The sequence below is a fragment of the Aphis gossypii genome, chromosome 1, assembly GCF_020184175.1.
Source record: "Aphis gossypii isolate Hap1 chromosome 1, ASM2018417v2, whole genome shotgun sequence".
Classification (NCBI taxonomy): Eukaryota; Metazoa; Arthropoda; class Insecta; order Hemiptera; family Aphididae; genus Aphis; species Aphis gossypii.
Window position 1 is genome coordinate 18,693,946 of NC_065530.1, and position 1,153,433 is coordinate 19,847,378.

At 26.5% G+C, this 1,153,433-nt stretch overlaps 67 protein-coding genes, 5 long non-coding RNA genes and 6 other non-coding genes across 166 annotated transcripts; 32 read left to right on the forward strand and 46 right to left on the reverse strand.

The window, feature by feature from the left end:
- The first annotated feature begins 3,912 nt into the window (after positions 1-3,912).
- LOC114131928 (A disintegrin and metalloproteinase with thrombospondin motifs adt-1-like) lies at positions 3,913-70,386 on the forward strand. 6 transcript variants are annotated; one of them, XR_007603102.1, is made up of 21 exons: positions 22,856-23,083; positions 24,005-24,158; positions 24,243-24,427; positions 27,992-28,165; positions 33,652-33,791; positions 38,066-38,258; positions 38,366-38,513; positions 41,139-41,191; positions 41,313-41,489; positions 45,718-45,914; positions 47,269-47,318; positions 47,923-48,064; positions 52,785-52,913; positions 54,153-54,348; positions 59,013-59,108; positions 60,046-60,166; positions 60,259-60,362; positions 60,693-60,816; positions 63,282-63,457; positions 69,281-69,995; positions 70,211-70,386. XR_007603102.1 is itself a non-coding variant. In XM_050197147.1 (20 exons), the coding sequence occupies exons 4-20, from the start codon at positions 28,067-28,069 to the stop codon at positions 69,548-69,550; spliced, it is 2,415 nt and encodes an 804-aa protein (XP_050053104.1). In that variant the 5' UTR covers positions 3,913-4,095; positions 24,005-24,158; positions 24,243-24,427; positions 27,992-28,066; the 3' UTR covers positions 69,551-70,386. The 6 variants fall into 6 exon arrangements, 5 of the variants coding, with proteins under 5 accessions (XP_050053104.1, XP_050053102.1, XP_050053105.1 ...); XM_050197147.1 differs by lacking the exon at positions 22,856-23,083 and adding an exon at positions 3,913-4,095 and having other exon boundaries at positions 69,281-70,386; XM_050197145.1 differs by having other exon boundaries at positions 69,281-70,386.
- Positions 6,482-8,482, reverse strand: LOC114131936 (uncharacterized). Its single transcript, XM_027997288.2, has 2 exons — positions 8,193-8,482; positions 6,482-7,388 (listed from the first exon to the last, which is right to left on the reverse strand). Exons 1-2 carry the CDS (start codon positions 8,193-8,195, stop codon positions 6,774-6,776), a joined length of 618 nt encoding a protein of 205 aa, XP_027853089.1. The 5' UTR covers positions 8,196-8,482; the 3' UTR covers positions 6,482-6,773.
- A 2,202-nt stretch (positions 70,387-72,588) lies between the features above and the next one.
- On the forward strand, positions 72,589-122,850 carry LOC114131939 (lactoperoxidase). 15 transcript variants are annotated; one of them, XM_050210953.1, is made up of 15 exons: positions 72,590-72,731; positions 75,383-75,493; positions 78,352-78,509; positions 91,411-91,544; positions 91,686-91,938; positions 94,218-94,435; positions 99,189-99,359; positions 101,849-102,001; positions 103,027-103,248; positions 104,418-104,615; positions 108,585-108,721; positions 113,561-113,728; positions 116,119-116,339; positions 118,742-118,911; positions 120,321-122,850. In XM_050210953.1, the coding sequence occupies exons 3-15, from the start codon at positions 78,364-78,366 to the stop codon at positions 120,539-120,541; spliced, it is 2,412 nt and encodes an 803-aa protein (XP_050066910.1). In that variant the 5' UTR covers positions 72,590-72,731; positions 75,383-75,493; positions 78,352-78,363; the 3' UTR covers positions 120,542-122,850. The 15 variants fall into 15 exon arrangements, with proteins under 15 accessions (XP_050066916.1, XP_050066910.1, XP_050066907.1 ...); XM_050210950.1 differs by having other exon boundaries at positions 72,620-72,808; XM_027997291.2 differs by having other exon boundaries at positions 72,620-72,804.
- Positions 122,851-126,505: 3,655 nt separating this feature from the next.
- Positions 126,506-130,728, forward strand: LOC114131944 (regulator of microtubule dynamics protein 1-like). Its single transcript, XM_027997298.2, has 7 exons — positions 126,506-126,870; positions 126,945-127,139; positions 128,385-128,642; positions 128,740-128,795; positions 129,062-129,202; positions 129,262-129,376; positions 129,941-130,728. The coding sequence occupies exons 1-7, from the start codon at positions 126,766-126,768 to the stop codon at positions 129,983-129,985; spliced, it is 915 nt and encodes a 304-aa protein (XP_027853099.2). The 5' UTR covers positions 126,506-126,765; the 3' UTR covers positions 129,986-130,728.
- A 1,025-nt stretch (positions 130,729-131,753) lies between these two features.
- LOC114131943 (transmembrane protein 41A-like) lies at positions 131,754-135,746 on the forward strand. The gene is made up of 6 exons (XM_027997294.2): positions 131,754-132,017; positions 133,194-133,292; positions 133,758-133,919; positions 134,758-134,934; positions 135,335-135,473; positions 135,573-135,746. Exons 2-6 carry the CDS (start codon positions 133,194-133,196, stop codon positions 135,737-135,739), a joined length of 744 nt encoding a protein of 247 aa, XP_027853095.2. The 5' UTR covers positions 131,754-132,017; the 3' UTR covers positions 135,740-135,746.
- Positions 135,747-139,921: 4,175 nt separating this feature from the next.
- LOC114131929 (kinesin-like protein KIF2A) lies at positions 139,922-163,487 on the reverse strand. Of its 4 annotated transcripts, none has more exons than XM_050200309.1 (14): positions 163,371-163,487; positions 145,036-145,130; positions 144,852-144,965; positions 144,659-144,701; positions 143,998-144,424; positions 143,822-143,925; positions 143,501-143,663; positions 143,166-143,412; positions 142,950-143,092; positions 142,709-142,875; positions 142,494-142,648; positions 142,189-142,407; positions 141,930-142,104; positions 139,922-140,424 (listed from the first exon to the last, which is right to left on the reverse strand). In XM_050200309.1, exons 1-14 carry the CDS (start codon positions 163,405-163,407, stop codon positions 140,282-140,284), a joined length of 2,232 nt encoding a protein of 743 aa, XP_050056266.1. In that variant the 5' UTR covers positions 163,408-163,487; the 3' UTR covers positions 139,922-140,281. The 4 variants fall into 4 exon arrangements, with proteins under 4 accessions (XP_050056266.1, XP_027853074.1, XP_027853073.1 ...); XM_027997273.2 differs by lacking the exon at positions 163,371-163,487 and adding an exon at positions 159,533-160,052; XM_027997272.2 differs by lacking the exon at positions 163,371-163,487 and adding an exon at positions 148,999-149,188.
- A 2,554-nt stretch (positions 163,488-166,041) lies between these two features.
- LOC114131945 (gamma-tubulin complex component 4) lies at positions 166,042-168,965 on the forward strand. 2 transcript variants are annotated; one of them, XM_027997299.2, is made up of 3 exons: positions 166,042-166,198; positions 166,304-166,878; positions 167,522-168,965. In XM_027997299.2, the coding sequence occupies exons 2-3, from the start codon at positions 166,333-166,335 to the stop codon at positions 168,788-168,790; spliced, it is 1,815 nt and encodes a 604-aa protein (XP_027853100.2). In that variant the 5' UTR covers positions 166,042-166,198; positions 166,304-166,332; the 3' UTR covers positions 168,791-168,965. The 2 variants fall into 2 exon arrangements, with proteins under 2 accessions (XP_027853100.2, XP_050063999.1); XM_050208042.1 differs by having other exon boundaries at positions 166,042-166,878; positions 167,522-168,964.
- A 208-nt stretch (positions 168,966-169,173) lies between these two features.
- LOC114131941 (craniofacial development protein 1) lies at positions 169,174-172,182 on the reverse strand. The gene is made up of 7 exons (XM_027997292.2): positions 171,922-172,182; positions 171,681-171,757; positions 171,277-171,430; positions 171,114-171,214; positions 170,462-170,618; positions 169,441-169,668; positions 169,174-169,367 (listed from the first exon to the last, which is right to left on the reverse strand). Exons 2-7 carry the CDS (start codon positions 171,739-171,741, stop codon positions 169,271-169,273), a joined length of 798 nt encoding a protein of 265 aa, XP_027853093.2. The 5' UTR covers positions 171,742-171,757; positions 171,922-172,182; the 3' UTR covers positions 169,174-169,270.
- Positions 172,183-172,318: 136 nt separating this feature from the next.
- Positions 172,319-173,883, forward strand: LOC114131942 (transmembrane protein 170A). The gene is made up of 3 exons (XM_027997293.2): positions 172,319-172,650; positions 172,719-172,824; positions 173,533-173,883. The coding sequence occupies exons 1-3, from the start codon at positions 172,557-172,559 to the stop codon at positions 173,726-173,728; spliced, it is 396 nt and encodes a 131-aa protein (XP_027853094.1). The 5' UTR covers positions 172,319-172,556; the 3' UTR covers positions 173,729-173,883.
- A 938-nt stretch (positions 173,884-174,821) lies between these two features.
- LOC114131932 (uncharacterized) lies at positions 174,822-179,373 on the reverse strand. The gene is made up of 3 exons (XM_027997282.2): positions 178,666-179,373; positions 178,081-178,286; positions 174,822-175,622 (listed from the first exon to the last, which is right to left on the reverse strand). The coding sequence occupies exons 1-3, from the start codon at positions 178,807-178,809 to the stop codon at positions 175,118-175,120; spliced, it is 855 nt and encodes a 284-aa protein (XP_027853083.2). The 5' UTR covers positions 178,810-179,373; the 3' UTR covers positions 174,822-175,117.
- A 282-nt stretch (positions 179,374-179,655) lies between these two features.
- Positions 179,656-183,559, reverse strand: LOC114131930 (histone-lysine N-methyltransferase, H3 lysine-79 specific). Of its 4 annotated transcripts, none has more exons than XM_027997276.2 (13): positions 183,387-183,559; positions 183,224-183,287; positions 183,017-183,149; positions 182,808-182,893; positions 182,519-182,713; positions 182,308-182,421; positions 182,014-182,119; positions 181,811-181,954; positions 181,356-181,729; positions 181,056-181,280; positions 180,907-180,968; positions 180,726-180,823; positions 179,656-180,419 (listed from the first exon to the last, which is right to left on the reverse strand). In XM_027997276.2, the coding sequence occupies exons 1-13, from the start codon at positions 183,448-183,450 to the stop codon at positions 180,348-180,350; spliced, it is 1,737 nt and encodes a 578-aa protein (XP_027853077.2). In that variant the 5' UTR covers positions 183,451-183,559; the 3' UTR covers positions 179,656-180,347. The 4 variants fall into 4 exon arrangements, with proteins under 4 accessions (XP_027853077.2, XP_027853078.2, XP_027853076.2 ...); XM_027997277.2 differs by having other exon boundaries at positions 183,026-183,149; positions 183,224-183,290; XM_027997275.2 differs by having other exon boundaries at positions 179,657-180,419; positions 183,224-183,290.
- Positions 183,560-195,458: 11,899 nt separating this feature from the next.
- Positions 195,459-200,820, forward strand: LOC114131931 (uncharacterized transmembrane protein DDB_G0289901-like). Of its 3 annotated transcripts, none has more exons than XM_027997279.2 (2): positions 195,459-195,693; positions 198,781-200,820. In XM_027997279.2, exons 1-2 carry the CDS (start codon positions 195,663-195,665, stop codon positions 199,347-199,349), a joined length of 600 nt encoding a protein of 199 aa, XP_027853080.1. In that variant the 5' UTR covers positions 195,459-195,662; the 3' UTR covers positions 199,350-200,820. The 3 variants fall into 3 exon arrangements, with proteins under 3 accessions (XP_027853080.1, XP_027853082.1, XP_027853081.1); XM_027997281.2 differs by lacking the exon at positions 195,459-195,693 and adding an exon at positions 198,017-198,209; XM_027997280.2 differs by lacking the exon at positions 195,459-195,693 and adding an exon at positions 198,236-198,703.
- A 4,517-nt stretch (positions 200,821-205,337) lies between these two features.
- Positions 205,338-430,591, forward strand: LOC114124288 (PXMP2/4 family protein 3). 2 transcript variants are annotated; one of them, XM_050210874.1, is made up of 6 exons: positions 205,338-205,349; positions 429,268-429,410; positions 429,477-429,572; positions 429,704-429,866; positions 429,934-430,053; positions 430,124-430,591. In XM_050210874.1, exons 2-6 carry the CDS (start codon positions 429,313-429,315, stop codon positions 430,223-430,225), a joined length of 579 nt encoding a protein of 192 aa, XP_050066831.1. In that variant the 5' UTR covers positions 205,338-205,349; positions 429,268-429,312; the 3' UTR covers positions 430,226-430,591. The 2 variants fall into 2 exon arrangements, with proteins under 2 accessions (XP_050066831.1, XP_027843291.1); XM_027987490.2 differs by lacking the exon at positions 205,338-205,349 and adding an exon at positions 428,791-429,147.
- LOC114121909 (calphotin-like) lies at positions 208,349-209,843 on the reverse strand. The gene is made up of 2 exons (XM_027984416.2): positions 209,681-209,843; positions 208,349-208,757 (listed from the first exon to the last, which is right to left on the reverse strand). Exons 1-2 carry the CDS (start codon positions 209,696-209,698, stop codon positions 208,467-208,469), a joined length of 309 nt encoding a protein of 102 aa, XP_027840217.1. The 5' UTR covers positions 209,699-209,843; the 3' UTR covers positions 208,349-208,466.
- Positions 216,826-218,029, reverse strand: LOC114124292 (cuticle protein 16.5-like). The gene is made up of 2 exons (XM_027987493.2): positions 217,871-218,029; positions 216,826-217,283 (listed from the first exon to the last, which is right to left on the reverse strand). Exons 1-2 carry the CDS (start codon positions 217,883-217,885, stop codon positions 216,999-217,001), a joined length of 300 nt encoding a protein of 99 aa, XP_027843294.2. The 5' UTR covers positions 217,886-218,029; the 3' UTR covers positions 216,826-216,998.
- LOC126555892 (cuticle protein 16.5-like) lies at positions 221,597-223,584 on the forward strand. Its single transcript, XM_050210876.1, has 2 exons — positions 221,597-221,762; positions 222,847-223,584. Exons 1-2 carry the CDS (start codon positions 221,742-221,744, stop codon positions 223,174-223,176), a joined length of 351 nt encoding a protein of 116 aa, XP_050066833.1. The 5' UTR covers positions 221,597-221,741; the 3' UTR covers positions 223,177-223,584.
- Positions 223,439-226,395, reverse strand: LOC114124303 (uncharacterized). The gene is made up of 2 exons (XM_027987512.2): positions 226,185-226,395; positions 223,439-224,166 (listed from the first exon to the last, which is right to left on the reverse strand). Exons 1-2 carry the CDS (start codon positions 226,206-226,208, stop codon positions 223,615-223,617), a joined length of 576 nt encoding a protein of 191 aa, XP_027843313.2. The 5' UTR covers positions 226,209-226,395; the 3' UTR covers positions 223,439-223,614.
- On the forward strand, positions 248,008-262,526 carry LOC114124306 (uncharacterized). 3 transcript variants are annotated; one of them, XM_050210854.1, is made up of 11 exons: positions 248,023-248,174; positions 250,384-250,547; positions 253,694-254,006; positions 254,355-255,039; positions 255,242-255,573; positions 257,576-258,502; positions 259,491-259,683; positions 259,837-259,954; positions 260,055-260,361; positions 260,822-260,953; positions 261,574-262,526. In XM_050210854.1, exons 3-11 carry the CDS (start codon positions 253,722-253,724, stop codon positions 261,733-261,735), a joined length of 3,141 nt encoding a protein of 1,046 aa, XP_050066811.1. In that variant the 5' UTR covers positions 248,023-248,174; positions 250,384-250,547; positions 253,694-253,721; the 3' UTR covers positions 261,736-262,526. The 3 variants fall into 3 exon arrangements, with proteins under 3 accessions (XP_050066812.1, XP_050066810.1, XP_050066811.1); XM_050210855.1 differs by lacking the exons at positions 250,384-250,547; positions 257,576-258,502 and adding an exon at positions 255,881-255,970 and having other exon boundaries at positions 248,008-248,174; XM_050210853.1 differs by lacking the exon at positions 250,384-250,547 and having other exon boundaries at positions 248,008-248,174.
- On the reverse strand, positions 264,615-272,386 carry LOC114124295 (dynein axonemal assembly factor 4-like). The gene is made up of 7 exons (XM_027987503.2): positions 272,004-272,386; positions 270,030-270,261; positions 269,153-269,311; positions 267,064-267,257; positions 266,874-266,974; positions 266,283-266,436; positions 264,615-265,014 (listed from the first exon to the last, which is right to left on the reverse strand). Exons 1-7 carry the CDS (start codon positions 272,124-272,126, stop codon positions 264,745-264,747), a joined length of 1,233 nt encoding a protein of 410 aa, XP_027843304.2. The 5' UTR covers positions 272,127-272,386; the 3' UTR covers positions 264,615-264,744.
- LOC114124299 (D-aspartate oxidase-like) lies at positions 272,650-280,278 on the reverse strand. Of its 3 annotated transcripts, none has more exons than XM_027987507.1 (7): positions 280,233-280,278; positions 275,455-275,662; positions 274,293-274,413; positions 273,939-274,099; positions 273,653-273,809; positions 273,092-273,370; positions 272,650-272,947 (listed from the first exon to the last, which is right to left on the reverse strand). In XM_027987507.1, exons 1-7 carry the CDS (start codon positions 280,261-280,263, stop codon positions 272,852-272,854), a joined length of 1,053 nt encoding a protein of 350 aa, XP_027843308.1. In that variant the 5' UTR covers positions 280,264-280,278; the 3' UTR covers positions 272,650-272,851. The 3 variants fall into 3 exon arrangements, with proteins under 3 accessions (XP_027843308.1, XP_027843309.1, XP_050066827.1); XM_027987508.2 differs by lacking the exon at positions 280,233-280,278 and adding an exon at positions 276,386-276,553; XM_050210870.1 differs by lacking the exon at positions 280,233-280,278 and adding an exon at positions 275,734-275,885.
- Positions 282,765-284,897, forward strand: LOC114124300 (cleavage stimulation factor subunit 2 tau variant). Its single transcript, XM_027987509.2, has 9 exons — positions 282,765-282,960; positions 283,046-283,124; positions 283,194-283,363; positions 283,427-283,575; positions 283,638-283,745; positions 283,892-284,054; positions 284,131-284,266; positions 284,325-284,520; positions 284,598-284,897. The coding sequence occupies exons 1-9, from the start codon at positions 282,915-282,917 to the stop codon at positions 284,715-284,717; spliced, it is 1,167 nt and encodes a 388-aa protein (XP_027843310.2). The 5' UTR covers positions 282,765-282,914; the 3' UTR covers positions 284,718-284,897.
- Positions 287,084-288,914, reverse strand: LOC114124296 (suppressor of SWI4 1 homolog). Of its 3 annotated transcripts, XM_050210872.1 has the most exons (7): positions 288,698-288,914; positions 288,275-288,439; positions 287,862-288,185; positions 287,595-287,779; positions 287,473-287,510; positions 287,366-287,424; positions 287,084-287,286 (listed from the first exon to the last, which is right to left on the reverse strand). In XM_050210872.1, the coding sequence occupies exons 1-7, from the start codon at positions 288,731-288,733 to the stop codon at positions 287,176-287,178; spliced, it is 918 nt and encodes a 305-aa protein (XP_050066829.1). In that variant the 5' UTR covers positions 288,734-288,914; the 3' UTR covers positions 287,084-287,175. The 3 variants fall into 3 exon arrangements, with proteins under 3 accessions (XP_050066829.1, XP_050066828.1, XP_050066830.1); XM_050210871.1 differs by having other exon boundaries at positions 287,366-287,510; positions 288,698-288,894; XM_050210873.1 differs by having other exon boundaries at positions 287,366-287,510; positions 288,622-288,749.
- Positions 291,274-301,772, reverse strand: LOC114124285 (NAD(P) transhydrogenase, mitochondrial-like). Of its 3 annotated transcripts, XM_027987487.2 has the most exons (18): positions 301,423-301,772; positions 301,117-301,329; positions 300,854-301,008; positions 298,579-298,719; positions 295,942-296,064; positions 295,679-295,866; positions 295,428-295,583; positions 294,834-295,353; positions 294,624-294,742; positions 294,470-294,558; positions 294,184-294,382; positions 293,947-294,113; positions 293,533-293,891; positions 293,070-293,221; positions 292,803-292,962; positions 292,045-292,149; positions 291,731-291,942; positions 291,274-291,649 (listed from the first exon to the last, which is right to left on the reverse strand). In XM_027987487.2, the coding sequence occupies exons 2-18, from the start codon at positions 301,272-301,274 to the stop codon at positions 291,506-291,508; spliced, it is 3,147 nt and encodes a 1,048-aa protein (XP_027843288.2). In that variant the 5' UTR covers positions 301,275-301,329; positions 301,423-301,772; the 3' UTR covers positions 291,274-291,505. The 3 variants fall into 3 exon arrangements, with proteins under 3 accessions (XP_027843288.2, XP_050066808.1, XP_050066809.1); XM_050210851.1 differs by having other exon boundaries at positions 301,117-301,772; XM_050210852.1 differs by lacking the exons at positions 300,854-301,008; positions 301,117-301,329; positions 301,423-301,772 and adding an exon at positions 298,827-298,963.
- Positions 308,604-314,361, reverse strand: LOC114124298 (transcription factor Dp-1-like). Its single transcript, XM_027987506.2, has 7 exons — positions 314,072-314,361; positions 311,863-312,013; positions 310,088-310,297; positions 309,819-309,967; positions 309,654-309,736; positions 309,493-309,576; positions 308,604-309,425 (listed from the first exon to the last, which is right to left on the reverse strand). Exons 1-7 carry the CDS (start codon positions 314,176-314,178, stop codon positions 309,355-309,357), a joined length of 855 nt encoding a protein of 284 aa, XP_027843307.1. The 5' UTR covers positions 314,179-314,361; the 3' UTR covers positions 308,604-309,354.
- On the forward strand, positions 315,471-319,167 carry LOC114124304 (transcriptional adapter 2-alpha). Its single transcript, XM_027987513.2, has 3 exons — positions 315,471-316,099; positions 317,691-317,992; positions 318,058-319,167. The coding sequence occupies exons 1-3, from the start codon at positions 315,643-315,645 to the stop codon at positions 318,574-318,576; spliced, it is 1,278 nt and encodes a 425-aa protein (XP_027843314.2). The 5' UTR covers positions 315,471-315,642; the 3' UTR covers positions 318,577-319,167.
- On the reverse strand, positions 319,306-335,368 carry LOC114124279 (uncharacterized). Its single transcript, XM_027987471.2, has 9 exons — positions 335,099-335,368; positions 334,661-335,010; positions 328,011-328,221; positions 327,571-327,924; positions 327,279-327,433; positions 327,025-327,199; positions 326,241-326,419; positions 326,014-326,169; positions 319,306-320,140 (listed from the first exon to the last, which is right to left on the reverse strand). Exons 2-9 carry the CDS (start codon positions 334,961-334,963, stop codon positions 319,838-319,840), a joined length of 1,836 nt encoding a protein of 611 aa, XP_027843272.1. The 5' UTR covers positions 334,964-335,010; positions 335,099-335,368; the 3' UTR covers positions 319,306-319,837.
- LOC114124280 (serine/threonine-protein phosphatase 4 regulatory subunit 2) lies at positions 321,357-323,530 on the forward strand. 2 transcript variants are annotated; one of them, XM_050210867.1, is made up of 2 exons: positions 321,357-322,323; positions 322,378-323,530. In XM_050210867.1, the coding sequence occupies exons 1-2, from the start codon at positions 321,855-321,857 to the stop codon at positions 323,271-323,273; spliced, it is 1,365 nt and encodes a 454-aa protein (XP_050066824.1). In that variant the 5' UTR covers positions 321,357-321,854; the 3' UTR covers positions 323,274-323,530. The 2 variants fall into 2 exon arrangements, with proteins under 2 accessions (XP_050066824.1, XP_027843273.2); XM_027987472.2 differs by having other exon boundaries at positions 321,358-323,530.
- LOC114124289 (ribosome biogenesis protein BMS1 homolog) lies at positions 340,549-346,687 on the forward strand. The gene is made up of 15 exons (XM_050210877.1): positions 340,549-340,769; positions 340,911-341,034; positions 341,098-341,437; positions 341,496-341,751; positions 341,893-342,021; positions 342,129-342,319; positions 343,076-343,227; positions 343,363-344,066; positions 344,270-344,451; positions 344,696-345,205; positions 345,275-345,405; positions 345,468-345,580; positions 345,637-345,906; positions 345,979-346,154; positions 346,241-346,687. The coding sequence occupies exons 1-15, from the start codon at positions 340,718-340,720 to the stop codon at positions 346,589-346,591; spliced, it is 3,681 nt and encodes a 1,226-aa protein (XP_050066834.1). The 5' UTR covers positions 340,549-340,717; the 3' UTR covers positions 346,592-346,687.
- Positions 350,860-356,404, reverse strand: LOC114124293 (UDP-glucosyltransferase 2). The gene is made up of 4 exons (XM_050210862.1): positions 355,449-356,404; positions 353,313-353,532; positions 352,466-352,685; positions 350,860-351,944 (listed from the first exon to the last, which is right to left on the reverse strand). The coding sequence occupies exons 1-4, from the start codon at positions 356,319-356,321 to the stop codon at positions 351,659-351,661; spliced, it is 1,599 nt and encodes a 532-aa protein (XP_050066819.1). The 5' UTR covers positions 356,322-356,404; the 3' UTR covers positions 350,860-351,658.
- LOC114124301 (uncharacterized) lies at positions 358,731-361,436 on the reverse strand. Its single transcript, XM_027987510.2, has 3 exons — positions 361,121-361,436; positions 360,817-360,993; positions 358,731-359,300 (listed from the first exon to the last, which is right to left on the reverse strand). Exons 1-3 carry the CDS (start codon positions 361,285-361,287, stop codon positions 358,874-358,876), a joined length of 771 nt encoding a protein of 256 aa, XP_027843311.2. The 5' UTR covers positions 361,288-361,436; the 3' UTR covers positions 358,731-358,873.
- On the reverse strand, positions 365,205-380,778 carry LOC114124294 (UDP-glucosyltransferase 2). 6 transcript variants are annotated; one of them, XM_027987498.2, is made up of 7 exons: positions 378,227-378,669; positions 377,938-377,992; positions 377,701-377,823; positions 370,818-371,625; positions 368,909-369,128; positions 368,616-368,835; positions 365,205-367,237 (listed from the first exon to the last, which is right to left on the reverse strand). In XM_027987498.2, the coding sequence occupies exons 4-7, from the start codon at positions 371,622-371,624 to the stop codon at positions 366,943-366,945; spliced, it is 1,542 nt and encodes a 513-aa protein (XP_027843299.2). In that variant the 5' UTR covers position 371,625; positions 377,701-377,823; positions 377,938-377,992; positions 378,227-378,669; the 3' UTR covers positions 365,205-366,942. The 6 variants fall into 6 exon arrangements, with proteins under 6 accessions (XP_027843299.2, XP_027843302.2, XP_027843301.2 ...); XM_027987501.2 differs by lacking the exons at positions 377,938-377,992; positions 378,227-378,669 and adding an exon at positions 380,672-380,778; XM_027987500.2 differs by lacking the exon at positions 377,938-377,992.
- Positions 392,356-393,749, forward strand: LOC114124286 (peptidyl-prolyl cis-trans isomerase 5). Its single transcript, XM_027987488.2, has 3 exons — positions 392,356-392,691; positions 392,767-393,159; positions 393,223-393,749. The coding sequence occupies exons 1-3, from the start codon at positions 392,557-392,559 to the stop codon at positions 393,355-393,357; spliced, it is 663 nt and encodes a 220-aa protein (XP_027843289.1). The 5' UTR covers positions 392,356-392,556; the 3' UTR covers positions 393,358-393,749.
- LOC114124287 (pentatricopeptide repeat-containing protein 2, mitochondrial-like) lies at positions 393,724-399,119 on the reverse strand. 3 transcript variants are annotated; one of them, XM_027987489.2, is made up of 8 exons: positions 398,971-399,119; positions 398,645-398,746; positions 397,642-397,876; positions 397,450-397,552; positions 397,189-397,383; positions 396,154-396,465; positions 394,070-394,177; positions 393,724-393,983 (listed from the first exon to the last, which is right to left on the reverse strand). In XM_027987489.2, the coding sequence occupies exons 2-8, from the start codon at positions 398,715-398,717 to the stop codon at positions 393,834-393,836; spliced, it is 1,176 nt and encodes a 391-aa protein (XP_027843290.2). In that variant the 5' UTR covers positions 398,718-398,746; positions 398,971-399,119; the 3' UTR covers positions 393,724-393,833. The 3 variants fall into 3 exon arrangements, with proteins under 3 accessions (XP_027843290.2, XP_050066826.1, XP_050066825.1); XM_050210869.1 differs by lacking the exon at positions 398,645-398,746 and having other exon boundaries at positions 398,971-398,994; XM_050210868.1 differs by lacking the exon at positions 398,971-399,119 and having other exon boundaries at positions 398,645-398,943.
- Positions 402,163-421,472, reverse strand: LOC114124283 (mitogen-activated protein kinase kinase kinase 13-A). 5 transcript variants are annotated; one of them, XM_027987482.2, is made up of 13 exons: positions 420,398-421,472; positions 406,656-406,849; positions 405,984-406,167; positions 405,709-405,900; positions 405,484-405,642; positions 405,135-405,402; positions 404,798-405,024; positions 404,575-404,725; positions 403,765-403,908; positions 403,561-403,707; positions 403,322-403,500; positions 403,148-403,256; positions 402,163-403,079 (listed from the first exon to the last, which is right to left on the reverse strand). In XM_027987482.2, the coding sequence occupies exons 1-13, from the start codon at positions 420,496-420,498 to the stop codon at positions 402,975-402,977; spliced, it is 2,160 nt and encodes a 719-aa protein (XP_027843283.1). In that variant the 5' UTR covers positions 420,499-421,472; the 3' UTR covers positions 402,163-402,974. The 5 variants fall into 5 exon arrangements, with proteins under 5 accessions (XP_027843283.1, XP_027843282.2, XP_027843285.2 ...); XM_027987481.2 differs by lacking the exon at positions 420,398-421,472 and adding an exon at positions 414,229-414,566 and having other exon boundaries at positions 403,765-403,905; XM_027987484.2 differs by lacking the exon at positions 420,398-421,472 and adding an exon at positions 414,229-414,564 and having other exon boundaries at positions 402,163-403,063.
- Positions 430,592-432,026: 1,435 nt separating the features above from the next.
- On the forward strand, positions 432,027-434,007 carry LOC114124290 (protein canopy 4). Its single transcript, XM_027987492.2, has 5 exons — positions 432,027-432,404; positions 432,478-432,598; positions 432,665-432,799; positions 432,867-432,951; positions 433,015-434,007. The coding sequence occupies exons 1-5, from the start codon at positions 432,305-432,307 to the stop codon at positions 433,189-433,191; spliced, it is 618 nt and encodes a 205-aa protein (XP_027843293.2). The 5' UTR covers positions 432,027-432,304; the 3' UTR covers positions 433,192-434,007.
- Positions 433,193-440,286, reverse strand: LOC114124282 (MAGUK p55 subfamily member 7). Of its 5 annotated transcripts, none has more exons than XM_027987475.2 (13): positions 439,786-440,286; positions 439,659-439,722; positions 439,286-439,593; positions 439,094-439,225; positions 438,632-438,664; positions 437,876-438,043; positions 437,604-437,800; positions 437,418-437,536; positions 436,437-436,796; positions 436,058-436,260; positions 435,840-435,980; positions 435,601-435,785; positions 433,193-435,518 (listed from the first exon to the last, which is right to left on the reverse strand). In XM_027987475.2, exons 2-12 carry the CDS (start codon positions 439,702-439,704, stop codon positions 435,609-435,611), a joined length of 1,884 nt encoding a protein of 627 aa, XP_027843276.2. In that variant the 5' UTR covers positions 439,705-439,722; positions 439,786-440,286; the 3' UTR covers positions 433,193-435,518; positions 435,601-435,608. The 5 variants fall into 5 exon arrangements, with proteins under 5 accessions (XP_027843276.2, XP_027843279.2, XP_027843277.2 ...); XM_027987478.2 differs by having other exon boundaries at positions 436,437-436,616; positions 439,786-440,252; XM_027987476.2 differs by having other exon boundaries at positions 439,286-439,572; positions 439,786-440,233.
- An 11,257-nt stretch (positions 440,287-451,543) lies between these two features.
- Positions 451,544-477,960, forward strand: LOC114124297 (uncharacterized). The gene is made up of 8 exons (XM_027987504.2): positions 451,544-451,872; positions 455,942-456,042; positions 464,152-464,306; positions 465,455-465,600; positions 466,653-466,855; positions 468,366-468,495; positions 468,884-469,024; positions 474,303-477,960. The coding sequence occupies exons 1-8, from the start codon at positions 451,824-451,826 to the stop codon at positions 474,872-474,874; spliced, it is 1,497 nt and encodes a 498-aa protein (XP_027843305.2). The 5' UTR covers positions 451,544-451,823; the 3' UTR covers positions 474,875-477,960.
- On the reverse strand, positions 457,981-461,871 carry LOC126555894 (uncharacterized). The gene is made up of 2 exons (XR_007606997.1): positions 461,778-461,871; positions 457,981-458,212 (listed from the first exon to the last, which is right to left on the reverse strand). It is a non-coding gene; the product is annotated as an uncharacterized LOC126555894 (long non-coding RNA).
- A 955-nt stretch (positions 477,961-478,915) lies between the features above and the next one.
- On the reverse strand, positions 478,916-487,756 carry LOC114124281 (dnaJ homolog subfamily C member 22). The gene is made up of 5 exons (XM_027987473.2): positions 487,145-487,756; positions 481,994-482,141; positions 481,177-481,414; positions 480,715-480,982; positions 478,916-480,328 (listed from the first exon to the last, which is right to left on the reverse strand). Exons 1-5 carry the CDS (start codon positions 487,469-487,471, stop codon positions 480,116-480,118), a joined length of 1,194 nt encoding a protein of 397 aa, XP_027843274.1. The 5' UTR covers positions 487,472-487,756; the 3' UTR covers positions 478,916-480,115.
- A 4,764-nt stretch (positions 487,757-492,520) lies between these two features.
- LOC126555888 (uncharacterized) lies at positions 492,521-497,953 on the forward strand. Its single transcript, XM_050210866.1, has 7 exons — positions 492,521-492,634; positions 494,672-495,047; positions 495,120-495,467; positions 495,731-495,818; positions 496,434-496,515; positions 497,258-497,465; positions 497,563-497,953. The coding sequence occupies exons 1-7, from the start codon at positions 492,594-492,596 to the stop codon at positions 497,854-497,856; spliced, it is 1,437 nt and encodes a 478-aa protein (XP_050066823.1). The 5' UTR covers positions 492,521-492,593; the 3' UTR covers positions 497,857-497,953.
- Positions 497,954-500,128: 2,175 nt separating this feature from the next.
- On the forward strand, positions 500,129-523,673 carry LOC114120080 (1-phosphatidylinositol 4,5-bisphosphate phosphodiesterase gamma-1). Of its 3 annotated transcripts, XM_050210850.1 has the most exons (21): positions 500,129-500,479; positions 500,579-500,728; positions 502,485-502,623; positions 502,748-502,910; positions 502,980-503,171; positions 505,406-505,521; positions 505,947-506,153; positions 506,216-506,448; positions 506,501-506,724; positions 507,924-508,093; positions 508,154-508,295; positions 508,387-508,568; positions 508,642-508,819; positions 518,185-518,250; positions 519,314-519,514; positions 520,865-521,086; positions 521,152-521,473; positions 521,536-521,796; positions 521,855-521,994; positions 522,056-522,219; positions 523,105-523,673. In XM_050210850.1, exons 1-20 carry the CDS (start codon positions 500,278-500,280, stop codon positions 522,206-522,208), a joined length of 3,663 nt encoding a protein of 1,220 aa, XP_050066807.1. In that variant the 5' UTR covers positions 500,129-500,277; the 3' UTR covers positions 522,209-522,219; positions 523,105-523,673. The 3 variants fall into 3 exon arrangements, with proteins under 3 accessions (XP_050066807.1, XP_027837691.2, XP_027837692.2); XM_027981890.2 differs by having other exon boundaries at positions 522,056-523,673; XM_027981891.2 differs by having other exon boundaries at positions 500,130-500,479; positions 506,513-506,724; positions 522,056-523,673.
- LOC114120083 (AP-2 complex subunit sigma) lies at positions 503,241-504,192 on the reverse strand. Its single transcript, XM_027981893.2, has one exon. The coding sequence runs from the start codon at positions 504,023-504,025 to the stop codon at positions 503,597-503,599; it is 429 nt and encodes a 142-aa protein (XP_027837694.1). The 5' UTR covers positions 504,026-504,192; the 3' UTR covers positions 503,241-503,596.
- LOC114120082 (uncharacterized) lies at positions 508,851-514,689 on the reverse strand. Its single transcript, XM_027981892.2, has 3 exons — positions 514,524-514,689; positions 510,806-510,886; positions 508,851-510,728 (listed from the first exon to the last, which is right to left on the reverse strand). The coding sequence occupies exons 1-3, from the start codon at positions 514,560-514,562 to the stop codon at positions 508,995-508,997; spliced, it is 1,854 nt and encodes a 617-aa protein (XP_027837693.1). The 5' UTR covers positions 514,563-514,689; the 3' UTR covers positions 508,851-508,994.
- A 1,563-nt stretch (positions 523,674-525,236) lies between the features above and the next one.
- LOC126555893 (uncharacterized) lies at positions 525,237-532,715 on the forward strand. 2 transcript variants are annotated; one of them, XR_007606996.1, is made up of 3 exons: positions 525,237-525,459; positions 528,176-528,426; positions 531,510-532,715. It is a non-coding gene; the product is annotated as an uncharacterized LOC126555893 (long non-coding RNA). The 2 variants fall into 2 exon arrangements; XR_007606995.1 differs by lacking the exon at positions 525,237-525,459 and adding an exon at positions 527,965-528,098.
- A 7,147-nt stretch (positions 532,716-539,862) lies between these two features.
- Positions 539,863-571,896, forward strand: LOC114120064 (proton-coupled amino acid transporter-like protein pathetic). Of its 4 annotated transcripts, none has more exons than XM_050210864.1 (9): positions 539,863-540,039; positions 560,150-560,280; positions 563,513-563,592; positions 566,750-566,851; positions 567,067-567,217; positions 568,041-568,523; positions 569,088-569,266; positions 570,322-570,488; positions 571,054-571,896. In XM_050210864.1, exons 2-9 carry the CDS (start codon positions 560,278-560,280, stop codon positions 571,329-571,331), a joined length of 1,443 nt encoding a protein of 480 aa, XP_050066821.1. In that variant the 5' UTR covers positions 539,863-540,039; positions 560,150-560,277; the 3' UTR covers positions 571,332-571,896. The 4 variants fall into 4 exon arrangements, with proteins under 4 accessions (XP_050066821.1, XP_050066820.1, XP_050066822.1 ...); XM_050210863.1 differs by lacking the exon at positions 539,863-540,039 and adding an exon at positions 540,046-540,240; XM_050210865.1 differs by lacking the exons at positions 539,863-540,039; positions 560,150-560,280 and adding an exon at positions 562,705-562,929.
- Positions 571,897-573,903: 2,007 nt separating this feature from the next.
- LOC114120068 (protein furry) lies at positions 573,904-681,213 on the reverse strand. The gene is made up of 45 exons (XM_027981863.2): positions 680,819-681,213; positions 680,599-680,736; positions 680,164-680,530; positions 679,825-680,004; positions 678,692-678,899; positions 678,487-678,624; positions 678,183-678,417; positions 677,925-678,103; positions 677,614-677,838; positions 677,357-677,500; positions 676,691-676,919; positions 676,307-676,609; positions 676,058-676,237; positions 675,772-675,976; positions 675,370-675,708; positions 675,146-675,295; positions 674,885-675,048; positions 673,233-673,653; positions 671,465-671,649; positions 625,392-625,544; positions 609,685-609,818; positions 608,666-608,773; positions 608,237-608,371; positions 606,875-607,236; positions 596,914-597,049; positions 596,526-596,665; positions 594,282-594,568; positions 590,107-590,199; positions 589,931-590,039; positions 589,649-589,859; positions 587,069-587,167; positions 586,040-586,942; positions 584,762-584,929; positions 583,423-583,563; positions 583,191-583,359; positions 582,903-583,090; positions 582,767-582,841; positions 579,694-579,882; positions 578,638-578,960; positions 578,385-578,568; positions 576,732-577,022; positions 576,090-576,344; positions 575,846-576,009; positions 574,449-574,558; positions 573,904-574,376 (listed from the first exon to the last, which is right to left on the reverse strand). Exons 1-45 carry the CDS (start codon positions 680,877-680,879, stop codon positions 574,234-574,236), a joined length of 9,321 nt encoding a protein of 3,106 aa, XP_027837664.2. The 5' UTR covers positions 680,880-681,213; the 3' UTR covers positions 573,904-574,233.
- On the forward strand, positions 641,407-664,135 carry LOC114120069 (FMRFamide receptor). Of its 2 annotated transcripts, none has more exons than XM_027981865.2 (7): positions 641,407-641,543; positions 654,238-654,349; positions 654,799-655,039; positions 658,826-659,025; positions 659,338-659,665; positions 659,887-660,064; positions 663,538-664,135. In XM_027981865.2, the coding sequence occupies exons 2-7, from the start codon at positions 654,297-654,299 to the stop codon at positions 663,636-663,638; spliced, it is 1,101 nt and encodes a 366-aa protein (XP_027837666.1). In that variant the 5' UTR covers positions 641,407-641,543; positions 654,238-654,296; the 3' UTR covers positions 663,639-664,135. The 2 variants fall into 2 exon arrangements, with proteins under 2 accessions (XP_027837666.1, XP_027837665.1); XM_027981864.2 differs by lacking the exon at positions 641,407-641,543 and adding an exon at positions 642,510-642,744.
- Positions 681,214-681,407: 194 nt separating the features above from the next.
- LOC114120065 (H(+)/Cl(-) exchange transporter 5) lies at positions 681,408-698,228 on the forward strand. 10 transcript variants are annotated; one of them, XM_027981854.2, is made up of 18 exons: positions 683,863-683,993; positions 684,058-684,198; positions 687,052-687,155; positions 688,575-688,695; positions 690,164-690,199; positions 691,539-691,678; positions 691,745-691,960; positions 692,083-692,244; positions 692,724-692,871; positions 692,936-693,075; positions 693,713-693,895; positions 693,963-694,177; positions 694,244-694,361; positions 694,456-694,669; positions 694,778-694,988; positions 695,066-695,229; positions 695,290-695,497; positions 695,575-698,228. In XM_027981854.2, exons 3-18 carry the CDS (start codon positions 687,072-687,074, stop codon positions 695,663-695,665), a joined length of 2,451 nt encoding a protein of 816 aa, XP_027837655.2. In that variant the 5' UTR covers positions 683,863-683,993; positions 684,058-684,198; positions 687,052-687,071; the 3' UTR covers positions 695,666-698,228. The 10 variants fall into 10 exon arrangements, with proteins under 10 accessions (XP_027837656.2, XP_027837655.2, XP_050066813.1 ...); XM_027981855.2 differs by lacking the exons at positions 683,863-683,993; positions 684,058-684,198 and adding an exon at positions 681,408-681,685; XM_050210856.1 differs by having other exon boundaries at positions 683,867-684,198.
- Positions 698,229-701,877: 3,649 nt separating this feature from the next.
- On the reverse strand, positions 701,878-703,969 carry LOC114120074 (uncharacterized). Its single transcript, XM_027981877.2, has 2 exons — positions 703,418-703,969; positions 701,878-702,170 (listed from the first exon to the last, which is right to left on the reverse strand). Exons 1-2 carry the CDS (start codon positions 703,755-703,757, stop codon positions 701,902-701,904), a joined length of 609 nt encoding a protein of 202 aa, XP_027837678.1. The 5' UTR covers positions 703,758-703,969; the 3' UTR covers positions 701,878-701,901.
- A 3,556-nt stretch (positions 703,970-707,525) lies between these two features.
- Positions 707,526-722,038, reverse strand: LOC114120075 (proton-coupled amino acid transporter 4-like). The gene is made up of 9 exons (XM_027981878.2): positions 721,617-722,038; positions 713,718-713,868; positions 713,458-713,585; positions 713,313-713,397; positions 711,301-711,573; positions 709,742-709,920; positions 709,401-709,573; positions 707,726-707,995; positions 707,526-707,594 (listed from the first exon to the last, which is right to left on the reverse strand). Exons 1-8 carry the CDS (start codon positions 721,742-721,744, stop codon positions 707,742-707,744), a joined length of 1,371 nt encoding a protein of 456 aa, XP_027837679.2. The 5' UTR covers positions 721,745-722,038; the 3' UTR covers positions 707,526-707,594; positions 707,726-707,741.
- Positions 722,039-731,833: 9,795 nt separating this feature from the next.
- On the reverse strand, positions 731,834-757,234 carry LOC114120072 (proton-coupled amino acid transporter-like protein CG1139). 6 transcript variants are annotated; one of them, XM_027981871.2, is made up of 10 exons: positions 757,007-757,230; positions 751,424-751,599; positions 739,519-739,757; positions 739,285-739,435; positions 737,176-737,300; positions 736,805-736,889; positions 735,296-735,568; positions 735,028-735,206; positions 734,774-734,946; positions 731,834-732,571 (listed from the first exon to the last, which is right to left on the reverse strand). In XM_027981871.2, the coding sequence occupies exons 3-10, from the start codon at positions 739,671-739,673 to the stop codon at positions 732,243-732,245; spliced, it is 1,470 nt and encodes a 489-aa protein (XP_027837672.1). In that variant the 5' UTR covers positions 739,674-739,757; positions 751,424-751,599; positions 757,007-757,230; the 3' UTR covers positions 731,834-732,242. The 6 variants fall into 6 exon arrangements, with proteins under 6 accessions (XP_027837672.1, XP_027837673.1, XP_027837670.1 ...); XM_027981872.2 differs by lacking the exon at positions 757,007-757,230 and adding an exon at positions 754,476-754,621; XM_027981869.2 differs by lacking the exon at positions 751,424-751,599 and having other exon boundaries at positions 757,007-757,234.
- Positions 757,235-759,240: 2,006 nt separating this feature from the next.
- Positions 759,241-764,092, reverse strand: LOC114120077 (MAPK regulated corepressor interacting protein 2). The gene is made up of 5 exons (XM_027981880.2): positions 763,670-764,092; positions 762,829-762,989; positions 762,194-762,244; positions 761,490-761,540; positions 759,241-759,517 (listed from the first exon to the last, which is right to left on the reverse strand). Exons 1-5 carry the CDS (start codon positions 763,684-763,686, stop codon positions 759,447-759,449), a joined length of 351 nt encoding a protein of 116 aa, XP_027837681.1. The 5' UTR covers positions 763,687-764,092; the 3' UTR covers positions 759,241-759,446.
- A 2,293-nt stretch (positions 764,093-766,385) lies between these two features.
- LOC114120079 (la-related protein 4) lies at positions 766,386-803,860 on the reverse strand. 8 transcript variants are annotated; one of them, XM_050198815.1, is made up of 15 exons: positions 802,860-803,860; positions 790,722-790,863; positions 784,708-784,810; positions 781,128-781,304; positions 780,921-781,057; positions 780,749-780,861; positions 780,035-780,175; positions 775,532-775,825; positions 774,379-774,557; positions 774,010-774,273; positions 773,693-773,893; positions 772,935-773,139; positions 772,442-772,865; positions 771,508-771,680; positions 766,386-770,140 (listed from the first exon to the last, which is right to left on the reverse strand). In XM_050198815.1, exons 1-14 carry the CDS (start codon positions 803,067-803,069, stop codon positions 771,565-771,567), a joined length of 2,706 nt encoding a protein of 901 aa, XP_050054772.1. In that variant the 5' UTR covers positions 803,070-803,860; the 3' UTR covers positions 766,386-770,140; positions 771,508-771,564. The 8 variants fall into 8 exon arrangements, with proteins under 8 accessions (XP_050054772.1, XP_027837685.2, XP_027837684.2 ...); XM_027981884.2 differs by lacking the exon at positions 766,386-770,140 and adding an exon at positions 770,755-771,160 and having other exon boundaries at positions 774,379-774,551; XM_027981883.2 differs by lacking the exon at positions 766,386-770,140 and adding an exon at positions 770,755-771,160 and having other exon boundaries at positions 802,860-803,859.
- On the reverse strand, positions 777,069-777,147 carry LOC114120084 (small nucleolar RNA Z195/SNORD33/SNORD32 family). The gene has a single exon (XR_003592079.1). It is a non-coding gene; the product is annotated as a small nucleolar RNA Z195/SNORD33/SNORD32 family (small nucleolar RNA).
- On the reverse strand, positions 777,228-777,304 carry LOC114120092 (small nucleolar RNA Z195/SNORD33/SNORD32 family). The gene has a single exon (XR_003592087.1). It is a non-coding gene; the product is annotated as a small nucleolar RNA Z195/SNORD33/SNORD32 family (small nucleolar RNA).
- LOC114120090 (small nucleolar RNA Z195/SNORD33/SNORD32 family) lies at positions 777,681-777,758 on the reverse strand. Its single transcript, XR_003592085.1, has one exon. It is a non-coding gene; the product is annotated as a small nucleolar RNA Z195/SNORD33/SNORD32 family (small nucleolar RNA).
- Positions 777,974-778,051, reverse strand: LOC114120088 (small nucleolar RNA Z195/SNORD33/SNORD32 family). Its single transcript, XR_003592083.1, has one exon. It is a non-coding gene; the product is annotated as a small nucleolar RNA Z195/SNORD33/SNORD32 family (small nucleolar RNA).
- On the reverse strand, positions 778,267-778,344 carry LOC114120089 (small nucleolar RNA Z195/SNORD33/SNORD32 family). The gene has a single exon (XR_003592084.1). It is a non-coding gene; the product is annotated as a small nucleolar RNA Z195/SNORD33/SNORD32 family (small nucleolar RNA).
- Positions 778,724-778,801, reverse strand: LOC114120091 (small nucleolar RNA Z195/SNORD33/SNORD32 family). Its single transcript, XR_003592086.1, has one exon. It is a non-coding gene; the product is annotated as a small nucleolar RNA Z195/SNORD33/SNORD32 family (small nucleolar RNA).
- An 8,894-nt stretch (positions 803,861-812,754) lies between the features above and the next one.
- LOC114120067 (eukaryotic translation initiation factor eIF1) lies at positions 812,755-815,171 on the reverse strand. The gene is made up of 3 exons (XM_027981862.2): positions 814,752-815,171; positions 813,476-813,633; positions 812,755-813,264 (listed from the first exon to the last, which is right to left on the reverse strand). The coding sequence occupies exons 1-3, from the start codon at positions 814,777-814,779 to the stop codon at positions 813,118-813,120; spliced, it is 333 nt and encodes a 110-aa protein (XP_027837663.1). The 5' UTR covers positions 814,780-815,171; the 3' UTR covers positions 812,755-813,117.
- A 4,558-nt stretch (positions 815,172-819,729) lies between these two features.
- Positions 819,730-873,066, reverse strand: LOC114120073 (DNA-binding protein D-ETS-3-like). 2 transcript variants are annotated; one of them, XM_027981876.2, is made up of 10 exons: positions 872,346-873,066; positions 867,064-867,224; positions 866,657-866,877; positions 863,705-863,776; positions 861,311-861,388; positions 841,136-841,186; positions 834,138-834,185; positions 832,983-833,172; positions 831,202-831,425; positions 819,730-821,911 (listed from the first exon to the last, which is right to left on the reverse strand). In XM_027981876.2, exons 2-10 carry the CDS (start codon positions 867,213-867,215, stop codon positions 821,721-821,723), a joined length of 1,227 nt encoding a protein of 408 aa, XP_027837677.1. In that variant the 5' UTR covers positions 867,216-867,224; positions 872,346-873,066; the 3' UTR covers positions 819,730-821,720. The 2 variants fall into 2 exon arrangements, with proteins under 2 accessions (XP_027837677.1, XP_050066839.1); XM_050210882.1 differs by lacking the exon at positions 861,311-861,388 and having other exon boundaries at positions 872,346-873,065.
- Positions 846,921-850,651, reverse strand: LOC126555900 (uncharacterized). 2 transcript variants are annotated; one of them, XR_007607002.1, is made up of 3 exons: positions 850,057-850,651; positions 849,533-849,747; positions 846,921-847,789 (listed from the first exon to the last, which is right to left on the reverse strand). It is a non-coding gene; the product is annotated as an uncharacterized LOC126555900 (long non-coding RNA). The 2 variants fall into 2 exon arrangements; XR_007607003.1 differs by having other exon boundaries at positions 849,505-849,747.
- Positions 873,067-891,643: 18,577 nt separating the features above from the next.
- Positions 891,644-908,558, forward strand: LOC114120070 (protein SCAI). The gene is made up of 15 exons (XM_027981867.2): positions 891,644-892,825; positions 895,292-895,387; positions 896,156-896,242; positions 897,276-897,374; positions 898,112-898,208; positions 898,410-898,567; positions 899,514-899,607; positions 899,723-899,836; positions 900,214-900,361; positions 900,422-900,508; positions 902,198-902,288; positions 902,360-902,514; positions 903,994-904,170; positions 904,261-904,361; positions 906,620-908,558. The coding sequence occupies exons 1-15, from the start codon at positions 892,719-892,721 to the stop codon at positions 906,752-906,754; spliced, it is 1,746 nt and encodes a 581-aa protein (XP_027837668.2). The 5' UTR covers positions 891,644-892,718; the 3' UTR covers positions 906,755-908,558.
- A 630-nt stretch (positions 908,559-909,188) lies between these two features.
- On the forward strand, positions 909,189-921,508 carry LOC114120063 (uncharacterized). 3 transcript variants are annotated; one of them, XM_027981848.2, is made up of 4 exons: positions 909,189-909,512; positions 910,438-910,762; positions 912,947-914,711; positions 917,607-921,508. In XM_027981848.2, the coding sequence occupies exons 1-4, from the start codon at positions 909,500-909,502 to the stop codon at positions 919,653-919,655; spliced, it is 4,152 nt and encodes a 1,383-aa protein (XP_027837649.2). In that variant the 5' UTR covers positions 909,189-909,499; the 3' UTR covers positions 919,656-921,508. The 3 variants fall into 3 exon arrangements, with proteins under 3 accessions (XP_027837649.2, XP_027837650.2, XP_027837651.2); XM_027981849.2 differs by having other exon boundaries at positions 909,189-909,479; XM_027981850.2 differs by lacking the exons at positions 909,189-909,512; positions 910,438-910,762 and adding an exon at positions 911,766-912,222.
- On the reverse strand, positions 920,858-924,665 carry LOC114120078 (negative elongation factor E). Its single transcript, XM_027981881.2, has 6 exons — positions 924,448-924,665; positions 924,046-924,375; positions 923,776-923,978; positions 923,656-923,710; positions 923,479-923,581; positions 920,858-921,054 (listed from the first exon to the last, which is right to left on the reverse strand). The coding sequence occupies exons 1-6, from the start codon at positions 924,526-924,528 to the stop codon at positions 920,984-920,986; spliced, it is 843 nt and encodes a 280-aa protein (XP_027837682.2). The 5' UTR covers positions 924,529-924,665; the 3' UTR covers positions 920,858-920,983.
- Positions 924,666-935,884: 11,219 nt separating this feature from the next.
- Positions 935,885-947,375, reverse strand: LOC126549260 (adenosine receptor A2b-like). The gene is made up of 3 exons (XM_050197932.1): positions 946,744-947,375; positions 938,757-938,971; positions 935,885-937,428 (listed from the first exon to the last, which is right to left on the reverse strand). The coding sequence occupies exons 1-3, from the start codon at positions 947,117-947,119 to the stop codon at positions 936,778-936,780; spliced, it is 1,242 nt and encodes a 413-aa protein (XP_050053889.1). The 5' UTR covers positions 947,120-947,375; the 3' UTR covers positions 935,885-936,777.
- Positions 947,376-953,000: 5,625 nt separating this feature from the next.
- On the reverse strand, positions 953,001-959,408 carry LOC114128920 (protein UBASH3A homolog). The gene is made up of 9 exons (XM_027993528.2): positions 958,938-959,408; positions 958,635-958,875; positions 958,342-958,540; positions 957,790-957,965; positions 957,545-957,683; positions 957,411-957,480; positions 956,896-957,347; positions 956,563-956,820; positions 953,001-955,380 (listed from the first exon to the last, which is right to left on the reverse strand). Exons 1-9 carry the CDS (start codon positions 959,048-959,050, stop codon positions 955,121-955,123), a joined length of 1,908 nt encoding a protein of 635 aa, XP_027849329.2. The 5' UTR covers positions 959,051-959,408; the 3' UTR covers positions 953,001-955,120.
- An 86-nt stretch (positions 959,409-959,494) lies between these two features.
- LOC114128922 (DNA-directed RNA polymerases I, II, and III subunit RPABC3) lies at positions 959,495-1,013,035 on the forward strand. The gene is made up of 4 exons (XM_027993531.2): positions 959,495-959,692; positions 985,549-985,632; positions 995,044-995,230; positions 1,012,811-1,013,035. Exons 1-4 carry the CDS (start codon positions 959,617-959,619, stop codon positions 1,012,926-1,012,928), a joined length of 465 nt encoding a protein of 154 aa, XP_027849332.1. The 5' UTR covers positions 959,495-959,616; the 3' UTR covers positions 1,012,929-1,013,035.
- An 809-nt stretch (positions 1,013,036-1,013,844) lies between these two features.
- LOC114128921 (uncharacterized) lies at positions 1,013,845-1,019,166 on the reverse strand. Its single transcript, XM_027993530.2, has 3 exons — positions 1,018,882-1,019,166; positions 1,017,504-1,017,962; positions 1,013,845-1,014,057 (listed from the first exon to the last, which is right to left on the reverse strand). The coding sequence occupies exons 1-3, from the start codon at positions 1,019,164-1,019,166 to the stop codon at positions 1,013,845-1,013,847; spliced, it is 957 nt and encodes a 318-aa protein (XP_027849331.2).
- A 4,558-nt stretch (positions 1,019,167-1,023,724) lies between these two features.
- Positions 1,023,725-1,025,662, forward strand: LOC126555926 (uncharacterized). The gene is made up of 2 exons (XR_007607018.1): positions 1,023,725-1,023,869; positions 1,025,466-1,025,662. It is a non-coding gene; the product is annotated as an uncharacterized LOC126555926 (long non-coding RNA).
- An 8,068-nt stretch (positions 1,025,663-1,033,730) lies between these two features.
- On the reverse strand, positions 1,033,731-1,035,428 carry LOC114128924 (replication factor C subunit 4). Its single transcript, XM_027993533.2, has 2 exons — positions 1,035,228-1,035,428; positions 1,033,731-1,034,923 (listed from the first exon to the last, which is right to left on the reverse strand). Exon 2 carries the CDS (start codon positions 1,034,907-1,034,909, stop codon positions 1,033,830-1,033,832), a length of 1,080 nt encoding a protein of 359 aa, XP_027849334.1. The 5' UTR covers positions 1,034,910-1,034,923; positions 1,035,228-1,035,428; the 3' UTR covers positions 1,033,731-1,033,829.
- A 123-nt stretch (positions 1,035,429-1,035,551) lies between these two features.
- LOC114128918 (density-regulated protein homolog) lies at positions 1,035,552-1,036,951 on the forward strand. The gene is made up of 3 exons (XM_027993527.2): positions 1,035,552-1,035,689; positions 1,036,154-1,036,454; positions 1,036,532-1,036,951. The coding sequence occupies exons 2-3, from the start codon at positions 1,036,185-1,036,187 to the stop codon at positions 1,036,784-1,036,786; spliced, it is 525 nt and encodes a 174-aa protein (XP_027849328.1). The 5' UTR covers positions 1,035,552-1,035,689; positions 1,036,154-1,036,184; the 3' UTR covers positions 1,036,787-1,036,951.
- Positions 1,036,952-1,038,120: 1,169 nt separating this feature from the next.
- LOC114128925 (WD repeat-containing protein 76-like) lies at positions 1,038,121-1,045,532 on the reverse strand. 2 transcript variants are annotated; one of them, XM_050197287.1, is made up of 12 exons: positions 1,045,350-1,045,532; positions 1,044,520-1,044,658; positions 1,042,980-1,043,075; positions 1,042,779-1,042,906; positions 1,041,990-1,042,095; positions 1,041,598-1,041,734; positions 1,040,992-1,041,152; positions 1,040,813-1,040,906; positions 1,040,605-1,040,743; positions 1,040,328-1,040,512; positions 1,040,018-1,040,139; positions 1,038,121-1,038,904 (listed from the first exon to the last, which is right to left on the reverse strand). In XM_050197287.1, exons 2-12 carry the CDS (start codon positions 1,044,651-1,044,653, stop codon positions 1,038,740-1,038,742), a joined length of 1,467 nt encoding a protein of 488 aa, XP_050053244.1. In that variant the 5' UTR covers positions 1,044,654-1,044,658; positions 1,045,350-1,045,532; the 3' UTR covers positions 1,038,121-1,038,739. The 2 variants fall into 2 exon arrangements, with proteins under 2 accessions (XP_050053244.1, XP_027849335.2); XM_027993534.2 differs by having other exon boundaries at positions 1,045,324-1,045,532.
- A 119-nt stretch (positions 1,045,533-1,045,651) lies between these two features.
- On the forward strand, positions 1,045,652-1,049,687 carry LOC114128916 (splicing factor 3B subunit 2). Of its 2 annotated transcripts, XR_007603157.1 has the most exons (3): positions 1,045,652-1,045,813; positions 1,046,882-1,047,000; positions 1,049,584-1,049,687. XR_007603157.1 is itself a non-coding variant. In XM_027993524.2 (2 exons), exon 2 carries the CDS (start codon positions 1,047,055-1,047,057, stop codon positions 1,048,987-1,048,989), a length of 1,935 nt encoding a protein of 644 aa, XP_027849325.2. In that variant the 5' UTR covers positions 1,045,652-1,045,813; positions 1,046,882-1,047,054; the 3' UTR covers positions 1,048,990-1,049,177. The 2 variants fall into 2 exon arrangements, 1 of the variants encoding a protein (XP_027849325.2); XM_027993524.2 differs by lacking the exon at positions 1,049,584-1,049,687 and having other exon boundaries at positions 1,046,882-1,049,177.
- Positions 1,049,688-1,050,022: 335 nt separating this feature from the next.
- On the forward strand, positions 1,050,023-1,054,108 carry LOC114128917 (tetratricopeptide repeat protein 9C-like). The gene is made up of 2 exons (XM_050197290.1): positions 1,050,023-1,050,307; positions 1,052,829-1,054,108. The coding sequence occupies exon 2, from the start codon at positions 1,052,933-1,052,935 to the stop codon at positions 1,053,773-1,053,775; it is 843 nt and encodes a 280-aa protein (XP_050053247.1). The 5' UTR covers positions 1,050,023-1,050,307; positions 1,052,829-1,052,932; the 3' UTR covers positions 1,053,776-1,054,108.
- A 5,236-nt stretch (positions 1,054,109-1,059,344) lies between these two features.
- Positions 1,059,345-1,067,945, reverse strand: LOC114123086 (atlastin). The gene is made up of 10 exons (XM_050210207.1): positions 1,067,823-1,067,945; positions 1,067,610-1,067,742; positions 1,063,259-1,063,482; positions 1,062,879-1,063,190; positions 1,062,516-1,062,804; positions 1,062,265-1,062,449; positions 1,061,967-1,062,188; positions 1,061,677-1,061,891; positions 1,060,828-1,060,894; positions 1,059,345-1,060,764 (listed from the first exon to the last, which is right to left on the reverse strand). Exons 3-10 carry the CDS (start codon positions 1,063,475-1,063,477, stop codon positions 1,060,579-1,060,581), a joined length of 1,695 nt encoding a protein of 564 aa, XP_050066164.1. The 5' UTR covers positions 1,063,478-1,063,482; positions 1,067,610-1,067,742; positions 1,067,823-1,067,945; the 3' UTR covers positions 1,059,345-1,060,578.
- An 87-nt stretch (positions 1,067,946-1,068,032) lies between these two features.
- LOC126555264 (uncharacterized) lies at positions 1,068,033-1,091,904 on the forward strand. 2 transcript variants are annotated; one of them, XR_007606798.1, is made up of 5 exons: positions 1,068,033-1,068,310; positions 1,068,416-1,068,586; positions 1,068,840-1,069,070; positions 1,090,806-1,091,147; positions 1,091,344-1,091,904. It is a non-coding gene; the product is annotated as an uncharacterized LOC126555264 (long non-coding RNA). The 2 variants fall into 2 exon arrangements; XR_007606797.1 differs by having other exon boundaries at positions 1,068,033-1,068,586.
- Positions 1,091,905-1,140,666: 48,762 nt separating this feature from the next.
- On the forward strand, positions 1,140,667-1,143,036 carry LOC126548992 (uncharacterized). Its single transcript, XM_050197199.1, has 6 exons — positions 1,140,667-1,141,145; positions 1,141,271-1,141,441; positions 1,141,551-1,141,592; positions 1,141,784-1,142,052; positions 1,142,319-1,142,478; positions 1,142,770-1,143,036. Exons 1-6 carry the CDS (start codon positions 1,140,704-1,140,706, stop codon positions 1,142,874-1,142,876), a joined length of 1,191 nt encoding a protein of 396 aa, XP_050053156.1. The 5' UTR covers positions 1,140,667-1,140,703; the 3' UTR covers positions 1,142,877-1,143,036.
- Positions 1,143,037-1,153,433: the final 10,397 nt, after the last annotated feature.

Genomic DNA, 1,153,433 nt, shown 5'->3' on the forward strand with positions numbered 1-1,153,433 from the left:
TAAGTTACTCACCACTAGTAAAACAGATAAGACTGATAAGAGTAGGTTTAGATGGTTCTTCAAGTATACGACGGTACACATAGTTTGTACAAAAACTCCATTTTAAGTTTTCGAAACTCGATTAATCTGTATAATAAGTCCGAGGCAATGAACCCACTATGACTAAGTTACATATATACACACACATTCCTCTCGTATACCCAACACGTAGCATTAGTGCATATTAACTTAACTCGGGACAGTTAATTAATCTGGGGGTAATAAGGTGTGTGTATAAAAGAATTAAATATTTAATTTGTTTTTTCAAATCAAATCAACTGATACTATGGGTAAAAAACGCATTAAATGAGGTAACGTGCATTAATATATTTTGACAAGTATTTAAATTCTTAAATACTGTTAATAGATATGTAATGGTGTTTCCAACTATTAAAACAAATAGTTGTAAAAATAGTTGTCAATAATACAATATAATTTTAAGTAATGCCCTGCGTGTTGATACAAACTTTTTTTTCAAATGAAAAACAAACCTTTTTTCATCGAATTTGTTGGGCAGATAATTTTATGAAAATGTTGATGAATTTAAATCCAAAACTAACCAGACACAATATTGTATTTCTCACTAGCATTATCATATACATATATTTGACTATACAAATATACAATATCGGAATCATGAAATTAAACTATACATTAATATTTGAATTGTTATGCTGACAACACTGTAATTTCAATTATTATCAGAGAATTTGTATAATCCGTTATCATAATCATCAATCACCAATAAGCAATGAGTAAGTTAACGACATAATTGTAAATAGAATTCTATCTATAACCGTGGTTATCGATTATAAATTTCACCGATTATTGAAATAGAACTGTTTATAGTTTATTACTTGGTACTTATTAGTTATTACTCATTATTAGTAGTACCCATTGAATAAGTAATAACTCGTTATTAGTTTGTATTATTAATTATTTCTAACACGTTTTATTTTATTCTAGTGTTGACTGCTAAATATAATTAAAATAAGTAAAATTAAGTTTTAAGCATGAAATAATAATATTCTAGCACAATGATTGCAAAAATACAAAAATCATAATATGGAAGGCAAGTATAATGTTATATTGTTATTTAATAATAATTAATCATTGATGATAAATTGATAACAATATTATGAGCTATAACTAAATGTGTGTATTGTCCAGATATTTTGTGTCTGTGTCATAAAAATGTGTTACAATTTTTTCTACCAACGTTGTAAATTGTTTCAAAACAATGACATCAAAATGAAACCGATCAGAAAAAGTTAGGGTTCCAACGTAGGTTAATGTGTTGTATGTTTAAACTACCTATATAAATATGTGCATGTGTACACGCCGTAAAGGTCCGCTTGACCATCGCTTTCCTCTGCAATGCCGCCAATGCCGGAGTGTAATCACGCGGACCTTTGAGGTGATGAGTGAACGGGGTGCAGGGGACGTTGGCTACGTGGCGATTGCCCTTTTTTACTGCTAATAAAAAAACGGCTACACCACCGCTGCAGACTTTTTATCTCTAGGTTCTCTCACCAGTAGCGTAGATTTATTTATTTTTTCGTCATAAAAACTACGACTTACGCGGGCCGTATGTCGTATTGCCAGAAAATCGATACATATAGGAGGTAGTCATTGGATTTCAAAAAAATTTCATATCACCCTGAGAGGGGGGTCTCTAACATGAATTTTTTTTTTAATATCAATGCTTACCTGTATATTTTCGAGTATATTATAGGTGTTAAATATATCTATATATCATGAGTCATGACGAAGAAATAGTTAAAATTAATAAACGAAATGGTCTAGCGCTATAGTGAATAAAAAATGAAAATATTCAATGTTTAATTCATTTATTTGTCCATATAATAATATAAAATTAATATTATAATTATTATGCCTTATCATTGTTCCCGTATAGCTACTGACGCTAAAAAATAAAAATATAATGATTAGTTAGTACTGTTATTACTATATATTATTTTTCTAAATTGTTGAATTTAGTTCGTTGTAAATTAAAAATCTGAGTAACAATAATAGGTAGGTATAGTATTAAATTATCAAAATAATTTAAGTATGTGGATTGTCAACTACTAGATAAAAAACAACTTTTATATCGATATTTTCTAAATGATTTTATTAAAACAAATCCAGGATTAACTTCTTCCCTTCATCATCATATGGATACAATTTGTTATATTATTATAAATATAATATAGTATATATTATTATGATTAGAGGCGCACTGCACCAAATCAGCTTAACCCACAAAAAAAAAAAAAAAAAAGAAAGAAACGTTTAGAATAAAATACTACTATAAAGCAAATTGTTTCAACCATATAAGTTAAGTTTCAGCTATTAGTAGATAGCATACAATTTGACAATTTTATTATGGCATTTCTATTTAAATATTTCACATCAACAAAATAGATTAGAACAAAATAATTTTTGCTAATATACTTGTAATAGTGCTATAGGATAAAATAACAATAACTGATCATTTGGTTAATTTATTTTTAATACTATCGTAGTATGTATACTGTCCTTTTAAACCAGGCGCGGATCCAGTAATATATTTTTGGGTGAACCCGTAAATTTAACCACAAAAGATAATACAGTAAAATTATGATTGAATGTAGAATATAATATTGTTTTGTTACTCTCTATGCACGATTACTAAGTATATAATATAAATAATAAATTCAAAAACGTTTTAATAAAAATTCTAGAATATCAACTTAAATGCCAATATTTAAAATTATAATTATTGTTTTTGAAAATTTTGGGTGAGCCTGGGTCCACAAGGCCCATCCTCTGGATCCGCGCCTGATTTAAACTAAATGTTTGTCGAAATCATTAATACGAATATTTTTTAAAATACCTAAGTCTCCCAGTTAAATACAATTCAATGAAGAATCCAAAGTTTAAAAAGTGTAAGAAACTAACGTAGATGATATAATTATACAATATAATAAAATTGGTAAGCACTCTTTTTTTTAATCGTCCGTATCGTCGATAATAATATGTATTTAGTTGGGGAGTGGCTTACAAAAATTAAACTGGTGATTATTTTAAGTCACATTGAATCTATTATAAACCACTTACCAGATATATAGGTACGCATATATTTATTATTTAACGTTCCGTTTCTACATATTTTTACTTTGCAATTATTCCGGTCGTTAAAACATGATTAAAATAAAACCATAAGACTAAGAAAAAAATCATTATAGGGTGACTTGGTTAGAGCGTCTAAAATTATATTATAATCGCATTACCACATTTAAACTTCACAGAATTTCTGGGAAGGTCGCAAGCTTGTAACAACAGTAGAATTATTGTAATATAACAAAATTGACATTTTGTTTTGAAAAATAAAAATGATGTAGGTAGTCTAAATAATAAATGTATCGGATCAAATCAAAAATATTTTGGTAAATTCAACAATTACGTGAATATTTTCACGTCATGAAACGAGTAATCGTTTTCTTTATAGATGCTAATACATAATAATATAATAAATTACTCTAATATATCAACTATTTTGATATATTTTTTTTTTTACTAAAATGTTTTTAAAAATATCCAAATTCAATTATTTTCGTAAAATGAAAGAAGTCTTACTAAAATATAATAATATTTAACATAATAATATAAATAAGATATTTTACATTTTTGATTATTAATTAATAGCACAATAAAAATATATTATGCAAATTATATTTTTATCTATTATTTTTTTTGACACGCAGTGGTAAGTAAATGTACAATTTTATAAAGACCTGAGAAATACTAAAAGCGACCTCTTCTAAAGTCAAAAGTATCGTTAAAATTTAACATTAAATTCATATGTATTATTATTTATTGTGTAGGTATAATAGCTCCAAATAAGAGACTTTTAGATGGAACTGAAGTGCAAATAAATGAACAATCTTCATTCAGATCAATGTATATCTCAGCCTTCCTATTTTTAAGCTTCATTGGCCGTACTGAAATCTAAAATGACTAGCTGTAACGAATTTGATTAAAAGATGCTAGTCTTCTGTCAAAATATTTAAGGTAAGAACTTGGATTCAATATGGACTTAAATGTTAAGTTCGAATGTTTCTAATAAAACATCTTAACTATAAGACATATTATAGTTAATATGTCTTACATTGTTTTATTTATTACAAAGCAGTTATATAAATTCAAAATATATGACTCATTTATACAAATATTATATATACGTGATTGGCGATTGATAAATAAACACATAATTTAATCTGATTTTCACAAGCTAGTATATGAAATTACTTATAGATAGAATGGTATAGATTGAATACAATATATTAATACATATTTGATATTCTTAATTATTTTAATATACCACCGTGATTAAATACATATTGTTTTAATGTAAACTTACAATAGAATAACAATGCAAAACTAGTATTACATTACCATTATAGAAATTATATATAATAATGTGTAGCTACTGCTTTTATTCTACTGTAAATTGTAATAAATTAATTTTCTTCGCTACATTTTTTATTTTAACCATTTTAATAATTTAGTTTATCTAAAATTCAATTATTAATATTTTTATATTTTAATTTCAATAAATTCCTAACGTTACAACTCTTATCTGGCATACATTGGCATACATTACAATTAATAAAAAATATTTTTTTATAAAATACTAGTTGAGTTAATTAAGATTGAAGTTGAAAAATATTTTATAATAAAGTCTGTTTAAGTTAGTATGATCAGTATTTTTAATATTAATATTATACGTCAATAATAATATTCGAACCAAAAATAAAATACATTTTATCTTTTTAATAATTATTATAACGAATCAAACATAAAATTCGCAATTATAATTGTGAACAATATAATATAATATAATATAATACATATTATGTGTATAAGTTAGTTAAATTAATTATTGTTCATTGTATTTCAATAACAACTTGCTGGAAGGTTAAAAACTGAAAGTTATAGTAAATAAATTGTTTGAATAATATAATATGTTATAACCTATATGAGACTTTTATATTAAAAAAAAAAAAATAGTTTAGGGTTTACGTAAATGCATAGAATATTATAATATAAATAATTAATATAAATTGTATATTATATAAAATTTTAAATCAATTATGATCAATCATCATATTACTTCATTTTATACCATAGAAAAACAATTATTAAAAGTACCTACCGTACGTTAAATTATCATAAGACATAGGTATTAATAATATACCTAACTACGAATTATCAATTAATATAATTTATAATAGGTAGGTATATAATATTAATATGAAACAATTTAAAATGTAATATTTCAAATTACTGTAATTATTGTAATACTAAAATTAATGGTTCATTCAACTATATGTATAAGTACAGTGACTGAGTGACCATTTGTGGAGTGAAATATTTAATTTTTCTTATGTTAGTTTTAAAATTATTCGAATGCAATTATACAAGAATGTTAAATTAAAATTATATGAGAAATTTAACACATAAATATAATAAATAATATACATTGTAAATATCTATAAGTACATAACACAAGTGGTTGTTTTGACCAAGTTTAATGAATTCCATGAATTAAGAAAACAAACTTATTTTTATTTTAGTTTTTTTAATTAATAATATTATGATCATTATTATATTATAAATTATAATACTCATAAACCGATTTTCATTTTTTTCTTTAGTGAATTTTATCAAATTCTTATTTTTTTCCATCCATAACCATGTATTTCAACAAGAATATCAACGTCATCTAACCGTTTCCGTAACAATTATAATGCTACGCTTGCTCAATATTAACCGATAAGTCGTATTTGTACCACATCGTTGCTTTTCAAATTAATTCGTTTTTATTGAACAGTAAAATACAATCTTGACATTGGACAAATTATAAAACACTTAAATTCCAACCCGATCAGCTAATGAAAATTAACCACGACGGTTTAATTCGACGATAACTATGATTAGGCACATGGTGTGATGATATGGAGAGAATACAATTTGTTAGTTGGCGGACAAGGCTTGATAAAACACGTTCTATTATGGCGTTAAAGACAAGGAGTAGAATTAAACTGAAATATACCAATTTTTTAACCCCAAAACTATAAAAATATTTGGAACAGGAACAGAGTTTAAATAACCGGAATTGAAACGGGAACCACAATTATAAATAAAAAACATTGAGTTTTACAATATTTTAAATGTTGTTTTTATTTCCGTAGTATTTTTTTCAGTTTTAAGGAGCACTTTGATAAGCTTCGTAATAATATTACTGTTTTGAGTCGTTTAATTCTTTTTGTGATATCTTAAAATTTAAATGACTGTTTATTTATTATTTTTTTTTTTTGATATATTATTATAAATTATAATAGTTTTATAAATAGTGTAAATAGCTATGTATACAAAATTAAACAGATACTAAACAATAAGTGTTTAAAAATTTATATTTGGAACCGTTAAATATCAGTTTTAACCTTAACCTGTAATTTATATTTTTCAAAAGCCGGAACAGGAACCAGAACCTCTTAATGAAATAATTTAATACCGGAACTAAAATGTAAAAAAAAAACAAAAACTACCATTTCTACAATCTGTAAATATAGATCCTTCTAGCAATACAAGAATAAAAAAAAACATATTATTATAAACGATTGTCGTAAAAATCATAATTTTCTACTCCAATCTTCGAAATCCTGGCACTCAATACTATCCTGCCGTTACTTTCTCCATGCGTGAGTGTTCACATTGACCAGTCCATGCAGACCATCTTCATCGTGGACTCCCGATCCGGCAAGAAATTCGTGATAACATTGGAGCCACTGGATCATTTCATAAGTGCTCCTGCACACGAACGGCCACCGATCGCACCGACGATGACCCGGTCGTCTGTATATGAAGATTGGTGGAAACAGTGGGAACGGTAAGTGTGGTTCATCGTGGTGATAGTAGTGGTGCCACCACACGTGGTGGTGGTAACCGGGACCGTCAAAATCGTGGTCATCGTCATCGTGCTCAAAGTCATGGTAATCGTGGTCGTAGCCATGGTCGTGGTCATAGCCATGGTCGTGGTCGTGGTCACCACCACCGTCGTCGTAGTCGTATACAATGTTGTCATCGTCATCTGTGCCGTCGTAATCAGGAACGTCGTCACCATTAACCACCAAAAACCTTCGACTCCTTGTTAAGTCACCACTGAAATTCCCGGCAGTTGGCCACGTCTTTATGGGAATTGGTTCAAAGGCAGTAATGACTTCATCATTACCATAAGCTATGTCCCCAAAGATCGACAAGTAAGTGACTGCCGTGATAGACACCACCGCGTACCCGCCCAACTGTAATCGTTAAAAAAATTAAATGAACGTTAATAAACCTCGTAATTACTAGAACCCGAATTAGGGCGCATGTAAATTTTTCCTAAAATGAAAACTATTAAAAAAATTACCCAAGATAAATTTCATCTTAAAATTGTGTTTAGGTAAAATTAAAATATATGTAAAGAATTATTGAATTCACTATAAATTCAATTGGGTGAAATTGAATTTATAATAAACTGTCACGAATTTTAATAGTTTACACACTTGTATAATAATATCTTTAGATTATCAAACGCGTGGAAGATATTGGCATGCACTTGTCTTATTTATTTGATTATTTCTTTTCAGATAATTAAGCAAATTATTTAATTAGGTATAATAAAATTATAAAATAAATATTAAAATTTGACGTTAAAAAAAAGATAATAATATTATAATATATATTGAAACATTTTGACTTTTATTAATATTTTTAATTGGTATTGTTTTATTATTTTTTATCTTTTCAGTTTAAGTAGAGTCTATAAACTATTATTATCCTGAGTACCTATTTAACATTTCTATATTATTATTATCATCATATTATATTACAAATTTAATTTAAAATTCAACACAATATAACATAACTAAATTAAAAAGTCATATAAATATTCTACACTCAAACCTTTAAACTTAATAACCATATGTAATATACTACAGCAATAATTAAAAGCAAGAGATTTAAGTTAAGTTAAATATTTCAGTGTTTACAATGATGATCTATTGTAACAATAAGCTTAAAATTACGAGAGAATAATTTTATTATAAAATTCAGTAACTCACCATGTTATTATAAGTCGTCGTCGACACTACAGTACCTAGTTAATTATTGTTATTTGTTTGTGATAATACTACTAACGAATTTTCAACGACGAACAGCATTTTATACAGAATATTATTATGTCGTATTACCACCGTGTTTAATTGATTTTCCATTGGAGGCACAAGGTCAATTGTAAGATCACTTGAACACTTCCGATAAAGATATTTATAGCGATCGTCATTTTATATTTACGCTGTTTTGTCGATTATTTTTCATTGCACTTCCTCAAAAGCCCGGTCACGAACCACTGATGATAGCTGACATAGATTACCCACATAAATATTATTTTGAGCCTAAACCCGATAAGAGTAGGTTCCGACTTCCGTGTCGTACTCCGAATATTCACAGTTTCGAACGAATAATTTTAGTAAATACATAAATACGCATGCCAAAAGCTTTTTCAATATATTAAAAAACGCGTTTACTTCTAAATGATTCGACACGAAGGGCTTATTATTTTTAAAAGTACTGGAAATATGTAGATATGTACGTACCTATCATCTTGAAAGATCGTAATGACTTATATATCGGTATAGCACCTCAAAGATACCTAAATTATCGATAAGTATACAATATACATTATACATAAAATAAATAAATATTAAAATACTTACAATAAAATATGTTATAATATAATATCTAAAGATGTTTATATTGTTTATACATTATTCTTTTAATTGGTAAACAATTTACATGAAACTCATAAAAAATATATAATCAGCATTTTAAAATAAAATGCTGACAAAATACGATATTAGAAAATGTCATTGAACAAAATTATTTATTTTGTTTAAACGTTTGATTATAACTATATAACGGAAAGAACTTGGTAAAACTTTATTTATGATTTAACAACTTGTACCTATTATAAATATAATATACTTGTTTTTGTAATTAAATTAACGATCAGAACGAATTGGATTATGCATCATATATAATATTAATACGTAAATAATGTTATCTAAAAACCATACCTATTAATTTCGAAAAATTAGGGCATTTTTATAAAATAATAAGACTCATCGTTAGTTTTGTATTGAAGTATTCAATGTTTTAATATTTATTCCAAATCTATGGAACATTTTATGCACTGTGTTATTTAGCTGAAAACCCTGTTTGTTTTGTCGTGCTTATAACAACATTATTATTTTATCGAGTACATCAATGCATATTTCTCATAAATTCAAATACCCGCATCGTATATTATAGTGGATGGTTATTATTACTATATCACACATTGTAAAATTTATTCAAATCGTTTTTTAATCGTATATTTAAACTCTTTAACGCCGATTTTTCTTTGAGTACAGTTATTTTATTTTCTAAGATATTGTCGTAATACATGTATAGATTATATACATTATATTCACACAATTTGTCATTGAAAACATGAAGGTTTAGAGATCATTTATGGTGGTTTTACCTCTACTAGTGGAATCACTCATGTGAAAATATTTTATGAATATTTTAACATAATTTACATCGAATTGTCTTCAGTTTATTGTTGTTAGCAACAATGAGTTTTGTCTTAACAATTTTAACTGGTAAAAAACAAATACAACAACAGTTGGACTGAAATTTAAAATTAACAAAACATGAACGAGTATTATTATAGCAGTCAGTTATTACATATTATATTATTATATAATATTATAAAGGAGAAAAATTGCCTTTTCAAAATATATTATTTTAGTAAGAAAGTTTCAGAATATAATAATTTTGTTTGCAACATGCACAACTGATATATTTTTAATGGTATATTTTTTTGATATTTATTTTTTTAACATTATACATGAAAAATAATGTACTTCTTCAAAAATCAAGTTGCTTAGAATAAGTAGGAGAGCTCAGAAATAACGACTAAACAATTTCAAATTCTATAATGCTTACAATTCTTAGTTTGAAAATGACAACATAATAATATGTTACAGAAAATATAAATATATATTATACTGAACTCACTTTCAGTGACAAAATACGTATATTGTAAAACTATTCGAAAAAAATGCATTAAGTGAATATGACATATTATAATAGTCTGTTTTGTACAGAACAAAAGTATAGGTAGTTTGCTAAACTACCAAAAGTACAATGATTGTTGTATATTGTATATTCGACTTATTTTCAGCGTAAGCTCTATAATCAATTTTCGGTGTTTATTGTTGAGCTCAACATTTATTTTTATTTAGAAGTAATATAAGTTAATAGCTTTTAAGTCTGACAATGAAAATAACTTAAGTACTCAGATATTTAAAATGCAAAGTCCGTAGTATAATATCATACAATGTTTTGCGACAATCGACCAGTTTGGTTATCAATTATTAGTGCACATTTTAAACAAAAGTCACTGATTTAGCTGTTTAAAAATTAATTTTTCTTTTAATAATTTAAATAATTGTGTAGAACTTTATACAAAACGGAGATTGGTAAAAACCCGTATTCGGGTTTTGTATTCAAAGATAACCGTATTCAAGCTACATAAGTTCACACACAAATTCCACATAATACATTTTGACATTTACGTAAAGTTATTCAATCGACATCAAATACTATCAACTAATTTCAAATAGAATTTTGGTTATTTTATTGTGTTCATCAAACTATAGAAAATTGAGCTTTGATAATTAAAACTATTGTTAGTATTTCTTAGAAAATTTTAATTTTCATCTTTTGTCGTATAGATATTACATTTTTATATTAAATATAAACTATAATATATATAACTAGAACTTTTTTAATTCAATAGAATTAATTAGGAGGAGCAACTTTGTATACATGCTCTCTATGCGTAAACTGAAATGTTTTAATAGAAATGAAAATATTAACGGTATTTTTATACTAGTACGTGTGCACCTAAGCTTTTCGTTAACAAAACAGCATAATTTACTTTACTAATAGAATTATATTAGTTTTATAATATATTAAAATATTAACATATTAACGTATTATACATATTATTTATTATATTGTATCAATAATATAAAGATGATGATGATAGATGATGGTTAAAATAATAAGTTTATAAAGTATTTGTATGGGTGTTATATGACCGTATATATATATATGTATTAAATATCGTATGACATTGACGTACCTATATATTATGAGTAATAAATTCGGTGAATTTTCCAGAAGAGTAAAAATTCATTTAGTGAGTTCAGAGTCCTCGAATTTTTGATGTAGACTTTGATATTGTTTTTGGTCTTATGTGCGTTTATATCGAAGTATACAAATATAATTTTATTTTCTGCGTTTTCATTTTAGTCTTTCTAACATAATATTTTGTCTGTTTGAAATGTATTTTATATTTCGTATGAAAAAAATACATCGCGTAATGTAGTTTATTGGCTCTAATCGAAACTTATCAATTTTAGCATAATTGTATACACAAACAGAAGTGATATTTAATAAAAACAAACAAACAAACGTTACTTTTTCAGTCTAAAACGGTCAGACAATATTATTATATCACCAGTCCAATTTAATCTACACAGTTGTTATTTTCGAACTTTTGTACATTTTATCGGTCTTATACATGCGTTTATTCGTTGTCTTTACAATCGTCGTGTATCTACTATCTAGCTTTTGTTAACCAACCAGCAAAATTCTCGACTTCTGTTATATAAATATTACAAGAGACGATCTCCGACGAATGTATATAGTATATATTATATGTGTACAGGGTGAGCAATGGTGTTTTTGCGGTTTGCCAGTCTACTTTGCGCATAGTTCGTTACAGCTGAGCAAACGTCTCGGCTCACCCCATGCGTACATTATATTATGTTCATGTTTCGCACTCTACCCATATTTTCATATCTTTTTAGATTGCCTCTAGCCATTATTTTTTCTTCTTCGTTTTTTTTTTTTTTACAATTTTCTCTTTTCTTCATTCTACCGTTTCCAAAAGTCTCAATACCATTGCTTTTTTCTTTATTTTTTATCTCGTTTCGTAACAAAACGATCGTAACCTCGAATTATTATTATTCATAAAATAGGATGCCACACACATAAACTATATGCCTAATATCCACTCGTGTTTATCTATATCCGCTCTCTATCTAGACACATATAGTTATAGTTTAGTTCTGTCTTATGGCTTTTTTGTTTATTTTTATTTTTATTCATTTTATTTCAAAACAGACAATGTATATGCGTATTACTAGTATGATATTATGTTATGCCGAATGTCGATTATAAATCAAAGTCGTAATTTAGATAGAGAAAAATATAATTATTTATTTCATTCAGCACTAGTCTAACGAAAATACTAGATATTAACTGCGTTCAGGAAATGACCATGTTTCAATTTTAAAAAAATACCAACTAATTCAGCTATCTGTTAATTTTAGTTCCCGAAGATTTAGTGTATTGGATTTACGATTTTTTTTATATATATATATTGTTTATTGAAACGACCTCAAGGTCTTTGTCAATGCTTATCACATATTTTTCGTAAAACATAAATACATCCGTTTTAAATTTTGTTGTCTAATACTAACATTTAGCGTAATAGATGTGTTAAAAAAATATGTTTGATTTTCTTAATTTAATGAATGTATGCTATAAACGTATAGAATTTTTTAAGTTCCTACTCCAGAGCAAGCCACTATAGCTCTGATTTAGCCTTTTTTCTTTTTAAATCTCACTCTTTAAAGGTTTTATCAGATCTAACGACTTACAGTTATCACGTATGTCTGATTGAACACGCAATACTAGATTTTTGTGGTATAATACGTGTTTGTTGTCAAATCACATTGTTTGATCAACTGTCAAATATAGTTAAGTTGTGCGTTACATAAATTTTACCAATAATTCTAACATAAAAACTTAACATAACATAATAATTAGTTAAATACTAATTTCTTATAATTATAATTTCTTATTAATCGAATCATCTATCATATTTTCATTCATCTATTGTCTGGAAATAACCCAAAAAACAACAAAAACATTTTAAATCATATAAATAAAATATATATAATTGATTTTTTAGGATGAACATAGAGCTATCAAAGGATTTCAATGATTATGTACCCTTCTTTGTATATCGCGAATTATCTTTTATAAAATACTACATAAAAATAGATCCAATAGATTTTATATATACCAACATCCCATTTTATACATATTACAGATTATAGATAACAATTGTTGTTTAAATTTATTGGCAATATTTGTAGTGATTCGATTACATCTCTTACCTCAGTTTATTATTCTATGATAAGGAAAATTTTCTAATCTTGGTTTAAGTTTAAAGTTTTTAATATTTCATAAATTAGATTTCTATTATCCTCAGAATGAAATTAATTTGTATAGTTAAATTGTAAAAAAAAAAAATGTATTAACAACATTTTGTTACAAGAAAAATCTTCTAAACAGTGACTAATAAATACTGATTCAATTTTTCAGGTCACTTATCAAAGTGGTTTGAAACATTGAAACTATATATTATATGGATTAGAAAAACAATTAAATTATGAAAGTCTTAAGTAAATTATATAATATTAATCATGATAAATATTAATTTTTAATTTTAAAATTAAAAAAAAAAACAATAATTGCCCGTTAACTTACACATTGGACAGTCACAGTTGTAAAGTATTGCAATTTTATAGCTATTCGTGTAACTCACACTGAGATGTTGTAAATTTGATTCATATTTCATACACTGCTTATCTCAGCATCTAAAAGTTCAATAAACGAGGAGCATAGTATAATAAAATAAAGTACAGAATATGCATTATAAACGTTCAATAGATATCAATTAACGCGGGGACAAGAACAAATAAACATTTAAACATTTTAAACCATTTCATTTGTTTTTCATTAAAATAGCTTCGACTCATTAAGTTCTTATTGCCAGACTACATTTACTCAAAACACTGCTATGAATTTAAAAAATAAATGTCAGTATATTAATGACTTATTTATGATTTTTGATTTTAAATAATTATTTAAAAACGCACATACGAAACTACAATATATATTATTTAAATACGACTTGATAATTATTTTAAATTTAAAATAGATACAATTATTACATTTTTGAAAATTTTCTCTATTCGATGAAACGTAAACACGTAGTGTTAATTTTCAACTATAATATTTTATATGAATGATATAACATAATACTATGTTCATTTCTTATGAAAAATGGTATTATATACCTAATGGTTTACTAAAAAAAACTATAATTACATATATTGAATATTGATAAATCAAAAAATAACATCTTAAAATTAATCAGTTAAATGAAAGTCCTAAGGCTTTGTCAGGCGATTCGATCATAATGAGTGTAAATCAAAATATGAGCAAAATAAAAATAATGAAAACATTAAAATTAAATTACTATAATTTATTAAAAAATTAAAAAAACTATAATTACATATATTGAATATTGATAAATCAAAAAATAACATCTTAAAATTAATCAGTTAAATGAAAGTCCTAAGGCTTTGTCAGGCGATTCGATCATAATGAGTGTAAATCAAAATATGAGCAAAATAAAAATAATGAAAACATTAAAATTAAATTACTATAATTTATTAAAAAATTAAAAATAACTATAATCAAAATAATAAAAATAACACAATTTTCAATATTCTATTTTATTAATCTTTTGTATTATACTAATTAATGTTTGAAGTATAATTAAATAGGTATGAAAAAAAACTATTATTAAAATAATAATTAAGGCGTATATCTTTGATTTATTTCGAGTTTTGTACTCCAACTTATCAGAGAAAAATCTATTTTATAGTATTTCAAGTTAGTCGTTCGATAATTGTTGCACTGTAAATCACGTGTAGTATAAATTCAGTTTAAATTTAAAATACGTCTGACTAAAAAAAAAAATAAAAATAATACAAAAAATTATTAATAATAATCATAGTAATCATACATTTAGTTACGTTGGTCATTATAAACTGAATAATAATTATCCGAGATATACATAATGTACTGGATTTAATAGTATTTTAGTTAAAAAATAATGATAATGACATAAAATAAATGTAATTAACATAGCTATACTCTGAAAATTAATCAGTTAGTGGCAAAATGTATTTTTAAAATAATGCACATTCAAGCATAACCGTTACAGTAAAATTGTTGTCAACTAATAGTAGAAAGATCACTATTTGGAGTTAATATATTGCATGGTAAAATATTACTTGATGTTTATATATTTAATTTGTTTGTCTTATTATGTATTTATTAATAATATTTGTCAAGGATCACATTGTCCAATTTATTACTTTCCTTTATTATGACTGGCAAACCTCTTAAAACGATTATGTTTTATTATCACACATTTTATTCATAAGTCATAATCATACGAAATGACGAAGTACTTATGACCTTACATTATGCTTATTCAATAATTATGATACTCATATTGTTACCAAGAGAATAATAATAATATAGCTATGTTTAACGTTACATTATGTAACTTTAAAACTACACGAGCAAGCGAACAGCTTATATTATCCTACATATTTTACATAACTTAAATTTACAATCATTCGGTGATAAAACGATATACATTTTCCCTCAACGGAATAATGATGATGATAGTCGACAGAAATTCTCCAAGAAATGCAAACACTAGAAAGTTTTATCTGTAATCAGACACGATAATTATTAGAATTACCTTGAATATAGTGAATGTATTTATTCATCATATTTTAAAATAAACATAATATTGTATCTGTATAATATATTATAAATGATTTAAAGCTAATATACCTTTGTATAGGGCTTGAATATTCCAACATCGTTGCTTATTTTAGACTTGGACCCTACTGAATCGATTTGCACCAAATTTTATAGACATATTTTTTAAGGTTCAAGAAATGTTCTTTACTTCGCAGTAGTTGTTTAATGTTTATATAATATTTAAAGTTCTCATTGGTTACAAAACTTATATTAAAAAAATTGCTTAAAACCGGCTGACCCACCATGCATTGTGCATTGCTATTAGAATTAAATTTTTTTTTTATTTAATAAATAAATATTTCATTATTTTTATTTCATTATCAAATGTAATAAGAGGTCCATATTTATATAGTTAAAATACTTAAAAACTACTAGTCTAATTTTGACTGACATTTTAGAGATTTTTTTTAGAGTTTTTAGAAAGTAGTTTGAAAACATGCCAAACATATTGATTCAGCTATAAGTAGATTACCTATATCAGTCAAAAGAGTTCACTAAACAAGGTCATCGATGTCGATCTTTTTGTGAACCAATGTAAGTACACTTAAACTGATATACAACATTCTAGCACTGTATTTTTGTTTGTTCATTTCTCCATAGAGAATTCAAGTTAAAGGGCTAGTAACAAATAAATAAAAAAACTACTACTGTTCAATGTTAAATTCTATGTAGTATGTATTGTTTTTATCAATATTTTAACAATCACTTGTATTCAACAGTTTTGATAATCTAACATTTTAACGAAGTATCAAGAAAAATAGAAGTTCAATAATATTCTACGAATTTATTGAAAAAGTGAAAATAGGTCATATATTTTTTTCTAAATGAAGTAAATAAAGTGCGTATGTTTATTATACTTTTCGTTTTAGAGTGGAGTTAGAGTTAATTTTTTAAATGTGGAAATGGCTATGAATATCAAATTAAATCTAGTTTGCACTTAGAGAGGTCAAATTTAAAATGCCCAGTACTTATTAGTAATTTTTATAATCAGGAAAAACGGAGCATTTTGGAAAATCCATTTTTTTTTAATGTAAAAATTTAAATCGAAAACAAATTTAACCATTGATGCTTAAAATGTTTACCAAATGCTTATGTAATATGTATAGTATCATTTCATATTTACGATGACATTTAAAAATATTTCTATTTCTTATTTTTTTTTTTGATACATGCCGATAAAAAATTAATCGTTGAGTAACATTTTCGAATATTTAATATATAATCCTGCAAAAGTTATTTTTATAAGTATTTCAAGTTAGAATCGTCAAAATCAAAAAAATTGCAAACTATTTTCTAGTTAAGCGTTTATAAAAACTTTTTTTTTTGTATCTAAATTTTAGAAATTTCGTACAATAGTTTCTTCATAAGTAGTTCATATTAAAACCACAAAATATAAAGAATGTTTCATGTTAATTATTATTTATAGACACTAAGTTCTATTTTGAAAAAAATTACTTATTTAAAACATATATACGTTTTTTGTGTGAACTTGAATGAACTATGAATTATCTTATTTGCAATAATATTTTTAATTGATTTTAAAACATAATTAATTTTTGAGTATCTACTATGAATATATTTTTACTGTTTTAAAGTATTTACAGAAATATGTTATTACATTTTGAGTTATATAAATTAGGTACTTATAGTTAGTATAGACGTACAGTATTAATATATGTATATATATAGTATACATGAGTATAATATTATTACATTAATATAATACTAACAATGTAATAAATTAAATATTTTATATACAATGATAATATTACATCATTTAATTCAAATCTAACACACTTATATTACAATGATAAACCCTAAATCTAAGACATAGCATAGCGGTACCCATTTACCTTTTCTTTTATTTAAGTTTTGTATTTTGGTGAGTAGTGTAATTAAAAATAAAATATATTATTCTGGTTTTAATAACACTACAATACTACATATTATGATATTATGCACAATCGAAGATTTCTATTAATTTTAACAAATTTCGTATTTAATATGTTTTAACCGTAATATAAAAAATAAAAGTCAAAATGTGAACATTATTTTTCATATATTTTAAATTCTGAGCAGAGCGAGGAATGTATTGGTTTTACAATGATGTTTATTTCTTTTTAATTCTGTAAACAATTTTTCTCCCTCTAAACTTGCTCAAAAGTACAAGTGTAGCATATTTTCTGTAAGGTAATGTTCTTGAGCTGGTACTTTAAAGAGGTCATTTTTGGATTTTCGAAATGACACTCGAAATAAAAGCGGTTTAAGGAGAAAAAATGTACAACTTTACGATTATATAATATAAAATAATTACGGCTATGTTTATCACCATAGAAACGAATAAAATTAAATAAAATAGATCCCTTCATCCGCTCAGAATCGTTTTTTTTTATCGAACACAATCATTGTATTCAAATAGAATACCTACAGTAAAATTACACTATCCTGTCCGAGGATCGAAGGGACGATGGACAAAAATCCACCACCAAAATGCGCTGGCCTACTTTTTTAAATTGATTTTTCTACATGTTTTTCTAATACAAAATTTCTATTGATCCCACAATATCTATAAATTACCCAATATAATATATTCTAATAATGTATAGTATTTAATTAGTAATATAGTACGTATATATTTTTTTTTTAACACGTTATAAAGTTTAAAAACAAGTACTATTTTGATAATTATTGATATATTTTTAGGGTATTATACACAACAATTAGTTGGAAGTTCGTTTGACAAATAAATGACAAAAGCATGATGAATTTGATGAACAAAAGCTAGAAATTTAATCAAACAAATCGTTTTCAGTGTAGAGAGAGAGTGGTCAGTCAGACGATAACATAACTTTTTGGCTATAAAATGTTGATGAAATCAACAAAGCAATGCATCTGAAAGTTTCCCAAGGCTATATATCAAAGACTAAATAAATCATTGCAACCAAATATTCTTTATTTAAAATATTCTACAACTTTTGTCGAAGACAAAGAAAGAAGTACCTAACTGCGCAAGTAAATATAAATTCCTATTAGCATTCAAGTATTGACTTCCAAGTTTTAGTGTACGAATTACGCTGTATATTTTTCTCAAAATATGACTAGAAAATATTACACAAGAATATACAATTTTATTTCAATTCGTTTAAGGTATAAAATTTAAATATAAAGATATGAATATCGTTATGATTAAGATTCATTTGATTTTTTACGTAAAATAATTATATTGTAACAGTTACAAAATATACAACCCTAAATGTGTATTTTCAAGAGGATTAATTAAAAAATAATTAAAAATAAAATTTTTACATGATATAAAATTTGAAAAAGTAAAAACCAATCAATATAATATGTTTACTGAATGTAAAATATTGTAAATATTAAACCGATCTCTCGATATCCACAGTGCTTGTTATAGTACACACCCAATACCTAAGGGGTAAAATTTATATGATTAATTTAGATTAAATTATCTAAATGTAGATGATTTAAATTTCCAATAAGTTTTCACCAAATGCTTATAATATGACCATTTTTTAATAAAGTTTTCAAAATATTTTGACTTTTCTTGAGTTATTTATAGATATTTTACATTTTACATTTTTTTAAATTTATTTACATGAAGGCCAATAAAAAAAAGTGGGCAAGTGGGTACCGTTCTGCTGTACATTAAGGGTGGGGTTGACCTTGGACTTGGGTAGGTTAAATTTGAATTCAATGATAGGTATTATTGTATACGAAAAACGATTCTGAACGAAGATGATTTGTCAGCCTAGAATATAATTTCCAGTGGTTGGTGAAAAAGGTGGTTTATGTTTTAATGGCCTGAATACAACAAAATTTAAGTTCTTTTATAATAATTGTAAGTTAAACTTATGAAAAACCTTGTATTCAATTTTCAATTCTTAGCTACCTATACAAACATTTTTATGAATTATACCTACAAAATAATTTGCAAATATTCATAATTTTGACGAATTTTCGTCAAAATTTGAACTTCAAATGCTAATAAAAAAAAATTGTGCATATGTATTCTTATAATTTTTTAATCACTATAAGAATAACATATGAGAAACTTTGTATAAAATTTCCAAGTAGTTTAGTAAGGCCCAAGTAGGGCCAAAAAAATTTTATCGACACTTCAAAAAAAATTTTTCAGAAAAATTGAAAATTTCAGTTGTCTATAAATAGCTCAAAAAAACTCAAAATATTTTTAAAATTAAATCATGGAAGAAAAATGCCAATTTTTATAACTGGTAAAATTTTCAAGTATCTACGACTTATACTTTTTGAATAATAACAAATATTTAAAATCAATTGAGGATAAATCGTTATCGTTACGCGATTTCGTAAAAATTTAAAATTCAAACGCACTTAAAATTTTTCTTATAATGATGCTTCGAGATTTCTCTATAGATACTTCAAGGAAAACTTATGGAACACTTAGTGTTGTATTTTCAATTCTTAGTTATTAACACAAACAATTTCATGATTTTTCAACTTCAAAATTACTTGCAAATTTTCGCGTTTTCGACAGATTTCGTAAAAATTTGAACTATAAACGCTTATAAAAAAAAAATTGTGACTCACGATTTTTAATGTTTTTTAGCTACTATAAGAACAACTCATAAGGAACCTTGTATTAAATTTTCAAATTTTTTTGGTCATCCAAAATTTTTTTACCGACACTTCAAATTAGTAACTCAAAAAAAGTCGAAAATTTTTGAAAATTTAACTGTATATAGATAACACTAACATAAACATTTGGTGAAAATTTCAAGTATTTACAGTGATTAGTTTTTGAATTACAACCATATAAAAAAATCGATTCGGTCGAAAACTGGTTTTGCGTAAAAATTCCCGTTTTCCGTCATTTTTTTTTTGTTTTTCTCGATTTTTTTGAAAACTGTTGGAGAATGTTTACTTTTTATCTTTATAATGCACCAAGGATATTCACTTTTCCATCGGAAACCACCCCCAAAGTTTGAAATTGAAGCATTATTTTGACTAGTTATGCTGTACACAGACACACAAAAAAAAACATACATCATTATGTAAAATCAATACATTCATCACTCCGTTCAGAATCTAAAATAATTTGCTGTATAAAATGGTTGAACTTTTAATTAAACGTTCTTCATACGTGGTTCATTTTCAAATTAAAAATATCAAAAATGTATACGGATAATATTTTTTTACACTAGTTCAGTTTTAGAATTTCGATAAAATAGGTAAAATCTAGGTATATTCTAGTTGATAATAATTGATAAGTATTATTTTATACAATTATACTTTATGTACATAACGATATTTTCAATTGAAATGTTTTCAACAGGTTTAATTCAATCTACTGTATTACGAATACGATTATAAATTTTAAATACGATAATTATAAAAAAAATTTAATAACTGTAGACGTAAAATAATGAGTAATATTCTAAGTTAATAATACATTTTCATAAATACAAAATAGAATTGTATTGACAGGAACGGATGCGACGAAAGACATTTATTATATATCTACTACGGCGAGTACCTGTAAATTTGTTTGGGTCAATCCTAAACCATAAATCAGAGAAAAAAATTATTTTCCTTTCGATACTTATCAGATATATACTCGTACCTTATATTATATGTACACATATAAGAAAACTGTTTTTGGTCCTTTCCATTCCCGGGAGTCTCTAACCGTATTAACCCATTTCCACAAAAATCCCAGTCGACAATAATATATACCTATACCTATGTATATATTTATATGTTGCGGATGAACCCCTAAAATCTCACGTGAGATAAGCACCAAATACAGTACGTCATAATATATTATTATTATACATGTTAAATAATGGTTTCCGCATGAAAATCGGAGATCCCAATCGAAATTCTGTCGCACGTGTTACAGGCATACCTATGATATAGGTACCACGAAATGATTGACCGCTACATAGTTCGGAAATAGTTTGTTATAACTTGTAAGCAACGCATATTAATGCATACACTGTTCATTTTAAAATCTATACAAAAATCGAGAGCCAATACACAATAATAATTTAGGTACATCAATATTTATTAAATCGTATTATTATTATTATTAAACTATGCGTGGGATACCGTAACGTCTATTTTAATTGTAAATTTTAGATTTCATTTGAATGTTCTATATTAAAACACATATTATATTGTACATCTCCAACTGTAAAAGATTATGGTAATTTAATAATTCTTATGAACAGTATTATACAATGTCCTTAATGTTCGGAAAACTATATTACTTATATTAAGTATTACGCATACGATTATCATCCGTGTCCATCAATCAGTAAATTAAATTTAATAAATATAAATACTATAATAAATAATAATTATCTTGTAATGTGTTAATGATTTTGGAAATATTTCTTAAATATAATTTTAAATTATTACAAAACAATAATGATTTGAAAAAAAATATTTTTTATTATTCTGAATATTCTGAAGTAAAACGTACATTTTCTTTTTAGGAATTTACTGTAGGCCATGTATAAAGTATACGCCATATAATTTAGTATAAAAATTAATTTCAAACGAGTAGTCAACAAGTTATAACTTATAAGTAGTATTTAAAGTTTAAATAAACAGAGTGAAGTTGCACAAGAGAACCCCACAAAATGTTGGTCCAATATTATCTGTGCGTCTACTTATAAACTAGATAACTATTTCAATTTTAAAATTTGAATTTTTTTTTAAAAAATACCATTTTAATGAATTAAAATTATGTAAAAAATAAAAACCATAAATATTTTTTTGTTTGAAAATATTATATATTACATTATACACATATCTTTAAAATAACAAGGAAATAATACGTATACAATATACATATATTATTTACATGTATGCGATCATTGTCACAAATGATATCACTATAGCAACTGATCACGTGTAACAAAAAAACCCTAAACTATCTGAAATTTAAATTCAAATAAACTACCTACCAGTCAAGAGATTTGATTTTCATCTAAAAAATTATTTCTAAAAACGTTTACTCTCAAGCACAGAAAATCTTCAAGAACACATCATCCTTCCGACTCGCCCTCAGTGAAGAAAACACCGAAGCAATTTACAAATTTTTCCATTATATCCATCTTGACCATAAATTGTAAATATCTGTATATATTATATTATCTTTATTCACTTTTATTGTAACCATAGGTTAATAACCTGATGTTGTTGAAGCCTTAACTATAAATAATAAAAAAAAAAATTAGTGTTTACTTTAAAAAGAATCATTCTGTATACAATGTATTATTATATTGGTATGTAATCGCATATAGATAAAAAAAAACTCACTTGCACATTCCCCCCCCCTCCTTTTTATGTTTATTTGAAATTTTAAAACTATAATGACGACCATAACGTATGTATATATTTCAAGTGGTGTAATAATGTGTACCTATACGTATTTATAAAAGAGATTAGAGATTAAGTAATATATTATTATTTTGTCTTTTTATCGTGTAAAATATATTACACTCATAATATTTTTAAATTTCAACAAAATAAATATATATATGTATAATTTGTAAAGCTCACAATTACCGTCATTATATTTTTGTCGTCGGGATATAATCCAATTTCCAAATATAATTTTAAATTTAAAAATATTCATTTATTTTATACTCGTACACACACTGTAATTTTTTTTCAATAGTTAATCTTAATTTATTCAGATTTTGATTTTTAAATATATTAAAAATATTGAACTACTTAGGAGTATTCTGTGGTGATATGATTTTTTACTTTTTAAATGAGAATCACCTTATCCCCTTTCTACTGTAAATTATTAAGCGGGTATTTTTTCTGAATTTTTTATGTATCTAATTCGAAATTCAAACGAGTCGTTTTGCAGTACTCTGAAGTAAAATATTGGTTATGCGAATATTTTTAAATTACCATAGCCCCCACATCTTTCAAATCTAACCATCACGGTTCTTCTATTTTTATTACACCAAGTTAAATAACTAAATATCTAACCTAAGTCAGTGTTCATAGTGTTTATCAACTAAATAATTTAAAATAGAAAAAGGCAGTTCTTATATGAAAAAAAAACATCGAAAAAAAATAATTTCCACAACAAGACACTCTTTAAGTATTAGGATTACAAAAAATGTCAAGGATTGAAAATACGGTATTTGGATATACTTGAAAATCAGATATTAAATAACTGAATTATTGTAAGTGAACTAAAATTTTTGATAAATTACTATGTATATGTAATAGGTTTAAATTATTTTTTAAAAAAAATCTGATTGTTCAAGAATATAGAGATAACACGCTGAATTGGACAGGGGACAAATCAAAAATCACCAAAATTAATTGGAGACCAGAATTAAATGTTTTGCTTACCTTACGCATTTGTCTAATTATTGGATGAGGATCTGCTTAAAATTTGACTTCTAATCAAAACGCCGAAGCCACACTACTGAATTTATTTCACAAATTGGTAAGTCGTTAAAATATTTCCATAGTTGAAACATAATACGATGGTAGTATTGAAGTGTTGGAATTCTCTAACTGTATATAACCCACCTCGAAATTAATAATTTTATATTACAGCGAGTACTATAATAATGATTAGGTATTGAATGACTATTTTATATTCTAACAATTTTCTTTTATACTTGAATAATAATTGACAAGAATTATAATAATTTTTAATCAAAGAGTTTATTTTTTCATGGTATTTTATTAGGATTAATTTTTTACGTCAATAATTAGTTTTGATTTTTAAAATCATTAATGATATTGTTTTAATAAAAATGTCTTATGTTCTACCTTATGTACAATGAAAAAACTCAAATTTTGATTGGTTTACACTTTTTATTCATATTTTATACGCCTATTTATTAACCCACAGTTGCAAAAATTGTACCTACTGTAAATTAAGATGCTATTATATAATTATATCATAACTGGGTTTGAAAGGGTATAACAACAATTATTATGCAATGCGATCCACCAAGTACGTTCATCCCATTTTTCTATTAACAATGAATTTATTAAAATTCTAATTTTTTAAAATTGTTTAGTAAAATTACTTATGTTTTAACATCCGCAATTTAAAGTATTTAGATTTTTAGAATATTCAAGTGGTGTCTTGTGGATGTTTATTTTTCTAAATTGTATTGAATCTCCAACTAGTATTTTTTAAGTAATTTAACTTTGTTTACCATAAATAATAGACCCATTAAAATTGACTTTAAATAAATTTAGATAAACAATGATGGTTTTATAATGTTATAAATTAACAATTTAAAACAAAAAAACTTGATTTTCAATAATCAAAAGAGAACATTTCTCAAATTGTATAAAACATCTAAATTAATCAATAAATGGTTTATACTAAGAACATTCTAAAAATTAGAATTTGAATGTATTTATTATCAAAGGGAAAATGTGTAGAGTATGCTTGGTAAATCGCGCATAATTGAAAATCCAAAAAAATATGATATATCGTAGTATAAAAATTCATAATGCGTGTAAATAATTTTAAATTTAAAATGCAAATACGTACGAACTAGACGTACCCGACGTTTTTTTTTTTTTTTTTAATATCTACTCGAATAATAACCAGAATAAGAAACGTGATACTTTACGATCCTATGATCCTACTATTCTTAACCATTTGTTCAAAACTTAAGTGTTGATTTAAATACATAGTGTAATTTATATGTTGTAATGTGTTTGATGTTTCGTATGTTATACTAAGCGTACATAATAAACTGAATAATTTGAACCTGTGACTAAAAAAACGACTATGTAAGTATCTTTACTGTATGATTTTCTAGAAAAATATATAGTACTATATAACGTTATACATACAGTATTTCTAGAGCACTGAAACATTTTTCAAACATATAATATAATATTAAATAATAAAAAATCACAGGTTGTTCGAACCGAATTCACTATTATATAGTTGTTTCTAACTCGTTTTACAATAGACCATAGGTTGTTTTAAGAAAGAACATATGTATAGCTATAAAATGTATTTAAACATATTGCTTATACGTAAAAATATTATACGTAACATAAAGAAAACTCCTATCGGACATGTGACAGTGCTCAGAACGCTGTCAGTACTGAAATTTTCACTAATAATAAATACCTATCACAATGATAATAATAATAAAATAATAATCAAACATTATCAAATAGTATATTATATATATTTATGCAGTAATACAAACACGTAATTACAATATGTGTGTACCTATTTACATTTTATTTGTGTCCATAAAATCATGTCACCAAACGAATAAAATAAAATTTTAATTTTTTACCACATTATAAAGGTCGTGAACTGTGTATGTAATATAATAATAATTAGTAATTACGTTTGAAGTGTTTTAAATATTATGTGAGTTTGAAAAAATTTCATGTTTACATTTCAATACAGGAATATTATGTTTTTTGATCAATACCATAGGATTCATTTACATCATGTTAAAACAAAAAAAAACCTCATTAAATACTTAGAAATTATGAAAACCCAAATTACCTAACACCTATCTAATAAATTGTTAGTCATAATAATTAAATAATAATATGTAGGTACCAGTTAAATACAAATAAAATAATTAATTTAATTTTATATATATTATATATTAAGTAAATATTTTTATCAACAAAAATTATTTATATTATATTATATAGGTAAGGATTTGCAGTTATATTAAGTTTTCTCTTAAGTTTGGACCATAATAGGAGTAACCAGTAGGTTTAAGTGAAAGTTTCGCCATAACGTTATATACCCATATATACTCAAGTATATTAAAATATATATACGTCTGCAACGTCTTATGGAAACTAAATTCTGAACCATATTCATATGTATGTAGCATGAATTTCGTCTTTATCTAGAGTTTTTTAGAGGGATTACACGAGTGACAGGGAATATAGATAAATATTTTAGACCTTGATAATATAGTTTTATGAAATAATTTTGAATTAGACATTGGAAAAAAATAAATCAATTAGACATTCTGTATAGTTATTCCATTGAACGCAAGTAAAAATAATTAATACAAGATATTAAGCATCCTCGTCCAAAAATTAATTTTTAGATTCTGAGCGGAGCGAGGTATGTATTGGTTTACAATAATGTTTACTTTTTTTTTATTCTGTAAACACTTTTTCTCCCCTCTAAACTTGCTCAAAAGTATAAGTGTAGCATATTTTCTGAAAGGTAATGTTCTTGAGCTGGTACTTTTTATTATTATTATTCTTTTTTTGTACACTGACTATTGTGGAAGCCTCAACTATATAGGTACATTATGACTGGTATACATTATTTTATCACAATTATTATTTTTCTTAATTACATTAATATTTTATATTATAATATCATCTAGCACCTAGGTTCTAGACATTAAAAACATAGGAACCCACTCTTCGTTGATAAATAACCCCGTTACTCAAATAATTGCAAGAATACTACGAAATAGACTTTTGTTTAACTAGAAATATCGATCTACTTTAATGTATAGTGTTTTTTAAGATTCGAAACCCGATATAAAAATATATTATTGTATACTATTATAACACTAAGTATTATTCCCACCAAAATAAAAATAATTATAATAAAATAATAAATGGGCGTAGGTACTATTATAAAAATTGTGTTTAAATGCATCGGCCGTTCCAATAATAAAAAAATGATTATCATTCAATATACAAAAATAATTTCGACTAAGCGGGTCTACCTGAAAAACTACGTTTCCTACCCACTAGCTTTTCTAACTAACGCATTTTTGAATAATGTAATTGTTATATTATTACTGTAGTTTGTATCGCGGCTTGCGACGTACCATCAACAGTAATTTTAACTTTATACAATAATACAAAATAGTATATAGCTGGTATCTACCTTATAATTATCTTACCTGCATTACGTGAAATGGTATTGCATTTTGGATGCCAAATTGCCCACATTGTTTTAATATTATAATATCATTTATTTTTTTTTTTCATATCGTTCATACTAACCGTTACGGGAATCACTCAGTCCATGTAATTGCTAACTTTTGTTGCACACGGAATTTAACCAATTTTTGCTCAAACCTTGTCCAGACTTCGAACGATGAAGACCTCCAATGCCGTTGTAGTTGTATTCTTCTACAGTTCACTGTTGCAAGTGGTGCAAGTCTGTTTGTCTATGCATCCAAATGGCGTTTACCAGGTAAAATGCATAATGTTTATAGATAAAAAAAAAAAACAGTTTTATTCTCACAACCTCTCCAACCCATTATTTTATAGGTCTAGATTAATGTAGTTAAGAAGATACATTCTTGATATTAATTATGTATTTATTTATATATAAGTATTGTATTGAAAGTAAAATACTATTTATAAAGCATTATGGTTTATTTTTAAACTATATATTGGTATCTGCTGACAATTTTTAGTTAATCAACTTTTACATTTTTTTCTGAAAACAAGTTTGATGTACAATATAATTGTATGTTATAATATACATTTTTGTACAAATTGTTTGATATTTAATAATAAACATGTATTTAACGTAAATATTTTACTTAACTGGCCATTGATGATACATTACCAGGCAATGTATACAATACCAATATTTTCCAATCTTTATGGAAACACTTATGACGTTATCTCATACATTGTCATTTCTTTGACTATAATATTTCATAGATGAAATAAGTCCACATATTGCAAAGTGTATGGTTTGCAAAATTCGCATATTCTATTTCCTTTTTCTAGATTAATCGCTGAATTAAATGGTTCTTTACAGGAAAAAAAATCCTTTCTTAGCGGATGCCTATGTCATACTAGCTATCTGTATGTCAAATTTCAGCGCGATTCATCCAGTAGTTTGAGCTGTGCGTTGATTTCTGTTTTATATATTATACAGATAATATTAATTTTTACCATAATAACCATAATTTCACCCAGAAATAATATGTGTTATACACATAAGTAAGCTTTAAGAAGCTAACAAGTCTGATCTTTAACAATAAATAATAACTCTATTCTGTTCGTTTGGCAATTATAAATTAAACTCATTTACTGCAGACTTATTCGTCGGGTTTTCTATTATCCATTTCAAACGTATTACGCGTGATTGTGTAACAAAGCAAAAATAATAGAGAATATCATATTATATTATCATTATACCTCGTTCTACACACCAGATAAATTCCCACACGGGAAGTTATGTTTTTCATTTTATTGATAATCCGATTTTATGCCAGATGGATATTTTATCCAATTAAAATTACAGCAAAAATAATTACCTTTCAGTTACGCTTCAATTAAAATGTATATAATATAATACACACATCATATAATGCAGGTGAGACGCAATATATTTATAACGGTTTTTATTGTTATTTTCTAGAATATAATTCAATATAATACCTATATTATACTAAGTAACAGATAACCAACTAAGAAATGTTTATGTGGTATCAGTAGTATTAGGCCAGTTAAATAAATATTGTGATTAGGCCACAAATCTATACCATCTACGTAATAACACCTCGTTATCAGGATTATTGATTTACTAACCTAGTATAAGTATATTTTTTTGACGTGCCAATATTTTCTAAATTCCTTTTTTTGGCCAGTTAAAATCAGACAACTTCTTTATTTTAAACCTCACCCTCCACCCATAAAAAAAATATTTTCATGGGTTGTGATAATGAAATCGTCTTACAAGATCTTATAAAAAGTATTAAATAACCAATTTTTTTTTGTTTAATAACCACGTATGATATCTATTATTTTAATTTACACTGAAAATCAATAAGCTCCTTGTCAGATTGTTGGACAGTAAGTTGTATACTTAACTCCAGTGAGCACCTACACTGACTGAAAGACTTTTTTTGGTACACTTCACAGCCGGTACAACTTTCTATCGGATGTAATTCGTTATGGTGCAAATATAATTCACCAAAGTCACCGCCAATACAAGTTATATAGAGTGATTAAGTAAGTCTGTTCCATTTCCATTAAATACTTACACTTAAACTATGAAAAAAGAAGTTTTCATCGACACAACATCTAATGTACTTAAATGCCGTAAAAAATCTAAATATATTTTTTTGAGTATTGAGTAAACGTAATAACTACAAAATTAATAAATGCATAAGACATTTAGTATAAAAACAAGACGAACTTAAATAAATAAAACTACCTTGATATGTTTTTTAATTGTAATTTTCTGACTAAAACTCCGAAATAGGTTTGAGAAAAAAAACATATATAATACGTGTCAGAACGAATAAAATGAGTTTTATGTAATATATAAATAATGCGTTTCCGAGCGAGTATAATACATAAATCCATTGCGATTTATGTTCGGTCCGCGCGGTGCAGTAGGAAAATATTGTATGAAATATTTTCAGAAAATGATATTTCGATGAAATGAACTGTAAAAAAAAAATTAACGCTGCTACAACTACACTGTGAATAAAATATATTCATGCGTATCTATAAAATAAAGGATAAGATTATTTTAATCAGTCATTATTATTATCATATAACGTTTTATCGATCGCAATAATATTTTTACTATCTAATAACGTTTATAAAAAAATAAAAAATAAAAACTTTATAAACTATATTATAATTGTAACAATGGTATACGACAAATAGATAAAATAACTGAACAATAAATTATATATTACGAATCTTCGGACTTATATACCTAACACTACTTGTTTGTTTTTCCAAACGTTTTCAATGCCGACTTCGGTTATTTTTATCTTTCCACCCATAAATGCCTTCGTTTGCTCCCATGAGAAGTTTAAGTAAATAAGTAATATATTGGTATAACTTACAGTATGTATACAATTTTCTAATGCGCCAACTCTTAAATATTTTTAACCAATATCCAGAATCGTCACTGCGTGTGGTACCTCAAATTTCTTAATTAAACGATTTGTAAGTGATTATCAAGAACAAATTAACACTATATAAAGTCTAATTTATTTATTTTAATTATTGTCATATCAAATTTTAAACATGAACCTCTTTCATTAAAAAAGTCTACTATTTTATCGACTGTTTAACATTAAAGCTATTTAGCTATTCAGCTATATTAGCAGTTATTTTTATTTATGTTTTTATCAATTTATAATTGGTCAGAATCTATAATACATATTATTTTATACTAAGTCAAAACAATACTAAAATAATACGGAATAATTTTTATTTTTTTTCCTGAAAATATCCATGTTATATTGATTATTTATATTTGATAACAATTCTAAAGCCAATGATATATGTTGAGATGGTGAACATCGAAAAGCTATAACTTCGAAACTAATTTCGAGTGTTCAACCAACAAATCATAATTGTTGCCATTATTTTTAATTTGTTGAAATACCTACACAACTTCTAAAATTTCCAATTACAATAAAATTATAACTTATTAGTTTGAAATTTATTTATTCTTTTGTATGTGTGTTTTTCATCACATGATGAATTAAATTTTTGAAATTTGCAAAAATTGAGATAAAACTACTGGAAATTCTTTAATAACGCTAATTCTCAAAAAAGTTTTATTTATTGCAATTTGAAATAAATAATAGTCGTGAGCAGACAATTTTTTCATTAAATTTCTTATTAGTATTTTCTGTTCATAGTGATAAACGTTTTGATATACTACTTATTATATTAATAGACAAAAGTTGACCAATATTTTTGTTGATGCACAAATTTTAAGAATTCCCAAACCCCCAAACTCTTCATACTGTATTCGTATTAACAATAATATAACATTAATGTAATAATAAATGTATGTTCTAATAAGTATAAGTAAAACAGTTGCTGCTTAATAAAATAAAATTGTTACAACTATTTATTCAACGTGGTTTTTCTATTACGGATATATTTATAAATTACAAATAATCCAGGACGACGCAATTTACTTTTTCGATTACTTAAATTAATAATATCATTAAAATTATTAAAATTATGACTTTTTTAAATCCGATAAATTGTGGCCATTAATAGAATAGCTTCAAACTGGATGACTTTGTATGTCAATTTTTTTTAAAACAAATAAACCTCAATATATTATTATTTGTTTAATATTGTTTATTATAGAATATAGATAATACCTATTTAATATTAGTGGTAGTATAAACATTAAAATGAAACCATCAAAAACCCATGATCAACACAATTTAAAAGTTTACTGGTATTATAACGAATTGTAAACGCACTCGCATTACATCAATTGCATCCTGCTATAAATTAAGGAAAACGTTATTATTCTGTGCTTAAAGTTATTTTATCTATAAGTAATATAATGTTATTATGATAATAATTGTACCAAAAATAACTACGTATTTGTGACCAGCTCCAAACAACATAACATTAACTAAAGGTTATTTAATAACTATGCTAGAAACATAATAGATACTTAATCTATTCCTTAATTTATAATTTTTACTTCAAATTAATGAAAATAAAATAGGAAAAGACTATTTTTTAGTGGTACCCAAGTTCCTCGTACAATCCCTTAGTTGTGCTAATGCATATATTGTTATATTGTGACAGGCTTCGTCTAACTCAAATTCGATTGTTTTTTATTAGAGTTTTCTACTCGTAAATTATATATACACACTACACATTCAACTCACCGCTAAGTCGTCGATATAAAATTGACAAGACACATGAAAACGTAAAAGCAGGGTGAAACGCGTTACGTTTTTAAAAGATTGTTTTGACTTTTTTAGTTGGGAACATTTTATTTTATTTCATGATTTCGCTTACGCGCACACATGGAGCGTGACGATATTACATTATTATTTTATTATTGTATTATTATTTCAATATGTTGCAGTACATAACAGCGAAGAATTTTAATTTTTAGTGAATCCTATGGTGTCTTAAATTATAAAAAAAAAAATTGTTTATTCTGAAGAATATGACTTATTTTTATTTATTCGCTATATTCTAATAATATAATATTAATTCCTACTATCTTTTTTAACTTATGTATTGCGCTTAATCAAAAAAAAAAAAAAAATGATTTGTATTGAATAATAAAATTATAGATTTTGTGATAAACATTGATGTAAAATTATCCCTTATATAATAATTATTAATTTGTTTATATTTAATAAACAATATTATGTTAAACATAATATCAGTCCAACGAAATAATGCAACCGTAATTCAAAGTTATTTTAGACATTTCATAAAATTTCACTTACCTACGTAGGATTAAATCCTAAAAAAAAAATATTTTTTTGATGAGAAAATATTTATTATGAGAAAAAAACTTAATTTCTGTTTATTTTATAGTAATACTTACATTAATTCCAAAAATTGTTTAAGTTGGTAATTTTCAATTCAAAATGAAATTTTGAAACTATGATCATAGTATAATTTAAAGAGTTATGATTTTTTATGAGTTACCGCCTTAACCGTAAATAATAATAATAATGTGTAATGTATTATATAAGTTGAGAGAAAAAGAAATAGTTAGAAATAACTAATACTACAATACATCAATTATAGGAAAAAAATGAATTTTTTTTGATCTGGCTACAATTATTATAAGTCCTAAGCTTAATATGAATAAATTAGCACTAATGAAAAGATGGCAACGCATACACTACATCCATGGAATATTAACAAGATTATATAGGTATTTTATATTTGTTTTTATTTTCACGCACACAGGGCTTACACGATACGATGACGATAGACGAACTGAACTATTATTTCGGAGTGTCCGATGCGACGGATGCACCCGAGTACGAAGTAGTCACGTTGTCCAATCCAGCGGATCGACCGGATTGCACGTTTTTTGCTTTTGGCAGGTATCTATATAGTTATTATATCTATTAAGACTATTTTTTTACGATAAACATAATGTAATCACCAGTCATTATTTCATCAAACTTACCCATGGAAAAATAAACATTTTTATATTTCAATTTCGCTTCATAAAATATATAACATAATAGGAAACTATTTTTCAATACTTTCTAAACAAAATGTAAGATATGAAGTAGTTGAACTCAAAACTAGAATCGCTAATTATTAAGGACCCCAATTTAAATGGCGCCTACACGAAAGGACTCGAGCTCTGATGCAAAAGTATGAACGAGTGAAATATAATGAATAAACATCATAAGAACGGAAAATTCCTGCATGAAGTGTACATAATAATAATATGTACCTACTGTGTTTAAATGGTGTGTGTTTGTGTGTGTGTGTGTGTGTAGTGTAGTGTTGCATCGTCGGGCGTTGTTCAGCGCACGAGGGAAAAACGTCCGCGGATTCAAGGCACTGGAACTAATGATTAAGGACGTTATATAACACAGAGGCACGTGTTTATATCACAGAATGATTTATTTTAACCAGAAACGAGCTCTTTTTCTCAGACGATTTCTTTCATCTTAAAAAATATGTTATACGAGATTCGTACGTACTACATACGTCCCGTCGTATATAATACTAAAAATATTATGTATTTTGTTATTTTTGAACAGCGTTGACCCAAGTTTTTAATCGTATTTTCTAAAGCTAGAGTACTTAATGTTAAATATTAAAATAATAATATCTAGTATCATATGATAGTAGTGAATATTTTATCTGCTAAATCGTTTGTCTATTTCAATCGTCCAGGTATAAGTGTCATAATATTCATAGGATCGTTGTAGGCCTTTTTCGTAAATACCTAATATTGGATCTAATAGAAATATGCGGGTTTCTGTTGAAAAGTATCCAATATCTTGAACATATTATTATTGCCAACAAAGGAGATCAAATATAAGGTTTCGTTAAATTGTGCTGTACATCAAGGCATTTCCCTTGAAAATTATTTTATTTGAAATTGTTGTAAGCCAAAAGTAATCATGTACATGACAACATCATTGAGAACATTCGTGGACACCATCTGTGATTCATCGATCGATGGAATTTTTTTTTTTTAACGTAGAAATAAATAGAGAAAGATACAAAAATGGCATTCCTATAACTAAGTCCTGACTCAAGTTCACTGTGGAAACATTCATACGATATTTTATGAGATCATTAATAACTGTTTTGACGTAACACGCATTTAATCAGTCAATTATCAATTAATTAATTTTTTTTTATTTAATGATATCAATGTTATAAAAGTCCTCTTACCCTTTTTGTAATATTTAATATACTTATACTGTCTTGTAATAATTTATTAGCACTGCATGCGTTTCATATGCGATGTGTTTTTGTGTTTTGTTGTATTGATTTTATTTATTAAATTGCTACTTTTATCGTCATATTTTTTTTATTAATCATCATCAAAAAGAAATAATATTTTTTCGACATTTCCTTATATACATAAATACATTCAATATCGAACCAATGTATTATTAAATGTATCTTATTTATGCCTTCATCAGGAGTGGCAGTGACAGCCACTATAATAGCGTATAATCCCAGAGTCAACAACAAGCTACTCTACTCTTCAAAACTTAATGTACAAGTACTTACATTTCATTAGATACGAGTATAGCATTTTATATTCGTTCAGAATGTTTAAATTTAAAACTAACATTAAACGTAATTTCTTAAAGTCTTGAGAAAAATCCTATTTCTTTACACATTTATACATACTATAATATGTATTATACTGTAATACAAATACAACAACTTTCAACTTTGGTTAGGGTTAAAAATCGAATCAGTTTTCTTTTTTCTAAATTATAATATCATAAATCGTTTTCCGCCAAGTGAACAGGATTACAGCGTGGGTTCAACAATAGAGATAGCGAGTATTCTATAATAAGGTCACTTAATTTTTTTTCTAATATTTTAGGTATTACTACTACCATTTTTTTATTTTTTTCAATATTCATTTATAAGAAGACCAACTATAAAATAGTGTTACGGATCGAAAAAATATTAACAGCAATACGATGAGGATAAAGTACCCATTTCGGAGGTATCAGTGTATAAAATTGGCCCATTTTGGTGTATATATGTAGATATATAATAATATATACATAGATATATATAGAAGGAAAACATTTATATTTTTTCACCGTGGTTTTTTATTCCACCCATCCGAAATTGGACAAGGGGTCCAGTTTTATAGCTAGTCCGTCATAAATAGATAGGATTTTTACTCCCAAATATGCGACGGAATAACCGAGATTAAAAAACATCAATATCATCCCTACAATCTATATATAATATATTATGTGTGTGTGTGTATTTATATAGGTTTCGCGTCCTAAGCTTACTACTTTCTTTTTCCTGTTTGAATTGCGTAACAGGGAGGGAAATAGGGAAATATGGTACCTCATTGCTGCCTCCTTGATAGCATCATTTATTGAAAAGCAAAGCAACCATACAATATATAAACACTTAATACAACATAATATATAGTTATGACAATAATATTGCGGGCCTCTAATCACCCCCCTAAGATTGGCCATCCAGCATATAATGGTAAACTTAACTAGTTTGTAAAGCTTCATCTTGGCTGCATGGCCATAGCAACTTGTCTCATCCTTTTCAGAGTTTCCTTTTGGTCCATTATTGACTTCACCATTGCAGAAAAGAGCGTCTTATATTTGGTACCATTCGTGAGAAATCTGCTTCACTGGGTTACGTCTATAGGTAGCTCATCATGTTTCGGTTTGTAAAGGACCTCTATGACATCCTATGGGTGGATCAATCTGCCAAGAGACTGTATCAGCTTTTTTCTGGGGTCTCCCAATAATGGCATATGATAAAGGTGTGTTCAGCATCATCTATGTTGGTCGGGTAGTGAGCACACGCCGGGTTTTGCACCCTTGTTTTGAATTACATGCATTTGGTGTTTTAAATAAACGCATATTGTCATACATTCGTCTCACATGGATCATTATTATTACACTAACTTAATAAATCTACTTTTATATTGAGCCAGTATTTACAGCATAGATAAATTCGTATAAGTGTATATATATATATATATATATACATAAACTTCTCGTCACTGAAACTTGTATATGTATAGGCCTATCTAAACATTTCCATCTTAGTCAAGATTTTTTTTTTTACTTTTCTTTGCCCCACCACCCGTAAAACCGGGAGTCGTCTTACTTACATACATAAATGTAAAGGTTCACGTCACTTTGATCGCGCGCTCTATAGTAAAACTTTTTTTTATCTCGAATGAGGTTTTTTCGAGTCCATCTCAAGAAATATTCTCTTTTTCTTTTATACCTAATTTGACCACTTGAGATTGGCTTTCTACGGTAGTACGCTTTGTCCCACAACATTTTAAAATCCACGATGATATGATTCCTCTGCCACGATAATATATCGTTTGAGTAAATACTTACTAAACATCGACTGATAATAATTTCGATATTGAAAAGAACCAAATATCTTATTTCCCTTTCTAATATACATACAAATCTTAAAACTAAATTATTATACCTACGTCCTACCTATACGCCAACCGATGAAATAAGAATTGAGTTTATGCAAATGTATAATATAATAATAATAATAGGTTATAACATATATAATCATTTATAAGAACAATAATACATACGTACTTTAGTGAAAGGAATTCCACCATTTTATTATTTTTTCGCAAGTTATCCAACTAATAGTACAAGGAAGTGCCGTTTTGTTTAAATTGCTCATTTTTACACGCACCATAACATTTTAAATTTGTATGTGCGATGAAATTTTGTTAACAATTTGTCATTTAATAATATTATGGTTCATATAAAAGTCCTCTAAATAAATGGATTATCTTATCTGGTTCGCATTATAGCTTCAAAATATAATTACCTATACCTCAGTCGCATTTACCATTATATCAACCAAAGTGAAATTTATATGTTTGAAAATACTTATTGTTTATTTATTATTTTTTTATATCAAAGCTTCGATTGATGAACTTTATTAATGGTTAATATATTATTTGAATACAATAATTAATTGATTTTCTACTAGTTAGTATATTTTTGAAAATTATATCTGAATAATTAAAATAGTATTGTAATATTTTTTTTCAATCAATTTATGTTAATTAATGTATTTCACCATGTTGATTATCATCTGTTGTATATATATATATATATACATATATTACATTTAGATCGGTGAAATTGTTCTTGGAACCCAACGATCGTTTGATCAGTGATAATTTCGTGTGGAAAATACGAGACGATTCGGAATCAGTAACATACGAAGAAAAATCACCGAGACGATGTCATTACATGCACCGGATAAGCCATACTGGTAACGGAGATGTGACTGCAGCGTTTAGTTATTGTCCAGGTAGCTCCAAAGTAAGTGCCGTGTGCGGACACTGTGACTGATAAAATTTGATAATAACATAAAAATCCCATTTCAATTATTTCATAATAAATCGTACCCGCTCAACTATCGTTTATAGAACGGTATTGTCTTTCTACCGGACGTCACATACGAACTGCAGTCCATAAGTGCAGGGCTGTGTCGATACCGGTGCGACGACGACGGTCAGAACGCGTTTATTTTGAAACGAGCACCGACAATCAATCATACGTGGACTGACGGATTCGGTAAGTACACGCCTATTGGTTCAACCAGTGGCATATTCAATGGGGGATCATTTCACATAGGTTTTTTTTTCAAATACATTTAATTAGCTATATTAATAATGTTTTTTTTTTTAGAAAAGATTTAAAAATATAGATTTCAGCTTGTTCATATTTAAAAAAAAAAATGTATTCATTTAAATACAGCATAAACATATAACTGCAGTATAAGAATTTTATGAGATATATTAAAACTATATTAAAATACCATTATAGAATAACTATACTTATTATAGACAAAATACGTAAAGATCTAATCTTCGATTTCATAAATAATCAATAAGTACCTCGTGTCCATACTTGTTAAGTTTGGTGTATTAAAGTTTAAATATTTTTTAGTTTAAACTATATAATATTATAACTAATTTAATAACCCAACTTCACCCGTGAAAAAAGGTAAATACGGCACTGCATAGACTTATTTCACTTTTAGGGTATCTCAATTAACAAGTAAACCGGTGGCATCGGCGTACTCAATATGTAAATTAATACGACCGAGATGAGTAATTCATCCGTCGTTGATTATTTATAACACTTGCTATATTTTCGAACATCGCTCAAACTAGTATCTACAATTTCCTGATATTCATAAGAGCAATAAATTTGAATTTTTTATCAAAATCGGTCAATTAGCTTTTGAATATATTTATTATTTTTATACAAATACAATATACATAGATTATTATACTTATTAATAAATACAAATTTAAAATATTAAAAAATTTTCACGAGGCGTGTACTTTACTCTGCCGTGCAGCGCATGCCAATAACACAATGATAGTAAAGCGCAATAGTGGCAAGTCGCAATATAATTATGTATAGAACTATAATATAAACATAGTCATGAAATAGACTTTTGCAGAATTGGTGGGCTTGAGTCTCACTTAAAATTTTTTATTCATCATACATTTAACCTTTCTTTTTAAACCGTCTACTATATAGGTTAGATTTTTTTACTTATTTGAAGGTTTTTAAATCATGTAATTCAAAAGTTATATTTATAGATTGTTCAAAAATATATAACCACTTATCAAGCAACTCGTCACTTGTACGTGATTATATTTTAGCGAACATCAAAAATGTAATGTTATAATTAATGATTGATCAGATTTAATTACAAAGTACAAAACAAAATATATATAAGTCGTAACAATCTACAACATAGAAGTGGCAATAAATGAGTTGTAATACAGTTGTAGTTAAGTGGTTCGTGGATTCGGGAGCACTAATAAAACGGGACTTTGCCAACTACATATATTTTTGGCAACTTTTTGAGCGAATATAAAAATCAAATCAATGTTAAGTTTTCGACATATCTATATATTATATACACAATACATATATAAGTGAGCTAAAGAAAACTTTCTAATATTTATATAGCATATAACGTGCATGAATTGTGTTAAAAAATGTACTCCACATGTAGTTATTCTGAAATATCTCTAAATTTACAGTGTACACGCTAAACGATATACAAATTTAATTTTAACGTCATCAAAACTGTAGTATACTAAGTACTTTCGTTACCATATTTTTTTTTTTTTGAAATGTTGGTCTTAGAAATATTATTACGTCAACTTTGAATAATTTATAATTATACCAAACATTGGTATATGTACATAGAGCAGTAATTATTATAATAATTTAAGTGTATTGTATTATATTCTATATTTCCGAAAGTTCCTACTAAGTGCATTTTTGTGATTATAATAATTTCTCTTCAATAAATATTTTAATTACATTTTAGGGGGCGTCAATAGGTTGTACCGTATACACTATACACATACCTACTCAAATTATATAAGTTCCAAGTACCTACAGTTTTCTTAGTATCTTACATGTATTCATAAAGGACTCAAATTCAAATTTGAGACGTGCAAAAGCAATATAGAGAATATTATATTATTACCGAGTGGGCAAATGTAACAATTATAATGACTTTATTCTGCATAAGTGTATAATACTAAGGTACAGATTTTCATCTGCAAATGACAAAATACAAATTCTCGCCAACCAAAAAGTATAGTAAATTTATTACAAATTTTAACTTTTTTTTTTTTAATAAATATATACTGACATAAATTATTATACCTCAATTAATATGTAATTAATAGTTAAACAGAAAAGTTCCTACACTTTAAAAAAAACTTATGAGTTTAAAATTGTATGATTTTTGCTCAACCACAACCGTGAGTTATATCCAACAATAAATTGTATAATAAACTACAATTATGGGAGGAGTTAACATTCAAAGACTTTAATCTAATAATGTCCATGTTGTGCAGCCACCGTCCAAATCGTGACGATATAAGTTTCTATATTTTTCTAATGCATCTATCTACCCTACTTATATGTAATATTATTATATTATTATATTATGACTGTAGCTTACATACACCTACAACAGTAAAGCGTGATATGACTGCTGAAGATACGAAACGTTCATGAAAACAAAAAATAAATAAACTAGAAAAAAAGAAAAACTTTAAGTTCTATAATTCGCGTTCTAGTTTATACGACGTTTAGAACGTTAATACAATATATTCCTCTTGACGAATTGTATTTATTTATTTTTTCTCTCATCTGCAGACGTATTGCAAAGACCTGGCGAAAACTATGCTTTCATGTCACCAGACCTTTTCGTGAGTATAAAAATTAGTGAGGTTTTTTGCTGTTGTCATTGTCGTCGTGTTTTCTCTTTCCCTGTCCATCCATTCGCACTTAACTCCTCCCAGGATTTTAATTAAATATTTTGCCACGCAGGTAGAAGACATGAAATACGACGAGGACGAAACGGCGGCATCGGTGGCAGCGACGACGGCAATACCCGTATTAGAGACGGCGCTTTATTTTGACGAACCTGCGTATAAAACATTTTCGGAGTACTTTAAACACGACGACGAACACCTTGCCGACATGATTCTCGCCTACATCAATGCCGTGAGTTTATATTTTTTATTATAACTTCATTCACAACATACCATTAAATAATAAGAATAAATTTAAAATTTTTAAAAACAAATATATTCATTTTTTCACTCCTGATATATTATAAAACGTAGATAAATTAATTAAATCCTCGCCTTGTATATTATTATACTTACTCATAAAACGTCGAAATAAATTCAATAACAAAAAAAATATCTATTATAATAAAAACTTACCTATTCCAAAATAAGTTTTATGAATTTGGTACGGATTTTTGTTTAGTCCTAAGTTAAGAGAATTCATGCTTTGTGTTTGACCATTAACATTTTAATTTAATTTTACATAATCGTTATTATTTTTAGAGTGTCAATCATCAAAAATAAAGTAAGGTACACGTAATTTCTGTTGAGATTTCACTAAAAAACGTATTATTAAATATAACTTAACTATAAAATACAAAATTAAAATTAAATATTATATGATTTAATTTAATATTTTAGATACAAATTGATATGTTATACTCGATAAGCCGATAATCCTTACTATACTACTTACTTACTATAGGTATATATTATACATGCATATTAATATTTATAACTTTGATATTTTATAATTATAATAATAAAACTATAATACTGTATCTTACTAAGTGAAAATATACAAACTCATTATTAATAGTTAGCTGATTACAGGAATAATAAATGTAAATTTTTTTAAGATAAAATTGATGAATTAGTTTATAGTGGTTATAATTAAATTTCAAAGCGTGTAACTAAAGTCCAATATTATTAAGAATAAAGTTAAAAACAAACTGGTCAAGTGGATAATACTCAGCTGTTTAGTATCGAATGGACCTCAGACATAGAGTAAGTCACTAATATGAATGTGTTAAATTTGAATGCAATGATATACATGATTGTATATGAAAGACGGTTCTGAGCGGAGATGATTTGTCAGTCTAGGATCGATATATATTTTCCACTAGGTAAGGAGAAAGGTGGTTATGTTTTAATGACTTAAATATTTCAAAATTAAATCATCTACAGAAAATATAAGTTCAAACAATTGGTGAAAGTTTCAAGTCTTAAGACTAATAGTTTTTAACAATAACCAAAATCTAAAATTATTTGATACTACATCGTTATTTTACAAGTTGAATTTTGTAAAAATTTAAAATTAAGATAACATTCTAAGATAACTATTGTAAATCAAACTTATGGGAATTCTTATATTAAATATTCAAATCTTAGCTACTTGTACAACAGTTTTATCAATTTTAAACTACAAAATAATTTTCAAATATTTATAATTTTGACAAATGTTTGTCAATATTTGAACTTTAAACGCTTATCTATAATTAACTCAACAAAGCCGAAATATTTTGAAAATGTAACCCTGAATAAGTATAATGCTAATTTAAATATTTGGTGTAAATTTCAAGGATAATATATTGATTCGTTTTTGAGTTACAACTATAAAAAAAAATTAATTTTGTCAAAAACTGGTTTTGCATAGAAATTTGCGTTTTCCCGTCACTTTTTTGTGGTTTTGTGATTTTGAAAACTTCAGGAAACTTCTTACTTTTGACTTCTATAATACGACAAGGATATTCAATTTATCACCGGTAACCAACCCAGAAGTTTTAAATTGAAGCATTATTTTACAAGTTATTATGTATACAAACATAAAAAAAACACATCATTGTAGAATAAATACATTCATCACTCCGTTCAGAATCTAAAAGATTCTTCGAAATAATCGTAAAATTACGAAAATCAGAGATGGAATAAATTTACTATTAATGAGTAAAAGGTGAATGAGCAGGCTTAGTAAATTGCATTATATATTAAAACGTCAAATGCAGACAAGTATTGCATCGGTGACTTAATTCGAAAATTATATTTGAACATTGATGGTTCTCGTAAACAATTACACACACTCGTTATACAATATTAGAATCTCTTAATTAAACAAAGTATTTATACACTGTTGGATACACAATTATTATGATTACGAAGTCGGCGCGGAAACGTTTGACACTTTCGTTAAGTTATCTACTCTGGCGTTCTGGTGCCGAAAGTCGCTACTCTATGGCCACCGACGCTGCGTCCTTTGGTTTTATTATCCTCCGTGTGAGGGCACTTGCTTTTCGTCATTGCATTGTCGTAAACCGGTGCGTCCGTTTGCCGCTATAACCTCCACCATTTTTTGTGCCTTTTTTATTATTGAAGCTCGAGCCCTCGCGTTCATCGTAATCTTTGGCCCACCCGTTGCATACGCTATGCGATTTCATCGATTGCGATCCTCGTCAAAAATGACAAAACTTTCCGTGCCTTCGTCAATCACTCGTTCGTTTGTGTTTTTCGTTGCACGTAGTGCGAGCGCGTGATCGCGTCGTTTACATTTATTAACCTAACCTAACCGTCCATTTTCTATACGCAGTACGAACTTGCCCACCGCCTCTTGGTGTTATTTATATTCACCGTTCTCGTCGTGTCATTGTACGATCGATCCTGAACGCACGGTCCGCACAGAACGGTGTTTTTTTCGCTATTATTGACGTGTGTTAGTGTTTGTATCCGAGTTGGCGTTGGTCAAAGACTCGCACAGCCAGTCATCTCCACGTTCGGACAATCATCGCCACGGGACAACAGCAGCGTCAACTTTTCTATCTGGCTTATCAGGCCGTACACACCACATTATTATTATATACATATATGATATATATATATTAATTTTGTTTTAATTTACATGCACTTTTCTTATATATTATTTTATTATTATATCGCACCGATCGAATTGTGATCGCGCTTATTATCATTATTACTAACATTAGGATTAAGTAACAACTATTTTATGTACAACAATAATAAATCTTTATTCAAAACGGAATACGAACATTTGCTAGGGATATCGTTTTTATCTTCCAGCACCCAAAATCATACAGTCCACTTTCTTCATCTTTTTAGGGTTACCAATGAGCTGACTTTATATAATCGAGAGCACGACAGGGTATTTGCCGCCGTCAGTGCGCGCACATACACACACACACACACACACACGTAAAGCTCTCACGCCGGTTTTGTGTGTAGCCTTATCGCACATACACAATATAACAAGTGTGTTGTTTTTAAAACGTGACAATATACAGCATTTATATACACCTTGGTACCATACTTAAAAAATAATTGATACTTTTGCACACCTTGCATTTTATAATTTGGATTATCCCCCAAAATCACCCGTAAACTAAACTATAAGCAAAATACATCAAAATAATTTTTAATTACTTAACCAATAACTGATAATAGTTTGACTTTATAAGATTTAATGCAACCGTAAATTATTTAAACTTGTTAAAATTCTAATATTTAATAAACGTTTTATAATCGATTTTTTAAATCAAATAAAAAAATACTAAATACTATATTAATAAACATAATATATTTTCCTTATTTTAGTTTTTTTTTTTTTAATTATAAAAATTATACCATAAAACTTTCTTTAAGGTAAACGAAATTGTTTATTTGTCAAAACTTTTTTTTAGTATATTTAAATATTTATAAAAGAATTTTATTTGTTTTTTTTTTTTCATTAAAGCAGAGTACCTAAACCTTATTAGTACTTTCATTAAACAATGTTAAGTTAAATGAAAAAATATCAATATAATAACATTTATCAACTATTAATACTTAATATTAACGAGTCATTTTGTTAGTTTAAGCTTTATTAATAATGTTTTTTACAAGATATCTTAAAACAAAACAAAATATAAAAAAGTGAAGCGATAAAATATATCATGGCGGTATATAATTTCAATAGGGAATTAAATTAACAGTTATTATATTGGTTTACTCAAACAACAAAAGAAAAGTTTTAAATTAACCTAAATCTTTGTTTTACCTATTTGTTTAAATATAATACATTTTAGGACACGTAGGTATCTTAAAAAAAAAGAAAACTTTAAATAGAACTTCTTTACTACTAAAATACATATCCAAAACTGAAACTTTATACTATATAATTTAATGATATATTAAACTCTTTATTGTTTTTAACCTAACACATTAATATTCTACTTAATATGTAAAATATTTACTTCAATAATGCTTTATGAAAAGTATCGATTTGATTTTGAAATATCACGAGGGCAGTGTTAATAACATTGTGTATTGTGTACTTTTTGGTTACGTTTTGTTTTTGAAATGGTTTTATAAAATAACCTTACTTTTGTCTTTAGGTTCAAGTATTGTACCACCATCCAAGCTTGGGACAAAAAATCGAAATCGTCTTGGTTAAATTAGAAATGTTCAAAACACAACCTGCAGACTTGCCACATTACAATGGTGAGAGGAGCTTGTTGTTGGATTCGTTTTGCGCGTTCAACAAAAAATATCGAAAACAAGAACAATGGGATATTGGACTCTATATTTCGGGGTAAACATTATTGTATCATAAAAATATTATACACATATAAATGTCTCAAACGTTGAATATGCATCTTTTTTGGGGAGGAAAAAAATAAATGACAAAATTCATCAAAATTCTAATATTGAACACTTTAAAAAGAAAAATTGTGACTATATATTTTTGATATTTTTTAATCAGCGTATAAATAGTTTATAAGAAATCTTGTACATTTTCTAGGTTTTTTTAATTTACAAGTAATTTTTTATCGACATGCAATAATTGAAAAAAAAAACGATACTATCACATTTCTACAAATAGTTTAAAAACAATCAGAATATTTAGAACATTTAATCATACATAGGCACAATTTTGAAATATATATTTAGTTAATATGTCAAATATTTAGGTTATTTGTTTTATTTGTTTTTAAGTTTCACAAAACAAAAAAACAAATGGATTTTATCAGAATTGGTTTTACGTGAACATTCATGTTTTATCCCAATTTATTTTGAAAGACACTTGGAATTTTTAATATTGACTTTTTAAAAATATAAACTAGACACAATTTTCTATCAGAATTTATGTTCAAAGTTGAATGTAGTAATATTTTTTCACTTACTTAACATGTTGAGCTCTGCGAGTATCATCAGAATCTTTTCCGTATCGCCGCATGAAAAATACTTGGGTCGAATATGTGTCGACATCGGCAACCAGTACGCAGCAACATACTTTATTCTATGTATGTAAATACTAATTAATGTTAATTTAAAAAAAAAAAAATTACAATTAAACAGTTAATCTTAAAATTATGAATTACGCACCCACCAGGAGAAATAATTGTAAATAAAATTATAATTAAAAATATATTCAAAAAGTGATAAAATAATTTGATATTTTTAGAATATAATATATAAGTTTTTTTTATATTTTGTATTCGGTAGGAACACGCTGTATACAAAAGAAAATATTTTATTACAAATGTTATTAACTGAATATAGTAGGTATATAATATTAGTGTGTAAATTTTAAATATAGAATACATGATATATTAATTGTTATCAACAATCGACGACGAAGTCGTTTCGGGAAAAAAATAAATATCAGTAGGTACTAAAAATAAACAAAACTAAAATTCAATTATATTGTTAGATTCTAGAGATATTACCTGATTGCTTACAATTTATTTCAAAACATTATCTCATCGCAAGTTCATTTAGGAACACAATATTTGTGATGTCGACCGTGGCGTTGAATGTGTTAAAGTTTATATATTACACGTAAAAAAATACATAATACAAATAAGACTACCGCAAAATAACAACTATGATTATAATAAATAATTATAATTATTTTTTAAATAATTATGTACTTTGTTTTTCAGATTAGACTTTTACGCAATGGAAAATGGACACTGGAGTGGCTCCACCATGGGTGAGTGAAAAAATATTATAAATAACCAGGTTCTTACTTCTCCTATATATCTATGCAATTTTCCTCTTACAATTTTTTCATAATCCTTAATTAAAGCCGTTCGATATTTTATCTTCATATAAATTTTAAAATATATAAAACATATTGATCTAACATTTAATCTAAATTTTTCTATTATACAGTAGTTTAAAATTGAATATAAATTATATTTATTAGTACCTGTATTATGTTTAATAATAATAATAATAAAAAAATCTATAGTCATTATTGGGCTATACGGTCTTTGAACATAACTGACACATTTGTAGGAGGTAAAATATGATTAAAATAAATACAGTATTAATTAGTTTTAACTTTTTAGGGCCTTTTAAAAAACCCATACTGTCCTACATACTACAAAGTAAATAATACTGTATTTTCTAATTTAAATAAATGTCAATATTATACATTAGGTCAAATTCCGAACGTCGACAATAATATATACACTTATTAGCATAACCTAAATACAAAATCATTATACCTACTTGTTGTTATGAGCAAATTACCTTAATTATATTCCAACAATTTGTTCAAACAATTATGTTATTATATTGTTAATTTGCAGGTCTGGCAACTGTAGGCGGTATCTGTTCAGAAAAATATTCGTGTATTATCGCTGAATTCGGATCTACGGATGCTCTCGGAAAACCATATCCGTCGGCAGGCTTTACTTCAGTATATATATTGGCGCATGAAATAGGCCACAGGTATCTTTAATTATAATATTTTATTTAAGTTGTTTTTGATAAAAAATTGCCCTTATTATTATTATATGAGTAATTAAGACAGTACGAAAACGCGCCATTTCATTATTCGGTTGAAAACTATTTTTAGTAGTATAAAGTGGATTAAATGAAAATTTAATCATTTTGTACTGCTTACGTCGTCATCGTAATAACTCTCATCGTGTTCTCGTCACATCGATCCAACGACAAGGAAAGAGGGAAAATTCAAACCCCTCGTGGTGTATACACATATTACCCATCGTCAAAGACCGAAGGTTTCGTGAATAATTAATTACTGTTAAAAACATACACACTATCGCATTAAAGATTCGCCTTTAATGTTTTTGAGGTTCATTCGAAATGCAGCGACGATACTTTTATATGACCCACGACTTTTTACTACATCGTATTTGAAAGATGCAAAAACGCAATAGTGCCACGGTACTGCAACTAGTGATTTTCCAACTTAGATACATGTCAAATTGTATATATATATATATTAATATAATTTACTGTCGAAATATTGGGGTCCTTCTAATAAAATGATAAGACCTTTTTGGGGATGCAATGCACCTGAAGCACCACTGCTTGTTGTGGAACTTAGTAGAGGAATTAAAGGATAAGGCGATCGTATTTATACGTTTTCAATGGTGTAAATACGAAGGTAGGGGGATTTAGATGTCGCCTTTCTTTCCGACTTCTCTTTTAAAAAAATGGCCACCTCCTTTATGTACTTGTTAAACACTGCTCAATTATATTTTATAAAAATAAACAGAATCTCTTATTCTAGCTGTACCTACATAATAAGTTAATACTATTTTATAATAAATACACTTATATAAATATACTCGTATAATATTTTAATATTGTGGTACAAATATAAATTACTGAGCGGTCGAATATACGACGAAATATTATTTTATCCCTATCAATAATTATTGTAAGTGAATATTTAAATAGGTATTGTTTATTTATTTGCATGTATGCACATATATTTAATACATATACTTATATTTTGCATATCACAATAGTTATATTGAAAAGGGCTTACAATTTACACATTTTTTGAGGAGGGGGGGGGGGTAATACGTGAAATATACAAAAAATTCATATTCTACCTTCTAAAAAATATGACTAAATTACAGCACTATAAATCTTTAATATTAATGTCAATATTTTTTTTTTATATAATAGCTATACTACAATATACGAGTACAGCTCTAGTTCACAAAATTGACGTAATCCCGTCTTTCTAAAAGACTTTTTTGTGAGTGGCGTAACTAACATTTATATAATATTATTTTAGTCCTTTCGCTATATTATATTCACCGATATTATTTCAAATGTTTCGTACTTTCGTATGCGCGTCTCACCGTGACCCTACCGCTTTATAAAATAACACCGGAATGTTTACGTTGCGTTCGAATGTTTATTTGATGTTCAAAACGACAGCCTTAATTGTCCGAACCCACCCATGTCCCTTCGCAGTAGTTACTAGTTACGATTAAAGTACCACTCAGAATCGGGTTCTGAGTGGTAGGTTCGTGAATTGTGCAGGTTCGTGTCAAATCAAGGTTTATACTATAACAGTATTATATAGGTCAGATATCATGATTTCTGCAGATTTGTAGGCTTTCTAGGATGATAATGATTGACTCTGTATTCTTCACAAGAAGTAAGAAAAACAAATCTCAATGTCAATAATTAGTTCGCTAAACAGCAAACAATGATTTTATTTATGAATTTATCATTTATGCACTACATTATTGTCATTATCTGTAGACATACTTTTTGTTGGTATTCCAAATATTTTACGTCAACTGCGTTGACATCAACGAAATGACAAAGTATTACGATAATAGTATTGCTAATAATATAGCGCATCGTAGTCGATGCTGTATTTCCATAATGCAATATAATATTATATTTTTTGTCAATTTACTAGTCGGGAGAAATTAATCATCGGATCATATTTTGTCAGTCCTTCGAGGCACGAAATTAATAAACATTCCATGACGACGTTTCTACGGGAAATTTGTTTTTCCATTTTTGTTTACATGTAGATTAAATACTAATATTCTACTATATTGGCTGCCGCGATAGTCTTCGATGATTTAAAATAGATTCCGTTAATACAGAAAGAATTACCACCGCAAACAAATACATTTTTACGACACTATTCCTATTTACAAAGTTCCTTCGAAATTGTCATGCAATATTATGGTTAACAATAGTACAAAATGAAAAAAATTAACGTTTTTCTGGTTGGTATTGGACATGAAACATATCTACCTACATTTTTAAGATATAAATTCCACTATGATTTCTTCTTTTTAACAAATTATTAGACAATACTATGTTAAATGTGAATCAGAATATTAGATTATTGATTAGGTGTATTATAATTTATGTAAATTATATAATATTTTAAACTATACATATAGCTAGATATTATATCAAATATTTAAAAAAAAAACTTATATAATATGTAGAAAACCTTAAACGAGAAGCTATATTATTATTATCATTATTTTTTTTTATTTATTTAAAGGTACTATAATCGATTTTTAAAATAATAAGAACAATAAGAATATGTGATAATAGAATTAATTTTTTTACATAAGTAGCATAACAAAAGTTGGAATCATCATCATTAGGCACTACTCCAACTTGTTATTTATTTATTTATTTTGATTGTTTATTTAAATTTTTATCGTTAAACATTGAGTATTTTATGACAACAGTTTCTTTTAAGCCTTCTAAAAATTGTAAGAGTGGCAAGATTGGTATGAGACGTGAATCTGGAGCGGTCTTTTCCGTAAAAGATTATAGCTTCTTCATGAACAGTTTTAATTTTTAGACCAGTATGTAATTTTAGATTTAAGATATAAAATGGGGAATTGGTAATTTTTGAAGAGTATTATTTTAAAACATTTGAATTTTATCATTGTTTGATTTTTTAGAATTGCCCTAGAGCTGAAGATCATAAGTTTACATTGGCTTAAATAGGGTTTTATGTATTAAAAGTTTTATATTTAATGTAGTGTACTTGTTGTTAATAAAATTACCGTTTTAAGTAAACGGAAAAATGCATTTTAGGCAAGCCTTTTGGTTTTTATTTAGTGTTACTAAGTGATGAGCCAGTGGTCCATAATTAGATCTAAGTATTTAGTCGTTTGTTAGGTATTTATGATTTTGTTCCAGTATTATTAATTATTAGTTTGTTTTTTATACTTTGATAACGATAACTACACTTATATTCACTAATAATATTTATCTATCTTACTTGATTGTAAAGTTGTTATTATGCTTGTTACCAAAACAAATAAAAATACTTAAACCTCTCTTAAAGCAAATTTCATAAACATTCCTCAATAACGAACTGATTTTCAGACTCTAGTAAATTTTGATTCAAATCGATTAATATACTATAATGACTATAATGATTTGTATAATTATGATACGATTATAAAATAGACGACGTTTATACCATAGTAGAATCACAAAAGTCAAAATAATTTCAAGCTAAATATAGTGTAGATTATCGATTGTCCAGGTTACTAATAGTTTTTCAAGGATACACAATTGATTAATACGGTTTTTTCCATCTTAATAAAACAGTTCTAATAAAAATGTCGATAAAAAAAAATATTTAATATAATAAGATGTAGTTGTCCAAAGAGGGAGCAAATTAATATAATTCAATTATTTATAAGTGAATAAATCAGTACTTTATTGTTTTTTGATTAGTGATTACAAATTTTATTTGATAAAAAATGTTGAACAATAAACTGTAAATAAGCGTAAAAGGCACGAAGAAGATTTTAGATAGCATTGTTATATATATTTTTATAAATGTAAATTTTAAAAAACTTTTATATGTTAACACATAAAAAACTTCTCATAATTTATATAATAATTGATTACTTTATAAAACAAGTATTTCACTTAATTGTGATTTTCAAAATATATATTTTTAATTATCAAATATAACTTATGAACATGTGTTTTACGTATATCATAAATTAAATTTAAGTACATTTTAAAGTAATATTTCATATTATTTTTCGTATATAAATAACATAAAATATTAAAATGCATTATGTTCCAAATTTATTTTTAAATAAAAGGTTTAACACCTTTCCGCAATAAAGTCGTCTTTCGCGTTTTCCACGCTGAAATTTGATTTAATAATAGGAAATTTAAAATTTAAGAAGTTATTATGCCTAAAATCAATTCAACCTTCAGCATAACTAATAGTTAAATTAATTACTTTAATAACAATAAAAATATATCTTAAAATATAGACGAATATAATACTGTCTTCGCGCTGAATCATTTTTGTGTATCCGACAATTTATCATTAAATTAAAATTTAATATATTATACATTATAGTTATTTATATATCTCAATGATGAAGTTTATTCGACACTTACTATATTGCAGAGCGATTACCTACTTCTTCATTTTTTTTTCCAATTATTTTCATCAATAAAGCTTCAATTAACAGATTTGTTTTCATTTTTTCCAATAGCTGATGCTTTCAGTAGTAGAGTTTTTTCTACCTATTAAGCCTCTCTAGAGTAACCGATCTTTATAGATTGTACAGTATTAAAATTATCTATAAACCAATATAAAAAAATATAGACACATTAACTAAATACATTCGATTTTTAAATACAAAATCATTTTTCACTACAGTTTAGGTATGCATCACGACGGCAATACGAACAATTGTCCAAAAGAAGGTTTTATCATGTCACCATCAAGAGGGATAACTGGAGAATTGTTATGGTCAGAATGCAGTGCACAAGTTGTAAAAAATCTCAAGTAAAGCAATTAATCTATTATTTTAATTCAATCATATCTAAGATTTAACACGGTAAATTATATTGTTTTTGTTGATTATTGGTAATAATTATTAATCATATTTTTTTTACGTATACATAAAATTAGATAATAAGTAAATTAATAAAAATACACTTATAAAAACGATTTTATTTTGATTTCATTTCTATCTAGTATGTCAATTAACTATCTACTTAGGTACCGTTCACAATTTTAGACTTAGCATATTATTAACGACACTAAAAAAAGTTAATAAGACATTTTTATTTATTAATATAAAATAACTTATTTTTTTATTTTAACTTATTAATTTACATAATTAAGAAGATCAAAACATGTTTATGTTTATTTAAAACATAGTCTTTAAATAGTTTTATTTACAATTTATTTACTTTAAACTTGAATTAACTCTTTTAGAGTTTTAAGATAAGTCGTCAACTATAAACAAAACCTTTTTGGTATCAAGCAATTAATAAGTCAAAGAGAATTTTAATCGCAAAAAATAATGTCTAGAGAATAATGCTAGATAGTCGTATTAAATTTATTATTTTTAAAAATAATAATAAGTATTTTAATTTATTTCGTTTATAAAATAAAAATAAAAATTTATACTAACAAGTCAATTTTTTTCAAGTTAAAATATTAATCACACAAATATTTATAAAAATGTACTGAAAGTTAAGCAATAATATATAATACACATTTTAACAAAACCGTATTGTTATAAGCACATAATTATATAAGTAATATTATATACAATTGTAATTCGATGTAATATATCAACATTTTTATCGTATTCAAATATTCAATATTTAAATTCATTATGATTTCAAAAAAAATTCTTTTTCCGATTTCGATGAAAAAAAAATTATAACTTTAATACTCTTATACTATTTTTTGCAAATCGAAAAACCCGTTTAACCCGTTTTTTAATATAATTATAATTTAGTATATGCGAGCTACTTAATTATTATTTTTCCACGTCAATATAAGATAACTATGGTCGTTTTTTATTTCGTTCGGTCGAAACGAAAAATAATAATTGTTCGCGATTTTCCGAATAACTTCGCATTTAGCTGACACTTATTAAAATATACAACATTTATATACAACGCTGCGCTGTAGACTTGCTAAAGTATGCTATACATGTTATTGTTATTATTCTATGCCGGGCCATCGTAATATAATTTTCTGTCGGCATTTTTTTTTTTTTTGCTCTAGCAATTTCGAATGTCTCTTCAAGCAGTCCAGTAGTCGGCATTCGACCACGGTCCAAAAGTTGAATCACAACAAATTCGAAGACAAGCCTGGCCAAGCGTGGGACGCAAAAAAGCAATGCGAACTTCTGTTATTGGACAACGATGCTCGGGTAATGAGCACCGAAACGAATTTGGACTCGTCGAGACAGCAGCCAGAAGTAAGTTTGTCGTCACGACAACGGCCATGCAATAACACCTAGTTTAACAAACACGCGGAGTATGATATGTTTATAGTTTTCAATTCACCCCACACAACGTACCTTCTTACTGAAGTGGAAACAAAAGTAGAGTGATACGTCGTTAGGAAAAATAAGATTTTCGGTATACCCACTACTGTTTCCATTATTTTTACAACAACTTTACAATCTGTAAATTCAACGTAAAAATCATTTTTATTTCTAATCAACCTATAAAATTATCACAGAATGAATAATCGTATGAGTTGTTCGGAATTTTCATAGAGTAATATTACTACATGGGAATTTTACTTATTGCCATAGGTCTAAAGAACTTCGCGGTGTTTAAAAAAAATAGCACTAGTTCCCAGTAGTTTCTCAAAATTATTTATTTCCTTATTCACTTTCTACTTGAATTACAATTCTAATTTGGATTTTAAATTTGTGTGTTTAATCGTTTAAAAATAATAAATATTTATTGAACAAATGTCTGTTTTACAAACAAAAATGTAATCTTAAATACATTATTTCTATAATTGCTATCGTTTTACTTTGAATCAATAAAGCGTAATGTTTAAAAAAAAAAAATAAATAACCATCATGTCGTGTGTGGATGATATCACTGAGGTCTTGAGACAAATTTTTCAAGCACATTCTAATTGTACACCTAATGCGCATCTATGATTATCGGAGAATCTGCGATAATGTATAGTATTAAATGTTATAATATGTACTTACACTTAACAGTGTTATTCTTATCGGTTTACTTTTTAGTCAGCGAATTGTTTTGTATTAAAATGCTGATAACTCGTTTTGTTTACACATAATATGTATAGTGTTTACTGTTGACAATGTTATCCTATGATAATTCTATCGCAACATAAAATATTATGTAAAAATGTTTTTTCCATGCAGGTATCGCACCGGACTTTGGGAGGAAAAGGGTTTATTTACATTAATTTTTCCTATGTCTGAACTAAACAAGAGAGTTAGCATTATCCGGTTTCATACTAGCAAATATTAAATAAAAATCCAAGATACTATAATATTATTTTTTTTATTGCTCTAATATATCTAATGATAAGTATATTTTTTTAGATTCTGAACGAAGTGATGAATGTATTGATTTTACAATGATGTGTGTTTTTTTTTTTTTTTTTGTGTCTGTGTACAGCATAACTAGTCGAAATAATGCTCCAATTTCAAACTATGGGGGTGGTTTCCGATGTAAAAGTGAATATCCTTGGTGCATTATAGAGGTAAAAAGTTAAAATTTTCCAACAGTTTTCAAAAAAATCGAGAAAAACAAAAAAAAAATGACGGAAAAACGGCAATTTTTACGCAAACCCAGTTTTCGACCAATCGATTTTTTTTTATGGTTATAATTCAAAAACTAATCACTGAAAATACTTGAAATTTTCACCAAATGTTAATGTCAGCGGTATCTGTATATAATTAAATTTTCAAAAAATTTTGACTTTTTTTGAGTTATTTATAGACCACTGAAATTTTCGATTTTTTTGAGAAATTTTTTTTAAAGTGTCGATAAAAAATTTTTGGATGACCAAAAAGTTTTGAAAATTTAATACAAAGTTCCTTATGAGTTGTTTTTATTGTAGCTAAAAAAAATTAAAAATCGTTAGTCACAATTTTTTTTATAAGAGTTTATAGTTCAAATTTTTACGAAATCTGTCGAAAACGCGAAAATTTGCAAGTAATTTTGAAGTTGAAAAATCATAAAATTTTTTTCTTTTATAACTAAGTTTTGAAAATTTGGTACAAGGTTCTCCATACGTTTTTCTCCAAATATCTGTAAAAAAAACTCTACCGGATTCAGACAAAAAATTTTTATGAGTGTTTGAAATTTAAATTTTTACAAAACCGCGCTAAATAACGGTTTAGCCTCAAACGATTTTTGATATTTGTTATAATTCAAAAAGTATAAGTCGTAGATACTTGAAAATTTTACCAGTTATTTAGATTGGCATTTTATTTACTTGATTTAATTTTCAAAATATTTTGAGTTTTTTTGAGCTATTTATAGACAACTGAAATTTTCAATTTTTCTGAAAAATTTTTTTTGAAGGGTCGATAAAATTTTTTTGGCCTTATCAAAATACTTGAAAATTTTATACAAAGTTCCTCATATGTTATTCTTATAGTGATTAAAAAATTATAAGAATACATAGGCACAATTTTTTTTTATTAGCATTTGAAGTTCAAATTTTGACGAAAATTCGTCAAAAGCATGAATATTTGCAAATTATTTGAAGTTGAAAAATCGTAAAATTTTTTGTGTTTCTAACTAAGGATTAAAAATACAACACTAAGTTTTCCATAAGTTTACCTTCAAGTATCTATAGAGAAAACTCGAAGCATCATTATAGGAAAAATTTTAAGTGCGTTTGAATTTTAAATTTTAACGAAATCGCGTAACGATAACGATTTATCCTCAAACGATTTTAAATATTTGTTATTATTCAAAAAGTATAAGTCGTAGATACTTGAAAATTTTACCAGTTATTAAGATTAGCGTTTTCTTTACGTTTTTTAATTTTCAAAATATTTTGACTTTTTTTGAGCTATTTATAGACAACTGAAATTTTCAATTTTTCTGAAAATTGTTTTTTTATGTGTCGATAAAATCTTTTTGGCCCTATCAAAATACTTGAAAATTTAATGCAAAGTTCCTCATAAGTTATTATTATAGTGATTGAAAAATTATAAGAATACATAAGCACAATTTTTTTTTATTAGCATTTGAAGTTCAATTAATATTGACAAAAATTCGTCAAAACCATGAATATTTGCAAATTATTTTGTAGGTATATTTTATAAAAATTTTTGTATAAGTAGCTAAGAGTTGAAAATTTAATACAAGGTTTTTCATAAGTTAACTTACAATTATTATAAAAGAACTTAAATTTTGTTGTATTCAGGCCATTAAAACATAAACCACCTTTTTCACCAACCACTAGAAATTATATCCTAGGCTGACAAATCATCTTCGTTCAGAATCGTTTTTCGTATACAATGATAACTATCATTGGATTCAAATTTAACACTCCTATAATATATAATAATGATCCATACGGCACCTAATGTACAGCAGAGCGGTACTCACTTGCCCGCTTTTTTTTAATTTAAGAGTATCATTTATTAAGTCTTTCATATTATCACTGTTCGTTAATATTTTTTTATTTTCTCTTGTAAACTAATCACATTTATTTATTGTACTTTTATAGTTTTGTTGGTATTGTTTTAAATATCTCCTTAAAAAAATAGAAAAAATCTACATGGGTGGTTATTCTAAAAAACTCGATTGTATTGTTAATGTTGAACGACATTTGTAACTTTTCGTTTACGCACGTATTTTCATTATTATTACTCGAGAGAATTACTTTGATTGTGTTTTCCCACGTCGTTATTATATTTTCTGCAAAAAATACAGTTTAAGAGTATAAGTTATATTTACCTATACGCATACGCGCTTGTACTTTTGTTCATGTTTGTCAATATTATTTAACGTTGATATAAATAATTAAATGCACAGTTTAAATTTTACAAAATTTAATTTAGGTTTTATATATACTGAATCAAACGGCTTCAGTTATTTTTTTTAAATTTTTTTTTCTTAGATACAAAGACTTTTTAAAATGTCGGCTTATAAAAATTAAACTTTGCAGATATATGTTATATACAAAATATATACAAAACTTTATAATATGTAGGTAGGTACAAGCGTTTAAAGCTTTAGAAACGACCAGTAAATAGTATACTTTATCTGTATGCCTGTTGGGAATATCCAGTGAATTTTTAATGCACTAAATCAGAGGTTCCCAAACTGGGTTGTGATTATATTTTTGATGGATTGCGTTATCGATGAAGTGATGAAAAATAGGAAATAGGATTTTTTAGTTTAAGCATCTGATTAAAAACAGCAAAAAAAGGTCATTCGTTGATAATTGATATTGTTCGTCGCCAAATTTTAAAAATTCCCAAAATTGGTTGTATACAATAAAAAACTTGAAAATTATACTATATAATATTCCCTCTGTTCATCTCAAAATTAAATGTCGATAAATTATTGACTAAATTATTGGCTGTATAAAATCCGATAGTAATAATGTGTATCGGTTTAATACAGAAAATGGTCTGATATTAAATAAAAAACTAGGTGTACCTACCTTTTAAAATTAAATTTAAAACTGTTACAACTAACAATAACCTTGCAATATAAAATATAAACGAACCTATACAAATTATCTGTTAAAATAGTAATAACTCTATGAATATTTATAAACTATATTATAGTATTAAATCTACTGATTCTTTCAAAACTTTTATTACCGAACAACATTTTGACGATGTCGAATCGATTTTTATTCGAAAACATAAACACTACAATGGTTGACAATTCGTTAAAAAATAATGCATAGCTTAGAATCACCTAATGGATCCATGATTAATCATCGAAAATTTATATTAATTGCAAATATACTTAACTTATAAATAAATATAATTTTAATAGCAATATAGCTGCTTTACAATAAGTATAAACGTGAAACGCCATATCAATTGACAATATTCTAGAAACGCTACATTCGTTAATTTTATGGTATTTTTTTTTTTTTTTTTTTGCGAAGGATATATGTGAAAATTTACAATGTGAAACGCCAAACCGACCTGGATATTATTTTGCCGGGCCAGCGTTAGAAGGAACCGTGTGCGGACCCAGCTCAGTAATTATACGTGCATTATATTATTATATTTATACAATTATACTTACACATATTTATGCACAATACGTAATAATATGTCATTTAAAAAAAAAAAATGTTCTCCCTTCTTCCCTCTCTCTTTCGCTCTATTTTCTAAACACCATTAAACAGTGGTGGTAATTATAGGTCGAACACCCGTCGTCTACAATTTAAAGAGACAATGCAGTTGGTAGCCATTAAAAAAATACACACCAAGTCTATGCATGTGTGTCATTTTATTTTATAATGTAAAATAAAAACATTACAATTTTGATTAGAGAATCAAATTTAGGTTTACTTTTTTTTTTTTGTTATAAACAATACCTTAAAACATCTAGATTGCTATGTTCTGTGTGTGTTAGATAAAGTCAGAAACGGTCAGTATCGAATTCTCTTATATTCTCAAATCCTAGTGATCTAGTTTAATAACAATCAGAGGCTGACGCAGGAAAAAAATTCGGTGGGGGGGAGGGGGGTGAAAAAATTAGAATTTTTTAAGGTTCATAAGTGAGAATAACTACGTTTGAAATTAATTATCTATCAGAGGGGAATTGAACCCCCCAAACCCCTCTGCGTTCACCACTGATAAAAATTATATCTTTTTCAAAGAAATATAAAATAAAATATGTTATAAATTAATGTTAAGCAAAAATAAAATAATATACTATTCAACAACATTTTTTGTAACGGCGTAAAAATGATTTTTTTTCTTGCAAATCATGAAGTGTATGTTATATTGCTCATAGTATGACCAGAGAAGGAAGTATAGGTTGTTGTACATATAATAATATATAGTTTGGCTTAATTCGATCAACCGATTTGACGCGAACACTTTTTTTTAATCCACTTTAAATTGAAAAAGCTTTTTACGGGTTTCCCGAGATTGAACCTATTGTTGTCGATTTTTTTTCGAACGCAGTGGTGCGAGGCGGGAAAATGCGTTAAAGGCAAACCGAAAAAACCCAAAAAGATCATAAAAGGTGGATGGAGTCAGTGGAAGGTGCACGAGTGTACGTCAGGGTGTATACATAAGTCAAAAGGTATGTGGTGGTTTTTTTGTTTATTTATTTTTCCACGCTTTTGTCACCGCCACATTACAACAATGCAGTCCAATGACATACCACGTTTGTAGGTTTTAGGTCCAGGACGAGGACATGCAACAATCCGAAACCGATAAACACGAACGAGGGATGCGAAGGGCCCAGACACGAAGCCGTTCTTTGTAAAGACGACAAGGTATATTATAATATTTAATATATTCTAATACATTTGAATCTAGACTTGCGATTATCGATTTAGGCCTTTTCAACTAATTATATTTAAAGTTAATTATACAAAACATTTACATTACTTATTTTTTATGTTGACCTACGCACACCGTATACAAGCAAAATGTTTGTAATGGTCACTATAAAACTTAATATTTATCTAATTTGAATGTCGTAATTTTAAATAAGTTGAGAAACAATGATCCATACCTGTTTTAATTCATTACAAATCTTGACGTACCACAATTCATTTACGACTATTGTTTATTGTTTTAAAAGTTTTTCTTGTATCTCACAGACGTGTCAGAAGTCTAAAAAAATTACTGCTGTTGAATACGCGACAACCAAATGCAAGGAATTAACCTCCATACTGCCGGTATTGGACAAAGAGTATTCAGGTCTGCAAGCACCTCATGAAGACGGTTTGTACAATTTATGTTAATGTATGCTGAACTTACGTATGTTATATATTATTTGCGTATTGCGTGCATGTTACTTTAAATTATAACTTGACTACTCTCGTATTTTGATGAACAATATTTAACCGAACGAAATTGTCAACTCCGATATCGTTAAATAAAATACTTTTATTGTTCCAACAAACCTTGAAATAATTTATAACAATAAACAGCAGTTATAATGTAATTATAGAAGTTCATATACCTAAGATATCTTTCCAGTTATACCATCATTAAATTTCTTATATTATTTAATATTCTATGACCTATAAATAGGTATTATAGATCGCTATTTGGAGAAATAATTAATTTTATGGTAGGTTAGAAATAAGAATTGATTTTAATTGATACAACCGTAATAGAAGTATAAGAATATTTTTTTAGATTTTATGTTTATTGTATTATATAAACATTTTGGTTTCTAATTTTATTTATTTATTTATTTATTTTAAGTAGTGTTAGTAGTAGTAGCTTGTATGCCTTGTGGGTTTAAACTTTTGATCAGTGTACACATGGTAGACAATAATTAGTCACAAAAATGTATATAGGTACACGTACACTATTGTCTATTGTGTACATAACATTATTAAATAACTAATTGCTTAGTTTTTTTTTTCAAAGTTTCATAACATCATAAGTACGTTACGATGCATAACAGTCATGTTTTTTAAAACGCATTTAAAAGCGCTCGCGTGTTTGCTAATATACTGAATATAAATACATGACTACTGTGTTCAATCGGGTGTGTATAACTTGCAACGCGCGCTTAACTAGCTCCGTTTAAAATGATTACCGTGTAAAACATTATAATAGTTTAGTGTTTTTGTTATGATCCTGTAACGACAACCGTATTTACAACCATCGTTGTCGCGAATACAGTACGTTGTTTCGACAAAACATTATAACAATAGCAATAATAATAGTCGTTGGCGGCTGTGGTTGTCATGCCATCATAGCGATTACATTGAAATCATTATGGTATTATCATATATTATAATTAAAACTGGGCATTAAAGAGTTAAAAAGACTAAGTTAAAAAAGAAAGTTACTTTTAGCTAAATAACATAACATAAGTCATCTTCTTTAAAGTAACTAATCTTACTTAGATAACGAGTTAAATTTGTTTCCATAATATGCATATACTCATCAATAAATTTTTTTTATAGTCACATCAAGTATAACATTCCATAGATACATTATACTTTCATAGATTATTATTAAAGTCTCTTCAAATACAAAATTAATAATTTACGAGATCTATCTTTGCGTTCAATGTATTCTCTGGTTTTATTATCGTCCGTTATTATACGTCTGTACTCCTATAACTACGTCAATACAACTAAAGTAACCAAAAGCCAAAGCAGATGTAAAAAACAATAACATTTATGATTAAAAAAAAATAATAGGTCTTTATCTTGATTATATTAGGTATGTTAAATGTGAAAAGAAATTTTATTAAGTTCACGATAGAACATTCTCTCAACAACCCTTTACACCACCTATCGTTTAAAATCGGTCGCAAATTGATTCATTATGTTTATTATTCTACCGTATTATACAAATGAAGTACATTAATGGAAGACTAGGTATTAAGTACAATTCAATTTATAGAATATAAAACAAAACATTATTTTCTTTCCTTAAAATATACATTTCAACAATTTTTACTAGCTTAAAAAAAATTAATTACCTTTCAGTCTGCTATAGTTGTAATTCAAAGATTTTTCGTTTCCTGCCAAATTGACACCGTATTTATTTTAATAATATAATATATATAATACTATATATTGTATAATTTTGTCGTGTTTAATTCAGTTAATGAATATACGCATCGAACAATATTCGTTGAATTTTAATTTAAATGTACAAGTAACATAATAAATGCTTTATTACTATTTATACGTATCCGTTTTTATTCGTTATTAAAATATAATAATAAAATATTCTAAAATACGAACGCTTGATAAGTATTAGTATACATTTTTTTCGTATACTTACAAAGGATTGTTCGAAAAAAAAATCCTGTGACTATGCTGCTGAATTCATTTTATTCACATAGAATTTACAAAGAAACGTTTATTATTGTTCGACGCTCGCTTTTAGAATTCTCGTAAAATATTATATTACAGGTATATACTCGTAAGTAAGAAGTAAGAATACTGTTATATTGTTATCGATGCGTTAAAAAAGCAATCACAATATTATTATTTTTATTATTGTTATTACAACTACAACAATCTGTAAATCATCATAAACTATATCACAAACGGACTGCTATTTAATATTACCGTACCTATATTATTATCAGTTTGAAATTCTTTTCTCTGAGTCTCTTCGTCCCCTGTGCTATTTCATGTTTTCTTTGTATTAATTACTCTATTTAAATAATATTGTATTATTTTACTCATAATTAATATATTATTTTGCAGCTCGCCCGTGGATGGGATGTTCAGTGTTTTGCCGGCGCAAGGATACCGGGTCATTCTACACGCCCAGGTTGGACGTGTCAAACTTACCAGTCGATCCGTACTTCCCTGACGGAACTTGGTGCCACTCCGTGGACAATAATAACTATTACTGTCTGAATCACGTCTGCACGCCCGAGGTAAGATAACTATTGTTTGTTCTGCTGTACCTACTTATCATCAATGTTTAGATGTTAGTAGACTAATACAGGCAGTCGGTGTTTGGAGTCGATTTCATAGTATGCCCGATAATAATCTTACACTGACGTAGGAAATAGTATAACGGCGCAATCCTTTATAGATCTATAGATCACCAACTATTGCTGTAAACAAAAAAAATCACTCTTCTGTATCCCTCCTGTCATTGATCAGTATGAGAATAGACTATCGCTCGTAGTAGTAGTATAGAATATAACATAACAATTATTAATATTACTTATAATCTATAATGTCTTATATATTGTGTACGATAGCTAGCATTAAATTACTTTTGAGCTAGATGAATTATTAAAAAGAAAAGTTGTTTTATTACAAGAATTTATTCTATTATTTAATTCTCTCAATCGAGAAATTTAAACTAATACTAAAAAATATATAGTAGCATTACCAAAATATAGTATTATATATAGGTAAAATCTCGAATTTGGTGCGTCACACTGCCATGTTAAAATGTTATTTTTTATTAACCTGGTGGTGATAACCCTAGTTTAAAATAAAAAAAAGTTAGCAGTGCATGGCAAAAGTGAAATGTACAATAAAATAACTGATATGGTATAATAATACTTTTAATAATGATACTCAATAATTATGATATTGAGATATTCGCAAACAAAAGTAACATGTTCTTAAAGATAGTAATTCTTACAACATCAAGAAGTGAAGATGATACATACCAATTACATAAAAATGCATGTCATGTATAGATGTTAATAGTATACTGTTGATAAAAAAATAATATTGTATAACAGAAACATAGTTATAAATAACACATTTGTGTATGCCACTTAAAAAATCTAGCAAATTACTCTGGTTGACCACATCATCTTAATAAAATTAAAATGTTAAAGGTAGTTGATTTTGAATTAAAACACGATCAAGTTTATAAAATTACTATTAAACTTTATCATCCGAGATTGGTCATTATTAGTTTTTTTTTTTTTTTTGTGATAAATAAGAAAATAATAAATTATATAAGATAAAGATACTATAAAATTTGTTAACGCGCACGGACTTTGAGAGGTCGACCTTAATGATGACGATTATACTATACCTCAGCCATGTGATTTATACTACGAAAAGAGGAAAGATCTTTTGAGAGTAGATATTGTGGTGGCTGTAGGTAAAATGGATTAACCATAAGTATATAATATATATTATATATATATATATATATTTATGTATAGGGATAAAAGGTCACGGCAAGCAACGGTAACGTCTGTATAGATAATACTGCTGCAGCTGCAGACTCGGCGATAATATATCTAGGGATTTGGATGTTCGGTGAATGATATATGATAATGAATACAGTCGTGACGGTATCGGTGACGTATATACCTGTGTCATAGTGATTTTCTTTAGTGTTGACACGGAGTATATCATTATAGAGACAATAATATACGATGATAACAGATAAATAGATATTTCTTTTTCTTCTTTTTTCACTCAGATGACACACCGCTCTATATTATTGCAGTACATTATTATTTTCAATTTCCTGTTATTATACGCGTGGCGTATTTTAAGTATTTGAATATTTTGTAAAGATCTAAATATTATATCATAATATATTTTAAAAGTTTGGAAACATATTTCAATACAAATTAAATATTTAACGAGTTCCTTAACTTTTAAAACATGCCACGTGTTATTGTTGTACCCGAATTTAAAATTATAATATAATATTAAATGTGAATATTCTCAAAGTTGATTTTTTGTAAGAAAAATTAACTTTTCACGTTTTCACGCCATGATCCACCTCAAATAATATGCGAGGAAAATGACGAGTATATAACCATATGTACGCTCGAAGACATTTTCTTTCAATTACTGATTTATATTTATTTATTTTAAATATCCTCACATGCGTAATTTACATTATACCACTAAGTCACTAACCAAATTCAAACAAAATATACATGTATTATACCAACAATATGAAATGCATGTCTTGTTAAGTTCAATAATATTTAGTTTAATAATTTTAGAATTTATATTTATAGGTTATATTACTTATTTCAAAATATTAAAATAGAAAATAGATTTTAAACAAAAACTATGTTGACGAGATCCACAATCAGATATAACTCATCTTATACCTATTATAACTTAAGACAAAAGATGCAAAAGCCTGTCGTCGTTCTTTGGAAAACGTTCATCGTTTTTTCATTAATAATTATTTAAAGTAGAATAAAAATATTTATTTCGCTTTTGCTGATGTTTAAACTCTGATGCTATTTTTTTAAAACTAATTATGTCTCGGCTTAATACATAAAGTACTTATTTATTTTATTAACTGAACGATATAGAAACTTGACAAAGAATGGATTTTTTCGCCTATTACATTGCACTACTATACTCGAATAAATAGAAATAATTATACTATATTAAAACAAATTCTATAGATACATACCTAATATATTTGACATTTATATCACTCATAAAAATAATTGATAATATTTGGTTAATTCATAATATAAGTTTCTGTTCAATCGAAATCGAATATTAGATACTCCAAAATAAGGGGGAAAACAAATTTTTTTTAGTTACGTCAAAATTAAATCAGTTAATATTGAAGGGCTCATTATAGTAATAATCATTATGTTTTCGTATTCATGATAATAATTATTAATAAAATAAATATATAATAAGGATATAAATCATAATCTTCTAAAATAATCGCTGGATAGATAATTAGAGGATAATACACACTTTGAAACTCGTCGAACTAATCCTTGAAAATACGAGGGACTTCACATTATAATATTTAAGTACCTATCGATTAAAAATAAACATTACTATGAATAATAACAGTGGTAAGCAACCTATTTCATACCGCGACTCCTAAAAATTTACGACAAATATTTCACCAACCGCCAAATTTAACTTATCCTGATAAAAATTTATTTTTTGGGTTATTTTACTAAAATTTAACGACCCTACAAATTGAAAAACATCATATATTATAAAACATATTATTATGTACTACCGTAATATTATATACCATACTACAAATGAGTCGATAAAAAAAAAATTTGTAAAATATCTGAAATGATTTTTAAATTTCGAAGAAAAAATTATTTTAATCATATTTTTAAGAAACTAGTAAATGTTTGAAAATATGTCAAAAAAAAAAAAAATACATAAACCTAACTAAAGCATACTAGACAAACAAACTATTTTATAGATGAGAATTTCAAGTTTAGATACAAGGATTAGTATATTAGATTGAATATTTCGGTAATTAATAATAAAATTGACTTCTTAATTTCTTATACGCCGAATTTTACACAGATAAAAATGTTATGAAATCATCAATAACCCATAAGTAGGTAATATTTTAAACTCTAAAATATATTATCGACTATTATTATCTTTATGATCAGAGCTTAAATTATGTACTCGTAATACAAAATATATTAAAATTAATATTTATACTAAATTATAATAAAATATATTATAATAATATACTAAAAGTATTATAAAATAAGTGTATGTACCGTAAATTTACCAAAAATATCCAAATACTCTAGACTAGTATTAAGTGAAAGAGAAGAATCATACTTTTCCGTAAGTCAGATAATTTTTGTAAGTCTTAATTCTAAATAAATATATGGTATTCTTAATACGTTTTTTAAAACAAAAATAAAGACTAATTAGGTAGTTTTTTATCGATAAATTGAAGTACAAGAAATTTAAATTTGTGTATATAGCTTAAAAATAGTGAAAATAATTTTAAAATTAAATATTTTCCATAAAAGGCTAAATACAAAAAAAAACAAGTGTTTGTATTTTTGTGATATTTTATTATTTTAAAAAATTCAACATTGGGTCTGGATTAAAATCTTATGTCTTAATATGTTTTATTTTGCTTAATTTTAGCAGTGTATTCAACATCGATTTTTCTATGTCCTGTTCCATACTAAAAACCATCTACTATAATAATCAGCTCCACTAGGAACTGAAGCATCACCTTGGCGTATTATATAAAACCGTTATCCTACACCTGCAGCTTTTCATATACACACGTATCGAGTTACAGTGTTTATGTTATTTAAACATTTTTTTTTCTTCTTTCATGGTTTCATTTAGTAAAATATATTAGTCTAGACTCCGACCGTTCGTTATAATTAGTATGATTTGTGTATAATATTATAATAGGGGTAGCCAACATGAATAATGAATATGTTCGCAAGCCACATGGATAAATACAATTATATTATAAAGAACAAAAATATATAAAAATACATATATTATGTTCATATATATATCAATTTTGGATTCTCAGCAGAGTGATAAATTTATTGATTTCACAACGTTATGTGTTTTTTTTATGTTGTGTACACGATAACTTGTTGAAATAATGCTTCAATTTAAAAAATCAGTGGTGGTTTTCAGTAGAAAATTGAATATTCTTGGTGTAATATACAGGTCGAAAATAGAAGTTTCAGCATTTTTTAAAAGTGTCAGGAAAAACCAAAAATAAGTGACAGAAAAACGGGAATTTGCACGTAACAACAGTTTTTGACAAAATCGATTTTATATATTTGCAACAAATCACTATAAATACTTTAAATTCTCACCAAAAATTTCTATTAGCATTATCTATAATACACGGTTTAATTTTTAAAGTATTCTGGCTTTTTTTGAACTATTTATAGATAACTGAAATTATTTAATTTTTCTAAGTATCTTATTCAAATACTTCGTTTATTTGAAATATTCATTTTTTTTGTCTAAATTTCAATAAAATGTTTTTACTGAATCAAAATAGGTATTTAAAAATGTAATACAAAGTTTCTCATAAGTTAGTTTTATAGTGATTCAAAAATTATAAAAATACATGGATACATGAAGCTATCAAAATTACATAATTTCACGTAACTACAAAATCACAAATTGTTTAGGAAAAACAAAAAACTAACTACTTTGTTTTCAAAACAAATCTTATTCGTTCAGAATTATTTTTAGTATAGGTACAATGATATCTATCATTGCATTCAAATTTAACACATCCATTACAGTAACCTACTCTTATTTCCGAAATTTACTCGATACCTACTGTACAGCAGAGCGTTACCTACTTGCCTATATTTTTTTTAAGTTTGTGGATAATTTTAGATTACAAATTTGATCTAATTGTACTTTAAATAAGTCAAAATTAGTACTCAGTATTTATTTTTATAATAAGGAAAAACAAAAGAAAATTAAAGGAAAAACCTGCATTTTTACGCTAAATCAGATTTTAACTATAAATTGATTTCTTAATTTCGTTATAATTCAAAAACAAATTAACACAGAAACTTGAAATCTTCACCAAGTATTAACATAGTCATTTTATATTAATGGTAATTTCAAAATATTTCGGCTTTTTTAAATTTTTCTGGACAATTTTAATTTTAATTTTTTTTTTTATATATATGATGTATAATTATATTTATTTATAATTATGTAGAAAAAAAAATATGAATGGGTAAAAATGTTTGAAAATACAATACTATAAATAAATAATAGTAAATAATAATATACTATAAATGCTATTTAATAATAGAAAATAATAATAGTAATAAAATTATTACGTATCATTTATCTTCATCGAGATAACTATTTCACCAATTATCTCTTATCTTTTTTTAGTTACTTAAAAAATTATCTTCATACAATAATAACTATAAGATTGCGTACACAGTATAGTACTCAAAGTTATAGAACTATACTTGACTGCCGTTCGTTGGATTTTTTTGCAGGACGACTTGAAACGGTCGGGTAAGAGTTCGACCGATTTGGTCGACGACTTTCCTATGATCAGCCAGAACGCTCGGCCGCCGGGGCCGTATGTCGTACCGGAAATCCTATTGCGGTACTTAAGCGTGGGCGCTGACGGTACACCTTTGCTGACCACCATCACGCCTGACATGGTAGACCGAACCGATTACGGTGATTGGTCGAGCGACGATTACGTGGACATGCCAGATAGACCTTTGCAGGAGCGCGTGCAGTATGCCATTAACATGTGATGAGACACGCGATTATATCATCATTATAGACGTTCAGTTTCAAAGACATATACTACCAAACAGCTATAATATATTATATATTGAATATATTATATTCATAGTACAATAGTAATAATATTTATAATTTAGTCAATTATATTTATAATAGTCATATGGATTGACGTGCTTGAAAATCTTATCCAGAACTGTAATATAAGTAGTGATTAATAATTATAATATGCACTTAACCGATTACATAATTATTTCTTGTACACGTAATACACATACCTACTAGGATTTCATTTCGGTATACTTTTGCGGTTTTTAAAAAAAACGACTATGATGAAAAATATATTTTATTTCAAGTGTAATATTTACGATAGTATCAACAATTTTTAAAAATCACAAAATTAGTTTGAAGAAAATCGATGCGATCAATGCGGATAAATGTATCACTCCATATTATGTAAGCACGTATATTATATTACTTAATTTTTTAGTTAAGCTTAGTATTATTTCGTTAGATTAATATTGTTTTATGTCTTGTAAGTTGTAAATGTACGTATATTTAGGTGTCAGGTAGTTTTATATACATATTTTTTTATTCAGATTAATGTATCTAACGTTATAAATTTAGGTATGTGCCATATAAAAAATGAATTTAAAAAAAATATATTACAGGTCTAATATTGGTGAGTTTTGAAGGGTCGACTGTGGTGCAAACATTTTAAATATTTTTACATATTATTAACATTTTGTATTTTTAGATATTTTATTTCTGTTTTTAATAAGCGATTATAATGATGTAAAGATTCTATAACTACTTAATTATAATAATATATTGTCTTTTATCTCAATATTTGTTCTGTGTCTACTTGTTACATAATATTATTATTATTATCAAGTGTGCCATTATTGCGCACGACTAATGAATTAAACCTATTAAGCCAAAAAATGCGTTGATCGACGTTCTAATCAGTAAAGTTTTATATTATTTAACCTTTTTTCTTTTTTTTTTTTTTTAAAAAAAAACTCTTTTTGTTTCGTTACATTGTGTTTGGGATAACAATGGTTTTCAGTAAACAGTATACGCGCCTGACGTACCCGGAATAAATAAGATTTTATATAATAATAGGATATCATTATTCATTTTAACCGTGTTGTATACCGTTGCAGGATTTAATCGCGTATAATAAAGTAATTTCTTTCTCTCGTAAAGTTTAAAACGAAATGTGCGGTGCATCAAACTCGTATACATTAATACATTATAATAAAATGTATCAAACGATATCAAATAATAACTACGATTAATAATTCACGGAACCCAATTTAATCGTTCGACTGTAGTACAAATCAACTACCAATTATAAAGCTGTTCTGTGTTTAGTATACGGTATATTGTACCTGTGTGCAAAATTAGTTAATTAGTACATTTGTGTTTATTGATTCTTGTGTACTTCCTCATTGTACTTGGTTTTTAGATCTTTTACAATTTTAAAAGACTACCGCTACTGAGCAAAATATTTTGTTTATTTTGTATATTGCAATATCTACTTTGAATTTTTTTACAAATATCTACCAAATTTAAATGATTGACAGAAAATTAGATACTACAAAAGGAAGGCCTGTAGGAAAAAAAATTAAAAATCGACCAAACTATTTAAAAACAAGTTTAATCTAAAAATTTGAAATATTTGTATTTTTTAGGTCAAAAAAAATGTATATATATCTCGTGAATGAAGATACCTACGGATGACTATGATGCAAGTACGAAAAACGAATGCATCGCTGCCGTACTACATCATATACGAGTAATATAATATTATTATAAACGACACAGATAATATTTTATAGCGCAGTGAACAAGGATACGACACATTACATTTTATGTGCTACTGCTGCAGGTTGTGTTATTTTTTAGAGTTATATATATGTGTGGTTCAAAGTTATGAATATACAGGATGATTCAAAATCATATTTAGCCACATTTTATCATTTAACAATAATGCACTTATTAAAATTGTAATTTTCGGAATGTAAAATTATCCTCTATAAGAATATATTTTTATATGCTGAGACTTTTTCATAGTATTTAACGACTAAACCAGTAGCAATTCAATCTTTGATTTCAAATGTAAACCGTTCCTTTTTGATATAAATTGTTAAAAAAGATTTTTTAAATAATTGAATAACGATCCGGGGTAGTGTAGATTATGGCTATCCATAAAATAATATCAAATATATGTTATAGGTATACTTAGTTAATTTCTAATTTCTAATTATTATACTATAATATTATCATTGTTTAAACATTTTTAAAACTGTAATATTCTTATAGATTAATATTTATTAATGATAACTGATGAAAAAAAAAATAGAATATTTAAATAATGATAGAAAATTCTGGAATAAAATGGGAGTGAATTTGTTTGTTGAATCACCCTGTGTAGTGCATATAAATACTTTTATAGATAGGTCGACTCGACACAGTCGTACGATATAAGTGCAGATGTGTAATATATTATAATGTGCGTCCGACGAATGGTCGTAATGGCATTTGTAGGTGGTAATACGCGCATAGCTAGTATAGTTATTGTCGGTCAGTCGCCACAGCCGCTGACGGGACTCTTCGTCGACAGCAGTTGCGAACTCCAATAATATCGGACCATGGTGATAATAATAATAATAATATATCATTGGTTGATACGATATCGTTGTGTGGAGTGTGCGACCTATTGCCATGTTTGCTTTATTGAAAAAATAAAATGGAAAACCGGTGAAACGTTGCATTATGTCTACAGTTGCTGTTCAGCCGGCATGTCCCCTAGTTTTAAACTCTAGATAAAGCATTCGACGACTAAAGAAAATGTCCAAATTTATCAATGTTCCATCCAAATTATTAAAAAATTAACCGAACGAATCTGAATATTTTTATTAGACAAACACCGTTTACAAATCTTAATAATTTTAACCTAACCCTCCCTCTCACAAAGTATATAATGTAATGACTATGAAGGGGAGTATAGGTATAATATAATATGCCTCTTAGTCATCGTTTACACCATCAGCTAAGCCACGTCATGCCACTAGTCGTTTCAGGTTGTGTGTCAAATATACAGGAAGCCTGAACGCATGTCGCCAAAGGGTTGTTCAGTCCACTACGATACGCGTAACCGATGCAATCACTATCGTGCAAACATGAGTAATTATATAGCGTTGTAATAATAGTTATATTATATTTTTAGAAAATCGTAAATAATCGAAATAACCAATAAGTAAGTACGTATTTTTATTTGTGAACTTTAAAACGAAAATTATATATCCTGTTTGCAGATCACTTTTAATTACAGACGATAATCCATATAACAACATAATATTCTGTAGTTTATTATTTTTTGAACAATCTTTTAGTACACCACAGTACCACACATCTCTAGTGTATCACGCGCATGTTTATGAGTACAATTATTTTCATATTACGAGTACGCACCGACCAATAAATTCCAGACTTGAACGATAAAAATAATATGCATTATCGATTTTAAATGAAGTTTGTTTTATTATTACTATTATTGCTATAAATGACTAAAATCGTATAGGTACATAGGTTATACGTCTGCAGATGGAATACGATTGTATAAAAGCGATGTTCATTTTTTATTATTATTATAAATATTATTAATGAATCACACGTCGTAATAAATAACATTAACTTTATAATAGCTTCCGTACACACATGCGCGTGTTGATCGCCCCATAAAATATTCTATACGTTTTTTCCTTCCTTTTTTTTTTGTCATTATTATTATATATATATATATGTTTTATGACTTCCGAAGAGAAAACAAAGCGATCGGGATAACAAGCTATAATAACATGGCATAGTATAATATATAGATAATAGTAATAATAATAACGTGTAAAACAAATTCGAAATCTACATCAAACACTCTCACAAATACACGACATCATAAAAATATAATATATTTATATAAATTTGTATACGAGATATTAAAAATTATCTCTTTCGTTGTTTTCTGTTGAATCGATCTCTTATCGATCATTCATAGTAGACATTTGGCGAGTATGATAAATATTATTTTTAGAATTGCATACGTTTTTTAACTATATATATAATATAAGTTTTCCCCGCCACCAGGATACCTGTGTAATGACTAATGATACACATCAAAGGTCATTACAACGATATTATCGTACGTATGTGTATATATATTTATATGTATATGTACCTATAAATATATGAATACATTATAGTAATATTTCTTGTATTGAACAACGACGACGACGACACTATATAATCGTAATAATAAATTTACAATACATGGCTGACGTTGAGGTATCGATTCAAGAACGTAGACACCAGTCACACACCTGCAGTCATCGGTGCTTTTTCACAGTGTCCGGTTCGTTTTTTTTTTTTTGTACGTAATATTTTACACGCGAGTACAGAGTGATGCGTGGCTAGTGGCTACTTTCCGTGTTAATTATACAGAGTGATTATTTTATGACGAATTATTCATTATTTCAATAACCATACACATTTTTGAAAATATTTCTTTTTTATAATTTACAATCAAAATGAAATAAGTTTTTTTAAGTAAATTATAATTTGTATTGTTTTAATATTTTTTACTTTTTAATTTTTGAATAACAATATACACTTTTAATTTCTGAACCGGAATATTTTTTGGGATATTTTGTACAAAAAAATTGTTTGGAAGAGTATTTTATAAGCTATTAGTACTTAAACTTTGGGTAAGCAGAGTACCCAATAGACCAACATTTTGCAGATACCTTTGTATGAGTACCATATTCCACTTCGCTCTTTAAACATTAAATTATAAATTTACCACTAGTCCTAATTTCGATTTTTACGTATCGAAGTACTCAAAAATATATTCTGCTTCTAAATATGAAATAAGAAATGTATGTTTACATTCAAAAAAATAAAAATTCAGAAAGCTGTAACGATAAAAATATTTAAAAAAAAAAATATTTTTTTTTGACTATAAATTATATAAAAGAAGTATTTTCAAAAATGTTAATAGCTTTTGAAATAATAAGTGGTTTGTGATAAAATAATCACCTTTTACATAATTATTATAATATTATAGGAGACAATGCATTTAACTGCTCTGTTTATAATCAGATATTATGGTGCAATTAATTTCCAAGACCACGGCAAATAGTCGTAACAGTTTTATACCGCAGACATTACGTCGCACGTATTATTGTATATTCATATTATTTTTTTCTATTATCGTCCGACAATCGTCTATACTATTCCATAGTCGGGGGAAGTATTCAAGAGAGTGAGGAGGTGGGATCGAGGAACACGTAGATTTGAAAGGTTTCCTACGGTATTGGTCACCGCGGCGCCGATCACGTTTCCGCCTACTAGTAGAATCACAGTTCAGTATGTCATATATTTTAAATCGGTGGCGGTGAATGGTTATCAACCACATATAGTGCGTTTTTAGTTTCCTAAGTAAGTTCGGCCTTATACTCGTATGCATATTGTTACAATCAAAGTGAGAAGTTCTAGAATCTTTTAAGAGATCGTTTTAGATTCGGATACTTATGTATAATTGCGTTTAGTATAACTGCCCTGCAAAATTTTGCAGGCCGCACTATGAGGTTAAAATCGTACAGGTTGTCGCTGTGGTCACAGTCGTCGTTGTGGTCGCTATAAGATCACGCCTAATGTCCATACCTATTATATTCTAGTAACAGTTAATTAAAATTCACTAGTATTGTCTAATATATATTATATTTTTATTATTGACACCATATTATAGCCCGAATGAATTCTAAATTATTTTAAATTTTTAGTAATTAAAGAAGCCAGAAAATCTGTGCATCGTAAACACCTGTAACTTCATTTACAACAATAGTCAATCATCCTACATCAACTTTAGTCCATCGGTTTGATCTGGCGGCGAGGTAATCTATAATACATTTATGTGTATTTTACACGTAATATTGATTATTTATGATTTTATCGTGACCGATATTTTTATTGTAATTGCATATCTTCGCGCGTTCTAAAAGTTAAAAAAATGCATTAAATGCATTAAAAACTGTGACATCATATCCAACTCGATACATAGACCAACGTTACGATTTTTTAATTCGAAAATTAGGTACTTGCAAGTTTTATTCAATGATTTTAAGCTAGTAAAATTTTAGGAAATTTTAGTGACAAGCAAGTATCATTATTGTCCTGCTATGCAGAAATCGGAGGGAAATCGTAGTCAAACTATTGGAACTTGTTGTTTGACGAACCGGACAGTAACTTAATAATATAATAAGTCGATTAAGATAATACAAACTCGTATAATATGTAGGCGTAATTATATCGCTAGCACTTATACAAACACGCCGTGTATACTTCCATTGCAGCAGCAGCTGCCGGGCGTCGAATTAATGTTTGTCAAGAAGCCCCTATACTCGCTAATATAGCATATTAAGACGCCACGCCAACCCTACACTAACACCTCATCCCCATCACAACATGGCCGAAAACCCACCCTCGCGCCCTCACAACACACACACACACATACACCTGAATCAACCCTGCCCCTCACCCACGCGCATGAGTTCGTAACACCGACCCTAAATTTAACGCGGCGTATTAAACCGCAGCGTATACATATTTTATTATTAAACGTTGGTAACCGCGGTACATAGTAGCTAGGTATACAATACACTACGCGTTATTAATATAATAATATATGTACGTATATCGTGTACGCCTTTGGAGGAAAGGGCAACACCGGTCCACACCGAAGTATGCGTATATATATATGTATATTTGCGTGTTTAACAATATAAATATGTGCTTAAGTCGGCGACGGTGTTATTGTAATAATATGTACTGTTAATATTATTTCGTACCTACCTGCCGTGCGTATTAATAGCTATGTTGTCGATTCGTTAAGTTCTCCCGCATTGCTTATACGTTTAACGTTTTAAATGTATCGATCCACGTCGTTTTGGGCCTTTATTTTTTACGCAAACACACGCACTTCTCCAGTAATACGTCCAGTGTGAATTGTCACACATACAGTCCGATTATGATATTAATATACCTTATCATAAAGTTTTCGACACTTGCGACTCGCAAACAATATTATAATTCACGCGTTGTACAACATAACATTAGATTGCGAATGATATTGTGGATTCAATCCTGAGACGTAACTGCAAAGTTTGAATTATTGTTTTCTTGCTTATCAGTGCTACACAAAACGTATTTATCAGTAATAAAAACCAATGTATATGTGTCAGCCGTAAGGTAGATTGTAATTGTATTTTTAACTTTTAATCCTTTTTTAATAATTTTTGAAATTATATAGAGTTTTAAAACTTATTTTATGAAACGTATTTATTTGCAATTTTCAAAAGAATAATATTTATTTTTACACGTTGGTTTGTTTTGTTTGTTAATGGTTTATTTTATGCTTTATATTATCCATATGAAGTTTTAATCATTTAAATTTATAAATCAATAAGTATTACATAATCAAAAAGGTATTTTTAAATATTTCCGAGTGCTTATATTCTCATACCTGTAGCACGTTTATAAGGACAATATTTACAATACATTCAAATATAGCTTAAAAAATAAACTATTGTATTTTTAGAAAAATTAGGATATGTATAGTAGAAGGTATATAAATTAAATATTTTGACCATTTATCTAATGACGTAATATTGCTGGAAACTAAATTCATAGTTTTTTACGTAGAAAAACAATAAGTGTAAGTGATATTTAACACTAATTTATAATTTGAATAATAGATTTAAAAGACCTTTCGGTGAACGTACTTTGACAGTTGTTAAAAGTAAAGCTATAAGTTAGACTAAATAAAATCAATCAGATTATTAGAAATTTTATTTTATAAATAATTACAATATTATAAACAACTGCTTTTTCAAACTTTTATAGCGATTACCTCGAACAGTTATTGTCAAGATTCATTTATTAGAGGATTTATATGGTTAAAAAGATTTGAATTGAATCTTCTGTAAAATGTTTTACTTACATCGTACAAAAAAAAAAGATGGAAAGAACATAATTTGAGGAATGATTTGAAATGTAAAAGATTGAATTGGTTATAGCTCGGAGGGTTTGGATTGAATACATTGATTACGGTTGGTGTTTGAGATTTTTGCAGAGCTCTATAATAGGATTTCGTATGTCCAAATTAGTTATGTTTGAAGTTTATAGATAATTGTATGTAGCTAGAGGTTAAGAGAGAGCCGTGGAAAAGACTAAACTAATACTCTAAAAATAAGAATTTCTCACGTAATTGTTGAAATAACCAAATAAGATGTTGATCAATGGTAATGCCTATAAATAGTGATTGCATTTCAATGTTGGCAAAATTAATTCGTTGAGCACAGTTGTAGGTGCTGACAAATATAATATAATAAAAATTATAAATCTGCCGTACTGGACTTAATAGGATAGTAATAGAATTTGTTATTTTTTCAATTTACCTATCTGTCGACGAGTTTTAAAATTGTTAGAGTCGTTACATGTTTTCAATGAAATCCACCTCTGAAACTTTCAGATATTTCAACGAATTCTACGCTCTACACTCGACGAATGTCATGATTTAATCGATGTCACTCGTTCAAGGGATTGATAACAAATAAATTATTTTATAATTATTTTATCGATTCAATTTTCCATCATATATTATAAGACACTCATTGTTATATAATATTAAAATGTATAATACTGACATTGAATAGCTACACATATTGTTATATTGTTTTTTTTTCCTTCATAGGGTATCACACCGATGATGGCAACTGAAAGCACGCCGTTGACCAATACTGATGACGTCACACCGGTATCAGGTTCCGAGTACATATCGCTGTCGAAACATGAAACTGACCACACTCCGCCGTGCCTAAAACCAAGATGTTGCGTGTACGCCGCACTCCTGTGAGTTTTTTTAATTATATTACCATGTATTAATATAATCGCGTACGTATAGAGTGATTTTTATTTTTTGACACACACCGTCATTCGCTGGGTCTGTTCAAAAAGAAAAACTCGTGCCAAGCACTTATGTATAGTGTATACGTATAATTATAGTGACTACTTAAAATGAAATAGGGTTCTATTGAACAAATAATCGTTTAAATCGTTCGTGATGAGAATGATTTAATATTCAGCCTGCAATACGTTTTTGGGGTTTTAAATAATTGATTTTAATTTATTATTATTTAAATATCCACTAATTTCTACTGAAGTACGTCATCTAAAAAACTTCAAATTATAGACGTAGGATAAAAATGAAAAATAAAACGAAAATAATATTATATTTCTATTGATAGTGAAATGTTCTTTATTATAGAGCCTTTTCGTTTTACTTTTGAAAAATCATATAAAATGGAAGCTTGTTTTTATATTTATAGTTTGTATCGGTGTACCTAATATTTAGACAAAAATCATGTTTTATATATATATATTATTATATAACATTATTACTTTTTCTTTAATTAATTTAGCTTTTAGTTTGAAAAAGCTTAAAATTTGAATTACAATATTATAACTACAATGAATAACATCGAATATCGATGACGAATAAATATATGAAAAACAAAAAACCGCATGAAAGACTTATAGCCTAAACGTTATTTAAATAAGAGTATATTTTAAAAATAAATTTATTATTGTTAGATAAAACCTTTTCTTTTTAGAATATTTAATTCAAAAAGGTTCTAACTAAGTATCTAACACAAAGTATAATTTCTGAAATACTAATTTTTCAATAATATACATTTTTTTCCTGTTTTAGTAAATATTTTCTTAATTAATTGATAAACAAAACAATGTCTTGAAAATTCTAATATGAATGCACAAAAAGTGGATTTTTAAAAAAGTTAGACTTTAAACCTTTTATTCTAAATTAGAAATCAATTACATTGCACACCAAACATGTGTTACAGTTTTCGTTGAAGTTTATTTATAAATTGAATTTCAAAATTGCATAATCCTATAATTATTAGGTATATAGGTAATATTAGAGAGCCTATATATTATATAGGCTTTATAGGTAATATTATTAATTATTTGTTGACATTTACATTTTTAACAAGCAGATTATCAACAATTTTTAGATTATCTCATTATTTATTTCTACCGACACGTTTTGTTATCCAATATATTTAAAGACTTATAAGTATTATGATTGTCTATTAAAATAAACAGCAGACACAAAATTTGATATATTTTATAGTCAAAATGTCATCAAAAAGTTTTTAGTAGAAAGAAACAAAATTTACTCTCACTCTCTATCACTATAAAATATTTTAAAATATCGTACCCATCTTTAAAATGACGCATGTCAACTTTCAATTACTAATAGAACTTTAAAATGTTTTTTCTTATTATTTTATTGATAAAAATAAGTTCTTTAAATCGATATTTCATTTAAATCTAGACAACATTCGAAATGATTGATAATCCTACTTGAGCCATTAATGTCAACAAATTAAAAATGCTAATTGGAAAAAAAATAATAGTACCTAATTTAAATTTAAATAAGTAAGCCCCTGGAATATTATTGATATTATTCAAACAAAAACAATTGAGATTATAATTGCTTTTATAATTTAGTTTCAGTTATTAAATATATAATATTATCTTAAAACAGTTAGAACAAATAGTATAGTTCAAATATAATTTGATTAGCTGGTCACAAGTATTTATATAATATAGCTATAAAATTAGTTTAATTGTATTTATGTCATATAACTTATTTCATAGTTTTATTAAATTAACCACTATTAAATAAAAATAAAAATTTAAAAATAATTAAAAAGTTATAAAAAATAATAAATATACAATATTTATTTCAGTACCATGACTAGTAGAAATTCAGAAAAAATATTAAAACTTTTAAAAGGAACTTTTTTAAGAACTGCATAAGACTGTAAGACCATCTAAGAATAAAATACCTAGTAATGTAAATATCACTTAAAAAATGATGCGCTCAATAATCACAGATAAAACTTTTCTGTATAACGCTATTTTATGATATAATATACTTTTTCTAAAGCAAAACTAACTGCCATAATAATATAATTTAATAATAATATTTACAATGATTGTTGGAGCCTAAAAACTCAAGACAATATTATCAGACTATAAAAACGATATGAACTCGGACACATTCAAATCAGAAAAGTAGGTACCTGGTATACCTGGTATATGTTTTCGGAAACTGCATAATTATGAAGTTTGCTTTTTATTACTTCATCAGTACTGACAGTACTTGTATGAAACCTTAATCGGACATAATTATATAAACATCGTAAGTTTGTAACAAAGATTAAGTAGATAGGTAATCCTGTATATTTATTTAGAGTGTTTCAAGCATGTGTTATTGTTAGGTTTCTACGTTTCGGAAATTATACGTAGTTGCGTAACGTTATTGACTGTCGTAATAAAATAATAATTTTGTACATGCAATACATATCATTGGTGGATTAATAGTGTGTCCAGAAAATTACTATGTATTTCAAAGCCATTATTTTTATTAAAAAATACATTTTTGAACGCATTTATTTTAGATTTTAAACGGATTGATGAATGTAATGTTAAACATAATTAATTTTTATCAATATTAAATTAGAACTTGTTTAATCTAAATAAATAAAATAGAAGTATATGTTCCAATCGTAGCCTACATTTTAATTTTTAACTCTGCTAACTTATTTGATATCTGAAAGATAAATTTGGGGTATATTATAATATAGCTTGTAAGTACATTATACGTATATATTAGTATGTATATAAGCAACTGAAAATATTGAACAAGGCAACGGGTGATACTTTAGCGCCATAGGATCTTTAATCCACGGTAAGTTGTCTATGGTTGTCATTTAAACGATCATCGATGACACAAACGTTTGACTTCAACGTGTATCCACATTTTGTCCGGTAAGAATGTGTTTATTTAGGCGTATCGCGTAATATATAATAATATTATTATCGCTATAGTAATTATTTTATTTTACTCAACGAAACCGCAGAGCACGGCAGGCTTTGGGTTACCACCGCAGCAGTTTTCCGTTTATTAAATTGGACTTTTACGTTTGAATAATATAATCATTTAGCGTTTGATAATGACATTTTAGTAACGTATATACATGCATATCATATGCGTACGCGCGTTATATTGTGCGTGGTAAAACCATTTATAATATTAAACCGGAAGAGAACGTGCAAAATGTGTTGCTGTTTAATAGTATCTCGTTTATCCGACACGCAGTCGCGGGTAATCAAAAATGTATGCGCCATGTCTCCGCGATAATAAAATATAAATAATAAAATCGGTTTTCAAAACTTTTCGCATATACACGATATAATAAAACATTGCTAAACGAGTGCTATAAAACAAAAAAAGATTTCGTATCAAATGTGTAATATTATATTATAATATATTATACTATGCAAGATATATCATACACGCATTTTTTTAAGAAATTCGAAAGCAATTATTTTTTATAATACTAAGTAGGTATATATTATAAGAGTGTACAATACTGTAAACCGGAGTTGAAATTGTAATATCACGAGACAGCTGCTGCAGAAACGGTTAATAGTAGTTCCAAAGAGAAAATATTAAAAAACGCGCAACGCAAAAAGTCTGCTGTTCGACTATTTTATTTCGGAAAATAATACAGCGCAGGTGAACTAAGAGTATAATAATATTATAAAGGATATAATATTATTTATATTGTAACAAGTAAAAATTAAGAACTATCTAATAATCATAAGTGGGGGGAATAAAACAGAGTAAAAATTAATTATTACAAAATAGGTAGGAATTGCTTATTCGTGTGTACATGCAACGCACGATTTTTCCAAAGGACTAATGTCATTTGGGTTCCTCCATAAATCTCGAGTTGACCCTTTTTCGTATAGTTGTTTTGTAAATTATTACGTTTTACATTTTTTTTTCCGAGATGTACTAACATTTTCGTAGAAATATAGTTGCATTTCTGTATTATTTAATAATAACAATAAATTGCGTTTTACTGGGATTGATAAAAGAAGTAAAGTACCGTGAATCCGCGTGAGGTTACAGCTGCATTTTAATTGCAAAATCACAGGCCGTAAACGGCAACTTCACTACCTTTTGATGGTTTGCGTAATAACAATAACATAATACATGGCTTCTTCTCATATAAATAAAGAATTAATTTAATATCAACATCTAAGTAGATAAATAGAATCTAAAAAATTGTCAGGTCATGTTCAAAATGACGAACGATGGTACATTGTATTTTGTACCACTGTTCGCAATTTTGATAAATATAATATCAGTATAAAAAAAAAAAAATCTTCCTAAATCAAACAGAATGACGGGCGTCAATTTTTTTTAAAGGTTTTAGAAAATTCCTTTTTTGATGATATATTTTTGTATTTATATTATGCAATTAAATGTATTTGAAAATAAAAATGAAAAATAATAATTATTTATTTTTTGGATTTAATATGAAATTTCTGTTTTTGAAATGCCAGACAGTATTAATTAGTAGTATGTATAGTGAAAATTATTACGAGGTGTAAAGAATCACAAACTATAATTAATTACCAACGTTAGGTAGAAACAAACTAATTTAATTTATAGTTTTTAAAACTGTAAAAATAGTATACCCCCATTTTTTTATTTAATAATTTAGTTATTCAAAATCTGATTTTTTAAATAATATTTAAAGACCATAATATTTTAAAGTATTGAGAGTTCAACTATACTCAAGCAATATAATATACAGAAATACAAACTTATATTTTTTAAATGAGAATCCCACTTAAATATTGAAAATTAGTAGATCTCTATTATAAACACTTTTATGTACTTATAATTCAATATTTAAATGAAAAGTTTTTTTGCTATAAATATTTGTCCACTAAAGCAAAATATAAAATATAAATAATTCTGATTTAAGATTTAATAATAACAGTTTATCTTTAAAATCTTTATTAGAATACATTTATGTAAAAACTCGTTAGCGCGTGCACGAGTCGTATTATACGTTTACCAGGTAGTATTTATTCCTTCTTTTACACTCAATAAAACCAATAATTTCGTTAAGCGTTCAACTTCGTGTCTTTTTGATATTCCAATGACATTATTAAATTGAATAACACGTGTGTATATCAACTAAACGGATAACGCCAAAAAGTTTCAGTCGCACATCTGTGGTACAGAAACCGATATATTATTATTGTAATTCGCCGTGCACGATAAACATTTATAAAAACAAAAATATCTCGACGAATGGCGTATGCACCTATATCTATCTATAATAATATATTATATGCTGTGATAATATTTTGCAAAAAAAAAAAAAGTATTACATTTTAAAAAAGCAAAAAAAAAATCCGATTCCGAACGATCGCACTATTGTACTGCAACGATAAAGACAACTAGAGCAGAATCTCGGCACGCTGTTCAAAACAATAAATCAAATTCTGAAAAACCATTTACATTGTCTTCGAATATCAAATTATATTCAAAAAATAAAATGTATAATATATAGCACGGAACAAAACGGAACGCAATCCCGTTCGTAAAATCCTAAAATACAATCAAACAGTATTCTCTCGTCTCCGGCACGAATAATTTAAGCGGTTTTCCAACGCATTTTGAAGCCACGACGGCGCTCGTCCTTGTACTATAATATGACTAAGATTATGGTAATTGTTTTTATTTGCGCAAAAAACAATATCGCGCAGCATCATAAATATGTAATCATAATATAGACAATAATAATAGTATGTATTATTTTCGTTTGGCCAATCCAAATTTAATAACTATGATAGAAAGAAAAACACGTGAAATTATTTCTTATATATTTTGTACAGACATAATATTATGGGTATACTCATTGGCTAAAGTTGTAGGAGATTACTTGAAGGTAAGGTAGGTATAAACTACCAAAATGATGTCAAATCCTTCAAAATTAAATTATTTTTGAATAAATACTAAATATATACCTATAATTATTTGCTACAACTTCGAAATCAAACTCAATAAAAAATAATATAAAATACCATCACATAGTACCAGTATTACAGTATACAGTAATATATTTTTTATACGCCATATAAATAAAGATGATTAAAATTTTGATAAGAGAATAGTATTATGAATCATAATAAGGCCTTATCTAAGGGGGTTCACCCCCCCACCGAAATTGTTTCTAGTTATATGATGTGGTTAGGTATGCTATACTAAATTACCTATACAATGTTATAATAAAATTATAACACAATTTTTTAGCTTAAAACACTTCACGATATTAATTTCCAGTTTCGGCCTTGATTATGATCAGACTGAGTTTAACACAAACATTACATGTTTGTCAGTCGTGTATTTTATTCCATTTTCTAAATAGATACTATTGCATGTAAGCTTTTATGTAAATAATAATTTGTATTAATATGTCAAAAACTATAAAACTATAAATAGTCGGTAATCGTTTAGTGGAGAATCTACACCTCATTTGTATAATCAATATACAAAAGAATTTGAACTTCTCCTTCCATTAAATAAAAAATGTGTCCTAAAGTTATGCTATTATCATTATTATTATTTGTCACACGTTTTGTCGATATGTATAATATTAACCCCGCCTGTTTTCAACTATTTTTTCGATTCGCCATTTAAAGATTTTTTCCAAAACGTACCGAAATATAAAACCAAAACATTTAAATTTTAAACGATAACATTATGACTTGGCTAAGCATAATGTGGCCGATCATAGGAGAGATGTCGTGAATTAAATGAAAAAATTACTCACGGTACAGGATTAGAACCCGTGACTCACAAGGCCGGAGCGCCCCCGACCACCGCGGTCTAAACATATTAACCTCCATATTTTTCTATCTGGGCCAATGTGGCATTGTGTATGAATGAGGAAAGGACGTAGACTCTGGGGCCGTGTCAATCATTTGAACAAACTTAAGTACTTACTTGAATTTACTTCTTGATTAATTCTGGGTTTTTAAAAATTTTTATAGCTATGAGAAACTTAAAAATAACTTCTTAAAACTCCATGTGTGTTATGTACTGGTAATCACTGTTATACTAAATAGGCGAATACAAAAAAGTTTTTTGACTTTTTGGGAAAATGTTTGTCAAAAGTGCGAAATCTTACATACACATGGCGTGAGTACTTCCTCGCTCTTATCCGAATCTAAAACCATAAAACATAGTCTTCAGAAATAAAGAAAACTGTATTTTATATTTTTATTGTCATTATACGTGATATAGTATGCGTGATCGGTATTGCGAGTTATAACCACAAATAATAATAATAGCAATAGCATAAAGGAAGAACCGTAACAAAAACTCGAAACATCTAGAATAAAATATTATCCGATGAAAAAGGCCGATTATTATATAAAGACTCCAAGCTGCTTAATCCTTTTCCGTTTTACTTTCGTATGTCACTGTCTTTGCGACCGCGTGTCGTTCAAAATTATACCTTTATATAACCGACCGACGGTGACGGAATCGTCAATGCTTTGAACATTACGTAGTATTCCGGCTTATGTGAACTAAACCGTTTTATGGGAAAATACGAAGGAAAAAATATATTCCCTTTAAACTAAGTGTATCGATTTTCCAATCTATAATTCTTACGGAGTTGAATATAAGTAGGTTACATAATACAGGATCACGTTTATGACCATATTAAAAAAACAAAAAAAATGAAATTCTTTTTTTATGATAACGTTTAAATCCGACGATCGTCTGATCAGTCAAATAGTCAAAAAATGTATTCTTAATTTTTACGTTTCAAACCGACTCGAACACGTCTTAATAAAATAAAATAAAATTTACTAGATATACGTAGGTAGGTACTATATTTTGACGGTTTTAAAACCTACTATGTAATATTACAACTGACCCGACTATACGTAATAACTTTTGAAAGAAATAAGTACGACGTGATCGCAATAAAACCATAACTTATATTTTACGCTAACAAAAACGTGTGCCGTGTGTACCTGATGATGACAGAACTCAGTGTAGTAGGTATTTTATTTTAATGTGTTTCAATAATGTAATATTCAATTATTATTAAAGTGACGCGGCGTCTTAGATAGGCAATTTCACTACAACACCTAGCAATTTAATAATATCATGTAGTCGTTCTTTCGAAAAGCAATTCTCAAATGAAACGTACATCTCATACATATATCTCATTCTATCCCACATACTATCCTTAGTGAATATATTCTAACTGTAGATTTTTTTTTCTTTTAATAAATAATAATTATAAATTATTGAAAGAAAACACTGACACATCGACTAATCTAAAATTATAATACAATTCAATTTTGAATCCGTAAGTCGGTTTCCGAAAAAGGATAAAAAAAAACTGACGGTCGAGATTATGATATAATATTATATAAGTGAGTGTGTATTATAACCCCGGTAATATATTATGTATACGCGCGAGATATAATAGGCTTGCGTATAATAGTGAACGGCCCTCGCACGGTATCGGCTACCACGACAAAGAAAAATATAAAATAACACTATATTTTCTCACGCGACCTTTGTCACATAGTTGTTTTTGTTGTTTTTTATTTTGTTTTCTACTTTGGCTGCGATTTTTCCGTTTTCTCTCTCGAGCTTCCTCCTTTCCACGTATACACGCGCACGTGCGTGTATGTGCAACGAAGACGTGGTCGTAATTATTCGCTTTTCTAGGTAATTTATTAGTTGTCGCTTAATTACTACAATCTCACGGACGCGAACCGGCCGGGGAGGGGATGACAAATTAGGGGTTTTGACCCTTCGGCAAACTACGTGTGTGTGTGCGTGCATGTTTATACGTAATACCGTGGTGTATCCGAATTGTCCGCGACAAAGTCGGTGGTTTAGAAAATGGTCGTTGGACATAAGAAAAAAAACCACCTCGCAATATAATAATTGAACACAATATACTACACGCATTTACCGACTACGGGACTATTGTAATTTTCGCTCATTCATTTTCCGTAGACGTTGTTTATATTAATATTATGTATAAAATAATTTTCCAAACTTGTTCACTCCCATTTTTTCCTTTATGTTATAAATTGATTAATTAAAATTCTGATTATTGGAATTTAAGACTATACTTTAAATACTCAATCATATTTGTAGGTATTAGAAGTATCCTATAACAATTGAACGTCTTATTTTCAAATTAAAATCAAAATTTAAACTATTAGTTTTTGAGTTATTTGTTTGTGTATACTGAAGATAAAACATCCGTCATACAATATATATTATAAGTTTAAAATTAAAATAAACATTTATTAACCAACATTTTATAAATTGTAAAAATATTTTCCTAATATTATAAATACTGAATCTAATGACATATTTTATAAATCACAATTATGGTATGTTATCCTTTGTATATTTGTTTTAATAAATCATAAACTACTATGTAGTTTGAATTTTCATTTGGATACATTAATATTTTTAAAAGAATCATCTATTTAGGAATTTACAGTAATTAAACTTTGTTCTCGTCTTAAAAAAATAAAACTTTTCTCACCATAAAATCTTTATTAAATGGTATAAAAATCTAGATAATTGAAAGTATAGTCCTTAAATATAATATTTTAAAATTTGAATAAATTCATCAGTAAGGAAAAATCGGTATGAACACACTTGGTAAACCACTCTGTATAATTTATTCTCTGTATTTCACTAATTAGTTCAGGGTTTTTATCGCCGATTACGCTTTTATTGCTATCGTTTACACAGATATTACAGCGACAATGAATTTTACCATAATATGTGTTATTTATTTACTCATAAATTATGAGTAAATTTATATTACATTTTTAGACTCAGTGTTTTGTATTTACTCATCTACAATTATTAATCAAGTTGTTGTATATTACATTTGTATAATTTTATTTAGTTGAAATATACATTTAATGCATTAAGAGAACCCAAAGACTAATGAGCTAAATGCTGTATTTTATATATATATATAATTAAAAAATAATAAATTAATATGTATATTAAATAATGATTGACAAACTGATGGACGTTGTGTAATATTATGTGATATCACTTAATCGGTAAATTTTTAATCCTATAATACCTACGTCAAAAATGTAACCCAAATAGTAGTGTATAAAATCTTATATGCTCGTAAGACGATAGCGTATATATATATTAATGACGATCATGGATTTCTGTCAACAATGATGTGATCAATGGTCCGTAATACAGCGGTCTTTGGAAAAGGTTATCGACAGGATATTTAAAAAATTGTAATCGAAGTTTATTAAAAAGTTATTTTTATCTCGATGTTTATACCATAGAAGATACATAACACAAGAATCGTTCAAAAAACTGATGATAATAACAATGTTATATTTTAATCGTGTTTCAAAATCATGACCGCCATATCGCGATCTTCCTGTTCGACAAAATATCTCATATAAAACCGTGTCGCCGGTAACGAAATTCCTCGAAAACACTATATGCAAGGGTAGGTACTGTACACATATAATATATGTAATCAATTTTTTAAGTCCCTTTTTAGCCCTTTAAAAATACGTTTTCGTACACTTCTCTTGTTTACAAATCTGGCATAATATATAACCCGGATTCCGAGTAAATATAAACTTGTGCGTATATATTTTGTCTTTTAGGTATGATAAAACTCGTTGAGACATCGCCGTGCAACGTTATCTTATTTTATAAACAATATAGAACAGCGACGTAAATCATTGGAAAATAGATATCGTAGGTATTTCAATTTAGCCTTCATCATCATGAAAGCAAATCACGATTTTGTTGTGTTTGTATAAGGATTTGCATTATGTTTATGATCGTCTACGCGTCAGCACTAACGATTTGAAGAATAAAATATACATGAGGCCTGAAAATATATTTATGCATTAACTGTATATATAAAACAGTAAACTGACTAACTGATCTACCAAAAAGCTAGGTCTTCGTTAGTTATCAAAGTGGTATATTATAAATATACGTGTTAAGTTAGATTATTTTACTTTGAAATTAAATTTATTTTTTATTGTTTGATCGATTGATACTCGTCCAACAGTATGTTATAATATTATGAATAACAATTGATCCACTTAACGTATTTTACCTCTATTTCACCTAAGATTGGATTAATACACTACTCCATAATTTGATTTTATAGTTCAAAATTCTCCAAATGTAATAATTATCTATTAAATGTATCTATTTAAAACAATAAACCAAAAAAAATAAATAAAATAAAATACGAAATGAAAATTTTGCTGTTGTTCATAATTTATTGTGAATAACTTAAAATATGATAACATTAAAAAATAGTTAAATAAAATCCAAAAACGTTAATGTTTTCTTAAATAATGAATATCTCACGTTAAATGGATCACCTCCAATATAATCCACTATGATTTTATGTTGGTGTAATAATAGTATCTACAAAATATTTCATTACCATCATAATGCCGACTGCAGTATTTACATAAAGGGCGTTTTTATCGTTTGTTTTTCGATACCAATCTTGCTGTGTCAGTGAATATTGATGATTTATTGCAAACACAGATTAATTATTTTATTTTGTCATGAAATGTACTCAATTCTTACTCTTATAATGTCTGTTCTTAATTTCAAAATGATAAGATAGACCCAATAGATAGATTACTATCTTACGTAAGCCATCAAACGTGTGGTAAACAGTATATTATTGGACGAATGCTGTTTAATCATTTCATTTTCTCAGACATTTTACGATCATTATTGTGAACGAAAAACTATCATTCGATTTCTTCACGGTCTAGAAATGTTCAATAAATAACGATGTTCAAAATACACAAATACAATCTGTATACATTATTAGTCAATGAGTGATTTGAAAGGCCTTATGGAACGCGTATTTTTTGTTTACCGATTTATTACGATTTTCTCGTTTTGCCTTCATTTTTGTATTCTTATTTCCCATACAATAACGCTATACAAGTGTTGGTTAAAGCCTAATTCGCTGTATTTAATTTAATGACGCCATAATGTTGAAATATTATTATACGTGTAATATTTTATAATTATGTATATATACGCGTAATAATATTATACATTATACTTTGCATTTATTTCCTACTAATTAGTATGCAGTATGGTAACCGGTGGCTTACTTTTATAAGCACCTCGTTTCAATTATTTATTGTTATTATTATTTTTTTTAATTAAGATTTTTCTCTCTCTAAATGTTACACTCAGTTTTTAATGCGTAGATTTGTGTATTAATTAATTCTTATCAATTTTCAATAAGTAATACCAATTTCCATAAGAATTTCCAGACTATTACGGTGGATGTATACTACTGGGTCTAATATTATATCAGAGTATTTATATGTGTATATAATATTATAATATATGGTCGTAGGAGCGGACCCTACGAGTAGCCTTACGGTATAGTTTAGTTTTAAATTTATCTATAGCACCTTCTAAAAATAAAAAACTGCTTTGAGTCCTTTCGATTAATTTCGTTTAACCACGACGGAGTTTAGATTTCGTTCCGGCTGCAAGTACATTTATCCTTATATAGTTTATATACGCGTTTAACAAATTCGACAATAAATTAAGCTACTATGGTCTAGTTGTAGGTATAAATTTAATAGTAATAGAATAATAATAATAATAATACGATGTCCCTAAAAACCAGATTTTATTATACGGACTACGCGTGAAGTACGAGTTACAAAATATATACTCATAATAAAACTTGCCGTTATTATTATTATTATTATTGTAAGCAGTAACCGGACTTTATGTGTTATTCTTTAGGTCGTTGATATTAATGGCCGTTATATTAGGCACGTCATATTACGTGGACCGGAGTCAAGGTGACTCGACAGTTATTCAACCGGCCCAGACGGCGACGGTGGACACATTGTTGCAGCTCAGATGGCCCTTACAAAGTCAGTGTCACGTATTTTAATTTAACTTGTGATGTATTGTATAATATACGAACGAACTATACTTATATATATATATATTGATGTGTTTTATTTTTCATGCTTTTAATTTCACCATGGCGTGCTCGCGCGGGGAATGAACAGCAGATGAGGGAATAACGGCGACATCAATTATTCAGAGGACAATCGTTATAAATGCGACCGGGGACGACTTAATGTCCGTGGCGGAGGGAGGCTACAAAAGTTTGAAAGCCAAAGAGGATTTGGAAAAAAACTTTCCGACAATTGATGGCGGGACTCCATCATACCGCCATCAGCAAGTGATGAAGTCCGGCCCCGAATCGATAAGAATCGCGCGGAACGGTTACGTCGAAAACATTGCGACTGAAAAATTGAGGTCGGCGCTTCGTCGTCAGACGACCCCTTGGCACCCGCACGCTCATCAACCCTACTCCTCACGACCACTACCCATGGCGCACGCACGACCCCCCAACCTTGCCAATTCCCACTGCCAGAAACGTTTCGCGGAAGTTATTGCTTGTTTTTATTTTCTCTACCAGTCAGTATCATCTTCCGGGCTGCTCTATAATAATAATAATAATAATAATATTATGTAATATATAATATTATTATGTAGCGTTCCATACTAGATTTTCATTTCAATTATTCCCTTCTCCGCTCCTTGCCACCGACAAACGCCGACTCATAACATCGCGACAATAACGTCTGGGGTTTGTACATTAATTGTCGTCGCTTTCTACGTCGCATAAAACTATTTTTATATCATTATGTTACAATATTTTTGAGTAACGATCCCGTCATAGTAATATAATGCACGTCTACTGCGATAGAGCGCTTGATGATCAATCGGTTCGGTTTAGAGTTTTTCGCAATAACGAACCTCTTCGCTAAGCACAAATCGTGATTTTATGTTACACGGGTAATCAGAGCTGACGACGACGACAATGACGACGATGATCATGATGATAATGATTATGATGATGATAATAAATGGAAAAAGGAACAAGCAGAGGACCTCTTGCAACCCGATATGGTTTTTTGGGGTCGGTCACTGGGGACGTACATACGCTATTAAGTACAACGAAACAACACCGTGCTAATAAAACAAAACAAAAAATACATAAAAAATTCTACCTTCATTACGACTACGTGCGCGTAAACCATATTAATTTATTCATTTTTTTTTTATTTTTTTTATTTTTTTAATGTGTTGGTACACTTTTTATTAGATAAACATTTTTAAAAGCGCCTTTTGCACATTTTTTAAATATCGAATGTGAACCAACATTTTTGTATCAAATAATTTCTCAGGAATTATTTTATTATTCAATTTTACACGGTTGCCTATATATTGTATGATATAAATTTAATTATTTCGAACACATTAAAATTCCTTTGATATCAGCGAAAATTTACTCAAATACGATTTAAGTTCCAAACTCTGGTCATTCTATGGCAAATATTGAATTTAATTCGTTGCGATATAGGGTACCTTATATACAACTATATGAAGAAATATATTGTCTGTTATCAAAAGTTTAAATTAGTAGAAGTAACTTCAACAGTCATCGATATAAGAGTAGGTATGACAACTAATCAAATAGCATGTAAAAGCATATTATTGAAACGTTTCAGAGGTAGTTCATTTTGAAATAATCAAAAACGCGGCAATAGAGTGAAAAACTGAAATCAAGTAGTAAATATCATTACTAATGATTCATTAATATATATTATAATATAGTTAGCATTTCTGTGTTGTTCAGATATAATTGAATGGCTCATTTAATTAATACGTATACCGCTTTCAAATATTGATTTTATTTATAATCACTAAATACGATATGTATTATATTAAATGTTTGTATAGTAAATATTAAATAATTTGCGTGTGCGTATACTTAGTATTATGGGATGATGTCAATTTACCCAATAATGTGATTAACGACGAATTTGATTTGGCTGTAATAATTAACTACGAAAGTTCTTTCGAATAAATTTTCAAATTTGAGCTATTGGATCGTATCACTCAACCTAACTGTTCTACATTTTAACTTATTACCAAAGTTGCGAAAATTTATGGGTTGCAACTTCATGTTTTTATAAACTTACGATACAGACGATTCAATGTTGTTTTCTATTCTGAAGAAAAGTCGGTTTTAAATAATGATGATAAAAACAACTAAAATCAATTAAACTATGACAAAGAATTTATCGAGGAAAATCCGTTAATGATAAAATTGAGCTATATATTGATTCTTGTAAAGAAAAATGCTAGGAATGCAATTTCATATTTTATCTTAACACTTAAAATTTTATTTCTATTATTAAAATCTATCTATCAATACTAAATCAAGTGCAACATGGGAATAGTAAGTTTTGAATTATCGTTCCACTACTATCGATATTTTTATAATACAATTATCGATTAACGAATCACAATATTCGACCATACATCTACTGTAATATAACTCACCTATTTAAGACGTGATTTATATAATCACTATATTGCATTCCTCTACTCTCACTGGCACGAATTTAGGCTTCTACTAATGCAAATTCACTTTAATATGTCGCAGTTCACGTAATCCAATCAGAATACCAGACGAGTATTTAAAATAAAAAAAATATATATAATTTTGTCTCTCGGTGATTTAGGCTGCTGTTAAACGTCACGAAAAACCAAGACGTTACGATATTGGCCGAAAACGTGACCGTTTTCAACAACACTGAGTGCATGAGTCCCGAACCAGTAATTTGTCCGCTCCAAAGCCGTTACCGGACGGTAGAAGGCATTTGTAACAACATCTTTGAGCCGCTCAGGGGTGCAGCGCTAATGCCATTCCGCAGAGTGTTGCCGGCCGACTATGCAGACGGTACCAATATAATATGTTTATTAACATAATATTATTATCATAATATAATTTATTATTAGATAATATAATATGCTATAATATTTTACGTCTTAATTAAGAGGATGTTAATGATGTTAGTACACTATTTGTACTTTTTATTTAAAATAAATTTTGGGCTGACATCCTCTTAACCAGTGGTTCCCGATCTTTTTGACACTATGGACCACTTAGATGACAATTTTCGATACGTCAATTTATATTATGAATTTATTTTTTTGAAATATCTACTCGTTTGGATGTTAAAAAAAATTTGAAAATTTAATTCAGAGTTGCTTTTAAGCTGTTTTTATTGTAATTAAAAAAAAAAAAGACAAAATTGTGAAAACTTACAAGTAATTTTGTAGTTGGAAATTCATAAAATTTTTAATATTTAAATCTAAGATTAAAAAATGCAACACAAAGTTTTCCTTCAAATAACTATAGAGAAAACTCGAGCGTTATAATAGAAAACATAATATAAAACGTTATGAGCGTCTAAATTTTAAATTTTTACGAAATCGCGTAACGCCTACGATTTCACTTATTTTAAGGCTATTTATAGGCATTTGAAATATTCATTTTCTTAATTTGTTTTTTTATAAATATCGATTATATTTTTTTGACTAAGTCAAAATACTTGAAAATTTAGTACAAAATTTCTCGTAAGTTAGTCGTATAGTGATTCAAAAATTATAAAAAAAATTTAGGCGCAATGATGTCTATCATTACATTCAAATTTAACACACTCATTTTAGTGACTTACTCTATGTCCAAGGTCCATTCGATACCTGTTGTACAGTAGAGCGTTACCCACTTGACTACTCTTTTTTTTCAAGTATTATTGTATAAAATTTTCTGATATCAATACATAAATACCTATATAGTTTATTGTTTATAAAAATTTTAATATCTTCCCTCTTTTTTGTTTTTTTTTTATGGTTCAATATATTACCTATGTACGTTATACATCAAAATATTCAACATTGGAATATAAAATCAAAAATTTACTGTTTTTTAGCACAAATTCCTTTCAAACATAAAACGTGAAAAAAAATATCATTCCCTTTTTTTACATATATTTAGTTTTATAGTATACATGTATTGAATCTTTGGACTTATTTTATATTCATTTTTAATCAATAATACAAGCTCCTTTACATTAAAAACAGTCATTGAAAATTATATTGTTTTCAATTTATTTTAAAATCATCGTTTATTAGTTAGTAAGTCATTATAATAATTGGAAAAAAAATGTTAATATTTATAGAGTCCATAAGAATAAGAATAGTAGAAATAATCTATAATATAGACTTTTTTAATATCAGCAAAAACCCATTAATCTATACTCAAGCATTTCGGTACAGGTTTAACGCATTCGCTCTAATCTAAAGTTAATATTATATATTTCTAATTGTTATTGTTGTACTGTATATTTTGATACTTTCATCATGGCTCAAATGAACAGTTTTTCGAAAAATCATCAAAATTAAATTAAATTGTATCACACGTAGTTTATCCACAAAAACAAACCAATTAAAAAAGTTTTTTTTTATCAAATTAAAGGACATAATTATTTTTGTTGTATTTGTACAAGTGTGCGTGGTGCGTACCTACCTATACCTATATAGTATATGTATTAATCACATAGGTTTTTGAAATCGGAGCGCAGTTAATAATTATCAAAAAATCTAATTACAAAAAAAATGAAGCATCATAATTTATTATGCGGTGTACTGTAATAAAGGAAAACAAATAAATTTTAAAATTCGACAATATGCTTATAAAAAAAAAAAAAATAATAGAACCCACTAAGAATCTATAGCTGTTAAGGGTAAAAATAAACCTGAATAAAAAAAATGTATATACCTAATACTATATTCTATAATTCCATATAATATAATATGATAATCACTATTGTAGTTTAATGTAATCGTTGTCGGAAAGCTATTCTTGGATAGCTGAAAATACCTTTATTTAATTCTGTTAACTTCTTAAAAAATGAGTTCTAAAAAAATGTATGTAAAAAACGTAAATTAAAACCATCATCGCTATAAAAACTAAAAAGAGCAATACAAACAGAGTAAGTGTACTTTTTTGCATATACTTATAAACACTGTAAGTAGAACGTTTTTATTTTCAGTGAACAAGCGTACGGTTTTTTTAAAGTAATGATGTATAATTTCATTTACCTATATACACAAATAAAAAGAGGAAAATGTATTACAGAAGTTTAAGTACACCATAAAATTATAATATTTCTGTTTTTTTTTATATATATATAAAAATAAACCACGTTTAAAAAATGAGAGCTGCATAGTGCATACGTAGCGATTATATTTGTATTCGTGGCTCATTATTTTTTATATATAATATATATATATATATATATACTTCCATAAGCAAGTGTTTGTTTGAAGAAAAAACACAATTTCAAAGAAATGACGTATTGTCATGTTTATTAAATAAAACTATATATTATAAGTCTTTTCGAAATTGTATGCGTATACCAGGGGCGGCCAAACAGTCGATCGCAATCGATCGACCGATCGGACAATTTCAAAGTCGATCATGTTAGAATTTTTTTTAGGGCCACGAGTCCTAAATTTTTTTTAATAAAGTGAAGTATACTTTTAGTAGATTGTGACCAAAAAAAGTTTGGCCACCCCTAGCGTATGTTGTATATAATAGAATACTTGGATATGGTAAAATTATAATCAGTGGTGGCATTTGGTTGGGGGAGGGGTGCATAAGGGTACACTTGCACCCATGATAATTTTTCTATAAGGGTAAGAGTATTATTTTTCACCCATAGACAACACTCAGAAATATTATATTTCATAGGTAATACACAATCTATATAACATTAACAATTTAAGTATGAATCATGTTAAATCATAGACCATTTCAATAATTTCAATAATTTATAAAAAATTTAAAGATTATTTTAAATTTTACCTATTATTATTTCAAAATTATAATAAAATGATAGGTAAACATCTACGGAATTAAAATTATTTAATATTCTGCAATAATCCTAAAATGACATTAATAAACCATTATTATAGTATATTAATATTTAATATCTATTTGTATCTATTTATTTATAATTTATTAAATATTAACTGTTATTATTTATGTTAAAAATAAATGCGTATATTAATATAGATAATATAAAATAATTATGTTTTTTCTATAAGGTACACCTTAAGATCTTAATCCCAAAATAAATTTAATATAAGTATACTAAATAAATTACTTACTCGTATTGGTCCTGACTCCTATATAGTGATTTTATGATTCACGGCGATTTGACGAGCGATTTAATATAAAATCTTAATATTTGATAAAATCTTTATGTTTTAATTATCACGCAGTAGTGGTGGTAAAATATTAGTAGAAAATTAGAGTTGTTGGGAGAAAGCCCCTATGGGTTTGTATAACTTAATAAGATATTGCACCCACATGACTTTCTACCAAGTACCACTTATAGAATTGATTATTATACACTAACTTTCGATAATTATGGTTTTTAACAATTTTCATTTTTATAACGAGTCGTATTGTAATAATAAGAACAACTACAATGCCGCAGATGTATTTAACGACAAAGATGAGTAGATAAAATTTCTAGGTACAGTAACCAGGGTTAGGTAAGACAATGAAAAATATGTTTCTTTCTTTCAATTAAAAAGATACTATAGTATCTTATGTGTCTGATACTCTCGAGATATTAAATACTTTTTTTTTAATTGTTACCTATTTTATTAAATTAAATTCGTTTTGAATTTCCATTAAATATCATGTAAGTAAATTCTATTATTCAAGGCGATTCTTTAATGAAATAACATTCATTTAATTCAAAATCTATGAATGTTTTTGAAAATATTTTTCTTTTCTATTTAATTTCCAGTCCAAATAAAACAATATTTTTCTAATTAAATTTGTATCGTTATAATTTCTAAGGTTTTTACTTTTTTCATTTTTGAATGACAAAATACATTTAAATTCATATTCTAAAGCAGAATATATTTCTGAGTGTTTTGATAAATAAAAATAAAAATTTGTCGAAGTAATATTATTGTAGGTAATGGTAGTATCTATAAAATATTGATCTATTACTCCGTTTACCCAAACTTTAAATACTTATAAGTTATAACTAAAAAAATAGTCGTACAAAATGAAGTACATACTCTAAAAATATTTTGCTTCAGAATATGAATTTAAAAATGTTTGTTTCTATCCAAAAAAGAATCACCTTGTATAACATACAAGTATAGATTAATACAAAAAATTCCTTTAAATAAAATTTTTGATTAATAAAAAATGTTAATAAAATATGGCATATGTGGTATGTATATAACTATAATAATATAAACATATCAAAGTGTCGTAATAATAAAATACATTGTATAAAATTATATATCATTTTGTATTTGAATTTTTTCATGAATATAAATGTTAATAGTTTTAATCATAATACTATGATTTAATACAAATGATAACTACAGACAATGATTAGTTCACACAGATATGATAAAAAATATAAAAATCGAATAATTGAATGATAATAAATGAAAACATACAGAAAAAGTACCCTTGAAGAATTGTGCAGGGTATCTAGTACTCTAATATATACTTTTATGCTACCAATAATGTAATATAAATAATCTCCTACTATAAGGTGCAGCATGTACGGCAATATTAAAAACAATTTTGGTTTATTAACTCCCTGCAGGTGTATGGAAACCGAGGAAAGCGATAGACGGTTCGGAGTTGCCGTCAGCCAAACAAGTCAGTGAAAATGTCCATCGACAGTCATACGAAGAAGATCACGATTTCACCGTCATGCTGGCAGTTTGGGGTCAATTTATGGATCACGATATAACCGCCACTGCGCTGAGTCGAGGTGAATATTTTTATTAAAATTTTTAGCAATGATATTATATATTATTATTATTATTATTATGTAAAAATACTCGTGCTGTAATATTTTTCGATAAATGTTTCAAACGTTTTAGTTTTAAAACAATTTTCGGACGTGGAAAAGTTTCAGCGATTTTTGTTTTTTAATATGTATTGTATAAATAAAGCAAAACTTTTGGTTTTGTGTATTTTCAAAAGCTGCTTTTTATGTGGTTGATAACTATAAACAAGTTGCGTGGGATTCGGGCTTTTCGTGCTCAACTTAATTATATAAATATAAATTATATTGTTATATATTTTTTTTTCAATAACTAAATCATGCCTAAAACTATTTAATTAAACAACAAATATTCTAAATCTTAATACTATCACAACCAGACTAAAAATAATTTTTAATGGACATTTGAATGTTTAATTTGAATTAAAATATGTAAAAACGTGGTGAAGCTGTATAAAGGTCTTATTAAATTATTATTAGAACGGAAATATAAAAGTGGTTATGAAATATATTTCAAGAGCCAAAAGCGTTATCTAGATGACTATAATGTTGATTTGATTTCTTAGCTGAGATTTCTTTATAAATATTATAACATGAGTAAAATACAACATTTTATTCGAATGATTTAAACCCATACCCATTTAGAATATAAATTAAATTCAACGTATACAATATATATATTTTCTTTAAACTCTGTAGGTATACCTGTAGTAGGTATCATATTAATAATTGTCTTACAGAGATTAGTTATGTATTTTTACATATCATTTTAATCAAAGTTCGAAACACTTTTAAGAAACGTTTACTACATGTTTTCGGGATAAAATAAATTACTTTGACTTCACACGACTTTTTACATTCTAAAAAGTTTAACTTTCTATATCCCCTCGAGGAAAGTCATATAATTTTAGACATAGTGTAGTCAAATACTGTGACTCAAATTGTAAAAAATAGACATTTTGTATATTGGTTAAAACTAAGTTATGCCTTGTACCCTAGAGGGATCATGGATTTTAAACAAAATTTATAATATTTTACTCGCTGTATATTATGTCAAGTCGTTTTTCCTGACATATATTATATATATGAATGTATGGATTATATTTCAATAGAAATTAGAATAAATATACCTAGAAATATTTGTTTTAAAAAATGGTATTATTATTGGCGATAAAATAATTTAACGTGGGTACTACTTGTATTGTTATAAATATTTTAAATATACTAAAATCAAATTAGAACACTCTAAAGTCTATTTCAAGCTAAATAATTTAAATTGTACAACAAAATATATTATATTAAATTATTATTTATTTATATTGGTAATTATAAAAATTAAATTTGAAAGTTCATAAAACGATATTATAATATTGTTAAATGTTTATTAATGTAGTTACCTAATAAATTTGTTTTCATTCAATTATTTTAACTTTCATCCAATTTTTATTATATTGAACAATATTTACCTCTTTACCGATACAAATATATAACAATTTTATCACTATTGGAGCAACTTAAACCTTACAATAATTAAAAAGTAGTGGAATAGTATATGACAAACGTATTCTCAAATAAATAATATAAAATTATAAATGTATTGGTATTATACCTAAATTATCAAAAAAAGTCTAAAACATCGATTGATTTAAAATGAGTTTTTCTTATTTTGTAAAGTATATGTTAACTGCAAAAATAATAATTTTAATAAAACGTATTAACATGATTAATAATAATCAAAAAAATGTTTAAATCAGGTTTATTAAGAACATGTAAAAAATACGTATTGCGATTAAACATTTTTGAGGCACACGACGATACAGCCTAAGCATATTTTTTAAAACTTCTTGGTTAATACCATTGAACAATTTTTCTTTACAAAACTATACTTTTCTAATTGTACAGTACTTTTTCGAAGAATAAAATTGTATATGTTATATGAGTTTAAAAAAAATAAATTTTAGTTAACATTTAAAAAAAAATTATTACAGATTACTTCCATTGAGATGATCTCTTGTCATTATTTAATATTTTATTTAATATTATTAATCGATTACACTTCATTGTCTAAAAAACTATTATTAAAAATACAAGGTTAAACTTTTATAATGTATAGCATTTTAACAGTTAATGAAATATTACATACAGTTTTTGTATTAACGATAATATTAGCATGTTTGTTATTGTTTTACAAAATTACTATTGGTCTACAAACTACTGAACGATGTATAGAAAACGTTGATTTGTAGAAGGTATAATATAATATACCTAATTCTTTCTATCTTTCAATCGGTTTACCTTTCAGAAAAAAAAGTTAACCAAAAGTAAATAAATTTTCACTATAACTATTTTTAATTGACCAATCCATTGAATAATTAAATTTTTCATTATCTTGGGAATATTTTTGAATATTAACATAATATGCTATCGATATCGATAATATTATACTTTATTAACAAACACGTCGTGGTTTACAGGACATAATGGAACTGCTATTTCGTGCTGCAAATCGGTGAATGAAAGTGTTACACATCCCGAATGTTTTCCAGTGATTGTACACGAAGATAAGAAAGAGTGTGGCAAATGCATGGAGTTTGTACGATCTTCTCCGGCGTCTACTTGCGGTTTTGGTAAATTTATTCATCATTTTATTTTTTCACGTCGATTTTTATGATGCTCATCCTGTATATTTTTTACGATAATAATCATAACAGTATACATTCACGTGAACATATTTTATAACATTAAGTTGGTAGTGTAAACAGTTAAGTAGTTTCAAAAATATCGGTACGAAGTAAACGCATTTTGAAAGTTGAACTTACATGTAGACGAAATTTAAAAATGTTCTCAACAATCTACCAAGAGCATAAAGCAAGTACGTAATGCTCTACTCTGATGGCGAGTTTCTATAGTGTTCGTTTTGTTTTTAATCAATATAATAAGGTTTCTGTGATCGACATCTTAACATTATACAAAGATTTACAAACATTACTTCCTTTTTTCTTCCAATAATACAGTTTGGTTTTTAAAAAATACTATTTTCATATTTTTAAATTTAGAAATTGTTATACTATTAATTAAGAATGGTTTATGTAAAAACAAACTTATATGTTTTAAATGAAAACACTTTTTACTGAAACATATTTAGCAAATATTTTCTTTTAGAACTTTACTTTTACTAAGGACAATAGATTATGATAATACATTTAAAATATATATTGCTATGAAAGTTATTAATATTTAAAAATTGTATTCGAATATTTCATTTATTTTATATTTATATGTTTAACTATTTTTAAGGATAATGATCTTCGTAGGTATAAATATTTGAATAAACAAGAAACTACTATAACTAATATTTTTAATAAAATACATCAACATTTTCAAAAAAAAAAAAAATTAAATAATTCATAATAAAACAGTAAGATTCTCATTTGGAAGGCAGAAATGTGTATTGCCACAAAATACACATTCATTACTAAATGAAATAGGTAATAAAACAATGAAATAGGTGTGAGAAACTTGGCTGTATATTTTAAATATCAATACCAAAGTGATTGCAATTTCATTGTTTTGCAGTCGTTATTATAATAATTATGCATTTGATCGTAGTAAAATATTTGTGGTACTCACATCGTTACATGTTTCACTTTAGGACCCAGGGAACAATTGAACCAAGCAAGCTCGTATCTAGATGGTTCATCTGTATACGGTAACACGCGCAAACTGCAAAATGACCTAAGATCATGGACCGGCGGACGTATGAAAGTATTTATAAATGAATATGGTGAACAATTATTGCCACCGAATAAAGATCCATTGGATGGATGCAACGAAGAAGCGGAAATGAAAAAAGGCCGTTACTGCTTTTTGTCCGGTAAGCTTCCTATGCATCTCACTGCATAAAAATAATATAAACGTACTTACTACGATACTCGTATAGCCTTAGATACATCCAGCAATGACATAATATGTCTTGTATATTTTTCAAATTTTTGCAAAAAATATGAAGGGGATACAGTAAGTTTATTTTAGTAGGTCACTGTTAGAACGGGAAAGTTTAATTTGAATTCAATGATAATTTGTAGCATACAAAAACCGATGTTAAACTAAAACAGCCTGTCAAAATCTAAACATTTTACTGCTACAAAAGGTGATGACTAATGACAGATAATTGTAAAACAACACACACTAACACACACACTGTAAAATCAATACACTCGTCGCTCTTCTGCTTAAAATCTAAAATTTATATTACTATTATCGTTTTTCATGTGTAATCTATATACAGAGAACGATATGTACTCGATTAATTGATTATTTTGTCTATATACCAAGTCACACTATTTATCACTTTCTAAAATGTATTGTAAAATACTGGCGATTTGGATTCTAATATGCCAGAGACCGATCACGAGTTCTTCTCTAATGTTTAAATATCAACAACAAAGTTTAGCGTTTTTGACACTGCGTAGAAAATAGAAAAAACGTAAATTATATTAATAAATTGTATGTGTATCTAGTATGATATACTATACGAACGACGACAATATAAATAAAATGCCCCACCAATGTTTATTTATTTAAAATATAAGGGTAATGGATTTTACATCGTGTCCTCAGCTTTAAATTAGTGAACCCTCGTGAGAGACCCTACAGAACTTTATATGATTACATAGTAGCTGCTTAGGATTTAACTCAATTTTGGGGAAACTGCGATGCTAAATTTTTATGTATTAACACACACAGTAAATACACCAAAAGTGTATATTTTATAAACAGTTATACGCGTGAGCTACTCGTACATCCTTTTGGTGGTAAAGGGAGTTGGGCTTCCCCCCATCGGTAAATGAAAACATGTATTTTTAAATATTCTCTGTTAGTTCTAAACAAATTATTCGAGTATAAATTATGAACTTCATCTGTGGGGTTTTTTTTTTTTAATATATAATTAAAATCTCGTTTGTGTTTGTTATACAATTTTTTCGAAAAAAGAAATATTAATAAATTAACTCATCGAGTATAATATTTTTGTTGACAACATAGGAGATGCCAGGGCGAATGAAAACATGCACCTTACAACTCTCCATTTAATCATGGTACGCCAGCATAACAAGATTGCCGATCGATTGTCGTCCTTAAATCCACACTGGGACGACGAACACATTTTTCAAGAAACCCGACACATAGTCACCGCTCAGATTCAACACATAACGTACAACGAATTTCTACCAGTATTGCTCGGTTAGTACGTGTTACTTATAACATTGCTACGTTTAGCATTAGAAGCATTGCGTTATTTAGATAGATGGATTATTTTATGTTTCGTATTATTGCTATCGTGATGTACCTAATTTACTTTAAATAACTCTAAAATTTGAACTCATCGTGTCTCTTTCCTCTATATCGTAATTTTGAATAAGAGAACATTATAATTTTATCAAAGGAATAAGAATTCCTCAAAATTACGATAACAATTTTTCCTTGTATTTGTAATTTAATTAATATATTTTCAATATTTTAGAGGTTTCCTTATCAAATAAAATATTATCATAACATTTTACAATCATTAATAAAATTACTTTTTTTTTTTACATCCGAGAATTCGGAAAAAATAAACAATCCATAGAGATGTGTATTATCAATATCTCAACAATAATTCTACTTTTTTTTTTACTATAAAAGGTTAGTTAACAATTTAACATATATAGTAATTATTGTCTTATTTTAAAAATACTTCTTGGAGAATTGTAAAAAACTGATATACGCTAAAAATAAACATAATGTATAGTAATATAATAATTATTCGTGGAAGAACAATCAAATAAAAAATGATAAAATATTTCACATACGTGCTATTTTCAGAGGAATAACCTAGCCATAAGGAAAATAACTATTTATAATTTTCATTGCAAAAACCTCATATGAAGTCAAAACGTTATAATAAAAGCGATTTATAGTACACACCAATGTTTAATTTACTTATATTTTATTGTATTATATAATATATTGTACAATAATATGTTAAATTATTTTTTGAAAGACAGAGTGGTAGGAGATAATGACTAAATTTACTTGCATTATTTCATAAATAAAATTCTTTCCAACGAAATAAAAATATATTCTTCAAGAAAGGTAAATAATTTTAAAATATAATAACTTTTCAGGTAATAAATATGAATTTAAATTAAATTTCTTTAAGTAATAATTTTTCTTTAACATATTTAATACATCCTTAAATTTTTAAAACATATACTTCTCTAATAAGCATATCAATATATCATAACAATATACAACTTCTTAAATTATATTTCTAAATAATTAATATAAAAACAATGTAAATAATTGGGTACCGTTCTACTGTAAATAAAATGTCGAGTGAGTCACTATTACGATTTCGTATGTATGTTAAATTTGAATTCAATGATAAATAATTGATCGCAAAAACCATTTTGAGCGAGTCTACAGCCTATATCAACAAGTGATTTGTTTATTTGATAAAATAACTAGCTATTAGGGATAATTTATAGTACTTATTATAGTAGGGTAGTGTAATTTTTTCTGAAAATAAAGCATTTATTCTATTATTATACCATAGTATACACACTTATAAAGATCAAAATTTAAAAAGGCATTCGTGTAGAGTAACCATATAGTGAGTACATGATATGTATTTAAATATTGATAACTACGGTAAGCATGTGGTCAAAGAAAATATGAGAATAAAAAGTGGATAAGAGGGTACCGCTCTGCTGTACATTAGGTGCCATATGGATCATTATTATAAATTGAATCCAATGATAGTTATCATTGTATACGAAAAACGATTCTGAACGAAGATGATTTGTTAGCCTAGGATATAATTTCGAATGGTTGGTGAAAAAGGTGGTTTATGTTTTAATGGCCTGAATACACCAGAATTTAAGTTCTTTTATAATGATTATAAGCTAAACTTATAGAAAAACTCGTATTGAATTTTCAACTTTTAGCTACTTCTATAAAAGTTTTTATGAATTATACCTACAAAATAATTTGCAAATATTCATGGTTTTGACGAATTTTTGTCAATATTTTAACTTCAAATGCTATAATAAAAAAAAAATTGTCCCTATGTATTCTTATAATTTTTTAATCACTATAAGAATAACTTATTAGGAACTTTATATTAAATTTTCAGAAAAATTGAAAATTTCAGTTGTCTATAAATAGCTCAAAAAAATTCAAAATATTTTGAAAATTATATCATGTAAAAAAAATGCCAATCTAAATAACTTTTAAAATTTTTAAGTATCTACGACTTATACTTTTTGAATAATAACAAATATTTAAAATCGTTTGAGGATAAATCATTATTGTTATGCTATTTCGTAAAAATTTGAAATTCAAAAGCACTTAAAATTTTTCCTATAATGATGCTTCGAGTTTTCTTTATAGTTACTTGAATGAAAACTTATGAAAACTTAGTATTGTATTTTTAATCCTTGTTTATAAACACAAAAAATTGTATGATTCTTCAATTTCAAAATTACTTGCAAATGTTCGCGTTTTCGACAATTTCGTAAAAATTTGATCTATAAACGCTAATAAAAAAAAATTGTGACAAACGATTTTTAATTTTTTTTAGCTACAATAAGAATAACTCATAAGAAACCTTGAATTAAATTTTCAAAATTTTTTGGTCATCCAAAATTTTTTTATCGACACTTCAAAAAAATATTCTCATATAAACCGAAAATTTTAATGGTCTATAAATAACTAAAAAAAATTTAACAACTTTTAAAAATTTAACTGTATATAGATAACACTAACATAAATATTTGGTAAAAATTTCAAATATTTACAGTGATTGTTTTTTGAATTACAACCATATAAAAAAATTGATTTGGTCGAAAACTACTGATTTAGCGTAAAAATTTCCGTTTTTCCTTAATTTTTTTTTGGTTTTTCCCGGTGTTTTTGAAAACTATTGAGAATTTCAAAAATGACCACCCCAATGCACCAACTAGATTCACTTTCGAACCGAAAAGACTACAGAAGTTGAAAATCGAAGCATTATTTCGACACGTTCTCGACTACACAGACATAAAAAAAATAATAATAAAAAATAATAAAAAAAAACACACACACACACAACTTTGTAAAATCAATACATTCGTCGTTCCGCTCAGAATCTAAAACATATTTCTATAAATACTGTAAAACAGTAAAAACAGATTCATAGTACCTATAAATAAATAAAAAATGTTATTTAGTATATTAAAATGCATAATAATGAAAATGATGAATAACGAAATGAGTATCATATATTTATACATGGATATATCTATTTACAAATACATATATTTTCAAATAAATTGTTTGTTCTTTAATTGTTCTTTAAATGTCAAAATCACTTAACATTTTGCTTGATGTAATAATTTTCATAGTCTTATTTTGTTTCTAAAAGAAAAAACGACATAACAACAGTTAGGTTAATTAAATTTGCATTATTTTAGAATTGTATGAATTTTTAGAAACTTTTTAAAAACGTACCTAAGTACAACTATATAATATAGAGAATTATTGTCTGTATATATAGGCTGTATGAAAACTATTCTGAAAAGGAACATGGCTCGTTTATTTCGAAGTTTTTATACTTATTGCGCATGAACGAGTTATGTAATTGGATAACCTAAGTCAAGTTAAGATAGCATGTCTGATCCCACTTATTTAAAGTTACAATTATACACGGTGAAAAAAAAACTTTAAAAGTAAAAAGTTTGCTATCTGCACTGTTTAACAAGTCAATGTATCAACTATATTTTATTTTGTCCGAAAAAATATACATAAAACGATTTACTAGTATATTGCGTTAAAATGAAAACAAATATTTTTTTTTATGTTGAGTACTTAAAACGTTCTCATAAAATGATTAAATAACTTTAAAAATAAAACACGCAAGCCCGTTTTTTATTAAAATCATTTATTATTCACTTATTTTAGTGATGTATATATTCTATATTATCCTACAGTGATATATAGTTGTCACGAAATAAACGCTTAAAATGTAAATAAAATTCCAGTGCCCAGTATTAAATCAAACTTGGCAGGTTCGTTATAATAATTAATTATGTTTGTAAAATCATAATTCGCTGTAATGATAATAAACCATTTAATCGAAATAGTGATTTTGTAAATAATATAATTGATGAATTTTATAATATTTTATTTCAGGTGACAGTCTTATGAAACGATTGGATTTATACTCTCAACAAACAGGTCATTGGAATGGTTATAATTCTTCAATGGATCCAACCATCAGCAATAACTTTGCCACCGCGGCCTTCCGATTTGCCCACACGCTAATACCGGTAAATTATTACCACTATTAATAGTTAGCGTGTAGTAAATATCACTAACAATGTTTTAAATTTTTTTTTTTTACGACAATCTTACTTTAAATTTCACATTTCTATAAACGTATGAAACAATATTTATAAAAAACTATTATATCAATAATATCCGTGCTAAATATGGCTTACCGTCTTTAGACTTCCTAAAGTGTTAACATTCTATAGATATTTCAACATAATAACTATTATTATCAAAAATTAACTAATAATATCAAAGTAATCTTATAAAATATTTCGAACTATTCAAGTATCATTAACCGAAATTAAATCCACCTTTACTCGCATAGTTTCGTAAGTGTTGCTTATTTACATAAACCGTATTATGATAGCCACCATTGTATAATAATATAATATATTGTATTATTTTCTATATAATTTCAAACTGTACATACAAAAATTATAAATAAGAATATTTCTATTACTACGATACCACCAAATAATAATCCAACCCAGGATAATAGTTCTTCAGTTTGATATTTAAACTTTTTGGTTATGATGGCCCTCAACGTTTATAATAATCGTATTTTACACTAAACATACCAACAATTAGTGCTTTAATTTTAATTTAAGTAATTTCATAAATATTCTTATTGAGTTTTCGAATAAAAATATCGAAATAAAATGTTATATAAATATAATATTCGTATATGAAAATCGAGAAGTTTAATATGAAATTAACACATCTTAAATATCTTTGAACTATTGTTGTATAAAAACGTGAAATCCCCTTATAAGTTGTTCTATTATAGGTATCAGATACATAATAATTAATAAACCACCGAATATTATCTGTCACAAACGGAATCATACATTGTTAGTACTATACAATAATTGTATGTATAATATACATATATGCGTTTAATTACATTAAAAAATATACAAATATATATTATATCCTTTTGGTATCCATTTACCTAGAATTAAATTCAGATAGGTAATTTCGCGAAGCCATATTTAATCCGAAAACAATTTGATATCGTATTAAGCGCATATTTGGTAAGTGTGTGTGTGAGTATTATATATATATATACTCTTACCTACAAGTGTATAGGCACTCAAAGCAACCCGATAACAATCCGCGTCCCCTCGACTGTACCGCCATCGTCTTCTGTTGGCCGATTATGGCCGCGGGATTACTCGGGTTTTTATTCAAATATATTTGCAATTTTAATTTCGTTTAAACGATTTCGAGATGAGATACAATGTAATATAATAACCACAATAGTAATAATAACAATATAATAAAATATACCAATATTATATCGTTCATACGACGCAGTCGCTTACGAGCTACCAACTGTTTGCTCGGTAAAATCATATATTTAATACATATATATTACATTTTCGTGCCGTAGTAATATTATAATAATACGATAATAACCGCTGTAAAACGCCAAAGAAACTGCATCCGAATATTGATTTGCGGATGGTCTCGTTTCGATACACACAACACGTACGGTTAACCGACGTACGTACGTAATAATAACAATAGCAGCAAGAAATACCCCAAATAACGAGAAGAGTGTATGATATTATTATTATTATTATTATTATTATTATTATTACCGTACACCGGGTATGCGTTATTTACTGTAAATACCTGTATCCCGCCATTATTATACCATGTAAACCGCACCTATCCCGAGGCGAAACAAAACACAATAAATGTATGACGCGTACATACATGATGTTTTAGAGTTTTCCGTAATAACGTATTTGAAAATGTTCTTGAATTGTCATGGCGAGAGGAACCGAAACCTGTTTCTCGTATTTTACTAATCCGGGATTATAAAAGGGGCACTTAGGATATAACTATTTAATACTAAATAAACCACGTGAATTATCCCCTAAATACCTTATTAAGGAGTTTTTTATTTTTTTTTTTTTTTTGTCCCCTATTGTGAAAATTAGAAAACATTCTGAAAACAACAGAAATTTATATCGTGAAATAATAAAAACATACGATATTTTCATACAATTCTAGTTGAGAATTGTAAGTATAATAAATAAAAAATAAGTACGTTGTATAAATAGAATGATTGATAATTGTTTACAATATTTATACAATTATTTATTTTTTATGAGAAAATTTAATATTTTTCAATTATTAATTTTAGAAACTAAGAGTTAAATTGATTACGTTTATTTTTACATATTATTAAAACTTGAAGTTCCAAGTTCTATGTTGACTTGCCTTATCTATACTCGAGCTATTTATTTTCATACTATAATTTGGTATTACCTAACAGTGGCGTAACTACATGGTTACATAGGTATGCATTGCACTGGGGGCCGGGGCCTAGAAGGTCCAAAAGAGGGCACATGAATGTTGATACTTTGTTTAAAATATGTATATTAAAATTTTATATTTTGTTAATAATTTTAAACTATTTTATAATAAATAATAAATTACAATAAAATCATAATATTTTATATTATGAAGAATTTTATCTATAAATATTATACTATTATTTTGTCATAGAAATTACAATATTATTCCCGTATAGAGTATAAAAATAAATCGTCCATGAAACAGGTAGAAATATTATCATTAGAACATATTTTATTATTTACTTCATAAATATAATGTGTAATTGTTTATTTTTATTCATATACTATTTTTAGGGCCCATAAAATAATATTGCACACGGGCTAGAGTTTTATAATTACGCCACTGTTACCTAACTACGTCTACAAATCGTATGTGATAAATAACGCGACCGTCAGGTACATATTATTTTTTTAAATACAAGTTGGTAAACAAAAAACAAAATGTTAAGTATATTTCTAAACTTTATATTTTAAGTATAATATATGAGTATACCTCAATAATTCTTGTCGAAAATGTGTTTTGTTCTTTATTGTATCTCATACAAGTATTTTGTTAATACTGTATTGTTTCAAACGTTTGGATTGCATGATATATATTATAATATATTGTGAGAAAATATTTCCAACCTTTGTTTATATTTTACATAATCGAAAATTAATATTCGTTATATTATCTATTATAATTATAATTTATACCGATGTGATAAATGGACCATAAAAGAATAATTAATAGTTATTATTTTTTCTTGATCTTTTTTTTAACATTTACCAATTTTCCGTTTACTTTAAATATTTATAATATTAACAATTATTATCCATTTTAGGATATTAATAAACATATAACAAATATATTGTAGACCATATAAATTTCCGGTGAAGTAAACACGCCAATAGGTTAGTACAACAATATAGTTGGTATGGTGCTGAACACAAGTTTATAATTACATTGAAAATTGTCAATTTATTTTGTCCTTCAACACAACAATGTACCTATTTTGCCTATGTGATACGCCGTCCTACAAGTATTGTAATACGTGAGCGTACTGTACTCTTTGAATCCAATCAACTAAGTGCAGGATATAGTTTTATAGTATTACATTGTGAAGCGTTTATAATGAATCATCGTATTATAAAAAAGAAATCTGCACCTATTATTTTACTTTAAATATCACTTAATGTATGACGTTAATCGAACGTATGTTAGCTAACTTATCAAAACCAAACGGTCACTTAATATTTTATTAGAATTTTACTCCCAAATATATGCAATATTACAATTGTACTAAATTTAAATACATATCAATGTGTTTATATATTATACTTACAAACAGTGATAAGTTATAACTTTAAAGCATATATAGGCCAGAAATTTGAAAAGCACTTAATTTACTGACAAAGATAAATAATGGACTTAAGTGTAACATTAAATTTACGTCAGCCAATAATGTTTTCGATACCGTAAAACAATAAAAGTTTTAGAACGATTTAGTCACCTTTTGAAAACAATCATTTTAGTTTAAATAAATCAAAATTATTAAATAATATAATATTATATAATATACATCATAATTATTAATAATTTAATGTCCCATAAAATCCAGTTCGTAGGTACAGCATTTCCGTGTGTCGTTACTTTATTAACTGTTAAAGCTATTAAAACAAATTTTAATGTGGTTCATTGAATTTATGACTTTATTTTCGAAAAATTATGGAAATATAGCGGTGACTGCTGGTAAAGTAGTTCATATAATCCATACGATAAACCCTATAACATATCATATAAAAATTGATACGCTATGGCTATAAACACCATACAGGAAATATTTAGGTTAGAAACTAATTGACTGTTCTAAGAAATCATTTAGTTACTAGACGCTAGTATATAAACATGTTATGCATGTACATATATTATGAATATACATGTAATATCTATAATATACTGTAGGTACAAATTTAACTTTTAAAATTACGCATTAACATAATATTGTGTAAAATTTGATGATATGAACTTGACTCGCGTATTTTACTCATACGATGTTGTGTTATAAAAACATATGTGTTCGTGCTAAATAATAGATCATTGTTTATAATTTTATATTTTATGTAAATACTGACAAATTTTGCACATATCTAATATTGATTTTATATTACATAATATAATGTAATTTCAAATCGATAGGCAACTACGATAATCATCATTACTCTCGGAAATAATGAACGAAGTACCTGGAAAAATAATTATGATATAACGATAACGCAAATACATATGACGTACTTCTAACTTAATAATGGATAGTGAACTTGTCATTAATAAAAATCAAGACACCTTTAAAAGTTGCCCCGGTAAAAATTCAAATAACAAATTTTCAAAATATATGCGGTATCTTATCCCCCATACCACACACGCACGCACACACACACATACAGTTTCTATAAATTACCTATAAAATTGGTTTCTTTTTCTAGAGCATGATGAAGTTTCTTAGGGACAACAACAGCAATCCCGAATTCGTCGAAATGAGGAAAATGCTATTCAATCCGTATAGATTGTACACATGTGGTGGCGTTGATAGCGTCATTCGTGGAGCGATGAACACGAGTGCCGGGAAATCTGATGCCTTTTTCACACCCGAAGTAAGCTTTTAAGGCTATGGATTTAATACACTATATAAACCTCAAAAATAAAAATTTTTAATAGATAAAATGTTGAGAAAAAAAATAAGTAACTATAATTATTTTGGTTTGTTTACAAAAAATAAAAATCTTATTTATTTAGGTGTATATCTTATACAATATATTAAATAATAATTACAAATTCACAGCGTTAGTGTAATATTATTTTACGAGTAATTGCGGAAGACGACGACGATATAAACAACGACTGTACATTACTATAATAATACATTGTCGTCAATTCACATGATAAAAAATAATATACGATACACCATAATGAACTTATTATTACAATTATATGGCGTGTTCTCGAGGTTTAATGGTTTTAAGTAGGTACCTATTTATGATTAAGCGCATGGCTTTGTCTTGAGAGATTTTCTATGTGACTGTCTATAAGCAGTACGACGATGAAACGTCATCAGAAAATAATAACGGATGGATATTGTTGTGACTGACGGAGACTTAACAGAAATTCCGATCGAGAAATATACCCGAGAACACCACTCACCGGATACCTGGTACAGCTCTGATAGGTATTTTAGTAACTAGAATCTCTTTACGTGCACACGACGTGATTTCACCACAATTAGTACAAATGATTAATTAATGTTATTTGAAGGCATTCAATGGGTGTACATACGTATTAACTATTATTATTTATTCCTATCCTATAAGATGGTGTACTGGGTATTTGGAAGACGCTCTGAATTTTCTTAATCGAAATAATAGATCGAGTTTCGGTATTGTGTGTTGTTCTGTAATTTATACATCACTAATAAGTAATAACTGCATATATTACAGTGGTAGGGGGTAAACCGGTAAAGTTAAACATCTATTCTGTATCGACCTTAAATAAGCGATCCGACACAAGCGATCGGAACGACCAAACGTAAATATGCGGTTAATTAGTCACATTGAAAGGAAATTGTTTTATTATCTACACATATATGATTAGACGGTGTCAATCACTGCCAGCGTGTGACTTATATGAAAGCGACTACTGTATGGTGAACTGTGCTCGAGACAACGTTACTGAAATAAGTGACAGGGGTTTCAGGTATTGGCCGTTAAAAGAGTCTTTTAATCGTTTTGCGTCGACGGCTCAACTGTTTTCATTTTCACCTGCACCGGTGTCGAAGAGTGGTTTCTGCGTTGTTGCCTACGGCGATCACGGAGACAGCCGTTGTACGATGTTGCTATATACCGACGGACCCTTGGCACCGCGAGTTATTACAAACGTGTTGTCGCAATCTTTCTCGCTTCTCCTCGTCAGACTATCGTCGTCCGGCAATACGGGTCAACCGACCGAGCGATTCAAAACCTCTAGTCAGTTGACAGCAAACTCGTCGATCGTCGACGTAAATCACTACTGCCTCGCACTCGTGAGTGACATCGTCCCGGTGTATTCCCCGGTAGTCACGGTCGCCGTATACCGCTTCTGGTTGGTAAGTTCGTCTGGGTGTTTTCTGAAAAATGACACTTCGTAAGTCATGGAGAATATCTAAACTGGTCTTTGAATCTCTTGATTCTTTGGTTGTAGTTGTTGAACTGTAGAAGGTTTGAGAGATGTTATAAGAGTGTGTATCTTCGCTTATTGTTTGAACGACCTGGGGCCTATTATTCTATACCAGGCTCAGAGCCTTTGCTAGTAGTAGGACGTTTTTTTATTTTTATTATAGGTTAGTCTTCAAATTTCTATAGAAGTTGTCTTGTCGATTTTCATTTAAGTTGGTCTATATTACATCCTAATGATTGAATGTGTCTGTAGATGGATTTTTCGATTTGTGTGAAAAATTGTTTTTCGATGTTTTCTTTGATTGTGGCTGTGTTTATCTTATCGCCTGTCTTAATACGACCCCGTTTCTAAAAAAATGTTGACATGATTGTCGTTATTCGGATTGCTATTGTTTGAACGGATTCGTGTTGTCACAATTGAGATTTAGTGATGTAGTATCCATTCTGCGCCGGCGTAAGAAATAATAGATTCGATGTGTGTTCCATAGTAAAATGTCACCGGTATTTATATCATATATCTTACTAACTAGTAAGTACAATGCTCTTACGACCAATATTGTCATTGCGCCAACTATATTACACTAATTAAATTTTACTGATGTTGTATCATGATGAAAATAATTATAATTATCAAATAGAAAATAAACACACAAAGCATTTTAGTACGATTATAGTTATCAATAATTTTATAATTACCAACCAAAAATATTGCGGAAATGATAAAACATAATTTTTAAAAATCAATATCCATTTATATCATAGTATTAATATATTATAATAAAATTATAGTTTTTACAGCGGTCGGCTAACTAGATTTTTATTAATTTTCAACTCAGGTTACTAGACATCTGTTCGAGAAGAACGACAGATCGAGAACCGCCAGAAGACAATGTGGATTGGATTTAGTCGCACTGAACATACAGAGGGGCCGAGATCACGGACTTCCGGCATACCCACGGTGGCGTGAAACGTGTGGATTTCCAAGGCCACGGAGCTTCAACGATTTAGAAGGTCACGTCGAACCGACAACACTGCAAAGAATATCAAAACTGTACAAGTGTGTATATAATATTAATTATTAATAATAAAATCAATTATTAAGACCTCGATACAATATACTAGCATTTAATACGTATCTTCGAGCAACATGTTTGTTAAAGTTAACTACGTTATATAATTGTATAGATAGATTTAAATCAGAAAACTACTTTACGAATTTGACGTAGGATGCTCATTATTTAAAAAAACACTGACGTTTATGAAAATATTTCTTTAACAAAAATTTAAGTAGTTACAAAACAACATTTTATAAACAAATAATAATAGTTTTTACTATTTTTTTCTTTATAATTTTCTAAGTGTTCTTCTCTCAATGACAACATACATTTTTAATTTAATATTCTGAACCAGAATATTACTCAAAGTATTTTGGTCTACAAAAATCAAATTTTGGATGAATAGTTTATTAGTGTTATAAATGTATAATTATATAAAGTTTTGATAAGCAGGGTTATGGATTAACATTTTGCAGGATACCCTTACATAATATTGCACTCCACTCTTTTAACGATGATTTAAAATAATTTTAATAAAAATATGTTTTTTATAAAATATTTATAGTTTCTATAATAGGTGATGACTAATGAGTGTCATACATTAAATAAATCACAAAATGTAAACAGTAAAATTAAGCAGTGATAAAACCAGATAGTTGTGAGGGAATTAACCCTCTCCAATATAATATAATTAGTAAAATTTTAAAATATTTTCAGTTTTATGTAGACGTATTTATAATTATGTAAGGAGATAATTGTATTTTGTTTGAAATTTAATATGAAAGTATCTTATATTATAATATATCTATAAAATCAGCATATCAAAGCCTTCCTAAAATAATACAATATCATCGCCTTCCACCCTACCCAAAAAATTCCTAGTTACCGTAATTAATTGTAATACAACGTTTTCGACCTTAACCATTATACGAATCAAACAAGAAGTCAAGATATTATAACTTCACAGCGACCAATGTGGCATTGTGACGTGATATTATAAAAAAAGCAAAACATATTATTATAGTTATTATAACTACTAGGTATATAGTTAAATAAATAAAAGTGCTTGTGGAATATAAACCTAATAATTAAATCATAAATTCGTTATCCCGGATCCATTTTAGTTTCATTCCAAACGGTGTCTCACTGGAAAAAAGTTAAAAACACTGTCGTCAAACATGAAAAAAAATCTTGAGACACTTATAATATTTGTTTATAAGTTAGGACAAAAAAAATTGTTACTATATATCTCAGAACCGGTGAAATGGATCAATTTAACTCTATATTATTAGAACATACACTTTTAAATTGCTAGTAAACATTTGTAGGTAGGTATACTGCAGAAATTTTATTATAATTACAATATCAATTATGTATTTGAGTATTTCATCATGTCAGAGTTGTTCGTGTGGTGTGCAGCACAAAGTTTGCGATTGAAATATATTTTAAGTTTGCAAACTCTAAACTCTCGGCGAACGTTGCATTAATACTCGACAAGCAATCTGGAAAGGGATAAAATGGAATTCATTAAAGTTTGCCACGACTTGCAGTCGAGTTTTCTTATATTTACGAACGCTCTAAACAAGTATAATTGTGTACACAATATTATACGTACACATTTACTCACTTGCTTATCCCTAATGTTTATTCCAAAAGACACACCGTCATGGCTGCTATTACAACTACCTATACCTATAATTTTATATAATATTAGTATATTACGGTCGAGACAAATTAAGTAAAATAGAAAAAAAATCATATCCAGGACTGTATTCGAGTCATTTTATCACTGAACGTCTCGAAATACGCACACTACTGAGGAAAAGAGGAAGAAATATCTATTATGACAGCCCACCTCCAAATAGAATTTTCAATTATAATTTTTAACTTATTGGGTACCTTTATACCACTTGACCACGTATCACGTATGAAATATTTTTTTAAATAATGGTTGCTATAGTTACCTATTTATGTAAATTCACATTTTTAACCCCCCCCCCCTACATAAGTAAAACACTTACAATGATTTCCTTTATGGAATATTACATTTAATATAGGTAATGTTACATTAATAAAACCTTTTATATTTAAATAAATGTTAATCCCCCTCCCCCATAAACGAATTCTTCTTATGCTACTATCACTAGTCATTAATAATCACCTAACTATTTACGGTCGAATAGTTGAATATATTTGATAATTTTATGGTAACGTGTTAATCATGCGGTTTCCGTAAAAAATGGTGACATTGTGATATTATCTCGAGTTAATTAATCGTATCATTATTTTTGTTATGCAATGTCAGAGATAATGTTTTACATAAGTATTTCAAACTAATAGATTTTTAATTATGTTATCACTTGAAAAATTAATTGATGTGTATTTATAATGAACTATGACACAGATCGATTGATGACTTGGACCTGTACACCGGGCTGCTTTCAGAAAAGCCACTGGAAGGAAGCATCTTGGGGCCGACAATCACATGCCTGTTGGCCGATCAATTTTTGCGGGTGAAATCGGGGGACCGTTATTGGTACGAGACAAACGAAAAACCTCAAGCGTTTAACGAAGGTAAATAAAACACATACTACGAATAATTATGATATTAATATAATGAAGTACTCTGTTTGAATAGAAAACGAACCACACTTTTTTCTAATGATTACTAAAACTGGACAACCTTTTTGTGTCTCTCTCGTAACACACACACACACAGCACTCTGATGTATATATAATTATATTATGATTAAGGTTAAGTTTTCAAGCCATTTAAAATTTTATCTTCGGATAAAAAATTTTTCCTATCTTTTTGAATAGATATTATTTATCAATGTAACATTTTCATTGATTAATTTTGCATTTTCCCCTTTTTATTAATATTTTGATGATATTTAAGGCATTTTATGTGTGTTTGAGTTTTAAAAAAGTTGTTTTGGTAGAATTTAGTATAAGTACCCATTAGGACATATTATTCTATAATTTTGTATTTTAAACTCCCACATGATGCTTTAGATCACTGAACACAAATAAACCAAATCATTATAATGACACAAAATTATCTTACTAAATAATTAAAGTAATATATTTCTAATGCGTTATAAGTATTAAAAATGTTGTACTTTTGTACTTAAACCAAATATTTATTTTTTATTCGAAGTTTACTAAATATTTTAAGTTTCAATTACAAACCTTAATAATAATTTATGAAACTATCTATTTAATCAGGTACACTAATTTAAAATCAATTTTTATGGTTTTCAAAATAATTTCTTAGTATGTATAGTGTATACTATGTATAATTTATGGGGTTTTATCCAATTTATCCTAATCGATATACGCCCATAATTTATAACTATGGCTTTTTAATTTTTTAATTTTATAATTTGTAGACTTAACGTTTATGAATATCGAATTTTTAAAAATAGCACTCCTTCAAAATGTTGAGAAAAGTACCCATTGTAATTCAGATTATAAAAATCAAAAACCATTAAGTATGGACAGTATAGTAAAAAAAATAATTTTGTAAAAATGTAGTTATCCATATAATAGTTTATAAGTATATTACACGGATTTATCACAAAGTTATCCGCAAATATAATAAAGCGAGACTATGCTCGTTTTTAAATGTTCTTAGTTGAATGTTGGGGTTTTTCAAAAACAATGTTTTTAAATAGTTTGAAGGGCTTATATTCAAGTTATGTTTAAAGTTTATACTATACCCATACGTATATTATACATAATTTCGGACGCTCGACCGCAACTAAATCCGTATGTATCGTAAACGGCGGCATAGTGGGTAGATACATAACATTATTATTATGCGCACTGTTCTTGCCCGTCGTATTATATTTTCATATCCAATCAATATATTATTTTATATACTCGACTAATATAAATGGAAAAATATGAAATAAAATATTATAATAATATATTAATGTGTGTGTGTTGCATTATATATATATATATATACATGCGAACAGATCAACTGTCAGAGATCCGAAAAACCACGTTTGCGGCAATAATTTGCGACAATTCCGACGAAATTGAATCCATTCAACTGCACGTGATGCACAGCAACCGGAAAGTCGGAAACGGCAGAGTTAGCTGCGACAGTTTAATAAAAACGTCTCTCGACCCGTGGAAAGAAGAATACGACACAACCGTTACTGCATCCCCTCAGAGCCTGACCACCGCCTCTTAGGACCCGTCCGCCATCGCCACGATGTCGTCACGATCAGTAATAATAATAATAATAATAATAACAGATCGCAGTCAGCCAACGTCAAATCGGCGATAGTCGAATTCACTACTGCAAATCGATGCCACATGTGAAAACATACATTTATTTCAAGTCGAGTAGCGCAAAAATAATTTTTAAAAAACCTACTTTAATCATTTTATTATACTATACCTATAGATATTATCTGTATAAATACGTAGGAACTAGCAGCATATACGACACAGAGTTTCGTGATTGTAATATTTTATTTTTACTATTGTCTATACTCAACAAAGCTTTTCCCTGCCACAGCTTGCGTGAGCTTAGCTTCCTCAAAACAATATTTTTAACTTAGTTTTCTTAATAGTTATGTGCATATAAAAGTAGTATTTTTAAGAAAAAATATTATATTCATATAAAATGTCAAAATCAATAGTATAATTATTACTGATTAGTGATGACTGATGAACGATGACTATTGTATTTTACGGAAACCAACTTATTTAATCTTGGAACGATATCAACTTAATATAAAACCCGCTAATAAATTACCAGTAGACTTCGCAGAGATTGCTAATCTGCTAGTAAAACAATAACTTGTTCACAAGAAAAAAAAATTTAAAAAGAAATATTATTAACTTAAAGAACAGCAACTGTTTATTACGGGTTTCACCAACCTTTACTAACAAGTGACCTACATTTGAAATTAGTAATCCCTAGTAATCGACATTCAGGAAAATTTAGGTCTTTAAGAAAATATTTGTTGTTTGATGAACAAAAAAAAAGGTCTAAGCTCCAAAGAATAATTATCGAAATTAAAAATTTTAAAATTTAAATTATAATGGTAAAATTAATTTTAATAACGATCGACCTATATTCCTAGAAAGATCAACCAGTCTTTGGCGATCCTTAGTTTATTATATGTATTATGTTATGATTAAAACTTAAAGAGGATGTCACACTCTCGTGTGTTGTATCAACGGTCTTAATTAATGTACAACATATTTTATTGATTAACACATTTTCGTTAAGCGGTGCCAATTTTGTGAACGTAGTTGGCTTTAATATTAAGAGTAAATTATTAACCCATTATTATCAAACGTAAAGTTAAAAACATACTCTGAGGTTTGTTGGGTATTTTATTTCGATGTTAAATATGTTTTAATTTCCAAGCGAGTTATAATAGCATTAAACTATAATACATTTTAAAATGTTCATAATTCGCTTCCTCATTATTATAAGTACCTAAAGTACCTTTAAATTTGATAATAAAATGTATGTATTCTATATATTATATACATGGAACGATAATAAATATACTTTAATACACTCTTAATATCAGAACTCACAAAGCTAAAATAATATGAGAACTGCTGAACGTAATTATTTTACTATATTATACCTACGTATGCACCGTTTGGAAAACGGAGACAACATATCAAATTTGCGTTCAGCATTTCCAATTTTTTTTTTGTAGTTGGCTTTGATGTTAAAGTTAATTATCAAACTTAAAGGCTAGAAAATTATCTACAATCTCCCGTTGGGATTTCTACAGACGAGTTATGAACATTTTTAAATTATACTATTTTACATACTAATAACTTGCTTGGCGCTTATAATTTAAAATATCATAAAAAAATAAAACCACTGAGAAATAATAGTTTTATCTGTGTGTGTATTAATAAGTAGATTCGCTTTAATATATTCAAGCTAACTACACAAAATTGGAACTGTTGAACGCGAATATATCTATGTTTTGTGTTTATAAGATTGCGACACGCCAACACTTGAGAGAGTAACTTTCTAAATAATGATACATTAATTATTGATATTAGTAATATTTATAATTACATAGGCGTAAATAATTTATTATATATTGTATAATATAAGAATTAATAGATAACAGTGAGCATGGTGTTTTTATTAAAAAATTTTATACAAAAGATTCAGTTAAGGCGTGGGGACTTTGCCCACACGTAACTCTATACAGTATTGAATATTTAAGCTCCACTAAAAAAACAATATGTATACATATTTGCTAGGATCACTGCTTATATGATATAGTTAGGTACTCACTTCGATTTCCAAGCGGACACGATTCGAAGACTTTATATAATACGTGTAAGTACTTATATCCAATGTTATATTGTTTTATGATAATTGGGAAAGTCTAAAAAAACCATTTCGTCGTAATTGATATTATACGATAACAATAAATTATAAGACATATTTTATGGTATGCGCCTGCTATTATATTATGGTTGTAATATATAATATGAACGTTACAAAAATGTAATAATTCAAAGTGAACGTTTTCAATAATATTCAAAAACTATTAAGCGATGAGACGCGTCTCATAATCATTTCTTTGATGTGTATTCTTGGTAACTGTTTGTATTTTTTTTTAACGATTTTTCCTATATAAATATTATATATCGTATTAGAAATAATAGTAAAAATGATAAACAATAATAATATTGTTATGTTTGTGCGAATGTTAATAATTAAGAGTTTTTTTTTATTTTAATATGTTTATTTTAGTTTTTAATTAATTATAAACAACTTTACTTATGTAAACATTGTCATATTATTATTTAATGATAAAATCTTAAGTACTGTATAGTGAATTTTTCATGTAAAAATATAAGTTTTAATTTTAACATTTTATAATATACCATTATGAAAACAATAAAATTTAAAAATTTAATTTCACAAACATGTATTATAATGTACTAAAAATGTGTTTTCTGCGGTTATATGGTGTAATAGCTACGTACAATATTTAACTGCCTATTATAATTAATTGCTAATATAATATTAATGTTTATAAGGCATCTATTTAATAATTTTATTTTTTAAAATATAGGGAGGAGCGTATTATTATAATATTCGTAGCCAACATGTCTTTGCAATACAATAATATATAATATTATTATTCTTATATTGGCGGTTTAATTTGTTGTTTTTCTAATAATAATTGCGTTTGCGTTGCCGTGACCGACTAATAATGAGAAATGTGAAATACTCAAATTAAATTGAAAATCCCTGCACATTATATTCGCTGGGAATTTAATCTAGAAAAAAAATATATTGCTTGATATTTTTTTAAACAAGAAACATTTTTCATTACGACAAAAGACAATTGCGTTTCGTTCACCACAAACACTCGTCTTTATATTTTCTATTCACCGCAAATATTGTATATATAAGAAATTCAAATAATATAAAATCCCATCTTATAATTATAATTTTTAATTAAAAACATTCTCTCACTTCACCTCGTCGACTGTTAAGAGTTGAATTATTCAAATTTACTATTTACATTTTTATTTTCATTTGTACGTATAATGCACGTTATAATACAATTATTATAATTATAACTGTACGGATTGAGTATTGAACATCCCTAACACTGTTAATATTATGGAATTTAACTTTTGGCGCCAGTGACCATTCGCATTAATAGTGTCGCCCTGCATATTATAATATTTCAATAACGTCGTTATTTGTATAAGGTACCTATTATTATTCTCTAATTTTTCACTGTATATAAATAGTTGATTAAACTACATTGATTGTTTGCAGAATAATAGGTAGGTATAATCTTTTACAATACAATTATTATGGTGTAAGACATAGATGTCGGTTTATTGTCGGTCGAACAATCAATTTAAATATGTACAAATGTTAAATAATCACGCGTAGGTAATAAGCACTCAACAACAAAACCAGAAGAATAGGCATAATTTGTGTAGAATGAAAATTTATTCAGTTTACCGTACTCGTAAGATTACGGAAAGTCATTTAAAGATAATTTGTTGTGTAGATAATATAATTTTGTACATAGAGACTATAATGTACGTTTCTAATTTCATATTTCCAAGCTGAGTATTATTCGAAATATTTTGATACATAAAAATCAAATTTTATAAGTTACATATAAGTTTTTAAAGTTTAGACGAGTAGAACATAGTAGACCAGCATTTTGCAGCGGGATATCCCTAAGCGCCACTCCATTCCGAGCATCTAACTAGTCCGAAGTTTGATTTTTACACATCAAAATACTGAAAATAATACTCTACTGTGGAATATAAAAATAAAATTTTATATTATCGTACAAAAAAGTAAAAACTTCAAAATAAAAATATTAAAATAGATTTTTATTAAGTACTTAAAATTATTTAAAATGAATATGAAATATGTGCCATTATAAGATATATTATATTTAGTTTGAGACATTAATAGGTAATACAAGTATAAAATTCACAAGATAATATTTTAAATTTACAATGAAGATAAAGTTGGTTCTGCATTGGTAATTCTATCCTCCTTGCAAGAGGCTCATTAGCAGCATGTCTAAAGATTATCTAAAGCGTAGTCTGTAATACTATTATAGGAACATAGAACGGATAGTTACTTAGAGAGGAAAAATGTGGAATTATGAAATTAATATTATAATTAAGGAGATTTTAGTAGTCTATTTTCCTGAAAGTATAGCTTATTAAGAAAATTTAAATTCACTCGTATTCTATTGATCAGCTAGCCAAGACATGTGTAAAAATGTAAGAACTGGGAAATAAATAATCATGTGAAAGGTAATACGTTTTTAGTATATTTTATTCAGCAAAGAATTTACGCTGAGGACTAAAAAAGATAAAATGCTATATAAAGTGTACAATGTACATAATACCTTATACAGCTTACGCAAAATCATAACAATTTAAGGTGTTTATAAATTTTCAAAAATATATTTATAGATAATAAAAACAATTTTTTTCTCACATTAATATCATTATTCTTACACCTGGGAAATATGAATAACAATAATAATGATATTAAACAACAATATTGGGGGTGGCATTCTTTGGGTTTCGCATCATACAGCCAATCAGCGCGCGACTGGCTTACTATACTATTTTTCTATTGGTTAATATTGTTTGATGGGTTTTAACCTATTTCAACTACTCGAGTCTCAAGATTAAGCACGACAGTCGTACTTAGAACGCAGTGATCTTCACTTCTAATCCCGCAGGACCGATCAAAGCACCGAGCCGTTGTCACATTTCATATAGGTACGTCGACAATAATTATTGATTCATCGTCGATTCTATATAGGTATACACATTCTAAGGTAGGTCGTTGGACGATTGCTAATATTGCTACAGGTATATCTACGATTTAAACAATTATTTTAATACATATACGTGGAACTTTAAATTTTACTAGAGAGACACAAAACTTATTTTGTGTGACTTATTACGTTCCCTTTTCGAAATAAATAAAATAAAGATACACCATACACATAGGTACTGTTAGTGTAGGAAGGAACACGTAGATATGTTTCGTTTTCACACCAAATAGTATGTTTAAATAGAAATAACATACTTTCGATCATCTCAATATCTCATCCAAATTCATTAAATTTTTTTTAAGTTAATTTTTAGTATTCCTAGTAAGTACCTACCTATCTAGATGACATAACTATAACATTATAATAGACTAGAGAGCCTATATATTAGATGTCTAGACTCTTTAATATATACTATAGTATCGTGTTCTACAATAATAATTATTAAACATACAAAATAGAAAAGGTTAGAACTTTAGAAGCTATCCTCTTTTGTCACTAGGTATGTCTTTTTACCATCATAATAGGACGTACATTATTTATTTTCAATCAATCACATATAAATAAAACTGTTAATATATTATAATTATGTGTTGAAAAAAATATTAATGTAATAATATTAAATGTTAATAAACATTTATAAACATCAATAACATTTATAAATACGATTAATGATAGTACATTAATTATTAAACTACAACTATAAAATTTATCCTTCGACACGACTGATTTAAAATATTATCTTAAAATAGATTATAGATATAGGCAACTGATATTTTATAAACAAACTCTTATCATGTTTCATCTTCTCACTTCTGTGATAAATGATAATAGGTACTTAACGCATTCGGATCTTCATTTTAATATTTTATTTATTATTTATTATTATTACTATAAACAGTATAAACTATTATTGGTAGTAGAAAAGTACCAAAATCATTAACTAGTCAGATAAGTACTTAACTACTTAATATTTACCGCTTACTTAGTAATCATTTATTTTTATTATTACCGCCGGCGACCAAAGATAGTAAACGACGGATTTGTAACGAAGCTGCCTTTGTTCTCTCCATAAAACATGTTCCGAAACCGGGTAAAACACATTAGTTGGTTCGTTTACGAATCGTTCACACGAACTATTGGATACCGGCAGGCCCGTCGTGCAGTCAAGTGTTCGCCAAATGTTAGTTTCTCCCCATACGTTGATTTATAGCCTGAAATATGATTGACTTGTAAATCTAATAATTTTCTTTATAGGTCCGACTTCCAATGGTGTTGAGCTTATCTTTTCCTCTTTTTGGTTATAACAAGACAAATTTAACTAACAACAATGAACTGGAGTTAGCCGTTAACAACGATGAACTAGTCTTGGAACAAAAGCTGATTGAAGCCGATCAGCTATTCCTGGCGAATAAGTTTGAAGATGTAGTAAAACTACTTGGAGAGTACAAGGTGATTAAATTAAATTTTATTATTTGTATTGCTATGTGACGAGTAGAGTTCATAAATAATATTATTTATGTAATAAAGCACATATGAGAAGTACCTACAATTTAAAAATCTTAAAGAAATACCGTCTAAAAAATAGAAAATAGATTTCCAATTTGTTACAAGGACATAACACCTGCTCACACATCATATCTCTGTCATACAACATTGCCAATGTTTTTTCAGTAGAACTGATTTTATGTGTTTAACTTAAATGCCTATTAGAGTAAAATGACCTGTCATTAAATTTAAAGGTAAATTCTCTCATAAGTTTTTTACAATACTATTTAATTTTTAAGTGCATTTTAATGATCATTTTCAAATGCTATAAAGCTAATGAAAGAATTTAATTGATTTTCTTACTTTTAAGTTTGATAATAGGTCATTTCACTCTAATATTTAAGCTAAATACACAAAGTTGGTTTAATTGAACAACAATTTGGCACATATAGAACCATCTCATGTATATTATGTGATGTTTTTGAAGAAATTATTCTTCTTTCAATTTCGTTTTTATTTTATATGTATTACAGTAAAAACCCGATTAACCGACACTGTCAGGTTTGAGACAATGACGATTACTCAAATAGATGGTTAATCGAAATACAATAATACAAAACATAATTTTTCAATTAATGTATACACTTTATAACGTTGTTTACGGATAAAAATAATAAAATACTAATAATTTATAATAAGTACCTAATAACAAAAATAATACCATTATAATACTAGTAAATTTTTTTGTTATTGCTATATTTATTGTGTTTATTGCATTGATATTACAATTTTTTTTATATGTTTAATAGTCACCATGTTAGGCACCGCTATGAGTTAATCACGATCGCATCATTAAAATATCATTAAAATATTTTTAATGGTGACCGATGACGGATAACAGAGTGACGGTTAGAGTTTTTACTGTTTTATTATTATTTTGTATTAATCATGTACCTACAGATTTTAAATATTAATTTTGTTATTAATAAAAAATGATTTGTTCTATATTTTTATATTTTTTAATTTCAAATAATTTTTAGGGTATTTATTTAATAGTAAGTCACATTTTAATAGTTGATAAATGGTTAACCTTAATTTATAAGTATAATTTGTTAATTTCAATATTATATATTTAATACTATATTAAAAAATGAAAGTTAGTATCTTTATGTTTGTTAACCTAATTGTCATAATTGTATATGTTTTCAGGACAAAAATAATGTACAAGTACTATGGCGTTTGAGCAAAGCTGAGTATAATATGAGTTTAGATGAAAACATTAGCAAGGAGAAAAAAAAATCTTTGATATCATCCGCACATGAATCTATTATTAAAGCATTAAGCATTGATTCAAATATATCAGAAGTTCACAAATGGGCTGCTGTCTTAATTGATGCATACAGTAATATCAATTTAGGAGTCAAAGAACAATTACTTAAATTGGAAACCGTGAAATTTCATTTGCAAGTATGTGTATTGTGTGGATATAGACATATAGTTATATTTTATAATCATTTACAAATTAATCTCTTAATTGCATTGCCTCTTATTATTCTTTATTTAGAAAGCATTGGAACTAAATCCAAAAGATCCATTTTCACGATACATGATTGGTTATTGGTAAGACTTCCATTTTAAATTTTATATCTTTGCCACAATAATAATTTTTTTATACTTGTACAAATTCAAATGTATAGCAGAGGTAGATTGAACTAGTTAGTAAAATAAGTAGTTTCACGTTTATAAATCAACAAGTAGGTAACAAGTATTGTATAAGGCTTAATTTATCAGTCAAAATCAAAATGTAATTCATTTTTATTAGTTCGTATTATTTTATTTTTATACATTGAAATATATATACATAAATCTGGCTATAAAATGTTTAGGAGTTATAATCTTGCTGATATCTCTTGGTTTCGGAGAAAACTTGGATCAATTTTACTTGGCACTGAAATTCCTACATCCACATATGAAGAAGCATTAGAATATTTTAGAGAAGCTGAATCAATTCAACCAAAATTTTACTGGTACGATCTAATTGATATGATAATTTAATTTTTATTAATATATTATATTTATTTTATAGCAAAAATCTTCTTATGTTGGGTAAAACATTTTTGAAAATGGATAACAAGTTTAGCGCAGAGTATTATCTGAAACTAGTCACTCAATATCCTGTTAAAACTGTTGAGGACCATCAAGTAAATATTAAAATTTTAATTTTAATTTGATCACTCAACAGATTCATAACAACTTTTTTTGAATTTTAAAACAACTAAACATTTCCTTTGGTCCGTCTTCTTAGTCTATAACCTATTGTATTTAAATATTTTCATTTACAATATCCCTAATGAATATAATCTTTTGTAAATGATTACCTAGATATCTATATTAGTATCTCTACATTTACATCTAACATCATACCTATTAATTTTGATTTAAATTATTTATAAATTTGTATACTTAAAACAGAGTTCAAACTGTTTTATAATTATAAATAATATAAATATTTTACTGGGCTGAATTACAAAAAAATGTATAAATAAGAATTTATTTTAAAGTCTTTCTTGTACTTGTGTTCTATTTTTGGAATACGGATGTCCAAAATGAATAATTTAATGGTAATGAAGTATTTTAACAAATTGGCTTTAATAATATTAGAAACTAAATTAATTTTTATTTTTAGTATTTTTATCAATATGAATGAAATTAATTAGTAACTAGGTAGTAGGTATGGTTTTTAATTATTTGGAAATACTTTTCAGGCCAAAATTGAAGCAGAAAAAATTCTCAAATCATCATTCGGGTAATAGTAACTGGATTATTATCATCACTACTTTTGAAAGTACTAATTTCTAAGTGTATTTATAATGTTTTAACTACCTATCACATTTTTTAATATCTCAAGCATTTCAGTGTAAATAAAACTTCAGAGTTTAGCATCTCTATTCTTCAATGATCTTTAAACTATAGCCTGTAGCTCAAATTGAAAATTTTCCTATTTATATACATGCATTGTTATTATTATCTTAATAAAAACTTACCAGTAAATAACTTATTATTTGATTCATTAAAAAAAAAAAAAAAATTTTAACTAGTTAAATTATTAATTCATATTTATTAGTTATTGTAATTCAAATATCTAAATTTATAGAAATTGTAGTTTAATATATAAGTGACTATGATACTAATCTTAAGTTTAATTAGGTATAGCTTTAAGTTGTCTTTTTTACTGTCACTAGTCCTACACTTATTATAAAATGCTTAAATTATAAAATAAATAAATGTAAACTTTGTAGTTAGAGTTAAAAAAAAATTTGCTAGTCATTTCAATGTATATTTATGATTTTATTGAATAGTATTGTGTTTAGACTTTAAACAAAATGATCTTTTTTATGTTTATTTTTATATATTTATGATTTGTTAAAGTTAGATACAGTATTATATCATATAGTATTTATATGATGTTCCTTTAAAGTGCTGTGCTTTTTGTTAGTTATACATTTTTTACTTTTGTTATGAAAATAAACTATTATCACTTGAGCAATCCGTGTTAATTGTGTTTGTGTTTCAAAATCTGTAATTGTTATACATAATATTTGCAATATTATAGTATAGGTACTAACTACATCTTTCATGATTATTATAAAAATGTTGTAAATAAATGTAATAAACAAAAAAAATATTAAAAGGAGGGAAATTAAATACTTATAAACACCGTTCTGCTGTATTAGCCAGTGTTGTAGTGTTGCATTCTGTTTTATAAAGATTAAAACACAATCATGGCTTCGAAAAAATCAGTCTTGGTTTAATTCAAGATTAAAAATAAAAAAAATTCTAAAGTTGACTCTTGGATTATAAACACGTTTTGACTGACATTTTTAACTCTAGAAGTTTCTTTATGTTTTATTGAAGATTTTATAAGCATTATCCTAATGATAATAGAGTGAGTCTGTAGATATGTTGACTATTTAACAGACACGTACATTTCATAAAATGCACTACATTTCCACAAATCCACCACTTATGTGGGCAGAATCGTCATCTTCATTATTACGAACTATCAGTGCATGTGAGTTATTCCATTCACATTTTAAAGAAAAACCAAACATATTTATGTTGCTCAATATTACTATGCAAATTCAAACTAATATTTATTGTTAAATAAGAAGTATTCATACTCCAAAAAAATCGAAAAAATTCAAGCAAACTAATGCCGTGGCAATCAACAATGCAAATATTAAATTGCAAAATGGAGACATTTCTAGGTATGTAATTACAAAAAGTAAAATGATTATTTATATAATGTTGTAATTTTTCTTTTCTTTAAAGAGGTATTCATTTATTGCTAAAATGTCTTATAATTATAAAAAAAATATAATGTTTTAAACTATTTTATTATTTTATTTATTGGAGGACAATAGAAAGTGTCGGAAAGTGATCATGAAATATTTTTAATGTGTTACTGTAAATACTGTGTTAGTGAAAAATAGACCCGCTCAATAATTCAAGCTATCATCGTGATAAGAGTCGAATCACCACATATGTGATGACACTGATAAAAAAAATGATAACAGTTTGGTGCCGTAATCGACTGTATTTATATTTCATTTCTATAACGACCCAAATAATTCGTCACTCGAATACTCGATTATTCGGCGTTATCCACTCATATTTATTCCTCATTCCACTTTTCATCAACGCTTCGTTAAAAGCAATTTTGTAGATTAAATATTTGTTTTATAATAGTAAGTCAGATTCAATAACGCACTCCGATATCTGATTTGTGGGACGTTTACAGCCACAAATTTCTATATAGAAGCCTGTGTTTACAGCTAACGGGTAGGTGACAGGTGTATAATATAATATTATAATCTTAGAACGGTGTACGAGGTCTGTTCATAAATTACCAAATTTTTCAATTTTTTATGTATGGTGTTTATCTATAAGTTATTGAAACTTTTCATCCAAGTATTCTTTTTCTAGGTTCAAAAATTTTTGCCAACGACATTTCAATTGTTGAAAGCAGTCTTGGAATTTTTCGTATCTCTATTAACAAATTTTCTTTTATTTTGTTTATCATAGTAAATCTTTGTCCTTTTTGTTTTAATAATTAACAAGAATCTGCCGGGGCGGCCAAGTCAGGAGAATATGATGGATGAGAGATCACAGTCATATCATTTTTCATTTTTTCAAGCAAAAATCACAAATTAACAGGGATGTGTGCTCCAGTATATGATGGAGAAACCAGGAGTTTTTCTTCCACACTTTAGGCCTTCCTCCTCACATTTTTCAAAGATGTTTTAATACTTCTAGACATGGACTAGTCTGTGCTTCTAGATAATACCATCGGTTAACAGTTTATCTTAAAGGTAGAAATTTGTGATGACTTACTCCCAAGTTGTCAAAAAAAAAACTGTTAGCATGACTTTGACAAGCTTTTTTTGGTCTTGAACATAATTTACCAACCCAACCACTGTGATGATTGGAGTTATGTCTACATCATAGTCATAGATTTTGTGAGTTTCAGTAAAAGATTTATCAAGTTTAACATAAAATGTAATATTAAGACGTTCATGAATATTATTCATCTAAAAAATCGTATAATACACACAACTCGTCTAGGTACTTTAAACTTGCACAGTTAATGGTTGCTGGTTGGTTAGCAATAATCATTTTGGATTTATTTGAAAAAATAGCTATTCATTTATAATTTATGTTAATCTAATAACAATTACGATAATGTAATTTATCTATTTTTAGGAACACTGAACAATGATTCGGGAACTTTTTGAACAGACTTCGTATAATAGTTAAATTTTAAATAATCGCTGAAAATAGTAAAAATACAATTGACATTCAGATTAAGTGCTGGAAGCCTGGAAATGTCTGGAAAGTTTCTGTTTCCAACAGACTCTCTAAATGGATTTTTATTTCATCATATAATTTATAACCCAATATTTATTCTGCTCTACCATCAAAGACTCGCACACTACATTATTTATGCTTTTTCCATAGATGGCATTACCTAGGGTGTTATTGATACTTCCACTGTTTGGTGCTTCCATGCTTGGATTGCGCATTCTCATCCAAAATGCTCCATCCACCGATAACCAAGTAAGATTGCTGTTTTTTAATCATAACAATATTAGCATTTACTATAAATAATTCTGTGTGGCCAAATGAATAAAAACTTTTTTTTTTTTATATTTTTTTCTTTAAAGTCTACATGTGCGATGTGCCCAAATTAACTCTCTTTAAAAATCCTTAATAACAAAATAATAACAAAAATAATTAGCTTTTATACTTAATTATAATTATATATTAACACGATAAACTTTACACACAGCTAAATTACAAATGCTGACATCTTAAATATATATATATAATGTATAGGTAATGTATGTATAAAAAACCAATTAACTATGTTTAATTTACATAATTGACTAATACCCATAATGGTCCTTAGGTAACTCATTAATTTTAAACTAAACACTATAATTCCAATAAAACCTAAATATTGACTTTTGTATACTAAATTTTTATTTTCTAAATGTCTTGCCACAATTTTTGTCCATCTAGTGCCAAATCAAAATGGTGATACCTAAGAGCATAGCTGAACTATCGGAACTCAACTTGTGTCTTAGACAGCATTATGATAATAACTACCTATATATGCTTACATTATTCAGTACTGTTTACATTATCAAACAAGCTTTTTGCATACCTGGCTCTGTCATATTGGTGAGTATACGTCATGTTGGTAATGTTATGTTAGTCTCAATGTATTCTAGTAATTGTAAATGTATATACATTTATGTTAGTAATTTAAAATCTTAATTTTAACAGGACAAACATTTTTTTTTATTATTTTTAAAAATGAAATTCTAAAAATATAGTTTAAAAGCTATATAACTATTATAAAATATGCAGAAGTAAATAATAAAATATTTTATGAACTATGGAGTGACTGAAACGTATATATATCTTATTATACCTTTAAAGATGTAATTGATATTATTATTTTACCTAATTTTGTGATAGAAATTGTAGACAAAGTTTTATAATCACAATTGACATCTGATATATGAAATCTAAGTAAAATTCTGAATACTATACAATATACGTATAAATCTACTAAAATGTATTAAATAATTTTTCTGCATAGGTAATTTATTTTTATTAGCAATATTTCAAACTATAAAAATATTCATAAAAGTTTTGCTGTAAATATTATTTTTTCTTTCACTTTGAGCAAGAAGTTGTTCTATAACATACTATGAGAAGAAAGTAAATATAATTAAATAAAAATTTTAAATTAACTATTAAAACATTTAATATCTATTAAAATAATGTATACTGGATTTAGTATACAAGTATATATATATAAGTATAAAATAGTATACAGAAAAGGTAAATTTATATACATTTTTAATATAAGAAATATTTTCTTCACTTCCTGTTTTAAAAAATATATATATATATTATATTCTTATTTCTTTAAGAACTTTTTTGCCTTTATCCTTTAAAATTAAACTTTGACCAGTTTTGGAACACTGTTTTATTGGTTATCACTTTTTAGAATTTGATTGCGGGTTCATTGTTTGGCTCTGGTCTCGGACTCCTGTTGGTATGTACGCTGTCCAGTATAGGTGTTTCAGCGTGTTATCTCTTGTCTAAAGTGTGCGGTGTCGAAACATTCCTTATGAATTATTTCCCCGGCACTTTAAGCTCGTCAAAAAAAACTGTGGGAAATCTGGTAAGCAAAATACCACATTTTATAGACATATTTTTATTATTTCAATTATGATGAAACATCATGGGTTTTAGAAGGATGCTACACTCACATATGTGAGTGGTCTCTGTGTTCTAAGCTTTAATATTAGATCTAATTGACCTACTATCAAAGTTAAAGATATGACTATTGTCCATGTTTAAGTATTGCTTTTTTTTTTGCAATTTGAATTTTTAATATTTACAATACTTATATCTTGCTTAAAAATTTAAATATATAAAAAAAAAATAGTCTATTTGTTCTAATATTAAAACTTATTTTTTTGATTCTAATTGGTTTTACTGAAAACAAATTTGCTATTTCGTATGTTTATAAGGCGAAGAAAACATAGGGTGGAATTCTATTAATAACACAATTGTTTTAGGTGCAAAATAATAAACATCAACTTTGGTACTTGCTATTAATTTTGCGCATCATTCCGATCACTCCAAATTGGCTGTTAAACCTGCTCGCACCAGTCTTCAACATTCCCCTATGGACCTTTATGTATACTACATTTCTTGGTATATTCAATGATTAAATCTAATAATTTTTCCGAATAATAATTAAAATATATTATATTAGTATGTATTCCAAATATTTTATCAGTTTTATTTTTATAGGACTGATGCCGTACAATTACATATGTTGCCAGAGTGGCGAAACATTGTCAAGTATTAATTCGTTAGAAGAAATATTTACGTTAAAAACTACACTGCAGTTAACATCTATAGCCGTGGTTATGGTGATCGTAAAAGTCGCTTCAAAATTCTGTAAAATAAACACCTAATTGTTAATTACTGTCTTTACTAATTCATAACTTATGATATGTTTGTTCAAGAACAATGTAAGGTACTTAAAAACTATACACATATCCAAAGGCTATCTTATGGCCAACTTTCCTAATGTGTAATCTCAATTTTGTATGACATCTTTAAATTCCATAAAAAATTTAAATGTGCAATGTTTGTAGGTACAGAAATTTATTTAATTTAATAGATTTGTAAAATTTATTATTTAAAATAATGATTAGAATTTAGGAAAATATGTCTAAATTGTACTAAAAAACTTTTTGGGTAAATATTTGATGAAAAATTTAGAAACAAAAAAAAAAACACATTATAAATTGGGAAACGGACAGTTACGAATCTTTTATATATGTGATAGTGGTCAAGACTGAAATATAATAAAAAAGAAAATTTCACTTTAGGATTTCAGCATAGAATCCTTGATTCAATTACAAAACTTTTAAAAAAAATCAATAATGGAAAATTCCCAAGTAAAAAATCAAAAACTGTTACTTATAACAAGGTTTCCTTTTCCATGTATAATGAAATAACTTCTAGTTTAGTTTTGTGGAGATATATCCACTGTAGAAAAAGCGTAAGTATATAATATCAAATTACTTACAAAAAATATCAATTTATGTATGAGAAAATAATAATAAGATTATAAAGCTTTGAATTAATTACAATTTATGAATTTCATATCATATTATCACCAGATTTTTACATAACCATTGTCAAAATCATGAATTAAATAAAAATAAAATAATTAATCTATGAATAAAATTGAAAAATTACATTAAAAAAAAAAAAAAAATGTATAATACTATGTATATTATTTTTATTTATAGATTGATGGGTAAAAATTCTTTTAGTAGGTAGTAAATATAATGAATTAATGAAATACAATAATATGTTTAAATAATAAATTAGACATTTGGTATAGGTATAAGTAAACAAGAAATGTAATCAAAAAATAAAAATATAATAACAATAATATTTAAATAACAAGAAACGATTATGAATAAATGTGGCTATTAAGGTTAGACGATTGATTATAGAGTAATCTATTCTATAATCAATGGTTTTACCAAAGGTCCATCTGTTATTGGTTTATTTTTTAATTTTCAATAAAATGATTGAAATTGTTAATTTAAATATTATGCACCTACTGGCTACTGCACTCGTATATTGAGTAGGTACCTATTAATATGTTTTCAGCTATAACATAATATATTATTAATAATGTTTAGTTCTTAAATATCATTAGAACATGTCATCAATGCACATAAATTTGATACTATTATTTTAAAAATATTACCTATATTATGCTATTATAATAGAATATTTAGGAAAAAACTTTGAACATTATGTTTTAATAATGTTTATTGAACATTATGGGTCATTATGTTTTTCTTTTTATACATTTAATTTGACAGAATAACCTACCTCCATCCTTTTTTTAATTCAAACCAACATGTTTCTATTGTTTACAATTTGTTATAATACAAGTTAACTATATAATTGTGTTATTAATAATTTCTTTAATGAAAATTAAAATAACCTATCTAAATATTTCAATGATAATTGATATCACTACCAATATTAAATAAATAATAAGAAATTAATATGTAGAATATCATAAAAATACTTAGAGTTGGTAGTTTTTAACTGAATAAAAAAAAATTTAATGGCATCAATATTAATTTGGGTAATAAAGGAAGTGAGGACTTGTCATCCATAACTATCAATAGTTTTAATAAATATAATTTAGTAAACAAAAAACCTTTTTAAATACCTAGTTATAACAATTTTATTTTGTTAACTGTTACCGTTCAACTCATATTTAAATATAGTTCATAACTCTGCATCTCAAACTATTGCCAGTGTAATATATAAAATATAAGTATATAGGTACAGTATAAAAGGTTTGGGATCTGAGAATTCTTTAAAATGTATGCACTTTCGAAAACATGCATGTAATTATTATGTTTATGCTGTGGACAATATTGCTATTTGCCATACCTATATGAAATAATATAGTTATTATATGATAAATAATAATATATTATTTTTATAACTTTCAACTTAAATCATCTGGATTTTTTCTTATTTTAGTTGTTTGTCACATGCACAATTAATCTATACCAACTTGTGTGCAGGCTTGTGAAATACCAAGACTAGTATTTCATCCAAATGTTGCCGAGTACAATACATAGAACAGGGCTTCCCAACCTGCCACAAAATTTCACGATTATTAATAAACATTTACGTACAATTTTGGTAATTGGTTAAAATATAATAGTATTTTTTTTTCTAAATAAATATACCATTTAAATTTGTTTTCCATTAGTATAAGAATAATCAACTACTCTGGTATTAATAATTAATATGATGAAAGCTTACCATAAAAAAATATGCATACATATATAAGTCAGTGACAAGTGTGCCGGCCACAGCTAAATATGGATTGGGATTAGTGTGCTGCAAAAGAAAAAGGTTGGGAAACACTGACATAGAACATAGTATAATTTTACTATTGTCAATTGTTATGATCCATGAGGTTATGTGTAACTATGGGATATGTAAATATTATGTTTCATTATGGTTGTATATAATATCATATTATATATGTTATGGGCACTAGTCAATGTTCACACCATGAATTGTGAATTCAAATAAATTTTTGTTGAATATTTAATTTATAATTACAACTTATAAGTATACAGAGCGAGTTTTGGTAAATTTAAATGACTGCTATTGACTGAACCACAAAAAGGTTTTATTATTATTATTCACTTACTTTCAAAGGATTTAATTTGTGTGTCTTACATTAAATAAAAATATAGTTTTATTCATTTATAATAAGTATTTGCATACACTTAAACATTAAAACTAAGAAAACTCATTATACACATAATAACTATAGTAATTTATAGATATTATATTTACCTTTGTGGTGGACGGTAAAGCAAAATAATATAAATAATATAGAATACTTGTTGCTACAGGTATAACAAAATCGCTAATGAACTTTAGATGATAGGAACCCCTAGAATTCTCGATTAGATTAGTTTGTGTACTATAATATACAAATCATGACAGAAATTTGAATATCCTTGATTCCAAATCTTAAAGTAAAACCATAACGGAATCACAAATTTTTCAATTTCTAAACGTAGATAAGCAGGGTTTGAATTGTACGGCATTTGCTAATGTATAAATTATATATTTGCAGAGAATTTAGATTCCAAGTATTAAAAAGTGTTATTTATGATCATTTACATTTAATATTAGATATTTTTTTTTATATTTCATAAATGTAGTTTAAAAAAGAAGTTGAGTAGAACAAACAACTGAATAGCTGTCAATTTTTTATTTTTTTATTTTTTTTTATTGAATAATTTTGAATATAATAAATTATTAAAACCTAAATTGAAATATGCCCATCTAATAATTGTTTATGTTATATTTAAATTATTTTGAGTGTTTTAAGTTCTAGGATTGCTGATGATCAATGCAGTATGAAATAGGTAGTATACAAGGTAAACCTTTTTATATCCCTATTTTTCAAATATAATTGTAAGCATTATTTCATATCACTTATTTAAAAAAATCGTTGGTTTGCAAATTTAAAAATTTGCATCATTTAAATGAAAATAATTTCATAGTAACAATAAATACTAAATAGTAAAAGGCATAGTCAGATTGTAAGAACTATACACAGTGGTTAATGCTAGACTTAGATTTATCCCCAGAAAAACAAGACGTAGTTTAACACATAAAAGAATAAAAACTCGAAAATAGTTGTTTTAAAAAAATTATACTCTAATCATTAATAATCAATGAAACATAGGACTTACAAAAAATTAATGTTAAAAAAATAGGTACTTATTCCAACATTATAAAGCCTGAACAACTATTTGCACATAAATGATAAAATAAACGTAATAATAATTTTCTTAGTATAATTAAATAATATTATTGTATCGTTAAATTATTGTTTTATTTACAAAAATAGGCATTTAAAAAAGTTTGATGGTATCATGAATTTTTTTTTTTTTTTTGCTATTTCCTACATAGTATGTTTTAATTAGAAAAATTTTAATTAAATAACTGCTATGATATAATATATTAAATTAATATGTGAAGTTAAAGTAAAAAATAAAAAAAAAAATACGAATAAATGCTTGTTAAAAGAAAAATACATATAATTAAAAATATATATAACTAAAGATATTTAAAATTAGAAGAACAAATGTATGATGCTTGTAACAATAATAAGGTTTTAGTTCTTTGAGGTTAAAACTTAATTAAAGCAATGTAGTAAATTATTAAGTAGGTAAAAACCGACAAACACAATCTCTATTCACGAGTGTTTTGTCAGTCATTAATAGTAGCATCACCGAAAAAAATCACATAAAATCAGTAGTATATGTACGATAAAAATAGAAATTTTCTCACACATTTTCTACTCCATCATATTCTTTTTATTACAAAAACAAAGACTTAACGATTACACATAGAAGACAATAAAAACTCCGTCTCTAACGGTGGTTGCCTCTATTTATGTTCTGACTGAATTGTTCTTCAGTCGTCAACTGTTTTCTGAACGCAAGCACAGTTTCAACTAGATCTTGAGTAGCAGCTAATTTGGTTTGAAGCAAATTGAGCAGCTGCAATGAGTACGCTGGAAAAACAATACAGTTTAGAATAAAACACTATATTGATCCATAACACTTAATAAGAAATAAAAAAAAATATTTCAAACGCGCATACATTATAATTGATAAAATCAAAAAGCACAAACACAAAATCGAGCAAGGCAAATCATGAGCAAATATTTAATTGAAACATTTGAACCAAACAATCTTGCTTGGTCCTTTTTAATGTAATAAAAAAATATAAGTTCTAAAAAAAATACTTCTGATGAAGATAATGTTTTTAAACGTATTATATTAATTAAACAAATAAATAAATACAAGGAATAAACCTTATATTACAAGCTACTGAAGTATAAATGCATAACTGTAAATAAATGCAATCAAATTTGGTTCAACAATTATTAAAGTTCTATAAATAATGGTAAAATAAATTTAAATGAGTTTTACAAACATTAATAAAGACTAGATAGGCTTAAACAACATTGATGGCGTTTCAATGAGCAATTGGATAGACAACTACATTTCTTACTAACAGTATATTTTTAATTACTTATATTGCTTTATTTAATCACAGTAACAATTAATTAATACTAACAATTGGATGGCATATTTCTTTTATACACGTAACTCAAATTTAACTAACATTAAATTAAAACTAAAAATGTATTAATTCAAAAGGTTATTTAGAAACATATTCTTGTTAAGATTGTAAAACAAAACAAAATCTCTATTGAATCTGAACAAAGAAATACAAAATACTTTAATAAATTAGGATTAGTTGGTTAAGTATATATATATTTTAAATTTTTTACTTTTTATCATTCAGGCTTAAAATAAAAATGAGAATATTTTGAAACAATTAATAAATATTGAATGTTTTAACTTTAAATGTGGTATAGACTTTACAAAACAAGCTAAACACAGTTATCAAAAATTGAAAATTAGAAAATATTTAAAAATAGAAAAATAGAAAGAATTAATTTTCCACATTATGAAATATATATTAACATGGCTTAAAATATGCCAGTCGGAGTCATATATATTACAGTGAAAATAATCACTGTCTCAAATAATATAAATATTTTTTTTTTTACGAATCAAATTAGATAATAACTATACAAAAATAATATGGTTTTATGTCAGATATAATTTATAAAAAATACAATAATAGAAAATAAGTTGCAAGGATATATTTTAAGAATATTAAACCAGAAACAACAAATTGCTAAATAAAAAATAAAATGCAGCAATATCAAATACGAGAAGAAAATAAATATTCTAGAAATATAGAAAACTATGCTTAATAATAAATAATACTGATTGAGTATGAAGGAAACTAAGTTAATCAAAAAAATTCAAAAAATTCAACTATTGATCTTTTTTGATTTTTATAACAATTAACTAGACTATATCATTTGGAAATTACCAAGTTCCATCAATGGTAGTATATATAAAAAAAAGAAAGCATAAGCAATAGGTAAAGCTAAAAGTTGGAGAGCAACAAGTAAACAGGTTTTTTGATCTCGGTTACCATCTTGATCGTAGTCAACATTCTTAGTCATTGCCAACAACTGTTTGTCTTTTTGTAACCATTTCTGTCCAGATTCTAATAATGACTTGTGTTTATCTAGCATTTCATCTTCTTGTTCTTGCAGTTGGGAAACGGCTTCGTGGAAATTGTATAAGTCTGCTGACAATTCACCTTCCTGTCAGAAAAAAATCGTTAAATAATTAAACAAAATTAAAAATAAATAAATAAATAACTTTAATTAAGAATTTTAAATACTTACATTAAGCGATCTTAATGCTGCTAAATCGTCATCAACCATACTGACATCCTGTAACTTACGAGACATATTCGGAGAACGACTTGGTGGTGAAGTATACATGGGAGCATGAACTTCGCCAGCAGCAGGATCTGATGCGTCCAATTCTTTAACACGGTCAGCGTAACGGAGCGTGTTCAGAGAATGTTCACATGAGCTTAGTCCTGGACTTATCATTGCAATCTAAATACATATTAACATATTATTAAACACACATTTATCAAAAACATTCATATTTAATTTATGTATCTTTATGATAATTAACTTACCATACAGGTCTTAGTATTTTCACCAACAAAAGAATCTTTAAGTACTTGTGTTAATTTACTTGCTCTAAAAGGTAAATGAGAACCTTTTTTGCCTAAAGCACGGATACACTCTTTCAGTGCAAGTAGAGATTTATTTATTTCTGCACCTTCCATTCCTAAATTAAATTAATATATTAAAATTAAATAATCCAAAAATCATTTTAAAAAATCATTACGTGTTTGTCGGTTGGCCGATGACGTGTCGGCACCTCTTTCATTTCCAGCTAAATCTATTAATGAAAATTTTCCATGTATTTGATTTAAACCTGGTATACGCAATACAATTTGGAAAACGGCATGAGACCTTGAAGAGTTACTATTGGCAGATGTCTGACCAGATGTCCTACGATAAAACAATTAAATGTTTTTACAATGTTATACAATGATTAATTGATTATTAAAAATATAAATACTTACCTAGCACTATTGCCGTCATTAATTATTTTCAATACTTCATCTACTGTAGTAACTACTTTTTCAGTAAGACCAACTACTTGTACTTTTTGCATACCATCTTCGAGTACTCTTAACTTGGCTTTATCACCCAGCAAGTCAAACACCTAAGAACAGTTTAAAGTAATATTTAAATAATAATCCACTATAAATAGATAATTTATTATTATTTTCAATTACCTTGCCACTGTATATTTCAAAAAAGCTAGCAGTAACAACCAGATTTAATGGCGAATAACTAGGCGAATTCAAAAAACGGAAAACATCTTTAGCAGCCATAGCATAAATGCCTTTTTTACAGTCTTGTGTTTTCCCATGGAAATCTCCACCCATAGTATGTGTCTTACCACTTCCGGTTTGTCCGTAAGCAAAGCATGTTGCCATGCCACCATCGAATATGGTTTTAACAAGAGGTCTTGCAGTATATCTAATTTAAATAAACATTATTGTTTAATTCCAAATATATTTTATAAATTGAAAACAATTATTAAATAAATTAAAATGTTGATACTAACTTATAAACCGTCTCATTAGTGCAAGTCTCGTCAAAGGCATAATCAAATCGGAAATGCTGGTTTTCTAAATATTTTGTAAGATCTACTTTGTTTTTAGGTTCATGAACAATAACCTGATTTTTAGATGGAATTGCAACAACATCAACTTCTTTCCGATTTAATTCTAAAAATAGTTACAATTATAAATGTAATAGTAGTTATCTTTTTATACAAATACAAATTGTTAAAATAATTTTTTTTCTTATATCACTATATTATGTATAGCAGTAACATGGAATATAATCTTATTCATTAATTCAAAATATGTTAAAGATGTAATACCTTTTTTATTAAGTGGCCTTTTTCTGACACAAACAGAAATTTGATGATCTTCAACTACTTCAGAGTCTCTCAAAGGTTTAAAATCTAAATTAGATTGATAATCTCTAAAAAATAAAACATTTTCAAATTAATATTGATAAAAATTAGATTTAATTGGTAATTTATAACAAGCGTACCTAATCATAGCAAGAAACTCCCAATTTGGATTACCAGGGTCCATGTTCATTAATGCTTCTTTTTCTTCTTTTAATTCAGCTTGACGTTGTCGCCTTTCCTCTCGGTTTTTTTTCAATTTAGCAACTTCCTTAACTACATTACTCCGTCTATCTTTGGCAGCTGCAGCAGCAGCAGCTGCGGCTGCTGCTACTGTAGTAGTATTTGAGCCACGGATTGCTCCTGCTGTATTATTGCTGTACAAGTGAGTTAGTTGTTGTGTTTGAGGTGGTGGATCTGCTGGTTTTAATACAGGAATTTGTTGATATTGGGTTGGAGGGTTTAAAGGTGTACAGGGAACAGTTGTTGATAAAACTTCTCCAGTGCCATTCACTGCTGGTGAATAATGATTGGTTTGCCTACTAACTGGTTTTGTTCCTTTATATGAACCTAAAAAAAAATGAATATAATATGATTAAAAACATTTAAAATAAAATATGTGATATTAAATAATTCTAATAATCAATAGATTGTTGATCAAGAATTCAATTTAAAAAAAAATAACTTAATTTTTTTTTTTAGTAATTTATTATTGAAATTTTTAATTTTCGTTGTATACTGAAGTTATCTAATTAAAGAAAATGTTTTAATTTATTACATTAGCTTGATTAAATAAATACTTGCCTTTATTATTTGTAAATGCTTGTATTGAAGCTTTAGTGGAATACTGAAAATATAAATAAAAATACATTTATGACTATTATAAATTATTGTTATTATTATTTATTACAAATTATTGAAATTTTATTATACTACAATTTAAAAGTCTATTTATATTTATAAATAGTAAAACAGTCATTATAAAAGTTAAATTTACCCTCGCTAACTTGCTAGTTGTTGGTATATTAGTACCATTTTGAGCAACCATAGTAATACTGGGAATATTTGAACGTAATTGAGGATTCAACTCCAAGATCCCATCTAAATCAATCTATAAACAAAACAAAAATATAGCACAAAATTAATTGAAATTAAATATGAATCTAAGCAGCTTGTCTAACCTCTTTGCCTTTTGTTTCTCCATTTTCAAGCCATTCCACTGAAATGCTTCTTGTATCTGGATTCATCCTAGACACAACCGCTTTATGAATACGACCTAAAATAAAAAAAAGGAGCATACATTAAGTTAACATTACTTTGAATAGTTATTAATAGATATTTTAAGTAATTGAGTTGGTAGAAAGATTTCCAATTTATAATCAGAAAAATGTAATCTTACATTTTTAGGTGCAAGATATAATGTTGGTTATGAATATTATTCCATCGTAAAGTAGGTATAATTTACAAAACTAAAATAACCAAAAACCTTACAAATAAAGCTATGTACCTTTGTGAACAACTTATATGGCAATGAACTTGACCTTTTACAAATTGTTTCCATGGACATTAATATTGTACAAGGTTGCCCATAGGAACATATTTACTAACAGGAAACAACATAGCTAGGCCTAAACCCTTTATATTTATATATAAATTTAAATAAAAGGGAAGGGTCAACACTAAACATGACACTTATACTTATAATGTATGGAAACTATGGAAACATTTTTTAGATCACTATAAACATGATAAAATGACCACAACACATGGCATGGTTACAACCAATACATAAACACATCGAATCAAAATATTTTTAAAATAAACACACATAAATATTAAATATATATTGATAAAACAAAATCAAAATCTTTCTTATATCTACTTTAAGGCATCGATAGTAGAAGTAAATAATAATAGTTGTGTGTCGTGTGCTTGTTTATAAAAATAAATAATTCCAATTGACCGTAATTATTCTATAGATTAAAGGTTTTAGGGGGGGGGGTTGTAGTCTTCGTAACTTATCATAATATATATAATACAATTTTAGCCTACCATAAAATTGAATCAAAACTCCACCTATGAATAGGCTGAAATTAGAATATATAGAAATTTAAAATCTCGGTAGACCGAAGTCTCAAACCGGCGGCGCTGTATGTACTTACAATAAATACAAACAATTAATCTTAATACTAGATAACACTTGATTTCAGATGGAGAGAGTGAAGCTTAATAATATATAATATATCATATTATGATGTTAAATTTTTATTTATTAATTTTAATAATACTCATCATTAAACTATTTTTATTCTTCTGATGATTTATTATTAATTTTTACGACCTAAAATTTTACACCGAAATTAAGTTGGATGATTTCTATCAGAATTATTTAAAAACTTATATCCATTCAAACACAAATTTGTTACACAAATATTATTCAATTTCGAGATTTAAGCACCGTAATAAATTTGAAAACTACTTAAACTGAAATAAATATATTTTTTCTTGAAATAGTTTTTCTGATAAAATGAATTATTGTTACTAGTTTATAATAAATAATGCAATACCGTCTTATGCCGACGTGAGTGATGCGAGACGAGTTACGAATGGCTGTAATAGACAGTTGCTGTATCCGATCTCTTTTACTTTTTTTATTTTAATTGGAAATTGTTTAATTGTTATGTAAGATTGTTTTCCTTATTCACACGCCAGACATGGGACACAACCATAGTTGAGTGATTTGAACGAGTTCTACTAACATCCATTAGGAATTTAACTAATCTTAAGACTCACACATCGAATAATAATAATAGGTAGTGGATGATTCAATTCATCAAATTGTTGTGCTATTAGCATAAATATAATTTACATAATATACATTACAATATTATATATTAAAAGCGTTTTAATTTTCGTCTAGAAATTAAGAGAATCATGTAATATTAGATAAATCACCAACGGGTTTTTTTAATTTAGAAATAGTCTGGGTTTCAATAAAATATTATTGGACTAATGTTAAGTACTAAAGTACATAATAATAACTAACAAGTAAAAGAAAATAATTTAGTGCTGGATTAATGAATTATTATCGAATTCTTCACGATTAATGAACCATCTTCGTGCAATGATCTTTCGAGACATACAAAGATGTATCGTATACTTCCCAGTAACAAGCATTTTTATCCTATATACATATAAAAATAGCAGAATACTTTATTATTACGGTACATAATTTTAAAATTTTATGATTTAGGTTACTGTTGATAAATCTATAAAAAATGTTTTTATTTTTTTTTTTTTTGTATAATAAAAAGAAATCGTATGTATATGTATCACAGTGCGGATGAAGAAATACACTATTGCAGTTTTACAATGTTTACAAAGACGTGATAATATTTGATTGCAATTTGGAACGGATAAGTATAAAGTCGTACAACACGAATAGAATTTATAGCATACTATTATAGTCGTTAATGGTTACTATTTATACATACAACCATAAATTAGGCAGCCAAAAATCACAAATAATTACCTTAGCCTTATTTATACAAATATTAAAGATAGTTTAGTAACTAATCATGAATTGTATATATTAATAATATAGATAGGTATTAGATACACAAGTCATGAAATAAGGGTAAGATATGGATATGTATTTCCATTCTAGTCATTCTACAGTCAACACATTACACAATAACACAAATAATAGTTATTATTAAAGTGTATACATTATATATATTATTATACGGCCTTCCTTTGGGAATTATTTTTATATAATATTGTATAACCTAAAAAACAAAGTAAATTCGATTATATCATTTGTCCATTATTTCATCTCTAGGACTCATAATCTAAAATACGACAAGAAATATTATCATTTATTATTAAACATATCCGCATACATAAATTCCAGGTTATTTAAATTGGTACTTTTAAACGGGTATTAATTATTATAGTTATACTAGTACATGGACCTATAGGTATACAACAAATATCGACTATAAAGTATTAATACGAAATAACATTTTAAATTACATGTAATTACTTAACATGGCTTTTTAAGTATAAAAAAGGTTTAACTGTTAAGTATAACGCTCTACTCTACATTAGGTGTTAAGTGGGTGTGTTCAAATTGAATTCAATGATATATCATTGTGTAAAAAAAAAACGATTCTGAGCGAAGACGGACTGTCGCGTCGGCTTATACCTACCACTAAGTATATTTTATGATATTTAATGTGTTTTTTTTTTTTGATTAGTCATTTAATTTAGTTTCAGTATTTAATTATTAAAATAATATTTGTATAATTATGCCATACTATAAACTTATATTATACAACTCAAAATTTAATAAAATAGTCACACAGGTAGGTACTTCAGTAAATACCACAAAACCGTAAAAATAGAGTTATAGTATGAACAGATAATATCTTAAAATAAAACAAAAATTCCATTGCGTATAAGTAAATTGTATAATAGAATAACATTGCCAATAATATGATGTCCAACATCCGGAACGGATAGGAACTCTCATAAGGAGAATTATGACAGCGAATCATTTTTAATCAACGTTTATAGAAAAAAAACTAAAAAAATTGAAAATTGATCATTTAAAGGAAGTTATAATATTAACATTTGGTGAAAATTTCAAGTATCTACGGTAATTTGTTTTCGAGTTAGGTACACAAAAAAAAAAACAAATTTGAAAATTGGAATAGGGTAAAAATCTCGTCCCTTTTATATTAAATTTGTTTTGTTTTTCCCAATCATAGAAAAAAAGTACCGACGTTTTTTCATACTTTTGACCCTCTAAGTACTAACTAGATAGATTTAATTTGTTACCAGAAACCAGTCCTATTTTTGAAAATCAAATCATTTTTACTCTCCCAAAAGCTATGACGACAGTCAGAAAAAAATACACACACACACACACATCATTGTAAAATCAATTCATTCTTTGCTCCACTCAGAATCTAAAACGAAAAGATTAAAACATAAAAATATAACCAAGTTAACAGTTTCATATAGAAATTATAATTATTAGTTAACACAAATAGTTTTTTGAAAATCGAAGTATACACTGATTGCACACATGGTAGGTATACTATATTCTAAATTATTTTGCAATACAAGCAAGTACTAACCCGCATCTTCCACGAGATTTCCAACACACATCTCACTGTTGAATTCTTCGTCAAAATTACATTGAATGTTTTTATCAGATATCGAACAAATATTTTTTTTACACTTGCATCTACCATCATTACGCTGTTTGTCGTGATGAAAACATGATAAGCTCTTCTTTATCCACGACGACATAACTTGTTAAACAGGTAATAACCAAAATAAAGTAATAAAAAGAGACTGAAGATGAAAAAATAACTGTGACTATATAGTTACATAGTTACATATACAATATGTAAGCTAACCTTTATCACTATCGGTCCACGAGAATACAACTGATCGAGTTTATTATGAATAAACACTGCCGACGTTCATTTTACCGACGAATTTATTTAAATTAACGTGCGAAACTTTCAATTGCTTTACTCATTCAACGTTCATTGGGTACAATACTGGCGACGTTGACCGTAAAGTACAGTTTGCAAATCGTACCAGGCACAGAGCAGCCCCCACCCCCAACTCAGTATATATAATATAGTTAGGATGAATATATAGTATCTAAACGTCTGGAGGCCATGGTAACTCGTTAAAAATAAACTCCAAATCGATCAGTATTTGAAACAATGTATCCAAAACCGTAGACACGATAAATTAAAACAGGTAGTGGCTGCCATGCAACAATTTTTTTATGTCTAACAAAGTTAACGGCTATCGTGAAGTTCTACCAAACGTATTAATATAAATATATTAATAGATAAATCATTTTTAATTTTATTCAGACATAAATTAAATAATTACCTACGTTTTTTTAAATTATTCTATTTCATAAAAATTTTTTCTTTACCTATGAAAAACAAAAACAATTTTTATATAATATACTTAAGCATTATTAAAAATAATACTAAGATGAAGATTAAAAATATGATCTATAAGACTATAACCTTATTTGGGAAGAATTCAGAATCCGCCAAGGATTTCATGATTTGTTCAGTGTTGGTTGTATGGACTTTTATAGTTCTGTGTTATTGATAAATTGATACCTAACTATCGGCAGATACGAATTAAAAATAATAGTAAATAAGTATAATAGGCCACATTTATATGAAAGTTAACAGCATACAAATAAAATATAACTTCAACGATTTCGTACAAAACTCGTAAGTTTTGAACTTGAATAAGTTTTAAATAATTAAATTTTAAAAGCGTACTCCAAACAACAACAAAAACTAACAAAACTATTATGTAGACTTCAAAAATAAAAGATATTTCTTCATAAATTTATTTATACAATAACACATTATAATCCAAATTATTTATAAAGGAAAAATATCCTTATAAGCAATAATAATAAATATAAAAATGTTAACTAAAATTATACACCTTAGACTCATCATTCAGTATAATAATTAACCTATATGATTAAAAATCTACCACATCACATCTAGAATTAATAAATTTCCACAAAAATAAAAAATAAAACAATAAAATGCAAATCCAGTTATTTCCTAGTTCCTCGTTTGTACATTATCTAAATTACATAGGTAGGTACTATAGGTACTATTATTATATATGAATAACTTGTAATCATCAAAATGGCTAAAATAAAAATGTATAGCCACAAAAAATAAAATAAAATATAAAAATTTAAAAAGGTAGGTAAATGAGTATTGTTCTGATGTAGGTACATTAGGCGTCGAGTGGGCGCAGTGGCGAAAGTATAAAAATTAAGTCCCAATGCGAAAAACTTAATGGACCTTTTTTCTTTTCGAATTAAATGTAAAAGAAAAATGTAAGTTTATATATCTTTAATGGTGTATTTTATAAGTCAGTTATAACAGTTTAAATTTTACTTAACGACCTTTTAAATTCGCAGTTGTTATTAATCTACGTAATACACATGAGTTCTACTTCTCTTCTTAATATATTTTTTTAATTTACACACAAATAAATATTTTTTGTTAATTAAAAAAAAAGAGTGGTCAAATGGGTATCGAGTAAAATTCGAATATAGAGAAACCCACTGTAATGGGTGCATTAAATTTGAATGCAATGATAGGAAATCATTGTATCAGAAATTCTGAACAGAGATGATTTACCAGCCTAGGCTGTATATTATCCACTGGGTAATGAAAAAGGTGATTTGTGTTTTAATGCCCTGCAGAATACCTCAAAATTAAATCATTTATAGAAAATGCTAATTCATACAACTGGTGTATGTTTCAAGTTTCTACAACTAGTAATTTTTAGCTATAACCAAACTCTAAAAATATTTTATAATAAATCGTAATTTTACACTAGAATTTTTGATTTCGTAAAAATTTTAACTTATTAAGATGAAAAAAATTTAATTGGCCAACAATTAACTTCTTTTATAATTGTTGTAAACCAAACTTATGGAAAACCTTGTATTAAATTTTCAACTATTTATGATTTTTATCAATGTATTATTTGAATTTCAAATACTAATAAAAAAATAGTACCTATACATTCTTATAATTTTTGAATCAATATACGATTAAGTGATGAGGAACTTAGTAATAAATTTTCCAATATTTTGACTTAGCCAACAACATTTTATTAACATTTATAAAAATAAAAGAATGTTTCAAATGCCTAAAAATAGCCTTAAAAGAAGCGAAATATTTTTAAAGTTAAATTATGAAAAGAAAATGCCAATTTAAATAACTGGTGAAATTTTCAAGTATCTACGATTTATACTTTTGGAATAATAACAAATATTTAAAATCGCCTGAGGATAAATCGTTATCGTTACGCGATTTCGTAAACATTTAAAATTCAAACGCTCATAACATTTTCCCCTATAATAACGATCGATTTTTTTCTATAGCTATTTGAAGAAAAACTAATGAAAAACTCTGTGTTGAATTTTTAAACCTTAATTGCAATATGAACAACTTATAAGAAACTTTGTATTCAATTTCTAAGTTATTTGGGCATCCAACATTTTTTTATCAACATTTCAAAAAAAATACTTTAAAAAATCGAAAATTTCAGTTGTTGAAAATTAAACCGTGTAGTGTGTATGAATAATAAATGTTTAATTTGTTGGAAATTTCAAGTATTTACAGTGATGTTTTTAAGTTAAACATATATAAAAAAATCGATTTTTTCGAAAACTGGTTTTGCGTAAATACTCCCATTTTCCGTCACTTTTTTTTCCCCAATTTTTTTGAAAACTGTTGATAACTTCTTACTTTTAACTTCTATAATATAACAAGGATATTCAATTTTCCAACGAAAACCAGCCCTGAAGTTTTAAATTGAAGCATTATTTCGACAAATTATGGTGTACATTCACAAAAAAAAAATACACACATTACACACATCATTGTAAAATCAATACATTAGTTATAATCACTCCGTTCAGAATTTCGTGTAAGATTATCGTGTATATAATTTTTATGATAGATTTGCTAAAATAAAATCGTTATATTCTTATTAGAACTGTGAGGAGATGGGGGAACTGCGTCAAAATTATTTCTCTAATACCTACATATAAGTGTTGTACCTAAGAACAAATAAGTCAATGTAGTACGTGAAAAAAACACGAAACATTAGGGTTCATAGTTATGAGACGAAATTCTTATTATTAAAATTTATTACCTGAAAATAAATTATAAAAAATAGACATAAAAAGTACAAAGGCTACTTTACTATACAAAGAATTTTAAATTGATTTTAAAAAGTTAAACAATATATTTAAATAGATAAATACATAATTATTGTAAACCTAGTCTTCAGGCCCTTATGTAGTAATTATTTTTAATTGTCCTATTAAATTGTAAATAAACAAAATAATAAATTAGTGGCACAGATAATTTTGACTTGTCATACTGTAATTGACATAATGTGATGTCATTTAGTATTTATATTTATATAGCTAATACAAATTAATAATTTGGTATAACAAAGTTAGTTCAACAAATAAATGTGGGTGGTTCCTAATCCTCGCCCCACATGCCGAATTGGTTCCCGTTTAATTACGAGTACATTTTCCTTCTTAATTGTACAGGCTTAGGACTGTCAATTCTAGAATATTTATGGGTTTGGAAAACTATGATTTTCTGTCTTTATATAACGCCAATAAAAAATAGGAATTTAGAAGTATTTTTTAATCAAGTTTCCGAAGTATCTACCTCTTTTATATCGTAAAAAATACACAAAAAAATTAAGTTACAAATGTATTGTCATACTTAAGTTTTTATATACATTAAAAACAAAAACTAGATCTATTGATACGTTGGAATGAAAACACGTTTATATTCTTATTTTTTTGTGTGGGTCGTCGCTATATAGAACCCTTTATGAATTAAAACATAATATAATCATTCAAATAATCATGTACATTATGCATACATTATTCAAGGAATTAACCTTAACAGTGTAAACATTATATTAATTGCGGAATATAACGTTTCAAAAAAATTATTTACCCACATTTTTATCATTTAATCATCTATAAATTAATAATTATAATATAATAGGTAGTAGGTATGGGCATAAAATATTATAACAAAAACGAATAAAAACAAATATTGATTTTCGAAACCATAAATTATTTTTACCTTATAAATTGTTTACATTTATAAGGATACTCATGATTCATAGATAATGAGGTACTTTGTATTTTAACTAATTTTAAGTTAAATTTAAAACTGCTAAGATAGATATTATATCAACGTCATTACCTATACAAGTAACACTAATAAATAATTTAGATGAACCCGATTATGGATTGTTAATCTTAATCGAATTTTTAATTCAAAAAACCAAACATTATCTTATAAGTAATATTTTTTTATAATTGTTAGAACTTAATAAATTAAATATTATACGTAACACATAATATTTACTTATATTATCTACTGAGACAATTATTAAAATAAATTCTTATCCAATTATTTTTATATTGATAAAAATTAGTTTAAAGGTATTCAATATCAACTGCTTTTGTCGTTGTCTAACACATGCAGAACATTGAAAATGTAAACGTGGGTTTTGCCAAACGTACCGATTGATCTAGTGAAAGCAAAAAAAAACCTGAAAACTGATTTGAATTTGTTTTTACCTAAGTCTATTTGAGATTAATTTTCCTACATTTTTTTTTACAACTTTTTCAAAAATCGAAACATGACAACTATTTATTTTTTACTTCTTTAAGATACATTTTTTTGGATTTAAAGTGATAAAATAAAAAATGTGGCAAAGTCGATGTCAAATAGACTTCATGAAAAATTCAAATATGTTTTGAGATTCATTATCATTACACTGGATCAATAAGTACATTTAGCAAAGATCACATCTAAAATCTAAATGTGTATGTGTGTATTTTTTCTTATATGTAGACAAAGACACAGTCGGTATCGAATCCCCGGCTTCAAATTCATAACATTTAAAACTACTGATTGGGTTTAATTATACGTAAAATATAGGTATCTAGTTTTTACAGTAAATTGTGTGGGATGTTTAAAATTTTTCAGTAGGTGTTTGATTTTAATAATTATTCTATGCTTAAAAATTTAATATTGCAAATAACTAATTTTATAAAACTAGGAATAATTTAGGAATTTATAATACTTAACTTAAATTAGATAAGAAATAAAAAGTGTTGTATCTTTCTAAGAGTATAAATAAATTAACGTACTTTTTTTGGAAGTTGAATAGTAAAAAAATAAAGAAATACGCAATTACAAATTAAAGTGAAATTGTAAAGTATGATAGTGTATTACTTTCTATTAATTTTCCTGTACATAAATTAACATTTTAATTTTTTTAATAATGCACTGCTGTAACTTAGGGTGAGATATTGGGAACATAACTCTTGGACCATTAGAACCACGTTTTAACGTTTATGAATGAAATCAATAATGCGTATTTAAATTTAATACACAAGAATAATTAAGTAAACATTATTTAGGTATTAATAGATTTTCGTAATGATAAGAATTTTTAGAGCATTGTTGTATTAAAACACACAAACATAATTTTTTAACTTAAATATTGCAAAATAAAAAGCTGGACCTAATGTATTAGACACAGTGGCCCTTACATTAGAGTCTGCATTTTCTGGACGTCCTTATATGGTCTTGTGACTGCCTTGCCGCCTACAGAAGATACTACCGAAGGTCAAACAACTGTTGTCTTGTCACCCACCCAAACACAACAAATACGTTTACCTATTATTTCAACAAATTATATTTTTCGTAACAATAAATAAAAGGGTAGTAAATACCTAATATTTCATACTTCTTCAAAATAAAATTATTATCAACAGAACAGCATTTTTTGGCAGGGATATGACGTATTATACCTATTAGTAAATCAATAAAGTTTAAAATTATGAAATACACGGAAATACACCTACTACTTTCCAAAAATAATTTGTAACAACACACTTTACTACATTTATGTTAAAAAAGGAATAAATAAGATAAGGGTGTAAAGCATATTTTAAACACTGGTACTTAAAATATATTTAAAAGTACTTAAACTCCGACTTAAACTGTTTTTTGGTTTATAGATAATTTAAATTTAAATTAGAATGTTGTAAAAAATAATTGATCATTTATAAGGTACAACAACTAACCATTTTTACTAATCTAAATTATAATTAAAACCCAACTACTTACTTAATTTTTAAACAATTAGATTATAATTAAATTACTGGACCTTACTGAAAATAATAGTTATTATCATATCGTTTCTAACCACTTGTCCAGTAGGTATCTAAAAATTTTGATTATACAGAAAAATTAATACACCTATTTCAATCAATATCATTAATAAAAATAACTTTAATAATTATTTTTTTTTAAATATAAGTTCAATTCAACCAGAAATTCTAGATTGTATTTATCTATTTAGTATGTAACAGGTTTAATACAAAACCTATAGGTACATGTTACCTATATTTATAAAATTTTATCATGTTATTAATGTATCACTTACCTAAACTAACATTTTAATTTAAAATTAAAATAACTAATAATTAAAATCAAATTTTAAAAACGAAATAAAAAGTTGAGTTTCAATCAGTTTCTAAATACAGTGAAAACCTATATGAAAACCTCTCTATCACGGAATCACTAAGGACCATCAATTTTTTTCGTTATAAGGAGGATTCCATCAAATAGAGGATCTGTTATAGAGGTTTTACTGTATATATAAATTATAAATTAGAGTTACTTTGACGAATATATACAATTTTTAAATAACTAATTAACTATTTGGTAATTTTTATACCAGCTACCCAATTTACTTTTTTTAAATATAAATATCAATATACCTAATATGGTGTATAAATAAATATTTAAAAAAATAAAATTAAATAGGTAGGTATTAGTAAGAAAACATAATAAGATTACAATTTTAGAATGATTTTTAATTTTTAGTTTTCTTATTGAATTTAAAGATTAATCCTCGGATTAATCACAAATATTATGTAACATAAGATTTTAAATTACATTAATTTAGTTTATAATGTAACTACTAGGTAAATGAGATAGATGTACCTAGCGATAAATAAAGCATGTACCTAATACACAACTAACCTATACAATGTTGCATAGGTAATATGTTAAGGTTATGAATGAAGAATTAAACTATGTTATCAATTTTATCTTATCTTTTTACTATACCCTTAAACAAGTATAAGTTTCTGATTATATAATATATACCTACCAAATTACCAAATGAAACTAGTAGATACCTACCGATAACTAAAATATTATAGACGATTATAGGTATATATATTAAAATTTTAGTTCTTGGATTGGCACCTACTATTGTTTTCAAAAATATTTTGGTATTAGGATTGATAAAATAAAATAATTTTCTTAATTATATTAAATATTTAATCAAACAACAGCATCTTTATTGATTGGTAAAAAATGTTAAACTACTTACAGCTTACTTATACTAACCTAACCTCCCTAGTTTCAGATAATTAAACGTAATAGAAAGGATTATCTAATTGATAAATAAAGATACCTACATGTAATTTAGCAATGATTAAATAGATACATATTATTAAAAAAAAAAATAACATTAAAATCCAAAAATATTACCTAATATAATGTTGTTCAAAAGTTTATAAAGTTAGGTACCTATCATATCATGATCTTTTAAAAAGTATGTGGGACTTAAAACCAATTATAGGTATTTTAGTTCTTGATGAGTTACTAATACTTAAGATACTACCTATGCATAGACATGTTGGCATTTTCATAAGCATGAAAAACATTAAACAATAGGCCATTATAGAAAATGGTCTGATATTATTGAAGTTCAATACAATTAATTAGAATGTGAAAGAATGAAAATATTAATGTATTTAAATAGGTATTTTTAAACTACCTATACATCAGTAATTATTAATTATGATTTGTGAGTATATTTAAGACGTTTACGACCAAGTTTTGAGTAAAGGAAGTTAACATAATGTTTATTTCTTTATAAATATACGGGATTATTTTACTGCTTTATTCTGTAAAATATTATGATAACATGGTTTTTGTTTTAAATAGCTCTACATATTGATTGGAATACTTGGTTAAAAAGCTGACAACTACATACCTATTAATTATAGTACCTATTATTTATTGTAGTGATATATATATTTTTTTTTGTGATTTTCTTCAAATAACTTTCCAAATTATGGTGTGGTAGTGAATATATAAAGAAAAGGGTATCTAAAAAAATATTGGGTTATCTTATTAAAATAATTATATAATTTTTTTATTAGTACTAAATTACTGAACTTAGGTACTTAAAATATACCTAACTGTAAGTACCTGCATGTTAGGTATAAGAAATAAAATATAAAAAATAAATGTGGGTGTATGTTGGGTAGGTACCTACATTATTTTAAATTGTATTTGAATGATATAAATATTGAATACAAACCTACTACATCAAGGTCCAACAATATGTACCTAATAGTGGTTATGTACTAATATAGTTAATATTTTTACTTATACAGATTTACTTAGGTTAATACCAATAATAAGTAGGTGCCGTATGTATGTTATTACATATGCATTGCCAATTGAAGTTTAAGTAAGTAGGTATAGATAGATATTGTGAGTTACAAGTATTTAAAAAAATTGTTTTTACTACAATATACCTAACTAATATAGGTACATTATATGTATAACGTATAACACTGATCCAATTATAACTATTAGTAGGTCTCCATAAGGCATTAGCATTTTTAACAAACATTTAAGTTTGGCTATATGCCAACATAAAATGTCATCCAATGAGTAACTTGCATTCTAAATATTTTAAGTTATAAAATGTCTATCAATAAGTGTATTAACATACCTACCTAATTTTGATAACACAGTAAAGAATTATATATATAAAGTATATATGTATATATAACTATAGAATATTAGACAGTAGGCACTACACTTAAACATTAAAAGACAAAATGATTAGTAAAACCTAGTAAAACGTTGAGAGCTTATTCATAAAATTATATAGGTATCTACTCACTAAAATATTAAAAATTAAATAATCTATTGAAAAAAAAATTACCTATTTATTTAATAAAATATCGGTAGATCTATAAAAATATGAGTAATAGATTTATTAACGTATGTTAAATTAATTAAACCAAACAATACCAAATATAATAAATTGATAACTAACAAGTAACAGATATTTAGTTACCTAGGTATATTCGATAAAAAGGAATCAAATAATTAACTATCGAGTTAACTATTAAATAGGTAGGTACATTATTAAAGTCAAGATTATCGTTAATTTATTATTTATCTATAGTCAAAACTCTTAGGTATTTAAAGACTCGCTTAAAGACATTACAAATAAAAGAAGATAAAATTAACTACCTACACAAAATATAAAAGGTATTCACATAAGCTTCTTACATTTTATAAAATATTAATATAATAGATATGTAGGTACTGTTGTAAATTAAACACATCTAAAATAATAAAATCAAATTTAATAGACAAGTACTCATCCACGACACAAAGATCAAAGTAGATATACCTGCAATTTTAATTTAATTATCTACCCATATTATATTGATGAGAAGCAGAATGAAAAATATGTTTATTAATAAAAAAAAACTTAACGCATCCTCGTCCAATCAACAACATAGTAGGAGTTAATAATCCAAATAATCATGTCAAGACAGTACAAAGATAAGGACATTATAGGAGATCAATACTATCAGAGCCTTAGACCATCGTTTCTAATAGGGGTTCTCCTCGTATTCAATGAAATTGAAAAAAAATAACAATCAATGTACCACCAAACATAAAAATTACAGATAGGTACCTAAGACTTCTCAAGCGATGACGACAAAATGTACGTCGAGGGTTACAACTGCACAGAGACAAACCAAGACTAGTCTGCGTCTGACCACAACAAAGAGAAGCAGATCACATCGTCTTGGACTTGACCTGCCAATCGATAGAAGCGAGAAAGTCCTAACCACCTCAATACATCAATTCTTGTGACAATATTTTTTTTTAAACAAAAACGTAATCGTCTATCGCTCACCGTCGGTACGCTTGATCTTGATGTCCATGGCCAGCTTCAAGTTTACGCCCTCGAACAAAGGTTCTTCAACTTGCATGTTGACTTCTTACGGTCAATTTTCCAGACGACGACCAAAAGGCGGGCACGACGACCGAGTTAGGGGCCGTGTGTGCGTATAAATGTGTGTGTATGTGTGAGGGAGGGGGGCGAAAGATAACGATACAAAGGTGCGATACGCGTAACGACCGACGACTGTTACAACAATATTGTGCTACAATAACAATAAACGATAATATCAACTTAACGGCGGACGGACAAACGATATATTATTTGATTTTTTTAACGTATTTCGCACGAAACGCGATAAACGATAAAATAAAACAATAACAAAACAGGATCGGGACAGTCGTCGGGGGGATAACGTCACGCGAACGGCCGCACCAGCCGTGTTGTGCGCAAAACCGTTACACCGGCGAACGACGAGTGACGACGACTGATAACCAGTAACGACGACAGCCGCCGACATATGCGCACGGAGACTGCCGGCGGAGGACGACGACTTGTAAGGCGGCGGCGGCGGTGGTAGTGGTGACGGTGTAGTAGGACGGCCAATTAGGTGGTGGAAGAGGTGACGAACGACGGTTACGGACGACAAAGGCCAACGACCAACGACGGATCCATAAACGTGCGATCGCGGGGGCCCCTTAATCGAACACGGCGTGGTTTTGAGCCGATCGACGGGGGGAAAAAACCCCCATAAGTGCAATGGTAGATATTTGAGATCGTAGTCATCGGGCGTCTGAGTCTCGCTCATAAAATATAGATACAACTATTATAATGCCGGTGCGATTGGTTTTTGGGTCTTTTTGCAGCCGGATTTCGTATGCGATTTCGTCTGTTTCCTGATCGGCAAACGGAATTGTTCGATAGGAAATAAAATAGGAAATAATCGACAAACAACCAATATGTAAATAATAATTTATCAATGACGAATAACCTAGTGAGTCACGAAAACCACTAGAGACCAAAGAAGTAAATATAAAATAACTCTTTACTCTACGGAGGCGGCCGAGAAATTCAAAACCGCCGTCGTCGAGCAACTTACTGTGCAAGTGCAATCGGCAAGGTCGTGTTTACAGTGGTACCAACCACCCGGAGCCGACAAGCCTGTAATACTATGATTATCGTTACAAAAAAGTGAAATAAATTGTAACGTTCGACTGATTTGAAATTTAAAAAAATTAAATACCTAACATAGGCTACAAAATATGCTACAATATAATATAAGATTACATACAATTTCAAAAACACTTCTTGTGATATTTCAAAAGTAAGATTGAAAAAATACGAAAACGGATTTTAATGAACAATTAATGATTAAAAGAATTTGAAAGCGTCATAAAGTGTCAACGGACTTTCAAACGGTACCCACATTATTATGGTATAAGATCACGTTTCGCAACCCGGGTTGATAACGAACTTTGGCAAACGGTAACACTGTAAAACTTTATTTCACCTTAAAACTACCCGCGGTTTTCTAATTATTCATCTGTAAAATAATAGATCGTAAATTCATTGGCACGCTACAAACTCAATGATCAAACACAAAATCGATTCGTTTTACCACAGATTAATAATAAAAATCGATGTAACTCAATTTTCAGAATTCAGTTTAGACGACGACATTTATTAAAATTTTCTATTCAAATATTTAAAAAATATGTTTGTGGGATTATGCGCAATGCAATCGTAGGTATTGCAGATCAATGACACAATAAAAAGTTCAATTTCGAAAAAAACTAATAAAGATTCCCGTATTTTTTTTTTTTTTTTTTTTTGACTTATCAAAATATTAACGACTCAATACAGAAATTCACCAAATCATCATTAAAGTTAATAATATTGCAGCATTTTTTTTAAATATTTTGACTTAGCCAAAAACATTTTATCGACATTTATAAAAATAAACAAATATTTCAAATGCCTTTAAATAGCCTTAAAATAATCAAAATATTTTTAAAATTAAATTATTTAAAGAAAATGCAATCCAAATATGAAATAACTGGTGACATTTCCAAGTATCTATGACTTATACTTTTTGACTAATAACAAATATTTAAAATTGTTTGAGAATAAATCGTTATCGTGACAGAATTTCATAAAAATATAAAACTTAGACACTCAAAACAGTTTTCCTTTATGATTTGACGCTTAAGTTTCCTCTATAGCTATTTGAAGGAAAACTTATGGAGAACTTTGTACTGAATTTTTTAACCTAAGTAATAAATACTACAAATTTTATGAATTTTCAACTACAAAAGTACCTACTAGCAAAGTTTTGCGATTTTTGATGTATTTCGTAAAAGTTTTGAGTTTATTCGCTTATTCAAAAAAAAAAAATTGGGTATGTGACAAACGATTTTGGATTTTTTTTTTTAAATTACAATAAGAAAAACTTATAAGAAACTTTGTATTAAATTTTCAAGTTTTTTTAACATTTTTTTGTATCGACATTTAAAAAAAAATACTTAGAAAAAATCGAAAATTTTAGTCGTCTATAAATAGCTCAAAAAAAAAAAAAAAGTCAGAATATTTTGAAATTTTAACTGTGTGTAGATAACACTAATACAAACATTTTGTGAACATTTGATGGTTAAGTTTTGATCTCTATATAATCTGTTATTTGATGTAATGCACCAAGGATATTCAATTTGTGAATTTGCCAATGAAGGCTATCTCTAAAATTTTAAATTGAAACATTACTTATTTCGACAAGTTATCGTGTACACACTAAAAAAACACATCATTATTGTAGAATCCATATATTCTTCATTCCGATTAGAATCTAAAATGAAAATTAATAATCATGACCATTGGTTAATTAATCGTCATTTATCAAAATATTCTCCAGCTATAGGCAATCTCAAATATAAAAAAAAATTTACCAATCAGTTAAAGTACATATGTATAAAATATTTTACTATCCAAAAATAATGCTTTCTAATATTCATATATTTTGTACATCAAGTTAATAACCCCTATATTTCATCTCAGTTGCACCAATGGTACTAGGACGTACTAGATACCTACTACATATAATATATAGGTACCTGTTTAATAATTTTACCCTTTATTTGTTTCCAAGGTTACTCACAAATAATCACATAAAAATTATTTTTATTTTCATCTATTTGTTATATAATATATGATGTACCTTATAATATGAATGAATATACACAAACATAATATTAATCTGCTAGACAACGGAATTTAAATAACGTCATTATTGAACATTGACACGAGTTTCGACAGGGCTGTACCTAACTTACTATAACTATACCTACTGTTTTGAAGCTTCGATTATTTGTAATAAAGTAAAGACGTAATGCGAAAACATTATTGTTACATTATATTATATTGTTATAATATAATCGAGTGTATCTAAATCGTACGGATTATTACGATTTTTTTTTTTTTGTGTATTTATTATTTATTGTATAAGAAATTGGCTAATTAGAAATCACAGAATTATACAAAAGATGTATTTAGATAATATGTACATTTCATAGGTAAATCATAAATGGACATGCAAATGTATTAAAAGGTATTTCTTCAATGATTTATGAATTATACTATAATTACCCACAAATAATATTTCAATCAGATTTTCTGTCATAGTCTGTATAAATATACTTGTCATGAAATTTTTGTAAGCTTGGAACATACCTACTTATATTAATATTTAAGTTTAACTAGTCACAAGTATCTCTTTTCGTTCTAGCTGATTATATATCCCTAGATATAGGTATCTAATATTATACTACATTTATACAATCATCTTATACAAATAAAAACTTACCTTTAATTAGAGTTTGGAATGCAGATTGTTGTGTCATCCAGGTATTATGTTGACAGTTTTCTGATTTCCAAAAAAAAAAAAAAAAGTTTTTAGCTATATAATATTGTTGAAAGTGTCTCTAAAACTGTACACAATTTAAAAATAATAAAGACATAGATATACGATATAGGTATATCGCTGTAAACGCCTATTAATTATTATACTGACTATAATATTCAGTGTTACTTATATACTGTACTACCTACTATACCGCCACAGAATAAATATAATTAGGTAATACATTAAATAAATATTGAAAAACATGTAATTCTATGGTAATTGGTAATATTATACCTGTACGATATAGATAAAAGGATTTCTCTGTTCTCGAATCTACAGTGTTTGGAATGTCAATGCGGCGTGAGTGATTGGAAATCTTCAAATATAAAATATATTAATATATTTTAGTATAGATATAATAAATTATATTAACTAAGTACCTTTTTTTTTTTTATAATGAACTAAATAAACCGTTACAACTATAAATTATAATGATTTACAAGATTTTTGAGAATCAAAACAGTCAATGAAAATGTCTAAGTTTTGAACACCGTTGAACCGAATAGTAAATAACAAATTAATCAAAATTCGAATCTATATATATAGAATTTGCATTTTTAACGGGCAACGAAGTGCACGGGGTCAGCTAGTATATTATAGAGAATTCATTGATTATTTCTTATTTTTATAATATTTTATCAATGATTACTTGAATTGTTGGTTCTAAAATAGTTATTGGGATTTTGTATATGTTTTACGAGAATTTAAATAGAAAAATTATTAAGTAGGTAAAGGTAAATAATATTATTTAAAAATAGATATAAATTGTATCATAACTACTTATTATTTATGATATATTAATAAATATATAAATAATATTATAATGATTAGGTATAAGAATAATTTAATTTAAAAAAAATATTAATTGACCTAGATCTGATCTTAGCTGAAAATTTGGTTTTATATATTGTCATTGAGTACCTAGGTAAATAAGTAAGTAAATGTACCTATTTAATGATTCTAATTTTCTAATGTAGGTACCTACTAGTACTTACCCATAATATGTTAAATTTGAATTTATTATTGCTTATGAAACACAACACAATTTTTGGAGTCTGAGCCAGTGGTGTATTTAGGATTTATTTGAGGGGGGGAGATATGACTAAAATAGTTTTTCTTCCTCCGCTCTAAATACCTACATAAAGGTATAGGTACTATTTATATAATATATTATATTATATTATATTATATTATATTATATACTAATAATATCAATTTATTAAAACTTCATAGCTAATATATATATTATATGTATATAGGGCATTAGGGCTCGGATTTTAAAATATAATAAGCATGACCTGCAAAAGGTAAAAATTAACATAAAAAATGAATAAAAAAATTCAAGAAATCGGAGGAATCAGAATGACGTGAAACGAATCTATGTACAAAAACTAGATTTCTATCTCATAAATAAAAAAAGCATATGCTTTAAAGTCTGATCCCTAGACCCTAATTATAAATTTTCATAGTAATTGCATAAACTTTTATTTTATAATTATAATATACTTAATACCTATAGGCTATAACGATTATAACATAATATAAATTAAATAATGAATCATTTATTTATTTATCATTTACAAATAAACTGTAACTTTCAAGGTTTTATTAGCTATTTTGTCAATAATTTCTTCAACATCCAATATTAAGTTGTTATGAATGTAAAGCTTTGTAAGCCAATTCAATCTGGACTAAAATTAAAATTATATTCAAAATTTAAACAATTATTGTTTATTAATAAATTATAAATAGGTACAACTAATGTTTCATTTTTCATTATTGAATAGGGAATATTTACCTCCTTCATTGAATTTCTTAAATATGTTTTTAATCTTTTCATACAAGCTAATTCAGTGATATAAGCTAAAAAAAAAAAGGTTAAGGTCAAAATTTCAAGCTTTTTGATCCAGCAAACGATTTTTTATGGACAGACATTTATAGAAAATAAAAATATTTTAAAAGTTTTTAGTTCAAAAAAAGTAAAATTATTTAGAAAATTTTACTATGCCTAGAATATGTTGTTATTAATATTTGATATCATTTATTTTGAAGGAAACTTATCAAGTATTTTATGTTATTCGTTTTTAAGTTAAATACCTACCTACATAAAAAAAAATAAAATAGATTTTTTTAAACAGATACCTAAATAATAAGATAACTGACCGATGTTGTATAAAAATTCCTTGTTATAAATAATTTGCAACTAAATTTTCTGTCTTTAAATCAGAATCTTTTTTACAGTATTATCTGAATGAATTTAGTTTTAGGAAAATATTACTACAAAATAAACCAATAGGCAATAGGTAACATTATTATTAAATAAGAATTCTGCCTTTTTCTATGAAATAAATTCTACAAGTTCAACTAGGTATATTGCGATTTGTGACGACTGCCAGGTTATTTTTTATAATATAGAAATTTAATACAATTTCATTATTGGAAATTGATATTATTATTATTTAAATAAAGAATTCTTATCATCTATGAATTTTTGTTAATGTCGTTATCAATTTAATCAACTGTTATCATTATTGATAATCTTTTATCACTAATATTATTTATGAATATTTTTTTTATCCGTTTAAAGTTTAAACTAAAAACTTTAAAATGTTTAAATATATTTAACATTTATGAATTTACTTAATAGTTAATAGTGTTAATACCTTAATGGCTAATTAGTTATTATGATATATAAATAGGTAGAAACTTAAACTATTAACTGCTAACTTGTAAGTAGTAATTGACTAATAAATATTAACCAATTATCGTTAATTAATACAATATACAATAGTATATTGACAAATTAATATATTGTAAATTGTACAAAATTATAGCTACATAAGGTTAAGGTATAACAAATACAATGGAATGTTTAATTCCTGATATATTGTTTACTTTACTTGGCCACAAATCAGAAGTATTACAGTGTATTGTCGACAATGATAGCAATTTCACTGATGATGAGTATATAATTTTGAATACCGAGGACAGGCAACTGTTGAAGAGTTTCTTACAATTGGCTGAAGAATATCAGAAGCTTAACACTGTTATTATATCTTTTAACCGATTGGAGAGTATTTACAGAGAATCGGAATCAAATAGACAGGGCTTGTACTTTGAAGCTTTTGTCAATGGTATGCTGATCGCCTTGAAGCCATATCGCAACTGTATAAATGATATTGAAAAAGATTTATCAAATAACAAAGAAAACAAATGTTTATTGGCTGAAACATTAAGAAAAGTTGAACAACATAAACCATTGATTATTGCCATAATTAATATTTTAGATCAAATTGAACTTTCTCAGTTATATGGTGGACAAATATTGAATCTCATGCATGAAGTAGTCAGTATGAAATTTATGGATGACAAAGTTCAATTATCTCTCATATTCAAACAATGTTTACAGGTAATATATCTAAATAGAAATATTTGTCTATATAATTTGTCTTTTACTTATTTGTAATTTTATTTTCCATCAAAAATAGAATATTTATAATCTGTTTAAGTACCTACCTATTCTAAATACAATTATTAATAAGTTGTTTAAAATTATGATACACGGTTAGAACTTGATTGAAGGTTAGGTTTGAATTGTTTTTTTTAATTTAAGATTTCTAAGTTTTTTGTGTTTAAGCTAATGAGTTGGAGTGTCAGGTAGAGAAAGTTGAATAAATGTGAGTTTGGTATTGAGTGGTTTTTTCAATTTAAGGTGTTGGAATTTCAAGTTTTTGATAACTTATGTTGAGGGATTTTGTATTTATACTATATTATTTGATTTTTAACCTTACCAACTTCATAACATACTGAAAAAAATTGTTTGATTAAATAAATTTGGCTGTAAAAAAATAAGGGACAATTTTGTGAAGAGGCTCTCACAACTATCATATCTAAGATAGTTAAAACACTTGAGACCAGGAAACTAGGAATACATTTATTTATAATATTGGTTATTTTTTTTTTAGCGTTTTGCTTCCACAAGTTGTTTTCACATTTTTTTACTATAAAGTTTTATATTACCCTTTGTAACTGAATGATTTATTTTATTATAGGTGTTAATATCGCAGTTGAACACATTTTTCTCACGTGGAGTGATTTTTGATCCTCACAGAGAGTTTTTCATTGAATCACAATATTCTACTAGTACAAAAGAATTTAAACAGTTTTCTTTATTACCCAGTTTAATGCCATCTTTTGTCCCTCTTTCAACTGCAAGTAAAATAACAAGAATTGGTGATGTTATTAAAAGTTTGCAACATTCAAATGACCAATTGCCTTTGATAAACTACAAGGATATTTCTATACAGCTATATGGAAACAAAAGAGATGAATTGTTTTCTAGTTTACTAAATTTAGTAAATGTGCCTTTGTTTACTAAAAATGAATTTGTCCAAGTAATTGACAAGTTTTATAATGTTGTAGATGAATATATGTTAAAAGCATCGTTCAATAATGATAGTTTTGCTTATCATATGAAATTGGTAAGAGATTTTTATTTGCTGGGTAATGGAGAGTTTTATAAGCACTTTTTGAATAAAATGTGTAGTTTATCTATGAAATCTGAGCATAGTTTACGTGCTGTTAAGGTAGCATTTAATAATACAGCTCAGGATCTTAAACTGCACAAATCTATGAATCAAGTGTTTGGTTTTAGTTCATTAGAAGATGACGAAGCTGATGAAACAACATGGACAAAAATTAAAGTTACTTTTGAAACCACATGGCCATTACAATTTATATTTACCAGCTCTGTTCAAAAAAATTATTCAAAATTGTTTGCATTTTTATCACGGATCAAAAGAGTACAAACAAATTTGCATGAAATTTGGATTGAAAAAAAATCTAAACATTTTGAAGTAAATGGTCATAATGACCAGTTGAAAACCAAATTATCATACTTAATAGATACCCTCTACAGTTACCTTCAGTTGGATGTTATTGAGGATGAATATTTTCTTCTATTGGAAAAATTAACCAATGCCAATGATTTTCAAACAATTAAGCACATACACGATATGTTCCAAACAAATATTATGAGAGACTCATTTTTGTTCATGGAAGAAGTTTACATAGCGTTTAATAGAATTTTGGATATGTGCGAAAACTATTGTAGATATATGACTGACATTACGGCTGCATTAAATCCACAATACAAACAGTGTTTTGAAGAATTAAATTTACTTTTTACTAAAAAACCAAATAAATTGATCTCATTGATAAACATCATTCAAGAAATTCACGTGACTCCTAAACCAAATCAATTTATTGTCAGGTTAAATTATAATAACTGGTTTCTCAGAACCATATCTAGTGATTGTTGAAAATGAAATGTCTACATTTTACAAGCATAAAAAGATACTATTTTTTAAAATAAGGATAAATTATAATTAATTGTAAAATGTAATGTTATTAATAATGAATTTCAATTAAAAATATTATATATTTTCAATTACTTATATATTTAGACACCTGTAAATATATTATTATTATAAATGTTAAATCATATAAAAAATCATAAATGTATCATGACAAGCATTTTATTTTGTATCAATTGTCTTTAAATTGTCTCTATTTTTTTTAAAATTCAGTTGTTTGTATAATATAAACAAATGTATAAATACAGATATTGCATTTTTTTCTACCTGGTGTCATATAAAATAAAATATTATTAATTTACTTTCTAAAATAAAAATACAAAAAGAGTATATTAATTTTAGTTTAAATTGAATATAATTTAAGTTAAAAACGAATTACGTAAATATTAGGAATTATTGATAGAATACAAATAAATTATGCCATGTCTAATTTCTGTGCGATCTATTTGCAGCTCTCATCGATTTTTCCAATTCAAATTGTCGTAAATCTGTCCGTTCTAAAAAGTCTTGCTTTTCTAAGTACCTAAAATAGAAATATTACACATTAAACAATATTTCTTAATTATTACAATAAATAAAATATTTTTAACACAAACCCATCTTTTCCTTTATTGTATGTGACTAATTCTTCAACAATTCCTTCTTTCTTTTTGTAACCATCCCAATCTTGTTTAGATTTTTCTAAAACCGATAATTTACTTTTTTTTCCTAATTGACTCAATATATTTGCTAAGCCTCCTGATGACTTTGTAGCAATAGGGGCTACCGAACTTTTTGTTTCTGAAGACTTTGTTGTTGTAGCAGTGTTATCATCATTTTTCACTCTGAAAAACAAAAAAAATATTGATAATAAACATCGAATTTACTTTTAGTAAATAATAAATACTTTCACATTTTTCATAAATGTATTGTGATTTAATTTAAATATTCACAATAAATCAAACTATTTTATTAATTAAATAATAATTTAAATGTAAAATATTGTTTTTAAATAAACTAAGTACTGAAAAATATATTAAATGATAAACAAACTCAAAATTAAATTTAGAAATCCAAAAAAAAAAAAGTAGGTAAATGGATACTGTTCTATTTTATATTAGGTGTTAAGTAGATCACTAAAATGAGTGTGTCTATTTGAATTCAATAAAACATTTTTGTATAAGAAAACGATTCTGAATAATCTGTCAGCCTATATAATCAAGTATATTTCATACATAATATATTTTTTGACACAATTCGCTATTAAAGTCATTTATTTCACTTTTAATATTACAGTGAATTGATATTTTTTTTTGAAAATACTACATTTATTATAAATAAGTATTTAATTATTATAATAGTATAAATTTATACCGTATAATAACTTTTTTAACTTGAAGTTTAATTACAACATTTTGTAATAAAACATGTAAAAATTTAAGATCCCTCAAATTATGTTGTAAAAGAATAATTCTTGATCTCTTACCTTAATACAAACAAAAATAATGAACATACAATGTAGGCATTTTATTATTTTTTCACTGTAGTTGTAGTAGGAATTTCAGCAGTTATAAGTTATAAAATCTAATTAAAGTTGAATAAAATAAAATAAAATTTATATTAAATACATATATTTACTTTTTAGATGAGTCAGAGCAGTCAAATAACGCTTCAAAGTTTCTTTTTTTGGTAGTTTCTAGTTTATCTACAACTTTTATGGATTCTTTCGATTTGGATTTAATTTCACTCGTAATAGGTGTATTGGAAGATTTTTTTTGAATAGGTCGTTGAAATTCTAAAACAAAACAACAATTAGTTCAAAAATTATTCTTATCTATGTATAATATATAGATGATAGATTCTTATCTTATATATATAAGTGAATTTTAGTCTGAGTGTTCTTAATACACTTCTAAACCGTTCATCTGAGTGCGATGACATTTGGTACAAAGATAGATTAGACCTCTGGGATGATAGACCAATTTAAAAAGAAAAATGTCCAACAGGGGAAGTGCTCATACATGGATTTTGAGATTTACGATGGAAATTTTTGTTTGTAAATGGTTGTTATGGGCTTTAGTTTTATAATTATTAAAGCGATAATAATTAGTTATTAATAAACATGCAGCATTCAATCAAAAGCTTATTATTATAGAGTTGGCATTTTTAATGGGAAAAAAAGTGCATGGGATTAGCTAGTATCTTATAAATTATAGTTTTTAATCTAATAATTTATTAAATTTTTTATAAAAAATAAAAATACTAATAATTAATAAAAATTAATTAATACCTTCCCACAAAGCATCTAAACGTTTTTTATCATCTTCAGAGGAATTAAGGAGAGTATCAACTTCTTCCTTTGTTTTTTCAATAGTTTCGTCATCAATAACTCTGAAAAAGTAGGCAAAACAAACATGATTTAAAATTTAAACTTAAAATCAACTAAGTATTACATTTTTTTAGATTTCTTTAGTGATCTTCTTTTTCCCGTCTTAGTTGTTGATTTCTTATTAGTTCTCTTTGATTTTTTAGCAGATGTACTGACACTATCCTCATCATCATCGATTGGGTCATCTGAATCAACTTCTGATAAATTTTCATCTTCGCCTAATGATAAATACACATTAATTTTTTGAATTTGAATCATATATGTTAACAGCATTATAATTATATATTATTTTGTTTATCCTTAGTAGCTTTCCTTAAAAATTCATCATAATTAAAACATTTTAAGACATATTTTCTTTAGAACAGAGTAACAGACCAAGATACTACACACACAAATTATAATGAAAATTAATAGATTTTCATAATTAGTTAGAATATCCAAATGTTATTTCATCAAGATATTAATTACCTGGTGGTTTGTAGTCTGAATCATTTTCATCACTGCTGTCAGAATAATCTTGTGAATCCATAATGTCACCGTCTATCCTGTTTGAGCAGTTAAATTCAATTTTATAGAATAATAAAATACTATAGGCCTTTATGCACACGGTATTAAAATAAATACTAAATACTAAACAGGTATTGATATTTATTATAATAATACTATTAGTATAATAGGTACTTTGGTAATTGATTTAAAATTTTCATACCGTTGTCGTCTAGAGTCCTAGATACTTGATTGTCGATAGTGTCAAGTCTAGTGCCGAATGTCGACTGGTGAGTGGCGACTATAGTCTGAACTCTGAAGACTTGTTCTGTGGTAGTACTGGATCGGTGAGTTACCGATTGGTAATCCTATAGTGATAGACACTGTGTCACTGTTGTAAGCTACAGTTGTTATAAAGTTGTCTGTTTTGTCCACCAATTAAGAAACACATTATTTATAATATTTATATAATAAGGATATTGTTTTAAGTGATTTTGTCGATAATGTTATCAGTTTTAAGCATCTTTTTGATTTTTTGATAAAACATATAAACCTTATCATTAAAAACAGGAACTTAATGATAAGTAAAAAAACGATTTGATGGAGTTTTTAGCTGTTAGTTACCTATTACTTATTCTGTGCTATTAATTATAATTTATAACACGGAACTACTGTGGTTTAAGAAGCTGATTCACGTAATACTGTTAAACTTTTTTCTTAATTCTAATTAGTTCTTCGACTGTTCGTAAAATAATACATACTATAGTACAATAACACTTTATGTTTTATAAACTACATTAAAAAATGGTTTGAAAGAAGTTTTTTTTTATCCGTACAAATCGATTGTATTTTTAAAAAATGATGCCACTCAATGATTTCAAGAATCCTGAACTTGTTCCGATCTCCAATGTCATTGGTTTGGCATCTCAACGGCCCCTTAGTACATTTCCTGGTAATACATAAAAAATTAAAATTGATATATATAAAATAATTTTAACTTTTTTGTAAATATTTTTTTAGAAATGTGGTATCAAACTTTTTTATGGGCGTTATTCTCATCTGCTATTGTTCATACTGTAGCTGCAATAATTGCTTTTGCTACACTCCATAAACATAATTTCGGAAAGTAAGATAATATTATTTAGTTTTTATTTTTAATTGATATCTCAAAATATATATTTTTGTTCATATTTATGCCTCCAAATTTTCTTGGCAATCACACTCATAAAAAATTGTATTTATGACTTGAGACTGAGAATTTCATAGTTAAAATTGTACACTATAAAAGTAGATATTTAATTCCATAATATCCTCTTGATTCTCTAATAATAGGTAAATATTTGAATATGGATGTAATGTAAACGATATATCTAATAAATATATTATTTTTTATTTATATTTAAAATTAACAATTTATACAAAATATGAACAATAATTTTATGTACCTACTGGTAGGCAAGAATGGACAAGTTAACAATTGTTTTTAACTTCTCAAGTTAAGTTATTTTAAAATAATAAAATTAAAAGTTACTCATATTTTTTTCATTAACTAGTTAAGTTAAAAGTGTTTTTGAAAAAAGTAAAGAGTTAATTAACTTAATTTTAACTTTTAATTCGTCAATGCCCAGCCTTACTAGTAGGTACATTCAGTACATACATGGAAGAGGTTGATTAGTGATACTTAACATGATTGATTATAAAATTTTTCTTTATTTTACATTTTTTTTAAAAATTTGTTTTATAATATTTAAATGTTATTAGTTACCTAACTATACATCAATATTTTTTTTATTACATTAGTTTTGTTACTTATTCTCACTTCTTTATGTTACAGGTTTTTTCCTTTGTTCATTTTATTGGTTGGAATATTTGCTCCACTTAGTTCGGGTATAGTTAGCAGTGCTACCATAGCGTTTGTCTATCGAGCATCTAGTATTCAAATGCAACCTTTGTATGCAATGTTTTGGGGAGTTGGACAGACATTACTCTCAGCAGCTGTAGGTTTTACAAGAATATTAGCTACATTATAGAACATTTGAAATATAATTTGTACATAATGTACATATTTTGTGTATAATAAAAAATTTATTATAGTGTGGTATTTAATAATAAATACCTAAGCATTGTGATATAAGATAATTTATATATTTATTTTTTAATTAATAAAATTGAATGTGTATATGCATTTTTGTTTTAATGCTTTGATGACTATATATACATATACTAGTAAAATATTAGTTAAAATTGTAATACTAATAGAAAAATGTCACACTTACGTGTGAATCAATTAATTTAGGAATAGATGAAGTAATTAATATACTATAGATGGGTTATTCCAATACAATAATATAAAGATTATTGTTTGAATTTGATTCACTATTGGTACTTGAAGGTAGGAGGATATAGGAAATAAGTATTTACTTGTGTCCTGCTATCACGTGTCACTAGTTAAAATTTAATTAATGAACAATAAATGATTACATTGGCATTTAGTATTAAATGTGTTATTTAAATTTATGGTTAAGGTCAATGTAGAAAATTTGTTTTAATTAATCTAAATTATCTCTGCAAAATTTATTTAATTATTTAATCATGTTAAGACTGAAATTGATTGCTTTTAACATTTCTTCTCAATCTTAATTATGATTAAAAAAAGTTGTGCCATTGTGACTTGTATAAAAACTTGATGTTTGGAGATTTATTTCCATTAATATATTAGGCAAGTATGTCTGTTAGAAAAAAAATGTTCACATACCTTTGGGTTGTACCTAATTTATAAATTAGTGTTTTTATTAAATTTATAAGATTGATTAGGTTAAGTGATAAACTGATAAAGTATTTATCAATATATTTTCAAAATAAAAATTAAATTGCATATGATTATATTGATATCTAACCTTTTTTTTTTAAGTTTAGAACCGACGACCGGGAGGGGACTGCTTTCGCATTACTTCCTCCCAATTGATATCTAACCTAACATAACTTAATCTAACTCTAAAATTGTAACTAGGAAGTCTTTTATTGTGTCTATTTTACTGAAATTAAAATATGTAAGGCGTTATTGTAGGCATTATAATATCAAAACATATCAATACTTAATTTATTTTTTAATAAAGTATAAAAAGATTCAAATAATGTGAGTTATTATAATGTTAGATTACAAAATAGAACAAAAATTAAAAAATTAGGTAGGTATTGGTAAAAGTACAAATGACAATAGTATTTAGTACCTAATAATAATTATTGTAGAGAAATATATAAAAAGTACTCATTGTTATTATAATGTTAGTTTAAAAAATTAAAAAAAATAGGAATTGGTAAAAATACAAATGACAATAGTATTTAGTAATAATAATTATTGTAGAGAAATATATAAAAAGTACTCATTGTTTTTACCTATATTATAATATAATATTATTTTAAGACTTTGTCTTTAACAACTCTTGTTTTTTTTTTATCGTATTTTCCTTAGTAGTTGTTTTGACGTTTTTGTTAGACTTATCTATGATTGTTTTTTCCGGAACACTGATAGAATTTTTTTTTTTGGTGTTCACACCAATTATAATTCTTTCACCGTTTTTCTTTGCCAGGGTATTTTTAACGTTGGCCGCTGGTCCACGCGATTTTAATTTTGATCCTTTACTAGCATTTTTCTTTTTTGACAACTTTTTTTCCTGGGAAACCGATTCTTGAGTTTGTTCAGTGGTTGTCTGTACAGTAGACACTGCGATCCTTTTGAATGAATCGTAGTCGAATATTTTGCAGCTTTCACCCGTACAAAATTCGATCCCGCACTCTTTACAGGATAAAAACTTAGACTCCACTCCTCCAGACGCATTTTTCTTTTTTCGCAGAAAACTATCACGTGGCGTCTTTTTCTCCGCATTTCTAGTCTTGAGCGTAGCCGTACCTAGTTCGACTTGTCTACAGCAAAAAAAAATCTCAATCATCAATAATTTATTTATAAAAAACAGTATTTTAAGAAGGGAAGACACAACAATAGTGAAAGTAAATAATCTGGTAGAAGTTGACAAGCTTTATAGCATATCGGTTATTTTTTAAAGATAACACTTAAAAATTTCAATTTTAGCCGTAAAATAAAATCTACTAATTCTCAATTTTTTTATTACAGTAAAACCTTAATTAACCGCTTTAAGCGGAACCTAGAGAGTTGGGGATAGATAATTGATTTAGATGCATAAAAGAAAAATATTATTGATAATATTTAAAATTAATAAATCTATTGTAGGTAAAGATTTTAATACTATACGTATAAATGGGATAATAAAATAAAATAATCTAAAAAATCGGTAATTTTAGTTTGTTTATATGAATCCCGAGCTTTTTTCACAGATAAGTTTTTTTATTTTTCTATAAGTACGTATATATATATTTATTTATTTATTTATTTTATTTTATTTAATATCGGTAAAGATTACTAGGCCTCACTGAGTAAAAACACGTGTGGAGGCCTAGGAGTTATCTTATATACAACACATTTACCTTTATCATTTTCTCTTTAAATAGCTACTCCAATACACAGTAAAAAAAAAGAAAAAAATAATAAAAATAATAAAACAATAACAGAAAAACAGTAATATAAATTTGAACAGCTAATATAAAAAAAAGAAAACAAGTTGTATAAGAAAAAAAATAAAAAAAAAATAAGGCAAACAATGGTAGTGTAAAAAACAAATTAATCCTGAAACTTCAATATTATAGCATCGTATTCATGGTGAAGCCAATGGGTAATAATAATATATATACCTTTAATACGAATATTTATAAATCACGATACCTTTATATGCCAATGCCAATGGATGAAGTTTAACAGAAATTGACGGATGAAAAAAGTGGTGAATAATCGAAGTTTTATTGAAGTTTATAATTTGGGCTCGGATTTTAAAGCATAATAAGTAACTAAAAAAGCACACGATTGTTTTAAAAAATCAAAAAAAGCATACTTATTTACTTTTTTTTTAAAAAAAAAGCATGAACAAAAATTAACACGAACTAGTTAAAAAATGAATAAACAATTTTAAAAATTTATTTATTTACCAAGATTTTCAGTAGTAAAACTAATAACTCTATTATCCGATAGAATATTTGTATAGGTACATAGAAAACGAACTCTCTATATCCACTGAAGTGATCGGTGTATACTTCACATAAGAATGAAACTACAACCCTAAATCTTAAATTATTTTGAAACGATCGGTATTGATGTTGAAGGCATACTGACCGTATTGGTACTAAAGGTAGTTATACGTAGATCGATAATCTATACGTTTAATAAATTTAATAAATAAGCTGATAACGAAAATAATAAATATCCGAAGTCTGGGTTTTTACATTTTTTATTTTTGTTACAGTAGTAACAAACATATGAAAATCCATAGTTGAATTAATAATTGAATAAAAGCAACAAAAAAGCAAAATAAATTGGTTTATTTGGAAACGAAACGAATTTATGTATAAAAATTAGATTTCTATCTCATTTATAAAAAAAAGAACCATATTATGCTTTGAAAACCGAGCCCTATTTTATAATACATAAAATTATTTCGTTATACACTGTCTATGTTTAGAGTGGTTTAGACACGTGGTGAAAACGCTAGTGTATCGCCCGAGTACAGCACGTCATTTTAAAGCACGTTATCGGGTGTCACCGTTGTATGCTTACAGCGCGCCGCTTTAGTGTGGCTCGGCCCTTACAATAATAAATATTTTGTTTTCGAAATGGCAACGTTTTATTTAGAATTGTGCGAAATCGTATATTCATATATATTTTATATATAATTTGGGGAGTCGTGTATGTATATTAGTGGCTATTAAAATATCAATAGGTACAATTTTTAATTTTAACCAAATTTCATAATGTGGATTGAAAATTTGTCTTGTTATCAATTGCTCATAAATATCTACCGAATTTCAATCTATAAAAGTACCTATACAATAATAGTTTATTTACTATTCTATTTTATAAAATTATAATATTACATAAGCCCAAATTAAATTACATAAAATTAATTTATCTACAGCCATCTGTATTTTTATTTTTCATCACGTTTCTTATACAGTAGCTATAATAATTATACAGTATATTTATAACTTATTAATAACAAAAGAAAAGTTACTGATAATAAAGGGATTGAATTATTTAGTTTAAATAGTTACGTATATATTACAGGTATTTTTTTTGTTGTTGTAAAATTTAAAGGTAGATGAAAACATTAAAGTGTTTAAAGTTTTTTAAATCTACGTTTAAATATTTTATTTTTTTCAAACGTATAATCATAGCATTTTTTTTTATGTACATCATTTAGCTATAAGAATTTAGTTTGAAAAATGCAAAAGAAATAAAAAATTTTTAAAACATTACCTCGAAAAATATTCTTCGTCGATTTTTGATTTTGGGCGAAGAGAAGTAAGCATTTTCCATGGAATATTAACCGAGTACAACTCATCTAATGAAACTCCTTTCATTTCTGAAGGCGTTGGCTCGGCAAACGGGAACGGTTTTTTACTTTCTTTCTTGGGTAGCTTAAACTTGAATTTTTTTTCTCTTATCTTAATATCACCTAGTTTCTAAAAAAAAATATTGATAATAATATTGAAATAACTATATAATATACTATATATACTATATAATATGACAATATTTTGTAGTTTTAAGCAAAATATATTAATAAATACAGCTAAATATTTTAAAATTTTAATTTTAATCTCATAACTTAATATTATTTAATAATTATTTTGAGTTTCAACCATTTTTTTTTTTTAATGAAATGTGCATGACCTTTTTCCGCTAACAGTTAGTCTCTACGCTAAAGTCAATATAGGTGATATAATTATAAAATGTAAAACTTATATAAATTATTAATTTATTAAAATTTATAACGTCTTAAACACATTATAATATTATGTTATAGCTTTATATTATTTTAAAGTATTAACAAAACATTACTTTTTCTGGTTTTATCTTGAATTCTGGAACTTTTTCGACGAGTTTTCTTAATTCTTCCTTTGAATTTGCAATACAGTTATGTAAATCCAATAGTGTAGTTTGTTCTTTCTTTTTAGCGAGAAATTCTTCAATTTGTGAGGCCATTTTTTTGTAATTGTTTTAATAAAATCCATAAATATTATCATTTTTCAAGCATCATGTAATTGAACTGTTAACAAAAATAAATGAATTAATTAACATACACAGGTTGTTGTTAAATCAAACAAGTAAATTTAGAATTTGGTATTTGCGTAATTGCGTTATTAATATATCACATGTCAATTTATCGGTCACGTTTCTGATATTTATAACCCACATTTTTTTAATACTGGATACTGCATTAGGAATATAATTAATAAAACTTCAAGTTGTTTATTGTTTTGATTACCGTTTATATGTACATACATAAGCATATGTGAATTGAATTGATTTTCCTCAACAAAAACTGTACAATAACAATTTAATCAAGTACCTATAATAAGACTACAAGACTAAAATATACGCGTTAAACATATAAGTGTTTTTCTATAGGTATGTCTTATAGCAATATTGTTTTTTAATATTACAAAAAATGTAAGCATATTAACGTACATAAAAGTATACACAACAATAATAAATAATAACGCCAAAAAAAATAACATATTGTTTTTTGCATTACAAAAGTGTAAATATTTTTATGTTTTTTTTTTTTTAATTATTGTAATTAATGTTAAGTTTTGGTAATAAATACCTAAGAATTAGTGAATGATAACTATATTCTTATTGATATGATATTAAGTCTAAAGTTAAACATTAGTAAATACTAAGTAGGTATATGTATAATATAAATAAATGTTTAATAAATAATAGTAGTACCTATATGATAATAAAACTATTAGTTATAAAACTATAAAATATAATACCTTATTAGAAAAAAAAAATGTAATATAACATTTTGGCCTTCAAGTTATTTTTATGATTTTGTTTAATTATACAAATTAAATTTTCTTAAATAACTAATTCATAGATAATGTTACAAATGTAATTAATTTTTCACCTTATACTTATATAGCAATGTATGGATGTAATAAATTGATTTAATTAATATATAATAATGTAGGTATAAGTAAAAATTGCATTTTTATAAATAATAATTGTTAACTTCAATTATATACATAATATACATTACCTCATAATACCTTCATACTATAGATAGTAAAAAACGACAATCATAATATAATATTTTAAAATTTAAAAGTTTAATTTATAATAAGTATATTAACTAAATTATAACATAAGAACACTCATACCTAGTAGGTAAAAATAATTTAGCGAAATCCAATTTTTTTTTAAAGAAAAAAATGGTATAAAAAAAGTTAATTTTATCTTTTTTAGTTTTCTAAGTTGCTACTAATTTAGGTAACGCTTCTTTCATTCTTTTTATTTGAAAATTTTGAACCTGCAGAAAAAATTATGTATGGCTACAATTATTTAGTACATATTATTATCATTACAGTTATTTTATGAAAAATAATGTTATTAATATTTTTTAATATTTAGATATGAGATAGTTTATCAGTTATGTATATTAACTATTGTTATCTGATACTCCAAAACCTAAAATTTAGGTAATATTAGCAATTCATAAATTTAATATTAAAAAATCATGAAGAATCTGACGACGGCGATTCGTCAGCAATAACACTTTTCCAATGTTTTCGTTTGGTTTCCAGTACCTATATATAAACAAATATAATTTTAATTAACATTTATAATAAGCTACTGACAATGATTTTAACGTTTTTTGTGTATAACAAACTGTATAATAACTATTATACCTAATAATAACATATAATAATGTTTTTTCGTGAATCTATATTTAATTAAAATATATATTATCGGCAGCCGTTATTTAAATCAAAACATTGTTTATGCATTAGCGATCGATAAGGTGTTATTATTATTTATTATTTAAATATTATGTATACTAAAATGTTTATTTATTCATTCATTTAGATTATACATATAAATTGTACATTTACCTTTCGTAACGACGATAATTGGTATAACACATCACTAACCGATATGCTTTCTGACAACGAAGGAGCTTTATCTGAAACACTATTACTGTTTTTCATTTCTGAAACATACAATAACGTAAAGCTTATTTTAATAAATAATAGCTAATCCAAATAAGTAGGTACCATTTTCCACACAACACACCTGCAAAATTTGGACGGCCGTATGAAAACGTCTTTTTTGAATAATTATCCGGAAATGTAAAGCTATATTTGAGTATACACAACCAAATGAACAAATATACCCAATAGTCTAATGACTTTAACTATTTTAGTAATTCTTAGATAGTTTACCCGGTTCGCCCGTTTATATTTGATGATTGGCATTTCGCTGAATTTGTATTATTAATTATTCTTCTGTTCCATGGAGACTTTTGTTTCAATTTCAACTGATAATTTGGATCCTTGGCACTTTGTTTGATATACTGCACTTCTGGTCTATTCACTCCCCACTTAGGCCTTTGATCTAAATCTATAGATTTTTGGTATTCATTTCCAACTGAAGATTTCACGGGTTTTCTGAAACAGAAGTAATTTCGAAAAACTTGTTAGACTAAGAACAGCGTTTTAGTTAAAATTAAATTTTAGATTTACTTTAAAATTTCCGTTTGTATTGCAACACTAGTAGTCTGACTACGAAATTTGCTCGGCGTTAATAATTTTTGACGGTTTAGTGGAGATGGTGAAGTTTGAAGTGTCACATCGACGTCCGGACACTTAGGTATCTCTTTTACTTCTACTGGATTCGGTGCGTTTGATTGTGTCTTGGGATCTAGACAAACTTTTGGTTCTAACTTAGGCTCACTGCAGTTACTAACTACTACTGCAGGCTCTTTGGAAATTTGTTCTTTGTCTTCATCCTGATTATGTCGTTTTTTTTGCATGTGTTTGGATTTGTTTTCTTTCGCTTGTTTTTGAGCGTTCTCTAACACTTCTTGCATTGCTTTTGCTTTTCGTTCTTCACACAACTATTTGGATACAATATGCATTAAAACTAATATTATATTGTTTTTGATAATGGTTTTATATACTATAATTTTAAGACTTACTTCTTTTTCCCGTTGTCGCTTCATCTCGTCTTCTAGCCGTTTTCTTTCAATTTCTTGTTGTCTTTGTATACGCCGTTCTTCTACCAAATCGTCCTGTTTTTTCTTTTCGAGTTCTTCTTTTTTCTTTAATTGTCTTTCTTTTAACTATGGTGTAAATTATATAAGAGATTTTAGCTACAAATTAAAATTTTAGGCCTATTCACCTGTTGTTTTATAGCTTCTTGAAGTTCCATTGCTTTTTGCCTTTTAACTTCTCTAGCAGCTAATTCTTCAGTGGTCAATGGAATATTTTGTCCTAGCAAGTAAGTCCTATGTATATTGTATACATGCAAAAAAGAAATATAAACCTTTTAATTTTAAAATATATACGATATACCTATACTCCATATTGTTGTTAATATTTATAAAAAATAAATAATTAATATATACATTCACCGGACATTTTTATTTTAGCATATGCTCTCAATTCTCTAGTTATACAGCAAAATATATTTTACCTGTTATAGGCGTTGTTCGAATCTAAAGAACTTAAAGTGTCACAGCTACCTCCAAAATCTGAAGCTTTATGAGTATCTTGAAATTGTGTTTTAACTATTTCGTTGGTTACAAAACTATTTTAAATATAAATAATACTCAATATACATTTGCTCTTTACAAAAATATTATATGTCTTAATTTCCGAGTTAATTAAATCCACTCATTACTTACGGTTTTTCTAATGGATATTCTACCCATGCTGGTGTTCCATTTCTTTCATCGGTTAAGTATTTTCTGTCATTTGAATTAAAAATTGGCGGATTTAACCCACTAGCATTATTTTGCTTATCCCATTTTTGTCTTTCTAATGTTCCTACTCCTTCATTAGTATTGTTTTCTTTTGATATTGTGTAGGTCCGATTTAATCTTTAATATTTTATAATATAGAATGTATATTGTTAATTCTATACATCAATTTTTTTTTTTAATATTTTAGGTAAATATATAATTTTTGACTTACATAGTATGTGTGCTTTTTGGTTTAAAATCATCCATTACTCCAGTATCAATATTTATATCTTTTTCAATTTTATTAATGTAGGTATTCTGTAAATACAAATGGTTTAAATAAATAGGTATAGTGTATTAGGTACGCAATGAATAATAATGAACATAAACATATTTATTAAAGCAAAAATATAATAATTAACTAAAAGTGAATTTTTTTACGTTGTGTACGTTTTGTTTTTGATTATCGTGAGAAATTGGCGGAAAACTTAAATTTTTTTGTGTTTGTAAATCTTTGTATATAGATAGACGATCAATGTCATTTGAACGTATTTCCGGATAAATAACATGATCCCTTTAATGGAAAAATAAAAATAATATTTAGTAAGATGCCGTGGTCACAAATTGACGTATTAGAAATTATAATACCTTTGATCATTGAACACAATTGGTGTGTTTTGATTTTTCCAGTAACTGTTTAATTTTACCATCTCTTCTAAAAAAAATTCGTTGTAAATAAAAATAAAAATGTATTTGTACATTTGAAAATAATCGCATGCGATTATAATGAATTAATATATATTTTACTTACCTTTCTCTTTTGCCCATTGTTGTTTTTTTAACTCGATCAACGATACTGACTTCACTACCATCATTTAACTGTCGAACGAATAATGGAAATCATATGAGAAAAACTGTTTATCTGGCTACAAAAGAAAACAATAATGACGAACATACGAAACACGATACTGTTTCTCCTTAAGACCTCACACATATGGGGTCAATAATCTTAAACATATTGACCATATTTTGCGTAGTCATAGTAACTATTTGTTGACACTAAACTAAATAACACTGCAGTTATAAATCTTTTGCATGAATTAAGTTTCAATGAAAGTATGTGTACACATTATTATAATTTATTTATATACGTTACTATAATACATATATAATTTATGTATTATTAAACGGCAAGCATATTATTTCTACCAATTTCAAAAATATATAAACAAATTTGAGATAAGTTTCTAAAACAAGAATAAAAATATAGTTACAATTACATATTTATATTACCTATTACAAATCAAAACATAAAAAATTTAAATAACTATACAATAAAAATATACCAATATAAGTTAAAAATACAATAAATAGCAAATTTTTATAATTAATACTAATGACTATAATACTGTATAATATCAGTGAGTTGATTTTGAGAGATGATAAATTAAATCATTTCAATACATACAAATATAAGATAGACGAAAGCGTTGAAAAAAATTATTCTAATTCTAAATTGACAAATAGCTTTAAAACAATATAATAATTAAAAATTATTAATCTTGAAATTTTGATTTTTTTTTTTTAATACCTTTGAAATATAAATATAAATATATTTGAATTGTAAATAACTTGATTTTTAAGATACAAATAAATTTTCTCAGATTATTATTATATTCCGAATAAAACGTATCTATATTTGCTATTTACTTATAGGTACATAGGTAATTCATAGACAATCGATATACCGTACCTATTATTATTATACTAGAACATGTACTTTTTTAAAGTGCTATTGCCTATTTTCAATCGATAATACCCATCATAACCTTATTATTTATATTAAATAGCCTGTATAGGTATTTATTTTGTGTATAATAAAATAGTTACTGCATTATTTTGTTATTTTTACGTTATTTAATAACCTTAATTTATGACATTAAATCTGGTAAAGAACCTTATCGCACTATCAAAAAGTAATTATTAATTTAATTGTGTAGGTTCATCAAATATTTTTAAAATAAAACCAATTTATTAATCTAAAATTATAAATAAAAAATCTTAATATTTAATTTTTTGCACTCATTCAAAAACTTTTATGCGATTTCTACGTGATTAAAATATTATCGAAACTATCAACTTAATATATTTTCTATATAATATAATGTATAATTTTATAGTTATAGGTAGAACATAAATAGTTATATTATAGCTTTGAAACGAGTATCAACGAAATGTATTTGTATAGTTTCATGATTTTTGTGATTTTCATTGAAGATGACCTAGTATTTTTAGTGTTTTATATGTAAATATTAATAATTAAAACGGTATTTGCATTTGCTAAATTATACTAAAAGCAAGTATCCATACTTCCACAGTAATATAAATTATTAACCGTTTATAATACTATCCTAACTTAATGTTACTAAAAATATACCAGAGATTCTGATCGGTGCTGACCACATATATTTTAGAAATTGGAACTCGTGTACACATTTCATTATAATATATATGATATACGATTATACTCGTGTAGCGCACGATCCATAGTAGATACAATGTATATAATATTAATACGGTCTTTTATTTGTGTAAACACAAGTGTAGGTATGTTATACAGGTGGCTTTTATGTATTAAAGTTGCGCATATAATATTATGTGACAATAAAAAATTAGATCGGGGACGACGTTGCTATGACGTTTATATTATACCATACCGTTGTCACGTTCCAACAGATCTACGACTTAATAATTTATTATACAATATAAAATATAAACAACAATAAGAATTATGTCACACGTGATACAAGCCGGACGAACCGCGGAAAACGTGAATAATGAAAAGGTTACAGTGACACTTGAACAGACAAATTCGCAGACGGAAGTGTAAGTACCTACACAAAATAGGTATAGGGGTGATTTATCATTGACCATGTTCAATTCCACTTTTTCTCTAGTAATACATTTCATCTAATTCTGGTTTTTGGGATTTTCATGTATTTAAATCAAAATCAAAACAATTAATTTTAAATTATTTAATTTTTTTTTGTATCAATGATAATTAGTGATCCATAATAAAGTTCTGAAAGATATGAGAGGTATGATTATTTAAAAATTATAATACTTAATATTATATTTAGCTATTAAAATTATATATAGTTTGTTACAATATTACATATTATGTTTTTTAGTTTTATAAATCCATTTTTAAAAACTATTATTAACTTTAGAATATTAATTTTAATATACTTTAGAAAACTACTCGTTTATATTTTGATTTTGACATTAAAACATTAAAAAAAAAATTATTAAGTTAACAATTTACAATAAAAAAAGGTGATTCTTATTTGATCAAAATGAGAAGCTTATATCACCACGGAATGTATGACTTAAATGGTGTACAAATGCAAATAAATAAAAATATTTTCCTTAAAAATTCTAAATTTATTTTATTTACTTAGAAAAGTGGTAGTAAACATGCGTATCAAATCACCTTGTATAGGTATCATAATAATATAATATCAAGTCAGACCCCACGTGTCCTTGTCATCAGTCCCGAAGTACTATAACAGTTTCGCCAAACTCTATACAGCGTCACTCGATCTTATGTATATAATACGCAATATACATTATTATTGTTAGTTTTACGTCGTAAATGATTAATTTTATTCATACAATATATCCGATCGTATTGACGATAACGTCTGCTCGGAAATCGTCGTATCATGAATCATATCATAACATTTATAATTTGAGATAGTAAAAATGTGTAAAAAAATAACATAAAATTAAAATACGTCTAAGTAGGTATTTAACTGTTTTGCTATAAATTTTCAGAAATTTTAAATTTTAAATTCGCAAATTACAACAATATAGTTTTGTCTAGACCGAACCATATGGTATTGTATAATCAGCTGATACTCTAAAACACTATTTTATTGCATTAAAAGTAAAATAATTTTACAGGATTTTACATCTGGTTAACTATTATAAGGATTAACTATTGTATAATATAATATAGATGCACTACATATATTACTTTGTTGGAACTTGACTGGTAAAATTTTATTGATACTAGTATTTTACAGAATTTACATTTAATCACTAGTACGTCATAAGTATATAACTACACGTACCAAAGTAAAAGATGTAAACAGAAAATCAAATGGCATTTTATTTGTTTAAAAGCATTTGATTTTTCAATATTAATAAAAATAAAATATATTGTTTGTACATTTATATTTTTATTATTTAACATTATCTTACCATTAAACTAGTATGCGATATAGTGTAAATGAAAATCACTAAAATTAGTTAATTTAAATTTCAAAAGTAAACCTATAATATAATAATTATTATTGTAATTATTACAATGTAATGTTATTTACTTATATATCTATAAAAAAATATAAATGCAGCTAAAAAAGTTGAGAAATTATTAGCTGTATTATTAATGCGATTTTATGATGTGTATTCAGAGTAATGAATGATTATGGATACTATTTACATTTTAATACTAATAACAGTTTTACATGATATAATATTTATATTTTATGCAATATCATATAATATTTTGATAGCTAATAATATCTAAAATTTAATTTAATGTTTATGGATGTTATAAATTTAATTTTGCGATTTCCACAATTTACCCATGATAATTTTATTATACCATATCAAAAGGTAATATTATTATACGAGTAACTTATGAAATACCGGAAGTATGAACTCTTAACAGTAATGTAGCTAAATTGCATACCTAGAACGCCGTGTTTGTATTTAGTGTACTAAATACAAAATATGCATCAAATTAACATTTTGACAATATTTGTCAAAATAACAACAACTTATAAACTATTTTGTAGCAAACCAATTTTAAAATATTTAATTTATATAGTGAAGACTTAAAAATTTAATACAATGTTTCTCATAACAAGTTTTGATAAAATCCAAAATGTATTTTTTATGGTAATTTGAAATTTAAATTTGGACTAAATTATTTTAATGACGAATAATGGTCTTAATTATTTTGTTAAAATTTAAAAACATTTAAGGGGATTTAAAAGTTGTATGTATATTATGAATTTTATTAAATGCTTTAGGTTTTTAAAATATTATCAAGTTAATTTTAAGATGTGACCTTTTAATATCGTAAACTTATTCAGACTGTTGTATGATAAGGTGTTATTAATTCAAAATCGTATATCAATAATAAAATATGTGGTATTCAGTTGCTCACCGTTCGTCATTGCTTTTTATTCACCGATGTATGTATACATAATATAAATTAATAATAATTATCACGTTGTCGTGAACGTATTAATATACGGTTTTATTGTTTTGATTTATACGGCCGTCAGTTTTAGAAAACACATACCGGTACTGATCACGTGCATAACCACTGCACGTATTCAATTCATTAAGTGAATTACCAGAAACGATACTAAAATAAATATTATTATTATTATTGAGTAAACGTTCTACTTGAATCATATTTAATACTACAAACTAGTAATAAATAATAAACTACTCTAAATGAATAAAATCGTTTTGTTATTATCCACAATCCGATTGAATTTGTGTTTGATTTACATAATATATTTAGTATTTTCATAGTATATTTGAACAGATACTTCGCTATCTTATCTCTATTTTTAGTTAAATATATCTACCTTCAATGTCCAATTAATATGACTGTCACCGATTTACTTCTTTGTATAATCTGTCACGTCATCTTTTAATCTATCTGTCAGTTTATCTAGAAATAAAAATTCTATTTAATCTCGACGTGGATTGCGATTATTTCGAGCGTCGTTTATCGCTGTCCGCAAAATTTGGTGTTGTGTGAGACATGAGGATAAAACACAGATATTAACTGAGAAATGTAGTTTTTCTAAAGGTTCATATTAAGTCCCCTTATTTTGGTCTCAATATGCCATCATGTTCATTATTAATTTCACACACAGTTTCGTTATGGACTTTAAAGAACCTGGCCTTTATTTGAATTTTGCTTTCCATAAATCATAGTACAACTGTCATAAACATTATGTAAACCTTAAAATAAAAAACTCGACTGTCCGGACCAAGCGCCTTCGGTCCTCAATTTTACAGACTCACCGATTTGATCACTATAATGAATATCGATCGATCTCATCGTTGCCCCGAAACTAGGAATATAATAAGTATATGAATACGATAAAAGTCATCTTTATCGTCGGATTAAAATTTAACACATCATCCATTACAGTGACCAACTATAAATGAAGTGGTACATTCGAATCATACAGCAATGATACAACCGTACAGCAAAACGGTAATCTGATTTATCCCTAAATTCGTTTGTCTGAGACGTTTATCCGTCCATAATAATTCTCCGCGTGAATATAATGAAATTCATTTTTATAAACAGACTCCCGATGACGTGAAAATACCCACGTTGTGAATTATATGACGTGAAACGAGGTACATAATAACACTACAGTATATATGTCGCAGTCATGTGTTTCGGGCGATCCGTGCACGCGCTCCAAAATCGGCGACGTTACAACGTTGTCAGCTGCGTGCCCGCGCGCGTGTCGTATAAAATATTACAATATCATCCGTAAAAAGTGGTGGTGGCAGCATGTGAGTTACCAATCGCACACTTAGCGGCCACCGTCTCGCGATGCGCCACTGTCGCAGCTACCGCGTTGCCGCCCTGATCGACGGTGGTTTAAAGAGCGTTCGCTCGCCAACGGCTACACAATCGTCGTAAAATCCGCGACGAGACAAAACCTTAAAAACACGACATCGTAATAATAATAATAATAATCGTACACGATAAAATTATTTCATACGATTTTCACGTTTCCGGTTTACGATAGATTCGTAAATAAGTTCATAATATAATAATTAAATATAAATTCATTCGTATCGACTAGAGTTTCGGCTGTTGAATACCAGTACATATTACCGTACCTAATAATTATCATCGTCGTTATGCCGTGCCGTGAAGTCGGACCAACCACCGTACAACACCATCGCGACTATGACGACGACGGTTCGTCCGGCAAAACGACGGACTCCGACTCGGACTGTTCCGGGTCACACGACGAAACAACTGCTGTTGTCCACGCCTGCAGCAGAGACAAGTGGCTGAAGACGCTGCGGACGGTTATCGGAAGAATAGAAGGCGACGGTGGACGCCGGCCGAGGCAGGTCAAGACCATACTCAGACCGCCAACAACGTACGTGTTTGTGATTGGCATGTCCGGATTACCGTCCAAGGTGGCCGTTTACCCGAGACGGACGTGAGAGATCACATCCTGAAGTTGACGTCTGACTTGATGACAATCGGCAAACGATCCGTAATCAGCCAAACGACCGTTATGATGACAATGTGAACACACGATGTGATAAATATTATTATGTTAATAACAAATCATGATAATATTATGAAGTTGGATGTCGTGATATTGTTGTATCCATTCATAACGACTTATTATTTCTGTAGAGATTTTGACCAGATATTATTATTGTAAATTAATGTCGTGAGTCGTGACTGAAAATATTATTTTTTGTATTATGACCCTTTGATGCTTGTAATACTATACAGGGTGATCCATCAAGTATACTCAGTGCTCATCTCTCATTTTTCTTCTATAACGCAGCTATTGAAAATCTAATTTTCCGAATTTTTAAATATACTTAAAGACCCTATTTTAAAATTCTTAAACATTACTAAAGGAGTCTCCTTTGGAGATAAAAAGTTTTATATTCTCTTTTTCTACTAACAATGCTAACATTTTTAAGTATTTAACTTTGTGTACGAGGGATAATAGGTCTTAATGGGCTTGGAAGATACAGGCCAATTAAAACATTTTAATGTTGTACTATACTCAAATATTACATATATTTTAAAGGAATGTTATCTTTAGTATAAACGTTTTAATAACTCAAAAAAAAATTATTTTAATAATTAAAATAAATATAAAACAAATAATTTAAAGTAGAAAATGGAAACTATAATTTGACAAATAGAAGTTTTCATCACTACTCCTTAGGTTAGGTTAGTACAAAAAAAAAAAAAATTAAGAATTTTAAAATAAAGTGTTTGAGTATGTTTAAAAATTTCAAAAAGTAGAATTTTAATATTATTATTATTTGTTATTAAAGAAAAAATGTTAGTGAATTATGTTTGATTTATGATCATTTCGATATTTTTGAAACGTTTCACGAGTTCCTAATTTGTTTATGAGCATTATTTCAAATGTATTTTTATTGTTTTCTAATAACAATAATTTTTTACGGTGTTTTAAATATGTTTTTTTATTTTTTTGATACATCTGTATAATTATATTATTACATATGTATGGTATCATGATACTTATAAAATGTATGTAAAAAAGAGAGATTTGTAGTGTACTGAAAATGCATGCATAACTTCCGTGTTACTATATTTATAATTTTACCACGTGATTTAAATGTGTCATGTCAACTATAAATTATAGTTGTTAATAAAAATGAAACAATAAAAATATATTGTCAGTATGATTTTAAATTGATTGTTTCTATAATTTTTTAAAGTCTCAGGTGTAATATTATAATCAATGGTTCAATATACCTAGATGTATCATAAATTATTTCTCGCTGGTAATGAGCAACAGATAAGACGTGATTGAACCAAAAACTACAAAAGACGTACCATAAATTTGGGTTTTTTCTTATAATATAATTAAATACTAGCAATTTAAAATTCTTATGTATTAGACCAAGAAACGAAAAAATGAAATGAAATTCGAATGTGAATTGTTTACGATATATAGACACAAATGTGAAATGATGCAGTTGCGGTAGATAACATTTACTAACCAATTAGGTGTTTGATTTGATCACAAAAACGATAGTTAAATAAATATAATATATATATATATATATATATAAAGTGTTTCATTGAAATGCACATAAATATTTAAGAACTGTATACTATATAAACACAATCGCTAGGTTTATAGACTTATAGTGTAGAATAATTATTTTAACATGCACTATTATAAAAATGTAAATACACACATGATTTATAATTTTACGAAAAGTAATAAAATTATTTTATCATCCATGATATATTTAACAGTAAGTCAACTTCAACTTAAACTGTACATATTTAGTGAATAATCGAAACACAATAATATATTATTTTGTAGAGTTCCTACAAATACGTACATATTTTAATCGTCAATATTCGGTTATAATGATTTTTTTCTATTACGTATCTATTACATGAATATAATATATTTAAATGCGTGGTATAGCATTTAAATATTTAAACTTAAAATTAAAATAATGCAAATAAACTCCTCTAATAGTCGATAAAATAACAATATTAAGTGCTAAAACTGAATACTATCGAAAACATTTGTTCCTAAAATATACAGCAATCTAAAACAAAACTAAAATATAGTTTATTATAATATATTATAATATATCAGTGTTTCCCAACCGGTCGCGGTGGTCCGTGGGCCAGTCATAGGTGGTCCGCGGTACCTTTCTTCGTTTTCTATTAAAAATTATTTATTTTTTTTTTACAGTGAAAAATATTTTATTTCACCATAATATACGGTTATCTTATCGTTCTTATCGTTGTTTCAGCCGACGACCGATAAGTATTTTCCACTTTTATAAGTGTGTAGGTATCAGGGTAATAAGGGTACAGTAAAATAATAAAAATTAACATTTTTCGATAAATTTTGTGCATTCTCGTTAATGAGCAAAAAAAAAAGGTCTTCCTAGTTTGCGTAAAATTGAGGTGGTCCGCGACATATAAAATATTGTCGAAGTGGTTCGTGGTGGTAAAAAGGTTGGGAAACACTATAATATATGCATTAAAATATGGCATGCATATTTATCTCTATCATCACACATGTAGTGTCTATACTATTTGAACTTATTGTAATAGCCTATAATAATTTTTGTTTTTCGTTTCTGGTACATGCTGTACAATTTTATGAATTAAAACAAACGAGTATCGTAAATTGTTAAAAAATATTTATTCACATAAATTATCGAGATAATATAATGGATTGTAAAGTATGAAAATGAAATACATATTTCAATTATTCAACAGAATATACATGTACAATTATTTCATCTCAAAAAGAAGTCAACGACCAAAGATGCAGAAACTTTTGTTCGGTAAAAAAAAAAAAAATAAAATAATCAATATTTAAATCAAGAAACTGTCTGAATAATAGTAAAACTAATTTTTGCAAATAATGATGGAGTATATAATTAATATTTCATTTCCATATCATCGAAATATTAAATTATAATATTTTGATTATTTGAAGTTCAAAAAACCCATTTAATGTGATTGATTATATAAACAGTATACATTTTAAAAGGCATTATATGACTGTATTATATTTTATAATAAGAAAATAAAATTACTCTAATACCAAGAAAATATAATGTTTAATTTTATTTGGAAATATATATGTTCCGATTTAAATTTTTTTTTTTAAATTATATCATATCTACGAAACGCAATAAAAGTTTCCAATTGTTAATTAAAAAAGAACTGACTGTGAGAGAAATGCATTTTGTTCAAATTTTACTTGAATTAGATAAATAAAAAAAATAAATACAAATCGTTTTAAGTATTTATAACTTATAAGTTGTAATGTTATTTAATGCCGTAGCCAGAAAAGGGAGACTAGTTCAACGTGTACGCAGTGTTCGGTTAACATATTAAATAAAAAGTTACTTTGTTTAAAATCACTGAAAAAGTCTAAACTATTATATGCTTATACCTAGTACAGAATATCAAACTTATAATAGATCCTACATGTACCTATATTTAATCCTATTCTATGTATAACAAATTAGTATTATAATAATATGTATAGTAATAATATAATATATTATTATAAAAATATTTGACAACGCCACTGTAATGTATCTATAAGATATTATATATGTGAATAGAATATCACCGGACTTATTTCAGATACATATAAATATTGAGTGGTATAGTATAATAAAAATAAACTGTATTTTGTCTTTAAATATTTTAAATAGAAAAGTTATCATTGATTGTAATAAAATATTTAAGTAGGTTGTACTAATATTGTTCCGCGGTACCAATGACGTACGATTCATGTGCTTATACAATGCCATTAGTTTCATGCTTTTACCGATATTAGTATGGTTTTAATAGAATTTATTTTTAAATAAATGTGGTCTAAATAAATAATTTAAATATTATGCTTATAAAAATCAGTTATAATTTTTTAGTTAAATATATATAGATATAAATAAAAGTGAGCAAATACTTTATTTATTTATTTATTTTTTGACGAAGTGAAAGCATATCTTGATGTACTTTGGACATAGTTTAAGTAAAAGATTGTAGAATTATACTCGTACATTTTACTTAAATTAAATAGGTAAGTTATGATCACAAGAAGTGTTTATAACGAAACAAACTTTCTATACAGTTATCAATTTATCATTTATCATATGATTATAGATTATACGCTGAATATTTTAATAAATATTTTTATTCAATATATTATTATTTTTTTAATAATAATTTTTTTAAATTTAATGGATTAATTTAATTAGGTGTTTTTAAATATTTTATATATATTTTTTTTCTGCTTACAGTTTAAATGCAACAGGGACTTTATAATTTAATTTATTTTATTGATATTATATACAAATTAAAAGTGAAAATGAAATGATTAATTTTATTTATCAAATATTCAAACGGAAATTAAGTGATATTATTTTATAATATAATTGTATCGAACGATTTATTTGAATGATTTGAATAAATCGTTATATAATAGTATAAATAATCCATAAAATGTCTCGGTAACTATTATTTCGATTCTCTAATTAAAATAGTTAGGAAAAATAATCAAATAACTTGATTATTTCCATCAACCGTAGAAACACTAAAAACCCATCAGAGAGGGTGATTTCAATTTATCGTTCGTATCACCAGTGGCTTACTTGAAGGCGTTTGCAGCATACTACATCACGCGGGTACAATAACGGGCATAATTATATATAATACGACTGAAGCGCGTGGGTAGTATACCGTCATTTAACGTGAACACTGAACAGTGATCACATTGCAAGTACCACGTGTTTAAAATCCGTTTAGTAGGTAGTAGATTTTAGTAAAAAAGTATATTTTACTCTCTTTTTTTAGTTAAATTTCATTAAAACTTGTTTTTATATCTAAGTTTTAAAAATGTAATATAAGATTAATCATAAGTAGTTCATACTAAAACTATAAAATCTAGAAAAACCATTTAAACACATAAATTTTTTTACAAATATTCGAGCTCAAATTTTGATGAAATAACTAATTATTTGAAAGATAAAAAATGATTTTGATTATTCTTTATAATTTAAAAATATTATTTGTGAGAACTTACAATTTTTACTTTTAATAACCTAACCTTTGTTATTGTCGTTATTTTTTTAAACAAAATTTCAGTATTTTTTTAATATGTAATAATTATTTTACGGTGAATATCCAATATTTGATTAATGTTCTAAGTTTAACTTCAAATCTTCATAAAAAAAATTAATTTAGCTTTCAGGAAATGTTTTCTATACATACAATATAGATTGAAAATTATAAAAATCTTCTGTTAAATTTTCAAATCTTTGCTATGAGAACAAAAATCTCAATACATTTCTAAGTTCTAACTACAAAATAATTCATATGTTTTTGTGATTAAAACGAATTTTGTTAAAATTCAAAATTTGAGTGATTCAAAAAAAAAATAAAAATAATTTGAGCATACAATAGATTCAACATATAGTTGAATAATTTAAGCTATTTTAATTATTTAATTTATCCTAATTAGGTTTAAAATAATTAATTGAATTTAGAATTTAGGGTTGTAGTTATAATTATTATTCATATAAACTTTTACTTTTTTGTTTCCAACACATGTGATTTTTTCCGGAAGAACTCGTGTTCGATGACCAACGTTTAATCCAATGGAAATCTCATGAGCAAGTGTTAAGGTAGAATGCAATGGCAAGAGAATTCTTAGGCATTCCGGTTTTGAATCTACGACTGGATTGAATGGACGAACCTATAACAACATGTTTATCAAGTAAAGTCAACTAAGTATTGTTTATTGACCATTCGGCGATCCCGTAATCTAATAGAATAACATACTATTAGAGTGATTATGTATAGAAAAGACTTCTGATTGGTCCAATAGTTATACCACGTTCAATATTATAAAAAAAACAATATTGTTTGTATTATTTTAAAATTTGTTTTTCACATTTGTTTTTAGATTCTGAATGAAGTGATGAATGTATTTATTTTACAATGATGTGTGTGTGTTTTTTTTTTTTTGTATTTGTGTACAGCATAACTAGTCGAAATAATGCTTCAATTTCAAACATTGGGGTGGTTTCCAGTGAATATCCTTGGTGCATTATACGTAGAGGTAAAAAGTAAACATTTTCCAACAATTTTCAAAAAAAATTGAGAAAACCAAAAAACAAGTGACGAAAAACGGGTATTTTCACGCAAAACCAGTATTGTAACTCAAAAACTAATCACTGTAAATACTTGAAATTTTCACCACATGTATATATTATCGTTATTAATACATGGCTAAATTTTCGAAATATTTTGACTTTATTTGAGCTATTTATAGACCACTGAAATTTTGGATTTTTCTGAGAATATTTTTTGAAGTGTCGATAAAAAAATTTTGGATGACCAAAAAAATTTTAAAATATAATATAAGTTTTCTTATGAGTTGTCCTTATTGTAATTAAAAAAAAATCAAAAATCGTTAGTCACAATTTTTTTGTTATAGGCGTTTATAGTTCAAATTTTTACGAAATCTGTCGAAAACGCGAAAATTTGCAAGTAATTTTGATGTTGAAAAATCATGGAATTTTTTGTGTTTATAACTAAGAATTGAAAATACAACACTAAGTTTTCCATAAGTTGTCCTTCAAGAAGCTATAAAGAAAACTCGACGTATCATTATAGAAAAAATTTTAAGTGAGTTTGATTTTTAAATTTTTACTAAATAGCTTAACGAAAACGATTTATCATCAAACGATTTTAAATATTTGTTATTATTTAAAAAGTATAGGTCGTAGATACTTGAAATTTTTGCTAGTTATTTATATTGGCATTTTCTATACAAGATTTAATTTTCAAAATATTTTGAGTTTTTTGAGCTATTTATAGACAACTGAAATTTTCAATTTTTCTGAAATTTTTTTTTTGAATTGTCGATAAAATTTTTTTGGCCCAATCAAAATACTTGAAAATTGTATACAAAGTTTCTCATATGTTATTCTTATATAGATTAAAAATTATAAGAACACATTGGCACAAATTTTTTTTATTAGCATTTGAAGTTCAAATTTTGACAAAAATTCGTCAAAATCATGAATATTTGCAAATTATTTTGTAGTTCAAAATTCATAAAATTGTTTGTATTTATATCTAACGTTAAATATTCTAGACTGACAAATCATCTCCGTTCAGAATCGTTTTTCGTATACAATGATACCTATCATTGCATTCAAATTTAACTTACCCTAGCCCGAGGTCCACCCCACCCCCTATACAGCCCCTCTACAGCAGAGCGGTACCCACTTGCCGACTTTTTTTTTGTTATTATAAAATAATCATAATAAAAAAAAAAGAAAAGTTTTTTCAGAAAAATTGAAAATTTCAGTGGTCTATAAATAACTCAAAAAAAGTCAAAATTTTTTGAAAATTTAACTGTATATAGATAACACTAACATAAACATTTAGTAAAAATTTCAAGTATTTACAATGATTAGTTTTTGAATTACAACCATATAAAATAACGATTTAGTCGAAAACTGGTTTTACGTAAAAATTCCCGTTTTTTCGTCATTTTTTTTTTGGTTTTTCTCGATTTTTTTGAAAACTGTTGGAAAATGTTTACTTTTTACCTCTATAATGCACCAAGGATATTCACTTTTCCATCGGAAACCACCCCTGAAGTTTGAAGCTTTATTTCGACTTGTTATGCTGTACAGTGTACACAGGAAAGAGAAAAATACACACATCATTGTAAAATCAATACATTATCATTTCATTCAGAATCTAAAATATTGGGACTAGATTTTTGATATATTTTGATTAAGAAACTAACAGCTTATGAGGAGCTTTGTACCTATCACATTTTTAAGCATTTCTACTCAGTTTAAATTCTCTTTTGTCAATAAATAATTTAAAAAGAATCAAAATATTTTGAAATTTGATCGTAAACAGAAAATAATAATACCACCATTTGGCGACAATTTCAAGTATCTGTGTTTATTCGGTTTTGAGTTACACACACGAAAAAAATAATTAACATAAATTGAATTTGCGTAAAAATATTACCGTTCGACCTTAATTTTTGTTTATATTTTATGGATTATAAACAAAGGATAACTTAGAATTTTAAATTTTTATCTCTTCAGAGTAGATCTAAACTTGGTTCAAAACCAGAATCAAAATTGAAAATCGAAGCATTTTATCGAATACTTATCGTGTATAAAATAAAAAATACACACACATGTCGTTATATAAAATCAATAGGTACATTCATCGCTTCGATCAAAATCTTAAATAAATGTGAGTATAACCACCTCGATTAATCACATTGTTTGTTGCACCCATTGAGTCACACGTAATACGTTGGTCATGTACACGTGCTGTACAGTACAAGCATTGGTTGGCGGCTGTTTACATAATGTCAAAACGTTAAATAATAATTACAGCACACGCGAGTCAGCGTCAATCCGCGGCTGTCTTGCAGCACGCGTCACGTGTACCATGAACTGGTGTATGCGCGGTGTCTCCGCATCGCGGCTCTACGACACTCCGCGTCATCGCTACTGTACTACCCTGTTCCGGTGCACGTGACTTGTGGGTCGTTTATGCGGACCCACACGGCGTGCCGCGACCGTATATAACCCCACGGTGCCGAAGATTCCGTACAGTCGTTCACTCGCGTCCGTTGTTCATTTACACACGATATCTCGTCTAATCATAAAATCGTAATAATATCATTTTACATATTATTATATATTATACCGAAGTGGTGACCGCGGTAAATCAAAAGCCAAGTGGGTGTATATTCGATATTTTATATACTTCGCTCGTACAACTGTTACGGTCACTCATCGAAATCCGTTCGTTCCAGTAACGGCAGTCAAGGGCATTACTATTGACCACGTCATGCCGAGCTACGACGACCAGACTACCGACCCAACAGCGGGACAACGCGATTGCGGTTCATACATGTCTTGCAACCTAATGATGTACGAAGACGGTGGTGGAGGCGGTGGTGGTGGCAGCGGCAGCAGTAGTAGTGGTGACGACTCAAATTTCAGTGGAAACGGAGGCAGCGATTTTTACGAGGATTCCGGAAGTTGGTCAGAGGACGGTATCAGCTGTGTGGACGCCAACACCTCTTTGTGTGGCAGTGCCGACGAGGGTTGCTACAGCGGAAAATCGTCATCGATCCGCGGTGGCGATGGCAGCAGCAGCAACGGAAGTAACAGTGATTGCGGCGGTGGCGGTATCAACAGGGGCAAGTGGTTGAAGTCGTTGCGCACTGTTATCGACCGGATGGTCGGGACCGAGAGCAAGGGCCGTGGCCAGAAGAGGGCTGTGAAGACCATCCTCCGACCACCAACTACTTACAAGTACGTCATAGGCATGTCCGGGTTCCCGTCTAAGGTTCCTGTTTATCCGAAAACCAACATGTGAACCAAACTCACCGCTACCGTTCTATCGCCGTACCTGCTACACTTTTGGAACCTCATCGACTATATACACATCAACCTCCGTTTATCTTCGAATTTTTGTACCACCTCCACCCTCTCCTCCACCTTCAACTCCATCACCATCGCCATCACCATCGTCATCACCATCACCACCACCATCGCCACCGCCTCCACGGTTGCATCTGTCAAGACACTCTATCATTTGAGAATTTCGTGACGTCTTTCATGCCGTTGCACTTTGATCACGTGTGGACATTGCTTACCTAGAGCAATGCTCATCCATTCCACCGTCACGTCATGGTTTGAAAAAAAGGTATATATATATTATCGGCTAAATTGTTCCACTGAGTCTTAAATCAATAGAAATCAGCCATTTGATGAATAGGCTGAATTAATACTATTTATTTTTTTTTTGGTTTCTTAATAATTAATTTACGACGTGAGAGTTGTAATGTTAGATTTTTAAATGTATAAATTATTTTTTGAAAAAAATGCTCCTATATCTCGATTTTACTATGCTATATAATAAACTAACACGATTTTAAATATTTATATTATATTAATTAAAGTTTTTGAGGCTCGGTGGACCTAATAGCCTACGGAGTCGATGCAAAATCGGCGGAATCCGTGTACGTTCATATATATTAGGTATTTACTATACGTATAATGTAAAAATAGTACAACCTAACCATAGCTATAGGTGCCTATCATCCTTGTGTCATATCCTTTATCATATACAAGTATTGTCCATCAATAACGTATCCTGCATGTTTTTATACCAAAAAAATGTTTTCATTTATAGTGATTTCTGACCTATCTTATATTTAAATGAACGGTTATTATAGCTATGGATTAAAAAAAATATTTCTAAATAGTCTAGAAATTAAAATCACTTATATACTACGATAGTCATATTGCCGCCGGATAGGACACATTTAAAATATCATTATGAAAAAAAAACTTGTCAATTTCATCATAAAAAGGTTTTTTTTTTTAAATATGATATTTTACTTGTGATAATTTTAGTAATTTTGCAATAGTATAAACTATGCTTAAATATTTTTCATTGTACAAAATTTAATATTGTTTGATCCTCGTAGTCATTTCCCATTTGAAATCTAGTGTATAATACGTTATTATAAAATTATTATGTATTAGGCTTAGGTACACAATTTTCTTGGTAAGATTACATTTAAACATTTTTGATGTGACTGTATTTTAAATAGTACAGTTTGAAATAAAAATAATAATTAATATTAAAAATATAAGAGAGATTTATAATACTGAAATATATGAAACATTATTATTAATCTATACCCTATATAGTACATATTATAACTTTCATGTAACAATTACTATGCCTCTCAATTAGCGTGTGATTTTAATGTGTTTCGTATGAATTAAATAGATGTCGATAGAAATGTAACAATAAAAATAAATACTATGATGTGAAATTACTGTTTTGAATTTTTTGAAATATTAGGTTCTGAATCTGGTTTTGATTTATTTATAATTTTAGTACATATGCATGGTAATTCTATTCGTTATTTCTTAGGTATTCGTGGATAATAACTGATCGCTATAATATGATAAATTATTGATCATGAACTATTTTCCATAAATATTCATAAACATTGTTTATTATTTCTGAGATGATTTAGACAATATTATCTATGAATAAATATCATAGATCGTAAGTAATGTTTACAAAGTATTCATTTATATAAACAATATAACATATATTAAAACTAAAAAACAATGTTAAAACGTAACTGACATTTTTTTTAAATACCTACTATTTTAGAAAATAATTGTCTACACACCTCTTCTTTACCCCAATCAAAAATCATACTGTCACTCCCTTACATTGGACTTTTTATTGTAGCAGCTAATATATTCTTATTAGAATGAAAAAAAGTGAAAAGTTATTTTAGAAATAAAATTATATAGAGTATGTTATTTAGATTACGTTTACGTTGTTGTATAATCCCACTCCCAAAACCAAAATCCTAGATGTACACTGAATATATTATGTATGTAATATAATAATTAAAATAATAATTGTGATAGTAGCAATGGTTCTTATTCCTTAATGTACCAAAAAAAACATGAGAAAAAATATAAATTGCGCGTTAGTATTAATGAGTGATAAGTAATAAATATATTTTTTGTTTGGTTTTAACTTTTTAAGTATATCAAAAATTCGATCTATTTTTATAACTAGAGTTGAGATTTAGATTTAATGTCATTTTTATTATTTTTATAAGTGGAAAAGATATTTCATGGAATTCTAATTTGTTTAATGATATTTTTTTTTTTTGAAAATTTTTAACAAATTTAACTTTTTGGGGTATTTTTTTTAATGGTTTTAGAGCATTTTCTAAGTTCTTAGAACAATATTTTAATTATTTAATTTTAAGTGACTAACGTGAAGTAGATATGTAATTTTCGTCAACCTTTCTTTTCATGTATACAAATATTACAAATAAATAATATGCAATAACAATACTTCTATTTTAATGTTTGAAATGTTTTAAATTATCTTTTGGAAAAACCACTTTTTTTCAATACGTTTCTGTTTTATATTATTTTTAATATGTAAAAAATATTTTTGTACATATCTAATGATTTTAAGATTTTTAACATATTTTTCGTGATTTTTGAGAGCAATAATGCAATAACTTATATAAGATATTATCTTATATAAAGAAATTATTCATTTACATAATTAATATTATTCATTGTTAATATCATACTATTGTCTATTTAAGTGTGCAACCATTTTGTACTGTCGCGTAAGAAAAGTTAATCGAAGTACACTAGTATGGCTGCTGCTGATTTGAAGTAGTTTTCTTTCGAATATTTCTGAAAAATAAAAAATATCTTGTAAATCTAACGAATTAAATAATACTAAAATTGTCATACTATTTACGTATGCTATTTTATGTACATATTAATAGGAAATTGTATAAAGCTAGAATCCTTCAATAATTCATTTAAGACATACATTTTAAGTGATATTTACTTTGTTTGTGTTTAACAAATTTTTCTAGTCGCAAATGTAGTGTTTCGATAGGCATTCTAATTGTAATTATATTATTATCATCTTAAAAATGCATTAAATTTAAATTTAAATAAAAATAGAAAATATATCAGCGTTTAAGAGCAAACGAAGTATTTCTTATTGTTATCGTTAAAGTTCACTTCCATGATTTCGACATCCAGTGACCGTGTCTATTTGAATTACTATCGATTAGATTTAATAAATAATATATATATATATTATACCTATTATATACAACATAAAGTGTATTGGAATATCATTTTATAAATAGTTAGGAGGGTCATAAAAGATAGTTTTCAATGTAGGAAACGATTTAAGTATAATATGATACTATAAATATAAGATAATCAATCAACATTAAGCGTGAGTATAATGGCAATGAATTAGTTTAAATTAAAATTAAAATGTTTTTATCATTTTTGGATAGACGTGTTAGATAGGTGGTGTTATTTACTTATAGGCGTGTAGGTGGAAGCAGAATAATGTGGAATTAAACACGAAAAGAAAAATACTAGAAAATTCGAAAAAAATTGATGACCACACAGCTAAATCCGATCAACGTTCATGAAATAATGAACTTAGTATGACTTGGTAATAATTTTATCCTTCACGCTGAATATAATAACATAAAAAGATGTACTACGTTTAAGTCAGTTTGAATGTATACTGACTGAAAATATCCATTATGATATCACTATACTATTACATATTAAGAATTTGATGTCTTACTAGTAATTTTACTCTATACAAATTTGAAATTATTTTTTATTTAAAAAAATATTATGGTAAATTATGCCAATAAAAGTATTGGTTAAAAATTCATTGACTATTTAGGTTTCAATTTTTTTCTATAGAATAACGTGCAATATAAAAACATATTTTGGAATTAATCATATATAAAATATTTAAAAAACAAATATCTTTATAATATATTATCTTTTCCTTATATTGTTTATATTATACTTCATATTTTTAATATGTAACTTTCTACTTTCAATACAGGGTCCGCTTAAAATAAGTATCATTTGTCTCAATTGTCTTAGTAAAAAAAAAAAATAAATAAATAAACAAAAAACAAACACGTGCTTGTTGCGATTCACGTGGACTCTTCGAAGTTTCTCTGACTTTCATTTGTATTATAAAAGCAGTAAAAGTTTGTAAGGCAAATAGTCATATTTATGTAGCGGTAGTTCATGAGCTGTGGTTATAACGAATTTTATATAATAAGTAAATAACAATACACTAATACAGGGTGTTTCATAAAGAACGTAGTTTTTAATTTTGCTATAAATCAATTTCATTTTATAAGAAATACATTATTAATGGTAGATATTATTTCACTATGACTTGAGGTTTAAGTGTGAAATACAATATCGTGCATCCCCTCTGGCCCCTCTAATCACCCGATACGCAATGACTCTGTTATCATTCCACCTGTCCAAAAGCCACTCCAAACGGTTACTCGCTGTGGATGCATTTGTTTTTCCATGCTTACCCTTGGGTTTTCATTTCCCAAAATTTGACAATTTTTTTTATTGACATATCCACTAAACTGAAAATGTGCCTCATCAATAAAAATTATTTTTTTTCACAAAATCAACACCGGACGTTGATTTTTTAAAACCCAATTAACGAATTGAATTATATACCGCTTCATAACGATAAATAAACAAAGTTACTAGCACTAAACACAATCAATTAAAAACTCAACAATTATAAATGATAGAAATTATAAGAATAGTGCCACCGACCTAACAACAAAAAATTACCCTGAATTTTAAAAACTACGTTCTTTATGAAACACCTAGATGTCGAAAATATTATAATATTTATTATAAATCAAATAATAATAAAAATAACGACAACATAACGACGTTTGTTCGATTGCTTTCGTTCGATACAGTGGCGTAAATTTTGTGTAGACTTGAATTTTTTTTTAATAAAAGCTATTTTGTATTTTCCAAAAGTTACCAAAAGTTATTTTTATAATGTAATATTATTAAATGTAAATTTTTATTAAGTTTTTCATTAATGCTCTACCCATATTTTGGGCGTGAGATTGCTATATTTTGGAATAATATTATTGATATAGTAGTTTGAATCTAACATACCATGATCTCTCTCTAATAATGTAAATTTTCTTACAAAACAATAAGAAATATATTTTATAGATTTATGTGTCTAAAAACGCCAGTCCAAATATTTATTTTAGAATGATTTTTTTTTTTTTTAAACAGAAGTTAAACCCATCATGTATAAAATAACAATTTATTGTTTTTAAATAGTATTATAGAGTACTTAGTACTTATGTGAACCTGATTATATTATTAAATATTGAATTTTTTTTTACCAAGAATGGTAAAATTTAATCAAAATTTAATAATTTATTATTATTTAAGAAGACAATAATAATAGATATTATAAATAGATATTTATTATACTTGCGATTTGATAAAATATGCTCATAATATATTATAAAACTAAAAATTGTATTTTGTGTATGAGTTATTGTTAATTGATTTTTAATTTGCATTAAAAATTGTATACTTATTATACATAGCCAATACAGGCACCTACTCAACATTTTGTCCAAAAAACATTGTGTGATTTTAATTAAATAGAGAATATTAGTGATTATAAATATTTGAAAATTGGATTTGCGTTAAAATTTCTGTTTCTCCTTAATTTTCCGTTTGTTTTTCCCAATTATAAAAAAAAAGTATAGGGCATTTTTATTTTTAACTTTTCTAAAGTTCAAGCTAGACTCAATGGTCTATCTAAAACCTCCCTTAAATTTGAAAGTCAAACTTATACTCATACTTATCGTGTACACAACTGTACATAAACACACGAAGAAACACACATCATTATAAAATCAATACATTCATCACTCCGCTCAGAATCTAAAATTAAGAAAAAATAGTTATTTGTACGCAAATACAGTTTTCAACAAAATAGATTGAAAACGAATAATCAAAGATATTTGAATTTTTCATTAAATGATTAGATAACCATAAAAAATATAGAAATATATAAAACGTTTTCAAAATATTTTGAAGCTTTTTAAGCTATTTATAGAAATTTAAAAATTTGCTTATAAATGTCGATAAAAAATTATTTTGCTGGTAAAAACTTAAAATTCTTAACAATTAAACACAAAGTTCTTCAAAAGAAATTCATACTTTAACAAAAATTCTAAAAATATACATATAAGCATTATATTTTTTTATGGACATTTTATGTTAAGCTGTGTGGATGAAATTATGTATTTAAATTATTAATAATGGTATTAATTTTATTATTTTATTATAGTTTGAAAACATTGTTCTTGGGAACATACAGCTTTTACGTATATTATTATTTTTTTATCGCAATGTTTTCGGCAAAAATTAATTAAACTTATTGTATTACTAATTTTAAAATAAATTATTTTACCTAGTAGCAATGTCATAAAACATATTATGGTATATATTTAATAATATAGATTGTCTTCAATAACAATTACTTTTTGTATACATTGGTATATTCATTTGGTGCAACCAGAAGATGAAAAAAGAACTTGTGCATCCACTACACCCTCGACTTTAAAATGCGCACCCATAAAAATAATAACATTTTTTTAAAATTGAAATTTGACTACCTACTTTAAAGTAAATATTATTTTTTTTTTCATCAATAAATCTTTTTATAATATACTGTATTCCTGTATATTGAAAAAAATAACTACCTATACTATGTTTTTAGCTATCTGTAAAAACTTCATTTTTTGAAAATGAAATGAAATGAAAATGGAACCTAACCCTCTCCAAAAAAATTTTTGTCTAGTTGCACCTATGGATATATCATTGAATTCAAATTTAGCACACCCATTATTGTAACCCACTCGACACCTAGCGTTTAGCAGAGCAATACCTATTTGCCCACTTTTTTTTTACTAGATTCGATTGCAGTTGTGTAGTTGGTTTAATTTTCATAAGTAATTATATTTTCGATATAATTATATACATATATATATAAATATTATTATAATATTACTATTATATATTTAATTATGTATTTATGAAACAATCGTGAGTCTGAAAACCACATAAAAAAAGTCGAACCTTTAAAATAGTAAGTGGTTGCCTTATATTATAATATTACAAATATTATGCATCAACGGCGATGAGTTACGAACAACTTTATAAGAAGTGTATTAAACGGACAAATGGATGTATCACGGCATCGGCATCGGAACCAGTAATTCCAATATCCACGGGGAATTTTCGATGTGCTCTGGTCAACAACGGCTATCGGTGACAGTGAGAATAACGATTCTCCTGATAAGGCAGAAGAGTCTTTGAAACCAACGTCACGCCGTAGGTCGTTATTGTCGACCGTCTGAAAACGTCTCCAGAAGGTTTTCCTGAAACTATTTTGCAGCTATTACGGCAGTGGCAAATAAAACCGACCCTCCTCACACTTACTCACAAACATATGCCGGGACTTTTCTGTTTACTACCCGACGACAATCACGGGACGTTCAGTCATCTGCGAAGTGTGTAGCTCACACGTACGGGCCGACTACAAATGTCAATCACGGAGTTCAAGACACCTATGTACGAAATAAGACGTTGCCGGGTTTAGGCATCAGCAAATCGGAATCAGCCAAAGAGCCTTTGTGACCCATGCCACATGTAAAAGATCACAAATCTGTGCATCTTGATGTGGCGGTGTTTCGAAGTCAACTGTTTTCATTCACCGGAATCAATCGGCATCGTTTCACCATTTTCCGTCGTTTTCATCGCCGTCGTGGTGACATGACACCGTACTCCATAGTCAATCGCCAACACTCGTCAACCATCATCGCTTTCAGAGGACCCATTTCTAACCTAATCCTACTAATTCCAAACCTACTCGTCACCGAGGAACTGCTGGAGAACGTGGAGAGGTGACCAATGACCATATTATGTATGTCGGTTTTATTATCACTTGTGCAAAATATCACATATCACTTTTGTTTATAAGTCTATCCAGTTCTGACCTTTTGATATTGTTGAACCATGTTATGTTCTTTTTGATTAAATAGCACACAGTTCTTAGCGTTTTTGTTATGTTAAAATCCTGTATTTGTATAGTTAATTTAAAAATTAATTTTTACATAAAATATATTGTTTTAATTTAATTATTATAATATATAGGTAGCATGCATTTAAAATATATTTTAAATTGTAAATCTACTAAATAAGTAATAATAACGTTTTAAAATGTATTTAGTACAAATTATAAAAATAAATGAACTATTTATTATTGTATATTGTGTAATGTAGTTTAATTTCAATTTAATTTTTAACCCATAATTACAAAATTTATTGGTAAATTTTACCAATTGACTTTTAGTAAGTGTTACCAGCCTACTATTGATTAATTTTCAATCGTACTACCTAATTTTTAGCTTTTCCCAATTGATTTGAAAAATCCATTATGTTAAAATAAAAACGTGAACACCTTTTCAGCATATTATACAGTGTTTGGCTCACGGCTATTACAAGAAAAAAGTAAACATCTTCGTAATTCTTCGTTACAGCTGGCTCAGAGTATAGGCTAAAACTTCTGAAATTACAATGCCATATAGTTAATTCAACCTACAGCATTACTAAAAGAAAAATTAATTAATTTTATAGCCATAAAAATATATTATAAAATATAACTTAACAGATTGGTCTAACAGCGATTTTTACAACCATTATAAAATATCACGAGGAAACGCCTCTCCTGTTGCTACCAAGATTAAACTCATGATTTTAAATAACACATTATTAATACAGTGTTATGTGTAAGTAATATTGATTTTTAATCACATACAAAAAAAATCTAAATAATGTGATTAAACCGATATGTCAGAATATATAATAATAGGTATTACTCATTGTGGCAAATCATTATTCATAAAATAAATGTATTTAATTTTTTTTTTGAATGATCAATAAACAAATTGACATTATTATTTATTATCAATATTATTTACAATATATTTGTTAAAAGAGAGAGTTCTCTTTAAAAAAGATAGTCTTGAACCAGGGGCCCTGGGTAGGTGAGTCCAGCGGGTGCGTAGATGGGAGCTGGGGCTGCGGCAGGGTAGGCGACGATGGCCGCGGGAGGAGCTACAGCGGGTGAAACGGCAATTCCATTGTAATTTCTGGCCACGTACTGCGAACTGTAAGCGGTGACCACTGGTTGGACAGGGGAGGCCACAACAGGTGCTGAGGCTAAGGGCACAGAGATCAAACCGGACGGGGCGGTAACGGACATAGTGACCATGCAGCAGGCGACCAGCGCAAACAGTGACTAAAAAAGAATATTAATAATAAATTTATAATTTTAAGGTATGGTAAGTTTATGTATAGTCAATATTCAGTGTAATTATTTATTTTTTTTAACATATTGTGATACTGAAAAATCTGAGGCTTGCTCTGTTCTAACAATTTATTTTATTGCCTTTGTCTATGTTTAATTAATTTTGCAGACTACTATACGAAATTTGAATTTTTGCGACGACCACATTTTTTATTCTACAATTGAACAATTATAATAGTAACTAATACTTAATAATTTTAACTTAATTTATGTATAATATTTAAACCAAAATTTAATAATTATAGTTTTTTACTAGTAAGTATTTAAAGTTTATTTTACCGTTATTGCATTCGTTACCCTTAACAATTTAAAGAGCCATCATATACACCAGAAACGCGAGGGGAGATATTTTAAATTGGATAACCCAACATTAATATATTGTATTATGTTTTTAAAAATATCGATACGCGCTTTACACAGCGTTTTCAATTGCCACAATACACTTAATTATAATTATACAGGCCATAGGGAGATTTTCATTTGAAAAAAAATGAAGTTGTTATCGTCACAAGAAATTTTGTAATGCTTGAATGGTATAAAAATATGGTTCTTATGTATACCTAAAAATTCCAAACATCAGTAGAAATGGGATTGAGTATGCTTATCTAGTATCTATACTGTTATAGATTATAATAAAAATTGTAAAGAATTAAAAAATAATATTCTTAGTAGATTCTTGAACGAAAAACAATTTCATGAGTACATGCACAATAATATATTTTGGGTAAATTTATCATAAATATTGACGTTTTTAAACTATTGCTATACTTAATATCTAATTTATTCCAAACTTGAATAGAAAAAATATGGTTAAAGGTTAATAATATAATATTATGTGTTGAGTATAGACTTACCACAGTGTTGGTGTTCATTTTTTTGTGGCGAGTGTAGTTAAATTTGCTAGTTATTTAGTATATAATATTATATATATTGTTACTATACAGGTGAATTAAGAGTATAATGTAGTACTGTAGTCTCTTGTTGAGCAAATAATTGATAACTGATGTAGAGCCGTAACCGATGACTGTATTTATAAGAATCGTTGGTGGTATACTGTTATACTCGTATTGTAATATGACCGCACGTGACCAAATTTTTTTCGGACCAGACGATGCGCGTATTTCTTAATGCTACACTGGGTTTTTGAGTTGTGACATACCTATACAACGATTTATCAATTATTTATATTACCATTTACTTTCATATAATGGCTTTCAATTAGAATGGAAAATATACAGATTAGTATTATACAAATAGACTTTACATTTTTTTTTTTGTACTTCGATATTTAAGAATTATAATAATTAAAAAAAACAATAAATGTAGAGGATCAAATGTATTAAGTTACGGTATTGACATTCTGGTTTGTAGAGTTATGTAGTCCATTCAATCACAATAGAAGTACCTATATTAGTGGTTGTTAATAAAAATTTAACTCTTTACCTTAAATTTACTTGTTTAAATTATCAATAATTTTTTTGGTTGTTACCGTTAGTCATAATACGCTAGGTATGTATTTTACATAATTTATTAATAATTACATAATTTTTAAACTAAGCAAAAAATGTACACACAATAATTATGTAGGTATTTTGCTTAAGTCTTATTTTAATAACTTGTTTAATATAAATAAATAAAGTAATTAATCTATTTATAATTTAACAGTATTAAGTATATTATTTTAATGTAACGAATTCATAATTCAATATCGTCAAGACGCCAAATTCGCCTAAAAAAAAAAAAAAAATGTGAATATTAAAAAATATATAAAAGTTATATTTTTGAATCGTAATCAATATTTAATATTTCCTTTAAATAGTCTAAATAAAAAATTATTACTGTCAAATCATTTTTATATGGAAAATACTTTAAATACCTACCTATTGATGTTGTACAATTTTACCTAACCTTACTTAACCTTTTGTTTTTAAGTATAATTTTTAAGAAAAAATTCTATTATTTTTGTCTAAATAGTGTCTCAAAATTATTTTCTAACCATTTAATTGGCAATAGAAATTATTTTGTTTTAAGTAGAAAATGAAGTCGAATGGAATAAAAACAAACATTTTTAAAACACTCAAAATTATTATTCTTTATAGTTCTAATAAAAGGTGATTTTAAATGCTTAAGGATTACTAAAAACTAATTTTAAAAAAATTTACCAAAATAAATTTTATTTACGGTATTGTGAGTAAGTCAGATAAATAAAATAAAAATGTGTGCTGACATTCTTTTATAAGATACAAAGCACTAGAATAGATAAATATTATAGAAACTTATAGTTAAGATAACCGTATAAATACAAAGAATAATTTTTTTTTTTTTATATATATTATTTAGTCAAGTGTTAGGTACTACTTACTAATGGGTAGGTTCTTATTTAAAATATTCAATACATTATTGTAAATTTTATATTATGTTAATTAAAAAAAAATATATATATATAAAAGCTCACCATTTAACTTTTGTAAAATTACCAATACTAATTCAATTTTAATTTTTAATATCAGTTCTGAATTTATAAAATTTATAACTAAGACTCGGATTTTAAAGCATACTCGTAGGTAATAAGCAACTAAAAAAGCACAGGATTATTTTAGAAAAATTCAAAAAAGAAGCATATTTATATTTAAAAAAGCACGAACAGAAATTAAAATGAACTAATTATAAAAATTAATAAAAAAAATTGAAAAATTAATTTAAATTAAAAAAATAATTAACTATCATGTATTTCCCTAAATGTTCAGTAGTGTAACTTTATTGTCCGAATATTTTTATACATAGAAAATGAACTCTCTACATCCACTGAAGTGATTGATGCATACTTCTCACAAGAGGTTTCAAATTACAACACTAAATCTTAAATTTTGAAACGATCAATATCGATGTTGGAGGCATTCTAATCGTATAGTTACTACAGGCTATATGTAGATCGATAATTTATGCGCTTAATCAATTTAATAAATAAGCTGATAACGAAAACAATAAATATCCGCATGCTGGGTTTTTACATTTCTACATTTATTTTTATTACAATAGCATGATAAACAAATAAAAATTCACAACTGGAGTAATTGAAAAAAACAAAAAAATCATTTACATAAAAAAAGTCAAAATAAATTGGTTTATTTAGAAACAAAATGACGTGAAACGAATTTATGTTATAGAAAATTGTTTTCTATCACATATATAAAAAAGAAGCATATGCTTTAAAATCCGATCCTTATTTATAACCAATAAGCGATGCTTTGTTTTATCATAATCTAATGCTTTTAGTAAACACCTTCTTGTTAACAACTATACCATGTCCAACATATGCTTTCGACATAAACACTCGCTTAAAGGAGGTGTGCAGAATTTTTTAAGACGATAATTAGTAATATTGTTATTTTGAATAATTATAATTATCTTTATTACGAGATAAAAATTCCATTTACATATAACTCGATGGTTATATGGCAATATGTATGAGTTTTTAATTTTGATAATATGTTGCAATGCATACATGCTTTGAAATTTAAAAGTATAAGTTTCATATCAAAATTAACACTTTTAGTATTTTAGTTTTATATTTTACAAATAATTGTAGATATACGTTACTGGAAAATATAACATTTAGTCAATGTTGACAATAACGATAGTTTCTAATTTAGTAAGGAATAACGTCAATAACTAGTGTCATTGATGACAATTCCTGATAAAAGAAGGCATTGCAGATGATAACATTAAAAATTAAATAAAAATCGAATAATATAATATAATACTTATTATCTATTTAAGATAAATCATAAACTTAATCTAAAAAATCATCGTTTCGTTTATTTTCAATTAGGTAAACAATAATAAAATTGCGTTGTAAAATTACATTTTGCTATTCACTATTTCAATGCACAAACAGTACTGTGCAGTTACTTGCGAGAAATGTCTATATAACAATACCAGTTATATAGTACGATAAATTTTAATCTGTCAATTTCATTAGTAATTATTAAAAATAAAAACGATAATATATAATCGGGCTTACTATATAATGAGCGTGCATTGTAGTGTTTTTAATAATGTGTATTTGTAGGTCTCTTTCTCTTTTTTGACCTTCCATTTGTTTCTTTATTTGTCTCATCAATATAATATTATATGTATATTAATTGGTATACTTGTAGGTATATATGAATTTCCTTAATATGACCTTAGATCAATAATTGGAGAAATAAAATATATGTACAAGATGAGATATGCCTAATAAGCCTAATAGGCCGATTCCGACCATGATTGACTGTTGAAATTATTTCATTATTGTTCAAAAACTAATTTTTTTTTGCCAATTTTTAATAAATATTTCTTTTTTTCATGCATAAAAATATACACGCATATTATGTATATTTAAGATTTTTAAACGTATATTCGGTTGGTTTTTAATGCATATAAATCCGCGCTCTACTGATGGGTTATAACTTTATAAAAATGTAAGAACTTTTATTTATAATATATTTATATGTGTACTTAAATAACTCGAATTTATACATGTATAATAAAATAATACACGTGAATTAAAAATACACGTGAAACTTTAATCTCACGAACTAATACATGTATATTTAAACTACGCGAACTACACGTGTATTTTCATACACGTGTAATACGGACCACTACTATATATACATAGATAACCTACCTATGTTTCATAATCAGATCGATCACCGATAAAGCGGTGTTGGTATTTGTTTTGATTCGGATTTATAACATTGCCTAATATAATACGGAAAAATCGATAAAACTACGAAATATCCAACATTGCCTATCCTTTCCAGTCATTGTCAACAATTACTAGTTTATCACGACAATTTCTGAACTATCATATTTTCCGGTACTAATATATACACAATATACTAATATTCATAATAGTACATTAAAAAATTTTTTATTTATGATGTATGTTTTTAGAAACCATAATTATTTATAGATTCATATATATGTATCATATAACATTTGCAAAAAACTATTTTATAATTTTAATTATACTCAATATTATACATACATTCACCTAATCACTGTTGTATCATATAACACATAATAATTTATTGAAAATTGCTATCGCATGCCAACTATGACACTATACGTGAGGTCTGTTGTCCCTCAATTCGATCACTTTCATATAACTGTCGTTTTTACACTTGGGCATTTCGTCAATATTTTAAAGTACCAATTAAAAAACAAGATTCTAAAACTCTAAGCCTTACTCGAATGGCATCGTATCTCAACATGATATTTTAAAGATAAGTATTTTAAAAAAGTTATTTTGAAAAGGAGTTATAAATTCAAGTGTTATAGAATATTATTAGGTGCATCAAATACATGAAACATTTTTATTAAGAAATTGCATAAAAGAAAAATTAACGGGCTTAAGGCTATCAATGCAAAAAAAAAAATAGTGACAGTTTATTTTTAAGAAATATGAATTGGGGAGTGTTTAATTTTCATTATATTCTGCATACGAGCTTTAAAATTTAAAATTTAAAGTATGGAATTAAAAGCAATACTTAAGTATTTTACACAACAGTTTAAAATCTATGAAGAAGGCTGTCATTTATGATATACGTATTTAGGCACCATTATACGCTAGTAGTTACGTATGTACATTTGCGAAAAAATGTGTTATACTTTTATTATTACTATAAATATTTTTATCAAGGTTAATAATTGTATGTACTTATTGGCATATAGTTTTCTGTATCATATAATTATGTATCCTAATAAATTAATTTAATATGGTAATAATTGTTAGCTAAAGATCGAGTGATGACATTTTACGTACGTGCGATTGTTGTCCCTTGAATTGATAATTTGCGAATAGCTGCCATTGACTTTAATATCAGTTTTTAAATGGATTCAATGAAAATTGCGTTAGAATTTTTAATTACAAGCCAACGAGTCTCGAGAAAAATGACGTCCGTAATTCAATCAATAAATTAAACACGTACCTAACCGACGATTTGTCATCCAGTCGTATTAACTTGTATTTCACTTAATTGACACGTACTATTATGTAGCTAAATAAGTTTTTTTTATTATATTATGTAATAAATGTAACAGTGATATACTCATTGTTTTAAATCGTCATATCACGTTATCAAATAAATTATAAGAGACTATATACGTTTTATACTTCCATCACTTTGCTGATAAATGACTTTTTGATTTACCATGTGCCATTATAAAATAAAAAAATACAGCGTTAAAATATTTAAAATATTCATACTAAAAAATCGTATAAAATAGTAAAATTTAAAAACCTATTTTATAATTTTTTCATTTTACTATAAGATACCCATATTAAAAAATTTTTTGCCGATAACCGTTGTACTTAAACGATATAAAAATGGACTAGCAAATTCTCACAAATATGCTATTGCTTGATTCTAATTTCAAAATCATTCTCCATTTTATGTTATTTCATTTTGTAGTTTATAGTTTCGTACTTTCCCATGTATAGTACTGTAAAATGGTGTGAATTATTTTATGGTATTAATAAGTAATATTTTTAAAATACTTTATATATTTTAAAAATGTCATAAAATGTAATAAAATTAATTATATGTCTACGTATAAGTAGGTATATCCCCATGAATAATGTTTTTGATTTATAACAAAATAATTAACATCATTATTTATCTTTAAAATATGTAATTTTTTCCAAATTTTTGATTTAAAAAATCTGTAAAAATAATTGTGTTTTTATATTTTTTAGATTTACTGGTACAACCTCGTATTAAGCATTCAATTCTTAGTCACACAAATTAGACATTTTATAAATTTTAAAGTTTACAGTATACATATGCGAATTTCCTTCACAAAATTAGTCAAAATTTAAACATCAAATTATTATAAAAAAATTGTGTTTATTTATTTTATTCATTTTTATAAATACAAGAAAATATTTATGTAGGATCTTGTATTAAAGTACATTGTTAATAAATTACATGTTTTCATTATCATACGTATTTTTTTTATCATTTAATTCTGATCTTACATTTGAATGTATTTCCTCTTTTAATTAAAAACTACCTTTGAGATATATTGTTTCAAAGCTGATGTCAAATGAACTTAACGACAAATTCAAAGCTATTTCAATATGTATTACTGCTTCACTAAATCAACTGGTATGTTTAGCAAAAAAAAGAACTAAATTTCTATGTACCTCGTGTGTTAGACAAAGACGGAAACAGTTGATATCTAATTCCTAAAATGTTGAGTAATTTTGTAAGTAGTTTTTATGATTTCACAATTTATTTTTAATTACTTTAGGTTAACGTTAAGTGTGCTTATTCTTCAATAATTGTAAACCATATTATACTCAATATCACACATCTTAATTAGTCAATACACTATCAAGTGAATATTTTAACATTTAACATTAAATAGTCAATCATATTATTGTCCATGCACATAATGATATAAATAAATATATTATATTCTTGTCATTTATGATATTATACTATAATAATGTTTGTGTTAAAAGATCTTAACAATTATTACCCTCTAAAATCACTTAAGTCTTAAACAATTTTATAATATATATATAAATTATATTATATATCATGTAATATATACATAATTAGTATATAGATACTTATTACTAAATTCTATTTTAACTGCAGCATCAACAGCGTTTAAGGTAACCCCAAATCAATATTTTTTTAATTTCATGAAATTCTTAATTCCTGGTTAAAATGGTTTTCTTAGAAGACGCTGTCAGACTGAAATATCTAAAACTTACTTTACAATAGGGTCTGTGTAGTAACCCGATAATCTTAATAGGTATTTTTGTAAAACCACAACAGCAGTGTAGCTTACCTACATACAAAATCAAACTACGTAAGTACAGCACAAAAAGCAATAATATACACATTTTGTTAACTCGTGGTTTGTGAATAGTAAACGCTTTTCCGTTTATTCATATTTTAGAAGTCGTATACAAGAATATTATAAAAACAAACAAAAATAGATTAATAATAAATGTATTGTATTTATAACAGATAAATGACATATAGATGATTGCATAATGAAGTATAAGAATGAAAATCACGACGGAGAGACTTCAACTTACGGAAATAGTACGGCTATATAATATCATACTACGTGTGCTCCGAAGTCTCGAAATGCGTTGAAATAAATTTAGAACAAGTAGTCTTGAACTAGGGGACTCGGGTAGGCGTATGCGGCAGGTGCGTAGATGGGTGCGGGTGCTGGGTAGCTGACGATGGGTGCGGACGGGACGACGGCGGGCGCGACTGCGACTCCGTTATAGTTCCTGGCCACGTACTGCGAACTGTAAGCGGTGACCACTGGGGCGGGGGCGGCCACAACCGGTGCGGCAGCGGCTAAGGGAACGGCAGCCAAACCGGACGGGGCGGCGGAGGACATGGCGACCAGACAACAGGCGACGATAGCGAACAGCGACTGAAAAAAAAGAAGAATACTATTATAAAATGTCATAGAATACATGCGAGTTGGGTGTATCCAAAAAAACACGACTCTGCGTCTCAAAATTGCTAGTGTATTATTATCATAATGAACTTTTTCTAGATTATTTCTTTCCGGAATAAAATATATATTGTATGCTAATATAGCAAATCCGAAATGAAAAAAATTAAAAAAAAAAAAAAATTAAAAAAATTCATTGTATTGAAAAATACAACACGCTGTTTTTAATCTACAAACCATATTATGCATTATGATCTTTTGTCAATTTTATCAAAAAGTTTGGCATAAACACTAAATTTTGTTTTAAATTGTAATATTTTTACCACTCAAAAAAAAAAAAAAAATAATAATAATAATAAAAAAATTTAGTTATTGCGATAATTACTTAGATGAGTATACATTTTTACATTAAAAAATATACAATTTTTTAAGTAATTCTAATAATAATGTAAATAAAAATATTTTGAAGAAATTAGTATGACCATCAACCGCGTATTTTGCGAACGCCTATGCAGTGATGATAAATGAAGTTATAAGGATTATTAGTAAAAAAATATGATTACCATTTTGATGCTCATTTTGATTTTGAGTTTTTCGTTGTTGTTGATGATATGTTGTTGTAGGTTGATTGGACAGTTAAAGACTGATGCCTTACAGCCGTTTGGAACGCTATTTATACTGATCGCGATCCGTCATATGTTCGATGGTCAATTATAATATTCTACATACACTCGGTGGATTTCACAATGTCATAATACAATTATACATTGTTGACGTATTATAATAATAATTTCGCTATTATATTATGTTAAATCCTTCGTTCGAATAGATTTTACGATCAGTATGTAAAACACGTCGACAACGACATCATGTAAGTAGTAGATACCTATTCCTCTGACCAATTGTAATTTTTTGGACATTTACCAATTTAATTATCGAGATTCGCTTTTATTCGTCCTTACACTCAATGACCTGCATCTGAACAGTATCAAAAAGTCGTCATCGTCATCCATCGTTATGTCATTTTTGATTTGCTACGAGTATACCTAATACTGTTTTTATTTTTACAATATATCAAATGGCGAAATTTATTGTCGTTGTACGACTGCCAATTTGACTGACGAGAAATCGGCAGGAATGGTTATATTATAATATAATTAATAATTATTTTAGTTTTTTCGAATTATCGATTTATCTTAATACTATTTATTGTACAATTTTTTTTTTTTTTTTATATTTTATTTACTTTAAATGTATAACTTTATATGTGCATTTATTAAATAGATTGATAAATATTAAAAACAAATACATATTATATTATTAATATAAATATAAATACATAATATTAATATAACATGGTTTATATTAATAATTAATTAAAAGACAAACTTTTGACTAATAAGTCAAGCTTTCAAAATTAAAAAAATAAGAAATGGTGGTGGAAATATTAGTGCATTAAAAAAAATCTATACGTTTATAAGCTAAACTTCAATGTTAAAAATAATAATAATTGTAGTAATTGGAAATAATAGTTGAACTATATATGTATATATATAAAAAAAATGATTAAAATAACCCGAGTGGAATTAATTTTTTTGATAAGAATACTTTTCTTTACAGTACTTTTTTCATTGAACTGTTTATTTAATTAGATTTTTCTATAGCAGTTATAACATTATATTGTGCTCATATCATAATAAAAATAATTAGTTTTAAGTTCAATAAAAATATATTTCACCTCTAATAATAATTATTTAAGAAAATAAAAAACCATAACTGAAAACTTACGTTTTTATTAAAAGAACGTTTACTTATAAATAATATGAATTGAATTGTCTGAAAGACATCAATAAAAAATTCCATTTACACGTTTTAATAATAAAAATGTGTGACCACAATTTTCTGATGAATACCGTAGAATGTATAGTTGAAGTTTAGAATTTAAAATTGTGTCAATTACTATCGCTATAGTATGTCAGGTTTTTCTTTTAACAATAGGTAATTGATTTTTAAGTTTATAAATATAATATTATAGCGATCTATATTTATTTTTCATGTTCAATATTCTTAACACCTACGTAAAGTTTTACAATAAAATAAGTTCTAATTTAGATTAAACATCAAAAGATAGAGTTAATTAATAAAAATAAATAAATATAACAATCACAAGCGAACAAAATATTTTATTTTCAACCTAAAGTCAGAATTATAATTTAATGTAAAATCTATGTTATAGTCAAACTAGAACTTTTGAGAATAATTATAGGAACAATAAGTTTGATCATTACTTGGATAAATACCATAGTTGTAAAATAAACAAATTCATTGATCCACTCAAAATCTAAAAAAGGGGGGGTCTAGTGGGTAACACTATGTTATACAGTAGGTATCGAGTGGACCTAGGATATAGAGTAGGTCACTATAAAATGTATTAAATTTGAATGAAATTACATGTATCATTGTATGCGAAAAACATTTCTGAACGGAGAAGATTTTTCAGCCTAGGATATATATTTTCCACTGGAAGATGAACAACATGATTTATATTTTAATGACCATAATACCTCAAAATTAAATCATGTATAGAAAATTCCGATTTAAACAACTGGTGTATGTTTCAAGTTTCTACGGCTAGTAATTTTTAACTATAACAAAAATTTAAAGTTATTAGATTGTAAATAAATTCGTTATTTTACACGTGAATATTTGATTTCGTAAAAATTTAAGCATTAGATAAACATTTTTTTAATTGGCCAATAATCAACTTTTTTTATAATTATAGAAAGCCAAACTTATGGAAAATCTTGTATTAAATTTTCAACTCTTAGCTAATTATACAACATTTTTTATAAATTTTTAACTACAAAATAATTTGCAAATATTTATGATTTTGACAGTATTTGAATTTTAAACGTTAATAAAAATAATTGTGGTTATATATTCTTATAATTTTTAAATTTCCATAAGACTAACTCATGAGAAACTTTGTATTAAATTTAGAAGTATTTTGACTTAGCTAAAATAAGTTTATCAATATTTATAAAAATAAACCCCTAAATAAACGAATGGTTATAACCTTAAAATAAGCGAAATATTTTTTATATTAAATTATGTAAAGAAAATGCCAACCTAAATAACTAATGAAATTGGAACTTTTGGAATAATAACAAATATTTAATATCATTTGAAAATAAGTCGTTATTGTTACGCGATTTCGTAAAAATGTATAATTCAGATGCTCATAACATTTTTTCTTATAATGACTATCGAGTTTTCTCTATAACTATTTGAAGAAAAACAAATGGTAACTTTGTGTTGAATTTTTTAACCTTAGATATAAGTATATACAATTTTGACATATTTCATAAAAATTTGAATTTAAATCGCTTATGAGATATTTTTAACTATAATAAGAACAACTTACGAGTATAAGAAACCTTATATTAAATTTTCAAGTTAAAAAAGTGTCAACAATTTTTATGATGTACACATGCACAAAAACACACATACATCATTGTAGAATCAATACATTCATTACTTCGTTTAGAATCTAAAATTTAACGAATGATAGAGAATAGAAATCATGTCTCATGCTTTACTTATCGAGTATATGGAAACTAAATAACATAAATTAACCTTAGTATTAATAAATATTAAAATGGTAGAAATTTTGCTGTACAGAATTTCTGAGTAAAACTGTGCAGACTGTTTGGTCTCGTAAGTGGTAAGGTGTACAATATTGAATATATTATTATAAATTTCAACTAGTTTTTTATATATTAATAAATAGATCACTAAGTTAGTGTTAATCAATTATGATATTTTTTTCTTAATTTATCATGTACCTACAATAATATAAATATTTATGCCTTTAGATAAGTTCAATATCGTAGTCATTAATTCATTACTTATAGATAGTGCTATAAGAAGACTAATATATTGTGCATTCGTAAAATAAACATGCATCTCCGTAGACAGTAGATCCTAAATAGGTATAGAAGGTAATATTATGAAGTAATTCATTTTAACCAGCACAATTATTTCGTTCATAGAATATAAATATGGCCACTGTACGACCTTATAATAAATGCGTTTTTAGAATATTTTATCAGTAACCCAATTCCAGATTAATATTCAATATCCATACATCGTGGCGTAGTCCGAATTATATAATATGCGTCTTATTGTAACTCTGTTTGAGTCAATGCCAAATAATTTAATTTTACAATACGAAATTCAATGTAAATACGATTGAACGATTTAATGATACGGTCACCTGCAAAATTTGACGAGTGGGACACTTGAGTAATGTCATCGATCAGTATATAAGCACAAGTCCATCTCTATCCAAATATCATTCGCAAAACAGCAGTTTGCAAAGCAATATCAACTTCTTTCAAATCATCAACCAACCAAACCAAACAAATATCAAAAATGAACGCCATCATGAAAATCGTAAGTATTTAACAGCTGTATTAATTTATTTCTAATTCTAACATTTAAGTATTAAAACGATATCGATTTGAAAACCAAATACGTCAAGTGTAGTAATTATTTTTTAAGACATGTTTGCGTGTTATAAATTTAATAAAATCCAAAAGAGGTTTATTAAGTAACTTAATTTACGCATCACACTTCTTTTACTATGAAATAAATATCAAATATCGTTTATAAAATCAGTTAATTTACTACACATTTTGAAAAATGTAGATTCTTATTATCAAAAGAAAAAATGCATTTGTAATATTAGGTGTTTTTAAAAAGCGAAAATTTATTTATATTTTCTAACAACTACTTAATTAATTCGAAGAAACGATTTTTAACTTTAAACTAGTGTACAATCATGGCACTTAATAAAAAAAATTAAATTTACTGAAGTTTAAAAGCATGATGTGTATTTGTATGGCCAATCTTTTGCTCCTTGTGTCAATTTTGAGTATAAATAATTTTTGAAATTTATATCGTTATAAAATCAACTTGATCATTACTCGATATAATAGACTTCTTATCATGCTACATCATGTTTTAAACGACTACAAATTCTGTTTTTATAATTAACGATTTTCGATAGTTATCCTTACGTATTCAGTATACAATTTGCCTATTCCGTACCCCTTAATAAAATCACAGTACATCGGACAACAATAAAATAATATAAAATTTACTAATATTAACGTTTAATGACATAAGAACGAAGTTGTCGTATCCCCCGTCGTTTTTGGACTTTTTATTTAATGATTTTTCATAATTCATCGTTAAGTTCATGTTTTCAATATTTTTTTTACATGTAAATTTTATTTTTTTACATAAATTAAGTTATTGGATAAATTATCAATTATATATTATTTTACTTAACTATATCATCCGTGGGTAAATGTAAATATATAAATTTTTTTCTATATGTTATAAGGTCGTCTCCAATAGTCCAAAATCATAATATATCTTGCATCCTTCCTCTCTCAAAAAAACCGAGCACGCCACAGTCAACATATTATGATTAGTTATTACTTATGATTTGTGTGTTTTATATTTCGTTTAGACATTAGCCGCCGTCGCCGTGTTCGCTTCCACCATGATGACCGCTTCTGCCAAACCTGCTGGACTTGTGCCAGCCGCCGCCGTCGCTCCAGTGGCAGTAGCCGCTCCGTACGCTAGCTCGTTCACTTCGCACAGCGTTGCCCACAGTGTGGCCACTCCAGTCGTGCCAGCTGCTGCTCCAGTCGTGGCCGCCGCTCCATACGTCGCAACGCCTTACGCAGCCGCCCCATACGTCGCTGCAGCACCTTACGCAGCCTCCCCTTACGTCGCGGCACCCTACGCGGCTTCCCCTTACGGTTACTACCCCTACGGAGTTCCGGCTTACCTGTAAAGGAGCTGTCTCGACGACCACCACAAAGCAATCGACACGATTACGAACAACAAACGGCCGCAACGATGAGATCACAAACAACGCTACACCGATTCTTATCAAATTTTTACCTATTATTTAGATCGCATTGTAATAACGCAATATCATACGATTGATATAGTTTTATTATATAATTCTTAAAAACTCTGTAAACGTCACCGCAATACGAAGACAATGCGTATCGCGACTGTAAACGCAAAATGTAATATAATACACACGAATATAATGAAAAATTATTTAAATTTAATCATTGTAATATAATATGTTTACGACCCACTACAGTGGCGTAAAACGTTTTAACAATATATATAAATGTATATAAATTATACAATATCATTATAATAATAAACGTTCAGGAGAAAAAAAAAATATGATACATTTTTCGTTTTTAATTTTCGCTCATCGGTCAACCACCTGATAGTTGTAGTACGGCGCCGCGTAGTCGGCCGACACCACCGCGGCCGTCCCCGCCGCCGTGACGTACGCCAAACGGTGGCCGTGGTGATGGACGACGGGCACGTCTACAAACGACTTTTGCACGGTCACCGATGGCTCGACGGCCGTCACCTTTGGCACCACCGTTTGCACAGGCCGGACCACAGGGTCGAACCTGCGCAGAGCTTCCACGTCCGGCGATGCGCCGTACGCGTACGCCGACAGGTCAGGTTTGTAGACGGCCGACGGAGCGTAACCGACCACCACCGGTGCGGATGCGTCCGCATAGTAGTGCTGCTGCTGATGGTGTTGGTGTAGGTGCACCGATTTTCCGACGGCTGGTGTGGCCTGCACGCTAACCGGCACTTGGACGCCGCCGTAACCGTAACCGGGCGCATATCCTCTGGCTTCCGGTCCGAACTGAGCCGCCTGCGGAAGTTGCGGGATCGCAGCCGCTTCCGCGACGACGACGACGACTGCGGCGAGCATCGCCGCTACTAATATTGCACTGGTCATCTGTAACGGGAAAAATTAATGCAGGTTTAACGAAAGATTGAATTCGATATATTAAGTCACGACGAGTGTGATTTGAAAAATAAATATGAACAATACGACCGACGGTTGCTTGGATATTGAGTTTATATAAGGTTAATAATTAGAGTAGATTTACGGCGCGTCGTACAATCGAGTTTTTAGAAAATAATATAAACTGATTGAAATATGAAAAAATCTATTCGCTGAGCTCAGTTTATATTCGCCTTTATTATTTATACAACAATGGGTAAATTTGCTCTAAAATTAACTTCAAATAAATTAAGTGAAAATTCGGAACATAGATGTGCTGCTATGTTACACGCGTGTGAGACAAAGACAATATCCAAAATACGACGTCCTCATAACTTTACTCGCAAATTTTTACAATTTACTTCATAATAATATTGCACCGACATACACTGGTTCTAAATTCTCAATCTTAAAAATATGATTGATCTTTAAACATAGATAACACTTTTTGCATACCTATTATTAGTAAATCTACTTGAATGTAAGTTTCAAATAAGCAACCAATATAAAGAGCATGTTTGTAATATATTACAATACGTAATATTATATTATGCAATAAATAAAATAACTATAAAATTAATGAACGAAATACTTATTTTATGTAGGTTAATAAACATTAACTATGAACTTTAACATTTTCTTTAAGTAGTTAAAATTATAAAATATTCAGTGTACCGATAAAAACATGTCTTTTATGAAAATGTAAACATTAATTACATTCAGATAAGCAATATATACTTGAAATACGAAAACAGATACATAGGTACTGTGTTGTTGTTCAAATAATAATAATAATAAAAAAAATAAGACAGTTAAAACAAAAATCTATCTTATGATAGATTTTATTCTGGATTTTTAACAATTTATTAAATTACATAATATTTTTAAATTACATTTTCAGCATTAAACAAATAAAATAAATATGCCAACAATATAGTTCTTTAAGCCTGTGTAAAATATGTACTCGACAAAATATGTGTACAATTATCTTAAGCTACTATGTACTACTGGATGTGACATAACGTCAAACAAATGTAATAAAGGCGTATATTATAAAATAAACATATTATTTAAAATTTACCATTCTTTTATTTATTCATTTTTCTATTATTATTTGTGCAATTGTTTGAATCTAACAAAGTAAATACAAATTTATTAAATTAGTTGTATGTTATTTAAACTTTGTTTTCAGGAAAAATGTTGACTTAACAGTGTCAAAATAAAATTATTATTGTACTCGATAAAATTGTACAAAAAATACATCGATTAAGTATATGTTAAATGATTTATTAGTCTTAAGATACGTGTATTGGTATAAGCATATCAAGTTAAATAACAATTTAAGCCATTAATTTTTTACTAGGACTTCAAAACAAACTTCATAAATCGGGTATTTGATTCAATAATATGAATCTTGTTTTAAATTGCATTTAAATATAGTCATGGGAGTTACGTAGTAAATTTTTAATTTAAATGTTATGTCGCATTATAAAAATATAAGTACCTATAAACTAGCAATTTAAATATTTTATCAACATGCGATTATAAGAGAAATGTAGAAAAGTAGGTACACCTAGAAAGATTTCTCCATTCGTGGGTGTTATTTTGCGAAGGTGTATATTAATTTATTATGTACTTATAATAATAACAACAACAACAACCGGTAACCGGTTACACTTCAGTTCTTGTCCAATGAATTTGTTTTGTAACAACGATTATTTCTAAATTTTTGATAGTATCGTTAAAAAATCAAACAATATTAAATTAATAATAATTAATTATAAACCACCTACCTACAGTACAAACAATTTCCTAATACCTAACTAATAATTACCTTTGGTATAATTACGATATTGTGGACCTCTTTATTAAATATAATTTTAATTTTTCTTTACATAAGCGATGCAAGTACGAAGATATTATAAACGAATAATAATATGATGTTAATTATTAAAATCTGTTAGACTTACGTTTAGATGCATTGATGTATTCATAGTTGCTTATACGAATTACAACACAGCTATAGTCGTGCTTACAGGAAGATCTCTTCGTGTAGTGTTGTGGCCGATTTTCACAATGCCCAATTTATACTGAAAATATTTATAAAGAGTGGGGTAGTGGAAAAACATCGGTGCACATTATATTGAGCATCCAATGATCTTCTCGCGATTTCTCAGGTTTGAACGCTATAAATTGTAATCACCTTACAAGTTAACAATTCATAGAGTATAATTCACAAAACTGTTAAACTTCATGATTATTATTCTATACATATATATGAAAATGATCAACTATATCCAAAAAATTATTAATTTTAACTTTCTAAGAAAAACGATTCAATTCTAATAAATGTTTAGCATATGCGTCTCCATCTATATTTAAGTACACTAAATATATACGTAATTTGTACATTTGGTAACAAGTATCGAGTATTCGAATGTATAAATGTATTATATAATTTTAAGAAATGACAATATTTATTTTTAAATTTCTCATAAACAACTCAAATATAAAAGTAAAAAATACTGAATCATCTTATTCATGTATAAATGTATAATATAATGTAACAAAATAACTTATGGGTATAAATTCTATTTACTATAGTACCTAAATGATATAATATGTTTTATATCATTTTTACTTTTATGATATTGTAAAATAAATGTTGTAGGTATAACTTGATTCCAATGTAGAGAACCAAACCCTCTTTCGTGTATAAATGTATGAGTTTCGATTATATTAGTTTATATTATATTAAAAAAAAAATACATTATATCATATAGTTTTAAATTATCATAACACATATTATATTATATCACTTCTATCGTATAACATATGAAATATCAATTAATATTATATAATTTTCATTAACTAGTATATAAAAATGCATTTAAGATTATTAAGAATATTAGAACTTAAATTATTTATGTTTATTTTAATTGAAACCAAAAAAAAAAAAACCATTATAATTGGTTTTTTGAAAATTAAAAATTATATTCATGGAACACGTATTGAGTGTATAATATTATGAACAAAATAAAAGAAATGGGAGGCAGAAAAATAGTATAAGGTATCTAGCACAATCGCATTACATTGGGTTGTAAAATTTTAAAACTTAAATTATCATACTATTCATATAGTCAGTAAAATAAAAAACTTATCACTTATTTCATTATTGAATATTTGTATCACGTTTACTGTTATTTGCAGGTGTTGTAACAAAAGTAGATGCTTCACCCAATAATGCCCTGTAGCAGACGTATTGTTGGCGAAAATCTTAGAAGTTTTATAAGCTCGCATTGATAGGATGATACAATACACAATGGTCTACATTTTCGATTTTAAGTCAATTATTATGCCTATAACCTCGACATAACAATATTAATAGCGCGTAGTAGGTGTTATAATAATTATGAACAAATCGCGATCCTGTGCATAAACCTGATGAGAATTATTATTTTATTATTCTAAAATTCTATTAGGTATATCGAGGGCAATAATATTAATTAATTAGTTAAATAAATTAGGATTATTGTGATAGTATCCAATTACGATGGTTTATTTTATCGTATAATGATCGCCGCCAGTACTGCGTGGTACTCCATACATACTGGAGATTTTAATGAAGATTATTTGGAGCTTGTAGATTAAAAAAATAAAACTACAAGATGAGATATAAAATGATAATCGTCCTGAAAGCTATAATATATGATGTTTTTCTTGTGGCAATAGAAGAGGCATCAAATTTTAAATTTTGTGTAATATGTATAGATTAAAATAACAATCATAATAAAAAAAAAATAATAATAATAATAATCATCTATAATACTATAGACTCGTAAGTATCATTTTACAACATCCGGTACTTACATAGATATTAAAATCACTATAATAATTTATAGTTGGTATTAGGTATAAGTACGAAAAAGGACACCATCTGACTACCTTAGTGACGGTGATATATTTAAAATTCTGTGGTCTGCAATCATAATAATTTGTGAAGAATAATAAAGATAATTTCAAACTGTTCCCAAAATTTTACTAAAGTTAAAAGTAGAATATTTTCTAAAAATAATATACAAAAATCGGTATCATATTATCTATTATTATAGTGGTTATTATTTTTTTCTCACGAATTATGAGTTCAAAAACGTATACATCTCAGCGTTGTATATATGATATTCTTTGAAATTCAATTGTTTTGCAGGTAAAAGGTAAATAACCCACGTGCTGCTTTCGACCGTCGTCGCTCGCCGCTACGGGCGTCAAGTTCAATAACTTCATTTTTCCCCTGGTTAACATTGTATTACATCGTTATTATGATACCTGCAGTATATATTATTATTAAGATACGAAAATAACGCCATTATTCTTTACAGATTCGTTCACATGCTAGGTATATAAAATTCAAGGGCGTATTAATAACAATAAATACGAGACGGGTCGTCGTCGTCGTCGTCATAGTACAAAGGCAAACAACAAACCGATCATCTCAAGTGCTAATTAATAATTATCGTAATCAACACTTCATGCAAACTCAAAATTGACGACAATGGCATAAAATTACCTTTATAAAATTATGATGTCTAAATCAGTGGTTTTCAAACTATAGTATGCAGAGCTTTTTAAGTTATTGTACGACACTTGAAAAAAAATATGATTAAGACAAAATTATAATAATTCGAAAATAGTCCTAATTTTTATTGGTTTATATTTTCAATATAAATTATTGAATTAATAATTCTATTATTCCAATGGCATTTTTAATAGTTCAGTGTGATCGATAAAACCTACATTTTTTTAAGCTTGAATAATATCTATAAATGTGTTAACATTTTAAAAATAAATCTCGTGATTTAGAAGAAATTTAGTTGCTAAAAAAAAAAGTTACAATTTTTATTTCAAATAATTCGGTTATTTATTTTGCATGTATCTATCGACATTCTTTTTATAATTTATTATTTTTAAAAAAATTACCTACTTACCACGATGTTTGATCGTATGCAACTCGTTATTTGAGAAACCACTGCAGGTCTAAAGTATCATGGTTTACAGGCTGGACCATTTGATTTTTGATTTGTTGTTATCTAAATTATTTTATTTAATAGCCATAGCCATTTTTCTCCAAAAATTTGATAGCCACCGTATTATTCCACTATATATTTTACTCAAAGACCAAAATAAAAAATATTCACTCTTACTAACCTAAAAAAGTAAATAGACATCTATTATTTTGTATCTAAGAGTATTTTTCAATATTATTATATTTTAATATTATACACTCTGCTGTACAATATCAAATGAATATTACAATAAAAATTATTTTTCTTTTAAATAATTTAGAGCTATAATGATATAAAATTAAATAAAAAAATTAGTCATTTATATAGTGCCTATAAAGTACTATTAATATTAGGAGTGCTAAAACCCTTATACCATATATGAATGAAAAATAACTGTTGAATTATAATTTCACACACGAAACAAATAAAATAAATTATTATCATTAAAAAAAATAATGATCTTAACATTGGAATGAAAATAAACATGATTCTAAATCAAAAAAATATGTAGAGGAAGATGGAAAGTACATTTCATTATTATTATTATTATTTATTTATTTATTTTTTTTTTTTTTATTATTTTTTTTTTGATTAAAACATACAGTGGAGAAAAATGGAATCTTACTTTAGGATGAAAATGTTCCCGTCCACGCGCGCGATATTTACAATCGCGGTTATCGTGGCGACGTACCTACAATGTGGTCGATTCGATATGCACCGTACAGCCTATATAGTATATTACAATAATATAAGATAACCTAGGGGAGGTATACCTATTGTATTTTTGGGAGTCCAGCGACAATACAAAGCTACGATGTATTGTAATGCAAAATCGTATAATGCGATGTCTATAATACTTTATTATAGTATTACGACGGTGGCAGCGAATAATACGATACGATGCGTATTTACAGTTAGAGCGGGAGACGATATCATTATAGTTATCCTGTATTATATAGCAATATATTATATTGTATATAAGTATAATGTTGGTAGGTGGTTATTATAAATGAGCCATCGCGTCGTCTCAACGATTTTGTTCACCAAGTGCTGCTGTAGCAGTCTTCAAAAACAAAAAACGAGCGTGACAAGTCGTCGACAGAAAATCGATCTTTTAAATATGATTAGTTTACAATCGGTAAGAATCATTATTATACATATACATATTATTACTTTTATTTTATTATTCACACGTGCTCAGTTATATAACATATAATATTATAGTCTCTATGATCAGTACCATTGATTGACTATCGGTCTGTGTGAGATAGTGATATATTTTGTAATGACTGTAATCTATCGCGCTTATAAAATAATATTATTATATCACTGACAATTAATAAAAATTTGATGAATATCTGATGGTAAACAAAAAAATAAAATAATAAACAGCAAATTATATTTCTCTTTCGTAGTCTAATCGTTCATTCATGAATATTTTGCCCATCGCGAAAACGACAATTTTATTATCATCAATACTTACCTCAATTACTCGTATTAAATCGTTTCTACTAGACGTGGTTTTTCTACATAACATTTTGAAAATCGATACACTAAGATATTTTTATTTTATAATATCAAAACAATCCATAAAATATATTGCAAATAATTTGTATAGGTACTTAAAATTAAATATTTAGTTTTAGTAGTTTTAACTTTTCAGTAATAATTGAACGATAATAATTTACTATCGTCCATAATATTATATTATATCATTATGTAAAATTATTTTTTCGGTTAATCAATTCAATTCAATTTTTACTACCTATTTCCTAAATATACGTGAATACTATGAAATAAATAAATAATTGAACATTCTGCTATTTACAATAACCCATTTATAAAAAATTATATGTTGACTATTATATTGTTATATATTTTACTCAGCACAATCAGCACATCATACATACACAATTTAGTATAATACAATCATTATAGCACCATAATAATATACAAAAACGAAAAATTATATTAAACATTAAAATAAATTGTTATAACAAATTGTCTAAAACGCATAAAAAATATCAGTTTATAATGACGATGCACATCGAAAAAAATAATATACCTTAAAAGTTATAAATACATTACATTTACGACAACCATGACCGAATTCGATACATAATAATTTTATAATTATTATATAACATTGATAAAATATAGCAAAAAAATAAAAGTTACTATTAATAATAATAATAATAATAATAACAATTTAGTTATGCATTGGTATAATACCTAGAAGTTAAGAAAAAAAAATAACAATGAACATGTGATTGTAAATGTAAATGCAAATATAGGTGAAATATATTGTTTTTAATATTGTTATATCCGATTTCATAATTAAATAACACGACAATACATTGTTTAATAACGAATAGCAATTCGCAAGTAAATATAAAATAATATTAAATATAATAATCTTAGAAATCATATATAAACTCAGTTAATAATTAAATATTATTGGACAATAATTAATTTAAAAAATATATATATATATATTATAATATATAATTATTATTTTTAGACAAACATTAATTCTATAGTTTCAACTAGTTTTATTATTTAGGCGACACTTGAATTGGCTCCCAAATTTAAGTAGGTAGCTTTTTTTCACTCGAATTGCCTCTTATAGCATACTTAGATTATCGATAGTTTTACGTGTAGGTATTATTGATTATGTAGATTTCCTTAATGTTCAAAAATATTAATATTTTCCACCGAAAATATGGGCTGAAATGACATCTAGTGCACAAAAGTCTACTAACGCTTGTGAATTATTTCACAGTAAATATAATTCTAATTTTTCGTCAGCAACTTACCCTAATATTTACAAATTTTTGAATGTATTAAAATCAATGCAGTTAAATACAGTAATATTATTTAATCATTAAATATAGAAACCAATATTATAAGGACAACTACAAAAAATAAAACAAATTTTATTAATAATTTAATTGAAAAATTAAACACGAATGCAATTTCAATACTTAAAATCATTAGCAAATAAATTCAAACCACGAAAGCTAAGATAAGATAATACAAAACAACAAACTTAAAATTTTATTTTTATCATTTATTTGAAGTTGATTATTAATTATTATTACAGTTGTCAGTCTATTTACTAAAATACTTATATTTTTTTTTCTTTTAAATTTCTACTCTGGTATTTTTCACATCGTCTAATAAATATAAATATAAATAATTGCATATATTGCCTATATTTATTATTACAGCTGTCAGTCTATTTAATAAAATATTATAATTATATTATATTATCATTTATTTTCTCAATTTATTTAATATGTCTATTAATCTATAATATGTAAGGTTATACCTAAATCGATTAATTATAGCTATCGGAGGCGATTCCAGTACAAGGGTCTCTATTTTTTTGAATACTTTTTTTCGGGAGGTAATTCAAGGGTCAGCTGAGAGGCAATTCGTGAGCACCCTACAAAATATATAAAGTTATTTATGTATATTTTATAGTAAGGTTTTCTAGGAAATTCCTTAAGTAATTACACATCACGTTTATATTATGGTAATTTTTCAATAAACAAAATTATTTTATTATATTGTTTTACCTTTATTTAACAGAGTACCTTGTAATGTAACTTATGGCATCTTTCACCGCGTCCTTAATAATAAATAAATAAACAAACACAAATAGTCAAATCAATTAAAATACGCGTAAAATGTAATTAAACGACTAGTTAAGTATTTTCAAAAGGGAGTAGAATTAAAAATAAAATTTTTTAATAGCATTTTCAACCTACAATAAAATGTTATGAAGTATAATATTGTTTTAAAAAAAATATTCAAAATTTGGATTTTATTTTCAAAATTGATAACTATCATATTTTGATCATTTTTACGACATTCATAAAAATTGTAACTTCAAACGCTTATAAAAATTAATATGGATTTATACTCAATTTTTTTCTTAGTTACAATAAGAACAATTTATATGATGTATTGAAGTTAAATAAATATTACCATAAATATTTGATGATGAAAATATTATAAGTATCTTAGTATCCACAATATAATGAAATCTATGTTGTCTAAAATTAGTGTTTTATTAATATTCAAAATTGTATTTTTTCAAAAGGTGATGACCTGATGATTGATGCAAAAAAATAAAAATACTTATCACTATAAATCCAATACCTACCTTAATAATTTCATTCAAAATCTAAAAAAGAAATATGATAAATAATATTATTTTAACTCTTGCAGATATACAGTTAACACATTTCTCTATCATCAGTGCTTTGTTATGAATAGTATATATTGTGTACAGTTCTTATTTCTCCTATCCTTGATAATTTATAACTTTTAACAAATGATAATAATAATATATTTTTTTTAGTTTATATACGTTCATGAATATTTTAATACATTTTTATACATTTCAGCTATGTTTGTGGTTGACTACTGTGGTATTGGTCGTTTCTGGTCAATATTACATAAACCCTCAAGTGCAAGTACCAATCAAACCGTATCCATACGCATATCAATATTATAATAAGGCACCCGTTTCAGCTGAAATAGTGATTCCACCAACTACGCGTTATCTGACTGGTTATGACGTATTACATTCTTACGAACCTGTCGAAAAACATGGTTACAAGTATTCGTATTAATACGTTAAAATAAAAATAAATATATAACAAATATTACACATGTAATAGTTTAGTGCCTATTATAATAATTACTTAAAAATTAATAAGTTATATTACATTTAGCATGGAATGTATTTTCAAATAATATTATAGAGATAATAAAAAACTTACAACCACCAAAAAGACTATAATATTATGGATTACTTTTACTATCCGTCAGTGATTACCGCTTATGTTAGGTTATATACCTATTATATAAAAAAATAGCTTATAAGATTACCAACAAATGTTGTATTTTAATATCTACACAAATATATTAATAATTTGAGTAGATATTTCTCATGGGAATAAATATTCTAAAAATTATGTTTTAATTATATAGCAATATCGTGTCAATATATTCGTATAATATATAGGTAGTAAGAATATGTTTTTAAATGATATATAATACTGATAGTTTTTATACGTTTATAATTTATTAATTTTCAAACAATTAATTTTATTAATGTATTCATTGAATATTTATTTTTAATATTATAGTGTACTCTGTAATTTTTATGTAATAAATTCTATTATACTCGTAATAGTTTGTGAATAAAAATGTATTTTTTCATTTTTAGTTTCAATTTCATTATATTGAAACGTGCATGAAGTAAATTAATCTTACATCGTTAGATATAAGAAGTATGTATCATGTATTCAACATTATGCATTAATGTAAGTCTTTTATTTTTTAAATAAAAATCAGTCTAAGATCTAAGTGTTTTAAGTTGTTTGTAAGATACAAATTGTCTATTCGAGTTAAGATTAATAAGTAAAAACGGCGCAACATATGGGCAATTATAGTTACATAAATGTTATGCGAACACAGAAGTATTATTATTAACATAATATATTATTCTAAAAATGAATACGATAATAATCGGTATTAAATATAAACATAAGGATTACAAATATTATTCAATTAAGTGTATAAAAATACATACATTTTAGGAAGTTGTATTTTTATTTTAAAATATATATTTAAAATCTGTTAACAAAGAAAATACGTAAGTTTGTACGAGGTAAAAAAGAAAAGTTCGCATGAATGGCTTATAAATGAAGCAGTTCACTGACAGCACCTCGATAACTAAATTTATAAATAATAAAATGATTTAAATGTAATGCATAAAAATACACGTTATACAATAATAAAACATTGAATTCCTGGAATTTAAATTATTTTCATTCCATTTTAGAATTACATACTTTTTTAGCACTTAATTTAATTTATAAACATATTATTATTATATTTATAAAATTGCTGAAATTATATTCTGTTATAAAAATAAAACATATTATTATAAGATTCAAATAACTTAATTTAATTTTTCAACATAGGATATAAAATGTGTATACTATATGTATTCAATATGGTGCATTAATGTAAGTCTTGTATATTTTAAATAAAAATAAGTTCATACGATTTTATATCGTTCACTAGAGACAAATTGGCTATGTAAGTTTAAAATTAGGAAGTTGGTAATTAACATAAGATTAGTAAAATTAGAGTATTTTACTCTAGAATTAGACAATTTTTTTTTAAACATAATAAATTTGTGAATACTATAGACACCTGTTAGTGTAACATAATATTGTTTAAGATATTAACAATCATGTGTCAAAAAATAATATGACACATCATTTTAGATAAAAATAAATTGAAATCAACCAATTAGAGAACGAAATCATGTTTGTATAAAGTTACCATCTATACAAACAAACAATATTGGTTAAAAAAATAAAACAGATATTATGTAATTGCCAATTGAATATACATAATTTTTACACATATTGAGGTAGTCAAAATCACCACATATAACTGTGTTCATAATGTGTGTGGTTATATTTAACGAAGTTTAAGAATGAGTAAATAAACCGCCATTTCATAAGTCACAGGCAAAGCCATATAGGGTTCAGTTAATTATTAAATAAAGATAATTTGTGGTAGATATTTTAAAAAATTCGTTAAAGGCCAATTAAATTAAATCAACATTTAGAACGTTGAGTTAGGTTAATAGTTAGCAAGTAATTATGTATATATATTAGATAACTATACAAATTTAAAGTTTAAATATAAAAAGAGTGGTAAAGTGATTAACGCTCTGCTATATAGTAAGTCACTATAATGGATGTATTAAATTTGAATCCAATGATAGGTATCATTATATATGAAAAAAGTATGGAAAATATTGTATTCGATTTTCAACTCTAAGCTACTTATACAAATCTTTTTATGAATCATACCTACAAAATAATTTGTGAATATTCATATTTTGACGAATTTTTGTTGATGAAGTTCAAATTGTGTACCGAAAAAAATTTAATATTTAAATTGTAACGATGTGAAAACTAACGGAATGACATAATATCTCTAAATACAAATTCGAATATTTTAATATTAAACATTCACAAACACAAAATTATACTTCGTACTTTTTTTATCATCATAAACCATTACTTACAATTACTTTTTGATATACGAGTAAGTAAGCAAATAAATCTACATCAAGATATAAGATCAGCGATGTAATTTACGATCTGTCATAAGAAATACCTATTAATTATCTTAGGTTATTCCCAAAAGAGAGAAACTAAAGATTTTTTTTTCAAAAATTAATTTCTCAACGATTTAATTTTCAACATTATAATCTATTAGATACTAAACGTAGATACATTATTTTTTTTGAAGTTCCAAAGATATCCGATCATTGCAGATATTATTATTGATATTCGTTATTCAATGAATGTATCATAGTGTACGTATAACTCGTAAATAAATATTTTGTTTTATTGAATTATTAGATACAAAACATAAGAGTTTCAATTATGTATTAATTGTTAAAACCATTAAATTATTTTCTATCAGAAGGGGCTAATTTTGTTTGTGCAAAAACAGACACAACGTTATCTGCTCTTAAAATATTTTCAATTGTTTATTATTTAAAATGAAATACACTAAAATATACGTGTTTATAAAATATCAGTTGGAAAAATATGTGTAATAATATCTATGTTCTCATTTTTAAGTTATTCCATTATAACGCAAATCGTAACTATAATACATAAGTCGTAAGAGTAATTTTCAAATCAGCATACATATGCTACTACAACTGCTTCCTAAATATTATCTAAAAATATCAAAATACCGGGAAGATTTTTAAACATTTCAATGACATTTATTACATGAAAACTATATTTACATAAAATATAAAAATGGCATAAATACTTACATACTTTCTGAAATGCTACAGTTGAATTATTACTGTTCAATTTATTTAATGAGCACTGAGATATTATTGTCAATGATGATAGCGTTTGACGTTGATTTTTAATAGTGCGTTTACATATAAGCATATAATTTTTATGCGTTCTGCAATTTTAGCGTAGATTTTTTTTCGCCCTCAACGTTTCATGCTATTTATGTTAAAATGTATAGTGTAGTACCTATATTATACAAAAGTAAAAAATTATATAATTATTGAAAATTAGAGGACACATCACATTATATAGTAAGGCATACCTACGTTTAAATATCTTTTCGTGAAGCAATCATAGTTGGTCATATGTGCTTAATACGCATCATTAGTTTTCCTTTTGCACCTTTCTACTTGCACTTTTATTTTTGAAATGTAATTATTCATAAATTTCATTTTTTGTTATTTTAGATTCTAAGTGGAGCCATGAATTTATTAATTTTATCATGTGCTTTTATTTTATTTGTAGAGTACATGATTAGTTGTCTTTAAAATGCTTCGATTATCAAATATTGGAAAGGTTTTAGTTATTAAATTAGGATTAGTTTGTATTTTATTGAGATCAAATTTATAAATTCCTAGTACAATTTTTTTTATGTTTGAACTATTTATAGGTAAAAGAAATTTAATTTTTTTTAAATTAAATAGCTTTGTTTTTATAAATGATGATTAAATTATTTTTCAGTGTAGAAGTTCTTAGAAGTTTAATACAAAGCTATCCTCATTAGTTGTTTATTTCTCAATTAAAAAATATCGAAAATCTATAATATAGTCACTATATTTTTATAAGTATAGTTAGATTTTTAATAAAATTCATAAAAAACGCGAAAATAAGTAAATTAATTTTAGTAAACATTTTATGAACATCTGATAACCGTATTGTACACCTAAAATAAACTAATAATGTATTAATCAATATAATCAAAATATTATCTAGTAAAGTTATAATGATTTATACTTTATTCTTTTATCGATAATAATTACTTATTAGTTCTTACAATAATTTTCAGTGGTTTCGCCTGATGTTATAATATTATATTTATACATGGAATATGACGAAAGATAAAAAAATACAATTATATAAAAATATTTATAATAGTTTATATTTTACCGCAATAATAGATTATCTACCTATATAGTTAAATATTGATGTATTGTAAATTCCTCATTTTGTGTTGCAACGTATATTATAAATTATAATCAAAATATAGTGTTTATGTATAATATATATATATACAGCACTATACTAGTTATACAATGCTCAATAATTTCTTTGTTACAGAACTTAAGTAGAGTGCCAAATTAGGTAACTACTGACGTTAATAATAATTGATATTTTAATATACCAACCTATAAGCATGACATTAATTACTATGTTATATTTACATTATAACTACGTGTTAACTGTGAATACTTAGTAAGAACACAAACGGAAGGAAATAATATGAAATGTAATACAGACTATTTTTATATACATATTTATGTTCTGTTGTTACTTCGTCATGAATGAAATTCATTCATAGAATTTCAGTTGATTGTAAAACAGCAACTAGTTTTGATTCTAATATATAAAATATTTCGGTATACATAGCACAAGCCATTGAATGTGCGTACACATTTCGCATGGTATAATATATTTTATTTACTACATTTACTATCTATATTCAATGTTTTAATAATAAATACTATTACTATAGATATTATATTGTACAAACGAATTTTAAAATAAGTTTAAAAAAAACACAAACCAAAAATTCAACTACCAAGGCATAATCGTAAAAATAAAATATTTAAATGCCTTCTGTACACAGATGAACTCAACATCCCAAACGTGAAACTCGGATCGAACGTGGACACCATAAACCAAGTTTTGAAATTCCTAGAAAAATCTAACATACATAATTTAAAACAATAGAAATAATATAACATAAAACAATAACTAAAGGTTGTTATTTTATCAACATTAAATTCAATGAATAAAAAATAAATAAATACAACAAAATGTATATAATATATTATATTATATGCCTATTGTAAATCTACAATTACACTTTATACTTATTACAAGTACGGTCTTGTTTGTTTTTAATACTGTAATTAATACATCGGAGAAACCTGAGGAGCTTATTAAGACCCCGAAAAGACTTTTTAACCACTTAAAAACGAATCAAAATTTAACTATATTTATTTGTAGATGCATATTACTCAAAAGTTCAGTAAATAAATACCTATTACATTTCCAAAAGCACAATGTGAAAATATTATATTAAGAGTATATTATCCATTTACTTATAGTTGGCCCCGACCAAGATTTATTAGTAAATAAAATAGTATACGTATTATAACTGCAATCTCAATTACTGTAAACTGAAAATATTTGTTAACTATTTATATGTGTGTATTTTGTAATTAGAAATGGATAAGTAATATTGATTGAAAGGATGTCAGCGTCATATTTGTTTTCTCTCTTTTAAGCACGCGTAACATAGCACGTGCCACAATTACGTTTAAAAGTACCAATCTCGCGTTGTTAGCTTTAATACTTGAGTGAATTGACCTATTATCGAATTGAAAATTGAGAACTTTATCCAAGCTTTTATGTTTATAGGTCAATTCATTTTTATATTAAAACACGAACATTACTAGATTGGTTCAGTAAAATCGAAAAAGGTCTATGTTGTGTATGGGTCAGTGAGAAAAAATAAAATATAGTACCTATGCTGACATCCTTTTAATGCAATCTTTTCGTGGTATTATCCATTATGAGCGGTTATTTTCATTCTTATTTTGATAAAACTATTTCCTTATCATTTCCTATTTTCCTATTTATTTTATTGTTGATTGGTGCGTGGAATAAAACACTTTATATGTAATCTTAATTTTAAATTGTGAAAAATATAATGTAAATATATAGACAAAAAAATAGAAAATTTTATAAGCCTATAAATATAGCTTAAAATTAGTCAAAATATTTTGTTTTTAATCATTATCTACACGTATGATAGTATACCTACGCTCATATTTTAAGTCAGAAAAATAAATAAAATCCCTAAAGCCATGTAGTAATGACTCGAGAGTTAATTTATTATAAATGGTGCAGAAATATGATTGACAGAAATCGATTATGATATAACACATGGTAGGTAACTATATCGTTGTTGTGCCTTGAGCGGTCACGGGGCCGCAGGAAGCACTAAATTTAGTGCTACGTAATAACGAAGAACCAACCCAAAACCTATACCGAAAATTGTTTCAATTTATGCTCCTAATGATATACATGTAATACTACATAATTAGTCATTTCTAATTAGTAACTATTACCAATAGTAAATATTATATAGTTCTTAATTATCAATTAATAAATACAATCATATTAGCCATTGTAACAGTAATATTACATTTTACGTATTACGTATAAAATATTATTTTAATTTACAATTAATTATCTAGATTCTGCACTGTATTGAGTTTTAATTGGTTTAAATTTGTTACATAGTATATTTAATTCTCAGAGTGATTGGGGCTTAAAAAATACCCTGAATTAGTGGATTTTTTGGCCGCTGTTATACTTAATAGTAACATAATACATTATACAGGGAAAATGTTACCACGAACCTAACATTATTTAAAAATTCCATGTACTGTCCGTTTTGTAATAAAAGAATTTCTCTCTCACTCTTACTCTCACTCTCTATAGGTATATATGTAATAAATATTTAAATATTATAAATTTTAGTTAATGCGATACATTATAATACAATATGATTGATTATGATGTTCATCAATCGTCGTCGAGTGAAAAAAAATCTTTGAAACATAATTATTAGGACATCACGCAGGCGGATATTCCCAGTATAAATGATTGTAATAGATATACCATAATATAATAATATTTTAATGTTATAAAATATACCGAGAACGAGTTGCATCATTGCCAGCTAGCTCCTCGGCGTCGTATCGCGCGCGTGTGGCATTGAGTCGATGACCTACTCGGCGGTCACCCGTCGGGAAAACCCGATCGTAATACAGCCCTGGACCGCCGTGAGATGCAATAATCGCTGAAAATCCGATTAGGCACAGATCATTGGGATATACCCAGGCCGACATGGTCGCCGAATGCTAAGCAGGCCGCGACTGTTCCGTTTGGAAATATCAATAAGAAAATAAATTATAAAATACCAAACACAATGTATTATAAATGTTAATTTTTCAGTACACAGGCGGTCTATAAACGCGGAATAAGTATGGGTCTTGACAGTAAAATCGTGTAGTAAGTCAAAAACGTAAGTTCTTAGCGAATTGAATTTATAAATTTTCAGTACCTATGTGTTAAGATATTACTAAATCAAAAAGTATTTTATGAACATTCGAAATTTAGATACTATAATATTATTAATAGTGTTTAGTACGTAGTATAGTACGTTTTTTGTATTGAAATATAATTGAAAATTCCTTTTTTTGACTTACTTCACTAATGACTTTAAATGTTCATTAAATCATTTTCTTGAATTTAAAATATAGTGTAATTACTACGAACCATAAAAAGTTGTAAATGACAAATATCATTTCAAATATTGTGAATTAAAAAAAAAATAACATAAAATATTCGTAAATATTATGTATTATAATTTATGATAATAATATAAAAAATATATATATCCATTTGCGTAATTTAGTTTATTGTATTTATATAATTAATGGTAAGTATCTAGCTGTTGAAAACTTTTATCTAAACAATAATAATATATTATTTTAAAAAATACGCTTTGATGACATTGTAGTTCACTTTTTAACTAGTTAAGTAGTTCATATTTGAGTTTTTTTCAATTTATTTTATGTTTGCTATTTGCTTTATCATAAGCAATAAGTGTGTTATTTTTATAATATGATATTTTTTTTTGTTATATTTAAAAAAAAGTTATAAAATTAAATTTTTTTGTTCAGAATAAGATTGATTATATTTATCGTATTAACTTACGTATATTAATGGTTTGGTCTTCAGATTGGCTAAAACCTGTGCAGTGTATCCTAAATGATTTTTCTTTTTTCTCATCCAAAACAAAATATTACACCCATAATATATTTTCCAATTATTATTCATTCACTTTAAAATTCAATCCAATTTGGTGTAATGAATTTTATATCAGGCAGTATGGTAATATTTAAAAATATTTTCCTTGTAATAACATTATTTATTAAATTTTAATTACTCTGACTTCATATCACAGATATCATAATTATTTCGCGCGAACTAAGTATGGGCAACAATAAAATTAATATAAATTTAAGTAACGTTTTACCACGAGGTTCATTTTCAACTCAAAATCGACAATTATTTTTGATTTAATATATCTACTGATGGTGCGAATTATGTCAGTGAAATTCGTCGTTGAGAAATACGTTTAAATACCTATCTACAATATTATACTGTTGTGAACGACGCGTTGTATACATTTCTTAATCCGCGGCCATTACGCTTTTCAATCGCAATTGTGTAAAACGATCTTAAATTATAATGCAAGCCGTATCCCGTGTAGATCTATCTATATAGTATATATGAAAAAACTATACCAACACTACCGCACTTGTACAGCAAGCACCTATCTATAAGAGTATAATGTATTTATTATATTATGTATATGTATAATGTACATATTATACTTAAACTGCGTTTAATTTAACGAAAAAAAATGACGTTGATACCGAAATACAAACGATTGTTACATCACTCCATACTCGGTGCGTTACGAGATTGCTTAACGGGGTGTACCGTACCTATGAATAATATATTTTGTTTTTGTGTAATATTTTACACAAGTATATTAATGATTATTATAATATTCCAAAAAAAAAAAAGAAAAGTATTTTAAATCAAATTTTTTCCATCGGACTTTGAATTTATCGTATGATTTAAATACTGAAATCTTATATTATATAATTTGGTTCAAAGTGTACTGATAAAAATAAATAAACACGACTAATTGATACAAAAAAAAACATCATTTTAAAAAATTCAGATTTTAGAAAAAATTAGTTACGAGACAACCCGTATATAATTCTAAATTGGCTACCTACGGAAATTGTTATGTCGAAGGCGACGGTGGTTTATAATGGTGTTTTCTTTTATTATTAATAATTATTCAACATTTCTAATGTTCAAAATATATACTATATCCGTTAAATGAACGGCGCCAGCCTAAAAAATAAACGTCAACTGCTAAAATATTTTCGTAATCTTTTAAAAAAATGAGCAACTGACCTAAAAAAATACACATAAGTAAAGGCAAACATAAACATATTTATTACTAATTTATACAAAAGTATATTTGTAGATAGGTATATATATATAATACATACCTACTTAACAACCGATAACTGCAGCACATTCAACGGTTTATTGTTATACAATATTAAATTAATACAATACAAATAGGTACTATATAATTATAATAATACTTTTTGACATATTATCGTCATTCCGTCCTTCTATATGACACGCTCTTTGATTTTTCCTTCCAGAGTTAAACTCATAAAAACATATAGTACCAATGATGTTATTAATTTTTTTCAATGTGTGTAATCAAATGTCATTTATATTATAATATATTATGTAGGCGGTTACCTATATATGGCTACTACTACTATTATATCTGTAGGTACGGAGATGTTACGTGAAATATTTTCTCAAAAATATAAAGCTCCCTACTTTACCTGCAATAGTTCAACTACGTTACTACAACGAGTATAGACGATAGATATTCATGTAGGTATTATTATTTTTTCGCTTGACTCTAATTTATACTCGATTTTATTTTTATTTTTATTTTTTTTTTTTGCAAATAAACACCTTCGCTTAAAAAAGTTATTCGAAAGTAACAATGATAAATATTATTCTTACTTTCAAATTTAGTGTACCCACTCGCATCATTTTCTTTTGCGTAGTATACAAATATATATATATGGACACACGGTTAATAACATGACACTTTACAGACAAATAATCAATATTAGGCGTATGGCAATTATACGTTACCAAATATCGATGAAAAAAATTTAAAACAAAAATCATTCCACAACATATTAAGCACCTACATACTTGATGATCACATCCATTAATAACATGTGAAACGCGTATCGTTAATTATGTTTAAATGAAGCTACTCGAAATACGTTAATGAATTACTCTACTGCTACCTATTTATATTTATACATAAATTGATAAGTTAACAATTATAATATTATATACCATATAAATAATCAGTGATAACTAATATTGTTATATTTTTTAAAACAATAATCTTTCTTATAATATAATACTACGGATTGAAGTTAATTAATAAAGGAATACTAAATAAAAAATTTCACTTTTTTACGTAGGAGATACTTGTTTCGATTTATTACACGACAATACAATTTACTAAACATTTTCTCTCAGCTCAAAATTGTACGTAGGATAATTTTACTGACACAAGCGTTTTAATGTGACATACTTATTTATTGATAAAATCATAATGAATTATGGATACGTTAACATAAAATTGTAGCCACAAGCGCCCTAGATAAAATTTTAATGAGAGGGAGGGCAAAATAAAAAAAAAATCTCAAATTTAAGTTAAATAAAGGTGTTATGCTTTTTCCACTAATAATTAATATAAAATATATACTATTGTTTTCATAACTTATACGTCTTGTATTAGTTTATTAAAATTAATTAAAATATATTGTAATAAGTACAGGAAAAAATAGAAAATATAATACAATCAAATGTATTATTATTGATATTGATAAATAAAAACTACACATTTATTGTTTTATTATGTCTAAGTCATTAGGTAATACTATGGTAATATTTATTGGGCGTCCATAATTGTGACACATTTAATATGGAGTTATAATTATTTTAGTTACATAAACAAATAATATAAAATATACATGATCGATAAAGATATACCTGTATATAATTTATATTAATGGCTACAAAATTAAGTTAAAAAAAATATTATTGTATTTTCTAAGTATTATATAAATACACATTTAAACAATGCATAATATTATTTTATCAATACTATTTTCGAAACATTTTTTTTTTTTTTTTAAAGTAAAATAATAATAATAATAATACATTAGAATTTTAAAAAGGTAGTATAGTATATAGGTAGTTAAATGACAAAAAAATAATTTATCAATTAACACGATTTTTAATTATTATAAAAATGTAAAATGTTAATTTTTTTAATATTTTTATTGATAAATAGATACAAGATTATTATTAATTCATTATTTATTCTACATAAATTAATATTATTTTAAAAACTATAATTTTCAAGATTTATTCAATTATAAATAAAAATTATAACCTATTTAGATTATATTTTATGAACGAGAGCAAACTCAATTAAATGTTTTTAATAATTACAGCTAAGGACATTATCTAAAATAGTACGGTGCTAGGAATTTATTTTTTTACAAAGAATGATATATATAATCATTTTAATATACCTATACTTCAAACACAAAACAATTTCATAGACATTCTTCATAAATATCATAAAAAATTATAGTTGATAGTTAATTATATTGTCAAAGGATTCAATCATAAAATAAAGAATAATAATTAATATATTATTAATTATTAATATAGAATTGATAATATATAGTTGTATTTTGACTATGTATAAATATATGAGTCATCATGTCATCAATGCAACATAATACATTATGTACTATTACAGTCGCACATTTCTTAATTTTGTACACGTAATGAACAAGCTGAGTATTACCTCCGGTTAATCTAGCCCATATAACCATACAAGTATTACAAATTAAATTTTGTTCAATTTTTAATAATTCGCATGACATCAAAACGTCCTAGACTTGTGACACATTTAAAAACACTTTTTTGTCACTATAATATTGCATTTTCGGTTAATATGGCATTAGGTATTATATATTACTAAAAAAATGTAAATTATCGGCACGTTTTTCTGAAAGAAGTCCGTGAAACATGGCCATAAAATTGTTATATCGGTCCATGTTATTTGCTTTAACACAAAAGAATAACCTGCTATATTATTATGATACCTTTAAGTTATCTGTTGCCGTTAAATTACTGTTGAAATACCTATGTGTAATCATAAATTATTTCTCTAGTAAAATTAAAATAAACAATTTTGTTTATGACAAATTTTTTTATTTATGTCATACCTAATACAACAATACCGGAATCCCGATTATGTCAACCTCCTTCTATTGTGATATACATATCTACGTAACAAAGTTTGTTCAAGTTAAGAATAAAAAGATTATTACAGGTATTTTAATGGAAAAAAAAATACAAATATTTTAAAATATTGAAATCTTATATTAATTAAAAAACATTTAGATTTAAAATTTTTACTTGTATAGTAGATACTTCAGCTGGAGAGTAACTTTTTTTAACTTTCTTACTACCCAGATTTTTAAGAAATGAAAAAACTATACCAACAGTTGTAAAAGGTTTCTAATAGATATTTCAGTAAATATTTACATTGAAAGTACGTTTTTTAATTGACTTCATTTTTCGAATAGACACTATAGGATAAAAAACTATAGACAAACATACTCAAAAACTATTACATATATTTATAAAATCAATGATCGAATGAAATATAATATTTATATTTTTGGAATAAACTTAAATTGTAATGACATGGCACAAGAATGCCCGCCAAAATATTGATCCACAACTCTGTTCGTCTACACTTTAATAGGACTCATAACTAATTAATACTTATCTGGTATTTTATTTTTATACATCAAAATACTACAAATGGTATTTTTCTTCAGAATATTAAATTATAAATGCTGTTGTCATTCAAAAAAGTAAAAAACTTAAAAAACAGTAAAACTTCAATCTTTTTAAAAAAAATGTTGTTTCGTAACTATTTCAAACTATGTGGAAATACATATTTTAAAAAACGTTAATACTTGATATAGTTTTTTTTTTTTATAGGTTCATTACTCGACTAAAATTAAATCATTTAAATTACATATTATAATGTTGTTGCTGCGTGCAATGGTGCATCGACACATTACACTGCAGTTGCAGTTGCAAAGATCGGTGTGATGATCACAAAGACGCCGTTGCTGTAATTGACTTTGTCAAGAACTTTCTATTACATCATCGACTAACACCTATTTTCGATTAGAGAGAATTAGAAAAAATTGCCTATACCTACTACGTGTTGAGTAATAACATACAACATACCTATACCTACATAATTTGATGGTTTTAAAATCGGATAAGATTTGGTTGCATGTAATTAAATACGAATAGGTAATACAGTAGATAGGTATATTATTATATGTGCATTAGTTACCCATCTAATAACGTCATAGGGCAGCCGATGATGACTATTAAGATCCGGAGAAAACAATGGATTTGCATCACAGAACATAGATCCGGTTTACCGGTCTGTTTAAGAAACAACCGTGGCTGTTTTACCTGACGAGAGCCTTGACGGTTTCCGGGAACGAGCACCGCCGTTGCAGCCTGCAATACGGTTTGTCCACCGCCGCTGCCGCGCTAGCTGACAAATGGCATTGATTGTTGCGAAGAATTGGTTTTTTCCATCGTGGAGAGTGAACGGCCTTAGCCGGTTTGTTGTTGTTTTTTCGGTGTGCCTTACTATCTTACTGTTGCACATTGCCCGTTGTGTTGACCGGTGGGGGCGAATATTATTATGTATTATTGTATTTGTATAGGTATACACGAGGCGATAGAAGGTGGCCGGATGCGCCTTAAAAACGAAAATAGTAGGGACGGAAAAAATACATAATAAATCCGGCTGTTACCGTAATCCCAGGTCAGTCTGTGATCGTTGGAGAAAGTATATTACGGCCGTCCAAGTGAAGAGACTTAACACTGTTGAACTTACGTCTCTGCCGTATCTTTATTCTGTCACGAACGTCCCAACAACGCATTGGATACACTGAAAAAGGTAATATTTTGTTTTACATCACTTTTAATTTTAATTTTCGTTTCGTTTTTTAAATCTGACTTCGATTCGTAGTTATTAAAGCTCGCTAATATTTTAGTATAAGCAATCTTTGGTTTATTTTATGATTTAAAATTCAATCTATTATAATATATGCACCCTGCGCCCATAACTAATTTCTAACGAAAAGATATTATTAAAGTAAATTTATCAATTGATTTGATACCACTAAGATAATAATTTAGATTTAAATATTATTAGTGTGATATCAAATAAATTAAATTAAAATATTTCAGACTACTAATTTAGCTTATTTAAATTTGATAGTAAAAATTCGAATTAATAATATAACAATAAAAAAAAATGTATTTCATTTATTTGAAAATAATTGATATATTTGATTACATTTGATTTTAAAATACTTAAATTCTTGATATTATTTTAGAACCACTGTACGTTTTTTTTTTTTTTTTTAATATGATTATACAATAGAAATACAATAGAAGGTGTACATTTTATTTTAATTCTAAACAGATTCTTAAGCCCAAGTAATCGAATTATAATTTAAACACATATCTTGGTTATTATATAGTACTGACTACTGAGTAATATATTAAACTATACTACAAACACTACTATTAAATAATAATAAAAATAACAATAAACTACTAAAATTTTAGTATTCATTTTTTGTAAATTAAATCCGATCGATTCATCAAATCATTTACACTTTAATTATTATTAATTATAATACACTTAAATTAGACACTATGCTTCTAAAAACTGTTTGTTAATATACTGACATATTTTTTCGATTATTGAAAGCAAAAAAAAATCTCATTAAAATCCTTGGTATTCAAATATACATTGGAACTTACCTCGATTACATTTTTCCACCCTTAAAATGTTTCGATGGTCAGCGGGATACCTCGCCCATTTATTATTTATCATTAACTTTATCAAGTTTATTAACGCAATTTGCGTTTATTCGATCTGCGGTGAGATTATTACAGAACACTATAATAATTGTATTATCATAAAAAGCGGTTGGACGAGGAAACGACGATGAAATAACCAATAGGATAAACGATATTACGTAAAACCACCAAATCGAACATAATAATATTTTTATTTGCTACCGCATAGAGGTGTTCAATCTGTTAAGTAATTCATAACAAAAATAAAACATAATCATTAATATAATGTAATACAGAATATATAACGTTGTAGTCGCCGCTGCGAGGTCACCGATACCGTAGGTAATAGGAATATAATATTATAATTATCCACTTTCTCCGTTCGGACAACGCACGCCAATAACCCTCTCTCTCTCTCTCTCGTGATGAGCCATAGACTTATTACGATCTTCATACATAACTCTTTTTCCGCTTTTAAATTGTTCTTCTATCTTTTCTCTCTTTTAGCCCTCTTTCTCTCTCTACCTCAATCTTTGCTTTCCGACGCATTTATTGGTGTTGATAATATATGTATCGTAGTTGCGTGGGCTGCGCACGTCCAGTTCCGGACGTCCGGAATCGTGCCGTGCGTGGGCTGATGCTGCTGACACAATATTTGGATTTCTCAAACTGTTATTATTATTATATTTCGCGTTACGTAAAATCTTCGCTAGCTAGACGTTATGATTTTCTATTATTTTTATTATTGTAATTGCTCCGTTTATTATATTTGTTTCGTAACTATTTATTGTTATTAGTGCAAATAACAGTAGACAGTACAGTGTTATACCGTATTTGTATATAATATAATAAATGCATACCTATTAGTCTCGTGTTTATTTACCAAGTACAGTATGATTTGAAGCGTTAAGCTAAGTAAATATAATAAAAAATTTAGTTTCCGGTTTGAAGGAGAGTGCAAAGTTTTATCTCCTCGAGTTAGCCAGACTGATTTGGTGTCACGTTTTTCATAATTTCGAGAACAATATAATCATATAACAACACGATATCATTGTAAAAAATACTTAATATAACACAAAGAAATGCTTATTTGCTATGACGCGAAGTCTGGCGAAGACGATAGATTAAAAACATCGGTAGTCGTAATAGGTATATTTACGGATAAGGAAAATAAAACTTTCGTCCACCATCTTGGCTTATATATTACTTTAATATTATAGTATGCATATATTTGTGTAGGGCGTGTGGACAATTTTATTATTACTATTATTATAGTACAATATATTGTATTCTAGCTACGGTAATCATCTCTCTTCAAATGCATCACATTTCAGCGATATCATATAAAACTCGAATTTCTCAGAACTCAGCTCCGACAACAGCCACGGCTCACGCGGAAAACGTGTCTGTGGCATAAACCACCCTTTCCGCGCCCGCCCAACGGGTACATGTGACTCGCGTATGTAACATTAATATTACGCAACTCAATAATTATTGTAAGACGTACGGGTAAATCGCGTGCTCACTGCTCGACAGTATAATAAGAACACGTTTTTCGAAAGCGCGCCTTGTGACCGTTTAGAGACTGAGAAACCGAGGATGTAAGTGAAGTTTTTCTCCAACTCCCGCGATCGAAAATACGCATTACATTATTTCGTCATAGAGTAAAAATGTTTCTGAGGTTTTTTTTTTTTGCTTAACAGAAAACGATTCTTTACCGATATCAAACATTGACTTAAAAGTTAAATTTTTTAAGCCTACTTGCGCGTGTTATACTTATTTTATTATTGGATTTTTCTATGAACTAAACACTTGATTTACCACTTATTGCCGCAGTAGTCCTAATCGTTAAATATTTAAGAAGACGTCTGTCGCTCCGTGTTGCAGCGGGTTTCGGGCGTCATCCCGGACCATTCGGGTCGTCAAAACGTACTTACATGTGACAAAACACTACGGACATAGCATGCCTTATTTTTTTTTATGTCTCGTGTAACTAAAATGATTTAAAAGATTCTCATTGAAACTATCTCAACGACGTTTAGTAACGGTTTAATTTTTTTTTATTTTTATTTCTTAAAAGATCGACAACCCTGACAATTTTCACAAGTTCTGTACGTGTACATTTTGTCATTACATAATATTCGAAATTTCGCTTTCTGTGACTCATATACGTATATATAATAGTCACGCATAAAACGCCCGGGCCGGCGTGTGCGCGTAGGTAGACATAAAAATGCAATTTAGGTATATACATCTATATAATATGTAATACAAGCACAAACGAATGACGATTGTTTTCGCGAATGCCGTCATCGCGAAAATGAATATGTCAACGTCATTATAATATATTATTATTTCGCGTACCTACTTGCAAAGGTAGTAATGTGTATAATACTATTATGTATTATTGTGATCCGTTGTCCTCGATGAGACGACGACCATCCATACCGCACGTAAACGTTACGTGATAGGTGTCGTCATTATGACACTGTGCGTAGGTAGGTATAGGGAGAAATACGTAAAATTAGCGAACCATTGTTTTCACGCGTCCCTAATATTTTATCTCGTCCTACTGTTACAACCACGCACAAAAAAAAAAAAAAAAACACTACCCCTTATTCGACAACCATCTCGGAGCTTAATTTATACTCTACCTATCGCGTGCAAGCCATTTGCTCGGAAACCGAATCGTACGTCTGTCTCGCTCGTTTTCTTTGGCGGCGGCTGATGACATAATAATAATAATACTCGCTCTCAAGGTCGACGGCATGTCGTGGCATTGAGCGCGTATGTGGGAACAGCGGTGGAAAAAACCAAATCTGGTGGGCGACGACGGAAAGTGAAAGCGTTTCGGACTCTATTCGCTTTCTCTTTGTTCGCCGGAGCAACGTTATTATAATACGCACTCACGCACGCACGCACTTACGGCAAGCCGTCTTTGAATATATAATATAACCGCCCGCCCGCGCGTGATCGGAATGGAAAGAGTTTGAAAATCAAATCAAAACATTGGCGAGTTAATACCTTTATTAAACGATGAGCACTTGTTGATAAAACGATTTGTTTTAATTAATTAGGTAATTAATTTTTTTTTTTGAGAAAATGTAATAATATTATGTCAAGTGTATACTTTAATCATAAGTTAGTAAGCCACAGAATTGGCCATTGTCCGTTTTCAACGAACCTAAATAAACAAATATTTTTTTCAAAAATCTAAAATAAGATTTTATTTCCAATGGACATTTCATTCGCACTACCCCTTTATGGAAAGCGGTTTGAGATCATTTTCGGGTATTTCCAGACAAGGCATATATATACGGCTTCGGCGGTTCTACTTGACATTATTTACATGCACAATGCACATATTATTAACACGTCGACGCGCAACACATCGTTATGAAATTTTTTCGATTTTACTCGCACGTTATAATTATTATTGTTATTATTCCGTTCCATTATATTATACAACATGTCAATATACACAATATATTTATATAAATTATAACGTCTAGCACTGATCGTTTTGAAATCTTTTCGATATTTATTACATTTATTTTTTTTACACCAAACAATAGATCTCCGTATTCACATAATATTATATCGTTTTAACACATACCCAATCGCGTTGTCGATCACATTATCACAGCCATTGTAGATCCGTCAAATAACCAAGCATATTACTTCACCGCATAAAACGTGCGTACCGTGTACATGCCAAGTTGGTTGTAAATGTATTTTTTCATTATTATTCGATACTGTAAAAGTGCGCTGTTGCGAAAGACGCCGCCCAAACGTTTTGAACAGAGGCGTTACAATTCGTCTAACGCTGCAACATTGTGATATTTTAATATTGATGAACAGGTCCCCTTAATCAACAATCAAAACACTTACATAATATTATACGATTATGTCATTTTACCATAACGACAAAATAAATACTGTCTATGGTCTACACCGGCACACGGCGTCTGACTATGGCAATATAATACACCACCAAATAAAATAATAACAATATAGCAGTTATAGGTGCCAATCATTATAGTGTGTACTATCAAGATTTATCTAGATAATTATATTATATTTAAATAATTAATTGTTTTATATGTAATTTATATCAATTTAAATAAAATAAGTACATGAGATATCTAGATCATTTTTGTAATGAGATTTTCGATTTAATTTTGATATTCTTTTGGCATTTAATTATGTTATGTGTTTTCTTTTAGTTATCTTGTAGTACCTATATAATATTCTCTGTACAACCTGTAAATTATAATATGCGTTTTAATACGTATTTATAAATGATGTACAAATTTTAATTTATATATAACTATATAATATATAATATTATATTCATAACAAAAATGTTATTTTATGATTAATGTAAGACATATAAAATTGTTTGTTTTTATCTAGATAAATAGTTAATGTAGGTATTATCAGTTATCTTACGTAAATAATTTTTGGATTATCTTTATTGGTTTACAACATTAGTAGTCGGTATAATGGTACCAATACCAAACATACTCGTAATTAAAATTATAACGATTGTTTGTGTGTGTATTACAGTTTTTATATCAGTATTTTTCCCCGTTTGATTCACAGTTTAGTGTCAACAAATAGCAACAGCATCATGAGATTTTTAGTGACGGGCTCGTTCCTGTTGGTCGCTCTCGTCGTGCACGCGACGACTACGGAAGAATGGTCATGGGGCAAGGACAAGGCCAAAAACAAAGAACAGAGCGTTAAAACAACAGACTCTGGAGTAGCCACAGACCGTGAAGCCAAGTCGATAGATTCGTACTCAGTGGCCAACGACGACGGAAGCCAAGAGAGCGAAGTAGTGCCCGCCAACAGCACGGACACGCAGGGAAGACATGTCATCAGAGATAGACTTTGCGGCTTGGGTCTTATGGAGGTAATGAATTCGACTAAATACGTGGCGATAACATTTATGTAGATACCTACAAGTAAATTATGAGGATTATGGTATAATACTCATACTTATTTCCTTGACGTATATGTTATTTACGGATTTTTATAGATGATGTTTTTAAAAAATATTTCTGATAAATAATTTATTATCATTTTTAAATTCTGACACAATTTTTACTACATATTTTTATACTTTTTATCGTATACACGCATTCATGCTGTATGCATATCAACTATGACTATATAAGCTTTATATAATCTGACTTTAACTTGATCTTTAAACATGCAATACGATGTAGCTGTTTTACTATAATTAAAAAATCGTTTTCAGTGCGATGACGACGAGTTAGTGGAACCCAAACGGTATATCGGTCCTCAGGATTTGATTTACGCGCAACCCGTGTCGCTGAAACCAGTCGGACGTCCCATCGCCGCCATACCAGTCAAGTCGACCGGATCGCCGCTGTCGTCCGTCGGATACGGCCCACCACGTCCCGTCCCATACCCGTCCGGAAGTTCATCTTTCGGCAACGACCCATCGTCGTCTTACGGTAACGGCCCACCGTCGTCGTACGGCAGTGGCGGCTCGTCTCCGTTCGGCGTCGGCCCACCAATACGCAACCGACCCGGCCCGGTATACGGCATCAGCAGCCGACCACCACAGGTGTTCGAATCCGAAGCCGCAGAATCTTACCGACCTAAGCAACCAATTGTGAGCGGTGTGCCTTCCGTGGCCTTGCCAGCCGGCAACCTACAACAGCACGTCCACCATCACTACCACCACGGCGACGGTGTGGACGGAATCAAGGCTGCGTCGTCCGTCGTTAACTCAGGATTCGGACCAATCAGCGGCCCAATCGGTGGCCCGCTTTACGGAGGCAACGACGGATCCCCGTCGTTGTACGGACAGAGCAGCAGCTTGTCCAACAGCTACGGCGGCAGCTTTGACAACTACGAGACTCCAGGCGGCCCACTTTACAAGAAACAACTCAACATCAACGCACCACCACAGTCAAGTAATAATCGACCCGATCCCATGTACATTAATGGCGCAATTAGACCTTAACTTACCAAAACAAAAAAAAAATATATAAAACAATATCCACAAATTATTTTATCCTCCCCCTTACTCACCACCAACGATAGTGCGCCACTGCGTGCACGTGTGACATACTGACATCGTATCTCTTTACCTGATGTCCGATTTCGATTTTACAGATTCCTTAAACGGACCATACGCCGGTGATCGGTACCCGTCCTACGAAACGCCAAGAGCTGACAACTACGGATGTTATTGCGTACCGTATGATCAGTGTCTGCCGCACGAAGTGGCTCGCAAGGAAGACGGCATCGCGGGTATCGACCCAAGGAACTTACACCAACAAGGCAAGACCGATATCGAAGCCATCGGGCTAGATGAAGTAGTGGTCACTGACGGCAATGGTACCATCGTGTCACATCACAAACCGACTGTTGACGTGGCCTCCGACAAACAGGCCAAGGCGCGCCGACGCAGGGACGCCCCGCAGAGCAAACAAGACGCCGAACCGGTAAGTAACCTAACCTACCCCCCTCAACCAAAAACTGCCCTTACATGCGAAATAATTTAACGATATTTGAGGACAAACCTATGGATAATATTTTACTATAAAAACATATTATATATGTTTAGTAAAATATCTTACGATTTACATAATATATTATTATACGATAAAATATTACACTACTCAATCCGACTATATCATACATTATTATAAAATACTATACCTATATATACGAAGCGATACTCTTGAACAAACGATACTACATGCGATGTCATGTTGTGACTTATATAACGTTTGAAACTGGACTTTTTAGCGATACCTCGAAAGACCTACTTCGGTGGACGACTTAATCAGCAACGGATATAACGTGGAGATCCCATACGAAGACGACCACACCGATGGCGTAAGTGCAATTAAATTCGTGTGCGCCAAAAACTAACAAACACACACACACACACACATACACACACACATATCACACTAAGTAGCACATTATACTTAATGTTTGCAAAACTTTTCGAGTTGTGGCCACTGGAGGTTTGAGTCACGTTCTTATACAATGCATTTATATGACTTTGTCTCGGGCTATTTTTTTTTTTTTTGCAATTGACACAAATCCTTGACACGTATTAATATGTAAAAACAAAATTTGTTGTACGTATTATTGTCAACGGAAACAATTAAAATCATACGATTATCATAATAATTGTTATTTATTACTTATTAGTGATAAAATATCTCGTAAATAGATTATAATTCATCACTATTGTAAATAAACGTAATTCAAATTTCCAGTAGACGATATGAGAAAAAAACTTTTAACGCTTGACATACTGATCACAATGTACTCACTCAATATATTGTACGTTTGACTAACGGGTTTACATTTACCAGCACAACAAAAAAATAAGCAACGAGTTGAAAATTGTTAACTACGCATACATGTATATATAAACACACAATAACGATGATAGACCGTAGACTCGGAAAAAAGAAAATGAAACGCCAAAAAAAAAAAAATATTACTTCCGTTCGGAAGTGTTGCGAAACGTCAATGTGTATAATATTATGAAGAATATGAAAACTATTTTTTTCCTACGTCTGATCTGAACACTTATCTATAGCGCTATCACAATTCACTACACACAGTGTATATATTATATACACATAAATAAATCGTATTTGACGAAATTTTCTACGTCCAAACAATTTAAAAATACACAAACGGTTTTAAGTAATTTATCAGTTTTTTTAAAAGATAATATTTCAATAGTCATCCAAGTAAATAATATCGCACATAAAATATTTGTGTGTAGTTTGCTCTAGTACCTACTCAATAATATTGTTCGACGACATAGTCAACTTGTTTTTACGCGTTGTTACATTTGTACATGGATATACCACGAGATGAAAAAATTAAAAATTTTATTGACAAAGACAAATGTGTACCACTCGAATACATGATAATGGACGTGAGAAAGACCGAACGTGTCTTCTAATTCTCAACGTTTGTAATGTTAATATTGAATTACGTAATACGCAATATACGTACGTTACATTTTATTTTGTGTTAACATCTTATTTCATTAAATTTCTCTCTACACAAACGGTCAATGAACGCTAATGATTGTTTTCCGTGGTGTGAATATGATTGAGGAAATTATTCATATTTATTTTCATAAATTACACACATAGTAAATATACTTTTCGAATAATAACATGAATGAATTTAAATCACAAAACAATAACAATAACAACTTTAATAAAAATATAAATATAACAATTTCCATGTATTTTACATTAACTAACATTGGTTTTAACTCATGAAAACTTACTTATTCATCTTAACTCGACCAAAATAGTTCCAAAAAACGAATATTTCGCGATTATATTTTTTACACCTGAAAAACGATAAACTGAAAAGAATATATCCAATCTTACGATCATATCTGACAACTATAGGGCAGCAGAATAGGTTTGATCGGGTGGTGTGTATATGTGTTTACAGCGAAAATTCGGGGGTCTACTCGGGGGCAGTTCAGGAGGAGGCGGCGGAGCCGTGAACGAGGACTCTGACGACACCGGAAGTTCCGGCGTCAAAGTCCGACCCACATTTGGAGTATCTTTTGGACTACCTTCTGGCGGCGGTGGCGGCGGTTCCCCCTATCCAATCAGCCCCTATGGTCCCAATCCCTCGGTAAACCCTTATGGTCATTCCCTGGGAGGTGGTAACGGCCTTAATCTGGGCTTGGTCAGCGTTAATCCCCTATTATCATTACAAGTCAGCAAAGACGAATACGGAGAGAAAATTGTCAAGCCCTGGGTGAACCTACACGTAACACCCAACGCGGGTCTGGTACACAAGGTCGGCGATATCGTCCACAAGCTCAAGTCACCACACTACGGTGGTGGTTACGGACACCACGAGTACCCTCCCTCATACCTTCACCAGCATAACCATTACCACGTGCAACCTCCACCTCCACCACCTCCATATTATCATGGTAGTCCTTCATATTACGGCCCATCTAAACCATTCTATCACTCCAAACCATATTACGGCGGTGGATACGGAGGGGGCAGCTATGGCGGAGGTTACGAAAGTGACGGTTATAGTAATGGCGGTTATGCACCCGAATATCACTCGTACAGAAACGAGGAATATGACAACCACGATGATTATGGTTCATCAGCTGCCGGTGATTATTACGGTCAGCAGCCCGACGATTTTGATTCTGACTCCTACTATAGAAGTTCAAATATTACCGGTAGTAATAACAGAGGTAGCAACAATGGTGGTTACAATAGCCATGACGAATCGTCGTCGTTCGGCGCCGCCGGTAGTCCAAAAGTATCTTTTCCTAACGACCGTCAGTCCACGGGGTCCATTAAGTTCGTAGGTGGCGGCCAACGACGCAAAAGAGATGTGGAAGAGGTGAGATAGTTAAAACGTAACATTATTGGGTTCCTACCGACACTAACACGTGGTGGTACGAAATCGATGTTCCAATCATCTCGGTGAACGGAACAAAGTCAAATGGAGTCAACGTGTTAGTATCTAATGGCACGTTCACCAAGGTTAGGTTTGTGCCTATAAGTCTGTTTTTAAAAACAAAAAAAAATATATTCGAGAGTCCCTATTTAATGTATATAGTACAGAAATGCTAATGTATAATATGAATTCAAAAATCCATAACCACATAATTTCCAAAAAAAAAATTGTATAACTATACCTTAAGAAGTTGACTATTATACAAAAAAATGCTCGTCCCTAATGCCCATATTCTATTTGACTTGGCTCTACCACCCAGCTATGTATAATACTAATCGCTAAATACTGCAGATGTTTGGAACAACAAATTGCACACGATTTTGCTTCGTCGTCGCAAACAATCGATCGTAAATAATACAATATTCTAACTAAATATCTATATTTGTACATGCAATATATTTACACGCTTAAAACAGGGAATAGTCCAATAATAACCACTGCAATAACATCAAATTAAAAAAAATATCATCCCGAGGTTATTAATTATTAACAAAATGAAACGATTTAAGGTTCAAGTGAGAGTATTATGATAGGTACCACACCATATTTTTGGTCCGAACATATTATCATATTTCGAATCAAAAATAAACACTAAACACATTGTTATTTTATACTTTTTCTACACTCGCCTAACTCGTTATGCTACTCAGTCCAACGCCTTTCGTTTGACCCGAATCACACTAAACACTAAACACTAAACACATTACAAAACATCACTTTATTAACCGTTTTAGACATACGAAAATTGTCTAATCATAACGCATATTCAAATAAAAATAACATTTTATAATATTTTATCATCGTCGTATTTGACACCGCTCGAAACGTATGGACGTAGACTTAAATGTACAATATGTGTATGTGTGTATAGCGTCAGTCGTCGTATTCGGCTAACGGCCGTTGCGGACCCAGGCAAGTTTGCTGCAGACGACCACCCTCACCACCCATCCACTCGGGTTCGTCTTCCAACTACGTCAGCACCGGACAATGTGGTAAGAGAAACACACACGGAATCACCGGAAGGATCAAGACACCCGCATACGTGGACGGAGACAGCGAGTTCGGTGAGTGGCACTACTTGACTACATATTTTAAAATTATACTTAAACCGATACGTATATTTGTTAAATCTAACATCACCAAGTGGCAAGTGTATGTTATTATATAATTACTTAATTACATTATTTGTACTCACCGAATGATGTTTTAATGCACAGGTGAATACCCATGGCAAGTGGCCATCCTCAAGAAGGACCCACAAGAAAGCGTATACGTTTGTGGTGGTACTCTGATCGATTCGTTGCACGTGCTCACTGCTGCCCACTGCATCAAAACGTGAGTTTCGATAACGTTAAATAATGTATTTTATTTTGCCAACCCGGTATCCTATTTCGTATTTCAATCATTGATTATTTAACTATTTTTATGTACACAGATACCATGAACAAGACTTGCGCGTTCGTCTGGGCGAATGGGACGTAAACCATGACGTGGAATTCTACCCGTATGTAGAAACAGACGTTGTTAGCGTGGTTATACACCGTGAGTTCTACGCAGGCACGTTGTACAATGATCTGGCCATACTTCGCATGGACAAACCCGTCGACTTTTCCCGAAACCCACACATAAGCCCGGCCTGTTTGGCGGACGCGTTCTCTGACTTTACCGGACAACGGTGCTGGACGACCGGATGGGGCAAAGACGCATTTGGCGATTACGGAAAATACCAAAACATCCTCAAAGTAAATCTTGCATAATATTGTAGAAAATATCGAAATTCTAATCTCAGTGTTAGCATTAATGCAAATTAATGAAGTTTTTTTTTTGATAACATTTCGATGTGAAAAAAAATGTATTTTTAATATTCACAATAAGTATTATAATATATACAATAATAATAAGAAAAAATGGAGAAAATCCTTATTACAATCGGTCTCCGATCAACTTAGGAAACAGGATTTTCAGTACCTACTTTAATAATATTATTTAGAAAATACCATTACATTTAGAAATGAAAATTATGATTATACTATTAAAGCAGGAAACGATGATTTTCATAATTTATCAAAAAAAGTAACTTTTTTTTTTTGTAACTTTTTGTGCGTTTATGACAACACCAAGAATCGTGAGCGTATGGATTACGTCAAAGAAAAATTAATTATTGTAACACCAATGAACCATTTTTTTTTTTTTTGTACATAGGAAGTGGACGTTCCGGTGATTTCTAACCGCCAGTGCGAAACACAATTGCAGCAAACCCGCCTTGGATACGACTTTAAATTGCACAACGGTTTCTTATGCGCAGGTGGAGAAGAAGGAAAAGACGCTTGCAAGGTACGTTGATAAAAAAAAAATTTTTTAATATCTCTAGTATATATACATTAATAACACATTAATTATTGCTTACGTTACATAATAATATTATAATATAATATGATTATCAGTAATCAGTATTAATTTGAATAAATTCATTATAAATTATAAATAATGATAAGCAATGAACATGTTAGATAAAACACTCCATTTATAATTAATTTTTATGGTTCTTTGATAAGGTTTTCTATAAAAACAACTATTTAATAAACTCTATAAAATACAAAATGTCTTTAATGTCCTATAGACTATGGTTATATAAGACCTAATGTTGCACGCGTTATCAATTATCATAGTAAAAAATTTCACAAAAACCGAGACTCTTATCAATTTATATTTCCTTTTAACCTTTTCTTGTTGTTCTTATGGTCTTAAAAATCACTCAATTTAACCGTTGTTATTATTATATTTAAAAATAAAAACTGCTCACAATTTTTCCATTTAGAGACTCCTATATTATTCAGTAATTTGTATGATAGATATTAGATATATCATGTATGCTTACTATTTTTCATCAATAAATACTTATATTCATTCACTCGAATTTATCTCATCAACGACAATTTGTTATGCGTTTAAAGGGTGACGGCGGTGGTCCATTGGTCTGCGAGCGCGCAGGATCGTGGTACTTAGTCGGAATCGTCAGCTGGGGCGTGGGATGCGGTCAACCTGGCGTCCCTGGTGTCTATGTAAAGGTGTCCCACTACCTGGACTGGATCAGACAAATCACCAACAAATACTAGAATGAAAGACGAATCCGAGCGGATTATTATTATTATTTTTTAAATTATTTATTTTAAACGTATTAGTATACTTACTATATTTTATGGAATTGTCGTGCTGAACAAAGAAATTTAATTTTTTTTACCCCATGTTAAGTATTATACTTTAATAATATTTATTAATTATATATAGAAAGATTCCTGTATAATATGCACACCGTAAGTGTATTGCGTAATATTGTATTGTATAATGTATTCGTAGTTTGTTTCGAATGACATTTGTATACTCGACAATGTCAAGAAGACTGATAGGGTTGTTTTAATGATTTAAACGGAGGAATCTGAAATTCTTGATAAATAAAATAAAATACAAATTAATTTCATTCGAAAACATAGTTAAAGTATTGTATGTTTTCTTTAATACGACCCCCAGTATATAACTCGTGAGTGTTACTATAGTATGTTACCATTGATTTTTCTATATTATATTATTATTATTTCACCACTTAAAATTATGTAAGTATTGTGCCACAGTGGTAGAATATAATTAAGTAATTATATTATGTATCTGTTTTTACACTAATTATGTACCAATAATGTTAAAAACAAATACATATAATAAGACATATACGACCAACACTTGTAAATAAAAAATAACTTGTGCTCTAAACATCTGGATAAGTAAACGTTGTACCTATACGTATTATTATAGAAATAAGTTTCTATTAATTGTTCCATTTAAATTATTATTATTGCTATAAAAATTTGTATGGATCCAATAAAAATATATATTTTTGTATTTGAAAGAATAACTGGTGGTTTTATTTTATTTTATTACCTTCATTCATTCATTCATTAAATTATATCCGCAAAATGTGATATTATAATTTACGCATGGCTTCGTAAAGAAATGAAAGAGTATTTACAAGCCTTATTGTACTACCTACATTTCTATCTGTAAGCTAATGCTGTTTGAACCATTACAAGTTTATTATAATAAATATTCCTTGATAATCAAAATATCAAATATTATAAACACACCTATATAATCCATTAGTTAAATAAGATCTAGCTTAAAAGCTGATACATTAACCAATAATTTAACCATTACCAATAGTCAAAAAAAAAAAAAGTATATATAAGATTACGTTTAACAATTAGATTACAATACAAACTAAAAACAAGCAATTAAAATTAGAATTATTATTTTTAGCGTACTGTAAGTGTCCTAAGTCTTCGATAGATTACATATAGAATTATTATATTAATAGAATATTTAATACAGATTATATTTAAATAATAATGCTTCCACTAATAGTTGATAATCGTTATATCTATGACATTATTGTTATAAAAAAAATAATAATATATGTGTTTTAATTATTTCACATAAAATTATTAATTGAATCTTTTGATTTGAGTTCACTAATTGATCTGTGAACTTTCATCTTTTGGATTCGTTACAAAAATGGGACATTTACTCATCAATAACCAAGTTATTATAATAGAATACCAATCAAATGCAACAGCCAACAGTTTACCCTAAAAAAATTACATTTATATATCTATATTCGTAGGTATAGATGTATAATACATATTATACATATATATATTAAGTATCAATAATATAATATGTTTTCGTGAATAGGTATATACGTAATACCTAAATAAATAACATATAAAAATCTGAACAGATTTCTCAAAATATATAAATAATAATAATAAACTACTAACTAATAATTATTCGTCGCAACCGAATTAGGTCCCAATTACTATAGCGTTGATCACGTGTAATATTATACTAATTGGACCTCAGATTTTTTTTTTAATGTTTATGTGACAGCAACATTGATGGCCAATGGCATGCAAGATTGTATACTCAAAAGTTATCCAAAAATGTTTACAATGTTTATAATAGGTACATAAAATCATTATATCCTTTTATTTTTTATATTTCTCCCAAATAACTGAATAAAAAACATTTTCGAATTTTATGTAATGAATACAGCTAACTTATTACGAAATAATAATATATATATATAACAAAAAAGAAATCTTAAAAACATTTTTAACCATAAAAGCATATGGGTCAAAATAGATCATAAAATTGGAAGTAAAATGTTATTATGCTAATAATATAATACTTACTAAAAATTAAAATATAATGATGTGATGTTTCGTTCATAATCGAAATCACCCTATTTCACTCACTTAGTTTCTCATTTCAATTTATTATATCATAATCATTCAAATTATAAATACGTTTAATTAAAAGAGTATACAGCTTTTGGATTCAGCGACCTTACCTTAACAGTTAACGTGTTCCGTTGTCAGTTCTCAGGATCGTGCATTTGACTCATTTAGTAAAAAAAACTGTGTATGCTAGAGAACCCTGAATGGCAAAGATAAAACAATTTAATCAGACTCGATGAATACGGCAAAACAATAGTCATACTTATAAAACCGGGTTCACGTTCATCGTCGTCTAGTATATCGTACACTCATTTTCCTTTTATCGCTATTGAATGGTCGTTGTAAATTGTAATTATACTATTAAAATGACAAACATGACACAACAGATGACAGGCTGTGAATTCGGCTTAATCCTCAAAAAATATTTCGGTTACCTACTGATCAGTATTGCAGTATACAAGTATAGTATGATAAATGATAATATAACAGTAACTTTGGTAGTAAGTTATTCTACCAAAGTTGTACTATAATCGCATTTCAATCAAGTCTCACCATAATATTCATCAAATATCTGGTTTCAGTAATGTTATATTGTGCTTTCATATTTTTATCTATTTTTTCTAAAACTCTCACATAGCTCTTAATATATTTTTATCTTTATCCGTTAAACGCTCTAATTTCATTAGTTAATTATACGTAAAATCAAGTTTATTATATAAGTATAGTGTAATTTGTAATTTATTATTGTTTTTTTCTGTTATAACTACATATATTGAGTTAATATTTACCAAAAATTAAGTAAAAAAAAAAAACAGTAATAGTAATTATAAAAATTCTTCATTTACACCAAACAGTTGGCGCGTTACTTAAATCTAATTCTCGGCTTTTATTCAATGCCTGCTCGTGCACAGGTGCCAAGTCCATGGCCCGCTGCAACTCCGGTCCGTAGAGATGAGCCCGGTCTGGTGCCAATGTCAAAGCCAACCTGAGTTCATCGATAGCTAAATGTGCAGTATTTAGTTCGACCAGCGCCTTGCCTCGGTTGTAATACGCCTCGGCTCGCCAAACCACGTTTCCTTCAACCGCTGGCACCAACAACTCCAACGCCTGCGAATAAAATATATTTCTATGCTGTATGGTAATTCATCGATAACCTATTATCGTTTAGCAATCCATTTATTCAATATCTGGTTTTAGTAATTTTTAAGTAGGTATACTTAAAAACCATTTATTTTTAAATACCCATACCTACTCAGATATTTTATATCATCTAAGACAGTAACCACAGTCTGTTCCCAACCTTTTTCATTCTACGCCCTCCTTAAATTAGTTTAGATGAGTTTTTTTATTTGTGAGACAATAAATCATAAAAAATAACTATATATTATACAAATATACAATATACTTATATTTACTTTTATGATTATTTTTATTATTTTCGTGATTTTAAATTATAATAAAAATAAAAATAAATAAATAAATTTTAATTATAAATTAACTTACGAAGCAATAATATTTAGTAAAAAAAAAATTATTGAATATAAAAACTAAATATTAATATAAAATATACATAACAACGGTACTAAAAATGCGACTCGACTGACGTGTATACTGTAAATGCGAAGTCGTACTTAGAAATAGTATTTCAACGCATGCTCTATCTGGATTCTAATATCCGTTATCGGAGGCAAAAAAATAGCCGTGAGTCGTGCGAATTAAACATCTACTAATATTATCAGATTAAATGCAAAAAGGTCTATCGATTCTATCGTTATAGTATAATATAATTGTTATCGATGCGCGATAATCTGAAAATTAGTTTAGTGATAACGTAATTTTCGTACTTTCATCATCATATCAACCCCCCCTCCCCTGATAAGACTCTAAATTTCCCCTGGTGGGAAATCCCCCCCTTAGGAACCGCTAATCGAAGAAGTGGCGATACAAACTTCTTTTTTTTCAAATTAGTAATGTTAAAATATTTGGAATATTCTCGTTTGAATTTTGTTTTATACACCTACCTGCATAAACATATTCATAAAAATCATCTCTTTAAAAATATTATATTATAAGAGGTGGTTATAATTTAATAAATAAAGTTTATACCGTTACAAGATGCTTCTTAAATAGTACAAAAATATTATTACTTTAAATTATGGATATTAAGTACATATATCAACCCCTCACATACAAGATACACACGCATTTTATCTCCTATACACTTTTGCTGTTATATCCGTGATTCATCAAACCCTTTAGATAATAATGAGAAATTAAGACCAGTAGAAATACATTTTTCTATAATAATTAATAAAATTACTAGACCTATCGTATAAAATGCATATCTATAAATAGTCCACTAATATTTTACTTACAGTTGTTGCATCTTCGACTGCTTTATGATAATTTTTCATTTGAACTTGCGCTTTAGATCTGTTCAAATATAATACAGCCATTTTTGGGCTCAACTTTATTCCATGTGAATAAGCACTTACGGCTCCAATGTAATTTAGTTCTGTCATAAAAGTACTATGGAAAAATAAATTAACAAATTAAATATTAATACCTACATTATAATTTATATATTAACTTAGTGATACCGAACATTTATATTGTATTGAGAGGTAGTCATAAAAAAATAAGAGAGTGACATACTTTTTGTTTAAAAACTTTTTTAATGCATTTTACTATGTGAGTACTGAGTAATAACTAGTAAGACGTGGAAATAATCTTTAATTTAATTTAAAAATAACTTCGGTACCATTCATTTATATTTTGTTGACAAAACAAAAGTATGTATTGAAAAAATAGAAAATTGTCAATAAAAAATTATAAATTTTCATATGTTGTTGTTATTACTAAAATTAAAAAATATATATATCAAAAGATTATTGATGTCTCAGTTATATTCAACTGTCCAATTAATTCAATATAACTAATAATAATTATAATAATAAGTTGCTCACTTTCCTTTTTGTAAACACCATTCCGGATCATGTTCTTCTGGTCTTAAGTCTTCTTCCACAAACCCTGCCGCCCTTCTGGCAGCGGTCTGCTTTTTTAACCACTGTAATTTTTTGACAATCGATTTTATCATGGTTGATAGTATATCATAATCGTAATAATTTAACTATACGTCTATAAATAAAGTTTTACCTCTTCTTCGTCAGCTTTAGTCGATTCTCTACTCGGAGTAGTAAAGTGTCTTGGAGTGAAATTAATCTCGATTGTTTTAAAATTTCTAGGACTTGGCAATTGGTTAATACATTCAGTTGGTTCATTTTCTATCTCATAGATCTTAATCGGTTCATTAGTTGAAAAAATGTCTTTATTATTTTTATTAACTTTCTCTATAAAATACACAAAACAAATAGATATAAAATAGACACGTCAAATAAATATTAGGAATCTTTATACGAATGTTCTATCGTTGTTTAAAACACGTTTACTTCAACCTAACGGCGCGTAACTATTAATAACGTTATACTCATGACGATCCGTGATCGGCGGTGGCCACTGCCTATATCAATAAAGGCAATGGTCGCGGCAGCGCCGATCATGGATCGTCATAAATTCTAAATTCTAATATTTAGTTTCTAACTGTAAGGACGTTTTTGACTCTTTGTGGACTGACAGGAAAGTTCATGTTTAAGTTTTATATAAAATAAATATATACTCAATCATATAATACTAATTATAAGTTAAATAATAAGTCTATAAAAACAAAGGTGTGCAACGCTCAGATTACTAGAAGAAAATACACGAGAAACAAAAACCGACTGAAAATCATTGTTTATTAAGATATTCTGAATAGCCATTCTAAATATTAAAGCAGTATTTCTATGGCTGAATTATTTATTGGTGTGTCTAAAATATATACGTACTAATGACGATCGCGGATCGGCGGCGGCCGTCAGCGCCTACTACTAACGCCGATCCGTGATCAGCAGCGGCGGTGAACGTGTTAAAATCTTACTTGGGTTTATTACCTCATTCTTTTCAATTGTAAATATTTTGAAACAGCTAATTTACTTATAATATGGCTATATACATTTACTTGCATCCTCTAAGACTAGTAAGATTCTTGATAAAAATTTACAATAATACAACAGGTAAGTTGTGTCCCGAATGCCCAAACGCAACTTACCTATCATATTTATTGACGGGTTACTTGCGTCCCAAACGATAATTTTGATTATAATATGATTGAGATTTAATTATTCATTTTATCACTCACGCCCTAATATCTTTGTTTTAATCAAAGTACTAAAAGAATTTCAAATTAATACAATATATACCTATTCTTATGAACAGTTTGAATAAACTAAAAAAAATGAAACTCAAATTTTAAAACTTAACAACAAAGAAATTAATTAAATTAGTTATTTATAAGCTTATAAAATTATAACTAATGTATGTCATAATTTTTTTTTACCTAATATTGATTTCTAACAACATTTCTACATTTATTTTTTTTTTTTTAGTTGAAAATGTTTTAAAATTATAATATGACATTAGCAATTCTGTGAAATATTTCAAAAAATTATTAATAGCTATTAAATATAACAATTTACGTAAATATACCTATATGTTTTTTCCTTATTTAGGTATGCCTTACTATCAACTTATATCGTTATAAAATTATCATTCGAGGCGCGATTAATACATTATTGAAATACGACAGGTAAGTTGTGTCCTAACCACTTATAGACGAAACTTACCTTTAATAATAATTAACAAGCAATTGCGTCCTAACTGTTTGGACGCAAGCTACCTGCTATTATAAATTTGGGACGCAAGTAGTATGCTCTATATAATAATACTATTTAATTTGAGTTGTATTTATTGCAAAATTAATATGCATATTTTAACATTAAAAGATTAATAAGTACCCATTGATCTGTTGGTACAGCCAAAAAAATTAATTATGGTTGTACCAATGTTATCTCATATTCTTATCACAATTTCAATATAGTATATCAAGGGATGACCGAATGATCGATCACAGAAGATTTAAAAGTCAATTTCAGTTTGATTAGGATTTATCATTATACATTTAATAATCTTCCTAATGAATCTATAAATCTCAATAACTGCTGTTGATAATAGTTGTATGTATTTTAAAATATCCTAAAAGTAATAATATATTATAAATATTTAGTAGATCTTTTACAACAACAAAAATTGAACCCTTTTGTGATATTATACTCGTAATTATTATTTATAATAAACATAATTTTCTTACTTTCATCATGTATAATCTCTGTTTTTGTTTTCCACGTACTCAACTCTTTCAAAACTTTTTCTTTCTCTTCGTCACGAATACTTTGAATAAGTTGATGTTCTTTGTTTTCGAAATCTATTTGTTCCTTGACAGCTAATCGGTCTCGTTCTGTTTTAAGAACTAATAGGTACACCATAAAAATATCAATAATTAATAAATATTGCAAAAAACTCAGTTTTTATTTTTTATTCACACTATAAGACTGTACTATTTGTAAAAATTCTTTTGTTTTAAGATAAATACAAATGATGATAATCTATACTATAAAAGTAAGTCCCGATTTTTTAGTTAGCAATCGCCCACAACCAACCTAAAATGTGTAAATAAAATCGACAATGAATCAATTATTAATGTCGACATATATGAAATGTGACAACGGCTCAGTGCTTTGAACGGTCCTGTGGGGTTTGAAATATAGATCACTGCGTTCTAACTACGACTGACGTACTTTATCTTGAGACTCGAATAGTTAACATAGATTAAAACACATCCAATAATAATAACCAATAGAAAAGTATTATAGTAAGTCAGTAGCACGCTGATTTGCTGTATGATACGAAAACCCACAATATGCCATGCCCATTAGTTATTTAATCATCATTATTATATTGTTATTCGTTAATTAACAACGATATATTATTACATAATTTATTTCCTGGGTGTAAGAATAATGATATTAATGTGAGAAAAAAATTGTTTTTATTGTCTATAAGTTATAACTCTATAAGTATACTTATGAGAATTTATAAACCCTTTAAATTAACATCATTTTGTATAATAATTAACATATAACGTCTACCAAAGTTACATAATAATTAATTTTACAAGACGTACATACCAGCCTTTTGTTTAGATTTATTCTGTCGTTCTTGAATGATGTTATTCAAAATTTCACATTTCAACTTTTTTAACTCCTCTTTCGATTTCTTAAGTGCCAAACATTCCCAATGTACACTGTTCTTCTTTTGTAACTCAAATAAAACAGATCCATTATCAAAAGTGCACTTACTATACTCCTCGTTTATTTCATCCCAAAGAATCGCTTCGAAAATATGCGGTAAACAGCTAATCTGCATGTATAACAAATATACATAATGATAAAACTATAAACTGGATACCTATAACTTTAACAGTAATGATGATCTCGAAAAGTATTAAAATTTTAAATAACTTTTCTTTACATTTTTTGAATTAATCATTACAAAATATTTATGAAATATTTTATCATTTTAACATTCTAAAATTTTGATTGGCAGCATGTATTTTTAATTTTATAAACTGCTCGCATATTCTTAGAATTTGTATGTGTAAAAATAAAATTTCGAACAAGTAGTAGGTATATTATTCTTAAATAAAGTTCAGATATTTATATAATTGAATATCTGCAGTTTAATGACAGTAAAAAAACGATAATAACAGAAAAATTTTATTACATATTGGAGAACATTTTAAGAGTTAAAGAATATTTTTTTTCCTAAACACATTAACTTGAATTAGTTATTTTGTAAATTGCAAGAAAAAAATACTAATTAATTTTAGTCTTCAATTATTATAAATTAAATAAATAAATAATGTTGTTGAATATATTGGAGTATAGTAAAATTCATAACAATAAAAAATACATAAAACATTAAATTCTTACAAATAATGTTTTTAAATTATAACAAAATAATTCGCTTGTCGTTATTTATTGTTTAAATAAGTAATTTCGTTTAAATAGGAACTTCAAATGTCTATTTTTAGACTTTATGGCTTCGGTATAAATTACATATGAAGAATCTTTTATTAAAATTTAAAAATTTAGATAAAAGAAAAAAATTTTTATGAATTTTTAACTACAAAATAATAAGCAATTTTAACAATTTTTGTCAAAAATGCGCACAAAAAAAATTGTGCCTATTTATTTTAAATCTTTTTACACAGATATAAGAATAAATTTTGTGAAATCTTATTTTAAATGTTCGAGAGATTAAACCCAGATAATATTTTTTTATCAACGTTTATAGAAAAAAAAATTTAATTTTGAAAAACCTTATTATATAATGAAAACAATATTCTAAACATTTGAGGAAAATGACATATATCTACTGTTATTTTTTTTTTTTTTGTTTTTATACAATTATCAAAAATTGCTACAGATGAATATCAAATATCTTAAATATTTTAACTTTAAATAATGAAAAATATGAATATAATTTTCTAACTACAAAATACTTTACTAATTTTCACAATATGTATGAATTTTATCAAAATTCTAATTTTAAACACTTATAAAAAAAATGACTGTACATTAAATATTTTCAATATTCCTTAATTGAAAAATTAAAAACTTATGAAGAGCTTTGTATTAAATTTTTGAGTACTTCTACCCAGAAAATAATTTTTAATCGATGTTTATAAAAACAAAACTAAAAAAAAAAATTAAAAAATCTTATTTATACTTGTATAAGCAGTACAAAATTGATTTTATTAAAATAATTGAATTTTCGTAAAAATTCCCGTTTGTCTTTAAGTTTTTGTTTGTTTTTGCCTATTATAAAAATAAGTATTGGAAATTTTTAAGAAGTACAAACTAGATCTAATTCGATATCCAAAATTCCAAAACCACCTCCATTTTTAAAAACCAAGGCATTTTATCGATAACTTATCGTATACTCATACATAAAAAAACACATTAATGTTAAAGTTTTCAACTTATCTATATTTATTGCATACTGTATATTATCGTATATACCATATATCTGTACTAAAATATTGTATAATTACTTACAATTTAATCTACTAAATTTATAAATATTTCAATTATACTTACTTTTAAATATTTATTAGATGTAAGAATATCAGCATTTTTCTGGGAGACGTGTGGAATTTGAATTTGTAAAAATAATTTACATTCAGTTTGCCACCAAGAAAAGTCTTTCACGATGATAGGCATTATTTTTAATTTAATTTTAACGTATTGATTTCCCCTATACACATATGATGTTTACTTATATAATCTTTTAAGGAAAAATAATAGCAATCATCAAGCAATTGTTTGTTACCATGGTCACATCAAAGATGGCTCTAGGTAACAAAAGAAATGGAACACACAAAGGTTAGGTTATGGTAAGTGTTATATGCCATATAGTACACTATATTACACTATTTATGTTATTTAATTTCGTTATTACTTTTAGTAATATTGTTTAGAAACGATGTAGAGCAATCAATTATAACTTTTAATAAAACAATAGATAAGATTGAAAATTTGATTATTAAATTCAATAAATATTTGCTGTATATTTATATTTTTTTTCTTAAGCTCAGCAGTGTTATTAAACAATATTTATTACGAATATCAAGTATTGAAATTTACAATTAAAAAATCTTTCTAATATTTAACACAACAACAAACTTGTATTTTAATAACCAATGATTACAAAATAAATCATCTTAAAGAATAATAGGCTTTGAAATAATAAATAAAATATGTTTTAATTAAGTTCAAGAATATATAACTGAAATTAAATCAAACCATTAAACTAATCGAAATAATTACATAATGGTTATTATTATATTAGGTATGAGACTTATATTAAGTGTATCGTTACTAATATAATACTACTATAGTCAAATACGTAATTCCATTACGTTGTATATACGTTCAATGTTGTTAAATCAATTGTTAACTGAATTTAATAAATCAACTGCATATTTCACTGTTCCGGGCGCTAATGTTATTCCATATCCTCCGTGACCGTAATTGTGTACAATCTAAATAAATAGATATAAGTTATTCGTTATTATTATATATAAATATATTACATAATAACTCAACTCTATTATGGTACATATCAAGAAAAAAATTATCAATATTTATAAGAAAATATATCGGGTATTTTAAATTTAAGAACTTACCACAGTATCATTTATATGTTCAGTTTCTACTCGTATTTTGTTCCTATAAGGTCTAAGACCAACCCAAACCTTGTAGTCCGTTTTTAATGCTTCTTTCAATGATGGTAATAATGTTGTACATTTTTCTATTATTTCTTCTGTGTTGCGTTCATTCACCTGCTCGTTATGACTGCCAAAATGTCTACATCCACCTAGTACAACAGTCCCATCGCTTATAGATGGAATTATATAGGTATCGGAATCCCAATAGTAAAATTTGTCAACCCAAGGAGCTTTAACCTACAACATAATAGTAAAATTATGAAATACCATTTATTTAATTTTATGACTAAGTATTATATCACATTTAAAGCTAAATACTTTATTGTATCTCGTTTAAGAATGTATTGAAAATTAAATAGGTTATTACACAAAATATTATTATTATAACTACTATCGATAAAATAATAATTATCAATCTGCTATTTCATAAATATATTAATATATTATTTGAGAAATATATAATAAGATTTTATTTATGTAAACTTAACATGTCGTGAAATTGTAATAAAAATATTTTACCCGAATTACTTGCCCACGAATAGGTAAAACATTCACATCATTACACAATTTTCCGGCTCTAAGCCCAGTGCAGTTAAAAATAATATCATATTCACCACACAATTCTTCGAGTGATTCGATTTTCCGTTTAATAATGGTTACACCACTATTACTTATTCTATAAGAAAATAAATAGCAATTAAATATAATAAAAAAATAAAAAATAAATAATAATTGTAACTTTTGAAATTAAACTATAAAAATTAAATTTTATTGTAATTTTTATAAATATAATAATTATATATACTTTTTCAAAGCCCATGGTAAGAACAGTTTACATTCAATGACTATCGACGTAAAGAAACTACCATAGTTGATTTTAAGTTGATTTTCAACAGACGAATGCGCTTTTAATTCCTCATCGGTAGCTTCTCTGAAGTCTGGTGAACAATTTTTCATGTAATGGTTCTAACACATTAATACATATACATACATTATACGTAGATATAATATGTACATTGTACAATTTGTATATATTAAATATATATATATATATAGGTACATGAATTTTCAAACATTGTCTTTATGTTTTAAAGACAAATAAATGTATCATAAATTATTATTATTGAAGTACAATAATGCAATATTACCTATTACTTACTTTTATAATATCTGGATTCTTAGTCGAAAACATGTAACCAGAAACTTCATTTATGCCGCATAATTCATACCTATTTTTTAATAGATTTTTATAAAAACTATAAGAGTCGTCAACCCATTGCCTATAAAAAAAAAAAAACGATTTTTACAATGTCAAATCACAAGAAATTTTCAATTTCATTTATAAAATATTAAATAATTAAAAACAATTTAAACTTTAAAAAATATTATCACAAAAGAAACATAGTTGTGCCTAACTTGAATAGCTAACACTAACTTATTAAACACTTATAAAAGGACTTCAGAGCACTATTTGTTTTCTCTTTCTGACGCATGCATGACATAGCAAATTTGTGCAGCATTAACTTTGTGTTATTAGTTTTAACATTTAAGAGAATTGACCTATTAACCAAACCTAAACATGATATTCTACTACTACGTTAGTAATCCTACGATATTTCAATATATACATTATTAAAATTTAAAAATGATTAAATACTACAGTAAAATATAGATAATGTATGAATTGTATCAAATTTATCTGGGAGTGTTTCATACTATATTATATTTAATCATACATGTTTAAAATTTTAATACGTTACATATTTTGTAATACGCACAATTAATAATAATAGGTAATAATAATATTGCATATAAATGCAAAAGAATCAATATTCCAAACCTGTGTGGTAAACAATGTTTTTTAACTTATTTTAAGTAGAATATACATAGGTGAAAATATTTAGACAATCCTGCCCAAGAAAAATGACATATAATTTACGATGAGAAAAATGAAATTTTTCCAAATAAATCCTTACCCCCATTAGAAATTTCCAAGGGATTTATTAATTGCCATTACGAATGCTAATTATTTTTCTGTTTTTTGTAATCGATGCTAACCTTAGGTATATATATGTAAGGAAAAAAATTATTCAATTTTCATTACTGAAACAAAATTCATGTGTGATTCAATATTTAAGAGTTGAATTCCGTGATTAAAAATAACCTTCAACCTGTCCGGGAGCCCAAAGAATAATACTCGTACAAATTTTAATGCCAATTAGTCAAAACCCAAAAACTATGGATTTGTATAAAAAACAACAAAATATAAAAAAGGCGTATGATTTTTTTTTATAATAAATAACATAATAAGGTAAACTCACTGAGAGATTTCGAGACTGGGTCCGAAAACGTACGTGTCAGGCCGCAACAGTCCGGCTGCGCCATCACTGAGCGTCTCTTCATTGAACTTGTCCGCAATCAGAGTCAAGTCGTAATTCGGATATCTTCTCTGAACTTCCAACACTGAATTTACACCGATAATACCCGCACCGACAATGGCCACTTTTTTATGCTGCGATGTCATTATTTCTATACATAAAAAACAAAATATACGTAAATCTAACACAAATACAATGATTACAACACCGCACAAATCATACTATATACTGTAAACTGCACAAAGTATACTGTACTACACAAACAGCAATTATAATGTATTGGACCGATAAAACACAATTTAAACGATTAACAATAATTATATTATAATGTGATGTATTATAAATGCGTATTATTCGACCGGCTCATAATAGATAAATTTAATCAAAGTAGGTAACAATTATAATACCTAACTTTTCTAATAAGTGTACTTATATATGTACAAAACGTTCAAACTATCAATCCATTTATAAAATAAATAAATCATACAATAAATGAAAAATACTTTAGATATACCGGGTGATCTGTTATTTAATGTAAGTAAGTATGTATTTAAAGTTAAGATGTGTACTGTACAGAGCTGTATGCCTACCACAAAATGTTAGTCCACTATAATCTGTGTATCTTAACTTTTAAAGATGTATATAACTAATAAACTAAGTACTTGTCCAAAATTTGGTTTCTAAGCATAAAAATACTTTAAACAATATTTTACTTTAAAATTATACAAAATAATAAAAAACTTAAAAAACGATTGTTAAAAGATTGTTTTGTATTTTATAATAACTTAAAAAAATATTTTCTGAAATAATAAGTTTCTTATACAAATTAAACGGATCATCTCATATGATACAAACATAATATTACAGTACCTACATAATATATAATTATTATTAGGTGATGTTCGATGTTATGGATATTACCGCTGTAGTGATATCGTCGTACACACTCATATTTTACCGACGATAAGCCACAATAAGTATAATAGGTAATTACGTATGATTTTCAAGTGGAAATTTAAGGACAGTTCAGAATGTGATTGTGGAAATGACAACCAGACTATGAGACATATTACAGACGAATGCGTGAATAGATAAGGTTCGAGTTGGGCATTAATGGGATTAATGAAGTTACGAAGGAAGCAGATGAATAAAGGGCCTTGGACACAGACATTTAGATTTGAATAAGTACTATATAATGTACTATTATTATTATCAATTATAAAATTTATTTATTGTATTTTAAATGTTACTGTGTTATTGTTATTGTTGCCATACGAAGAAAAAATAAGGTACAACAATACGCGGGGCTAGAATTTGTATGCAACAGCATGTTTTTTTTCTAAGTCCAAATAGCATTTTAGTGAGTACCTAATGTTCGAGATTTATATTATTGTGATGAAAATGGTACTATTTTTATTTTGCATGTTTTTGCATATATTGTGCTTAATGCATATTTTTTTTAATATATCTAGTATGATCGTATTTATTGTACATTTTACATTTTACATGAAAAAAAGTAAAGCCAGTTTTAATCTAATAATATAAATACAATAAAAATGTGATAAAGTTATTAATTAATCAGTTATCATCACACAAGAATCTTTAATTCGGACCTAGGTTAAAGTCTGCGCACGCCTATGTATTTAAGCTGATAATAATTAAACTAATCAAAGTACCTATATAACTTGGTTTTTTGGTCAAATATAAATTTTATTTTTATAAATACAATCATATAGCACAAAATACTATGTTCGCCGATTATTTATATTTGAAATTTTAAAAAAAATAGATAGTTGTAGCATATAACATACGTATTTCTACCATTGAATATGAATTAAATTAATTGTATTGTTAAAATAACAATTTAGGCATACGAAAAATTAATAAAAAATTTTTAATTTTTAATCTCAATTATATGATATTAACTATTAAGACAATCAGCCAATCACTGATGTATTTCAATAAATAAATATTTTTTTTTTGTAATTATATTTTATATCTTGTATGTATCTCTTAAAAATTAAAACGCATATTTTTGCATATTTTGGCAAATTAAATGCATATTTTACAATTTTTTATTGCATAACAATCTTAACCCTGTTTATTATTTTCGTAGTAACAATATTAAGTACCTATGTAATTTTATAGGTACCTATTGTATATTTAATATTTTTAATGTTACATGTAGCCATTAATCTGTACATGGTGTATAATTTTATTTTGTTAGCTGGGATAAAAACAATAAGGTACTATAAGTTAAAATTAAATTAAAATGTGATTGTAAGTAATAATAAGTTATTTTTTATTAAAGTAATTATCAATTTATCAATTTTTTTTTTTTTTTTTGTATCCTAAATTAAATAAACTATTAAATCCTATTATATAAAATTTAATTAAAAAAAAAAAACATAATTGTATTGTAGTAGTATACTAAAATATCTAAACATTTAATTAGGGAACCCAATCTTTTTTCATCCTTTAAATCAAGCTCTGTAAGTAAGCCTTACACAGTACACACTACCTAAAGAACAAGAGAAACTCATAAATATGATGTAAAAGAAACATAATACCAATAACAAAACATGAATTCACAGCAATTAGAGAAATTAAGGGATAATGTGTTTAAATCAATTTGGGATTATTGATATACTTAAATAAAGCAAATCAAAACAATATTTTTAAAAATATCCATACTAAAGAATATTTGAAAAATACAAACATTTTTAGATTCTGAACGAAGTGATGAATGTATTGATTTTACAATGGTGTGTGTTTTTTTTTTTTTTTTTTTTTTGTGTCTGTGTACAGCATAACTAGTCGAAATAATGCTCCAATTTCAAACAATGGGGGTGGTTTCCGATGTAAAAGTGAATATCCTTGGTGCATTATAGAGGTAAAAAGTTAACATTTTCCAACAGTTTTCAAAAAAATCGAGAAAAACAAAAAAAAAATGACGGAAAAACGGCAATTTTTACGCAAAACCAGTTTTCGACCAAATGGTTTTTTTTTTATGGTTGTAATTCAAAAACTAATCACTGAAAATACTTGAAATTTTCACCAAATGTTAATGTCAGTGGTATCCGTATATAGTTAAATTTTCAAAAAAGTTTGACTTTTTTTGAGTTATTTATAGACCACTGAAATTTTCGATTTTTTGAGAAACTTTTTTTTAAGGTGTCGATAAAAAATTTTTGAATGACCAAAAAGTTTTGAAAATTTAATACAAGGTTCCTTATGAGTTGTTTTTAATGTAGCTAAAAAAAATTAAAAATCGTTAGTCACAATTTTTTTTTATAAGCGTTTTTAGTTCAAATTTTTACGAAATCTGTCGAAAACGCGAAAATTTGCAAGTAATTTTGAAGTTGAAAAATCATAAAATTTTTTTCTTTTATAACTAAGTTTTGAAAATTTGGTACAAGGTTCTCCATACATTTTTCTTCAAATATCTGTAAAAAAAATTCTACCGGATTCAGACAAAAAAATTTTATGAGTGTTTGAAATTTAAATTTTTACAAAAACCGCGTTAAATAACAGTTTAGCCTCAAACGATTTTTGATATTTGTTATTATTCAAAAAGTATAAGTCGTAGATACTTGAAAATTTTACCAGTTATTAAGATTCGCCTTTTCTTTACGTGATTTAAATTTCAAAATATTTTGACTTTTTTTGAGCTATTTATAGACAACTGAAATTTTCAATTTTTCTGAAAAAATATTTTTGAAGTGTCGATAAAATTTTTTTGGCCCTATCAAAATACTTGAAAATTTAATACAAAGTTCCTCATATGTTATTCTTATAGTGATTAAAAAATTATAAGAATACATAGGCACAATTTTTTTTTATTAGCATTTGAAGTTCAAATTTTGACGAAAATTCGTCAAAATTATGAATATTTGCGAAATATTTGAAGTTGAAAAATCATAAAAGTTTTTGTGTTTATTACTAAGGATTAAAAATACAACACTAAGTTTTCCATAAGTTTACCTTCAAGTATCTATAGAGAAAACTCGAAGCATCATTATAGGAAAAATTTTAAGTACGTTTGAATTTTAAATTTTAACGAAATAGCGTAACGATAACGATTTATCCTCAAACGATTTTAAATATTTGTTATTATTCAAAAAGTATAAGTCATAGATACTTGAAAATTTTACCAGTTATTAAGATTCGCGTTTTCTTTACGTGAATTAATTTTCAAAATATTTTTTAATATAAGCTGGTTTTTTTAAACCACCTTTTTTACCAACCACTAGAAATTATATCCTAGGCTGACAAATCATCTTCGTTCAGAATCGTTTTTCGTATACAATGATAACTATCATTGGATTCAAATTTAACACTCCTATAATATATAATACTGATCCATACGGCACCTAATGTACAGCAGAGCGGTACTCACTTGCCCACTTTTTTATTTATAAACTATTATATAAATCTATAAAATTATACTATCTTGTACATATTAAGCTCTTGTGATAACCAGCTCTACTTCCCATTGATTTATTAAGTTATACATAGCTAATGGAGCAAATTGTGACCATGGGAAATCTTCCTGAGGGGATCCTTTAGGTTTTGATTTTTTTTTATAATTTTCTCCAATTTCCATCTCGGGAAATTCTTTATTTTTTTCTAATTAAATGTATTGCAAAATTAATTATACATACATGTATATATTATACGAACAATATTAAAAGATAAACAATTCAACACTTTTAAATTACCATATCGCTCACTCATTTGATTTGCAAACATATTCCTCAAAAAACTTTCACATGCCTTCTGTTTGGCTTGTGTCTTGGAAATATGATTACCAGTATACGTTTTACCTCCAATCTACATTTTTTTAAAGAATAATTATTAATCATAAGGTATATTATTTCACACAGCATAAAATAAAATAATATTTTACTTTAAAAGTGCTGTATAACTCGTAGCATTATTACTTGCACCCCTTTGATGCTCTTGTAACTGAATTTTTACATCCATAACCTACTCATTGAACACCATTAATGGTGTTTTAGGACAAACTAAACGACGCATCGTGTTATCGGCAATTTTTTTGATATCCCTTGTATATAAATAAAAGATATTAGGTTAAAAAAATGTAATAACCACGGATAATCTGCAAAATTAAAATTCAAACAAAAATGTTATTATTACATATTATATGTATTATTAAAAAATTAAATCATGTAGTTTAAAATATTATTTTAGGAAAATTATATTAAAGCATGTTTTGTTGTTATTTGAACATTCATATAATATTACAAAAATATTTAAAATTTTATAAATTTTTTTATAATTTTTGTATACAATTGTACATAGAAGATTACAGATAATCGAGAGTACATTGTATTGGTTTTAAAATATATATTATATTTTAATGTATAGGTAGGCATAATTTTTTTTTATTAGTGTCAAGTTCAAATATTGACAAAAATTCGTCGAAACCATGAATATTGCAAATTATATTGAAGTTATAATTTATAAAAAATGTTGTATAAGTAGCTAAGAGTTGAAAATTTAATAAAAGATTTTCCATAAGTTTGGCTTATAATAATTATAATAAAATTTGAATCTTGGCTTATTAAAAACATTTTATCCTAAGTTTAATTTTTTTTCACTCGTTAAATAACGATTTGCTATCAAATAAGATTAGATTTTTGTTATAGTTAAAAATTACTAGTCGTCCTAGGCTATTTTTAAATACTACATGCATTTGGAATGTAATATTAAAAATAAGGATTTTCATCTTAAAAAAATTAAGTTTTATTGTGCGTATACTAAATACCAAAGTTTTTTTTTTTTATTTTTAGAAGAATATATACAATCTATATCTTAGACATAATAAGTATATGTGCGATAAGGGAGACAACAAATAGGGTGATATACATAAATTTGAGAAAAGAAGCCACCCACTAATGACACTTTTGACTTGGTATAGTCATGCAATTTAACTACATTAGTATTTATACTATATATTATATATTTAGTTATATCTTAGGTATATGTTATTATTTAAAGTAATAAATCTCTGCACCATTTAGGTTTAAGTCATCTTGGAGGACTACCTGGGATTGTGAGGGATGATAAGTTTTTAATGAGTGGATTTGAATGAGAGGATAGACAGCTATGAAATTTTTTATAAAAGCGTTTAGCTTTATCGTGAATAGTATTTAAGTTACAATCTAAATGTAGGGTATGGTTTGATATGTATGGAGGTTCGTTAAATAATTTCCTTAAGGTCATATTTTGGAAAGCTTGAATCTTATTCAGGTTTGACTTCTTAGCATTTCCCCATAGCTGCAGTCCAAATACCAAAGTTAAAAAAAAAAATGATGATCCAGTAATCAGTAAATCTAGTTTCATATTCTGCAAAATATGTAGGTACAAAATATTTATTTTAATAGTAAGTACCTACCTACACCTTAAAATATATCAATACTAATACTTCGATATCATATTATTATATTATTATAAAAAGTTTAAAAATAGATTAGTTGATATAAGTATCATAATATTATAATTAATGTTTATTATGTCATGATGAGTACCTACCTACTGGAGATTTTTTTTCCAAACACAGCTAGTAGTCCGAAGATATTATATTTTCCATCAGTTAGCAGCTGTCACATTTAACTAAATATGTCATGTATTTAATTCAGTGTGCTGACAACTAGTGACAACAGCTGAATTTAAACAATGTTAACTTCATGACAGCTTTATTTGATCTATAGCTAAATAAAATAAAAATACTAATGATACATTATAAATATATTAGAATAAATGTTATTTAGCTATATGATCGTGATCATGATATATATTTATATTATTTTATTTAAACCGTGTTCAAATCATAAAGTATTTTCATTTTTTTTTTTTATAGGTATTCTTGTAGTTCTTACTTTAAGGTTCAAACATTTTAAAACTGTTCAATATTCGTGTCGGTCTAAATATCACGTTGTTAATCAGTGTTCCCTAAGCTTGTAAAATGGAAATCCCTTCAGGCTGTGAATATTTTGATTTCTCATGCGGTTGGTGTTCACGAGCTATAAATTACAGTAATACAGCTAAATTGTACAACTAAAATCGAACAAATTATGTTTCAAAAATTAAATATACTCAACTTTAGAAATATTAATGTTTGAAAAATGTGTATTTAGATTTCTATAAAATGCACAACAGTCACACTGTAAAAGCTCAGTAGTAAACAAATTGTTTAAATTATTATCTACACTTAGGAATACGTGAACTGATAACAACACGTTTTCCACTTTTCAGTTTTCAAGTTTTAGCGTAATACTTTGAATTTGAATTTTAAATTCTACCAGTAGGTACATCGGATAAAATAATAATTCAACTTCCAAAATTCTCAACAGTAAATCATTCGGTTATCAACTAATATGACTGACCAAAACATTTTAGATAAATCTATGAGAAGTGTTTTTGGTATGTATTTTTGGTATTCATATAGTTTTATAACTATGATATGCAATATATTTCACTTGAGCACCTGATTTTGTTTTCGTTTTAGTGGGAAACATTCCGTATGAAGCCACTGAAGAAAAGTTAAAAGATATTTTCAGTGAAGTAGGACCTGTTATATCATTCAAGTATAATACATTAAAAAATCTTTCTATGATTATTTATTATGATAAACTTTATTTACCTAACCATTGTAGACTAGTATACGATCGAGAAACCGGTAAACCCAAAGGTTATGGATTTTGCGAATACAAAGATCAAGAAACAGCGCTTAGTGCTATGAGAAATCTTAATGGATATGAAATTGGTGGACGTACTCTACGTGTTGACAACGCTTGTACAGAAAAGTCTAGACTTGAAATGCAGTGTAAATATTTAATAAATTACTAAATTTTAAATATCAAAATGTATAATTTACTGTGTATTTCAGCTTTAATGATGGGAATGCCTTCTTCTGAAAATCATTATGGTGAAGCGGTAAGTGCTGAAAAAGCTCCAGAAGCGATAAGTACTGCAGTTGCATCTTTACCACCAGAACAAATGTATGAGCTCATGAAACAAATGAAATCATGCATTCAGGTAATACTAACAGAATTACTCTACTTCAAAATAAAAATAATAACCATGTACATAATCTGTAGAATAATCCAACTGAAGCTAGAAACATGTTACTACAGAACCCTCAACTTGGATATGCATTATTGCAAGCTCAAATTATAATGAAAATAGTGGATCCTCAAATCGCTGCTGTAATTATAAAAATAAAATATTGTTTTCCATATTGCTACATGAAATTTAGTTAAAATATTAGTTTTTTAAGCGACTCTTTCCTGAATTTTTGCCTATAAAAATGAAGTATTTAAGTTTATTGTATTCAAATTATATTATTTGACAGAGTATGTTGCAATCTTCAAATCAAGTTCCACCCACTCCAATACCCAATAATTCTGCTACTGCAACAACAACCATCAATCCAATGCCTCATATGTCCAATAATGATAATAATATGTGGGCGCAACCCAAGCCTTCAATTCCTCCTCAAATGGCTCAACCCCATGGTGTGAAATTTAATAAGTACTGCTTAAAACACTTAATAAATAAATTATTTTGTTTTTTTTTTTTTTAATTATTTAGTCGAAGACATGGATTTAAGACAAGTAAATCGTGGCCGTGTCATGGATCAAGATTTAAGACAACCACCAATTCAAATGCCAATTCCTCAACCATTGTCATCAATACCAGTTGAATCTTCTATTCCACCATCATTACCGTAAATTTTATTAAAATAATAAAATTATCATTTACTAATTGTTATATAATGTTTGTAGGGTGTCAAGAGACCCTCGAGCACCAGTATCAATAGATTCAGATATTCGAACTTATACAATTAGGGATCCCAGGGCAAACAGTAGTAACGTTGTTGCAACACCACCTCAAATACCTTCTCAGACTGTTCAGCAACCTCCTCGACCTCAGATTGCACAACAACTACCCAAACCTGGATCTTCTACAGATACTGAAAAAGTAATTATTATTCTAATCGCCATAATCAAAATGTTACGTAGAATAAAATATTTAAATCAATTTATGTTATATTTTAGGCTGCTTTAATCATGCAAGTGTTACAATTAACTGAGGAACAAATATCAAAATTACCTGCAGAACAACGACAAAGCATACTTGTTTTGAAAGAGCAAATAGCCAAGTCCGCTCAGAGATAATTTTAATTAAACAATATTGTAAAAACTTTAAATAGAATTAATTTATTTACGAATAGGTTTAATCTTGAAAACTATTAATATTTTAATTGAACGACAATATACTCTATTATTGAGTTATATTAATTGTCACCATTTATATATTTATTATAATATATGTTTTAATGTTTATACACTGCTAAATCAACAGTTATTAGTTATTACTTATTATTTATAAACGACTTTAGATAGTATCAAATTTTAGATACTATCTAAAATCCTAAAGCTGTGCTTATATTGAAATCAATAAAGAAACATAACATTTTATTTTTTCTTACCAAGATGATGATTATCATTTTATTACTATGGGTATTTATCAGTGGTGAATTCTCCTGGCATGCTCAGCATGCGCCACGTACTAAAAAATATAAACATAATTAGTAAAAATACAAAATTATTTTATCAATAATACATTATATATTTCTAACATCATAATGTATGACAAAAATTCATTGCATGCGATATCTGTGGCGCAAGCTGTACAATGCTTGATATCACTATGAAATATCAGTTATTCTAAGATTCGCTTCACTATCAGCCACAGTATTAACTACCCTAGTTATGCTCATAATGTTGCACTTCGTTAATGATTAATATAATTTACATATACAAATGTATAAAATGTATATTAATTTAGTTAATTTTTATTTATTTATAAATAAATACAAATTTGTATAATGTATACATGTATTTATTATAAATTAAATAGAATTATAATACGTTATACTCATTATAGTAAATTAGCATGCCCATACTCAAGTATCATTATTCGCCACTGGTATTTAGTAATTACATTTCAGGACTAGTAGCACTGTATATTATCAAACTATTAATTTCATTTTTTATATCTGATCTTCATGTATTGTTTGAGGTATAATAATTCTGTACAGGTCAATAATATATTAAATTTAAGTTAGGGATCCTCTCACAACTGCAGTTCCCAACCGGGGGGGGGGATTTAGAATCTTCTCAGGGGGAATATAATGATGATGGAATTACAAAAATAATTATGTTATTTTACAATGTATACAATTTATATAACTATATTAATCTTCAGATTATTATGCATCATTAACAATTATATATTATAACGATTGAGTTGATAGACTTTTTAATACAAAAGATACAAAATTTGATTCACACGACCTACAGTTATTTGTTTGCCTCTGATAACGAATTCTAGAATCCAAATAGAGCAGGTGTTGAAATGTTATTTCTAGATGTGACTTCGAATTTACAGTTTACACGTCAGTCAAGTCACACTTTTAATACCATAGTTTTGTGTATTTTATATTAATAATTTTTTCTATACTTTATATTATTTCTTCATAAGTTGATTTATAATACATTTTTAAAATTATGAAAATAATAATAAAAGTAAGATGTTATATATTGTATGATTTATTTGTACGCCTTACAATAAAATATTTGCCTAAACTAGCTTAAGGGGGGGGGGGTGAGATTTTAGTAAATTTACAAGAGAGGTGTAGAATGAAAAAGGTTGGGAACCACTGCCTTACAGCTTTTATTAGAATTAAACATAAAATTAAATGTTCTTAACATCTTCATTACATATATTGTATTATCTGCAAAATGTATTAAGAATTATCAAATTTTAATTCAATTGACTGATGAAAAAACCATATTAATTTAAAAATAGTGTTAAATATTTCAGATATCATCCAATATTTTAATAATTTAGTTTTTATTAATTACTAAATCTAAATGGCAAAAGGAAAGTTACTAAAAGTTGGCGATTTATTTTTTCTGTATTTATTTAAAGTATTAAACATAATTTTTAATTTAAGTATGCTATATAAATCTGAGGTTAAAAGGATATCTAGAGATCAAAATTAAGTTTTATCTAGAACTTGTATAAAAAAATGTCACTTGATATTTAATTTTTTAACATTTAGACATATCAATTTAGGTACAAAAAAGTAAAAATATATAAAATAACTCTCTAGTTAAGGACTAATTTTGAGAGATTATGTTCTTACCTCTCATCTCATTGTTGGTACCTATGTACATTTTAAGTATGATTTAAAATGTAATTTATTTAAAAATTAAAAATCTGGAATTCTTAGTTTAAATTTATATTCACCATGATCAAAATAACTAGGAATGATCACATAAAAACTATAGTTTTATAGTACATAATCAGGGAAAGTCTTCTATAGAAAATAATGTTAACTGCATGTTATTAAAACCAGGAAACTCAATGGATTTGAGACGCACCTAACATCAACATTATAAATGTACCAGTGCTACATGATCATACCTAATTATTTCTATCATGATATTAACTAAATAAACATCTCAAAACAATATTTAAAAACTAATAATTGTATTATAAACAAAAAACATAATACATAAATTATTTTATTTTTGATACACATATATATATTTAAGTTATGAATTTTTAGACTTCCTCTTTTGCTTCTTTTTTATCATCTGGTTTTTCATCTGGTTTTTTAATAAATTCATGGAACATCACATCGCCAGTCATAAGTCCTTCTTCAACTTTGATCAACTAAAACAGTTTAAAAATATTGTTAATTTTGACCAACCATGATTCAAAAAGAAAAAACCTTGTTCCTTTATGATTTTACCTGTAATGTTAGTCTTGGTCCAAGCTCACTCAATCGTATGGAAGACTGAGTTCCTACTATGTTGCCCCGACTCACCAATTTTTGTGGAACAACAACATTAGAACTTGTAGATTCTTCAAACTCACTATCAGACAGTAGTTCTGGTCTACAAAATATAAAGTTTGTTATTTTAGAAAATAAATTAATAGAATTCAGACACATATCAAGACATAATGTATTGAATATTTACTTTAACAAGAATTCATCAATGTCGTCAAAATTTGATAAATCTGGTACTTTACTCTGAACAATTTTTTTTACTCCTTTAGATAAGCCAACTGGAACGGTTTTAATAGCATAATGTCTAAATTCAATCAATTTTGTTTCAGTGTTGTAGTTCATTAAAACACATCTTTTAATATCATTCAAATTTACCTAGTTTAATAAGTCAATAAAATTAATATTTAACATTTAGTTTTAAAATTTAATGCTATAATATGATTAGTATTGTTCTTACTTTTGTGACATTAATAGTTGGGAACATATTTTGGAACATAGTGGCCATTAGGTTGATATGCAGTCCTTCACCAGTAAAATTATTCATAACAATTAAGGGGGCATGACTGAACAATTTTGGATTTACCATTTGTTTGCGCAAAGACGACACAACATCTTTGCTTAAAGCATAATTTTGTAGTTTAAATGTCATTGTTGGACCTTGAGGTAATCTAGCAACACGAAAATTAACCCCGGTATCTGAGCTTGTGAATACGCACAAATGTGAAACATGCATTGGGCCTGCCAAAGCAACAAAATCCTTAATTGTGTTTTTTTTGTAAACCTATTAAAAAGAAAAAAGTTAAACAGTGAATTATATTCAAGAGTATAAAATATTTTTACTTAAAATTAATAACTAAATTTCAAAATTACTTGTAATGAAGCAGCAGTGAATGGTTCCATAACTTTTCGAAAATCTTTGACCAACTGCAATAGACTTTTACCTATTTGTCCTCGGTGGATAACAAATGAATGTGGAGCTCTTTTCAATTCTTCAGGTTCTTCATATACAGTTTTCTTCAATTTCTTCAACCGTTTCTGTTTTTGTCAAATAAATGATAAATAAATAAATGGATCATTAATTAAATGTGTGAAACATTAAATATAAAACTTAACATTTAAACATTATAATAACTTTTTAATACATAAAGTAACTATTTAATTGTCATTAAATTAAAAAAATAACACACATTTGAAACTATATTACAGTAAGTTGATACCTAATTTATCCTAACATCCAATTATTTTTCAGACGCTAAACAAATCATACATAACTGAAAATAATGAATTACTTACATTTTTCTTTACGGTAGATTTACGTTTGGAACCCATAATGTTAAATTGTTTTGTTAAATTGTTTTATACAAAAAATATTCTAATTAAAATTAGAAGACTGTTGTGTTCAATATTAAATTCGCGTATTTTATCACGACACAGTTGAATCAAAACAGTAAACACGTGTTTTGATGCAGAAACATCGACGACTAAGATAATCCATCCGGGTATTGATAAGAGGTCCGACCATATATTTATTATGTAAGTCATAGCGCATGTGTGGGGACTTAATTTTTAAATAAATATTCTGTAAAATTATGATAAAATGTATTTTGATTTTTGTTGTATTTGCCACGCAAGAAAAAGTCATGGACATTTTCAATATAAACTTTAAAGTAATCCTTTGTCAAAATTATTTTATTGTTAAAAATTTTTAATTTGTAAAAGCAGCTAAAAAATGAAAATTTCATAAAAGATTTTCCATAAGTTTTTTTTATAATAATTATAAAAGAAGTTGAGCGATGGTCAATTAAAAATTGTTTTTCTAAAAATTAAATTTTTATGAAATCAAAAATTCACTCGTAAAATAACTATTTACTATCAAATCAGAAATTGTAATAATATAATTTCAGATTTTTGTTATAGGTAATTAAAAATTGCTAGTCGTAGTAATTTGAAACACATAAATACACCAGTTTGAATGGGAATTTTCTGTACATTTTGTGCAGTGGCGTAAGTTACGCCGCGTAACTGAGAGTCCGCAGACCCTGCGTTGCAAGGAGGCTCACGGTAATTTGGGGCCTTTGATTATAGGACTATATTTGGTATAACAATATATAAAGGGCCCATTTGTAACTTTTTTTAATTTTTGTGTGGGGGGACCCAAATTTTTTTGTTATGCCACTGATTTTGTAGTTCCTACCTATTCTGATCATTAAAATATAAACCACATTTTTCATAAATCTCCTAGACTGACTGAAATCATCTCAAAATTTCAAAATCTCAGTACCTAGTTTCCAAAAACGCCTTAAAATATCTATCCAGGAAAAATTTTAAGGAAAAATATGAAGTTTTACTCAAATCCTGTATTCTATTACCTATATTGAATTTGTTATAACAATAGATTTTTGAAATTTACATCAATCTTTTATAATACCTACCTATTTCTTATACATGATAGGTACCTTACCTATAATTTTTAATATTTTGACTTATTGAGCTATTTAAAGAAATTTAAAATTTTCATTGTTTAAGATTCTGAACGAAATGATGAATGTAAGTATGTAATGATTTTACAATGAAATTCTTTTTTTGTGTCTGTGTACAACATATAACTTGTCAAAATAATGCTTTAATTTCAAACTTTGGGGTTGGTTTCCGATGGCAAAGTGAATATCCTTGGACCTTGGTGCATTATAAAGGTCAAAAGTAAACATTTTCCAACAGTTTTTAAACAAATCGGTTTTTTTTATATGGTTGTAACTTAAAAACTAATCACTGTAATACTTGAAATTTTCACCAAATATTTATATAAGTGTTTTCTTTGCACTGCTAAATTTTACTGGATTTTTTCGAGTTATATAGGCAGCTGACATTTTCGATTTTCGAAACGTGGATAAAAAAATTTTGGCTGCCCAAAAAAACTAGAAAATTTAATACAAGATTACTTATGAGTTGTTCTTTTTGTAATTAAAAAAAAAATAAATAAAAAATCGTTAATTACAATTTTTTATAAGCGTTTATAGTTCAAATTTTTACGAAATAAGTCAAAATCGTAAAAAATTTCAAGTTATTTTGTAGTTGAAAAATCATAAAAATGTAGTTTATATCTAAGCCAATCCTAAAAAAATTCAATAGTAAATTTTTCATAAGTTTTCCTTCAAATAGCTATAGAGAAACCCGAAACATCATTATAGGAAAAATTTGAAGTGCGTTTAAATTTAAAATTTTTGTGAAATTGCGTAACGATATCGATTCATCTTCAAACGAATTTAAATATTTGTTATAATACAAAAAGTATAAGTCATAGATACTTGAAAATTTCACCACTTATTTAGATTGGCATTTTCTTTACACGATTTAATTTTCAAAATATTAAAAAATTATAAGAATACATAGGCACAATTTTTTTTTATTGTCATATGAAGTTCAAATGTTGACAAAAAATAGTTAAAATCATGAATATTTACAAATTAGGTATTTTGTAAAAGTAGCTAAGAGTTGTAAATTTAATAAAAGATTTTCCATAAGTTTAGCTTACACTAATTATAGAAGAACTTAAATTATGGTGTATTCAGGCCATTAAAACATAAGCCACTTTTTCACTAATACTGGAAATTATATCCTAGGACTTAGGCAGACAAATCGTCTCCATTCAGAATAGTTTTCCATATACAATGATACCTCTTGTTGGGATTAAATTTAGTACATCAATAATAGTGACCTACTATACAACAGAGCATTACTCATTTAACTACTACTCAAATTCATAATTTTTGTTTTTTGGAGTAGCAAGTTAGTAATAAAAGGTAAAATGGTAGTTCTTAGAAGAAGAAGTTAATTTTAAAAACATAAAATAGAATTAATGTAGGTAAATGTAAAAAAATATAAAAATTAGCAATTTAATTAAAAAAAAATTAATACAATAAAAAAAATATATTATTTACATTCCTAATTTAATCTCTCAAAAATAATTAAAATAACTAGGTATGAAATAAAAATAAAATTATAGTAATCAACAGATTTAAATAATTTTAAAACAAATAATACAAAAATTTCAGTATAAAAACATTATAAGCATAGACAATCACGAAAAACTCATTAATTAATTTATTGATTTGCTTTAATTTTAGCCAATAACTGTTCACATGTTATCTTAGCATCTCCTAGTAACATATTGGTATTTGGCTTGTAAAATATTGGATTTTCAACAGCTGCGTATCCAAAACCCAAGGATCGCTTCATAACAATAACCTAAATTAGAATAAAATGTATTATTAAATTCGTTAGTACCTACTAAATACCAATCAATTTTTCATTATCTTTTAATTTCACCTGATTTGCATTCCAAACTTTTAACACTGGCATTCCAGCAATAACAGAATTTGGATCATCTTCAGCACCTGAATTAACTATATCATTAGCACCAACCACTAACACTAAATCAGTTTTATTAAAATCATCATTGATTTCATCCATTTCTAACATATCTTCATAAGGGATTCCAGCTTCTGCCAACAAAACATTTAACTGACCTGGCATGCGACCTGAGATAAATATTATTATTATTCAATAATAGGTATACAATTTTTATGGTGAGTACTGAATAAAAACTATCATCTGATAAAGCAAAAAAACAAACAAATTACCTGCAACAGGGTGAATGCCAAAACGAACAGTTTTTCCACTTTTCTTTAAAATCGAAACCATTTCAGCCAGTGGATATTGTGCCTTAGCAACACATAAACCATAACCTATGAAAATATTTAATTATAATTATTTTATAAAAAAAAGTTTGAATGAATTAATTAAAAGTTGATAATTAACTAGTATGGGTGTCATTGTTTTAAATTTAAAAAAATTAGTAATACTAATAGGCTAATAATATTTTAAAAACGATTATGGTTAGATTTTATATTTTATAAAAAAAAAATGCAAATTTTTAAATTCATAAAACTAAAACTTTCTTATTTTTATTTATAATCTATTATATGGTATAAGTGATTGAATATACAAAAATATAGTACATTCCAGTGACATGGTGAACCTTTATAGATTATGATAAAAAAACATATATTTCAGTACCTACCCACTCTTTATCCCTTAAATATAATATACATATATAATTATTATTTAACTGTATATATTTTAATTTTATGATATTGATTAAAAATTATATATCCAACCATACCACCCCCCAAAAACTTTCTACCAAGTATCTAGCCATGTTTTAAGTCATAAAACACCGTTCACCATACCATTGGTACATTCTGTTACATTCTGTTATTATAAAAGATAGAATACTTCAATAAAATTAGGAGCTATGTTGAAAAACATCAAAATATTAAATAATAATACAAGTTAAGTAAGAAATATCAATCAAACATTTTTTTTTTTTTTATCTCACCTGGTGTGATTATAATATTTTTTGAATTTATCATGAGATCAGCTACCTGGTCAACACTTGTTTCTGTGTGTGTTCCAGCTATTTCTGCTTGTTTACTGGACTTAACGGGTTTATTACCAAAACCACCAAGTATAACACTAGTCAAAGAACGATTCATTGCCTTAAAATAAATAATTAAATATATTTTTATTTTAATCAGTCTTTAAGTATACAATAATTGTATAATTTAAGCTCCAAAACTACTATGTAAAATAACTTATTCCTAACCTTACACATGATGTAAGACAATATAGCACCAGAGGATCCAATCAGAGCCCCTACAATTGTCATCAAGTTATTATTTAACATAAACCCTTCAGCACATAATGCCCATCCTGAATAACTATTTAATACTGTAATCACGACCGGCATATCAGCACCTAAAACATATATTATTCAGTTAATCCAATTATTCATATAATTATACAATAAATATAAATTTAACTTATTAATGTTATTCAATTTATTTTTATACCTATTGTTATTAATTTATTATACTCCAAATTTCACCTAATAAATTTAATACTCTGTATTAAATGTAATAAGTATTTTATTTTATTTTATTATACCACAAAGTTCAGAACTTCTTAAATTTTTTTTGTACTTCTCTTTTAATTTGATGAGATAAAATGTATAAGGTTTCTTGATAATATTATAAAAAAAAAAATTAATGTACAAATAAAATAGTTACCTCCGATAGATGAGGTTAGTGACAATCCTAAAGCTGCCGAAAAAGCAGTAGCAGATGACAATGATGCCAAGCCTCCAAACATTGATGGGTCATAGAAAAAATATGCCATAGAAGCCAAGTTTCCGGCAAAAAGGCCCATATTTATTGTGTGTCTTCCTGGAAGCAATAATGGTTTTGAAGCCAAAATTCCTTGTAGTTTTCCATAAGCAATTAACGATCCACTAAATGTAATTCCACCAATTGACGAGCCTAAGAATAATGATGTCTTTATAACAGTTGCAGTTGGGTCAGTTGCAAATAATGGGAAATCATGCATGAATGTTGCTAAACAAGTAAACACTGCAGCTAAACCAACAAGACTAAAAATAAAAATTATATTAAATCATGAAAATTTATTTTGTCATAGTAGTATACCTATGGAATCCCGCCACAAGTTGAGGCAAATCAGTAATTTGTATTCGCTTTGCTACAATTGAACCAATTGCACCTCCAAGGCCAGTACACACTATCATTTGAGCCAAAACTTCTGTGGATGGTGCAATATAGCCAAGTGTTGAGGCAATCCCACCACTGACTCCAATCTGTAATTAATATGAATGAAAAGTTCACAAGATGTATTATTGTTAAAACAATATATTTTAAAATACTGACTATTCCTAAATTATTTCCAAAGCGAGCTGTTTTTTGTGAACTCAAAGAAGCAATTGCACCAATACAACATAAAGATGATCCTAATGCTGCAAAATTATGTATTTCTGGTAAGCTATTCATTATGCCCCATGTATAACCACAAAAGAATACCGAAGCCGGTATAAAATATAATGCATTGTATTCTGGTGGGTCACTTGGCCTAAATATAATGATAAATTTTTTTGTTATTAAGTATAATTAAAAAATGAGAAAGCATAAAACTTTACCAGCATAAAAATTAGTATACCTTTTGAACATTTGTAACATACGTTGAGTCACTACAAATCCACCAAATACATTAACGAACGATAAAAGTGCGGCTGTTGCAGCTAATCCCTGAAAATGATTATAGTTATTTTTAATCAGTTTTAAATACTAATACTATGTAGGATAGTTATTACCTGCACCGCGTCTGTAGGATAATATGTTCCACCCATTAATAATAAACCCCCAACCGCTGTTATTCCCGATATGGCATTAGTTACAGACATTAATGGTGAATGCAATGCAGGAGTTACATCTGAATAATATTTATGATACATTTTTTTTTTAATACTTCATGATTATAAAAAAAACATTTAACAAGGTAAATAATAACATTTGACACTTACCCCAAACTGTATAATAACCAGCAATACTAGCTAATGAAAATGTAGATGCCATGATAGAGAAATTATGATTAGGAGATATAGCTCCAAATGCTAATAAGCTTCCAAGACCGGTGCTAACTGCCAACGAATCTTTCAAATGTTTTTGGAGATGATCAACAGGGATAATTTCAACTTGTTTTGAAACCACTTTACTCTCTTTTAGTATTTCAAGTTGTGGAGGTGGTGGTGGTGGCCATAATAATACTCCTGATTTTAAAACAATGCTTCCCCTTATAACTTCATCTTCTAAATTTATCCAAAAGTGTTTATCACTGCCTATGGTTAGTAAAAATTTTGATATATTATTCGAATACAAAGAAGAACTCTGTGATGGTAGTTTAGATGGCAAGTCAGTTATCCCAATATGCACAACATCATTATAAGTGTAAATTTCGCCAACACGAGTTGTTTCAATATTCCCGCCTGCTTCGGCAGCTAAGTCAACTACAACACTTCCAGGTTTCATGTTTTTAATGTGCTCCTAAAAGTCATCTACATTTAAGAATATTTCACAACAATTTTAATATGTCAATATATTAAGGATAAAGTAAATACTTTTAAAATCAACTTGGGTGCCGGTTTTCCTGGAATTAATGCAGTTGAAATAACAATATCTACATCTTTTAGTTGTCTAGAAAATAATTCCATTTCTTCTTCAATAAATTCTTTGGACATCTCTTTGCTGTAACCCCCCGAAGTTGAACCTTCTTCCTAAAAAAAAAAAAAAAATTACTTGATTTGAAAACGGAAGTAAATTACCAATCACACTTTTTAGTTATTTTTCAAAGATTGCATACACTACATACCTGAATAGAAACTGTCAAAAATTGTGCTCCTAAGGATTCAACTTGTTCCTTGACAGCAGACCGTGTATCAAATGCTCTAACAATGGCTCCCATATTTTTAGCTTGTGCAATAGCGGCTAGACCAGCTACACCTCCACCAATCACAAATACTTTAGCTGGCGGTAATTTCCCAGCCGCAGTTATTTGTCCTAAAATATAATTGTATTTTTATAAAACAATATGCTCAAATATTTATGGAATATTAACATATAATAATTTTGAACCGGCTAAAAATCTTGGGTAGTGATTTGCAGCTTCGATGACAGCTCTGTAACCAGCCACGTTTGACATAGAACTTAGTACATCAAAAACTTGAGCTCTGGATATTCTAGGCATACAATCCATTGCTAAAAAGTGAATTCACATTATAAAATAAATAGCACATTTTATAACAATCATCAGATACGTAAAATATAAGAAGGAAACCGTCTTTAAAAATTAAACAGGGAAATGTCTTTAGTATTTTGTAAATAATTAATTCAATATTATCGAAAATGCTTATTTTTAAATTTATAGGAGTTATTATCAGAAAAATATAATATTTTAAATGTATAAGTAGGAAAATGTTTTATTTTATATTTAAGTATTAATTTTTTTTTAAAAGAATCGCTGTTTTTAGTAAATTGTTAAACAGATATTTTATTTTGAAAATATTGATACCTACCTATATATTATCAAAATCTAAATTCGAACTATTCACAATAGACTGAGTAGTTTAAATTTCATGGAACCGAGCTCAAAATTCGATTTATAGAGATTTTGATTTATCGAGTTTGAATTATTGAGTAAAAAATAATTCAAATTAATGAGAGTTGAAAATATTATTAAATATTTATTATTTATTATTCAATTTACTTTACATTAAATGTAAAATTTTATTATTTATTGTTAGTACGCATAAATCATTTCATTAAAACAATTTTTAACAATTTCCGATGGTTTGTCTATGGTCTGTGCACTAACATTTTTCCATGCATCATTTCATTAGCAATGAATATCGAAATGTTAAATTATCCACAAATAAAAAACATGCAGTCCAAATCCAAAACTGTTCGTACAACTCCCTATCGATACATAGTTTTAATTTTTGTTATTTTTCTCTCTAATCCAGCAGTCGGGAGATAAAAATTGTAATAATAATAATAGATTCTACCTCTCCAATAAATCAATCCCTATACCTATAATTAATAATAATATAATTCTCTAATGTTTGTGGTCGAACTTCACCGAAACGGTTCGCCCGATTTTTATGAATTTTTTTTTTTTTATTTATTTGGTGGGTATGAGAATAAGACGTAAAGTATTTTCACCCTCCTACTTCCACCCCAGGAAGGTGCTTAAGGGATTTTGAGATTTACGACGGAACTTTTTGCTTATAAATGGTTACTATTGATTTTTAATAATAATTAGTTGTAATAATTAAAGTGGTAAATGTGTCAATACATCATAAGTCAGGTTGTTATATATACCAACTATATAAAATATCACAAGATGCACATTATTGTATCTAATCATCATAGTAAAAAAAAAATTGATATAACTTTAAAACTTAAGGGTTAAAAATTATAAACTTATGTACACGATGTATGGTGGATTGCCTACCTGGCTACCTAATAATATATACTGCTCGCATAATAAAAGTCTCATGAGCAACGTCAAGCGACTCACTGACTGATAAACGTAGAACCTGAACAATGATAGATCGAGGTTTGCAATTTACAGGGTACATTAATAGTTCATACCACAAATTTAATATGCAATAAGAAAACATTTTACAAAATTCATATTTTAAAATGGTGCTTGCACAAGTTTTTTGAGATTCAAATTGGTCAATGAAAATGTTTAAGTTTTAAACATCATTAAACTGAATAAATTTTAAATAACAAATTAAACAAAATTTGAATCATATTATAGAGTTGGAATTTCGATTTATCGATCGAAATACAAGTGGTGTTTTATTCGAATTATAGAAGTTTTCTAAGGCAATCTCTCAAGAATAATTCGATTTGTGGAGTTCTTAAAATTATTCTATTAATGTAGTAGTTTTTAATAACTTTGTGTAATAATAATAATAATAATAATAATAATAATATATCCGAGATAATAAATTTAAAAGATATGGGGCTGTCTTGTTGAATATTATAAATAGTAATTAAATTGATATAAATACATTTGATTATTTTTTTAAAAATGGTCTGAATATAAAAATAAATAGAAATAGATTAAAAATATTATATCAATCCTTATAGTAAATAATATATTTAAATAACTGAAATTAAACTACTGATTTGAATTTTGATTTAGATTTTAGATTTTAGATAGAAATTTTATTTTAAGAAAAATGAGAAGATTGCTTCAATATTTACAATAAAATAGGTTGATTTTTCAATCAGAAAAAATGTAGGATATGCTCCATAACTCGTGAGACACTTACTAAATATTACAACAAAATCGAAGTATTTAAAAATATGGTCTTTATACATATAATTTTCAAAATCAGAATTTGAACAAGTTCTTTATTATATAAAAAAAAATTGGGTGAGCATGCTTGATGAATGTCTAATCCTTTAATGTATCAACATAAGTAGTTTGGACTATTTAATAATTTTGCAATTTTTTATAGGTAGGTATACATGTATATAACATGTACCTACATGTTATATATTTATAATATAATATTAAACTCGGATATTACTTAGATACTTTATACGTTATTATACAGATTTAGTAAATTATATATGTGATTGTAGTATTATATTGACATTTAGTATAGTTTACACCCCTCATATAAAATAAAAAAATGTATTTAAATTATGCAAGTGACTATCATTACTATTTGATATAAGAACAATATAACTTACCAAAAACATTCATTTTTTTTGTTGCCAATGATTTAATTAAATCATGATTTTTTGCTGGATACAAATATGATATCAACGTGGAACCGTTTTTAAACAGAGGCACTTCGTTCGTAATAGGATATCTGACTTTAAGTATAACATCTGAAAATTTTAACAAATTGTTTAAAATGTATGATCTTAAAAATCAATTTAAATATTACTACGATATTTTTATAAAACTGTTAGAATCTATAGAATTATTGAATTACCTATCACTCTATTTATATAATTATGTACAGCTGCAGTACAATCTCATAAAATTCATAATATACTATTATACAGTATTACAATGTAGTTGCTGATAAATTAAATTATTCCAATACTAGATAGTCGTATACTCGTGGAGCGGTATTTGTACTCCATATAATTACACATATGAGTATACGACATACAATATTTATATATGTATTAATAAGTGTTATAGTTAGTAGTAAAAATCCGACGTTAAAAATGTCTGTAGAATAAAAATAAATTGTTTTATAATATAATACATAAATTAAATTTTTATTTTAAAAACAATTTACTATGTGAATTTAGATAAACTCTTTAGTTTTTATTGAAAACCCATTTTATTACCTACAACTTTAATCCTAACATCAATTGTTTTTGTGATACAAAACAATGACGAAGTTTCCATAATAATAAGATTATAATTGATGATAAATACACAATAAATAAACGCAAATAATACACAACAGATAAAAGGGATATACGTCATTAAATTATATTGCGTAGGTACCTAAATTTCCACGATGTAAATAATAATAATACATAATAACATTATATATATATGTACTACAACGTCTACAACATATTATCAAGTGCTGATTAATAATTTTAATTAATTCCAATACTAAAGAAATAAAGTTATCATAACACAGTAAATAGATATCGTACTCGCTAGGTGATCGCTTACATAATATAAAAGAAAACCCTTGAACCCAAACTTCTTTAAAAAAACATTTTAAAAAAAGTTTTATACTTTTAGTTATTACGAGTATAGCTAAAGGATAAAGTAAATCGAACTAAATAAAATAAAATCACTGATAATTAAACAAAATCACTGATAAATTAAACACTTGCCGATTCATTATAGGTAATATAAGTTTGTATAGATTTTGAATAACAAAATAATAGAAATGATTCTTAAATGATGTGCTTTAATGGGTTTACAATACGCCGTTTTTAAATATAAAACATAAATTATATGACCAAATTCTAATCCCAATAAAGAGCTTAATATTTTTGGTTATATACGGCTTAAAAAATGTTGACAAAAAAATATATTAGAATTTTCAATAAAAACCAAAGATCAAAATAATAATAAATTTATATTAATAATAGTTATTAACTTATAACAATTATAATTTATACTAAAAAACTATTAACTCCGACTTTTAACTACCTATAATAATGATTTGAATAATAAATTACCTTTTGCCTTTTACATATAAATAAAATAATATTATAATAATTTATGTAGGTATATTATAAGATAATATCAAACACATTTTTTATTAAGGTCAACGTATGAATGTCAAATCATAAAACAAATTATTTATAATTAAAAATGAATTTTGTATTTACAAAATGTATAGCATAAGTATAATAATATATATAAATGATCAAATTCAATAGAAGTATGTGTATTGTATAAATAATGGTAAATTGCTAAATGTTAATACCTATAGTAAGTACATTTCTATATTAAAGAACATAAGTATACCTACATTAAACTGTAGACTCCAATAATTTTATAATACTTATTAAATTATAAGTATTTAAATTTAGTAAGTACAGTGACAGGGGCGTGCTCACGGGGGGATGAGGGTGTCATATCCCCCCCGATGAACTTTTTTTTATGCATTTATACATTTTATGTTTATGACAATCAACAAAACAAAATACAGTTCACTCCCTCATCCCCCTCATTGGAAAAATCTGAGTACGCCCCTGTACAGTGATATGGGGATTCTTCGACGTTCATTATCAAGTTCAAGTCTTTATAGCTAGTATAAGTAATAGGTAATAAATATTCCTCCATCCAACCTCTAAAAATTAGAGTCTAAAATCTAAATGTACCTGTTCTGATATATAATATCTTGTAATCTAACACATAAGTAGTATAGTAAAAGTAATTTAGACAATATAATATCCGCAAAATATGAAATTATGATAAAAATTAAAAAATAAACACGTATCTCAAAGATGTGATTTAAAACTATTTACAGCTTACCCGAATCGAACGCATTTTCTCTCGAAACGATCTCAGCTCCAGCGATTTCATAATCTTGATCTCTGAACTTGGCCTCGGCACCCGCATCCCGTTCGACTTTTACGTTCCAGCCAAGTTTCGTCAAGAGTTCTACGGAACTCGGCACCAGGGCCACCCTAGAAATCAATCAAAAACATGACGAAAACGGTCGTTGAACCGTTGAGGAGTCCTCATGTGACGAGTTGGGTGACTATGCACGTGTTGTATATGTATATTTAGTTTACCTCTTCTCCCCGGACCAAGTCTCCTTCGGCACGCCCACTCCAAGTTGACCGTAGGGAACTCTCGACTCTGCGGTCGTGGAACCGGACTCGCGTCCGGCAGCGGCAACGGCAATGCGGGAACGTCGACGCGACGCCGCTCCAGCTACTAACCGAAACATGCCGCGAAAATGACGGATAGTCCAACGATTGTCCAATATATATCAATAAAGGCGTCTACAGTTGAGATGCGACAAACAAATAATATTAAAATATAAACCCAATGCTGTAGTAATGTAGTTTATTAGTAGTCATAGCATAGGTACATACACGAGTACGCTAGAGTCGGCGGCCGACGAGTAAGTTTTTCCTCTTCCGTAGACTATTGCCGTAGATTCGTTACTCCCGACGAAACCGTACGAGTGTTGCGCGCGTGGACGCGGTGCGCGCGCACATATTATATTATATTATACGAAATAATATCTATTATTATTTTTTGATGTCCAAATAACGAAAACGAAAACGACTACGATAAATGAATATAATTATATTATTATTATATATACACGAAGCATCGGTGTTTTATAACACGGATATTATTATATACGAAAATAAGTCGTGAACCTGCGTGATACACAGTCGGACGAGACACGCACCCACGTGAGTGCATACTGCATTTTTATACACGGCGACAAAATAACTTAATATTATGCTATGCCGAATACATATTGTATACATTCCGTCAAGAGCGCCGTGCAGAGTACGAGCTCCTCCTATTCGTGATGCAATAACAATAATAATATTATAAATTCACTCATTATATCGTATCTACAAGTGAATAAACTCGTTAAAATCATAACAATAGTTCACAGCCAACCAACCGGGCTTGTTGCTTACTATACATTTTGAAAAACGTTTAATTTTTTTTCTTCAAAATTTTCGATTTTGGCCATTTCGACCATTTCATTGACATAGGTCTATATTAAAGCGTTTGACGAATAAGCTCCCGAAACAAAATGTTGGCATCGGGACATCGGAGAGTTATAACTTATAATATGATACACCAAGATTTTCGGAGGTAGTAGGGTAGGTACGTGATGTTAATTTACTCCTATTAACCAAGTTTTAAAGATACTATCCATTTACCAATGCCCGATAGGTTATGCATATACGAGATTTTAGAAAAGTATTTTGTTGCGTTTCTACTTTATATTATGGTTTATGATATTAAAATTATCTTTTAAAATGTATTATATAAATAATATATGTATGAGATATGATCAAATAAATTAATGTACCTATAATAGCCCTTATATACATTGCAATGTATATAATTTTATTTATTTAACTTCTGTCTTACACTTTTACTAAACCTAATACTGTGTACACTAAAAATATAATAATACAAGATTAACAAGTATTATAAAAACTATACTTAAATTTTAGATTTAAATCCTATTTGCAAAATCTTGACTGCACCATACTGAGGATTACCATTTGCCATAAACGAGTTGAAAGTTTGTGGATAGACGATAGTATTGGTGTAAAATATAAAATGTCATGTTTCATCGGGAACTTCCTACTCATATCACTGCCCCCCATCCATCAATATTTTTTTGTAAGCTGAAAGTTAATGATTCTAATACAAAAAATAAGAATGAAAAATAATAGAAACATTATAAATTATTAAAAAAAAAAAAAATTAATTATTTAAATTATTAAATAAAATATAGTACACACATTATCATTATAATATGTCTCATCAAATAAAATAGGTACTTTAAATTGATTTTTTTTTTTTAATTTCTACTAAATCCGTTTCCTCATCTTACGTCATGAATACGCAACGTATAATAATAAAATTATTGAACGCCATGTTTTTATATAATAAATAGTCAATTTTTCCAAATTTTTGTCCTCTATGACTTATTTATTGTCACGGCAAATGCAAATCTTACTGTGAATTTAATCTTACCAATACGAAAGAAATGTTTGAATTTCCACTTGCATGAAGTATTATGTGTGAGAATGAACAATATCACCCTTCTTATATCCTGTCAAAGTCTTACTATAACTTATATAGTCTTGTCAAATTTAATCACTACTAATTCTGAATTCATCACATGTTGGTTTGTTATAAAAATGTACGGTTATTGGTCAGTTTATTGAATATTGTACAATGTATATTGTTTATATAATAATTCAAAAAACTCCTCCATCACTCATCAGTATTATTTTTTTATACTTTATACAAATTCTTAAATTGAATTGGAAATGATAGATTTTGATTTAATAATAGTTATATAATCCGTGAGTAATAAAAAAATGAACACATAATATGGTTGTCATTATTACCGTGGTAATTATTTCATGAAATTATTTTTCAAAAATTATTAAGTTTGTGTAATTGAAAAAATACTATATAGCGTTTATGTTAAAAGAATTATTTTGTATACTATAAAATAATGTAAAATTTTTCGATGGAATAATATTACATATAATATAATATAGGTATCATTAATATATTTTGCGCTTTCAGAATTAATATTTTTTACGCATAAACAAACATTAAAGTTTTATTATAAGTATATGAGCTGAATTAACATTATTACATTAATTCTTTTGTTGGAAGGTTGATAAATTATATTAATCTTTTTAGTTTTTAATTTGAATTGTGGATTAGTGTGTAAATAATATTAGTTTTCAATATAGAATAATATCTTAAGCCACATATTGTTATTTGTTATGTCTTATGTAATCATTTTGTAGAATCAATATACTAAAGCAAATAGCAATAGTTAATAGACACTTGTCTGAGTTGTCACTTGTATAATATTAACATTTAATACGCATTAATATACGTAACTAGTTTAGTACTATACCGCACTGCATTTAAATGCAAGTCCACTAAAATTTAATAGAACAAACGATAGCTACTAAATAATATTATTTAAGTGCTTAGATATTTTTTACATTACCATCAGACAACAGCATTACTGCATTAGTAATCTATACTTCATATCAAAATTTACAATTAAAGCATAGATTTCAACTTAAAATCCAGTTAAACACCTAATCAGATATTCATTAATATGTGCACTAAAAAGTTCAATTATACACCAAAAAATGAAAATATGCATTTAAAAATTATTAATAATAAAAAAACCACTTATTTCTATAACTTTAACAGATAATATAGACAATGTTTTAAAAATCTAATATTTTGTTAATGTATTTACAGCAATGATTAAGTAATTAGGTAGGTACCTTAATCCCTATGGCCTATACACTACTGGTAAATAATGTCGATAATTTTGTGTGATAAAATATTTTAATTAGGTGAAAAATTTAAAATTACGCTGCACAGAGTGTACAGAAAAATAGGTTGACTACATAGCTATATGATGTGCAATTTGATATAGTACACGTGTAAGCTTACAAAATGTTACTTTGTCAGGTATACCATTTACCTATGAAACATGTAACAAATTAAGTTTCTGGTTATCACGAATTCTATTGTATAGGCACCTATTTATCATTTATAAAGGTGTATTCAATGGACGCCTAACTTTTACGATCGTAAACATATTACAGAGCTCAAAAAAATACTTTCTGTAATATTATACATAAAATTTCTACTTCTATACATAAGGACCACCCTAATATATATTATATTATACCTATAGGCTATAATTCGCTATATTGTTAATATCTACTTAACCGTCCTACATTGATTAGATAAATTTATATTGCAACCCGGGTCAATTTCTATTATAACCAAGGCCGAATTTAGAGGAATGGAGGCCTTGGGGGCCGGGGCATCAAAGGAGGTTGAATTATTTTCAAAATAAAATAAACAATTTTTTAACCTTTCGACAGGACAGAGGGGTGACAGTGCATTTGTAATTTGAAAGATTTTTTTTCCGAAGTCACTATTGTATAAGATATCTTAATTCGTGGTTATAAGTAATTTATAAATGTAGCCCTGGTTATAGTTAATAATTTAATCATAAAATCTTACCTATAAAATATCAATTAATAAAACGCATATAAAAAATAATATAAAAATAGACCCAATCTCATAATTGCATTTGATAAAGTTAAAAACAAAGGAGGATACTTAAAAAGTTTAACTTTATCTAGTTCAATTGTATATTACATGTTTTAGTAAGTGGTATCTTTTTGGAGTATGTATTATGTATTACTCATTCCCTTTTCTTATTCAATAGTTAATGTAGTTATCCAAAATTTGAGATTTAAAGAATTTTTAAATATAGACCCTATTTTCAAGTTTTGATATTTTTTTGTATTTAAGAGGTAATTAATTTCAAAAAATTATCTAAGAAGTATAATAAATACTACATCCGATATTACATTTATTTTACACATATTTAAGCATTAAATATCTTTAAACTATTTTTAAGCACTAATAAATATTTTAATAAATGAAAAACTACTCGTAATAATTTTTAGTTAGGGACATTATAATTTTTTTTTAATTATTCACAAAATAATTAATAGTAAAAAAGGGGGTGTTCTCATTTGACAACTAGAAGTTTTTATCACCACACTCCTTGAGTATTTCCAATACCTATAAAAACTAATTCGTTGTTAGATAAAAAATGAAGGTGAACGCATGATTCGTGAATCACCCATTTGTTATGGTAAAAGTACAAATAATTTTTTTAGTTTAAAATTTCTGATTTTTACAAACTAACTAAACTGGTAAATGTTTATTAATTGTATAATATTTTTTCTGTTACTTATTAATAATCGTATGTATAATTACAATATAATACATTGATTTAAAAAATAAAAATAATTATTTAGTATATTAGTCACCTACTATACGTTATGTACTCGATCGAAGTGATAAAATTAATGCCCACACATTACTAGTTGTAATAGTCCGATGTTATGAGTTTTGGACAGAATACAGAAATTGTTACCATCTGTAGGGTACAAAAGTAGAAACACGTTCAACTTTTCATTTAAAATCAGAACACTTTATAGTTAATGCAAAGAATTTTTTCTTTTTTAGAATCAACAATAATTTCAAAATATGCAATTGATATTTCTCAAGCAATTTTTAAGTCTCATTGATTAGTAGACAGAGGATAATATAATAAGGCATGTGATGTTCGAAAAATGAACTTATTACACATCGTATCTCGAAGTCTTTACTACAATAATATGCATAATCAAAACACTAATAAATATACTTTCTTAGAATAATTATATTATATTGAGTGATTGAAACATCAAGCGGGGTATACACATAATTCGCCTTTAGCAAAAATGTACATAGAGAATTAATTGCCATCAAAAATATTTTCAGAATTTTTATGTGAATAGTGATTTGGAGTCTTAGAGATATAGTTTCGGATCAAATAATTTAAAAAATATTATAATGATTGGTATTATATGTATTAAACCTATATCAATATATTGTATTGAATATTAAGTTTGCCTTCACTCCCATTTTAGAAAAATATTACGCCCGTTCACTATTGTTAACTGTCTGGGGTGGGTAATAGGTATCTATTTGATCGAGACGATCGAGTAGAAAATACCATGATGTTCGAGTGAACAATAAATACATTATTATTATTTATTAATTAAAATTTAACATTTAACATTTTTACCATTGATTATTTAATCCATAATTTTAAGTATTAAATAACAAATAATTTGACGTCTGGCGTTAAGGTCTTCATAATATTCTAATACCAAATGATCAACTCCAAGTAGACAGTACTACACTACGACTGTAGTTCAAGAGCTCCACAATAGGGACTTTTTTATGTAATTTAATAGGGCTAGCCAATGTGGTTTATTACACCTATTTAAATTTAACTCGTCCAAGGCTTATCTCAATTTTACTCCTGCGCGAATGTTATTTGTCACTATCAATTATCGCGACTCCCCGAGTAACCTAACCTAACCCTAAGTATAATCGTACATTCTTATTAGAATTAAATTATTTTACATTTTTATAATGTAATATTTCTAAATTCGCATATTACTACGATTTACTTATAAATTATAAATCCGTTACACAACATTGATGATTGACATTCTATCTCACATATTTTAAAACAAACATACAAACAAATTAATATTAAGTATATATAACTATCCAATAAACATTAAAAATGACAGAAAAAATTGTTTTTGATATACCTACTTACTGACTGTACATGGGTACCTATTTGACTTTAAAATAAGAACTATATGATATAGGTAAAGTAATATTAAGGTATTTTACTATGTTCTATAATCCTATAACATAAACATTATTTATAAACATCTTTAAAAAGTTAGTATAGACTAACATTAATCATCTATATTCTATAATTTATAAGTAATAACTGTGTAAGATTAAGTTAGATATTAGTATACTCGTATTACAAACGATTAGACTATTATTCTAGTGAATAATAATAGTCATTATAAAATTATGTAATATTCAAGAATATATCGAGTTTAGGATCACTTCAAATTTTTCGATTTTTTATTTAACTGAAACCTATGTTTTAAAATATTTTTAAAACAATGATGTAATATACATACATAAAAGTCAATAGTTTTTAGTTGTCTTCAAAAAAATATTATACAGATAATTATTTTTCGTACAAGTTCATTTCAACAGTAATAATTCAAACTAAACTTGTGTTTTTTTTTTACTTTAAGCTCATTATAGGTTTTTGTATATTATATCTTTACTCTTGACTTAAAACTAATAATATCCTTGAGAATCATAAACAAATTTTGCGAACAATAAAATAAATATACTTCAATGACCTTAATAGACTTTTTAAAACAGGTTAACCGCTATGTGTACCATTTTTGGTAAATGGTGAACTTGCCTTATTTGCTACTGTGTTATTTTAAATTATAATTTTTTTTTTATCTAAAAAAATGAATTTATAAGATTTCAATAGGCTAGTTTAAATTTTGTTTGTCTGGTGGACTACGAAATATTTTCTTGTGTTAAAATCGTGTTTATGTGTACCATAGTAGATACACATAACACTTTTTGGCAAAGACTCCCGTAGTCCCGCATACCAATAATAGTATATGTAGCTCTAATGGCAATGCACTGAAAAATGACGTAGCAGTTAACCTGCTAAGGGGAAAATGCTTAAAACTATGTCATAATAGTCCTATGTTTATTTGATAGATTCCATTGATTTTTATCTAGACACATACAATAATTTTTTTAGGGTTTCAGATGATCAATTTAAATAATTAATACATTATTTAGATATGATAATATTAATTTAGCAGTAAGTCTTAAAGAAATGGGGAAAAAAATAAATATCTTTATGAAAATAAAGGTTGCCTCAATACTGCTGTCTGCTACTAATACTAATCTATAGATATTGAATTATCGTAGATCTTAAAAATTGACAAAATAAATTTTGTATACTATTTAATTTTATTATCAATTTTTAAATATAAACAAAAGGAATAATATAAAAAGAATACTAAATTTATACAACATGAAATTAAATGTATTACATATTATATTTCAGTGTTTGTATAAATATACATGATACATGTAATGTGTTAACTTAATACTTTCTTTAAAGACACAGTGGTATTATCGATACAAAGCATGGTAAATTCAGGCGTGATAAATGAGTACATCAAAATAATCAACAAAAATACTTGTATACCATAACATTATACAGTCCTTGTTATGGCACAAATACTCTATCTCTCATTCTTCCTCTCTCACACAAAGTATAATACAATATTTTATTTTATACTTAAAGATTTGTACATTTAAGTATTATAAATTATAATTAATATTCTAAATATACAAATTTCTTTCATCCACATTAATGGAGATGTTAAATATTTTAATTATTATAATTAAATATTCTAAATATACAAATTTCTTTCATCTACATTAATGTAGATGTAAGTGTTTTATATCATGTCATCAATTTGATATTGTTTGATAACAAATAATAACCGTATAACAATATTTTTAATTTCATAACCCTAATCAATAGACAAATAATTACAAGAATTGTACAGAGAGAAAATTACCCGTCATACTATATATCATTATTGGTAAAAATAAAAATATATATAGACTGTACCAATAACACCAAAATTATTCATGCATCAACAAGCAATGTGACCTAACTTACATTAATCATAACTTAAGATAATATTTTGTAAAAATAGAGTGATTTTTAATTTAATTTCTGATAATTAGGCATTGATCAATGCAAAAGTCACCTCACTTTAGCTAGATTTGAACTTTTTTTTTGGCTGTTCTTCTACTACATCTAAAGCTGATGATTCAACTGCTATTCCTAAAACATTCAATTATAATCAAAATAATAGATTTAAATAAACAAATTTCAATTTGTATATGCATACGTGATAAAAATTCATGTAATTTCTTTGGTACACATGTTTTTGCTTGTTCTAATTGTTCTGCAGTACTTGTGCCCGTATTGAGACCTATTTAAATAAATAAATATATGTATATGTTAACAATGTTCATGATTTGGTCATATTAAAAATATTTTACAATATACCTAATGAAAGGTTCATGCTTTTTAATAAATCCATATCTTCTACAATTTCATAACTGTTACTAAATCCAAATAAATATTCCTTTCTGAAAATCAAAAAAAAAATAAAAACATTAAAAGTTTATGAATATTATTGGTGGTTAAAATTGTATTTATAAAATGTCTAACTTGTCTTGAGAAATACTGCAATCAATTACAGTCCCTGGGTCAGCTTTAATGGCAATAAATGGCAAACTAAGAACTGACGCAGAAGACGGTCTTCCATGTATCTGTTCATACTTTTTATTTTTTTCGACAAGTTGTTTAAATGTAACTTGCTGTCAACATAAATAAATAAAATTTTATATTATAATAAAATATATTATGTAAGCATAAAAAATATTAAATATATACAATGATATTGACTGAAGATGTTATTTAATTACAACAGTACATACTTGAACAATTAATTCATGCAAAAATGCTTGTTTTTCATTGAGCCGTGTCATTAAATCCTCTCGTTCTTGAGTTAATGTTGTAGACTCCTGATACGAAGTCACTGGTAATCCTATCCATTTGATTTCTTTTTTTTCTTTTGATATAATATTCATGGCCATTAACACATTTAAAGCATCATAAACTCGTCTTCTCACATTTTTTTGATCATACTAGTAAATAAAAATTATAAATAATATGAGATTTAAAATATTGTATAATAAAACCTATCAAATTAATAGTTATATTTAAGAGGATAAAACACCCACATATGTTATTATCTATATCTTACAAAAGTACAACATAGAAAATTTTACATTCACAATGATCTATTTTACTCTATTCTTTTTAGAATTAGGATGAATTGAACTATTATAAAATTTAAAGATAAGACTATTAATGGTACCTTAAAGGTTTTTATTGGAATTTTAATAACAGTTATGTGCTAAATAAAATTTTAAAACAATCATAATTGTCAGGTAAAATGGGATGTTTTAAAAGAAAAATTTGATATGTTGTTGTTTGTAAGATGGAGACAATACTTACAAGTATGGCATACTTTTAAGTATACAATAATATAGCATAATATCATTGTATTTTATCAATAATTTGTAAGGTAATTTTTTATTAAATTTTCTTTAGTTTACAATTATGCTTATAATAAAGTGTTAATTTTACTCGTTAAAAAATGTATTAACAACACTTTTTTAATTATTTACATGCAATGTTGGCCTGGCACGCCAAAGGTCCATGAATCAGTTTTTTAAGGGGCCCCCAAAAAATGTACATGACATACTATTGAAACAATACCTTAAGATACTTCTATAATTAATATACTTTACATTTTTAGCAATATGATGTATCATAATAAAAAATGTATATTATAATCACTAATCAACTGTCTTAATATAATTTAGTGTAAATACATAATAATTAATAATCATGAGTTAACTTAAATATAAAAGCAATTATTAAGGATAATTTGATAAAGGACAATTTGATAAAGTTATTATTAAATAATTATTTTTGAAACATTAAGAATTCTCTGTTCTTTTTCTTCATTTTTTTAAGAGAAGGATAAAATCTAACACAACTTGCAACTGCACAATTAAATCAAAAAAAAACCTTCTCTAACTTATTACTTACAATTGTACTATTATACACTAATCATACAATTGGACAGGGGTCACCAATAAATCACAGCCCGCCCCCCCCCCCCCCCATAGGACGGTAAATATACGAATAAATAGATATCTAAAATTTAAAGATTAAAAATTATATGTTTTAATAAGCTTTGACCCATTAAGAGGATTTGATATTTTTTGTGGACCTTGAATAAAAAAGTTTGGAGACCCCCTGCTATAGGTAATGGGCAAGCATCTGATATTGATTCAATTTTTAATTTCTCGAGTCCCGAAAGAAAAAATGCTCCTAAAAATTACTGCTGAATACTTTATATAAATTTATATAATAACAAAATAAAATTAATGCTTAATAACAAAATTTACAATACTTAAAAAAATAAAAATAAACCAAGACCTCTCGGCCAAATTGACACTGTTTGCATGTTATTTTGAATTGTGAAAACATAGATATATTTATCAGATATGTTAATCAAGATTAAATTCTTCAAAAGAACATTTAATGAATAAATCAAATTTTAAATATTTATACAATATACTATTTAATATTTTATACACATAATTTTAAAATTAACAGATAAAATTTTGAAACTTACTTGTTCAGCATTACTACCCTCTGGATATTCAGCAACAAGTTCATCTGCTACTTCATTATAAGTAGTAACCATTTTACTACGTACTTTTTCACATACACGCATGGCAAAATGACGTAAACCTTTTCCTGGTTTTTCATTTCGTCTTCGCTTACTAAAAAAATTAAAATATTGTTTAGTAAAATAAATTTAAATATAAAATTTAACCTTCAATTTAATTTAAAAATTTTATAATAAAATTTAGTCATTAACATTAGTCTTTTTTTTTTTTTATTTAAATAAACTTCAATCTGCACACAATATTGTTTTATATTATTATTTTAAACTAAAGTACTTTTATTAAAGTGAAAAATAAGTTGACTAAAACAGAGAAAAAATTGAGACCTTACTAGTTAGTAATTGATTTATCTGATGAGAAAATAATTTATAAAATTTAAGTAAAAACACGTTAATTTACGAAAATTGTTCAGAATAATTTAAAATGTGAAATAAAATTAAAAAACTCTTAGAAATCGAAATTGTCAAAATATATAGGTAAAAATCTTAATTATTACATAATTTGAACTTACAATTAGCTAAAAATACAATTTTCTAACATAATGGTTTTAAGTTAGAATTTTATTTGTAATAAAAGAGGAAAAATCTTGTATAAGGAGACTTTTTTTTTATTTTTTGGAGAATAAGAGTGTTTGGTATGTTACTATTTTTAAGATTACTTTTTGTGTTTTTATTTAATGTATTTTTATATGGTTATTTTAGTTACTTCAAATCCCAAACTTTTCTAGCAATTATAATAAATAAACCATACATTAAGTACCTATGACTTATAACACACATAGAAAGCTAAAGATATTAAATTTAAATTTATACAGAATTATCTATGAAATATTAATGTCAATAGCCATAAACTATGAAACAAAAATATAGTAGGTGAGTCAAAGGTTTATATATAATATTTATTTCAAAATAAAACTATTAAGAATTTCTAAAAAATAAATTTATACAATAACAATATAAATATTTATTAAATCAACAAGAAATACACATTTTTTAATAAATATTTTTATTTATAGTTAATAAATATAAGGTAATTAAAATTACTTCAAGAATAAATATAATATAAATGTATGTTTATTTACCTATTATATATATGTTTTAAAAATTAACTTGATCAACTAAAAGTATAAAACTTAATTGTTTTAGGAAGTGAATAATTTATAGTTTAATTTGTAAAAGTAAAAATGACTGTAAATAATATATTTTAAAACTTTAGAAAATTTTTCCTCTTATTGTTCAAATTTATTAATATTTTTATAATTTGTTAAGCATAAAATAATATCTGAGATATTATGTAAAGATAAAAATTACTATCACTAGTGAAAATATTAAAGATATATTATAGATAGGAACTTTTGAATGAAAGATAAAATTTGTGATGATTTCTAAAATAACGTAATGACATTCCCACTACTTTAGACAAATAAAATTTGAAAGACTATTAATAATATGTGTCAACATTTAACAAGTTAAAATAAATTTTGATATGTTTTTGATAAACAAACATGATAAACACAAAGGTAAATGCAAAAATGAAACTGTAGGTAGAAAAACTAGAAGACAAAAATGTAAAAACCAGTCGCACTTTAATCATAATTTTTATTATTTGAATTACTTATTTCAATAATTCTAAGTAAAAAAATACTGAATCAAACCAATAGGATTTTCGAACAAGCTTCTGTTTTAAATATTTAAACTATAAGATCAAGTGTCTAAGTCAGAGTTGGTATAGCTCATGATCGGAACTCCCCCCCCCCCCCACATTAATCTTCAAAGGCATAATTCTATAAATTATCAGGCCCTGGTACAAATAAGAAAAAGAAAAATTCCTGATAACTTATTGTTTTTGAATATGAAAGTGTACAATATGTGGGCGTACAATATGTTGTCCATTACACGGGACATGATGTGAACCTCATAGAATTCAAACATAGGCAAGATCTATTGCTGAATTCTAACCCACTAAGATTCTCGACTAGGGTAGTAGTGTAAAACACGAATCGTTAGACTCTAAAAATCGGTTTCTAAGTGATCACCATCTCTTGGTTCCATAAGGACGCGTGACTATAGGACCACATTTGTGCGCGATCTGAGACTTTTCTTAACCGATCTAGTCCGAGACTCATCAAGTGGACGAGCTGGAAAATAAACTTACTATGCTGGTATAGGGGCCATGTTGACGACAGGCACTGCTTGACTGGTGGTTTCGTTCTCTTGTTTGACGACCACGTACGAGGAAGAAGTAGAGGACGACGAAGACATAACGCACCACCGCCCGGCGGCCTTTGAAGCGGCACAGTGAGAACACGGGTGGCGCGAACGAGCTTGGAGGTGAAGGACGAAATGTCTAATGAACACTTAAGACGAGACGGGTATTATTGTTAGGTATAGAATAATAGTAACACCACAAAAATGTCGACGGGACGACGCACGTTATCAAGCTGCTCGCTTGGCATTCAAGTGATAACGAATGTTTGGCGGCGTTAGCGAACGGGCGGGAAAAATCCTGTGGGCGTCCCGGGAGGAGAAAAATATCCCCTCGACAAAAAAAATATGAAGAAAATAAATTTAAAAAACTCCCTTAAGTATGATTGATTTTTGAGGTGGTGAGAAAATTTCCCCCTCTCAGATCAATGACCGAATTTTACGAGAAAATCGCGAGCACTCCAACAGCTCACTTTCACCTATATTTGTAATACAATATTAGGCTATTATATGTTACCCACATCTTAATTTGTATAGTATTTTCAAACATGCGATATCCTACAAGTTTTTAAGTAATATTTTATTGTGTTCGAGTGATGATGTTCTGGTAATCATTTTCTGTGGTCGTTCTTTTTATTCAGAAAAACTCGTAAGATGCAGTTCCAAATCCGAACTACGCCAATATCGTTTTGTTTATTATTTGCCAGAACGCAAACGAATAATACAAAACTTGGACTTAACAAGTCAAAATACAATGTATACTCATCATTAAATATGGATAACTTTTGCATTCAAAATAACCACGAGCGATGTATATATATAGGTACATAATATGTTATATCTAATAAATAAAACAATTTACAGCGATCTTTGGTAGTAATGTAAAATAATTATTATACTGCGGTTAGTTACCAATAGTTTTATTGCTTTTTACCGCTTAAATAATACTTAGGATTACCTTACAACATAAAAATAAAATATTGGAGTTTCTATCTCCATAAGGAACTACGGTTTTGTGTAAAAAGACAAGAAAATTCGAGTTGTTTCGTCAATAATACCACTGTGATTAATTAAAATTGTAATATTTCACGATAATTAACTTGAAAGTTCAAACGAACAAAAAAAAGTTTTTAAATAATAAATAATGATAAAATTTTAATTTCCATATTACCATTGAGTATTTCAGAAAAGCGCGGTAAAATCCACGAGCGCGCATAAACAATTTACCTACTGAAGTATGAATCGATTCGTTAGAATATTATGTTTTTGAGGTTAAGCCCTTATCAAGCAATGTTATCATTATTATCGTTATCTAGTATCATTAAAATATTATCTACCGCACAATTTATTTTCAAACAATATAGCAATAATTATTTTCATTTTTTATAATTTAATATTTATTATTATTCATAATTGTAGTTATTCATCTGTTTGCGAATACTCTAGCTATCAAGATTTACGTTTCTAAATTGCCTGTATCGATGTCGAAATTAATTTTAATCGTTTCGTGGTCACTGTAAAATGTTCACGAAAAAGAGGGAACTATGTTGCAGGTTTTGCTTTACAGACCTTTGGCTTGAGCATACTTTCATCAAGTGCGCAACTCCTGTCTGTGCCGAGTTAAAAATTTGCCTTTGTCTTCAATGTTTTGCAGCTGGCACCGGAGATCATGTTCACAAGAACACAGATCCTTATCAAGTTCTGTGTAATGCCATCGTCGTTGGCGACCACTTGTGGGCAGCTCATGAAGAAATCACATTACTTGATACATTTATGGATACCATGTCATGGGAAAAAGTTGCTAGAAAATTAGGCAGATCGCCCAAGGAATGTGAACTCCATTACTTCGAGAATTATGTGTTTTATCCAAAAATTAAAGGTTTAGAAGATGTGAACAAAAATGCATTTAGAATTGATAGATTTGATAAAGTGAATAAAAATGAGGCGAAATTGAGTAGTGACACCTCAGATTCAGAAGGTATGTATTTATTTTTAAATCAGTAAGTATTATTATTTAATATTATATGACAATTGAAATTAACTTTATAGTTTTTGTTCTTTATTTTACCACTTTCCAATACATTTAAGCGCTAAAATGCACTTTTCCGACCCCCTCACGATATTCATTTTTTTTTTTTTAAATGACTTGTTTTTTATGCTTATACGTTGATGTAAATTTTTTATCGGAAACTATTATTTTAGAAGTTATAGCATTTCAAAGTGTGCAGTTAAATGACAAATATTACGCATTACATGCGGTGTGCCGTATGCTTATCATTATCATATAACACAACTGTCAACAGCGCGCTTGTAAATAAAAATATTATGAATCAAGTCATTAAGATAAAAATATATACTAATTTATACAAATTATAAATTAAACAAATTTATATCTCATAATCATCATCTCCACTGAGTGACTCATTTTCACCTTTTAACTCAATAACCTACTCGATTTCGCCGGTGAACAGAAAAAATGTCTCGGGAAAAAAAGTACAAATTGGAATATTTTAAATAAAACATGTACTGATATACTGAATCACTCTGTATGTTATGTTATGAATTATGATACAAACGTTATAAAAATTAATTGTTATAAAAAAAGTACAAATTAAAATATTTTAAATAGAACTTAACGATTTTTTAAAAGCTATAGCTCAAAATATTAAGTTAAAGCGATAATAATTTTTGTTTTTTACTTTTTTATTATAATTTTTTTTTTTTGTAACGTTTATATCATAATTCATAACATATCATACAGAGTGAATAGGACGATTAGGTATGTGTTTTATTTAAAATATTTCAATTTGTATTTTTTTTCCCCAAGACTTTCTTTCCTGGAGACTATCCCACGAATTTAATTTAATAAGTATATTTTAATTCGTGCTTTACCCTACCATCGATTTTCTCTATCAGCTATCTAACCCACATATATAGATATTATTACCTATCTATATCTGTGATCTAATCATTCTAAATCTATTGGATTATTTATAATTTTATCGGTAATTCCGAGGCCTACCCAAAGTGGTTTTACACAACAAATTGAGGGATATTTTTGATTTTAATTTTTAATGTCTGAGCAAGCACTGACCACTTTGACACTAAATGTACAATATTTTTGAAAACCAAAGTCCACTTTAGGTGATTTTACCAGGTCAAGGGATATTTTCAATATTTTTGTCCGAGCGCAACGCAGTGAGCAAGTGGCTACGCAGACATCACTTTTTCGGAATAGTTACGTCGATGAAAAATGTAGCATAATCACTAATTAGTATTCACTATTCAGTAAGGTTATAAATGTAAGAGTTTAAAATTTAAACTGAAAACTTAGATTACCTATAATTTCAAAACTAAGTTCGTGCCCCAAATTCTGATTTCACCGACATTTTTTAACCCGAAAAAATACTACTACTTTACTAGTTAAAACACTTAAAATCACAAACAAGTTTTAAAAAAAAAAATTGAAAATCGTGAGAGGGATGGTAAAATGCATTTGTCCCATTGAAGTGCTGATTTTGTCATGAATTATTGGATATTTCCATATAAACTTAAATTTTATTTTTTAGAATCTTATCATCAATATGAATTAGCTATTCGTTTAGCCGGATATCAACCAGCACGCGGATCATTTGAAGAAGAATATGATAATCAAGCTGAATGTATTTTACAATTATTAAATGAACCAATATGGATTGATCAGACATCTAAAACCATTTTAGAATCAAATTTATTATTCCAACGGCTAAATACAACCATTTTAGATATTTTTAATGAGAGGCTGCAAGAACGACATAGAAGAAAACAAATTATAAAAGACTATGGACTTATTGTATTTAATAAACATCAATTATGGATTAAGTCTATGGAGGTATAGACAATAATATTTCATTTTTTGTTAAATTTTTTTTTTTATGAAATTTAACTTAATTTCAGATTATATTGGGTCCAGAAATGATGCAAAGGTTAATTCGTTATTTACACCTCATAAAACCAATAGCTTTTGATTTCCTGGTCACTAATCTTAAACAAGAACATGAATTATTAGCTAAAATTCATAAGCTTATTGATTATCGTAAAAATGGCTTAACTAAAATGGCTCAAATCAATATTTTTAAAGAATTAAGTACCAAAAGAGAAGAATATTTAAAAATAAGACCACTGGGATCATCAACATCAAGAATTATTGAAAACTCAAAACCTCGTATGAATGTTTGTAATCTTCCAGGTTTCCAAAAACTTGATAATGATGAAAGGGAACTTTGTGCTCAGATTAAAATGTTACCTGAATCATATTTGAAATTTAAGGAATTACTTATTAATGAGTGTGAAAAATCTAAAGGTATAATTTTAAAGACTGCAAGAAGTTTGGTTAAAATTGATGTTAATAAAACAAGAAAAATTTATAACTTATTGATGAGTAAAAGTATAATATGGCAACGTTCCCAAGACTGATTATATTATGTTATTATATTATAAACTAAAAAAAAAATATATATTTTTATATTTAATATATGTATAATATCATTGTTATGTTTGACTATTTGTAATGAAATAAGTATTAAGTATTTGTTTAAATAAATGTTATAATTAAAGTTAATACTAACTTAAGCATTTTATAACTAATTTAATTTTTTTTTTATATATAAAATATGAATGTATAATATTGTATACTTTATTTTTATACACTTACATTTTAAAATAATAACAGACTACTAATACTAAATTTAAACAATATTCATTGTTTTCTAATTTCTTTTTTTGTTAAAAAATTAAATAATTTTATGATCTTATTTTGATTAAATTCATACCTTAACAAACATTTAAACATTAAAATCAAATATTTGTTTCACTATTTCTAAATTATTTTATTATAGTTACAACAATTAAAATTAACTTCTCCATATATTAGTTAACAACGAGAACATATAATACTTTGGTGCTGCCGACTTCCAAAACAGTTATCTAATGCTTTTGTATACAAATAATATAAAAAAATTATTTTATTATATGTACAAATAAGTCAAATTTCCATTTATATTTTTTATTTACCTGACCCCTGAGCTAGGTAGTTGTTGCACATTTTAAGATTGGGATAAATAGATTCTTGTGTAGAAGATTGTCGGTATATAGTAATTACTATAAGATTCTTATAATCAACTTTATAAAATAAATCTTACTTCCTTCAACAACACATTTTGGCTTTTATTATACAAAGTTACATTTAAAATTTATTTTACATTTTTTTTTGTATATTACTTAACATAAAATACAATTACAGCAATCAATATTCAACAATCAAAAGTTAATAAATATTACCACATATCAATACGAAATATTTTTCTGAACAATTAATAAAATAACAGATATAACCAAAAAAAAAAAAAAATAATAAATAAATATATATGTATATATAATGTGCTAAATAATAAAATTAACAAACTATATTCTATTTTTAAAGTAATTTAGGGATTAATGGCTCATAAACCATCAGATAATAACCAGTAGTTGAAAACAAAATTAGCTAAATATTTAATTGTTGGATAATTTTGAACATGTTATATATTATTAGATATCAAAAATATACTCTAATTTGCTGATTAGGTATAATATATATTATATATGTATATCAGTTCCGACATATATAAAAATTACATTGCAAACACCAGTAATAAATATATAATTTAAAAAAAATGTTATGTTATACCATTTAAGTTCAGTTCTGTGGTTGTTCGCTTGGATTGTTGCCAAACACTTTAAGTTCATTTCTTAATACTTTGCCTGATGGATTACGTGGAATCATGTCCAAAAACTTTACACCTCCAGCCAATTTTTTGTATGCTACTACATTCTTCTCAACATGGCTTAAAATAGTTTTTTCGTCAATATCCATACCTGGTCGTTTTACAACAAAAGCTCTAGGTATTTCTCCTGACAACACATCTGGTATACCTACTACAGCCACATCAGCGACACCTTTTAATTGCGAAATCAAATTTTCCAGTTCAGTTGGAGATACCTTAATAAAAAAACAAAGAAATGTGTTATTTCAATTTGAACTATTAACAGGTATAAAATAATCAAATAATTTTATTTAGAATTACAAAATAGCAAAATAGGTATTTATTATTATAAATATTACATAACAAACATAATTCCGTAATATTTACCATATACCTATGGGGATATCTAATTAATTTATTGTTAAGTTTACAATAAGCCCCAAAATTAGATTTATTTTGAAAAAATTGTGTACCTACTTGAGATTTAAATGTTTTATCAATTAGGGTAAAATTAGAAGGAATAGATGGATATTATGCTAAATATATTTTTTTTAAAACAAGTAGTTCAAAATAACCCCCCTCACAAAATTCATTCTCTGACTTAGGTAGGTAATATCAATAGGTAAGTACCTTGTATACAACTTATACAGTATACATATATACGTCATATCATGTACTATGTAGGTTTATCGGTTTGAGATTAGCCAATAGGCGTTAGACTTACACAAATATTTTAAATAATAGACCATTTTCTAAACAATTAAAATTGATTCCCTTTCGTAAACCTATCCATTCTTTATAGGTATTAACAAAAGGAATTATTTACATAGCACGGTGACGTGATATGAATACGAAATCTTGTACCTATTGAACATTTTAATACCTGCAGATGGTGTCCTGCTTATATATTTTAAGAGAAACCCCAAAGGCCAAAAATACGTATTATTATTTGTCATGAAAATTTGAATTTTTTATGATTATTATATGTCACAATATAGGTACTATAGGTACCTAATATTTACTAGGTATTTATTTAATATTTTAATGTATCAACCGTTGTCATTATACATAAATATTATATTACTATTAGAGATTGAGTATATTTTGCAAATCCTTTAAGTTCAAAAAAATTATTAAAGCATAAAATTTAGAAGGCGGCATGATGTATATTTGTATATTATATTTGAATATTCAAAATTATAACTTATAAATTGCAAAAAAAAATTTTCTAACAGAAATTCAAATTCAAATTCTAACGGCGCGCGAAGAATATTTTTTGCACTATGTACTCGACACACTGACTGAGCAACTACATAATTATAATTCAATGGTTAAATTACACTGGTATATTTTCAACTTAATTCTGCGCATGTTTGTTACGTGTTTACGTCATACTGTCTTGTCCGCGGTAAAATGCTGACCGGCTTACGTCATTATTCAGTAATAAAATATTTGCGCCGATTGTACGATATTTCGTTCAAATCGAGATCGTACCAGTGTACATTTACCATTTGGCATTTTAGCCGTGGCTATTGTTGTTTTTTTTTTTATCGAGAAATCATAGTTTGCCGCCGTTGAGTTAACACTCGGCTCGGCACTGTTCCATGACGCGAGCGCATGCGCACTACGACAGTTGTGTAGTTTCCTTATCTGTTTTCGTTTCGACTTCCGAGCATTTCAGACATTTCTACAGTACCAGCGCACGGCGACTGATTTGTTTACGGTTTTTGTTATTACATTTACAACCGCATTAATAACATTTAGATAATATACATTATTGATTTATTATTATTATTGTTTGACGTTCGCTTTGTGTTTCGAGTTTTGGTGTGGTTTGTCAACGAACGACCGGACCTAGGTGGAACGTAAAGAAAACGCAAAAGACGACGGACACACACAAGTTGGTTCCGTACGCTTAATGTTACTACCGTCCAGTGTCCGCACTTTGCAATGATTGAGAACGCGGAACTGGTCATGCAAATGCTGGAGATGTACCAGATGTACAAGCAACAGGTTCCTGTGGAACTGGAAGAGTACTTAAGGTACGTCGCTAAGACCGGCAACACACTATTTCAGTGGACGCTGGTTAAGCCGTTCATCCGTGAAAAGATAATGAACGTCATTGCCGAGTTTGCAGAACAGTCTTCATTGTCTGAAATACCGCCATACCCAAATGTCGACCCGTTCAACTACGAAGCCATGAAAACTATGTTGTTGGAGCGTTTTGACACTTTTAATGGTCCTCCGTTCACTATACAGAGGCTTTGTGAGCTATTGTCTTGCCCAAGAAAGGAGTACAACCGTGTTGACAAATTCATGCGCGCCGTAGAAAAGAACATATTGGTCGTCAGTACTTGCGAGTTGAGACCTAAGCGAGAAGAGCCCATTGTCAATGGTGTCCCAGACCGATGGGAAAATGGTAAAGAGTCTGATATAAATATGGACTTAGTTGATAAAAATAATGTTATTGCAGATGTAAGTGTCCTAAATGGTAATGATACAGTTGAAAGTCTTCTGAACGAACTAGAATCTATGAAAACACCTGAAACCAAACTGGATGAATCAAAAACAGAACATAAAGAACATCTTGTAGCACAAGTTACTGATGAAGTTGAATCTAATATTACACTTGAAGAATCCAAACAAGATACTCCAATATTAATCACCCAAGATACACCTCAGACACTGATTACAGATTCTATAGAAGTTGTAGAACCAGTTGATATTGATGTCTCACCAAAAGAGCTAAGCTCTGAAATCTGTGAAGTTCAACCTATTGAAGAAAAAGAACAAATTGTAAAAGATCCAGTTGATGAGCTCAAGGATTTATCTCATGATATAGAGCCTGAAACTGTCAAGCCGAAAACTGAAGAGCCAATTATTGAAAGTAATAAATTGGATCATTTGGAATTAATACCAACAGATGTAGATCGAGTTGAAGGTTCAATTATTCATCAAACCCCAGATTCTGATAGTAAAGTAGAATTAGAATTAGAAGTTTCACAACCAGCAGTTGTGTTGGGAAAATCAGACGAAGATCCTGAATGTATGGATGTACAGGTCGAAAACATATCCAAAAGTATGGAATCAGAAGTGTTAAGTGTTAATGTACAAGACGAATGTAAAAAACCTACAGAAATTCAAAATGATAAACAACAAGTTGATGAATCTACTGTTGATGCACCTACTGTAGACCCAATTTCTACAGATATGGAGGTAGAACTAGAGAAGACAGAAAATGACATTATCCTTGACGTCATACCACAAGAAAATGTTAAAGAAAATGAAGACACCCCATCAACAGAGCCTAATACAATTGTTGAAGAACCTCAGATACAGGATGAAAATAAATTGACTGAAAGTGAATAGTCTTAGTAAATATTAGGCTTAAACGAATATAATATACATTGACTGGTTAGGTTAATAATAATGAAATGTTATCAATTAGGTAAAATTTATGTAAAATCTAATGTTTATATGTACCTACGTGATAAATTCAGAATAAGTTATTTCATTTACTGTAAAAAATTATTTGCAAATATTGCTATTTTGATTTAATCAATAATCAATAATATTTTTTCATATATAATTTTAAATGAATAAAAATGTAGTACATTTTGAACCAAGCATTTTTATTTTTATTAAATAAAAATATTTCTACTGATCATTTTTATTAACTCATTAAAAATAATTTATATTTTAACTATTTTTAGTTCAATATATTATTAGTTAATGGGTGTACATATTTTTTCTTGTCTTAATTAAAAAAAAGATATTTATTTCATTTTCATGTTATTTTAATAAGCAATATAATTGCATCAGCAAAAATATTTGTTCAAAATTATACTTCTATGTATTATACTTATTTGAAATACAATTAACTATATATTTTAATGCATTGTGTATCTAGAACACTTCAATTTTAAATGTATTAATTAATGGCTTATATTTTGATAAAAATATTGCATTTATGACTAAATTATTTAATATTGTATTTCATACTCTATACTACTCCTTGTTAAAATTACAGACAATTTTTACTTGGATATTTTGATAACCGTGTATAACTTCTTGTATAAAATAAAATAAATTAGATTTTTATTTATACATAATCAATTATGGTCCCTTTTATGAACAGTAATTAAATATTGTCATGAAATTTGTTTAGATATATTACTGATAAATTATAATTTATAAAACAAACTATTAAAGCATTTTCAATATTTGGTTATGCATTTATTTTTAAATGTGCAAGAAAATCAAATCTATGTTAACACAATTAAACAGTGATATAACATTATTACTACTAATATATTTTTTCTTAGTAATTTTACTTCGATAAATGTTTAATTGTTTTAATTATACTATATAAAAGAAAAGAACCTTAAGAAAAAGTGATACCTTTATTGCCATTTATATATAATAAGCATGCTTATTGGTCAGAAATTGGCAGATCTTAACAATAATTATAATACTTTCTATAATTTTAGTCAATAATTGGTAAGTAAATAAGATCAATAAAATGTATTGATATTAAATTGAAAAATGATTACAAACATGATAATTGCCTCATGTTATAAATTTATTTTAAATTGTAATACATAAATGTATTGTTTAATTATTCTGCTATCATTAATTCAAACATGCCTTGACCTTAATTATTTTTCTCCTAAAATAACTAAGTATTTATGCAATACATGGCCAAAACGAATTATCTTAAAGGTTAATTTTTAATTAAATTTACTAGAGCTATAAGACAGTTGAAAGAAATAAAATATGTTTCTTTAAGTTATTAATTGAGCACCATTGTACAGGCACCCTTAAATCTGTACAACATTTAAATTATAAAAAAGAAGTATAAAAGATATATTAAGTACTAAGTTATAATTTATAAGAATAATATTTTGTATCATAAAATAAAACAGTTATTACCAAGTACACTACATAATAGGTACCTAGCTATGAATTCTTCATTAAAAGAAAATGGTATTCCCATTGATATTAGGTACCTACATGTTCATTATCTTAATTTGGTCGTTAGTATTTATTTAATATGATTTTAATTATTCTTTATAAGTAATTAAGTAATTTAGAATATAAAATATTATTATTCATTTAATTATTATCAGAAATAGGTAGTTGATGAGTTACAACTTATAACTTTTAATATAAATTATTTTAATCCAATTTATTTACCTAAATGGCTAAATGTTTATACTAATAGTCTGAATACTAATAATATGATCAAATTTTAAAAATATAACTAATATATCACAATATACATAATGTAGTCAGTACATTAAAAGAGTTTTAAGAAATATTTAATTATTTTTAATAACCTTGTAAACATTAACAGTAAAAACTGTTTAACTATCAAATACCTATAGTTATAAGTAGGTACCTACCTAACTAATGTCAAGTACTAAAGTGAAGTACAAGAAAACTGTATTATTTTAATATAATTTTAATAAGGAATGTAATATGTCTACACTCTACATTATAACTATTTCCACGAATTAAAATGAATATAAAACATTATAAAAATAGAAAACAAGATAGATACTTTTTGTTCATAAATCATAATAGAACTGATACTTTTTTTAAAAACAATTCTTCAATTACGTCTAATTTTTAATTTGAAATGTCTTATTTAAAAAAATTGTGGAAGTATTTTCGATAATTTAAGAATACTGTAAGACAGTACACACTTTCAAATTTTCTTGATTTAGATAAATACTTATAATTATAATTCTATTACAGTTGATGATTGTATTTTTCCTACTGTTCCAGAAAGTTATGATAAACCCATACAAAAAAAAAAAACACATTGTAATCTCAATACGAATCTAAAATCTCAATATCCAAATCCAAGTCCGAGTAGTTCTCAATAAAATATAAAAATTTACCTTAGTAATAACTATAACCCTTAAAAATATATTGTTTAAAATCACTCTAAAAGCTGTTAATTGAATAAATAATTTAAAGCTAATAAGTTTCTACCAAATTTTGAAATGCGGTATATGATAAACTTACTGTATGAGTAATAAATGAGTTTCAAAATATCAAAATTAAAATATATCAATTTTAAGTGTGTATAATAATTACTTACTTGATTCCCTTTAACTTTTATTAATTCTTTTGTCCTGTCTACAATAAAAAAATATTCATCCTCGTCATAATAAGCAACATCACCAGTATGTAACCAACCATCTTCGTCTACAGTTTCTTTAGTTGCTTTTTCATTATTAAGGTATCCAGCCATGACCTAAAACAAAATTAATTTAGGAATCTATTAGTTTCATTATTTTAACTCATGTATAATTAAATTAAATTTACCTGAGGTCCTTTAATCAATAGTTCTCCAGATTTATGTGGTCCCAAGTCACAGCCATCAGTCAAACTTACCACCCTAGCTTGAGTACTTAGTACAAGTTGTCCTGTACTACCAGTTTTATTTTCAGGCAATATAACTCTTGTGTATAATGATACGGGAGATGACTCGGTCATTCCATAACCTGAAAATTTTAGTTTGAAATAAAGTACGTAGATTTTGAGGTCTGATCCTCTACCAACACCCTGCGTTAGCAGGGGCTGCGAGTTTAATTTTTCTAAGTATAGGGCCCAACACTATCAACCCAAAAATTAAGGATATCTTAATGATTTTATTATTTTGTTTGATATTACTTATTATTATTATATTAAATTATTAAGTAGGTATATTGTAATAATTTATATTGATTTCAATACATTTCTGACTGTATTAGGCCAACTTGATAGTTCTGAATGAGGGCATTAGATATCTTTCATCTTTATTAATTGTTAATTTTGTTTGGTATATAAATATCATAAAATAATAACTCATGACAACAAACAGCAAATATTATTATAAAAGTGTTTAAATAATAAAACAAGAACTATAAAACGTAATGTGTGTGATAATGTATTCAAATCACCCTACCCTAACCCTTTCTTCAAAATCACTATTATGTTGAAGACCAAATCATGAAACACCACATGCTATGTATAGTGAATATTACTTCTATAATATTGAAAATATAGAAACTTGTTGTCTTTATTTGATATAATTATAATTAGTATTGGTAACAAAAATAAAACTAACCTTGTCTAATTCTAATGTCTTTTTGAGCTTTAAGTAAAAAGTTATCGATTAAACCTTTCGATGCTGGAGCAGCACCACATGTGATTTCTTTAATTGAACTTAAGTGTTCTGGTTTTACTGATGGATGAGAAGCTAGGAACAACAGTAATGAAGGCACCACAAACAGAAAAGTCGGCTAAATAATAATTACCATCATGATATTACAATATATTATATTATTTATTTTAATTTACAAATAACGTAGATTTACGTACTTTATATTTAAGCACACATTCAATGTATGATTCAGGAGTAAACTTTGGTATAGTAATCATATGAAGACCATGAGATAATACTCCATTTAATATTCCATTAAAGCCATAAATATGAAAGAATGGTAAAACACTAAGAACTCTTTCTTGGTAGGTATCTATAAAATAAATTTACTCATGAATATTAACTTAAACATGAATAACTGCTTTAATTATTTACAACTAGTTTAGACAGTTAAGAGTTTCGAATATTGTTATTATAATAATAAATAATAGTTAAATATAGAAAAATTACCAGTTGTTGGCTCATAACTGATGAGGTCTTTGTTTGTACACTGTTCCAAATTTATAGCACAATTTCTGTGGGTTAACATCACACCTTTTGGAAGCCCTGTCGTACCACTAGAATATGGCAATAAAGCTACTTCATCGGGGAACGATTTTGGTAGTTCGTCAGGTGATTGTCCAGAAACTATAGTCTTGAAATCATATACACGAGCTTTTTCGTTCGCAACTTCTTCGCCGCCAAACACTATAGTGCCTACATAATCTTTAAGGCTAGGGGATACTTCTTGAATTACAGGAAGTAATAAAGAGATCGTCATGCAGAGTTTTACACCAGCGTTTTCGAACTGTCGTCTTACCTCCACTAAAACAAAACAATCAATAATGATTAAACACTAGCTAACAATATATTTATGTATGAATATATGATATTTAGATATAATATCTTACTGGCAGTGTAAAGAGGATTGACAAAAGTAACGACTAGTCCCGCTTCGAGGGCTCCATGAATGGCAAAAACGTACTCTGGCAGGTTTGGCAATAATAGCCCAACCACGTCACCTTTTTTTAAACCAAGTTTCGAAATAAGAGTACTTGCGAACAATCTGCAAATCATGCGACCTTCGCCGTATGTGTATGATCTGCCACTACTACCACATGTCTAAAATTATAGGTATTTTAGTTTAATTATAATATTTAAATAGGTATATCGTATATATGAAAAATAAGTTTGGCATACACAATAATAAAATACATAAGTGTATAGAATTAAAAAATGTAACTATGTAAGTATTAATGATAATGGTTAGTTAATATCATAATACGTCAGTTAAATAAACGCATAAATCCCATAACCATAAATTTTACTCATAAATATAAATATTATCGTAATACGATAATTATAATTTAATTAGTAATACTTTTTACTAAACACATTTATAGTGTTTCATCAAATCATTCAAATCATAGAAAAGTAACTAGGTTACAGAAAAAATTATATTTGCAACGACTAATCTTTGTCCTAGCTATTATACACATACGGACTCGATGCATGTTGTATTTTTAAACAAAGAAATACACATTAATATTATGTAGATATGCGAAAAACTTAAAATTAGTCGATATGACCATATTTGCTTTACTTAAATATTGTAAATAATAATACATATTATTATGCAAAAATATACATATTCCTAAAGAGTACTAACTACTTGTAAGTAAAATTTGTAAAGTTATGCATAAAAAATGTAAAGCATATATTATGTCAATGTGAAATAGATTCTGGGCATTTATTACTTATAATTTTAGAAAGTTAGATGTAATTTTTTACAATAACTTCTAGCTTAAATAATTCTTTAAAAAAATCTAAAAACAGAAGTACCTTTACTTAAATTTATTTTTATGAACACTATTCTCAAAGTACAAAATTTATTAAATTATTATTAAAATTAAATAAATATTTATTATACATAATATACAAAATTAATAAATTAATGATGAAAAAAATAAATTGTTTTTTTTTAATAATTAACTTATTAGTAACTTTTTTCTAACTCAGTTAAGTATTAGGAACTAATTTTATTTTAACTATCGAGTTAGAAATCGTCACTATGATTTTCCTAGGCTAGTATGAAATACATTTGTAGTATAGTATGAGTCAAATACTTTCAGGGCAAAATATGCAAATAGGTACCTACCTAAGGTAAGGTTTGAGCCACGTAATAACTCATTAATCATTATTTATTATCATGATATACTATATTAACATTTTATGTCAACGTTTATAGATGTGTTATAGATTTTTAATACGAAATACTAAAATAGTGAAATGTATTATTAATATTTAAATTATTAAAGTATATAGTGTTTCAATAACAAAACATTACTTTTATTCAAGGCGTATTGAAAGTATTCAACACAGATACCTATTATTATTGTTTATCAATACACCTTGCTTTTATCTTAAAAAAAACTTGGACTTTTGACAGGTTTTACTTCGCACATCTAATGATTTACTAACCAGGAAATGATAAACAAAAATCGGCCTATTTCTCAATAAATTTTCGGGGACGATGGTTTGTTAGATAATAAAACACTAACTACCGGGTACTGGGTAGCGTTCAAAAGGCTATAGTCTATACGAGTGTATGTAAAAGTAGATAGCCACCGACTAATAAAAAAACAGTATAGCATAACAACCACCAACAAGGTCGAGGTTTTCTAATATTATCTAACTATGTCAATATACGTGTACCTACATATGTAAAGTATGTGGTCGCCGTTGCCTCTATCGGTAAGGCATTTTGATTACAAGCAATTATTGCAATAATAATTTTAATTTTTAAAACCCGGAAATCGTCATTCGCAATATTTTGGAACGCGTATGACAAGCAATTATATTTTGGTACTATCTATTATTATAAAAAATGTATAGTAAATAATTATTTCATAAATTCGTTAAAGCAATTATGACTGAATTAATTTTGATTGTGAATGTATAAATATAGACATTAAAATATATTATATTATCACGAAAATGTTAAAATTTGTACAGCAATCTATTAAATCTATTAAATTACATTTATTTTGATGTGTTTAATGTTTGAATAACACTTAAATAGTGCTAATGAGTAGGTAAATAATTAATCAAACTAGCATTCAACCATTTGTATTACTCATAAAACGAACATATTGTAAATAAGTGAATTGTTCTCTATTTATGTGTAATTTTTCATAGTTTAGATTATATAAAGTTTTTTGTATTATGATTGACCAATTTAAATATTTATAATGGTATCTATCTATGATGTAAATTCTAAATTATATTGTAATGTGTATGTGTACTGTGCACTGTGTACTTTCAAGTCGCTATAAAACATATGCATGATGTGTACCTATTGGTTATTTGTATCATTATGACATTTTAATAATACAGTACGTCATATTAAATAATCAAATAGAAAAATAATATATTATTTATTAAAATACAAAGTGTATACAATTACTCATTACTTTAAACATATCTATAGTAATAGTATTATTAGAATATTATATAAATTATATATATTAATATACTAAATAAGTATAAGTATTATTAATTAAACATCCTATACATATATGTATTATACATTTTGTGTACCCTACCTCTACTTGAAAATTTAACATTTTAAACATTTTAAATAAATAACATTTTCCAAAAATAATAAAATGCCATAATAAAACACCATGATGGCGTGACATAATTTGTCTTAGTAAATATGTTTTATATAATAATTTCTGCGGATTTATAAAGTATACTACAAATTGGTGAGTAGGTATATAAAAAAAAACCCAATGTAACCCAATTACAAGTGTAACGAAAGTTAATTAGATTAAGAAAATAATAAAATAACAGCCAGTATCGTATATTATACTCTTAAGTACTCTATGGTATAATACAGTATCAGTATACAGTATATTATTATACTAATATACTATATATTATATATAATGTGCTTATCTGAAGTCATTGTCTCTTTAAAAAATAATTTAAAACGTCAACTGTTCGTGCGATAAGTAGATACAACAATTACAGTCGATTATAGGTTGTATCTATAAAAGCTATCAAAGTTGGACTTCATACTATCACTGACATTATTTCATATTATATAAACCAATTACACAATAGTTGAATGATGCGTAGAGAATGAAAATAAAATATATAAGTACTCAAAGTTCAAAATGAGTTCATAACAATAATAATAATCATTGTATTTTATATTATGATGTATCTATTTAATATATTTTATACCATTGAAAGATAAATATTTATCAAGATGTTTATACGAAACGTCAATTTAAAATTAAAAAATTGTCTATTCGTATCGAATTTTGATGGACTTTAATCAATGTCCGTTATAAAGTGGCTAATAATGTTTTAAACAAATAAAATAAAGAATAACACGTACATAAATATGATGTGTATTGTATATTAACGTTGACTTTCCTTAAGCGCCTATTTATATATTTCAAAAACGTAATTACAAATTGTAATATAACAAATTATAGCAACAAGTAAACTAGTATATTAATAACTAGTGTGAAAAATATGTTAATTAGTCTTAGCGTTTGAACGCATCTAGTATTCGATAGAACAATGTTAAACATTTGCGTATTTAATTCTAACCACGTTATTAAGAATCATAGAATCTATGATACAATATAAAATATATACAATATCTGATATTGTGACTGTTATATTGTATGTTATAAATAAACAAAAACATTTAAAGTGCCTATTCAACTTAAAGTAATTTATTTTATAATCTATAATGCATAAAATTAAACACACTTCGTATATTATTATAAGAAATATAATAATAATATTTAGAAATTGAAAACAGCTATCAACTTAAAATTAATTGTTGTATCGAAAGTTACAATAACGAAAGTTAGTATTAGTGGTATTCAATGCATGTTAAAAATTAGAACTAGATACTTACAAGGATTGAGCTTTGGGCCACACAAAATGTTATCTCACTTTTCTAATGTTTAAGTATGAACTATACACATTATTCGATCATTAATAAAATAAAATATTGCAGGTTTGAGATATTTTTTTCACGCCATGTACAATGTATGTAATAAGTTCCTACATATAAAATATAGTATAATGAGGTAAAAAAAAGGGTTAGTTAAATTATTAAAAGTTCTTAGAAGTATTTGCAACTATTGAATAATGAATATAATTATTATTGGAGTAATAATATTTAATTATAAGTAAATTGTGAAACAAATGTGTCAATTATCTAAATTAGAATCTATATTTGCTCGTAATAGTAGAGCATTATTCTACAATAATGTTTTTAACATGATTATAATTCAAATTGATAGTTAAAAAAATACATGATTGTATATTAACTAACATTTAATTTCTTTTGCGTAAATTGAAAATACATCAATTTGTAAAATGTTTGCGCGCAGTAATTCTAGTACGATGTTTTCTAAACCAAAAAAACGCACAGATTAAAAATAGCTATTCTTTGACTCTAAATCAAAAACTCTTTTAGTACATGTGCGTTGGTCGTGTGTATAGTACGAACTACGAAGGTACCTTCTATATGTATAATGTGTATAATACTATAATGTTTTCCAAACATATACTAAGTTTACTCATGCGTATAAATTGTTTTACGCATTAAGTATTTCGAATAGGTATACCTATATATTATCAACTAATATTATATAAGTTACCGTTGTCCATGAATAAATAGTTTTATTACAGTACCAAGCGATGTTTTTTTCCGTGTGATAGTTATATTGCTTGCGTCACGTTATGAATATAAAAAATATGAAATGTCTATATAGTTACCTATAGATAGAGGGTACTGGACGTTAAAATGAGATTTTAAAATCTACTTTCATTGTGATCACCGTGGTCCGAAGTGACTATATCAGATGTGATACATGCCTAACACCAAAACAAATACGGTGGAAATCATGTTTATAAAAAAGAAATCTCACTGTTATATTATATCGCGCGTCGGTCATTACCATAAAGTGGATCTAAAATATTTACAGATTATTTAAATGTATATAGATATATAAATATATTACAGTGCATACGGAATTCAGAACTCGTGTCTTTCCCTAAACGTAGATAATATAAGTATCTCATATGCATAAAATAATATAATTATTTATAGGTATCGATAGTTTCAGACTTTCTTAACACTCTCAACTCATATAGGTATTATACGAATTCCGTTTTGTTACGTTGTTGTTTTATGGTGTAGTGAGCGTGTGCCAGAATGTATATACTTGTTTATTAAATAATTGAGATGAAAATTCAATTATTGTCTATTGATGACGTTGACATTTAGGAAATATATAACCGCACGAGAAACCAGGCTCGAATGTTGGGCAAATAAGTAAACAGATGAACACAAGTCACGACGAAGGTGCTTATTTATGAACCGTTTCTACGCAGAACAGGTCAATAATAATTAATAACAGTAATGTAATCACTAAACAGTATTGAGAGTGAAGTATTAGCTTAGAAAATATAAATAATAAATAAGTGTGTACGAGTAGTTGAATACGTCTATGTACATTACACAAGATAAAATCCAAATTATCTATAGCCCAGGCTATACATAGCGTCGAATCCAATCTCGTATAGACATATTCAATTTAAATAGAACTTTGCAGGAATAACCAGAGCCTAAAAAAATACTACAGGGAAACCAATGACGAGTCATGTGTGATAGGAGAGACGTTATATGCACTTACGATTTGATTTCGTGGTGATCTACAGGTGGCAGCGCCTATATATTTTTTAATATAGTAGATTATTACCACGTTTACATAGGGACATTTAAACGGATCTAAATACATGGATATACTTTACCGATAAATTATTATTTATTTAATTTTAGAGTTATTTCATTCATCAGTAAAATTATAAATTTAAAACAATTTCAACGTCACCGCGGTGTAAACATAGTGCAGTGTACTATATTTACTGATGTGCTCCTAATTGTACGAATAAAAAAAGCAAATCAATATTTATCGTATTTATAAACTAAAATATTGTACAAATAACATACAGTTTAGGTACGTAAAAAAATTAATCTTTTATTAAGATGATGTCATCGCACTGTATTTATCAAGTCCACGCGCGTTATAGATAAAATATATTAATTATTTGTCTTATATTTTCGAGTAAAATCATCGATTACAAAAATATTATAAATTATAAACGATAATATTTTTGAAGGTATGACACAAAGATTTGTCTAAATATTGTTTTAAAGTAATTTAATATGCGTTTAAATTTTCAAAAAAGTTTTATAGTTAAGGATTAAGTCGAATAATAATGAAATACAAAACAGGAATATTAAACCCTCGAAAAAAATTATCTTCTATAACTTTTGCAAGTGATTTATAAGTTAAATCAATAATCGCTAGAAACGACTTTTCGTTAATGCTTTTTATCTATATCGAGCGTAAATTTAAGAAAGATAACAAACATTGCGCTGTTATCCTCTCGAGTGTCAAAAATAGAACCCAAAAAGGCGCACAACGACAGATGGATTAAGGTAGGACAGGCAGGTACTTACAATCATTGGCTTGTCTTCCCACTTGTCCACGTTCCTCCATATGTAATCGGGTAGGGTGAGATCCACGGGGTTGACGGTGCCGAACGGAGACTCCAAGATTATCGGTCCGGTTGACGACGAAGGGGTGGAGCGGGAGGAAGTGGCTCCGAACATGCGTACGGCTGCAGCCGTGCACGGCGCGTGCGACCCGGACGCAGTCCAGGACGGCGACGTGCGACAGTGGTTCGTCGACGCTTTGGAACACTTGTGCAGCGGTCCGTTGAACATGCGCCGGGCGCCGGTCATAACTCTCAGTCGGTCCATGATGTCGTCGGATTTTTATTTGGATATCACGAAAATCTCGTAGTGCTCTGTGAAATCGGTTGGTTATTAAAACGATATATTAGGCATGCGTATTAATTGTCTGCAGGCGATGTGTCCAGTTCGAAACGGACTTACTAATATTATTGGTCGTCGATAACTCTCGTAAAATTATTTCGGATGTTTTATTATAATACGATAATACGTAGTTGGTTGTTATACGCGCGACGACTACGAAATAATATTATAATATTAACGATGTCGCGATGGACGAGGAGCCAACGTCACACGACCGGCGGACGAGAAACTGTACTGAGTGTCTGAACGTACTGTACTGTTGTACGGGGCCAGTGGCTGGCGAATATTATATTATTATTGTCTGCCGTACGTAAACATGCAACACGTTGTCGGCCGCCGCGCATTCACAGGCGTACGACCACCATACGCCATACGGTTTCGGTGGGCGGCAAGTTGCATTTCTACCGCGCACTCGCCGCCCCCGACACCGTTAGCCCGACACAATGATATACAGAGCGGTTGCACTGGCAAACACGTACACCTCTTTACCTACTAATCTAGAACACGTACGATAAACAAAACAACAATAACATTTTGACGTACATAAAATACAGCATACGTGTTGAACACGGTCGGACACGCGCGCTGACAATGATTTCGATTAAAAAAAGTGTTTTTTTTTTCTGACCATACTACCTATACACAATATTATTATTATTTTAATACAATACTCGACTTGTGATAATGTGCATGTAAATTTATTGCACTCGCCGACGTATCCTAGTGTCATAAAAAAAAAAAAAAATGACAATTTTTTTTTTCAACAATTCATGCGTAAGACTAGAGTCGAAAATTGGGTACCTACTGTAGTTACATTTATACTTATTTAATATTATTTTCGCATTTAAATACATCGCGCGTACTGCAGATAGACACATATAGTACAATTTTTTTTTATTTTTGATGAGTGAGTTCGTGCTCACAATAATACAAATTTTAAAAATCGAGTTTTACAAAATGCACTAATTATTATTCACATAAATTACATTGTTTACGTTCAAATATTCAGTAACTATATTAAGTAGGTAAACAAAATAGCTGACATACATATTATTATTACTCGTATCTATGGTAAATTATTACATTTTCGGATCATATTTTTATCTTACCATAATATTTTATGCAGAAAACAACGATATTCTTATCGTCTACATTGTTTAAACACGTATATTATAAACTACATAAACAACATTTTGAATACATTCTTTTTCAATAATTTTAATTGGGTTTAATGTAAAAATGATAGAAAACAAATGATATTTACTAATAGTATATCTACTACCTGCTTACTTAATGAGAACTTGATTTGGGAACAACTTAGCATAGTTTTGAAACTCAGAAGGCCAAGTTCCCTCAAGCTAATATAGTAATTTATGCTAATATTAAAAGATAATATACAAAATATTAGAATTAATATTTAATACAATCAACTTACAGAGAGTACAAAAAATTCAAGTAAACTTGTTTTTACATAGGTATAACTTATTAAAGCTGTATTTTATGATTACACACAGTCACAAAATTCATGTTATAATATAATATTATCTATTGTTATTTATTACTGTCTTAATATAGTAAGTATAGCCAGTATAGGTATTATTATTTTATTATTGTAATATATTCCACAGTAAAAATATGATTAATTTTAATTAAATGTGATTACCCTGCTATTTCATTTCATTTTTGAAATATCAATTAATATATTTTACACAACAAATTCGAGACAATATAAAATTGTATTCATAGATAAAATTAATGGATAAGAAAATGCGATACACGTGTTGCTTATTAATTATTATTTATCATTAATAGGTATCATTACGATTTTAAGTCGATAAATTATAATGAAAAAAAATTACAATTATATAGGTATATAATCACAATATTTTTGATACCCACTAAAGGCGTAAGTTTAAAAAATATAATAATAATTTTTTATATTCATTTCGAATATAATATCAGTATTTGATAAACATCCAATACGAACTTATAAATATTCGCTAATTCATCATTGAAATTAAAAATATATAATTATAAAACATTCATACGTGGTAGTGTGATACTGTGATTGTCATGCCTACATGATATTCGGTTAATACAAACTATACTTGATTAAATCAACCACTCTGTATAACAGGTATCGTCGTATAGCGTCGAAAGGACGAAGACATGTGAGTGTACGTTGTCATAGTTACGCAGTGAACGCTTAATTTCAGGGCCTAGGGTGTTCGGTCTTGTAAAATATAAATCGGTCTATGCCATGGTTCAAGGGTATTTGTTGTGTTTACAAATCGTTTAAACACATTTGTTTCCTCAATGATGTTGCGAAATTATTTTTTGATATTAATTATATATCACTATAATATCTACAACGCGTAATGAGTGTACATTTAAATTTAAACTATACAAACATTTTTTTATTTTTTATTTCCTCACTACAAATTTAAGTTCATTGTTAAAAGTAACCTACTAACTATTGTACTTTATTTTTATTATTCTTAATATTTAACACTAAATTCTAAAAGAATATTATTGTGAATACGAAAAGTTCATATTAATAATAGAATAACGAGTAATTTAAAACATATAATTGTATTTACTTTTAAGTAAAATATTACTTATACGCTATTACATTTCGAAATAATAAGGCTATTATTTTTATAGTTGTTATTTATTTTTTATTGAAATATTTTTTTATTTTAAACGTCAAACCACTTAGTAATTAATTTGATAGATTTATCATTATGTACATACCTGCCTAAACAGTAAATCTGAATTGGCTAAATTTACTTGTTAATGGAGATTAAGATTTTTTAAAATGTAATTTTGTTTGAATATAATCTTACGAAATATAACAGTTGGTAAATAGATTAAAATACCTATTATATTTTAAACATCAAAAACTAATTTATAGGTAGTAAGTACTTACATCAAATTTAATATTATAAATTTTCAATTATTAAAGTTTAAACTTTAAAATATCATTTTTCTTATAATATTATGATTATTTATTAATTTTAACCACGATTAAAGATATTATTATCTTTAATCGTGATTTTAACTTTGAAATTTAAATTATGCTGTATTAGGTACATCGATATACATAAAAATAGTAATAAACTAATAAACAATAAACTCAAATAAAAAAATTTACAAAAAATAATAATAAAATCAAAATGGTCTCGAGATAAAATTGTTTGGAACAAATTACTTTTGATGTTGATTACAGTGATTACGAATACTTATGTAAAAATAAATATTCAGGAGTACCTACCTTATAGTTTAAAAATTACAGATGTTTAGCGAAGTTAGGAACTCGACGTGTATAGTATTGCTAAAATGATTGTAGAAGACAAACCGAATAGTAATAATAATTATTATTTTTAATATTTTATGTAATAGATTCAATTATACATTATATTTTATGCAAGTTTGATTCCCTGCGTATTATCACAGATTTAAGATTGAAAATTTAATCTGTGGTATTATGTTGTATGTAAATCTGTTCAGGTCATAGATAATAATATCATCGCTATAAACTATTAAGTCAAGATTAGCAATTATATTGAATCAACGAATTCACACTTATTATTTTTTATATCCAGGTACTAGGCAGTATTTTTCTTTGGACACCACACTATTTTTATGATGTTTTTTTGGTTAAAAAAAAACGTAATATTATTGTTTCTAGACATGGGAAACCGAGGAAATTGCATTTTTTGCATAACGTTGATACATTGACAACGAGCATTAATTTGTTGTGTCAAACGGCCAGATAAGTACTATGCATGTGTGTATAGTGTATTGTTTAAAATTGAATCTAAATATAAAATATTATAAATAACTTTATTTCTTAACTACAGATAACAAACTGCATTTGGTTTATTTTATCTGTACATAGTAGGCATATTACTGTATTATTACCTATTTATTTACCTATATGCACTATACAATCAATGGTTTTTTTTTAAATTATATTAAATTCTACCAACTGTTATTTTCAATTATCATATTATTTAGTCTAGTGTTTTTTCTTAAGAAATTAAAAACTACCAACCAATAGTAATTCACAGATTATAATAAAAAAACTATGTTAAATATTTCTACAAAAATGAATATATCATTTAAATTTTAAATAATACTATGCATTCGCCTTCATATTTCAACTTGAATGCTGCATTTGAACTTGTTTTAATAACACTATAACAGCCTCTGATGACTGGTAACACATTACTATGTAGTTATTAACTGTGATGGAGCATTTAGCAAGCTATGGTACTAAAAAAAATCGTTTACGGTCTTCTTTAAATCAACAGTATCTTGAAGCATTCATGCTTAAGTTTATAGAAAAATATTTAAGATTGTAATTGAAATTTAGATTGCTTAATAGGACAAATTTTATCGGGTTTAGTAAGACTTCAAATTTGAATACCATAAAACCATATTACCTACTGGTCTTAGTAAGACCGACTTACTCTTGCATTATTATAATTATAAAAGTAAGTTTATTTTTTATATTAATAATGTATACAAACTACAAGAAATAAAAACTTATGGTATACAATTAATAATATATATTTTAGGGCTATAATTATTTTTGTCTACCTCATCTACAATCGCGGATTGGCGAAATGTGTAAAAGTAAACGTTGACAATGTTCAGGGTTATTTTAGTATTTTAAGCATCGAGTATTCAGAAATAAAATAAGCTTTTACTTCGGAATAAAAATCAATTTTAGTTTTAGACCGTCCATCGCAAAGCTTAAATCTCCCGTTTTCATAATTATTTCTAAAAATGATATGTATCTATAATAATAATCATAATTATTACCTATTTTAGGGTTTAAAAAACAGGGTAGAATGAATTACCAATAATTTTATTACTATTGAAACGTCTAATAGCTAAACGACGTAGCGAGTTGTTTTGAAAATTTTATTAGTGCTACATGCACACAGAGAAATTGAGGGCAGAAACTACCGAAACTAGGTTCACGCGAACTCGTTTTAATAGGAGACAGGATTTTAAAATTTAAATTGTAATTATTTTAGAAATCAACTATCTAGAAGAGAATTTTATTTATAAAATAACTTATATATTTCTTTGATAAAATTATAATGAAAGAACTTATTAAATATTAAACATCAACGATTTTGTAATTTATAAAATGTGCTCATAAGAATATAAGATAACACTAAGTAGTTTGGAGATGATTAAATCTTTACGAGTTGTGATTTCACAGATATTATTCTCCTCAATAAATGCATAATATTATTACAAGGTCGATATTTTATTAGTTATTTTTTAATTCTAGCTTTTAAATTTTATGTTCGCGTAAAAGTGTAAAACTGTTTCTAACTATATTTTACGGTGCCTATGTAAAAATGATGTGTTTTTTGTACAATTTAATGTATTATTTATTGTGACTTACCAAAATGCCAACGCCATCTAGATGTATGATTAATAAGCTATTTTCACAAGTACTCGCTCACCGTTATCAGTTGTCCTGCATGCATGCGGTTGTTGATAACTGATAATTCTAATCACACCAAAACAAAAAAACGTGTTTTCAAAATTTTATTTTCGTTCAACAGTTCAACACTGACTCGTGGAATAATTTTTCAATTTTCGACGGTCACATCGTTTTCCGGTGTCACTTTTGTTTTAGCACCGTGATTAACGATGGCCGAAGAATTCGACGATAAAAAGAAAGAACACAGAAAAAGACATTCTGGTAATATTTTTAACTTATGATCATGTTTTTAAGTCGATTGAGTAATTACTATACAGTATACATTATAAAAATTGAATAAGAATTAACGTTTAATCAGCCAGCGTAGATAATAATTAAGTTTAATTTTTATCTCTTGTATAGGCAGAAAAGCCGAGAAAAAGGTGTTAAAGAAAAAATTGGACCAAGATGAAGCTTCTGCCAGAAAAAGGAATCCCAAAGCATTTGCCATTAACTCTGTTGTTAATGCTCAAAGACGATTCAGAAGGTAGATTACACTATTTTTTCAGTTCTGAGAATTTTAATACTAAAATTATGAATGTTCAATTAGGGCTCAAGATTTGGATACCAAAAAACAACATATACCTCTTGTTGACCGTACACCTTTGGAACCTCCACCAATTATTGTTGCTGTTGTCGGACCTCCAAAAGTTGGCAAAACAACATTAATTAATGGCATTATAAAAAATTTTACAAGACAACCACTTACTACTATTAATGGTCCTGTTACCATAGTATCTGGTAAAAGGAGACGTATTACATTAATTGAATGTAATAATGACATAAACAGCATGATTGATTTGGCCAAAGTAGCTGATCTTGTTCTCCTTATGATTGATGCGTCATTTGGATTTGAAATGGAAATATTTGAGTTTCTTAATATTTGTCAGGTAATAATTATTTGTTAATTATATTTTCTACAGTATTAATTTTTATTATTTTGTATAGGTACATGGAATGCCTAAGGTAATGGGTGTTTTATCTCATCTTGATATGCTAAAAAATAACAAAACTCTTAAACGTACAAAAAAATTACTCAAACATCGTTTTTGGACTGAAGTTTATGCTGGGGCAAAATTATTTTATTTGTCTGGTGTTCATAGAGGAGAGTATGTTCGCAATGAAGTTAAAAATTTAGGAAGATTCATTTCAGTTATGAAATTTAGACCTTTAACTTGGCAAACTTCTCATTCATACGTTCTAGGTAAGTTATTATGTAGTTTAAAAAAAATAAAAATAGTTAATTTACTTGAAACCATTCATAAATGTTTATTGATGCTTTCATAACCTAAAAGTTAAGTGAATTGCTCTTTTTGGGGTTAATTATACGTTTTATTAACTTTAGTGGATCGTATGGAAGATCTTACACCTCCAGAATTAATTCGGCAGAATGTAAAATGTGATCGTCGAGTTAGTTTATATGGGTTTGTTCGAGGTATTCCAATGAATAAACAGAGTAGTGTTCATATACCAGGTAATTAAATATTACATTTATTATTATAAATATTATTTTATAATAATCTTAGGTAAACATTTACATTTATTTAATGTATTAACAATTTATGTGATGTTATGTTTTAGGTTGTGGGGATTCTCCTATACACGATATGTGTTATCTTCCTGATCCTTGTCCTTTACCTGAAAAATTAAAAAAGAGAAGTTTAGTTGACAAAGAGCGTCTTGTTTATGCACCATTTTCTGGAGTTGGTGGAATTGTATATGATAAAGATGCTGTATATGTTGAACTTGGTGGAAGCCATTCTCATAGTAAAGTATGTAATTTCCACTTCATTTTTTTGATTTTTTGCAATACAAAAATTGATTTATTCATATATACAGATGATACAAATTTGTGTCAACATAGTAGATTTCTTTAACTTAACCTAACCTAGATATAAATGTAGGTCTTAAAAAAAAACTAATTTTTCATCTATACCTGGTTATGTAAATTGTAATTTTACAATTATTTTATAAGCATTAATTTTAAATGTGTTTATACTTTATAGCAGCGTTTCCAATCTTGCGTCTACAGACCCCTAGGGGCCCACAAACGTAAATTGGAAATATTATATACTACATTGGTTCTTAAATAGCATTGAGCCACAAACCCCTAGCTTAAACTTAAATTGGACCCCTTATTTGTGATTACTTACTTTTCAATTTTGTTTAATCATAAAAATGAAAAAAAAATCAATGTAGGTGGAGCATAATGTGATTAATATTAATAATAATAATGAATAATGTTATTATTTTTTTTAATTTTTCCACTAAAAAAAAAAGTAAAAATATCAATTCAATACTACCTACATAACCACAGACCCCTAAACATCAACACGCAGTCCGAGGACCATCAATCGGGAACCAATGTACTATATAGTATTTATAAAAACAAAATTCAATTTTTATTAAGGGGGTCTACAATCATTTTTACTATCTCTGAAGGGGTCCGACAGAGAAAAAGTTTGGGAAATGCTGCTTTATAATATTGAATAACATAATTGATAATACTAAATCTATGTTTTGTTTAGATCATGAATAATACACAAGATAATACTCCTGGTCGAGAACTAGTGAACAATATAGTGGAAACACAAGATACTTTAGATCAAAAAATTGATCGTAGTGAAGTTCAAATTTTTTCTAATACTGAACCAATAATTTCCACTGATTTTGTAGAAAAGTATGTTATATAATACGCATTATACAAATTTGTATATTAATGAATATTATTAATCCTTATTACTTCAATATTTAATATATTAAACATACAACTCTTTATATTTTATATGGATAATATATGTAATTTTTTTTCTAGTGATGATAATAATATGGAAGAAGAATTGTCTGTAACTAATGTAACAGATCCTAATGATGGTCGAAATCGACGTAAAGTCATGTTTCGTTCTGATGATATGAAATTTTCGGATCTTGATGAATCTGATACTCAAGATGATGATGATGATTCTGATATTGAAGATATTAACCCTGTGAGTGAAGAAAATGACGATTCTGATTCAGAATGGTCAGACTCTGAAGATGAAACTGAAAACAAAAAAGATAAAGCTGACAAGTCACGTTTTTATGGACAATCATTTGGAAAAGAAAATGAAATCAGAAAAAAAATTGCCAATGAATTAGCAAAGTTGGATAAAATCAACCAAGAATCGAATAATAGTATCTGGAATGAACGAGAACAAGAAGAACAAAATTATTCTGATGATGATATTGAATATGATGAAGATTCTGATGCTGAAGATGATAATAGTGAAAGTGATAACGATAGTGATGAAAGTGATTATAATAAAGAGGATAATATTAAAACTAAAGCAAGTGATGAAAATGATATAGATGATGAAGATATAAAAAATAGTACAATTGACAAATCATCTCATAAAAACTTACAAGAAACTAATGGAGAAGATTCAACATTAAATTGGAAGAAAAATTTGGCACAAAAAGCAGCTAATGCATATTATGAACGACAAAATTCAGTTGCTAATCTATGGAAATTAGTTTATGGTAAATTATTTAATAAAATTAATATTAAATTAATGTACCTAATTTAATAAACTGATGACTAATATTAAATATTAACACAATATATTTTTTTAATAATTATTATTATAAAAACATTGATTTATTTTGCATTTAAAACTGTTTAAATTGAAGATGTGAAAACCCATTCTTAAATTAAAAATTATTTTATTTAATATTTCAATTAGGTGATGAAGTTAATGAACAAAAAAAGGATGATAAGTTAAATGATGATGAAGATGAATTAGGAGGTTTATTTAGAGTATCTTCAATGAAAAATATTAAAAAACAAAGAGAAAAAGATGACATGAATTTAGAAGATATATCAAAATTTAATGTTGATCATCATCATGACTGGAGTTTATCAGAGGTAATCACTGAAAATATTTAAATTTAGTTGTACATTTAGAATACTCTTAGTGAGATCATATTACCATTCATTCTAAAAATTTCAAACGAATTCCATTTTTATTTGATTTATTAATTTTAATATAACAATTAGAAATTAGTGTTTTTAATACTTAAATTATATATAACTATATTATGTAATAACTATTTATGAATCATTTTTTCATTTATATTTATTGATTTCAATTATCTTTCATGTTTGTTAGGTTTGTGATACTATAAAAGACATGTTTGTAACTGGAAAATGGAATCGTAATGAAGATGCTACTACACTCCTTGAAAACGATAATGAAGAACTGTATGGTGATTTTGAAGATTTGGAAACTGGAGAGAAAGTTGAGGGTCAAGATTTTGATTCTGATAACGATAGTGTTATTGAAAAACCCAATAAACCATTAACTGAAGATGAATTGATTGAAAAAAAAAAAAAATTAAAAGAGCAGTTTGATGAAAACTATGACGATAAAGAAGGAGGTCCAAGTACATATTATGACGAATTAAAAGAAGAAGCTTCTAAACAAGCACAACTTAACAAGAGCCAATTTGAAGGAATGGATGATGAAATTCGTGTACAACTAGAAGGATACAGAGCTGGAATGTATGTTCGGGTAGAATTAGATGCAATGCCATGCGAATTAGTAAGCAATTTTGATCCATCTTACCCATTAATTGTTGGAGGATTACAAAGTGGAGAAGAAAATATTGGATTTTTAAAAGTAATTATTAAAATGTTAAACTTAATAATATTTTTCAATTATGCATTAATAGATTGTTTTGATAAATAGGTACGAATTAAGAAACATAGATGGTACAATAAAATACTCAAAAATCGAGATCCTATTATCATATCAATGGGTTGGAGAAGATTTCAGACATTACCAATATTTTCCAAACAAGAAGATAATATGAGACATAGGTATTAAATTTTTTTTTTCATTTATATATCATTTATATTTACATAATATTAAAACATTTTAGAATGCTCAAGTACACACCTGAACATGTTATGTGTATGGCCCACTTTTGGGGTCCAATGACCAAACATGGTACTGGATTTTTAGCTGTACAAGATGTTTCAACCAAACAGGTTTGTAAAAATATTTCATGAGGTGTGAAATTTTTTTTTTTATCATATATTTGTTTATAGGCTGGTTTCAGATAACAGCTACTGGAACAGTTGTTGATACAGACCAATCTACTCAAGTTACTAAAAAGTTGAAATTGACTGGCACCCCTTTAAAAATATACAAACGTACAGCATTTATTAAAGATATGTTTAATTCCACTCTGGAGGTAACCAAATTTGAAGGAGCTCGTATTAAGACAGTTTCTGGTGTTCGAGGTCAGATTAAAAAAGCTTGCCCAAAACCAGAAGGTTCATTCAGAGCAACTTTTGAAGATAAAATTAAAATTAGTGGTATTTATTGATTGGTGTTTTATATAGTTAGCTAAAGTGTGTATAATGATCACTTTTTTTTTATATTACTAGATATTGTGTTTTGTCGTACATGGTACAACGTCGAAGTTCCAAAACTTTATAATCCAGTTACATCATTGTTGTTGCCTTTGAATGAAAAAAATTCTTGGCGTGGTATGAAGACTGTAGGACAACTTAAAAGAGAACAAGGGATTAAAGCACTGCCACAAAATGATTCTATGTACACTGTAAGTATTATTCTTATTTTCTTAATTTTAATAGTTTTTTATGATTTTGATTTATTGTAAAACTATTTTCTTATGTTTTTTTATAGCCAATACATAGGAGTATGAAACACTTTAAGCCTCTCAAATTGTCTAAGAATTTGCAAGCTCAGTTACCATATGTTGACAAACCTAAGACATTGGCAACCGCTAAATTAGACTTGAAAAAACAACGCGTGGCTGTGGTTAGAGATGGCCATGAAGAACAGGTTGCTTCTTTGATGAAGATGATTCGTACCACTTATAAGGAAAAGAAACGGAAAGATAGAAAAGACATGAGAGTGAGAGTTAGACAACATAAAAAAGACATTCAAACAGAAGTGAGGGCTAAATATAAGAGAGATCAACAAAAGAAAAAAGCTGTTATGAGAAAACGTTCAAAAATGTCGTCTAATAAATAATTTATATTAATTTGTCTTTTGTTTACCATTTTTTAAATCAATATCTTAATTGTTTTATTTGATTTTGGTAAAATAAACCAAATTAATTGTACATTATCTTAAAGAGTTATTTATAAATCAATTATATTATTAAGTATTCATAGTCAGGAAACAGGTTATTTTTAGTTCTAGTTGTTATAGGTTGAATACATTAAATGTTGTATACACTTCCATCTATGACCTATTTAAGTTTTAGGTAATTTTGAAGCGTTTATGTTTCTAGTTTAGATATGCTTCATCTGGTATTATGGTAAAAATTTGGCCAGAATGATGTATGTGATAATATTTTAGGTATAGGTTAGTTGCGGCCCGAGTAATTATCATTACCTATGGTACCTTATCTATATAATATATTATATATATACCTATTACCAAGGCTGGGTAAGTTGACAGTTTTTTTTAACTCGATAAGTTATTGAGTTCTTTTAAAATAATTAAGTTAAGTTAAAAGTTACTCATATTTTTTTCGTTAACTTTGAAAAAAAGTAACTTAACTTAGCTATTGCAAAATAAAAAATCCAGACAAATAATAATGTTTATTAGACAATTTTTCTTTACACTCAAGAAAATTACTGAAAAAATTTAAAATGATACATCAAAGTATTAACTAGCTATCAAAAAACCTACTTTTCTAAAAATCTCATTCAAAAATTTGCAGTATTCTTTGGTCAAAAATTAACATAATTTAGATATTTTTGAATAAAATTAATTTTAAATTAACACGTTAATCTTAAAAAAGAAACTTATTAAGTTGAAAGTTAATTTGAAAAAAAATAACGAGTTAATTAACTTAATTTAAACTTTTTATATGAATACTTTAATTTTTTATTATTTATTTTTTTACGACAAATATAAGTACAGAATATTTTACACAAAAAAAAAAACACACATCATTGTAAAATCAATACATTCATCACTCCGTTCAGAATCTAATACATAGTGGGAATAATTAATGATTCAATGCTTTTTTATTCAATGGAAAGTAGGGTTACCGCCCTGAAACGTATTTCCTTAACACTCGATTCTGTGTGCCAAAGCAAAGACATAAAATGTCAAAACCGATTTTTCATATTAAACATGTTTAAGTAGTACAATGTATTTTGTAAAACGATAATAATATAATAATTACAATATGGAATGTTAGTACAATGATATTAAAACAAATAACGTGACTTACTTGTTTGTAATTTATTTATAGTATAATATGGAATAGTGTCTTAAGTTTTAGTTATAAAAGATAATACGATGCAATATTTATTATATTTTTATTTTGTTGTTGCATCTTGACTGTTTACGTATAATATGATTATATATATATTATACTTAAGTACCGAACTATGTACGATTATGGACACATACTAGTTGCGGACGAATTATTTAGGTCAATATTAAATATACAAATTGCGGACACGAATTTCGTCATCATACTAATTGCGTATTTGCGTACAGAGCTTTTTTTTAATAAAAACCACTTGAGTTGCGGATACAATTAATATTTCCTTTTACCTCTTTTCAGGACTTAGTACAACTAATACAAGCAACCAAAAATTGGTAGGTGGGATTATATGTGGAAAAATATGTGTTTTGTAAAAGAGCAATCGTTATTTTAAAATGTTGTTAAATAATTTAAAGTTATTATATATTTAAGTTTTAATTTTGTGGTAAAATTTTTTTTTGAAACTGCCTGTATAAATTATATTCTACTGATTTCAACACTTCAATAGGTACTGCAACATTTGTTACAATAATTGGACATTTGTCCGCAATTAGTATCTTATATTTGTGTCCGTAATTTGTAAGTTACTATTTTAGATTTCGTCCGCAACTCACGTAGTTTTTGTCACTTTATCCGCAATTCGGAAACACCGACGATAAGCGATATAAATTATTTTATTATTTTAAAATTTATAATATTTTATAAATATGGTTATTTATAGCCTGCCCTATAGGTTTCTTCTACCCAAATCGTTTTACATTTTTTTCCAGGTAAAAATGGTAAAGGATAAGAAAATTCAAAAGAAAATGTGATATGGTTAATATTAAAGTATGTTCCTAATCTGCTTAAAAGTTAAAACCTTCAATAAATATGTCTATAGAGTTAAAATTAAATAATGATCATTTCCATCATTAAAAACTTCTACAATCAAAAAAATAAAAATGTTATATTTATGTTTATATTATTCTCTAAAATATAAAAAACGGCTATATTATTATTATTCTTATCATATTATTTATTATTATTATTACTGATTATATACGTAACGAAAAATTATAAAAATAAAAGTGGCAAAAAATCATAATTTTTAACCATATCTGCATAATATGATGTAGACATTCCTAAGTTTGTATAAAATGGTAAAGAAAATGCTTTGACCCGGAAACCAATTCGTATTGTGCGTACCTAATGTGATTAATACTGATTTAAAAAAAAAAAAACGCTATTTCACGGCCTTTCACATTAAATTCGTAGGTATTCAAAATAAATATTGTTCTAAATGATACTGCGACGTTTCCTTAAATTGTACAATGTGTATGAAAAATGATGACACATATTTTACACTGTGAAAAATGCGTAGAAGTAATTTTTCAGAAAAATCTGACAACGAGTGACTGTGGGCCCAATAATAATAAATAAAAATTTGTAATTTTTTACGTTTTTATGCATATACACGAATTAGTCATCGTATTAGATTGTACATGTGAAATTTTGAATCTGAAAACTTAATCCTTCAACAAGTATTGTGCATGATGTGATTTTTTTAATAAAGAGACGGTATTTTGCGGCTTTTCACATTAAACTCGTAGATATTCCAAATTATTATTGTTCCAAATGATACTGCAAGTAAGACAATGATATCGTAAATCTTTGTACTATGCTCATATAATATCACAATCATATAATAGAAATAAATTAGGTATTATTGAAAGTTTTATTTTTTAGAAAAAAAAAAGTTATTGAATGCATTAGTTACCCGTAGTTTGTAATGTTAGACGTTCGATAGCATGTTTTATATTATGATATTCTTTTTAGTTTTTACACATAACTTACCGTATTGACTGTTTTAAATGAATTTATTTTGGGACACATGTTTAACTTGCTAAGAGAGGTTACTGTTTTTTTTTGATTTTAAAATAAGTTTGATTAGAGATCTATAAGTCAGAATTTTGGTACCTAGAATTAGAAGTTTATTTGTTACGATTATTTTAATAACATTTCAAAGTGGACACATTTCTAAAACAAAAACACAATTCTGGCACTGCTATTGCAAGTAAAGGTACGATATTATCAATTGATAGACATTAGACATATATCCTTCCATTCAAAATAACAATGAAATAATTCCTATTATAATACAAAATGTAGCATTATTAAAAGAAAAATTTATGAAATATTATCCTGCATTGAATATATTGAAAAGTATGACTAGATACGAAATCTGTTTTTTACAGTTCACAATCCACACAATATCAAGTTGTGAATTTACGTTAGTAGAAGATAACGTTTTACAACTTAAGATGGATTGAGACAACATTACGTTATCTATCGTTAATTGATTTTTTTTGACCATTTGATTTATTATTGTTATTATAAATTATAATCCTACTAAGAACAATAAATAACTTAGTATAGATAGGTAACTAATAAAAATAAAGCTTTAAGCTACCTGTTTGTTTAGTTGTCTGTTATCCTTTAGCCACCAAACCGTAAAAAATCTATCATGACACCTGTGAGTGACCTCACCTCAGTAGTTTTTAATTTAATACTACGTGTAATAAATCGTCACTAGCAGAATAGGTTTAGATCTGGTAATAGTCCATAAAAGCGTAACTAAGTAATAAATAACGTCTCTAAAAGGATAAAAATCCCAATAGAGGCGATACTTATTTGTTACCTAGTATAAATTTAAGCTTATATTATATGATATAATTTGATATAAACTTGACTTGTATAAATAAAGTTTAATAATTATTATTCATAATGGGTATTCAATAATTAAAATTTTAAAAGTACATGTTTTAGGATAGGTAAATAAAATGTTTATGTTAAATAATTTTATTTATTTTTTTTAATATATTTTATAATATTATTATTATACTACCAAGTACCTACTAAGTATAAAAATACTAATTATCAAGACAGTAGTAGAAAATGATAGTAAAATTTTCATAATTACATCACATATTATCACTATTATATAACCACTAAAATTATGTAGGTGATTAAATATTAAAATAAATTGATTAAACAGATTACTAAGGTACGTAAGGTACTTACATATATTTTATACAAATAGGTGTATTAAAATGATATTAAAAATTAAAAATATATTATATTTACAGATTATAAGCTAATGAACTTATAATTATAAATTGATTATTTCTACTTAAACTACTTAAACTTAACTTTTTTTATTAGTTATGATCAATGTAGGCAATAAAGATAATTTTCAATACATAGAACATCTATCCGTATGCCATATGGTGTATTTAAAATGTTCATGTTGTAACTTGTAACAATATAATACAATTTTAATGAAGATTAACAAATATTTAAAGTAATAAAATCATAAACTTGAAGATTTTGATTAAGCATAGATTAATAAATTATATTGTTAAATGTTAAGTATCTAAGATTTTTCATTAGATACCTGGTTATACGTTTCTACCTATCAATCTACTAACAGCGTACCACCTGAATAGTATAATATTTACCTATTTACCATATATTCCTTTTCTAGACATAATATTGAAATCATATAATAATGTGATGACTAATGAGTAAGGGCATAGAAAAATTGTACTATACGTTATGCAGTGCACAATATATCATTGAAATTTACCTATGTCTACTTAATATCATAATTTATACAATATAAATAAACGTTATGTGTGAGTGTAAGGCAGAGATCAACGATTGATTTTTACAGTTATTACCTAAGTCATCTAAGACAGGTGTTACAATTTCAATAGATGTGTTAAAATTTTCTGAAGAATGTAACTAATTAATTACATATTATTAGTTATTACCTATTGTTGTTTAATTTTGACACTAATCAAGTAATTGGTGGCAAGTGAATAAAAATATTTAAACATCTTGTAAATCAAGTACATTATGGCCAGGAACGACACGACAAAGACAAGAATCACATCCAATAACATGTATTGATACCATGTGAGGTTTAGGGCTTCGGATTTTAAGTGGTGTGCACCTTTGTGACGAAGGACGTACTCTGTCCAATAAACGACCGACTCTTGAGGCGTCATCGGACGATCTTTGAAACGTTCCGCTGTGATTAAAGCATTTTTTGTGTAACTGTAAAAGTGTAATAATTATTATAATAATAAAAAAAATCCATTAAAAATGTTTAAATATTTTTTGAAATGTATAACTAAAGCATAAAACAATTTAAGACGTAATACATAAGGACTTTTAATTAGTGCTTTTTTTAGGATTTGCGATGCTTAGCCAAAAAAATAATTTCGAGTACCTAATCTGATGTCATACATGTATTTTACTTTTACCTAATTGTTTTATTATTTATATAAATTGAGTCAAAATTAACGAACTTCAGAGAAATTGACTACCTTTAAGTATAGAAATTGAAAATAGTGAAATATTTGAATATTATTACATTGAATAAGTCATAGCAGTTGGTTAATGGTTTTGACGCTATATGATATCTCCAAGAAGAAAATTAAGACTATGAGCAGTGCATAGAACAAAAAAATTTTTAAAGGTTTTTTGGAAGTATCGCTGTAGCCCTTACTAGTTAAGATATTTGCCAAAATGCCAAAATAGTTTAGAACATCATTTTTATAATTTATTTGTCATACTTTTTATTATGTAAAAGTTCTTTGATGCCGTGTAGAAATTGTTGTTCAGTGATCGACAACAATTCCATTGTGATCGCCATACCCGCGTCCACTAGACTTTGCAAGTTTCTCGGTTGATCGTAGTAAAGCGGAAAGCCCAAAACTGGAACGCCCGCATCCACTGCTTCGTACACGCCAGATATCCCACCATGACTAATAAACAATTTGACGTTTGGATGTACTATAATAGTATAAAATTGCCATAATATAGTTAATAGTAATTATAATCATTCAAGTCGCTAATAAATAACTACTTATTTCTAATTATTTTATTAAAAATAAACATAGACATAATTACATATAATATTCCACAAGTAATCAATGAATAATAATAATTATTAATCGTAAAGGGTAAAATTACCCTACTTACTTACGTACCTACTTATGTCTTATATAATTAATTATATCAATATGGCATTATGTTTTGTTACTATGATATAATTTGAATATAATTTATAATATAATATAGATAATCACACGTGAGCCTATAAAAACTACAAAGTTTAAATTTAATAATTACAAAATTAATAGATATGTACCTAGGTATACCAGTAAAAGTTAATCTTTATACATATTGTTTAATCAGCCTCTAAAATATACACATTTTCGTACTAACATGCATAGTCCCAAATCGGCCGAATCTAACATGATATAATTAACAACACAAAAATTGTTTAAAGCACACTTTTAAATTTCGTACTACTCACTTTAATTTTCGTACTAAAATTTACCCAATTTTAAGGACTGAATTTAATAAAATAAAAACTCCATAAGCTTAAAAATTATATCGTCGAAAATAAATACTTACACAAAACATCACGTTGTGGAAACCAGTTGCCTGTCATCACATTATTCGGTTTGTCTTTCATTTCACCTTCGAATTTCCACAAAACTCTTTGAGGTATTTGTCGAAATACGTTTTTAAATGTATCCTGAATATGGTCTGGTAAACTTGACATGGCTACGACTGATCCGAAGGTAAAATATATAACACCATGGGGGGAGTTTTCAATAAATTCTTGGATATTCTGAAAAGTTAAAAATTCATTATAATTTGTTTCAGTTTATACTAAATTTAAAAATTGAAATCTAAGAGTATCTATGTATTCCTATAATATACATTATGCAAGTATAATTTGATTATGCGAAAACAAGACATAAGCTATTTTTCTATTTTTCTATTTTTTTAAGCTTTGTATTTCATCTTTCAAGATATTTATTAATTTAATTAGAATATTTGATTAGAAATGTATAAAATAAAAAAGTGGTAAAATAGGTAACCGCTCTGATGCACAGTAGGCGTTGAACGTATTTAATTGAGAAAATTACTGTAATTTATGTTTATTTTTTTTCCAAATTAAATGATACATTATAATTGTTGAATAAATGAATAATTATTGCAAAAAACATTTTTGAGCGAACACGGTCAAAAATGATTTAAACGGTTTGTTAACTTATATTACTAAGTATATTTTTTTATACATATTTTTGTAATACAGTAGATTGAATTAACTTCAACCAAAAATTTGGGTATGAAAATGTTATTATGTATTTAAAATATAATGATAATGTAGGCAGAAGTTTCAAATCCTCAGAAATAATATATTTGAATGAAAATAACTCTATTAAGAATCTAAAAATCTTTCAAAAATTGTGTTTTATTGAGTATTATGACGTAGTAATTGATAACTAATAAGTAATTAAAGAATAAAACGAATTCTTAAATAATTTATGTTATATATCATGTATGATAGTATGTAATATTTAAATATATTACAAAAGTATTGTGGAAACATGTATGTACATCATATGTCTTTATTCTATTTAAAACAATAGCAAGTATTTGGATGTTCAAACTTAAGCTTATTATTACTTTACGATTCTTAAGTAGGTACATAAATGTTGTATACTATATAAGGGTACTTCAAGATTTTAATTAAAAAAGTGTAATAATAATATTTTCAAGTGCACTACAACTGTATAAGTATTAACGTATTAGTATTTAGATTTTTTTATAAGCTTGTAACCTAAGAATATAGACACGTAGACCTATATCTCGTGCGGATTAAAACTTTATTTTGGACATAATGTCCGTCTGATAAACGAAGTGAGTTGTTGAAAAGGGTTATGGCCGTGCGGGTTCATATTTATAATATTATACTGTACACTGTACAGCATGATATAATATTTTATTATACGTTTATGGTTGAAAATATAATTGTTCGTCTTCGCTCAGCGTTTAGTATATACAAACTGTTGTTTATGTTTGAACTTTGATTTTAATAATTAAATATGAAACTTTAAAAATATCGTTTTTATTCGTTATGATGTGTACAGTTTTTAATCATTTGACGTATACATAATATTATACCTTATTAAATGAAGACATAACGAGATTAAAGCGAAACAAAAAGTATTATCCTATTTGAAATTTGTCAAGCCGAGCGGGGTACGGCACCTCCAAAAAGGATATAGCTCAGTTTGAAAGCAGAAAAAAAAAGGCACAACTAGGCGTACAAACACTACAAACTGTGGAATATATTTAATTTACAATGTTATAAATTAATTTATGGTCCTACTCCCCAAAAACACTTGGGACACTGCAATGTTTCTTTTCGTTATTTTTAATCAGCGTTCGATACTCCGATTTGAAAATGTTGGTTTCGGACCACTTCTTTATATCATCGGTTCATTATTCATTCACAATAATAATGTCACGTACATAAATAATATAACAAAATAGCACATACAATCGCAGAAACGAACTCTTTTGGATATCTGACGATATTTATTTTAGTCGGCGCGGTCGTTTTTTAAGTCGTCGACAGCTTTGGCGAAGACCCCGTGGATATGATTAAACGATTTTAACTCCTCTTTTAATCGCGCCTATCCATGAATAATCGGTGGTCGACCCATCAAAAAACCAAAACAGGTGTAAACTCACGGTCGGCAGTGCGCCGTTGGCTCGGTCCAAGTGTATTCCACCGACGTGTACGACGTTTGGGGGCAGTAACATCGTAGGCTCGGTGACGTGATGGCTGTTGACGAACACGACTGACGGTTTGGCGGGCGCGCCGACGTCGTACGGCCGACGGCGGGCCGTCAGCTCGGCGTACCACCGGACCAACCGGCCGTAAGCGTACACGGCCGTGTTGGCCAACCTGTGCCGGAACGCCCGGACCGCCGAGCCGTAGAGCAGGTGCGGCACGTACGCCGGATTGGCCGAGTGGCCGACGATGGACGGTTGCATGTACGTGATCATGGGCGTCGGCACCACGTACACCATGGGCAGACCGACGGCGGCGGCCAGGTGGGCCACGCACTCGGAGCCCAGTGGCTCGGTGACCAGCAGGTCGAACCGGGCCGCCGTGTCGGTGCCGTTGACCATGAGCGCCCGGACCTGTTCCATGTCGTACACCGCGTCGCAGAACTCCCTGCTCCACCGGACCACGGACGGCACGATGTACGACAGCCGGCTGTAGTCGGACAGCACGCGAGACGCCCGTTCGCCGGCGTGTCGGCGCAACACCGCGGAAGTGTCCACTTCCGTGTAATTGCCGTGGCCGGACGTCGGCGACTGCTGGGAAGGGTAAGAGGTGAACGCCACCACCGAGTGGCCGCGGTCGGTGAGCGCCCGCAGCACGGCGCTCATGAAATTCCAGTGGCTCCGGCCCGGCACCGTTTCCACGGCCAGTATGTTGGCCGCGCGGAAGTGAGGAGGAGACGGCGAGGTCGCAGCGCGGCCGGCGGTCAACGCCATCGCGGCGCTGCAGAGAACGAGGACGTCGAGGACGCGGCGGCGATGGTTCGGCGACATGACGGCGATTAGATCAGACCGAACGCCGTCACAGTGATTTATATATTGTGATCGAGTGCGCCGTGACAAACTCTTAACTATAATCGCTCCGCAATCTACGGCGCACGGGAATCGCGGTAATGACGCCGCGATATACCTAATAATGTAGTGGTGGACGGAAACGTTGCCGTTCGTATAGATCACTTAGATCACTCGCAATTATGAAATCGATACATATTATTACGGCATTAGAGGCCGTTTATCGTTCCACTGTACCCATGTTTAGTATGATATACATAGGTATTATAGCGAAAAAGCTAAAGTTAAATCGTGATCTGTTTTTTGATCAATGAAAACTGCCCAAAAAATGCAAAAATGTATCCTAACAAGTCGAGGAATGCCATTTCTTAAATTAAAACGAAAAAATAACGATGAAAATTCAAAATAAAAATTAGTCGCGCAGATGTGTATGTGTGTTATTGAAATACGCATAATAAGTTGGGATAATACTTAGTGGAAAAAAAAGTATTCAAGTCAAAAATATTTTAATATTAATAAAAAAATAAAAATAAGGTAGGTACTAATATTATTAACACGGGTAAATAGTGTAAACGTTTCATCTACTAGTTGTTATTTTAAATTCGGAACGGTGGAATAATGCTGTATGAGAAGTTGGTCTCCCGACTTTATTTGATCAATTCGAAAAATAAGTCAATATTTCGCAAATTAATTGCAAATAACCCTTCAAAATATAACATTATAATTTATAATCATAATTATATATTGCATGTTTAATTTAACAAAATATTAAATAATAAAATATTTAAGATATTATTTTTTGTTTTTCATAAGAATTATGATTATGAAGTTATAAATCATGGTTAAATAAATTAATAATAATTAATTTTTCTTTAGAATATTTCGGAAATATTTCATCAATTTTTGTTGTATATAAATCTTATAAACATCATATTTCAAACGTTTCAACAGAACAGGGGTCTCTAAACTACGGCTAGCGAATAAATTTTAACCGGCCCGAGGCCCCATAGGACGGTAAATGTGCGAGTAGATATCTAAAATTTAAAAATTTAAAATTATATGCGTTAAAAAAGATTGGAGATCCCTACAATAAAATATAAATTCGAACTCTACTTATTAAATATATAGGCTGACGACTATCTTCGCTCAGAATCATGTTTTCTTTACGATGATTTCGAATTTAACCCTACCATAGTACCATTACCTATAGTGACCATCTATAGTAACCACTCGGCATAGGCTTATAGTGGTTTATATAACAAAACAGAATCCAAATAATAAAAATATGGAATAAAGTTATATTGCATTATAATTATTATACCTATAACACATAAATATTATTGTTTAAATTAATATTTTTATTATAATAGCGGGTTACCCAGTGGCATAGCCAGAATTTCTTAAGGGGGGGGGGAATAAAAAAGTCTTATTTGTATTGTTTACACATTACACTACATAATAAAAAAATAGAGGCAATTCATATGCCTACTCATTATTTAACCAAATATAATAGTAAATACATCCTACTGAAATTAATAAAATATACAGGTAACAACTTTTTATTTATAGTCTATGAACGTACTGATAATATAAAACTAAAATAAAAAAATATATGGATGATTGGGGGGAGGGCATGGCCTCTTTGCCACTAGCGTTACCTATAGACTTATTAATAGCTATTAGGATTAAGCATAAAAATAAAAAAAAACTGTAAAAACTATGTAAATTTAAGTTTGAATTACTTTTTAATTCAATTTTTTTATCTGTTTTTCAGATAGCATTAAATATTTTTTTGGATACAATTGGAATTTTCGATAAGAATTTATGTTTAATTTAACAATAGAAACGTATTACTCATCGTTCATATTGAAATATTTTTAAACGTCGTTCACGAACACGCGTCCGACATACGGGGTACATAACATATTAATATGATGCGATGACATATTGTTTGCAGACGATAAATCAGGCGCAACGCTCATTGACGCAGTTCGTCACGTGTGATGTTTACATACTAATATAATATTATGTTATTGTAAAGGAGTATCAAACGGGAAAAAAACGTATACTATTGCGTAGATGTTTGTAATATAATAATAATAATATAATAAATATTTTGCATAGAGCGTACCATGCGTGGTTTAACTGATAGGTATTTATTTATATTTAGCACGCAGTATTAGATAATAATGGTAATATTATTATTATATTATTATTTATACCTGTATAAATTCAAATAATCCTATAAGATATTTATACAATCATATAAACATGATTTAAAAATAGTCAGTGTCAGATTGATACAGATCTCAAGAGGCTTATATCCAAATGAGAAAATATATATTTAAATCATTAATCGAATTTCAATTTAATAAATGTATTAACATTGAATGCTGTAATAATTGAATAATGGTTTATCCAATACAATATATTTAATTATAATAATAATAAATGTACAACATGGCACGGTATACGTACTAGTATATAGTGAATTATATATTGGCAACATCTAACCAGTAAAAATTTTCACGAAGTTAATTTATAGTCGTATCTTCGCCATCATCTGCGTAGTAGTCGAAGAAAGATGGAGTGGTTGCTGCGACATTGGACTTCTCAACAACTTTTTGATGGATTGCCGACGATTTCTTAGATCTACGTGTCGATTTACGGAGGGTTGTTGACTTTTCACGCGACGACTTCTGTAGTTTTCGTGAGGAATTTTGCAAGTGAACTTTGGTTGACATTTGTACGGCATCCGCGGAGAACTTTTGTCCATCGACCGTAGTCTTTTGAAGACGTGTACGAGTGGACCTTCGATGTCCTCGAGTAAATTTATGCCGGTCAAACGGCGAATTTTTCAAGCTTAATGTTGTTTTTTTATTGCCTAGCGATGAATTTTGGGCGTATGATGAATTTTTTTGGCTGACAGTTGTTAGTAATATTTTTGTTTTTTCATAATTTCTATAGAAGTTGTAATACCACATTACACTTACATATTCGATTAATATGCACTAAAAAAAAACGATAAAGCATGCTGGACAAGTTAAATTAAGTTTACCTAAGGCATTATATAATTTAGAACAAGTGAACAACACTTAAAAGACCAAATTTTCTAAAATGTGTGTATATTTAGATATTTAATGTTTAAAGTGGTGTATACTTGGGTGTAACACGATTGTGCCTCCTTACCTTTTTACATCCAAAAAACGCAACACGATTGCACTTATAGAGCCTATAATATAGTATAATATAGGTATTGCACTATTGCCCTTCTAAAAACTTTTTAATACACTATTTAAAAATACATTTAGATTTGGTAACTCGAACTTTTAACTTTGACTTTGAGTTAATCGAGTTCGAATGTATACTATATTAATACGCAACGCATGGAATTATAGACATTTACTGATATACGAATAAATAATAAAAAAATAAACATTTGTCATATTTTTTTGATTGTAATTTAATTCGTCTGTATTTTAAAATAATGTATTGGAAAATTATTAAAAGGGCAATACCTATATTATAGGTTCCAGAGTAATCGTTGTGTGTTTTTTACAAGTAAATAGGTAAAATGGGGTCAATCGTCCTTATTCCTGCAGAGTGCAATCATGTTGCGTTTTTGGGTGTAAAAAGTTAAAAGGTTGGGTGGGTGCAACCATGTTTACCTATTTAGGTTAGGCCTTTGGATCCCTCAAGGTACACCTATGTTGAGTGGAGAGAAAGAGGAGTACAGATAAACAGTACTTCTTTTATGAAATTAAAAATAAACTGAGAAATTAAATTTTTGTTTAATCAAACGAAATCTTTAAAAGTTCATTTTTTAAGTGTATAGAATGTTATTATTTTACATAAATGTATTATTAAAACAGTTATTTTATTATGTATTTATAATTCGCTTCTTCCGTTTGATTTTTTCTATAGCAACACTACCTACTTTATTATTAAATATCTATAATAGTAATATAATACTCTTAAAAATATACGTTAAAATCATGAATACGTAAAACTTATATGTATAAATATAAAAATATTGTATACCCATGCAGTTTACCCAGATAATGCAAATAATATAGTGTATTCAGTAAAAAAAAACGGAATTTAAGACCTTTAGTAGTAAATTTTTAGACCACCGATATAATTATTGTTTTAAAAGATACAGCGATGTTTTTTTTTAACATTCTAGTTTATTTGTATAAAAACACGTCAAATTAGTTTTTTTTAAACTTTCAACAGGTGGCCGTGGGTCCTAGAAACAATTGAATTTTACGTTTTTATATGCGTTTATTGTGTCGGCAAAACACCTAGTTATAGAGACGAAGTTTCGAAATAAAAATATACTCTTTCACCCAGCATGCGATATAATTATTAGTATTGCTACTGATTTTCGTAAGTATCTCAAAAAAATATATTAATTTCAATTGCACTGCTCTAAAAACTTTGATTGTATTTAATTGCAGGAAATTTCAATGCTTACTTTGTTATCTCTGTAGTGTACTTAAAAATAGAACCCGATGGAGTCGTCACCGATGACTGTTTTTCTGAACAATCTGTTGTGAGAACTCTTGGAGCCCAATTCGTAAAAAACATGTCATCTGGGTAAAACAGACCACGTGTAGGGAGATTCATTACAGTTGATTTGGTTTCAGAAACTCTATAGAAAACGCAAACACGATGACAATCAGATACATTTATTGCAAAATCGTTTTAGATCGACTGTATTAAACGTTTATACGAACATGATTGTTTGAATAAAAAATAAAATATTCCGACTATCTTACTCTTTAAATAGTGTTTTAAGGCCGTTGACGTTCGACTGCCCACAAATGCCCAAGTTTACCACATCTGAGGCGCCGTTGTCGAAATAGTGATACGGAATACAGCCACAACGACCCAAACAAATTGAAGTAATCATCAAACTTATTAAAAAAACCATAAAAAACGACATATGTTTCCCCGAGTAATTATTATTTGTAAATAAATATGAAGAACCGTTAACTAGAAAATTATGATAAAATATTTTTAAAGTTTTGTTTAAAAATATTAAAAATTAACAATTAACACATCATATCACTAAATTAATACAATATAGTTATTAGTTACTTCTATTGACCAAAAACGGTTATTATGGAAACGATAATATACAGAGACTGCATAGATCGCTACATTTTATATCAAATAATACCATATTATATTAATAGATATAAATAAATATATACAGTAGAATAAAAAACTGATATAATTGTTGAATAACTTTAAAAATTTGGTTACTATGTTATTAACGTGAAGCAAAAGCATTCCGTGTCAACTATCCTTTCTCCTAGACTGAATTCATCTCCAAATTTTAATGAATTTAACGCATTAAAAAACTGTGCTAAAAATGATAAAATTTAAAATATAAATATAAAATTGTAATAACAAACCATTTTGTACAAACCTCTGTCAAAGATTATACGTATCCCGTAATTTTCAATTTTATATTAAGTGGTTGATAAGTATCTACTCTGAATTGGACGATGTATTTCGGTTTTGGAGTAAACATATATTTAAGTATGAAAATTACCAATTCCATATTATTATAATAAATTATGAATATAAAATTTTAACCTGTGATTAAAATAACTACAGTAAGGTTAATCTTGAATTAAAATTATTATTAATTTGCACAAATTACAAATTATATGTATTGTGCATACCGCAGGTTATACCATTTTATTATACGCACGCTAGAAAATTTCTATTCTCTATGAGTCTATTACATAGTATTAGGTATATGTCGCAGCTATAATCATGGATATTGGTTGACATTGATCAGAAACGGTTCGATTTCCTGAACCAATGTTGCATAATTAACAAGCATTTAAAAATGTAGAAAGTCTGATATCAAAAATTGTGCTGTCGAATATAAATCTGCAAGTACCAAATATAACTGGAGTAAATAAAAGGATACAAATTGCCCAATTTTTAAATACAGCTATAGGAAGTTTTATTGTACTATGATACTATGACGTTTACGTTTAATAAAACATGTCATTTAGGAATTAATTTACCATTTTACTAGTGGTCATTGTTTATGAAATATTGATATATTATAATATATAAAGGCGCTTATCTTATAACAATGCAAGGCAATTAGGTTATGACTTATAATAGTAAGTTTTAAACACAGTAAAAATATAGTGTTTAATATTTAATTAAGCTATTAAACTACCTATTACCACACACAACTATAAATACTTAGAGTGCCTATTGTTATTCTTATTCAGCGTGTTAATCTGAGTTAAGCTTTTACATTATGTATTTAGTGATTGTATGTTAACATTTTATAATAATGTGTATTTTTTTCGATAAAAACTTTTTTAAGTACTAATAAATATTTTGTAATGTCGTAAAAATACATCAAAAAGTTGGTCATATAAATTGATTGATAGTATTTATTATAATATATTTACTATTGCTATGTATAATATTGATTATCTATTGAGTACAGGTAAAAGGTATGATATTTTATTAAACTACCAAATTTTTTTACTATAAATATTTATTATTGAAAAACTCAAAATTAAGTTATACTGGTAATCTAGTTATGGATATTGAAACATAGAACTAAAAATAGAGTTATTGTACTTATTGAAGGTTGAAATGAAGTACTAAATAGTAAAATTGGTTTTGTAATTCTTAATTGAGCCAGTTAAGAAATATTTTTTATAAATAAGATAAAAATTATATTTGTCTATGGATGTTAGTATAGGTACCTACCTACCTATAATTAAAATGTTTAATTATTAGTATTATATTCACTGAAATTTATATAATATTATACTATAACAGTAGGAATATACACTATTTCATTATGTATTTATACGTCATACAAGTACAGAAAGTAAAAAATACGGATATTAAACCGTTACCACAATAATAACTTGGAGATGGTTATAATTATTCATTAATTACATTACTAGTTGTTGTATAAAAGTTCATAATTCAAACTAGATTGCCAGTTTATTCTTTATACATACCTAGAATACCTATAGCTTCAGAAAGTTTATGATGAATTAATAAATTAAGAAAATGAAGTACCTATATTAAATCAGCATTTGACGCCAAAACTAAAACAAGTGAAACTTTTATTTAAGTTTTCTATTGTTTAATCAAAACTTTGGTATATCCAATTTCGTTAAACTAGAAAATCTTTATTTAAAATGAAAAGTTCAAATTAAGTTTGGATTATGGAAGAAAGAAAAATTATTGTTTTGGTAAATCAAGTACAAATCATAGTGGTTTTATAAACTGTAATATGTACAAAGAGTTGTTTTTTGTAAGTGAAGTATCGAATAAACGTATATCCAAAAAACTTATTTCATAATTTATTTGTTCTTAGTTTATCTAAATTCACATTAATAAAAAAATATAGAATCAACTGTTGATTTAAAATTATGGAGCTAGGCTGTTGTATCATGTTATTTTCCATTTGTAGAGTATTTTAATTCCATAACTACGATACGAGCATAAAGTTATAACGTGATGTCGTTCAACTATTGTTTGTGTTCAGTCACGCAAGCCTCTTCACAAATCATCTACATAACACTTAAATCCTTTTAATAATGTATTAAATGTTTTATTTCTAATGAATTAAAAGATAATTATAATAAACAATAATTTTTTTTCGGTTTGGAGAATGTATAATACGTTTTAAAAATTGATTGGTTTAGATATGAAAATGTTGTAAACAAGTCCCAAGGGAAAATTAAGTGCAATGGAATGTTTTTAAGTAGGTAAGTACTATTATGTTCCATTTGTTTACGAAATTATCACTCTACTCGTTATAAACTTTAAACAATTAATAAATGCCACATCATAAAAATAGTGCAGCTTATATTTATGCGAATTGAATGGTAAATATTGATATTATATTTTAATAATTACTAATTAATATGTATGTACCTACTCCGCACTCACCAAAGTAAAATTCGGGTGTCCATTTTCCTTCAAAAACATGGAATGTGGAATTTTCAAGCAATTGCAAATTTCATAAGCTAATGAAAACACGTACGTTGTAACTAATTATTATTTTTGTTTAGTTATATTTTAAGTATACCGTATATGTTTCATCATAAGTTCATAACACTATCATTGTATCATATTTTCACTATATTTGAGATATTATTGAAACTTTTGCACATAACATTGTATTTATTTGTATTCTGTAACATTTATTATACTATTTTAAAATTATTTTACATTCTTTTGACAACAATAATATATTATTTGAAGCATGCATACATTTATTTTTTATTTTTCTGTTAAATATTTAAAATTATGACCCATACTCACTTCACAGAAATAGGATGTAGTGAGTAGACCAATACTGTTTTTTTTATACTTACAAATTGTGATCTTTTTATGATTTATTTATCGAGCAACACTCATTATTTCAAAATGTATTAGTTTAAAAAAATGTTTCTCTTATTTTCTAATCAAAATAAAACAACATTTAAAAAAAATTATTTATTATTTAATTTTTATTGTTATATTTTTTAGTTTTTTATTTTGTATATTTTTAATTTTATTTACTGAAGAAAAATATTTTTTTGAATATTTCAATGCATAAAAATCAAAATTTGGACTAGTATAGATTATAAGTATTTTAATTTTAGTCAAAAGAAGTAGACCTACATTTTATGAGAATAACAGGTATTACGCCACACTACACAACTAAATTTTAAATACTTATAACTCATATATTAACTAGGTACTAATTCATATTTCGATTTTTAAGTATCGAAATGCTCTGAAAAATATTCTGTTTAAGAATACTAAATTAAAAATGCATGTAGTCAATCAAAAAATATAAAAAAACAAAAATATATTTAAAAATGTTATTTTATTTCGACTGAAAATTATGAAAAAAAAACATTTTTCAAAGACGTTAATACATTTTGAAATTGGTAACAAATATTTTTAAATAAAAAAAATCACCGTGTAAACTAAGTTATAAATATACACAGTGTACTATGTTACTTATTCAACAAAATTGTTTTTATCTGTTATACACTTATTATAACAGAGTTATGTAAACAGGTTCACTGATGAGTAAAATTATTTATTTTAATTATAATAATAACGATATTAAAAAGTAGGTCAGCGCATTTCGGTGGTGGATGTTTGTCCATCGTCCCTTCGGTCCTCGGACAGGATAGTGTAATTTTATTGTAGGTATTCGATTTGAATGCAATATGATTGTATTCGATAAAAAACGATTCTAAGTGGACGAGGGAATCTTTTTTATTTAATTTTATTCGTTTCTATGGTGATAAACAAATCCGTAATTATTTTACGCTACATAATCGTGAAGTTATACATTTTTTCTTTTTAAACCGCTTTTATTTCGAGTATCATTTCGAAAATCAAAAAATGACTTGTTTAAAGTACCAGCTCAAGAACATTACCTTTCAGAAAATATGCTATACTTGTACTTTTGAGCAAGTTTAGGGGGAGAAAAAGTGTTTACAGAATAAAAAAGAAATAAACATCATTGTAAAACCAATCATTCCTCGCTACGCTCAGAATCTAAAATGATGTAAATATTTAAAAATAAATATATATTATGTATAACGGCCAATCTAATAATATATAATATTTTAAATAATAAGGATGAATTTGATATTTTGTTGGATAATTAAAATAAAAATATAAATAACAGATATCACAAGATATTTCTAAAACGATTTTGCAAAATTTGAATTAGGCACTCTTATATTATACTATACACATATATTACATAACTATTATATTAATGAGGTTTTAAAATACAAATTTTAAAAGAACTAAAACTAAATTGACAATTAATGCTTAAAAGATAAAAGTTGTGGTACAGAAAAATGAGGTGGAAAAATGTTTGAATATAGTCTTCTTATAGGAATGAGAAAACTATATAATATAAATTATTGTAGTAGGAACCTATGTACAAATACAATCTAACCTTAAATGTAAAATTATTTTATAAGACTGTAAGAATTTATTAAGTACTTATTCGATCAGCCATTAATTTAAAAGAGAATCTATACACAAGTAGACATTCAATAAAATTTTAAAATTTTATTATTAGCTACCTAATATTTACATTATATTAATTCTCTTAAGTTATTATACCAGAAAAATCAACATAACTAACTTTCATTTATTTAAATTTACAAGATTTAAAATTAAGCTTATAATAATTAGATATTTTTATTGTTTTAATTACACTATTTACATGTTATAAGTTTTTATTATTCTCGTATTTTAAAACTTTGTAGTAAATTAAAATTTTCATATGATTTGATTTCTCTTTGGTATACGTTTATGTACATAGCTATTTTATAAAATATAAAGTTTATGGAAAATTACGTCCTGTTTAAGAACAAATCGTTTACATACAAAAAATTTCCAAAATGTAATACCTAATGTACGTACATTTATTTTTTTAGGCGATTTCTATCATATTCATTATCTTTGGAATGTTTATAAAATAAGAAAATTTACATATATATGAATATAATTTAGATTATGACTCATAAATCATTGATTTATTATTTTTTAATATAATATGATTATCAACTACCTATTTCTTGATAGTAATGAACTTTTTGTTTAAATCATACAATTTTAATGTATAATTTTGAAACCATTGGAAAAGTATATACGTCAAATACGCAAAAACAATAAGAAATATAAGTATAACAGTGATTATATCTAACATTAAGTATTGATACCAAGTTAATTTAAGAGCTTTGGAGTTTAAATGGTAAGCTCCGTTATAACGTAGAACATAATCGAACCAATAGTTGACCGTTTCTGATGTCGAAACTGGGCGGTCCTTGAATCGTTTTGAAACAATTTTTGCACAGTGAGAGTAACTATAAAGTAAAAAAAGTGATGTATTAATTTTTCGTTTTTAAAATAATTTAATTCGAAAGTATGAAATGTATATATATATATTATAAACAAAGCACTAATTAAATATTCATTAGATATAAGGTTTTAAGTGAACATAAACAAATTACATTTTTATCGTAATTGTAACCATTATTTTTAGTACAATAATTTAGAATAATAAATAGTCATAAAAAAATTAAAAAGTTAATCAAATATTTCAATCTAAGCAAATAATCTGAGGCTTATTCAAAATTTAACTATAAATTATTTTTGTGTGTGTTATCAATTTAATCAGGATTTAATTGTTCTTAACCATAATTAATAAAGTATTCAAAAATAAGATATGCGACTAAAATAGTTAATTTATTTTTAAAAAGTATCACGTCGTATAGCAATATTTAAATCATAAGAAAATGATTTATTTAATCCATAAACAATTAGAATATAGTGGTTAATATTTACACTTTAAATTTTTAACAAATAACATAATAATAGTTCGTTGGAATATTGGATTATATCATATTTAAAGGTGATACCCATTGTTAATAAAATAAACAACTACTTCAAGTACCTACTTAATGATTAAAATAAACACAATCGGTGTTTTATCTAAGTGTTCTACATTTTGAACTGTAGACAGTAAGATTATTTTATATTAAAATTAAAATAAATATACACTGTATGTTTATTTATTATTTTAGAGTTAAATAAAAACAATCTAGTATTGGTTTATTAATGGTAATTGGAACAAACGACTGAATATTATAATATAATAGCTATTATAGTAAAATCATTCATAAAAAAGTAGGTCAGCGCATTTCGGTGGCGGATGTTTGTCCATCGTCCCTTCGGTCCTCGGACAGGATAGTGTAATTTTATTGTAGGTATTCGATTTGAATGCAATATGATTGTATTCGATAAAAAACGATTCTGAGCGGACGAGGGAATCTTTTTTATTTAATTTTATTCGTTTCTATGGTGATAAACAAATCCGTAATTATTTTACGCTACATAATCGTGAAGTTATACATTTTTTCTTTTTAAACCGCTTTTATTTCGAGTATCATTTCGAAAATCAAAAAATGACTTGTTTAAAGTACCAGCTCAAGAACATTACCTTTCAGAAAATATGCTACACTTGTACTTTTGAGCAAGTTTAGGGGGAGAAAAAGTGTTTACAGAATAAAAAAGAAATAAACATCATTGTACAACCAATACATTTCTCGCTCCGCTCAGAATCTAAAATGTATAAGCAATATATAAAATAAGTCACTTATAGAATTAAATAGGTAGGTTATTAGAGCGATAGTATTCAGATCAAAGGGGAATTCGTTTTATTTAATTTATAATTTCACGTACCTTTTATTATTGATTAACTCGTTAATTTTTTCCAAAAATGAATTTTTATTAACAGTCAATAAGTCCATCGATAACGCCATTCCTTCTTCGACTAAATTACCCATATTTCTTGGTTGATCATAAAATAGAGGGAATCCGAGAACAGGGACTCCAGCGTCTACGGCTTCGTACACTCCAGATATTCCACCGTGGCTTATAAATAACTTTATATTTGGATGAACTAAAATTTAATTATGATAATTAAAATTTACTTTATAAAATTATTTATTATTTAAAATATTTTGGGAGCTTACGAAGTATATCTCGTTGTGGGAACCATTTTCTTGTCATTATATTTTCAGGCAATCCATTTATTTCACCATCATACTTCCACAATACTCTTTGAGGAACTTGTGCAAACGATTCAATGAATGTTTGTTTAATGTGCTTTGGCAAAGTTGACATTGATGAGACGGATCCAAATGTAAAGTATATTATTCCATGTGGTGAATTTTCGATAAATTCTAATATGTCCTGAAGTATAAAAATTAAATAATTAAAAACATTTATAAATAGTAGCATTGTAGTAGGTATAATTAATAGTTAATTTTTTTGAAAATTTATATAAATTTGGTTTATACTATATTATATGTAACGTTTTTAAACGTTTTTTCATTAATAGCCAACAGTTATATATTTTCCACAAATTTAACCAAACAATAAATACGTGCTCATAAACATATGCCATTAACTCATAAATTTAATACATATTATTATACCGTATAATATGAATTTAGTATTAAGTAAAATAAGTACATACTTTCTCTCTACACTGTTTTCTGTTAAAAAAATATACTTGTAAAATTATTTTTGGAAATCCATTAATCGTAACAATGTTTTTAAGTTATTATAACTCATAGGATCTTGTTATACAATAGTCATGTTACTGATATTTAAATTATTAATTTATAAATATATTTAATTAAATTTAATGTTATAGCTTATTATTTTAGTCTTATAGGGAAGACTTCGTTGATCCTATTTAGATAAATATTGAAAAATGAAAATAGATTGTTCAACAGAAAACTGATTGAGAATACAATTTTACATAATTACATCTCAGAGTAGTAGACAAGACCGGATCAGATCTTAGATGCTCAAGGTTGAAGGGACACAGGGTCTGAAACTTGGTTGCAAGCCCTAATGAATAAAGAAAAAATACAGTTCTATTTGTATACCCGTTTAAACAATATTATAATATCGGTCGATTTTTCATACACAAAGGACATAACTTTAATGGTTATTGGTTAACCTATTAAGAATATATTATATACGTACATTGTACTGCACTGTTAAAAATAATATCAATAATATATTACGATAGTGCCATTGATTAATTAAACTACACTACTTAATTAATTTAACTTCCATATCATATTATTATTATTGAAAAAAAAATAATTTAAAAGTTAAATTTTGCATACCTAAATTTAAATATATATTTTATTTTTATCAGTTGAACAACTGAACATATAAGAATATATTTTTAAATTTCATAAAAGTAGAAATAATTCATGTACTAATTAATTGTACTTTTATCTATTAAATATTTGTAACATATTGTATAAAATCTGAAATATTTTTCCTGAAATCTTGTAATTTTTTGGAATTTTTAACTCATGTTTGTCATAAATCATAATTAGGTATGTAATATTTTAATAATTTATATTATACCAATTATGATACATGTATTGATGTTACGCTGTAAATCGACGTGATCAATCGTATATCACGTGTATCTGAGTGATTTCAGTTATAACCCTGTTAATTCAAAATTGTACTGTGCGTATGGATTTTAAATTACGAGTAAATTAAATTTAAAAAAAACTATTTGATATGAATTTGAATTATATATGTCTAATACTATATTTATCATGACTATATTATTGTTTTTGTTGTAAACATTTTTATTTGAACATTGTACTTTATAACATATTTTTTAATACTATGTCATGACTATATTATAATGACTCTATACGTGTGTTTACACAAGTTTATAGTATATACCAGACACGAAATAACGTTTCAATCTCATTAAACTTTTTGCACATTCGATATTGTAATATATCGCGAATCGTCTCGTTCACGTCACACGATTTATAGTATATAAACATAGCATTTACAAAGCTAATATAAAGCATAAGCTTATAAATAGGTACTCACGTATGGCAACACTTCGGGAGGTCGCAGGTGGATGCCGCCGATCTGTATCATGTTGACCGGAAACGGTCGTGGCGATTCGGTGATGAAATGCGTGTTGATGAACACCAACGACGGTCGGTGCCGGACCACGTCGTACCGTCTCGGTTCGCGGTACATCATCCGGACGTTGGTCAGCCACGGCACGATCTTGACGTACGCAAACATCGCCACGTTGGCCAACCGCTGCGCGAAACCGTCCATGGACGCGCCGCTGTACAACAGGTTCGGTACGTACGACGGGCTGGGTTCCGTGCCGAACAGCAGCATCTCCAGGGGCGTGATCATGGACGACGGGATGGCGTAGATTTCGGGGACGCGCAACCTGTGCGCCAGGTACGACAGGCACGGCGAGTAGAACGGCTCCAGCAGGACCACGTCGTACCGGCCGTCGGCGCCGCGGCGCAACAGGTCCCTGACCGGTCCGAAGTCGAAGAACGCGTCACAGATGTCGCGCTCGAGGCTGCGCTCCGGCACCGGCGGCAGCATGTTCACCACCGAACCGAACTGCTCGATCATGTCCACGGTGTCCATCACCGGGTAGACGGGGAACACCTGCGACGCGTCGATTTCCGTGTAGTTCTCCCGGTCGCCGGACGGCAGCGGCGTGATGACCGTCACCTGGTGCCGGGCGGTCAACAGGTCCAGTATGGACTTCATGTACTGCCAGTGGCTCCTACTGCCGTGCGGTTCGACCGCCAATATTCGCGCGCCGAACATCCCGGGACACGATTGCGCGACCAGCAACCCGAACAACAGTAAATTTTTCATCCTGCACAATAGACGATTGGTCGCGTTTAAAATATGATCTGACACTTGTCGTTTTTTTTTATTTACACCGTCGAACGGTCTATACGATTATTACGATTCAATTGTCCGGAAAAGCGTTTTATTTAGAATCTACATTTTAAATCATACGCTTACGCAGCTCTTTTGGCAACGGCGGGGTGTGACATACGAAAAATAGCAAAACCCTTCGCCTCTAGAATAAAATCAGTGCGGTAATAAAACAACAAATTGTGAAATAATTTTTGAAACGTGAAGCTATCCAATGATAATTTAAATATTACGACCAATTATAAAATCGTGAAATATAATATAAGTAAAATGTATCGTGGATATTAATTTTAATAATTTACCAATTATCCATATTTGTATAACATAATTTTATATTATTCTAATAAAATATTTTATAACCTAAATAGAGCGAAAGGCTTGAATGATTTCGAGTATCACTCTTTGATTACGCACTAGTTCCATATGTAAATAGAAATAATGCCCACGTATTTTCCATAACATTGTAAACAATGAATAATTTGAAACGGTACTAATTATATTTTTGAATGATACAATTCATTGCGTTATTTTATATTTAGATCGAAGCAATAAATCTATTAATTTTAAAATAATATGTCATTTTTTTATTATTATTATTTCTTATAGCAGAAAATGTGCTTTATTTCTTAAAACTAAATTACAATAAATATTAAATTTGATTTTAATTGTCGACTAATAAATAACAGTTAAATATAATTCTAGAACGTCATGATATTTTTATGATTTATAATTTAAAAATAAATTGAGATAACACAAATTAAACATTTTTTTTTTTTAGATTTAAAAACAAATTATATTTAATAAGAACATTATCAAAAAAATTATGTATGTAATATGAATTTATATACTAACCTTAATTGTACAGATCTGAGAGAAATATATATATAAATACAACTATGATCAGAAGTGTTATTAATGAAACACTTGTTCGGTGGAGTATGAACGAATGTCAAAATATTGAATATGATTTGAAAAGAAACATTAGACGTAAATAATGTAGGTACATACTAAGTACATAAGATAAATACAATTAACCGATAAACGTGCAAATCTAAGTAGAAATCTAATTCAGATAACAATATTTATATGTATATTAATTTATTGCAGCTAACAAAAATGCAGGTCAATGAACCTAAACCAGTATTGTGATAGCATTAATATATTTTTTAATAACATACAATTAGAGCAAACCTATTTTTTCATACAACTGAAATTGCAGCATTTAATTAACTTTTACCTATACAAAATGTATAAAATAAACAATATTTGTGTACACAATTTAATAAAAATTTACTTTGCTAACTGAATTGGTTTTTAAAAAGTGTAGGTTACTATATCATGTTTAATATAATTTATGGTGTAGATACTCTTTTTCTAAATAATAAAAATAATACTAACCTATTACTATTAAATTGATGAAATTAACAATTTTGGAAATATTATTAAAATTATATTTTGATCTTATATCTATTATATATAAAAAATACCTAATTGTTGATCACATACAATTATACATACAAACTATAATCATATAAGCTAGGAAAAATAATTGTTTCACAATTAAAAATTTTGATAAGCCTATCGAAATTTATTGCAATATTTTTAAGTATTTAAAAAATAAACGGCATTACATTATAACGATTGGTTTAATCTGAAACGCCAAAAATTATAAAAATAATCACCTTATCACTTATTTAATCACCTTATTCTTTTATCTTATTTTAAATTGCATTATACTAAAAATTAAAATACCTAGTTTAATTATATCTAGTCTATTTCTTTCGTACCGAGTTTGGGATGTTTAGGTAATATATAATATATATCTTAATTTAAAATAAAGACAATGATACAAATGTATGTTGGATTTTATTATACACCTAGCTTATAATATAATTTTGAAATTTTCAATAAATATTCATGATTGTTTTATATTTAAATTTGAGTAACTAGTATAAAATGAATCGCTCTGTATGTATAATGCGTATGACATATAAAACTAAATATAGATACTATTTAATGTTTATTATTGTATGCAAATGGAATAAACTTTGAATAATAATACTATTAAGGTATATAAATATAAAATGTACTATGCATTTTAAACCAAAACAAACATAAGATACTTGTTACAAAATGATTGCGCATCATATGCGTATATGTTATATTTATTGCATAAACTAATATACACTTTTGCCCCCATTTCTAAATTGAATAACGTCATTTAACATGAATCAGGTATAGGTACTTCTACATAAATGTGTACGTACATAAATATTATGAAATTGTTCAAATCTATCTTCTATATAATATGAGTTTTGTTATAAATAAATATATACCTAATTATTACCTATTGGCTATTTATTTCTGTCTAATCTTTGAATTTCGTATAAATAATTATTTTTATATTATACTTTAATTTTCTTTTTTTTAATATTTTTTTTTACTATCTGTTCTACTGCTCTATATTGTAATAATATAACAATATTAGAAGCATATAACAATGGAATTTAATTATTAAGCATAATATAATCATTATATACATGCGTATTATTAGTATTCACTGATAATTAATAGGTATATAAATAAATTATTGTATTAATAAATTGTAAACGATATTTATTTATTAAAAATTACTCACAGAAGATTTTTAAGTTATTTAAATATGAAAATATATGGGTTTTTCGTTAGAAAGTGGTTTAATTTATTTATGCTTTTCTTTATCGATTTTTCTTAAATTAAATAAATATTAAAAATTAATAGTTAACAAAATATTAGGTACTACTACCTAGATATAAATAATTATAAGTACAGTTTTAGTAGGTACCTATATAACTATAATAAATGTTTTTATTTAAATTATAAAAAAATACGTTAATGTTATTAGATTAGCTATTCAAAATCTCGGATCTTAGTTGTAACTCGTAAAAATGTCAGAATCAAATCTGAAGTTACTATACTTTTATGAATTATATGATTAGTGAGATTAGTACAACATGTAGTTATAGTTTTATAAATATATATATATATTAGGTAATACAAATTAATCATATTGACCATTAATTTAAAGAAAAATTTCTAATATATAATTATAAATTGCTATTTTATTACAATTAATTTTATTTCATTAACTAAGTATTTATACTACTTACAAATTAATTAACAATCGATATAATTTATAAAGGTTATATCGAAGTTCATTATTAAACTGTTAATAGTTACTACTTAAATCATATTATATTACCACAGTATTTAAATTAAATACTCATTGTTTAGTATGTTACATTTAACTTCCTATTTAATATCAAATATTACTTCAAGTGTATTGTTTAAAATACTTTAACAACCATAATGTAAAAACATTAAGAACAATATTTAAAATTCTTGAATATTTACTGTATGTTACAACTTAATCAATAAACTATTAGGTAAATATATTGATGACTAGAATATTATAATATAGTGATTCTAACTACAATATATTTTTGTAAATTTCTTTTTTGTTTTTGTTAGAAATGTAGTGAGTCGGTCTCGATAGAGATTGACTCGACACGTTTTAATGACAAATTCCACTTTGTCGTAGCCCATAGGTCTGCTCCGGTGGTAAGAGGTTTGAAGTAAATAAATGAACCCTTGATTAGCTTAAAATATAAGTTTATTTACTGAGACAAAATTTAGCTAACCCGATAAGTCGTTAAGTTAGAACAACTGTATCGGATGTGCGTTATTATGGTCAAATCATGTCTGATTAGAAATAGCAACTACGGTCTAAAACTCTTTTTATATAGAAAATAAGGCGTAGTTGCCATGTGTCTATGGTAGTAAACAGGAAAATATGTGCTTAGATCATTTTAATTTTTACATATCCGTGATGGATGTGACCATGAAAAATATTGCTAATCTAAAACTAACTTATAAAATAATATGATGATCTTCCAACACCACAATAATAAAATATAATACATGCATTTCAAAATCACTCAAAGTAAATAAACAACATAACCATCCGGGTTACTACAGGAAAAAACAATCAAAATATTATACAGTTTGTGCACAATACGTTTATGCGGTAAAAGTAATAATAGAACATGTAATGTTGGATTAGAACCCATCCATTGACGACACTTAGTTTGAATATTTTTATATATTAAAATATAAAACACTTCTTATAAAAATATCATTCGTCACTGAGTATTATTAAAACAAGTAATTTAAACTAAAAAACATACTAAGTTAAATACAAAAATGCTAATACGCCTACCAATCTTTAAACTAATTTTATGGACTTAGGACCTTAAATTCTAAGGTAATGCTCAGAAACCAATTGTTAACAAAATTCAAACATTCCAAAATACTATTATTTGTAATATTACTTATAATGAATCATCAGCATCATTAAATCCCTAATGCACCATACAGATCTAAAAATTAAAACTATATAACGATGAAAATTATTTTCATAAAAGATTCCACTTCAAACCAAACTCCTTGACATCCTAGCTGTTCATATCTAAACTAGGTACACTAACAAATCACAAGTCACAATTCTCCAAAAAAGATTAAAAGAAGTTGGTACTGGACAATTTAAAAATAATATGTAAAATATATAATTAATTAAAAATAAAAGGAAAATGGTTTCTTTCATCAGTTTGATCACTATGTTTCATAAATTTATTCTTATCGTGCTCTGTGTTCTTATAGGGTATAGATTATAAATATATTTTTTTTAAATCGTAAGTGTCTTTAATGAATAACTTCTCTCTTCAACGCTTTCTATAAATATGTATTTATTATTATTAACATTTTTAATAATTAAATATGTATTATGTATATATTGCTTCTCTTATCTCATATACCTATTGTGCTTCATATATATATAAATAAAGAAGAACAATTTAAAAAAAGAATACATTTTTTTAAATGCGTATATTTTATAAATTTTATAAGTCATTTTTTACACCTATGGGATAAGGGAATCATTTCCATAACATCCATCCTTATATACACCACAGAAATATAATGTAAAAACTGAAATCCAGTACGCCGTAATGAATTTATACTATGATATGTAAAATAAAATGAAAATATGAAAATTTATTAGTTTTATAAGTTTTAATATTTAATACAATAACTATATTAGCTTATAACTTGTTTGTTTAATTTTTAATAGTTTACTAGAAGTATGTACCTAATTGTGACTTTTGAGCCTATTTTTACAAGAAAATGAAAAGGTTTTACCGGGAAACTCCACCTGACACGACCAATTATGCATAGATTTTATGCAAACTTAACAACATAATTTTTCAGACTTAACACTTCTAAATAAATTTTGTTCATAGACTCAAATAGTTTTTAAGTTGTATTAGAAGAAAATTAGATAAAATAATCAATAGAAAACAAATGTATTAGAAATTATTTATTATTAATCTAATACCAAATCTGATTTGTAATATATTTTATTTTTTCCATTGACAGATCATTACCGAACTTTAAAAGATAAAACAATATAATCTCTCCATGAAAGTAAACGAAGAACAAGAACCTCTTAATAAATATAATATATATATTTCTAAATATAAGTTCTATTACGAGCTATATAGAATAGCTAGAAAAATGACAATACAATAAAAATTAAGTCGAAAACATCATCAAGTTATTGCTTAGTGTACACAATAATCATATTGGACCTAGGTATAAGCATCTATAGCAGTTTATATTTTTTATCTCTCTGTAAAAGCAGGCTAAGAATCCCAAAATACATACTAATATTATCTTTTTAAGTTAACTATATAATTTCTAGTCATAAAATAAACATTATAATAAAAACATAATCGAGTCACATCAATTATTTGATAAACATTTAAAATAAGCTATCAACATAATAAAAATAAGAATAAATACTTGAAAAATACCAAGACTGACCATTTATTTTTCGGTGACTTTAATAGTCGAAACATAATTAAATAGTAACTAATATAACTACAACTAATAAGTAACCAAATGTAAGACTTACCTATTTATAAGAGTCGCGAACAATATTTTTCCTGTATTCCTATTTTGATATATTATGCATTCAATATTTTACAATGGGTTCTAAATTTTTCTAATACTGCTAGTTATCTGCTCACTAAAACATCTAAAAATCACATAATATATAATATTATATTCAAATATTTTTAATTTATAAAATATTTATAATCATTTTAGTGAAAAATTTACTTTTTTTCGGTAGCCATATCGTTATACTTACTGAAAGTATGTGACATCTAAATAATTGGATTATCAAATAATTATGGCAAGAAAATCTATAGACATTTTTAACGTATATAAGCAATTTAACAAGACTTTAATAACATAAGTGAAAATAAACTTATATATTTTTACAGAAACAAAAAGCAAACTATACTTTAAAAAAAAGTTATTTTGTTTAAGTGTTAAATAAAAATATTAATTTAACATAACAACATCAACAACAAAAATACTACTACTATATGATTACATTCAATAACACATATATATATAAACTATTCAGTACTAACACTATCAAAAAGTAGGTTTTTGAGCTTCGTCGTTAATAAATAATAAGATCTGTGATGCCATTGAACATAATCGAAATTTAATTCTACATAGTAGTACACTAATTCAGAAAGTGAAAGTAAACGATCTTTAACCAATTTGACACCGGTTGGCGATTTCGTGTTATACCTCTGCACTACAATATAATGTATATAATATTTTTTTTCATTTAAATTTATTATTTTATTTTATACTGATAAAATTATAAAAATTATATAGAAAACATGCAACGATTTAAATTAAGCTTGATTATTGATGAATTTAAATGTATATATCACTAACAATAATTCAATAAAAATAAAATAAAATAATTATTATTATAAAAAAAAAAGTAAACAAGTAAGTAGGTAATTCTCTGCTGTATAGTAGGTGCGTGTACCTCGCCAATGAATAGGACACTGTAATGGTTGTGTTCAATTTAATTTCAATGATCAATCCTTGCATACAAAACATGATTTTGAGCGGGGATGATCTGACAGCCTTATTACAAGTATATATTGTTAAAATAATTTATTTTAATAACGGTAGATTGTTCATAGTATAAATAGGCCACAGTTTAAAATAAATTTAAACATCACCTACTTTATTATATTATATTATTTGTTATATTACATATGGTACGAAAACAATTGATACGCAAAAAAAAATGTTTATTATATTTTATTGTTCAACTATAAATAATATTATATATGTTATACATGTACAATATTTTCAATATCATTAGTAACTTCAAGAAAATTAAATTGAGTAAGTCGATAAGATACTAGATGTAAAATGCCGCGATGATTATAATTAATCGAAAATAAATCCAATAAAAATTTTTCTTCAAATTATTCATGCATCACTATTTTTGGAAATTAATTTTACAAAATTTGACCTAAGAAAATGATTAACTAATGAATGAAATTCCACATATACTATGTTATAAGTTATAAATCATAAACCTAATACAAATTAATTTATACAAAACAAAATCATATCAAGTAAAATAATAAATACTTATTAGTTATTAGTTATTACTTATTAGTAATATCTATATTTTTTTTATTTAGTCTCTTATTTTTTTATTATATAAATAAAAATACACACATTTTAATTAATACATTTTTTCTTAATTATAATATTATATTTATAATATTTTTCATAATTTGATCGCAAAAAGGAAATAAATCAGTACATTTTTGTCACATGAATTTATCATCATGTTAACTGCTTTTAGGTAACAACGATTATATTAGGCTTCGATACCGAGAAAGTTGTTGTTAGGATGGTTATGCTCAGTAGTATATTTTCTAAAACGAAATATTATCAGTCGTCATTAATAGTGTAGGTATAAGAAGCTGTATATTTTTGTTTATTTTACATAATCTTTTCAGTATAACATATCCACCAGTCAGCTGTTTGATACATAATATATACCGAAATTTGAGTTCCATTCACTTTTAATAACAAATCTCTCTCTTTTACAAAACCTTTATGGTGAATTTAATTTCTATTTTAAGAAATAAATATAAATAGTTAACACTAAAAAAAAGTATAAATACTAATTAACATAACTGATACACAAACACAATGACTATAGAGTACATTCATGGTACATAATAACCTAACCATTCCTATGTATATTATGATAGAAATTTACAATGAAGATAATTCTGAAGTATGATCTAAACTTTTAAGACTAAAATACAACCAATTACTTCTTAATGATGTACATTTTGTCTGGTATCGAAAAAAAAAATAATAAATAACTTACTATAGTAATTTACAGACATGATTAATCAATAATTTATTCTGTTCCTATATTATTATTTAGTTTAAAATATGATGATTAATAGTTATAACGATATTTGGTTTGTAATACATAATATATTGATGCAATTTTAAATATTTAATTTTACCTATAAAATAATGATGTATGATTGTACTCCTCATTTATGAATATGAATGACCAAATGTTACATGTTTTTGTTAAAATAAATACTTAAATAAATGTACTTACTATGAAGTATACTCATAATAGCATTAATATTGTTTAGAATTATCCAATAAGAAGATTTTTCTAACATTTTTTTTAAAAATCTATAATGAATAGCAATGCAATAAGTATTTCATAAATAGAAAATTATACGTATTTTTAAAATCACTTGTCTTTTGAGCAGGTGCCCCTCTTACTTAAGGCAACTCAGATGATAATTTATAATATAAACTTTTGATTTAAAATTAACAAGTTAGATAAAAAAAAGTTATTAAAATAAACTATATTAAACTTGTGAGTATAATTTTTCTGGACTAATAAATAAATAAATAAATCTTAAATTTAAGGGACAAAACATCTCAAATTTTGTGCTTATATTTAAATAGGTAACCAACTAAATATTAATTAAATATTAATATATTATACGTACCTATTTGCAAATCTTCAATCTATGAAAATGAACAGCAAACGTGCATAAACTATTTAATGTATATAAAAAAACTTTTGTGATAAACGGGAAACACGATAAGCATTATACATACCATATGAGCGACAATACACAAACCTAGTAAAGTATTTATACTATTTGTACTGATATTTTTTAGTATACTTAAGATATTGATTGTTAGATTTATCTATAGGCATCAAAATTTAGTTCAATGAACTTTACTTTAATTTAACAAAGCAGTTTATTGCTATTTTCCAATGGTATTGCGACTTAATAGCAATAAGATAAAATATAAAATATATAAGTGCAAATTAGGTACCGATCATATAATGCGTCAACACAATCAGCTTACGACATTATACTAGCCAAAAATAACATACAACACTAGGTACTCAATATTTTATCTTAAAAGAAATTTTTAATTATACACTTATAAGTTTTATTCATTAAACATTATTTTATTTATATCAAAATATCTCTACTGAAGCCATATATTTCGTATTTTCGATTTTGCAATATTTTGTAAAAATAAAAAATGATTTTATAATAATCTGAATACTTTTTTATCTTACATATTAACAATATTAATAGGTTGCTACTTGCTATTGCTATAATTCAGTTGTTATTGCTACCAGTAAATATTCAGTGCATTTACTATTTATAAAATTAATTATTAAATACACATAATAAGTATACCCCAATACAAATAGTAAAAACAAAGTTATCTATAAATCATAATCTTATTTTGTTATTATAATACCAAAATTACACTTTTATAATCAAACCTTGGGTACTAATATTATAATAAAAGACTAAGAATAGAGTGAAATAGTAAAAATTTGAGATTTACGCATTTTCCAATTTTTTTTATTTTAATTATTTTGTTGAAATTTAAAAATATTATTTTCTAGAACTTTCACATATTTATTATATTTTATACAAACAATGACATTTTAAAGTACAATATTTTCAGCAAAAAATAATTTAACCAACTGTATGAATGATAAAAAAAAATTACTCTAATAGCAACGTAAATAAACGTATAAAAAAATAAATACGTAAATAAAATATAGGCTGACTGTCTTTGCTCAGAATCATTTTTTTATGCAATAATTTACATGAAAATAAAATTTAACACATACATTACAATAACTTTCATAGATGAAATATTACGAGGTATACTTGACACTTATTTATACCAGAATGGTTACTTACTTTCCCCCTTTTAAGTTTAATATTGACAAGTAGAATATTTTTCTATGAATTTCAATATATAAAAATCGATTTTTAAATTATAACTTATTTATTAGTGCTAGTTCACTATTCCACTTATAAGAATTTTTAAATACTTAAAACTTAAGATATAGATAACTAACTATAGGTACTTATAGAAAATATATTTTGATGAGTTAAATTTATTTAATAACTATATTTTATTAATATTGTAATAAAGTGGGTATTAAGTAAATTATTATAGCATTCAGGTCAATGAACTTTAATAGAGTTCATAAATTATTACTTAATCTTTTATATTATAACCTTGTGATAGTCTTTATAATACATAAAATATATACAGTTGTGCAATGTGTCAATATTGTAACAAATAAAAGTATTAGGTATACACTTCAAGGTAATTCTTATAAAGGACATTACAAAAGTTTTGGAAAATATATTAACGTTTTTGAAAATATTTTTTATGTTATTTAAAATCATTAAAAAATAAATTTTTGAAACTTTTTAAGTACATGTTTTAAAATGTTAAATGCATATGAATCTGGTCTTTGTACATAAATATTTGAAATTTGTTAAGCGGAATAGTGGACCATATATACCAATATTTTGCAGAGTACTCTGTTTATACAACTCTATATCACTCATTAAACTTTTAATACGTAAAACTGTATACGGTATAATACTCATAATCTATTCATCTAAGTTCGATTTTTATACATCAAAGTACACTAAAAAAAATATTTTGCTTCTCAAAAATAAAGTATAAATGCACTTTGTAATTTAAAAAAATAGAGTTTTGGAAAAATGTTGGTTTTTAACAGCTTTCAAATTCATTACTAATAAAGAACTAATCAAGAAAAAAATACTTTCCAAAACGTTTATAGATTTAAAAATAATATTAAGCATCTTACATTGGATGGATTATATTTGGTATATATATAATATGTATATACAATTTTTGAAATAAATTTACTGCTGCTTGAAGTTTACTTTTTAAAATTTAAAAAATATTATTTTATGCATTTTATTTATAAATCAAATTTATGTAAAATTAAATATATACATATCTATATATATAAAAATTTCATGTCACGATGTATGTTCGCGATAAACTCCGAAACTACTGAACGGATTTTGATAAAATTTGGTAACCATTTATAATATGGTCCAACTTAAAATATAGAATAGTTTTTTTTCAATATTTATTATTAATAATATGTGCTCAAACAGGAATATTGAGATTTACGATAGAAATTTTTGTTTATAAATGGTTGCTATGGGGGTTATAAGATTTGAGAATAATATTTATTTATTTGTGGTTGCTATGGTAATATATAAAATTAATATAATGAATTACGGATTTTGATAAAATTTGGTAACCATTTAATAATATGGTCCAACTTAAAAGATAGAATAGTTTTTTTTCAATATTTATTATTAATAATATGTGGCGAGCGCCGATAATATTCTGGAACTGATGATTCGTTATCACAGTAAATTTCAAATTCACAGCAATAGACTAACATAACAAGTTATACTAAGTTTTATTGTTTTACCAACAGGCAACAATACAAAAACCACGAGATGGCACATTATTGTATTTTACCCACTGTAATAAAAAAAAAAAATGACATAACTTTGAAACTTAAGTGTTAGAAATTATAAACTTCTTATACACATCTCGCGGGGTCCGCAATCCACCACGTGTGGATTGCCTACATGATAATATACTGCTCTCATAATCATAAGAAAGTCTCACGGCAACGGTAAGCAGAATGACTATAATATTATGACTTGAGTAACTCACTGACTGATAAACGTAGAGCTTGAACAATGATAGATCGATGCTCACAATTTACACGGTACATTTGTAAATTCGTATCACAAATTTAGTGTGTAATAAGAAAGCATTTTACAAAATTCGCATATTAAAGTGGTGCTTTCACAAGATTTTTGAGAATCAAAACAGTCAATGAAAATGTCTAAGTTTTGAACACCGTTAAACCGAATAGTAAATAACAAATTAATCAAAATTCGAATCATATTATATAGAATTTGCATTTTTAACGGGCAACGAAGTGCACGGGGTCAGCTAGTATATATATATATATTTATACTTATTTGTTTCGTTTAATGATATTTTATCGGTAACTAACTTTATTCGTCAGTCATTAACATTTTTTATTTTACTACAAATGTACGAATTATAGTTATTTACTAGTGAATAATTTTAATAATCACGTACAACGGGATAATTTGATAACAATCAAATACTGAATATTAAAAATAATATTTTTTTGATTACTAACAAATAACTAAGTAATTGTCATTGTTAAATATCAAATTTTGTCAATATTTAAACTTATGCATATGAACAAAATTTTTAAATATGTATTTTCATATTTTTAGATTGCTATAAGTCAATATTTCCCAACCTTTTTTACTAAACACCCCTTTTAGATTTTAAAAATCCTAACCCCCCCCCCCCCCATCTGAATCAATTTTTTCAAAAGATTAACATTTTAGTTTTTAATAAACTATTTAATTAAAGAAAAAATATAATTTCACATTTTAATGCTACAATTTAGTTAATTTTATAATATATATAATATTTAAATACCTACTAATGATATGAATAATAAAAACTTAAATGATAGATGAGTGCCCTTCTTAGCGCCTACCCTCAGAAAAACGCCCCCTTCAAAATAAAAAATGCCCACGTTGAGAATCACTGCTGTACGTCGTAAGAACAACTTATGATTTTATAAGGAACCTTAGAATATTAAATAATCAAATTTTCTTGTCAAAGTCAAGCTTAATACAGCTAGAAGAATAATCAATATTGTATCAATTTTAAATTTTCAGTTAATTTTAAAATAAAAATCTTTGCTAAAAATATCAGTTATTTGCTAGTGAACTGATATAAGAAGTATATTTACTAAAACCGAGATATGGATAATGATTTATCACAGAGTTTTAATTCGTTTTTTTCTAGATAAAGAAGGTTTTTACTATATTTCAGGTTCTATATAAGTTAATAAATTAACAATTGAGTCATCATTTTTTTAAATAATCGTTAAAGATGCACATCAAGGTTTAAAAGACATGTCGTGTCGTCTGTCGACGAGCAATACAGTTGAAAACATTTTTAATCACGTATAAGAATCATGATTTTAATGTGTGATATATGATATATTGCATGAGAAGTCGAGGACAGCTAGTTTATATATATTTAGTATTATTTATGTATACAAAATGTCTTTATAATATATACATATTATACTTAATTACACGGTACGCGAGTAAAGAAAGTAATAATTTATTTTATAATTTTACAATTATTAAAATATTTTATGAGATTAATTTTATTGTTCTATTTATGTTTGAATATTGTTTATTGTCTTTTATCTAGTTGCTTACGTAATGTATCTTATTAATTACCTATTAAAAACATTGTATTATACTATTAGTCTCCTTCTATTAATTATTATTATATCTAAATTGTATGATTTAGTTCATTTCATCTTATCATCTAAAATAATTGTAAGATAGTTAAAATGTAAATTCTATTAACATAAATGTTTAATATTTTAAATTGTGAACTTGTGAGCCCTCGCACAAACATATTCAGTGGAACCCAATTTCTTTTAATATAAATAAACAATAATAATAATAATAATAATAATAAATATACTTATGAGTAGATAGACTATATTCATTCTGGAACAATTGGATTTTTATACATTTAAAAAACGTCTTAAAATTAGCTTAAAAATTAGCTTATTTTAACATTTTTTCCTTCCAAATTTCATTACTTTTTGTATACAAATTTCATTGATATTTTACTTTTATATAAAATTACATACATTTCTCGATATAAATTTATATAAATAAATTGCAAACAAACAACACCAATTTCCGTTTTTTTTAAATATGTACAATATACATAAATTATATATATATATATATATATATATATATAAATTGCTTTTGTTTTCAAAAATTATATAGCTTGTTTACAGCACGACTTTAACTATTTCGTTTATAGAATAGTGTCATTATTTCGTAATATCAAGCTTATGACGTCATTTTTATAGTATTTTCTGGAATCTTCTAGATTAGTACCCCGTAATATTGTGTCATGTTTTTCGAGGTTATAAATATAACCCACCGCTGAGTTTTTACTCATTTGCGGGTATACTGTAGTCGTCCTCAGTCGTCCAAAGTACTATAACAGCGAATTGATACTGAATCTTTAGACAGACATGGTCTCAACTACACCCAACGGATCAATAACAACAATTCAAGAATACGTGGAAGAGAAGTGTGGTAAGTACATACAAAGTATAAAAAATTTTAGAGGTATTAAATTAATTCCAGCAAGAAGTAAAAATCCATGGATTACTCCAGCTATTATTGAATCTATTAAAATTCGGAATAGGTTATTAAAATATAATAATAAATTAGGTAAAATTTATAAATCAAAAATAGTACATTTAATCAAGGTTTCAAGAGAAAATTATTTTAAAAATCAAATCAACATAATAAATAAAAATAATCCAGTTAAGCAATGGGAGTTGCTATATTATTTTTTAAAAATTAATAAATATAAAAATGATGCCAAAATTAATTGTGATAAATTAAATGATCATTTTGTTAATATTGGTAATGATTTGGCCTCTAAAATACCTTTTTCCAAAATTAAATCTGAATCTAATATTAATCCAAATTCTATTTTCTTTGAACCAATTTGTGCTGAGGAAATAAAATTAAGAATTAGCTCATTAAAAAATAGAACATCACCAGGTTGGGATAATATAGATGTAAAAAGTTTAAAAGATAATCAAGATTCAATAGCCACATCAATGTCAGAATTATTTAATTTATTTATTAATACAAAATATTTTCCTAAACAATTAAAACATGCAATAATAACGCCTATATACAAAAACAATGGATTACCAAAAGATGACGTAAATAATTATCGTCCAATTTCTTTAATTTCAAATATATCAAAAATTTTCGAAAAATGTATCTATTCAAGAATAATTAATTTCCTAGAAAAAATAAATTACTTTCTAATTCACAATTTGGTTTCAGAGAATGTAGAAATACAGAAAAAGCAATTTTAAAATTAACATCACTAATTCAAACAGAAAAAAAATACAAAATGACAATTTTCTTTGATTTAAAAAAGGCATTTGATACAGTAGACCATAATATACTTATAAGGAAGTTGGATAATTTAGGTATAAGAGGAGATATGTTGGAATTATTAAAATCATATCTAAATAATAGAACATGTTGTACAAAAATCAAAAATAAATTGTCTGAAACTAAAATTATTAATTGTGGAGTACCCCAAGGGACCTCCCTAGGTCCTTTGTTATTTAATATTTATATTAATAGTTTAGCTAAAATTAAAATCAATGGTGAATTAGTACTATTTGCAGATGATACAGCGTTAGTTATCGAAGCTGATAATCATGTTGATTTATATAAAAAAGCTAATGAAGATTTAATTAATGTCATAAATTGGCTTGTTGAGAATAAATTGTCTATAAATATTACTAAAACACAATACATTGATTTTTCTGAAGAGTATTCAAATAAAAATTTAATTATTCATGACTTTATGTGTACAAATGTTAATAAATGTAATTGTCCTGAATTAGAAAATGTAGATGAATATAAGTATTTAGGATGTATAATTGATAAAAAACTAACATTTACCACCCAAGTTAATGAAATAATTAACAAAATAAGTAATAAAAAAAGTTATCAATATTCTATATTTTAAATGAAAAAAGTTTTAAGAAATCAGTATACTCAGCTTTAATTCAATCTCACTTACAGTATGCAATATATATCTGGGGAGTAGAAGACAAAGTAAATAAACTTCAAGATATAGTAAATAATATAATTACAAAATTCAAAATTGAAGGCGTTGATTCTGTAAAAGACCTACTATTAAATAGAATAAAAATAAAAAAGAATATTATAACTTGCATTATCTGATTCAACAATATTATGAAATATTGTTGAATCAGATAATGCAAGTTATAATATTCTTTTTTTATTTTTATTCTATTTAATAGTAGGTCTTTTACAGAATCAACGCCTTCAATTTTGAATTTTGTAATTATATTATTTACTATATCTTGAAGTTTATTTACTTTGTCTTCTACTCCCCAGATATATATTGCATACTGTAAGTGAGATTGAATTAAAGCTGAGTATACTGATTTCTTAAAACTTTTTTCATTTAAAATATAGATATTGATAACTTTTTTTTATTACTTATTTTGTTAATTATTTCATTAACTTGGGTGGTAAATGTTAGTTTTTTATCAATTATACATCCTAAATACTTATATTCATCTACATTTTCTAATTCAGGACAATTACATTTATTAACATTTGTACACATAAAGTCATGAATAATTAAATTTTTATTTGAATACTCTTCAGAAAAATCAATGTATTGTGTTTTAGTAATATTTATAGACAATTTATTCTCAACAAGCCAATTTATGACATTAATTAAATCTTCATTAGCTTTTTTATAAATCAACATGATTATCAGCTTCGATAACTAACGCTGTATCATCTGCAAATAGTACTAATTCACCATTGATTTTAATTTTAGCTAAACTATTAATATAAATATTAAATAACAAAGGACCTAGGGAGGTCCCTTGGGGTACTCCACAATTAATAATTTTAGTTTCAGACAATTTATTTTTGATTTTTGTACAACATGTTCTATTATTTAGATATGATTTTAATAATTCCAACATATCTCCTCTTATACCTAAATTATCCAACTTCCTTATAAGTATATTATGGTCTACTGTATCAAATGCCTTTTTTAAATCAAAGAAAATTGTCATTTTGTATTTTTTTTCTGTTTGAATTAGTGATGTTAATTTTAAAATTGCTTTTTCTGTATTTCTACATTCTCTGAAACCAAATTGTGAATTAGAAAGTAATTTATTTTTTTCTAGGAAATTAATTATTCTTGAATAGATACATTTTTCGAAAATTTTTGATATATTTGAAATTAAAGAAATTGGACGATAATTATTTACGTCATCTTTTGGTAATCCATTGTTTTTGTATATAGGCGTTATTATTGCATGTTTTAATTGTTTAGGAAAATATTTTGTATTAATAAATAAATTAAATAATTCTGACATTGATGTGGCTATTGAATCTTGATTATCTTTTAAACTTTTTACATCTATATTATCCCAACCTGGTGATGTTCTATTTTTTAATGAGCTAATTCTTAATTTTATTTCCTCAGCACAAATTGGTTCAAAGAAAATAGAATTTGGATTAATATTAGATTCAGATTTAATTTTGGAAAAAGGTATTTTAGAGGCCAAATCATTACCAATATTAACAAAATGATCATTTAATTTATCACAATTAATTTTGGCATCATTTTTATATTTATTAATTTTTAAAAAATAATATAGCAACTCCCATTGCTTAACTGGATTATTTTTATTTATTATGTTGATTTGATTTTTAAAATAATTTTCTCTTGAAACCTTGATTAAATGTACTATTTTTGATTTATAAATTTTACCTAATTTATTATTATATTTTAATAACCTATTCCGAATTTTAATAGATTCAATAATAGCTGGAGTAATCCATGGATTTTTACTTCTTGCTGGAATTAATTTAATACCTCTAAAATTTTTTATACTTTGTATGTACTTACCACACTTCTCTTCCACGTATTCTTGAATTGTTGTTATTGATCCGTTGGGTGTAGTTGAGACCATGTCTGTCTAAAGATTCAGTATCAATTCGCTGTTATAGTACTTTGGACGACTGAGGACGACTACAGTATACCCGCAAATGAGTAAAACTCAGCGGTGGGTTATATTATAACCTCGAAAAACATGACACAATATTACGGGGTACTAATCTAGAAGATTCCAGAAAATACTATAAAAATGACGTCATAAGCTTGATATTACGAAATAATGACACTATTCTATAAACGAAATAGTTAAAGTCGTGCTGTAAACAAGCTATATAATTTTTGAAAACAAAAGCAATTTATATATATATATATATATATATATATAATTTATGTATATTGTACATATTTAAAAAAAACGGAAATTGGTGTTGTTTGTTTGCAATTTATTTATATAAATTTATATCGAGAAATGTATGTAATTTTATATAAAAGTAAAATATCAATGAAATTTGTATACAAAAAGTAATGAAATTTGGAAGGAAAAAATGTTAAAATAAGCTAATTTTTAAGCTAATTTTAAGACGTTTTTTAAATGTATAAAAATCCAATTGTTCCAGAATGAATATAGTCTATCTACTCTTATGGATTCATTATAAAGAGAACATCAGATGCGCATAAATGCTTGTATGTATTTTATCAATTTTACAAACATATAACATCTCAAATATTCTTTTAATAGAACCAATTTAGTGTATTTAGTTTCAATATGTGATTGACATACAAAAACTTATTTAATATAAAATTAAAAGCAAACATTTTATATTTAGGGCATAATAGACTTATTAAGATATCTAATTTTACAGTAAGTTATAATAATAAATAAATTAGGCACAATTTTAAAATGTTTACTTCAGATTAATATATAAATACCAATGAAAGCCTTAACGATACTCCAGATAATATTTTTACTTTTAAGTGTCCATTTTACAATATTAGTTTAAACTTAGGTTACAGATTTTACCGGCCGAATTCGGCGATTTAACCTTAGTTTAATTAACTGTAATACGGGTACTAAGTGTGATACAGTTAATCAAATTACTCTAATATTTGTGTTATAGATTGAGAATTTCTGAATAAATGATGAATTGAACTGAGTAATTCATAATAAATAACTGACAATATGAATAATTAACGACGATAAGCTGTTGCACAGTATATTTGATTATTATGAATTGATTGACGAGACACTACTCTGGACATAGGTTACACATTAACGTCAATCTATGTGACGTGATTACTACCTACCAATGTAGAAATATAATAAAATATAAATTATTGTTATTTTAATGATTATACCTATTATAATATTGTGGAAATAGTTGATCGTATGTATCAATATTGCATACCCAATTCGCCGTGTTACATTCAAAATAAGTAAATTACAAACATAATAATTAATAATATTATGGTCAACCTAAAATTTGATTATTTTTTCATAATCGTTTTTTCAAAGTTTCGAAAATATACAATAAAATTTTTTGTGCAACTTACTTATTTGATTGTAATATTTTTTAGGTTTAAAATTTGTGAAATATAATTGAAATCGTAAACTTAGATTTTTAGGATCTAAAGTGTGATTTTAATTGTAGAAGCAAACAGCATACAACAAGCCGACGCTCGGTGTTGTCGGTTCGTAGTGCAGCTTAATTTATAAATAATTTAGACTTGAGAATCTTGAATTAAAAGGCTTGAAATAGTTAAAAAATTAATTAAGACACAAATTTATAAAAACTAAAAGGCACACACATTTAATATTATATGACTAATTGTGAACAATTTAAACATTATAACTAATATTTGTAAAATATAAATATGACCAAAGTACTAAACTAACGTACTAATTATACGTGTATTATCACGAATTAATATATTATTATATTAAGTTGGTATTTCAGATCGGTAAGTGGTTATAGTTTTTGTTGCAGAACCACCTTTCGTAGTCAAATTGTATCACATGACTTCCATTGTCATAAATACAACATTTCTGAAGTCGGATATGACACTTAAAATACTATAAATTTAAATTTGTTTTTTTATGTGCATTTACAATCATATTATAATTATAACTTATTGCTTATTATTATTTTATTTTTTATTTATTTAACAAGACTTTAACAAGCCTATTATAATAATATATCTCCATAATTAATAGAGTATACTAATTTTTCTCGAGAGGAGGGGGGATTAAAAGGCTTCATCTAATGTAGTTATTAGCCTGAGTTCCTCATTATTAGAATACATATTATTTAATAAATGATAATATGATTTTGTTCATCAGAAATGTACGGCATTTTAACAAAAAAAAAACGAAGTTTTTGATATTATACAATCTTTAGAATTTCGAAATCTGGCTACACTGTGTTACATTATAACTAAAATTAAAATTCAATGAAAACGATTATTTTTATTTTATTTCTGTTCGTTAAATAGTTAATTATGATGATGAAAAACGATAAATAATTATTTTTATGTAAGATGTAATGTACTTATGTAATTAACATTTAACCATAGACATATAAAAATTAATATTTAAATAAATTGTTATTGAAATTAAAAAACTATCGATTATTATCCCAATAATACGACAAAGTTGATAACAAATTTTACATTTTTATCGTTGGTACATTGTGTGTTATTGTCCACATCACACGTCTTCTCAGTTGTTCACTTCCCACCATTCTTATTCAATTGTATAGTAATGTATTGTATAGCACTATAGCGTAGTTTACTGGTTAGTGGTTAGTCCGACCAACTTAGTTGTCGTGTCTGGTCTACTCGTGTTTTTCTTACACTTCTGTCACCTGTAAAGTTATTGTTTAATTTCGGCACGTATTATATTTGCAAAAGTTGTATGATATCTACTTATAAAATCATGACATTCTTAAAATGGGCTATATTACCGTTAACGGTTTTCACAATTTTTGTGGTGATGTACAGCCAAGCATTAGAAGACCCACAAAAGAAAGGACCTAAGGTCACTGACATTGTAAGTTGAATGGACACGTCAATGATCCTACGTACGCACAGCACTTAATAACTATGAACGATTCTTTTTTAACAGGTGTGGTTTGACATTAAATTGGGTTCAAGTGAACCTCAACGTGTGGAAATCGGAGTGTTTGGCGCGACTGTACCTAAAACTGCAAAGAATTTCATTGAACTGGCGAAAAAACCAGAAGGTGAAGGATACAAGGGCAGTAAATTCCATAGAGTTATCAAAGACTTCATGATTCAAGGAGGTGATTTTACAAAGGGTGACGGCACAGGTGGCCGTAGTATCTTCGGTGAAAAGTTTGCAGATGAAAACTTCAAACTGAAACATTATGGTGCTGGTTGGTTGTCTATGGCCAATGCTGGAAAAGATACCAATGGATCTCAGTTTTTCATTACCACTAAACAAACTTCCTGGTTGGACGGTCGCCATGTTGTGTTTGGAAAAATAATCAAAGGAATGGTTAGTATATAAATTAATAAAATGTATTTATTATACGATTTTAATATGTTAAATGACTTTCAGAAAACAATTAGAGCAGCTGAATCAGCAGAAACTGATTCAAGAGACAAGCCGGTTGAAAATATTGTAATTGTCGATAGTGGACACATCGTCGTTCCTGAGCCATACCCAGTTAGCAAAACTGATGCTACTGAATAATTATTCATCAATTTATTTTACTAATTTATATTTTTTTAATTCGTAATATTATTTAAATAATATATAAATAGGCTCTCAATAGTAACGTGAACAAATATTATTAATAAGGAACTGAAAATCAATCACCTACTTACCTAATAGTTATGAATATTTGTTATTCTATTAAATTCCATTTTTGTAAACACAACTTACAAACTATAGCGAACAATATTTAAATATTTTTTGTATCAACCTAATTCAAGTCAATGTGGTATTTTTTTTTATTTTACAAATTTTGTATGTAATATTATATTATATATGTAATAAAATGTCCATGTATCTTATATAACTATAAGTATAAAGTGAATAAAATTGTTTATATTTCAATAAAAAAAAAAAATAACTAAACTTTATTTAATTTCTTAATTATTACATACAACAGTACATTATTATTCTACAAAAAAAATAGTTTATGATTTACATAAATGCAATTCAAGTTAAAGTAAATCAGTAATACCCGGACGTCTAAATTCTCGTTTTTTAAATGGCCGGCCTGATTGATAGCTTGCACCTACGACTGATTCTCGGTTGTTTGTATCTAATCTCTCAACCATTTTAATTTCTGAACATAGAAGTGAATCAAGTGTCTAGAAAATAAACAATAAAATAATAATTATTGTCAGTTATTAAATACAATATATTATTTGAGTAAGAATAATATTTTTTTATTTACAGTCTCACTAATCATATTTAACTCTTCTAGTTGGTTTAAAATTCTATCCAGTTCCAATGATAGTTCTTTATCATCATGTTTTTCAGCAGCAGATTTCACTAAATTTATCTAAAATAAAGGAAATAACTATAAATTTATTATAATAATATATATTTTAATTATTAAACAAACGTGTTAAAAAAAAAAAAATGATACAACAAAAGTATACTGATTATTTATTTATTTAGATTATAAAAATAAATTATTTTATGAAAACATCTTATAAAACTACCGGCCTCATCATTTATCAAAATTGCTACACTATTTAAGTATTTTTTAAGGATAATTTAAAAATCATTAATCAATAAACATAGAATTGAAATCAATTTAAAACTGTAAATATTTAATTAGAAACCAGTGGAAAAAATTAATACAATAAAACATTATAATTTTATTTAATTACCATGTTATATAATCAATTGTTATCGTATTATTGTTTATCCTACTTTATATGTTCATCCACCTAATTGTACAAAAGGTTCAACCCATATATATAAAATAGTAAATAACAATTTTATTTCATAGCTGCAATATAGGAACTTTTTAAATGCATTTAGTTATAAATTAAATTAAAAGTAGTTCAGTTCAAGTTTCTTTTATTTACATCAATTTAGAAATTAGATTTATCTCAATTGAAAATTTTATTTTTATGATAATAGGTCTATAAATAAGGTCAATTCAATAAAGTAAATTTAAATAATTTTACTACCTAATCAGTAATATTATTTGACCTAAATCACATTCAAAACTATACAATTGACTCATAATAAACGACTTAAATATTTAGAATATTATATAAATCCTTAACTTTTAGCTGTTAATTAAATCAATTATTCACTATATTGAGCTTAATGGTAAACATGACATAGGTTTTTGTAGATAGAAAAGAATAACTTTTATGTATAACGAGTAATAGGTTAACTTTGGCAATTTACCATAAAGACAAAAATATACTTTTATTTAAATTTTATATTTATTTTTAAACATACCTAACACAACAAATATATTTTTTATTTTTTAATGTATCTTCATTAAAATTTTATGATTTTTTTCTATAAATGTAATCAGTTAAATTGTATAGATTAATTTTACAACCTACTAAAACTAAAGTAAGCATTACTTATTTTTAAGTAATTTATTTATTTTAATTATAAGTTAATTTAGTAACTATCATTTGTGCATTATCTAATAAACAAATATACTAATAATGTTGTTATAAATATATTTGTATTATAAGTTCATTCATAAATGATAGTTATTAAATTAACTTATAATTAAAATAAATTAATTACTTAATGATAAGTAATACTTATTTCATTTTTTTATTTTTATAATATTCTAACTCAAATCTTAGTAATATCTTCAGTATACTTATTTCCTTTGACCAGTCATTCTTTGTGCTTAACGTTACTCCCAAACATTTAAAATTGCTAACTTTTTCATAGTTTTAATCTTCCAACTGATCGGAGTCCTCCTAACTCTCTACAATTCTCCACATGAAGGACAATGCAATTTAGTAACATTCTCTAGAGAAAACCTTGTACAAACAGTTAAAAAACGATATCCCTCTATAATTATCATATTTTGTCTTGTTTCCTTTTTTATGTAATGGTATGATGATTGCATCATTTCAGCTATCTAGTGTTCATTCTTCAACCTACATTAGCTGACACAGTCAGTAGATTACTACATGCAGTTCTTCACCTCCATATTTTGAGTTCTGTCTGGATATTAACGCTACCCAGAACTTTCCAATTTTCACTTCTTTTAAACTAACATCCTCTATGTGTGGCTTTGCTCTTTTATTTTCGGTATGCACTATTGGCTGAGCTGGCATCCTACTATTAAGTTATTTTAAAAGACAAATTTATGATTTTGAAAAAAAATGTTAAGTTATAACGCTATATCCCAATTGTAATTAATTTAAAAAATATATTTTATTTCATAATTAGAAAAATACCTTTTAAAAATGTTAGTATATAATCATTTAATATTAATAAAGCAAATAAAAGTAATTATTGATCAAAAATGGTAGTTATACTTACTACATCTCTACAATAAGTCTGTTTTATAATAGGACCGCCAGACATTGGTTGGTCTACTGACAATACACTTCTAAGAAGAGGTAAAGCATCAAAAATTCGGCCCAAATCACATAATGCTACCACCTTTATGTTACGGAGTGTCACATATGATTGATTTCTCACTGATGTTATTACCTCAAGGGCAATATGAGGACTATTCTGATTGATTGCATTAGCAGCAAAAAAGGTTATTGTTTTTCTAATTGGACTATGGCCAGCTTCTTGTTGGTCACTCCACAATTTACAAGCATACTCAAAACTTTCAGTTGTATTCTAAAATGTATCATTAAAAATCATTAGCAATCTGTTTTTTATAATAATTTTAATCATTATTATGAACTTAAAAGTATATGTATTTATATATAAACCATAGTCGTAAAAATAAAATCACTATAAGTTATTAAAATATTACACAATATTATAAACAATTAACGTAAGTAAATATAATCATAAGGTAGGTAATAGGTAGGTATATTTATTTTAAAATGAAATATTCATACAAGGTGTGATTTACTATGGGACATAATCAATTAGCATAAGCATGCACAAGGGAGGACAAAGGAAGCAGTAGCTTCAATATTTAATATTTTCAATAGTATGCATTATTTAAACAAAATATTAAAATAATATCATATTATATTGTATAAAATTATATACTTTCTAATAATAAGACAGCTTTAGAATTTATTCTGTGAAAATAATAATTTCACAAAAGAGTAAAATATATATAATAACTGCAAACTACTCAAACCTGATAATACAATCTAAATGTCAGAAAATTGTTATTATTATGTATATTATTTTAAAAAATTACACATTAAAAACTGTTGTAAATGTTTATGTTTAAACATATATTATATATAATAGATTTTTGGAAATGAATTATTAGCTAAGATAATTTTTACCAATTAAAAAGTACACAGTACAAAATATGATTCACAAATTAATGAATACTAAAATATAAGCACATACGACATATTAAAATAAAAATCTTACCAATTTATAACATGCAGCAAAAACTAACATCATTACACCTTTAGGAAACTTGGCTATTTGTAATTGTCTCTCTTGAATAGATTTATATACAGTTAATATTTCATCAAACTTTCCATTTATAAATAATAAATCCATGAGTATTTGATAAGAACTTAAATGATTGAAAAATCCATCCATTTCTGGGTCATTAAACAACTAAAAAATTATAATAATATTGTTATAAGATATTTTTGTTTTATAACAATCAAATTTTATCTTTACTTTTAATGCAATATCAGGTTTATTCAGATGATAATACATTCGCATAACAACAGGACCAAAAGTAAAATTTCCAAATCTTAATCCTTGGTTTTGCTTATTATATCTATAATTATTAAAAGTTTAGTTAGGATTTGAAATATATAAATTTCAAACAAATTACGGTACCTACTACCTAATAATAATAATACTTACTTCTTCATCATTTTTTCAACTAATGTTAAATCCGTTTCATTATCACCTGCCATGTGTACAATTTGTTTTAAATCTTCAGTAAAAATTAAACTATTAGATTCAGGGTCTGCAAAAGAATTCATGCGCTCTCGAAATAACTGTTTATCTGGTTCAGAAAACTGATTTTGAATTTTCTCTCTGAAGAACTCATATTTATCCAATCCTATAGCTGCACGCTCATACAAACTACGTTTACCTAAAAGAAACATGGTAAATAAAATAAAAACTTAGTAGTAAGAAAAATTACACTAAATTCTATTTTATTAAACAGTACCTAATTAAAGATATGCCTAAGATAATATGTTTCAAAATGTGGAATTATATTGTTCAAAGAATCAATCAATATAATTAAATTGTATGAAGTATTTAAATTAAGACTATCTCAAACTGCTTTTATACAACTTATATTTTTAAAATCAAATCAAGGTAGACTTTGACAAAAGCACAAATAAAAAAGTTTTGTAAACTACAAATATGTTCTTTGTATGTTTAATAAAAAAATGTATAACTGGCAATAATTGATTTAAATTAAGTTTATATACCTACTGTAATAGTCAAGTCTAGGTCACTATATGGTTATAAACTCTGAGTATTAATATAAAACTAAAATAATTTTAGTATAACAGAGAAAAACCATTAAGCACTTTGTAAAATTGAAAATATAATATATAATGTGAAAAATAATATATTAAAGCAGGTATGTAAATACAAATTATTCTGTTTAAAAATGTAAATCAGTGATTTCTTATAATTATAAAACCTGTACTATTAAAATGTTATCAAATTATTAATTGGTACCAAATAAAATAAAATACTTTATGCTTTAATTATTAAATATTGATCGTACTATATTTTATAAAAAATTGTCAATATTATCAGAGAATATGACAAATTAATTACTACAATACAACAATATACAGCTAGCATGTTACGAAACGAACACAAATATATTTTATGAACTTACATAAAACATTTTGCAGAACTTTTGTAGGATATAATCTTTGCCTGCACAAATTGATCAGTGACTTCGAAAACATTATAAGTTTTTAACGACAATTTTACAGTTCTAGGACGAAAAAATATCTAGTTAAATTCGTCAATTATTAATCAAATTCAAAAAAAAATATTTTTCAAGTAATTCGAATAGGAATCGAGAAAAAGAATACAAAATAGAAATAAAAGTATTGATTAATAAGTATATTACTATATAGTACTATTTGTTAATTTGTTATAATATTAAAAATTTAAAAATTAATAATTGATTATTAAAATAATAGATAGAAAACTAACTTCAATGCCTTCAACTTAATATTATAACTTATAAGTTATAAGCCGCATTGGTTTGGGCCTTTTGACTTTTGAGGTTAGGTCTGAATATCTGAATTTATTTTATATCTCTTCAGTATTCTCTGTTATCGGCGTTATCGCTAAACCTAAACCACAGCCGGGCGCCGTTGCCGTAAGCCCATCATGGCATCATGTCTGATGTCCCATAAAAATAAGAAATTACCCGCCTGCTCAGTGCTCAGTGCTCACCAAAAACCACTTACAAAGTGTTATTCGTTTATAATTTATAATATATTCGATAATCGATATGGATGCTGAGTATATTATAGAAAAGATGTACTGCTTAAATTTAAGATTTAAGTACCTATCCTTATGACTTAATTATGCTATTTATTTATAGCTTAGCTTAATCTTAACTATCTATTGACAACTCAAGATATTAGATAAGAAAGTTTTTAATTTAGATAGTAAGTCAAAAAAAGTCCACTGTGTTGAATGAAAGATCTAATACCAAGAAAGTGAGATTACCAAAAAATCGTAACGAAACTTTTATACATAGGTGCCGACTGCTTGGGTGCTCGGAGGCCGCAGCCCCCACTGAAAAAAAATAGATTTGAGTTTAATTTAAGAAGAGACAGTTAAAATTACAGACATAAGTAGTCCACTTTCTGTGTCTCTACTCTTTAACCACATATACCTATTTAAATTATTTTGAAGGGCAAAAGTTATGGATAATAATTGGTAAATTTGGCCCCCATTGGCATTTACAAAACCTGGCGCCTATGCTTTTATACTTCATAGCACGATTAAAGATATTAATATAGGTAATTAATATCTTTAATCGTGCTTTATAGTAGTTCTCAACCGAGGTAACATAAAAAATCAACGAAAAAAGGAAAGAAAATTAAAAATAAATAAATTTTTTCGAAAAAAATCATATTATTATAATCATATTAATATCAACGTTTTTTTCTATTAACTATAATTTTTTTTTTTAATAATTGAATATTTTCTTAATATAAACCTAAGAATTAAGATTGTTTATTATTTTGATATTAGGGTGACGCAGTGTTTGTTTCTATTGGTTAAAGATGACATTAATCAAAAAAGGTTGAGAACCACAACCTGCTTTATAGCCTTAATTTTTATTTACATTTTTAAGCAGTTAGCATATACCAACAGGCAACAATTCACAAGCCACACTAATACATCTAAGCCGGATCTAGCACATACAATCATTAGCTCGTATGAAATTATGCATTTTAAATTTTAATTGTTTATTGATTTTTAATATATTTGATGAGACCCATTGATAAATCCGTAATTGTAATTTCACCGTTAAAAATTTTAATTACCTAACTAATTCCTGTTGTATGTATTTATGCACAATTCATTAAATTTGCTACGTAAACGACAAAATGACGTTCTTAGTAGGTAATTTAGTTTCTTACACGAACTACCTACTCTATCAAAATTCAAAATAATATAGCATTGGTTAAATCTTATAATTACTTGTCAGAAACTCCCCTACGTCAGTTAAAAAGACGCTGATGCAGAGATTAATTAAATCCCCAACCATAATATCTCACGAGGATTCTGTCACTGGACAGCCTCCTTCAGTCCTTGAGTCCTTCTTCATAATATATTATCGAGTAAATATTACCCACATCATATTATAAAAATATATTATATCCTATTTGCTTATTTTGTTAGGTAACTAGGTAAGTATAGATTATAATATAATATTTGTATACATTTATACATTCTTTATAAAACAATCTTATGCAGTGGCATTTTTATGGAGGGGGCCAAAGGGGCCTGCCCCCCATGGCCAAATAATAATATATTTTAAAATACCATTATATTAATATAAGTGTTTTTATAACAATATGTTCTAATGTAAAAAAATATTGGGCCCTCCCCAAAAAATAAAATCCTAGATCACCACTGATCTTATAAGTTAAAATTAATAATTACACTAATAAACAACTAATAAATAAATAAACCGTAGAAAATGAATACTGAATAATAAAATAGGTACTTAATATTGATTTAAAAATTAAAACTTCAAACAATAAGTTATGAAAAAATAGATTAATACAAAAACAAAACATGTTTTTAAATATTATATAATAGGTATGTTTACTCGAGATATTCACAGGAAAAAACTAGTTTGGTTTTAACCTTAAAAATAAGCTAATTTAATAAGAAATTAATAGTAAATTCAATAGTCTAAATCAATCTATAATTGGAGCACCAACCATGGTTTATCTCTTAGAGACTAAGATCATATATTAGATGTATAGTTCTCGTTCAGTTCATCACATCTGCAATCATAAACTATCAATAGTATCAACATTGTTATATAATATGATCGAAAGTTTGTCCTCTCTCAAACATAATTTTCCACACAATTTAAGGGTCTTAAGATATAAAAATGTCATGTTTAAACACAAACATACATGAGAATAGCGAAGGGGAGCACATGTCCACCCCTGTGCCACAAATTGAATTAAAATAATTTTTATTATATAATTATTATTGGCATTTTTATAATCTTGTTTTAATTTGATTGAAATCCTAGCTATGCCCATACAAACATACATATTATTATTATATATAAATCTTGTTTACCCCGTATTTCATTTGCTATCAAGTAAATTTAATATTTATAAATTATAATTCATTGAAGGAGAAAACCTTTTTTATTTACTTTTTATACAATAACACCATTTCTACAGATAAACTTATCTATTATCTATAGGTACCTCGAATTTCAGTCTATAATTTTTGCTGTATAAATTTATATGATCCAGTTATGAACTGTAATCAATAAAAAAGAAATGTAGTAATAAAAATAACATCGGAAGTGTAGTACCTAATTATCAGTAAATAATAATCATTCAACTCACATAAAAAATCTAAATTTTTTTCATGAAGTGAAGGTTCTTTGTTCTTCTAGTTATTTAAACTGAACTGTAAAACTTCAGTATAAGATTTTATCTACATATGTAAATTATTAATTAATATATAATTAAAAAGTTTGTCACATAATATTGTTAATTACAACAAGAATGATACATTTTGTCTTAAAGAAAAGTGAAGATTGTATTTATATTTTATTAAGGTTCAGTAATTATTATTTATAGGTGTAATTTTCTGATATAAACACATTTATATAAAACAAAACAAAGGTTCTATTTAAACAAATTTTGTATTTTTATAAACTATATCTCTTTTCTATACAGCGTATAAAATAAAGAGACAAGGCCTAAAAATAAAAATTATACAATAATTTTCTAAACAATAATTTGCCTTAATATAAGGTCAGTCTACATTACACATGTATACTTACAAATTAATTTACATCACAATATTATAAATGGCAAAAGAGATCAATAATTATTGCTCATACATTTTTTAAGCAACTATCTATAATCAGTACAAATATTAACAGTATGTCAAATAATTTAATTGCTTGTTTAACGAGCTATGCAATATCATAATATAATTTTTTCATCCTTCTTTTGGCCTATTAAATATGTTACAATTATAAGTTATTAATATGCACATATCAAAATTAGCAAACTTAGACACAATCAAACAATATCACAAACTGTTATATAAGATCCCTTTCTTGTTGTTTTATATAATCACAGATATTTTTTGTCACTTCAAAAATATCAAAATATTCAAAAAAATCAATATTTGAATATTTCATTAGAAATACATTACATTTTTAAAGAAAAAAAAGTAACAATAATAATTAATAATAGTAATAATAAAACAGTTGTATGACAAAACAAAAATGTTAGATTAAGATATGCAAGTTAGTTAAAACATTTTAAAATAAAAAAACTGAGAAATTTTAGATGTGGTAGTATTTAAACTAAATTTAACATTGTTACGAAAAAAATTAATGTTTGGACTGGTATTATTAAATGATAATAAAATAATTATATCAAAAATTGTTGACATAGCACAATTTTATAGTTTTATACACGGTATTAAACTGGAAACTGATTAGATACATTATAAAAACTCTTATCTAGATCAATGTCTTTCATGTCAGAGTCTGATGTTGAACTTTCCGCTTCTAAAAAATCATGTTTCTGTATAAAATAAAAATAACATAATACTTTAATTAGTTAAATTATGTATACATATAATAATCACTTACTTCTGTTGAAGAACTTAATGAAAAAGAATTTCCATTTGGTTCTTGACAATATTGTGTCATTCTGTATCGACGTACTCGTAAACCAGGTCCAATTGGTCGCCGACCAGCACTAAAATTAAATTAATTAATACATTTATATAAACCAAATTAGTAATTATAAAATAGGTATCTTACCTTTTCCTCCTTAGATTGAAGTTATTAGAAATAGATTCAGAATCCTGGTAATAATCTGATAAATCGGTCATGTTGGAAGGTCTGTTATTGTTAAGTATTTCATTTACTTGTCTGCCCAGTCTATCTAAATGTTCATCATCACTCAGTCTTACTCCACTACTACATGAACTATCTTCACCCTTTATAATTTTAAAATATATAGTTAATAAAATCCTATATAATATATTTTAAGTTTTTACCTGTGAATGAGCAGAATCAGACATGTTACCATTGAGCATATCTTGATGAAGTCCTGAGTCAATAGTTTCAGTCTGTGTTTCACTATTAACTTTATTGCTGTTTATTTGGTGACAGTTCTTCCAGTTGGTTTCTTTTGATGTATTATACTGTAATGAAATATATACTTAAGCATAAGGCAAATTGTATCTATTTAATGACTATACCTTTTTATTTTTTACAATTGAGCATATAATTTGAGCTTTCCTAGGTCGTGTTTTCCGTTGATTTTGTTTTGGTGTAACAGCAATTGATTCCGGTTTATTTGAATTGCTACTAACTTGAGCATAAAGTGTAGCTTTGGGTAACTGCTATTAAAAAGTACATAAAATAAAATAGGTACTTTTAACTTATTGTGACTACCACCTATTTTTTGGTTATCATGACTAAATCATTTATGCATTATTACTTATTATTTATATATTTCCAAATAAATATAATGTAACATCTTCACAATTTACATTAGCACAGTAAATGCTAAATGTTTAAGTATATTGGGTGTCAAAAATAAGACTGCATTGAGAAAATTCATTTTTATACAATTTTATTTACAAAAAATATATACAAATTTGGGATTTTCCAACAAATGAGAAAAATGCTATGACATTCTTTTATGAACAAGGTATTTTATCAAAAACAAAAGTGTAGGTCTACACATAAAGCATAATTATACTTTGAAAAATAAATTTTTTAAGAAATGTAACATTAAATCCTGCCAAAAAAAAAAAAAGGTTGACATTTCTGTTAGGAATCGGTTTGTTGGCAGTCATATTCCATTTGTATGTGCGTGGCACTTAATTAATATGTATTGTTGGGCAGAGGAATTGACTAAAATAATTATACTCGTAGTTATGTGTGTTAATAACCTTAACCTAAGCAAATCATGATAACCGAAAAATTATTAGTAGTTGCAATGAATGAAAATTAAAAGAAAACTTCTTTTAATTTAGTAAACAATAAAATATTATTACACATACTGGGTCAATTTGTTGACAAAGTCTTTCTGGTGATGATGGTGATGTAGTAGTTGAATCAGATTTATTCTGTTTGTTCAATTTATCTTGAGCTTTTACTAATGGTCTTATAAGTCGTTTTTTGTACACTTTATTAGATATTTGTTTTTCTCTTCTAACATAGTAATAATATTTATTATTTACAAAAATTATTAGAAATCATTAATTAAAAATTAAAATTACTAACCTAATTAAATCGTTTTCTCGTTGTTCTAATTGTAATAAAACAGCACTTAGTTCCATGTAAAGATTATTAGCACGTTCTAATTTTCTCTCATAATGTTCCCTTATATCTTGTGCATGTTTTAACTCATTTTTTCTTTTTTTAATAAGATCCTCTTCAAATTTGGGAATATGACTTCCATTAGTCTGCATTTGTAACATGTGTATTTGTATTTCTTTCTTCCATTGGGCCTAAAAAATAATATTTTATACTTTATTCTTTATTTTTTATAATATGTTACTAGTACCTAGTTCAATTTTTAAATAATATTTTTATTAATATTATTAATTTAAGTTTATACCTGTGTTTTGAAGTATTCGTCTGGTGAGCTTGCCAAAACTTGAGAACTGGCAATGTCTAGATGCATCATTATGTGCTTAAAAGATGGTCTATTACGTGGTTTAGCTGCCCAACATTGTTTAATTAACAATCTAAAACCATCTGGACATGATGAAGGTATTGGTAAATGTAAAGAATTACTACCTACACCCCATATGATAGCTGATGAGTCTACATCTTTATATGGTGTTTCACAAGTCATAAGTTCCCATAAAACCACACCAAATGACCTAAAATATAATACATGTAACAAAAATGAAATAATTATTAATTAATGAAAAAATAACAAACAGTATTTTCAAATTATTTACCAAATATCAACTTTTTCTGAACAGGGTTCATTTCTAATGATTTCAGGGGCCATCCAGGCTACGGTGCCAGCAAAACTCATTTTAGTGCTTATCTCATTCCATTCTCGGCTTGTACCAAAATCACTGATTTTTACCATTTCTTGGCGACCAATTAAGACACTTTTGATACAAAAAAACAAGTTGTAAAATACAATTTTAGGCAAAATTAAAATAGTTTCTACATACTTGGGACTTTTAAGATCTCTATGAATTATTTTGTTCACATGTAGATAATGCATACCAGATGCAATTTGTTTGGCCCAGGATACTAATCGTATGGGTGGTATTTCTTCACCATCTCTAAGCAAATTGTAAAGTGGCCCATATGGACAATACTCCATAACTATGCAGTAACAAGGAGCTTGAGTGCATACACCCCTAAAATAAGAACAAAAATACTAATTATTATCAGATACTAATTACATTTTATTAGTACATAATTATGTTACTAATAAGCTCACCTAAATTGTACTATGTTGGGATGATTTAGTTTTCTCAAATGTCTAATGTCTGTTTCTTTTTGTTCACGCACTTTCTTCACAGCTACAATTTCATTTTTTAATTTTCCACTAAATACAGCACCTTGGGCTCCTGAACCTAGCCATTGCAAATCACTAATTGATTCAAATGGAATATCCCAGTTATCTACAAAACGCCAAAAAGTTTGTTTATTTCTCTAATTTTAACAAAATTATGAAATATCATAAAAATATGTACTTAATAATAGTATGTGATACAGTGAAATTGAGTATTTATTATTTAAGCTTTTTTAAAACGGAATAAAATATATGACAAATTAATATAGTTTTAAGTGTTTTGTACTTAAGAAGACACCACATATATAAATGTTGTCTTCATCATACAAACGTACAGGTACAACATAGCTTATTTAACATACAAAAGAATCCATTTTACTTATTCATTTTTAATTATAGTGTAAACTATTCTATTATCAAATTAAGGAATGAACTAAGAATGTTATCCTGGACCCTGCATAGGCTTTTTTGGTATTTCAATTTTAAAGCATGTTATGAGCAATTTAAAATTATAAATTGTTTGTAAGTATTCAAATGCTCAAATAATATTTTCTAAAGCCAGCCGTTCAATTTCAATGACTAAAATTTTGTAATTACCTTGATAAGATTTAAGATCGTGACTGTTTCCTTTTCCCATGATTCCCAACATTGGTTTTAAGCATCCTAACAATCCATCAAACCAGCCGCTAGGTTTTAAAACATCAGATTCCAATTTATTGATCCCGACCGCATTATCTTTAACTGGTTCTTTATCTTTTAGATTTCCGAGTTCTTCTTGAATGCATAACATACTGTAAAAAAAATATAAAAATTTTTATAAATAAATACTAAAATTTGATGAGCAACTAAAAAATTAAAGTTGATTGAGTAATTATAAAATTATAGTACCTAGTATATTTTACAGTAAAATAATTCTATAAATTATAAATACTAAATTATAATTAATTACTATTTTATTTGTGTAAACTACGTTTTTAAATATTTTATTTTGATTTAAGAACTATAATTTTTTTAAATTATCATTCATTGAGTTATAATATTAAAATAAATGTAAATAATAATTAAGAAAGCATTATTATTTATCAATCAACACTGAAGTCTACATAATACATTGAGAATAAATAACAATTCATAAATCATAATCATAACATTAATTTAAAAAATATAATATACATATATATATATATATATATTATTTTAATTTAAGTCATCATCATAATGGCATAATGAGTTATTGAAATCAATAAAAACATTATAGTATTGATTCTTAATATTGAAGAAAGGAATAAATCGTTTTAATATATTATTGTAATATGAACATAAAAACAAAAATTGTAATAATATAATTTAAATAAAAGTTAAATGACATCCACATGTATCATTATTAAAAATAATTTGACTGTCAAATTAAAATAATTATAGTTATTATTCTCCATTGCGAGCACTGGCAATTATAATTAGAAATCGTTACATCACAATCCATGTACGAGAAACTATATTTTTAAAGTTTAAATAATATGTTTTTATTATCTCAAAGTGTGGCAAATGCACGCACAACTGCAAATTAAAAGTCGTGGTCTCAGTAGTGGAAAAAAAGGCCGTTTACCGTTCCGCTAGGTATTTCAAGGCATTTAATTTACAATAGGTATACAAATATTATGAGTGATAACTTTTTGACAATCATGTCGATTAACGTGATAACTAAAATAACAATTATTTACATCGTATGTCGCAACCATGATCTATGGGCCTTGGTTATAGATTAACGTATACATGTATATTATATAGGTACCTATATTAATATAATATAGGAACCACAGTAACTTATCTTGAAATGTTCAATTATACTAGAAACAGGTTGTATGGATTCCCGAAACTTGTATATACTCACTTCTTGTTACTGAGCTTTAAACTTGGCATGGTCTTAACGAACATATCACTTAAACTGTATCTCATCGTCGGTTCTGGTCCACGAGCGTGTCCAAGTTTCAAAGCTTTTCCCGTCACTCGATCTCTCTGATCACCGATTATCAAATGGGCACACAATACCCCGAACGACCGAATGAATGTGGCTCGATGTACAATATTTTACGAAAACGTTAATAACTATGTCACCTACGCAGTCCTAGACAGGAAGGCAGAAAACTGAGAAAAGGTGTTGAAAGTTTGAGCCGGATGCCGTGGGGAATACCTATTATAGGGGTCTCCACTAAAACACTAATAGTTATTTCGTAGGCACATAATATTATTATCTGTAATTGATTTTGTAGTCGAGGACCGAGGTAGCAACAGATATTAGTGCAAAGAATCGAAACACGTCGTACGATGTTGCGTTCCCACCGCGTGGATTATGGATATCCGAAATACCTACGGGCTTACGAGAGAAAATACACCACGAAACGAGCGCACGCACGTGTTAACTGTTCAACGTTTACAAAAACTCGGAAATCGGGACATTTGGAGACGGCAACGACTGCCGAGTGCAGACTGAGTGACTGACTCGGGTACCCGACACTCGACAGACAATAATAATATTAATTGTTAGTCGTCGTTATAGATGATGACGTGACCGTTGTCGTCGAGAGTGGGGACCACCGAGTGGGAACTAAAAAGCGCGCGCGGCCGACTCGAACGACCTTAAAGAGTTATAGCTGATAAGAGGTATAATAATATAAATACCGCGGCCCGTGATTTATTTATTAATTGGTCGTGGGTTATTAGACTTCATCCGAGATTCTGTGAAAATCCAACAAGTCTGTTTTCCGAACGTGGCTTGGTAATAAACTAATAAATACGCACCATCGTGGCATCGTTAGGTCCAATGACCTCAAATATAGTCATATAGTTACATCGTTTATGCCGCACATTGGGCTTAGGTATCCATGTACGAGCTATGCCGTATTATAATGCTATAACGCCTATAACCTATGGACCTTTATAAGTTATTACCGACTATGCTGCCATGCTGGTACTTATGATCAAACACACTTTGTCGGCGGCCGGTTTATCGGAAACAATAAAAAATATGAATAATAATATGTTCGACTAATATATGTACAAAACGAAAATGAGTATCGGGTACTATCAGTAATCTATATAAATCAATATCGTTCCCTTGGAAAGTTGAGGTGGAGGAGCGTTAAGTACCTATAATTCTATTATTAAATATTTTTGGATTTTCGTTGTTTACTTATCATACAGTTATACTTAATGTTAAAAACTAACGCATATTTAAGCGTTTAAGAATCTATACAACATAATTAATAAATAGATAAATAATAGGAGTCGAAGTTACAGATAATCAAATCTGGAAAATCTGGTTCAATTATGGGGTGGGACGGGTGGGTATAACATTTAAAATACCAACTTACACACGGTGAGAACAAATTTGTGACTGAATTTCGCAAGCCTATTATTTATAGGGAGAAACAACTAATAGGCACTTTAACTGGTAAAATTAAAGCCGTCATGTTACCGTTTACTAGGTTTAAATTCACCCAACTTTAATCCCTGATAACAAAATTTTGCGTTAGTAAAATTTACAAACTGGCAATCGTAAATTTTCAAAAACTGCAGAGTATCTGATAAAGTTTATTTATTCCAAAATGTATTATTTAATAGTTATGCAATATGTTACTTATACATTAATATATTAATCTGCTGTATGTAATTTATTGCATATATCTAAAAGGTGTTTGCCAGTTAAATATTAAGTACAATAAATTCTAATAACTGTTGTAATCTGTAAAACCGTATAAATAACAGATTATTTCAGAAAAGAACTTATAAGGGGGAATAAACTAATGTGGGCCATAACTTTTCTCTAACCTAGTAAAACGTAGTAACCTCCCTAATAAATCTCAATGACCGCTGTCGACACTAGTAAATTTTTCTTACGTATTTTTATTTTTTATGGCTCATCTAAAGAAAAATATAACCAGTAGATATTTAAAATAATAAGACTGACTACATAGTAGGTACATACGATATTCGTGTACGGTATATAATCACGTCCACCCTCACACGTGAATGACAAGAATATTACTTTTTGACAAAAAAAAAACGTACTCATTCGCATCCGTTGCATAACTCGATTGTTGATAGGATAATACATTTTATTTGGTTCAAGAGTGAATATTACGCAATAGCACAACTATCTAGATGGTTGGGAATTTCAATCTCAGGGGCCTCTAATATTAACTGACTTATGAACAAACTAATAATAGATAATTTCTGCGTTTGATTACAAATTTCACAAGAAATAACAAAGTCGAAATATTTTAATATATGTATGATAAAAAATTCATAAATACGGTTCAATACACATTATAGTAATGATAAAGTAAAATTATTGAGTGTGCAATGTATAAAAATACAAGTATACCTATAAATTGTTGTATATTATAATTATTATAATATAGGTATCTATAATATATTATAATATTTGGGATTGGTATTAATGAGTAAAAAAACTGTCAAATTACCTACATTGGATAATAAGTATACCGTACTATAGATACCTACAAAGTACCTATACAGTTAGTAATGTATTTAAAAAAAAAGAAAAATCGGAAGTTAACTATCAATGTCATAGATAAGTGAAAATTATAAAGATCTTATTATTAAGTTTAAAAATAATGTCTCCCTTCAATCGTTATAGTCATGGTTGTGGATTTTTAACTTTGATTTGGTCATTAATTCAAATTTAAAAAGATACAATCTTTGTAAATGGCAATATTTGAAATACTTGAAAATATCATTGATCAGTTACACGCTATACTTCTGGTACAGTAGTACTTAAATATACTGATATTGGGCATTTAAGATTTAACACATTACTTTTTATACAAGACGAATGTATTGTTGTTGACAGGGGTTAGAACTTTAAGTTTTGGAAAAAAAAGTGACACCTTGAGATACTAAATACGGGTTAAGGCCGATTGTTAAATTATCCTCTTTATTATAATTTATAATTAGAGTAATATCTTTCTATACTTTGACAGTTAGAATATGCTTTTATAGATTATAATTTTAAACTTAAATATAAAATAATTATTAATCAATTTTCAATTAAGATATAATTCTTATATTATATGATGATTGCTGTAGTTATTAAATTATCGCTATATACATTTACTATAAATTTATTTAAAAATATATAAACATTAATTTCTATAATGCTTGCGTGTGATTGTGTAGGTTAGTGTAATTATTAATTTGGGCATTATATGATTTAACTATTGTAATAAATTATTAGGCAATTTTTATTATATACCACGAAAGTTCGTATCATATTGTAATAGAATTATTTGGTTAACCAATAGTTTTTTAATGACTTGATTGGGAATGGATTGACTATTATTTAAAATTAAAAAAAAAAGTTTGATATTTATAGACATATAGTATTATTGTATATATTATATTAATTTAATGTTGTACCAAATAATACCTACTAGATTTATTAAATCTAAAATTTAAGGAAATATTTTGAGTTTTTTTTAGAGATCGCTTAATTTAATTATACATATACCTAGATAATACTGTAATGTGTATAGAAGGTATTTCGTATGTAAACTTAGTTCATTAAAATACTACAAAAAAATTGTATGAACGATTCATAAATATAGGTATAGTCTGTGTCAATATACCTCCGTCCTCCATACTAGTCTATAAATATGTAAATACAAATACCTATGATTATTTTACTGTAAACGTATACTTTTTGTAATCACTGTATTGGTTAATACAGTAAACATTCTTACTCTCGTCTTCGTTTTAGACATAATCTTCTACCCAATTATCCTTTTTGATTTTTTCATTACAAGGAAGCTATTAGTAATTTTGAACTTATTTTCTTTTCACTTTACTATTGTACAACCACCACTATTTTTTCGTTTATTTTTTTTCAATTATCACCCTTCTAAAAATATACTTCACTTAAATTCTCGTTTTTATCACGTTATTGCCAAATGTCAATACTATTTCTTCTATCAAATCATTGATTTCTTATTAAACCACTTTTACAGATCATAAATTTAAAACCGCTGTTTTAGATGTTAATTGTTGTGAGATAATGTTGTAAATATAAGATAAATACAAATAAAATATAAAAAATACAATCAATTTTAATTCAAATATGAAATACATTTTTTTAGATTTTTATATATTTATATTTATTTTTTAGATTTAATATCATTAATGATGGCCTTAATACCTCATACCTACATCATTTTATAATAAGCTATCAAAACCCAAAAGATCAGGCACGTATACAGAAAAAAATTTCAGTGATAGGTACATCGATCATAAACAATAATATGGGAATATCATTTACAAATTTAAAGTTTTAAAATATAATATAAATAAATATGTTTTTATACATTTTTTTTTTTTTTTTGAGAATTTGCTTTAATTTTCTCTGTATATGGGCCTGGTTGGGACAAATTATGTGGAGGAAATAAAATTTATTATAAAGGATTAAGGGAAACAATGAAAATTACCATTGTGTTAAATTGGGCATACTGGAATAGTGAAAGATAATTTAAAAACTTCAATAGTAGACAATTTTAAATAAGGATACTATAAAATTATTATGGAATATAGAGAAAATAAAGTCATACCATTGAAGAATACCTTCAAGCACAACATTATAATGTGTAAATTCTAGTATAAACTAAAATGTACAATTGCACAATGTATAAATAGCCGGTATAGGTATATAGTATATGTATTAATAACTATCTAAATAAAAATGTCATATGGTTATTCACAAGTTTTCAATACATGTTAATTATACACAGAAATAGAACATATTCACTAAAACTAATTTATTCTGAAAAAAAATAAAAAAATAAAGTGCTGTGAGGTTCGTTAAGGGCAATGTTTCCAATATAAGTAGCTATTTTAGTTTTTAATATTGTCATATTTACTTAATGCTGATTTAACATTGACAGCAAATAATTAATTCTAATAAAAAAAGGTCAAATGGCATCTACCTACAAAGAAATTTTTTTACTAGCAAGGCTATAATATTTATGATAGGTAATAGCTAATAGGTTATCTATTTGTTTGTATCAGCCATCAGCTGGTTGTGGTATGCAGTGGTTGTTTTTAATTTTGTACTACTATAATATAGTATATATACTATATATTTTTTGACTACCTATATAATGTAGTATGTACACTTTATGTTGTAAATTACATTTTACAGAAGACTTGTTTACTTTTATTTTAAGTTGTTTTCTATATGATAAAAATAAGAAAACATATTATTATTGTTTGGAATCAATTAACTGTTTTAAGTTCTATTATAGCTACAAAACTGGTAAGTATAAAAATATTAAATTAATGAATTTAAATAATAAATGATAAAAAAATTATAAACTATTAATACTGATTTTTATTTATTTATTTAACTTCTTTCACTATTGAGTGCATAATTTAATAAAATATCTGTTAATTAATAATTTATAGAAATGTATGAGATAAAACATAAATAATTTCTTTCTTTAAATAACAAATAATTTTTATTCTTATTTTACTTACTTATCTACTATAAGTCTCAAAAAACGCAAGAAAAACACGCCAAGACACCTTTATAAATTTATAATGTATAACTTTTCAGAATATCTACAGACTGAAATTAAAATTTCTCATAACTAACATAACTAATATAAGACATAACTCAAAATATTTGCACCTGGTACATTCTAAGAGTCAAGACCTAAGTGATTACATCGATGATTGAATATTTTGCAATCCAACAGTGCGTGTTAATATTTAATATGAACGTTATATAGTAATAAAAATAATCCCCCTTAGAATTCATACATCATTTCTAATTAAAAAATAATTCTGAATAGTAAACAACTATAAATACCTGAATAGTATGTATAATTGTAGGAAGTTATTAATATCCATATTTAATAAAATATTCAAAAACTATTTTTTTGCAAAATGTAAGTATACGACTCGAATAACATTTAAAATATTTCATTAAAAAATGCATGTCAATAAAGATTGAAAAATTCAAAAATCAATAAAATGCATTGATATTTTTTAAATAAATGCGTTAAGTCATCTTAGGGTATTTTAGTAAGGATACATACACATATACATAATTTTATACACACACATAACACACATAACATTGCGCGTAAAGGTAACTCGCCTTTTGGTAAAATATTCACTATTGGACGATTCGCTAACCGTGAGGTTGTCGCTGTTGACGTCCTGCGAAACATCCGGCTGCTGTGGTTGTTGCTTGGCCCGTCTGCGTAGAAACAATTTTTTGATGAGCATAATGATGGCGAGTGGAACGTCTTTCGAATATCCTGACGAAAGAACTCGCTATATGAACCGCACGGCGTGTGTGCATTGGACAAACGCGAACTATAATACTGCAGTTATTAAATTTATATATACCTAAGTTTAGTCGACATAAATCATGAAAACTTATTAATAATAACAATAAAAAAATTGAAAAACTACAGGCATTCGGTAAGCACTGTAGAGGGTTAACGCTCAAACGCCACGACGTTATAACTGCCATAATATAAACGGTAGACAATTATCGTCGTAAAACTTGCGGTGACGTCACATTGTACACTTTACGCGCGTGTTAATAAATATGCAAATATATATATGTATGATGTTACACAAAAAATGTACAATATACATATATATTAAATATTTTATACATTTGTATGTGAGTATATATGTGTATAACATTGTATATAGCGAACGAGACAATTCTCAAAGGCAAACAAATGACGACAATGGAACACGTGATCATAACAGACGCGTTCCTATATGTAATGCAATTAGAAGCGGTGTATACAGGTACGCGAAATACATACAACCGTCTTTTTCATAAATACAAATTATATATAGTTATAACTGTCTTATATATACGTACGTACACACAGAACTTATTATTATATACACCAATACCTTAAACCATTTTACATTTGTACCTACCAATATATTCGGACGTATCATCTATTCATCTATACCATATAGCTTTATTATTCATTTATTTATATAATATAATTAATTTTATTATAATATGGATATATCAGATATGAAGATTGGCGGTGACATGTGCGAGACACTTTCTACACACATGGTTCGACGGAAGTCCATAATAGTAGGTACCATAATCACTATAAGATACATAGCTTATACATACACACGGACACGTATTATTGGTGTTGCAGTAATAATATATCGATTTTATTCGTTGTTATAATTTTTTAACTTATTAAGTACCTATTTTATTCAACTTGATTTTTGACCGGCTCTGCAGTCTTTTCACTGCTATGTTACAGCAGGAGTACCTTCCGCGTGGCGTGCTCGGACGTGCGCCGTGCAGTAACCTTTACTGACTTTACTCACGGTGTAGAATAAAAACAAAGACTACTACTACTAAACAGCTATACCTATATATATAATAATATTATTATTATTATACACACATAGCTGTGACACGTGGCAATTAAACAAATATTATTATTGGTTGTTGCACGAAAATGTATTGTTTTTTTTTTTAATAAAGGTTTTTTTTAAATCATTATTCTATATACTATCGATAAAAGTATTCACTATTATTGCAAAAATATTTAAATATATATACATATATATATATATAATATATATATAGTTCAAATACTTGAAAATAATCATACTAATTAATTATAAAAGCTATATAGTAAAAAAAAAATGATTTACGTGGGTTTAGGTATCTGTTAATTCTAAACATGTATACTGTAATACAGTATATATACTTATACTATAATATATATTTGTTATAAAATTATAATAATTATAATAATATGGTGATTTCTGATTACAAATAAATAACTATCAGCTGATATTATAAGTATGACTGTAGTGCTAGCTCTGCATGAACTATTATTAAATAGTAGGCATATAGAAGCAATTAAAACAGTTGGTATTTATTTATATTTTCAAAGAAATACTTATAGGTACATTGATTATAAATCATAATGTGCATTTATGTTATTGGTAATTAATTAGTACATTCAGCTACCCAATGAATAAATAACAACGAGAAATTGTTTATGGAAAATGTATTAAATTCTATTTTATTGCTTGATAATGTATATTAGTGTATAAATATTGTAAAATGTATAAGTACATAAAGTAGAATATTATAAGTCTTACAGTGGTTTATGGTACTTACTAAAGTAAAACAAATTTTTAAAATTGTTATTTTTAAAAATATTAACTGAATCCATCAGACCTTGAATGAAATTAATACCAAATTTATCGTGGTTAACTGTATGAGAATTGAGTTCTAGAGGTTGGTCTAAGAATAGACTTGTAATCATGTTTTGGGTGATGGTCGAGGGATATTGAAGAAAAAATCAGCAAAATTCATAAAATAATTTTGCACACGTTCAAACCGACAAGTGTGAGCAACAGTATAATATAATGGTGACCAGACAACGGACCCATATTCAAAAATAGACTAAGACATCATAGAAAGCCAGTAGAAAAATAAGCGAACCAAAGTTAGTTGATTATCGCTTAATAAATCCCAAGACACGAAAAGCTTTGTAAGACAAATAATCGATATGAGGGCTAATATTGAGTGAAGGTATAAACAGAATGCCCAAGTTCTGGACCTGGCTTAAGCGTTGAACTACAGCAATCTTCATATAAATTACAATTTTAAATTTTAATACCCGGTTACGTCTTACGTATAGGTAGGTATAATACGTTCATTGAACATCACATTTTTTTTAATTTTCCTTAAATTTTGTGGAGAGCTGTCATTGATAGATAATACACCACGTTTGGAATTATTTTAATACTATTGTACAATTTATAATATTATAATATATTTTTTTATTATTATTATTTATTGATATGTGTATTGTACCTATTTGTATACAATAAAATCATGATAAATAAAGTTATTGCGTTATTTATATTTACATCAGAAGCGATATGATTAAACCAATAAAGAATAACAGTTATGACACAGATTATAATATCATATTATGTTACGTAATAAAAAATTATTGTTTATTATTAAAATATTGGTAATTAATTAAAGTTCAAAGTTACATATTAATAAATATTACGAGTATAAATCTATCATAAGATTATAGTATACACTATACAGTATATAATATATATCTTCAGTTAAGTTTTAAAATTTGATCAATCGAATAGTATAACCAATTAACTAATAAATAGTTATTAGATTTACATTTAGATATAATATATATTATTTTATTATATTTGATTTGATTTGTATTAAAAATCGTATAACATGATAAGAAACATGAAAGAATAATATATACGATTATACTGCATGGTTATAATGTGTAAAAGATGAATATAATTTTTTGTGTTCTCATTAAGTAACAACTGATTTTAATTTTAATGTAATTATTATTATTATTATTGAGATATTTTATTAATATTTCTTTAGATTATTGAATTTATAACAGATTATTATTTGCATATGACATCAATTCGACATGAGAAAAGTATAGATACAATTGATAAAATTAAACAAATAAAATAAATATGGTAATTAACAGTCAACTAAGATATACCTATGTAAAAACTAACTTAGTTAGGTAACTAGGTTATGTTATAGTAGGTATAATATATATAACTAAACGAATCAATAAGAGAATCACAAAAACTTGACAAAAACAATCACAAACGTATCTTAAGTTCATCAAACCATTTCAAAGCTGCTACTCCGCCCTTATAACAGATATAAATTTCAGATACAATTTTTCATTATAATTTCAAATTTAATAAGGTAGGTAATATAAGTGTAAGTACATTTCTGTTGTACATTAGGTGCCGAACAGCCTGGAATAGGTTACTGTAATGGATGTGTTAAACATGATTTAATTATATATCATTATAACTATACAAAAAATGATTTTGAGCGGAGACAGTCTGTCGTCAGTTCATATCACTAATCATATTTCATGATATAATTATATTAAATTCATTTATTATATGTTCAGCATTAATACGGTAAATTCATTTTATCTTTGCCGAAAACATTCCAATTATCATAGTAATATACGTATACATTTAATATTTATGTCATATCATATTATTGTTTTTAAGTTTTGTACCAATACCACCTTATAAGTGATCAAACCGTAAAACAGTTTTATAGTATGATTCATAGTACAAACAGATAATATCTCAAAATTAATCTACATGTTTTGAAAATGTCATTGTGTAAAGTAAAATTTATAGTAAATGTAAAAGTTAAGTCTCACCAATATAATGTTTTTAAATTATAACAATAAATAATGAACATTGAACATTGTAGTTATTCATCTTTTAAATATGAAATTTCATATATTTTTTTATATTTTTTAGTTCCAGTAAGAACGAGTTATGAGATTAATAAAATATTCCTCAAAAGTAATTCATTGTCAAACCTTAACCACTCTAAAAATAGCAATTTAAAAATTTTTTAATATTAAACAATTTGTACACTTTTGAGATTTTGACGAATTTTGTCGCAATTCTAGTTTTCATCGCTTATAAAAATATATTGTAACGATAAATTATCGAAACTTTGTACTAAGAACCTCATATTAAATGTCCAAGCATTTATACTCATCCATAACTGTTTTATCAGCACTTATAAAAAAAAAAAACAAATAAAAATTATAAATTTTAAATGACTATAAATAGCTCAAAGGATCTATAATATTTTATCATGTTTTTAAAATAATAATATAAAATTTGGTGAAAATGTCAAGTTCCTAAAGGTAGATACAGTTATCTTGTTTTTGAATTATAACAAAAACAATGTTAAATATTGGTTTTGCCTATAAATTCTATTTTTTAATTCATTTTTTGTTTTTGTTATTTCTGGTTATATTAAAAAGTACTAGGAATTTTTCCCTCTCTGAAGTTAAAACTAAAATCAAATTTGGCATTAGAAATTCAGAAGCCACTATCAAAAATGAAGATCAAAGAAATTTTACATTTCAGTATTTAGCAACTATTTATGATGTATATATACGCATACATATTATTATAAAATCAATACATCGCTCTGTTCAAAATCTAAATGATTTTGTGTAGATCGGAAATTGTCATGTTTTTAAAATACTCAATAAATTATCGGGTAATATTACATACCTCAATAAGCAAATAAAAATTATTATTTGAATCATAACATTATCGATTTTTTAAAAGAAATATTTTATGGTTTTTGTCAATCTAGTAAGGTATAGTAAGTTGCATCAAGTGGGGATTTCAAACAAATATAATTTATAAATTATGGGCAATATATAACCACTAAAGCCTATATCCTTTCATTACATCTTTTATTAATATATTATGATAGAATATAATATATATCAGAGGTTTTTAACAGGACCAAAAAACAAATGTTAGTGCATCCATAGATAAATCCAAAGGATGAACATCTAACCCTCTCCTCCGAAGTATTTCCACTTGGTATAGTATATATAGGACCATAATCCACGGGGATACTTGAAACTTTAAAGTATTCTCATTAAAAATTGATAATAGACAAAAATACATTATTATGAAACTAATACATTCATCAATATTATCTTAGAACTTATAAAATATGAATTTAAGCAATACAAAAAAAAGGAAAGTTAAGTAGAAGTGGTTTACCCTTCTCTCTCATAGTTTATACGACACTGCATGTAATATGCACAATATGCGGTTCATAGAACAATTTAATATTACATACTAGCTTTAAATTATAGAATTAAGTAAAAAAAATAATATGTAGGTTTATATATACCTAAGTGGAATTAAAATATTTTAGTTTACATATTTCTAGGAATCACATAAAATAACAGATTTAAATTATATATTTTTTTATATAATAACATCTTTCTAGTTTTTAATATTTTTCTGAAATCATTTTTTGTTTAAGCAGTAGATAATTGAATCGAATAATAATATACAGGCGTAGTACCATAGGTAAAATATAAATACGTACAGTCAATATTAATAAGCTTATATAATTAAATAAAACAATCATATTTATGTATCTAACTTTAAGTTTATAATTACTTTTATATTTTTAAATTTTAAAATATAATTTTTCACTTGACATTTTTTTAAAAATGAATAATACTTTTAGACTCCTGCAGGATAATATATTATGTTTGTGATATTAAATACTATTCTCAGGCACATACTTATAGCCAAATGCTTCATTATTAGAATAACGTAGGTAACCAAAACCATAATGGCCAAGTATAGGTCATAAACCCACAATAACTGAATAACTTAATTATACATAGGTACCTAACTAAATGATGGTGAAAACATACCTTTGAGTAAGTTTTTCACCGGCTTTTGATATCCCATTGAACCGGTCCATTTCAATGTAAGCGGTTAAATTCGGGGCACTTCCGGCCCGCACGGTATCCATCGCTGTCACCCGCACTGCTACGTATATTATATTATACTATGCTACTCCACTTGTCGACGAGCGCACCAAGCACGAAACACTCCCGAAGTTAAACATATAATATATTACTTAGAAAACGGGACGGCGATGATTTACTGGGTTAAAACACGCGGGAGTCGACCGTACGCACTAACTAAGAACTATAATACAACTAAATGGACAGCGCATATATGTATGTAAGTATACCTATATGCGCACCTTCTTCTGCAATCTCAGTAGCAAGTGTACGCGAATTTCTACTTGTCGTGTATACACCAATGATATTATTATAGTAATACGTGAACACGTTCACATAATGTTTATACGAACACACACAAACACACTAGGCCACCTTGCGAGCGCAGAAACCGGTATTGCCGACGTGCGTAGCCAACCCGCGCACACAAAGACCTTGATGACTAATCTTCACTCCGCACGGTCACTGTATCTGTATTATAGGTATAGGTACACCGCAGGAATACAACACCTCCCCACCCATGCACTATCCTCTCCAGTGCGTGTCGTGACGTCGTCTTTTTACAATTCCAAACAGGTACCTCCCAATATAAAAGATCTTCTCGGTATCGGGTTTCTCACCTTTCCACCACCGTTGTCACTACCACCTGCACCACCACCAGTCACCATCGCCACCACTACTACAAGTCGGAACCGGCACTAAAATATACAACATCGCAACCGCGTCGTTAATCGGTAGGTATAATAAACGTTCTCGTGTAGTAGTTATTATACGCACTACGGTCTAAAGCGTGCACTGCTCTGCATTCGTGGTCTCGGTCGATACGATGAAATTGTTATTATTTCTGCTAGACGGATGCCATAAAACGGTGTCGCCGAGAGACTTGACACTAAAACGATTAAGATTGCACCGCGTTGCACTTTCCGTATCGTACACGCGCGTACATGCGTCCAACGTGGAGCGCCGACTGTCGCATATTTGACCGTGATAATAATGTTCGAAGTGCGCGCGGCGGCGGTGGCGGCAGGGACGAGACTCGAAGGTTCTCCGGTTCGCCGCCATGTCTATAATATACAGGGGTGAGGGTCCGCATCGTTCCGGCCGGCCGGTCGATCGCGTGGCGCCACGCCGCGCCGCCCCGTCGCGCGACACCCTCGCCGACTGTGGTGACGTCACATCTAGACGGCGCACAGTGGTTAACGGGGTACAGGGGAGGTTTTAGCGGAGTAAGCGGTTGTGGTGGTGAGGAATAGCGAGCGCGGGGTTAAAGTTTTTAGGGGTCGTACCGTGCGACTATACGTGATCGGCTCTGCGGTCCAACGGTTTACCCTTCTAAATTATATAATGTTACTATAGCAGGTGAGACCAAGCAAGACCCTGTTAAATATTTTGCTCCCTACCTTGATATATATCTATATATGTATTATGTGTGTGTGTGTGTGTGTGTGTGTGTGTGTGTGGTGTGTGTGTGTGTGTGTGTGTGTATCATTAGTATAGTAATTATATATATATATTGTTTAATGTGATAAAACCATTACGTTTTATGTATAGGTACATTTTTGTATCGTTGTTATTATAATGCAACGTATAATATTGCAAGTCCAATGAAATATTAAATTCGATTGATTATATTATATTGTGTAAGATTATGAGTTATGACGATCATTTTAACATATTAACGATTAACCTAAATCGAGCTACTAATGATTTTAGCTATAGAGATACGAGCTCTTAATGCTATTGGCTATATAGAGATATATTTATATAATATTTTGGATTCAGTTGTTTCAATTAAATAATGCATTTAAAACAGTTGTATACATTATAAATATATAATATACTAAATAGGTAAGTATTCTGCAGTAACAACTTACAATATACACTTATTTTCATATTTAATAACATTATTTTTAAAAGAATTTATACTTACAAATTATATTAAGTTTAAATTTATTAAAATAACAATATTTTATATCTATAGTTGAAATTATTGTTTAATTTTTTAGATTATAAAATTTATTTATTCTCCAAATAGAAATATAACTATACTTTTCAAACTTACCATTCATACACAGGCAATAGTACTTAATATTGATATAATAATAGTGTAATACCTATAAAATATATAAACATAGTTGCTGCATTTAGTCTGCGATTAAATACGAGTACTTTAAGACTTTATATAGGTAATTATATAAGTAATAGAAATGTCTGTATAATACAGATAGTAGCGAAAACATACAAATAAAAGTTTTTAATCATATTATAGAGGTATAATAATATGTACAACTGGTACATAATGATTAATTACCAATTACCATCATATGAAATATAAATCATAATTAAGAATGTATTTAATAAATTCATCAAAAATTAGCATATAACTAAGTATGCAATAAGTGCAAATACAAAAATAAAATAAAATAAATAATAAAAAACAAATAAAGCGAATTTTAATTTAATTTTTTCAATTAATATTCTGTATTTTATTGACTACTTCTATATCTATAAAACATAAATATTATTATATGTTTATAATTATATACCTAACAACCTTTGTAGTTTGTAATGTAACTATATTAACCTTGTAATTTGTTTAACCAATTTTACGTACCTACCCTTTATTGCTAAAAGTTTTTCATGTTTCAAAGTTTACTGATTATTTACTATGCTGGGGGCCATAGCATAATATTGAAAATGGCAACATCGCCAACATACGAAATTTTTAAATTTATTTGAAGTAATTAATCAAATTTTCGCACAGAATAATAATAATATTAAAAAATAATTTATAAATAATCTTTGCATAAACTGTAATTTATGGTAGACTACAAAATATAAAAGGTAAGTATTAAAGTATATGTAGAGACATGCAATGTATTACATCTTAGAATATGTAGGTACGAAGGTATATACCAATATTCAATTAAATATATAATGCTGACTAATTAGTTAAAGTAGTGAACCCTACTTTCTGTTTCCTACCTAACCCTGCGTAAAGAAGTTTCACTTCAAAAACACCTATCATTGTAGAATAAATATATTCATCACTTCGTTCAGAATCTAAAAGCTAGGCAAGTTGATACTGCTTTGCTGTACATTAAATATCGATTGGATCACTGTTGTGATGTACAATAATAAATAATGGACGCGTTAACTTTTAAATTTGAATTCAAAAATAATTTTTATATACATAAAAAACAATTCTGAACCTATTGCTGTATTATTAAGTATGTTTTACGATATGTTTTTTGATAAAGTTATATGAAAGTAATTTATTTTTTACGGTTGCTTTAATTTTTTTATGAAATCATTGCATTTATTATATTATTAGTATAATATATATTTATACCATAATTATATTATGATATTTTATTGTAATTAGACACTAGGTAACTTTTTAGTTAATAATACTTTATTATAAATACCTACAGTAAAACAATTGATGGTTTAATACATTTTTTTAATAAATATTAAATACTATGTATAATTTTTAAATGTTTGTGACTTACTATTTCGTAAAGTTTTAACAAAATTCATACAAACTCAAAAAATGTCAAACTATTTTGAAAATAATACCATGTTTAGAAAATGATAACATAAACTTCTGGTGAAAATTCCATGTATCTATGATAATTCATTTTTGAATAATAATAAAAAAATCAATTTTGTCAAAAACTGGTTTTTTGAAAGAACAAACTAGATTCAATTTACAATCCACAACCATTCTAAAAGTTAAAAATGTCGTATAAAATATTTTATATTTTTATAGACTTCTGTCTACTTATCAATTATCATGTGCATATATTATATGCGATATGCATAGTAGATATTACTCAAACTCGTATAATTGTAAAATCAATACATTCATCACTTAGCTCAGAATGACAGTATCTTCATAATTTAAAAGTATGCAGTAGCCAGTAATAATAGATAATATTTATATAATATATAATTATATTTGTACCTATACAATTTTGTAGTGATATAATAGCAATGATTAAGTATTTAAAAAAGTAGAAGATGTTTGAGGTTTCTACTTATCTTCTTTCTTACTATTTAAGAAAATATTTTTACGTTTATTTTTACAAATTTAAATACATTATACAATTCAATTATAGCTAGACTAGTAATAGGTACCTACCAATTGATTTAAGTTTGACGGAATAATACATTTTTTATTTTTTTGTGGTATTACTAAATTTTGTGTTACCTACCTTATACTATTAGTATAGTTTAGCTAAACATGAATATATAATAATAATTCAATTCCCCTAATAAATATCGCTGGAAAACTTTTTTTAAAAAATCGGGAACTCATTCTGCTGCGTATAGTAGGTGTCGAGTGGATCTCGTGATGGCAGAATAATACTTGTATAGGATATGTAACGGATATGTGCCGGACGCTGGTCTAGTGTCTACTAAGTACTAACTAGTGACTACTATTTATAGTACGGCCCGCGAAACTAGGCGGGTGACTGCGACGGCGGTGGCAAATTTCCAACAGGCTTCTACAACTGCTTAGTGTTTTCCCGCGTAAAATATGTATAAAATGTATACATAAATAAAAAAAAGTACTAAAACTTTTAGAACCCCTTGGTTTACGCGAAAACTATTTTTTTATAGCAAGTTACAATATGTTATCCTGTATCCAGGGACAATTTTCCGGATACATTGTTGAACTTTGAGTAATTAAGATAACATCAAGATAAAATAACACCGCGAACCCAACTCGTGTTTATTTTAAGCAATCGAATATCTCGGGATCAACTCTGGATTTCACCTATATTCCCTCCGGAAACATGGAATATTCACCAAACAACACTTCAAAGTAATCACCTTACAAATACCTAATGAGTAATGACTAATGTATGCTAGTCATGTGATAATAGATTTAGTCATATTATATGACTATAATAGTCGAAGAAAAACACCCGTCAATTTGGAAATTAATTAATAAAATAAAAAATAAACTATCAGCAGACTGTGCGAAAATTGCTCTGCAAAATATAGGGGAATCCAAAACGAAATGTTCTAATTCAAAAACCGTTCAAAAAGAATAAACATTTTATGTAAGCTATAAAATACAAAAGAAATTGAAGTGGACACATTTTTGAAAACAATTTCCTTCAATTTGAGAAAACGACTGTATACAAAAAATACTATACATTTTGTTTTTATATTGTATGTACATTGTATACAAATATAATTCAATATGCTTAATTGAAGTAGATTTTTTTATTATTTTTTTTTTTCATTTAACTTAAGCTTCTACGGCTACAAGGCCACAAGGGTCATTATCTTTATACATTATATTTTATATCGATCTAATTATAATTTTAACGCGAATTTTCTATTTTTATTAATATTATTATTGACATTTTAACGAAAATATTTATTGTTATATATGACTAAGATAACTATACATTTTTTTATTTATACTTATTTATAATAATATGTTGTTTTTTTAAATTAATATAGACATTTTAATGCAACTAACTCATAATTTTTTAATAGGAGTTATTTTTTTCGGGGTTATTTTTTCGCGGTATTTATTAAATAGGTTAGGTTTGATAATATCTAATAATTCAACATATTATTTGTGAAATTTTAAAATTTCAATTTATTAGGCATATAAAATCAAAGGCATATCTGATAAATATTTTGCAATTATACAGTTATATTGAGTAATAAGTACCAATTTCGCACACATACCTATAGTATACGAGCTACAGGATGAATATTATATACGCGGCATGCGCAGTACAAGTCGTCTGAGCGACGTCGCGCTGCTGACTAGAAAATGATGTATGCTAATTTGTATGTACTTTTTGTCAATCCTAGTGACGAACCTAAAAAAGCGATTAAACTTCTGAAAACTGATTTGAATTAGTTAATATATATACTTGAGATCGATCAGTCCACATTTTAAGTTTTTAAATCTCAATACAAAATAATCATCATTTAAAATGTTGTATATTTTTAAATATTCATGCCAAATTTATAGGAGTTGGGGAACAAAATTTGAAAAAGTGGACTGATCGATCTCAAGTAGACATAACACAAAATTCAAATCAGTTTTCAAAAGTATAATCGTATTACTAGGTCCATCGGTATGATTGACAAAAGATTGTTATATTTTCATTGAAATAACGGACGTTTGCAATCCCCTTAAGATACTTTTCATACCGGAATTCAACCTATAAAAAAATGTTCGCTCACGCGTAAATTGTGTTTTGGCTTATGAAAATCGAAATTTTTTTTGTTTGATAGATACAATTTAACCCAAGTGGATTCGGGTAATACATCTAGATCTAATACAATTATGTGACAATATTATTAAGTAGGTGTTACAATAGATTTTGTCATTATTCGCTATCAATATTCAATAATTAAGTTTCAATAAATGTACCTATGCTGGCTACATTAAATATAATATGTAAGTAATAAGTACTTACATTTAACTGAAGTCTGAAACAGAAATATTTTTACAAAATTTGATATTACTTGGTAATTAATTGTTAGTGTAATTATATATTAGATTAATTATTATAACTATATCTTGAGTGGATATTACGTAAATCAAAATAGCTGTTTATAGTTTATTATAATTTATAAGTTATTTCTCTTAAAGACCATGAATATTAAATACCAACCATGATTAAAGATCTTTAATCATGATACCAACCGATGACGGCAATTACTGCCAACTTTTGCAATAGTACAGGTACAATTAATACATTTATAAATAATTAATGTCCTTGTTGATAAATTAAAATTTCAAGTTATATACCTACCTTTATCTTAAATCTGGAACCATTTCGTGGGAATGAATTGTTTTCACAAGGATTGCCTCTATGCAAATTATGCAATTATGGTATCCACTGCAAGGGACCAGATATTCAGTATCCTATAGCACAGGTTAGGTCCATTTATAAGGCAGTATAGGCATTATAGGCATTTATTAAGGCATTACATAATTTCCTTTTTTGCTTTGTACTGCGGTATAATTGTATAAAAGAACCACGGTTCTAAATCTTTTCGGACTGACAATCGTTCGTCATTCAAAGCTCAATGCTCATGCGCTTTCTTTTTACAAGATGACCTGAGCCAGCAGTTTTAGATTTTACTTACGTTCTGGATAGTCTCCTTCATAAACCGTCTGAAACCTAAATATGACTCCACTGCAGAGTCCTTCATAAATTGACCACTTACTTCATCCTCTACGGTTCTTTTAGATTCTGAACGAAGTGATTTTACAATGATATGTTTTTTTTTGTCTGTGTACAGTATAACTAGTCGAAATAATGCTTCAATTTCAAACTTCGAGGGTGGTTTCCGTTGCCAAAGTGAATATCCTTGGTGCATTATAGAGGTCAAAAGTAAACAATTTCCAACTTTTTTAAAAAAAAATCGAGAAAAATAAAAAAAAAAGTGATGGAAAAACGGGAATTTTTACATAAAACCAGTTTTCAACCAAATAGATTTTTTTATATGCTTGTAACTCAAAAACTCAAAAACCAAATGTTTATGTTAGAGTTATCTATATACAGTAAAATTTTCAAAATATTTTGAATTTTTTTGAGTTATTTCTAGACCACAGAAATTTTCAACTTTTCTAAAAATTTTTTTTTTGAAGTATCGATAAAAAAATTTCGAATGGCCAAAAAAACTTGAAAATTGAATACAAGATTCTTCATGAGTTGCTATTATTGTAGTTAAAAAAAATTAAAAATCGTTAGTCACAATTTTTTTTATAAGCGTTTATAGCTCAAATTTTTACGAAATATGTCGAAATCATGAAAATTTGCACGTAATTTTGGAGTTGAAAAATCATGAAATTTGTTGTGTTTATATCTAAGGATTAAAAATACAATTATTGTATTACTGTAGGTATTAGTACATTCTTTATATTTCATAGGTTCATATTGTTAGCTGACTTCTGATTTCTGAGGACCGGAGACCATAGAGCAATAATCTACTTAGATATAATATACAAACAAAGTATTGCTTATTTAAGCTTACTACCGTTTACCATTTATTATTAAAAAATTAAAGATTTAATAACATTATAATAATATATTATAGTATGATTAATGATTAGTATGATAGTATGATACAAATATACAATGACTCTATACTTCTATTTCTATATTAGTATAGTACATTTTTGTTACGTCTTGTACGATTGAATAAAAATTTACGAATGGTGCTTGTTGGTGGGGGGATTACTATACTTGTTATCAGTAGGACCAGTTCACCAGTTGTAGGTATAATCAGTAATCACAAATATATTTGTCAGTAGGTATAAGTATAATACTATAATATAAATTGTAGGTATTTAAAAAAATGATATACGCCGCACGATCTAGTATTCTAAAATTCTAATAATGATTACATGACCCAGAATTTAGATAAACGATAGATAGTATTTCGATTTTTGATAGGATAATATGCCGAATGTAACGACGTAACGTTGCCCGTTGGAAAGTGAATAACAGGTTAGAACACTAAAGATTTCACCGTCACTTGTGGAATTCGGCGTCTAAGTCAAGTGTTTTAATTTATATTGTAGTTAATATTTTCTTTTTTTTTTAAACTGTTTTCAGCGAATATTATTATTTATTTCCGTGAAACATATTAGTTAAGAAAAAGTAAGTACAAGCGCTTTTTCAAAAATTTGTATAAATACCTAACTACCTACTTTTTTTTAAATGTAATAAATTTAAATAAATACAACCAAATTCTTAATGTGTTTTTTTGTATTTTTACAGATTATATCATAAGATAGAAATTAGGTACCTAGTATCTTTTTCAAAATGGCACTTTCAAAACCAGCTGAATTTTTACAAAGTTTAGTATTGACCTATTTGGAACGATTGAATTCAAGACCTATTCGGACTAAGTCTATTACCAGGTATTATTTTGCATTAGACAATTCCAATATTTTTTAATTTTTAATTTAATTTTTTTAATTTTTTAGTTGTATTATTGCGTCACTTGGAAATATTACTTTACAGAATATTGCTGGAGCTAAGATGATTGACCAGGATAGTGTTGTGGCTTTTGGATTATTTGGGTAATCAGAAAATCAGATTATTATGTACCTATATTATTACTGTTATTATTTATTATTAAAATTAGCAAGTCATTTTAAACTAAATATTAATTACATTATCAAAGTACCTAGAGTAAATTTTTTTTTTGCAGTCTCTTATTTGGTGGGCCAGTACCACATTTTTTCTACGAGTCTTTAGAGAGCACTTTTCCAGAAAATTCATCAAAAATGGTTTTCTTAAAATTTGGTATTGAACGTTTATTATTTACACCATTTTATCAATTTCTTTCTTTATATGTGTTGTCAAGATTTGAGGTTTGTAGTTAATATTTTGTATGATAATTACTGAATACAAAAACATAATAACAATTTATTATCACAGGGAAAATCACATGAAGATACAATGAAGCAAATATATGCGATTTACTGGCCTATATTAAAAGCAAATTGGCAAATTGTCTCATTGGTACAGTTCTTTAATGTAAAATTTGTTCCTCCAATGGTAAATAATTAAAATTTATTTCATATTATAATTTTTAATTCAATTTGACTAATTCAGATTTCTATTTTAGTTACGAGTGTTGTTCCATAACATGGTTGGTTTCTTTTGGGCTATGTTTATAACATACAAAAAACGCAATGACGATTTTAGACGTGCAAATACTGTTAAATAATCAAGATTGGAAAATTATTTTCATTATGAATTTATTAACTAATTTTATTTACTTTAAATTAATTTATCCTGTTTAGTATTATATATTATAGTTTTACTAAATTTAAACTTTGGAAATGCTCAAATGGTGGGTAAAAGGTAAGACTAGAAATCAAATGCTTTTGTGTTCAGTTTTTTATTACATGAAATATATTTTTGTATTTGTAGAATAAAGTTAATTAAGAAATGTTTTTAAATGTTAGTTATTGGAAGAAAGTTACTGAATATTTTACAATATATAGAACAACTATATAGCTAGTAGTTAATAAATAACATTCCAATTTGTAAGGTTTGATGAGAATTAAAATTTATTTATTTTTGTTATGCAGATTGAAATATTTTATTTCCTATTCAGAAACAATTAATTAAATACACTATGTCTACAATATAATCCTGTAGATACCAGGTAATATAAAATAAGTAGCTCATCAACATTATATAAAGAGGAAGATCTCTACAATGATCATCAGTTTTCTTGAGATCACAAGTATTGAGCAGGAACTCTTATATAATTTTTATACAGTGAATAAATTTCATATTTTTCTTTTACCAAAAAGTACATTTATACATAGGTATTAATTTTTATTGTAAATTTTAAGTTAATATGTTTTAACTTCCAATTTATTACTGTTAAATCTTCAAAATGCAAATATTGTTAGTTGTTCGATATTATTATAGCGTGACACCTTTTGTTACAATATGTAATACATCTATTTTTTAAAGGTAAATATTATTGATTAGAACCATTAAATTTTTACAAATATTTTTTTTGTGTTATTGGATTTCATAAAAAGTATAAATGTTTTTAGCATTTTATTTATATTGGTATGAACAAATTTAGTAAATACATTTACAGTTTCTAGATTGATATTCGCAACTTCTTATTTTTTAATATTAAGTACCATAAGATCATTCATAGCACTGGTAGTGCACAAATATGCATAAATTCTTTTGAGCGATGAAAAAATCTTCCATCTTCCAATGAAATTTTTATCGATAAGGTTTTTGCCAATGAAATAATTTTTAATTTTTGGTGAAAGTGATAGGAAAAACTTTTAGGAATATTACTATAGCATCCAAAACAACATTATAATATGTGTCATGTTTAATATAAATAAAATAAAATTTAATTTTAATTATGTAAAAGCATATTTCAGTAAGTCAATTTGGACTAAAAGTAAAGTGAACAATTTTATACCCTGATGCCCCTTAACAAAAAAAAAAAAAATATGTCTCCATTTGAAAATTAGTACTTAAGTTTTGGTTCTAGTTTGGAAAAAACTAAAATGACACTACTGCTCTAACTCTACAGGTTATTATATGTAAGATTAATACACCACACTTTTTCTATTATATACTTTGTTCAGTTTACTTCAAGTAGGATATAAATATATGTAGGGCTGGATTTAGGGGAGCAGACGCGAAGGCTTTATAAAATGCAATCTTAAAACCTCAAATTCTTAATTCACCGTAGATCCAAACTTAGTGTAACTACAAGGGCTTTTATTATGATAAACCGGCGATAAGCCTGAAAAGGTATCACGGCTATAGATAATAAATTAAACGATTTTTTAATGAAAAATAAATTAATGGTACAAGATTCTTCCTTTAAAAGCAACTATGAGTAACTGTTCAAAAAATACTTATAGTTGACCTCATCCCTAAAAATTAATTTATTCATAAATAACCCAATTAATAATTATTTTATTATATTCTGTGATAATGATTATTATTATTATAGTGCTGATAAGAAAATACATATTGTCATATTATTATTTATTGAAATTTGGATAGGTTATAAACTTATAAATTGTAACTTTAAACTTATAGGTATTCATCAGTCAACACCAATAGTCGATATACTATTAAGGTTCAGGAAATCTTGCTGTTTTAGAACCCCTCGGGTATTGACAATTAAAAAATCGATTTTTTAAATAATAACACTTTTAGTGTTCGATATAACTTATTAGTAAATTAATCGACAATGTTTAGTATTGTGTAACTATACATTGATAAGTAAAAATCAAGTCAAATCAACAAAATGATTTTGTTAATAAAGTCATTAGTTTTTATACTGTTTATAGCTAAATCATTGAGTACTACGTCAGAGGATGGTGTTAAATATGCCAATAAATGTGAAGGTTTGTTGAATATAATATTAGATATTATTGTTGGTTAATTTTTCAATTTAATAAATTATATGTATTGTTTAAGTTTGTAAAATATTGGCAGAAGAATTAGAGGGTCGTTTACAAGAGACCGGTAAGACTAGTGAATATTTAGAGCTTGGTTACTCAATAGATCAACCAAAAAAGAAAAAAGAGTACAAAAAATCGTGAGTTTCAAAATTTCATAATTACTTATTGGTTTTTATAAAATATGTTTATATTTTGTCCTTAAGGGAACTGCGTTTAGTTGAATCATTAGATGGCCTTTGTGAAAGAATACTGAAGTATAATATTCACAAAGAAAGAACTGATAGTACACGATTTGCTAAAGGAATGAGTCAAACTTTTCAAACATTACATGGCCTTGTGTAAGTTAATCATTATTATTGTAAATTCTGTGTATCATATTAAGTTATAAATACATTTTTCTAAAAGGAATAAAGGAGTAAAAGTTGAACTTGGAATACCGTATGAACTTTGGGACAAACCTTCAGTTGAAATTACAAATATGAAAACTCAGGTAGGTTTTCATTTAAAATATTAAATGATAAATGTTAAATATAATAACATTTTTTTTTTAAAGTGTGAAGATTTGTTGGAAACCTATGAATCAGATATAGAGCAATGGTATTTTAATGATCAAGTTGAAAGCTTAGGAAATTATTTATGCAAAGATCGCGCATTGAAGGATTCAGATAAAAAATGCTTAGATGAGGCTCCACCTAAAGGAGATACAAGACAGATAAATCAAGAATTGTAAAGGTTAGATTAGTATAGTTAGGTATATTTTGTTAATATTTCATAAACATTATCATTGAAAATATGTATAGGATTTTAAATGTATTAAATATTAATAGTGTAATCTTATGAGATCTAAAATTATTTATTTATAATAATGAATCAAGTAAATATGGAAATCGGTTAATTTTCATCTTATTATATTCTTTATGTTATTGAATATAAAACAATAAATTTAATGTAGTATTTTATATCTTATGAATATAATAGTAAACATGTCCAAGTTTTATTGTAAATAATTATTACATATTTACTTCATTTGTTAAAATTAAATATATTTTGATAACTTATCCTTAATATCATTGATCTACTTTATAATCAATGTCCAATGATAGTATTCAACTAATTATTTTAAGTAAACATTTGTAATTTGTGTGCCTTAAAAATGAAATATTTGTTTTATATTTAATTATGATTAAATGAACACATTTTATAACTCAACTATAAGTAATCTTTGTAAATATCAAATTTGCTTATTGTTTTAATTATATACAGATTGTAAATTTTCTTTAAAGAAAAAAATGACTACTATTTTAAATAAGCTTATTTTGTATTCCCAAGATGGCAAAATAATTACCTTATGTGCCATACTTAGGCTAAGTTTTAATATAAATTTGTAAAACATATCTTTGTAAAAAATAACCATAGATAGCAGATTCTAGTGGAAAAATGTTGGTATTGTTTAAATTTTATAATTAAATATTAGTGATATTCCTATTTCCAACTCATGTGTCTGAATTTATATTATATTTTTAAAATTAAAAACTCATTTAAGGTGTATTGTTTATTCAATTTGGATGTTTCATAGTACTAATACATATTTATAAAAATTAATATGATAAAATATATGACAACAGCTACTAAAAACTGCTAAAAACAATATACTGAAGTAATAGGATTTTTATCTCTAATTTTCACCGTTGAGACACAAAATAATTAACAATAGTATGATTATTATTTATTATTATTCAAACTTCCCAATAAAAATCAAAAATACCAATTTTAAGATAAATTTTTAGTTCATATAATCATATGTCATGATGAGTGGTGATGATCAATGACCGATGACATTCAGTTATTTATGTAACTGCCAACCAAATATAACAGTGTTATCTGTTGGTATTTGAGTTTTAGTAAATATGAAAAAAAACATACATATTATATTATTATATTTTCTGTAACGGTACTTAGTTTCATTCATGTGACATAAAACATTATATTCACTTGAACACACTAGGTATCATTTAACGGTGAAAATTGAAAAATGTAGTATATTTTTATGTAAACCAAACAGTTTTCTTTAAACAATTATGAAATGTTTATAATATAAAACAAAGTAAAATATTTAAGATTTAAATTAACATTTTATTAAATGTTCAGTATACATAAATTTCATCTCAATATTCTAAAAACCACTGAATAAACTATTAAAACATTTTTTTAAATAGAGAAAAAATAGTTACAATAACACAATTATATAACAAATGTACCCTAATATTATATTTATGTATTTCATCATTAGATAAAGATGATAAATAATTCATATATTTTCAATTTCACATTAGGCTGTAAAACAGATTTAAAAATTAATTCAATAAGATTTTAAATAAGTACAAATATTTGTTCAATTGTCATATTATGAAATATGAATGAAATACAACATAATAACAGCATACTTAAAATGTTATCATACAGTGTGTAACAAAATTAAATTTGAATAATTACACAGTTACAAAGTGTTGGTATATGTCTGGTGTATTGTGTGTATGATTTTGAATCATGTATACTATAGATTCTATTTAAGAATTTAACAATAATATAATTTGTATTAAAACAAAATATATTTCCTGAAATTTTGCTTAATGCCTATACTAAAAATAATTAGTAATAATAAAGTTTCAGAAAACATAATTTGTAAAACCTAACACTTACTAATAAATCTCAATAAATGTGGGATTTTCCAAATTATTGACTAGAAATGGGTAAAAATATATTAGTTATAATCTAAAAAATATTTCACAACCGTAAATAGCGTATTATTAAGTTATTTAACATTGTTTCTAAAAGCATAAATAAATTATTGTGTGTAAAGAATTGTATTTTATTATCAATACTCTTCTCTAACTTTTATATTATTTTAAAATCTATTAAAAGTATATATCTACATCCATTCAGAATTAGAACAAAATGGTAGATTGTTTCATTTTTATATTGGTCGAAAATTGATGTGTTCTATTGGACATTTATAAATACTGTTTTGGTGGCGAGTTAAGAATGATTGACTAGTTTCTGCACATAATATAAAAAAAAAAAAAAATTATTAGTATAAAATATTTATTTAATACCTAAGAATTAAAAATGATGTGCTTACTGTTAAAATTACTGTAACCAAGCAGCAGGTGCCCATAATGGTTCGGTTTTTAATTTATGGTCTGCTTCTAATAGTTGCTCCAGAGCTGACTTGAAATCATCATTTACTATTATTTCATCAAACCAATGATCATAAAGAAATTCTATTCGCTTGGAACTCCTTAGAATCTCATTGAACTCATCATCCTAAATATGATTTCATATAGTTTGCTAATTTTTTTTTTATTAATGCACACTTACTGTAAAACCTCTAGAATTTGTTTCATCAAATGTTGACATAGCAAATGCTGCATTTCTAGTTGATTTTAATATGTCAAATACTGGTGGCTTAATATATACAATGTAAGGTTTTATATCAGGATTGCGTAACATTTTTAATGCCTTTAATAAATAAATATTTAAATATTTTAGAAACTGAAAATAACTATTGTAATAAAAGTACAGATTTTGAATTCTACCTGATAATGTGGATTTATAATACACGTAAGTCCGGAACGTATGATTGATTTAACACTTTCTAAAGATGTGCCATAAAGATTGCCTTTGTATTCACCAAATTCTAAAAATTCACCACGGGCTATTTGTTCTTCCATCAATTCTCTTGGGACAAAATTGTATTCTTTACCATTTACTTCTCCGGGCCGAGGAGATCTGGATGTGTCTATAAAATTCAAAAAAAAATAAATTACATTTATTACTTATTTTTTATGTATCTTCTATTGTTGGTTTTTATTTTATTTTTTTTATTTGATAAAAAATACATATAGTCATTTAGGTACTAAATTTAAGCTATAAAGAGTTGTTTAAATAATATTTATAAATTTATGTTCTACTCACGTGGTACAGGTGTATGATATTTGTCAGGATTTAATTCCATAATACGTCTCTTCAGCTCATTTCTACCAACTCCAGGTGGTCCAACCAAAACGATAGGTCGAGGAAGTTCAGGTCTTGGATACAACTTGACCACTTCTTCATAAGTTGCAATGTCTTCACGGTCATAGTCATCACTTTCAGCTGCGTCATAGATAACTTTTTTAACACGTGTACGTACCGAACATTCGGACGCCATGTCTTCACCGAGATCGTTCAGAGCGGCCAGTGACCCACATAATGGGTCCTTGGCTAATGAACGGTCTGGCAAACATGTCATACCGCCCCCACCAATACAACCCCCATTAATGGTATCCAGGACCCCTGTAATCCGCAAACATAACCATATGTTAAATCACAATACACTACTAAAAAAAAAACATGTTAATAAAACAAACAAAAAAATAAAAGGGTAACAAACACACTAAATTAAAAAAAATCAAAATTAAATTATATTTTATTCTTAAAAAGGAAAAATAAAAAAATAATAACAACAAATGGGTACTTTTTACAGAATTAAATTTATTAGTGATTATTAAAATTAAATTAAATTAACTACTATTTAAATGTAAATAGTACATACACTAGAGTTTTTAGTGTTATTACTTATTAATGTAAAATATTCAAACCAACCCCATTCACAACCTATAGGTACTAGGTAGGTAATTTATACATAAATTGAAAGCAAATTTAAAATTACTATAGAATACCTATTATACCATAAAAATGTCTAGATACTTAAAATTTATTCAGTAAAACTTTAAATGGTAATTTACAATTTTATTTATATTCTAAATTTGCATATGGTAGAAGCTGTCATAAGAATAATAAATTACTTTTTCAGTAAAATTATAGTATTACTAACTTAATTTTAAAGTTTATGAGAATACATTAAGTATAATTGTTTTGTTTTAATTAGAAAAATGAAACGCGCATTTTACTTACATTTTTTTTTTTGATCAGCCATAGACAATCTTTCATGAATTATTTTACGTTCTTGAAGAGCTTTACTTGGTATAAGTCCAGCTCTCATGTTACGGTCGCCTTCTTTGCGAGCTTGCCACCTAGATTTATACATTTTAGTAATTTTTCATAAATTTATGTTTATTTACAAAATTTAATAAAAATTACCAATAAGGATCATCCTGACTAACGATATGAAGTATCTCTCCTTTGGTAAAACTTAGGCCAGCTTCTTTGCATGGAATGTAAGGATCAACATCAGTGTTAAAATCAAAATAGGCTCGAACTTTCATTTTGCTTTCTCGTGCTCCACCTTTCGTGTCTGCCGGAATTAGTTTGAATGTTATTGTCCCTTCAGAATGTTGCTATAAATAAACCAAAACTATTACTTTCCACTTATCTCATAATCAAAATAACTTTTATAATTTGTTTTTATATACTAGTATTTGGAGTACATCTGCCGGTGACTTTCCTTCAACATTAATTCCATTAACTTCACAAACTTCATCACCTACATTTATTAAACCAGATCTGTCTGCAGCACCACCATGCATGACCCTTGCTATAATGATTTTCCCATTTTCTTCATCAGTTTTTATTGTGGCACCCTATAATTTTCATAAATTGTGTAAACTTTCAAGTACTCATTGGGATTATTTTTATATTTTTGTTGATTAAAAGAAATGTTTTTTTATATTTCAAAATAGAATAATTACATAGGAAACTATGATTTATTTTCAAGCTTTACAAATATGTGTTCCACATCCTTCTCATTTCTACTTTATGTTGTTTTCTTGTTATTTCCAAGTTTTAAAATACATTTCTTTAATAAATTCATACAAGAAATATCTTTTTAACTACACACAATTATTATGTTATTGGGAGGAGGGGGTATTTAGAAGTATTCAGTATTTAGTATTAGCTTATTGGCAATAGTTTAGAAAACTATACAAGTACTGAGTAGTATAAAAACTAGGCCATGAAAAATTAGAATACTAATGTAAAACCATGCTCACTTAATTAATGACACGCATTAATTAAATGCAGTGTCTATAAATAATACAGTACAATATTAAGACACTCATTTCAACCATAGAATTTTCTGCACAATTGTGCAGCAAAATTTTAAAAACTTATAATGGTTTCATAACATTTTAGGCAAATGTACAACCGGTAAACCTATCGACCCTACTTACCACAATTGGTTCAGCCGAATCAGGTTCCCCATCCTTGTGAAATGCAAAACAATTAATACAAAAAACAACAGATTAACCATTAAGAAGTTATGGTTGTGAATTGTTAAAAAATAAAATGCAAATAGCAAAAAAAGAAAAAATGTATTAAGTACGTAAAAATATATATATTAAAAATACAAACACAAAAAACAAAACAAAAAGTGGACTAGAATAAAAATAAGACTTTACCATTTTTTAAATAAAAAGCTACAAGCAAATACTATAAGTACAATTTGTGGAGAAGATAATCTAGGAATCAAACTCCCTTATTTTTAGTTGATAACAAATTGCAACTACAGTAAATGCCACCTAGTGATGAAGGAACAAGCACTTAAATTAATATAAATAAAAAAAAAAACAATATTATTAACTGCTATAAAGGAAACATAATCATGCTTAAGACATTTCACTACATATCAGTACCAATGGTTCAGTGCTTTTAACCAATTGTACAATCTTGATTGTCTCTTCGTCCTCATCCATTTCTTGAGGAATGTCTGGCAGTCGGGGCAGGTAGTCTTTTTGAGCTACTGCGTCATGGGCACACAGAAGTCCCTAAAGTGTTAATCACAAAATCATTATTCAAATACAAATCTATCAGTTTTATATACATACCTGTATATGAGGATTTTGTAATAGTTGAAAAAGTTGTCTGGATGTATCACTGAGAGCAATCCTGGGCAATATAACTTCCATGACGTCCAATGTAGTTTGCATGGAACTTGACAAGACCGGAGAACATCGTCGATCGTCACGAACCCGGTCAACAATGGTATTGTAGACTTTGAAAAGAGCGTGCAGTTCCTTACTTTGCAATAAGTTGGACAAAAAGTCCAGTTCTTCTTTGGATGCGGATATGGCATCTCGTGATCCCACTAACGACTCCAATAGGCCAGCCAAAGCTAAACGAGAAATGAGCACAACTACAGGTCAATATATTAACTTCATTCAAAGGTTTAATTGTCAGATTTATTGCCGCTCTTCTTACCAGGATCGAAGGCCCCACCGCCGTTCTGTTCCATTGCAACACTCATGTCTTTTTAACAATACACCTGTAACAAAACAACATCAGAAAGTGGCCCGAAGTTAAATTAATTATTACCATATCATCTTACTTATACGACGGGCATAGCACAACCAGCAACAGAAGAACGCCCGTCCACGACAATAATCGTTGACATCACCGTGTCAGCGTGCAGTCCTACACACTAATCACTACAGCGTTGCGGAATGACGTACACACGGACACGGCGTTTGCATTTAACGGTAGTTTGGTATAAAGTAATAATTTAGCACAATAATTAAGAAAAAGGCATAGGACACAGTAATACAGCTTCGCTTACATATAATATCGTGTATTTTGTCTATTTTTTTCTCTTATTTTATTTTTTCCCGCAGGACTGGCTGGCGCGCGCGATCCGATTCTGGGTCAGCTGAAACTGCCGCAGTGCCGCCAACGCAGGGCGCCTCCCTTCCCCTCCTACTCATCCACTTACTGCACGGTGCACCGTCGTCAGCAGGCCTCGTGGGGCTGCGACCGCCAGTCCACCGGCAAATCCACAATTTTAATTATAATTATTGATTGTTTTATTATTTTCATCCACGACGCTGGATGTGTGGCGTATCCGATTCCGACTGAATCGTCGGAACTTTTCTAAGCGCTAAAACCCCGATCGCGACCCATATCCCATCGCTTCCAATCCGTAGTCGCCAGTCGGCTAGGTTTAAAAGGAAAAAAAAATTATGTATTTCGTTTTGAGTCCTTAAGGTTTTCAATCATTTTCATTTTGAATTTTGACTACGTCATTTAAATTAGCGTGACCGTTAGGTTTTGACAGTTGCCGAAACCTTGTGCACGAACTCTCAAAAGTGGCCCTCCAAGGCTCCAACAATTAATAGTCATCCTTTCTGTAATATTGAAGTAATATATTTTTTTTTTCATTACTCTTCTAAGTCCTTCACTATTAATCACGAGATTTACGGTGGTCCACGCGTGTAAGTCAAATAAGCATTAAGCACGGGCTATATAAGTCTGTTACCGTGGCCGACCCAGCGCGCAGTTTATGAATAGAAGCGCAACCGTCGCTGCACGGCCGTCCCGCGCGCCGTGTACGGCGTGTCTGTGCGACCGCGACGTCTCACATCTGCGTTCTACGTCGTTAGTCGTCGCCACGTCCTCTGTTATTCGTATTCGGTTTTCCGGACGTCAGCGCCGCGACAGACGTCACCGTTCGGCGTCATCGCGATGGAAACGGGCTCGAAATAACGTCGCGCGCATCCGCCGTATTGCAAATCTGATCGACGCCGTTGTCGCGACATTAATAATAATACGCAGTGTTAGACTGTGTGATGTGTGAATTATAATTCGGCCCCAGAAAACTATTTTCCCGGCCTTTAAATTTGTGTCGTCCTTGATAACTGTAGTGATTTTTTTAGGGTATAAAATGTGTATCTAAATTATTGATACTGTAAACGCTCGCTTGTTTTGAAGATTTAAATAACTGAGGACACCGTCACTCAAATTAGTACCTAATTACTAGTAAACAGAACGACTCATAATTTACTCTTAATAAAAACAGAATATAATATTAAATGTAAAAACAGATTTCGTTTTTGAAAACGTTAATATTATGTCTAACATCGGTGTTATTCAATTAATCTTTCTCTGCACGACTGCGTCTCTAAAGCAGGAATGCCTCTAATTATTAATTTTATAATTAATAACAGGCCGCTGATCGTTATCAACTACGGCTTTCCTAGAAAAGTCTAGACATCCCCCCAAAAATAGATCACCATTGATAATATATATATTATATATATTATAATAATGTATATTATATTATAGCCGTCGTCAATTTAGATTACAACTTACAGTTTGTGGGGTGTATAATTTCGATTTTCGATTAGGCTATTAGGTGCGCCACCGCAAAAGTTCTCATCGATTGCTCCGAGTGGCAGTGGAAATGAAATACTTAACTTTTGTTAGTAAATTAGTACCAAAAACGATAAAACATATAACAAATATAAATATAAACTGATAAAATATGCATACGTAATGTATGTATTATTATATATAATAATTAATAGTATAATATATATAGTAGATATACGCATGTATCCAGAAATAGTAGATAGGGAGTGAAGGGGTAAATGTCGGTCCATGATTTTCCCGTAGACGTCATTGCACATTTGCACGTACGTGATACATACATATTACATATAGACGAAAATAAATTTATAAACAATGGTACCTACCTAACTGATAAATCAATGGGAGTAAAATAGAACCGCATATTATTACACGCTTTGATGAGAGTATGGATATAGGGCCTTTGGTGGGGGGATTACCCTTTGCCTTTATTCACCAAATCAATATACATAAAATATTTGTTTCCTACATAAAAAGTAATAATAAATATCTATACTTACAAATCGTATTATTAGTAATTACTATAAATGTTTAAAAAATTGTATTATGATTTATATAGGTACCTACATAATCGTCAATCTTTACTTATTATCATAATAAATAAATATAGTCAATTTAGATATACGATGCTAAAAAACAAGAGCGAATATTGTGAATAAGAAGAGTGATACTTTAAACTTAAGATAGTTATCAATAAGTTTCTTTTTATGTTTGCAATAAATGAATTTTACAATTATTATTTAATTGCAAACTTATCATTTTTGTTATTATAAATTATACTGATAAAGTATCTTTAAAAGTGTGTTTAGATAATAATAATAAATGACATGGGATAAAGTATATAGATATTTTTTTTTTACCAAAATTCTATAATATTACGCCATCTGTTGCAATTATTGAACAATACGCTTAAGTGATAATAGATAAAACAAAATAGTCAGAAAAGACAAAGGGAAGAGGCCTCTCATCGGAGGTACTTCAACGTAAATATAAATTTAAGGTATTAATCCTAAAATAATAACAATAGTACAATAGATACATAATAATTATAAATAATAAAGATCATAGCTGAAGCGATACATTTTTTTTTATATTCAGGTCAATAAAGGTATTTAAACTAATATTGTTTTAGTATTTTTGAGCAAAAATAGCAAATACCCTGCGATTTATAGGTATTAGTTCGATTGTTAACATTATGTTAAATAGAATAATGTAATAATATTATAGAATCATAATTATTATAGATCTGCTTTATTACTATGTAGGTATATAACAATAAAAAAAAATGGTGTGCTTATTGGTTTATTTACATAGTAGGTAATATTCTTTTTTTAGAAACCACCCCTTCCAAAATTTAACCCTGTATCTATAATAGTGTCCCGTCTTTAGATAGGTAGTGTGTAAATTGATCCCGAGCGACTATTCATAGTAGGTCCGATAATATGTAGCATCGTATAGGATTTCACATTTAACTTATAAACATATTGTATATAAAACATATTTGACGTTAGTTATTAGTAAACATTATGATATAGCGTGTTAAAAAATAAATACAATTATTTAATAAAAAGTACTGTAGTAATAAACATTACAAGTCACTATTAAGATTCAACTAAAAAAAATAATATAATAAACTTGACGATAATTAAGTATAGGCCATAAAGTAACAACAAATTTGAACTTGTAGCTGGAAATTATGTGCTATATCTCCGAGATTATCTTTTTTTTTTCAATGTACTGCAATCCAATTTCTTTTAAAATAATCTCTAAAAATGAGGTCACTGACTGGCGTTACTAGGTTATAATTTAAATAAAATTATGGTTTCAAAAAAAAGTAACTAATTCGTAATAATTTGTCACCACAAATTTCAAATTTGTAACACAAATATATTGTATAACCAGCCAAAATCAATTTTATATTAACGGGCAAATATATTAAAAAAAAAAAATTAATTATTTTAATAAAAATAAAAATTAATTTTATCAGTATTTTAGAAAAACAGATTTTTTTTATAGTAAATACAGAATCTGTCACCCGTAAATATAAAGGTGGTCTTGGGTTAAAAATTTCAAATTTGTGATTACGAATTATTAAAAATTGAAATAATATTTTTACTAAAATTATAACCAAGTGCCAAGTGGTGTCAGGAACAGTGAACTACTAAAAAGAGGTCCAGATAAATCGTATGATTCAACATGAAATTCTATACGATGCTACAAATTTTTGTACTGTGAATAGTTGCCTGTGATCAATTTACGCTATTAACTGTCCACTAAATTTATTGATATATTATATCCATCAATAACTGGTAATGAGTTATTATTGAATATTGGTTATTTACTTATAAGTAATTTCTAGGACCTGGATATAAATGTCATAAAAACTATTAACAAATGTTCTAAAAAAAGTAACCTAATAATTTTAACACAATAACTAGACTAGTTAAGGCATGAAATTATGTAAGTGATAAGAAAATTACTATTTAACTTTCAACATTTCTTAACACTAATTTATCTTAACTGAACTAACAAAAACGAAATTCCAAACGTTAGGCACACCATACATAATGGTACATATTAATAAAACAGCAGGCATACTAATAAAAGCGATGGCGCTGTACGAGTATCTATCTGCAACTAACTAATATTATTTGTTATTTGTTTGAATCCCGGTAAGACACCAACCCTATTATTGCTTAAGTTAGATTCAGACGTGTTCATATATATGTATAAAGCAGTTGACATTTAGTATGAATGAAAAACATTTCAAAATTATAAAAGCAAGTATTAAGAGAAATATATTTCTTGGCATAATATTTTAAACCCTTAATATTTACACTTTAAAAGTTACGAAGCTCGTACAAATGCTTTTATGCATACATTAAAAATTAGTAAAATTACCTATATGAAAATGCTAAAAGATGTTCTAAAAATAGAAAAACATAAAAAAACAAAATAATAATTTTATCTATGAAGTATTATGTTACGTGGAACGAATTATATACCTGGAATACATAGGTCTAGAAATTCTAAAAAATAATACACTTATATTAAAATCCGAGTTCTAGTTATTACATTTTCATAAATACAAAATTTGTTCAAAGATCAATATTATAAACGGATTGCGGAAAGAATAGAAGAAATAAAACTATATGGTATACGATAATATATGATATACATGTAATATTATGTCTACCGTCTACTTGAATAATGCTGAAAAAATTCAAAATTAAGTCTAGTTACGCCGAATGTTATAGTATAGTAGATAGACATGATTATTTATAATTGATAGATACTTAGGATAAATTTAATTTTTATTTAATAGAAAAAAATAAGCATTTATCAGGTATAATAGGTCATGTACCTACTCATATGTATACATATAATATACGAAAATTATACCTAATGTTCCTTAATCCTTAATAACCATTCGAAAAAATAATCAAATTATAATTGTCATAATAAATTATAATATTACGATGTCCTGGCATAGTAATTTTGTCCTTATCTTTCATAGGTAATAAAGTAAATTTTAAATTGACGTAACATGTTAATATATTATCAAACCTCAATAAGAATTTTATCAGTGCGATTTTAAAATAAACTGTGTTATTAACATAGAATTAACTTTGAAGTCAAAATTGACTTGTCATAGAATGAGGTAGGTTTGTTACATAAATAGACAATAGCTAAAAATTAATCTAAATGTTTTGAAAACGTCATTGCATGTGTATCGTAAAATATAGTACCTATAATATACGTAAGAGTTTCATGTTCATGGGAATTTGAATGTTTTTGAATAACAACAAAGCAACTATAAAATCATTATTCTTTGTTTAAAATGTAATTATGTTATGTATTCAATTTCGTCAAAATTTAAACTTGGAATGTCTAAAATAATAATTGTACTTATATATTTTAGATTCCGAGCAGAGCGATGAGTGTAATTGATTTTACAATGATGTGTGTATTTTTTTATCTGAAGTGACTGAAGTTAATCTGAAAAATTGCTTCGATTTTTAATATTTATATTATTTCTAGTAAGAAAGCGAATATAATTGATACTTCGGAGGGTCCAAAATTACAAATTCATAATTCTATTTTATTGTAATTAATCAATATTTTTTATAGCGATTTTCACTTATTGTTTTTATAAGTATTTACTAGACAGACTATATCATAAAAATATTTTAGTACTTTTTGAGCATAGGCACATCTTATGTTATTATAAATAATTTATATATATTATTTTTTATATAAAAAAAAAATTGAGCTTCATTCCACAAATATTTTTTGTGTACCTAATACCTATAGAAAGACTAAAAAATTTTTTCAAATCTTTTTAATTAGCTGTTCAAAAATATTATATGAGACTCTAAAATATTTTGAACATTATACTTTGTAAATAAATATATGCAGAATAATTAATAAATAATAATACTTTTATAAAGGGTCATTTTGTATGTTCACGATAACTATGATTTTTATACTTAAAATATACATTTATTCAAATTCTGATTTTTGGAATTATACTTAAGTAAGTATATTACTTAAATCAAATTAAAATATATTATAAAGTATATAGCCAAAAATTAGTCAAGAATACTACTAGACGTTTTGTCTTGGTAATAATTTATAAGTAGGTATATCTATTATATTCAACAATATGTTTATAAAGATCTTAAAATGCCAACCTTTAAAAGAACCGCTTAACATGTATGTTTAAAATACCACGCAAAAGCTCTCCAGCACTTAAACCCATTAGTTTTAGCTCTCTCCTTTCAAAACACTTCTAATGCAGTTAATGAGCGTATGAAACGATAATGGATTTTTTAGTCTAAGATTTTAAAAACAGTGGCTGCATGGAACGAACTAATTCTTAATCTTCTCATGACTTTTAAATTTAATCTATATTTAATATTGTATCACTTAAATTCCCACTCTGCTGCATAATAGATTTCAAGTATGCCACGTAATGGAGTCACTATACTCACTGCCATATAGAATATGTTAAGAATAAATTTGAAAACACACACATACATATCATTGTAAAACCTAAACAATTATCGCCTTACACAAATTCTAAAAGGTAAGTGTACTTATTTCCTATACCAAAAATGTCAAGCACGCGGTCCTCGGTTAAATTTTTTGTGGTCGTAACTACTCGTACCTAGGTATTAACCGGTAGGTACATTATTATTATATTATCTTGTCTTCTAATAAACAGTAATCGAATAAATATTATTTATTCATTTATTTATAATAATATAATATAATAAGCTCTTTTATACAACAATACACACACAAAAAAAAAATGTACAAATCTTTGGCATAAAGAAATTAAAAATAAAAACATAAAAGTGATAATTTAGAAAAAATAATTAAGCATTATTTATACTTTAAAAATAAAAAAGTTTTAGCTTTAAAGGGTAGGTAAAATAATACAAAAAAAGACAGCTGAGTTCCTTTTGTCATTTAATAGAATTAAAAAAAAAAAAAAATGAATTTTTGCCAAAGTGTTTGTTTTAAATTTTGTTATAAAGATCAAATTAAAATTATGAGTATTTCTAATAGAGATTCTAAATTAAATTAAATTTAAAATTTCTGGGCAGTTTATATAGTTATTAGTTATTACTTATTTAAAATATCATAAACAAACATAATATCCATTAAATCACCTCGGATCGAAAGAGAATCTAGCACTATAGATTCCTGAACCAAAAGGAAAGAATCTGGTAGCAAGTTGAATCTAATTGGTATACTTCCAGAAGAGATAAATAAAAAGCTTCCAGTACATTGTAAAATAATCAAAAGAGAAATAAAGTAAAAGAAATTTTCATACAAAATTAGTTTTTGGTAAGTTTTAGATTCTGAAGGAAGTGATGAATGTATTTTTATTTTGTTGTACTTCATAAACAAATAATTGTGCTATAATAATTTTTACTTAATGTTTATGAAATATGAATACAACATTTTTAGCTTTTTTGTTGTATTCAAGAAGTATTAACCATTTAAACTTTGGAATTCTATTATTAGAAAGTTTAAAGTTTTTAATTTAGAAGTAAAGTTATCGTGTTTTACATATTATACGCAATGCAATTACAAAAATATTTACTCATTTTAATTTATTTTTAGGTATTTAAAATGTTTGAATTTATTATTGTTTTTTTTTTAAATTTCTGATCAGAATTTTTGGACTTGAAAATACAATTTTTACAATGTTTTTATGAAAGCCTTTTTGATGATTGTATTTTGACAAAATTGCAAAAATTTTAAAATTATTTTGTTGATAGATAAAATAAATAAGATTTGAAAATATAATACAAGATTTCTCATAAGTAGATCATATTGAAATCAAGAAATCTAAAAATACATGAACACAAGTTTTGCTTTATCATTTCCAGTCCAATGAAATTCCTTATTGGTTTCCCGAGGATTACAGTTAAGGTTAAATGCTTATTATATTATTTATATTATTCATAGTTATTCACATAGTAGTGGCGAATGTGAATTTCAATAATTTTTAACAAAAAGCTAAAAGGGGCAGTAACTAAAAACAAATTTCGGCTAGGGAGGGGATAATTTACATTTTTCAATATATTACACACTATTTGTATGAATTCAGACGTATAAATTTTTTTTAATTTTTGAACAATTATCTGTGGATGAAGCGCTGATTCAAACTATTAGACAATCTTCCGTCTCAACAGTCCCGCATACATACATTTACTATGGGGGATTAGTGTAAAAAATCTTACTTATATAACTTGTTTGAATTTGTTTTTATTAAGGAGATGGGGGCTGAAGAAATATTTCTCTAGAGAGGGATCCGGAGTTCAAAAATTGTAATACTTAGTTAAAAGAATGTTTTTTGCAGAACTTAAAAAATGCCAAGGGGGATTTACTCCTACATTTTCCAATGTATATATGTTACGCTTGTAAAATAATGAAACAATAATAGAAAAACAATCACGTTTCCACTGATTATAAATGGTGGCCAGTGGGTATATTAATATAATATTATCGATCACAAATCACAATGTGAAATATTGTTGTTCTACTATGTCATAAAATATGTGCAGAATCGGATAGCATTGGAAGATTATCGGAAAAAAAAAATATTTTTATTTAATTTTACTGTATGTTTACATTCATTATTCGCAATGGTCAGTAAAGCGCATGCCGGTGATGTTTATTTTATTTATTCCAAGAAGACTGTTAATACAAACGTCTTGACTTTATATGTTCTCTCTTTTCCGCTGGCGCTTACCATTCGCCCACAGTTTACTCGTCAGACGTTATAGTCGCCAATCGCCATTGTCCATTTATAATTGTTATTCGCTTAGTTTATGTATACCCTAGAAATATATTACTATTTTAGATATTTGAAAATTTCGTTTTCGATGTGAAAATGTGATTTGTAATTTAGACAAGAATACAAGATGCACGAGTGCACTATCCTATCACCTATACGTATAGTATATCAAATAAACATTAAAAAAATACAATTTTAAAGCTTTTTGATTGATTACTAAAAAAAAATTATCATATATCAATTGAAAAAAAATTAAAACAAAGAGAGAAAATTACAAGTCTTTATAAATGGCTCTAAAAGAGTAAAAATATATTTAAAAAATCTATTATACCTATATATAAATACTTGATGAACATTTCAAGGTTCTATGGATAATCATTTTTGAATTAAATTTAAATTTAAAAAAATATATTTACCGCCTAAACATGGCCATTATTTTTTTTTTTTTTTTGTTTATATAGAACTTTTACTTTTGATCTAATTACTAAGTAACAAACTAGATCAAATTTTCTATCATAAATCATTCTTAAAGTTAAAGATTGAAGTTTTTTTTTTGTTCCCATGAATAATGCCAGACACAAACACACCAAAAAAAATATTGATGTAAGATATCAATTTAAAATCTATACTTTCATTGTTATACTATCAGAATCTAAAATATTGATGTTTCACTTATTCAATTTTACAAGTTATATGACGTGTATATGTATAGATATATACAGTTGAACAGATCAACCTTAACCTACAAAATGTGTATGCCAAACACATTTTCGGCTGTCAGCAAATATTTTTGCCAAAACTTCAATGTTCAATTTAATGTTAAATATAGTATTTTTAATGTGTACGTCTAATGTGGTAGTTTGCAGTTTATGATGGTTTATCTATTTAGTATAACCATTAGCATAGTTCATAGACACCATAATACTTTAGTCTTACAAACTGAGACACGGAATATAGTTAATGATGGTTTATACATTTAATATATATATATATTGTATATATAATTCATTACAATGTATTCTAAATATACCGAGCTAGTAGTATTTATTAACCAATTTTTAATTATAAAACATAATCTTATATTATATAGGTAATATAGGTACTAGGTGTACGGTAATTAGCTATAGGTATATTATTATAACGTGTGACCTGCATGTAAAGATTTTATAGTTAAAAAATGTATAGATATTTATATTAATTTATTAAAAAATAATAGAATTATATTCATATAAGTACATATAATATATTATATTATATGCACGTATCTACGTATGTATTCATAATTTTAAAGCTTATCAATAATAAAAAGTAGCCATCCATCAATAATATATAACGATACAAATAGTGCAACAATTCATGTGTCTATACACCGAAAACTAATTTAAAAAAGTCATATTTCATTGATCATTCTACATAAAATTTTACTTGGGTTACAACTTACAATATATACGTATATATATGTATGTGTGTGTGTGTGTGTGTGTGTGTGTGTGTGTGTGTGTGTGTGTGTGTGCGTGTATGAATATAATTTCATTATAACATAATTGGTATATTGATAACTATACATTTGTTACCTACTACTTACACATACATGTCACATACCTATTGTAGTAGTATAGGCCCCTACACCTAATTACTGTATATAATTCATTACCTTTATACTATTATTATGTTTTATAATAAAAAAATTAAACTTAGTTTTACATGAATTTTTGTGGTTTGATTAATGTGGTACATTCTTGTAAGATCGAATAAAGCTACTAATAACTAAGTATAATATTTAGAATACATTATAATGAATTATATATTTGTGTATGAAGAGTTTTTATTACTTGAGTGAGTAATTTTCATAGAAAGAAATATTAATTTTCGAAAATGTTCATTCATGAAAATTCATATTTGTAAATTCTAAGGTATTATAATCAGATTGTAATAACTTGTAATTAATAATTAACATAAAGTTTATAAAGCATATCAAATAACTACTCGAAAATCAGTATAGACTGATACAGTGATACGTAGTTATATATCTTTTTAATTTTTTTATACATTGTAATTTAAATTACGAACCTATTTACAACCACGCTTTGAAATTATCTTTGAGATTATACATGACATTATAACATTTATAAAAAAAAAAAAGGCTAGTTAGGTCCTGAGTATCGCACTTGTTTTGTTTTGGAAGTCAAATCCAATATTTTCACGCGTGTATATTGTTGTCCCGTCATAAAAAATACTCAGGATATTGACGACTTAAGTGGGTTGTGTAGCCTGTGTATAACGATTTTCATTAGAGGGCTTCGCACCCCGTCTTGTTTTAAGCATGTAAACAAAACAGCTCTCGCTTTTAATACGGTATTTTATATTTTTAATCATACAACGTTGCGTTTTTAATAAACACCCGTGAACATTGTTTGAAATTGTTTCCTACCCATCAGTAACGTTACGTTTATATATACAATGGGTGTATGTGTCCTTCTACCGACACCATAACCCACCCGCACATCGGTCGTCCCCGCCGAGAAACCCACCCCCAGACCGATCGACTGGATAGTGTTAATCACGCAAACGCGGGACGCCGGCCAAGTTTGGAACAAACGCCTCGTGAAAAAATATTTTTCTTCCCATACACATTCGGCTTTTGTCCGGCTACCCAGACACCGCGCTACCACCGCCGTCGCCGGTACTTGGTCGGTATCTCTATGTATATGTGAATTACGAAAGCTATGTAGTTTAACAACGTGATTAAAATATATTTATAAATTCATAAATTTAAATTTAAGAGTTTCAAATGTTAGGTAACATTTGAAATAATAAAAAAAAAATGATATCAATAATCTTTGCAATCAAAGATATTGCAATTACATAAAATATGAATCGTGTTGATATACATTATTGAATCGCTTAACATGTACGGGTTTACTGCCTATAAACTACACACAGTTACTCCAAATCCATGTAAGTACCTGCTATTTTTTTAACTGTATATTATTTTATTTTTCTAATAGTTATAAATAATTAATTGCTAATTAATCAAAATTTTATACTAATCACAATTAATTCTAAATTTTTTGTACTTTAATGTTGAAGTACATGACATGTAGCTAACTAATACTTTTTTGTAGCTGCTTTAAAATGTTTTATTTTATTATTAATATAAAGCCATGATTTCATTTATGAAATTTAATAGATTTTCGTATAAAAATTATTGATATTGAATAAATTATGGATTGGTGGTTATAAATGTTATGACTTATCTAAACATTAATTCCAAATATCTTGTGAAGCTATTTTCAAAAAAATTGTTCTTATTTAGGTTCCCCACTACACCATTAATTAAATAAACTAATTTTGATTATTAATATATTTTTTTTTAATTTTTGTATAAAAATAAATAATCTGTACCATAAAGTTTAAGGTAAAATAAGAATATGTGCTACAATGTTATAAATATTATTAAAAAAATGTATTTGTTAAAATTTATTTATTTAAATGATAGAATTAATTTAAACATTTTCTGGGATGAAAAAAAAATATATACAATTTATATTAAGTACAATATATTTTACATGATTGGTAACTAGATAAATTTATAAATATATAAATAAATAAAATAATAAAAAATTAGAATTAGTCAAGGTTTTATAAATTTATATGCATATGTCTTATTTTTTGTTATACCTATTTAATTAAAGTTCTCAATTTTTAAATTCTGAACAATGAATGAAGTGAGGTAGTCCATAGTATAAAATTATAATGATGTATTTTGTTTTTGAATACACTTTTTGTGTTCAGTAAAAGTACTTAAAAATTTCATACAGCTCCTATATAGCCCTATATATAGATTGGAATTTTAAGACGTAATATGGCATATTATAAAATTGAATTTTTAATATTTTAGTATTTCAGATAATTTATTGAGTAATACTACCAAAACCTGGAAAAAAATGTTCATTCGTGTTTTACTCATAAGTATAATATTGTAAATTATAACAGAAATAGCATAATGTGCTATATGTATATTATATATTAAATTCTAGTTTATCATAGAAAACAATAACCTCTAAAAATAACACATAATTATTAAACCAATATCTTCCCCCATTATATTCAAAATGATTAAATCTAAAAAAATAAATAGGTTCAGTAGATTTAAAAAAAGTTATTAATTTGTTTTTCAAACTAAGTCTTATTTTTTCTGCTAAAATGTATTTAATATTATCGAGTAAAATTCAACCCTATATTATCTGCTCTAGTAAATAATAAATAATTAAAATATCAAACTTACTTACTAAAAAGTACTTGCTTATTAAGTCGTTGAACTGCCGTAATTATTTTGTGCAAGAGAGAACGTGTTAATCACGTTAATTACGGATTTCTTGCTGCGAATAGTCATTCGTCAACATTATGAAATTATATTACTTACTATTTTTTGTGGCAACATTATTTCATGGCATAATATGTAAACATTGTAAACCATATTATTTTGTTATTCTTTTTTAATTTCTACATTTAGAAGACATTTGATTATCGAAAAATTTAATGAGTATACCTAGTCGAACCTCTTTTGTAGTATTAACCCTTTCAGATCCAACTATTTGATGTCTAATAAATTTTTTTTTTAAATTTTTTAAAAGTATGTAATATGTATCTGCGAGTAATTTAATCCACGTTCAAAAGAATTCTGACAATTATTGGAAGACTTACAGATGAGTAGGTACACCATAGTGTACTTTGGGACTTCGTGAAAACTATAAATTATTATTAATTTTCAATTTAAAAACGGACAATAACTTTCCATGCTTACAGTCTTATAGATCCTTAGTTCTAAATCAGTGTGTTGCGTAGAACCTATATCGTAACGTGTTGACATAAAGTTCGATTAATTTTTTTTTAATAAGTAGCCAAGTAGGCACTTATTATTAATTTTGAATGAAAGAATTTCTTCAATTTTGTTATTGTACGTTTTTAATAAAATGGTAGAATGTAAATAAAGAATTTAAATAGGTTTGTATTTCTTGTTATTTTTTCAAAAATCGATTCATTTTTAAGTATTGTATAAATTTAAGTTAGGGTGTTTTTGTGAAAAAAAGCTGAGAGTCAATAGTTTAGATAATAGAACAATAATAAAAAATATCTCAATATAAACCACTCACGTATAGTAGGTATAGATCACCTAAATATTTATATCTACGTTGTGAATTATTACTCTCTTACTCTCTTTCTCTCTCTCTCTATGTATTTATATATATATTGTGCCTGAGGGAAGTTACTTGAAAAATGAAAAATTATTGATTATTCGTATAATAATATAAAATATTTGTTGTTAATTTTAAGTTTTAAATTCAAATTTGTGTAACACGCATATACCTATATTAAAATAATAAAAAAGTATAAAATTCGTTCTTAAACATATTTCATGTTGAAATAATAACCTCTTGAAATACATTACTAAAGAATACCTTTTAAAAACAAGAAAATATTAATTTACATCATATGATTATTTTGTAAAATAATTTAATTTATATACATGATTTTTTATTAATAACAATTTAATATTGTAAAATTGTGTAATAAAAATATATTCTAAAAAAAAAGTATACTCATTTTAATAGAGATATTGATTTATAATACTTATCAAACTTTAAGTTTAATCAATTTCAATTTAAGTTTTATAAATTTTTATGTTAATCAATAATCATACAAAAATACGAAAAAATATAGTAAACACATAAATGCGTTGGTTAGAAAAAGTTATTTTATGGTAAAATTAAATGATTTACGCGTTGTTTTTATAAAACTTTATAATAGTTTAACACAATAGAATTATAAAATAAAATAATTTAAAATTATAAGATTATAATATACGTTTATGAATTAACTATTAATCGTACATTTATTTAATAAGCTTACAATTCGAAACAAACGATTAAAATAATAAATAAGTATAAATAATAATAAATTTATTACCCAGTGGACATTACCCATATCTTGTTTAATGCATTTTCGATTTGAAAATACAATGTCTTTATGTCTAAAATAAATAAATACAAAATCTTTAGTAATTGTTTTATTAATATTATGCATAAATAAAATATAGTAAATATTAAATGTTATATGCAATTTTCAATTTTGATTTCTTAAATTATTTCTTATTTTAATTCCAATATTTATAAATGAAAAATGTAATAGTAAATAATATTATGTTAAATTAATAATTATTTTCAAAAAATCCTTCTGGCTTCTACGATACTAGAAATTATAAAGATAAAAATGTAATAAAAAATATAAGTACCTATTTTTCTTCATTATTTTATTTTTAGTGTTTTTATTGCTATAGTGTAAATGTTAGATAATTTAAAGTTTTTGGTTAATTAGATTTTTAAAAATATTTGTAATACATGAAAAATCTAATTTTGTCTTTGGATTAAGACTGATTCTAAAGAGAAATTATTCAAATCAGATTTTATAAACGTAATAATAATTATTAATTTATCAGAACTTAAATTTGAATTTTAAATTATGCATATATAATCATCCTGAGGTTAGGAATAAATAACACATTTTAAATTAAAAATCTACAATTATTTCTTATAAACTACTAATTAGTAGTATATAAAAAATATAATATAGTGAGTTTAATTTTTAATACATACGAATATAAATTACGTATTTTGGTGATTTTTTACAAATATTTATGTGCATTATACTTCACTGGTGCATTAAGTTCTGAGTCCTAGCTGATTATAATTTACGAATACAACTTTTAAGTTTTAATATTATATAGGTATATAATTATAAATTAATACGTTAACATGTATAAATTATATTATGGACAGACAAGAGTGAACTTTTCACTGAAAATATAATAGATTCTTTTTTAAAAAAAGTTATACTTATAGATATAATATACAAAATATACATCTAGCTCAAAGATGAATCATTCTTCACAATTGTGATTATTTTTCTAATCAAACTGACGACCATGTAGTATATTGTACCTATTTAATTTCTTAATTTATTTCAGGTCGGTCATCCGATACCGGACGAAGGACATCTGCAACCGTTCATTATAATCCGAAAATCCCGTTCAACAGTACTACGGATCATATTTACAGAACAAAAGATGTGAGTAAAACTTATCACAATTATGTTTAAATTTTTATTCATTTACATATTATTTAGACTCCATTAAGGAATCCACTCTGGATTGAATACTTGCAGTACCTACGCGAAAACCAGCAATATATTTTTTAAAATTCGATTATATAATATTATTATCTATTTTTCTCGTTTATAATGTTTTGGTACAGATTTTTGTTTTATAACAAAAAAAAAAAAAAAATCTGTAAATTTATGTACCTAACGAATTTGTACCTAAATATTATTTATTTAAAAATAATATGATTATTAAATACTCTTTATAATTGAAGCCTTAAGAGTTTTATTAGCTAGGTACCTATTTAATTTAAGCTTATAAGAGGTACCTACTTATAATACGCGCCCATTTAAACATAATATTTCGTAAAATATAATATAATTATTAATTAACTGTAGATATTCCTAGATAGGCAATCGGGTTAAAATAAATGGTGCCGATATTTAAAACGTTGCTCTATAGTGTTTATTTTAAAGTCAATATAATAGCTTTATGAAAAGTCCAACAAAAAATAGAATAATGATATTACATAGCATACATATTATTATACACTATAGGTACTACTATAGTACCATTGATTAAATATATTAAGTATATTTAATCAATGATAGTACTTATTATACATACGTCATACATGTATCATCACTATAGTGAATGCATTTCATTTAACAATATTTTAATCATTTACAAAAGCTATTTTATGGATAAACTATATTGTCACATATATGTTATGTTATATATGTATATATATGTTATATTATAACGATTTAAATAAATATATATATATATATAAATTATATGTGGTCATATGGGGGGGGGACGTTAGCATGTTGGTAAACATTAGTTTATCATTAAGTTTATATGTAGTGAGGGATGATAAGTCAAATTAATACGAAATGAAGTATAATAGTATCTCCTAATTTCCATTTTTAGTTAATTATTTTTTTCAGTTATTATAAAAGAGAAACATTGTTAAATAATTTACCAGAAAAATTTTGATATTCTGATATAAGTAGGTATATTGCAATAAATTTTATATTATATGCTTTTACACAAGGTTTTGATGATATTCAATAATATTTTTATGCAATCGTTATGTTTTTAGATAGTTTAAATGATTTATAGCATTTAATTTTACCACAAGTCTATTTTTTAACTTAGTTCTATTTTAGATATCTATAACTTCTTTTGTGTACGTACAAACAATTTTAATTTAATATTTCAAAGCAAAATGATTTTCTGAAAAATGTTAATTTATAAGTATCGAATATTATTTTATTAATAAATTAAATAGAATAAAAATTTCAAATGTGAGGAACGCAAGTGTTATTACTCTGTTTATTAAAACCTATTAGTTGATATTTATAAAAATTTGATTTTTTGCACAAAGTAAAATTATATAAAACTTTATTAAAAAAAACGCAAATTTAAATAGGATAATATCTCTGAATTGTGAAATTAATTATAAAAATATGTACCTGCAGCTGGAAAGTTTAAAATATTTAAAACAGTAGGTATTAATTATGTTTATACAATTGTTATATAAATCTTAACTTTTTATATTCGAACAAAATATTAAAAGTACATTGTACATAAGTATTAAGTATATAATAATTAAATTTAACAAATAATACGTATTTGGGAATTAGTATTGACTATTGGATATTAATTTATAATAAGTAAAACATATACCTACGTATGTATATTAAATAATATAATATATTACTTATAAGTTATATTTAAATCCACTTTAAATTAACTTCTTATTATTAAGTTTAGATTATTTACATAATTATCAATTGTGCTTGTGATACATATATAATATATATATTATATTATATGGTATATAGAAATATAAACAATATATGTACATAGATGCATAATGCCCACTAATATTTTTTTTCTTAAAAAAAAAAAAAATAATAATAATAACTCAACTTGTATGGATGAAAATGTCAAATAACATGTGACCTTTTTCGTACCCTTCTCTCGTCCCAAACATCTATTTACGACTTTATGTGCCCTTTGGATATCTGGTGTTTTCGTCTTCTATCCCTGGATTTATCATCAAACGCTTCGGGTGTCCTCCATCGAAAACGATTCCCTGGGGTCGGATAAAAAATTATCCTGCCATGACCTCTGTAAAAATAACAAATTTAACTCGGGATGATTTTTCTGTGAGTTGTTTATTGACCTAAATAGAAGAAAAACATGTCGTAAATGTGTAACTGCAAGTTCTTTTATTTGTTGTTTTAGATAATTTAAGCTATATTTGAAACTTAGCAGAATATGAGACTGATTATATAGAAATCACTTAATAAAAATTTAAGAACAGATTAAAAAGATGTATTAACTAAGAACTATTTTGAAAATGAAATCGCTTTATTTAGCCACTTACCTATTATATAACTTTCGCAATGACTCAAGTAAAATAGTATCAGTAGGTACTTTAAATTGTTATTATAATTTTGTATTAATTTGACTTAAATGGTAATAAATTATAATAATTGACTAAAATCAACAAAGTTATGTTTTCTTACTCATAAATTATAATTTTACTCAGTACATAATTAATTATTAAAAATGAATTAATTTTAAGTAACTTTAAAGATTTCGAATATGCAAACAGGATAATATAAGTACTATATAGTTTAGTTGGGTGTCATCATTAATTTTACTACAAGATAAAGTATAATTAAACACACTATATAAGGTACATTGGAAATATTATTAATAATTTATAAATATTAACATTCATCATTAAAATGTACTAATAAATAATAAACATACTAAACTTTATTTACATTACTGTATGAACAAAAAATTATACCTATTAACATTAGCTATTCAGAGCCGGAGTGAGGATCAATAATACCATAAAGTAAATAATGTTCTTCGCCTCCTTAAAAAAATAATACAGTTAAGTATTTTAAATAAATACATTATAATGTTTAAAAATACACATATCGCAAACAATTTTTCAGAAAAATTTTAAATCAAAACAACAATAAAAAATTAACGCATATCTATCAACTTTAATATGTTAAATAATAATAATATATTTAAGAATAAGGAATAATACAATACTACCAGTTAATTTTGTTAATTCATATTTTTTGAATATTTTATAGGTTTAACCAATTTATATATTTAATATTTATACGATCATTGTTTGAATCATAAAGGATGATTCACCAACATCTTTACTTTCATTTTTTCTTTAGTAATAAATATATTTAAGTTTTAGTTTCTATAAGGTTTAAGTATACTTAAGGACCATATTTTTAGTTATTTAGACGTTTTATACCAAGAGTGTCTTGTAATTTATTAAGTACTCCTCCTAACTTATTTTTTTCAATTTATAAATAGTCTATTTAGTAATTATTTAATTGATAAAACTAAGTTAATATTTAAACGAGTAATTTCTGAGTTTTTAATATGTATATACTACAGATAATAGTTAGGTATTAAGAAAAAATTTTTAAAAATAAAAATATTATACTGGATTTAGAAAAGAATAAAGTATTGCAACAATAGAACATATCGTAAATTGTGTAAAGCATCTAAATATTTGAAAATATAGTCCACTATTATGTATCACAAATTTAAAAGCTCAGATTTTGAATAAATTCATTATTAAAGGGAAAATTCGGTGTGAGCATGCTGGTGAATCACTGTATATTAAAGTATGTTGAAATATGTATATAATATATATGTTTGATAATAATTTTTTATTTTATTTAACAATTATGTTCAAACAATTTTTAATTTAAAATATTGCTTTTGAATTTTATTTTTAAAGTTGAAATGTGAGTGAAACGAAGCATGATATAATGCTTTATTAATATAATAATAATATTATAAATTTAAAAGTAATCTTAGTAAATATCACATTTGAAAAATCATTATTATTTTGTTAAAAACTTAAAACTACAATGTTGAAGTATTTTCAATATTACAAAAAATATAGTTTTTGGTTGATTTTCTTTGTGTGTAGGAAAGTTGCTAAGAAAATTGTAAAATGACCTATTTGAAGTACCAACTAGACTCGATTTCCAATCAATATATATGGCTATTCAAACTTTTGTAGTACTCTTATACCCTAAATTATAGTTACAGAAAAAACATCAAGCTATACATTTTTAAAGGTTGGCCACTATTGCGTTTTTCTTTAGACTGTTTTCTATTATAATTTAAAAAATATTTTATTACGATATTCACACCTATAATGTGTAGTTTTTATTTTTATTTTTTCTTCAACGGGTAACAATATAATATATCATTGTTTATTGTATGTACCATCTAATTAAGCTCACTGAATCAACAATAACTCATACCTTTTATTAATGAATACGTATTTTAAGCTGAGTTATAATACTATTTAATATATAATAAATTATAATTTATATACGTTTAGTAGTTATTTATAATTTATAAGCTCATCATTATGCCATTTAATTAATTTTTAGTTGGTACCTTTAAAGTTAAATACCATATAATCCAGTTAGGTCAAGACATACATCATTTTAAAAACTATTAACATTTTTAAAATGTAATTTTAAGTTATTAAAAATTAAAATTTTCTAAAAAAAAAATACTTTTACTACTTACTTAATACGTATTTGTTATTTTCATCGATTTTTAAAATTATTTTCATTTTATTTATTTTCAATGAGAATTCCAATGTAGAATATTATTTTGTACTACTTCATAACATAAATCTCGAATTTTTGACTAGTGAATCATAAGAATATAAAGTTTTTATGAGCCGAGTATTACAGGGGTCCTTTGCAAAATGTTAGTTTACTACTCCACAATCCACACATAGAAACTTTCAATTCTTCAAAATTATCTAATATAGTTTATTAAACCGTAACCGTTCGAAAATCGATTTTTATAAATCGAAATATTCTGCTATAGATTATGAAATTAAAAATAAATGTTTCATTAAAACAGAAAAAAATTAATAAAATAGGATAATGCAATATAGTAAAATTAATTTATTTTCTTAAAATGTTTTATAAAGACTTAAAATTATGTAAAAGAAATACGACATACATTATCTAAGTTATTTCTGAAATACTAAGTTTTATGTTAAATGGATTTATTATACTCGTATGAATAAAGAACACTTATTATATATAAATGAATGTACATAATGTTTAAATTACAAATTATAGTTATTTATATACCTAAAAATATAATGTACCTATATTGTCTATTATATTTTTTAATATTAGTTTTTATTAATTTTCAATATTTCACATATAATTAATTATACATGAATATCATGATACGATTGTATCTCATAAATAAGAAATAGTATTCTTTTTATTTAATATATAAATATTAAAATACATAATTACAATATTATACTTAAAAAATTATATGGTTTATAAAAAAACATTAAAAATAACGAATAAAAAATACTCTTTTATATAATATATATGATGCTCATTAATTTTCTAAATTTATATTTCTTTTTGAGATCTTTGTCCAGAAATTAACATTAATGCCTATAATTTTCTTTAGTTATAAAAATATAAATATTTAAGAACAATTTGAGCTAATAAAAAAAAAAGTAAAAATGTTATAAGTTTGGATTTATAAAATGTAATAAAAATGTTTTTCATTAAACATTGATGAAATAAGTAATAAATAAATTAAAGAAGTATGTAATTTAAGTATTTTTTATTTTACGTACTTTTTATGCAAAAGTTTAGTTTTTGACCTTCGGTGAAGTTAAATACCACTGTAAACTGTCGCTGTCATAGCATATGGCAGTGTCGAAATGTTCATTATCCTATTATGCCTGAAACTTCTACTTCCCTGCTTTATGCTTTCTCCCCCTTCTCCCGGTTTTATATATAAATCGATTCGTGTCAATCATGATTGACCTATAAGCCTTGAATAAAATAACGCTACTGCGATGAACATTTACCATAACGATTTTAATGAAATTAGCAAAATATTATGTGAATTCAGAAGAAAAGCCTAAAACAACTTTCAACATCAAATACAAATTTATATTTATTAGTATCTATTTTATATTTTTATAATTTATATGAAATCATTTTATCGAATAGGAGTTTAAGCTTATCATATCGTTTATTTAGAGCTCATAGTCATTGTTCTTTTATTATATGAAAACATATTATAAATCAATATATGTATTATGACAATGTGTTTTTTTCATATAAATAATCTTAACGTTATCAAAAGCTTATATATTATAAAAGAACCTAATACATAATATAGATAACCAGGTAGAAACCCATCTACATAAAGTTAACTAAGAAATTTGAAATAGTTAATTTATCATGCTTAAAAGGGTTATGATTTGTAAATATTTAACATTATACTGTAATAAATGTAGGTATCAAAATAAAATATTTTTTTATTTTGATAAATTGTAATCGTTAAAACTAATAAATAATAAGATATTCAGTTATTATATTCGTACTTATTATTCTAAAAGAATATAAAATATAGGTAGGTACTTACCTCTATACTGAAAACATACATTTTTTAAAAAATAAAAGGTTGGCATCTTAAATTATTCATAAAAGACATCGTCTTGTCTTCAAACTTAGTTTAGCGTAACTGTTGAAAGTTGTATTGCGTTCTATTTTCAATGGAAAATAATATAAACATTAAAAAGTTCAAAAAGTTTAGCATTCAACTTAGATAGATTTATAAAATAGTGTTTATGGTTAAACCGAAAAGTGTGAAAATAATATGTACTTCTTACATTTGTAGGAAATTTAGTACAGAATGATAAATTAAGTTAGCAAATAGGATATTATCCTATACATTTGTTAATGTTTTTAAGACACGAACTTTCAGTCAACACTTCAGCAGACAAAAATATCTTTATTATTATATTTTCAAAGTCTTATACAGAATACTTTTATTCTGTAGTTATATACTCAGAATATGTATTTGAATACTTTTCAAAAATATATTTAGAATGCATTACAGTCATACAGTAATTATTATACTCAATCATATTTTGCACTGATATAATTAATTAATGTTATACATTTACATTTTAGTAATAACAAAAAATTATTATCGGAGTTTTCATGTTTATACTAAATTTTATGTTTTTAATAAGCACTAGCAAGGTTTATAATTTATAAACACTAATGTATATTTTTTTCCGGACAAACTTTAATTAAAATATAAAATATATTAATGAAAAAACATGCTTAGAAGTAAGAGTACGTATATTTGAATACTTTAAAATATAAGAAAACTTATAAAAATACACTATAATATCATTATATTAAGTTGTTTATTATAAGTTGTATTATTTTAGATCTATTTTTTAATATAAATATAGTATTTTAGTAGGTAGGTACCTACTATTGCGCAGTAAGAAAATAAACTATACATTTAAAGCTTCTAATACAGTATACACGTATACTGTATAATTTATATAAGTATAGCGTCATGTATAAATAGGTACCTATTTAGATGTATTATGGGACTTCGAGTAAGAAATTTTGCGTTGTTACTATTATACTTAAACGATATTCTGTTAAAACGTGTAATGATTAATAGGAAACACTAAGAAATAAATACTTTATCTAAAAATAATAAGTACATTTATAGAGTGAATAATTTAACAATAAGCTTCAAACTATAAACTAGATATTATCTATTTTCAATTTATTTATTTTAATAAATTTTGATGTAGAAATTATTTTTATGGATTTAAAAATCCATAGGTACTTAAAATATTTTTAACAGTTATAAACTGATACGCCAAGTGAAGGAATATAATATTATTATTATACATAATATTTTGTACAAATTCTTAGTCTGAGTAATCTGACTAAATCTTAAATGATACTTAGTCCCATAAAAAGAAAAAATAGATGTACATTGTATATCAAGCATATTAAATATTTACAAATTTAAATTTAAAACTGAACATATTTCATTTTAACAATTTGAAAAATTAAACAAGCAATACAATTAAATAAATCAATACAAATGTATAATATAATACTTATTGTACATTAAACTGAATCATACAATAATTATTAACAATATTCTTTTCAAATTTCTAGACTTTCAAATCTTCAACAGTTGCTTCTTCTACAGCCACGTGTTATAGACGTGGTGCGCCAAGATATGCTTTAGTAGATCAAAATACATCATTTGGTCGTGGGTCATTTCCAAACGATTACAATGATGACGGCCTTGACGATTATTTAAGTCACAGGTTAGTTCTTACAAATAAAAAAAAAATTATACCTATCATACTAAATATATTTTGGATATTCAATAAATTTAATAAACATCGTACGTATAATAACGAATATGGTTTACCCCCCTAAACTTGCGTAATAATATATTAAAAAATACCAATTAATATTTTTGAATTTATACAAACACAGTTTCACAAATATAAATGAGTGGATATTAAGTTATGATAAGTTAATTTCAATAAAAAAACAAATGAATATTACAATAGAATATCTATAAATGATACATTACTTTGTTCCTTAAATATTTTATACATCCTATATTATAAAGTTAACAATTACTATATTAAACAGATAATAATAAATATAACACTTATACCTATGGTATGCCTTTAAAAAATTGAAAACCTAAATGTATAAAAGAAAAAAACTATTTATCAATAATAGTACTAAGTACCTGTTACACCATTTATTATTTATTTGATAATAATAATAAACGCCCTTGTTAGGGCTCAGTGAAGATAATGTGGATAACACTTATTAGCTATAGTTAAAACAATTATACGATTAATTATGCTATTGAATTAACAAAAATATGATAGTAAACATAAATAACGATAACTTAGAATACTATTCGATCTAGGGTGAAATGTGGACAGACAAGAATAATGAATATTAATTATATCTTATAATCCTACAATTAAAACTTTTAATCCATCAAAACCTAAATCAAATAGAAGCCGATGTCTCATCGTTTTTTTAAATGCCCTTGATATATGACTACTGACTTGTATCGACCTTGTACAGAGGTTGACGCGTACCTCGTGTATGTGACGTGAGTAGCTTTCGGAAGTCTGTTGTGACTCGGATGCTTCTGTTGTATAGTGATATTGTTAGCCCGACGTGTGCGCCACCGGTATAGACTGTTATATTATATTGTAGAGTGTAGACAGTAGGAGTCCACGAATATTATAATTAGACACACACACATACGAATATTATAACATAATAGTCTGTCAAACCTTGCGTTATTTCGTGTTAAAACACCATCCATTCATTTGGTATGTTCGTTTTTAGACACAATACTTATTATTTATTAATTATTATATATATAATAAAAGTAAATTATTAACAATGTGTATTATGTATATTTTTGGGGTAAAAGGCGGTACTCGGCAGACGAATGTACCTTAGATACAGGTCGAAAATCTTTAACGTTCGATTTGTATGATAAGAAGCTTTCAGAAAGCATACACGACGTACAAAAGAAATTTCATGAAATCACTGTATACGAAAACACCTCTGTTAAAGGTAAATATTGCTAAGGTTATTTTCTTAATAGTATCTACCCACTAATTTATAATTATCAGATGTAGTTTTTATACATATCATAATTTAAAGTTATTTCTTCGGTTTAAATAATCATTTTTTGAGAAACTATATTTTCTATACATACAGTAGTGAAAATCATAATAATATTATTACATGATAATATAATAATATGATAGAAAATCTTTTTAATAATTAATATTATCTATTATTTAGAAAATTTTAGCTAAATAAATGCTACAACACAACTCAAAACTATTTGTTAAAACTTAAAAATGTGGTTATTAATTAATTTGGCATGATATTTATGTACACAAAGATAAATAATATACAACAAATATTATTATTATTTAAGTATTAAATTAAAATATTACTAAAACTAATGTTATTGAATTTTCTTTTGATAATTTTTGTTTATTAAAAGTATGATTAATAGTTATGCATTTAACAGTTGCAATATATAATTTTATTCACAATTACGCTATAAAATAAAAAACATCTGTAGTTAATGTTGTATATATATATTGTCAATAATATGAACTATGATTTATGATATATTTTATGATACCAACAGTACTTAACTATTGTTTATTTAATACAATAAATCTGAAATTAGTAGGTCTTTAAGACATCATAATCAATTTTTAAGATTAATATTTAATATAGAAACTATATATATTATGCAGTTTCGACAGAATAAAAAGACAAATTAAAGCACTAAAATATATTCCATTATACATTTTTGACGATAAATTTACGATCCGTGTCATCATTTTTAATGATTATTTATTTTTATAATTTCTACTAATTTACTACTCCACAATATAATTTTATCTGTGTTATTCATTAATCCACAAAAAAATTGCCATTTTCTATAGAATTGCTTTTTATCTACGCAAATGGAACAATACGTCATTCTTAAAATCAATTTTAGTTTATAAAACTCTAACTCGATTTAATTTTCATCAAATCGTGTGTTACGATTTGGTTTCCCCATTAAATTGGTAACAGTATACTTTGCAATGCTGTTTCAGAGATGACACCAGAAATACCAGATCCAAGAGTGCGAACGCCACCAGAATTATCACGTATAAATACAGATGACCCAGCAGAATGTGTTCAGCAGATGTTAAAAGCTGCTAGAGACATGGAGTTGGAAACAGTTATTAATATTTTAACAAGCCATGATGAAGAATTTTTTAGAAATAATATCAATGACACTGATTCTACAGGTCGAGTATGTACTGCCACATGAATATTCAGTTCAATAAAACAATAAAAAAATTTAATAAACATTAGTAAAATATATTATATATACACTAACTGAGTATAACCTATATAATATCTATATTTTATACAAATGAGTCACAGCAATAGATATATATATTTTTAAATTTATAATATATTAGTGTGATATAGTTAAGTTATAGCCGTTATAGGTATAACAACTACCAAGTCATAATGCTGAAGTTATTTTTGCCTTTTTTTAATAAGGAAAAAATAAATGTTGATACATTAAATAAAAATTAAATTATCGCATAAAATTTAAATAAATGTTTTAAGTATAATATGATCTAATATTATTTAATGGAGGTATTATGCATAATAAATTTAAAAGATTGTGCTTGTACAATTACTTAAACTTTTTTATCAGTAATTTAAAAAAAATTATTTATTCTCATCTTTTATTGAATTTAATATAAAAAAAAATTTAAGTGAAGTACCTATAGGTATATTAATTATTTTATGTATATAAAAATATTTTGTTATAATTTTATAGAAGTTGTTTTATTTACATATAATTTGAAAAGCCCTTGAAAAACGCTCAAAAACTATAACGCTTATTCAGCATCTTTGTAGATTGAAATTAAACAATGATGGAAATAAGTGATAAATAATAATATTTTCCATAGGAAATTTTTAAAATTTTTTAATTAACTTCAAAACATTGTAAGAGTATCTATGAAAACCCCATTTACATATTAATATTTAATATCTGTAATTTAAAAAAATCTAGAAGATAAAATACACATAAACTTATTAACAATAATAATTATTTATTTTTAGATGTTTTATATTATGAAAAAGATAAAATGTATAAAACTTTTAGGTATTAACGTATAATATAATATACATTATATATGCAAATCTAAAAAATAATTTATGAAATCTTTTGAAAAAGAGTATTTAATCTTTGTACTTCAAAAATATATCACTAAAAAAAATTGTCGATCTTAAAAATAGTTGCCACATAAAACGATAAAACTTTTTAATTTTTCTTCTACTAAGTACCCTAAATTGTCTAAATAATAATAATTTTAAAATATATGTAAAAGCTGAGTGATCAATTTAACTTATTATATGATTTTAAAATATAAATATAAAATTTTTATAACGTAAATTATCAAGCGTCACATTTTTAACAATACTATCTTTTTACTATGTTGTTATTATTATTATTTTTCATATCCTTCATAGATTTAAGTCATCAGTAAAAATTTTAATATCATATTTATAAAGTTATTAAAATCTATAAATATTGTATATTGAATGAATCTATTTTTTTTTTTAATATTTATAGCAATTTATAAGTTTAAACAATAGTTATGAAATAATTCAATACTAACTATAAGTGCTAAATATTAAAGCTTAGAAAGTTATAAATAAATATACGAGTATATTTGTAAATTTGTTTGATATTCACTATACCTGCTTATAAGTTAGAATATGCATTTCTGTTGTTATAGACGCTGTTGAGTTATATGGCATCGAGTGGCAATGTCGAAATAGTAGAAGAAATATTTAGAATACCCGACTTGAATTATAACAAACCGGACAATGAAGATAACACACCATTACATTTTGCATCGCAAGCAGGTTAGTATATTATTATGTAGTATTGTAGTTATAGTTTGAAGAGTGTTTTTTCAAGAGTTCGTTTGTAAACCAACATTTTTTTTTTTAATTATTTAAATGAAAACAAAAGAGGGAGTAGAATGAGTGAAATTATAGAAAATTATTATTATTAATTTTATTACCTTTATTAATATGTCATATTCAATTAAGTTGATAGTAATAACTTATTTTATAATATTATGAAAATAATGAAATGTTTTAAAGTTAATTATTATAGATAAATTAAAAAAAATATTTATATCAAACATATTTTATCTTATTAATATTATTAATGTAGGTACAACATTTTTTTTTTATCTAAAGCCTAATATTTTTTACAATATCCAAAATGAAATTTATTTTCTTTTAGGTCAATCTGAAATTGTATGTTTATTATTGAACAACTGTCTAAAACTAGAGATTGATGCCAGAAACTGTTTGGGGTTCACACCACTAATGAAGGCTGCTCTTCAGGGGCGTACGAAATGCGCGAAATTTCTACTGTATGCAGGTATTACATTTATTAAATACTAAACAGTTTATAGTTTATCCCCTTTTCTGTTACCTATTTAACCTATTTTTTTAAAAGATAATGCATGTTGATTCGCAGTATGAAAACAGTATCCTAAGACCAAAATAAGGTTAAAGAAATGTTTTTAATAAAGCGTATTACTCATAATTACTTATTAAAACAAACTGTAAAATAATAATTGAATATTGATTTATTTGTAAATTCGTTGTTATTGGATATCAAATTTTACTTCCTAACTGAATATATAGATTTAATATGATAATATTTATCACGTAGTTAAAATCTATATGATTGTATAACTGAGCATTTTTCCTCAAGGTTTTTTAAAATAATTTGTTGACAGAATTAATGATCAAATTGTGTGTGCATACATACGAAAGCATACACATGAAATTGATATATACATATTATATCATGTATTGAATATTATTATTATTTATAAATTTTAATATTAATAATAATGTAATATTGTCCTAATGTCCTATAAGGTTATAAAAAACAAAATTTAAACTTGACAGTTGTAGATGATGTATATATATATATTATATACTATACATATAGTTATGGATATCGGATATGTTCTTTTCCAATCATGAAATGATTGTGTATTAGGTTAGAGTGGCCAATTCTGAGTCAATTAAAAATTATTTAGATACGCCAGAGAAAAGTAAAATCGTGATTCTAAGGAGGAGGTGAACGACTTTATAATATATCTTAGCTCATTGTTTGTGGTTTGCACTATATATTTTCCATTCATTGGAATTGATTTTTTTTTTTTTTTGAAGTTGACATATATAAGGTCTATTAAAGTGAGTTGTGAATGCAATGTCTTTGTATGTGTATTTTTTGAGTTTTTGCCAGTTTTCTACTTTTATATTGCAATCGATATTGTTGTATCCAAGAATCTAGACGAATGAGAAAAATAAAAATAAAAATGTATATTAAGTTAATTTTGTAATACTCTTGAAGATGTCTAATTCACTTAAAGAGTCCAAATATATAATTATTGATTGATTTTTCATTTTAAAAAAATGTATGTAGATTTAACCAGTAATGAGTATTATACGGTACAGACATTGTTATATTTGGAAAATTAATATGATATTTGATTTTTGCTTATTATAATGATAGTTTTAGTTATAACAAATAACGATGCTTCTGGAATCACCTCATTAAATTTCAGAGTGCAATACTTCATTGTCTTTGAAGGAAAGGAAATGAGAAATGTGTGCATTGTTAGATGTATTCTTTTAGGCTAAAATAATAAATTTATATAATGTATATTATGGGATTTGATCAGAAAAACTTTGTTTATTAAGTTTTTGAATGCTGATATTCGTTTTCTTTGCAACGTTATATGTAATGTACAATATCCATTGTATTGAGTTGTATTCCAACTTAATTCTAACTTATTCTTAGTATGTTTTTGTCTTTTTTTTCTAGTGACATAAATCAATAATGCTTTCAATTGGGCTACTTCTGAAAACTTTAATACTTCAATTCTTAAACCTGCATTGTGAATTAGGTCTAGTGTTTTTAGAATTGTTTTTTTTTTTGGCTACAGAACAAAATATTAAACCATATTCAAGGCTGAAAATATTAAGGCTTTGAGAATGCGTCTTAAAACTATAGTTCAAAAACATATATGTTATTGGTACTTAGTTAATGACTAGATCTTAAGTTAAAATTTAAGACATACATTATTAATGTAATAAAACTTTTTATTAAATATATAATAAATTCCATAATTTAATTAGTTTTAATTATTATTTGAATAATGATTAAACTACAGTTTTATTTAATTTCCAAGCACGAATTTTAAATTGCATTGGTATCTATTTGATACAAACGTCAATGATATTCGGTGGATGTTAGTGCGGCTTAAGACTTCTCTATATCCCAGTTTTCTAAATATCTAAATAATAATATTGTTAAATTTGTATTAATCGTTTATTAATATTCTGTATTTTGATATGTAGATAAGGTAATCAAAAATTATAAATTGAAAGCTCCAAATGGACTAACTAAAAAGTACATTTATGAAATGTAGTTTTGGTAGTTTTAGTCTTATAGAGTATTACAAAATGATATAAACTTATAGTTTACTTTTTTTATTGCATTATAGACTATTATTGTCTATACTTAAATAACTATAAATATCAATAATAGGTACGTACGTTATAACTTATATTTTATTTGATAGTTTATATTATGTAAATTGTAAATATTTATGTTAATATTATGCATTGAGTTTCAAAATAAATGTATTGGATAGTTCAATATACTATGTTTAAATTGATTTAGAAAGAGTTTTTGACAGTATATTCTAATACTCAACTGAAATTGATTATTTCGATAAAATGTAGGTTTTCTCAAAATTATGTTACATTTTTTTAGGTAGGTATAGACTTATAGTTAATTAAAATATGCAGTCGGAAAATGTTTGCTTACTAACTACGAGCTATTAACTTGAAGTTATTGGTTATAAATAATTTAGATTCCATTCGATGCCTGCTTATTTATTTTATTCAATTTTAATTCGATCGGTTCAAGAACATGACTCAGTGGTTTGGTCTATAATTTTATTAGGTGGAAATAGATTATTGGAAAGTTTCCAGAACAGATTTTCAGACTTTCTTGGGTATACTTTAAAAATAAATCACTTGTCTCGTGTTTATGACTCAGTAACGGAAATATTAGATTTATATATCCGTTAAAAGGAAATTAGTGAAGGGTATTAAAGGTTTTTTTCATAACATAATTCAGACAAGGTTGATACCCTTAACTCATAGAGCTAATTGGGTTCTAAAAACTAGCTGCAATCACTTAATGTCAAAACATTTCCTAGATCTGATTTTCTTTGCAACGATTTTTCCGGTTTATTGTGCGTATTTAAATTTTAAAAACTAAATTAGTTTATCTGGCAATCTTACTGAACACCTTTTATTTTATTTCAAAAAATATATTCAGAACTTCTGCATATATTTTAATATTAAGTACTTATTTTTATTTACATTTATGATAAGTTTAATATTACTTTTACCTGTTGTTATCTATTATTTATTTTAAATACATACGTATTGAAGATTTCAGTAACATCCATAGTAAAATACAATTTAGCGTAAATAAATACAAATATATAATATATAATGACGTAATACATTTGCATTTAACTGGCATTGATCGGATAAATTATGTTAGAGGATAGACCGTTCAAAATTGTTAAATATTAATATGCGTTCTAAATATCTATATAATTTAAAATTAACATTATATATTATTATTTATAATAAGTATACCATTTATGATACTATTGTGAATAATATTATGAAGTATTAATAACCATAACATTTATTAATTATAAGTACTTATTTTGTATGAACTATTGACAGTTTAGTTATTCAATGATACTTAATGAGTTATTTATTTAAAAAAAAATTTTAAAACATACATAATAAGTTTTAATTTGGGTAATTTCTAGGACATTAAAAAAAATTGGAATCTTATTTTTATTTAAGTAATAAATTATAGATATTATTTAAAAATTAAAAACTAAAAGTATATTCGTCATTTAAACTTTATTATCTTTTGTTTGTGTATAGGTACAACACTTTATGTGTTTTTTAATAAAAAAATGTTATCAATCAACAATGTAAATATTTTAGTGGTGCCAGTTGAGGAGATTATAGTTTTATTTTACGTTATCCATAAACAGTATAAATATGACGTCAACAGCTATACATTTTTATAATATTTCAATAAAGTTTTCAAAAATATACATTTACTGTGAAGACTATAACTTAATTGTAATAAATAACCATAATATGTGAACTCTAAAATAGGAAAATATTCATTACAAGTATGCACTGAGGATTCCAAGGATGTAAAATGAATGTATAGTTATGTACTTATGTCTAATGTAACGTAGTTTGAAATAAAGGTATAGGCACTAATTAAAAATATATGCTAAACAAAAAAATAGATAATCTTTAAATTAAAAAAAAAAAATATGGTTAAAGAATTGATGCCAAATAAATTTACATTCACACTATTTTTAACGACTTATGAGAAACGATGTATTATAGAAATGTAGAAACCGATTCGGATAAACCTTTTTAACAAATGAATCCAAACGTTTAGAACCAATTCAAATATTGTAAAACGAATCATCCTATATTAACGGGAGGTAAGGAATGTATTCATATTTTTTTTTTTTATTAAACATAGCAGTTACCAAAAGATGTTAAAATCGTATAATACATCAAATTATGATCGTCAAAGAAGAATACTGTCGTGCTCAATATTAATAATTAATAAATTGTAAGCCCGCTGTGACCTAAATAACGACGCTAGATTTAATAATAATAGATAAATTTTATTAATTTGTCTGATTTTTAAAATGTCGAATTAAAATAAAATTAATAGCGTTGTACATACCTAAATAAACTTTATATAGTTTTTTTTTTATTTATTCAAAGGACGGCGTACCCGCATGTGCTATCTCCGTCTTACTAACGTACACTCAGTGTTTATTTCAGACCTTCTCTTTTCAAGGGGGTATGCCATAGGAATAAATAATGAATGGAATTAAAAAATATCGTATACCCCTCCCGCCGGTCATCCACCTGTAATAAACACTGGGTATACACCGTGAAAAATTTGAATTCAGTAGAAATGTAGAATCCATTTTATGCTGTTGGCTTTTATAGCATAATATAGAGTAAAATTACTTATTATTCAACACATAAAGGTGCCTAAAAATATTATCTAGGGCAACGATAATTGGACTTTTATTGATATATATTTTAATTTTAAAATTGACTTATAGCCGTGTGAAATATTGAAACTTTAAAATGCTTATAACTCATTTTTAAATTAAAATACCATCAATAGAAGCATACGTGATGCGTTCTACTGCCCCAAATACCTTTAAATTTGATAATAGGTTAACTGACTTTAATATATTAAATAGCCAACAGCATAAAATGGATTCTGCTGTACTCAAATTTGCTTCGGCGGTGTAGGCACGTCAGTCATCAGACGGAGACGACACGTCATATATAGGTACTATATATAATATAGTGCGACGTCCTCTTAATTGTTAATTTCCATTATTTCATTATTATTCTGCGTGCTCGTAATACAGACGGAACTTGTCCCGTGAATTTATAATACATCGATAAAATATAAATTATCGTCGTCGTAGTACCTACCCAGCACGAGCTTTAAGCCCGCTTGGCGTTCATTTATTTTTCAGGAGCATCGCCCACCATGCGGGACACGGGTCGCGGATTGCGAGCCGAACAGTGGGCCAGATTTTGCGGCCGGTACAATTGCGCGGACGCGATCGAGAAGTTGGCGCGCAACCGATTGCTGGAACGGACGACGTCGTACGGCCGGTGGGGCAGCGATCCGGAACTGGGCCCTCACATGCTGATCAACGGCCGACTGATGCAGCCGCCGGCCGCGTCCGCGGTGGCCACGCTCCAGCGCGCGGCCACGCAGCACCACCGGTCGATCAAGTCCAAGCTGAAGCGGGCGTTCCGCACGTCGTCCAATCCCGACTCGACCGGCGGCACCGCCAACCAGTATTCGCTGGTGTCGCAGCTCACCGGCGCGGCCCTGTGCGCCAGCAGCCCCGCGTTGCCCGTGCACACCCGCGCGAAACCCATGGTCAAGTCGTTGCTCAGACCGTTGACCGTGCCAAAGGTGACCGTCACCGGATTGCAGGAACCGGTGCAGCATCACCAGCAAACGCCCGTACCGCCACCGTCCCCGAACGCCGCCGATTCACGGACCGGTAAAAAACAGAAGAACAAAAAACGATGATGATGACCGACGAACGGGTTACGGGGTTTTAATATTGCCAACATTATTATTATTTTAATATCATTTAATAACTATTTCCATCGTGCGGTACACTGCTGCTGCTGCTGCTGCTGCTGTAGGTATATGATATCGCCCATTTTCTCTTATATTATATAATATTATGTATATGGTGACGACTGTACAGTAAAGGTACAGTTATATTATATGTCGTGTCACCGATCTTTTGACTTTCATCAAAGTGGGGGTTAAATGCATTGCATTTTTTATCGAGTGAGTGTCCCGCGTGGGCGGGAGTGGCGAGACATTGTAGGAATTGATCGTTTTGGTATTTCATAACGAGTAAGGTTTCAAGCTCAAAATCAATAATATGTATATTGTCGATAACCGTCATGATAAATAATATAGTACCCTTAACACGGGGAAGGAATTTTTCAAAAATTCTTTCGCTCCGGTGATTTAAAATCAGATTGACGCCACTGCAGGCCTTTAGTGTAAACAACGGCGCACGAAATATAGTGGAATTCGGTATTAGGAATTTAGTAATAATAATAATCAAGAAAATGTCAGCGAGTGCAGTAAATATTTTTCTCTCTCTGGCCCGCACAAAACACGGACAAAAAGCATTCACTCAAAATCGTTTTTATATTTTTTTATGTTTTACGAATAATTTTACTTTAAAACTGTTCATCACAAAAGTGGTAGAAAATAATATTTTGGGCGGGAATTAATTATCGATTTGTGTAAATAGTGTGTCTCAAAACAATATTTTAATATCCATCTAAATTTATAAAAAAAATAACAATATTTATAATCGATACCTATACAACCTATATCAAAACATTAAAAATATTAGATTTTACTTTAAAATTACTCGAAATTCATAATAAAAAAACCTACATTCTTCTGTAAATAAGTTTCATCTATGTTGCGTATGAGTCTGAGAGAGAAACGATAACATAGCACTGACATTATCTTATGGGATTCGCAATAATATCAGCACAATAACATTTTGAAATATCTATCATCATCTTAGAGCTCACAGAAAGTAGTCTTCATCATAAAATATAATGATTATGGGTCTTAATCTCTCGGAAAATTAATATGCGCCGTATTCACGTTTTTAAATTTAATCCTAAGTATACATTGTTTTACATACCTATTATATAAGTACTAAAACAGTAACGGTGCAGCTCTTGCATAAGGCATAACTTATGGCTCCCAACTGGCTATTTAAGACGATTATATATTTCGTTATCTCATGGTATCATGTATTAAATGATCTCATGGCATTTTATCTCGATATTTAATTTTTTTTTATTATTATTAAAAATATGTTCTAATATATAGGTATCTTTCATATTAGGTATTATATTAAATCAGCGTTTCTTAAACTGTGTTTCGCGGAACCTTAGGATTCGGCGAAAATCATTTCAGGGATCCGCAAAACTAAAGTGCTTTTTTCAAAACGTTCAAATCTTACTAAAGATTAGCGACTAGCAAGGAAAAATGTTTTACGCGTCACAACTATTGAAACAAAGTACAAAGACTAACTATCGAGCGGTAATAACTCATTGTTGAATATATAAGTAGCTAAAAATCTAAAAAAAAACGTATAGGGGTTCCACGATTAAAGTGAACACAAAAAAGGGTTCTATGGATAAAAAAGTTTAAGAAACGCTGTATTGAATAAAAGAATCAATAGAGGTTATGTGGTATACTGGAGTAGAAATCATAAATCTAATACTGTGTTGAGGTAGGTATAGTCATATTATATGTCTATATATAATATCTTACCTATTCTGGCTATTTTATACTTAAGACGTGAGTTCACTTCAGAAACGATTAAATTGTTATAAAGTGATTTTTTTTGAAAATATTGATACACATTACACATGCATCTAAATTAAAATTCAAACAAAAAGTTTTTTCAGGTATTAAATTTAATACTCTAAGGATAATCGTGGTCTTACGTATAATATAAAGTAGTAGTAAAGTTTAGTCTAATTACATAGGTATCTACTAATATCTATATACCTACTAATTATATTCGGACAATTTTAATAAAAATAAACACTAAATGATTATAAATTACTTTTAATCTATTATCATTAGTAATTATTTAATAAATGTAAAATAATATAATTTAATATTTTATACAAAAATAATAGTAGAAGAGGGGCCCTTCCGCCACACTGAATTTCGGCCTGCTGTATTTTTTGTTCCGTATTTTCCGATTATTAAAGAATTAAGTGTAAGACTAAGCATTTTTATTTTTTTATTTCTTCCATAAAGATTAATACATACTTATCTATTGTTATAACTTATAACTTTTATTGGAAAAAAAAACTATATTTTTATTATTTATTGTAATTTTTATTAAACAATATGAATGTTTTATTATATATAGTTAAATAAAATGTTGCGTACCTACCTAATTAGAAAGATATACAAAAACTTAAATATTTTTAACTGCTATTCAAAATGTTTAAAATATGGTAAACAACTTTACAATGCACGAGTAGAATTAAAAATATTTGATATGGTAAGTCAATTTTTAATCAGATTTCATTTACAGACAATTCTTTTTGAATTTTCATTTCTTAACATATTTTAGTTTATTTGTGGGTTCCAAAAATAATACATTCATGTTGTTGTGAATAAATAAAAAAAACATTGACCTTTTTATTTAGATTATACATTTATGCTATATAAAATGTATGCTAAGTATGGCTTAAGATATAAATCAGTGTATGCGTTAGTGCATAACCACTTACCTACTTATCCAGCTAATACCTACTTAAGATTAGGTAGGATGGTAGGTATATAATAGTCAGATTTGAGCTTGTCACATCTGCATATTTTTTTTATGTATGATTAATGTCTTCAATACAAATAACAAAGCCATTGAGATGAAGTTAATGCACATAAAACAAGGTACCTACTTGCCTTCCTAGTTTAAATACATAATAAATAGTTAGTAGTTATCTACCTACTGCTGCAGACGCTTAGTAGAAATTTCTAAATCATGTTTTAATTATGGGTAGTTACCCAACTATAAGTAGATATTTACTATGAAGAACAAAGTTTTTTTAATTTTTCACAAGCGCAGGTAGATATGAACATGGTATATATATTATTTTTTGTAAAGTAATTACATAAGTTAAACTAGCTTATTTTTTAAAAATAATGGTTGATTAGTTTTTTTATTTTACTAATTATATAAACTTAGGACTAACAATTTCTTCTAATTCATTTAGATTGTATCTACCTAGATTAAAATAAGTACCTAACAATTATGTCAATAACTATATAACTAAAAATTACTAATTTAATCTTAAAATAGTATTAAAAAAATTAAATACCTATTTTTATCTTGATGTCTGTCACTTGTTCATTATCCAATTATTCAAGGATATAATATCATATATCAGTATTATTAATTTTTATAAATTATGATAAGCCAGATTATGTAGGTGATTATTATAGGCATCTGCCTACCTATTATTATATATTATTTATGATTTTTTCTGTAACATGCTTATACTCAAAATTTACTAGAGCTTAAGAATAATTTTATGTTCTTCATTCTAATTTACAAATTTCTTTATTACCTAAGATACAATTTTACTAATTATTAAGTTTTGTATAATATATTTTATACTTTTCTAATTATTCATTTTGCCCACTTGAAATACAACAATGCCTATTGGCTATTACACATAATTAAAGTTTGGAAACTTCCTTAATAAATTCTTGTTATTTTTATTCAATTCAATTAATAGGATATAAATATATATATATTTTGTTACAGAAAACATGCCAATAGCCTCTGGCTGATAATATCTTTAATTATTTATTTTACTGAATTGTATATGTACTTATTCAATTAATTCACATTGGTTTATTTCAAATTCCTCATAATCATTTTCAAGATAGTTTATAACTCAAGTGAAATTAATTTTATCCAAAAATGAATGATATTTTCTATTATTATAAAATTGTCTATGTAAGATTGTTTAAAAATTTTAATAGAAAACAATGTAGACAGAATTTTTTTGTTTATTTGTCACTTGTTATAAAAAATGTGTTTAGTTGTTAAATGGTGGATGAAATATAATTGTACAAAATTAACCAAGTGAAATGAAAATGAATGTTATATTCTCAAATATTAAGGTGCTCTTAAAGATATTGTTTATTTATGTTTAAAATTTAATATGTATATTATTACCTAATGCTAAATATTTTTTCATTGCTGTTATTAAAATTATAGTAATTACACAAATGAGTCAATAAACCATATCATGTAATATTTTTTTTCCATTGTTCTTAATATATTATATATCATGAAGTTTATGAATCGTCTAACTAATAGTCTGATTACAAAAAAAAAAAAAAAAAAAAATAGATTAGCATTACAATTTTGATAATGGCACCGTATTGTAAAGTTAATTGTTAATTATTATAATTACTATGATCTATATTTTAACAAAACATATACATTGTTTCCTAACACTTCTAAAATGTAATTATATAAAGTTAGGTATGTATATAAATACCTATACAATTTTTTACAGAACAAAATATTTGATTCTACAAAAAGTTAGAAAATATTATTTTGGAAGTACAGTATATGGTTTAAAGCATAGTGGCATTAAACAATAACACTAAGCTATAAGATAAATTAAAATTATTTAATTTTAAACAAACAATAAAACTATAAAGTTTGGTATATAAGTTAAATACATATTAAAAACAAACTAAACGTTATTATTATATATAGGAACTTCGAGACTCACTGAAAACTCGAAAACATTACACTTATGGTTCTTACAAAATATATAAACATAATATTGGTGTTTAATTCGGTTTACATACAAATGCATATATTTATACTTAATGAGCGCTTATAGAATATAATTCTAGTGTTTTATTGGACAATATTATAGTATGATAAATGATAATGAATATTTCTAAAATTAAAACACTATAAATCTAATGAAGGTATTCTTTAATAAAGTATAATGTTAAGTTAATATATAAAGAATTTATACTTAGAATTTTCGTTTTAAAATTATCCGTCACATAAATAGATATTTAATGTCTTGATCAATAGCATTTGTGAAAAATACTATTTTTAAATAATGTTGTAGTAAACGTTAATTTGTTTTTTATCACAGTATATGAATAAATAATTATGATTTTATGATAGATACATCATAAAAAAAATAATAATATTGCAACTTAAAGTTCTTCATTAAATTGTTTATTTCTTCTTCGCCTTTTAGCTCTACTATTTGATAATAGTTCACATGCTTGCTGTACTTCGAAGAATCGGTTTTGCACATCTTTCTTAGTTATATCATCTTTTGCTTTATCTGGATGGTATTTTACTGCTAATGTTCTACATTGATTTTTTATTTCAGTTTGTGTAGCTCCTGATCTTAATTCCAACACCTTAAATATAAAATAATAGGAATGGTTTATTATAATTTGTATAAATATATTTGTACATAATTTTAACTTTAAAGCAAGCAGCTTATCAATAGAATACAGATTTTTAAAATAATAATTTTGCATCATTTGCTTGAAACTTGTATGACTTATTAAGATAACTGACAAAAATCTAAAAATATATAAAGTAAAAAATATACAAATGCATAAAAATCTATACTCATAAATTATTAAATTGTAAAATTATGTAAAAATTTTAATTTTATAAATTCATTCAATTTTAGTTTACATAAATTTTGTTTTAATTTGTTTTTCATATTAATATTATTTACCTATAGTTTATTATGCATTTTTAGTTTTTGAAGTAATATCAAATTTTGTTATCTCACCTTAAAAGCATTTTGTTCACCCGAAGGATCAGATAATGTAACTATTTGCCGCCATGTTTCCATCCACCCGTGTTCTTGTGCAAATTGCCATACATCAATAAATGATTGTTTTACGTCTAACCACCAGGGTGAACTGAAAAAATGACCTAACGCCTCATGAAATGGTACTTCATCTCCTTCTTCATCAGTTACTTTGGCATTGAAATACAAATAACTACTCCATAAAGCCATGTATAATAAACAGCACATACTGATTACAATAATTCTCCTGCAAATTGAATTACATAAGTAAACATTGAATAAAAAAAGGGATTCACATAATTTTAAAAACAAATAAGCAAATATGTTATTTTAAAAAAATATTAAATACACCAGTATGATTTAGGTACACCTTATTTAATTTTAATTTTTTTTTTTCATTATTCTTATAATCTATAAGTATTATTTTTTATAAATACTTACTTTAAAGTACCTGGAGTCTTTTGGTTTTTTGGTCTCCACCGTTTTTCCAAGTGATCAAATGACCATGCTGCCGATAATATCATTATGGCAAATGATGTAGATTCATCAATATCATAGCCCCATTTATCAAAAATAAATGATTTCAATGGATTACCAACCATAGGTACCAAATATGCACATATTAAAGGCCATTTAAGAGATCCTGTTTCATGACCAATATTTCCCACAGCCCATACTCCTAAAATTCGTTAATAACAATAAGTTAGTACTTAGTAGATATTAAATTAATTTTAAGTAATAATTTAAAAACTAAAATGCAGAGTCTATTGGGAAATTTTCTTGATTTGTGGATTAATAAAAAAAACTACATTTTAATATAATATGTTAATATGTACTCTTATGAGTTACAACATGAAACGACTAATGATTTGAAGTGGTAAGCTCATTATATTTTTGTTTTTATTGATGTAGGAAATACCTTCTATCTAGATTATTGATTTTTTTACTAAGTAATTATTAACTATACATTTTATTTAATTCATAAACAATAGATGTAAGGCAAAATACAATACTTATTTAATCTCACCAAAGTTAAATATTATTGAAATAAATTTCAATATTACAAGATTTAAGAGTACTACAACAATAATACCTAATATAGAGTCTTTGCTGTATAGTTTTAAATGTACTAATGTATTAATTAAATATTATAATTTATAATGCATGTACTAATGTTTAATGTATATAATTTAAAGAAAAAATAATTTTTAAAGTAGTTTCCATAATAGCATTACTATTTACAATATTAATTACTCACCTAAAGCTGCTGCTAGAGGAGTAAATATATGTAACCATTGCCAGCTAAGTCCTCCAACATTATCTTCAGGTATTGCTAAGGATACAACGGTACTAAAAAGATAAGCCACTACTACCATTCCAGTGAATCGAACCGTAGAAAACGGTGGCTGAAATATAATTAAAAATGTCAGTCATTAGTTTAAACTCATAATAATAAATTTAAATTAACCAAGTACCTACCTACATACTTAAAACTAAATAATAATTCAATTAGATTATTATTGAAACTAGATACTAATAATTATATTCTTATAAGTTTGAATTAATTATTATTTATTTATGCAGTTGATCTCTAAGTTAGTAATAAATAATAATATATGATTAAGAGGTTTTTACCTAACATTCTAACGTGTCATACAATCGAAAATAAAATATAATATTATAATATTTATACTCAGAGATGGTCTGGCCAACCGGAATACCGGTAGGTTTCCAGTGGCCTGACATATTGAAATTTATCATTGGCCTGACGACTGTATTACATTATTTCTTAAAATAATTAGGTAGTTTTTAATTTCTTTAAACTAAAAAATATATATTAATGTTTTATATATTATCTCGGCCTGAATTTTTATCTTAGGTATAGATAATACATTAACCTATATACTAGTAATTAGTATATTATGTACTAGTATATATTATTATATAGGTAGTAAATATTCAAGCATGTTGTAGATTTGTTAGGATATTATAATTATTACCCTTAGTTAGTCGTAAATAATTCTTAATTATCGTTTTATTGAATAAATATTTTACCCAAATTATAATATAATCTGTAAATTACTAAGAATAGTGATGAATTCTTAGTTCAAAATCTATCTCAAGTCATAATCAATCCAACCAAGCATACGATTTAATTTTTAGATTCTAATGAAAACAATATTGTGATTATAATAAATATATTATTAAACATTTTTCCAACGATTTTAGAATCATCATTTAGGAAATAGAAAAAAAATAATAATAAATATTAAATAATATTATGTTTGTTATTTTTTTTTAAATAAAAAAAAAATTGGTACCTCACTTCCGTTGATAAGCCCCATTAAGTCAAGGGCCACGTGGGTAGCCCTCCCTTTACATACTGTATAGCTAGGACCAGTCGACTGTTCGCCCACAATCCGTCCTACGGATCGCGGGTACGTTCCCGTCGGAACGTGGTCCCATTCATCTCCGTGAAGTACGAACGAATGGGGCGGAATCGATCAGCGGTTAAGCCGGTTGCACTTTCTGCAGAAGGTCCGGGGACTTTCCTCAGGTCGAATTGTGGACAATCGATAACCGCTTGGTTATCGCGCCAAGAGTGTAGACCCGATGGTAAGGTAATGGAGGTGAGGTGAAGAGGTTGGGTTTGTTCGTACTTATATACTATTCGATCTTGTCTCAACCGTAACAAGTGAGAGCGGAGCACTTTGGAGAGAACAAAATTACATACCGCTATCTAGCGACAATATTAAACATCACTAGTTTATTGGACTTATGCGAGATATCGCTAACGTATTGATATATTATTCGTTAATGTTATTATTTTTTTAATGTCCCACCACCGCCGAATCGGGTACCGTTGTTCTTGTATAATGTTATACAAAATGAACAACTTGAGAAATATTATTTCAAAACTGGTTTACAAAAAAAAAAAAAAACCGTTAATAAATTAATGGTTTAATGTACGTTTACGGTGATCTGTAATGAACTGTATTTTCGATAAACCTTAATAAAGTGTTAACAATAAATAATTATCACTGTATCGCGTGTATTCCGAAATAATATTTTCATTTTTAATATCATATAATTCATAAACATAGTACCTACATGTATCATTAGAATTATCAGTCTATAACACTATAATCAAAATGTAGCGACACAACCAAAAATTGAATATAATATTTAACTTAGTGGTGACATAATGTGTATCGTGTTTATAGTAGATACACAACCAATTTTACAAACGCATTTAACATCGTTAAACCAATCAGAAAAATGTATTTTACGCTGCGCGATGAGTTAAGTACCCTTCTTAACAGCAATGTATAATATATAGTTTTTAAGAAATAAAGGTGATTAACCTGCATGTGTTTTTGTAGTAGGTAGGTATTCTCAAGGTTAAATTCCGAACATGTCTGATGTTCAAGTGCCGGACTCTAGCTGCAGAAGGGGACGGTTAACAAATATAATTTTTCGAATATAATTTTTATTAGCGAAAAGAATATTATATATTTTTATAAAAGTTGGTGAACTAGATAATAATTCAAGACTAGAGTCTATTTTCTCTAACAAAGCGAAATTTAGGTATCGTTATATGTGTATTTAGTGATACCCTTTTGCCTTTATAGTTGTTTACAAAGCAGTAAAAAAGATGGTTAACAGCAAGGTATATATTAGGACATTAGGTAGGATATTTTAGAATGCTAATATAATTTATAAAACTATGACACGTAATAAAGTGTATAGTGAATTTTATTTTACCAAATAATAAATAAAATTAAAAAACATATATAGCTATATAATAGATAATCATTTGCGTAGGTTTTATACAAGTTAAATATTATTTATATTTTATTTACCCTATTAGGTACCTATTATCAGTGGCGTATTTACAATAATTTCATGAGGGGTTTCAAATTTTAAAAACCCCATTTAGGTAAAACAAATTACAATTAAGAGACTCCACACCAAAATAACCCAATTAACCTGTCTTAGATAGTTATATAGACAATTTATGTCTATCTACATCGTTAAATTATTAGAAACCCCGTAATAAAATATTTATTTAACATAGGTAAAGTAACTTTTTTTTTGTTCTGGAAGGGGGTTTGAACCCGAAAACCCCCCGTAAATACGCCACAGCCTACTATTATAATTTATAACGTATAAGTTAAAAAAAGTAATCGTTTGAATTGTTATAAACACTATAAATTCTGTTTTTACTTTTTACCATAGACCTCATACTAGTACAAGGTCTATAGTTTTCACATCATATAGTTTGATATGAGTATTTTCAGTCTTTCACATAATTATTTTGCTTATCATTACATTATTTGTATTTTATGTATTAAATATTTAGATGTAGAAGATACCTACTACCTACATATTATGTAGGAGAGTATTAGAAATACGTTATATTAATATATTATAATTATACTAAGTCATCGATATACATAATATACATAAATATATACATATATTATAATGTATATGATAAGAAATTATAATAAAATATTGTTGAATCTTAACTTTTCAGAAAATAAAGATAGAAATTATAGAACTAAACAACATAACATAGACGGCAATAGCTAATAATGGAAAGTTAGAATTGTAAATAGAATAAACTTAAATTCATTTTAAAAACAGGTAGCTTATTTATTATATTATGTTATCTTATTTGTGTTCAGGTAAGTTTGTTGAATATAATAAGATTGATAAATGATAATTGCAGGATGTATAGAATTCATATTCGAATTACCGGACCGTAAAAAATAATAACTTTAACCACGTCATATAAAACAACCACGCATTTAAGTAAATAATGTATATAAACGACCACGACCATATGTGTTATACGTGTCTTAGTTGCATGATTGTCGATCGTTTTTGGTTATTCTGACCCAATAAGACGATAAAGGTATTTGTATTATGTACCTTGTAGACCTATATATAAAAAACATCAATTTGTATCATATGAGCCGCTTTAAATGTTTGTAATTTTTTATCTGAATTCTTAGAATAATATCGAAAAAATAATAACGATAAAAACAACATATTTAAGTTTCAATATAACTAACAAACGAGGTAAAATGTAAATAATGTTACCGGTTGTAAATTAATCGCTTCGGCGAGTACCTACACATTATAGATGTCGGTGAAATACGGATCGTGTTCTATTTCTATCGTCTGACACTTTTTTCAAACCAACCGAGACGTTTCCGGCTGCTTCCGTGTCACATCGTACACGCAATGTATAAGCATTAAGCAGTTATTTATAAGTATGCCAACGTATACGTTAAGAAAAACATATAGCCATATAGCCACAGCCCACATAGGTATCTACTAATCCCGTACATAAATGATAATTATTTATAATTAATTGTATTAATTTTTCTAATGACGGGATGATTCAATGATATCATTGCGACACAATATTTAAATACACGTTGTATACGTATACTTGTATATTATGCTTGGTCCATAATTTACTGAAAATTTAAAACATTCATGTTGTATGTGGGTGGCCCACATCACGTGAAAAAAGGCTAACATAATATTATGTATGCCTGTTAATCGGGGTGTATTTAGGATTATTAAGCCCTCTTATTAGTCTAAGGACTCGCGTATAATTATTAATAACATTATTACAAGTTCTTTGGGCTTGGTGTTAAGTGTGGCGATTGCCTCTAGGCATACAGCCCTTATAGTCTGTATATAAATCCGCCCTGCTGCCAATTAGGTACTGACATATTCCAAAAGTGCAAACATAAAAAAATTAGAAATAAGACATATGGATGGAGCCATAGTCCGACATTTGAAGCAAATATAAGCGACGAGTCTCTTGTTGGGATTTGCCATCAACAACGAATGTGTATATACTGTATATATTTATATTTTTTGATATTTTTTCTAATAACTACATTCTCTCTGGGAATTTTTCATTTTAATACCGCGTTTTTATTTATTATAAAATGAATGACGAGTAATGAGTATATTTGCGTATGCGGAGCTTGCAAAGAATCAAAAGACTCGTCTCTAATATTATCTGCTTCAAATTGTTTACATAGGCGAGATGCCGAGATATAGGCTATGACCACATCCATCGTATAGGTATGGTTTAAGTTACATTCCTATTATTATAAGTGTCACTGTTCCATAATAATGATATTTACACGGAAATATTCCACCATTTATAGACTATAATAATGATCTGGTGAGGGGAAGATAACATCAAAATATAATATTATGTTGTAAAATTATTTTTTACGTTCTTATATGAAATATAAAATATGTATAAACTGCTCTCTAAACAATTCGCGATCCACGCAATCCACAGAGAAATACTATAATAATATACACGCCGAGAAAAATGTTAAAAACTTAAAAATCCTAAACGAGCACTCACCTTTTCGTGCACGCGAACCATGTAGTCGACTTTTTTCATGTATTTCTCGTCCTTGTTGGCGTCGGCCACGTACTCGCCGATGTAGAACAGATCCCTGAGCCAACCAAATCCGAAATATCCGCCGAACGTGCACCACCAAAGCACGCCCTGCAGGTCTCTGCCCAAGTAGAAATGGTGCAGACCGCACACGCCGCCGATCAGCCACAACAGATACGTAAGCGTTTTACTCTTATTGTTACTGTTATTGGTCTTACTGGTGCCGTGACTCCGATTGTTGCCGCCGACGCCGGAGACACCTTTGCTCATAATTCCCGGTAGTCCGAACATACGTGCGTATTTACGACGAAATATTTATTGAAATTAAAAATATATTTGACATTAATAACGTATGTCGCAATGAGATGAGTGTACCTACGGCATACACTGCGACACGAATACGAGTGAAATGTCAGTGCCGGGCACGATACGCTAACGCGTTACCGATTCGTAATCGTTACTGTCGTGTGTACAAAAATAATAATAATAATAACACAGTACTGCGATCGCCGAGCCCCCCCAGTACACGTATGCGCTAGGCGTTCTAGGCGTCTGGTGGTGCCGAACAAGTGGCACGGGTAACGGGATTCCCGGATGTAGGCCACACAGTTCAACCAGCTCTCCGGCGAACGAATAGCGTTCACGACGATGACGTCACAGACAGCGCAGGCGCTCGCGAAGCGTTCAATGCCGAACTGGTTGTCGTGGGCCGTCGCGGAGATCGCAGTACGCCAGTATGCCTACTTACCAAAAAAAAAAAAAGTAGTCCCTATAGTCTATTCTACCTACTACCTGTTGTACATTTACTACTATTCAAAATAAGTACATATTATACAATCACAGAATATAATAATAATATACGATTGTAATATTGTATACTTATGTATATGTATCAACTTATTGTGCCTAACCACTTACGTAGGGTACCTATCGTCATGTTTGTACTTATACGAGTTAACGACCTGCAGTGACCACTATTTAGGAAATCTCCAATATTAATAACTGTATAATATGATAATATACGAATTACGATAAAATATTAAACATAGTTGTTTTATAATTAAAATCCAACTATAATTTTTAGAATAATTCGAGAATCTCGATGATTCTATAGTACCTACGTGTTTGAACGATAGTGCAATAGTATGCGATTCAGATGTATTTTGATTTATTATATTCCTAATTTGATAATATGTCATTTATATATGTAAGAAAAATGCGATATAGGAAAACCTTCTATTTCCAATTATTCAGAGAGAAATTAATGTAGTCGAAGCATTAGTAATTAATAATTAATGATCCTATGTATATATATATATATATTATTTAAACATTAAAATATGTGTACGTTTCGCAATATAATGAATAATAAAATAATTAACGACCGTTAAATAGTCTTAAGCTAATGCCTTAACTCAGTGAGTTTGTACAAGCAATAGTTTAACTACAAAGTATATAACCACCTAATCACTAGATTATTAATAGATGTATTTTGTAGAGTACCTAGATTAGAGGTATAACTTAATAAAAAAGTTTTCAATTATTTATAATGTATATCCTACTATCCTAGTAAGTCATCCAACTTCCACTCTTAATGCATATTTCATTTGCATCAAAAGTATTCTTACACGAATACTTTCAAAAATCTGATAACACAGTGTTCAGCATCATTTTTACTATCACACTAAATTAATTTTCTATAAACATAATTATATAAACACATTATAATGTACAGAAACATTAGTTATTAAGCATTAAACACTTTACAGAGAATTGATAATCATCAGTCCCTAATTTAATACTTGTGTTAGGTTAACAAGAATTTACATAGGAATACATTTTGAAAAAAAATAAAATGCTAATTATTTTGTGTTACGTAATATTATTATATAGATACAGGAACAGGATAAGTACTTATTTAAATGTATATGCAGTATTATATTATATATTTATTTACAACCAACATTATTATATAATTAACAAGAAATAGGTATTTGATGAGGTACAATGTTATACAAACATTTTAAACCTTTTTAAATATTTTCAAATAATTACAAATTAACACAATATAATCTCATAAGTAAAACGTGTATAATGATTTCTTTTATGGAATATTACATCAATAATATTTTTAATTTTTACACATTTATAAATAGTACCCCCTTTCCACCATAAACGAATTCTGCGTTGATACATTATTAGAACATAACTGAAAACAATATTTTTGTTACCTACCTTTTACGTTATTAGAATACAATGGTTTTACGGTACCATCATCAGCATTCAGCATGACCATATAATACATATACCGTATAAACCTATATAATTTAAATAATCTAATGACGCAACGTATCAAATATATTTTTTAAGATACCGTTAAATTCTTAACGCATAACTGTTTAAAAACAAATATTTTAATACAACGAAATGAAAAAAAGATCAATAAATGGTAAAATAAGATTTTTATATGGCGAAAATATATTTATTTTTACAATTTAAATGTAACATCATAAAGAATAATTATATATTGTAGTATTGTACTATTATAGGTACGCAGTATTATATATTTCACAATAAATTATGTACCTAATACCAGTAATACCTTATACCTATCTAATATCTATATAAGTATATAAATACCTATATCATTTACGATAAACGGAATTCTGTTCCATTCTACTTGGCATAGCTATAATCATGACAAAATAGATTCTATTTTGTCATGACTGTAACCTGCTGCACGGTCGTATTCAAGGTGGATATGTAAAGGCAAGAGACTAGAGGTGTAAACACTTCGATAATAAATTGATTGAAAAATGTACACCACTTGTGATTTCCACCGGGAGCGCTGCCTACCCGATGAAGGCTCAAAATGTTCATATTCCTATATGAAAATATGATGCACGATGCTTGCAAAGCGCCATACAAATTTGATTTATGAATTAAATTTAAATAATGAGTAACTTAGATGGATTTTAATTAACATAAATCTATCTTCAATAATACAATTATTGTTATAATTACCTGCATTTTTTGAGGGAAATAGTGTTTTGTGGAGCAGATATAGACATGCTGCCTACTTGTGTTATAATTAAAAATTACTATTTATTGTAACCATTTTCGTATTAAATATAAATTAAAGTAATGGCTAATTTATTATTTCCTTGATTTGCTACCTATCCTTAGTCTCTTTGTCATGATATGTTTATTTTTGTAAAAATATATTGTACTTATATAATAACTAAAAATAAATAGAATAATAAATTCTATGAATGGCATAATATTGAAAATACTAAGTATTACTAAACTATATATTTTAAACACTAAGTATTACTATATATATATTTAAAATATTATTACTCAATAGAAATATCTATTAAATTGATGTGTGTAATAACAGTATTCACATCTTTTTATACAAGTGTACTCTTACTGAAGTTATTCATTTAAGTAAAATATAAATTATATCATGATATTATGTATTATTATATAGGTATATATTTTATTATGAATTATATTATGGCACGAAGTTCATAGCCTTTGTAAATCCTAAATAATATACTAAAACTTGTCACTAGTAGCACTAGCCACTAGGTGGTAAATAGTAAACACCAAACAGTAAATGGTAATTGTATAACAAGTATGTTATACACATTATTCATATGAAATATTTTTATTATTATTCTTTTTGACTATTCAAACGTTTTTTTTTTTTATAACCTTCCAAGTTATACAATGGAACAAAAAAGGAAAAACACTTTTGCTTCTTATTTTGTCAAAAAAAAAAAATTCATGTTATAAAATTATTATTGATGATCATACCAAGGTGAGAATGACTAAATTATACTCAATAATTTTTTTCTAATAGCTTTAATGTGATTATTACTTATTAGATTAATAATTATTAATTAAATTCAATAATTAGGATAGGTTAAATGAGTTAAGTATGTTGGCGGCCCATAAAGACATAAAGTTAATCTTGAAGATGTATTAGATAATATTTCTAAAAGACCAAGGAAATTTCATATTGGATCTAGTTTTGTAAAATTATTCAAGCTACCTAAATACCATATAATACTTAAATTTCATATTGTATAATATTTATAAAATATATAATTTTATATTAAATTGTATTTTTTAATCAACTATAGTTAAAATTTTTTTTGTTCTGGTGGAGTGGGGTATAGGTTACTGTATGAGGTGTACAGATTTTGCTAAAACTTATAATCCCCCCCAAACCAAATTCCTAATTACGTCACTGCAGCTACCAGCACACCATTTCCACCGACGACGCATTGTGGTTTGCCTAATTCACATAAGTCGAACTAATAAGTCGAATTACTAAGTAGATTCTACATATTAATAAATGTTATTAAAAACTAATTTTAATTGTTATACATGTAATAATATAATACATATTTGGCTATTTAATATTTGTATTTACATACTTAATATTTTAAATTTACAGTCATGCTGAACGAAGATATAATAAGCAAATTGAATAATGTAAAGCAACTAACAAGTCATTAAATTTCAATTCATCAGAAAATTATTAAAATTTAATTATGATTATTATTAATATTTGTTTAATACGCTACAATGTTTAAAATATAATAGCTACTAAGCTATTTTATACTTTTTATATACTATGTAATACATTTAATTATCCATGAAAGGGGTGCTTGAGTACCGTTTTAGATGGGTATATGATAGTCGCCACTGAAATCAAAAAAATCAAATACCATGTATATTGTATATATAATTTAAATGAATTATTGAATTAAAACAAAATAATAAAATTAATTTCCTCGAAAAATGGTAAAATAAATATTTTAGTGTTTTCGTAATAAGCTTTTAGTTTAAACTTGATTATTTTGAAAGGAAAAAAAAATTGTATTTATTTCTAACAACACATTATTTATAAAATTGTCATGATATATTATATTTATTGTATTATTTATACGCAATAAAAAATAAATCTAGATTTATGCTAACCTTTTTTTAATCCCAGACCCCAGTATTAATAATTTCTATCAGGAAATCTTGTTTTTAATTTTCAGAGGATACATATTTGTACAGCAGAGCGGTACCCACTTACTCGCTTTTTTTTTGTTTTATCGATATAACTCATTTATTTATCCTTATAATTGTATTTAATTTTACTTAAATATTATGTGTACCGTAGACCGTAGTCATTTTCTCCGATTTACTGTAATTTTTATTTTGTTTTCAATAGTTTTGAATTTTATAGTTGATACTATAAAATATTATATTATGCTGGCTGAAAAGAATTATATATTATATTGGCATGACATTTGTGTTGAAACTAAAATAGTTAAAAACAACTAAAATGCAATACATTATTACTTATATTTATATATTTGGTGAGATTACAAAATATTTTAACTAAATCATGGATCACCAGAATATTAAAATGGAGAACATTTTGCATGAGTAAGAATACATTAGATAATCTTCGCCCAATTTCAATAAAAACTTATTTTTTTTTTAATTTTTACTTAAAATTAGAGTAATTTCAACTGATTTATGTAAATATGAATTTAAGTCTATAAAATATTGATCTTATTTTTTATGGTTATGGGTACATATTTGTACTATACAAAAATATAATATTGTAACCATTGTGTCTTTTACTACCCGAAATCATAAACATAATGTTATTTTCTATTTAAGCGTAATATAGGTATATAGATAATTCAGATTTTGGTTATAATATCTCAGTGTTTATTTTATAGATTTACATCATAATAATATGTAAAAAGTCGGCATGTGGGTACCGCTCTGCTGTACATTAGGGGGTGGGGTGGACCTCGGACTAGGGTAGGTTAAATTTGAATGCAATGATAAGTATCATTGTATTCGAAAAACGATTCTGAACGGAGATGATTTGTCAGTCTAGAATATTTAATGTTAGATATAAATATAAACAAGTTTATGCATTTTGAACTACAAAATAATTTGCAAATATTTATGATTTTGACGAGTTTTTGTCAAAATTTGAACTTCAAATGCTAATAAAAAAAAAATGTGCCTATGTATTCTTATAATTTTTTTATCGCTATAAGAATAACTTATGAGGAACTTTGTATTAATTTTTCAAATATTTTGACTCCGCCAAAAAAATTTTATCGACACTTCAAAAAATAATTCTTAGAAGAATTGAAAATTTCATTTGTCTATAAATAGCTCAAAAAAAGTCAAAATATTTTGAAAATCAAATCACGTAAAGAAAATGACAATCTAAATAACTGGTAAAATTTTTAAGTATTTACGACTTATACTATTTGAATAACAACAAATATCAAAAACCGTTTGAGGCTAAACTGTTATTTAACGCGGTTTTGTAAAAATTTAAATTTCAAACACTCATAAATTTTTTTTGTCTGAATCCGGTAGAGTTTTTTTTACAGATATTTGAAGAAAAATTTATGGAGAAACTTGTATCATATTTTCAAAACTTAGTTATAAAAGAAAAAAATTTTACGATTTTCCAACCACAAAATTACTTGCAAATTTTCGCAATTTTGACATATTTCGTATAAATAAAAAAAAATTGTGACTAACGATTTCGGATTTTTTTTTGTCACTTTAAGAACAACTTATAAGAAACCTTGTATTAAATTTTCAAGATTTTCTGGTCAGCCAAAAATTTTTTATCGTTATTTAAAAAAAAAAATACTTAGAAAAATTGAAAATTTCAATTGTCTATAAATAGTTCAAAAAAAGTCAAAATTCTTTGAAAATTTAACTGTGTATGGAGAACGCTAATATAAACATTTAGTGAAAATTTCAAGTATTTACATTGATTAGTTTTTGAGTTATAGCAAAATAAAAAATTCGATTTTGACGAAAACTGGTTTTGCGCAAAAAATCCCGTTTTTCCCGATTCATTTAAAAAATATAACCTAACCAACAAGATTCAATTTCCTTTTCAAAGAGGGGCTGAAATCAAAAATCGAAGCATTTTTACTGCTTCAAATGTTGTCGACAAACACAAAAAAAAAAAACACACATCATTGTAAAATCAATACATTCATCACTCCGTTCAGAATCTAAAATAATATTATAATAATATACATTTTTTTCAGTCGATAATAACATTTTTTAATTTTTACAAATATCTTTTTCATAAATTTAAATACCATGAATTAAAATTTAATTTCGGCACAATCAATTTTAATTATCAATAATTGTATTGACATTTTAATAAAACTAACATTACTTACATTTTTTTTTTAATTTAATTCGTATTATTTTTTGCAAATAATGTATATTAAATTTTTAGATATGCACATCTTTTGTTAAATATGATTACAGTCTACCGAATTAAAATAATTAAATACTAAGAAATAATTTGAATTTATAAATAATAAATAATTAATAGTAGGTACATTTTATATAGTAAAACGACATTAACTTTAAAAATAACTTCAACTAAAGAATCTTCGATTGTCTTAATAATGGTTATAGTTGCAAACATGAGGTTAATGATGACCTTGAGGATGGTGAAATTTTGGATGAAGAATATGATACAGAAGTGGGTGAATCAACTGAACGAAATTCAGAACTTAAAGCATCTAAAGAAAATTGTCTTGAAGAAATTGCAAAACAAAAAATTGTTGAAGCTGTTAATGAGGAAGAAATTTTATGTGTTGGAAGAGGAATCAATAATCCTCACTTGTCCAATTTTCACGACAACGAAAATAAGGTCAATGAAGACCTTGAAGATGGAGAAATTTTGGATGAAGAATATGATACTGATCTTAGCCAACTGGCTGAATCATCAAAAAAAAATTGTCTAGGAGAAGGTGCAAAACAAAAAAAATTTGAACATTCGTGGGACATGGTAAGCAATAAATTAAACTATAATTTATTGTATTATAATAATATAATTTCTTTTTTGTTTACGTTATACTAGGATCAGAGACATCAACAGTCGTCTCATCGACAAATAATACATGCTCCTTTACATAACAATTTTTCAGGATTTAACAACAACAGATCCAGAAATAGAATTTCTCTAAATAAAAAGGTTATAACAAAAAGAGATCTTAGCTATCAAAGAGATGATGATAGAGGACGTAAGAGACTTAAAGTTGATCAGAACGATGACGATAACAAAAAAACAAACGAGGAGGAAAGGTGTACATTCGTGCATAGAGAATTAACTTGTAAATATCACACTGGTATGAAATGCCATTCAGGTATAGATTGTCGGTTTAGCCATAGCAAATTTGATGAAAAAGAAAAAAGAAAAATATTGAAGGTAATATATAGTAAACAATAACTAATTTAATATAATATATGCATAACCTTATGAATTACACAATAAAAATTATTTATTTACATGTTAATATATCTTTTAGCCTTTTGGAAAATTATGTTTTAGTACACCACAGTACGAAAATGAAAATTTTATGGAATTTTTGTTTTCTTACATTTTTTATAGACTTATATTATATTTAATTTTTAATAATTGTTCATGTTTTATTCTATATAAACAAGTATACAAATAATATTCTATTTCAGAACAATTTAGAAGAGAAACCACTCTTGTCCGTGCAGACCTATGATCAACCTTTTTTTGATGATCTAAGCGATGAAGATGAATTTCATGGCAAGTTAAAATATAATACAACTTATCATTACTTAATAAACTTCGAGATGCTCAAAATTATTATTGTTAACAAATGTGTATAAAAACTATGGGACACCAAAAAAAAAAAAAAAATTATTATTCATATTTTCTTTTATAACAAACATAATATATAAGTATAATGCATAACTTACCACATTACAGATTAATATTAATGATGAAATAATAATCATGTTAATAATTATGATGATTTTTAATGTTCTTTAAAAGCCAATTTTTTCAGTTCAGTCAAATAACTTATTGTGGTGTTTAATCTAATGCTTAATTTTTATAACAAATTATCAATATGATTTCTTAATTTTAAATTGTATTAAATTAATTTCAAAAATAATATTATTATAACTTTTTTCTAATTCATCAAACTTATAAAAATTTTAAAATGATTGAATATATGTACTAAATGTTTTCTTGGGATGGAGGGGATACAAAAGACTGAGGGCTGTGGGATCACGCTGTTATACATAGTATTTAATATTTATTTGTTAATTAAAAATGTATACTTTTATAATTTAAAATAGCAGCATCGATAATATAGTATGGTTTTATAATTAAATTACATTTTTAAATTTATTTTAGGTCTTGTTATTGATGAAGAAAATTTTCAAAATGATGTAAAAGATCAGTTGTTACCAGAAAAGCAAAAAGAACCTTTAAACAAGTAAATTATATATAATGTTTAAGTATTATTTTTATAAATTATATAAAATGTTACACACATTTTTTAATTCTCAATATAACAATATGATTACAGAATTAAAATAATGAAATACTAAGATATAATTTGAATTTATAATTAATAAATAATTAATAGTACTTTTTATCTAGTAAAACAACATTAACTTTAAAAATATTAGCTCAAAGCTAAAGCTATTAATTAATGTTTTTTTTATTTACCTATCTATACATTATAATTATTATTACCTATATTCAAATAGCCATCAATTAAGATTATTAATTATTAGTAATTAGTATTACCTAGTTAGTTTTTTGGTGGACAGATTATTAACTCTTAGAAAATATTGAAATGTCAAATGCAATTCCAAAGGAAATAATTAACTTATTACTTATAATTAATCTTAATCTTAAACCTATTTAAAAGTATAATTCTATAGATTATAGAAACATATTTATAAAATAATAATTAATTAATTAACATTAATTAAATAAAAGCTAGAATTTTTTCTTGTGTTTAGATAGATTAATATTATTTATTTATAATTGTGTATTTAGGTACCTAATATAATATGTTTTGGCTCAATATGTTCCTTATCCTGTTTTTTTTTAATTGTTAGATTACATTTAATATTATTTATATAAATGTTTTAAATAGAAAACTAATAAATACTACTGTCTACTAGTAATAATTTTATAGTTAAGATAGATATTTTCAATTGTTTTAGTAATGGTAATGGTTGCAAAAGTGAAGTAGATGATGACCTTAAAGATGGAGAGGTGTTTAATGAAAAAGATAACACTAATAAGACTAAATCGTCTGAACATAATACAAAAACTAAAGAATTTAAAGAACATTGTCTTATAAAAGAAAAAAAATATTTTATGTTACCGTGCGAAGTGTCTGTACGCGACTACTCTGACATTCCTCTTACGGTAAACAAAATTAACATTATTTCAAATTTATGTGAAATAAAAAACATATTGTAAAAAAAAAATTATTAAATTATTTTTTCATGCGTATTTTATGTAGATGGGAGTTGATGATCCACGTCTTAGAAATAATATATTAGCGGCAAAAGATCCTAGGCCTATTCAAAATGCCACTATTCAAGGTCCACTTCTGCAAACACCTAACCTACCTCAACCGTCCCCTGTGGATATTGATATGAGACAAATGCTCCCACCTACTATGACGTATTCACAAACGATGGCGATATTAAATGATTCACGTAGGAAACCACATGTTCCTAGAGATCCTAGGTTGCAAAGACGACGTTTCGACGTGGACCAAAGATTAAATAATTTACAATTATTTTTAAATTGATACCTACTTATTTAATCATAAACCAAACTTTATTTTTCTTAAATTACTTAAATTATACTTGAACTAATTGTTAAAAAAAAATTTAATTTGATGTATTTATGTTGTATAATGCTTTTAATTTTGTTATCTATTTTTGAAATATTTGCTTCATTATACCTACACAATACGATACTTTGTTATACGCTATAATTTAAAATATTAACACGTTATATTATTTATGATTGTATACAAATACATTTTTATTTATTTATAACTGTTGTAATATGTGAATTTATTAGGTATTTAATATTGTTATGTTTAATAAAAAAAACACTATATTTAGCAGTGGCACGACAAAGTCAAAGTGGGTAATTAAATGGGTGCCACCTCATGCTTTTTAAAGGGTGGCGACTAACAATAAATGAGTGATAATTTAGCATTAACTAGTACATTAATATTTTCTACAACAAATAGTTTAAAATGTGAAAGTAAATAAATTATTGTTTGGTTCTGGATGGGAGGTGAAGCATCAGACAAGAATCTGAACATATTTTGTCATGGCTATAATATAATAAACATAGCAACTAATAATAATAATAATATATTATCTTATATATAAAATTATCCGGTCACAGTGTTTGTTATTGAATTCCTCCGAAACGGCTTGACCGATTTATATGACTTTTTTTTATGTATATTTGATAGGTCTAAGAATAGGTCATAGGCATGGGCGCCGCGAGGGGGGTGCAAGGGGGTGCACTTGCACCCCCCTGGCTTTTCAAAAAATGAAAAAAAAATGAATGGTATTATATAATACAATATTTATAAAATCAAGTAATAATAATATAAATTATTATTATTATATCATATAAATAATAATTACTAATATTATATAATGTATATTAGAATTAGAAATCACAATATACTATGCACAAATGCACCCCCCTGATAAAATTCCTGGCGGCGCCTATGGTCATAGGCTATTTTTTCAACCCGTAGGTGTTAAGGGTGGTCAACCCCAAATATTTTTTAATATTTAACGTGTAAATTGTATACATATGATATAGGCGGCAGCCTATAGATATTATAAGTATATTATAATTTTAGCGCTTACACCAACATTATGAATACCTACCGGAATATTCGTATCAACAAAACTTTTAAACGATATAAACGATAAAATACATGCCATTGACATAACACAACAATGCAGTAGAAACAGTACAATTATATTGTGTCTGTGTCATTACGTTCATTGTTTAGATTATGAACGGAGTGATAAATGTATTGATTTTACAATGATGTGTTTTGTGTGACGTGTGTGTTTGGGTATTGTGTACACCATAACTTATCGAAATAATACTTCAATTTAAAACTGCAGGGGTGGTTTCCCGTGGTAAATTAAATATTCTTGGTACATTGTAGTGGCAAGAAGTTTACAGATATTTTCGAAAAAATCGGGAAAACCACAAAAAGTGACGGAAAAAGTAAAAACGGGGATTTTTACTCAAAACTAAGTTTTGATAAAATCGATTTCTTATATACGTAGCCACGTTGCTAAAGTTGTAACTCAAAAACGAATCATTGTAAACGATAGATTGATACCTACAAGTATATTTTAATTCAATTTTCAATTTTTGATTAAAAAAAAAAAAAAAACTACAGTTTTTTTAATTCATGCGAATATTGCGAATTATACGTTATTAAACGCACTATGTCTTACAAACTTACAGTGCAGTCATACACATTCATACTGGTGAAATAAAGTTTAATGTAATTATGTAACTGTTTGTTTCATTTTGCGTTATCCTACATTTTTTTTAATTAACAATATAAAAATTCAACCTAGAGCGTTTCAGGCATTCTAGCCCATACTCTTCTACTAGATATTATGATATATTTTGCACTTTTTTAGTCCTTAAAACAGTATGACGTACATTTTAAAACAAAATTAAAATTTTTGTAAGTATAAATTGTATTTACTAAGGTCGATGGACCTTCCAAGTCCAAAACCCCGGGGCATTGCCGTATCTTGCCATTTTGTAGTTATGCCCGTGTATAAATACTATAAATGTTTACACTAGTGTCGATTATCTAATATTAAAATACACTACCAGTACCAATACTAATACTAATTACTATTTAATATATTTTTATAGTACCTATGCTTATTTATAGGTACCCTAATAAGTTGACCACCACTTGTTTTTGAATTTTACAATTTTTCATATGTTAAATCTTATCGGTTTTTGTAATCATTGATAAGTATTTGTTATCTGATATACCTAGTAAGTAGTAATATCTATCATTCATTCATAATTTTCAGTATTCTGATAGATCAACACAAAATTGTGTCCTGTTATTCAAAAGCATTTTTTATTTTTGAAAATTGACTTATTAAATGTTTTTGGGCAGAATAAATTGTAAACCAATATTTCAAAAATGGCTTGCGGCTCATTATCACATAATGTGCTTATTTCGGAACTCGAACAAATTATGAACATTTTGGAACGAGGCACAATTGTTACAAGATTCTATTTGAAGAAGCGGCCTGAGAAAAGAACATTGAGACTACGCAAGGAAACACGACAGATTCTATGGTCCAGGACTAGTAGTAACAACAATAAGACCTTTGACGGCTCTTGTAATTATATGTTTTAATTTGATTAATAAATTATTGTTTGATTATATTGTACCATTATGTGTATTTAACATTTTATGTGTGATTAATAAATTTATTTAGTGGACCTTAAAGATGCCAAAGAAGTACGCTGTGGTAGAAATAGTAAAGAATTTGATAGATGGCCTGATGAATTAAAGAAATTTGAAGCGACCAAATGCTTTGTCATATTTTATGGCAACGAATTCAAATTGAAAACTCTGTCTGTTGTTGGTATGTTCATTAATGATATGATTTATAATATATTTATGAAATTTGAGTAAAATTCTATGTAATTAAAATAACAAAGGTACCTATTTATTTATTTGGTAGTACCTTTATCTTATGAATAACTGGATGTAATAATGTCAAGGTTGTTTATGAATATTTTAATTGTAAAAATATTAGGTATGATAATTTCAAATATATATTTTTCGTTATTATCTTAATAATATAAATTCAGTAAATGTTTAAAAAATAATAACAAATAATGTTATAAAAGAAAATTTATAACAAACTTTTAAGTATTACAATGAAATAAACAAACCATTATGGACAGTTCCTATTTACTTATTTTAAAAATGGGTGCATAAATGTTAAGCTCTTATATTTAAGTATATCAATTAAAAAGATGTTTGTTTCATGCTAATACAGTATTTAATTACATTTTTTTGGTTTTTTTTTGATAAAAACCATGTAATATTTTTTATATTTTCATTTTTTTGTTTTATAGTTTTTTGACAATATTTTCCAATTTTATAATATACTATCTCTTTGTCCAATACACATTATTTTATTTATAAAAACCTAAAAGTGCTATTGATAGGTATTTATATAATAAAAATGGTTACTTATTAAAAAAAAAATAATAAAGCTTAATTTAACTTAAATTAATTAATTTATATTTAATTTTTTAATAAAATTAATTTTGTTGTAGGTAGTGCAATACCATCATGGGCTTGTCCGATTTTTTAAATTTAAATTAATAAAATTTAATTTAATTTTTTTATAGTTTCATACCTATTCAATTTTAATGGGTATGTTACCTTATTTTAGTTTCAAAAAACATTAATGGTTTACTTTTATAGTATTAACTATTATTTATTTTATTTTATGGTATGAAACAAATTAAATCAAATTATTATAATTAAATTTTATTAACTTTAATTGGAAAAATGTTTATGTTATTACAAATTGGTAATTAATGAAAAAGTGTACAAATAATAAAATACAGAAAATTAAAAAATTCTTTTTACAATTCTATATGTCTCTTTACTGGTTTTAATATTTTAAAAGTTTCAATCATGTCATCAATAGTAATATAGTAGACAGACTCTTGTTCTATACTTATAGTAGTTACAGCTAACAATGCTTCCAAACAGTATTGGAGCATTATGCTTTTAAGTTTTGTTTTAATGAAACTCAACTTAGAAAAATGGCTCTCACACAAACAACTTGTAGGTAACTAAGATAGTTACTAATTCTTTTACAACTTTGTATTTATTTTTAAATATGGTATCTCTTGGATAAAGTGGTTGGCTATTGCCTATTGGCTAATCCAATCTTCATATTATTGTTTAATATTTTATTATAAAAGACTGATAGTAAAACCCTTCAATAAGTCGCTGGTGAGGCAGCTGCCCACCCTGCTACCCCTGTAGACACGCCTATAAATACCATTATTAGTTTTGATCAGAATCTAAAATGTTGACATTTGTTAATTTGTTAATGATTTTAATCTTGTTCTTCTTATGTCTGGTCCTAGACAATTAAATGGTTGTTAATATTAAGCTGTTTTATATGATTAAGAATTAAGTACGTAAAATCAAATGAAGTTAAAACTTGTTTTTAATTTAACTATAATGTTTAGAATAAATTGATAGTAACGAGTCCACTATTTCAAATTTACTTTTGAGTCATAAATAAATGGGTTAAATTTATTATTATTTCTGCTATTTTATCTCTAATTATAATTGTAAATTGATTATAGCATTATCGGAACAAGAATGTGAATTATGGCTCAAAGGTTTATATCATCTTGTAAATGATACTGTTTGTGCTCCATATCCATTGCAAGTTGAAAGATGGCTACGTAAAGAATTTTATACTATGGAAAATTCAAGGGAAACGTTAGTATAAAAAACAATAAATCACTTAATACAAAATGTTTTATTTTAATAAAATGTTTTTTATAATATAATCATTAAAATGCTGTTTAGACTAAAAAAAAAGTAAATTACATTTATTTTATAGAGTGACATTGAAAGATGTAAAATCTTTTTTTCCTCGTGTTCATTGTAAAATATCTACGAGTAAACTACGAGAGTTGTTTCAAGAAGTTGATACCAGGAAGCGTAATGAGCTTAATTTTGATGAGTTTGTCTCTCTCTATAATAAACTTATCTATAATTCAGGGGTATAAATTACATTTCATAATATTATATTGTGTTATAAACATTTAATATACCTGTTAACATTTTATTAGATTTTCAATGAATGTTTTTCAATGTATTGTTCAGCTGATGATACATTCAATGTTCAAAATCTTACTAGATTTCTGAACGCTGAACAAGAAAGTTTATGTCTTGAAGAAGAACTTGTTGCTAAACACATGAAAGAATACTTCAAGTATTGTGGAAAAGATTCAAATGATAAACTACAATTTACTGCAACTGATGTAAGTTATTTAAAATATATCATCCAAATACTTAATTTGATAATACCGACTGTAAAAAATACACCAAACTTCAACAATTTATAGCCATCCATTTTATTTTATAACAAAATGCATTCAACATTTACAATTTATTCCAAATACTTATAAAATTGTAATACTAATATTTGATATTTGCATTTTTGCTATCTCAGGGGGGCGGATAAAATTAAGGATATCATATTATCTCTTATCACACATAAAAAAGGTCTAAGAAAAGAATGAAAATAAATTGGGTTTAATTTATTTTAATTCTAATTACACTCATAATAGCATTATATTATGTATATAAATAAAAAAAGAATACATTATGGTATAGAGTAATAAATTATAAATAGTAATAAGTGTATTGGTAAAGTAAAATATTTGCTTGTAGATATTATAAAAACTTATTCTAATGAACTCAACATAAGTAGTTGTTTTAAAACTTTAGTTTGACTCGTTTCCCGGATTTCACCAGCTAAAAACATTTCGTCTACCACAGTGTATACCTTGTAGAAGTTGAAAACAAGATCTAGTTCACAAACGTTGTGGAAATATTCGTTGAGGACTTCGACAAAATTATGAATGGCCTCCAGATAACACAGATTGTTATCGCCCACATCCACGCAGATGCAAAAATATAATCCAGCGTACCTTCTATAAATTATTTTGAAGTTTCTGAATTCTACAAAATTCGTATGTTTAGCATCTCTGACAGTTACAACTGCGTGCACTTCTTCGATAAGCTTTTGTTTCTCGTCATCATCAAAGTTCATATACCATTTGGCTAGTCTTGTTTTTCCAGCTCTGTTTTGTATTAGAATGAAACGGATCATTTTGAAGTATTCTATGAGTAAAATATAACGAAACAAAACGCGTAGGTAACGAATCAAATAACAAAAACCAAAAACCGCGTCAACTAAAAATCAATACCAAGTTATATAGACTCTGGACTGTAAACCGTGAACATAGTTCATACAATATACATACTGCAACTGCATTGGATAATATATATATATATATATATCATTGAATCATTCACCGCGACCGTGGCTCGTCTTCCAAATGGCAACCACTGATAACTGATAACAGTTTTCGTTCGTTTTCAGTTTTTAAATTTCCGTTCCTAATTTCTTTTACTTTGTATTCTGTAAGATTTGAATGGTTCAACTTACACTACAACGTCAGTAAATTACTTTGTTACTTATTAGTCGATATTATTAGAATATTCAACATTTAGAACTTCGATTTTCAAAGTATTTTTTCGGTATTTCGGTATTGGATTTGGATAATTGAAAATCGGTGTCTACGATTCCATAGCTATGGACATACTGAATTAATATGACATGTATTGATGCATTCATATTTATATATATATATATATATATTAATACTAATATTACTAATTGTAATAAATCTAATTATTATGCCACAATTATAAATTAATTTCTATCAGTAATCGTATTATTTATTTAAATAAATAAAAGTAAAATACTATATTGAAATTTTACTTTTTTATTTTGTGTTTACTATAAATTCACACTATACACATATTATGTATTATTTATTGAGACTTAACAAAAGAAAAATATCTACTTTAAGAAGGTGCATCATTAAACATTTTTTCTCTGTCTTACACACATAGAATATATTAAAAACCATTTTGTATTTCACTAATCGAGATTAAATTATTTTAATTTAGGTATTATTACAAAACTATAAAAAAAAAAAAAAAAAATAGGTATGTTTTTGGTTTTATCAAAGCAATTTTTTAAAAAAAAATATTTAATTTTATAATTTTTTTAGTTATTGATAAATAATAATTCATAACTCTATTAGAAATAAAAATATTTAAAACGATTCAGATAAATCACAGAAAGTAGTATTTTATTAATGTTTATAATAGGTTATAGTCTTATAGATAAATATGCTGTGTTTTTTGAAATAGTAGGTTCTTTTGTTTATTTAAAATTTAACTAATTTAAAAATTGTTTTTTTTTCTGTTTTATAAATAAATAACAACAAAATGAATATTTTTGAATTTTTAAGTGTTTTTTTGAAAAATCAAAAAGAAAAAATTATGTGGTTTTTCAGGTTTTTTTACTTATTTTTTATTTTAGACCATTTTAAAAGGAAGGCTATTGGTTTTTGAATTTTGTTTTAGATTTAAATACCTAATACTTATTGTTATAATAATTGAATCTTATTTTTTTTAGTTTATGGATTATTTGTTTTCAAAACAAAATGAGATATGGGATCAGTATTATGACAATATATTTCAGAACATGACAAAACCACTTTCACATTATTGGATAGCATCTTCTCATAATACGTTAGTACAATTTTTATATTTTCAAGAATCAAGACTATAAATAAGTTACACGAAATAATATTAATCTATTAGAATACAATATAATTATGTATTTAGTATAGTAAATATTTTAAATTATATATTACATTTTTATTAATTAATATTAATTGATAATTATAAATTTATAAATTTATTATGAACCTTTAATTATTGTGTTTCAAATTTTCTTTCTAAAACATTTTATTATTTGAATTTTTATGATCTTTAAATTACATCTTACAATTTTTTTGTTTGAAATATTTATTTAACATACTTACTTTAACCCTTAGGAATATATATTTTATTATGCATTAGTCATACTAGAACTATTGAATATAACAATATTTTTTAATTAACATTTATAAAATATTTATGTAATTAATAGTCCAATATTATTTATTTTCCAGCTATTTAACTGGTGATCAAGTATCTAGTGAAAGTTCAATTGAGGCATATGTAAGGTGTTTACGCTGGGGATGTCGCTGTATTGAGTTAGATTGTTGGGATGGACCAGACGGACTGCCAATAATATACCATGGGCATACATTAACCAGTCGTATAAAATTTTTAGATGTCCTAAAAACAATTAAAGAACATGCTTTTATTGCTTCCCCGTAAAGAAATAATATTCATAGACATTTATTATGAATGAATTAACTAATTATTATGATTTTAGGTATCCAGTTATTTTATCAATAGAAGACAATTGTTCAATACCACAACAGCGAAATATGGCATCAACTATGATTGAAGTATTAGGAGATATGTTAGTTACACAACCAGTTGACAGGAATGAAACTAAAATGCCTTCACCTGATCAACTTATGTATAAGTTCATAATAAAACATAAAAGACTTCCAGATAAAGTTAATGGAGACCAAGCTGTCACAATTAGACATCACGATGATGGTAATAATGTTATATATTTTATATGTTTAAGTTTTTTTTCATTTAAGCATAGTTTTGTTTGTAGCTAAGGACACTGATTTAAGGAATACAAAAAAAAATGGAGTACTTTATCTAGAAGATATGCTGGAAAAAGAATGGAGACCTCATTTTTTTGTACTTTCTGGTAATAAACTTTATTATACAGATCTCTGTAAAACAGATATTGATAATGAAGATGAAGTAGAAGGAGGAGAGTTGGAAACTTGTGAAATATCTAATGCAAATCGATTAAGAGAAGTTAGTTTCATTTAATATATAATTATATATTTAGTATATTGAGGACATGGTAAAATATTAAACTGAGTTTGTCAGGATAATTTCTAAAAATAGACTCAGCCTAAACCATTTTTATAAATGTGAAATTTTATTTGTTATATTATATAAATCTGTTTAAGTTTTTTTTTTGTTTACTTAAATAATTTTGCTTTATAAAATTTAAATTTATTTGTTACTATGTTAACTTAGTTGTATTGAAATTTGTAAACTGAACAAAAAAGCATGTTACTTATCAATTATCATAGTTTTATTTTAGGATAGATACAGCTAGATACTATTTAATTTTGATGATTATGGTTAGGTTAGGACATGACGTAAGTGTTGTTAAAATCCCAGGTGGTAACCCTTCCGAAAATTTGGTACAGAGCCACTCATTTAACATCTGCATTGTTAGGTAACTGGTGCTATTACACCATACTCCATAATTACTATGTTAATAGTTAAATTATTATAAATTAATTTGGAATACATTCAGTTTATTGTTTTCATTGTATAAATTACTATCATAATATATTATTTCAATACATTTTTTGGACAATTTATATTTATTTTTGAACAAAAGATTTAAGCATAATATGACATGTTGCTTAAATAATTTTTCTTTTGCTTGGTCAAAATTAAATTAAGACTAATAATATTCTTATTTTAGGGCTCAAAAAATGATTAGGCTTTATTAAAGAAAGATTTAAAAAATATATGTATATATAATATTCATCATTTGATTTTATCAGTTGAAGATTACTTGTGTGATAAAATAAATAATAGTATATTACTTGTTTCATAATAATATTTGTTCAGGTTATATATTTGTTTTTTGCTATATCCAGTGGCGTGGGATTACTTTTTAGTAGGTGGTGCTAACACAAATTTTAAACACCTACCCACCCCTACCTAGACCCTCTCAAAACTATTATTTCCATTTGGCCATCAATGACCAATGTTTTATTATTTATTATGTTAATATTCAGTTGGTACTTGCTACAAAGTGCCAGTTTTAAAAAATTATATTTGCTCAGTAGCTCCCTCTAAACTTTAGGTGGTGCAAATGTATATACCTGTATGTACGTGTTCGGTACCATTGATTATATCATAGTTGCATTATTTATATAATACATTGTTTTTTGTTATAAAATATAGCTTAAATATATACTTTTTTTCAGGGTATACCTAATGATGAATTACATTTTGGAGAATACTGGTTTCATGGAAAATTAGCTCGTGGTAGAAATGAAGCTGAAGAACTATTGAAACAGTATCAGCATTTTGGAGCTGGTACATTTTTAGTAAGACAAAGTGATACATTCATTGGTGATTATTCCCTATCATTCTGGTAAATAAATTGATTCAATCATTATTTTAACTAGGTATTCATCTATTTGTAAACTTATAGGCATTTAGGTAAAGTAAACCATTGCAGAATACGTTCAAAGCATGATAGAGGTCAAATTAAGTATTATTTGATTGATGGTGCTACATTTGACAGTCTATATAGTTTGATAACTTATTATCGTACATATCCATTACGTATACAAGTAAATTGTTATAAATTTAAAATGTCACATTATTGTTTAAATACATCATATATACATTACATAAACTATTAATAATATAATTTAATTTTAGGAGAGCTATATTATTTTGAATGAACCTGTACCTCAACCTTTAAAGCATGAAGGGATGAATTGGTATCTTCCTCATGTTTGTAGGAGTCGAGCAGAGGCATTATTACGACGAGTACCACAAGAAGGTGCATTTTTGGTGCGACCATGTGAAAATGATAAACATCTTTATGCCATTTCATTTAGGTAAATTAACAAAAATATTTGTTGTATTTTTTATGAACCAATTAAAAAATATTTGTATATACTGTTATTTTAGAGCTGAAAAGAAAATTAAACATTGTCGCATTAAGCTTGAGGGTCGATTGTACACTATTGGTGTAAAGCAGTTCGAAAGCTTAGTGGAGCTTATAAAGTATTACGAACAAAATTATTTATACAAAAAAATTAAACTATGGTTTCCTGTAAATGAAGATATTGTACAAAGAATGGGAACTGTAAGTATAGTATACATATGTTAAGACAATATTTAAATATTATTATTTATTTATTAAATTAAACTTAGGTATGTTATAAAATTATAATTTTAAAGTGTTAACCAGTCATTTTTTACATTATATATTATTACTTTGGTAATTAATTAATTACCTATTACTTTACTAGTTTTGATTACTATTTATTTATTGGAGTGGGCAGAATTAAGTAATTCAATTTTGAAACAGTTTGTCCATTCCAAATTGGCATCACCTGGGGTGTAGCGATAGATTTCTTTTGTTGAACAACAGCTGATTTTGTACTTGGTAAACCCATAATCCCTAAAGCTGGCACACAATCTGAACAAAGTGGTATAGGTTGAAGTGGCTTGTTTGATTTAACTGTTGGGGTGGTCTTAAGTGTTTTTCCATTACAGTCAGATTGTGGTTGTTGGTCAAATGTTAAGTGCATGTTAGGGCTTGATGTGAGTGATTTTAAATCTATTGGTGGTTCGCCTGGATTCAAATAAAACATCAATGTTTGTGGTGGTTTTAATTTGTCTTGAGTTTCTAATGGTTTAGGTTTGTCACGTGTTTCTAATGGTTTGGATTTGTCATGTTTTTCTACTGGTTTTGATTTTTCAAATTTATTATATTCTGATTTTATTGAGTCTTTTACTGCCATTTGTTGGGAACTTTCTGCTTGTTCTGAACCCTTGTAAAAACTTCCTCCACTTAATATTTGCATTAAATTAAAACCACTTTTACCAGAATCTGCTTGTGGTTGAGTTGGTTGAGGCTTAGTTTCTGTTATTGAATAATCATTTTGGATCATATTGGTGTATACTGGTAACATAACCATTGAATTTGGATCGTAGTAATAAAGTGGTTGTGTTTGTATTGGAAGATTAGACTTCTTATTTCCTTTGTAATTTCCTGGTTGAGGAGAGGTTGAACTTGGTTGAGAATAATAAACTCCTGAATTATCATATGTATGTTGTTTAATATCTCCATGTGTTCCGAATCCCGCTAAATAACCTTGGTTATTTGGTGGTTGTTGAATTTGTGACGGGCGATTATAATTAACTTGTGTATCATATAATAATCCAAAAATTGATGGATTATATCCAACTAACCTCAATGGCTTGTTTGATAATTGTTGGCTTTTGAATTTTGAATGTCCATGACTTGGTTGATAACTTTCCTGTTGTTCCATTTCAATAGAATCTGTTTCAACTACTTTTAATGGTTTATCAGATAATGTACTCTTAGAATTTAACTGAAGATCAGATTGCTCATGATCTCCATTAATATTTTGTATCATTTTAACAATATCTTTTTTTATAGCTTCATCGTCATTGTATTTGAAATCATCTGTACTTACTGGATTTGGTTTTTTAAAAGGAATTGTAAATTCTGTTTGTTTAATTGTAATTCCTTCGTCTTGAATTAATACTTGATCCGTTACTTGTTCATCTTTTATATCATCTTTACGGTCTTCTGTTTGGTTTGTGTTCATAAGTTCAATTAGCGTAGTAGCTTTATCAGTGCTATCTGTTAAATTATATTCGTCTTTGGAATCCATTTCGATTGGTTTTGACGATTTTTGTTCTTGTATATTTATGGGTTCTACAACTATTGGTGATGCTTCTGAAGACACAGTTAATTCCTTTGAAACATCAGCTTGTGTATTATATACAGGATTATTTAAAGATATTTTTAATGGTGAAGCACCAACATCGGTACTAATATCAGTTTGTAACCCATTAGATTTATCAACACGGTAATTAACAATTCGCATATCTCCATTGGAATCGGCTATATTATTAAATGGACCAACTTTTTCTCCATTCTTGTTTTCTTCTTGTGGTGGTTTGTAGTCCCCTACAGTTTTATCATCTTGTACATAGTAGTGAAAACGGTATTGTGGAATCTGTAATTTAACCATATTGATTATGTATTAATTTATACTGAAATTGAATATTTCTTGAAAATTTAACTATTTATTACCTCGTGTATTTTGGATATTCCCCTTATTCCTGGTGTTCTAGTTGAATCTACTCTAGTCATAACCGCAATGAGTACAAATATCTGAAAATTACACAAGTTTGATTTGTTTGTATCTAATTTATATGTTATCTTTACATATTATAATTATAATGATGACTACCATTATTAGAGTGAAAAATATCTATTGAGATTATTTTTGCTAACAAAAAAAAATATGAATAAATTATATATAATGTATATAATACCAGAACTGCATAATATATGTAGCATAACTCATAAAAATATTTAACAATGTGTAAATTAAAGAATAATATAACATTTTTTTTCTTCAAAATTTGATTAACTCTTAAAAAAAAATTATTCTAAAAAAATATAGAGTATAGTACGTGATTTGTTTTTGCACTAATATTTTAGTCCTAAAGTTAAAATCAATGTCTTCAAACAATTGGTTTGTAGATTAAAAAATTGTTCTGGAATTATGTGTATGATATAAATTAAATTTTTATTGCGCTTTCTGAAAATGTTGGATTAATTAAGCATGGCTGTTGGCCTTATTAATATGATTGAAATACTTAAATATGTTTTATTTAATAAACTTAAATATTCATTTTAATGTTAGTTGAGTTTATTAAAAATTATTCAAGCATATTAATACACTAATTGATTAAAAATACCTTTAAAAAATAATTTAAATTTATTTAGTCATCTTGAATCTGAAGTTAAGGATAAGCCACTTAAATCTCATATTTATTGGTTTTAATGATTAAAAATTGAATTATTTAATAGAAACAATGAAGTCAAATTATTCTACTTTAAATTTACTTGTATATTGTATAGCTAATTTTATATTCTCAGTGATTTTACAATGGTATGATTATTTTTTCTTGGGGAAAGGTTGAAGACATTTTTTTAAGTCTAATATTCATCTTCCACGTTAAGGGTGGTTTTTGGTATAAAATTGAATTTAGTTAATAGTTTGGGAATCAAAAGTACAGTTACATAAAAATAGAAATATTTACCAGTACTAATTTTTGATAAAATATATAATTTATAGGAGGTTAAACAGGTAAAATATGGTCAATATAATATTGTAAAATGTATACAATATTGTTTAAAATCCCGAAAACAAAATAGTTTTTTAAATTGAAAAAAAATAGGTACTGTTAAATAATAATTGTGTACAGAAAATTTACTAATGAATTCACGATAAATATATTTACGATAAGTTAAGTTGATAACTTATTGACATTCGAACGACTAGACATTATTCGGAATATTAGCGCGTTATAGATTAAAATCCACATCGCACCATTGTCGTCGAATATTTGACCGAAGATGAGATGACAATAAATACCTATGTAAAGTAATATTGAGTTTTATATTCATTATAGTTTAAGATAAATAGTAAAAAAATCAATATTTTTGATAATTATTAAACATGTATAGAAAATTAATGAGAATATATGTATTTTCATTATTCAAACTTATCATCGTATAGTTCGGAATTTTAGCTTGGTCTGCTTTAAATTGAGAGTGTTTAGATATAGAATAATATGCAACTCCTTTAACTTCCAGCCTTACTCATAAGTTATTCTTACTTAAACCGAAAAAAATGAAAAATACTTATTTACAATATTTTTTATCACTATTTCAAGTTCAAATATACGAAATTGGATTTATATTTTTTTTTACGAAAAATTTCAATATTAATTATTGTGTTGTAATTCAAAAAATATTATTCGTAGGGATTTGAAGCTTTTCACCACTACACTATTTTTTCTTTTTAGTTTTTACTATTATTCACAGTTATCAATAGGACTCAGTACCTACTAATTACTTAATTATTTGTCATTTAGTATATCTACTTTCAAATATTTATAAACATTGAAATACTTAACTTTCAATAGATTTTCATTTGTTATAAATTTTAATAAATGTCAAAACTAATATAACCTAGTTATTTATGACTGTTAGCTAAAAACTAAGAATTATTATCTTATAACGTCTATAAAAATAAAATATTGTAATGGTCCACTAGGCATCTTCTGTCTCTATAGTTTACAAACCACCTGTCTTGTGAAAAAAGGCGCGTATCTCAAAAAAATAATACTTGTAAGCATTGTAACCATTCAACAATAGAATCGGGTTTTTTTTTTTAATATGTTATTTAATATATTATACCTCAGGTAGTCTGTAGTTATAATCTTTTTTGGTATAATAATTATTTTCAACGTTTGATGTCTGACTACAAATGTAATATTATGTTTATGGTACCTTGTTACACGTCTAAGCATCTGCTTCATAATTTTATTTATTTATTTTATTTATAACCGGGTAAAAATTCTTTAGAATAGTAGTACAGTAACTAGTAAGTGATATAATTTCATGACAAATAATATTTATCAAGTTATAAGTAATAACTTACATAAATTATTTGAAATTGAAAAAAAATATAATAATAATAATTAAAAATAAACGAGATTTGATAGTAGATAATAGAAAATTTAAAGTTATTGACATCAGAATTTAATGCTAATTAAACACTGTGCATAGCGCAACACAAAAAAAGTCAATCTGTTTAGGTAATAATATTGTTAGTTAGGTAAAGCAAGAGCTCTCGGAATATATCATTTAAATGTATTTTAATACTATTTATTAGAAATTTATAATAAATTGTATACATTTGTCAATGTTTTAGTTACTATACTTTATCGTATGATTTGTATGAAATTTCAATATAATAGGTATTTTTACTGTTGTTGATTTTGTGTCAAGCTTAATATCGTATTATTATTTATGTATAATAATACACACATAAAAAAAATCTTCTATAAGTTATGTTTGTTTTGAATTCAAATTGTAAATAATGCAATAGTAAAGAAGAATAATCAATGCTTATATAATTTGCAGCAAAATTTAAATTTAAGAATTGATTTTACTGTGATTATTAATTTATTTACTTAAATAGTTTATTAATGCTTGAGGATTAAAAATACTTAAATGTAGTATTACTAGATAGCACGTTTTGTTTATGCAGAATTGTAAATAGGTAATACAGTATACATGTTATAATTTTAAATAAGCATAATGTATTTTCTTTATGGGCATTATTTTATATTTTATTATAAATCTATAAAAACAAGCGACACTATTTTTAAATATTCTTTAACTTATGTTTTATGTAACTATTATAATATAATTCTAATTAACTCATAAACTACTATACCTTCAACCGTCCGCGACACAGAAAAATTAGTTGTTTAAATTTTCAATTAAACGATATTTTTTAAATCATAATTTTTATCTCTACGTCATAGTAATCAATAATAAATTATAATATAATTATAAAGAGCTACTGCGCTAAAAAAAAATCATTCCGGTTTAGAATAATATCAACTTTGCGGCAGCTCGAAAATGACTGAGCTAGTATGACTCCCTGGGAATAATGCGCTACGACATTTGATAGCTTAAAATTAGTCGAAACAAATTTTTTAGCCATTTTTTATACAGCCGCCGATGGCAATAAATGTAGACAATCAATTAAATAGTATGTATACTATTTTTGTAATACAGATGGCATTATACTCTTGTATAATTGTGTATGTATTGGAAATATTTTTAAATTTGGATAGATTATGTGAATACTACATAAAAACGAATTTAAAAATTAACATCCCTATGATGTAACAAAAATAATTTAACGGATCATGTTTCTCACCTGTACGACATTCTTTAACGGCAACTCCATCTTTCTCATTGTTGAAACCGCAGACAGAACCCTGCTGTTTGAATGAAATAATTATACTGATGCGTGTAGCTCGTCATCAACCCCCTTTTATAATCTTCAGCCTTGACTTCTTTCACTGCCACCACCTCCGCACCTAACCCGCTTGTCCTGGACCACTAAAAATATTCCATTAGGGATTCTCATATGATATGATATTTATTTAAATGTATACATTATATGATGGAAGTATAATCTAGTTTCAAAACTATTGTCACAATATTTATCGGTTTGGTAAATTGTATAAATAAAGTGGTTATTTATATTTTTTTAAGGTAATTAGTTAAAGTATAGTTATCGAAACGGGTTGCTCAAGTATGTCCACTAACTAATGGATAAAGTTCAGCGTATAATTTTAGTACACCTTGATCATTCATGTTCCGCTTACCCCGCATGCCATGAATATATTTGGATAATACTATATACTCGTACATCGAGTTTTCCGGTAGATTACTGCCTCTGTAACAAAACAAGACATGCTTGCCTACATACCTTTGGTATAACCATGGTGTATGCCGTATGGTAACATTAAACTAGTTTCTTCTTTCTTTCTTTAGTAAATAATTTTAACTTCTTGAATTGTTGTAACTATGTGTTTTAAAGTAATTTAAGATTTTTATTATGTTCAGTTATTTACAATTCCTGTATTCCCGATTTCAAACTTTATTTACTTTTAACATTTTTAACATAACAAAAAATTAAAACGGACTATAATTCAACTTTTTTACTGATTTATCTTTAAAATACTGAGTTCACCCATAAATGTATTTATATTTGTAGTTTGTCAATATTTTAATGATAAATTGATAATTAACTTAGATCTCTCTACACCGATGGGTAGGGGATTTTTAACGCTGTATATCAAATTTTTACACTATATTTATTTTTTTTTAATATATTATTAAATAAATAAAAAGCGATGTTTACTAATATTTATAGATAAACTAAACATAAATATTCATATTAATTTAAAAGTATTTATTGACAACTTAACATATGATTTACTACCTTCAAATTAACGTATATGATTGGTTACAGCCGCACTTTTTATGATAAAATAATTAATCGTTTTTAAAAGTAGATATTTATTACTAGTGGCACGCAGTATGTAAATTGTTTCAAAAATAATCTTAAAATTTTTATTTCTAATTAAAATGATTTAAGCAGTTATACATATAAACATCATAGTGTACCTTAAAGATACAATATTAAAATTTTAAAAGCGTCTTACAGTCATGCGCGAACATAGTTCGAGTATCACATATACATTTATCTACAAATTAGTTTATATTTACTGTAATAAAATTTGACGTTGCGCAATTTCAATCAACAATATTTAATCAGTAAAATTGAGAAAAATGATTATTTGTCAATTGTATTCGTTAAAACATAATTTTGAAATCCATTTATGAAACTGTAGTACTGTATAGCGTTGAATTTGTAAAAAAACGGATTCAAAATTATATAAATAAACTAAAAGAAAAATGTTATGAACGTTTTTTTTTTTATTTCACGCCTTTTTGAAAATATAATGTGTTGTATCAGTATTATCTTGTCACCTTTCCGATTTTCGGCGTAGTCTTTTGTAGTTTTTACGAGCTACTTTTATTTATGTCTGGTTATTGTAACTATCATTATTTCAAAAACACCTAGACGTCTAGTGGTTTCACCCTCAAATATTACATTATGTTTGTTGTTATGTGAATCACATAATATCCCGCCAGGATAAAACACGAGAGATGGGACGTTGAGCTACCACCATAACCGGTTTAGGCATAAATAACAAAATCTGTACCCAGTCACCTTTTGAAGCAATATAATTTAAAAATTCCAAGATCGGGTTTCTCGGATGTTAAATAATAATGAAAATAGAGTTCTAATGACGTATTGTTACAAAAGGTATATTAAGCCGTTCGACCCTTATTGAAGGTTCATCGAACTTCAAATGACCTCTCTAATTTGAAGTTTTTAATCTTTCCATGGTAAATTTTATTATGTGGTAGGTATATTATGTTAAATTAAAAAATAAATTATTATTTTTTTTTAATAATATTGTTTATAGGTAGATACTGCTTGTATAGTATATTATACACTGCATTACAGCACCATAATGGATTAAATACCTATATTTATATTTTATGAATGTATTTATGATATTAACAACGGAAATTAAACCAACGTATTAGCATTAATTAAAGAATTCTTTTTTATTCTAGTCTAGATAATCTATAGCCAAATATACGAGAAAGTCTATAGTTTAATATTTGAATTACAATTTACAATAAATATTATAGATATGAAATTTTTAAGTAGAAAACTAAAATTAGAAAAAAAGTAGGTAAGTAAGTACTTGCTCTACTATATACATTAGGTGTTGAGTAAATAACTATTATAGGTGTGTTAAATTTTAAATCAATGTTATATCATCGTATATGAAAAACAAATTTCAAATGTATAAAAAAAAATCGTGGCTTTGTATTTTTAATATTATTTTACAGATATAAGAATAATTTTCTGGGATCTTGTGTTCAATTTTCAAGAATTTTGACCAACGAATCATTTTTTACCGATATTTCAAACTAAAAAAATTTCTCATGCCTATAATTAACTTAAAAAAAAGGTAGACATTTTTGACAATGTCATCGTATAAATAAAATGATGATAAAAAATTTGGTGAAAAATTCAACTATCTATTCATATAGATTTAAATGTTGGGGAAATTTATAATTTATTAGATATACTGAATTACCTAAGCGTTTTATTTTTATTATTTTATATTTAAATCAATATTTAATGTTATTTCGTTGAAATTCAAAAAATAATTTCCCCAAAGATTTTAAATTTTCCTTAAATATATATTTATATAGTTATTTGATAGGCTGACATTTTTTATTATTAATAATTAAACATTTAAATATTTATTTGAACATTTAATACAATATTTTTTACTATGTGCATTATTATAAAATAACTAAATTTCATCGTTTAAATCTGATGTTCTGAAAATATCGGAAATATCGGTAATTTATATTAATATCTCTTGAGTTTCTGCGGCCAGCTAATAAAAATATACTATTTCTCAGAGTCCAATATATAGAAAAGTATTAGTTTGTTTTTATTTTATTATTGAAGCTTGTTTTAATAGCAATAATAGCATTAGTAACATTAGTATTTAGTTTAATAATTAGGTACATATTTTATTATATAGTAACTAGTTATTACATTGCACCGTTTACTTTTTATAGTGCAGTCGGGATAACGCAAATCTTATTATGTATGAAGTGTTTATAAGTTATATTTTAAGTATAAAATTCGAACATTTTATTGGTTGAATTAATTTTTCTATATCAATTATAATTGAATTTATTCATGACGAAAGTTAGAAACAGTTATTATTTTATTGAATTATAATAATTTTTCATTATGATTTTCGTTTTATTTTATCATACTAAAATATTGTAAATTAAAATATTTTTACTTATATTTATCATACCTATAGTTTATTTATGTACAACTTCAATAGTATTTTTAATGATTGTATCAAAATTATTTAGTTTGCGTGCTTGAGTTAATATTGACAATTTTTTGTTTTCAGGATATCGACGATTCTTCCATTTCGTGTACACCTGGTTATATGGATCCGAGTAGTTTTATCAAGAAGGTGAATAAAATTAATGTCATTAGTTAGATTGGCCATTTAAGAGGCTGGGCGGGTAAAAATTATTAGTATTAGGTACCTATTAATATTTTTAAATAATCATATTATACTGCTTCTAGGAAAAGAAATTTCAAGCAATAATCATGCTCTTAACTTTTTATTAAACCCTCTAGTATAAGATCTAAACATTATAAGCTCTAATATTATAATTTATAACCATTATAAATTAAATACTCCCTTGGAAAATTAAAATCATATACAGGAATAATAAGTTTATTTACTTAAAAGATTCTAATAATGACAAATACCTATCAGCACTTTTCGCAAATCACTTAGTACCTAGTATCAAAATTTTCGGGTTAATAGTAATAACCTATTATTAATCATTATTTTATATATTGTTTGCGTTTGTATAGCAAATTTAGGACTTAATGTTTGGACACATAATACTATAATATTGGTTATTTTTATTTTGGTTTTTAACCACTCATTTCCTTGAATTTGTTGTTTATATTAGTAGTTTAATTTATTATGAAAAAAATTATCAATTGATGTACATAATCTTTAAGTGATTAATTTTGAATTGTTCAAATAAATATACTAATTTACACCTTATTTATTAAATATGGTAATTATAAGTTTCATACAATGAAATATATATATATAGTGGTGCTCAAACATTTCTCTCACCACATACCATTCAAATAATAATAGTTTTAAAAATATTTAACTTTTAATTTGTTTAGCTACTTATAACTTGAGGCCATCAATTTTATTATAATCTAGAACCTTTATATTGTACATTATATACTTGTACATACCAACTAACAGAACTTACACACCACCACTATACAATTGCACTACCTACTTGGTAAGCAGTGTGGGCTGGCCAGTGTATTATAATATATTTATATATATTATAGAGTTAATAAAACACTACTATAATATTATAGTATATATTTATATAATAAATACTTATTTATTATGTAATATGTACTAAGTACTAGATACCTTTGTATTTTTATCTAAAAACAAATGTATAATAATATTGTTTTATGAATTATAGGTTACTGTAAAAGCAACATTTGATTATGAGGGCCGACAAGATGATGAATTATCATTTTGTAAACATGCTGTAATTACAAATGTAGTGAAGCAGGACAGTGGTTGGTGGCGTGGTGATTATGGTGGAAAACGTCAACATTGGTTTCCCAGTAATCACGTTGAAGAATTACAGGAAGCACATATAGAAAAATCTGACAGTGGTGTAAGCATAAGGACTTTAGTGAAGCATAATGCTATACAGTGTCTCATCATGCTGATATCTTTTGTCTAATTTATATTTTAGATTTTGAACAGAGTGATGAATATATTAATTTTACAATGATATTTATTTATGTGACTTTTTCTCTCTGTTATTACAGTAAGGCCGTAAGGGAGAATAAAATAATTTTAACTTTTTGGGAGTGATTACTGATATACGATGAATCTAAGTGGTACTTTGAAGGGGTCAAAAAAAAATATTTCTTATTATTTTTCAAAAAATTAAGGAATGAAAAATGGAAATATTCTCTCCTAAAATCATTTGAAAAAATAAAATTTGTTTTTATATTGTAATAAATAAATTTAAAATTACCTTAGAGATTTGAAGTTTATATATTTATATTAGCATTTACTAGACATGATAAAATTTACAAAATATTTTGACTTTTTTAACTATTTATAGAAATTTTAAATTATTTTTTTTTCTATAGACTTCTGTTAAAACATACTCCTTTCTCAGTTTAATATAAGGCTTCTCATAATTTGTTATTGTTGGAATTTATAAAAGGTTAGAATAATAAATACAGTTTTTTAAAAAATAAAAACATTTAATGTTTAAAATTGGGAAAAATAAGGTATTTAAACGAAAAATAACAATTTTAGTTATTTGATTGTTATTCAAAAACACTTTGTTGGTACTTAAAACTTAAAATGTTATTATTATATTTTTAAATGCAATGTTTTTTTGCAAAAATTTATTCAACCTACTCATCACATTTCTAATAGTCAAATAAATTATTTTAATACCTAGCAATATATTAAATTTATCATAACATATACTTTATAATAAAATATGACAAATTTCAAAAACGTTTTTTTTTTTTTTTTTTTATGCAATGATTTTATTTATTGAATTCAAATTTAACACATACATTATAGTAACTTATTCTCAATGACAAAGTACATTCAATACCTACTGAACAGTAGAGAACTATCTACTTTTTCTCTTTTTGAAAATGTTAGATATATTACAGCCATATTTGTATTACATAATTTAATATAGGTAGTGCAATTTAAAAAACTAAAATGTTCAATTCATGTGTCAAAACATTTAATAAATTTGAAATGGGCAATTTAGAAGGTTATTTAGATTTAAATATTAAATTTTAAAAGTAAAATTATTTGTTTACTCTAAGTATGTATAGTTGAAAAATAATTTAGTAGGAGAGGGGAAATTAAAGGATATATTTTAATAAATAGCATGAGACACTGTATGTAAAAAAAAATATGTTCTATCTAATCTAATTAATAATAATAATAACTTACTATTTGTTTTTATTTAAATATGTTTTAGTCTACAGAGTCTATGTTTTTGGGAAATTCACAGAAAGGAAGTTTAGACTTAACTGGTGCTTTAGTTGAGATTGGCAAATTAAATCAATTGAAACTTGAGTGGATGATCAAAATACAAACTTCCAATGCTTGTACCCCATTTGTTGTAGGAGCAGTATCACGCGAACAAGCAGAAGAATGGAGAAATCTCATTATTGAAACTGCTCACAATGCCAGCGCAAGAGTAATACAAGCAAATAATTTACTTTTAATCTTTAATTATATTATTAATTGTTTTATTTTTATTAGGAAACAGAAAATAAAAAAATGGAAAGACAGTTGAAAATTGCTAAAGAAATATCTGATCTTATTATTTACTGTCGATCAGTAGCTTTTTGTCTAGAAACACAACGAGAACGTGGATTTGTACACAATGAAATGTCTTCTTTTCCTGAAAATAAAGCGGAAAAACTTATGTGTCATCAAGAAAGTGTATTTTTCTTTCGTTATCATCAAATTCAATTTAGTAGAGTGTTTCCTAAAGGTCAACGTATTGACTCCTCTAATTATTCACCAATAGCTATTTGGAATACAGGATGTCAGATGGCTGCTCTTAATTACCAGTCACCAGGTTTACAACTAAATTATTTTTTGATAGTTAAGTCTTATAATAATTTCATTTTTGCGTTTTAGATAAAGCAATGCAATTAAACCAAGCCAAATTTCGTTTGAATGGTGGTTGTGGGTATGTATTAAAACCAGATTACATGTTAGATGAAAGTGATAAACTTTCAACTAATTGGATGGAAGAGACATTATCAATAACAATTTGCATTATTGCTGGTCGACATGTTGGTAGACCAGGCCGTAATGGAATTTCTAATCCATTTGTTATTGTTGAGGTGTATGGAGCTGAATACGATTCAGGATTAAAATTAAATACTCGCACAATACGTAAGTTTAAATTGTATTTTGACTGAATTATGTATACAATGATTTTATATTTCTATAGCTGACAATGGATTTAATCCAGTTTGGAATGAAACATCTGAATTTGAAATTGCAAATCCTGCAGTTGCGTTTATTAGGTTTGTCGTAAATGATGAAGATATGTTTGGTGATTCCAATTTCATAGGACAAGGAACATATCCGGTATATTTTTCTACATTTTTTTTTTTTTTATATTAATTTATAATTTTACTTATTGTTTCAGATAATTTCATTGAGGTCAGGTTATAGAAGTATTCCATTAAAAAATGGCTATTCTGAAGATATTCCTTTGGCATCTCTTTTATTACATATTACAATCAGAAGTAATACTGTTAGTAAAACAAACAATAATTTTTTTTTAAAGTCTTTAAGCTAATAATTTTGAGTGTAAGTAAATAATTATTATTAAACTTTTTCATTTAAATGAATAATGAAAATTAACTACCTTTTTCATTGTATACGAAATATTTTACAATATACATTTAGCAAATAAGATACAGTTTTTTCAATACTTTTTAAAAAAATGTTACTATTTTAATAAGAAAATAATTGTTAATTAAAAAAAAAAATTTTATTTTAAATAATTAATTGCATACATAAAATATCAGTGCAATTTAAATTTGATATTTCAAATAAAACATTTAATTACAATTTTACAAAGAAAATATATCAATATAAGGGGTATTATATAGGCAAATTTATAAACTTTTATTTAGAATAAAAAGTTTTAATTAAAAATTGGCTTAATATATTTTTATGGACAGGTTATGTAACTAACACTTGATTTGTATGTTATCTTAAAAATTTATATTTATTGATTAAAGCTGTAGTATAATTGAAAATCAATAATTATTTTTTTTTATTAGACTGACTGAAGTCAATCAGTGTTTTTATATTATATAATATATATATTTATATTTTATAAAGTATCAATTACAATATTTTTAATTTTAAATAATTGCAATAAAAATAAATGCACATTGCACATATATGACAATTGAGATAAATCAAATAGCAAAATTGTTCCCCTTAAACATTTCTATGATTTATTACAGATAAAAATGATATTATGTTTGTATTCTTAATTTAGCTATTTCTGTTACTTGTTAGATATAATTTCACATATAGTTACAAAAATATTATTAACAATTTATTAAACAAATCTTAGTGAATTAATTTTTACTCAAATATTTAAAAAATAATATTATTTTTTCAAAATATGAAAATGCAAAATTTAAGTATATTATGTATGTAAGTTATAAACTTTTTTAGGATCTATTAAAATCTGAGAATTATCTGAATGATAAAATCAAACTACAAAAATATGAGAACTATAATCGGTGTTAGATCTTACACAAGCTATTTTAAAATGGTACACTGTACAACCATAAACTATATTAACTTTTTAATTATCTTTATAATTTTATGTTTTGGTTTATGTATTGCTTCATAGAGTATATTTTTTAAATGACATAGTTAATTTAAGTTTATACAAACATTGTTTTTTAATTTTTGGTATTTTTATAAAAGATAATATTTTTATTTTTATGTTATGTTATGTTTATAAAATGTATCAAGTTTAATGGTTATTAATTATTATAAATATTATTATTATCTGTTTGACAAAAAGTATACCTTAAATTTATTTTATATTTGGCTTGAATATATTAAGCCTATTTCTTCCTAAATTATTTTTAATGTATACAATTTTTGTTTTACATTTATACTAAATGATAATCGTATAATACATAGAAATATAAGTATTTTATTAAGTTTTTTTTTTAAATATATTTATTTATATGAATATGATCAAAATAAATAAAGTAAAAATATTTTACCAATTATTATTTTATTCTGTAATTGCATTTATTCTTTTTTAGTAATATTAATATATTATATCAACATTTTAATCTGTCTTCTGGAATAGGTTAGTTCTTATAAAATAATTTAAACAATATTTCTCCTTGAAAAATAAAAATATTTGAATATTTTGTTGTAAGTGTTTTTGTTTGTGTTGCTCCACAAAGCAAAGCTATAGTATATTATGAAATATACTTAGTAATATAGGTTGACGACCTCAGAATCGTTTTTCATATGCAATGAATTATCATTGAATTCAAATTTAACATACCTATATTTATAACAGTTATTTATTGAATAATGACGTATATTTGACACATTCGATACTGAAAATCAATTAACTAACTTCCATTATATTTTTATTTTTAGGGTAAAATTTTATGTACTTACTAGTTGTATTGAACTGATTTTTAAAACTAGTTTCAAAAGTTAATATAAACCTTTAAATAATTATAAACTTTTCAGTTTTATAAAATGCATATTTCTAACGTTATTTAAATCTAACTTAAAAATCCGGAGTCCACTGTGACCTGTTCCTCTGTAAAATGATAAAAAATTCTAAAAATTATTCTGTGCCATAATTGTTTTTTCTGTTAAGTTGTTTTTTATCGTTGAAATGGGTTTATTTTATCTTATGCCTAATTTGTTGCCTCTTAGTATTGTATTAAGCCGTGTCAACACCTAAAAAATTGATGAGCATTGCTCGATAAATCTACTTTGCCATTTATTATAATATAGGCATATTTTAATCTAATTTAATTAATTTACTAATGTATTGACTAGGGTGTCCTTGAGTTGTAGTGTTTAATTTCACGTAGATAAATTTTTTTTAATCTTATTAATTATTTATTTCAATATTTACTTATTAATTTGATCTAAGATGAAAATTCAATTCAATAAAACTATTCATGTGTTTTTATGTTAGAATTTTTTTTTTTTTTTAATACTTACATGAAAAACATTTTGCGTATTATAGAATATAATATTGAAGAATACATTTGTTATCTTATATCTTAAACCACAAACATTCTATCTATAACTTTTGCAGTGTAGATACTGTTAATAGAATTAATCGAAGGATGAATATTGAATATACTATATAGTAACAAAGAATACTCAGATAATATTATAATCGTGTTTATAATAATATTGTCTTCAAAAACATATGTTGAATAACATATTTAACATAATAATTAACCTAACCTACTTGATAATGTCTAAAATAATACATAATATTATAAAATTATTGAAGCAACGTTCCTTTTTGTTTTATTCAAAACCAAGTTTTTAGAATAATATTTTAATTTGTTGAAATGTTAAAATGCATTCAAATTATTTGTTACCTATACTTAATACTTTATTGATTTGATTATAAATTTTTCTAGTTTGTATAAATATTACATATTTTTGATTTAGGTACCTTCATAAATAGATATTATTTTTTTATATACATTTCCTAATTATATATTTAGTTTTATATATTATATAACACACTAAGTAAGTTAGCATGTTAGATATGTACCAACCAATTAACCGTAGGTGATATTATATAATTATTTACATATTACAATTATATGGAGCTCCGAGCTAGTCAAATAATTTTTATCTTACTTACCTACATGTCTTCTTTAGTAGATTGGTATTTAACAATTATGTTGTAAGGTTGTCTATAATTAACATTTTTTTTAGGCTTTTTGAAAACTAGAGGGAAATAACTGCTTATTTTGTGTTGGTATTTTATGGTTAGCAGCACACGGACTTATTATGGTAAGCCATTAGTATTTTATTTTTTTGTTTCCTAATATTTTTTAACTAAAAAATTGAATCAAACTTTAACAATGCATCTGCAAAAAATTAAAAATATGTACTCTTAATATTAATCATTTTTTAGATACAGTTACAAGTTATATATAACAATAATAATATATTCACCATAGATTCTGGAACTGTAACGTATTTTAAAATTGTTATATTTATTCCACATCTTGAAATTACTAGAAAAATTATACATTACCTTAACTTACCTAGTCTTCTGTTCAAAAAATAAGAATTAAAAAAAATTTAATATTGTAATACTTATACAATACGCTAATACTTACGTTGTAATGACGATAATACAAAACTACATTATAGCTCGCTAGTAATGTCAATATCTGTCACTGAAACTCAATTAGGTACTTACCTATTAATTTTATTGTATTTAAGTTTAAATCTATTATCTATATGAACTTAAACTTATTAACTTAGAAAATAAGTAAATTATAAAAATGGTTTTAGTAGATTCAGATTTTTAATTTTTTCCTTTATTTTTATAACGAAATAAAACATTAGTTTTACCTTTCACAAACATGCTATTATTGACTAAGATCGATGAAGTGGTCGTGGTCGTAGTGGCGGTGGGGGGGGGGTAAGATTCTTAGCTAAAATGATTACAGGAAAAACTACTCAATAATCAATATTATAATAATTATAACATTTATAACAGATACCTTAATTACCTTTTAATGGACGTATTCAAATTAAATTTAAATAAAATTGTAACTCAGTTCATCTCGGCACTAGCAAGTCAGCCAGCAACCGTTAAGATAAAAAAAAAAACAATGGCTTGCAAACTATATTACCTATACTGGAAAAAATAATAATAATTCCACGGATTAAAAATGCATTGATGGCGTCATTATGATATGCCACATTCAAACACATAATTGTTATTTAGTTTGTGTTACAGCCAGGCACATACACAAAAAAAAATTCGGGGGGGGGAGGTTCATAAAAAAATTTACAATACCTAATCAATATTTATCAATGAATAATGATATAAATAAACTTAATAAACTACATAACTATTAATTTCCGGGGGGTTGAACCCCCCCCCCTCTTTGTATACGTGCCTGGTTACAGCCATGGCGTATAAATATAAATTATAAATTTAATAATAATTAACATTATATGATAAGGTAGGTAGGTATTATTGTATTAAGGTGTATAGTATTATTGTATATTCCTAAATACTTATAAATATTATTTAAATAGATATACCTACTATATTATAATGCGCCTTTTAATAATTTGTAGGTACTTTCTAAAGATAATTTGCATAATGATATTTGTCGATACAGAGGCTAGATTAAAATAAAATATTCAATTATTATTATTTTTATTTTTTTGTCCTTTGACATGATCGACATAATCTAACTTTCTATTGGATAATCGCATCATTTTACTGTCCGACGTCCGTTAAAAAAATTTAACTTTTACCCAAAATATCTACATATTTAATATCTAAATATTTATTCTATTGATTTATTGTTACAGTCGATCCATTTAGTATCAATATTATTGTTGTTGGTTAATAATATCAAAAATATATAATTAAATAATAATAAATACAAACAATAAATAATAATCCATCATTCTTGTTGCATACTATTCATAGCTTATATCTAATAATCGATTTCATCTGTCTAAAGTCTAGACTAATGATTATATCACTATTATTACTTAACTAGTTGACTATATGCGTAGGTATATGTAACGGGTCAATATATCCAACCGGAAGTCGATTATCATTAATTATTATTAAACGTAAATTCTTTGAAAAAGCATTTTCTTTGCAAGTACAAAATTCTATAAAAAAACCGTTTTTTGGTTTGTATCTGCCGTCATCGTCGGCAAGATGTCATCATACGTTTTTGTAGATCGATACTTTTATGAATGAGATGATGCAATGCCAACGGTCGGTTACGTCACGTTTCACGTTCGTAACTAGGCCGCCGCCGCCGTGGTGCGTATCCGGCTATACATGTTGTATCCTATATATGCGTGTACACTGTACATACGCACATATATTTTATGAGACCTGTACGAAATAGGAAGGAACTATTTTTGAATCTAGAACGTCTCCCCTGTGATTTTCTCTTCGATTCATTGAACGTCCCCTCCCTATAAAGCCATAATTTCCACCCCGGGACAAAGATTAAAAGTAAAAATATTAAACTATAATATTATACAACGAACATTTATAAATGTATTGTTTACGAGATTCTTATTAAATAATTTGGTAAGTATTAAAAATTTTAAATTAGGTATTATAAAAATAAATATAATTCAATAATACGTAATAATAATAACACTATATTAACGTACCCATCCCTACTTTAATGTGTTTTTGTTTAGCATAATATTATAGGTAAGAAATTTTTAAATACGATTTTTTTACCATCTCTTATTATTTTCATCGCAAAATACAAATAAACGAACAGTTATGTGCACCGAGCACTACGAGTAGCCAGTAGGTATATTGAATATTGCGAACTATAGGTACCTATACTAAGAGACCAAAAAGCAATATATGTTAGGCTTCGATAATTTGTGTTTGGTTTATCAATCTTTACCCTTTCAATTGGGTAATAAATCCATAATAATTGTGAATGATGATAGTCGGTAGATGCTGACACGATAATTGTATGTTTGAATGTTTCAGATAAAACCAAAGAACCTATTTTTCAACCAATTATTGTATGAAAAAAATTTTTATTGATTCAGAAAGAAATATATTAGTCCTGAGGGAAATCATCCAGTACTACTAAAAACCACTGTGAGGCGGAGAGGAAAGTTTATTGGTGGAATATCCCATTTTTAACCCTGTGATGTCGTTAATTAAATATTAAAAAATTACTTAGTTTTTAGAAGTTGGAGATTTTACCATTTGTCGTTAGTATTATCAATATATAGGTAAGTACTAGTAACTGTTGTACCTATAATAGGTGTCTAATTCTCTTTATTGATACAATATATTTTGACAGTTGGAGATTAATAATAGTTGATTGTAGATTTTAATATTGTACCATTAATATGAATCTTTGTTGATATTTCAAAGATATTTTAATACTTTAAAGCCTTATCAAGTACTTTATTCGAGTTAAAATGGTTAATCACATTATAAAATAAAATATATAATATAAATTATCCTTGTATCGTTATAAATTATTACGAATAATAATAATTATTGAAAAAGAATTATGAATTACGAGTTACAACTACAGCTTTATACAATAATAATGTTCATTTTCTGAGTGTTGTCTCGATTTTGTGACTTAATATACTCTATTATTTTTAAACTTATAATTAATTAACTTATGCAGAGAGATCATATTTCCAAGTATTATATATTTAAAATGTTAAAGCTAATACATTTTTAACTATAAAATAATTTGCAGATTTTCGTAATGACAGGTAATGTTTTTAAAATTTGAACTTTAAATTCTTAAAAAAAAAAAATTGTGGTAATTGGTAAGAAATATTTATGAGAAATCTGGTATTCGATCTTTAGGCTTTTAAAAAAATGTAAATTGTATTACATTTAAATTGTAAAAATTATTTCAAATATTTATAAATACCACAAATTATTTTTTAAATTATGTAATGTCTAATTAATTCTAATATAAATATTTCATAAAAGTGTCAAGCCTATACGGAAATTTATTTAACTTTATATTATGAAAAAAAAAATATAATCGATTTTGTATATAAATTCTCATTTTAATCCTTAATTCGTGTTTTGTTTTTCCTGATTATTTTGAAAATAACTGAGAAATTTATTTTAAACCTTTTAAAAGTATTATTTAGATCAAAGCATTTTTCTACATTAAATCATGTATATAATTATAATATATACTAAAATATTGAAAAGTCAATAGCTAGATTATTCATTGCTAAGAATCTAATCTAATTATTGGATTAGATTTAAATAATTTATTAAATAGGTATAGCCTTATAGATATTATGATTAATAAAAGAATTGTAAGGATCAGAATTAAAAAAACTTTAAACATTATATTTTTGTTTATAATATACTAGTTAGTAGTTTATTATATTTGGTGAAAATCTCAAGTCTCTGCGATTATTTGTTTTTGAATTTCAACAAAATAACAAAATCGTTTAAATATATCAAAGATTTGTGTTTTTTGACATATTATCCTCATGTTTTTTTAATTTCCTTTTAGTTTTTTTCAATTTTCAAGAAAGTATCAAGTGTAAAATTCTTTTTTTTCTGACCAAAAAGTACCAACTCACAACACTATAAATCGAAATTTCTGTCAGAAACTACCAATACAGTTGAAGATTTAAGTACTACTTTTACTATAAACTAAAAATTAACACACATTGTAAAACTTTTCCAATCAGAAAATTACAATTTTTATTTTTAAAATCCTATTCATAGAAAAGTCAATTATTGAAAAACATTCGATTCTATAGAACATTATGCTTTAAATTTGTTGAATAAAATTGTTACATATTTTATTATTAAATGCGTGTAACTTATATAATAGGTAAATACCATAATATATAACTAATGTTAGTCAATAGATCACGCTAAGACGATTGAAACTTTTAAGCATTTCTTAACCAAACTAAAAAATCTATAACAATAGTCGCAGATAGAATTTGAAAAAATTTAACACTTACATTTTAAATAATAACTAAAATTAAATGAAGTATTTATACATACCAAATTAGTGGATAATAATGTGTAGAAAATATTATCATTATAAATTAATTACTGGATATATAATTATGTTATGTATATTATATTACTCATATATATTACTCAGCGATGATCAATTTATTAAAACATAATTATATTTTAATTTAAAATTAAAAATAAAACATTTGATTAAATCTGACCTTTGATTGAATAATTTGTATGTAGTTATGTAATATTATTATAGTTATAACTCGTATTGATTTACCAATTTAAACATTTTATTTAGTATTTTACTAAAATATGTATGTATCCAGTATCTACCCTTTTTATATGTAAGCTAGATAGTAATTACCTATAACATTTAATAATAAAAATGAGCAATTTGTTTTAAACTTTATTATAATACAGTCTATACTCTATATGATCATTGATCATTGTTATATTAAAGCAGTATTTATTTTGAATAATTAATAACACATACCTATCTATACTTAAAAAGTACTATGCTACAATTATATTATTATTGCTATTATACTTATGCTATAATAAATTCTGTATTTTTTCGTTGCTAACAATGATGATTATTTAAATATATTTTATGATAATAAGTTTTATGAAGTAGGTAGGTACACATTATAGATGCTATTTATATAGTCTTATAGAAATTCTGTAAAGTTACTTGACACGTGTTTGGCATACTAAATTATCATAGCAGGTTAATGATCGTGTACTCTTGTACCTAGTTAGAAACATTGATGAATTTTTATATAATTATACATATATACAAATTTATTGCTTAACGTTATCTACTTGAAATATTTACTTTTCAAGTTTTTAGCGACAGTTAAAACAAATTAGTCTTTCGGAAAAGAATATAATGATATTGTGGAGATTTTGAATATTTTTAAATAAACTATTCAAACATTTTTTTTCTTTTTTTGGAACAAATATAATATGAATTATGATGTACTTTAAAGTGACATATTGGAGTGCTTTTTTTGTAATTTTGATTTTCTAGTAAAAAACAAATCGTATTTTTTAAATTTATTAAATATCTAACATACTATATAATGTAATATTTATATGATATATTTTTTAAACCTAATCATATTACAAATAGCTTATGCTAATGTAAGGCCGTTCCTTCTTTCTTCACCAACCATTTTGATTATATTATAATCATTTCTTATTTATTTGATGGTAGCATTTCGATTTTAGTCTCTAATATTATGGACATAACGTATGCTATACCTAATCCGGACGTAGCTATATACATTATACGATTAAATGTGTCTAGGATGGTACAACTAATTACATGTTGATGTTTCAGGTGTAATCATAAATGCAGGAAGGTCGAATTTAACAAAAAAAATTATATATGTATCTATTGTTACTTCGTCCATTACACGATGCGCACCAGTGGAACACAGCGTGGGCCATCATCAAGTGTTTAAATACATATTATTTGGTATATTATAGAAATCACGGATGTGGCCAAAAAATAAATAAAATATTGACCCACAACATAATTTGGGCGTGTATAACTTGAAAAACGAACAACGCATTCACCAACGCAGAATAAATTTTTGGCGAAATGTAAATAATGATAGCTGCGGTGATTTTTCACATCGAATAACCCACGATAAAGTATTTGTATAATTTATTGATTTAGGCAAGATTGATTTTACGAATGATGTTTTTTAAAATTTTAATTTAATAGATTTTTTTCTATCGTTAAAATTCCATATTTCATTCACTATATACTTTCAAATTAACAATTGTTCTCATTGGCGCTACTAGTGGGGTGCACAGGGGACTTGTTATAATTTATATTTAGAGTGTTATCCCTATTTAGAATAAATAATTTTGTTTCTTTGATATTTTTAATCTATACTATAATATTAAAATTACTTAGATATGTACTATACTATACATTGCAGTTAGTGGTGGACGCAGGGGGGATTTTGAGGGTTCAATCCCCTCCAAAATGAATGGATGATTAATTTCAAACGTATAGTTATTCTCACTTATGAACCTTTAAAAAATTCTAATTTTTTCAAAACCCCACCCGAATTTTATTCGTGCGTACGCCCCTGTATACAGTGTTTCATTTAAGTGTCAACACTAAATATTGTTTCAAAAACTTCTAATTCTTTTGAAAATATTTTTTTTACATTGTTTGATTTAGTTTTAAAACAATTTTTATTTTAAACTTCATTTTTATAATATTTTATCTATAAGTTTTATCTACTATTTTTTTGAATGACAATAATGACAATATACATTTTTAATTTCATATTCGGAAATAGAATATTGTTCGAAGTACCTACCTATTTCAATGTATATGAACTGGATTTTGAATTAATAGTTAATTAGTTATAAATTTAGTTTAGATGAGCGGAGTAATATTACATATAAGTATTCCGCAAAATTATAGTACACTACTTAGTACTCTGTTCATCTAAACTTTAATACTTATAACTAAATAACTACTTATTCGAAATTATTACTCCAAAAAATATTCTGTTTAAGTTTATAAAATTTAAAATGTGTGTTGTCTTTCTGAAAAACAAAAAAATAAAAGATAAAAATTGAAAATAATAAATTTTTTTACAAATGTGGTTTTGAAATAATATACTTGTAAAAATATCTAAAAATATTTTTTAAAAGTTAGAATTTTTTGAAACAATATCGGGTGTAGTCAAATTAATAACCGATTACCTTATAATATGTATAATGTATATGAAATCAATTTATTCTAGTTTTTTTATGCCCTTTAGATTTAATTATTTTTCATTTTTACATAAGATTTTTATTATACAGTCATTTTTTTTACGGTATTATACGGGATTGTACGTCTTAAACTCTTAATTGGTCTTATAAATTGTTGTGATTATTTAATATTTAATAATTTAGTTATTTAGTATATTTCTTGTTTCCTTTCTCTAGTTCCTTCTAAAACGTTCTCTACACCTTTGAGGTAATAAATGTATCGAAAAATGTATATTTAGTTTGATTTGATTAAGTGTGTTTGCATGCTTTATATTAATTACCTACCTGTGTCAGATGTCTTATTATGTATATGACGTGATCCAAGTATTTATTAGATTATTTTATTGTATTTACACACTTACCTATTTTGCAATGTACCTAATACAAATACACTTGATAGGGCGCTACCCTTTAGTCATAACTCTTAACAATCGAGTACCCAAGTTCAATAAATCAGTAAAATGTATAACTCGGTTGCGCCTATTCTATAGTTACTCTCATAGCGTCATTATTGCTTACATTATAGACCAAACTATTCGAGTATTTACAACCAACACCAAGCGACAGTCGTTGCGGAGAAAATAAAAACAATATTGTAAATATATAAATATATTATCAACGTTCGTAATAATATATTATACATAATGCAATACCATTGCATAACAATTATTATTATTTTATATTATATTGTATAATGTATGTTAACATTTGAATTTTGAACTCTTGATGAAATGAACATGCGGGCAAATAGATTTAAAAATGCCATTGACAGCGTACTTACATTTCCTCGTTAAACATTCGATTAACGATGAAGGATTCCAATAAATACCATTCAAGTGTAATAAATATTTTAAATATATTATTCTTCCAATAGCTATAGTTAACAAATTACGATGTTTGTATATCATAATAATAATTAATGCTATATTATATTGTAAGCGTGCACTATGTAATAGTATAATAGGCTTACAGTAGGTACTGTTTTTTCCTTGTTCATAAAATATTATGTATTATACTTATACTATTACTAATGTATTATATTATTAAACGTACTATGTACCAATGTGTTAATGTATATGTATAATTTGCATATGCATACAATATCCACTTAAAATTTTTTTTTGTGTTTTCGTGTTTTTGTGGTGCGAGTATCTGTATACAATATCCTAACATTTTCGTCAAATAGGTAGGTATATAATATGCGTAATGTCTTGCCTCTTGTATACGTATGCGTGTGTCAAGTGTCAACCATCCTCTAAGTATTTAAGTTCTTAGTTTTTAGGTATTGACGTAAATACATAGCAACTGACTAAAGTAGTACTAACAAGTTTAACAAATAAAATTATTCATTATTATTTAAACTAAAACTCTTGATTATTCCATTATCAAATTAATTCATTTTGTACCTACTCATTGACTATACACGAATTTTTTTTTTATAAAATTAACAATTTTATATTCTTATCATTTGATAAAATCTACTCAACGCCACCAGAAAAATGTAGAAACATTCCAATATACGATCCCTGCATAGTTTAACATTTTACTATATTTTTTAAAGTTATAAATAAAATAATATATCATGATATTAGAATGTGTAATACGTGTACCTATATTATTTTATACAATATACGTTGGTGCCCAATAAATAAATAATGGTTCATTTTAAAATATATTTTCATGTCATTGTTTCAACATTGATTCAGTAAGCTAATCCAATTATTTTTGGAGGTATATTCAAACCTTTGAATTATAGTATTGCGCATTTCAAGCGCTTCGCAGAGGAAAATATTTCGAACGAAAAAAATATACACGTGCGACAATACGAATATTAATATACAATGTACTATAATGTATAATTGCGTCACCACAAGTAATAGAGTATTATTTCCCAATTTATAAATTAAAAAATAAATCGCCTCGTCAACAAACGGCGTAGTACTTCACGAGCTGGTTCTTTTTATGCATTTTATTTTTAATCTCACATCGTTCCCACGTATTCTAGTTTAGTCTATTATTAATGCAAGCGCAGTGCAACTTTTAGATCAGACAGTGCAATATAGAAGGGGGCTTTGTATGGTAATGAACAGTAATACCGGTAATAAACTCTCGTCTCTTGGAGTGCGTAATATAAAATAATAATAATAATAATAAAACTAATAATTTTTCTATAAAGATTATTGATGTATCATACTATTTATATACTTATAACTTATAAAACAGGATTGATAGCTCTCATAATAATATGGTGTAGGTATAATATACAACCTACATAAGTATATTATGCACAAGACACATAAGAAATATGACCCTTACACGTATAGTATTGATATAGTATTATACAAAACTATATTATATCCAAGTTGCGATGTGTTGGTCATCGTCACATGTCAAATCCAACGTCATTGTGGAATACCGATTTAATATAGGTACACGCGGTAATGCGGTATTAACCATGTGCGGATCGAATTGCACACAGCAGGTGGTTGGCGACAGACTGCTGCGACTGCCATTGGTGTATATATGGTTTTAGGTGCGTTTGCTGCGTTTGTATTATAATTTTAAATTTAATATAGAATAAAGTGCGTCGTGGAAATTACGAATAGCTTGAAACGCTGCAAACGATTACACGGACTTGTATTTATATTGTATTATACCTATATAATATATATTATCCATTATTATATACGTAATTTTAAGTATGTACACCATATATTATGTCATATATTATTTGAGCATTCTATTAGGTATATAATTAATTTTTTTTGTATTTATATAATTACTACCATTGATTAAACATACAATTTATAATGTATAATCATTAATCAATGTTACTTCTACTAAGATGTTGACGTAAGCAATCATAATATTCACAAATTTGAAAACGAAAAGTATTGTACAATAAATTAATAACTAAAAAGTAATAACCTTCCATATTGCATTGTATAGGTATTATATTATTATTATGTTTGACTTAATGTTGATGTATATTTAATATAATCTACTTATATAAATTGTAATTTGCAAGTATTTTAATAATATATATTTATATAAATATTAAATTTAATAAATTGTATCAATGTTTTTATTATCTAATAATCAAAAATACGACAATACCTAATATTTAAATATAAACGGAAGTTCGATAATAAGTTATCAAATAACAATTTTGTCAAATATTTGGATAACAATATTAAGAGGACGCCACACCCGCTTTTGATATCTCCGTCTTACTACAGTGAAAAACATGAGAAATTTAAGCTCTCTAGTTTGTATTTAACTTCGTTATTTTAGAAATTAAAATGAATCGTCTTACTATAAAATTTATTGTTTTAACTAAAGACATGTAGTTTAAATTTTGATTGATTGAAGTAATTACTGAGTTATTTAAATTTTTTACGGTAGGATATGTATACATATGCTATACATATGCTTGCATAATTATATATATAAATGCAATAGTTGTATCGAAATAACTTATTAGGTATTAATAATTAATAAATATTCATTGTGTATCAAATAATTAACAATTTAAAATACTTAAATGAAATTTATTTAATTTTATAAATAGCAAAAATAGGTATCTATTTTATAATAGATCCTAAGATTGAATAAAATATTTTGATTAAAGTCAATGATATCATATTTGATGAGAGACCCTTTATACCATTTGACTAATGGTAAAATGAGGCCAATTTAAATCAATTTGTAAGCATAAGCTACATTATCTAAATATAAATTAATTTAAGCCTCTTACAAATATGACCAGATTTATAAGTACCTAGTTGTTAAACTGTAATTTTATAGTGATTTAATAATTTCCTAAATGTACATTTTCTAGATGATGAAATTGATACTCAATTTATTTAAGCATACTTTTAATAATAATAGTTATCTATATGACTTAATTTTGTAAGTTTAAAATAAATAATCTGTAGTTCTATTTTACAACTTGAAGTGGTGAAAACTATAGCCAAATCTGATAGGTATTCACTAAATTCATTTTTTCTATACTACTTTAATAGGATTTATTTTATTATCCATTCACCCATAATTATTATTAGAATGTGCCTATAAAATACAATTTATTTTTATAGTGCGTCTCTTTTGTTTCTTTACTATAGTTAATTGGATTTCATTGAAACAAAGAATATAGGTATCATATCAATTATCAACGCGCATATACTGCGTGTTCACACGAACTTCACGTACCTACTTTTTTTTATACGTTCGAATCATCAAATATCGACAATATAATGTGGTATATTTGTGCTCGTAAATTATAATTTATCCTACAGGGAGAAGATTAAATGTAATTATTTAGACTAGAGTGAATAGACTATACCATAGAGGCATAGACTATAGAGTACCTATCTACTATTCAGTTGCAAGGTATAAAAACCAAATCAGTGAATCCTATATCTAATATCTATATGATTTTTTTTGATACCATAGCTTTGACTTTGAAATAACAAGCGTTCTTGACATTCTAAACCTGTGGTTAATATAAATAACGCGATCACGGTACATTTAGCTAATGCGACCATAATACCTATTACCTACATATTACATTTGGTAAACAAACTTCATTACCTCTGAAGTTTGGTCCGTGTGTCATTTTCCGAGGATTATATCTATACTTGTCTAAACATCAAACGGTGTGTTAAGCAGTTAAATCCTTAAATTTAAAGGTGTAATGTAGGAAAAAGGCTAAAGCTCCAAAAAATATTTTATACTAATCAGGATGATAATGTAAAAGATATTTATTTTTTATTAGCAATAGGTATAGTTTAATTATTATATAATCATATTCTGTCACATAAATCAAATAATACATTAAAATACTAAAAGTATAACATTTATAAAAATAATAATAAAATATGTTTTATAATCTTAGTTTTCTAGATTTTTTAGCATATTCATTAAGATGACGTCGTACCTGCATGTGTTGTCTTTGTCTTACTCACTTGTACATATTCGACTTAGTATAAATATACGACATATAGGTAGTAAATGTTTGTTGACTAGTTTTGAAACTGTACATTTTAAAATGATTATAAATTCATAATATACTTAAAAATATTAATTAAAACCTTAGTACGGCCCTAGATAATAATCTTATCTTTAAATTTTATAATGGGTAAATTTACTCTAATATCAAAACTATAACAGAACAATATTGAAACTAGTCAACGAACATTTACTATGTCATACGTGTATAAGACGGAGACAACACATATGGATACAATAGCCTCTTATGTATTTTTTCTTATTAAAATCGTTTAGAATATCTTTTATTAATTTTAAGTTCCATATCCTGTGTTTCTTTTAATAAATACATTTTTGATTTCATTATTATTATTTATTTTCACTTTTAATAATTTGGTACCAATATGTCTGGTAGTGATGAATTAAGAGGTTAGAATTAATGGTATTTAGTTTTAAGAAATTATCCTAATAAATATAATAATGATATATATACTATTTACAAATGAAGTGCGTATAATGTGCATATTCAAGCTTATAATATTCAAGTAAAACCTTAGTAAAACAGTCGTGTATAATGTGCCATAATATTATGACGGATTTTAGCTTAAATAAAAATGTGTTCACTATAAACACGATGTATTGACCATTGGGTACCTACGTCCTACATGTTTGTTAACATGTTGCAACCGAGTCGCATTAAAATTTCCACCACGCCACCAACAGTCTTTTATCTAAATATTTGATAATTATGGTAAATTTTTTTCTGTAGGTAGGTATCTCGATATCTTACGTGTTGGTGATTAACATGTAATATTCTATTTATGGAAAAAAGGTAAATACTTCTTATGATATTATAAATTGTATTTTATTATACTACAGTAATATTATTGTAATCATGTTAGTATTTTGTCGGCTTGTCGCTATATAGTACTCGTATGAATAATTTCAAGTGTGTCTTACCTATCTTACAAACGTCACGAACTAATTTTAAAATAAAAATTAAATTCCAAAAATTATTAAAAATTAATTTTTAAGTTATACTTAAAATTGAGGTTATTTACGTTTAATTATGAAATACTAATTATGAGCTATGTAAGGTACTTACTGTTTATTGTATAAACAAAAATATAATAATAATATTTACTTTTATTTGTAAGTCATGTAAATACCTTATATATATTTATTGTACAATTATCGACTACAACGATAATAAATGACGGTCACCTAATGGCGGGAATTTGGGGTGATATATTGTTATATGGTAAAATATATGGTATACGGTATATGGTTTATTTGGTGGGGAGAGCTTATAATATTGATAACAAACAAGTATCTATTATTTTGAAATGATAAACTTAATACTTACCTATCTATAATGTTTTTAAAGCTTTTACATTTATGTGAATTTAGTATAACTTAAATAAAACTATATAACATAACTAATCTAATAAATAATAACGATTTATAATATTATGTAATTCTTTTGTGGTGATACATCTCGTCCCGAGTTTAGATCAGTTTATATCATGATGTGTATAGTGGTTGAACTCAATATAATATACCTTTTTATTCGAAAATATGTACTTGAGAAAAAAAAATTACGATGGAGGCAAATGGTCCATGCCTCATTCAGCACTCGTGAAAACGTACACAGCGCACACGTGTGAAGGCTTAGTGAACACGTGGCCGGCGATTTCCCTGGAAAATCGATGAGAGGGTTTTCGCAACGACGGTGGTAAAATTTTCATTTTGCGAACCGTCAAAACACCGCAGGGAGCAGCACCATTGCGCGCGCACCATACACAATACAATTACTATATACGTATACACAAAACCAGGGGTCCAAAGTGCGGGAAACAGCCGGCCGCCACTACGGTTTCTATTTCCAGCGTTGGTTATGTTTTATTATCGTGCGCGCATGTGAATCATTTCACATTCGAACGTGTGCCGGCGTGTCGTCACGGTCGGCCTACGATCGCGTTCGCACACAATATTATGTTATTTTTATTTTTCTAAATCGATTGTCGTCTTGATATATTTTATTATAGTCTATTATAGTAAACGTATAACCAACATTACTGTTCGATTAATTTCAGTCAGTGAGTATTATTAATTTTTTTTCGTTACATTTTTTCACTCTTTAAATTAAAATACGTCGTTTGTAATATTGTACGTTACTTTCATACCTATTTGTGATAAAATTGCGTATTAAGTACAAATAATTCTACTAAATAGCAAAAAATTTTATTTTATCTGAATTGAAAAAGAAAACTGCAAAGTAACGAAAAAACTGCGTTCAGGTAAAGATTTATTTATTTATTTTTTATTAACGTTATAAAACCGCTAAACCGCGGTAAAATGTTTCTACTGCTGTCTGTACCATAGAAATCTGAATGCCTCGGCGAATAGAAGGGTGTCTGTGTGTGTAAAACGTCCACGTGGATCCCCTTTAACGCGTCAATACTCGGTTTCCTATACTATATTTTAATATAATGTATAATGCTGATTTCAATTTATTTTATTAATATGGTGGGAAAACTACGATTGTGAATACGTCGTTCGATTAATTTTAATTTAAACAACTAAATGTAGGTACTATTGTCGGCCAATAAATATTTTTGAGCTGAATTAAGCATAATAAATATTAAAAACGTAATAATTGTATTAGGTACCTATGCTTATTTGATTTTCGGTTTTTTTAAAAAAAAATCACCTCGAAGTCAACTCTTTTTTTATATATTATCGCATATTAATGGTAGTATTTACTTCTTACATGCAGTTATTATGTGTGTAAACAAAATGTAGGTAAATAAATTTATTTCATGTGACAAGTTGAATTTAAATACATTTTTGGTATTGAATGATATTTGTGTATTAACAATATAATCGACCCGTCGACGACGCAAAATTCTTTACATTAATATTTCAAAAAAAAAATATATATATATCTGCCTACGTTCATATGATTGTTTCCATTCATCAGCCTTTTTAGTTTTACACCTGCCATACATACCTATGGCGTGTCGCGTGTTATGGCGAATGTATAAAAATCGTGTTTTTTACCGACGATGTTTCCTTACCTTTTGGCTTTTATACATTTAATATGAATTAGGATGTCTATATATTAAATATTATAACATCATGTATTGTATTTTCGTTAGTAACATTTGAATATTATCGTAACTTTAACTTTTTTTTTTTACTAAAGAAATAAAACCTCGATAATTGTAGCCGTTGGTCTGTCAGAAATTTTAACTATTACATTATTATAATACATTATTTAAACTAAAGTATAGTTTAACATCTTGTTATTTGTGATTTCAAATTAAAAAATATTTTCTTTTATAAAATAGAAGATGTAAGTAAAGAATTATCTTTTATTATTGTATTAAATCGTTTATATAAATTATACTGGTTAATGGTTATACAATCTAAATATTAATATATTACTATTATAGATATTGGGTATATTATTTCAGATACTCGTTAACCATTTAACGCTTTAACTATGTGAATTAAAAAATAAATATAAATTCTCTAAGCTTATTAAATTTAATAACTTATTCGTTTTAAAATTAATTTTCGTTTAATGTGTATTGTTATAAATTACAGCACTCAGTCACGTGCTAAATTGTATAGTCTACGTCATCAGTGGAATTATGTTAGGTATTGTTATATTTTTTAAGTAATCAATATATTTTAATGAATTCAAATAATTGTTTTATTTTTATTTCATTTATTAGAAATTAATTAATATATCCATGTGTTTGAAGTAGCAGGTGTGGTTAGGTATTAGTAAAGTGTGGTTTATACGCGTACATGAGAAATCTGTTGGCCCTTACAATACGAGACAACATTTTAACTGCTGTATAGGTAACAACTAGCGAGTATCCTTCATGTGCAAAAAACTGGTTTTTTTTCTCTATTTTCTTTTTTTGTTGGCATCAAGCGCATAATGTATTGTAGTATAATGTACGTCTGCACACATAATTTTATACAACGACAGTGTCTTGTACCGGTATCCGAGTCGGTCAAATCTATAGTGCTTAGTAGTTAGTATTGTGTATTCGTGTGTTATGTGTGTTCTAACTGAATAAAATAATGATGACGACGGCAGGGAATTCAAAACAAACCCTTCACCGGCATTCTTTCAACCCTCAGCACAATGACCCTATACTCAGAGATGATGTAATTTTTTTCCTTTAACAGCTGACTATGGTAAAATATTAATAAAAATGACGCAACATCGATTTAAATCACGTGATATCGTATGCCTAACTCTTACGATTTATTTTCATAACTACTTTAGTAGTTATAAACTACTATAATAGATTATGTGGAGGTATCGTATCTTTATCATTATCACTAAGCGTAAAATTTATTGTTCAGTGAATTAAATTAAATTTGTATTTTGTTATACTATTGTGTATTTACCTACACTCCTTGTAAGCATAGGAATATTAAGTCATAATATAATATGCGCATCATACATAAATATAAAATGTGGTTAATGGTTATTATCTGCATCGAGTTCGAAACTAAACATCGTACGATAATAATAATAATAATAATATTATTTTATTTCCGGAAGTAGCGGGGAAAATAATAAAATACAAACGTTATCAAAAAAAAAGCTATAATTAAAAATGAATTAAATTATGGAATAAACGCAATAAATAAATATTGAATATTATTATATATTTATTTTCTTATCGACACGAGTAACGAAATCGTCGATATCGGTGTGACTGCTGTTTAAATTTAATTTTAATTTTTAATTACCAAAGGTAATAATGGTATTTCATAAGTCATTAACTCATAAGTCATAAACTCATAACTATCTGTAACTACTGTTTGTGTAGTATTTAATAATAAATGTATTGTGTCTTAAACCATCTTTAAAGAGGTGTACAATAATAATTACTCATAAGTTATATTGGAACTTTTTTTATAGATTATAGGCTTTGCATCAATGATTACTAGGTATTTATTTATATAATATTATATATTCTAGTAATTGTTTTCATAATAATTGATTTTGTAATAATGCGTTACAAAATATATGAAATCAAAATAAATTTGAAATTTGACTGGAATTTTCATATTACACACAGATAAGTATAAGTTTAAGCTTCATATCATTAGTATTATTTAAATACTGTTATAACTATTAATTCTAGTATGCGTTGATATTTAATATATTCTTTTATAATCACAATTTTAAATAGCGTAATATTGTCTAAAATATTAAAAAAAACATATTTTTCATTCTTATAAATTACTTACATATTTTATTATTTATAATTCGAATTAAATATTTTAAAAAACTACGCTTCTTTTATTTAAATTTTCCTTTAATTGAAGTGTTAAGTATCGAAATGTGTAATGATTTATTGTTATAATATGTTAATAAGTACAAACAATTAAACTTTAATATTATCTATTAATAATTGTATACCTAATATATCTTGTAGTATTTCTTTGTGTTTATTAATTGTTTTTCTTGACTTCAACGATAATTACTACTTTTTTTATTACTATGAAGTAATATACTTAATTTTTGGTAAACATTTTTCGAAATTATATTTTATATCCGTTATTTATTTGTGAAATACGCAGTATTTAAAATTATTAAAGGTATTATTTTCGCCTTAAATATGCATTATATTAATTTCATGACGGTTTATTATACTTTAATATTTCATAGACACAATATTATATAAATATTTATAAAAAAAAAAATGCGTCGTTCATTTTGGCTCTAGTAATAATATATTTCTTGGTACCTACTATCTACAACCTACGTATTTGACCTTTATGGCTCTATACAAATACGTATTTCCATTTATAACACCAAAATAAAATTTAAATTAACAGTTTACTTACACATCTTTTTTTCGGTTCATTTCTAATATAGTTATACACTTAGAATAATTAAAAACAAAATTTTATTCAATAATATTTTACATAATATCTTCCTCCATTTTATACACAACAAATAATAGATTCAATAATTCATAATACTTATAAATTATAATACTTCACTCTTTCATAGATAATTATAATTCATACCAAGGAAGTACCATAATTAAAGACTTTATTAATAGTTTTTTAAATTAGTGTTGCTAAATTATTTGTTTAAAGAAAATTTTTTGAATTTGTTTCCATATTTATATAATATTTATTTTGTCAAGTTCTAATGAATAAATAAATCATTAGTTATTAGTCATTTATCTTAATAAAATACTGTATTATAATTGGTTTTTGATTTATCTGTTTAGTTAAAATTAAAAAAAAAAATTTATAATCGTATTAAAATCGTATACAAATAATCAAGTCAAGTAAAAAATAGGTATCTCATAGTAAAACTGATATTATTTTTGTCAAAATGTTTAGGTTTTTTGTATTTATTTTACAATGATTTATGTTTTTTTTTTATTGTGTCCGTATAGGTTAACCTAATCTAACCTATCTATTTTGTATGTGTACATGATATTAATAGTTTCAAAAAATGCTTCGATCTTCATCTTTGTAGGTGGTTTTTTATTAAATTTAATCTAGTTGGTAATTTTGAGAGGTTAAATTGAAAATTTTCAATATTTTTCAAACAAAAAAAACTTAGGAAAAAACTGGAATTCTTACATGAAATTAGTTTTTAACAAAATCAATTTTATTTTTTTATAAAACTTAAAAACGAATATCTGATAACTGTAGTTGTTTTAAATTTTTAAAATATTCTGACCCTTTTTAAGTGATATAGAAATTTGAGGGTTAAAATTTTTTTAAAAATATTGATGAAAAAATGTTCGTTTGATTAAAAACTTAAGTATTATAATACTAACATAATTTACACTACAAGAACGATGTATTACGTTTTAATAAACTATAAATATGTCTATGATTAATATCGTAATTCGAGGTATATAGTATATACCTATTACTTTTTTATTATAAGATGTGCTAATTATAAAAATTTGGTATCTATATTATGTATTTTATAGGAAGAAATCTTTATATAACCATTTCTGGGAGCTTAATAGTAAATTATAATTATATATTTATAATAATTAAGTATAAAATTAAAACAGATAAATTATTTGTATCTATTATGTATCTGGATTCTGGATAGATGCGTGTATACTGTAGATAAAATATATTTTGTAAATATCTGCCTAATTGGGTAAATATAAATTTTTAATTTCTTTTTATTCATAGGTTTTCCGTTTTACATCAGTATTTTACGTATATTTAAATTGGAATAAAAAAATGATTACAAAAAAAAATATGCGATGTCTACACGCGTTTACTTTTACTTCTTACTCCTCTATCGACCATTGACATTATACCAAATTAATAACTATCTAGGTATTAGGTGTAGGCGAATGTCATTTGACCTTATAACTTACACTAATATATTATCATACAATTACAATACTCAGATCATTAACATACTTGAGGAATATTTTTGTGTCCTGTCCGTTTATTAAACAAACGCTATAAATTTAGAAATGAATAATTTTAATTTACGGAAACTGTATAATATTATATAAAGTTCAGACATAGTCTACTTATACTATCAGTATGTGACCAGAGAAAACTTGAGCGCAACAACGAATGTTAAAAAATTGGTTGTTAATGTTTTAACTTGAGTTTTTGAATAGCAAAACTAATATAAACTGATAATTTTGATCTCGTTATTTGGTTTCGGTTTTGGTTTTACATTGCGATTTATCTACCATGTATTTTACGTTTAACTGATATCTGATGACGACATGTCGACATGTGCTTAGGTATCACTTTTATGGAGAATTGTATCTGTTGAATATTTTGAAATTGACGGTTTATTTTGAAATTAAAAATAAAGAACAAATCACAATTATAATTTATTTGCGTATTTTTATTTTTATATAGTACAAGTACTTATTATAATTCTATTAAAATGTATTGTTATAGCATGTATTATGTAAAGTTATGCACTTTTAATGATGTATCAAGTACATAAATATTAAATCAGAATTTTTTAAATATTGTCAAATTACTGTGAACTATAGTAATATTTTGTGTTCTTCTAGTACCATAAGTCATAAGATAAAAAGTAGATATCTGAATAAATATGAAATAATTATGCAATTAAGGTTAGAAAAAATATAATATATATCTATCTATGTTCTATAGGTACGTTTTGTTTTTTTTTCTAAAGTTCTATTTGATATAAATCATTATTTGATATATTGTCATATTTGATTTATAAGTCAATAATATTTATTTCATTAATACTATAACATATTATTTGTTCATAATCTGGGATTAAAATGTAAAAAACTAAACCCATTATTGTTGTTGATACTTATATGATATTTATTTGATACCAGTATTCAACCACTTAATAGAAAAGCTTATAATTAAAATTAGTTGAGTTAGAAAAATAAATCACTTCAAGAGTTTCTATCACATACATATATTATAATAGCATGGTTTATTTGATGAATGTTAGTGTATTACTATACTTGATGTATACCTTTTTTTTATATTTGTGAATTTTATCATTTGTTAGTGATGACAAATTATATCTTTACAAGTGTATCTAAGTTAGTGAGATAATAATATATACTATTATGTATAATATAATATCTAATAAAAATAAATTTTTTAATCTATTAAGTGTTTTTTAATATGAAATGATAATATTATATTATAACATAATATATCATTTTATATGAAAACTTTAATTATCATTGACATTACCTACTAATAAATAATACGTAATAGTAACTAATACTTCAATAATTTGACTCACTAGTCAGTCGTAAATACAATAAATACATTATGATTTGTGTTTTATTTAAAAAAAATATTTATTGAAAAATAAATATTATAAAAATTATGTTTACAATTTTTTAGCGATTCTAAATTGATTAAACAGCTTTATTTTATTATTAATGTTTATTTAGACAAATGCATTAGTTTATAATTAAATTGTATTCTTTTTTCATTGAAGTTTAATTTAATTTAAATATATTTTTATTATAGTTGAAATTAGTGGACTGAACTGAATTTAAGTAATACATTAAATATTTTTTAATTGAATTTTCCATGAAATATTCTTTTATATATTCTTTTTAAATATAATATTTAAAATTCATATCAGACTATAATTATTGATGGACTTTAGTATTAATTAAGTTAATGAAAACTCTAATTTATCAATATTTATTTTATTTTTTAAACTCACGTAAAACTAATCGTTCAATTTATAATTATTTTATTTAATTTTTTTAAATTATTAAATAGATACATTGTTAAATACATAATTTTTACAATTTAAATTTTGTTTAAACCTATATAAAATAGACCTGAATAAAGGTATTGTTATGCAGTGTTAAAAAAAAAAATATAATTTAACTGACCACAAATGGCAATGCGGTTAGGTACCTGTCAATTGTAGTTTCTGACATTGAATAATGATTCAGTTAATAAAGCTTATAAACAAACATTTATACTCAATGCCTAATATTATATGAAAAATAATTGTGCAGTTCGAATTTTTATAAAAGCATTAAGAAATGTATAAGTGTTACTGTTTATACGTCTTATTTTAGTGAGTTGTAACTTATTATATAGGTACTACATTACATAATATATACATTATACCATTATAAATAAATTTAATGTTAGTTGCATTAGTACCGTATACTTATAAAGGTCTAGAAATTTTATAAAATTTCAATAATATTTAAATTGCAAGTTTTTTTTCTGAAATATAAATTATAATATAATAACTTATAGAAATTCTTTATAGGAAAAATAACGTTTGTCGAGTCAGCTAACACGTGATATTTGTTTATACACTAGGTATATGTATAATACACATTTAAATTTTAGATTTCTAATTCTTAGTACTTAACTAATTTAATAGAAAAAATATTAAGCAGTATTTAAGAAAAAATAATTAATATAATTTTTAAAAATATATATTATCTTTTGGTTAATATTTTTTTAAAATAATTTTATAACTTTATATAACTTATAGTATATAGTCATATAAATACCATATTATTTCCCTCTCATGTAATACCTAAATTTTCATCTGGGGAAAAATCTTAGTTCCTCCCGATTCAAAATTACTTAGAATTAAAATTAGATTCTATTAATATATAATATTTGTATTTCTTAATTTAAATAAAGCAAACATAACATAAATAAGTAACAAGTTACAATAAGTTATCATACATATACATGTTACATGTATATGTTTTAAGTATAAACTATCAGAGGAATTTTTAAATATATTTAGTATTTAAATAATTGCATATAGGAAATCAATTTTGGAAATCTTCCAACTTTGTACAATGTCGCAATTGTGCCTTTTTTTTAGTTGTCTATGGGTGATAGTGTTTGGTGAGAACATTGTATTCCAGCAACGTCTTTTATTTAAAATTTTATAAAAAGTTACTTTATTGAGTACAATCCCACTCATACGTTGTATAGGTGCACGACAGTGTATTATATAGTTTTTGTGATTGATAAAATTAAAATTTTAAAAAGACTCATCACTATAAATAAAAAATAAAATGTACGGGTATGAAATGAATACGATAATATTGATGTGATATAAAAAAAAAAAAAAACGAGCACGATGTCTGTGTGACTGAGTATAATATTTAATAGCTGGCAACGACTAGACAATGTGCGTATGTGGTATTATGTATATGTTTTAAAGTGTATGAATTGTATATTATAATGACGCATTTACTTACCTGTAAGACCACGTGGCGTTTATGCATAAAAAAATAAATCACTGCGTATAAAATTTTCGTTGTCCCCTGGAGTGTATAATATATTTTATTGTACACCAGATTGTAAAAACATTGTGTGGGTGCATAAGACAAACATCTTTGTTGTGATATGTTTATGTATAAATAAAAAATTTTTATTTTTATTTGATTAAAGTCGGCCTTTTAGTAACAATGAAATAGTTTTGTAAACACGTATACGGTAAAATTATTTGGTTTTATACTTTAATTAGGTTACAAAAAGTTACAAAAAAACCAATTTATTAAATTTTAAAATACGAATCAAATAATATAAGTAGTTATTACATTTGCATTTTTATATATTTTACATTGTGTAAATTTCAGACTTTTTTGGATTTTTTGATTTAAATGAAAAAACAATGTGTATCGTTAATTGTGTAATTTAGTAGCGATTCATATTACGAATAACGAATTACGACTAGCCATAAATACAAACTAAGATCATATAAAAGTATTTTTTATTAATTTTAATATTTCATTTTACATTATTGGTAATTACTAAATTAAAACTATTGGATGTATTAAATATAAATTCAAAAAATATTATCTTTTCTTTATTATACGTTATATACCATTTATTCATATTTGCATATAATAATAATTATTATGCTGTTTAATTGAAAAATTGTAATACTTTAATTTGTTTTGTTGACACAAAATAATACACATATATAAATGTCATTGAACTTTTAAATGTAACTTAACCTAACTAGTTGTTATTTCATAAACAAATCCGATTAGCTTAGCAGATTTTAGTTAAATTATTATTTATCGTTTTACCGTAGTGCATTAATTTTAACGGCATAATTGTATCAAATAAATTTAATGCTATACTAAAACTAAAACAGCACAAGCAAGCAGAAGATATATCATTTTTTTAAACGTCAAATGCATTGTTGTTTTTTTTTTTACAAAATGTAATTTACATATTTGTTATGTATGTATAATAGGTATTAAAACGGATAGGTAATATTACAGGTAGCAATAGCGGCATTTACGACAAACATAATATTACAATATCAATTATTAGATACCTGTACTATTACTGCCTTTTATTAAGTTTAATAATTAAATTGGTATAGGTATTTTCATTTTTATTATATAGGTACCTAGGTACTACTTATATGAATTATCTCGACGTAACGGTTGCTTAGTCATTACAATTTTTTTACTATAGGTATTCATTAACATGCTATTGTTTCCACACATAGGTAAAACATTATAATATTATGGTGTAAATTTAAATTATTTAATTTTATTATTTTATGTATGACAAACCACGTGTTGATGTGTATAAGTTAATGAATAACCCTTGTATACATAAATTATTATTATTATATGCGTACGCAATGTTATCATGTGTGTAAATCAACGGATGTACTACGCACAACAGATTAATCGTCTATAGTTCCGCAGAGATTATCACTTTTTTTAAACACAATTACTCAAATAAATTTTTTTTTGACATTGTTAACCGTAGATCTCTAAATAATACAATTTCTATTTACATTAGTACATTATGAGTTTATTCATGTACTTGTCGGTGAACGTGGCGCCTAGTATGTAAACTGCAATGACCATGTCACGGTCACTACTATTTTCATCATGTTCAGATGAAACACGAGCTCTTAAAATATAATAAATATATTCAATTTAAACTTCACCATTTGTATACAATATTAAGTATTAATGTAAACGAGTTTATCTTACTCTATCTACAAATGTTTTATTTATGTTTTTTTTACTCGAATTCACTAATTGAAATGCTAATATTTCAATTTAATAGGTTTATTTAGTGCCGTTCCGTTTATTCATTCATGTTTATAAAAACATTTTTATACAATTCTGCTCGTTAAATTAATCAATTATTAATTATTATTTATTAGTTATATAACTTATGTTTATTAAATGAATTATCTATATACTCGGCTCTATTCAGTATCAGTAGTACTTCAACATTTTAAATAATTTTTATACATTTTCAGTTGAAGAGATTTAAAGCCGTGATTTTTTGCAAATTAATAATTTAGATGTTATATTTTTTACGCACCAATTATCTTGTGAAACGATTAGAATTCTGAAAATAGATATCAATTGGTCATAAAGTTTATTTGAAATATATGCTTTCTACTTTTTTTGAATTTAACTTTTCCACGTAAATTTAAGTATATATGAAATTTTTTAATTCTACTTTAGGGTGTGGAATTAGGATAAAATTAATAATATAATCTCAAGTACACTTGGTAAAAAAGTTCAAAGCTATTTTTAGAATTTTTATCGCTTCATTAAATGAATCTATACTTTGAAAATATTACACATTTAAATTCATATGTTTCGTGTCTGTTTGAAAGAAGAAAATTATTGTTTCTCTTTCTTACTGTTTCTGTTTTAATTTTTACTGTTTGTGGTGAAAATTACTTGTTTAATGTTTGAAATCTCCTTAACGATTACTCCAGAGTTTAAATCTGCGTAAATATTCTCGTGTAATACTTTAACTTTATGCTACTGCATTGTCACGTAGTAGTTTATAGTTTACTATGATGAATTTGGAGAGGTTTTTTTAATTAAACTAGATTATATTTAAAATTTATCATTAGTTTAAAAGGCTCTACAGACTACAAGGATACTTTATCTAGTTATGTTCCTTAATATTAGTTCACTTTTAACATTTTAAGTATCACAAACAACGGTGACGGGTGAACCAACTATATATGCCCCTACTATGCCATGATCATGCGTTATTAAAAATCCTAAATTTCGTTGTCTAAAAATAATGATAATAACGATGATTAAAATAATAAAAGAAACATCAATGGTGTAAACAAAACGATGTTTAAGGTCAAACGTTATTAGTTATTAGTTTATTAGTTTATTACCTACCACTTCGGCTGTAGGTCAAATTTTCTGTAGTGGTGCAGCAATATTATGATTTTGTTCTATTTTTGTGTATAGTTTAATAGGTTTTTTTGCAAAATTTTTACTAACTAATAATTATATATAAATACAAAAAAATTAAAGTTAACATTTATGTGTAATTTGCATAATGTGCTTGCACCTATAATCAAATGGTTATTACATGTAATTTATCATTTCCTTACGAGGTTTAGAGTATTCGTTTCATATAAATTGTTACATATTGTATTTAACTATCATTTAAACTAAATATTTGAGTGTTTTTAAATTTTTATTTTTATCTTTACCTGAAACAATTTTTTTTTGAAAATCAAAAATGGAACATATGTTTTTGTATTTAAAGGTTAAGTCTATAATCAATACTAGTATTTTAACATGTTTTTTATGAATTCTCACGTTATTAATTCATTTTTACAATGTTACAATAATTATATACTTATAATATCATAATATATAATATATTTATAAGATACATTCTTTTTGTATGTTTTTGGTGTACGATTATGCGCTTGGATCTATACACTGTCTGTTGAATTTTTATGAATTCGTTATGTGCATGAATAGTATATAAATATTTATTATAAAATCATACAAATAAATTTTATGAAGTTGTCTTGTAGTTTATCATTAGGTAGGTATACTTATATTATAAATAAAAAAAAGACAGAGACGTCGATATATTGATTCAATATTTATGATAGCATGCCGAGTATACTAGTGTACACTGTACATGTTATGTGAATAGTGTTGGTACTTGTCTTGATACATTGATTAGGTTAAGCTACCTATTCATTTACTATAATATATTGACCTTATTCTGCCATTTCAATTATGATAGTATTTAATATTTATTATAGTTAACGATAAAAATTAATTTCTTTTAACAACAGTTCTCAATCTGTCAATTCCGCTTAGATAAACATTACTATTGTCCGTCATTATTATCTAGACGTTTAGCCACACGCATAGAAATTAGGAGTTCTTTTAACTACAACAAATGTGTGCAGGATTTTTTTTTTTGTGTACTTGTGTACACGAAGGGGGGGGGGTTGATTTTATATTTAAACCGAAAAAGTATTTAGCCACCTTCCAATTTCAGAATCAATTTTCAATAATTTTTTTACTAATAAATGAAAACTTATGGAAAATTACCATTGAAAATAAATGTTAAGATTTAAGAGTATACAGATACCCTGTACACCCAAAATTTTACTTAAAGCAGGTTTTAATTGTTCATAATTTTGTGTTCTCGAACAAGTTGCAATACGTTTAAAAAATATACTAATGTTAGGTTAAACTTATGTTTAACGAGTCTCAATCACTATTTTTGTGTATGCATTTGTATAACAATTTTTTTTCAAACTGAGTATCTTATTTAACAAAAAAAAAAAACCTGGGAATTCTTTATTATATGTATAGCATGTAAGATTTCATTTAGTACAAAGAAAGCGGTCTTGAGATCGATGTATTGAGAATACATATATATATATAATATGGTAATATTATATTATGGTACTGGTATTTATACAGTACGCGTAGCATACGAGATACTGTCCATTGTATTGTTAACAGGTTTTTGATATTTATTGGTAAACCGTTACTTAGGTATGTTTTTACAAAATATTTAAGACAATTACGATATAGGAAAACAAAATAAAAAAAAATTCTCAATGTACCGAGTAACAAAATTGAGTACCTATATAAATCATAGATGGTTGACTGCATTATATACTATACATATGTCATTGTAAATATATATTAATAGACTTATATTACAATGCTATAGTTTAACTTAAAAGACTTGCCCGGTTATATGCGACGTGAGTCATCATAAGAGTGATCCACCGATAGGTACAAATATAATATATTGTCGTTATGTAAAAAGTGGTTAAGTGATAATTTTTATAATTTTGTTTTCAAATTATAAATGTGTTGTATAACACTATAGTTTTTGTATAATTTTTTTTAAATCTAAAGCCCTAAAGGGTTTTTTTATTATCCACTCATATATTATCAGTTCATTTTTATGATTTTGAAATTATGTTTAGTTTAAATAATATTATGAGGTAGGTACTAGGTATCTATATATCTATATGTTCATGAAAAACTTTAATTGATTGTATAATATATTTTTAGTTTTTTTTCTTTTATAGTGATTTAAAATGATCTAAAAATAGAATATTGAAGTATTTTTAAAAGTTTTTTATATGTTTTTATATACGTTGAATAATTGTGGTTCACTTCAGCTGCTTCGCTGATAAAGAAATACATTGAATATAAAAAAATTCAAAAATTCAAAAATATACCATCATTTATAATTTTTAAAGTTTCTAGTTTTCTACCTGATCGATATGAACAATTATTTTTCCGATTAAAAACAATGTTGAAAATGTGCTACTAAAGTTTAGGCGATTCGCAGTATATTTATTGGCTCAGTTTCTTTTATACGGAAGCCAAAAATACCTAAGCTCTTATACATTGCTCTACTGACCGAAAATAATAATCAAATTAAAATAAATGTATAAAGTAACTTTTTCTTAATTTTCTTTAGTTTACTAATTTATTTTTAACACATAAAGAAATATTATTTTAATATTGCACTTATATTTTTAAAATAATATAATCTATTACACTTGTCGGGATCACGTTTATTAATTATTTTACGTAATATTATAATGTGAATAATGATAATTCTTTTAATCTTTGTTTAATTATATAACTGATGAGTGGTAATACAACTGAAGTATTTTTTTTTTAGAAAACAATTTTTCGCTAATCTTTTTAAGTATTTAGAATATTAAAAATATAATAGATAGGTACATTTAAGATGATATTAATATTAACTATTTTTACCTGGTTCTAATAACGTTTATTATTCAGCAAATTAAAATTAATAGAATTATATACTTCAAAACAGTTATTTATAATCTATATATTGTTTAAGTATTTGGTATAATTTATGTTTTTATAAATTATCAATCCTTTATTAGATTTTATAAATAAAATAATTTATAATATCTAATATTAAGTTGGGCCTCTAGGGCTTTATAAGATTAAAATGTATTTGGCTTTAAGGTTGAAATTTGCCTGAAAGTTGTGTTTACATATTAGTATACAACATATATTTGCTGCAAAAATAGAAAAAAATTGACTTATTTTATTTTATTAAATTATGTTACTTTCAAATATTCAAGTCTTAATAACTTGTATTACATTATATTTTTTTTTATCACATTATCTCTTTTTTTTACGTTTATTGTCAACTGCTCATATAATTATGTATTATATCACAGCGATTACATTTTAGAGATTACATGTTTGTTATTCATTTAAAATACACGTTTTTCAATTACATATACAAATAAAGCCAATAAAGGTATATTAGTTTTAAAATATAACTATAGAACTATTATGTGTGATGAACTGAACTGATCAATACCTACTATATTATCAATTACTAATCACTACTGAGTACTAATTAGTAACATATTATAATATTAAAATATAAAATATAATATTTTATAATTTTAAAAGTAGGTACTTATAAATAAAATATACTTTGTCTCTTACTATAGAAGTAGGTATAATATAGATAATATTAATTTCTATGGATTTATAATCCAATATTGTTTAGACTCTTAGCGGAGGTACTCGTATGAATATATTGGTATGTATAGTGTTAAGTAATGATAAGTGTGTGTGTGTATTTTTAGTTGTTTATAACTCATAAATATTGAGAAACTTTCCACTTTTTAAATTTGTATTGATTATCAAAATATTGTTCCCAAATTTAGTTTTTATTTTATTCTATGTATCAAAATAAAAATGGCTTAACTTGTTTTAGTCATATGAAAAATGATAAATTACCTATGTGTTATCTACTTATATTTTATATTTGAATTTAAATAACATTAGTATATTGCTTAGAGTTTTATATGTTTAATAAACAGTAAGTTGTAATATTATACTAGTTTGACATAAACTATAATTTCTAATACTTATGTCATATTTATGAATTGACTTGAAAAAGTCTTTTCAAAGAAAACAAGATTACATATTTGATAGATTTTTATCTTTTGTAACTGTTGTTAATTAGTTATTGTTTTATGTGTTCAGTTTCTTTAATAACGATGTTAAGTCAAGTTATTTGAATTCTTTTAGTAGAAATGTGCTTGTAATGACCTGAGTGTCTATCAGTAGCGCAACTAGCACTAAATCTTAGGGGAGGGGGGCTATTCTTGTTTAGCCTTACCTCAAAACTAAACCAAAGGTAAAATATTTTTTTTTGGCGAGGTCACGAATAGTTTGGGGGGGGGGGGTGGCTTAGCCTCCAAAGCCCTCCTCTAGTTGCGCCTATGGTGTCTATACAAGTTGTATTATACATATGATTTGTATAAGTATTCGTAGAGAATTTATGCACTTATTTTAACTTACCAGTATATATTTATAAGTAAAATTTATTATTATTATTTGATATTCTTATTTCTATAGAATAATAAAAGTTATATGTAGGTATAGTGTACCTATATTATGGATGTTTAATGAATTTTAATTATACAATCGAAATTTGTATAGATATGGCAGTGGTTAAGGTATAGTAAAATTAGAAATCATTAAGTTCTCAATTATTGTTATAGAACTGTGAATCTTATCTTTGAAATTATAAATTTTATAAAATACTGATTTATTAATATTTATTATTTTTAATGTTATTTTTTTAGTTTTATTCATCTTGTTTGTGTTAAGAATTTACATTGGATAGATCAACCTAACCTAACTTAACTCGGGAATACGGCTTTGAATATTTCAATAGAAACCTTCAAAATGATTTACTTTATCGACGGTACTTTATGTATGTTAGGCCTATAATTATTATGTAAATGTGTGCATTATTCTAGTTCAGCGATCGATATTATATTCACTCTAGAGTCTAGAGTGTATAATGCATATTGAAGCCCCAAAAAATGTATGATATTATATTGAACGTGTAAAAAACATAATACTATTAAGTCTAAACATATTTTAGATATTAAAATAATATGGTTGAATAAGTTGTGTAAAATATGCTGTAAAGCGCTATTCAAAAAAATTCACATTTTTTACTTAAAGACTAGACTCAATCGAGAACTGCAAGTATATATTATATGCTATAACATTGTTTTGAAGGCATAATGAAACCACGGAAGGTTGATTATTTTCAAAATAAAGTTACTTACTGTGTGCAATATTTAAATAATATTATTTTATGGAATTAAATAGGTACATATTAAATGAATACTTTGATGTATTTTTGAGCTCTGTCAATGCTGTAATGTAATGGTTAAAGTAATATTACGATAACGCGAATACTCAAATAACAATTTATCACTCTATGGAATATTTTAATCTTCATAATTTATAAGTGTATTATAGTTTAGGTATATTACGCATTATAAGTAGAGACTATATTATATTCTTTGATAAACCGCTAAGAGCCTTAAGAGCTTGATAGAATTATTGTTTACTACTCATATTAAAATAATATCTTTGTTTGTTTTATATTTTAGTTTAATTTACCGATTCTAGGTTAAAGTTTTGTATGTATATTTTTTTATTTTATTGAGTTAAAGGGTTATCATGCACCTATCTTATTTTATATAATATAAAATATGAACTGAACCATAATTAAATAAATAACTTTAATCGTTGTTTCGGTCTTATATAAAAGCTTATAATTTGATTAGGTTGTAGCCCGTAGGTCACAAATCACCACCAGACACCAATATAAAATATGCATATTGTATGTATTTATAATCATAAAATTGTTTAGCTATAATACTGTACATTATATAAACATTTGACATTAAATATTAACTATTTTAAAGATGAAAATACAACATTATAAATAAACAATACCTTACTCTACAATAAAATTATTAAATAGTAAGAGGAACAATTAATAAGCTACTTAAAATAAGTGTCAACAAATTGAATTTTTTTTGGTTCAACATTCAAATAGTTGATCTACATGATTGTGTTTACAATAGAATTTAAATTGTTGAAATAAAACTGTATATATAATAATATGCAAAAGTATCATATATTCGTATTGTTATATTTTGTATAATTAATATAGGTAGGTATTGTATGATATTGAAACTTAAAATACTTTAAAAAGTATCAACTACCGGTGATATAGATATTTTAAATAAAGGGGTGTGGGTTGGGATAAATTAAATTACAATAATTTTTATACTTATATTAAAAAAGACTAAGATTGAACATCCAATCTCCTCTCTCCATCGGTACACCATTGGTATTAACTACAATTTTATTAATGTCTAAATAGATGTTTCAATTACAACTAACTGTTGTAGGTATATGTACTATAAGCTCGTTATTATAAAATAAATCTGACGTGTCTTAGAATAATAATAATTTTATTTTTGAAAGTTATTATGTATTATTTGTAAAGAATACAAACTATTAAACAAATAATTTGATTGCGTATTCGTCTCGTATTTACCAGATTTAAAATTAAACAATAATCTTATGCTGATATTTAATAGAAACAAATTTCGTGTTCATAAGTCAATAATTTCGTACATCGATTATTTAATTAACAAAATATAATAAACGACATGGACATAAAAAACCAATTGGCGTATTAGAAAACGAAACTGTTTTCTTTTTCTTTATTTATGCTTGTTGGTAGGTAGTATATATATTAATTCATAACGCGTCGACCTTTACTGCTGTAAATAATAAATATTTACATTACTGTGTAGACAACGTGGTCCCCACAAGACGTGTCACGCACGTGGCCTTTGTTGTATAAATATTATTTTTATCCATACTCGTAAGTCGTAAATCGTAATTAACGCAATTACCATGTAGATAATTTTTTTAAATAAATGTATTGTTAGTCGTGGGATGAAATCGTTAATCAATAATCACATATTATTATTCAAATGTATACACTATTCGTTTATACCTACCTAATGCATTATATAAAGTGACCTTTTTAAACTTCGATTTGTCAGTAAAAAATATTACGTGATAGCTTATTATGTCGTTGTGTATTATGGATTTTAACGATGGCATTCTTACCGATATATTATATTTAACGGAGAACTTATAGTCTGAGCAGTAGATGATTCATAAAATAAATGTATGATTTTTTTTTTTTTTTAAAACTAATTTCATACACTATAGTTTCGCTTAAGTTTTTTTAGGTCTCAAATAAAAATGTGCCGATAAAATTATGTAACGTCGTTCGTGATTGTTGAATTGACGCGTTTCGTTGCGAAGGAGATGATGATTATACTTATAATGTTCGAAATCTAGGCTCGGAAATAGCGTAGGTCTCTACGTGTGTTATCCGTAAATTGATGTATCGCGCATGCATTTATCATGTAGAATTCCCTAATTATATATTTTATCTCATAGTGCTGTTATAGAAAAAAAATTTATCATTGATAACCGATCGTGTCAACGGTGTAAGTACATAATAATGTATAATATATAAAACCACAATTTTAACCTTATCACGTGTGTAATATTATACCCTAACAATATAATATACTGTGGTAGTAATTTTTTATCTCATGCTTTGTGCACACTATACAAATAATTACTTGCGAAATGTCCTTGGCGACGATCCACAACTATTGAACGCCGTACTAGTCCTTCAACTTGTCCGGACCATCAAAAATATACCGCCTACGACAAACGTATCTTCACCTAAGCAGAATAATACGCATTATAATAGCGGTTATTGTACGCATGTGACTCATTATACACAGGACCATTCTTTTGACACCAACCAGTCCATCATTATACATATCAAAGTATTTAAATAATTTAGATTAATTTTTAGAATGTTATGGTTATTTTTTTATCACAACTAATTGACTGTCAAATGTCATCGTTTTGTTTCTATTGTTATTAGTTGTGATTTTTCGTGTATTTATATTTATATATCTGTGTGTATTGTGGTTATACCGCATGCACACCGAAAGATACGATAATAATACAAATATAATATTATAAAATATGTTAGTGTGCAAAATACGATTGTTCTTTTTTTCACTTGAATTCAAAATAAATATTATTTGTTAGATAGGTAATAAAGGTAGTTCTTTTCATAATATTCCAGTAAGGTGTAAGAAGTGCGACGAGGAATTTAAAATGGAAAACGAGATTGTAGGCGATAAATATTGTTGTTAAGCGCTAACATATACGTGATGTATAGTATTTGTGTAATGTCTTCGGATAATATTAATTATTTTAATAATATTTTAATCATATACATATTATATGACGCTGACAACGAAATTACGTTATCACGCATACGGCTCGTGTCAAAGGCCGTTTCATAATGCGTTCATAATCGGTGCGACATCGATGACGCTTGTCGCTGATGGGGTGGCGTGTTCAGTCTTACGCGAATTGCCGATTTGTATAGAGTCCGTATAAATTTACTGAACGTTTTGTTTTACAGGTCGTGTCTTGATTATTACTGCAAAGACGTTGCACAGCTTCTGCTAGTACAGTGAACGCATAATAAGATCACTCCAAGGTTGGAGGACTCATTTCAACGTGAAGAGTCAATCCATTTGAACCGCAATCATGGTAAGTTTTTTTTTTATTAATTAATTTATTATTGCTATTATATAAGCTGAGTTCTCTATATTTTATTATAATACGTAAACTGTGGTCGACATTATTATAATTTTACCTAAACTGAAAATATTTAATGTGTTATTTTTTTTTTAATAACATCTCATTTTAACTTGAAATTTTTCTAAAATTGAATTTTTTTATGGGCTTTTATTACACTAATAAATAGGCGTTGATTAATGAACTAAAAGTATTTTTATTGTATACAATTTTATAAAATTTAAATTTGAGGTAGAAGATGCATTGACTATATTATCCTACGAAATTATGATGTACTACTCAACCCATCAACTAGTAAGGTTGCCATATTTTATCCATTTTGTATAGGACAATCAAATGTCTTTGTCAATTGGGTAAAATTCTATGCCTAAACTATAATTTTTAATACTCAACATTCAGTGTTTTGATAAATATTTTTGAAAAAAAAATAGTTTTTATAATAAATTGTTCATATACGTGTATAATTTTACGTACGTATACTTTCTACAATTTCATGGATAACTCCCCATCGTCACATCACTTCACTCCTCTTTTGACTAAACTTTAAATGCTGATAAATAAGACTACACTATTGGTATAGTATATAGTCATATAGATATTGGTTTTTAAAAATATCAATGTTAAAATATTTTGTTTCCGATTTGGAAATTAAAAACATACACCAAGTACAGCTCTATCAAATATACACGTACGTTTAATTAGTGGCCTAACTGCATAACACCTGTTCATTGGTAAAATTGGGATGAACTTGTTTTATTTAATAATACTTTATTTTATACATCTTTTTACGGAGTATTGGAATGTTATTATTACAGTAATTATTATGAGATTAATTGTTTTCAACATATTTTTTCTTCGTAGGTTATCATAAACTTATTTTAATTTTCGTTTTTTAAATGTCTATTTTTACTTTATAGATAATTGATTTAATTTAATATAAATAGATAATTTGTAATTGCGTTCTAATTAATTATTTGTATTATCTCTTGACCCTTATTAATGAATTTTTTTCCATATCAAATATCCATGTACGTTAAACGCAATTGCATTTTCACTTATTCTTAAAACGTACCAAGAAGATTTATATGTGCGGTCTATAAAATAAATTCTGTATCATGTGCCTATAGCTGAATTTGTATTAAATTTTTTTTGTGATTTAATTAATAAAAAATGTGTAATTAGAATAAATAAAATTAATAGATTAAAAAAAAATTATTTAAAAATAACATTTAGATTAGAAAAGAAATTCTGGTAAAAAGTATCAATTTTCAATTATTCAAATAACACTATCGGTTTATGATAAAATTATTTATATATATATGATTACAAGGTAATGTATTATAATTTTTGAAATGTGTTGATAATTTTTGAGCCTAGCATACATTTTTTTTTTAAATATTTTCGTTTTATAAGACTCGTACATTTTTAACAAGTTAAAGTGTAATTTATGTTATAGATACGTAAAGTTTTAGTTATAGTTTATACTTCGAAAGGTTAAGCAATGCATTGACATTCATGGTATTATTCACATCCTGGAATCCTTATTTCATAGGTTGTCCAATACTACAGTATTCCTTTTATTACTATTATTATTATAATATAAGTATTTTAAGCATAGTTAAAATGAAATATATTAAGAGATTTCTATTTTTTTTTTTGTTATTCTACGCTGGTTTTAGTGCAACACAGATAAACAAATCGATTTATTCTGAAAATTGTTTTGATAATTTGTATAGATACAAATTTCTAATTTTTTAGAACTAAAAATATTGTTATTTATTTTAAAGAAAATGTTGTTTTCTTATTTTATATAATAGTTAGTGTTTTAACTTGCAAAATTCAATACAAGGCCCAAAGCTCTGCAGTTTTTTAATTTCTTTTGTAAATCTAGATTTCGTTTTGTTTGTAAGAATGGGGAAGTTAAAAGAATAATATAAAATTAGTTTTAAATCGATATATTTGAAACAAAAATATGCATAGTCGTATTGACTATTGACGCATTATAATTATTATATTATTGTAGTTAAGTACGTCGGTGTACTGTAGAGAACATAAAAGCGTGGACAACGCAGGACATATTTAACAATACATAATTCCGATAATTAGGGTATCTATTTTTAGATTGAGTATATAGTTGTCCGTCTGTGTTCGTGTCACCACGTAACCGTTTTTTTTAATCATATATGATATTTATACTTACCTATGTCGACTAAATTATATATGTTAGTTAAAATATATCTCATTATTATAGGCCTGCACACATGCATCGTTTTTTTTAAATGTTCAATATTATAGATAAAGCACGTTTCTGTAAATATCTCTCTTGTCCTAACACATTTTTTGGGATTTAAAATGACGATAGACGAGGATCTGCGTGCAGTCGTAGTTAATTTGCGGCCGTAGTAGTATAAGTAGCAAGTGAAAAAAAATTATTATTTTACTTCTGGGCTATCTTAGACATAGTGATTTATAATCACCTATAATTTACACTCTATCGACAATCGACAGCCAAACAGTACTCATACTCGCGTTCCTCCAGTATATGTTTTACGAAATCCTCAGCTGTTACGCGACGAGTCTACCATTGTTGCATACATTCCAGTAAGTAATTACACATTGACCATTATATGTACATTATACGTATCATGTTTATATATTGTATATATATACTTAGGTTGAAACTCCATTTAGGGAAGAAGTGTTTTTTCTGTTCATTTCTCTTGCATCCGCCCCACAAAACGGTAAAATTGCGTATCCGATTCAATAACGTATCACCGCCGTTCTACATATACTTAATGTATATCATATATAATTAATGATATATATATAAAAATATTTTAGTGTCCGTCTGTTCGCGTACGAGTGTGTACATACTCACTACGCCTATAGAGTTTATTTTTAAAGACGTTTCAATTTTCTTGTGGGCCAAATAACTTGTCAATGATCCACTTTTTTTCCTCGCTCTCTCTTTGTCACTTCCTCAGTCAGGTGCCGGCGTCCCTCGAATATATTGCTGTCTTACGGTGTAAGGATATTCGTTTAATATATAGAATACAAAATATTGTAATAATAATAACTGTGTAGATTTTCTAAGACACACACTAAATACTCCATGTAAAATAATTTTATAATTTATACATTGTCAAAGAATAAATAAATACGGTGGTCGTTGTTCGCATTTCAGGGTTCACAAGCCGTAGAACCGGAACTCCAGACGTTCCTTTTGGACGAAAAGTCCAATATGAAAGAAGTACCTCAAAACAAGTAAGTTGTATTATAATTTTTTTTACTCAAGTTCTTTTTTCTTTTTCAAAACATTGAACCAAAGTAATATATATATATATATATATATATATAGTAAATAAGTTATATTATAGCTATAGAAATAATGTTATTTAATGGTTGGTAGGTGTATTTTAAATTATTAGACGCGATGAGGATAATATTTATAAATCGTGTAGCTGCAAATACATATTTCTCACTCTACTCTTTGAAGATTATTTATGTTTGGAATTTTTATTTTTATAGTCCATGAATAATTTTTTTTTTTAAAAAAATAAAACTTAAATATTTGACATTTTATTACTTGGTGTGTTATTATAATGTTATATACAAGATGATTCTTCTATGATTTCTACTCTCATTTTCCCTTTAATTATTATGTATTTATTTAAATCCTGATTTAATCCATTGATATAAGTATAAATAAGTACCACATTTTCAAATTGTTTTATGTCATTAATGTTATAAGATACAATTTTTTTTTTAAATTTAAAATCGCCTGTATTTACTTTAAATTGTTAAGTAAATTATTGTTTTAGAAATGCATCTAAATTTAAACTGATTTGTTATTTTAGTTATCAATATATCTAATCAATATTAGATATATTTATGTAATACCATTATAAAAGACTACTATTCTTATAACACAATTAAGTTTGATAACTTAGAATATAACTTTTCAAACTTTGATTTTTATAAATAAAAAAATAAAATTAATGTAATGAGTAATTAACTATAAAAAGGGGCGGTCATAATTTGAATATAAGAAGATTGTACCACCTTAAAGTACCTATTTTAAAATATGGTTCTTGAGTAAATTTACAAATGTAATAAATCGGAATTGGCACGATTAAATGATAAAAATTGGTTGAGCATGCTTGGTATGAATCATTCTATATATATATAGTATATTCGATTTTTTTTTGTCCAGAAACGTGGCGCCTGGCAAGAGACGTCGTTGTTAATTATTAGTTTTAAAAAGCGTGCGCTTCGAACTCTGAACCAATATAAATATGTAATAATTGCGTACAATTTCGACGCCAGCGGTGTGCTGTACATTGATAATTATTTAGGGTCCACATACATATTATAAAAAATATATAATATAAAATGATTTATTTCGTTCGAAAGTGTCGATGAATGGATTTGATGACTGTTAATTTGTAGTCAGATGTATTCCACGTGGCTTCATGAAATCATAGGCATTGTACCATGTTACTGGTTTATTTTAATAAGGGTGAAATGTGAAATGGTTTAACGCCGACCAATTTTGGAATTTTGGCATTCGATGTTCATTTGAGGCGCCCGCTAAGGCCACTGGTTATGAACATATTTTAAATGTTATTTCCGCGTACCGTAATATGAATAATTTTATGGTTCTGATTAGTACTAAAGTTTTATCGTCGTTATTGTTGCATATTCGTATAGAAACGCGAGTGAACGAAATCGTATTTGTTTGTATACAATTTTTAGACGTTCTTAATATTTACTCGTTATCATCACTGTTTTAATATTATTTTATTGTTATTGTTTTTTGTTATTACCTTTGATCCGATTATGATGTATAAACATAATAATCAACGGTTTTAAAAATGTTTTTAAGACAACAGACATTATTGTTATTGATGACTTAATAAGTAAACAATACGGAAAAAAAGAAAAACACGACTGCTCATCATGTGTAGTTTTTATGTCTATATAGTTTTGCAATTATTTTGTTATCTCAACGCTAAGAACACATCATTATTTCACCAAAAGTCCGAGTGATTGTGTTATGTGATTGTACTACTGCAGTATATATAAATAATTACTAAATCCACTGAAATTTTTGTCCACGTTTTGATCTATGAATAATTATTTTTATCGGGATGCGTTTATCATATTATAATCGTTAAAAACAAGGTTGAGCATCTTTCCTTTAATAAATGATTTATTTTTAGTGTACAAAATATATCTTAAAAAACTTTTTTCAAACATTTATCATAATATTTAATATTAGCTGATTCTGTACGCGTTGCCTGTGACATATTAAGTGTTTATGGATTTATCTCTTCTTAAACTCCATTAAATGGAAATAAAACAGATTTTTAACATAGCCATTTTGAGTAGTTTCGATCAAATTTATATTCTTGGCTTATAAGACTTGGCTACTTACTACACAGTATACTACCTAAATTCGTTTTCTTTAAAAAAAACAAATGTATTTATACGAAATAGGCGACTTTTACGTGTTTAACATTTGTCAGATATAAGTTATAATATCTGCTATACTGCTGCTTCTTTGTTCTTCATAGACATTCTATTATTTTGGAATAAAGAAGAAAATGTAAAATACTTGTTGTTAACTTGTGTTTTGTACAGTAATGAAAAACGTCATTATTATTTGTATTACTGTGTAAATAATAAAAAAAAATACTTACAAATACATATTGTTGAAATATATTTTAAAGATAGTATAATGTGTGTCGCAAAATTTTGTTAGAAAATACATTTATATTATGTAAACAACAATTACTTTTTAGTGATATACAATTATGTTATTGGTTTAAGCTTTAAAGTAATTATTTTATAGTAAATATATTTGTTTTCATATTACTTTAACTTGAACAATTATTTTGTATCCTGATAAATAATTTAAGTACCACTGCCGTCATAAAAGTGTTAGTTATTTTTCATTATAAAAATAAACAGTCATATTCGATATAATATTATGTAGGTATCGTTCGATTACTTTGAAACTATAACCGAATATATTCTAATTTGTATCTATCTTTGGTTGATTCGTATAGGTGTATTGAATAATTTATTTTAAAAATGTGTTATTGTTATAACCTTACAGAGAATCATAAGTCATAATATTATCTATTTTTATATTTATATTTTAATTTAGTATTAGTGTTGAACGTTATTCCAAAAAGTTTTGGTATGATTATTTTAATGAAATTAAAAATTAAATGTTTTAATTTATTTTTAAATAACTTTTTATATATAATTTTATTTATAATTCATAACAATAATTAAATCAATAATACTGAGAACAAAGGATACATGGAAAGTTTTATAAAAACACTTTTCATAATATATTCGAGTATAAAACAAAAGATAAGACATAAGTGTATAATTAATATATTTATTTCAGACGAAAACCTAGCAAAAAACTAGAGAAGGGCGAAGTCGCACACCTCAATGGCATCGACTACTTTGATCCATTCCTTGAGAGAAACTTAGAACACCCTACTACGTAAGTGTAATATCTATATACGTATACCTTTACATTTTACAATATGTCAAATTTCGATATTATACTAATTTCGTAGTTTAATATAAAAATAATAGTTACATATTCATACTATTTAATCAATGTATATCTTACCGATTTAATTAAAATAGGACACATAATATATATGAATAATTCAACGATATTATAATATCATATTAATTATTTCTATTTTACAGTAATGGCGAGACCTTGACTCATTTACTCAAAGCGTCTCTGGGAACCGGGATCCTGGCTATGCCGCAAGCTTTCCAGTGTTCGGGACTTATAACTGGCATATTCGCTACAGTATTCGTGTCGTTCGTGTGCACGTTTTGTTCGTATTCATTGGTACGCATGTGTTAAATATTATATAACATTATTTAATATTTTGTGTTTTTAGTTAAATACATAAAATATCTTTTAAAGACATATATTTCTCACAAAAACCTCTTTATGAAAATGATTATGTCACCATACACAGTATTTCATAGAAGTTTGATTTTAATTAATAATAACACCGATAAATCAATCATCACTTAAAAACTAGTCGGAAATAAATCATAAAAGATCTATAGGACTTAATAAAGTCACTATTGTGACATGCGCTTTTATTAAGCGGCGTAGATATTATAATAAGGCACAATAGTTAAAGATCAATTTGCATCAATGATATCTTTCAATTATTTAACGAAATTATTACAAGTTATATTTTTTATTTAACAAATAATTTTTTAAAAAGTAAAATAATGTAAACTATGTAATATGCTTATTGAATTAAATGTATTACCTAAATACTTTTCAAGTTGGGTATATTATTTAGTATTATATAGTAAACATTATTAAATATTTGTTAATATATTTAATGACTATTTACCTATAGCTTATAGAAGAAATATTGTAATTAATTTTTAAAAAAGTATTGTTTAAGAAATTATTTTTTTTTAATAAGTTAGTTGAATTAAATCGAGAACTAAATAAGCAGCTTTTTATTAGTAGATTGTAATTAATAAAATTTTTTCGCAGATATTTACAAAATTAAGTAATTATGATCCCTTATTGTGGCATTGCGCATCTATATATTTATTTTTAATTTAAAAAAGTTTTATATTTTTTACATTGGATCTTTAATATTTTACCTAGATTTTACAATTGTTTTTATTACATTTTACAGGTAAAATGCGCACACACCCTCTACAGGCGGACAAAAGTATCGTCCATGGGCTACGCAGACGTGGCTGAAGTGGCGTTCGCCAATGGACCCGAATGGTCTCGGAAGTTCTCGTCGTTTACCCGGCAGTCAGTGCTTTGGCTGTTATTTGTTACATACTTTGGAACGTGCAGCGTATACACTGTGATCATCGCATCGAACTTTGAACAATTGTTCCAGCATCACATGGGTTTTGCGCTAAACCTCCGGTATTTTATTGCAATGCTGCTCATACCGCTCATACTGCTCAGCTACGTGCCAAATCTTAAATATTTGGCTCCTGTGTCCATGGTCGCCAACCTGTTGATGTCCGTTGGTTTGGGCATCACGTTCTACTATACGTTATACGACTTACCCAGTATTTCGGAAAGGCCGGCCGTAGGGACCTTTGCAACGTTTCCAACATTCTTCTGCCTCACTGTGTTCGCCATGGAAGCCATCGGAGTGGTATGTATTATACTTGCCATACTTTGAGAAGTGTGATATTTCAATTACCGGTGTAGTTAAGGGTACTCATTGATCTCGGTCGTTATTGTACACACTGACACCTGCCTACTTCTTTTTCCTTATAATTCGAATCACTATTTTCAATATGTATTACTTTTCGTTTGACTTATACTAGATTATCTAGATTCTAAATTATGTTGGTTCATTGAAAGGGTATATAAAATTAAAAATATATTAAACTTAGAAAATTAAAAAAAAAAAAACATATAATCAATATGCCACGAAAAAATCTTTTGCTAGTATTGTTGTAAATATACTTATACTATATATTCGTATACGTTAGTGTACAAAGTTCGCTGCGTTAAAGTCACTTTTTGAGCTTTGAGTTAACCAAATCTTATTAATATTTTTGACATTTTACTATATAACTATTCTCTAACTCTTTACTGTTCGTCTTTTAAGAATATTATTTTATTTGTTAATGTTAAGTGGCAGTTTTAAAGGTTAACATAATTTGATGATGTTTTACAGAATTGGACTTAATATTATTATTATTTATTGTAGGTGATGCCGTTGGAAAACAACATGAAAACGCCCAGAAGCTTTTTGGGAGTTTTCGGTGTGCTGAATGTCGGCATGGGTGGCGTGACCATCGTGTATATTCTGCTCGGTTTCCTCGGTTATTTGAAGTACGGCGAAGCGACGGAATCGAGTATAACGTTAAATCTTCCCACTGAAGACATGTGAGTGTAACATGTAGTTATCTCTATTTAACTTATGATTTTTCCACGTGACAAGCTTGATTATTAGATTTATTTATTTGAATAACATGACTCCTGCCAAAATCTAAATACGTGTTTTTAACATTTACATATTGATAGAGGATGCTGATTGATTCACCAAGTACGCTCCCCGAACTTTTAAAATTTTTAAATATGCTTTAAGATCATATTTTTATTTTATTAAGATTTTTGTACTACTTAAATAGAGTCCTATGGTAATTCAAACTTTTATTTTTTAAATGAGAATCTTTTACTGTAAATTATTTAGAGAATACATTTTTTAAAAATTTTAATGTTCCACATTCAAAATTTGAACAAGTAGTTTCTCAGTTTCTCATGTTTTTGTTTAGGATAATAGTCATTCATATAAGATTAATAAATATACAAAATATGTATGATATTGAATCTAGTACTTATTATAATTTATAATTTACAAATTTTCGATGAATGTCGATAGATTAATATTAATTACTAAAATTTTCAATATTTTCATATCTTCTAAACCTTATTACCCTTAGTATTTATACTAACCCATTAACTACTTAGGTTTTTGAATAAAACACATTATCATTTAAAAAAAAATATATTCATTAAATAATCTACATTCAAAAAGAGGGTTTCTATTTGAAAATTGAAGTTTGTATATCCTTAAGTAGTACAACATAATATCTAAAAAATTATAAAAATATGGTATTTAAGTACTTTTAAAAATTCCAAATTTCAAATTTTAAATAACTAAATTATTGAAGAAAGAAGAGAGGGTGATTATTGAGTATGCTTGGTAAATCAAAATATGTGTAAATTAAATAAACGAAAATGTTTTCGGATGAGATTTAAATTGTGTAATATTACGTTTAACGACAATTTTTAATTTCTTTTTATACATCTTTTTGTCGAGATGTAGTTTGGTGGTGTACTATTGAATTATATTAATTATTATTTATGATTTACGACCAGCGCAAAAACTACAATTTATTTACTATTGGCTAATAATTTTTTATGTGTGTTTATTCCAGTGCTGCTCAAGTTGCTAAAGTATGCATTAGCTTAGCAGTGTTCTGTACGTATGGTCTACAGTTTTTCGTTTGCTTGGAAATCGCGTGGACCAAAATCCAAGATAATTTTGAAAAAGCTACAATTTACCACAACTACGTTCTAAGAACTGTCATGGTGACCTTGTCTGGTGAGTAACAGTGCTGAAAATTCAAATTGCATGCTGTATCAAATCGATTTTTTGTTTGTTCTATTTTGAAAGAAAAATGTATTTCATTGTTTTAATTAACTTTTTCAAGACATTGGATACGTAGAAAAATATTTTTTTTTCAAATTCAAATGATCATGCTTTTTGTTAAAAAATAAAAACAAATTAAAGACAACAATGTGTAGTTTATACTTCTTTAAAACATTTATGTGGCGTATAATAACGATAAAAAAATGAAAGAGCAATGTGTAATTTTTTTTTTTTTGTGCATACACACGTGTATTTAATTTTTTTAACGTCTACGTACGTATCGTCTCAGTGTAAGTGATAATTATCACGTTAACGTGTGTAATATAGGCAAATATTTTAGGGGGACTCAAGTCGTAATAATGAACAACTGCATTATAATAAAATTAACGATTTAAAAAATATATATTTATTTAAATTAAAATTAATAAATAATTAATTAAATTTATTATTAAAATTTTTTTATGTAAAATACAATGGTTTGATTATTATTAAATTATTTTTGTTTGTGGTTTCACAGTGTTGATCGCGGTGGCTGTACCGACAATCGGACCGTTTATCGGACTCATCGGAGCTTTTTGTTTCTCGTTGCTTGGCATCATCGTGCCTGTGATCATAGAGTTCGCCACGTACTGGGACAAAGTGACCGTCTGGATGACTATTCGGAACGCAGTGTTGATCGCCGTCGGCTTCTTGGCTTTGGTCTTTGGCACGTCTAACAGCGTCTTCCAAATCATTTCCGCGTACAGTACCGTCCCTCCCGTGCCCACAAACATGACTCATTCGGCCGCTCAATGACCGGAAATCCGGCCACACCATCGACCACACAACCACCCAACTCTTCTTCTCCCAAACAAAATTCGAGACTTTCGGTCATGTCGAGTACATCGTTACGATAATTATATATACCCACATATATATATGTGTATTTATTAACGCATGTATACGTATTAAAAATTTGTAAATCGAGGTCGGACGACTGACATCGATAAGTCACTGCCACACAGTTTGTTGTCGACGTCGTCGTCGTCGTCATCGTCGTCATTGTTTTCTCCGTCGGTCGTCCATCGACCACTGCGCGAAAGTGCGTTTAGCTTCGGCCGGTATATAATAGCTGGTGACAGACATATAATTACATAATAATATTATTTTTAAGGCGCACTCGCACATCGAAAAAAAATGTTAAAGTATTATATTTATATTACTATTTTAATTTTAATTTATTTTTAAATGTCAAATTTAGGATTAATAATTTTTATTACTATTGTACGATCGGGGTTTTTTTTATTCGATCCAGACAGGCTTTACAATATTATATGATATTATAATTGAATAAATGTTTTTCATTTTCTTTTTTTATATATATATTTATTTGTATTTAACTCGTATTGGATTTAAATAAGGTATTACAATTGTATGTTATTTTTTTGATACATAATAATAATTAATATACAATTTAAAAATAACGAAAATAATGTTTATTTTTTGACCTTATATTTATTTTTGACTTGATTAATTTTCGAACTAAATCACGTTTTTCGACAGCCTGAGAAAAATGTCTAGTAGAATTCGGAAATTCTTCAGTTGGATATGCTAAAAACCCTCTTACAATGTTCTACTACTATTTGAAGTAATCATTTTAAATTGTACAAGTTGCACTGGTTGAAATCGTTTTTTCTTTCCGTATATCTCCTGCATTCCTTCCAAAATATCCCATTGATGCGTATATTGATATGTATTATATTTGTATTATAATATTGCTAGAGAAATATTTTGCTGAATTTTGACTATTATTATTGGTCGGCGAATAAAAAATATTGAAACTGATAACTGGAGTATAATAAACAACCATTAATCATAGGATTTTTAGAGTTCCTTACACCTGCATATGTATGATTGTGTTGTCTTTATCTTACAAGCGTATTTCGATACAGGCAATTTATATTATATTTGAGTGAATTGAAACCACCTATTATTAAAATTTAAGTTAAGTAAAAATCTGTGTTTACTTTGGTTTTTTTTTACGATATTTAAATTTATGTGCAAGTCATCGCAATGAGTTTGTTAAATAATACAATTTTAAAATATCATAATATGCTTATCGCCGAAAATTTCAAAAATCATAAAAAGTCCAATTTACGGTCGTTTTTATAACTTTAAATTTGATAATCAGTACATCTACAGTAATAATAATTGAAATTAAAACAAACACGAATGATACGAAAGACTTACATAGACTACGATGTCCTACGCGTATGTACGAATAGTGGCACCGAATGTGCATTTGAAAACCACTAAAATATTGGACTATCACATGATTGAACATAAAACACTTTTGGAGATAAGGTTGAGCAAATCAAAGGGTATAGAAATTTTTAGAATACGAATATGATATTAAATTCGATAAGATTTAATAATCTTGGTGAAGCATAACAAAATTTGCATGTTTTACAATTTTAAACTACATAAAACAAAAAAAAATGCATTTGAATAGTTAACATTGTAAAAAAATATCACGGTATCATGATCACACGCTGTATATTAATTACACGTTGATAATAATAATAATTTATAATTATTAAATTTAAAACTTATAATTTATTATATAATAACTCTAAAATTGATAAAATTATATTGAAAATGTAAAAAAAGTATTTCGGAAAGCTTCATCTCGATTTTTTTTTTAAATTGACTATTATTAACATTCCCACTTGAACCAAATTTAATGAGATGGGGCACATGGATTGAAGTTTCTTTTCTATTATTGTGAACCATTTTGAATTAATATAGTCAATTTTAAACTGTTTTGATGAAGATTATACGATCTATTAATATGGTTCAGAATCTATATCAGAAAAAAAATTAGAGTTTATTAAATCAAATTTTGCATTTTCGCCTAACGCAATAACGAGTCTTAAAAATCAAGGACTATATCATTCCCCAACTTTATTTAATTAGTAGAAAATTAAAAATTAAGACTAGCCTAAAAACGTGGTGAACACAAAAATAAAAAAATTTTTTGAAAATAAAAAAATAGCTACATATTTCGATAATTTTAAGTGCAATAAGTCTCGAACCCTACTTATATGATAAAAATTGTAAACTAAATAATGATCAATTTATAATTATCGATCGAGTTGGCTCATTTTAAGTATAGTTTATCTTTATACACAACTTATAAAATAATATATCATATAGATAGATGCGATATTTAAATTACCTAAACATTTCATTTTTCGATTATTTTGTGCATGATTTTCACAATTTATATGCAATTGAGAAAGCACATAAACCTTTTGAAAAAAGAACATACTAATTTATGTAATTTGAATATCATATGAAATAGGTATATTTAAAAATGAATGCCAAGTGTTGACACAGTAGCACCCATTTACGAAACAAAAAAAAAATGTTGATAATATGAGCATTTCATATTTTGTTTAACATTTTTTTCGCATACAATAATTAATTTTGTCATTTTATGTATAATTTATATAGTTTTATTTGAATAAATCAGATAATCTAATAATTAAGAATAATATAATAATATATGAACGATAAAAATGTAATATTTTGTGCCGTAGACTTAAAAATTATAAAAAAATGGTGCATAGAAACACTTAAAATGTCTTATGAGTAGGTAATGACAATATAAATCATTAACAAAAATATATAAAATCAGATATTAAACAATTGTTTATTAGTTTTGAGGGTAGTTCGTCGTCTTCGGTAGCCCTTTGACGCGAGATTCGATGCAGTTCAATGCTTCCAACATTGGAAAGAGTTCGGTCATCAGCCCGTTTGTGACGCTTACCAAATCTTCTTCGGTCACGATGAATCCATCTGTAAAACAACATAGTTGGTGAACTCTCAAGCTATTTGACAATTTTATATTTATTTTTTGATTTTATTTACCTGAGTGTTTTTCGATCAACAAATGACAATACACGCTCAATATGCTGGTGATGTCATCATCATCGTCGTCTTCCGTTCCAGTCGATATCAGTTCATCGTTCCAACGACTCCTACCACAAAAACACGATTGTGATTAGATATTTAGATTAAACAAACAGTTTGTGTGTACTATATTAATTAATTCTAAAAAATTCAATACACAACTAATATCTCACATAACTGCAATGAAGGTAAAACAATAGAGATAATAGTACAATTACAAAGTTAATAAAAAGAAACAAAGGGTTAAGGTTTACAATTTAATAGTTACCTATGTATTAATAAATTATTGATGGTCACGTCATATTTTGTTAAACAATAATTATTAATTATTTATATAATACTTGAGCAATTTGATACGACATAAAGTTTACTAAAGTTAGGTTCAAATCTAATTCATGATGAATTAAATTTAAACTTATCTTGAGATATTATTTTCAATTATATAGTTATTCAATATCCTATAAATTAGAAATGATAATTTAATATTATATTATCATTTGAAAAATAATTTCACTACTTGTGAGTGTAACTGAATAATTATTATGTAAGAAAAGAGTAAAAACTATTTTAAATATTTAACGACGTAAATTAATTTCCAATTAAAATGAAAAACACATTTATATATATAATTATACAGTTTGTCACCATTCTAACCCGTAAAAATAAACCGATAATTAATATGACGTAGCATAAATTAAATTACGAATTTAAATAAAGTTAAATTAACCATTGATTCCTTTGTAAATTAAGTATAACAGATTTCATGCGCAAAAGGCATTTAATTCATTCAATTTAAAAGAGATATTAAAAAATAATTATATTATTAGGTTTAACCATCAAAAATATTATTGTAATTTTAATGAATCGAAATATAATATATACTAATTTATACGTATACTTAGCAAGGACAACTCTCGAAAAACGAAGTGAGCTTACTTGGTGAATTACTCTGTATAATGTTTTGTAATTTTAGTCGTTTAGTTGTTCATATAGTCCGATCGGATATTATTATTATTATATAATATCTTTATTAATTATTTTTTAATGTTTATACTTTGAGACCACGTATTTATTATTATGTTAACTAATGTATATGATTGATTATCATGTTATATATTTTTATCTTAATAATTGTCGAGATATAATAATTTTTAAATTAGTAATTTGTTACGAACCTAATCGAGATAGAATATTTAATAATCGATATTACTCTACAAATTTCATAATGATTTTCACTACAAATATACTTGACATATATTGATTAAGTATTTAGGTATAATTTATTTATTTGTGCACTATGAGCATATCAAGACAAGGGAACTGTATGTTATATTTTGTTATCGTATCAGACGCACTTATTCTGTTTGGCGTATGTCAAAGCGTTGGGCCAGTCCGACTCTTGGAGTATTTGGACCAAGCTCTCTTCGGGCGTTGGCGCCAGAGGATGTGTGCCGCTCTCTTCTTTGGCCCGCAACAATGCTCTTCTTACGGTGCTCACTTCGGCCGACAAGTTTTGTAGCTACAAAAGAATGAAAAAAAAATCACATAGAAATCGTCGTGCGGAGTGAACGCTAGTCACGGAAGTAATCAATAACTCACTCTGTTATCGACGGCCGAGACGGAAAGTGCGATGTACATTTTCGCGGCTGCTTCCAAGAGCAGCAGCAATTGCAAGTGCAGTTTATACAGAGCTTTGCCTAAATCTAAAATGGACTCTTCGTTTGAATAACAACTGCCACCTGCACCGCTGCCGCCGCCACCACCTGCTCCGCCACCACTGCTCGTACTCGATCCTTCCGGTATGCGTTCACCAAGTTTGCACACTTTAAGCGTGGCCCGCACGGAAAACAGACACTAGACAATGAAAAAAAATCGATATAATATTTGTCGTTTAAGACACCGTTCAGTTAAACGAAGGATAGTATATTCAATTTTGAGTAAGATATGATACTGAATCCATAATATCACGAATTAGGTATTAAAGCAAACGAATAGTACACTATTTATTTGGATTACTATTATTATGACTTATGAAACATGTGGTACATAAACGAATTAATGTATTTTACTATAAATTGCTATTTTTATATACTCCTTTAATGCCCTTTTAACCCACAAACAATTTAGTCTGTTCGATCGGTGTTCGTATTGAAGTTCGTAGTCAGTACCTACATTAATACTCTATATAGCAAACTTAAGTTTGATTTTTTTTTTATCTATGTATAAAAACTTTTATAATACTTCGGAAGTCTGATCTTTACGATCCAACAACGTGTCGATGTGCTCCCGTATCTGGAGCATCGGGAATCGCAATGCACCGTCCATTTTTAATGCAGTCGGTGAAAACCACACGAGCGGTGGGTCAGCGTGGGTGGTCAATACTATGATGGCTGAATTAAGGTGTGTAAGTATCTGTCGGCAGTTAACGTGGCTTTGGGCGCAACAGCCCGTCGTCGCCGGATCTTCTTCTACGTATTCGTTTAGTGTCACGCAAGCTTCGCGAGTCAGTATAACGCATTTCCTAATGATGTCCTGTAAACCAAAAAAGAAATTATTTATCAAGCAGATAATAACATAATAATAAACGCAATAACACGTAAAGCTTACACTAAATAAATAATAGTGTATTACTTTATCAAATTAATTTAAACAGTAGAATTTTTGTAGCTCTACGTTAAAAGTCAAAAGTACTTCATTTTATTTTGTAAACACGGGACAAGTTAAAAAAACAATGAAATTAAACTATACAAAGTAATAGAATTACATAAATAGTATAATGAATAGATCTGAAATGTATATAATGTATATGAATGATGAAATATATATAGAAGTTGAAATAATAAAATGAGGTGCTCATCATAAGACAGATAATTAGAGAACCATCAAAATAGTTTTTAGGAAAAATAAGTGTAGGTATGAAATCGGTTACAGGTCATCTGAGCAGGTAAATTGGAAGGTACATTGATTAAGTAATGAGTGTTAAAATATAGTTGATTTTACCAGTCAAGAGGTATGATTGAAATGTAAGTTTAGACACATATTTACTCACGATGAATAAGACTAGTTGTGTTAAGGACAAGGGATAAATTATCTAAATTTTATTCTACGTATAAATCATCTTGAACTCTTTCAAACATATTGCAGGTGTAGCATATACAGTATCAATTTTTCATACTCAACATACTATATTTTTCACATATATACGTAGGATGATTTTCCAAGTAAGCTCAACCCTTTTTCCCTTTAATAATGAATCAAATATAATTTTGATTCTTGGAACTTTTAAATATACTTAATATCATATTTTCAAACCATTGATATTTTACAAGGATGAGTATCCTGTGTTGATACGATACAAAAAATTATTTTTTAAATGAGAACGCCCTTTCTCTCTTTCTATTGTAAATTTTCAAGTAAATAATTTTTCTAAGAATTTTGTTGATATACCTTATTCAAAATTCGAACGAGTAATCAGTTTTTAAAATAGTTTTATAATAAAATAATAGTTCTTAAAAATAAAAATTATAAACAACATAAATATTTTTAAACTGTTTTTATAAATTATACATGTTGATAGATTAATATTAATTGCTAAAATTTTCAAAATCATAGCTCTCACATTTTCTAAACCTATCATCGTTTATTCTTAGTACACAATATTAGATAACTCAAACACTACTCCTTCGAATTTTGATTTTGATACGTCAACATTTTGTTGTTCTCGTTTGAAAAATAGACGATTTTAATTTCATAAGATACTCCTCTAGGTACAATACGTCTTAACTACCTGTTTATTTTCAGAAATAATTGAATAGTATATTATAAGTTATACATTTTAATTTTCAAATACACCGATAACATTTCTCTAACAATATTTCGTCTGTTTAACCTCACCTTAACTACCCTGTGAAGTATATGGAACATATGTAGTGCATTGGATGGCTTTTGGTCTAACAGTGATTTGATGGTGGACCTCCAACATTCTTCGGTGTCGTCTCGCTGGAACGACATGAGCGCATTCAAATTTGGTGAAGCGTTGCACGGTGTCAAGTCTCCCAGGTCGCCGATACTCGACCCGCTTTAAACGTAAAAAAAAAATAACAATCAATAATAATTATAATGCAAAACCATAGATTCCCGAACTCACGACGTGTCGGAACGTGTTATCGAATCGGTGCGGTCGCGGTGGCCGTCACAGGACGCGTTGTCCGGTTCAAGTTGCGCGTTGCAAGCTGCTATCTCGTCCAGAGGTGAAACAGAACCTAATTCGTCGTCCGACGATTCGTCGTTGCCTTTTTTCGTATTCAGCATAGGAGTCTGCTCGCTGACGCTCTCTTCCACTTGACAAATTCCGTCCGCGCCTGTCACGTACGCAGCTGCAACACCACCTTGGGCAGCAGCGGTCGTCAGATCGTTGCCGCCTAATGGCAGTCTTCTGACACCCCAGTTGAAATTGTCAGTACTTTCGCCCTATACAAATAATATGACAATTATAATATGACTTCGGCTTATTCAGACTTAAATAATAATACTAGTCTAAAAATCGAGTTATGCGTAACAATATATACATACGTACAACGAGATCCATTGAATGTAAGTTACTCATTATTTCAAAATACAAAAACGTTTTTGAAAATATTTTTTTTTTTACATAATTTTAATTTATTAAAACAAGTGTTTAAAAAAAATCAAATTTTTTTAAACAGTTTTTTTACTCTTTTGAATAATAAAATACATATTTAATTTCATATCCTAAAGCATATCCGAGATTTCGATCTATAAAAATTAAATTTCGGAAAAATTTAGTTACAAATATTAAAAGTTTAGATTAGAGGAGTGGCGGACCAATACTTTCAGGGTACCAATAATTTGCATTACTTCACTTCACTGATCTAAACGTCAAATACTTATGAAGTTATAACTTATAAACTACTGGATTTTCATAATTATTAAAAAAAAAAAAAATAGTAAAGTATACAGTTTTAAGAACAATGTTGTTTTTAGCGATTTAAAATTATGTAAAAAATAACTATCTTACGTTAATTAATCACTCACTATAAATAAATAAATGGATTTTGAATTATTCATATATTATAAGGCTATATGCCAAACATAACTAAAATATTACCGTAGTCCATCATCGGAATAATTATTCGTGAACTACGTTACTATAATATTATAATTTATAATAGCAGATGCGTACCTCGACGCTTTCGCTCTCGTATTCGAGGAAATCGAAGTCTTTGAAGACCGTACCGAAGTGATCAGCATTGTCTTCGCGTTCTTTTCGGGAATCGCTGGGTATGGATACGTCTGGAGCCGACACTTCTTCGGTGCTGCTAGCCCTACTTGAATGGCGTTCGAGCAGCTCGGAGCTTTGGCTAAATATCACCTGATAAGAGAAATGTTGAAAAACAATAACAGTAAGTAATGTTAAATAGTGATTAATCCCAACAGGCCGACGATTTTTCGGCTTAGCCAATGTGTGCACAATTATCAGTTTATTTTAGAGATACAACCTTATCCAAAACTCAAAGTATGAAAACCTGTATTCTAGAATACTATTTTTATCAACTCAACTCTTAATTATCTTTATTAGTTTAAACGATTTTATAAACGTGCCGTTTTTTGATTATTGAAGATGTTCGAAGAGTTCTTGTAAATATAGATATAGTTCGTGAAAATTTAAGTTTAGCCCATCTAGACTAGATTTACGATACGTGGCTGTCGGTATGCCGAGAGATGTAAGTTTGAAAACTTAATTTTTCATTGAACTTTTTGACTTTCTTTGAAAATTTTAGTTGAATGAATTGTTTTTACGTAACATAATTAATTGTTGACATTTATACACTCAAGACTCAACATTTATACGCAGTGTAAGAATACACATTACACATTTACTACCGAGATAAATATTATTTACTGATTTGGTTTATATAAATATATAGTTATTTGTATTTTGGATTTGCTGTATAATATATTTATATATTATTATGTTCAATAGAATAATCTTAAAGCGGGTAAATGGTAATAGAAATACAAAATTTTAAATGTAATTATGAAGATAAAAATACTATAACTGTATAATATCAAAATTCAAAGGATTTATTTGATAAGAAATCAATATGAGAAATTATAAAATTTTTATAATTTTTAACTTTTCAAAAATGTTCATGACAGTTTACATAATTCGGTATACCACACAATAAAAATAACAACAACAAACAAAATAGTTGAATAAATATTTGATGACTTTACATATAAAATTCAAAAGTGAGCGATCAACGCTAGTGATAATAAATTATAAGGCATATATAATTAAACTCTAATATATTTATAGCTGTGCTGAATCTTTTGTGGCAAAAATCCCTAAGCCCCAAGTCTAACTTGTAAAGAAAATACCCACGGTGCGTAATGCATATAGTCCAACAGGTAACAAGTGTTGCCAATGACTAGTGATTAGTCTTAATTATCTAATAGAATACGAATTTCAATTACTAATTCAAATAGCATGATACATATTATGTATTATATTATATTTATGATAAGTAATAATTTAAATGTTCCAAAAAATAATCAATTTTATGTGTTGATATTTATAATGCGATTGTTATACTTCATCAAATATATTCTGAATACTCGTGTAGCTACTTCAATAAAAATTCTATCAAAATAATTGAACTACTAAGTACTCATATAAATAATAAATTAATATATATTTAAATACATTTATTTTAAGCACCTAAAAGCTTGAAAAGCTTCCAAAAGTGTATTATTAAATTTAACGTTCAACCAAATTTGTTTTTTAATTATCTTAAAATACACACATACACACCACACCCTCCTTATACAGTGCTATATGTTATTGTAAGTGAAAACCAATTTATATCTTTTGTAACTATACTTATTATTAAAATTTGTGTAATGTAATTGTAAATTGCCTTGTGCTGTATTTGTGTCTAACGGTGTATACTTAAATACTGTTCTCATTTTTACTTCACGAAAAATTAAAATATAAAAAAATGTATTAATAATAAATTTTAAAATATTGTACAAGGGAGATGGATAAAAATTATTATGATCTAGTTATTTTTTTTTTTTTGAATATGGGTGATTTATATAAAAAAAATTCTTATTGTTTTTAAGATAACAATACTTTTTATGACAAGTTTTGGATTCTTGACGGGTTTTTAAATGAATTATGCACGCCAAAAATATAATGCCAATTCAACAACATGGTTATATATACTAAACTAAAACAAAGTTAAGAAGATGGTTTTCGTAAACAGTGGCGTAGCTAAGTTTTTTTAATTAGGGAAGAGTTAGGGTTTACAATGTTTACATACATGATATACATACAATATATTTGTAATTTTGTTATACTATATTTAAAATATCAGAAAAAAAATTATTTACAGTACATTAACTATGATTTTCTTGTTTTGTTCGCTAATTTATTCATCATCAGAGTTTAACATTATTTCGCAGTGTATGTAATATATCAATCTACTTTCACGTATGTTTTTTCGTAAATATGTTTTTAATTTTGGAAAATATTGTTTACTACTAGAAGTTGTAGCTAGAAGAGTTGCTAAAACTTATAGAAGTTTGACAGCAAAAAGGAAATTGATATATTATATTTTTGAATAATGACGTTAACATTTTTTAGTAAATATTGAGTTCCTACGAATTTTTGTTAACATTGGATATAATGGATGTATTATAGTATACATAGATGAGTGTTCAATGTTTATCTATTGCTTTTTTTCAATTTGAAAAATGTTTTAAAACAAATTTTTAAAATTTTAGCAACTAGGGGTGGGGTTAGACTGCCGATAGCCACAATGCAGAGAATATTTTTTCTAAACATCCCTTAACCTTATTTACTGCAGATAAAAAATCAATGTAGAGGGGTCATAACACCTAAGCCCCACTGATTACGCCACTGTTTATATAATAATATTATGCTATTAGAGTATTTAGACCATTGTTTTATTGTTAATTCACTAAATCAAACGCATAACATTAAATCGCATTAGTGGGATTCCCGTGTATTACGTGAGACGCATACATAACAAATTACAATATATATAGCAAGAATTATGTCTACCCAGCGCAATAAACGTTTACTGTACCTTGTTCAGTGCGTTTAAATCGTCCTATAGGTAATTCACATAATAATAATAATAAAATGATTAATCGGCGGATTATTGTAAGTATTTCTTTTTACGTTATTCGACTCATCGGGTCGTAAATATAATATACAGTATACGTACCGAAGGGCTTTTCGGCAATCCAACTCGCTGTCCACAGCTCATCAACAAACTAACCAATAGCTCTCGTACTCGGCTCTATATAATTTACGATAAAAATTAGTACAGGTGTAGATAGAGGTTACAATATGTTTTATACCTGGCATAACCAAGGTCTCTTCCATCCTGGAACAGCGGAGTCAGAAGGTGATAATGAAGTGGACCGTCTCTGCTGCAGTAACACATTATTGGAGTTGACCGACTCCGAGTCTGGCGCAGCTACTCCCGCCACCTTGCGACCGATCAGAGGCGTTTGGGACATGTCAAACGTGAAATCCATAGTCCTTCCTATGTATAATACACGCGTAAGGTAGAACGCGGGGCACCATTAGTTATTCAAATTATTATTACGGTCGATAATAATGTAATATCAAGGATAAATCATTACCTGGCAATTCTTTTTTCATGAATACGTCAATGTCGGAAAAAGAGTAATGTGAAGCAGTGGCATGCGAGTCCCAATAAATGTAATGAGTGGAGGTCGGAGGAGCGACCAACGTAGATGAACGGGTCACGACCAATTTCAAAATTTTTAAAGCTTCTTTATAGTTAACACCCTATATAAACACACAGTATGAGAGTATATAAAAAAATACGTTTATATTGTATATTACTTCTACCTCGATGTATTTAGCGATTACTCTTAGAAGATCAGCGTTAAAGGGTTGCGAAGTAGTCGACGATAAATCTACATAGTGTAACATACAATGAATGATGTTCAGTACTGGTAGTTGAATGATATATGGTCCTCTCTCTAGCACCTTAAAACATAATTAGCTTTGAAAATTCTATAACACGATTTATATAAATATATAAATTTATATTTTTATTTTTATTAGGAAAAATATACAATTTATACCCAAAAGCATAATAAGAATATGTGCTAAAGTAATTTAAGAAACATGTATAGGGTGAGGGTAGAAACCATCCAATGATCGAACTTCTTTTTGGTTAAATATATATATATATATATTATAATATATAATATGTATATATTTTATTTTATTATCATTTTTTTTTCGTTAATCATTATGAATACCTTAGCACCAGTTTCTTTTTAGACGCCGCGGCCGTGGTAAGTTTCCAGGAATTGTACGAGTGGCTAGGTCAAATATAACTGGGTTTGAGTGGGAAGACAGTTTGTTGAAAAATCGTTTATAGTAAGTTTTAGATTCTTTGTGATTGTTTTAAAGTTTTAATTTTTAAGTCAGTGTGGATTGTAAAATTAAAAACATATGGCGGGGCATTGGTAATGGAGCGTAGGATTTTGTTTTTGATGGTTTGCATTTTGTTGAAATTGTATTTTTTTAGTATTGTCCCATAGTTGAAAGTCATATGTAAACATAAGCTTAATATTAAGGATTTGTAAATGAGCAATTTGATTTTTAATTTAGTATGTTAATAATATTTTAAGCAATCATAGTCACGCATTTAAAGCGAGTTTTGTTTCCCTTACGTGTAGTGCCCAAGTAAGGCGTCGATCAATGATTAGCTTTAGATATTTAACTGATCGAGATGAAGGAATAAATATGTCTGCTAAGTGCTAAGGAAACTTCAGGACAGGGTGAAGAGTAAAGATATAGTATGTAGGAACTTTGATTTGTTTACTTTAACTCTCCATTTGTTGTACTAGTTTGACATTAAGTTAATAAAATATATTTGAATACAATTTTTTTAATTAAGTATATGTAAATGTATTAATACAACAACTATAATTCACTAATAAATATTATGCAGTTAGATGAAATGAAGTTTCCATCATTCGACAGCAAAGTTTTTAAAGTTTAAATACTTATTGATTCGACGTCTAGTCTAGTTAATACGTCTAGACTCTAGACTATAGATTAAAACCCTTTTAAGTATAAATAATACGATGTTGAAAATTAGATAACTATGAAAACTACTCAACTACGTATAATATGTAATAGTTAAAATAGTTTGAAAATACATTTTACTCACTTCAACTAGAAATGCAAGCATGTTGTGACTCAAGTGAGAGTACGCGTCGTACAAATATTTAACTACGCATTTGGTCCACTGAAAACTTTCTTTACTGAATGTACGTCGGCTATACAGTGTCATAACTGTCGCCAAATTTTCCAATTTCATACTTTTATTCGTACATAACTAGAAATATAATATTAACAAATAATCATTAGTTTGGGTGTAAAATTTAACCTATAATTTAAAAATAACAAATTTTTCCATACATATTGTAATTTTAATCATTGATAATGTAATTATTTAAGTTTTTTCTTATTAGATATAATAACCACCTTTGAAGTATAAAAATAATATTAAATAATAATCTAATAGCGAATAATCATGTTTTTCGCACTTAAGTAAAAAATATAACTAGTAATTGTGATGAATGTATACAATATTGGGGATTGCTAATCCATTGAAGTAAAATTTGAGAAAAATAAAAATATTCGTAATATTTTATTTTAATTACAGTTAATAAAACACATCAAACAAATCATTTAGAATTGATAAGTGATGATATTTTTGTACTATGAAATCTTTTATACTATGATTACTCAATAATTTTTTCCTTGTGTATATAATATTTCTCATAACTGTATTGCACGTGAGATAAAAAAACAGTATACTTTTAGCACGCGATATAAGAAAAATGTGCCACTCTCTATACCTAGAATTGTATTTCAAAACAATTCGATTAATGTGATTATCTTATAGAAATTATATTTCGGATTTTTTAGTTAAATTGAAAAGTTTAGTTTCTATGAAAAATTGTATTGACACTGTTCACAAATCACAATCAATACAAATTACTAACTTAAACTTAAAAAATAACTGTACATTTTAAAGCTAGGTGACTTTACTGTTACCCTGTAACTATCGGTTGTAATAATTATGTATTTTATGGGAGTAAAAAAAAAAAAAAATCCATTTAGCGATTATTATAAAAGTTAATAAAAACATTTAAAATATTAATTGGATTTTTTGTCCGAATGAGCGTATTAGCATAATGTCATAAATTTCAGATACTAAACATATAGTTGGTTATTCAAGTGTAATGTAATTAATGGGTATTTCTATTTTTAAAAGATTTTTGATGAAAACATTTTGTTAACGATCTCGCTCTTGCTCCACGTGTAATTTTATAGTAAATTCTGTCGGATAGTTTTTTTTTTTTTTAAAAAGTGAAACACAACGACAATAAAAAACGTTGGCAATAATGTAATCATCGATTAATAGCATGTATACACATACTTGAGCAATATTTTCGGCGCTCATGATGCACAACTCATTAGCGTCCTCGTAGTGCAACAGCATGTACGGGAGGAGCGCGACGACGTTCATGGGGAACGCCAAACTTTCGGACGGGTCGACCACCAGCAGGTCGAGCAGGGGCGTCAACTGCGACAGAAGCGGCACCACGTGTTCGTACGTCACCGGATTGGTGCACCCTTTGAGCAGGAGCGCGTGTACGCCCGGGAACGACGGCGTCCGCAGCTGGACGGCTAACTTGTCCACCTTGTCGCGGGTGTCGGGCCGGTCCAGTGGCAATCTCCTGAGGACCCGCGAAAGTAGCCGGCACGCTAGCAGAAACTCGTGTTCGTAGTCGGACTCGAGCAGCGACACGGCCAACCAGAACAATTGACCGAGCACCGTCAGCTTGTCGTCCTGCGTGGCCGAATCGCCGAGCAGCTTGAGGTTCTGTTGAGTGGCCGCACAATTGTTGGATTTGGAGCCGCCGCCGCCATTGCCGCCAGCACCGATTCCGCCGTTGTTGCCGCGACCGTCGTCCTTGACGGCAGCGTCAGACGCTGCCGCCGCCGCCGCGGACTGCGAATACGGCACGGCCCTCCGAGAATAATGGGACACGGAGTAACTGGTGCTCCGGAAGTGCGACGCCTGATTGAAGCACGTGGGCGGAACTCGTCGGTTGATAGGAGCTTTTTGCGCGACCGATCGCTGTAGTTTGTTTCCACTAACGCCTCCGCCGACGGCGCCACCGCTACCGCCGCTGCTTTCCACCATCGAGTTCGCGTCCTTGTTGTTCAGGTTCGGGGTGGACTTGAAAATGTCTCTGGTCATATCCAGAGGCCGGAAGTCCGTCTCCAACGAGTCAACGGCCGCTTCCAAGGTCAACAGCAACTCTGTCACGTAACCCTTTAAGATAAAAAAAAAAACGAAAAACGTGTGAGAACATTTTTATAAAACATTAAAAAACATGTAAAATAAAATATAATACACATATAAGAAACAATACTTATATGAACAGATTTCAAAACTAACCTGCATGTCTTCGCCTTGTTCAGCGACAGTTTCGATTAATCTCGATAGTATTTCCGAAAGCATTCGGCTTGTAATTGGTATGCGTAAAGCTCTAAAAATCTGTTGGATATAATAATAAAAACAATTTTTAGTTTAAAGATAAAATCGAATAAACTATTTAGGTATATTATCGTACTTAATTAAAATTTTAGACTTCGAATGAAAATCGTCTGTTCTTTTAAATTTTCACCAACTATTTGCAATAGCATTTTTATAAATTATGATAACGTTTAAAAAATATTTTTTTTGTTGTTCTTTATATAGTATAGATATTTTAAAATTTGATACTTAAATGAAGAAAAAAGCCATCAAGTAGGTAACCACTCAACTGTATAGTAGGTGTCGAGTGTACCTCGTTATTGAGTAGACACTGTGATGGATGTGTTAAATTTAAATTCAATGATAAATCATTGTATACGATAAAAAACGATTTTGAGCGATGACGGTACAAGTTTTTAGTAATAATGTTAAAATTTTAACAAATGTTCGAAAGGTTTATTTCAAAAGGCACCAGATTACTTTTAAAAGTACTGAGAATTTTCAATTTCAATCTGCCAAAAGTACCTGCAACTATAGATACAATTCGCAATCAAAAACCTCTATCGAATTATCAGACCTTTTATTATTTGTTTTATTGGAAAAAGTGTTTTCTGTCATAAATATGAAAAAAAAACACATTGTAAAATCGATAAAATAATTCAATAAATCAATTTGCTCTGTTAAGAATCTAATAACATTTTCCCCCTAACATTTTTAGCTATTAAGTTTTTATTACTGTATATTGTATATAGTACCATACACATAACATTTAATAAATTACTAATAACAAAAATATTGATTTTTACATCCAAACGTTTGATTAAGTCTATCGGGCCATCGTGGCGAATAGCGATACATCAAATATTACAATCGCACATTGCTATAATAATTATCGCAATGGTTGGTCGCTTTTAATACTTGCTGCTTTACATAATATCTATAATTAGGTTTCGTTAAATTATTTCAGCGTGCAGTTTTGTCCTGTGTACGGAAAAGATTTGCCGGACTGTAATTGTTATACAGCTAATTATATAAACCTTCGGCCCTACCCAATTAATATACTACTGAGATCTTCATTCTATTTTACAAGCTTAATTAACAACAACACACCTCACACATTCAATCATGTAAAAATCGATAGAATAAAAAAAGATCGTATAAAGACGTATGCAATTGTATCTATATTCCTATAAGCGATGAGCATAATTTTTAATGTTTTACTTTGACATGCTCACGGATAAACGGACGACACGTTTTGTTATACCGGAAATGGTTACATTGAGAAACATAATATAGTTGTACTAACTGCGTTAGTATTCCAAAAATATAATGCGAAAACTGTAGTTAGATCAAGAAACGGAAGACGGATGCGCAGAAAATGGTCAACTTCCGTTTGTTTTTTAAGAATATCGACGGGGAATATCACTGTTACCCGTTCGCTAATATACCTAAAAGTACATGCAAAATGTATTTAATATCGCGATTGTCTATGTAAATTATACCCCGCGGATTTAGAAACTTCACTAGATTTTTCTACGCTCGTGAATTTCAAAAAATTATCCATCGAAACTTACACGATTATATTTAATGATTATTTTTTACATTGTTGTGTAAAACACAATATTTTATTTGGTTATACTTTGAGATTGTAGCTGAAAGAGACTTATGAAGTTTCATTCGTCTTTATTTATTCACACACACACTATATAATAAATGTATATAATACATAATTATATTGAAGTAATAAAACAAAACCTATTTAAAAATAGCTCTAAACCTATCTATTTTTTATTTTATGCTTTAATGACGACCGGGAATGGAATTTTACTTATAACCTATAGGAATTTTAGCTAAAGTAATATTTAAAAAAAATAGGAGGAAGCTCCATCCATTGAATCCACTCAAGAATTGTGAAGTGGTGGCGGCAATGTAATAGTGGGTGGGATCTATAGTAAGTGTATTTTTCAAACCATTTTTAAGTTGTTGCATCAATATGCACGTCTTAAAATAGATAATATTCATAATCCTTCAGAAACTTTTATAAGCTCGATTGTTATACTCGTATTGTTGATATAATTTGTATAAATTTTAAATTAAGTTAATTCCTGAGTTTTTATTATTTACTTAATGGCACGCATTCTAAATGACGTACCTCCCATACCTAATACAAATCGAGTCTTGATTCGTATTTTAATCAAATTATACCAGATTACAGCACACATTTTCAGTTGTAAAATGGTACATTTTATTCAGTTTTGCAACCCATTTTAGAGTCGATTACTTTGTGGATTTCTAGATAGAAACTAAAAACTCAATCAACATAGCAGTGTTATAGTTTCAATATACATATTACCTATATATATTTTTATGAAATGAATCAATTATTTACTAACGATAATAAATAAATAAATATAAGTATTTACTTTTGTTATAAACTGTGTATAATTTTACTGTTTACGTCTAAAATTAGTTTTTAAGTTTTAAATAAAAGTTTCTACATACTTGTAATGACCGTCCAGCGTAATGTCTTGATGAACAGGAAAGTCCCAACTGAATGGCTGTTTGTGCCCATCGCTCGCTTATTAAAGCATGAGGTAAAAATTCGTGAAACACTCTAAGAATGTGCTGAAGAAATACGTCCAATTGTTCTCCACTGCGAATGGACCACACTTTGGCCGTTATATCTTCATAGTGCCAAAGGGGTTGTTCTCCTCTATACATCACAATAAACAAATAATAAACATTATTAAATAAAATATAGATCGAATTAAATTAATATTTTACCTAGAGGAAATAAAATCGATGAGAGATTTAACGATTTCTTTAATTGTTACATTTGGGGTAGGTGGATTTAGTTGATCCATTCCTAATATCACTGTCGAAGCATCATCTTCTAAAAACAATGAATTAGACAAGAACTAAATAGGAAAATATATTATAAAATTATATTATATACTTACCACAAGGAGAAGGTAGGACAACCAGACTAGTGGATTGTGAGTAACTGGTTCCAATAGGTGTTTGTAAATAACTGTCAAACGATTCATTGGCTTCTGTAACATTTATTTTGTTTTGTTTAGTAATGTAAATAGTTTATGGTATAGTTTGTTTAATATGATATAATAGTTAAATAAACCTATAATTTTATAACTCATATTATAATATATGTAGATGACACCTGTCTGCGTATTATACATAATTCATGAAATTATGTATTTACAAGACAATATAATCATATTTTATTAATTGAGCTTAAGAAAATAGTAAATTTCTTTTACTCAAGAAAATTATGTTTAAATTTTAAAAGAAAATCTATTTTATGATCATTATTAGTATATATAATTCGGTTATTTCGTTTGAAGACGTTAATCTACATTTTTGTAAAAGCAATGATGGTATGTGCAAAAAATTTCAAGGATTTAATGTACCAGATATTTAGGTATAACATTCGATAGGAACTTAAGATGGAATTTACATATTAACAATATAATAATGCCGCTACGTTCTTCGATTCATAAATTTTATAAACTAAACAATATCTTGAGTTTAAATATAACGCGCAATATATATTTGCCTTATACCAGGCGGTATTTCAATATATATGTTTAGTGTGGGGTGGATTATCCAAAAATTCATTAAAACCATTACAACTTTAACAGAATAAAATTATAATAATTTTTCTAGATACAGAATATATGAAAAAAAAATGTTTTACTAATCAAAATTATCAAGAGTTTAAGGTTTTATTAATGACATCAAAAAAATTACGATAAATTGGGTAGAAAAAAATAGAAATACATGGTACAATAAAGAAATATACAAAAAAAAAAAAAAAAACTTAAGGCTTTAAATGTTCAAGTGAATGACGCAAAAACAACTTGTAGTCAAAAATGCATAGACTATCTTGGCCCTTGGGCTTACTATATTTAATTCATTGGATTTTTATGTAACATGGAAATATTATAATATTATCAAAAGAATAATAAATGAATGATTATTATATGAGCAATTTACCATAAACTTAATTATTATTGTAAACATCATGTTATGTTAAAATGTTTTTTTCATATTTTAATACAAATTATTTATTCATACAATATTATGTTGAATTATTTTTATAGTGTAATTTTTTTATCATCTACTAGTACTACATAATATTACTTAATTGTATATTTTTATTTGTTTATTAGTTTTATAATATACAATCTATATTTAAAAAAAAATCTCTTACTCATCAACACAAGCATAGCTCAAAGAAAATAGGTAATTAAAAATGATACTTTTAAAAACTATTATGTATAATATATTCATATAGTTTTTTTTTGATTTATAATAAAAAAATAACATTATGTAGTATGTACCCAAAAGTAAAATACTAAGCGTTTGATAAATTATATGTAATTATATGAAAAAAATAAAATAAAATATTTATTATGTTTAATAGTTTTTAAATTTTATTTCAAGGAATTTAAATATTTTTGTATGAAACAATATTTACACAATTGTAATTTGCATCCATTACATTGACTGAAAACTTTTATTTTTTTATTTTGAGTTTCAGATCTACCGACATTTTCTGATAAGCGTGCGTAACATGGCTGTGCAATTGTTTTTGTTTTATTTGGACCCGTATGTATTTATAATATTATCGTCTATTTTACAAAATAAACATCTGTATTTGATAAAAAGATCAACTAAATATAACATGTAGGTTATTCAAGATAAAATTACAAACAAAATAGAAAATGTTTCGAAACTAAAAACAATAATATTTTTCACTTAAAAAATATAATATGATGATGAATTTTAATAAACCATTTCATGGACTTGTTTTTTAGGCTCTATACTATCTTATATCTATGTGATTGAATATATTATAAAGATTTTATAAGCTTATTACACTATAGGGTAGGTTTTTTTTATAAATCCCAATTGTTATAGTTACATATTTGGACTTGGCACTTATTATGTTAAGTTATTAAAATAAATTATTGTACAGTAAAGATTTAATTTTTTGCTAGATTTATAGCGCATATTAAAAACATGTGTTAAAATTTCAATTTAAATACGATTTAATTACTACCATTCTAAATTTCTAGGTACATTGGTACGTCTATAATTTTTAGTACTATAAACAGCTTAGCTGGAATAATAAAATACCAAGCAGTATATAAATATAAAGGAGATCATAAAGTACCTAATGAAAAGTAATTTCATTTTATTAAGGTGATATTTATGAATATACATAATTCATTATTGAGGTTGGGGACTCTTTATCAAAGTTTAATAACTCCCGAAAATATATAGTAGGCAACAAATAAAACTAATAACTTACCAGAATCGAAATGAACGAGCGCATTATAATTTACAAAACATTTAAATTAAATTAGAGGCACTTTTGGGATTACGAATAAAATTAAGACATGAGATATTTTATAAGTTACCGATTGTCAACATTATCAATGTAGAATTATTAATAATATTGTTAAAGATGTACGGCAACTAATGGGTTGATTTTCATATTGATCATAAATGAATACAACTGTATCGAAAGTAAAATAATCAGAGAAGTTTAATTTTTACTTAAACCAGTCAAAATAGTAAATATATGTATTATATGTATTAAATACAATTAATACTTTTAATTTCCAGAAATATAAATAGCATTCAAAATATTATTTTTAGAGCACTTATATATTTATAAAAATGTTAGTGGTTGTATTTTCTTATTTTTATTTATATGTAATTATAAAAACAATGTTACCAAGATTGTAATGTTTTCAAAAAAAATTATATATATGTATAATATTATTATTTAAGTACCTACTTAAAAAAGATACATTCAAAATATATAGATAATCAATTTATAATATAAATTGTTTTTTTCATTTCTGTCGATGAAGACATTTATTATGATGTATAATATGGTATCAATAACAATTCTTGTCAAAATTATACAAAATAAATTATATGAAATATTATGCAAAAAACCACTCAAATATATTGTAGGGATAATATAAGTGTTTAAACTATTAAGAAACTTGTTAAAACGAGTTAAAAATTATCATAATGCATATACGTAAGAATCTAAAATGTAAAACGTACGTGGCTACGTCGGAAGTTTTAATATATTCATTTTCTTAAATCAATCAAATTTACTTCATCATTACATTTATATTACCATTACATTCAATGAAATTTTGTTATTAGATTTCCAGTGTCAAAAAAAAAAAAAATATATATGACAGGCATTCAGTCATGATTTATGTATTGCGTAAAATGATTTGTATTAAATAACTTTGGAGGAAAAATAAAATACAAAAAACATAGATATATGTAGGTATACAGTGACTAGAGTAGTTTCGCTAAATATTTGAACTATATGACTTCAGATCGAAATAAGGTTTTCGATAGTTTAAATCAGAATAAAAGTTCGTATTTTGAGAACATTTCAAAATTTTAAGCTTTTCATACGTGCATTAGCAACACAACTAACATTTTTTAATGCAATTCTAATTTTTTCTACAGATTAAGACAGATTATATTTAATTTTATTTTTTAAAACAATTTTTGAACAAAAAAGTTTTATAATTATTGCAAAATTGACAAAGTTAGAAAAAATTTAAATTTACGAATTAAACTAATTATCGATTTTTAATACTTCGTTTTCGTAATTTTTCCTAAGCTTACAAAAATATAATATATTTCAAAGGTTTTTATTTACATTTTATCATTTATGTTTCCAATAATAGCAAATATTTGTAAATTTAATTTCACTCAATTTTTTTAAATTAAAATAAAAAAACTAATAGTACTGTGCATGCGCATATAAAAAGAGTTAAAATGTTGAAATTTTCTCAAAATATGTATTTATAGGAACTAGGTATATTTTTTTTAACATCTCCAAAACCTCATTTTGATTTGAGGTTATTTAGCTGATGTTTTTAACGTAACAGTGTGAACATACTATAAATTACATTAACTTTAATAGTTTATTAAAAGAAACACATTTTATACTATCGTAATTCTAACAGAAGTAATGACAATAATAATTATATTCATAATTATTTTGTATTATATAAATTTGTTAGATGCATGTAAAATAAAATGTTGTAAAAAAATAATAATAACATACCTGTGAAATTATGCTGAGTGACAGGTACTGGCGGGGTTGGCAACCCAAGACTGAGGTGAATTGTATCACGATTCAGAAGGACCTGTGCGATGGTTAGTTGATCCGAGTTGTTGGCTAAGACTAGCAACAAGTTCAACAACAATTGTTTACAGTGTTGATGTACTAATGAACGACTGTGGTCCATGCCTAACAATGCGATATGCAACATCAAAGGCATATGAATGGACCAGTCAATATCTAGCGAGTCGGATGGTAAATCTTTTAGTAACATGACAGCAATATTGCATCTAAAAAAAATACAAGTAGAAAATATTAAAAATGACATTTAGAATTGAGCAAAATTTTCAAAAACAAATACATAAATATAATAATTAACACTTTGCATTAATTATACTGTTTATTACTGTTTATTAAATAATCAATAAATTATAACGAGAATAATGATAAATGAGGTATTATGTTAATCATTTTATGAATTAGGTACAACAAGATTTATTTTTTTTTTTTGCTTGCAACAACATGTTTTCTATTTATCTAAAACTATACTACCATAAAATTATAAAAATAATTATCATTAGTAATATAATTTATTTAATTCTATGGAGAAGGTAAATTCATATTTTTTAGAAACTTATAATTCCTATTTTTTTTTTTAAACATACACTATTTGTAAGATGATTGATTTCTTTCTGAATAGAGTCTATAATATATTATATTTAATTATTATTTACATTTATAGTTAATCAAATACTAAAGTACCTCATATAATCAAGTTAAAAAGATCTGTTTAAAAAAAATTAAGTTGACAATCTCAATGTAACAGACTTTACTTAGAATTTGAGCTAGGACAATGATTATTCATTATACTTCATTATAATAACTATATAATTTAAAACTTGAAGGATTTTTATCCCTTATTCAATAATTTAAATGAGCGTTTCAAACGTTAATTAAAATCTTTAACTTAAAATGCCAATGTTAAAATGGAATTTAACCTTTAGGAGCTCAAATATTGTAATATTGTATTATTAATAAAAATAATTTAATATTTGTAAAATTGATCGAAAGGGTGAAGAGTTATTCACTACCTGCCATTAACAGTTCATTTATATAATATAATTATATAAATAAATTAAAATTTTGTAGGTACATATTGGAAATATTAATTTTAAATACAGAAAAATGGTATTTTAAATACTTGAAGAAAACCAAATTCATTAATATTAACACATTAAATCCGAAAACTCGCTCAGCCGTAGAATAAGAGTGTAGTTCTCTATGGATTGAGTAACTATAATAGATGTGCAATGTTTGATTTAAAATGTAAATAATAAATCATTAATTACGTAAGATGATCTTAAGTGCGGATAATTTGTCAATAACACAGTTACATTGGTAGGTTCGAATAACTTTGATAAACAAAAATTATAATTTATCATGAGTGTTAGAGGACAATATAATGGACATTATTGATGTGCAACTAAAATCGTAATTTTTGTTAGAATATCAAATTTTCGATTCAGAGTGAAGAGTTATATACAGCGCGAAAGTATATATCGTTTTCCCCAGTCATGTTTAAACTTAAACATCATTCACTAATCTTAACAGATTGTTGCATAATTTGTACAAAAAATACCACAAACTTAAACACTAGCATTTAAAATTGCTTAACCAATATAGTAATCACCCTAACTCTTAATTACACTATTTAGTATCTGGCATCCCCAAGCATCGTCAACGCAGAGTTTTTCGAACTGCAGATAAGATAGCCGCACACTAATTAAATCATAAATAAACAAGCTAAAAAGGAATGCAACCAATTAAGATAGCCAGTATTAAATTTATAAATAACAAATCTATCGAATCTGATATCAAATAGCAACAACAAAAATGTCTCTACTTTAACACCGGTTACAACAAAATAACAAAATTTGTTTAATTAAAATTGGTGTTCCTTGATTTTTAATATCTTTCGACTACCAATAATACAAATCAGATCCAATACAATACCAAAAACCACCGTCAAAATTTAATTTTTAGTATTTTCAATACATCTATACAACCTTTATATAGGCGACGTATAACAAAAAAAAAAAAAAAAAACTATGTAAATATTTATATTTACATAAATATGTAAATCCAATATTTTCATTGGTTTGTTCAGTCTAAAATTTATGTATTTTTCAAATTTCGAAGACTAAATTAATTATAAATATATAATATATATTTAATATAATATCTTACCTGTGAAAACCACTGCTAGACGGGATGTTAGTCGGTAAATATTCTTTTAAAGGGGCAAAATATCCTCCATATTCCGGCATAGGTAATGGATGAGGTTGAGGAAAATCTCCGTAATTAGGCGATAATCTGTCATAATTCATCTAAAAAATATAAATTTATTAATCACATAATTCAATATATGCATTATACTAAGGTAAATAATAATTGTTTATAGATCAACATAAATGGTATTAAAATTGTTAAGAACTGTTATTATATTATCATTTATTGTTTATTATATAGCTGGTTATACTCAATAGGTGTGATTTAAAATTAATATTAAGATAAAGTTTCAATCAACGGGCAAATTTATTTATAATTTAGGTGATACGAAAAACATTAATATTACTTCAGAATCTTCTACGGGACTTTGCATTTCATCTTGCAATGTTGACTGAGCCCCAATTATCCGTTGCCATTTAGAACTCATGCGATTTGAAGGGAATCTGGAAATGGATTTAACTGTAGAATCCGATTTACAAGGTCTGGAAAAAAAATTGTACTTCTTATTTTACACATGTTTACTTTATATTTATAATACTGATATTTTTGTAAAGATTATACAAATAATGCCATACACAATGTATTCATTATACTAAAAATTCAAATAAAATACATTTAAAATATATTTAGATAACATAAAAGCAAAAATAATGATAGATATTAATCGTACATTCGTATCATACATTTATTTGAGTGAATAAAGTTATATTTGAACAACTGTATCAATATAAAATACTCCAAACAACTTAAAACTATCAAAATTCAAAAGCTAATTTAGTATCAATCATTTATTTCCATGACCTGCAGATACGTAGGTATATTTTAAAATAATTAAAATTATGTAAATATTTTTTGTATATATGTACTATTAAAAAGTAATTATAATGTGAGTATAATATTTAAGTGAATATATAATTAATAAATATATTATATTTTTAAAATAAACCAATAATAAACATTTTTTATAAAAAAAAAAACAAAGAATAAAGAAATCTTAAAAATTTCTCTAAATTAATGTCTATAGTAAAGTACTCGTATGCTTGCATTAAGCTTATTATGTGAACGTGATATTTATTATTAAAGCGATTTAATTAGTGTGTAAGCTCACTTGTTTTATCGGTATTACTTCCAACATTATATTTTACATATAACATAACATTAATTAATTACCCTTATTTAAATGTGTCTTTCATTTAATGCTAAAAACATACATCATATTTTTATCAGTAATAGGTAAGTTGTATCTACGCATTAAATCTAAATATTACAATTTTATATATTTAAATATCATTTATAGTTTAAATAAATCGTAATAAATTATAATCCATTAAGTTTTATTTTAATGATCAACTAGTTTACTAATTTTATAAAACTAAAATGTTGAGTGGTTAAGATCACATTGAGCTATTATACTCGACTATACACGAATAATGAATATGATTAACATTTTATAAGTAGTATGAAAGTTAAAGGAAAAAATTATTTTTACAATACTTGAGGTTATTAAATAATAAATATATTGGACTAACTTGATAAACAATAATATAACTTTTAAGTATTATTATAATGTATTGTTATTACTTATTATTATTTATTTTGAACAGTCTTAAATTTTTTTAAATTTTTTTCATAATAATTTTTGAGAACACAATATTTTTATTAAAAAAAAAAAGTTTAGTACTTAATTAATCGATTGGAAATCTGTTTTAACTCCATATAAGGCGGAATATATTTTTTTTTATAATTATATACATCTTAATATCTTTTGTAAGTATCATACTCGTTAACTACCTAACTTAATATAGAATATAGATAAGCTATACGATTGTATAGTACATATTAATAATTATAATATTTTAATATATTTGTAATATTTAATATAAAATCAAATAAGATACATTGAATTAGAACGTTTAGGTAAATAATTAACTGCATTTGATTCCATATATAACTGTACAAGTATTGTGATGGTTTAGAATGTATAAATGTAAACTAACAATAAATTATGTTCAACGTAATGGTTATTTATTAGAAATTTCAGATTCCGATCAAAGCGGGAAAGATATTGATTTTATAATCAAGTTGTTTTTGGTAAACATTTTTTGGAGCATTTAAAAAGCTCTAAAAGTTTCATATAATACTTTTATATTGGTATTGAACAATATCGCGACAAATTTGGCGTAACATAATTTCATTTCAGAATCGTTTTATGGATGAATTGATTTATCGTTCAATATTCATTATTTATACATAATAATAATAAATATGTGTATGATAACCTTAACGAATTGTTGTAGGTACAGCTCGTGTTTTAAAATCATCTCTTGTTTATATGGTATAACTATTTACATTATTTAATTTATACCTAAATCATATATAAAAGAAGTAAAATAATTTAGCTTAAATATATGTGAACAGAAATCTGACATTGACATTTTGAAGTTAAGTATTTTTAAGGATGTTAACACGAAATAAAGTATAACATGAAAAATATAAAATAATGTTATATGGATTATGGGTGTCAAAAAAATTGAACTCATATAAAATACAATACATTTTTTGTTCCTTATAAAGTTATAAATAATAATAAAAAAAAATAATGGTTAATGGAAGCCTTTACTATAAATAGATAGGTATAGTTTATACGTATTATTTGTATTATTTTTTATTTTTTTTTTTACTTAATTCTTATTGTAGAACAGTGTTTTTTCTTTATCGTATATGTTTTTTTAGGATTTTGCGGGTGAATTGTTGTAGATTTAATTTTCTAACCATTATACACGGTTTTATCTGATTTTTTTTTTGTACATTCTTTTGAATGTAATAATGTAATGCATACCTATTATTTATATTATTTAAATAACCAGCTCTGTGATCATAGAGATCTCAAGTCTAATGACCATTCAACATCAAAAGTAAAAACGCATTACTGAAACATTAAGCTATATTCTCCTCGATATACTCAAAAGATTAAAGAAGACATTTATAAAGCACGTCATAAAATATAAACTTGTTTAAATTGAGAGCTTAGCCTTTTCAATTACCTTAGTAGGTATCATTATTAACAGACGTTATTATGACAAAAATGTGTATATACCTAATAATTCAACTATGTTATCCGTTCCGCAAATCCATAAATGATCTTTACGAATTTAATTTAGGTATATGCATTATATAAATCTACAACGAACTATGAAGTCACCTATACCAACAATCACTTGATATTTATGACCAATATTTATTTCTCAGTACACCATATTATGTTACAATACAAATATTAATATTTTACTTTAGTTATAGTATTATAAACAAATAATGTAAGAGGTACAATAAAATAATGTTGGTATGTTGTATGCAAATACTTTACTAGGTATTTATATAACATGGAGGGTTTACTAAACTAAGCACAATGGTCGCATAGTTGGAGAATCAGGTACGTTATAAATAGTAGCCCTTTGAAGATTGAACTTTTTTTATATATCATGGAAACCGTAGCAGGTTATGTTTTTCGAATTTCAGTAAACATTTGTTTAATACTTGTACGTAAAATAATCCGTAAAGATAAGAGTATTTCTAATAGTTATATAATCTCTTTTTGAGTTGTGAAAATTGTACTATGCAGAAAATGCATTTTGTGTCGGTTGAGACTCCCAGATGTTCGGTAATGTATTTTTAATTATACTCAAACATGTAACTAACTCTACAAGTATACGTTTACTTAAATCACTACACGAGGTTCACTTATTTTTTGAAAATACTTAAAACTTAATTGAATATAAACCAATATTAACTTTAAGAACACAATAAATAATAACTATACGCACCTATTAATGTTTTATGGCTTTAAATATTAGAAGAAAAATCCAATTTTTGATTACAATACATAATAATATGTGATACATATTAAACTATATAATTTCATATTTTTTATATAGCTTGTTCACGTATTTAATTAAAAAAAATTATAAATTTAATTTTAAAAAATATAATAAGAGCGAAACCAAATAAATTTCTTATTTATAAGAACTATTTCGAAGTTATGAAGTTAATTATGTATGTGTATTATTTTCTACGAAAATGTATAAAACTGATCTTGTGTTATAAGCTTCTAACAATACTGATATACTTAAATATAATAATTTTAACCCATAAAAAAAATATATAATAATAATATTACTACTAAAAATAAATATGCGTCTAACTTTGTTTAAACAACATTTGTATTTTAAATAAAATAATAAGTGTCGAGAAATAGTGAAACTAAACGACATATTCAAAACTAATATAATGATGTCCTTAAATTAAATTATTATATTTCGGTTTTAAAGAAAAATTACACATAAAAACTTTTATGAAAGTAAAACATAATAACACTGAATTAAATCGAATATTTATTTTAAACAATAAAAATATGAACCATAAAAATTATGATTTGTGCATTATAAAAACATCTGTTGATAACTATAGGCATTAATTTTAATGAAAATTGTTTTTTGAACTTCTTTAGTTTGTGATCATTATAGTAAAATATTTTCAGAAAACTAAAACTTAGCAATAACTAATATGGGCATATTATAAATACTGTTTAATAAACGCATATTATATTATATTATAGAAAGGAACTTGGGTATTCACTATTTTAAAATTGTGGAAGACGGCTGTCATATTGTAACATGTTAAAATAGTGCACATTTTAAAATGCAAAAATGTCAGTATAATTCACTCTTGCTGTATATTTTATCATAAAATAGTATATAAATTAAATCAATACCACTACAAACAACCTTTGTTAAAAAAAAATACATATTTAAATAGTTAAATAAATGCATGAGTTTGAAATTTCCAATATCATTTTGAACTTAATTTTCTCGATCAAATATTTTTGAAGTAATAGTTATGACATTTTTTTTAGTTAAGTGTGTATGGTGCTAAATTTGGTCTTTGTCAGTTATGTATAAATATTTTATTCATATTTTAACAATATATTATACATTATGAATTTAAAAAGAAAATGCCACAATAATATGCTTATTAAAATATTACGCTAAAATTAAAGCAAGTAAATTTGTTTTACTGCAATAATAATAGTTATGCGATTTATAAAACTAAGCATTCAGAAATAAAATATTAATTTATCTAAAAAATAATAGCATAGGTACATTTGAAAAATATAACGTTTATTTTTTAAACATAACAATTGACTGAAATGATGAAAGTTAACCAATGTAAAAATATTGTAAATCTATATTATGGTTGCTTATTTTTCGAAAAAAACGAGAGCACCATATCATATTCATCATCCAAACAAAATTGATACAATTATATATGATTCTTTAATGCACCATAATACCACGTATTATATTATTAAGAAATTGTGGCGATTTTTAAATTTTCACTATGTATTATAATATATAACAAGTGTTAAAAATACCATATGTAATGCATCTAAAAAAAATTGACTATTTAAGTACTAACATCATAATTTTTATAAATTAAAATAAAACCAGTTGATTATTAATTAAAATGTCATTCTTTGCCAATCAATAATTTCAGATATTTTTTATTTATAAAATTTAAATTAAGCATTGCAAAAATTATAGTATGCTTCGGTTATTTTAATTATTTTAACTAAAAATAAATCGACGAATTAATAACGGTTGAAAAATTATGAATAGGCTACTTATAAAAGTTCATCTGGAAATATAATAAAACACTAGTTTTGAAAAATATAAATTTAGTTGCTAATATATATTACACGCCTTAATTTAAATAGTTAAACATGAATGCAGTAGTGAAGAGTTTATACTTTATATCAGTTCATACGAATTAAATATCAAACACTTATGTACAGTTATAGATGTTAATTATATTTACTTTACTTTATACTTTTAAATTTTAGTTACAACTTACATACCTACTTATAATACATTTTTTCATGCAATTCTTGTACAAAAGTTATTTAACAACAGTTATACGTCAATGCATATTTACCTATTATATATACATAAGCAAGTGTTAACTTTAAATGTAACTTAAGTTATAACCGGTTAAAAAAATTCAAAAAAATCTAATAACTAAACACGCAATTTTTCTGTAACTCGTAATAAATTATAATAAGAAATCAAATAACTTGGTCCTATCTTTGAATAATACACGATGCCATGTCGTGAAATTTGGAGGGGCGATTATAAACTCTTTGGTTTACTTCAGTACTGCCTGAAGTATATTATTTGTAAGCTCTTTCAAATCTGTAGTATCATCGTTTGTACCGATATAATTTAATGTTCATAATAACATACACTCACAGATATAAAAAAATTAAATATATAAATCATAGTAAAAAATGAAAAGAATTAAAATATAAATTAATTTCTTTAGTTATTAATTATGATGTACAATGAATTATAGTCAAGATAGGTACTAATAATGAATGTACATATAAGAATAGTAATTAAATTGACTATACTGACTAAAGGTACATTTTAATTTAATGCTTATAATAATATGAACATAAACACTAAAAACAATTTAAAACAACTCGGTAAATTTATTTTACTTATTATCTTCTATTAAACATATTGTTGACTTGGAAAAGTTTAATAGTTTGAAAAATCAGGAGAGTTTACTACCTCTTCAACGCTGTCTATCCGACGCAAGACTATTGTACGTATACAAAATTAATAACTTTGGAGCTTTTGTGGCACAGTTTAACTTTTTCTGAATGTCTTGAAACTTCTAATATTTCATTTTCATATGTTACTGAACACATGAACAGGGGGTGTAACCTGAGAGATTTACATTTTTTCAAAATCTTCACATAAGAACCACATTAGTACATACATGATGCTAATGTATATAAATTTGTTGAATTTTATATCTTAAGAGGATAGTTTTAAAAAGCAATATAGAAATGTAACACAGGAAAATATAAATTTCATAATTTTATCATTATCACCTGTCAAATGTGCCACATAAACTGCATATGAATAGGTAGCATCTTTAAAAATGAAAATATATGTGGCGATAACCAAATTTCGTACATGGTTGTACCTTTCCTACAGGAAACGGGTACGAGTAACGTCTACAAAAATAATTGTTATTCTAATTTTATTTGTTTACTGGTATACTCGTTAAGTATAACAACTTGTATAGAGAAAAGTTTTATACGTCGACGGTACTTTTAAAAGTTACCTACAAATAAACTATTTTATCAAAGTATCAATAATTGTTTATTATTTGCTGCTCTAAAAATACTAACCATACTCCTTAATAATTAATTACTAACAGACAAGACTACATCAATATATTAAGATGAATTTTCTAGTTATTACATACAATGAATGAATTCAATTAAATATTTTCACAAAGTATAATTTATGTACACTTCAAACAATCTAAAATCAGACCAAAAAATAAAAACATTGACACGATATTTAAATATAGATATTCAAATAGGTAGGTTCGACATAATATGATTTTAAATTAATTTTCAGATTTTTTTTTTTGTTCATATGAATCTTCAGTTTGTTTAAATGGAAAGGAAAATTACAGATGCTACTTGAAACCACCGTTAACAATCAACGATGATGTGGAACTCGGATGTGTCGTGAGAAAACCGCGGACGAGACTGGGATAAAACATAATTTTTGCAACCATCTTGAACATATTATATGATATACAAGGTTTGATGAGCTACATTTTAATGCTAAACACTGTACATACCAAAATTTAGGTAGGTCCTTCTAAACATTTTTTGGACAGAGTATAAGTTTAAAAATCCGAAACATAGTTAATAATTTACTATTAGGTTTATCTAAAATAATTCAGGAATCAACTAGTATGTAGCTATTAATATAATTGTCAAGTTAAATATGTACTTACGTACAATATAAGGGGTCTAATATTATTATATATGCACATAATGAATAGAAATATATGTTAGATTTATATGTAAAATTAGATTTTAAATGCTCTTATTGGAGTATATATGAACAAATTTACACGGCAACCTTTTTACAAGTAAATTTAGTGTAAAATACAACTTATTTTCGTCATAAACAACTTTTAATGATCCTAATGATATTTAAACATACACATGTCTTCAAATATATTTAAGATTTTTTTAGAAGTTTTTGAATTATTTTTTTATACCTATTTGAAAAAAAAAGTGAGACGAGTAAAAAGTTCTAAACCAAAAACAATATTATAAAATTATGATATAAAATAGAAGTTTAATAAAAAGAAAAAGTTCAATTTAATTTTAAAAAAATACACTAAGCGCATTTTTTTTTAACCATTACTGTTATCAAACTTAAAATGAAAAACAACAAGTTAATAGAGTTGAATGGGTTTTCTTTTTTATATGTCTATTAAATACGTCTATTGGGTAATTTTACATACTTATCTAACTAATAAATAAATACATTTTTATCTATGTAAATATTTAAAAAAATTTTAAAACACACTCAATTAGATTTAAGTACATATTATGAATTATACTGTAACCAGTCGGAAAAATTCCATCAGTGTTTCATCACGTTGACTTGATTACTTGAATCATTTTAATATTCTGTATACTTTATCAAATTTATCTTGAGATTAGAACACATTTTTATAATTTACGTTAATTTTATTAGTTTTTAGAAATTAGAAATTATTAAATATATTAACTAAAAAATATACTTATAGTTTTAACGCTAATAAAATAAAATAAATTTAAAATAGAAAAGTATAATACACGAGTTTGTTGCAAATATATGGGTGCGTTTTTTTAAATTTACAGAGATTACGAGAGGCGGAAATATCAGCCTTTTTATATCAGTCTTTTATACAGTCTTCCTCTACAACTTTACGGATTTCAGTCCACGATCAAAAGTGCAAAAATAAATTATTAAACTCAACAGTTGATTCCATAGGTGGAACTCGATTTATAAAAAAAATAAATATGTACTTATGATTTTGTTACTGGGGGTTGTAATATTTTTATATCAGTATTCTTTAAAAAAATAAAAATTTAAAGTTACCACCAACATACAATATGTACATGCTCACTACTCAGGTATAAGATTACAATAACTAAAGTGATATACCTAAATTTAATTTGAAACCTAAAGGTTAAAATGTCTATATAAAGGATGATTCACTAAACATGTTCATTTTCATTTTATCTTTAATAACGAATTAATTAAGATTTTGATTTTTAGAACTTTTAATTATTAAATTAAGAGCCATTTTTATTTTTAAAATGTTCAGTTAGCTGTCAATTAAATTAATTTTTAGATAATTTTGATTTCTGATACATTTTAAATGAAAATTAAACGAGGAATATTTAAATTATATAACTTTGCTTACTAAGGGTAATAGATCCATAGTAAAGCGTTTAGAAGATATGGTTGCAAAATAATTTGAATTTTAATCAATCGAAATTTTACAGTTTGTCAAAATAATAAGTAGAAACATTTTAATAGAAAATTTTAGAATGAAAAAAGTTTATAACAAAATGATTTCTTAAAAACTCAAAGTGCATTTTCAATTCAACGTTTTATATATATAAAAAAAAATCATTTTAACACTTTATTTCTCAACTCGGTTAACCACGTTTCTATAATAACTTTTATCTATTAAAAAGTCCATCGGAGGGAACGCAATATTATACGGTTGACGACGTAAAAACGAAAATGATTGAACTTCTAAAAGGGCTTATTAATGAAAGCAATCAGTTGTATTGTTTCCAAAAATGGCAACAACGTATGCAACGGCGTATAGATGAGAAAAACTTCTTTGAAGGTGATAAACTGATTAACATGAGATTGTAAAATGTTTAAAATTAAGTCACTTTTATCAAGAAAATCTCATTATTATTGTGTTACGCCTCGATACGAGGGGAAACATATAATATGTAAATAAAAAATTATATACATACAACATACGAAGCGTCAGAACCTGACCTAATTTTGCAATTATTTTTGTATCTCAGATAATTCGACAACGTTGAGAATTCGTAATCAACATAATATTATGCAAGCGGAGAATCGTGAAATAAAATAATATATTTAATACAAGAAAAGACATCTTTTGTTAAACGTATATACTGCGCTAAATCTTTTTAACTTTATAACGAAGATTTAAAGACTTTTACTGTTGGCATATCTAGGGTTGGGTGCGACATAATACTTTTGAGACCTCGTAAAAACGTCAAGTGAATAAGTGCTTCCCCACCAATTTTTCACTATACAAATACACCGTTGTTTATCATCACTTTGAATTATATATATATATATATATATGATAATATTACAATATCGTACCCGACTTTTGAAGGATCGTCGCCGCTGTGCCTCTTTGTGTGGATCATACCGGCGGAAGCGTACGACGTAGTGTGCTCCGTCTCGTTCTCATTGACGTTGGTTGACGTCATGTCGACGACACTTCCGATGCTGCAGCTTCCGCCCGAACCGGTGCCTGCGCCGCCGTTGGCCGTCGTCGCCGCGTTGTTCGAGCACGTTCCCATGCCGGACGTCTTCCTCATGCTGGTCAACCGGTAGAACGGCGGTGTCTCCATCCGCTCAATCAGACAGTTGAGCGTCTCCACGGTCTGAAGTTCGGTCATCATTTCGTCCAGCAGCCTGTCCGGCCTGGACCGGGCTAGATACAACGTGACGCGTTTCGCCTACAGTTATCGACGTGCATGACACCACGAACCAGATCGCGTTCACAAATAAAATATTTATACTTTAATATATTGTTGTAATATTATGGGACATTTGTGGAGTCAGACTACAAGAAACAATTTTAATGAAACAAAATTTGACATGTTCCGAAAAACAAAAAATCATGTTAGGATAGAATCTCTCATAAATCGCAGATGCACATACAAAACAAACTAGATAAAATTATCACTTGCTTTCTGTTCGCCTGTTTATAGAAACTTGGGATAAAATGATTAATGTTCCCGTGTTAACCACGGAATAAATTATTCATTATGAAGGAGATCATAACAACGGACGCTTCATTTACGTCGTAGAAAACAGTTTAAAGTAATTACCCGCAATCGGTCAGCCGAAATAGTTGGCAACTCGATAAAAATGTTTTTACTAAACACAATGAAAATTATTATTTTTTTTTTTTATCTATATTTTTTTTTTTTAAATAAAACGTATGCGATTTTATCCATTGGCGTTAACAGCTTTGCATTTATTGCACATAAAAAATATGTAGTAGTATTCAGATTTTTTTTTTTTAAATGAACCACCTTCGTCAAAACTGTTTTTGTAAATTCTTATACGGAAGTCTATAAAAATAAAATGTACGAAATATCAAATTTCGCACTATAGCTTATAGGTACTTTCCCTCGTTAGTTTTTACTTCTTTTTTTATTCGAGTTGTCCTCCCTCTCATAGACGCAGTAATTACTAAACGTGCATTAAACTTCCCCTTTTGGTACTTATGTCAGTGTTCAATGTGCTCACATACATAGAATTAATAAATTTCTTCTTTATATATTATTAAAATAGTCTGAATATAACACACTTTCAATATTTATTTTCTTCTTCCAGTCGAAAATAAGAGCTATATTATAATATTAGGTAATAGTATTTATTTATTTTTTTTATATATTAATAATATACGTAATTTAAAACATTTAAATTATTTAATATTAATATACTCACGAATGGTAAAAGTTCGTGGGGAGCCATGCCACTAATAATAACCAAATAACGAATTATAACTTTTAGATTATTCGGCCAACATATGCACAGCGTTGACCACACGTCTTCGATATCTTTCGGGTGTTCGTCAGCAAACTATAAATTATAAACCATTATTATATTTGAGCACTATATGGAATAAAATAAGTAACTTAATAAATAAAAACATTAAATATTTACAAAAAATTAGTTTAAAACACTATAAATTCCCTGAAAATTATTGTTATCATAGATCTATTAATAATATTGGTTGTGCCTATACACGTTAACTGTATTTAAATTTATAGTTAGTTTACTGTTTGGTGTTATAAATTATACACTAATTATAATAAATCATTTTGACACAAAATCAGATAAATTTTTACATTTTAAAGACAGCTAAATAATTACCTTGGCTGTGATGTAAAACAAATTATTTAAAACCATTTCTGTGGCTTCTACAGATCCCCAGCCTTCTCGGCGACATGAATTTTCTTGACCTTCTTCGGCTGGATAGTACTAAAAACGCAAAAAAAAAAAATCGTATAATGTTACACTAAGATATTATTAAAATTAATACAGTCACCAAGTTAATATAGAAGAAAATCAATATTAATTATCGAACACATTATTTATTTTATTTCATCTTGACATTTTATAATACACTACATTAAATATAAAAATGTCTCTCAAATTTCAGTATTACAGAAACCAATTACAAAAGTAATTTCCAAAAATTAAAAACAAGATAAATTAACAAACAATAATATTAGGAAGAATAAAGTATTTAAAATATTTAAATGTATTGTAACTTATAATACATTTAAATACATTTGTTATAATTTATAACAACAACTATTTATAATAGGTACACAAAAATACACACTTAAACTGTAATTTTTTAAATATCTTAAAAAATCAACCAAAGAAACTTGAAATAATGAATAACTTATTTTTAATTCAATAATTTAAAATGTATGTTTTAATGTCAATTATAAATGCAGCGTTATAAATAAAATATATACCATATTATTATTGATAGTTTCTTATTGAGTTTCGAAAAAGAATTATAAAACATGTACTTCTAAATTAAAATAAAAAACCATACTTAATTTTTTTTAAATTTATTCATTATAAATTAAATCGAATGTTAGTTACAAATATCTCTTAAGTTATCATAATATGCCAATTAATTATAATAATAAACGCAATATTAACTATATTATAGTGATTATGTAGAACATGAATTTGACATGACTATGTATATTTATGATAGACAATGGTTACCTATAACTATCATAATATACTATACACAGTTGTATCCATTTAAGGGTAAAATCAATAGTCGTTTAACCATTAGAGATATTTTCGATAAAGGTTTGAATAATAGTGATATTATTATACTATTGTATATTATAGTTGGTAGGTACCTGAAAATATGATAACGGATTTGGAGGAGGTACGTTTGGATCCACTAATTCCATATTGTGTAACCAAGGAACTAAATAATGCAAAAGCAACTGACGAACTTCCGGTCTTGCTGTTTGGAATCTACACGTTATTTCTGTAATAAAAACAAACATTTTAATGGAATAATAAATTATTATATCACAGCATTGTAACATATTTACACAACAGTCAGAATAATTTTTAGATGCTGTTTATTTAAGAATGTTGTGTTGTTTTAAAATTCTAAAATGTAGGCGAATCTATACATTTTACAGAAAAATAAAAAATCATAAAGTACATATTAAATTAATTGGGAAAAACTAACAAAATACAGCAAAAAACGAGAATATTTACGCACTATCAGTCTTTGACAAAATAAGTTTTTTTTTTTGTAATTAAAAAATGAATAACCTTAGATTTTTGAAATTCTTATTAAATATTTATAAAGGAATTGTCTTGACATATCATACTTTTTAAAATATTTTGTATCTTTGTAAGATATTTAAAAACATTTGAACTTTTAGTCTTTTTTGGTTTTCTTTATCCATTTATGTCAATAACATTTGTACTTCGAGTTCTTTTTATATATTTTTTAAAAATATTCAAAATGTACACCGTACACATACATCATTTTTATGAGGAATTAAAAATATATATACTGCGAGATTTTTTTTTTTTTTTTTAATTTAATTGAATATCAAACATTAAGTAATAATTAGATAATTAAACTAGAAATAACTATTTATCTTAAAACAGTTTTAGTTATTTTACTATAATTAAAAAAAATATTAAATATAAGAACATGAAAAATAATAATATAATATAATAATATTATTTTCTATACACAATAAGTTTTTCAAACCATCTAAGTGTTTTAAAATTGATTTACTTATACCTTTTTATTATATTTTATCGAATACAAAAATGGTGCTTTTATAAAAACATATCGTAATTTACTATAATCATTACTTTTTTATAAATTTTTTTTTTTTTTTTTATTGAATCGTTTAAAAAAATCACTAAAATATTGGAATATTCGTTAGTACATTCTTATTGGTGAAAAATTAAAACTTAAAATGTGGATATTGATCTCTTATTATACGTATCTCGAATACTATATCATATTAAATAGGTATTAAAAAAAAATTACACATAGAAACGTTTTATGTTCCTAAGATTAAACTAATAAGTATTTAATATTTAGATTTGATATTAATAATTATTTCAATTTAGTTTGTAGATTTGTATATTAAGAGTTAAAAATGTAATATTATATACTAAGATGTTACTCATATGTTATCGTGTTCACTAATTTTAATACAACAAAATTCATAAAAATATTTTTAAACTATAAATCATTTTTACAAGCTTTTACATTTTAAAAATATCATAGTAAACCAAGCTTCACTCAAAATTATTTTCAAGAGCGATGATTTATATCATTGTTTTAAAATCAATAATAATAATAATACGCAATAAAACGTATTTGGTTTTCTGTACAGTATCCGTATTTTTTATAATCATTTGTTCTTGAACCTAATTATATTCATACATTTGTGCTTTTAATTTTGGTTATGTTATATATCTGTAGTATTTTATTAACTTATTCTTACATTTTTAACCAATCGGCACACTCAATATATAAATTGAACATAATATTCAAATATAAATACCTTTTCAGTTCTTACTATCGGGTTTTTCTTTATAATACATGATTTACTGTCTCCAATCTAGTGATTTATTAAGCAAAATTTAGTAGATTTCATTCTATCTATCTATATCTATCTATATTTTGAATTTTCTACGTTCAACTTTTTAAATAATTCGCTCTTTTCAACTGTAAAGTCACATTTGTTTATGTTATAATTTATTTAATATAGATTTCAGCTGTCAATATTTGTTCAATAAATGATATTTTATATTATATGAATTATATGCATTTCTTAATGATATACGTTTGAATTATTGTAGAGGTCAAATAATATTATTCTTACACTTATTCGATTTTCTTAAAAAACTGATATTTGTAAAATAATTTTATTATAAATTGGATTATGTATGAAAATACGAATATATACACAACTGTTTGTAGTATACTTAATATATTATGAAGAATATTTTGAATATCAAAAGCATAAGTCAATCGAAACTGTGAAAAAGTCAAAGATACAAAATATAGAAGAGAGCATGTTTGATATCTTTGAGTTTTTATACCGAACTATATTTGAAAATATTAGGTATCACATAGATTACAAAACCAATAAAATAATTTCGACATAATTTTAGTGAGAAAATTCTTATAAGAATATAAGTTATGTAAAATACTTACATGTACCTACACGACAAAAAACGATTTAATTTATATATATATATATATGTATCGCATATTTGATAATGAAACTATACAATGAATAATAATACATACATTTTACAACAACAACTATACAAAGCCGCAATTATTATGAAATTATAAACAGTTAAGTCGTATTATAATTTTATTACAAATAAGGAAAAGAGAAAAATTGTTTTTAAATGTATATTAAATACAGACATTCAAATTGATTCGAAGAATATATACTAATTGTGCAAAAAATAATAATTACCTAAGGTCTATTAATATAGAGAAATCAGATTTATATTAAAAAAAATAAATATATGTTTAATATAATAAGTTATTTAACTCTACTTAGAGAATTTAAATTGAGAATAATATAATACTCGTATATTATAGGTCATGGCAAATGTCAACAGATATATCAGGACTAGGATTAGTATTATAACTTATAATGACTTTTCCTGAAAAAATATATGTTATAATATAACATATACCAGAAATCAATAGTCAATACCATCAATATCTCTTCTTACTCTCGTATGTTGATAAGACAAAGGTCCTTATATTATTAATATACATATATATATATTTGTGTGAACTTTGTGACTACTATTAATAAAATAAACATTTTAAATATTTTTATTATGCTAAACAGTATAAAAATAATCGAGAAACTACACGAAATCAACTGTGTCAAAACTGTCAAACTGTCAATATTTTAGTTACATATTATCTGATATTTCTCAATGTGTTAAATTTGGTGAAAAATATATATTTAGTTATTAATCCACATGCATAGCTCTGTAAAACTAGCACTGTTTTATAGCGACCAAACTTCCATTTAAGCGGACGGTACATACAATAGCATACTTATATGTTATATCCCACTTATAAACATACAAAATACTTATATAGTGAACTTGAGTTCAACAGAACCATTTTTGAGTTGTTAGCTTTTTTATAAGAATTAATTAATATATTATTAAACAACTAAAATAATAAAATATTATCAGGGTTTTAACGTTAGTTTTTTTGATTTATATGGGTTATTTTAATTTTAAGGCAAATTATGAATATTTTGTGAAGACTATAACTGGTAGACAAATAATTTTTAACCTTTACGATTGATAATACGACGATTAAATAATATTGAAACTGGCTACACAAAATTTGTTCTGTTGACGCGAGTTTCTCATGTTATATGCTGTGTCACAATTAGATATCTATCTGAGGAATGAAAAGATATTTTATGTGAAACAGTCAAAATATAGTTTTCAAATAATCAGTTCAGTAGACGTAAAAAACACATTTTAACATCGTTGGACAATAAGCACTATATACCAGAATTCTAAATAATAGTAAATAGTAATAAATGCGAATTGCAATATTGTGAATATCAAACTGTTTTCGGCCCAGAATGACTTAATTACCCTAAATGGTAGAAGGGGGAGAATGCTGGCTGGCATCTTACTTTTGAAAAATATAAATAATAGGTACACACAAATTGAACACCATATTAACTACTCAATAACCTTAAATAAGTTTAAACATTTTTTAAAAAAAATATTATTATGATATTAAATTAAAAAATTTAGCTAAAATGAAACAACGATTATTTTAAAAGACATATTAATTTGTTTTTATAATTATATTATTCATATAGGTACTTATAAAATTAAATTTCTGTATAATATTATAAACTATATAATGATTCATATACGAGCTATAGTTTGCGTATCCTTATAGTTTTTAAATAAATGTTAATAAAAATAAATATACAAGACGATCTTTTTATCAAACAACACTCAATACTTTAAAATCCATTGAAGTTTAACAAAATATTCTGTTTACATAATTTCCAATCAAAATAGAACATTTTTTTTTTTGTATTTTTATTATTTTATAGTTTTTTAATGAAAACCTATAATTTTAATTTCATATTTTGAAACAGAATATTTTTTGAAGTATTGTAGTTTAGTAGTGTATAAATTATAATTCGGAAGAGTTATTGCAAATGTTTGGTGTGGCGAGCGGAGTAAAGAAGTACGTGGATACCCCGCAAAATATTGGTTAATATTCTGCTTATCTACACTTACTAAATTCTTATTCGTCTTACTTATACACAAATCGTTCGAATTTTGATTTTTATGTATCAAAATATTCCAAAGAATATTATGCTACTGAATATATAAAAATAAAAAATTATGTTGCCTTTCAAAAGAGTGAAAAAAATAGAACAATAAAAACTTTTTAAAAAAAAACAATAATATATTTTGAAATACTGAGTGTTGTTTGGTAAAAGAATCACCCAGCATATATTTTTTAGAAATAATAATTCACCTTGATATTTTTACTTGTGAATATTAGCAAAAATAATTAAATTGATAGTAAATATATCGGGAAATGAAAGAGTAATAAAGCTAATGGTTTATAAATTACACAATCAAATTTAAAATGATGGAATAGCGCAAAAACCGATGTTCAAATCAATCACATTTATATTATTTTAAGAACTCTTTTTTTATATTAAGTATATACATTTCAATCGTTAACGTGTCTCAAATACTTAATGAAATTTGTTTTTGTATACTGAGTAACTATTATAATGCATTAATATACATGTTTTTAAAAGGACGACAAACATGAAGTTTGAAGTGCTGACTCTGTTTTATTAATGCATAATATAATTTTATTTTAGTGAATAGAACTATAATTAAAATTATAGGTACAATTTTTTTACAGAAATCTACATAGGTGTTTTTATTGATATTTTAATTTCTTTTTATGATTTTTTTTTAAATATATAAGATTAATGTTTCCAATTTTAAAATATATAAACTTGCTTTAAAATAAAAATATCAAACAAGTTTACGTACCAAAGTTCTTAAAAGATAATATTTGTAGTTTTCATCATTACATTTTACAATAGGTCTATTCACTAAGGTGTCAAAAAGAAAAATAGACAAAAATGGATTATTCTCAACATAAAATTTTCTATGTTGTGCGTTTATAAGACGGAGACAATATGTGGGTATGACGTCTTCTTAATGTTATTTATTAACCTAAAATCCTGTTGACTATTATGTAGTTAAATCTTGGTTAAACAATGAGCCAGTATAATAAAATACAAATATTTTTATTTTAAATGTAAATTTAGTATTCCAAGGTACCTATTCAATAAATGATCAATTTAATATTAGGGATTTAAGAGTAAAGCTAAGTGCTTATTTGTTGTTGGTATTTTATGGATAAAACTATCTTACTAATATAATAATGTATAGTGTGTAATGTGCATACTTTAATGAAGTTTGTAGCCACGCGATTAGGCTACCATACGTAAGCTATAAGGCTTTATGTTTAGCGGTGTCATTTTGGTTGTAGGCCAGTAAGGATTTTATGATTTTTTTAAAATTAAGCCTGATAAAACTTAAATTTATTCTATAGAAGATGATTGAAAACTGTTATTTAAACAGTATAAAATCCATATAAAATAAACAAGTAGGTCAATACTATAATCCACTATATACCTAATAGTAACGAGTAACTAGTGAATTTAATATTATGTATAAAAATAAAAATGTATATCAATTATATTATTAATATGAAGCTTCTAAGTATACGTATGTATTCAATTATAAAGTTATAACTAATAATCTGATATTATCAGTGTTAAACCTAAGAACGATTTTAATATTTTATGAGATGAAAAAACTGTAATTTTGAACAGATTATATAGACTTTTTTAAAATATCTTTTAATAAATTAAACCATAATAATTGTTATACTATAAAAAATTCATATTTTTAATTAAGATTTCTAACCAATAACAAATTATTTGAATTTGATGAATTATGATTATTATGATTAATGTGTTATAATAAAATGTTAAGTCTTACGAAAATCAATTATTAAATTTGATTATAATAGGTTTTTGACATTCTCAAGATACCTGCTTTTTAAGTAGCCAAATTATTAAAATATTTTCACATTTACAATGTATAATATGCTAATATCGACGAAGTCTCGTTATTTCTTAAAAAGAAAATAACATAGTATTGTTTAAAACAGATTTGTAAACTTTTTTATTCTTTTGTAATCAATCTTTGGATATGAACATTTCAAGAATGCTTTTTTTTTTTGATTGCGTATAATAAATTTAACATCGGCAACAAAAGCCATTATAGTAACATAGTGAAATTACGTATTGATTAAGTAAACAACAAGATTACAACGATTTTTTTTTTTAATAAATTTTTATAATTTTGTTTGTTTAAGAAATGTAATCATGTATAAGTTTTGTTCGTGATTGGGTTCGAGTGCAGTGTCAAAGTTGTGTGATATCTTGTGCTCAATCCGGACTTAATTATACTTTAAGCAGTCGGCTATTATATGTTCAACAAATAGTCTAGTATTGTATTTTTGGCATGTGGGAGTCCTATCTAGCTATTAAGAAATCATGATTCTGGTGTGACCAATACGAAGTCTGTTGAGGACGGTATATTTTTTGTGATTTAAATTTGGGTTTGTCTAAAAGTTTTTCTTTTTATTTCGTTTAATTTGGCGTTTTGTTTGTTCTAAACGCTTTGCTATTTAATTTTGATTGCTTCATTAATTAATTTATTATTTTTGAGTCATCATAGGATATTTTTTTAACTAAGGGAGTTTTTTATTTATTGATGGCAATTGAGACTTATTAATTGGCTATTTCATTAACTACTATTCCCGGATAGTGAACAAGTGTCTACACGATGATTATATTTTTTTCAAGTATTCTGGCTTTATTGAGGTTGCTTTGAATTTTAGTTACCATAATAGCGGAGTTAAATTGGTTCTTAAGACTTTTTAGGTATCTATTTCTTTGGCTATAAATATGAAACAATTGGTAGGTTATTTGTGAAATATTTTTTAAAAAAATTTTATCGAAAATCCTACTATTTTGTGAGTTTTGGATCCATCCGTGTATATATACTTCTTAGAAATCATTGTATTTATCGATTATACTATTCATGAAGTTTTTGTATTGTCATATCAGGCGAGGTTTGATGTTTAAATTGAGTACCTACTGAGTTTGATATTGATTTAATATGTTCTGATCCATGGAGGTTGGGTATTTTTTACTTTCGTTATAATTTGATTTATGTTAATACTATTGTCTTTTATAAATATAATGTTGTTTTTCATGTATGATACTATTCGATTTTGCAGATCGTTTATGTATTTAAGGTATAATTCCAGCCTTTTTGATTCAGGTATCTATAGTTTCCCTGGATAGATTATAAATGCTGTAGATTGAGCTACTGCAAGAAGCACCTATTGTCAGTTTCAGTTTGCTATTAATTAATTAAATGGCTTATTTTTTAATTAATTAGCGGTTTGATAGAAAAAGCTTAGTAACGATTTTGTTGTTCAAGAATACAATTAGATATTAAAAAACATCTATACAACAAATTTCATTTTTTTCCGTCTCAAATTGCTAATTTATAATAGAATTTTGAAGATTATTATAATACAAACAGATCATTACTTAAAAAAATGTCTAATCCAACAATTAATTATGATAATAATCGAAAATATAATCAAATATACGATGAACAGCAAATTATATAAACCATGTACAAATAACAAAAGACCAATAAACTGTTTTCGCTCTACTACCTCGTATCATTATCTAAAATTATAAAAACGAAACATTAATACATAATTAAATTATAAAATCACGTACATATTGACTAAAGTTGTATTTATGATATTTTAAAACCTTAGTATCTATATACCATATTCTCACTTCTCAGCTGTACTTATTTGTTTACTCGGTTACAGTAATGTAATTAAGTTTTTTCTATGTTTTATGTAAATAATACTATAAAATTGCATATAATTGTAAAAGTTTTAATTGGATCGAAAAAACTAATTCATTTTATGAGGTATTTCAAATTCAATACATTTTTGTAAAGAAAAATCAATTGTTATACTTATTGAAAAATCACAAGTTAACAATGTTTAATATAATACACTATACTTATTACTCATTATATATTTAGATAAAATAAATAAATTTAAAATAAAAAGACAAAAATTTGATTCAATTTATACTGGCTTTTAAAGAGCAATCAACAAAGTAAATCATCAACTCTTATCAGTAAAATTAGAATATTTTGGATTGAATGGATCATTTTTAAATTGGGTTAAATCATATTTAATAAATTATTTGTAAGCCGTAAAATTACTTTCTGTAGTTTCAACTGATTTTAAAGTACACTCCAGGGTACTACAAAGATCTCATTTAGATTCTTAATTATTCATTTTATTTATAAATAACTTTCCTAGTATTTTCGACTCCCCTATAAATGTTCTATTGTTCGCTGATGATGCTAAAGTATATTTTCGGTTCAAAGCTTATAGCATAATTGTATTAAACTACAAATTAACATAGAAAAGCTAAATGAATATAGTATTACAAATGAGTTACATTTAACATAAATAAGTGTCAAATTAAACTATTTTACCGTAAAAGTGAACCAATATTCTCTTATTATAGATTAGGCAATTCAATTTTAACTTGGGTTGATGCATAAGAAACTTGTAAATAATTATTTTTAAGGATAATCTTTCCTTTTCTTGTTATATAAATTTATCGGCTAGTAATGATTTCAAGATTTCGGGTCTTATATAAATAGAAATACCAAAGACTTTAAAATTATTAATTTTTTTTCTTGATAGATCTCAGCTTGAATTTGATTCTTTAGTTTTTTCCCCTAATTCTTATTATGCAGCTTAAAAAAAGTGTAATTTAATAATAATCTATACTAAATTTATCTATGATTTTAAATTGATTGTAAATCTATCTAGATATTTATATCATCTACATAATTATATTCAGCAAGATATATACATCTTGTGAAATTAGAAGAAAAGTTTGTGATCTATAGTTTTTATATGACTTATTAAATGGTTATGTAGCCCAGAGTTTAAACATTGCAGGTTGGCATTCACACAAGTAAAATCAACTTTAAGGTTAATAAATTATTTTTTACCAATTTTATAACTCAGAATCATATTTTCCTCAAGTCCATATGTTAGCAAATAAAATACGACTAGTAAACTTTGTTAATTTTTTCATAAGTCCGTGAGGTTTTTACTTTAATGTTTATAACGCATTAACTAATTGTATCTTTAAATTTTATTTGTATCAGTCATGATGCTATTTTTTTTCAAAGGGTTTACACTCGTTTACAACTTATAAATTAATTAATAATCTATAGGTACAATTAAAACAATTTTAAATTACATCCCATCATTATTATGTTCGTTTTTTCTAAACACGTCTCATCGTATCATTAAATTGATTTAATATATATATTTTTTTGTATTTATTGGCCCTTTTACTACTTACTGATGTAGTGACTAAATTGATGTATAGTTATAAACTATATGTATAAAATAAATGCAATAAGCAATTTTAATTACAAATTGATTAAAGTAACGGAAGTAACTGAATTAGAAAAACACCCAGGAATGTCAAACGACCAAAAAATATACTTCTGAAAATAATTATTTAAGACCTTTTTTTGTTTAATTATTTTTAAAAAGAGAAATTATACATACAAGAGAGATGAAATGATATTTTTAAAGCAACCAAGATAAAATTAAAAGCATTAAATTCTTTTTAGAAAAATGATTAATCACTTTTAATAACATTTTATATACATAATAATAATATGTTTTCTGGCGTAACAGGAATCCCATGCATTTTACTATATTTAAAGCCGGTATTAAATATTGAATAATATATTATATAATCATAACATATCAGTCACAGGTTTTGCTGTGTCACAATACAAACTCGTGGAAAAAAAATGGCTTACTCGGTCGACGTGTAAATTATTCACTGTTTTCTGTTTATATTTATAATTATACTCGTATTATCATTAGAATATAATTAAAATTGTGGTGAAAAAATAATTACATGACGTATAAAATAACAGAAATAAAATATATTTTTAACTCATTGTATACGTTAATAATGGGACCAATGGCATGAGGATAATGACAATAACTAATTGTTTTTCATTTATTGTTTAACAGTAAATTATTCATAATTGAAAAGACGATTCGTTTATTTTTAAAATTAATTATGGGTAAATATTATAATTATTATATATTATGTAAAAAAAGGAAAATAATTTAAGATAACGAACATAATTAGTTTAATATAGCATAATTCATAATTAATAGATTAAACATACCGTTAATTAAGTTTTAAGATTACTCTAAAATATTTTAAATTGTAATTTCTGAACACCTACTGATAATACATAAAACTTTATTTATTTTCTAATCCTGTATAATATATACCTATACATCATTTTTTTTAAAAATGTTATATTATAGTATATAATATTCATAAAATATTTTACCTAGAAAAAACGATATTTTATGCCCTAAAACAATAATCTAATTATACCAAACCAAATAGTAAAAACTATATTAAAATAAAATGGATAATTTTTTAGATTTATATAACATAAATAATTAAATAATTTTATTCAAAATTATTGAGTACTAAAAAAATTAATGATTATATATAAAAAATTGGTTTTTTATAAGTATTGAAATTGGATTATTTATTATTAAATTTATTACTTTATAAAAAATAAAATAAATTTTCATAAATGTTTTATATTTGTTAAAATATGATTTAATTAAAAATATTTGAAAATGTATGTTTTGTCTAGACATTCAAATAAATAAATGAGTAATTTTTAATCACGAAAGTGATTATTAAAATATGATTATGTATATATATATATGTACTATATCATTAGAGCTTTTTACTTCAACCATTTTAAAAATCTTTATTACGAGATTCTATAAAGAGAAATTTTTTTTCAAAATATATAACTATACGTATAAGTATTATCATTATAATAAATGATGGGTCATTCCATAAAAATATATATATTATAATATTGTGTGTTTTAATAAAGATATAGAAATATAAAATAAGAATCATCTTGAGAAAATAGTTGAGAAGACTGAACATTTGACTAAGCCATAAAAAGTACCAAATATGATACAAACTTTATAAAAGTAATGATTCTTGAAAGAATAAAAACTTATAAACTATGGGAGTACGACAGTCTTAACGGCTGTATATAGTTTACAGTGTTTACACACTAAAAATCTCATTCATATTTTGTCATACAGTAAATATTTTTTCAAATGGAATTAATTTTTCCTAAATGGTGATAATTTTATTATATATATACTCGAGTATAGTAAGTCAAAAATAATTATGAACACACAATAATTTTATTTGAGATAATAAATATAACATAGCTAAGCTTAAAAAATAGCAAAGCACTACTCAATGTATAAAATGTTATCTATACATAGATATATATTTATTTATACGATATAATATATTGTGAATAAGATAGAAAATTTGATTTAAGATAAACATAATGCAGATAAAATAATAAATTAAAAAAAAAAAGTATGGACCAAATAGGTCATTGATGAAATATAAGATTAATTTCACGTATTATACGTGTATAAAATAAATAAATTTACTCATATTTTAATATTTTTTTTCATTATAATAAGAATATTTATATTTATTCTTTAGGTGTTCACGAAAAAAAAATTTAAAAAATAGTTACCAATCAATTTTGACAAACTCAAAGTGTAGTTTGAAAAGAATTTTCAATCAATTAGATGTAAATAAAAAAATAACGGTCATTAATAACCCTACAGAGGTTCAAAAAAGGTTAAAAGGATAATTTAAATTCTATGTTATAAAAATGACTATGGAATAGTGAATATGACATCGTAGTAATGAAAATCCAACCATTTTTTGTATCATAATTTTAATCACGTTATGTTATAGAGGTACTTCATATTTATGTAAGTTGAAACATATTTTGTATACATCCTGAAAGTTGAATTTCTTTATTTAATTATTGTATAAAGGAGAATGTACGTTTAAATTAAATAACGTTTTATGATATTTGTCTACACCTACATGAAATTTAAAATATTTATTTATATTTTTAACTTTAAATTTGCCTTGATTTTGAAATTATTTGAACAAGCAATAAGAAAACTTTAAATAAAATGTTTGATTAAAAAACAGTAAAGAATAAAATTATAACTAAGCGATACATCTCATTTAAATTTTTCTTTGTATACTAACTTTTATGACTTAAATTAAATCGAATAATAATAAATAATAATTAATGAATTATTAGAGGATAATTAAATTCAATATATTTAAATAATATTACAATTTAAATAAGAACAGTATTCAAATATAATATACAACTGTTGTTGTATCATTTTTTTTTAGTTTTAGTCAGTATATATAGGTAATAGGTCAATAATGCAAATAAGTTATAACACTGTTATACACAATAGTAATATAAGTAAGTGAATGTATATAATATATATGAATATATAAATAGGTTTAGTTGTAAAGAAATTATAGAAATAAAGTCAATGAAACTCTATGTCCAGAGATCACAATATTAAATTTAAATTAAATATCACGGCCACTGACAAAGTAAAAGTATTCGGCATATGCAAGCTGTAATCTATATGTTTGAAAGGTGACGAGAGTATATTGTTGTGATTACTTTAATTGAAATATACAATTTATTGCAAATAGGTTCGGACTGTTATCATCTGACACAAACGGGATATTAACATTTTTGTGTACCATCATAGATAATTATTATTTGCTCCCCTTATGCTAGTATTTTTGTTTTTATCATCAAAAACGTGATTTTTTTTACGTTTTCACAAATTATGGTAAAAGCTCTGATTTTCAATTTCAATATCTCCTTTGGTAGAAAACTGAATCTAGTTGGTATTATTAGAAGATAAAATAAACAAATTCTCAGTTATTTTTAAAATAATGGAGAAAAAAAAGAGAAATAAAGAATAATTTTTACGCAAAACTAAGGTTTGAAAAATGTTTCATTTTACACTATAGGTATAAAATTAGTTATTTAAATTATATTTTCACTGAACGATATTTTAAAAATGAATAATTTAGTTATTAAAAGTAGAGCCGTTCTAAGAGAAACAAAGATAACTATATTCCAGAGAGGAGTATACAAAAGTGATAAGGTTAACAAATATTTTAATATTTAATTTTTTGTTTATATTAAAAAAATTACCTTCGAACTTTTAGTTGGATTATAAACGTAGATAATATAGCACTATAGGATTGCAGCTGGTCACAATAATCGTAATCCGGCTTTTTTTTGTTTGGTATGGTCTTAAGTCTTTTTTTTATTACATAAATGGTTTTTAAAATAATCACCGTGCTTACACACTCCACTTTTTAATTATTTAGTGACCATTAAGTAGATATTTACTGATAAATTATTGTAGTTAATAATATTATCATCAAGTGCTTACCTTGCATTTCGAGTATGTTTTTAAACATGAAATTTATAAGTACAGATGTTTAAAATGTCCTTTATTAGCCAATATACAAAATTAAACCGTTTTACTCTTACAGTTCTATATGTACCTACATTAAAATTAACTGTTCGTAGTAACATTCTTCAGAGATATTTAAATTTTAACAGCACATAAATTCAGTAATAATATTGTGTTAGTGCAGTCTGTAGTGAATTTTAAACAGTTAAAAACCCTTTAAAGTTTATTTATTATTATGAATAAATGAATCGCAATAATAATAAATTAAAATGATGTCGGTAAAAAGTTGTTTCTCTAGTAATTATGATTTTTAATTTTTAATTTTGACAACTCACAATATTTTCTACTAAAAATAAAGCTTATTCAATATATGAATTCAATTTACTTTTAAATAACAATTAGTGAACTACCTACACTCATAAAAAACATGAAACACCTCTATGATTAATCGTTCAACTACCTAAGAAAATAAAACAAATATAATAAATCCACAGATGTAAAATTAAGCAGCTGATTGTAGCCGGGTTTTTTAATCAAATAAATAATTCAAAAACAACAACTGAATTAAGAATCGGCATAATTTTAGTGATTAGTAGTTAATGTTAGATGTACCACAGTATTTTAAAGTTGAAATTATAACACCATGTTTTACAAAGACAACGTTATGTTTCAAAAAAAAGCAAAATGCCTGTAGAAAAATAATGTTCACTGTTCACTGTTCACTGTTAAAAAAAAATCACATGAATACAATGTAAATTATACATAATGTAATAATTTAATTTAATTTAATTTAATTTAATTTTGAAGAGATGTGTTGAAATGTTATATTATAATATTATAATATTATTATGCGGGTATGAATTGTATTGAAATTAATTTTAAAAGTGACACATCAAATTTAATCTATGCAATGAATTTGTATTATGTTTTGGACAGCTCAGTATTATTATTTTAACAAATTAGCATTCCTTTTCAAATCAAATATGCGTGTATTGTTATGCTACTGAGCATTAAGCTTGGTTGTTAAATCTAAACATTTTTAGTTAAATTATAGTTCTTACACCTAACATGCCTGCACGGATATAGACATTATTCTAAAACGTATTTAAATACATTTCACACAGTATGCACATTGCACATACTTAATACATATTCTACAATATTACTTACAGTTGAAAATGTTTAATGATTTTATAGAGAAAAATATCGTAAATTAACCAATCAATTATTCAAATTAATAATTAGACATTATGGCAGAAATTTAAAATATAATTTGGGTTTGAAATTATAGTAGCGTGTACACAACGTCAGCGTAAAAACCGAATTGTGGTTAACAAAAATACAAATATTTTAATGAACAAGTGTTATTTTTAATAATAATATTATACATTCAATTAATTTGTCAGTTGGCGATTGCAGTTTGATGTTAAATGTAAACAATTTGTCAATAGGTATATTTAAGAATAATGAAATCGCTTGAAATATATGTATCGAAAAAATTAATAAATAATATTTCAAAATAAATGATAAAAAAAAATCTTTGTATACCAATGTCCAATACTATTACATTTTATTAATTTTACAAAAATTGTATAGTTAAGACTGAAGCGGTTATATCAATTAAAGAAAAATATTTTTAAATAAAAGTATTTAATAAAATTATAATATCATTAATATTGTATTAACTCCAAAAGAATATTTATTGGTGACATGATATTCCCATTGTTTAAAAAATAATAACCACAAAAAATTATTTAATTGTTCTAGTATAGACTTCAATGTTATTTTAAAAATACTTAAATCACAAACGCATTAAATTGTTCTTCAAAACCTAATGCTTAAGCTTCTATAGATTTTTAACCAAAACTAAATCCCGCAAGTAATACGATTATAGAAATGTCTAACCTGAAAACATTGGCATTGTTAGTTCTGGATGTATTTGAGCAAGCTGTTGTGACAAATTGAACTGCGATTGGCAAAACGTAGAACACAAAAGAACATCAACAATCTCCGTATTTTTTTCATTGTCAAAACCATCGTGCTTCTCTCGTCCATCACCTGAAAACAATATAAATAGATACAAAATTATATTTAGTAAGGGAACCAGAACTATTATATATATATAAATTAATAGATAGTTTTTAGATAAAATGATAAACATACCTATACAAATTATATTTAATGTTCAAATCTTATGTGTAACACTTAATAATACATAATATTTATTAATTGTTTAGACCAACTACGATATAAATATTATTAAAAAATATCAATTATAAGTTATTGTTTTAAAAAATTAAAACATAAAATAATGGTGAATTCCCTTGCAGATTTTCAAACAAATAAATACCTAAAGATATTTACACAGCAGTTAAATAAAAATAATAATAATTGTGAAGCATGAATACAACGATAGATATTTATATGACCTAATTTATGCATATATTTGTTTATCTAAATAATTCTTTAAAATAACAATGGTTTTTTAATTTAGGATTTATATAATATATATATTTATATATATTTGGTACGCTTTCCATAAAATTAAACTTTTCACTTAATTAATTTCTTCAATGAATGTATTTTAACACTGAAAATATGATTATTGATTGATAATATTTTATATTTACGATACGAATATCAAAACTTCATAATAGTACTTTGTTAATAATTGTAACTTAAAGTCAATTAATACTTAAAATTTCATACAAGTTTATTAACATACGTACAATTATGTTATATTTTATAAAAATAAAAATTAGAAAATACTAAAATAAACAGTTCTAAATACTAGATTGCCTAAATGCTTTTCAATTTTACTCAAGCCAATAGTAGCATAGAGCAAACGAATGAAAATACGATTAGAACCGCTATTAGAAATGTCAACATACACATTAAACTAGGTTAATTAAATTAAGGTTAAAAAAATAAATAATAAAATTACTAGAATTTATAAATTTAATGTACGATTACAATAAAGGCGGATAACATAACATTATTATTCGATTTTTCTCGGTATTATATAGCTACAACACGAGCAGTCTACAAAATATTGTTGGTATTCTAGCGATAAATAACTGGCGCTGGTAAACTATACAGCTATACGCCTATACGGCTATACGGCTATACGTCATGATGTTTCTGAGGTATACGAAAAAAATAATAATAATAAATAAACGTATAATCCCGTTAAAATGAATTGCGTGTTTCTGATTGTGCGGAAAGCAGACAAAAATGTAATATTCTATATTATTGTATGCTCTTAGACAACCCGAAAAACGAAATCCCCCAGTATATTCTGTGAAGACATGCGATACAAATTTTGTAGATACGATCGAAATCGGGATCACACGCATCGTAAACCACTTATATTCTATTCAGTCTATTTTGATCAATTGATTCGACGTTATACCTTTGAACGTGTTAGAGTATGAGCCGTAAACGGAGGAGTTGTAAGCTTCATAACGTTAGATATATATAAATATATAATATATATGTATTATTGCATACGTACGTGGCGACTGAGCCACAGGAGTATTGCACGCATCTAGGCATAACTAGGCCACATACGTGTTTATCGGCGGATAATGTAATATGATATCTGCGATGAAGACAATCATTTTTATTATGTAGGTAATATTTCAGACGCCAACAGATTTAAGAATTATTTTTAAATGTTTCGGAAATGCGCGAAATTAAAAAAAACAAACATTTAAACTTCAAACAAATTATATAGATCATTAAACGAGCGCAGGTATAGTCGTATTGGAATTCGTTCGAACCATTATAGAGGACATTGTGTCATGCGAACATAATATAAGAGCACTTAATGTTTCAAAAAGTGTTCTCTGCAGAAAAAGAAGAAAAAGCGCATCTCACACATCTGTAAACCCTGTATGAATAACTACTCCCTGCTCGGATTCCGCTCTGAAAATCGTCGGAATCCAAATATGTGTCGCAGTACGAGATAAATGTAATACCTATGTGTATATCTACGAGACAAATGGGATGGAAGTCGCCCCGTTGCGCACATGCTGTATAATATTATAATCACATATGTATATTATACTATTTTATACCCATACACATAGTATGAGCTTCACCCCATAAACAGTATACGTTGAGAAGTGCGTACGCATATTGTGATGTGATGGCGGGAGGAGAGGGTCCTGAGCCGGATTGGAGGTACCAACACAAGTAAGGGTAGTTTGGTCCCTCGTCGTAAGAGTAAAATTACTACATGCGATGTCATCGCAAGTACGTCTATAGCCATCCCCGACAATGCATTCGACGCTTGTAACACGGCTGTCGAGGCGGGTACTCTATACGGCTATATAATATATATAATATATAAACATAAAATATATACATCGTACACATACCTACACACGAATATAGTGCGATATGAGCGTATATCGTATTATCGTCGCACATAAAAGTGACAATGAACGATTGACAAAAATGTCATTACGCCGTCACGTATACGTATATACACGTACATACATACTCACTTGTCTAACTAACTCATATCTACATATCATTAACGCGTTACGCGTGTGCGTGTTGATGGATTAACGCGTTACACGCGGCACGATCGCGTCCATGAAAATAATAATAATATTTATAATATTTTATAAAAAAAAAAATTTCCAGAATTATGTACAGATGAACACCGTCTAACCTAACCCGACCAACTTGCTGTAGTATAATATGGGGTCGTATTACAAAGATGCGCGCCGACAGTTCGTCTAGAGGGAGAAGGAGCGCCCTTTGGGTGGCGAGGGAGGAGGATTTGTGCTGTAAAACGTGCCGTTATATACTGAGTAAGTTAAACTTAATATACTGTAGCAGAGAATTCGCGCGCCGATCTAGGCCATTTAGCAAATTACCAAATCTCGGCGTGTAAACTAATATTGTTGTTCAACGTTCAACGCGGCGCAATATTATATTGGATTTTGGTATTTAGGTACCTGCCAACGTACGGAAACCATTATGTGGGTATATATGGACACCGATATTCGCCGCTATAACGACATGATTACTGTGTTGACTCGCATAGTCTACTGTATTGTGTATTTATTTTATTTATACAATGTTATGTTTACAATTATGTTTTAAATAACTCATTATAATAACAAAAATCCACCAAAACAATGATAACTTATTTTTTCTGGGGACGACGTAAAAGCAATATAATATGTAACGTCAAATACATTAAGTAAATTTTAATTAATTAGAAGGAAAAATAGATGGCTTTTGGTAGGTATCATAAAATATGAGTATCTTAATTACACATAACTTCATAACATCTTTTAAGGTCAAACGTGTTGAAGGTGCATCGTGTAAACATCATCATAACAACAAATATGCGATTTAATACTTATATTAGGGTACAGAACTAATACACATTATGTTATAAAACGAATATATATATATATATATCTACTAATGAAAGAATTCAAGTGGTTAATATGGATAAATATATTATTTATAAGTACCTACTATGTGTCTATGTTTTACATAGAAGTAGTATTAGAATAAAGTCATATAATTAACAATATATAATAAGATGTTATAGTTGTATGCAGGGGCGTCATTTCAATTTATACAAATAACACAATTAAAATAAAGTAAAATGACATAATACAAGCAGTAAGCAGTGAAAAACCTATAAATATCTAAATTTAATACAAATTGAAACTTCAACAGTCAAATTCAATAAAAACAATTAACAATATAAAGCAACACAGTTGATATGTACAAAATAAATCAGTAAAATTTGTGGTTACTAGTAATAATCATACAACGGTTGTATAGTGATCAATAAATCAATTTTCAACTATCATAATATTTACATATTAATTTATTATTTTAATATAATAATATAAATATAATTTTTATTTTTTTGTGATGTGGCCGAGCGGGCCGTGTGCATGTGCCTTGCGGACTGAAAATTACAATTTAGAATTTTAGGTATGCAAATGTGTACCCTGCGTACCGCAAATGATTAGTTATATGCCCAGGGATATCCATGCCAATATAATATATAATGGATACGACTAGTAATTTCAAATTGTGTAGTTCCAAATTAAAACAAAATAAATAAACCTTAAATATATAACGGTGACGGTCATATGAGAAATCAAAAAGTTGGACAAGATAGCACACTTAGCTTTAATGGATATAAGAAAGCCATAAACAAATGTGTATAGTGGTAAATCACTTAAATCGAGACCTCGGAGATAAATTAAGAAACGGTTGATGAATAGACAACGTACAACATTATTCACATACATCTGAAACCAAGAATTGTGAAACAGTTTTAAAAGTATTTAAACAGAACAAGAAGATAAGAAAATTGGAAATAAAAGGATATTTATAACGATAATTCATAGGGTTTTCACCTATTTTAATTTAAGTATATATTAGACGGCCATTATTTTGTTTAATAAAGAAAAATATAAAACAAAAATGATTTATTTAACAATATTTATTGTGATTATTATTTTTATTTGAGATACTTAATTACGATTATGCTATACATAAACCACTATCCCTATTGTTGTCCATAATTTTTATACACACCTATATAGCCAAGACCATTATTGTAGATGGATGCAACGTAATATAAAAGAGATAGTTTAGAAATATTATAGCTGTTGGAAGAAGAAGCTCAACAAAATTCTCATTGTCTATAAACACGTATGTTTGTACAAAAGACAAAAAAAAAATAATAAATAATTATATTCGCACGGGTTCAATATATCATTTAAATTAATATTTGTATTAATAAATATGACAAAAAAATGTTCAAAATAGATTTTACTGAAATGTTATGCTTTAATTATCAAGTTCAGAACAAAGTTTCTGCACTTAAATAACAAAGGATAATTTTTTTGTCAAAATCGCACGCATAAATCGTTAATCATACCAAAAATAATATTTCGTGTGCTTTCAAGTTTGCACCATTAATGTAAACCGTCTACAGTATTTGTACAAAAATGTTGGTCATTTAACCCACTTAGATAAATAGAATAGGACAAGCAGGTTAACGGTTCTGCGATCAATTGTATAGTGTGATTTATGATCTAAAATAAGGTTCCGAAACAATTTTAGTTTTAGATGTCAACATTTCAAGATTGGGAATGTGATGGACAGATAAGGGTAATGGATAAGAAGACTTTATTGATAATCGTCTTTATTGGCGTTGTTCAATACGGCAAAACTAGAGGTATAAATAAAAGCAACTCGCAGAGTAGATAATTTACACAAAACCACCACATTAACTATGGAAGTAAATGTATAAAGAGAACCCAATAGTGAGTTAATGTACACTGCAATTACTACCTACCTAAAACCTTATACGCGTATATTAAATAAATATTAATAATTTTAAACTTAAAGTTAGTAGATTCGTTGAAAATAACATATTATGTATGATATAGAAAGACAATTTTAATAATTACAACATATTTACAAACTAAATTTAATCGCGTAATTAAATACCCTTTAAAATAAAAAAAAAAGTGACTAACTTAACCCATCAATTTTATGAACATATTTGGATTTTATAATACCTACAGTTCTACAGTGTATTAGGCACAAAAACATAATACATAATATACATTACTATTAATATAAAAAACAGCAAAGTCGTGCATTTCTAAGTTAAGTTAACTATACATACATTTAACTAGGTAATTATATATATAAAATAGTTAAACTATTATTTACTAGATAATGCCTACAGTATAATAATAAAATGCAAGTTAAAGGTTAAAGGTAAAAATAATGCAGGTCTCCTTATAGAAATTATTATATGATTTATGAAAGTTAAATACATTTGATAAATTCGGTTAGAAGCATCTAGGTAAGAGAAGCAATATTTATAATAAGTAAATTTAAACTTTAGAAAGGAATTAAAGTAAACATAAATAGTATTAATGAATACTTCCTTCCCTCACAATTTTCAAATTTAGTACACTAATTGTTAACTTATTTACTTATTGTATTATATAGTGCGTATAAAGATAATACATTTATTTAATACATAAATAATAACAATAAAGGTAATAAAATTACTAAGTACAGCTTACTAATTGTACAGTAAAAGTATTACTATACCATATTAATTTTAATAAATAAAGAAAAGTCAATTTGAGCGAAGTTACATTCGATAACAGTATCTAAACTACTTAAAATAAAAAAAATAATAATAATAAAACACCATATAACTTTCATGTTTACAAAATTTAACCTTTTTCTATTATAATTATAATGAGTAATGGCTATTAATGTAATAATATAAAAGCGACAACAATAATAACACAGTAAATAGCAGTTTTTATACACAATCTGTAGCTTTTAAACATTTGTTAGGTAGCACAATAAACATAACTGCATAAGTGATAAATTAAAGAATGAAAGAGAAATAAACAATCCAAACTCAAAACAAAAACGTCTTTTGTCTTCAACTATAATGTATGTCTTTTTATTGAATGTGCCATTGTAAATTCAGAGCTATAGGTCAACGAGTTCCGTAGAACTTCAACATGAATTAATTAATTTTTTATTTTAAGTATTTATACTGAGTTCCATAAATAATTACTTAACATTTAATATCAATTGGTGAGCTAATGGTAGTTTGAACATGATTTAGTGGACCACAATTGATCAATTATTTAATTTTAGTAAATCATTAAATTAATCAATTGCAACTCGCTATTAATATATTAAATAGTTACATATATACCCTTAAGTTAAGAGTCAAAACTATTGGAATTTGAGTTTACTAATATTATATTTCTTGATATTAAGGACAAATGTTGTGTATTTTTTTAAAAATCGGCAAGAATTTAGATAAATTTATGAAATGCAAGAAAACTCCGAAATACCTATTGATTTTCATTGGTTAAATGAAGGATTAAAGGAACAACCATAAAGAAGGGCAGAATCACTAATTATTATGATGCTAAAGATTTCTGGGTAAAAGAACCATAGCTATTGGGTATTTGATATTTTTGTACTCCAAATTATGCGGCATGTTTATTTTTTCCAAATAAAAATAAAATAATAGCATTAAATTAATGTTAGGCGCTTTTATTTTTTCTGGTTGCGACCATAAAAAAACTTTATTATAAGACCAGTGTAGTTATTCTTAGTTTTTATGACAAATTTATAATACAAGTTAAATCTTTTTAAGGCAAATATTAGTTTTCTCAAAAAAAAAATAACTACCCGTTGTAAAAGATATTTCCAAATACGTTGGTGCATACTTTTTGAGAAATAGAATTTACCTTTATAAAAATTACCTAATACACACATATAATAAAAATACATTTTAAACAACCTTGTTCAGGTAGTTATAGAAATCCATCCTCATTGAAATTAATTTATATAAGAAGTTAAGTCTAATTAAATAACCAAACCCTTCCAATGATATATACATAATCATATAAATAATAGGAAATACAACAATTAAATTGTTATGCGCTTTTAATATATATAATATATTATATGTATATTAAATATAAATAAATTGTTTATTATACATATAATGATATTATTCTACTAAATATAAGTACTGTAGAAAACCGAACTTCACTTGGAATAGTTTTTCAAATAAAAATATTTATCATTACATTAAAAGTTGAAATGTAGAAAAATAATGCGCAAGTTTTTGTATATTATAATATTTAATGTTTTAAAGCTAAACAGAAAATAGTGATTGACTGTTAAGAATTATATAGTTTTACTTTTCTCACGATTCAGTGCTTTATTATTTTATATATTTAAATTTTTAATGCAATGATAAATATTTGCATTTAAAAAGCGACTATAAGCGAAACCCAGTTGTACTTTATACTACAAGGTAAGTCAAGTAAAACAAGTCAATCTCTATATTTTGTTCAGTTTTTAAAAACAATTATAATTTATTAAAATTAACGTATATATATTATTTAAAATCACACATAATTTATAAATACAGACATATTTAAAATATTAAAATAACTTTAATGATAAAAACCAAAAAGGGACTGCACAGCGACCATACTTTATACATTAAACAGAGATAGATTACATTGGTTAATTGAGACAGAAATCCCTATGTATGTAATTTTAGATATTAAACAATATCGAAGTTGTACCTACTGCTTTTACATTGAAATAGTTTTTTATTTGTGTACATGTTTACACGATTTAAAAAAGAAAAAAATACTTCGATCTTCAAATTTAAAGGTGGTTTCTGATCATGCACTTTTTAAAATAATCGGAAAAAAAAATAAATAAATTAGGGAAAATTTACATATTAACAAAAAATTGGTTTTTAATAAAATGATTTTTTTTATACATATATACCTATAAATCAAAGACGAATAACCATAGATATTTTATATTTTTATACGAAAAGTTAATATTGTTACCAATTGTTCATATAACCGTTTTCTAGAAATTATATAAATGGTAATTTTTAAAATTGTTTGACTCTTTTTGAGTTTGAGCTATTTCAGACATTTCAAGTTTTATAATCGTTTTCTAAAAATGTCGATAAAATAACTAATAAATTTAAAACTTAATGCAAAGTTTTTCATAAGGAGTTTAACAAAATTGTTTTTTAAGCATTTGAAGTTTAAATTTGATCGAAATTATATTATACTTAAACGACGAATAACGACTTTGTGCATTTCTAAAAAAAAATATTATTTGTGGGTTTTTAACGTTTATCGTTATATTTTATAGACACTATGACATTTTAAAATGCTAAGTTTTCGGTAAAAATTAATTCAACTGTCATATTACTAATGCTCTAATAACAACATAAATATACAATAAAATGCACTTAGTAGTATAGGTTAACAGACCTTTTCCCTCAAAATCGTTATTTCTATACAATGATTTATCATTAAATTAAAATTTAATACATATAAATTACACAGTAACTTGTAATTAGTAACGAGTTACAGTTGATGAATTGCAGTATAGCAGAGTGGTTATCAACTTTTTAAACTATAGGTATACTAAATTTATTAATTTATTGTAATGGCTTTATAATGTCAACAATAATTTTGTTTAACCAATAAAATATTTATTAATATCTGTAAATTACATTATATGGATAAAATAATAAAATGAAGCTTTTTTTTTATTTTATAAAAGTTCTTTGAGAAAACTATGAAAATTATTTTAACATTTTTATATTTCTGAACACATTACATGGTTACCAACATATTCATAGTTTATTGGATAAAATAAACTGTCAAACATATACAATACTTTAATTATATGACTTGTGAATCAATATTAGAGAAAAGTGATTAAATTATCAATGTTCACTATTATAGGTAAGTATATATTATATAAAAGGTTATACTAACATATTATTCAACATATGTGTAGAATTGAAACTTATAGTGGTATAGAACCAACATTTAAACCATATTATTCATCATGAATATCGAAATCACTTTAAGGTTAAATCAAACATAAATTACCAATAGGTTGATATAGTTATTATTGTAATACGTATTATAACTGGAAAATTTAATTATATAGTCATAAAAATGTGTGGTTGAGGTATTTTTATTTTTATTTTTTTGTCGGTCATTTGTTTGATAAAAAGATTTATTTTAAAAACATAGTGTCAAATTCAAATTGAATATTTAAATAGTAGGTAGATAAATGGGTTAACAAACCATGATATAAAATATGTATAGTATATTTACGAATATATAAAAAAATAAGTAATTAAAAAAAAAGCAAATAAAACGTAATTAATAATTTACAGATTATTACATATGTATATTATATATATATATATATATATATATATATATATATATATATACCTATATATAATCTAATTGATGGTTGGTAATAATTTAATATTTTAGATTTTGAGCAGAGCGATGAATGTATTGATTTTACAATGGTATGTTATTCTTTTTTTTTTTTAGTGTACGTGTACGCGATAAGTTAGAATTTTGAATTTTAAATTTTTAAATTATTATTTTGTAGTTAATTCATAAAAACTTTTTTTTTATATCTAAGTTTTGAGAATTTTATACGATTCCTAGTAAGTACTTCATATAGAAACCATAAAATCTAAAAAACATATATTCAGTCAATTATTTTTTTATAGATATTTTAAGTTCAAATTTGTATGTGTACTGAAAGATGTAGTTACATTTCGGGTTATATACTAACATAACCTTATATATATTAAATACTAATGATACGATAAATACAATATTTTCAGAAAAAAATTATATCAATAATTATTATACTAAAAGTAAAATAAACAAGTTTAATAGCAATAATATATATATATCATAATATATACTTATTGATATATATATAGACCGGCTTTATTCAAAATCGTTTTTCGTGTACAATGAATGATATATTATTAAATTCAAATTTTACACACTCATATTAGAGACCTACTAGAAACATAATAATGTATAGTAGAGCGATATTCACTTTCCAACCTTTTTTTTTAAATTTACTTTATACTAAAAATAGTATATTATATTTTATCATCCAACCTTTGCAAAACTTTTAAACAAGGGGAAGGTTTTTGCAACTATGCTCATTTTTATAAAAAAAACACAACTATTACATTTAAAAGAAATAAAAAGGTATCAACATTTTTATAGATGGTATAAAATATATATGTCAATTTACATTTGTGAAGATAACTTAATAATATATCAATGTAAAATAAACTTTCATACCATAGCCTTATTAAGAGTAAGAGTAGCTATATTTTGATTTGTATTTATTTTAGACAAAAATGTGTTGTATAATATTTAATATGTACTGTACCAGCTTTATTTAACCATAAAATTATTATAAAAAATACTTTTTAGTAAAAAGGATACCAAATAGTCAATTTGTCCCTTCGGAATATTCCCTGTTTCCACTAGTTACGATTAAGTTTCTTAACTCCATATTATACCATTCCACATAGAAATACTTCAATCATTTCTACAAGCTAATGTTTGGTGAATGTCCCTATTCAATAATAAACTTAACCAAATTTCCAAAAAATAGAATACAAGTAATACTTATTAAAAGTGAAAAATAACAATAAATTTATACATTTCTAAAGTCATAGAACAATAAATAAAACAATCATTAATATAATTATTTTAAAATTAGAACATAATATATTTAATATAATTGCATATTAAGTATTTGATATCACTGGCATTAACATGGTATGATTATACGGGGATATGAGGTTATAATACTAAATTATAAGTTATAACAAAACATTTAATTTAAAAAATAAAATCAGAAATTATCAATTGGATTTTAATTTTGAAAAAAGTCATCAAGTAGATAATATTTATTTTTTCGTGTGACTTATTTAGCTGAAATATTTTTAACTACTTATTTATTATATTAAATTTGAGCAAATATTTCAGATGTGTTTATACTTTATATAGGTAACTATAAAACTATAGTATTTTTTTATATTAAAAACAATAAAACGTTTTCCCGTTTATGATTTATGATATGAACTACTTAAAAATATAAAATAAAATTTTTTAGACAGTTTAAATTTAATAATGATTTATTATAGAGAAAATAAAGTATAAATACTACAACATTACGTTTCAACTTCGATATAAATGTTAAAAATTACAGATAAAAAAATAATTACTTTTATACATAAATTGAACATATTCATCTCAAAAAGTATAGCTACATCATATACTAAAATTTATATTTTATATTAAACTATAATCACATTCCTAACAAACAATAATATTTTAGAAAGATTTAATATTATATATACATAAAAAAAAGTTAGGAAAATTAAATTTTAATTAATAATAATGAAATAAACTACCTGTGCCTTATTAATTATTATGTTTGTTTGATAAAATAAAAAAAATGGATAAAAAAAAATACGTATTCAAGACATCCGTAAAGAAGACTTTGACGAGAAAAAGTTATAGATGTCAAAATTTTTTTTTATATTACAACAAGTTATAAAGAATTTATATTATAGATCATTAATGTATATATTAAAAACATTATACATTGAGACAATCATTATATTTTGATTATACATGAAACAAAGTTTTGACACTTATGGGTAATAAAATTAAAAATGTAGTCTTAAGTATTTTCGGTAAAGATATAAAATATTTATTTGTATTTATTAAATCAATTAGGTTTGAAAAAATTAAGATACAGTACATAATATTACGGATATTAAATTAAAAGTTTTTATTTAAAATATATTTTAGATTCGTTAAAATCATATGTAATTTAGAGTATTGTGATTTTTTTCATTTGTATATAATAAATAATACTGAATTAAAAATCAAAAATGTAAATAATAGTATTTAAGAAACAATTAATGAAAAATTATTTTATAGCAGTGTTTCTATAGGGTTTTGCTCTTTTGTTATAGCAATCCAAAAATTTACTTTTTGTTAAAAAAAAAACCAAGTTTGCCATATTAAAGAAATATTAATAATCATTCATAAGAAATGTATTATTTAATTTTAATATAATGCAATATACTAAATACATATAGAATTAAGTAATCATTTAATTCTGTTAACTATAAAGATTATTTTTAAATTAAAATATTTTTTTTTTATTTTACTTAATAATATTTTACGAATAGCAAACTATTAAAAATATTGATCAGCAGTAAGTTGAAAAATAGTGTTTTAAAGAACACAAATATGAATTTTTAAAAATTATATCACTATTATCATATGATATGTAAAACTACACAAATCACAATTATACTTTGAAATATCAAAGTTAATATTATAATACATCAGTACGTGGTCGATTAGTGATAACAATGTATTACAAGCACGGTTTAAGTATGTACATCTTAAACCGAGATTATAATGTACATCATTTTTATAGAAATTAATGTTGTCAAATCAATGAAATAATGAATTAAGTGACAACAGGGTGACGATTTAATAACGGCACATCATAGCGTTATAATATTCTATTATGGAATATTAAGTGCTGTTTAGTCAGATAATTAAAATATGTTATGCACAGTATTGATGGGTCGAAAACATTAATCATTGAGGTTTAATACAGTAATAAAATAAATGAAGAAAACGATAAATAATGATAACTGTTTGACAAATGCTTTTAATAAATTATTGCTAATTTACAAAAATATATTTTAATAGTAAACATGTCTCATATTCTTGGCTACTGTACAAAAACAAATTGTTTTAAATCATAAAAAAAAACAAAATTCTAATATTAACATTTTAGCTTTTAATTTTCTTATTGATTATTTTTAATTTTGAAATACTTTAAAATTATAATTATATATATTTTTAAAACATACATTTTGATACCACTATTGAATAAATTGACGAGAACTTCAAATTTTTTAGTAAATATTGAACAACAGCTTTAAAATATGATGCGAAACCTACTATTTTTGTAACAATTTTTAATGAGTAAACTTCTATCATCTAACAAATAAAAATAATGTACTAAATGATTATTAAATATTATTTTGTTAAAACTATCATAATGACAAAAATAAATAAAAATCACAACACTAATGTTTTAAATACATTATGAGTTATGACCATATTTTCATTAATATTATCCTATGGTATTATTTTAATCGATTGTACCATACAACTCTACGTAGAGCTTATAGATACATTTCTAAGTGAACAAGAAAAGATAGAGTTCAAAAGTTAAGCCAATTTATTAATACAAATGATCTAAACAGGATGAACATATTTGATTGCTAATTTTTTTGTAGTTCAAAAAATAAAAATTGTAGATTTTTTGAAAAATTTTTATTGATTATTTATTAGAATATGTTATAAGATTTATCGATCATTTCTGAAGCTAGTTAATGGATATAGGTATGTAAAAATGGTTAACTTTACAAGCTATGATAAAATTATACGTATTAGCAATAAGTATAATATATTATTTTATACACTTATTACTTGATAATAATACTATCATGCTATATGTATTAAATAACTACGGTTAGGTTAAACCCTATATAGCTCAAACCCTAGGTACAAAATAACACTTATTTTATAAGTTATGTACAATTTACACTATATTATATTGCAATTTGCAAGTTTACAAATTCTAAGACAATTCATAGGCTACACATACACATTATCTGTCACTGAACCTTGATAAATTTTAACATTGGGTATGAATAACATTTAGTTATCAGATATGTTTAAAAAACAGAGAGCGGTACAAAAATGTATCTATAAAATTATTGTGGATATTTATCAACTAAGAGTATTTCTTATCTATTATAAAATCATACTAAAATTAGAGTTGTTTTATGTTACATGTGTGATGTATGTATGTAATGCAATATTATAATATGTAGCATAAAATTAATATACGAATATATTTCAAAATTTAATAAACACATTTTTTTTAAATAGAAATATATATTTTTATGAAAGTATAGAAAAATAAATCATATAATGTTTTATGAATTAAATTTTTCAGTATATAAATGGTATATCTAACAAAAATAATTACGATTTAAAAAAAAATATTTATATTCAGTATTTAACAAAGGTTGAATAGATTATTTGAACGAACAAGTGAATAGAAATGTAGATTTCGATTAATGAGAACTCATATTTATTCACTCACATTGGCGCCAAATAGTTTCGTTACATCTATACTGTACTTATGGATTTGAAAATAATGATAAATCATTGAGTTTAAATACCATATGATTTTGCATCAGTATTCTTTTAACTATTAGCGCTTATACTTTGTTTAAAAAAAAAATTTATGCACTCATTATGTAATACTAAACAAAACTTGACTAATGATTATTTTTTTATTTATAACGATCAGAATTTAAAATGAAAATTAATTAATTATTACAAATAATATGTGTACATCAAATAAAAGCATTTTTCTTCATTAATAAAAGTACTATGGGAAGTAAGTATAAATAATTATTAAAATTAAGTGATTTGATTGAACAATTTGGATAAAGTTCAATAAAACATATGTATTAATTTTTAATGAATTATATACCATTTTAATAATTTTAGTACAAAATATGATGTGTTTTTTCTATTTTTAGTACACAATATATTTACTGTATATTTCATAAAATATTGACTATATTTTATAACAACTTCGTCTAATATATTTAGTGTCGTACGTATAATTCTATTAGGACATATTTGTAACTCGTTTACAAAATTGAAAATATTTTCAAAAATAATTGCATCTTAATCTTACATACATAATATAATATGAAATCGGATTTTATTATCTATAAAACATTATTTTCAACTACAATTGACTTGACAATTATTTCAAATCCACGACATGGACGAACGGAAAGTAAGCACGTTACATAACTTTCAACAAAAATATATCTTGATGCTGTAGATTATAGGTACTGTTATACCTTATCATAGTACTATTAAAGAGTAATTAGGAAACCAAAACCATATAAAATTACTTAATATAAATAAACAAAATTATTTTGTATACAACCATATATGTTTGTAACAAATTACGATCCTAACAATCTACACCTCTATGAAAGTAAAATAAAAACACTTTGTATTTAAAACGTTTCGAATTCGTGTTATCAAATTAACTGATAAGAAATAATAATAAATAATTTTTAAAACGTGTTTATCTTTTCTTTTTGGAGCTGATATGGATATGCATATTATATTATTACACTAATTAAACATTGATCATGTAGTACATAATAAAATACAAAATAAATTGTATGAATTTGTAATGTTATCGTTTAAGGAATCTATAAAATGTGTCTATTATAACTAGATATAATACTTCCTAATAAGTAGGTACTAGCTAAGAAAAAAACGAATCTATTAAACAAAAAGCGTCATATACTTAAAAAATATTCGTGATTGTAACTCCTCAATTTCTAAAATGTATACAAATGTTCAGTATTTAGTTTAAAGTGAATTTAATAACAAGACATAGAAAATAACTGCTATAATTTACTTGTGTATTAAGTAAAACAATACCAGTTGGAGTATCATGGTCTTTAAAAAGGTATATTTCATTTACATATTATATACAATAAGTTTTATAGTTAGTATCAATAATCAACAAAGTATTATATAACATACAAAATAAATAAATTAACACTTAACATATATGATCTAATTTTTATAGATAGATTCAAGAATTTGATTTTCTTAATTTTTGGTAGATAATTCAAATTCTAGTCATATTTATATTTATTTATTTTTTACAATTCAGTAAAATAACAGCATCTAATTATTTTTAAATTGAAATAATTTTATTTTTCAACTAAAAAAAAAATTCAAAAATTATATTATAGAAAAATATAAAACACGAAGATCATAATTTATTCGGTTTCTTATTTTTCTTTATAAATTTAACTATTCATTTCAACATAATAATTATTAAAAACAACAAACTATTCTATAAAAATAATTATGCATCAATATTTTGAAAAGAACAATATAATAATATATTCTAATTTTTAATTTAAAAAAAAATATTTTCAAATTAAGATTGGACGAATTTGCGTTATAAAATAATAAATCACGTATTCGTAAAAATAAACAATTAAATTTAATTAACAAGTTGTATTAAATATCATACAAAATGCTAAATCTAATTTTCGTATTAATGATTAATTTAATTTAAGCCTAACCGAACACAAAGATAAATCAAAATATGTAAATTTGTTTTTCTTTTATTAAATATACAAACAAGTATAATATTATATAGGTTATACATTATACAATGGTACATATGTATATGCACTTTTTAAAGTTTTTTTTAAGACAGGTTATGCTTAAAAATTGAATTCTTAAATCTATAAGAAAGTAAATAAAGTAAATATTAAAAATGCTTAAACTTAAAACTTAACTTAGGAAAAATTCGAAAAACAGAAAAATACGCTATAGTTCATGGGCGCTGAACTTTTAACAGCGGTCGCCTATAACGAAGGACGTTTAAGCTTTCAGTTTCAGTAGCATTCCGTCATTTGTGCCGAGAGTAGCAACTCAGTCAAACATACACAAAATATCTCAAAATATAATTTTCTTAAACGTTTTAATTTAGTGATTATATAAATGTGATTATTTATACAGTGATATGTATATTTTAAGTCAAAAATTGTGATTATTAGAAAAATCAAATATCTCCGAAATAAACTGAATTTAGAATGTTAATAATATGCAAGTAAAAAAACAAAATATGTTTTCATACGTGGATAAAGGTACTGTTGTTCTTTTTTTTTCTAAGAATCACTATATCATAAGTTTATAAAATTTTGACTAATTTTACATTTCAAGCATAGTTTTTTTTTAGTATTTATATTAAATCCATTTTTAATCGATTAATCAAATAAATAAAAAATATTACAAATAATTTTATACCACTTAAAATATAATGTTCGATAATGTAAAACTCAAGTAATATTTTAAAGTTGAAATTTATAATAAACATAATTTTCTATTATAACTTAAGACAACAAGTATATATATATAAATATAATGAAAGTTAATAAAAAAAAGTATTACAAAGTAATAAAAAATATTTTATTGTTCTAATAAGCTGCATTAATGTAACAGAAATAAATGTAAATAAACTGTTATAATAATTTTGAAATTTTACTTGAGTTAACTATATTATCACAGTTGAAGAGCGTATAAAGCGTAATCCATTGATTAAAACATTTTTTTATTAAAAGTTAACCAGGAATATATTACTTTGAATTTGAAAGCAATGATAAATTATTCTGTTCAGAAAATAATTCTTTACAAACCATATAGTTTTTTCATTTTTCGTATCTCAAAACGGTAGATATTAAATATTTGATAACATATTACATTCTTCGGTAAAGTATAATAGAATTATGTAAAATATTAATTTTTAAGTTAGATTAATTACAATGTTATTGCCAAATTAAAAAATGATAATCAAGATAATTATGAAAGCAAACTCTTTAAGTTTCCTAAAATTCTAAAAAGTAAAAAAAAAGACTAATATAATATAGGTAAATTACTATTTTGTTTGGTTTATAGAAAGGTTAAATTATGTTTCTCAGTTAGTGTGTCTTCAAGTACATAATATGTAATATGTATCATTATATCAGATAATTAATCAGACTTTAAATCGTCAATATTTTTATGTATACAAATAATTTTCAAGTTTAAGTACAGATAGACTAAAGAATATTAAAATGTATAAAGCGTGAAGCTATAGTATATTTTAAGAGTAACATTTTATCAAGTACAAGTTTTATTACCATAAATTGCCAACCTTATGAAACAATAATAAATTGTTTTATAAATGGTCGAAATTATTCGTTGCCCAGTTTTAACGAAATAAAATACAAAGATAAAAATGGAATTAAAATTTGAAGTTTCCAATTTTATGGATTTTACTTTCAACATAAATAATTAAAATATTATTTGAAAAGTTTAAAAAAATATTTACAACATTTTGGAGGTAGGTGCAATGTATATATTAGAAATCATTTTGAAAATTACCGAAAATTGGAAAAAAAAATACGTATTTAAAAAAAATACCAACCATGTCCCATTTCCAAACTGTCTTATTAAACTTTCAGAGCACGTTTACTATTTCAAAAAGTGTATTCCAAAAAAAAAAACGTCATCGTAAAGCCAATAGCTTTCTTAAGATTGTTCAGAATCTAAATTATAACTTTATAAATAAAATAATAAGAAAAAAATAAACATAATAATAATTAATTGTGAAAAACCTAGATTAAATATTAATCATCAGAGAATACCTATTATGTAAACCAACTGTTTAAAAAGAAAAAATTTAAAATAAAATAATGAAAGAAGTTATATTAAGGACACTAACAATTATGTATAGTTTATAAAAAATTAATTTAATAACTAATACCTACCTATCTTTTATTTTTTCAGAACAAAGAATGATTAAAACTAAGTAGAAACACTATTTATACGATAACATTTTTTAGCACGTATTATTGATAGTCTTAAGTTGATAAAAACTATAAAAAAAAAAAAAAAAAAAACATTTAAAATTACAATTATGCATGCTGCTCTGTAAGTTGTAATAATAAATATAATCTGTAACTATGACATTAATTGAATATATATATATATATAAAAAATTAGGAGTTGAAAATTTTAAAACTATACACAAATTAAGCATTTATCTTATGAAAAATAAAAAATAAACTTACAATTGACAATTATTTTAGTGGACTTGATTTTATTTTAGTTAAAACTAAACAATCTCTCAAAGAATTTAACATGAGGGTTTTTCTTCAGAATTAAAATTAAATTCAGTTTTTATCGTTCAATTTCTTTTTATTTAAATATTTTTTGTAACTTACCCTCCTCATTATTAAGAACCATTCAAAATTATTTCAAAAGTTAAAACTATATTACATATTATAATTTTAAGGGGGCGATAATGATATCATTCATCTCTGTCATTTACACATATAGAATATAGTAAAAAAAAAGCTCGACATATTTCATACATAATATAATAATAATAATAATAACTATTATAAAAAATATAATCTATTTTTCCTGCAGCTTTTTTAATAACTTTATTTTTAAGAGGACGTCACACATATCTGATTTCTAAGAAGTATTTGATAAATATACTGTAAATTAATTAAAATCTTAAATATATTTGAATTCTTATTTATAATAATTTACAAGTGATCTTATGATAGCCAATTTTAGTGCCATTGTTGATTGTTGCGTAATTCGAAATTAGATCGGTATATAAAAGAAAACAGTTTCCAGCGAAAAAATATAATCACTTCACTGCTAAAGCCATAATGAAGAAATCAAATATATACGATATTATAATATTTAGTAAATTGTGCCATTGTGGCGTTTATATTATATTTTTTAATATAATTAATACAAAAAGAAAATGTTATCGTTGCTTAAAATTCTATTATTTTTATGTTCTAAAACTTATAATTTTAGGCTGTACAGAGTACTTAAAAATGTACACTGATTTTACAATGATACTTCTTTTATATCATATTTTTTTAAATCAATTTTATACTTAAACATCGATTATTTGTTTATTTAAAAACCTGAAATACATACATATTTCCTTCTGCGCTAATCTAATTATACAAATACACAAATATAAATTATTTATATTTACGTATCATATTGTAAAGCAATAAGATTTTGTCATTTCCTTGAAATTATATTTCATTTCTGAACAGAGTATTGCAATGATTGTGTGTGTGTGTGTGTGTGTGTGTGTGAGTTTTTATTCATTTCTTTTTATTTTGTTTTATTATGTCTGTCATCACCTTTAAGAACAGTATAAAAATGTTTCAATCCTCAACTTTAAAGACAGTTTCTGGTAGTAAATTGGATCTAGTTGAAACGTGGGATCAAAAGTAAACAATTCTCAGATTTATAAAAAAAATTATTAATAAAATATAATAATAATAAAGAAAGAAAAAGGGGAATATTTACATAATATTATAAGGTATTCAAATGTTAAACGTATAACACAGATTTTATCTCAAATGGTTTTGGTTTTTTTGTTTCAATTTAATTTAATATTAATAGTAAAATCATTTTAAAATTACTTAAATTATTATTTTTTATACAAAATGAATTTTTAAAATTGTTTTAACTTCTAAGTTAATGTCATTAATTTATTTTTCCTTCTATAAATCCTAATAATAAAAAAAAATTTACTAAAATTTTTTTCTGTATAAAACCTAGAAGATGTAATACAAGATTTCTCATATAAGTTCTTACAGTGATTACAAAATATCGAAAATACTTATAGTCTTAACTGATGTTATAATAATTATTTTAAGTTAAGGTATTGATGAATTTTTGTATGTAAATAAAAAGTAATCAAATTTTTTTGCCATAAAATTCATAATTATTTTCTATTAGCAATGAAATCATGAAAAAAATTAGCCTAATTTTAAATTATGTATATAACGATCCCATTAATACTGTTATTAGATACGTCGTGTCGGTATTGACTTGTAACAATAATATTATTATTTTTATGTAAACGTATAATTGAAATCTATTCAAGTTTATAAACAACAATTAATATTTATGACATGATTACAATAACAGAAATGACAAATAGATAGGCACCCTTTGACAGATTGATTTGGCAGGACTACAGTAGGTCCTTAAACCAAACAATAATATATGATAAAATATAATAATAATTATTATACAAAATATGCGATGCATTTGGTAACAATAAGTTCAACATACCGTATTAATAATAGAAAAATAAACTCCAAAATGTAGTATAAATAAATTATAAAATATTCTTAGAAATAAAGTCTGATGCTGACACACCACTCAGAATCGTTTTTCGTACAATTTAGTGTTGAATTTAAATTCACTATGTCCATTACATTACACGATTTGAAACCTTATACTTTCAAATTTCAATAGAGTGAAATTATATATATTATATTTATAATTATTTATATATATATAATATATAAAGGATGGATGTAAAACTATGGAAAAAAGAAGGATGGTAAGGATGGCAAGGATATATGTCGGGATGGTCCTAGTGGCCGAATTTACCGAAGAAGAAGAAGAAGAAGAAAATATAGTACGATAATATATTATATTACCGGAAAAGATGATAATTCAGGAATTGTCTTGATATACTAGTTATTATTAACAATGACTGGAAAGAATAGGAAAGGTTAGATATTTCATATTTTAATAGTACAATAGTTCTCTATTATATTAGGCAATATTGTAAATCCTTATCAAAACAAATATCAACACCGCTTTATCGATGATCGATCTGATTATGAAATATAGGTAGGTATTATGATTTAAGATAGTACTTTCTTAAATTATGGTAGGTATCTATACTACATAATATATATGGTAAACCTAGTTATATGTTATTGTTTTTGTCGCTTATAACTTATAATAAAATTGACAAATTAAAAACTATCGTACTATATAATTGGTATATTTATAAATACATCCCGCGAGTGACTGCGCAGTACTGTTTGTGCACTGAAATAGTGAATAGCAATGTTTAATAATTGTGTTAAAATTGTTTAATAATCTGTTTAAAAATGGATTTAAAACTTAAATGGAATGCGCATAAAATTTAACTACAGAATTTTATTATTAATTGAAAAAAATTATGATTTATCCTAAATATATAATAATAATTATAATAATATATTATTCGATTTTTAACTTAATTTTTAATGTTATCATCAATGCCTTCTTTTATTAGGAATTATCATCAATGACTAGTTATTATTGACGTTAATTCCTTAATAAACCAGTCATTATCGTTATTGACTAATCATTGTCAACATTGACTTAATGTCATATTTTCCAGTAACATGTATACAAACACTAAAATATAGAATTTTTTTTTCTTATTTCTTGTACATAAATCTAAATTTGGTTCTAAACTAAGCATTATCGTTACCTATAGTCTAAATAGTTCTTTTTTAAGTGAAACAGTTTTTATATTTTATTATTTATCGTAATAAATTAATATTAACCATAATAAAATCAATATAAAAGTTTTATTATACATGTGTATAAGACGAAGTAGATAGTTACGATAATCTACTGGCTTGAATAATTCAAAAAACAAAACATAACTTCAAGATATACGTAAATTCGAAAAAATTAAGTTCTTATTATTACCAAAGAGTCCAAATGTAAACAACAGTAATACTATGATAAAAGAGACGTGTACTGACGTATTAAATACTACTTAGTACTACTTATTTTACATAAATATGTGTATGTGTGTGTGTGTACACGAATATATCCATTAAAAATATACTTATGTATATATTTTAAACGAAATTTCAAAATAAAAGTTTTCTAAAAGTAGCACATAAATTGACAACCAATTATTATGCACAATTTTAAATTGATACAATTATTAATTATTCATTTTTTTGTAATTCAGATTATAAATAGATACATCTATATTCATGAATTAAATATAAGGTGATATTTTCATAAGATCGTTATTTAGTATATTTCTAAGGTGTGGATCCAGAGCATATTTAGAAACAGAATCTTTATATTTCAAATTTATGAATTAGGTATATAACATTATTTTTATACATATGTAATTAATCAAAAAATCAATAACATTCAAAAAAATATAAAAAATAACTGGTTTAACTGATTGAAAAATAAATAATTACATACACCCAAACATAAGATTAACATATGAAATATCCTTAACAAAATATATGTCAAATACCTAATGCCATTAATTCCTAGTACTTTTCTTTTACTTCAGAAATATAACACAAATAATTCGAAAAATCTAGAATTTTTATGTAAAAACCAATATTTTGAAAAAATCGGTTATCATTTTATTATAATTCTAAACCGACCAACTGTAAATAAGACGTCTTTTTTAATACTTGAAATTAGAATTTTGACAAAAATCACCAAGATAGAGACAATTTGTAAATCATTTTGTAGGTGAAAAATCATATAATTTTAGCATTTATATTTAAGATTTGAAAATGTAATTTAACGTTTCTTGTTAATTGTTATAACTGAAATAAAAAAAAAAAGTTAAACATAATTGCACAAATATTTTTTATGAGCGTCTAAAGTTTAAATGTTGACAAAATTGGATGTTCACGCGTAAAATAACAATCTCTCGTCATCCGATTTTTTTTCTATTTTTTTGTGATTCAAAAACAAATTATGTAAATACTGTTAAACTTTTCACCAAATATTAATGTTAGCGTTTTCTATATATGGCTTAATTTTCCAATTACAAGTTGTTGACTTGTTATTTTTAAATGTCAAAAAAAAAATTATTGCTTGTTCATAAAACTTGAAAAATGAAAAAGTACATGATTTCTCATAAATAGTTATTTAGAATTTAAATATATATTATGCGTGAAGATTTTTTAAAACATATGAAGTTTAAATTTTGACAAAACGACAAAAATTTGAATAATATTTTTTAATTCAAAATTTTTAAACTTTTCAGTTTATTTACCTTGTTCTTGAAAATTAAATACATATTATAAGACTGGAAATAAAAAATTGATAGCGTTATTTTTTAATAAACATTTGTAGTTCGAATTAAACAAAAAAAAAATAGATATTTAAACGAAGAACAACGAATTTGGTTATTTTGTTATAATAAAAATATAACTTCAGAATTATTATTGAAAATATTGACTCAACATTTAATAAAATAATATAATATAATGTAAATATTTAATATCATAATAATAAAATATTAATAACATAATAAATGCATTGTTTTCAGAAAAATTATATTTAGTCTACCGTATAACTATAATAGTAGAATAAATATCTTTACAAACAATATACAATCATAAAACATATTTAGTAATATAGGTTTTGCTTAGAGTAGTATTTCGTATGCAATTATTTATCATTGAATAATTCAACACTTATTACAGTTACTCAATGACACTCAACACCTACTAACCTACAAAGAGATATAATTTTATTTTTTAGATTTATCATATAAGTACTTATTTTGTATATTGATAAAAAAATATAATATTTTTATGTAGATGAACAATTTTATTTTTGATCTGAAAATTAATTTCACAATACGTATTTGGGCGATAAGTTTATAAATATCAAGATAGAACCGTGTATGATGAAGTCAACCATTGATAGACACTGCATGATGAAATATTATACAAAATATTAGTTTTCGGTAACATTTTTTGAAAGAACGCCAAACTTAAAACGCTATTAGAAAGTAATCCAGAAAATTTATATAAGATAGTCAGGCGATTACTCAAAGTCAAAACTAAAATTTTAAACACAAAGATTTCAAAAAATGTTAGTACAATATATACTGTGATTTAATTCAAGAAATAAAATATTAATATTCAACTATAAAATAAAACAATACATATGATAATACAATATTTATAAACATAAATGCTTAATTTATCTTAAGAAACACTTATTTTTATTAAAGAAATATAAAAATGTTTTATGTAAAGTATACATAAAATACATAGATAAAATATATGAAATTAAAATCATCAGTCTGATAATTTCATATTTAATTAGAAGCAGAGATATATTTGTAGGCGATGCTTAATTAATTAAATTTATTTTTAATTGTCTGAAATTATAGTGTAAATAATATTTATTAAGTAATAATAATAACTTGGTAGATGGTCAATAAGTAAATAATAGTTTCGAAATCAAAAGTTATAAGTAATAAATTTAAAACCAATGATTTCGAAACTACCCTATAACCACCAGAATTTAAGTGAAAGATTAAAAGTGGTTTTTAAATTCCAAACAGTTAATTTATTTAATTTAACGCTCATTTAGTTACTTTTCAAAGAAATAGTTTATGTAAGCAATAAATTATTAAGTAATTTCTTTAACTTAGAAATAAAACGGCTATCTCAGTTTTCACAACTTTCTGAAGTTAAATATTTTCAAACTTTTGAGTTTATAGAAGTTTTAGTTTTTAATTCCTTGTCGTATGCCCTATTATACATACAAATTCAATCAATTGTAGGTACATGCTTATAATTGTATGTTGAGGTTATATAACCTTAATCCAACATACATTTTTCAAAACATGAAATTGATAGCTTTTTATCCAAATTTCAGATATATATTACTATTTATATATATGTACTTATATAGTACGTCTATAATATTTAACAAATAGGTGACATTTATGTCATGAACATTATTTTAGATTAATAAAATATTGAAATTCTTAAGGAAATCAAATTAATAAATCATATAGTAATCTATAGTCCAAACTATAATCCTCCATTTAGATATAAATATAATTTAATTAAAAATTAAGAATTATCAGAACAATCACAATACTAACAAAAAAATTAACAGGACAGAGCAATTGGTCGACTCACCTTGATACAAATTTAATATAAAGTATATTTTTTTTTTTTTTAATTGAATTCAAAGTAATGTTTTCTACAATAATCAAAAACAATTAAATAAAAGTCAGTTTAATATTATATAATAAATGTATTTAGTACTCGAATTGGAAAAAATTAGTAGAGGAACTCAATCTAACAATTTAAAAACTGTTTTCCAAGAGTACAATTATTTGACAGAGAACAATAGAGCAGAAGCTTATTTAAAATATATATGTAAATAAACAGTGCCTACAATAATATTTATTAAACTAATTATATTATAATATAGTCTTGTTTATACAAGTATAAAAACTACAATCAAATACTAAATAAATTAAAAATATTAACGAATACTATACAATTATTTTTATTCAAATAAATCGAAAATTATGAAAATTTATCAATTCCATAATTCACGCATCGGCGTAACTAGAGCCATTTAGTGGTGGAGGGAAATATAGATATTTCATAATTGTCACAAGTTATAAGGAGTAAAACAAACAAACAATTATATCTCTATAATTTGTATCATACATCATATTTTTTTTTTTATAATACCATTTTTAGTTTTCCTGACCAGTTAACACAGTATATAAAAAAAAAGTATGGGGATGATAAATCACCCATAATCCTATGTTTTAAATTAATACGTTAATCATCTAGAAATAGAACCCGTTTATATTTTTTACATTACCTTTACTAAAGATAAAATAAACTACGCCCATTTCAATAAAATAATGTTTCGACCAAAAATACAAAAATCGATTCGAAATAGACGTGAGACAATAATTTATATTAGTATTAAATTTATAATTATCAATACTTAAAATACCAAACGAATTTAATTCACGTGACAAAACAAATTTAATAACAGACACTGCAAGTATGTTAGATATTTATAAGCTTTTAAATTTTAAATGTATTTAATTAAAAAGTATGATTCGGAGTGATGATAATTCTATTAATAATATTTTGATAAATTTTTATTTTTATTTTTACTAACATTGCATACAGTAATATATCTCTACAGTACTAAAACGTAAACCAGAGGTGTGAAATAGCAAGAATCCGGCCGACATGAAATTTTCAACCGACATAAAAGCGCGACACGATTTTTACATAGCAACCGGTTGCTATAACAACCAGTTGCTATAAACAATCAACCCTCTCGATTGGTAAAATTCTCGGTGTCGCACAAATTAACAGAATGACCCCCAGCCATAAGACATATACATGTCAAAAATAGATAAAGATTTATTCTCCGTCTGTCCCCATACAAACTTTTACTTTTTATTTATATTTTATTAAAAAATAATTTATTTTTAACATTTACCAATTATTAACCTTTAGTTGATAATTTTAAAAAAAAATTCATGCAATTAACATGTCAAGTAAATAATTGATAAAAAAATATAATATACTAGTATTGAAACGAATACAAACTACAATTATCTGCCAACTGTTATTGTATCATCACTTTTGCTGAATAAACCTCAAAAGATTTTTCATATAAATAAAAAAAAATATTTACTAATACACAAAACACAACAATACAAAATATTTCAAAGAAACTCCAAGAATATTAAATTTAAAAATATTTAAATATTTAAAAATTGATATATGAAACACACGAGTAAAAAAACTACAGTCTTTAACCGTATCATATTGTATGTGGCCAGAAGTTTTTAGTCTTAAAAGTTAAAACTAATTTTAAAATCAGAATAGTTTGATTCCATTATGTTAAAAACCAAATAAAATATAGTATTTTACTGACAATAGTTTGATTTAATTCAAATATTAGTTAGATCTAACGCAGAACTAAGCTTTATTTTATTTAAGTTTAACTCTTGAATAATTCAGTGTATGTAGTTATAAAGACTAGCTGTATTCATTACTCTAATAAATGATAATTTGTTAATTAATTAATTTTTATAATTTTTAGAAAATAATATCTACTTTATAATATTTTCAATTTAAAATTAATTTTCACATATTATTATTAAAAAAGTAAAAATGTGTTTTAAACATTAAATCATAATAATAGTAATACATCATTATATTTATTATATATTATACGGTATCATATAGTTGTTTTTAGTGTTTAATACGGTAAATATTTGGCAGACGTGATATGCGCTCCAGTAGTTTAAACTTTAAACAACCGAATTATTTCTTATTTTCGTTTGGTCGTTTACAATGTTTACATACAAATCATGATTTCCATTCTATACAATCAAATATTAATTAAAATGTTAATAAATAAAAAAACCGATTTTATCTATTGAAATACAGCTAGCTGCAGTATACTTTATTCTTTATTGTACAATACATAATAATATTATATGCTATTAGAATTTTATTTAATGTCCATGTGGGTAAATTTTCGTGGTTGGAATTTCATTCAAAATGCAGTCTATAATTGAATTTTCTAACTTAAAGTCTCTATTGAGTTAGATGAGTTAGATAGTAAAGTCCTAATTTATTTTTCAATTATTTTAACTCAGCTTTGTTTATATTATTTGCGTACACATTCATAATATGAAACTTTTTCATAAGTAATAAATAACATTTAACATAAAATTATCGTTAAATTGAAATTATAAATAAATATAAAAAAATTTTTCAATTTAATTAATATAAATATTCTTTTTAATACATTTTTATATCATAAAAACTATAAGTGGATTAAAATATGATTGAAAACAGACTCAATATTAACCACGATAATAACTCTGTACTTAACAATCACTAAGTGGATCGTCTACAGATAATATTACTTAGCATTTCTATGTTGAATATAATAATTTTCTTTTTCAGGGATTTAGAATTAAACGATTATACTCCCACAAAAACAATTGAATATTAATTCTTAAATAATGTCGACTCATACAAATGAAGATTTAGAAGACAAAATAAGCCTAACTGACGGGTAAGTTATATAACTGTTGAAATAAAAATGTAATATATCTTAATATTTAAAAATAGCTATAAAAATAAAATGACGTTAAGTCAATACTAAAATATACTAATAATAAACTTTTTGATCCGTTTTAAATAGTAAGAAATATTGAAAATGTATTCGAAATTTCTACTGTTAATCGTTGTAGTATTATAATATTTATTTTTAATTCTAAGCGGAATTGCGAACTTGATGGTATATTTTATTTTTATATGTCATATTTTGTAGCAATAATTTTTTTTGAATACTGAAGATAGTTTTGGGTGGATAATTTTATCTAGTTTCAAGGCTTTAAGTAATATAAACAGAATTTTTATCAACTTATTAGTTAGAGTAATTTACATTTCACGTTTAGATTACAATAATTATCTTAATAATTGATCAAAAAGGTTAATAATTGAACTTTTTCTACTATCTAGGTTTGCAAAATACTATCCGTTGCTTGTTGTGTGTCTTGGAAGCTTGGGAAATTTTTTTTCAGTAATGGTGTTTTTTGGAACAAAATTGCGAAATCAATCGTCATCGTATTATTTATCATCGTTAGCAATCAGCGACACACTATTTTTATTAATACAGCTGATGCCTATGCTATCCAAAACTGGAATCAGCGGGTTATACCATATGCCCGGTTTTTGTCAGTTTTTTGTCTACTTGACACAGGTAAAACAATGACTGGTGAACATACTCAACAAAACTATCTGAAGAAAAATAGTTTGTAATGTTTAAATTTAAATATTTTAAAAAGTGAAATTAATTCTTTAGGTAATTATTAAAATAATTGTAATTTTACACACAGATAATCAATCTACAAAGTCTTTTTAATAATTAGTCGTTTCTTTTATACAATATACTAATATACTAATATACAATATTCTGTTTTAAAATACGGCATACATCCTATTATTATAAAAAAAAGAATTATTATTTATAAAAAATATATATACACAACTCTATTAAACTAAATTTATAAAATAATCGATCTGTAACTAAACATTATAATAACGATGTAAGCAGACATACTTTATGACTTGGAAACACGTGAAAACAGAAATAACTCAATGGCAATACTTTATAAGGCGACTTGACTAAATTTGATAATAATTTGGGTTAATTTAGATTTAAATATCATGTTCACTTAAGACTGTAAGGAGGATTATCAGGAAAAAGGTCAGGACCAAGAACAGATATTAAGGGATTTGAATAATTTGTCAATCGAGAGTAGATTCATTTTTATGGAATTTGGGCTATATTATTTTAAAAGAATTTTTTTTTTTTTTTTTGTTACACTTAAAAAAATAATAACTATAGTAAAGTCGATATTCAATCTTTAGAAATGGAAACGAAAAATTGCAAACTATAATAATAAAACTGACTATAATATATTTTTCAATTGATTTAAAATACATATAAATGAATTCGAATTTACAAAACATATCTTTCAGTTATCTTATACGATTATAACACACCGTTAAATTAATCAATTTTTAGCGAAACCCAACATTAATGATTAAAAACTAATAACAGGCAACTATGATTATAATATTATATCGTAAATTGTGAATTTTTACTAATTACAAAAGTTGTAAATAATCATCGAATAATTTCTACATAATCATAATTTTTAAGTTAGCATACTTAAGTTGGGTAAGTATTTATATTATTTTATATTAAAAACAATAAAAATGCTAAATATTTAAAAAAAATTTAATACGTAGGTATTACATTTTTTTCCAAAATATTTTATTAAATTTTATATTTAAAGTTTAGATGAGCAAAGTAATAGACTAACATTTTGTAGGATATTCGTATACCCGTACAACTCTATACCACTAACCTGAACTTAATTACTTATAACGCATAAAATACTCGTCGGAATTTCAATTTTATGTATCGAAATACCAACTAAGAAAAACATTTTGCATTGGAATATAATTTTAAAGTGTATGTTATCACTTAAAAAAGTAAAAAACTTAAACAATTTTAACGATAAAAATATCGCTTTAAGAACAACAGAAACATTGAAAAACATCAATAGATTTTGATATAATGAGTGCTGTTCGATCACAAATCACCTTGAATAATAAAATAATTAAAAAGTCCATTTTTTTTTAAACACCGTGTATTAAACAATTATTTATTACGTATAAAATGATAAATTCAAACTTCAAAACCATTTACTCAAAATGATATGGGTGTATATGGAGTAAACACATTATTCTCTTTTACCTTATACTATAATGTTGCCCGGGGTTTCCTTAGTTCACAAACAGTATAAAATTTAGTATTTGATTTACATAAATATAATGTGGTGTAACGTATTAAAATGTATAAGCACTCCCAAAATCCCTAGAGGAAATGTAAGTAAAAACACTTCAAAGATAAGAATACTAATAATTTATTTTAAAGCTCAGACGCCTTCAATCAACACACAATACTATATACACAATTTAAAAACAAAAACTCAAGAAAAACATACATTATTATGGTGCTTAATTATTTTGATAAATTATTAATCACGGAATTTCATAAATGCCAAATATAATAATTACATAAATGATAAATAGATGTTTTAAATTAGCAAATTTAAAATAAAATAATACCACTTAAGGTAACTCTAACTTTTAAGGGGTTTTTTTTTTTACTATCAATTAATATTCAGATATTTAAGGTAATTAAAAGAATAATGTAAAACATACACAAGGGGATTCTTTTAACGATATAAACACATATTTTTTGAAGTTTTATCTATGGAAACTTAAAAAATATAAATATATAGCTATATTCGATTTTAACATTCTTAATTTGATAAAGGTCCTACATTATAAACATATAATTTTTAAATAAGTGCATACATTTTAATTTTATAATCCGAGTTTTAATAATTTTCAATGTTTATCGATTCAAAAATATCATATATTAAGTAAAAACGTTTTTATAAGCGGAACACTGTTTATTTTATGAGGTGCCTTTACCGCTTCACTCCTCTTCTTAGTCATAAGTGCTCAGTATACACAATTATAAACTATTGATATACATTTATAGTTATCTAAAAGTCCACATTTAAGAAAAACATTCTAAATAACAAGTTTAAAAAGTTTGCCGTTCAAAAATTAAAAGTCATAAGTGGTCTTACTAATAAGCATGTATAGAAATAGAAAAGAAATGCAACATTAAATATCGAAATTACATACATTTTGGAAAAGAAAATTTTAGAAAAAGTAATTTAGGCATGTTTTTAAATCATTTTTAAAAATCTTGATCAGTTTTATGGAAATTGTAACAACACTATAAAAATTAATTGCCTATAATAACTAATAAATCTTTATTTTAATATTACCCTGGCTTATAGAATTCAATAGACCAAATTTCCAAAAAAAAAATACTAATATTAATTACCTTCCTCTGTTAACAATATGGTAAGAATTGAAGCAGGTTAAATAATCTTATAAGTAAGTTAAAATAAAAAAAAGGTCCATTCACATTATCGTAAAATCAAGTATATACATACATACATAAATTTAAATAAGATTATGTTGGTAATTAATTTTCATAGCGTGATAGATGCGAACGACTTAAAGTAAATCAATTAAACGTCGTAATAAACAGTAACATAACTAGTGAAAGCACTAAAATCTGTCTCATGGATAACAATTCTTCTTCTTCAAAAATAACAGCCTGTAAACTTCTGATGAAGTAAATCGATCTCCTCAGGTGTAGCATTTTATTAGAGTAATTCTAAGACATTATCTTAATTACAATGAAAAATATATAAGAGTGCATGCAGTATTCAAAAGATAATTAATCTACAGTTTAAAATAACACGCGATTAAATGAAAATGGAACTCCAACATTATTTACTATGAATCAATTATACTACATACATGTAATAAATATTATCAAATAGGTAGTAACAGTTTAACCATTCGAATATAAATGTAAAATTGAAACTCATTATATAAATTATTTTGAACTCATTTAATTTTATAGCATAAGTTAAATTATAAAAATATATACAGTAAAATCTTTAAAATATTTATCAAAAAAAAATTAATAAATTCAGACATACATTTCAAAGTCATGCATACATACATAATATAATATGTTACCTACTATATATATATGCTGATATCTTACCTACTTTAATTTATTTTTATGTAATTCAATTTAGTAATAGAACCTTTATTAACAATAGTTATTCAATAAATTAGTTCTAAAAGTTGTGTTTAAAGTGTTAAACTATAAAAATTGATGAACTCAAAAACATTGTTCTGAAGTTTCAGACACAATTGTGAAAAATGTTTATAGGTTAAAATTAAGTACAATAACGATGTCACTAAAACTATTAATTAGATTTTATAATTATTATTATTGTTGTCATTGTATCAATGAACTTTATTTATTAAATAAATTATTGATTGATTGTTTTTTTTTTTTTTATATATATAGATATGTAGTTTCATTAGCGTGTGGCTAGTTGTAGTGTTTACATCAGAACGTTTTATAGCTGTTCGATATCCATTACATAGATCGGTTATATGCACAGTATACAGAGCTAAAATCGTACTATGCATATTAATCACGTTTGCATTAATAGTACATATACCTTATTTAGTAATTTCAACGCCTAACAGCACGGTCTTAGAAAAGTGAGTATCGTTTAAAATCAAATTATACTAAACACAGATTAGATATTTATTTAACGAAACTATAATTAATTTTAAAATAAAATGAATACATTTCTTTACATCTTAAACCTCACTCTAAAAATATATATTTATATTAGTCAATAAAAAAAATTAAAACTTCTTTTTTGTTCAACATTTTTGAGTATAAAGAAAACTCAAAAAGTTTTATAAAACACCTAGAACGAAAATATCTAATTTCATTATAAAAATTGTATACATAGTGTGAAACAGAAAATTATGATACAACATCCTAATTAATAATTTTACGAATAGTAATTCAACAACAACAGAATGTAGCTTGAACTTTTCCTGGTACGAATTATATAAATGGCTAAACTATGCAGACGTTATTATGAACATGCTGATACCATTTTTCCTGATTGTGATATTCAATAGCATGATTTGTCAATCTGTGTGTCGGTTGGCCAGAATAAGACGAACAATGACACTTCATCCATCTAGAAGAAGACAATCTACGTCACAAAACTCACAACACACATCTCAAATAAAAGTTACAGAAATGCTTTTAGTTGTGTCTACAGTGTTCTTATGTCTTAATCTGCCATCGTACGTATTCCGAGTATGGATGGTATGGGACAATGTGAGTATTGCATTAATTGTTGTATAATATTTATAATTATTCATACTAAATTTTTACCGAGTATAAAAATGGATTAAATTGTTTAAAGACTTACAAAAATGTATATTTTTGAAACTACCAAGACATTAATTATAAAATGTATGACATCATATTAAGGATAATTATGCTTATATTGTTTTATTCAAACATTTTTTAGAAAAGTTACATTTCTTGATTTTTAGACATCAACAAAATACAAAACTATACAAGTCATTGCAAATCAAATGTACAACACACATTTTGGAATAAATTTCGTGTTGTACTGTGTAAGTGGCCAAAATTTCCGAAGAGCTTTGGTTGAACTTTGGAATAAAGGAAGATATTCCAATAAAAGATTAAGGGAAACTCAGGTTACAACAGGTGAACATTATTTACTTTAAAAAAAATTGACTAATTAATTACTTATTGTATAATATAGAGCAACAAATGTTTTTTAAATAATATGATAAATACATTATATTTTAAGTTAAAACAAAATATAGGTTTAAATAATAAAGATTGAATGTATCTATAAACAATACATTATTTTATTATCTTATTTAACAGATTTTTATGCAGTTTTTTTTTATAAATATCAACTTTCGATATCAAAAAAATAATATTTCATTTACTTTTATTCATTATAGATAAACAACTTCTTATTAAAAATTATGTCCGGTAAAATCATTTTAGATCACTATTTTACCCTAAAATTAATTTCATATTAAAATTTTCAAAAAATAAACATAGCAGTTTATTCCTAATACTTTTCAAAATTTTCTAAAACTCTTAGATCCCAGAACATTTAAATTATCTTAAGAGGAATTTTTTTTTATATGCAGAGTAATGAACAAAACTACAAAGCATACTCGCCTCTCTTTTATACTTAGAATAATACATTTTTTCAAAATATGGTTTTTGGGATGTTTAAGTATAATTTACTTAAGACACTATTTTCAAATAATAAAAATTTTAAACCATTTATTAATATGTAAACGCGCCTAAATCTGAGAATAATAGCATTGTATAATGGTTTTACAAAACGTAGTATCTAAAAACTTTAATATTTAGTCTATGGTACCCTAGTATTTATTATACTAAAACAATTTTTACAAATTATGAAAATTATAAACATGTAGTAATTTAATATTATTAAAAAAATTTTCAAATCATAACAGTACAAAATCTTATAAACCAGCAACATATACCATTGCCCTTATTAGTTAGAAGTAAATATTAAGATAACTATAAAATACTACTTGTTCAAATTTCATTGAAATGCCTTTACAATTTACAATAAAAAGAGTAGTTTTGATATAAAAAAAAAAAAAATTATCTCAGACACTCCTTAAATTGTATAAAGTATACCTAATTAAAATTTCCAAAACAAAATTTGAATTGACATTTTAGCAAACAAATGAGGGTAATGATGATGCTTAGTAAATCGCCCAGTACCTACCTATTATAATGTATACACAAATTACAAAACTAATTACTTTCACATTTTCAAAATATACTAAGATGCTTAAATATAATAATGGATAATGGAGTTCTACAGTATTATATTGGTATTTATTTTTGAAAAAATATAAGTTATATTCTGACATACACACGATTTAAAATACGGATAATAATTTATAAAGTAAACAAAGTAAAAGTGGTTATAAACACCTATACAAATACAACCAATAGTTAGAAATAAATTCTTAGAAATTTTAAATCGATAGCATAAATAGGAGCATAAGAAAATAGTAAACATTTAAAAGTTTTAAACATAATAAAAGAAAAATAGTCGTGCCAAACAAATAAATTGGATTATTCATATAGAAGTAAGAAAATATACTTATACATGTATATATATAATATTTATATAAACATAAAATTAACTAAAAGGAAATCGCGAATTATATTATTAATACAGTAATTTTCATATATTTTTCATAAATACGTAAAATTATCAATAAATAATGAATTACAAAATACTTAAGTAAATATCATATTACTATTATACATTCCCTTTGAAATAAATAATTGTCAACCTAGATAAATATGATATAGGTAAAGATGAATGTCCCAACTTCATTAAATTATTAAATAATTAAATAATATTATTTTATAGAACAAAACAGTATCATTTCTTAATTTCGCGGAGCTGAAGTCTTCTCAGCAAGCATAGCTTAAATACTTTTAAGTTTAAACTAAATCATAATTTAAAATTTAAATGTGAAAGTCAACACTATATCAACTAAAACTATTAATATATATATATATATTTTTTTTTTTCATATAATAACTAAGCTGAAAATAAAATAAAACTGTACAATGCTTAAAATAATAAATGCGTATTTAATATTAGACATTTGATAAAAGAATTGTCTTAATTAATTTTTCTATAAACTATAAATTTATTGAAATTTTACGAAAAATAAAAAAAAATTTTAAATTATTAATCATTATAGTTTTCTACGATTTGTATGATAAGAAGTGAATATTTTATATGTACAATATAAAGCATGAATTAAAATGAATTATTTTATCAACTGAAAGTGGTATTTAAAACAATTTAAATATAATTTCATATCAAATAAAAATATTTACTGACACATTAAAAAAAAAAAAAAAAACGTAAAATTGTGATTCTGAACTAATCAAATAAACTGTAAATTCTAAAAAAATTTATATATAACAATGTTAGGTTTGTATTTAAGGCAGTATATTTAATTGTAGAATGTAGGCACAATCAGACAAATTGTTCATATTATTTAACCACTTTCCAGTTTAATTTTATAACTAACTAGTAAGTACCAAGCAAGAATTTTTAAAAATAATACTTATTTTATTAAAAATGCTTACTCTAGATATACTATAAAAACTTTTTTTGAATAGTTAAGCATTCTGTTATACAAATAAACATTTAACATAAGGGTGTATAATAATAAAAATAGTATTCAATTACAATAAGTATTAGAACATTTGTATAATTTTGAATCTTTGTGAAGATCAAATAAAAAAAAGGGGGTCAAGCGAGTAACGCTTTGCTATACAGTAAATATCCTGTGAAATTGGGACATAGAGAAAGATCATTATAATGGGTATATTAAATTTGAATACAATGATAGGTATCATTATAAACGAAAAACAATTCTGAACGGAGAAAATTTGTCAGCAGAAAATATATTTTCCACTAGGTGGTGAAAATGGTGGTTTATGTTTTAATGATCTGAATATCCTAAAATTAAATCATGTACAAAAAATGCCAATTTTAACAACTGGTGTAAGTTTCAATTTTTATGACTAGTAATTTTTAATCACAACAAAAATCTAAAATTATTTGATAGTAAATCGTTATTTTACGTACATATTTTCGCAAACTTACGATAACATTTTTTTAATTGGCCAACACTAAACTTCTTTTTTATTATTGTAAACCAAACTTATAGAAAATCTTGTATTCAATTTTTAATTTTAAGCTACTTATACACATTTTTTTTATACATTTTTAATTATAAAATAAATTCAAAATATTCATGATTTTGACGATTTTTTTTAATATTTCAACACTAATAAAAAAATTGTGCTTATGTATTCTTATAATTTTTAAACCCTATAAGACTAACTCATGAAGAACTTTGTATTAAATCGTAGTGATAATTTAAGGAAGTTACATAAATGGCATAATATATAAGATGATGCGTTTTTATAGGGTATTGCGATGGGAAAACATTAAATGATAACTCACGGTTAAAAAATAGAATTCTAACTTTTATAACAATGGTTTTATTTAAAATGAACAGACAAAAGCTTTTAAACAAATTTAAGTATAAATAAATAATTTACTGTATTATATGTTGCAGTATTATCAGAATTCTCAAAAAGTGGGGTTGGATCCAAACAAACTACTGTCAACGGAACTTGGAAGGAAGTACATGAACTTATACCAATTGCACATAGTTAATGTTTTATAGATAAACTAATTTTTTAATACAATGTACCTAAAATACGGCTATATGTATAAATATTAAAATAAAATAAATTGTATACGGTAAATGCATTGTAAGAAATAAATGAAAACAAAAGGATGATGCCCCCAACCCTTTTCAAAAAATGATAGATGTATAGGTGAATGTGTACATTATTATATAATCATTATTTATTGTAAATAAAGTAATAATAACTTACAGTACAACATTAAATTATTATATTATAATAAAAAGATTTAATAATAATTAATATTCAATTGAAATAACGATAAAAATAATTTTGAAGTATTTTTAACATGCATCTTACTGATCATAATTCAGTAAATTTCGCATTGCACATACTGGGAACGTGAAATAAATGGAAATATTACAAACACGAAATTATAAACGAAAATTTCATTTATCAATGTTCTAACTTTGTAAAAATTTATTTTTTTATTTACTTAAATTTCAAAATTCATACAACAAAACTCCTTTAAAATTAACTATTTATTAATAAATGTATATTTTTAATTCCTCTCTACCGATAAATCTTTTTGGTTTGAGCCTGTTAAAATGCGCATTTCAAATTATAATAAATATTATGTATATATTTAATGCACTATAGAACACAAAAGTATTAAAACCAAACTTTTTTATTAATAAATAAATTTTATATAGGTAATCTGTATATTTTTGAACAATAATAGATAGTTTATCATATGTCCATTTAAAATAATATTGTGTTTTGATATTAAGTATTTAACCAAACATATAATATAATGGATAGATATTAATGTATTTGTAGTATGTATATTGTATGTATAATACTATGATAAAAATGTGTACTTATTTGTAGTAGTTAAAAAATAATTATTCTATATCTTCTAAGAGTATACTGTGTAATAGATTTTTTTTAATGTATTTATTTTGATATAATAATTATTATCGTTTTATAAATATTATAATACTAGTCCTTTTACATATTATATCTACTTAAATTTAAATGTATAAATTGTGAATTTAAAAAAAAGTGGATAAATGGGTACATAATAAAACATAATGGTAATACGAACATTTGTTGAACATTCCAAATATATACGGTAATTTATTTTTGAGTTACACCAAACAAACAAAATCAATTTAGTTGAATACTGGCCTTGTGTAAAAATTCCAGTTTTTCCATTATTTCTTTTTTTTTGTTTGTTTTTGTTAGTTTTTTTAATGGATCTTTGAAATCCTGAGAATTTTTAATTTTAACCTGTTTAATAGGCAAAGTAGATCCAATCAAAAACCCCTCTCAAAGTTAAAAATTAAAGAATGTTTTCAACTACTTATCGTGTATACATAAAACAACTTAAATATTGTTAAATGATTCAATTTTATAAATATAGAATTTTATAGTTCAAATTAAATAAACGAAAAAAATATTATAGACTGTGATTATAAAATATGTGTTTCTACGACAAAGTATTTAAAATTTAAATATTTTATTTAAATGTATATGATATTATATACATAATATGAATTTTAATAATCATCATTTCTCTGCATATATAGTATGATGGTTCAAGTTCAAATGTAGATAAAGAGAATTTAAGTTTTTAAAGTACCTATATATAAGATGATAGGTACCTATAGGTTTTAATTTCAATATTTTGAAAAAATTATTAACTGAAATTTCATCAAGAAATATATTATAAAATATTTACTTGGTGTAAATTACTAAAAAAGAATATATCTGCAAAAAAATACAAAAAAATAAAAATAGTGCAACATAGCTTATTTTATATCTTAACATAATTTATTGTTTAATCATAATTAATTGTTTATTAATTGTTTATAATTGTTTATTTATAATTTATCATAAATTTATTGTTATGATTAGAACGCGAGTTTAAATGTAAAAGACATTTTTTTCCCAAATGTCCCAAAATATTACTTTCCAGGCTTTTGTTCCATCGATAAAAAAAATCTTAAAAATGAAACCTTGACATTGCTTTTTTTTAAGTATATTTTTTATGTATAATATAATAATGTAATGATGGATAATACTTTATTATTAGCTATAGGTACTACAAAAAAAAAAAAAAGAAAACTAAATAATTTTTATTTATTTGGCTTTGTTATATTATTTCTATTAGGTATCTGTGTTTTAACCTAAATACTAGACAAATGCAGCGGTGGTAATCGTCTAACAAATGAAATTGTTGTCATATGGAATCAATTAATAATATAAATTATAAGAAAATAGAAAGATAATTTTTTTAAAACTTGTATCAATCGCGATATCACCAACTTTCGTTAGTTTAAATAATACAAAAGATTTTTAATCAATCATTTTTAATTTCATATCAAGTTAAAAACAATTTTTAAAATCATTTTTTTAAATTTCAAAATAGATATAATATATATCAATGTATGAAATCGTATTTTTTAAAGTTATTTTTTTATTTTTTAGAACATAAAATCCACGCTATGGCAATGATCATCAATTAAAGGGATTCGATTCCGATCTGTTTTTAGGGAATTTAAGACAGAGAATTCTATGTACGTGCGTGCATGTCATATTAATGTGTGCGTAGTAAGTTATCAATAGTGTGTGTGGTTGTAATCTAAAATAAACAGCGGAAACCTCCCTATGTCCACGCACTACACGAATATTAGTTGTATGTATATATTTTAAGTATAAAACATTGCGAATTATTTGTATTCCCATTTTTCACGTATTTATTCAATACAATTTGAGAAAATATATTACTTGAAAACAACTTTCTTATATTTTTAATTTTTTTTTTAGTAAAATAGCATTAACATTTTAAAGATAATATAATAAATGATTTACATTAATTATTAATGATAGTACACTCTTACACAACTTTCTGTGATACCTACTGTTTATATTGATACAATTATCGGATTATTAGTAAATAAACCTATTTAAATTATAGGTACTAGATACTAATTAAATAGATACGAATAAGTACGTGGTACATAGCCTAAATTAGTTTTTCGATAGTTATCCCTGTTTAAAACAGTTTAATTTATTATTTTATATTATATTATTTTGTTTTTGCTTTATTTTTTTTTCAGATTTTATTTAAACTAAATTCGGTTAAAGCAAGCAAAAATAAATTTGTTAAATATATACAGGTATTCTGAATTTAAGTTTAAAAATAATAGTTTAACTTCCCTACGAACTACTTTATCCGAGGGGTGAACATTAATCCACATTTACATTGCTTTATGCATATGTGAAAAACCTTGGATTCAACTCCATTAGAGTACCTATCCAATTATTAAAAGTAAATAACCTGTTAGAACCCTGACATTATGTTCTACGTTTTTCTTGTTAAATTATAAAGGAAGATTATTACTTACTACCAACAATCTACATCTATAACACTTTTAACTAGTTTAATATATACAACACTGTTACATAATATCAACGGTAGAAATTCTAAATTATGTATCCTTCATCAACAATAACAAAATACAGATTTTAAAACTGATAATGATAAAGACTTAATAAATAAAAAATCTAAAGTAACGTAATTGTAAAATTATTTTTTTATTGAACATTTGGAAAACAAAATTTAAATTCCATAATTCATTTCTAAAGAAACTATATTAATAGGTATTTTATTAGTCCTAAAAAATGTAATTTACGTGCGTTATATAATTTAATCATTCTATCATAAAATTATTTTTAAAAAAAATTATCAGTAAAATTATATATATAGCAATTATTCAACCTGTATAGAGCGATTCACCAAGTATGCTCTCCCGAATATTTTCCTTTCATAGTGCATTTTTTCTTAAAGACAATATTTTAAAATTCTCAAGGTTTTTTCTACTATTTAAAGTATCCTAAAGTAATACAAACTTCTACTTTTAATGTAAAATCACTTTTTTACTATAAATTATTTAGAGGATAATAATATTAAAAATTTTGGTATACCCAATTCGAAATTCGAAAAAAATTACATAAGTATAAAATAGTAAACAAAATAAAATTTGATATACATTTATACATTGCATTACCTAAGTATTAAGTTATTAAGAAAATTATAATTACATTCCTATAATTACAATGTAAAAACGAATTTAAAACCATACACATATTGATCCGTGGGCACTAAAGAGAAAAACCATTCATGTATCGATGTATAATTATCGTTAAACAGTGTGTGGCACAGTTCGTCTGCTAGGACGTTATTTGGTGAATGATTATACAATGTGCAATATAACAAATGTGCAAAGACCATAACTATAAAAAACCTTCAATGACCACGTCTTTACATCTGTAGGACCCTACCAATTATTTGGCTGCATGTTACTTGCATCCCAAAAAAGGTTTATTTTTTAGGACTAACTGGTGGTAAACTGGTAAATTTGACAGATAACTAGCGTTCTGTTTTGGGGACGCAAGACGGCTGTATAATTATTATCGATATTATCCGCTAAAATCACTAAAATCGATAGTATTGTGTTACTAATATTAAAAAATAAAGCGACGATAATAGTAATATAGTACAATAGGTATTACATGCGATGTAGTGCCGATATATACAATAATATTTCATTGTACTACAAATCGTCAAGCAGCACATAATGTAACCTTTATTACCACGGTTTATAAGTTATTACTTAGTTATTACAAACCTAAAAACATAGATATCTACTCGTAATATTAATATATTTACACTTATAAGTTATATAAGTAAATACTACACATTCTAAATTGAAGTCGCAAACACGTATGAATTAACCTATTCCTACAAATAACCTGTATATAATATCGATATTATTTAATCTACACAATACCATGCGATATGCGACGTTTACAATCATCAGCATTCCCCGGTACATTTAACCATGGATTCAAAAGAGTAGTTAGCTGCGGTGCGCAGATATTACACAGGTTCTTTGTTTAAGAACAATATACAATTTTTCTAACACTATAATTATTATTTATGAATGTAAATTTTGTTTTTTACAACACAGCTAAATTGTGTCATTATTAATTGCCAGTAGAATAAACCTATATAATTTGATAGACAGCAAATGTAAAATCGATCGCATTTACAATTAAGTCACACAATTAAAAATAAATGAATACGTGTAAAGTAATAAGAACACACTTTTAACAACTCCAATTTTTTATCAATTAAAATATTCATGCTTAAGTACACTGTCCTGAGTCCTGAATAGATAATTGTGTTTGTTACCTATCGGGTTAATTAATTACACCTAATCTATAAAAAGTTATAGATTTTATGATTTTAATTTATTTTTTATTCAACTACACCTAACTACTTTGTAAATCATCATTTGATTATTCAACTAAACTAAACCTTCAAAACTTCGAGTATATGGTGATTCACCAAGTATGCCCATCTACAATTTTATTACTTATGAATTACCCTATCCAGTATCTATATTCTATATGTATAATCCAAATAAATTAAAATAAAGGCTGTAACTAGTAAAGATAATGGTCTGGATTTACCTCCTTTTTCTTGAAATGGTTTGAAATTTATTGTGGCATGTTTAGGTACTCAAAAATTGATAATTATGGTAGTTTGTAAATACTATGTAATACTTGGTCAGAAATTTGGAGACAATCATCAAAAACTTTCCAATTTAGATAATTAATATTTTTGATATAGTTGGAACATGCAATTGAAGTATTTAATGAATATTCTAAAAAAGATTTTCATATAGCTAATGCGCTAATGTCTTGCAAGATGACAATTTTATAGCTGTCCATTCGAAAAATCATCAAAATATTACACAAAAAACTACAAATAGAAGATCGCAAAAGATTAATACCGATAACTGAAACTATAATCAACAATAAATTACTTTTCATGGTATATGTATTACTAATTATTCTAGGCCACTTATGTTAGAAAATATCCAACATAATGATAAAAATGTACGCACTAACTGCCAATACTTATTTTATATGATGTTAAATCTTGATTAACCATCTAGAAAATAAAAGATTAAATGTTCCTTACTTAAGTTTTCTAATCTAAAGGGTTAGAACTGAGTTATTACAAAATAAAATTAAGAAATTTATTTTCAAAACAAAATGGACGAAATTAACATCAATGAAAAAAATTTGATGGATCGAAAACCATGATAAAATGATATAATTTTTAAATATTAATAAACCTACTATCGAAACTTAAAAAATAAATTTAGTTATTCCAATATATTATATTATATAATCAAAATCATTTAATCTAAATCGAAGCATAACAATAATTGAATCTGTTATAATTGTAGGGGCAGCAAACACACTATTTTCTTTGATATTACCTTTATGTAAGACATTACAATTAGTGAAGTACGATTTAAGTGAAACATAATTTATAATGAAACTATTTTTAATGAAATTGAAAAAATACGATTATTGTTGTTATTCACTTTTTATAACGACTTTATATTATACAACTAAAAGATAGATTTTTAAGATATAAAATAATTTTGTCTTATTAAAACTTATTAAAAAAAGCATTGAACATTTTCAATATTAATTACTGATTTTAACTTGTATGCCAATATTATAGATATATATTGTTCACTATTTAAATAAATACGTAAAACTATAGAATAGAAAATGGATCACACATTATCAAAACAATCAACCAAGTACGGCTGTTAAAATATTAAGTAATTGTAATTCTGATTCGTTTCTACGTGTACACTTTTTATTAAGTTTTAGCTATATTAACAATTTCGGCTGCAACCCCTGTAAGAATGATAACGCTCAAACGGGTAAAAAAATGTTTTCGAAACACTACTGGTGAAACCAGATTTATTAAGTATTTATAGAAGTATCTAAGTGGAGTTTGAAAATAAATAAATTTGCTCTTCAAAAAAGATATAATTCTAAAATAGTCAATAACTGTATGTAATTAAGTTAAAAATTATTTTTTAAATTGAATATTAGAATGATTTGTAATTTATAATTTTATTTTTATTTGTATTTAATAATAGTTGCATATGTAAATCAATAATAAATTATAATTTAAATAATACTAGGATGACAATTTAAACGAAAATTAAGAATACTATATTTTGAACATAGAAATGAAGTGTCCATGGATAATGAAATTTGTTTCCATTTATGGCCTTAATTAAAATTAATATGTATAAATTGTACAATTAATTTAATATCCTGTACATAATGTAAATAGAAAAAACTTTGCATATATTCACTAATTGAATATTGAGTAAAATTGACGGCAGTATAATGCGCTATAGACCACTTAGTTTATAATTTACCAAAATTGATTGAGAACGTTTATTCTCTTATCCACTAAATCAATGTAATATTAAATTATAATAATATACTAGGTAATAATAATAGATAATAAAAACCCATCAAAAATGTAGAATTAATTATTCTATTATTTTTCTTAGGTAAATTAATTAAAGATTCTTTAATTATTTATGGTACATTTTATTGACAAGGTCTCTTTTTATGCATATAAATAATATATTTTGTACCAATATATCTACTAATAAATCTAAATTAAATTCCATTTACTTGTTCCACCGTGGATTTTAATAATAACTACCTATTTTGGTCTTTTCCCTCATTTATTTTTCCTAATTCACTATTATATTTATCAATAACTATTAATTAAAATTGTCTATTAAAAACTTGAGATTCTTCATTCTTAAACTATGGATGCTAAGTATTATAATTATTTATATATAATTCATACATAAGTATTTTAGTTGAATTATTAATTTTAAACGTTTTAAATACCTATTCATTCATATAATATAAAATAGTACTCACGTGCAGTAACCGGAGATTCAGATGGTAAAATTGGTGGTAAAAGTTCAACACATCCAGATCCAAAAAACCTCTTATCTAATACTTGTAATAATTGTAAAGCAGTATCTCGTACAGAAGACCGTGGACAACCAGTATTCATCAGTGTAACATTAATAATTGCTGTATAGTGATCGCATGGATATTCTCTAAACAAAATATTGATCATTTTCCAAACAATGTGTATTATATTATATGCATCATATGTGTATATAATATATATGTCACATCCATTTGATGAAATTATCCATTTCATGAAAAGTAATCCAGTTCATGAAATGGAAACCGTTTTTTTCCACTTAGTAAAATAATTAAAAATGTCATATCGTGTAATTTTTTTCGTTAAATGGCCATCCACTTGATAAAACTAAATATAATATACAACCGTTGTTATTTTATTTTTACTTATGCTACTTTACGACAATCGTTCTCTTATATAATATAATTATATACCTAATTGTAATATTAGATTACAAAATTCGATTACAAGATTCATGACTGTATTATTATTGATTATTTCAGTACCAAAAGTAGACAGAAGACCTTCAGATCCTATAAACGTTATTGGTGAAATAAGAAATAATATATGTGAATCGTATAAAAATACAGCATAGACAAACAAAAAGATGGTTTGGATCTAGAAATTTACAACTGGCCGCAATGCCGCATCAAATTTTACTAATTTTGTTCAAGTAAAAAATAAGATTTTGTGAAACAGTTTCTGCTTTATCAGGAAGGCAAAAATAATTGAGCTGTTCGTGTAAAAAAAAAAATGTAACTATAACCGTTACATTAAAAACAAAATGAAAACGTAATACCTTGTCATTGTTACAATTCAACTAAATGTTCAAATAAATAAATAATTAAATTCAAAAAAATAAAATGACAATAATGTATTCCAAATCTTAAAAAATTAAAACAACAAATTTATTTAATTAAGGCATGATTGTACTACGTTTAGTGTAATAATATAATAATATAAATATTGTAGTAAATAGTTCATATATCATTACAACCAATGGCAGTATAATATTTTAATAAAAAAAAACGATTATAATAAGTAAAAATAAAATGAAAATAATTGTATATACAATTGTGTATATGATAATAAGTGGATGACCATTTGGCATTTGATGAAAAAAATTACACTACCTATATGAAATTTTAATATATATTTCGTGAAAAGATATCCACTCTATGAAATTTTAAATTATTTCACTAAACTCGTATGGCGTATACTTTTATTTAGGTAGTTTAAAGATTTCTTGGGGCATACATTAAACATATGTATTAAAGAATTTGTATATCAATGTTTTTTTTTTAAACCTTGATTATTAGATTAACAAGAAAAATTTTACCTAACCTAATTATTACACCTATTAAAACTTTTGCCCATTAAACTGTATTAGTATGGCAAAAGTAATTCTAAAATGTTAGTGTTTCAAAAATTATTATTTTTAGATAGTGGTACATCTGTGATTAATATGATATATCCCAGACATCAAAAAGTTAATATGAAGTATCAACTGTATAAATGTACATAAAATAATGTCTTAAATAACCTTACTGTATTCATTATGCCTAACTGTAAAGACATATAGATGACATTTAAAGTAACAATTGTTTTAGTCAATATTAAAATAAATATGAAATAATTGATATAATTAATATTTTGATACTTTTATTTGCTTGGGACAGTTGGGAGTATTATTTATACTATAATTTGACATACCTAGTGCTGAATATCACTCCAAGTGCATGAAAACATGCATCTGCAACTGATGGCACAGCTGTATAACACCTATCTACAACCCAATCAAGAAGTGCTCCCATATCGGGATTACAATCTAACAGCAAAACAACTGTTTCTAAAGCCAATTGATGAACTCGTTTATCAGGATGTGCTAGTAACACATCTATCCAAGTATATAAGGATCCATCAGGTTCAGCCAATGTATGATTGAAACATGGGCCACATGTAAGAACGGCACAAGCTGCTTGCAAGGATGCCATTTGCAAATCATCTTTAATTAAATCTATAGTCAGTAAACTAGTTGAAATAGCAGATGATGCCCAATGTTCAGCCCAATTACAAAATAGAGTGAATAAATTTTGGCGTAATTCTCGTTTTAACAATGTTCGGTAAGTTTCAACTGAAAAAAAAATGTAAATCTTAAACAACAGACAGAACAATTTAACAAAAAACACACATTTTTAGGAAATTTATAAAATTTATTTATTGTTTCAATATAAAAATACACAAGTTCTTGCTTATTTAAATAATCCGATTCCAATAAAATTTTATACTTTAAATACTTGTTGTAATGAACAAAAGAACAAATTTTTTTTAAATTAAAAATTTATGAAAGTAGAGCACCATAATGAAAATCTCTTTAATATAGTTTGCCGATAGTTTATTGAACAAATAAATAATAAAAACAACAACTATAATTTGGAAAGAGCAATTAATAATCTAGTATTTTTACTTCTGAATAGAATATATAAACGAAAAAATAATTAATAATAAGTATTCAAATACACAATAATAGTAAATAGGTACTCAAAGCTTTAATTTATTAGTTCTAGTATAAATTCACTAATTAAATTACTTCTTTTATAAAAATATTGTAAATAATTTAAGACAGGATGTATATGACATTCATTTTTTTTCCTTCAATTGTATTCAATATTCTAAACTAAAAACTCATTTTATGCCTCTCTGGTTAAGAATTTAATAAAATTTTAATTTTGCAATTTTTAGTTATAATTTTATAAATATATATATTTTTTTTTTAATATCTACTCAATTTTTTTTCTTATCATAAGTAGTTTTTTTTAATTTTTATGATTGTTAGACATTTTTCTACAATTTTAAATTTAAATTTAAATTTTAAAAAACAATTATATCATTACTGTTTATGTTGTGATTAGATTTACTATGTAAAAGTTCTCACGCATTGTACTATACATTATTTTACAGATAAGTCAATGTAGATACTTATTGAATATTTTATTTATAATTAAAAAATAAATGTGATTGAATTGACATTAATGTTTGTTCAGCTTAATCTAAATAATTTTCCAACACATATTTTAAATTATTGTTATATCTATGAAAGTGTTAGGTTTTTTTTTTATTTTTACTTTTTTCAGTTTTTAAAACATTAAACCATTTTTATGTCTATTTAATTAATATTTATTAAAAACATACAAGTACTATTTATTCATTATTAATACTTGAATACTCGACACTTAGTTACGTTATAAGTTGTATAATTATGTTGGTATTTATTATTAATATTATTATATAAATTATCAACACTTAGATAAAAACTTAACTAAGATCTTTATATTTCTAATAAACTAATAAAATTGTTTACTTACGTTCAAAACTTTTTATCATCTTCATTACAAATCTACAAAAATACAGTTTAATTTCTCTAAGACTATCTTTTTCGGATTCCAATTCTAAGCAGATTCTAGCTCCATCAACATACTCTTCAATTGTTGGGTGTAACGAATATGTATCTCTATCTAGAACAAATGAACTGAAAAAAGACAATGGGTATAATATAGATCTTGCATATATATATATAATATTATAAGTATATTTGTTTGACAACTTTATGAGTATACAATATTTACCTGCAACCAAATGTTCCATATCCTGCAATAAGTTCAAAAACCTTAACTAACTGTAAACGCAATGCATCTCTTCGTCTACGTCTTCTCATATTTTCTTGTTTTCTATCCACAGCTTCTTTTATAAAAGAAATTAATTCTTCCATAAGATCTCTATTCAGTAGAAAATATACATATTAACTTTAAAGGTCTAATTAGCTTTATTATTTATTTGTTTATTTTTTTACTTTAATGCTTCAGGATTTATTGTTCCCATTGCATAAATAGCAGCATCTCTAACATCAGCTACTTCACATCTCAGTAATGGTGCAATTAGTTTATACAATGCTGTTGGTGTAACACTTTTGCTATCATTGCGTTCACCAGTTGCTAAACTATCTGGTGAAGAACTTAAACTTAAATCAGGCGAAGCACATCGTATAACTGGATTTGGCGCGAGAGGTACAACTCGCATAGCAAACATTGTATAATATCGCCACAGAGTCAAGTATTGACCACGTTCTGTTAAAGGCTTTCTTGGAGGAGCTGAACTCCTTAATAATGAAGCTCTATTATCACTTACTGGCCTATAGAAATAAAATAAGTATAAGGTAGTACAAAAATATCAATAGTGATACAAACTAACTTACGTGGGGTCAATTACTGTGAAAAGATTATGAACTCTAGAAAATACTAATAGCCAAGCCTGAGCGATAACCGAAGGGCATTGCTTTATAAGAACATTTGGAGACAAAATACCAAAAAGTATTGTTCCCCAAGGATCACTATTTCCTGTTCCACCCAATAAGCTTAACGATGAAGCAGTTTTAGTAGAATTAATATCATCTTGAATTCCTAAAACATTTTATACTTACATATTCACAATAAGTTCAATAATAATTTTGAATTTGAAAAAATAATAAAATATTAATTAACCTGCTGTCCATATAGGAGCGTTCCTATCAACAATCCATTGCAAATCAATTGAATTTGCTGCAGATGCAGTCATTGCTGCTAATTTTTCAGCTGAAGGCAACATAGGAAGACATCTTTCAATTAACTGAGGACAAGCCTTATCAATAACATCAATGACTGGCAGTATGTCTTTCGTATTATCTAAACCGAGATAAATTAAAATATTTTAAATTTGTACAGTTACTATGAAGTATTTCTAAAAATGCAAACCTAATATTTTCATTAGACATTTTACTTCACGAAGTATGTGTGCTGATAAACGGCGGGGACTTGGTCGGCAATTACATAACATTACTAATGCTAAAGCTTCTGCTTGAGAAAAATCAACTTTTTTAAATTTTTTCTGGTTATTAGTTATATCAACTTTTTTATTTTTTTCTGTTTGATTTTTTATCAATCCCGGTGTAATACTATTTTTCCAACAAGTTAATAATTGCAACAACATTCGTAAGCCATTATCAATTAATTGTGGAAATGTGTCTTGAACATCACGGGCCAAAAATTGTGTAAAACCTAAATGTTAATTTTAGACATTCAATATAATTGAATAATGAATATATATTATATATATCAACCACTATATTATATACTTACTAGTAATAACTTCATGACGCCATTCTGGGAAATCAATAATCAAAGTTTGAAGACTCTGATATGCTAAAGCACGAAGTTCTTCATCCATATGTACAGTTAAGCGAGACAACATATCTACTAACTCAGCACCAGTCATAGTCTCAGGTATTAAACGTGGAACAGCCGCAACACATGTTCGAAATAGATCAATACGTGGCTTTCTTTCACCAGTTATCATCTCATCAGGCTCCTTATAAAATAAACTATCAATTAATCTATAAAGATTAAAATTATAAAAACTAACAAAATTGTAAAACATATAGTACAATAACTATATACTATAAGTACAAAAAAAAAATTATATATCCCATGAACCTGATTGAAATAGTCTTACATTTTACTGACTTAATTGAACTATTACTTATCACAAACAAGAAAAAAAATGTTATGCTTACTATTAGTGATTAATGTTTATTATTAAAAATATCAAATTAAAGAAAACTGTACTATATTTTATAATTGTATCTATAGAATATGTAATATGATACAAGGAATTCTGAGCTATGTATATTTATTATCTTTATACAAGAGTTAAAACTAAATTCCTTATTTTAATTATTTTGTTTAGCTTATTTTATGGATACAAAATTATTATCTAAATCTATAAAATAAAAAATGCAAAAATACTTTATTCATATTTTGAGTACTAGTCATCATCAAAGGTCTACCATAATGGGTATCCAATGCTCTTAAAATCTCAACAAACACTCGTCGTACATTTGGAAAGTAAGAATGAATACCGATGTTTCTTGCTGTATCCTCAGTTAGCATCTAAATTTATTTAAATTAAACAGTTGTTTTATTATAAAATATAACTAATATTAATTAGTGATAGATAGAACTATAATATAATATAATATAATATAATGATATAATTTACTAACCTTATTCAAAAAAGTTTTTTTCACCCGGAGTGTACTACCAGATGGTAATACTCCAGATGTACCTGGCATTGGTGGTTCACCTTCTTTTTGTTCAAGACTATCTGCCACAACAAGAAAAGCTCTGAGACCAATACTCATTCGTTCTGGTGTAAGTATTAATTTAATTGGTCGTCCTACACTTAGCAGATCATATACTATTTCACGCATAGCAAAGTCTAATCGTTCCTAGAATAATAGTATATTTAACTCAACTTTTAATTTGAATAAGTTATTTAAAAAACTAAAATAACAAACATAAATATTAAATTTACCTGAGCAATAAATTGAATAATTTTAACAAATATATTTAAAGGTGTATCACGTGGTACAACAGCTTTTGATCCTTTAGGGAATAAAGAATGTACAATACTTTGTAAGCGAGACTGAGTAGCAGAGTTACTTTCACATTTTATTCTCACCATGTAAACCCATAGCAAACGATAAAGTGCCTCTATAATTAAAATACAAGAATAATATGTATGAATTATTAATAAAATAAAATAATTTTCAAATTTTTAAATTTGAATTACCTAAAGCAACTCTTGACATATTTGTATCTCTATTTTTTAAATTTGATAAGCACATTGCCAAAAAGTAATGCCAATTTTGTAAAAAAAAAATTTTTTGACTGACACATAGCAAACAAGTTACTAATGGAAACAATGATAGCTTATGTTTTGATTTGGTACACATATCTAAAGTTGTTGAATAAAGTGATTCCACAAAGTTTTTCAAACAAGGAACATTTACCTCATTTTTAACAATCTAAAATAAGAAAAATATGTAATTACATTGGCTTACAGGGAAAAAATGAAACATTTAAATAAAACTTACACCAGCCATAGGTAATAAAATTTCAACAAATAATCCTGCCATTGAATGTTTAATATCTTTATCTTTAACTTCGAGAAAATACTGAGCACACTCTTGCATAAATTGAAATGAAGCCTCAAAATCTTCAATAGGAACCATCTATTATTCAAAATATTTTATAAAAATATAAATCTATAAACCATAAATGTATGTAAAATTTAGATACCTTAATTCTAAAAAATTTCATTCCCATTAACAATGAAATAATAGCCTGTGTGACATGTGGTGATGGTTCTTTAGCTCTCAATTCTTTTAATTCAGCCATAAACCGTTTTCTGACAGACAAAAACCTAGATTGAGCCAAAACTCCTAAGACTTCTGCATATAAATCAGCCACCATGTGTATATTTGGTGCATTAGGACAGTTTTGTGCTCTGAAAATTCATTACGATTCTTAATTAATACACAATTAGATCAGATTTCAATAATACAATAAAAGAATACTAAAAAAATAATATTTTTTAATCCATTGTTAGTTGTTGAGCTTATTTAATTTTATTTTAGTTGAATAAACAATTTCTAAATAATATAAACTAAACAATATTCATTAATGTTATTTTTAGATTCTATATGAAGGTTTTTTTATATCTATTGATCCATTTGGGATAAAACAAATCTCCAAAATTGTCATGTTTTAAACATAAATAATCAAAATCTATATGTATATAGTGCTTTGAAAATTTTACTTTATTCTTTGGTTGATCGTGACGAATCTAAAAAAACTCAGAGTAGGTACTATAAAAGTTTACCACCGCAGCAGCCTGATATATACATACAATATAAAATAAACAAAATCAAGTCCTAAGAGGGAAGCGATCTACCAATTTACCCCCCTCCCTTATAACTGCCACTGATTATAGTATGGTTTTTAAGAAATCTTAGGATTTCTGATCAGGTAAATAATAAGAGTTTGTTTAATATAAAGTTATATTAGATAATATATAGTTAGGTTAATGGTAGGTATACTACTATTATAAAATCAAAAATAATGAAAAATAATTATCGAATTAAAAGCCAAATACAATTTTGAACCCAGTTAAAATTTCAATTACTAATATTTATTTATAATTTTTTTACAGATGCTGTTCAGAAAATGCCTTCTCTATAGAATCAATAAGACTCCATTTCCAATTGCTAAAAGCATGTAAAATCTAAGAGATCTTTAAATTATTTAAAAATATTACATCAAAAAAAATATATTGAAATACAAATAAATATGAATTTTTATTTTTTAGTGTTTAAAATTTATATTAATAACTCCGAGTAGTTCCATGTGTATTAAAAATGTAGTTTACATACCCTTCACGATATTTAAAATGTTTGAAGCATAAATTCTCAATATATGTGACTAAATCTTCATGCCCTGGATGAAATGGTAATTGTTTTAATACTTCTATCAATGCTAAACAAAATATAAACTCGACTGCCAAATCTTTTCGCTCTCCCATTACTTCTACTTCTTTAGTATCAATAATATCACTAAAATAAAATATATTATATATAGCATATTTAAAATAATATAATACTTATTCAATTTATAATGTGTATGCATGAATGTATATTATATGATATATAATACATAAAGGTATAAAATGAAGTTATAAAGTTTAATGAATTCAAAATTAACATTTATCATACTTTTTGCCTTTAAGTTCAATTTTCTTTGAATCTGTAGCATTGATATCAAGTATACCAATTTGTCGATCATACCAAGCAAAAAGAGCTTTCAATATTGAAGGCAAACAATGTTCAGCAACTGAACCAAATGCAATCAATAACTGATCAAATTGTGCATCTTCACCACGTTGCAATATCTTCATCAATGGTTTTTCTGGCTCAATCATTACCTCCTCCATTTTTCGTTCAGCCTGTACTGTAAAATCTGCAAATAATGTACGCATAACATACTCGCCTGGCTTGATGTCCGTGTCTACATTTGGGAATGGTGAACGTTCTTTGTGTGCTCCCCATGGTAAAACTGTTATTACACTTTGCCGTTGACTTTCTGCAATATACACTTAATATTATAAAAAAGACAAAATTCACAAAAAGTACAGCAAATAAACACTTTACCAGAGGTAATAGTTAGTGAACAATCTGTAATAGTGTTAGAATTTGATATGGTGGTTTGAAAAGTATCAAGTTTAGGTGTAGAAGTCCCAGAATCAATTTCACTTTGAAATTCAACATTACCAAGCATGACTGTTTGATCTTTTAAGTGAAAATTAACAGGATCAATAAATTATGTAAAATGCTATGATATGTAAACAATTAATGTAAAAACTATTAATACCACAAATAATTTGTTCCCGATTGTTTGCATCGATATTGATATCCGTATTCTGTTCCTCCATCACAAATACAATATTAAACTAAAGAATTTGACTAATTGTGTAATATTCAGATCATTTCTAAGGTTTTATCAATACGTTTTTTCTATCTGTTTGTTTTTAATCAACATCCATTAGTAAATTGTTTTTTTCAATTTTTTATACAAAACTACCTAGTCAGAGAAAAAATAAGTAACGTGTAAATCATTTCGATTTTTGATAATTGCATAATAAGTAATTTTAATCCATGATTGATTTTCTCTGTGGAATGAAGAATATCCAGCATCCAACTATTCCAACTATGAAAATATTAATAAATTAATAACTGCATTCAGAATTGTAATTATTTGTATTTTTGTTATTCACTATTCAGAAGCTTATCTCTTATCACTTATCATCGATTTATAATATTATTATCTATGAAAAATTATCACAACTCTTATCACACACCGGGAGAACTTTTTATTTTCATCAAGGTATCAATACACCTATTACACCTTGATTTTAATTTTTAAGCCATGTCACGGACTATAATAGTTCGTGGTTGGTGTGTTACGCGATTTAAGATTAAGATATAATAATATGTATGTAGTATACTAGACAGTATGTACCTTTGTAGTTATCGTGGTGTACTGGTGTGACGTGTCTCGTGTGTTACTAATTAGTAATTACTATAATACTATGTAGTATGTTCCCTGCCGATCTCATAATACGTTCAAAGTTGGTCCTGACGTCCTGTACACAGGACAAGGATTTATCTGTATAGCAGTTGTGGGCTGTGGTCCTGTATCCTTTGTATTAATATACCACCGTGATCTTAAATCTTAGTGGTAAGAAAATAAAAGTGGATTAATTTTAATTTTTAATTGAACCATTGTTTTATGATAGTACCTATATAGTAAATTAGTAGGTACCTATATCAGGCTATACCATTCAACATAGGTAGGTACCACATTTTTTTCCACTGTAGTACAAAAGCGAACTGAAATCTACTGTATGATTGAATATACATAAATATGTATAAAAATTGAAATTATATTTCATATTTAAAAAACAAAAAAACCGTTTACAATTCATTAATTTGTAATACCAAAAAAAAAAAATATTAACATTAACATTTTAGTTTCAAATCTTACATGAATTTAAGATTTCTTCGCCTTTAAATAAAATAAATTAGTTAAATTTATTAATAATTAAGTCCAAAAATACAAAATATTTTATTAAATTATCATTTATAATTATATAATTTATTATTAATTTTAATTAATTTTAATAGATACCTACCTGCAGCCTGCAAGTACCTAGGTACAGGTATTTAAAATTATTTTTTAAATTTCTTATACAAATGGAGAGTAATGGAACATTAATAATGGTCAATATAAAATAAAAATAAAAAAGTTAAAAAAATATTACCTAACATAAATACATTTTACCTATATATTATTAATCTAGATCTATATAATAATCCGGTGGTAATAATATTGATTATTGCTAGTACCTAGGTATTATCTTAATCTATTTAACATGTGACATACCTACAACCGCAATCAACACTATTGGCCATCGCGATATAGATATACATAATAAATATAGGTACCAACTATAGTGGATTTTTGCTATAATTGTTGTTAGTTACAGTAGTTATACCTACGAAATAATAAGATAAAAAAATAAAAATAAAAAAAAAGACGTATAATAATATAATATATGTACAACTATTTTTTAATTTTTAAAATATTAATTATATAGAATATTTGTATTTTCGGACTTTTTGCCTAACTATCTAAAAGAATTAAATCAGGACTTTTTATACAATTTTTTTAAAACAGACTTATTGTCTGCGGTTCACTAAAATTGACATAAAGAAAACCACCGTACTACAGTTGTTGGTCGCCCGAACAAGAGTTGAGTTTGCTTTAAACACCTAAAACTACTTAAGAGGATACAACACCCGTATGTGTTGTCTCCGTCTTACAAATGCGTAACATAGCAAATTTACTCTCAGCAAATCACGTTTAGCTCAGTTAGTTTAAAAATTAGAGTGAATCGACCTATTATGAAACTTGATGCTAAGAACATCAAAAATCTGTGTTCGTACCTATGTTGATTTTTTATGATAGTTAAATTTGTTAACAAGTTATGCGTACCTATATAATATACCTAGCGTAAATTAGAAATGCTCATAACTCACTTAATAATTGAAAAATCGTAAAAAAAACCAACATACGAACACAGATAATGTTCTTAGCAATTTAGCATCAAATTTCATAATAGATCTATTCACTTTAACTTTTAAACTAACTGAGCTAAACATGAATTTACGTGATCTGCAGAGAGTAAATTGGTTATGTTACGCACTTGTAAGACGGTGACAACACATGCGGTGCGGGTGTTGACTTTGAATACAATTGTCAATTAGTAATACCAAATACAACTATTAGCCGTTTGGCCATACCTACATAATACATACATAAGGATTTGCTATCTCTGTAGTTTTGGTATGAATTTGTGGGTAATGAGATATGAGAAAGTTAAAGTGTTTAGCCGTTTAGGTACAACTTACTGTATCTTATTGTAACATTTTGGATTTTTTGAAATTTGCATTAGTCTGGCCTATTGAGTTTGGCATTCGGGAGTAGTACACTAGATTATTATATTATATTATTATACAATATACATACAAACTTAATTGTTAAAATTATGATTTATATTTTATATCGTTATGTCTTATGTATAAATGTATTTAAAATTTAAATATCGATAATAATTGGCAGATCAGAACGTGCACCAACGTTGAAACATGAAAATCCCATCCATTAATTGCCAATAAATTATTCCCTCGCTCTTATTTTTTAAAATTAATGATTATACCAAAACGAAATCTATCTATTATCTACCTGTTATCATTATTATTATGATTAAATGGAATAGTAAAATACTAAAATATTATCCACATAAGTATTACAATAATATTATAATTTTGCATTAGGTACCTAATATAGTTATTACATACTGAATTTGTAGTCATTACAAATTCGCCCATAATCCATACACCAACCACGGTCCACGACGGACAACTTACTTAACTCGCATTGGAATCTTTGACACGAATTCATTCTCTTATCTCCTTATCAATAAGTATTAAATAATAATAAAAATATTTAATACTATTTTGTAACTTGTAATTTTAAATGCTTTAAAGATATAATATTCAGAATATTCAGACAACAAAATATAACATACCACTTTATTACTTTAATATCTATCTTTATCTACCTATTATTAATCAACTGTTCTTTACGTCATGAGTCAGAAATGTCTTGGTGGTTCTCAACAATAAAATGTAAGTTGAATTTGTCGCTTTAAATAATACAACTGTAATTGCAAATTAAAATATTATCAATTACGTTTTTTTTCTTCTTTGTCTAACCAATCTGTTTTCTCAGCTAAAATCTTTGTTATTTATTAATTTTGTTGGTTTTTCAAGTACTTATTTAATTTGGTGTAGTAGGTATCTGGTATCTTCTAAAGCCTTTAACTCAATAAAATCAATTGCTTGTATATAATATTTTCTTTATTACTGTAAGTTTCCATATGGAATGAATAAAATAAGATTATGTTGTAGTTTGTCAATAAATTCATAGGTTTATGAAATGCAATCAGATATTCTTGCTTTCTCTTTAATATACATAAATGTATTCAAGACTATGGTTAATTTAATCAAAGTAAATTAATTTATGACCTAAATAACAAACATTGTGACCTAACTAAGGACATTTATAAGGTGCGGCAGTGGTTTTGGCAATTTAAAGAGTGCTTTGATTATGCACTAAATTGTATAAGATAAATTGGTTTGTTGCTAAATTAAAGTTCAAATTGTTTACTTTTACTTTATCTCTAATCATGAATATGTGGGTCTGGGAATAACACATTTTTGCTGCTACAGCATTTGATTTTATAAAATGAAGATATTGCCGAGCTACCGTGTTTTCTTGATTTGACATATCTTGATTTCATTTTATTAGTTTTTTTAAAATCTAAACAGCACTTAACCCTTAGCTACCCTTCCCATGAATTTGGTGAATGTGCCATCAAAACATATGCAATTCATTGAACTAATTGTACAATTTTAATAACCTACTGCCACACCTTGTATAATTATTTTTATTTATTATTTAGTAGTTACATTATGAGTTGCTGATAATTTATATTGAAGCTCAAAGCACCAACTTACCTGATTACTCTACTTGATATATTGTCAAATTTCAAATGCTAGTGACAATTTATTGTTAATTCCCTTAACTGCAAGACTTTCTTGATGATTCGATCATTTATAACAGCGTATTTATAGTTTAATTAGACAATTTATATTTTTTATCAATAAATTGATAATTGATGTTAGATACTGATTAGGTTAGGTTAGGAAATTTCAAAAAATTCATATGATCTTATATACTTAATTAAATAATGCATCTATCAATTACTTTACTGATATCATAAATATTTTATTTATAGATATATTTCTTAATCTTTTTAACTATTACTAAAAAAAACAATTTGTAATAACTTAAAATTAATCATTGTTTTGTTGATTATACTTATTTTAGATTTGTCCCATTCAAACCTTTTAATTTAAAATTTTCAATTCTAAATTCACCTCAACAATATTTAATGTTTTTTACAAAATTACATTTATAATTTATTCAATTAAACAGAAGTATAATAATGTAATTATTAATGATTAGGTACCTAATAACTTTTAATAAAGAATTAAATTCATTAATTTTTTGTTAAATTAAATTTTGATTTTATGTGATAGTACCTATTCACTATTCACCTGTTAGTTATAATTTGCTAGATAACAATATTTATTTCACAATTTTAGAAATTATAAAGAAATATTTTTATATAGTAAAAAATTTATGTAAAGTATTTTTATTTTAAAATTTTAAATGTGGTCATTAATACAATTAGAACAATTGTTTGTACTTACCTTATTAAATTTAAATTATAGATGTGCTTTTGTTGATAAATTAATATTATCGTATTAAATAATTTAATTACTGAAAGCTTAAAACTATACTCTATTTTGTAATGCCCACTTTTTAATTATTCTTTAGGTACTTTATTAGTCATAAATAAGTTAAAATTTTAATCAAGAAGGAACTAGTTAAATACCATATATATATATTATATGTATCATAATCGACATAATGTAATATGCTCTTTTCATTATTTTATTGACTATTCGTAAATAATATACATTTACAAAGAAGTCATTGATGTGAATGTATTACATAATTATTGTTGTATTGTAATTTATATTTGTTAACATATTTTTCTTCTAGGTGTTTTTCAAGAATAATAAACAAAATATTAATTATTTCTTAATACCTTTTAGAAACTTTTCTCCAATTTTTTTTTTTTTTTTACTATAATCAATCTTAAATAAGTACTATATATATCAAATATTTTTCATGTTTTTATTAATTTTGTATCATTATTTTTTATTTTTTACATCTACTATTGACCTTCTATATTGATGTACAATTTATATATTATTATCAAATAAAACACAAACATATATATAGATATAATAGCCAATAGGTGTACTTATAGAGTATAGACTATAAACATAAGATTTCAGTTGCAAAAGCAGATAGCAAATGATTTAGTGCCCTAAATGTTTGTTTATTACGTTATTGTTTGATTTATTGCAACATACCGTATCTTCAAAATAAAAATAGTCATAATATGACTAAATATTATGAGTCTTAATACTTTTTAATAGTAATCTAATTAATTATGAGTAAGTGGATTACTTACTAAATATGAAGTTAGAAGATATTATATTATGGCCCATATTATTATTTTAATCAATAGACATAGTGTATATTAATTATTTAATCACTCTTTTATTTTTTTTAAATATAAAAATGATTAAATTTTCCAAAGCTATTTTGGGTATGTATTAATAATTTATAACTATAGGTATACATATATACTTATACATTATATTAATTTACCTTTTACCACAGTTGAAGAACTATATTATGACATTAAATAATAAATTAAAACTTTAACTATATGATTTATCTTAATATTTTATGATAACTATTAGTGCAAAAATAATATACAAATTACATGTGTGTAATTTATATTAAAAACTAATTTTTATATTGTTTTTAAAATTCAGAAATATGTTTCTCCACAAGTATGGAAAATTTACCATTAACAAGCAATATTCGAAAAAATGATCTCCCTAATAAGCCTTCTACTTCCTATCAGGCTGTTAAACAGGTATTAATTACAAATCAAGTTAAAATTGCTTCTTTTGTAGTTGAATGTGAATGTCAGTTTGAAAATAATTTTATTGATATTATTTTTGATACCTTGAGCTTACAAATAATATATTTTTAAGCTATTAGTTTGGACTTTTGGAGTGAATCACTCAAATGTATTGTGAAAATTGTAAATTTACTTTGCTTATCATTTTGATAATAAATAAAATATAATTTATACTTTTTTATTGAATTTATATATTTATAAACTATTTATCTTTATGCTCTTCTATCTAACATTTTAAGGGGCGTTACTGATATTAAACTAAATGTATAAATAATAGTTTAGCTTATTAATTTAAATGCAGTTATCATTAATTTGTACAATAAGCTTTTTAGTTTTTACCAACATTTAATTGGTATTCTGTATTAATAGGTACATAATATATATATTATCATGTATTCATCATGATTATTAACAATTTCTTATTTGATAAAGCCATAACCAAAATTAGTAAATTCATTTTTAACTTTTCACTCTTCTCTACACTATTAAATTAATTTTTATTGCAATTTTTTATAAAAACAAAGTATGTGAAGGTAATTAATATTCTTAATTTGTATTAAATATTAAATTCAGATAAAAATAAATTTATTTAAGTTTAACTTAACTTTTATAATTTATTATATTATATTGAAATGCATATGTATGGAACTTATCGTAATACAGAATTAAACATTTTTATTATAATTGTTAACTGCATAAAGTTGTTGCTATGCTTTTTATATACAAAGATTCAATTAATTTTATGGTTAATCTTTAAATATTTGTTATTCATATCATTTTTAATAAACCACAAAATGTCATACTTTTATACAAAGTTGAGAGTTTATACTTATTAAATGTGTACTTGATTTTAGCTTATTTATTTTTTAATTATTATTTGTATTGTTTTTATGTTTATTAATAATCTAATAGTATTATTATTTGCTATTTTAAATACTAGATTATAGTTCACTAATTATCATTAAGTATATTATTATTTTTTAGTAGTAATATACTTGGGAGTTCCTATTTATATTTTAGAAAAATGAGTGTATTTATTATACTTCTAATATTAGTATGTGATGTTTTCTATTTATAACAGAAATATTTGTTAATAATTAATCAATTTCAATAGCAATAATAATACTATTAGATAAATTAGGTATGATGCGTATAAATACGTTGAGCAATTTTTAGGTGTTGGTTTGTAGAGTGTAGTTAATTGATGTCTTTTCAATATCACGTTTTCAAAATTGTATAATATGAAAGTAAGTGTTTACATAATTATACATATTTATATAATTATTATTTTTATTCAAAGCACTTGCAATTTAATGACATTTATAAAATTAACATATTAAACAATTGATCATATTTTTATTATAATTATAGGTAAAAAAATTAACTGAAAGAAATGTGGGAATAAGTTCGGATGATGATATGATAGACATTACAACTTCAGGAACAATGACTGAACGTACTTTAAATCAGAGATCTCCAATAAATGTAGCAGGTAATATAATAACATTGATAAATAGTCATATGATGTATCTTTGTATACAGCCATAAAGAAATTCTACTGATTTAAAATAATTAGTATATTAATTCTTTATTGTGTTAAATAAGTAACTTTATTGTTCTTGTAAATCTGTATATTTTAAGTTGTTTACCATAATGGAGAGGTAAAAGCTTTTAGTAAATTGTTAAATTTTATTGGCTTATAAATCTTATGAAAACATAAGTTTATAAGTACCTATTCTTATATATAATATTATAAAAATACTAATTATAAATTAATAAATAAATAAAATTGTATTAAGTAGAATGTCTGACAACATTACAACAATCATATTGACTTAAATCTTTCTTTAAATTTTGTGAATAGTTTAAGTACTATTTATAAGTATTTTATTAATTACAACTTTGTTATTATAACTACCAAATTCAAGTTTACTTTTAATATTTATTCAAATATAGGTATATTACATTTTATATTAAATGTATTTAGTTATTAGTGTTATTACTAAAGCCCTACTACTACTAAAGAAAAATATGTTTTTTCATATTTTTTTTTTCTTTTCACTTTTTATATTTTCGTTAATAATCTTCATGAATCATACTAATTGGAATTCACAGCTAAATTTTTATTTTGCGTAACCATAAATGCATATTTGTTGTATATTTTAATGAATGCGCTGTCGCGAAAAAATGTTGGTCCCTATCAGTAATATTTATGTATTTATTTATACACTTATGTTTTTATATTTTATATTTTATATTTTTTTCATACTTAATACAACTTAAATTTTTAAATATAAATTTTGAAAATGCATATTTATTGCATATATTAATGGATTTTATTGCATATTATAATATGGCATATTTTGATACTTTTTAGTGCATATAAATCCGGGCTCTAGTTAATTACTTATTAATCATTTCATAAAACAAAAAGTAATATTTGAAATAAAAATTACTATTACTATATAATCACTTCATGTAATATAATATTATTATTTCAAAATCTTATTTTTTTTAAATTTAAGTAAAGTAAAGAAATAAAAATCAAATATTAAATTATATGTAGTAAAAAAATATTTTATTCATTTAATATTTTATTTACTAAAATTTTGAATTGATTAATTTATAAAAACACAGTTGGGTTTAATTTTGGAAATTTTTAATTTATGATACAGTGCTTTTATTCATAAGCTATGATCAATTCATAATTATACATAGTAATAACAATAAATATTTAGTTTTTAATAAAACAGTCACTCTTAAATTCAATTTGAAAACCAAAAATTATTTCTGTCATTTAACAATCATTTCATAAGAAGAATTTAGAATTTTTATTTTAATTAAAAAATCTAAATTTTTATGACAATAAATATGCTTATTATAATTTATAATATTACTTACAAAGATGGTTTTAAACTTATATATTTTTTATTTATGTTAAAATACTATAAAATTTGAAGATATTGACGTCATTTTTGCGGGAACAATAAATCTTGGTGAGTTTATGTCTCTTGTGTGTTATGGCTTATGAGTTATGAGTATTATATTATTTTGTTGCCTATTTCACATATAGTTTGTCAGCTTATAGAATCATTTGAGCTTTCTGGTTTCAGTAATTACATTTTTAGATTATCATTTTTTATAGATTTTATTAGCTTAAAATTCAAGTTAAATATTAAAACTTGTAATTGTATTGTTCTAAACAAAACAAAAAATAATTACTTATAAGTTATTTAAGAATTATAGTCTTTAATATTTATTTAATAATTATAACCATTTGTTATTATTATTATTTATTATTCGTATGGCAAACCTTTTATTATAGCACTGAATCAGTTTACTAGTGATAAACAGTTAAATTAATTGTATTTTCTAGGGTAAAACAGAAACATTTGTTTTGTAACAGCAATAAAGTTAAAAATAAATTAATATAATACTTGATTATTTCAATTTAATATGAATTATATTTATTGTGCTATATTTTTAATTAGATAATTTGTAATTCTTGCAGGTTAAATGTTATTCCTAGCTATCTATAATTATTTTAGCTAAAACTTGTTAGTATGTTGATGGAATGTGTTAAGTTATGATATAAATTTGGTTTAACATATAAAAATTTCCAAATTAATTATTTATTTTTAATTAGTCTTGTTTGATCATTATTTGGAAATTAAATTGAATATAAGATATGGTGCAATAAATTAAATTTTTTGTTCTGTAATAATTACTATTGATAATACTATTTGGGTTTTATTACAAAAATAGTATTTATTATCTAAATATTCATAATAAATAAATATAATCTATTACAATTCACATGCAAGTTATGCAAATGCACAGATTTTGTTACCTACTTTTATACTTTACCTTATTTATAAGTTATTACACAAACTATCGCTCTAAAAAAATTTAACTCATAATTTGTGATAATATGTATGATTATTATTAGATAGTTATCATATTACTTTAATAAATAAAGTAAAAAAAATGTATAATAATTTAAAATGTAGTATAATTATTAATTTATATTCGGAGTATCGTAAGACAACTTCTTTAGGAAGTAAAGGTAGATTGCTTTTTCAAATAAACAAATTATTTTAATGTATGTATTCATTTTTATGATTGTTTTATTCCATTGCATATCGTTTTTATATTATAAAATTAAGAACTCATATTTTGTTAAATATACAAAAATTAAAAACGATGAGCAAGTAATGTTGCTATCAAATTCATTTTTTACAAGACCTAATTGTGATTAAGTTTACAAGTTTACAACATATATTATTTTGTATTTATATCTTGTTATTTTATTTGTTTGGTAACAAATATTTAAAGGATCTGGTGAAACTGAGGATATTCCTGGAATTGGTCAGTATGAAGATTTTCATACTATTGATTGGCAACGGGACATTGCAAGGGATCGGATGCGACATAGATATATACTAAAACGCAAACAAAATTCATTTATTGATCTAGTACAGAAATATTTTAATTTATTTTTTTGTAAACTAAGTATAATTTAATTATTTTAATTTAATCAGATAAAATCAGCTCATGATGCATGGTCAGGCTGGCTTTGTGTACTATTGGTGGGACTTGTGACTGGAACTGTTGCAGCAATAATTGATATTGGAACATCATGGATGTCAGATCTAAAATTTGGTATTTGTCCTCAAGCATTTTGGTTGAACATGGAACAATGTTGTTGGTCGTCAAATGAAACTTCATTCGAACTAGATAAAGGAAACTGTTCACAAGTGTGTATTTCAATTGTATTTAATTGATAATAAGTGTATGCATTGCTTACAACCTAATTTATAAATTCAGTATACCATATTTTCTTAAATTTATATTAAGTTATATTTTTTATTTATTTCAGTGGTTTTATTGGTCCGAATTAATGACTTCTTCCAACTATGGACCTTTTGCCTACATTGTATCATATTTTTTTTACATTTCTTGGGCATTACTATTTGCAGCTCTTGCTGCTGGTTTAGTTAGGATGTTTGCTCCCTATGCTTGTGGATCTGGTGTCCCAGAGGTAATGTTCTTTTGTTTAATTGTTTAATACACTCCTAGGATAACTTTAATTTTGCCATCTTAAAAGCTGAAAATAGATTTATTTAATGTTTGTATTAGTTTAAACCAATATTTGGCAAAAAAATGTATCTATGTGATTAAAATGTATAAGGATTTCGCCAATTATTAAAATTAATTGGCATATTGTTTAATAATAAGTAGGTAATAACTAAAAATGTGTTTTATATCCATGATTAATAATATATATGTTTGTATAATATTTAATATTTTACAATATTTTAATTTTTTAACAGGTTATGAGCTTTTTGAATTGTAATATTTTATATGATTTTAACTTACTTCAAAATTAAATGTTCTAAAATCTTAAAATATCATCTTAGCAAAAAAATTAATGGACAATGATTATATTCACAAAACTAATCATTAAGTTTTTTAGTACTGTTTAGAACATATTTATGGAACTTAAATGTGGTTTTACAGATAAAAACAATTTTAAGTGGTTTTATAATTAGAGGTTACTTAGGAAAGTGGACACTACTAATAAAATCTGTTGGAATAATGATGTGTGTTTCGGCTGGACTCAGCTTGGGTAAAGAAGGACCTATGGTACATATAGCTTCATGTATTGGTAAGTAGAATTTTTATAATCAATTCAGATATTCAAATTTATTATTTTATGGTTATTGTTTTAGGCAATATTTTATCATATTTATTTCCTAAGTATGGCCGTAATGAAGCCAAAAAGAGAGAAATATTGTCAGCAGCAGCAGCTGCAGGGGTTTCTGTTGCTTTTGGAGCTCCAATTGGCGGAGTCCTTTTTAGTTTAGAAGAGGTATTTAGTTTTTATTTTTAAATTAAAACACCCTTAACCATTTTTTTGTTGTTTGAGGTACATATTATGTATCACATGGTTTTATTATACAGAAATTTACTATGGATAACTAATGGGTACTTGTGTACCCCTTGTAAATAAGCATAATGAATTTTATTTGTTTTTGAGTTATGACTTATATTCTAAAATACTCATACTTAAGTCCATTATAATACTTTTATACTCCATGCTATTAATTTTATATCAGTGATACTTTTTGTGTCATGGTTATAAGTATAGTGTTTTTGAATTAATCAAGTAATATAAATATGTATATTATTTTCATCTCAATCAATTAAATCTAAAAAATTATTTTATTATGGTTTTTAAATATTTTTACTTTGTTAAACAATAGTTTCAGTTTTAAACAGTTTAAATTAAAATTTTTTTTTTTAATTTATTCTTAAATTTTATAATAATTGTTTAATATAAAATATGATATACATTAAGTATATTAATATTAATGAAAAATAATTTGAATGGTTTAAAATAATAAATATTAAATAGTATTCTGTTACAATATTGTACCTCATGCAACAACCAATGTAAAATAATAAATATTATACAACTGATTTTTTTTTAAACATTGTTTTTTAAGGTTAGCTATTATTTTCCTTTGAAAACTTTATGGCGTTCATTCTTTTGTGCTCTTGTTGCTGCATTTGTGCTTAGTTCAATCAATCCATTTGGTAACGAGCATTCTGTTATGTTCTATGTAGAATATCACAGACCCTGGATGTTTTTTGAACTTATACCATTTATTGGATTGGGAATTATTGGAGTAATTAATCTTAAATTTACATTCATGTTTTTTTTTGCAATGATTTTTAAACAATTATTAAATTTAGGGTGTGATTGCAACAGTTTTTATCAAATGCAATATTAAATGGTGTCGTTTTCGTAAAACATCCATTCTTGGACAATATCCCGTCATGGAAGTATTATTACTCACGGCTGTAACTGCAATACTCTCATATCCCAACCCATATACACGCATGGGAACTAGTCAATTAATTTATCTTCTTTTCAGCCAATGTGATGTATCTAGTAATGATGGTTTGTGGTGAGAGTTGACAGTGCATGAAATAAAAATGTATAAATTATTAAAATATGACTTTATAATGTTTAGTGATTATACAAATGACAAAGCTAATGTAGCTGGACCCGGTGTATACACAGCCATGTTGCTTCTATCAATGGCATTTGTTTTGAAATTAGTCACTACAATTTTTACATTTGGCATCAAAGTATAAAAATTAAAGCAATTAAATATTAATTATTATCATTGTACCTAAATGTACAGATGGTATACATATAATGTTATATTATTATATTTTACAGGTACCTTGTGGTCTATTTATTCCGAGTTTGGCTATGGGTGGTATAACTGGCCGTATTGTTGGTATTTTGATGCAACAATTGGCTGCTAAACATCCACATTTATGGTTTTTTGACAATAGTTGTGGATTACCTGGTCAAGAAGGCTGTATTACTCCTGGCTTATATGCCATGGTAGGTGCTGCTGCTGTTTTAGGAGGAGTAACCCGAATGACTGGTAACAATATTACTTAATATTAACTATTGAATATTTTAAGTTTTAATGAAACATAAAAGTTACACTATACAAACTAAAAAATATTATGTTTTATATTAAAATTTTTAGTGTCATTGGTGGTCATAATGTTTGAATTGACTGGTGGTGTAAGATACATAGTTCCATTGATGGCAGCTGTTATGGCTAGCAAATGGGTTGGTGATGCACTGGGCAAAGAAGGCATGTATGATGCTCATATTCAATTAAATGGTTATCCGTTTTTGGACAGTAAAGAAGATATTGTTCACACTGCTTTGGCGGCTGATGTTATGCAGCCTCGGTTAGTATTTTTTTTAATTATATAAATTAAAAAAATTTAAAGCAGAAATCTAATGAAAAAAATGTATTTAAATTTAGTCGAGCTGAGAATTTAAACGTTCTTACTCAGTCTTCAATGTCATTAGAAGATACTGAAATATTATTAAAAGAAACTGAACATAACGGATTTCCAGTTGTGGTGTCACGAGAATCTCAATACCTTGTTGGATATGTATTACGCAGGGATTTACAATTGGCAATAGGTAAGGTTCAACTCATTCATTATGTTACTTTATAAATAATAATTGTAAAAATAATTACAGAAAATTCAAAACGAACTATAGATGGACTTTTACCAGAATCTTTAGTTCTGTTTACTGACACAACTCAACAAATAATGCCTCCCCCTCTAAAATTAAAAAAAATTTTAGACATGGCCCCAATTACAATTACTGATCAAACACCTATGGAGACTGTTGTTGATATGTTCAGAAAATTAGGACTTCGGCAAACATTGGTTACACACAATGGGTTAGTAATTTGATTTATCAGAACTTCATTTTAATTTATTTATTTACGATTTTCTTAATCTTTTATTGATTTTCCAGGAGGCTTTTGGGAGTAATAACAAAGAAAGATATTTTACGTTACATTAAACAGGTTGATAATGAAGATCCCAGTTCTGTACTCTTCCATTGATCAATTAATTAACCATATGGATTTTATATCCATTATTTAGCTCAATTTTCATATTTCTATTAATAAATTTTAATAATATTTTTTCAAAGTTTTGTTTTAAAAACTTAATTTAAAAAATATTATAATTGTAGTTTCCTAGATATTTAAATTAAGTAAATATTTTAGAAAAAGTTAAATGTGAATAATAGTTTAATCAATTATTATTAAATAACTATGTAATCGACTATGATTATTGTCATGCATTTTGAATTTATGGGTTTGCTTGTAGTTAGTAACAGTAACAAACAAAATATATTGTTAAATATGAAAAATATTGTATTTTTCGTTGTTATTACTATAATTATTGACTTAAATTCATTCAGATGAATCCTTTTATTTGATTTAGTCTGTTAGTATATATATATTGTATTGTATACCATTATGTGTGTTTTTTAAGATTATTGTAATTTTGTATTAACTTTAAACATAAACTTTAATGTTTTAAATTTGTGGCTCTTTGTCAAATAAATTACTCATCTATATATTTTTGTTAAATTAATAACCCTTTAAGTGCTATATTAATTTGTTTTATAAATAGAAAATTACTTTTTTATTAGTTACACATATAAAATAAACTTTACCAACATTTTATTATAAAATATTTTCTATCATTTAAAGGCATCAATTTAATTTTCCTTATTATTATTGAATAGTTTAATGTTTATTTTTTTGTCAATTTCTTACTAGAATGAATTAATTGGTTCAGATAAAATTATTTATTTGAAGCAATACCCTTACTTAACATTACCATACTCAATAAAGGAAATAGTTAGTATTAATATTTATTTGTTATTAATTCAACTACTTTTACTATTAATAATAGGTAATAAAAATAACAAACAAAAATATTAATATATATGTAATTATTAATAATATCATTACTGATTATATACTTTTATGCTGTTAAAATTTTTATTGCTTAGAAGAAAATTATTATAAAATACTGTACTGGTACAATTGAATGTTCAAGAAGGTGTAAACAAAAACAAATTTAATACAATATATTCTGAGATAAATGATTTATTGTGTTATCTCAGTGGTTCTTAACCTTTTCAGAATGACAGAACACTGATAATTTTATAAGATTTTCATGGAACATAACTATAAAATAAAATAATATCTTTTTAAATTTTGATGGAATTCTTCGCTAAGTTCCATAGAACGCTAGTTCAGAACCACTGTGTACACTAAATAATACATATAATATGTAATAAATAATAATATAAAATAAATTATCATATACAGTGACATATTTAGGGAGGAGCTTGGGCTCCAGGAGGTAAATTTTGGAGAGCATTTTGATAAAATACGGTACCTACTACCTAGGTCATTTGGGTAATAAAATTATTGTTTTTTTTTCTTACCTGGGGCGCAATATTCCTAAATACTTCTCTAATCATATAATTATAATTTGTGTGAGATTTAAGTCAAGCAAACCCTTGAATTTGTTATGTGTAATTTAATCATAATATAAATGTATTTTTTTTTTTTTTTTTTTTTAACTATTGTAGGTAGCTAAATATAAAATTATCTTGTTCCATTGTACAATATATTTAACCATAATTTTGTAAATTCTATTATTTGCTATTTGTAGAATATTAATTAAATTTCCATTATACTATATTATAAGTCTATGAACTGTAGAGCAGTGATATTCTTTTGATACAAGAAAAAATATATTTTATTCAAATATATTAAATGATTAAAATGGATATGATAATGATAATAATTGTATTAATTAAAAATTGGTTCATTTTTAATGCAGTATTTATCAATTTTTATACTTTGCACAATGTAAAGAAAATATCTTCTTAAATTGTTTTTTTTTTTTTTATCTTTCCTCAAAAACTTAAATAATTAATACAATGACACAGATTCTAATAAAATTAAAAAGTAAAAACCATCACTATAAAAGTAGACTTTTAATAATTTAAACCCTCAGTAACTTGAAACTTTTAATATTTTGAAATAAAAACAATTCTTTTCGTGAAAACTGTAAACTTGAAATTTCATCTGTATACCTACATTTATACCTAGTTAAAATAATCAAGTATATTACTATAATCTATTTTATATGTAACGTTTCTTGATCTTTTGATAAATATGTAGGTATTTATTGATGTATCTGTATAATTTATTACGGTTTTTAATTTAATTTTAATGGGTATATAAAAACATTAAGAATTCCAATTGATATTTCTTTAAAAACAATTGTTTATAAATATTTTATTTTTTAACAAACTTAAACTTTTATTAAATAAAGATCATTGTCTTCAAGTTTTAGTGTACCCACTGCCCGTCACCTAGGTACCAATCATATATTATTATTTATATATATTTATTTTAATAACTGTTTGTAAGGAATTTACTATATATGTATTTTAACATTATAAAACAATATGAATATCATTGTGAAATGTATGCATTACATTATTATTTATTGTATAGTGTGTCAACATTATTATCATTATTAATATATACCTAACTGTTATTAAGTTATAAAAATAAATATGACTTATTATGATTTCTACTGCCTATTTTAATGTTAATGTAATTTCAGATAATATTAAACAATCATTATAGTTGTCACCATAAGTATTAAAGTTTTGATTTATTAAAATTGTTCAAAAAATCAGACTATAATTGTATAAGTGAAGTCGTGTAGAATAACGAAATATTATGTATTTAAGATGTCTGATTGTCTTAGTTTCATCACTGATAAAAAAATTAAACTGACCATAGTTAGGAAATCCTATAATTTGCGATGTTTTTAAAACATAAAGAATGACTGTCTACCTATAACATAAATCTAACTCCAAAGCTTGGATGATTTTAGAATTGTGATCTAAAATTGTATTATATTAGGATTTAGAGTTGATAAGAAAAAAAATAAAATATTTTTCTCTTATTTGATGACTGTCCATCCAGCAGTCATTGCACTGTAGCATTACACAATATTAAACTTGTATTTTCACCCAATAATTGTACTTCAGTTCTTTAACCAATAGATCATTGTGTAATAAAATATATGAAAATTTATTTTCGAAAAAGATTGGTGCTAATAATGATCAATAATATGGAAAACAAAATTGAAACAAATATCAGCGTATTAGATGGTACTATATTATTGGATTTTAAAGCTTGGGAAAAATATTATCGATTCCAATTGAAAACTGTTTTCGTCGTGCTGGTTTCAATAATGAAATACCACAACAAGCGGTCCAAAGAGAAGAAGACTAAGATAAGTTTTTCGACTATAAATGAATTTATTAACTTTGATAATGATGTGCTAACTTCAGAACCATTAAGTGATCAAGAAATTATTTCTTCATTAATTAACCAACCCGAAAAAACTCGAGGAATACCATAATAGTGAAGAAGCTAATACTCCCGATGAAGATTTATCTTTTATTGTAGTGTTCAATGCAGTAAAAGTGTTAGCAAATTATGTGGCTCTGAATAACGTAAGTGGTAAGTCCAAAAACGGCAAAAACAAATTTTTAAGAACTAAAAAAAAGATAGAGCGTGATTTTTTATACAAACAAAGTTCAGCCTAAAACAACAGATTTTTTTTAATAAAATGTAAATTTAATTCTAAAATAATAATTTAATTCATTAATTAAAATTAAATAAATGTTTTTTTCTACGTGTATTGAAGTTACAATTTTTTTCCATAATTTTGGTTAAAATGACAATCAGTCATTATGGTCCCTTATCTATACTATATAAAAGCAAATCCCGATTTTTTGTCATCCATACAAATCCATACAATTCAACTTATCATCACCAAATTTTTAACTGTTATACCTGACAGTTTGCTAAATGTTTTAGTACCACTTTTATTCGGGAACATTTAAAATAATTTGGCACTTACAGATTTTTACAGAAATTTTTATCTAAACGCACTATTTGATGTGAAAATGAAACATAATATGTACGTGTTATAATAACAGTATGTATATCTTTATTTCATTTATTTTGAAAAGGGAACATAATAAGTTACACAAAATAAGTTTTATGGCTCCTTTAAAATTTGAATTTCGACGTAGGTATAGTAACCTATGTGTTATATATTGTAGTAATGAGAATTAGTCGCGGCTGCGCATACAGTCCGGATTACTACCCTCTTATATGTGTATATGCATAAGGTACATATAATTACACATACCTATATACATATAAGGATTTTATTATTAAGTAAATTGACTTACCCCAATTAATAGATTGTCAGATCTGACTTGTCAGGTGTTCGATGAACGCAGCCACGTAGGAATAGGTTAAATATTAATTAAAGACAGAATAATACACTATTGATGTTGAGATAATACTTTTATTAATTAGAACATGAAAAATACTGTTTGGTGTTACACACTATTTAACCCTTAAGGCTTTAACGTACCTATGACCTCCACCAAAAGCGCACGCAGTGAGACTGGTTGTGTCCAAGTGGCCGATGCTCGATGAGTATTGTTAGGGCTGGTGGGATTGTTTATCTTGTATTATATAACATTTGTAAGCAGTTTTAGATAAAGGCAAGGATATAACAATATATGACCATAGAATAGATGTCTATAATCATATAAACATTTGTGTGACTATATAATATATAATAGTAAGACGTATAGTGTATATATTAAGGAATATGACGATGCCTGCACTCCTTTCAGTATTACTTAGTTTTAAGAATCGTATCATTAAATCCCCCATTACTTTTTATACTATGTCTTCATAACATTCTAAGGTAGTTTTACATAAAGTTAATAGTTAAGATACAGAATCAGATAACATAATTTTCAATAAAAATTTTAATTTAAGAGTATAAATTTTTATATATAATGGCTAACAATTGTTATAATTATTTTATATATATTTTAAAGAAAGATATGATGGCTTAGGCGCACATCATTACAATATTATAAATTATAATATATTAAAACAATCGTTTAAAGCGTATAGTTAAGTAATCGCCCACAACGCACCTCAGAATGTGTATATAATATAGAATCGACGATGAATCAATTATTATCGTCGACGTATATGAGATGTGACAACTGCTCGGTGCTTTGAGCGGTCCTGCGGGGTTTGAAGTATAGATCACTGCTTTCTAAATATGACTGACGTACTTAATATTGAGACTACTCGAATAGTTAAGATAGGTTAAAACGCATCCAATAATAATATAATAACCAATAGAAAAGTAGTATAGTAGCTCGCTGATTGGCCGTATGATGAGAAAACAGGATGCCATGCCCAATGTTGTTTAATAATCATTATTATTGTTATTCATTTAACGACGTTATAATATTATTAAAATATAGGTATAATGTATTTCCCGGGTGTAAGAATAATGATATTAATGTGAGAAAAAAATTGTTTTTATATTATCTAAAAGTATATTTATGAGAATTTATAAACACCTTAAATCAAAATTATTTTCCGTGGGTATAAGGTATGTACATTGTACACTTTATAGCATTTTATAATCGAAATAACTATAAGACAATAAGACAAAGAAACAGCCCCACAATTTGCAAACAGCTATCCACGGGAGAGAAGCACGCGGATGACAGTTAGTATTACGGTGAGTGAACATTTTCATTAAATAATTTCATGAAAATCTGCATCATTGTGTAAAACGTTAGGGCTTAGATACTTAGGTATATTTCTAAAGACATTTTGTAATTATTGTTGTATATTATTAATAATTTATTTTTTTCATGAGGTACTAATAAAAAAATAAATAATGTACTTACCATAATGGTACTATGATAAGTTGAATTTTAACTGATTATTAATAAAATCTTTGCAATATTATTAATTATATAGGTACCTACTTACCAACTGGTAGATAGATATAATATTGTTATTAACCTAGGTATATAAATAAATACCGAAGTGGTGTAAATTGTAAATATATTTCGTGATATAACCTATAATGCTATTAATAGCTTAAATTTGGGTACCTATACATTTTTAAACATTTCATAATAGCTAATAGAAAATAGTTTTGGATTAGGTATGTATAGGTACCTACAGAATGCAAAAAGTTTCAATTCAATGTGCATAGGTAAAACCTATTAATATTTTTTGAATCACAGCCTATTTACTAAAATTGGGTTTCTCCAAAATTTAAATCACTGCTTATATAATATGTATACATAAAATATTCGATAAAAATGTGTCACTGTTTTTTATTTTCATAAAGACTCTATTTCCAAATTTCCAGGGGAATTCGGAGGTCTTTGCGTCGGATGCTTCTCACTTAGTGTAATACCGTGGATACTATACATCGCTTTCTTAAGCACTTGTTTTCTTCCATGCTTTGGTACCATACTGAGACCCATTTTATTAAAATTCCATCCGTATTTATAGTTTTGTGTAGGACACGCCCTATACTTTTCGTCCGGTGAGAATGTGTTTCTCGTTTTCAAATAACGATATCGGCCTTCTTCATTCCTGCTTATACCTGCATAATATATATATAAGAATACATTTTATTAGATAAGTAGATAGGTACCTAAAGGAGTTATCATGAATTGTAACAATTATAGAGTCATTTCGTTACTAGATACATCATACAACGTGCTATCTAATATCCAGCTTAAACTCAAGCCATGTGGTAATGAAATAGTCGGGGAGTACCAGGGAAGCTTCAGAAGCGGAAAATCAACGGCGGATCAAACACATACTGTCAAACAAATAATGGAAATATGCCACGAATATAACCAGGAACTATTAATAATATAATATAAGCGAAGAGCTAGCCTCAAACAGAGACAGATGGAAAGAAGTGGTAGTTGCGACAAAGGACCTAAATGGTCTATACTATAAGCCAAAAAACAAAAAACAAAAAAATAGGTATCTATAATATAATATTAAAATGTGTACAATAATAAATTTAATAAATAATAATAATTATAAACAACAATAAAGCTTATCTGGAACGCTTTTATATTTCCTTCTAAAGTTGTTACCCTAACTCTCCAATTAAACTTGTACATATAATGCTCATTATATCCGCTGGACTTTAGTTAACATAAATAAGTAACAAGCAAATTCGAAATCTGATAGATATATCCGAATAAGATAATCCCGGTTGTCCCGACACTCTTATAAATCTTTATTTATATTGTATAAATATCAAGTGATTTAGGTACATCTTTTGATGTGTTTTACTTTTGTAGATAATTCAATTATGCACCTATAGTTAATTATTTTACTATAGCACTTCGGTTATTATTATTGACGGATATGCAATATGTACTTACATTATATATCATATCTAAACTCTCTTAACTTTTAAGGGCAAGCTATAAACTGCTTTAAGTTTAGGTCTAGTCAGATGGTCTAACTAAACAAATATTTTATATTTATATTATTTACAAGCTAGGCTTAGGAAGAAGATTAGTAAGAGTATTCATAATATTTATTTTTATCAAAATCTACTCATTATCATTAATAAAGTGTGTATCGCTCACGCGTGTAAAAATAATTTCACTTGTACAAACGGACTAGGACACTATAGGTATCTACACTCATAAACATAATACTTTGGTCAAAATAATTACACTCATGACCATCATCAGGATTAATAATAATGGCTTGTCTTAAAACAAATGCATGATGAAAATATATAGAAAGCAATGTAAAGGTAATGCTAATATATTGTTGTATGATAATTATTATCGGCTTATGTAAATTTATATTTTATACCGTTATACAATTGATGTTTGATATCGTGTGGTATAGGGTACATGTACGAAATGTCGATTTCAAAACGTGACAATACGTTTTTGTCTAATTTTTCGAGCGCTTTCTTATTTATTTCCTTTTGGTACTCCTCTAGCTTGCCATTTATGTCTTTGATTAGGGTTCTCATTCCTCGTATTTCATCGATAAGTTTGGTCGATTGGATTGAAACGATTGGTTTTGGTTTATCTGAATTTCCAATTGCTTCTTCATAGTTCTTTATGAACCAATTCATCTGCAATAGTTTGATTTTTTTTTCTACTTCTTGCATATGCATTTGGTGTCTTAATTCGGCCATCGCCATTTTGAATTATGGACAAATGAATACTAAATAGGAAACGAGGATAAATGAACTATGCTGTATCAATAGGTGCAAGTATAAGTTTATAATAATATGTATACAGTTTAAAAGTGTATTAATTAGTGTAAATTAGAAATTATTCGAATTAAAAGTAGTAGGTATATAATTTGATTTTGTGTGTACGAATGTTGTGTATAAACATAAAAACTATTAAACATTAAACAAAATATATTGGTTGGTTACCGAGTTATATTGTAAATTTAAAATACATCATAATATACTATAATTATACATCAAAAACTTATTTATTTCAGTATAATGTATTTAATAAATGAATAATACTTCATTAAAGTTCATACCTTAATGTATATATGTATTTATATATATAATTTATTATGTACACAATATACAGTAGTTTTAATACAATACTATATATTATTATATGTGTGTGCATGTTATAAGTATGGATATAACTTATAGATATAATTTATAATAATTCAATTGAGTCTTTAAATTGGTGAATTAATTATTAAGACTGCCAACTGAATAAAAACAAACTGTTGTATACCATCCATTTTTTGAGGTTTACTTTTTAATACCATTGTATGAACTATTTCTCCGATGCTTCAAATGTGTTCAAATTTAACGGTTCAGTCAAGCTACTGGTCTAGTGGTTGTTTTTTTTTATCACTAAAAAAAATATTTAATATTTTCACTCAAAAAATAGGTTAATAAACAATAAAAGTAATTTATTCAATAAAAAGTAATTTATTAATTTTTAAGGTAATAGATAATCACGAAGTTCAATTTGTATGTGTATTTACTTTTTCTACAGTTAAAAAACTTCAGAGCACTCAGCAGTCAAAATATAGTTTATTAATTATAATTAAATTTGTTTCATTAATTTTTAGCTTAAATTATTTATAAATAATAATAAAGATATTTTTTAGCACCTATATGAAAATGTAATAAAATTCGAAAAAACAAACATAACTTTATTTTATACACTAATATTAATGTTTCAAACAAAATTAACAGCATAAACTAGTAAAAAATACAAAATTATGTAAGTAATACGATGTTGGTAATGTGATAATATTATACAAATAGAATCTAACCTAACCTAATCTACCTATTATGTTTTGCAATCCCATTTATTCACAATGCCTACCTATACATTAAACATTTTAATAGAATTTATATATAGGATTAATACACATACAACTTTCAGATTTAATTTCAGTCTTAATAAGTAAATGCGTTTAACTAAATTAATGTAACCAGTTTGATAAATAATATTACTAGGTACATCACAATTCACAAGTATACTATATAATAATATAATATATATAAATACATATGTACTAAAATAGTTTTTATCATATTATAATAATTGCTACAGGTATTAAATGGATTATGGATAATAGGTAGGTATCAATATATAATTAAGCTTTTAGATCTTAAGAAAATTACATAATATGTTTTAAATTTAAGGACCCATCAAATATATTTTATAAACATAATAAATTAATTATTTATAACTATAATATAGTTATATTTAAGATACAAATAAATATTATTGAAAAATAATAATAAAATTAACTAATCATACTAAACGGAACTTATTATATATAATAGCTCAACTTAATACTCACTATACTAGTCAGGATAAAAGGAGGAGGAGTGTGATAGCCATCACTTACAAAGAAAATTTATTTATTATACATCACACATACAAACAAATTTCATAAATAAAATAAAAAATATTTGTATCACTTAAGTAAATTATATAAATCCTTTATAAATTGATATCTGCTAAAAAATGATATAGTTTGTAAATTAAAGAAAATGAAAACTATGAACAAACGTTATAGGTATATTTTATTTTTATTATGATAAGTTATACATTGTTTTTGGTTTTTAAACAAATTTACAACGAAATATTTTAAACACATAGCTTTGAATTTGACTAGGGTTTTTTACTGCATAATAATTTCATATTTATTACACTTATTTTTGAACAAATTTAAATTTTTAACTTTTTTTCCACGTTTGTAAAACATAAAAAAATGGTTTTGAATTGTAACATTATTTTTTGCAATGAATTTGTTTTATATATTTTTTTAAATAATTGACTTTTAAAGAGTTTTTTTGTCTTAAAAATTACAAATACATAACTAAATCAAAACATGAACTTACTCTCATTCAATCAATTTTTAAGACAAAAAAATCGTTACAAGTTCTAGTTGTCTAAAAAAATGAATATAACTCAAATTTTATTTGAAAAAGGAGGGAGTTTTATTCAAAAAATGTTGTTTTGCTACACAAGATTGTAATAAATTTAAAAATTATTCCTTTAAATGAATTCAAGGACATCTGTTTGAAATATTTCATGATACATTGATTACTAAGCACATTTTATAATATCATACAAAAATAATATATATAATAATAAATATTTATGAAAAATTTTAAGGGAATACCATTCAATTAATATTTCGTAGACAATAAAAATAAATATAAGTTACATTTATTATTAAATTTATATGGAATATTTAATAGATAAAGATATTACACATTATTCGATATTACGTAATTATTTATTAGTAAATATAAGTAATGTTTATATAAAATGTTACAAAATAAAATTATATTTACTTTATTAATAAACACAAACTATGTCTATACTCTATCTGTGTATTTTTAAGAATAAAGGTATAATTATACAAACAGCCAATTCGTGATACAACGAATTTCAAGAGACAGAAAACAAAGTTTGTTGTATCGAGATATTCGTATTATATCATAATGGAGCAATAGTATCGTTTATCATACTGAGCTTCATCATATCACGAATAGGCTGTACATATCATATTCTAATTAAATGCTGATTTCAAACCACATTTTAATAGCTATAGGTATATTAATTGGTTGGTAGGTCAATATAATTAATGTTCAGATAATCAGGTTATGAATATTATTTCAATTATAAAAGCAAAATATAGAATATTCTAATTTGTATGTCGAAGGAAAAAATATAAATATTGCTTAATTGCTTATCATACATAAAAGTGTAAGTAACACGAAAATATAGCAAGTAGGTATTTTATAATATAATGTTATCAAACATCAATACATATATAATATGAATTCAATAGTTTGTTCTAACATTATTTCATATTGATTAATAACTACGCAGTTCTTCAACTAATTTTGTGATATCATAGAATAACTGATGATCAGTTAAAAAATATTGTTTCAAATACAATATATAATATTTTAAATATCTAATAACACAAATAAGTAATAAAAAATAAGAAACAGAATTATTTTTCATAAAATAACAAAAAAAAAGTTATTAAAATAATAAATTAACGTGAACAGTTATGAATATTAAAAATCTAAATTCAAGTTCAATTTATACGTGTAATATTTTCTAATTATGTTTATTATAATGTATGTTTTATATGAAAAAATTCCTTGATAATGTACAGTTTTTAAATGAAAACTTAAACTTGGATTTAATTATTTTAATTACATCATTTATTAAAATATGACAAAAGTGTAACGAAAAATATAAAAGTTAAATAAAATATAATTGTATTGATTTAAATTCAAGTTATTAAGTCAGTCGCTTAGTTATTAATTAAAAAAAAATATTTAATATATATTTATACAATATACATATTCTATTGGATAAAATAGGAGTAACATAACAACGTTAATACTGAATAATATAGCTCTACTTGAGATAAATTTTCTCACTTAATATTATAGTTTTATTAGGGACGTTTTTTATTCATTAATTTTCTTACTTTCGCATCATTTACTTCATTTTTTCTAAACAATAGAATTACTATCAGAAATAACGATTATTAATAATTTAAGAAAAAAAATAAAATACGGTGATATAAAAGTATACAGGGTGTTCTGATGACATAATAGTAATGTAGAACAAAATTTCAACCAACCAATCGTTTGAATCACTTAGCCATTGCTGTGGTTTTGAGAGAACGCCTCATAAATAGCAGTTGTATTGGCGTAAATTCCAGTGACTGAACCGATAACTGCCGTAAGTATGGTTACCATATCTAAAAATGTACTGAAAAATGAACCTTTGTCTTTTGTCCGGAACGCCAAATTAGATAATGCAGGGAAAATCATTGTGAGTGCAACGCAAGTTACAGAACCCACTAATGACATGAATAGGTCCAAATGCGGAACTGTACTAGCTGCCAGGTCTAAAATATATAAAAACAATTTGTAATTTGAAATTTGAAATGTTATTTAATTTTTTAAATAACATGATATTTATGCTATAAATAAAAATAAAATTTACGATCAAATCACAATAATACAGGTTATGATACCCATGCATTACATAGTTTTTATATTTAATATAATGTAATAAAAAATATCCTAAAAACAAAATAAAAACACGTAGTCGCTTTTTTATGTAACAGGTTTCAACTGTACCTCATTATTGAGTAAGTCATTGAATAGGTAAGTTATAAATGAATTCACGAATAATCATTGCCTACAAAAAACAATTCTAAACGTAAACACATATATCAGCTTCTATTTCTATAAGGATACTTTATAAATTATTAATGTTACTATAAAGAATTTAATTTTTTATAAGTCGTGTGATATATCAAACAAAGAGATTATGCCAATCTTTAAGATTGAAGTATTTTTATTTTTTCAAAAGTCGATATCAGACACAAAATAAAAAATTCATCATTGTAAAAAGTAAAACAATTATATTCATCGCTACGTTTAGAGTTTATTAAATTCAAATACTTAAAATGAAAATGCTTACGGTTTTTAAATGAGTTACCTATATGAATAGCTTATCATAAAACTGATATTTAATAAATACATAGTTATACCTTATTGCGTATTAATAACAAGTTAAAGTTAAGATAACATATAAAAATTATTTTTATATCAATAAAAATTTTTAGTATGATATGTTAATTATTTACTGTCTTGTCATATTGTGGCATAAGTTATTAGTTATAATCTAATAGTATTTTTGAATAAATTAAAGATATTATAAATAAACATATTTAGTTTAAATAATATAGTTAATAGTTAAAAGTATAACAAGTATTAATCAATAGTTATGTACCCATACAGGTTGGTTCATTCGTTATTTTGTAATAATAACTAAAAACTCTAAATAAATCTCCCGTAGTTAATGAAATTGATTATCAAATAGGTATGTTTATTTAGTATAGAATATCTTTTTTATGATAGTGATCTAAATAACATATTTTTTAGTAAACAAGAGGTTGTATAAAGAAGTCATATCCATTTCAAACATGATTCAATATATGTTTTATATCATTTTTATGAAATTAATCTAGCTTGTAAATGTAATTAAATCAGTATAATTATATTAAAGAGACGTGAAATTTAATATTTTCGAAACATAAAAAAGTTTAAAACATGACATACTTATATTTTAATGATAACGATATTTATTCAATTTAGCCTCTAGGCTCTATAGGTATACCTATTATGAATATATTATTTTATCAACCAAAAGTATACTATAATTATAATACACAACTATTCAAGAATATTTATTAAGTGAATTGACTACTGTTTATTACAATTATATTATATATATTTACTTACAAGTAACAAGACATACACATATCCGGATGCTATAATCCCATATTGCAGGATGGTTAAACGGGCCATAGGTTTTTTCAAGGTCACTATAGACAATTACGGCTGCAGGGTAAAATTGAAGCGCATATGAACAAGCTATTCCCAATATCATCATGATTATTACAAATTGTGTTAATCTGTTGTAAAAAAATATTAAATGTTTACAATTGTTTATAATATGTAACTATAAACTCATATAGTTCGTTGAAATATACATGTTTCAAATGTCCAAAAATATTTAAATCAAAAAGTATTCACATACATATAAATTATTATTACATTATTTAAATTATTTATTTACTTACTCATGATCATGTGGTAGATTCAATGTTAGACTGCTTTTTACGTCTTCTCCCCATTTCGAATAGCCAGTCATACCCAAAGGAACGTTTAACATCATTACAGCAACCATACCAAAATTTAAGACTCCAAAACATGATGTGAACTTTTTATCATCGTCTATCTCCGCAAAAAGAGGTAAAACCTTTATAAAAATATAAATTATAAATTTTAGACATAGGTATTGTATTAAATATATTAACGAACATAATAATATGTTAAACTGAAAGTTAATTAATATTCCATATATTATTGTTATTTACTATTTTTATAATACATTATAATAGGACTATACTAATATTTCTTCAAAAAGTTATACTTAAGTTGTATAATATGAAAATAATATAAAATTCGTTTATAATATATATACTCGTAATGTGTTCAATACAAATGTGTAGGAGAATTGCCTATCACATACGCCGCTACATAATCTATTTTATATGAAATCAAACATTAAATAATATTAAAATAATGATTTTAAACTCTGATATGTTATATCTTGTATGAAAGAATGAAGAGTTAAATATTTTGTAAAATGTTATCGAAATGTACTCATATTTGATATTTTATTCTATCATTGTAGGTATGAGCATCTAATAAATTTAGTTTACAGCTAATAACTTATCGTGTTCTTAATCATTTCCTCCAAAACCACTGAATGGACTCAAATCAGATAGATCTGTTGGAAACCTTGACTCTCCGGCAAGCTTTAAGGCACAGTTTTCTAGACCCAAAACTTCTATCCTCTGAAAATTGAGCAATGAAATAGAAATACGCCCGCGTTACCATCAGTTTGGATTTTATAGTAAATTTAAAAAAATAGTCCAACGTTCTATTAAAACTATTTTTTTATAATCGTGTTAAAAATGTGTGTATTTTTCCTTTATTGTTCATTTTTACCCAAGAAAAAGTAAATTAAAATCGATTTGGTGATTTTGATTTTCGTCAGATTCGTCCTTACAACAAACATTCCGAAACCGACTTATGTGTAAACTGAGGTACACAGAGTACCTTATTTTATACATTTTGTTGATTTTACCCCAGACGAAATGAAGTAATTCACCTAGTACCTACTTTTTATTCAGAATTTTGTAAATTTGTTTTTATAAAAATGTAGGTAGTAATTTTAGTTTGAAAATAATATATAATATTTACTTTTATAAATGTTGTAATTTTAATTTTTATATCCCTAACCTATCTAACACATTTATTATACTGTAAATGAATTCAAACAACATAATATATTATACTAGTAAATAATTAAGCTACAGTAAACTATCAGCACTCTTGTAAATAGTATAATTTAATAAGTATTAATTTATGTTTATAATTATTTAATTATAACTGAAGAGAAAAACGTATCATAACATCGTTTTCCATTTTCATTATTTTTCTCTTATCATTAAATTATCACATATATTTAATAGATGTATTTACTTAATTATAATTATACATGCGTAATTATCATTAATAATCCAATAATTTTAATAAATGTAATATAAATGTAATTAAATTAAATATTTACCAATCCAATTCCTTCAAAACTAAACATGATTATGCCGAACATTGTTGGTAATTCAGACCATTTAGCATATGAATATCTAACATTCTCAGCTGATGGTCCAGAACAGCTATAATACATTATCGTAATAACACCAGTAATCAATGCAAAATTGGCCAAAGTTGATAATGGTGCTATAAATCGCAATTTTCTTAAACTTGCACATAACATTATCAAAGGCATTGTAAATAATAGAACAGTTTGAATATTAATCTCATACGAATATTGAAGTAAGAGCTGCAAAATAATTAAAACAAAAATAAAGCAAATAATATTATAAAACCCTGAAAATTAAAGATAAGATTATAACTCAACCAACTCTATATACTATATCAATACAAATTAAATAATTTAATCAATGAATACTATACAATAATATTATATTTGCTTAAAAAAAACTATTGCTATGTACAAAAAAAGATTTATTGCGTATAATCTTTCTTTATTTCTTTCTCTTGTATCAATAATTGAATGATTATATTTCACTACTTATTAAATGAATAATACATACAATTATAAGATATACCTAATTAAAACAATAATAATAATTTAAAAAAAAATAATAAAATTGGATGGAGTAATTTAATACAAGATTAAGTTGCTCGGATTTCTAATATTATTTATTAATTAATATTATATACACGTATATATCATACATTCCATTTAATCTTAAATAATTTTTAAGTCTTAAAGAATTTGCAACTTTTTAAAAAATGTTATTACAATATTTGTTTTTAATAATAAATAGATTATTTATATAAATTCTATCATTTATAGTAATATGTATTTATTAATAATTAATTATAACAATTACTACCTCATTAATTACCAACTAAAGGTATGAGCTTTTCTGTTAAAAAAATAAAATAAAGATCTTTCCACAACCACGGGATAAATAATTTTTGAAATTCTATACCGAAATCAGAGTTAGCTATATTATCTTTGGATCTTCATACTCATATATTTTATTATAATAAAGAAAATAAATTACATGTATAAAAGAATATAGTAACTAATTAATTATCATTTACACGAGTGATCCATTTTGAGCAAGAAAGTATCTTTTGAATAAATTAAGTTTTCGATATTTGTATTATTATAATTTATTTTATTAGAACCTGAATTATAATTGCACTAACCTTATTACAGATAATTTTATTAGTTGTATTATTGCTAAGTTTTTGATTTCAAATCGATTTAATTTTCCAATTAAAAATTAAACACTTGGAATATTTAATTTGAAAAATAATACAAGTAGTCAGCTGTTTTTATATAACCACACATTATGACTAAAACTACTCAAAATGAAATTTTTTATTGTAAATTAAATTATACAATTGGGACTTAAGGTTCGAGGCCATTCAGATGAATGAGACGTTTGAATTATGTTGGTCAATAAGAGCTATAATGATGACCTTATGGCTTATAAAGTATTTATGTTAATACTTTTTACTAGGTAGCTATAGCTAATGGATATTATTTTTAACGTGCTTGAAATATTACCTGATTACTTGTATGAAATGATAAACAGTAATATGCATGGAATATTGAGATAAAGCATTGTATTAATATTACGAATGAAATTACTTTCTCGGGACATAAGTAGTTCCATACACGTCATTGCAATTACACAAATGTAACATAAAGTGTAACATTACAAGTTACAAATTAATATTGTAAAAACATCACATAAATATTCCATTGCACAGTGGGATTGTGATTTTGTTTTTACTGGGAAATATAATATTTTATACATTATTTATGTAAAGGTTAAAATGTTGAATATATTTAATATTTTTTGAATAATTATAATATAAAATAATAATTTAATTTCTATGCGTATAAATAAGTTATAAGAAGTAATAAATTTGAATTATATATATATATTATATCCGTATGCTTCAACGTAAATTTATTAAACTTTAACTATCTTAAATTATTATAATAATTATATAAATAACTTTTTTCATGCTTACTTTTTGTAATGATGTGCTAATAAATAGAATATATACACTGCATAAACCAAGTTGTGTGATAAGTATGTTATAAAAAACAATCTTTCTACATGAAAAAGAGAAAATAATAATGTTTAATGTAAAATGAATTGGTTTAAATGCTCACCTAATATTATTTGATATACTTCGAAATATCCATTTATCAGACATTTTGAATGCATTTTCAACTGTATCACCAAATGATGGTGCACGTTTGGTTTGCAAACGGTTCTGAACTTTCTTACTTAACGTAGTCTGTGAAAAAATTTAAATCATTTTTCTAAGCATGATATAAATGTTACTGTATTGAAAACTATAAAGATAAATTTATTAAAAATAAAATAAATGTATTTTTGTTCAAGTAATGTATTTAACTAAAAGACTTACTAAAACATGCATATTGTAGACACTTATTAACCATACATACAACAAAATACACAGTGTGAGGTATAAGCCTCCGTATTTAAAGGCTTCTCCCATAGCTAACATTCCACAACCAATGTTTCCTTTTATAAAGTGCATTAACGTAACTAAATACCTGAAAAAATACATATAAACAATAAACTTGATATGTTTGAAATATAAGCAATGTTAAAAATCAAATTGCATAATTTTTACATTTTATTAGTATTATTCTAACATATTATTATAATTAGATAAGTACAACTATGTTTTAATTGAAAAAATACATGAGTTAATAAAATCAAGTTATTGTGCTATCTTAAGCCTTTGGTTTGTTAGTATTTCTCAAGTACCACAATAAATGAAATGTATTCACTATTCATATTTTCAAAAATATTTCTAAAAGTAAGAAAAACTGTATTCAATATAAAAAATATAATTGAATAAATTTCGTGGCTTTAAAATTTGATAACAATAGAATAGTATTTCAGTAAAATAATGAAACAATAAAAATAACTACATGAACATCATCAAATTATAAATAACAAATATACGTAGTTAACTTAGTTTCCAATATACATTAACTGTATATAACTATTTGAATTAATTAAAATATTTTAATGCAATTTTTGAATTATATTAAAATAAGATCATAATATTACAATTTGGTCACCTACTATAGTATAACAGATACCCAGTATCTATAAGAGAAGTACACACATAAAACATGTACTAATTACACATAATATGTGAACGTTTGTTTACTCAGATACAAGAAAAATTATAATATTTTGTTATGAAATAACAAATTTACATTTGTAACTAAGAAAATGCCTTATAAATAAATAGAAGATATTGAAAATATTTAAAATCCTAAAAAATATTATATTAAAAACAAATCACCGCCAATTCAACTTCATTAAATGTTTGTGAGTACCTACCTATTATTTAAAATAAATAACATCATTCGTTCCTTAGTTAATTATTCTTTTTAATCAATATACCAAATGAATAGTTAGTATTAATACAGATAGATACGTAATTTCAATAGATATTAATGAATCTCAGTGTTTACTTCTATAAAATATTAATTTATTAATTTGGTAACATTTGTTCCTGGAGTTTCACTATAAAATAACCATTATCTAAAATTTTAACTTTTGTGTAAATACATTTTATATCAATATAATTCAAATGAGTAATTAATAACCTTCATGTTTAAATATTATATAGATAATAAGCACCTATTTGTTATTTTAAATTATAATACAAAATAAGAACCTAACAACTAATCTTGTATTAAATTATAATGTATATAAACATTTGAAATAATGATTGTTTAATATTATATAGGTACCGTACCTATATTATGCCGATATATATATAATAAACTGATGTATTAACCAAAGTTAAACCTTGAACAATGAAAACAATTTTTAATTATATAAAAAGCGTATTTTATGCTTAAATGATCGTTTATAATAACTTTTAGAAAATTTTAGAAAATGTTACAAATTATACATCATTATAGAACAACATAAAACAGCCAACACAAATAAATACCTATTATACAGTCACTATAATATGATACTCTAATTCTAAAAATTAATTCAGTTAATTTACATTATTATTATTTTAAACAAATAAATAAATATACTATAAGTTATCATACACGTTTTTAATAAGTAAAATAATAAAACGTATTTATGAAAATAAATATAATTTGAATACAATTTCTTTCATTTTTTTTTTTTTTTTTTTTTTTTTTTTATTCGATTTTAACTTACAACGTCCGTCTATCGCAATGAACATTTTAATAGTTTATTATGTATGTATTATTTATTATTATTATCTCAAGTATATCATTTATTAAATAGATAATGTTAAAATGGTCAAATGGTTATCACAATTTATAAGAACATTTTTTGTGTATTGAACATTGTATAGGCATCATCTTTAATTGCTTTACCCTTGTAAATATATGTTACGTATACGTTTCTCTCTGTGTATATATAGGTACATATGTTAGTTGCCAAAAGACATATATTTTAAAATTTTATAAAATAACAAACAGAATGATTGTTGTAAAGGGTTTAAACAGATTAATATATTATGTTAAAAAAGTGTTCATTTTTTAAGATTTTTTTAATCTAAACCATAGCGTTTAAGATACAATTAAATGTAAGTTATAAAACAACGAGAGTTAAATATAAATTAAGAATATATAAGAAGGAGTAGTGTCAAAAATATAATTAAAAAAACATAACAAACATAAAAGTTGACTTCATTGATATATTCTGTAGTTTAAAGATTATTAACATTAATAACTATTTAACATTTAGCAGTAAAAAAAAAATATATATATATATTATTCCTACACTTTGAATTCTACAATTAATATAAGTTGTTAGTCAAAATAAATAAAAAAAAAAATATATTTCAAAAACAATAAGTGTATAATGAACATAAAATAAAATTAAAACTATAATTTGCTATGGGTATATGAAAATTAGAATTTTAAACTTTAAAGAATATATAAGAATTTATAAATTTTTCAAAAAATACTGTATAATATTTATAATATTATAACTTTTTAATTTTAGTCAAATTATAAATACTTAATACAAATATTATAGACTTGTTTAAAATTAAAATTTTTGTAACGTTTCCTATCTAAAAAACAGTAAGCATATCTAATTTATATATTGAACGGTACAAAAAAAATATATAAAATACTACTAATAATATCTTATCAATAAATAATAGGGTTAGTGAACCTTTTTGAAAATGTCAGTTTGGTATGTATAATTATGCCTGAACAGATAATATAAGATATTTTTTTGTATGTATAAATAATATTATAGATAACTATCATTGTGATTTGAGAATTTAAACAACAAATAGAAAACTGAACAAGTATTCTTATATTTGTTATCACTAATAATTAGAGTGCATAATGCATATTATTATAGATATCAGGGCGTTCGAAAAGTGTTATATATATATCTCAATCTCATAATAAATATTTTATGGGAACTTTCATTTCATTATCATATATTTATTGAATAAAATAAACAGAGATTTAAATTCATAATGATCATCAATGAAATACATTTTAACATAAAAATCGAAAGTTTTATATAATGATATTTGAAGTAAGTATATACTGAAATTGAAAAAAAATGGATAATTTATATTAAATTAAACTATATTTTTTATAAATTTTAAGTACAATAATCGATTTAAAATTTAAAATTTAACAATAGCCAATAGAATAATAATATTAATCATCGGTTGGTAATTTCGTTTTCTTAGGAGTTAAGTTTAAATAATGATCCAGAACGTATCATAGATATAAATCCAAATTAAAATTGTGAAATTGTAAAAGTAATATTTTAAATAAAAAAATAAAAACTAATTAAAAGTCAAAAAATGATTCAATCGATATTTTGCAACAATATAAAAACCATACAATTATAAAATCAATCTATATCTATTTTAGATTCTGAGTAGGGCTATGAATGTAATGATTTTATAGTTTTTTAAAGTACCTTACTAAGTATATAGTATACATAATAAGTAGTCATGAATATACTTCGACTTTCATTGTTTATGATGATTTCTAATTAAAAATTGGATCTAAAGTTTAAAAACGTTGACTCAAATCAAGTCAATTGACTCAAAAGTTAATAACAATAATATTATATGATATGAATATATATTATGTATAAATATTATTAAAATAATTAAATATTAATAATCTAATAAATACTATATTTTCATAAAAAATTAAATTAACCTATAGTAACACTAATAGGTAGTATACAACAGGGGTGGCTAGTGAGAAGAGACTCGCGAGCTACCTACCAAATATATTATTAAATATGGAAAAGCCAAAATTGATTTATTAAATTTGATAATAATTGATTGTAAATTATACATAACAAATAAATTTATTGTTTAAGTTATTTCATACAGTTCTAAAAATGTTTTTAAAAAATACTTATCATAATATATTATTTAATGTTAATTTAATGCTATTTAAACATGTATATATGTGTTGATTTATAATGTTTGTGAATGATGAAATTTTTACAATATTTTTTTTTTGTTTATTTGCATTTTATAAACTCAATCCATTACTACTCGTTTTATGGTTTTAAATATAGGATTCACCGATACGCAGTAGAACTACTGTTTAGAGAGCATTATAACAAAAACGGACATTGCAAAGATATAATTTAACCAAAATATTCAAAACGCACTTCCAAAACAGCGAATTTATTTACAAATAAACACTTAATGTTAAATAGGTGTACAATTATGGACAATTCAGTTTTATTTTTCACATGGTTTCGTCAGTTTATATATAATATTATGGAGAATAATTTTATTTTTAGTATTTTAAGTTTTTACAATGATTAAAAAACTTCTTGATATGTAAATAATGATATATTTATGTATATATCAAACAATCTAGATGTAATGGTCATTGATATTAATTTTAAAAAAATCAATAAGTTATACATATAAAACTAATAACAAACATAGCTTCATTAGCACCATATAAAATATAACTTATTAGCAACTATTGAACAACTATTAATATCTACTATTAGTAAAACTATTTAGGTACTAGCAGATATTTCTAATATTATATTGGGATTCATTAATAATAGCTTATTAATTTATCTATTAGATGTATTTTATAATAAATTCAAGAAATACTGGTTTAAACATAACCTGTGAAACGGCTAAAACCAATTATTACAACATAGAGAACTTGGTTAAATTCTGCACTTTACTATACAAATATTTTTTGAAAAAATATGGTTGAATATTTAAAATACGATGCTTGCAATGCTGAAAAAATAAAATAAATTGTACCAAATAATAGTTCAATGTGATTAGCATTTAAAAAATTCATAAAATTATACTTATCCGAGTTATTCGCAATTTTATAGGATTTGGAATAATCTAACAGTAAATTACTGGAAAATATTAGTATGAAAAGTAAAATTCAAAATACCTGTTAAAACTATTTAATGTTATAGTTATAATAAATTCATGTCAGGTAAAAAAAAAAAAAATGTTAATTTAGATAGGTATAACGTCTACCTTTTTGAATAGTTTTAAATATAATATACAATAAGTATCAATAATTATAGTGTAAGAACAAAACCTAGTTTTTTTTTCAAATATATTTTCAAACTTTAATAATAAATTATATAATTTTAAATAACATAATTTGAAAATGTATTTATTTATAAATTTAAATTAAAAAAAAATCTTTTATTATGTATTATATAATATTTTATACTGTATTAATTTTATTATACTAAAGAAATAACTTTTGCAATTTAATTTTACTATTTATTTTGATTTTTTACCTAATCTATCAATAAAAAAAAAGGAAAATTCGGTCTTCTGTTGTAAGTAATAACTTTTAAAATTTAGATGAGCAGAGTGGAGTTGGGCTGGGGTAGGAACATTAAATACACAAAATAACATAAAATATTCATTCACTACTATCCGACCTTCCAAACTTTGAATACTTATCACAAATTAAGTGCGATAGGTATCTAATTACTAGCTCGGAATTAAATGTTAACATATCAAAATATTCTATGAAATATTCTGCTTCAAAATATATACAGTTATAAACGCATAAATATGATTTCATAATTGAATACCTAACTTCAATAAAAAATATACCTACAATCTACATAAAGAATATTAATAGCTACAAAATCTGTAATAGTAATTTTTAAAATAATTCTAAATCGGCAGTATAATAAATTATATTAATGATTTCCTTTATCTGATTAAAGTTTACTTGATAAAATATAAACTATATTTTTTTTAAGTTAAGTATAAGTTTATAACTTAAAAATTGTATTCTGGGTATATTGTTTGAAAAATCTTTGATCTACAATATGTAAGATTCAATTTCGAATTCCTGAATTAATATAAAAGAAAGAAGCCATATGATGAAATGTTTGATCATTATAGCAAGACATTTTTTTTTTTTTAATTTAATTTAAAACACTTGTTAAGTAAAATGGTTAGAATATTATTATATTTCTATTTTATTGAGGTTAGAAAAACATTCTTATTTATATTTATGAATAGGTAATAAAAAAATATTTGTATTATTAAACAATAATTTTACCTCCTTCTAAATTATTTGTGTTCACATTGTAATTATTTTTAAAATTATGTAGCTCACAGCATAAATAAATATATTTTATTTTTTTATTATTTAATTGTATATATTTTATAACAGTATATTTTATTATATAGATATAATTTAATTGTTAATAAATCTGTTTTTTTTTTTTTTTTATTCAAGTACCCATAAAAAATGTAATGAATATAATCTTATATAGATTTTGGTTTAACCTTTTGACTGGTACTTTTTTTTTTAATGAAATTATCAGTATATTTTTCTTTTTAGGTCAAGCTATCAATAGTTATTATATTTAGATTGAACTTCTCAAAAAATTATGGTCACTAATATTATATTTCAATTACCTACTATGTAATGTGTGTAGTGGTGTAGTCGTATTATAGACATAAGTACCTACTTAGATTTATCAATGTCCATAATCAAATGAACCTAATATTTTTATAACTTAAAACCTTTAAATGTAATCCTAGTTAATTAATTTTAAAATTAATAAAACAACATTTTTTACTTGTAACAACATTCTAAATATACAGATTGTTCTTTTCCTATTTAAATAAATAAATTTATTTTTAAATTATGTACATTTTTCATTTCCCCCCCCCTTCATATTTAATAGTTCAGTTATTAACATTATTTAGACTAAATATTGTTATAGAGGCCAAAAGATGTGATACAATAATTTAAAGTATATATTATTTAAATGGCTCAAATTATATTTTTATATACAAATAATATTACATTAACCAACAATATAGGTACCTTGTCTTGTTATTATTAATATTTATTAATACATTGTGAAGAAATATTTTAGAGTAGGTAACAATTTAATAATATTTACTTATGGGGTTCTACAAGCCTTAGCACTTTAAGTGAATTATTTAAGATTTCCAAATTCCATTACATAGATTTAGGCTTTGGTTTATGATAGTTGATTTGTTTTATTCTAGCCTTTGGTCTAAATATTTTGTATTTTAACTTATTTATATTTTATAACTTTCCAAAAATTACTTGAATTGTATAGTATACAAAACATATTAAATAAGTATTGTAAAAACCACTACATCCTATACTTTGAAGTTTGAGTAATATTAATAAAATGAAAATAATTTAGGAAATATTTATAAATAATTTAATAATTTTAACACCATACTAATAATTAATATTACTAATTACGTAGGTACAATTGTATTTTATCAAATATTATACAAATTGTATTCTTTTTATACTTTTAATTATTTCAAAATGATATTTAAATATCTAAATTGTGTAATTTATAAATATATGTAACTGAAAAATAAAATAACTATTTCTATTCTATCATCTACACTAACTTCGTTTATAATTAATTCGAAATTAGTTGTAAGATTTATGAATGCTATACACTAATAAATATTAATACAAATTAATATTAAAAATAAAAAACTGTCACCATTTAAAATTTAAAAGTTGATTTGTTTTATAAAATAAATAAGAAGATAATTACAAGAAAATGTAGAGTAAAAGATTTTTATTTATATTTATTTTTTAATGATATTTTATTTTGTTTTTCTCATAAAAATTACTTGAAGTTAAATATCATGACTACAGAATATATAGCATTGCTAAACCTAACTATAAAACTATTTTTATTAAACAAATTTCACAAATACTAATATATATATATCAAATTTTATAAGATTAAATTTATTTCTTACCCGGATCTTTTATTTTCTCCTGATATTGATGGTCTGGAACAGTGATTAACTTCTCCCATTTCTACCATGGTAAGCTGAGCATCACCATTGGTTTTATTTTCTTTTTTACTTAATTTTTCAGTTTCCATATTTTTAATTTTCACAACAGTATTATTATAATTATATGAATAATAAAAATAAAAATAATAATAACTAAATAAATCTAGTAAAAAACTAGGACGTCAATTGAGTATTCGTGTTGATGATCATCACGCGAGCATGAAACGATTACTAAGCTCGTCCCTGTGACAAACACTGTCTGCTACAATCTATTTTACTCTGTACGTTACCCTACCTCTTCTTTTCCCACTATATATTTAACCTCCCTTTACGGGTGTAACTGATACATTTTCATTACTATTTTCACTAGTATGTAATTAATTTTAATCGAAAAATAGTTATAAGATCCTTGAATATTTACCGTATTAATAAATGGGTATACATGTTCTAAAGCTACGATCACACTTAGTTTTATACTTGATAAATTAAATAGTATATATTTGTGTATTGCTATGGCATGTAGATATGAGTTATGACTTATTAAACATAATTTATAATTAGTAATCATCAAATACAATTTTAGCTATTATTTCTATTATACATAGATAAAATTTCTTTAAAAGAATAAAATTATTATTGCATAATTATAACATATCAATATATTCAAAAATTAATTCTACTTAATCTATTTAGCACCTTAAATAATTAAAAAAAAACTTTATTCTTTGTATAAATATCCAATTTATTAGCCAAAAATTCAAACTTAAATTAAAAAAAAAAAAATGTGTTATTATACTTTTGATTTAAAATGTAACGATGAATTGATTTTACTAGATCTTTATTTTTTTCTATCTGTCATCAATTTTTGGGGCATTAAAAAATTTTAACTACGTGGATGGTGGTTTCTAGTAGCAAATTGAATCTAGTTGGTATTTTGGAGGTTCAGAAGTAAAAAAATTTCATTACCTTCGACCTTCCTCAATCATCAAGGACAACAAAACAAACTATTGAGGAAAAATGGGAATTTCACGACACAATACTCGTAGTTTTCAACAAAACTGATTTTTTTATATGTTATAATATAACAATATTATATTATCCAAAATTTTTAAAATTTAAAAATAATTTACCTGATCAAAATGTTTAAACATTTAATACAAAATTCCTCATGAGTTTTTTTTATCTGTATAAAAATACGTGCACGCAATTTTTGTATATATATTTGAAGTTAAAATTTCGATAAAATCGCAAAAATGTATTCAGTATTTTAGAGTTAGAAACTCATAACAATTTCTCTTTTTATACCTTAAAAGATTTAAAAATTTTAATGAAATAATAAAATGTTTTTCTTAAGTACCTAATACTGGAACCACAATACGTATCTCAAATTAAAAATATATATGAACATCAATACTTTTTGTAGATAGTATAATTTTCAAGATATTTTGAAGGTATGAGAAAATAAAATACTATAGGCATGAAAAAATTTCAATTTTTTAGTTTCAATAAATGTTGGTTAAAAATTATTTGCTGAGTCAAAATTCTCCAAAACTTAATATATCTTGTAATAATTTTATCCCACAAAAATATTTTTTATATATATATGTATTTAATTATTAAAAATAAATAAGACATTTTTTTTTTTAATGCAATTGAATTTAAAATTTTCACAAAATTCATTAAAATCACAAAATTATAAACTACAAGTATTTTGTTGTAGAAATATTATAAAATTTTTAATTTTTAGAGCTAAAATTTTAAAATTTAATTTAATACTTCTCATAAGCAATTTATACTAGTACTATACTTTAAAAAGTATACAATCACAATTACTTTATAAAATATAATTTTAAGCAATTAAAATTTTAATGAAATTAAGTATTTTAATTATGTTAGTTATTTTATTATAAACCAAAAAAACATTATTCATGGGGATATAAAACTTTTACGTAGATTATGAATTTTACTACATGTAATGACATTTTTAAAAAATGTTGATTAGTTTTGTAGTATTATGTATTTATACTATGAACATTGAACATATTCATCCTGTATCACGGTGGTATAAATTCAACATTTACAATTATATAATAATATGGTATAAATACATAATATTTTAATAATTATTTATTGATTTTATACTTGTAATAAATGTAATGTTTTTGGAAAATGTTATACCAATCTACTATGTTACAAAAAATTAAAATAAATAACTATGATAATTGCTTCATAGAAGATATACAATATATTATTTAATTACTTTAGTAGAGACAGACCTCTATTTAAAATTATTTTTGTATACAATGAAATATTATTGAAGTTCAGTCTTCAATTATAGTTCGTTTAAAAAGTAATACAATTTTAAAAAAATGATAATTAAACAAAAAAAAAATTTTGTTTTATTTATTCTTAATAGGTTATCTAACTTGGTATTGTATTAATAGAATAAATATGACTACCGCATCCAAACACTACTTTTAAAGTTTTAAGAAATCTATTGTATTAGATCTTCAAGCCAATTTTATGAATATTAAAAATAATTTGAAATTTTTTATAAATTTGAACTTCAAATGTTTATAAAAAAATCATATATATTATATATTATGTTATTTCGATATTTTCAAGTTGTTATGTGGATAATTTATAAGGCAATAAATGATCGTTATTACATTTTCAAGTTTTATTACTTAAAAACAAACATTTTATCAAAATAAATTACATCACTATGTAATTATTGGATAATTTTACAAAATAATACCTTCGTCTAAAACCCATTTACTCCTCACTGGTCACATTTAGAATATAATTTCACTCTTTGATATTCTCAAAAATAATTATGTTTTATTGAAGAAATCGAGTATTATAGAATAGTCTATTTAAAAGATTTCTATGGTTTAGTTTTGTTAATAGAAAACTTTATAAGCTTCATACATCATTACTTGATATTTAAATTTGAAAACATTAGGAGTTAGAAAAAAAATAATTAGCTTTTTGTAAAAATTGTTAAATGATTTGACAGAGATAGTTTTTTTTATAGTATTGAGTTATTATATTTATTTTGAGCAACTGCAAACTTAATGTACGTTTGTTTTTGGATCATTGAAAATATTATTGCTTAAAAATATCAAATCAAAAATCATGAGTAGCAAATCGGGTATTAGCTTACACATTATACATTTTTCATTAAGTATCTGAAAAGTCGGTGTGAAGTTCAGCTGTAAAGTATTATTATCAATAAGTGATTTTGTAATGAAATACTATAATATATAAAAGATACTAAATAAGATTTTTATAATAACATAATTTCATGTGATTAGGTCATTTTCTATTTAAAAAATAAAAATACAGCTATTATTATTTTATATTTTATTTATTTGTATAGTTCACAATATTTTAACTATGTAATAAAAAATTTCTATTTTTACTTATTATAGTTTTTTTTTTTTTATTTATAATTATATATATAATTTATTATTACGGATTTATTCTTTTTTATCATGTAAATTTGAACGAATATACGCGTATATATATTTAATACATGCCTCGTGATTTGAACATAATCACCACACGGCAATCGAACATCACGATAAAAATTATTATTTAAACACAATCGCTATATTTAATGAGATAACGTTTGAATAAATTATGTAATCTAAAGTACTTCAAGGTTTATTATTATGATGGTGAGTATAATGTATATGAGTTTATACTCATACTATTCGAAACTTTCTCAATGCTCCTATCTTGTAAAACCATTGTATCAATAGAGAGTAATATAAACTAGGGTGACTAAAGAGTAAAATTCACATCAGCAAGGTATATAATTCCCCAAAATTATAAAAGTACACGTATAAACCAGGTGATGCATTTGTTTTAACGATACACTCGTTATTTAAAAAATTTTTATTTTTTTTAAAATATTTTTTTATATAATTTTAATCATTAAAAAATATACATTTTAGATTCTGAGTGGAGCAATGAATGCATTGATTTTATAATGATAGTTTTTTTTTTTGTGTAAGTGTATATGTGTATATGTGTACACATTAAGTAGTCGATATAATGCAAAAAAAAATGAGGGTGATATCTGATTGCAAATTGGGTCTGATTTGTGTGGGACTGTGGGAGTAACCGAATTGATTTCCGTTTGAAAAAAGTATTTTATTAAGCAAAGCCGAACTGATTCCCGTTTGTGTTTAGGTCATGTAGTTACAATTTTTATTTTATTTTTAACAATTGGTAAAAAATATAAATTTACCTACACTCTATACTCTATAGTAGCAATAGATTTTTGGAGGTTTAGCAAACTATCGCTGATACCCCGATCGAGTAAGTTAACGATTGAAATATAGATACTATATCTAGTATAATATATTTTAGCTATATTGCTATTTGGTATACAATTGGTATATCGTACATTTTATTCTATGTACGTATGATAATGTTAGTGAGCAATAACATATCGTCATAATATACGAGTATACTCGTACCTTTATTAATTTGTATCGACCGTATTTTAATTTAAATTTTTAAATTTTAATAGTTCGTTATTAAATGGAGTTTATGTTTAGTGAAAAGGGAACTAATTGTTGATTATTATTTTTAACCAAGCCTATTTCAAAGTTGATAGTTATAAGCCTATAAAATTAAGAAGGAAAATTTACATAATTGAATGGGAACCAATACGGCTTATCTTACTAAATAGGTTTTTCAAACGGAAACCAATTCGGCATGTGGGTTTGGGAACCAATTCGGTACCAGCCGTTTATATTATAAAGAGGTCAAAATTAAAAATTTTAAGAATTTTTTTTTTATTATCGGAATAAAAAAAAAATAAATGAAAGAAAAACTGGTATTTTATATAAATCCAATTTTCGAACAAATCGATTTTGTCTTTATGATGAAACTCGAAAACTAAAAAGTAAAAACCATATTTTTCTTATTTTTATAAATTTCAATCAACAATAATTATTCGTTGGATAAAAATTTTTGAAAATTTAATACAAGATCCCTTATAAGTATAATTTATATGCATTTTAAGTTAGAATTTTGATGAATTTGGTCAAAATTTAAAAATTTGAAAATTATTTTGTAGTATTTTAGAAGTTCATACAAATTTTGTGTTTAATAATATAATACAATAATAATAGATTAATTATAAATTCATAAACAATTATTTTTTTAAAACATTTAAATTCAAATTTGAAAATAAACAATTAAATAACGATATTTATTATTTTGATTTAAGTAGTGCTGGGGTACCCTGTAAAATGTTGGTCCACTACTCAACTCGTCCATACTAGAAACTTTAAATACATATAACTAATAGACTATATACTTTACCAAATTCAATTTTTAAAGATCGAAATACATTGAATAATACTAAACAACAACATTTGAAATTAAAAACATATTATGTTGTCATTCAAAAAAGTAATAACTTAAAATAATACTGATAAAAATATTTTAAGTTTTTTTCCAAAAATGTTGTTTTGTGACAAATTAATAATTAATATTATATATAAAAAAAAAAATTATGTTTTTTTAAATAATAAATTTTTACGTTAAGTTGATCACTGCGTATAACGTAAAAATTGAATTTTTTAGTACTATATATTATGTACTAACCACTTCTGAAAACTCGATAAAATAATATGCATTCAAACTATACCTACCTAGTACCTACATATAGCTTATACTTCAAACTAAGTAGTTATTTTTAAAAATCTATCAAAAACCTATAATATAATCATTACAGTTATTAATATATTAGATATTACTAAGTACAATAGTCTTATTAATCCAATATATATATATATAGCACCATGGTACTAACGGATTATTGAAAAAAACTTTTAAACAAAATTCGGATAAAAATTCAAATTTATTTATTTTTATTAGGTTAGGTTAGGACAGTTAATAACTTTTTTTGAAATTTCAACAATATTATTTTCGATAGTACCTACAATTCAACTATAAAGCGATAATACAAAAATAAAATTATTACTGGATGTAGTAAAAATATGCCTGATTTCTGAAGGTGCTGGACTGACGCCGAAACATTAAGACTCTACTACAATATCAATTTCTATATAGCATTCGTAGCCTTGGTATTAGCCCATGGATTTTGAAATATTTCGTAATTAAGAGAGATACACCAATACACCATACACATTGCCAACATCCTATCAGCTTACGGTCTTACAGATATGTCTATATCTTTTGGAATTTTAAACTTTATGTCCTGAACTCTATAGAGACTAGAGATACAGTAGTTTGATCAGTTGATCGAGTGTTATTTTTATATTGTTCTATTGTATTAGTACCTATAACTATGTACTTATATGATTTATATAACATCGCATAAAATGTTTTTGACTACCGATATTATATTTGCATATGTCACGCGTCACATTATTTTTTTATAATTTTTTTTTAGCTAATTTTAAAAATAAATAATATTAAGTAGGTACACAATAACTTAACAATGTTAAAATAATAATGAAAAATTATTAAATAATTAAACTTTTAGCTTTTTTTTGATTATATTTTATCTCATAATCATAAACCCACTTGTACTTTATAATCAGCTAGTTCCTTTATTATTAATTATGAAGATTTATACAATACTTATTGAGTTTTAACAAAAGAAAGTATTAAAAGATTAGTTTATTTAAAAATCAGATATTATTAGGGTTAAAATTATTTCATTAACTCCATAACATGGTTATAAGTTATAACATAATAGATAATAATAATTTATGGCACAATGCACCTTCTATTGATAATAAATAATAATATACAATTTTTAAATAATAAATATACAGCTGTTTACCTATAGCTATTATGAATTATCAGAACGAATGTGATCCATAGAATTAAAATAATAAGATAGCAAATATTTAATTTAAGCTATTAATATGTTCAACTAATTATTCAACTTTGAGCATGTATGAATATTTGCAGTGTAATTTGGCATGAAAAAAATGAATATTTTTTCCAATTTGTTGATAGTTAAATACCTTTGATCGTCACATTTCTAACACGTGCTCAAAAAATTTGATAAATCCATTATACACGTGACTAATGAAAGGCAGGCATATTTTCCTAGCCGTTAAATAATACACTCCTATTATATACAATCACACGCTACACATCATTTCCTATTTTTATTATTATATACTTGTATCTTGTATGATATATGTTTTGTCATATATAGCTAGTTTGAATACATATTATTTATCTTTAATCGAGACACTCAGAAATGGTTAGTAAATATATAATACTATCAAATTCAAATTATACGTCATGTTGAATAGAACTTTGTGATTCGATAATATCTATACAAATAATTATGTTTATACGTTATATTAAATAAATTTAATACAATAATACCTATACGGCTATTTAAGTATATAATGCATATTATCATGTACATTATCCAGTGAATTCCACAAAGAACTGAGATCTAATAGCTTTTATTAATTTTAAAATAATGAAGCCAATGATGATTAATAAGCTACATGATTAGGTTCATGAGTAGGTACGCTATATATGTAAATCATCAGAACATTAATATTTTAAATTATATAGAATAATTGATTTTCAATTAAAATAATCAAATATAAATGTTTAAAAAAATTAAATCATATTAAATCTACTTAATTAAAACACTACTGGTAACATACTAATGAGTAATGACATATGACAATTTATTAACATTTATTTTTAACATCCACCAATTCTTAAATACTCCATAAAACTAGAAATAATTAGAATATGGATTTGTATGTATTTATATTATATTATATATATATATATATATATTTGAGATCATGCATTTCAATGAAACTAAACGAGTAAGAAATGACGATGGTTTGTTTTAGCAGAGAACTCACAGGAAAAAGTTAATTATGCATACTGAAACTTAACATAAGTATATTTAAGAAGCTCATTTCATGGGAAGTGGCAAATTTTATAGAATAATAATTTTTCTCTTCATACCCAGATTTCTTATGTATTAATACATTTTAGAACTAATTTTCATTTAAGTATCCAATTTCGTCTAAATTGGAACTTAAAATGCTTATTTAAAAATTGTTTGATTTGCAGTAAAAATATAACTTACAAGAAACCTTAGGTTGCGCATTTGGAAGAATTTAATAGTAGTGCAGTGTTTCCCAATCAATGCGTCGCCGTCCGCCGAATCAGTTCAAATGTATCACAAAATATGACACAAAATATCCAAAAATTTTTGAGACGATTTACAAAAATTAATGAGTACTTGATTAAATTTCTATAATAATTAAAAATAAGTTATCTGTTATATGGTATATTTTAAAACTATTATATTAACAATTACAATTAAATATTACTCATAATAATAATTTTTTGATTGTATCACAAAGTATAAAATATTTTAATGGTTTTTTCACCATAACACCAATTTTGAGAAACATTCAAACACTATAATAGTGAACTACTGGAAAGTATAAATATGATTAGTACACTTGAAACTACCTATTAAAACTATTAAATCTTATTATAAAATTATTTGTCATATAAGAAAATGTTAATTTAAATTTAATATCTAGTATTTACCTTATTCTAACTGATTGGATATTTGTAGATATGCAGTATTCAGAAATCATTAATTATATTAAATTTGTAAGTCTTGGCTTTAATATAGAACATTTTATTAAATTTTATCTGCAAAATAATTTATAAATGTTCGTAATTTTGATGAATTTCGTGAAATTTGAACCTAAAAAGGTTATAAATTAACGTTATTATCTATGAATAACACAAATAAAAAGTTAAAATATTTTTAAAACTATGCCATATAGGTATATCTAATAAATGTTAATACGAATATTTCAAGTTTATAATTATTAATTTTCAATTAAAAATAAAAATAATTTTTTCAATAATTAGGTACCAATCTAGAATTTTAAAATTTTAAATCTAAATTATACTATCAGACTAAAATCGTATGCGCCGGTATTTGGTAACTGATTGATAAATCTTATTTTTTAAATAATTAATAACTATGAAATTATGAAATTAAATATAAATATGTATAATAATATTATATCTATCAATTTAATCCAGAATTTATATATGTATATTGCTAATATTCTACAATATGTACATAGTATTCATTAACATTAAATAAAAAAACAAGTATAGATAAAATAATATAAAGTTGTCATTTCATTGCAGTATTCATCCATGATCTTTAATTTTTTATTTTTAATAAGAAACTTATATTAGCCATTGAATAAATTTAAATAATTTACACATAATTAGAGATATTTTCGAGATATTTTAAGGAAAAAACAGATTCATTTAATAAAGCAAAACAATATTTTTTTTTCAGTAAATCAAAAATGATGATCTAATAATATAAATTCTAAACAATATAATAATATAAAAGAATAATTAATTTATGGATAAAACGGTTCAACTTAATCTATATTATGACTTATAACAAATTCAAAGACACTCCTGAATAATAATGTTAAAACAATATGTATAACAATAGTTGTAATTTAGTAATAGGTATAAAATATAATATATAGAAAATACGCCGCTGTAACTCTTCGTAATTATAAAAAAAAATTTAAATATTTTATTTTGGGAACAAAAACCGTCGGGAAAAAGGGGTTTGGAAAAAAAAGGTTTCAGGTTTTTGTACTTTTGGGCAAAACACCATAGGGGAATTTCGATTCTGGAAAAACGGCGGCCACCTATTCATATGTATCTAATATCTAGAATTCAACGTTAATCTTAAATCTACATTGTTTCGATCTCATACAACAGCATAATATAATAATACATAAAATAGTATTATAGGTACTATAATCTTGACCATATAATATTCAATACCACACGACTATCGATTCTATTCAGGGTTGGATAAAAAAAAAAACAATATTTTATTCGAAAATACAAAAAAACGTGCTTCCCTTGTTTTATTTAATTTAAACATGTTTTATTTTTAACTCAAGTTAATTTACAGGTAATATTGGAATTAGGAATTTAATAAAATCAGTTAATACTTTGTAATTTTACTATAAAGTAAATAATAATTATTATGTAGATATATACATAAATTGTAAAAAAATCGTCCTTTTACAAATTCTGTTAGTGATGTTCTTGAACCGACTTTTATAGTAAGTTACTCATAACATTATAATATTGTATGTTGTACATATTTTGGGATATTTTAATTATAATTTGAACAATGTTTTTTCTTACTCTTACAAGACTTGTCTTAAAACATGTGTTTACTAAAAATGTTCTTTTAATATGAACCTTGTTTAATACGATGTTGTTTAAAACAACCGACCCTGAATTACTATTTTAAAATATAAATAATATTATACATTTTATAATAAATATTAAATATCCACGTCTCATACATCACATTATATACCTACTTATATATAATATTTTTATACGTGTGAGCGAGGTATAACGATCGTATAGGGTTGGGGTACTCGAGTGTGCGAGTGAGTCTACGACAACGTCGACAACGATATACGTGTGTATCACACGACGCCGCTGATGTGCAGAATGGGACGTTCAGTGCGCCTCCAGTGCAGTCGTGTAGTTGTTAACGCTGGTGCTGTTGGTGACGGCGGCGGCGGTGACCACCACTTTCTGGAACGCGCCAATTATCTCGTAGACGCTCGCGTACGTGCCGGTAACGAATCCGAGCGCACCCAGCACCAAAGTAACGCAGTTCATCACCAATCGCCAGCTGAACACGCCGTAGCCGTTGCCGCCGTCGTCGGCACTGGTAACTGCCATATGGCACAGCGGCGGGAATATCAGCGCCAGGAACGTGCTGGCCACGGCACCCATCATCGATATGAACAGGCTCAGGTGCGGTATCACGTCTGCCGCGATGACTGCAACACGCGAAATAACGCACACATAATATGTGATTATAATAATGTCGAACCTGACTAGTGCTGTTACTTATTAGCGGGGCTCAGAAGTTCTAACAATTACATTTTTTTTTTTTTTTTTTGTTAAGTCATATAGAACATCGAAAGTAAGATATAAATTTATTTCACACTTTCCTAATGTTGTAGATATAGGAAATTGTATTTTCTAATTTACGCATATTTACGGTTCCTATTGCTATTTTGCTAATTTAGAGTTTTAAGTACTAGTTATAGGCATGTTGTTATATAGTGTAAAGGAGATAAACAAAATAATTTCAATATAATATAATATAAATATGCGAACGAAAACATGTATTTTGATTTTCAAATATTAGGGTACGTCATCGATTGTTATCGTAAATCACATCGGACAATTATATATTCCATTCGCATTTCAAATAATTTTAATAATTTAGTTATTTTTAAAATAATGTCAGACGCATTACTACTGCAATTATCAGATTCGTCATATTTATGTTCCTGCAGGATTAGAACCTATAGTTCTTTATTATCTACAACCAAAATAATATAAAATTTGTAAAACTAAAAAAATCTAAAAATTTGCTTGATTATTTTATTTTGTATATTTATCAATTTTTAGTTCTATTTTTGGTGTTTTCAAGTTCATATTAAAGCGCTAAAAATGTAAATTTTTTAGTGCTATAACTAACTTCTGAGCTCTGCTTATTAGGTAACTTGGGTGTAAGGACCTGAGTGCTATCATGGACCTAGTGCATAATAATTATAAACTATAAAATAGTATGAAAAAAAAATCAAAAACTAATCGCAATTATTAAAGCCAGCTGTTTAGGGCTGATGGTATTTTTGATGTATAACCAACTGATAACACGAATATTAGTATTCTCGATATTTAAAGACAATTTCCATTATACAGTATACACATTCATGTGATCACAACTGTTGATGAACACACCATAAATATCTCATAATGGTTAAATATTTAAATTAGGTAGGTAAATACGATTATATTATTTATGCTATGTAAATGGCGAATGTTGAGCTAATTTGAACAACACTGCAGTATCGTGGTTAATCGTGTAAAATCACTTTGGTATATCAAAAGCTTACCATGAATACTGACCGATCGCAGAAGAACCCACCTTAAAAATTCTAATTATTGGGTAATTACCGTTTTTAACGAAAATAAAAACCCATCGTGATTCATGACAATTTTTTAATCTATATTTATATAAAAAAAATATTATTACGTTTTTCATTTATTTCATTGTATAAAGTGAGATTTAGTTTGAATTTACCTACCTATTATTTATCTGTATATTATCGACATAATGGGAGAACGTTGAAGATTAAGTGATCTCATCAATCATTTAAAATAAGCATTTAATTTTCCTGAGTTTGAAAAAACTAGTCTAGATTTACTAAAAATACCATATTACCAGTTAGTTATATAATAAATGTGGATATTGGAAATTTTAAATACTATACCAGCTCTAGCTACAACTGATTATGATTTTTAGAAAAAGAAAATATTGTATATTTGTATACCTAAAATTACCAGTTGTCGTATTTTTTCTTTAAATATTTATTGGAATTGAAGCCATTCAGATATTTTCAATTTCTTATACTTCATTACAAATCGCAAAATGAAAATAAAACCTTGTTATTTTTCAATTGTTTAACGCTCTTAAAATATAAAATAATATATTTATTTTTTTGTTTCTCTAAGATACCATTATCAAACACTAAAATATATTCTGTGTGGTTCCACATTTAAAGTATTACTCATACACATATAGTCATAAATAAATATTACGTATTACTGTAATGATCATTATAATATTATACTTAGTGATCAAGAATATAATAAGGTATTGCGTACACGTGTTCTGTTAAGCACTCACAAGTCATAAGTAGATACCTAGAAGGCAGAATATTTCAATGCGAGACTAAAAATATGTTTACATAAAATCTTAATAAATCCATAATATGAATGAAATATCATAAAATATAAAACACGTGAACTATACGTTTTAATATAATCTAGCACGTAAGTAATGAGTTTTTTTGTCAATGTCATCACGTTAAATTCGTTTTTATAATATGCATATGTATGATTAAAATGTAAAATAAAATTATAAACTTATTAAAAATTAAAATAAATAATCAATAATATTTACTAACAAGTAATAAGCACCAGTATTACACGTAAACCAGTTTCCCAAAGTAAAGGTGATCTGAAGGGGCCAAATTTTTGTTCGACTTTTGGCCATAAAATTTCAACTGGTACGTAGAACTGTAATGTGTATGTGCATATGATACCAAACATCATACTTGAAATTACGACTTTAGATAACCTGTAAAATACAATGTTGACTTATATAGTATACGTACAATTGTACAATAAATATAATTTTAAAACTATATAAAATACTTACAAAAATTCTTCTGGTAAATTTAAAGTAAGACTACCTCGTACTGCATTCCCAAATTTTAAATACCCCATAAAACCGGTAAGAACTATAAAACTCGTAACAATTACCATGCCTACGTTTAATACTCCGAATGGAGTCGAAAATTGTTTTGGTTTTTTCATTTCTTGCTCTAATGGTAATACCTAAAAATAATAATAATAAACGTCAATTATAAATTTAAAAAATATATAGGTATATATTTATTAAAAAATTGTATATGGGCAAAATTTACCAAACTTATTCCTTCGAATGAAAAAATACTGGTACCAAAAAATAGAGGAATTGTTGTCCAATGAGCAATAGCGGATCTTGAAGATAATGGTGGTAAATCAATAGTACAATAGTACAAAATTACAACCAAACCCACAAGCATACATATATTTGCTACTGCAGACAAACGAGCAATGAATTTCAAACTTCTGATAAGTGATGAAATCATTATAGGCACCATTGATATTAATATACTAACGTGTACATCTAATTGTATGTTATACCAACTCAACACCTAAAAACACACATTAGGTAAAGTAAGTTTTAGTTTTTTTTTTCAATACTACCAGTAAATATAGTATTGATAATTAATATCCTGAGTATCTTCAATGCTTCAATATTATGGTTACTTATTAATCAAAAAATAAATTAATTAAGTTAAACAATACATTTTTAAACTTTATTTAGTTTATAATTATTACAAAATAGGTAAATGTTCGAAACTGAAAAAATAATTATCTACTCACATTTTAAATGTTTATTTATCAATAACTTATGAAATTGTAAACTATTTGATTAATTAAATACAATAAATTCTAACCTCATCCTTATTGTTGGTATAGATCATAGATATTTGGCAATTATTAAAAAACTTAGGGGACATCATACCCATGTTTTCATTGTATTACAAATAAACAAACATAACATTTTACAATTAAGTCCAAAAAAACAATTGTTGGCTTTAATAAAAAAATTAATTGACCTATTATCAAACTTAAATTAGAACATTACCTATGTTTTAAAGTTGACTTATTACGTTTTTTCAATTTTTAATCGAGTTATAAGCATTTAAAATTTGTGATATTTTATACAATACAAAATCACTTAAAAATTAAAGAGCCTATACATATTATACCTATTTTTTTGTAAGAATATTTTAATTATTTTAAATTTGAAAAATAAGTTGTTTATACTTTTGGTGTTACTTACATAATTAAAATTGATTAATAATATTATACGAATCATAAATCATAGTAATAACGTATTATATTATACATAAGTATTAAGTATATATATTTGTAAAAACAAAAGCAATTTGATACAATATTCTAACGTAGAATATAAATTTTCACAAATATGTATTTTTATTTTGTTTTAATGTAATAAATAAAGAGCTATTATTTATTTTAAAAATGTAATAACGTGGTGTTTTTAATAACATTAAAAAATTGATAATATACTCATTGCAATTATTTATAATTTGAGTATTTTTAAAAAATGTAGTTCATTATTATAATAAATTAATGAAGCTCAAATATGTCTTTGATTATATTTGCCATATTTATTGTTGAAAACCAACCATAAAAAAAATTGATATCCAATTATAAGTTAATTATTACATAACATAAATTATCGTGCATTACTCGTTTAATATTATCGTTTTCTAGAGAATCATACAATATCCTAAATTTAAAAAAAAGTATAAATACGGTACATAAAAAGTCATTTAAGAAACAATAATTTACTTTACCTGTTGAATAGATTTTGATACAAAGAGAATATAAACACAACAAAATCCCAACTGAGTGATGACTATAAAACTATTTACACTATTCCTGTACAACAAAACAAACATATCAAAGTAATTAGTAAATCCTATTACTCTCTACATAAACATATAAATAAAACTTAATTTTTAAAACATTTTTTAGTACAATTATAAGTTAGAAGTAATTTTTTTTTAAAGTTTACCATTGAAGAATATTAATTATACAGTGATCACAATATTAAATTAAATAATTTATTATTTTATGTGTATAGTATAATTCTTAACCAACGTATATTTTATACATTTGAACTAAGACTATGATTAATTATATTAATTAGCTGATTACCGCTTACCGAAAAAAAACTGAATAACTTTGAAATCGCTGTGGTCCAGATTGAAAAGATAATTCTACTGTCTCAGCAAATTGTGGATTATGTTGTAATTTAAGTTTTTCTTTAACACTTTTTGAACACTGCACCTAAAAATAACGTTCTGTGTAGGTATGTAATATTTTTATATAGTTAGTTTTAGTCCAGTACAGAGTGATTCACTAAGTATACTCATTTCCTGTATCTGTTTTAATCATACTTTTATTCATAGTATAATTTTTGGAATTTCTAAGTACGTATTGGTAATTAAAGACTATATCATCAAATACTTAAAGTGTTTTATGCTATTTAGAGAGTATCCTTTACCGATAAAATGTTCATTATTCAAAATATAAGAACCATCATTTTGTTCTAAAAATTGTTTGTTAAATGATTTTCTTGAAAATATAGATAGATATAAATCGAGTTTCAATGTTTTTAATGAATTAAGAATAAGTTTAAAAGATATGGTCTTATGCTTTGATGATTTGAAAATTGTAATAATTCTTTAGGTATTAATTAAAATAAATAAATCAAAATTCAACATTTTTACTATATAAAAAATTGTGTTTTATATATTAATAAAGACTATTTACCCTTAGTGCATAAAATTTGATTACTCAAACGGTTACCGGTATTTTTCTCGAATGGTATTTTACGCGAAAATTCGTAAACTCGTAACCTTTTTCCTCAAACACCTTTTACCCAAATTAATATTAGAGAAGATAAGTTATAAATTTATAATTAATAAATATAAAATATAAAAATTAATTTAATTACATAATAAATTATTAGTGTAACAACTAAATATTAAAAAGTTATATGTCGTAGTAACGATGGTTAAGTCCGATAAAGGTATGATACTTGTACTTTTTGTAAATACCATCTTTATCGCATAATTACAAAGAATCTACGTGAACATTTTCGAAAAGTCTTATTATTATATTTATTATGTAGTTTGTAAACAGAAAGTAACCTGCACCGGCTACTGACCGTCAACTAAACCAAAAGCAGAAAAAACACATTATTTATTTTATCAATTAAGAATGTAGGTACCTACCTAATTATAAAATAAACTAAGTTTTGAAAATATGTAATAAAAAGTTAATTTAATAAGCATCTAATATTACATAAACGTATAAATACTCAACTGACCTTTAGTTTTGTTTAGAATTATTTTAATTAGTGTTAATTTAATATTAATTGTTTTCCAATTTATATATATTTATTTTGGCACATCAATGTCATTCTCCAAAATCATTTTCCCCAAGTGTGAAAAATACTTTATTTGTTATTGTAGAATGTGATACATATATTATATTTATTGTATTGAATGTTAGGAAGTATTTAGTGTTTGTTAACTATACATTATTAAACATACCTACATTATAACTACGTTACCTACTATAAAAATTTAATACATTAAATTTAAAAATCACATTTTAAAATATTTTTAAACATTTGTTAATTCTTTGAAATCTAAAATGAGACCAGGAAATTCTAAGATTGCGAATAAATAAGGAGTGTATTATTTTATCGAACCGATAACCCATTAACTTTTGCATTATAAAATAATCTTGTTTATAATAAATATCGTGACATAATAATTTTACGTTACAGTTACATAATTATCTACATTAGTAAACTATAGTTTAATAATCCTTTTGATACTTTAAATTTTGTACTCTAATTTGTAATCATTATACAAAAAGTATTTAAAACAACTCTTCTTTATCTACTTAATCTTTATTTAGTTTTAACAAAAATACTAGATTATTTATTGAAATATTGTGTTTAAATTAGCTCATAAATTATATATTTAATATAGTCAGATTATAGACATTTAAACGGATGGTAGAAATTTAAATCATTATTAACAATACATCTTAAAAATTAGTTTGAAGAGTACCTATCTCGTTAATAGTTATGGTAAACTAAAATCTACATAATAAAAAAAAGTAACTTTTCTTATATTATATTGTTGAGTCACGAATTTTTGCTGCAGTAGTTACTATCTGAGTTCAAACCATGTGTAAAAACTATAAAAGCTGAAATACTTATGTTGAATAAAATAATTTTATAATAATTTCTTACTAATACATGTTGATTGTAAACACAAATAATTCCAATGATACATGTTAAAATTGGTGACAAAAATAATCCTCCATTTTTAAATGCATCTCCCATAGCTAAAATTCCACATCCGACGTTTCCTTTCAGCATATTTATCAGTGTATTTAGGTAACTAAAACAATTTTTAATGTTTTTTATAAATTGATTATAATTTTATATTTTTATCAAAAAACGTATTATAGTTTTAGCACTTACGACGTCGGATGTGCAGTAGGATTATAGACTATAGACAGTATGCTAAGTCTATGTTCGGCATTTTCTCTTTTTGTCTGTTCATTTTTGCCATTTGACCGAATATTAACGCAATCCGACTTCCATTTTTCTTTGGCCATATTACCGCTCTCAATCATTAAAAGTGAAGAAGTCTCGTCGTCTACAGATTTAACTGATCTCGATTGTACGGATAATTTGTCACTTTTCTCAGAAAGATCACTCTATAAAAGTAAATAAATTAGCAGATAATTAACTGTTTAAATTCTTTACATATGATTATAATCCAATCACAAGTAATTATTTTGTATTTAAACTGTATAAAATATTGCAATTATTATACATTTTAGCTTTAAAAAAAAATGTTAAATGATTATTGTAACAACTATAGTTAAGACTTATGGATAAACACTTATATAGGTATTTAAAAACCTAATACGAAATGATAATTAAAATAATCACAGTTATGTTATAAATTATAATACCAACCACATTAGTTTCATACAATATTATTTAACAATATGCATACATTAAATTCAGATTAAAATGAATTCTATAATTAATCAACACTTAAAATTATAATATTTATTATCAATTATTATAGATCAATAATAATCCACAACAATGATATTTTATTGATGAATCATGAATACTCTTAAATAAGGATTTTTAATGATTAAACTATTATAAAATCTAAAATATTGATAGTCGACTTTGAAGGAACATTTGAGATGGTAGAAAAGGGGTATACATAGATAAATAGATATACGCAAAAAATAACGTTGTTAAATGCCTATAATATAATGCATTATTAGTTATAAACTAAAATAAACCATGTAGACATAATTATTCCAAAAATGTGTACCCTGGTGTTACCTATACAATCTATTTTTACCTTTAAAAAAAAAATACTATATATAGGTATTTTAATACACGTATAATCAATGGTATATTATAAGGTACTTGTATAATATTATATTATATATAATTTATAAAATTTATCAATGAAGGTACATAATTATAATAAAATATGTATACACACCGTGCTTTTTTATATTTCTATAACTTAAATTAACATTTTTATCCGCTACCATTATTTTAATTTTTAACTTTAAGTCTTCGGTAATTGTTATCTACATTTGTATTAACACTTGTTATTTATATCTACAATAGAAACTATTCTATTAAATCAAAATATTACAAGTATATTTATTATATATATTTACATCTATATTACTAAGTGGATTATATAGATAATAAAAATAAATTCTTTGTGTGCATGTGTAGTGTCTAAGTGTGTATTTTAAAATCTACCAATAAGTATATTAAATAATAAGTCATTATTTTATTAAAGTACTAGATAATAGCAAGACATGCGTTCAAGCACGAATTCTAAGGCCTAAGATGCATTTCTATTGGGCTTACATGAATTGACAAAAAAGTAATTAAATAAAAATTTATGTCTTCTGACTTCTGAGACCAAAATATGTATGAGCATTCAATATGACTAATTATAGTTAGTTATAGTACCTACTATTCAATTCTGTTATCATGTCATGTATAATTATTTTTAGTTAATATGAATTGGTTATTGATAATTTGTATATACGCCGTGATGAATGGTGTAATTTAATTGTAATTGAAATACAATAGTTATAACTTTAAAAAATCAACAATTGGAAATCATAATTTATTTAACAGTAAAAATAACTTCTTTTAATATTTATGTTAAGAACTCAAATATTCTAAAACTTGAAAGTTTAAATATTATTAACCTATGTATTTAATTTATATTAATCTTTTTAAATTAATTAATTTCCTTTGCATATCTCTATTGACTAATTTAAAAAAATTGGTAGGTAAGACACAAATTCAAAATTTGACTTTAATATACGTAATAGTAGGTGGAATTTGATTTTGCATATTTTTGTATATTTGATACATTTATAATTATCACGTATATTTTGGCATATAATTATCTATATATATATATATATTATCTAATCAAAAATACAAAAAATAACTTATTTTTACCCATGTCAATTGAATTGCTGAGAAAAATTTATGGAAAAATTTTAGTATTTATTTATTCAAATTATAGAATTTTAATAAAATCTATAATTAATTTAAAAACATAAGGGTTTCTGTTAGCTCATTCAATCAAAATTATTGAAAATAAACATTGAGATAACTTGTACAACATTTTTTAAGTATATACAATAAATTTAAACAAATCATTGAAAAAAATTATGAGTTTTTGCAATTATCAAATAATATATCTAACATTATAACTGATGAAGAAACTGCTAAGAACAGAATACTAGAAGGCCTATCGAGAAGTGACTTGAGATACTTGTAAGTGTGCCTCAATATTTTCTACAGGTGTAGAAAAAGGTTTTTTTCGTTAAAAAATATATTTAATGTAAGCCGGTCAGTATTTTACTTTGAAAATTTATCCAAGTCTTTACTTATAAACTATAATTCTTCAGATAACCTATAAAAATTTCACTATTTAATAATATTTAATAAATTAATTTTTTGTTTATATATTTTTTAGACGAATAAATTAACCAAAATCAAAACTTGATATTCAATACACAGTTCATTCAATTATTACAACTATTTTTAATCATTTTCAATTATTTTATAAATTATAAACTCTTTTAAATTAACTTGTTTCAAAACATATTATTAAAATGAATATTGTTTTATTGATAATATATTTTTTTTGCATATTTATTATTGAATACCAGTCTCTACTAGATGTATATAGAATATTCAATAGTTTTTAATTTGTCTACTTATAATTCAGATATGTATAACTTTTAAACAAAATAAATCGGAAATATTTTCAAAAATACAATTATAAGCTAATTTTAACTTTAATTTTTAAATACATTTTTATATCGGAAATATTTTCAAAAATACAATTATAAGCTAATTTTAACTTTAATTTTTTAAATACATTTTTATGTTTGTTCAAAATTTAAGTTAAAATTCTTACTGCATTTAGACCGGCAGAAACTCCCAATTTTAAAATGTCATTCCTGTTTATTGATGAAATACTCTCTTCTACGGGTAACATGATTATTCCAAATAAAATATCCTGTGTGGTAAAAAAAATCTTCACCAAACTTCACCGAACTACCGAATCAAATAGCGTCTAGTTATAAACTAACGTGACCCTCCATTTAGATTTAAAGCAAACAATCGACTATACAGAAATAGTAGGTAAAATTAATGTTAACGAACAATATCGCTACTCGTATCACCTTGATAAAACCTACCTCTTTAATTTCTCGTACAATCTAATTGAAAAATCAATTATTTTTATAAAGAGCTACTTGAAAATATACAAGGTTTATAGATAACTCATAAATATAATGAATACCAATTTATTTTTCTAAAACTTAGCTGTATAAATTAGTGTTTTAATTATTACTAAGTAGTAAACACTAAGCCCTATGTATTTGATATCATTTATAAAAAAATAAAGTTTATTCATAGAATAGATAGTAAGTATAAACATAAAATATTGTAGGTTCAATTACAATAATTCTAATTATTGTATTACATAAAAAATTTAAATTATAAGAATTTAAAAAAAGTCACAGTCAAATAATTTTCAATACATTGAATTTGAATTTTATGTACCTATATACAATGGAGCAACCCTCAATAATCAGCAGCAGTTTATTAGATTTTTTGCAATTACATCTAAAATAAAAACAAATTGTATTTTTAGTCAATCTAAAAAAGTAATAAGAATTCTATTAGATACATTTAGGCCATATACATTTCATTGTATATTGTAACTTATAAATCGTAATAGTTAAACCACTATAGTCATAAAGATTCATTATAATAACTATATATTAAATCGTTAATACCTTACTTTAATACTTAATATTAAGTTTTAAAATTAAAAGATCAATAATAATTATAAATTTTCTTTTACAGCGATGTTTTATTATTATTATTGTTATTATTATTTTTTTTTTTTTTTTTTAGAGAAATAAAAAATAATGGTAATAAAGTAAGCAGGAATTATTGTAAAATTATTAAAGAAAGCCCCTTACAATCATGCTAAAAGTCGCACTTCAAACTTTCAAACTTTTAAAGGAGTGGTGGAACACCCCAAAACTTATTTTCTTCGGTGTTTAAAAAATATTATACTTATGACAAAATTGTATAAACACAAGTTTTTTCTCGCAAAATTATCTATAAGTTTATTTTTTCATATATTTGTATTTTGTATATTAATACAAAGGCTAAGTCAGAATACCAGACCGATGTTAACTAATTTGCTTAACGTTAGATTCATTACACTATTTTTTTTTCTCATTTCAATGGTGGAAACATTATTATAATTGATATATTTACTAATTACTTATTTAATTATTGAATATTATACATAATAAAAACGTATAATATATTATAGAATTAATTAATATTAAAATGATAATTAATTTATATTAATATTTAAAACATAATCAAATACAAGTATTCGACTATATCTCATATTAAAAATCTATAAACTATAGTCGCTGTTCTAATATACAAAACGTAGGTTACTGTTACTAAGTATTAATTAGGTATCTACCATATATACATGATATAGTTATAGAGATTAATGAAATATAGGTAGGTAACTTCAACATTATTATAAAAACTTCTCACTGATGTTTTACTATATTACCGTCCCTTAGATCTATACTGGATAACAATCAGATGTTCCATTTCTTTAATGAATAAAAAGGTTTACAATAATAAATAATCAAAATTCTAAAATTAAATTTGGTACATCTTAACTTAGGTAAACAACGTTCATAGTATTCTTTCAAATCAACAGTAATTACTAATTGATCAGATGTATAGATATTTAATGTAAATAGTTATTTATTTTTATTATAAAAAATTAAATAAATAATAAATAATCATAATAATAAATCATACTAACTATACTGTCACATCTTGAACGGAACACTAATAAAATCAATGAATGTCTTAACCTTTAGCTTGGAAATTTAGAACAAGATTCCTTATAAGTTTTTTTAGAATTTAAGAAGAAAGTTTACCGTAAAGCCACCTATAATTTTTATGGCCCATTAAGTTAAAATTTTGATGACATAGGATACTCTAACGTACGCATTGATATAATAACGATTTTTGTTACTTTCTATTATAAAAATATTTATTATATAAACTTAACACATTCCACTATTAGGTACTTACATTATCTGTTTCTATGGATAATGAAATTTTAAATTGTTAAGAAAATGTTTAAGCTATTATTGATTATTATACCACAAATCTATGAACACTAATATACCTTATACAATATTGGAATATAAGTTAATTAATTACTACGATATGATACATCAAATATTAAAATAAATAAATCAAAATAAATTTAAGTGTTCAACATATCATACTTTTAATAGGAAAACAAATTACTTCAATAGGTAGGTAGTAATTTAAAGATTTATTTAATATTCCTATACGGCTATACCCTTTAACCATAACTTATATAATAAAACCGGTGTTTCCAAATTGCGTGTGAAATTATTATTTAGGTCAAATTGCATGCGATTTTTTTTTTTTTACAAGAGAACTAATAACTGTGAGCGCAGTTCTTTTGCGACAGAGCTGATTTACGTGAAATCTAGTGACATATTGTTTAACATTCAGCAATAATAATAAGATTTATAATAAATTGTGCATTCACCAAAAATTTTAAATTTTAAAAGGTAGGTAAATAATCAGCCGCTATGTTGCGCAGTGGGAGTTGAATGTAAATACCTCATTATTGAGTAAACCACTGTAATGAATGTGTTAAATTTGAATTCAATGATAAATCATTGCATACGAAAAATAATTCTTAGTGGAGACGGTCTGTCGGCCTATTATCATATAAATTACTATATATTGCTATTAATAACAAGGCATAAATAATAACATATTTATAACTGAATAGGCAATAATATAAAATCAATCTAAATGTTTTAAGTGTATGAATTATAATAAAAGTGAACACTTCAAAATCCCATAAAAAAAATTCTTGAATTGCGAAAAAATAACTAACTTCGATATTCTTTATTTAAAATTTAAGTATTAAATTTCATCTGAACTTTCACTTCAAATATTTATAAATCTTGTGTTAATATTAAATAATTTTCAAAATATTTCGCTTATTTTAACTTTTAAGGCTATTTAAAGACATTTGAAATATTTGTTTTTTAGTTTTTTTTTTTTATAAGCATCGATAAAAATTTTTGGCTTAATCAAAATACTTGAAAATGTAACAAAAAGTTCCTCATGAGCTAGTTTTATAGTAATTCCAAAATTATAAGAATACATAGACAACATTATTTTCATTAGCTTTTGAAATTCAAATATTGACAAAATTTATCCAAAATAATGAATATTTGAAAATTATTTTGTAGTTAAAAATGTATAAAAAAATTTCTACAATCAGCTAAGAATTGAAATTGAATTCAAAATTTTTTTATAAGTTTGGTTTACAATAATTATAAAAAAAAGTTGAGCGTTGGCCAATTAAAAAAATTTTATCTAAAGTTTAAATTTTTAAGAAATCCAAAATTCACTAATAAAATAACAATTTACTATCAAATAATTTTAGATTTTTGTTGTAGTTAAAAATTACTAGTCGTAGAAACTTTAAACATACACCATTTATTAAAATTGGCATTTTCTGTACATAATTTAATTTTAGGGTATTCAGGTCATTAAAACATAAACCACCTTTTTCACCATCCATGGATTTTCTAATACCTTAGGCTGAAAAATTATCAATTGAAAATCAAATGAATTATCATTCAAAATCGTTTTTTCGTATACAATGATTATCATTGGATTCAAATTTAACACACCTATTATAGCCACCTACTCTATTTCTGAGATCCACTCGACACTTACTGTAGGTTACGCGTTATCCACTTAACCACCCTTATTTTTATATCAATTTTAATTTTATTATAACATATCCAACTTCACTGATTAATCATAAGACAAAATAGGAACCTAAAATCTATCTTTGTGACTGTACTGATGATATATATTTACTATTCAACTAAGTAACTTCAAATATTCAGTTATAAAGTTGCGATAACAGTTAAAAATTTAACTAGGTACGTAACTATAAATAATACATTTATGTAAGCTTGAAAATTAACCCTAGACATTTAAATTAAATTAAAATATCATACATTACTATTTATATATATATATATATATACATATATATCTAAAGATAAATAAATGTATGATTATAATAAATATTATAAACAAATTAAACTTGAACTACAAAATGCTATGATTTATGAATAGTTTTATTTTCCTTCGTGTGTAAATTTGTTCTAGATAATAAATAATTTTTAATAATTAGGTTAAAATGTTTAATATATTATTATCATATAAATGAATAAAATAATGCATGAAGTGACCCCCAAATTTATACTTTTACAAATTATAACTAAATCAGTCGAAATGGCCGTATTATAAAAGTATTTTTTTTTTTAATAAATTAAGTAAATATTTATGTAATACACAAAAAGTTAATAAAAATAAAAAATAAATAAACACAATTAAGTATACATGAATTATTATTTACGGACAATACATTACCAATTAAATATTTGAACAATATGTTTGGTAACATAATAGTATACATCAATATATGTTTATAGGGAACTAAAATTGAATAACAAAACATTGATAAAACCAACGATACACATTACTTCAAAGTTCAAGCCACGAAAAGATACACGTGTTTTTAATAAACTGACTCACATGAGAGTACCTACTGCTGTAAAAAATCCAGACTATTTTATTTTTTATTTTCATTGCGAAGGATGAATTTTACTTACTCAATCAAACGGATACACATTTTTTTTTATTGGCGAATAATAGAATCAGTTAAATAATTATTATTGGCTCATCCTGTTTAATTTATTTTTTATAAGTATAATAAGTTTATCTCGTGATAGTTGATTTTAAGTGTAATATTAAATTTAGGGTGTTATAAAACACCTGATTATATAGTTATGTTTAGTTATTTTATAATTTCAAAAATTATTCAATCAAAATATAATATAACATTATTTTGTATTTTTTTTTTTTAGATATGACTATAGTCTATAATAATTTAAATCACTTAGTTCACTTTTCACTACATTGCTACAATATTTGTTACAGCAGGTTTATCATTGTTAATTTGATTATGTACATTGTATTAAGCATATGTTCGTATTTAAACAGATATAATTTCCAATTGTCTATATCTATGTAAAATAGAGCCCATAGAAAAATAAAATAAATAAATAAGTCTACTTTTGGAGTATGTAATTCAAATTGCTTGGAGCTCTAATTGTGTACTAATTACATAGGTTTTCATTATCATTAATCAATAAAGATAAACATTAAACAATTATCTTGGATTAATCAATGGACAATAAACTTAGATGAACAAATAATATTTATAAGCCATAACAATATTATAATATCTGCAGTTTACGATGTTGATTTCAAATAAGTACCTACTTATTATTATTTGCCGTACATATTATCTGTATTTAAATACTAAGTATGAATAAAATTAGTATTTCCCCAAGTTTTTTGAAAAAAATGTTGCATTGTTACAATAAATTATTATTACTACCTATTATAAAAACACAATTAAATACAAACACATCAGTAATAAGTTTTAATTTCAATTTTAAAATTAGAACTTGCCTATATTACATCATTTTATAGATTAATTCGTTTATATTTCTATAAATCACACACAACTCGAGTACATATGACTAGTGTCCGGGTATCAAAATATTACAATTAGTTAGATGTCAATATTTAGTTAAGAATTTTGTTTTTACATCAAAATTAGTTTGTTCATAATTCAAAGGGAACAATACCTAGCATATTATTGTTGGCGAAAAAATGCCTACCAATAATATTTCCATTCAAAGACACAGCTGAACATTTTAAATTACTCAACAATAAGCATCCGCATGCAAACCTTTATTAATTTTGAACAATACTACCTACATTTACAATTTTGTTTTAATAATTTAATAAATAATTAATTAAATAGATGTATACGATTTATATTAAAATAAAATCATAATAACGATATACTAAAGAATCAACTATTCATTCATAAACTATGATTATTTATGTAAGTATGTTTTTATTTTTATTCAAATTCAGTAAATACATCAATTACCTAAAAGAGCATGGTTTTCAGTATTTGTTGAAAATTTGGTTAAAATGTTATCAATTTTATTTTATTTTATTTTTGATTATGTAGAATAGCCTTAATATAACTATTTTTTCTAAAATAATTAAAATTAAAATAAATTAATCAATTTTTAAATAAATATTTAAATATATAGTTTAACATCTCAATTAAACAATTAAAATTAGGTTCATAATGGTTTTTTTTATTTTAGTTTCTGTCGTTATACTTTAGAGAAGATACTTTTTTTCAATCGTGGTTTATGTTAAACATTTTATATAACTGATACTTTAAATGTAAAAGCTTTTTAGTAATTTTTTTTAATAATTAAGAAAAATTAACAAAGAACATTGAGAAAAACGAAAGTTTTAACAAGATCATTTTAGTTTTTTTATGATAATTGAAAAAGGAATAACCTTATTAAAGTTTTGAAATGTTAACTAAATATCTATATAAATGTTTTCTAAACAAATTAAAATGTTCAAATTATTTGACAATTTTCGAGTTATTATTTGGACATTTGAAATGTTGAAATTACTTTCGATTTATGTTAATAAAAATTTTGTTCTTTGATCTCCGGTCAAAAAGCTTGACAAGATTGGTTCGTCACAAGTTGGTTTTACACCAATTTGTAATTTGGTAAATTATCAAAAATACATTATAGGTATATACTATATAATATATATAATATGTATACATAATTTTTTTTATAAGCATAGGAAAATTTAAATTTTGACGATAAGGAATACTTAAACAAGAATTATGATTTTAGTAGAAAATCAACAAATATTTAGTTATAGAAGTTTTAATAAATTCGGTATACTGTATACTATAGTTTCTTTGAATGAAATAATATTAAATATTTAGAATAACTTTAAGGTATTTATAAACTATACCTACTACATATTATATTATTATAAACATGCAATGCAGTACCTAGGTCCTAAGTTAATTTTAACTTATTATTTGTATCTATGTTATAAATATATCAGTACATATGGCGATAAAACTTAACTTTTTCGTCAACCGTTTAAGTGACACTCAATTTACAGACTATTAAGATCTATATATTCAAAACTTTCAATAATTCAATATCATTTAAATGCAAATTCCCCAGTTATTTTGTTATTTAAAGTACCTACGTAAAAATTAAATAACAAATAAATATGGTCATCGTCATCCAGTTAAATAATAATTTGCAATATTCCAAAAATAATAAAAGACAAAGACAATATTCGTGAATACTTTCATATAAATTTATAATTCTATTATTCTTTTAATATATAGATTAGTTATCACATTAAATAAAAATATATGTAAGATTATCTCCATAGTATTGTAGATAATAGATACTTAACCACGATGTAACAGATTGTCGCCAAATAAATATTTTACAGTTCAAAACTTTAAGTAGTAAAAATATTCTAGATAAATTAATAGATATTCTAACTTTTATGAAGATTAATTTTCGTGATTTTAATGGTTTAGCTAAACAAATAAAACTGCAGTAAAAATAAATACATGATATACTAAATCACCAAAACTAGATATTCTAAAATATATATTATTATAATATCTATAATAGTAACATACGATCTAGTTTGTATTGTATAATATTATAATAGGTATCACGTTCACTAATTACATATTTGAATATAATTAAAAATACAATAAATAATTATTTGTAATTTGTTTCCAAATTAACTGAATTGCTGTTCCGAATTCTACATGTGATCATGGTCCGTAGAAATGTTTAATAGTCTAGTGTTATTGCTTATTATAATGTAAAAAATGTAATGACAGTTATCCGTTTTAGGTAACATTTTCATAATAACAAATGAATAGCCACGATAGGTCGATACCTACCTATTATATGGTATAAAATTTTTTTTTTTTGATTTCTAAACGAGCACGTTTAAACTATAGTTCCTTTATTTTTAGTACTCATTTATTTCATATAGGCTAGTATTAATTTACTTTGAATAGAACCGTTATAAAATTAATTGTTCATTCAATTATTCAATTATTAAACTTTAATATTAAAATTAATAATAAAAACTATGTAATGGTAATTTACAGACAGATGGACAGACACAACGAGTTATAAGGTGTTCTTGTCCTATACCTATGTTTTTAAACCTTTAGTTAATATATTTATAGATATAAGATTTCCATCTGAATTATAATAAACTGGTACAGTATTATTTATTCATTATTATAATAATGTTTATTAGTTACGATTCTTAAAAAAATATTCCCATACACGTATGAAATGAATACAAGGTAATACAAGTCGTCCCTAAATCCAAAAGTTAGTAAATATTTTAATAATACATTTAAAATTTAAAATTGTATTGTTTATATTCTATACTTAAGCCATTAACAAATTTAATTTTATATAAAATCTAACGAATACTTATATTACATTATAATAATATATTATATTTTTCAATTTATTTCCGTAACAGTAATATTGATTTATTATTATATCATAATAATAATTATAAATAACTATTAATGTACTTATAGATTCAGGTATACCCGTTAGGTTTAATCGAATTTTTTAACAATATTTCTTTTAAATTAATTTAATGAGTTCTATAAAAAGTATTAATAAATAAATAAGTAACTTACGTAAAATTCCGATTAAGTATGTACAAGGTTTAACAAGCTGCAATTTGTTCAACTTGTTAAAACGTTGCTGTTGTTTTTGTCACTACTACTAGGTATTTAATATACTTATGTTATCGTTGTCGTATGATTTTTTCAAGCAATATAATACATAGGAGCAGCGTGCACGCCAGTATTAACTATAACATAATATACAATATAATATTAAACATACGAGTACACGTGGTCTTGAAAAATCGGTCCGTGCGCAGTCCGACGTCCGTTCAACAATGATAGCAACTATATGGGCTTAACAATTTTTATATTTGTCTAATAACTGACTGATGTATTTTATTTATCAGTAATATAAGATGTTATCTTGACACTTGTATAGTTGTATGCATTAGGTACAAACGTTTATTATAATTAGAGTCAGTCGGTAGGATTAAGGTAATCACAAATGCATATAAGTAATACAATTGTTTAAACATGTTTGTACCAATAAATATGATTTATAAGTAACCTTTAACAAAAACGATTATGAACTAATCCAAATATTTTTGACTATGCGTAAAACAAATATAGATTGAAGATAGATTACTTTATGGATATATGGATATATATTATGTATATAGGTACTTTGGATAAACGGAACTATATATAGGCAGCCATTATAGCACATAGAGCATCTAAAATCTAAATTTATTAAACTGTAAAATATGGCACTGTTAAATTAAAAAAATATGTAGCCATGTAAATACATACATATAGTATACAAATCAATAAATTAATTAAGATTAAGGGCATTTTGCTTGTAATCATTTAAAGTTTAAATTACAATGTAATTTATACGGTTTTAGTTGAAATCCCGAAATTAAACTACAATTTACATCAAATATTCAATAAATAAACACATTTTAAAATGTTCATATATTATTTTTATAATAACATTTTATAAAAGTACCTAAGTAGTGTATATGATATACTGAATGATTTAGCGTGCTCGCACAGTTTATCTTTTTTTCTTGAATAATGCAGTTATTAAAAATCGAATTTTCTGGATTTTAAAACGTACGTACCTACTTAGTTTCCATATTTTTAAATTGTTTCAACTACTTAAGAAGTATCCTATGGTGATTATAAACCTGAGGTTTTTAAGGAAATAAAAATCAAGTAATATACGATAACATCTCCTCCGTCCTCTTATACATCCTAAAATATCACTATATAACAAATTACAAAATAATCATATAAAGTCAGTCTAGTTCTATAGAATTGGAATCTGGGTTCCTGCCAAACCCAATAAATTATTTAAATTAATACATCTATTAAAGGATAGGTATACTAACACACGCATCGCCTTAGTATATGTACATCAAACCTTGCCTTATGTAACGACTTATAAATAAAAACAACTACACTGATATTATAATTTATAGTATAAATAATTTATTAAGGTTTTCGTCAAAATTTTAACCCACTTTATTTCTCATAATTCTACCATCTCACGCCCAAAAACAGCACCATACGCATATTAAAACGCAAACGATTTAGAATCCTACATACATGACTAGGTATATTAATTTAATTAAGATATAGATATTACCTCGGATATTACCATATTGATGATTTCCTCTTCATTTTATTCATGTCATGTATCATCTACTAGTTTATCAAATATAATTTGTATAGGTAGGTATATTATTTTACAAATTCTCTAATTTTAAATAACAACAAAAAGTGTATATACCTATACCTAGGTATAATAATTATCCAGGCATCCAACTATACCTAACCTTGAACTTTTCCAGATCAGGTATTATTAATTCTTTACCATAATAGCTTACATTTTAGCAGATTCGTGCGGGTTGTGATAACAAATTGTCTCGATTATTCATACCTATAGAGTATAGGTCATAGGCTTAAGTTGATAACATGGCCCCTTAAAATATATTTTTTTTTCTCAATCAATGTAAGTACCATAGGTACAAATTTTTTTACTCAAATATTTTTTACTGTATTGGAATGGATATTTTTAATTTTTAACGTATAAGTAATCCACAATAACATACATTATTAGATAATCTTTTTCATTCACGAAATGCTCATAGCGCGGATTAATTGTATACAGTTGGTAGTGCTAACACAGAAAAACCCGAAGGGTCACGATGACACGTTTTATAAAGACTTTGTTTTGGCCCGTTGGCCGTATTCCAATAATGATCACAAAACATATGTAGGTGTACAGAGACCGTAAGTTATAGGTACACGCGCCCACAATCTATATTATAATTCTTCAAATTTAAATGTTTGGAGAATTTTTGAAAGGATCATGATCAAGAATCCCTAAGTTTTGTAGCAGAGTACTCTGTCCATGCACTTATACGTAAAAGGTAGGTTATTATACATAATATACATTATAATTTACAGATACATAACGCATATTATAAGCAGCACGTAACATAATATAATAATATATGCAGGACATTATATAGGAATTTACCTAGTGTCGACCAGACAAAAAAAAAAACAACCAATAAATGAAAATTAAACGTTTTTAAACTTTCTTCTTATTAGATTGTGACTCAGAAATTTCTTCAATTATTATAATATTGATAATGGTAGTTAGATCACTTCAATATTTATTTATTTTTTTTAATACGACTCATTTATGAAAGTTATAATAATATTATTTATAAACTATGGGGACGAATTACAATTTATAAAAAGATAGATAATATTAATTGTAAAAAATGAATGAGGTGTAAAAACTGTAAAAGGATGAACGTTTAAAAAAAATTAGCCACCCAGAGTAACCACCCCTTATTGCCCCTAAATACGATCTTGACAATGACGATCGTGTTCGTCGTACATGTTTTTACTGTTTATAGGTTATATATTACAATATAAAATACATAGTATAAAACCGGTATCTACACAATTGTCAATTGCCTAATTATTATATCGCGCACTTTGCGGCAGACTATATTTAAACTCTTTTATTAATATACCTAATTAGTCATTGCAATCATTACATTAAATTGTTTATGATACAATGTAACATATTAACTCTTACCTTTGATCGACAACATATTGCAAATTAAAAGTTCACCACTAATCGAACAACGAAGACCTTAGACCACATACGTTTAAACTTATTATAAACGATATAATATATTATTTTACTCGTAAAAATTAACACGACTTGGCAGATTCGACGCTGAAATGTCGAATAAACCCAAAATTATCACAATAAGTGTCCCGTTAATACTGTACACTTTCAAGAATTACTCTTTGTTTTAATTTAATTTTACGTCAGACACGCGCCACTGACGACTGTCGCGCGTTCTTAAATTAATCCGGTAGCCAATCCGACCGACTGATATAACTACCAGCCGTTGAGCCGTCACAAATCGTCGTATAGCAACGAAACCACAGTCCATATTACAAGACACGTTAGACCCAGTCGCATGTAGAAGTTGTCTCCATCTTACTGACGCATATCATTCACCAAAATTTAAAATCCACTTTTCTTTGTTACCTACTCATAATACCAAATAATGTTAGAGTAAATTGACTTATTACCCAATTGACATATCGTAATATTATTGTCATATTGTCCATAAAAACCCATCGGTTTGATATTTCAATTTTAAAACAAATAATAAATTGATACCGCACACATGACTTGACATTTTGACAATAATTAGTTTCAATATTAAAATACTAACAAAAATACCATCGAGGTGCCCTGCGTCCTAAATAATATTCTTACATTTAAATTGGATAACGAATTATACCTTTCTCTGATATTCAAAATAACAGTAAAATTGATTCTTTTGAACGTTAAATTTGCCGTGTTACTTATATTAAGAGATTTAAGACAGAGACAATTCGTGTGCCCCATGTGGTACAATGTCCTATCTAATCGTCTAATGCGTACTTATGTACAAAGAGGAAATAATACGTAATAACTAATAAAAAATTTCTGACTGAAAATTTTTAAAATCCGATTACAACATACCTAATAAGTATCCGCCATCCGCGAATACATGCAATTTCAATTAACGTATTTGTTTACATGGGTAATGTACGTCAAAAATAAACAAATTGCCCCACAATAATTAAAAATTAATTTTGGTAATTTTTGCTAGGTACATAAATAAAACTAGATATAACTGCGGTAAAATGTATTAAGTATGGTAAGTAATCTGTTGAATCTTGTACCTACCTATACAAATTATTATTTGCACCAACCATTTTAAAATAGTTATTAATTAATAGGTAATATTTTTTTTTATTTTTAACTTACTAATATGTACCTATTTGAAGAAATTCATCAATTAAATTCATATTTCAAAAAAATTATTAAAATAAACTTTGAGTAAAATTAAAAAATATAAGCTATTAAAGTAATTGTAAGTAGGTATAGTTGTAATTAGGTTGTAGGAAGTGGTATACAATATAATATGCATATACTTTATGTACCTATAAATAAGTAATATTTTAGACTTGAATCAATAACGAAATACCTACCTATGTAAAATGTCATTGGTTTTTTTAATGCTAGGTATTTATTTACGTACAATTGCTTTAACCGATGTGGACTCGATGAATTTATCAGCTTAACTTCAACAATTAAAAATCGAAAGCGTGTCGCGCAGATTACATGAGCGATAGCCGATAACGATAAGCTATTCGCCGTTGCGTACTTGCATTTTCCGTGGTGCCACCTATGATATAATAAACTTAAAATATCATGGTGCCACACTGCCAACGATTACCTAAACTAATATTTAGATGTGGCGCATTTTATATTTTAACGCAGATTATATACACGCTAAATATACCTATTAATGACGTAAATTACAAGTTATAAAATTGACGCGAAATATTTCCATCTCTCATTCCAATAAGGCAACTATAAGGTAAAGAAAAGTTACTTCACGAGTACGTTCTTAAAATAGGCATTGTACTCGGTATAATTATTTTAGTACAAGACGTACTTGAAAAGACAGGTACTTATATATATTATTTACTGGTAGGTATCACAATATTCAATACTTTTTTTTATTTAAGAGTAGGTAGGAAAATAATTCAAAAATGTTGATTAATATATTAAGATCATATTTTGAGAGTTCATTTTTAATTATTCAAATACCATTCTAACCTAAACGTAAGTACATAACCTCTATATTATTTCGACAAAATGTTTGTACGTAGATACCGAACTACCGACCTACCGGGCACTGGCAAGTGGCAACTAGCTACCTATACCAATAAATTATTGTAGGTAGGTACTAAACAACTGAACTATTGTTCAATACTAATACATAAATCTATATATCTAATATAATAGGTACCTACCTAATTAATATTATATTTGTTATTGACATAGGTACCTAAGTACATGACCATATTAAAGTCACAATGGGGAATGACAAGTGGGTATTATGCTATATCCGGATACCCCTTTCAGATTACAGATTAGGTACCTACTTTAATTCACGAGCTATATTGAGATTAATGTTGAAACGAGTAGTAACTGATGTAGTGATGTTCTTTTTTATTCGAAAAATATATATATATATTTATATATACACCTACCTTGTTTAAAAGATCGTGTTCGGCAATTTCTGTTGGTTTTACAGAATCCAAACCATAGGACATAGAATGATTATTATTGGTAGTATTACTTTATGGTAAAAACACTCGATAATCTACCGGATTCCTGTGCATTAGGTTTGTGATCAGTATTACATAACATAATAAAACCGACCATCGTGATCCCGAGGCCGCGAAAAAAAATAATTTGATAAACTGTTCGCAGCCATTGCACTAGTTACTAGCGTTTACTCTACCTCAGTTCGTGTACTGTACAGTGACTAGTACACGACCTGAGACATAATTAATGCCTTTTCAACAATGATCTCAGGCCTCGACGAGTGATGACGATAATACTACTACTGCACAGGGCATACTGCATAGTCCACATTACCTAATCATAATGGTTTTATGTACTGCGTAGTCACAGTTATTAAAATTAAATGCGAAAACATACAACTGCGAAAAAAACGATAATCTCGGTCCAATCGTTACAATTTATAGATATTTACCAAAAGAAAAAAAAAATTGGCGTTTAATATAAAGCATATTGTTCTGTACAAAAACATAAAGCAATAACTCTCTCAAATAAAATCTAAAATACCTATGTCATACAAAATCTTTACAAAACAAGTGCTTATAGTCAATAGTTAGGATACTACAGTAGGTAGTAAGTACCCCAATACCCCATTCTATAGACAGAATCTATGAGTACGTTTTCTGTTACCTACATTACAACAAATATTAAATTAATCTATCTAAGGATATAAACTTGTTGTTGAATGTTTAAGTCTAAAATAAAAAGATAAGCATACGTTTTAAGTTAAGATTACCAAACTATACTATTTTCAATGATCTATTTCTTGACATTGCCCTTAGCCAACAAGTAGGTGTATTATATATTAATATTATGGTTTAATGAGCTGATTATCAATAAGACCAGCAAGATTAACACAAACTCATAGATTGTACTAATCAAAGTATTATTACATAAACATAAGTAGGTACTAAACAAATAACAATGAAGTGTTTATTACGTTTAATCATATAAAATAATTAGAAAAGTGAATTGATGTTCAAATGTGTTGAATAAGAAATCAAGTAAATCAATATTAAAAATATAAGCAACAGTCAACTGGCTAGTAATTTGTATCTTATTTATAAACCTACAACCAGTTTACTTGTGTTTAGTAATATTAATATAATCAATCATTAATTAAAATTATTTAAATAGGTATAGACATTAAATATAATTATTTTTCTCTCTTCAATCAAGAATTTTTAATACAATTATAACACTAAATTCAAAATTTTAGACATTAGTATTTAGTATAATGGTCAATAACATAGTTGTAAGTGTTAAGCACATTGCAAGATTAAATGAATCAAAAGAAATACAATTTCAACTCATTAAGTATATGAAGAAAGAAAATACTTATAAGCCACTAAAAACTGATTTTTATTTTTTAATAATATCTTATGTGGCATATATATGTATATTATTTACTTTTAAAACTTTTTGTAGAAGATACAAGGATCTCAATACTTTGTAAATTGTTTTAAAAACCACATGAAAAAAAGGAAACAAATTTTTTGTTATTTCTAAAAAATATATACCTGTAGTAATAATATAGCAGGGATGTCAACAATTCAACAAAAAAAAAAAGAACAGTCACTTTTAGTATAAAATAATTTATTTAAAAAAAAAGAAATAATTGATAATTTTAAATACAATTTAATTTTTTTTAGAAGAATGTTTGGTATATTATATTAACTATTTGAATGCTTAATTATGTATAAAATATATAACTATTTATAATATTAAAAGTACATTTACTGATTTACTTGAATCATTACAATTTACAATAATATTGAATTATCTACATGGGTTTGGTTAAATACTCAAAAAATAATGTAAAATATTATAAATATATTGCAATAATAAAGTTTTTATAACAAGAATTTTTAACAATTCTGAGTTTTTATATAATAATTTAAGATAAAATAAATTGTAGAAGAGTTACATCATAAGTCATAACTATAATAAAAATAAAATATATAATAACGAATATACATGCTACTCTAAAATATCCAATTACTTGGAATGTCAAATTATTTATGGGAATAAATGTATTTAATCCCTACTCTCTAAATATAAATATATACATTATATATTTTAGTTTTGAAAGAGTAAATTAAATTAAATAATACTTGTTATACTTTATGCCAACCATGATCAAATTTTTAATTATAAAAATATTATGGCATGTCATAAATAATTAGAACATACCTGCATGAGGCTGATAATTAATAATTGATAGCAGATAATAAAATATAATTTAATTGTCAGTATCAAGATATTGGGCATATGCCATTTTGTAAATTAAATAATTGGAAAAAAAATTAACTGAAAAATACAATACAATATATTAGTGTAATAACATTAGGAACGTTGTTGGTATCGTTGGATAGTTTGTTTTCCCCACCAAGCTTCTAGATCAAAGGGTTTAAATCCTGAAATAAATAAAAGCATAAAACATATTACTTGATAATATCATACAAATTATAATAGTGAGTTTCTAAAATTATTCTACCCTTATCAATATATTTATTTTACACAAAAAATAGGTTTTTTGGTTTTACCTAATACAATACAATCTTTATAATGGCATCTATTAACTGTCATTTATGTTATAGACTTATTACCCAATTTAATAGGTAAAGATTAATAAATCAAATTAAATTATCAAAACTATTAAAAACATGACTTTTAGGTCTCTTGATATAGTTCACAATATTTTACTGGGCAATTACAACTATTGTTCTTGTGTATTTTGTAATGAAAATAATAAAAAGAAATAAAATATTTATATTTATATTAATAAAAATAAAGTAGTAAATATTGTATTGGCAATAGTTTTATTACGATGTATTATTGAGTTATATTTATATATGAATTTAGCAATTCTAAATTATTTAATATTTGTACTTATAATTTTTGTTCGGGAGAAATTGTCCAGTTTGGAGGGGGGACAACCAATGAATGGGGGAACATTCTAGATTCAGATATATTTACTTTTATTATAATATGTACTATAAGCAACAGCAATAAAAAATGTTTTGGTTATTTTAGAATTTAGGAATTTGGCATAATTCATTTAAGGAAAGCAGTTGAGTAAAATTTATGAATTTAAATTTTTTTAAATGTAAAATTTAAAAAGTGCCAATAGTACACCAAGTATTATTCTTTGGCAAATGTACCTATCAGAAAAAGTTAAGCAAATTTAGTAACAATTTGACCAAACCACAATTTTTATTTAACAGCTGGATGATTCAAATAGGTATTAAAATCTAAATAAGAGGTAATAGTTAAAATAACTATAGTAATTATAATAATATATTAATAATACCTATGACATTAAAAAGAATGAAAAATATAGATCAGTTTAAAAAAAAATTGTAATACATACTTTTGAGGGGTAGTTTGCCTTTGTATTTAATTATGGTGGTAGGTGAAAAAAATTGATATTTCAATCCGTAAATCATAGGAATATACTAATTGTGTGGTTTTTTGATGGTTGAAAATATTATCATGGGGATTGTCGTTAGTTTTCCCTATCTCAATAAATTATAAAAATTTAAGTGATTGCACTAGCTCCAATAACTTGGTGGACAGTTGTGATAATTAGTTGTTATATTTTGGCCCCACCAAATGAAAAACCTATTAGCACCTTGGCAGTACCTATATTTGTGTCTATACCATAAAGAAATATAAATTTTAATTAGATATACAAAGGGTAATTATAGCTAATATTTTAGTCAGATTAATGGAAACCGTTGAGACATACCCACATCCAAGAAATAACTTAACAATAAACAACTGATGCATTAAATTAATTTTAAATCTTTTATGTGTTTTGCATATTTGTTAAAACAAATGTTTAGAATATGCACATTATTTTAACAATACTAAAATATACCAAGTAATAACTAAAAAGTAAAATTGCATATTATATTGAATTATGATACCTAGTCACCGAATATAAGCTATGAAGTAACAATGACTTGATAAGATAGATATTACAATATTAGGGTGTTGGTAGCAAAGTAGCATACTTAAGTGTTGGAGTTATTAAGAATATAATTATATATAAATATTGTTTAAAAATTCTATTTGAGATAAATAGATAGATAGTAAATGATTAGGTCAATCAAATTTTCAAATTTTCAATTTTTAACCAAAGGCAAAAAACAAATGAAAAAAATTGTTTTTGTTACCTACTGCCTTAAGTTAAATACAACTTAACAAGATTGATATACAAATTCATGAACCTGTAAGCCCTAATCATGAAGCTATAAATAACAATAATTCTAATATCAATATCCACTATAATATGATTATATTATTATATTATCAATAACTATAAACTTAATTTTATAAATAATAAAAAACCAAATATGATTTAATACAATTTATGCATAATACCTTTTAATGTATCACTATTTCCTTCTTCATAGAACTGTATATGAAAACGACCTACAAAATTAAAAATTAAACAATGTAGTATTATTTATTAATATATACTGTCATAAACTCTTTAAACTTCAATAAATATATTAAGATTTAATATAAAAGAAAATAATTATTTATTTATTAAATTTTAGTATAATTGTATCAAATTTTTTACTAAAAAAGCATGCAAAAACAGGTGTAGTGAACTGTAGTAGATGTAGTAAACAAATAAACCGCACTTTTTATAGCTAAGAAATACATACATTGCGAAAAGAACCATTCTACAAGCTGTTGTGATAAGTTCAACAGTGATAATAACCACTTAATGCATGCTAATTCAGTAATAATTTGTGTATATAATGTAAATATATACAAATTATTTAAATTGAATTTATAAATAACATGAACATGTTTTGAAGTAAGCATTCACAACTGAGCACTAAGGATTTCAATAATACTATTAATGATAAATTTATATGTTATGCATTTTAAATAATTTAGTAATTGATTAGGAAGGACATTAATTAAAAAATAAAATAGGTTAAAAAACAAATTTGATACAATCATGTTTTGATAATACTGCTAAACTTTAGTTTTATCAACAAATATACCTAATATTTTATTAAGTAACCCTATAATTAATGAAATTTAATTATTTATAAGAATAAGGAACTTACCATTCGATCCTTGGCACCCATTTTGATATTCTTGAAAAATAACATTCCATGCTAAAACATTAGTTACAATAAATTACAAATTATAAATTATTATTAACCAAAGGTGTATATAGGATGTTTTGCCAAATAATTATATTAGATGTAACCTTTTTTGAATTATCATATACAGCTATACATAAGACAATTATTAATTAAGTTGAAGTTTTTTTAGTTTATAATATATATTTTATATGTTTATGATATACATTTTAGTATTTTACCAGTAATTAATAATGATAATATTTATAAATAAAATAAAAATTAAATGTATGATATTCAGAGGGCAATATTTTTATAGGTTAATCTAAAAACATCTTTAAATTACTTTAATTAATTTACAAATATGCAGTAATATTATATTAAAAAATATTACCAACTACATTTTTTTTTTAATTTAATGATACTACTGTAGACATAAGGTTTAAGGGGATTTAAGTAAAACTATAACTAATTATATTGAAGAATAGATAAAAAAAAAATGTATTATTAAAATGTTTCAGATACTGAGTAGTGTCGAAATTAGAATATATAATTATTACTAAACATATTATTTTTTATACAATATTTATACATTGTACTAGTATATTTATACTTACAACCACCAACAAAATGAATAAGTTCATCATGTTGTGACAAATTATTTCGATCATTTGTCACGGATGAATTATGTTGTGTTGGTAATGGAAGAGGTTGTGCATCACGAGTTCTGGCAGAAGGTCCAGTTAAACGACGCCCCATAATAGATGTATTATTTACCCTAAAATTTGATCAAATTAATTATATTATTTTAAATATATATAATAACACTATAAAATAAATGTTTTTGGCGCAATGTTTAAAATAGGTCGTATAGGATTGAGAAATAAAATAACAAAACTTAGTTAAGCCAATTTTTGTAATCCAAGAAGAAATTTATGCCAAAACAATGCAGCAGTGGTGGTGACACACAGCCAAAAAGCATTATGACAAGTACCCCAGACACAAAAATTGTCAGATAAGTAGGTACTGCAATACAGGTCAGTTGTCAGTTGTCATTAAATGACTTTTGGATGGAGAAATTGTTAGTATCAGTATTTTAGGGGTAGATAGGTTGAAACAATTTTACTGCTTCTGGAAAAAAATTGTTTGTAAATGGACTAAAAGGGTAAAGGAAGAGGTACAAACTAAATAAGAAAAATAATAATATTGTTAGTCGGGACATTTATGTGACGCGCTGAAAGAAATTGTTTACTGAACGTGACGCACAAGCTGGTCAAGTACCTAGAAGGTTCACTAATAAATTTTCCGAAAAAAAAACGAAATTCGACTTTGGAACACGATTTATTTCACCTCGCTTTGATGTGTCGTAGGCAAATGGATACTTGGAGTTTTTAACATTGTTGTTGTCGACTTGTCGTTATAAAAAACTATCTACACATTTTTAAAAGGAAAACTTACCCAGTAATCTGTGTCATTGGCTTTTGAACGGCCTCTGGTCAGTCTTATACAAAAGTACAAGACTGTGCGGGTTATGGTACAATAATGATGATATTAAGTGATGTGGAACAAATATATTATAATTGTGAAATATTATTCACGAAAAACAAAAACAAAAGAAAAGAAAAGTTTGTGTCATCAACTGCGACTTGCGAGTGCGACGCACTACGATAATAGCAGTTACTAATTTACTATCACCAGACACCAACAAAAGAATTATTGGCAAACAATACAACTTACTGTAGTACCACGACAGATTGCTAAACGCATTTTGAGTAATTGTGACGACACGGGCAAAGTGATAATATAATAATATACTATGCCAGACTACGGTACTACGCCACTACGGTAGGGACATCATAAGAGAATGTTGAACCACACGAATACTCGATGAAATTTCACACAGACGGTTTTATTTATTTAAAATATCATGGAATAGAAATAAATATTATACCAGGTGACAAAATAATCATTGTTTTTGAAAATATTATTTTACATACCTAATAATAAATAATATTGTAATGACTAATAATTTTAATAAATAATCATAATAATAAGACAAAAATATTATAATTTTACTATTTTATAGATCTTAGATTTTAAGCGAAGCGAAAATGTATTGATTTTACAGCGATACGTGTGTCAAAGAGTGTACTTTTTTATTATGTTGGAAAACATTTTTTGGAGCAAGAAAAATGCTTTGATTTTCAAAAATGAGGATGGTTTTGTAAAGATTCCTCATAAATAGTTCCTGGTTGAAATCATAAAATCTAATAAATATATAAAAACAATTATTTTCTATAGCTAAGTACATATTTTTAGTTCAAATTTGAACGAGATTATAAATAACAGTTGAGTATTTCTGAGTATAAACTCTTTGTTGTTATAAAATTAAATATTATTATCATAGTGTTTTCACTGAAAAAAGTAAAACAGAAACCTAACAAATTGATTAATTAGTAATTATCACGGACGTATGTAAGTCCGTGGTAATTATTTATACTAGAGCAAGTAATTTATAATTAAAATATTGCTTTTAAAAACAAATGTCGTCTTATTTAATATTAACCTCACAATTTCTAATAATTCTTGTTTCTAAACAAAATTTTTAAAAACCAATTTTTATCCTTCAGATACTCCAACTACGAATAATGGTAAATCTTCATCCGAGTAACGGGACACACGCGTGTACAATATATTTTAGGCAACTAGTAACTACCTACCTAATACCTATTATTTAAGTATTTAATAAAATGATTGAAGTATAAAATATAAATGTAATAAAAATATCTATTTTTTTTAGTTTATGAACGCTAGTTTCATTTAATGAAGTAAATATTCTTAAACTTTAAAGTTAACTTTAAAAAATGTACGAATGTGCGTTTACTTTATGTCAAATAAAAAAAAATTATCATTTTTTCACTTTTTAATACTAACATAATCAGTATCAGCAGATACTGTATACAATGAACTAAATACGTTTAGTATTTAGTTCAATAATTGAATAATATGTTCATAGGCGCAATTCGGTTTAAATTTATGGGGGTGTTAGATTTAAGTTGACTAAGTGACCAGTGAGTAACTTTGCCCACTACCACATAAAAATTCGATGTTGTTATTAAAAATTTGGGGGGGGGTGCTAAGCATTTCGATCCTAATTTATAATGATTATTACTTAATTTTTGATATAAGTACCAAATGCTAGGTACCACAGAAAAGATATGTCCACATTTTATAATTTTAAAAACAAATTATTGTTCTTTTTCTGTTGTCAGATTTTCAGATAGTTGGATTTGTCTCCTTTCTGCAGTTAGCGATATAAAATAAATAGCTATAATATTTACATGTGAAATTACCTTTCTTTTTTATATCTTGGATTAGTAGTTTATCTATAATTATGAAATAAATAATAAATATACTCAATACTCATGTTATTGATATTATCATCTTCGAAATTGCAATACAATATTTTTTCTTTCTAAATTTTCATGAAATTAATTAATTTTTAAAAAGGAAAAAATACTAATTGCATGTACATATAATACATAGGTAGGGTTCTGAAATTGAAAATTTTACTCTTCTTGAAACATTTCAATGAAATATTGAAAAATATTTTCTTCTTTAAACATGTTTGGTAGTAGATGATTAGAAATAATATATTGATTATACACAAAATATATTTATAACGAATAACTCATCAGTTATCATTTATATCAACCAAGATTTACAAACTACTAAAATATGGTATATTGCCATATTGGTATTAATTTTATATTATTTTCATTATGTTTTTTGGAGGTAAATTATGGCATTGTTAGGTATATCATAGATTAGTAAAATATTTCTAAATTGTAGTGTGTAAATCTATTACATATTTTTGATGTTTCATACAATACACAAACTTATACAAATGTTCACTTGTAAGTTGATTTTTAGATATACTTTTTTTTTATTTTTCATTGAAATAATATATTTTAAGAAAATAAATTTCATGAAATTTTAAAACCCTATACATATATATATATATTGTATTATATACATATAATATATAACTGCAATTTAACAAGAAACTAGTTCATAACACTGATCTTGTTAAGTTTAAAATTTAAAAGTAGTAGGTAAAGATTACTAAGGAAATAGGATAACATGTATGGGTAAAAAAAGTATAAAAAACATATTATTGTACAATTACCATATAATTGTTATACATATCTATGATAAAATACAATAAAACAAGGTCTGCTATTTGTTTTTCTTTATATATAATGTATGTATTTATAAGATTAATAATCAAATATCACAAAAATTCCAAATCAAACAAGACTCCATGAACATTAAACACATTAATTAATTAGCACGTTATCCAGTGGGATATACCGCACACAATTTTAAAAGGAGAAAACACAACTAAATAAAGCTTTAATTATTAGTATATTTTTTTTTTCTTACTAGATGGTCATGAAATCCAGTTTGAAAGAACATATTATTATTTACACCTTAACAATTACATAACCACGTTTATTCTTTTTTAAATATTCATATTATTATAATTATCAGTATAATAATAGTTTTTACGAATTTTTAAAAAATATAAATATAAATAAGTTAAAATAGTTTTCGATTAAAACAGAAATAAATGGATCAGTCAACTGGTTTCAAACGTTAATGCGATTTGAAATTATAATTATTATAATCACTGTACATCGTGTTACCGTTTGAATTCACATGTAACAATTTATTAATAATATATATTATGATCAATAAACACTCAGTTTTTATAAGATTATTATTATTATATAATATTGTAACAAAAACAGTGGAATTAGGCACAACAGTACAGGTTGATGAAAATCTGGCAGAGAGGGGGGGATTATAATAAAATCATGGATAATATTATTATATCATTTATATCTAACAATATGGAATACTAGGGCTGACTGTAAACTTTATATAATATAAAAACCTGGAAGGCCTACATAAATACTAAATAGGTAATGTCAAAAGTCATTTATAATGATAATAATATGCTAAAACAAAAATGATCAATTAGAAAACAATTTTATGAAATAGATACTAGGTTTATGATGCATGCACCATAGGCTTAAATATTATTAATGAAGTAGTCTACCTTGGGAATTAATATTTTTGATTACCATACTATAATGATAACAAAGAGTATACTTTTAAAAATATTATTTATTTATATATAAATTGAATATATATTAGTAAATTTGACTTAATTATAAAACAAAACATTTACAACAAATAATGGAACTAAATGATTTCAAAACAAGTCATCAAGGCAAGTAAAAGAAATAATAATTTAATACTATTGAGCTTCGATATTCATTTATTTTTGCAAATAATTCAATGACTACAAAAGAATATACATTTGACATCTAAAGAAAATAAAAATTCAACAAACCAAAAATTTATACTTTTTAATTGTTTGTAATCTGTCAATTAATTAAAATTAAAAAGTATAATAAAGAAATGAGTCAATTTTTTTTTGTTTTTATATTTTTATTTGCAGTATTTTTTTTTCGGTTTCCTTCAACTAGGAAAAAATATGCATTAACACACATTTTCATATACAAATTGTGTCAGGGCATGGTCAAAAAAAAAAAAAAATAAATAAAAATATTAAATGATAGCCATTAGGTTACAAAGAATTTCTAATTTTCCAATCAAGCAAACCCTTCACCACAATAACTTCCAAGAAATATTTGAAATAGTGTAATTTAAAACACTGTGCGCTTGTATTAATATTTATTAATGGTAATGATAAAGATTCAAATGTATTAGTTTCAGTCACGTGACTAATAAAAGATACATTTAATTACCAAGGCAGTTATTTATACTTAATAAGATATATACATTTTGTATTAATTATATATTACTAGGTACATGGTTAATTATGTTCAAAAAGCAGGTTTGCAATCTTATTCAATAATATCTTACACAATTTTTTTTATTAAAGTAAATAAAAATCAGATAATTAATGATTGGAAAATCAGTTAATAAATTAAACCATAAGCTAACACACATTGTATAGACATGTATGTATAAATATATATAAATATAAATATAATAATATAATAATAATATATTATAAATATATAAATATATAATCATTAATATTAGCCTCCCATGACTAGTACTAAGGGAAATTAATTCCTAATTCCACTTAAATATGTATATGTTAATTATTTAGCTATTTAGGTATTTTAAAAAAAAAATAACAAGTATATACATGATTAATAAAAAAATATACATTTTGTCAAAAGAAAAAATGTCATCCCAGTATCCTTCCAACTAATTACATTTTAAAATGTTCTTGAAATGTAAAATTTTTATAATATCCAATATCGAGACATTCTAAATGAAGATTACAAATAACACAATATAACCCAAAATAATTAAACAACTAAAAACAAAAAAGATAAAACAAACAAACAATACTTAATGGGGCTTCCATTATGAGCTTTTTTTTCTTATTTTCTTATTTTATTATATTATATATTTTATTTAAGCCATATACCTACTCTATTTTTAAAACAATAAACAACAAACATAACACATATATGGCCATTACAATACATTGTCGAATGTATCAACCACTATGTAACAATAAACAAAATAATAATAAATTAATAATAATAATAATAATAATAAAAATAATAATAATAATAATAATAATAATTAGATAAATAATTGTTTTTAATTTTTTCATCAAACAATGAAAATTAATAGAGAATTCAGTGGCAATTAAATTAAGAGCATACATATACTATTTACACCAGATAATTTCATATTCAATTTATTAATAGTGTTTTTATTTATAATTATGTTTAAATGTTAGCAAATTTAAATGACAAATATTATGGTAACTAAAAAGGCAAATTATGCAAAATATTTTTGATTTGAAGAGATTTTTCTTAGATAACATATTTTCATGTTAAAATCTATTATCATAAGACCAGTATATAGTTTTTAAATTAACCCAAACAAAAATTTATGACTTGATGAACACCCAAAAATTGGTAACGAAAAAAAAAAATCAAATAAAAGTAGGTATGAACTTGTTGAACATGTAACTAACTAAAAAAAAATATGGGAAAAGGGATTTTTTCTGGATCAATATTTAAAGATTGATGTAAATTTAGATTAGTACACATTTGTAATAAGTATTAATGTAAGTTGAGCAAAACAAACTAAGTAAACATTGAATTGAACTATTTTCGATTTATTCACCTTGCATTTAGAGAAACAATGTTTTGTTCAGAAGTTAATTTTAATTTATTTTTTGCTTGATAGTATGCAAAATGTATTGTATAGTTTAAATGATAAAATAAGACAGAAAACCCCAAATAGATAACTCTCATCAAATAATTTACATTTAACTACATCATATTAATTAGATTAACTATATTCTATATATTTGAAGAATTAAATTTATTAAATATATTATTGACCATTTGTAATCATGGCCGCGGTAAAAATTAAAAAAAAAATCTAGTCTACTAACTATAACTTAGTTTTAATTAATTTTTTTTTACTATTTCATCTTTCATTTAAATTTGGGAACATTTTCATAAGACATTTAAGCGGTATGAAATTATTAATTTTTCCATAAAAAAAAAATAAATAAATAAAATAAAATAAAAACCTGATGTCTACTTATCACGTTTAACCATAAAACATTGTAACATTGTTCTGCTATTACACATAACTAGAACACTTCCACTCCGATTTTTTAAACATATATTTTATATGAAAATCAGTAAAAATTAAACTAAAAAAAAAAGTTAAATAAGAATGTAAAAAAAAAAAAAAAAACATAAAATAAAATAAATAAATAAAATTGGTCGAATAACGGATGTGGATGACAAATGTATCATATCGTTTCATGGGATAATTTAACACTTTCATCTAAAATAATACAATCAATAGAAATTAATATAATTTAGAATAAAATACAAATAATATTGCATACATTTTAATGTTTATAAAATTATTTGCATGATACTGTTAAAATAAGACAAAACAAAACAACATTGCTTATAAGTATAAATAATAGAAATATACCTGTTATAAGCATCCTGTAATTTAAAAATCATCTGAACTAAACAATTAATGAAATATATAACAACACTGTGATAAGCAAACATAAAAAAAAAATCAAACACCTCTTTATAAATTACTTCAAGCTTTTAAATTTTGTTCAAATCCATTCAGTCAATACTCATGATTTTTTTTTATACATATAAAAAAAATGTATAAGTACTTATAATAACAATTATTAAATAATGTCAAAAAATAAATATCAATGAAACTGAAAACTTGAGGTTAAGAACATTGCAAGCTTACTAAAATTTAATAACAAAATTAGAAATTATTGAAAAAGTAAGTTGAAACATCGAAGTTAACTTGTTAATATTCAAAGTTTCAAAGTAATTCATAATTATACTATGTCAATGCAAATTATGATTACAAATAATTCAAATAAATATTTATATATATATATATATATATATATATATATATACATATATAAATATATGACATACAAATATAAACTAATGCATGTTAATGTATAATTTTTTATCACAGTTATGTTATTTAAATCTTTTAATATATACATAAACATAAGTATATATGAATATATCTAAATAGGAGAGTTTTGTTTCAAGGTTGTTTTGTTTTATGCAATTTTTTTTTCATAAAAGGAAACAATCATAAGATATTTAACTTATGTAAAAAAAAAACTAACAATAAACATAATAATTTGGACAAATTGAATAAAATATAATGACAGTAGGACGGGGATATATTTATCTATCACTGTTGTTTTCAGCCTATCAATTTAAGCATAAAACAATGTTACAGTTTGTGTGTCGATACTGTCCGGTTCCTTCCACTTTTGCCATATTGTAGTGAATTGTTTTTATACTGAAAAATTAACCATAAATAACCTTGTGCTTTTAAGCTTAAGTAGATTATAATAAATTTACATTACATATAAATTAAATTTTAACTAAAATAATAACATAAAAATATATTAATTGATATTGTGGGAATAAAAATATATACATAACATAAAATTAATTTTTTTATTAATGTCATTACACATTATTTTTACAATAAGTGCAAGTGTTGAAGAATTTATGGTATTTTGAAAAGTTTGTTTCAGAAAATAAACCATCTACTGATGGGACATTAACTTAAATTTAAATGTTAAAATATTCTCTCTTTTTTTTTAACTTAATATTGGTAGTAAAAATAATTTTAATACTTACAGAACCATTGTTTATAAGTTGTTGAGTTACAACTAATACTCAGGCCTTTTAAAAATTTTACTTAGGAGACTTGGTACGATTGAATTTTGACGATCTTTCTTTTCTGGGAATTGTTCCCCGTTCACTATTTGCTGTTTTGTGTCCTTTACCAGATCGATTTGTTAGAAGACCATCTGAAATGTATGTAACCAAATTAGTATAAAATAACTATTTCTATAAACTACAATGAATATTTATTGATGAATTATTAACAATTACAATTTAATGATTAATTACTTAATAAATCTACCTTCACAGATGATATATGATTAATTAATTATAATAAGTTTATTGGAAGTAGTTATAAATTACAACTTAATAAAAGTATTGAATTAAATATAAAAGCAAAAAAGCTACAGGATAAAGAGGAATAATTGAGTTTAGTATGACTTAACACAACAGAATGCAACACATTTTATTTCTGCCTATCAAATACAAAAATATTTTGTTTTCCCTGAGTAACAATAAATTAGATGAACTATTTTTGCTTGGTAAAATCTACAAATTTCATATTATCTTTTTTGAACTGTTGCACGATCACTTCTAAAAAGTGCAAGTCTCTCTGTGGCACGTTTTATAGGATATCTAACTTAGAAATAAATTATTATTACACTTTAAATTTAAAACTTTGAAGCGACCACAGGTTATGTGGCCGGTCATAGGAAAGATATCAAGAAATAAGTGAATTACGCACGGTACGGGATTTGAACCTGTGACTCACGAGACTAGAGTGCCAGTCTCAAATCACTGAGCCACCGCGGTCTTATCAGCTTATCCTTAATATTCTCCTATCTGGGCCAGAGTAACAGTGTGTACGGATGAGGGGAGACACAGGTGCTAGGACCGTGTCAACTTAATTCAAACAAAATTATAGTAATTAAACCTGTGATTATACCTGATGTATTGTTTGATTGTTTAGACTGTATCACTACAGGTATGGTAGTATCTTCTTTTTTTTCTTCTTCTACAATAGGAGATTGCCCAAATGTGATAATGGTAGGAATGTGGCTCTCACTCCTTTCTTTGTGATGCTGTGCTACTTGTGCATAACTTAGTTTATGTCCAATATTTGGAGAACCATTCCCATTAAGAACGGGATTGTTGTTAGCCATATCTGCTGAAAAAGTAGCAGGTGGTTGTGGTATGACACAAGCACATTGTGATGGCAAAGCAGCCTTATGATTTGATACAGTTGGTTTAGTATTAAGAGATGTACCATTGGCTTTAGGCATAGTAGGTGGCATGTCAGATTTCGCTGGCATTACAGTCTTATCTGTAGGATTTATTATAGAATTCGAAGTCGTAACAATATCCTGAACCTAATAATGAAATAAATCATTTTAGTTTATTATTATTATATTAAAAGAAAATGTATGCTTAATAAATACCTTTGGGTGCAAATTAATAGAGCTCATAGACATATTGGATACATCATCAATGATTGCAGTCACAGGTACAGACCCAATAGGAGGCACTGTTTGTAAACCATTAGATAGACTCTCTGAATTCACAGTTAGGTCCATATCATCAGTCTTAGATATAGAGGGTTCAGGCAGAACTGCCGATATACTCGAAGATGAAATTACAGAAATCCTATAAATTTAAATAAGTCAATAATACATAAATTTTATGTAAGATTATTATAAATAATTAGTAATATATTGAAGTATTGAACTATACATAATAAAATAAACATTAGTTAAACAAAATCAAAATTCAAATTTATATCAGGTTGTTTCAAACCTAAATATGTAAAATAATACATTTTGTTCTATATTCTTGGAAATTATTGCTGATGATTATAGAAAAACAAATTAATATAAATAAATTGTTTTACTTTAAAAAAAGTTTAAAATTCTTAGTTCAACATAATATTGTGATATATTTATATTTATGTATATTTGTAATGGTTAAAAATTAAATGGCATATAATAATAACATACAGCAATACAAATATATATATATACACAACTAAATTTTTAATTTTTAGAGTTTTACAAAACTACATAACAATCTATTTTAACAACAAAATATAACAGTTCATGATTAAAAAAAATAAAATCATACCACCTTTGCAGTTATTTTATATAAAACTTATAACAATAAAAATTATTTAGATCTTCAACCCTAAAGTTTTAATAATTACCTAGGATCAATGTGATTACGAGGTGACAACTGGTCATGGGGCAATGAAGTTGGTGACTGGTGTGGTATGGACACAACTTGAGGTGGTAACGGAGGGAACGCATCAGCAGCCAAATCAAAACTACCAGTTGGTGGCTGTGGTATAGTACCTGTGGTTACTACTTCTGGTCCTATTTCATCATCTTTCTTCCTTCGCCTATATCTATAAGACACAAATTTTAGTAATAATTAAGAATTAGCTCAAAAGTTAATTATTAATATTTTCCACTTTGATGAATAAAATAACATGTCAAATTAATATTAAAATATTATATATACCTAGGTGGCAATGTTGTAGGATCTTTTGGGACATTAATTGTTCCACTTGACTGTCTATCAACTACAGTAGAATCTTGATTGTCGACACAGTTTCTGGTTGCATTGGAAATATGTAATGATCCACTACTACTAGATGACTTGGTCAAACTTCCATTTGATGTGTAACTACCAGGACGAGATGGTAAACCACTATCTGAAGCTGAACTTCGGTAATATTCACTACCACTAACAGAATTATGACGCATTTTTCCATTGGTACGACCACTATTTGAAATATGTTAAAATTGTAAAAAAAAAAAAAAAATATTTGTATCATTATATATAAATATAATACAACCAATTTATTTGTTATAGCATTATACTACGTACGGTGCACGTGACACATTATATCTTGAATTCTGAGGTTTCGAAAAAGCTCCTTGGGGAGCCAATCCATTCACAGAAAATATGCCACTAAGATCTGTAGTATAATAGGCACCTGTTGCAGGATGAGCCCAATGTTGAATCATATTTGTAGGATAATATGGTGACTGTTGTTGCTGCTGTAACTTATTAATAATATTCAATATAATTATTCTAATCAAATATATTGTAATGATATGCTCTCACTATCACATATTATCATGATTGTAAATTTCTTATTTTTATTTAATAAAATAAATAATGGTCGAGTTGGCGCACGCACATAATAAACATCTTAAATAACTGATGAAAGGAACGATTTATATTATTTGATTACGTAGGATATTATACATAGTTATGACAGTGTAGCGCAACATATATGATCTATTTTGTGTGCCGCCAGAGACAATGGATGGTCTAGTAAGGGTCTGTGTCACCAGTGATAAAGACAATTTCTTGGTAACACAGACACCTTTGATCAGGCTGCCGATGACTCTGGCAGGCTTGACCAAAATCGTCTTCTCTCATCAGTGCATGAGCACCTTTCATAGCGATAAGTGCATGAGCACCCTCCAAAGACATAAGTGCACGAGCACCTCTCAACCAGACAAGTGCAGGAGCACATCACATACTCAAAAGATCCTGCGAGCGACAACTGTGCCGTTTCATTTTTTTAAACAAAATTTAATAAGTGTTCAGTCATTTCTTTTAGAGCATTTAAAATAATTTTTTCTTTCCTTATTACGTTGACTGCTTGTTCAGACAGCTACGGATAAGGTAAAGTGCATGCGCATCAATATTTATATAGTCATAATTGTATATAGGTATCACATCGACGATCAGGAGGAAGGTAATTACACAAATTTAAAATAATAAGTCATAAGTTAAGATAATTAAAAATAACTAATAACTCTTAATAATAAATAAGGCATTCATTCAAGACTTTGTGTCCCTTGTGATTGCCTTACTTTAATTTAAACAACTATTCCACTCCCAATAACCCAATATTCTATATCACTATCACAATTATATTTTATAACTTTTATTTATTTAATTTTTTTTTATTTTTGCATTATTACAATATAAATATGTTTCTAAAAAAATAATTTGGTACACTTACATATACTTGTAGATTAGCAGCAGCATAATTGACTGGAGCGTATTGAGCCGGTCCTCCATTTGTATAAAACAATCTGGCAGCTTGAGGATGTTGAGGGGGTGGTGCAGGAGGTCCAGATTGTGTGACACCTGGGCCTTGATCTATGTATGGGTTGATAGGTTGAGCTTGCATTGGGGGAGTTCTAAAACCATTTACTGTTTTCATGCCCGGAATTCCAGCTACAGCACCAGGTGATATTGGTGCAGCCATGCGATTCATTGGCTTTGCTTTGATACGTGCCATAATTGGTCGACCCTAAAGTAATTAAATTTAAAAATGAAACATTTATATTCAAAATCATAATTAAATTAGGAACATTTTAAAATTTATATAAATTAACAATATTGTGTACTTAAAATTACTTTACCCATATTATTTAATTAAAAACTTGAAATATAAATATCTGAAGAAAATAACAACAGTAGTGATTGTCATTAAATATCTATACACTTAATATAGAAAAAAAATATTAAAATACCAAAACTATAGTCTATAATACAGTAATCGATTTTCAGTTGAGAATGCACATAATAAACAATAATCACTTATCAGTTATCATCAATACACAATAAATTAAATAATTTTTATTCTTTAGTTAATAATCAAATCTCGAAATTAAAATGATACATCATAGCACATAAACAAATACATATTCAAAATATTATTTTACAAGCTAATATCAATATATCTGATAAAAAGTATAACTATAGAATAAAAATAAATTAAAATTAGATTTGAGTGCATTTAAAACACTTATAATAAGAAATTATTCAATTCTAAAATTGACAAATAAATGTATTATAAATACTGAAAATAGAGATATTTAATTCCAACCAAAAAATTTAAGATTATTAAATATTAATTTTGCCTACAAACTTTTATTTTATTTTTGAGATAGCAAAATATTTTAGTCCAGTGACTTCAAATTGATATAATGTTTTTTGGAAAAGATAATGAATACACAAATAAACATTTAACATTTTTTGATTCTTTCAACAAACACGTCATGCTCAATACAATTTACTTTTTTTTTAATAGCAACAAGTGTTTATAATACAAAATTTGGATTTCTTTTAAAGCTGCATAAGGCATTTTTATTTAAACGACCCAAGGTCTTCTCTCAGTCTATAAGAATTAGATATTAAAAATACCTGTAGGTATTTAAAAAAAAAAATGGAAGTTGTATTGTGCATGCAAACACTGAAAACTTCAAATTTCAAAATCATAAAAAATATGTATTAATATAATACTATAGGTATATAATAAATAATCAATAAAATTTATTAATAGCTCTAAATTATTTAATTAAAAAAAAAAAAATGGTATACATTAACAAACATATAAAACATGTAAATATATCTAAATTAAATATAATAAATATTATGTTAATTGGTATCATTTAAGATCATGAAATTCGATTTATTATCATACTAGTACTCAACTAGGCATAAAATATTTAGCAAAATATAAAATATAATTTTAAAATATTCATAAAAATAATGCTTCAGTTGGTAGTGCATGTAATAAACAATCACTTAAAGTTCATATAACAGTGATAAATTATCATCATAAGCATTTAATTATTTTTCTTGAATAAAGGTAATTATTAAATTACTCTGACAATTTATAAAAATATTAAGAAATACAAATTCAAAATAATACTTCAGTTGGTAGTGCATGTAATAAACAATCACTAAAATTCATTAAGTGTGATAAATTATCATCATAAGCATTAAATGTTGTATAAAATAGATTTGATTTAAAAATAAATTTAGATTTAAAAAATTAAAAAATGTCAAAATCTAAAAAGCAGGACTCCTTTCATAAGCATATAATTATTCATTTTCAACAAAATTAAGTTTCAAAATATATTTTTTTAAACATCTTGTCTACTAATAATAACAAAAAACTAAAATTAAAAATAATAAATAATACTTCAGTTGGTAGTGCATGTAATGAATAATCATGGAAATTCATGAAATGTAATTTTTCATCATTATTAAATTAACTAGCTATAGAAATAGAACATTTACGTAAAATATTAGACTTATAAAAAAAATGTAACTGATTAAAACAGGAATATTACTTAAATATATTAAGTCATAAAAATAATGCTTCAGTTGGTAGTGCATGTAATAAACAATCACCAAAAATCATTAAAATGTGATAAATTATCATCATAAGCATTGAATTTTATTAATAAATTCTTAAAATCTGAATAAATTTACAAAAAAAATTAATATAATAATATTTCAGTTGGTAGTGCATGTAATAAACAATCAATACAGTTCATTAATTGTGATAAAATATCATCATAAACATAAAACTAGTGTTCTTGAAAAGATGTAATTTCTAAATTACCCCGACATTTTACAAAAGTAGAAACAGATATTAATTCAAAATAACACTTCAGTTGGTAGTGCATGTAATAAACAATCACTAAAATTCATTAAAATGTGATAAATTATCATCATAAGCATTGAATTTTATTAATTAATTCTTAAAATCTGAATAAATTTATAAAAAAAATTAAGAAAATAATATTTCAGTTGGTAGTGCATGTAATAAACAATCAATACAGTTCATTAATTGTGATAAAATATCATCATAAACATAAAACTAGTGTTCTTGAAAAGATGTAATTTCTAAATTACCCCGACATTTTACAAAAGTAGAAACAGATATTAATTCAAAATAACACTTCAGTTGGTAGTGCATGTAATAAACAATCACTAAAATTCATTAAAATGTGATAAATTATCATCATAAGCATTGAATTTAATTAATAAATTAATAAATTCTTAATATCTGAACAAATTTACAAAAACATTAAGAAAATATTTCAGTTGGTAGTGCATGTAATAAACAATCAATACAGTTCATTAATTGTGATAAAATATCATCATAAACATAAAATTATTGTTCTTGAAAAGTTGTAATTTCTAAATTACCCTTATAATTAACAAAAGTAGAAAGATGATACAAATTCAAAATAACACTTCGATTGATAATGTATGTAATGAATAATCATTTAAGATAATGAAATGTGATCTTTTGATAATGATTATCATCATTAGTGAATCAACTAGGAATAGATCATTTAAGTACTGGAAAAAACTGGTTTATTACTTATAAATATTAATTCATAAAAATAATGCTTCAGTTGGTAGTGCATGTAATAAACAATCACTTAAATTCATAGAAGAGTGAACAATTATCATCATAAGCATTAAATAATTTTTCTTAACCAAAATCAAATAAAAAAAAAAATTAAATTGTGTGCATTAACAAAAATATAAATATATTTAAATTAAAAATAATAAATATTACTTCAGTTGGTAGTGCATGCAATAAAAACTCACTAAAAATTTATAATTTGTGATTAATTATCATAACAAGTATTTAATTTGTTTTTTCTTAAATAGAATCTATTTTAAATCTGCCCCTGGTCATTTTCATAAACATAAATTAATTCTCAATCAAAATAATACATCAGTTGGTAGTGCATGTAATAAACAATCACTAAAAATCATTATGTGTGATAAATTATCATCATGAACATTAAATTATTGTTCATAAAATTGTAAATATAATACCTCAACAATTTACAAAAACATAGATATATAACATTTAATTAGAAAATATGAATGAATACTTCAGTATATTAAGTAATACATGTAACCAATTAGTATAATATATTTTATAATTAATTAGGATCTGGATTATCAGATTCAAAAATATATATTATTATAAAGTGTATAAATAAGGTTTGTCTGACTTTAGAAAATCATTAAGTGCTATAAGATACACTTAAAATATTTATAAGGTGAAAAACTAATAATCATTATATAACCAAATATAAATATTAAATTATTTTCAAAAATGATAAAATAGATGTTATAAATTCTTAAAATTGAAAGGTATTTTTTTCTCATGATTAACAAAATATTACATAATATACTGAGGAAATTAAATATAACTCCTAAAATATTAAAAAAAACTTCCCTAGTTAACGTTTTGTAGAACAAATGTTCAACATTTTACATTAAGCTAAGTTATGATATTAAATTAAAAACTAAAAATCCAAACATATCTTGGAAGCATAAAACTATACTTCTTAAACAGAATACAATTCAAAAAGAATTTTTAAACTTTTTAGTATATTAACAAAAGCATACACTAATTAAAATTCATAAAAATGTGTAATAAGTAGTTAACACGAGTAACCCAATTACAGATTGTTTATGTTGAGTATAACAGATATTGAAAATTTATCAGAGCCACTAATAGTTGGCTGGCATTATTAAAATATTTTAAAATTTTTTTATAACATTATTACTTCTAATTACTTTTAAGTTATTTTATGATGGAAAATTGTATTATTAATAAGTTAAATACTGAAAGAATCTCTAATGCATGTATTATATTAATGAGAAATAATAATGTAATACTAATTTTACTAACCTGAAATTCTTTAACCTCTTCACGAAGATACAAAAATGCTCTTTGTGCATCTTCATCATTTTCAAAAGTAATATACCATGAATTATTATGAGCAAATTCGCATGATATCATTTTAGGACATGATTCACCAGCAAATAATCCCTGTTAAAAAAATAATTGAAATTGTATAAGTTTCATGATCTGCAAGAATAATGTAAGGTATTATGTTTAAAACTGTTTTATTACAATTCTGTAATTGTCATAACTAAATACTTAATACCTATAATTTAACTGAATATTAACAGTTATAAGCTCCCAAACTATTATTTATTAGTGAATTTTAAAAAAATTTTGTATAAAAAGATAACACTTTTTTTTTTAATTTCAAAAAAAGACAAAGGAAAAGAATTTAAAGGGGAATTTTCCTAATATTTATACCAAGAGCCCCTTTCACTTTTAATTTGATCAATAGGGCCTTAGCTATAGCAAAATAAAATAAAATACAACTTAATTTATGAATAGTAACCAAAAGTAATTTAATAACTGACAATGTTATTATTACTTTATCTCAATAAAATATAAAGAATAGCGAGTATGAATTGATTAGAAGTTGAAAATAAAACAAAATTTGTCATTTTATTGAATGTTTATAACAAGCCAAAGGTTGAAAACTCCTAATTTAATGTTTATATACATAAAATAATAATTGATTAAAATACCACTTAATTAACCAACCTTAATGTCTTCTATTGGAGTAGTTTGAGGAATTTCCCGCAAGATGACAATACAACGTTTGTGATTTGGGCGGACTTTTAATCCTTCATCATCAACTTGAACATTTGGCGACTCTAATTGAGGATTATTAATTTATGTTATTATGATAAAAAATATTAAAAATAAAATTTACCTCTCAATACTTCAGTTATCAGCTTAATATCCTTAGTCAATTTTTTTACTTGATTGAAATTGGCAACTGTCCATATTGGAACATATTGGTCATTATCCATTTGTGACAATAAGTACGCATCATTTGCCAAATTTTCTCTATTGAATACATTTTAAGTGATAATTTTTTTTAAAATTAAAAACAATTAATATAGATTAATAATTCTACCTTGAAAAATAATATTCTAACTGATTTGATAGAAGTTGTTTGAGTTGTTCTACTGATTGTGATGGCATATTTTCAGTAGAAGTCTCAGCGTTAACCATTGTGCTATTTTTTCCAGTTAAAATTACTGTACCACTTCTACTATCCGATGCCGACACTTCATAACTTCCATTTATGGAACTAAAAATAATGTGTAACATAATTTTATAGATCATATATTTTAATTGTGAATAAATTAGAATAATTTTGATTGTTATATTCACATAGTGATTCAATCAAAACCCATTTTTTTTTTTATTATTATTATTAAATTATTACATTACAGTTTACTTAATAGCATTCATGTATGCAGTTGTCAAAAAACTGAGTATAAATTTAAATTACTTGAGTCTACTATTTAAAATATTGTCTGTTGCAAAGATTTTTGATAAGTAAAATGTCTGTAAACAGAAATTTTATTATAAATACCAATTATTTAATAATATCTTATGAATTTGCAAATCCTGAATCTATACCGAATATGAACAAAATACATTCACGTAGAATTTTTTTTTTTGTAAATATTATTTTAAAACAATTTAAACATAATTTTAACTTATTTATTTATTTTGAAAGTTGAATACAAAATAAAATATAAAACCGATATCATACTCTCAAAAACATTATCCTCCATAATTTTAAGTGATTTATTCTAAGATAACTCAAAAAATTATAAAAAAAAAAAAATAATTTTAGGTAAAAGCGTTTAATCTATGTTACCTTTAGATTTGAGAAAAAAAACAAATAAGTCTTAATTGATATTATTTGATCGTATTATTATGTGATATGCATACACGGGAATTATTAATTAACATTTAACCTAACCTCCAAGAGTTTTTATATTCACATAACCTTCATTACACATTTAAAAAGAAATCTATTTGTTTTTAAATATATATTTATAATATTTAGTAAATCAATATTGATGGTTAAATAAAATAAAATAATAAATAAACAAGTCAATTGTTAATCGTTTTGATAAAAATAGGTTAAATTTATTTAATTAAAAAAATGAAAACCTTAAAAGCAAAATAATCAAAACCCTAGTTAAAAATTGTATTTTTCGTGGAAAGTAATAATATGATTACAAGCAGTTTAACTCTTGCTCTTATACTTAGTTAGCTATACGATATAATTGCAGAGCTGGTAACACTTTTATCAATCTGAAGATAGAAATGGTATCTAACTATATCAATTAAGATTGGTCACAGGAGACTTGTCCTCTAATAAGAAAATAAGGAAATTGCATTAGATATACAATTAATTAATTTAAGGGTGAATATCCACCTAATTTACTATTATAAAAAGAATTTTTTAAGATAAAATATTAATAAATTGGTAAACGTTTATTAAAAGTTATTTTATCATTAAATAAATAATTAAGGCCTACACCCTAATTATTAATTTGGACTTAGAGTGCTGAGTGTTCAAACAAAGGAACACAAATGGTAAGTTAACATTTGTATACTTACAATTGTTATTATTCAGATTAATAGAGTTTGTACAGTTATTGAGTGATTAAAGTAGAATTTTAATTTGTAAGATTTGTCTCACTATGAAAAAACTATAATAGGTATAATAGGACAATTATAATGAAAAAACAATTATGTATATTCAGATATGATTGTTAACAAAACCAAAATAATTTATTTTACTCAAAAACTAATATATGGTATATATCAGTCAATATCATTAAATTTTAATAGTAAAATTGTTTTATTTCAGATTATTCAAAATATTTTAAGTGGAAAAATGTAATTATTCCTCCCTACTATGCAATCAATTAGTATTATACAATATTATAAATTTACATGCAAAAATGTCTGAAATATACAAAATAAATATTCGAGCATAAAATAATAAAATTGAGCTTATTATTTGTATATTTTGAATTAAATGAAATTTATCTATTCATGAACCTGATAATAATATTAATTTGTCACTTATACAAGGTATGAACATAAAATAAATATATTTATACAAGTAATAGTATAAGATTATTAAATACTTTAGCAACATTTCGACACCACAATGAATAAATTTTATAACCATTAGGTTCTAATAATGTGCGTTATTTAGTCCTATTAATTGAAAAAATATTCATAAAAATAAATTATTACAATAGGATAAGGATTTATATAGGTGTTCCAGTTAATTTAGATATAAAGCCTTATAAGTGAATTATTTTGTTCAATATATTAAGAAAAATTAACATTAATTTAACAGAAATAATTACTTTTCGATGTATTGCTTTTTTTATATTTTAAAACACTACAGTAAAGAAGTAAAATATTAAGTACCTACCTAATTCATCTTCAATTATAGTACTAAGATATAATAATAATAGTAAAATAATTAAGTATTTAATTTGCATTGCAGATAAAAGTATCCAATAACATTTAAAAAAATGTATTGAAAAAATCTGATTTAGAATTTAAAAAAACTAAGTATTGTAAACTCTTAACTCACTAAAATACTTCTACAACTAATTCAAAATTATAACTATACTACAGCATTGATTTTACACCATAATAAAAATAGATTTATATTATTAGGTTTTAATTGTGTGCATTATAAGGAATTATGCAAAAACACTGAAATATGATGTTTCAAATTAATAAATAAAATATGTATAACATTAAAATTTAATAAAAGCAAATACATATCATAAAAAACATCAATAATTATAGAAACTTTGAATACATATTATTATTTTTTTAATAATTTATGCACATTACATTTTTATTCAGATTTATACTGGTAGGTTATATTGCTTATCATTTCCCACAAAGTATGTGGTTAAAAATAAGAAACATTTTATGGGAATACCTCAAACAACTAGTACATACAACACAAATTTAGAATTTAAATATTAATATTTTGAATAAAATTTATTTTACACTAACATTTATTCTAAATGAAATTTATCAGAATAAAAAAATGTTTAAAATTACAGCCTTAATAAAAAACTAAATAACAAACATTTCACTGTCATAAATAAAAAAAAAAATGTCACTTATGCAGGTATAAATGCAAAATAAATAAATTTACAAAGTACTTGCATAAGATCATAAAATACTTTGGCAACATTTCGACACCATAATGATCAATGTTTATAAATCAATAGGTTCTAATAATGTGCATTCAAATGTACTATTAGTTCTATAAATTTTAAGAGGATATCAGCGTACTTTGTTTTCTCAAGATGCAACACAGACAAAATGTATTCACAGAAAATAATAAAGAAAAATAATTTAACGGATTATATTTTGAAATTATTTGACTTAATACTAGGCTAAAAAAAAATGTAGAATTAAATAAATATTAAATTATTTTGAAACAATACTTAAATTAATGAATATTTCAACTCCTCAAAAATATTATTCTCAATACATTTTGTAATGAGTTTTTTTAGCTAACATGAAAATAATAATTTTATGTGATAGTGTTTTGTCGACAACGTAGATGGATCAGAATGATAAAACAAATAATACGGTAACATCCTCTAAAAAGTATTTATAAAATTGGAATATTTTATATTTACCTGTAAGAAGTGTTTGTGGCAGTAGAAACAGTCAGTGGTTCAGAGGGACTGTAATGTGTCCCAATTGAAATTTTTCCTACGTCTCCATTCATATACATATATCCTGTAAAGATGATTTTTTAATTAAATATTAACACAAATTATATTTTTAAATGAAATTATCACAATTTAATACTTAAACAATTACACATCAAGGTAAAAACAAAGTTAATGGGCCAACAATGAAATTACATTTTACTGAAATCTTAAACTTTCTTTGAAATGGTAACATAAAAAGCTAATTGAATACACCAATTAAAAAATTGTATGTACAATGAGATTAGTAGTTGTATCATTAAATTTATCTCAGATTCTTAAAATAATTTAGTAAGCGCTGCTTAATTCAATATCAAAATAATACTTATTACTATGTAATCTACTTTCAAAATCCTATCTACGTTTAAGTTTAAAAAAGGCTTCTTTATTTGAAAAATTATGTTTAAAGTGTATAGGAATATTTGAATAACAATTTCTGAAGCCTGGTTATGATTAAGCCAATGTAAGAACTTTGATAACACAATTTTAACAAATAATATTAGATTTTTAGACTGTTAAATTAAGGTACATTTAGGTTGAAGATAAAGCAAAATATGTAATATCAGCATTTTCAAATAAGGCCATTTGGTACTTTATGTAATGTACTCATAACTTGTATTATTTTGATAAGCCTTCTTAAAGTACATAATTGATGATAATATGGATCTTTGCCTAAACAGATGGAGCTCTTTTACTAAAAAAATATACTAATTATGAGTCACTAATTTTAAGATTCATTCTCTATACAGTAAAATTAAGCATTTATGCAAACACATGTGTTATTTTATGAAAAAATTAAACTTAATAATATCTATCATTATCTTCTTCAGTATTATTATAAAAAATATACTGGTACATAATAATGGATAACATTAAATCATGCTAAAATATTAAGTTATACTAACTAAAGATAGTGGACAATTACAGGTACAGTATCAATATCTCAGATAACACTTCACACAAATATGTTCACAACTGCTTGTTTTAAGAAGATGTAAGACAACAATTTTTCAGAAATCTATCATCTAGAAGATTAACAGATACAAAACCCAAGATTTTAGGGGCGTGGACCGAGTGAAAAACGAACTAATTTGTATGACAACTAACATTATCAGAAATTAAACTAGATAACTGTCAATATACTGGTCAAACCCTAGAGTAAGAATAATCAACCTATTGATTTCTAAATATTCTACCAGCCAACAGGGATCGAATAGTACAAAAAAAAAATAATACTATTGGAGATTGTCTACAAAAACGTCAGCAGCAAGTGTAGTGGTAATAGCATTAATAATAATAATAGTAATAGTAATAATAATAGTATGTACAATCTACCTATATGAAAACGGTGCAAACTACTTACACGATAATACACTAGTATGGGTAGGTAGCACAGTAGTAAAGATACGTAATAAAAGAGTAAAAACAAAAACCCGTGTAAAGGGCGACAGACTGGAACCGACGGACGAGAGCAAAAAATCGCAATCGAAAAAAAAACCTTCGGTGTGGTGCACAGTGCACACATATATATTTGTAGGTTATCAGCCAGCCGAATACGACTTCTCGACGAGTTAACCTATACACACGCCAGCAGTAACATAGTGTACGCCTATCACACCGAACCTATCGAATGCCAATGGCGACCGATTTGATTACACACACACACACGCACGCACGCACTGAAATTTATGAAAAAAAATTACCGTTTGGACTCTCGTACAACGATTCTCCGTGTCGTGTCACATGAGCGTGCGTGCAGAGACACGCGCGCAGACCGGACATAAAACGGACACGACCCCGGACCCCAAGAATATCAGAGGGGCTACAACTGCCTACTACAACTACGGTATAACTGCAAACGCGGTCGCGGTCGCCGGGCGCTTACCTGCTGTTTCGGCCGCCTTCTTACGCAGCAACATTTAGAAGAAAAACAAACCGTAACAGATAGTCGACGACGGGGATTAATGATTAACAAAAAACTGGAATAGAATTTATTACGAAATATGCGGGCGCGCAGTTTTTGAAACAAGCCACGATAACGAGGTTTTTTTTCAGCTGCGGATCACGGCGCACATATTTTAACCGTAGTGTGCTGTGGGCGGCAGCAGTTCGATAAGATATTATTTTATTTTTCGTATACCAGTAGTCGTCCACCGTCGATGAAGAAAACCATGTGCACGCACGCCAAATCCACTGAGTAGCCTTATATGACTAGACAGTAGACGACGACGGAGGCAGTGGCACGAACGCACACATACACACACACACATTCGCACGCGCGCGCGCGCGCGATCGCTCAGACGCACACGTCCACTATCACGAGAGTCCTAACGTAGCTACATGAAATTAAACCGCACCGGACGGGAGATTTTTGTTATTTCGTTACAACTCTCGGTAATTTGCTACTAGCATCTGACTGTCGAGTACTTACTACTTACAGCTCACGTCGACGTAAAACCGGTGATCGCTGAACGTCTGTATATGTGGTAGTCGTCGTCGTGGTTCGGTACTCCGTACAACTTTGGACGAAGTTGTCCGTCCCGAAAATGCGTACGTTAAAAAATCGGTCACGGCGCGGACGGAGTGTACACACCGTCGCCGAACGGAGAAAAACCCGGACGGGACAGCGATGTGAAAAAAACAACTACCGGACGGCGTCACTCGAGACGCAATGTATTTCAATAGGATATCATTCGTGCGAGTAACGATAGAAAAATTATAGCATTGCAAAATGGACGACAACACGAACACATGCCACAGAGTTCACGGCGATCATGGAAGATAAAATTCAGACGGTAGCGACATCTGTGTGACTCGTGTAGTCCCGTCCGTCCTTTTCCGCGGCTGATAGTAAGCTTGCGACGAAAACTGAATAGCGATGTACATACCATTTAACTACTGCATACTAATATACTATAGTATAAATATTATATTGTAATAATTATACTATATTATTATTATATAGTTCAATGACATACACGCGATCAGCCGCGATGTCCGCTATCGCCTATCACTCGTGTTATCACACACATATTTCAGTATCACTCGATCACCATTCACTGCCCGGACAGTCGCTCACGCAGTCACGCCACACTGTGCGTGGTGGGGTGTCGGTGCCGGGAGCGGTAAGTTGTGGAGCACTACCATCATAATATTAATATTATATTAAGTAATGTAGTGTGATCGCCAAAGTTCGGATTCGATTCGGGCACACGTTACTTGCTTACCAATATTATCATAATGTGTATTATTGTCATTAAACAATTACTCCTGTTACGTTACTTCACGTGCCTAGTGACTGCCGAAGGATTTGACCGTCGAATAATTCGATCGTACCTTGTTATTTATATAATATAGTGAACACTATAATACAGTCAGTGGTCATTGGCCACCGCTTCACGCGGAAAGTCATTACTACTTATTATTAGGCACGGCGACCGCCGTTGTATTGATTACACGCAATCGTCTACTTGTCTCGATCTATATATTACAATTTTATTATTCACAACCCGACGGCCACCGTCCGTATAGCTCATCGTCATAAACCTTTTAGGCCGAGTGCACGAAAAAAAAAGAGCTTAAAATAAATATGTGCGCATCAAAAACCATTGAAATAATTCCCCGATCTGTGTGCTCTTACTTTTTTTTTAAGAACTACTATTCAAAAATTTGCTTATATACAAAATATTGCCTACGCTTTCTTTGATAAATATTATAAAAACATTCTTTATTGGTGAAAATTTAATTTTAAATTAAAAAAAAACACCTTTATACAGATTAAGGCATTCTTTATTTCAAAACACTCGATTAAAATTGACTATTAGAATTATTTTATGGCACTAGACTCCGGCACGATGTGATACACATACAACATTAAACTATAAAATAAATACATCGTACAACCTCGTATCACTTGTAGAGTTTCTTCCAATTCGTATAATATGAAGCTGTTGCAAGAAAGTATGACCAATATAAACTTGACAAATATATGTAATTTTTCAAAACCTAACCCTAAAATATACATTTATGTAAAAAACTACTTGTACCTATATGATTTTCTTCTATGCATTCTCTGCTAAACAAATTATAGACATTTTTTACGCAAAAAAAAAAAAAATTATGAAATTTCATACAGATCTGGGATTCTAAAAAACAGGATATTATGATTGTATACAGTGTAAAACTTGTCTAATGATAAAGGACAGGCAAGGAGACGATTTTTCCCCTCAACATTTTCCATTTAATTTTCTTTTATTGTATTCAATAATTCATTAGATAAGAGATTATTAGTTAGTTAGCTATGTATGTTTTAATCTCTCATTGTATAGAGTAAATATTATAGTATAAAGTATTAGAATAAATAATAACTGTGCTCATGTAATACAAAAGCTTGGGACCTTTCTGATAAAAAAAAAAAATTGTAAAGTTTAATAAGTCACCTTTTTACTAAGACAAGGATTATGAATTCATCTATAACTTCTTTATTACAGTTTATTTTCAAAGCTATTTTTTGAAAATCAAAAACAACATTTAAATTTATTAACAATGAATTCTTTAAGAAAAAGGGCACCTTTCTTGTGGATTTAACATACAAATGAACTCTTTCTTAGAATCGTAGGGCATGCAAAAATGCAGATAATATACCTTGAACGTTCGCACATGAATTGTAAACGCGATCTGTTAATAAAGGGGAGTTGTTGGGTCAATCAATCCTAGATAATTAATAATATTATGTAATAATGTTTTTTTGTAAGTCTTTATCCTCCCTCTAATTCCTGTGATCGATATGAGTTACGATAATGATAATAGGTATTAATTAATACTTGCATAAGTACTTATATGTATTATATGAAATTAGTAATAACTAATATAATATGTCCGGAGTTTTCTCTGTATCGCTATCGAGTCATCGCTAATAGCTAGCTATTTTTCATTGTGGTTTAAGTAAATGTACCTCATACGTTTTTTTCAACATTCACATAATATTATCTCATGAGATCCTACTGGTGGACTTGGTAACTTATAAATTGTAAATAGGTATTAGGTATATTATTTATATTTCCTATATAAATTTAATGTATATTATATAATATTATCCTATGGTTCTAATGTATATACTGTGTATACGGGTATATAATATATACCTAATGTTATATTGTTATGCACCCGAAAAAAAAAACAACAAATTGTAACCAATTTGCATATTATAATGTGTGCAAATGTGTTAACTCTATTAACATTTAGCCTGTGTTACTTATAAAGGATTTCTTTATAATATAAAACAATTAAACTGCCATATTACTTGGGTAGTTATGTAGATTTGTAATCATATACTCATTAACCAATTATTATCAAAAAAATACGGTTACCTATACTCTATAGTCACGGCTTATCATATCACAGTTTTTATTTCCGACGAGAACGTAGCGTCACCATGGTATATTCTCCCACGCATACGTAATTTGCTATCACATTTTTTAGGGTGAAAGTTTTCCTCAGGATTATTTTTCTAAAACATTGTGTTCGACATGAAATTTTTAGAATCAAATAATTTACGCGTTCAATAATGTCGATACTATTTTTCAGCTCAGTATTACGTTCACTTCGAAAGTATATTATAGGAATGGTGCAGCAATGAATCATTGACAAACTTTTACATTTTCTCAAACCACAAATGAAATACTTAAAATGTTAAATGCTACACGAATCAAATGTATTTTATTTGTAATTGTTTTTATTTTCAATAATGTTATAATTAATTATTTCCCGAATAATAGTACAATACTTATAGTTTATACATTGTATGAACATAACATATAGGTATATATAGATATAATACATAAATCCATGTACAATACTATAGGTATGTACAAAATTATAGAGATAAAAGTTAGTATAAAACCATATTTTTTGTTCTTTTTTTATTTATTTAAATTTACCTTTAATCTTTTTGTTGTTTTCCGAATTTTTTTTATTTGGTTCATCGTCAGATTTTGATAGTATTTCAGGCAATGACTTGTACTTGAATTCATGTGCTTCAGGATTCAATGTTCCATTAGAATTACTAGGAGTAGTTAACACCTAAAATAGTAAAATTTTTAATGCATTTAATTCATTGTTTTTAATATTATATTCTTAAAAGTCTAATTATAAGTAGTAGCATTTTATTATAATTTAAAAGTATTTCCTTATAAATTATAATATTAAACGAGTGTACATCGTTATACTGTACATCACTGCACATGTAAGTATATTTTATTTTTACCATTCATTATGAATACTAATCGTGCAAATTAATATCAATATTCAATGTTTATACATTATAGTCTATAGACAATAGATACAATATTATAATTATTGAATTAGAATAAGTGTATAACATAATAAATATTATATTTACAGGAGCACTATTATAGCGGATATAACTATAAATACAAATAAAAAATATAATATTCTTTAAAAGTATAATATTTAATCATTTACTTTGAAAGGTATATTTTTAATGTATATAGGCACATGTCATAAATATATTTTATTGAAAATTCCAAAAACGTTAATTACAATTTTCAGTGACGTATTTAGGATTTTGTCCAGGGGGGGATATACGTTGAAAAACATAATTTCCTCGATGGTGGGGGGAAGGTACACTTACCAACATTATTAAACTTACGAGTAGGTAAAAAAAGAGCAAGGGGGGATCCATCCCCCATACTCCCCCGTAAATATGCCACTGAATTTTCATAATAAGTATTTAAATAAATATTAAGTTAAGTCGTATTTTGTAAAACACGCGTACTATAATTATGTAAAATTGTTTATAGTTATAGACTAAACTATTAAAGTCGTCCATGTTGTGAACTTAAGTATCAAACGTATGCTCTTAAACGAGCGAATTAAAAAGTATGCTCAATAATATAATCTATATATTTTCATTTTTCACATGCCAAAATTCACAAGGGAGGAAAGTCAATTCCCTCAAGAACTACGTATAACTAGTAACTACAGAGTATAGACCATAAAATGATGCGTAACTCAACATGTATAATTATTTAGATTATTAATCAATTTCATTTCACTACAATTATACTCGACGACTAATTATTATAGTCAATAGTCATAAACTCATAACTCATAACCTATTTTTGATAACGAACCACTATATGAATAAATTATTTATGTACCTAAGTACTAATATTATACCTATTCTATTAATTATTTTGAACAGAACATGTTTGTTAGTTAATATTTGATTATTAAAAAATATAGCTAAACTATAACATATTTAATTAAAATAATATGATATTGTAGAATTTAACGTGACAAGTACTGCAGAATATTGCATATATAATATACCATGAAATAAATTATAATACTTTAATATGAAATTTCGTTTTGAAATGTTTCAAAACCATTATATTCACTATATTTTTAGGGAATTATAAATTAAAAAGTTCCAATAACACATGTTCGATGTTAGATAAATAAAATCGAACGTATAAAGGTAATAATAAATCAATTATTTGTTTAAATTTATATCAAACTATATAGGTATACGTAACATACCAACTATACAAATTTCGTACTTCACTACAAACTCTAATGAAACTACAGTGTAATGTAAATACTATATGGTAATGATTATATGGAGAAAATTATTATTTGTTTTTATTTTATTACGTAAAAAAATTGTAACTAGAAATAATCTATACTTTGAAAATATGAAACTTATTTTAGTACTATTTTAATACTGTACGACGTATATTATACATTGTACAATATTGTCCCACTACTACATGTTGGCACAATTCAACAATTATACGCGTAATAAACCAGTTTTCTGGGCATATACGTTTTATTGAATAATGACGGATTTCCTCAATAGTCTTTTGTATGTACACAAAAGTATGTCGGTTTAGATTTTATTTCAGTGGTACCAGCTACTGTTTGATTTTTATAATATTATACACATACCTACACAAAGTTCATGAATCGGAACAGCTTAATGATGAAATAAAAATTATTCATCATATTTATTGTTAAATAATCTCAAGGTTTTATATGTATAATTTTATATTTCCACTAGTGTTCCACATATTTATATAATTTTGTTTTTTTAGACTATACATTTGCGTAGTGTATAATAAAATATGTATACATTCTTGACTTTTGTGTATAATATACTAATAAATGTATTATATATTATGTATACTCACAAGTCACAAGACGCCACACCGGTCACCACTATTTACTGAATTTTGATATTATAGTGTTTAATTACCGGCTTGAATATTCCGTTTATTTCTACACGACTATAAATAACAAATGCAAATTTTCCATACGTACCTATCATGACAACTGTCTGTAGTTACATATACATGTTAATTCGTCCAACTAGGTACCTATAGTGCATCGCCAAGAGCATACAGTTAAACCAATATAGAGAAAAACCTGTTTGAACAGTTGTTAAAATACCTTGAAATCATTTAAACAATAGACTTTTGAATTTTTGTTACAAACAAGTTCATTTTTACATTTACTTAAAATTATTATCAGAATCGAGGCTCATTAAATAAAGATTTTATTTAAAATTCACAAAGTTCTATCACTGGATAGCTATCTTCACTCAAGTCTTAAGTCTTTATACTATTGTTTATTATTTATCCAATTTATTTTATCTTATATCTTATTTTATATCAACTTAATAAGTATCATATTTGTACATGTTGTAAAAAAAAAATTTATAAAAAATTCAAAGTTCAAAAAAAAAAATTTAGAAATTAATTTCAGATAATTTGTTTCAAGTATTTATATATAAATTCGATATATATACCTAGAACCTATACATAACATGTAGGTATCAATTAACAAAGACTAACAACCTATGATAGAAAAAATTTTTTTTATTGACTCAATATTACACAAAAAGTAAACAGGAGTGCAACTAAAAAATCAAATAATCTTTGAGAAATTAATTGTAAATTGAAAATACTGCAGTAAATGTTTTCAATGATAAATTAATTAAAAAAATAAATATATTTTACATAGAATAGTTTAATTAAAAACTGAAGAAGTTATTCTACTATATTATAGTACCTATGTGTAGAATGGAGAGGATTCTCATCACTCATTGTCCATTGAATAAGCTACTGTAATGGATGTGTTAAATTTGAACTCAATGATAAATCATACAAGTATACAAAAACCTAATCTGAGTGGAGACTGACTAATTACTAAAGATATTTTATCACACGCATACAATATATTGTTATAACTGTTATATGTAATTTATTTTTCTATTAGATATTATTAATAATACAGTATATATAAAGTAGGTATACAATAAAATACTTAAAAGTAATTGAGAAAATCAGTATAATTTCGTTTGATTTAAAACAATTGTAGGAGGTTTTGTAGATTAAGTACCAGGTTACTTAAAAATGAAATAATAATTATAAAGTAAAACTGAGCATAAAAATGTATGTTATACAAGCAATTTTTAAATACCTACCTAATAGTTAGATTCCAATATTCCAATCAATATAGCGGCTATCTCGAAAAATTTTACAGGTGCTCACTTAAAAGAACTAGTACTCCCTACCAGTATTTTGAGCTTCGGGTAACGCAAAAAATATTTATTTAAAAAAAAAACTTTAACCTATCAACATTTAAAGTTCTTTTAGATGGCCATATAAAAACTTTTGGGTATTAAAATGCATTCACTTCACATACACCAAGTGTAATGTGTATGTGTGAATACATATTATTATCCATGAAAGCGGTGATTGAGCACCTTTTTACATACACGATAGCTATCATTGCTCATAATATAATTTTTGTGACAATGAAACTTATTTTATAATGTAAATACTATATTATTTGCAGGTGCCTACCGAACTATGAAAGGTGGAAGACGAAACGTATACATATTAAATCTATTATATTTCTTAGTAAACGAATTATTGACGTGTTTATTATTAGTTATTTTAATATATGAAGAAAACGTCTTCTAAATCCAACGAAAAAACACCTAAAACTATTAACAACTGTTCTACGATCTAAAATAAACCGATAGATACAAATATTTATTAATTTGTACGTAATTATACATAATACATTTATATATTATGATGATATGGTATTATGATATATGAGTAGATGTGAAATTAATTTGGGACGATCAAAAACAAATTTTAATAAAAGCAAACATTCGTATGTATTTACCGTTCATAATAAAATAACTAGGTTATTGAAATCTATGGTCATCAGTTGAATCGTAATATAAATTAGAATTTATTACTTCATTTAATAATTATTCACGTCATATAGAGTCATATACAAGAGAGATGTAACAATTAAATCCCTCTACAGATTGAAAAAAATAATATAATAATTATTAATTAACAATAAAAGATTTTGATGCAGTAGAGTACAATAAGAATTTTTATTTTATTTATTCTATCAGTACTTATATTAGAGTACTGTGAAATTCCATAATATATTATGAAGTCATGTATATAGATGAGTAACGAGATATGAACAATAATTGATCTAATTACCAATCTCAGTATCTCACCATGCATCACAGGTTAAATTGGATCTATACGCGATGATTGTAAAACGCAATATTCATATTATCACTAAGCGTTTTACTATCTATGACAGATAATTTATAAAAATACGTTTGACTTCATAATTTTTAAGCTGTAACAACTATTTGTTTAAAGCTAATAAAAAAAAAACGTCGCAAACATAAATGAAGAGTAACTAATAACTAGGCCATTGAGTTAGGGAAGCTCGAGTTTCACCTACAATTATGTCATATAATAAATATAGTCATGACAGTTTATTATTTAGGAAATTATAAATATCTTATAGAATTTTTATTATTTGTTCGTATGTTTTGTTTTTTTACACTAACCCCTCCACATCATCATACAAAAATAATGTATGAACGTCGTGTATATAGCGTTATAAAAATAATTATAAAATGTATACAATATACATCTATGTCCGGATTTGTAGATTACGAATAAAATATTGGGACGTAAGAAAATGTATACCCAATAAAAGAGCTATAGTAAGTATACATAATTGATAATATTATATTATACGCGTAATAAAGCCGATGGACTTTCACTAAAATCCCCGACAGAAATGTATATAATTATAACTACTTTGCAGGAATTCAATGTTAAATAAATACTACGTCACACACTCACACGACACACATTCACAAATATGTCGTGCTCTATTGTTGGATAGTCCACATCTCTTCCTGTCATATATTATATAGGTACTCCTTAGTCCCTCTTTGACTATATAGGTACTATAATAGTACCTACCACCATTATACGTATAGGTATTAGGTAGTGATATTATAGGTACGAATTATTACCGCAATAATTACAGCTAACTACTGGGTATATTATTCAATTATATAAATTAATAAATATATATATTATATTATACTATGCAGTACCTCCTCAGTTCCTTCTGATCAAATCAAAATACCTTTCGAGGCACCTGTTGATATTTAGCTGACCGATTTACACTACGTATGTACACCATCATAGATATATTATTGTAAATGTTCTTTTGAATGATGGGCGATGTTTTCACAAACTCAAAGTTTATTATATTATACTCGTCCAAAACGATTTCGAAGGTCAAGGACCGCGACGGCGGACATCCTCTTCTCTCCCTCTTTGTCCGTAAAATAAGTGCGCTTTTACGCACTATAATATGCGCTACACATTATTTTTCCCCTTCATTATTGTTAAACTTACCGTTAGACTGCGCTACTATCTAAAGTCCGTTTTTACAATCACACGCATACACATCCACATTTCAAAAATATTTAATTAGATATTCAAAATATAATGTTTTTAATTTATATAATATAAGTATTATTTACTACCAGACTTACTCGATAGTTTCTAATAGTCTCTGATAGTATTGCAAGGAGAAAAACGGCAAATTTTATATATACATCGTAATCTATATAAGTATATTGTTTACAGAGTGCACAAGTGTACGTTTCATTTTTTTGATCATGTATTAGAGATGTTATTATATATTGGACGCCAGTAGGCTAAAATGGTAGCGACTAATAAACGAAAAACATGCTTATCTGACATCAAACAGGTTGGAATAAACTTAAAAACATAAATTTTCCCAATCGTTACTTATGATCTATCGTCGCTGGTGATTATAATGTCTGTGGCGATCGTTAAAAAGTATAACTATAAATTAACCAACTATAGGTATGGTATGTATTGAACTATGAGCTAATGTTAACTGATTATTTTCTCTCTCTGATCACACGCAACAAGGCAAATTTGAGATCAAAACTATTAAACAGAACCAATATTGTGTTATTTTTTTAGTACCTATTAAAGTGAATTATCATATTATCTAACTTAAAGTTAAGAACTTGATTTTTGTTTTTACGTTGCATGTTTTCAAGATATTCAAATTTTTTTATATATAAGTATTTTTAAATCGCAATATTTTACGTATTATCTATTATAACTTGTAAATTGAAATATCTTAAAAAATCCAATGTTTTTAATTATTAGTTGTCTAATATCTTATAGATAATATAGAATATAGTTGTCCACTCAATTCACTCTGACATTAAAGCTAATTATACAAGATTGTTATTGCTGTATTCAAATTTGCTATGTTGCGCGTGGGTCAAAAAAAAAATAGTGAGTATAGTACACGACATCCATAAGTCAAAATGACCACAATACTACATAATTTATATATAATTTGTACTCATGTATCATTAAACCATAATGTAAAGTCATTTATCTTAAACACTAAATTAAATTCATAATACATGTATTCATTTAATAGTTTAAACACAAACTTTAAACTTAGTATACAATTTACAAGCATTAGATCACAAACATTTATAAAACATTTTGAGATGAATTAACAATAATAATAATTAATAAAAGAAAAATTTCTTAAAAATTATACTGAAGTATATTTATTTTTCATCATAATACAATTTACTGTTGGGAAAATACAAAAAATCATTGTCATAAAAACAAAGGTCAACGATTTTTATTCCGATAATCAGGTCGTGCAATTAATTAATTTTTAAGTTAATTTTATTTTTAGCTATTAAATTTATTATTTTTATATACATAAATACTAAATTAGGTACTAAAATATAGAATATTATACACTTTAGGTGCTATTTAGTATTTCAGTAATTTATCATCCTACCAAGGTCCAATAATATTTAAGTTTTAACTGCCATTAATCCAACTATTCAATTAAATGCTTAATTTGTTAAATTCTTATATTATAATAAAATAATCTGTATTAATTGCAGGTATTAGGTACAGTTGTACAATATGGTGTATAGTGTATACCTATACAATTAAACATTTTAGAAAAGTATAAAATACTAATAAACAACCATAGTTAATTTTTAACAGATTCAAGTCTCATAACTCCAACAACAATAAAAAAACATAATGCTTTATAAAGTTAGTATCAAAAGTGTTTACCATAATGTCCATATCGTATCTATTAAAACATATTTTTGTATACATAAATATTAAATACTAATATTATGTATAATAATATTTATGCAACATGAACTATATTCAGTAAATTGTCATCATTACGAGTAGTAGGTACATTGTTTATTATTTATTAGTTATTAGTTATTACCAAAGTCTAAGACAATAAATAAACAAAATCGATAACATGAAACGTTTATCGACCAATGTCAAAACTGTGTACTACAATACAATAAGACAACAACATCATTAAATCAAACTAAACTTTGTTTTCAAAATGCAATTAATGAAAATAATACATCGAAACGAAAACGTTTTTAAAAATTGTAAACAATTACAGTTTCAACATTTATCACACGATAATCTAAATTAACTAAATGTACGTACATATTATACATTTATACATATGTATATAACATAGGCAGGTATTATAGGTAGGTATGTATTATAATTTATGTTAAATTGTTAAAACAATTTAAGTGAGTATTGTTTATAATCATTTCCATTTCATTATTCAACCATAAATTATTACAAAAACCAGTTTTATATTATGGGGAGAGGATAACACTTTTTTCGTACTACTAAACTAGGCCCTTAAAATCATGTTAAAACAGCAAATATTATTTATATTCTATTACAGATACAATAATATAGTATTTAATTCATCGATTATATCGTTAAAAAAATGTTGCTATCTATAATGGCTATACCAACACAGATCACATATTATGTACCATAGAAAATAACTGTTGATAATAAAATTAAGTGACTTCAACGATGCAACGTTGAATTCATATATCTATAAGTGGCTATTGGCTAGATATAAATAGTGCTTAATTTTATTCTTTAACCATAGTTTAATAATTTTAATTCATAAAGTCGTAAGCTAACTATACACTTTTAAAGTTTTAAATTAATAATTTTCAATCATAATTCATAATTAAAATAAAACCATGGTTAAAAATAAATAATTCTACATAGATACTTATAATCTACTTAATAGGTAATATAGTTGCTCTATAGGTACTACTGTATTAGTACAAAATATTAATTTTAGTTTAATTAAATAGTTTGATTCATTTTATCTAATCCAAAAGTGGTTCAATTAAGGGAGGGGGTGATTTTTTAAATTTTATTTTGAAGCTCCAAATATTTGCAATACAATAATGCGTGAGGAGAAAGTAGATAGAGATAGATAAAGCTTTTTATTAAAAAATAATAATAATAAATAAATACAAATTCCATTTAATACAAATTCCATAAGTTTAATAGGTATTAACTATATTACCTAATAATGTCTATAAAAATTCTATATCGTATAGTATTTTACTTAAAATTAATATTTAATACCTATCTAATTTTTAAGGGTATTTAGTCTTAACCTTCAGTAGGTCACGCGGGTTATGACTTATATGAGTACCTATTCTGTCGCACGGGGTAAAAATTTTCCTTGATTAAACATAATACATTTTTCTTTAACTGAATTCTACACTAGAGTAAATCTATCTTATACGCCAATTACATATTTGTACCGACTACAATCTTACGATTAATTCTTCCGAAATAATTGAATTCACCACAAAGATTATTTGAAAACGACTTTTCCGCTTATTTTAATTTAAGCTTTTACACTTTTCAACATTTTTTTTTTAAAAATTTTATATAATATACTAAAAGTTAATTGACTTAAAAATGTAAGACGAAAAGATAAACTTCATGAAGTAATTAAATTAGGTTTTAGACATCTTTCCGAGTGATTGGATTAGTCAATATAACTGGCAAAAACTTGATACAAACCAAAAAAAAAAATAATAATAATATTCGTTTAAGCGTTTACATGTGCATGCGTGCATGTGCAAGAGTTTCCAGCTATTTTACACTATAGTCACACCGTACAAATTATAATATTATTATAATGATTAATTAATTATTACTTCACATATTCCCATGACACGCACGTACATACCTAGAAAATTGCCTATATTTAACTCCTTAAAAACAGTGTATCAAATCCCATTAAAATTTAATATTATATACACTTAGACTTAGTTTAAAAAATATAACATTAAATACATTTTTTGAAACTCGGACCATGAGGAAGGGGTGATTTCCCTATATCACTCTCCTAACTAGTATTCGCCACCAATTACATTATAAATTATTATTATAATAATATATTCTACTACAAATAATTATAATATTTATACTAATAGCTAATAGATATACAGTATACAGTACACACACTCTAAATATATTTAAACATATTTTAGTAATATTATATCGATCTCTAAAACGTAGTTAGAAGCATGCAATGATTGATATAATATATGAATACACAATTTGGTATATCGCGGTCAATTTCATTGCTTTTCATCCGTGACTACCATAATTTATAAGTGATTTTTTTTTTTACTTTTCTTTGTGCGCGCGACTTACGTGAACATTATATCTCAAGACTCTACTGCGCATTCTAAGGCGTAGCCGTGTGGAAACATATGTTTACTTCAGTATTTATATTTTACTCATACAAATTATTTTAAGGTATATTGATGTCATTTTTGTACAGTTACAGAAATATGATCCGGAGCTATTAATATATATACATGTTGCAACTTAGAAAGAACGAATATATTATATGCTGAAACATTATTCTAGAATATGACTGTATAATAATTATTTTAATTAACGATAGGAAGTAAAATCAACAACCTCAATAATATTTTTAAAAATCTAGTCGTATTATTATTACAGGTATATGTGTACGTATATAAATTGTGTTCAGCGCAACAACAAACAGCTATATGTAACATGAATTAGTCCGAGACGTACACAAACATGTAGGTAAGGTACACGTCATAATCAAAATCAACGGTAAAACGTCTGTATGGAAATTCAATTTTCGGCGTCAAATATTATGTGGTAAATAAATGGCAATGGTAATGCGGACTACTGCAGTGCATTGACTATAATATACTTATATATACTATGTGTGTGTGTGAATGTGTCTATAAGTAAAATAAGCAGTAAAAAATACAGGTATGTGTATTGTGTATAGACTATAGAGTATAGAGCCATATAAAAATTATATATTTTTATGTATAAGTCGCGACACCGCAAAGCGACTACTTGGTTTAACTGCAGCTCTATTCAAAACTTGAAGAATCTTAAACTAACTTTTTCTAGAAAAATTAAAATAAAATAAATTAAATCTCTCAAAAAATGTTTTTTACTTTGGCTTAAAGTAGTCTCAGAGATGTGTGTCTACGATCAATAGATACATATATTAAAAACGTATATATTATTTACTCCTATGTATTATATGCATTTAAAACATATTATATCTACATTATTAGATATATGGCTACATAAACAAAATAAATACAACATGTATTATACATATATATTATATTATATACATTTGTATAAATATAGTCAAACACCGAGAGAAAATTGATTTTTCCGAGAAGGCCGTTTTGGCAACAGACTATATATATTATAAATGTGTGTGTATAGATATTTTGCGTAAAAGCGCGCGCGGGTGGGAATACTGGGAATCGATGGGGAGCGGTTGTACGACGGCGGTTCCTCCCGATCGGGGTGCAACCGTTCTACCGCCGAGACTTCAGCACGGCTACCATATGTTAGCGACGAATGACTATACGATTAATATACCACACGATGGTGATTTACTGTCAATGAGATGACGTAACTGTAAATATTCCCATATCAAGTAAACTACCTATATTAACTTATGTATAATGTGTATATTATACATTTAAACATTCGGTGGTTAAATGACACTGCAATATCTATCACGTACACGTCCAACGATCGCCGAGACTTATAATCGAAGCGTGTACGTGATCTATACGTAGAGCTTGAATTCGGGAGAGGGGAGATTGTTCCTATTCTTTCCGCAAAAAAATATTTTAACGTTCTCCTTCTATATAATTAAAATAAATCTTATTAATTCCTAATCAATTAGACACTCAAATCTTTAGGTATACGCACATAAATGTTTACACTTTTGCATCCCTCTTCAATTTTTTTTTTTTATTCTAGCACTGACTATAATTCGATAAAACAATAAATCGTTTTTTTTTGCGATACATCTTCGCGAACGGTGGCGTTTATTATACGATCGTCCACCTTTATAATAATCATCATCATGTCTCGTTGAGTCCGCTCTCTCGACCGTTCGCTCACGGAGAAAGGAGTGCGCCAATATATACAGGTTTCTGTTTCCGCGACCGCGCGCGCGTTTACACGTGAGCGGTAGAGTTTCCTCTCACTTTAGATCTAGCTCCACTCTCTCTCTCTCTCTCTCTCTCTCTCTTTCTCTGAGTTACTCTCGCTTTAAAGTCGCGTTCCGGGTTCACGGCGCAGTTCCAATGTCGTCCGGCACGCCGGTGACATCACTAAGTATACGTATTATAATAATAATACAAGTACACGATGGTACTTTGCTGACTACGAGAAACGAAAAAACCTAATAATATACAAGTAAATATATGCTGATGCGCGGTATCTCCTTACCTTGTGTATACATTTGTCCGCGTCACCCAAAGCTACGAATGACGGTGGCTGATGGTCGGCCACCGTGCCCGTGCAGGTGTTTTCGTCATCGCCTTCGTCGTCGTAACGGTTTCGGTGCAGTCGGTGATTGTTGTTGGGATAGTGCGAGTCCTGTTGCCCGCGCTGTAGCTGTTGTTGCTGCTTGTTGAGGCCCTTGGTCCGGAACGTCATGACCACCGGCACAGTGCGATCCGCAGAACCGTCCGCAGACGAGTACCACGGCACCCGTCGCTCACGCGAGGGCCGGAGATCCGATGAGCGAACCGTTTTTTTTTTGTATGGGGCGCGCGATATAAAAGCGCACGCATCCACGCACGCGCAAAGAGCCGCTCTCAGACTATATAGCCCCCCGCGAAACGACAATATGTGTGTGTGTGTGTGTGTGCGTGCGTGGGAGTGCGAGTGTGCGGAAGTGTGGGTGTGTGGATGCACGGGACGTGCGATGAGACACGCGCACTGCACAGATTGGTCCCCGGAGTGAGGAAAACAAAATACGACGTGGCAATGGAATAATAATGTTGTTTTTCGGCTGAATATTTACCAGGCACGTTGACGGTCTGTCCGGAGCGATATGGCACGCCGCTATAAATCTGCTGCGAGCAGCACGTCGCACGGAGATATAACGCCGGACCTGTTGAGCGCGAGAACGGTACGACTTTGACTCGCCGCAGTCAACCGACACGCTCCCCGTGACCGATCCCTTCCACGTTCGTGGCCACCACCGTTGTCGCGTCGTCGCCCGCCGCTCACTATCGCCCGTATGATCTATTCATCGTACTCGTATAAAAATCGGTTGTGACGCCGCCGAAACTGTTCAATATAACACAACAATAATAAAAATAACAAAACAAATAAAACAAATATTAACAACGATGACGACGATGACGACGACGACGACGACGACAATGATGATGAAGGCAACATAATGCGTCGACGCCGATCCGTCAATAGAAATTAAATAACATGCGCCTGCGGAGTCAGGCCGTCTGTACTCTGTTTGCACAGCCGTATGGATTTTATGACGTGGGCTATGGAGGCGTCTGCCAACCCCATCTCGTGACTAGTACGACATTATTATCTCCCCCGCAGACTCCACTATTAGAAGAATATTGTATAATATTATAATATCTGCGGTATTTTACACTTAGGTCCTCATAATAAAAACTGTTACATTCGTCACTCCGATAGACCTAGGTAATTATTATACAGTTGCATTTTATGTTATGATTTTTTTCTCAAGTCGTGCGAAGCACGTGCAATAAATTTAGATTATATGAAATTTATTTTAAATTATATAATGTATTCATCTATATCCTACGGTACCCTCTTCTGTACTTTTCATGTATTATTTATGAGTTACGAGGGTGGATTTTTCAAAAGTTTAATTTAACCGTTGTTTTTTTAATACCAGTAGTGCACATCCCTATTAACAAAATTGGAGAATTGCCATGTATGCTTTTTTATTTTAAAAAAAATAATGATAAGATTGGTGAATGATGGTCATGTCAAAATTATTTGTATATTAAATTAAACTATGCTGTATGTGCATTTAAAAATCTCTCCCTTTTAAAACGGGAATATTTTTTAAATGTTAGTGGGTCGTGAGTGTATACTGTATAGATAGGTAATATCAACTTACAAGTTAATACTGGTTGATCGAAGATGAATGTGAAATTATTGTGACTGCTATGAATAGGTTTGTGGTATAAATATTAAAGTATTAGACTAATCTAAATACTCTAAAAATTTAATTGTATATAATAAATAGTAATATTCATAAAGTAGTGAAAAATGTTAATTCGGCTGTCATATTATATTTATGCGATCTAACGGCGATTTACAAATATAGTATGCGATTAACCGCATATGAAAAATAAATGAAAATAATAGTATAATATTTAGTATTTTAGTGGCATGAAAAGTTACACGCATTCAAATTTTAAATACAGCAGTCACACAAATGGACATTATAATACTTAATCTATTATATTATATCTGTTGCTTAATTGTAAAGGCGGCACATAATAATAATAAAAACATGGTAAAATTTTAAGCGCGCGGTGCGCGGTGTGCGTCCCGCATAAATTTAATGACATAATGACGACAGATAATACGATAACGCCTTGTCAGAACGATAAAAGCAAAACTATTAGTTAAAAACTATTTATTATTTATGTTTTAAAATAACTATGACATAAAAACAAATATATTATTTATATTATTATCTTAACTTTAAAATGTATATACTATAATATAGTATATTATAGGTATGCACTATTTAGTATTTACAGACTGATTCAACAATTTATCAAATATGCTTATCCCATTTTTTTTTTCAATAATATAGACATACAGTTATTCAAAATTTGATTTTTTGAATCTTTAAATATATTTTAAGACTATTTTTTTAAATACTTACTTGAAATGTTGGTATACTATTCAAGGAATACTCTGTGGCGTACACACAATATACATATTTTCTTACTATTTTCCAAACAAGAACCCCCCCCCCCCCTTTTTAGTAAATTATTTAGTGAATAATTTTTCTAAAAAATTTAACCTATTAAAATTTAAATTTAAATGAATAATTTACAAAATTATTTAACTTTATAATGTACCTACTAATATGTCTATGATTATAAAATTGGAAGATGGTCTATGGTGTTGAAAATTTTAGTCATTAATATTATTAATATTAAATTAATCTATCAAAATTAATAATAATAATAATAATTAAGTGTACTTACAGAGTTAGGTACATAACAGTTTTTAAAAAAATACTTAATGAGTAATTAATAGAAAAAAGAGGTTTTCGTTTTAAGAACAGAAGCTTGTATCTCCAATAATAACACTCTCAATAGGTAATCCCTATATATAATATAACAAATCTCAAGAATTTGAAAATATTGTTTTAATATATTATGTACCTACTTGAAAATCCCATAAATCAAAATTTTTGAATAAATAAATTATTAAATAAAAAATAGAGGTGAGCATTGAACATGATTGTTGAATCACTGTATGCATTAAAAATAGATAAGAAATTTAATTATATTATATTGTGTTGTCTTATTCAATTATTAAATATAATTCATTAAAATATTTTATTTAATACTCATAACTCATAAGTCATAAATCATAATCTGCAATTTATAGAGAACAATTTTGAAGTTTTTTCCAGACTTATATCACTTATAGACCGAAATGATACTGCCGTATTTGTAAGAATTAGTGCAGCAGAACGGTAATAATATTTTGCTAACGTACAGCAAACAATAAATGTGGTATGGCAGTGACTATGGGTGAGGTGGCAACAGGACGAAAACATGCGTACCTATTTGTATACGAATATAACAATATTAAACAAGGTAAGTGCGTCGTTCGCAGCGCGAGCGTAATTCAATACGGACTGTCAGTGATGGCAAGTGACGGCGGACGATGGGGACGCAAAGGCGGTGACGACGGATTCGCTATGACGTAGTGGCTAGTGGTTATACCGTATTACTGTATAATAGTAATAATACGCGTGTATTTAAGTCACAGCTACGGCTAGAGGGTACCTACAACTTACAAGTAATGATAATAATGTCGCGAATCGCGATCCTCGCGAAGTTGCGTTTATAGTTTTATCATGTACTATACAGGGTGATTCATTTAGCATGCTCATTGCCCACACATTTTTTCTTTAATTGTAGTACAGTTGTTAAACAAAATTTGATTTTTAAAATTTTAAATATAAAAAAGTTTGTATTTTCGAATAATTGGTATTTCTAACACCATCTAAGCCCTAAGGCGTGTCCTGTGGTGGTGGTAATATTTAACCTATCAGCATTTTATAATTTGTAAAAATTATCCGCGGATAATATTTTACTCGCGAGTAAAATAAATAAGTAGGTACTAGTTTTTGTAAAACCATTATAAAATATATATATCTTTAGTACTTAAGTAGTTACATCGTACATAACTCAGGAAATCCAAAAATATAATTTTGAATTATTATATTAAAGAAAAAGGAGAGTATATTATATCATTTATATTTTATGGTATTTTTCTACCACGCCTACGTTGTACAGAATGTTTTATCGACTGTGTTTGTCCCAGTGGTGGTGCGAAATATTAAATCTTCTAAGCCCTAAGGTACAGTATTTATTTTGAAGGGTATCGGTATCCAACCCATTAAAGTAACCAGCCTAAAAAAAAGATAAAACACTATTATGTGTATTGTGTGTCGGCATTATTGATAATTTACATTTTAAAATTTCGGAGTTGAATGCTAAAACGCAACGACATTTCTTGTATAAAAGATATTAAAGTATAATAGACATAAAACAATTATTAACATAATATTATACTGAGAGCGTAACAACATTGGTACGTTTTCGGGTTTTCCCATATTGTACCGTTTAATACCTACTCGGCGACGGCGTTTACGACTATATAGTAAAGCGAGTTAGAAACGCTCACGCAATATATTATGTATTTACCTTCTTAGTTCTTTTCACTTATAGGTGATCAACCATCCATATACATTGTGCATACGGCCTGGATTACTACCAATACTACCCTCTTATATGTACCCATATATGCATACATATGACTACGCATTCATGTATATAAAGATTTTATTATGAAGTAAATTAACTTACCCGGTACCCCTATACTTGTTCGTTAGGTCTGACTTATTGTTAGGAGTTCGATGAACGCAGGAATAGGCTTGATATTAATTAACGACACGAATAATACACTATTGATATTGAGATAACACTTATTAATAAATTGTAACATGAAAAGAAACTATTTGGTGGTACACATTATTCAGCCCTTCTCGTACAACCGTTCCAAAGACGCACGCAGGGAGAATGAATAAATTGTTTCCAAGTGCCTGATGGTTGATGGGCATCGTTAGGGCTGATGGGATTGTTTATCTTAGGTATATTTTAAAACCGTAAGCAGTTTTGGATAGAAACAAGGATATAACAATACAAAACTTAGATCATATAGATGTCCTTAATCATATGAACATTCGAGCGACTGTACCTATATTATTATATTAAGGAACACGATGATGATGACTCTTTTCAGTATTACGTTTGTTCTTTGATATTACTTAGTTGTAAGCACGGTTTAAGATATCTATCTAATAATAAACCGTGGTTATAAGAAATGGCAATCATAGTATCATTACAATACCATAATTGACCATAAACATTAACCATGTCTTAAGATAACATTAAAGATATTATAAAGGCGGGTTTTCACTGCATACGTGTACATGTACGTTCATAAAAATACTTTTCTGTGATTGGTTGGTATACATGGTAAGCTTTTGGTGTACCAAAAAGTTTATACGTTATTACCACATATATAACCACGATACCATGTCGAAGTTGGATCTAGTTTGACTATTTCCGTGTGTTTAACGGTCGAATTTGAGCGATAGCAGCATTAATCAATTTTAAAATCTTAAAAATGTGTCATGTTATTATAATATTAAATTATATTTTTTTTAAAGTTAATTAAAGTGTATTTACACTATAGAGTTGAGTCAAATTATAGTTAATTTACCGCTAAAATTAAGCGCTTACCAGTTAAGTACCGTGCTTGGTGCTTACCAGAGTATTTTTCACGAAGGACGTGTCTGTACAACCGTATGTACGTGCGCGCGTGTTGATAAACGTGCACGTACAACGGTCTAGTGGAAACCCACCTTAAGTCCGCTCGTGGCTACTCCGTAGACACTAGACCGGAAGCCGATGGGCACAATAGGTAAAACATTAAAATGTAATATCGACCGAACGACGAACGATGTTTTGTTGTCGAAATTCTGATGGTTAAATACCTAATGCTATTACACCTTACGGTGTGTTTATATTTTTAATATAATATAAACACTCGTATAGGTACGCATTTGGCGTGTACCCCCATTGTAGCTAATATAAATTACCTATCTATATTGTATTGTATAAGAAAATCGATTCTGAACGAAGATGCGGTCGTCAGATTAAGTATATTTTAATGGTATAGATAGGTTTAGAACTAATTTTCATTCACCAAAAAAGTTAGGTATATATAGGTACCGTATTTCTCAAATAACAATATTATTTCGTATAATATGTATTACTCTTATAGGTAGCTGTTTTAAACTTAGGTAAAATATGTATTGACATATACTGTAGAACTAGTAGTTGATTCAGGGATATGGTAACTATGGGTCAATTTAATTTAAATAAGGCCACTTCTAAGACCAGAAAAAAAATGTTTTACTATCTACAAATAACATTGATATTCAATGAATCTATTTATTCTTGTTATTCGTTGTATTAAACTAATGAAAAACAATGACATTAACTAGAGTAAACTGTCCCACCCGGTATTATTTTTTTTACCATTTAAAAAAATATACGTTTTGCTTAGGTGTCTGGGGTCGAACTAAATATTTTTTAAAGTATTTTTCAACATTTTTATCGATTTTTTAATATTTCATTGTAAACTTTATTATTCACGTTATAATAATCAGTGCATATAAATCATGAGTATACATTATTGTTTGAGTTTACATCATGGGAGCAAGCAACATAATATTATAATAGGTAGTTACATCTTCTTTCATTTTGTTGTCCATTAAAATTATACTTATAGTGTTCAAACTTTGTTCAATCCGTTATTTATACTCGTCGTTATTTAACTTTTAAACATTTATGTGTGTATTTTCCGATTATTAAAAAAATTAAAAATTAAATAGTCACTTGTCAGTTAACTTATAGGAATCAGTCATCAGAAATAGGTTTAAAATCTATGTCCGAACTACAGTAATATATATTAATATATTACTATATTAGGTATTATTGTACCTCAGTTTTCTATCTCTATTGGTTCACTGGGAAATTGTTAATTTTTTAATAACTGATTTTAATAATCGTTATTTTAAAATTAACTGAAAAAATAAGTGAATATTGACAATTTATTCTTCTGACTGTCTTAAAAAGACGTGCATGTAGGTACGTACCTACTAGACCCGAACTGGCCGAATCGAAGAAAAACAAATTCCCAATTTTGTATATGTACACTTGTACCGAACCGATCGCCTGACGCCCTGACTCAAAATTCGGTTTCAACATGTTCGAATTTAATCGCCGAAAATATTTTTCGGTTTGAGTCTTATGTATCACACGGCTTAAGCTCGACTTATCAGGGAAAAAGTTTTACTATTATTTGTATTAGCCATTAGGTAGCTAAATTAAAATGTTATCTCCCAGGAAAGATGAAGCCACTAATATATTTAATATGTTATCGCTCAATATTTCGTGGGTGGAAGTTGGGGATATAAATCTTGTTCCGTAGTGTCATTCATTTTAAAAAAACCGCACGCCAATCGGTTGAATGGCCAGATATTATTAGCATCTAACTATCTAAGATAGTAAAAGATACATAAGTTTTTATAAGTTTATAACATATAAAACATATCAATGTCAAAATTTCCAAGATCGCAGCATCACCTATCTATTCTTATATTTGAATTTAAAATCTCTCAGGGACTCATTCAAATACACGCAAATTTTTTTTATCAAAATTAGTCCAGTCTAAAAATTTAGTGACACACATGACACAGTCACACAGAAAAATTATTATATAATAATATATAAAGAAGTGAAAATGAAAATGTTGGTAAATGATTTTTGGAACTATTTATCTAATTGTTATGTAGGTAGACAGGTAGTTTGTTTGTATATAAAACAAGAGTGAACCGCAGAATAAGTTTTAACTTTTAAGTAAGTCTTGATTGAATATGGACTCAAATTCAGAAATCTTTTCACAGAAAAATGAGATATATAAGAATCTACTATTAGCGCTCTCTATCCAATTAAATAAAAATGCATTTTTTTTTTCAAAATATATAAATCTAAAATGAGTTTTTTACTAACAGATAATTTTAAAAGTTGAATAACTACAAGAAGTACAATACTAATTACAATAATAGCTGTATAAATAGATTTCTTAAGATTTAGATGGTGTTTTTTTATATGATTCGCACATGATGTTTGTTTTAACTAGCGAAAATTGAGTAAACGTATTTTTAATATGTAATGGAATTGATTATTATAATTAAATATTAATAAATACTAGATAATAGAAGTCTTCTATTGGTTGCAGAAATATAATGAATTGTTTGGTGATTTATTTTAAATAAAAAAAATAATCAATTTTTGTTTTGTTTACATGTATATCAAGGTCATTAATTATATGACTGTATTTATGTAGCTAATAGATTTAAAAATAATGAATATTATCAAACGAAAGGAGCACACTTCAATAATTAAAATTATTATTAGTTTGTTTTGTTTAAGATTTTGGCCATAACACAGACATAGAAGTTTAATTTTTTTCTTATTTATATTCTGTTTAAAAGTATTTTGAATTTAAATATTCACAAAATAAGATATTTTAAAAAGCAATAAGAATTTGTCTCCATTTCAGTTATTTTGATATAGATGATTCAAAAGTTATTAAAACATTTTTATTGTTATTAGTTTTCTATAGAAAAATTAGTAAATGTTCACACTCATTTTATAGGTATGATTCTACTAAAAACAATTTATGTGATATGGATCTACACTAGAATTGATATAATATTTTAAAAACAGTATTACAATTTAATTGGTAGTTGGTACTTATAACCTCCTGATACTACAGTTATAATTGATGACCTCATTTTAAAATAACAAAAAAAAATTTAGTTGCAAAATTCCTTCATTAAAGTATACCATACAGTTATTTTTAAACACAATTGCAAGCAGTGCCATATAGGGGATAGGGGGTCAAATTATAAAATAAGAGTGGCATGCGAGGGTGCTAATTTTGTACTTTGCCCCAGGTAAAAATATAATAGGTAGATCCAGCATTGATTGTCTAGCAACTAGCAAATTATGATAAATAATTGGACTAAAAGTTATGCTTTTCAGTAAAATTAATAATTTGGTGATAATAACCAAACTTATGAGGAAATACATTTCTCCGCACATTTAATAAGTCATATATATTTTTTTTATTAGTATATATTTTCATACTGATTTTAGAATTTAAATTTGTTAAAACATATTATGTTTAAAACTCAATTAAAAAAATTATTAGCTTTAAGGTAAGTAAGCACTGAAAAATTTGAGAAGTATTTTGTTTAATAAGATTTACAGATTGTATTAATCAACTTATTATTATTTGAAAAAAATTAAATTTAAGGATTTTATCTTCTTTTTGGTTTATTAGGATAAGTCATGTTTAAAAACCATAATAAATGGAATCTAGTTCAGTATCATAGAAAATAATACAAGCAACTGTTTTGTATTCTTAACTAAGTATTTTAAATACAGATTATAGATTAATGCATACATAGAAATAATTAGTGTAGGATTTAAAACTATATCTGAAAATTTATTCTTCCATTTTTAGTATAAATTCATAAGTTAAACAAATTAGTGAGCAACATTTTCTACAATTTAGTTTTTAATGTATAAGTGGACGTTTAATTAGAATTTATACATAAGTTATATTTAATCATATACATATATATGATTAATACTAATTTGTTTCAATTAATATTATTTTAGTGATCTAGTAGATAATATTCAGTAAATCCTTGTTTAATAAGGTTGTTTTCAAAAAATATAAATTTAGATATCAAATAAAGAATAAAATCAGTAAAAATCAATACTAATACATCAATGAAATCATTAAAAAGAAAAAATTAAACGAGGACTTACTGCACTTGTTCGCAATGAGTGAATTTATTATTTAGTTTTTAATAAATTTTACTTAAGATGTAGCAAATTAATAACAATTTATAAATAAAAGAAAAGACGTATAAATTTATAAAAGAAAAATTATTAATACCATACATATAATGAAGTTTATAAACCCATATCATATTACATGGGGATTCAAGTATAATACAGAATTATTATTTTTTCTTATAAGTTATTACATTTAATATTATGGAAACAACAAAAGTGTTCTCTAAATATGTCAGTAGCATTGATATACATAACACTAATGCTTATTCAAATCTACACTGTTGAAAATTAAATGATTTGAAAAAACACTAGAATTGAACATTACATTTATTTAAAGCATGTTATGATATTGAGAATTTTGAATTTATTGTAATTTTTTTGACCAAGTAATGTAACAATCTAAGGTATTTTGTAGCATGATTCAATTGTCTTCTTTAGAAACCGTGGACCTTAAGTTGATCAGATTTGGCAAGACCACATTTAGTTAACCATTGGCAAATGTTTTCTCGCTGATCTCCTTGCAATTGTAACACTTCACCGTATTCAGGATGTTCAACAACTGTACCGTTACAAGCAAACTCCTGAAATATTAGAATTATTTTAAAATTAGTAAGTAATATACTAGAAGAAAAGAAACTATAATATAGAAATTTATTAAATTAATTTAATCGTAGAGATGTTTTATTGCTTTTAGCATTAAGTAATATTAAGTCTAAATAAGTTAACTATTAAATGAAATTTAACTGGTTGAAATCTTTTAGGAAATGTTTACTATTATATATAGCTTATTACCTTTTTGCAGGCACGTACTATCTTCTTTAAGTCATATTCTGACGAGAGACCTTGGACCGTTGTTAATGTTTTACGACCATTACGTTGTTGAATTCTTATGTGAACAAGCCCGTCTTGAACGTCATCGTCTGCACCCTTGATTGCATCAGCAAACGGGTCTTAAATAATATCATAAGGTTATTTTTAACATTCAATAGTTAATAATTAAATAATTAAAATGGCATGATCATATTATGATGAGAGAAGTGGAGATGAAAATTTTGTAGACAGTTGTCACAGCTTAGTATGTATCATTATATATATATAAAAAAAATGATTGATAATAATTGCCAGTTAATTAATTCTGGGCGATACCTATTGTTAAATTTATAAAAAAAAAAAAACAAATTGACTAATGATAACAAACTATAAATTGAAAGAAATATACAACTACTTATTCAACCAGGGCATAGAAGACATTGATTTGGTTTCAATATTCAATTATGGTAATTGAGACATAAGTTAACCAAGTATATTATGGAGTTGTTAAAAATTAATACAGATGATGACATTTATAAAGCTTCACTATTTAAACATAATATTCAGAAGATGTAAGATGATCAGATTACAGATTTCAAACAGTTATCTACATAAAATGGTATTCATAAATTATGTTGTAAGCTTAAAATTTTCATTTCATTTTAATAGAAGTGAATACTGGTAGATGTAGATGTAAATTGCAGACACATTTTTAACTTGTACATAATAATCACGTTAAAAATATGTAATAAAAATTAACCGTTTTATTATATTTATTTATTATTAACTGTAATTTTATTTTGAAATTGTCAAGTGTTTTGTTAAATTAAAAACTAAAATTTATCAGTAGAAAAAATAATTTTTATTATATACCACAGTTGACAAGTTTAGAAGTCGACGAAACGCAACAAAAAACAAATGACGTCAACCAACACTCAGACGAAAATCTAACTTAACGTTTGTTTCGAGGTTTGTTCCTGTTCTTTTCAATGGCCTTGTAAGACACGTTTGGTCTTAAAAAACGCCAATGGGTGTCATTGATAAATCGAGGAAGTCGACGCCCGTTCAATGTTATTGGAAAATGTTAAGTTTCCTGTTACCGGTGTCGGCGAGACGCAATGTAGGTACATACGTGTGGAAAACTAAAATATCAACACAAAAAACCTAAAACTCCTCCATGGGAATCGAAAATTTTCTCCTGAAGCGCCATTGAAATCATTTTACGGGGCACACATATGAGATATCAATTTGCACTTACCGAATACGTTGAGATTCTGGATTGACATGCGTATGTTCGTATCTCCTGTGGTAATGACTGGCCTCTTTTAATTCCACTCGGCGATAGGACCGTGTTTTTCGCTTGTGATTTTGCAACGTATGCTAGTTGAACGGGGTAAGGATAGAAGTGGTGTGAAATTAACGAAAAAACGTTCAGACTCTAAGGTCTAACGATATTGCACAACAATAGAGAGCAGACTGGCGGCTAGTGTATAGCAGGCTCGAAAATAATTGAAACGCACACAGAATTCGTAATTTTAGCTCGACGACGTCACGAGGATAGATAATTGTGAATTCTGTAGATGAGCGGGGGGTGGGAGGGGGACACGCTATTTATTGTCGTTCGTACGGTGTGTACAAGAAGCATGAAAAAAATAATTGTAGCGGTACACAACGTTTGAAGGTAGTAGGGAGAATGTGACGAATAGGTAGGAAGAAGGGTCGGACACATTCTTACTGTGGAACAGGCTGACCATTATATAGTTGTCGGTGCATACTGCATCTAGAAATCCAAAGATATTATAAAAAAAGGAGAATGGCATTCGTGTAGCGCGACATGACAACGTTGTAATCGCTAACTGAAATGAACGCGCGCTTTCGGCATTTGTTTAAATCATTTTCAAAAAAGTCGTTGCATTGTCCGGCAATCCTACAATAATATATTACATTAATTCTTATCCGTTGGTCGATATTTCAGTTTTTACAAAGCAGGATTATTATGATAATTTTATTTTTTTTCTTATTGAATTCAATTATTTACTGTATATTATCCAAGAATTGTTTTGAAAATAACAATAACTGTGTAATTTATACTCGTACCGTGTACAACAATCGATATCACTAAAAAATTACGACGTCACTAGATGGCGAACATTGTATCCTTTTTTAAGCAAGTTTGGCGAAAAATAAATTTGAATAAAGCATGATGGAGTTTCTGGTAGATCGGCGATTTTGAAGACTAAAGTAGGTAGGTATATTACCTAATTTTGAGATTAATAAAATAATGACTAATAAATAAAAATTAATACGTAAGTAGTTATTAAAATTTACAATATCAAAAAATCATTATACTTGGGCTGTTAAATCTAATAGCTGTGAGATAACTATTTATGACTGATGAATATGAATTGTATAAAAAACTAAAACTTTTTTAATGCTAGATAGTAAATATTATTTAGGTACCTAGTTAAAAAAAAATCATGATATGAACTATATTTATTGTTCAAAGTATAATTGCCCAAAGTTAAGTATTGATATTTAATCGGTATTATACATAATACATATACATATTTAAGACTGTATACTAATATAAATTTTAAAATAAATTCATTGTAATTAAGTTATGTGAAAATCAGTTTTAAAAAAAAGTACCTATACAAATAAAAATATAAAGTAGGAAACAAAAAATGGTCCATAAAAATTCTTATTCATGATTCCTTTAATCACAATATTTGTTTGATGGTCAGATTTTTCTATTACTGCTACACTGTTTTTTTTTGTAGGCTACAGTTGTGAGAAATTATTCTTAATATAATCCTTAAATTAAAATAAATATTATCTGATTTCTAAATTGTTTAAATAATATAAATGAATTAGAAGAATTTATTTGTAATAACTTAGTGTCTTAATACCTACTTATCTTGTTATTTTCATTGTCAAACATCCAATGATTAATAATTGAAATTATTGCTTCATTTTGTGGTAGATATTTTTTTGATTGTGAACTTTGAATTTTGAACAATTGTCGATTGGTAGACGGTAGTAGGTAATACGCAAATTTTAAAAGAATAAAATAAATAATATTGTGTAATAAAGTAATACGTAATAAGTATAAAAAATCGTATCTACGCCATATCGTATCGGTATCGTATCGTGTCCAGGATGTCATATAATATATTTATAGTGTACCTATTTATTGAAGTATTACTTAGCATTATGTGACTTTGAAAGTTAATTGGTGCCTACAGAAAAAGTTTTATTTTGTAAATTAATTTATGCTGCAGTATTTTTTGTTTAATCTGTGGATAAGATAAATTTCCAATAGGTATATATATTTTTTTTTAAACAATTTCTTCTGGTACTATAAAGTTTAAATAAATGTAATTAATTTTCATTACTACATTAATTAAATATTTAAAAACGATACGAATATTAAAATGTTAAATTATAATACCTTTCTATTTTATAATATACTTATATAGGTACTTATACATTTTCAATAAAAATATTAACTGTAATCATTTGGGTTGATTATCCCTAATATTTAAATTATAAATATAATATACTGAATGTTTGCTGAAAGAAATCTTCCTTGAATAATTTTTGAACAAATTCATTCTGTATAAGAGCTTTTACATTGATTTTTTTTTAAATGTATTCATAAAATGTTATTATTCAAAAAATATTTCGAAAAATAGGTACTCATTGTAGTCTATACAAATTTGAAACATTCTAATATATATAATATCGCTTAAATAATGAATAACAATAATAATAACGTAATAACCTGGTGATCGCACTCATACTGTTTTGCTGGTGGGTAAGTAGTAGGAGGCACGAGGCACCACTTGACAGAATATATCTATGGACGAGGAAATCCGTTGCCGGCAAGTAGCCGTCTCCGGCATCCACCACAAACGGTGCCGGTGCTCGTTATATTATGTATAATCGATACCTACGCAGTTATTTCACGGTGTGCTGTGCGTGTGGGTGGTGATACAACAACGGGTGGGTAGATTAGTGGGCTGGTGAGTATAAATGCAGGAGTGAGAGAGAGCGGTAACGGTCGGGCCGCTGTTAGTGGGAGGGAGGATAGAAAAAGCTTGCAGGCGATGGCAGGGTAGTGATGCTTTTGGCACGGGTAGGTGTGGTCCCACCGTTGTCTCCATCTTGTGCCAGGAAAGTTCCGGAAACGTCGGTTGGTTGCGCAGGTGGTCGATACCAACTTCCGGTTGGCCCTACCACCATTTCCATAACAAAAGCTTCCCGCTCCACCCCTTCTCTCCCCCGAGCTACACACGTGCTTTGCCACCGTCTTCTTACTCTACTACTGCACGTCCTATCTGTTTCTCTTTCTGTATATACCTACATAGCATTATACGCACGCGATGGATATAATAGTTGCTGTTGTTAATCTTACACGCGTGAATTCTAAGCCGATTTCCGTCTCACCTGGAACGCCAAAGAGGGACAACCGTTGTATTCTTTATTTTCCTGCACGTATTTTAAGAACGTTTTCGACAACATTTTAAATGAATCTTATTAACTACAAGTGGTAAAAATATAATCCAACTTGGAATTATTAAAATATCAAATCGTGTGATAAATTGATTTTGTATTCTCATTAAATTTTTAATAAATACACAGGCTATAAATATTCCTATTACAGTTACCTGTCGTCGTGATAAAGCAGACTTCGATTTCTTGTAAATTCAATTCTTAATGGTTCTCTAAACGTTCTTGAAGAATTCCTTGCCGCTATACTTTTTAGAGTTCCGCTTCATCTTATTATAAAAGCCAATCTCAATTATGTGTATCTATTACACACAAGACCTCTTGTCGGAACAACTATAGGTACTCTGGATTGTATGCTTAGAGCTGCAAATAATAACTAATCCTTGCGGGCCACACTTCTATTTTTATCTAATTTATATTTTAACTAAATGCCTATATATATATGTATATTTTTGTGTGATTATAATAGTAAATTAGTAAAATTGCTGTTTAGCGTTTAATAAATAAATATCATTTACTGTTGTACTTAAATAATATTAGGTCATGTTTTTTACTTTAAGAATCTAGATAAGGCTAATAATAAAAAAAAGTTCCTAGTTAAGTTTAAAATTGAAAACATAGACGTACATATCTATATTTGTTATATTATGTAACAATGTAACTATATATATGTGTATATAGATTTCAAATTTGTTTGAGTTTTGATAAATTCGAAAAAATGATAGCTTTTACTTAATTAAACGTGTAATATAATATGTCCATTATTTATATTCGATTTAATTGTTAGAAATAAATTTATAAAATTCATGAAAAAATACGTGATAGTTTATCATAAACATACATTTTTTTAATGTATGTGTAACATAGCGTTTGTTATCAAATATTCAACAAAATTCTAGAAAATGATATAGTACCCTTGAATTGTTTTAATTTTCATTTAAATAACAAATTATTTATACGACGAATGGTCTTATAAAATAATTCTATTGACAAAATTATAAAATAGGTACAGCGATAAAATATTCATTTTAACTATTTAGAATATTATAAAGAAAGTTATAGAAGAATTTGTTCTAGGTCATTATATAAGTATCGTAAAATTATAATTTCATAAATGTCGATAAGAAATGCATATATATTATGAGTGAATTACTTCCTCCTCCTACCACACTTATGATTAATACAATGAAAAGTTTGGTGGAACTTTTTTTATAGCTTCCGAGGGTAAAAATATCAAGTAGTCGAGCTCATGCATATTCATTGTTACTCTGTTTCAAACTACCCATTTTAATGTTCATGTTCAACAAACGGAGAAAATCTGAACAATATATATACGTCGTGTGGTGGTAGCTCATGTCTTCAGTTTTTCCTTCGTTTCCGGTCCCTTCCCTCTTTAGTCATTGTTCCACGTGGCGTTTGAAATTATTCTTGAGAATAACCCTCTTACGTTTGTACACAATAACATATAATATATAATATGTATTTTATATAAATATATATACATATTTGTATGTATTTATGTAAAATTTTAACACGCTTCACATTAACTGAAAGAGCACTTCTAAATATATTTATTAATACAATATTGTACCTACCTATTGTACTTATACAATTTGAAATTGTCAGATAAATTCAAACTTATTTTTAATTAGCTATAGTATTTGATATGAATATTAATAAATTCTTATGTAAATAAAAAGGTTAGAAATAATTAAGATAACAAATTAAAAACACAGTATAATAATGGTTTTATTTTGTTCTTTAACACGGAGTTGTATTTACAATGTGTAACGTCATTCTATTATTTTATGACACTATTATAATAAATGTAATGATCATATATGTATATGTATATAATAGCGTATAGGACTAGTTTTGATGCCTTCTATTAGTATAAGGCCTGTACAAAGATTAATATTACATTCATACAAATTAAACTTCTAACTAAATATTCTTAAATCTATAAAAACAAAAATGTATAATTATTTATATTGCACTTTACTTTTACTTTAGCACAAAGCTAAGTTTTTATTTCCTTAGTATAAATTACTTTATAATACATTAAAATTAAAACTTTTTTTTTAAAAATAATCTATAGCTATGATAGATTGTCATAACTCATACATAAAGTATCTAACAAAACAAATGACAAATATTGTACTATACTTGTATATTGTACAATCATTGTGGGTTATATATATATATATATATATTTTAATAATAATAAACACTGTTGTTTAATACATATTATAAGGGGTTTGTTTATGAAGAAACGAGATCTGAATTGCCAGTTTTAATCACAAAATGACTAGAATAAGTGTTATATGTTAAATAATATTGATATTCCAATAAAGTGTTTGGTAAATAGGAAATAACAATTATTAGTATATTAACATTTGTACTTGTAAATGCTATTAAAATAATAATTTTGGTTTTTCATTGATTCAAGGAATATATATCTTTAATAATATCATTAATATCAGTGTGTTCAGTTTATTATAATTATATTGTTATAAGCATTTAAATTAAATTTGTTTTTATAAAATAAAATAATAATACTTTTATTAAAATTCTGTTTGTACTAGTTGTTTTTAATTATTTAATTTATGATTATTATTTTAGTATATTATATTTAGTTTTTAATAAAAGTACGTACATAAGTGGTAGGCTATATTATTAAATAATTAATATTGCTCAATGCAAAAATAAGGATATATTATTATAAGTTTGTACTTGTATAGAATTATCACAAGTTGTATAATACGTCACATACAGTTTAAAATATTTAATGCACTAATGTACTACACTAATTTTCTCAGTCAATCTTGGTAAGGTTAAATAAGTATAGGCTGATAAAATACTTAAATTAAAAAAAATGTGTTGCTAATAAAAAATGGTTAAAAACCTGAAAGTTTCAACGATAATATTATATTGTTTACTATTTTACACAATTAAATTGTTTGTGATACGTTCGTAGAACCAGCTAATTAAAAATTATAATTTTTAAAATAACAATAATTGACCGATAAAATATAATGTAGTAGCAGCACGTTTAAACGCTTACCTGTAGTGTATATACAGGTGTGTACGTAGTTCTAAATCAAAGTACAAATTACAGTAACGAGGTTGTTTAGGGATTGATCATGGTGGTATTCAACATGAGAATTTTTAGTCAATACTTTTGTGTGGTATACTCTTGTGTTGATACGAGTTGATTGTCATGAGCTCATAACCTGTGTAGTGTGTTTGTGTGTGGGTGTATGACAGTAGTGTGTCAGTTTTTTCGTTTTATAAGAAATTTTTTAAAACACTAAAACTAATCAACACTAGCGGTTGCACAGACAAAGGGTATTTTTACAAATGAAATCTGTTTGCGTACAATGAAATTAATATGAATTTTCAAAGGCCTTCCTTTCCACTCCGAGGAGATTCTAAATGAGTGTCGATTTTATAATTATATCGTATTATTATTATTATTATTATAGTTATACCTACACGTAATATGATATAGTATAACGGTTTGAAAATGGACTTATGTTTTTGCCCGATTATTATAACGAATGAAAAACAATGTTGACTTAAATTAAGTATGTAATTAAGTATGATGACTAGAACCACTAGAGATTGTTCATTCGGTGGGCTTGTATGGATGTGGCGGCGAACGACCTGCGGTGGTGCCTGGCAGCGACCTGGCAGCCCAGTGTACATCCGTCGGTCATGGTGACGCGTAATGCGAGTAGTTGGCCAGGTGCGGTGAGACTCCTGTGTGGTGGCTGACACCGGTGCTAGCACCTGGGTGGTGGTGATGATGGCCCATCGAATGCGTCGCAGACGCAGCGGCAATGTTCGAGTAAAGGTTGGCACCCGGGTTGGTCCAATACGACGATGCTGATGGAAATATGCTACCTGTAAAATGCAAACAAATAATACATGCATGAAGCGTTGAAGTTAAAAGGTTTTTGATAACACACGAATATAATATAATATTATTTAAATATCATATCAGTGGTGTATACATTGGAATTTTAGATTGGTAGATCACGTTCTCTTCTTAGATGTGTGATGTTACAACTTAGATCATATACAGTATACACGTGTATTATCTTAAGGTTACAAGATCTCTTTTGCCTAAAAATAATCTTTCGTTATTTTTTTATATATTTTTAGCAACAATATTTAAAAATGAAATAAAAATAAATGTTATTGAAATAGTAAATAGGTACTATTAAAAAAAATTCAAGATGCCAATTAATAAGTGGGGTAAAGGGGGAGCTTTCATATGGAAGAAATTAGGTACAATTATTTTGAGAACGGACTATTAAATTTTATAATATACCTGCAACCTAGTTAGGTAACAAGAACCAAAACTTCAAATTTTATAATACAAATTATATCTACTTTATCTATCATATTACTCTATTTGAATATTTTACCAACAATTTTTTTAATTAGTTTTCGGATTGAAAATTTATGTTATTTTATTAAATGTTTTTGAAACTAGTTATGAAAAACGAATTTAATATTACATTTTTAACGAACCTCGTAAGTTATAGTAGTTTATAATTAATTTTTAAAACAATATCATTAACTATAGTTGAGATCTCAGTATATTTGCGTATAGAATGATGTAACTTCTGTTACATTACTATTCCAACTTGGATTTTTACTAAAAGTACTTAGAAAGTCATTTTAAATTTAACGTTTTAAAAGTCATGCACTATTTAATCATACTATTATTCTATTATAATAAATAAATATATATGTTTAGTACTACAATTAATTGATTTTTTTGATTCTGAAGTTGGTAACTTAGGTAACACACATTTATCGTATGATAAATATGTTAAATGAATCTCTTCATTTTTATTATCGTAATTTTATTTGTCTGGAAAAAGAATGGGAATCAATGTTTCAAAATATTAGCACCGGAAAAACATATAAACCAAAAGGGAAAACTTCGTTATTGCAAAAAATGTGTTTTTTCCATTGCCGACGGGCGAGCGGTTTTAACCGAAGGGTTCCATTCCCAATATTTCATGGGTTATTGCAATGAACAAAACCCCCTGTTCGGTGTTCGACTGAAACGAACATATTGACAAATTAAATTACAAACTAATGGGTTTCTTGAAATCGATTTTGTTGTTCCTCATTTTGTTATAATTATATTTTAATAAAACTATCAGTAAAACTAGAAATTCTACTAAAATTTGTAATAATTATAGTTTTGTAATAAAAAAATATACATATACATTATATAAATTATGAGATCGTCTTATTAATGAACATCATACAATTTTGACCATCATATAAAAACTTAAAATAAAAAAACCAAAAATGATTTTTCTATTATTCCTTAGTTAGAGAATTAAATAATAAATTTAAAAAATGGAAAATTGAATTTTAATATTTTAATTCATTTATTCATTCATTTTTAAATATATTAAATTAATCTAGTTTTTTTAATCAATTGTTATGTAGAATTTTTCATGCATCCATAAATATCTAAACTAAAAATTTTTAAATTTTGAACGGATAAATAAATGTGCAGTTAATTATTTTAGATTGATGTGTGCGTATTATTTCTTTGTCTATCTTCATCTTTGGGTCTTAGAAAATGCTTAGATTTTAAATTTTGGGGATGGTTTCCCGCCCAAAACAAGATTTAATTAATAATTTGGGAGGTTAAAAGAAAAAATTCTTAATATCTACTTTTTTTATATAATTGAGAAAAACAGAAAAAATAAAAGGCACCACGGGGATTTTTACACAATTTCAATTTTCGAAGAAATCAATTTTGTTTTTAATGTGTAACTCAAAAATGATTCACTGTAGATACTTAAACTGTTCATCAAATTGTTATATCATATTTTATATTTACGATATATATTTTACTAAATATTTGTTCAATGACGTTTTTGATTTCTTTTGATATATTATTATCTATTTATACTGTAAATATATTATTTTTTTATAAAATATAATTATAAATAAATATATATTATTATTTTTATTAAATAATAATAATACAAGTACAATAAATGTAAGATTTTCGGAAACATTTTTATTAACCAACTGTCGTACTACTAAAAATAAAATAAATGACTAATAGCTATATATATATATAAAAACCTCACGGAATTAGTGTTTGTAGTATGAAATATTTATAATAAAATATTTCACTATATGATGAAATATTTAACAAAAAAGTGATATAAGCTGGCAGACTGTCTCTATTCAGAATCGTTAATCTTATAAAATCATTGAATTCAAATTTAACAGACCCATAATAGTGATTTACTCTACACCTAATGTATAAAACAGCGGTAGTAGCGGTACCAACTTGACTACTTTTTTCCATTGCATTTGTTCATTTCAGTTAAAGAAGTATACCTAAGTACAAACTACATATGTATTGTGTAATAAATAATTTATAAAATATTTTATTTTAAAATTAACAAGGTTTAAAAAATTAATTCAATGTTTCTCATAAGTACCGGAACTAAAAAAATCTAAAAAATATATAAACAATATACATTTATAATTTATTAACATTAATAAATTCAAAAACAGTCCTGAGTATAAACGGTTTATGCTAAAGTAGACAAATCGAAATGTCCCAGACCAATATCAAACATATTTATAGTTAGGAATATCTAGTCAAAATATACTTATCGTTTTGAGTTTCAAGTTAATTTTTAAGGACTTATAATTAAATAGATTGTTATTGTGAAACCATACGAGTTGTACATTTTATTATTAGCATTGACGCACTTCATGACTTTTCCTTACTGCAGTACTTGTAAACTTTGATTTTATTTTTTATAGTATGTACATTGTACTCGTTGCACTTTGCAGATGAGCTGGCGTCTATATATTATTATGAAGCTTATATAATATGTATTACACGTACATTATAAGTTGTAGGTACTTAATATGCTATGAATGTATGTGTGAACTTATAAATTATAGCGATATCGTAATGAAAATGTTTTCATATATGTATTTTTGCTACAAGAATATAAGAGGAAAAAATATATTAAACTAGTCTGCAGGTGTACGTGCGGTTTGAGGGTTAGTGCACAAGTGCGACAACTCGAAAGTTTTTTTATGTGCGTCGTGCCCCACTTGTTAAATTCACTAAACTTGATCGGGCGCCAATGTTCGAACAATATTATATTATGAGAGTAATCCACGCCGTGACGTAGATTGTGGTTATATGGTCTGACGGTCGAAACTCTAAAGTTTCCAATAGCCGCGTGACGAAGTCGACTGCAACCTTTTTTCATATCGACTGCACGTCTCGACGATTGAAAGCGTGTCGCTTCGGGTCGATCATCATCGACTGCAGGTGATGTAGAGATTGTCGCGGAAAAGGTTGCACACATGGACGCTGAAGACGGGCGGGAGTCAGCGAAACTGTCGAAGAGACTCATTACCGAACGGGCTCGGGCGCGCGCGTATAAAGACGACGATCGCTTTTGTTTGGGTAACCCGTGCGCTTGTCGTCCGGGTGTTGAGGAGTTTGCTTACGGTCGCCGTCGGGGAGTTTAATAAACGCTTTGCTCCCGGGGAACCCGTGCGTACACAGCCGTACGTAGCTTCGTCGGCGGCGGTTGATGGAGTGCGCGTTATCGGTTCGGCAGCGCCAAGCAATTTCCGGGAGTGACGAAAGCTCGTCCGCGATCGTTTTTGTCATTCTCCGCCTCTCTCTCTCTCTTTACACACACACACACACACACACACACACACACATATATATATATATTTATGAATCACCGCCCGTCGCGTTTCTCACTACGATGTTCAATATACGCGTGGCCGAGACGTTTTGCCGCAAGCACCGTGTTCGCATTCGACGGTTAATTTTTATCTTCCCCGTCGGCTCGCCCGCCCGCTATAGTGATATGCGAGTAATACGATATTATTATTATTATTATTTTATTTATTATTTCAAATCATTACATAACAAGCTTGAGCTGAAGACAAGAATTGTAGTGTAGGTAATATTAAGTTCAAGTACAAAGAAAAACATTGCGAAAGGCATTACATATATAGGTAATAATAAAGAATAATAATATATTAATACACTTATGTATAATAAATTATATTGCATTATATCAACCACTCGTCTTCTGTGCGCGTGAACGATTTTCATATAGTGTGCAATGCGCTTAATAATGTTTTATGGGTTGTGATTTAGTAAAAATATAACGTAATCGTATTGTTCTGTAGGTACATCAGTATAGTATAAAAATACAAACCAATTGAAATTTTTCAATCTTATGGACCAAACTAGATTTTTTTAGTACTGTTCATATTTCTTAAGGTTTGTTACACACACTTCTACTAAGCTTCTCTATCTACTCCGGTCCATTACATTATCTATTTGTATTGATTCATCAATTTCTGAGACATCCTTTCTCGCCATAACTAACCCGGAGATGTTAAATAGCAATATAGCGTACAAAAATTCAAATACACATCGATATTGGTTTACAAAATAACGTATCAACGTATAAATAAATCAGGCATAATAAAAATAAAATTTCATAAAAATATTATTTTATTTGATTTTTTTCACATAATTACACAATTATCCATTATTTATTATTTGCTATATTAAAAATTATTTTCAACTCATTAATAGCATAATTTACGTAAACTTAAAAGTGCACTTTTTATGGAATTAATTTTTAATAATATGTCTTAGTAATTTGCATGTTCGGAATTGTTTTAAAATTTCTAAAAATTGATTTACTTAGATATGAAGTATAAAATAATTAATTTAACGTACATGAAAACTTTATATTATTAGAATATTTGTCAAAAAAATTTTTAAATCGTGCACTGAATATATTTATATCATAATAAGTAAAGATGCCATTGTTATATATATTATTTATTTTGTTTTAATAATATATAATAATTATATAAAATTAAAATTATTTCAAGATTTACTCTTTGGTCGCTTTTTATGTTGGATTTCTGATCAGGATCAGGAAGTACCTTATAAGATTATATTCAGCCTACCAGATATGGTTTATCCCACTTCATTTTACTTTTAGAAACAATCAGCTGATATTGGACTCGTACAATTTTTTTAAATCATCGTTTTTTCGTTTCTATAATATTCTGCATTTTAATTTCGGACAGGTTTTTAAATTTTCTTCAAGAATTTTATTTGAAAGTAAAAATTTTTTTTCGTCCTTCTCTGCTGTGATTATGTTTTATGCGCATAATATATTGATAAGGGTCTCAAATAGTATATTATTTGTTTCATGCAAAATTTTTGTTAGAAAAACATAATATTTTTGATTGAATTTCATGATGCAAGTAACTTATAAAAGCAATCAATCTATAAATTAAATTCAAGTATATATTTAACCTTTTCAATTTAATATTTTTTTTCCTCCCTTTGTAAATATTTAAATAAATCGTTTTTGTTATTTTTTCAATTTAAATTCATTATAAAATATTAATAAGTGTAGATATCAAGTAATTTTATACTTGTATATATATATATATATAATTATTACCTAGTTTTTTATTTTTTAAAATACGACATCCTACTTGTTGCAATAAAATCGTACATGAAACACGAAAGATTAGGTATAGGTATAGATTTTTAGAATTTAGTGTATGTTACATCGTTAATTATATTTTGACCACGATTGCACAATGGTATTTTATCTCGAATGATAAAATTTATAGTCAAGTTTGTTGTCGTATTTAGTTAAACACGCGTTTTCGACATGATTCGTTGCCTTTACGCCTGCTGTAGCATAGCAGATTAACGACATTGTTACACTTGTGTGCCATATTAAAATATTATACTAATCATTGAGATACATTACCAAGAATTTTATTTACCTGTGCAATAATAACAATTATTCATGTTATGACGTCGATGATGGAAAACATTATAATATTATATTGTTTTTATTACGACGTAATATTATGCGATACGTCATTATGTTGTTACGTTTATCGGACGATTAACGATGTCGACGACAACGTGAGTATAATAATAATATATTATATGTGTACTATATATAATACATAGTAACGGTGCGCAACGGAGCGAAAAATCACTGGATACAATGTCTTCGGGAGCGGAGCGCGTCATCGGTGGTTGTCGCACGCGTAAAAGTATATAGCACACATATACATTGAAGGGTCCGCAGCGTTGCACAGCAGTCATTAAACGCGGCAAGGACCGAATGACGGCGGCGGCGGCAGAGTCATTAAGGGCCCATTGTGGACGGCTAATGAGACAGACGATTCGCTTCGGCGTGTATAAATATCGTCGCTCGGTTTGCACTAAATCTCCGGCTCTTAATGTCTGCGCGTGGGGTCTGTCGTCGACGACTTTATATAATATTATACTATAATATACTATATATATATTATATAATATACGCAAGCTCATAATGTTGCCAAAGAGGGTCTAATGAATTCCACAACCGCGTCTGCTACAATGAGCATTCATATAAATTACGTCTTGACAATATTATATCGTATTATCGGTTACATTTTTACGTAAATAAGGATGAGTTCTCGAGCTTATCAAATTTTCGAACACTAGGAACTTTGAGAAATTTGGACAGTTTGATGTTGGAAATTAATGCTCGAAATATTGAGTACCTACTTTGAACTTATAATGGGGATATGTTTTGAGACTATAAAATATTTATGATAGTATTTGTTTTGAGTATGAATTTTGCTATTTATCATGTTATTGATTTATTTTCACCATAATATGTTTATCTGTAAAATAGTAGGTATCAAGTGACTAATTATCTTTGGTCATTTTCGAATAAGTTTTATGTTTTGGTTAGACAATATTTCGTTGGAATTTTTTTTTTATAAATTAATCATTTTTTGTATCGGAGAATTGAGATAAGGTATTGATGGATAAAAGATAGAATAACTCTTAATGGTTATAAAATAAACAAATTTACAATACCAAAAATATGAACCAAATTATGCCACTGATTATGTAAAACAGACCGTATGAAACGGTATGGATTGAAAAATTAAAAATGTTTTAACTAGGTCACCCTATTGTGCATGTAATTTGAATAGAATAGCAACATTATAATATAGTAGTATAGTGCGCGTCTTATATAAAATGTAAATTTTGCTGAAATAAAAACAATTTACTCGATTCAATTAAGTTAATCCTCAGAATCGGTAGTCAGGACATGTAAACCAATATATTATGTTAGTTTGAATATATAAAACCAAAGTTTTTCTCATTTGCATATCGTTAAATTAAAAGTCTCCCAGCTAAAGTTTTCATCAACAACAGTGGAAATTAATTTTTAAAGGGGCGAACAGTAGTATATTACACATATATTCATGTATAAAATAAAGCAGGGGTCGAAATTGAAGGTTTGTTCAATGTCTTAACTATTACGCGTGATTGCGATTTTTTCATTTAAATTTACGAAAGATACGCAATATTGTGTTATAAAAATGTCTGTATAGATACACTTCTACACGATAAATAGGTACACCACATAATTCGCATATTATATATTACATAATTACACTATAGTCTATAACATATAGGTACTCGCTGAATCGTCACATCTAAGAAAACATTTTAGAGTAGGTTTACTGAGTTTTGTATAAACATTATTAGTACTATACTGTTGTTATCTGTCATATTTTTTAGATAATTTAACCGAACCCAACGGATCGTTTTGAGAGTAACGTCGAGTTCAAAATACACATAACACTGCACTTTTAGCGGAAATCATATACACGCAAACACATGTATACGTTAATATATATAACTGTGTACATTATACACGTATATAATACTATAATAGAGGCGATAAAGGTGTAAACGTTATTGTACAAAGTCTCGTCTTTTTATTCATATTTCTCTTTTCTTCGGATTTTTTTCTTCCCTCGTATAAGTAGATATAAAAAAAACACACTCCTACAAATGGGTCAATACACACCAGTTCACAGTGGGATTTATATATATATAATATATACATGCATAGTATGTGTATATTGGTGAATTGAGTATACGTTGCTCGCACCCTAATACCTACTACGCCACTGCCACCTTCAATGTAAATTTCCACTGCCACGAAGCTGGTAAAATGCGTGCGGTTGACAAGTTTTGTTTGCTTTTTGCGCGCGTGGTGTATATATAATATTATTGTGTATAGTGTCATCGGTCCCTGGTCGTGCGACTTTCACGCTTTAAAAGCACAATCGTCGTCGTTTTCGTTTACATACGAATGATTTTCGCACGGGTTGTTTGCCTGTACATAGTTTACCCTTCTATCCAAACCTAACACACACACACATATACATATAAACATGTACACTGTTTGCACGCACGAACGACGCGACGAAGACGTTATAATATAGTTCCCCTCCAACGCCGCTGGACTGGCTGTTATTATTATTTATTATTAATAGTAATAGTAGCATTATTATATGTACTTTTCTAGCTAGGGATATAATATTGTATTGTAAATGTCTTGTTCATTTTATATTAATAATAAGATGTTTTATATTTTGTTAGTTTTGTTTTCTGATAAGTGATAACTGATATCAGATATATCAGATATATTAGATACAAACAATGTCGACTGCATCAGACTCATTCGAGTTAAGTTAGAAATTATTTTAAGTACTACTTGGAGTAGTTGAGTCTCGGATTTTTGATGCTTAAAATATGTTTTTCATAGAGTGGCATATTTTTTTTTTTTTAAATGTGGTAGTTGACATATTCCTTATGTCATTTTTAAAGTATAAATTTCTTATCACTCCGATTTAGATAGAAATATTCAAAATTTCATTGCTTAATCGAATATGTTCTGCTGTTTTAAATGTATACTGGAATTTAACATAGAAATAAGTAACTACCTATATATAGAATAATCGTTAAATAAGTAATAAATTAAAACAATTTATTTTAACAAATTAATCTGTTTTTAACCGTTGATAATTTAATATTATTATTATTTTAATTTTATACATCCCTTTTAGTTTTATTTATTGCAGTTAAAAAAGAAAGTTAATGACTTTTTGTATTTAGGTTAATATCTTTTCCTTCTTTATGATAACATATTATTTTTTCATGACATGTAAAAGTTGGTTGGTACGGCAAATTAATGATGACAATTTTTATTCTATTTAATTTTATTCTAATAAAATATTAAGTTTACCTGCAGTAGATGTTATTCCAGGTGCGTGAGGTGAAATGAAGTTTAATTTTGGAGAATGATGATGATGGTGATGATAGGTTGTCATGAATAAGTCTGATTGATATTTGTACGCTGACGGATCTGCAGCAGCTGGTTGAGTTGCTGCTGCCAATCCTTGAAAATCGAACTTGTACGCATACCTTTTTCCATGAACTTTGGTCATGATATTTTTGTCATAATAATACCTGACAATTAACAAAAATAGATTAAAACATATTTTTATGGTACTTAAGGTAAAATATAAATATTTATTTCAAGGATAAAGTTTAAACAATGAACATATATAACGATAAATAATTAAATTTGTGTCAATATTTAATACTTTAAATTAAATCAAATAAAAATGAAAATCTAAGTTTAAGTAATTTTAACATTTAAATTTTTTTTTGTGTTTTGTATGATTTGTTTTTTAAATGTTGATTTAAATTTAAATTCAATTTTGTATTACTATTATTTGAAAGTTCTATGTTGGTCGATTAAATATCAGGTGTACATAGAAGCATACACGATTATTCGTTAGGGTTACGCCAATGGGAATGATTCGAGTCGTAATAAGTTCGTAGTTGACGGCGAAAAGGTTTCCAAACCCACGATTATCAATTTATATCCGGACCCTTTTTGAATCCCGTAGACTTAATTTAATTTCCAAATCAAAAACATCGAATGACTTTTGCTACCGTGCGACATAAAATTATTTTACATCATTATTGGACCACATAGTGAAGAGCAAAAATTACAAATCCAATTACTTAAAATAAACGTAAATTATTGTTTAATATTTGAACATTTAGTTTTCATCATACAATAAAAATATTAAAAGTAAAACATTAATTGTTTAGATTTAAAAAATAAACTTTGTCATTTTATGGAACATTCTTCGGAAATGCGTTCGGTGTCTTTTCTATCAAAACATATTAAAACGGTGAAATCAAAAACGGAATGTCTGGATTAAATGAAAATTCAGAGGCTTCGGCGCGCTTACAGAATTAATAAACGTTTTCTGTTGTATCGCGTTTTCTCCGAGGAAGAAGGGCGTGGGTGATTAACGCACAATCAGTGGCAATCACCGACCAACAACCCCTCGCGTACAATTAGAGCGCCCAAAGCCAGTTTCACACCCCTTCGCTTCTATACCGCTGTGACTGCTGCCGCCCTAACCATGTAATTAGGATATATTACACGTTCGCCCTTTGGTATATCCAGTGGATGAGCGAATACGTGTCTGTCGAAGAACAGGGCTTTCTATAAATCCAATTACGGAGGTATATTCGAGGTGAAATGTTATGAAAAGAACAAAAATCAATATGCATAAAAGTTAAATTGGCATATAGTTATTTTATTTGAAAGTGATCAACATTTTTTTATAAGCATTGTAGGTGTATTAAAAATATAATATTATATGGATAAACTGAATTTTTAAATTTTTCTTAGCACTCATATGATTTACCTAACTTGAAATAATTTTCCACACTAGATTAAAAATATATTATTTTGTTATATATAGTCTTGAGTGATAGATTTATATTTATTATAGTTGTTTCAAATCTCTTTTTATTATAGGCTCAATATTTTGGTACACTAGTTCTTGAGTAATTGCCTAAATTATTTGAAGACGTTATTCAAGCTTGGAGGTCGTGGTAAATAAAAGTAAATATTATGTTAAGTTTATTAAATATTTGATTTAATAAATAAATATATTTTTTAATTTTAATCATTATACTGCAACTCAAAAATTAAATTACCTTAATGCTCTGCTTAATTTGTCGTAGTTCATGTTTGGTTTAGACTTCCTTTCACCCCATCTACGCGCTACTTCATCAGGGTCGGTTAACTTAAATTCACCGTTTGTACCTTCCCATGTTATACATGCTGCATTACTACTATCAGACAATAATTCCAACAAAAATTGCCACAATTGTATTTGACCAGAACCTATATAAATACATAAAAACATAAATTGGTCATTAAATTTTAATAATATGTATATTATATTTGGTTATTTATGTTTTTTCATTTGATAAAATAGGTAACCCTAAATTAGCATGTAATTAAATTTAAATAATAATTGATTTACGAAGCTTATGTTTTACTGTAAACTTAACTTTTTTAATTAATAAATAAATTCCTAAATTATAGTTAGATACGAGTGACTGTAAAGTTCAAACTTGAAAGTCTAAATTAAAATTAAAATTCAGAACACTTATATTATTTAGGATACAATTTTAGCTTTGGTATTGGTGTTGGTGTATAAAAATAAATTAAAAATTAAATAGATATGTGTTGTCTTAATTATTATGGATATATAGTGACATAAAATATAGGGACCAATAAAACGTGTATCTAGTTTTCAGATAGCATAAAAAGGGGCATCATAGACCGTGACGAATGGGTTATAGTCGATAGTGTGGTAAAAGTCGATTGTATACACGCAAGCTGAACATAATTCAAACTAAAGCCGGAAAAATGTCAAGTATTGCGTGGGAATATTTTTAACGCTATATTAGACAACCTTAGTAATATAATAAATATGAATCATGTTAAAGTCATTAACATATTGAAAGTTTTAAAATAGTACTCAATAATTATGGGTATTTTTTATTAGGTATATTAATTAGAGAAAAGTAAAATAATAGTTTTGTTATGGCTATGAAAGTTTATGAAAGTTTTATAATAACTTCAAACAAATATTATTTTTTTTCAAAATAATTTGTGCCAAGTATTTTTACATATTTAACTGTTATAACGTGTATAATAATTATTTAAATTGTATTAAAATTTAAAAACAAAAGTAATAGTGAAATCAAATGTATGAACAACAATGTCAATTTCCAATTCCTACAATAAAATATTAAAACATATATAATACACATAGTTCATATGATAATTATTCAACTTACCAGAGCTAGCTAATCGACTGCTTGTGGCCCCAAACATTTGATATGGATCTGAAATATTATATATATGAAATACACTTAATTAATTATTGATACTATATCTATGAATTTATTGTTTAATAAACATTAAACATGTTATACTAAAGTTTGTGAACGTGTTAACCAAACTACCAAAGAATTAATAATAAGTATACGCTGTATGTTTTAATATTAAAAATAATAGATGATGATGTTTTCTAGATTTATCTAATACACTAATACAGTTATCTTTTTTCTCTTAAATTTAGTCTAAACGATAATTTGCAATGAATTGATTTTAACAAAGGGGCAAAAAAAAATATCCTGAGGGAACAATAAAATAGGGAGTATGTCGAATTGTTTGTGTACAGGCAGCACAAACAAAACCACTACCAAAATATCACCCTAGGGCCTATAATGGGAGACAAGCTACTTAATGATTTTTCGTAAGTAATGGACATAGATTGTACATTGTACACTATATTTATATTACCAATACTATTTCAAACACCTAAATCTTAATACTTTAAATTGAAAATGTTTATTAAGATTTAACACTATTTATAATTGTTAATACGTAGAAACTTATTAAAATGTTAAAATATATATTATTATTTATGTAATATGTATGTTAAATTAATATATCAATATAATGTGTTTAAAGGTTAAAGTTAAAAAAAAATGGAGAAGTTACTATACTGTATATTGTATAATATGTTTGGAGTGCACTTTGTCAATAATCATTAAGTATAGGCACTGTAATGGATATGTTAAATTTTAATTCAATAATAAACATTGCATACGCACACCAATATTGAGTGAAAACGGATTGCCAGCCTCTAGGTATTTTTTTTTTTTTATAGTACTAGTAATAATAGATAATATAAGTAATACAGTAAGTTGAATAATGATTTGATAAAAACAAACTATGTAATATTATTATTAACTCATTATTTATTAATTGATACTACCGTACCATAGAACGGTTTGAATAAGATAGAGGTATAATTAGCTTAAAGTTAATTTAAATGTTTTTAAAATTACATTGTAAATAAAAATAATAACTTTGAAAATTTAAAATAACTAGGATTAAAATTTTTCAAATAACAATAAAAATAATTAAAATCGTTATTTTTTATTTAAAGTTTCAATAATGAATGTTGTTTTTCGATCAATATTTTTAATTTTTACACTACATTTTTTTATAATTTAAAATTGAAATCTAAATATCATTTAGCAAAAGTCATATTTTAATTTTTAGTGAATAGATAAATCATTTTAATTTCATAATTCACTTAAAATATTATGAAGTTTAAATACATAAATGATAATATAAGTTGTAAGAAATATAATTTCAACAATTATTTAAACTCTTTCCTATTCAGTAAGAAAAAAATTTAACTTTGTATTTAATCACGCGATTCTTAGCGAGTTATTAACTTTGTAAAAGTTATAGTACTTCATAATATTATATATTTGATATATTTTGGCTTTGGCTCTCACTTCGCTGAGTTAATTAGAAACTGCTGCTTCTGTAAAATGTTGACGTAGTGACCGGAATTGTGTTTTTTTCCTAGGGATCTTCTAATAACTTTGTCATGGAGGGAAGTATAAAAAAAGGGTCAGTGAGTAAATAACTGTGACTTGTTATTCTTTCAGGTTGACTTGATAAGCGACGTTTAGGTTGCATTTTAAACGTGATACTTTTCAGCGGGGTCTGACAACTGAGTGCTTACAAAAATGCTTTAGCAGTTCCATTATCGGCACGTGGACTCGTGTATACGGCCGCCTGAGCTGATTGACAGCTTAAAGGGATCGCGAGGGATAAGGTACAGAGTATAGGGGAAAAGGGCGATCGTTCTTCTTTTTCGGTCCATAACTTGTATGTCAAGTACCACCTCTCTATAACCACAGCCAAAGTTCATTATTCTGCACAACCCTTTTCAACACATTATTTCCCTCTAAATGTTAACAAAGATTTTTTTAAAAATAAATGATACTCACTATATCTAATACATCTAGGTTTAGTGGCAATTCTACTTTATAAGCTAATTTTTGGAGGAAAGAGGAGGGTGAATTTATATCATGTATGATAATGGTATACATTATCATTTTTTATAGCAGGAAAAAAAACACCCGCGTATTCCCAATTTATAAAAAATAATCATATCGAATAGCTTAACATTACTAAGCGGTAACTTCAACGGTAAAAATTGAGATTTTAATATCTATAAACAATTTTAAATTGAGTTTCTAATGAAAAATCCATAAATCCTTAATTATTCTAATCCATTAAAATAAAATGTTATATAAAAAAATTAAAAATTAGGTATAAATACCTACAATAATTAAATTCCAATCAAAAACAAATAAGCAGTAAACTTAATTAAAGAATAAAATATGGTAAATAGTATTATATCTTATGGATAAATTAACTCAATTTATTATTTTAAACTTTTTATAGGTATACTAATAGCATACATGCTTACGCCATACATAAGTTGCAAACTATCCAATTCCAAAATACGAGTAATTAAATAAGTTTTTTTCCCTACTAATTAACATAGTTAAGAGACAAATAAGTATAATTTGACTCACTAAAACTCTATAAAACTTCAAGTATAATAAAAATTAGATTCATCATTAAAAACCAATTAAGATAACTTGTAAAAGCTTATTTAGGGATCAACGACATTATATTATGTGATTTCAAAAATGGTGGTAGGGAATGCTAAGATAAATGATAAACTTAAAAAGGATATATAACTTCGTAATGAAGTGCGATCGACAATTTATATAATTACACTATCATTTTATCAACTCGATTAAGTTCCAGTTTTTTTTTATTTTTTCTAGAGGAGCGTGGTAATAAAGTAAACTCAGCTGGCTTAAAAACTAAAATAATGATGTTCAGTATGATAGAATTCCTACTTGTACTTTTGTGGGCTTTAGCAACTTTTTAACTGTTATTTGACCTCGCAAACGTCTCCCTAAGTTTTTCTGTTTTTCTGTTTTTTTTTTATACTTTCTTTCTTTTCAAGATAATGAACACATATTACATCAATATTCCTCCCGAATTTCTCACAGGTTCGTTTTAGACAGATTTGTGATGTATGGTTGGTATTTTTAAGTTATTGTCGTTCATTTATACTCAATTAAATATAATGTGTGTGCTTAGGATAAAAAACGAAAATGTGATTTATTCTGTTTAGCGAATATCGCGACAACAGCTGACCGATGAGTACACGCCAGTCGTTCATCGGGTTGTTTTTAAATCGGCATAAAAAATCTGGCAGTCACCGCTGTCACGGTATACAAAATACGATACAGAAACATATACCGCACATTTCGTATTATATCATATATTATCATAATATCAACGATATAATAATAATACGATCGGCGTTGAGGGCGACACGGTCGGTTGGACATGGGCCGCCGCCGCCGCCGTCGTCGTCAACGTAATCCCACGGGATGGATTTCGGGTTCGAGTTAAACGCCGCGCCGCCTGTTGTGTTCGCGAGTACCGGCTACTCTTGTTCACGGTCACTTGTTAGGGCGTTTGGCAGCCGCAGTCGTCGGCAACGGCGGCGGCAGCGGTACGCTAGCGAAATCCGCCCACTCAATATATTATTATTAACTACGAGAAAAAGCTGCTGCTTCGCCGTGTCTGCGTTTGCGATTACGTACGGCCGGAGGAGTTTAATTTTAATTATAACTACCACCGCCCTCCATTATTGTTAATCCCGTGCACACTCCACTTGTTCGATTTATCATAACAATAATATCGCTACGACACTTTTAGTCGACTAGCACTCGTTGTCGCACCGGGACGAGTATTATGTATTGTACTGCACTAATGGAATCGAATAACGTGCGTAACACATTTCCGACGAACCGTTTTGAATATTATATTATAATTATATACCTATAGACATTGAACAGAGTGCTATTGAGAAAAGAGTTGCTTTTGAAAATATTTTTTGTTTTAAGTTTCGGAATAACAATTTGTCTGAGGTAAAATTACATTCGATTTCTAACAATTATCATTATATTATATCTAATACAAAATGAAACATGTGCTGGAGTATCCTGTTTGATATATTAGAAATTAATGTCATATAAAATATTCTTATTAAAGTTGTCAAAAAAATATATGCGTTTCTGCATGTTTTGATTGAATTTTCATAATATTACGAAACTCACCAGACCCCCAGCTATTTACCAGCTTTTACAGTTGGACGCTTTTACAAAGGTGACGGCCAGCCTAGGGCGGTTTTCGTAATGCGGTCGGTGATATATAACAAACATGCCTTTGATGTGTCTAATCAAAGTTCATTGAACCATCGTGCCTGTGGCCTTTGACGGTGGTCGAATAACAAGAGATTATAATAGAATTAGATGTCCATATTCAGCTTGTTTTATAGAACACAAAAAAGCGCCCCGAGGTATTTATAGTTAATAGAGATTCCATTTTTATTTTTCATCTGACAAGAAAATTATGATTCACTATAACTACGTTTAGAATTTTATTGAAACGATGCCTACTTATAGTCTATAGAATAATGAATTATTAAATAAAATATTATAAATTATAAAGTAATCTATGATTTACGGATATCTTATTTAGAAAACTTATCTTTATTTCACATGTATGTTTATTAAAATGTATTATTCTAATTGTAAATATGAAATAACTAACTAATATTATAAATGTTTTAGTTATATTATTTTTACATGACTTGCAATTAGTAAATGATAATTAATACATATTGATTGGTATCATAATTATATAACTTGTTTGTTATGTATTTTCTAACTTTTTAGAAGTTTGATAAGTTTAAAATTAATTTTGAACTTACACACAACACACTTACTGATAATATAGCATTATATTGCTATAGTATATTATAATAAGATATACTATAATGTCTGCGCCTTTATAATATTGAAAGATATACAGATAAAAAAAAAAAAAATTAGTAAATAATAAACAATTATAAGAAACATATGATACATAATTATATATTTATATCAATAGATATTTGTTACAAAGATCATTCTTTTTTAATAACAATAGTAATTACTGGATATTCATATTTATTAATCAAAATTTAAATAACTCGTATATCGAAATTTTCAATATTTTCAGTATAGTTTATCCATACAAATATCTTATATCTTTTATATTATATCTTATATTTTATTAGCTAAAAACAAAAATTTCAAATTTTAGAATAAAAATCATATAAGTAGTTAAATTTAATATACTATAAATTGTATACATTTTATAATTAATTATTTACATTTTTTATCTTATTTCCTTACTTGATTAATTAAAATTGTTGGTAAAACAAAATGTTTAACAACCTAACCATACAAATTCTCCTGTCAAGTCTTAAAATCAAATTCCAAGTAACTCACCTAGACGCCTAAAAATGAACTTATGTAGAAGACATACTCTTTATTTAAAATACGAGTAATATAATTTAAAAGCACTGTCACTGTATGAATTCCCATCTCTTGTTTTGATTATTCCAAATTCTAATATTCCTTTTCACATTTACTTTTTGCACTTATTTTCTATCGTGCGTATTGTAAATATTTTATATTAAAAAAAAGTAAGATGATATAAATAATAAATATATATAATTTTTATAATTAAATTTAACTAACCTCTATATTCATGTAGGTATAAGGCATTAAAGTTTATTATAATTATTGCCAATAAAAAAGTATAGTAGTATACTAATAATTAATATGTAGGTAAAGAATTTTCAATATGATTAAACTATTAAAGTATATAAAATATAAATATAACATAATTAAACTAGAATTAAGATTTTAAAGAATATACATTTTTATTATAATGTGTATTATTATAACACACTTAAAGTTATTTAAGAATATTGAATGAATAAACTTTAATACTTTTAAATTTATAAGAGTTTTGATGATTTAGCGTGATTGCTATATTAAAAAGTATATTTATTATTATTTTTTTTTAATACTGTTTTGTAATGTTATGTTTGCTTTATGATAATTTTATTCAGCGAGATAAAGTAACGGTACAAAATCAATGGATAACATCTACTTTACATGCAAGAAGAATTGCTCATCCATGTGGATGTTATTTGATTGTCTGTCCAAACCGGCTCAGACGATAACATTTTGATAGTGTTCGTGCGTGATCAAGCGCATTTGTTGTACTAGACCTTTTCACCCCTAAAATTGTTGTCTTGATTGGGACGGAAAAAAGGAAAGAGAGAATATATGTTTAGTTGACGATCAAAAAGGTAAGGTCTTTTTTATGATTTTATTGATTTTACTGGACAACGTGACAAATCATGCCATGTGTTTATTTAGGATAACTTTTTTTCCCTTTTAATGTTTTTAACAAATTGTTCCTTTCAAATAATTCACCATATTCATATTATCTGAATCGTTTATTGTTTTGTTTATTGAATTCTCGTTTATTTTGTACGATGGAATAATTTTTAATTTTAATTAAATAATAATATATACAACTGATTCTCTCAATTTATATTTATATTATTTTATAATTAAATAAAATTAATTTTTAAAAATATTCTAATTTTGTGAAAAATAATAAAATAGATAACGTTTTAATAATTAACAGCATTTCAGTTGAATTTTTTTTTAATATTATTATATTTAACTTTAAGAACATCTGTTATGAACCAATAAACAAAACTGTTGATTTAAGCTATACTTCTAGTTTTGTTATCATTATCTATTAACTTGTTATAATTATTGTTATTATAAGTATATTTGAATGAGTATACAATAATAAATTAAATATTTTTTTATATGATAAAAAATAAGTATATTAACAAATTATAGTAATTTAAATAAATTGTATACTAGAAAATAAGTAATTAGTTAAATCACTTTGTTATTAATGTATAGGTAGTTCAGTTTTATTTACGTAAGGTTTTTATAAAATAACTTTAAATGCATACCTTGTGTTTGCCCTGATGAATGTGTACTCCATGATCCTTTATAATGAGTATCTAAAACAATAATTGAATATATACATTTTTGTGTCACAGATAATAATGAAACATTACATATTATAATAAATTATTCTTATGTTAATTTATATTATTAATTATTTTAATTTAACTTGCGTTATTAAGAATTATATATTTATATATATTTAAATAAAAAACAATTAATAGCGAAATAGGAATAAATCTTTCACGATGAGAGGTTGATAGTATGAAATATTTATAGGTACCGTTGTAAAATATTTTTACAATTTCTTTTGATGTTTCCTCCTTAATTTCTAGAAGAACATAAGCAATTAATTGTTTTTATATATGTTCTATAGGTTTATGATTATAATACCCTCAATATATATTGTTTACATGTATAATGTACATATTATAGGTATTTAAAAGTTACTTTGATTGATTTTCAGTACATTATTATATTATATTATAAATTTGTTTAAAGTCTCAGATATGAATAATAGACATAAGGTATAAATGTTTTGAATATGTTCTAAAAATCTTAATCATCATGCAATTCTATATATTTTTTGTACATATTATTTATTTAATTCTATGATAATGGATATCATTTATAAATTCATATATTTATTATAGATTAGAGAAACACTTATTCATATCATTCATGTCTTTGTAACAAAAAACTTCAATCATCAGCTTAGGTATAAAATTTTATCTAGTTAGTAATATTTAGGGAAATAAAAATACATTTTTTGATGATTAAAAGTGTAAAAAAATAATAAAAAATTATAAATAAACGGAAATATTTACGCTGCATTAGTTTTTATGAATTTAATTTTGTATTTTTATTATGAGTAATTAAAAATATTAATGTAAAATATTAACTGTGGTGACTCAACATTTTTTCTAAATATTAATTATCTTTATATGATAAACCTAATTAAATAAATAGTTAGACTAATTTAAAACTGTTTAGAAATATTTGAGGACATTTTTAGACATTTTTAATGTTTATATAGTTCATTGATATTAGATATTAAGCATAAAATATAATGATTTTACTTATTTTGTTGTAATTCCAAAAAATTATTTCAAATTATTATTTATATAGGAAGTTGAAATTTTTGTTGCTACATTTATTATTATTTGATATTCTGATATTTACAACTAAATTTTCAAAATATTCAGATTGATTTAAAGCTGTTATAGGTATCTTTCTACATCATTTTACGATACGTTAGTATTTTCTTATAAGTTATTATCAATCATATATAATAGGTATAATATAATTATATAATATTATAATAAATTCAATAACTTTGGATTTAAGTTAATTTAATTTGTTGTATTACATACTAATAAAAAAATAAATTACGAATAGTAATATTAATAAATAATATCCTTAAAAATAGCAGCTGATAAATCTTTGCACATTAGAATCGTTTTCCTTATGTAATGATTTATCATTGAATTCAAATTTAACATAGATTTAAACAGCGATTTAATCAATGAATAGGTATTATATTTGAAACTTACTATATAGCTGAGAGTTTTCCCAGGGTCTTTTACTTATTATTTACATTTGCATGCCATCATATTTTACTAATCTTAAATTATTAAACGTAGCCAAGGTTTTTATTTAGCATATATAGTATATACATAATAGTCTAGAAGTTACATAGAGTATAGATATATACAGCAAGTAACTATTATTATAAAGGTATAATAATATTAATATTAACAAAAGAGACATGTAGGTAATTTATATGTGGTTGTAAGTAGAGGAGCTTAAAATATTTAAAAATGAATAAATAATATGGGTTCAAAAAAATATAGGAAGAAAAAATTTCAAAATATATAATAGGTAATAGGTATAACCTATTATCAATAAATAATGTAAAATATTTTTGTTTTAAAATAAATAAAACTGGTAGGTAATGCTGGAGTTATTGAGTTAATATAGTATGTTAATTGTTATAAAAAATAAAAATATAAACACATACCGGCAAAAATCATTGATAAATTGGGAAACGTCCCATTTCTGCTTAAGTAATCCGATGTTTTGATGTCCAACATAATTCACACGGCAGATCGTTCACCCGATCGTTACGTTTATTTCCAATAATGCCATATGTATAGTGTGAACCAAAGTTTGAACTCGATTAAATCGAAACGGTGTATTTATGTTAAAGAATTAAATATTACACGTGTAACTTTATATATATCTATAATACTTGTGTGTATGAAATATCTCGGTGGTATGACAAACAATCGAGAGAATGATATCAGACCAGACGCGATTATACAACTGACCCGCTGGCGTCGTCGAGGTATTGCCAGCGCCGCTTAAGGGAGTCGCTCGCACGACGACGGTGGACGCGTGGGGCGCGGCGTCGGAAAAATCGATGACGACCAATCGGGCACCGGCGCCCACGACAAATCACTCCCCTCGAGTACTTCCGGATTGGTCGGATAGGATATTGCGACGTGGAAACCGAAAGCAGGGAATACAGGGGTAGTAGTCAGTGTGGGAGTGGAGAGGGTACCGGAGAAAACATACGTGCCGTGTTTGCTGGCGTTCCGTCCATCCATCCAACATTTCACTATGCACTCCCCTGTTCTGAATTTTTTTCACCCTGTCCTCATCCGTGTCGGCTAATAACTAAGTACGTTCAGGCATTCGTTCGTTCTTTCCTTCCTTCCTTCCTTCCTCCTTCCTTCCTTCCTTCCTTCCGACGTTTATTCTTATCGTCTTTTCCATTAACGTTTCCTTCTACTTTAATTAGAACCACATTGCATTTTTTTCCATTGTTGGTGGGTTTTTTTACTAGTCATACCTAACAGCTTTCATTAATATAAATATTTTTTCACCGCCGCCACTTTTATAAACACGCTGTGCGTATAGTGCGCGTTAAATTACAATACATAATTTCCGATTTATTTTAACTAGTTGAATATGTTTACACTTCATATTGTATAATATTAACACACCGATGTTTTACAAGTTACAACGATTTTGTCCATAAAACATTCGTTTTAATATCTAAAAATCTATAGATATATCTTATACCCGAGTATATTTTGAAAATTATGATTAGAAATAATATTGTTATGTTGATTTAATTTATTTTTTATAGTACTATCTGTTATAATAATGAATCAAAAATTCTTTTTAGATATAGCTTTTTTTTTATTATTGAAGATGATAGATGAATACTCATAAGTCATAAGTATAGTATAAACTATATGAAATGCAATAGCATATTAATATATGTGTTATATAATATATATTTTGTGTGACAAAAATGGAAGTAACCGCTTAAGAATACAAATATAATCTCCACAATTTTTATCACATGACATTTAGTAGATTTTATACTATTTTATTATAGTAAAAATAATATACGTGTGTATACTAACATCTGAACACTTAAAGTTTCTTGAGAGACTTGAGCATTCTTTGTGCCATACGTGGTATAGGTATACAGTATACACCATACCACTATCGTCTCTATATTTCATTATATAAAAGTTATGTTTAATCTACTGGTATAATATAGGTATTAGGTACTACATTTAATATTATATTAAACATGTTCAATATTACTACTATCAGTATATCAGTGGCAATGCGCCAGTATAGGACTTTTTTTTCACTAGAGCCCAAGAGGTGATATTATTTTTCAATGATTATAGTTATGAGGGCAAGATCACGCGAGATTTCAATATTATTATTATCTCTCCAATTAATTTTGATAAACGTATTTACTTATGCAGCTTATTACATTTTAATTTCAATTTATTAATATATAGATGGGGCATATTTGAAGTGAACAAAATTTAGGGGCGCACTACTTTCCTTCTTAGTTCTAGCATAACACCGTCTCAAACAGTTCTTCTAAATATTATTTTATTAACCGTGTTAGTATTTCTTATACTAAAATGGCTATATTGTAAGTGTGTCTTAAATCCATACCATGTTTAATGAACACATTGTTTATATAACTTTGTTTTCTACATCACGGTTCGCTAATTTGTATCATCGTTAATATTATGAATCCCTTAATACGCGCATTCTACACAAGCACTAAGCCACGGCCACGGTCACGGTCAGTTGTAAACCGCATAATATTTAAATAATTAAAAATTCTACCTACTAACAGCTTTTTATATTAGTAACCAAATGTGTGCGTAGTTATATGCGAAAATAACGGTTTTTGAAATATCGATCACTAATATTATCTGTTAAGGACTTAAGTCTAAGGTTAACACAACTATACACGTTTGTTATATAAATCCTTTAGTTTTTACAGTTATTATTGGAGCATTAGCTTTTCTAACTAAGCAAATTAGTATCAATTTACACTTATTATATTTTTTTATTACATCATTTTATCGTATTCGTTCTAATATTAAAGAAATTAATTTTTTGCAATGATTATAATTTTAAAATTGTATGTAATTCAAACAAGTATATTAGTATTTATAAAAGAAATTGTTGGTATTTGGTCTAAAGAAAAAGAAAAATCTTGAGATGAACTAAAATTATTCTAGATGTAGGTAAATTAACATAATATTTAAAGCTAGTTAGTATAGTTTCTAACTACGGTGTATGAAATCATACACCGTAGATAGTAATAAATGTTAAAATATCCACATTGTCACATTGTATTAAAACAAATATAAATATATTAATAAAATCTGTTTCTTTTTTAATTGCTTAATAATTTTTCAGGAATAAAAATTATATATTATTATAATATCAAAAATACAAATTAATAATTAAGTAAATAATAATTTCTCTCCAGCTGAAATTTTATAAAATTAAGTTTGATAATAGAATTATAATATTTGTAGTATAAGTATTGCCGCAGGATACTCCTTAAATTAAAAATCTGATCCTTAACTCTTAAGTATATTTAAAATTTCTAAATTAAGATTTAAATTAATTCATTACTTAAGAAAGAAACGAGGTTGAGAATTTTTGTCAAATAACATTGTACATTTAATGATTTCAGTGTAATAAAAACACATAAAATATGTTCGCAATTGGATTGTAATATTTTTAAGTTTAATAAGCATTTAAATACAACTACATATTTTATTAATAATATTATTTATTTATGTTTAAATATATATAGTAGGTTTTTATAATAAAAATGAATTAATGTTTTGTATTTTAAAAAGATCAATATTTTAGTAAAATAAAAATATGTTACGTTTATCGTTAAAATATAATATAAAAATTTGACTAATAATAAAATTTGTCACGGGCTAGTAAATGCATTTATCAAAAGAATATGTGCACAGGGTGAAATAAAATATTTTGATGGGAAAAAAAGTCTACTGATGCAAAAATTATGTTGTTCACTGGCGGTGACCCATGGCAATAGTGACTGTCATGATGTAGGGAGGGAGGAAAAAATTATAGTGCCTTTTTATTTTCGTGTATTGGGGTTCGCGATTTCATTCCAAGCCATTTGATCCTTTAAGGAGCACTATATGTTTCTTCAGACACTACGACGCTAATTTTATATTCGTCTTTTGGCCCGGAATAAAAACTATCCTTAAAAGCTTCCGATTCTATAGGTATTTCACCGCTTTCTTTTACGAGTGTGATTTAGATGGAATTCTGTAGAAATTTTTCAAAATCGTAAAACTTATATTGCTATAGCCTGCAGGTAAAACTAAAATTGATTTTACGGTATATTTTTTTGGAAATTAAATGAAATAGTTCTAAAAAATACTGTACAGTTCAATAAAGATATATACCTACTATTTATAAATGATATATTTGTCGATAAAATAGGTGCATGCATTTGATTTAAAAAAAAAAAAAAACTCTTGACTCATCTATTAATTTTTCATGTTTTCTAGTATGTTAATTTAAAAGTAACTTAACACGGCGTGTTAGCCTGTATTATAATATATATCACGGTTTTATGGTAGTTTTTGCCGTTGTACACGCATAAAATCGTATGAGCGTGATGCATGTGAAGTGTGTACGTGTTCATCGGGTGTACGATTTTGACGTATTGAAAAAAAAAATGTTCTTATATTTTATTATAATATATTATAATCTACATTATCATTCCGTCCAATTATCTGCGCATTGTTGGTGGCGATCGAGAGTCAACTGCTGCAGCGGGGGCAGCGTGCCGTCAAGGTCTACCGGCGTGCGAGGGAGAACGTATATATACGGTGGAAACACGGGAAAAAAATCCGCCACCCCGCGGGTAGTCGTGACGCCACGGTGAGAGGGGAACGGCGTACCGACACCGTGTGAAAATCGGTGAAACTGATACACTCGGTCGGTTAAGTGGCCGAGCACGTGATCCAGTAAATATATCGTTTATTATTATACATATACATATTATTGTTATTATTATTATTGTATATTATATTTACACACACGCGGGCGCGTGCATTGTCGATTTGCACAATATGTTTTCACCCCTCCACTCTCTCACTCACTCTGAACGTGGTGGAGTCGGGCGCGTGCTTCTCGTAAAAACCGATTTTTGTCACTATATACGGTCATGCGACGCACGCGGGTGGTCGCCCATAAAATACCGCTCCGCTTCGCCGTCATTTGACATCGAGCATATTGTGCCAACGCCGCGCGCCGGTCAATGTGAACATCTTCATAATAAATATTATATTATAATAATTATGACTGCTCGGTGTCGGAGGGTGGAGATTTTGTTATGGTCCCATTGCCATATACATTATACATCGGTATTCTTTTTTTTTTTTTTGGGGGGGGGGGTTGTTATCAAAAAAACAACTTAGAATTATATCGAAAACTTACATTTTTACACTGAGATAGATAAGATATACTGGAGCGCGCACTCGCCATTCCCGCAATGATACAAAAAACGAGCCGTCTCGAATCCCGCTTCCCCCACCATCGAAGGGCAAAACATTTCATTTTTACATACGATATACGTGTAGTTATGATTATTTTCGTTCATAATTCTTAATTTATTTTCTTATTTCTTTAACAAATTAAATGTAGTAGTAATTATTCATTACCTTATTGTATTACCATGATTATAATATAAGATATAACGATATGGAAAGTGATCAAGCAGGGATTTTGAGATTTACAATGGACATTTTTGTTTATAAATAGTTGTTCACTACATAAAGTGCTATACATTGTAGGTATAAAATTCTTCCTTTTAACTTCAATCAACCATTTTTTAAGTAATTCAGGATTATTAAGTGGAAATCTATATATTATAAAATATTAATATTTAGGTAGGTATAATAACTTAATTTGTTAGTTATTTTTGTTCAATCAAACTTATTAATATAATATAACTTATTCAGTTAAATTTTGTATTGTTTTAACTTAGCTTTTATAGTTAATTATCATTATTATACAGTTAAGTTAATTTTAATTCTTTTATGTATAGATATAGCCTAGAGGTATTGTTGAATTTTATCATGATTGTATAGACTACTTATCGAAAATTATTTTTTAAATTAACAATTTACTATTATTATATTATTTAATTATTATGACTATGATCTCTCGTATTATAATTATTAGTTATTATTATGTTACCACAAACGAGAATATTTTGTATTTTTAATATTTTTTTCCTATGTTCTATTAAATAATTATATGATAAAATTATTTAAAAAATATTATTATTTATTATTAAAAATGTATTATATGATTGTAAATCCATTGTATAATCAACAATCAACCACAGTTTATAAAATATTTCAAAATATAAGATTACAATGATAGCACTTTTATTTTCTTGGGCTTTTTTTCCGCTTCTCATTGATTAAATATTTAATTATATAAAATTATAAAACCATCGGGGCTTCAAGAAACCTCCGGGCCCCTGGCCACAAATAAAACTGTATAAAATGTTAATATTTAGGTACTTGTGGAACTAAATACTTCCACCTTTAATGTGCCTATTAGTACATCCAAAAGCTGAACACGAGACAACCATATTGAATATAGGTACTAGGTATACAAAATTGTAACAAATTACAAACTAACGAAAAGGCTTGAGATTATATAGGCATTTGAGTAAATATCTCACCTATTAAGAACGAAAATAAATTGTTATTTACAAATTCATCGTATTTTCCTATGTAAAAATGAAATGTTTTGCCCTTCGGTGGTGGGGGTAACGTCAAACACGACGGCTCGTTTTTACGGCCGAGTGCGCGCTCCAGTATATCTTATCTATCTCCGTGCATTTTTATAATATATAGGTAGTATCATATTGTAATAATGTAATATGCTATTTTTCAAGTTGAAGTCAGCATTATAATAATTAATGAAAACGCTACGGAAAACTATCTCCCTTCGCTCGCATTTGTTTTACCTATTTTACAATTTGTCTTTTGTCATACCTATCCAATACATGATGATTTGCGAAAGCTTGTTGAACGATACGATGTAAATTATCACAAACGCGTGTCGAAATTTGTGTGGCTGACAATTTGTATTGTTTGTATTTAATTGTACTTAGATTTTCGAGCTTCATATATTTTATTATTATTGCGTTTTTATTCATTTATCCACGTATGCTTTCATGTGTCAGCTGTGACTGTGAGATTAACTAAAGCTGCATACATTTTAATAAATATACAGATTTATTAACATTTGAATACGCATATCATCGATATTATAATATACCAATATAGGTATTTATATACTCATATTACTCAATAACCACTTCCAACACGAGAAAATAACAGCAGTGTTAGAAATAAAGACACGATTTATTTTAATTAGTTGAATCGATGCAGCATTTTGGATATTTAACATTTTTTCATAAATTTTTTTCGCACATTAATTTTCGCGTGTATTGAAAGACAAATTATTGCGTGTAGGTACTCTAAAAATATGCGACGTAACCAAACTTGATCGATACCTTATAAATTTTGTACTGCATGTGGACGGTAAACCGAGTAAAACAATAATAAAAAATAATTATTTCAGGTCCCCCACAGGTAATTTGGAATAGTTTCAACGCCCGGACACAATCGATGCGTTGCCATGGTGATCGAGGGTCGCTGAGGAGCCGCGATCGACCGTTTCTCTCTTAATAATATACAGCAGTCGAGTAAATTTTATTTTAAATTTTAGAATAAGCCTTTTCAAATAGTAGACTTGGGAACTATAAAAACACACAAATTATTTATATATCTAGAGATAGTGTCTAAAAATTCTTGTCAAAGTGACCTATATAGCTATATATATCTGCTAAACCTAATAATTACTATATCTAACCTAAACAAACCTGTCGATACGCGTTAACCTTTTTGATAAATAAAATGTTAACAATAATCAATTTTTAATCGTAACCAAAGTTTTACTAAAAGTATTAGCATGTATCAAACTTTCAATAACATTTTATATAATATGTTATATCATAGGTTGCAATATATATTATATTAGTATATTACGTTGAGAAATAATAAGAATTAATGTTTTTTTTTAAGCAAAAAACTTCACGTTATATATAAAAATAATTTATATAAACCCATAGGACGTACAAGTATACCTCCCAGTGAGAAATTGGGTGTTAGATATATTATAACGTTCATAATATACGAAACAGCGGTAGTGAATGGTGATCACAAAAGAACCTTTAAAAGTGGACCAAATAGTACTGTAATTAAGTGTAATTACTTTAAAAATACGTTTAGAGTGCCTTGGTCGGGGAGGGCTTTAAAAATGGTCAGAAATAGTGTGGTGGTTGTGGTCATAAAAGAAAAATCCCCATGTATACAAGCAGGCCTTTTGTTTTCTACTATGTAGTACTTAGCTCATATATACTCATTTAAACAATAAATACTTCACACTATTGTATCAACCCTTTGTCGCCAGTTACACACCATTTTTTTCGGTGTACAACGCATTTATAATCCAATACATAATATTTTAAGTACATCGCGATACTTTGTATAGTTGTATTGTATACATGATATAATATATATAGATTCATTTGGTGTATCGTGTATACAGCGAATAATTGAACACGCAAAAATGTTGATACTTTTTTTTTAACGATGATTTATAATTTTTCTTGTTCCAAATTTCTAAACGTCAATAGTCTAATATATTTATTATTTATATTTAAATGTTTATTAAGTTTTGTTAGTAAAAAATGAAGTAAGTTTTTTGACTTAAATATACTGTCTAATATTTATTATTTATTATTCATAATTAAAATAAAGAGTCAAGTTTTGGTGGTACTCTTTCCTAGTATTTAGTTGTGTGTATCACTAAACTATAAATTCATTAAGAAATACAATGATAATATTAATAATAAATATTTTTAATTTATAGAGAAAAATTCCATTATATACATGGTAATATTATGAAGAATAAATAATAGTAGTAATTTGAATATTAATTAGTATTTGGTTTTACAAAATAAATAAATAATTAGAAAATAACAACAATACCTAATTTACATATTATCAAACATTCATACCATTGGTTATAAATACCGTGTTTATAATTAATGATAATAAATAATACACAATAATGTGAATTTTGGAATTCAAATTCTTAGAAAAAATCTTAAACGAAGAACCCTGGAAAAAATTTCCCAACTATAAGAAAAAAAATGTTCAAAATACAATATTACATTACTCATAACCTTATGAAAATGATTAAATAAAAATCTTATAAAAATTTACAATATTATTAATATATTTAATTACAAATATGTAGGTAGTAGCATTATTATTATTTTTTAATTGTAATAAATAAAACTGTTAGAGGGCATTTTTAAAAGTTATATATTATCAAGTATTTATTTTATACCTGTATAATATATAAAAGTTTGAAAAGTAAAATCATTAGTTACTTAATAATTACATTCTATATAATAGAAAAAATGTAAATACAGTGTACTCTTGATTATCTACAGAATAGGGTGGTTTAGCATCTACAGATAAGTGAATTCCGTAGATAATCCGAAAAATTAAAATTTAAACGAAAATGTTATAATTATTACTTATAAGTATTACTCAAAAATTAAATCATATAATCTTAAATAGTATTTAACAAAAATTAATTTAGAGTAGGCATGTTTTATTTTTATTCAAACATTCATATATTATTACGAAAATATTTTTAATTTTATAATTTTTGTAAACATATACTATGTAATATGTATGTAGATGATTAGTTGGAAGACTTTAGGTAATCCGACCTCGCGGGATAATCGAGAGTAAACTGTATAAAAAATATTTTTATTAGTTGATACATTAAATTAAAAATTAAAAAGTTATACAATTTTTAAACAATATTTAATTAATTTACAGATCGTGTTCGCGAGGCTATTACAGATATAAGATGGGTATGTATTTGACTTTATATTATTAAGGATACACACTACACCGAATACGTCAATAACGTATTCAGTTTTTAAGGGGATTGAAAGTAATGATTATTTATCTAACACACGTAGAATATAAGGATTTTAATGTGTTTTAATTTAAAAGTACCGATTATTCTAGTTAAGTGATAAGAATTTGAATTTGTCGTCAAGTTTACTTGAGGTAGACTTCCACATTTTTGATTTTATCTATCTCCTAATTTCTAAAAAGTCATTCTTAAAAAAGAATAATCGAAAAAATGAATTTATTTCAATTTTCGGAAAAGATAAAATAAAAAATGTATTCTGTTTACCAATAATGTAATGGCAATAATAATTATAATAATATTATAGTAAAAATATTGGAAATTTTAATTTAAATCGTTGAAAAAACAAAAAATAATAATTTAATGTTATTTATTCAATACTATTTTAAGTAGGAGAATAAGCGAAAATAATTTTAAATGAAGTTAAAAGGAGTGTGTTATTAGATATCCTATTAATATTATTAATAAATAATAATAATACATGACGTGTTAACTTTCCTATTATATAAGAATGAAGATCATTATAATTTTTATAATTTTTATATGAATCATAATAATATACAATACCATAAAACTTAATTTTTTTATTACACGACTTATAGAATAATTATTTACAATAAGTACAAATGCTGTATGATAGGTGTTAGATTTATTATGGATAGGTCGTAGGTGAAGACTGAAGAGACTTTTTGTAGAAAGTCACTTCATACTATTTATAATTATTAAATAGTTAACTTTGAAAATTAGATAATAAAATTATAATACCTATTTACTATTTACACTTTATTTATATGGACGATATTACGTCCTATACAATATTAAAATATAAGATTATGTATCATATAATATATGTATATATAATATATATATTTATGGATTATCTGTGAGTCATGTCTCAATTATTGTCAGTAAAGATACGGTAGGGCCAAAACTGGGGTGCACAAAAAATATGTATTGATACGGTTGTCGTCCACGTGCAGTGTCAAGAACAGGAAACGATAAGGTAACGTAGAGAATATAATATATTGCAAACGTGGGCAACACGCTTGTAACCGCACGCTTATTTTTATCTGATTTTGTAACATTCAACATGCCACTCAGAGGAGCATTATTAATTTTCTAAAGGGTCGCCGCCACATAATATAATAACATATGTACAAATATAACAATAGGCTGTGTTTTTTTTCGTAGAAAAGTCAAAAGGTATTACAACTGGGAACGTCTCAAAGGGTTTTTATATATTACGTTGTTGCTGACTATAGGTATTCTTATTAGTGTAAAAATGTGGTATTATGATGTTTCCTACAAAATCTATTTCACTTTTAACTCGAATACCTAATAGTTATTAAAATCGTAAATTGTTTTTTTTACGAATAAAAATTATTGTTTTACATGTTTTTTACAAAGAAATAATTAACTTACAAAATTAAATTATTTAGGTACTTAATGATTGTTTAGGAACTTCCCTTATTATGGCATCAACTTATAAATTTAAATAATTTATAGAAGTATGTTCAGTGAATTAAATGTATAAATGAATACTTAAATAAACATAAAGGTATAAAAATATTATATTGATTTACAATCTTTAATTTATTTATTATCATTTAAACGAGCAAGCACAGTAACACATATAGACATCGTCGATGATTATAAGTATTTTGTTATTATATTAACAGTTGGTCTTAAATATAATTTATAAATTAGTAAATAGTAAATATTTAGGTTTAGTACAATAATTTGATATTATGTGATATTGTTATGTTGTAATATATGTTATAGAATTTCCTTATTATGCAAATTGTGCTGTTTAGGTAAGCTAAAATTAACTGTGTTTTTATACTCAATATCTAAGTTTCTATTATTATTAAATAGATAGGTGAATTCTAAAAGGTCCTAAAAAGCAGGAGTGGGCAACTGGCGGGCCGCGAGCCTTTTTTATCTGGCCCGTCCTACATTTCCTAATTACATCATACAGTTTTAAATCTTATCGTCTATACTCTATATTCTATAATTATATGTATAGTTTATCTTATTGATATAATAATTGTTTTCTGATACCTATAATTGAACATCGTAAAATGTCTAAATGTTATGATATAGCATATAATCACATATGTATAGTATATGTAATATGTATAGCTTTTATTGCTTTTAATCATAGCCGTTTGTACATTCGTGTCGTGCTTTCATTGAATTTATTATTTTCGTGTTTTTGAAGTGCTTAATAATGTCCGCAAAAAAGCGTAAAATTTATGATGAAAATACTTCAATGGAGAATGATTATTTATTTATTATTAACAAAATAAATGCTAATTAAAATGTATATTTTGAATGGCCTTTTGTTTTTTTTTTCGCTTTCTATACTTTCTGCCCGGTAGATTTTAATTTTCTAAAAATTGGCACTCTAGTAACTTAAACTTTTAAGTTACCTATCTCTGCTATAAAGTATAAAGTATAAACATATTATAATAGAATAGGCAAGCCAAACTCCAGTTAGAATCAAATTTCAAAATACAATTTTAATTATTAATTGTTATTATAATGTATGTAGATAAATATTTCATAATAAAAAATATTTATTTATTATAGTTTACCTAAAGTGATATCAATGTTCAGATGGAGTAGTGCGCTCTATGTTACTAATATTTTCTTTCCGTTTTTTTGCACCCCTTCCGAATCATATCGATCGGAGAGAAACTCAATATCCTAGCGCACTCTGTTATTCAATATTCTTGAACTTTCATCTTTCAAAAGGAAGTAAAATAAGAATACTGATAAACACAATTTTAAGTTTCTAATACACCTCAATTATTACTTAATAATTAATCAATAATTGTTTAACAATGTTAAAAATGTAATAAAAATACTTAACGAAAATTGTTATAAATATTAAACACAATTAATATTACACGTGTGGTTTAAATATTTGTGTTATTATTAATTAAAAAAATGCAATCATACTATTAGTTTTTTATCTTTCTGACCCACCCTCAATATCGTAAATTTGAGAATGATAGACTCAACCTTGCTAAGAATTAGGATGTTAATCGTTAATAGTTTTTTATACTACGCGCCTACACGCGGGTCAGATAAAGATAACAAATAAGTAGTGCGCCGACATCCTTTAACACACTGATTACGGTTTAAAAAGTATTATTTTGAAGTTTGAATCACAATTTGAAAAATGGCTCAACATTATTTCAAATTTTAATCGTATTGTTTCTATAGAAGTCCATTTCCATAATAAATTAATAGTAAATAAATTTAATAATTATAGAATGACTTAATCATTTTTAATCAATTTCTATTTCTGTAATTTAATTACATAATAGGTACCTTATAACACTATATTATAATATATTCAATATTTCACTAATCAGTCATCTTAAAATGATGATTGGATGTACAATGAATCATGAGCAATAATGCCATAATGGGATTAAACAATGAACACAATATAAATTGAAATTAGACTTATTAGGCTGTCAGATATGTATATATGTATAGACAGGTGATGACCACACATCGGTGTACTATAATAATGAATTGATGTTAGGGGTGATTAGTACCTACAGAGAACACTTTGGTTTATTATTAAATTCACCTATGTTATTATTATTTAGATGTAGGGGAACCAAGCTATAGCAACGAATAATATCATTAAACGATTTAATGAAATCTACGCCAGGTGAAAATAATTTTAAATTATAAAAGAAACATATGTTTTAAAGTTGAGTCAAATACGTAAGTATACATTTTTTGTTAGCAATTATAAAGTATAAATATACATTTACTGATTTACTTAATATTATTTTATTTTATTTTGTGATCTACTTATATTCTATAGGTAGTAGGTACCAGCTATTAATAAAATATAATAATATACTCTATACTAAATAATATGGTACTAATTTACATGTACCATGGATGTTAAGGATTTTTTATTAAATTTTTAATACTAATTTATTATAATATTTGTTTTTCAGTTTATATATGACGATTAATGGTTTTCTATTAAAGACGAATGATACAATGTATAGCTGTAAAAATGTAGTTTATCAAACATTTAGTAGTTATTAACTTAATGCATTAATTAAATAGGTAAGCATTAACATGTTCAATTAGTTAAAATCTATGTATCACTATTCACTATAAGTATCCTTAGATTTAGATAGCTTATTTGACTAGGGAATGTCTTATTTTATCGAATAAAAAAAAAATCCTAGTATTACAATCTTAGAAGTTAGAATTTTATGATATATAAAATAATAACATTCGAAATATATAGGTTAGGTACTTAGGTTGGATATTAGTTTAATAATTTCTATTACGATTCTAATTATATACTGTATTAAAGTAATGCTAATTGTCTGAATATTTTAATTTTTTATAGTACAACTTTTAAGGTTATTGCCTACCTAAAAGATAAAAATATATAATGTTAGTAAAAAGCGAATTTCATTTGATAAAAAAAAAATAAACAACATAAAATTCGACTTAATGATATTACTATATAGTCACGTCGGTACATCGCCGCTCGTTGTCATAAAAATGAAAAATTATTGCAATGTCATGTGAGATGTTCCGTATAAAAACACTATTGTGTACATTATTATTTTTTTATTATTATTATTATTATGCGCGTATTTTTTTCTGGCCCGTTTGGTTTTAATCATAAACAAACAATGGTCGAGTTGTAGGACAGAGTGAAAGGGTCGCTCGTTAAAGGCGGTCGTCCACTGGTGAAATGGACCGAAAGGGCCTTTAATTGACAAAGGCCGCGACGCGTGTGGACTGGGGCTATTATTTCGGGCCGTGCGTACGGCAGGAAACCGTACGCCGCCGACTTTCCATTCCGAAACGGAAACCCATAGAGATTAGTCATGTTCGAAAACTCTTCGTGGCGGTCGGCGAGTGGGCGAAGTATACGGTGTGTAGGGGGCCAAAGGAGTCGGGGTGATAGTGGGCAAGAGTGAGCGTATTCAAAGACTCTATAACATTGCATGGTTAGGGGTGTGGGAGGTAGAGAAACGATATGTGATATGGTATCGACGACAGACAAAAGTAACCATGCCGTACTTCGATTTAATTCACTAGTAACAATTATAATTATTATTGTCATAAATTCTCTTTATTATGTAAAATATCGTTCAACTATAGAGGGGTGACGTATATATGCGTTGTGACAATGGAGCATTGCACGTGTTTCAAATAATAACTTTCCAAAGTTCGAATCTCTGTAGTAGTTGAAAATATATATTTTAAACACCATAAAAATTATAATTCTTTCACAATTTTTAAAATAATTTTCCGTACAATTAGGATAGTATTCGTTACACCGTATATGTATAATATTGTTTTTTTATATTTTTAAATTTAATTAGTTTAACTGTGTAAGCAAACAATGTATCAATTGCAAAAATGTTTTCATTTTAATATTATTAGTTAGTTTAATATCATACATACATAAAAATAGACAAAACTTGATTAATTGTTAATTATTTAGATATATAATTATTATATATATATATGAGCAATTTGTATTGAATATGTATTATATGAGAAAATATTAAATTTGACTACGGTGTGGGCTCATTTTCCAATACATCACCCTAGCTGATGCATTAACTATTGGAAAAATAAATAAAACCCCTATTATTTACGGGTTGGTGAGTTTTCTCGTCTTTGATTACATCTTGAGTCAAATGTTTTATGGTGCCGAGGTTAACGTGTGTATGGTGAAGGGTGAAGGGTGGATACGAATGAAAGCTTCGAGACAATGCGCTCTGGGTAAACAAAAAAAAATGTATATAATATTTTTATTTATTGCTAATAGGGATGGACTAAAGTCGTTTGGCGAGGGGGCCAGGGCCATTAATCATAACCAAGTTAACTGTGGCCCCCTCCCACCGTACAGTCTTGCCTGTGTGAAATTTTATATTGCATTGTTCGATTCGATGACTGTCACGAAGAGACACCTTGGCTTTTATACAGTTTATTGCGAAAAAGGGATGTCAGTCACGCTATATATACCTATATACACGCTACATACAAACGCCGCCACGCCAACACCCGTGAGTATAGGTACCGAAGTAAACACGATAATCAATGTTTATTTTTTTTACCACTATAACTGTATATTATATATGGATACCTGCCTATATTTCGATTATATTAATGTATATTCAGCCTGCTGTGGCGGTGGATAGGGATAAATTTTTCCCTTTGCGTGTTTCGATAACTGAAATTTTGAGTACAAATGAATAAATACTACTCATAAATCTTACTTTAAACTTATCAACAAAAACTGAATGAATGACGTGTGGGATGATTCTATACTTATGCTATATACGTAAGCACACTGAAGTTTTTATTACACTGAACATATTTTATAAATTATAATAATATCGGTTATGAGCATCGAGAATACATATTTTAAATGTTATTCTACTGATTTAGATTAGTTAGTTTTCATTATAATTACGCATACTACATTACTAAAAGTATATGTTTCTAAATACACTAATAATTAGATACACTGATACATAAAATAATGTTTTAGGATTCTAAGTGAAACAATGATATGTTTTATTTTTTCTGTGACATCACCTTCAGATGTAGAAAAAAGCTTTAATCTCTAACTTTAAGGGTGGTTTCTGATTGAAAATTGGATTTGGAGAGTCCTAGTTCTTTTTAAAAGTTAAAACTAAAAATTAAAAAAAAAATGAGAGGATATTTCTAACTTCTAGTTTTCAACAAGATAGGTTTTATTCATTTGTTGTAATAAAAAATTAATACCTGTCCTGTGTATATAAACTTCGAAATTCAAAATTATAAGTTCTAAGTTCTAATTCTTAAGTTAAAATTTAAGGAATTTATTTATTTTTCTAATATTTCATTATTATATACACATTTTTTTCAATAAACAAATTTATAGTTCAAATAAAATAAAATTGGATACTTAAACGAAAAATTATAGCTCTGCTCCCAACAATTTCAGTTATTTTGTTGTTACTTATAAAATATTAACTCTAGAAACTGCATTTACCTACATTTAGAATCAATTGAAGACATATTTTTATCAAAAACCTACATTCATAACTTTATACATATTATGTACATTTATACTCGTTATTGACTTATAAGTTAATAACAATTCTATATTATGATAATAATAATTATTAATAACATTCGTATATAATACTATAGGTACCATAATTATTTATTGTTATAAATATGTTATAATGTGATGATTTTAGCAAAAATTAGTTCAATCTACCGTATTTTTATTAGATAAATCAGTTAAAATTATTAATAAACTATAAAATATAGTTAATTCTATGCAATGATTTAATTTAATTTAATAAACCCATACAAATGGATTATTCTAGAGGTTCCCATCTTTTTTTGGCTCAAGGCACCTTTAATTACCAATTTTTTAAAAATCCGGAAGGTTAGGTTATAAAGTATAGATTACTTCGATTTTATTTAGCACTGCATAATTGCATAAGTAGATAAAACAGATTGAACATCGCAATATTTCTATAAATTATATGAAAAACAATAGGTTTTATATTGTAGTCTGTTTTATTATTCATACTGCTATATTTTTCATGAAATAGTTTTTTCTTAAAAAATATATTTTAAATAATTTCGTGGAACTCTAAATAAAGTTCACAGCACTCTGGTTAGAAAGCTCTAGCTTATACAATAATGAGGTCCATTTGAAACTTACTATTAGCAAAGCGACTTTTTTGGTCATTTTAATCAAGTTATAAGTTAAAGACAAAAAATATACATAAATATAATATTTGTATAATAATATGGAAACAACAAATGTGTATAATATATATATTATATTATTATAGGTAAATATATGTAGTTAGAAAATGTTAAAAAAGATTTTAATGACATTTTTAGGACTTTGTGTCATTGGGAAGGATACAATATTTTTTAGAAATCCGTGAACTATTACGTTAGTCACATTCCATATACTTGGACACCTATAATATAAATGCTATGATTTTAGTTCTATACTTTTATGTAATACGTATAATAGATGTTAGAGTATGAGAGGAATAAAATGAGAAGTTTTTCCACCACTGTTTCAATTAACTTATTTTATCGTAATTTTTATTTTTTTCAAATAAGCCTTTTAAATTTCAATGTTCACATTATGATTGATTATTAATATAATATATTTTCTATCTCAATATCTCATACAAGGTTATAAAAAAAGATTAATTTTTGGTGATAATTTTATTATTTTTTATGATTCACAAAGTACGAGATAATATTATAAAATATATAGATTTGCTGCAATGTTGTATAATTAATGTAATACTTCTATAGTGTAGTATTTCAGGGAAAATGTTACACTTTCACTAAACCAGACTATTATATTATACTATGTATTTGTATATGAACTGGTTTCAAACTTTATAATACTATAATTATACTAAAACCATACAAATGTTATGAATATGAATGATGTAATAATATTTAATATTTATTAATAAGAATAATAATATATACCTACCTATTATTAGTAAGATGGATGGGTTAATTGCATACTTTTTAATGTTAATTATAAAACATTTTTTAGATGTATTAATATTATTTACTTTACCTACATGTTTAGTTATTTAAATGCATAAAATAAAAGAATGAAATAATTTGAAACAAAACTATTGACTGATGATGGAATTAACTTTAATGCAAACACTAACAGATTAGTAACATACCTGATTTAGATGACGATCTAAATGATTCTGATATGGATGATGGCAAATATGACGATGATTTTCCTACAGAAGATAAACCTGTAGAAATTATTGAAAGAAATATTATAATCATACATTTTTTACTTAACCAAGTTACAGAATACAAGTATGTTTAAAAAATATGTTAATTTTAATAACTATCAATATTATGAGTATAATAATAATAATTTAATAGTATAATATATTTTGAATCATTTAATTTAATATAAATTCTAATATAATAATAATTGTACCAATAAACTACAATGTTTCAATAATTTTATGGTGGCTGCATTATAACTAGGTATACATATACAACTATACAAGTTATTACTCATTGGCTAAATAATATACCTATGATTGAGTAGATTTATAAACGTATGCATTTATTAAAATAAATAATTAATAGTAGATCGCAGGCAAAATAGTTGCAATACTTTATCAGATTGATATTTTTTTATTGTTAGGTATTTAAAAATATATAGACTAGGAGATAAATAAAATCGTATAAGTATTTAAAATATATTAAACGAATAACCAAATAATACATATCTTTTTAAAGTGTACCTATTATTCTGCATGGAGGGATTCAATTGACATAATAATCAAGTATAAAATATACCTATTATGTAAAAGTCGTATACTATTAACTTTACTGTACTTACTGTACTATACGCATTGCATATAAAATAGTGAAAACCCTATAATATGGTATAAATATTATAGTATTATATTATAATACTTATTAATATTCTTTTAACAGTTTGTATTTTTAAACTCTATATATTTGTTCACTATAGATTTTTTAGCTATTATTTATTTATTTATGTTTTCAAAGTATTCAGATTTACCTTAAATAAAAGTAGTATACGAATTTCGAGCTATTTATTCACTTACTGTTAAACTTTTGACTTTTATGTTTATAGAAGTTTGAACAGTATTTTGGTTAAAACGTGTGAAGTCATCGAAAAAAATATTATAAAGAATTTAATATTATTTTTCAGCTTTGTACCCTAATTCAATGCCAAACAGAAAAAAAATCTATTAGATGTTAAGAAGAAAACCCCGAATAGAAATGATTGGTGAGGCGGTATGGGATGGCGGCCATTTGACTGACGACAGTTTCCATGGTAACAGCATGTGACCCTCATACCGATGGGTTGACAGTTTTCCCCCTTCTCGTAAAATTGTAAAAGTGAACCTTCGTCGGAGATAAACACACTATCGTCAATAGAGGAAAGAGGGGGGTGTTACGCGACTCCCCTTTTCACCCAACATCACAACTACATTTATAGTTTATAATAAATAATTCAATATCATACATATTAGGTGTGTAGGTATGTGTGGGGTTATATTTTTTATCTCCGCCCACAGATTATTATTTTTTAAATATAATTTTTTCGAAATACCTCCATAATATTATTTGACAATAACATGTTTATTTCGTACAAATTCGCATAGACGTAACTTGGTGGGGGAAAATGGGGGCAACTGTAGCCCCCACGACCAAAAATTGGTGGAGGCATTGCTCCCAATAACTTAAATATAATATTATAGTTAATTGCAGGCTGTTCTGAGGTGCATAGCACACTAGTACCTACCTAATATTATGTTCATTTGCTACAAAAATTATTTTTCCCCCACGTGAAAAGAGTTCAAGTTACACCTATGCTAATACGTATAGATAAAACATATTATTTTATTATATATTTATTATATGAATAAAATTATAATAAGCATCCTAACAAATATATTAATAGAATAACACATTCTAGACTTTGGAATTTTCGATGTAAAATACGATTTCTGGGTTCCAGTGCAATTCAATGCAACACACCACAAAGTGCACTGCATCAACATACTAAATACTAGATACTTGATTGGTACAACACCGCAGATTGTATACTAATTATGGTACTAATTAAAATTAAATTAATATAACGTATCAACGAAATAGATCTATAATAAACATTATATACATATATGATAAGCAATTACAGTGTTATATATGAAAATGTACTGTATAAATAATCACTTAGACAAGATACTCCAGCTATAATATATAATAAAATTAATAATATTATATTATGTATAATAAATAAGTATTTGCAATCTTTGGTTTGGTAACATAACCTTACTTTAACCTATATGTTTATTTTATTTCTTATAAATATTACTTATTTAAATGTATAAAGTGTAAACGAAATTATGATAGTAAATAATAGTGAAATACAGGTTGTATTCTGTTAAAGTTATAAAATAGTTTTGCTATGTATTTAAATTACTGTATAGAATCTGAGTATAGGCTATTTTCGTTTATAAAATAATTATCCTTTTTTTTTTTTTAAATTAATTTAAAATAAACGTATATTTTACCATTTGAAGTAGACGATGATAAATGCATCAATCCAGAGCTTTTATCGTATCTGCTATTTGATGAATCAATGTCTAAAAAAATATAAAAATACATTTTAATTATTTATTAAATGTGTAGATGTAGAAATATATATAGGTAGGTGAGTAGAGTAGGTGATCTATTATTTTCGTAGTACAAAAATAAAAAATACATGTAGATATTGACAATATTGTATGTGATTTCCATGTAATGTATGGATGAAATTCGTCACAAGTGATTATTTTGTGCACATATTTAGATATCAGGAAATGTAGTCATATTAATTTTATAAAATTTTGATCAAATATTTTTGTTTAGTCAAAGGTATCTCTAGAAATTATTAAAGAATTTCTGAGACTCGGCCTTGAATTTAGTTATGTTACTAAATTATGGTAAATACATAATTTTTTATTAATTATTTACATTACATGGTTTTTTATAAGTGGAATATTATATTCTGATTAATTTCGTGATCTGTGCATTGTTCTTAAATCTTTTTTTTTCAATGTGCTTTGTACATAAAAGTATTTTTAATTATGGTAGAAAAACGATTTTCTTCTACCATAAAAATATTACTAGCTTAGCAAAAATATAGTCCTCTATACGGTGATTTATATTTGTTTTCGTAACAAATTTTATAATAATATAATATATTTAAATTTTAATATTATAAGTGGGTTATATGTACCTACAAGAAAATTAAAATTGATGTTGATATTTCAATGTATAAGTATTTATTATTTTTTCATGAAAATTGTTAAATGATATACATAGCGTACTAATATGGCAGTTTATTATATAAAATATAAATTAAACAGCTGCTAAATGTCTATAATCTAAACAATACATTTTTATTTGTAATATGCCTAAAAATTTAATTATTAATTTCAAAATATGTTTGTTTCTGTGATTAACAAATAATTATTCATCATTGAATATTAAATTAAAATGAATAAACTGCAGCACGTTGTTGAAAACATTAATAACATAAATGTCGAGGGAAAATAATACGACGAGGTCCGAATCAAATAAAACATAAATAACTAATAAATCAAATATGAATATTAACTATAATGAAACAGTATGTTATCAGTTCATTAGTTAATAATTTTAGAAAGAAAACATATTTTTCATTAATTATTCAAAAGTATAACATTTTGTAATAAAACATGAGCGTCTGTAAAATGTTTTTAAATAGATATTTTAATTTTATTTTGTTAAATAACATTTTTTTTGTGTCAAATAAAATGCACCAGGAAAGCTAACCGGAACACCGGAAAAGGATACTATCGTTGCGGATCGTCGCCTGGAATCGGTATTAATGTTCCGGAGGTCTTCTTTTTATCATGTCTATGTTATTTTTCTATATTTGTTTATAATGATAATTTTTCCTCTTTTTATGTAGGGTATCCATTATTTTCCGTTTATGTCAGCAAAATAATTATCAAAAAGGTGTTGAAAAAATAAACAACAAAAGCGTTTACAAAAATAAAAGAGGGAAAAGGAAAACATTTGAAAGAAAAAGGATTCCATTCTCGTCGTTTCTTGCATTTATAAGAAGAAATAAAATTTGCTTCAAGGTATTATTTTTATTCAATTAAATATTTATTAAATAAAATTTCATACTTATATGACCCAAATAATACTTAAATTAAGTAATTCTTTTATTTTGTACAATGCGTAACTTATTTTTATAATTATATATATTATCGAACGACTTTATCATGCATATAAAAACCTATTAAAAATTTATTATAAATTTATTTTAATACAATTTATTCAAATTTTATAAAAAAAATTAAAGTTTCATTCATATTTATTGAAAAAAAAAAGTTGTTTATACACAAACAATTTATATAATATTATAGTTTGATACCTATATATATTATAAAATTGTTTTACGATGTTTTATATATTGTTGCTTACAAAATGATTTGTATTTAAACAACAAACAACATACTTCAACGTGTGATATGATTTGTAATGATTCGTTAATTAAAAATGTATTATGTAGTATTTATTATAATTTTACTGAATCAATAAACAAATAAAATACTAACCAAATGAAAATCAAAGCATTTATTAAATTTAAACAAATCATCTCTATAAGTGTAATAAATGCTTAAATATTTTAGGAAATTACCTATATTTAAGATTTATTAAAATCTAAAATTATATGAGATATATAAAAGATAGATACTACATTATACCATGAATTTACAAGGAAGGAAATGATAATCATAAAAGGATTATGTGCCTGGTCTGATATGGTCGTCGGAAGTGGACTGCAATAATAAAAACCGATGTCCCTAGCATATCATTAAAAAGCATTTTCTTTTTTTCATTTTATTCGTTTTCACTTTTTTTTTCTAAAAAGCCACAACGGATGTACTCAATTTTCATTCACTCCCTTACCACACCCGGGAACCCCTTTACTATCTCATTCCTATTCGTTTCTGAATGCCCGGTGAGAAAATATATGTATATAATGTATTGTGTTTGAGCTCAGTGCAATTGTTCCAAAATGCGCCATTTTTTCTCAGAGGACCAAAAGCACAAAACCACTGAAGGATGACGACCGAAAGTTGTTTCCATGGAAACTGTTTTCTTCCTTTTTAACTTTATTTTCTATTAAAACGACAATACATTATGATATGGTATACTGTTTGGAGATTTTCAACAATTTTCAACGTTTATATTTATATTATTATTGAGTAACTTTATAGACAGAAAAATTAAAATACGATTTTTTAAAAACAAATGGCCATTAACTTTAAATAATTATTGTTATTATTTTACTATTCGTCGAATTGTATTAGTTTGATTTAAAAATTAATTTTTATTGTACTTCTAATACATAACGTTATAGAATATATTAGGTGGTATATTATTACTATTATTTTTAAACTTTTAAGTATTTTTGTTAAACTTACAATTGTTTCGTTTGTCAGTATTATTTTGTTCATCCTGAAATAAATCGAGTGAATTGGTAGTTAGATGAGTAGACACTGGGGTCCTGGATGATGGTGTTGCTGGACAAAAAGGTGACGTACCTAAGTCACATGATGATAAGTAACTTCCACGATCCTGTAATGCAGCTTTTGCCTTTTCTACTGACTGTTTAAGTTGCTCAAACGTGGAATTACATGCAAACCTTATAAAAAATAAAATAAGAATCAATAATGAATTATTATAAATTATTACTATATATTTTATTCATAGAATAAGTCTATTTAGTATACACGCGCGTGTACATAATATAGTGTATTATAAATGCATTAGTGCTCTCAAAGAACTGTTCTAATTAATCAAATTAAGCAAATAAAAATGCGGTGTTTACCTATAAGCACAACTAGCCACTCCTACTGATGGCCATTGTGGAGTGGTAGTTGGAAGACAGTCATTTTCTGTTTTTATACTAGGTGGTGATGACATCGCCACCCTTTTCAGGTCTAATGCACTTTGGTACGAACATGCGCTTTCGTACATCATTGAGTATAACTGAAACAAAGAAAAAATTGTCAGAATTAAGTATATTATATCACCATAGCGTAGATTTAATTTAAACTTTATAATAATTCTATATTATTTATTTTAACTAAAAGAGTTATTAATTAGGTAACTCAGTTTCTTTTTAAATAAAGTGATTAAACGGAAGTGTTAAAAGTAATATAGGATTATATTTATAAAAAAAAAAAAAAAAAATAAGAGATACACAACTAGTTTAAAATAACAATTTTAATAGTAAAATATAGTTTTTATAGGTTTTAAGCTTAAAAAAGAAGGAGAGTATTTAGCTATTGAAAATAAATTAATAATTACCAACCAAATGAAATATAGGTAGTTAAATGTTGTTTAAAAGTGAATTAAAATTGAATCGAAGTCAAAAAAAAATTATAATTTGTTTATTTATTTAAATATAAAACGAGTTGTGAAAACCTTAAGTTACAACTTAAAAGTCTATAATATGGTTACAAAGTGCTCTGTAGTCAAAGTTATAGTATCCACATTGGCCAAACGTAGGAGACGGAGTAGAGAAGAATTATAATAATTTATATAAATAGTTATTATTGAGAGAGGTATAAAAAAGGGAGAATAATGACTATGTTGACAGAAAGGCACTCTAAAGTTGATGTTTACATGTTAACAACAGGGTAAGTGAATCAACATCGCTAGATATAAGTTTTTTTAAGAAAGTTATATTAATAATTTGAAGGTAACATGATGGCTGCTCAGATTAAACAATCGATTAATAGACTTGTAATCATATGAAGGGAAATTTATATTTAAAAGATAAGCTGTAAAATGTAAGAACTTTTTATGCTATCTGTTCGATCATTTAACGATCATAGTCATAGTCAAAGAATTTAATTTTCAAAACTTAAAGTTAGAAAAAAAAATATGTACATTCTATATTTTTATAAGAGCAGGAGAATAATTATATGTTTATCTATACATCATTCTCATAGTTTATAGTTCACATTTTTATAACTTATTTAACCAATTTGTTGATGTATATATATTTTTTAAGTACCTATGCTATACCTAATTATGTTGTTTATTTACAGGTTAGGGTGTTGAAAATATAAAAGTGAACGAAAAAATGAAACTGTAAAATAAATACTATAAAACAATTTGCATTCAGAAATGTCAATAAGTATAAAGTAAACAAGACATAAAATATATATAAAAAATTATAAAATGAAAAATAACAAAATGATAATGATTATTTAAATTTTAAATGCAAGTGAGAAAACTAAACAAATAATTGTCATTCTATGTGGAACTTAAAGCGTTAAAAACATAATAAAAGTATGAATATTTTTTTTATAAAAAATGAGTAAGATAATAGCTTTTTAAATATTGATAAAGAATCTTAAATGGTTTTTAATTAGTATTTATGACGACTGTAGTAATAAACATGGTAAACCATAAATAATAATGTCATTCGCTATACTCCCCTTTTTTCACTAACTGCCTTATTTGTAATTATAACTGTTTTATACTATTTATGATACAACTAAAGAATCAAAACACGTACGTGGTTTTTACATTGATAAAAAGGGTCAGTATATGCATATGTTTAGAGGGTTGTTTTGTCCTTACATACCGTTATAATTTATTGGCTCGAGTTTTTCGTATAACTTTCCACACCATAACTTATTTTCCTGTGTGGTATGTTTTAGTGCACAGTTTTTTTTTTTTTAGAATTGCTGGGTAAATAACCATATATATATATATATTATTCAACTATAAATAATAAACGTGTGATTGCAGTTAAAGTAGCGCTAAATATTTTTTAACCCTATTTCCGACCTTTCGTCGCCGCCGACAGAATATAACCTGTTTTGACCGCAACAACTTAGGGACATCCATTAGGGAAACCCAACAATATTTTTCTTATGTAGAATGTTTATAGGAATTTGTCCAAAACTAAAATATTTGCATTTTGCTTATAAAAATAATAAATATGATAAGAAATATAATAAATAACACAATAGGTACAATTATTTAGTTTCAAATTTAATAATAATAATAATACTTAAGCATTACATAGAGTATTTTGAAAAATAAACTGCTGCATATTATTAAACAATAAAATCAGGTTATTTAATTTATTTATCTATGTGATAAGACTTGGTCACAAGTAAAACATATTTTTTAGGTTAAAGACTCCATAGTGTATATTATATATATATACGACACAATCATTTTACAGTATGCTACAAAAAATAATGATTTAATTTTTAAGGTTATTAAAATTAATAACTACACACTTTTAAATTATTTGTATTATATTAACTCAACTAACATAATGTTTTGAAATATTCTAATATGAGATAATTATTTTGTTATCCGTCTAATATATGCAAACCCTTAAACCCCCATTAAAACCGACGCCTGGTGCATAATATTGATACATCCTTCGCACGTGCAATGTTTTGTGATTGCTAGCTGATGTACCTATTAGGACTAAGGAGTGCTTATAAACAAACCCAAATTATACAATAAGAGTTTATATTTTATAACGATATAATTTATGTATTAATGTTTGAATGTTTAATACAATCAAAAGAAATTAAGAATAATGTCTAAAATTCTATAAGATGATCTATTCTAATTTTAAATGATTAAAAATCATTATATTGAATACATTTTAAAATTTTCTTTTTAAAATAACTTTATGTCATTATAAAACAGTATTTTTGAACAATTTATATGTTCACAATTAAATATTGTCATAAATTGTCATGTTTTTACTTAATTGAAACGATAACATTTCTTTTTAAATTGTATACTCTAAAATTGAATATTGTTCCGGAGTGTTTTAATAAAAGATTTAATTTTTAATGATTACCTATAGTTATTAGTTGTAGCTTATACTGCTTATAGTATAGATTTTAGGAAGTATTTTATATTTTACTAAACATGTTTAAAATATAAATGTAAATTCAAAATTTAAACCATTAAAATATAAAGCTAACAATTTTTGATTTGAAAAAAATCATAGGTAATGAGTAAAATTACGATTGTTAATTTAAAATTAACTTTTCAAATTATTGCTGGAAACGTAGCATATAGCATAATATACTTATCTACGAACCCAATCATGAAAATTATTTTACTAATATTAATTATAAGTTAGTTATAATTAATTAACTACTGTTTTGAGATTCTATTTTTATTTATTAAAATACAAAAAAAGTATCCTATTTTGGTGTATTAAATTAAGAACGTATAAATAACAGTAAAAATCTTTAACATAAATATTATAATTTTTCTAAAAAAGCTGAAACCTTCCAGAATAATGAGAAAGTTATTAATTACTATGTAGATATTTATATGGATCACTAAATAAGCACTTTGTTCGATTATATAATCAAATACTTTTCAGTTTTCGGTAAGTGTGACATATAGGGTTGATTTATTTTTTAATTGAATATAACACGTTGCTATATATTATGATATATATTATATGTATAAAGTACAATACATAAACTTCCCTTACTTTATTAAAAGCATTTATTTACCGATCTTACAAAATATTTTCTTTATAAATTATAATTATGGGTATCACGGTAAAACTGCGTAACTAAAAACGTAAATGTCAAAATATAGCTCAGCATAAAATAGCTAAAAGACATAGGTAATAGCGAATGTTCAAAACAGCTCAAGTATATAATTTTTAAATTATTATTGTTATTCGTGTTTAGTGATACATCAGTGTAAATCAGTATAATTTATAATTATATAGTGATAAATTATAGGCATAGCCTTTCAAATAATTTATAATATTTCTTTTCGTATAGTGTTTATACAATTCGCAATACAGAATCTATTATTGATAATTTTTTTTTTTTTTTTAATTGGTTTTTGTCCTCTTATGTATTACTCTACTTTCATTTCGTGTTAGCCAGTTCTTGTTTAAATCCTTCTATAAGTTTCCAAAGTGTTGGGTGACACGATCAGAGTAAATTATTAAAAATCTCGATTTTTAATAACGATTCCAACCTATATAATATTATGCAAAAATCTGTTAAAGATTCATTTAACATACACTGTTGCTGTCCAATATTATGGTCGTATCTATTTCACCTATTTATTGTTATATCTCGTCCGGAATATTGGATAACCCAGCTATAAAACTGATTGTAATTAGGTATCTATATAATCTTTATAACTTATAAGTCTTAAGTAATAATATAACTATAGATAAATAATAAGAATAAAAATTTATAAATAGTATAGGTATACTTTAGCTGTTTTGAAAATTCACTTTTATGCTTAGCTATTTTGGCGTCGCAATTTTCACATTCGCTTTGTTTGGATTCGCGATTATGACAGTAACTCATAATATTATGTAATATAATATAAATTAAAATATATATTATACTAAAGTTTTTTTATTATAAATTCGATGTGAAAGATACCTCATCCAGAATCGCTTCCACTTTATATTATTTCTGATAAATATAGTATAGTAAATACAAGTTTGTTTATTATATAAATTTATATACATATATTGAATAAGTTTCTACTATTCTTATATTATGTTGTTTTGATTGATGATAAATTTTATTTATAACAAAATATTACTATATAAAATTCATATTTTAAAACGATGATATTGTATTTGTTTACTATAACTAATGTTCAACCTCCTGTTCAACACATTCTCATATAGGTAGTCAAAGGTAGTCAACAACTCTGTGCCGTCATAATCAGTGTAATTTTCATTATACTATCATTATATATCGTACAAGTATCGAATTTTTCACGTAAAATTGCATAGTAAACAGTTCAATTTTTACATAATTTTTTTCACACATTCTCAGTTTTACTTATAATATTACTTAGTTTTCACAAATAAAACGTACCTACCCGTTAAACAAAAACTCATGTTTATAATAACACTATATATATCCAGCTCATTACACACTTGCATGCATCTTTAAAGTAGATAATATAATATATATATACATATAGATTTAGGTGTATGAAATAATTAACCAATGTAGTTAAAAAAAAAATTACTAAACTTATAATAGTCGTTGACGTAGTACAATGTTATATCGTATATTACACACGACGTGTATATTTTAAAGGTATAGAGTTGTTTACCTGTGATAAATCGTCCGAAAAAATATGATTTTCCAATTAGCGTTCTGAGTAATCGTTGCACGCGACCTCTGCGACCGTCAACAAATGGATTTTAAAAAAATGTCACGAACAAAACATCGCAAAAACAACATTTCAATTTATTATGAAATTGAAAATTCAAAAATATCGTCGAAAAACTACTGCGTGGAGTACATACCGCACGGCACGGGGGTTTGGTTTAAGCACGATAACGACAACAAAAATTTAGTTATATATAATATATTATGCGTAAAAGATACGACGTGACTGTATAATGTTATTGCAGTTATTGTTGTATGATAACGGCGGGCATTGGACCACCGTTTTTCGCACCGGACACACTATTCGGAAGTCGACGTTCCGGCTACCGTCTCGTCGAAACCGCGCACTCGTTACCTGCAGCGCAGCAGTCGGAAATCGCGCGTAGAGCAGGCGGCCGCGACGTGGGCCTTTGAACGAATATCGTAGCGTAGTAATAATACGGAAAACGATCGGAATATACGGCGCACTCGTCGCAGGTGAGCGGAAAATATTTTATCGCTATTGATATCGTTTGTATAATAATGTATTTTAGTGATTACGGTTTTCCGCGTATCGTATAGGTAAAACGCGAGCGGCCACTATGGATACGGACATCCACACTGTCGGCGGTGGTTCTGTATACGCGATATCAGACGAACTCGCGGGCTTGTACGACTACATAATGATCCGATAATTAAATTTAACGGGCGTCCCGGTGGCGCGCTCGGGGGGTGGGGAGCGCCATCCGACGACGATACGCCCGGCGGTTCCGATTGGTCGGAAACGGATGCGCGCACGCGCGTCGCGTCGCACGCCGAGTTATCCGCCGACCCCCACAGCCGCCGCCGGATGACATTGTCCTTCTTTTTCTGGTGCAGCTCTAGGGATTCTCCAGGCGTCGGCGGCGGCGGCGGCGGTGACGCGCGCTACCCCCTTTCCGTTCGCCGTGGAGTTCCCCCACCTCCCGAAACCTATATCTATACCCATCTACCCAGCTCGGCCCATCATCACGCGTCTATCCTACGCCCCCTTTCCACCCGTTGAACCTCTCCGCGGACTCCGCCGAAATAGGATCATCCGTACAAATGGCGCGCTCGATAAAGGGCCACCGTTATATATAATATTAATATTATTATTATTAAACGTATATATTATATATTATCTGTGTATAGCTCCGCAGCATTACCAAAGAGAAAATATCGTTTCGACGACGATATTCATACGTAGAACTGTATATTATATACGTTTGCGGAGAATGGCCTTATATTATATATTGTATAATATACGAGGAGTTATATATTTATTTTAATATAAATATATATTATTTATTATATTGCATTCGTCTATATATATAAAGTTATAAACCTATGTGTATACAGGTAATACAAGACCTGACTACTTTGTGTCCTGTGTATTTGTGTATAATATTATAATGTATTAAATATTAATGTCTCATTTTCATATTTTATAATAATTATAACAGGTGTAGAATTATTAAATATAGGTATTATACCCATATGTAGTATATACAATATTAACTAATAGGTATACGAGCTTCTTATTTTAGAAAATGAGCAAATAAGTTATTAATAAATATAATATATTAATATAAAAATACGTAAAAAGTGAGGTGACGCGAGATGACATTGATACCGTTAAGAGTCAATTTTAAGCAGTATAAAATAATCAAGCTAATATTGATTCTTATTATTATTGTGAAAAGTTCAGATTTTCAAACGCATCTTTTGAAACTAAGTTTAAATATATTTTTCAATCAAAGGGTTCCATGGCTGGATGACTATATTCTTATGTCTTTTCCTGCTATATAAATTTTAATTTGTATAATGCGTAAAGTCGTATTAAGTTAGTTGGCGATATTTGATTCATCGATCGTATACTATTCGTACTGATTACCGATTCTGAAGGGAAAAAACCATTATAAATTTCTATATTTTTTTTAAAATAACTAAATTGTAGATTATTTGCGTGTGTTAATCTCGAAAGATATAATTTAGCCACATAAATAATAAAGATATGTTATTTGATATCTTCAATAAAATGTTATATTGTACGGATATACTCGTATTATATGAATATATTATATCTATATATATATTATGTACAATATAATATTATATAAAAAATGATCCTATTGCAGGTATAGTGGCTGACGCCCATGCCTATGTGTCATCATCTGATTTGATTTTTCTTAATTTAATTAGTAGGCACCTATACATTCATAATTCATATATTTTTGGTTTTTATATTATACATATCCCGCGGAGAACAATAATCAATTACATATAGCCATATAGGTATTTCGTTGTTATATTTAATGTATTGTGTTTTACCGTAAAAATATATTTAATATTTATAGCACTTTATAGCCACATTGTAGAGTATATACCATTGCACTATAACTTTAATGTATTTTTGGGAAAAGAGTATAAATCATATACTTTCATACGCACTGGCATTTCCTTCGCTATATAAACGTCGTAAATGAGATGTTCATACTATATTCATAACATTTGCATTTTTCCTTCATAGAACAATGTTATAAATCAGTCACGCAGAATCTACACACGTAAAATAACAACGAAGTTTTCATTTTCTTATAGCTATATGCCTATACTGCAGTCTATGTATGAAATAAGTTTTCCGTATTTACAACGATACGTCACTTTTTGAACAAAAAAAGTTTGGTTGTTATTATGTTGTTGCTGTGTTAATTGGGATTCTGTACCTACATTATAATGAAAGCGAGCGGACGTACGCACTCGTCAACCGACGTATATATATACTTTTACTTGGCGAATAAACAATATAACTTTATATTTATATTCTATGTGTAAAATTTAAACTCATACTCGCACTTATCTACGAGTATAAACACGACACACATCCATTTTATGAACGAACAGAGTAAATAGTTTGGTATGAATAATAAATAATGGTAAACAGTAAACACAATATGATATTTATATATTATTATATAATAATGTAAAATAGTGTTATGAAAAGGAAAAAAGGCTAAACTGGATACATGGAATCGAGTGGTTAGATTAAGAAGAGGTGGTAATTGTGGTAGTGCGTGTATTCCTACATAAACTCTATTAATTACTTAATTATTATTATCGCATGTCATTAATAATGTACTCGTATTATTATTATTATTATTTATTTCTAAATTGATGTGAAATCGTTTAGTTAAATAAAAAGGTCTTCATCAAACCTACATAGATATCAATTTTCTATACGAATGTATACATATACCTATAATTGTTAAGTATACCTATATTATAATTATTATACCTACTCTAACCCAAAACTGTTACTAATTAATAATTATTTCAGTTTATAACATTTTTAAACATTAAACCTTCAACCAACTAGCACTTTGACCGTTTGTATAGGTATTTTTAAATTATCGTAATTATGGTTAATACATTATAACATATACCATATTACCTATATACGTTCATAATACAGATACCTATACATAATACCAATATTTTCTACGCAAATTATTCGCTCAAAATTTAAGACCCATTGTTATCATATAACGTTAACACAGCCTAATCGAATCACGTACTTAATCGATTCTGTTCTCAAAAAGACTCTTTGGGTTTTATTTTTACTTCCAACGAGCTCCAAATTAAACGTTAAAAATGCGAACGATAGATATTTGCATTATGCATATTACTTATATATAAACATAACATCTTCATGTTTGTGGCGTTAAAGTAAACTACTATACGGTTGTGCAAGAATTATATATATATAATATAACAACAATATTAATCTTATTATTATGTACTGCACTAACGATACGCAGTACAGAGGTACTGTTAAAATTAATGCGCCGTCGGTGTATATGCGTCACTATATATATAAATATGATATGTATATTATATATATGTTTGTAACGGGAACGCTGATAGTTTTGGGGTGTTTATGATTTGTAGCTTTCGGAGAAAGGGGTATATATTGTAATTTTGGTAAGCGAGCGGGGGTGGTTTTGGATCGTCGAGCGGCGATGGTGTACAGGGGTGGCTAAATTCGCCAAGATAAGACACGTGCAACGGTCGCCGCTTTTACACGCTTTCACCGCGGCGGCGGTGGTAGTGGTGCGAGAAGAGGCGCGACGCAACGGCTGCAGAAACAATCCTGTGAATACATAAATACACAATTAATCACTCTCTCGTTAAAATTGTGAGCCTGCCGCTACGCGTTTTCTCTCCTCCGCGCATGAACGGGAGAAATATATCCCAATCACCCTTTGCATCTTTTCAACCTAATCGCGACCCTCGTTATAACTATAAGCCACGTATGTAAACAATGTAATAATATCAACGCCGTGTACCTAATGTTTTTTAGAGGATTTTCGTTAATAGCAATAAGTAGAACAAAATCGGTTTTTACTTTTTTGTTTCATCACTAGTACATAGGATTATAGGTATTGGTACTGCTCTAACGCGATTTTACTCACTTAAATTTGTCCTACATAAAATAATAAATGCGTAGTACAAGTGATTCGAGTTTTTAAGCTTGAGGGAAAATCGTCAAATAATAGTTAAATCCCTCTTGATATTTTTGAAAATAGTTCAGTATAATTATATTACATAGCTATGTTTATCATTTGTGGCTGTCATAAAGAATGTTTGATTTTCAATACATTTTTTTAATAATTGTGTTATAATTATATACTACATGAACCACTATGTATATATATATATATATCAATAGCAGAATCACTATGTATATATACATCACGAGATTATATTATGTATTTATATTCAACTCTTCTATATTACTGCCACTATGGTTGTGAATTCGATAATTCGTGCAATATACCCTCTCCGCCAAGTTCTGCAATTTTCGAAAAGAAACTTTACTCAAAGTTTTTATCGTCAACCGGACGCGGGTTTAATTAAAAATAAACTTTCGCAGATTGGACCCAACCGCCGGGCTGGCGCTTCTCTCGGTTATAACTTATAGTATTATTATATACACCTATATATATACAGGAACGTTGAATCATTATTATTTTCTGTAATCGCATGTGTATGAACGCAGAAAATCTTTGACGTCGGGTTCGGGAATAAAATATATGTAATAATATTTCGTATATTATATATAAGTCTTGTAGAATATTTTTTTTCAAAAACTACATTTAAACCTTATCGCTGTACGAATGAAATGTTGAAACAAGAGTTGGCTTAATTACTGTTTTAAACTTTAATTTAATTATACATGCCACATTCTGACCCACTCTCCGACTCCATGTTGTAATTTTATAAATATTATTTGTAATATCTTGATTTCATGTATATACACACAATTAAGTCAAAAAGGCTGTTGGCAATAAATAAAGTTAAAATATAATTTTAAAAAACAAGACAATTTTAGATAGTAAAAACCAATTGCATGAGGTAATAAGAGAGGTGAAACAAGTAGATACTTACCTATACTTTATAAAATATACAATTAATTCATTTTTTTTCGTTTTCTTCCACTTTCCCTATAAGAGGCGAGTCGTTTCAAAACCAGCCAAAAGCACATTTTTTGAAAACTGGTTTTTTCGCACTTTTAAATGGTCACACTGTATTACAAGTGCTGTAAAAAATAAAAATATTAAACATCAAATAAAAGGCTATAACTGGTCCAAACTGAATAATTTGATCTTGGAAAATTGTGGTTGGTATCAAAATCACTCATCTGACGATATTAATTTAAAACCAGCCATCATAATCAAACACTTTTTTTTCGCGGCAAACAAATAATTAACAACAACATAATATTTTTTTTTATATTGTCTAAGGTATTACAGCATATTAAATAGTTTTATTAGTTGTTGTTATTAAATTAAAATCAAATGAAGTTTGTCTAAAGTAAGACGTATAAATAATTTATTAATATTTTGATTTTATAAAAGTTTTCATTGTTAGTTTCAAAACCACCTACATCGCCAAGTCAATTTCAAAACCAGCTATGTAGATAAAAAACAAAAAATGTTAGCTTCAAAACCAGCTCCATATAATGAAGTTTGCGTTAAAACCGGGTACCATATCGATATTATAAATGTAAGTACATAATTTACTTGTAATAAATTTTTATAAAACACAAATTATTCATTCACAATATTTTATTCATTTAAACTTATAATTTAATATTCATTATACAAAACCATAAAGTAAAATGTTAAGATCTTCTTCGTGTTTTGTTGTTCATGAACAATTTAAAAAAATGGTTTTGGTTGGTTTTGAAACCACATGCCTTGGATCATTCGGTTATAATTCATACTTAGCTGATCCTAAAGCTAGTCTTATATAAGCACGATTTACACGCTGTATGTAATATGGGTATACCGGATAGAACAAGTATACTTGTATTCAGGCAACCTTCTTTTTGGACAAAATGTACCCCTATTTTTTGTTTTTTGTTCCCTTTTGGCCATTTCAGTTTTCTTAAAAATTTACAATTAGAATAACTTCACGAGAACACTATTTTTCTATATTAGACATATTATATTAAATATTTTTTCTCATCCAGGTTTAGTTACAATTAAAAATATATTTTAAGCCCAATTTTAAATGAATTGTTCTTATTGTAAATTTTAAAGAAAACTGTTAGTAGAAAGGATATAGTTATGGCCAAAAAGGAAACGGTAAATTTTTTTTATAAAAGGAAGAGTAAATTTTGGCTTAAAATAGTGTCATTTATTTTAGTATGTTATGGGAATGTGGGGAAACCTTCCCATTTTCATAATCAAATTATTTGGGTTGCTTAATAAATATAAGAATAGGTTTGTTGTACTAGAATATATTATTAAACTTATGTATTATTTCAACTTTAATTATAATTGTATCATTTACGAGCTTCAGAAATTTAATAAGAAGTATTCGATTGTCAAAATGTAATGTATTATATTGAACTATACGTATACCCTCAAATACTTATTGATTATGATTCTTTAAACATGCAGAAGTCTAGCATAAATGTTTTAGTTGCTATTTTCATTGTAGACATTAAATCTTCTCCTCGTAATTATACACTCCTGTTGACTCTTTAAAACATACAACAGTAAATTTGTATGGCCGATTTTGTGTTGTTAGCTTTAATATATAGGTAGAGTGAACTGACCAACGATTAAACTTTAAAGTTAGGACATTATCTATGTTTATAGGTATGTATCTAAGTTTTTTTATAATATTTTTTAATTTAATTCATTGATACCGATTTTGGCGATAATTTCTTAAACGCGCATATGAAGCCGGACACATACATCCGTTAGCAAACTCTGGATGAAGTTCTAGAACCGCGAAGGTGATTTAAATATAGGGCATCATACTGTAATTATTAGTTTATCGTACTAGTAATAAATTATCACTATACAGGTATTCTGGTGTCATTTTTTTAAAGTGTTTACTATATTATCGGAGCTATTGACAAAAAAGATAAAAAATTTCATTTCGATCTACCGAAAACAGAAAATGATGTAACGTGCGGCTTGCATAATATCCTTCCGAGGTCCGCTATGTTCATTATAATGGACAATAATTATTATAACTGCGTTAACGCCCAAACTTAATCTTATAATTTTATTTTCATATTTTTACATACCCGTTGTCCATTACAGTGAACATTTTATCTTATCCCCACAAAAGCTCATCATTTGTTTTTTTGTTTGTACTATACTTCTGTCAATGTTTAGGTATAGCCTTTAACTAGTGATAATTTAGAAGGGTAAACACGTGTTTACAGGCACCATTTAAATAGACATTGCGGGCTTGTGGTACTACAAAATTTAAATACTCTTATACAACTGCTGTGCACACTGCACACGCATCGTACTTTATACCACGCGACGCGCGGTCACAGGTCACAGGATTAAAACGTTGTTGCGCCGTATAATCCCGACGTAATCGCGTCGTACTTGACTCGTCCCTCATCATAACACACGATATACTTTAATACAATCATCCCATCATCGCGTTTATTTTCCGTATTCAAGAGTGTAGTTTTTTCAATATTTTCGGACGCGCACACCCGCTGCGCACCGCCATATCATATCGTATACACACATAATATTTATTATTCGTATAGATATATACACATTGTACACACGCTATAGTAACGGCCTCATCGTACGATAAAAATACATGCGCGCGTATATACAGTGCTCATCCGGTCGCGGACGAGCACTCTTCGACGCCGACGTCGTTGCGCGGTGCACGTGACCGGCGAACGCGCGCGTATTATAATAATATAATATTATATACGCGAGCGACCGTCGTAGTCGCACCACCGGCAGCGAGGGGAGCCGGGGCCGCCACGTGCGCCGGGCGTGCGGTGCCGTGAAAAAATTATCGACGAGCGGCGGCCGAACACCATAACAAACGCCGGCGGTGGTCCTCGGGCAAACGGTAAATTAGCTAGTTTCGGCATATTGTCCGCGGTTAATGGTTCGCGATGTTTTCGCGATGGTTGCGAAACGTTTACCTCCCACGGTCGTCCCGCCGCGCCGCAGCCTGTACGAACCGCGTACTGCAGGACGGCGACGACGACGACGACGGTACCTCGTCATCGTCTCTGCGATGTGAAATAATTATTGTAAACGTCGCTCAGCGATAATGGACTTAATGTACTGCACCGCTGGCGGAGCAGGGAAAAATAAACATAAATATAAGTGCTATAACATTATCGCCACTGAGACCTATGCGTAGGTTATAACTTATAACCTATAACCTTATAGTGTGGACCGTGAAAACATAGGGATATTTTTTTATATGTACATAATATTTTATGTCATAGATTATTATTATTTTTAGTTGTCTTAGTTTTATGTTACCGATGTACTCGAAAGTGTTATAGCTTAGATTTTTAACTTTTTTTTTCTAGAAACTAAAATAAATACACTGACGTAATACGTCGTCTCCGTTCGGAATCGTTTCACGAATTCGTTTAATCGAGTTGTCATTGAATTAAAATTTATATATATTCAATATTATAACTAGATCCAATTTATACCTGAACCCAGTCCCAAAATTGAAACATTATTTATTGTCGTCTCAAAGACGAAGATAGGTAAAAAAAATACATACTCATCAGTCATCACTCTAAAATCAATAAATTTATTGATTTGCTCAGAATCTAAAATTAGCTGAACATTTTTTTATAATATATTTCACGATTTTGACGGCTTATTATAATTATTATTTTTAGCGAAATGTGTCCTATATAGCTATAATAGTATTACATTGTCACCAAGTCTATTGTTTACGTGATTAAGTCAGTTAATTTATTTTGCATAATTTTTCTCAATTGTCATATAAGTATCTGAGCACCCAAAAAACATTCATAATATTATTATACTGGCACTATAAAATGATCGTTTAGTTGCAGACACATGTTTAAACCCTTTTTTTTTAATATTGCTGTAATAGTGTTATTGACTATTGTTACATTTTTGATTTATTGGAAACGTCGGAAAGAAAAGATAAATTTCAAATTGTATAATCGAATTTAAAATAAATCAGTATATATTACCCATTACTATAATGTTTATAGTTTATATCTAATTAGTATTAAGTATTAAAGTATGATTCTTAAATTCTTGTATATATAATATATATTGAATTGTTTTTACATATTAACGTATAGTCCATGGATTAACAAGTTGACAGGGATGCAGGGTGTGTTTACTCACTCGAAATCGCACCCTTGTTTTTCGATGATTTCGTTTCGATAAATATGAACCTCGGTGATCCTGCACTTGTTTAATAATTTGTATTCATACCGCAATATATTTGTTCACATTTTATTTTATTGTATGAGCCTTTAACCATTTAGTTGTAACAGCCGAAAGCAATGTTGTAGAAAAAAATGTATAGAAACAAAATAATGTTTATTTGTTGTTATTATTATTACTTTTTTTTTTTTGTAAAGTTTTAGATGCATTATAGTACCACCAATAAGTAAAAGATCAATAGTTCCTAAGTTGAGTTTTATATTTTTAACGATTACGTTTTCACGTGATTTTATACCAAAATCAACTAATGTTCACATTTGTTCACACGTTTGTATTAAATTAACTAAGTAATTCGAGTAAATGCAGAAGCAAGCTATAATTATACACATCAATAAGGTATAATTTAAAATATGTATTCCTTCTATTATCCTAATAGCTATTTCAGTGTGTTCACGTCAATTTTATTTTTTCTATAAGTTATAAGATATGTTAACATAATCGGAGTCTTTCATTGTACTGCTTATTTATGAAAAATATTTGATCTTCAATTGATTGTTAACGATTTGTATTATATATATTTTTTTCATTTTACGATGAATGTTTTGCCCCAAGATGCATTTTCTGTTTATTATAATATTAAATATAATATATAGTATGATAGGTTGAGAGATTGCTTCAAATATTAATATTTCAAATATTTTATAAAATGCAAACCTAGACTTTAATAAAGTCGTTTTAACAAATATTTCTATTTTCATTTTAAAACGTTAAAGTTATTTGCATAAAATAAAAATTCAGTTTAAATAATGGATATACTTTGAATATTTATACTTTATTAAAAGTTTATATACTATAATGCTGTATATATTTATACAATATTCGCATCGACTCATTTAGCTTTAAATTAATGCAATGTTTTTTAATGAGTTCATTTTTAAACTATAAGGGATCAAAATGGTCCCCTTCTTATAATAACTTCTTTATAGGTTGGGCGTGTTGTGATGAAAACACTTTTCATTGGTTAAAACAAGTTTGCATTTCTTTCTGTTAGTTAACTTTGCTAATTTACATTTCTATACAGCTTCTGATTTATATACTTTAAAAAGTTTAGTAGTATTTTCTATTACCTTTCTTCCAGTATTAATGACATTAAAATCGATAAATCGAATTATGTATATATTTTGTTATAATAAGTATAAATATCTAAGTATTTAATTATATTAGATATATACAATTGTTGGTCATTTATGAATATAAATAATTCCAAAGAAGTATCAGTAATCATATTAAAAAAAAAAAAAAAAATGGTAAATTCAGGATAATTTGGATAGGGCCCGCAGAGCGCAGTGTGACTGTTGAGTTGAGTGCAAGTATAATATTTTTTGCTTGGCTGATTTTAAAATATTAAGAAATGTATGTTTAATAATCTAATATTATAGTAACCGATTCATATCGTATCGGTAGGTACTCGACTTTTTAACATATACATTATAGTATAACATATACATCACATATAACGCAGATGATCGCGCCAGTGGTGTGGACTATGTGGAGATTATATATATATTATATTATGTATTATTCACGTGTATACTGTATGCACCGTGAGAACTTTCACTCTGTGATTTCTACGGTCGGTCGTTAAAACGCAAAATAATATACTCCGCCGGATATAATGTCGAGTTGGCAAGATTCGTCGCGCTGGGTATTATTATATTATATATTTACGAGGCGCGTTTGGAAGAGCACGAGAGGAGAACTCCGGCGTGACGTCTATATATACACAATAATTATTATGATATATATTATATGTGCGTATCAATACGGTATTGTTACATTTGAATTTAGGCTCACGCGTGCATAGTGTATTCATATTGTTGTTTGATGTACACGAACGACTCAATTATTCGACACCGTAACGAATTGTCGCGGGTGCACGTTGTAAGTACCGTGGACGCGGCTGTAGGGGGATTATACATGTTATTAACATGCATGTGAATCTAACGTAAAAATTGATTCAAATGTACTTTTCAACTTTTGTTTAAGAAAACAATATTATAAACATACAAAATTAATTTAAAAATTCAAATGTATAATTCACAGTGATTTAGGTATAATAATAATAAAAATTTATAAAGTGATTAATGGATGGAATATGACGTGTTTAGTGTGTTTACTTATTGCGGGACCACCGCGTAACCTATAATACGACGATATAATATGTTCACCGTAGATCATGGATCAGATATACGTGTTCCTTCGGATTTTGTATAAATGTATAATATACAAGTAGCTAGGCATAATATAATTTTCTAAGTTTAAATGTGTAGACTTTTTGTGTACGTTTTTCTAAAAAGATGCGTATATTACCATCGTAATTTCGCCTGAACTATATAGTTAAAATGCAGGAATCGTTTTTTTTTAATGTTTGTGTATGTACCTACTTTCAAGTTAAAAAATAAAATTATTTTTGAATTGATTTATCATTTAATGTTTGAAGTAGTGCAGTGAATTTTTTTAAAAAAATTAGGATTTCTGTTGGAAAAGAACAAAAATTATTGATTGCTTATATAATGATGATATAATATTATTATAATATTTAACCGTTTAATAAAGTATTAAATATATAATTAATTATTTGTTTTAATAATTCAACATACCAACATATAATATAAACAAATTTATAAACTTGCATAATAAATTTAAATAAATATGAATAAACAACCAGACTAGTTGTCTGGTCAGTCTTTTGACTTCTAGAAAGATGTTTTATGGTAAGCGTGGTTTAGTCTATAGTGGCAATAGTTTAGATGTTTTTCCGTCTATTTTGTAGTGGAGATCGAGCTTCTTCAATTTCATTTAGGTTATTGTTGATTATTGAAGTTGTTGTACTGAATAATTATCCAAGGACCATTATGACAGGTAGAGAAATTCCGTGTTATTGTGTAGTTGTTTGTTTCACATGAGCCAATGGTCTTCGAATGTAACTATTCTTAAGAATCTATTTTAGAGAATCCATAGTTTTTTATTTTCGTTGGGTGAGAGACAAACCGATTATATTGAACATGTATAAGTTAGTATATAGCGATTTCATTATTGCCATATATATCAGGGGTAGATCCAAGGGGGGCGAAGGTGGCGCCTACCCCCTAAATGAAATAAAAAATAAGATATTATTTAGATATACTTTTTATTATATGCGCCTCCCTTGGAAAATTTCTGGACTCACCCCTGGTATATATAGCAGTAGAGAGCACCTTGTTTATGGGATTGAGATGTGAAGGGGGTATCTACTATATATAGGATTTTAATTTTTATCAATCCTCTAAATTGATTTTATTATTGATATGAATTTTTCAAACTGCTTTTTCATCCATATGTACATTATATCTGAGCATTTCTTTGAATTATCTCTGCTGTTCTATGAAATGTCTAATAGTTGTTAATTTGTACGAATGTTGGGTTTATTTATTTCCTCAAGGTAAATATCTTGGGTTCACTTTTGGCGCAGAGATTTAGGATACGTTTCCATCTTGAGAACTACGGGAATAATTCTCGTTCGTTTAACATGATTTATTGTCGTTCGTGCAATTGCGTGTGTGTTGGGCGCACGCGAGCATAACTATTGCTATATTATGTGATTTGAACTATGGGGCGGGTCGCGGACGGTGTGGGAAACGCGATGCGCTCACCGTGACGAAACGGTGGCGGGCTTTTACCCTCCTTGCCACCCGTCAGTTCATCTTCGGGTGGCATGCTATTGCGGGGTGTGTGGTGGAGGGTAGTTTATCAATCGGTCGCCGCAGGGGCGCGACGGACCGACGACCGTCACCGCCGCCGTCGCCGCTGTCGGATCGTCCGTCACGGCCAGACGCGCGTGCCCTTCCCCGTCGCTCTGTATACACATCGCTATAACGTTATTATTATTATTATTATATTGTACAGCACCGCTTCGTATTATATCGTTCGCGATGTTGTCGGCGGACGAGTTGAATGATTTGACATGTTTCGGCGGTGTCGGCGTCAGCGCGTAAAGTATAATGATATTATGTACGCACTATCGTTACGCATCGGTGCGCGCCGCCGCTGTATTTTATACAGGTCCCGCTATCGACACTACACGTGAGAATCGTTCCAATCAAAATTATTAAAAGGTTGCGTCATGCGTGTGCATCTTTTTTTTTCGATACTTAGGACGAGTTGGACGCGCCAAAATATTTCACAATAAAATCATTAAAGTAATTATTATTATAAGTACCTATTTTTTTGGTATTATTATTATTATTATTATTACCTATTATTAACAATCAATATTTTTATTTTTAATGGGGGCTTAAAAAAAAAAAATTACCGTAATTGATTGATTTTTACTGTTATTTGCTAGAAATAATATTATATTAAATTAAATGTTAAAAAATAACCATATGGTTTGGCGTGAAATTCTAATTACCCTGTGGGCCTGCAGCATTAATTTAAGTATTATGAATTTATGCGCCTTATAAAGTGCATGTTATAATGTTATATACGACATGATGGCGGGGCTGTGTGAGGGGTTTATTTATGCTTTATGGAACAGTTATTATATAGGTGTAGGAATGAATAATTTGTAGTTATTGCAATAACGTCGTGTTTGCTAGAATCTAAAAAATCAATGTTAATTATATCAATAATAATTTAAAACAAAACTAAAACACTATTAGATTAGTAATTTTAGTTAATCCATACAATTTTAAGTTTAGAATAACAAATTAATATTATAACCGAAGGAAGCAAAAATGTAACTAAAAATTAAATTAAAACAAAAATTATAAATAACATAATTTTTTTTTGATATTTTAGTATTAAACTGCTCATATAAAATAAAAACAAAGTACACGAATAATAATTAATAATCATATAATTTGTTTTAGGATTTTAAGATTTATTATATTATAGAATTAAATCATCTTAATAGATGTATAATATAATATCATATATTTTACTAAATTGTATATAATATAGATATTAGAATATGTATGTTTTTTATATTTTAAATTTTAATAAATCAAATGAAATCCTAAACAGCCAGAATAACAATTAGATACAATTTGTTTAAACATTGTAGTTGTAAATGTATATGTATTTATGGTTATAATGGTGTTGTATATTGGAATCAAAATACATGAGTTTAAAAAATAGTAATTTTATTCATATTTCATAAAAAAATATTTATAGGATGTGTTTATTAGCGAAGAAAATGAAGTGCGGAACATAAAACAAAAAGCAAAGTAAAATAAAAATGAATAATAGCAATGAATATTTTGACAATTCGTCGCTTGCCTGCCATTCATTCTTTTGCACATATAAAGCACGTTAAAGTCCATGAAAAACTCTGTAAAAATAGTTATAAATAAAAAAACACAATTTATCAAATCACCCCTTCTCTTGTGCAGGTCGTTATATATACGTAAATATATAACTGAAATTCTACATGCTGATGGGGTAAAAATACACATTCATATCGTACAAAGTTAGCTAAAAAATCATTTATGAAATATATCATATTCATTCACATACGCATATATATATATATATATATTATATATATATATATGTATAATATATATATATATATATGTATAAGTATATTATTTTCATCACTCTGAATTGGAAAAAAAAAAATTGAATAACGGCATTTATGCTCTGAATTCACAGTTGTTATTGTTTTGAAATCCGAGAGAATAGTACCATTCAAATTCGACGTGTAATTTATATAGATTGTAAATCATCGTGAGAGTAAAGCGAGATCCGCCCGGATATGGAGCTATTCTCCCAATCCCCATTTGTTGACATAATGTTAGTCATAACATTAAAATAAGTAACAAAATGCAAGAAACACTATTTAATATTTTTTTTTTGTACCTTCTGTTTTTTTTATTATAGTTCAAAATTAAAAATTGGAATTTTATCATATAATATTATGTTTGTACAATTTACAAACTATATGTTTAGAGTATATTATAGGTATGTTTAATATTATGCTTTCATTATAACAATGGTTAGTACATTAGTACATGATCAGAGTAGGTTCTCAAAAAAAACTTTCTTTTTTATTTAACGAGATGAATAAGTAAGAAGTATATAATTTAATAATCAATAATTATTGTACAACTAACTTATATATTAAGTAATAATAGAAATTTAATATTTTACCTCGTTTAAACTTATAATAACTCGTATAACGTATATATAATATGTGTATACGGAGGATAATTTTAGGAATCAAACCTTACCAAAATGCTTTAAAAAATATTTTTTTTCGATATATATAGCTGCATGTATAAGATTGGTATAACAAATTTTAAAACTAAAATTTTTCCTTTGAACAATGTTTAATTTATTTATTACCTATATCAATTAGTAGTATAGATGTAAATTGAAGATAGTATATTGAAAGATATTGATATTTCGATTGAATATTGAATATTGATATCAAACATATTTTAGATTCTGAGCAGAGTGACGATTTTTCAATGATGCCTTTTTTTCTTTATCGAGCTTGTCATACTTTTGGAGTAGTAAAAATGCTTATATTATTATTTTTTTATATCGATATTATAATATATAGGTACCTCTAGTACCTGCATAGATATTTCGTTCTGATATCGGTTCAGTTATAAGAAATAGGTTAGTATGTTTAGTAAATTCTGTTTATTTACATTTTGAATGAAAATAAATTAAATAATTTTAATCCGATATCGCCAATTTTATACCTATTAAATATTATAATTTATATAATTTTTATTATCTTATTTCTATACATTGTATTGTTACGGACCTATACTGTCCGTATAGATTATTTTATATGCATAAGATCATACAATGTCAAATTTCCAAACTTGTAAAATTAATACCACAGGCACACGAGTACAGGACACGAGAGAGTAGAATATTATATTAATATAATAATTTGACAATTAAAGTAAATTCACACGTCTCTTTATTATAATTAATCATTAAAATTATTTATTATTTAACTATTTATTTATTTGTTTTTTTTTTTATTATCTTGCAGCAATTTTATCATATAAATATAAAATATTCAGAATAGAGAAAAAATGTTGTAAATACAAAAGTTGATTTTTTAGAAATATCTAAAATGGTTAGTAATTTTTTTATATATTATTTTTTACAATATTTAGGGGAAAGAGTTTTGAGGATCAACTTAAAAATATTCAAATGAGAACCTAAACCTTTTTGCAATCATAATGTGAAGATTTTTTTTCGAAGTATTTCGATGTATAAAAATTAAAATTCGAAAGAGTAGTTTTTGAGTTGTAAGTATTTAAACTTTGAAGTGGGATGAGCGGTGTGAAGAGCGAAGTACGTATAGTATGGGGATACCTTGTAAATGTTTGTCTACTACTCCGCTCATCAAAACTTTAATTACTTATAACTTATAAACTACTCGTCTGAATTCCGATTTGTATGTATAAAAATACTCCGAAAAATTATTCCTATTATAATTACAAAAAAGTATAGGTAGGTTATCTTTTGAATTTCTAAGTTATTTCCTACAATCATCCATCTAAAATATTGTAAAAGCAACATAAAAGTTATTAATCATTTTAAGTGTTTTTAAATAAGTAACTTCCGTAGTAAAATTGTTTCCGTATTCTGAATATTTTATATTTATATTATAAAATGGCTGAAGTATAAATTTTAAATCCTTCTGAATATAATATTGTTTTTATAGTGTATGTATACATATTGTATACATTACATAACATAACTAATATACAACAATTTTTTTTATAAAGAATTAAAAAAAAAAAAAAACAAAAATTTCCGACAAATCGGAAAGATTAGATATGCATGAAATTAATTTACGATTGTAAGAATCATTGATTATAAATACTAGTATTTATAATCAATGGTAAGAATATATGGAGGCTAGGGGGAATATCAACAATAATTTTTCATAATTTATTTCCTCATTTACTGGGTGTTTTTTTTTTAAATATTTTATGTTGTTATTTTGTCAAAAATATAATATGTTTTAAGACTTATTAATATTTTACTATTTTTTTTTTTTTAAGTACGATTAATTTTAGAAAGTTTATTTTACTGGCTGAATCTTTAGTGGTTACTAAATATACCTATATATCTATACATAATTTTCAACAAATTATGTATATTATATTCTTATAAATTAAGATAAGTATTAAAAATTATTTTTTTACTGCTATTCAATTATTATAATTAATAAACGAGTATTTTTTTGACGAAATATTTGTATTTTAGAAATTAGTGTTATTACTAATCATCATTAGGTTGATAATATTTCAATAGTTATTTTAGATATCATTTTAGCAACCCCTACTACCTACTTAATGATTGTTTCTCTTTATATATTGATATAAATTGAGTAAAATTAAAAGATTTTTAGGAATATCATGTTATAGCTAGTTATAGGTACGCTTTTTACTTCTTAGGAATATAATGTTATAAAATTCATATATCGGGAATATCGTTTTCTTATTTTTTTTTAGTTAGTAATCTGTAACAAGCCGTTAAACTATAGCTACAATAGATTATTGTTGAAGTAACAATTTAAATGACTGTAGCAGCTTTACATTTTTTCCGTGTAAATAATAATTTAAAACTTGTGGTGCTATAGGTTAAATGTTTCTTTTTCTATTAATAAAAAAGTTTTCGTTTCTGTCACTACCAGTCACCTAACCTACTTATGTTCCACACTACAACTATAATTAAATGAGTTCGTATAATATTTATATTTTGAATGGACGATCGTATTTTAGAAAATATTTATTATGTAATATTAATATCTTATCTATTGTTATTATTTTAATATTTTACATATTGTACATCATAGACCTTCGTGTAAACGACAATTTCAATTATTTAATTATTTAAAAACCTGTAGGTAGACATGGGGACTAATATTTTACATTGTTAATACTTTAATTAATTTCTCGATTTAAAGATATCAATAATACTATTGTTATGTTTTCGGTATTTGAACGGATTGTATGACACAATTGCAGGCATTGTAAGACCCATGCAGACTTCTCACACGTACGAGGTACACCGTTTTCCAGGGTCGGCTCATCATCTCGGATTATATCGTTATGAATTCGACGAGCGACGACGTCATAACAAGTAGGTACTCGTCGCAGTGGTCGGCGGTATAATAATAACAGTAACTTTTTTTACAAAGTTTTGAATAAAAACCATAACCGGTGTCGACATCTGTCGGCGCTGTAATCCAAAGCGCGCTATCTGTAAGTATCGCTGTGTTAGTCGGCATCACTACTTGCAGTGCACCGGCTGTCGCTGCTGCCGACGCCGCCGCCTCCACCGCCGTCGACCGATCGGCAAAAAGTTCACGGCCGTCCGTCGGCGGTGTTGGCGGCACCCCGCACCAGTCAAATTCAACCCTTATCGCTGCGGTGCAGCCGTCGGTCGTGGGGTTGGCGAGCGGGAGGGTGGCAGTACAATCAATAACGACGCAACCCTTATGCGTCGAAGCCAGCGCGGCGGATTCGGCGGACGAGATGCGTCGTCGTCGTCGTCGTCGTCGTCGTCGCGGTCCGTTCACCGCCTACGCCGCGCCGCTATCGAAATCGAAACGACCGACGCGAGCGCCGTCTCCAGTCCGCCAACGCAACCACCCTTCCGACCGTCACACGCCGCACCATTGCTACCACTCGCGAAAACCCGCAAAACGCGTGCCACCGCGCCCCGAGATTACATTTCGTTGTTTCGCCGGACGCGGACGAACGCCGACCGAGCGCGCGCCGCAGCCTAACATCGATCCGTACACGTGCGTGGGCGATACGGCGTTAAACACATCCCCCGCCGCCTACGAGACGAATCTCTCCGATCGGTGATTGTGCGATCGCCGTCGCTACTTTTCGCTCGCCGTACACACACTGCCGACGACGGTGTACACGGTCGCATCGCTATCAGCCGACGACTGCAGCAACCGCCCGAGGGTGGTCTCTTGTGAGTAAAACACTACGATCGTATTATATAGTATTTTAAACACCTCGACAAAACACTACCTACACGCACGTCGCGAGTATAAAATATTACTATAATAACATCATACGAGATAAACCGCGAGTGTGTCGATCGCGTGATGATCGGCGTAAACTATTAAATTCCATATCTCGCCGTCGTAAGTAATAATAATATCGTCACAATATCGTATCGTATCGTGCAACGGTCGTCTGGTCGGCGGTGACCGACATGGACCGCCGCGCCGAATCACCGACCGAATCGGGCGCTACGCGGCCCTGCTGCTGCTGCTGTTGCTGCTGCTGTCAGACGACGGGACGGACTTGCTGGTCGTCGACACGCGCTGCGGCAGTGCGAACACGTCCCGCCGCTAGTACGTGAGATCGCTGCTGCTGCTGCAGAGCTCCGGCGGCGGCGGCGACGGTGACGACGGTGACGACGACCATCGCTGTGCAGCGAAGGTGCAGCAGGCGGCGGATGCGGCGACGCCGTGATCGCCGGTGGTGGCTTGTACCGTCACAGCAGGTCGTCTCTCGACACCAGTGTACGTGATAATTATGGTCGTGGCTTCAACCATGGCCAGCATGGATGACCACGAGCGGAAGATTGTCGTCGAGTTCTGTCAACTGCTCGAACAGTCGAAGCAGCTATTCAACGGGCTCCGGTAAGTGATATGCACTCATTGCACTTATTGCACTTATTGCATTTATGCGATATCGGTGATTGATCATCAACCAGTTGGATCATATCGTGGTGGTTCATTTATATAATATAATTATACAATTTATAATGATCACATTATTGCGCTGTAAACAATACAATATGACAGTATAACGGCGATAAAAGTATTTCCTTCTCGCGGGGGTAGTTTACAACACACGTTACACGTATGCGTCATATCCGCGAGTACAAAACTGGTGTTTTCGCGTTTTTATGTTTTGCGTCTCATTTACATATTATTAATAAATCATGTATTTATTTAATAAATGCACGAAGTCTAACAAGTCCAAATTGGAGGGGGTAAATCCACCGATGCATATCGTACAATAATGATATCGACGATTATTTTAATGAACTCACTTATACAGAGTATGTTTAAAAAATATAAATAAATTTCCGAGTAGTATAATAATACTATTGAACTGTATATCTACGTCATAATAATATTACATCGTGTTTACGTCATCGTATGCCACGCTACGTATAGTATTAGTGTACTACGCATACACATATTGTGCTTACGTTGTCTAAAAACAGTATAGAACACAGACACACTGCTACACACACACACACACACACACACACACACACATAGACACATAGACACAAGCATGTCTGTTAAAATAGTAAAATACTACCGTTAGTACGTTACTAGGCGACCTGTACTCTGATTACGTTATTTCGTGCTTAGCGTTTTTTGAAATGATGGTCTTACGAATATTATATTCAAACGTGGGACGTGATTCAGTCGTTCGTAATAATGTGTGTGTGTGTGGGGTAGAGTTTGAAAAAATAGAACGAAACCATCGAGTCACGTACCGGGTGTCTTATAGGCAGGTATAATCGTATAATCGTATTGTATATTGTTATGAGTATGCATGAATTCGATTTTTTTTTCCATTTTCCACAAATCCAGGAACGTGGACATCATTTCAGATTTTTAGCCAAGAGGCAAACGTTTTATGCAAACCGCTTTTATACCACATGAGCTAAATTTTTTTACTACATATCATATTATTCACTAAACGCTTAGGTTTTAACGGCAAATTTTCCCATTTAGGATCTGTTTTTAAATTTATTGTATAGATATTACCTATATGTATAAATCACGGTTATTTACTAGTAGATAAATATAATAGTATAAATATATTTCAAATGACTAAATAACCAGTGAACGTTTATACGAGTTATGTGTATGTAAGAACAATTGTATATATAATAGATACTATACGTGCTAATTACTCATTACACATACAATAGTAAATGGAGAGAATATAAACATTAAACACTAAACAGTATAATATGTCAACTTAAAATGATGCTCCACTAGCTCTAGTAATTTAAGTTTTTCATTGTGCTCAGTGCTGTATGGCTGTATATTAATTTTATAGATGAGTACTATGCTCCCTTTTCAATAGAAAAAATATTTTATCACGTTAATTACATATTTTTGGGCAAAACATATTTTTACTAAACGTAAAACGTTTAACATAAGTTAGGTTAGGCTAGGTAAGTACGTTTAGTAGGTCTCCGAGGTTTCTATTCGATAAAAACCTTGCTTAAATATATGACTTGAAATCAAAATTATGTTATCTATAAACAAATCATATATTATGTTGTATAATATTATATTCAACTTTGAGATAGGTTCAGTGAAAAAACGTAGTATTAATATCGTTGAATTCAGTTAATGAACATACTCTTTAATAACAGATGTACCTATTATGGTGCGTCACCTACGACGTTAGTATAATCAATCACTTCACAATGATTAAAAAAATAAACTTTTCTTAACCTAGCATCTGTAACTACTAAAAAATATAATACACCATTTCACTAGACTAGACTACAGAAATCCGTTGTAATCCAAATTCTATGCCTTTATTAGTCCTTTGTAGTAATCCCTCATCACATCGTCTTAAACGCAACTCAACTATACATGAATCGCTTCTTATATTTTTTATCTTACGCCACTTAACAACTAAAAAATCTAATGAATAAAAATGCATATATCTTAACGCATGAGTCCAAAACTTTTAAAGTAGTCCTCCGAATACCTTTTTTTGTCGAGTCAAAACGTTAGTATTTATAATTAATCCATTTATACTTAGTCTATACGTTTTTATGTGTACCGCGAGCTACAGTGCATACAGATTGTGAATATTTTATTAACAAAAAAATAAAATATTATCTGCCACTGGCAGTATGTATATTAAAAACACCATAAAAGAAAATGTTATATTATTTATTTGCGATTATAAAAAAAGCCATAGTGGGTTTCTCGAGCTAAAAAAAATACCTCTGACCTCTTGATATGTCGTGCTGACTGTGTATTGTCTTTAGTCTAAACCTTGGTGAAACGATTCACTCTAATGAGATTTTAATTTTAAATTTTAAATCATATTTACAGAGACCTTCCACAATGCGGTCAGAAAATCTGGCAAGGGTATTTCGGCAAGACTTTCGACGTTTATACGAAACTTTGGAAGTTTCAACAGCAACATAGGTAATTTATTAATATATATTATATAATTATAATATAATTTTTACATTTAAGCTGCACAATTATTTTAATAATTGGTCGTATATATATATGCTGCAAGAGGGATGACCATCAGGCGGGTCTATCTGCCAAGCCGTTTTATTCGGTCTACTGCACTATAATACTGCAGGATATATTCTATTAAATTTCAATTATATTTTTTCATAGTATAATTATTATGACATTTATTATATACATTTTTATCAGTACCTATAATATAGAAATTTAGTATACATTATGTTTAATATTTTTACATGACAATATACGATTACGACTGAAAAAAAAAATTTTTTTTTCTTATCTATATATAAACATTTTGAAATGTAAAAAATTCATCTCAATTATTATTCTTTATTATTTTACTTAAAGTAAATAAATTATATAGTAAGTCCTATAATAATACCCAAATAATCACACGTACAATGGTATAATATATGCAAAATTATTATTATTATTATTTAATATTCCTTTCGTGTGTTGAACAAAAAATTATAACATTTAATCTCTATTTTTTTTTCGTTTTTACTTTTAATAATACTGTTTGGTATTTTTTTTTAAACAGTTGATGTTATATTCTCAAGTTTAAAAATAAAAAATAACATGTTTGTACTATTTTGCTTTGCAGTTTAAATTATTGTGACTATTAATATACCTAGTATTATATATGTATAGTGTATACACACCTTATAAGTTATATATTTAGTGTACCTCTGTTTTAATGTTTTGTTTCAGACAAGTGTTGGATACAAAGTATGGCTTAAAGCGATGGCAAATAGGTGAAATAGCCTCGAAAATAGGTCAACTGTATTATCATTACTAGTGAGTATATTCATATTTTTCAGTCAGGCATAAAAATGTCACACTATCCGATGAGCCCATAATTATTGATCCTTTCTATAACTTAACGTGGTGAAAAGATAAAAAAAATCGTACAAAAGCCAACGTACCATAGTATGACAGCCCCTATATGGAAAACTGGCAACCTAAATTAATTTTGAATTCGAAATAGCTGGGGTTAGCTACGGTCTACTCGACGTTTTAAGTGTTTTTTTTGGGGTTATTCTTATAAATTATCGGTCAAGAGTTTTAATTATATCATCCACTTTTGAACGTGATCTCGGGAAAAAAACTACCATTTTACACTATTACTCGTGTATATTGTATATATTATAATATATATACTTAATACTTATAGGCACCCTATTATAATGTATGGCAGTCACTCCATTACATAGCTTATTTTACATAATACGTAAAATCGATGCAAGCGCGGTCATACTTGGACTTGTCGGCTTATATGTATAGGGTGTAACAGAAATATTTGACAAATGTATTTAACTAACAATGCAATAATTTTTGTTCTTATCGATACTAAATTTTAATTTTAACTTATAATAATAATAATAATAGTAATTATATAATATCTAGATTAAAACAAAATTACATGAATAAAAGTTATTATATAGTTGTTCATGTATGTCAGTTATTTATATTACACCCTGTACATAGGTTTTTACTTTTTTATTTAACGGGAGTTTTAAGGGATTGGGGTATAGTTTTCAAGTATAAAACAATAGTGTCGTGGCATGTCTCTCAAGCGTGACGGGCCTATTTTTTTTTTACGCAATTCACTTATCGATTAAAAACTCTTTGGCCATTGTATAATATAAATTTTCATGAGATAGGTACATGAGATCCATGAAAATTTTAAATAATATATTCATTATATTATATAGGTTTGCACAAAACCCTCATATTTATTTACAATTTATTCTTATATCTATTACTGCATTACACGTATACTGCATATTTTATATAGTATAATTTAAATGTAATTAAATAATTTTTTTAGCCTTAGAACCAGCGATACAAACAATTTAAACGAAGCGTATTCGTTTTATTCGGCAATACGAGGAAGACAATACTATTCTCGAGTATCTCAGGAAGATAGGTAAGTTACAATAAATTAATTTATAATTAACAAATAGGTAATAAACATTAATAATGGCAATAGCCAATAATATTTTAGTTACATCATTCGTAATATTTATATCAAATATCCTTTATCGTAAAATTACCATGTTTAATATTAATACATAATCAGGGCCGTATTACCACTTAGGCTGTTTAGGATAGGTTAGGCCTAGGGCGGCAAATATTAAAGGGCAGAAAATTTTAACGGTCGAAACGAAATAGCAAATTTTACCTATGTAAATTAGGTGGTAAATTTATTTTAGCCTATGGTTGGCAAAAACTTTAATCCGGCCCTGTACATAATACGAATAGATGCATTAAAAAACGTATATTATAAGTTTTAATAACTTTTACACTATTATATTTTTAACTATTTTAAACTTAAAATACTTCCTTATATAAAGTGATAATATTACGTAGGTATATAATATAATGACACGTAGATACATGATATAATTATACATCATAGTTATATAAAATGACGAATAATGTTTATAAATCTAATGTCAATTATAAAGCGAATAAAATGGTTCATTTTCAATATCTATCAGTGTTTTAATATTTTGGTAGTTCAATAGAAACATCATTCTATTAGATATTAATATATAGGCTATACCAATAAAATGCACTTAATTAAATTATATTTTTAAAATACAATGTCGTTTTTGTACCATAATATTTAGCGATGTTAATTTATAAATTTTATTTTTTCAGATCTGATCTAATGGTAAAAAAACTGAGGTACTACGCTAGGTTTATTGTGGTGTGTCTGTTGCTAAGAAGAGTGGGAGCTATTCGTGAATTATTGGCTGTACGTATAAAGCAATAATTTTTGTTAATATCAAATATGTAAATATTTTAAGTCAGTATTCAATATCATTCCTTTTATACGCCCATTGGAGAGAAAAAATCGATAACATTTTAATATAACAGCATCGTTTTGTTTTTATTTTTTACTTACGAATATTTTTGTTATATTATATAAATTTTTGATTATGTATTTTATGTTTAGGAGCTCGACAAGCAAATCGTAGACTACACAAGTACGTATGAACCGGACGACCAATTGGAATGGTCTTTGGTTTTGGAAGAGATCAAGACATTCGTAAAAGCCGACAGTATTGTAAATGTTTTACACGCTGACCAGAGCAGTGTCATACTTTCACACAGGTTAACAAAATAATAAACGTACTTTATATATCTATATAATATACATACGTATTAGACCAGCTACATAAGGGTTTTGAGCTCGTATATTACTAAGACCTTTTTTAAAACTATTAGTTCAAAATTAAAACTATAAAGCTAATCTCCATAATGTGCCGTATCCTATGGGCTATGATAAGAATCGGTAATAAACATACATTTTTTTAATATTTTAAAGAATTTAAAAGTATTATACTTAAATCAATTTAATATGTTATTTTATTTTGGTTTTATTTTGCATAAATTTAATAATAATATATTGTACTTAAATAATATGGTTCTTTGTCTTAGAAATCGTAAACAATTTAAAATACCTAATACAAAATAATATATAATGTTCTTTAAATTATTTTAATTTATAATTTTAAAAACACAACTATTTAATCACCGGTGAAACTTAAAAAACTTTTGTTGTCACTGATTGCTGATACCAAAAATATTATTATTATTATAAAAAACTATCAAAGTACCAAAATTAAAATTATTTACCTAACTGCGCTCTAATAATTTATTTTAAAATAATATAATAGCTTGAAACGTAAAAATATTCAAAAGACATTTTAAATTAGCTAAAATCATATAGTTATCTAAGAAAAAAGCTATTTAGGCTTTGAGGGAATAAATAGAATTAGCTTTTTCTTGAAGTTCTTAAAGAATATACCTACCATGCGTATGCATTGTAAATATGTGAATATTGGCTGAAGTACGTGTCTGCAGTATTTCCTATTCGTTCAATTTACCTCTGTCGACAGCCAACATTTAATATATTTTTATATTTGTTATACCGCAAATGATACCATACAACGTACAAAAGTGTTAACGCATGATTAGTTTTCCTTATATGCGTTTGACACGCACATGTGCAATAAAAAGAAACTTTTACAATGCTAGATATCAATTATGTTTACAGGCTAACACCGCTGACTACGCCACCGGTGGAAAAATCCACGATGATGAATCTTTCGTTGCAAGAAATCATACTTATAGGAAACATGTCGGAACAGGTGGATAAAAAAATCGAATTATTATAAATATAATAATAATAATATATTATATTATAAATCTAAGAAAACTAATTGATATCAATAAAAATTATAATATTAAAACTGTTTATTGTAGGTCAAGTTCAGCGAAATGACGATAGACATGTTCCGAATGATGCAGACGCTAGAGAGGGAAAAAAACCGAGATGAAGTTAATCACGTATCTGATCCCCCTTCGAGAGCATCATTTGTGAGTCATCCCGATCAAATGTTATATCAATTAAATTTGCTTTTATTTTTAAATTAAAAACAATACATGGTATACGTATTTTGTACAGTATACATATTAAATAGTACAAATTGTATAATTTTTTTGATTCCAATATCATATTTTATTATTCAGTTTATTTTTAAACGATTAAATGGAATTTATTAATTTCAATTTACAAATTATCATATTCTTATTCACTATACGACTATACATTTAGATGCTATTATAGATTCTATAATGCAATAATAACGCTAAACACCTTTGTTATTATATTATGTATTATAAAGGCAAATTAATAATATAAATTTGTATAATGGTATTGACTATTGACTTAATAATTTTAATGTATTTTATAGGAAAAAAGTTACTCAATAACCAGTAATAAAACCTTAGCATACCCAATGATGGCAAATCATGACGTAAATAGTTCAAGAAGAGAAAATCCTCACAAATACATACTTTATAAACCAACAATTACTCAAATTATGATGTTTTTAGCAACAGGTTCAAACATATCAATGTTATATATTAAATTTATTTTTAATTTATTGTTTTCAATTTAAGGTTTTAAAGAGCTTCCTGCAAACGGCGTGCTACTTATGTACATTTCAGCAGACGGATGCTTTCAAACCTCAAAACATGTAAATGATTGTAAGTTAAATATTTTTAAATTAAATACAAATATGTTTATTTTTTATATTATAATATAGTTCAGCTTATTCTAAAAAATATATTTTGAATATTTCGTATGTTTTTTTATATCATATATTATCAAGACAACGTTATTATAACTTTAAAATTTAAAATTCAGACACTTATAACCATTTTTCCTATAATGACGCTCTGAGTTTTCTCTTTAAGTAGTTATTTAAAAGAAAACTTATGGAAAACTTTTTGTTGAATTTTTTAACCATAGAATTAATCCTTGGCGCATTATAGAGAGTAAAAGTAAGAAGTTTCCAGTAGTTTTCAAAAAAATCGGGAAAACCCACAAAAAAGTGACGGAAAACGGGATATTTTATTCAAAACCAGTTTTCGACTAAATTGATTTTTTTATATAGTTGTAACTCAAAAACAATATAAATACAACAAAATTTATGAATTTTAAACAACAAAATTACTTGCAAATTTTCAAGATTTTTACATATTTCATAAAAAATTGACCTTTAAATGCTTGTAAAAAAAAATTGTGACTAATATAATTTTTGAATTTTTTTAACTGCAATAAGAAAAACTTGTAAGAAACCTTAGATTCAATTTTCAAGTTTTTTGGACATTCAACATTTTTTTTATTCACATTTCAAAAGTAAAATTTTTATGAAAATTGAAAATTTAACCATGTATAGATAACGCTAATATTAACATTTGGTGAACATTTCAAGTATTTGCAGTGATTCGTTTTTGAGTTACAACTATATTATAAAAAATCGATTTTGTCAAAAACAAGTTTTGCATAAAAATTCCCGTTTTTCCGTTACTTTTTTGTGGATTTTCCCGATTTTTTGTGAACTACTGGAAACTTCTTACTTTTAGTTTTTATAATGCGCCAAGGATTACTTAATTATTAAATTTCCACCGTAAAACACCCCTGAAGTTTTAAATTGAAGCATTATTTGGACAAGTCATAGTGTACACAGAAACAAAAACAAACAAAAAAAACATAGTAATGTAAAATCAATACTTTCATCACTATTTAGAATATAAAATATTTATTTTAATAATTATTATCAATTGCCATTTGTCAATAATGTAAATATCTCAATTTGTTTGTATCATAATAATATCTTTACTTAAAATAATATTATAAAAAAAATTGATTATGTTTTAAAATTGTAAAATTTTTACCATAAATAACATTAGATAACACTTAAAATTATGCCAGATATTACAAATACTAATGTCCATTTAGTATATTAAATGTACTATACAGGTAAGTCTATAATATACATAGTAGGTAGCCAATGAAATACTAAATTAAATTATAATAGTAATTTGATAATTTGTTTTGATAACATTTTATACTTTTCCCCTGTGGAATCTAGATTGACGAAAACGATATAACATATAACTTTTCAATTGATATAAAGTATTTTTTACATGTAGTATAGTACATAACATAATAATCTTATTCTCTACATAGTCATTAGACATTATTCGGAGTAAATAATTAATTTCAGTAGGGGATTATATTTAGTATAAATAATTATCTAGGACACCTACCTCATTGAAGTAGGTTCATTATGTGCGGATATTATATGTTATAATTTACGTATGTCTTGCATGATATACATTTGAAATGTACCTAGCTTAATATACTTAATAGATATTTATTTTTTTCAGTGGGTTATGACTGTGGAGGAGTCATGGCAAGTAGCAAACGAGAAATGGAATTGACCAATAAAAAAGGTGTTCATGTAAAAGAAATCCACTGGTGAGAATTAATATAATATTCTAACCAATCTATTATATATATTATAATAAATATATTTTTTCATTCAACAGCTTATATCCTGGAGATCTTTACGCGTATACTAGAAAACCATTGTTTGTAATTATCGATTCCGATAATAGTTTTGCCTTTCAATACATTCCAAGGTATTTCGGACATCCGTTCGTCGTGCTCATGTCTCCCCAAGAGTTGCCGGATAAACTTCACGGTTAGAAATATGATAATATAATAAATAAATAATAATAATATAATAAATAGTGATATAGAAATAATATAATAATATTTTTTCTATAAAAATGGAAGTATATACTAATAGTATGAGTTTTGTTATTTGTGATATCAAAATTTTAAATTATTCTGAATTATCTGTATATATTGTTTTCATATAGGTAATATAACAAGTTGTTTTTAATATGAAGTCAATATACCATCGATGTACCTTAGAACAGTGTGAATAAATATTTGTGATATAAATAGGATACAATTCATCTAAATATTGTGTATATAGTAAACAATAATATACATGTTATTATAAACAGTTGAGACTAGAACTTTCTAGATTTTTATGTTTTTGTAACAAGTAACAATAACTTATAAGAAACCTTTTATTTAATTTTCAAAATCGTTGAACGAGAATAACACTTTTTATCATTATTTACGAATAACTAAAAAGGATAGACAATTTAAAAGGATATTAATTATATACCTTAAATTATATTTAAGGTTTTGAAAATTATAATTTAAGTACCTGATAATGGAATGTTCAAGTTTCTACAGTTAATATTTTATGAATAATAAATGAATACCTGCAGTAAAAATCTATTGCTCATAAACAATTTATGTGGGTTTAAACGAAACATTTTTTAAAAGTTATAGTAAAAAATACAAAGAGTAAAACAAAAAAATCAAAAGTATTAAATGCCAATAAATATCATAGTGCCAATATATTTTGAAAATTATATTCCGTTTTATAGAATTTGCGATTAGAAATATTTGGGTAAACATTATTGAAAACTGGTTTCGTGAAAAAATTTGGTTTTAATTTTTAAATTTTTCAAAATTATAAAAAAGTACTAAATATTTTTTACTTTTGATTCTTTCCTTTCTAATTACTAAAAATATATCAACTATATTATATTTTCTATCAGTATCAACTCTCAAAGTCAAATATTGGAGCAATTTGTTTTACTACCCCAAAGGGTGATGAACTGATGACTAATACAAAAATAATAATAACGAATAAATATTCAGAATCTAAAATACATTATTCATTAAATTTTTTAGAAGGTATAATAGCGAAAATAATTCTTCTTTCTATTTTAATAGTATAACATTTTATCTTAATAAATATACATTGATATTTTTTTTTAGTTTTTAACTCTTCTATAACTTGGCTAGATTATTATTATTAAAATCCTGATGGTACAGTTTGTTTAGTTTTTCTCTAGTTTACGATTGAAAATAGTGTTAGCAGTCTAAACAAATCATTCACAAAATATATAGACAAATTGGCTCACAATATAAATCGCTAGAAATATATAAAATAGTAAATAGCATATGACTCAAAATAAAATTGCTTTAATGCTTTATGTAATGATATATTATAGTATTTTATTATTTAATTTAAAAATATTTAAATTTTGTATAGGTTTGTGATATTTATTAGACTATTTATTTTTTCCAACAGAACAACTACAACACAACGGAAGTTTATTCACGTTATTTTTACATAGCCCTTTGACTGCATTTTGTATCATATGTAACATCCTAACGGTTAAAATGCATTTATGGGAGAGGGCCAATTCGTACGTAGATAGATTCATCACGGAAGCTAGCCGTCTGTTTACTAGCAAAGTGAAACCAGGTAAACAAAACGAGTTAAAATAATAAGTTTCCAGGAATAATTGTTTTGTATAGCTTAATGCATAAACGTTGTTTATTGTTTTTATTTCAGACGTATCTTATATACAGTTCTTTGGTGATGACTTTTTACGGCTATTATTATTGCGGTACGTCTTTTGCCACGTTGTACTTCGTCATCATCGAGCATTTATTGTAAGTTAATGACCATATTATTAATTTTATTTATCATCATTTTTTATAAATTATGTACGATTATTTATTTTGAGTTAACTCGTATTACGATTATATTTTTTCGTTAATATATTTTAACACATAGTTAGATGTACAATTATACCTTTTGCCTTTTGGCATTTATAGTCTTAAAAATTACAAGTTGGTAGAGAATAGTATAGTTACATTATACCACACACGCCAATACGCTATATATATACAAAACATACTCGTATATTAAATATGTTTTAATTTAAACATTGGCATAAAAAGTAGGTATCTACAAATTATACGCATTGTGGAAATGTTTTGCTATAATGAAATGTGCTATTTTTGAATGTACTAAACGCATAAATATATATTAACTTTTGCAAACACCATAGTTATTTACAAAATCCCACGGATTTCTGAAAATGTGTACTTAAATCGTTTTTAAATATTGGATTGTTTATTTAACAAATATCTAAAAATCTCAATTTACTTACTTATAATATATTAAATATTATAGTTTTATTAATTTACGATGTCATAAAGAAATAAACTATTAAGTATTATTGTCTAAAATATATTAGATAGATAGGTATTGTATCATTTTATTGTAGTCACAAAATTATTTTTTTATTTAAATTATTTATAAATAATAATAAAAGTATAATATAAATATATCTTTGCCAAAACAATTTTTTTTTTATTCTTGTGTTGTGGTATTCTGTGATTGACTAGCGCTATTTTAGCAACAAAACCTAAAAATAATTTTTGTCCGGATGTAAAAGTCTAATAAATATTCTAATCAATGTTTATATAAAAAAAAAAAAAAAAAATACAGTTATAATAGTGCATCGTGCGTGTTAATATTATACTCAAATATGCTTCATACATTTTAAATCATTCACATTGCACATTTGAACATTGCGCAAGTAATATTATAAATTACAAAATTTGAGCGTATTTGATTTTAGTTTCTACACAATAACAAGAAAAACATTTGAATGCTATTAAAGGATTTAAAGTTATTTTTTTTAATTCAAAGACGTAGTTATTATAAATTAAATACTGTTAACTGTACTAATTTCTACTATTTGTTCTAAATTCTAATATATAAATTTATATAATATTAAAATAAAAAAATTTGTATTTAATCTAAAAAAACAAGTATTTGGTACATTAAAAATATAATGTGACTATATGAGTCGAGGTATAATATTTTTTTTTTGTTATTTTGTTACTTTTTTACGTGTTCTACCTATATAGATAGAAATAGTCAGAGCCGTACCTAGGGTGAGGCGAGCGAGGCATTTGCCTTGGGTTAGGCGCAAAAATATCAAATGATTAACTTAAGAAAAAATATTATTGACAATATAATATTTTTCAATACTACCCAAAATCCGTAAACATAATGTTTATTTTTAGTTAGTATATTTATTTTTTCTCGAAATTACAACGACATTGATCGCCAATAAGAATAGTATACCACATGAAGACTAGCATTCTCTCGGCCGATGTATACGTTTCACTTTACGTGTAGCGTCCTCTTAATATTAGGCCCACTGCATTCAAATTTATTAACAATGTCATCCACCAATTCACTTGCAAAAAAAGTAGCTGAAATAGTTGCGAATAGTTATTAGTAGCATATCTAGTGTTAACTTTGTGATTTATAGGGGATAACATGTTATGTTTTTTTAGGAAAATGGTACAGGTTTTTATATATAGCTTATTTATATTAAGTACATTAAATTCTTCATATAATTGTTTTGTAGGATATCTCCATTTTTTGTTACAAGCAACTCTGATAATAGTATTTTGGCATTAATTACCACGAAGACTAGAATAAGGAGACCAAACTAGTACGGCCGCCCGTATGAAAAAACGTACCGAAACGAGTCGCACAATTAAACCGCTACAGGCAGCGCTGCGTACGCTAAAGTTGCTACTTTAACCCGCGTAGTATAGGGATTATTCATGTTTTTTACGTTTTTTGTAAAATATATGCATTATTTCGAACCATGACCCATTAAAAATTTTATAGTTCGTAAAATGACGCATTCATACATGTGCATATGTGTATATTTCATTAAAATTATTTTATTATTTTATAAATAATCCTATTATTATATTATAGTCAATTCTTTATCACTATAAAATATCAATATTGTTATTAATTGTTAATAGATTAACATAATGTAGTTACTAGTTTGGAAATAGTCTTATAAATTAATAAAAATGTTATCTGTTTTTAGGGAGAACAGTATCTTCCGCGGTGTCAGCCACCTTTGCCTTTGGCCAGCTTTTTAGATGAAATATCTTTGAAAAAATACGTCAGAGAGTTGGCCAAGCACCTGGACGTTTTGTCACATTTCGAAAACTTCGAATGATCCCCACGACCCACTATTATTATTATATTGCTCGGTGGTCGTCAACTTCTTCCAGTATAAAAATAATACTAATTATTATTATTATTATTATTATTATTGTTGTTATTTGATTATAATACATAGTGTGTAGTATACCATATATTATAATATTATGTTTCTATAAATATTGTATAAAGTCGTGAAATACGTGTGTGTCCTATACTTGCATATTGTGTGAAAATTGTTTGGATATGATGAATGTCAACGATATTTAAATCTGTTAAAATCTTGATTTCGACCAAACGTACGTAAAATGTGGTGATATAATATTCGTCTAGTTTATAGATGTTTATCCCACATATTATTTGTTTTATTTCCAATAATCAGAGTTCGATATTTGTTCTACATGCCTATATTATATACGTTCAGTTAAATAGTAGTATATAAATTAAATATGATATACATGTGTATACATATAAATAATATACATGTATATTTATATATTTATACAATATATATTTATATGTATATATATATATTATACATAAAAAAAAAATACTAATTAAATATCGATGGTACAATATATATATTTATATATAGATGGGGTGATTCACCAAGGATCCTCATTCTTCACACTCATTTTTATTTAGTAATCAAGTTATTCAAAATCTGACTTTTGAAAATTTTAAATATACTTAACGATCACAATTTTGAATGCTTTATACTTTATAGTTTTTGTACCATTTAAGAAGTCTTGTGTGGTGATAGTAGTCATACAAACTTCTGTTTTAAAATCTGAACCTACCTTCTTTACTTTAAAGTTTAAATTAATCAGCAGATCGTTTTTTTAGAATTGTATGTACCTAAATCAAAACTTGAACATAACTATGGTTTCCGAGTTATTTAACAGTATATGTACTAAGAATAATAAGTTTGTGTTCGTGATTAAAGGTTTTAGTTAGGACGTTGATGATTTGAAAATAACTGTAGGTAATTAATATGTATGTATCAGATTTTAAAATTTATCTTAGTGTTAAGAATACTAATTTCAATATTTTATCTATTTTATATTTTTGTAAAACCATTTTTAAGGAGTTTTTTATTTTTCGATTTATGTATAACTCGTTTGAATTTCAATTTCAATCAAACATTTACATCAACAGTTTCAAAAAAATGATTTACTAAATAATTTAAAGTAAATTAATGGGTTCTTATTTAAAAAACAAAAGTTTTTACTACCACAGACATTCTTTAAGTGATATGTATAATTTCAAATATTCAAAAATATGTTATTTTTAAAATGTCAAAAATCAGATTTTAAATAACTGTATTTTAAAATATTAAGGTGAACGTGTTTGATGAATCACGCAGTTTATATCATATTGTACCAATAATATATAATTATTATTTTTATTGTTTAGGCCCTAATGGCTTAATTATTTGTTCGTATAATCTGTTAAAAACTATTTAACTCCATCGTAAAATATTTGAAACTTAAAGATGTGTTATGGTTTAATCAAAAACGTTCGATCGAAAGTACAATTAACGTATATAACCGCTAATAAAGCCAATAATGTTAATATACGTGAATAAAAGTACCAAACTACAATGTTATATTATTATATAAGTTATGTGTACCAATTAAATTTGAAAAAACCTGTAACACTTTTCTTTTTTTTAAATTCTATTAATAAATAGTTTAATTTTTTTCTAAATTAATAAATCAATTTCCAAATCTTCCATTTTGTACTACGAAAAATCTCTTAAAATTGCATTATATAAAAATTGTTAGCGAAATAAAGTACAGTATTTTTTATAAAACTCATTTATCTATTTATATTATAAAACTATTTGGTTTCAAAAAAAAAAAAAAAACAAAAAAAAACATTGCTGCTTAATAAGAACCAAATACCCTAAATTAGTTTTATTATACAAATGTTTTATAGTCATTATTATTATAAACTATTATTGTTTCTATATATATTGTTTCTTGTAATCCCTGTATTCTCACATGTTGTACTTCATGGAGTTGAGTACGATTTGCGTGTACCGGTACCTATATCGTGTATCGTTATTTACTTCTGATGTAAATGTGGGTGGGAAATGAGTATGTATTACTCACATAATATAAATAATATATATTATATAATTTAATGTTTTAAGCGCAGTATATGCGATTGTTTATTATATATACTCAATAAATCAACCGAAAACTGTTTACTTTTATATAATATATTTTTCAAAAAAATTTGTCAGTTCTATATTTTATCAAAAATCAATATAGAATTTTAGAATTTTGTTTGAATAACATGACCGTTAAATTCATATCATCGTTATTATCTATGTTGTTACTTTGAGGGGGATAAGCATCGATAAATAAAACTCTGCGATTTTAATTTTCGATCGTTTAGACGGAGAGTGGAAAACTAAGTAAAAAAAGTGAAAGATATGGGCCACTTCGCGATATGACAAATCCAAAGGGTCGAGTTTATTTTTAATTGACGAAATTGGACGCAACCCAAACATGTCTGAGAGACGGGACCACGTCGTAAACGAGCTACACACGCATACAAACGGTTTTCCGCCTCCGGTGCACGAGATCCGCCTCGCGTGTGTGTCAACTTAATTCTTCAAAGTCAAACGATACACTCTGTAAAAATATAATCAAAACAAAAACTGAAGCGCATCTGAAACGAATAAAGAATAAAGCTGTGCGAATGATACTCGTGCCTGGACCCGTCATCGCGTAAGTCTCATCGCGTGACGATGGAAGAACCAGGTCGGTACCCATTATATGTGTATAGGTATACTGTTTATGTATAGTACGTATATCCCAAAATTATCATCGTTACTTCCTGGCAAATCAATAGATTAGGCATTATCTAAATGTTGTTTTTAACAGTATAGGTAATCTATAAGAAACGTATACTAATAAATTGGAATTTTCTTATAGATTTCTATTGAAAAAATAGCATTTAAATATTATATTGATATACCACGGATGTATCTCGCAAAGATACTTGGAATTATATGGGATTTTTGGAACACTCTGTATACACACACATATTAATACTGTGTTATATGAATCTTTAGATAATACAAATGTTTTTGTGTTCAATAATATGGTCGATTTTGTAAAATAAATACAAAATAAAAATGTTGATGTATTCTTTGACCCAGTGCCTTGAGATGTGAGGGAGAATGGCTCATGCAGTTGCCTCCATTGCAGTTTGCAAAAAATGTTTGGGGGTGTCAACATGTTTAACATGTTTTTTTAATAGTTTTTAAATAGGTATATATATTTTATTAAATTATTATAAAAGTAAATTAAAAATTGCATTTTTGGTTAAATTACATTATACGAAAAAAAAAATACAGCTATTATAGGTACCTATATCTCGTAATTTTGGTTTTTAATTGATTTTTAATAGTGTGATTATTACTACTTTTACAATTTTTCGAAATGAGAATAACGTATAATATTATTTCCTTACCGCCTTTATATTAAAATCAATTATGGAAATTTAAGATGTATGATACCATCACTACCTCCGGCAGTGAAATATTTTCATTTACTTAATAAGGCTTTGAACATTAATCGTGTTAAATTATATAAATTAACAGAATCAATAATTCGCCCTTTATAAACCATATCTCTTCACATAGGTATTAAAATATATTTGAGTAATATTTTTTAATATTAGATTCGCGTAAATCGATGTCCTGTGGCAGGGATGGACCCTATTATTCAACGCTGAATCAACCAACTCTCGGCAGGTCTCCGTCAACCAGGTCCACACCATGCAGATCTACTTCACGCAGATCTACCCCGGGTCGGTCTACATCGGGAAGGTCTACCTCGGGATGCAGCAGATCTACAGACAGGTCGATGACGCCAGAACCACCGCCCGTTCCACCAGCCACTTATCACTGGGAGGAAGTGAGGAGAAAACGGTCGGTGGGTGGATATCCATGGACACATCTCAACAAGCCACCATTCGATGAAAAGACTTGGATGAAGTATGAAAGGCAAGTATACACCACCAGGCGTCAATCACGCCGTCGCGCGTCGACAACCCGTTAAAGTACGTTTGCAGCTTATGGTTTTAATGGAAAACAAATCAAATAAAAACTATACATCTATACAGCTGTGTAATATGTTGCATCATACTTGTCAAAATGTGTGCCAACGAGTTCGTCACTATCGCCTGTTGTAGTAGGCGTTTCGTTAAAAAAAAAAAAAAACAAAGCCAAATCGAAAATAAAATATGATTTCCGATGAAATTGAAAGAAACTACATACCTATCTACATTTAAATTACACGATTTTTGTATATTATTCACAGTCTGCAATGACGGCCGATCACTCGTTAAGTATTTGGTTTTGGTCAAGTATAATATTGTGTATACAATCCCACACATTAAGCTATTTTTTTAATGAGAACAATAATAATGACACATCGATGATTCGCTTGTTGTGTTTTTACGAGACTTAATACTCAAACACTACCTATATTTTATAATAATTTGCATTATACGATATCATAATTTCCATAAATATTTCTAAGAATTTCCAATCCTAACACATGTGGTACGCGTTAATAATATATTTATTTATTTTTCGTTCACAAACAATATATTGTTTATAAAATTACCAAAGTAAACTTATATTATATTTTTTAAGCGTTAAATTATTGAATGTTATTTTATATTCAAGACGCAATAGTTTTTTAGGCTATTACTTACGTTTCCTGTTTTATTTAGACTTTAGTAAATAGCTGTTTTTCCGGATGTTTATGACAATAATATATGATCTCATTAATACGTACAATTATGTATAATATATAGTAGTTGTAATAGTTGTAGTTACTAAAGACAATTTTATTTTTTCAAACGTATTCATCTGTATCGAATAAATTTAACGATGTATATTATAAATATGTAAATATAACGTGATTAAATTATTTCGATTGAAGTTTTGATCTCGATAGTTCAATCAATTTAATAATAAAGAGTGCATTGACACTAGCGCTATTTTATGTTATTAAATACCTGCAGTAGACTTTAGTACACTAGTAAATATACCATTTGGCTGTGTAAAATGATAAAAATCTCAACTATATTGGCCCAGAGATGATATTAGTTGGAACTTGGTAGTGAAAAAAAAAACGAACACACTCTTCTCGTCTAAATATTCGTGTTATGCCGGACGGCCAAAACACATTTGGCAACCGTTACGGCAATTTCGATTTTTCTCTCCGTATAATCGAGCGCGATTGTATAGCGCGTGGCGGCGATGTCGAAACCGGGGAATGTATAGCCTTACGACGATTCAGTGTAGTCCGGAAATCACTTGCAGCCGCTGGTCTTCCGACACCATTGAACAACAGATTAAATTTCCTCCAAAGATGCCAAGCACACTGTTGAATTCGTAATTAACTTGAAAATTTGTACTGCATGATTTTAATATAAGATACGTACAGACATGGGGTGAGTATACAACATCATTAAATTGATCAGACACATATAACGAAACAAAAAGTGAAATATTTAAAACATTATATAATATACTTAATTATGAAGTTACTAAATTTGATGTTTGGTTTTAAATCGGGTCTTTATAATTGGGTGTGTTTAAATATAATTAATAAGCATAATTTCATGGCTATAAATCTAGCGGTTTTTCTACACACTTTTTTTTTTATAGCTATTCTATATTTATACGACACTCGTTACCAACACATTATATTATATTTTGCGTACCTACTATAATATCAATAAAACAATACACCCAAATTATAAATTAGATATAAAATTTATGTTTTTTATATTGAACATAATGCTATCACGCATTGTTATATCAATTTTAAATATTTTATTATCAGATAAATGAATAAAAAGTATAAAAAAAATGTTATACACTGTATGCAGTATATAGGTACACGACGGATCTTAACCATTCTACGTCTACTTTTAGCTCCGGACCAACAGACACCTATAAATAAGTTTTTGCTCTCTCACGAGAGGATTCTTGGCATGCCGAATCCTCTGTCTCTGTCATTGTCGCCAAATAATAAATAAATTTAACCCTTCTGTCGTTACACCGGTTTTTTTCGGCGTTCGTTCACACGTGAACCAGCCATTATTTCTGATACAAATATTTAAAATATGTTTGGCCCGATCTGTTTTTGATAACTTAAAATTTTTTTCTTAGGGATCACGTATACGAACCTGTCACGCCAACAGTTAGCGCTGACCGTATGACTCCGCCCGTCGTGAATCCGAAAAAGGATGATAGTCGTCATTTTTTACGCATACCGTTGACGGAAGAACTCGTAATGGCCGACGACACGGGTTCGGAACCTGAAAGCGATCAACAACAACAACGACAACTACGATTAGCCAGAGAAGAAGAAGATGACGAAGATAATGACAACAACAATGATGAAGAAGATGATGACGAAGAGGACAATGATGACGATGACGAAGACGGAAATGTTGATAAAAAAGATGTACGATCCGAAGAATCAATTTATGAGGGTGAGAACGAAAACTCATCTGTGGGTGATGTGGAGTCAAGTAACACACGTATGAAAGTGTTCCAACAAAAAGTTAAAGTCAAAGCAGACATACTACGTACTAAGTTGCAAGGAGTAACTAAACGAAAACCTAAGCAAAAAATAGTCGTAGATACACCCAACGGTGAAAAGTCCCGCCGAAAATTCGGCCAGTTCGCCACTTTGCCAAAAAAGTTCACATTCAACGCACCTAAAGTGAACTTTTCTACGGCCTTTGGGCACTTTTCTCGAAGATCTGTGGACCCGAATGAATCTAGCACGGATGAGACAAAGAGTGTCCGAGATGAGACGAAAAGTGGTCGGTTCTCTTTACCACGTTTTAGTTTATCTAGAACGACATCGGAATCTCCGAAACCGTCAAAATCCGTGAAAATCGGTGGTTCCCGACTGTCTATACCGAGTTTGCGGGGGCGTACTTGGTCGGACGCATCAAAAATATCGAAACCGGACAGTCCGAAACCTCGGATAATGGATTTCGGCACATACCCAAGGATATTTTCGAAACGTAGGAAAACAAACGCGACGAACAAAGCAAAGACGCCACCACCATCCTCCGACGGAGGAGAATCAGAACAGAACAATTACAAACGAAAAGATTCTTTCCACCGGCGTTTCTTTCGATCACACAAAGAGTCGACGCCAGCTCCAACGGAAGAACAGACTGCCACGCTGGCTGTGGAAGAAGAGTTAGATGAGCCTCCATTACAGGTATCCAAGGAATCGTTGGCAGAATTTGGCGACAGCGATCTACAGGAGGTGATATCGCTGAGCGACGACTGTCGATCGAAGGACACGAAAAGTTTGTCCGAACACCGATCGGGCGTGATTGAGGAAATTGATTCTGACGAGTTTTTCCTACGCGAGAAAGGTCTAAGTCGAGGTGACGTGCACATCAGTAATTACTTGTCGTCGGAAATCAGAGACGTTTTCCGGTCGAATCGGACACGGTCCGTGGAAGGCGTTAACAATAACGATAACGGTGCGATTGCAAGAAACAATCATGAATCAAGTAATGGCATCTCCACGCCGGTGAGACCGTCGCGGACCAATTCGCTGAGAAGGCCTAACCGGCATACTACAACTGATGCGAACACTGAGCGATCTTATGTCGCTGATCGGTTCAGCACGATGCCGAAATCGTTCGGTGGCACCAGGCCATTGAAGAAAGATGTGGAAGACTATACTCCCGAGAACATCATCACCAGTCAGACGTTTGAACCGTCACAGAATCCAATACTACCATCTGGAGTGCCCTGGAGGACCTCCGTCAGGCAGACGACTGCTGCTACCGTCACACAAATGCCACCAAAACCACCAACCAGACAACGCATGGCCAAGTTTTCCACGTTTGACACGCGGTCGATGATTGATTTGTCCAGAAAGAGAAGCCAGTCACAAATCGTAAGTATATATTATTTATGCCTAATACTTATACCATAGATTATTATTTAAAAATTTAAAATAGATAATTTTTTAATTTTAGTACTGTACACGATCACGTTTTTTCCGTAAAATAAATATTTTAAAACTATTCCCGATATACCCAACACAGACTAACTTATTTTATTTTTATTTTAAAAACTACTGTTGTAACAATTAAGCTTGACTGTTATTTAACACACTTTACAGATTATACTGTTGACGTCAATTGTTTACTGTGCTAAAATAGAAAATTCAAAATACCTACCAATCTAAAATATTAATTTCTGAAAACAAAATTAAAAAGTATAAATAAATATCTCGTAAATCATTAGGTACAAAGCTACTACTAATTTTTATATATTACGATAAACCATATGCATATAGCATATTATATATAGATCTACTATTTTCTATATTATACTTTTGTTAAGTTTGACCTTCTTCCGACCACCAGGCGAATATATGTTTCTGCGTTTATGCATTTGTGCGTTAGCTATTAAGTAAGATTATACTCTATTTGCAGCGTAAATATATAATAATATTTTAATGTAAATTGTTGCTTTATTTTCTAGTTATTTAAAATTTGTTTTGACATATTTATAACTAAAAATTCTAAACGAAGCAAGGAATATATTAGTTTTTAAATTTTTTCATTTTTACTGCTATCACGTTTTATAGCAGATTTGATTCGGTGTAATTTCAAATTTGTAGTAGTATTTTAATCAATTTCTATTTAATAATTTATTAATAATTTTTATGTTGGAGAAAAATAAAATGATTAAAAATAGGTAATATTACACGATGGCTGTTTGACAATTCGATTTTGATATAATTTTCAAAATATTTTTTCTCAGCACGTCGTGCGTCGGTAATAGGTATTGACATGTGATTTGTTTTGCAAAAATTAGTTAACCAACGTTTTCTATTTAAGAAATTACGAACAATATAAGTCAGTGATACACTATAAACTGGATACACGGTTGTGGATGGTTAAAATATAGCAATTAACTCCAAAAACGATACGATTGCGGACAAATATTGCCAAATTAATAAATAATACTTCGATGATATAGGAATTCTTCACATATTGAATGTAAACTTACGGTATACGTATACTTTACTCCAGTTAAATACTGCAGTAATAGTACACACGTTAAGTTGTTTTAAACAATCCTTAGAAAGAAATGCTGATCCACTACTGATCCCTTTGTTCGGGATTGTTTTTTACAACGAAAAATATTTAATTTGAAATTGACAATATCAATATATATTATAGTGGCATACACACCTACATAATAACTAGGTCACAAGAAACATAGTAATATATACTATGCAGCAGAAGTGAATTCTCGAGCTTCATACCAAATATGTTAGTCGTATAATTAGTTTGTCTATTGTATATAAATATTATTTTATTTTCATATTTAACAAAATTCACTCATTAAACCCTTTGTGTAACAGTTTTATATGTTATTCTAATTTGTATTTTTAAATCGATTTTATTCATATTTTCTTTACTTTATTATTATTATTTTTTATCAGTCACAACCACTGTTGTTTTAGTCGTTTTAGATATGATTGTAATTTCTCCATCTACAACACTGTGATAACATCAGTTATTTTCAAAATATTCTATGTTTATGTATATTTTTTGTATGCACTAAGAATATTCAAGTACTTAGTCGTCAGTCGATCGGCTTTCATGTTATTTGATGTCGAAAATTTTATAATTACCATACTATTTTAAAATCTTATCCTTGATCGGTATTTCTTGCCGACGATGAGTCATATGTCGTGAACTTACAACCATTGTTTTTTTAAACAATTTTTAGCTTATATATAAAAATAAATTGGATCCAACAATAATTTTAATTTATATACAATATACATATATACCTACTGTATTTTTATAATTAATTGGCTCGTCTCGAAAAACAGTTGTATATTTATTACAGCTAAAAAAATGTTCCTATTATAGTTTCAGTATAATATACTATTATACATTTATATACTACTGTACACTTGTATAGTATGTAATTATTATTTTTATATTGTCGTTATCTTCACCGAAATACGCTTTGTCAGGAAATGAGTATATAATTTAACACTAGGAGCACAGGTCATAGCGGTAAAATCACACAGATGTCAAAACGTGCTTCTATTTCGTTCACAAATGTAGGTACCTATATAACAATTTTGTCAGTACGATAAGCGTATACAATTCGCGTAACTTAACCGCAATAATCGAATAATTTATTAATCAGAATAAAACGGCATACTTTTACGGCAATTTCCTAGGGTTTAAATATAAAATATAAATTATTATAATATATCAAAAGGAAGTCGGTCGACGACATCGTAATATATAGGTAGGTATTATAGATTATGCAGGTTAGTACATATAGGAGGGAACTTGTCCCCCTTCAGTCGAAAGTAAGTATAACTACGTATAGTTATATACGATATTTTATTTATATTGTGTAATTCGATCGATCCACTCCAACACAAGCTCATTATAGACTTAGAGAAGTTAATATATATATAATATATATACATTATACATATAAATTTAAAATTTCATCGGATCAAATTTCTTTTTAATTTATTTATAACTTTAGTATTGTGTTTAAAAAATACTTAACTGCAAACACGAAAAACTGTTTAAACGGCTGATGAGACATATCATATAGTATATACGTGTGAAGAAATTTAAAAATAGTAGTAGGTCAGGTATTAAGCGTAATACATAATCTTTAAAAAATATTATCGGATCCAAAAAACTGGACTACGCACAAAATATCGGTATACCCGTTACACGCGCTGTTTAATAAATTGTTTAATATTTTAAATCTGATAGTTTATTTTTCGTTACAGGGGTTCCAGCCGTCAATGAACTTTTCAGACACCGTGCCAAAAGCTCCAATGCGTCGGTCCAGGACTTCGTTGGCCGGTTCCGACCGCGACATTTCGTCGACGGTAACCGACAACGGCGGTCGGCCCTCGTGGGCAGTAAACGGAGGCGGCAGTACAGGAGCGCCTACACCACCGCTTCGCCGTTCGCGGATGTCGCTGACGTCGGAAGCGGACGTCGAAGAGCGGTTTGCGACAGTAATGCATTCGGTCAACGGTACTGCAGGGCCCGCGAGGTCCACGGGCTCGACGCCTCCGCGACCCCCTCCGCCGCAATTGACGGCAACCGCGGCATCGGCCGCGGTCGTCGGTTACGCGACGGTGGACAAATCGTCGCCGTCCTCTGCAGCGTCGCTCCTGTTACCGCCACAGTCGCCGGCACGTCACAGGAGGAAGAAATCGTACGACGTTATCAAAAGTCAAGAGTTCGGAGCGTTTTTCACCATACCGAGATCGTACAGCTATTCCGACAGAAATGCAAAGCCGCCCGCGGATGCGGACAACGGTTGCAGCACCGCTAAACTGCCTCCGCCGTCCAGACCGGCACGAGCCTACAACACCCTGGGACCGTCTCGACCGCTTCGGCGACGGTTGCCGGTCCGCGAACACGAGTACGGCGACGTGGCCGACGACGGCAGTGGCGTCCATCACGACGACAGCAAAGGCGACGGCGCAGACAGAATCGACGGAACGGCCAAAGCTGCGGCCACGTTGTGCTCGGGCGACGTGATCGAAAAGATGAAACTTCGGCCGTTGCCGTCACCACCGCCGCCACCTCGCAAGTCGAGACCGGCCGACGACGCTGTTAACACGCCCGAACCTCACCGGCGCAGGAACACCGATTCGGCCTTGGTTCCTTTTTTAGATCGGCGAGAAACGTCTGTAACATCGTCTAACGATTTTTTTGCCGACGTTTCTCGCGCTCTGCTAGCGTCTGCCGCCCAAAACACCGTTTCCGCCACCGACGACGTGTCCGTGGCCGTTCAGACCGACCCGTCGCCAGCCGATTACGCGTCGGACGACCACGACGACGACGGGTCTTGCTGTTCGACCGAGTCGGACGACGGTCGGGCGACAAAGTCCGGAGGATCGACGACTCGACGACACGTCTCTCCGAACACGCTGCAGACCTGCACCGCCGCGGCCGCCCCCGTCGACCGACCCAGATCCCGAACGTCGTCCCAGGTCACCGAGTACGTGGACCGACCGACGTCCGGTATGTCGGTAACCGCGGAAGACGACTGTAACTGCAACGGTTACGCGATGGTGTCCGAAACGGCCTCTGCGGCCAACGGTGTCGCCGCAGTGCGAGCGCAACGCATAACCGTCGAAGAGCTACAAGTGGGCAGGATGATCGTGGCCGACATACTCGGGCAGCGAATGGCCGTCGACGACGTGTCCGGATCGAGTCTAAAAATCGCTCAGTTCGCCACTGCGGCGGTACAGCATCCGTCTCTGCAACAGCTGCAACAGAACGCCGCTACAGCAGCCGCCGTTCAAGCGGCGTCGCGTGCGGCCGACGACCTCGTCGCGACGCATCACGTGCCGCCGCAATTGCAGGACGACAACGCGTCGGTTCAGTCTTCGCGCGTGTCTTCCATGTACCCGGAAGTGGATTCGGATGAAGATCGGGCCAGCGTGTTGGCCGCTCCCACGCCACCGCGTCGACGCAGCAAACCTCCGTCCTCGCCGCGTTCGACCGCCAACGCCGACCACCACGACCGCGGCAAAAATGGCAGACTACCCGTCGGCGCTGTCGATCTGTCCGCCGCCGACCCGTCCATCACCGAACTCAGCTGTCAGCTGTTCCGGTTGTGTCACTCGAACGTGTGCAGTCTGTTCACCAAAGTTGTCCAGCAAGTGGTCCCGGAGGACACGGAGAAGCGGCGCGACCTGCAGGCCGCCCTGTGCTTCCTGAGCATCATACTCGCCGGTCTGCTGATCTTGGGGTTCGGCAACGAGAAGACCATACACCATCACCATTGGGATTTTCAATTCCCTCCCAATCAGTAGCCACACCCCACCCATATTATCGTGGGTTGTTGCGGCACTGTTGTTATTGTTATTGTTGCTAACCGTTCGTTGTTTCTTTAAGTTTTGCATTTCGATATTTTAATATTCAATTGTATAGCATGATTGTTAAAAAACATGTTTACCCTATACCTAGTATACCTACATATAAAACAACAGTCGTTCCTGTCATTGTCAATTTTTAGAGCTTAAATTCAAAACACCTAACACTATACGTATATACGATTATACGATTTTCGTTTGTGTCCCTAACTTTTCCTTACAATTTTGTTTTACACGATTTTTTTTCTAAAATATTTTTGAAACGCATTGTTGTTTTATTTAGAAACGTCGTTGATTATAATCCAATCAATGGAAACGTTATATTTGCTGTTTTTCATATCGTTCGTATAAATCGTTTACAATCATTGGCCGTTATATTAAATAACGGCGATTAAAACACAAATATTATATATAGGTACGTAGGTACATCAATAACTTCGTTAAAAATTATTTAATAATCGATTAAAATGTTTAATGATATTCCGCTATTTTATGTTTAACAGGGTAAAGCAAAGTGAATTAAAAACACTCTGGATTATCCTAAATTTCTAGACTAGGATATACCTATTATACATAGATCATAGTTATAGGTTTGAGTAGAAATGGCGAAATTAGGTAACTATTAAGATTTATTACTAGTAAGTATTATTAGACGCAATTTACTGTTGTCTATAGTCTCAACAGTGGCGTCTAACATAATATGAAATCACAAATTGCCAACTAAAATACTAAATACAATAAGTATGATCAGATGACTAAATTTCTTTAACTTGATTATAAGCCATGTGAGGTACCCTTTAGGTACCAAATCATCAAACATCCAATTTAAGTCATTAGACACTTCCGGCATAGATCTTAGTTTATTTATTAAATGTTTTGTTTCATTAAGGCTTTATAAGTAGATAAATGCAAAACTATGATTATAATTTTTAATTTGTATGGTTATCTACAGAATAGATATTGTCTAGAATCTAGATTAAAAATCTCCACTTCTGAGTAAATAACTGAAATCTCAAAGTTGTGTTTTTTTTATTATAACCCATGTGTTTGTGGTAACTACAAATTTTGTTACACAATTTATTTTGTGTCATAATTACTAAATTAATTTTTCAAGTTAACAATAAATTAATTTACAGAACACATCAGTAATATATTTTTTTTAATAAACAATTTATAAAAATTACATAAACATATTATTTTTAGCACTCAGTCATAAAAAAAAAATATCTATTATATAATTAAAATTTAAAATAAATAAAAATAACTTATTAAAATAAATCATCATATGTCACCAGTGAACGATCATCTCGTTGATTTCCCTTTTGAGATTTATTAGTAGCTAGAATTAAAAAATAGTAAACATTAGTTTTGATAATTAAAAACTGTACATCTAAATTAATATGTTATAAACATTTTAGTTATCAGTTTATAATTTCTGAATAAAAGAATATTTTCACCATGGGTTTAAATTTAACTCACTTTTAGGTTGAATTATTTTAGCTGAATTCAAGGAGAGATTAGCCTAAGAGCTACATGTTAAGAATTATTATGATATTAAATATTATCTGATATTCAAACATTTTTAAATAAAATAATTGTTGCACAACTGAAATATGTAATAATATCTACAAACTATATTTATGTATTAAGGTTCAAAAATTATAATATTTTATGTATCGATTATTATAATATAATAATGTTATAATAATTCACAACTAATTCATTATTATATTATGTATTTTATCAATTATTTATTTTTATGAATTTAATAAAAGTGAAAAAAAATACTTAAATGTGATTTTATTATAAATTGAAATTTTAAAATTACAATACAGAATTATTTAAAAAACATGGTTAGTGCTAACCCCTATTTTAACTTTATAATGAATGTATTCATGTTTTTATAACGTTTAAAGAGTATTCTGTGGTGATAGTAATTTTTTTTCAGATGAGAACTAATTTAATTTTTTATACTGTTTTTATGTTATACATTTAAGTATAACATAACAAAGTTAAAATAGAAAATAAGATATCATGGCATATAACAACATTAATTCAGCCATTTGCAAGACTAATGCAGTATGCACAATGGACAAGAAACCACACATTGCTAGTTGTATTTTATATAGCCATAGGTCTAACAAGCAATAAGGGAATCTAGGCTATCAAAGGCTATTCCAATAGAAATTGAAGATACACTTAGCATATACTTTGGCAAACGAGAGAACAAACATGTTTTACATACGTAAACTGATAGTAACAACAGATGTTAACTCACACTAATATTACAGATATGTGAAATTGGTGAGGGGTATAAGAGTTTAGAAAAATCTTGGTAGCCACCCAGGTGCGTTCTGTTGTGAACCAGAATATAGTTAATAGACACTATTCTTTTAAAAAGACAATATATAAGAAGGGTTGTCAGTAAGATGGTTAAACAGTTGGATATAACCAAGACACTTTAAAGGTAGATTATAATCAGTCATAATAGCACTCTAATACTTGGTTATAAATGTTATAATTAACTAATTAAGGCTTGAAAATTGTAGGAGTTCCATATATTTTATTAGCTCTTAAATTATAACAAACTATACTTAAAAACAATTCTATGCAATGAAAACTTTAAAAATAAAAGATTGAAAATGTTTAATTTATCCATTTTGTCAATTATAGAAATGCTTATTTCTCCATTTCTGTATAATATGTTAAATGTTTTCCTAAAAATTAATGTTTTTATTTTATGACGAGCATTTTAGTACGAAACTCTACATAAATTGAAAATAAATATGATTGGTACTATTTGGAAATTAATATTTCAATAATTAATATATTGTTAACAATTTTAAAAATAATATTACAAATATATGTATTAAAAAAAATTAAAATATAAAAATGCACAATTAGATCTAGTATAGAATTCAATTCAATAATTTAATATTTATTATATTCTGAAATTACTTTAATAATTATAAAATGTTGACTGAGGAAAATTAAATACTAAAACAGTTAAATGTTATCTCTCTTATCTTCCAAACATGGACCCATTGGCGGATTTATGGGGGTCAGCCATTTTTGGCAGATTTATGGGCGCAAGGAACTACAATCTTTAACATACCAAATTAAATAACTAAAATCCTATTTTTTTCAATAAAAATAAAAATTGGTATCATCACAAGATTTAAAGTTCTTTAAATGGTGTAACAATCAAAGTATTTGAAAAAATGATCCCAGCAGCATACTTAAGATTTTCAAAAATCAAAATTTTAATTAAATCATCATAAAAACATAAGTATGAACATAAATTATTCTAAACCTATATACTTGTGCATTATATCAATATAAACATACAATTATGCATACAATTTACACACATAACCCAAAGAATATGATCTGTTCTAATTTTTTTTTTTTTAAAACACACATTGGTGGTATAATAAGCATATGTTCTAAATAACTAAACGATTAATAAAAGACATGTATATTTGTTGAACAAATTATCCCGCGACAACACTTGGCAAAATATGATTTAATTGAAAAATTTATTAATTTCAAACTTAAATAAATATTTTTCATACTATTTTTTACATTAGGTATACAATTTATAGTACAAACATTTCAAAATAAAAAAATAATTTTTAGTATTATTAATGAATATTTCTAATAAATAATAATTTAATGAATTTATATATAAAATATCATAAAATATGTACAAATTATGTCAAATATTGAATTAAAAATTTAAGATTATTAATAAAGTGCTTACCAATGGCATTCCACGAATTAACTCCTTTATCGCCAAATTCAATAGGTTGATTTCGGGAAATTGAAACTTTTAATTTAATACCAGATACTGTAGTAGTATTCATCTATATAAGCATTTAAATTTATGAATTATAATAATACATTTTAAGCGAGATTTTAAGTATTTAGAATTAATTACTTGAGTTACTGCTTTCTCAGCAGTATCTGGGGAGTTGAAAGTGATGAACCCTCGACTAAAGCAAAATTGTTTAATGAATTAGATTTTTGAAATAAATAAAATATTAGGTATAAAACTCACTTTTTTTCTATTTCCATTGATATATTAATTATTGGACCAAATTTACTAAACGTAGATCTTAAAAATTCTTCAGTCATTGAACTACTTCCTCCAACAAATATAGTGATATCTTTACGAGTAGGTGTTTCAGGAACTGGTTCTGGTGAACTTGGAGCTGGTGGAGTGGTTTTAGAAGTGGAAGAAACAAAGCTACTATATAAATTCTACAACCACAACAAGTTTTAAATAATAAAAACCATAGGTTACTCCAAGATATAATATAATACATACAGAGAATTTAGTAGTAGGAGTAGCCTTTGGAGTACTATCGGGAATGACATCAGACTTTACTGGAGAAGGAGAAGCTGCTGAAAATGGTTGATAGCTACTCAAAGCCTGGGTGGTAGTCAACAATTTACGTTCCATTCCACAAGGTCTCTTAAATGATTCCTGGTCTGTACGATTCGGTACTTTTTTTATTGGTCCTATAGCACCAGACTTCAATAGTTTTTTTGCTATTTCCCTGGCATCACGAGCCGTTTCTTTAGGCCTTTTGGGATTGAGTACAGGCGAAGGTTCAGGTTCAGGACGAGGTGTTTTTTGAACTTGCAATGCTTTTTTCTAGACAAAGTGAGTTTACAATAGTTATACAATAAGAGTTGTAATATGAGATTTGCATTTAAGTAATATTACCTTTTTTCTCAATTTTTGATACTTGTTTTGCAGCATGAGTTCTTCTTCGGTCAGATTCGTCGGAAAGTGTAAGTACACCATTTTGACGCACTATAATCGTATTATTCGGATGTAATTTTTTAATATCAAGACGCCTAAACTCAAAAGAGTCAAATGATCATCACTATTCCCGATTTGAAAAAAGACTGCGGCTTTGCCGTCCGTTTATCAACGATAACGGAAAGTAAATAATAAACAAGTATGATCTAAGACCGTGATAATGAACTGTATCTAATTCGTCTTGGTGGAACAATCCACCTAGGTTTTTCCAATGCATTATACTAACTTATCAATCCTGATAAGGCTGGTAACCGCATTAACCGCATATTTGTTGCCTATGCAATCTTAAAAGGAGTATGTTTATATAAACATACTTATTTTTCAGTTGTAATTCAAGATTCAATATGAATGAACAATAATAATTATTACTGAGATTGTAGTGATTATTCAAAACTAAAATATCAAATATTTATTTTATCAGTATAACAGTTTCTAATATTAAAACAAGTTATTTAATTCATTCATTAGTATCTATTGACTAGTGACTACTATGCATTTACGCCTTACGGCTATTAAAATCTATCTACATATATAATGAAATATAGCATTCTTAAGTTCAAAAAAATACAATCAGTGACTTTTAAATTAAGAGCATTATGAACAAGGTCTATAGATTTAAGACTCAAACAATAAGAATTCAAAATTATAAGCGGCAAAAAGATCAACATTGAAGAAATTAATACATCAGATGTAAGTACAATATAGACCTATTGAATATTGACGAACAAAAAAATCGATACGTAGAAACATTAATTTAAAATAAAAATGTTTATTTTTTTATAATCGGTGTAATGTTGTCACCATAGTCGCACATCGGTTACTTTTTACTAGCTGAACTATATTTAAATATCAACGTTATCACAGCGTTGTACAAAAAATACATTAATATAATATATTACATTTAAGCTCTACATCACCCAATCCTTTACGTGAATAATAATTTATAATATTCAAAAAATTAACATAAAAGCCCTAAAAAAATATTTTTTGAAAAACCAAATTATGCACATAAACTTTGTGAGAGACGGTAAGTTTTGACTCTCAAAATTTCACATCTATAATACGGTGTGTTGTACATTGCATGAAAAATATACACACATAAATACGTAAAAAGTCAATTTTATTTTTCATATGGGACCCACAATCACCTTTTGGATGTTGATGGTTTTAAAAAACTAATTTTACCTCTTTTTAATAGTATAATATACAGTGGTCACGACATTTCAACAGATAGGCCACACTCTATATTGTATACCTACAAACATTTATCAGTTACCTACAGCTACTTCAATCTGATAGAATCCATTATTTAAATACCTTTTCTTATTTAAATTTGATCGTTGTCTAGATTGGACGCTGACTTTGCAAGGAAATTTTAACCTAATGTATTGTATTTCAGCATATTAGACTAAAATAAAAAATTAGCTAATATATTTATCACTACTTAATTAAAAGCATTCGTATGGATCAATAATAATATGGAATATCTCCGAATTTAATGTCAAAAAATACGAAATACTGTTCTTTTGAAAAAATCACATTAAGTACAATTCTCGTTGAAAAAATAAGTTTTTGGATCCGAAATTTCACATATATGATCTAATATTCTAATGCGTTGCCTTCTTAAATTAAACGCAAAAAACCGTAAAAAATATCAAATTTAAATTTCTTATTCGGTACACTGCCACTTGTTGTCGGTTTTTTCTAAAAAAAACTAGTTTTTCTAATTTTTCACTGTGTTTAATTTATTTCATCATTTCCCAAACGAACTATAAACATTAAAAAAACCTTGCAGTATCGAATTAATCAATAATAATATGGAATATCTCCGAATTTAATGTCAAAAAATACGAAATACTGTTTTTTTGAAAAAAACACATTAAGTACAATTCTCGTTGAAAAAATAAATTTTTGGATCCGAAATTTCACATATATGATCTAATGCGTTGCGTTATAACATTGAATGCTTTAAAACTTAAAATATTCGAAATTTTTATTTCATATTATACCCAGAGCCACTTGTTGTCAGTATTTTCAAAAAAATCTAGTTTTTCGTATTTTTCACAGTGTTAAATTTATTTCATCATTTCCCAAACGCACTATAAACATTAAAAAAACGTCGCAGTATCGAATTAATCAATAATAATATGGAATATCTCCAAATTTAATGTCAAAAAATACGAAATACCGTTTTTTTGAAAAAATCTCATTAAGTACAATTCTCGTTGAAAAAATAAGTTTTTGGATCCGAAATTTCACATATATGATCAAATGCGTTGCCTTCTTAAATTAAACGCAAAAAACCGTAAAAAATATCAAATTTAAATTTCTTATTCTGTCCACTGCCACTTGTTGTCGGTTTTTTCTAAAAAAAACTAGTTTTTCTAATTTTTCACTGTGTTTAATTCATTCCATCATTCTACAAACGCACTATAACATTACAAAAACGTCGCAGTATCGAATTAATCAATAATAATATGGAATATCTCCGAATTTAAAGTCAAAGAATACGAAATACCATTTTTTTGAAAAAATCTCATTACGTACAATTCTCTTTGAAAAAATAAGTTTTTGGATCCAAAATTTCACATATATGATCCAATGCGTTGCGTTATAACATTGAATGCTTAAAAACTTAAAATATTCGAAATTTTTATATCATATTGTACCCAGAGCCACTTTTTGTCAGTATTTTCAAAAAATCTAGTTTTTCGTATTTTTCACAGTGTTAAATTTATTTCATCATTTCCCAAACGCGCTATAAACATTAAAAAACGTCGCAGTATTGAATTAATCAATAATAATATGGAATATCTCCGAATTTAATGTCAAAAAATACGAAATACTGTTTTTTTGAAAAAATCACATTAAGTACAATTCTCGTTGAAAAAATAAGTTTTTGGATCCGAAATTTCACGTATATGATCTAATGCGTTGCCTTATTAAATTAAACCCATAAAACCGTAAAAAATATCAAATTTAAATTTCTTATTCTGTCCACTGCCACGTGTTGTCGGTTTTTTCTAAAAAAAACTAGTTTTTCTAATTTTTCACTGTGTTAAATGTATTTCATCATTTCCCAAACGCACTATAAACATAAAAAAAACGTCGCAGCATCGAATAGATCTGCAATAATATGGAATATCTCCGAATTTAATGTCAAAAAATACGAAATACCGTTTTTTTGAAAAAATCACATTAAGTACAATTCTCGTTGAAAAAATAAGTTTTTGGATCCGAAATTTCACATATATGATCTAATGCGTTGCCTTCTTAAATTAAACGCAAAAAACCGAAAAAATGTCAAATTTAAATTTCTTATTCTGTTTACTGCCACTTGTTGTCGGTTTTTTCTAAAAAAAACTAGTTTTTCTAATTTTTCACTGTGTTAAATGTATTTCATCATTTCCCAAACGCACTATAAACATAAAAAAAACGTCGCAGCATCGAATAGATCTGCAATAATATGGAATATCTCCGAATTTAATGTCAAAAAATACGAAATACCGTTTTTTTGAAAAAATCATATTAAGTACAATTCTCGTTGAAAAAATAAATTTTTGGATCCGAAATTTCACATATATGATCTAATGCGTTGCGTTATAACATTGAATGCTTAAAAACTTAAAATATTCGAAATTTTTATTTCATATTATACCCAGAGCCACTTGTTGTCAGTATTTTCAAAAAATCTAGTTTTTCGTATTTTTCAGTGTTAAATTTATTTCATCATTTCCCAAACGCACTATAAACATTAAAAAAACGTCGCAGCATCGAATAGATCTGCAATAATATGGAATATTTCCGAATTTAATGTCAAAAAATACGAAATACCGTTTTTTTGAAAAAATCTCATGATGTACAATTCTCGTTGAAAAAATAAGTTTTTGGATCCGAAATTTCACATATATGATCTAATGCGTTGCCTTCTTAAATTAAACGCAAAAAACCGAAAAAATGTCAAATTTAAATTTCTTATTCTGTTCACTGCCACTTGTTGTCGGTTTTTTCTAAAAAAAATTAGTTTTTCTAATTTTTCACTGTGTTAAATGTATTTCATCATTTCCCAAACGCACTATCAACATAAAAAAAACGTCGCAGCATCGAATAGATCTGCAATAATATGGAATATCTCCGAATTTAATGTCAAAAAATACGAAATACTGTTTTTTTGAAAAAATCACATTAAGTACAATTCTCGTTGAAAAAATAAGTTTTTGGATCCGAAATTTCACGTATATGATCTAATGCGTTGCCTTATTAAATTAAACCCATAAAACCGTAAAAAATATCAAATTTAAATTTCTTATTCTGTCCACTGCCACGTGTTGTCGGTTTTCTCTAAAGAAACTAGTTTTTCTAATTTTTCACTGTGTTTAATTTATTCCATCATTCTACAAACGCACTATAAACATTAAAAAAACGTCACAGCATCGATTAGAACTGTAATAATATGGAATATCTCCGAATTTTATGTCAAAAAATACGAAATACCGTTTTTTTGAAAAAATCTCATTACCTACAATTATCGTTGAAAAAATAAGTTTTTGGATCCAAAATTTCACATATATGATCTAATGCGTTGCGTTATAACATTGAATGCTTAAAAACTTAAAAAATTCGAAATTTTTATTTCATATTATACCCAGAGCCACTTGTTGTCAGTATTTTCAAAAAATCTAGTTTTTCGTATTTTCCACAGTGTTAAATTTATTTCATCATTTCCCAAACGCACTATAAACATTAAAAAAACGTTGTAGTATCGAATTAATCAATAATAATATGGAATATCTCCAAATTTAATGTCAAAAAATACGAAATACTGTTTTTTTGAAAAAATCACATAAAGTACAATTCTCGTTGAAAAAATAAGTTTTTGGATCCGAAATTTCACATGTATGATCTAATGCGTTGCCTTCTTAAAATAAACGCAAAAAACCGAAAAAATGTCAAAATTTAATTTCTTATTCTGTTCACTGCCACTTGTTGTCGGTTTTTTCTAAAAAAACTAGTTTTTCTAATTTTTCACTGTGTTAATGTATTTCATCATTTCCCAAACGCACTATAAACATAAAAAAAACGTCGCAGCATCGAATAGATCTGCAATAATATGGAATATCTCCGAATTTAATGTCAAAAAATACGAAATACCGTTTTTTTGAAAAAATCACATTAAGTACATTCTCGTTGAAAAAATAAGTTTTTGGATCCGAAATTTCACATATATGATCTAATGCGTTGCCTTCTTAAATTAAACGCAAAAAACCGAAAAAATGTCAAATTTAAATTTCTTATTCTTTTCTTTTCTTTTTTCCACTTGTTGTCGTTTTTTCTAAAAAAAACTAGTTTTTCTAATTTTTCACTGTGTTAAATGTATTTCATCATTTCCCAAACGCACTATAAACATAAAAAAAACGTCGCGGCATCGAATAGATCTGCAATAATATGGAATATCTCCGAATTTAATGTCAAAAAATACGAAATACCGTTTTTTTGAAAAAATCACATTAAGTACAATTCTCGTTGAAAAAATAAATTTTTGGATCCAAAATTTCACATATATGATCTAATGCGTTGCGTTATAACATTGAATGCTTAAAAACTTAAAAAATTCGAAATTTTTATTTCATATTATACCCAGAGCCACTTGTTGTCGGTATTTTCAAAAAAAATCTAGTTTTTCGTATTTTTCACAGTGTTAAATTTATTTCATCATTTCCCAAACGCACTATAAACATTAAAAAAACGTCGCAGCATCGAATAGAACTGTAATAATATGGAATATCTCCGAATTTTATGTCAAAAAATACGAAATACCGTTTTTTTGAAAAAATCACATTAAGTACAATTCTCGTTGAAAAAATAAATTTTTGGATCCAAAATTTCACATATATGATCTAATGCGTTGCGTTATAAGTTTATAACATTGAATGCTTAAAAACTTAAAATATTCGAAATTTTTATTTCATATTATACCCAGAGCCACTTGTTGTCGGTATTTTCAAAAAAAATCTAGTTTTTCGTATTTTTCACAGTGTTAAATTTATTTCATCATTTCCCAAACGCGCTATAAACATTAAAAAAACGTCACAGCATCGATTAGAACTGTAATAATATGGAATATCTCCGAATTATATGTCAAAAAATACGAAATACCGTTTTTTTGAAAAAATCTCATTACCTACAATTATCGTTGAAAAATAAGTTTTTGGATCCAAAATTTCACATATATGATCTAATGCGTTGCCTTCTTAAAATAAACGCAAAAAACCGAAAAAATGTCAAATTTAAATTTCTATTCTGTTCACTGCCACTTGTTGTCGGTTTTTTCTAAAAAAAATTAGTTTTTCTAATTTTTCACTGTGTTAAATGTATTTCATCATTTCCCAAACGCACTATCAACATAAAAAAAACGTCGCAGCATCGAATAGATCTGCAATAATATGGAATATCTCCGAATTTAATGTCAAAAAATACGAAATACCGTTTTTTTGAAAAAATCACATTAAGTACAATTCTCGTTGAAAAAATAAATTTTTGGATCCGAAATTTCACATTTATGATCAAATGCGTTGCCTTCTTAAATTAAACGCAAAAAACCGTAAAAAATATCAAATTTAAATTTCTTATTCTGTTCACTGCCACTTGTTGTCGGTTTTTTCTAATAAAAACTAGTTTTTCTAATTTTTCACTGTGTTAAATGTATTTCATCATTTCCCAAACGCACTATAAACATTAAAAAAACGTCGCAGTATCGAATTAATCAATAATAATATGGAATATCTCCGAATTTAATGTCAAAAAATACGAAATACCGTTTTTTTGAAAAATTCTCATTACGTACAATTCTCGTTGAAAAACTAAGTTTTTGGATCCAAAATTTCACATATATGATCTAATGCGTTGTGTTATAACATTGAATGCTTTAAAACTTAAAATATTCGAAATTTTTATTTCATATTATACCCAGAGCCATTTGTTGTCAGAATTTTCAAAAAAATCTAGTTTTTCGTATTTTTCACAGTGTTATATTTATTTCATCATTTCCCAAACGCAATATAAACATTAAAAAAACGTCGCAGTATCGAATTAATCAATAATAATATGGAATATCTCCAAATTTAATGTCAAAAAATACGAAATACCGTTTTTTTGAAAAAATCTCATTAAGTACAATTCTCGTTGAAAAAATAAGTTTTTGGATCCGAAATTTCACATATATGATCTAATGCGTTGCCTTATTAAATTAAACGCAAAAAACCGTAAAAAATATCAAATTTAAATTTCTTATTCTGTCCACTGCCACTTGTTGTCGGTTTTTTCTAAAAAAACTAGTTTTTCTAATTTTTCACTGTGTTTAATTCATTCCGTCATTCTACAAACGCACTATAAACATTACAAAAACGCCGCAGTATTGAATTAATCAATAATAATATGGAATATCTCCGAATTTAAAGTCAATGAATACGAAATACCATTTTTTTGAAAAAATCTCATTACGTACAATTCTCTTTGAAAAAATAAATTTTTGGATCCAAAATTTCACATATATGATCTAATGCGTTGCCTTCTTAAATTAAACGCAAAAAACCGAAAAAATATCAAATTTAAATTTCTTATTCTGTTCACTGCCACTTGTTGTCGGTTTTTTCTAAAAAAAACTAGTTTTTCTAATTTCCCAAACGAAATATAAACATTAAAAAAACGTCGCAGCATCGAATAAATCTGCAATAATATGGAATATCTCCGAATTTTATGTCAAAAAATACGAAATACCGTTTTTTTGAAAAAATCTCATTACCTACAATTATCGTTGAAAAAATAAGTTTTTGGATCCAAAATTTCACATATATGATCTAATGCGTTGCGTTATAACATTGAATGCTTAAAAACTTAAAAAATTCGAAATTTTTATTTCATATTATACCCAGAGCCACTTGTTGTCGGTATTTTCAAAAAAAATCTAGTTTTTCGTATTTTTCACAGTGTTAAATTTATTTCATCATTTCCCAAACGCGCTATAAACATTAAAAAAACGTCGCAGTATTGAATTAATCAATAATAATATGGAATATCTCCGAATTTAATGTCAAAAAATACGAAATACTGTTTTTTTGAAAAAATCTCATTAAGTACAATTTTCGTTGAAAAAATAAGTTTTTGGATCCGAAATTTCACATATATGATCTAATGCGTTGCCTTCTTAAATTAAACGCAAAAAACCTTAAAAAATATCAAATTTAAATTTCTTATTCTGTCCACTGCCACTTGTTGTCGGTTTTTTCTAAAAAAAACTAGTTTTTCTAATTTTTCACTGTGTTTAATTCATTCCATCATTCTACAAACGCACTATAAACATTACAAAAACGTCGCAGTATCGAATTAATCAATAATAATATGGAATATCTCCGAATTTAATGTCAAACAACACTATGTACCATTTTTTTGAAAAAATCAAATTTTTTACAATTCATGGTGATGGAGTAAGTTTTCAAATTCAAAATTCCACATAACTAGATAAAACTTATTTATTTATTACAGTATTTTTTAATAAATTTTAAAATTTTACTGATCAATAATTCCCAACATATTTTGGATCATAGGTTTGGAGAGATTAAATATCTATATTTGTATAATTATAAGTTATAATTTTTATATTCAATTCATAATTAATAAGATTAATGATATTATTTAACATGATAACTTATAAGTATAGTAAATATTAACAATGATATCAAACTAGGTTTAATAGAATATTTTTTACAGAATTTAATACTTAAATCTTTAATACAGCGGTCTACTAAAATAATAATTTATAATATATTTATTTATTATTTTTATTCTACATAAGCTATTAAAAATAAAATATGGATATTATAAATTATAACAATTTTTCATACTATTATAATATTGTGATAAATATTTATAACTAATTAATAATAATAATATGAACCACATTAAATCACTTATAAAAATGTGTCAAAATATAATTTTTAATTTAGGTTTACGATATAACTAAAATAAACATTAATATCAGTCAATACTTATTTTTAGTATTTTTTCTAAAACGATTAATAATTGGGACTTTATATTCATTTAAAAATGAGCCTAAATGTGTATCTTAAAAAAATAAATTTTTTTTATAAAAACGTGTACGTAGGCAGTTTTTCTTATCGGCGTTTATATTGTTGTTTGTAAGTCTATTACACAAGGCATTTTATTTTTTCATATATTAAATGTCTTATATTATTTCTGTTAATGTTGGTGAATACTTTTAAAATTGTAGGTAACAAATAGTATATTTCTTTATTTTTTAGTAGGTTTCTGTACCTACGTAATTTTTTTTTTAATATTTTTCTATAATACCTAAAAGTGTATAAAATTACAAAATGACAAATGACGTCAAAGGTTTTTAATAATTATGGTGATTATCAGATCAAAAGACATATCCATTTTTTATTGTTTGAAGATATTGGATAATGAAACGTTTTTTAGAAATGTTTTTAAAATGTGATACGAATGGTACAACAATAATACTCTTGATTATTTTATTGTGAATTATCTTTTTAGAATTTTAGTAAGTATATTATACAAGAAAATGCACCTTAATTGCTGATCTCACCATCACTTGCTAAATCATGCTCATGGTCAGTGAAACGCGATAATTATATTCGTTAAAAGTATTAGCTAATGCTACGATAGTATAATTCTAAATAAAATGACTGTTTAAACATAGACATATTAGCCCTTCAGTTTTGGGGGATCGAGTTGTTTTTAAATTTTTTTTTTCATAAGCTTATTAACTTCTTTATATCTACAGCGTTATAAATACTTTAAAATTCTTAGTTTTTTTTTTATGTAGTGTTATATGTGTCTTCTATTTATCTTTTAAAAAATAAAACATGATATGTATACTTACATTATGATGGTAATTTTTTTAATATCTATACATAATAACTAATGAGTAGATGATAATAGGTATGTAAATTAACATAATGGAAGTTATTTCAAATCATTTTTCCTTTAAAGATAAAAAACGGAGTCATAGGTAATATTTATGACAACACTTAGAGTTCTATAGTTTACAATTACTTTAATACCTACCTATTAAAAGCAAAATATTAAATTAATTTATACAATAATAGATAATCTTATAACATGTTGGATTGTAAGCTATAAAATAATTATAAAAATTATTGGTATAGATATACTCAATTTTATGATTTAACTTGAGGTACTTGAATGTTATTATTTGAGTGGGTGCAAATCTTAAATCTATAATGAATTGGTTTCAGTGAAGAAAAATTAATGTATTTTTATTGGTAATGATACATCAAATTTCAATTATCTTAATTCGTAACTTCACTTAAATGAATTTGAATTTTACAAAACCAAAGCTATATAAATAATGCAACTGTAGAGTTCCTTTTAAATTTAAAATTTATAGTTTACATGGTATGAACAGATAGAACGTTATGAATAGTGTTATCTCTGCTTAACAAATTTATATTTAACGAAATATTTTAAGAAACCATAAAATTGTCATTTATCAACATTTCTATTCAACGAGCAATTAATTTTGTGTTAAATTTATGTAAAATATTCCAAAAATATTGTATTCTTACGTATTTATAAAAAAACACACTCGTCAATCAGACTTAATTAAACAATTACGAATTTACAATCGTTTTTACTGTTAAAATGATATAATAATTGTTCAACAGGATATCAGAAACTTCTTCAACAACAAAGAATAAAAAAAAAATTATAATTTACAATTTTACATAATTGATATAATTGAAAAGTATATTTTTATTATCTTTTTTTTATTTATTAATATAATATATTATTATTTGCATGTATTTTATACATCAACAAATTAATTTTTATATGAAAAAATATTATTTTCATTTAACGAATTTTTTTTTCAAAAAACTTTTAAGTTTGTTAAATTGGGGTTCAATTTTAATCAACAAAGGTTTTTTTATTATTGTTATAAGGCTACAACGCTTATGGTTATTAGCCTAGTACCTACATATAATTTCAGCATTAAATTTAAATTTAAAATTTGATTATTTTTTTTTTCCTGTTTACTTAGAGCTATATAAAACATTACATTAGGTGTATAATATACCTAATATATTCAATGATCGAAGTGACTTAGAAAAGTTGGTAGAACAAGTATATGTTTTGCTTATAGTTGTGTTACGAATAATTACACAATCTGTATGTTATTGGTTTTAGCCACTTTAGGACATAGGATTGGGTTTTTAAATAAAATTTAATCAGGGAAAGAAGTATGAGAATAAAAAAACTAAGTTATAGCATCTTCGATTACTGTTGGAGGTAATATGATAATTTATTCATTACTTATAAGTAACAATAATCAATAATATTATGTATACTCTGTACAATCATTCCAATCATGAATGTTTATAGTATTTCTAAGCAAATTCAATTGTATCTCAATGCATAATGTGTTACCCATTAAACTATAATATTAAAGTAAGGCACATGCGATGATATGATTTAAACTGATTTTTAATACTTATGTACAATTAGGAGACGCGTATTTTGTTGTAATACCTATTTAAATAAAAAGCCGTTTTCATAATATAATTGTATAGTTAAGTCCAACAACGACGTATCAAAAGTGAAATTTCCGGGAGTGTTCAAACGTTATAAATTACACAAATATTTTTCATGTGAATTTTTGAATAGTTTATAATTAAATAATACCTATACAATTATTGTACTGAGCTCTCGAAAAGTACTGTGACCAATACGACTATATTATGATATTATTAGTTATATTTATGCGCGTATAGTGCAGAGCACTCTTCTGTCGGGACTATATAGTTTATCAACACAATATTTGCTCGTGTAATTTTTTATCGGTTTTTTAAAACAAAACCGTATTCCTGTTTAAGGACTTATAATACCCGTACAGCGTATATTATATAATGTTATGTAGGTTTTACTCGTTATAAAAATACGGCTAAGATGACATTTGGAGTACCAGAGATAAACCGGTAACCATAAGTCGTATACACGAGATAAAGCACGCGAAGATCTCTACATCGCGGTTTTATTTACGTAATAATATATAGAATATAGCGATGAATACGCATTAGATTCGGCCACGTATTAATGTTGTGTACAACGATAACGATACATAACGTGCGCCTAAAACGTTGTACCGTTACAGTCACGACATATTAGCCGAGCGGTTCACTCGACGAGCTGACGGACTGACAGCAACACGGGCGTGGACGGGTCGATGACGATCGTGACGATCCCACGGCGGTCCTGTCCGGCGGGATGCTGCGGCGCGTCTCCTACGTCGGCGGCGGCGGCGGCGGTGGACCTGGCGTTCTTGGCGGACCGGCGCCAACAGTCGACGACGATCGACCGGGACGAACTGCCCGAACACGTCAGCGACGAGCTGACGGAACACTGGCTGGTGGTGCCGTTGACGGCGGCGGTTCCGGTGACGGCGGCCACCACGGTGATGCACCCGGACCGGGACTGCGCGCCGGCGTTCCGGTGCCGCGAACTCTTCTTGCACAGCAACAGCGACCGGAACGCGTTCCGGAAGTCCTTCAGGTGGTACGCGTACAGCAGCGGGTTGCCGGCCGAGTTGAGGTGCGACAGGATGATGCAGCCGTGCATGAGGGGCGCGGGCACGGGACAATCGTCGCAGAACGCCTGCACGCAGTTGATGGTGTACAGCGGCATCCAGCAGACGGCGAAGAACGCGACGATTATCGACAGGTTCTGCGTGGCCTTCACCTCGCTTTTCCGGGCCGCGCCCAGCACGCGCAGTTTCGTCGGGCTGTCGCCGCCCCGTTGGCCGCCGTTCAGCAGCGTCATCTGTTTGATCTGAAACGGCACTGAAGGTTTGATTTGATTTTTCTCTGTATGGGTATACGTAACATTAGTGTTGCATAATGTGTAACGCCGCATCCGGTAATCGAGCGGTATTAAATTGTTGAACGTACTCGGGGGGGGGGGGGAGTAAACAATGTTCGGGTACCAAAAACATATACGTATTGTGTATGTAATAAATTGCATTTACAATATTAAATCGGATAAAAATAAAAACTGTAAGTCATAGCGAGTTTTGTTTTTTTTTTAACCAGGATATTTTTTAAGGATCACCTGCATTTTATGCTATCCATAATCTCGTGAAAAATTATTTTAAACGCGTTCACGGACTACAGTAGCGTACTGTGTATGAGTGGTCTTTATAGATAAACTCAAAAGCGCGATTTGGATGGAGGAATCTTAGGTGCGTGCTTAGCACCCCCACATTTTTCAATTTTAATTTAGATTTTATAATTGTAACAGGTATTCATAACCATAAAATAACATCATAAAAAAATGGAGGGATTTTATCGCATTCAGTTTTTTCATTGAAATCGCGCCCCCGAAAAAGCTCATGTTTATTTTCTTTAAAAATGATTCAAATAAGCAATTTTTTCTCCAGAATTTCGAGTTTTTCAAATTCACAACATGAGGTGAAATCAATGCACTTACATTTTCCCTAATAAAAATGGTTTGGTTGAATTGATAAAGTCCCACATTAAAAACTTAATTTTAGCACCGGCGAAAAGAAAATCTGATGATTAAGATTTTAATATCTATACATTTTATGTATTTATAAATTATAATATTGTAAAGCAAACAGGTGTTTTTATTTATTCATTGACGGAAATTCCATAAAAAAATACCTTAGAGTGTCAACATTTTGACTGAAGTCAAAGACATTATTTATATGATGTTTTTATGAAGTTAACTAATACATATACTTAAGTACACATAAGTATGTGTATTGTGTACTCGAAAAAAAGTTTATCATAATTATACTTGAAAAATAATTTTTTTTTATTAGAAGTTAGTTTTAAAATTAATAACATAAAATAATAATAAATAAATACTTGTTATAAATTAAATTTAAATCTATAAAACCCTATACACTCGAGTACTACTGCTATTCCACTTTTTTAGTGTTCGAAATTGATTTGAGTTTATAAAATAATGATGATAAATGATTATTTATTTTCAATAAAATTATTATATAGTTAGTATTAATTTTGTTAACTCATTTTGTAGATTAAACAAGTTGATGATTTTATATCAGCTGTAAATACTATTAAATATGTATTATAAACATTTTTATTCGTGACATTATATTTTTTATTACTTACTTGTTTTATTACGACTGTATAAATATGAGCATAGGAGGTGGCCATAAATAGCGCAGGTAAAATAATAGTCGCTAAGTATAAAAACACCAAGTAACTATAATCCATTACGAGACTGAATTCGCATGCGTCTAATGATGGACCTTTGGCGGCTCTCCAGCCCATAAGTGGCAAAAAGCCTATCAGCAGACCCATTATCCAGCAAATACATATAATACCTATAAAATAAACCAAATTAATACATAAAAAAAAAGTATAAAAACTTTTTTGATGATGGACATTTCTATACCGAAACGTCATATTGAAAAAAAGTAGGTATAACAATCGACTGATTAAAAACTTTACATTATTACACTTCATTTATATGTTACTGATTTTTAATTATAACATTAAATTTATCAGTACCTGTATCATGATTTATACGATATGGTTACTTACCTAATTTGATTATTATTATTTTTTTAGATGGGGGTTCTTAATAAAACCTAACTTAAAGTGGATTAAAAGACCCTCCTGGACACCACTTGGTTGGGCTTATAATATTTATAATTATATATAATATATATGCATAATTTTCAAAATATATTGTTCTTGTTTTAGACTATATTTTGAATTTTCGTCTTTTTATATTTGTGATGATTTGTTTGTACGTCAAAAAATTAAAAATTAAATTCTAGGTTTATATAGGTAGTTCTTATTGCAATAAAAATATCCGTAGAAAGTTTCAGTTCTTTTAATAACCCTTTGGGCTTTGATGTTAAAATGTTGATAAAAGTTTTCAAAATCCTAAGAAAATTAAAAATTATTAAGTAGTTAGAAGATCATACAATATTTTATAGTACATTTAAGGATAACCAATTAAATACTAGTTTTTATGACGATATTATGTTTAATTTGTAAATGAATCATTTTTTAATTATTTTATTACAAATAATAATAATAATATAATATATTATATTATAAAATTAAATGATAATAGAAAAACTTGTATACACGTTTTAGATTGGACCTAGGAACTTCCTGTTATAATTGATATCAATACTTAAAAATAGTTATTTTTTGTAAAAGTGAATCCTAGTTTTACACATCATATAAATAATTTAATAAATATTATCAGAATTGTTATATGTTATATGTAAATTTTTTTACATACGTTTATATACGTTATAGCATTTCAACTATGAACAATACATAATAAAACTATTATTATTATACATATTATAACTTGTTAATTAGTAATAATTATTTAAATCTAATTTGTAATTATAATAATTGACTTAGGTAGGTACATAGGTACGTTTTTATTAAATAATATACTATTAATAAGTAGATATACTATATAATTAATAATTGAATATTACATATTTATCTATATAATCTGTGTTGATGTATTATTTAAATTTGTAAATATTTTTTGAGTTTCAATTTATTAGATGAAGTAACTAATGACACAAAATATGGCCACACATAACGTAAGATAAAAAGATCAATAATATAAAATAGGATATTACTAAGTATATTATAATATTATATTATATACTGTATAGTGTATACACATTATACACAGTATAATTAATCTAAAATTTTGATCTGATAAAATATTAAAATTTCAAAATTATAAATACACGTTCGTTACACATTTAATTGCATATTACTACCTATATCACAGAATATATTAAATACCTATATATTTACCTAAAGTGGTTTACAATTGTTTACAAACGTGTTTATTTTATATAATAAATGAAATCACTTAGAAATATGACAATAAAATAAACATTGATTTGTTTGTATTTATACGCCATAGCTGTGTGGTCGTAATATTTAATAGGTATACCTTATGTAGAAAGAGTATCTTAGTGAAGCACGTGCCTCAAACCAATCAAACCTAGTGTAGGTAATAATAAATGTTATTATTAATAGGTATAGGTACTGAGGTAGATGTCTCGTTACCAATTGGTATATATTATACATAAGATATAACAAATTTTTATATTCTTTGGATCTACTTGGAATCTGTATCTATTGAGTTTAGGATAATAATATTGTAAAAAGGTATGTTTTTTTTGTGTAAACAATGCTAATGGTGTATTACAGTAAACAGTCTCAATGTTTCATTATAGACCAGAAATTTGAAATGAATAGGTACACAGTTTTATAAATAATGCAATACCTAATTTTGGAATGTTATTCTTTCTTTGGATATAGATCATACCTAGTTTTAAATATCAGCTACAAAGACTTAATATTTTAATTCAAGGTTACTATTATGTAGCGTAACTATTCAAATATTATTGTGTTCATTTGAATTATGTCAGTAGGTAACTTCTTATAACTGAACGCTGAAGAGACACTTTTCACATTATTATAAGCCAAGCTATAGTATTGTTATTTTATTATTATACTGTAAAATGAGTAGCAATAGCAATAAAGCATGAATTTCCAACACACAAAAATTATCTTTTAAAAGTTTGAATACTTGTATATTAATATTACTAATACTAGGTATATAGTTTATTGACTAATTAACACCTATTTTAATCTTATCTGTTATGCAATTATACCCAATTCACGCTCTATTCATTTTACTCTTTAATAAATAATAGTAAAAACAATTTTTTATCAGTGAGTAAGAAAACTGACGCAGCTGTCATCGAATATATTTTTACACTAATTATATCATAATATTTATATGTATTTCTTATTATTATTATAGGGTTAAGATAGAATATTATATTATTGTAAAATATATAGGTACATCATACTTTAAATATTTTCATTAAGCGAGTTACATCGAATAATATTACTTTAACTTTATTTTAGATTGTCAACAGTGTACCTATCTATTTGGAGCTAGAAAGTTCTTAAATCTATTACAAATAAAATGTGTAAATAGAATATATTTGTATGAATTCAATTAAAAAGTAATAAGTTCTATAGGTATCTAAAAATATTTCTTTCTACATTAACCGATAAAAATTGACATAAAGTATTAGTTTAAAATTTCAATCTGTTATTTTTCTTAAGAACTATTTAAATCTGTTACATAATTCGTTACCTATTCGATCAGTAGCTATTTTTAACTTTATCTGTTGTATTATTATTATCAATAGATATTATATTGCTTCTGAAAAAGCTATTTAAGTGATTAAAGTTAAATTATATTAACTGATAAATTCAGATTGAGTGTTTATGACAGTTTTTTAGTACTTTGTACTCAGATCATCATGTGCTTAAAACAAAATAAAATCAAAATTTTCATTTAAAAACAAAAATCATAAAGTCTAAAAATGTATGTAAAATACCCTAACCCTATATGGAAATTTTTTATGACAGATCATAGGAACAAATAAATTTATTTAAAAAAAAAAAAAAAAATGCATTTAATCAGATAACTATATAACTATAGGTTACTACTAAGACAGTAAGACAGTAAAGCTACTGAGCTTGATAAACACAATAGTGTTTAAATTTAAAAAAGAGACTAAAATATGTATAGTTAAATATGAATAGTTAGCTATATTATAATATATGTTTGCCAACATGTTCATGAAAATATCAATGTATGTATATGTATAGGTATTATACATGTAATATGATATAAAATGTCTTGCTCATTTCTGTTGAAAAAAGTGTTCTAAAAACTTGAATATCAGTTACAAAATATATTATATAATTACTTAATATATAAATTAAATAATTTCCGTATACCAATTTAGGCACTTAATAGGTATAACCGTATAGCTGTATAGATGATTTTAGATTTTTGGATTTGTGGATTTTATGATTCTTTATTTAATATTATAATATATAAATATATAAGTACTTGAATGAAGAAGTACTAATGATATAATGAAAAGGTACCTACATTTTTTATGCATTTTATAACAATATAATTTATTATTATTTTAATTATACTTTTTTAACAGGCACGGAATTGATATGTACCTTTTTTAACCGGGACGGAATTGATATAAAAAAAGGTTATAAGGACGGAACTCGGTTGTAGCTCAATTTATAAATAAAATACATTTTAAAATGAAAAAGAAACCATGTATATTGTCTAAGTATTTATATGTTATACAATAATCAATAGATTGTATAAATTAATTAATATTTCTTATACCATTGTCACAATACTTACATCCTTGTTCTACATTTTAGGTTAGTTATAATTATATCAGTAACACCAATATAATATAATATGTTCTAAATTCTTATCACGTCTCAATATTTATTCGTTAAATATTTCGTGACAATAGATATTAAATAATTAGTAAATTATTATTAGTATGCAAAATTTGTAAGACAGTACTAATTAATACGCGTAACATATATTAGCAAATATCAGCATAAATGTCGCAAAATTGTCGAACGTGATTGCTTGTCCTTGTGTGGCGTCTATACCAATACGTTATAAGAGTAATATAATCTATAAGAATTTTTAATGACAAAGTCGGATTTCGCATTGCTGTATAATATATATTGGATCTGAGATAATTAGTGATGTATTAATGTGTAAATTTGAAATTTATATTCATAGCACATGTGTTAGTGTCTCTTTTTAATGAGACTTGTAATATTTTATGACATTATTACGAAAATATATTAAAGTATAAAGGAAATATATTTATTGTTAGGTTATTTAAATTTTTACCAATGTACTTAAATCACAATATATTGTCATCCATAAATCAAGATTTCAGAATAGTAGTTATTAAATATTTTAAGAAATCACAAAATTTGAATAGGTACTTATCTACAATGACGCTGATGGCCAATTGTATATTTATAAATATTATACAATATGGAAGTTTACCTATATGATATAGATAGGTTGACACATATATTCCGTAGATAGAGTGAAATATATTTTAAATTTTAGAATAAAACGATTTAACATTATAAATTGTTTTTCATATATATGTGTGAAAATGTGCCTAAAGATTTTCAAACTTAAAATACAATTTTTACTATAGGTTTTGCTCTTTAAATGTTTTTTATTTCACAAGTTTTTTCTAATTATATTATATTGGAATATGTAACTGTTATAATAAATATGTATACATCGGTATGTTGATTACTATTCTTTTCTTGAATATTTCCACTTTCAAGTATCAATTACACTATTAATTACCTACAAATTACAATTATTATCATACAACTATTTTATTAAATGTATAATTTATAACAATAATGATGCTGAAAGTTATATTGACTTTGACCAAGTTAATCATAAGGTCACACATAATTAATTCATTTTGATAAATTATTATAATTCTAAGAACGAGTTAAAAACAAATGTACGCGTGTGTAGTATAGTATAGTATCATGTCAATAGGTAAACTATAATAAATATAACATATTGTATAGTCACTTAAATAGATAATTAATTACATATATTTTTATTAAACTTACCATTTAATTGGATATTAACTTTAAAAGAGAGATTTAATTTAAAATTTGAATACATTGTAGTCACTGCACACTATTTATTATTATAATAAAAATAATTTAAAACTAAATTCAAAACACAATATTAAATAAATTATTTTGTTTCTAACCTTTAAGTTAAATTATTTTTCTTAAATAGTAAATTGCTAATATTTGTTCTAAGTTCTTGTATTATAAACATTTTAAGTAATACAATTAGATATATCATATATAAAACTATATATGTGCGTGTGTACTTCTATAATTAAGTGGTCAATCAGAATTTTTCAAAATATTTGGGTAGCTTAAATTACCATAAGTAATAAAAAAAATAATGTAAAATACAGGTTTTACAACGTCATAACATAAAACCGTTACTTACATTCATGAATGTTAAATATACAATTTATTAATTCACATTAATTTTAAGGGATAAACCCTAGTTTACTATGAGTGCCTATTAAATAATAGGTATTAATTATACAAGTATGCTTGTATAGGTATGTTCCAAGGTTAATATTATGAAGATATTAATTTCATAAATATAGATATTTTATAAATAAAAATGATTCTTAACAAATAAGACGACATTATATTGTATACTATAATTAGATAAATAATGTATTAAATATATTTATATTATAAACCCTGTAAATTTTATATTACATTTCACTTTATTTTTGTTTTTTTTTTTTGATTTTTTAAACATAATAAATAATACGAAATTATAAAAAAGTTGAGAAGGATACAGAAACTACAGGTATTTTTCACTTTACACTATAAAAATATAAGTACAACTTAGCTCACTTTAGCGTAAGTATGGATATTGGTGTCAAATTGTTACAAAAATGTATTAAAAAATGTAAGCTTATTATAAATTTGAATACAAATATATTATGATAAATTACTTCATTTAAATCGATTCCGAATGAATTTCCGATTAATTATGCATAGTAGGTACGTTATCACGCGTGAATATGTAAGAGAATATTAAGATTTTTAGACGTGTTTAAATTTAATTTAAATAAGTAATCATTAAATTAATTTTAATTAATTTTAAAATTTTTTTAAATAATTTAAATAAAATCCACTTTAAAGTTTATAGTTTTGTCATCTTTTTGCAGTTGTCGGTATAGGTAATTTTCCATTACATTTTGAGAAACTGATGAACAAACCCTGCAAATCTAATAATTTAAAGTACAAACTATAAATCAAATCTTTATTTAATAAGACATAAGTAGATGAGGTAACATAAAAGAAGTTTGAAATTCAATTGCTTAAAAAATCAATAATAAACAATAATTTATACTAACTAAATTGACTCACAAAAGCATAATTTATGAATATCCCTATTAAATAAATAATACCGTGCAAAAAGTCAAAAGATTGTGTATTATTTTCAAATACATATAATTATTTAATGTTCATTATAATATATGCATATACATTAAATATACATGTAAATGTGTAATGATTTTATAATTATTATAGATATACTTTAGTAGTAAAAAAATATATTTTTAATTCAAAAAATGATAGTTGAAATATCGAATTGAAGAAAAAAATACTAATCAGCATTACAATAATATTAAAATTACTGAACGGTCTACCATAAATCAAAACTATTAACTACAATACTAAAAGTAAACATTTTGTGACTAACGCTTTATTTAGTAAAATACTTATATCCTATACAGGACAAAATGTTTTTTAGTTAATAATCCAAATAATTAAAACGGTTGTTTTGTACTTTATGAATATAAAATAATTTTAATTACGCAGACTACGTATTTAAGTTGTATATTTTCTGAATTATTCAAAATTTAACATAATGTACACTGGTAAGTAGTACATTTAGTAAACAGTAACTATAGTATTAAAATGTCTTAAGTGTTATGATACTACTGGTACCTACTCGCGTGTTTTTTTATCATATACGATGGTATTCGAAACATTGATACTCAAGTATAGGTAAATATAATTGTATAAATAAGTATTTACAAATTCGTAAATCACGAGACATTGTTTAAACCGTATACCTATCTATAATTTATATAATATACGAGTATTATCACAATTGTCAAGAGCATTCACGTGGAAAATAAAAATAAAGTAATATTACAAGTGCATTATAGTATTATGTCGACGGTGATGTCACATTTAGATTTTAGACTCGTTTACAACATATAGTACATCAGAAAAGCAAATAATAACGATGTTTTTGCGGAAAGTCGAAATGTCTTAAAATATACGGAGAAATAATTTCGATATAATATGAAAACCCTCTCATTTAATCGAATAAGTTGTGACTCGCGAGTAAAACTTGTTTTATCCACTTTTTAATAAAAAAAATTCGAAAAAAATTCACCGATGAAATTCTATACTGTACTCTCCGATTTCGATAATGATTTGGTTATATTTTGGAATGGAAGCGAGATATCTATATTATACATATAGCACACGGGTGAGTTATATGCCGATGAGTGCCAAGAGAACCGGGCGATGGACTTAAATACGCGCTGATCTTCGAGTGTGCGCGTGCACCGCGAGTACTTACTGATTGCGATTTTGGTGTTGGAGTTCGTGGAGTAGGCCATCGGGTAGAGTATGGCCCAGTACCGGTCGGCGGATACGGCCACCAGGCTGAGTATGGACACGGTGCACAGGACGATTATCAGCGACACCGAGAACATGCACAGGTGCAGGTGACGAGGCAGGCCGACGCTGGACAGCACGGCGCACGGTATGCCCACCAGACCGACCAACAAGTCGGCGACGGCTAGCGACACGATGTAATAGTTGGTGCGACGGCGGAGTCGCCGTTCCCGTTGAAAGGCCACGATCACCAGCCCGTTGCCGACGGTCGCGCCGACGGCCACCAGGCCCTCGAGGACGGCGTACGGCACGTTCAGACCTCCGCCGGCCGCGGCCATCGTGGCGGCCTGCAGCGACGCCGACACGGCAACCCGCACGGCGGTCGCTTACCGGTGATCCGCCGACGGTGACGGAAACGGCTGCTGTTGAAGCAACGGTGACGGCGACGATACGGTGACGACGACGACGACAGCGGCGGCGGAGGTGGTGCTAAGGCGTCCGCCGTGCACGCATTCATAACGCCAAACCGTGACTGACCTCAACGGCGGCCGTGGCGGCAGGCCGGCGGCGTCTCCGGCTTTACGCTCGCCTCCCTCGCCCCCACCATGAGATATTATATAGGTGTACATAATATTGTTTTACGCCGATTAGGTGTATAATAATATTATACTCTTAGACATAATATATAATAATAAAATTATTTATATATAAATATTATATAGGATGATTCATCGAGAGTGCTCGCACCCTTATTGGATATATACTACTTGCAGACGTATACCAACAAAGTATAATTCTGATTTTTGTGATTTTTAAGCAAACATAAGTATTCTTAAGCATTATATTTTGATCCAGATTTTTTTTAACGGTAAATTATCCGTCAGACGACTTTTTCAAAATTTCGTAGGTATATGATATTGAAATTCAAATTGTAAAGAGTAATTTTTGAGCTGTTAAAACGTGCACACTAATCGTCTTAAAAAATGGTTTTATAAAAATATTAAATTGGTAGATTACAAATTGTAAAAATGTCGATAGGCTAATATTAATTAAGTAGGTACCTACCAGCTAAAATGTTCAATCATCATAGGCCATAATCTGCACCACACTTTTTAAACCGATTATCTGTATGATATTAAATTAATTAGGTAACTCTAAAAATTACTCTTTCGAATTTCGATTTAGATGGGTAAATATATCATAATTTTCAAAAACGCAATCTATTAATAATTTATATGAAAACTAGTAAATTCTAATTTTAAAGTTATGTTTGTATCACAGAACTTTTGAAAATGGTATAAAAAAAATCAAAATTTGAATAAATTTATTATTTAAGGGAAAACGAGAATGAACAATGTTTGGTGATTTACCCTGTGTATAGGTACCTACAACGCGTGTGTGATAAACGATAGTTTCCTGTTATAAATGTTTTAATGGTGGTCAACCGAAACGAGTGACGGTTATTATTACAGCAACACATAATATATAATAGTAAGGTACGAAAATTAATAATACTAATATGTCGTTGTTTACATAACGATTATACGATATATTTAATAATAATGGTTTGCGACCGTTAAAATTATTGGAGTCTAATCAAGTTGACCGACGAGGGACGTGAGATATTTTATTACCACAGCAATAAGCTGCACCAACATTCGGCACCTAAAACGTACGCATATTACGTATATAATATTATATGTACACGTCGTGTTTATACAACTATTATTATACTGTTTGATAAATATAACAAACTACATCGTTTTTTTTCGTGATTGGATTGTCTTGGGCGTGATCTTTTTTTTTTTTTTTTTTTTAGGGTGGAATATGAACAAAGTTAGTATAATATGTAGGTGTACCTATATTATGACACCGACACGAACTTATACTATATAGCTACGAATGGTGTAGTGATATTGTTATTTATAGATGTTAATCACCTTTTACTCATTGCAGTCTTACTTGACGCTATCGTGCAATAACTTCAGGTAAATAAAAAATAGTCTGCTCATTTGAAATTCTGAGTTAACTGAAAGATAAATTTATTTTAAAATGATGCTGTTTTTTGACAAAGATTTAAAAATAGTAGAAAATATGTTTTAGTCTTCATTTAATCTAACATAATCACCATGTCCTATGCACACTGCACAGATAGTTATTTTTATAGACATTTGTGATTCAAATGTTGACAAAAATGGATACTAATTTAAGCGAAAAATAACAATTTTAGAGTCCAATTTATGGAGTTTTAGGAATAGTCGCATAAATATTTACCAACAAAGATAAGAAATTATCAGAATTTGTATTTTACAAAATAAATGTGGGTGGATTTTGGTGTACAGCCCTCCTCAAACTGATAAACTCGGCTCTGCATACAATTATAGATTAAAATAAATTGTGATAAGGAAAATATAATCATAATTTCAAAAAATATTTAAACAGGTACCAACAATTATGAATATTATAACAATAAGCGTTCTTAATTACCGTTAAAATGTATTATTATGACGCTGTTGGCTACTAATTTCATTAATTTAAAGCGTAAAACATTTAAATGTCAGTGTATTAAATAAATGTATACAAGATTGAATGAATGATGTGTTTCATTAAACTAATGACTAACACTATAATAAGTGAAATTTCATTATCTATAGTGCACTTGAAGTTTGAACAAATTATAATGACAATATTTATTCATATCAATACACTTGGCTTACAAAAATTAATAATTGATATTCGAGCATGCTAAAACTACTTGAAGTTACTTATATACAGGATGTAACTCGTCTATTTGACAAATTCAAAAGGTTTTTCCTTATTCAATGTTATTAAATTATTTTTTAAAAATAATTTCTAGAGTTCTACACTATAATTTGTATATGTTATATTTTATTTTTTTTTTTTTCAACTATAAATGAAAAAATTAAATACTAAATATTTTTTTTAATAATCCAAGATTGCCATTTTATTTTATAAATAAGTTTTTAAAAACAATTTAGCGTCTAAAACTTTAAATTAGGTTAAGTCATTGATTTTTAAACAGTTTTCAAAGTTTGTTAAAATTCAAATTTATTTTTTGCTTATCAGTGTTGCTGCAGTAAGTCGATTTTCAATTATTTTTTTTCAAGAAATAATTTGTTATCATTAATAGGTACCTACTACCTAGTCAACAAATATATTTTATCTAACTTAACAAGATTTAATTTTTTGTTTGATAATGCAAATTTTTGCAATTTAATTTCTCCATCTATTTTGTTAGTAAGATCTTTCTCAATGCTAAGAGTAGATAGCTAGTATATAGCTTAGTAAATCTTTCTTAACCCATAATGATGCATTGATGCGTAATCAGTTTTTCAATCTACGCATAGTTGAGAAGGAGCGTTCACATGTTATTGAAGAAAGAATGAACAAATAAGAGATGAATATCGAATATAATAATATTTCAAAAGACATAAACAAGTAATAAATATTTTAGGTAGGTAGTTAGTTTTTTTTATCAAATGCATACCTACCTTTTAAGTGTTTATAAGACACAAACTTTTATATTCGTCCAAGTTAAAAAAGTTATACAGATTTTGACAGCTTTCTTCAGAAAAATGTTTTTCTAAATTTCTAATTATTCCATTAATTATTATATATCAAATATAACTTTGTAGCCAACTATGGACCGTAAGATAATAATATAAAGTAAGATAATAATATGATTGTTGTTAATTGTTTAATATTATAATGAAAATTAAAACAGTAAAACGCGCATTCATATAGGTACAATATATTTTTAGATTCTGAACGAAGTGATGAATGTATTGATTTTACAATGATGTGTGTTTTTTTTTTGTTTTTGTGTCTGTGTACAGCATAACTAGTCGAATTAATGCTTCAATTTCAAACTTTAAAGGTGGTTTCCGATGGCAAAGTGAATATCCTTGGTGCATTATAGAGGTCAAAAGTAAACATTTTCCAACAGTTTTCAAAAAAATCGAGAAAAACAAAAAAAAAAGTGATGGAAAAACGGGAATTTTCGACCAAATCGATTTTTTTTTATGGTTGTAACTCAAAAACTAATTACTATACCTAAATACTTGAAATTTCACCAAATGTTTATATTAGTGTTATCTATATACAGTTAAATTTTCAACAAAAATGTTGAGCTATTTATAGACAACTAAGATTTTCGATTTTTCTGAGAATTGTTTTTTTGAAGTGTCGATTTTGGTTGAATCAAACATCGTTAAGTACGAGTAGTTACGAATTTCTTTTATAAACGTTTATACTTCAAAATTTTACGAAATATGTCAAAACCGCGAATATTTGCAAGTATAATTTTGTAGTTGAAAAATCATAAAAAATTTTGTGTTGTATCTAAGGATAAAAAATGCATTACTAAGTTTTCCACAACTTTTCCTTCAAGTAGCTATAGACAAAACTCAAAGCATCATTATTGGAAAGATTTTAAGAGTGTTAGCATTTTTAATTTTTACGAAATTGCGTAGTGATAACGATTTATCATCAAACGATTTTAAATATTTGTTATTATTCAAAAAATATAAGTCGTAGATACTTGAAAGTTTCGCCAGTTATTTAGATTGGCATTTTCATTACATAATTTTCTTTTCAAAATATTTCGCTTATTTTAATGCTATTTATATAGGTATTTGAAATATTCGTTTTTGTTAATTTGTTTTTTTATTAATGTCGATCCAAGTCAGAATACTTGAAAATTTAATACAAAGTTACTCATAAGTTAGTTTTATAGTGATTCAAAAATTATAAGAATTCATTGGCACATTATTTTTTTTATTAAAATTTAGTTCAAATATTAACAAAAATTTGTCAAAATCATGAATATTTGCAAATTATTTTGAAGTTATAATTTATAAAAATTTTAATTTTGTATAAATAGCTAAGAGTTGAAAATGTAATAAAAGATTTTCCATAAGTTTAGCTCACAATAATAACAAAAGAACTTGAATGTTGGTCAATTAAAAATTTTATAAAATTACTAGTCTTCCTAGGCTAACAAATCATCTCCGTTCATAATCGTTTTTTCGTATACAATTATACCTATCATTGGATTCAAATTTAATACTCCTATACATAATACTATAGTAGTGAACCACACGACGCCTACTATACAGAGCAAAGCGGTACCCACTTTTTTAATATTAAAAATAATTGAAATTTGTAATGAATAGTTTGGCAACGTCGCATATAATTTCACGCGCAATCATGTGCCTTTGAATAGTTAAAATCACGTTCTTTGTAATTCCGGCACTGCGCGCAATCGTATATTATACCCAAAAAGGTAAAGCGCTCTCAATCGTATTCCGCCGATTAAAATTAGTAGATTCTCGTTACTATATATATCAGGGGCTGCCTAACAGTCGATCGCGGACAATTTTAAAGTCGATCATGTTAGAATTTATTTTAAGTGTATATTAAACACTTTGTATTATGCAAGTATGTTTCTTAATAATAATACTAGTAATTATAATAGGTACAATAATATCGATCCTCAAAGGTGAAGTAGGTATTTTTAGTAGGTACCTAGATCGTGATCAAAAAAAGGTTTACCACCCTTACTAAATATATTATAATTTAGGTACTATACTTAACGACATTTTCGAAATATTTACATTCATTATTTTAACTTTAAAGCTATTTACGCTATAAATCTATTCATACGCCATTTAACGATACACAGGAATGTTATGATGATAACATCATGGGCGTAAGTAAGGGGGAGTTTGGATGTTTAAATACCCACCGAAATTATAAATAAAACAATTTTAAAATAAATATTGCGAATTAAACTTATCTAGACCAAAACCCCCTCCGAAAATATTTCCTTTCTACTTATTACATAAAATAATATAATACTATGTAATATATAATAGCTTGTTTTTCTCAAAAAATAGTTTAACCTACTAGATAAATTAGGTACTAAAAGTAATACAAATTAGTTAAAAAATATGCTGAGAAATAAAGGTTGACAATCCCAGGTCGCTGCTCAGAATCATTTTCCATAAACAATGATTTATTAACTATTAAATTAAAATGTAATACATTCATTGCAGTGAATTACTTAATGATAATGTACACTCGTACTTCTTAAATATCAGTAATTTTCAAGTGATTCTTTTAATTATTTATTACTAATACATTATGAAATTTAATTTTTTTTCATACATGTAATATCTACAGAGAATAAATACTCTATTATATTTCTACAAATAAAACATTTAATTTCAATATTAATAATACATATTTAATTATTACTAGATTTTCCACACTAATTTGCTTCCTCTTGGTTCCAATTTAGTGAGGATAATTCATAATCTATTGAACATAATAATAATATCAAAGTTGGGTGCATGTGTTGAAAAACAAAATGCTAACATTCATATAATATTAATACTAAAACATAAATTACTATGTATACAATAATAATAATAATAAAATAAAAATAAGGTCTAGGGGAAAAAATAGAATATATTATAACTTTGACCTAGGAACATATTATTTAGTACATATTTTAGTGGTCAAGTACATACAAAAATTCTTGCAATAATTAAATTAATTTATAATTCCAAATTACCCTAATTTAATACACTGTAATACAAAATTTTTATAAAATAATTACATATTATTATTCAAATTATTATTTTGGTTTAGAGACAACATATTATGAGTTAATGTTTTAACACATTTATATTGAATAATTTTCAATATTTTACATTTGTAAATAGGTTCCAGGTAGAGACAGATAAAAATATGAAGTGTACAAAAATCTAAATTTAGAAGAGTAGGTATTATAAGTTACAAGTATTTAAAGTATAGATGGACGGAGTAGTTGACTATTTTTTTGAGAGATATACCCTTACCACTGTGCTCCACAAACTAAAACTTAGTAGATATCACATAAACTGCTTGTCTAAACTTAGAATTTTATGTACCGAAAACTCAGAAAAATATTCTACTTCCAAATATGACTTTAAAAAGGTAGGTATGTTATTATTCAATAAAGGAAAAACTTAAAAAAAAATATTATGATAAAAAATATTAAGACTTTAAAATAACGAGTGTTATTATCCTATACATACTTTTTAACTAAATCCTTAATCTAGTTAAAATGCAAGTTACTATACAACCAGTTTAAAATTCAATTTTTAAAGTATTTTAAAGTACTATCCATTGAGAAGAGTTAACAAAAAATAATGTGAAATTGATTACTAAGAATATCATAGACAATAAATAATAACAAAAAGATAAGTCTTTCTTGAGAATCATAAGTTAAAAAAAAAATATTTTAATTGTTTTATAAATATTTTTCGATGACAAAAATAAAAATTGAAAATTAAAATATTTCATTCTGTATTTGTGTGGTAAGTATAATTTAATGTACTTTTCATACTGAAGCACATGAGTAGTGATCACTTAGAAATTATATACTAAATTTGTTGCCTATCTTTTAACCTATTTTACATAGAAAATCAAGGAATATTATCAAATTTATGATACCAAGTAAAGTTTATCAAACATCTATAACATTAACAACAAAGGCTGGATAAGTAACTTAATACTTTATTTCCTAAAGTTAAGTTAAGTTTAAAGTTGAGTTAATTTTTTTAAACACGTAAAAATGTGATAAATAGAAAAAAAAATGTAACTTATTTTATAAAATTTAATTATCATGCTATGGCATAGATTATAAATATTAAAAAAAAAATAATCTTCACTGAACTTCTAATTTAAACAAAAAAAAAAAAATATATATGTATATATATATATGAGAAGTCAAAAAATAAATAACAGAAGCAGTGCCGGGTTTAGAAAAGGTGCCATCCTAGGCGCTTTTAAATATGCTGCCCCTACCCCAAGAAAAAAAATACAGTAAATATTTATATGATTTTTTTTCCATTTCCTACAAAATTTGTCGCGCTAAGCCTTGGGCTCATGGGCTTAGGCGTAAATAAGGCCCTGAATAAGAAAGTTATATTTAAACATTTCATTTTGATCATTATTGAAATCCTGAAATAATACATTCAATACTGACTAAAATGATAAAATGAATTAAGATTAATTGATTTTTATTGAAAAATTTTAATTTATTAAGTTAGATGTTGCCTTTAATAAAAAAAAAGTAATTCGTTATGTAACTTAGTTAAGAATTAATTAATAACTTTTTAATACCCAGCCTTATTAACTATCTATACAATTAAAAATAAATATATTTGTATTAAAATAAGTGCAGATTTTAAAATCTACAATTTTAAATTAATTTATTTTGTTTTATTAAATGTTGTTTTAGTCATATTAGTGCTGAATTAAAAATACTATTAATTTGGAGAGACATCAATGTCTGTGGTTAAAACTTTCCAATTAAATCTTTTATTAATAGAGTTAGTTAATGGTGGAACTGGTGGATCCACAAATGCCCAATCATTGATTCCATCTGTCATTAAAGTTACTAGGCCGCAATAAGGGATGTCTTTAACCATTTTTACAAAATTTTGTTTAGTACGTGGAGATTTATGAAGTAACGATCTGGATAAAGAGTCCAACGAACAAGCATGGCCTACCAGTAGTATATCACCACCTAAAAAAAAAACAATTTTTTTTTAATGTTATACATTATACTTAATACTACTATAATATGGTAAATTCTAAACGGTATTGGTTTAACAATGATCAATTTTTGTCCAACATCATTTTTAGAAGCAGTAAATATTTAATCTTCAACGCTGATCAGTTTTGGTATAAAATTAGATTTAGTTGATACTTAGAGCAGTAAAGAGGAATAAATTCTTAAGAAATCTCAAAAAAAAAAAATCAGGAGTAACTAAAAAAAAAAAATTATGAACAATTTAGATAATTTAAGTAACAGTTTTTATAAAATTATTTTTTTTGTAATTTGAAGATAAAAATATAGAAAGGCATTCTTCATAAAAACAATTCCTTTACATAATATTATTTTCAAGATATTTTAATTCTTTTTTGACATTTTAAGTTTTCTTCTTTTTATAAATATTAAATGTTGATAGAAAAATAATTCTTGGTTAAATGGATTGAAAATGTAATTCAAGGTTTCTAATGCATTTGAAACATATAAAAAACATGTAATTTCAATTATTTTTATAGACCTTCAATGTTTAAATTTTTACCAAATTCTTTAATGAAGTAAATGCTTTAACAATATTAGTGATTTGGTCGTAATTAAAAAAATATTAATCATAAGGACTTAAAATGTTTTAAAAATATCTAAACATGAATTTAAAATATTTTAAGCTATTTATACCATCTATGAATTTATTCACATCAATACGTCATTAATCATTATAGTATGTTGGTATTAATTCATAAGTTAATAACAGTTATTTATAATATAAAATTACATGGCATTTGTTTTTGGCAAAAATTAATTTAATCTACTATGTCGATGTATGTACTAATGCAGTGATTCTCAACCTTTTTTCATTCACGTACCCCTAAATCTCTCTTCCCACTATTTCATGTACCCCAAATATCAATTTAGAATATAAATAAACAAAAAATAATTTTTGGTTGGGAACCGCTGTACTAATGGAAAGATAAATAAATGATAAAATATACTTAGAAATAGAGCAGATACTACAGTTCAGAATTATAATTTGTATGCAATATTTATTATTGAATTCAAATTTTACATATCTATAATAGTAACTTGCTGATTGACAGGGTACACTAAAAAAAAATTAATACAATTCTATATAACAATGTGTTTTTTTATTAGGATTATTACCTTTAGGTTCAGTTGATTTGATTAAATTCTGTATTACTTCATCACATCTAATATAGTACTGTTCAACTGTTTCTGTCATATTTTCAAGTAGAAATGGTAGTGATACCAAAGCTTCATATTTGGAATTAATATTAAAACCAGCAGTTATTAACTCTTCAATACTCATCCAATCAGGTAGTCCAGACTGATTATACCAACCAAGCCATTCAAATATTCCTGGTTCAATACAAATTGGAACTTGTTTATCAATATCAAGTCCTATATGAACAATTAAATATTCCATTATACATATAATTTTAATTATATTAATTATAATTTATGAATAATACTAACCAACTAAGATATTATGGCAAGTTTGAATACAGCGTAATGAAGGTGAACAAAAAACGTGTTGAATTAATTTGGTAGAGTGAGCAGCTTTCATACCCCATCCAGTTAATTTTGCTTGATATTCACCAACACAAGTAAGAGGAGTATCGGTTTGGTAAGAATTTGGAAAATCACGCCGTTGAGGTATATTTGGGGGCATGTTTAAATCTTTTCTGATATATTTTCCATCGGAATCAAAACTATAAGGTACCCATGTTCCAAAAGTAAAATCTACTCTTTCACCATGACGACATATATATATTTTTTGTGATTTAGGACCTTTTGGAGATTCTGAATGTGGCGTGTAATCAGCTGGAACAAAACTAACACCATATTTTTCAATAAGTTTTTCTTCAGTCATATTTGTATCATTAACTTCAATTGATTCATGATAACTACCATCCAAGGGTAATGAACTGAAAAGGCAATACAATTAAAAATTAGTAATTACAAAGTTTTAAAGTAATAATACATTTTACCAATGTAGAGTCCATGTATCAGATTCAGCAGTACGTTCTGTGTAGCATAGTGGAAAGTAACCATTACATCCTGAAAACATTTTTAGAAATTTAGAATTTACTTTAGAACTTACAATTAAAAGTTTAAATATTACCAGTTAGCCATGACATTCCTTCAGCCCAACCGTCAATTGAGTTATCTATGCTTTCTTTAGACACATAAATATAATCACCTATTCTTAGTTCTAGTTCATCAGCAGCTTGTGGGACATGAGCATACACAACTTTATAAACCTAAAATATTTGGTATGTTATATATAATATGCTATAAAATCAAAACTAATCATAATAATAAAATATTTTGAAACAAAATAAAATAATTATAATTTAAAACACTAACCTGTTTGTTAGCAGCTATTGGTTCCCTAGAATACAACTTAAGTTCCCATAAGCATGGGGTTGATGGATTTATTGTGGATTTAATTAATGATTTTAAAGTTTCTTTTTGACTTACATCAAATTGATAGGCCAAAGTTAAATGTAAAGATTTTAAATGAGGATCTACTTGAACTCCAACTAGAAAAAATAATTTCAAATTAAATTATAAGCTATTTAAATTTAAACTGTAATATAAGGTAACAATGATATTGTAGGGCTACACAGGCATTCAATATTATTTTATTAAAATATTGTTTATTTTTATATTTAAACATTGATCCTGCTATTATTATTATTCGATTATAGATCAACTAGAAGTTTAGAAAGAAGTTTCAGAATGATAACAATACTTATTCCATTCAGCCTCTTTAATTATAGCATACCCATGAACTATTATCATACGGTCAATAATTGATTCTTGATGTTGTTTAGCTTTTTTGCTGTCTTTTACACCCATTAAAATTATAAATAATAAATATTATTATAAAATATATAATAAGCTGCTTAAATTTACCAAGATCTGAGACTCGTTCTGCATATAGCACTGCAATTTTCTTTAAGAAGTTTGATCCTTGATCAGATAAAAAAAAACCCATAAAATTTGATGAAGTGTAAGTTTCTAAATGAAAATCATTGACAGTCATTTCTTTAATGACCTCATCTAAAACATTTTTTAGTATAGATACCAATGTATTAGCATATTCATCGGGTACCTGTAAACAATATTTATAAAATTTAACTTTATTTATAAATTTGATTTTAAATTTCTATGTTTATGAGTATAGAAAATAATTCATAAGTAGGTACCTGAAAAAATGATACTAGAGTAATATGTGGCAAAAAATTATGAGCTCCATTACGTCCACATTTATTAGCTGATTTATTCCAAAATTCTCTTAGTTCATACATTAATGATCCACTTGGACAGGCATACATGATATACTCTCTACTAGTGCTAGAATCTAAAGAAGTATCATTGACATGAGCCAAGAGCCAATCAGCAGCTAATTGAACTCCTCGATTACCAGTGGCCGCTAGTGCTTTTTCTCTATTAATATAAAATACAATATATGATTTTTATATTTTATAGTATCAAACAGTTCATCTTACGTTCGATTTTGGGGGAATCCCATTTGTAAAAGGGTTTGAAGGGGCGTCATTGAATGTTTACAACTTTTTTCAGTTGAGACGGTCTTCGTTTTCCGAGGTGGAAGCATAGCCATTATAATTTAGTTAGAGTGGCTGAGTAGTTTAGAAAAGGGGGTTGTAAGTTCGGCTAAAAGAGATGATTTAGTTCCAAACATTGAAAAAAATACAATTAATACTGAAGTATTCGTTACGGACAACCAACTAATAAAGCAACGAGTTCAACTAGTTGGAGTCATACACTACGGTCTACGTCTATTGTCTAGAGTCTAAAACGCGTCCAAACCATATTTAATATAGAAAAAATTATTCTATTTACTATTAAGTACCTAAACGTCCTAAACTTAAAAGCGCCGTCCACCTGCACCGGGACTTCAACAGCCACGAAAACTACGATAACACCATACTATATTCAATCATACACGGATAACACTAAAATAAATGTATATTTTTTGAGGTTATTCGTAAAATATTTATTTACAATTTTTATCATTTATGTTGACATTTTGATAACAGCTTCATGTAATTTAAGCGGTTGTCAGTTGCCACTCGTCTAACGTGTTGCGGTTACAAGTAAAAATCATACTCAATTTTAATTTTTTTTTCGTTTACCGGTTAGGTTCAAAACTGACGAACTGGAAAAATGTCTCAAGGAATGGTTTTTGAAGATATATTTAATGTAAAAGATATAGATCCAAATGGCAAACAATTTGATCGAGGTAAACAAAACAATTTATTATATGATAACGCTGGTATATTTAGTCATAAGTCATAATGTATGTTTGGCGATTACCAGTTAAATATTTATAAATTTATACTTAAATTATTTTCCATTGAAATAACTGTTTGTTGATTATATACAAGTGGTTTTGCCTTCCTGGTCTATAGCTCATCTAGAGGGTAAATGGACGTTTCGTCTCTGACTCCCTGATTAAGATAGGATTTTTCATGCCGCAAAGTTATTAGCCTAGTTCAAATGTAATATAATAGAAATCCATGAAATTGTTCATTAAAAATGAATGTATTTAGTATCAAAGTATGTTGGTGACCAAACATCCTATGGCTAACAACTCTCCTGGACTGGTTATTGGAATTTGTATCAATTAATATATTACCATTATATGTTTTCTTCTTATTAAATTAAATCATTTTAAAATCCTGTTCTACAAAAAAAAAAATATGTTGGAAAAGAAAATATAAGTATAAAATATAAACAAAATTACCTATGCTAAGTTGTCATCAAATGATTCAATATTTATAATAATTAAAAACAGATTTCTGGTATATAAGTTTTCACCTAAAAAACTAAAGTCAAGTATAGAATTTCATATGAATTACTTATGGGTAATTATAGCTGTTATAAGCAAAAATATATCTAATAGGTTTTTATTGTAAATTTTAATTATTTTAAAAATTCATCTATTCCATCAATAATTAAATTGTTTAATTTTAATTGTCCAAATATCAAATTTCAGGTGGTAATACAACTAACTTATAGGTATACAATGATAACAAAAATTTAAAACTTGTAACTGTTAACTTTATGCATAATATATAATATTTTATAATTACTCCGCATTGTCCATTATCATAACTTAAGATGTATATTTATTTTACATGTAATTCTTATGGTAAGCCAAGTTTAAAAAAGTAAAGGATAAGTTCGCCATTCGGACCATATTTATAGAATGATTCTTATAAATATTTAATAGTATAACATTTTCAGTTTGTCCTGTTATTATTTGAAGATACGTAGACATTTTTTGAAAAATTATCATAAAAAAAAATTTTTCAAATGTGTTATCATCAAAACTATTAAATAAAAATTATGTGTTTGAAATAAAAACACAGTCTGTACTTATTCCAGTTGTATTACCTATTGTATCTTGAAAGTTTTAACACTTTTTTAGTGATCATTTTATGTATTAATTAATAACTATTAAGTATTCATAAAATTTATCAAAAAAAATTAAAATTAAACAGTATTTTCAATAACATCTTTAACAAGTTAATTGATTTTTTTTTTTATTGAATAATATAATATATTTTTGTACCTATGTGTATTAATATTAATTACTAGATAGTTACATTGCATATTTCTAAATTTAATTTTCAATTGATAAATTATTATCATATAATAAAAATCATAATAGTATAGTGCTATTTTATCAAAATAGCCAAACATTAAATATTAAGGATGGGCCGGTTCTTGAAAAATAATCGATTCCGGTTCTTGTCTAGTTCCAAAATATCCCCCTTCGGTTCTCGATAGGTACCGGTTCTTTTTTAAAAAAAATCCTAAGGTTAAGAATAGTAATTAATTAGTATACTATATATTGTATAATATGTATACTAATAAGTAATTTTATCAACTTATCACAGTATCATCAAACGATATGAACCAAGACAAATTAAGAATCAGAACTGTTAAAAATTTGTACAAGAACCGAAAACCATAACCGACCCATCCCTATTAAATATAGTTATCCATATTGAGCATTGGCTTCATTGATTCCTTATTGCACTCCTAGCCTCTTTGGGTAGTACAATATAATTGTATATTACTTATTATTATTATAAGTAAGGATATAATGATAAATTATTGCATTTTAAAAACGAGTAGATGTACTACAGATAATAATTTTTACTTTTTAGCTTAATTATTGTATACTGAGTAATTGTTATTCAAAAAGTAAATAATAATTTAAAAAAATGTTTAAATTTTGATTGGTTACTTAACTAATGTACTTCGCTTGCTACTCAAATTTAAAATATTTATTCATGAATTATTAATAAATGAGATAAATATTGTTAATACAGTAGGTTGAAGTAATTTTTTTTTGAGAGCATTGCATTTGAATTCATTGTGTATAAAATATAATAATATATTAATATAGGTATATCATTATTTATAGTTTAAATATGTTATGTTGTTCATACTTGAACATAAAATTTTTTTAAAAAAAATTAAGCTTATGTTATTTTAGATTTTTTGATTTCAGTATCAACTATTTATGAACTTTTTATTAAATTCTTAAATCTTAAAAATAAAAATTGCACATTTTATAAATATTCAACAACTGCAAAGGATTTGCAAATTATGTGATTTAAAAAATTTTTGTCAAAATTTGAATTCAAAATTATTATAAAAATAAATTGTGTGAATCTATTAAAATATTTTACCTATGTGGGATCTTGTATTCAATTTTCATACATTTAAAAATAAGTTTTTGCCAATATTTATTTAGAAAAATAATCTGTTGTTTGCTGGATTCTAAATTGAGCAATTTAATTGTTGTATAGGACTATAGGAGTCATTCAAATTGTTTTTCTTGGAATGCTGACCAAACAGATTGTAATTTTATTATTGAAATTAAAGTAATTTTTTTGTTCGATTTTTCTTACATTCTCTTAATGTCTCTGACCTATCTTGAGATTCAATCTTTTACATTAAAAGTAGTTTCTGGTATATAATTCAATCTAGATTGTATTTTGGTGAGTTAAAAAAATTATGGAGAATCGGGAATATTAGCGCAATACCAGTTTTTGACAAAATCATAAAAGCAATGACTGTTGACCGTAGATATTTAGAATCTTTATCAACAATTAAAAAAAAGCTTTTTTCTCTTAGTGTAATTGTATAATATTATATTAATAATATAATTTAAAAAATATATTGCCACCATCTGAAGCTTGGGCTATATTAGTTAGGTATACCGTATACCTTTAAAATTAAATCACAAACATTTGTAAATTATTTTGAAGTTGAAAATTCATATTAAAGTTTTTAAGTAGTTATTATTAAGCAATATAATTTAAGAATATCTAAAATACACGTTGGTTAGACACATTTATTACAAGTACAATTTTTTTTAATATATAATTACATTTTATATTATTGTTTATTAAAATAAAAATAACGGTTTTTTTCTCTAATGATTTTAGAGATTTCGTTTTAATTAAACAAATATTAATCATACTAATAATAGTGACATTGAATTTAATGTTCATAACGGTTATATATCTGGTTGTATATAATATGTTCAATATTATTGACAAAAATGTGTTTAACCTATCCTAGTGCTAACAAAAAAATGAATAGAATATGTTCTTGGAAATAGAGGCTTTATCACACCTGCTCAAAATCGGTTTTTGTTTGCGATTTATCATTAAACTAAACAAATTTATAACAGTAACATTTTTGAATGATGGAAACTCGAACTTTACTATAATACAACATGGCGAGTTCCCCATTTTTTTTTTTTTAACATTGATTTAAAATAAAACTATTTTTATCTACGCATTTAAATTTATATAAGTGTACCTATCTATGTTTGATTTTATTATGTAAAATATAATTATATTCTTATAAAATAAGACTTTTATGAATATCATTTATCAATAAATAATGTATTTAGTAAATACTTGAATTATATATATACTATGATATAATTGTATATAATTCATATATTTCGCTTATTTCATTTGAAAGGTAACATATTTCCAATGTCCAATGTCAAAAGTTCAAAGGGTGTGTCCGTGGCATTTGTGAATTTTCCGATCCTATCAACCCCCTCGGGGGGCGCATGCTCGGTGACTTGAAAATCGATAGAGCCCCGAGCCCGGGCTTAAAGCACGGTCAAGGTCTTCTCTTTCCCTATTCCTCCGCACTATATATACAGTATACACATTGAGTGTGCTGCTTTGCTCTTAACTATACATTAGTCTAAAAGCTACAGTTAAACACTCCATCATAACCTTTACCCTCTTCAAAATATTATCAACGTTTTATTTATTTAAATATACGAAAGCTATTAGCTTTAAATATGATGCCATCATCTAGTGTATCTAATGTTTACTCGCAGTAAAATAATTTAAATAAAATGTAATAGTTATTTTTTAAAACACCTTGACGGCCTGAATAATATAAAATTAAAATTGAGTAATAAGCGTAAAAAATACATTAACAATTTAGTTTTAAACTACCTACTAGTTTCTTAAAAAACATATTCGGTATTTGATTAAAATTAGAAACATTTTCATTTGGAATCTTAAATTACGGATAATTTTTTTATAATTCTGAACAGGATGATTAATAAGCAGGTTTTAAATTATTATTTTTTTTTTTTGTGTGTGTGTTTTTACCCTTTGGAGCAGCAAAATGCTTAATCCTTAACTTAGTTGGTGGTTTCAGTTTACAAATCAGATTTAGTATGGACTTTGAGCGATCAAAAGCTTACAATTTTTGATGTTTTCCAAAATAATATTAAGAAGAAAAATTTACGCAAAACTATAGTTTTTGACAATATAAATTTTATTTTTTATAATTCTAGAACGAATAACTGTAGAGACTTGAAGTATTCACAAAATATTTATATTAGCAATTTCTAGGTATGATTTTTATTTCAAATTTTCAAAATATTTTGCCTTTTTATGCTATTTGCCTCTTTATAATATATAGGTATTATTCAATTTTGATTTATATTGATTAAATTATTGTTGACGATTTAATACGAATTTAATTAGTTGTTTTTATCAAAATTGAAAATATGGATAATATCTAAATATTATGCACAATTTTTTTCGTGAAGTTTACATTTAAAATGTCGACAAGTTGCGTCCGAAATTATTATCAGTATATTAGTTGCGTCCCGCAAAAAAAGATTTAAAAAAGGCCATAGCCTATTTGCATCCCGGTATTTTATAATTTAATTGCTTTCCGAAAATATCGATATAATACGATATCGATATCATTATTCATTATGTTAATCAAAAAACACATTGATATTTATTTTATAAAGATAATAACTATACAACCGACTTGCATCCCTAAAACGCGACCTTTCAAAATTACTACTTGTAAAATTTACCTTTTTTTGGGACGCAAGTAACATGCAGCGTAATGTATATTAGTTGATAGCACAATAAAATAGTTTATATAATATGGTAAAAAGTTGAAAATTTTGAAGAATGCTAGCAAATGTATACGTAAGGTTCAATTTTGTTTAAAAAGCGTTTAATAGTCATGATTAAAAAAATATAAGAGTGAATCCTGCCCGCTGCCAACCCCTTTAAAAGTAATTTTTATATATATTGAAGCATAATATTTTATGACACTGGATACCTTGGAACATAATATTATATATATTTTGCTAAGATAGGTTACCCTTATCTTGGTACTAAATATAAGAAATAATTTTATTTGTATTGTAGTTTGTATAGGTTTAGTGTAAGATAAATTGATTAAAAAACATATATTTCTTATTCATTTGTAAAATGTAATTTTTACTTTATTCGATTACAATAGATGCACAAATAATAATTTACTTATTTGGGGTTTAATTTTTCGTATACTTATTATTTAATAAATTGTTTTGCAAAATTTGATACGTATATAACACGATATAATTTGATATTTATGATTTATAATGTAAATCATTTTCCTGTCATTACATAAAATGGCATTTCAAAAGTTGGATGTTGTGTTTACAATATTTTGATTAATGACTTGAATGTGATAGATGCGAACTTGTCTGTGGTAAAGAAATATTTTGAGATATACAAGCGTATAAATACATTAAGTGACGCTTTAAATTAGTTATGATTCTGATAAAGTAATATTCACATATATACCTACCTAGATACCTTAAAATCATTAACATTGTTATTAAAGTGTAAAAAAATGTCTTCATCGTTATAATATGGTAACTTAAATTAATACATAAATAATTATGAAGAAATGAATAAATATTTAGATACATTGTTGTACGTTTTAATATACAATTACTATGTAAAAAATTAATTTGGAAATTTTATGTTTATAATTATTCATTTTATTAATACTTATTTCATTAATATTTAATCAATTATGTGTAAAGAGCATAAAATAATAAATAAAATAATATTATTATTGGATACAATTTAATTTACTAAGTGATAAATGTGGGTTTTTTAAATTTTTTTTTTTTTGAAAATATTACGCTTATAATAGATATTCCATTTACTGTGAAAAATAAAGAATACAAAACATTGTAAAATATACTCTTTCTTATTTCTTATTTCGGTATTACATTGATAACAATCTGTGAACAATTAATAGTGAACATTGACGTTGGTCTTCAACGTAAGCGTAAAGGAGGCAATTTGCCAAGTTGTTTTTTAAAATATTTTGTCAATTTAATAATTGCTGTATAGCTTTTTCGAGGTCGAACTGAATTTTGTTTGTATTACCCGCCATTATAATGTAACAAGTTTACTGACATCATTGAATCCCTTTTTATAGTTGTTTCTTAATTCTGAAATTCTTTGCAATATTTTTTAAATTTAAATAGTTAAAACAAATACAATCTTAAAAAATATATTTTAAATATTGATTATATAATATAAATTACCTTATATATTTTTTTAACATACTTAGCTTAATATTATATAGTATGTAAAAAAAATAAACGTAAATAAGTCAATTTAGAATTATATTATTTTAGTAAGTATTTATATTTTCATTGTTTTTCTTCACATAAAAAAATAATTGGTATTTACATTGGTATGCAAAGAGCTGTTTATATTTCCGATCAATTAAGAGTGCAATGTTAATTTTTTTAAATGAAAATAAGAAATCAATTAAATAGTTTTTAATTTTGTGTGGATTGATAATGTGTTAGCTAAACAATATTGATTTGTTTTTTTTTCAATTTTCAATTTTAACACTATAAGTTATTAAAAATGTAATACATTATATCATTTAAGTTATTATTCCTGATAATAGTTCGAAGGCTCTAATTAAATTGATGATATCAATTTATTTTCATAGCGTTCTACTCAAAAATGTAATTTTGCTAAAAATTATTTAATTATCTATAAGGTATTGTGTGGCAGAAAGAAAACCAATTGTGTTAAGGCCTTCATGCTTCTAACGAATGAATTACACCATTAATCCAGTAAACTTGAATAGAATATGAGTGTTTATTCTTGAATCTATATTGAGTGACTGAAATTATGTTTTAATTGATTCTTTAACTAATATATTTTATAGGATTTTTGAGAGGAAAGAAAGTTATTGTTAGGATGATAAGAGTCCACTATCCCAATTGTATATACTTGAAATACTTTTAACTAATTGAATACTAGTTTCAATTTTTATAAATTAAAGTTTTCAGAAAACATCTAAAATACTAAAATATAAAAATTAAAAAGTATGTACGAAATTATAATAAAACTTTAAAACTTTGAAAACTATAAAATTGTTTTTTTAAACTTTAACTAATAATTGTTTTATTATTGTCCTACCATCTTGCCTCATGAAATTTGTCACTTCGCCATCGGGCAACCATCCACCATATTCTAATATTTTATTTTTTTATACATAACGCGACAAAATTTTTAAATAAAAATAAATAATAATATTACATTGTTTATAATATTAAAAGTATCATAATTAATAATTCATATTTTATGATATATCTTATTCTATCTTATTATCATATTATATAAATCACAGAATAAGATAATCAACAATTCTAATGATCCTTAAATTTCACTGTTTTTATTTGTTATAAGCATTTAATTCCAGTATTTAGCATTGCAAGAAACAAATATTTAAAATTTATTTTTATCAATTCTTTTAAGTCTATATCGTTTTTCAAATATTACTATATTTAGGCGCTTTAATTTATACATAGTCTAAAAAATAGCAACAAACCGTCAGTATACTAATATTATTATTATATAATATAAATATAATTTAAAATATTACAAGAAATATTTACTATTTTTCTATTAACGGATCACTTAATAGACTTACCTAACGTAAGATAACGAAATACAGAGAAATATTGATCGTGAATATTAAATTTTTAGGTAAAAGACTGCTAAACATGTTGTAATGTTTGGTGACTGAATGATAAATTTAGTACGGCTCGATAACAAACATGTATACCGTTTAACTAATCTATTAAGAGGATTGCAAACGTCCGTTATTTCAATGAAAATATACCAATATTTTGTCAATCATATCGATGGACCTAGTAATAGAATTATATTTTGTGATTTTAATAAAGTAATTTAAATTTTATGTTATGTCTACTTGAGGTCGATCAGTCCACTTTTTCGAATTTTGTTCCCTAACTCCTATAAATTTGGCTCGAATATTAAAAATATATACAACATTTTAAATGATGGTTGTTTCCAAAAACAAAAGAAAATGATTTCCTTTTTACCTTTTAAAAAATTACACGTGTATATACACATATATCTATACCTATTTATAATATCTTGATTAAAATTAAAGAGTTTTTTCAAAAACTATATTGGCTATTTAATGATGTTTATTTACTCGTTTTTGAAGTATCTAATATTATAATTTTAAAAATTGATTAAAAAAACATTATATTTTATAATATTTTCATGTGATGCTATTGTAGGTTCAAAACTTAAATAGGAGATTCAATAGTCGACGAATTATGTAAAATACATCTATCTATATTTAGGCAGTGAAACTAGTGAAAGCTAATGCGAGACCTTCAATAGTATTACTAAATAATCAAACATACGAGTACGACACTAACTATATTATTTGGATCTAAAAAAAACTAAGTGGGAATGCGGGTGCTGACTGAAAGCAATCGTTAACGAATTACCCCTTTCTCTCATTGAATGTGTATCTCTACATTCATTTGTATATGTTTGGTGAGCGATTGCAAAACAGTGTGCAGATAATATCATTATATACAAAACCCTTGGATTACATTGCATAATCTTAATTTCATATTATAACTATTTGAATTCCGTGTTGCCCAAATATAGGGTTTCGAAAATTACTGCTAACAATACAATAAATACATGACACAATAGTTAAAGCAATCGTCTAATACACAGACAAATGTTTAGTAATAGCTTGTTGAAAAAACTGTTAGAGTTCTAACAATTTGACCGAAAGTATAATTCTTAAATAAGAAATTTAAATCATGAATCATTAGTTATAGTTTATGCGTTATATAATAACAATCAGCAAGTATTTATTTTCATAACTTAATTATGAAGTTGTGCCTTCGATAGTTAAAACCAATGTTTAAAAATACATTTTATCAACATGATTTATCTTTACTAAAATTATTTAATTTATTTTCATGTACTTAATACAATTATTATTTAGAACTATTTTTCTAAGAAATTTCGTTGTAATAATTATTTAGTATTTACATTTTTAACTAAAAGATAACTTCTAACTTTCTCATCAAACAAACCTTATGCATTATTAAGATTTAAACAATGCAAAATTACACATAGAATTACTTAGGTCATATAGTTTTCTTGGTGCGTTTATAATTATGTGTTAACTCCAATCAAGCCAATAACCCTGAGGATTTTTCGTGGCGTACACCTGACAATGAAAAGTAATGAAAAAAAAATAATATTATAAGAAAAAACTATCTATAAGTTATTATATTAGATCATCGCAGACATCCTTGAATATTGTTGGTTCGAAGCATTGTGTTACGCCTTTTATCTTTTCATAAGTACAATTTTAAGATCAATGCACCCAGTTGATTGCTTTGAGATCTTTTAATGCAACTTGGTGAACAAATAATCAGATTTTGTGAGATGTATTTTTAAAATAATAGCCAAACTCATGTTATAAAGATCATTTAATAATGACAACATTAAAATATACACAATCTTTAAAAGTAGACTAAAAGGCTTATATTTTGAAATTTCCTTTAATATTTGTTTTTTTTATGTGATACTAAAATATTAATTTAAATTTTACAATTATTTTATATTTATTTAGTATATATTTAAAATATAATATATATAAGTATGTAGAACATACATACACTTGTCATAATAATTAGTTATATATATTATATATACGATTCATATGCTTAAAACTTTTTCGTTAAATTTAAGATAAAATAAAATAGCTATATGAATTAAACTTATCGTGGTTTTAGTTGATCACAATTTTCTGCTAGCCGTGTTTTTATTTTTATTGTATACTTAGATACTATTATTTCTGAAGTATTGTTTATGTCTTAGTTTTTTGTATTGAATATGAATTTTTTAATACGCATTTAATATAATTTGCTACACTCCGTTATCCGTACCTTGCATTTTTTCCCTTAGTTAAATTTATTTTAAATGATTATATTATGTATAATTCTATTAACATTTATTTACATATTGATAGAAGTGGCGTACTCTCGGGAGGGGGGTTGAAACCCGGGGGGGGGGGGGGTGTTGCCGTATTTTTTTAGATTCTGAACGAAGTGATGAATGTTTTGATTTTAACTTCGGGGGTAGTTTCCAATGGCAAAGTGAATATCCTTGGTGCATTATGAAGGTCAGAAGTAAATATTTTCCAACAGTTTTAAAAAAAATCAATTTTTCATATAATTTTTCACCAAATCTTTATATTACTATCATCTATATATAGTAAAATTTTCAAAATATTTTGAATTTTTTTGAACTATTTAAAAACAACTGAAATTTTCGATTTTTCTGAGAATTTTTATTGAAGTGTCGATAAAAAAAATTTGGGCGTTCAAAAAAACTTGAAAATTTAATACAAGGTTCCTTATGAGTTTTGCTTATTGTAGTTAAAAAAAAAAATAAATAAAAAATCGTTGGTCATATTTTTTTTTATAAGCGTTCAATGTTCATAATTTAAAATTTTATGGAAATATGTCAAAATCGCCAACATTTGCAAGTGAATTTGTAATTGAAAAATCATAAAATTGTTTGTGTTCATTTCTAAAGTTAAAAAATTCAACACCAAGTTGTCCATAAGTTTTCCTTCAAATAGCTATAGAAACTCGAAACATCATTATAGGAAAAATTTTATGAATATTTGAATTTTAAATTTTTACGAAATCGCTCAACGATAACGATTTATTCTCAAACGATTTTAAATATTTTTTATTATTCAAAAAGTATAAGTCGTAGATAGGTTCTTGAAAATATCATTAGTTATTTAGTTTGGCATTTTCTTTATATGATTTAATTTTCAAAATATTTTACTTATTTTAATACTATTTATAGGCATTTATAATTGCTATAACTAATATTTAATTACACTAAGCACGAGGATTACAAGGGGTGTGGGGGGCAAAGTCTCCCACTTTTGTATTTTAGTAAATTTTCAAAGCCCCCCCCCCCATTAAAAAGTTCCGAGAATGCCACTGATTGATGGTACTTACTCGTGGATTATTTTTATGAATAAAAATAGAATATTAGTATTACCGAAATGTTAAAAAGCTAAAAACAAAATATAATATTATTTTACACATTTTATATTATGAGTGAGTGGAATGAAGAATATACTAATTTACAATGTTTGTGTTTATATTGTGTTCATTATCACCATTTGAAGCTGTAAAAATAATTTAATGTTCAACTTTGATATAGTGTCCTTCTGGTTGCGAGTTGGATCTAAATGGTACATAAGTAAAAAATAACCAATACTTTTCAAAATTAATGAAAAAAAAACAATTTTAATAAATCTCAGAATAACAGGAATATTTAAGAAACGTTTTTGACAAAATCAATTTTTTTAAATTAATTAAAAAACGGATAATCAGAGAAATTTTAGATGGTTAACAGATATTTTTATTTAATTTTTTATTTATTTAAAAATATTGAAAATACACGAGCAAGATTTTTTATAAGTATTCGAAGTTAAAAATCATGAAAAATTGAAAATTGTTCTGTGGATAAATTTAATACAATTATAATATAAGTTTCTTCATAAGTTGTTTTTATGCTAATTAAAAATATCAATAATGCGAAAAATGTACATATATATTTAAAGTTCTAAATTTATTGATAAACGTAAATTTTACCAAGATATTTTTTATTTGTAGTGTTTTTTTATTGTTCATAAAATCGAGTGATCTCTCATTTTTAATGTTCTTACTTATTTTTACTCGTAATAATAACCTTTATTTTGGTACTCTTTAGATTTTAAAATGTATTTTCTTGTGAACAATATGCTTGGGAATGAAGACATGTTAGTTATTGATAATATTTCAATTTCAATTAATCAATACAGTGTTATATTATGATATTTTATTATTAAATAATATTACTTCCTAAATTATTCATGTATTATGAATTATGATACGATGCAAATTTATAAAACAAAATTAGTAAAACATTTTAAAAATGTACCAATTCACCAAATCGTATTTTTTACAATTAATTTACCGAATAATTTTTTAACGGTAAATTCTACATCTCAGTGAAGTCCAGAAATTGAATCGATGATAGTATCTGTGTACTTTGTAAGAGATCTGACGACGCACGGGCTTACTTCAAATGTATTTACGCCGAAAGCTTAGTGCTTACCAACTCGACGCATGAAGATATTTAAGACATAATAACATTACACCTACATATTATGTAGATTGCAATAATCATTTCGGATGATATATATAGAAAATTCGTTGCGCTGTCATATATTGCGGCGGTGGTGTGACGAAATGGGGCCCGAATTAGGTTGTTGGGCACGGTTTTTTAGCAACCAACGCTTGTCCTTGGCACATCTGTGTATGTGTTTGTGTGTATATCGTACTGCAATAACAATGGGGCACCCGTGGGCCCCCCTCGTATAACATTTTCGGCAATATAGTGACCACGCCAAGGACGTACATGTGCCAAAACAATATTATCACTAATAATCGTGCCCGCGGATCGTTAAAGAGTTCCACTAGTTTCATTATAATATGGCTGCAATCGTGTAGCCTTATAATATAATAACATCTAGCTTTATATAATGTACATTGTACCTATATAGATTCATCTATCGTATAAAATATAATATGATACATTATTTGTGTGTATCTACCAAGCTTTTATTCGTAAACTATTTGTACTTTTTATTTTTATTTTTAGTGAATTAGCCATATTCTATAATATAATGTGATTTTTAAACAGCATTATATTAATTATTTTCTTAAGTTTATTTTAATATAACTCCCGAATTATAAATATAAATAATTATTATTTTTATTTTTATTAGTTTTTTGTCGTCTTTCTTATGGTTTAGGATTAATAACTGCTGAACTGAAATAATGATAATCACACTTTCACGTGTTACCGATTATTGTTTATATAGTTTTCATTGTGACTGATAAATGGTTGTAGAACTTTTCTCAAGGTCGATATGTATATACAGGATGATTCATCAATCATGCTCAGTGCTCACCCTCACCCTTGTTTTACCCTTTAGTAATGAATTTATTCAAATTTTAATTTTTGAAATTTTTAATTAATTTAATGTACTACAGTCTCCATACTTAGAATTTTAATTTTATTTAAGAATTGTCCTATAGTGATGATACAACTTCTTTTTTTTCATACGAAAATTAGCTTTATTTCTGCTAAGTTAGGTTTTATATTAAGCGACAAATGAATTATAAAAAAAAATCGCGGTGAGCATGTTTGGTAATGAATTACCCTATATAAATATAATTTATATTTAAGTCTCTTGTTTAATAAGTAGATAATTATTCTGCACGTAATATAGAAGAATTAATGACTATACAGGATGATTCAACAAATATGCTCTCCTAGTTTATCATTTAATTATTAATTTATTAATTTAATTTAATTTTTGGAATCATGACTTTTATATCAAGTGAGAAGTTATAATGATATAACAAATCTTATTATTTGAAAACACGACTCTAATAATTATTTTTCAAAATTCCAAAAATTGTATTTTGAATAAATTGATTGTAAAAATAAAAATGGGAGTCTGTACTATATTTGGTGAATCATCTACATACGATAAATGTTTACATAAACGAATACCAATAGATAAATTGCAGGTTTTTCTGTATCATCTAAAATTGTTATTATTCTTTTTTATAATTATTAATTAAAACACCCTTTATTATTACAATCAATAGTTGTGTTTTTTTTTTTTTTTTAAATATTTATTTATATGCTAATGAATATTTATTATTAAAAACGTTATTTCTATAGCACCCATCATTTTAAGGGTACTTAGCTGTATCATTGTGGATATAGTAGTAATATATTACGTACTTTATATGCAAAACTATGAATTAATGTTTCGAAATTTGATATAAACCTATATTTATATAGTATATTTGTGTAGAAAATAAATTATTTAACATAATATTTATACACCATAAGAGTGTTATCAGTAGGTTGCTTCTCTCTCAAAATTCCAATATTTATATAAGCTTATAATAAAAGTTTTTATATATAAATATATTTTTTTTTTACCTAATGAAAAACAGATATATATAGGTATGCTAAAATAGAAGAGAGTGGATATATTTTACAATCCAAGTTGTTAAAAAAGCAGTACTTAGCTAGTGTGTTAACTGTATATAGATAGTAGGAATGAGCTTTTTGTTTCCCGTTCAGAAAATGGGGCAGTTTCTATATAATATGTGTTTATAACCATATGCGGCTGACGAACAATCAATTCTGAATCCCCACCACGTAGAAATATGAACGGGTTATTTAGTGCGCGTATTAAGTGAGAGCGGCGTGAGAGAGAAAGAGAGGGTATAGAGGTTTTTTGGCAATCTAGGACGAACCTTGGGACCTTGGAAATATGAACGCGCAGTCGTACTTGTTTTGTCGTTGCGTGCTGATCGACAGCTGATTATTTCTTCTTTAGTGCACATAAATGTATATGTTCTTTATCAATTTTACCGGTATTTTGTTTTAAACTTGGAAATGATTTTCAAAGTATCCTGCAATTCTACAACAAACAATTTGATGGACTCAGAAAACTATTTTGAAAGGTCTATATAATATAAATTATTTAAGTTTTATATTTTTAGTTAATTTATAAATGTACTTAGTACTTATTTATTTATATAATACGCTGTACGTTTCTTTCATTTTAACTTAAGTTAGATGTTTTTAAAATTAAATCAAAAATAATTATCAAAATGTCAAAAAGTTTTTCTTTTAAAATATAGGTAGGTTTCCACTATATTTTTTATATAAGTATTAAGTAGGTTATTCAATTACATTTTACACTAAGATATCTTATTTTCGTCACTTTTTGTTCGAAATGAACAACCGTAATGTAGAAAGGTAAAAGTAGACCATAGTCTAAAATATAAGTAGTACCAAACATATATATATTATGTACTCAAGACTTAACTAGGATGCTGTTTAAATTTCAATTCGTGTCTATACAAAACCGTTAAAGACCTTGCGGCCACATTTTATCATTGTTATTATTATACTATATATCTACGTAAAATATTAATTTTTAGTTTTTACCGAACACGATTTATATCCTAATTATATCTCTACGGAGATATTTTATAAATAATTTAATGAGCCAAAATGACCTTCCAGTTTTCGGCAACCTTGCAATTTCAAATATTTCAACAATAGTAGATACATTAGCCTCTCTTTTTTAAATATAAATCTATTACAAATACATGATGTAGTCCATTTTCAAATTGAAAACATTTGATTAATGAGTGTCAAAAGTTTTTAAACTTAAGAATAGACGACCTTCGCAATGAGTAAAAACAGTTTTTTTTTGTCATAGCAAAACGTGATTACTCAATTCACTTATTTTATGTCCAAACTTTGGTTGTTAATAACTAATGTATAAATGCTAATTGATATTTTTTTGTTAATTTCATCAGTATACATCTATGTATTTCAAAAAGGTTTTAAAAATATTAATACATTAACTTTTGTGATTCTATTAGTTCATTAAACAGTGCTCTTATTGAAAATTAACTTTTAGTTTATTTCTTATATGATACCGTAACACTGAATATGATAGATAATGTATTTTATTGATCAAATATTTTAAATTCAATATATTATTAATATACATTTTAAATAAATAATTATTTAGTTTTATGTACCTACCTACCTATCATGATGTATTATGAATTATATGAGAATCATGTTGTATAGGTACAACAACATATTACACATACTAAGAAGGTAGGTTAGGTACTGTCTAATTTAAATTTTTTAAATTTAATTTTAGCATAAATAATTCTTAGATAATTTTGATTTTTAGTTTATTTTAAGTGCCATTGCATTAATTTCATGTAAATATTGAAACAAAATATTTTACTAATATGCGTTTAAAAATAGATTTAACTTTCAAATACTGGGGCTATACTAAAAATGATTTATTTTAGGTATTTCTGTTTTAGATAATTAACTTAAAATACTATTAAAAATAAAAAGAACTAATTGATATTATGGATGTTGTTTATTGATAAAATAACATTAAAATGTGTAAATAATATTATTCAAACATTGTTTGTAAATTGAATCAATAAATATACAAAATATACAATATGGATTTAAAATATTTAAATACAATAGATACAGTTTTATTATTAGCCTTTATACCTTTAATTTAATTATTTGAATAATATAGTTCATTTTGTGATGAGTTCTTTGTTGATTGAGTTAATTTAAATTTAATATTAAATTAACTAAAACTTTATTAAAAATATAAATTTATATTCTTGTATTTATGGAATACTAGTCATTAAATAAAAGTTTTGATTTGGTACGTAATACGTATCTATATATTTTTAAGAACAATTTAATTAGTTTAATATCATTTTTTTTTTTTTTTTTTTAAAGATAGTTTAACAGAAATTTTACTTTATTGGTAACAACTATAAGTGTTAATATTTAATATTTTCACTTTATTTCGACGTTAAGCAAAATTACGTATGGAAAATAGTTTGCAAATATGAAATAATACTATAATATTACAAATATTTAGAAGTAGTAGAAATATAGTTTTCTTAGTAACAATTTGTATGTATAAAATAAACGATATAATTAATTATTAAATAAACTAAATCAGTGTCGTAGTTATGGGGGGGATATGGGGATAGATCCCCCCAGAGCCTTATTTTTAATGTTTAAATCATTGACTTATTGAGCCCCCCACTTTATGTTTAACCAATAAATTATATATCCCCCCAGAACAAAATCATAACTACGCCACTGAACTAAATAAATCTTGCATTACTATGCGTTGGTTCGTTGATATTATTGGTATTACCTATATTTATGTGTATGTTGTTACAATAATATTATTTAATTTGATGTATTATAATATATAATATTTTATATTAAAACAATGTATTTTTACTAAATTAAATACATTATTTTAATACAAATGTAGTTACATCAGTTTAGGTTTACCATTAGAGTTATATAGATAACTCACGAGGTTGTGGGCTGGAGCTATCGATCTCTTCCGCTCCGCTCGTTTTAAATGTCAAAGATCGTCCGAGTCCCCTCCTTTATACTTCACCCGCTAGTTTCATTCGGTTTACGTCATAGCCCCTCTACCTCGAACACTATCTCATTTCCTCTTCTAAACCATCAAAAAAACTTTCATCCCTTTGTACTAGAAGAGGAATAAGGAAAGGGATTGCAAAATATTGCGCCATCTATACTGACTCACCTAAATTTCGTTTCGAAATAATTAGTAAATGCTTGTTTATGCTATAAAATCATTTTTTAATAGATTAGATACAAAATATTTGCATTACAATATATTAACACAATTTAAATATATTATTATATATTAATTTCTAGTACAGCTTATGTCGCTTAGTAACAAGTGAAAAAAACATATTTTTAAGTATGAAATATTTTTATTAGATAACTTAAATTCATCATCAATTTATACACTGTATGAACTTAAGGTTCTTAAATTTAACACTTAACCGTATCGTTTTAACCTCATTTTTTGAATTCATCATTTTTCATGTACAAATAATTAGTTTTCTGATTAATATCAACAATTTAGTTTATTATAGAATGTAAAAACTATAGAAGAAAACTTTAATTTTGTTTGATACTTACCCAAACTATAAATAATATTATATTACTATTTATTTTATTAACTATTTTTGTGTATAATAAAAATTAAAAAGTTAGAATAGTAACTTTTTGAAAATTATACTATATTTATTTTTGGTCACAAAATTAAAACCTTAGTATCTTAGATGACGAAAACACTTTGTGATCAATTTTCATAAGTATATTTTAATTTGGGGCATGAATACATGCTATTACTACTACTTTTACCTTGAATTTTACGTATTGTTATTGATGTACCCGTCAATATACGTTAATGTTAAATTTTTTTTTATATTATTAAAATAAATTCTGTTTCTGATTACCGTATTGTATTCGTATATTACGTATATTAGGTATTGTGTATTACATGTTCATCTGAATTAAATAAACTAATTATTTTAGGAAGAACAATTCTGAACTTCAAAAATATTATGTTATGTTTCAAAAACAAATAAACATCACCTTTGTCATAATTGATCATCTAGTACAATTTGTAATATACTTAATCATATTTTTAATTGATAATTTATTATTTTAATGGAGTGATTATTTGAATATTGAGAATTAGTTACTTAATGAAATAATGAACACCGTAACCTAGTTATTATGATTAATGATTAAAGTGTTTAAAATTAGAAAATTGAATACAGAAATTGAACAGTTAGTATCTTGAAAATAATATATATATATATATATATATATATATATTATTGTATCGTCAGTCCAAAAACATACTCAGTCGCTTGTTTATATTTCTTCACCTTTATTCGGCAGTGATTTGTGATCTTATCAAAACTTGTGAAAAATTCAAATATTTAACTTCTGTACACAGTAATACAGTAGACCTACGTCAGTATCATTGGTTTTCAAATTACTATCTCCATGTTATGTATACAATGAAAATATACTATGTAGAAACACAGGTAGAAGAAATACATAATCTATCCATATATTAATAATAAAAGAAATTCAGCATTACTATGATTAACGAGTTGTAAACATTTATGATTATTAATGAATGATACATATTTTTTATGTTAAGCATAATAAAGTATATGACATTTTGAAATTATCTATTATTATAATATTAAAACATTAAAAACCTATTAGGAATTTAAAAAGTAAACATACAAATTTAAAAGGAAACGAACTCTACATTATTCCTTATCATATTACATTGTGTATTTTGTAAACAGCATTCACAAATGCTAAATTGATTGTACAATTAAACATTTTAAATTCGATTTTGAAAAGACTAAAAGTTACTGTAGGTACTATTGTTTTTGAGTTGTTATTTTAATATTTATTTTGTTCTTGTTTATTAATTTTTATTGCTTCATTTTTTTTTTAATAATTACACACAATGATTATTAGTAAGTGGTCAATATGGTCATATAGCACCTGTCACTTGGTTTTAAAGCAAAATGTTATATAATGTATTACTATAGTAACTCGACAACACCAACAAACCGAAAGAAACACCTATAATGCGCGTTGGCCTTGATAAACTTTTTAATAGAAAAATACCCAATTAGAACGCAGAAGGTAAAGGTTTTTCTCGGGAAATAATAATTTAATCCTATAGTTTATGTATATTATATTGGTATTGCCTAAGCCCTTTTTTTATCACATACGTTTTAATTTTAGTGAAACAAAATTACTCACTAACACTTACGTCGTACAGTTTATATATTTGTGTGTGTGTGTGTGTTTATTCTGGGCTAGCGCAAGTTACTGTGGGAGAAACGTTACCCCGATGGGTCGCAGGGGGTTCGTTGGGCGGCGTTGGCGGTCTGACGTCAATGAATGTGAGCGCCGCCCACAATAGCTAAGGCGCGTACCAGCTCTCCGGATCGAAGTCTCATTCAGCAAGGCCACAAGTGTCAATGGGTAATGGCATAGTCTTCTCTAGCAACTTTTTTTTATAATTTTTACTTGATTTAATCTAAATTTTTATTCTAATAACCATTGCAACCATTTATTGACATTTTAAACCACATATCATGACAGAACTTGGAAAAATTATCTTCAGGTAACATTACATTGTTTCAAATATATATATTCATTACCTTTGTAACAATTTTTTATATTAGCATGTTGGTTTAATTTAAGTGCACTCGTTATAAAAACAATAGGAAGGTCATCTATAAGTACAAGTACAATTATATACATATTAAATATAAATATAGCACACTAATTAATGCATTTATATATAGTATAATATATCTACTATATTTTACACAGATCAAACGAAATATTAATATTTTATTGTCATATTACACATTATGATAGTATATATAGTACTTCAATGATGACTAATATTCCTATTTTTCAGTAACATTTAAAAAATTTGACTTCAAATCATACTAGGTTTCATTATATTTATGACGATTGACGATATGTATGTTTTATGTAAATGAATATGTACCATTTACTATCCGATCTTGCGTTCAATATTTATAATTTAGACATTATTAAGTTGTGTTTATTACAAGAAATTATTTGTTTTCTACCTTAAGTACTTATAATAGTAGCGACTGTAGCGCATATACATTTCTACAACTAAACATCTGTTACTTATAAATTTTATCATAAATTTCAATAGTTGATATTATTATACATAGAAGTCAAGTGTAATAGTATAATGTATCTGATTTACTTATTATACTAACTTTAATCGTTTAGATAAGAAATATGTTACTTTTTACAAATTGTTGTTTACGGCTTAATAGAGTTCTGGTATACTTTATACCATAACTAATGTGTACTTATTAATACATATAAAAGGTTTTAACAATAATAAATTAAATTAAATGGTGTTCATTATAATTTCATTGTTTTAAGGGGAGTTGAAAAGTTAATACAAACTGATTCATTAAAAATTTAGATTATGAGTATATGTAAAACGAGTACTTGTAGGATAATCTTTACTTCTATAAAAAAAAATGTACTTAATTTTTTACATTTCATGTATTCTTTTATGTACCAGTATGTAAGTATCATGATACTTAGGATAGTTCAGTTACTCAGTAATGTACTGAAAAATATGTTTAAAAATGATCAAAAACTCATTGCATAAATGTGGAAGACTCGTATTTAATACCCGCTGGGGGAGGACATTTTTTTCAGTATATAACAATTTTTAATAATCTTATTAACATAAAATATATATCCACGATATTTATTTAAGAATAATATAAACATGTATTTATAGCTTTAAATTTGTTTTAATCGTTTTTTGATCCCGCGTTTATGATTTTAAAGAATTATAAAATTGTAATTTTGAACTTCTGTAAATCTGAAAATGACTTATTAAAACTGTATTAAAAAAATAATTTTTCTAATTTAATTTATGTTCAAATACATGTGGTTGGTGTTGGTCAAGTTATACACTATTACGTATTAATGTATTAATGCATTTTCTTATAATGAAATTATATAATATATTCTTAATATATTCCTTAAACTTTTTTTTGTATTTTTCTTTTTTTTGATAAAATGTTTAATTTTAAATTTTGATACAAAATATATTCAACTATATTCTTTTTATAACATTTTAAAATTCTTGACAGCATTTTAACACTTTAGTAAATAGAAGTAAGTACTTACCTAATAACTCATAACTATAGGTAGGTACTATAAAATCATTTTGCGAATTCAAGGTTTGCTTCAATTCGTGGTTTGCTTGTACAAAACAAAATTATTGACCACACCCAGTTTTTGTTGGTACTTTGTCTATGATTGTTTATTTAATAATTTATAATATTACTATATGCATCACTTCTTAGAAGTGTATCATATTGTAAATAAAAATAAAATAAATATTGAGATGTTTAATTTAATAATAATATGCTCCATATTATTCATAAATAATTTATACAGTTTCATATTTATTGCAAAACAAAAAATAATAACGTATCCAATATAATAGGTACTTGTTTTTTTTTCACATTATATTAAACTTTATTTTTGCCTAACTTTTAGTCTCATTTTATAAATATTTTAAACATTTTAAGTAAATAATATTTATTTATATACTTCAATCACAGGTGATGACGAAATATTATATATTGGCATTTGTTTTTAGCTTTCTTATCAAAATATTGATTAATTTAGATTCTGAAATGTCCAGTAAGGAATATATTTATTTCTTGCAAATTACAGCTGAATTTACTTAACAATATCGGCCAATGTTTTATATGTGTATTATAATAAAACTATTTGTTTAATAATAATAATATAAAAGAAGATCTCCTAATGTAGTGGTTAATTTTAGTATTTCGCCTTGTTACTTAGAATCTAGATGTCTCTTTAATTTATCTAGTAAACATTTTTAATTTAATCATATAAAATTGACATTATTTATTACTACCTTTATTTGATGTAATAATTTTTTTTAATTATCTATCATCATTATACTATATGGGGAAATGGGGAATGACTATTAAATTATAAATTTTTACCATTAAATTATTTTTATTTAATTATTACTCTTTATTTGTGAAGTTTAATCTGTAATTGAGGAATAATAAAATAAACGTAATATAATTAATTAAAAAAGTAATAATAATAATTATTATAATTAAAACATTTATTTACAAATACCTCAGTTTTTATAGTTAATAGGTCTTTATAATGGACATTTCAAAGTAATGCATAAATATTATTGTTTTACTATGAACACTGAAATTAATATAAATATATTATGTTATATGTTTGTACACCGTATATTTATTTTTAACTCGCTAGTTATCGGTTAAAATTTCTTTTAAATATCAAATAAGTCGAAAATCCCCTCAAGTTAAAAATATTTGTATTTTTTATGGATGGTTATGTATTCAAAAACTCAAATCTAAATAATTTCAGTGAATAAAAATTGAACTAAATTGTTACTTCTTATAAACCATTGTTTTTTAAATGTTAATTTATTAAGACCCCCAATGAATCTGTATATAAATTACAATAATTACGTAATATTGTACATAAATGTCATTACATAATTTCTAAAATCTTCAAATGTATTAAAGTTTTCTTTACATTTATTGAAAAATGATTGTTCTATTAATCAGTAACGCTTTATAAATATATATGGATTTAATAGTCATATAATATGTAAAAATGTTTATGATTATTACGACAGAGGTAACATATCCTGGTGAGTGGTGATGTAAGCCATAGGTAGTTAATAATATAACAATATTGTATACAAAATAATAAATATTCTAAAATAATGATTTTTTTCTAGTTTGTCGGCCATTTTGTTTTGTTAATTCTTTTACCAAATTAATTTATTATACACACATGAGCCACACCTGTGTATGCACAATGATATTCACTATAGTATAGGTATAATACTAATGTTACTTACCTATAGAAGAGCAGAAATTTACCGTTAGTTACAGACAGTTGTCGGGTTATCATAATACTACAAATTATATTATTATTATTTATTTTTTATTGTTATTTTAATAATAATAATAATATTCAAAAATCATATTACCTATATATTATAGTATATCTTGTAATACAATTTAGAATATTTATCTATTTATTAATTATTATTCGTCATACTTCTGGCGATAGTTGGTCATCGTATGATATTAACAAATAACAACCGATGAATATGAAATTGGTGTTTACAGTGTACATATTCTATAGTATCAGCTGTGCCTGACTTTACCTACTTTCAATTAAAAATCAGTTTTTAATCTCATTATTTATCAATTCTAAATTTCCGTGAAAACGATGACATGATGTCGAGCTAAACGACCACAAATCGAATGTATATTAATGAAGAATGATATTATGAGAATTATTACTTGTTGGCTAGGTTGCTTGTGTGTACAATATTGTCATATTGAATGATTATTATTTATTGTACAACGACGATGTTCGTCTCGAACATAATATATTATTTCTTAACAGTTTCATTTGACACAGTGCGTTTCTGTCTTTCTTTCCTCTCACTCCCACGCCATCAATTTATAAGTTATAACCGCACGAAGTGCGTCATCACTGTTCAATTATTTGGTATTGACTGAATCGCGATTTAACAGATTTTGCTATTTAGGAGTAAATTCAATATCTAACTGGTATATTATTAATATATATGTGCACAGAAATGCATATTATTCTGACGATTTATGTAGGATTTATTTATGATTAATGTATTTAGCAATTTACTAGTTACCTGTGTATAATATGTCAATGCATATTATATGTGCAATAAGTTTAATCTATATATTGGTGTTTTTAATAACGTTGTCATGTGGAAATACGTGATATATTTACATAACGTGATCGAATCTTTGGGGAGGCCAAGAGATGGAATACAGCACAATAAAACGTACCAATATAAGAACGTTATATTATACTAACGTTTTTAACAAAACTTCAAAGTGGAAGGAGGGGTGTTTTAATTCCGTGACACAAAATAACATGCAAAAATAAATGTTTTCATACGCTTACTAAAACATCGTCCAAGTACTTAATACTTACGCATTTTATTCTTATTATATTTTATACTGAATAAATTATAGTTGTTCAATATTTATTTATTAACATAATTATTTAAGTCCCAATAAGAATTGAGAGAAGAGTGATCGCTTCAACGCTAACCCTCAATACCATCACTGAATGACGGTAAATCAATTCCGGCAATGTATTGATGCTGGCGAGCTCGAAGTTATTGTGTGGAGAGATTTGAAAATGAGTGCGTTAAAAATATAATCTATTCTTAGTTGTAAATTCAAATTGTTGCCGATATTTTTGAAATCATTATATATATAATATTCGTATTCGATATATATGAATTATGTATTAGTAACAATACATATATAATTATACATAATTACATATTTTGCTACAAAACACGAATATCGCGATTGGCTTTTTTTTAGTCATTTGAGGTTATTTTATAGATTATAATATATACCTACTACCTACAGGTCTATACGTCGAAATTGTTATTGGCTATATTTAAACAGAAATTGCTGTATGTGTGTTTTGTTTTTAATGTTCAATTCTAGAGACATTTACAGAATAATTTATTGCTGTTGCCTGTTATAGGTGTTTTTATAGATGTTGTTATTCTTTTATTTCTAATCACACGACTTAACAATAAATTATAACTGTTATTATTATTTTACTGTAAAACAAATCTATGAATCCTCTTAGCTTTTACCTATATGTACTGTTTAAGGTATATGTACTGCGTATATTGTACAATTAGGTATTACGAGCTCTACTCGCATAGTATATATATGTGCTGAACCATATTTGAATTAATTTAACATAAAACTTTTTCAAGTTCGATAATGTTTTCTCGATGCTTTTTTATAATATTTAGTTATTAATATAAACGATAAATTTATATTTAGTACACATATTTGTTCTATCTTACTTGATAACCTATTATCGCGTTTTCTCTTTCATTTCTAATACCTAAAGCAGGCCTGCAGTATTCATTAATTTGACCTATCCTGTATTATACTGTAGATGTTTAGTGTATACACACATAAATATGTATATGACCTAATGACTTATTATATATAAATATAATTTTCCTATTTGTGAATGAAAATAAAAACAATTTTTTCCGATTGTTGTTGCCTACTGTTGTTAGTTATTTTGTGTGTCGTGTGTATGTTAAACAACACTAAGTATGTTGTATTATATAATGATTAATGACTGTATCCTTAATTTTTGTTTATTATTTCAGTGAGCCGTTTGCACTGCGAGAGCGAATCCTTCAAGATGGAACTGATATTAGATATCAACTCGTGGATTTATCCTATGGACTTGGGTAAGTGTGTATTATATTCTTTTGATATTATAGTTAATTATATAAACAGCATGCAAGTGTAATTTATCGTGATTGTTCACGTTTTTTCTCCCATCAATACATTTTAAATTTGATTTTGGAAAATTATGACTGCAGTATAGGAAGAACATATAGTATACATTATATTATAGTATATAATATTATATAAGTACTCGATTCTAACTACCTACTACTAGAAAAGTACACTCTTTTACCGTCTTAAAGCACGCAATACCTAAACATAAGTGGCGTCGTTTGCGTCACACAACCATAGCAGATTCGTCACTCGGTTACGAGTAAGACATACGAATTACATTTATATTTTATAGTCAGTAAAATTTAGAGCGTTATAGTGACAGAATTGTGGTGAAAGAGATTGCGTTTAAAAACTTGTTTTTAATAAATTAACAGACATTTTATTGGTTAAAATAGGTATTTTAACAACCCTGAACCAAGTATTTAAGTGCAAGATTCTCGATCGTTCGATTTTTTTCGGCGTACCCACGGCGTTTATAATAATAATCATTATCGTGCCGTACCCGAATATACCGTTATGCGCTTAACATTTTTTCACCATCCTGCTGTCTATTGTAATATTATTATAATTACACCGTGTATATACCGACGTAGTCGTGTCGGTACTCGAAAAATTGGCGTTCTTAAATACAGCCAAGTATTATTAATAATAATAATTATTATTATTATTATTGTTGCTGTTGTAATTTGTAATTAATATTATTTTCGCGTACCTATATACGATGTATCATATTATACTCAACATATTATAAAAAATATATATAATACGTACACATTTCATACACAATCGCTCGCGCACGCGCGCGTCCGCAGAACGTCGTCGCAGTCGTCGCCATCGCTGTCGTCGTCAGCGGCGGCAGCAGCCGAGGCGCCTAGAGTTAGTGTATGTATACACTCCTACGCCCGCCCCGCCGGCCCGTCAGTATATTTGGCAAAACGTGCGTGCGCGTCGCCGCCGCCGCCGCCGAACGCGGGAGGCCCCGAATGGGTCGTGCGAAAGTTTTCGACACGTAGGTTAGGTATATACCGCGGTGCAGTCGTAATAACATTTTGTCCGCGCTCGCGGGTTTTTCGAAAAACCCCACCGCACACGCCAGTCACAAGTGCACGGTCCTGCACTCCCGTTCGCTCATCACCGTGCCATATTGTATACCGTCATCAGTCATCACCACATTCGCCGGTTTATACCGTATTTGTGTGCATGTACCGCCGCTGCCGCCGTGTGTCGCACGTCGCCCCATAAGAACGCGCTGACGACGATGGCGTTAGTAGTTTTCTTGCCGTCGCCGCAGCCGCTTAACGCTTTGTCAACAACACGGGCGCGCTGCCGACCTCCGCGTCGCTACCGCCGCCGCCGCCGCAGCAGCAGCAGCAGCCGGCCGCCGTAATGCCATCCACTTTTACGGTAATAATAAAAAAAAATTGTTTACGCGATTTTTTTCGTTTGATAAGTGTTTGATAAAATATTGATATTGCTTATTACCTTATATTCGTGTAATACGAATATAATATGCTATATGGGCATGTTTTAGGCAAAAACCGTATTTACAATATTATAATATTATAATGTGTGCGCGTTCCGCCGTCGAGAAACATAATAATAATAGTTATTATTATTATTATGATTGTTGTTTAGCCGATAATATTATTTGCGCAGCCGTTTTAGCGCGCAAAACTAACACGCGCATTATTTTATAATATTTTTTTATGCGTATATAGATAATAATATTGTAATGTTGTATTGACGATATTATATTATTCATTATGCGCGCGGACTATATAAGTCGTCACTGTGCTATCGGACTATACGGTGCCTACAAAGCGACCGGCGTGAGTGTGTCGTGTACGGCTTAGCTATGTAATTATTATGTATATGTAAATCAATTTTAAACGCTTGGACGGTGTCTACACGGAACTCGCGGGTAATATATATAATTGTCGTTAATATTATAATATTCGATTTCAATAATAATTATTGTGTTAAAAATTAATTTTTATCGTTGGCTGTAACTGTGCAATATGTTTATATTATTATAATACTATATAGTATTGCTGTTCGTTATATCTGCGGTCTCTCGTCGAATATCGATTCTCGACTCGTACGTCTCATTATTTTTCGCTCGAAAATACCCGATTTCACGTTTGGCGGACTGATGTTTTCATTTCGATAACGATATTATTATACGTTGTGCGAAAACACCGAATGGAATTTCTCAACTCGCGGTTAAGACACTGCTCTGCCAAAATTCCTTCCTAACATCCGATTTAAACCGAAAATAAATCATTCAGCCTACAATCATTCCCTCCTCCTCCGCCGCCGACAACCCGAATTCTGTTTTCCTATAAAATACGCGCGTCGCATCAAGTCTTCAATTTGTGTAGACTTCAAGCCTTCGGCTATTTTATTCGACAGAAAGAACACCACGTATAATCGAGAAATATAGGTACATCGTTAGGTCGGTCAATTCGGTCGACATATTATATATTAGAGAATTCATAATTTCACTTTATAATATAAGTAAACCATGCCGATTATTTTCGGTAGATGGGACTGAATATAAAAAATATTTATCACGGTAAATTGCAGTAGTGGTATTTTGTATAGATTTGAATAATTTTTCAAATTTTAGCAACTTGTTGTATGCGTGTTTATGATAATTTTACTGTGAATATAACCATCAATTTTCATCTCTAGAAATAATTTAACATTAAATTATTTTAATAAATATGTCCGTTTTATACTATAAATAATGTGTTTGGAAAGCTGTTTAATAAAATGATTTTTTTCTTATTGGCTTTAAGTTTGAGAATTTTATAGCTATTATGCTATACTTTCATTTGTTGATCAAATACTATTATTCAATTTTTAATCTTTTTTTTAAAAAAAAAATCAGAAAAAAGAACTTATGTATTATATTTGTTGTTTACACATTAAGTATACAAAAAAATTTACTTAGTAATGATACTTTTGCAGTTTCTCGTGTACTCTCATGTCCATACATTTTATAAAAATGCTACCTATAGTAAAATGGAAATCATCTGAAACGATGATTTATAAGATTATAAATAATTTTAGGTAGGTATTATTATAAAACGATGTGCTCACACTTCTGCAGTATATTGCAAAACTAGATTATTTTCATTATTCGTAAAAACGCGATTAAATATTTTTGTTTGAAATCCCTTTTTTTGTACAGTTGTGCTTACATTTGTACCTATTTACTGCGTTTCAATTTCAAACTATAATTCATTTATTTTTTATTGTGTAATCACTTTTGGTTTCGAGGAAACGTTAGCTTAAGTTGTACATAAAATCGCACATTTTTTTCCCACGAAAACCCAAAAATAAAATTGTTTAAAGTTATACATCATTGCCGTCTAATTGTATTATTGAATAGTTGCCAAAATGAAAATGTTTTTATGCGAATATTTATGCATTTGTTACGTGCTGCTCGTCTCGGATGATTCCGATAAGACGTTATATTTCGCTGGGCGTAAAAGTGACACGATATTATAATAACGCGGTCGTATCGATGCAAATATATATTGAAAATTCGTCGTTCGTTTCACCAAACGCCCGCGCAGCTGTTGGTATGGCACTTATCGTATAAATATATTTTAATGTGTCGCGCGAAAAGCAGAAGATAAAAAAGTATAAATTATCATTGGCTTTAATATCGAAAACTCGAAATAACAGCGATGTATATAAGAGGTATATTCTATACATTTGATTGTATATGTATTGTCATATTCTGCTAATCCAAAAAAGTGTCTGCTCGGAATACAAAATAATATTATCAGCGCGTCGTACCTGCAGTCGTGACTATTGTTGAATAAAAAAAAAAAAAAAAAACCACGAAAAACTAATTTGGGAGGGGAGCTTTATCTCTAGTACTATTATAATACGATGTGTTCGAAAGAAAAATAATATTATCCAAGGTTGCCTCCGCCGTCAGCTGGTGATGTGCCACACACACCATCGGATCGATTCGCCTGCCCACCCCGCCACCGACCTTTGTGCCTGTCCGCCGCCTGCAAACGCGCGCGCACCTTCTCTCCGTCGTCAGTGGAATGACGCAACACCCGGCGTAGTGTGTCAGGTCTCTGACGCGCCGGTCCGAATGTTTTTTTTTTTTTTTTGTTTTTTCGCTTCCACTCTCGTCTGACCGCCACTCCGTCGCCGTTACCCCGTTCCGCACAGTCGGCATTTCCCTCCGCGGCTCGCGCGCGCGCCAAGCGCTCCGCAAGCGCTAGCCTTCCGCACTGTCCGTCCTACCGCCTGTCGGCCGCGGCGGCGCCACGTTTCTATCGCGATTTCAGCGAGTCTTCTTCGCCCGCCAGTCCCGCTCCGTCGTTGTTTTCAATGCCAAGGTTAGATGCGCACGGGCGGTTCTCAGTGCCAAGGTTGTACGCGCGCGGGACGTCGTCGCGCGCTCACTCTCGCTATTTGCCCCCCTACTTCCCGTCACTAACCTCTCGACTCACTCTTTCTATCACACACACACTCACGGTCCTCTCTCTTCCTAACCGCTCCGCGTATATTTCATCTCGCACACCGTTGCCGCCAATCGCGCTCGTTCGGTCGCCGCGCGGGCGCGCTCGAATCTTCGACGTCGCTCTCGCCCCCGCCACCGCCACGTTTTCAGATACCCACCACGAAAATACAATATTATTAGAGGTACATTGTGCATAGTTTTGAATGTGTGTGTGTGTGTGTGTGTGTGTGGTGTGTGTGTGTGTGTGTGTGTGGTGTGTGTGTGTGTGTGTGTGTGTGTGTGTGTGTGTGTGTGTGTGTGTGTTATATGGCTCACTCAAAAGGAAGGCTTTGGAGCTTAATCCTCCCAAAAAAAAAAAAATTCTTTCATTAATTATGCATTATTATAGCGAGTATAGTATTACAATGATGAAATGATGATGGTTTTTTTGTATTGTTATGCTAAATACACATTGTACACCGAACCAAAAGTGTATTACTCATTAGTTTAATAGTACGTGAATTCGAGATAACTGATAAGGTTATTTTTAGATTTATAGATACTAGCGATTACGTTTCGTTAGGACAATTCAGACCGTTCGATTTTGTCACTGTGACAATTTTTTTGAGTACGTATGTGTTATAAAACTAAGTCAAAATGACTTTTTTACTTGTGTGTAAAGAAAGTAAAAACGTTTTTAATTCCTTCCCCCCAAACAAAAATCCTGACTGCGCTTCTATGTATGTTCAATAAATATTGAATAATGAACAACAAAAAAAAATCACTAAGACGTGCGCGCACACGATTGCGCATGGTAACCGACCCCCTTCGCACGGCGGTCGTCGAGAATTTTAGTTGTGAGGGTGGTGAAGGAGGATCGAGCTCTGCAAAAATGAAAAAACTAGGGCGAACCTATAACATTTCTGGCACATTGAGTATCCACCATAATGGAGAACGAAAATTATATATTATATTATATGCGTGTCTTTGAGCAATCACTGACGTTTTCAATAAAAGGAATATTAAAATATAATGTTATTTAAACAATCGGAATCTTAATAATCTCGGTTAAATGTTTTAATATATTACTATATTTAAATATCTAAATCTTTCTGAACTTGAGATATGCTCATATGTATTAATATATTGTTCACGGTGTCGATACACGAGATAGGCAAATGACCGTCAACGGCGTCAACCAACAAAATTATGTACCTGAAAGATTAATGATACGCAAACGACAATTTTCGAAAATGACTGTTAACCACTCGCAGCTGTCGGTGTTTTAACCTATCGTATCATCTGTATAGTGAGTAGTGACATAAGAAATTGGTCCGGTGGTAAAAATTGTTATAACAAACGCATCTACAGCTCATGCCAGGCGTTCAAATGAAAACGTTACATAATAGTAGTAATATACATTAGAATGGTAAAAATGCAGTTTCAAAACTAATTGGTTCTCAGAAAATAAGTAATTTTATAACTTGCCACTGTCTTTACCGAAAATGTATTTTACAGGGAAACATTACATAATTTTACGCTGAATACTATTATAAAACACGAAAAATAAAATAAAAAATGTTGCAATAATATTATAATAGTACTATAGTAGGTATTCTATACTTACTACCATTGATTATAAATTTATTTTTTTATAATCAATGAGATATTACATATAATTTGGAATAATAATATGCTTTATCGTAATATACTAATATATATTTGGCAATAAATCGAAAATTTGAAAACTATAATATTTTTTACAATAATATATAAAGTAAACACAATGAATGCATATATTTTAATAATATAGTTTATAATTTGTAATAAACAACTTCCATGAATTAAAAAACCATGTCTATGATTTATTATAATTATTATTGTTGTTTCTAGGATTATATTTTATACAATATACCTACAATATACGCATTTATAATTAATATATGCTTGTGGGTTAGGTAATGGCTTTTGGTTGGTTTTGTCAATAAATTGTTGAATTTAATAAACTAATTTATAACACTGTAATATTTTTAATAGACATATAAACTGTATAATATAATATAAATGTTTTATCTTTATTAATTTATTGGATATTAGTATATTACTATATTACGTGGTATCAGTTTAAACTTGTAAAACATCATAACAATGATAAAACATTCAAAATAAAGTAATATTCAATCTTTTTATTAATACAATTATCGTGTACAAATAAAATGTGTAATATCAGAGCTAAGCTGACATAAAATATTCTATGCTGACCACCATTTAATGACCCGTTACTGTAATCAAAATCTAATCCTGAAGAATGTATTATGCTCATCAATCTAGGATCTAGGTGCAATTTTAGTGTTTTAAAAATTGATTATACTTGTCTAGTAGACATGGCTATCTTATATTTGTCTATATTATATTAATAATAATTCTGGTTTTTTGATCGTTATATTTTGTTATAGGTATATATATTTATATTTATATATATTTATATGTATATATATTCACTTACCTGTAAATTAAGGCAAATGAAGAATTATAAATAAATAACAATAACAAAATACAAAACATAGTCAGTAACCAGTGAAAATAAACTTAATTATTTGATAAATAAAAAAGTTATAAGGATATAATATTATACCATTTATATCAATTCAAAACAATGAATAAAGCTAAATAATTCAGTAAGTACTTTAAACGTTAAGTGAAATTTTTTTTAAATATGATGTAAAATATATAATTTTAATAGATTGACGAGTTCAAAGAAGTCAAAAAAGAATCATTTATGGGAAGTTAAAGGCATGTAATGTCTTTAATGATTAATGACTAACATTTGCTTCTATAAGTTATTGATTTATCATATCAGTTTTTAAATTTTTAATCGATGTTAATAAATTAATATTACTACTAAGTAAATTATAATATTATATGCCTATATCTTCTCCTTCTCTACTAAAGGCCTTGCCTTGTCGTTGCAAATCTGGATCTGTTTTTTTTTTTAACTTAATTAATTAAATATTTAGACAAACCCTTATAGTTAAATCACAAAATATGCATAATAGAACTCTAAAAATATTTTATTTTTTTCCCATTAAGTATATTGATATACTTTTAAATTACTTTTAATTTTATCAGTGATTAAACTAAAAATGTTTAAAAACTTTGTTAGGTGTACAATTTACAAGTACCTATACCATGTTATATGAATTATTTTGAATTTAATTATTTTTAGCTTAATAAATTGTTTTTAAAGTTTTTAATATTAAAATTTCAAACTATTGTAATCAATAATATTTTTATCTAATTGAAATGTTCAAGTTAATTTGTAATATAAAATATTATCTCAGTATCTGATGTTTAAAAAACTGGTTTTCAAGAATTTAATTTTTATAGTAGGTATATACCATACTATATTTATATACGTAGAAGATATCAGGATTCCAAGTGTCAAAATGAGTAATAACTAAAATGTGTATGTATCTGATGCGTATAAACAGGTTCTTCCATAACACGAACTTTTATCAATTTGTCTATTCGTCTTATACATGTTTTCAATGATAAATATGTATAAATAATTTTGAGATTTTCTATGCGGTGACGCCGAATCTATAGATTATAACCCAAGAGGGAGTATCACCTCCCATTTCTAGGTTGGTGGTGGTCCGTGTGTAGTGTGTACCCAAAAAACTATTTATGTAAATATTATAAATGCATAATTATGTTTGCCAGGCTGTAAGGAATAGGGATAAACAACTGACCGACAAATAACATATGCATTATGCAGTGTACTATTTTTTTTAATTTTAGTTAGCGCTACTAATTCTATGTATTCATTATAGTTATATAACATTATCAATACTTGTTTTATTTATGAAAAAATAAAATATAAAATTCGTATTTTATAAAACTTGTAGGTACCTATACAATTTATTATGTAAATAAACTTACAATTTCGCAATGAATTTAATTAAAACAATTGTAAAAAAAACCCATATAAATATAATAATTAGGTAGTAGGTATATTCAGTATCCAATACTTCATTATAATTTTTAATTATATATATATATATATATATACTATGTATTTAATAATATCCAATGGTTATCATATTAAAAAAATTTGTCGTTCAAAGTTTGAGAACACAATAACATTATTATGATTTTACAAATAACATATTATATTAAATATGCCCTATGATGCGTGTAAAACACTTAATAATTATTCTAATTAATGGACTCGTTTATATTATAATACGCATGCGTTAGATTACGGTTTCGTTTAACTGATTTTTCTCTTTTCGTCGCCCATTAAAAATCAGTGTGAATAATATAGTAGAAAGGGTAAGTTATGAAATGATCAAATTCCAACAGTAGTCTATTAAATTTCACTGTTAACATGTAACGGGGTAGTAGATTAGATAACTGTGTAATGTGTATGTATAATATATATACTATTGGTATTTGCAACGCGACGAATCAATTAGGTAGGTATTATAATATAGTTGTCTCCGGAAAAAAAATATCCGCAGTATTGCATTCCCAAATATTATTAAAATTTCATAATCTTATATTTTTGGTTGTGCGGACTGTACAAGCGTTAATTTTCTATGCAACTATAATAATATTTACGTATGTAGTTTGGTTGTCATCGGTCATATGAATATTATGCTTATATGGTGAATAGAAAAATTAGTCTAACCGGTTTCATTTTTAAATGTCTCTGGTTTTTTCTCCTATTCAACCGGTTTCCTAAAATGCCGGTAAAGATAGTATAAAGGTCGTTGGTATAATATTGTGATTATGGAACTCGGTAAACGTTATGAAACCTCCCGTAGATGAGACGGAATAGACCTGTTAAAAAACGCATTTTTTTTTTTTTTTGTTATAGGTGATAAATTCAGGCTAGTGTTAGCCACCACATTACGCGAGGATGGACAACCTGACGCTGGTGATTGGAACCCCATAGAAATGGATCAAAACGGCTCTAGGGCCGACAGTTTCGAGTATGTCATGTACGGCAAGATTTATCGGATCGAAGGTGACGACAAGGTGAAGGAGTCGCACAAAAACAAACTGTGAGTACAACGTGTGCTTAACTCTCGTCGAATAGTAATATTATAGTGATAACAATATAAGCAACCGAACTTGTGTTGGGTGGGGTGTTTTGGTCTATCGATAAATCTCGATTCCGACGTTGGCCGGAGGAGATGGTGGTGGTGCACTAGTACTAGTGCCTAGTGGTGGTCATATCCACAAATTTTTCTACATGAGACTGTATAATTTATTATCACGTTTAACGTTGTTATTCGATAAAAATAAAACACTATGTACCCGTTGGTTGTGTCGTGTACTTATAAACATGACGATTAAAATTAATACGATATTTTTATTCGTCCATTGTCAATTGTCTAAAACGTGCCATTCCCTTCGCCGGCAACCACTATTACACAGTAGACAACCTTTTTTTTTTTATTTTCATAGTGGTGTGCAATCATTTTTTGTATGAATACATGTATTTTTTAATTTATATGAGATATTATGAAAACGTATCAATGTGGTTACACGTTGGTACACGCAGCGCGATCTATGGGTAAAAGACGGCGCGTGTTACCGCCGTACATTGACGACAGATCACGCAACCAATATGAGGACGCGGACCGTGGCTGCCAGACGAAACTGCGACCATTCTGTTGTGTGGGACTGGGAACCTCGCTGTGTTAACTTGTCTTGTTGTTTCGATAATTATTCGATGAAATCAGAGTGAACACAGCTGGTGGTATCTCAGTTCCATCGCAGAACAATTACTACAGACGACATCACTCCACCACTGGATACACGTTTTGCACGTTAATTTTATTATAAGTATTTTAATTCATAGGCGCAAATAGCGTTGGACTAACTGTCGACTGTTGTATAGTCCCTCTCCTCTCAAGTCTCAAACTCTATTTACGCCTATGCACTTTAACGTAATGAAAATCTGTGTATTAAATAATAACGTTATGGATTATTAATATTAAGTAATAACTATTGTACAAGTACAAAATAATAACATTTACAATATTATATAATAGTTTATCATATACCGCAGATCAAGATCATGTACACCATTACTTACTCAATTTAAGATGATAGTAGTTATAAGTTTAAGGTATTCCTGTAGTTAAATAGCCTTATACAATATTGTAATTAATGATAAAAATAACACCAACGTAGAATTTTGGGAACAACCAAATACAATTTGTCGCCGTCGTTGGTTCGGAAAAATATAGTGATAATATTATAATGTCATTATAACGTATTTATCTTTTGCGGCTTGCGGAAATTAATTGTAAAAAAACCACAAGTATAATATTGTAGTATTGTTATTGCGTTATTAATTATCATTTAATTGTTATCATCATCGGTGTGCAATTGTTTAATTCTCACACTACAATTACTATTCGCTCTAAAATAGGTAAATTAATATAATAATACAGAATAATATACTACCTATGTACTATAATTAAGTACCTATAGATTATGACTTATAATTATGATGTGCATAATACAGTATTCAGTGAACGATATCAAACGATTTTTTGATACTTATATCGATATAGATGTAGTTATAAGTACATTTTATTTTTATTTTTATGGAAAATAAACGATTTAATCAAATATCAGATATGATAATAAATATAACTTGCTATCTAAATACTATTAGATATTATTTTAGATTCTAAACGGAATGTTAGGTATAATGATTTTACAATAATTTTATTTTTCTTCATTAAGAACACTAAATATGCTTTGATTTTAAAAGATGGTTTCTAGTAACTAATCGGATATAGATAGAGGGTCGAAAGAAAAAATAATTAAGGAAAATACTCATTTTTATACTTACCAGTTGTTGAAAAAATTGATTTCTTTATTTTAAAATTTGGATGAAACTACATATTTTAACAATTATTATTATTTTATAATTTAAAAACATGATTCGTGACGGGGATAATTTAAAATGTTTATCTACTTATCCCATAAATTTATTTACATTTTTTTTTGATATTATGGTATTGATTATTGATATAGTATACTAAAAATATATTGTATTGCATCACTAATATTTATTCTTAAAAAATATATTTCACCAGTTAGTGCTTTTGGATATTTACCAAAATAGTATAATTTAATATTGTATTGAATAATATATTTTATCATTACCATTAAATATATGGCGCTATTCGTTTTGGGCAATATATAGTGTACAAACACGGAATTTTTCTCTATAAAATATTAAAATTTAAATAGGTGCCTATATGAGCTGTTAGTTGGCCGCTTTGGTAATATAAAATCATGATAATATTATATTGTCATCTCGCGTATACTGAGCGTTTCGGGTTACCTCGACTAATGATAATAATTAATATGTCATATACTCATATTCCCTACATATCACGTACAGTTCATTGCAGATCGATTTCATAGTTTTATATAGGTACTTAAAAATTACAACTTGCACGTGTACCGGTAGAATCATGTAGGACAGAGTTTTTATTTTAATTAATGATCCAGTTATTACATTTTTAATGTTAATGATTTTAACAGTTGATTCTAACGTAATAAATATATTTAATTATTATTATATCAAGATTACCAAAATTATAAATTGCATTGGGAAGAACTACCTGTGTCGTAGCGTTTTAATTTTTTTGATTATATGAATATAACAAACTTATCGGTTTGAGAACTTTTATGTTTTTTTCATTTAATTATTAAAAATTATTGGTTACTACTATCAACCTAAATACGACACAGATAAAATTCTTCCCAGTATGATTTATAATTTTGGTAATTTTGATATAATTATCAAGGGAGTAGTCATCCCGAAGCAATACAGTAGCAAAACAGTTTTAACTATGATATGCGTGTATAAGACAAAGACAACACATACGGGTGTGGCGTCCTCTTAAAATAAGATTATTTGTATGTATTAAACTACGTACCTATAATACAGCTATCATATTGTATTATTAAACTAAGTAGGTACCTCTGATGTAGCTATCAATACTCCGTATTTTATAAAAAATAATAAGTTTAATACTTATGAAACAATATATTAAACTAATTGTTTTTCACTCTAATTATTATTAATTTTGTTTATTTGATACCAAGGTATTTTTGACTTTGAAAAAAAAAATACAAATAATCAGTTCTCACAAATAATAAAAGTTTTAAAAACAAGTTTAAATTAAAAATATAGTGCAATCACTTATATTGCTGCTATAAAATAATTATTATTAAATACCTAACCATAGTTAAAATAATGAATGTTTATTGTTTTTTAATAAAAAGCTTTTTATAGCCAAAAATAGTAATATTTACATACGTAGATACATACAATAATCAAACTTATTTATGACTTATTGTATTTTTATAAATATAATTCGGTACTAAGAAAAACTTAAATAATCTTTATTAGAAAAACAAATCAAATCCAATTGTTCAAACAGTTTAATAATAAATTGTAAAATTTAAGTTAATTTCTTACAATATATGTTTTTATATATGTTTTTTATAAGTTATAACTGATTAGTTATTATTTTGATTATTTAATAAATATTCATGTACGAGCAACCTGTAATAACTCATGTTTAATTTAAATGATTTAAAATAGTAAGTATGTAGTAAAAGAATCGTCTACGATAGTGGGTAGTTATTAAACGCTTTACATAAAATAAATTACTCTTAGTTTAGGTGGTTGACTAATTTCTATTTTGAACAGTGATAAATATACCGTAGATTTTCTTTTACAAGCACAATCTATGTATGACTATAATGACTAATAAGGTTGGTTTATACTCATAATTTTAATCAACAATAGTAAACATATAAGTTAAAAACAATTTTTAGCATATTTAAAGGCTAGGTATTTGTATACAGAGAAGGTATATTATTCAATTTACAACATTTTTAACCACTTATTAATGTACAACTTTCAGTATCTTATCGTTTTGATTTATTGTTAAATGTAATGTGTTTATGTTTGGTTAGAAATAAATTTAATAACGTCTATATCTTTAAAAACGAACTTAGAGCATAATATGTACATACAGTTACGTAAATTCCAGTGTTAAAATTAATTGTTTATAAACTGTATATATTCGTACAATGTGCAAAGTCTCATGTAATTTAAAACTATATATAAGGGTTGAGGCGATAAATTGCTTTGAATTTATTGCGTTAAACAAATTGTTTTGCACCGTAAACCAACAAAGAAGTGAGCCCTAAATTAAAACAGCAGAGTTCATCTAAATTTAAATTTGTTGCCATTGTCTCTGTAAGGTGCATTTATATCGTGCTATTTGTTTGTTGAATTTTGTTAATGCATCTTTTTATTTTTTATAGCGTGCTTTTCAAACATGAATTGAATAAAATGTATATTAAAAAAATTCGAATTCAAACCATAAATGTTTTTATCTTTGTGTATTATTATGTTAAATAATATAGGTATATTAAAATAACATGTAATATTTTTTCACCTTAAATTTAGTTAATTTCCGTTCACATTAAATATATTAATTTATTTATAAATTATGTAGTATTTCGTAGACTAAATATATATTAAATACAAATAATGATTTCAAGCATAAAATAATAATTCTAATAGATATTTTTATATAATAATTCAACAATAATTAATAATCATTTATAAATTGTTTTTATATTACTTCGTTTATACTGGCGTTTACTCGAATTAAGTACTAGATTGTGTGAAGGTCTTTTGATTGGTCATTCAATCATGTGCAAATGATATTAAATATGAACGGTCAAGGTTGTGGTTTGTGTACTGATCATATTATCTTCTAGTGGAATTTGTTTTTCAAATTATGTAACATTCATTAATTACATGTAATAGATACGTAGATACAATTGAAGTCTAATATAAAATACTACTTAAACATGATATTGTATAAATGTAAATCGTAATACTTACTCCTAACTTATTTAATCCATTTTATAATAGATGATTTTTTTACTGTTTTTTAATCAATTATTCAATTAAAATAACAAAGATATTAGATATATTTTTATAAATACTTATTTTTTATTTATTGATGGTCATGATAATTCGGTTAATTTTTTATTCATTAAATAACATAACTAAAAAAATGTATTTATAGTTTTCTTATCTAAAGAATATAACATAATTTATAATCTTTTGCAAAACTTAAATAGTGTAAAAAAATTTAAATATTTTGTTGCGCAATTTAATATTATTGAGGGCGTAATGAGTAGGCAATTCAGAGGCATTGATGTATACATCCAGCGTAAAAATATGGTCGCGTGGGCCTCGTACCGGAAATCACCGTTCCTTTAGTATTTTATCGTTACACTAGCTGCTACTCAATAAATGTTCGCGTAATTGCGTTGGAAGTAGTTTTTCTTCTCTCTCTGCCCTACCATCTAGTTTGTCACTATAGACCTTGACGGATTAATATCAGTTAGTCAGTTTCGCAAGTATTGTCGATTTCAAATTAAATACAAAGATTACAAAATATGCTGGCCGCATATCCATCCCGGAATTTGATTTGAATAGTTTTTAGTAAACCTAAAACTTAAAGTAAGTACTTTAGATTTAGTTGCCTTTCTTTGACGTACGTCACATTATTTCAATACAGAAAAAGGTTAAAAGAGTATTAAATTTATATCGGAGTCTGACGGATGTTCGGGAAAAATGACGTGTTTAAATATTACAATACCGTAGAGTAATAATAAAAATACCCGCATGAGAGAGAAAGAGAGAGAGAGAATGGTTATAAGGGCCAAGAGTCGCGTGGCACGAAACCCCACGGCTGAACTAGGTCAGTGGTGCATTGCGGCGAGTACTTAATGTTGTATTCTCTCTTCAATCCCTTCTACCCCGCTCCACAACGACTGTCGTACACTTTTTTTGAAGCTTTTATCTATACACACACACACACACACACACACACACACACACACACATATCTATATATGTATGCATACTTTCCTTCCCGCGCCTTTTCTCTCTCACACTTCCACTCTCACGTTCGTTCTTTTATCCTTTGCCACCGCATTAGTTTGTCAGAAAATCTATTGTGCGAAAGAATAAAATAAAAGAAAAGACAGGTGAATATAAATCTAATAGTGTAGGTCGATCGTATATACGCCACTGCATACTTAAACCCCTTTGCCAAGTGGGCCACGTCCGTTTCGATTAGGACGTTTATTGATAGCACATATATGACGGTTGCCAAACTTTGTTGTTGCAAATTTTACTGTACCTAATTTAAACAGTCTATTAGAATTATATTGCATACATGCCAATTCAATCATCGAGAATTCATTTAAATAGATACAGTTTATAGAGATATATACGATCTAAAATATTATCGAATTAATAATCAACCGTATATTGTAATATCAGAAAATAAGTTTTATTTTTTTTTTTTAAAGACTATAGTTGTAATGTGTTAATGTTATATGTTTGATTGTACCTACTGCTGAATAATTTATTAATATTATAGTTTATTTAAACAAGATTTAACTTTCTAAATAATATTACTGAAATATGAATGTAAATTAGTAACATTTCGTGGTCTAGATGTGAAAATGTTTATTTTTATTTTTTTGGCTACCTACTGGTTATTTTCAAATAAAATGCACTTATTTTTATACGCAGTTATTTAGATGTTAATTAAACTTAAGCTAATGCTATTTAAACATCAATTGAAAATCATCATTAAACTCTTCATAATCAAATGCATAGTCATGCTTTAAATAATGTAATATATCTGGTTGATTGCGGAGACTGCATTGCAGTTACCAATTTTTAAACCTTCTTCAACACAACATTTTATAGTTAACATTGGTCCAATATATAAAATATAATATGATGTTATATATTATGTATGGCATTAATAGATGCCATATAAGTCTATTAGCATAAAACAATTAATCGTATGTCGTTGTGGTCGTGGTGTTTTCCTCATTAGTAACGCGAATGCCGATATAATTAATAATCAATTAGATACCCGTAGTGTATAGGGTTCATTGTGATCGCGTGTGGCAAACTATATTATACGCGAGAGTTCAGACCATATATCGATTGATTAAGAATCATTTATGTATTATATTATGGTGGATAGTCTTGAATTTTTCGATATTTCAGCAGTTGTTTTTGTTTGATATTTTTGTTTAATACATACACACTTCACTGATAACATATTATTACTGCAGTATTGTTTTAGTACAGTTTACGTGCGTCGTGACCTATATCAATCGTCGTTTTCTCACCGAGTATCGCAACAGCTGAGCTAATAGAGCAATAGAGATATCTCGAGAAACCGGTAAACGGGGGTTGGAAATAAGTGGATAGGTACAAAAAATTAAAAAAAAAAAAAAAAACCCCTGAGAGAACAACAACGACGGGTGTAACCGACTCGGTCCCGTTTAGGCGTAGGCTGGAGTGGGTGTGGTGTTGCGGTGGGTATAATTTCGCATGCGGTGTAATGACGATGGGAGGACATTGGGCGCGAATATATAGTTTCTTACGACGGATATACGACGCGCGCGTGTCGGGCCGGACGCTGCCCCCTTCCTCCTCACCGCGACAGTCGTGCGATGCACCGCCGCCGCAGTTGCACGCGGACACACACGCACAAAAATACACGCGAACGCACGCACACAAGTGTGCGCAGGCGCACGGTCGTCAAGCACGCAATTGTGCAACGTCGTCGTAGTGTGGCGAGCGGCAGCGCCCGTCCGCCGCGCCACGGCTTTGGCTGGCGCCCACCACCGCTCCGTCGCGACCGCCGCCGCGGGGCCGCGTACATCGTACATGTCGTTCATTTCATTCTTCGGTCGTCGGTGGCACAGAGACCGACCGTCGGCGGCCGCGACGACGACGCGCGCCGTTACGCGAACGGCAAACAGTCGGTGCGGTGCCTACGGGCGCGTCGCGTGCTCGCGTGTCGCCGCCGCCGCATCGCAATCCGTGTGCAGTGCTCTCTCGCCGTTCACTACGACCGTGTCGCGCAAGCCGTCCGCGTTCGGTGCAGTTCGTTATCGTTTATTTTTTTTTTTATTTTTTTTTTATTCACTCAGCATAATGTCATAATAGTACATTACTCGACCGCCGTCCACCACTGCCATCACGCTCACACCACGTATATAACACACGTCGTTTCGTTTAGGTGCTCGAAGACCGTACCAGAAGTGTTTTTGACATGGACACACGGTTTTTGCCGTTCCCAAATCATGTAAATGCACTATCTGGTACGACACTTCGGCGCCCATTTTTCTACTGTCCGTCCGTCACTATTACACGCTATACATGGGATCCTATCGCCGCCACCGCCACCACTGCCACACGACAAACGGGGCTGCGACGACGACGGCTTCCTTGAGCAGTTACTGTTTAGAATTTTTTTTTTTATTACAAATTGATTATTATTTATTTCGCCTGCGTATCGACCGCAATTTACTGCACGTCCGACGGACGTACTTAAAATTGCCTACTCACCCGGACAATCTAATACGATATCTGTACGATTCATATATATATATATTCTTTTGTGTCTCTTATTTGTAATATATTTATTTGTCAGCCGTGTGTAAAGTTGCAGAGTAGTTGTGACGGTGAATGTTGAGAGTATAATATTATTGTATATACATTTAATACATAATATTATTGTGATATTACATTTGGCATTAGTAAGTCATTATTGTTATGAAACTCGTCTTTCGCTCGACAATTGGGATCCACTGCGGTGCACATCGTCCTAATCCGCAACGCTCTAACCTAACCGGGTCGGTCTATTTTTAATCGGCCACAACTAAACTAAACTATAGGTAGTACTGCACGCGTAATGTTTATTACGATTCGTCGTACACATTTCGTTTGCCCGATCACGCGCCCGCACGATTTTATTGCGATTTGCAAAAACGACAGGTATAATCCATCTAATGAATCTTGACATTCGACAACCGTTTCGATTTTAAAAAAAAAACCATTTTTTTCCTATGTAATTTATATAGTTTTCGGACCTTAAGTGTTTCATTTTTTAAATCGTAACGGTTGTCGAGCGCTATAAAATGAACTGGGCGGTTAACCTACTCCGCGATATCGTTGTCCTTTAGTATATTGCACTGCAATGTACATTTTTTTTGCTTACCGACCTATGTAATAATATACGATATGCACGCACGCATTTTCTTTAGTTTGCCGACGCTATACGCGCACGCGCGTAACGAACGGCTATATTTTAAAGATTAATACGAGCTGTATTACCTATAACAAAATGTATATGTAATTTTTTTTATTATTATTATAAGTAATAAGTGTTGTAATTTACGCGTTTGTTGTGCATTGTTTGTTCTCGGCCACGACGGTTAGGCTGCAAGTTGAGACGTTATAATGTGCGAATTATGTATTTTAAATCCATCGCGGTTCCAAGAGTTCAATGCGCGCACTAAGCACCTACTATTATTGTTTATATACCTATCTTAATTTTAAGTGCAATATACGTTATTATTGTGCCTTAGTAAATGATAATACAGCAGTAATATAGAAATATTATTACTTTACATTCCTACGCATTAAATCGACTGCCGAGAACTCGTAATTATTGACAAAACATAATACAACGATGAGTTAATGAGCTTGCGTTGTAGGTATGTAATATTATAATATACCACGTTATATGACAAGTATAATATTATAATATACATAATTTTTGGACAATTACATAAGTCTGCGGCGACAAATATTCATGTTCAGCTCTTGGAATCAGTCCCACTAAATTGTTGTACGTAAACTTTTTTTTAACCGCATAAAACTGTTTATTATTATAATAATTTATATTATAATGTTAGGTTTATTGTCTTTGTAGTATTTTTAGTATTTTTATTGTTGGTTTTTTAATTTCCTTTTACAACATACTTAAAAATTAATAATTAACCTAAGAATATGTATGTATATCATGCAAATGTGCACGTGTAAACTGTTTAACTGCAGTTAATATTATACTTTTGTCTGTTTAATTTATTATTATTATTATTATTATTTATTTATTTATTTATTTATATTTATATATGTTAGAAACTAGATTTTAATTATAGAATAAAACTATTTTAGTTTGCATATTATATTATGATATTATGTTATTAATCTCTGGGAAAGTCAGTAACTATAAAATCAACTGGATTTTCGTGTTTTTTTTTTTTTACTTTTCCCCTCTACTACTAAATGTAAATAAATATAATGATAATATATTACAACCGTTATCATTCGAAAAGCGATTAGGTTCGTTAATAATGTATATTAAATTGTATACTCGTATCCATGTTCATTGTATATTATAGAATGTTGAATCATATAGGTGTCCAACACTTTAACAGTCTAACCCAATAACTACACATTTAGTACATATTGAGTACAGTTAATAGGATCTCTTGTTGGTAAATTTTTTGGATTACAATTCATGTAATATGACAATTTATTATTGGTATGAACTGCAGCTGCTGAACGGTTGACAGGTCATCGTCGTTTTGTATATACGTGTTCGTAAAACATAATGTACAAAAACGAGTCGAGTAGTTAAATGGCGACCATCGTGTGTGTGTGTGTGTGTATGTGTGTTTTTAATATAATGAACAATTTATTATCATTTAACGTCGTGTACGGGTAAGAGAGGTCGGTCGACCTCTGCTTCAATAATAGTAATAATTATTATTGTCGCCGTCTAAAACACTGCGGGCCATATTATACCCATATTATTTCTGGTACCTATATTATAACCTTTGGCGCGACTACATCGTGGCACTGGTCGACTGAAATTCCACCGACGACGGCAGCGAAAGGTCGTCTCGGCGACGATTCACTCTTCGACCGAATAATAATTTTAGCAGCGATACAATATCTATGATACAATATGACTTATATGTGACACAGGCATAGCTGATATGGGCCCAACAAATCGCAATCCGTTACTCACAGATGTTAATTGCGCGTTCGAAACCAATTTTATCCGGTTCATATTACTCACAACATATTCGCAGAAAACTTCTGCAGCAGTGGATAATGTATAATGTTATTGCATTCGGCTACTTATGATAATCGATATCGATAATACGCAAATTATAATTTATATACAAGTACAAACTTCTGTTCCTTCATATAAAAATCTAAGGAGTGTTTTTTTTTACTGTAAATTATTTAGTTTCAACAATTTCGATACAACTAATTCAAAATTTAAATGAATAGTTTCTCAGCTGTCAAAATGATTATAAAAGTCCTTTAGAATGTCTTCGCAAAAATATAAATTAGAATATTAGATATTATATTATTGATCTTGTATTTATTATACTTAGACTTTTTTTACAAATTCTATAAATCTTGATAGATTAATATTAATTACTATACTTATTAACATTTCCCAATCACCATTATTCTCACATCTTCCAAATCTGTATTATCATGGACCTATTATATTTAGTAAAACAATAAGTCACAAAATATAACAAAAACTACTCGTTCGAATTTTAATACTGAGACATCAATATTCCAGAAAAATTATCCACTTAATAATATAAAAAAATCTAAGTACTTGAAAATATATTTAAAAATTCTAAAAATCACATTTTGAATAAGTAAATGTAATATTGAAGAAAAAAGGGGATGAGCATACTCGGGGATTCACCCTGTACATAATGTCCGCCCCTGCAGGTTACAAGTACCGCATCAGCATAACCCTATACAAGAGAATAGCATAAACGCACGCAACGTTCGTTATAATTCAGGTCTTTGCATGTAATTTACTACTTTAATATTATTTTGTATATATCACACGCACGCGCCATCAACCTACGACCCACGGTTGTGTTCAGATTGACGTACGACCCCTGTTCGGCTATGTGTACATAATTGTACGAAACTACGAAAATCGTATAGTTCTTTAAACTTGAATCGGCAAATATTTCTTAAATACATTTGATTTACGACTTAAATTTCAGAATAATAATTGTGTGCGTGTTTAGAATGTTGAAACTCTAAATTTTTCTCGAAAAGAAATCTTCTGATTATATATATATATATATATATATATATATATATATATAAATGTATGTGTGTGAATTCGAGTAATGCAGTTTAATACACCTTTCAGTTTTCCTGGCCTATAATTGTTATTTTATATCAAATTTTGATTTTCTACCTATAAGTTTCGTACAAACCAACTAAATTACGTTTTGCGTGACACCCTGTATGACTTATATTGTATAATGATATGAATACACCTACGAAATGTATATCTATTAATAAATAACAAAACTATCGTAATACGTATATTATGTATCGTATTGTTGTGCTGAGGCGACGATGTATATTAACCAGGAACATTACAGCACATTGGGTCGACATGACACGGTATCGATTCAATACCTATATGGTTATAAATTTGTAATATTTTATAGTCTTTAACACACGGCGAGCAGTCTAATGAGATGACGTATATTTACGCCAATAATATAGTTTCTCGGTTTCTAATCTTATTTTTTATTCATAAATCGACCATGTCTGATCTGTAATTTTTATATAGCAACGTATTTTGCCACGAACCAAACTTGAAATCACTAGTATATCTATTATTTATATTTTGTTTGTCTTACGTTTATGTATTTGTTACATTATTTAGTAATAAATATTATCCGTCTAACTCGACGAATGACGATGTCTATGCGTACTATGTGGTAGGGTACTATGGTATATGTAAGGTACGTGCACTCGGGAACAAGTAATCGATGTAGGTAATACGATTATAAGTTTTATTTTCATGACAATCAAAATATATTTTCATACATAGGTGATTTAACGTAATCAATAACCTAACGTATTCAGTTAACACAAAACACTCATTATCTAGAAAACTATCATAGTCGTTTTATAATAATTATAAGTTTTTTACTTTTTATTTTACAAAATAAATTTTAATTAATATCCCAAAGCAGAATGTTATTTGGAGTACAAATAATCAAATTTCAAACGAATATTAATTAGTTAGTTATAAGAATTTTAGGTTTAGATGTCTTCTACTTAGTTTATCTAAATTTTAAACAAAAATAATTATTAATTACTCATCCAAAATTCAATTTTTATGTATATATAAGTACTCTGAAAAATAGTCTGCAGCGTTAGAAAATAAAACTGTCGACAAATGATAAATTTCAATGGTAAAAAATACTAAAATATATCATTTTTTTTTTCAAAAATATCGATAGTTTTTGAAATATTGAGTATTTTTCTATCATAGGTACTGCATACAATTAAAACCTCGTCGCCCAGCGCCGTATAATGTATAACCCTATCAGCAGATTTATTAAAGCACACGACCGGCGGTCGCCGTATAAATCTATTTTTCTCTATATCTCCCTATGTCCCACTATTGCTCATCAAAGTCCTTTTCGACAATAAAAGCATACGACGACGATTGTTGTACGGCGGTTATATCCGTGGCGTGTTTTGTACGATGTACAAAATGATATATAAAAATGTCAAGGCCGCCGAAGGGCAACAGAGCGGACACATTGCACCGCGTACATCACAATATATAATACGTAGTACGTACCTATATAGTAAAATAAAATATTACACATAGGAAACGCAATTTTTTTTTTAACAACGCAAGCGGTAGATGAACACATAATATATACCTACGCAATTTATAGTATTTCCGCAGCATAATATTCGTGGTGAGAAATATACAAACAAAAAAATATTAAATATGAAGACTCGGAGGCCGCATAAATATAATGCAAAAATGACCTATTCCTAAATATAATTTACTGCTGTTCGGCATCGGTAAACCGTATACAATAATCGATATAATATAATATATATACGTCGTAATAATGCGCATGTATATGTGTTATACCTTACACTTTTGTCCTGCATTGTAAATGGAGTATATGTGTGTTAAATATACTCGTACACCTCGTGGCTCGTATAATGAATAATAAAGTTTAGACTCTAATATTATTAACGATGAATGTGGGGTGGGGATAGAGAAAATGCACGCGATCTAGGCCGATCTAATCGGCGTTATTATATTATATTCATATTATCATAATATTATAATAATATGCAAACTACAACTATGTTTTCCATTGATAAGAATATCAAAACATGTTTTTATTTTTAATTCTTTCCGCTTTTGTATTATAATTTATATAATTTTATATAGGTATATATTATCTAAATATATATATATATATAAGACCACGTGTGCAGTATTGTTATACACTATACAGGGTGATTCACCCTGCACACTCAACACTATTTTGCCATATTGTTCTATGAAAATCTTAATCATCTCTCCCTGCATCAGAATAACTAATACACTACATGCATTGTCCTGTACATTTTCTTATTCGTATTTGTTAATATGTCATAACTATGTACCTACATATTATGTAAATTATATTATTGTTAAATAACTATTGAGGAAGCAGCGCGGACTATTTTAATAAATATAAATAAACAAACAACAAATTTGTTGAAACTCTAATTCTTGAAGTATTTATACATACCTACTTTTAAATTTAATTTAATAAGTAAACTATATACTTGTTCAAATTTCGATTTATTTATTTAACTTTTCCGAGAAGTTTAATTCTTTAAAAATGTACGAAAAATGGTAACGTACTTTCGTACTTACTTGTTGAAAAAAAATTCATATCACTATAGGATTCATACATTTCGCATTCAAAATCTACGTAAATACTCATTTTAAAATATGATCCTTAAAAGACTAAGGATAATATTATTATAATCTGTAGTCTATAATAATATAATGGTGTAGAAGTGTAAAATATAATAGGGTCTGTGATAAATGTAAAATTATAATTTATAATCATCATTATTAATTTATTCAAATATTCCTATTACAATAAATATTAAACTGACTGAAGGTATACCAAATAAATTTGAAATTAAAGATAAAATAATTATTTGTAAGTATGCAGGTATTATGACTATATTATAATCCTTCGTACATAGAGTTTGATAACTTAACTTAAAAACTAGGTAATTTCTGAAAATTTTGTTCAAATTTTAAATTCAATACATTGATATTAAAAGGAAAAATTCAGAATTCAGAATAAATAGAGAGGAGTATGTGAATCACCCTGTATATATATTATATATAACCACGTATAATATATGTGTCAATGTGTGTATAATATTATTATCAATTACGTATTTATGTATATTTATGTGTTTATCCATTTTCTATCATCAAAGCAGCGAGTGTTTTTGCCGGATTTTCGCACTGTGGCAGTGTGATTAGCTGGTTGTGTACATATTTGATATTATACTCACGGCCACTAAGCACATTCCACTGGGCGTCAGGCCATGTCCGACGATGACGACAACCACGATGAAGTTCACCACATAAAATAACAAAAATATTATAATAGTAGTAGTTAACATTTAATAATAACAAAAACATTAGTCGTGTATAAAAATCACTTATTGATATAGAATCATCATCATTATATTGTACTATATATATTACCGTTTAGATTACGTTAACACGAATTGTAATAGGTATATAATAATGAGAGGTTATCACTATGACGTTATATTTTTATATAATATTATGTAATTACAATATGAATTCAATATTATAATAATGGTTATTTATATTTAAAATAACTTAGCGGTCTTTATTCAGTTATACTTACTTGAGTTGACATACAACAGACCAAAGTTTAGATTATAAATTATTGTGCATGCGTGTTGTTGTATGCGTATATAATATGATGGATGAGGTCATGGGGGGCGTTCATCAATGCGTACATAATTTACGAGTATTGCGATTATATTATTGACCAACTGTAAAGGAAGATTTAAAAACATCAAAAATAAAAAATAAACCAGGTACCTCAAAGACTGTTTAGAGGAGTTGATAATAATATATATTCGTATTCATATATTGTAAAATATATTATTGTGTATAAGTAATACACGTGTACTCGCGCGTTTCTATGATGGGCGTAAGTTAGTAAAGTGCAAGAGTACTATACAGAGTTTGAAACATGAATCCGTACGACTACAACAGTGTCGCAATAAAACGTTTTATCGAATTGTATCGATTGTGTCTTGCGGTTATACGCGTGTCATGTTAAATCATATTATTTATTTTTTATTATTATTATTATTATTATTAAATGTGCACACGTTGAATACGGTCGTCGTATGCACTCCTTGCAGAACAGTTTTTACACCCAGATTAGATGGTTTTTTTGCACGTGTATGCATGCGGTGAACTATGGGCAATAAAATAATAACACTACTCCAGAGCCACGGCACTTCAGATAAAACATCTCTGGTATATTATATACAGGGTTTTTTTTTTATCTAGCCCTTTTTTGTTCGTTTGGCATACACATATTAATATTATTATCACGTAATATATTTATATTATATATTTGACATTCATACAAAAAACGACTTATTTTAGCTCTCCCTAGGACCGGTATAATATTATAATCTACACTTCTAGTTTCTACAGTATATAGAATATCGCATTTCCTGGTCTCTTAATTTTGTTTTTATTTTATTTTTACGTTATAAATGTTGTTTATTTCACCAGTAAATAACATTCGATAAAAATAGTATTTTTTACGGTATCAATATCTCGTCGTAGAGTTGATGGTATTATTCAGTTAAAATTTATTTAGCATGGACGTAAAAGAGCCTAATAACTACGCGCAGTCAAATTCGTCTTCGCAATATAGTGTGGACCTAATTACTTAGGTTTGTCCAAGTTGTACACGTACCTATACTATGTATATTGTGTATTATTATTATATATAGCATTGTATATTCTCTAATGAGTAGTATAAAAGTCAATTTTACTCTAATGAAAATACCTACACAAGTTTATTTTTATGAAAACGAGAAAAAATAGAAGATTTTCTTTCAAATTTAAAACTCAGAGACAAATACAAAATTATTGTGTGACAGTCGCCATGATACAAACGAAAATAAAATATATATACTATTGTAAAGAAAAAACATGTTATTTTCACGCGCAACGTGGCCAAACGATACGATTTTTTAACTCTTTTTCGCAACACATGACTCGTGATGACAGTTTCAGTAATTGTTTCGCGTCCCTCTCGTTACTATATGATTAACATAAACCATTCTGTTTTATAGGAATTATGACAGTGACACTCAATAGCTAATACACGAATGTAGGTAAAAAAAAAAACCAAAAACTTGAATATCCGGACTCTCCGGTTTACTTTAGAACTTTCTGTGTTTGAAGGTTTCCATATATTTTGCGGTACTGATCCGCTTATTATTGCCCATATTTTCCATTATATCCAGTTCGAATAAGTATTGTAGAATAATATCATTATCATTTCTCGCATTACCTGAAATTAATTACAGATTAAAATCCTGTATACTATTATATAAGAAGAGAAACTATAAATATCGATGAACGCCTTCCCCCCCCCTCTTCATTATTTACTTTATTAACTTTATCACTCAATATTTATACTAGTTCGACCGTATATTATTTTTATTATATTATATTATTATAATATTATGCGTTCTCTTTTAATTTTATAATTTTATTTTTTAGTGCCGCCTACGTATCATTCGGAGGATTATTGATGCGGCTGTTGGGCGATCCAAACAATTTACACGGATTCGAAGTGGACCAATGCGTTTACCTGCTGATGAAGAAATTAGCTTTTTAAAGTTATCTACAGTTAAGAAGGGGGGCTATAATAATTTTACTGAAGATGAACTATATACATTTTTATACAATTAAAATATAAGCATTACAAATGTATATTATAATGAATTGTCTAATTTTTTATTATTTTTTTTAATGATACCATTGCATTGAAAGTGTAGACAGAACCCTTATCGCATACGTAATAAATATACCTACTATCTAGATGTGTCTGCTGATGGCATGTTTTAAGTCATGACAGGAATGTTAATTATATCCAGTTGTATAATTAATAATAGATTACAAATAATCTCTCTAACTATTGTGCCGTTAATCGATTCCCCTATATCTTCCATTACTGATATGGAATTAGTTTTGTTGCCTGCTTTTTATACAATACCTAGTATAATCGCCGTTTATTTATTCCAGTTTTTCTGCTTACCTTCAAATCGAATATTTTGGAATATCTTGCTGAATATTTAAATATTATACATTTCATTTCAGCAATATGGTGCTGATGGAATACTTTTTTACGCAGTATTATAAAAAAACTCAAACACTTGGCTCTAGGCAAGGCCGATACGCTTAAAGTACTCCAACCAAACCACTTGAAGACAAAGTCTAGACCTATTGCATTGCAATAATACGTATTCAATATAGACTTTTATTAAATTAACACTTTCCCCTCACTGCAATAATTTTATATTAGATTAAAAAATAATAAGAATCCGTGAAATAAGAATTCTGATGGACATGCGCAGCGGCAATGTATGTTAAAAAATGTATTAGATTAAAAATAGATTTCGTTTTTTCGAGGCTTTTCGGTACTACGTGTATCTTGTGTTTGCCTGTTTTTAAAAAAGTTCTGAGATTCATGTCCTGGTACAGTATACTATATGAATAGCTTAAAACTCGACGCCACACAGTACTAATGCAGTCTAACACGATTTTGGTTTTTTGCTGGCCGTCCTCCGCACTGAAATTTGACGTTTGTGCGTTGCTGCGACAACTGGTATCAGCTGGAACGTGCACTCGAAATGTTTACTAACGGACATAACGGCGCCCGGCAAACCGTATCCATTGTAATCGGGTGCGCTGAACACAGTCACAAGCTTGCGGCCCGCAAAATATTGGTAACCGCCATCCACGCACTGTGTACAGGATACGTTGGGTTATGTTACATAGTACATTATGATATATAATTCAAAACATTTAAATTTTAATAAAAAATCGTTCTGTAAGCTTTTCATATGTCTAACTATAATGGTCGAGGGCAGAGGATGGTAAATACTTTTTAGGAAATCGTATTCTTTTGTGGTTACACACTTTTTAAGTTTGTGTACAACTACGTTTTTATTATTTTTTATTTTTTACTGCAATAAAAAATTGTGATGATACGATCCAATTACAACTGTCCTCATTTAAGAGCACACCTATAACCTACATCTCCACTTATCCTACCACGGACTGAAGTACACTGCTTATAAAAACATACTTGTATATAGTTATATATCATAAACTTACAGTATACTTTATTGAACCGACAATTAAACCTATTAAATTAGCTAATCTGAAAGGCTTTTGTGTAGGTTGTAAGCAGTAAGTGATCTATTATTTATCCTTAAAATAAACTAAGAGTTTTTTTTTTTTTTTTGAAAAGTTGTTTTGATACTAATATAAATTTAAAAACTAAATGATAATTTTAGTAACTGAAAAAAAACTTCTATTTCACCACAATATATCTTGTAAAACCTATAATACTGCTGTAAAACTAAATTCCCCGTTATGTAGTTTTATATTTAAAAAACACAATTCCATAATAATATAATATATTATCAATAGAATTAGATAGGTTAACACAATATACCTAGTAATTATTATGTTATAAGTAAAATAAATTTAAAAAGTTGATATAACTGAGATATGTATTACATACAAATCTAATATACTGATGGAATTTTGGAAATATGAACACATTAGAGGTGCAAAATTGTAATTAGTGATTTAATGTTACATTTTATATGAAAGTTTGAAGTTGCTACAGCGTTATAATAGATAACACTATTTCAGTATGTAACTCAATAGTAGGTATATAAGTTATACAGAGTTTAAATAGGTTCGACATATATACATCATTTCTAATTTTAATATTGTCTTGACAAATAAATACAGTCAATTAGTGATAAAATGAATTTCAAAGGATTAAGAAAAAAGTTTAATATCGATAGTTCATTACATCATTATTCGTATTATATTATCACGTTATTTTCAAAAGAACAGTAGTATCATTCGCCATACCAAGCTTCGTTTTACCATGAATTTACTGTATAGTATTAAAAAAAAAAGTATTAGCACTTACGTAAAATATATGAATATTAAATATATAACGCTGATTAATTTAACTTGTTCTATAAGCGTTCTTTACAAGGTTACACTAAACCTACATAATATTATATTATATTATGATGCATAAATAAATTACAACTAATATAGTTATAATAATATTTAATGTCTACTAATATAGCTGTAGTTCGCACTTAGATAATGTGATTTAAATAGGCCATGGAACTTTTGAAATTTCTAAGCTTTAATTTATCTTAACAATTTTAACTGAGTATTTTAAAAATCAATTTTTCATGTACCTATAAACATTCCAAACAATTAATGTTAAATTATACTTATTTATATACCAACATTCCACTTAAAGAAACTAGGTATTTCAGTTTAAATTATTGATATACGTTAGCTGGACAAATAAATAAAATCAATGAACACAACAATCTTCGTTTGCCTAACTTTAATATTTAATATAATTTAAGTAAATTTATAGAATATGTAAATGTATAGATTGAAAAATTAATCGTTTATATTAATTAACTACGTAAGCATTATTCTAGACTAGTTACATTCAAAAGGATAAGTAACTATATTATTAGCTAACAATTAAACATTGAACCAATAAATAATACACGTCTATATAATAACAATAATAATCATCGTTTCAATTATATACTCATAAATAAAAATTGAAAATTAGACACCGCATTATGGCATCACATAACAAAAAATCGTTTTAATTTACACAAATATGATGTTCATAAAACTATTTCATTTATAATTTTGAATTCATTTCAAATGTTAATTAATATAATGTATATTATATAGCTCGTGAGTTGTGGTTGGTATTATGCCTCATAAAGAAATTATTTATTTAATTGTATAATCCCTGTAGGGACTGTATAAATAAAATATACTTAAAATTAATGCATTATTTAGAACCTAACCTAACTCTAGCCAAACATTGTGCACACGGTTAGCATGGAGTAACAAAAAATGTAAATGTTCAGCGTAATAATAAAAAATAAAAAAAACTCATCATGTTTAGAGATTTTAATGAAATTGTAATAAAATTCTTTTATATTATTTCTAACTCTACCTTAATATTTGGACCCTATATATATCAGCTGTATAACCGCTTTGCCAAATTACAAACAAACAAATATATATCGTAGCATAGTTGGGCCGTGAACCAAGAACGCAGGTAATAATAATGATAATATAATCTCGTAATGAACGCCCGAGTGACCAAGAGAGGGGATAACAATTTTACTGGTCGTGTATATCACCTATATTCATTTATATAGATCAGAGGCGGCCAAACAGTCGATCATGTTAGAATTTATTTTTATTAGGTTCACGCGTCTTATATGATTGTTAATAATTATAGTTATTCAATAATAAAAAAATTTTTATGGAAGTCGACCCTCAAAGGTGAAGTATGTGTTTAGTAGATCGTGACCAAAAAGAGTTTGGCTACCCCTGATATAGATGTTTAATAGCCATGTATATATAGCCATATAGATAAATATGATTGAAAAATTCGTTTCTAGACTAGATATTAAAATAAATAGTAATTGCGTAGGAGATAGGATCAAAGGTGATAAATGTTCGTCGTAAATAACAATATAATATTATGTTTGATACGAATACTGATCGGATGTACGCTTCGTGTTCGTAGGTAGGTACTTGACTATTATCGTATACGTATCTGCCTTCCAACTAGGTATATTATTTATTTTCAACAAAACGGGATTGACAGCCAAAAAAAGGATAAAAGTTATAATAAATTTACCTACACATAATATTGAATAATGATGTAAATTTAAACTTATTTTGTAAATGAAATCTGTTTTTTATAAGATAATAACTATTAACTACCTATAATTAAATTCTTAAAAGCGAATATTATGTTATTTCGTGGCCAATATTATAATTCCCATTTTCATTTTTCACGTTCTATATAAGTATACTCGTAAATACATTTAAGTACATCTTTAACAAAAGTGAACTTAAAATAATTATAGATGATAATTAACAAGCTTGGCTCTTTTTGGTGCAACTCAATAATTGACAAAAACAATAGTTATCCGTATAGAAAAATGTTACAGTCGAGAAGATTAATAACTATAAACGCCCATCCTATAATCAGGATCACAATTTGCAGTGATCAGATACCGACGGTGTATATATTTATGTATGTAACCACCATGAACACTATGCAATACCGATTTAAGCTTCAGCATAAATAAAGGTATACCTGGTGAGCCCTGACTACCATCTGTAACCGAAATCGGGACAAGAAATCGGCCACCCGGTCGGCGCCGAACACGTACGACACGTTCCGGCGAACGTTTTTGCGCCAGCCCTGAATAGGGACCGCGGCCGGATCGGACCACAGCAGATCGCACAACATGCCGCGCCTGGGCACCGTGGTGGGCCTTCGGATCCGGTCGATCTGAGCCATGTGTTGCAGATCGGGGCTGAGGCCTCCGTGCGTGCAGAAAATAAGGCCGCTGATAACCGCAGCGACCGGCATGCAATCGAACGTCCGGTTGAACGCTCGCCACAACCGGGTGCCCGTGAGCAGGCCGTATCGGGACCGGCACTCGCGATAGAAACCGTACCTGATGTTCACGGCACGGCACTCGTGGTTCCCTCGGAGCAAGTGAACGTTTTCCGGATATCGAATCTTGAGAGCCAGCAGTAGAGTGATCACCTTCGCGACGCATATAATATTGTATATATGAGTAAATTATATACTGCAGTATAAGTTCCCATTACAACGAATACCGATACAATGAAAAATCCCGTTATAACAAATAAAAAAATTCGGTCCCTCGGAGTTCGTTGTAACGGGAACTTACTGTAATGTACAATACAATGTATAGCAGATAGATAATAGACGGTGACTTGTAAATGTACATGTATTGTACAGTGGAAGTGGTGTCATTTTTTGGGGGGAGAAGGATTTGTATATCTGTTTAATTTTAAAAGCCACTCGACGAACGAAAACTGATCTTTGGAAAAACAAAATAAGTGTTTTTGTATAATTATGAGGAAATTTCAAATTTTATATTATTATAATATTCAATATTTTTCAGTTAAGTTTTATAGCAGTCGTGTTTAGTAACTTCATTTGTTCGACCCTTCTAGAAAAATCTAAAATTACCAAAAATGCCATTCTTAATAATTTTGGTAGTTCGCGATATGATTTTATAATTGAACTACTATTTTCCCTGTAGCCATTATATTATTACTTATCACAATGTTAACAACTCAGGAAATATATAATATTATAGTTCACAAAGTGACACACACACACACACCGATGCCGCAATTTCAAAACCGAGATATTATTCTAATATAATAGTGTCGTATATTATGTCTGTTGTCAAGGGCAAAGTAGAGTTGTAGGTAAACAGCTATCAGATATAATATATAATATGACCGGGTTATTACGAACAATCACTAAACACGAATATCTATAGCGATATGATCCCTTAAATATGATTTAGTGATCCTTGATTGGCCCGTTAAATCTATCGATTTGTCGTGTGACCTTAGCACTAGTATTATTTTATAAAACGTATAATATTATAATATAATAATATCATGACGTGTGCGTGCGTGTGTACTTCGACGGACTGAGGGCCGCGGTCCACAAAATCGCCCAGGAACAGGAAGTCGGCTTTCGGGGGCCGGCCGGTCACGTCGAACAACCGGATCAGGTCGCAGAACTGGCCGTGCAAATCTCCGACCACTTTGATGGGGGCCTGCAGCCGCAGCAACATGGGTTGCCGGAGGAACGCGCGCCTGGCGTCCACGCACAGCGTCCGTATGCGCGATTCGTCGCAGAGACGGCCCGCAGCACCCAGCAGGCCTTCGACGATATCGTCGTCGGTACAGCTTTTTCGAGACATGTCATCTATGTCGTACCTGCAGTATAATTATTGTAATAACGTTTTGGCTTTTTGGGCGTCTCGACGACAGCGCCTCAACCGATATATGGGTCACGAGACGGCAGACCGCGAAAATTATATTATTATATTGTTATCATCATAATATATTATCATCACTATTATTATTAAACCAAGTACACGCATTATTAAAATACACAGTAAGTTACTGTATCGAACAATCACGACGGTGGTAAAAATACGGTCGCCATGGTAAATATAAAGAATAATTTATTGCGATCGTCCGCTCGGTTTGTACGAGTAGTGATGTTATATTGTAAGACAATATTCCGCGATAATAAAATTTCCATTTAAGAAATTTACATAAAAATGTCGTTACAACAAATTTTAATGACTTTTTTTGTTAACGTATTGTTGTATTTTGTTAATTTATGATTAATATTAAAAATAAAGGGTATATATTATACTTATAATATTATAATTTAATGTTTAATAGTTACATTGAATAGGTAATACTTTTAATAGGTATATTATATTTTATATTGAGATCGAGCTTATAAGGATTATTTTAGATTATAATATTTATTATAAATATAAGGTTGTACTTATTTAAAATGAAAAGTTAAACTACATATTATTAAATAACTACATTTTCTCTCAGAAATTAAATATTTGAAAAATTTAACAAAACTGCAGCATACAAGTCATAAATGACTTAACATTATATAATGAATTAAACCAATTAAGGACTTGTTTTACTACGTGTGTTATACATTTTTTTTTTTTTTTTTGGATGTCTGAATACGCTTTTCATAAAAGAATACATTTTTCGGTCTAAAATATCAAGAGAGGTTTCTGCTTTCTGTATAGTAGCAAATTGGATCTAATTTATTAGGTTAGTAAGTTAGATAAAGGTAAAATGTAATATGATGTAAAGAAACTGCAGGAAGTCCGGAAAGGTATATTCATCTATTTTTATAATACATATTTATTGAGTTTTAAAAACGAATTGCAGATATAATAAATAGTTTTTTTTATATATATTCCAAAAATACACAACTATTAGGTGAATAAATTCATGTATACAACACATTATCATCATAATATTTTTATTTCTTTTGATTTTTAAAGATTTAACGGATTAAATAATATATTATATACATTATACATAATATTATAATAATATAGAATATTATGTCAAATATTTTCACATTAATAATGGTTATAGCTTTATAAGCAAACTTTCCAGGAATAAATAATATAAATAATAATAAAAGTATTAAATAATTTAAATTATCCATAGAAAAATATGGCCAAACCTACAAATATCCAACAACAAAAATAGTTTAAAATTAATAGCCAAAAGTTATCCATACGGTTTTAAATATATAGTAGGCAATTTATTATTTGATAATAGGAATTATTTTACGTTGCATAGAAATTCATATCTATGACTTATACGATATATACATTGTAAGTGTATATACGAATTTTGCATTTTATAACATCATGATACAATTATTGTTATTATAAACGAGATTATTTTATCGTGTTGATTATAAGACGCATAAATTCAATATCTGAAATAACACTTAAGATAAAACGAAATACGACCTGGAAAACCAGCACATTAATAAATACAATCGAAAACATCGTGCCTTATTGACTATTATCCTATAAAGTCAGATTACGCACACCGTCGCATTTCTATTTTAAATGTTGAAATTAACTAAGGTTACTTAATATTGTTGAATAAAAATAAATTATGTTTACACAATTCAATTTTAGGTTTTAAATTTATTGGCGTTGGACAAAACTTGATTCGTTGACTCGGCGCTCAAAATATAAACTATTAAAATCGTTTAATATTATTATTGATGTAATATAAGTTGATTTAAGTTAATTGTATGTTATTTGCTCCTTATTGATTTACCTACCTTTTTTTTTTTTTTCGGTTTAAACCGACGATCGGGAGGGGACTGCTTTCGCATTACTTCCTCCCAAATTGATTTACCTACCTATACTATACAATAGGTATAAGAATGTAAAAATTTCATACAATATATAAACAAATAAATATAATTTACTGCAGTAACATATACATAATTTTGAGGTATAGTCATAATACTTATAAGTTATAACCTAACTAGTACCTAATACCTACTTATGCTAAATTGTTGTTCATTATTTTTTTTTTGTCTAGACTAGACTTTAGACAAAAAAAATAGAGAAAATATGTGGTTAGTATATAATATGGTCTAAACTTCTGGCCATTTCAATAACAATTTCAAAACTGAATTTTATGTGTGACGATTTTATGATGACTTTTTCAAATAAGATTATTTTTACGTAGACTCATTATTATACGAAAAGTTTTAAGTAGCCATTAAACAATATATCTTAGATATATTATGAAGCCTATTTACTTATCTGGTGTATAAACGTTATAAATAAGTAATGTAGAAATTTTGTCACCTAAGGTATATGGGAATCAAAGAACGCACCCGTATTCTAATAACGTATAAAAAGAGCTTTATTGTGCTGAAAAACATTTGGGGAAATTATTCGGTGAATGTCACCTTATAAAACCTAGTACACAAAGCGCTTTGCAAACAATAAAATGTGAGGTCGAAAATCCAATGTAGAGACACAGAGAAAGCCCAAACCCTTAGATTTCGAGAAGGAAGAACAGTCAAGGGTAGTAATCAAAATTTTTAGTGAATTTAATCAAAATATTAGGGAGAATTAAATAGCCATCCAGAGACCATATATGATAGCATAAACCACTTTAGTATCATCAGTGAACGGTAAAACATAACACGGAGTAATTCGATTAATTTGTAAACAAACGGTGTTAATGAAAACATTACAAAATAGGGGACCTAAGTGGTTACTTTGAGGAATGCCAGATAGAACTCAAAACTGGTCAGAGGTTTTACCAAATAGATTAATGAACTTGATACTTTAAATTAAAATACTTGTGCACAAAGGAACTTAAGTTGATGACACTAATTACTGATAAGCGACCAAGAAAAATAAACGTATCTATTGGTCCTATGAAAGAGTCAACAAAATTAACCTCTCAACATGTTTAAATAAAATCAACTTGAATATTTTACACATAGGTAAGAATGGAAGAATAGAAATTGGTCGGTAATTAGAAATATCTGCTAGATTTCTAAATTTTAAAATTGGAGTAACGAAGCCACAATTCCAGAGAGAGAAAAAGACTATCCTTCAGCAAGTGATTTATTAAAATAATAAACTAAGTAAGCGGCTACAACTAAATAAAAGAAGCGTTGCTACTCTATCTATTTGACGACTTTGAGTATTGAAATGTCATTACTTTCAATCTGCTTGTTGCAATAAATTAAATGTTAAAACATTCTTTTAAAAAAAAATTAAATAAAAATTAACCTATAAATGCAATACTTAACTTACTACCTATCCTCTTAAAAATATATTTTTCTTTAGTTTATAGTTATTTATAAATACAACTCAAGTACAACTTCATGTTATAAATTGCCTGCTAAGTCATTGTATTTAATTCTCAAGTTACTTATATGATAGTTTTTACATTATCCATCTATTAATCTATTATACAATTATTATTTATTATTATTAATGTATATACTTATTTATACATTGGAGCATTGGGCGTTATCTAAGATTCCGGGTAATTTATTAAATTCTTTGTTTTCTACAATATTCATAATTTATACATAACGCAAATTATAATATGTGTGATATTTAACCGACATTTTAAAGTTTTCACAATATCCAATAATCATAGGAGATCTGCATTTAAAACGCACTTGAGTAGGTATTGAATTGCGTGGTGCAATCTCGTGGCTTACAGGACGAGAGCCCTTCAATGTATACCCTTAACTATATACAATTGTTTATACCTCATCCTTATGTGTTTCGCCTATATGATATAGCAGCAAAGCTTAAGTCACAAAGCTTGAATTGGATAAAAAAAATTAATTGCTTATTCTATATATATATAAATATATAATATATATTCTATGGCTTAAAAATCATTTACACATAATCGGACAGTATTATGTAAAAAATACTTCTTTCCACTTACGCAAAAAGCTACTAATCACAAAGTACAAAAAAGTGTCGTTTGTTATAAATTTATAATCTACAAATGTATTCACAGAATTTACGATTAAATTGCAACAATAGTTAATGTACTTATACTTTGGTACGTATTTATATTTTATAATTTGTTAATATAATTTAAACTTAACTGTAGTATTGTAGTATTATATTATATAAACTTCGATCAACTTTAATAAAATATAATGAATCACGTAGAATTAAAAGTTATTATAAATATTATATTATATAATAGTTTGCATGACGATGTTAAATTGATTATTGAATTCAATACAATGAACAATTAAACAATAAATATTAACTTACACTTTGTTTAATCACAGTTGTGGAATATTTATATTGTATGTATTTAATTTATATAGATACATTTTGTATATTATGAACAGTGAACGGTGCACAGATAAAAAGAAACAAGTTAAAGATAAAAATCACTATAGGTATATAATTCAGGAAATAAAAAATATATATATATCTCATTTCTGTATTGATTCTAAAAGCTTTTTTATTTTTCATAGACAATATAAGATGAGAAAAAATACAAAAATCAAATATTTTGATAATAAAAACTACGTAGATGGGTAATTATTTATATATTTCTCCTAAAAGGTGTAATATAGTAATTTAATAGGAAATAGCTAAGTTGACATTTTTTAACTTTTTCCCTGTATAGGAACCTATAATAGATAATGATAAATATCGTTGTACAAACAATAGTATATTATGTATAGTGTATGCCTATTATACATTGATATGTTGATCATTTTAAAATATATGTTTTGGAAAAAATGATATGTCATTATTTTTTACTTAAAAACTTTTGGAAAACTGATTTTGGTATTTTGACTTAATACTTGATTTTATAATATAATATGGAATTTATTCATAAAATATTCCTTACATTTAATTGAAAATTGTATTTTTCATGTTCTAATAAACCTTTAAACTCGTTTTCCCGAAAATTACAATAATGTACATATCAGCTTCTGCTATCATACTACAGATATATAATATTACTATAAGCAAGATTTTTATAGTAAATAGTATAATTTTAGTTTTAATATTTTAAAAATAATATGTAATTATTAGAAAAATAGATCAAAGATAAATTAAAAGTTTAAATATAATATTAGGTATTTATAGATATTTTATTTATTGATATAATACGAAGTGATTAATATTGAATGTAATTTATAATTTCTGTATTACTAGGTGTATCATTAAAGAATAAAGGTGTTAAAAACACAATTATAATCCCATAATACGATACTGCTACAACGTATGCAGTTTATACCCGATCAATATATTATACACGGTACACCATAGAAATATAGACCATATAAGTCCTTAGAATCGAGACATTCCATTAATTTATATAGTTTGTAAATACTAAATTGTAAGGAAGGTCATAGAGGTCATAAAAAGATGGTGGATCGAGAATAATTTTCTTTTATAGACTTCGATAGTTGGAGAAATAGGCATATAATTTTGAAAATAGCTGTATTAAGAGTTAGGACAAAGCTATGGCCTGTGTTATTCGTTAAAAGAGCCTGACTGTATATAATATATATATATTTTTTTTTTGTTATTATTCATTATTGTTAAATATTGTACTATTACGATTAAATAAGAATTTATTTATTTATTTCTCTCTTCTCTACAATACGATGAACAATTAATTGTAAATAATATATTTGTTTCATTGTACGCCTGTATCCGTAATTATATATTGTTTAATATAATAATATTATCTGTTAACTACCTATTATAGTCTTATAATTACAACATAAGTTATACACAGTTGATATTCTCCAATATTGAATATAATAATATGTAGGTGCCTACTATAGCTCATGCCAAGTGAATAACAATAATTAAAGATAAGACCATTGTTCTGGACCGTAACGAGTTCAGTAATTTTTTTAAATTAACCTAGTTTTATCAAAACACATTGAAAACTAATTGAAAACCATTGGTTTATATTACTATAACTATTTAATTGTTTTTATTTGGTAGTAATTTTCACGTCCCGCTCGCCGCTCATACGTTAAATTTATAGTTGCATTCCAGCATGGTGCATATACTGCACACAGGCATGTATATGAAACATATTAACATATTTACGATTTAAATATCCATATATTATGATAAATTTATTTTAGTAAAATATGCTGCAGATTGTATTGTTAACTGCGTATATCATCAATAATTCAGCAATTCGCATGTTCGCAACTTGCAGCCAGTGTTGCAGACCATGAATTATTGTATGTAGGAAGGCTACGGTCACCAGAAAATATACAAAATAGGTGAAAAAACACATCGTATTTGTACCTAATAAAATGATTATTTTAATTATACACATATTTCCAATGTATATATATATATATGTGTGTCTTTTAAACACATTAGGTACTTGTGTATTTAGATTATTTATATTATGTATTGTTATGAGAATAAAAATAAAAACCCGTTTAACAGTTTAAGACATGAACTAATATATACTTCATGTATATTGTATATATGTTTATGGTTTAAGATGTACATTAGACATAGCATACTTAAATACCTTTTACACTTTGAGTAAGTACGCAAGATAAACATAGCGTCATAGGTATTGACGTTATTTTTTAAATTTAGATGGTGGTTAATGGAAAATAAATAATTGTGGAGTACCTATTTGTTCATAAAAGGTACCTATATTGTGCTCAACAAAAAACATTATAATATATATAAGTTGCTAATATACAATACAAGCAGAGTATTCTTTTATCTATCTATATATCTATCCTGAATTATTTAACAGTAAATGGAATGTATTCTTATGTGTGATATAATTACCTATCTATATGCATACACTATTTAAATTTTAAGTACACTATATTATATAGTATAATATAAAACTTGCTTACGTTTATGTACTCTAATTACAATTTATTTCTAATATTGTGATGGTGTGAAAAATGTAAAATAAAAACCTACTTGAAATCGTCGTAACTCATAATAATTGTTTGAATACATTAAAAATAAAGTACACCTCCTAAACGGCTATTTATTTTAAACTATAATCGTAATTTTCATAAATATAACAATATTATACGACCAACAAACATAAGAATATACAGTATATAGGTATAAAATATAAATATATTCATAGTATTCGTATTTTTTAAAATCATTTTCTAAAGGATAAATATTATCGCCTAGCGCGTATTAATGACAATGAAATAATTGAAAAAAAAATGTTGAAACAATATCAATTTATATTAAACGGCTGACGCGACTGCTATGCATAAATGAATACAATAACAATATATTTTTACATTATAATTCATAAACATCGAATGTCGTTAAATATTCCACATTTGTATCTAATCCATATTAGACTTGAACACGATATCCTGGATTAACATGAATATTAGGTATATACATTTATAGGTAAGTATCTATCCGTATGCGATATACCTATATATATTATTATACGAATAAGTAATAACTATTTTAATTTTGTGTAAACATATATTATACACACACATACACACACGTATACAATAGGTTTAAACATTAAACTTATAATGTATAAAGTCTCGATATTCGATATAAAATTAAATTCCTAGATTATAGATATACCATAACATAATATTATATTATAATTTATAACATATTTATCGGAAACATTGAATTATTGATGACTGTATGATGTTACACAGTTTTTTAATCAAATCAAATTATTCGTTTTTTACAGTAAGTATAAAATATAAATATTTCAATTTTATTGATGAATCGGAATTCATTTAAATAGGATTTTATTTTACCACTGCCACTATGTATTAATTTACATAATGATATAATTATATTATACAAATTTGTACCTACTCTTTATACCTACGTCCTACATGCAGTAGATAGCTGTTTTTTATTTATCTGATTCTTAAATTTAAAGTATATGAAATAGGTAGGTACCTAATTATTAAACCTATTCAAACACATTATTGAGTTTGACACTAACTATACATAATCTCTATCTGAATTTGAGTAATTTTTTAAATATTATACTTAAATTAGGTACTTTTTAAAAGTATTCTATACAACACTGTCTAAACGTAGGTATATATGTTGATTAAAATTTAAGTTAATTTAGCTATTATATGAATAGGTCTCAATATGTATTTTACAATATAAGTATATAACCTTTATTATTTATTACAGTAGGTACTTCTATAATTTTTATAAAACGATCATTTTATAGCACTTCACATAGGACAGGACCCAGCTATACGATGTGACATACATGATTAATGTATAAACCATTTCCACGAAAACGTCTAAAACTATAAACCAAAATACTGAAAACCGCTAGGTTGGTGACTATTTAATTTCAGGAGTATAAAAAGTACTTGCCGATGTACAAATATTTACTAAAAATGTTTTAAATGTTAATATAAGTGAATTGACCTATATGGCTTTATAAAACATAAAAGTAACAACATTGTGTCATTGTGTGTGTTTAATTTGTTTAAAGTGTTTTTCTGATATTAAATACAATATGCCAAAATATTACACACTACATACAGTTCAAAAATATTCATAATTCGAAATTAAAATAAATATAAATATCGAAAAAACAGTGACAAATTACAACAAAACGCAGATAATGTTATAACTTTAAAGACGTTGAATAATAGATCAATTCACTCTTAAATATTTAAAATCGTCAAAACTAAACGTGAACAGCTAAACGTAATTTAGTGAGATAACATATAAGAGTGTAATGATGTATTTTTAATAAGTATTTTTGATGATTTTGGATCACCCATTGGCCATCATGAGAAAAACAGAACATAACATAATATGCGATGTTCCAGTTGTCAGATTCTGTTGAATTCGAGTTAGATTAGGATAAAACTTGAAATTAAGTTATATGTACACAACTATGTCATCACATCAGCTGCAGCGTCATGTTAGATTGAAAGTAGAATAACTGAATAACACTCGAAAATCGAATCAAAAACAAAAATTATGTACGACAGCATTGTCTAGTGGCTAAGATGGGCAGCAGTCACGGAAAGTTTCTAAGTGAACAAGTTAAAAAGTTACAAGCGAAGAATATAGATGGCACTTTCCTTATCTTCCGGATACGTTGTTGTAATAAATTGTATACATTATTATTTATTATAAATTGCAGTCGTAAACATCGCTGATTAAAATTATAATACCATCACTACTCATCAGCCCATCGGAAGCTTGAAAAGAGGTAACAATATGTTAAAGTTAAAGTTTACGACGTCATTAGCACTTTTACACTCAGCTAGTCTGACCCATGCAAATCACTCCATTCCAAATTTAATCACCGTATGTCCTTATCCAAATATATTCAACTTCTTAAATATATAATATACAAGCAAGCCTTTTAAAAATATATTTACTTGATTAAATAATAACATTAAATGAGTAGTAGGTAGTTACAGGGAAAGAAAAAATAAGTTGATATACTGTATATAATGTATACGGAGTTGGTAAATTGTGTCCCTCAAAAATGGTCATAGTTATACACTGTGTAAATAGCGGCCCGAGTATATTTTATACACACGTAAATTGCGGCTCGGGTATATTTGTAATGTACGTAAATTGCGGCCGGGATATCCCGATTTCTGGTCGGCAGGTTATATTATCTTTAATATTGATCGCTAAGGATATCACTTGATGCTCACTTAAATAATATTAATAGCCACCAGTGTGCATTTGATCGAAATATTTTGCACGAGTTTTTACATTGGTCTACAGTATTTACAGTATTTGGTAAATTAGTATTTGTATTTTTTTTAAATTTAATAATGAAGTTATGAAAAGTTAAAAATATAAATCATATTTCCGCCCTTGTGAGATTTTTTAGTATTTTTACTAAATAATTTTAAGTGGAAAAAAAATATATAAAATGATATAAAATTATCAATGTAACTATGCAAACTCCAAAGTAAGTATACCGTAAGCTTGTGTAAACCAATCATGATCACCATGGGTTAAAAATTAAAATTAAGAATTAGGTATACAAAACTTATTCGGTTATCTTAAGTGTGACTGACATCAACTGATTTAGAAAAGAACATCTATAAATTTAAGATCCCTGCAAACGTGTCATTTTTAAGGAGTTGTGTTTAGGCAATTCTTAGGTAGATCTGTAGGTCTTTTTGATAAAACATTGATGGGATTAGCAGGGGCCTTAAATAACTAATAACATTTATGAAATTAATACTTAATTTACCTTATCTGTTTATAAATAATAATTTAATAATATCGTACGTCATCCTGATGGATATCCCGAGTATGTGATGTAATTTTTGTTTAGTTAACTGCTATAATACGATTACAATTTTAACTATTTTTATAGTGGAATTTTATTTATTTTTCAATAGCCATAATAACGATAAGATAAACAGATAATGTAATTATTAAATTATTTGGTTTGATGAAAAAGATCATTTAGATTTTATTCTTTAACTAGACCCGTACCATAATTTGCGTGGTATCCGTGTATATCTTGTTATTAAGTGTTTCTATAATTATTATTGTTTAAATATGAATAACGCTGAAATAGTAGAGTTGGTGTTAATTTATGGTGAATAACAACATAATATACGTTTAACTACTAGGAAGTATTCCGAACAATACCCAGAAAGATACCATCCACCTCAATATTATATCTTACGACTTTTATAAGGGTTAAATCAAGAAGGGAGATTTCCTGGCAGACAAATCAACCAACAAAGGCGTAGAACAATGTTTGATGAAGATACAGAATTACAGGTAAATACGAGCTAATCCACGTTCATCAATTAGGCATATTGCTCGCGAAATTGGAGTTTCATATAGTTATGTCCAATAAGTTCAAAAAAAACACAAAATGCGCCCATAAAAATTCGATTTTATCCAACATTTATGAACAGGAGATTCTACTTGTATAGATTGGAATTTATAGCTTGGTTTAGTATATTCAGTTCCATTATAATTTATAACCATTTAATTGTCAATCCTATTCTTTGGAGTGATGAATCAAAATTTACTTACAGTGGCATTATGAATAAACAAAATCATTAATGCTGTGATGACATAAACTCACACTGGTCACTTAAAACTAATTTTCAAACAGTCTGGGGTATTAATGTATGGTGTGGGTTAATTGGTGGAAAGCTTATAGGACCGTACTTTTATGATGGCGCTCTTAATGGCAGACGATATTTAAATTGTTTAACCAACGAACTACTAAGACTATTGAATGATGTTCCATTAGACACGCAAGAACATATGTTTTTCAGCAAGATGGAGCACCAGCACATCATAATGCAATTATATAGTTAGATAAAAATTAAATCAAATATTTTTGATTGGATTGGTACTAATATAGCGTGGTTCCTTGGCCGGCGCGGTCCCCAGATTTAACGCCATTGAATTTTTAAGCTATTGCATAGCTTTTATCGCAGGCGTGGTGACTGAAAATATATTTTTCGTAACGAAAAAGCGTGACCGTTACTCGTTAATTGTTACCATGGTTACCGAAAATAAAATAATAATAATAATAATCGTTATCATTTATTTATTATTTTAGTTTAATATTATTCACTGTTATCTACCAACAAAACAAATGCATTTTGTCAAATCTTGAGATATGCGGTGTTGCAGTTTCAGCGACGATATACAGTATAATAATAAAAATAATATAATAATATAATAATATTATATTATATTATTATTATTATTTTTTTTATTAAATTTTATTAACTTCTTATTTCGTGTTAATATGTAATACTGCAATAGCTTTATCGCGGCAGTCCCCGAGTGCCACTTGACTTTTTTTTTTTTTTATGGGGACATTTGAAGACAGTGGCTTACAAAGATCCACCTGTTAATCTTCAAGACTTAAAAAATAAAATACAGGCAGCGTGTCAAATTTCAAGTGAGGATCAAATCAACGCGTCAACTTCGACTGAATTTTTGAGGCGACTCGAATCATGTTTAGAACATAATGGTGGACATTTTGAACAATTCATAAGACAAATTTATTTTGTTATAATATTAGTAATACTATTACAAGCAGTTAATAACTATTTCGTTATAGGCACATCTATAATTAATACAGTTAAGGGAATAAAAAATACTGTACACTAAAAATAATGTTTAATTACTTCAAATTTATTATTTCTTAATAATAATTTTATCTGATTGTATTATCGTTATTAAAACTATTGAAAAATAAAATAAAATTCCACTATAAAAATAGTTAAAATTGTTATCAGATTATAATAGTTAACTAAACAAAAATTATAACATATAGGTACTAACCTACTAACCTAACCTATGATGCTATTACGCGTCATAAATACTCTCATATTATCTAAAGTAATTTAGCCAAAAAAACGCCACAGAAACAAGACTGTAATAACGCGTATCGCTATACTGCGGAAAAACTAAAAGATGAAATATTAAAAAAAAAGCACGTCTATATAGTATAGAAGTACTAGATAGACACTTCAAGTTGACCCGACGTGTTCTTTTAGCTTTTGGTCGACCGAGAAAATAATACAATTATAATACATGTATATTATATTTAAAAAAAAAGCACTCAATCAAAACCCGTGTAAAAGGGATGAAGGTATATATATATATATGTATAATTTTAATTTATAACACGAAAGGGAGTCAAACACTCGTACGTATAAGAGGATTTACATAAATATGTGTACTTATTAGTTATTAATTTACTATAAAATTTCAATATTGATTAACTATTACAATTTACAATATACAAGTTTCTAATTGCTAATTGTAGCTGTAATATATCTAATCAAGCATTTTGTAATTTAGTACATGAGTACATGTGATCTTTCCCTATGGACGCAATCTAAAAGAGAGTAGATCACAGAGAGTCTACCTCGTTTAAAACATATCAAACCAACGCAACATTATTAATTGCCGGGGATACAGTACCTATATTTTTAGTAATAAAATTAAAAATCTGTGTGTTGTTTTCCAACATACTAGTTGAAAGCGCTATTTTAGGCTTCAATAATAGGTACCTAGATATTAAATTTTACAATTTAAATTCCAATAATTCCATAGAACCAATATGTATATATATATAATAAATATAATATAATATATATCATATTAAATACTGACCTTTTTGAAACTGTATATTTTAAAATTATAATATCAATAAATGGCTACTTGAGGCACTAGATCTTACCTAATTTTATAATAGGTTAATTCACTGCAATGTCAAAACTAACAGCGCATTATTGAAACTGATGAACGACAATTTCTTAAATTGTAGGTACGTGTTGGAGACAACTCAGCGTGTACGACGTTCTCTCAATGTTCATTGTTTTATGTAATTATGTACTTTCAAACTTTTAGTTGATTTTAGGTACTTTTTAACAAGTTAAAATAATCAGTTTTTTTTTTTATTTAACATTTCCTATATTATGTTTAACACTGAACAAAACAATTACAGTTAATATATATGTCATATCTACTTGATGAAATTGTCCATTTCATGAAATGGAAAGTTTTTTTTTTCACTTGATGAAAAAATTAAAAATTTCATTAAGTGGATCTTTTCACGAAATTGATACTTAAATATTTCATATCCTATAATTTTTTTTATCAAATGGTCAACCACTTAATGAAACAAAATATAATATACAATCAATGTCATTTTATTTTTACTTGTTACTTTACGACAATCGTTTTCTTATTATAATTATAATATATATAGTATACTGCCATTAGTTGTATAATAATACATAAACCATATATCACAATATTTATATTATTATATTTAACATTTTTAATTTAACCTGTACCATTTTCATATCTGTTTTCTTTTGTGTATCATCTTCATCTGATTATTGAATAGGTACTGATATTCATTTTGAAAATGAACCAAAAATTGGAGTGTCTTCTTTAAGTTTGACATTAGATTCAATTAAAAACCATCTACTGAAGAAGTATATAATATAAAATTATAATAAGATAATAATTGACTTAAAATAATTAGTAAAAATAAAATGACTATGATTCCACTCTACAAAATTTTTAATTATTTCACTAAGTGGAAAAAACCAGTTTCCAGTGTTGAAATGGACGATTTCATCAAGTGGATACAATATATTATATACTCTAATCTAATATAATTTTCATTATTATTATTATAAAAATATCACGTGGTGAATAGATATTAAAATTAATTTAATTTAATATATACAAATTTGCTGCCTGGTGTAACAATGACATTTATCATAAAAATAAATAAATGTATTGATTAATAACATAAATTATACTTTAAATCACGGTATAATATAGCTATAATATACCGTGCTTTAAATTGATAGGTGAATTCTTAAATTTAGAGATCAAAAAGGTAATATATAAATATAACTAAACTGTACTAATGATTAAACTTTTTATTTTATTGTTTAAAGTAAAAATATAAATTTAATAAAAATGAAATAAAAAAAAATAATACAATACAATACATATTTTATAACTTAGCCTTTTAATGCTTTAGCAACTGAACATAACAGATGTAAAAGAGTGACATATTCACTACAGCCTTCTTGTAGTCTATAGGCACAAATACTAATAGTTTTGCAAATTAGTGCCTTTTGTTTATCCAATAAATCTGTAGAAAACACTATTTTATCATGCAATTGTTCTAAAACTTGAGCTGCTGAATAGGAATCAAATATTAAATCTTCCACAAAACCATCCATTTTTTGATAGTCATATGTACGACCTATATCTATCATACGATCTAACCAAACATCAGGGACAGTGCCAACAACTTCTAGAACATCTGATTCTTCAATACCATCTTCTCCTTTTAATCTAGCTGTACTTTGAAGTGATGTAATTGCTCTACGCATATCTCCACCAGAAGCATCAACCAACCGTGCTAACACCCGTGGTGCACACTTAACATTTTCTTCTTTACATATGTGCTCAAGACGAGCTAGCATTATGTCATGTGATAAAGGTTTAAATCTGAATTTAGAGCAACGGGATGTTAATGGGTCAATAATGCAACTTACATAGTTACAAATAAGGCAGAATCTAGTAGTCTTTGTCTCTCGTTCAATGGTACGTCTAAGGGCTGCCTGAGCAGCTGCTGTCATTGAGTCAGCTTCGTCTAATACAACAATTTTAAATGGTGGACAAGGTTTACCATCTGGTCGTCGATCAGAAGCTGTAAGCTGTGCAAATGTTTTAACTTTATCTCGAATCACTTGAATACCACGGTCATCAGATGCATTAAGTTCTAACATACGGCTTTTGTACATATCTCCAAACAACTGGCGTGCAGCTGCAATTATGGTACTAGTTTTACCAGTACCAGGTGGACCATAAAATAATAAGTGAGGCATATCAGCACCTTGTTCTAAACATTGTTTTAGTACAGCTACAATCTCCGACTGTTCAGATACTTCATCAACTGTACGAGGTCGATATTTTTCCACCCAAGGTGTGGTACTATCAGAAATTCCTCGCGATCCATCTTTACTTTTTTGACCACTGCTGGTAGATTGTTGATCTTGGTTGATTTTTCCAGTTTTTAGAAAAGAATCCATAACAATAATAATTTCTATAAAATTATAAAATTATATTAACATCATATATTTAACTAATAGTAATTAAAAAATGATTGGGACAAATCACACTGATCACAGCATCATAGATAATCTAAACTACAATGAGTACCAAAAAATGTGTTATATACTTAAATAATATAATATAATATATGTATATATTTATACATATTTTTTTGTCATAATAAGTACCTATTATAATTTAATATTTTATTCACACAAAAATACAAGACTATCTAATGAAGTTTAATAATAAGAAATATTAAACTAACGGTTATATTATTATTTTTTATTACTTACTAATTCCAAGTGATTAAAACCTCCACAGAAGTCCAACGGTCGTTGATTATTTCTGAATGTCATACACAACGAAATGGTAATGAAGAATTAAGGATGTACTTGAGTACTTCGTAGGAAAGTATTCATTTAAGAAAGCAGTGTTGAGCCACAGAACTACAGAAGTTAAAGAATAAAGATTAAAGATGAATATTTCAAGTTTTAGTGATAGTATTGTGTATATTTACCGCCAAAATAAAAAATTCATGTTGTCATACAATAAGGTTATGTTTTTAATCGATTATACCACGGTTTTGATTATGATTATTTTAAATTGATAAGATTGAATTGAAATTGTATATTATCATACTATTACTTTCAACTTAAACTTAATACTTAAACTTTATTTTTAAGTTTTTAGTCCTTATTCATAATTTAATTTCATTAATCTGTAAATAATTGTACATAAAACATACACCGTTTAAAGTAAGTAGACACTTTTTTAGCACTCTCTGGTATTAATACACAAATTGAAATTTGTGATTCAAACAGTGATAAGGGGGCTAAAACCCATCAAAAACTTTTTAAATTTCTTTTAAAAAAAGTTCAAGTCTGTGACAATGATTAAAATCATTTTTAATATGTACTAAATCTCAATACAACGAAAAATTTTTGCACAAGTTTATGAAATATTAACCCTTTATTTTAGTTATTTTTTAAACTTGTATTTATTGTTTCAATCTGTCTATTAATTGACTGTAGTTATTTTTTTATTATTCTGGTATATAGCTTGAAATCATTAACAAATTAATAATGTGGGGGTATATTTATATTTTTAATTTTTTGAACAAAACAAAAATAAAAAGATTTTTTAATCATATTTTTTTTAAATAGACATTAAAATTTCAATATAGGACTAATAATTGATTTAAATATCTATTTTCCTTTAGGTAACAAAATTATTTTTAAGGAAATATAAACATGGCTGAAGAAGAATCAAATTCCAAACCATCATATCCTCTAAAAGTGTTATATTGTGGTAACTGTTCACTTCCACCTGAATATTGTGATTTTTCCTCAGACACTGATCGTTGTCGAGAATGGCTTGAAAAGTATTTACCTGATGAATTTAATAGAATAATGACATCAAGTGGGACTGCTGGAGGTGATGATTCTGATGAGAAAAAACGTCAAAAACGTGGTGGAAAAGGTATGGTTAAGTCAAAGAAGAAAGATGATGGTCCCAAACAAGTAAGCAAGCAGATTTCAAAATAAAATTTACATTGGCACAAAAATAGTTCATTTATATATGTATTGAAATTGTTTAGGTATGTTTATCCAGAGCACCAAGAGGCAAAAAGAAATCTGTTACTGTTGTAACTGGCTTGAGTACATTCAACATTGATTTGAAAGTTGCAGCTAAATTTTTTGGTACTAAATTTGCTTGTGGATCGAGTGTGACAGGCGAGGATGAAATTGTCATACAAGGTGATGTCAAAGATGACTTGTTTGATATAATACCTGAAAAATGGCCTGAAATTGATGAAGATTACATTGAAGATCTTGGAGACCTTAAACGGTGATCACAACAAACTATTTATTTTCAATGTGAAACAAACTATTCAGCCATTGAATTTTTGTTTAACTTAAGGCAATATCCAATCTTTGTTGTTGTCTACCTGAAATATTTGAATTTATAAAACCAATATATTGCTATGGTATATAATATATTATTTCCATTCATTTAATTCTTTTTGTATTAACTATTCTTTCTCTCTCCTACAAGAAAAAAAATTAGCATTCTACAGGTTTGCCAAACAAAATTTTATTTACAATTCATATAAAACACATTTAATATAATGTTTTCAGGAGTAATAATATAAAATTGTAATTAGTAATATAAGGTTATCATATTATGGGGAATTATAAATAAACCTTGATCCATAATTCCATAAATGTATTATACGCATTGATCATCCGTTTTATTCAAAAAATCTAATGAGCTTCTATCAAAAAATGTACCAGTTCATAATCTACAAGATTTAGAATTAGTAAAATCATATTTTATTAAATTTTGATTATAACCATGGACCAAGATTGAGTAATTTTAAATTCGCAGGTAAAATTGAATGGCTTTTAAGGTTAAGAAGAAAGGTACATGGGATAGAAATGTATAAGCTGGTCTCATAGCTGTCCCATCTATATTCATATTCTATTTCTATATAAATGAATTAATATGGAGCGTAATGTATACTTTTACGGTTTTCTCCATATACAGTAATCCCTTGCTATCCGTGGTTGAGTCAGTGATAAAATTATATTAATGCAATTCAAAAGTGGAATTCAAGAGTTGCTGGTGCCTTACGAAGTAAGTAAGTAAGTAAGTTTGCAAAGACAGAAAACAAACATTATATCACTAAGTTTTTTCATTACGCCTAAAATTTACATATGATGATTAATTAATTACATTTAATAAAAAAATTAATTAACCAAATAATTGTAAAAAATCGTTTTTTAAATTAAATACATATGTAAATAAAACCTAACAACCTTTTTTACATTGCTTTATGGTTTTGTTATTTGCGGTTTCAATGTCACCGCTACTTTGCTGAAACGTAACTCCTGCGATTAACAAGGGATAACTGTATAATATATATACAACACATTTCATGAGACTTTTAATTGCCTCAGTGATAACTGATAAGACTATTGTTTCCAGTTAATATATCTTTGTCTATGGTTAAACATTTATAATATTAAACTGGTTTTTAAGATAATCACAATTCAAAAATTTGACATTTTGAGTTTAATACTATTGCTCATTGGTGTGATTTGCCTATCTGTATTGATTACAGAAACAATATTGATTATGATCTTAGGATAAATTCCAATATTGTAGATGCTATGAAAATACTAGTCAATGTTTCAATTGTATTTTTATTTTTTTATGGTTTAATACTGTGTAATATTGGGACATGTTTTTAAAATACATAATTATATATTTTAAAAATTATACAATTTTTTTTTCTATTTAATGTATTATACATTTTAATATTTTGCTACATTACAAGTGTGTAGAAAATGTCTAAACCAAGTTTTGAATAATATTAATCTATGGTACATCAATAAAATACATATTATACAAGTAAAAATATAATCATATTAGTAAAAAAAATATGTGTAGTACTTATTAGGTAGGTAATAATACATTTTTAATTTAATGTGCTAAGTTTAAAACTTATATACAATGTGCCGTGTACACTAATATCAACAATGTAAAAGTACAAATTAAATTTTGACTGTTAGAATAATGATTTATTCTTCGATTTTTTTTTTTCGTACATTATAAAACAATTAGATTTATATGAGATTTCTTTTTCTTTTTTTTCTTTAAGTTAAGAGGGTGAAATATAATTTAAGTCTTAATCAACTAAAAATTTGTGTATAAGATTTATGCTTATGAAGAAAATTAATATTGTTTTGCTTAATAATTTGTATAAAAAAAATATAACTGAATAATTTAGTAAAGGAAACATTTATGTTAGTTGTTCCTTGGTGCTAAATATATGTAAGCGGCCAGATCCATTTCCTCCAACATAAATAGCCTGAGTGGGATGTACTTCTATGACAGGGCAATATGTGGTCATCTCTGTAGACATTAGATTGTGCAATACATGTCCAGCACAATTATAAACTTGTATCTGAAAATACAGAAATGAATTACAGTCGATATTTAAATAATAATGTTTTTAACAAAATAATACATTATACTTGATGACTAAAATATTTAAAGATATTATCAGTCAGTTTCATTTACAATTGTATACTTATTTTTTTAACAAGTCTCTTATTTTACAAACTATGATTAATTTCTTATTAATATCAATAACCTATTACAAACAATTGCTTAAATTACAAATCAAACTTATGGGGTTACATAAGGGGTAACATACATAGGTAATATTTTATGATAAAATAATGCAAATATTCCTAAATAATTAATATAATTATTTAAATGTTATTACATCAAATAATTTTAACTATAATTTTTTAGCACTTATGTTTGTCAACAACAAAATATTTGCCATATAGCTACTACAATTTTAAACAATAAAAATCATTTAATCTATTGCTTATTGGTAATAAATAGTAATAATATAGGTACAATTTACTAATTTACTGTTATATAATATATATTATTTATTCCAATATAAATCTATAAAATCTTTATATTAATAGATAATACAATTATTTAGTTTATATCTAATAGTAATAGATAAATATATATTAATTTTGTAGAGTATAATTTGTTGGATTTTTTTTAATTATGGAATATATGTATACTTCTATACTCAACCAATCTTTTTAATTATCAAGTAGATTAACACTATTTTACTAAATACTACGTTAACATGTTGACTGCCACGTGGCCGCCGGCAGTCATTCAATAGGTACTTGTTATATGCCAAGCATACAAGCATATTTTTCAATGTCTTCCAAATTTGTATACATTAAATATTTACAAAAAATGGAAAAGTAAAAAAAAAATGTATTATATCAAAAAATTGTTATGATTCCTGCTATGCCACAGTCCTTATTTTAGTGCATTATTGTAGTGCTATAGAAAAGTTAATAATATAAAACAAAATTCATTTATAGTTGCTAGGGGTCATGTGGGGCAGTAGTAATGATGAACTAGGGAAGCTGGAGGTCACAAATGTATAAAATTTAAGAATTATAAATAACCGCCGGTGGTCTTACGACAGTCAACATGTTAATATAACTGAATACTAATTAATAATCATTAGACATACTCTTTTTGGAGTTATCATTGATCCAACGAAGAATTCATTATCTCTTCCAGGATTCCATTTAGCTTTAAATACTGAAAGCCATCGCCCAGTATGATTATTATGTGGAATTATGTTGATGGGTTCTAAAAAATAGTGTTTGAATTAATATTATTTAAACCCACGGTTGATAAAATCCACTTGACTATACATTACATTTAGGGCTAAGTAATTAATTTACATTTCACAAGGTGCCTTAGCATTTTTATAATAGAAAAATTAATAATATATTGAAAACTTTTACAGAAATAAATAATTAAGATTCTAAACTTACTTGTAGCACTTGAATTTAATGTATTGGTATTAAAAATTCTAATTTTGTCATCATTACATGTAGACACCATTTTAGTACCAGAATCAGAAAAAAATGCACTAGTCAGTGATTTAGGATGTTCAAACTGTAAGACTGGATTAATTGATTTATCTGTCATATTCCTTATGTCCCATAAGGAAACCTCTCTAAAAGTAAACATATAGTTTTTTTTAATACATTTAAAATATGATATTATTTTAACACTTAATATAATATTATGATAGTAATTAGTAATTACCCAATTCCAGATGAAGTTAAAAAATGATGTTTTTCCAAAGGATGACATTGAACAGTACGCACAGATCTTTCATGGCACCATGCAGTGTTAATAATTTTATCTGGTGTTCGTATATCAATGACATCTACATGACCCGAACCTTAAACATTTAAGTATGATTATAAAAACTTAATATTTCATGTGTTACATTTTATAGGTAGCAACATACCACCCCCTATGAGAAGATTTCTTTCAAATTCAGTGTGCCATGTAGCATGATTCATTCTTGATTGTTTATTACCTTTCCAATCTCTTTTATAAATCTATTTATTTAAAAAGAATAATTTTAATTATTAACACATTTAAAAACAAAGATAGTAAATTCTTATGAAAAATAATTTTACTGACAATATCAAAAGTGCGTTTATCCATGTCACCACACCTGACCGATCCATCATGACTAGTTGAAAATAACTTGTATGAATCCCAAGTACAAAATGAAATACAATTAATTGGAGAATCATGAAGTCTATACTCGCGCATTTCTGAATTTCTATTGTTATACAAGGCTATAAAATTAAATTATTATTTAAGAGTTAAGATATATTTACAATAACCTAGGATCACTCGCATGTAGATTTTTTTATAACAATGTATTAATTTATATAACTTTAAAGAAAAATGAATTCTATTTTTTGGCAATTTATATTTATTGTATTATAAACTAGGGAGTTTATTTTGATGTCTTATTCTTCTTCCCACCAAAGAAATATTGTACTTTTTACTCACATTTTAAGTTTTATATAAGTTCAATAGTAATGGTGTTATTCGTTTCATAATCATATAGATAAAGTAAGTATTGGTTGAAGGATGATTATTTATCATTCAATCAATAATAGTTATTCTAAAAATAAGATGTTTGTTAGATTTTTCCTAACAGTGCGAGCTATCACAGGTCAATTATTATAATATGAAGTTCATGAAAAATATATTTAATTATATATTTAGCCTTACACAAGTTTCCTCTCATGTCTCCTGCTGCAATTATCAGCGATGTTTCTGAAGGATGAATAGCAAGAGAGTAGATTCGTTTTTCACACACTTTTAATGATGGTGTATTCATATCAAGACTTTTTAGCACATGAACAAATCTAAATATAAATAAAATAGTTTTAAATATATTAATAGATGGAATTATTTAAATGATATAAAGCTTAGAAAAATCTATTTTCCATAGAAAAGAAGACTAAGAAAATCATACTATTACTTGATATATTGCAAAAATTCAATACAACTATAAAATAATTAGATGTAAGGCGAGTTAAATAAAAATAGTATGATATATTTTCCAATATTAGCATTATGGGAAAGTATAAATTATTAATAATTTAGAATTTATCGCATACTTATTGCTTGGTAATTTATGAAAATCATTAACAGCTTCTTTAATGGCTAACTCATCATTTAATTTTTCAACAAAATCAGAGTCTTCTTCTGGCATTGTTATGGAACCTAAAATAAATAAAATAATTTCAATTTATTTATTAAAATAATATAACAGTGGCGCAACCAGGATTTATTCAAGGGGGGGGGGGTCCAGGAAATTTTTTTATTTATTATACATTGGTTTTTTGTTCTCTTCCTGAGTATATACTATATACATTATAAATACATTTATATTACTCTAATAATAATTATAATCAATACATTTTGATGAAAACTTTTGGGTAACTTTAAAAATATAAAATAAAAATAAATACTATAGCATGATCCAAGGGGGGGGGGGTCCGGACCCGGGGTCCACCCCCCTGGTTGCGCCACTGAAATATAATATTAGTAATAAGTATATTTCCTTTAAAAGTACATATTACGGTGGTTGTAGTAAACATAAAACAATTTGTTTTTAAAATGTAGGTTATAGACAAAATATATTAGCTGGGTGTTAACGATTCAGGTTCAGAGTACAGTTTATACAAAACCAAGTATTCGCTTAAAAAATTATTTTGTGTTAAAATTTTTTAATAGTATTTTTTTAAACTCGGGTAAAAAGAAAAAATGAAATAGATATAATATTCTATGTTAAATTTATTATTTATTAATACAGAAAAATATAGAAAAAAATAAATTTGGGACAGTATAGAATACCAAGTGTTGAACAAAAATAACAAGTAGCTTAATGATAGAAGTTAACTTACTTTGATCTTTAAATTTATTATTATCATCTTTTTCAGAATTATTAGATTTTAATTCATTTTCTCCAGGGAGATGATAATCTTGAGGTGCAGGCAAATTAGCTAGTCTCAGGGAACGTCTTTCAGGTTTTCTAAAAATATATATAGGTATATAAATTAGTGAGTTATAATAATTATAAAATTATCAAAATAATTAATACTTACAAATTTATAGATTTCTTAACAGATGATTTTTTTTCAATTTTACTTTTTTGTATGCTAGTTGCTATTGTATTTGCAATCTGAGTTAAACCAAGATTTCTGAAATATTATTAATTAAATTTAATTAAAAATTATAGATCAATACTTTTTGAGAAGATAATTATAATTTCGATTATAATTCATGTTAATTATTTTACAGACTGACACACTAAGGAAGTTTAATGTTTATCTTTATTTTTCTTTTTAAAATGAATTTATTCAAATTGAAGATTTGTAATTTTTCAATTGAGAATTCTATTTTTTTCTTTTTAGTAAATTGTTAAGTAGATGACTTTTTTTTAAATGTTAATGTATTAAATTAGAAATCCAAAGAGTGAGTTTTTGTAAGTAATTTTAACTCCTATATTAAGAACAGTAAGAACAATAGGTTTGGATTTAGAGGTTGAAATAGAATTTTTTCAATATTTTGTAATTTATAAAGCTATTTAAAGACATTTATCTTTAATATATACATTGACATAGCGTCATAGCCTGCAGTAGTCGCAAATACCAAGTAACAAGCTTTTCACTGTATCGTGCTGAAGCTTGTTGCTATCATCACTTCTCACACAAGTACACAACAACTTTGACTGAAACAATGATAAACAACAAATACAATTATTGCAGTTGGCTTTAATATTTTAATAACTCAGCTACTACTTGTTAGAATTTTGATTTTGATAAACTAAAATTGTTATAGTTAATTTTTAAAAATTATTTTGTATATATTGCCATAAGGCACTTCTTAAATGGTAAAAAAAATTAAGTATTTGAAAATATTGTCCTTCATCTATGTAAAAGTTCCTAAAAATTAGAATTTAAATAATTTAAATTCATTTTAGGAAAAAAATGGTGGTAAAGTACATTTTCCCTGCAGTGTCAGACGAATTGTTACTAGATACATGCATTTAATTGCGTTTAATGTAATATGTCGGTAAAAATTGCAATGCACGACTAGTCTAGAATAGTGCAGGGAAAACATACTTGTAAGTATTTTGATGAATCACCTTGAATATATATAAAGAATCAGCAACTTTAGCTTGTTTAAGGATTTTACGTGTAGTTTCAATTCATATTTCAAGTTATATTTTAATTCCACTGTGCTAGAGAATAAAACACATCCCTATAAGCGGAGTGCCTTGATAATTTTATGATGTGCAATGTACATTGCAATAAGATACGCTCGAGAATATGCTTATTAGATTGTGGTGTCAAAATCTAGTCATAAAAGTGTCGGTTATTTACATGATTTCCTATAGATAATTAATAAAACTGTCCCATGTTATTTGAAGACATCTGCTATTTAGAGGTGTCCGTTAAGAGAGGTTTCACTAAATATTATTTTAAGAATTTCAGTTTAAAATAATAAAAATATTAATTAAAATGACCAGTTCAACTTTAAAATGTGTTTAAAAACATAAAATCATTAAAAATTAGCTTAGTATTTATATGTAAATATTTTATAAAAAAAATATAGTAATAATTTTCAGAAAAAATTACTCACTCTAATATTTCATCATTTTTTTTCATTCTTTTTGCTCGTTGTTGTTCGTATGTCAAATTGTCATCTTCATCATCAGACATACATTCAATATCTTCCATGCTTAAAGATGATGCCTCTTGGATTTTAATCATCATAAAAACTGAAATGGCAATTAGTAAATATAGGTAATACTACAAAATAGACAATTGTATTTTATATAAAATATTGAAGAATGGTATAATATTATATTTAACTATAATAAGGATCAATAAAATATTAACAATAAGTATAGTTAAATTTGGTACTTATTGTCTTACTATTTAAGTAAAATATTTTATCAAAAATAAAAAAATTAACTTTTGTAGATAGGGAAAATTTTATTTATTATTATGATGCTTAAAAAATAGGTATAGTAAATAATAACTATTAACTACCTATGCATATTAAATAACAGTTACATTTAAAAATGGCTCAGTAGTACTCATTTAACAGTATTAGACTACAGTTATTTAATATTAGACAAACGGAATCCTTTTCAACTATATGTCTGTGAGTCTATGATCAGTAAGGACTAAGGAAGTAAAATTAGAATTGAAGCATTTTAAAAGAAAAAAATATCAATTCTAATAATAAATAATAAAAATTATTATTTTAGTTTATTTTTCTATTATCTAATGAATAATGGAGTACTGTCCAAAATTCAAAATGCATCTTAGAAACGTAAAAAAAAGGTTACCTAGTGAGGTGGTAATTTGGTGCTTGGTAAATAGTAATTTTGTTAAATAATAAATAGTTCAAAGTTAAAATATTATGAAATAACCTTACCTTAAAAGAAACTATAAAGGACCAACCTTATTATGGGGGTTAAAGCTACTCTGGAATTTCTTCGTTGAACGTGGGTATTAACTGTTAGTTGTTATTGTATAGTGTATTCAGATCGAAAGTTATTATAAGAGTACAAACAATCAAATACTTATTATAATATATTATATATAATATTAATAAGCTTAATAGATCTATTACCAATTCATATTTCATAAATAAAGAAATAAAATTAACCTATAATATTATCAAAAAATGGCGCGAAAATTTACAACCTCCTAGTTATTCGTATGGCGTCTATTTTGTTATCTATTTAATGTTTATCATCAACAACACACAATTAACAAGACCAAGAGTAGTGAGTAGTGAGTACGGAACTACAGACCGACATAACTAACTAAACTTGACTTAACCCTGTGGTAGTGTGCCCGGTGTTTTGATAAGTTTGAAAAAAAAGTTCGTCTTCGAAGTTCGGATGGAACCAAAAAAAATGGTATGTTACTCATAATTGTTTGGTAGGAATGGGATGCTGATTTTAATACGGACTGTACGTTAATCATTCAATTACTATTTTCTAAAGGTTGACAATAATATGGAGTTCTATATATATATATTATCTATCCAAACATGTGTAAATGTTATTGTTACTTGCAATGTAAATAATCAATTACAAAATAACACGTGAACTATAGCTATAGATCACTGGAACTTAACTAATTTTTGTAATTGTTATTTGTAACCATGGGCTATGAGTTATGACCTTATTCCAATTACTTAGTAACATCAAACAATAGGTACCTACCTATATATATATTATATATTTTGTTTCTTTACTATACCTATTTAACTTGTTTTAGTATAAATATGTTATTTTATTGTTCTTATTATTTGATTTTTGGATCTTGTTTGTTATTGCCTTGCCATCATATGACTGTGTATTTATTCTAAAAATTTAATATCTAAGAACAATATTTTACTTTTAAGTCCAAATGCAATATATTCATAAAACAAATGATCAATAAGTTTTTTTAATGGTTTAATTTATACCTATTTTATTACTTATTCACAAATATGACATTCTATCCAGAATATGATTGAAAATATGTATGATTAGTTAATTAAAATAAGCAATAAATTAATATTTATGTTGGCTTGTTGCTTTATTGTATGTGTAGTTTCAAGTATATAATATATTAAATTGTATTTTTATGAGTTACTACAATATTTAACTCATATTTTAATTTATAGGTACATAAAAAAAATATTATTTGAACAAACAAATTATGTGATTAATTGAGAAATGACAATTTAAAGATCCTAAATATTTTAGTTCAGTACCTGCTTTAACATTGTTCCTTGAAAATATATTTAACAAATTATTATAACCAAAATTTTCATTTCATACGGTTATTGTTATTAACGTTATTTTCTAGAAAACAATGTTAATATCAGTTACTGTTAGCTTTCACTTAATAATAACTACTTTTAAAATTACATTTAACTAGTTTAAATATTATGTACATGTCGTTTATATTTAATAATTAAACTTATATATTTCTAGGTGCAAAAGTGGTGATTGCTGGGAGAAACGTGTTCCATTTTTAAGAAACCTAGAATTTCCATTCTTGGATCTCAATTCATTCAGCAGTACTCAAGAGTTTTCAAAAAATATTTATAACCGTAAGCTTATTTTATAATTACAATATCTGTTCAAATTTCTTGTGTGGTTCAATTATGTATGAACCAGAAGTTGCTTTCGAAGAAGACTTACTTATTCCACCTGGTGAAGATGTTGCTCTTCCCCCAGCCCTTGAGCAAGCTTTGAACTATATTCAAGCAAAAGAAAATTCACATGAAGACAACACTGAAGTTGTTATACAGCCTAAAATTGATGATGTCGAGGACGATGAAGATGATGATGATGACGATGATGATGAAGAAGAACAAGTAGTTAAAATGTCTACTAAAGATCGTAAAGTAGCTAAAAGAAGGAAGAAAAAGTATAAGAAAAAAAAGAAGAAGCAATTGAAAAATGAGCAAAAAGTTAAAGAAACATCATCTTCAGACAAAGAGAATAAGGTTGAAAAATTAGATATTGAGGTTGAATACATACAAGAAACTTTAAGTGTATTCAACCTTGTACCTATGTATAGGCAATATGCTAAAGTGTTTGAAAATTTCAAAATTCCTGAACCAGAGCAAAAACCATCTGATCAAGATGGTGGTCAAGAAGCTACTTTACCCAGTTTAGATTTAAAGAAAGTACCTAAGCTTCCTGAACAAGAAGATGATGACGATGGTAAAGATAGAGATGGAGAAAATCAACCAAAAGGTCCTGATAAGTTGTCGAGAAGGCAATTTAAAAAGGTTACTCGTTTAAGTGTAGCTGAACTTAAGCAACTTGTTTCTAGACCAGATGTTGTAGAAATGCACGATGTAACAGCCAGAGATCCTCATCTCTTGATACAGTTAAAAGCACATCGTAACACAGTACCTGTACCTCGTCATTGGTGCTTCAAGCGCAAGTATTTACAGGGTAAACGAGGTATTGAAAAGCCACCATTTGATTTGCCTGATTTTATTAAGCGTACTGGTATCATGGAAATGAGAGCTGCCCATCAAGAAAAAGAAGATGAAAAATCATTAAAAAATAAAATGAGAGAAAGAGTTAGACCCAAAATGGGTAAGATAGATATTGATTACAAAAAATTACATGACGCATTTTTTAAATTGCAAACTAAACCAAGATTATCTCTGCATGGTGATTTGTATTATGAAGGCAAAGAATATGAGACTAAACTTAGAGAAAAGAAACCTGGTGATTTGAGTGCTGAACTACGTACTGCATTAGGCATGCCAGTTGGTCATAACGCTCACAAAGTCCCTCCGCCGTGGCTTATTGCTATGCAACGGTATGGTCCACCACCATCTTATCCAGCTCTTAAAATTCCTGGTCTCAATGCTCCCATTCCTGAAGGATGTTCTTTCGGTTATCATGCTGGTGGTTGGGGTAAACCTCCTGTGGACGAACGTGGTCGACCTCTTTATGGAAATGTATTTGGTACACCATCTGACTATGATGAATCCCATGTAGCTGAAGAGCAAATCGATAAATCTATGTGGGGAGAACCAGATTCAGAATCAGATGCAGAAGAAAGTGAAGAAGAAGAAGAGGAAGAAGAAGTGAAGGAAACCGAAGAAGTAGCAATTGATGCTAGTGGTATTGCCACACCAGTTGCCGAAGGCCTAGCTACACCATCAGGAATTATGTCTGGATTACCAAGTGGTTATGAAACACCAGAATATATTGAATTAAGAAAACGAAAGATTGAATCTGAAATGGAAAGTAGTGAGCAACAACCACTCTATCATGTTTTACCCGAGAAGAAGGTAGACACTGTTCGTGGCTCTATGATGGCATCTACGCACATGTATGACATACCAACTGCAGCAACAAATAAACCTGGTGAAGTTGAAGTTAGTTTAGATCCATCTGAATTGGAATTAGCTGGAGATGTAGAAGCCATGGCAGCTAGATATGAGCAAAGAATGAAGGATCAACAGGGCGGGGAAGATGATGGCACTGAGACCGAAAAGAAAAAAGGACAAAAACGGAAAGCTGCTCAAGAAGCAAAAACAAGCAAAAAATATAAAGATTTCAAATTTTAAACAAATAAGATTAAAAACCTTATGCATTTTAGAAATTATTAAATATTGTTTATAAATCATAAAATTCTTTGTATATTCAACTATTTATAACCACTAAAAAGTCTAAATATTATATTACCATTGAATAGAATTGGTATAAAGTTTGTACTAAACTCAATCTATTTAATAAATATAATATTTAGAAACTACATAGTATTGAATTATACTTTCAAATTCATTCATTCAAAAAAATATATATACAATACCATGTGTGTAATAAATAAACTATATTTATGGATAATAGAAACAATATAAGTATTATAGATGTATAGCTGTGTTGAAATAATAAATAATTACGAAGAGGACACTACCTATTCGTAAACAGTTGTGTTATTACATGACACAATTAGTATGACCTATATTTAATATACTATCGAATTATTATGATTTAATTATACATTATTAAATTTTTATTTGAATAAATTTAAATTTTAAACAACTACATTTTATTGATGTAGTTGCGTTTCACGATTTTCAATGTCTGTTAAGGTTAACTGTGACTAAGTTGATATTAGTAATACATGTACGACTGCCTTGTGTTTTGTTTATTTTCAGATTTTGATTCTGTAACGCTTTGGTGAATAACGCCGGAGTATTTTACGATTCATTCTATCGGACTGAAGACAAATTTGATGTTACGTTTCAAACAAATAATTTAGGCAAGAACACAACTTAATACTATTAATTTATTATTATTTTGACTGTTGAGTCTCGTTCAGTTGTATGTTAACTCTGTGTCATTTTCGGTACAATATGAACAGAGACGCAACTAGCCACTAGGTCGAATCGTTTACTTAGAAACATAGAATTGAGAGGTGAGGATCGAGTTCTAATTGATTATCGAATGAAAATCACCTCGTACTCATTATCTCTCACACACACATATACATCGATAGAATAAGGTTAAATGTGTAGCGCCATTTGGCTGTTCTCATTTTCGAGTGCGGACAATAATGTAACTTTTAGGTAACCGACAACGATGGTTATTTTATAGGTCGTTCCTTTTGACGAACTCAACCTGACCCGTGCATTCCCTCAGACAGAGGCTGTCGACGTTACTTGCACGAGCTGAACCCGAGACTGGTCGACGACTCGTTCCGTTTTGTCGTGTATGCAGCGCCCTAAACACGTTTACAGCTGTTTAATCGCAAACTTTCGACGTCGTTGGCTGATTAAAAAAAAAACTTCCATCGCCTTCTCCAAACTACTATTACCCTATAGTATCGCACACACCATCGTAACATTCGCAGTCATACACACGCGTACTCACGTGTAGTAGGTACGTATCGCGTTTTACAAATAGGTAACAGCGAGTGACATAAATCCCGTCTACACTTGCTGTATTTTTATTTTTGTGTCATTTATTATTACCCGTTGCTGTTAAAGCTCTAGCGGGTGTTGATAAAAACCCTCAAGAAGAGTCTGCAGAGGCAGATTCTTTTGCACTTACTCGTGTAGCCGAAAACATCACGGCCAAAATTCTAAATACTTCACTGTTCACAGGCGTATATAATCACACATATAATGTATGTCTAACATATTTGAAAATAAATTATATATTATTAGGTACCTACTTTTTTTGTTAGTTTTTAAGTTTTTTTACTTTTTTGGATGACATTTATTTTTAACCTCTTATTCATGACCAGATATTTTTTCGGAGTACTTTCTTTAATGTATACAAATAGGAATTAAAAAAAATTTTTTAGTTTAGACGAGAGAGTGAAGTAGCCAAGATGTATTCAGTAAAAGGTTAATCTCCTAATCCACCTATCTGGCATTTACACTAAGTAGGTACCTATAAAGTTATAAGTTGTAATTAGTTATACAATTATAACTAATGAACTACATATCTGAAAATAAATTATTATAAATCGAAATACTTCGAATGACATTCTACTTTAAAATAAGCAGCTCAGTATTCTATAGTGATTGGTATATAAATAGTAATATGTTACTATTATAGCGGTTTCCAACCTATGGCCGCGAACTGCATGGTACTGGGCTGTGAACCATATAATATTAAATATTATATAATAATAATATTTATTGCTAGTAGAAAAAATGTATACAAGGTATAATGGGTGCATATATTAAGTTACTAGCTTTGCTCTATACTGAGGTAATACCTCTTATCGTAGAGCAAGAATGCTTAGCTAGATGTAATTTTAAACATAAAAAAGAAAAGAAAATATAGGTACCTATATAATAAATATGTTAAATATTAAATTTAAAATAGAATACAATTTAAAGAGATAATAAATTCACAATTTGATTTTGATATAGTGATGTATAAAGAATACAGTATAATTTAAGGGTATGAAAAAATAATCATGATTATTGATCATATAAAATATTATTTTGTAATTGAATATTTAGAATTTTTAATAAGTTAGCTGTTAAATAAATATTTCCACTTTTCAGGCACAACCTTCCATTAATAATAGTTCTGAACTTTAATTAACTTCAATTTTCTTAACTTTTTTTAATTTTTACAAATTATCATAAAACCAAATTTTTAGTTTAAATTTAAAATGCGAATAGTTTGCACACTTTCTTATCACATCAGGGATGATCTCTAATGACCTTAGACCAACTTGAGTGAATGTATTAGAGGCTTTCTTGGTGTTAGTAAATGGAATTTCGAAGTATTAATTCTTTTAAAATTATGACGATTATTTTTAATTTTAATTGCTTTAGTTTTATAAATAAAACAAATTGCTTGCTTTTTGTATAGTTTATCAAGTTAAAGTATTCGAAATAGTTTGAATATCTCTTTAGAAGGGAAGGTTTTTGGTTTACTTAAGATAGATACTTTCATGCATGATGCATATGAATATAGGTGTGCTATTAGTGGGCATTAAAGATTTTTTTACGAAATTGGTGGTCCGCACAACTAAAAACATTGGAAACCGCTGTACTACTACATTATAATAGGTAGGTAGGTAACTTATAAGTGATGTTACAATTTTACGAATATTCAGCCATTCCCAAAGTATCAACCAACATAAAATTAAACCGTCCGGTGTGCTACTACACGACATTGCATCTTGGCAAATCAACCCCCTTGTTAACGTAAAGAAATCAACCAAAGTATATGGTGTATGAATATCTTGACATGATAAAAAAAAATTATCCCGTCCCATGTGGACATACAGGCCCGATTGTATAATATTATTTTTTATGATTATATTAAGAAACTATAATGAGTAAGTACCTACATTATTCTTGTATATAATGGAAAAACAATAAGTTACCTATCAAAAGGTCACATGTCCATAAGCCGTGAGTATACAAGGTAGTTGAGGGTACCCTTTACATTAAAAATAAAATAAAAAAAATTTCAATAATACTTATTACCTATTGACAACTTGTGAATGAAATATACGATTGTTCATTGTTATCTTAATACCTACGTAAGATTATTAAGATTTGACAATTTTTTTAATAACTTTTTGAATTCTCATAGTTTATATTATTTAAATTATGGGTAATTAGCTAACCCGGAAAACATAAAGCTTACAAAAAAATCCTATAAAAAAAAAAAAAAACACTTTCAGTTTTTCTCTAATTTTTTAATTTTCCCGCTAACTTTACCAATTATACTTTCCGAAAAAGCCTTAATCGGATTATTATGGTTTTTTTTTTTTGAATGGGCCCGAACGGTCTTTCGGTTTTCATGTCACGAGCTTACCAATAACAAACGGCATTTCGTAATTCGTTTATACATAATATATTAATTAATAGATACCTAATAAATAAATAAAACATATATTATATTAAACGTGCAGAGGGTTTTGCAGGAACCGAGTGAAAATCCTGTATAGATTCAGAGCCTGCATCTTGCGAGGTCATCATTGGTCGAACCGATAGTCGAAATCATCGAATCATCTAGTCGGCCGCAGAAATGAAGAGAATTCCCGTTTGCGAGGTGATCGACCAGCGTCCGGTGGTCGACAAAGATTTGCCGCGGCCGTCTTCCGTATTCCGGCCGCTGACCGGCGACGTGTGCCACATCGTACTGACAGAGCTACGGATACCGTCCAGCACGATGAACTGCGGCCTGTTCGAGGAGTTCCGCGACGACTGGCGACCGATCAAGGCGCACATTAAGGTCGGCGAGGCGGACTGCACGGTGGACAGGGGCCTGCAGGCCGTAGTGCTGGAAATGCGGCCGGGCGAGTACCGGGACTTTTGCGTGGGCGACGGGGGCGAAGGTCGCATCTCCGGCCGAGTGTTCCTGTCGTACGTCGACAAGACGTCCCGCACGAGCTGGCGCGACGACGACAGGCTGAAGCTGACGGCGGCGGCCCGGCACAAGGACGAGGGCAACCAGCTATACGGACAGGGCCGGTTCGCGGACGCGTTCCACCGGTTCAACCTGGCGGTCAGGGCGGTGCTGTTCGTCCGGGACCCGGACGCCGTGCGCGCCGACCGGGACGCCATGTACGCGGTCGTGTGCAACAACATGGCCGCCTGCCAGCTGCAGATGAGCAACTACGAACACGCGCACCAACTGTCCGGCAAGGTGCTGGCCGTCGAACCGGACAACGTCAAGGCCCTGGTGCGCCGGTGCCGGGCGTCCGCCGAGCTCCGCATGTTCGACGGCGCCCTGGCCGACGCGGTCCGCGCCCTGGAAATCGACCCCGGCAACGTGGTCGCCGAGCGGTACCGGGACGTGGCGACGCGCGGCGTGAACGACCAGAACGCCCGTTACGGCGACATGGTCAAGAAGATGTTCGCGGCCTGAGGCGGAGTCGCAGCTCGCGCGTGCGCATCAGTGTACGCGTGCCTAATATATACAATATTAATATTATGTACGTCGACGATACGATAAAGCCGTTTGACAACGATATATTATTATTTTTCCTGTAACGATTGTATTTTGCGTACAACGTGCGATTTTCAAAGTGCCAGTGCGTTACTATTTATTATTTTCATAATATTATACTTATTAATACGATTTATCGCCTGTATATGAGTTGTTCATTTTTATCGTTCTTACTATGTACATTACTATATCGCCCGTGTATTTAGGCACTTATTAATAATATAATAAATACATTAATAATTATAAACGATACGTCATTTTTGAGTTTTTCTTGTTTTTATCGGACATCGGTGTTCGAACCTCCACGTGGGTACCTTCTGCATGGCTATATACTTATTATTATACAGTAAAACCTTTCTATACGGAATCGCTTTGGTCCAACAACTTTTTCCGTTATAGGGACGCAGAATTAAATTATATTATTTTTTGAATTGGGACTATTGACGTATTCCGCTATTTATATCGTCTAATAGCGTGTACGTTATAGAGAGGTTTTGCCGAAAATATATTAATGCGTGTTAACACGTCGTATTTAAGATTAATCGTACAATATAGATATACAGTTGTACCTATTACTACGCTATTGCAGTATGGTAAGTAAAGGTTCAATGACGAACCCGCCCTGCATGCTCACTATAGGCCAGTAATATCTACAAATGTACAATTTGGGCCCAATTAAGACTTAAAAACAAAATATAAACTGCATTTTAATACCTACATATTGTTATTAAACAATTTCATTTTTAATTAAATATTTATTATATTAGTAGTTGGAGAATATAATCCGCGGTCTTTCATCTCATGGGTACGACAAGTGGTATGCAATTTCAGAACTACGAGTGCGATGTACATAAAAGTGAATCGCTTATACGCACAAACTTTATATTATTAGTATGGATTGGAATCTCAAAAAAAAAAAATAAAAATAAAAATATTTATTTTAGAAACTTGAAATTTTTTTAATGCAAGTAATTATATAACCAAAATTATCATTTTCTAATTACCTACTTGTAGTATACATCGAATTAAATCAAAAAATAAAAAACATTTTATTTAAAAAAAGAACAATCTAGATATTCCATATTATTGTTGTTCTAAATTATACTGCGACGTTTGCTTGAGGTGGTTAGTGTGTTTGTAAAACGATGGCACTTCTTTTACACATTGAAAAATACGTAAAAACTAGTTTTTTTTTAGAAAAAAACTACCTACAAGTGGCTGCGGGCGCAATAAGAAATATTATTTTCAATTTTTTTACGTTTTTAAGCATTTAAATTCATTAGTCATCGTAATAGGGGATCTCCGATCGATATACATCGATATATCTGTTTAAGGGGGTCCCGAATAGGCACAATTTAGATGTGATTTGCCAGAGTTAGAATGAGCACCTTCACTTTCACCTTCACCTTTAACCTTTCTTTTTTTCTTTATATGTCTCTTGAACTTAGAATAATTTCACCAGTTTATTTCATTTAATTATTTGGACTTAGAATATTTTTACAATAAAACACTTTAAATATATTCCATCAGCATTTATTATTTCAACTTCCACCTCAAATCTACATCAATACGGTTGCTCAGACGGGACATGCTACAATACTGAATAGCATGGGTTTAGCTATTTACATATAAATTTATTCTCGCCATAAACACAATAAAAATGTTGCCGTCAAGGCAGTGGCGTATTTACGGGGGTGGTGTAAAGGGTTTCCACCTCCCTAGAACCAAAATATTTTATATAATGGTTAGAGCAAAATAAAAATTAAGTACTAATATCTCGTAATTTGTGTCATAAATATAATATAATCCCCCCCTCAGAAAAAAATCGTATCTACACCACCGCGCCAAGGAAATGATTTTTCGGTGTTAAAATATACTTATTCATCAAAAATCGAACTTTATTATAAAAGCAAAATCATTGCCGAATATGGCATTAGCATATAACAAATTGGAAATAAAAACATCACGTTATTCAGAAAGAGTAATCGAAATAGAATGCGCACAAGAAGAATTGGAAGTTCCAAAAAAGAAACGGCAAACAATGTATTAGCGAGTCAAGCGATTTTTTAAGTGCATGTTTTGCTACTGTGGTTAATTTTAACTTTTTGTTTTTTTTTTTTAAATTTATATTTAATGAAGTACTTTAGAGACTATATTATGCATAAATTAATACACTATTTTTATAATAATCAGCTAGTATAATTAGTGAATTTTGTTTTGTGCATCAGAGGTGTAAAGATTATTATAATATAACAATACAATTTATTATATTACAATAAACCCTTTGATACATAAAACAAAAACACACTAATTATACTAGTTATTATTGTTAAAATAATTGATTAGTTTATGCATAGCTGCTAAAGTATTTCATATTAGATCATTATTATTTAATGTTTAATAATAATAGTTATAATATAATAAATGAATATTTTCGAGTAATTTAATTGGTTTTTATTTAATACAAGTAAAATAGTATAAAAGTCCAGTAAACATTTTCCAGTAGTTTCAAAAAAACCAGGAAAAAACAAAAAAAAAAAGTAATGGAAAAACGGGAATTTTTACGGAAAACAAGTTTTTGACAAAATCGATTTTTTATTCAGTTATAATTCACATCTCATCACTGTGGATACTAGAAATTTTCACTAAATGTTTAAATTAGAATTATCTATAGACTATATACAGCTAATTTTCAAAGTATTTTGACTTTTTTTATACTTTTTTTTAACTTTCAAGTTAATTTTATAAGTTATAATTGATTTGTTAAAATAGTCGGTAATAGTAGTGTGAATATTAAAATCCAAACTAACGTTACTGCTGTCGAATTGCACTCAAAAACGATAAAGCATTAGTGGACGACACATCGTATTATGATTTATGGCACTGGTAGATGTATCAATATTGCATACACTAAACGCCGTGTTACTTTTAAAATAATGAAGTGACAAAAATGCTAAATCTAAAATTTTTCAGGGTTCCGTACTGTGAGGGGACCCTGTTACTTTGGCTCCGCTGTCGATCCGGCCACCTGTCACTAGGAACCATCTCATTAACCGTGAAAGTTAAACAGTTGAAATTTTCCCATGTGTGCATTTCTGTTGCCGCTATAACAACAAATACTTTAAAAAATGATAGGCCCAACCCCAGGAGGTGCTCAAACAGACATTTTGAAATTTACGATGGGAATTTTATTTATATGATATTTTAGTTTGGTTGCTATTCGTTACATTAATAATAATAATTAGCACGTAAGAAATATTTTAATAATTCTTATAAGCCATAATATGGCTATTCGATATAAATTTGCCGTAGCCCGTACATGGTTTATATAGTATATATATATATATATATATATATATTACGATGTACCCACGTTAGCACAGTACACTCTATTTATTTTTATAACTTTCGCCGAAGCTCTACAACACAATCATACCTTATCGCCATGCGACCGTCGATTCAAATATACGTTTTTCCATTATTTTGTCATCGTAGTACTTACCTATTAATCCAGAATAAAGCATGATGGACAAGTTACATCTAAAGCTAAATTAGTTTTTTCTTTGTAAGTTTGTGTGTTTATATTGAATGGCCTGGAGGAAATTTATTTTCCTGACCTGAATTTTTTTCCCTGCACTCGTGGTACGGAACCCTTCGTGAGCAAGTTGTCCGGTTTTTTTTTATTAATCTTCTCCCTGTAGTTTTAACAATTTAAACCGTCTTATGTACTTATACTGTCTATATATATATACATTTTTTTTTTAATGTTACAATAATTTTATACGTGGAAAATCAGTGCTTAAGGAGTGATATTGTATCGTTACACTTGGACAGAATATCTAACATCACTGAGTCTAAATATATTGGAAGAGATTATGGTTTCATGTTATTTAAAAGGAATTAATTTCAAAATAGGTGGATATTTTTGGTTTAGTTTAAGTGCGTTAATACATAATTTAATGTGAAATTGAATTTTTCTGGTATAGAACTTATTTAATAATAATGATTTTATTTGATGAGTTCGATGAAAAAGTTGAATAAGTGTCACTTTAGTGCGCATATCTATACGTTGGTGTGTATACGACTAAGTATAAAATGACAAAAATAAAAAACCCATTAATGATATTATAATGTAAAATTATCTATATTGAAATTCGAAAGTGTGTATTATAATCATAAAATACTTAGGTTTTACTCGGTCAATTTATACGAATTATAAAATAAAAATGGATAAATATCTGTGATTAATATGGTTTTTAGACTTTATATGTTTAAACACTTTGCATTATATCGTTACTATAGTTACTATAACTATTATATATAGCTATATAAAATCTATACAAACTTTTACAACCCCCCCTTTTAAGTCAAATTTTGAAAAATTCTTTCTTAGTGTGCCCCTACATTGCTTAAGGAACCTCTGTACAAAATGTTAAGTCTTCATACCCAGTGGTTTAGTATATATTACTGAATATAATAGCTGAAATACAATACGAAAGACTAATTGGCCTGGTATTAAGGGCTAAAATTTTAATAACAAACCATGTACTAATTTAGGTGCATTTACATATAAACATAAAACGTAAACTACCTTTGATTTACCAAAGCAATATTTAAAATATTAGAATAGGTTATTCCATGTTAAAATACGAAATAAAAAACTTTTCAGTTTTTATTATTTTTTAGATTTTCTAATTAATAATCTAACTGCAGACAATTTGATAAAATTTTAAGAATATTATGGTGAGTTATGTTTATTTATTTCATTGGTGGTGTTGATTCCAATTCTTGAGTACCTGTTTTAGTTTACCATATTGTTGAAAAGATTTTCTAGATCTTTACTGCTGTAATTGAAATTGGAATAATATTTTTTTTTTCATTTTATACTGATTATAAAGTTGAAAGTTTTTTATAAATACAAAAAATATCTAATTATGATTAACATAGTTTTAACTAGGTTTGACAAGTATAAATTTTTCCTATTATGGCATTCTTCGTATATTATTATCTTTCCTAGGAATCGTATTCTGTATTTTATCCAAAATTAGAATTAAAAAAACTAAAAATTGGGTAGTTGCAGACCTGATCTTAATCGGTATACTCAGTTAAATACAGTTTTTGCAATTACCTCAATTAACAAATTATATCATGTTGTATAAGTTTTTGTCTTTTAAATACCTAGATAAATATAGTGGAATGACTGGGTTGCAAAGTTGTTTGAAGAAATCTAAGCAAAATACTTTTTCAACCACTCAGCTTTATAAAAAAAAATAAGGTAAAAGTAGGTATAATTCAATATTTTTTACTATAGTAAGCTTGAAATAAAAATAGTAAATATATTGGAAGAGATTATGGTTTCATGTTATTTAAAAGGAATTAATTTCAAAATAGGTGGATATTTTTGGTTTAGTTTAAGTGCTTGGTTGAAAAATTTACAAAATTATTAACTATGTATAATAAATTAATAACTAATAAAATACAAAATAAGTTCATTAAAAATATAGAACATACATTTAATCATAAAATTATGAACACAACAACCTATACACCCAAAACACTGACAATCAGTGCCATACTATAAATGTAATATACTAAATACAAAACATCTAGTATCTTTAACATTAAAGTTAAACTTGCAAAAAATTAAAGTTGTGAATTCACATTGTACTGGAATAAATAACTTAATTTTGATTGCTCTATTTTTTACATAAAATACCATTCGTTCAAAGACGATTATGAATATTACAAAAATAAATAATATAACCCTTGTTTTTATTATTATCATTTTTACTATAGTATAAATCCAGAAAAAACAACAGTCCCGTAATTAATTAACATCCATGGCACTTAAAATAGTAATATTTATGTACATACATTTTAATATTAAACCCACTGTAAAATGGTTATTGGTTTACATCAATTATTTATTTAGCAATGTAATTAATATATTATAATTTTTACCAATAAACCGTTGTGTTGAATGTTTTTACATAAAACAAAAATATAATCCATAGTTAAGATAAATTATGAATAGAAATATAACAACTAATGTAAATAAAATAATTTAAACATCAGTTATTATTATTGCGAATACATTTATGGGCGATTAAGACTTAATGGTCCTAACAGTATTAAGTATTTAGTTATTTAACAGTAATATTATTATATGTTAATTAAAGTATTAAAACCAAATGAATAAAGCTGTTGTATAAAGAAAATATTATGACTGGGTTCTAGTCCCCATGATTTGAGCAATTTATTTAAGAAAAAGTATAATTGAAATATATTTGGAAGACTAAGATGGGTCTTTCTAATAAAAAAATAAATAAAATCAAATTATATTAAAATAGTTGTTGAAATGATTATGCATATTAAATGAAGAAAAATATTTTGATATAATAATATTAAAACTAGGTTTTATTCAATAAAAATTTTTACTCATTTTTGTATTGTTAGATCTATGGTAGAAATTTCTTTGAAACAAAATGTATTGTTTTCTTAAAAAAACTAATGAAGGAATATTATGAATTCAACACAACAAATAGTATTAACCATCAATACACATTAACATTTAAAAATGGTAATAAACAATGAATTTCACATACAAGTAGATAGGTATAACATTATATATATATAAATAAAAAAAAAATATATATAATCACAGAAAGTTAACATATGTGTGCCATTTATGAGACGACCTAACGTCATGAGGCAATATTATATCATGACTGTCTAAACCTGTCGTTCATCTCAACATGAGAATTCATTCTATGCATTGGTTTTTTTCCAAACGGTGACTGAACACCCGTAATAGGAGATGTTGTGTTTTTCACAGCTATGTTGATTGCTTGGTTAGTGGCCTGTTCTAAACCTTTTTGAAGGAAAATTTCATAGCTTGGCTTTAACAGCTAAAATAATTTAAAATAATTAACAATCATTATAGATATTTTAATAATTAATAAAATACTAACATTGTCCCACGTAATGTTAGCTGCATCATCAATAGTTGAGCCTAGTTCACTATGTACTCCACTGTACCTGTAATAGAATACAAAATAAAAATATTTGTAGAAACTTTAAAAGCATAAAGTAAGTAAAAAAGGCTAAAAAAAAAAAAAACTAAAATTCATGAACAACAAGAATCATTAGTTTTATCAATATTAACAGAACTAAACAATAATATGGTAATTATTGTTTATAAATTGTTAAAATTTGCCACTTATTTACTTCATCTATATGTTAAACTAATTCTAAATAGGTAAAAATTGTTCAATAAAACCCCGGGTGAATTTTTTACAGATAAATTTAAATTTTTATTAAAATAAAATAAGCATAATTTCTAGCTTTTTAGTATATTATATACAATAAAAATTGTTTTCTCAAACCACATTAGTTATAAATGACAGATCGTGTTCAAAATTAGATGTTTTATATAAAATCACAATTTTGTGTTATTATGGAAAAATGAATATATATTAAATTTTGTTTAGAACTGGTAGTACCAACTATAGCAACTGTTGATCAAACGAACATCTTATTAAACTGTATTTGAAAATGAAAATTTGAGTTTTTAATGATATAAATACTATAATATTAAGAGAATACCCGTGTTGTTTCCATATTACATGAATACAGCATAGAAAATTTTCGTTCAGCAGAAACAGTTTTATGCTGTTAACTTTAATAACAGAGTAAATTTATTTATTACAAAACTTAAAGGTAAGAAAATATTTCCGTTCCCCACAAAAAATATCTGCTATTTGGAAGTGTCCGTTAAGTAATGTTGCACAGTATAATAAATAAATTATTAATGTACTTGCCTTATATATGCCCACATTATAAGAATGAGAAGAGCAAGACCCATAATTAAGTTAACACCACTGGCTACTGTGTACATTCCAAAGAAGTTAAATAATCCAGATATGAAATAACAAGCAACTGCAACTGCAAAGAATACTGCAGGTGTACGTGCGGATTTGAATACATTTTTGCTTTCATTTTGCGATTTAAATTTTAAGAAATCTTCATCGATATCCTAAAAATTATTAAAAAAATTAAACAGTTTACTATTTAGTAATATAAATCAAAAAGTATATAAAAATTGTCTTACAGCCTCTAATTTAAATTTGTAAGATTCTGAAAATTCATCACCCCCCATTTTTCTCTTAACAACAAATTGCTCCATAGCCATGTCTTTGCTCTTCATATGTTCCTCATCTAGTGTGTTGGTATTCAAATATGGTCTGTTACCACCACAAATAGTATCCATCATCTGGCGGTACACTTCTCGAGCAGATGCAACAGCAGATAAATTATTTGCTTCAGCAGTTGTCTAACATATAATTATTACAATAAATTTATTATTATTATTTTTTACTTAATTCTTATAAATATTTATCGAAACTTACAACAAGCATAGATTTTGGTTCTGGTAGTTCAGCTCCGGTAAACAATTTAATATATGCTTTGAAATACTGGACTAACTCTTTTGCTTTTATTTTTTGTCCACCAATCTCTTTCAAAATTAATTTATTTGGCTTCAACAACATTGGTATCAAAGTTAATAGATTTTGTTTAAAGTCTGGTTCAATATCTAAATTATATTAAATATTAAAATTTAATCTCACTAAATTACTAATATAGTTAAATTTGTTATTACCTGAAAGTTTACCATCAAAGTTGGGATTTGTAGCAACATTCAGACCAGGGTGAGGCATTAAATAACAACTGATTTCAGAAAAACAAGATTTAATATGTTTTCTAAGGGACTGAAGTTCTGGGTGTTGTTTGTCAGATATTTGAAGTCTTTTATCTAATATTTTTTGCCCACCTTCTGCACCATATTCAGCTTCATATGGAAAGCTCCAGTCCCTAACCAAGAACTGTAATTTTTGGAATGGTTTTGTACCAGTATCTTCTAGTGCTAAACGGCCATATTCAGTGAAAAGCTAAAAGAAAAAAAAATTATAAAACTATTTATTAATTAAGCAAATTGAAATAATATAATATAAAAAATAATTACTTGTAGATGTTGTAAATCATCTTCTTGTATATTAAATTTTAGATTATATATTTGGATTGAGCTAAGCAAAGTGCTTAATGCAAAAACTGTGGCACAATCTTTGACTGTACTTTCACTATCAAATGTACCTTGAGTATCTAGTAGTATGATGGCTACTTTTTCCCCATCTTCTAAGGTGGCTTTAAATACTTCAGACCACATAAGAATACCTGTAGTATCTCTATCAGATCCACCACGCCAGGTAAATCCATCCAATGGCTTATCATCTGAACCAATCCAATGAGCGTCTTCTTTTATTAGGTTTAAATGATACTATAATATTATTTTTATTAATAATATTATAATGCTTAAGTTTAAAAATTATTTTTATTTTTATTTACTGTAGCTTTCATGTATCTGAGGAAAAAATCCATTAAAAATGATTTTCCTTTTCGGTAAGATCCAGCAACAGATACCACAACAACATTTCGATCTTTAATGTCATCCTTCAAAAGAATACTTTCCAGAGCTTCTTCATCAAGTATGAACTGATGATCTTCTTCAGCCAAAACTATTGGTACTGGCTTACCAACATTTATAGAATCTTGACCTTCAGCCATAATGTCTGCAACAATGAAGTAATGGTTTTAAATGATTATTCCGTATCATTAAATTAAGTAGTAATTATAAATAGAGGTACCTAAAATACTAAAATATATTTTAAATAAAAGAGAAATAAATAACTAAAAATATTTTTTAGACTAATTCATTAAGTTGTAATGTATAATATTTTAAACACGATTATGATAGATATTTCTACTTATATAATTTTTTTGTTTATATAAATCTTAATAATACATTCAGATTTAATGTGTGCACCTAGTCTAACTTTCGAGAGTATATTATTGGAATTAACAATAAAACAATTTAAATTTGTAGACTTTTTTAAAATTAAAAATAACCTTTAGTACCTACTTTTAAGAATTTTAAGACTAAAAGTACTACGTAAAAAATAAAATAAAAATAATTTATTAGCTGTTCATTTTCAATTATTACACTGGATAATAAATAGTATTTAAAGCTGTAGGTATTACATTATGATTTAGCATATTAGGTTAATAAAGAAAAGCAATTTTTTTTTGGCACAATAACAACCTATAAATAGGTACCTATATTAAAATACAATAAAAATATAAATTAATATACTTAACATTATATAATAATAATTATTTTGTATTGAGTAAGATTATAGTAAGTAATAATTAATATCAATATTTTTACTAGATAATATTATCGAAGTGCAAAAAATAAAACATAATACATATTGTATTATTTTAAAAGAAGGACTCTAATAAAATATGAAATATTCATGACAGCAACTATTAAATTATTATTATTTATTTTAAATCAAGTGACACTCCTACCACCCTTAACTCAACTTTAGGTGTTTTAACTTAAAATTTATAACAAGGTACTTACAAACAATATAAAATGTAACTACTGTTTATGTTGGGAATTATGTACATTAATTACCATGAAATTACTTTTGAAAAAAATGTGTAATGCTACTTAACCTGTTAGATTGTACTATGATTTCATGCAACCTTCTAACAATACAACGAGGTCAACAAAGAAGCATGACAAGCTGATTTTCTCCTACTCATTAATATTACCAAAAAATAAATGTATGTTTCAATAACTTACACGAAAAATAAATAAAAAATATGTCAAATAAATTAAACTGTTAGTTAGGTAATATACGTTTATTTAATTATTTAACTTAAGAATTTAAAACAAATAATTTTACACAAAATAATTTTAAACTTATTTAAACAATTATACACAAATTAATGCTTTTAAGCAACAATGATTAATGAAATAAAACATTTTATTTGGAAGACGCTTTGACGTGGAAGGAAGGCCAGATGACCTGGAAATGATTATTTGCCCAAATCCCAATTGGCCACCAGTCTGATGGTATTTTAAGACTTTAGAAATACATGCCAAAGTTTAAATATATGTAGAAATATATATGAATATTAAAAAAATGTTTGCACCTTATTCAAAAATAAAAGTAAATATAATAATTGAATTAATTGTAAAATAGTAATACAAATAGACCTATAAATAGAATCATAAAATAGTCATTTATTTATTATTTATCATTTATCACTTGTCACTTTCGTTATTATCACAGTTTTTATTATTATAATTATTTATTACAAAAACTGCAAATATCAGTCATTGAAAATTTCAAAGAAAAAAAAATTTCAAGCTCACATCTCTAAATATTATACATTACACATATAATCGTACATCAGGTATAACATACTTAATGATTCTACTTTTCTAATTTTTCCATTCAACTACATACTTCAAAGGCCATAAGCTGCATTAGTATTTTTTTTCACTTATCTGTCAATATTACTTATGTACTACTTTATATGATAAAATGTACTCAGTATCTAGAAACTTAACTATTTCATAGAATATCATGAAAGTAAAACACCTAACAGTTAATCTTTTATGTATTAGACAAAATAATGTGTTATTTACATGTTCATGTTTATTAAATCCAATTTAGATAGTAACTATTTTGACTGCTACAGTGAGCAGAAAAAAACAATTGGTCTGCAAGACAAAAAAAAATTGTTTTCTAAATTTTCAACTGGCATTACAAATTTAACTTCAGGTGCAGGCATGATAAAAAATGTATCTATTTATTTTATTATAAATATATTGTATTGTTAACAAATATGGATCAAAATAAATTTTAAAAATTTTGGTTTATTATGTTATCAACTATGGTATTTAAAATACATGATATAATCGAGGATAAAATATCATAGAAGAGACTCTTAAATTGAAGGTATAAACAAGTTTCATATTATGTATAACTAAATATTTGTTAACTATAAATTAATGGAATTAGGTACAGAAAAAAGAATCGATCCAAGATGGAAGAATCATTCTATCACATATCCATTATATTTGTCAGTCATCTTCAATGATCTTCTTAAATTAGTTTTTTTTTGCACAGAAATACATTACTATAGACCAGAGGTTTTCAACCTTTTATACTCACGGCACCCTTAGTCATTTTCAATAATCCAGAGGCACCCTTTTGACTACTTTGATTTTATTTAGCAGTGCTTAAGTATAAACAAAAGTAGTAAAATGTAGATGTATAGTATATACGCATATTATATTTTATTAAACAAATTGTTAAACTGAACATTAAGTATATATTTTTATTTTTAATTATTATTGTATAAATAATATAATAAAAAATATATTTCAAATAATTTTGCAGAACCCTAAATAAAGTTTGCAGTACCCCGGTTGGGAATCTGCTATAGATTATCTCATGAAAGAAGGGTATCAGGTCTTGACGATAACAGATATTCTTGTGCATCCCTACTCAGCTACCGGCTCAATTAACCCTACCCAACACATTGGGCCTGGTACCCGTTCGTAACTTAGTCAACAATTCGAAATGATGAATGAATATCTTTCTTTCATGAAACAGACAATAGATAATACTCATATTATGACTTATAATTTTTTTTTTATATAAGTAATTAATCTAAAATGTATATAAATAATACAAATTAGGATACTAATTTTAGCCAGCACTATTCCATTTTGTGTATATATTTGTTTTACTTAAACACAATTGAATTAATATGATTATCTGTGATAATTAAGTATGTAGGACTAAAAGAGAATAGGTAACTATAATTTATAGATAGTTAAAAATGAATTTGGTAGAACATTTTAATAATTAATATGCGTGAGTACTTAATCAAAGAAATTTATTTATTGATATTACCTAATTAATTTTTTAGATCAATAGGTACCTAAAAATTGCTTAAATAGTTAAATATATTGATATTTATAACATTAGATGTTATCTAGGTAATACATAATTAAAATGCAAAATAATTGATATTTCAAAATTCACTAGGCACTTAGACACATATATTAAATTTGATGTCTAATAAATTATTAATAAATGTTTTTATCAAGTTGATAAGAGAATTAAAATGACTATTTAATTTCCTGATGAAGAAACTATCTACAAACACATTTTAACAATTACCTATGCAAGTTATCAATAATTTTTTAATAATGTTTGGATATATTGAAGTTTATCTACAAAATAACAACATTACCTACGAGATTACCTATTAGTTAAATAAAAATATATTGAAAAATAAACATTACAATTGTTTATTAAGCTCATTATACATAATACATGCAAACAAAACAATTAAATGCCTAAAGGTACATTCTGTTATGACAAACAGGTGATACACGAGTTAATATAATGGATAACAAGAATGTTTTTTGAATACAAACAACAAAGGTATATCGGACAACGGCAATGTTTTAAACAATGCTATGAATCTGCTAATTATTATCATTATACTTTATTCTGTGATAACATTTTAATCCTGGCAATAGGAGCACAAAATAGCAACTAATGAATATCCTGGAGATAATTAACTGGATAAATTGTTCACAAGCATTTAATTGCAAGAATACACTATAGTAGCATTTAGAGAACATTACATTTTTAGAGAACTAAATGGGGAGGGGTGGGGGAACATTAAATATGAAAATCTTTATAAGTAGATAGATGGCAAATCATTGAACGATTCCCGCCTCTTCCTTGTAGCCTTACACTACGAATATTTCGGTATACTATTCGATACTGTTACGAGTGTAATGAATTTTGGACGTGCTTACCGGGCGTAGGTAGTATTTTGGTCTCTCCGGACGCTCACTGGGTTAAACGTGTATAGTTTGACACACACACACACTGTAATGATTTCACAAACCGATCGTCAAACGTTACAAAACGAAAAATCCTACCGGAACACTGTACAAATTAACAAATTAAAATAAATAACACACATAGACACTAAACGATAGCATGCACACGAAAACGGCAAGAGTTACCATAAATAATCGAAAATTATTATCTCGCGACTCGCACAGACACCCACTTGTTCCAGTGCAGTTTACCCACGGTCGGAGTAGGAAAAAAACAGACGTCTAAAGTCTAATGTCTATCATTAAAAAAAACTTGTTTATCGTGTATTTGTGTTGACGGCTGCGCGGTATTGATGCGCGTGCGCACAAGACGGCCGCGGGACGAAAATGCCGCCGAAAACCGTTGACGTCATCACCGTCGCGGGCAGCGCGATCTGGCGGACGGTAACTACACATACGTAGATTGCATAATAATAATAATAATAATTACATAGTTAAGTTTAGTCAGGTATATTAAAATAAGTATTATGTACGACGAAAGTCCAGGAAGAGAACCTATGAGTTACGAAACGTTATTTACTTGTACTGTACACAATATGTACGCACAGTGTTTCCATAACAATACGTAATATTTATGTTTTTGATTGATAGGTAATTTAAATGAAAAATGATTGGTATTTATTACGATTAAATACATACAATCTGAAAGCCGTTTATTATCGGCCGATCGCGATGTGCAATCTGTATATCTTAATCGTGGTATTTATTATTTATTCCAGTGTTTCACGAAAAAAAATATTTCAACGATCGACTTGTTCGTCGAACACAGAATTGATTTCAAATGATCTGTTTGGCTTATCTTTTTGTGTCTTTTTTATATTTTTTTTTTTGTGAGTGCGAATTTATTATTGAATAATTGCTACCGGATAAGTAACATTGACCTATTACAGGTAATAGGTACCCATCAAGATATGTTGTAAATTGTAATGTTGTATATTACTTGTATTTGTATTAATTACTGTTGTAATTGAGTATATTATAATATATATATATATATATTGTAAGTTTATCATATCACTATTTTTTTTTTATTATATTACAACTTAGAAATTTAACATAATTACAAATTACAATACTTATATTATACCTACTCTGAAATACTATTATTATATTTTCAATAGTGGTTTTTGTTTTTGTTTATAGCTGCATACGCCACACACCAATAGATGTCGCTTCTGTAATGTGTCAGAAATCGAAATAGAATATACAGCGAAGTCAGGCCTTGAGGAAACGCGGAACTCTCTTTCTCTATAAAACGGTCACCAAAAAAAAAAAAAGACTGAAGACACTAAAGACCACTGATTGTTGATAATAGTATGTTCTTCGATGGCTGAAGTATGAAAAAAATGTATAGATTCTTTATAATCAGTTATCGTAAGTATTTGTTTTCTTAATAAACATAATATATAGTATAAATGTAATAATTAACAATAATAATTAATACATCTAAATTTATGGTAATATATAATTTAAGTTTCTTTTTATTTGTACATAAAAATGAAGAAAAAATGACTGATTTTTATAGAAATAAAATAAAATGATTCTATGTGGTTGTCTGGTTAATATTTAAGTATCACTATAACCTCTATTTATAGATTCATTTGAATTTAAGATTTCTTTAAAAAAATCGAAATTAAACGTAGGCAAACAAACATTTATCAAACATTTTTATGTAACGTGTAGGCGTTTGAGTATTCTCTATTTAGAATAGGTAGGTAGTTTTGCTATTATTAGTAACGAGTTTTGGGTGTGAGTACATTTCGATACAGGAAGTCGTGTTGGTATTGGATTGTCATTGACAAACTAAACACCTCTCCTCCTGATGCCAAAAAAGAGTTCGCCTTGTAAATTGTATGACACTTATGACGAACCATAATCTAACCGATTATTTTGTGTATTCGTAAATCGTATTTATAAATAAAAACGCAAATTACAGGCGAACACGTTATTTTGATATGTATCTGTTGGTAATATTACTAATATTGCAATAATGATTAAGTATACTATATGGCAATAAATTGCAGTGTAGTATAGGTATTATGTTTAATAAGAACATGATTTATTTATGACGTTATAGCAATGATCATTTTGCAATAGGACTTAATACGAGGTTGTATTTTTTGCTTGTTGTTTTCTTGAATAATTATTGTTCGAAAACACTCAGCAGTACCTGGAATCGTATTCGATTACAGTAATATTTATTCTTTATTAATAATTTTAAAGTATGAATTTAAAATCAATGGTATAGCATAAACAATGGGAGCACACTGATAAGTGAATGTGATCCGCTTTGCGATAACGTTCACACTTGATCTAAATTTAAAGAAATGCATTTTTCTTTAAATGTTATAGAATAATTTATAAAGAAGCCACATTTATTATTTTGTACATACATAAGTTAGGCTAGGTATAAAATTAAATATATAGTTTCTAATTTGTGAGTTATATAGATAGGTACTTATAATACCTGCTGTTTATATAGCTCGGCACAGTACATATTTTGACAACAACAAAATGACTAAGTAACAAATTGTAGTATACTAATACTCGTATATGTATAATTTAATCATTACAAAACATATCTAATATATTTTTTAAGAAGGTACACTAATACAATATTTTTTCCGACTTATATATTATGTTTAATAAGAATAAAATATTTCTCCTTAAGTTATAAAGTTGGAATTATAATATCGAATAACAACTATAAAAACATTATTTGTGTTTTGTCGTAAGAAGTTTGTTTTTAAGTACCTATTTATATTTTTAAGAAAGTTAGCTATTATATAATATAGGTATAATGATATAATTATAATTATACATAGGTACCTACCTAACTAAATAATTACCTACTAATAATTTTCGTAAGAATATCTAAGATTTATCATCTATGCTAATGACTATATGACTAATGACAATATCTATACATAATTTAAATATTAAAAACAATTCATTATTTCAAGTACATACAAACAAATTTGAAATACCCACATAAATATAATGCCTATACTGGCTACCTATATATTATGATTGTTGGTACTTAAAATTTCAAAGTCAAAGTAAATTATTATAATATCATAATTATAAAAAGATACTTATTGATAATAGTAATAACTACAAGTTTAATATTTTAAATATTTTTATTAATAATAACAATAGTCAATATTGGTTGGTATTAACTATGAAGTATAATTTATTCTTTAGATTTGAATTATTTTTAAGTATAATAGATAATAATAGATAATGCTTACGAAAACCGGAGAACATAAACATCAAATTGTATTTATTATTTTTTTTTTTTTGTGAATAATTTTATTATAGTATTTTAACACTTATCTTAGTATTTTATTTTAATGACATGTCGAAATTAAAATCATATATTTTAATTCAACTAATATCATACAATAACAATAATCTATCTTTGACGAGAGAAATATCTTATAAAGTTAGTTAAATAAAAGTGATTAAAAAACAATACCCATACCTAGTATAACCTACAATCTACATACTGCGACCTCTGTATTAAAATAAATATGTAACCTGATTATTCTGGTTTGAAGTAAAATAATAATTATTTTTCAATCAATTTGGAAATAACCTATGATAGCAGATTACAATTGAAAATTGCTTAAATTTTAAAAATAATAAATTATATAGGTAATTGAAAAGTGTTCAATATCATAACGGTAAATTGTTATATTTATCATTTTTTCAACACTAAAAAATAACACTTACCCATGGGAAACATAAATTTAGTGCTATAAAAATGGACATGTTTATTTTGGAAACTTTTAAAATGTGTTTTTTTTTTAATCACGGCAATTTGCACAACCCCGAAGGATAAAAGGGCGAGTGTTCCAGTATTTGGGGTAAAAATTAAAAATTCTAAAACAATTCCTAGCATTCCATGTGAACTATTTGTTTCCCTAACTACATTTCAGTTTCACACACACATACACACACATAATACGCACGCACATGTATGAGGCTTAATTCGATTTGGCCGATTGCAGACTCGAGTTTGTTGGAAAGTTAATTGAATAACGTTCGTAAATGTAATATATGACACTAGTCTCTCAACCCTTTCTGGGTTAAGCTATAGTAGAATAATAATTAGTTTCACACTTGGAAAATGAGTTATGTTTTTATTGTTTTGAAATAAATGTTGAAAATATTATACACATTATATTATGTACAATGTACATCGTACAATGGAATCCACTTTATACATTATTAATTCAGAAAAATTGAAAGCTAAGGTTCAATCTTCTTAGGTATTATATTATATGTTTAATAAATAATAATAAATTTAATATATGCACAATATTATTACTCGTATACAATATACACTATACAACCCATATTAGAGTTTGTGATTGTAAGTTGAAAAGCCAAAAATTCCTTTCATAATAAAATGTATTAAACTAATGCTTAAGAGATTATTAATATCATTATTATTAATAATATAGATTGTCTATAATAATCATTAAGACAAATAATTCAAGAAAATTGCTAATTGATATCAATATTAGGTATTGTAAATTTATTAGGTACTTCTTAAATTTAATAAATAATTAGAAAGTAATATGATTTTATTTTATGTTAATGTTATCTACATAGTATTATTGTGGTGACTTTAAACTTGGTTTTTGGTGGTATAGAATTTAAAATAACTGTGTACATTTAAAACAAATATATTTTTTCATAAAATTAAACACGAATTGTATAATATAAAAATATGATTGGTTAATTAAAAAAAATAATTCAATTAATTATTGGTAAATTTAAAATTTAGGAATTTATACTTAGTACAATATAATATATAATATACAATGCATAAACGCAAAATGTATTCAATGCAACTTATTATATTATTTCCTTTGTCTCTTTATTCAATAAAACCATATAGGTGTGTTATATTCAATGTGTTTTTAACACTTAAGTAAGTAAATTGTAAATATAATAAGACAACTAGTAACTAACTTAAAAATGATAGTCACGTATTTTTTTATTAAATAAAGTGAAAGTAGTATAATAGGTACCTTCTCGTTGAACTTTTGTGTTAATGCATAGAAATACGATTCGTATGTGATATAATTCTTTAATAACTATCTAACGAAACTAGTAACACGCTAGAAATTAGAATTATTCTATAAAATAATGTTACATTTTATTAAAATCTATTAATTCAATTTAGACTGGCTGTTTTAGTACTATCTAGTTATTTGGAATATAAATGAATTATGAAAATGTCTTAAAATATATTTTTATACAGACTTAATGTCCGTATATTTAACATTAATTTTTAATTGATCTTGAATTAATTTTTGACAAAGAACACATGTTTATTTTTAATATGATTATGTTATTAGTATGATCCTATGAACTATTATAATTTTTAAAATTAACTAGCTATACAGATTATATAGATAATACACACACATATATATATATTTATTTATAGCATATCAATTTCAACATTTTTATAATTAAATTAAAAAATATACGTAGACACTTAATGTATAATAGGTATTTTAGCGATTGTTATAAGTTAAAATTATTTTTCTTAATTATATTCTGTATAAAAATAGGTAGATTATATTTATATAATTTATATAATAGATATAAATTAAGTAAAAATTATAAATTTAGCCAATTTTAGTTTTTATTATTTTTAGAAAACAAATAACATTTTTTTTATTATTATGGCGTTTCATTCATATCAACTAAACATTATTTCTGATTAATTGTATGTGTTTGTTTAAATGTTAACCATTTTAATCATCAGTATTTTTATAAAAAACAAAATAAACTTCGACAATAAATAATTTAAAAGTACTCGTATAATTAAATTTATTAAAAAATAAATGTGACATTTAGAAGAAAATAAAAATACATAAATAAACTTGGTAAATCACTCAACTATATATAATCAGGTGTCGAGTTTATCTTGGTCACTGTAATGAATGTGTTAAATTTGAATTTAATGATATACCTATCATTAGCTTACAAGTCAAAAAAAAAAAAAATATATAAAATGTATAATATACATTTAATTTTAACTTAACAAGTGAAGTACCTACGTGTCAAATTAATATTTTGTTTCTATACACTTTCGATCTGTGTTTAAAAAATGTATATTAAATAATAAATTGTTCGCATATATATATATTATTATTTATTATAATTATAATATTGTTTTTTTTTAAATTTTTTTCTTGTGAGTTTGGGAAAGACTTACTTACAAGTAAAAGTGATATATAGGCATTTAGTTATAGGAGTTGTAGCACATAATATTGATATATAATGAAATCTTATAAATTTTATGTATGCAGTATAAAAAAAAAAGTTGAAGAAGAGATTATGCTTTATAGAAGATGTCGAATGTACCTCATGATTGTGTACTTTACTGTAATGGATGTGTTAAATTTGAATTTAATAATAAATCGCTGCATACGAAAAGTGATTTAGAGTTGAAATATGAAATTATATTATCTATATTAGTCTGTATTTTTAAGAATATTTTATTATTTATTTAAATAACTATTGATAATATATTATTGTTTTATCTGCTGTAATACGTGATAAGTTTAACTACTTAATTAATGCGAAGATGTTTATTTAATTATTTAATATAGGTATGTTTTAAGTTTCTAGGATTAATATTATTTTAATTCTAACAAATATCATTTGGGTGTAAACCGTTATTTCAAGCTTGAATATCCAATATTGTCAAAATTAGAATTTCAATATCACGTATAAAAATTATATCGTGTTAGGTTAGATTAGCCTTTATTCTAAACCTTTTTTTTGAATTTTTGTAAAAAAAATCATGTGGAATCTTGTACTATATTTTAAAGCTTTAGATATTAAAATAAAGATTTCATGAATTTCTAACTACCTACAAAGGAATTTACATATTTTCGTGATTTTGGAGAATTTCGTAAACATTTATACTTTAAACTCTTAGTAAGAAGCTCTTACTTAGTAAACTGTTGTAAGAGAAGCATATAGGGAACTTTGTATTAAATTTTCAACCTTTTTTATTTATAAACAATAATTTATTTTATCATGCTTAAATAAAAAAGTTAAAGATTTTAAATGTATGATTATTTCAGTGAAATAAATATTAAATAGATACGCACTTGGTTAATATAAAGAAACATTTTTATTAGAAAACTATAATAAGAATAAATTATTAAAAATGTTTATTTCTAGTACATAATCAAAATATATACATATAATTATGTATAAATATTCAGTATTCAAAATTTATATTTTATATTATAAAAATGATTGAAACCTTGTCCCTAGAAAATCTTGAATACTCTGTAGAGATGTGGACAAATTTGTGAATTCAGTATTACCGTGAGTGGGAATATGGGAAGGGGTCTAAAAGATTTTTATTAGCATCCATTGTATAAAGAGGTCTTACATGCGTGTATTTGTGGGCGAGGAAAAAATTGGTTTTTATGAAGCCACAGGGTCATTGTTAAACACTCGCAGTTTTAAAGGTAAAATAATTTTATCGACCAACTCGCAATGAAAACTTGCTGATTTCACGAAAACTATTATTCGTGAAAAAAAGTTTCAACAAAAGCCAATCCTATATTCTTGTAATGTGTGTACGAGGAAAGTCTTAAAGAAACATATATAAAATACTTCAAAATATCACATCTGTATTAACTTCTAGTTTTTAAACGTTAACTGAGTATACTCGTATTAATATTGTGTAAAAATACAACGCTGTATCGATTATATTAAAATATATGTGTAATATTCATGCATATATTTTTAACAACTTTACTACATATTAGAATTTAAAAATAATTATTTCTTCAATATATGGAAGGAGTGTTCTTTGTTGTAATCGAATTTCAAATTAAAATTTATAAACTATTATGTTATATACTTATTTTGTACTAATATCCAATAGTATAAAGTAATAAAAAGATTAAATCCTTTGCAATATTTTTTATCTCCGATAAAATTATTACTATTCAAGTAAAGTATCTTTATTAAAAGTTAATTTTAGATTTTTTTTTTTAATTATAAGTTGTTTTTAGTTAGGTTATTTATTTTTACATAAGTTTTTTTTATTTTGTTTTTGAATTATTTGAAGTCTATAAGCTTGCCTTAACTATGTTATACAATTACGTTTATTATTGATACTAAATTGTAATAATATTATATAAGTCACATTCACTAAGCAAACTATCATTTTAAATTCTTTTTATGGCTCAAGTACATCACGATACCACGAAAAAAAACGTCAATTCAAAGTTGAGATCGTGTTTTTTCCTTTTATGTTTATTTTAATTGCATTAGCAGTCGTGGGAGTGTTTCAGTCGGAATTTGCTTTTTAACCTCTTCCGACCATCGTTTACACACACACGCTCAGTATCCGAGGAAAATATTTAAATTAAGCTTGGAGCCGAGAAAAAGAAAAAAAAATGAAAAATAAATAAAGGAAAATTCCAGGTCCCCAAATCGATGAGTCGGTTCGATTTTTTTTCAATCAGTTCAATCATGACGGAAAAAATTGTTCGCTCAACCAAAACGAAAACACCGAATCCCTTTTTGCTTTTTATGAATAAGCTTAAAAAAAACCTTCATTTTATTTTAAATAATATAAGGTGCCACGCAATTCATTTAAACGTTTATTTTTTCTTTTATTAATATGGTACAGTGAACAATTGAAGAAAGTACTTCCAATGTTTTTCTACAAATACGCCATTTGCAATTAGACGAAAAGTCTTTTGGAGAAACCGTTCTACTTTTCATATAATAATTATTTGTTATAATAATTCTTAAAGTTAAATTCTACGACTCAAATAAAAATAAATGTTGAAATACTTTTAATTTGTTAGTATATATTTTAGGACCACAATATGCATGAATAATAAATTATAAAAGATAGCTTAAATATTTTGTATAGGTACTTAATTCGCTGACAATAATTTAAAAAATAGTATACAATAACTGTAAATTAAAGTAATAACAGTATAGATGTAATAATTCGTTTTTGTTAAATTAAGATCTAATTTGTCGTTGTTGTATTTTAATCTAAGTTTGATATTGATTAATTACAATAAATATATAGTATTCAGTAATTTAATTTTGTTTCAAATAAAATAGAAAATATTTTTAGTAATATTTTAAAAACATTCTGAATTGGTAACCTATATGTTATTGGTTTTCAATTTTTAGTAAAAATAAATGTGGTTGGAAATATTAGAATTTTTAATTTTATTTATATTAATAAGGAATGTTTGACACAAATATTGTTTTAAATTTTGTATAAAAGACTATTGATTACGTATTTAAGCGTTAAATTAGATATTACTTTCAATGAATAAGTTAACAGTTTATTTTGGATTCATATATTTTCATTTACTTATTTCTATATAAATTTTTTTATGACGGAACAGTCGCGAATCATTCCACATAATCACCTTTTAAATTATGCTGAAATGAAAACCTCGGAAAGCTCGGGCATTTTGAGTTTGTCACGTAGGATGTCATATATAATCAAAATGTTTACAAAAATGCTGATCTTCGTTCCCGCGAGCACCCAGGTTTAAACGCAGGATTATAGTTTGCGCTGTTGAGGGTGAAAAGTTTTTATTTTTAAAAAGAACGATGGGCATGTTTGTTTCATAAGCAATAGCAACATTTGGAAAAAAAGTTTTTTTTGTTTAGAATAAGGATTGGACTTTTAAATTGTTTTTGGAAGATTTCGGGGTTTTATACCTGTATGATAATTTTACTAAGTTCAGAAAAATGTTAATAGCTTATAGTTTTGTTTCAGTCCGTTATATAGTTTGACTACAATTATACATGATCATGTTATATTAATTGAAATAATAACACAGCTATAAATTATTTAGGTATTTTTGTTTATTTTTTCAATAGAATAATTTTTCAAATTGGAAGAGTTTGTATTAGGTGTCAAGATGACTATTGTCTATTGTTGATTAAGAAATACTAAAACAGGTATCGAAAAAAAAAACTTATGACAAAGAAAATGTCACAAATAACAGTGACAATAAAGCAATAGCGCTTAGAATAAGAAGTGCATACGTACTATGTAGAAAAAACTGATTATATTGTTATACCATAACGAATAATTAGTTATTAATAATTACCTACTTTATCAAACAGTAAATGTTTATAGAAATGAAACAATTCATTGAAAGAATATCAATAAATTAAATAATGCAAATTGAAGTCGTTGTGATTGCAATTTCTGTAGATTAGTTGAATATGCTTTTAGGACAAAATTAGGCCTGTATAGTCTAAACAATTAGTTACCTATTAAAATTAGGGTATTGCTAGTTATTTCTAAAAGGACGCCTAAAACGTAGTTTATTAAAGTGAGTTATTATACGATAGTTATTCAATGGAATAAAATGTTTTCTTTTGAATTTTTAACTACCAAGAACTAAAATTATTCAACATTGGCATAGGTAAATATTTATTCGCTAGCAGTGTTCATTTTCTTGCTTAATTTGCCGTTCATTCGTTACAATTACATTATAATTAGTATACCTACTATACATAATTTGCAAATCATAAATCACTAGATATATTGTAACAACAAATATACGACTATCTTTAAATATAATAATGCAACCCAATAACCTACCTACCCATATAATTTTCACTCTACAAAATATTACCGAATATCGAAATCATAAGTTCGTTGTACGTTAAAATATTTTCACTCGCACGAGAAATCGTAAACACGACCTTCCACGAAGCTAATTAACATGAATTTTAATATGCATGTTATGCTATAATATTAAGTCTCTATTCTCATATCAACTCGTGTTATTCGAAAACCGTTTTCTCGTTTATCTGAAACAATAAGAACGACTGTTTGGAAAGCGGGTTGAATTTTCCAGGTGAATACGATAAGTGTGTTCGTAGAGCTCATATAGGTCTTAAAATTTAGTTAGTGGTAAATGTTATCTTGGCATCAAAGTGTCTAACGAAAATAATAGACTATAATAGTATAATATTGACCTAATTAGAAATACACACATGAGTCTGAATCGTAAATGGTTTTATTATTGTTAATAATATTTAAATATTTAATACTGTAAATTATAAATACAATCACAAAATGTTGATAATCTGCTGTGGTGAAACTCTAAAGAACTTATCCTAACTTAAAGTTTTATTTTCAAAATTTAAAGTAACATTATTTTAGGATTTTATATTATTTATATATTTGCATCTAACAATAATCCCCTGTTGTAAACTATAAATTATAACATATACATATTAAATAACCATGAATTACATCGCAAGTGTGTTCTTTTGTATCAAACCAAGGTTAGGGTTTAGATTTGACGCAACAGTAGCATATTATTATGCATGTAGACATAATATACAATATAGGTATTATTATATCCGTAAGGTAGGTAGTAAAAGGTGACAGAGCTCATACCAGCGGCGCGGTGTAAGTACGCGTGGAGTATTTTTCAGGTAAATTAACATCACGAGGTTAGGTTATGCTGTCCCGGGTGTAAAATTTGATTGTCAAACTGGCACTTATTCTCGTATAAAAAGCTACGGGTCGCTCGGTAACCATTGGGTAGGCGGCAGTGGCGTCTGTATACCGTGTAGGTATAGTCAATCACGATGAGTGGCGGTGGCGGGACAGAGGTCGCATGCACGTTTCTCTCTCTCTATATATATGTGTTTATCTATGTTTGTGTGAGTGTAATGTATAAATATATATATATATTCATTTATAATACACATACTCACATGTATATATATTATATATATACATATATTTGTGTGAGTCGGCGGCAATGCGTGTGTTTATTTTATTCGCGTTTTCGCGCGCCGAGTGTCAAAAGCTAACGCTATATCCTACGAAAAAAGCCCTCTTTGCCCGCTCCGGGCAAAACTTCTCGTTCCCGTTTATATATGTATACACATATACTCACTGACACACATGCTCGTACCAATCATACTGGGTCTCTCTCTCTCTCTCTCTCCCTTTCTCCATCTTTCTCTCTTTCTCACTATAATATATATATTACATTATACTTCCGCACGCAAAAATGAACGGTTTGCGGTTGACAGTCGTCGAGTGTAATATGTGTACGTGTAGGTAGTGAGCGTGTATGTGTGTGTGTGTGTGTGTGTGTATGTTTGCACCCGCTGTCTGATTGTGCTACAAAAAGGACGTGTTTGTGTGTATGTGTGTGTGTGTGTTTTGGTATAAAAAGGGTCTACCACCGCCTAGTTGAAACGCCATATGCCGCAGGTGACATGTCCCTTAGCGCTTTTCATTCCACCTCTCCCAACCACACCTCTTCCTAAATCAACAACGGACTACCGTCGTATGTTTTTCTTGTACTCTATTACTGTATGTGTGCGTAACGAAAGTCTTAAACCCCGGATTTTTTCTTTAATTTTCATCGACTATCGAATATACCCGTGTATTACTACTCGTACATAGTTTTATATAAAATATAATGCGTTGGTGTTGTATATTTGTTGAGATCTCTGTACTAACATTTATAAACATCATAATTACACACATCACCGATGTTGAAAAGTCGCATTTCAGTTTCACGTGTGGTGCGCACGTCTCTCGTAAAATGCGCGTAGAAGGACGGAGAATCGTACCTAAATTAAAAATCAACATTTCAAAGCTTGACTATCCGTTTTACCCGATACATGAATTAATTATTTCACATTCATATATGACTTTAATTAAGATTATTGGATTGCGAGTTAAAATATATAAACTAAGAACAACAAAAAATAATGAGTTTTAAATGTTTAATAAATTATATATTTTAATTAAAAACAAAGGTAGTATTTACTTATGAGATTATTGTATGTGCGTCTAAAGGATTTTTAAAATGCACCAAGAATATTAATATTATTTAAAAAAAATTATATTATACTTTGTTAAGAAAATAGTTTAAAAACTGTTTAGTTGATAGTGTTAACTAACAATACATTAAAAAGTGTTACAGTAATTGTGGGTGAATAGAAACAAAATTTCGAAATAAGTTTCATTGACCAATAACTACAATCTAAGTATAACTATTATTGTTATTTGTTGATGTATTAGATTAGTTATGTTATAAAGAATCAAATTCAATTGAAAATTTTTTACTTCCATAATAATCGCCGATAGAAAAATTGATAAGAGCAAAATTTATTTTACTTCCAAAAAATGTGTATCAACTTTGTCATTATGGTGCTCATGAACAAAATGTGATTACTCTAAATTTTTCTTTTTAAATTTCCAGGATGGATGTTGAAATTTATGTAACGTAATTATCAATCCTGTTTAATAAATTGCTTATTTTTATATTTTTTTTAATTTAAACAATTTGTTTTCTGGGTGAATAGAAACATGTCAAATGTATACAAACCAAATCCCCGCGGCAAAAGTAAAATGTTGTTTTTTATGTAATAAAGGCTGTATTTGTACGGTTTTTTTTAAAAAATCAAAATTTTGTTTCTATTTAACCGTATTAGGGTTGAATAACAAATTCTATGAAATTTAAGCAGCTGTTTTTTTTCACCCATACCTGTGAGTAAATAGAAACATCGTACTTAAAAAAAATTATAAAATTAAATTTTATAGTTGAATAATCATTAAAATTTGTATCATGTAGTATACGATGAGACCCAAATTTTGATGTAATTCATAGTATTGTACATATTTTAGATCCAGGGATATAACACTTGAAAGGTGTAAACCTGTTTCTATTCATCCACAAATACGGTATTAACTTATTAATTTCTATTAATAAAATATTTACTATGTATTTTAATATACACTTAAAATAGTTTTATTATTGAAAATAATACATTTTGTTTTTAATATTGAGTTCAATAAATATTATAAAAGCAAATAGGTAATTTATATTTATGACACTTCAATGTGTAATATTGTGAATAATTTGTTTCAAAAATGTCATTGGGATGTTCTTGTCAAACATGAAACATAAAAAAATGCGTTCCGAATATATACATATACAAACGATTCATAAATATTATCTGAAGGATTCTATTTATCTAATAATAATATTTTCCATTAGATACATTTTTAAACATATCTTTTTAATATCCTACAACAGGATGCATGTCATACAATCAGTTTTATATCTACTCATAAAATAATTACATCTGTGAATCATCGATCAACATTTTCAATAGATACTTCAAAGTAATAATGCTTAATGTATCATTGTGTCACTACAGGTTTTGTTTTTTATCTAAATGTTTTAATTGAAATTTGAAACAATATAGTTGAGATTAAATAGTGTCTCGTTAATATTATAGATCTATATTTTTCTTTAAGAATATCGATTGCAATGTTACAAGGTCTATACTTACCTATTTATTGAGTGAGTTTAATTTTAAAATTTTTTTAATTACATTATATGTTTCAAACAAAATCAAAAATAATGGAAAAACACCGTAAGATAAATATAAATTAATGAGTTGAATATTAAAATTAATACTAACAAGGCCTGAGTTAATTTTTTAAAATCTTTAATTTTTTAAATCAATTTTTAATTTTGTAAGTTTCTAAACTTAAATTTTATTACTTAACAAATGTAATGGCTTACATAACTTTAATTAATTTTATGCAGAGGTATTGACCTAAGTAAAATTTGTATTCAAACCATTTATTTATAACTTTGTTTCAAAAATATTTGATCATAGAAATGTCCAAGACCTTAAAAGAAATTCTTAAAACAGTAAAACAGTAAAATGTATAAAATATATTTAGTTTGGATTTATAAGTGTTTAATACATATCGATCTCCTATATTATAATATAGTCGGTATTATAAATTAATATAATACTTGATAGGTAATAGGTAATAGTTTGTGACGTTCATGTTTATTGAAAAATGAAAATGGACCTTTGAACATATTATATAAAATGCTGAATGCTGATCATACAACATTATGAGTGCTAGATATGTATTTATATCATTATTGTTTCTAAACAGATTATATAAATATATTTTATATTTAGGCATAATATATGAATATTAAATTACATCATTTTGTAGACTATAATATATTATTTGTGACTTGTGTTACTTAAATTACCTAATTTGAATTTTGATTGTGTCATGCCTGTAAGGACATTTATCTATTTTAAAGATATACTATTTTCCTTATCGATCCGATTAGGAAGCCAAAGTTAATTTTTTTTATTTAAGTTTATTTTTAACTGAATTATAAAAAATTATCAAATAACTTTTAACATAGCTATATTTTTTTTCTATATTGACTTAACTTAATTTAACAAATTAAACAAATTCATTAACTTGCACAGTTTTAATAAAAACTTAATTAAGATTTTAATCATTTTTTAAAAGAAAGCGTATTTGAAAGACTGTATTTCGACATAATGTATAATCTGATTTAAATATTTTTGTATCTATTTGTAAAATTATTGTTAATAATAGAATATTTTAAGTGTTAAAAAGATACTTTTAATCATGCTTTGAATTTATATAAAATTTATATTAATCATAAGCAAAAAATGAAATATTGAAACAAATATTTAAATTAGGTATATATTTTTTTCTGTGTGATATATTAAAATCATAAATTAAATTTTCCATGTTTGAGAGTAATATTTTTGTAGAGATTCTATTCTAAATATTTATACAATGATATTTTAATAATTGTGTAATAAATTACTTATTAATTAATGTTTAATACTTTTGCTGCGCATATCAGTTTCAAAGCTATAATAATTAGGGGACGGTTGTAAAAAAAATAAATTTAAATTTAAATTCTACTATAATGGCAGTAGGTAAATAGATATTTTTCAGAGAAGGAAAAGGTTAAAAATATGCATATTGTTATTTTAGTGAATACTGAAATAATTAAGTTTTTGATATTAAGTTAATAACGTGACAAATTTTAAGTATCTAGTTTATCTAAGTAGTATGACTATTGGCTAATTTGTAGATTACTTGAATATTTTTTACATTTTTAACATTTTAGACTTAAGTATTACACACACGCACACATGTATAATGTATATGTATACTATAGTATGTATATATTATACATATGTAGATTGTAGGTGCGACTTATATAAATTGTATCGAAATGGCGGAAATCGCATTTTTTGGTTGTAAAAACTAATATTGAAAGTGTTAGCAAATTAATTGCGAAAATTTTTTACTTGTTTGAAGTAAGAAAATCAGATAAAGTTTTGGTACCAAATTTAAGGACGCCAAGGTTGATTTTAATACTTTTTAATCAATAGTATAAATGCCCGTTTGAAGTCTAAAATTAAATTAAAATGATATTTCAAAAACAAGATAGTATTTATTTTAATACTTTACTTTTTTATTTTTGAAGCAATGCTATTTTTTAAATAATAAGTACTATTACTTAGAATAATTGTATGTCCACATTTAAAATTGTTAAAATAGAATAAATATTTTTTTTTTATGTTAATCAGTAATTATAATTTTTTATTATTATTTATACCTACTACAATTAAAGAATTTAAAATATTAAACGTTTAACTTCTATATCATATCTAGTAAATACTTTTAATACTTATTTAAAAATAAAATGATTAAATATAAATATAACATAAACATATGTCACGATTGCAATTTAATAATAAAATTTATTTATAGGTACCAAGTAAATTAAAATCATATAACAAACTACAAGTCTATATTTTAACCAGAAAATCAACGTAGTATGCATTAAAACAATTATTAAAATAATGTTTCTATAATTTGTTGCTTTGACAATTTCAATACATTTTATAATATTATAAGTGATTATCTAAGTTTTATGTATTTATAATTAATTTCAAATGTTTATATAATTATTGATTTTTATTTTATTTTACATATTATTCATTTAAGTTAAAGTTATACTTGTTAAGACTTCTGATTAATTTCTCCTGTATCGGTAATAAAAGATTTTACTCAGAGGTGAACAGAGTCAAAATTATTTTTTATTATATAAAATAAGTCGAACAATTTTAAAATACTACTTCGACTTAAATAAATTATTAATTATTATTTCATAAATTTAATATTGGATTATATTTTTGATGATAAATATTCTATGGTAATACAATAACAATATGATGAGGTAATTATACGAATCAGATACGTAATATGTACATATTTTAAGCATATTTATTTGAAATATTTTTCATAACCAACTATTCCCATTTAAAATTTAAATAATTATAATATTTATATATTAAATATTTATACAAAGTAATTTTCAACCAAAATATCGTTTGGTACAAATTTTGTATTTGACCAATGATCAAAAATAAATCTATCGATATGTATTAGATTAATATTTTTAAGGTTACGAAAATGTTATTGATTCATTGTTTTCACACCAACTTTGTTTTTTATTATTTTCTGATGCGTAAGCTGTTTTTTGCTTGTTTTTATCCCGACGTGGCCGTTTTTTTTTGTTACAAACGAGGTTAGATTAGATTTGAATTTGTAGAACACAAACCAGACTTCCGTGAAATTTCAACAATATATTCAAGGAATCTCTCTAATTTAATATTAGCTTGCCATTCCTGCCCATCCACGCGTGCCCCGAAGCTCTCAAAGAAAATTATTATTACAAACACCCTACCGCCGGTTCACATTTTCCGTCATCGCCGTCTCGAGCTTCCGCATCCTATTTGTTTCATTCGTTATTAGTGATTGAGAAAATATCCCTGCCGTTGCTCCAGTTTTCTCTTTAACGGAATCTTTTAAATTTAAACGTCACGTTTTTATGAGTTCTTCTTGCAATTCTTGTTAGAAAGAATTCGGGAATTTAATTTTTTTGAGATGATAATATTATGGTGTTATTGTCGTCCATTTAGTTTACAATTTTAGGGCGTTTACAATATAAATAGCTAGTAAGTATGCTTTTTGTATGACTGGGAAAATTGAACCTTTAAAATGTATGTATAACAAAGCACATATAGTATATATATAGCATATGTAAACTTATTCAAATACTCAAATAAATAAAAATACCTATAACAGTGATTGTAAAAACTATAAATAAAACAAAAATATTGTTAGATATTTGGACTATAAGATTTGTATTTCAAAGGATATACAAAAATAAAATAATCCTTACATTTTTGTTGAAAGCCAATTTAGATTTAAAACAAAAAAGTTACATATAAGTTGAGAATAATTTTTAAACATAATCGATCAAAGCTAAAAGTAAAAAAATTGTGACATCTGTCGTTAAGTTACTATAATTAAACTATAGTAGTTTAATCTAAAGTAATTAAAATATGGAATTAAAAACATCTTATAAAGAGCATATTTTAGTGTAAGATCTACGATTAAAATAAATTAAAGAACATGTATTTTTTCTGTAGATAGTGATCGGCTGTAATATTTAATAGGTAAAATCACACATGCATATGACTTATTTTTTATTGGACAGCAGTATTTTTTAAAAGTTTTAGTTTGAAAATAAATAACATAAAAATGGTCAAAGTAATTATGGTTAAGTATTCGGTGTATTAGTTTTTCCTGATTAAAAGTCTGTTAACGAAATTTCGAAAAACTTAAACTAACGCAATGCTTAAAGTAAATATAAGTATATATAGTAAGTATATATAAAGGATTTCATGAATTTAGAATTGTCATTATTTTTATCATATTTTGCCATCGAAGTATAAATATAGTAGCTATTAAGTAGGTATAAAGTAAATAGTTCATATAATTAGATAAGTTAAGATTTGAATAGGTACTTATTTGAATTAGTGAATGGTTTTTCAATTCATGTTTAAATTCGAAGAATGATTCAAATAATTTTAAATTCTGTAAATGTTTTATACGAATAAATAGTAAAAATTATGATGTATCACTATTTTTTAAGCATAAAAATCTAGGAAGTTGTTCAATAGTCTAGTAAATTTAGAATGTACATTGTTATTGAGTAGACTACGGAGTTACGGTTCATTCTGATGTATGTGATGAATATGAATTAATTGAAAAAAATTATTGCATACGAGAAACGATACTCATCTTTATTTCAGTCTATATTTCTTAAGATATTCTATTACTTATTTATATTGATGTTATTTATTTATATTTTTATTAGCTGGTAATACAATAGGCATAGGTAGTGCGTTGAACTAATGTTTTTCACATAGTGTTTTATAATTTGTATTAAATATTGTTAGGATACGATATTCTATTGTTTCTTATTTTGTGTTATTAACATATAGGTCAATACTAGTGTACCGTAGATGTTGTCAGTAAACACGAGGAATAAATCAAATGATTTTAAATATTTTGGAAATTGTATTAAGTATAGAAAATGATAATTTTAAGAATAGTGGAATGTTTTAAGTTATTATATGATATAAATGTTTTATTTATTTATTTTTTTTTAAATTAAAACAAAATAAATACAACTGTTAGAGGAAAAAATCACTATTTGTTGTTTACTTTTTTACTTGAAACGCATATGAAAAATAAACTGAACTTGTTTATTTTTGATATATTTAAATATCTGTAAGAATAAATCATGAGGAACACTTTTTTTTTATTATTAAATTATGTTTCGTATACCAAAACAAAGAGATTTCTAAAAATTTTAAAAATATTGATGATTGAATTATTACTTATACCTATATAATTAGTTACACGGCGCAATGTATAGTCAAACTAAATATTGCTTGAGAGTAAGAAGATCATATTTTTAAAATTTTCACTTTTTTTACAAAACAATTTATTTTTAAGTATTAAAATGTAAATAATTATAATATTGTTAATACTGGCAGGCTATTCAATAATGATACATTAATGCCACTATGCTATACATTTATGATACAAATCCTTAATTGGCTGATTAATGTTGTGTACTCACTACTCGTACTACTGTGGAATATCATCTTGAGGAAATATTTTATATAATTATCAGATTTTTTCTTTGACTAATTTTATGTTGATTCAGTGTTTTTGATAGCTTGAACTATTAATTGTTAAATGGAGTATTTAAGGGAATGGCAAAACATATTTGTGAGGTTGCTTTAAAAAATGTTGACCCAATTATATGGATAATTTAAAATGACAGATATCACATTATTTTTTTTGGGGCCACGAAGTATGAACGTCAAATAAAAAAAATTGAATGCTAATTAAGTAGTTATATTTTAGTTATTTTAATCAAAATAACTAATAAATAGACTAAAATTTTAGACATGGTTACCAAACCAATGAATCTATTTATATAATATAGTTATTCATCGAAATTAACACTTTCGTAATCTGTTATCATTTTTTTTAGTGAATTTGTAATATTTTGTTCTACGTATAGTATAATACTTAAATTAAGTATAATTTTTGTAAGGGCTACCACTTAATATTTAAAATTAAAATATAGATATTATTATAATGTATTGAGTAAAATAAATTATACTAAAAACTAAAAGAAGCAAATGAAAAATATTATTTTTCGGAACCGCAATAAAATAGTAAATGATAATGTTTAATTATCTTAAATCCTATTTGTATTAATATTAAACAGTCAGTTAAAATGTTATGAGTTATTTTGGATAGTTTGAATATCTATAAATGAAATCATATTAGTTTAATGTATTAATTATATAAATGTAGAGTGTACTAAGTTTACCTATAGGTGGTTTATATGTCCTAAATAATCCTGATAAAATATATTATTTTGGTTTAAAATTGAGAACTACGGAGATTATTTTTAAGGTAAAAGTTGAATAATTGATACATCGGTCTTATTTAGTTTGAGCAAATTAAAAAAAAAAATTTTTTTTTAATTTAGCAAGTAAATGGAAAAGCAAACAACATCATAAGATATAATCGTGACATTTAATAGAAGCAAAACTACTACGATTTTGGTACCTCTAATGGCTGGTATTTTATCAGTTCACTGTACTCTTTGTGAAAGTTTATGTCTTATCGACATAATCAACTCAACGATCGTTTTCTCTATGCCCAATGAAATCCAGCCGTATTGTCCCCAAAGTGCTTTCGTTGGCCAAAATTTATTGATAGCCCATTTTCTCTAAGAACCTAGTTCAAAATGTCACCCTAAGGAAACTCAATTTTCTGCTTTTTTTTTATTGCCAAAAGTCACGTTTCTTCTATTGTTACACCGTGCGAAAAAAAAATGTCCTATATTGACAAAATCCGTTAGAAATACTATAAGAAGCGCGCGTGCGTACGTATGCACGTGTATCATGTACATATTGTACATACACTATACATATATTTTTTTTCCAGACGATTTGATTGGCATTCAAGCCGATTATTCCGTTTGATAACCTTTGCTTGGATACTTGGCATTTTCCTATCCTATCCTTTACAGTTTTCACTCGATGTGGGTCCAAGGATTTTGAAGTTTTATCGTTTGCAATATATTTTCATGTCATCGATTGTCGAAGCTATTAACTGAATAGTCACGTTAAATAATTTTTATCAAAGTTAAAAATTATTTTTTATTTTTATTATTATTTTGTTTGATGTTTTATTTTTATGAATGTTGATTACTTTTCTTAGTTTCAACAACCTCTCTATTTAACTTAATTTTATGCAACTCATTAAGCTCCATAAATTATTATTAACTCTTTAGTCATTGAAAATAAAGTGTTATATTATTAAATTAATATTGCTCAACATACTTTTAAAAATTTGACAAAAGTCTATATTCTTTTTTTTATAAATCTTTTATAAATGTATCTTAATCATTTTTGTAATTAGTACATTTATATTCAGTAGAACAATAGAACAACATGTTAATAAAAAAGGTAACTAGCTGTATTTGAATATTTAAATATTCAAAAAAATCGTTTTGATATAATATTTAATGTTGGTTTGTTATATTTTTATTTGAAAAACGGATAATATTTATTAGAATCATTTTTGAATGATATGGTCAACTATTGTTTAGCTATATAACTTATAAAAATAAGCGTAGATGGATATATATTTTAATTAATATTTTACATTTGAAAAGATTTTCCCTCAAAAGAAGGTTTACTGATTTTTATACGAGTAAATCAAACTATCTTTTTTTATTATATTAATAAGTTAATTGATAACTACACTATTTTATCTGGTTTTGCATTAATTTAGAAAAATTTAAATATCTATGAAAGTAGGTCAATATAATAAAACACTAAAAACACTTAGGAAAGAAAAAATGAAAATGTATTGATGTACACATTATTTAATAAAAAGAAAATAATGTTTTTTTTTTTTTAAGGCAATATATTTATCTACTTTAAACAATGAAATATTAAAAATACACAATTGAGATGTGGATTAATAAAAAGATAAACTGTTAGTCATAATTTTAATTTAAGACGTTGGATGAATATAGTATAATAAATATGGAAGAGTATAGTAATTAAAAATTAAGTCTTAAATTGATTGATAAAATAATAGGTACCTAGTGCTATTATCTATAATCTAATATAAGTAATTAATAACAAATACTTTAATTATATCAATACTAATACAATTATATGTATAAGATTAGATAATTTTGTATGTCAATTGTTTATATTGTTATATATAATATACTAATAACAATTATATAGGTTATGGATAGGTTAGATTAGGTACATGGTACATATGTCTATAGTTTAATGGCATAAAATGAGTATAAAAATCCATTTAATTTTATTAATACAAAATCATCATTATTTTATGAAATATTTACAATATATTTCCAAACATTTTTTTATATTAAATAATCACAAAAAAAAAAAATATATATATATTACATTTTCTGGCCATTAAATTATTTAATTTAAAAAAGTATTTTTTAAAGTATCTGATGGTTATAATATTTTATATTATATATTATTAATTTTTATTTATTATTGGCGATCTTACAACAATATTATCGTATGTTATATTACGGTTCATTCAATTTGTTTAATAAGTTATTAAAAGACAATAGAAATATTAAAATCTAAATAAACAGAAAATTAAAAATATTTAATGTAGACAGTAAGGATATTGCTAAGTAAAATTTGTCACGTAATGAGAAGTGGTAAAAAATAAAAAGTTTTTGTTATTATTATTATTTTTTTTGGTAGGTTCGGGACATCATTTTTTTTTTTATATAAAAGGCTTTTGTGAAAATATGATGTTCGATTGAGGAATACTGTCCTCCACCCACCATTAGAGAAGATGAGTCAAAGAATCAGGGACAAAAGGTCCCAGTCAATAACAAGTCATCCCTAGTGCACCGCTAATGATGGCGGTACTAGCCTAGGGATTACACCCGGAGTTATTGGGAGACATGCTTCCGTTGTAAAAATCGGATAATGATGTGCTTTTTTTGGGGACCCGGGTGCTGAGACTACCGATATAATTGGACCGTGAAATACGCAGAGATAACAAGCTATATGAAATGGCTGGTTTGACAATATTTGACGGTAAACGTTTCTATATAGTATATAATATATATATTTTATAAAAGCTATGTCCGATATTCATTTTATATATTTTTATAGCATTCAAATTTAATGGTGTATGTTTTAGGATTAATAATAATAATTATTTTAAATTTTTAAACGCAGGTTCTTTGATATGTTCTGTAAATGGCTAAAGCAAGGTATTGTTTTTTTTTAGAATAATGGAAGTTTGGAACGGCTTGGAGAGCTAATCTACACAGTTGACTAATACTAATGATTTATACCGATTTTGATTACAAAATTGTGTCAATCGTATCGTTTCGGTATGGTGAAGATAAAAGATTGACTAAATATAAAAAAAAAAAAACAGTTTATGTGATTTACATAATTTTCCTGAGCTCTTGTGGATTTTTTGGATAGTTTTGAATTAGCGAGTTAGAATTTAGAACTTGCTGGAAAGCTTTTTTGTTAAGGATTTTCTATGAAAAACCTTGGAATTATCAAGCATACGCATGAAAATACTGCAATACTATATAGATTTCATCACAAATCAAAAAATGAATATGATGATTGGCTCAATGCGTTTCCCATTTGTTTTACTATTCATATTATTATACTCAGAGTTTCGTAGAATAATTATGTTGGTGTGTTGTCGACGAAATAAATTTGGTTTCAAGGCAAAACTATCTGCACATTGTATTCATAGTAATCTAGAAGAAGCATTTATAAATCTTACTTAATTAAGATATAACAATAAATTTATAATTTCACAAAATAATATCAATTGTTCTTATAATTTGGACAACAATACATTTTTTGTAGGAGAAATTGTGTTAACCTGCAATTTTTAGAAATTAAATTATTTAAAATTTAAAGGCTAGAAAATATTTTTATCAAATATGTATACGTATGTGATTTATATCATTGATTTCAAAAATAATATAAATGATACTTTTGAATAGTAACTACTGACTCAGTGATCCCTATTATAATGTCTAATGAACTTATAAAAATAAATAATTTCATACGTTTGATAATTAATTTTAATATACACAGTTATCTATATTATTTACATTTTATAACGAATATTAATTTTTGATTACCCATTTCACATTTTAATCATAATTTGATAATACTTATACACAATATGCACATTGCACATACATAATTTAGTATTAATTGCAGAAAATACTTGGTAGATAATTACTTATTTCCTTTTTTTTTTATTACTATGACTTATTCACTTATGCAGTTTTGCTATGGCCCGAGTATGTAATTGCTATACTTGTTCCCCATTTGACATGTGGTGTAAACGCCTGTATTGAGTAAACCTCAAGTTTGACAAATAAAGATCTTAACAATTAGTATTATAAAGTATAATGTAACGTTTTAGTTTTACGTTATATACATTATTATTAAACATTAAAACAGTTTATTTTTTATTTATTTTTATTAATATTCAATCGAATTTGATTTTTGCTGTTCTCACATTTATATAATTGGTAAATTTATTTGAACGGGATAATATCAAACAACACAATATAATTTTAAGTCTTTACAAGTTATAAATTAATTATCATTATAATAATTACATGATAAAAAGTTATACCTGTGTGCTTTAGTACATTTTTTGTTGTATTCTCAATTATAAATTATTTAAATAATTACCTACCGCTGTAGCATAGTACAATAGTTATAGTCTATTTTATTTTAAAATAAAAATAATATTTTCATGAGATATAATAATTCAAATGCTTTTTGCTGCACATTATTCGTACATATTATTATTACACGATTCAATCAATAAAATTATTTCAGACAAAAAATGTAACAATATATTATAAAGTAAAACATTCTAGTAACCTATAAAATAAAAAAATTACATTATTTAGAAAAAATTTTATTAAACAATGTAGTTTTGGTACTAAAATAAAATACATTTTATAAATACTCATAAGATTATTAGTTAATAATTAAATATATTTATTCATACAAATATTGTAGAGGTACCTGGTACGTGTATTTAAAAATATAGACCATAATTTATATACTTTTAGTAAAACAAATACTTCTACGATGATTAATCGGTTTTAATTTTTTTTTTTTTTTATCAAATTTTATAATTTCAAAAACTGATTAATTAATTTACGAATATATAATTACAATATGTTGTTAGGCAAGATACAATTTAATAATATTACTCTAGAACATTATAATAAAGACATTATAAATGCATATTCTTAACTTACATTCATTTAAAAATTTAATTTGGATGCTAAATTAATTAAAGAAGATTATTTGACAGGGATTTGTAATTTTTTTTAAAGAATTTTTTTATAAACCTCCAATTGCTTATTTAAATGTGTCATATTTGAAATATGTAAAATACCAAGAAAAAAAATAAGACTTTTATTTACTAAAATAATAAAAACGGCAAATAAAGATAAGGGTCTTCTTAGAACCAGCTTGTCAGTCAGTCAATAAGTATTTTAATTTTTTAGATTCTGAGCGGAGCGGAGCAATGAATATATTGATTATATAATGATGTGTGCGTGTGTTTTTTTCTGTTTGTTGTATAATCTTTTGAAGCATTACAAATAATTCGATTTACGACTTTGAGCAAAGTTGCTGGTAGAAAATTAGTCCAAGTTGGTACTTTGTAAAAAACAAAAAAAAATCTAGTATTTTTTAATTACTTATTCAGGAAAAAATGAGTTTTTATGCAAAACCAATATTCGAGAAAATCTATTTTGTGTTTTAACTTCATAAACAAATAACTGTATGTACTTTAAATTTTTATTATATTCATGATTATATTTTTTTTAGCCTTTAGCTGTTTAAAGACATGACAATTTTTGACTTTTTAATATTTTTTTTTAAAAATTATTGTCGTTAAAATTGTTTTTGTTTAGCTAAAAAACTTTGAAAATATAATACAAGATTCCTTATAAATTGTTATAACTATTTATAAGATACGTTGATAAAATTTGTTTTTATAGCCATTTGTAGTTTAAGGTTTTACTAAATTAATTAAAGTCAAGAAAATTTATAAATCATTTTGTAATTAAACATTTATAAAATGTTCAATTTTTATAACAAAGGCTTGAAAAACGAATAAGAGTTTTATTATAAAATAGTTCACTTTTTAACCAAAACTTATTGAAAATATACGAACAGTCTTTTTTCATAGACATATTAAATTTAAAAGAATTTATATAATTAAATAAAGTATAACAATTTAAGTTATTTTGTTGTGATTTAAAAATATTATTTGAGAGTACTTGAAATGTTAAACATATATTAATATATTTTATTCACACAATGACATTATGAAACACAATATTTTTGGCAAAGCATAATTTTACCAACTACATTTCTAAAACAGATAATTTTTTTAATTTTCTTTACACAAATAAACGTATGGAAACTATTTAATTAAAAATTTAATTTATAATACTTTCGCGCTGGAAAATTTGGTATGGTTTTTTTTTAGATAAATGTATGATAATATTGTTAATGTTAATGGACCATGCATAGAATAATTTTTAAAGGATATAAATATTATGCAAATCGTTATTTTTTAATCAGATTGTCAATCATAGAGAATGGCATTCATTCGCTTTAAATTGGGCAGTGTCAATCAACTTTGAACATAAGGGTAATGACTTATGGTTAAGAAGCCAATCGTTTAATGTGAAACTAAACGTAATGAAGATAACATAGACCGTGATAGTACTCTTGTATAGTTGTATGTAACATTATAACAACATCTAGACACATAATTATATTTTTTTTATCTAATCTAATGATTTTTATAATATATTATTTAAAATTTATCATATTTTAATAATTAATAATCTATTTTTAAATATTGATTTCATAGGCTCTTAAAACGTTATTCGTGCATACATTTTTAATCGTAAATTTGATATGAACACAAAACTGAAGGACTTCACCAAATTAATCTCTGAGGCAGTAATATGGATAGAGTCTCGTGAAGTTATGTTTATATTAAATTTAATGTGATATTTCGCTTGAACTTTTAATTGCTTATTTATGTTTACTATAATAATAATAATAATAATAATTAAATATGTTATTATTATTTTTTTTTATTATTTGAAAGAGCTTAAATATGTTATTTAATTTTAAGTATTTTAATCTGATGCTATTATACACTGTTTAGTCATACAAATTAAATAAATAAAATATTAATTGGTTTCTAAAAATTTAAATAAGCAATGGATTTTTAACACCGAAAAATTGTTTACTACTTTTTGTAACGTTTAAAAAGTAAATTTAAAAATAATCACTTGTATAATGACTCATGACTATTACTTCTATAGTAATTATGTATTTTAGTTACAATGTTTCATATTTTATCACACTAAAATGTCATTTTTTGGAATTATACTTGTGTATTTCACATGTTTAGTACCTACTGATTATTATTTATTTAGTACTTAGTACCTATATTAATTCATTGTGTTTGATATGTTTTATTTTTATTTTTATACCATCATAATATGTGTCAAAATAAAGTATATTAATAAAATGATATAATAATATCAATAATAAAACGTAATTCAATGTTATTTTTTTTAAAGAAATGTAATGGTAGATGGCGTTTTGTAATAAACAATGATAGTATATAGAGAAAATATGTTTTTTTTTCTAAAAACCTACATATATCTATGGTATAATATGCATAGTTTCAGATTATATTCGTAATTTTTTTTTTAAATGAACATCACCAGAGTATGTTCCTATAGACTTGAGATTTTAGCATTACAAATTCTACTGTACTTTAAAAGTGAAAAGCGAATATAATATAGGTAATATATAATTTATCATAAGTATATTTGATATTAAAATTATACATCGTATATTGTAACTTTGGAAGTTCTTCTGGCTGGATACCGAAAAAAAATATATTTGGCTATCACATAGGAATTTAGAGGCATACAATGTTTCTCAACAAAAGTAGACTTGTTTCTGAAATGTTTAATAAAGCGCCTTAAGATTTCCCATTAAACGTAAACTGTTGATAATCTTAATACGTATTATGTAAATGTGAGGAGAAGAAAAATACTGACAGGAAATTGGATTGAGATGTTTTTTTTGACTCTTCTTTTTTCCGTATTTTTATTTTAATTTTATTTTTGTTTGTTGCTCGTTAATCGGAGACCTTTAAGAGTTCGAATTTCCCAAAAGACAGCATTTCTTTTGTTTTTTATCTTTAGCTGAGTTTTAATTTCACATCGCCTATTCCAAGAATCGTATAGCATTAGTACGAGGGCATTGACATGACATAGAAAGGAGGGACAGCCAAGAGAAGTTAAATAGCACTTAACGGATTCCAAGTGTCTTAATCAACCACATTACAGCAATAAGTTGCTCAGTTGTGGTGTAATTGCATTTCTCGCTCATAAAACGTTTTTTTTGAAAACAAAATGAATGTTTTGGATAATTTTATTGGAAAGGGCAATTTTTCAAAAACTTTCCTAATTCAAAATTTGAATTAAATTACTATTACTGGTAATTAGATATAAGTGTCTGTCATTCATAACATTTTGTGTTAAAGTTTAATTATTAAAGTATTTTGTTCATAAACTTATTTGTATACGGTATACACAGGTATGTAAAAAGTAGTTTTCTATTAATTTATGACGTAAAAAACTGAAAAGTATAAATTACACATGTATGCATGAAAAATAATATAAATTAAATTTATTTCTAAGAATCAACAACAATATAAATCAATTACTTACATTATTTATTTTATTTTAGTTTTTTTTTTATCTTCAGCTACGAAGGTCATTAGCTTTATATATTATATTTTATATAGAATTGACTACAATTTTAACGTGAGTAATTTTTTTTGTAAAATATTTAAATTATAAAACAAAATTTTCGCTTATAATTGTTATGTTATTTAATACATAAATACATAAATAAAATAAAAATACGCAAGTTTCAATTTAGAATTGTTTTATGTTTTATCACTGAATTTAAATATAATACAATTTACATTCTTTTTTACGTTAACTCATGATTGTAAGTTTACGAGGAAGGTTGATAATGTTATTGAATTAATATGTTTAATAAATGACTTAATTGTTGCTTTGCTTGTATTCAGAGTGAGAATAATAAAAATAAATATAATAGTTTAGATAGAATTGTATATTATGAAGTTATAAGCTCATGAGTTATGAGATTTGAGAATTCAATAATGGGAGTTGGATAAATAAATACAAGTGTATTGAGTTTTTTAATTTTAATGATAAATCAATATATACAAATAAACAATTATTACTTTGTAGGAACATTATCTTATTTTCTTATACTTACCTCCATTTATATAACTATTTACATTTAATAACTATTCGTTTAATCTGATACGTTTATCTGTATTATATATAATAATACAGACAGGGTACAAAAATAATTGTGACAGTTAATTGCTTGTAATGAGTTGTTTTGATTTATTGTGGTTGAATTTCAATTATGATAGTTTTAACCTCTCCAAAGGAACAGTAAATCTTAGTTGATCGCTGTCTTTCACCGGAAATTTCCGGAAAAGAGGTTAGGGAGCCCAGAGTGCAATTATGTAGTTGTCGTTTAATGTGCCATTGTATAGAACAGTGTTTCTTAAACTTTTTAAGATTACGGAACACTAAAAAATAATACTTTTATGCGGAACCCCTATGAAAATCATCTCCAAAAAGGAGGGTACACAATACATAGGGATTAACGGCAACATTAACTTCATGCGTAATCCTTAAATGATGTCCTAACCTAACCCTAGGATTTTTCAGAACACAATTAAAGAAACACTAGTATGGAATATTGGTAGTGGTGTATGATCATAGGCTAAACCAAAAAAGATCTTCGCGTTTATATACAAAACATTTGTTGCTGCCTCGTACAAGGACATCTAGATCGTTAGTCTCAAATAGTCGGTTTGGATTTTTGTACGCCACAGATAATTGTATTTAGTACTATTTTGCAGAGATTTTTAATCTGGTAAAATAAACTATCGCGTGAGTATTGCAATATGTCTGTGTACGATTTTACTGCGAATTAAGGCGATGCTACCGTTACATTTGTGTCCTTAAAAGTCTATGGTAAACTTTGTATATTATGACAGAATAGAAATTGTGCAGTTGGATTTGGATTTTAGTGGTTAAATTGGTTTCACTTATTAAAACGATATTGACGTTTATGTTGGTTAAAAATGTGTGGAGTTTTGTTTATTTTGGATTTTATTTGTGTCCTAATTTAGAAGTTTAGTTTACTAGTTAGTCATTGCATGTTGATTGGAGAGTCATGACCGAGGTGATTAATTATTTTATGATAAAATTCTGAAAGATAAAATCATTTTTAGACTAAACAAGAGTAGCCGGTGATGAAGTTAACAGTCTTTCTTTAGTGTTGGTTTGTAAGGAATTGGGGGGGGGATGTTGAATCTCTTTGAGTTATTGTAACGGCCGCCACAGTGTCATTGTGTCAACCTACAGTAGACAAAGAAAGGATAGTTGATATAGAGGAGTAAAATTGAAAAAAGCTAAGGTCTATGTAGTTGAGATTTGAAATGTACCTTGTAAAACTTACTGCCAAAGATATGATGTTAGTCTGGCAAAATTTTCGATCGATTTTATAGCATTTTGATAGCGTTTTATTTGTACTGATTTACATATGTATATCAATATAGCAAAGAATTATTACACCCTTACTATACTTTATCCATAGGTTTTATTTTACATGGTTACTTTTGTTCCATTTTTCAAAGTATAAAAATACTTGTGACTCGTTGGTTTTGTATTAAATAGCTTGTGTCAAGTGTTATAGTTATACCAATGGTATGTGTGTCATTATTTATGTTTTTAATCTAAATTAATAACAATAATATTTAATATTTTTTTCTGAATTCCAGAATTTTTAATAGAATAGAAGGTCATGTTATTAATTTACAATTCACATTCTAAAATATGTAATATCAATGTATATAAATATATTTATATATAAGCATTTCCAATCACGGCTTATAAAATAATTGATAGTTTAATTACTTTAGTAAATTATGTTTATGATGTATTAAATTTTGTTTTAATATTAATAACAGATTCTAATGCTTTTGAATAAATTATTTATTTTTAATAAGTATAGTGTTGTTGATTAAATAAAATTTGCATTTTGTTGAACTAAATTCATGAAACATTTAACTTAAATACATAATATTGTAAAGCCGATAAATTAAATAGTTATTAGAAATATTAGTCAATAGAAATTTAAATATTAATAGTTATTAATATTTAATTAGTATCATGTAAGCAATCCTTCACAATTAAATCGACGTGAATTTATATATTTATAGTTTTTATAATTTATATTAGGCTTTATAATAATTTAACTGAAAATATATTAAGCTATGGTTAAAATAAAACTATTATGTAATGATCGATTAAATTTCTATATTTGATGTATGGTCTGCGAAAAGCTTTGTAGGTAATTACAATTTTTCACTACGGACCATAAATAATTGGGATCCCAGCTCGTTAGATATTTAACGCTGGATAAATTATTGAACTCAACGGGATGTTAATTTTAGTTTAGAGGTTATTTACGGTAATATTGCAGTGGTAGAAGATTTAAATATTAAATAAAACACCTTAAAGAAGTAAATTACTGTAGAATATAAAGCTATTCAGACTTTTAGGTTACTTAGCATAAACGGCAGCTCTTGAAAAAACAAAACACAAAAAACACAAACACTTGTAAAGAGATAATTAATTACGAATAAAATATAAATATATTATGTTGTAAATTTTGCGCGATGTCCGTAGTAATATTACTACATCGGAGAAACGTAGGTCTATTGCCCCCTCCCCCCGAAGATTCTTAGATAATCGTACAGAGGGTATCATTAGGCACGTTTCCCCGCGCCCGAGTGCCAATGGTATTGAACACAACAGAACTTAACCCATTTAACTTGTGCGAATCGTTTGCCAAACGCCCAAACAGTAGTGTGTGCGTGTGCGCGAATTTGTTTGTGTGCGTGTGTGCGCGTGTGTGCGGATCTGCTTCTGGCTCGAGTCCAGCCGACTCCAGAGAACTGCATGCGTCGATTTTCGGCGATCGCCAAAAACCGCCACTGATAATAATATATTCGATTCGACCCGACTACCGAATCCTATCGCTTCGTTTTACTCCTCGCCCTTACGCATCCGCCGCCGCCGCCGCCACCACCAATGCAGGAGTAGGTTAATGCTCACCAGGAGGGGTCACACAGTGTGGCTTAATGACATCGTAAACAATAGATATTGCATTGTCTCATCACTTATGGTCCATTAATATTTATTACTACGCTTTTCCGGAGGTCAATCGGTGCATTATTTTATGCGTGCGTGCAACATTCTAATGAATATATTGAACAGGCCCGTTTCGCGTATTAGTATGAGGCTATACTGCAGGATTACAATAATAATGATAATAACAATAACGATACCATGGCGCCTTCTATGCGGCATCCCTATATCCCCAATCACCAACAAGTCGGCTAGAATAGCAATTCAAACTTTGCCGGAGAAAATGAGAGGCGCATTTCGGTACACCATTAGTGGGCTATGGTTTACTCGTTATACGGTCCTGTGTAGACTGTAAGGTTTTTTAGTTTCAAAAATAGACGTCATTTTGGTCACATCAAATAAGTTTGGGGAATTTGATTTTTAACCATTTATAATTGCATTTTCCAGTCGTTGTTTTTATTTGATCAGAACACTATTCTACAGTTAACATAACTTCTTCTTTTATAACATGCATAAAAAATTTAATTAAATTAACATAATAAAAACGAATTATTCCAATTAAATAAATTAAGTTTAGTAAGGAATCTGAAAAATGAAAAATTTGTTTTTTACAAATATTGTGATTATAATAAACTAGCCCTGTAGCCCATAATAATTGGTATTGAGAAAGACTGATATAAATGCTATACTTTTGAATTAAAACAAATAATTTATTAATTATGTCATCATGTCATCATCAAATTTTATATAACTCGATTAATCTTATCTTGTTTAATATTGTTACCGAAATCTCGAAGTTTTGTATAAATTATTTTGGCCAAGTGCATGATAACTTTTGGATGTGTACCTATAAAAATTTGACCTTTGCCAAAAAATAGAATTACATACATTCATATTTGTATAAGTTTTGTTGAAAACCAATTGTTTTTATGTTTGTTTCTATTTTTTACTTGTGCCAGCTCATCAGTATAGGTGTCTAGTTAAATTGTTCGAGTTTACTTGTGTATTTTTAAAGAGAAATTGTCTTGGATTTGTTCCCAATTAAGAAACCCCAACCTAACGAGTATAAAAATTTTAATGAAATATTATATTTTACACATTTTATGTAATAAATTGACCTATTTTTAAAGTTATTTTAACCCGAATAATTAGTGTTTTTATGATTACAATATTGAATGTATAATTTTTTTTATAAAATTTATATTTATATAAACACAAAACTATAGATTTTGATTAAGTTCTTAAGGATTGAAGATATCTGTAAGAAAATGGTCATTACTTAGAAAGTAAGGGAATGAAAGAATAAAATAATTACTATAAATATTAGAATAATATCATAACATTTAAAGTTTCGGGTAGAAAAATAAATAATTTAACATATTTATAGAGATATTAAAGTAACTCATAATAGATAATATTATAATATTATAATATATCATGAAATATTTTAACAATCTGTGTTATAAATTACAATAACGTATTGTGTGAATTATTAATACTATAAGCTTATAGAACAATATTATAATTATGTATACATATAAATTAATAACTTAATAAATGAATTTATCAAATTTTGTTTATTTGTTTAGTTGTGTGTAATTTAAAAACATAAAAATACTAACTAAAATGGTTAACAAGTGAACACAAATGTTGAAATTTAAAATTTTTTAGTAAATACGAATCGGTTGAAACATAGATGAAATGAATAATGTATTTTTTATAAGAAATATAACTGTATAATATTAAAATAGTTTTTAATGAACGTTTATCGGTCTGTTGAAGTTTCCTTTTAGCACTTTTCAATGAATATACATTGTCCCTAAATGTTCATCCATTATCAACAAAACTGCTGGATCGTCTTTAAGCTAAATGGATAAACTTCTTCACTTGAACTAGTCTAATTCAGTTTAAACAACTTTCATAGAATTGAATACACTCATGACTGTAGGAAAGTTTTTACCACTAATTTGAAAGAGGTTTGTAACTTTCTAAAATTAATCGAAGAATACAGTTTACTCAACAAGCTAAAAACACAATTAAAAAATAATGTTGATCAACGATAAAATGTTTTATAACATTTATATTTCTTAATAATTTATTATCTTAATTTAACTAATAATTTGTTTTAGATGAATAAGTGAATTGTAGGTATTTTTTAGTATACACAAAACATAATATTAATTATATATTAATATATTAATAAAGTCTAACTGTTTAAAATTATTAAGATTCTTAATTCTTGCACTTATAGTTAAATTAATATATTATCAATAGAGCAAGGACTTTTATGCACTAAAAAGTCATCAGATATGCACTTAGGCATCAAAAAATTAAAAATATGCAGTTAAATATACCCTTAAAAAAATTAATACCCTAAAATTTATAGTTCTAAAAATCATATTTTTTCTTTAAATATTTAATTTTAATAATTTTATATTATTTCTCTATAAGTTTTAACTAAATTCGATTTCACTTTATTGTAATCTAATCTACAGATTCGCAATTAAGATAAAATGAGTCACTATTGTCTTTATGAGAAATTATTTAGAAACAGTTAAATATAATAATTTATGTCCTTGATGTGTACTATAGTCGTTTAACAAGAGTTTAAAATTTAAAATAATTTTTTGTTCTTCATGTATTTACTCGTCGTTTACAACAAAGTATTTTTTAGTATTATTTAATATTATCTTTGTGAATAGCTTATTTTTATAGTACAAAAAAAGTCACTAGAGAGCTCTACTATTAAATGTTATTATTTTTAATGAAAGATTTATTACTTTTTAGATTCTGAACTAAGTGATGAATGTACCTTTTGGTTTTATAATGGTATGTATTTTTTTGTCCAGCCGTCATTTTTAGAGTTGTTTCTAATACTAAATTTGATTTTAATACAATTCTCAGTACTTATTATAATAATAGGATACAAATTAAATAAAAAGACTAAAAAATGGGAATGTAATAGTATGTTGAAACGTTTTGTTAAAAAGTAATTGTATGTCTCATTCTCAATTTTAAATTATTGATCAATAAATTATTTACTTTTTTGTCAAAAAATAATTTTATATCATGATTTAAAATTTAAAAATAAATTTTATATAATCAATAGGAATATTAAAAATTATGCATATTAATAAATGTTTAATGGTGTTATTTTTGTTTAAATTATTTATTATTTAATATATCGTTTTAAAATTTAAAATTATATTTTTCACTGGCTAATGATTAGGCCGGGCGTAAACTGCTCAAAGAAATAACATGAATGCCAAATATACATCACCAATCTGTGCATTAGTCCGCTATTTAAAATTAATTTTTCCTACAAATATTTATTAATAATGCATTAAGCATTTATACTTTGTACATACCAATTATAATTAATTTATTTTAAAGCTAATTATATTCTTATTATACATTTCAAAATATAAAATGAACATTTCATATTTGCTTAATGCTAAAATAAAAAATAAAAAAAGCCTTTCAAAATGTTTTATGCATTACTAATGAGTTTTCAGTGAAATAGCAATTTTAAAGTTTTGACGTTTAGTCATCGTTTTTATTAACTTACCGACCTATTTTATATGAAGTTATGATTACTAAAACACAATATTATCTACTAAATATGCGTTTTACATTTTTGTGTTCTTAGTATAGAATTTTCGTAGTCTATATTAAATTTGTAAAACGATATACTTTAAAAATAAAATATGAAAAATAAAAAATATTGTGAAGTTGGTTTAGAAGTAATATTGCCCGGAATTTAGAAGAAAATATAATTTTTATATTTTTCCATAAATTTGGGAATTGGTATTTATGAAAGTTGTTCATTTGTGAAAGCACCCTATGTACTTTCAAAATAATTGTATTTATAAATATATGTTGTTACAATTTTCAAGCATACTATGTACAATATAAGACAAAAGATAAAAAGATAATATATTTCGATTATGTGCCTGTAAGAAACTAGGAAAATATATAACAGAATTTAGCAGAGAGTATATATTTTTTAACTCACTTTGGGCATTCTTTTAGCGACCCTTCGCTTCCCTTCCATTCAAAAGCCTTATTGTAAATTGAGTTTTGTATTATACACCCTCTTTATAAACGTCCGAACGCTGTCCAGAGGAATAATGTTATACTGAGACAATCGCTTATTCCACCTCCGCTATCATCTCGAAGTAATCTCCCGACTACCTTCTATTGACGTTTTGTACGCAACACACACCGTATTGTTTAACCCTTATGAGCTAGCTATTATTATTATTCTTTTTCTTCTTATTATTATATTATTTCAAAGTTTACGTGTATGAAAATTCCTCTTGTCGGTAATTTCGAATCAACCGATTTAACTAAAATTGTTTTTCCTATGTTATATGTTTAAAATATGAATAAACAATTAATAATAATGTGTTGTTTAATATATGTATGTATAATATATGGCTAAAATGGATTGTAAATAATGATTAAACATGACCTTGTTTCATCAGCTGAAAAATAATACATTGCCAAAATGCTCAAGTTAACGTGTATGAATACACTAGTTAAAAAAAGTAATAGATTTGATAATTTAATTATAATAATAATAATTACATTTAGCAAACGTTAAAAATAATGTTATTAAGATTTATATTATAGGAATAAAAAACTTATTATAAAATATGGTTAATTTTATATAAATTTATACTTATTAATTTTTTCTAACTAAACCAAAATAAATCCAACAAAATCTTTACAAAATTCTTAGTAAGTCATGCCCTAACAAAAATTAATAATAGTAAAATCATTCTTCAAACAATAGCCGAAAACTGGACTAACAGTTTTTAATTTACAATATTTTCAAATGATGGATCTAATTCGGAGAAGACGGACATTTGAATGCTATCAGTATTACAGAAAAGTTAATCGGTTAACATGATATTACAAAATAGTTTGTCCATCGCGGCCATTGCCATTTTGCGCTAAAATAATTAATTTATTTTAAGTATAAAAGCCTATTCGTGAGAAAATAAAAAGGGGTTTTTTCCGACAGTTCATTTGCGTAAATATTTTACAGTAACGAATTGGTATAATTCGTTTTTAAAGACACGGCATACGTGATAAAGTTATTTTTATAAGTCTATAGATTTTAATGTTTTGTATATTATTATGTAGAAAAATTGAAAAAAAGTTTTATTTCAGTGTTTTGTTATATTTTACTATGTAACTACTTTGTTATCGGATATCGTTATTTGTTAAATCATTGCACAAGAATGATCACAGTGTGATTTTATCAGAAATTCGTAACGTTACCAATAAACACAATTTAGCAATGTTTTTGGCTGTTGTTATTATTGTTTTTAATTATTTTTAACTTAGACACACGAAGGTCATTATCAGGGTCAGTACTTACGTTAGGGTCTGGAAGTATAACATGAAATTCAAGTCATCACCAATGTGTTAGCTTTAGCACATCTGAATTAGAGTATATAGCTTTAAGTTTAGCAGTCTAAGAATTAACTTGATTAAAATTGTTTTTAAGTGAAATACTGTACTTCCTAAACATAATGCTAACAATGTTTGGAGACAATCAGAGTGCAATAAAACTTGTGAAAAATGCAGAGGTTTATAGGAAAACCAAGCGTATAGATGTTAGCTAGCAATATGTACGAGTAAAGTTTAATAAGGGATTATTTTCATTACAGTACATACCTAGGAAAGAGTAGATTACGGACATTATGACGAAGGCAATTTCACGAACGCGATTCTAAGAGCTTAGGGAAATGTTAGAAGAGTCGTCAATATTGATGTACAAAGAGTGTATTGTTTTAAGGGAAGTGATGGAATTATAATTAAAAACCCTGTATCGTGTAGTAGGTATATACGTAACTATTAACGCTGTAGTGCAGCCGACGTTGAGCAGAATTTCAAATCCAAATTTTTATCATACTGTAATAAATTAATTGTCCTATGTAATACTCGATGCTAAGAGTTAGTCGTTGATTTATATTAAATTTCGTAACACTCATATTTTGTATTGTATCATTATAATAATAAAATTATTACTATACCTATGTAACCGCGATATTATAATAATATGTATCTAAAGCTTCTGTATATTTGTGTATTTCAACATATATAATTTTACATTTTTTATTTAATGCCATCAACTATATTGCTGAATTGTAATTATTGTGTATTATCATGTTAAAAAATATTGTGATAAATAATATGTATATTTCACTGCAGCTATCGTATATTATTAATTTACCACAATCTACAGATATTTGTGTTTCTTTATTTATAATAATATTAATTAATTAATCAAAATTTTATTTGTGATGCATTTTATTAATATTATAATAATATGACAATTGCATAACTTATAATATTTTACCATACAAAATATACATCACAAACATATTTATTTATCTAATGTAAATATAAGCCCAGGCAATGTAAATTCGAAATTTCATTAATTAATTACTGGTTGGACTATTGTTATTAGTTTAGTGAAGCAAGAAACATTACAATATAACGATGCCAATGTGTTTATCGATGTCTGTATAGCTGTATAATATTTGTTTATTGTTTTATGTCAATGTTGTTTGATGTAAACAATTGACAATACAATTATATCTTAATATCAACGTGTCACATTTACTATTGAATACCTTTGTATAAATTATCAAAATACCCGATAGGTATAAAATATATGTATAATATAATAAAATATATTACGTAGATATAAATACTTTAATTATTTTCATTGATAAAAATATAGTTTACAAATATATATAAATGTGTAATCTGTATGGATTTAAAGTAAACTTTGATAAATAATATTATCAAATGTTTAAATTGTAATATATTGTGTTAAGAAATCTTTAACGAATTTGTACTTCTAAAGAATATTTTTAAGAATTACCTTTAAAACGATATTTACAAAAAAAGGCATTTGTTATACGATTTAATAAATACTGTTCAGATAAAAAAATAAACACAACCTATAGGATCTAAATGATTCACTGCCGGACAAAGACCTTTTACTGATATGTGATTGAGCCAAACATAGTGACACCGTAGTACAGAATGACTGTTTTTTTTCTCGAGGCTCGAGAAATTACATCTATTTGTAATAGCAAGTAATGTGGAGGTGGGGAATAAAAAGTTAACGAATAAACTCGAGCAAAAAGTACTCCATGGAAGAAGAGAGATAAAAAACAAACTTATTTATTTGATTACTTCTTCCTGTCAAATTTTCTCCAAAGTACTTTGCCAAAAGGACGATTACACGGCAAACCGGGTGTGGGGTTTTTAAAAGCGCGAAAAAAGTATAACAAAAAAAAAAAAAAAGAAGAAAAAAAATAATAAGAAACGAGTCACGAAAAACTTTTTTAATTTCCCTTTGGAGACAATAAAAGTATTTAGTGTTTCCTAAAACCAGAGTGTAGTTGTAGGCCGATATGCGCTTATAAAAGAGATAGGTATGGACCTGTATAACATCTCATGGAACAAACAGTTCTATGATTTAACATGCAAATCATGATAAAATGTATAATTGATGGGTGGAGAAATATTCATTAAACGAATACAAAAAATTAATAATAACGGTCTTTTCTCAATGAAATTTTGTCGAACCCCCTTAGGCTGGATCTTGTTTGAACGCTAACCAGACGACGTATTAAATTAATTTTTCCTTCACCGTTTATTAAACTAAAAAAGGAAGAAAATATTAATTTTTTTACTTGTCTCTTCTCATACTTCAGGGCTTTTGGAGCTCAAAATTGATTATTAATTAAAATGCATTAATTTACGGTAGAATGGTAACATTGTGAAAATAAAAAAATAAAGTGAACCAGAGAAATATTATGTACAAACGTACAATATTTGTTAAAAATATTGAAATACAAATTGTATAATACGCTACTTTAGTTTATTGATCTAAAAACCCGAACTAGATATAAATTTTATATTTAAATTACTTGAATCATATTTGTCTTTAATCTTTACAATAATTTTGTTTAGAAATCTAATCTTATAAGATGAAAATAATATGCTTTTAGATAGTTAAATAATATTATTTAATAGATTCTATTAAGAATTAAAATATTAAAATAGTTAAAAATACTAATTTATTGCGTGCTTAGACAACTCGTAAGGATTAATAAAGTAAGTATCGAACGTTTATTTCGGTGATTTTTAACGAATTAAAGCGGATGCTTAACTATTTTTTATACAACAATACAACAATAGAATAGTTAATATTTTAGTTATGTAAGTAAATATTATTAATATTACACAATATACATTGTTATTTATTATTGTAACTTTTATATTATTATAAGATCGCGGTATAATTATACGCTCTTTAATATAAAACCAATAATTTAAACACCATATTATAATTTGATTAAGTTAAACATAATTATAATTCATATTAGTATAACTGATAAAATTTTCGTTTCCCACTTAACTAATATATTCATATATTTTTAGTTCAATCACTTACATACCTACAGCGTTTATCAATAGTTAATATTGAGCTTTAAATCTAAACTCTAGAGTTCTATATGTAAAGTGTATCTATAATAATAATATGACCAAATATTTTCATTAAATGCATTATACTTAAACTTAGCCAGTGTATTTTACTATCCTTTACAAAAGATTTTTCTATTGGTAAATCGTAAATGACTGACAAATATTACCAACTACTTGACTATAATTCAATGACAGTTAATGGACACTCTAGAATAACTGTAACTGACATTGTGTCAAAATGAACAGTCATCGACTACAGTAGTTCTGTAAATATTATTTTAGGTGATTAATCAATAAAAATGTATCAAATTCAATTGAATTGCTTTTATAGATATTTTAAAAAATTATGTTCTTATAGTATTATAACGTGTATGTCGTAGGTATAAAACTTGTGGTTTTCAGGTGGGAATTATTTTTTAATTTGCGTAAAATATTTTATATTTTTAGCTTAAATTTCTATGCATCACGAGGATAATACAGTTTTGACTTAAATTTCATAGGAAAATATATTTCAGGAGATATTGTGAGTTGATAAAATTAGATGATTATGTATTTGATAGCTGTGCACTATCATTCACTTAGTGGCTGACAAGTTGAAATGAAAGCTTATAAAATATAATAAATATATATTTAACTTGTCATGTTAGTTAAATAAACATTTTGTTTTAATATATAACACATATTATCAGTGTATAAAAAATGTATATTAAATAATGAATGAATCCATTGATTGTTTTAATTTTATTTCGAAATATATTATGTTCATTTGCGTAAGTACTAAATAGTAAATACCTACAATAATTAAAACTGTATTTACGCATACGGCTAAAATATTTAGCAAAAATACATAATATTAGATATGATGAAAGTTTATAAATTATTTGTTCGATATAAAAAAAGTATGTGAGTACTGTTCAGCTGTATATTATGTTTCGAGTGGGTCACTATTATAGGTATGTTAATAAAATTCAATGATATATTATTGTATACGAAAAACGATTCTGAGAGAAAATGGTCTATTTTCTTGTATCAAGTGTCAATATTTTTTGATACATCAATTAAAGTCATTTTTTTTTTTACTTTATATTACTATTATACTAGGTAGATCATAATATAATTAGTAATTAGTTATTTTAATAGTATATATTTGTAACATATAATTTCAAATTATATAACTCAAAAGTTAATAATATCTTTCTGTAAGCACCGCCACTACAATTTATAGTATAAATAAATAAATAAAAATATCTTAAAATAAAACAAAAATATTATTGCATATAGTATAATTATTCATAGATATATAAAATATGTAAGAGTTTTAAGTTCTCACACATAATGTTTTTAAAATTTAAAATTATAACAAAATTATCAAAATATCTTTATTTACCTATCAACTACTGTTCTGGTTAGTTATTTCGTAAAAATCGGAGCTTAAAATGTCTATAATAAATAATTTTCTTTGTATATTTTTTAGATTTAATGGTTCCTATATAAACTACTTATGAGGAATTTCGTATTCAATTTTAAAAATTTAGTCGCATAAAGAATTTTTTTATGCAATTTAACTTACAAAATAGTTATTAATTTTTTGCAATTTTGTAAAAACTCCTAATTTAAAATGAATATGAAGAAATTGTACCTATATATTTTTATATAAATGTTTAATGTAAGAATATATTTGGTGAGGTTTTGTATTATATTTTCAAGTATTTCTACCCAGCAAATAATTTTAAATCGACATATTTTTATAAAAGGAAAAAAATCTAAAATATTGTCTTTTATCTATAAATAACTCAAAAAAGATTAACAATTTTGAACATTTTATCATAAAATGAAAATGGTAATATAAATATTTATTAATGAAAACTTCAAGTATGTATTGTTATTTTTTTTTTAAATACAATAAACTATCGGAAATTTTTTGAGGAGAAATAATTATTTTATAAACAGATATCGAATGTTATAAATGTATGAATTTAAAATCTATAACTTTGTGTACTCATACAAAACAAAAAACATCATGTAAAATCAATAAAATCATCACTCGGTTAGAATTCAAGTGAAAAGTCTCTAGTACTTATAAATAAAATTGTTTAAACAAACTGATTAAAATCAAAATTTATCAATTAATTATCCAATTTTGTCAACATTTTAACTTAAAATACTCGTAACTACAAAAATAACTGAGAACATGTAGTTTTAAGTTATTATTATTTTGTAAGAACTACTTATTTATGACATATTATGTAATAAATTATCAAACTTAGTTGTTAGAATTAAAAACTTAATCTATTTTAAACTTCAAAAACATTTGAAAATGTTCATGATTTTGATAATTGTTGACAAAATTTTGTCTTTGAACGCTTATAAATAAAATTTCATCTATGTAGTTATTTTTGATATTGCTGTAAAACAATTTATATAAAAATATGGCAATTAATTTAAATGTATACTATAATATTATAGTTAAGACGAAGAGTACATATTAATTATTGTAAAATGAAAAATTGTTCTCAAGTTAAGTGATTGTTAAACAAATCCAAAAAATTATTAATCAAATCTAACTGAAATTCATTAAAAATAAACAAAAATCCAATAATTGTGCTTCTGAGGTTTCAAAAATAACGCTTCGTTAAACTTCATCGCACGGTTATGCTTCCAAAAAGTCAAATTCGAATAAAATGCTGGCAAAGTTTTCAACTCCGCTAGTTAAAACCCAGGATACACTGTAGAGATGTAACTTAAATGATTTGCACCACCGATCGTCATGTATATTATTATAACTTTTTGAATCATAAAAAATGTGTCTGTTTTGAAATTCAAATAACCTAAATTGAACATTTTCTCAACTAAACTATTGTATTTCAAATAAAATATAATAATGTGTATAAAAAGCTGTATATTATTTAGATTTTTTTTTTGAATTCATATAGATTGAATATTAGTTTGGTATAATGTAAAGAGTATTGTATACATGGATGATATCAAATGTTTGATTGATATTTTAAAATAGAAAATACATAATAAATTTGAAAAAAGTTAAATCTAATGATTTGTGTGTTTTATAATATATTTTATTATAAACTAAATTTCGTAGTTATAATTTATAAGAGTTTCATGTTTATGTTCAACAATTTATCATTTCTATAAAAAATTGCTTAAATTATTAATTTCTCCAAGTCTTGTCGACAACTGTGGGTTTGTTATTCATCAGTAATAAGTACGTACGACTAGTTGAATATTGTGTTCCAAAGTCCAAAGGATATCAGCCATAATTTGATTTTCATTCCATTTGGTCTGGCACGCGCTTCTATAGTCTATAAAGCTCCTGTAAGACGGGACGCCACTGATCCGGATTATTTCATGTTCGAACGAATCCTGCGCAATGACCTAATTCAGTTATCTGTTCTTTATAACAGACATTTAATTTCCATGAAAGAATCATATTCCGCAGTTAATAAGACCTTTTCACAAATGCAGGTTATTGTTGGACCTGGATTATGGACGCAATACATTTTAAACGGATTATTGGTGCTCGTAGTGAAAACAACTTTATGAACAACAACTTTTAAAATATACATAACATAAAATATATACATTATTTCAATAATAACTGACTTCGTATACATCTTATATACACACTAAAAACTAATGAACATTATGTTTTCGTGTAAACGAAATATTTGAATTCAGAAAAGGTTGGAACAGGATGAAACATGATGTGTTATGAATGAGTGAATCTCTAGAGATTTTTTTCCCTGGAAGTACGAAAATAATATATGTCGGGTGATGAAGCGCAATGGGTTGTGAAAAATTAACATTTGAATCGGACTGACCTGCTGCTCCGTTATGGGACTGAGCAAACGATTTGAAGACCACTCACATTCATATAGTACCTAATCAGTTTCAATGTAATTCAAAAACTTGTGCTTGAACCTAATCTTTGTATTTGAAGGTTTTTAGTATATATATATAAATAAAAACATTTAAGTATTATCTTTCTTTTAATAGGATAAACTAAAATAATATATAATAATCAGAAAAAGAAATATTTAATGTTTTTTATGAAAACTTCAGAAAAGTAATTTCAATGATCATTTAACAATGTTATTAAAGTCATAAACATAAATCTTCATTTTTTTTTTTCATAAAAATTAAAAACAAATAAATAAAACAAAAATAAATACAATCATTGGGAATTTTAAGTTAACACTTTTCCTTATCTAAATTGTACACAAAGGTAAGTTTTGTTTCAGTAAAGATATTTATACGTTCTTAGTACTTACTACGCCGTACCAGGATCAGATTGTTTCAACTTTAATGTAATTTTATGGACCTTGAAGTGCTTTCTCAATTAATTTAATTTCTCTTCTGAGAACTAGTGATTTAATTTGAGATACGAATCTTATAGTATAATCCAAATTTGAATATAATACAATTGTATTATAACTCTAAATTTAAAAATTATGAGAATTTAACTGATATTTTTTTATTACAGATAAAATAATTAAATGTAGTATTTTAGTTTGTTTTCTTTTTTAAAAATGTATTGAGAACAATTCGTGTCTTTGGTTCATTTTGTTTTGTTGAATTATAGCTGAATATTAAATAAGTACTATATATGATATTTATATATCTATAATTTAAAAGCAAATATAAGTATTTTATTATAATTCTTTATTTAAATAACTATAGAACCGAAATATACTTTAATTTTATAAAACATTCTTGTTATTATTACTATTATAAAAAATAGTTATAAAAATTTCAACTTTTATTGTATGGTAAGGTTAGGTAATTTTAAATTTATTAAATAAAATTGTATTATTTGATTTTATTACCTATTTAAAAGCATTACAAATTAACAAGATCGATTATTTTTCACGTTTAGTAATTTATTCGTAGTATAATTTTTTTATTCAAACAAAATTAATAATTAACTTATACAATACCTATACATATTATGTAAGCCTAGATTGTAAAATTACAAATAATGCTGATGTAGATAAATATGTTTAGTTCTGGTATGTATACAGATTAAAAATTTGAAAAGATTTGAGTATAAAAACGTTTACAGAATAATCTTAAATAGCTATGTCGAAAAATAAATAATTGTTGAAAACATTTCACGGATGGGAGGGTGGTTTTCTATAAACCCTACAGTGTCAGACTAAGAGCTAAAAACTAAATTATTATTATAAATGAAAAAATTCCACTGTTACAGTGAAAATAGTTGCGTCTCGAACCGTACGGTACGTGCAGGCAGAAGTGTTGTGATGATGCGTTTAAATCTGCCATCTGCGAGTCAGTGTATACATGTGTATTGACGCGGGAGTCCACGATACTTCATGTTTTATTAAAAATTGTTCGGACATTATTAATAGTTAATTCTTCTACATCATCGAGTCTTCAATATTTTGCTTATACATTTATTATATACATTATAATTTATAGTAAACGAATTTGAAGTTGGCACTTACATTATCTTCAGGCTTCGTATTCATGATCATTTAATTTAGATATTCTATTCATATATTGATACTGATTATTAACTATAATATTAGTTTGATAGACATCATTCTGAGATAAGTATCATTAATATGTACCGTGAAATGTGAATGAAAAGAAATGAACTGATTTTCACTAAAATCTACTCAAAAAATGTTATTATACAATTCCCTATACCTATGTATAAAATTAATGGTAAATGCATACATTTAACATTATCTATTATGAAGAATAATTACATAACTTTAATTTAATTAAGTCATTCAAATTAATCAAGTGTTTAAAACAAAACTATAGATATTAGATAAGTATTTAAATATCTTGTTAACAAACAATTTCAAAACTGTAAGATCACAAATACTAAATAGTTGCATCTTAACATAATTGCTGTTGGAATTTCTTTTTCCTCAGATTTTCCGAGAATTAAAATAAAAGTAATATTTAAATAACATAAATAATATTTTTTAAATACATTTTATAACAAATGTAAGTACACCGTTGTATATCATATTACCTATTGAGTATTATGTATAATGATTTGGATTTAAATTTTTTTAATTAAATATTACAATTTCCATCATATTGTTGAATAATATTATAAAACAATAACATTATATTGAATAATATTGTTATTTAACTTATTAGACAATTTTGAATAGTATCTTAATACGTGTATTCTTAATATGTTAAATAATATGAAAGAAAATAGAAAGACACTGAACGTTTTGAATTGAAAATAATTGTACTGAATTGTAATTTTCATCAATAGGTACGAATAATGAAAATTCAATAACAATATAATATTTAATAAAACTTGAATATATTATTACTAGGTACTAGTTGTACTTGAAAAACTGAACTATAGTTATTACACTATTGATTTTTTTTATGGTCTTCGAATACATGTATATCCTTGGGATTTATATAAAACTAGGTTTTAACAACGTGAACTGTTATGGATATATAGAAAATATAAAGTAAAAATTGCTTTGTTGTACTAACTTATAAGTATTTTATTTATAACTTTTGACGAAGTTTTACGGTCGTTTGCTATCTTAACATCAACTCCGGTTACACAGCTGCGAGGTACATGTGCATTTTAAGGATTTACTATATAGTAGTTTTACAATATAAAAAGTACTAGTTTTCTGTGTTTTTAAATATCTATATTATAATAAGTCTTCTCAGAACTATCAAGTGTAAAATAAAAACTCGAATGTAATTAAATTTGTAATTTTAAATTATAAGCAAATCGATAATTGTATTGATTTTATAATGATATGTGGTTTTTTTATGTGACTGTAAACAATAAGTTGTAAATTAAATGCTTTTTTTTTTCAAATTAAATGATAGTTTTGGAAAAAAATTGGATCTATATTGTTATTAAGACAGGTAAAATTGTCCATTATTTTTTTATATAATCAGAAACAAGAAAATTTAAGGCAGAACAGTGGTTTTATCAAATTTTTGACAAAATTTATTTATTTTTTTTTGTTTAACTTAAAAAGAAATAATTGTAAATACATTAAATTTTCTCAATATATTATTTTTTTTCTAAAAGTATAAATAATTATATTAATATATATTTTTTGAACACGTGAATATTTTTAAAATTGAATATAAAGCTTCTTATAAATTATTGATTTCTCAAATAAAATATATCGAAAATTTACTTAGTATAGTCACAAAATTTTTTTATAATCATTTCAAGTTCGAATTTTTACAACATTGGATAACAGTAAAATAATTTTTTTTCAAAACAATTTCTGATATTTTTTTTTATTAGAAAAATAAAAAAATAACATCAAATAAAATCGTCATTAAATATCTATACTATCATTTAAGTTAAAATTCTTAAAAATGTAATACAATATTTTCACATAAGTTTTACTTATATCTGTATAAAAAATATTAAAAATTCATAAACGTAATTTTTTTTACACGTATTTAAAATTGGAATTTTGATGAAATTCGTCAAAAAATTACAAACTATTTTGTTGTTATAAATTCATAAGAACATTGTTTTTATATTTAAAGTTTATAAAGTTTCATACAAGTTTCCCATAAGTTCATTCTGAAATCATTAAATCTATAAAATATATATATATATAGATAATTATTTTTGTAGGCATATTAAGTTCAAATTTGTATGAAATTAATTATCAAAAGATAATTAATAACCATATATTAATTATTTTGTTATAATTTAAAAACATTATTCGTTAGAACTTAAATTAGTGCATTTTTTATATTATTATAAATTTTAATATACGCAATAAAGTTTTTGATTTATTTTAAAATATTTTCTTTTTATATCATGCATTTATTCACTTGATTTATTGTAATTATTGAACGATGTTACATTTTTGAAAAAAATAATGTTAGTTGAGATATGTCATTCTAGAATTGTAAATTGTAGACAATGACTTCTGACCTTTTACATTTAATTATTTTATGCGATTGAAAACTTTTTGTCTTATAGAACTATAGTAAAATTACCATTTGAAAGTTTTTTTTTTAAACACGTTATTTTTTTTAGGTATCAAAAATTTGCGTTCGCTGGTTTCCGTCCGGACGTAATTTATTATATATTCAAAATAATTCACTGCAATTACGATGTAACATCGTATTTTTTACCCAACGAGAGCTAAATAAAAAATATATAAATAAAATATAAATTAACATACCTAATTAATATGTAAATGGCTGAAAAGTTTTATTGGTTGATACCGAATAGTTGGAAAAACTTTTTTATTAATACTACGAGTAGAAATAATATGCATATCAAACTGAAGATTAACTGAATTAAAAAAAAAGTTTAGTTATTATCAATAATTTCAATTTAAGAAAGTTATATATAAGTATTAAATATAATTTTATTGTATGATAAAATACATCAATTGAAGAATTAAATATAATACATTGTTTGAAATTAAAAAGATGATACCTAATTTGGGATATTGGTTTTTTTCAAAATAGTTAATATTTTGTAAGTAAACTTATGTTTTGATATAGATTATTATTGTACCTATAATTGTATTTAGTATGGTTTTTTTTTTGTATTTATATTAAAATTTAGTTTATATAATAAGCTTAATATATTTTAAATACATTTATTTTTATAATAATTTGGGACCAAATTTGGTTATTAGATATTTGAATATTTCAAAAAAAGTTTTTCGACATGATATTAACTATATGTAAATATTTTTTAATACGTACACATAATTTATTTTTCGTTTAAGAGTTGTAAGATTCTAAAAATATTATTCGTTATATTATGCTTTTATTAAATATATAATATATAGGTACTAATATTAATGTATATAATATGTACCTTTTATAATATGTATATTATATATTATAAATTGTATATTTTATAATATGTCAAATATTAAAATTGTTTATTTACATAAATTCGTATGTTATATTTATAGAGAATAAGTTTTAATAGATTATAGTTTTATAATTTATGATGTTGTGTAAAAAAAAAAGTTTAATTAAAAATACACTCTCGGTGAATAATATGTGTTATTAGAAATGGTAATATTGGTACTTCATTCAGTTAACAATAATCTAAAGTATTTCTAAGCTTTCTTAGGCTAAAAACAGAGTTAGAGATTTACTTATACGATACAACATAAAAGCAAATTACTATGTACTTATCTTTTATCTGTCTTAACTTCTTAGAAAATATATTCATGTTAAAAATTAGTTATTACGATTGTTATATCGTATTGTGTTTCATAATATTTTGTAATAAAGTGAGTATTGAGAAAAAATAGTGAGTATTTTAGGAATCGATTTGAATAAAATTTAAAAATGAGCTTTAATATATTTCAAGTTTAGGAACGATAAATTGAATAACATTTAGCATTCAGTGTTATATATCTATTTTAAATATTCTATCAGATAAACACTTACCAATTGTATGACACTAGAGCCTTTTTTACCCGACAATAATTTAACTCTGATGAAAGATCTAAAAAAGAAGAACGTTTTCCCTTTGAAAATTGTATAATTTTACAATGATACTAGTTGAACTAAAAGAACAAATACATGTATAAAAATAAAAATGTTCAAGAATTCTTTTGATGGTTATGGTATATAAAATTATTTGGTAGGTTTGAATTTAAAAAATGAATATATATATGAAAAAAACAAAACAAAATTGAAAGATATTGTGTATAATATGTATTTATTTGAACTTATATTAGTTTTATACATATGCAATGCATAAAAGCTATTATTTGTTCGTGCATAAAAGTATCTAATTATAATTTATAAGACTAATTTTATATATTATACATGTATATAATAATTTTTACTAAGAATAAATAGTTTTTATATTAAGTAACTAACTAGTATATTAGTAACTATAATTTATATATATATATATATGTTTTCATAAAATTAAGATTTTAAAATTAAAATTTATTATTTGGATATGTACATTGATAAAATTGACCAAATAATAAAATATTTTGATAAAATTCAGTTTTTATATGTCACATACGTAATAATGAAATAAAACGTTTGAACAACTTTATAAAACTTTTAACTAATGATATTCGTTGTTAAAAAATGTTGATGTTCTACTTGTTAGAATTTTTAATAAATTTTACCCTTAATTTATTGCTTTTAATGTTTAGTTGACTCTTAAGTTTTATTTTTAATGATGCTTACTTAATAAACAGTATGCGATATAAAATAAAGCATTGTACGCACTTTAAAGCGTAATTTACACAATACACATGCATTTGATAATTAACGGAATTGTTAAAGGTACAAAATAAAATAAAACTTTTTATAGATGAATGGCACGCAGAAAAAATTGCATTGTAATTTCCTACTTATTTGTAAAATAATTTTTTATCAAAACTTCTCTTTATGTGCATTCTACATCTTTTCTCAATTTGGTTGTTATATAGTAAGGGTAGAATATGATTTCCTAGTTAATGCAAAGTGATTAATAATGTGGCGATTATTTTAAAAGAAAACACTTATTTTCTTGACAAATATGCGTTTTTTATTGAAATAATTTTTTTATATAATTTTGACGAATTACAAAATACAATCATTTGTTAAAATTGTTTACCATGTAATATGACATAGTGATCTTTTAGTCACAATCGGTCTATAGTCGAATAAAACTCTGATAGTATGTTAAACACGATATGTAATTTGTGTCCAGTTTATACTGCTCTCCTAAACTTTTAACACTTATAACTAATTAATTATTGGAATATCGTTCTAAAATCGTTTTTTATATTACTATATTTGTAGTTCTAAGAAAAATATTCTGTTTGAAATATTATGAAATTAAAGATGAACTCTATCATTTTAAAAAGTAAAAACTTAAATAAATGATAACAATAAAATATGTCGTTTTATAATGGCATTATAATATGTAAAAAAAATATTTTCAAATACTTAAATATTAATAATAATAATAATCATTTAGTGTTTACTTTTAAAAGAATCACTGTGTTTTTATTAATCAATAAAACATAAAAGAATTTCACTCATTTTTCACAATAATAAATAAATAATATATAGTTGTATAATATTGAATTTAATTGAACACATTATTATTAATTTGATATGTATAATGTATTTAATTTTGACTCAGACTGTGGTGTTTTAATGGTATTATAAAAGACACATATTGGTACAAATAAAATTAAGGATCTCTCAAAAAATATGAGACAAAAAATTATTATATTTTATTCGTTTTTTTTTCAGTCTAGAACAGTATTATTTTCCAGGTACCTATTTATGAATTATTTTAGTGTATATTAGTGGCAAAAACTACAAAAACTCGTTATATTCCGTAATCAATAGTAGATAATCGCTATTATAAAAAATAATTGACTTTTAGTTATTATCATGTTTATGTATATTATAATATGAAAAATCATATCGTTTGTGGTGTATAATGAATTCATTAAGTGTATAAATTATTCGATAACGATAGTCATGTCACATTATTAAACTGAACGTCAAAATCAGGATGGCATCCTTTTTTTTTGGAAATCCAATAGGTATGAAATTAAATTTAAAGTTAACTGTATATTGATATGAATGTGAAACGCACAAGGAGTATTATAATATCATAATATTACGATTTCGTCGAAGATACCCACTTCAAACATACATTATAATTACTAATAAAAAAACCACCATAGTTTGTTATTGATGGAACACATAGTTAAATTAAATACAATATGTTATATTATTTTTTATTGTTACATTATTGAAATATGTATTATGTAGAATGTAGATCGATATTCAATATTGATAATAATTGCTATAAAATTCAGTGCAGTTTGTATCTAATACGCGCTGTTTGTTATTTATTCAAAACAATGCAATAGCTTCTATTAATATAGCAATTATTTTTTTTTATACCTATATAAAATCATAACTTCATTAACGTATATTATTGATCAGTAAAATATTATTAATAATAATAACTAATAAAAAAAATAGAGGAAATGATGTTAACAACAGTACCTTATAACTGATAAAGGTTATACATACATTAAAATTTAATGTTCAATTTTAAATTAATATATTTATGTTTTAAAATGATGAGAATATCAGTTAGCATGGTTTTAACTGAATTGCTCACTAATTATTTTTCAAAATCATATTTTTATAAAATGAATTTTAAGTTGTAACTCAGACACACATAAGTATACAACAGTCAACAACTACTCAGTGCCGAAATCAAGTGAAGTGTGATAACTGCTCGACCATTAATTTCTGTGTGCTACCTATTCAGATTTTTTTTAAGTATAATTTGATTGTTTACTTTTGAGAAAATCATTGAACATAATACGATCGAATTGTATAAATTAAAATTGTATGCTGTATCTTGTGAAATTAAATGCAAATATTTTCATTTTACTTTTTTTAGAACGTATTTGGAAAATATAATATTATGTATTAATGGAGCATTATTTTATAAAACGTGGTATTTAATATAATTTGGAGTTTTCAATATTAATTTTAAAGACTATCACTATAGAAACGAATAAACAATAATCAACATTTACATTTTACAGTATAGTATTATTAGTATTCAATTTAAAATAATTTAACAGATACATTTTACCAGTCGCTTAAAAAAATACTAATATAACATAATATTATTAAACTAAGATGAAGATTATAAAAATAAAAATATAATAAAATAATTAAATGTTGTACATAAAAAATAATGGTGGTAAAAACGTCTATACTTATATTTTAGAAGTTTTAACTTAAAATGTGATAGTAGTATTTCAACAAAATATCTTTTAATTTGAAATATTTAGATAATAGTCTAAGAGAATAGGACTTATTAACCTTAGATTATGGATAATAACATCAGATATTGCATATCGAAGTTGAATTATGCCCGAACGCTACCGCTGCTTGTTTCTCGAATGAATTATCAGTATCACCTGGGATTTTCAATAATATGTTATACTTTTCATTCCTACTTACAAATCATACTTTGTGAGAAAGAAAGATAAAACTCAAGAAATAAACGTAGTAGTTTGAAATTTCTTTGGCGTATTACGTTTTATGAGTTATGTCAAGAATATAATATGTTACGAGGAGTAAAAAAATTAACGTGGACCTATCATTTTCAATTGAAACAATAAATTAATAAAAATTAGATTGAAGAAAAAAATTTTATTTCAGATACCTAATACCTAGATATCTATATTTTTGAATTCATCTTGTTATTTGAATGAAATTGTTAAAAAATTGTTAATTAATTTACTAACACAAATAATGATACGTAACAGTTGAAATACTAAAATACATATAATATATTACTAGCTGACCCCGTGCACTTCGTTGCCCGTTAAAAATGCAAATTCTATATAATATGATTCGAGTTTTGATTAATTTGTTATTTACTATTCGGTTTAGCGGTGTTCAAAACTTAGACATTTTCATTGACTGTTTTGATTCTCAAAAATCTTGTATATTATATTATGTTATTATTTTTTAGACGTACTAGATTTGTTTAGAACTGTATAAATTATGAAAATTAAAAATAATATTACCAGCTATAAATTAATTAAACTGATTAAACTAATTTTTTATTTTGAATAAAGCAATCTATTAAAATCATAATTCAAATTCGTATATATTACGAGGACTATATCAAAATTAACCTCCAATGTGTTACAATTCACTACATATATATTTTGTTCACATGTTTTTTTCATTAGTATAACTAAAATATTGGTTTTGAATCATTATTAAATTGAGTATTGGATAAACATAGTTATTTTTAGATTGTTTTTTCGTATATTTCTTTAATATACATTTTAATATGCTATTAAATTATATTTATGTGTGTGTGTAATAAAGAACGGATGAAACCATTAAACAATTAATTTTAATTTATTATTTGAACAAGTACATAGGTCATAATTTTATAATGAAAATTAATTGGGGAGTTATATATTTTTTTTAAGAAATAATAGGTACTTTTAAAAATAATTTATTTATAAGCAAATCTCAATAATACATTTTTGTTTCTTAAAATATTTACGATATGGAAAAAAATATTTCATAAATACAAACTGAAGACATTAGATATAAAAAAAACTAGACGCATTTTCAAATCTAAATCCTTTCCTACCTTTTGTTAAGTGATAAAATTTCTCTCTAGATGTATCATTGCTGTACATTGTATATATGCTATATATTATTATGTGCTATAACTATGTACAAGCACCTATAAGTCTCATAATTAACACTTAGGTTAAATAGATATTTCAATAGTTTAAATATTCAAAACATCAAAATATTATATCGAACCTTCTTTGGTAAAAAACAATTGTTATTGAACGCCCAAGTAAAAATTAATCTTCTCGAATCTGACCACAAATAAATATTTTTAGATGCATTATACGTAGGCACTCGTACTCCGACACTCAATGAAATTTATTCCACAACATACACACACACACACACACACTGTACATATGCATAAAAACACTTATACAGGTACGTATATATATGTACATAAAAAAAAAATCCTTATTCGTGCCACATATTATTATAATACTATATATAAAGCAATAGTAGGGTGTGTTGAGGTGGCGGTATCTCTATCGGGTGCGAATGTCCGCGTTCGCTATTAGCATATGCCCCCGGGGCTCTCCAAAACTCAGCAGTGCCCGTAGGATTACCATTGGAATTGTCATATTCCAAAATGTAAAAATGAAAAAAAAATCCGCAGACCGACTCGTGGAGAGGTGTGTTTGGTCGATGGGTCGGGCGGGGGTTAGATCGGCATCCGGTGGAATACATTACAGGTGCGCATAAGCAAACGGCGCTCGGGGACACGAGCAAACGAACCACCGCTACCATCTCCACCACAACCGAGAAATTTGCAAAGACTATGCGCGCGCGGGATCGTGAGATGAACTGCCGAAAATATCCGAAGGGACCGTCGTCGGGGTAGATTTTCTATGCTCATGTAGTGGTGGCGGTGAAAGGGAGTGGTGCTTGTTACAAGCTATATAAATGCAAATCAGACTTATATAACCCTGCGGCGATTTGTCCCCACTCGTACACACACACACACACACACACACGCACGCACACACAACACTCACACTGAATTCATCCACCCATGCATGCCCCGTGGCCACGTCCCTTTGCCAATCGTCGAGGTCGTAACACGCTATCAGAACATGTGTCAAAGGGATTTTTTTCGAGATCATAGAGCGCGCGCGCTCGCGTGCACACACACTATCATTTGTCAACACACCGAATCATATTTCTCCTCTCGTATTATTGCTTTTTAGGGGGTGCTATAACGTTTAAGGTCTCCCGTCGTCATCGTGTACATATACTACAATCGTGACGTTTTGCCCGTAATTGAATACACCTCCTATTACGTTTTGTGTAATGTACCGTCTGCACCTACAAAAAGCACTTTACATCATATCTAAGTTTCCGTAGTTGTTCTTCAATAGTCTTTTTTTACAAGTCTCCTCCACTGTCTTCAACACGACCGTGTGTTATATTATTATTATTATTAAACATGTGTTTTATTGCATACTATCCATACTGGCAAGTACCTATAGGGATTGAATTTCAATTACGGTTTCCAGTAGATATATTACGATACTTAAACGTATACCAATATTATATATGTTATAATAGAGCGTACCATCGGTACGTAACATAGCGCATCCATCTTGTCGAATGAAACTATATTATAATAAACTCGATAGTTTCAGTTATTGAATGTTTTACTCGGTAGTTATCGTCTTCTTATAACTATCGACGTCCATATGAACATATTTGTAATAATAATATATTATTTTAGTTAGATTACAACGAAGCGCTGTTTCTGATTTCAAGAAGCCAATCAATCAAAAAAACAGCATGTAATTTTTATGGCATTGTACAAGCAGTTCTTTGAACGGTTGAATAATAAAAATAATACACAACCGATTACATTTTCTGATCCAGTTTATAAAAAAAACAACGTTGTAATATATATTATGTCCATACTATAAAAATTAAAATACCCTAATATATTATAACCATTGCTTTAATTACTGGATATCCTCTTTTCGCTTTAAAAGCAAATCGCTATTCTCTGTTACAAATTGTTCGTACAATATATAAATGTCAATTTCATGGTCAAATAGTACATTCTTATTGCAAGATGAAAACTATGTTCACGTTTCTCGTCTTGGAAATTAATTGCCGATCCACAGACATACCGTTTATCGAACATTGTTCTGCCTTTGACCACTAACTACGCATTCAGGACAATGCGATTAAAATAATTGCTGTAATAATGTACAAAACATTAATCTTCAGTTAATCCAATAGAATAAGGTTTTCGGGGAGTGGAACCATCAATAATATCAATCAACAGATATTATTTTTATTAAATTTAAGTTATTGAATTATGTACAGCAGATATATTTTTTTCTTTGAAATAATATATGGGGACATTTTTAAAGTGCGTTCTTGACTAATGTCTTAAACTTATCGGAGAACAATAAATATATTTTTAAACTAAATTTATTACTATACATATATTATTTGAAAATATTAATAAATACTTTATGGTTTAAAAATAAATATTTTTTCAATGGGAAATTTGATCTATATCCTATTTATTAAATATACAGTACACACAAAACATTTTGGCCGAAAATCAAAATATCTAAGAAAGTCTAATGTATTTTCTTAAAAAATTCTTTGATGATGAAAATAAATGAAAAATAGATTCCATATTTTCTGTAGACATATTTGTTGCTTTTTGTCTTTTCAATTCAAACAGTCATTATAGAAATTAAAAATGTATAGTGCTTTTAGAATCAAGCTTAATACTTCTTTAGTTACAATTGTTATTAGTAATAGTGTGGCATTGTAGAAATAATGTAGGTGTTTAGTTTTTTAAATATTGATTGCCTACTTTTTTCAGTTATTTTAAGTAGTTTTTTCTTTGTAAATAAGGAAATAATTTATTCAAGATTGTACTAGTAGGTCAGAAAACGAGAACAGTACAAAAATATAAATTTTATTTTTTAACAATTTTTAAATGCATCTCGTCGTTAAATAAAATTAATTATTAAATTATTCGTATATAATAATATATTGTAATAAATTGTTTATAAAATATATAATATCCGATTAGCATATTTAATTTAGATAATACTTATGATTTTCAATAGGTATGTTTACTATGTTAACAATTTGATCAACTTTAATAATTTAAAAACATGTATTACCTACATGGCAGAACACAAAATTAAAATTAAATATTTTAACGCGGGTTTTAGTTATATTCACTTGTTTTGAAGTGATCCAAATACACTGAATTTCGGTCACTTAAACTGTAATTTGTCACTTAAAATTTTTTCTCCCAACTTCACATCCCTCTTTTAAAACTTTCGTTGAGCTTAATGAGCTTTTTTATCCAGCCATCATGTTTTGAAGGATATGATGGCGGCAAAACAAGTTTCTTCAGCCATATCATCATGATTTCATAGTTGTGCGGGCGACGCGGTGGCACTCAATTTTGTAATCGCGTTTTCCGTACAAACTATTACCAAGTTTTAACAAGGATATCATGTTTGATATGGTAATACGGACGATGGCCGGAGGGCGTCATGGACAGAGCGTACTAGTGCACGAGAGGGTCGGCTATTGTAATATAACACGGTTGTCAAACCTCAAAAACCGCACAAACTGGACCCCTAAAGATATTTCATTAAATCCGTTACCATATATATATGTATTATGCACGTGCGATGAGAGGCGTATGCTGAAATGGCAAAGTTAGAACAGCTGTGCTAGACGTTTTCCATTCGCTTTTTACTGTGCGTGATGTGATAGTTATAGTGGTGGTGAAATGTAGTACAGGGGTGGTCATCGAATAACCAGAGGCTGAAGAAGTACAGTTCTAACTTCCAATTAACGGTATTATTATATTTTTGTTATTTAAAAAACGACAATTAAGTATTTCCAAAAATCGGAAGAACGATAATCCGAAATCAAAAATGTTTAATCTCTTTCGTGTGCTAGTATAATTAATTATAAAATCAATGCATATATGATCTTGAAACGAAAAAATAATGAATAATTTCTCTCATAAATTATTTTCTGATTACTCGTGGTTGTATTATGCCGTGGTTATCAACCAGTTCTGGAAGGATATCATAAATTACTCTGGTCTTATTAATTTTCAATACAGAAACGATTAATGAAACTGTCATTACACCTGTCAAACATATTTTATTGTACAATACATGTGTTATTTTGTCTATTATGATTCACAAATCTTCATAATGGTACGTATTCATTATTGATTAATTTTTTTTTTTTAATTTTATATAATTATTCTGCCAACTGAAATAAAAAATAAATAATTTTGATAAATAATAGTAAATTTAATTACAGAAAACATGCAATTTTTTGTTAAACATTATATCTAAATAATGGCTTTATATTTTTCGAATTTCGTTATTGACTAAGTAAAAATTGGTTACTTATTTATTATTAATTAATACAAAGGCCATACTCTAATTATAATATTATACTACTGATATTACATTTAAGAGGATGTCAGCACAGTATTCGTATTGTAATAACCTAAAATCGTTTTTTTTTTTTTTTTTAATATGATTATTGAGTTATCTCAGAGTAAAATCACCTATTACAAAACCTATAGAGGGTAGTATTTTTGAGAGTATGATATACTGGTTTTATATTTTATTATTATTTGATTTTGTATTCAACTTTCAAAAAAAAAAAAAAAAATGCTGTAAATTAAAATGATCTATAAATTGTTTTGAGACAATATTTAGACAAATAAATATATCATACCCTTACAAATAATATTTTCTATAGTTTTTGTAATGAGTGATTTTATTCTAAGATAACTCAAAATCATAAAAAAAATGATTTTGCGTAAATTCGTTTTATTTATGTTGCGCATGGGTCAGAGACAGAAAACAAACAATGCGCTGACATTCTCTTAAGTAATAACTGAGGATTATTTTTTATATTTTTATAATGTCTGGTTCACAGAAAAATAAACGACTGAACATTATTTTTTTCTCGATTGATACTTTACAAAATTTAACTTTTTTAAAAACATTCAATGACGTAGTAATCGAAAATTTAAGAACTCAGTGAGGGGTAAATTGTAATGATAAATTACAACGATTGGCTGATAAAGAATTCGCTCATCGTAATACATCATTGTATAATTCAGTTATTCACTGAGTAACTTGTTTACAACTTTAACACACACTTTAACTAACCGATTCAAAGAGATAACCTAATAAAAACACCAAAATTTATAGTAAAACGCTGTTAAGGAGTTTTAATTGACCGTAATTTAATAGGTATGTTGAGTGGGAAGTAAGGGAATATAGAATATAGAGTTTAACTCAGATGAGGGTTTAATTGTTTGAAGACAAAACTTTTGTCCAGGTAATCCAGCGTGGATTAGCTTCTCTAAACACAGTATTGGCACTTGAGATAAGGTAAATGGGTTCATTTAGAATGCAAGAAGCATAATAATAAGGTAAGCCTTGAATAATCCTATAAATATTTAGTATATATATACACAATGCTAAAGGCTACAGTGACTATAAAAGACGATTGAAAAATAACAATGGATCAAGTTAACAATTTATAAATTAGCTAAAGAAGAAAAATAAATTTCACTTGTCATTAGAAAATTATATTTTAATAATCTTTAAAAAAATAAAAATACATTTATCTGATAATGCAAAAAAAAAATATAATTACTATAAATTTATAAACAAACAATTCAACATTGTAAAATAACAATTATAACTAACTTTTTTGATTGATTTCATTATATTATTGAATATACGTTTGTTGTTTTTAATTGATTTTATGCCTATTAATAGTTTAATAAATCATTATACATGTTTTTATAAACAGGATACTATGTGTGAAATAAAATGTATACAAACTAATACTAGGACAATTGTATTAATTTATTAACAATTACAAAACTAATTGATTTTTCAAAACATTTAACTTATTTTATAAATTATTTATAATGAATATATATCTCAAATATTAAACTCATGTTTTTTAATGACACATTTATGTATATTATATTACTATAATATAATATAATACAATATATTGTTTTTAGATTAAAAATAATATTTACTTATAATTTATATTTTTGTGCTGAATGAAAAATAAATAAATAAAATAAGATATCAATTTATTAATCTAAAAATTATTAATACAAACAATAATAACAGAACAAAGAGGATATACATTATACATTAATAGAGTTCTATTTTGTTTTGTTAAATATTTTTGAATATCATTTTTAGTTTTTGGTGGTTTATCATTTTATAACAAAGAAAATAATATAAATTTAATAGATAATAAAAAAATAAAAATAATAAATTAAAATTATTATATGATTATACGATTTAAAACTAAAAAAACTAAGAAAAATTTTTTTTACTTCAAACTTGCAACTACATGAATAATAAAATTATGATTTTAATTTTTAAGTTCTAACAAAAATCGTATGTATTTAATCTATTTCATATGGTAATTTATTATAATATGAATTATTTCCTGTATTGAAGTATGATAAAAAAAATCGTTCAATATAATTTTCCAATAAAATTAAATTGTTGAACCTATCTTGTTATCTATTATATTTAATATATTTTAGGTATTTTTCTCAATATTTGATTAATTTTAGATTCTGAGTGGAGTGATAGGTGTATTGATTTTACAATGATTTGGGGTTTGTTTGTGAAAGGAGGGTTTAGTATAAATGTTTTGATTTTCAAAAGTTGGGGGGTGGTTCCTGGTAGTAAATTGTATCCAGTTGGTACTTTGAAGTGTTAAAAGTAAAAATAATTTAATATATTTTTGAGAAAAAAATAAATACCAAAAACGTGGATTTTTACTCAAAGCCAATTTTTGACAAAACCGATTTTGTTTTTTTTTTTGTATAACTGTAAAACGAAAAACGTTAAGATTTTTATGTTTATAATATAATTATGAACTTTACAATACTCAATGACATTTTAGATTTTTTAAGGTATTATTATAATATATTAAATAGATTAAACTATTAAAAAATATATATAAAAACATAAAAAATAATATTATAAAATATTTTTACTGTTTTATGGTTTTTACTGAGATGTTTTAAAATTTTTACTATTATTATAAGTTTAATATGGTAAAATTATTTATTATTATAATAATTAAATACTAATAATATAAAATGCCATATTTTTATAAAAATATTTATTTACCTACCATAATATTAAAAATAAAATAAATTGATTTAATCTAGCTAGGTATTTATAAAAAATATCATAGAATATACTTAGGTACCTAGTTAGGTCAAAGAAACATCTTTGCTTAAGAGATTTTCGTATACAATGATATATCACTAAATTCAATTTTAAAATAAAAATAACAGTTACACACCTACTTGTCAATCTTTTTTTAATATTGCTGTTTTAGATATTTAGTTTGAACTATTATTCGTATATAAAGAAACAAGAACATTAATATAATTTATAACAATATTGCGCATAAAAATATATTGTATTGGTTATATTTTATAAAAAAAAAAAAAAAAAATATTTCTTGTGCAGAGATTTACAATATATATATAAAATAAAAATAATAATAAAAATAACAAAAAACTATAAAACAGTTTGTTTTAAAATATATTATTTCCAAAGTAATAAGTCAATTAGTTTGTTAAAAATATTGTTCATTAAAAATGGCCAATGAAAGTTATCGGAACGGAATAAATTCGTAATCGAAAAATCTGCAGTCTACAGATCCAGTGATAATAAAAAGCTGATGTAATTGCATTTTTAAGAGTCCAGTAGATATGTTCAGGTTATCTTATTGTTTTATAAACATAAAAAAAAACCCAAACAATATGTAAGAGCATTATCTAAAATGCATTGTGTAAACCATCTTTATTACAGTGGCCAAAAAATGTACATATTATCTGTATACATATTATATATTATTATACAGTATACACACAATGTATTATATAAATACATTTTATATTAATTAATATTATTTGTTTGTTCAAAATATATTTAATGAGACAGATTGTTGATTATATTGTGATAATTTTTTACGCATTTACATTCTGAATGTTATGGCATTGGGCCCGTCCAAGTAAATTTCATGTCAGAATTATTCAACAATGGGACGTTGACGTGAAAATTCAATTTTTCATAACTCTGACCGTTTACTATACCTATATTCATAGTAGTAGTCTGCACTTTTAGAATTTCGTTCATTGTGCTTCTACTGTCATTACGTCTAAACCTTTAAATGAGTCTTTCGACAAATTCTCCATTGTTGTTAAACATATTCTTTCTGCCCGCCGGGTTTCACCATTATCGATTGCTCTCCACGGTAGCTGTATAGGAATGGTTTTTTTATTTCTCTTTTCCAATGTGCCAAGATAAGGGTCGATTTATACACCTGAGGTTCAGAAAATATTTAAAAGTTCAAAAATCGACAAACCAAATGGAAAAAAAAAGGTTTACGGGTTACGATGCTCCGGGGAATTTGTTCTGGACCCGCGTATGTACACTACACGTGAACTCCGAGTTGGTCTCATAAAATAACATGTGCTTAAAATCTCTATATGATTATAAATCTTTTGAAAGATGTGTATTTTCTACGGGGAAAAAACTATTTCCGGCGTTGCCGGTTCTGATCTCTACGAATTATCAAACGTAAAAATCAATTTCCCGTGGTCGCATCGTCGTCGTTGTACTCGTATTATCCAACTGACCTCCATTAATGTGATGCATAAATCATTTTGAACAACAAAATAACATTTATTATTTGGACTGGTGTATTGATATTTAATTAAATTACTTTGTTTTTATCATATCGGTTTCTTCTGGATTATAAATAGAATCTCGTTCCATAATGACACAGCAAATCATATTTTATACATTATATTTCTGTAATTATGTTTTTTAAAGATAAATGTTACATTATAACCTATCGAAGTTGTTATACAAATATTTATGTTACAAATTTTTTAATAGTATAAGAAATCATAAATAGTGTTACTGTAAAATAATTAAAAATTGTGAACTAGAATGTTCAATTGAGGTTAAATTTGTTTTTATCATTAATTTGGCGTATTGTTCTTAGAAACACGGAATAATAAATCTATAATACTGAGCTAATCATTGGCTGAAATTTCTATTTTGAATCATTTTTTATAAAATAAGTATTGGGATGCTTTAAAATTCACGATGGATATCTCCAACCAATACATGTCATATTGTGTATTATATCAGTTATAGGTTTTGTATACTTATTATACAGTTAATGTTATAAAATCATAGTAGTGATCAACATTAATTTACAGTAGTTTTTTTACTTATTATAAATTTTAATTGCGTTATAATATTAGTATTTTTACAAGTGTTTTATTGTTTCACTATTGAATAGGGTGAAAATTAATCATTCTTTTGATCAAAATTTATTTTTGGAATTTAAAATGTATTTTCGATTTGGTATTTACTACGTGATTGTTTTCAACCGAATTTCACAGGAAACATTTCCTGATCGAGTTTTTTTCGTGCATTTTTCTAGATTTTTCAAATAATAATAATAATGATAAAAACAAAGAGAACAGTGGGGAAAAAATAATAATAATAAAAAAATCAGACAGAGGGGCAATTGACGAGGCAGGCAGGAAATTAAACCGAATGCTGGCTGTCGGCGCAAATTAATAATTGCGCTTGTCCTCTTTCACTGCACCGATTCTCTTTACCAAGCTTGTGTTTCGCATAAACGATTGCCTTTGACGCCAATTTGATTTACGGTCGAAATCCCATTCTTATCGCGTACCGATTTTTTCACACGTATTATATATATGTATATATATATTCCTCCCTTTCTCTGACCCGAAATTTAATTATCAATCATTTCCCAATTTCCCCGGTTGAACAAATAAAACAATGCAAACATGATGGAAATATTTTAATCGAGTCTACCTTGCGCAAGGGTAGATCACCTATGGTACACTGTACACTACGGTTAGTGGTGGAGGTGATGATGGTGGTGATGGTGTTAGGATTTTAGTGCGCCTATGTATGTAGTGTATGCATCGTAAAAATCCATTCTATAGAGTTCACTTTTGTAAATTTAAGTTTTAAATATTAAAAATCATTTAGAATAATATTGTTGTTCGAATAATTAATTTACTATTATATACCGTTATAACTGCTATAAAAAATATTATGTTTTTGAGCTATTAAGTACAAATAATATTAATTGCAATACATGTTTGTATTCATTAGTACAATGTATATTTTTATATTTATTATATGCAACACTTTGTTAAAATTAATTCTATTTTCCTTAGTATTTGACTTTTAAATGATATTCAATTTAGAATTTACCTATATGTGCCTAAGTGTTTTATTAGATTCAATAAGATCCATTAAATATGGTTAGTGGATTAATTTACATCAAAGGATTACAAGTTTTTGCTTTTAATATTCAATGCATTACTTTTTAACCACCTCACTTTTTGCTTTTATTAGAGTCCTATACTTTTAACCTGGATAAATTTGTCCTAAGTCCCGAAACAGATTATTTTGGTAAATCAAATAACAACAGCATTATTCGACTACCGTTTGTTTATCTTTTGCTTTGGATATAAAGGTCGTTAAATTTTTGAAACTTTTTTTATACGATTGTCCTACCAATCTGCTCCGAAAGTGCAAATTCTTGTTATTTGTCCAACACGATGTTAAAAATCTAAAATTAAAATATCGGTTTCGGTCATATTTTGAAGTTTATATTAAAATCTAACAATGATAAATTCAGAAATAAAGCTTAAGGTATATAACTAATAGAAGGATTTTATTATTACATATACATAGATAATAATAATAAAGTCCATTAAAATAATTTTACAAGCTAATATAACGTTTTGGTAGCCCTTGTGTGAAAACGTCATATGAAATTCAACTTGAACCTGCGCGTAGGTTATTTCTGTTGCAATAAATCTAGATCCAATTTTTTTACGGTCGGTACGTGGTCGTCATCCTAAAAGACAAAAAAAGAAATAAAAGAACTGAAAAAAATCGTCGTCGTAGTCTCTTTTAATATTATTTCTCGAGTTCTGACGTTCATCTTTCGACGATGATAATACGGGTAGTTGAAGGGACGTTGCGGCGCAGAAATCGAATAACGTTTCAGTGGGATTTCGCGTTGAAATTGGCGGCGAACTTATAATTCAATAACGGTTTCCTGTTGAATGAACGTGATCCAAATAGAAATGATACATAAACGTCAAAATGAAAATATCGCGGGTTTCCTCACGAATACCTACCTACGGTGATTTATATTTTCTAATTCTTTATTGCGCGTTATTCGTTGTCAGTGCATCCAACGACGGCGTCATAATCATGTATATATAATAATGCATACTGCACAGGCAATATGTACCCATACTTACCAGCTCTGTACACCGACATTGCCGCCATTGTTGTTGTCGTTGACGCTGCGTACAACACACATTGAATACGGGCGGCCGTCCCTCAACTCGTCTTCCCTCCATCGTCCGCACCGCCGACCCTATTCTAAGTATCTAAAATACTTTAATCGCCGCTCGGGGGCGTCCCCGCGTTCCATAGGTTTTGCGTGACTATGGTCCAAAATTCTAAGTTTCCACATCACTCATTGCGATGGTTATCACACAAAAGCCATTAAGGGATCCGATAATGGGTCTCAAATGGGCCCAAACTCAAACTGTATCTGTGTATTTACCTTCCGTCCAAATTTCTCGCGTCGTTTATTACGGCAGTTATCGAAATAAAAGACCATTAAAACTCCACATAAAGAACCAAATGCTCTTGAAATCTATCTTCCACCTCAAAACATCCGAAGAAAAAATTAGTGAAATGAATGATCTCGAACAACGATATCGACAACGTGTACGTTATTTTCGTGGAGACGAAACGTCTAAAAATCAAGATCAACGGTGATGAATCGGCGCCCGCGTTGTAAAACACAGACATGGCTGTTTAAATGAATGATTCCTAATGGAGGTTTGACCGGTCGAATAATTTTCTTGGTTAGGTTATTATGTTTTGAAGAAAAATAAATCTGTGAATATTTTATGAATTAAAAAAAAAATCAAATAAAAATATACCAACAAATAATATTGTTCGAAAACGAGTGTTTCCGTGTAATATAAATCTTTGAAATAAATTTACACTCGCGAGTTTGGGTTGCTATAAAGCCATAACGTCGATATCACATGAGGCTGCCAAGACATTGCACATCATCGTATCAAATGAATTGGATTGACGGTCGTGAGCGGAAAAAGAAAAAAAATTATATGACGACTTCCGTCAAGATGTATATAGTCTGCACCGCAGAGAGCTGATGATGACGTATCTTTTGGTATGTGCCAACACTAAAGAATCGATTCCACTACGTTTTGTCACTCTGAAGTTATTATAGATTAATATTATTGTAATATTTTTTACATACAAATTATGATTTAATTGATAGTTGAGCCACCTTTGTGGAGATGCGCATCTCCAAACGTATAGAATGTGTGTATGATATATTTTATTAATAATTTATTACATATAAATAATAAATATTATAAATTCGTTTTATGATTTATTTAACTTTACCTATTCATTTTATTACTGATGTAATATACTGAATTTACACTCAGTGTCGTTAATTATTTATAACTAATTATTAATTCTGAACTAATACAAAACAATGCAATAACTATTTACTATATGATTATTGTTTATAAATTATGTGTGAAGAAAAGTATTGTTGATTACGCACTAACAATGTGTAGTTACTTCAAATTACGTACAGCTGTAACATACATTCTAATTTAAAATAATAAGACCCAACAAAGTTATTAAAAGAAATTTATTGAATCCAAAATGGAGTAAAATGTAATCGTAGTGAATGTAATCGTATATGTAATATCGTTGAAATTTCGGAGATTTTTATTTCTTACATTTAGCACTGCTTACCGAATCACGTTGTTTCTATACACAGTGGTAATAGCGTTTGGCAATAACATTGATTTACATTAACTTTAGTAATGAAAACGACATAAATGGTCGTGTTCTGGGAAATAGCATGGCAGTTAGTGCGATTCTTGTAAATAGAAATATGTTTTAAAACATTGTAATATTTACTTCAAATATATATATTTTTTGAATTATTATTAAGAATTAACAATTAAAATTAAGTTAAAAAAATATCATAAATAAATAACATTCATGAGTGTGAAAAAAAAAAATTTTAAGCACTTTTGTCTAATTTTTAACTAAAATTGTTATTTCAATTCTTTATGATCAGCTTATAAGCTGAATAATATACACAAACGTACACACATACACACATTAACTTGTAATAAGGCGAGTGAAGCAAGACATCTAGTACTCAAAATTAAACTTTTGTAGTTTTGTGTTCATTTCATTTTTTACATATTTAATATTGTAATATCAAATGTATTTTTTTTACATTTGTTAAGTAATTTATTGATTAGACATACCCACATAGCACAATATATTAATAGAATATTCTACAAAAATTCCAATTATACTATAGATATACAAACACTCCAGTAGATATGATAGGTATATACGAGATTAGATATCAGTTATTGAATTGGAATAGAATATTCTATCCATATGGTTTTAAGATGCACTTCCCTGCGGTATATCCATTGTATATAATTATGTTATATATTAAGAATATTTTTTTTGCACTATACTATGGACGTTCGCTGTGCAACCGGGTATGCGACTTGCGCGCGCAATGTGCATCTTAATATAAATAACCTAACTTATTGTTATTATTACGTAATAACTTAGTAGGTTAAACGATTACGATTTACAAGTTTGAAGTTACCGGTCGGCGGTTATTAATATTTAACGATTTTTGACAACGGTTCCATTGGTTTCAACGTGTTTGTTTTGATTTGTTTTATTTTGTTTGCCATATTGACGACTTCATTCAAGTGCCAAGTTGTATTTGCGGCTCAAAATCAAAAAGGTAGGTTTGCTTATTTAAATAAATTGTATTAATATGATCATTGATCTTGTATTCATGTACCTATAGTAAGTATATTCTTCAATCTTATTTACTTACAATAGGTAATAAGTATAATCCTAGACTTTAAAGGGTCAATATATTATGGTTAATTATTTTGAATGGTCATAGTTATTAGTATTATATTTATAAAAAATGTAGATTAACCATATGCTTTTATCATTATATGATGTATCACAATACCAGTCAAGGAAGTGTCAGCGTAAAATACATTTTCTTCTAAAAAAATTATTTTGTAAATATACATAAATATAATAGGTATAAATTATTAAATATTTTCATTTAATCTGTGATTAAAGTTACAACTAGATCTGTCTACTATCTAAAATACAATATGAATATACTGTACTAACTTGTACTGTGTTCTATAACTTCTAAGTTATAACAGTTTACACTGATCATTTGTCACCATGATGACTTTAAATCTTTAAATTAAATTAAATCTAATTTAAACTGATAAATATTAGGTGTCAAGGAAAAAGAACATAATTGTCATAATAAATTATCAAGTTTTGGGAGTGAGTAATTGTATGTTTAAAAATTTCATTCTCTATGATTACTAATAATACAATAAAGAAGAACTCCTGATCTTTTAAATTAAAAAATTCATAGATTCTTCATAATAGGTATTATTATAATCACATATTTTATACTCAAGCAGTTATCATAAAAAACATTTAGACATAGGTAACTTAAGAAATTCGAAGATAAAGTATCAAAATACAAAATACAATAAATAAAATTAGGTTTCTGTAATATTACAATTAAATTTACATAATATATGATTGTGTTTGAACATAAAAAAGTCACAAATTTTTGTTACACTAGGTAATAAATAAATTATTAGAAAATAGAAGGTATTATATGTACCTATTATATATTATTTATTATTATTATATAGGTAACCTACCTATTGTAAAAATATTGATTGATAATTTAAAAAAAAATTTGAATTTATCAAGAATTTTTTAAAATACCAATTAATTAAACCACAACATTAAAAAACTATTTCATTTAAAAACAAATATTATAATGACTGTGTTTGATGAAATATCATATGTCACATAAAATGTATAAAATTGTAATATCACAGCATAATCATAATAATAATTAAATTAAATTAAATTATTAAAAATTAAAAAAAATAAATAATTTAATATAATAACTTAAAAACTGTCTAATTATTCAGGAATTAAGGATATTTACACAACCATCTAAGTTGCTGTTCTGTGATTCACTAAAACTTAAAGCTATGAAGAAAAGTTCATTTTCCAAAAGACATTTTAACCGTTTGGTTAAAAATCAGTTAAACAATTTAAACATATCAGTCGAATCTATTCTTAATTCTACCATTGAACCTAAGAACAGTAGTCTAGTTAGTCCAGATATTTCTTTATTACCATCTGATATTACTTCAACTAATTTGTCTCCTATGCTGGACTCTAATGGAGATAATAATAGCCATAGTGTCAATTCTCAATATATTGAAAATATGTCTTGTGTATGGAATAGTAGTCAATCATTTTCACAACCATCTAGTTCTAGTGATGAAAGTATTGTAAATTGTGATATGGATAACAATTTTGAAAATAATTATAATACCAATGAAATGAGTAATGCAACTTTTACTGAAAAGCTCCAAAATTGGAGTATTGAATTTAAAATCAACCATAACGCCCTGCAAGTTTTACTATCAATTTTAAGGGAAACACCAACATTTCAAAATCTTCCTAAGGATCCTAGGACATTTTTAATGACACCTAAAACAACAATTATGCGAGTTGTAAAACCAGGGTTGTATTATCATTTTGGCATCTTAAATAGTTTGAACAATATTTTTAATAAACAATTATCTGTTCCGTCAACTATTAAGTTAGCAATAAATATTGATGGTCTTCCTTTAAGTAAGTCTTCGGGAAGTCAACTTTATCCTATTTTGGGAATGGTTAAAGATTATAAGCCATTAAATAATATTGTTTTCCCTATTGGTATTTATCATGGCCAAGAAAAACCTTGTTGTTTTAATAACTTTCTTGAGGAATTTGTTTCTGAAGCTGTTGGTTTATGTGATAAAGAAATTATGGTTGCTGGAAAGTTAATCCGTATTGAAATATGTATGTTATTATTTGATACAGTAGCTAAAGCAAGCGTGTTGCAGATAAAAGGACATGCTGGTTATTACTCTTGCTCTAAGTGTACAGCTGAAGGAGAACATATCAATGGTAGAATGTGTTTTCCTGAAACAAATTTTACTAAAAGAACAAACGAAGATTTTAGAAATCAAACTGATGAAAACCATCATATAGGAGAAACTATACTGACTCAAATATCTGGTTTAGATTTAATATCAACAGTACCCCTTGACTATATGCATTTAGTTCTTCTCGGTGTGGTAAAAAAACTATTAGTTGGTACTTGGATGAATGGTAGACCACCCAATAAATTGCCCTCAGTGTTAGTAAACCAAATATCTGAAAAATTACTATCATTTAGGCAATATATTCCAATGGAATTTTCTAGAAAGCCCCGATCGCTCAAAGAAGCTAAAAGGTTTAAAGCTACTGAATATAGATTATTTCTTCTTTATTTAGGACCATTAGTTCTTAAAGATGTATTAGATACCGAGAAATATGATCATTTTATAACCTTACATTTGGCCATATCTATTTTAATATCAAATAAAGTATTTGACTTTAAATATGTTGACTATGCTGAAAAGTTATTAAATCACTTTGTGAAAAGTTGTGGATTAATTTATAGTAAAGAGTTTATGGTTCATAATATTCATAATCTTTTACATTTATGCAATGATGTGAGAAAATTTGGCCCATTGGATAATTTTAGTAATTTTCCTTTTGAAAACTATCTTGGTCAATTAAAAAAATTATTGAGAAAGCATTCTGATATTTTACCTCAAATTGTTCGTAGATTATCAGAATCTCAAAACTTCTATAAAACATTCAATTATAACAACCAACAAAGTTTGAATACATTAGAATATAAATTTACAAAAATTAAACAAAATGAAATTATAACACAAGATTGTGTTGGACTACAATATGAGGAGCTAACATTACCATTGTATAAATTGACACTATCTGAACAAAACCGTTGTTGTAAATTAAAATGTGACACAATAATAGAAATTTTTAGTTTTTCCTATCAATCTGAATCCAAAAAACCTATTGCTATTGGGAAGAAATATTTAAATGTAACTAATTTTTATAACAAACCAGACCGTTCTTCCTTAATTGGAGTTCATTTTGTTTCTAATTTGTGTGCAGAGTATGACTATTGGAATATTGATAATATATCAACAAAATTGGTCAGATTACCATTTGGTCATGGATTTGTTGTATTTCCTTTGTTACACTCTTCATGAATAGTTATAATAGATATTATGCTAAAATATAGCATAGTATTACAATCAATATATATTATATAATGTGTTTAATGTGTATATCATATGTAAATATTTAAATATTATGAATAGTAAAACTATTAACTGCAGATCAGATATTAAAAGTTATTAGGTCTATTGTTTTACAATGTTTATTAAATCTAATGCAAATATGCTTCTCAATAGTTGTAACAATGGAGCTGGAAATTGGGAACAATACTGCTTGGTACATAGTCAAGTTCCTAGAAGAAAATTCTGTCGAGGCTGTGCCTGTCAATTGGTTCAAAGACCTAAATCATTGCTATTGGCCTCCATATAAAGATACTGTAGTAGCTGAAGCAATACGTCTAAATGAGGTGCCATCAAAGTCATGGAAGCTTTATAACTGTAAATTATTATCAAAATCAAAAATAGTTGACTACCCAACAGCCATGAAAAAAGCTTGTAGAGCGCAATATGAATCAGAACTTTCCGAAGCTGAATCTACAAATAATTCTATTAAACGAATTAAAAAAAGGAATAAAAAATATGATGATACAATGTCTGATGAGGAATACAGTACTCCTGATAAACGAACAAAGTTGATACCATCCCCACCAACATTTGGTAAGGTTTATCATATAAATATATTACCTATAATATATATTATTTTTTTTATGTTGTGGAGTACCTATTATTATATAGTTAATATAATAGTTATTATTATTTTTCAATTTGTTATATTATTTTAGAAGATTTTATGAATAATAGTACCAATAATGATGATATTTTGCTTGTATCTGAAGATGTAACATCAAATGATTTTTTAATGAGCCCAACAGTTGTTATTCCTGAAGCGTTAGCTAATAATTCAAACTGTACAATTGACACGATGGAAGAACTTCAAAAGTATATCGATACAAGTAATAAATGTCTTTATTTAATTAGTAAAATAATAAAATGTTGTGGGTGATCAACTTGATTTGTTTTAATTTATAACAAAAGAACTAATATGTTATATTGTTTTTGCAGAATTTGAAGATCTCCACAATGATCAAACTAAACTGCGTACAAGTAAGTAAATGTAATAAAAATTAATTTAAAAAGAGATCTATTGATTATTTCACATATTTTATACCAAGTTTCCTATAATAAAAAAAGTTATTTATTTTTCAAGTAGATTTAATTTGTTGCATATTCATTGGATATTTAGTATTACTTATCATTTGAGTTTCTTTTTGTTTTAACTATTTATGCAATTTTAGTTGTTGAGAAATGGCATTCAGACACTTCAAGATTATTGATAACTATGGGAATTCACCAAAAAGAACAATTACGATATTTGGATAATATTCAAACAATAGTCAATAGTGCCAATGCAATTGGTAATGTTGATATTATTCATAAGGAAAAAACAAAAGAAGAAGAAATCATATATAGACAGTTTCCAATCACTTGTTTGGAAAATTTTAACGAATTAGATGATGAATTGAAGCAAATAAAATTATCTAAAGTTGATGTTTATGATGCACTGGTGAGTTTTAAATTTATGTTATGTTATAATCATAATTGTTAAAAATGTATTAGATTATAGAACCGTTGGTGATCTAACTTTTCCACATTTTTTCCTCATTGTTAGAGAATTTTATTGTTTATAATTTTTGATTCAAATATAAATAAATTAATAATAAACAATAATCATAAATTCATATTTTAAAAACTTGTAACTAACAATTTCCATGTTAAAGTTATGGGAAGTTTAGTTAAATTTATCTAATAACACTATTAATTTTTGTTTAGGTAAAAAATCTGTCTCTTATTGGTGGATCATCATTTAGTGAACTTCTAAGACGGATTCTTAAAACAATTTTAACCAATCAAGTCGCTGAGCAATTCAGTTGGTTTGGACGCCAAAAAAAATTAAGTTTTGCAACAACAGCCCTGGCTGATTTAGTAAAAAGTAATACTGATTTTTTTAATATTTTAAATATAATCATTTTGTTGTTTTATCTTTGAAAACTGTTCTGCTCTGCTAAAGTAGATCTTGTTATTCCATGTTGTTCATATTGTACATGCATGGCTGTAAATAATTTAATTAATAAGCAATATATAAATATATGTGATATTACCACAGTAATATTTTGTAGTTTATAAAATTGCATTGAAAAATATGTGTACAATTTACTATATATTTTTTAGTTAAATTTAAAAAATGATACAAAGTTATTAAAAAAATTTTTTTTGTTGAAAGGCGCTGTCAAAATTAAATACAAAGAGGAAACAGACAAACATATAGAATGTGTTGCTGGTACTTGGCTAGCTAAAGCTAAGGAAAGAATGAAAAATCCTACAAATTAATTACTCACATAATAACAAACATTATTTTATGTTAATGTCACATGATTTTTTATTAATTTTTATACAAAGGACCAATTTTTTTTTATTACATTATATGTATTATTAATATGATAAATTTTACATTATATTATATTCATTTTTATTGTTTTTTTAACAAACAAGTGACTTTGTTTTATTTTATATAATACATGTGTTGTATAATTATATTAAGTTAATGTTGAATCATTTTTTTTATTATTATATGATACATTTTATAATATGTTACTTATGTTCATTTTTATTAAATTATAACTATATGTTATTATGTTAAATGACATTGTATTATTATGTTCATTTTTATTTATTTTTTATTATAAAGGCTTCAAGTACAATGTTACATGACTCTTTGATTTGCTCAGTGAAGGGCTGACGTTTTCTTATATTGTATAATAAATGTTTTATATTTTAATAATGTTAAATCATTTTTTTATTTTCTCATCTAAAGTGTGCATTTTATTTATCATATAATAAATTTTCTAATATCTTTTTCATTTTTATTATCATTTCAATAAATAATACATATTAAATACCAGATTGTATATTCCTTTATTATATTCATGTGTTCTCTAGATATGCATTAGATATATTTAAGGATCTTGGTGGAATATACTGGGAAGATTTTTTGGATACTGTCTGCAGATATCTAATAAATATGACTGCAGATATCTAATGAATATGTCTGCAGATATATATGGTATAATCAAAGTAAATCTGAGGCGAGACATAGTAAGTTGCTAGTACTATTCCTTGAATATCTGAGGCTTATTGGTAGATATTCTACGCATATATGACTATTCTAAAAGGTATATTCATATAGTATGATAAGAATATTTAATGCTATGTGGGTAATTAGTAATAAACAGAAATAAACTGAATGAATTAAAGAATTTTCTAAAGATCATTGTTGTTTTGTGAAATTAAATTACAAACACTAATAATATTTCTTTTAAATAGTAAACACGTAACTAAACTGAGAATAATATAATGTTGGTACTATAAGAATGTACAAATAACTATAATACTTTTGTCAATGATTCATCTCAAGTTGGAAAAGCAGTTGAAAAAAAAACAATTTTAAAACCGGGTTATTATAGTGAAGTATTCAATTTTTAATTATTACAGTAAACAGTTGATTCAAGAAAGTACGGTAGTTAAAATGTACATAATGTACATAATTAAATGTACATCACAAAAGTTAATATTTTTTTCCTTTGAGTACAATAATAAATATATGTTTTTATTAAATAGGTAGGTACCGCAAAAATAAACATTTATTTTTAAATTACTTATTTGATATAACCATTACGTTTATGTACTATAATATACTTACAAATACAATATTAGCATCTGTACAATTAAATTTACTTTGACCATATGACAAATTTTACAGAGATTTCATTTTTCTCAAATATGACGCACATACATACACACACACGGTATAATTTATTTAAGTAAAAAATAAAAATGAAGAAAGAAAAATGTTGTCTTGTTTAGTTTATATTTATTTTTCAAAACTTGTAGCCGTCGTAACCGTAAAGTTTTCGCCGAATGTTGCACGCACAGCGTCACACGGCTTCACCAATTTAACATACGTTTCTACTTATCATTTTTGCGCCTGATGAATATTTCCAATTGAAAACCCGTCAAACGCGCCACGTTCCCCGTTCTCTCTTATTCAATTGAATATGACGTTTCCTTATTTTCACTTCGCATATGCATTTGGAATTGTAATAATAACAACAATAAAAGTAGGGAATAATAATAATAATCATAACTGTCAACAGCGTGTTGCGAAAACAATTTTTACACACATATACACACCACCCTCAAATATAGACGCGCGTGTATTCCCCTTTGTCTTATACATGGTATACCTCTTCAACGGAGTGTATATTTTATATAATACTGTTATTTGCCTCGTCATCGATCCAATAATAATTTTTTCACCCGCAGTGGATGTCAGTGTTACGTACGAACTTGTCCGTACATATATATAGTTGGGTGCACGCAATGCACATGTGTGTGTGTGTGTGTGTGTGTGGTGTGTGTGTGTGTGTGTCAAGTCAGACAGAGGACAAGGCTCGCAACGGGAACGAAAATGAAAATCGTAGATGTATATGTGGAGATGTGACGAGACGGGTGATGGCGAGAGGGTGACAAAAAAAAAAAAGAAAAAAAAGAAAGGAGAGTTAAAATTGAAGCAGACAGACATTTCCGACAATAACCTAATGCGTTTTGACTTGCGGCCTCCGCGACAACGCCTTTGTGGTTATAATCGAATTATTTCCGCAGAAGTTTTGTGTGAAAATAGAAAATCCCACAATCGAGTGTCGAAAGGACGGTGGCAGTGCAAGGGAAAGGCTGTCTATGTGCAAGTTGTGAAAAAAAAATAATAATACAAATATTGTGTGTAGTGCCGTAATAGAAAATCTTCAATAGATTGCATGTTAAATTTATATATATTATACTTGTGTGTGTGTATGTAAATATGTGTGGATTGTCAACGAATTTTTGCATTTGACTTTTTTTTTGTACATCCTACGTTATCACTTTACCACACGAGTATCATTTTGAACGCCTTATTTTTAATAATACAATCATTTTATTGTTATGTTTTAATCGTTATAAAATGCATGATGAAACTTATAACTTGTGATTATTTAAATTTTTCAAATAATATGACAATTATAACAAGATAATTAATAGTCCCATACATTCGCGTGTACGTCTGTTTTTATTAATTATATTTTATTACATTTAAATTATAAGTAAATTATTATTATACGTTCCTATATTCAATTTTGTATTATTTAAACTGTAAGAGCATTGGTTAAATGCCATTATGTATTCATTGGGAATCCTTCACTATACTATAACTATTGATGTTAGTATAATATTAGTTTAAGTATTTGTACGTGACCGTTTTGAAAACAGAGTGTTTAAGTTTTGAGATTTATAATGACTTATAGATGAAAACAGCGTAACTTCAATTTTGAATTCGTCATTCAATAACACACTTCGAGTAAGCAACACATAAATCCAACTTAATATTATGTAATATATTTTGTGGTTATTCGTATTTCAACAACGACCAACAGTAATGAATTGGCCAACTGTAGACTATAATAAACATCATAACGATAATTTCTTTTTCCTGTGCCGTTGACATTTCAAATAAAAATTGTCTAAAGCTAGTTTGCCCTTTTTTTGTGTGTAAAAAAACCTGCAAAAACTCATTACAAAGTTTACTCATTAAATCCTATATATTTAACGACTAGACTATTAATTACTTTAGTTTCGCTAGAAAGTGCGCCCCCTGAAACGTTACATTGTCGGAGGATAAACAATGTTTCGTAAAACTCTTCTTTTTCTCATTTTATTTAAACCCAGAGGTTCGTACTAACGAGCGTTTAATTAATTTCTCGCTTTTCATCACCTCTGTCTGGCTTGTTTAAAGTTTCTTTTATACATTTCACCTGTATACCTACCTACTAACATTCGCCGAATATGGGAGCACATACATTTACACATTACTTAGTTTGCTTATTGTATTTTACAGTTTCACAACTACTTCAACCCGAATCGTACATTGTTTTAGTTTCCACTCTGATCTTCGATAGAAAGCTACAACACATTTAATATACACAATAAACATAGTAACACATAAAGTTTATTATTTTTGAAGTAGTATATTGACTTTTTCATGATCGCTTTAATAATCTAAAGATGGTTTTAAATAATAACTTATGAAAAACTTTTTTCAGTAATTTTATCATCTAATAATTAATATTATATTAAATTTCTCTCTAAACAGCATAATGTTTTAATTATTTAAACAAATTAAAATTTTTAATTTAACTGTATATTGTTAAATACATTATTAATACAGTGTATTAGATTTTTGTACTGCCTACTTAATGTAAATAATAATACAATCTAATAAACAGCGAACATATAAAACGTATATTAATGCATTCATATAATGATTTGATGTAAGACGTAACTCATGTGATTCATTCATTTAATACTGTGACGTGGTATCCTATAATAAATATTACTAAAAGGTAAAAAAATATGACAGTTAAAATATATTTTATGAGATATTAAATTCCCCCTTGGTGTGCCGTAGTAGAAAGTTTGCTAATCTAAAAACGAAAATACTATATAAGTTTAAAAGCAATTTGGCTAGTCTCTTTTTCTCAGTATAATCGATGATACTTAAAAATGAGTTGGTCACATACAACTTGCAATATCTCTCTCAAATACGTAGATAAACTCTAGAAAAAAAACGATAATATTATATTATTTATTCGAAAAATGTATAAAGTTATAATAATATTATATTATACACATATCAAAAATAATATATTTTCAAAATAAACTGCAAACATGTTGTTCGCGAATTGTACATGTATAGCTGAACTTTGGTGTTTGCTATAATGATGTTGTGGAACAAAAGAAAATGTGAAAATGAACGTGTTTCTACATTATGTATGTTTTTTTTTGTTACACTTGTAGAGCATTCAAATAAACTTTCACTGATTATTTAATCAAGAGAATAAATTATTTTAGATGTAATTGGCAAAGCAATATGCATTTAAAAAGGCTAATAAAATAATGAAGTTAAATCTAATATATATATATATATATATAAAACATTGTTTTGTTTGTATCTGTTGAACTTAATGATATAATATTATAATTATTATAAAATTGTAGGTATTAATTAATTAGTTAGTAATAAGCAATTATTTTGATTAGAGTTTAATCAATTTTCGAGTATTCATATTGGTCAATAATATTGAGTTCTTACCCCAGCTGTTTATTTATAATTAGTTGAGCGGCGATACGAATAGGCAATATAGGTACATCACTGTATAGGGTAATATTGATGTAATAACTTAAAATGGATAAATAATTAACTTACATTATCCAATTCTTAGCTGAAGTTTATTTTGTTTGGTTTAAGGTATTCGACAGTAGCTGAGCTTGGTTGCATCATGAGAATAGTTTTTAAATAACATACATAAAAAAAAAAAAAAAAAATGGTATGTTAAAAATAAAGAAAATTTTTTTTTTAATTTGACCAAACAATGTGCTTGACGGAATTAAAATAAAGAGTGATAGAGCAGAAAAACAATTTACGTGCAAAATAATTGAATACTTGTATCAACTTATAAATTATCAGATGCAAAAAAAAAAAATAATAATCATGATAAAAAATTAAATTTGCTAGTATATACGTCCCATTCAATGTTATGAAGTATTACATAGTTTATAATATCATATCATATAATAATATGGTGTATATTTATATAAAAGCTTACCATAAGTATAGACCTTGTTAGCAAGCGGCGGAGATACTAAAACGACTGTCAATATATTCACACTGGACAAACTGTAATATGTTTCGGGATGATCACCGCTAGACTAATTCCTATTATATACATATATATATATTATGTGTGTAATAATGTGTACAGATTAACTTTGAGACCGGACGCGTTAGACCGGAATACGGTCTTAAGTTCCAGCGGTTATAATGCGGACAGAGACCTCTTAGAGTTGTAATGACAGTTGTCCCCTCGGCCCGACCTCGCAGTCATATACTGACAAGAGGCGATTAAATTTGCTGAACTGATGATTGCAATAGTTATCCTTTGTTATTTGGTTGTGATAATCATCGAATTTAAGTATATATTAGATTCAACCGAGTAACCGGCCAATAAGATAACACACGAGTACAAAACAATACGAAGTAAAATAAAAATAAAAAAATAGAGTAGAGTGAGACGCTTTATTGTTTTCATGTAGACGTTATAGTTATTCAGTATTATACAGTAGTACACGACAATAATATAATATTTATTTTTATAAACATGCTCTTCGTGGTCAACGAACTATGCAGTTTAAATTGCATTATATGTTTCAGAATAAAGAAATTCACAATAAACATGGTTGTTTAATTAGGTATTGATGATTGATTACATTTTTTTTTTTTTTTTTATTTAAATGGGTCATTCTTTACTAGAATATCAATTATTGAATAAATAATTAGTAGTTCATAATAAATAATGCATTAGATATAAGTATACATCTGTGTAAGTAAATTGTACATGACGTACGGTACGTGTTCTCACATTTGTTTAACAATTGGAGCTTGAGTATTTAGTGCATTGAAAATATTTGGTTGACGGATGAAATTATACTGATTACACGAATATTCAATGTTGGAATGTATTATACTGTGCATTTCCATGTTCTGCTTCTATAGTTTCGTATAATTTGATTTTGTGAAATTCCACTCAACACCGGTCTGTTTGATATTCAGGCGCTCTACCTATATTGAATAAAACGATCTAAAAATACATTGAGTAAAAACGTAGATGTTTTAAATCTTACTGCAGTACATTTTCTAAGAAACATTTATTAGGTATGTATATATATTTTTATTTTTATTATACGTATATATTTTTAAATAATTCTTTTGTTGTTAAAAATACGTATTTTATTAATGAAAAAGTTTTTTTGTTTTACATTTTTAATAGTTCATATTATTATAAAATAATAAAATACAATAATAATTAAATAATAAAATTTTATTAATGTACATATTTATTTTTTCTTAAACATTATGTTAATATACTTATAAATAAATAAAATAATTTAGTTATTGATGTCTAATATTGATTATAATTAAATTATTCTACCATTATTTTTTTAATTTAATAAATATTTTACGTGATGGACAATATGCATAGTATTTTTATTGTCAATATAAATTGTTAACGTGAGAACAAAAAACGTCTTTATTAAACTAACCAAATGTTTTTATCGATTTTTATGTATTTTTTATAATATTGTTATACATATATTTTATTTATATTCACGTTATAATATTATACACAAGTATCTTTGTTTATCATGTAGATATTCAGAAATTCTAAGAGATAATCTTGCTAATTAAATGAATATATAAATTCATTTAATTTCAAATATGATTATACTGTTCAAAATGACTTTTATATTCGTTACGAAATTAACAGTTGTTAAGTTATCAACTTGATAAACTTTTTCCTTAAATCTCATATCGTTACCTCTAACCATTCACAATCTACTATAAAATTGTAGGATTTTTGTTTAAAAATATAATTCAGCTGTTATCATACAACGTATATATTCAAACAAAAGAGCGAAAGTTTGCCTTTATTACCAAGTATTCGTTTTGCTCGTTCGACTTTTACTTGCGATCGGTGTTTAGTTGTTTCCTAACCATTGTCACTGTTTCTAAAACTTTTGCAGTGAAAGAAAACTTTTTTCCACAATGAATACAAGCAAAGAATTTGTGTCTATATTATATTGTTCTTGAAATGTTTGAGCTTTCGACAACTTATTTCTTTCAGCCATTTGGAAAACAAAACTATTGCATGTTGTGTAGTGCCTATAGGTAGTTTCTTCATTCATTTTCTTCTACAATTACTAGTATGAGAATATAATAGGACTGTCTTTATTTTTTTTTTTTTTTTATAAGACTTGAAAACTGATTGGAAAAAAATATATATAATTGAGAATATTTGTCATTGAAAGTTAATTATTTTCATAATTAATTATCTGTAGTAAGAAAATGGTTACTAAAAATATGTGTTCAGTAGGTATATTTATAACACTAACCTCGTAATAGATATAGTATTTTTATGAAGTTTTATTTTGAAATAAGTATTTATAAATAATATACATTTTACATTTTCACTGTCAGTAAAGATGACCGGCGTGTGTTAAAGCTTGAAATATTATTACTACAAACAAAATAACACCATAAACACAAACAACGAAAAGACAAAAATAAATGAACTAAAAAGTTTTTATTAAAAAACTTTTGCTTTCATATCTTTACTGTATGGTATATGTAGATGTCAATACGCATAATGGTGATTCGCTTTAGTAACAATGGTTTTAAAATATATTATTTTTATTTCAATGATTAGTTAGTTATTTTTTGTATTAACAAGTTAGGAAAACTTACTCAGCAAGCGTGCCAGATTCTAAATATATTTTAATACAACAAAATGTACCATAATTCAATACACAATTTAAAAATAATTTGGTAACCTTTATATTTTGGTTATGATATGGTAAAAATCTTTATTAAATGCTCATGTTTTGGTATTTTTCAATTTTGGGTAGTATGCATTTATTTCGAACAACAACTGTATAAAATCTCAATGTAAACAATCGTATAACAATGTAGTGATAACTAACAGACAGGCGGACATGGTGGGCATATAAGGTGTTCAAAATTTCAAAATGTGTGTTTAGAATAACGTGACCATTTTTCGGTTTTTAGTTAGTTAGTACCACTTTAGAGATAAGTATTCTACTATTCCTAAAGAGTATAAAAATGACCTTCTTTGGAAAAAACAGCGATCTGCATTGCATTATATCAAAAAAGAGCCAGTATTTAATTATTTTTAAAAGGAAACTACATTGGTATACGTAAACGTTTATACGTTTATATAATTTCTAATTATTAATAAATATTATTTCACTTATTAAAAAGTATTCTTTGTATTCTATTCGATATTTTACTATGATTTTATGATACTGTTGTAATTGTGCAAAACAAATTATAAAAACGATGTGCTTTTTATTAAATTTTACAGGTATCTTGCCCTGAGCAAAAACATATGGTCACATTAGTTTAAAAACTGAATAATAGCAGTATAATTCAACTTCATCTATGAAAAATGAAAAAATAAAAATATGTTGCTACAATGCGTATAGGTATATCTCGGTTAAAGCATAATTCAGTTTACAGGGAAATTAGCGTTGGTGTACCTTACTTTGGATACTAATTCGACCGAGATGGACAATTTATCTGACATATTGGATTTAGTATTTGGTATATTTTATAATGTAGTACAAATTTTCCCAATTTTTATGAGAATACTATGAAGTTTTTGTTAAAATCGGTTTGGTAGTTTTTAAACCTAAATAAACTACATACGAATAAGAGCCAATGTCAAATTTATGTATAAACTAAAAAAAAAATTCGACTTTTGTTAGTGAAAATAAATTTAATTTGTGAACTACTCTATAAAAACTTATAGGGGTTGAAAACAAAGCTATTAACACTCCTCGATTCTCAAGAAATATGTGTGTGAAATTTGTTCCCAATTGGTTTAGTAGTTTCAAACTCTATAAATCCCATATTTTTTGTTTTAGTTTAGAATAATAATTCTTGAAATTATTAGAAATCTTTTGTTTCAGGCACACATAACTTTAATATACACTATAATGCTTTGGCGTTAGAAATATTCATTAATTCGTAATAAGTACCTTATTAACAATAATTATTAACTGGTATTAATATAATATGTTTTCGATATTTGATATGTATAAAACATGACTTTATACAAAGTATTAAGCCTTTGGCGAATGCCATAACCGGTATAATAAACATGTAGAATACACATAATATATGTATTTTCATCTATCCGTCAACGATGTTCAATATTAATAATAATAATAAAAATAAGAATAATAATTAAAATTAAAATAGTATATGTAAAATTTAGTAGACTATTTATCTTTTTTTTATTTTCTGCCTTTATAGACATTTGTTTTATAAAACGTGCAATGTTTCTAATGATAAAATTATTTTTATTTCGCATTTTTTGTTAATGCGTTTTTTCTCATTCTGTAACGGTGTAGCCCTCACCACATAAAACGGTCCTTTTTAGGACCACCAATCACAACACAGCATATAAAAAACAATACCATCGGAGGGATCTAGTGACGAATTCAAAACCCTTAGATTTATCGTACATCCCCAGCAAGTACGGCGATGGAGAGGGAAGATAATGACGAAGACAACAACACCCCACACATATCTATAAGTCCAAAAGTACCATACCGACAGTAAGCTCAGGCACGCACGGCGGCACACTGGTAGTTTATTAGTCGGTACGGATCATAGTTTATATACCGGGTACTTTTCCAATTTAAAACACATTCTTCAATCAACAACATCATTGTCAGCACACAACGATGAACGACGAACACAGTGTTGGTTTCTACGCTCTTGGCCCAAGTATCGAAGACACTCGGTGTTGTTACATACAAATTACGCTATAAGCCCAAGCGACCAACCCCAGTGAGGCCTACTCAGATTTTCATTACGAGTATACAGAACTTAACACGACTTATACAAGATCGTGGGAAAGTGTAACTCGCCTCCCATTAATATTGTATATTTTTTAATAATAAGGTCCTAATTTTTATATTTTTGGTCGCGTCTCTACAGGCCTGACACCGTTCGTTGCAATCTGCTTATCCAAGCCAGTTGCGTGGTCCGGATATAACTTATTCCCATATTTAATTTATTGTCATAACATTAGGCTTGGACTAGTAAACGAATATGTTTGTAAAATAATAGAATAGATTTTAATCATTTACGATCTCGAGCCGTCGGAAAAGAACTGACCGTATTAATTCCTTGATATTAATTAGTCATTTAAT

What these genes read in the sequence shown, in the direction of transcription:
- LOC114131928 (XM_050197147.1), top strand. Translation starts at nt 28,067, where the DNA reads ATGAAGACCTCCAATGCCGTTGTAGTTGTATTCTTCTACAGTTCACTG. An exon ending in CTGGAGTGGCTCCACCATGG is followed by an intron (nt 47,319 to 47,922) that starts GTGAGTGAAAAA and finishes GTTAATTTGCAG; the next exon opens with GTCTGGCAACTGTAGGCGGT. An exon ending in GCAAGCACCTCATGAAGACG is followed by an intron (nt 60,817 to 63,281) that starts GTTTGTACAATT and finishes ATTATTTTGCAG; the next exon opens with CTCGCCCGTGGATGGGATGT.
- LOC114131939 (XM_050210959.1), top strand. Translation starts at nt 78,364, where the DNA reads ATGATGGCAACTGAAAGCACGCCGTTGACCAATACTGATGACGTCACA. An exon ending in CGCCACTGCGCTGAGTCGAG is followed by an intron (nt 99,360 to 101,848) that starts GTGAATATTTTT and finishes CGTGGTTTACAG; the next exon opens with GACATAATGGAACTGCTATT. An exon ending in AGAATATCAAAACTGTACAA is followed by an intron (nt 116,340 to 118,741) that starts GTGTGTATATAA and finishes ACTATGACACAG; the next exon opens with ATCGATTGATGACTTGGACC.
- LOC114131944 (XM_027997298.2), top strand. Translation starts at nt 126,766, where the DNA reads ATGTTCCGAAACCGGGTAAAACACATTAGTTGGTTCGTTTACGAATCG. An exon ending in AACTACTTGGAGAGTACAAG is followed by an intron (nt 127,140 to 128,384) that starts GTGATTAAATTA and finishes ATATGTTTTCAG; the next exon opens with GACAAAAATAATGTACAAGT. An exon ending in CCGTGAAATTTCATTTGCAA is followed by an intron (nt 128,643 to 128,739) that starts GTATGTGTATTG and finishes TTCTTTATTTAG; the next exon opens with AAAGCATTGGAACTAAATCC.
- LOC114131943 (XM_027997294.2), top strand. Translation starts at nt 133,194, where the DNA reads ATGGCATTACCTAGGGTGTTATTGATACTTCCACTGTTTGGTGCTTCC. An exon ending in AAAAAACTGTGGGAAATCTG is followed by an intron (nt 134,935 to 135,334) that starts GTAAGCAAAATA and finishes CAATTGTTTTAG; the next exon opens with GTGCAAAATAATAAACATCA. An exon ending in TATGTATACTACATTTCTTG is followed by an intron (nt 135,474 to 135,572) that starts GTATATTCAATG and finishes TTATTTTTATAG; the next exon opens with GACTGATGCCGTACAATTAC.
- LOC114131929 (XM_027997272.2), bottom strand. Translation starts at nt 149,173, where the DNA reads ATGTCGTCGTGGATAAAGAAGAGCTTATCATGTTTTCATCACGACAAA. An exon ending in CAACTAGCAAGTTAGCGAGG is followed by an intron (nt 144,702 to 144,851) that starts GTAAATTTAACT and finishes TTATATTTTCAG; the next exon opens with TATTCCACTAAAGCTTCAAT. An exon ending in ATCGGCCAACCGACAAACAC is followed by an intron (nt 142,649 to 142,708) that starts GTAATGATTTTT and finishes AATTTAATTTAG; the next exon opens with GAATGGAAGGTGCAGAAATA.
- LOC114131945 (XM_027997299.2), top strand. Translation starts at nt 166,333, where the DNA reads ATGGAATGTTTAATTCCTGATATATTGTTTACTTTACTTGGCCACAAA. An exon ending in TATTCAAACAATGTTTACAG is followed by an intron (nt 166,879 to 167,521) that starts GTAATATATCTA and finishes ATTTTATTATAG; the next exon opens with GTGTTAATATCGCAGTTGAA.
- LOC114131941 (XM_027997292.2), bottom strand. Translation starts at nt 171,741, where the DNA reads ATGGATTCACAAGATTATTCTGACAGCAGTGATGAAAATGATTCAGAC. An exon ending in TTTAGATGCTTTGTGGGAAG is followed by an intron (nt 170,619 to 171,113) that starts GTATTAATTAAT and finishes GTTTTGTTTTAG; the next exon opens with AATTTCAACGACCTATTCAA. An exon ending in TGCTCTGACTCATCTAAAAA is followed by an intron (nt 169,669 to 170,461) that starts GTAAATATATGT and finishes TTTGTTTTTCAG; the next exon opens with AGTGAAAAATGATGATAACA.
- LOC114131942 (XM_027997293.2), top strand. Translation starts at nt 172,557, where the DNA reads ATGATGCCACTCAATGATTTCAAGAATCCTGAACTTGTTCCGATCTCC. An exon ending in GCCCCTTAGTACATTTCCTG is followed by an intron (nt 172,651 to 172,718) that starts GTAATACATAAA and finishes ATATTTTTTTAG; the next exon opens with AAATGTGGTATCAAACTTTT. An exon ending in CATAAACATAATTTCGGAAA is followed by an intron (nt 172,825 to 173,532) that starts GTAAGATAATAT and finishes TTTATGTTACAG; the next exon opens with GTTTTTTCCTTTGTTCATTT.
- LOC114131932 (XM_027997282.2), bottom strand. Translation starts at nt 178,809, where the DNA reads ATGGCCTCACAAATTGAAGAATTTCTCGCTAAAAAGAAAGAACAAACT. An exon ending in TCAAGATAAAACCAGAAAAA is followed by an intron (nt 178,287 to 178,665) that starts GTAATGTTTTGT and finishes ATTTTTTTTTAG; the next exon opens with AAACTAGGTGATATTAAGAT. An exon ending in GACGAAGAATATTTTTCGAG is followed by an intron (nt 175,623 to 178,080) that starts GTAATGTTTTAA and finishes TTTTTGCTGTAG; the next exon opens with ACAAGTCGAACTAGGTACGG.
- LOC114131930 (XM_027997275.2), bottom strand. Translation starts at nt 183,450, where the DNA reads ATGATGGTAGTGAAGTCAGTATCGTTGATCGAGTTAAAAAAACAACAA. An exon ending in AAGAAGCTATAAAACAACAG is followed by an intron (nt 181,955 to 182,013) that starts GTGAATAGGCCT and finishes TTTACACCATAG; the next exon opens with TTAAAAGAAAGACAATTAAA. An exon ending in AATATAAACGGGCGAACCGG is followed by an intron (nt 180,969 to 181,055) that starts GTAAACTATCTA and finishes ACTCAAATATAG; the next exon opens with CTTTACATTTCCGGATAATT.
- LOC114131931 (XM_027997279.2), top strand. Translation starts at nt 195,663, where the DNA reads ATGGACGAACCTATAACAACATGTTTATCAA. An exon ending in TATAACAACATGTTTATCAA is followed by an intron (nt 195,694 to 198,780) that starts GTAAAGTCAACT and finishes CGTTCGTTCCAG; the next exon opens with TAACGGCAGTCAAGGGCATT.
- LOC126555892 (XM_050210876.1), top strand. Translation starts at nt 221,742, where the DNA reads ATGAACGCCATCATGAAAATC. An exon ending in TGAACGCCATCATGAAAATC is followed by an intron (nt 221,763 to 222,846) that starts GTAAGTATTTAA and finishes TATTTCGTTTAG; the next exon opens with ACATTAGCCGCCGTCGCCGT.
- LOC114124303 (XM_027987512.2), bottom strand. Translation starts at nt 226,208, where the DNA reads ATGAATACATCAATGCATCTAAAC. An exon ending in ATACATCAATGCATCTAAAC is followed by an intron (nt 224,167 to 226,184) that starts GTAAGTCTAACA and finishes TTCCCGTTACAG; the next exon opens with ATGACCAGTGCAATATTAGT.
- LOC114124306 (XM_050210853.1), top strand. Translation starts at nt 253,722, where the DNA reads ATGAGATTTTTAGTGACGGGCTCGTTCCTGTTGGTCGCTCTCGTCGTG. An exon ending in GCAAACAAGACGCCGAACCG is followed by an intron (nt 255,574 to 257,575) that starts GTAAGTAACCTA and finishes ATGTGTTTACAG; the next exon opens with CGAAAATTCGGGGGTCTACT. An exon ending in GCTGCCCACTGCATCAAAAC is followed by an intron (nt 259,955 to 260,054) that starts GTGAGTTTCGAT and finishes TTATGTACACAG; the next exon opens with ATACCATGAACAAGACTTGC.
- LOC114124295 (XM_027987503.2), bottom strand. Translation starts at nt 272,126, where the DNA reads ATGCCTATCATCGTGAAAGACTTTTCTTGGTGGCAAACTGAATGTAAA. An exon ending in AGAGATTATACATGATGAAA is followed by an intron (nt 267,258 to 269,152) that starts GTAAGAAAATTA and finishes TGTATTTTATAG; the next exon opens with AGAAAGTTAATAAAAATAAT. An exon ending in CTAAAGCTGACGAAGAAGAG is followed by an intron (nt 266,975 to 267,063) that starts GTAAAACTTTAT and finishes AAAAAATTACAG; the next exon opens with TGGTTAAAAAAGCAGACCGC.
- LOC114124299 (XM_027987507.1), bottom strand. Translation starts at nt 280,263, where the DNA reads ATGTTTGCAAATCAAATGAGTGAGCGATATG. An exon ending in CCCAGTCTCGAAATCTCTCA is followed by an intron (nt 274,414 to 275,454) that starts GTGAGTTTACCT and finishes TTTTTTTTATAG; the next exon opens with GCAATGGGTTGACGACTCTT. An exon ending in AACATATAAATGATACTGTG is followed by an intron (nt 272,948 to 273,091) that starts GTAAGTTCTTAA and finishes CTATTTATTTAG; the next exon opens with ATTGTACACAATTACGGTCA.
- LOC114124300 (XM_027987509.2), top strand. Translation starts at nt 282,915, where the DNA reads ATGACTGACCAAAACATTTTAGATAAATCTATGAGAAGTGTTTTTG. An exon ending in GGACCTGTTATATCATTCAA is followed by an intron (nt 283,125 to 283,193) that starts GTATAATACATT and finishes TAACCATTGTAG; the next exon opens with ACTAGTATACGATCGAGAAA. An exon ending in AAATGAAATCATGCATTCAG is followed by an intron (nt 283,576 to 283,637) that starts GTAATACTAACA and finishes CATAATCTGTAG; the next exon opens with AATAATCCAACTGAAGCTAG.
- LOC114124296 (XM_050210871.1), bottom strand. Translation starts at nt 288,733, where the DNA reads ATGGGTTCCAAACGTAAATCTACCGTAAAGAAAAAT. An exon ending in AATCTACCGTAAAGAAAAAT is followed by an intron (nt 288,440 to 288,697) that starts GTAAGTAATTCA and finishes TGACAAAAACAG; the next exon opens with AAACGGTTGAAGAAATTGAA. An exon ending in GACCAAGACTAACATTACAG is followed by an intron (nt 287,287 to 287,365) that starts GTAAAATCATAA and finishes AAACTGTTTTAG; the next exon opens with TTGATCAAAGTTGAAGAAGG.
- LOC114124285 (XM_027987487.2), bottom strand. Translation starts at nt 301,274, where the DNA reads ATGTTTCGGTTAGTAGCTGGAGCGGCGTCGCGTCGACGTTCCCGCATT. An exon ending in ATCCTACAGACGCGGTGCAG is followed by an intron (nt 294,559 to 294,623) that starts GTAATAACTATC and finishes AATCATTTTCAG; the next exon opens with GGATTAGCTGCAACAGCCGC. An exon ending in CTTGTGGCGGGATTCCATAG is followed by an intron (nt 293,892 to 293,946) that starts GTATACTACTAT and finishes TTTTATTTTTAG; the next exon opens with TCTTGTTGGTTTAGCTGCAG.
- LOC114124298 (XM_027987506.2), bottom strand. Translation starts at nt 314,178, where the DNA reads ATGTCTTCGTCGTCCTCTACTTCTTCCTCGTACGTGGTCGTCAAACAA. An exon ending in ATGGCCCCTATACCAGCATA is followed by an intron (nt 312,014 to 314,071) that starts GTAAGTTTATTT and finishes TAATTTTTTTAG; the next exon opens with TAAGCGAAGACGAAATGAAA. An exon ending in TGCAGTATTTCTCAAGACAA is followed by an intron (nt 309,737 to 309,818) that starts GTTAGACATTTT and finishes TTTGATTTTCAG; the next exon opens with AAAGGAATATTTATTTGGAT.
- LOC114124304 (XM_027987513.2), top strand. Translation starts at nt 315,643, where the DNA reads ATGTTCACGAAAAAGAGGGAACTATGTTGCAGGTTTTGCTTTACAGAC. An exon ending in TGACACCTCAGATTCAGAAG is followed by an intron (nt 316,100 to 317,690) that starts GTATGTATTTAT and finishes TTTATTTTTTAG; the next exon opens with AATCTTATCATCAATATGAA. An exon ending in TATGGATTAAGTCTATGGAG is followed by an intron (nt 317,993 to 318,057) that starts GTATAGACAATA and finishes ACTTAATTTCAG; the next exon opens with ATTATATTGGGTCCAGAAAT.
- LOC114124280 (XM_027987472.2), top strand. Translation starts at nt 321,855, where the DNA reads ATGATTGAGAACGCGGAACTGGTCATGCAAATGCTGGAGATGTACCAG.
- LOC114124279 (XM_027987471.2), bottom strand. Translation starts at nt 334,963, where the DNA reads ATGGACCGACTGAGAGTTATGACCGGCGCCCGGCGCATGTTCAACGGA. An exon ending in GGGAAGACAAGCCAATGATT is followed by an intron (nt 328,222 to 334,660) that starts GTAAGTACCTGC and finishes CTATAATTTTAG; the next exon opens with ACATGTGGTAGTAGTGGCAG. An exon ending in AGACATTAGAATTAGACAAG is followed by an intron (nt 326,420 to 327,024) that starts GTTAGTTTTATT and finishes TAAAATTTTCAG; the next exon opens with GTTATGGAATGACCGAGTCA.
- LOC114124289 (XM_050210877.1), top strand. Translation starts at nt 340,718, where the DNA reads ATGGCCGAAGAATTCGACGATAAAAAGAAAGAACACAGAAAAAGACAT. An exon ending in TCTATGGAAATTAGTTTATG is followed by an intron (nt 344,067 to 344,269) that starts GTAAATTATTTA and finishes TATTTCAATTAG; the next exon opens with GTGATGAAGTTAATGAACAA. An exon ending in AGATAAAATTAAAATTAGTG is followed by an intron (nt 345,907 to 345,978) that starts GTATTTATTGAT and finishes TTATATTACTAG; the next exon opens with ATATTGTGTTTTGTCGTACA.
- LOC114124293 (XM_050210862.1), bottom strand. Translation starts at nt 356,321, where the DNA reads ATGTCGCCGAACCATCGCCGCCGCGTCCTCGACGTCCTCGTTCTCTGC. An exon ending in CCAACGGCGCACTGCCGACC is followed by an intron (nt 353,533 to 355,448) that starts GTGAGTTTACAC and finishes TTAACTTTTCAG; the next exon opens with AATATCCAAGAATTTATTGA. An exon ending in TCCACAACGTGATGTTTTGT is followed by an intron (nt 352,686 to 353,312) that starts GTAAGTATTTAT and finishes ATACTATTATAG; the next exon opens with TACATCCAAACGTCAAATTG.
- LOC114124301 (XM_027987510.2), bottom strand. Translation starts at nt 361,287, where the DNA reads ATGTCGTTTTTTATGGTTTTTTTAATAAGTTTGATGATTACTTCAATT. An exon ending in CTTAAAACACTATTTAAAGA is followed by an intron (nt 360,994 to 361,120) that starts GTAAGATAGTCG and finishes CGTTTTCTATAG; the next exon opens with AGTTTCTGAAACCAAATCAA. An exon ending in TACACTACAGAGATAACAAA is followed by an intron (nt 359,301 to 360,816) that starts GTAAGCATTGAA and finishes CAACTTCTATAG; the next exon opens with AAATTATGAAAAAACAAAAA.
- LOC114124294 (XM_027987501.2), bottom strand. Translation starts at nt 371,624, where the DNA reads ATGAAAAATTTACTGTTGTTCGGGTTGCTGGTCGCGCAATCGTGTCCC. An exon ending in CCCACAACGAGATATACTTC is followed by an intron (nt 368,836 to 368,908) that starts GTAAGCTCCCAA and finishes ATTAAATTTTAG; the next exon opens with TTCATCCAAATATAAAGTTA. An exon ending in GAGTTAATCAATAATAAAAG is followed by an intron (nt 367,238 to 368,615) that starts GTACGTGAAATT and finishes TTTACTTTATAG; the next exon opens with TTACTCTCACTGTGCAAAAA.
- LOC114124286 (XM_027987488.2), top strand. Translation starts at nt 392,557, where the DNA reads ATGATATCTACTTATAAAATCATGACATTCTTAAAATGGGCTATATTA. An exon ending in GACCTAAGGTCACTGACATT is followed by an intron (nt 392,692 to 392,766) that starts GTAAGTTGAATG and finishes CTTTTTTAACAG; the next exon opens with GTGTGGTTTGACATTAAATT. An exon ending in GAAAAATAATCAAAGGAATG is followed by an intron (nt 393,160 to 393,222) that starts GTTAGTATATAA and finishes AATGACTTTCAG; the next exon opens with AAAACAATTAGAGCAGCTGA.
- LOC114124287 (XM_027987489.2), bottom strand. Translation starts at nt 398,717, where the DNA reads ATGTTTTCGAAGTCACTGATCAATTTGTGCAGGCAAAGATTATATCCT. An exon ending in GTTGAAAAAATGATGAAGAA is followed by an intron (nt 397,553 to 397,641) that starts GTAAGTATTATT and finishes TAATAATTATAG; the next exon opens with ATATAATAAGCAAAACCAAG. An exon ending in TTGCTGCATGTTATAAATTG is followed by an intron (nt 396,466 to 397,188) that starts GTAAGATTTTTA and finishes GATACATTTTAG; the next exon opens with AATACAACTGAAAGTTTTGA.
- LOC114124283 (XM_027987479.2), bottom strand. Translation starts at nt 414,359, where the DNA reads ATGCTCATCAAAAAATTGTTTCTACGCAGACGGGCCAAGCAACAACCA. An exon ending in AGTGAATATTTTACCAAAAG is followed by an intron (nt 406,850 to 414,228) that starts GCGAGTTACCTT and finishes TTTTTTTTACAG; the next exon opens with TATGTTATGCATTCAAGAAG. An exon ending in CAATTGTAAAAAATAAAAAG is followed by an intron (nt 403,708 to 403,764) that starts GTATAGTCATTA and finishes ATTTCATTACAG; the next exon opens with TATAATACATCAAAAGAAAC.
- LOC114124288 (XM_050210874.1), top strand. Translation starts at nt 429,313, where the DNA reads ATGGCACTTTCAAAACCAGCTGAATTTTTACAAAGTTTAGTATTGACC. An exon ending in CGGACTAAGTCTATTACCAG is followed by an intron (nt 429,411 to 429,476) that starts GTATTATTTTGC and finishes TTAATTTTTTAG; the next exon opens with TTGTATTATTGCGTCACTTG. An exon ending in GTGGCTTTTGGATTATTTGG is followed by an intron (nt 429,573 to 429,703) that starts GTAATCAGAAAA and finishes TTTTTTTTGCAG; the next exon opens with TCTCTTATTTGGTGGGCCAG.
- LOC114124290 (XM_027987492.2), top strand. Translation starts at nt 432,305, where the DNA reads ATGATTTTGTTAATAAAGTCATTAGTTTTTATACTGTTTATAGCTAAA. An exon ending in ATATGCCAATAAATGTGAAG is followed by an intron (nt 432,405 to 432,477) that starts GTTTGTTGAATA and finishes GTATTGTTTAAG; the next exon opens with TTTGTAAAATATTGGCAGAA. An exon ending in CAAACATTACATGGCCTTGT is followed by an intron (nt 432,800 to 432,866) that starts GTAAGTTAATCA and finishes TTTTTCTAAAAG; the next exon opens with GAATAAAGGAGTAAAAGTTG.
- LOC114124282 (XM_027987475.2), bottom strand. Translation starts at nt 439,704, where the DNA reads ATGAGTGTTGCAATGGAACAGAACGGCGGTGGGGCCTTCGATCCTG. An exon ending in CGGTGGGGCCTTCGATCCTG is followed by an intron (nt 439,594 to 439,658) that starts GTAAGAAGAGCG and finishes ATTGACCTGTAG; the next exon opens with TTGTGCTCATTTCTCGTTTA. An exon ending in TTAAAAGCACTGAACCATTG is followed by an intron (nt 438,665 to 439,093) that starts GTACTGATATGT and finishes GCATTTCACAAG; the next exon opens with GATGGGGAACCTGATTCGGC.
- LOC114124297 (XM_027987504.2), top strand. Translation starts at nt 451,824, where the DNA reads ATGTACGGGTTTACTGCCTATAAACTACACACAGTTACTCCAAATCCA. An exon ending in CGAAAACACCTCTGTTAAAG is followed by an intron (nt 465,601 to 466,652) that starts GTAAATATTGCT and finishes ATGCTGTTTCAG; the next exon opens with AGATGACACCAGAAATACCA. An exon ending in ACATTTTGCATCGCAAGCAG is followed by an intron (nt 468,496 to 468,883) that starts GTTAGTATATTA and finishes ATTTTCTTTTAG; the next exon opens with GTCAATCTGAAATTGTATGT.
- LOC114124281 (XM_027987473.2), bottom strand. Translation starts at nt 487,471, where the DNA reads ATGTTCGGACTACCGGGAATTATGAGCAAAGGTGTCTCCGGCGTCGGC. An exon ending in TGGTTCGCGTGCACGAAAAG is followed by an intron (nt 482,142 to 487,144) that starts GTGAGTGCTCGT and finishes ATTATATTTCAG; the next exon opens with CCACCGTTTTCTACGGTTCG. An exon ending in GTGAACAAAATGCTTTTAAG is followed by an intron (nt 480,329 to 480,714) that starts GTGAGATAACAA and finishes TTTATATTTAAG; the next exon opens with GTGTTGGAATTAAGATCAGG.
- LOC126555888 (XM_050210866.1), top strand. Translation starts at nt 492,594, where the DNA reads ATGGATCACCAGAATATTAAAATGGAGAACATTTTGCATGA. An exon ending in TTGAACATTCGTGGGACATG is followed by an intron (nt 495,048 to 495,119) that starts GTAAGCAATAAA and finishes ACGTTATACTAG; the next exon opens with GATCAGAGACATCAACAGTC. An exon ending in CAAAAAGAACCTTTAAACAA is followed by an intron (nt 496,516 to 497,257) that starts GTAAATTATATA and finishes CAATTGTTTTAG; the next exon opens with TAATGGTAATGGTTGCAAAA.
- LOC114120080 (XM_027981890.2), top strand. Translation starts at nt 500,278, where the DNA reads ATGGCTTGCGGCTCATTATCACATAATGTGCTTATTTCGGAACTCGAA. An exon ending in GAAAACTCTGTCTGTTGTTG is followed by an intron (nt 500,729 to 502,484) that starts GTATGTTCATTA and finishes AATTGATTATAG; the next exon opens with CATTATCGGAACAAGAATGT. An exon ending in CTTTATGCCATTTCATTTAG is followed by an intron (nt 508,569 to 508,641) that starts GTAAATTAACAA and finishes CTGTTATTTTAG; the next exon opens with AGCTGAAAAGAAAATTAAAC.
- LOC114120083 (XM_027981893.2), bottom strand. Translation starts at nt 504,025, where the DNA reads ATGATCCGTTTCATTCTAATACAAAACAGAGCTGGAAAAACAAGACTA.
- LOC114120082 (XM_027981892.2), bottom strand. Translation starts at nt 514,562, where the DNA reads ATGAGAAAGATGGAGTTGCCGTTAAAGAATGTCGTACAG. An exon ending in CGTTAAAGAATGTCGTACAG is followed by an intron (nt 510,887 to 514,523) that starts GTGAGAAACATG and finishes TGTAATTTTCAG; the next exon opens with ATATTTGTACTCATTGCGGT. An exon ending in GAATATCCAAAATACACGAG is followed by an intron (nt 510,729 to 510,805) that starts GTAATAAATAGT and finishes GTTAAATTACAG; the next exon opens with ATTCCACAATACCGTTTTCA.
- LOC114120064 (XM_050210864.1), top strand. An exon ending in CGTTTTGTTCGTATTCATTG is followed by an intron (nt 567,218 to 568,040) that starts GTACGCATGTGT and finishes TACATTTTACAG; the next exon opens with GTAAAATGCGCACACACCCT. An exon ending in CCATGGAAGCCATCGGAGTG is followed by an intron (nt 568,524 to 569,087) that starts GTATGTATTATA and finishes TATTTATTGTAG; the next exon opens with GTGATGCCGTTGGAAAACAA.
- LOC114120069 (XM_027981865.2), top strand. Translation starts at nt 654,297, where the DNA reads ATGTCGACTCATACAAATGAAGATTTAGAAGACAAAATAAGCCTAACT. An exon ending in AACAGCACGGTCTTAGAAAA is followed by an intron (nt 659,026 to 659,337) that starts GTGAGTATCGTT and finishes TTTTACGAATAG; the next exon opens with TAATTCAACAACAACAGAAT. An exon ending in GGAAACTCAGGTTACAACAG is followed by an intron (nt 660,065 to 663,537) that starts GTGAACATTATT and finishes TATATGTTGCAG; the next exon opens with TATTATCAGAATTCTCAAAA.
- LOC114120068 (XM_027981863.2), bottom strand. Translation starts at nt 680,879, where the DNA reads ATGGAGGAACAGAATACGGATATCAATATCGATGCAAACAATCGGGAA. An exon ending in GCGTCATGAAGTTATTACTA is followed by an intron (nt 676,610 to 676,690) that starts GTAAGTATATAA and finishes ATTAACATTTAG; the next exon opens with GTTTTACACAATTTTTGGCC. An exon ending in TCTCGGCCGTCGATAACAGA is followed by an intron (nt 576,010 to 576,089) that starts GTGAGTTATTGA and finishes ATTCTTTTGTAG; the next exon opens with CTACAAAACTTGTCGGCCGA.
- LOC114120065 (XM_027981852.2), top strand. Translation starts at nt 686,792, where the DNA reads ATGATTAAATTTTCCAAAGCTATTTTGG. An exon ending in TTGGATTGGGAATTATTGGA is followed by an intron (nt 693,896 to 693,962) that starts GTAATTAATCTT and finishes TATTAAATTTAG; the next exon opens with GGTGTGATTGCAACAGTTTT. An exon ending in GCTGATGTTATGCAGCCTCG is followed by an intron (nt 694,989 to 695,065) that starts GTTAGTATTTTT and finishes ATTTAAATTTAG; the next exon opens with TCGAGCTGAGAATTTAAACG.
- LOC114120074 (XM_027981877.2), bottom strand. Translation starts at nt 703,757, where the DNA reads ATGGCGATGGCCGAATTAAGACACCAAATGCATATGCAAGAAGTAGAA. An exon ending in CAAACATCAATTGTATAACG is followed by an intron (nt 702,171 to 703,417) that starts GTATAAAATATA and finishes TATATTATGCAG; the next exon opens with GTATAAGCAGGAATGAAGAA.
- LOC114120075 (XM_027981878.2), bottom strand. Translation starts at nt 721,744, where the DNA reads ATGGAAACTGAAAAATTAAGTAAAAAAGAAAATAAAACCAATGGTGAT. An exon ending in GTTTTGAAGGAATTGGATTG is followed by an intron (nt 709,921 to 711,300) that starts GTAAATATTTAA and finishes ATTTTTATAAAG; the next exon opens with GTTTTACCTCTTTTTGCGGA. An exon ending in ATGTGTATGTCTTGTTACTT is followed by an intron (nt 707,996 to 709,400) that starts GTAAGTAAATAT and finishes TATATATTTTAG; the next exon opens with ACCTGGCAGCTAGTACAGTT.
- LOC114120072 (XM_027981868.2), bottom strand. Translation starts at nt 742,618, where the DNA reads ATGTTACCCGTAGAAGAGAGTATTTCATCAATAAACAGGAATGACATT. An exon ending in CCTACTGCACATCCGACGTC is followed by an intron (nt 739,436 to 739,518) that starts GTAAGTGCTAAA and finishes AAATTGTTTTAG; the next exon opens with TTACCTAAATACACTGATAA. An exon ending in TATCAAAATCTATTCAACAG is followed by an intron (nt 735,569 to 736,804) that starts GTAAAGTAAATT and finishes GTGTGTTTTTAG; the next exon opens with GTGTTGAGTTGGTATAACAT.
- LOC114120077 (XM_027981880.2), bottom strand. An exon ending in TATTCATTTTGTTGGTGGTT is followed by an intron (nt 762,245 to 762,828) that starts GTAAGTATAAAT and finishes CTAATGTTTTAG; the next exon opens with CATGGAATGTTATTTTTCAA. An exon ending in TGGGTGCCAAGGATCGAATG is followed by an intron (nt 761,541 to 762,193) that starts GTAAGTTCCTTA and finishes TTAATTTTGTAG; the next exon opens with GTCGTTTTCATATACAGTTC.
- LOC114120079 (XM_050198815.1), bottom strand. Translation starts at nt 803,069, where the DNA reads ATGACGTTCCGGACCAAGGGCCTCAACAAGCAGCAACAACAGCTACAG. An exon ending in GCCACAAACACTTCTTACAG is followed by an intron (nt 781,305 to 784,707) that starts GTAAATATAAAA and finishes CATTATTTTTAG; the next exon opens with TTCCATAAATGGAAGTTATG. An exon ending in ACAATCAAACAATACATCAG is followed by an intron (nt 771,681 to 772,441) that starts GTATAATCACAG and finishes CATACATTTCAG; the next exon opens with ATGGTCTTCTAACAAATCGA.
- LOC114120067 (XM_027981862.2), bottom strand. Translation starts at nt 814,779, where the DNA reads ATGTCAATCCAGAATCTCAACGTATTCG. An exon ending in CCAGAATCTCAACGTATTCG is followed by an intron (nt 813,634 to 814,751) that starts GTAAGTGCAAAT and finishes ATATTATTTAAG; the next exon opens with ACCCGTTTGCTGATGCAATC. An exon ending in TAGTACGTGCCTGCAAAAAG is followed by an intron (nt 813,265 to 813,475) that starts GTAATAAGCTAT and finishes CTAATATTTCAG; the next exon opens with GAGTTTGCTTGTAACGGTAC.
- LOC114120073 (XM_027981876.2), bottom strand. Translation starts at nt 867,215, where the DNA reads ATGATGTACGAAAGCGCATGTTCGTACCAAAGTGCATTAGACCTGAAA. An exon ending in ATCATCGTCTACTTCAAATG is followed by an intron (nt 861,389 to 863,704) that starts GTAAAATATACG and finishes TAATTTCTACAG; the next exon opens with GTTTATCTTCTGTAGGAAAA. An exon ending in TAGATCGTCATCTAAATCAG is followed by an intron (nt 841,187 to 861,310) that starts GTATGTTACTAA and finishes TTATTGTTTTAG; the next exon opens with ATACTCATTATAAAGGATCA.
- LOC114120070 (XM_027981867.2), top strand. Translation starts at nt 892,719, where the DNA reads ATGGTCGTGGCTTCAACCATGGCCAGCATGGATGACCACGAGCGGAAG. An exon ending in CTATTCGTGAATTATTGGCT is followed by an intron (nt 898,209 to 898,409) that starts GTACGTATAAAG and finishes TTTTATGTTTAG; the next exon opens with GAGCTCGACAAGCAAATCGT. An exon ending in TATGATGTTTTTAGCAACAG is followed by an intron (nt 900,362 to 900,421) that starts GTTCAAACATAT and finishes TTTCAATTTAAG; the next exon opens with GTTTTAAAGAGCTTCCTGCA.
- LOC114120063 (XM_027981848.2), top strand. An exon ending in ACTTGGATGAAGTATGAAAG is followed by an intron (nt 910,763 to 912,946) that starts GCAAGTATACAC and finishes TTTTTTTCTTAG; the next exon opens with GGATCACGTATACGAACCTG. An exon ending in AGAGAAGCCAGTCACAAATC is followed by an intron (nt 914,712 to 917,606) that starts GTAAGTATATAT and finishes TTTTCGTTACAG; the next exon opens with GGGTTCCAGCCGTCAATGAA.
- LOC114120078 (XM_027981881.2), bottom strand. Translation starts at nt 924,528, where the DNA reads ATGGTGTACTTACACTTTCCGACGAATCTGACCGAAGAAGAACTCATG. An exon ending in ATCAAAAATTGAGAAAAAAG is followed by an intron (nt 924,376 to 924,447) that starts GTAATATTACTT and finishes CACTTTGTCTAG; the next exon opens with AAAAAAGCATTGCAAGTTCA. An exon ending in TCAATGGAAATAGAAAAAAA is followed by an intron (nt 923,711 to 923,775) that starts GTGAGTTTTATA and finishes ATTTTGCTTTAG; the next exon opens with TCGAGGGTTCATCACTTTCA.
- LOC126549260 (XM_050197932.1), bottom strand. Translation starts at nt 947,119, where the DNA reads ATGGCCGCGGCCGGCGGAGGTCTGAACGTGCCGTACGCCGTCCTCGAG. An exon ending in CAACACCAAAATCGCAATCA is followed by an intron (nt 938,972 to 946,743) that starts GTAAGTACTCGC and finishes TTTATTTTATAG; the next exon opens with GTATTATATGTATTTGCTGG. An exon ending in ATACAGTCGTAATAAAACAA is followed by an intron (nt 937,429 to 938,756) that starts GTAAGTAATAAA and finishes GTGCCGTTTCAG; the next exon opens with ATCAAACAGATGACGCTGCT.
- LOC114128920 (XM_027993528.2), bottom strand. Translation starts at nt 959,050, where the DNA reads ATGGCTATGCTTCCACCTCGGAAAACGAAGACCGTCTCAACTGAAAAA. An exon ending in GGATTCCCCCAAAATCGAAC is followed by an intron (nt 958,876 to 958,937) that starts GTAAGATGAACT and finishes TTATATTAATAG; the next exon opens with AGAAAAAGCACTAGCGGCCA. An exon ending in CAAATCAACTGAACCTAAAG is followed by an intron (nt 955,381 to 956,562) that starts GTAATAATCCTA and finishes TTTTTTTTTTAG; the next exon opens with GTGGTGATATACTACTGGTA.
- LOC114128922 (XM_027993531.2), top strand. Translation starts at nt 959,617, where the DNA reads ATGTCTCAAGGAATGGTTTTTGAAGATATATTTAATGTAAAAGATATA. An exon ending in TGGCAAACAATTTGATCGAG is followed by an intron (nt 959,693 to 985,548) that starts GTAAACAAAACA and finishes TTATTATTTCAG; the next exon opens with TGAGCCGTTTGCACTGCGAG. An exon ending in GAGTCGCACAAAAACAAACT is followed by an intron (nt 995,231 to 1,012,810) that starts GTGAGTACAACG and finishes TTTATTTTTTAG; the next exon opens with TGCCGCCTACGTATCATTCG.
- LOC114128921 (XM_027993530.2), bottom strand. Translation starts at nt 1,019,166, where the DNA reads ATGTCTCGAAAAAGCTGTACCGACGACGATATCGTCGAAGGCCTGCTG. An exon ending in GCGGCCCTCAGTCCGTCGAA is followed by an intron (nt 1,017,963 to 1,018,881) that starts GTACACACGCAC and finishes TGCGTCGCGAAG; the next exon opens with GTGATCACTCTACTGCTGGC. An exon ending in TGGTAGTCAGGGCTCACCAG is followed by an intron (nt 1,014,058 to 1,017,503) that starts GTATACCTTTAT and finishes TCCTGTACACAG; the next exon opens with TGCGTGGATGGCGGTTACCA.
- LOC114128924 (XM_027993533.2), bottom strand. Translation starts at nt 1,034,909, where the DNA reads ATGGATTCTTTTCTAAAAACTGGAAAAATCAACCAAGATCAACAATCT.
- LOC114128918 (XM_027993527.2), top strand. Translation starts at nt 1,036,185, where the DNA reads ATGGCTGAAGAAGAATCAAATTCCAAACCATCATATCCTCTAAAAGTG. An exon ending in AAGATGATGGTCCCAAACAA is followed by an intron (nt 1,036,455 to 1,036,531) that starts GTAAGCAAGCAG and finishes GAAATTGTTTAG; the next exon opens with GTATGTTTATCCAGAGCACC.
- LOC114128925 (XM_050197287.1), bottom strand. Translation starts at nt 1,044,653, where the DNA reads ATGATGATTAAAATCCAAGAGGCATCATCTTTAAGCATGGAAGATATT. An exon ending in TAATAAATTTAAAGATCAAA is followed by an intron (nt 1,042,096 to 1,042,778) that starts GTAAGTTAACTT and finishes TATTTATTTTAG; the next exon opens with GTTCCATAACAATGCCAGAA. An exon ending in AAATCTTCTCATAGGGGGTG is followed by an intron (nt 1,040,744 to 1,040,812) that starts GTATGTTGCTAC and finishes TAAATGTTTAAG; the next exon opens with GTTCGGGTCATGTAGATGTC.
- LOC114128916 (XM_027993524.2), top strand. Translation starts at nt 1,047,055, where the DNA reads ATGTATGAACCAGAAGTTGCTTTCGAAGAAGACTTACTTATTCCACCT.
- LOC114128917 (XM_050197290.1), top strand. Translation starts at nt 1,052,933, where the DNA reads ATGAAGAGAATTCCCGTTTGCGAGGTGATCGACCAGCGTCCGGTGGTC.
- LOC114123086 (XM_050210207.1), bottom strand. Translation starts at nt 1,063,477, where the DNA reads ATGGCTGAAGGTCAAGATTCTATAAATGTTGGTAAGCCAGTACCAATA. An exon ending in ATGATTTACAACATCTACAA is followed by an intron (nt 1,062,805 to 1,062,878) that starts GTAATTATTTTT and finishes TTTTTCTTTTAG; the next exon opens with CTTTTCACTGAATATGGCCG. An exon ending in ATAATGTGGGCATATATAAG is followed by an intron (nt 1,060,895 to 1,061,676) that starts GCAAGTACATTA and finishes ATTCTATTACAG; the next exon opens with GTACAGTGGAGTACATAGTG.
- LOC126548992 (XM_050197199.1), top strand. Translation starts at nt 1,140,704, where the DNA reads ATGCAAATATGCTTCTCAATAGTTGTAACAATGGAGCTGGAAATTGGG. An exon ending in TCAAACTAAACTGCGTACAA is followed by an intron (nt 1,141,593 to 1,141,783) that starts GTAAGTAAATGT and finishes ATGCAATTTTAG; the next exon opens with TTGTTGAGAAATGGCATTCA. An exon ending in CCTGGCTGATTTAGTAAAAA is followed by an intron (nt 1,142,479 to 1,142,769) that starts GTAATACTGATT and finishes TTTTGTTGAAAG; the next exon opens with GCGCTGTCAAAATTAAATAC.